This window comes from Cydia amplana, chromosome 10 (assembly GCF_948474715.1).
Source record: "Cydia amplana chromosome 10, ilCydAmpl1.1, whole genome shotgun sequence".
NCBI lineage: Eukaryota > Metazoa > Arthropoda > Insecta > Lepidoptera > Tortricidae > Cydia > Cydia amplana.
This window is the reverse complement of record NC_086078.1, coordinates 13,609,114-14,762,546: the sequence shown is the minus strand read 5'-3', so window position 1 is coordinate 14,762,546 and position 1,153,433 is coordinate 13,609,114. Positions and strand designations below refer to the sequence as shown.

General features: G+C 37.0%; 20 protein-coding genes, 4 long non-coding RNA genes and 1 other non-coding gene across 27 annotated transcripts in view; 9 read left to right on the top strand and 16 right to left on the bottom strand.

The window, feature by feature from the left end:
- Window positions 1–7,089: 7,089 nt before the first annotated feature.
- LOC134651856 (toll-like receptor 7) lies at window positions 7,090–11,442 on the top strand. The gene has a single exon (XM_063506977.1). It carries the CDS (start codon window positions 7,290–7,292, stop codon window positions 11,142–11,144), a length of 3,855 nt encoding a protein of 1,284 aa, XP_063363047.1. The 5' UTR covers window positions 7,090–7,289; the 3' UTR covers window positions 11,145–11,442.
- A 27,473-nt stretch (window positions 11,443–38,915) lies between these two features.
- On the bottom strand, window positions 38,916–39,351 carry LOC134651588 (uncharacterized). Its single transcript, XR_010097129.1, has 2 exons — window positions 39,219–39,351; window positions 38,916–39,148 (listed from the first exon to the last, which is right to left on the bottom strand). It is a non-coding gene; the product is annotated as an uncharacterized LOC134651588 (long non-coding RNA).
- A 146,723-nt stretch (window positions 39,352–186,074) lies between these two features.
- Window positions 186,075–311,989, top strand: LOC134651500 (uncharacterized). Its single transcript, XR_010097106.1, has 3 exons — window positions 186,075–186,286; window positions 302,999–303,294; window positions 311,882–311,989. It is a non-coding gene; the product is annotated as an uncharacterized LOC134651500 (long non-coding RNA).
- Window positions 244,541–245,328, top strand: LOC134651587 (GILT-like protein 1). The gene has a single exon (XM_063506692.1). The coding sequence runs from the start codon at window positions 244,591–244,593 to the stop codon at window positions 245,224–245,226; it is 636 nt and encodes a 211-aa protein (XP_063362762.1). The 5' UTR covers window positions 244,541–244,590; the 3' UTR covers window positions 245,227–245,328.
- On the top strand, window positions 289,439–290,165 carry LOC134651632 (chondroadherin-like). Its single transcript, XM_063506732.1, has 2 exons — window positions 289,439–289,458; window positions 289,732–290,165. Exons 1-2 carry the CDS (start codon window positions 289,455–289,457, stop codon window positions 290,163–290,165), a joined length of 438 nt encoding a protein of 145 aa, XP_063362802.1. The 5' UTR covers window positions 289,439–289,454.
- Window positions 311,990–368,266: 56,277 nt separating the features above from the next.
- On the bottom strand, window positions 368,267–371,947 carry LOC134651631 (organic cation transporter protein-like). Its single transcript, XM_063506731.1, has 7 exons — window positions 371,691–371,947; window positions 371,274–371,505; window positions 370,866–371,126; window positions 370,268–370,609; window positions 369,704–370,004; window positions 369,029–369,210; window positions 368,267–368,434 (listed from the first exon to the last, which is right to left on the bottom strand). Exons 1-7 carry the CDS (start codon window positions 371,945–371,947, stop codon window positions 368,267–368,269), a joined length of 1,743 nt encoding a protein of 580 aa, XP_063362801.1.
- Window positions 371,948–374,829: 2,882 nt separating this feature from the next.
- Window positions 374,830–380,680, bottom strand: LOC134651630 (organic cation transporter protein-like). Its single transcript, XM_063506729.1, has 7 exons — window positions 380,421–380,680; window positions 379,557–379,785; window positions 379,105–379,360; window positions 378,480–378,802; window positions 377,936–378,236; window positions 376,014–376,195; window positions 374,830–375,000 (listed from the first exon to the last, which is right to left on the bottom strand). The coding sequence occupies exons 1-7, from the start codon at window positions 380,678–380,680 to the stop codon at window positions 374,830–374,832; spliced, it is 1,722 nt and encodes a 573-aa protein (XP_063362799.1).
- Window positions 380,681–400,098: 19,418 nt separating this feature from the next.
- LOC134651506 (uncharacterized) lies at window positions 400,099–402,861 on the bottom strand. Its single transcript, XR_010097112.1, has 2 exons — window positions 402,792–402,861; window positions 400,099–400,422 (listed from the first exon to the last, which is right to left on the bottom strand). It is a non-coding gene; the product is annotated as an uncharacterized LOC134651506 (long non-coding RNA).
- A 606-nt stretch (window positions 402,862–403,467) lies between these two features.
- On the top strand, window positions 403,468–422,045 carry LOC134651353 (organic cation transporter protein-like). Its single transcript, XM_063506433.1, has 7 exons — window positions 403,468–403,645; window positions 407,640–407,835; window positions 411,346–411,446; window positions 412,732–412,883; window positions 420,080–420,706; window positions 421,510–421,691; window positions 421,883–422,045. The coding sequence occupies exons 1-7, from the start codon at window positions 403,473–403,475 to the stop codon at window positions 422,039–422,041; spliced, it is 1,590 nt and encodes a 529-aa protein (XP_063362503.1). The 5' UTR covers window positions 403,468–403,472; the 3' UTR covers window positions 422,042–422,045.
- A 36,932-nt stretch (window positions 422,046–458,977) lies between these two features.
- Window positions 458,978–463,651, bottom strand: LOC134651855 (histone-lysine N-trimethyltransferase SMYD5). The gene is made up of 7 exons (XM_063506975.1): window positions 463,552–463,651; window positions 463,347–463,474; window positions 462,548–462,784; window positions 461,840–462,077; window positions 460,996–461,173; window positions 460,182–460,396; window positions 458,978–459,306 (listed from the first exon to the last, which is right to left on the bottom strand). Exons 1-7 carry the CDS (start codon window positions 463,588–463,590, stop codon window positions 459,193–459,195), a joined length of 1,149 nt encoding a protein of 382 aa, XP_063363045.1. The 5' UTR covers window positions 463,591–463,651; the 3' UTR covers window positions 458,978–459,192.
- Window positions 463,652–467,069: 3,418 nt separating this feature from the next.
- On the bottom strand, window positions 467,070–472,593 carry LOC134651699 (organic cation transporter protein-like). Its single transcript, XM_063506800.1, has 7 exons — window positions 472,415–472,593; window positions 471,145–471,343; window positions 470,785–470,885; window positions 470,422–470,573; window positions 467,578–468,204; window positions 467,315–467,500; window positions 467,070–467,227 (listed from the first exon to the last, which is right to left on the bottom strand). Exons 1-7 carry the CDS (start codon window positions 472,591–472,593, stop codon window positions 467,073–467,075), a joined length of 1,599 nt encoding a protein of 532 aa, XP_063362870.1. The 3' UTR covers window positions 467,070–467,072.
- Window positions 472,594–477,071: 4,478 nt separating this feature from the next.
- On the top strand, window positions 477,072–507,179 carry LOC134651470 (structural maintenance of chromosomes protein 3). The gene is made up of 23 exons (XM_063506582.1): window positions 477,072–477,172; window positions 477,285–477,399; window positions 477,721–477,860; window positions 479,789–479,947; window positions 480,669–480,794; window positions 481,357–481,524; window positions 482,283–482,528; window positions 482,990–483,219; window positions 485,798–486,007; window positions 487,351–487,450; window positions 488,018–488,164; window positions 488,928–489,086; window positions 490,156–490,314; window positions 491,850–492,061; window positions 492,710–492,872; window positions 494,338–494,501; window positions 495,004–495,211; window positions 496,732–496,908; window positions 498,086–498,222; window positions 500,727–500,907; window positions 501,492–501,674; window positions 505,212–505,352; window positions 507,086–507,179. Exons 1-23 carry the CDS (start codon window positions 477,158–477,160, stop codon window positions 507,155–507,157), a joined length of 3,612 nt encoding a protein of 1,203 aa, XP_063362652.1. The 5' UTR covers window positions 477,072–477,157; the 3' UTR covers window positions 507,158–507,179.
- On the bottom strand, window positions 499,065–500,611 carry LOC134651586 (lipase 1-like). The gene has a single exon (XM_063506691.1). The coding sequence runs from the start codon at window positions 500,334–500,336 to the stop codon at window positions 499,065–499,067; it is 1,272 nt and encodes a 423-aa protein (XP_063362761.1). The 5' UTR covers window positions 500,337–500,611.
- Window positions 507,180–518,027: 10,848 nt separating the features above from the next.
- On the bottom strand, window positions 518,028–578,832 carry LOC134651487 (5'-3' exonuclease PLD3-like). The gene is made up of 12 exons (XM_063506601.1): window positions 578,433–578,832; window positions 536,094–536,206; window positions 535,319–535,480; window positions 534,372–534,549; window positions 533,884–534,018; window positions 532,167–532,289; window positions 531,027–531,095; window positions 526,839–526,970; window positions 523,181–523,320; window positions 520,244–520,409; window positions 519,326–519,487; window positions 518,028–518,170 (listed from the first exon to the last, which is right to left on the bottom strand). Exons 1-12 carry the CDS (start codon window positions 578,694–578,696, stop codon window positions 518,039–518,041), a joined length of 1,776 nt encoding a protein of 591 aa, XP_063362671.1. The 5' UTR covers window positions 578,697–578,832; the 3' UTR covers window positions 518,028–518,038.
- Window positions 578,833–592,441: 13,609 nt separating this feature from the next.
- LOC134651584 (THO complex subunit 7 homolog) lies at window positions 592,442–593,304 on the bottom strand. The gene is made up of 3 exons (XM_063506689.1): window positions 593,270–593,304; window positions 593,069–593,192; window positions 592,442–592,959 (listed from the first exon to the last, which is right to left on the bottom strand). Exons 1-3 carry the CDS (start codon window positions 593,277–593,279, stop codon window positions 592,488–592,490), a joined length of 606 nt encoding a protein of 201 aa, XP_063362759.1. The 5' UTR covers window positions 593,280–593,304; the 3' UTR covers window positions 592,442–592,487.
- A 325-nt stretch (window positions 593,305–593,629) lies between these two features.
- LOC134651583 (solute carrier family 35 member F2-like) lies at window positions 593,630–602,045 on the top strand. The gene is made up of 6 exons (XM_063506688.1): window positions 593,630–593,856; window positions 593,925–594,116; window positions 595,356–595,603; window positions 597,452–597,819; window positions 600,483–600,625; window positions 601,903–602,045. The coding sequence occupies exons 3-6, from the start codon at window positions 595,552–595,554 to the stop codon at window positions 602,042–602,044; spliced, it is 705 nt and encodes a 234-aa protein (XP_063362758.1). The 5' UTR covers window positions 593,630–593,856; window positions 593,925–594,116; window positions 595,356–595,551; the 3' UTR covers window position 602,045.
- Window positions 602,046–608,978: 6,933 nt separating this feature from the next.
- On the bottom strand, window positions 608,979–610,036 carry LOC134651854 (carbonyl reductase [NADPH] 1-like). The gene has a single exon (XM_063506974.1). It carries the CDS (start codon window positions 609,983–609,985, stop codon window positions 609,014–609,016), a length of 972 nt encoding a protein of 323 aa, XP_063363044.1. The 5' UTR covers window positions 609,986–610,036; the 3' UTR covers window positions 608,979–609,013.
- A 6,089-nt stretch (window positions 610,037–616,125) lies between these two features.
- On the bottom strand, window positions 616,126–646,451 carry LOC134651853 (RNA polymerase-associated protein CTR9 homolog). Its single transcript, XM_063506973.1, has 21 exons — window positions 646,272–646,451; window positions 646,091–646,189; window positions 645,511–645,750; window positions 644,786–645,054; window positions 643,652–643,847; window positions 642,699–642,926; window positions 641,634–641,840; window positions 640,731–640,885; window positions 638,784–638,954; window positions 636,597–636,811; window positions 635,517–635,674; window positions 631,239–631,367; window positions 630,541–630,803; window positions 628,223–628,433; window positions 626,485–626,693; window positions 620,748–620,857; window positions 619,537–619,687; window positions 618,940–619,026; window positions 617,919–618,203; window positions 617,570–617,671; window positions 616,126–616,255 (listed from the first exon to the last, which is right to left on the bottom strand). The coding sequence occupies exons 1-21, from the start codon at window positions 646,302–646,304 to the stop codon at window positions 616,132–616,134; spliced, it is 3,642 nt and encodes a 1,213-aa protein (XP_063363043.1). The 5' UTR covers window positions 646,305–646,451; the 3' UTR covers window positions 616,126–616,131.
- Window positions 643,506–643,578, top strand: Trnad-auc (transfer RNA aspartic acid (anticodon AUC)). The gene has a single exon. It is a non-coding gene; the product is annotated as a tRNA-Asp (tRNA).
- Window positions 646,452–647,264: 813 nt separating the features above from the next.
- On the top strand, window positions 647,265–650,493 carry LOC134651851 (crossover junction endonuclease MUS81). Its single transcript, XM_063506972.1, has 3 exons — window positions 647,265–648,280; window positions 648,708–649,134; window positions 650,152–650,493. Exons 1-3 carry the CDS (start codon window positions 647,280–647,282, stop codon window positions 650,488–650,490), a joined length of 1,767 nt encoding a protein of 588 aa, XP_063363042.1. The 5' UTR covers window positions 647,265–647,279; the 3' UTR covers window positions 650,491–650,493.
- Window positions 650,494–652,311: 1,818 nt separating this feature from the next.
- LOC134651698 (uncharacterized) lies at window positions 652,312–1,061,796 on the bottom strand. Its single transcript, XM_063506799.1, has 3 exons — window positions 1,060,854–1,061,796; window positions 654,010–654,235; window positions 652,312–652,612 (listed from the first exon to the last, which is right to left on the bottom strand). The coding sequence occupies exons 1-3, from the start codon at window positions 1,061,794–1,061,796 to the stop codon at window positions 652,495–652,497; spliced, it is 1,287 nt and encodes a 428-aa protein (XP_063362869.1). The 3' UTR covers window positions 652,312–652,494.
- On the bottom strand, window positions 805,758–807,161 carry LOC134651582 (uncharacterized). The gene is made up of 2 exons (XM_063506687.1): window positions 806,754–807,161; window positions 805,758–806,106 (listed from the first exon to the last, which is right to left on the bottom strand). The coding sequence occupies exons 1-2, from the start codon at window positions 807,103–807,105 to the stop codon at window positions 806,030–806,032; spliced, it is 429 nt and encodes a 142-aa protein (XP_063362757.1). The 5' UTR covers window positions 807,106–807,161; the 3' UTR covers window positions 805,758–806,029.
- On the bottom strand, window positions 809,369–874,974 carry LOC134651513 (uncharacterized). The gene is made up of 2 exons (XR_010097119.1): window positions 874,917–874,974; window positions 809,369–809,791 (listed from the first exon to the last, which is right to left on the bottom strand). It is a non-coding gene; the product is annotated as an uncharacterized LOC134651513 (long non-coding RNA).
- On the bottom strand, window positions 857,171–902,924 carry LOC134651364 (octopamine receptor). 2 transcript variants are annotated; one of them, XM_063506446.1, is made up of 3 exons: window positions 902,871–902,924; window positions 859,508–859,576; window positions 857,171–859,433 (listed from the first exon to the last, which is right to left on the bottom strand). In XM_063506446.1, exon 3 carries the CDS (start codon window positions 859,242–859,244, stop codon window positions 857,817–857,819), a length of 1,428 nt encoding a protein of 475 aa, XP_063362516.1. In that variant the 5' UTR covers window positions 859,245–859,433; window positions 859,508–859,576; window positions 902,871–902,924; the 3' UTR covers window positions 857,171–857,816. The 2 variants fall into 2 exon arrangements, with proteins under 2 accessions (XP_063362516.1, XP_063362515.1); XM_063506445.1 differs by having other exon boundaries at window positions 857,171–859,414.
- Window positions 1,061,797–1,101,062: 39,266 nt separating the features above from the next.
- LOC134651324 (delta-1-pyrroline-5-carboxylate synthase) overlaps window positions 1,101,063–1,153,433 on the bottom strand; it is a 54,408-nt gene continuing 2,037 nt past the window's right edge. Inside the window, exons 1-10 of one of the 2 annotated variants that reach the window (XM_063506392.1) lie at window positions 1,144,329–1,144,524; window positions 1,114,307–1,114,486; window positions 1,112,534–1,112,677; window positions 1,110,292–1,110,399; window positions 1,105,055–1,105,225; window positions 1,104,072–1,104,260; window positions 1,103,607–1,103,799; window positions 1,102,521–1,103,525; window positions 1,101,788–1,101,925; window positions 1,101,063–1,101,314 (exon numbers count right to left, since the gene is read on the bottom strand). In XM_063506392.1, coding sequence (XP_063362462.1) covers window positions 1,101,193–1,101,314; window positions 1,101,788–1,101,925; window positions 1,102,521–1,103,525; window positions 1,103,607–1,103,799; window positions 1,104,072–1,104,260; window positions 1,105,055–1,105,225; window positions 1,110,292–1,110,399; window positions 1,112,534–1,112,677; window positions 1,114,307–1,114,486; window positions 1,144,329–1,144,427 — 2,349 coding nt within the window. In that variant the 5' untranslated portion in view covers window positions 1,144,428–1,144,524 and the 3' untranslated portion in view covers window positions 1,101,063–1,101,192. Of the gene's footprint in view, window positions 1,101,315–1,101,787; window positions 1,101,926–1,102,520; window positions 1,103,526–1,103,606; window positions 1,103,800–1,104,071; window positions 1,104,261–1,105,054; window positions 1,105,226–1,110,291; window positions 1,110,400–1,112,533; window positions 1,112,678–1,114,306; window positions 1,114,487–1,144,328; window positions 1,144,525–1,153,433 lie in introns of those variants that run through there. The other variant, XM_063506393.1, reaches the window with a different exon arrangement.

Here is a 1,153,433-nt window from a genome sequence, read left to right as displayed (position 1 = left end):
TAATTTAAAAAAGATACGAATAATCAAACAAAAAGGTAATCCTCACAAGCATCGTCATGATCATGACCATATGACCCTATTCTACATTAACGCTAACAAAAACCATAATTTCTGCAACAAGCTTCGTCAAAACACCTATAAACTAAAATTTGGTTCGATTAAGGATGACTCACGTTAGACTGCTTCGTTTTCTATGGAAAGCATTACGTGATCACCTGTCATCTGTCATAGAAAAGTAAGCGCCGGGAGCTCTGGGCCGGACACGGCCCGGTCTAACGTGAGTCATCCTTTAGTCTGCTTACCAAGAGTTAAGTTAATATTTGGTAAAGTATTCAGGAATATTTGAAACGTATTTTATAGTTTCATTTAAACATAATAAACAACATGCATAATAAGAGATCGAAAACTATTGGTACAAACACTGCCAGCGCATAATAGAAACACAAGGAAATTAAACATGCACGTCGCAATCGAGTTGCCGAAGGATATTAGCAGAAGATTGCTCGTCAACTCGAGCCTCGCTCCAATCACTTCGGATGGCTCCAATAGTGCCGCGTTGATTATGCAGAACCGGTTCACTGGGACACTGATGACGTGACGATCGATAATCGGAACTACTCGAGTCGAGTGCTGAATCAGAACGTCCTATCTCATTGTGAGGTAAAGTCACGGCGTCTGACTGACTTAAGTCAACATAATCATGTATTTCACGGACAATTTTTTGTAAAATTTTAATTTAACATAAATAATTAGATGAAGTAACAACAGAAATAAGGCCCGTGTTAGGTACTTAAGTACGCTAAGTGTAGCGCCACTTACACCAACCCACAAACCCGGGGTTAACCGGTTAAACCGTCAACCCAGTGTCAAATTGTACAGGTAAGCATGGAAACTCCAGGTTTAACCGGTTCCGGTTACCCCCGGGTTAGTGAATCGTGCAAGTGGCCCTTAAGGGCGACTCGTATCGCAGTTTATAAACCACTTTGTAAAGAAGGTGCGCGATGAATTTTTTAACACTAAAACTAGTTGATATATACATTTTTACTTAATATAAAACAAATCAGCTACATGCAGCCAATCCTTCAACTAGTTTGTAACTTTGTAGGTATATACTTAGTTAACCATACTAATTTCTTACCATTCGCCCCAGATAAACATGGTTCATATTTGATTAGAATTTTAAAGATAAGATAACAAATCTCGACATAGTTAATATTGAACCCTTCCGATCTCTATAAGAAGTTATACGTATTAGCAAAGGGACCGTTAGCGTTATCAGATCGATCTGAATAGGTGTGGGCTCTAAATTTCGCCGCTTTGTCTAGTTTTAATGTCGATCCTCGATATCTATGTATTATGGTATTGCCGCTGGCAGATTCACGAAGGAACTTTACACTTTACGTTTCTAATGGAACTTGCTACAGAGTTCGGACTAAAACTCTTATAAACTTGTATTTAAATCCCCAGAATGATTTCGGTTGGTTCGTGACGTAGAGTCTGTGCGAAAAAAGAGTCGTGGAATGTATGGGGCCCAATACATTCCACGACTCTTCTCTTTCCGAACAGGCTCTACATAATTTTACTATGGCTGGACACCAAAATTGGTGTGTGCCGCATGTACTTGCAGGTACTTCTAGCGACGCGACGAAATCGCGGAGTGAGCCACGCCTGCTCTCAGGCATTAATCCTAAAGGTGGAGGTTCGCGCCACGACAGAGACAAGCGACCGAGACAGAAGACCGCGACCGCGACCATCACTTGACGATAGGCAACATATAAGCGACAGTTCGCGAGCGAGACAGAGACAGTAGTAGTAGTCAGGAGACAGAGCGTCTCTGTCTATTGTCTCTGTCTCGCTCGCGAACTGTCGCTTATATGTTGCCTATCGTCAAGTGATGGTCGCGGTCTCCGGTCGCGGTCTTCTGTCTCGGTCGCTTGTCTCTGTCGTGGCGCGAACCTCCACCCTAAGGCTTTAAGTCAGTTGCAAACAAAATCAAGTCGCCCGCAATATTTAACGCCGGCCGCTGTAAAGCCTCCTCGATTTGAATAGAACACGCAACGGACGGTGTCGCGTATCGGCCTCAGGTGGCGATCGCGGCAGATACGGAGATACAGGGGATGAGTGCAGAGCTGCAGCTGCATAGTTATATTGTAATATTGTTTTTGGGTATTTTTGGCAATATTCACAGGGGATCTTTATCTTTTACTTCAATGAAGGCGTAAGTAATTAGAAAGACAGAGACAGATGCCCGCAATTTACGAACTTCGATTTTTGCGGTTAAATAGCCAGTGGCGATCGCGGCAGATACGGAGATACAGGGGATGAGTGCAGAGCTGTAGCTGCATAGTTATATTGTAATATTGTTAATATTTACCTATATTAGGTACTTTTTTGGGTGCTTATAGCAATATTCACAGACATCGTAAGATGATTATGATATTAAGCCCAATGATATATTATATAACTATAGATAGGCTATACTCATACCTACTTGAAGAACACAAAAAATACTTCCATATTTATTTCTGTGCCTACAAAGAAATCTGTTATTATTTTTAATTTTCTCATTCCATCTATCTTTGTCACACTCGTTGTTAAACGTAAGCTCGTCTCTTTCTCTTTCGGTGTGCACGTGCACATTTCTCGCTTTTCCAGCCGCGACTAAAGGCAACTTGTCCAATTTGTTACAAGGTAAACGCTTCAATTTTGGAACGCCTATAACCTATCTTGAGTTATAAATTATTGATTCAGCCTTAAAACATACAATAAGCAATTTTCTTCTTTTACTAAACTTACCTAATTAGCAGGTATTACGCCCTAAAACATAACGAGTACTTATGTAGGTAGTAACTATACTTGTAAAAATATATTAATTCTGTGACCCCATTTCTTTATAGCCCGACAAGAAATTGTAGAAATTAAAAAGTAGCAATATTGTAGTGTCGTCCCGTTTTCTTAGATTGATTTGAAAGGGACGACACTACTACAGTATTGCCACTTTTTAATTTCTCCACTTTCTTGACGGACTGTACTTCGCATGGCTGTTTTATAACACAGTCAACAACACTTTTAAGACTGCTAACGCCATCTGTGATGGTGTGACCGCAAACATATTTAATAAACGGTATAGTTAACTGTTTTAATTATTTAAATTTTAAGTCGTTTACTTGGTAAATAGGTACATTTATGTTTCGTATATTTTATACGTATAAACATTATTATGAATAATAAATCATTTAATCTTATAGTATAGTGGCAATTATTATAAAAAATATAACACAAATAAAGAAGTGCGTAAAGTATCTAAAGAAGTACAATAAACAGAAAATATTTTAAGCAAAATTATTAATAAATTAATGCAGGTTTAGGACTCCATTGAACCTCTATTCTGCACTAGAAAGTACTTGATATACGGTGGCAATGCGTTAATATCCAGGCAGATACCCGCTACCAATAACAGGATTTCAAGACATAGGGTAACGGCACCAGTGGCCAGCCAGGTACCAGTGGTCAGCCTTTTGAGCCGTTTATTGGTCATAAATATCTGGTATATTCGTTTAAACAAATCGCGAGTACTCAAATAGGAGCTTTGATTCCTTATTGGTTAATACGTCACACGACAGGTGCGGTGAGGGAACGGGGGGAAGAAATATACTCGTTCATACAGGTGCTGTTTGTCGACGAGTGCAATAGTGTCATGTGCGCCATATTTTTTACTGCACGTGGTGTTCTCTTAACAGGCAAGAAAAACTATGTTTTAATGTTAAAAGTTATTGTTTTTGTTAATGATTGGTTTATTTATTAGTTTATCTATTAAATTGCGTTATATTTGAATGAAAATATCAATATTTCACTTATAAATTGAGGGGGCTGGCCACTGGATAACACTTTTTTCCAAAGAATCCGGTGCCCAGCCCCCCACGGCTGACCTTTGGGTTATTCGTTTATTTTATTATTTTCGAGCCAATGCGACCGTTAGGACCGTTAAATTTACATTTTCAAATTTAGTTAGGCATGCCCTAGTCAATTTAAAGTAAAACCCAGTAGTCAGTCGCATTTGAAATAACGTTTTAATGCGGCTGATCACTGGGTTTCGCGGATCCAGTACTCAGCCATTGACTTTGCTTGGTACGTCGCCGCCAAAAATATGTCCACATTTTTAAACCCTATCTCATTGAAATAAGGTTCAAAAGTGTATACATATTTTTGACGTTAACTATACATAACTATCATTTTACTTTTTCCTGGTCGGTATATGACTTTGTTTATTAATGATAATTAGATCTGCATAGACTCATTAATTATTTTTTACCGAATACCTACTATGAACATAATTATATATTACCTGATTTACCTCATTAATTTTTGACGGATTCATTATTAGAAAATAAATATTGCGATTCTTAGTTTGCAGGAATAGTGTTTAGTTAATTAAGTACCTATGGCCAACAAATTTCGTGTCATAACATAAGAATTGTATGTACCTATAAGATTTTTTATTTATTAAATAAGTAAACAAGTAAGTAAGTAATACATATGTATATGCAAAAAAATTATAAACTAAAATTAAAAACTACAACTAACTACAATAACAATAACTAAAATAGTAATATAAAATAGATATTTGTATAACATGGTTGATTTTGATATATGCAAAAAATTATAAACTAAAATTAAAAACTACAACTAACTACAATAACGATACCAAAAATTATAAAGAAAAAATAAATATTATAATATCGTTGATTTTGATACAAATATTAGTGATTTTGATCTAATTATTATGAATAGTTTATATAGGCTGAGTACTGGGTACACAGAGGCTGCTTACTGGATTTTGGAGGCTGACTACTGGAGAAAAGTGCCACTTTTTGTTTAAACTTAATTAAAGGTATTATAAAGAGGATTGTTATTTTTTTTAATATTTTGTTTTAAAACTATGATAAACAATTGATCTAACCATGTCATTTGTTTAATTATCCGACTAATCCTGTAGAAATGCCGAACGTTCAAACCTAAAAAAGTCGTTATAAGGCTGACTACTGGTGCCTTTACCCTACTCTCTACGCAACCAGATGCAGATAACAATGGAATAAACTATCTAGAGGCAGAAAGCGCGTTTTAATTACACTTCCTCGCTTTAAATAATGCATGTAGCCGTGTCTCTAGTTCTAATGGACCAGATTATATCCAACATGAAATGTGGGACTATAAATTGGAAAGTATCGCAAGAATCTTAATGGCAAAATAATTTGCTGGTAGTTAGTAATAATCGCAAAATATACGATGAAAATAAAATGAATAAACAGATATTTTGTGACAATGTCGAACATGTACTAAACTGAGCCAAACTCGCTATCATGATAGGTAACTACTAGCCCACGACACATACTTACGATAATATATTAAGGAATATTCATAGAAAAGTAAGCGCCGGAAGCTCCGGCCCGGACACGGCCCGGTCTAACGTGAGTCATTCTTTAATCGTATACCAAAGAAATCTGTCCAGCATACTAGTAGGTATAATATTATTTTCTCTTATGTTTTGAAAGGCCTAAAAGATCACTAAAATTATATAGATTAAGCTAGCAGTTTAAATTCGGGAAGAAAATAACATTCGGGAGAAGAAAGAGTAAGTTTAAAAGCGACCGCCATGCGAATAATCCAACGGGATGATACGAGGTCGTGTTAGCACCCGTCATCGGCAGTCCGAGCACGTTCGAGCAGCCTGTGACATCCAGCCTCCTGTAACAGAAAAAAACACGAACAAGTTCGCGAAAGTGGGCGAAGTCATTTATCAAGCTAGCGCTAAGAACTCTCGACAGCGACAACTTTTGATACAGGATACTGCCACCAGACATTAATATTAAGGATATCATAGTGGTTGAAGTGTTTTTAGGGTGTCTTGAAACAAGGAAAACTTTCCTCTTAACGTTGTGTTGTTTTTGCGCTCTTTCGGTGTTAACCGCGACCTAAATTGGACAGCTTAGTGGTTGCTTAGATGTTGGTAAGCGTTTTTGCAACATTTATTAAGATTTGCAAGAGCATTGTGTTTGTATTTTTAACGTTAAATATACCTAATGCTTTTTAGAAAGGCAATGCTTCTTGTGCAGTTTGATTTTATTTTATACTGTTTCTTATTAATTTGCGAGATTCACTAACAAGATTCGCTTCACTATTCAATTCAAAAATATCTTTCACTTACCCCAGTAAAGTATTCCTAGCGTTGTTACCAAACTTCTGGCCCGTATTCTGTACGCAGCTAACTTCCAGTTAGGCCGTAAACGACTTTACGTGTCGAACAGGGAAATCAAATTATCTACTCCCACCAACTTCGCACCTCTTCAACTCCATCAGAGATACCGGAATTTGTTGACCCGAAAATGCCCTTGTCTATTTGAAAATTCTGTACGTTTCTCTAGACAAATGTGAGGGGCAATACACCAAAGTAACTTTATTGGGTGTTTTCACCAAACTATGTGAGCTGGGAATCCAATAAGTAAACAGCGAGAGGAATTAAAGATGCCCTCGTGCAACATAGCTGCACTTTGTTCTTGATTGTCACTTTGATGTTCTCTTTGCCCTTATTTTACACTGCTGTATTTTATGGCTCTTTCACTTCAAGGAATATTAGTTTTCTTTTATTTTTACCTAATCTGTTTCAGTTAAATAAAGTAGAAATAGATTCAATGATCCGTCAACATTTAGATATGTACTTGAATTTATTTTAATCAAGCACCAGGAACATATTAGTTCTATCTGTGTTTTCATAGTTTTTGACTTTCCGTATAAAGCAATTAAGCATTTTTTATTTTATTTTACTAATTAAGTTATTGCAGAAATAACCAAACCTCTTTTGCATTAAATCATTTATTACGAGTGGGCAAAAATATCAATTCACTATTAAAATAAGTCTAATAACGTTTCCCATTTAGGTTTCTTTTTTACGCGATGCGGTGGTTTGATTAAGAAAACATTACATAATTGTGCGAGAGCGGTAGGCGCAAGTGGCGCCATGCAAGGGAACGTGTAACTATGTGAGGGCGGGGGGGTGCAGTGGGGCGGCACTACTCTCGCCGAGCCATCGGTGCTACGCTCGCCAGTCGCACTCTAGCCACGATGAGGGCGGCACGTGCCACGCCGCCTCCCGCAACGATCGTACGTGCGCAACATAAACATCAGTGAAGTGCAACACAGCTGATTCGAAGACTCGAAATTTGTAAATAAAGTGAAGTGACTTTGTTGTGGACAGTTTCTACCAAAACTGCTAATACCAATGTGTGTAGAAAATGTTTCAACTCCTGACTCTTTTGTTAGTGACTTTGGGTGTTAATGCCGCGTATGCTCCTACAGGCGTGGATAATTGCAGACGTCAATCGAAAGGTGACGAGACGAGCACAATATGCCGGGTGCGAACTCTCGAGGCAGATGGCTCCAGCTTGACACATGCACCTTCCGATTCAGTAAAGCGTCTCAATGTGGAGTGCAATCAACTTCTGCTCTTCGAGAGTTATCTCGAAGCGAACTATTTTCAAAAATATTCGTCGCTCGCTGAGCTAACACTCGAGAACTGCAAACTCCTCAGAATACCCGGCAACGCGTTTGAAGGATTACGCGAGTTGAAAAAGTTGTCGATTCGATCTAAAAACTACGATTGGAGTCCAAATAAAAACTTGGAGCTTTCGCTTGGAACTTTCAATGGATTGAGGGAATTACAAATACTCGACTTAGGGCAGAATAATTTGAAAGCAATACCATCCGAAGTTTTCTGCCCTTTGGGTAATTTGCAAGTTTTAAATTTCACTCATAACAAAATCAAAAGTGTGGACCGTCTTGGATTCGGGAAGAACTGTGGTTCCGGCCTGCGAAGTTTGGATTTAAGTGATAACGATCTGCGGTCCTTGAGTGAGGAATCCCAAATCACCGGGTTGAAGAATCTACAAGAGCTACGGCTACAGAATAATAATATCACCGATATCTCAAGTGAAACGTTTAATGGACTTATTTCTCTGCGGATATTAAATGTTTCCTACAATAACCTCCAGATAGTACCCGAGGGCACGTTCACGAACACGAAGGAGTTACGAGAAATATATTTAAATAATAACCTGCTATTTGAATTAGCCAGAGGCGTGTTCCACCGATTAGAACAGCTGCTTGTCTTAGATTTATCTAATAATCAGCTCTTGAGCTCTCATATCGATGGCAGTACATTTATTGGCCTTATACGCTTAGTCATTCTGAATTTATCCAATAATGGCTTGACGAGGATAGATGGTAAGACGTTTAAGGATTTATTCTTCCTCCAGATATTAGATTTAAGGAATAACTCCATTGGATATATAGAGGAGAATACATTTCTTCCGTTGTATAATTTGCACACTTTAAATTTAGCTGAAAATCGTTTGCATACGATTGACGAGCTCCTTTTTAATGGGTTGTTTGTATTAAGCAAATTGAATTTGAACAACAACCTTTTAATTAACATTGATCCGAAAGCTTTTAAGAATTGTTCCGATCTGAAGGAATTGGATTTGAGTTCCAATCAGTTAACACAAGTTCCGAATGCCATTTGGGAATTGTCACAATTGAAAACGTTAGATCTCGGTGAAAACCAAATAACGGATATAAAGAATGGCTCTTTTAAGAATTTGGATCAATTAACTGGATTAAGACTAATAGATAATCTGATTGGAAATTTGTCAGTAGGCATGTTTTGGGATGTACCTAGCCTACAAGTATTAAATTTAGCAAAAAATAAGATACAATCCATAGAGAGGGGAAGTTTTATAAGAAACTCTCAGTTAGAAGCTGTAAGGCTAGATGGTAATTTCATATCTGATATTAACGGAGTATTTTCGACTTTGCTCTCTTTACTCTGGCTTAACTTGTCTGAAAACCATCTAGTTTGGTTTGATTATGCTTTCATACCTAGTAAATTAAAGTGGCTTGATGTACATGGTAATTTTATAGAACATTTAGGAAACTATTATAAACTTCAAGATGAACTTAATATAAAAACATTAGACGTAAGCCATAACCGCATAGTCGAAATATCGCCCATGGCTATCCCCAATAGCGTTGAGCTGCTGTTCATAAACAATAACCACATAAACAATATCCAAGTAAACACATTTATGGGGAAACGCAATCTCACTCGGGTTGATATTTACGCAAATGAGATATCTCATTTAGATATCAACAGCCTCCGGCTGTCCCCGGTTCCCTCGAACAAGTCATTGCCCGAGTTCTATATCGGAGGAAATCCGTTTAATTGCGATTGCTCCATGGAGTGGTTACCCATGATAAACAATATGACGGCGATGAGGCAGCACCCTCGGATAATGGACCTCGAAAATATCCTTTGTAACATGACGCACACAAGAGGCGTAACTCACTTACCGCTTAGTAATCTTAAATCTGCTGATTTCTTGTGCCCGTATGAAACCCACTGTTTCACATTGTGCCACTGTTGCGATTACGTTGCATGTGATTGCCAAATGACCTGCCCCTATAATTGCTCCTGCTATCACGATCAAACTTGGCATACAAATGTAGTCGATTGCTCCAGTAAGCGCGCAATTGAAATACCAGAAAAAATACCCATGGATGCAACCGAGGTCTACTTAGATGGTAACGACTTTAAAGAATTGCAAAATTATGCATTCATCGGGCGAAAAAATATGAGGTCGCTGTATGTAAATTCAAGCGGAGTCGAGAACATACAAAATAGAACGTTCGCTGGGTTATCCTCTCTATTAATATTAAATCTTGGCAGTAATAAACTGAAACATTTAAAAGGCTATGAGTTTGAAAATCTGGCGCAGTTAAAGGAACTTTATTTGCATGACAATTTTATCAGTTTCATTGCTAATTCCACTTTTGCGTCTTTGTATTCTTTGAAAATTTTAAAATTACATGGTAATAGGCTAGTAGAGTTTGCGGTTTGGAATTTAAATAGCGTAATGGATTTAAACGCACTCTCTTTGGGAAATAACATGTGGTCGTGTAAATGTAGATACTTACAAAGATTTACAACCTTTGTCGCCGACAATGTTCCTAAAATAGTAGACATCCCCGATTTGTTCTGTTGGAGCGCCGATGGGCAATTACCGCAAAAAAAAGAACTCAATCTCAACGGCACGATATGCAGTGACTATTACGCCGGAGATTCTGTTATAGATAACATGCTGGTCTCAAATTACATGCCCATGATGGTGACTACGCTCACGGGTTTTATGCTAATCATGCTAGTCATCCTTTTGATTTTCTTATTTAGAGACACAATTCGCATCTGGCTTTATACAAGTTGCGGAATAAGATTGTTCCCATTCACCGGGGCGTACGATGACACTGATAAATTGTACGATGCCTACGTATGCTATAGCCCTAAGGATGATGACTTTGTTATTCAAACGTTAGCCGCTGAGTTGGAAAATGGAAGCCCCTCGTATCACCTTTGTTTGCATTACAGAGACATCCCACAGCACAATTCGCCTTACATGCAATGCACATTGCCGCTCCCAGAAGCAGCGGAAGCCTCTAAGCGTATTATAATAATTTTGACTAGGAATTTCATCGAAACGGAATGGTCGCGTTTTGAATTTAGACAAACAATGCACGAAATCCTTAAATCCCGATTTTATAGTTTAGTTATAATAGAAGATAGTTCAGTATTACCGGATACGCAATGCGATCCTGATTTAAAACCGTTATTAAAAAGTAGCTCGCGAGTACGATGGGGCCAAAATAAATTTTGGGAGAAGTTATGGTATGCGATGCCTGATCAGAGACATAATAAAAAATCGTCTAGTTACAGAAATAATATTAATTCATACACAGTGAGAAGCGGTATTCAAAACGGGACAATGCGGTCGTTTTCGTTCACGGAAAAGATGAGAGTACCAGCTGGAGCTTTGAACGGTGCTCCAGAGTTCGGAGAAGTAGGTTCACAGCAAGGGCAGGCATCTTATGGACCCGATGGAAGGCCGCCGTCGGATCATATTTACTCGTCAATAGACTCTGATTACTCCTCTTTAGAACTCGGAGGGAGCAATCCCAACCGACGGAGGGAATTTCGGCACTGGCCGCCCCCGCCTCCTTTAATTGATACCCAACCCTCAGGTCAAGCCTACCTTGTCTAGTCCGCGCTTCTCATGAGCTCAGTTAATGTAAACTATTTAGTCAGCTTCATGTTAATCTTTATGTCATTGCAAAACGCGCTATTATACCAAATAATTATAAATTTAATCTATTTTTGTATTTTCTCGCCATTCCAAAAGGCGTACATGTTTCGTGATGTTGGTGTAAATAATTCTATAAGACTGCTGTAGAGTATGTTACTTTGTAAATAATGTAAATAACTGTCCATAAAATATAATTTAAGTCACGAGTATACTATTTATATACTTTAATAAAGCCATTGTGATAATTTTTGCATAACATTGACATTTTATTTCCACCATCCTTTTTCCCTTTTCCATCTTTTTTTTAATATTTTTATGTATTTAATTAGTAGCAACAGCTATAGCATTGTTCTTGACGCTCAATAATAATAATTTAACAGTAAAACGTATTTCATTTACGAAAGCGCTACACACTTAAATACATACTAAACTCAACATAGTATTCGAACTAACACGAAGCGCCTATAAAACGCACACACAGTTAAAGTATACATTACACTGGGGAAAAGCTGACCTTTTTTTCAAAGCTCGAGATTATAAAAAGGTTCTATACTTGCACCACCTAAATCTGACAAGGCACAGGACGCGGACGTGACTGGAATGCAGCGGTCACCTCTCATAGAGTATCATAAGCCTAAGGTAAGGCACCTCCTGAATTTTAAATTACACCGGCTTTAATCTACAAGAGAAGCCCGCTTGCAAATTGCGTGGTTGCAATTGTCAATTTTATTACACAGCCATAAAATGTCTTCAGTGTCGTTCTGAAGCCGTATCAGGGAAACGACATCACAACAGCCGTATCATTAACCTTGTGGTCATTTAAATGTAACCTTAAAGGTAATATCTTTACTTGAAAGCGTTCCTTAACAGTTAAACTTTGTGACTATCTCCTTATACAGTTCTATAACAAAACAATTCATTACAGACGCCTACCTACCCGTACATAAATTCTACGGCACATGTAAGACTAGCCGATATAGAAGCCTTGGTCATAATGACTCATTTATTGGATTTTATTGCTTAGGGATATAATACTTTTACGAGACACATTTCTCTTCCCATTACGTCATGCAACAATGAGTCATCAAGCGATCGTCTCAGTTGCCTATCCGGTCAACAGAACTAGCGGATTAACACAAATGGAGTCTAATTGAGGTCTCCTTCGAGGCATGAGGATCCCCATTGAGTACGGACAACTTCGTTTGCCAAGTTTGTGCCGACAACAGAGATACGAGCGGAAGATGGGGATAAATGCATATGGTATACAATATTGTGATTATGATATAGGAAGTCCTAAAAAGGTATGCTAAAGGCTTGCAAAAGCAAATTACGTAATAGAGGAAGTGAAGTAATAAATACTAATGTAAGATCAACATTTATGTATAAAGACTAAAGACAACTGTAGAAAGGTGAAGGAACTCAAAATAGAACAGGTAAATTTATAGCTACGTAAAAAATAAGCACCAAAGAGGCGATTGAACTGTTAAAATGCAATACAAAAACTGTGTACCCTAAGATTACGCCTACAGATTTAAATGGGAATTCTGTAAAAAGGTGTTGTTTTTGTGACGAACAGTAGCCTTTCTTTCGAAGACAAAGGCATAATGTTTGAAGGCCATAAATCTAACAAATGTTATGACTCTCAGTGACTCCCTATACATTGACAACAAAAGATGGGTCGTAAAATTATCTTTTTGTTTTCTTGACTACCTGCCTTTTTTATTCGACTTGGAAGTAGCCACTGCTTATGAATTATTTAACGCACCTTAGCATGATTAGTTGTGATAAAAAACTATGAAAATACAAGTAATTTTACAAGAACTGTTTTTATTATTAAACAAATCATAGGCGCCTAAATAAATTTTGCCAGAAATACATGATCATGTAAGTATGTATTTTTTTTGTATTACCAAGTCTCTCGTAATGTTCATACTCCGATTTTTTATTTTATTTGTTTTTGGTTTTAAGGCTTTTTATTTTCGTCCTAAAAAACAATTACATTATATTATGTATATCGGTTGATGGTGATATCTTAAAGTCTATGCAAATATTAATGAAAACAACACGCACTTAAAGAACAAGAAATGTTTTTGCAAAAAAATACATTACTGTTTTTTCGCTCTCATATTACCAATTACCATTGTTTTACCTGAAAATAATGACACATTCGTATTGGCAAAAATACAAATTAAACCCTCTCAAATAATGTAGGTAGCTCATATTGATTTCAAGGCGATCAAACTCATTACTATGACCCAAATAAAACGGAGCACAATTTTTCATTTTTAATGACTTTTCATATCTTTGTCTTCGTGAATCACATAACCGAAAGGTCACGACACCAAATGTTACGTAAGAAGGAACCTTCTGGCCAATGCAAATGAAAGTACATTCATTGTAATATTCTATTATTATAGCCCTGATCTATAATTAAAACTGGTTATTAAAATAATTGTAGAAAATTTCCAGAATAATTAATTAGACAAATTTTCATTATTTATTTTTCGGATATTACGTGATGTATTTTAAATTCATTATAGGTACGTGATCCTAATCCATTAAAATCATTTTATTTCTTATAATAATTTCTTTAAATTAATGTATGAAGTTAGAAATAGGTAACACTTGACTGGTAGGCGCTGCTGTATTCTATATAATTGAATCAACATGTATATTGTATTGCTCTAAATTGACAATGGTCATAATCATAAACGCACATATTAATATAAGATAGTTATTAGTAAATAGTTTTCTGTACGAATTTTATATTTTATGAGCAGTTAAGCTATGAAAAAATGTCAGGGTCTAATCTCTATATAAAAATTAATCTTAATAATAATTAATTACAACGGCAGTATACCATCGACTGCATTTGGTTGGCAATCGTCCATTAAAACAATTATCGAAACAGTCTCATGCATAGGAATTAACACATTTCCTCTTATGCGTGATGTTTAATTGCTCCTCATATTAATATTGCTCAATTCAAATTAATAGCTTTACTTAATGATTTAATTGAATAACTTATTTTGATGCTCTCTAATTATACTTTTGGAAGGTTGAAATAATTTCGCAATAGATTGAAGTTATTTCAATTGATTCTCAAATCAGAATAAGAATTTCATTTTGCTTTACAATAGGTACATACATGCAAAGTAGGATAGGTGCATTACAAAAATATAAACAGATTTAAAAATACAGCAATAACTTATAAATCATAAAGGTCATAAGTACATTGATAAAATATTCAAATGTCCAGATGAATATAAACAAAACGCACTTTCAGTCAAGATGAGAAAAAAACAATAGTCATTAAAATTTCAAGTTTAAAATACACGCTCATAACTACCTAGACTACTTTTCAATTAACACCGCTTTATATATAGCAAATAGGTACTCATTAAACGTCAACTGCAACTCCAAGATTGGTACTAAATTCGATCGTTTCAATCCTAAAAGTCGTATAACTCGCAATATGGATGGAAGGGCAAAACGAAGCTTTCGATTTCCTCGGGAATGTGACTAAATGCCGCCGGCAATGACAATTTTCCTTATCCCAGTCATGGTTGTTAGACTTGTTAGTCCGCAATTTGGTCTATTGATGGTTGCATGTGGATACTCGTATAACGTGTACCTACACTTATTTGTAATTAGAAAAAGAGATAAAAATAACACTGAAACGTATATTGCTAACTTAAATGTTTTGCGCACTAGTGGCCCGACTCGGATTTTGAACTAGATATCTATTAGACATCACCAAGATACGACAACGATATTTTTAAGATCTAGCCTGTCAAATTTGACATTTTCGCGATTCTGGAGATACTTTTGAACGATTTTCACAATGTCCAAAACGTCTCGTTATGTATTTTTAGATCTCAAAACGATTTTGAAACTATTTTAAAACGATAATTTAACGTAAAAGTGACAGTGGTTGCCCGAATTGAGTTGCAAAAGATATCTAGTTGAAATATAAACTAGTTGATACCTAGTACATATCGTATCGTTCTCTTCTCTAGAACGGATCTTGTTATCCGAATACCGCGGTAGGAATATTTACATGTCTTTTTAACTTTGCAGACTGAGCTTGTTAATTTAATTCATGTGTTAATTTCTTCTCACTTGGACTTTTTTTCGTACCTATAAAATTATTGCAATATACAATTATACTTATTATGGAATAATAATAACTGGTTAACTTTCATGTATATTATTCCATCTGCATAGTTTTATGACAGTCATATCGTCAGTAGATTATGAACATGAGATAGTATCGTTCAATTCTTTGTACAAGTTACATGATGATTATTTTGTTTATATTCAGGTTTTTGTATTTGATTCAAATTTATTCAGGGTTAAAATGTATTTTACTGTAAAATAAAAACAGTTTTTTTTAAACTTTAAAGTAGCATAAAATACAAATAATTCACTAATTACTAGTCAACCTTTGGGTAAAGTGATTGTTTATACTAAATCACTCGTCGCAACACCAGAGGGGTTTAAGATGGGAGTGTGCTCATTTCTTTAAGATGCCATGTTTTCCATTTTCTATTTAATAAAAACAAAATAGAAAATTAAAAACAACAAAACAAACAAACAACAAACAATGAAATTCATTTATATTGCATGTCACATATTTTAATGGTTATAAAAGTAAAAATTATGAGGTAAGTGTAGACGTGACGCCATAAGGAAGAAAATGTATTTAGTAAAATAAAGTGTGTTATCGAATAAGCAGTCGGTAAAACGATATATGAACGAGAAAAAAAATGGAACCTCTCAAGATTATACCTTTTTCCTTATACAGCAGAGCGTTCTCGACGATGGCTTATTGTGCCTTGAGGGCAGACTAGAGGTCTGCCAGTTGCATCAATTTAGTGTCGATGTGTCAGCTCCACGTAAGACAGTAAATAGGTCAAGTGGCTACTGAAATGTATCCTAATAGTGTAGATAACTATCATAGTAAGTATTTGATCATCTGATCTGAATTATTTACGAATTAATCATACGTTTATAAACTTTACCATAACGAGCTAATCGTACGTGAACACTCTAATCTTGCAAACGTCTAATGTTTTGATTCTATAGATACGAATGTAATTGTTATAGTTTGTTTATAGAAGTGTTAAGAGCACCACGCTCTTATCTTAATTAATTTAACACATTTCACCACATGCTGCAACAATATTTTAGCCAACATTCCGCAGTTTAGGTACATAGTTTTGATTGATTACCAGGAAGCTAATGAGAATTTCGAAATGAGCAATTAACTGTGCGTTGTTGTGGTTAGGCTTGTTTGTAATTTCCGTATCAACAAAGACGAGAATTCGGGAGTTCTCTTCCCGAATTAATCCGAAATTGCGTTACGTGATAACTAATGACGGCGAAATTAGAGATTTGCTGCCGCAAATTCAAGGTAATTAGAATAGGTGTCGAAAATGGTTTGATAATTTGCATACAAACATAGTTCTGTGTTCATACGCACCAGGGAGTCCAGGTATTTTGTCAACTTCTTGAAAAATACACGTAAGCAGATTGATTGGTGAGAAAATACATTAGTACATTTTATTTGTATTATGTGCAGTAAAGTTTAAATAAATAAATAAAATACATACCTATCGTACCCACGCTATTCACGTGATCTATTTAGGTAATTTAAAGAAAAATGTTTACTAATTTAAATCCGATTCCATATCTAAACTCATATAGCGTATTTAAAATCATTAATCTTTAAAATCTAAGGACACATCATATTGACCTTTTTGAACAAAAATGTAAACGATACGTTTGCAATTTAACATTCAATAATTTATTTCATAGATGCTTGCGAAACCACACACTCCTCACATTCATCAAATCTTAGGCTTTTAACAACCTTCTTAATTATACAATAGCCCAACACTTCATTAAATTGTCACTCATGATGCCAGTTTTCGTAATGATCTGACTTCTTTCGTAGGATGGTTGTGTAATGTATATTATGACGCGTACATGACCATATTGATTTTAAAAGTAATAGATATACGAGTAAGCTGAATGGAGCTTTCTTAATGTAAGTGTCGAAATTGCTACTTGAACCTTGATCGCTGGCGATATTGATATTGAAGCTTGTGCTTGCTAATAATTATATAATGTGACAAGTTGCGTGTAATTAAGTAGAGGTGTTTGCGTTGGTAAGATTTAAAATGTATTAATCAATCAGTTACACCTATGCAACAGAGTTACCATCTGACTCAATCTGTATTTCAATAGCAGTCTTATATGGAATAGATACATTGTGACACTGCGGAACAATACTTCAACTAACTATTAAAACACTAAACTCCCTTATATCCACCATCTCACAAAATAAACCGAAATAGATATCATACACTAAAGAAAAAGTGCGATATCATACACTAAAGAAAGAGTAAGCGCTGGTGGCCTAGCGGTAAGAGCGTGCGACTTGCAATCCGGAGGTCGCGGGTTCGAACCCCGGCTCGTACCAATGAGTTTTTCGGAACTTATGTACGAAATATCATTTGATATTTACCAGTCGCTTTTCGGTGAAGGAAAACATCGTGAGGAAACCGGACTAATCCCAATACGGGCCTAGTTTACCCTCTGGGTTGGAAGGTCAGATGGCAGTCGCTTTCGTAAAAACTAGTGCCCACGCCAATTACTGGGATTAGTTGCCAAGCGGACCCCAGGCTCCTATGAGCCGTGGCAAAATGCCGGGACAACGCAAGGAAGAAGATGACACTAAAGAAAAAGTGACCAAGTTAAGTCCACCGGTGGTCAAGGCGGGAACAATTGTTCTCATTAAATCCCAAACGTTCTCATCCCGTTGCCACGCTACACGCACAGTAGGGCCAAGGCTCAAAGAATTGGTAAGTTTCTAATCGGTGGCAACCGTAGGTATGCAACTATGCACCATTGGCACGCTATCCGATGAGTGCCCACTATATAGATTATGTTTAAAAATGTATACATTTTTGTATAATGAAGAATCAGATAGAGGTTTGTCCGCGAACTTGTGCATAGTTTGACCCCACCACAGATTTCTAGTCCACTTGCCGGAGTATAGTCCGTTCTGTGCGCGGAAATAGGAAATAGTTTTAAAGAGACCCCTCTAGAATAAAGCAAGCAATGGAGACTCGGTAAATTTTATTAAATATTTTATTTACAAATCAAGTGTGTACACCATGAGTTAGATTAATTTATAGCGTGTTTACTTGAGTATTAACTAATTATTTGACAAATGTCTTAAAATTAATATGCATCTACTTTTTGACATGGCAAAAAAAATATTTTTACGTAGAGGGATATCAAGAGAAGTAGACTCAGAAATTATATTTTATTTAACAAAATATGTGCGAAAATTAACAGACATCTCCTATCCTTTCTATATTCTCGATAGTCCATCGGTATTCGCAGTAGAGTCGGGCGCGGACCAGTCTGTTGGAGTTTCAATTTCAATTTAAATACTTTAATAAATTGAATTGCATATTTTTATTTTTCTTCGATAGTTGACTGCCAATTTCAACTTCTAGCGATTGAAGTTGCGAATTTCAGTTGCTTTTTAGTCAGTAAAATATTAGTTTAACATTTTCGTACCTATTTTATTAAGCCGTGAAAACTGTTTTAATTTTATTTTATCGACACGTTATTTTACCGTTTATATTTATTATTTTTATTTTAGTTGTCATGTTGCCACGTGAAAAGGCGAAACACGGTTTAAAAGCTTATTATGTTTTTGGTAATAATTCGATATTAAATATTTAAAAAAATGTACATACATTGTTAAATATATCCGAACATGATTGAGCTGAAAACTTGTTTAAAAACCAGGTGAAATAAGAAAATTGAATTCCTTTCTCCTACACTTTTCTAATTCATTTTTATGTTCCGATAACAATCTTAATAGTACAATTCAGCGAAAATTCAATTACGAAAACAATAACTTAACCCTTCTAAAAATAAATTGAATTCATTCATTCATTTACTTTGAAATACCGCGTTTTCGTAATCACAACGTAAGACATAACGAGTTCTAAAGAAACGAAATTAAAACACATCAAGATTCTTAACAGTTCAGACAAACTTGGTCGTAATAAAAAAGCCAAATATTAGACAATGATAACAAGGTTTACGGTCGAAATGATGGGAGATGAGAATAATTTTATGGCGTAAAAATGGGCCATAGCACGTTGGGATGGCTCTTTATTTGCCCGATGTCAACGGCTGTTGTTTGAATTGAGACTTTCCCCACAGAGTTTACCTGGAACGGAGGAAGCCGGTAATAAATAATGAAGTGTGGACAGCTCTTTCATACACTTAAAATTTAATTTCATAGAATGAATTATAGTTTAAACTTTAAACACCTGTTGTTAAGACAAACAAAACTAAATTAAAAATAAATTCCCAAATCTCCTAATGAGCGCGATTGAGTGAAATTTTTTGTGAAATTCTCGAACTCTCGAAAGTCCTGAACGAGGGAAATTTATAACACGATGAATACAACCCGCGAACGCATAAATTACGAATTTAATGAACAGTTTTATTTGCTTAATAGAACCGTCCTTTGCCTGTGAAATGGAAGCGTCTTTACTTAACGACATTGTCGCAAAAACATTGTTGGAGGGCAAAATTTTCTGGTAGTTCGCTCTTAATTACTATTATGTCATTCGCGCTCTGCATTGGTGGGGAGTGCCTATTATTTTCATTCATGGTTTGTTGAACACCTTAAATGGCAACATTATTCCACCGTCTAATTTTCATTGTGCAAAATTTCATTCAGTTTGCCATAAGACTTCGCAATTATGGAGGTACGTGTCTTGCCGCATATTAGTCGTTTTGTGTGTTCATATTAGCTTGTACGGAGCGAAATTATATGTTTTACGGTATGAATGTTTGTGAGGAAAAAGCTTCGTTTTCCTTAATTGGATTTTAATTTTCATTTAAAGTACTTTGCTTTTGTTTATTTTGCATAATTAGGCTTTCGAAACTCAAACGTGCTATTTGAGATAAATAAGTACTGAATCACATTGTAATTTATCTGTGTCATAGTACACTTTTACCTGACTGAGTACTTATTTGCTGATTTCTTTGTTTTGCTTATTTTATGGTTTGACGGCCATATTACACTAATTGTCTGGCTCATTGCGAAAAGACAAAATCCAATTTTTTAAATAGTATAAATCTAGCAAAGCAAGTAATTATTAATTGCAAGTCATTTTTAAACCTTTATTTTTCTTTAAAAAAATGTATATTTACAAATCCGCTAGTTTCTGATAAAGCCTCGAATTTACTGAGAAAACATTCCTAACGGTCAAGCTTGGACATATTATTCCTATGCTTTAAAAATTAAGGTATTAAGCAAATCCTGATGTAGCAAAATGCACTTGATAATTCCCTTGCATTAGTACCCATAAACACGGTAATTCGCTCTGCGACGGCGACGTAACGGAAACCACGCAGGATGTTACACCATTTTCAATATAACATAGGGCACTAATAATAAACCGTTGCGTAAAAGCCTTGAGAGGAAAATTAAGTAATTATTCAAGTTGCTCAATATTTTTCTAGAATTATATAGAACATACTGCTTATTTTAGTACTTACCGAATAAATGAGCATTATCAGTATTTTCACCTTATAGACTGATACCGTTCTTCTTTTAAGGGGTGAAAAAAACCACATTAGAGAGTAATGAAATAAGAGCCACATTAACTCGTAATTTTAGGACATACCTAATTCCTAACCTGTTTTATTGATCTTGCCCGTATGTACTGTAGGCTCATAACTCATCAAAGTCAAAAAATGTAATCCTGCATAATATATGATTATGTTCATTAGCCATACCTATATTCATTCTGTGTAATTTGTTTAATACATTGGGTTGTATCGTTTCACAATAAGTTATTACGAGCCAGATACACTACTGAAATTAGTTTCGCTAACATCATTTCCAGAATCACAACAAGAAAAAAAACGGCGTAACATTTGTACAACTCAAAACACCTTCATGCGACTTATGAACATCATAAATTTATTTGCAGACCCGCCAACGGAAGACATTTAATTTAATATAACAGATGTCCCCATCTCGAGTGGACACGGCTCGTAGCGAATCCTTTGAGTTTGTCGCGGGTTGATAAAAAAAATCACGAGATCTGTCAACAAAGGATTGTTGTCACAAGTGCGTCCAAGAACTTTTGTTATTGGGCGCCTTCGTCAAAGATGTTAAATAAATGTTTTTATATGGATTCTTGTGTCTCGGTAGTCAGTTTTGTAGTTTTTGTTTGGTCTGCAATCTGATATTTTAATTTCGAGTCTAGGGCTACTCGTTATTCAGGTAGTTGGTTTTGATTAGGTAGTACGCGGTTTTATACGAGGATAATTATAATATGTATGTAGTATGAAATAGATGACATGAACGTACATAATACCGAAGGCCAAAAGCCATTGTTAAATGTTAAATTCTACAGTGGATTCGGACAAAAGTAATAATGAAATGTAATGTTTTTTCTTCTTCCTTCGCTGTATATGTTCAATGGGGACTGTCAACGGGAACATTATTTTCGAATATTCTGAACAGGACTCTGTTGTCACAGACAACAAGCGGGCGTGTGATTCGAGAGGGTTAAAATTATAAATGTACGAAAAGCCCTGTTTATTTATTTTACCGTGTCAACTGCTGGAAATAATATATTTGGTGGACGGTTTTTATTTATTTGGGAGCGAATGTGAAAGGTCAGGCCTGTACTTTGTGAGTATACTTACTATGTAGGTGTAATTTATTACTTTCTGGTTTGTTTATATTAGGTACCTACCGTAAAATGTGCCTACCTTGCTCCAAAAGTTTTTATGAACGAAAACTATATCTCAACCTCATTTTGTGTTAAAACATGAAAGAGTGATGGCCTACTTTAAATCAGCATATTATGTATCAACATACCTACTACAATGTTATTATTTTAAAATTCAAACACGGTCCGAAAGATTTCTCCGAGATATTTATTTTTATTTCCAATTTTTCACGTAATACCCTGCTTAACCAAAGCTGTATAGCAGAAGAAAACGAACATCAAAACCTCCGTGCTGAAACCAGTGAGACCGCAGCCCGAGTACTCATGATACGGCCTTGCGAAATTTAGCGGCTATGACTGTGACAAATGGTTGTCAAGCAAGAATAATATTTACAAAAAAACTAGACACATTTAAATAATTATTAGATGGTGGTTGTTTCGTGAAGTTGAGTTCTAGCGCTTTGTGTAAAACTATACCCGCTGTCTCACAAAAACCACTAATCTTCACACGAAGCCCGGCAGGCCCTGCCTCAAAGAAGCCTACAGCAAGTAAACAAACGATAAACTTACCACACCGCCAAAGCTTTTCGGTGGTCAGAGGAAGAGCGTCGCATTACCTAATTTACTTATTACTACATTTTTTATATCCCTTATATTATTGTAAGTTTTATACTAAGTCTATCTAACATCTTGTATATGCCTACTTTAAGTCAACCGGCCGTTTCGACAAATTTCCCTTGCCATTTATGTCACAAATCTTTTCAAAGTTCCCGCGGTCTCAATATCCATTTTTCCAAAACACACAGAATCTGTTTATCACAAAATGCTGCTCCAGCTTCGAGTTCGAGTCCATCGCTCTCTAATGAAGCCCCGCCACGTCCAAGTCTGCATCTCTACCTTAGTTACCTCAAAAATAGCTTTCCAGTTACAAAAAGAATTCCTAGCGGCGCTAGGATATGCGTTGCCACTCGCCTGTCCTATTTAATTGACCAATGCGTGACGGTAAACGACATGGATACATGGAGCAATCTCCTTACTTTTGTTTACAACACTTTACATGTCACTTCTGAGGACAAAAAGCTATCCTTAACTCAAAAAATCAAAAATAACTGTATAAAGCCTTTAGATTTGCCTTTTGACAAAACAGCTCGAGTAGGTCACAAGTTTTCTGCCTTCAACCTAGCAAAAACGGTAGAAAATAAGATTACTGACGGAGACTTGAAAGGCGCTGCTCGTATTTTGTTTTCCAGTGACATATTATCTCCAGATTCTACCGAAACCCTTACAGCCTTGCGTTCAAAGCATCCCTCAGCCTCCACTGTTCCGTTTTTCCTGGATCCACCAACTGCGATCGAAGAATGCCTCCAAGTCGAAGATAAGGATATAGTTGATGCAATTTATAATTTCAAAACCGGCTCAGCTGGAGGTCTTTTTTTTTTTTTTTTTTTTTTTTTTTTTTTTTTTTTTTATTTATTTATTTAGAACACAAACAGTCACATAATGCAAATGGATTTATAGTACAATGTAGTGTACTTAACATACTTAAGAAACAGACCTGGAGGTTCATTAATCAGTAAATAATGTTAACATACATAATAACCGTAGAAAGAAAAAGAAATTTGAAATTATGAACCATACCTATTTAAATTATATTTACCAGTCTTCAAAACAAACAGTATTGTGTGAAGTTATATAGAGGGTACGTACGTAGAAGATTGGAAAATAGGTTTAACATCAATTTCTAATTTAGTGTTATCGGATAAGACAAGTAGTCATCAATTTGTTTCACTGTTTGGAAGGTAGGACAATCAGAAAGTTACGTGTATACATTTTGTTACCTATTTAAAACAATTTTTAATATCTAAACTAATATTTAAACTAAAACAATTTACGTTTAAGTTCAATTTTGAGACTAGACAAGGAAGAGTGAAAAGGATCAATATCATGTAAGTGCTTATTAACATAACTAGGGACTCGTCTGAAAAAAGTGTGCCGAGAGTAATTCTTACGAGCAAAGCTGATATGAAATAGAGATCTGGAACGTAGGGGGAGGTGCGGACAACTGAAAGTGACTAATTCTAAGAGATTCGGACATTTTATTATTCCATTAAGAATTTTAAATAAGAACATTACATCTAAATAGTTTCTTCGGTTATAAAGGGAAGGAACACAAAAATGCTTCGCTGCTAACGAAGTACGTTCGAAATAATTGCCCGTTCTGTAACAGAGAGATTTTAGAAAAATATTTTGGACCCTTTCCAGGCGATCAATATGAACTTGATACTGAGGTGTCCAAACAACACAACCAAATTCAAGTATACTCCTAACAAAGGAATAGAATAAAAGTTTATAAGTATTGGGGCGCCTGAAGGGCTGTCCGATCCTGAGAATCATCCCTAACTTCTTATAAGCTCGCTTACATATGTTATCCATATGTAAACTAAAATTTAATTGTGAGTCTAATGTAACACCTAAGTCCCTAATGGAAGATACCCGGGCTATATTTTTCCCGACTAAGGTGTAATTGAAAATTAACGGATCATTTTTACGATTAAAGCTGATTATGAAACATTTTTCATTATTCAAGAAAAGTTGATTATCTGAACAATAGAGGGAAAAGTTATCCAAATCATGCTGTAATGCACGGCAATCTGCTTCCGAGGACACAGCTTTGTAGATTTTTGTGTCATCTGCATAGACGAGGTGCTCAGAATTTCGAAAACACCACAATTTTGATGGAATTTCACCACAACACCTTAAAGATCTCATAGCACACGGTGTTGGTGATGCCGGCAGAAAACTCATTATATCTTTAACTAACATGGTAAATCTTATGTTGAGTGGCCGTGTACATGCAGATATTGTCCCTATTCTCTACGGAGCCAATTTAATTGCTTTAACAAAAAAGGACGGTGGCGTGAGACCGATCGCAGTTGGATCGACGTTTAGGCGTTTGGCATCAAAAATTTCTGTTCGGCACATTATCTCAAAATTGCAGCATAGGTTCGAACCAGTACAATTAGGTTGTGGTACAAAAGGTGGCTGCGAGGCGGCTGTTCACGCGCTTCGCACATACCTCAGCAACGACCAATGCCAAGTTTTATTAAAGATTGACATCAAAAACGCATTTAACTCTGTGAATAGAGACACCCTGCTGGCGGAAATCAGGAATAACACCCCAGAGCTTTATAATTACCTCCTTCATTGTTACGCTGATCCTTCCAAATTAATGTACCGCAGTCATGAAATTTCTTCGGAAGTAGGATGCCAGCAGGGTGATCCCTTGGGGCCGGCTATCTTTTGTTTAGCTATCAACCCCATCATTCAAAATTTATCTTCTGATTTCAATGTCTGGTACCTGGACGATGGAACATTAGGAGGCAACTTGGAAACAGTCCTTTCGGATCTCTCCGTTCTCAAGTCCAAGTTCGAGTCCATAGGTCTAGACCTGAACTGTAATAAATGTGAACTATATATTCACGATCCGTCACTAAACCACTCGGACGTTACAGAGAAATTCAATACTATAACACCTAATGTTACCACTGTTACAAGAGATTCCCTTAGCCTCCTGGGGACTCCAATTTTTGACGTTTATTTTCCAACATTTATCAGTAACACCGTTTCCAAATTTCAAAATTACGCCGACCGTCTTCTAGAAATCAGCCCCCATTCAGCCCTCACCATTCTTAAATTTTGTCTTTTTGTTCCCCAGTTAATGTATGTGCTTCGCTGCAGCCCTTTCTGGAAACATGTAAATTTGCTGCTACCTATAGACTTCATGGTCCGGACTACCTTAGAGCGTATTCTTAATATAAAGCTATCCGATCAATCGTGGTTACAAGCGTCTCTACCCGTTCGGTACGGCGGGCTGGGCTTACGCAAAATCTCTAGCGTTTCACTGCCGGCATTTCTATCGTCCGTCCATAGCTCTGCTGATCTTGTAGGAAAAATCCTAAGGGTTTTACCCACAAACTATGAGATCACAGGCTTGGGCGATGCTAGAAATGCCTGGCTGTCTGCATGCCCGGGAATTGACCCTCCATATAATCTAAAATCACAGAGGAGCTGGGATGATGCTTTATCGAAATTAACGTATACCACATGTTTAGATAACAGCGAAGGAGCTGAACGCGCTCGTTTGATCGCAGTTGGTTGTAGGGACGCTGGCCACTGGCTCAACGCATATCCCTCACCCAATACTGGCACTCATCTAGACGGAAACACCCTCCGTGTGGCAGTTGGTCTACGCCTGGGGGTTCCAATCTGTGCGCCGCATATATGCCACTGTGGGAGTGATGTGGATCAGATGGGGCGTCATGGTCTGTTATGTAGGTAGTTTTAATTTTATTTAGGTTACTTTATGTTGTTTATATTTTTTAAAATGTTAATAATTAAATTTTGAAGTTCGGAGCAAAGTAGACACATTTTTACGGTTTTTATATTATGTATGTAGCCATATGACGTCTACACCATATTTGCTTTTTGTAACTGCATTTTTTTTCCTTAGCATCTTTTTGTTTGCTTAATATTTTTATTAAGTAAAACAATGAAAATAGTCAGATACATATAAAATTTTCAACGTTACGTATGTAATTAATTATACACATAAGACAATGATAAACTGTACTTACATAATTATAGTAGGTAAGTACTATTAAAACAAAAACTATTGCTACAAAACCCTTTTATCCTGTCACAATCAGGAACACCACAAATGTGATTTCTTTGAATCACAATAATATCTCGATTATTAAACACGTACATTCAAAATTTAAATACAGCTACCTAATTATACTCTTATCGGGTGTATTTGACAGCTAGATATATTCAGTTGTCAAAACATTCCGTTTCTAATATAACTTGAAACAAAAGCTACTGGGAACTTAAACAAAACAATTGAAATACACTTGATTTAATTCATGAAATTGTGCTTTCTATTTTCGTTTTGATATAGGGAAATAAGACAACAAATTATTTTTAGTTCTTATTGTAGGTTTGAGGTCTTCATTAAGTATTGACTCAATAATTTTTTTATCTATACGGTGCTCATTAAATTTTTGTTGTGTTAGCACGTTGATATCATTTTATTTCTGTGATCTTATAAATCATAATTAATAGGTTCAAAGTTAATCCATTGAAATATTGTTTTTGAAACGGTTGCAAGTTTGTGTTTTACATAAGTACCGACTTTCCGTTGTTATGTAAATGAATTAATAATAAATATTTTGATATAGCGGCTGTATGCAGTTGAATGCTGAGGCTCGTTAAGGCGGAATACGGTATTATCATATTATTATTTATTGCTAAAGCCATTATTGCTCCAGTTGGCAAGGTTTTAATATTTACAGAATGTTAACAAGACGCAAGAAGTAAAATGTACTTTAATGTGCTTTATATGCATACTGTCAGTACTGTTTTAATTGTAAATAATTCAATAGAAGTCAAGTCCAAGATAACTCGGCAGCGATTAGCACAATCTTGCAAGTGTTATTTGAAAAGTCAAAGTTCTATGAAATTATTCCCGTCCCTCTTTTATTAACATAGTTAGAAAAATACGGGTAGTCTGTCACGCCGCGAGATACTGTCACGCCAATCATGTGCTAGGGGTGCTGAGCTGCTAATTTATGCAGATTAAACTTATGTATCATGATTTATATTCGTATTAACTTTAAAATAACTGTATCTCATGCGCCCTAGTTACATGTATAAAATGTAAAACAATGTTCGAATACGCACAGGGGTTTCGCAAAACTCGGATTGACAGACGAGCTTGTTAAAAGTTCAGTAAATGAGGCGGTTTAAACCCGTCATTATTTTTAACAGCCACAATCCGGACTCAAAATGGTATATTGTGTCGCTGTAAAACTTCAATTCCATATAATATCGAAGTAAGTTTACAGACAATTAATCTAACAAGGTGGAATTACATTCCAGTTGGCTACATTCCGGTTGTGATAGTTGATGTGTATAAGGCTGGTGTCAAAAGTGATGTTTGGTGAAGTGGTTTTGCGACTGACATATTTATATCCGATTTGTAGCAAATTTTTGACGTATCTGAAAAATCAATTCGGGCCGTGTGACATCGCTCGTCTCCTGCCCTCACCGCCCTGAGCCCGCAGCGGGCTCAGCACGGTTCCATTTTTATCGACTATCACTATGCCCGTCACTTTCGTACTTACATACTCGTTAGAACGTGACAGGTATGGTGACAAATGATAAAAATGCGACCGTGCTACTAGGGCAGGAGACGAGAGATGTCACACGGCCCGAATTGATTTTTCAGATACGTCAAAAATTTGCTAAAAATCGGATATAAATATGTCAGTCGCAAAACCACTTCACCAAACATCACTTTTGACACCAGCCTTATACACATCAACTCCTGGGTGCACAGCCGAGAATATGCCAAACGCTTACGCTCCGCAGCGAACGAAATGCCATGTCTCTGACGCACTAAATATGAAAGAGTGATAGAGAGACTACCGTATCGTTCTCCACGGAGGGAAAACCTTGCTACTGCGACTAATACTTATATCAACTTATACTTACGTCTTAAAACGTATCCTGCAAACAGGTAGTGGATCGGAAATCGATCCATTAGTTCGGCGAAGGCATCAATCACGGTCGGCAAACACAGCCCATTATATTGGACAAACAGTTTGGAAGCCCTTCTTCAAGACGGTTATTTGGTCACGGTTATTAGTTTATCTTTTCTTCTGAAGGTCAGATTGTCAGTTGTGTCGCTGAATTTATATACTTCTCTTTGCTAGCTCGTTGAAATATTTCTTAGGTGAACTATGATGAGTGACTGAACGCATTTCTGATTGAGCGTTATATGATTCGATCGCTGTCGTTGATTTGGGGCGCGCGAAGTTAACTGCAAGTCGTAGCATTAATTTTTAAAATATCTGATTACTACTCTCAATCAAGGAGATTAATTCTGATAGTAATTACTCGTTATGGATTTAATCTGATCTGATCACAGTTACATTTTTCCAACCACAAATATTATTGTTAATAGCTGTCAGATCATAACTATAACAAATCCAGATCAAACTCATAACCAGCTATACAATCATAATAAGCCTCAGGTTTAATCCAAACTGAGGACTGATGTGACCTCACCTCACTAACTTACGAGTAGATCTAGTAGAAAGTGAAGAAACGTACTTTGATAGCTCAGCAAACCCCACTTAGCTTTAGAAGTTATGCTTTCATCATATCTTTCCGATTGCAATATTTATTGATCGCAGTTAGCACCATCAGTATCCAGAGTGCACGTTATCAGCGATGCGAAGCGTACGCCTCCGTAGTGATGTCTGTATACCGTATAGCCGGTATAGTGATCTGTAATGACCTCAGCTTTATCTTTATCAGGCGCCGTTTCTTATTCCATACACGGAACCAGCTGGGAGATACGGAGCTATGCCGTGTGGGGTTGAGATGCAAGCGGTAGCGGTGGCGCAGCTTACACCTTTTACGGTTCGGCCACGACATTACGCGACTGGCGACAGTGACAGCGACAACCATAGGTGGGAACGAAAGGTCCGATCGCTGTGTCTTGCTCCAACCTATGGTAATCGCTGACGGCGTCGCAAGTCGCTCATCAATGTCGTGGCCGAGCCGTTACGCTTTGAACGCTATCGCCACGTCTTTCGTATGCGGCGCGTCATCGAGAAAATTGTCGGATACATGAAGGCTGATTAGGCTATAGTCGAGCGCGACGGTAAACGTCTTTGTCGGTCAAAGGGTTAAATTAAATGCTACACAAACTGCGGCAGTCTACACATATCCATCTCATTATGCCAAATGAGTGCTTCTTATTAGTTTGTCATCATCATTTGTCATAATTATAAATGCAATAGGAATGAGCTTACGAAAATAATAACCTTGCGCAATAATTTCGAATAACTTTTGGTATTATTTATCTATGTATCATGGGACCTGTACAATTAACATTTGTGATCAAGTGAAAAATTGTGATCATATGATTCACAAAATGTTACTGCATGAAGTGGAAGTCACATAAAAGTCTCCTTAATCCTAATTATTAATTTGGGAAAATCACAAATTTCATATTAGTGGCACGTCGTGCGTTGTGTTTAAGAGGAAACAGGAGCTGAGATTTAAATATTTTAGGTAAATATACCCGTCTCGCTAACGGAAGCGGCTCCTAAAACTAGTGCGATAAGGACAAGGCGAAAAATTCTGCGTAAAAATCTCAAAAATCGAGGTTTCGTACTCGACTGTTTCCTCCTCCAAAACTTAACCAATCGTAACCAAATTTGGAAATCTAAATGATTATGAAATTATCTGTGTCGGACCGTTTTGCTTTTTTGGCTAATTGATATCAGTTTTGAATACCACACCTGTAATTGCGGTATAGTAAATTAGGCCATTTTGGCCATTTTTGAAGAGCTCTAGCGCCTTAAAAAACAAAAATATCAAAAAAATCAAAACGGTCCGACACAGATATTGACAATATTAATCTGTGTTGAAAAAATCATTGCTCTAGCTTCAAAACCCACGGAGGAAACAGTCGAGTACATTTGTATGGAGAAATGACCACTCCTGTTGGCTCTTAATCTGAAATCTCGAAAGGCAAATATCAAAGTTAGTTTTCTCAATTATTATACTTCTTAAATCGCTGACAACTTGTTACTTGAACCACGGAACACAAAGAGCTGAAGGAACGGTTGAAATGGTCCACCGGCTTTGACGTGACTATTTTATGTAATATTTACCTCCCGGTGTCAGTCAGGGTTTACGGTCACTGTCTAAATGTTAAACAGTAGCTTAGACTCGCGGACGGTAAGGTAGAAACACTGACAATCCAACCTCTAGACTGAGCTTAGGCCAATTCTTTCAAAAAACCGATGCTGCCAAAAATACGGGGGTGCGGGGGGACGAGGTGAGCGAATCCCGTGCCGTGATTGGTCCGTTCAAAGACACGGACCAATCACGGCACGGGATTGACTCGAAGATGGAGTAACGCTACCGTATGTGTGGCAGAGGGGGTAGCGCGACTATGCTATGTCTAGAGGTTGGATTGTCTGTGGGTAGAAATTAAATACTAAGGCAGTGGAGAATAATGCAGCATTTCCGTAGTTTATAGGGAGTAGGGTATTATAAAAATGACCCTTTTGTGTGTACGATTTCAGTACAATAAAGTATTCGTTAAGAAACATGATTTTCGTTGACTTAACTATAGGTTAAGCTAAACTGAGATTTAAATGAAGTAAAGGTTAAAGCTATTATATTTTTCCAAGGCAAAACAGAATCGGGAAAAAAATGTTGAAGCTACTAGATTCTCTTAAATATGATGGTGTTCCTTGTTAAATAGTGACTTTCGACAAAGTGACCTGAAGAAATTAAGATTATTTTAGATAAAACTATGCTAAAGTTACCATAAAATTTACCCTTAATTTTCTGTGCAAAGTGAAACGTTTAAAAGCCCGAAACAACACTTTCAAACAATACATCTCACAGATATAAACCTATCACATTAATCCCAAAATACAAAACCACCCCTTGCACATTAACAATGGGGCGACTTGAGACACTGCCGTTTTGGCAGGCTCGGGGCATTGATCTCAAATGGACCAGCGTCGAAACGCATCCGGCAAATAATTAAAACTTTTACCAAACCCACTGAGATGTGGAGAAAAGAAATAAATTTTCTACTCGAACGCACTTTTTCGTTTTTATCCTGGTAGGTAGCACTTGATTTATTCCTTTACCAAGCTACATACGGTTGAGATGCTTAATCGTGCTTAGTTTGTCTTTGACAGTCGGATGGTTTTGCTTTGAAATCTATTTCGGTGAGGAAAATTATAGGAACTCACCCACGCACTTGATAGTTTGACGTGGATTTGATGTTGTCATCGGTACATCGGTAGCAAGACTGGTGTCAACCAATCTTGAATTATTGAATTTAATTTTAGATTGAATACATTCAACAGGTAGTTAAAAAATCGTTTCGTGTTAGTCCTAAAAAGTTTAACACTTGAGTACCTGATCAAAATTAAGAATATTTTACGTCGGTACGTGTAAAAACTAGTTTTAACAAATTGTGCGAAATAAAACAAAGAAACAATATAAGTATGTTAGTATTCTAGAAAACTAAGAAATCATGTTCAAAATTATCTTAACTATTTGTTCTCAAATAAAAGGGAGGTTAGGGGGTACCAATTAAGAATATTTTAAGTAGCACAATAAAGCTTCGACCGCGAACATTCAAAGGTTAAATTAATCCAGAATTTGTTTCCCTAATTCCGGCAACCGAACCTAGATTTATATCCAGATTTAAGTCGACCGGGAAATTAGTCGGAAAGGCGGGTTTGTTAGTTATTAACTGAAATAGAAACCCTTTGATCTGTGAAATATCACTCTAGTTCCATCGTGCATCGACGAATCGCGAAATGTCACAGGCTTAAATTCTAGGAGTTGGATTTAATTATTAAAGTAATTAGCGAGTCATAACTTTCATAGAGACATGTAACAAGTTTTCTCAATTTTACGGCAGACTAAATTTTCTCTCGGAATATTTTATAATTAGATTAATAGGTTTAAGAACGAAGTTTAAGCGCCTAATAGCAATTATATTGTGGTATTCAATTTTGACTAGTCCAAAAATAGACTCACGATCGTAAAAAATGTGCAAAAACTTTTGAACGATTCTGAAAATCCGTTGATGAATAGAAATAGATATTTAGTAGTAGTAGTAATAAATACTTTATTGAACAATTACATTAGAGAAGATAGCTACAATAAATGTGTACAAAAGCGAACCCTACAGAACAAGTTAGAATGGCGATGCGAGCAGGGTACGTGTCGCCGCCGGTTTTGAGTAAACGCTCGCATGCTACTCGCCCGCGATGACCGAAAACGAAGTAAACATGCCTTTTTGCGCCACAATAACCTTCATGGCTCCTCTACATGATGGGCGAACGCCGGCCACTCCAAGAGACGCAGCCATGCGGTAGAATGAGATAGCAATATCACTTGCTCCCTCTAACGCATAAATGCGTCCCTTGGAGTGGCCGGCGTTGGCCCATCGTGTAGAGGAGCCATCAGATTAAGAAGCCAGACATCAAATCTGTCTAAAGGAGGCGTATCCATCCACCAGGAACAAGTTTTTACTACCGTTGCGCGAGTTAGTAAATGTGGAGAGGAACGAGCGGCGACACCGGTTCCGATACTAACTGCGCGCGATAGCCATTCTAACCTCTTTAATAATGTTCTGTGGCGAACCCTACAGAAATTCATGCAAATCAATTTCTAGAAAACAAACCTCATTTTATAATAGGTAGAATAAAATTGTACTTCTTGATAGTTATCTTTTAAAGTATCATCATATCAAGTTGCATTGTAACTCGATCTTCAAAGTTTCGGTAAAACCAGTTTGTTAGCCCATACAATACATTATTATGACAATGTTGTTTACGTCTTTATCTTATGTGATAAAAGAGCTTGGTCCATTTTATTTTCTTTTTTATTGCCTGCTTGCCGTAGGCTATGCTCTTATGAGTAGCAATGTTTCTACCTGCTTAAGGAAATTCATCATAGATGGTGCGGGTATCGGGTTTCTGTTTTTTTATTAAAGTGAGATAGTAAATGAGCGCACAGCCCAAATTAGAAATTTTTGATTCGACTACGCAAAGGCATCACTTTTATTTACTCGGTGTGACTAGTGATTACGCTTATTCTTAGGTTTAGTTACTTTAGGTTGCCAAAGCCACGGGGTACTTTAGAATGCAAACAGTAAAACGTATTATAGCAATTAAAACGGGTCGATTTGTATAATTTCCATGCAAACTGACCCTATTAAGTTGCATTCTTATAACATGAGGAATTTCAAAGTATTTCCACAACGCAACTACCTACAATAACAGTGAAACGTTTGTCAAATAGCACTCAAATCATAATATCTGTGTGATCCAAATCGTGGCAATATTTCAAATCCTCGCTTATAAAATCCACAATATAGCTAATAGTTAATAATAAAATTGGTGCATAGTCCACTAAAAATATCCTCAATATTTTACAAAACCTATTTCATTAAACTCGATTGCATGCGTCCAATCAGAGCCCCGTAAAACTGCGCACATTTACCGACCCCCGTATTTTAATTACATATAAAACTAAAAATAAAGGTTGGCGCACATCGGTTTACGTGCGGCTTTCAGGATCGAATTACCGGCTGTAATTGCTCGGGCCTTCGCCATTCGAACTCCTGTATGGGCTTATGCAACAATTCACGCATCAGCTAATCTGCAAATTGGTGCAGCTTTGTCGGCAGGAGGCTGGTCGTGTCGACGGGTCTGTCTGCAACCGGCTTTAGGCAGGTAGCGTGGAAGCGGGTTAAGCGATTAGCAGTGTCGGTACATAATGACTACTGTTCTCATTATGTAAGGTTTATCGATAGTGCTAATGAATGGAATGTAGTTGATTAGCTTGAATATAGGTACAATTCTCTTGAAGATCAACAAAAACAGATATGCCTTTAGTTGGGAAAGTTTTCCAGGACGGCAGATAAGGTAAATGCAGGTATTAACGCCCCCCTTAAGGCTATTTTAGAATCGACCATAGTTTTTAAGTATACAGGTTGCCCTCAAGTATACTTTTCAATTTTTATATGCTAATATTATGTTTATAAAAGGTAATTACAAAGCTACCTGTACCTAAATAAAGGATTATGATGTAAAAATTAATTTATAATGTTACTGAGTCGATTGTTACTATTGCCGACCCATAATAATGGCTGTGAAGCTATTAACGATTTTTAAGCAGCTATTTCCGATCGTGATAACCTGATAAGAGAAAGTATGTGCCCAGCAGTGAAACTCGTATATATATATGTATACATATATGTATATACCTAGGCAGGTGTGGTGACATAGTTTCCACAGTGAATTATTTTAAAAATTTCTAACACTTTATAAGGTAAATATTTTATATTTCCAATATGAACGAAAATTTCTAGGAATTTTCACGCATTGCTTTTTAGGCCTATATCCATTCTCCCATTCCTCTCAAAAGTTTTAGAGCGTCTTGTGCAGTTGCAATTAACTTCTTTTCTAAATAAAAACTCTCTCCTAAATCCTCTCCAGTCAGGGTTTCGTTCCGGCCACAGCACGGTCACCGCACTAGTAAAAATTTCCGACGATATCCGATCTGGCATGGATAACCGAAACCTAACGGTGTTGACGTTGCTAGATTTTAGCAACGCCTTCAACACCGTTGATTTCGACATCTTGTTGGGGATTTTGCGCTCTCTCAATGTGTCCCCTGCAGCAGTGGCGTGGTTTCATAGCTACTTGGATGGTCGTCGGCAACGGATTAAAGCTGATAATTCTTCATTTTCATCTTGGTGCAGTACGCTGGCTGGCGTTCCGCAGGGTGGCGTGCTGTCCCCTTTACTTTTTTCTATTTTCATAAATTCTATTACTTCAAACCTCCTTTCTTATTATCATCTTTATGCCGACGACCTCCAAATCTACTCTCAAGGCCCGGTAGACCGTTTACCCCAACTTATCAATTCCACTAACACCGACTTAGTACGCTTATCTGAATGGAGCTCTTGCTATGGTTTAAAGGTTAATCCGTCCAAAACTCAAGTAATTATTATTGGCAGCCCGAGAAGCATAGCAAGGGTCGACTTCGAAAATTTACCTGGTGTTTTTTTCGATGGGGTACTTATTCCTTTTTCTAACCAGGTTAAAAATCTGGGCGTGATCATAGATCGAACTCTTTCTTGGATTCCGCAGATCAGTGAGGTGAGTAGGAAGATCTTTGCTACGGTTGGTTCCCTACGTCGAATTCGTAACTTCTTGCCTCTCGCCACTAAAATTGCGCTGGCTCAATCTCTCCTCCTGCCCATTTTGGACTATGCGGATATTTGTTATTTAGACCTTACTGAAGAGCAATTGAATAAACTCGAGCGACTTCAAAATGTGTGCATTAGGTTTATTTTCGGGTTGCGCAAATTCGATCATATATCAAGCTTTCGTTCGCAGCTTAAGTGGTTGCCTATCCGTTTCCGTCGCAACATGCATATTCTCTCCCTCCTGTATGCCACACTGTTTCATCCCAATACTCCCTGTTATCTCAAAACCCGGTTTAAATATCTTTCCTCCATTAGAGGCTCTCAAAATCTGCAACTTGTTCCTCCTCCTTCTTCGTCAAAATTTTACATTAACTCTTTCAGTTTTCGCTCTGTCCGGCTGTGGAATGCTCTGCCTGTTGATATCAAACGTGCTAAATCACTATCTATTTTTAAAAGCCTATTAAAAAATCATTATTTATCTCTTTCATAATTTTTTCAAAAGTTTTCTTATAACTCCTCGCCGTTGTCCTTTAGCCTCCTTTGTCATTTACATATTTATTTGTTATTTATATAATGTTTATATAGTAATAAATGTAGTATATTTTTATATCTTATATTTGTAGTGTATGTATTTTATTTTATTTTTATTATTTGTTTTATTTTCGCGCCACCCGTTAACTTGAATCTGTTTCGCCGTCTCACTATCTGAAGGTTGTCTGGAAGAGATCGCTATTTAGCGATAAGACCGCCTGTTGTTACCTACATTTTTGTACCTGTTCATACTTTTGTACTATTTCTTTTGTAGTGTGCAATAAAGCATTTTATTATTATTATTATTGCTTAGTTTGGGGAGATTGATCTATGTCAGTTTAAGTGTGTGTATTTATAATAATGGGTACCTATCGTGTCACAAGAGTAAGTATAAAATTAAATTATATATCTACGATCGGTAATAGCTTCTTATAGTTACTACTATTACCGATTCCTTTGAATCGGTTATAAAATAAGTAATTTTACAGCGTTAAAATAAGAAAACTAGATGATGAAGTGTATGTCGGTAATAGATTTTTAAAAAGACTAATTGTTTGAGTTTATTCGGGTCCATAAAAATACTTGTGTTGGTATGTTATGATAATATAAAATAACGCAAAAATTAAACATTACGTTGTGGCCGTTACCGACTTACGGATCGTTGATAGCTGCTACAACTAAAAGTGGTGATGCTATCACCGTTCTATTTTAATTTAAAGTTTTATGGTTTTCAATGTAATTTTTTAGATAAATTTTGATGTTAAAACAAGAATTTATAATTGAATTGATACATTTAGTAATAAAAGGTAAAGTACAGTAGTCAATTATTTCAATAAATGTCTTAAGCAGAAAAGTCACGTACTTACTTGAAAGTACAAGCGCCAGTACTACATAACCTGCGTCCACGCTACCCGCGCCGTAATTGACGTAATTTATCTTTTTTCGAACCACCACTCAAAATAACGTTAACCTACCCGATACCCAAGGAACAAACGCTTGTAGAAGTCTACCTACCTACCGCTGAAATGGTTCTGGTATCGAAAATACATCTAATTACCTAAATAGATCGGTAATACCTGCAGTTTTTCGAGGGGTCGTTAATAGCTGCGTTTACCTTACTATGGCCGCGTTGTTTTATCCAGTTCTATCGATGCTCACTGTGCTCACTTGATCTGTGGATCATAACATAACTTACGTAACATTTTTGAAGTGGAAACTTCTTTAGCGGCGCTGTGCACTTTTTGTGATGGGGAAAAAATGTTAAACTCGTAACAGGTGTCACGTGACCGTAAGACGTAAGACGGACACGTGACCTGATCGAAAAACTGTTACTTCAATGTCATTGAGTTTTTCTTTATTGATTTAAATGCCATCAAGTGAGTTTCCCTCTAACTGGTATTAATATAACTCGAGTACTAACAGTGATGTGCTTAAGGGTTTCAAGTAATGCGACGAAATAACGCTAGATGGCGGTAACCTCAATTATACATAGTGCTGCAGACATTTTGCAATAGCGATTGAGTTTTCACTTCTGCCGGCACTCCCTGAGTGCAACCCGTTTTTTTTACATTCATTAGCCCTCAAACTGATTGTTTCGACTCAGACCGACCGCCAATATTGGAAAATAGACAATAGAGATCTGCTTCTCCGCTCTCGCGCATTCAAGCGACAGAGAGGCAGGTAACGATTTTTGATTTTTAGATGGTGTATAGGCCCTTGTATTAAAGGTTCACAAACCCGCTACATCTTGTGCTATGTTCGTACCTTAAGCCGCAACTAGAGGCTGTTTCATTTGCTCTGCTTCAAGTAATAATTAATATAACGCCTCGTCTGGTCACCGGTACCGGTGTCTACATAACTTTTAGATTCACATATTATATACGTTCTAGTAGGCCGTTTTTTCAGGCTTTAGGTTAGTTTTCGTTCATGTCGTCTCGGATATGGGTGAATATGGTATCGATGCATTCAGTGTAATGCCCTGAACACAAATATATGAGATGACAAGCGCGAAAGTGGTGGGGGTAGTTGCTGTGATGTCATAAAGTCGGCAGTACAACAAACTTTTTTTTTTTCGTTTAAATATACCATGTGGGGTACCAAATGAAAGGGCTTTGTGAGTAGATCACAATTATATAACATACTGTAACATTTTCAATACTTGGTCTAACAAATTATTAGAAAATTATTAAAAAACAAAAAACCCGACAGTTTACATATATTTTAGAAATGGTCTTTTCGCTAGCTTTCATTTGGTACCCATATTGCTAGAGTAAGAAAACATAAACAATCCCCCCCCCCCCTCTCCACACAGCCCAAGCAGCTAGACAGTTTTTGACATATGAGGTGTGGTTGAATTTGTCAGAATTGTTGTAGTGCATGACGTAGGCTATATAAATTTTAAAAATGGCTCCCGCTAATAAAAAAATTGAGGGGGAGATTGTTTTTTTTTCTTACTCTAGCAATATGGGTACCAAATGAAAGCTAGTGAAAAGCCCATTTCAAAAATATATGTAAACTGTCGGGTTTTTTGTTTGTTTTAATAATAGTTGCAGTTTAATGTAACAGAAAATAATACTCTTTCAACTTAATGTACTTTTCTTATTTTTTGATATATCTGGTTAATTATTTTTTAACATTACTTAAAGGATATTCACAGTCACTTGGTATATATTTTGGACTAATCTATTCAGCCATTTTCAATTTAGAGCAGTTAGAAGTCAACTGTGGATTGTGAAATTTTTGAACGTTTTCTAATAATTTGTTAGACCAAGTATTGAAAATGTTACAGTATGTTATATATTTGTGATCTACTTACAAAGCCCTTTCATTTGGTACCCCACATGGTATGTTTAAACGAAAATAAAAAAAGTTTGTACTGACGACTTTATGACGTCACAGCAACTACCCCCACCACTTTCGCGCTTGTCATCTCATATGTTTGGGTTTAGGACATTACACTGAATGCATCGATACCATATTCATCCATATCCGAGACGACATGAGCGAAAATCGATTTCTAGAAAACTTTTCTTTCGCTGGCCGGACCACTATTCAACTTTAAGCAGGTATTTTTATACACAAACATAGTCCTAAACATTGTAGGTCAGCAAACGTTTTAATGAGTTGTTTATTTTGAATTAAGTTGGTTTTAAATACCTAATAATATAGAATGTGGCAATAAAGACAGCAGATTTTAAAAATTCATTTAGATAAAGAGAATGTGTAAAAAAATCTACTTTTGTCAATAACTTTTTATATCGTGAAGTTATTTTTTTTTGTAGGAAGAGGAGATACCATGATGACATTGTCCCTGTAAATTATTTAATCGGTAGTATTCTGATATGGAACACCTAAACCTTAATTTTATGCTTCTACAGGCTTCTAATTATAATTCTACCTATAAAACATGAACCAGAATAAAGCCATAACAATTAAATTATTTTCAATTCAAACTATTTACATTTACATTTTATTATTTCAACTTATATTTAAAAATACGGTCAAATTTTTAGTTATAGGATATCCACAACGCAGGCTTCGTTAGGTGGCCACAAATGCAAATCCGCAACATGCTTCGTCCGTCCGTCAAGTTAAAAATAATGTCGAATTAATGTGAGTTTACTCTGATGTATAAAGTCTTTGTTAGGTACCTACATACACCTAACTATAAAGTTAAATTAAGCCTCGTGAGTAACTAACAACAAATTGAATAATAGTAATTTTAATAGATAGATAGATAGATAGATAATATTTATTTCTGATTGAAAATTTACATGTTACTTCCTTAAAAATAGCAGAAATTCACAAAAAGATCGTCAAGTGTATACAAACAAAATTTAAAGAATAATAAAAATAATAGTAAATTGTGAAATCAATAATGTCAAAAATAAAATAGAAATAAAATTAAAATGTCGTACAACTTAACTAAAATCTAAAACTATTTTGTATATAATACTAGTGCTTTCCTAGGTAATATAATGTCAAGTTCCATAAATAAAATGTCAAAAATGAATACAAAAAACCAAAATAAAATAAAAACAATAATTTAAATTAATGTCAAGTAAAAATTTTTAGTATTTGTATTGTTCACTGTACTCTTTTACAGAGTACAGCGATGTCGTTAATAATAGTTCTTTAAGTCGGCGATCAAACATGTCGTCATCGGTCTCATTTCTGATACTGGCGGGTAGACGTTCATACAGCGACGGACCTATTACTCGCGGGTTCTTGTCGAGTAGCGCTAGCCGCCTCGGCACGGGTAGTAATCGCCCCGTTTGACGGGTTATTCTGCCGAGCATAGTTGACCGTTTAAATTGGTCAATATTTCTACGCGTAAACATTATAATTTCGTAGACGTATAGCGAGTAATATGTCATTATGTTAAATTTTTTGAAGAGCTCTCTACACGAGTGCCTCGAACTCACACCCGCCAATATTCTTACAGCCCGTTTTTGCAGTATAAATACTCGGTCTGAATCGGTTGAGTTGCCGTACAAGATTATACCGTAGTGCATCAGTGAAAAGAAATACGCGTAGTATATTTGTATTAAGGCGTCATTTGAGACAATTGGTTTCAGTTTGCGCAGCGCAAACACAGCGCTGCCTAACCTTTCACACAAGTTGTCTATGTGATCTTTCCACTTCAGCTTGGCGTCTATGGTGAATCCGAGGAACCTGCATGAGTCGCAGCGCGGTATCGGACTCTGTACCTGTGGGATGTGTGTAGTGTTTCCAGCTGAGAACAAGATTACGTTCGATTTAGAGGTGTTTAGGACGAGACCGTTCGCCGAGAACCACTCACTAAGTTGGCGGTACGCATTAGCTATGTTTTGCTCAAGTTGTAAGTGCGTGTGAGCGGTTACTACTACGGTTGTATCATCGGCAAACAACACCGTCGTACCTTCGGTTACAGAGGTAGGGAGATCATTTATAAACATTAAAAACAGAGTGTTTCCGAGCGCCGATCCTTGTGGTATGCCTAGTTTTAGCACACCTGCCTCAGATCTAATGTTTTCAATGGAACCTGATACCTCCATTTTGACCTCAACCGTCTGCTTTCTATCGTCAAGGAACGATGCGAATAAGTCATGAACTTTATTTTTGATTCCGTAGTGCCCTATCTTTTCCAATATCAGTTCATGACTTATAACATCGAACGCTTTCGATAAATCGCAGAATACCCCTGCTACCTTCTCCTTTGCATCTAAAGCGGTTGAAATGCAATCGTATATTTGATATGCCGCTGCTGTTGTCGATCTATTTTTTCTATAAGCAAATTGTCTGTCCGTCAGTAGGTCATTTGTCTCAAGATGGCGCATTATAGTGGTGGATAAGATAGACTCAATGATTTTGGATATATTAGGTACTATGGTGATGGGTCTATAATTATCCACAGAACTTTTTTCTCCTTTACCTTTATATACTGGACATACTCGTGTGCATTTCAGTACGTTAGGGTACACTCCGCAAGCGAACATGGAGTTTATAAGTTCTACTAGTAACCCTGCAACGACTGGCCAGATACACTCGATTATGTTCAGTGATATATCATAGATATCTAAGGTTGTGTTTTTTTTCATCATGGACCGCAACGTACGGTTTAGGTCTGTTAAGGAGCTTTGCCAAACGAAATATAAAAATAGAAAGTAAAATTTCAGCCTTAATTTCCATTGAATAATTTTACGGTTTACTTAGACTCACTTGTTTTAAGTCACTCGCGCGACATATGAGTGTGAGTGAGTCTAAACCGTAAAATTATTCAATGTTAGTATGTCTCACAACAGTTTAAATTCGATTAATTTCCATTTTTATTTATATTTCTGAGAAATATAACTTGGTAAGTTTTGGGACTCTTAAACTTTTATTCTAACAATAATTATTTTTGCTGGCTATCTTCCAGTTCTTTTTTACTATTGACGGTTTTAACAAGCATGTCACAAATTTATTCTCATTCATATTATTTCTAAAATCATGATTTCAGCAATCAAATAAAATAGGCCAAAATTAGGCATATGAATGCGATTACACGTGTATACAATCAGGTATTAATTAGTGCCATTGAATTCATTGCTAAATAACCACAAAGTTCCACGGTTGAACAGGTACAAATGAAATAAAAATACCACGATTCAATTTAATATGGGTGAAATAAATAATGGATCAGTGATGCGAATTATACGATATAATATTTTTTTCTACTTTAACCACAAAGCGGCACCTAAATTTGTAGAAACAATACTAGAGTTAGACCAAGAAAAATCTGCTACGATTTTGATAGCATACGCAGTGTGAGTGTTAGGTATTAATACGTCATCATTCCATAGAAGTTTGACGTTTAAAATAACAATTGCAACTGCGTGTGCTATCATAATCGTTACAGATTCCTTGGATAGGATACACAATATGGCTAGTGAACTAGGCAATTAATCAGATGCCAGTCAGTATGAATAGTAAAAAATAGTGCTTTTGTCAATCCTTAGAAAGCTGGGCGCTTCTGTATGCCTCCTTATAACCCGGGAAATTGCTGAAAAGTGAAAACGTATACCAAGATTGACTAGGTATATACGTAGATAGTGATTGGAGGTTTTGCTACTTACAAAATACTATAGCCATAATAAATGCTCGAATAGACGTTAGATGCAAGACGTTAGATAGATAAAAAAAATGTTTAAACTAATTATAGGTATTCAAAACCAACTCCACAAAGTTCAACTTAGCTACATTTTTTTATGAAATCCGCCGCCGTCATATTAAAGTTTCAGACACGGCCGATTAAAATAATTTTATCCATCTTTACTGCTATGACTCAATTTTATTCCGAATGTGTCCATAAGTAGATATAATTCATATAACATACCCAAAGCCGATAAGCTGAGCCGCCAGTCATTCCCACACCTCCACTGACATGTGTCATTCTAATAGGATTAATTTGACAACAACTCGAAGAATTCGAATTTTAAATTTGATTCACATTTCACAGTTTTTATGTTGACGGAGTTTTTAAGTCAAAAAGGTGAGGTTAAATTATTTTTATGACACGCTGAGTAAGGCTTGTTTTTTGTTAATAAAAGACTAGAATTACAATTATTAAAAATAAATATGTACAGTCAGCAGCAGAAGTTACTAAGCGGGCGCGGTGTTCAAAATTACCTTGACGCGCTCTTATTCTCTTAACAATAAAGTCGCGTCAAGATCATTTGACTGTACTAGATTGAATTTATTAAGTAAGCAGGCGTCTTAACTTAGGTTGGTCTCTAAGAAACTTTATTGATTCTAAATAAAAATAGGATCGATTGGCAGCAATAAAGATGGTCAGAATTGTCGCTAACTCTACATTTTTCCAAAATCTGTAAAAGCTTATACATTTTCTTTAAAAAGTCAGGCAAGGTCTCCTTATGACCATTTACATATACGTAGACGTAGTAGTTAGCACGAGAACTGATAGCTTCCTTTAGTGCCCCATTTTAAAAATCCATCCAGTACTTATTTAATATATTTACATATATATATGCACACAACATAAGTAATTAATGTTCAGTAAGACAGTGATGTGTCTTCAGACTTAGTCTAGAAAAACCCTTAGCTACTCTAGAAATAATACAGCAAATAAAGTGACAGATGATTTGATGGCTCCAGCGGAAATCAGTTTCATAATAAAATCAATTTAACTTGAAATCCTTTAATATCACAAAAAGAAAAGAAGAAAATATCCGTCATATTATTTTAATATGTGTTCAAAGTTAGTTTTCAGCCCGCTTATTCAATTGCGGGGAAACTTTGACGTCTCCCCTGATCGATGGTGTGTAGACATGAACGAACTTAACTGAACTCCCCGATGGACTTTAAAACAAAAACAAAATAACGGAAATAATAATATGAAACCCGACTCTATAGTTGTATAAATGCTTTATGAGAAAGGACAATTAAAAAAAAAAACAACTGTACAATATCACAGGGCGGACACGCCATACATCAAAAATCATTTGCGTTTATATGTGTGCACGGCACGTCTGTACACGCGTCATTGTGTATGTGCGGGTAAGTCGCTTTACTGAGAGCACGCCAGAAGTCCGTCAGATACATGTCGCGGGTTGAGCACCGGGCGAGGTAATGCGAGTCGGGGCGGGGCGGTGTGTGGCCGTTCTGTATGATAATAGTATTACTTATTCTGTGACAATATGAACATTATGAATCTAAGGAGAAAACATAGATACCTTCTTTGATATGTATATGCTTTTTGATAATAAATAATTTGTATTTTAACCTGATATTTTATACCCAAACGTATCGAGACAGAAAACTGACCATTCTTCAACTCTGTTGCAAATGGTACAGCTAAATAAGATATATCATTAGATAAAAGGGCTTTTAGTACTGCGAGTACAAATAATAATTATCCTGTACTTAAAAATTCAAGATTTGTAACACATACATACATTAAGTACAAATACAACCACATATATAAAGTCACATCAACAATTAAGCAGCCACATATGTGAGCTTACAAAGATATAAAATATTCTTACACTTAACTCTTAAATTCTTAGTTTCTTATTTATATTTCACAGGAGTCTGTATGTTATTGTCAGGCACCTAAGCGTTAGTGAAAAATTTGAATAGTGTTAATACTTGGTATAATGCTTCTCCATTCATGTTAAGGTTTACCTATCAGGATTGAAGGTACTCATAAGTGCCATCGCTAACCCTACAATACCTACTCCTGTACCTGAATGTTACCAAAGAGCATACTCCCGTCTTAAATGCCGGCAACGTACTTGCGACCCCTCATGTGTTGAAGTTGTCCACGTCGACTTAAGGTTACATTCTCCTGCACATTACTTCAAATTCTACTTACATTTAGATTCATGTTCTTACACGGTATTTAAAATAGTAAGGTCAAATAAATATTTAACGTTTCCACTTTTAAGCCACTTCTAGTAAATTCCCTCCACGTACCCTGTACACAATTTACCGACGCAATACTACGGTGGGTGAGTGCTTGTGATTAAACAATAAATCGTCGTGAACCGCCTTAAGAAAGCGCGGCTGGTTGATTCCCTAAGAATTGCTCTTAGGGAATAGAAACTCGTTAGGGCTTATTGCAAGGTTATACAGATTTTACTTTGGTATCTTACTTAAACTTAATAAGACTAGAAAATTGTTTATTAGGACCAACGGATCCTAACAACGGTGTTACTATCGTATAAAACGTAGTTAATTCTTAGATGATGCCTCACAATAGAATAAACCAGACAAATTGGATTTTTAAATCAGAACGATTCATGTACTTATGGTATGAAATTTAATTTCCTCCGAATATCTGCGGCTACACCACCTGTCCTAAAAGACATATAACTTGGAGTTCAACATTTATCTAAAGAAGCCATAATTATTAATCTTAATAGTGCTGGTGTTTTGTGATACCAAAAATGTTTACTAAATCGAACAATTAGATCTCTTTAATTATTGAATTCACAAATTGTTCAACGAACACTTTAAATTAAAAATCGTTATTGACACTTGACTGAATAGAATGTAAATGTTATCAATTGCATGTAATCTAACATAAAAGTGCATGCTGAGAACAAAACAATGCTACAAAAGATTTAAAGAGCATGTAAATTACATTTTTCGCTTGAACATGTCAATTGAAACAATGATACTATGAGCTTTGTAATATTACAATGGGCACAAAACAGGGTTACCGGTGTGAAGATACCCCCTGCCGGACTAATTTCCTTTTTTGAAACCACCCCGGAGTGCAGATTTTAGGGTACCTTTTTAAGTCAGTAAAGTTACTGAATAAACAATACGAGTCCGTTTCTCTACACACTTATTTTCGGGAATAATAAATAAAGAAATTGGATGTAGCAAATTAATTACATTACACCTATCTTAAATGTGTCCACATCCTGATATTTTACGTAGACTTTTCGATCGACTTCACGATAGGCACGATTTTAATTTGTACATACTTATTTTAATTATCTTGCATTGTTATATAACTAAACTTACTTCATGGGTGGTCTAATTCTTAAATAGAAATACCTACAAGAATTTATTAAATTATGATAGCGTGCACTTCCAAATTCGTATTTTACGTATATTTACGGTGTAGTCTCATTCTAGGTACCTATTATTTATTTATTTAATAAAATAAAGTTTATTTAATAATAAACAATGTGTTTGACTGTGGAGTCATTAGTCTATAGTTATGTAACTTAAAATTACTTATAGTAGGTAATTAATTACTACAATATATTATGGTAATGTTTTTTAACATAGATTTAAATTTAGACTTGTTATTTTCACCTCTTATGGCTCAGCCGGGCTAGCACATGATTGACGCGACAGTATCTCGCAGCGAGATAGACTACCCGTCTCTCTTTTATTAACATAGTTAGAAAACAACGGGTTGTCGCGCCAATCATGTGCTAGGCCTACAGGTAAACTATTATAAATAAATAAAATAAAAAAATAAAAAGCCTTTTATTTCATGAATATTTAAAAATTGTTTACATACCTATTTGATTTATGTTTTAAATAGTTATTCAAGAACCCCGTGTTCACAGGTGAAGGCCTCCTCCAAAGCCCTAACTAGGTAAACTATTAAGTATGGTATTATTTTCCTAAGGGTTCTATCCCCGAAGTAGTTATTAATTATAGGAACAGATAGTTTGCCTGAAGTCACAGAATTGTTTTTGATTTCTACTGAACCATGAACCTCTCTACACACTCCAGCTTGCCTGTTAGCTCATATTTTTAAAGTCAAAAAGCAATATAATTAATTACCAGCCGCTGAGCGTATCGGACATGGCGGGGGCAAATGGGACGGATGGCCACATTCCATTGTCGTGTAACTTACGCACATCGTTCATCAAGTTGACAAGCGTTAATCCAGTTTCCGGGGGTCCTACTACGAGTCTGGTGCGAGTTTTAGTAGGTCCACTAGCAACGCCATCAAGTACAGAAGCTTAAAAATGTTATTTCTTTACTCATAAATATAAATATTGGCCTTAGAATGATTTTCTTACTTACCATGTAACTAACCGAACAATAAAACAATGACAGAAAATTGGGATAATTATTTGGCTAGGTTAATCAGCAGAATTTCGTAAGCTGAGTAAAAAATAATATCCGTTTTTCTAAATGGTTGGAAAACATGAAATTCGTTCGGATAGCAGTTGCATTAAGCCACAGTATTTAAGAAACGCCCTGAAGCCATTGTTAGAATCTCGCTACATTCGCGGTTTAAAACTCTAAGGGTTCAAAGATGTGCTTCAAAAATAATATTATGATTCTTCTGTCCATGGCCGATAGCATCATAAACTATATCTCAATATGGGTACCTACAGTCGATTTCTGTATTATTTTGACAAGGATTGTCACGTCGTATGCATCGCCAATTAACCAATCACTTTGATTCGGCGAGCCAATTAGAGCTTTTGTGAGCTTGCGCTTTGTATCTGAAAACAATGTTGTGCAAGCTAAGTGACAAAAAAGGCTTTCAGTGGCGTAACTAGGGGGGGGCTGGGGGGGGCACGTGCCCCGGGCGCCGTCCAAGGGGGGGCGCCAAAATGGGCAAAAGACCTCCCATAGAAAATGGACCAGCCAAAATGTAGGAAAGAGTCAAATTTTTTTTTCGCGACTTAGGGGTTGGTCTCATAGTAAAAATTGCTCAGTATAATCCCAAAACCTCCCTGGCAACGGAAATGCAGTTATTTTTTAGCCACCCTGTATACAGGGTGGTCCAAACCTTGACGTCCAAAACATTTTTTTAGAATCCTCGTCGTTGGTTATCAGAATATACCCCATGTATGTTAGCCGATTTTTCGTAGTTTTCGAGTTTAACTTTTAACTTTTGTTAAGAAATTCCGGGGTGAAGCTTTGCGTTGCTTTTATGCCTTCTAATAATTGTTCGTGGTATTTGTACTGATAACATGAAATAGCGATGGGGAAGTGACCCCATAAAATAATAATAGAAATAATAAAAGAGGATTTTTGTAATAAATAACTAATTTGGAAGCTTTCCACCTCAGTTCCTTTGACCGGCGAATCTGACAAATTATGACTATTAAGTATCACTTTTTTGACCTTTTAAACAAACGTACCCTACGTTTACGTTAGCAGTTTCTAAAATAACCAAAAGTCCTTGAAATCGCTTGTATTTTTATTTATTTAGGTAAGGGCAACATCTAAGCTTGACATGCTTGAACGTAAAAGTTTGGTCTTTTTTCCCAACTCAGCCAAGTGAGGATGCTGATTTTTTTTAGCAACTGCGCCGTTTGTAAAGGATTATTTTACAAAAAGAAATATTAAAAAAAGTTCAATAGTTTTTTTTAATAAATAATTGCTTCATCCCGGAATTTCTCAACAAAAGTTAAAAGTAATGAAAATCATAATTCGAAAACTACAAAAAGTCGGCTAACATACATATTCTGATAGCCCACAGCGTGAGGAATCTAAAAAAAATTTTTGGACGGCTAGGTTTGGACCAACCTGTATAACACATGCCGTGCCAACATCGCTCGTTCTGTGATACTAGAATGCCGTGAAAAACCTGTGTCAGGTATTAAGAGCATTCTATCCAGAGTTTCGGTGTGGGATCGGGAGAATTTAGTCCAATTCAATCCCACCAAGGCTCAATTTTGCGAGTTTACCGCTAAGAAAACCTCATTTTTAAGGCACAACCCTTCCCATGTCAGGGAGTATTGGGAGCCTTGGTGTTGACATCTCCATCAGAGACGTCCAATAATTTTGTAGCCACCTTGCTGGGTAGGCTGCGCTCGTATCCAAAAACTCGGTGTGCTCAAAAGGGAGGCGATACTTTACTCTGGGGCAGACAAATCCATAGGCGTACCCACGGTGGGGCAAGGTGGAGCAGTTGTCCCACCCCGGTCTCTGACCATAAGCTAAGAATCTCTGTTTCAACCGTACCCTGTTACAACGTCCGCAGCCTCCCCTACTTCTGCCCCACCCCTTAAAAAATGCTGCGTACGACCATGGACAGATCCCATAATAATGAGTACTGCTGTCACCTTTGGGCAGGAGCACCTAGATGCCACCTTGGTCCCTTCAAATCAGTCCAAAGGCGCGCTATGAATAGTCTACGATCCCAAACTTACAAGCGATATTGAATCTTCAAGTCTAAGGAGATCTCCAAAAAACCGGCCAAGTGCGAGTCGGACTCGCCCATGAAGGGTTCCGTATTTAGGGGATTTATGACGTATTAAAAAAAATCTACTTACTAGATCTCGTTCAAACCAATATTCGGTGGAAATTTGCATGGTAATGTACATCATAATTATATTTTTTTTTAGTTTAATCATTCTCTTATTTTAGAAGTTACAGGGGAGGGGGGGGGGGGCACACATTTTACCACTTTGGAAGTGTCTCTCGCGCAAACTATTCAGTTTAGAAAAAAATGATATTAGAAACCTCAATATCATTTTTGAAGACCTATCCCTAGATACCACACACGTATGGATTTGATGAAAAAAAAATTTTTGAGTTCCAGTTCTAAGTATGGGGAACCCCCAAAATTTGTTTTTTTTTTTTCTATTTTTGTGTGAAACTCTTAATGCGGTTCACAGAATACATCTACTTACCAAGTTTCAACAGTATTAGTTCTTATACTTTCGGAAAAAAGTGGCTGTGACATACGGACGGACGGACAGACAGACAGACATGACGAATCCATAAGGGTTCTGTTTTTTGCCATTTGGCTACGGAACCCTAAAAAGAAGTGTATAAGTTTTAAAATGGTCGGCAACGCGCATCATGTAACGCCCCTGGAGTGTAGACGTCCAGAGGATGCGGTTACCGCTTACAATCAGGTGAGTCGTAAGCTTGTTAGCCACCGATGGACTAAAAAAATACTTTTTTGTCTAAATCAAAAGTAAACTTTAATAAGTACAAAGTAACCCTTTCGTTACTTCATTTCGTTTGGGGGAGGGGGGGGGGGGGGCGCAAATTTGGTGCCTGCCCCGGGCGCCATATCCTCTAGCTACGCCACTGAAGGCTTTGCAATTAAAGTAGTATCTGACTATTAAAGTAGTAACTCAATTTTATTTCCAATCATGATCTAATTACAGTGCACGCGATAGTATTGTGTTTAAATAAAAATAAAAACAGTGCCTTCAATCAAATTCATTAATTTGGTCTCAAAACTAACAACGAATTCCACTAAATCTCCACGCTTGAGTTTCTTCTTGTCCTTAGAAATTAGCTACTTACAGCCGTATTCGAACAGTAAGATACGTCAAATATTAGATATTGAAAGGATATGGATCGGATATGTCAGTGTCAAACAAGTGTCAAAAGTGACGTTTCTTCAAACAAAAGCGTCACTTTTGACACTGATTTATCCGATCCATATCGTTTTAATATCTAAATTTGACGTATCTTATTGTTAGAATACGGCTGTGTAAGATTGACCAAAAAACATTCCAATTTGCCAGCTTTTTGTCGTTTTAAAGGCGGACCGGTAGTAGCAACCGCGTCCAAAACGCCCGCCCCCCGCCAAATCTCGATGACAAATCGTCGCGTAAATGATAGTGTGCGCTCATTCGTACACGCTCGAGCGCTGTTTTTGTTGTTTGACGTATGTCTGCGCTTTTGTGCAACGCTTTGTTTGGCGGTGGGCATGGATTGCACGGTTCTCGCTCCATTGGGTCAAGCTAACCGCTTAGCAGAAATATTCTGGCCGCTTTTTTTACGTAGGGTGTAGGGAATGTGGAATTGTGGACACACCTGATGTAGGTAGCAGGAGCTGAAGTCCGTGATCCTATTATTGCCTAAGGTAAGACATAATAATTGTAATGAAAAGCCCGTGTTAATCATAGTCATAGTCTGAGTGAAAATTAGGTATTGTATGTACCTAGATAAGAATGATTTTTTATTATGAAAATGGACGACAGAGAGTCATTCACAATTGATTAGAGTGGCAAGTTTAAAATTAATCCACAAAATAATAATTATGTTTTTATTTAATTCTCATAGGTTTAGTACGGATCCTTGTTCCAAAGTTACAAAATATTTTTTAAGAACACAAAGATAAAATCTAGTAGATAATTGACTGATTAAAAAAAAACAAGTCAACTGCCTATTTAAATATCATTATTTTAAATGAGACATCTGCTAGTAAAAGTGTGACATTTTACAAACATTTTATTAAAGTTCGTTTTTCATAATCAAAACGGTTTCCGAGAACAAATTTCAAAATGGCGTTATCGTGATGTCCATTTAAACCCTTTTACGCTCTCCGATCAGATAACAGGCACCTGGAGTGTCATTTCAATCGCTTATCGAAACACACGCTGAGTCGGATCAAATATAGTAGCGCTCTCACGTTGAATGTATTTGTTAGAGATCTCGAGTTTAAAGCTAACACTGGTACGCTCGACTCGCTCGACTCGCCTGAGCCAAGTGAGCAATGATAATATACGGCTTGTAGAAACTATTGGGAGGGCCGCCATGTGGAAGCCGATGACAAGGACTAAAGTGTATAATTAATCATTATTCCCTACAACCCCGAAAGAGAGGAACAACACGTAATGACTACGGCGGGTAGTTTTTTGTTTGTGCATACGTTTCCTGTTCTAACTATTGGTTTATGCTGGAGACAGACTTCTATGTTGCATTTTTACTATATCTAAGAGATATATCGGGAGCCTGCATTATATGTAGGTACATCGTGATATCGTGTTTTACGTACCTATACTACTTATTTGTAAATGAAAAACGTCGAGGTATACCTGTTCTCTTTAAAACCATTAACTATCACAAGATAACGGAATCAGAGGGCCTAGCGTGTCCACTTTCGACGTGTTGCCTCCGTAACCACTTTCGACGTGTTACCTCTCTGTTGCACTTGTAAATTTGCTAGTTGGGTAAGTGTGAAAGGGAGGCAACAAATCGAACGTGGTTTGGCCCTCAGTTTTAATTGCAATGGCATTTTTTTACTGTACAATCATCGTAACGTTTATACTGTCGTGTCCAATTTGCAATTGATTTTTTGGTTCATTTATTATACATATTTTTTACTTGACACAATAAATTCCTTTTTTTTTTAATGCTTTTCCCTTTTCCAGTTTATGTACCTCACACGTCTAACACATGTGTGGGATCACCTTTATTTTCTCTATTAATCAATAAAACCACAACAGAAACGAGTTGAAAGGATTTTTTCGATTAATGTCTTGTCGAGTTTTTTAATCTTCCTCAGCACGCAATGCGTGTGATCCCTATTTTGGCAGCTCTTGTCATCTTTTCAAAAGAATGTCAAAATGAAATATAGGATCTCAACGTGCAATTTGTGGATGAAATGTGAATTAAATATGGCATTGTCATCTGAAACCATGAACAATCTGAACTTGATACTTCAAAAATTTAAAAGGACAGGAAAATTAAAAAAAAGCCCCGAGGGCGTTGTTCAGATTTCAATTACGGTACAGCATATTCGAGGATCGTGTTTTGCTTTCATTCATTCCAACCGAAATAATCTCTACCGCAAACAACGTTAGTACAGTCGGCTTGACAGACATAATGCTGCCTTTGTGGGCCCGAAATCGATTACGGCCTTTTTGTTGTCAAAATTGTGGATCGAAATTCTCAAGTTTCACAATAGTTACGATGTTTATCGCGGCCAGGTGTATGCGGTCCCTTAAACGTGTTTTAATTGAGTGCAAGATGGTTGCTTAAAATGCTCAATCTAGAGGAGTTGGTGCGTGTTATTTTTGAGGCTTAGTCTTAAGTTTTGGTTGATTGACGGCCGTAAAGTTAAGCTTAGGGTTTGTTTGTTTTCTTATGTGCTTAGGGTGCATTATAATATTGCCCTCTGGTCCTTCTTTATCTTTCACACCTGATTCCTCCAGCATTTTTAAGCTAGGTCCTAATCTTTGTATAAGTTTTTTGCAGCTTATTTATGATTGTAATCTTTGATTCTACGAAATTAGGCTTGAATTTTAATAATAACTTTGGTAAAAATATACAAAAACTACACTTTTGGTAAAAGTATACACTTGTCTGCAACATTACATATATATTACAAAAAATATATCTTTATATAGAACGTACCTACAGTAATATTATAAAACGAATAATATTTAATAAATAATGATATACAATTTCAATGAATAACTAATAACTAAAATTAATAATTACGAGAGTAATTTAATAAACAGGACTTATTTATCATAACCCAATTACGGAAAGCACCTGCTTTCAAAGTAATAAGTAAACCCTATTTAAACATCAAACTTTAAATTGGTTTAAAATCCTAGACGAAACTAAAATACAGAAGTTAAACGATATCCCTCACAATCCAAGCTTTGTTCTCCACAATAGAACAAACGGAACTTAAACATTGAGACAATGCCATTGCAGTTTAACAGTAGCTGAATAATAAAAACGTTTCACTATTTATTCAAATAACAACAATACTGAACAAAACGCGCGTTTCACACCACGTTCAAGAGGAAACGAGCTAACTCCCACTGCGCAGTATATGGTTCGAAAGCAGCATGACATTACAGAGAAGTAGGTAAGTACTCGTACGTACTCAGTATACCTTTATAGACTAATATTTTTCGTTAGAGTGCTCTCCATATTTTGCCACCTTCAGGCTTTTATTCTCTCAATTTTTAAATATATTTATACAATAACCTTTAACACTTTTTTATGGCAATAAATAGTGCGGATATTGTTTAATCAGGGTCACAATTTTTCCCAACATCAGACCATGATAAAATTCAATGATAGAAGAGATAATTAATTAATTTTATTACGACGATAGACAACAGCTTCCTTGTATTAAATAAATCCTTACTTTTAAAGATAACTCGGTAAACTGAACTAAATTGAACATCATCATCCGGTGATGAATACGGTTATTGGTTTTCTATTTGCTAATAATGTGAATACAAAACCGACAAGTACATTTATTATTATAAAACATTTCTTTGAAATAAATTAGGCTGCGCCACAAACACACTAAACAATAGTTTTAAAAGTTTAAGCAAAAACATTTAAATTTTAATGCTTATGAAACCGTTCTGTGCTCTGTATACTGCGTCGTCATTGTATAAGAAAATATACTTATCCTTGCATTGCAGCAATGCGAAGCATAAAAACTTATTAGGTATACTGGGATGGAAACGGCCGGGACAGTCGCCTTTTTACAGCCTTCGCAGAAAAACTTAATGACACACTGTTTACTTTCCCAGTAACACTTTTGACTGTTTGAAGGGTGGATCGATTTCTTAAAAATCAGATGCGCAGAATTATCTTTTACTATTTAAATACATGCGTAAAAAACAATAAATTCTTTGTAAAGATTAAATTAAACACCTAGGTACGAGTAAAACGAGTAAAATAATAATGACATTTCCGATAACAAAAGGATTTAAAAAAACCTGTGTTATTAATCAGAAGCAAAGTAAGCTAAGTAATTAAATAAACCTATACGGACAAAGTAGTTCCTAGTATAGTATTTTCGATGTCATTTCTTTTGCTCAGTCGTTCGTTTTACTAGTCATCAAAAGATAATTTCTACGGAATCAAACTTGGATTGAGTTGCGGTTTTTTTTTGCAGAGCTCCAATCGTCACCACCGGTAATTATATCACAAGATCCTTTAACTATCTATACACAATTTTACCGATCACTCAGGTAGATATATATATATCCTTGTTTACCGGCCTAAAAGTAGGCCAACAATGACCGTATCTACCTTCAACGGCATCTAAAATAGAAGAGTGCCATATTATTCAGTTAGTTTTTATACAATACAGTAGCAATTTGTATAATAATATAAAACCTTTTGTTAACTTTTGTATACCTGGACTATGGCTCAGGCCTACAATTCTAATGACTCAGAAAGCGGTACTTTGCGCATTATCTTTTGTCCTTAATTTATGAAAGTTAGGGATGACATTGACATCTGTAGGTAGCTGACAAATTCATTAACCTTTTTATACACGACATTGAGAAAAACAAAATGATTGATACCTATTGTGAAATTGGAATGAGAATTTAATGACGTTAAGTACTTTTGTATCTATTTATTTTTTTCCATTTACAAATAATGTCATTCATTCAATTTAAGAGCTGGGCTCTTGTCGGTGCAGCGTGATGAATTTGTCTCCACCTTGGTCGATCCGAAGCCAGCCCTTTAGCGTCCTGGTACGACACGGCCCCTACATGCTCCTTCACTTGGCTCATATAACTTTTTCTTGGTCTTCCCCTCCTTCTCCTTCCATTTATTTTCCCTTCTATGATGTTTCTGATGAAGTGGTCGTGTCGTAGCAGGTGGCCGATCATTTTTCCTCTTCTATTTTTAATAATGTCCATTAAACTTCTCTTTTCATTCACTCTGTTCAGGACGGCTTCATTGGTCACTCTTTCCGTCCACTTTATTCCTTCCATCCTTCGCCAGCACCACATTTCAAATGCTTGTAGATATTTTTGATCTCTCCTATTTAGCGTCCATGTCTCACATGCATATAGTGCGATGGACCATATATATGTTTTCATAAATCTTTTCCTTATGTTTAAGGATATACGTGATTTAAATAGGTTTTTCTTTTTATAGAAGGTCTGTTTAGCCATTGCAATTCTTGCTTTTATATCTGGAGTACATCTTGAGTTTTCTGTTATGATACTTCCCAAATATTTAAAGTTTTTGACTTGTTCTATATTTCTTCCCCTTATTTTCAGCTCGCTCTTTATATTACCTATCTTAGACACTTCCATGAATTTAGTTTTATTGTTATTAATATTTAGACCAAATTCTCTAAATATTTTATCCATTGTATTTACCAACTTCTCTAATTGTATGTTGTTATTAGCTAAGGCTGCAATATCATCAGCAAACCTAACAAATAATACTCTCTCTCCATTTATTTGGATGCCCTGCTCTTTCACCGAATCCAAAACCTTCAGGATTGCTGCTTCAATGAATACGTTAAATATGAGTGGTGATAATGAGCATCCCTGTCTTACCCCCTGTTTTATTTTAGCCATTCCCTTTTCATTCTCTACTTCTATAATCGTTTCTTGTTGTCTGTATAGTTCATATATTATCCTTCGGTCCCTGTAGTCTAAACCTATTTCTTTTAGTCTGCCCATCATCAGCTTCCAATCCACCCTGTCGAAAGCCTTTTCCAGGTCTATAAAGGCTACACTTGTATTCTGGCCTATATCTAATCGTCGGTCTAAGGTCAATCTCAATGCCAGTATTGCTTCTCTAGTACCCTTTTGCTTCCTGAATCCGTATTGGTCCTCTCCTAGGTTGCTCTCAATCTTATCTCTTATGCGATACTGTATTATCTTCAGTAGGATTTTTGAAGCTTGCGATATTAAACTAAGCGTTCTGTGTTCCTCACACTTCAAGGTGTTTGCTTTCTTTGGCAACATCACTGTTTTCGTCAGTGTAAAGTCTTTGGGTACTTTTCCTTTAGCATACATATTCGAAACCAGCTTAAAAACTTCTTCTATTAGGATTGGGTTATTAGCATATTTTATTATTTCTATATATATTTCATCAACACCCGCGGCCTTTCCATTTTTTATTGTTCTTAGTGCTCTGTCGAATTCTCCTCTAATAATTTCTGGCCCCATATCATCTTCATGCACTTCTCCTTCAATCTCAATATCATTTTCTTCCAGTCCATCTCCTTTGTACAGATCTTCTACATATCTTATCCACCTTGCCAGAATATCCTTGCTGTCCGTTATTATATGTCCATTCTCGTTTGTTATTGTTGTTGACTTGGTTTTATGGTTTCTATGTAGTTCTCTTATGATTCCGTATGCTTTATCATTTTCTCCCTTTTTGATGAGTTGTTCAATCATTTCACAGTCTTTTTCCATATCTTCTATTTTTGATTTTCTACACAGCAAGGTTATTTTGTTTGAGATTCTCTTATAGTTCTGTAGACTTTCTTCATCAGTTCTGCGTCTTATAGTCCTTCTTTCTATCATCAGGTTTATAATATCTGCCGTGAGCCATTTTTTCCTACGGATTAATTTCTCTTTCTTCGCAGTGGCTTTGGCACTCCCCGTTATTATATTCTTTATGTCGATCCATCTTTCTTCTATTTTATTAATCGAATTGTCACTTATATATTTATCATTATACTCTAACATTTTATCTCCTATTGAGTTACTATATTGCACATTTGTTTCAATATCACATCTTAGTTTCAAATAATGTGCGAGGTATAAAGTGAAAAAATATAATATAATTCGCATTCTTTATCGGTAAAAATTGTTGACTATAAAAGGTTATTTCAGCTCGTTGGGTCTCTACTTAAGGATTATAGCACCAAATTAAATATAAGACATAATGTACTAAGACATGCGGAGCATTCTCATATACTTAAAGAAGAATAAGGACTCTTAGTGCAACTTTATAAACATATTTTTTTATTCAACACAATTATGTTTATAGAAATATATTTTAAAACATATTTATGTACCTAAATTATATATATAACGCTATTTATGATAAAAAGCCCATTCATTTAGTAGGCAGCCGTTTAGTCTAATTTATACTCTAATAACGTATGTTAACTGTCAATAAGCCATTATTCTCGCAAAAGCCAAACAGGCTAAGATAATTAAATCAATAATTAAGTCTCAGTAGGTGGACTTGTAAAGTATTGACATAAATATAGAGAACATCTCAATGTAGAAGGAGTTGGGAGAATTAACATAAACATCGATCGCTACAAGTCTCGGCCACGGCTGGAATACATTACCGACGCGTGGTTTTTTATTGGGTCTATAACTTTCTTTACTTTTAGAGGTCTGGAACGGCAAAATTTAAAAACAGAATTACTGTATAGGTTTCGCGTTCTCGAAAATTTTCTCGGTAGATGTTTGTATTTGGCCGAAGTATGTCCATAAACGAAGGGATACGAGCGGAATATATGAAATACTTAAGACGGTTTTTTTAAAACTTCAGATAAGGCTTTAGCTTTTCTAATAAATACCCCGTCTTTTTATTGAGGCTCGTGCCTTCAAATAATAGATACTTTCTCTCATTATTCATTAAGGGCTATGTACACCGGGTGCGTGTGCATAGACGTACACGTGCGCCTTGTAATAAACAGATCTGAGAGACGGCACACCGCTTGCGTGACGTGTGCGTGCACGGCCAACATTTTAGCGCAAGCGCTCGCGCATCCGGTGTGCGCTGGTCTTTAATGACATTACTACGGAACCCTTCGGTGTGCTTGATGTAAGGCACGCATGGTCACTTTTATTTTGACCTCTCCTTATGTTGTCTTCGATCCTAGCGTCCCGCAGTTCGCATCCATATTGGTCCTTCGGTCGTAAACTTCGATTGCTTTATCTCGTACAAGCTTTGGACTTTAAATAATTATGCCATCGTAAAACTGTGTCTGCTTTTACGATAAGTGCGCCTATCTCTGAAATCAGTTTGTTTTATATTCATATATTTGTTTGCATTATATTACTCTACATTCTTAAATTATTTCATAGATAAAACTAGGAATAAAAAAACAAATTTATACTGGTCACAATCAAATGTATTCACTAGACAATAAAAACACAGTTACAAATATTAAAATATATTCAGATTGAGAAATTATAATGCCAGTAATAAATATACGGCTATTGGTTGAATACAAAAGACAAACTTTGTAAGCCAAAGCTGAACGCCCATTGTCTCGTTGTATAACTACACAGAATGACAAACATTAAAAGGCCATTATTGTTTTACTTAACACTACCATTAATAAACCAAGCGACAATCAAAAGGAAACGCCGGCGTTACAACCTTCGAAACCGAAAGGTATTAACAGTATATGAGTCTCATATGATCCATTCGCTTATCTCGTCTGAGCATTAGTTTTGACCAGTTCCTCAATGGCGACTTCCACTTAAACCATTACAACTTAACTGCATCCGAATATCTGATAAGAAACTTGCTAACCGACAAAAAGAATGCCACAGTATCAACGGTAGCTTTAAAAATTTATAGACAGGGTCAATATCTCAATTTCGATTCGGTCCTATCGTCATTTATCAGTGGTATCTAATTATCAGCTAGCTATAATACGGCATTGGGTGTCAAACTAATGAGAATATATTCCATTAGTTCACAATAAATTTAGAGAGGTCTCAAATCGAACGGCATATTAATTGGATATTAGTGTACGTAACACCTCCTAACGTAAGCGGCCGCAGTCGAAACGATTCGGTACATGAAGGCATTCACAGTCGTTCCGTGCCTATAAAATTAGACGGGTATACTTTTTTACGTTGCCCCTAGGCTATATAGAGCATTATGATATGAATTTTAATTTCAAAAGCTAGTTTTTTTTATATTACTGCAAAATGCCGAATAACATACTTGGACTTCAAAGAATTCAGACATAGTTAATGTATTATGTATGACAATAGTAGGTATTATGAATTTATTGATTCACGTTTAATTAAAAGTCTGTTAGTGACAAATTAAATTAATGTTCTATAAAATTGACGATATCGTAATTAATTTCGGATACGAATGAAATACTAAAGATAACTATATTAATAATTTAATTCATTATGTTGAACTTGTCCCACGTTGTCCCAGTTCATTATAATACTACAATACTTAAAATATCAAGTTTGCTTTTGAATAAATGTCTGAATGTCTTAGTACATATGTACATTACACTCATGTACAAATTTAGAGGAACGCAAAATAAAAGTTAAATTACTAATTTTGAAATTACTTAAAGTGCTATACTTAATACACTAATTAATTTTTTTTTGCGTTCCTCTAAATTTGTCCATGAGTAAGTATATATATTTAGTCTGATAGGGTTATCAACCTTGAAAAGTCGCAAAAGAATTTAACTAAATAAATCACTTCAAGCAATTTTCGGGATCAAACCAGAAACAAAAGAGTCCAATTCTAAAAACTTTTCTTTAATAACCCCGGGCGACTTAGATAGAGGCATTACTTTTGTTTTAACAAATTGAATCTTGCTAAATCTTCCAAGGGGTCACCGCAATCGGGGATCCGTTGTCACTGTAGATAACATCGGAGGAATCTCATTAGAGTTGAACATTCGTCCCGAGCCTCGTTCGCTTTTACATGGTGCGTCTAACTTCGCCATCGGAATCTTAGCCCTGGAATTGTTTCGAGTTTGTATCCGTATGGAGCTTAACTTTACGACTGCGTATTGACTTGGGCTTTCTTCCCCTTTGAAGCAAGTCTCCCGAGTTACAAGGTTTGAGGCTTGTCTTGTAAATGTACCACGCTAAATTGAATTCACGAAGTTCTTGTTTCTTAAAGCTTCGTCTTATTGGAATCTTTTTTAAGACACTTAAGTGCTTTAAGTAGTTACTTAAAGTAAATTTTGTATTACACCCTCAAAGATTTAGCAAGTGTTTTTAAATCTTAAGAGCAAATGATGCATTTGAAATTTAAAGTCAACACAATGGCAACAAATTCAATTTTTCACACGACGTCTCGACTTGAACTGCTGCAGATTGAATCAGCCGCAAACTGTAAAAGCCCCAGCCGGCGGCGAACGGAAAATTAAAAAGCAAAACGGGGACCGTTTCCTTGCCATTCTTTTTAATTTCTCCCCGTCACGATGGACGTTGGGATCATTAAAATTTCCACCATGTGCCACCCTAGCGGATTTATTTAATGTGGAATGATAAAGTTGATCAGCTTTAAGAATTTGCGATGAGGTGTTAATAGGGAAATCTCGCGGTGAGGTGCTACAAAATACTATAAACCACCCGATCACATTTTGATATTCCAGTTAGTATTCAACCCCGCAAGTGTATTTTTGTACTAGTTTGAAATTTTCATCTTAATAATAAAACACTTTTTTAGATCCCTAACTTTTGGGAACAGAATAAACATTTTTTTCAGTGTATGTAAACTCGTAATAATGTAAACTACGATTACAATTAGCAAAATAACATCAGTTATATGTTATATACCTGCTACTGTTAATTCACTCGACAGATATATAATTACCTACGAGTAATACCCTTTCTCACTCACATGAACTATTATAGATTGCGTGCTATGTAATTTTTCATTATTTCAACTTTGAACATTGTGTAAGGTCACGATTAAACGACTTTCTGTCCACCATGATTAATGCGGTTCTAAATTATTAAATATCGTAAAAGCCTTAAATTACAAAATGTCAGAGCTACCAATTCGTAAGTCAAAAGGGGTTATTGAATTCGATTTATGTCTTCGAGTTCTGCTCGGAATTAATTGTAATGAAGTGCAGAATTGCGTGTCTGATCCCATCAATTTTGAACTCGTGTTATTAAACTTCAATAGTCTAATGTTATAAAGACTTAACTTTATAGTATTTTTACTACAAATATTCCTTTTTTTGTAGCTGTAGGATTACGCTACTGCATTTATTTTCCAAATGCCAATGTAATTTGAAAATGGCTAATGAACATCTTAACACGCACACACACACACACGCATTATAGATGTGTTGGTGTTAAGCCTCAAAATAAATCTCGACCTTTTTGGTTGATGAAAAATCTTGTAACGTACCACAATGTATTTGAAATTTAAAGTATTGAATTTGGTAAACCAATTATTGTTGTCGCTTTATTGAATGTAGGTACAGTAAAAATTGCTTTTCATGAAATTTAGGTGCGGCTAATATTAGCCGTCCATTATATGATGTCATGTGCGTTTTACAACAATAGGTATATAAGAAAATATAATTCATAAGGCTTTTAAAATTATTATTTTGTAAAACAAATTAACTTAATATTGAACAAACCTAATATAATTTACGATACAGCACCTAAATATTTTTCTTTCTAACCTTTAAAAATAAAACAGATGTGTTTTCTATAAAAGTAAAAACTCCTGTTGCACAAAAATAGACATTACCCAGCGTTACATTATTTCCATAATCTTCTTACCATATAGCTAATGCAAAAGTAAATATGAAAGTATTAAGAAATAAAGGCACGAAAGGGATTGAGCCCAATAAATCACTGACCATAAGCAAACACAATGTTTTTTATAAAAAAACAAGCTAGTTAGGATGTAGTTTTATTGTTACATAATCAGAGGGATCGATTAAAAATAATAAGTTGTTTCAGACAAATAAAGCTATGATTTTATTATGAGTATGATATAATACAAAAAGCTAAATTTATATGAACGCGATACTCGTAGGTATAAAATAAATTAAATTTAGCGACAGTTACATTTGTCATATTGTTAACAATTTGAATTTAATAAACGTCAACAAAATTAAGATCATAATTATTCCTAATAACAGAGGTAACATTATCGATATTCTATTTGCCTAAATTCTATTGTTGCATATGTTTTTACCTACATAACGTTAGAAAAGTTTGAACAATAAAGTTGTCTTAGAAGTTATTTTTATTTGTTTGTGTAGCTACAAAATGAAAATGTAGCTTGCCTTATCGAGTATATAATTAAGTATCATTAACTATCTGCTCTGCGTGGGTGACTACTAATGCGGAGAATTGTTGCTAACTGTATTCAAATTGGCCATTTTCTACGAGCAAATGTCACCATTTGTATAGATTAATGTTTGGAGACAGTATTTAAATAGAATCTTGTAAATAAAGAACAATGTAAAATTTGCATAACTCGAATTGATAGCCGCTTCTAACTTATCATTTGATAAAATGTTTGGAAGTAGGGAACTACTGCATATTTATGTTATTGGACATAAATTTCGTTAAGTACCGATAAGGGCATAGGTGACGACGGTTAACGCTTCCCAATAAGTTGGGGTTTAACCTGATATGTATTTGATTAAAAATATTTTATTTTGTAATATACGGTTATTATGTTAATTTATAACATTTTTGTATCGGTTTGTAGGCAGTTTCTAGTATGTTATTTTGAAATAATATATATTTAAAATAATATTTTTGGGTCATTTAAGTACCCACCTATTTTTATCAATTTCATATGTTTAAATTATAAAATGATAATCAAATATTAGGCTGCAAAACCTATATATTTCTACACGTTGAAATATACGACATATACTCGTAAATCTCAAACAAATCAATTTAGTCACAGAAGGCTTGTGTGAAAACTTTTCTAAGAGGCCAGAAAAAGTCTTATTTTTTGAGTCCACTGATATGTACTGTTATGTACATACGTAAAATAAAGACCCACATGCAGCACTAGCCAACTTGCACTTGCAATCACATAAAAGAAATTTAAAATGAAATAAGTGATAGTAATGTGTGTCATAGTGTTGGTAGCGTTCCAGCAGACGCGGTTGTTTGAGACCATCGTAACATTTGGCAGCTGCGAGTGGCCCACTTCGAAACCAACACATGTTATATTTATGAACCGTGGTGAGAACGCTGAAGAGTTAAAATTTATATCTAATTATGGGCTGAAAGGCCTATTTTAAAATTAATTGCAGATTGAAAAAAAAAAAAGAGATTTGTACATGGTTGTAAATAGAAAACAATCAAATATGAACTAAAGTAGTAATTTTGTGGACGATAACAACAAACATGGTAAAGACATGTCAAACAATAACAACAACATTATAAAGTTTTTGTACAAAATCATATACGAAATGATTTTTACACACTAATGTTAAGAAGTTATTTGAAATTTGGTTAATGTTGGTAAAGTATACGTTACATTCCTCATTAACCGTTGTAATTCTAAATGCAGAAGCAAAACAAAGGCTTGCAATAAGACAAGAAGGAAAATTGTCTGACTGACGCTCCGTTCGCTTCCAAGCAATAACACGGGGGCGTAATCCCATCTTATTACTGTGGTCGACTCGACTCGTTGCCAACAATCTAAGAGACAATTTTTTCAATTATGCTCGCCCGCCACCGCGAATGCAATCAGATTTTCTTTTATTTATACTAACGTGCCTGTTAATTTTAATATTTTCTTCTCATTGCTGCAAAATTGTTTCTCCTTTCTATATACTTTTTTTGGGTCAGCGCTTTGGAACTGAGGATTTCTTTATTACCACCGGCCAGCACAATCTCATTTGTTAGCCCAAAGTCGGATCCGATGTTGAGACTAAAGCACCGTATAATGTAATCCAGGATTATGCATAAAGATTAATCACGCTCTGCGACATCTAGCCGCAGGCGTTCAAAATTGGCGGCCGCTTATAGAATAAAACACGCACCAGTTCTAGATTTATACCCAACCATAAGGCACGATAAATCAGGCAAGGTATCGTGTCTTCTAACAATTCATAATTAGGCACCGATATCGACTTCTTTGTGCTTCCAAGTATGCAAATGTCCCGTGGACTTATTTATAGTAAGCCGAGGCACTCCATGTTTTACTATTCGCTGTAATTAATGTCGTAGCATAGTGTTTTATTGTGTCCTGAAGTTTGTCGGTTCGCGCATCCGCCTAAATTATGGCATGACTTTGTCGCGTGAGAACATTATAATGTGTACGGGGCTTTATGTTAGCTTTACCTATGACGAATGAGCGTAGAGTAGCATTAAACCCTTTATGTTTATCGTCGGATTCAACTTGTAAACTGCCTTTAGATAATTACCGTTTGAAATCCTTCTTTGGATTGTTTCTGTAATTTATTTCATAATAGGTATTTCTTAACAGGATCTTCTTAAGTTAGTAAATCATGAATTAACTTCAGTTTCGTTATATTAATCTTAGCAGTGGATAATAATACTTAACCTACTGTAGCCATTGCCACAGTTGTAATGTTTTTATGCCATGCCTATGAGATTTTTTAACCCGTAGAAATAGTTAAGGGAACCGATGATTTGCTTAATATTTTGTTACTTAAGTGGGATTTATATTCGTATGTCGATCAGAGTCAGAAAAGTATTTTTTGCCCAAAATCTTATCCAATCTCAGTAACCATAATATTATTACGTAAACTTGGTATCCATTATTACCTAACCATTTTTATTAGGTACTATCAACTAAGTCGTACATTTTTTTAAATTTTATTACGGTATTTCATAAATTATTGTATCATAATATAGTATGTTTACCGAGCGATCTAATCTTCTATCAAGAACATTAAGATTATCTGCAATTCAAAGCATTAGCGGATGTATACCCTAGATAGCTAGTCAAACATACGTCAACACTTTCCAACCTTATCTAAACGAAATAAGGTTGTCGTCTGTATACATAATTTGAATCCTGGACATGCATCGAGCCTTTATTGACTAACTGTCGGCCGTTTGCAACAATTAGCCGTACTTGGTTTCTGTTAACGAAGCAATTGTCCCCTGTACCCTCTTCTATGAATATTCTGCTAGTTAAAACGACGTATGTGCTATCGGTGTTAGTTGGTGTTACGCTTTTTCAACCTGTTGTTGATTATTCGAAGTTATCGCTGCCAAAGTTATAAAAGAGTATAATTGTATAAAGTTGAGATGCATTTAATGCCTTTTTGTTTGGAGTTGTCATGTTGAGATAGAAGGGTTGATAAAATTAGCCTCCTATTACTACAGTTGGATGCTGGCTGGCTGTTCATATTGATTGTGGTCAGAGATACAGTCAGACTAAACTGTAGGTATAGCCATTAATACATTGATGGCTGTAATGTTGTGCGATATGGCGCTGTTTGAGTACACTTAATTACATACTATGGAATATTCCTAACTTTTCCTTACTAGAGTCTGTGCATGCGGAAAGAGAAGAGTCGTGCAATGTATGGGGCCCAATACATTCCACGACACTTCTCTTTCAGCACAAACTCTATTAAGATCAACTCTGATGGGTTTTGAGTCAAAGTTTTTTGTCACAAACTTTCCTTTTGCGAGAAAAAAAAGACGTGTTAAATTAGTTTTTAAATACATAACATAATAATCATGTGTTTATTTAATTAATTCTCTATTATGTTATGAGCGTTACTACATTATTTTATTTAACTACATAGTAGGCAAAGTAATAAAGTGGATTTACGCAGAATAATTTATAATAATAATTAAAAATATGATGGTCATGTACCTAAGTACCTACAGGTACCTACTTAGGTGCATGTTGAAAATATCTCAAACAAGGTGGCACTTCTATAGGATATATTTATCGATCAACTTTATGAAACTAATTTTTACTTAGGTACATATAACAAGAGTAAAAACTAGTCAATAAACATTTGGATTAGTATCCATAACATTGAGTTATACTTACAAAAGTTATAGCGTGTGAAACATGTCGTTTATTTATACCCTAAGAACGAATGACATTAATTAAAGCTATTGGTCGTTAACCTATTTCGAGTTCGTAGGCGGACGAATCATTAATTTGTATCATCATTAAACAGATCATTGTCTTAAAGCGTACGTAACTGAGTAGTGGGGTTTTGGACTTTGGACACGTAGTAGGGGAAAGTGCGGGAATTGGGAACACTTTAATTCCGATGCTATAAAATTATATACCTAATAGTTAATAAGCCTAGCTTAGAATAAATTTTAAAAGTGGAAAAATTACTGTCTTGGGTGAGACTTGAATTCACGGCCTCTGGATCGATACTCCAGCGCTCTGCCATCTGAGCCACCAAGACCTCATCCAAAGCCAGCAAATCTTTCCACCATATGGGTCAAGCGGACCCGAGCGACATCTACCGTAAGAGCGTTACACGTTACGCGTTAATAGTTAATGTCGAATAGGTACATTTTATGGCAACTGTTAGTTTGGCTATCTAATTAAAATGATTACTTGAAATAAACGTCATCATGCAAAATTTAGACGAAATTAAAACGATTGCCATCCCTATTTATCGTAAACCTTATAGGATAATTTTATTGGAGTCCGTGGGGGAGATGAAAACACTGACAATTAACAAAGCTTTTTTCATGATTATTTCTTTTTTTTTTTCACTGGCATTAAATTACTCTAGGTACCTACTCTTCTAAAATGTAGATATTTTGTATATTTGAATAAATACGACGTTACGTCCAAGGCAAATGCCTAAAGGAGTGCCTACATTAAAGGGGAGATTCTTTTATGTCTTTTCTATCGCTTTTGCTTTTTAATTTGTAATTAACGAGTTTATTTTGTCAAGTGCAGTCTCGGGTTGCAAGTGGCGTCGGTGCACAAAAGAAAGGGTTTCGATAATTAAGTTTGAGTACAGTAAGAACAAAATGAAGACAACAGTGACAATAATCACTAATGGTAGTACATTTTATTTGGTGCGATATTAGTCATTTAAGTACAGCCTGACCACGATTTCTGTGCACAATAGACGTTTTATTATCCCTTCAAATAAATGAAATTAGGACAATATTTGCTAAGTGTCAAAAGACCGACATGACATACACGTGTATGGCACGTGTTTATTAACGCACACAGAATGTTCCTCTACAGATACAGAACTGAACTAAAACGTGCCTCTTAAAACCCTCTCAATTTTCGGTCAAGCTAATTCAGTAGTACCAAAAGCAAATGAAGACAAAGCTTTAGCTGGTCGCGATATCAGGTTCCTGTACAAACACGGTACCCATCAAGCCGCTCTCGAGTTACGCTTAAGTGAGTGGTCGACCACCGCAGAATATTCCATTAAATTGTTTTCTTTGCCGAACACAATCCGTCTTACACAAGACAAATAACAGCCCTTTAGTGAGATAATCGGCGGTAGTGTCCGACCGAAACACGTTTTTTTGCCGAAACCGAAACCGAAGGTTCGGCTTCGGCTCTAGTTTCGGCCGAAACCGAAACTTTGCAGATTTATTAAAATCGTTGAAAAAAATTCATTAAACCGGTTTTATACACATATTTAAGACTGCGTCGACCGTCCAGTGGCGCCATCATTAGGGGTATTGTGTTTTGTAATAAATCAATTAATTTCTGTATACATAAATATTGTTGTCATACTTGCTCCCCAACTTTTAGTCTTTGTCACATAGGTAAGTAGTACGAAGTACTATTTCGTATGTTTCGACCTGGCCGAAAGGTTTGGCCGTTTTTTGGCCGAAATCGAAACTACGGCCGAAATATGATTTTATGGCCGAAACTGGCCGAAACCGAAACGCGGTGCCCCGTGGCGTCTTTGAGCCAAATCTATTACGATGACCCATTTTGTGTTATGACTATTGTTGAGTCGAGGAAGCTTGGCAGGATAATGTTCGAGCTCTGAAGATAATAAATATGTCGTAATTTTGAAGAATTGATAATTCGTTACGTTTTCGTTGATATTTATATGGTGAAAATAACGCGAACATTTTCACTACTTACTTAGACAACAAAACAAGGTTTTTTTAAATATACCAAAACTATTATTTTTCGAGGTCATTAGCTAAAATTGGAGGGTCTATATTAAATTTAGCAATTTCCATGGACAACAGTAGTACCTACCTTAATAATGTACCTATACCTATTGAACCTATTATATATTATGATAAAATTTAACATTTATCTCGAAATTTAACCTTTTATGATGGATTTTTTAATAACATTGAAGATTACATAATTATGTAATCGTAATGATTACCAGTGCATGAAAATATTGTATTTATGTTATCATTTAGTCCTCTTCACTACATGGTACCTATAAAACAAAGTAGCTTCCCGCTGTCTGCCTGTCTGTCTGTATGTATGCTGATTTTGATGCGGTTTTTTTAATATATAGAGTGATTCAAGAGAAAGGTTTTTGTATGATTTGTTAACCCGTGTGAAGCCGGGACGGGTCGCTAGTGATAAAATAAAAGATAACATCTAGCAACGCTAAAATTTTTAGACTACATTTAGGTGCGATCAATTTCAGATAAAAATATATTATTATTATTCTTCCGTACTTATTGCTGATCAGTAACAAATTCAGCCAGTCAATCTATATACGTTGTTTGAATCATGCGTGGAATTCACTTCTGTTTATTAATAATTGTATATGCATTTCCATCAGAACCGAAGGTAAGCAAATGAAGCAAAAAATTCATTTATTAACTAAATAAGACCCTGTAGATGTAGATAGGTACTGTAAGGTCCTTTTTATTTCTTATGTTCTAAAAGTGGGTCTTTGTTGTTCTAAAAAGTGTGCAAAAAATACGTTTCTGCTCTAGAGCACTGTACTCTCTAAGTACTTACGGGTTTTATTACCACAAAAAAATTTAATTTTGGTTTTAAGTGGATTTGTTGTACAATTTTCATTTTGATTGTTAGCTCCCCATTCCATAAATTACGATATTTTTACCTAAATTGTTAATTAACGGCACCCTCAAGAAATACCACTGAATTGGTTACATAGCCGTGGTTTTTAAAATGCACATTTTTACCTTCCTCATATTCGAAAGGGGGTGGGGGGGGGGGGTGGGATTATCCATGTGTCACGTTGCGCGGAAATTGTCCATCGGCGGTTTCACGACGATTTGGATGCGTCGGCGATTGCTGACCAGGCGACCGCCGACCCGCGCCCCGCCACCCGCCCGTCTACGTCACCGGAGACGCGCACGTCACGCGAGAGTACGTTAACCCCGGAACGTAAGAACAGTAGCAGCGTAAGAACGCTGCTACTGCCGCTAAGCCGCTTACCGTGTCCAAGCCTAAGCAGCGGCCGAAGAAAGGGGTGCAGGTCTTTCGTGGACATGTTCACAAGGACCAATCACAGCCGACTCTAAGGGAGTCGCGATGCAACGAAGATGGTTTTAAGAAGGTGGAGAAGAGAAGGAAACCAGCTCGTCAGAATCAGTGCGGTACCGCACCGACCGGACCCAACCATTTGCTGCGTCCTGTAACACCGTCGACGCTGCTGTATGTGTCCCGTCTACATCACCTTACGAAGGTCGATGATATCGTAAAGTATGTGAAAGCATCCTGAGGGTCGCAAAGTTGGAATCTCGACACAATGCGAATTTTAATTCGTTTGTGGTGACCGTTCCGACTGAACATCTAGCGACCTTCACGAAGGAGGAGTTTTGGCCGAAGGGTTTCGGCGGTTCCGCGGCCGGCTCCTTGACACTGCGGGGTTGCGTAATGCGTCGCAATCATAATGTTATTTTTATTGTTTAGTTATATTTTTATAATATGTACCTATGCTAGTTTTTAAAGTATTTATGTATGGGCCACTAGTTGCCTGAAATAAAGATTTCATTCATTCATTAGAACCCGCGACCTTCGGGTTGCAAGTCGCACGCTCTTACCGCTAGGCCACAAGCGCTTATTCTTTTCTTAATTTTATTTACTTAAGTAATTATTACATCAGTCATTGAAATAATACATAACGTTCATAACGTTCTCATTTTCAGAAGACTTTTTATATAGTAACAGAGCGACCAACTGTAACATATCTCAACCCGCAATATGTTTCATATGGTAACTTCACTTCAGCTAGAAAGAACCGGCGGAGTCCTATATACTACGTCGACATACACTTACAGACTCTGGTACCTTTTGATGACAATTTCAAGGAAAGTATGGTCTCGTAGCAATCAATGTCAGCTTTTGTTTTTTTTTTTTGTAGTCTAAAGAAATCCAGATCCACATTCCTATTATTTTATTCAATGTTTGACGCATGATCTCTTTTTACGAAAAATATTTGCCGTTTAATTTTATACCAAAGATCGCAAACTTAATTTTTCAACATCTCACACATATTTTACACTTACTTAAATCGCAATACAGGTGGACTTTTACATCTACCAGCTTCTGAGCAACGTGTACAAGCGCAGCTTCGTGGAGATGCACTTCAAGTGGTGCAGCCTCATACACAAGGATCCCTTCTTTGGCGCCGCGATGAGGCAGGGCAAGCTAGCAGGACCATGTCCTTATCCACCGGTAGGTAAAATTTTAGACTATGGTCTCCAGTCCTGTTGCCGAAATTATGAGCCCTTTTTGTTTAGGAGATAAGCCTACATTATATTGGCAGCGCGCGTGTAATAAACCTGGAGTTGCGAGCGCCTATAGGCTATGGTATCCGTGGATCTCTATTGTTTCTCACAAAGTTTTGAGTTTAGAAACACGTAACTTTTCAGGATTGCCATAAAACAAACCAAACCTAACCTAACCTATTTATAGGATAACCTTACGAAAATCCTGAAAAGTTAACGCTTTCAGTTTTAGGACTAATGGTATTATGACAAACAATACAGTATTACTTAAAACTTTATGTCAAACAAGTCTTCTCTTCTCTCACTGTCTCACGGTCACTTCTCAACGGTGACCGTTTATCCTCATACGAGACGTATGCTTGTTTGCCACCACCGTGTCTTACTTATCTAATATCTAACTCGTAATTACTTCTTGTTGTCACCAGGGCGACTATCACATGTACAACATGACAATAGCCACCACGGCCATCCCGCCAGGGTTCCCGTTTGAGAAGGGCCGCATTTTTGCAAATATGACGCACTTTGGAGCGGACGTTCTCAACGGATATATCGATATGGAGTTGAAGGAAAAAAGGAAGAGAGATCAAATTTAATACCTTTACGGGGTCAAAATTGAAAAACACACATATTATGTAAAAAATAAAAATAAATAAATGACTACAAAAGGTTAAGGTAAAATGGAAATACATATCTGTAATATCTTATATAATTTTACATAAAAGGAAGTTTCAGCATTTGTTATTTAATCCTATTAATATTTACCAAATTAGCCAAAAGACTGAACAGCATTATCATCACCTCGTATGCTGCCTACTATACGGATACAACTCAAAATTTATGATTTTTGAGATTATTGCAGATTCTGGTTTATAATCGTTAAAATTACGACCTTAATTCTAAAAATAAAAAGTTTCCTATAAAGCTTTTTTTGCCCAAGTGCATCTTTCGTTTTATGATTTTTTTTATTGTGTCCGTATTGCACACATTTATAAGCCACTTTTTGAGTTGTGTCTTCATAGAATATAATCCTAATTACAATACCACTACAAACAATAACAATACAATGCCACTTTCCCGAATGAAGGTTGAGAGAGGCGATGGCTGAGATACGCGTCATACTCGTGAACGGGTGCTGTTTGTGGAGACTGGTCTATTTAAGCTAACACGAGCTATTATATTTAGTTACTCTATTTTTGAGGATAGTTACATGGACACAGACACACATCATTCGGTTCTCGTATGCTATTTTATTTTTATTGTCATTTTCTTACTTAATGAATGTTTTAATTAGGTATACAGGATTTTGACTCTTGGAGACCCTATACATCTCTAAGGATAATTTGATTAACTACTATATACAGTGTGTAAATCCAATACGGGCGAATATTTAAACGGTGGTTAGCATAGGACCTAAAAAAGTATATTGAGATAGATTTTACTTAGAAATGCATTAAAAATTATAACCATACAAAATAATTCGGCCCGCAATGTAATACACCACACACGTTACGGGATACGAGCTTTTTAAAGTAACTGTCAACGCTTGTTGGCAGTTACTATGAAAAGCTCGTATCTCGTAATGTCATTATCATCTTGTTTCTTAATGTTTACAGTACATTGCTGCTCGGTACATGTGGAAAAAATTAATCACGGGGTCATAATTAAGTGTAACTTAAAAAAACATCTTAATTAATGATAAGACGGGTAAATTCTATATCTGGTTTAATTTATTGCCCGTATTTGACTTACACACTGTATTGTAATCTTTTAGTTATGATGACACTTAGAGACATTTACATCTCTAAATAATTTTAGATTATAGTTTTGTATCTTTGTGTTCTTTTTTTCAATACTATTGCCATAGCGTTTTTTTTTTTTTAATTCGACATTTAGAGACTTTATACATCTCTATGTAATACTTTAGTTTGATTTTATATTTGCGGCTTAGAAAGTTGTATTTTATAATTGTAGATGTGTTTTTTTTTTGCTGTATGTAAATTCCATGTTGACGTGTAAAAGTGCCCTTGTGGCCTATTTGCTGAATAAATGTTGATGTTTGATGTTTGATGTTTGAATGAATCTGTTAAAAGATAACGATATAAATGCAATTTCATCATGTTACACAGTAAGCGTGAAAATATAATAAATATGTAAAATGCCCTTTGTGCTAAGCAAGTTGCCATCAATCCCACTGGAATGCATTTTCTTTGTTTTGCCATCTCTTATCGTTAAGGCCAAGTGTATTTGTGTTTCTTACGGTATGCTATCCTTGTCTAATTTTGGTCGCTAGAAGAGCGTAACTATACTTAAATGCATCCAATTTCACCTCAAAAAACGGCAACACCTCATTAACCACTCGCTGGTGGCCGACAGTTTACTGGTTTTCGCATCGACCCGTGAGTGGTGGGCCGCCAGTTTACTGCTTTTCGATCCGACCAGTAACGGGTTGAACGCCACTTGAAGGGATATTCAACACAAGTACATACCATTATTATTTCCAACTCTATTTTATGTAGTTAAGTTCTATATTAAATTTAGCAATTTCCATAGACAATTGCTAGTAGTACCTTAAATTATGTAGGTACCCTATACCCATTGAACCTATTATCATGATAAAATTTAATATTTACCTATCTCGAAATTTAACCTATTATCGTCAGGTGACAAGCAAAAGTCACTAAGTACCACCACAAGTTCATAGCCATAGTGAACCATATTAGTACGAAAAGAAGGTTGATTTTTGTTTAAATATTTTATAGTAATTAGTGATTTTTGCTTGTCACCTGACGTTATGATGTATTTTTTAATAACATTGAAGATTACATAATTATGTAATCGTTATGATTATCAGTGCATGAAAAATTATCTATTATCATGATAAAATTTAATATTTACCTATCTCGAAATTTAACCTATTATCGTCAGGTGACAAGCAAAAGTCACTAAGTACCACCACAAGTTCATAGCCATAGTGAACCATATTAGTACGAAAAGAAGGTTGATTTTTGTTTAAATATTTTATAGTAATTAGTGATTTTTGCTTGTCACCTGACGTTATGATGTATTTTTTAATAACATTGAAGATTACATAATTATGTAATCGTTATGATTATCAGTGCATGAAAAAATTGTATTTATGTTATCATTTGGTACTCTTGGCGGTTTGATCTTCTTTATATATGGGATAAAAGATAACATCTACCAACGCCATAATTTTAGTCTAGGTACATAATATTATTTATGTGCGATCAATTTCAGATAAACATATATTATTATTATTCTTCCGTACTTATTGCTGATCCCTTGTCCCTTGTTTAACTTATCCAATAAGTAACAAATTCAGCCAGTCAATTTATATACGTTGTTTGAATCATGCGTGGAATTCACTTCTGTTTAATAATTGTTCTATATGTATTTCCATCAGAACCGAAGGTAAGCAAATAAAAAATAGATTTATTAACTAAATGACCCTGCAAATACTGTAAGGTCCTTTCTGCCCTCCTAAGGTAAAAGGCCGTATTTTCATATAGTGTTCTTTGAAAATACGGCCTTTTACCTTAGGAGGGCAGCTTTTCAGTCATTGTTGTTCTAAAAAGTTTGCAAAAAAAGGATACCTTTCTGCTCTATAGCACTGTACTTTCTAAGTGCGTTTTTTTCTTTTTTTTTACGATAAAAAATTACAATTTTGGTTTTAAATGGATTTCTTGTACAATTTCCATTCTAATAGTTAGCTCCCCATTCAATAAATAACTATATTTTTACAAGCTTTTTATTAACTTGGAATGTACCTCGTAGGATGTATGTAAATAATATGTAACTATGTTTGTACGGGTCAAATCTTGCAAGTTAAATTTGACCCACTTCCCGACTTCCAATGAAGCTGAAAATTTGCATACATATGTAAGTCGGGTGACAATGCAATATTATGGTATCATCGAGCTGATCTGATGATGGAGACAGGAGGTGGCCATAGGAACTCAGTGATAAAATAAAAAGCTTGTAATAAAGTAACGTAATTGTGTTTAGGGTTGTTAGAATTGTCTCGTTGACTATTAGTTGACTGTGGAAAAAAAGTACAGTCAACGATAAAAACTAGTGTCATAATAATTAAATTTTTACAAAAGCTGAAAATTTGCATAGGTAGGTAAGTACATACATAATATGGAAGTCGGATGACAATGCAATATTATGGTACCATCGAGCTGATCTGATGATGGAGATAGGAGGTGGCCATAGGAACTTGGTGATAAAATAGAGCAACGTAATTGTGTTTTTCTACTCCAGCACTCAAATGTGTCAATTAAATGACTGACAGTGATATCTAAAGCAATGTCATTTGAATGCTTTGTCTATAGGCTCATAAGATGACTGCTAGCAGTCATCTTATGAGTATAATACAACTGCTTTATTTTTTTTAAAGATACAAGTTCCGATCATCTTGATTGAAAGAGGTATGTTTTCATTTACAATAATAACTCTTTTTTTTTTTAAATAATAACTCTTTTTTATTTTAAATAATAACTCAATTTTTTTTAAATAACAACTCTTTTTTTTAATAATAACTCTTTTTTTTAATAATCTCTTTTTTTAATAATAACTCTTTTTTTTTTTTTTTTTTTTTTTTTTTTTTTTTTTTTTTTTTTTTTTTTTTTTTTTTTTTTTGCTGCAGCTGTCATAGAAAAAGTAATGTATGCAACAGCTCATAATTGGTTCTTAAAATTCAAGGGTCGAAGTTACAAAACGAGACGTAGTCGAGTCGAGAACCCTTATTATATCACTGTTGCATAAACTACTATTAGGGTTGTTAGAATTGTCTCGTTGAGTATTAGTTGACTGTGGGAAAAAAGTACAGTCAACGATAAAAACTAGTACCTATCATAATAATTAAATTTTTACAAAAGCTGAAAATTTGCATACATATGTAAGTCCGATGACAATGCAAAATTATGGTACCATGGAGCTGATCTGATGATGGAGACAGGAGGTGGCCATAGGAACTCGTTGATAAAATAACACAACGTAATTGTGTTTAGGGTTGTTAAAATTGTCTCGTTATGTATTAGTTGACTGTGGTAAAAAGTACAGTCAACGATAAAAACTAGTATCAAAATAATTGAATTTTGACAAAAAACTTATCATGGCTCCGTACCTGAAGGGTAATTCTCTGTTGAGGTGCAGTTCGTGTTTGTCAGCAATCAGCATAATAAATCACCCATGAAAAGAAATAACTTGAAATGTATAAGTAACTATGTATGTTGTACGGGTCAAATCATGCAAGTTAAATTTGACCCACTTTCCGATTTCCGATATTACAATATTGGACAAAATATTATTATGACATGAAGCTGTGTTTAAGCACTGAAAGCCCATGATAGTTCTGTGTTTAAGCACTGACATTCTGGACGCTTCCGGCCTGCGGCCCTACGTGGAGCTCGGCCTTCGACTTTCGCATTAGATATCCACACCAACGTTTCACGTAAACCATTGCGGCTGACATAGCCACTCAATTTTTTTATCTGTCAAAAAAATTTCGCGCTCGCTACGCTCGCGTTTCACGCACTTAGACACTTATATTTTTGTTCTGTGATTTGGCACTGACACACTAGACGCATCGGGCCTTCGGCCCTACCTTCGGCCTTTGCATTAAGACACTTATACTATTGTTCTGTGTTTAAGCACTGACATTCTGGACGCTTCGGGCCTTCGGCCCTACGCGGAGCTCGGCCTTCGGCCTTCGCTTGTAGACTCTTATACTATTGTTCTTTTTTTAAGCACTGACATTCTGAACGCTTCGGGCCTTCGGCCCTACGCGGAGCTCGGCCTTCGGCCTTCGAATTTAGACACTTATACTATTGTTCTGTGATTAAGCACTGACATCCTGGACGCTTCGTACTTTCGGCCTTCGCATTTAGACGGTGTACTTCCGTTTCGCCCAAATACATTTCGCCAAATTTCACTTCCCAACAAACTTATCGCAATAGTTTCATTTCCCAAAGGAACCTTTAGCAAAGTTACACTTCGCATATAACTTATTTGGTCAAAAACTTATTTAGCAAACGTTTTTTATTGGCTAATATTATATTCCAAAAAGATGTTTGCTCAAATTGTCACTTCGCAAATTTGGTAAATAGGCATCTCTATTTAAATTTGAACCTAAATTCGTTCTGTTAGAATTTTGAATTTATATAATATTTACTACTCAGAATCAGTAGCTTTCTCCATTCTTAGGCCCTTCTCTCACGAGGCTACTCTCAAGCGATTTGTGTTTCGTACGCGTGTCCTACGCGTCGCTTGTGAGTAGCCGCCATATTTATTCACTTCGTATCGTACACGACGAGACGCGTCGACGACACGTTTGATATCAATCGCATGCTACTGTCTTGCTGGTCGCACGCGACTCGAGTCGTATACGCGTCGTACACAAAACGACGGCGGAACAAACTTTTAGGCCCTTCTCTCACGAGACTATTCAAATGCTACGCGACTGAGATGCAAACCATGATCGCCTACTGGTATGCTACTCGTTTCCGCACACGGTGCTACGCAAATGAGACTATTTTGTGTCATTTGCGGAACAACATTGGTGCAACAATGTCTAGCTCCAGCGATGAAGACAATCTTCTGCTCTATTTTTATTGCAAGAACAACACACAACCACATAACATTCTCTTCTACATCTTTCTCACACCATCACATACACAAGCACACACACACACACCAGGTCTTTTCTTACATAATCAGGCAGCTTATAATTATATAAACATGGATACTTTTCCACCTCTTGAACGAAATTTATATTAAAAACTTGATCCGCCGCCATCTTGAGCATACAACACGTATACGACTCGAGTCGCGTGCGACCAGCAAGACAGTATCACGCGACTGATATCAAACGCTTCGTCGACGCGTCTCGTCGTGTGCGAAACGTAGGAAATAAATATGGCGGGTACTCACAAGCGACGCGTAGGATACGCGTACGAAACACAAATCGCTTGAGAGTAGCCTCGTGAGAGAAGGGCCTTATTATTAATTTTGTTCAGGAGGTGGGAGCTTATAATTATACAAACTTATCCATGTTTGTATAATTATAAGCTGCCAGATTATGTCAGAAAAGATGTACCAGAAAAGGCGTGGATTGGGAATGGAAAAAAAATCAATTTAACAGGTCAGGAATTATATTTTTATTAAATTACATCCGTTTGCGTAAAACATAAGCAAAATGATAAAAAAAACCAAGGTCGGGATAAAGTATTTCAAATGAAAGCAAAAATAAAAATACTGCAGGCCTTCTATTGGTATGTAAATTGTATGCCATGTAATATTTTGGGACATGTAAGTTATGCTTAATGATACATTTGACTAAATAATACTTGGTAAAATGAAACTTGACCAAGTAATTATTTGCTAAACAATAACTTGCCAAAAAAGACTATTGCTAACTGAAAAATTGCGATAAGTTATTTTGCCAAACATTTTTTTGGGAAATGATAATTTGGGAAACATAGTTTGGGATGTGATACTTTGGGAAACGTTTTTGGCCCATTCCCCATTACCCCATTACCCATTTACCCACTAAACCCATTTAGACACTTATACTATTGTTCTGTGTTTAAGCACTGACAGCCTGGACGCTTCGAGCCTTCGGCTCTACGCGGAGCTCGGGCTTCGGTCTTCGCATTTAGACACTTATACTATTGTTCTGTGATTAAGCACTGACATTCTGGAAGCTTCGGGCCTTCGGCCTTACGCGGAACTCGGCCTTCGGCCTTCTCATTTAGACATACTATTGTTCTGTGTTTAAGCACTGACAGCCTGGACGCTTCGGCCCTACGCGGAGCTCGGCCTTCGGCCTTCCCATTAACCTCTCAACTCCCACGTGTGACGTCACCCATAAGCGTTCTGGCTCATATATGAGCCGTGGGATCTGACAAGTTAAGACACTTGTTCTGTGTTTAAGCACTGACATTCTGGACGCTTCGGGCCTTCGGCCCTACTCGGAGCTCGGCCTTCGGCCTTCGCTTTTGGACTCTTATACTATTGTTCTGTTTTTAAGCACTGACATTCTGAACGCTTCGGGCCTTCGGCCCTACGCGGAGCTTGGCCTTCGGCCTTCGCATTTAGACACTTATACTATTGTTTTGTGATTAAGCACTGACATCTTGGACGCTTCGGCCTTTCGGCTTTAACATTTTATCCCCACCTCAAAAAGTGCACAGCGCCGCTAAAGAAGTTTTCACTTTAAAAACTATAATATACTTACAGAGCCGCTGCAGTAATGTCGCAACAGTAATGCAGCCATAATTGACAACCGAATGTTGTGATAAAGAGAGTGACGATCGATGCGGCATTACTGCTGCGATAAAAAACGATCAGTGACAGCAGCCGTGTCAGCGTCACTGCCGCAGGGTAACGTTTTAATTAAAAGAGTTCGGATGTCAACTACAGCTGCTTCTGTTGCAGCGTCGTTGCCGCCGCTGTATCTGCCAATTCTGAATGACGAAATCAACTTCATAATCGCAGCTGTAATGCGTCGGCGAACGTAACTCATTTTATCACGGAAATGACAATGGCAATACAAATGTGCCTAATTTTAAAAAGTAATGACGACTAAATAATTATACCGACAAAAGGTGTTGTGCTTAGTGCGATCAATTTCAGATAAATATTATATTGTTATTTCCGTACTTATTATTCATGTAAATTGTTTAAAATTGCGAGAAAGCAAAAAAAAATATTTGTCATTACATACGTTTTTAAAAATCATGCGCGGAATCCAATTCTGTTTAATAATGTTACTATGCGTATTACCGTCAAAAACAAAGGTATGTAAAACAATAGAGAATTTATAAAATATAAGATTGTGATGTAAATAAACCTGGTTATTTATAAAGAGGTTAATCGTGAAGTAAAATAAAAATATATCTCTTGTCGATTGAGTAACTAAGTAATACTTTTTTTTATTTTCTATAGTTATTCATATTCTTTTGCTTACCAATTCCTCATAGTTGTTGATGACCGCGTTACCGGCGTTACGGTCCCTTGAATCTGTGAAAAAATCAAACTTCTAGGTTAACGTTTAAAAGAAAAATACGGCCGTTTATGCCGCAAAAAACGTATATTTCGACACTCAGGGGAATCAAAATTGATAGGGTACTTCTCGTTGACCTAGAACTATGAAATTTGGCAAGTAATATCGTCTTATACTACAAATACAGGGAAAAATCTGCAAAAGTAAAAAAAAAGTAAAGTAAAAAAAAGCAAAAACAAGTTAAAGGCCGTAGCAAGATAAGGGAAGAAAAAATGCCCTTTATGATTAAGAGCTGGTTTTTTTTCTATAGTTGCTTACATCTAGTAGTACAATTGTACAAAGTTTTGTTGAAAAATTCTCAGTGGTTCAGCCGGAAAAAAATAAAATCCGAATTCATGACATATGACATATGACTTATCTCAAAAGTATTAAACTTTATCATATAATCTTTTTTTCATTTTGGTTAACTAAATAGTATATATGTCCTGAAAGAAAATTGAGTCTTCATCTTTAACATTTCTGTAAAAAACACGTAAGACAAAATTTCAAAAAATAAATTTTTTCATTCCCGAAAGAGTGACCACTCTAAGTGACATTTCTAAAAAAGCCTTATTTAACGATCTGTTAGTAGTTTGACAGTTAAAATCGAAAAGCAACAGTGTCAAAATTTAAAGAAACGGCCAAAATAAATGCGAGTCGGACTCGCGTTCCAAGGGTTCCATACATTAAGTCCGACTCACGCTTGACTGCACATTTCTAATAGCTTTTCCTGTCATCTATAGGTAAAGGCCTATTTTGTGTATTTTTTTTCAAAATTTTAGACCTAGTAGTTTCAGAGATAAGGGGCGGGGAATGGTAATTTTTTGCCTATTTTCTTGAATAACTGCTAAACTATAAAATTATAAAAAATATATGTTTGAGATTCTTACAATGAGTTCTTTCATTTGATATGTAACACGATATAGTTTAAAAAACTTTACTTTTTAATTTTCTCATTTACACCCCAAAAATGGGCTCTATATTTAAAATTCATTTATTTACGTTACACTTCCATTATTGGGTCACAAACTTACATATGTGTGGCAAATTTCAACTTAATTGGTCCAGAAGTTTCGGAGAAAATAGGCTGTGACGATGTGATAGAGAAAACGAGAAATTCAATTCACATTTTTCTATCTGCCCAATCAATCCTGTTACATTTTAACGACCATACTGTATGAAGACATTGCTGTAGGAGTGATGGGCGAGATAGAAACTTGAAAATAAAATTTCACATTTTTTCCATAGTAAATGTATGGAAAAAGTTTTTATTAATTTGTGGCTTTTTAGTACATTACCGTAAGTTGACCCCAAAGAAACTATTGATACTGGATAGGAATGGAATCGATTGGCATACAAAAATAGCATGTGAAAAATAAAAGTTTTCATTTTCATACAAATTGTATGGGAAAAGTTTTCCTCAATTGTGGCTTTTCTAGCCGGATTTTTTTTGGTTCCATAAGAGCTTTCGATCCTCAATAAGAATGGAATCGATTGGCATCAAAAGTTTGTCAAAAATGACCTTTTTCTCGCACCCTGTATGTTTTTTTCAAAATCTGTTACCGGCAATCTCTATCAATTTGAAATCAAGGGAATGTCTTCTAAGACCAATTTCGCGTAGCTGCACGGGATCTGATAGCTGCCCTCACTGACCCGAAAAGAAGATCCAACCTGTATTTTCGAGATAATATTAATATAAATGTCAAAAATTGTTTTTATTCTTATTTCTTTACAAAGAGGATTTATTTTTAAATGATTTGGCGATGTTAGAATGGTATAAGAATAAAATGTTTAGCCGCCAACTTGGCCAGGAATTCTGCTTACACGATACAAGCTGCCTGTAGTTTCTGCTTTTACTTACCACTTAGATTATTCCCTTTGCACTGCCATAGCACATTACTTTTAAATATATTGTTCTTGCCCTCTTTTGACTGTCTGTAAGCAATCAAATCTGTAAGATCGATAAAGTATTGCTTTTGTTCGTAACAAATCGACCTGATGTCTTGTTTGCCATTTTAGTTTAGTTTGCGTAGCCGCCGTATAGCGCTAGCTGTAAATATTAGGCGTAATGTACGGCCAAGATGAGTTTGACCAGATATAATAGTTGTATTGTACCATACCATCGTTGTCTACTATCAACAACTTTTATCTACACACATGTCATTAGTGCTCTATAATGCGTTCAGAAAACGTAGGAAATGACAAGCTTTATTACAACCAACTCTATATCATGCCGCGATCAGAAAGGGATTAGAAATAACAGATTTCCATACACTTACGTCAAAATCAATATGGATTGACAGCTATCTCAATCCCTTTCTAATCGCGATTCAGTAATAATTTATTGTCATGTATTTTTAACTAATGTCTATCTTTGTCGTTTGTATGTATTATATTAATTTTCTTGTTATATTCATGTTACCTGTCGTGAAGTCATGTTACCATCGGAAGATCAGCGCTGGAAGTCGCCAGCAACATGCTGAGGTGAGACCATTTCGTGGCACTTTTTCCTTTTTTATGTTTCTCTGCTTGTATAATTTTCTTTTTTGTGTTTGTGCTTACGAATAAAAATATTTCTATTCTATTCTATTCTATTCTAAATGTAACAAAATCCAACCACATATTTTTTTAATTTTTACACTGTTGCATTTCGATTTTAACCGTCAAACTAATATGACTGCTTTTTTAGAAATGTCACTTAGAGCGGTCACTCCTCCGGGAATGATTCTTTTTTATTTTGTCTTACGTGTTTTTTACAGAAATGTTAAAGATGGAGACTCAATTTACTTTCAGGACTATACTATTTAGTTAACCAAAATGAAAAAAAAATTATATGATAAAGTTTAATACTTTTTGAGAAAGTCATATTTCATGAATTCGGATTTTATTTTTTTCCGGCTGAACCACTGACAATTTTTCAACAAAACTTTGCACAATTGTACTACTAGATGTGAGGAACTATAGAAAAAAAACCAGCTCTTAATCATAAAGGGTATTTTTTCTTCCCTTATCTTGCTACGGCCTTTGTACGGAACCCTCGGTGGGCGAGGGTTAGGAGCGAAAACTTATACACTTATATTTCTTTACTTATCTGATCTTTTAACTTCCATTAAAAACAAAAATCTAAACGAAAAATTCATCATACATCAAACTGTGTCAAAATATTTTCTACAATGACAATATCCACAGAGGAATATACAGATAGAGACTACCGTTTTCATGAAGAAATTCGTTGTCTACTATCAACAACTTTTATCTACACACATGTCATTAGTGCTCTATAATGCGTTCAGAAAACGTAGGAAATGACAAGCTTTATTACAACCAATTTTACTATGAGAACTTTCTTATCTGTGGTAGTAGGTAAAATCTGTACTTTAATGTTATAAGTAGTTATAACGTTACAGATTTTTTGTAACGTTATGAGTTTAAATTTGGAACAGCAGTCAAAACTCAAGTGGATCTCTATTCTAGTATCCATAGATATTAAAACAGTTATCGATACGAAACGTGAATTTAGTATGTTTTTTTAATATAAACCGCACGATATTTGATTTGATGACTGACAGAAGAGAATAGGGACTTCATTGTCTTCATTCGTTTGTCTAGGAATTTAAAAAAAACTACGGTGCGTGACATGCGTGAAAAAAGTTTTCATTCACCGCCATTTGACGTACAGTTTATCTTTTAATTAGTTTTAAGTATGTGTTTAGATAAAGTAGTGTATGTAACTGTACATAATTAGGCATTAAAACACTCATGTGATCCTATTAAGAAACTCACTGACGTTCGTTTCTTAAACCCACACTCGTATTTTAATTCCTCTCATTATGTAGCAGTCACATAAACTACTATTATACTTTTTTTATTTTCAGCGAACTTTCTTTATAGTAACAGAGCGCCCCACAATATCGTATGTCAACCCGCAATATTTTTCTTTTGTCAACTTCACTTCAGTCAGAAAGAATCGCCGCAGCCCCATATACTACGTCGACATACACTATCAGTCGATGGTTCCTTTTGACGACAGCTTCAAGGAAAGTATCTGGTCTTATAAAATCCACCTCATCTTAGTCTTCCTAAAGAAATCAAGGTGGTATTTGCTATTAAGTATTTAATCCCATGATTGGAGCAGGATATTTTTTCACGAAAGCGACTTCAATTTTATTTTTAGGGTTCCGTACCTCAAAAGGAAAAACCGGAACCCTTATAGGATCACTCGTGCGTCTGTCTGTCCATCTGTCACAGCCTATTTTCTCCGAAACTAATAAACCAATTAAGTTGAAATTTGGCATAAGTTTGTAACCCAAAGATGGCCATTTAACGTAAATAAATGAATTTTAAATATGGAGGCCATTTTTGGGGGGTAAATGAGAAAATTAAAAAATAAAGTTTCTCCAACTATATCGTGTTACATATCAAATGAAAGAGCTCATTGTAAGAATCTCAAATATATATTTTTTATAATTTTAGGATAAATAGTTTAGCAGTTATTTAAGAATATAGGCAAAAAATTACTATTCCCCCCCTTGTAACGCGAACCCTTGTAACGCGAGTCCGACTCGCACTTGGACGATTTTTTAACAAGGATCCTGTTCCAATCTTCTTCTACCTTCCTACCATAAGAATAACCTCTATCTCACACTGCGACATGTAACTAAATCATTTACAGGCGGACTTTTACATCTATCAGCTTCTGAGCAACGTGTACAAGCGCAGCTTCGTGGAGATGCACTTCAGGTGGTGCAGCCTCATACACAAGGATCACTTCTTTGGCGCCGCGATGAAGCAGGGCAAACTAGCAGCACCATGTCCTTATCCACCAGTATGTAAAATTTTCTTTTGTACTGTGATAGTAATAAGTGAAAAGGTGTACTCTCTTGCCCATTTGGTAGCTGCCTCAGGTTTCATTTGGACATGGCAGGACGACCAATTTCCAAAGTAATTGGTAGGTTATTCTTTTTGTCGTTTAACTCGTGACAGAGTGATCGTCGTAGTTATCATTTCAGTGACTAGTGACAATATACACACCACGCTGCCATTCCTCTCTATTTGACGGTGATCGTTTGATATAATATATGAGTAATTAACCTACATCGTGTCTTATCTTCGTAATGTCTTACTCCAAATGCCTTCTCGTTGTCACCAGAGCGACTACCACATGTACAACATGACAATACCCACCACGGCCATCCCACCAGGGTTCCCGTTTGAGAAGGGCCGCATTATTTTCAATATGACGCACTTTGGAGTGGACGTTCTCAACGGATACATAGATATGGAGTTGAAGGAAAAAAGGAAGAAAGATCAAATTTAATACCATTACGGGGTCAAAATTGAATACAACACATATTATGTAATACGTAAAAATAAATAAGTGACCACAAAAGGTTAAGGTAAAATGGAAATATCTGTAATATCTTATATAATTTTACATAAAAGGGAGTTTTAGCATTTGTTATTTAATCCTATTAATATTTACCAGATTATCTAAAAGACTGAACAGCAACATTATCACCTCGTATGCGGCCTGCTATACGGATACATCTGAAAATTTTATATACAGTGCCGCTGCAGTAATGTCGCAACAGTAGGTAGGTATTGCAGCCGTTATATTGACATCCCAACCCAATGTTGTGATAAAGAGAGTGATGGTCGATGCCGCATTACTGCTGCGATAAAAAACGATCAGTGACATAAGCAGTGTCAGAGTCAATGCCGCAGGGTAACGTTTTAATTAAAAGAGTTCGGATGTCAACTACAGCTGCACTACTGTTCATTTTACTATGGAAATTGACAGTAACAGCGACGCGTTGAAATGATATGGAAGTCCTCTGTCATCGTTCATTAAAGTTATGGGCATATAGGGATGTTTTTACATAAACTGGGAATGCTGGGAAAAAAATATTTACAAAAATATTCTCTGACATCATTAAATTAATTAATCATACGCTTGATTATAGGCAGAGTTGTTTTACATGGACTGAAAGAATAAATAACTTGATAGGAAGACATATGCTTTACATTAGACGTTGTAGAATTTAAGACTACATTTATGTAAAATAAAATTATGTATGTAAGCAATACAAGAATATCCATTGAGCATAGTAATTTACAGTATCCACCTACTTAGATGTAAGAAGCTTTGTATGCCAAAAATTATATGAACACATAGGAGCTCGCTTAATAAATGGAAGCTAATTTTGTTAATTACTGTAAAACTAGTAGTACTGTATTTCAATGTAAAATGAGTCCATGTATGTACTCTTTATATAAGAATTTGTAAATTAGCTGGATATTGAAAAATAATTGTTTCATTATAAGTACCTAATTATACTTAAGCGGGTTAAACAAATAAATTACAGAATGAGAATTCATTCTAACTTATAACTGTAGAATTAGAAAAATATATTATGTTTCTATTATGTAGAATGTATTTAAGTAAGCTAATGAAACTTTATAATATTAATAAACTAAAATTTACATAGATAAAATCTTTGATACTATGAATATGTGTAGACCAAGAAAAATATAACTTTGAAAGTAACTGAGAAATCATGAGGCCTTTAAAGTTTAAGGAAAGCTTATTTCAGTCAATTTATATAACATATTGTATATAAATTCATTAAGAAATGATCATTTATCCTTATTAGTAAAGACTTGAAGAATAAAAGCTTTAGATGTTAAAAATTATGAAAAAGTTAGGGTTATTGTTGTTAATGAATGTTGTAAAAAAGTAAATCAGATGTTTAAGGAATAGCTTTAGCCATGATTAACAGTGGAAATGTCCGAAAACTTGAGAAAGGATAGAAAATAATTTGTTTGGTAAACTTCGTATTTGACAAAGTCAAAAACACGTAAAAATCAAGAAAATTTATGTTTTGATATTAATTGATACTGTAGAATATTAGAATATACCTTTAAAATATAATTTTGGCCATTTTTAATAGTGAAAACATTGGAAAAATTGAAGAAATTTGTAAATAAAAATGTTAGGTTATTTTTGTTCTTAACTTCAACAACATACTAGAGTTTTGACGAAAGAAGTTTATTGGAATATATAAATAATATATAAATACATCCAAATTTGCATTAAAATTCAGCTAAAAACAAGTATTTAGCTCAAAATTTAGGAAAAATATTTCCTATAGAATAAATTTCATAGGATAGTTGCAAAGAAAAATGAACCTTAAATCGATTTCTATGTATATTAGCTTTTTGATTCTAATCAGAGATTTATATAATTTAGTTTGAGCCTTAGATTTTCGTTTCGTCTTATGACAAGTTGCGTTGATAGGCATTCTAGCAGTTTTTCTTTCGTGGTTTTCTTTTCTGCTATTTTGTTGGTTACGAAACCATGGTAGAGTCTTATTAGGGTAACTGTTAAGCAGGTAACATCCTAGGAACCAAAATAATTAAACTCAAAAATAAAACACCTCAACTAAAATAAAAATAAAATCAACTTTTTCGGTTAATAAATGCTTTAAAAGTTATTCTGTTGTTTGCTTTAATGATACGCCTCTCTCTCTTTAAAGTACCTGAGTTATTATTCATCACAATGTAGGATCCTACCACTTGACCACAAGCCTGGCCAATTTAGTTTGTAAGATAAGCCACACATGTATGGAGCTCTGGACTTGATAGGATTAAGTTTAATAAGCTATTAGGATCTTCAGTTATAGTAAGTATTCAGTATTTGGTAAGTATATGGTAAGTTCTGTGTTAGCTTTCAAATGTTTTTTATTAAAGAGTTACGTAAGTTCTTTGAATTTATTTTATTTTATAATTAGTGAATATTGGGCCATGAGCGTCTAGGTACTTACGTACCTACTTACCTACTTACGTATGTAGGAATCTGCTTCAGCGTTCAGTACCAGTAGTGCAGCTGGGGTCAGAAATGGAATGTTACCCTTACTGTTACAGCGTCGTTGCCGCCGCTGTATCTGTCAATTCTGAATGACGAAATCAACATCATAATCGCAGCTGTAATGCGTCGGCGAACGTAACTCATTTTATCAAGGAAATGACAATGGCAATACAAATGTGCCTAATTTAAAAAAATAATTACGACTAAATAAATATACCAAAAAAAGATGTTAAGTGTGAATAAATTATATTGTTATTTCCGTACTTATTATTCATGGAAATTGTTTAACATTGCTAGAAAGCAAAACAAATATTAGTCATTACATACTGAGGTGAGCAACGAGTACGTTTTTTGAATCATGCGCGGAATCCAATTCTGTTTATAACATTATTAAACTATACGTATTACCGTCAAAAACAAAGGTATGTAAAACAAAAGAGAATTTATAAAATAGAGTCTGTGCGGAAAGAGAAGAGTCGTGGATTGTATTGAGCCCCATACATTCCACGACTCTTCTCTTTCCGCACAGACTCTAGGAATAAGTTTGTGATGAAAATATACTTGGTTAGTTGTAAAGATATTAAGCTTTCTGTCAAGACCCTTTATCTCGGGAATGCGTGGAGGTACAGAGTTGAAATTTAAACAGTCTAAAAAACGGGTTTACAGTCCCTTTGAAGCTGTGAAAAAATGAAAATAACATAAAAAAAAGATACGGCCGTTTATGCCGCAAAAAACATATATTTCGACACTCTCAAGGGAATCATAATTGATAGGGTACTTCCCGTTGACCTAGTACTATGGAATTTGGCAAGTAATATCATGTTATAATACAAATACAGGAAAAAATCTGTTACCTGTAAAGTCAATTTTTTTTTTAATTTGTACGGAACCCTCGGTGGGCGAGTCCAACTCACACCGGCAGGTTTTTTTAATTATCGTAAGGGTTAGGAGCGAAAACTAATACACTCAGCCTTCTTTACTTATCTGACCTTTTAACTTTATTAACATACATCAAATTGTGTCAAAATATATTCTACAATTATAATGAAGTTTTTGCCCACGATGGATCTTGTAATAATATTAACATGCCTGTAACTTATTATTATTCAATAAATTTAAAAATATATATATTCACAGAGGAATATAGAGACTACGTTTTCGTGGAGAAATGGTTGTCTACTATCCTCTCAACAACTTCTTTATCGTTCATTGACCTACTATTTTTATTTTTAGCGAACTTTCTTTATAGTAACAGAGCGCCCCACAATATCGTATGTCAACCCGCACTATTTGTCATTTATGAACTTCACTTCAGTCAGGAAGAATCGCCGCAGCCCCATATACTACGGGTCTCCCCATACTTATCGACGCGGATTCGGCGAAAGCCGATAGTAAACAGCATAAACAGGTAAGGTTCGGTTCGGCTCCGTTCGGCCGTCGACGGCCGACGACGCGTCGGCGTCTTTTTCGCTCTTATTGCGTGGACATAAAGTTCCATTTCTATTGGCATTGCCGATTCCGCGTCGATAAGTTTGGGGAGACCCTACGTCGACACTATCAGTCGCTGGTACCTTTTGACGACAACATCAAGGAAAGTATTTGGTCTTATAAAATCCACCTCATCTTAGTCGTCCTAAAGAAATCAAGGTCGTCTTTGCTATTATTTAATCCTATGATTGGAGTAGGATTTTTTTAGCGACTTCCATTTTATGTTTTAACAAGGATTCTATTCTAATCTTCTTCTACCTTCTTACCTTCAGAATATACTCTATCTTACACAGCGACACGTACCTAAATCATTTACAGATGGACTTTTACATCTATCAGCTTCTGAGCAACGTGTACAAGCGCAGCTTCGTGGAGATGCACTTCAGGTGGTGCAGCCTCATACACAAGGATCACTTCTTTGGCGCCGCGATGAAGCGGGGCAAGCTAGCAGGACCATGTCCTTATCCACCGGTATGTAAAGATTGTAAACTCTTCTTCTGTACTGTGATAGTGATAAGTGAAAAGGTGTACTCTCCTGCCCATTTGGTAGCTGCCTCAGGCTTCATTTCGACATGGCAGGATGACCAATTTTCAAAGTAATTGGCACGATTGGTAGGTTGTTCTTTTCTCGTTTGACCCGTGACAGAGCGATCGTCGTAGTCATCATTTCAGTGACTGGTTCTGTACACACCACGCCACCATTCCTCTCTGATAGTTACCTTAGTGGCGCATTTGTGTACCGGGCCATCCATTTCAGATTTTGTTAGTGACCTGGTACTATCATCCCTTAGTACCTACATCGCTAAATACAGGTACAGACGAGTGAAAATCAGTGCAGAGAATTAAATGAGATTTTAATGGGGAAACCCACATTTTGGGACCAGGAGGACGAGATGAAAAAGACCGCCTATGAATATTATTTGAAACACGCACGTTAACTTTTCGCAGATTGTTTAAACACAGAAGCGCGCTTAAGCCCTTTTTTTTAGTTACTGTGAACGTATGTAAATAATTACTTGTATTATATTATATATTATACTTGAACTAATGTCAGTTTTCATTCATTTATTGAAAAATGTGAAAATGCAACAGACGACAAAGCTACATAAATGAGTTTCCAATAATAAAATTGTTAGAGTCTGCGCGGAAAGAGAAGAGTCGTGGAATGTATGGGACCCAATACATTCCACGACTCTCCGAACAGACTCTACATGTAGGGTAAAGAGCCCACAGGCATATGGGTGTGTGTGTGTGTGTGTGTGTGTGTATGTGTGCGTGATTCTGTATACACAGTCTCATTAGTTGAGAGCAGGTCCGCTAGGGGCAGCACAGTAGAGACGTGAACGTGAAATGTCCGAGAGTTTCTTATCTATTACAGTAATAACATATACTAATCTATGGTTATAGCCCAGCAGTTACCGTCACGCGCTGATAATTATTATTCTGCTGCTTGGCACACAGCTAGAAGATGCAAAGTGGAACTCTCGAAGTGGCTACTAGTAGGAGATCCTTCGATATAAGGCTCATAATTATGTCACTAATGGCAACTTCGTATTAGCGAAAAATGTTTATATTTAAAAATTATATTTAAATGTCTTGCCGGCTATATTATATTAGTCATAAAATATACCCGGCAAGACATTTCAAAATTGGAGTCGAAATATAATTAATTAATATATAATAACACTCTTAAATTTAATAATACGTATGCGCAAAATTAAAAAGAATCCACATTAAATTAAATTAAAATATTTTCATCTCTACACCGATAATAGTTTAGCGTAATGGGTCTGTGGTTTTAAATTGATTATATTATAGAATAGAGAGCGTATATTATAATTTATATTGTTATTTTTAACTCTACAATTTGGTTTAAAATTGTTTTTATTGAATAAGCAGCCACGCGCCTCAGACACATTAGTGATAAGCGACGCACATAAATAACTTCTATTAGGTTTTCTAGCCATTTCACGGGCAGATGAAATCACAGTAGGCCAGCTGGCAAAAACGACAAATGGGGTGTTGGTTTCGGATTCAGGGGTCAACGGTTTTAGCAAAACGTTGTAAACACATTCGGTTATGAGGTTTATTTATTTCGATATTATTAATACCAAGAGAATCAACAGTTAGTTATGACTAACTGTTGATTGCTCCTTGCTATGGCAAGGAGTTATTTTTCTACTAGTAAATTAATGCACGTACCTAAATAGATTTAGATATAAATTATTATTTATCCTTTTTTTAGGTACGCTTAAACAATACCACACAAAACGAAGTAATATTGTATAACCTCCTAAGAACCTGATACAATCTTTTTTTGTTTGAAAATCGTTTCTTATGCAATAAAAGTAAAAAATATGTGTGAAAAAGAGTTTGCCCAGTTGAAACAAAGTAACGGACAATTTATCTAAAGACCGAAGCAGCCGCAAACGAACCTGCTGTTAGTTTTCTCAACGCTGCAAATCTTTAACGCGTAGACTTATCTATTTAGGCATAAATTTGGTCTTAAATAAGCTGTCCCAAGCGGGCCGTGGCGGTATAATTTTATGCCTATCCGGATTATACTCTTTTATCTCGACCCCACATAGCACGGGTCAGAAATCACTTCGTTATTGAATTATCATTTGAATATGATTTATACCTCGATAATAAAATTGGGGTATGTAGGTTGAGGGTGCGTTTGATATGTGTGAAATATTGCGATGAAGTGCGATAACTGATAAAATTGGGAATTTTATGTGATTGAAATATGCCGAATTTGTGATTGGGAAATTTATTTGATTACATGTAGGGTAAATTTATTTACATGTACCTAGGGTAAATTTATTTATTTATTTAAAACTAGTTATTTGTATTTTTAGGCCTGGTATTATCATTTCCCAAGCAACACACAGTTCAAATTCGTTATGCACTGCATTACTGTAAATATTTTGCAAAAAACATCGAGACATATATTTAAAGTTGGTTTGTGTGACATCTATTTCTTAACTATATCCCAAGATTTTTCATTCACGACAAAACTAAAAACTTGCCCGATATTTCAACTAAACAGACATTTAAATATAGAATTTCGGAATCAGTAAAAGCAATTTGTCTTGAAATAGCGCGACGGACCAGCTGCAAAGTTTCCGAAGGGACAACACACAATTAAAATATCTGGCTAATGGAGTAAATGGAATTCGAACCACTTTAATGAACATATCGCCGTCGCGTTCTTTATTTGTCCGACCCTCGGAGATGTCAGAATTTTGCCAGATTTGTTAAGCACGTTTAGAGGAAGTTTGTGGAAAACGACGTAAAATTGTGGTATGAAATTTTCTCGTCTTTGTTTAGTCATTGGACGAAATATCCAATGAGAAGTTGGGGAAAGTAAAGTAACGTTGCAACAGTAATGCTGTAATAGCAGCGCTGCTGGTAACATTCGAATTCAGACTGCATTCTGCTGACTGCAAATGTCAAAAATCCGGGACGAAAATGTCAAACATCGATTTCGACATTTGCGACAGTATTAAGTTGGCAGTAATGTTGAGCTGCAACACTTCTGCAGTAATCCTGCATTGCTTCAGAAATCGTCAAAAAGGTAATTTTATCCAAACACTTTTTATACGTACCTATTAAATTTGACGTTTCCTAATGCAGTACTAACTGCTGGTGGAGTCTGAATTTGAACGGTACCTTAACTATAACTCCAAGATCAATTGTAATTTCTGCTCAGTTTCGTAAAACGGTATAAGTTAAAAGGAAAAATCTTTGAAGGAATCCAAAAAAAATGTCTCATTAATTAAAACCCCGCATCTGTCGTTACTCGTTAGAGACTTCCCTGTTCGCCGGTCGCAAAATTGTTAAGGAATTCTTAAGTATCATAATTACAAAACTTGTTATAGAATAAGAGAAAAATATACGATGATTAAATGAGGTTTTTGAGCTTTGATACTAGAAATTTTGCTGATGCTTTATTTTGTTTAATAAATACATTTTTATGAATATGTTTGTAACGAAACAGTTCATCTGTAATTTTCAGTTTTTGAACGCATCATACAGGGTCCATGGCATGTGTGTAGATAATAGTTATTTGCAACTTTGCTATCAGTTTTTTAACAATCAAGAGAGCAAATTTACCAGTTGGTGTGGTGAGAAGATAATTATTTAAGAATGCTTTCAAAGGTCAAAATCTACGACAACCTTTTATTCCATACCACAGTTGTGACAATACCATATTGTTAAATAACATATTTCGCCATGTTGATTTTAAACACGAGGGGCTGGACATCTCTACGTTAATAGAAATATGCAAATACACCGCCTCGACTCTGCTCGGTTACAGAGCGACGTAAGTGACATACATCTGGTAGTAACATACGACCTTTTCAGAGTGCCTTAAATAAATCCAGTACAGGATTGTAAGCGCAAACATTGACAGACCAAATGTACGGTCATAAATTCATTTGGAAGGTAATTATGTTTTTTCTGTCAAATGAAAGGGTGTGTATTTCATTTTGGGATTTTTTATTTATTTTGTTGTCTAATTGACTATGAAAATACATCTGAAATTGATATTTATATGATTTATATCTAAAAAATGTCAATGCAACTGTTGGTATTATAAAGTTACTTACTGTTAAATATATCGATATTTTATTTTATTAAATATATAATTATGGTCAATTCGTCACCAAAATGAACGTTGATGTCAAGTGCCATTATGTTTTCTCACAAAATCAAAATGAAATAAACAGCGGGCCTACCGCGAAAAACGAAATTTCATTACCTGCCTCTCTAACCACTCTTGTACATTCGAGCGGTAGATAGACAGATAACGCAATTTCAAATTTCACGGAATATTCAAAAAATATACCTATTTTTTCTAACATAAGGGAAAAGTCGAGAAATTAAGTTAAAAAATGTATTTCTTCTTTATTGAATTTCGCGCTCATTGAGTTTTTGCGATCATGAACGAACTTTGCCAATTAAAATCACTGTGTCTAGGATTCTTTTTTCATTCAAAGTTTATTTAAAACTGAAATAAAAATAATAATTTGATGCCTATTGAAAAATAAGTTAGTATCGTTATATCGAAATAATAATCGAATCTATAATTAATAGTTAAAATAACTCTAAGTTTAAATCATCTAAATAGTTTCCCAACGGGCTTGGTGTTTTGTAATATTATTCCCGTCTTTTTCTAACTGTATCAACTAGAGAGGAACGGGTAGTCTATCTCGTGTGCGAGATACTGTCGTGGCGAGATATTGTCACCTAAAAATTCTAGTCAACAATTAAATATGTACAGTAACACCATCCATATGGTCCTAACTTATCGACCCAGAAATTTACATTATTAGGACATTAAGCGCCACTTGCACCATTCCACTAACCCGGGGTTAACCGGTTAAAACGTTAACCTAGTGTCAAATTGTACTGGTAACCATAGTAACTCCAGGTTTAACCGGTTAACACTGGGTTGGTAGGATGGTGCAAGTGGCGCTAGTGTCAATTGCCAACCTGGTGATATAGGCGCCTACGTCACTCAAATTCAACTGTGACAAAACACACTCGCTTAAAAAACAAAAAACTTCTATTTCCAAATTCAAACCGAATCGCGTCACACACAAATGCTCGTTAAGTTGGCAAGATCCCCGTGGGACAGAAAGCATATGCGCCCGTTATAATTAGCGAACAATGTTTAGCTTTAGCAAATCCCTTTTGGGGCGTAAATTAAGAGATTTCGCTCTCGGACGGCTTACTGAGACATTTGCGTTTAAGCCCGCAGAGGACCGATGTTTGTTTGTATGTAGATTCCCTGGTCTTGTTAGGCGTATTAGGATTTGCCAATTAATTATTAAATGAATCTTTGTTTTAGTCTCATGTAGTTCTGGTTGGTGGATCATACATTTATATCCTATCTTAGTTCGTAATATAACAGTACCATCATCATCATCTTGGTGGCCTTTTGGTGATCCAATCATGGGTGTAGGCCTCTTCCTTCTTCTTCCACTCCTGTCTATTTTGTGCCCTGATTCATCCAGTCCCAGCCACCATGTTGTCGGATGTCGTCCACCCAGCGCTGCAACACAACTGTGATTATAAAACAAGTATAAGTACACTTAAGGTGACAGTCCATTTCCAACCGCAGCTGCACTACTGTCAATTTTACTATGGAAATTGACAGTAACAGCGGCGCGTTCAGTACCAGTAGTGCAGCTGCGGTCAGAAATGGAATGTTACCCTTAAGGTAGGTTGAGGAAGAGAATGTACACATTTTGGTTGGAAAGACCGTCATAGGGCAAGAACTTTCGTATTTGTGTAGGTACATACGCCCCTTAGACATAATAGAAAGGAAGAGCTACGCTCCTTGTGCTCAACGGACCTTCTGTAAGTGGCGTATGTGTTCAAACGCAAGACCTAGAAGTCTTATCTGAAAGACGATATTCTTCACATTGACCTTACTCCAATTTTGATAGACAGAATAGACAGAAACAAAAGTCTGTACTCTAAGATTTCGATATTTTAAAGTGGTCAATTACGTTACAGTGTTATTGGGTATACAGGATTGGCACTCGGGGTATGAAAGAAAAACCATTGAACACAAAAATACTTGTAAGTCACTTGTTGACATCTCATCTGTTGACACACTCACCACATCTCAAGTGACGCATTCATTGTCCACATTAAATTTCTATTGATGCAAAAATACTACCTATACCTAATATTAATCTGGTCATAAATTTCCTCTCGAGTTATTTTAAGGCAGCTTTGTTCATCCGAGATCTTCTAATCACCACCTTTTGATCGCCGTAGCTATTGTCAGTCATCGTGGACAGGGCGAAGTGGAGAAGGTTAAGCAGGAAAACTGACCCCACCATTGTCACTCATTTGAAATTAAGTAAGATAAAAAAAATTACACCCTGAAGATCATAGGTCAACAAAAATAAAGTTAGAATTAGGTCATTTTCGTTGTTGACAAATAAGGTTGTTCGCAAATAGACCACTAGTTATTTTTACAAAGGCATAATTATATTATTTTAGTGTTTCTTGCGAAGCGGATATTAGCGTATAAGATATGCCGAAATAAAGAAACCAACATACTTCAGCTATACGGCGAAAACGAAATACCAGCAGACTATAGTCTGTGAGAAAAGAGAAAAAGCGTGGAATATACCTAAGGGGAAACAATAAATTGAATAAATTCTATGACTCTTTCCGCACATTATAAAACACACATTATAAAATCTCTTAAGTGATGATGACAAAAGTGTTTGATTTGGAAAACGACTAGAATGAATCAGCAAAAACAGAATTTAGGTTAACACATTCCTAGTACACTAATAAATCACGCGCTTTTTGCCTAACTTTGCATGTTAAAAGCACATTTGAACCTGATTTTTACATTGTTTTTAATTAACTAGGTCCTATGAATTACAGCTTTATGTTAAGTGAAACAATAAACCCCGTTGTACGTAACTTTTATATAATTGGCGTAAGTCGGCAATTGTTAATTGAAAGAAATAGAGTTAATAAAAAGTTTGTGTTTGAAGAAAGAAAATTGTGTTTCTCACGATTTGCCGTTCAGAATTTTATTTTTAGTTATGTAAATATCTTGGGGGTAGAATGAATATCTAAAAACGTTTGCCTGAAATAGTAGTAGAAGTAACAACCTATTTGACATTTGCTATTATTTATTCAGTTTGTCAATTTCTAGAATGATATCGTGTTACAAAAATCAGAACACGACACACCATTAGCATGTGGTCCAATCACGTGCTTCCACCCTTTCTCTCGTCAAAAACTCTATAACCACCTATCAAGCAAACCCATCTGCGTAGTTAATAATTTTACAACCAATATACTGGCGATCCAAGCAATAATAAGCCTTATTGTGAAACAAATAGGTGTGTAACGGATTTTGGCGAGATGTAGAATTAAATTGGTTATTAGGGTGGGCTAATCTCTCAGCTGAGCCGTTGAGATCGTTTAAAAGCTGTCCCCTTGTTATTGTTTATTTAGGATGGCTATTCGCGGTGAAAACCGGTTTTTGAGGCGTGTGCCAATGCGATTGTACGTCCGCGAAGTGCTATCGCGATTTTCAAGTGACGCAAGTGTGTGGACAGTTTTATTGAGAGTTTGGAGATTTTTATTTAAGTACCTATATATAGGTAGGTACTAGTATGGCAGTCGAGTGGTTTAGTTTAGACATGCGGCTTTTGTTTCGACTGAAGATTTTGTGGGATTTAGTGCAATGAGATTTTCGAAACGTTATACAAGTTAATATTATTACTTATTTTGATATTTTCCATGTTTCGATTAAGTAATCAAAAGATTCACAATAAACCAACAGTTTCTATGAATAAATAAATAATAATAATATTTGGGGATAATCTTCCACAGATCGACCTAGCCCTAAACCACAGATCATATTTATGATCTTATTAATCAAATACTTGAAGCGCTGGTGGTGTAGCGGTAAGAGCGTGCGACTTTCAATCCGCAGGTCGCGCGTTCAAACCCCGGCTCGTACCTACCAATGAGTTTTCCGGAACTCATGTGCGAAATAATATTTGATATTTGCCAGTCACTTTTCGGTGAAGGAAAACATCGTGAGGAAACCGGACTAATCCTAATAAGGCCTAGTTTACTCTCTGGGTTGGAAGGTCAGATGGCAGTCGCTATCGTAAAACTAGTGCCTACGCCAATTCTTGGGATTAGTTGCCAAGCGGACCCCAAGCTCCCATGAGCCGTGGCAAAAAGCCGGGATAACGCTAGGAAGATGATGATTAATCAAAATAATAAGGGTAACATTCCATTTCTGACCGCAGCTCTGCTGCTGCACTACTGGTACTGAACGCGTCTTCGCCGTTACTGTCAATTTCCATAGTAAAATGAACAGTAGTGCAGCTGCGGTTGGAAATGGACTGTCACCTTAAGAATTACTGAATCAACTTGTCGTGCAATTTCGTTTCTTTGCTTGATCTTTCGTAGGTGTTTCCGTAGGCGACGCTGCGTAGGTTTCAATAATAAACACATAAAATTGTAGGCTCGTAAAAACACGTGAGACATATTTTTTACCGTTTTTGTATACAAATAAAAGTAACTGATAGCTACTGGGGTGGACTGTATTATGGAGATGATGGAAACTCGTAGATTGATATGATTATGTATTTAAATAAATAAAACCAAACACAAAGGATGATATTAGTAACACGGTGACAGGCAGACTGACATCGACAAGGATTCGAATTAGAAATAGGTACAAATTAAAAGGGTATAAAAAAGGTCGCACGCCAGCCAGTCGCCAACAGTAACACTTGCCAAATACTTTTCAGAGACACCAAGATATTGTTACCTTCATTGATTTCCTGTTTTGCGCTATAAAGGTTACATTTGGACAGCGTTTTAGCTGCTGCAACGCTGCAACAGCAACGCTGCTGCAGTCGCCTTCCCAATGTCACCTTTAATGTACCGTTCGAATTCAGACTACACCAGCATTGCTGCTGCAGTAAACTACATTGCGACTACATTGCTGCAGGAAATGATATAAAGGTAATTTTACCGAGACATTTGTAAGTACCTATAGTTGGTCAATCCAATTTGTCAGTAAATAAGAACAAAAAAAAACTTTACTCATCCTTTTTTTGGGTGCTAATAGTACTAGTGTACCGTAAGACAAAGATAGTATGATTCTCTCTGTCTATGTTTGAAATGAGACAGTCCTTTGACAAACTATATTAAATTGGACGTTCCCTCGGCAGTTGCAGCATTACTGCCGCAAATGTCAAGATGGATATTGATGCCCGGAGTTTTGGCATTTGCGGGAGCAATGCAATCAGCAGCAGCAATCCTGGCCGCGTAGCCAACGTGCCAATCGTTGACGCTCCATAGCGTATCGTAGTGATCTCTCTCTATCACTCTTCCATATTAGTGGGTCATTGACAGTTGCGTTTCGTTCGCTACAGAGCGTAAACGATTGCATGTTGGCTACACACTCTGGTGCAGTTTTAATCCGAACGGTACCCTTAATGATAAACGTCACTACAAAAGCGAGAGTGATGTCGCGTCAAGCCTTAGAAGCCAAGAAAAAAATCATTCAGAAGATTTCCAGCATAAAAATTGTATCATAGAAAAATGATGTTTTCGTTAATTGAAATGGGACACATTCAATATTCTCTAACGACGGTATAATTCTAAGTCCAGGTCAGATTCAACGCAATGGGTCCTGGCCAATCGGCGAGTCCAGAGCCGTACAAAAGGACAATTAAGTACAGCGGGGACCGATAACAAAGGCGAAGAGCACACAATTTGTTGCAGCCGTCTTTATCTGACCCACTACTGACCCCTTTATCCTAATTTACTGAGCAGCCCTACCCTCCACTCGCACAGTCATAGGGTAAACAAAACATGCAACTAAACTTTATGTGCTGCGCGTTTACATCCACAATCCAACTAGGATTTTTTTAGCTGTGGCGCGTTCTGAATCTAGGGGTGGCAATCTATTATTATTCAATGTGAACAAAACATGTGGTTTCAGTTTGAGAATTATGTACGCTTTAGCGACATTTTGAGAGTGATTCGCATATTTATTCTATACGGAACCCTTAGGATGCGTGGCTAATGATATCTATCATTACTTTTAAAGTGCACGTGTATTTTGAATGGATTTATCTGGGCTTGATGATTGGATTATAATCAATTTTAGGGGAAGCATTGATTATTGTTAATGATACATGCTTAACGGTCATTGAGAATAATGCAGGTGAGTTTTTTGCTGAATCAATAAATATTCCATTATAATGACATGCAAAAGTTTATGATATTTTCTGATATCCTAAATTGACAAAGATGTCGCTGATTTCCCTCTGTTGCAGTCGTAATCCAAATGTAACCTGTACTGCCAATCTTATTACAGCGCAGCAGTTCTGTCACAATTCGAATGTAATGGCTCCTCTACACGATGGGCCAACGCCGGCCGCTCCAAGGGACGTATTTATGCGTTAGAGGGAGCAAGTGATTTTGTTATCTTATTCTACCGCATGGCTGTGTCCCTTGGAGTGGCCGGCGTTGGCCCATCGTGTAGAGGAGCCATAACATTTACTAGTAGATAACTCTCGTAAGTTCTAAACATTTGATAATCTAAGTATATTATGTCGACAAAACTAAATACCTCTTATAAATAGCACGCAAGGGTACAACGTTAGGAGGAAACCTTTTAAAATGAATTATAGCTATTGAGACAAATGACTTTTCGCGGTGAACCTGCTGGTCAAAAGCAACAAGAAAGAACCAAGTGGAGACAATTGTACAGCATTGCAATTGTCTAACAACTCTAACAAATTTACGCGAAGCACCAACAGGTATATAAAAGTATCCCATATCGTATTAAAAAAAAGTTCTGTAGGAACTTATGGTTTAACAGTTTAAACCTTACGCACAGAGAAGAAGACTCAATATTGCATATTATTAACTCGTAACCTATTTCGCCTCTTAAACGAACGTGAACTACATAAAATCCCCCATCATTGCCACTCGTGGTTTCGCAGCGTCTTCACAATTCAAACGAACAGTATGGTAATAACTCCAGCTATCCAATTACAGGGCAATAAGCAGTCAATCACGCTTCTGCCCGACAGCTCATTTTCTGCGTCACATTTATGCATGCTAACTACGCAATGACATATGTGACACTACAGTGTATGTGATATAAGACATATTGGTCCTGAGGAGCGTATTTTGTTGCAAACTATACTTTATGGTTAAGCATGAGGTTTAGGTGGTTAAGTTTAAGAATATTTAGCTAGGAAATCTTATAATGGGTTGTGAGAGTTACGAGTCTTAACATTCTAAATGGACCCTACGCTAGAATTATGGTAAGCGAAGTGGAAGTGAAGGTCTCAATAACTAAGAGATACTATACAGGGTTTAAGGGGTTTGTCCCATGGCTAATGGACAACCTGTAGATGAGTACAAAAAAATTATTTATCTCAGAATAAATATAAATTACTTTTAAGACCCAATTGCACTTTGAATTTTTTACAATAAGTTTAATATTTAAACGTCAATTTTTTTACTCTAATTTTTTTTAAACGTTACAGTAATAAGTGCTTAAATGTATTAATCAATGAGACCACGAGTTACTTCAAGTAATTCGATTTACGTTATTTTATAAAGACGTATGCAGATACCGAAAATTTGACTTACTTTTTGACACTTAAACGATTACGTTTCTGGTAAAATGCTGTTATTGCCAAGCCAGCTGCACTTGTAGTACTTCTATAGTACTTATATAAGCTAAAAATAATATTAATTGAACTTAAGTATCCACGATATAAAATGCATTCCAATTTTAAACGCATGTCCTGTCACTTGGTGCCCATTTGAGTTCAAAAGTACGGTATTAGTAAAGTTATTTGCGCAAATTACAGTCGCGTCGCCAAGGGGTTTTCAAACGTAGGTATAAAAAATTTCGCATCATAATCAAAATATGACAGAATTAAGTATACATTAAGACCCTCTTTTGTTACGGACAATTAAACAACGATGTCGTTTAGTTGACAAACCACATGCAATTCTTACAAATAACATAGTCTTTCTATATTATTATGAACAGGGGTACAGTCAGCAGCAGAAGTTGCTAAGCGGGCCAGGTGTTCAAAATGATCTTGACGCGACTTTATTGTTAAGAGAATAAGAGCGTGTCAAGGTAATTCAGAACGCCTCACCCGCTTAGCATCTTCTGCTGCTGACTGTACAGTGTACATACTTACTGCACTTTGCGCTGCAAGCTTAGGGTCTGTTTGACTCGCTAACTCGCTGTGACATTGCTTTCTGTAGACTCTTTGAGTACCTAAAATATTAGTGTAAGGCCTGAGTGGACGCTCGAAGCGGAGCGTTCGGCGGGGCGTGCAGCGTGGCGTCGGGCTCACAAGTAATTTGAGCAGCGTGCACTAAGGCCGCTACTATACGTTTGCATTTGTTTAACATGCACGCCGCACGCCCCGCCCCGCTGCAAGCCCGACTCGAGCGTCCACTCAGGCCTTACACTTACACTTTATATTATGCTTGCTATGTCGCACGGCTACATAGTCAAATAGCCGCCAAGCTTACGTTTTCTGTGAAATTAATTGTTTGTCATTGTACAAAATAGTATTAAACACATTAACCTATCCCAATCACTCTCAAAATATTGATCGAATTTTGAAGTAAGTAACTTTAGGAAAAGTTTACAATGCATTTAATTGGATCATTTGTATTATCTCGTCTCGTCTTGAGATTTTCAAAAGTAAAGTTTTAAGTGAATATCGTGATCCCAAAACAAGTTTAAATTACTTTTATCCAATCATCTACAACCAAGGCATGTTCTGAACTAACAGCTGATAACGTTCTTTAATATAAAATTAAGGCTAGAATAAAATCACTAGGTACATAGCATAAAACTAAGTCCCTAGGTATGCTTAGATTTTTAAAAACTACGCAACGGATATTTATGTGGTTTTTTTATAATAGATAGAGTGATTCAAGAGGAAGGTTTATGTATAATTTGTTAACCCCTGCGAAGCCGGGCGGGTCGCTAGTTAAATAATATAACTTAATATAAATAATACGGCACTTAAGCCTTTCTATCCTTGATGGAATAGTAGAATAACGGAGCCGATGAATGGACTCTGATTCACAGTTTCAATGCAGTAATTACAGAATGTCCTCAGCAGTTTGCAGTAGAAAAGTTTAAATGCTTTCTGTGGCGGTTCGACATAGACTTTGCACTATGTGGTTAACCTGGATTAACTTAGCAATTTGAATTAATTCTTTAAATAGAAGTTATTGTTAAATAGAATTTGATGACCGCTCTAGTTTTTATAGTTTAAGACTTCGAAACTAGTGAGCCCGAATGTATAGCTACGTACTCCTAGCAATCAATTGCAATACCAACTCAAGAAAAATCCCAACAATATTTTAGAAGCAGATGTCACCTTATCTGTCGCGCATTTTCTTCAATGTAAGCAATTCGCTGCAGCACCTCTACAAAGCAAAAGGAAGGCAACAATTTTACACCCTACTAGGTACTGCACCGCAGGTCATCCTAGTTCAGGAACTTTCTGCAGATAATTTAAAACTTAGAAGCAAAACATCCCAAGTTCACTTGAATTTCTCGGCAGGTAAGTCCTTTTGGGGGAGTAAAGATTACTGAGGGGTTCTAATTAGTACATTCGGTCGTGGGGCAGACAAAAGGGCGAAGTTTGCGATTGCACAGCTATGTGGAGCCATCTAGTTCTATATTGCCAAACACATTGTTAGGAAGTTTAACTGATTTAGTTTTGGAAAAGGGAAAACTTGCGATTGTTGTATACTTTGAAAAAGGTGTTTGTAGTATGGATATTTTTTTTAGATGAAAGCAAGATTGTTTAGTCATAGTGTCATCATCATCGTCTGTTCGGCTGTTTATCGTGGCTCGCTATGAAAGCTTGAGGGCATACTAAGCGATAAATAGGTAGATAGCAAAATTTCCATTTTGTTTTTTCGCGGTATGACCTCTATATTCCGGTCGGCATCCTAATTCTAATAATAATTTAGTAACATCGATTTGCCTCAAGCGAAAGCTTGAGATAATTTTCAGAACTTTTAAGGTTTTCCTCGCGTTTTTTTTCCTCCCCGAAACTAGTAGAGTATACTTAGTAGATTTTAAGCCGCCAGATGTTTCTGGAGCCGTAACTCGCACAGTTTTTATGTACGCAGACAACTAGAATGATGAGCAATGTTGACATAGAATAAGTAACGAACTGTTAAAAAGCAAGTTTTTAATTTTCTCCTTCATAACCAGTTAGAATTTTTAATTAAAACAAGCACGGAACCGTCTCGTGACAAAATTAAATAGTTAAACAAAAACCACAATTTCACACCTGGTTTGTTCCCTCTGCGTCCAAGTTTCCTATGGGAGCTGCGAGTGGGTTTTTTTAAAAGGTCTTATGTGCAATTTAATACGTATGCATATGCGACTTTTTTGTTTAGAGAACTTTCGGTGTCGGATGTCGACTAATTAGGGCTTGCGTTGACGCGGAATGGAGGGATAAATGCGGAGGTGCAGAGTGAAACGTTACGGTGAATTTTTGTTGACGGATTTTTATTAAAATATAATAGCCCATAATGTCATAATGACATAAATACAAACATTATTTAAGACACTTAAATAATGTATGAAAATGATCAAGTAAATTTTCGTTTGCATCCGTCATCCCGATTCTAATTTCTACTCTTCGACTAGCGTTTGTTGATAAACTATTGTCTTCGTGGCTACTGCCGATCGATTTTGAAACTTGCGGCAGCAATGAAATCAGGCAGTAATGTGGCGCTGCAATATTGTGCAGTCTGCATCCGAACGGCACCTTTAACGTCAAAAGAATAATTAGTTGCACTGTCTTCCTCATTAGATAGATTGATGGCCGGAGCAGTGCTAACTAAACAACATCTGTTACTAATATCAACGTGCATTCCTTGTTATGCTCGTTCATTAGTCGATGCATTCTCGCTCGTTCAATGTGCGTGTGTGTATGTTATTAAGAGTAAAATATATGGGAGACCGAGCTTAGCTTAACACCAGACTCTCTCAACGTAGCAGTTAACCTAATATCTGAAGGCATACTTAGGGCCTACGAACAAAGCTGTCCGTTGAAAGAGACTAAAACTACTAACACAACAACGTGGTGGAACAAAAGGCTAGAAAACCTCCGTAGGTCCACACGTCGCATATTCAATCACTCGACCACGCCGAATGAGTGGAAAAGGTATGGTAGAGCGCTGACTGAATATAATAAACAAATCAGGAAGGCAAAAAGGAGGTCATGGAGAAGGTTTTGTGAAGAGATTGCCCAAACTCACAAAGGAGCACGAATTCACAAAATACTCTCAAAGACACCGACGAACTATCTCGGTCTTCTTAAAAGACCAGATGGCACTTTTACGAACACAGAAGAGGAAACTCTAGACTTGCTCAGAGGCACCCACTTCCCCGGTTCGTACACAACCAGTAACACACAGTTATGCGCCCAAAAGAATAATCAAATCCACAGGGCACGCAATATCGACTGGAATTTGGCAACTAATATCTTCAGACCAAACAAAATTAAATGGGCATTGGAAAAATTTAAACCATTTAAATCAGCGGGAGAAGACGGAGTGTTTCCAGCGCTTTTACAGCAAGGACAGGACCTCCTCCTCCCGCATCTGGTCAGAATATTCCGAGCAAGTTTCGCGTGGGGAATCATACCAGATCAATGGACTAGGGTCAAGGTACGCTTCATACCAAAAGCAGGGAAAAAGGACTATTCACAACCTAAATCCTTCAGACCTATTAGTCTAACATCGTTTCTACTTAAAACGATGGAAAGAATCATTGACCAGCACATTAGAGCGAAATACCTGGTGGAAAGACCACTTAGTGTAAACCAACATGCTTACCAAAAGGGTAAATCTACGGAGACTGCCCTACTTGACCTGGTTGACAAGGTGCAGAAAACCCTAGAGGAAAAGCAAACCGCTCTATGTGCGTTCCTTGATGTTGAAGGTGCTTTCGACAATACGCCCACAGAGACCATACTCAACGGTATGAAATCAAAGGGAGTAGACGAAACCACCACCAGATGGGTACATAGCATGCTCTCTAACAGAGTAGCCACTCTGACCCTCCATACTACAGAACATGAATTTTATACCACAAAAGGGTGCCCACAAGGAGGAGTTTTATCCCCACTATTATGGACCCTAGTAGTGGACCAACTTCTTGCAATTATGTCAGGCCAAGACTTTGACACACAAGGATATGCCGACGACCTTGTAGTCATCGTCAAAGGCCCTTGCCTCCACACAATATCCAACTTAATGCAAGGAGCTCTAAACACAATATTCAAATGGTGTAGAGAAAATGAATTGTCCATTAATCCGAGCAAGACTGTATTAGTACCATTCACAAGGAAACGAAAGCTCGAAAAGCTTAAAGAACCAAGACTTAATGGACAAATAATACCATTCTCAGAAGAGGTCAAGTATCTAGGGGTTATTTTCGACCAAAAGTTAACTTGGAACCCTCACCTGAGAAATATTATACAAAAAGCGAAAATGGCCATGTGGTCTTGCTGTCGAATGGCAGGATCAAGATGGGGCATAAGACCCAATATTGCTATGTGGTTATACACAGCGGTAGTGAGGCCAATTATCACCTACGCCTCCGCAGTCTGGTGTAACAAAACCAACCAAAAGACGGCAATAGAAACTCTAAACAGCCTGCAACGCACGGCTTGTTTAACAGCGACAGGCGCCTTCTCCTCGACTCCGGGGGCGGCCCTAGATGCACTGCTGGACATTATACCACTCCATCTGCAGGTGCAAAAGGAGGCCAAGCAGTGCGTCTACAGAATATGCACGCTAAATAGGCCAAAATGGCGCTCCCAAGCATTAGCCAAACTAAAGGCCTGGGTTTTTGCAAATAAAACCCTTAGCATGCCCACTGATGACACGCACACCGAATGTCATTTCACCAAACTGTACACAGTAGAAATACCTCCTAGAGACAAATGGACTAACAACCAAATGTACGTTGAAGAGGGAAGCCACATCTGGTACACGGATGGTTCAAAGAAAGGAAATGATGTAGGATGTGGGATCTATGGTGAGAGACCTAAGCTCAGAGCTAGCGTCAGCATGGGCACAAAGGCCTCAATCTTCCAGGCAGAAGTCTTCCTGGACAGAAACCTAAGACACCAACATATCTACATCAACTCAGACAGCAAGGCTGCTCTGCTGGCACTAGAATCCCTTGAGTCAAACTCAAAACTAGTCCAGAACTGTAAAACAAACCTAAATGCACTGGCTAACTCCAACAAAGTCACACTTAGATGGGTACCAGGGCACTCCGACATTAACGGAAACGAAGAAGCAGACGAACTTGCAAGAAAGGGCGCAGACACACCCCTGGTCGGCCCAGAACCGTTCTGTGGAATCACAAAACGGGATGCATATTCTCTGCTCAGCGACTTAGAAAAAAAGAGAGCAATCGATTGGTGGAAGTTCGCTAAAGGACAAGTACACTCGAAAGCTCTAATCAAAGGGTTCAACAGCAAAATCGCTAAGGAGCTTCTGGGGCTCAAAAGGCACAAAACTTGCGCGGTGACTAGAATACTGACTGGACACTGTAAGTTGAACAAGCACATGTTTCAAATTGGCAAGAAACAAGATGCGACATGCAGGTTCTGCCAGGAGTCAGAGGAGACTGCAATGCACATTCTCTGTTCCTGTGGACCACTAATGTCAAAAAGAAGTACCTACTTAGGGCGGCATGTATTGCAACCCTATGAGGTACAGAACGTTACGGCCCAAAGCATCTGTAATTTTCTGGATGCAACGGGCATTAGTAATGAACTTTAAAGGGCCGTCACAATAGATCAATACTTGGTCGACGTGACACTCAAAGGCCCGATACCACCCCCAATAATATAGCTCGGAAAACATATTAAAACTCAAAAATGCGCGTTTTCCCAGAGATAAGACCTAGTCAGATCGATTTTTCGCCCCCGAAACCCCCATATAATAAATTTTATCGAAATCTAGAGCCATTTCCGAGATCCCCGAAAGTAAACTTATATCAGGAGTTTTTTTAACTTTAATTATTAGTTTAAATGACAAAGCCTGTTGCGGATATCATCATTGGTTTGTTTACAACGAAGCGTGTTGTTGATTTTCATTGGTAGCCACTTTAGCGACCACCAGTTTGACACTGACATACACGCTAGCGTGAACGTAACTTACTTTATATCCTGCTCACTCGTACTGGCATATTAGTGCGAACGAGATGTATAGAAAGTAATTACGTAGACGTTAGCGTAAGCCAGTGTTGACACTGTCAGTGACTCGTGGTATACGGGTACTGAAGACTGCGTTTTATGTAATATAATAAAAATAAGAGCCGCGTCTATTTAAATACTCTCTTTGCTTAACGCATAGTCAAAAAAAAGCTCTATTATAGCTCTCTTTAGGTAGCTTTACACTTAAAATCGCTCGTTCTAAAATCCTCCTAATTCCAGCTTACTCCAGTATCAGCAGCTAACATGCTATTGTTTCGTCTAGACACCCAACGGTTGTGTATCTAAAGGCTTTACTCTAGAACTTGCACAATTGTCTGTCTGGGATTCTGTTTCGTTTCACTTATCAATGCATTGTCATTTGCAGGGTGCTTGGAGCGTCAATACAACTAAAAGTTTTAGAAAATAGTTTAGGTACCGTAAAATGGGGTGAGTAGGGTCAAAACTGAAATTCAAAACTCGATAACATTTTATTTTTACATATGAAAACTGAATGGTGTATATAATAAGTGTTCCGGACGTTTGTATTTTAGTTTATATTTTATTTTGGGTAGTTCCATTTCATAACTTTGACGATAAAGAGGAAAATCCTCCTCACCCCGTAGTGCCTCGTATTTGGGGTGAGAGGGGTTTTCATACAAAGGTGATTTTGGAAGATTGTTGGATTGATTTTTTTTTTATTAAGTATGCGTATTACTATAGCTCCATTTTAAATTGGAATACATTATTTTTGAAGCAGGAGGATTAAAATCCCTTCTCATCCCCCTTTCAAACCTTCTCTCCCCATTCATAACCCACCTCTCCCCGCGAAACCTACTCACCCCGTTTTACGGTATATACATATAGTTGTAGTATTAAGGACCTATATTATGTACAAAAATTTACATTATTCCTAAGTTATACTAACAAAAAAAAGGTATTTAGGTCCAGACGCGGATGGTTTGCGTACAAATGAAGTCAAGTAAATTTCTGATGACGTTAACATTTTTTTTAATGCGGCATATTGTTGATAATTTTAACAGACGTTTTCGTTTGTGTGTCAATGTTAAGGAGGAGAATATTTTAAAGATAATATTTAGGTTTAATTTTCGTTAAATGATTGTACCTAGTTTTATTTTTAATTACGTTTTGTAAAATATGCGTATGTAAGAAAAAATGTCGTTAAAATAATTCACACCGTATTTTTGGGTCATTGTGTAGATACAATTTGACGCGATATTATACTTATAGTCGTAAATATGACAATACAATACAATACAATTCCTGAATCCTCTTTATTGCACATCTCATTACAGAAAACAATACAAATAATACAGAAAAGACGAGGTTAAACAACAGGCGGTCTTATCGCTAAAAAGCAATCACTGATTTGTAAATGTATAATTATAACAACTAAGCTTTTTTTTATTTCTTGCCAAGATGTCATATACCGTCAAGAACTCTTTACAGATTTTACGAGGTTCGACTCTAAAACTCTTTTAAAAACTCTTTCAGTGCAGTTATTCATTACACTTCGTAATTTCAAAGATTTCAGAATTTCCTTCAATGACCCATACGGAGTAAGCCCTGTATGCATTCAGGTTATAAATCAAAAAGCATTATATTTCACATCCATCTCATTAAGTGTCCGCATAAAATGGGCCTCCCTAGAATTTTTACAAGGTTTTTGAAAGGACCCGAAGGATATTCATTGTTAACGGCGATCCATTTTATAGTTCATAGTTCAGGGATCGCCGAGCAAAGAAAGGGGCTAAGCATGAGATGATTTAGTGCAGTCATATAATCTGGATAATCGGTGGTTAGCACTTAAAGCTGCGCTTAAACGGTCTGGGATGCCTCATAGTAAGTAGTAGGCATGTAAAAATGCTAGTTCCAACTATTAACCAAAAAAAATCCGACCGTTCATTTCTGTGAACATTAAAGACGTACGCCATATTCGAACTTTATGATACGTCAAATACTAGATATAGAAACGATATGGATTTAGTATGTAAGTGTCAAACAATTGTCAAAAGTGACGTTTTTTTTCTAACAAAAACGTTAGTTTTGAATAAATCAATTAATATGTGTATTATTAATAAAATCCGCCATGTCATTTGGACTGCAGAACGCCCCACAGACTGGTACAAATGTACCTAAAAACAACCCCATCTATAAGTAAACGGTTTACGTGATAGCAATTTTTTTGTGCTATGCTTCGAAAACCAAATGCCAAGTAAAATTATTACGATTGTTTTTTGATGTCATTTTTAAACTACTTTCGTCAACTATTTTCACAAGGTATGAACGCTATGTCAACAGATAAATTTACACATGATTAGACTCAGAATTTAAAAGAGACCTAAATACCACAAGACCTACGCGGTCTAAAGTTCAATTAATCATTCTAAAATAATCACGCAAGGAGGCAAACAGGCCCAGTGATAGCGATCAATTAGGGCCAAGGTTCGTGCTCTGACAAATCCACATACATACAGGATGTCCCGTAAGTTAACTTACTTTTAAAAATAGTGTTATTTAAAATCTTACTGATTAGTTGGACATCTTTGTTTAAGACCATAATTAACAATCTTCACAAAAAATTGGTACTAAAATTAAAATAGACAACTCGAGATAGTGAAAACGCCTTATCTAGAATTACCGAGATAGCTAAATACTTCCGATCAGGGATCGGATACCGGTATTTTTTGTATGGGAACGGAAACGGTATTTTTTTCGTTCTTTGCTAATTACTTCATTTTTAATTGAGCAATCTAATAATACGAACTCGTAACCTAAAAACACTACTGAGTCCAACATTTCGAGTATAAAATAATTCGAAAAATATGGTTATTTCTAAGTTTTTTCAAAAAACCGGTTCCGATCCCTGCTTCCTATAGCTTATATACCTTCTTCGCTTTGGTCCTGGTACCTATATTTATATCACGGCATCCCGTATATTTATTATAAAAACATATGGTGCACTTCATTTATAGTTTATTATAATTATGATTGACATTTCGCTGGGGTGCGGCCGTGGGAACTGTGTCATGCATATGTCTATTTTGTTAATTAAATTAAGATACATTCATAATGGTACCGTTTTGCGTTGCTTCTCCCGAAATTGTATATTGTATGAATATTATATTCAGTAGGCGCTGATATTTTCCGGAGGATTTTATTTTAAATTGTACCTATACATGTCTGCCTGTCTGGGCTTCGTAGTGTTTTTGTTACACCTACTTTTTTGATTAAATGTTGTTTTCCGATTATTGAATTAATTTAACATAATTAAAAAAATACATAAATCCAAACCCTCTAAAATAGAACGCTCAAAGGTACAATTATATTCTTCTGTTACAGACGAATTTTGATGATCCTATATCACTTCTGTGGACAATATAACAAAATTTAACGAATCTGGAACATAATAATATTATCACATTTTTTTATGAGATCAGGGTGCAGTGTAAAAATTAGCTTTAAAATCTCTTAACTTTGCGATATCTCCAGGTATTGATACGAATGAGTGAAGTATACTATAAAATGTGTATGACCCGTGTATATAGTGGATAAAGTTTAATCAATGGAAATATTCAGAAATATTCATACCAGACCAATACTTACCATCCCGCTACCTGAGTTTCATTCAAGTCACAGATTATTTATGTCCAACTCAAAGCGACCTTCCAATATTTATTACGATTATTACTATACTATTATAACACCATACTAGCTAAAGTACCTACATTTTATTGTAAATTCCAGGGAAGACATATTGGAATATCTTTGCATAGGTATTGCAGTACCGTTCACTCCGGTTTTTAGGATTCCGTAGTTATCTCGCTTACGAGTAAAGTGCGAATGACTTTTTCGCTTAAATCCTTTCGTGTAGAAAATTTTTGAATAATAATTTGAAAATTGATATGAATCTTTAAAAGAAATTGTTCCAATTAGGACCATATTTGCGACATATACTTAAGCTTTAAAATTTGTTTAGGTAGATTGGATAGGGACGTGATTTATTTGACTATAGTAAAACATAATGCGACAGGTTGAAAGAAAACCTGTTTATCAAAAGTAAGAAGAATTTATTCATTCTTGAGATTCAAGCAATCAACGTATGAATAATTTAACCGTTTAGCGGGCAAGGCTCAAAAAAATCCTCAATTCAAGCCTCATCGCCAATCTATAGCACAAAAAATTTTGTACAAGAAAAAAATACAAAAAGACGATGTTATAGGGTGGTCTTTTTGAGACCCTTGCCCTATAAAGGGTTAAATCATCACCATTGATGTGTTAAACAGAGTCAATAGGAACCCAAAACTTGTAATTGTTTTGTTTGGAAGGACCCCTACAATAAGCATGACCCGACATTCTCTTGGCCATTTTTTCCTTATTAAAAGTAAGTTCAAAAGACAAAGCATAACTGCGCTAATATACATAGATATTCCAGGGAAATTAATCAAAACTTACAGGGAAAGGTTAAATTTGTTCTCAAATTAAGTAAACGTCTATGATCTGAAATCATAAAAGTTGGTGCAAACAGTATAAACATTAAGAGGTTCATTAAAACTTTGCCGTACTTTTCTAGCGGATCGTAATTATCGCTTTTCTACTGAATTTCTTGAAAATAATAACTATTAAGTTATAATTGGTAGGTATAATGATTTCAGTCGATGAAATTGATAGGTCACAGATTTTTGCTCAATTTGAATACAGGTCACGTCTACTGCGTTTAAGTTATCATATTTATTTAGGACTATCTTATGCCCGCGACTTTGTCTGCATGGAATGATGATGATTTATAAAAATTACTCTATATCTTTGGCCTCAAACTATCTCCATATCCAATTTTATCTAAATCGGTTTAGCGGTTTATGCGGGAAGAGGTAATACACAGACAGAGTTTTTTTGCATTAACATTATTATATTAGTTAGGAATTTGAGGTTTTTATATTCGCCACCACCATCGTCATTGTCGAGTCCATTCCGAAATTTTCTAAAACTAGAAAAATATTTCAACAAATAACGGAAATAAAATAAACGGGGTGTCTTCGGATGTAAAAGTCTAATAACTAGCTGGGTTATTTTTGACTTTTACATCCGAGGAATTTTGAAATTAGAATAGAATAAAATAGAATAGAATAAAATTGACTTTTATTTCCACATTTATGCCTAAATAGATCTTTTTTCCGCAAAACTTTTTTGTTTCCCCTTACCCTAAGTACCAAAATAAATAATTTGTAAAAAAAAAATTGACTACTTATTTTAATGCTGTCTGTACAAGGAAAATAAGTTTCATCGGAGTATCAGTAAACATCGCTTTTTGTGAACATGATTCACATAATTAAATTAATCACGGATCTTCCGAAGAATCGGAAATTACCGGGTAACATACATTCCGCTGAGATTCTTGGAATACTGTCATTTGCACGGCTAAGCTAACTTTAATTGGGGTGAAATAGGACGTAATGAGTGCAGTGCCGGAATAATCAGTGTTGAAATAATAACGAGACATTTTGTGGCAAAAATACTAACTAACCGTAAAAATTTTGGCAAGCCTAAGTGGGGTTTATTTATTCGTTCAAATTCAAAGAAGTTTCAATTGATGTAGGTATGATTATTTATATTTTGGAGAGCACCTTGTATTATAGGTATGTAGTTAGGTTGGCGACGCTTAAGGGGCTCCTCTGGCGGTCTAGCATGAAAAGAAAAGTCGCGCCAGATGTATGGAGTCGCGCGCGAGAACGCAACTCATGCTAGACCGCCTGATGTTGCTTATATCAATGGGCGGCGATGACTGATTCCCATCAGGTGGCTCGTCTGCTCGTTTGCTTCACATAAAAAAGTACTTTAATTAAATTTAATATGCTATTCTGCTGATTCGTTTAGGCCAATCTTAAGACAAAGTATAACTATACAAATTGAACGCAACATAGAATTCTTAACCATGCAAGTAAAACATATTTTATTTCATGTAGGTATACGAGTATGTAGGTAATTAGAATATTCTCCTTTAGGCTTCGAAAAAAAAACATACGAAACAATCTTTATTTCCACTTGAAGTAGTTGCACTATGATTATTGTACGTGCATGATTGTAAAAAAACGCATTAAGTACATGTCGTTAGTAACTCCACTTCAGCACAAAATCTATAGGCACGTGGCCATACTTAGAGCGTCTTAAAGCTAGTCGTTAAATTTAAGGCAAGGGATGCAACTTGGGGTTGTAAAACCAGAGGAACAGAAGTTTTGTGTAGGTATTTTTAGATGGGATGGAGAATTATTATTGTGCTTTATTTTCATTGGGGTATTCACATAAGCAAATGGGTCTTGTTGTCTTTGTGAAACAAAACTTTTTACTTTCTACTTTTTTGTTCAATTTTGAACTCTAAAATTAAATTTTATAATCTAGGAACTATAAATAGACTACTGCATCTTATCTAATTCCATCTATAGCAATGAATGTTTCTATAAATAAACATGCTACAAGTTTTATTCCCTCACTTTTACCTCTTTGCAGTAAGTAAGTTTATTTTCCGAGTCATGAAAAATCCGGAACACCAAATAACCTTCACAAAGTAGCCATTACGGAAAGTAAAAAATATTCTCATATCAAATTCATGGAACTTTGCAGGTATTAATAAAAATAAGGACCGCCATTCACGATGCGATTTAGTAAACGATCCTGCGTTATAATGTTGATCAAGTAAATGTTCCGAAACGCTCCATTGAACGGAGCCGGAAAGTGGTTATTTATTTCGTTGCTCTGATGTATATCGGTAGAAAAAAATAGTCGTTCAATAAATGGACGTCATTAGTGGCCTCGGCTTTTGTGTAGGACGCTATAAGGCGAACTAATTTTCGGAGTTTTTCATACTTTATATTTTGGCTTTTGGTCGACATTCGTGTTCAAGTTAAGAGAAAGGGTTGGTTGTCACCGTCAACTCGTTCGATAATTTTACTGTAAGTAAAGTTTATGTTGAGTGACAGCTAACAGTAAGTAGGTATCAAAAAATCGTTGTTCATGTAAGCAAAATGTAAAATCCAATTAAAGATAATTTCGAGTAGCATCTCAAGGCGATTTCTGGCTATCCGGGAAGTTAGCACAAATGTGCGAAATAACTTAAAGGTGCGCCTCTCTTTTGTTTTTCCTATTAAGAATATTAAGATGATCAATAAGAAGTAGTTAGGTAAATAAATATTTATAGAGTCGTTTTCATACCTATAGTGAATGGCACTTAGCTAGTCAAGTAAAAAGTGTTTTTCAGGTATCCAAATTATTTAGTATACAGCAATAATTAGTATTTTTTTGCTTCATTAATAATAACGAACCGTAACCGTTGTTTTAAGTAGGTTAAACAAAGGTCAGTAGTAACTAGCTAATTCACTTTTAATTTAAAAACAGCTACTATATTATTATGATATCTTATATCTTGTTAAGTAAATATAAAATTATGCTAATAATGAATTTTTAAACACATCACAATCTATTGTTTTAAGGATTCTCAACAGAATGAACGCATCTTGATTGATATTTAATGGCACCGTTTAAATTGGCATCGGAGCACACCTTGGCCCCAAATTTGATCCAATAAAAAATTAAAAGCATTTCGAAAACATCATAATGGTAACAACAGCATAATTGCTTAATGGCAGCCAAATTGTGATTCCATTATATATTATTTATTCATGAGTTGCCGATCTTCACATGCGATCTCGCCTCAACCCGAAATTATCTATCCCATTATGTCATCAAGCGTTTTATGAATCTAAATTCTTTATTATATGCTTTAAGTGCCTTTTTATAATAAGCGTCATGGTCGCTTACCTTCTCTCGATTAGCCCTAATAAGCGTTTAGCGTTGTTTGAGTCCGATTATTCGGATGGATCTGAGACATGTGAGTCACCGCATTCAAATTATCTATGAAATTTTAATTTCATTCTTACTAAATTGGCAACCGCTTAAAGTTCTCATTATTCTTAAAGAAATTAAGTATAGTATTAAGTATAGTATATGGTTAGTATAATTTTTATATTGGATGAGAATAATATTCAATAGAATTTTATAAGGTGCGTATGTATTACTTTGGTAAACTTATATTACACGTGCTAGCTGCATGTAAGTGTAACAAAATCATATGACATTTATCTTTTTTTATACCGTTCATCACTAGGTACATAGTATAAAACAAAGTCGCTTCCCTCTGTCTGTATCTATGTATGCTTAGATCTTTACGCAACGGATTTTTAATAGATAGAATGATTCAAGAGAGAGGTTTATGTATAATTTGTTAACCCGTGCGAAGCCGGGGCGGGTCGCTAGTATTTAATAAAATAGAAAAAAAATAATATTTTCTGTTCCTTATGCATATAGTTATTAGTAAGTAATACCTACGAATTTGCGTCAAATCAAAATTAACTTTCAATTCCTAGAAAGGATCAGGAATACCGTCTTTAGTTTGTGAGGCTTTAAAGATGGACAGCACCAATAAAACAACATTGACACCGATCAAACGAACCCTCTTCCAAATAAATTGTAGCCCTTAAGAAAATTGTTTTTTCCACATTCCGCGCCTCAGTTAAAAAAAAGTCTTTCTAAAAGCTCTGTTCTATTCTGACCCCGATTAACTCAAAATTAGTCATCGCTACAAGCGTTCTCATTTCGGGGATCCCTCATTATAATGTTTTTAGTTACATTCAACATAGAATATAATAATTTCGTATTAGCATTTAATTTTCCAGGCCAATGGTCCACTGCTTCGTAAAACAAGAACGTATGTTACAGTAATATTCATATTAGGAGAGATCTTTATATTACAAGGAACATGCCCTGTCGATTTAGTTCCCACAATGTCTTAAATTACTGTCTTTTGTCTTTAATACTATGGAACTATAAACTCAAGCTTTAGTTAAAATGGTGAGTTTCAGTTAATGACGTGAAATTATGTTCTGAAATTCCGGGTTGAAATTTTCACACGGTTGGTCCGTTGTCAAATTGCCTTGGACATAACTAAAAGGATAATTGTATGTTTAGATATTTAGAGCAGGTAAATTGGTGACGTTTATTAGAAAATAATGTGTTGAAATACAGAGACAAAAATGCAGTTTTGTCGACAAATATGCGAAGTGATTAATATTGTGAAAAATTTTGTCTAACCAAACCGAATGCATTTCAACTACTGCTACTACTTTACGTTGCATTTGGATACCTACTTAAATATTTTTATTCCCTACAAAACGGCGCGTAAATTGTATCTTGTTTCTGTTACCTTTGTCATACGGTACAAGTTTATCTTATAATGCTTTTACGACCCCAAAAATCCAACCCTCACGTGGCCCGTGTCCCGTCACAAAATTTAAGGATCGTCTTTAAGACACCATAATAGGGTCACGTGCGACGTTGACAGGAATACAAAAGTGTATGACATTTTGATAATAACTGTCTCCCCTTCATGGGTCAACATGTATTTAAGGAACCTGATGTATTTTTAAAAAAATTAAAAAAAGCGGCCAAGTGCGAGTCGGACTCGCCCATGAAGGGTTCCGTATTTAGGCGATTTATGACGTATAAAAAAAAACTACTTACTAGATCTCGTTCAAACCAATTTTCGGTGGAAGTTTACATGGTAATGTACATCATATATTTTTTTTAGTTTTATCATTCTCTTATTTTAGAAGTTACAGGGGGGGGGGGGACACATTTTACCACTTTGGAAGTGTCTCTCGCGCAAACTATTCAGTTTAGAAAAAAATGATATTAGAAACCTTAATATCATTTTTGAAGACCTATCCATAGATACCCCACACGTATGGGTTTGATGAAAATAAAAATTTGAGTTTCAGTTCGAAGTATGGGGAACCCCAAAAATTTATTACTTTTTTTCTATTTTTGTGTGAAAATCTTAATGCGGTTCACAGAATACATCTACTTACCAAGTTTCAACAGTATAGTTCTTATAGTTTCGGAGAAAAGTGGCTGTGACATACGGACGGACAGACAGACGGACAGATAGACAGACATGACGAATCTATAAGGGTTCCGTTTTTTGCCATTTGGCTACGGAACCCAAAAAAAGATCCTAACCAAATATTATGTATAATTATAGGTATAATTATAGGTATAACTATATCTGGAAGCCGACCATTGTACAACTGAGGTACTATATCACATCCGTTAAAATATCAAAATGTTTGATAGGAAGGAATATTAGAATAATAATAATAGGTCAACTGACGCCACATCGTTATCAAAACTAATAATATTATAATCGAATTCACCGAACTGCAACATCGATAAACATTACCCTTCCAAGTTTTCCATGAAACTGCACCGATAAGTGTCAAACAAAAACATTGATTACAGTAATGTGGGCATCAATCATTAGGTAAACCCGTGCGTTGGCAGATTAGACCCTAAGCCGACCGGCAGACGTGGCGGATAAAACAGTAATCCTTTTAAGTAATGAGCAAGTGCAAGATAGACGTTGGAAGGGTAAGACCTTCCTGTGTTTCTTGAAAAAAAATTAGAAACTAATGAAGTCTCCAAATATTTAGACCTCATGTAAGACGGAGTCGATGTCATTGCTAAAGTAAATATAAATTGCTATAAAGATACAATATATGTGTAAATAGATATGATTGCTAATAGTAAAGTACCAACTGTAAGTAATGTCAGCAAAACTTGTACTAGGCGACATACTTAGATATATAGAAAACATCTATAATACAGGGCTATTATAAATAGATAAGTGCTGTCTAAATTAATTCAATAATTAGAGAGTAATGTCATTTTCATAACCTAAAGACAATTTATATTTATGCTCATTACACAAATAAATGTCCTGACCTGGTTTCGAAACCAGGATAATTTCCAAGATGGCAGGGCAAATTTATTTTTGCATTTTGGGCGTTTTCTAAAATAAATATTGAAAACCTGATTCTCACAGATTCTGGTGTTTTTGGGTTCTTTCAACTCAGAATCACTAGCATATTCAATCCTGACGATAAAAAAATGTCCCATTAATTTGTATGAAAATTGTACATTCCACTACGTCACGTCCGTCAGTGAAAAATTTTCTCATTATAACGTGACGTAATGGAATGGACATTTTGGGACATATTTTTTTAATGGCGGGATGAAGAATGCTGTCGATTCTGAGTAGAATGAGCCCAAGAATGTCCAGATCTGAAATCAGGTTTTCGATATTTATTTTAGAAAAAGCCCATTAAATTCTTACACTAAACCCCTTTTTTCGCGATCTTATTTGGTTTAATTCGATATTTCACTCATGATACTTCTTTCTGTTTTTAACTCTTCCTATCTAACTAGGGGTGAGCTTATCAATCTACATTATGATCCTTCATTATTAAGAGTGATAGGTGCGGACTGCCAGTGCAGATTTATCTCAGGTCCAACCTCCAACGATACCGGTCTCGAGGGTGCTACTCGGGGAATTTGTTTACTTTAGATACTGATTACTGGTCAGTCTTACAATGTAATGGGTACTTAAAGTTTTTGGTCAGAGGGTGCATTTTGGGGTACGTTTCAGAGCTGATTTGTATTTGAATAGCGATTTCTTAAAGATGGAGATGTAGAGGCATTAGCTAATGTGTTTTGTATTGCAATGACTTTTAGTTTTATTTGCAACTAGCCCGCGAATTCAGACGAAATGCCTAGAATGATAATTTCTGGGATAAAAGTATTTTATGTCCTTTCCCTGGACTCAAACTATCTACATACCAAAATTACTTAAATCGTTTTTTATGTGTGAACAGGGAGATAGTTAGGTACTTTCGCATTCACACTATAGTAAGGGAATATTTGTAGTAGGGATGCAATAATATATTTTTGTTTTTGGTTTTATAGTCCTAATCAAATATAACAATAAATGATGGTTCCACTACCGACATTTGGAATAGCCCCACCTGGTAGCTTAGCCACCACATTTATATTTCATTTAACGACTTCACTTAAAACTCTTTCATGACCACGCTTAACTAACCAAACAATATTATCATGACAACAGCTATAAAACTACTTCTAACCCCGCATTAAACGCTTATAAAGATTTAAAAGATATACCAGTGCCGTGTTTGAAGCTTCACTTAGGATTACGAGAGTTATGCTTAAATCTTGCACTAAACAAGTGTTAATGTTGGTCGTAAAACTGCATTATTAATTTAATAGGTCATAAAGTAACATATTAGCGTAAACATTTCGAGATATTTCGAATGCAAGTCGTAAAGAGAATGTAGATTACTGTTCTGAATAAAGACTGTTCTAATGCTATTTTGACAGGCGGCTATTTCAGTTCGTTAACGATTGGCGCTTCTGTGCATATAAATTTAAGAATATAGTACTCGTAGACTGGACGTTTTATTACTAAGATATTCCACATAGTTCTCAGCCACTGCATTGTTTGTCCATGTCGAATTTAAATAATTTAAATCCCTATCAGGCTCTTAATTAAACAAAATGAACACAGCAAATATCGTATATAAGTTACTTAAAATAAGTGCCTGGATACTGGCACTCAATTCTCAAAACTCGAGACGGAGTTACCAAGCAGTAAACATTAGCAGCCCTAGAGACAAAGAAACAAATGAACCCCACCGACGAAACAAATTAAGACAATTTCGAATTAAAGGAGACTGGAAAGTCTGAAATATGTGCGTAGAATCCGAGCCACATAACGTTCTTGAATTACTTGTGGGTGCAACCGTACAACTCGCGACCTAACTGCCACGAAGACAGGTGCTACTATTGCACACATGAACTACCAATCCTTTCAACGACCACAGACTAACTAAATCCCTTGCGGTAAATTTTACAGCTGTCAGTACTGCGAATCTGAAACGAGGTTGTTTATTTTCCGATTTAAATAGTGTCGTTATGTGAGCGCGGTGTTACGGATGGCTCTTGAGAGCTGAAGGGGTCCTTTTGCCGGGAGCTGAGGCCCCTCAGGCCCCTTCCTAGCGAAGCGGGGTCCCTAATGAGTCGCCGGAGCACTAGAGTTGTAGGTCGTCTCGCGTTAAAACTTGCCAGTCCCCTGGCACTAGAGTTCCTTCGAGCGACTGCATCGCGGGGAATTTTCTTTTGTTTCCAATGCAGGCATTATTAAGGGAAAAGTAGGACGATTTGCGGGATGGAGGCTGCGTAGTTGACTTATGCGACACACATATGGGGGAAAAACTGGGTAAAACGCGTTGTGTCGCAACAACAACACAGCTACCCGGTGAATTGGCACTTTAAAACGTAAGGCTTCTTAACCACATCAAAATGTAGCTTTGTACATCAAATGATGAACACTTTCAAAAGCTTTTTATGGCTGCACTGAAATATCACAATAATTATAAAGTTTACGTACACTCAATACGATTATCAATGAAAGATGTAAATGTGATGTGTGTGTGTGTGTGTGTGATGTGTGATGTAAATTACGAATCCTAAGAGGGCACGGTTAAGTAGTATAGAAATATTGCTTTTCTCGTAAGTATTAACAATATGATGGTTTGGATACTTTCTTCGCTTAAAAAATTTCTGACTTTTCTATTAGGTACTCAGTAAGTACTCAAAATTAGTTATATTGTGAAAGTATCACGTAACAATTGTTTTTACCCATTGTATAAAGCAATCAAGAGAAGCTATTACCCAATCTCGACAACTTAACAAAACAAGTATCTACCCAAGCAGAATGACTTAAGCTTGAACCTCATCAAGTCCTTTATTTTGGGTCGACGTGGGAGGGCAAAGACAAAAGGCATGTATTATTTATTCTCAAATTTATTCAGATTTGTTCACAGAGATAGCTACGGTGTTCATTTGTAGACTGTTATCTATGGAAAGTTACGTTTTCATAATGAGTTTTGGCAGAATGCGCGTTTTCAAGTTCATTGCTGATATAAATAAACGATCATAAATCTTTGATAAGTTTTTTTAGTGCCATAACGGTAGCAAATAAAATAACCTAACGGCCCGTCTAACGGGCCTATGGGTAAATTGTAACTCACATTGCAAATATTTAACAAAAAATAAAATTATAAGTAGGTACATGTATTATAAACTAAGTATAAAGAATATTGTGGTATTGTATTGTATTGTATATTTGGATAATGGAAATATTTCGTTCCTCATGCAAAAAAAATTGAAGTTTCTGAATTTTCTATGTGTCAATTTGGCAATTTTGGAATCTAGCCGACGACACATCAGCATATATCTGACAAAACGGTAGATAACTTTAGTTTAAAAGCGTCATTTCAAGTCATACTTTAGCTTTGCTTTAAAATAATAAAAGCGTATCCGACTCTTAAAGTGGCTGGTCATGACTTGGCCGCCCTATACATAGGTATATTTTCTTCACAAGTTTTAAAGGCAGCGAAAGCTGTCAACAGAAATTGAAGCGATAGATTCATTCAATCAACTCCATCATAATTCTCTCCAGATTATTTCCGTTCTATCATCGAACCTATTACTAGCTTATTATACAAAGAGTCGTAGGCGTTAGAGATATTAGCTGCAGATGCGGGGGTGATTTTATATTGTCATTGTGACCCGGGGTTATTGCACTCAATCCGGATATCAATGTCAACACAATTCGATTGAGAAATTGGATTGATTTAAAAGATAAACAGTGGACTGTTTTGGTAGTGATTGCGATTGTAGGTATTGTAAGCTGTGGGGTTAATTGCGTTGTTGTATACCTACTTGTAGGTGTTGTTTGTGTGCAAAGCTGGGAAGTTTACTCAATTCGTTTGTAGATGTCGCTGTACCAAATAAGCTTTAGCATCGCCCTAAGCGTTGCTCGTGCGTTAGTATTATCATTAAATATTATTTGAACCTATTAAGCAAGCAAGGATAATTATTACCCTTGCTTGCTTGGTATATTAAAATAATGCAAATTAAATATTATTGTATATAATAGGCATCATAGGTATATTATACTTCTTTTTCTACTCCAGCACTTAAATGTGTCAATTAAATGACTGACAGTGATATCTAAAGCAATGTCATTTGAATGATTTGTCTATAGGCTCATAAGATGACTGCTAGCAGTCATCTTATGAGTATAATACAACTGCTTTATTTTTTTTAAAGATACAAGTTCCGATCATCTTGATTGAAAGAGGTATGTTTTCATTTACAATAATAACTCTTTTTTTTTTAAATAATAACTCAATTTTTTTTAAATAATAACTCTTTTTTTTTAATAATAACTCTTTTTTTTTAATAATAACTCTTTTTTTTTAATAATTTTTTTTTTTTTGCTCATAGCTGTCATAGAAAAAGTAATGTATGCAACAGCTCATAATTGGTTCTTAAAATATCACTGTTGCATAAACTACTATTTTAATTTATTCTGTGGTTTATAATTTTAGTTAACCGCAAAAATTTTGTATGTATCAAGTTAACGAGTAACAATGTAATCAGATGATGGTACATACATACCTAATAACAGACACTAACATACAAATCTACGAGTATGTCGTATAATAGCATATGGAAACACTTAATTAACTTAATTCCATCATTAAACATTCGTTGTCTACTCCTCCAAGCTAAGTTTGACGTGCTAACAAAAATCCCGGACAACGGAGCACGGACAAAAGCAGTAATTCAGTCATCACGAAGTCTCTCGTCAAGACCATATATTCCTTCTTACTTTGAAATACTCCTATCTTTCTCAACTATGCTATTGTAAAAGCAATCGTATTGATATAAAAATAAGGTTAAAAGGCAAAATGGATCTGTATAGTTAGAGGAAGTTTAGGAAAGTACTGAAGCGGTATTCGAGTCGTTAAATGTACGTCCACACATCCTCCCGTGCCTAATTGAGACATTTAACACGAAAGGATGTGATTATGTGCGACCCATAAAACAGTATTTCGGTTTAAACTGTGAAACGGATCTTTAAAAATAGAATAAGGACTATAAAAGTACCTATAGAAGAGTAAACAAAATTTTACTTTATCGTTTTGACGTAAACTTCTAGTAAATTAGATAAGCTGGATTATTTGGGCAAATCATTATCAGGTACTCTGGCAAAACGCTTCTCCTTGTTTAGGTTTTATTATGTTCACGTAGTAATCGCATGTTTAATTTCGCAGATGAACCTTAAGGTATTTTAATTGAAATATTTAGAGAAAAAAAAACATTTTTATTTACGTAGGTAAACATTTTTGATTGCTGTACACGCAGTGTTACCAGCATGATTTCTTGTAAATATAAATTTATAAAAAAAGAAACTTTGTGTTCTGTCGCCTTTGGTGTCACAAGTTAATCAATCTTACTGCGTCAAAAAACTTTTACAGTGCAGTTGCGGTAAGTTTTAACATCAAACAAAAGCAACACAGACTGAAGAGAGTATGCATTTGCAAATTTCAAAGGAGTCATCACATTTACAGTCTATATTCGCGATGTTTCGGATAATAACTGAGTATAAACCGATTTCATGCAACGAAACTGCTAACAAAGAGCAAATGGGCAGACTCAACATGCATGCTCGTAAAGTGCTGTTTCTGGTTCAAGAGGTCGTATATTAGTCGGATAAGCGTCAGATATAAAGCCTTCTGTTAGCTGTAGCCGTGTGGGGTTTAATGGTTCACGATACAATGTGCCTTCATTAATGTTTTGGCTTAAAATACACGTGTTAGATATATCCTTTGTTGTGGTTATTAGAAAGGTGAGGAAGATAATGACTTATTGGCTCTCAGTGATTCCCTTTGGTTTGGTATCGACTGAGAGGTTGGGTATAATCTCAGACACCGTTTGTAACTTTTCCAAATGGGCACTCATCTTCATTGTGATTGTTTATTTTTAGCATATTTTATGCAGCTTTTAGTGTGGTATAAATAAAAGGGTTATTAGGTATATTGTCATACTAAAAAACAGCAGAGGTGTACCAATAAGATACAATTGTGAGTAGCCTAACTTTAGAGCTTAAGAGCCAACAGGAGCTGAGATTTAAATATTTTAGGTTAATATACCCGTCTCGCTAACGGAAGCGGAGCGGAAACCCACGGAGGAAACAGTCGAGTACGTTTGTATGGAGAAATGACCACTCCTGTTGGCTCTTAACTATCATTAATACAATTTCATAATAACAAAATAATTTGGTAACAAGCGTTCTGAACAAGATGTCAACACTTGTACAGTTAGCATCAAAATTAGCGGATCAGACAACGAGTCAAAATCTTTAATGACTTAACATAACATGTAGAACAATAAAATTGTTACACCTACTTTTAAATGCGCTCTGTAGAGACACATCTCTAATTATAAAACTATTCCAGGGTGGCAAATATTTTTGCCGCATTGTTTGGTCCGCTATTGTAGAAGCTGACTCTATGTTCCACACAAATGTAACAGTGGATCAATGCAAATCATATTTGTTGAATAGTCAAACTATGAATACTGCTCGTAACTCAGTAACTGTTAGTAATGCATTGCACCTACGTCGGCTAATCGAGCGGAAAACAGAGCTTAATCGACTGCCGACGATTGTGATGTCAGCAGCCATAAACAAACAATTTGGACGGTTTGATTTGTTTTGAAAGATAATTTGATTACACGTTACGTTTTAGCAAACATTACAATTACATAGTTGTTTGTTTAAGAGCTTTCGGTATACATTTTGTACTTAGGTACAAACGTAGTTAGATTCATGGGGTCAGGTGGGGTGAATATAAAACACGGGTAAAAATAAGACTAAGTTTTTAACAATCGAATTTAAACTGTTGTGAGACATACTAACAATGACCCATTGACGGCCATTGGCCATGGCCGTGTGCCGCAGTACGCGATACACGGCCGTCGTGAACGCTGCTCGCACTGTTAGTGCTTGAGAAAGGAGACCTAAGCTCTCCGAAACATGTCGCGCGAGTGACTTAAAACATGTGAGTCTAAACCGTAAAATTATACAAAGTTTATAACACTCAAAAATTTATAACATTCAATCGTCTTTTTCATTCCTATTCCATTTAAAAAGACGTCTACACAGAAGGCTTTATTCTTTCAAGGAATTTTTACTTTACTAAGCAGTATGATTAGGTACTGTAAATACATATATTTAGTATGAATATTTTGGAATGAGGCGGGACATGTTGCAAGGAAAAGTGATGACAGGTGGACCAATTTTTTCTAACGGGGCCACCATCCGTTCATACGCTCGCAACTCAAGAGGTGTTACCTTAACAATCCGCACCCTAATTGACCCCTTAACGATAATTGGATAAAACCTTGTACATATACATCGGTAAAAGTTACATTTGGTTACATTACTTTTGTAGTTTAATTTACAGGTGTTTCCATTCACATTAAAAAGCCAAAAGCCAAAAGGTCAAATGTTATCTACACCAATAAAACATTCATAATTAACAAGCTCCTATTAATACTCTTTAAAAGCTATGCGCTTCATATCACCTCCTTAGATCAGTTCCGGAAAATCTCATATAGCGCCTTAAAGACTCCGATGATCAAACGGCTGATATGACACCGACAACGACTCTGAGCAGCTTCTAAATTATTCTCCCACAAACTTGTAAATGCTGTTCGGCATCGTACTACTACTAAACAACAGTTAGGAAATAATATGGACAAGTTTGAAATCCTGTTGCTCGCCAACGGCAATGAAAAGTTTGTGCCACGCTTTGAAATTTAGGTGCGAGCTTTGAAATTAGAAACCGCGACCTGAACCTAGTTTAATGAGAAACTATCTGTGAAACGGGAGCCGTTTATTTTTTTAATTAGGGCATTTACTTAATATTTGTAATGTTTTATAATTTATAATCTGTCAATCGTAAAATATTACAAAGTAAGCTATACTCCTGCTTAGTTACTTACAGTTTTTCTATAGTACTTAACATACATTTTAGTTCTTCTGTTATATTTTTTTTATTTCTTAGCTCCGTCAATTCTAATGATTGAGTACATACAGATGTAGAAAAACAAAAGATTCCTCTTCTGTTCCCGAACGTCTTTCTGTACGTTATTACGTAATTTCTACTTGTAACTTGTATCGGCCTACGTACCTTGTAGTTTTGCATATTATTCTCCGATAACTTAACACAAATAGACGGCCTATCTCTTAGAGTCCTAACTCTAGGTTCTCTATAAATATATTTTATAGAACAATTAGATGGTTTCTTTTTATCGCGAACTGTACTTAAATATATAATCACTATTTTAAATAGTATTCCAGGCTGGCAGATACTTTTGGCGCGTCGTTTCATTCGCTACTATTGATGTTAACTGTATCGAAATTTGTCCTTTTAACTTTCGCGAACAGAGAAGATACATTAGTATTTCACGTCACCTTTATTGCGGGTACAGTCGCCATCAGATATATATTGAAGCGGCCGAGGTGCTCAGAAATATCTGAACACGCACTCTAACGCCTTAACAATAGTTCAGATATTTGTGAGCACCTTGATTGTTCCGATATATCTGATGGTGTATGTAAGTACCTACCTAAAAACGTTGTTTATCAAGGAAATTCATTCATTATTAAAAGTAATAAAAAAAACTATCCACTTTTATGGTTATAACAACAAAGCCTATCGAATGCACTATTCATGCAAAGTGGTCACAAATGCATCGTAATTAAAAATGAAAATGCATTTGGATTTTCGATAAATGCGTATTACCTACTCCTATAAATTTAATTGAAATATCAACCATTTGGTGTAAAAAATAAAGCCCAGATTTCTTTACCTATCGCACGGTACAGAAGGCAATCAGCAGATTTTTGGAAGCGCAGAAAATATAATAGGCCGAGTGACGGCTGTCGATTTGATGGTCCCACTCAACCATTTAAAAGTGCAAAATGTGCAATCCGGGTTTCCGAGTAGGAGCATTGTTAACACATTAAACCCTTATGAGGGGGTGTATTTTTAGTCTTGTTTTGGGCGCGTGTTGTGTATTCGGGACCCCTAGACCGTTGTGTAATAGGTTACTTAATTTAAGAAATGTGGAAGTTCTAATTTTGTGTGTATAAAAGTACTTTTCTACTCAAAACAAAGTCTAAAATAGGCACAAGCTTAGATTTCTAGTACTTAGTACCTATTTTTAATGAAACAACTGAAGAGTTTTCGGTACTTATAGCTTATTTAATAAGACTGTTGGGCCCATAAAAGCCCTGTAAGAAACTTAGGCTAAATAGTTCATTTATTTTATGATGTCCACAGCGTAGACGTAGATATCATAAGTTATAATCTTAACTCATACTAATAAGTTTTTGACTTTCATTGATTAATTTTTAACACGCAGAAACGTCTGCGAACGATCCTATTTAATTGATTCGTAATTATTTAATAATTGTTTTTAATAGAAAGGAGTTGTGACTGTGACTGGCCGTATATCTTATCATTGAATAAATTAATTGTCAACATTGATTTTATAGCAAACGGCTATTGCATTCATGCCTTTTTAGGGTTCCGTAGCCAAATGGCAAAAACGGGACCCTATTACTAAGACTCCGCTGTCCGTCCGTCTGTCACCAGGCTGTATCTCACGAACCGTGATAGCTAGACAGTTGAAATTTTCACAGATGATGTATTTCTGTTGCCGCTATAACAACAAATACTAAAAACAGAATAAAATAAAGATTTAAGTGGGGCTCCCATACAACAAACGTGATTTTTGACCGAAGTTAAGCAACGTCGGGTGGGGTCAGTACTTGGATGGGTGACCGTTTTTTTGCTTGTTTTGCTCTATTTTTTGTTGATGGTGCGGAACCCTCCGTGCGCGAGTCCGACTCGCACTTGGCCGGTTTTTAAATTTGCATTACCTTTTGTACCATGTTTTAGCAAATAAATATCTGATTCTGATTCTGCATTTGACCCCATAACTGCATTGCCATTTTTTTCTTCCAGTGTGACAGGCAGCCACTTATGGAGCGTTTTTGCCCCCTGTCGCCATATTGCGATGGCCACGCGATCGTCACGTGCCTGCGTATTTATCTCAACTGCGGATGCACATTCACGCGGCACCAGTCTTCTAGGATTGACACAAGAGGAACAGGAATACAGAAGAACAGTTTTTGTGGCTATTTGAAATGCTAAGTAACTTTGGACACAGATTATATAATAGTTCTTACGAACAGATACTTATCTCTCAAAGAAAACGCAAATACCTACCGTTTTGATACCTACACAAAAATACAATGGAGTGACCTTCAGCGCGCCGCTCCCCGCACCGCGCGCACCGGCACAATGCTAGGGTTGCCGACGCGACGCTTAGAAATTTTAATAGGCGTGTGGTGTGACTGTGAAGACCGATCTCTAATTCGATTGATCAAACTATCAAAGTAACATTAGAACTTGCCATAAATTATATAACAGCATAGCGTTAAATAACTACACAAGTTAAGTTGCAATAATTTATAATATTCCGTTTATGCGTTAGGTTAGGTTACTGTTTGCGAAATACTCATTTTAAAAGGTCATATGTCCCTGCAGTGACCCCAGTGTTTACGCCGATTTATAAACCACGCAGTGAATCCAGCAAGAATTAGTTTTAAAACTTCGTCTAATTTAAAACCAGATTAATGTTACACAATAAAGAAAAATAATAGAGAACCCATGATTACAGGTAATTCATTATAAGATAACCAGAGCATAAATGAGTACCTATTTTACGGTGTAAAATGAAGATCTTACATGATCTAAGATCTTAAATAAAATGATCATTTACCAAGTCAGCTACCTATTTCAAATAGATATCTAAGTACAGGTACATGTGTCGTAATAAACACTACATGTTTAATTAAAGTAATTCAATAATGCCTACGTAGCTTGTAACTACTTATCGTAAATATTGTCTGTGCGGCGCGCGGTAACGTGCGTGCGTGAGCGCGTACATGTGGCAACCAACTGGCTTGCTTTTCTAGTTTCTACCGGGAACGGGAACAGAATCGTAGGTATAAATCCGAGCTCGCGCGGAGAGTTCCATAGGCTTGCTTTGGATTCGCGTTTCAAGGTCACATTATAGTATAGTATAGGGCACGGTAGGGTAGGGTACCTACCCTACCGTGCCCTATACTATACTATACTATACAATGGGTACCTACCTATAGACTATCTTTAAAAAAAAATGGTTGCCCTTGATTAAATATTTTTGCATTTTTATGACTTTATTGTTATATTTGTGTTACCAGTATAATAGTTATAGACGCAAACAATGTCTGACCTGCTGTTTTCACAGTATTCTATGTATGTCATATCACCAGTCGACACGTCTGTGATGAGTTTACAATTGGATTACGACTGTTTGCAGCTAGGGATGCACTGTTAGTGTCTTATTAAATTCTGTTTTCTAATGTTATTTGATTATGTAACATCATGCGTCATGATTCAATATTTTGGAACTAAAGTGATGATAAACTAGATTAAGTTTAATGCGATTGCTTGATTTTGTTTTGTGTGAAATGTTTGGTAGATACATTTCCCAAGATTCGAACCAAAACTGTAACATGCTTAGCAACTGACTAAGGTGCAAGGGGGCAATTTAGACTGCGGGGTAATTTAAACTAATCGAAATATCTTCCATGTTTTACATTAAGTATTAACTAGAGTCACACACAACACATCTTTTTTGCTATCTGGACATATGATACTCTAGTTAATAATGTAAAACATGGAAGATATTTCGATTAGTTTAAATTACGTACCCCGCAGTCTAAAATAGTCTAAATTGCCCCCCTGCACCTTATAGAGTTATAAATAACTTGTTGAATAATTTTGCAACAGAATTTAACCTTACAATTTAACTTCGTTTTTGTTTAATTCATAGCTTAATTAGTGTTCGATATATTCTGGTTTTATGTGAATATTTTTTGTAAAAAGAATTATTTCTCTAAATATTTATAGATGTTAATAAACTGCATAATAATGGCCTATCCGTTTGCGTCTTTAATAAAACCTACTTATGAAATAGAAAGCATAATGTATTTACCTAAAGTTCAAAAATAAACTTTGTGTTTTAATTTAAGTATGTATATACCTATTACAAAAAATATTATCATTCTTGTTAGTTCCAGTTACTAAAATCTATTCTACGAGTATGTGCCACATGTCATCCAAATCCGTCTTGTAAGACTTAGGATGTGGTAGCGTTTATTCGTTTAACTACTTACATAATATGTAGTTTACAAGTTAATTAATGTGAATAGGTCATACTTGTACTGTTGTTTTATTACAAAAAACAATATCGTAAATCTAAGTACAGTCGACGTCAAAAATATGTTTACATTTTTCTCTTTATTACAATGGAGTAAAGTATACAAGTGTAAACATGTCTTTGAAGTCGACTGTACTTGTTCTATCCGCCCGTTTGCGTCCACCCAAAAGCATCCAAATGTCGTGGGCGTGCAGAATTTGCATAATACGTATTTACGACAGTCGAGTTTGTTTTTATAAGCTACGCGCTCTAACTCAAACTAATGTCTGGACGAGAAATAAAGTTGTTGAGCGTAGCCAAGAAAGTTGCTTGAGAAAAACTTGCGTTAGAATGTTTATAACTGTCGTATTCGAACTTCAAGATATTCACAAGAGACGACACGTACTAGATCCATTCTAGATACGTTATAGTTTAGATTTCAACTATGTAGTTCTCTTTTTCAGCGCAATTCGGGCAACCAATGTCACTTTTACGATAGATCGTGTTAGATATCTATTAGATGTGAATTAGATCTCTAAGTAATATCTTGTGGAAATAGTTCAAGAGTATCTCCAGAATTGCGGAAATGTCAAATTTGACAGATTAGATCTTAAACATATCGTTATCGTATCTTGGCGATGTCTAAAAAATATCTAATAGACGTCTATTACAAAATCCGAATCGGGCCCTAAGTACAGTCACCACACGGGATTGTTATGCCATTTGGGGTTCTTGCTAAATTGGAAATTCTATAGCGAAAGTATTGCACAACCAATTTAGCTAGGACCCTAAATGGCGAAACAATCGCGGAGCGTGATGATGGCACTATGCTGCAATGACTTAAGGTGATATTTGGATTGCGACTGCAGCAGCGTTGCAGCAGTGAGAAATGGGAGTTGCCTCCGTTGCTATCATTGCCGCATTGCTAATGCGTTAGATCGTTCAATATTAACCAAAAAAATAACTATTTTGATCGTAACAACTGGGAATAAAATTTCCCACTAGGTATTAATAAAGTGAATTTGTGGTAACTACTGGGTTTTTTTCTCAATTGTTACCACTGGGGACAGGTGGAGAAAAACTCCCAGTTATTGTTATTACCACTGATAACAACATGGTCGTGGGAATATTTAACCCGTTGGTGTAGAAACCTAAGTAGGTTGAGTTTTATTGATTTATTGTTTGAACACTAAAGTGCAGTTGTCTGCACTTTAGTGTTCAAAGTTAGGTAACCTACAAAGGTTATCTAACTTTCGTCCAAAAATGCCAGGTCAATACCATTCCCATGATGATGCACAGTAACACTGAAAGTGGCATAATGCGCGCTAGTTAGCTCAACGGCTGAGGGTCACTCAGCCGCGTTTGGCAGTAATACGCTGTAGTTATAGGATGGTTATACTAAACTTTAATAAAGACTATGGTACTAGAAATTTGTTTCAAGTAGATACTTCTTGTTTAAATAAATAAACATTGTAGGTCAGTCCTACAGTACGCTTAATAAGACTTGCGTTGCAGATACTTGCATTACATATGCACCAATACAACTAGTTTTATTATTGAGAAGGAGATCTTTTCAAATACAAATGATACATGTATCCATCATTCAACAACAACTACCATATATCACTTATTTTATTACACGACATAACCAGTCAACCATTGGGTCAAACAATCTTAAACGGTCTTCGTTGACTTGAACCGTTTTTGTGGCAATGCAATGGTATGTAGTAATTTTTACATATTAGGCTTTTTGACATTTATTATTTACATGTAACAATAATTGTACATATGTATCAATTAAATTAAAATATTTGACAAAAAACACATTGTAAGAAGGCCCTCGTCATTGATGTAATCGACTTAAACTTAAACGAGATTGCGAGGAGCAGATAAGACCATCAAAATAATAATTATGTTTGGCCATTGTCAAGGCCCTTCAGATAAGTTATTGTGGTTCATTACATATGTATTATACACAAAATAGCTGTCTTTCTTGAAGTTAGCCTCTATTTGTTTATATTTTTTCCCAACTGTTTTTACCAGAACTTAACGTCTGCCGTCTGACAGCGATGGTGAAATTTATCACATATGCATTGAATGTATCAATCGATCAGATCTCCTGCATTCGTAAAATATGCATAGAAGCGAGGAACACATCTAACGGCACTACTATGAATTCTCGCCTATCGCGGCTCCGTCTGTACCAGGAATGTTGCGAATATCCGCATCCGCATCCGCAACCGCGGAACTTCCGCATTATTTTCAACATCCGCATCTGCATCCGCATCCGCATAAAATCGATGCGGATTTAATGCGGATGCGGATGTGGAACAGGTCGGTACAGGAACGTCTTAGCATCGGCGTAAGTGCTAGACTGCTAGGTAATTTAGTCATTAGCCAAAAAAACCTATTAGAAATTAGCAGTCAAGCGTGAGTGGGACTTAGTGTACGAAACCCTTGGAACGCGAGTCCGACTCGCACTTGCCCGGTTTTTTGAAATAAAAATCACTAAAATGTAATATTTGACGTTTTTATGTACCTATCTTGACATCCGCATCCGCATCCGCGAATGTCAAAAAATCGGCATCCGCAACATCCCTGGTCTGTACCTACGCGATCGCACGAGTCAGAGGCAAGGACCGGAAAACCCCTCTTTACGCTTAATCCTATCCATTCGGTAACCCAATCAATTCGGTTACCGTATCATTCGGTAACCCTATCATACTGTTACCTGATTGTAACGGTAAGCTTATTGAAACGGTAACCTTAACCTTTAACCGAGTTAATCTCAAAACCCCATCGCGTTAGGGTTTTTGTTAGGGGTTTTTAACCGGTTTTTATTCAGTTATGGTAACCTTTATTATCGGTTGCTTATTGGTTTGCTACATTCGTATTTAGTGATGTGCCGTCAGTCAAATACCTACTAAAAGAAAAAGTTAATTTATTAATAGAACTAATAGTAAATAAAGACTAATAGTTTATTTTGTTATTTTTGTATTTTTTTAAATTTTGCTTATTTTAATGTTTTTGTTTATTTTAATGTTTTTGTTTATTTTAATGTTTTTGTTTATTTTACTTATTTTGTCTATTTTTTTATTTTGTTTATTTTACTTATTTCATTTATTTTATTTGTCATTAATTTTGTTAATTTTATTTATATAATTTATTTTGATTATTTTGATTTTTTTTTGTTTATTTTTTTTTTTTATGTATTTGATTTACTTTATTTACTTTATTTACTTTATTTACTTTATTTACTTTATTTACTTTATTTACTTTATTTACTTTATTTACTTTATTTACTTTATTTACTTTATTTATTTTATTTACTTTATTTACTCTATTTACTCTATTTACTCTATTTACTCTATTTACTCTATTTACTCTATTTACTCTATTTACTCTATTTACTCTATTTACTCTATTTACTCTATTTACTTTATTTACTTTATTTACTTTATTTACTTTATTTACTTTATTTACTTTATTTACTTTATTTACTTTATTTACTTTATTTACTTTATTTACTTTATTTACTTTATTTACTTTATTTACTTTATTTACTTTATTTACTTTATTTACTTTATTTACTTTATTTACTTTATTTACTTTATTTACTTTATTTACTTTATTTACTTTATTTACTTTATTTACTTTATTTACTTTATTTACTTTATTTACTTTATTTACTTTATTTACTTTATTTACTTTATTTACTTTATATACTTTAGAAGCGCTGGTGGCCTAGCGGTAAGAGCGTGCGACTTGCAATCCGGAGGTCGCGGGTTCGAACCCCGGCTCGTACCAATGAGTTTTTCGGAACTTATGTACGAAATATCATTTGATATTTACCAGTCGCTTTTCGGTGAAGGAAAACATCGTGAGGAAACCGGACTAATCCCAATACGGGCCTAGTTTACCCTCTGGGTTGGAAGGTCAGATGGCAGTCGCTTTCGTAAAAACTAGTGCCCACGCCAATTACTGGGATTAGTTGCCAAGCGGACCCCAGGCTCCCATGAGCCGTGGCCAAAATGCCGGGACAACGCGAGGAAGAAGATTTACTTTATATACTTTATTTACGTTATTTACTTTATTTACTTTATTTACTTTAGTTACTTTAGTTACTTAATTTACTTTATTTACTTTAGTTACTTTAGTTATTTAATTTACTTTATTTACTTTAGTTACTTTAGTTACTTTAGTTACTTTAGTTACTTTATTTACTTTATTTACTTTATTTACTTTATTTACTTTATTTACTTTATTTACTTTATTTACTTTATTTACTTTATTAATTTATTTACTTTATTTACTTTATTTACTTTATTTACTTTATTTACTTTATTTACCATATTTACTTTATTTACTTTATTTACCATATTTACTTTATTTACTTTATTTACTTTATTTACTTTATTTACTTTATTTACTTTATTTACTTTATTTACTTTATTTACTTTATTTACTTTATTTACTTTATTTACTTTATTTATTTTATTTATTTTATTTATTTTGTTTATTTTATATATTTTATTTATTTCGTTTATTTTATTTATCTTATTTATTTTATTAGGATAAAGTTCATTTATTTAACTTAAAAGGTAATAATAAAAAAACATTACAACTAACTATGAATAGTATGAATTAAAAATTTAAAACCTAAACTAAAATTAAAATAAAGCTACTTAAAAATTAAACTAATACTTATAATATTATATAAAAACTAAAATGCAATACTAATAAAATAGATGTAAATAATATAATTTATTTGTTTTTATTTATTTATTTCATTTATTTTATTTGTTTTATCTATTTTATTTGTTTTATTTATTTTAGAAACTTACAAAATTAAAAGTAGTAGTATGTAACTACAAAAGTTAAATTAATTCAGAATAACATTCTAATTGAATAAAACGTTATTTAGTATAATCCTACATCTGGAATAAATATTCCGTTTTGTCTTTTTCATTTAAAATAAAAGTGTCATGATTTATTCACTTTCTATTTATTCTAAAATAACGAGTGCAAGAATTATTCTTATTCAAATCGATTGGAATAAGAATGAAATTTCTGTTTTTATTCTTATTCTTATTCAAGTTATTTTTTGCCCAACTCTGCTCTAGATTACTCTCGTGTTGTTGAAGGTGACTATTGAACAAAATCTGGAAAATATCTTTCATGTATGAAGTCAATTATTTGCACTTCCTAGTACCTAATAACATGAAGATAATAAAAATACCTACACAGGCGAAGCAACATACGTATTTAAATCGAAACGCTGCGCTCCGCTGGCACGCGCTACAACGCAAGTGCACCGAATGTTTAAAGGTCGTGGTATTTTCTATTGTATTAGGATATTTAGGATTAAGCAGAATGCGGTGAGAGTCATAGTGACAACAATAAAGCCTTATTATTGTACTACACTACAGTATTGTTATCAGTACTCTGCCGTGTCATGACTAATTGATGTAATTGTAGATACATGAGTTAGTGGTAACAAGGTTAAATGGCATTTATTTGGTCATATTATACGTCATATTATATGTAGTACAATGTATATAGATAGTAAAATGAATTTCACCCCTCTTTTCAATGGTCGGATTGATTTGAATTTTTTGAAGCCTTCGAAACGGTGATGATAATTTTATAATGAAGGTACATAGAAAGTAAACTGCGAAATTATAATTATGATGGTTCAATGTATATTTCTTTGCGTATTAAGTATGTATTTTGTTTATTATTCCTACCAGCCTTGAGGTCTTACGTATGCTATCTCTTTCACACCTACGGAAAGTGAATGAGATAGTAAATTACTGCAGGTAAGAAAAGAGTCCTATGCTTATCACTATAATTAAATAGATTTGCAGAAAGTTGCAGGCGTGTTTGCACTTGAGACCGTCATTTATTACTCATTGGCAATAACAATAGGATTAAGTCGTGGCGTGGTGAATTCTTTGTCAGCATTTGCTAAACACGTGCGGCAAGCGTTGTGTCAAACGATATACCTGTTAATTTCCGTCTAAATAATAAATGCAAATTTTAAATATCAGAAGAGCTTTTAAAAACACCATAAGTCTTGGTAGTAACTCGGATACTGAAACCACATACTATAGTTCGTTTTTTTTAGCATTAGAAATAAGGTAAACAATCTTGATGTCTCTTTTAATTGAAAAGCACATTTTAAAAATAAGTTACAGTAAATATGTAACAATTATGAATCTAATACGATCTTTTATAGTCTTCTGCTTTCATAAGTAATAGTTATGGTTTTTAAAAAGTCGCTTACCTTCTTTCAAGTTCTTTCTAATGCTAAAAAAAAAAGAATTATAAACATAATTCGAAAACAGAAAAAAATGATGAGTATTTTCCCCATTTGTTCCTGCCCAACGTGATCGCCGCGATACATGAGGCGGGGACATATGGGAATGATTTAAATGAAGCGCCTATTCCCATCTGTGCCCGGCGGGGAGAAATAGGAATACACCATATCAAGCCATTCCTTATCCTACCTTTAAAAACATCTTTTTTCAGGGTTCCGTACCCAAAGGGTATAAACGGGACCCTATTACTAAGACTCCTCTATCCGTCTGTCTGCCACCAGGCTGTATCTCATGAACCGTGATAGCTAGGCAGTTGAAATTTTCAAAAATAATTAATTTCTGTTGCTGCTATTACAACAAATACTAAAAACAGCATATAATAAATATCTAAGTGGGGCTCCCATACAACAAACGTGATTTATTTGCTGGTTTTTGCGTAATGGTGTGGAACCCTTCCTGCGCGAGTCAGACTCGCACTTGGCCGGTTTTTTATTTTTTTACATTAATTTAGGCACAGCCATTGAAGAGTTTCGCTATCCACCATCCGTTCAGAGCAGCTGAATTGTACCTGATGATTTAGTTATCACATTAAAATAAATACGGGTATCGTCCAATACCAAGACTATGCGGCAGTAAATTAAATTTGTAAGATTTTATTGCTTAAAATCAGGTATAAATTAGTCAAGAAACAATAGTTTCTTGTCTAATTTACTTCCATCTATACGTAACGCCTATACGGCACCCATACTACATGTTTAATCCAGGAATATTATTTAGAATATAAAATCATGATTATATTTATTTGATTAAGAATGAGATTATTCTTATTCAATTTTTTCACATACGAATTATTTCCGATCAAAATTATTTGAATAATTTTGACGGGAATAAAATCAACATGATTTTATTCTTAGGAATTCTTATTTAAATAATGATTTTATTCTTGAATGCCCAACACTGCTTACTAAGCATATATGTATCTATTTAATTTAATCAAAACTATTTCACCTACCAATGTTATAGATACCCAATGAATATGTATAATGAATTCTGCCCTAGTAGCACGGTCGCATTTTTATCGTTTATCACCATGCCTGTCACGTTCTAACAAGTATGTAAGTGCGAAAGTGACGGGCATAGTGATAGTCGATAAAAATGGAACCGTGCTGAGCCCCCTGGTATTAATGAAAGATTTGTAGTATTAAAATAAGTTTATAACTGCTATAGATATTTTATGATCGCTGCATTAAGCGGTACAAGGTAAATTACGACTTAGCTCATACAACTCACCGCATCTGAAAACATTTTAAACTAAAGTCTATTTTTTATTCGGTAGACTAAAATGACATTTCGTAGTATGAACATCATGTGTCATTTCATTTCATACTATGAAATGTCATTTTAGTCTACCGAATAAAAAAATAGACTTTAATTGCTTATTATAAAATAAGCTCATAATAACTAGTACATATGTCATTTGTTAACAATGGTAAAATATCTACCACAATCCGCTAGCGCATGTATCTTTATCACAAAGTGTTTTTTTTTAAATCACTTAAGATAAATTATACCTAACTAGGTACCAGTAAAATTACTAGTTAGGTGAAATTTTTTCTTTAAATCAGTCTTTAATCTGTAGGTACATATCAAGTGTGAACCCGAAAATAAAAATAATAATCTAAGTAGCATAAAATATATCTAAATAATAGCAGATATTACTAGGATAGGATGTTGTTTACTTGCAACCCCTTTTCTAAAAATTTCTAAACTAGAATTGACAAAAACAATAGGAACACACAGGTATAAAGATAAACAAAGGAATGGCCGCGCTGCGCCGCGGCTGTCGCTCTAAAAATAATACTGTAATTGCTCACTTGTTTTCAATTTTAGCTTAAGGACTCAAAGTGCAATATTGTTTGAATTGTCAATAAGCGAAGTTACCGGCAAAAAAACTTGTTTGTGCTGGAGGCTTCATAGACCGCCCATGCCAACCACGGTTATTCAATAATAAGTTGAATTTAAGTCTGCGTAAAGTTTACAATCGTTTGAACTGGTTCAAAACCTTATTATGAGGTAACAGCATAGACGGGGTTTTTATTTCGGTTACCGGTAACAGGGGTTAACTCGATCTGATACGGTTACCGAATCAAAGTGTTACCTTATCAGACGGTTACCGTTATGGTAGGGGTTTTTATAACCACTTCTAAAATAACCCTATGAAAACCCCGGTTAAGGTAACCGGTTCCGGTCCTTGGTCAGAGGCTACAGACGTCACATCATTCATCGCCCTTCTACCTCTTCACCCCTTAAACGCAAAAAGCAGTAACCATCTTGAAACTCCATACATCGTTACTGCTTTTCTCGATCAAAGCGCATCTCACGTGTTCCCGAGTTACAACTCCAGAACGTTCACACTGCGAACGAAAACCAAACGTAACCTTTTAGCTTAAGGTATAAACTTCAACGACGCTTCGACTATAATTGACCGCGAAAGGGCTAGTTGAAAATGAATCTTAAGGCCGTGCATCGAAAAATAACAGGATCTTAGAAAGGTGGCAGTGGCTAGCCCCGGAAACAAACAGTAGTGATTTTCGGATATATGTTTCTTGACTATATGATAAGAGATTTCGTAGTAGTCGAAACACGAATGCTTAAAATTTTCTCGATAGAAAATAAATCCAAACTTACGTGTTCATTTTTCGGTTTTAGCTTCGTGCAACTAGAAAACACATCCATATCCAGCACAACCCACCTTACAGCAAAGGTTTTCATCTCGTCTTAACTTTCAAAGAACTAAATATTAACTTATTATCCTTTACCGATGGATTTATTATCGATTTTTGATTTTATGAATTCAACAGCAAACGCCCATTTTACGCAGTTCGGTTTCTCATTCTGTCATGCGTCAAAGTCATAAATGCATCCTTTATGCCAGTAATGTTAGATGGCCGTCGTGCCTCAAAGAGGTAAGACCTATGTCACTTCGCGCAGCGCTCCGAATTACGTAAAATTTTAATATCCAATAAACGTTGAGTCGTAACTCCATTGAGTAGTAACGGAATCGGAGGTAAACCTATGATTGTGCCTTCTTACAGGCCTATACGTTACGCATGTGTGCGTGTTTGCTAGGCTACGTCATGCTACGTCGAAATCTATACTCTTTGTCAGTTACAACGGGTTAGGAAATTTCGACAGACATTGAAATGTATCGGTAGCTGTTTGGTATTTAGTCATCAGAATCTAACCGTAACTTTTTGCTTTATTTTTGTTTGAAAATAAAATATCTATAAGAATATATTTTTTGCTTTTTTTCTATTGTAATGATAAAAATAAATCTAGTATGTTTCATGCTCAAATAATTTAAAATATATGAATAAATATTAAAAACTAATTGATATTATTCGTTTTAATTATTATATTATTAAGTTTGTTTGAATAAAATATTTTATTTCAATAATACGAAAAGTTATTATATTTAAGTACCACTAAAAAAAGGTCCCTACTTACAAAAACTCACTTGCACGGGCCGGCGGGGTTCGAACCCGTGACCTCCGGTTTGAAAGTCGCACGCCACTACAATTTCACATAAGTAATTTACAATGACATGATACCGTGGAAAAAGTGAATATTACAATGTACTGTGTTACTATCATTTTATAGTTTATTTTGGCTTGACAAGGAGGAATGAGAAAAACGTGCAGAGCGAGAGGATTAAATCTCTCTGTCCCTTTCTTAAAGTAGCCAATCCTAATTATGACATCTGTTTTGATATTAATTCTTTGAACATAATTTGTCGATGTTCTTTTTAGGGTTCCGTAGCCAAATGGCAAAAAACGGAACCCTTATAGATTCGTCATGTCTGTCTGTCTGTCCGTCTGTCCGTCTGTCTGTCCGTCCGTATGTCACAGCCACTTTTCTCCGAAACTATAAGAACTATACTGTTGAAACTTGGTAAGTAGATATATTCTCACACAAAAATAGAAAAAAAAACAATAAATTTTTGGGGTTCCCCATACTTCGAACTGAAACTCAAAAATTTTTTTTTTCATCAAACCCATACGTGTGGGGTATCTATGGATAGGTCTTCAAAAATGATATTGAGGTTTCTAATATCATTTTTTTCTAAACTGAATAGTTTGCGCGAGAGACACTTCCAAAGTGGTAAAATGTGTGTCCCCCCCCCCCCCTGTAACTTCTAAAATAAGAGAATGACAAAACTAAAAAAAATATATGATGTACATTACCATGTAAACTTCCACCGAAAATTGGTTTGAACGAGATCTAGTAAGTAGTTTTTTTTTTATACGTCATAAATCGCCTAAATACGGAACCCTTCATGGGCGAGTCCGACTCGCACTTGGCCGCTTTTTATATCATCGAAAAAGATTTTTATTAAAAAAATGTGTTGAATTTATATGTTTTATTTATGTTTTTTTGGCATAAATTTCATTACTTTTGACAAATTTTGATTGTGATGACAAACGATTTGATGTGATGTGTGAAACGAACCATGTGATCAACGATTTATCTAATAAAACTTCATTTAGTCGAAAAAAATAGTTGTCTACTACCGGGTGGAAAAAAATTATGGGCCCTGGAGGGAAAGTGCCTTAAAACCTTAAGTTTGCTCATTTTACTTAAATGAAACATTATTGTTTTTTAAAGAAACAACTGCATTCAAAGATTTTTGAAGTGAAAACTTCTTTAGCGGCGCTAGGCACTTTTTGAGGTGGGGAAAAAATGATAAACTCGAGACAGCGTAAGGCGATCATGTGACCGTAAGGTTTAGATGGCCAATCATTTAGATGGCATTTAAATCAATAAAGAAAAACTCAATGACATTACATGAAAAAGGTTATAATCTTGTACGGGCTGAAATATGAGGATCTCACAGTATTATAACTTTATATCACTCAAATATAATTCAATAAAGCTACATCTTGATGAAATCGCTAATAAAAGTGAACTCTAGTACTGGTGAATAAAACTCAAAATATCATGACCAAATATATTTAGATGCGAGGTCTGCAAGGTAACTTTACAATTTCTATTCGAATTTTAAACAATTAACGCTATAAATTTGAATTACGAATTTTAAACAAGCTCACTGACCAGCAATTTCGGAACCAAAAGTTTTCAATAGAAAGGAGGATGGGTCAATTATACATAGTGCTGCAGACATTTTGGACTAGTCATTGAGTTTTCACTTCTGTCGGCACTCCCGGAATGCAACACGTTGTTTTTTTTAAATTCGCTTAGTCGCGCCCGGGAATCGAACCTACTTTTTCCACACTGTATAAAAGAACACAAATGCTTTTCTTCTGGTAACTTAAATGTTCTATCTATCTTGGTGATATGTCAATGCAATCAAATAATCTGAAAAAATAATAATAACCCAATTTATGAATTCCGTTCCTTCAGAAAAATGCGAAATGTACGTACAATTTTTAGGGATATCGTACTTTTCCCAGAGACAAATTTAGTTGGCTAAGAGACATTTTCACTGATTTGGGGTCTGTACTAAAAATCTAACATAATATGATAAGGACTTAATCGTTTTAAGCTCAAGAGTGAGTTTTCCTAAAGCTTTTTCTAAAAATTATGTCTTTATTAACGTTAGGAGTGCACTGCAGCATGTCAAATGTATGCCAAAATGTCAAGGGAGAGAACAATAAATTAAGTTTCAATTCCACTTCCACTCATCAGCAAAGTGATATAAGTATATCAGCAGTTTAAAGTTATTTTAGATTACAAAATTAGCGCATCAAAAAAATCAAAGTGCATAGAAAAAAAGTCTCCTGAGTCATAATAAAATTGATGTCTCTTGGGTCACCAGAAAAGTCACCAGGGAGAACGATCACCCAAATCACATTTAAAAGAAAATGTAAATTTTGTGTACTACCTACGAACATTTTTCAAAAAACTATGTTTTTATAACATATTAGACCCAGGATAAATCTAATACCTCTTTTCGTACCCCGGATAAAATGGTCGGCGACTAAAAAAGTAACTGCGTTGTACCCTTGCCTTCGTTGCGATATGTTTGGTAAGTCAGGAGACTTAAAAAATGAGCCATGATTTTGGGACATATTAAAAAATATTTTTTTGAATAAGTATATATTAATTTTAGCGGACTTTAATAATTTACCAGTTAAATTAGATGTAAATACCGTTTTAGTTAATCGTTAATATGATATATTAAGTAGCAGTAAAACACTTTATTGTACAAAAAGACACATAAAACATGAAAAAACACACATCCTTCGTATATGGTAGAATATATTTTTCACACTTATAAGTACAAACCAAAACCGATACGCGATTGGGATACGCTCTCTTTATATGGGATACAAAAAAAAATTCTCCTGGGTCACCAAGACTAATCGACATATTAAAATAATTCAGTTCGTTTTTAAGTTCTAGTCAGATTGACTTTTTGGTTATTTGAGATAAATTACAATAACGCTTAGATTTGAAAAACATGATTTTCTATTTTGTTGCGATCGACCCGGGTAATAAAAATACGGCGAATTTGAACTTTTGTTTGTTGTCGTTGTAAAATGTATTAAAAAATAATGTACCCCTGACAATTGAAATTCAAAATTATCCAGAAAAAGCGGCCAAGTGCGAGTCGGACTCGCCCATGAAGGGTTCCGTATTTAGGGGATTTATGACGTATTAAAAAAAACTACTTACTAGATCTTGTTCAAACCAATTTTCGGTGGAAGTTTGCATGGTAATGTACATCATAAATTTTTTTTTAGTTTTATCATTCTCTTATTTTAGAAGTTACAGGGGGGGGGGACACACATTTTACCACTTCGGAAGTGTGTCTCGCGCAAACTATTCAGTTTAGAAAAAAATGATGTTAGAAACCTCAATATCATTTTTGAAGACCTATCCATAGATACCCCACACGTATGGGTTTGATGAAAAAAAAATTTTTGAGTTTCAGTTCTAAGTAAGGGGAACCCCCAAAAAAATTTTTTTTTTCTATTTTTGTGTGAAAATCTTAATGCGGTTCACAGAATACATCTACTTACCAAGTTTGAACAGTATAGTTCTTATAGTTTCGGAAAAAAGTGGCTGTGACATACGGACGGACAGACGGACAGACAGACAGACAGACATGACTAATCTATAAGGGTTCCGTTTTTTGCCATTTGGCTACGGAACCCTAAAAATGAGTGTTTCAAAAAGGCACCCTGTATTCATTACATACCTAAATAATCTCTTATTCAATAAAACATAAACTAAACACTGTGATTTATTTCAAATAAATGCAAATCGATCGGATAAAAGATATTAATACCTACCTATACAACAATGAATACGAGTACAGTCAGCTGCAATAATATGTTACACACCGAAGGCCGTTTTGCGGTAGATCATGTTAGATCTTATTTGTAGAGCCATAAGAGCGAGCGTGTCACATATTTTTGCGGCCGTCGAAGAGTAACATATTATTGCAGGTGACTGTACCTATGAAAAATTCGAGGGTTAAAAAGCATTTCAACCAAAGTATTTATAATAATAACGACTATGGACGCCTGCAACCCCAGGGATATTGTAACCCCATAACAATAAGGTTGAAATTTGCATTTAGTGACCGCAAAGTCAGGTGAGCGTAATCAAGTAAATCTGTTTTCATCATATTTTATCAAAAATAATCTCTTTTCTGTTCTTGTGCTATTTTCTTATTATCAATACTCTTAACTTATATGCTATATACGCTGCTGCTTCTATGCTGTTAACATCTTCCAAAACAACAATAAATATTCAGATTTATTAATTAATTATTTTATTGTTTGCTATTATGAACAAGTAACAACGCCATCTGTTTAAATTTTTTCCGAATTTAAGTTTCTGGCCGACCGCAGCGACCGCGTATAATGGTAGTTAACTTCTGTAACGTTAGATGGTGCTAAAGGTTCACACAAACTTCACGTGCGGCGCGAAGCGTTTCCATGTGTGCGTGTTAGCGGGGAGGGAAGAACTAGCGGGCGTGGTTTACGAAGCGCCAGACGCGGCTGCAGTAGGCCCTTAACGACGTGTTAATAGATTTTGTTTTTGATTGGTGTGTCAGTTACAGGCGCGAGAACGGGCCCTAACGTGTCGGTCTGTAATTCAATAAGGACTAACTAAATTGACTCAGATGCGCTTCGCGTTTGTGGGCCGCCTAATTTGTTGGCAAACATATTATTTTGATAGACTGTTGGACGGGGCTGGACGTAAACTGAATTACTTACACATTTAAGAATCTATATTGTTGAGCTTATTGCATTTGAGCCTTTATCCGAAGGCCAGCCGGAAGACATCCACTATTAATGGTGGACATGGATCTTCCCAACGACCGGTCATGCGCTTGTCTATGCATCCTGCTCCCTGCGACTGCGAGATCGTCGGTACATGGTACATATAGTTGGTCAAACCAATTTGTCAGTCAGTAAGAACCATGAAATATACTCGTCCTTTTCTTTTACTTAGTACTAGTGTAAGACAAAGATAGTATGATTCTCTCTGTCTATGTTTTAAATGAGACAGTCCTTTGACAAACTATATCTTAAATTAAATTAATGCTGAACAAATTTTTTGGTAGTCTTTTTATTTCCGAAATCATTTATTTAATATAAAAACGTAATAATTGTAAACCTAGTTAATAATTACTAAGACTTTATTAGATCGGCCGCACTTATTAGGTAGGTAATTGGTATCACCTACTTAATTTTCATACAATTTAAATCTAGAATAAGCGAAACCTTTGAATTTGAATTGTAATCTTTTTCAAAAGCATCTATCTCATCCCAGCATCAATAAATCATCAAAATAAAAATTGGGCCTTTTTCCTCATTTAATAACACAATAACTATATTTTTTCTGCGCACGGCGATCAATCTTCGGTTTCGGCCGTTTATGGATATCTGTGTGGACTTTAATGCTAATTGGTTTGTGTAATTAAGTTTCACGGTTATGATTTATGGGCCAAATGAGGTTATTAATGCATTTTTTGACATTTGTGGTTATAGCCTTTTGACGGGCGCGGTGGACGCAATAAAATGAGCAAACTGATCGCTGGGAAATTGGTTTGAGGGATTTTAATTATAATTCTTATGGTGGGGACTTGGGTTTACGTTGTTTAAGAGTCGGACCAAGCTAACTTTGCATCGCATTTGCAATGACAGAGTGTGATTATGTCATCATTAAAGTCAATTAAAAAAAAATATGATGTTTATAATGACATTCCCTCACTTGATTATGTTTAAGTCGGTGCAAAGTTAGGTTAAGTGGACTCTACCTACTTATTACAACTTAGCATTTTATAAATAAAGAAAGTCTATATCACTTACTATTTACATCACTGCTGCAGTAATGCGTCGCGACATTGCTGCCGACTGCATAGCTACCGCAAATGTCAAATATCCGAACAGCAACATTGATTTTGATATTTGAGGCAGCAATTCAGCCGGCAGTAATGTCGCGTCGCATTTCTACAGCAGTAATGCTGGGGTACAGTTAAGTGCCACTGTGTAACTTAACTATAAACTAAATAGTCCTTTTTCGCAAACCTATAAAAAACCCACAAGATACGCGCGTCACCTCTCCCGCCGCATAAAAATTAAATCCTCAAAGATTTACAGCGAAGGCCTCGAACTCGAAACACAATAACGGCGGGTTCAGATTACAGGCCGTAAGTAATTTATGTTTATAGGTGAGGCTTTTTGAAAACTTTGTGAGTGTAAAAAGCCATAACTCTGGTTCCTGTATTGATTTATTGTGTATAAAATCAAGAGGATGAGCTAAAAGCCTGTAAATAACTAATTTGCTGTGGCTTCTATATTAGCTTAGCAGTTCTTAAGTTCTAAAGTTTATATAAGTGCTACTTCCAGCATGGACCTTATACCTATAACCTAGGGATATGAAATGATTTCTTACTGCCAAGTTTGTGCGTGGTCAAAGTCACGTCATTATACTTATATAAAAAATAAATATTTATAAACACAAATATCTACATAGACCCATGACTCAGGCCATCACTTGAAGCCTAATTTTCGTGCTGGACCCTTATCTTAGGCAAGTTCAAACCTTGCATTTCTTAAAAGATGTGTCGTGAAATCCTTGCTGCATATGTAGTTTGTACACAGACCAACCTTTTACGGAACGTTTTTGACCCAAACGGATATTTTCGTCAGACAACTGCAAGTAGATAGCTTCTAATCACAGTTTTGTTATGACGGTATGTTGGAGGTCGACTTCCAATACAGTCGCCATCACATATATATCGGAGCGGCCAAGGTGCTCACAAATGGTAAACACGCCTCTATTGTCAAGTCGTTTGAGTGCATGTTCAGATATTTTCGAGCACCTCGACCGCTCCAATATGTCTGATGGCGACTGTACCAACTATTAAAAATTTCAATTTCAATCCGCATTTAGCCCACGGTTCTTTCAAACGATCGTTCGATTGGGATCGGAAACGGATGGCAGCGGATAGATTTCGTTTGACACTCGGCGTCGGTTTCATACATGGTTTCAAATGTCAAAGTAAGCTCGGTTCAGAAAACTTTTGCAATCGGACTAAGCATCATGATTAGGGTAACATTCCATTTCTGACCGCAGCTGCACTACTGGTACTGAACGCGTCGCTGTTACTGCCAATTTCCATAGTAAAATGAGCAGTAGTGCAGCTGCGGTTGAAAATGGACTGTCACCTTTATATGTATGTCTAACAGATATTAGGATCAGTGGTTGAAATTTCTAGTTTTCGGTGAATAGTTAGTTCTATCCACTTATGAACTTTCTAGTAAAATAACTTGGCAAGCTACTGTTAACAACGACTAACATATTTAGTTTCGTTTTAAATTAGTTTTGACTCTATTATCCAGGTGCCTCGCTTATTGTGAGAGTGAAGGAACGTGAGATAAAATAGATGATGAATGTACTTAATACTTGAAATATGTCATATTTTATTGTTATAGTTGTTATATTTGTATAATTTTTTAATGATGTTTTGATGTGGTTGATAAACTATAATTCTATTGATATAATTGTATAGTAGTAAGTGTAATTGGTATTGGTGTAATTGGTATACTGTAACCGTTCCTGTGGAATTAAATAAATAATAAAAAATAATTATCTCGTCAACCCCCAGTAAAAATGGTAAAAATCTTAATCATACATGAATGTATACTGATTGACATAAATCGAGAGCGTTTCACGATTACAACCTACCACAAAACTGTAACTTTTTTTTCGCTCTGTCAATGACCGATCGCCCGACAATGCCCGATGGGTCAAATTTTCGTTCACGGAACACAATTTCCCTGCAAAATGAACGAAACTACAAAAAATGGTACAACTGGCCCGTGATTTGTGGGGGACATTCGTCGTCGCGACAGGCTAGTTCGGGCCGGTGCACACTACACGGTTTTCAATCTAATACTCGCAGTAGACATATTGTATTACATTTTTCGTAGCTAAATACAGGGTCATTTTTGGACCGTTAGCCATATTGTGCGAGGTGATTAGGTAGGTCATACTGAACAACTTTTTCTATGGGACCAACCCCGAAATCACAAAAAAAAAAATTTGGTCTTCCCATAGAAAACGTCGACATCCACTCGACCAAAATGTATGAAACGGCCAAAAAAATTTTTGTAATTTCGGAGTTGGCAGAGTTATTCAGTATAGTCTACCTAATCACCTCGCACAATATGGCTAAAGGTCCAAAAATGACCCTGTATTTAACAAACCATGATTTAGTTCTAGTTAAGTATAAATGATAAACGTCACTCAGCGTGTAGTGAAGTAGGTACGCAACTTTCCATACAATAAAATTTAGCGATAGTTTAAATGGTTACAGACGATTATGATGCATATTCTTATTCTATCAACATCCGATTAGAGTCTGTGCGGAAAGAGTCGTGAAATGTATGGGGCCCAATACATTCCACGACTCATCTCTTTTCGAACAGACTCTATATCCGATTGTTATTTTCATTATGGACACAAAATATTGGTTACCTCCTAGGTAAGGATTAATGAATTGGAAAATAATTTCCCATTGTACTAATGTATATTGATTCAGTAGATCTTTAACTAGATCCTATGTTTAAAATATTTTTTAATTGTTTACTAAAAAATATACAATTTTATGAATAAAAAATAAGCCCTAATGTGTCCAGCAAGCGGACTTGTCAGCTGTTGATAATAAACAACAATTTTAAATCCGACCAATTATTTGAAAGTTAACAATGCAAGTTCCATCTATACGCAAATACGAAATGGGCAACGTAGCCAGTATTCACAACGATCACTGATAAATTTGCTATGGCCGACCAGCGTAAGTCCACCCTTCGAATATTATATTTGGATACAACGATGATATCTTGCGGCTTGGTAAAGATGACCGTAAATTTTAGGCGTTTGCATCTATCGAGTTTTAAAGCTCGCCTCGCCTTATTTGTGTAAATATTGCTCTGCAAGTCAATTCAGCATTATAATATAATATATAGTTAGGTATACAATGAATATGATAATCAACTGACATGAGAGCTCGCATGGCTTGAAGAGCTTACAAATATACCATTGTAATGAGTAATGAAGGGAAATGCAAATTATTTTTTCTAAAAATGTTTTAATTGGCTCCGAAAACTCTTAAATCAACTTAGGGATGACTCACGCTAAAACGGTCCGGGTCCAGACTGAGGCGTCACGTGATGTTTCTATAGAAAACTGAATGGTTGGACGTCCCGGCCCGGTCTCGGACCGTTCTTCATGAGTCATCCTTTATGGAGCGATACTTATTCATGCCCAGCTAATTTAAACTGGATGACCTTACATTTGAATACAATATGCTTTGTAAATAGTCACCTAGGCTGTTAAATCTACGTCACAGTCTGATGTTGATTGAGTTATGCGTTCTGCCCGGCGTCGATATACGCCGTACTTTAAACAAACAAACAGAAATAGGGTAGACGCAAATGAAAATGCATTTCCAGTGGAAATGGAATTTATTAATAACACACGGAAATCGAACTAAATACTGAGCTGGTACTGATACTGAATTTAAAAATGTGAAAAGAGTAAATGTATTTTAGTACGCATTTGTTCAATCTGAAATGTATTTCGACCGAACGCCCGAATAAAAAACACTGGCATATACATATTCTGATTGTTAATAAATCTACTAAAACAAAATCTAATCTAAAATCAAATCTAATTTCGTGATGCACAACTTATCGATTTCTTCTTTTCTTGCTGTTGTTGTTGTCTGTACATGTCCGTACATGTTTTGTGATCGTCACGAATAAAAATATTTTATCTTATCTTTTATCTTATCTTAAACAATCTTATCTTAGCATACATAATTGTTAAGATAAGACGCCCTCAGTCAAATTTCCATTGAAGAATGACCTCCACTCACGCAGACTGGCAAATACCAGAGTAAATAATGATTATTATCTACAAAACCAATGTCAATTACCTTTTCAAAAGCATCTCAATAAAGTAAAAAATAATTAAGTCTCGCTTTTATGAAGTGGACGCTTTAACGGAAACGCAAACAAATCGGTTCAATAATTTGTTTACATTTAATTATTTTAACAAAAGCAACAAGGAAAGGCAAAAGTATCATTTTGTACAGGTTGTATTTTCAACGGCTTTAAATAGAAGTACCTACTTATAGACGTGGGAAATACAATCTAAAAAAGGTTTCGCGCGGTAATGAGGCTCGCGAATTTTGTGAAAATTAATGCTGTCCGGTAGAAGATATTACGATCATCGCAGCGAAAATGTAATGAAATTAATAGCAGCCACAGCAGCTTAGACAATAATTAGACACAGTCTACAATCAATGTGTAACAAACCATAGTTTTCTAATTAGAAAAACCGGCCAAGTGCGAGTCGGACTCGCACACGGAGGGTTCCGCACCATCAACAAAAAATAGAGCAAAACAAGCAAAAAAACGGTCACCCATCCAAGTACTGACCCCGCCCGACGTTGCTTAACTTCGGTCAAAAATCACGTTTGTTGTATGGGAGCCCGACTTAAATCTTTATTTTATTCTATTTTTAGTATTTGTTGTTATAGCAGCAACAGAAATACATCATCTGTGAAAATTTCAACTGTCTAGCTATCACGGTTCGTGAGTTACAGCCTGGTGACAGACGGACGGACGGACGGACGGACAGCAGAGTCTTAGTAATAGGGTCCCGTTTTTACCCTTTGGGTACGGAACCCTAAAAATCATTACAATGATCTTATATGTGGGTACCGAAATTATAATACCTGCTTACTGTTTTTAGGGTTCCGTAACCAAAGGGTAAAAAACGGGACCCTATTACTAAGACTTCGCTGTCCGTCCGTCCGTCTGTCACCAGGCTGTATCTCATGAACCGCGATAGCTAGACAGTTGAAATTTTCAAAAATGATGTATCTCTGTTGCCGCTATAACAACAAATACTAAAAATAAAATAAAATAAATATTTAAGGGGGGCTCCCATACAACAAACACGATTTTTTTGCTCTATTTTTTTTTGACGGTGCGGAACCCTCCGTGCGCGAGTCCGACTCGCACTTGGCCGGTTTTTTTTATCTGCCACAATTTTTTTTTGCTGACGTACCCTGATGCTAGAGTCCTATCCTCAATTTTAACGTGACTTTTTAAATACTATTTATAGTTTTTGCATCCATTCCGCCATTTGCTGCCATTCCGTAGACAAAGTGTAGCCTACATTAAAAAAATATTCCGTATGAACCGTATTCCTTAGGCCAAGGGTCGAAAATATTATTGGTTTCAAGTGCGCTTGAGATGAACCATCTTTATAATGTTCCCTCTGACAAAGGACGTGTTTTGAAAAAAGGAACGTCCGTTGAAGTTCAGGAGTTATAAATAAACAATCAGACAGGGATCAGTATCGAATTGATAATTCTAGTGATGCTACCAAGTTGGTAATTAATAAAAGGAATACGAGTAGTTGGTAGTACCAACTACTCGTATTCCTTTTATTAATTTAGAAATAGAATCCCCCTGTTTCGTTTGAATCGCACAACTAATAAAAAAGGTAGGTCATCAGTAAGAATAATCTATACATTTATCATTTAAATGGGACACGGAACATGTTCAAAGCTTTTTTCGTGTCGCACTAATGTATTTCACGTTTTTTCGCTTCCATGTTGCTAAAACACAGTCGTTTTTTCACTAAAAACACTGCCGCTAAGTAAGTGCAGCTATCTGTGATGCACATATTGTGTTCAATCATTGAAAAACGCCTCCGGGGACAGATAAAAAATACCCGTGTGAAAATTAACACTACTCGTGCGATGAGAATAAAAAGCTGTGCGTGTTTATTCCGATGCTTGTTAACACTTGGTTCGTTCGCAAATTAAGCCAATTTTATTGATTTTGGGCTTGTAACCGGGTTTGGGGGCTGGGTCCGGCATGAAACAGTATTACTCGTAACTATCGGCTTTCTTTTCAAATCCCTATAATTTTTCTTTGTTGTTAAGGGCCTTAAACTAAACGCTTTCAGTCCCACCCTTTTTTAAAAGCCATACTTTAGTTGCTAATTTAACATACTGCCACATACATTATAGGCATACACATACACAACTACTTTGACGTCTAACTGTATGTAGGCACAATATGAAAGATACAATATATTGAGAATTAAGATTCTCAATACATACATAGATATTACATATGTATGTAATATCTATGTATGTAAAAAAAAAAAAAAATGTTAAATGATCTACTGGGTCACTTCAACAGACATACTTTACTTACAAGCAATCAGTTTGGTTTCACAAAGGGCCGTTCCACGACCGATGCTGCTTCGGTACTCATTAAACATATTTATAATATTTGGGAAAATTCTTGTGATGCAATTGGCATATTTTGTGATCTTTCTAAAGCATTTGATTGTGTGGATCATGGAACGCTCATTTTGAAATTAGAACACTATGGTCTGTCAGAAAATGCCCTAAACTTTATGTCTTCTTACCTTAGCAATAGAACACAAACAGTTGTTGTAAACAAAACCCAGTCTAGCGGAGCTGTAGTCCAATTAGGAGTGCCGCAAGGTTCTATTTTGGGTCCATTCCTGTTTTTGGTTTATATAAATGATTTGCCATGTATAGTAGAAAATCTTTGTGAAATAGTTCTTTTTGCTGATGACACATCATTACTTTTTAAGGTTGATCGGAAATCTACCGATTATAGTGTAATTAACAGCACACTCGTTAATGTACTTAACTGGTTTACTATGAACAATTTGCTTCTTAATGCTAAGAAAACCAAATGTATTAGATTTTCTTTGCCGAATGTTAAACCAGTCGATACTAAAATACTTTTGAATAATGAATGCTTAGAGATGGTAGATAAAGCTCTGTTTCTTGGTTTAACATTGGACAAAAATCTACAATGGAGTCCTCATATCGGAACACTAGCTAACAAATTAAGTTCGGCCGCTTACGCCGTGAGGAGAATTAGACAACTGACTAATGTTGAAACAGCTCGCCTTGTTTATTATAGTTATTTTCATAGTGTAATGTCATATGGTATTCTGGTTTGGGGCAAAGCAGCTGACATACAGACTATATTTGTCTTACAAAAGAGAGCCATTCGTTCTATATATAACTTAAGAGCGCGTGAATCATTAAGAGAACTTTTCAAAGAAATTAATATTTTAACTGTAGCTTCCCAATACATATATGATAGTATTATTTATGTTATTAAGAATCTAGACTCCTTCACTAAGAATTCTGATGTCCATAACTTTAACACTAGAAATAGAAATAAGCTTGCTATCAGAAAGTTTCGTGTCCGTAAAATACAAAAGTCATTCGTTGGGCAATGCATTCATTTTTATAACAAGTTACCTGAGGATGCTTTAAGATTACCCTTTCCAGCTCTTAAGAATTACTTAAAAAAGTCATTGATGTTAAAAGCTTATTACAGAGTCGAGGACTACTTGACAGACAAATATGCATGGTCCAAACCAGAAACTAACTAATAAAAAGTAGTAGCAATTAAAAACATTGTATTATGTATAGAGTTATAGGTGACACAGCTCAGGTAAGCAGGAAAGCACATCAAATATTATATGTTGGTAATTAATAATAATCAATCAGATTTATATAATATGTTTTCCCATTTCTTTTAATAACTTTATTTTCTTTTCCTTTTGTAAGAATTTGATATGTTTTCTGAAAGAGCTACGATTTTGTATGATTCCATGTACATATGTATATTTTCTAAATCAAATTTCTATTACACCTTATGTGTATAATTGCATGAATTCTATAGTAATTTAAATTGTATTTTTTCCCTTATTTTCTCGTAATGCATGTTAATTATAAGATGTAATTATTTTTGAAAAGATGTGTCCCGCCGAGTTTGTTGCCGGTCCCATATTGGGATACCGTCCTCCAATTGAGGGGGGATTTAAATCTTCTCGGGGCAGAGGTGTAGGGTTGGAGCCGGTCTACCTAGCTTTATTTGACGTTCATAAGCGCATTGTAATTATGCCTACTTGAATAAACTATCTTTTATCTTATCTTTATCTTTATGGTAAATCACCAAAATGATAAAGTTATCTCAATAGAATCACATTATTATCACAAAAATGTACTTGACATCATCTACTGCAGCGAAAAACGAACTTCAACTATCAAATCATTTCAGTTTCAAACAAGTTACTGCAACCCTCGCAAAACCCTCTTGCACTCCACGACAGCCATCATCTATCATAGTTGAGTCGTTTTTTACCAGTTTCCTCCGTCATAGCTCCAGGACTAGGGGAGATAAGATAAAGAGTGCAACGTAGCTAAAATAATCGTCTTAATTAACGTTTCGCGGTTCCCTGGGTTACCGGGAAGTTTCAGTGTTTATTAATTAAGAATTGAGATTAGGATTATAATGATGCGATATGGTTATCGTAATTAGTAACGTTTGAAGAAGTTTCTAGCTTTATTGCGTCGAAATATCGGGATCTCGAAAACAATATAAAGGTAATCACGGTTCATATCCTGGGCGACATAAGTCTAGTTTCTATCTTATTTTAATCACTTCACTGATCACTTGAACCATGTTTTTTAAAATGGTCAGTAGCAAGCAGCTATTCATTTATAGATAGGTATAGATTAATTTTTTTTTGCTCAGATGGAAAATAGAAATTGATCCCTCATGTGCAGTTTCCATTCAAACAAAATAGCCTGTTTTTTTCCTTATTCTTGGTAGGTTCTGTATCTATCAAGATAAAAATAAATTGGCAGTCCTTTTCTATATTTAGTATTTATCTTTAGAGTTGTTGACTTTTCTTTGTTTATAGTTTTAAACCTATTTATGTATAATAAAAATAGATAAGTGCCTGAAGAAGAAGCTAATAAAGGTAACTTATGACTTTCCGTGTATGGGTGGTACTATAGGTACATATAAAAATACTGCCTGGTAAGAATTATCCCTACTTTTTATTTCAGCCAGTTGCAGCTTAAATTAAGAATAATCTTTTCCACTTTTGAAACGTTCGTTTCGAATTAAAGACACCCAAACAGGTGCTGGCATTTAAGTTAATCCCGCATCATCTGCCTAACTCTCCCTTGACTACCGAAAGATCGTATCTGCTTCTCCATTGCTTTGAATATACGTCCTTTTTGCTTTTAAATGTGAAACTGACGTATGGCTTTTAAAATGTTCGCCTTAAGATTATGATTCCAATTCTGACACGTACGAAAATAACCACGAAATATGCGAGGCGACGACCTGAGACGTATTTTTTTTTGTTTCCGCTGTATTGGTGGTGGAGCGGGTGATGCTTGCACGGATTTTTTGCTGACCTGGAATATGTCATCGGCTGTTGCTGAACTGTTTGTAAATGTGTGGTCGATGTTGAACATCTTACAGTATTTAATACGCATAAGGGAGCGGGTGTTTTAAACTTAATGTCATGTACGAAGGAAAAAGTTGCCAAGGTATCTATTTATTTTCGATTATAATTTTCATAGTGGTGTTTCTCCTCAAATAAAACAAAATCAATTAATTTTATAAATGAAAAGGTAGTTATTTGATTCTATTCATTAGTTAGAGGATTATAGACTTCAGTATCTACCGATTAAAATTTTGTGAATAATGGTCAATATTACAAACGTACGGTGGAATAACACTACAGTACCTAACCATTTTTTTTTCAATCCGGTTACCAAGACATCAGTACAAATCAGGTTTAAATTTACGCTTACCAAAATGAAAAAGGAACTGATTACTTCTTATTAACAAACATGCGCATGTATGATATGACAGGGCCGCGTCTCATTTGGGAGACAAGGATTACAAACTGATTGATTAAGGTAATGAGCGACTCCTGTGTCCTTTCCGTATCACAAAACGACCAAGCACGAGTTGAGTCCACTGAGACACTTGGTATAATTAATTTTAATAAATAAAAATCTACAATAAAATTATAAAACAAACAATTAAGACATGAAATTAAGAGATTTTGTCTCCAATTACGTGCTTGTTTCTGGAAGCGTGAATATATAAGGACTCATTAGGGCTGATTTACATTGCGGACTGTTAGTTACGTCCAATTCAACCGACCGATCAAAACCCGCAATGTAATGAAACTCGCATGCGAATTCTCGCATCGTTTAAATGAGCCCTTAGACGGTGCGAGAACTCGCATGCGAGTTTCATTACATTGCGTCATTTGATCGGTCGGCTGAATTAATGTAACCTCAATGGTCCGATAGTATAAATACGTATAGGTACGAGTTCGCGCGCCGTCTAAATAAGCTCTAAGGTGCATAGTAAACTCGTAAGGATCCTGACTAGCTAATAAGACAATATTACTCCCAAAATTGTAATACTATTTAGTAGCGCACTTCTGTACTGTGATAGGTAAGTAGCATCATTTTAAAGTTGTTAAGCTAATCTGCCGACCTAGCCAAGGTGACAATCGCTATCACTTCGACGACGAAACGCTTTGTGTCTCTCTATCACTCTCCCATATTAGTGCAACAGTGACAGTTGCGTTTCGATCGCTACGGAGCGTAAGCGATTGGCATGTTGGCTACGCGACCTGGCTCTTTATTTAAGATTGTTTAATAGGATAATGAATTCTGTGAACATTTCTCGTTACCCACACTGTTCACACCTCGGCCGCAGAACCTTAAAAATGCAAATCGAGTGCTCATTCCAAATCTCTGAGACCGCTCGAACATTTATTTTCAAACAAAAAGGCACGCAAATCAGGAACCATATTTTATATCTTGGGCCCTTGCGTATTGCCGATACCGATCTCCTTTTGTTTCGCGAAAATGTTTACGCGCCGCTAACACTGAAATATGCATTCATTCATATAAGTCATAATTATTTAAGATATAACAGGATAACTATAGCGAGCTCTTATCTCGCGGCGCCTGGAGTTTAAACTTTTGATTTACGTAATAGGGTCGGTTTTACAATGATAATGTTATGAGATACGAAAACGCATGTTTTTCTCGATGTACCGGGGTCGTTACGCCATGACATATGGCTGTCAGAATTAGTCGGATTAGTGATTTCACGGAGCTCAAGTTGGGTCCAATTACATGCGCCGGAACTGAGAATTAACGGAAAAAAACAAACGAACGCGAGAAAATGGAACGGAATTCAAAACGTGTATTACTTATCCTATCATGAAGCAGTATGTATGTGAGTTCCTGTGGAGTTACTACATTATTCGATAGAGTTTTGTTGGTTTATGTTGCGGATGTAAAAATGCTTTGGAAGGCAGTTTTCAATTAGCCCTGTATATTTACGATCGGTTAGGTACTGACGTTAACATGTATGATTTACATTATTAGAATAGTCTGCTTCTTTACTCGAATTATAGTTACGAAACACATTTGAAATATTAGTAATCAGAATAATTTTTTGGTAATTTAATGGTGAATTTACTGTGATTAAGATTTTAAATTTGTCTTCAATGTTAAATATGTATAAAATATGTACCTATGTATCAACAATATTTCTTTAAAAAAGGTGTGTAGACTTTCTCTTAGATCGGGATGTGCGCTTGTTCGACTATCTCAAGTTTTTGAACTAATATATTGTATAACAATAACCTAACCTTATAAGTACCTTGTCTAATGGTTGTAAGGATTTTTCTTTCTTTAATTTCTTTTCTCCAATATGCTCGGAAATGTTCACCTTATTGTAGCAAAAATAGTACAGGAAGTTCTACGTTATTGTCAAACTCTAATTTAAAAAAATCAAACTATCGCTGTCCTGTTCTAGCGGACGGGAATGAAAAAAACACTACAGTAATAACTTATTACTGTAGTGTTTTTTACTTTTTAAAAATAAAAAACGCAAACAGCCAATTATTAAAGCCGCGAGCCGCGTCTACACGACCCGATCAGCTATCATTTCAAGCTATAGGATAGAGTGAGATAGTAAGATAAACGACCTTACTTGTCTCGTTCTTACAAGACCGTTGTGCTCGTGTATGATCGTGCGAATACTGCTTAATAAAATCAAAGATTATTTTTATATTTTTTTAAGGATCTCATCCGTGTACATAAAGTTTATATAGTTTGTCAAAGGACTTTCTCATTTCAAACATAGACAGAGAGAATCATACTATCTTTGTCTTACACTAGTACTAGTACCCAAAAGAAAAGGATGGGTATAGTTTTCCTGGTTCTTACTGACTGACAAATTGGTTTGACCAACTATATTGCACAATTATATTGAATGAACGAGTATTGAATGGTACTGAATGGCAGAATAACTTTGTGCCCTTAACTTTTAAAAATTAATTTTAGAGGAAATTGTAATGGAAATTGTTTTTGACATTTTTGATGTGAAGGTTCGATTTGAGTCATGCTTGATGCTTAAATAATTATTATTTTACCTTATTTCCTCGCATGTTTGGAGAAAAGCACTATATATGTCTCGGCAGGAATAGCAATTCGTGGATTCGTCTTCTTTGTCAAAATCGAAACTCATCCACGAATTGCCCTTTCCCGGCCTCTGCAATAATGTACTATTAATTTTTTGTAGCTATAAATTAACATATTAAGATACAACAAAATAAAAATTACAAAATTATGTTATGCTTCGTATTTACAAGAAAACTTGAACTTTCAGACTCCTGCGCATCTGGTGTAAGGGGCGCCATCTAGCTTTACGACCAAATACTAACGGAAGTTCTGCTATTCACCGCTAGATGGCAGTGGACCGAGCTTAAATGAATTGGTTGCAATAGCATATTATTTTATTTATGTATACATTTTTAAATTATATATCTATAAAAAGATAATTATATTACACATATTATGATATCGACTTAAAATTAAAAAATACAAATTAAAAAATATACTGTTCGGGCGATGCTTACGAGATGGTATTTTGTTTTTTTTTACTTATTTTATTTTATGACAGCTGAGCCCATTGCAGCACTGAATACAGCTTTTTATCAGATTCAAACCTGCGAAGTCGACATCTTTCATCAACAAACAAAAACAAAATCGTTATCCAAATTCGCATGATAGATATCTACGCACGATTTTCTACGCCGACACAAATAGGATCGACGTTCTTCTTTTCCAAAGATTTGCTAATTAGATATTATCTGTACAAACAATTCATCAGTCCAAATCCCTGCCATCAGCAGGCGTTAATTCATTCCAATTCATAATTCAGTTTAATTAAAACAAGTCTGAATTATAAGAGAGAACTTATAAAATGATTTTGCCCTAAGCCGGCTGTCGACTGAACAATTCCGCCCAGTCCATCAAAATTAATCTAACCTAATCCAAAACTGTCTCGAGTTTAAACAAAGATATTGAAAACTGAATGCGAAGGGTGGAACTGGAAACATACGGATTGCTACTCGTTCTTGCAGTCAGAACGTAGTAAGTACATGATTCTCGCTTGGTAATCTCATAAAGTTCACCATAATTAGAATAGAATAGAATAGAATAGAATAGAATAGAAGAAATTTATTCAGAAAACGCTTAAATTTAGGAATTACATGAGACAACAGAACTAATTTATTATTAAGCGTCACTGAAAAGGTCTCCACTCAGCGTAATGTCAAGATACCATCTAAGGATCTCGACGCTGGTCTTCCGTGGAAACCCTTCCGAGAGAGCGCAACTACACGCTAAGGTACAAATTTTATATAAGTGCAAAAGTTGCAAGTAAATTTAATAAGGCTATAATTATTATTCAATTAAAACTAAAATAACAAACTACGGTACCTAAACAGTCATTAATGTGGTTTATCTGGCTTACAAGGTGAAATAAATTATTTAGCAGGCGTTCGTTCTAGTAGGGATATATGGCACAGGAGTATACCCATAACTATATTTTTTGTAAGGTTAAAATGTGTTTTTTAAATTTACATTTAAATGAACCAATTGATGGCGAGTAAGTAATTAATACGGTTTCTTCGATATTAAACTTTCGTGAGACATATTCTAAACTGACGACAACGGTTTCACTCACTTGAATTTTTAGTCCCTATTGGCGACATGTTTCGGGCCCTTTGGGGGTCCTTCTTCAGGCTCGCGGCAACTGTAACTCGTGCACTGATCGCGCGAGCACTCGAGCCTGAAGAAGGACCCCCGAAGGGCCCGAAACATGTCGCTAATAGCGACTAAAAATTCAAGTGAGTGAAATCGTTGTCGTCTAAACAATACCTACGGTTTCTTACCAAAAACTGACAAAAACGGCAAAACATACTATATCTGTACATATTCGTTTTCACCTCACCAGCTCGTAAAGACTCTCTCTATCCTTCAAAAACTGAGAAGAAAGTTGCATTTTATCCACAAGAGTGGCAAAGTAATTTGATGCAAATTTTAAGTTGTTTCCTCGTGGTGGCTGACGAAATTGATTTGGAAATTTGACATGAAAATTCAAGTAGGTAACATATATAAATAAGTACCTGGCCTGCTAGCATAAGTTGCGTTCTCGCGCGCGACTCCATACTTCAAGTAAACCTACATGCAGTCGCGTGCGAAAACGCAAATCATGCTAGACCTCCTGATTTTAGTTTTCATTGCTAGGGTTCGTATGACTCTTGTATGTCAACAACTAAAAGTTTTGGTAGTTGTTACTACTCGTATGTACTCACATTCGGAACGGTCTCCACTATTGTGTTATGCTGTCCCCCGCTCTATGTCGGCCATTATTAAACTCACTCCCCTTGTGCGAAGGTATGACGAATTACTATCAAGTTACTTGAAATAAACAGCTTAGTAATACAAGTTGATAAAGTGTGAGCATCAAGGGGTTGGTGTTAGTGAAGTTGAAATAAATATAAATAAAACACCATTTTGTAAAATTAGAATTTTTAATTTTTTTTCAGTGATTACGTATCTTAGTGAGTAAGCTGATTGTCATTGTCACTGAAAAAATTGAAAATTGATTGATTGGTTGGATTTTTTTGTTTTTGTTTTTATTCTTCTCCGTTGTGCAAGAAGACTGGAAATGGCTCATAAGTTATACCACACAAATATGTAAAATAAAGTCAGGATTGATTATATTATCTATTTTCATTACATATATTATAAAAATCGACTATATAGCAATAAATCGACATAAGGCAAGTAGGAAAAATTTCAGACATGCGCAAATTTTCTTTTAGTGATCAATTATTTTTGTGACAAAACTTTTTACTAAAAATGCAAACACGTCTAGCAGCACGAACAGCACGATGCAAATTTTTAATAATGAATCAGTTAATTAATATTATTTTTTTCTACTCCAGCACTTAAATGTGTCAATTAAATGACTGACAGTGATATCTAAAGCAATGTCATTTGAATGCTTTGTCTATAGGCTCATAAGATGACTGCTAGCAGTCATCTTATGAGTATAATACAACTGCTTTATTTTTTTTAAAGATACAAGTTCCGATCATCTTGATTGAAAGAGGTATGTTTTCATTTACAATAATAACTCTTTTTTTTTTTGAAATAATAACTCAATTTTTTTTAAATAATAACTCTTTTTTTTTAATAATAACTCTTTTTTTTTAATAATAACTCTTTTTTTTTATAATAACTCTTTTTTTAATAATAACTCTCTCTTTTTTTTTTTTTTTTTTTTTTTTTTTTTTTTTTTTTTTTTTTTTTTTTTTTTTTTTTTTTTTGCTGCAGCTGTCATAGAAAAAGTAATGTATGCAACAGCTCATAATTGGTTCTTAAAATTCTCGGGTCTTTTTTTACAAAACTCGACTTTTTTTTTTTTTTTGCTGCAGCTGTCATAGAAAAAGTAATGTATGCAACAGCTCATAATTGGTTCTTAAAATTCTCGGGTCTTTTTTTACAAAACTCGACTACGTCTCGTTTTGTAACTTCGACCCTTGAATTTTAAGAACCCTTATTATATCACTGTTGCATAAACTACTATTAATTTGTATCCACGTAAATCGAAGTCTACAAAACGAATATTTTATTATAAACTTAATTACCAGACATGAGAACTCAAGTTTAATTGCGTTCGTTTACTTTTAATTCGGGTAGCGCCACGTCCAAGCTGCCAGTTCTAATCAATAAGCGATGTCAGTCTCAAATGTCACGGGACCCTCCGGCTTACCAGCTATATTACGTTCGTAAATCGGTTCTAGCACGTTATTTTGTTGCGCTTTTGTAGGTACTATTTGTGTAGGGTTCTTTTTAGTTGTGTGTTTTTGTCGGCCTCTTAGAAGTTTTTGAGACCGGACACTTGTGACACACAATGTATTGAATTGACAGGTTACAATGTTAACATCTTATCGGTTTGGTTTGGTAAGCAAGAGCGATAGCAAAGACGACCTTCGAATGTAGATAACTGCGATAGCGCCCCTGGCGGCCTAGCGAAGGTGACGATCGCTATCGCTTCGGCATCGAATCGCTTTGTGTTTATCACTCTTCCATATTAGTGCGACAGTGACAGTTGCGTTTCGATCGCTACGGAGCGTAAGCGATTGGCATGTTGGCTATGCGGCCTGTTGTCTAAAGGGTTGTAGGAGCCTTAGAATATTGCTCGAAAATACTTCAAAAGGGGACCTCAGTAGATATTGTTTTAGTCTTCAAACGTTACTTGTTAACTTTGAACTTTGTGTTCAAGGCTAGAAATAATTGACCCATTAGGCCCGTTAACGACCAAATATTTTAGTCCAGTGTCCGCAAACTATCCCAGCCTTGTATATCACAACCCCATTATTTGTCAACATAACAATCTCATTATTTTTAACGAGCGTCTGACCATATTTTTGCTTGTCAAAAAATCTGCCCAATTTATCGGAAAAAAATAAAAATAGCCGAGTAATTGCCCGATATTGTCGGGGGAGGTCGGGGCAAAATGGACCCTACGGGTGTGGGGTTTTATAGCGCGCCCATTATTTCACAATAACCAATCAGTGCCATACATGTCACTTGCCTGACGCTCCCTCGTGTCGGCTGGAATTGTCGGACACTTGGTAAATGTGCGCGCATTCGACACTTTACGAGCTAACTTCGCTACGGGCTGTTACAGTACTTTATAGCTCGGAAACAATGGGAATTAAACAAACAATTGCAGAACATTTTGTCGTATACTGTTATTGTGTTTGAATTTATGGACTATACATACAAGTACAATAATAGCTAATAAAACTATTACTTATTTGGATTAATTATTTAGGTGCCCGATGTATTACGTGTTTTTTTTATACACGTAGGCATATTTAGAACTTAAAGTAAAGATTAAGCATGATTATTTTAAACCATCATAATATTTGAAACCAGTGTCTAAGGCGTTAAACACATTTTTCAACCATTACTAGGGTTTGAAAAGTAAATCTTATATTTTTATTTCGGTTTAAAAGTCCATAATAATGTGAAATATTTTATTGTGTATAAAATACGCTAGCATTCATAGGAATACTGAAACAAACACTGCCTACCATAAACCGTATAAAAAATGTGACTTTCAGTAAAGTTTTGGGGTGAAACAATTGCTATTGAAAATTTAATAACGTAAACGTTTTGTTCCTCACGTTACATGAAAAGGGTAGAAATGCTTCGGACTTTTATTAGAATGGAGCAGTGCCAATGAGTTATGATATTAAATAAGAAGTTACATAAAATGATTGAGTAGCAAATATAGTAATAACGGTGGTCGAAGTTTAGTACGACAAAGTTCCAAATATATAAAATTATTTATAGGTACCTAAACTTTTTTTTATCATTTTAAATAATATATAATTTGAATATGAAAATGTTAATATTGCACAAGTCATCCAAATTCGATATTGGCTGCGTTACTTTGACAATTCAAATCACAATCTCCGCATAAAATATTACATTATTTTACTTTTACTTATTTTCAACCCATTCAACGTGTGGTAACTTTATTTGATATAAAATTAACACTTGTACTATGTATTTATAAATACGTGTTAATAAAATATTTTTATTGCATTTTTACCATTATTAAAACTGCATGCAATCTCCACGATTCCAGAAATAAAACAACCCAATACTCAAATACGTCAACAACCGAATCAAACTTCTCTTTAATTGGATAATAACACGGAGTAATCTCGAGTGGAATTCAAACACACGCTCGACGAAACTATTCGCGGAGTGAACAATAAAATCGGAACGCCAACTCTGAGGGCCTACCGCAAACCACGTTCCACATGTTGCCTCCCTGTCACACTTACCTATAAATGTACAAGTACGACAGAGAGGCAACACGTCGAACGAGGTTCGCAGACTTCGCGGTAAGCCCTCTGCTTGCAATTAAATAAATTGAATGCCGTCGCCGCCCGATTCATTATGTGGCTGTACTCTGTATTCTAGTATTAGGATTTTATCACTGGTATGCAATTTGTTGGATTGTGAATAATTAAGTTGTATTACTTATTCAGGTTATTCACATAATGAACGTACAATATGACATCTTACATTTTAGTGACGGACACTCAGGGCGTTTTTTCTTTGTTCTCCCCTACACTTTTTTTTAAATTTGGGATTGTTTATGTTATTTCTACTCAGAATCGCGAGCTCTTTGTATCCTAATAGCAGAACAAAAGTGTTCCAAAATTTCCATACATTTTTCGACCTTTCTATTCCGCGACCGCCATACAAAGTCTATGAAAAATGGTGACGTAATGGAAATAAAAACCTTAGGACACTTTTTTTCTCCTATTAGGACAGAAAGAGCTCGTGATTCTGAGTAGAAATAACACAATAAATCCCAAATTTGAAAAAAAAGTGTAGGGGACAACAAAAAAAACGCCCACCATTCCAGCGATTGAAGGATACTATAAGTACGATCAAAACGTCATGTAATGGGGCAAAATCGATGATTAGGACATTTACATTATAACTGACTTAAAACTAGTGTAAGTAGGTGCTTAGTGATATAACTGTGTAATTATGAATAAAGTTGCGTTCATTTTTAAATTAGACCAGCTATCATGGTCGCATTTTTATCACCTGGCATGCTATGCATCACTTTCGCACTTACATATTTGTTAGAACGTGACAGCCATGGTGACAAATGATAAAGAGCCGGCCATCTAAGCCCTACAGCCCTAGTAGCACGGTCGCATTTTTATCGTTTATCACCATGCCTGTCACGTTCTAACAAGTATGTAAGTGCGAAAGTGACGGCCATAGTGATAGTCGATAAAAATGGAACCGTGCTGAGCCCGCAGGTCTAATATTTATTTATCTCTATATACTTATACTATGTATATTGGTCTCACTGCAGATATATTCTCGTTTTGAATATTAAATATATACCTAAAATGATGTGGTAGATTTATAACAGGCTTGTACAGTTTGTGGATGGTCGGTTTTAGGCAAATTATAAGGAAATTTTAACAGAATAGCGAAGTTACTTTAGTATGAATTATGTACTTAGTTACGTAAGTCGGGATCTGGGGCTATTCGGGCATAGGTAAATAAATTATGTCCATATAGAGCGTGTAAGTAATAAAAAGATGATAAACCTACGCTGTAAAATGTAAGACTTTCTTGTTATTTTTACAACAATTGTACAAGATATTTTTTCCGGATATAATGGATCAACTTAACTTTTATTAACCCATACATTTCCACCACCTTTCATAACAAAGGGTATTAAAGTATGTCGTCACAAATACGTTTGATCAAATAAGGATAACCTCATATTTTCCCTTTCTCTCATCATACCTCGATACAAAAACAGGTTGCAAATAAATCATAACATCAAAGCTCACCTGAAACCCAATAAAATAACGTTCATTCACCGTGAAAGTGGAAGAAAACGATAACCGCTCCCGGATATCCGGTTACGCGGCCCGCAATCATCGACTTATTATAACACCGCGATTTTTGCGGCCATTGCAGTTATAACAATGCCTTTATGAATAAATGCCTAAAGCTGAAAGCCTTGATTAATTTTTTTTTGGTGAAAGTTCCCTTCAAGAGTTTTTGCGCCCATGCGTATTTATAGTCAATAGTCAATAGTCAAAATATACTTTATTCATGTAGGCCTAGCAACAAGCACTTATGAATCGTACTTATAAATTATCTTAAGCTAATTATCAGAGCAATTTATTGATGTTATTATTCCATAAGAATATTGGATTATTATACAAATCAAATTTAACACAAATTTAAGAATTTCACACAAGGATCGTCAAACATGAAAAAAAATGTATAAAAAATACTAGTCTAGAATGTTTCTAGACTAGTATTTTTTATACACATACACTTTTTTAACACAAAAGAAGTACATTCATCGGAATATCAATTTCCTCGTCATTAATCAAATATACCTAATAAATAAATAATCATTTCGAATAACAATTAATCCCACGTCGTTTTATCATTCATGTAGTCTTGTGTGGTAAAATACGCTTTAGAAATAAGTTTACGCTTTACAGCTTTATAAGCAAGATATTATTATATAAATTCAAAGATTTCTAAATTTTTTATAACTAAACGTGCATGATATTATACAGAAATCATAACCAATCAGAATCTTGATGTACTACGATTTCTTAGACACGGATACGACCCAGATCCCGCCGTCTAGATTACTTACTCCCTACCAGATAATATCTAGGATCGGCTTCATCTATAATTCACAATACCAAGTAGAATGAATCTTCAGAAAACGGAGTGTCATATTTCATTTCACAACACTGCTCTGCATCTCCGGTATTTAATTCCGGCAGGTATTCCGCAGAGCTTCGACAAATACCGTAAGTTTTACAGATACCATAGAAATGTTCCAAGCCGATTCTGATTTTACAATTTGTACGGCTTCGATACGACCGAGAACCAAGATCGCTTACGCTGAATGATGAAGACAAAATTCAACCCATGTGTGAAATGCGAACCAATAACCAAGATCAAAGTCGTATCAAAACAAGATCCAAACCCTAACAAATTCTAAAATGAGAATCGGCTTCCTATAGAAGACTATAGCTATCATAGCCGACAATGCCGATGGCCGAAGGCAACTCAATCATCCCTATTGGCTCTAGAACGGAAAATTGGAATTTGTCACCCTTTTGCGAGTGATCTTTCTCAGCTTCGAGCAATTCGCCCACTCGCTGGTGATTGAAATAGGGCGTCGGAGGATATGAATTAGCAAAAAGACGGATTGTAAAGGATTACGGGTTGAATATGCTTGGAAGTATTTATACAGGGTGATTCAGGAGACGTGAGCAGGATCAAGCCTACGCATACAGTAAGTTGTAAACAACTGTTTCGTACCAGTATTTGTGAGATTAACTATAATTTATTTTATTGTTTAAAAAAAAAGTTTAAATTTATTTACTACATTTATGGTCACCCTCTTTGTTTTATCCATAACAAGTGCCAAATTGAATGTCATCGGAGTCTGGTTACTTTTGAAAAATCGTATTTCACTCAAGTGTAACATTTTATTTTATTCATACTCAAAGTGCTGTCATAACTGTTAAAAAGGTTTTATCTTTGTTAATTAAATGTTGTAGGGTATCCATGATTGTAGATAATGAAATTTGTCCTTACCAAAAAGTATAACAACACAAAAAAAGCGTGATTGTTTTACTTAAATATTGTCGTCAACGATTCTTTTACATTTACTGATTGTGTAGGCTTAGTCCTGCTCACGTCTTATCAATCACCCTGTAGGTTTATTGAAATAGATAAATATGAAAAATATTGAAAAAAATTTTTTCAATAAGATGCGAATTTGAGTAAAGTTAAAATATTCATTATTTTATTCAGGGTGTCCGGCATTACATTACATGTTCATGTACTAGTAACCTAAATCACCCTAAACGACCTAATCTCTCAGCGATGTTATAAAATTAACTTTTCATTTTCGTTTACGTGTGAATATTAGAATTTGGCAGATTTTTTGTATTTTTAATGCAACAAATCTCAGATAAAAAAGTGAAAACAAAATTACAAAATTGGTACCTTTATTGATTTTTTTAATTTCTGATCAACAGTTTTTCATTATTCACTCAGGGTTTGATACCTATTTAAATACTTTTACCACCTCAAGTGGAAACAGCAAAATATTTTGCTATCAAGAGTAGGGTCAAGAAATAAAGTTACTACATATTGTTTTGTTATAATTTACTGTATTCAAATATTAATAATATAATGTTGATATATTGACAGCTAACATTGCATAATTGCATAGGGAAATAGAGGAATAAGTAATGAAATTTCATGAATAATTACTGCATTAGAGCACAAAACGCCGCCATTATTACCTGATAATGTTCAGCTAATAGCTATGTTCAATGCTTTTATAGCGCCACGCGCGTCTGTTGGCAGGGCTTTAAATGCGCCCTAGGTTTTGCGGTCGTCCAATACCGGTAAGCGTTAATGCTGGCTCCACAACGGCGCCATTGTGGTTAGTGTACGCATACTGCGATACGGGGTTTGAATTCTACGTAAATACCCTTTCCCGCACCGTAATGTTCCGTGTTTGCCTTTTTATTTTAATTACTAATTTAATTCTTAGCGTTTCTAAACAGTGGATTCTTACCTCTGACAAGTCTTATTCGCATTTTTTTTATTAGTGTCAAGGACATGATTAAAAGCTTTATTCAATAACTCTGTGGTATAATCGTTTTTGTGTATCCAGTTTTTCAAAATTGCCATAATTAACACATATGACTGTTATACATATGTATACTTGGTGATAGTTGCTCTTGCGATATTTCTCCATCTAATGAGGGCACCTTAAATAGTGCTATGAGCACCATAAGTATATGAACATCACGTCACGAACACGGTGTTCAGCCAGCTTTATTTGCAACCTGCGAATGATAGCTGTAATGAAATCAATTACCATCCGATCGGCGATAACAGATTGCTGTGGTGAATCCGAACGGACCGACTCTTTGAACGAATTATTGTTATTGGTGGACCTGTGAAACTGCTCGCCCCGTGATTACTGTTGGTTGGTCACGGTGATTGAAATTATCACTGAATTTGCTAGTGTTAAACGTGGTGGTAGTAAACGTGAACCAGCAATATTCAATCTAAATCATAGAAAATAAGTAAGTACCTACTAGGTAAAATAAAAAATAAAAAATAAATAAATAAATAAAGTCTAAGTAAAATCTAAATTTTAGCTGAACGGTACCAGCTATACTACATAATTATACAGGATGACCTTAGATTCAGAATACCAATACATTATGATGCAATGACAACAAACTTGGTATTTTGAACGTTAGCGAAAACACTTTATTGGCTTAAATTTGTGAGTATTTGATTTTTCATTGTCTTTTTTCGCCCATGTAGATTTGGCCGATCTACATATATTATGTTCAAACACAATTATTTTACCAACTTATAGAATATCAACCCATGGACAGGAAATTCTCTAATCATTCTACCTCCTGACTCAACCAAAACTATTTTCCTCATCCCACCCATAAATCCATTGAAAACAAAGTGCCGCATTTTAAATTATTGGTGCAAAACCAATTATCATAAATAACGTTTGGTTTGTGACCCGGGCCTAAAGAATTAGGCTGTAAATGAAAGATTTATTTCTGCCCAATAACCGCAAAGTGATAAAAGATATGCAGGAAATTACAAATTGCCGATGGAGAAACCTAGATTTTTTTACCTAAAACCTTGGAGGATACAACTAAACGGAGTAGCCATTAACAGGCTTTCCCCTCTGTCGAAAATAGGCGGCCAACGGTCATACACAATGTATGGACTGACGTTTATCTGACATGGCTATATTTACGTTACGCATACATTTGACGTTCCCCTCCCCCGCAAAAATCGGCAGACTGTTTTGTACAGAAAATTACAGACATGGCGTCTCCGTTTGATTATATCCTCCAAGCCTAAAACTTATTTTCAAATAGTTTCTCCGTACGCGGGTCCGCGCTTACATATTACACCTAAAATAATTCTTTGTTCCCACAGTGCTTTCCATCATAAATTATAATCTCCATAAATTAAAGATGGCTTGGTTGTAATCCAGCCTGATTCATTCATTGTCACTAAATGACTAATAGAACAACCGATTCGCATATTAAATTATATCGCGCAGGTAACATAAATTTTCTGCGGTTGACTAATAAAATAATTTGCACAATTCCATTTAAAAGTTTATTCGTTTTCGAAATAATAAAGTGATTTATCTAAAAGTTTCACCAGTTTACTGCTTTTCCAACTAAGTGAATTGGGTTTACCTGTATGTGACTACCTATTTTGAATCATATCAGTGGCTGGAATCTCTAAGGCTAAATACAATTTTTAAATCATTTCATAATTAAATATATACATTGTGGTGTTCTTGGGATATTAGCAGAAATATATAACTAACAGCATTCAGGACAATATCTATTTATTGATTAACTACATTGACATATATTCAAATTGACACAAGCCTTATGGCTTTCCAAATAGTTATGCGGCCGGAGGTCGCATACACTACATACATGTATAGTTTTTTATTCTGGAAAATTACAAGGCTTCTTTGGTTACAATTGTTAAGCTTAAAAACAATAAATATTACCATTGATGTTTATAAATATTGTGCATTTTGCATGATTTCAACGACTCATATTTTACTAAACACCTACTTAACATTCATACCTACAAAGATACAATTATTATGTGACAAGCATCAGTGATCATTTGCCATCTCCAAGTTCACTACACAGGCCCAACGTGAGCTATAACTTTTTCATACAACAGTATGTCACATAAATCACCAGTTAGTTCTATTCTTTGAATCTTCAGATTATACTAAGCAATGAAGATGCGCTCGTGGCATTAACGTCTTCTGTTTTGAATAAATATCAACTAAGTACCTATATATTATGATTTATTTTTTCAATAACAACGGAAAACAATATATTGATATTTGACGACCTGTATGGCCTAGTGGGTAGTGATCCTGCCTATGAAGGACCATCCTGGGTTCGAATCCCGGTAAGGGCATTTATTTGTGTGATGAACAGATATTTGTTCCTGATTCATGGGTGTTATAGTCTATGTATAGTACGTATTTATTTATATAAGTATGCATATCGTCGCCTAGACCCACAGTACAAGCTTTGCTCAGTTTGGGACTAGGTCGATCTGTGTGAGATTGCCCCCAAAATATTTATTAATTTATTTGTATTAAATTGATTGGGGTGATCAATTGTAAGTATATTAATCTCTAGTCTGTGTGTGATAGGATCCTGACCAAATGGTTGGTCATCTTTTAGCATTTTTTTCGAGAACTATGTTTTCTGCTCTACACGAATTATTTTTTTAATGTTTTAACATTAAAAATTAATGTTCCATTTTTCTTCGTTGACTTGACTAAAGCATTTGATGATGTAAAGCGTCATCTATGAGTCATTTCAAACGAAATTTTTAATGGGTCTTGTAATTTACGACTCTGATTAAGGTTTCTACATTGCTGGTTTTACGACCTTTTAAGTACGAGTGGGATTATTAAAACGATATTAATTTTCCTCCTATTGAGTAATATGAATAGGCATGCTATGTTGAAACATCGTCGTGTATACCTATGTAGACCATGGTAAATATTACGATAATTTAATTTTTATAATTTCTACGAACGATAGTTACTTACCATACATACCTACTTGTCAAAAAATCCTCAAAATCACCTCACGCAATCAATGGACGCCTCCAATCTCCATGTATAGTCGCCATCGAATATATCGGAGCGGCCAAGTTGCTCAACAATATCTGAACACGCCTCTATTGCTCAGGCGTTAGAGTGCGTTTTCAGATATTTTCGAGCACCCCGGCCGCTCCGATATTCCTGATGGCGACTGTACCTACCTACTAGATACTTATTAATAGGAACAAACTGAACTAATTTGCTATTCATTTCTAAAACACGAAGCGAATGAACTTGTGTAATATAAATGCATAAAAGCAAGTTCGAACAAGTCCGGGTAAAGTAGATAACACTGCCAAAGAAGCAAATTAATACAGAACTAGTACCTACCCGAGGTGCATATCCATGTCTCCGATGCGGGAAATTGGTTACATTAACTGCACAAACTTTGCGGATTGTCTACAGTTACGAGTCCGAATGGCATATTGGTTAAACGAATATAACCTCTATTTTGAATACTTTACAGTCTATGCAACTGTTCAAGTAAGTATCTTTCAGTATTTCAGGTATTCAAGGAGACGTTTTGGTATTAATGTACGTACATATTTCTGTACTATTCGTATTTTCGTTTGTTACTTACAAATTACCTTCAACGTTTAAATCATTATTAAATGGTGGCTTTTGTTTTGTATCGTGCGATTTTAAAACGAAATTACACAATTCGATTCAATTTTCTTATACCATTGATTCAAATTTGACTGCCAATTTTTCTTGCCGCTACAGGTTAAGATACTTTAACATAGGTACTAATATACGAAACTATAAGGTCCTTTTTAGGGTTCCGTACCCAAAGGGTAAAAAACGGGACCCTATTACTAAGACTTCGCTGTCCGTCCGTCCATACGTCTGTCCCGAGGCTGTATCTCATGAACCGCGATAGCTAGACAGTTGAAATTTTCACAAATGATGTATCTCTGTTACAGCTATAACAACAAATACTAAAAATAGGGCTCCCATACAACAAACACGATTTTTTTGCTCTATTTTTAGTTGATGGCGCGGAACCCTCCGTGCGCGAGTCCGACTCGCACTTGGCCGGTTTATTTATCTATAAGTGTCCCGAGGCTGTATCTCATGAACCGCGATAGCTAGACAGTTGAAATTTTCACAAATGATGTATCTCTGTTGCCGCTATAACAACAAATACTAAAAATAGGGCTCCCATACAACAAACACGATTTTTTTGCTCTATTTTTTGTTGATGGCGCGGAACCCTCCGTGCGCGAGTCCGACTCGCACTTGGCCGGTTTATTTATCTATAAGTAATGTATATGTTGTTTACATACATATATCTGATTGTGAAAAAAATGCTTACAATCTTCCACAAATATTTGGAGCATCGAAAAACAATAAACACAAGAGAGAAGGAACTCTAAAAATGTTGGATGATCGCCAACACGAAACGACAGGTCGCACTAAGACCTGTGCTAATTTATTTTCTGCGCTCCAGTTGCACTAAATATGGTCGCAAAAAGTTAATTAAAACGCAAAAGAAAGGTTCCTGAACGACAGAGCACGCCCTTTGTGGATCGTCATTTATTCAGTTCGCTGCAACCAACCTTTTGCATGCTACTTCATTTAGCCCTGTCTTAAGCCCTACGGCATTACTCTTCGTATCATATCAAGAGAAAATTGCTTGTGTAGTAGGTATATGAATCGATAAAATCAGTATGTTTTTCAATAACTTTTGGCCTGTTCAATGTGCCAATAAAAATAGAATATGACTGTCGATCCTAAGGTGTAACTTTTTTATGATTATCAATGATTACAATGCTCCGTAACTAATGATAACCTACTTGTAAATTATTAACCAAGTATCCGACTTAAATAACCATAAGAATTACAGGTATCGTATGTAAACGAAATGCGTAAATATTTTAACAATTGCGAGTTAATCCGCTTATAAAATAATCATGTAACACTATTAAATATGTATTCAAAGGTCGTTTGTTACAAACAAGGTTACTTATGAGCAATTTAATTAATAAGTTAAACATTCCATGTAAGACTTAACAAACCACAATATTAAGTAATATACTTCACAGGCAAACTCAAACAGATTTAATTTAGTTCGTTAAGTTACGGTTAGTCTTTGAGCCAGTTTGCCCTTAATTAATTCTAATCAATGTGACTTTATTATCGGCAGACTCGAAGCGGCTTAATATTAAATTAAATTACCGATAACAAAATTACCGAAGTTCTTCCTTAAAGCGGCACTACACAATCTATAACTTAATTGTTTTCGAATTTTCTTTGAGTTTGCAAAACATAATTTCCATAAGCATATTTCGGTAACACATTAATTTCCTCTTTGTGAAGATTTTTATCGTTTGATCTGTTTTAAAATGGAGGTAGCGTGAGATCGGGATTTTGCCGGTAGGTTTTATTATTAAATTTATAAATGAAATTGATCTAACTTCTTTCTTTCTTTCTTTTTTTTCTAGAAAATCCCCTTGGAAGAAACATTATGCTAATATGGGTAAGATCTTGTTTAAGCGGGAAATTAAATATTAATTTATACCTCGTCACAAAAAGATCTTATCATTTCCTAAAATATATTTTTTATTCGCTCGCGCTAAAACGATAACGCTCACAAACATATACACCCAGTTACATCAATCATTACCTATTCAATCGTAATGTGTATTCATCTTGTTTGTCATAACGTTAAATTCAGAACACACTGGAAACTTTTCATTAGGTACGTATTTTTTGGTGACTGTTTGTAGGTTGGCCTACTGGTGGTCACTGAATATTGTAGACGAGGCAGGCTAGGCCATATCAATGTAACTTGTAACTTTTTTAACTCATCCTTAACTTCGCAATCTTAACTACTGTGCTCAAACCATAGACCACTTCCCATAAAATCCGCATCATGGAGCATTTATTATACGAGTAAGACTTGTTGTAACAACACAAAGGCGCTTACTTGTAAAATATTACGCCAAAAATCGCTCCATAGCTGCTGCAAACTCGACAACTCATTACAGCTTAAAAGCGCGGGCGGCCTATTCGTACTTTACAAATATCCATTTTATTTATTACTTATTGAGATGGTATGAACTTCACACGACCCGCAGTATATAACGCGCGCTCATATACTTGGTCAAGCAGATCTTGTCAGTAGAAAAAGGCGGAAAATTTGAAAAATGTAGGCGCGAAGAGATATCGTCCCATAGAAAATTTGAATTTCGCCCCTTTTTTTACTGACAAGATTTATTTGACCAGCTATATAAGCACGAGCGAAATAGGTATACCTATTGTAGTTGAGAGAGTTAAAATTACAAAATGTCAATGCAATGCACCAAGTGAGTGTGGGAGCGCTAATATGTAAAGGCAAATCGTTATAAGGTGATCGGATTCCCACGTCAGCGACGTTACAACGGTAAGCCTGCTGCTGCATCGTTGACACGCGAAAAGCATTTTCATAGATACAAATTATGTAGGTAAATTAAATAGATGAGTACATACTAAAGGTTGTAAAAATGGGCGCAAGTGATGTGAGAGGATATGTACATATTTTATAAAAAACCGGCCAAGTGCGAGTCGGACTCGCGCACGGAGGGTTCCGCACCATCAACAAAAAATAGAGCAAAACAAGCAAAAAAACGGTCACCCATCCAAGTACTGACCCCGCCCGACGTTGCTTAACTTCGGTCAAAAATCACGTTTGTTGTATGGGAGCCCCACTTAAATCTTTATTTTATACTGTTTTTAGTATTTGTTGTTATAGCGGCAACAGAAATACATCATCTGTGAAAATTTCAACTGTCTAGCTATCACGGTTCGTGAGATACAGCCTGGTGACAGACGGACGGACGGACGGACGGACGGACAGCGGAGTCTTAGTAATAGGGTCCCATTTTTACCCTTTGGGTACGGAACCCTAAAAACGCAAGCGCCAATATGACGCGAGTTTTTGTACAATTCATCTATTGAGTAAGTGATCAGCGGCTCAAACAAACTAGTATTATTTATAAGGCGGGCGGCGGCAGCAGGCGTTTAATTAAACTTTTCATAACCAGTCACATCTGACGGCTCGGATATACATAATGTAGATACGAGGTTATTTACTGCGGGCAGAGCTTTATTTACTTTGGTAGGCTGAGACTTTTGTTATTATAAAAAGTTTTCTTTGTACAGACACTTGCAAAAAATAAAACAAGACGAAGCGCTCAAAAATATCGGAATCTGCCTTAGTTACAGGATCCAAAGGTACCGTTCAGATTCAGACCACACCAAAATTACTGCGGCAGTAATTTCAAAAGGATCAAATTTAATAAAAACCAGCCAAGTGCGAGTCGGACTCGCGCACGGAGGGTTCCGCAACATCAACAAAAAATAGAGCAAAAAAATCGTGTTTGTTGTATGGGAGCCCCCCTTAAATATGTATTTTATTTTATTTTTAGTATTTGTTGGTATAGCGGCAACAGAGATACATCATTTGTGAAAATTTCAACTGTCTAGCTATCGCGGTTCATGAGATACAGCCTGGTGACAGACGGATGGACGGACGGACGGACGGACAGCTAAGTGTTAGTAATAGGGTCCCGTTTTTTACCCTTTGGGTATGGAACCCTAATAAAAAGGATCTCGGAAATTTATTCTCTAGAACTCACAACGTGCAAAGCAATCGCTTTAATTTTTGACCGACAGTGTCCTTATAATTAGATTCAATGTAAATAACATTAAATTTAAGTTATTCGTCATTAGATACAGGGCCTCAGAATAATAATAATAATCGCAGGGCAGCTTGTGGCGAGCTGTTGGGGAGTAACGACCCCACGGACCCGAGTGCTCCAGAGAGTCGGTCAGGGTCTCCGTCTCCGGCGTGTCTTCGTCGGTCGGAGTGGAACCCCAAGGGGACCCGCAGGACTCTCGGCTCTGGCTTGCCTTCATTGGCCGTCCAGAGAGAAGTCGTTAGAGCTCCAGGGGTGGAAGTGAAATTTGCGTTTGTGAAGGAAGTGAAAGTGAAAGTTGGCACAGTGGCTGTTTAAGTCACTGGGTAGAAAGCGGTGTACACCTCTCGACACCCCTGAGCCGCTCACACCGATGTTGCAGGGGCAACACCAGGGGGTCGTCTTCGCGACGGCAGTTTCAGGGGCCCATCTAGTGCGCGGTAAGTCACCACCTGCCTCGATAACTTGTGTAAACCTTGTTATGGCAGGTGTCCGTAAGTCTTTGCAATAGCCCAGTCTCATAGTCCAACCAAACTTCAATCCATAGACCGGTATTCTGTTCACTTTTTTCTACAATAGTCCCAATGCCTGCTGAGACCGGTTCATGGGTGTCTATAGTTGCACCTGTAAACGGGTCCCAGCAGGCGTTCTACATGACATTAAAACTCTCCAAAGGGCCTCTACGTGTTGGATCTATATCCCCACGCAAGCCTATGAAAAGACCGGGATTTATAGGCCCGTGATCCAAAAAAAAATCGTTGATATAATCTTACTAACGGTCTAAAAAAACCTCCTTATTACAAATATTCCCTAAGGAATCAAGTTCAAGAAAGAAAACAAATTTTATGCGCAAATATTTGTGCTCCTTCCGGAAATTATCTGTCTAGTATTGCTTATTCATAACCTGATTACTACCAAGGAAAATTACTTCAGGGATTCCTCAACAGACATCAAAAGACTTACGTTAAATAAATCACAGATACCATCAGTACGAGAAAGCATTATTGGCAAAAAACGCCAAGTATTATTAAATTTTTCTTCACTCCCCGGAGTTGTCGCAGAAGATGCAAGAATATTAAGTGGAAGGCGCTGCTAGGCAAGTGCACGCGTTATTACTAGAGTAGTTCTAATAGACTGGCAGTTCGAGGAATAGGGCTTTAGATTGCTTGCTAGTTATGTGTTCCTGGTAATTTCGTCACGCAAAAAAAGATATTTTTTACAGGAAAACTGAGCTTAGTCTGATAGGCACATTATGTTTATAAGATTTATGTATTTAACTTCTACAGCAATAGTTTTTTTTTTCACCAAAAAGGTTTAAAGGCATACCTAATGCCAAAAAACATAAACCCATATAACAACAATTGAGTTTAAAAAAAAAATTTAAACTGTTTATTGCGCACATTAATAATAAAGTTTACAAACAAAACTCTTAATCTATTTTGATTTAGATTTTAATTGAGTTGAGTCCAAGTAGATCTCATGCATTAATTACATTTACATATATTTATGCTAAATCTATTAATTAATTTTGTCCATTGGAAGACTTGGATAAATTATTCAGTAACATTCTTTTATATGACTTTATTATTTGCTTATCCGATCTATTTTCTATTACTGATGCATATGGAAATATGGAAGTTAAATCTTGGTATTGTATGTAAGTACATATATGTATTAAAGGAAAGAAAAATAATGTGATCAGAACTTCAAAGAAAATAAGTGGTGTCTTATTTTTCTCAATTACATAGTTAGAAACTACGGTTCTTAATATTTTAAATACATAATTATAACAAAAACTTTATTTTTAAGGGTCATCGAAGTCCACTACTACTTACATCTTCATTATAACTTACCTTATCGTTAAATACCTAAGTACTTACACATACTCGACACAGTAGTTACCGTCTAGCTCTGTAAATTTTGGACCATTTTCCACCTGGGAATACATTGTATTACACATCAACAAACCTCCGCGATCAAACAAGCCGCCGCCTCGCTACTACAAATACCCTTAGCAATCAATGTTCAGCAAAGTTACCAATCTATACGCATTCAGTCTCGCGACTTTGCATTAGACTCCCACGGGCCTTGCACTTTCCAAGCCGTTGTTTCTCAATTTGACGATATTGAAAAACTGCTTTGAGATTGCAATTGCCGCTTTGACGTACCGATTGCCAGTCGCCGGGGAGTTCCATCGGAGTACTTTCTTAGATTGTGCTGTCTTTCTGAAATTGTGTGCGACTGTGAAAAATTTACAGTATCGGTGAATTGAGTCGGTGTGAAATTGATCTTGAATATTAAAAATAGCAAGCGCTTCTCGTTGCGACTGTCGTTTTATTTTTCTTGCAACATTGATAGCAGCGATGTTGTTCATTAACAGTTGGTACCTACGATGTTCCAAATGAAGAGTACTTTCCTCGCGAAACTACAAAATCTTTGAAGCGCTTCAGTATTACAAAAAAAAACATCGTGTAGGTAAGTATAAATGCATCATCTGAACTAAGGAATCTTATAGTCCTTACAAAATCTTTGATTACTGGGTAAAATTTGTTGGTCACTCATACATTATTCGGCGTACGAAGAAAAAAAACTTTATTCTTTCTAGTTATAAATTCTTTAAAAAGTGAATGATTTTCATTGCCGCTAGTGTTTAACAGGGGATAAGGTTACGTAGTCAAATCTACATAACATCAAAGCAAGTTCCGTTAGATTTTCGTTGTTGTGAGTACTACAAGACGACATATTAGAAGATATGTACCTATACAAATAGGTACGTGCTATTCGCAAGCAGAGAGATAAGAAACTTTCTTAATTAAATTTCAGTTTGTTAAAAAAAAAGCAAATAGGGAACTTGATGAAACATCGATCCCTATCATGAATATTATGATTTATTTCAGTTGCAGTTACAACCATTTCCAGGCTGTAATTTAATTCGTTTTATTTATGTTTGAAACGTTCAGTCAGGCACACCGTGTTTATTGCTAAAGCCGTATGATTGCAATTCACTTTATAGCAGTAAATTAGAACGTTTGTTAAGAACCATTATTCACACTAATTGCAATAAACAATAAAATAAAATATCCATTTATACCATAAACTATATCCTATGCTTGCAGACGAATAAAAGTCAAGTCATAGCTTTTTATGTAACTGATAGTACTCGTAGCTGATTGTTTATTTTGCTCCAATAAGCAATAAAAAAAGTGTTACTTGTTATGGATATGTAAAGGTGAGGTAACATTTTAATTCCTTTTGAGTGGCCAAACATTCACTGCCATGAACGACGCTCTAACTATCCTGTCGTTATGCATGAAATAGGATGACTATAATATATTAAGTCAGTGACTATAATACATTGAAGTGGCCTCAATTCAATTGAGTTTTTAATTCATTTATTCATTTACGTGTCAATTTTATTTTTATTTTTATGATAGTTATTAATATGTTCATTACACACGTACACGACAGAGATTGTATCTGTCTATCATTTGTAACACCTATATGTCCATTATATCCAAAAATACAGTGTGAAAAGCGGCACCGGAAATACTTGACCTTACTCTGGTGTCTCTGGTTAAAGTTTACATATTTTAAACAAAATCAACAAATTCCAGGGCCTTGTGTAAGCAAAATGTACACAATGTTTCGATAAAAACATGCGAAACCCTTGCCCATCCGCGCCGGGTGTTAAATCGACATCTGCATATGAATTCGCCGCTTGTCGATTTTTAATTAAACCATCAGTGTACGGGATATTTACACAGCCTCCCGCCAATTAAGATGTGAGGCGAGACGTGCTTTATGAGGAGGCTTTTTGGAAGAAATTTGCATATAAGTTTGTTGCGAGCTGTGATAGCTGATCAATTTCGCGCAACAAACGAAACGAAATGATTTTTTCGAGCTAAATTTCGTCTCATGTTTCGTACTCATATTCATTTTCTTTATTTGTATCGATCACACATTGTCTTACACAATAAATAGATTTTTAATGAACAAAAATGTTACTAGAGGTCAAACAATCTCTTATGAAGTCATATGACTATCGTTGGTTAGAGAGGCTACCGCGAGTACGATGAGGGGCGTCTTTTTCTGTCACTCTAATTACGCCTAAGTTCTACGTACAATCCTGCCTGCCTTTCTAAAGTATTTTTAATCACTTCAAATTAAATTAAATAGGCATTTATTTAATCTGCCACGAGAAAGCCAAATCACCTTCGAATATCAACAAATCTAGAAAGCAACTTCATTTCACACCGCACCGATAAACAGGTTGATCTCGTATTTAAAACCCAAGATATCGTTATCTTTCCATTAAGGCGTGCATCAACGTTTACGACCACCGCTGTACCTTTGACGTCGTCCCTTATTAAAATTATCGATAAAATAGATTTACGCTGATGAGACCTGTGGTCTCGCATATTAAATAGGTGGGTGCGTTAACGCAATATAGTGGGAATTTTAAAGTGATACCTGAGCTGCATAATTGCGAGCAAGAGATTAAACGGAATAGCGTAAAAGTGACGTGAAGTTTATTCCAGAGATAGTTAATTGGGAAGATAGTAAAGAGAAAACTTGTTAGCATTAAATTTATGCGGTCATTTTAAGACTTTTTAATGACAGTGTTTTATTATAATACCTAAGGTGTTAGACTGAAACGTCATTTTGTATGAACTCAACAATTTCTGCGAATCCGATTTCCTTTCGCCTCAAAAATATTTAAACAGTGTATTTAAAGCTAATTTGAGATAACCAGGAGTTATTGCAGCTTGTTACGGGTCCATAAATGAGATGCGATGGCGATGGCGCGATAAGATATATTTTTGAATGAACTCGCCTGTAAGGAATATTTAATACTTATTTATTTGCGATGTTGCAATGGGCAATAATGTAAAGATGACAGTCCACGGAATATAAGTCTTATCGACGGAGTGGAGGCAGGTCTTAGGGTTAACTAGAAGCTGAGGGCCTACCGCGAACCACGTTCCACGTGTTACCTGCCTGTCACACTTACGTACGAATTTACAAGTGCGACAGAGAGGCAACACGTCGAACGTGGTTCGCGGTAGGCGCTCTGTGTTTTTAATGTTAGTAGGCATCGGGTTTGTAGAATTATGACGTTATTCATAAACGGCTGCTAACTATTAATCAGTTTGTCCCTATCTGTCATTATGTCATAGAGAGGGAGAAATGACGATCATCAGCTGATTAACTTAGCAGACGAATAAGGGGGGATGTCTTTAGATTTCTTTAACCAATATCTACCTATTCATGATATTTGATACTTTTTTGACGGAGGTGAATATATTTTTCTCAGTCTCCCGTGTAACACGAACGCTCTAAAGGGTTTGAAACGTCGAGTTATATTTTAAATTAATATTATGATACGCGATATAACAATGTTATTCATACAAATACAATTTTAAAGTGCAAATATGAGGAGGATCTCCCTAGAGGTTGAAGATATGGATGACTCACGCTAGATTAGTCCGGGCCCGGGACGAGGCTTCCGACACTTATTTTTCTATGACCACGGTGATCACGTGATGCTTTCTATTAGAAAACTGAAGTGTCGGACGCCCCGGCCCGGGCTCGTACTGTTATAGCACGAGTCAGCCGTTAAGAGGATTAAAATATATTTTTAGCTATAATCGACCTATAAAATATTTTTACTCTGCAAAATATCAAGTTAAATTTTTCTTTCCTTTAGCCACAATATTCCAAGCATTTTTACCCAATCAAATAACTAATGCACACTGAAATAGCACTACGTTATATAAAGGCATATTCTCATTGAAATTCGCCCGCTGACCGGACCGAAGCAAACAGATAAAATGGAACACGATATATTCAATACAATCGGAATACTATCGAGTTATTGGAAACATGACCCATTTTCCTGTTGTAGGTAATGTTATGTACCTACTTATTCAATTAATAAAGTGTAATATTATGATATAACACTTTAAACTCTCGCGTTTTGTACACATATTTAATTACACAAACGGGTCTACCGCGATATAATTTCATTGTCTTTACCTTTAATTCCGACGTTTCAGCTGAGTTGCACCAGCTGTGGTCACGGAAAGACTGACGTCCCAACAAATGTCAACGGAGATATTAATAAAACACCATTAAACTACCCGAAATTAGTTAATAAAAATGTTCGGGGTAGACAAAGAAATTGCAGCTACCCGTCAAAACAATGAAATTATATCGCGGTAAACCCGTTTGAATAATATGATGTCATGATGTCAGATAATAATATTATGATGTCAAATGCCCTGTGTTCTTCATCGCATAGAGTTTTCAATTATATTCTATAGAAAGAGGGTCTACCAGGAGGGTTCCATCAATTCATACAATAAAATTCTCACATATTCTTTTCCTTAGAGCTGTAAAAAAAATTACATAATATTAAATCCCATACTTTTACTAAACTCTGCGATGACTTCCGTGAATCAACTTTTAACGAGCTATAATATCAATTTCTAGTCCAGCCTGCAAGTAGTTCAAATTAAATAACTAATTAATATAACTAGGAATATTATATACCTACATAATATTCTTTGAGAAATAAATTATCACCGTAGCATACCACAAAAATGAAACACAAAACAGACAGGTCTTAAACCCACAAAGAATAATATTACTTTGAAAGCTTTATCACAATACCTGTTAATAAATTTTATTAATGGCAGTCAAAATACAACAAGGAGCTAGAACAAATCTAATTAATTAAGAGAACGTAACACATACTTGTATATACCTGGGGCCTTAACAGAATACTGAGATTGATGATTGAATTGGATTGGAATTTTATTAGTTTGTAGGTACATCCCGTTCTTACACTTACTTTATTACCCGTGTAGGCAGCGCCATCTCCCTTGCTATCCCGGTATCATCTGAGTTGAGTTGTATAGGAGGTACGTACAGTGGGCCAAGAAAGTGGTCTACCACCCTACGGTTGAGGTTCGTTTGAACGTCATGAGACAACCAGGTCGATTTACGGTAAACGTCATCGTTATAGTCAACCATAGCGATCGTTAGATCTCGCAGAAACTTTTGTCAAAACTGATAAACCATTTTCTTGGCCCACTGTACGTACCATAATATTCTATCTTAGTGTTGGGCAAAGACGCCGTGAGCCTTTAAGAGATTGCAAATAAGTTGGTACTTACTCGAGAAAATTCGACCCATACCGCCGTGAGTCGGGTGGCCGAGTGGTTAAGGCATCTTTCGCGAAAAAGGACGCTGATTCGATCCCAGCCCTGGACACTGGGTACTTTTTCTTTCTTTTCTCCCAGTTTAGTCCATTCAATATCTTTACAATCACATCGCGATGAGGACATCCTACTCTAATACATTTAGGGATTAATCCGCGATCTTCACTTAAAAACACATTACATTTTTTATAAATATTATATTAGATTGAGATTATAATTCTAGCGCTGAACAAGGGTACTGAATACATCAACTTAATTAAGCCAGGGTACATAGGAAACTTCCCATGTTTTCCGTCTAATGTTATAAGGGAGTTTAAGCGAATATTACAGACTGAAAGTTACGAGTATATTATCAAATATTGAAACGTTATTAACGTTAGTATTAGTATGTTCATCCACTAGGCAAATTCCGTACAATCAGGTCACCACAAAACATAACCTCAAAACATTTAGTGAATCGCTCCACACAAGAGGTATATAGGTACCTAACTGATACTATTACAATTTAAACTATGGGACTACAAACAGAACTCTTTTTAGAATATTTTTGGAACTACATACCAAGGTAAATTCGAACGTACATTTTGGTATCCAAATGATGTCATTTAGTTATTAGTGCATTTCGCTTGTACGTCCGTACATGTATTTTTTAACACTAAGTATGCTTAACCCTTTATATAAGGGTGTCGAACGTAGTCGCTACTAGCTAAGTTGTTCCTAAGTCCATTTTTTTTTATTATAAATGGGCTTACTCATGGCCACAGACTAGCCGAGGCGAAGACGTGGCCTACGATGGAGCGAGCCTGCCCAGAAGGTGCCTGTTTACCCTTGATTTGAAGGTTGCCGGGTTATATGAGCTCGGAAATATAGACGCCGGCAAGGAATTCAATTCCTTGGCAGTGCGCATAAGAAACGAGGAAGCAAAGCGCTTCGTGCGAATTGGTGGAATATCTACCATTGGCGAGTTGGCGACTAAATATTGTCGATTTCGGATTTTCGTGAACCTACTTGTTGTAATTTTGTTAAATGATAATAGGTACATAGTGCTACAATCTAAAAAAAGCGGCCAAGTGCGAGTCGGACTCGCCCATGAAGGGTTCCGTATTTAGGGGATTTATGACGTATTCAAAAAAAACTACTTACTAGATCTCGTTCAAACCAATTTTGGGTGGAAGTTTGCATGATAATGTACATCATATATTTTTTTTAGTTTTATCATTCTCTTATTTTAGAAGTTACAGGGGGGGGGGGACACATTTTATCACTTTGGAAGTGTCTCTCGCGCAAACTATTCAGTTTAGAAAAAAATGATATTAAAAACCTCAATATCATTTTTGAAGACCTATCGATAGATACCCCACACGTATGGGTTTGATGAAAAAAAAAATTTTTTGAGTTTCAGTTCTAAGTATGGGGAACCATCAAAATTTATTGTTTTTTTTCTATTTTTGTGTGAAAATCTTAATGCGGTTCACAAAATACATCTACTTACTAAGTTTCAACAGTATATATAGTTCTTATCGTTTCGGAAAAAAGTGGCTGTGACATACGGACGGACAGACGGACAGACAGACAGACATACAGACATGACGAATCCATAAGGGTTCCGTTTTTTGCCATTTGGCTACGGAACCCTAAAAAAGCATATAAGTAGGTACTTATGAGTATATAATATTCAAATGCCACAATGTTCAATCGTTATACTAAGCATGATTGAATTTAGAATATAATCAGCTGCAAGCGCCCGCATCTGGACTGAAATACGAAGTGAAAAGAGCAAAAGAGCAAGGCTTTCAATCGGCCATGATTGAGTGAAAATGGTCTCTTTGAAGAGATTGGACACTCGGTTATACTTCTACGAATTCTGATTTAATGAAACCTTTGAAACGATTTTAAAAGATTTTTCTTAGTAGCTCGGTGTTGGATTTCTGAGTAGGTACCTACACATTCATCGTGTGATTTATTTACTTAAGTCAAAATTAAGACCAACATTTAGAATTTTTATTGAAGATAAACAGATGTCCACAGATTCATTTGGTACAGCAGAAAGATTTTTTACCTAATGTAAATATATTGCTTCATGGTTTCCGTTGATTTCTCGGCTGAGACATAATATGCGCACTTTGTTGCGCATTCTTATGTCAGTATGAAATACGAGTACCTATCATGTGTAATTTTACTAATATTGCTAACCAAGATGTATCTCGACACCTTACAAGTAAAATACTTTCAGCTGTGTAGTCTGCGAGCAAGTCAAGGAAATAAAAAGGTTTTTGGCAAAAAAATCATTTTTGGTACCAGCTTTTATCGCTGACTGTACTTTTCTTTCCACAGACAACTAATACTCATCGAGACAATTCTAAAAACCCCAAACACAATTCGGGTTCGTTGTTTTAGCACAGATTTTCTATGGGCACCTCCTATCTCCATCATCAGATCAGCTCTATGGAACCATGATATTGCATTGCCACCCGACTTACATATGTATGCAAATTTTCAGCTTCATTGGAAGTCAAGAAGTGAGTCAAATTTAACTTGCAAGATTTGACCCGTACGAACATAATTACAGATTTACATACAAGTACAAAGGCGCACAATTATCTTTACTCTCCTTTGGAATTTGTGTAAGAAAGCATCCTATTTATTTATTTACAAATAGGTTTTGCAATCCGTATCCGAAATGTATGAAATTATCCGGATCTGGATCCGGATCCGCGGATATTCCCATACATTTCGGATCCGTCGTGCAAACCCGATTCAGATTTAACAATTTGTTACAGTTGAGATTTCATTTTGATACGACCTTTGGTTGGTGCATGCGAAATTAAGTTAAAGTCGCGCGTGAGATGCGTGCTAATAACCAAGACTATTATGAAGATCTTATTAGACTTATATCGACCAGGATATGAACCGTGATTATCTTTTGTATTGTTTTCGAGCTCCCGATATTTCGACGCAGTTACATGCGTCTTGTTCACGGGTAATTGAGGATAGCGGGTGGGTGTCAAAGTTGTGTAGACCTTCCAAATCAAACTCAAAATGTTAACCTCCCTGTATGTTTAATAGGAAGCCAAACTGGTTACACTTATCGCATTCATACGCACCGCCCACCGATTGTTGGGCGGGCGGCATTAAACAATAAGCGCGCTTGCAGTAAGCGATACTTTATACGACGCCCGCACGCGAGCAATGTGTCGATGGCGATTTTTTCTTTACGACTACGACTTAATTTATTAGTCGTTTCAATTAAATTGAATGGGTAACTTTAATATCGTCGGTATACTTCCAAAACATGATAACTGACAAAATGGTCAAAAATGAGTTATATATACAGTTTTGTTCAAATTTTGTTGTTTTAAATATATATGTGGCATTTTTTAATTTATTGTTATTATTTAGAAAGTTATAGATTGCAAAAAACGTAATAACAGACAAGAAATAAAATATAATGTGCACGTAAAAAATAATAAGGGTACTTAAAACTACATATTTCATAAAACTGGTCACATAAAATATATAAAGTAACCTTTAATTTTTTTGTCTGAATGTAAATAATTAAGAACCTAGTTACAGCATCTGGTAAAACACTATAATATTATTTATCACTATTTACTTGTACACATTTCTTTCAAAACATTGTGTAGTTTACAACTAGATAATATTATTAAGTTCACTTAAAACTGATTATTATTCAATTAAAATATGCTCGTTAATTGCAAAAAAAAACAGTATTATACATTTTTTACAGTTATCATCAGTTATTTAATTAATAAGGAGTGTATTGTCACCCATATTTCTTCACTAAAGGAGGGAAAAGTCTAAAATTGCAAGAATAATTCACCTATAACTATTTACCTGTAAATAGTAACACGTTGCATGTCATTTATTACTTTTTATTGCTACGTTAGTTTTTATAATTTGCTTATAATCCCGAATAAAAGGATATTTATTACCTTTTTTTTTTTTAAATGTTAGTCCATTTTGTATATAGGCAAAACATGATAACTAACACATCCCATTTTTTTAGCGGCCAATATTTTACATTTTTCAAATTGAAAATATAAATTTTACCAATTTAAGGCAATTTTAATATCTCAAAAATTTCATGTCTAGAATTAAATTAGTAAAAACGCGTTTCTAAATTGACACATTTAAGGGTCAAAGTTCTAAATTGACACATCAAAGGGTCAAACTCGCGTTTTCTCGAAACTATGTTTCAGTTAGTTATCATGTTTTAGAAGTATACCGACGATATGGTTTTTATTTTTGTTTCTGGCGAAGTGAGAAAAGCGGGCTTTTGGACAGTGTTTGCGCCACTATAGGATATTAGGACACATAAGTTATTATTATTATCGCACCTTAAATAAATGACCTTGAAGAAGAAAATTGACGGATGTCAAGTAGAATTATATTTAGCTAACGTAGGTAAGTTTACTTTTTGCCAAGTTGGTCGTGATCATCGCTTTTCTTTCCCCACCTCGCATTACTTACGTACGCATCTGCAAGAAGTTTAATAGTAGTGTTACAAGGGATCAAAATGATATATTTCCGTCAAGGGCGTACATTGAATCCTGAATGAAGAGATGGATTCTAAAGTAGAATCCTGAGCGTAATGAGGGATTCAAGTGTTAACGCCCAAGATGAAATAATTTTGATACCGTGTGACACATACTGCTTTTCACATCAACTACTTATGAGGAAAATAAAAAAATCTTAGTGTTGACACAATCTGATGCTTAAACAGATTATTTAAGCTAAAAAATTATGTGAAAAATAATGTAAAAATAGTGTACTAGAACAGAAAAGTGTTACTTTGATCCCTCCTAGCAGGGAGGAAAAGTGCCACTTTGATCCCTCCTAGCAGGGAAGAAAAAGCTCTTTTCCGAATAGGTGGTGTGAAAACGATTTTTGCTTTTAAGGTGGTTCACTGGGAATGTCCCTGATTGTAGGTAGGTACATAGCAAATACTAAAATGTGTTATTGATACATATTATAAAACAAAGTCCCCTGCCGCGTCTGTCTGTCTGTATGTTTGTGATAAACTCAAAAACTACCGTACGGATTTTCATGCGGTTTTAATAGAGTGATTTTTGAGGAAGGTTTTGGTGTATAATTTGTAAAGGTTCGTTAAACTACCCGTGCGAAGCCGGGGCGGGTCGCTAGTAGAACTATAATACGAGACCACTCAATGGCTTTATTCATAAACGTGTTATTATATCTATCTGTCATTTGTGTTTCTTAGAAAGCGACAAAATTTAACAAACGTTTGCTAAAGGGGCCCACTGTTTACAGTCCGCCGGACGGTATCGGCCTGTCAGTTGTTCGGAACTGTCAAAATTTTGTTCTAACTGACAGACCGATACCGTCCGGCAGACTGTTAATCAGTGGGCCCCTTAAGTTTAATAAAAAAGGGGGTGAAGTGTTATACATACTTTCATATTCATATAATTTTTACAATCGTAAAGCAGGCTTTATATTAATAAAGTGATTGAAAAAGAAATTAAATTCTGAATACCTAAAATATTCACGTATGGTATTCACGGCCATTTTCATTTTTACTTGACTGTTCATTACATCAAGTTGACGGCATGTCACGTAATTCCAACTACCACTTCACTGAAATAAAAATGTAGGACATACTGACACAAATATTTAGAAGGGCGTTGAACCTGAATATTAAATAAACAATGAGCCAATTAGGTGTGACTGCGGGCTTAGCACGGTTCCATTTTTATCGACTATCACTATGCCCGTCACTTTCGCACTTACATACTTGTTAGAACGTGACAGGCATGGTGATAAACGATAAAAATGCTACCGTGCTACTAGGGCTGGGCATACCGGTTGGAACATTAACTCCTAGTGTTAACGTGAATAGGCAGTTTATTTTGAAATATTAAGGGAAAACACGTTACTAAATATACTGATAATGTGTGCACGCCTAATTACATAGTATGTAGCTTTAAATCTGGGATGGTTACGTTTGTATTAACTATCGTGCCATGGGTACATGCACTCTTGCACTTAGGTACATGCTAATTAGTGCAACAGTTGACGGCGAAAGCGTAGCCATCACAAGCCCACAAAACGTAAATTATACATATTTGGTGGTGTAGGTGTAGGTCTGTATCAAATGGTTGTCATGTATTAGGATTGGCACATCTCTTCATATTTTACACTAGGTATGATGAACCTGGTAGGTGCTACTCCTTTCACACTTTCACAAGATATAAGTATTATTATCAATGGAAAAAAATGAAATCAGATAATTCCCGTTTATTTTTGATTCACATTTATAATGAAATAAAATAACTTCATTAAACCATTCAAACACTATCATAAATAATATTACTAAATAGTTAACACAAACCAAATAAATATAACGAAATATTTCAAATAAAAGAAAAAGAAAAACATGTATTCATTAATATTTTGGTGTTAATAGTTGGATTGTTAGGATAAATATAAAATATTTACAAACACCCTAAAACGAGAGTTTAAAATATTTTTGCTAAAAACACAAGGTGCCACGCTGAAAAGAAAATATTTAAAAGCACCCTCTTCCCCATGTCAGTCTAACACCGACGCAGCAAATAACCTAAAAAGGTATGAAAAAGCCAAAAAGCCTTATAAGCTACATTTGCATACAGTTTCGTGCTCGTCTGACAGGGAAGAATGTGGCGTGCTATCTATTGTCCGCGACGGTTGAATTATTATTTCAATGGTATTTTTTTTATTAGAAAAAGGAGGCGTTTACTAGAAAATAAACAGAGCTATTGACATATCGCGCGAGGCTGTTGCCCAGGGCTGCGACCCGTGAAGAAATTTACGGAATAAATTCCATTTACAGACAGTACATCGCTGTTCTGATATCAAACACCAAGCGGGATTTTATAACCGAAGCAGCATTGGATTTCATGCATACTGAAAGTCTATGATATCGTAGTGTCGCTGTAGATTTATTGGTACAGACTTCAGGTCGCGTGCTAAACTTGCGTGATTTGTGTGGCTCTGAGTCGTTCGTGACGTCGCTTGGGGGACCTCCTCCCATAAATGGTGGGGTCACCGGTACCCCCACATACCAACGGGTGCAGTAACATGTCCGACCCCGTTTCGCTATGAAACGACAGTTTTATTTCCCCTCAAGTCGAGACAAGTGCAAGAAATGATTCTATTTATAAATTTAGGTTAGTATCGATATGAGACTTTTCTAGGCATTTCGTTCTCAATGTGAGGTAACATTGCTGATCGATAATACAGTAGTAGTAGATCTTCATCAAGCTAACTGTTCTATCTGTATTTAACAAATTGAAGATTTAAGATAGCGATCTTCAGCTTCAAACGAAAAGAGTTGCGATAATGCCCGAGTTATTCCACTCCAAGGGCGCATTTTACGGCAGTTTTAATCAGGACTCGAAAAAATCGGGGAGGCAACAAAGGAAAGCATTAATAAAAGGTGCTTAGAAACGAATAATCTCCGTCCGCGGCCGGGTGACGTCGCGGATTCCTGAAGACAGTTGATTATCGTAGAACGAGTCTTGAGAAACGTGGAACTAGAGTTTTAAGGAAATCCTTAAAAACAGACCATTTGGAAGTTTTTGGGTCTCTGGAAAAGGATTCGGTACCTATTTACCTAATTATTTGTTTATTGGTGCGACCCAATGCTGTACCTACTAAATTATATTGAAATAAGATCAAATTGTAAAGTCATGTGCTCTCCAATGGGTAACAATATATTACGTTAAAGATGATTGTCATTATGATATTCATGAAAAATTTAGACCTGTCTCCCCCCCTAAGGGTCCCCTAGACCCATAATATGGTGGAAAGATTTGCTGGCTATGGATGAGGTCTTGGTGGCTCAGATGGCAGAGCGCTGGAATATCGATCCAGAGGCCGTGAGTTCAAGTCTCACCCAAGACAGTAATTTTTCCACTTTTAAATTTATTCTAAGCTTAATAGCATCGGTCTCAGACGTTTTAGCTTGTAAAAAAATAAATTAGACCTATCTAGGTTTGGACATGGCATAAACTTAAAGACTACTCTTTAAGTTGATGCCAGAAGAAGAATTTAAAAAAAAGACAGCATAGGCAAAAATAATCCGCATACACATTTTGAGGGACCATATCTTTTCTTATCTTATACCTTTAAACGAGCAGTTCTTGTTTATTTATTTATTTATATATATTATATTTCGGGGATCTCGGAAACGCCTCTAACGATTTCGATGAAATTTGCAATATCGGGGATTTCGGGGCCAAAAAAACGATCTAGCTAGGACTTCTCTCTGGGAAAACGCAAATTTTTGAGTTTTTATATATTTTCCGAGCAAAGCTCGGTCTCCCAGATATATATTGGTATTGTCCCATCGTACCAATTTTATAAACCAGTAAAAAAGAAAAAACAACTTATTATTTATTTCTAGTAGCTTTATATCAGTGCTGCTAATTCTGAAAATGCTTCCACAGAAGCAAGAGCGAAAGAATGAATATTACAAATGATTCAATTTGGAGCGTAATTTTTTTGTGAATCCATGGACTTGCGATTTCCGAAACCATTTATTCTTGCTTTTGTGTAATGGCGACAGGAAAATAAGGTTGTGCTGTAATAATCTCTATTATACATTTTGTTACATTCGTTATAGCACGTTATACCTACATCTGATGCTTTAAAGGTATATTCATATTGTAGTCTAAGGAAAACTAGGAGCCCGATTTAGATTCAATAATTTGTTATGATTTAGGTCTCATTTTGATACGACCTTGATAATCAAACACGCTGATTGGTTAATGCGAAGTAAAGTGAAAGTAATGTGCGATGCTGATTGGTGCATGCGAAGTAAAGTGAAAGTCATGCGTGAGATGCGCGCCAATAACCGGGACGATCGTCAGGGTCGTATCAAAACCAGTTCAAAACCATAATAAATTAATTAATTAGACCTCTAGGTATTGTCAACCCTATTTCCATACATATTTTCTTTCCCTTTAAATATCCATAATAAGTTATTATGCTCCAAAAACTGGAAAAAAACTAATTTGTTTTGGTTACTCTGAAACGAGGTTTGGAAATGACGCTTAGACCGCTACAAACAGTTTCTCCAAATGTAAAAAAACAACGTGTCAAAAACCTTCAACAAAAAAATTACCAATTATTTCAAGAGGGTAGAACTAATTATCCAAAGGTCTCTAAAAATATTTAGAGAACTTTAGGTAATTATTTGATACAACAGAGCTGATACTACAAAACAAGAAATATAGTTATACCGGCAATAACGGACGTTTATTTACAAAGAAAAATTTTAAAGCAGAATCCTCCTGATTCGATACAATTTTAAAGATAGAATTTTTTTAAATTCAGCCAGCGATGGAGACTGAATACGGAATTTCCTGGCACTCACGGCACTCAAGTGTTTACCCGCTCGCTAACTATTTCGAGAGCAACGCAAATAAAACCCAGTTTGCCGACACAAAGCAGTATCATTATGTTCAATTTAGGTATTGTTAAGCTTGTTATATTTTACGCTTATATGCCAAACGCTGCTGTGTTCATTTGTGTTATAGGTGGCCTCAATAAATTGTTAATGTTTTCATTTACTATTAGTATTTGTTTTAGTAAATTTATGGTGTATGTGGAAATAGGCGGGTAAACGTCTTAAGCTCATCAGTTGAACCGTGGGCTACATTGCTATTTTCTATAGTCGTGTTATGAACAATAAATGTAGGTACACGGTAATAAATTCAGTATTTATTTAGAATATTTTATAGCACATATTGACATTTTTGATTGATCAGTTCTTTACATACAATGTGTTTTACACCTGGCAACCTATAAATTAAGTCCTTATATCTTACACCTTATAAGGTATGTATACATACTTACAGGCAAGACTGGTTGTTCAAAAGATATGTAGTTTAGATATGAAAATTTTAAATGTGAAGATAGTTCCACGACTTTAATACCAAAATTTTCTTCATTTGGCTTACATGTTAAGCCTTCTTCAGAAATCAGGAGAGCACGCTGGCGTAATGCCAAGTTCGAAACCCTGCGGTCTTTTTACATTTAATACTCTTAAGTTTGATGTAGTGGACCGGACTTATTAGGTTCGAGATTAATATTGTTTATTTTGCTAAGAGGTTTACGTGAAATTGCTTTCAGGGTAGACGGGTGATGAAACGGTGAAACTTCGTGATTTAGAACTCAGCTTGTTTGTTAACTGTGTGTGTAGAACGATGTCGCAATTTCTGAGCTGATGAAGTTTGAGATGCAATGCCACTAACGGCTTTGACTTGGCCTGTATCGGTGCAAATATGTATCAAGCTCTTAGTCTTTGCTGGGAGCGTAGTTTGAAGTTTATGGTTGTTAGAACGCTTTGAAGCTGAACTAATTACTTTGCTAACTTAATACAGGGGCGAGTCTGTATAATACTTAACAAATTATCTTGGTACTTACTTTGATTATATTTTCGGTTTTTAACAACTAACTAGATATATATCATACAATTTATGTACAAACCATTTAGTAATTTGTGTACTATTACCTAACAAAAATATATTTTACTGGACTCTCGTCTCGTTGAGTAACTTAATTTACCTATTAAATTGTCAAGGTCTTTAAGATCATGATTCGCCTTAGGTTTAATATCGCAACGAATTAGTTAGATAAACAATTCAGTTTTTACATTTAAACAACACTAAGGGCCACTTGTATCATTCACTAACCCGAGGTTAACCGGTTAAACATGGAGTTACCATGGTTACTAGTACAATTTGACGCTGGGTTAACGGTTTAACTGGTTAACCCCGGGTTAGTGGGTTGATGCAAGTGGCGCTAAGTATTTTATGACACCTACCTATTTTGTTTTTTTATAATTCATAATTTAGCACCTCCATAATACCTAAAATATTCCGTAAAACATTTCGTGTTCTCATAAATCGTCGCTATACTTACTCAACCTCATATCTGCAACAATCATTTGATGGAAATGTCGCTTTTCTTTCATTCGGAATACGGGTGTTTTTGTCATCAAATGAGTGTTGCAGATACGAGGTTGAGTAAGTATAGCGGCGAAATGCTATAAGCATTCATGAGCACGTTTTTATTATGCCCACGTCGTTTGTCAGCGAGACAGAGGCGAGCGTTAATTTGACAAGGGCCCAGCGCTGTCCTGCAGAAGAAGACGAGCATTATTACTTGGTACCCTGTCAAATTTTTTGGTAATTATCTGTACGGACAAGAAACGTTAATAACGTTAATTTTATTTTAATAATAATGGTATTTATTTTGATTGGAAATTATTTAAAGGCTCTATCGGAGAACTATTTTTAGACACAGGGCCCGATTCGGATTTTCTAATAGACATCTATTAGATATCTTTTAGACATCGCCAAGATACGATAACGATATGTTTAAGATCTAACCTGTCAAATTTGACATTTCCGCGATTCTGGAGATACTCTTGAACAATTTCCAAAACATATTACTTAGAGATCTAATTCACATCTAATAGATATCTAACACGAACTATCGTAAAAGTGACATTGGTTGCCTGAATTGCGCTGCAAAAGAGAACTAGTTGAAATCTAAACTATAACGTATCTAGAATAGATCTAGTACGTGTCGTCTCTTGTGAATATCTTGAAGTTCGAATACGGCAGAAATTTTCTATTTTAAAAACCGTAAACTTATAACTATAAAGAGTGGGTAATTTGATAGTGACGTCACATGCTAGTCTTTCATCTAAATTCCATAGTAGCAAAATCGTATTGACAGTTCGAAACTGATTTGACTAGTAGTCAAAAACCCTAAATACATACATACATACATTTTCGTTTTTTGGCTGCAAGTTCGTGTGACTGTTAAGGGAATAAAAATTTCAGTAGCTACGAACAGAATAAATAATAAGTCTTCTAGTTTGTTTGTCAGTTTCATTAGTTAAATATGTAACGCCTCGCCTTCATTCGAGTTCCCAATCATCCCCCAGAGCAATGCATGAATCTGACAGGTATGTATCTGTTCAAAAGTTCATAACTATAGAAAACTAATAGGTCCCCCTAGTCTAGATAGCCGTGGTGAATGACTCCCTAGGGCCTGGACTAAATAACAAATACAGTGTTTGGCCACGTTATGTGTTTAATTAAGTTTTTACCGTTTTGATACTGCATGTAATTGTTTTTTAATGTTAGTTAAGTAACGTCAAATATTTGGGTTTATACTTTAAGGTGGCGTTCGCTAAAAATCGAGTCAGAATAATTAATTTACTGAACAACTTTATAATAACATCATTAAAGTTGCAAAAAAGGAACAAGGTTATACCTAAAACAGAAATCCACACAGTCAAATTTTTTCTAATTTCGATTAATACATTAACTAGGTATATAAAATAACTACTTGAAGAAATGCCACATCATTCTTACAGAAAATATCAATTTTTCTAAATTCCTCGACGGCCGTAAATCTTTCAGGTGAAGTATCTAACGAAAATAAAACTTTATCTTTATAATGTGTAAATAACCTTATCTGAATTTTGGTTTTCCAGTATTTTCCACCGCAAATCACTTTTCCCAAATATATTCATGCCCGGTGCTAGGACTACCAACAACCACATAACTCTGAAACTTTAAAACGTCAACACGACATTATAAATTTAAATAAATGGGCATAACGCCGGCCTCGAGTACAAAACAGCATCGTCGGTAAAGCGACACCGAGCCCTTTAGCATCATAACCAATTTACCATGACACTTGCCCCTATTAACAATATATACCTAATAAGCGCTGTAAGGGGTAGGCGGTTAGGCAGCACAGGTCCAGTTACGTCAGACGCTTCGTATTCAGAGAACCAAGTGCGATTTTATGATCCGTGAATATCGCGCAGGCATTTCTAGATGTTCGGATCACATTTTTATTGTTATGGAAATGGAGTTTCCCGTTAGTTGGAATTTCAAAAGGGTCGATTAGGACGTCTGGTTTTGAAGGTTGTGCACAATAAGGAGTTCCCCCCTTATTTGTTGGATGTTCCCTCGCTTGAGTTTCGATGCATGCCTTTCTGAAATTTTTACCCTTGTGATTTCTTTAAAGTTCTATTGAAGGCGTGCGATCGACCGAGTTTTTATATTTTGTGTAGAAAATTGAAATATCCTTTAAAGCTTTTATGAATGTAGTTTTGATTACTGGTAGCTTTAACTGAATTTCGAATACGGGCGAATACTTTAAATCAATTTCAAGGATTGCAGGAATAACGAAATGCGCCAACGAGTAACAAATGGAGCCGACAAGCCGAGTCGGCTGCAAACTAGGAAAACGACTGATCAATTTTTATTGAATTTTCCGCCCAATATGAGCGACGAGCCGTTATTGATGGTCGTTCCGTGACAACGCAGGAGCGCTAAAATGTTTGCGGTAGGTATCTCAGTGGAAACGAATTTAAAAAAGTACGAATCCACGCATATCCCTACTTAATACTATAAATGTGATAGTAACTGTATGCTTTTCTATCTATTCTCTTTACGCTTAAACCGCTGAACCGATTTGGATAAAATTTGGCATGGAGATAGTTTGAGGCCTGGGAAAAGATATAGGTCATTTTTTTATCATTCAAACGAAGTCGCAGGCAAAAGGTAATTCAAAACGACTTCAGAATTCAGTGAGTAATTACCTATCATACTCATACTCATTAGGTATGCGATATTCATGTCATAAGGACGAAATTGCATGTGTAATTTTACATTTTCACTTATTAGCCACTTGTAAAATATTTTAAAAAATGGAGGGGTATAATATCTAAAGTGCTTTGTTATATTTTAGCTACCCGATAGATAAATAAAATAGTATTTTTGATCAAATTTTCGCATAACTTTTGTTTGATCCCCATAAAATATAAGCCAGCGTTTTCGCATTCACGAGGTTGATTGATATGGTCCAGAATATTTGAAATTATAAAACATCATTTGCATAAAAAGGAATCCCGATATTATGAGAGATAGTAATAATATTTATCGTATCGAATGTGGGTCAGGACCTCAGGACGAGCTTACATAATTCTTTTTTTTAAATAGCCATAATATTTTAACAGATTTCAAAGGTAAACAATTTACTTAGTTTGTAATGCATTTATTCTTTTGCAATTATTTTTCTCATAAGACTTAGCATTCAGCAATAATCATGTTGTATTTCAATTACTACAAGCAGTTGTGTCCTTAAAGAGTTGACTCACCAACTCAGATTTGTATCATATTTATTACATGTTAGCATTTACCGAACCTCGCAAAGGTTAGATTAGAAATGGCGCAGAAACTAGTACGTTTTTACCCCAAGTGCGCTTGAGTGGATAACGCTACCCGTAGACTTAAACGACGTAAGCGCCACTTTAGTCTGAAGCGTTTACGCCATTTGAGTGTAAAGGAACGGATATCACCGCGCTGCAGCCGTACCTCCCCTCTTGACCCAAAGGCTATCCGCGTTTCACGCTTGACTCTCATGCTCATCTTTTATTGTTTTTTGAGCCGCTCTTTGGCATTTTGTTGACATTGTGGGTGAACGAAAGTCGGGGCAGTTAAGATTAAATACAGTCAGCATCAAAAGTAACGGATCAGACTACGTGTCAATAGTATCTACATTTTTAAGAGCTTAACATAAATGTGTAAGTCACTGTATACCACAGACAAGACATCCTCTAGACTGCCACTTATACGGTAGTTTTACTCCATCTTCGAGTCAATCCCGTGCCGTGATTGGTCCGTGTCTTTGAACGGACCAATCACGGCACAGGATTCGCTCATCTCGTCCCTCCGCACCCCCGTATTTTTGGCAGCATCGGTTTCATGAAATAATTGCTCTAAACTGTCTAGAGGATTCCTAGTCTATGCTGTATACTCTAGCACAAATAGACTGTGACAAATACTTTAAACCGCGAACTGTAGAGATAAGCATGTCCCTATTTGAAAAATAATTCCAGGATGGCGGATACTTTACTATATTTTTTATCCGCTACTATTGATGCTGACTGTACAACAGTGGAACACGAGTAATTTTTGTTCTAAAAATGGCAAATATTACAAAACTACTATGTTACAAAATACAATAATAAACACCTAATAAAAACCAATCCACATTTAAATAATAAATTAAATTAAATTAAATTAAATAAATTTAAACAATAAACTTTTATTATCATATTACCTACAATACCTACAGTCTACGACTATGTCCTATACTGCATATTACCAAGGCATCAACCATGTAAACAATTCAGAAAGCAACGCACCTCATACTCATAGACATGGATAAATCAGAAACTAACAGGGCATAGATTAAATATTAAAGCCGGGAACTTATATTCCCATCGAGAGCGCGACTTGAGTTATTGGCGCCAGTGTAAGCTAACACCGACATTCGTAAAATGATGTGTATCTGACGCATACATACTCGTACAGCTACTAATATGAGAAAATTGATAACACATAATTGATTAAATAAAAAAAAATGAAAATTCGCTATACCGTGAAACGAATGAACCGATTTTGCGTCGAAAAAGGGGGTCTACACAACCTTCATGACAGCAATTTGTAGCGACATGTTTCAAGTTTATCGCAAAGGTGGGAGTCGTTACAATAATATCGGAGCGGCCATGATGTTTACAAGTAACTGTTACCAAACTGTTAATTTAAACATTCAGTGCTTTTGCATGTTAGATATTTTTGAGCACCTTGGTCGCTCTGAAACGACGACTTTACTTATTTTGTTTTTAGCAGATGTACGGCCCTAAAATTCTAAAGCAAAATTTCCCAGCGTTTATTTCTTGACTATTGGTATTCACGCGTTTTCGGTAAGCGATTAGATTGACAACCTTGCTAACCGGCCAGTAAAACATTATGCATTCATGCATTACGTACTCCCTGCACTCGATAACTTCACAAGCCATTTTAAACTTAAACTCGTAATTCATAAAGGCTGTTATATAACTAAGAGTTATTGTTGACAAACTGTATAGCCACGCACCAGCGATGTTGCGGATGCCGATTTTTAGACATCCGCGGACGCGGATGCGGATGCGGATTTTTAAAGGCTCACATCCGGGGATGCGGATGCAGATGCGCATATCAAGATAGTACCATAAAAAACGTCAAATATTACATTTTAGTAATTTTTATTTCAAAAAACCGGCCAAGTGCGAGTCGGACTCGCGTTCCAAGGGTTCCGTACATTAAGTCCCACTCACGCTTGACTGCTCATTTCTAATAGGTTTTTTTTGTTAATGACTAAATTACGTAGCAGTTTAGCACTTACGCCGATGCTAAGACGTTCCTTTACCGACCTGTTCCACATCCGCATCCGCATTAAATCCGCATCGATTTTATGCGGATGCGGATGTTGAAAATAATGCGGAAGTTACGCGGTTGCGGATGCGGATATTCGCAACATCCCTGCCACGCACTACCGTTGCTGTGTGTTTCAACCCTTATCCGGTCAGAGGCTTTTATTTATTTGATGCATACTCGTAGCTGTGTATGATTTTAAGTACGTATAAGTAAGTAAGTACTTATATTTTGAGATGATGATGATATATTAGACTTAATAATACTTGAATGAATTTAAGTCTACTGAAAAACTTGCACCGACTAAGTATATAACTATATTTAATCTTTATTTTGATTAATAGCAAATTCACTGACATAAGTATTGGTAGATGTATGTTGGTATATCCTAGATTCCATTTAAGATTCCATCAACTCTCAATATCTTTTACTTAGGGTTTTAATAATTTAATCGTATTTAAGTATGTATATATCAATAGCTATTAAAATTTCTACCCATTAGCTCAGTAAAAAAAACAACGGGTTGCACTCCGGGAGTGCCGGCAGAAGTGAAACCTCAATGACATTGTAACAGTTTTTCGATCAGGTCACGTGTCCGTCTTACGAATTTTCAATTTGTCGAATCTGTTGGTCACGTGACCTGTCGCGAGTTTAACATTTTTCCCCATCACAAAAAGTGCACAGCACCGCTAAAGAAGTTTTCACTTCAAAAACTACGTTAATATAGTTCTGTATATAGGGTAAGTATATAATTTACCTTATGTAGGTATTCACTTCTTTAATTTAATAAATAATTCATTTATTAGGGTTGCTAAAGGGTTAAGTTTAGTCAGCCTGAAAGTTGTATAACCTAAGTCTAGGTTTGGTTCACGTAAATAGCGTGTGCAAAGACTTTAAGTCAATGATAAACTCTATAGATACGGACGCTAAATTATGAAGGAAAGTTTGCGAACGGCGTTATAATAAATTGGGTGGTTAAATCGGGTTGGATGAATTGTTTAAATATATTTCTGTCAGAGAAAAAAACAGTTTTTTTAGTATTGCGGTATTGCTTAATGTAAGGCCTGAGTGGACGCTCGAGTTGGGCGTGCAGCGGAGCGGGGCGTGCATGTTAAACAAATGCAAACGTATAGGAGCGGCCTTAGTGCACACTGCTCAAATTACTTGTGAGCCCGACGCCACGCTGCACGCCCCGCCGAACGCTCCGCTTCGAGCGTCCACTCAGGCCTTACACTAAGGCCTGAGTGGACGCTCGAGTTGGGCGTGCAGCGGGGCGGGGCGTGCGGCGTGCATGTCAAACAAATGCAAACGTATAGGAGAGGCCTTAGTGCACGCTGCTAAAATCAATTGTGAGCCCGACGCCACGCTGCACGCCCCGCCGAACGCTCCGCTCCGAGCGTCCACTCAGGCCTTACACTTATTATAGTATAGACCTGGAACGGGCTAGGCGATCCTGTTGCCTAAAGCCGAGGAAAGCCGACCCTAAATGAAGGGATATGGACAGGAAGAAGAATAAGAGAAGCTTATAGTACTTACCTATATATACACATACCTTTATTTTATTAAGGGAAGGTAAGCTAAAATATAAGTATTATACGAATATACACACTGCTACAATAAATGAAACACGACCTTAACATATCACTTGGTATCACATATCGCAAGTTTTTATTTTCCATTGGTGTGGCCTACACAATCTAATCTAAATGATGACTAGAATGATGAAAATCGTATCGCCTTGCATCTACTTAAAGCCGGCATATATAAAACCGCTAAATCACTATGCACCATCTAAAACACAAATTGAAATCCCGGCAAAAAACTAACCTCATCAGCGCGGTCAAACATCTCATTGCCGCATCGAGCCAAGCGATGCGGGCGTAAAATTTCATTACTGTCCGCCACCATCCATCAATCCTGCCAATGATTGATGACATGTTAAACTTGCTGGCTTGTTTGTTAAGCATTGATACTTTTCTCGCCTGATTAGCTTAAGAATGGGAATCTGGGTGTGATTATTTGGGGAGAAAATTAAGTATAAAATGACATTAGAGCTTTTTGTTTCGATTATCTGTTTTTCATTTGTTTTGTGTGTAAATGTATTTCCATTTATTACTATTTAATAATGAGGATATGATTGCTTTATTTTTCCTGGATAGAATAGCAGTTTCAAGGCAAAAGTATACTTACCTATACCTACTTGCTGTGTTGTTATTGTTTTTTTTCTTTTATATCTTTCTACTGAGGTGTACCAATGAAGAGTGTTCTATCTATCTATTTACTTCCTGAAATATACAAAAATCTCCCTCCATCTAAAAATTGCGTCAATTTTCTGTGTTATTCAAGTTATTGTTACCGAATTAAAATAGTTTAACTGTTTTCCATTTGCTAATTGAAAGCTTCTTTTTTGCCTTAGATAGATATTTAAAAATAGTACTTAGACATATATGTCCGTCACACAAGCCTATGTCTAAAAAGCCCTTCTGCTATCTTTGTTAAGTTTAATTTGCATATAAATGGCTTATTATACGAACTGAAATTACGTTTCAATGATGTGTTGTTCTAATAATGCCTGTAGACCATTTACGAGACGCATTAGACATATGCTAATAGAGGTAAAAATTATTCATAGCTTTATTACTAACTCCGGAACTTTAACTTAATACTTCACGAGTCTGCCTCAAGTAAACAGAAGTCAAATTAAGTTTTAGTTCTTACAATGTTTCTTGTTTTTACTTGAATATTTTAGGGACCTATTGCACACTCAGATGAGTTGAATGAAAGAATAGAATTACACATAGCTACAAATTAAGCTCGTATGGAATTATAGATATACATACCTACTGATGTGCCTTTAGGAAAAAACGGAAAGATTTTGGAAACATTGTATAAGAAAAAAATACCATTTATTTTATTTCTTGTGATATTTTCCTGGAATTTCCGAGAACTTTTATAACTTTTTGGAAATATTCCACAACATGTATATCTGTGTACGTACCAACCTACCACCTGCACTACGATCAAAATTTCAGTAAAAAAACTCCTTAAGGTGACGTTTGGATGGCAACTGCAGCAGCATTACTGTTGCGACATTACTGCACGTGGGCGCTGTATTTGTCAATCTTATTTCATTAAATGAGTAAACATCATACGTTAAAAATAAACCTCGACTAACACACGTCTAATAACAAAGTAAACTGAGTAATTTACTATATTACTTTGCTGTCTGATGACTAAAGTAGGTTGGTAGTTAATAAAAATCTTGTTCCCACAACATTTTATGAACACCTTTTTATACTCAGACCGACATTTTTGAACACTAAGCCTGTCACGGTTGTCGAGCGAGCAGCAAACGCGAATTCAAGCAGATTCCTCTTTATCTCGAACGTCTTGTTTTAAAAACGAAATAAAACTCATTTTCTTTTACTCGGGAACACCCGCAAGCTAATAAGACATGCATTAAAAGCGTTTAAAATGAAACGGCACACGGAGGCAACAAAAACTGACATCGAACGCGGCAAGAAGCTGGCCCGTGACAGCCAGCATAAAAAACAAAATTAAAATTGACAAGCGGTGGACCGCAAGCGAGCGATTCGCGATCTTAAGCGAACGCGATAAGCGACAAGGGTGGATTATGAATTTAACTTTATATTTGCTAAGGTGAGACCGTATTTCAAGCGTCTTTAGGTGTAAATTATTCAGACGTGGATGATCCGGGACGCTCGGTTGACTCTTCTTTTTACCGTAAGCCGTCTTTGAAGCCGCAGGAATTATTTAAAGGGCCGGATCAGAATTATGGCGCGATGTCGTTGTTGGTAGATTGTGACCTGGATCATTTTGTTGGTGGATTTTTAAGTGATTGGTGTAAGCTGAATGTCTGTTTAATAACAAGGAAAATATAATACAGTGTCTGTTTATTTTCAAAACTCGATTGAGTCACACAGGGCTCCGACGGCCAGGGTTCTTTGGAAAACCATCATCAGAGTATTTAAGTTGAAGTCAGGTTATCGTATTCTAATTCATAAATTAGTTGCGCATATGGGAATGCTTATGTTCATTTAAATATTTTAACCCATGTATAATAACGTCATTATAAGTAGAAGAAGAGTCGAATCGCGAAAAAGCTTTAAATGTAAATATAAGAGTCGAATGTTAAGAAGAAAATAACTCTTTCTCTAATGCGTCTTAGTATTCCCCTGCCTGAGTTTTAAGCGGGGATTTAGTTGTATTCGACTCACTCAATTTAATTTGTTTTTCAAATAAAAATAATTAATCTTTAAGGATAATAAAACAGTTCCTTGTTACATAATCTACTTGTTCACAGAACTAAGTCGATTTCCATTGTGGCTGTAACTTGGTATTCAGTGCGCTATTTCAAGCAACTCTTATCCGTCATTAGAAACGATTTCTGTAATTGCTAAACGTTTAAAAGCTGAATCGATTGGAATAGTTCAAAACTGAGTCGAGTCGAGCGAATAGTTTAGTTCAGTACGGCTACCATCAGTTTGGCACTGACATAAACGCCATCGAGAACGTAATTTACTTTCTATACATCTCGCTCGTACTCGCATATTAGTGCGAACGAGATGTATAGAAAGTAAATTACGTTCTCGATGGCATTTATGTCAGTTTTGACACTGTCAGTGACTCATGGTACGGGCTCAGAACTTATAACCGTTATCATGATAATGAGACTTACATTGACAATGCCATACGGCTAACGGAGCTAGCAATTTTACTTTATTGTTGAAAAACAGGTTGTTGGCCCCCTTTATCTCCGAAACTACTGGGTCAAAAATTTGGAAAAAAATACACAAAATAGTTCATTACCATAGATGACAGGAAAAACTATTAGAAATGTCAAGCGTGAGTCGGACTTAATGTACGGAAACCTTGCAACGCGAGTCCGACTCGCACTTGGCCGGTTTTCTGTTATTTCTAAGTTCTGTGACTTCTTTAAGTTATCACTGTTTTCAGTATCAGCGAAGATTTATGGAATAACTTAATACGCCTGTCAAATCTAATATTCTTGTTTTTGTGTTTGCAAGAAAAAGGCTAAAGTTAACGGAGGCTTGCGTTTTCTGAATAAGTAGCCTAGGTAAGTAGGGTTAATTTAATAAAGTTCCATCTTCTGATTTTATTTGTAGAGCCATAAGAGCGTGTCACATATTTTTTCCGCTGTCAAAGAGGTCATATTATTGCAGGTGACTGTACACAAAATAAACTTCTAATGCTTTAAGTATGTTATCAGTTTTAATTTGCATTATTGAAAACTTTTTGTATTTTGAACTTATACTCGATGAAGGGAGCGAAGGATATAAAAGGCCGCAGAACAGTTTTACAGCGTGTTTCGCATTACCAGGGCACTACCTGTGAGTCACAGAACATAACAGCTAGTCTAGTCGTTACCTAAACTGTCGTTGCATTTGTAAGCCTCTTCTAGAATCCTAACGTTGATTTTTCTGAAAGGTATGAAATTAAATGTAAGTGGCAATTTGTGCTCCAAAATCTCAAAATAAAACATAACTAAATATTTTAGCAAAACGTACTTATTTTACTTCAAAAATTTACGAAATCTTGCTTCGATGTACCTAGACATACCTTATTTTACGCTTTTTTCACAAATAACATATTTAAATTGTTAATTTTTGCAGATGAATTTGTTACGATTGGAGTGTCGCTAGTGCAGTTCATGACACAACGAAGTATATAAAAAAAACTGCATATCTATGGTGACCGCGAAATATCGCGATGTTGGCGAGTCTGTGCTTCAAACAGAAGCGTTAACTTTGAAGCTTCACTCTTCAACTTAACTTTGAAGAGTGAAGTATCTGTTGATAAGTTCAGTGCTGGTGTTTAGCAGTTGTGGGCAATGTATGAAGAGAAACACCAAGTAAGGCGGCTGAGCGATGTCGTGACGTGGCTGGCGGTGCCATTCGTCGCGCGGGAGAGAGAATAATGCTCAGATACACTTTAGCACAGATAGATAAGTCACAATAGTGAAAATCAAACATTTTTTTTTAGGTAACTCCTCCTTTTTCCTCGCGTTGTCCTCGCATTTTGCCACGGCTCATGGGAGCCTGGGGTCCGCTCGGCAACTAATCCCAGAAATTGGCGTGGGGACTAGTTTTTACGAAAGCGACTGCCATCTGACCTTCCAATCCAGGCCTTATTGGGATTATGCCAGTTTCCTCACGATGTTTTCCTCCACCGAAAAGCGACTGGTTAAATATCAAATGATATTTTTTTTACTCAAACATAAATAACTTACATACTAACAAACAATAACAACACAACAGCCCTAAAAACTAACAATCATTGTATTCCTCCAGAATCGCTGAAATACCACACACTTAAGGCAAAATTAGGTAAGCATACAATACGTCAACTCCCACCTTAGGACCCTAAAAGTTTGTCGACAAAACAAGGGTACACCAAGTTTATTACTTATATAAAAAAATTATAATGTCCACAGGAAATACTATACAAGTCCCGATAAACTCACTTACAAAGGTTCGAAACCACGAACGTCAACTTCACCATATTTAATCATCAGCTATCGGGACAGTAGGTACCAAGTTACCAACCAGCAGACGGATGAAGTTATATGAAGCCCTAGACATGTGAACTAACGAATCTACAATGCTGGCCATCTTAGTTCTTAATGTATATGCGCCGACGGCGTCCAGTGGCCCTGTCCCTGCCCCGTGTCCATTTCGGGAGAGCCTCGACACGCGGCTTTCTTGTTATCTGTCTATCGCCGACACGATTCCGACTGATATAGGTTTTGAAAGTGCGATGACAAGACTTGAAATGAAGATCCAGTCCAGTCTGATGTGATTTCTAAAAATGTTCTTCATTTTGACAACGACGAAATGAAAACGTAAATACACTCAGTAGATAGGTACTTAAATTGAAAGCGGCAGTTTTTTATTTGAATAGTAATAACTACCTGAAAGTATTCAAATTTTCTATTTGGTGTTGCGTATCGGATTTTTAAACGTGTTATTTACTTCATAGTACGAAAACTCCTATTAAACTATTTTTTTAAATGCTTTAAACTTGTTTAAATTTAAGGCACCCATATTTCTGAATTAAGTTCAAAGTCAGTGGAGAAAGCTTTTAGGAGTTTACGTTAGAGTTAAGAGGAACGTTAAGTTCACATTGAGTAAGTATGATACATATTTAGGTTTCCTTTTTATTTATAGTTATTATCCGGCTGCAGGTAACGCAACTACTTCGTTTTATGACATTTCCTTAGATAATCTGCCGTATTCGAACTTCAAGATATTTACAAGAGACGACAAGTACTATAGATCCATTCTAGATACGTTATAGTTTAGATTTCAACTAGTTCTCTTTTGCAGCGCAATTCGGGTAACCAATATCACTTTTACGTTAGATAGAGTTAGATATCTATTAGATGTGAATTGGATCTCTAAGTCATATCTTGTGGAAATCGTTCAAGAGTATCTCCAGAATCGCGCAAATGTCAAATTTGACAGGTTAGATCTTAAACATATCGTTATCGTATCTTGGCGATGTCTAAAAGATATCTAACAGATGTCTATTTCAAAATCCGAATCGGGCCCTTAGTTACATCATCCGGGCTTCATGTTTCACCTATAAGATAAGAAAGATCTTAGAATCCCTAAATTTTCCCCTTTGCTAAATTAAGCTTGTAACTTGTAAACATACCTAGATATAAGCAAAAGTATCTTTCTTGTAAAATTTGACAAATAGAGGCATTCAAACACCCGCTGGCGAATAAAAAGGTTATTTCTGAGATTTTCAGACCTAAATGTTGATATGACCCTACTTGAGCTACAATAGGTACCTAATACCTATATGTCAGTTTTACGGGCGATAAATTATAATAAAAATATTTCTGAGTTAGCCCCAATGTAGTAGATCGCGACCCAAAATGGTCGCTAAATGCCAAAATAAAACTTTCTCACATTTTTACGTTTACACAGACATAGTGTCAGAATTAGGACATTTTAGCTTACGGCACTAAGCTGGATTGATGGGGTACAATTTCTTCTTTTGTTTTAATATTAAACATGGCCGTGAAGTTTGTCATATACCTATTTAGTCCAACTTTATACACAGTAAATCCTTGTAAATAAGCTGAAGGGGTCGGCAAGGTGTGTGAAACTCCTCAGAGTTGGAAGCATCCAAAGGCTGCGGAGGCCGCTTTAAATCAGGCCGCATGCTTGTTTGCCACTGTTGTGGTATAAAAAAAAACCGGCCAAGTGCGAGTCGGACTCGCACACGGAGGGTTCTGCACCATCAACAAGAAATAGAGCAAAACAAGCAAAAAAACGGTCACCCATCCAAGTACTGACCCCGCCCGACGTTGCTTAACTTCGGTCAAAAATCACGTTTGTTGTATGGGAGCCCCACTTCAATCTTTATTTTATTCTGTTTTTAGTATTTGTTGTTATAGCGGCAACAGAAATACAATATCATCTGTAAAAAATTCAACTGTCTAGCTATCACGGTTCGTGAGATACAGCCTGGTGACAGACGGACGGACGGACGGACGGACGGACGGACGGACGGACGGACAGCGAAGTCTTAGTAATAGGGTCCCGTTTTTACCCTTTGGGTACGGAACTCGGAACCCTAAAAACGGCAAAATTGGCCTTATCACGATAGTGGTCCGACTACGATGGGAATTCTATTTTATGTAAGTTTATTTTTTATTTCATCTTACCTACTAGTTATAAGCGAAACATCGCAAAGTATTGAAAACGTGATATTAACTACAGTGAAATCTCGATAATCCGGCACTGTAGATACATATATACTGATATACAGTTGTTCTATGTTAGTAATAATAGTGTAATTATGACCATGTAAACTTGAAATCATATCTCGTAGACTTGTCTTGTTTAGTCGTTGTGCCCCTTGCACGCGAAACGTCCCGTCCCGTGACCATTTCGGCACAATTTCCACCAAAGTTGCTATAAAGTCGCCATCATCCGACCTTCCAATAAAACAAGTCGTAGCGGCCTCCTGTCGCGACACACCGACAGAAGCTTTACAACGCGTTAAATCCCGCTGACTATTAAACTGTTATAAATCGATTCCGCCAGGTTTAAGAGTTAAATGGGTTGTAAAAATTAATAGGGCTGGGTTGTAAAAATGATGGTACTTCCCAGTTTGGGTTGGGCTCCATCAAAACCCAGTAAACGTGTTTAAGGCTCGGGTAATGTCAACGTAATTTGTAAGTCCGAAATAGTTTCATTTGATTTGAGTGATAAATATTTTTTTCTTCATACTCAGTAAAAAAAATACTCGGAGCTTAGATATTTTGGGTATTAGGCAAAACAACCTATATTATGTTGTGTTTGCCAAAAGTGGAACTTTATTTTATGGATAAGCAAGATAATCGATTCCAATTGATAACTACTTAACTAGTCATATTATCATTTCGATAAATTAATAATCGTGACTAGAAAATGTTCTCTTAAGAATCAAATCATACTTGAAAATTCTAAATATCCGGCTGACAGGCCACCGCCTGTTAGAAAAAAATACGTGTCAGTCGTGTATGTCAGTAGTGTTAATTTGCATAAAATTGTATCATAGAAATGATGACCTGGCGGTCTAGCATGAGTTGCGTTCTCGCGCGGGACTCCATACTTGAAGTTGCGCAAGATGGTATGGTGTCACGCGGGAGAACGCAACTCATGCTAGACCGCAAAAACGAAATTACGGTTTATTATTTTTATTATCCGGACTTGGAGATAAGGAGCGTAGATACCAACTTAGAGTGGACCAATAACACCTAGACAGTTTTCCTCCAATCAACCGGTCAAGACGATTTGAAGATGACACCGTCCAAATGTCTTATACACAGTTTTGACCTGACTTTCCCAGTTTATGAATTACTTAGGAACTTTATGACAGCTTTGTCAGGCTTTCCCGTGCGTCACGTGTGGCAGACGGATGCGAAATTGGATTTTTTTAGAATGAGAAATATGCGATTACGGCACGCGTGAGGAAAGGGAGTTTTTGTTCTTTATAAAGATGTTCAATGGAATTGGGTGAGCGGAATTATATTTTCATTGCGACAAACGCCGTTACGAAAAATGCCTGAGTAATTTCGCTTGATGTTTAATGACATAGTGTTATGTTATATAAACATTATGGAACAGGCTCAGAGTTAAGCAACTTTTAAATAGATATTAACAGAGATAGTCCTATAGTCAAAACCGCAATTCATAAATTAATATTTAACGGAATTTGAACTACAAATACAAATACCACCAAATTTGTAAGCAGATTTTCTGCCACTGCCCACCTAATGAGCCCGTCATGGTTATTCTATCTCTTATCAAATCTTTAGTTCGACAGATCTAATAGGTGTTGCTTTTCTTGGTTTTATTAACCTTTTGGACGCCAATGACCGATATATCCGCACCGTAGGTTCAACGCCAAAGACCGATTAATCGGTCACAGACCACAGAGCAACATCTACCTACGTGCATATACATAAAGTTCAACTTCAGTTTTGACACTTCAATGATGTGGCGTCTGAGTGACAGCTTCTGTGTTAGACACGGCGTGGAAAAGGTTAAAGGTTCTTCCCAACATCAACTACAATGTTGTACCTCGTATCTAAAATACAAAACATAAAAGATGTCCATAAATTCAAACAGAAGCACGTTTCGCGCAAACCTATATAAATATAGTGTCGCGATAAGTGAGACATAGATAAGACGAGTGCACCATTGTGCGCGGCACCCCGCTGCGATGACGACGCGATCATTTTCAATTTGGAATATTACACGGCTTTAGCAGGTTGGGTACAGTCAGCATCAAAAAGATAGTGACGGTCAATTGGCCATATATATCGATACACTCTTTGTTTCTAGTTTTTATTTAGTTTCCCCTGTCCCGTTGTCTGTCTGTGTGTTGATTTGTAATCAAATCTTGCAAGTTCAATTTGGTCCACTTCCCGGTTTCCGATGAAGCTGAAAATTTGCATACCTTAAGTAAGTCGGGTGACAATGCAACATTATGGTACCATCCACCTGATTTGATGATGGAGACAGGAGGTGGCCATAGAAAATCTGTGATAAAAGAACGCAACCTAATTGTGTTTGGGGTTTTAATAGTATAGAATTTTCTCGATGAGTATTAGTTGCCTGTGGAAAGAAAAGTACAATCAGCGATTAAAGCTTGTAGGTAAGGTAGTAAAATATTTTTATGTGAAAAACTTATTTACGAAATCATTGACTTTAATTATGTTTCACATGGACGCCACTGACACTCACGTCCATTATTTAAAATTCGTATTCATTATTAAGCCGTATGATCACCGTATAACTTTAAAAATACACTTTAATTTTAACATCCGTTCATCTCAATTTCACTTCGCACGTGCTGAGGCGCGGATAAAAATGACTTCTCATTACCGAGATCCATCCGCGTAATGAAAGCAAATTTTAAGTGCAGCAACCTTATTCCAAACGCTTACTGAAGCCGAATATCGTCAGGTCATCTGACCAAAACCAAAACTCACCAATTACTACAATAAGTTCAGAGCTATAGTGAAAAAATTTGCTAAAGATACGACATGGATCGGATATTTCAGTGTCAAAAGTGACCTTTTTAGGGTTCCGTAGCCAAATGGCAAAAAACGGAACGAATAGATTCGTCATGTCTGTCTGTCTGCCTGTCCGTCTGTCCGTCTGTCCGTCTATCTGTCCGTCCGTATGTCACAGCCACTTTTCTCCGAAAGTATAAGAACTATACTGTTGAAACTTGGTAAATACTTCCAAAGTGGTAAAATGTGTGTCCCCCCCCCCTGTAACTTCTAAAATAAGAGAATGATAAAACTAAAAAAAATATATAATGTACATTACCATGTAAACTTCCACCGGAAATTGGTTTGAACGAGATCTAGTAAGTAGTTTTTTTTTATACGTCATAAATCGCCTAAATACGGAACCCTTCATGGGCGAGTCCGACTCGCACTTGGCCGCTTTTTTTCAACAAAAATTGTTACTTTTGACCCTGACATACGTAAACGATCTGTAGCATTTTTTGTCGTATCTTAAAGTTTGAATCAGGCAGCGTATCATTGTCGCATTTTTATCACTTGTCATGTCATGCATCTCTTTCGCACTTACATAGTTGTCAGAAAGTGACAGATGACAGATGATAAAAAAACTACCATCTTAGCCCTACAGGCTGACAATATACATTGCATGCTTGCCTCCAATACCCGCTTAGTGCACGTGCCGCAAAAAACTTCCCGCTTCCTCAGCCCGAAAACGGGATATTAAGAACACAGAGAGCTTGTTCAAAGAACAGCACCTAAACATCGGAAACTAGCCCTTTAAACAAGTTCGGTCACAGAGTTGCATTGTTTTACGAATCACCGTGCTGGGCGCAGTGCCGCGGGACGCGTGCGTTTACCTCGTAAATCACCGGCTGCATCCACTTTGCATCGCTAGCTATTAGCACAAACCACTGCGCTCGCAGTCGAAATGCATCAGTAGGCAAAGTAAAATAATACTTACGTAGAACGACCAGGGTCCAGTCAGAGACTCCCGACACATTTTTCTATGACGTGATCGTTGATCAAGTTATGCCTACTCCGGACCCTAAAATTTTTGAACCTGATTTCTGGTTGAGGTCTTTTGCTATATACATCGTTACATTCCATGAAAATATCGCTGAATTCGTAAGAAATGACTATGTTAAAATTGACGGCTCATATTTATCACAGTACCTATTATTTTTAAGTGCATTTGTCTTACAAATAAAAATATTTTTATTTAGAAACTTCAAGTTTTAGTTTCAGCGTTCTGCATCGCTCCTTTCTATCCAGACGAGGAAGACATTATCTTATTACTTATTTGCCTACTGTTTTTTTTTTTAATCTAATAGTGATATAATTTAAAAGTGGTATCTGTGACAATGACAAAATCTATGACATCTTGTGTTGCAAAGATCTTTCCATAATTAATTTAGCGCACGAAGAGTCACGTTGTCCCATTCTCGCATTGGTGGCGACACTGGCTACAATGGGCTCAAGCAACCATACAGAGCCCGTACCATCAGTCACTGACAGTGTCAAAACTGACATTTACGCTATCGAAAACGTAATTTACTTTCTATACATCTCGTTTGCACTAATATGCGAGTACGAGCGAGATGTATAGAAAGTAAATTACGTTTTCGACGGCGTTTTATGTCCAGAGATGCGATTTATTTGAAATACATACTTCTATTTAAAATGCAAATACAAAATGCAAAATACCTATTTTGTATTTTTCATTTAAATGCCTTTTAGTAAAAAACATTTTGTATTTTATTTGAAATACTTTTCGAGATGTATTTTGCATTTTTAATATTAATTTCAAAATGCAAAATACTTTGTGATTAAGTTTAGCCAACATTACCAGTCAAACAAAATGAAATAATAAATAAATAAATAAATAAAATAAATTTATTTCAGACAATTAAACAGTCCATATTTTTACATTTTTAAATTAAATAAAATTAAAACTAAATTAAATAAAATTAAAACTAAATTAAATTAAATTAAAATTAAATTAAAATTAAATTAAAATTAAATTAAAATTAAATTAAAATTAAATTAAAATTAAATTAAAATTAAATTAAAATTAAATTAAAATTAAATTAAAATTAAATTAAAATTAAATTAAAATTAAATTAAAATTAAATTAAAATTAAATTAAAATTAAATTAAAATTAAATTAAAATTAAATTAAAATTAAATTAAAATTAAATTAAAATTAAATTAAAATTAAATTAAAATTAAATTAAAATTAAATTAAAATTAAATTAAAATTAAATTAAAATTAAATTAAAATTAAATTAAAATTAAATTAAAATTAAATTAAAATTAAATTAAAATTAAATTAAAATTAAATTAAAATTAAATTAAAATTAAATTAAAATTAAATTAAAATTAAATTAAAATTAAATTAAAATTAAATTAAAATTAAATTAAAATTAAATTAAAATTAAATTAAAATTAAATTAAAATTAAATTAAAATTAAATTAAAATTAAAATTAAAATTAAAATTTAAAATTTAACAAACAACATAATTAAAATATACCTCACTTTATATTATTATTTACATGTATTAGCATGCAGTGGTTCATGTAAGGGCAATCAAACCTGCTGGAGATCATGCTCAAGATGATGTTGGGGCTAGCACGCACTCTGCAGAGCAAGGACGCGCACCGCCTGCGCAGAGTGGTGAAGAAGCACGCGGTGCGCGCCTCCGCGAACATGCCCGATGCACTGCAGCGACGCGGCAACCTCAACATCACCCTGAACGCATCGTTATACTGGACGCGTAGGGCGCTGAGAGCTTTGCGCGTGTGATGAGCCCATAGAGTGCACGTATACAATGAGGTACAGTAAGCTCGGAAAAGAGACACTTTTCCCTCTCTCGTGCACCGCGCAAATCTACGAGCCAACATATTCGCCCTGACTGCCAGCGCCCTACGCTCCCTCTCGATGTCAGCGTCATCCATCAAGTTGTCCGTGAGCAGGTGACCTAGGTATTTAAATTGCCTTACATGACTAAGTTCGATCCCGTTCAACCTAATTGGGGGCACATTTTCTGGTAAACGAGTCCCAGACCTGAAAACCATTACTTCACTCTTTTTAGAGTTATATATCAGACCGTGACTAGATGCATAGTCTTCACATATTTGAAGCAGTCTCCTTAACCCGCAAACCGACGCGCTCAGCAGCGTCATGTCGTCCGCGTAGCTCAGGTTATTAACACACACGCCATCTATGTGGCAGCCGACATGTTGGCTGCTGAGCGCGACGATCAGCTCGTTCACAGCATATACATTGAACAGCTTCGGTGAAGTCAACCCACCCTGTCTGACCCCACACTGTAACCTGTAAGGCTCAGAGAGCTTATCGGCCCATCGAACATTATTTATTTGGTTATTATACCAATATTTGAAAATATTTATTACTCCGACCGGCACGTTAGACTCTCCCAGCTTTTTCCACAGCAGATCATAACTTACTAAGTCAAAAGCCTTAGATAAGTCGAGAAAACAGGCGTAAACAGGTGTTTTCCGTGTGGTATAGTACTTAACGACATGCTTAAGGCTCAGTATGGCAGACTCAGTAGACAATCCCGGCTTGAAACCAAACTGATTGTCATGGACTGTCAGATATTTATCCAACTGAACATTAAGCAAGCCGTCAAGAACCTTAGCCAGAATAGTCGCCAAGGAAATAGGCCTATAGTTACTTTTATCCGATATATCCCCCACTTTACTCTTTACTATAGGCACTACAATAGTTCTCATTAATTCCATAGGCAAATATGAGTGGCGGAGACATAGCGAATAAAACATTGCAAGCACTCTGGGCAAGTGCGGCCCGGCGTAACGAAGATGCTCCACACTGAGGCCATCATGACCGGGTGACTTTCCTCTAGACATCTGTTTGAGCACTTGTGCCACATCATTAGCCGAAATCTCGAGAACTGGGACGTCAGATTTAATCTCAGTGTCGAGCATCGACTTGGACGGTCCGAGTGGTGACTTTACTGCAAAATGATTTTTAAACGAAGTGGCTATTTCCAAATGGTCGGTCACACCATTAATGCTCACAGGCAAGCCAGGCGCAGGGTTTAATTTATTAGTCGTTTTCCAGAAACTCCTAAAATCATTCTTTGAGTGATGTAATGCAAGTTTGTCCATTTTAATTTGATCCTGGTGGTTTTGACACCACCTTAATCTTGACTTAAATATTCTACGGCTTGCACACATCGCCTCATATAAACGACCCGTCGAAGGTTTTCCGGATTCATCCCACACCTTAAAGTCTAGTCTAGCCTGCCTGTGAGCCTCACCTACGTGCCTATTCCAGCCAATGACACACTTCACCTTTTTTCCTTTGGGACCACTACCACGGTAACTTAGCAAAGCAGCCCGTCTGAGAGCAGTCAAGATACTCAAATATAAACGACAAATAACACTTTTGTGCCCATCATTCATAAAAAAATCAGACCGACAACAATCAGTCATTTCATGTGGATAGTCAATTGATTTTAATAAATCATTGCAAAGCATTGTGTACTTGCTAATCTGATGCGCATTTCTGTGCCCCCATTTAACCTTAAGATTATTACAATCAAATATATTGGGATAATTTTTCTCTCTAATAACACCTAAGTTAATTCGTAAACATAACGGAAAATGATCGGACCAAACTGTGTTATAGTGAACATACACATTCATAACAGACTTCAATGCAGTTTCAGTCACCAAACAATGGTCTAGCCACCGTCTAGATCCATGAGCATCGCTTATGAAGGTGTATGTTTCCGACGACAAACCCAAAATATCTGTATCCGCTATAGTCCACTCGCGCTCACTACAGAAATCCGACAACTCAGTAAAAAATTAACCGCTAGGATGTGCATTCAAATCCCCGAGTATATAAACAGAATGAAATGAACGAATGACGTATGTATTGCCGAATTTGACCGATAGAGGCGCCTGCTAGCCATGCGCGCCCTTTTTTTCTTCTTTGGTCAGAGTGCGCGCCTTATAGCCGTTTAGACTCGCGGCTCGGCTCGCGGCGCGTCTCGTGACTCGCCTCGACACTAGGGCTTCCAAATACCGGACTTCTCACAATACCGGTATTAATACCGAAACTATCTTCATCAATACCGGGATCCCGGTATTGGATATGAATCGCTTAAAAATATATAGTTTTATTAAAAAGGGGAATTAGAAAGGCTCACTGGAATACCAGATATGTCCTAAAAGCTATTACAACAATAAACAATCAATGCCGCCATCTGCAATAATTTTATTTCACACTCCAGGTTGGCAATAATTTTATCCAATTTGTTGACTTTACCCAAACTTCACCTCACCAATTTCCGTCAAAATTGGTTTGCCATTATTACAGTTATCCTTGCTCTTTTGTTTTATATTTTGATAAAATTATAAGAACTAATTATGTTAATGTTAATGTCACTATCATCATATTCATATTCATGTACATATTCATCACTCACATAACTTCAGGATTCATCCACCATCAACCACCAAGTATTTATCTGACGCATTAGGCAACGATCTTGTTTCAATAATAAAATGCGGGCTAGAGACCAGAGTTAGACCAAGTAAAGTCTGCAACGATTTTGATAGCATACGCAGTACGCAGTGCAAGTATTATTTGTACGTCATAATTTCATAGAAGTTTGACGTTTAATGTAACACTTGCACTGCGCGTGCTAACAAAATCGTTGCAGACTTTTCTTGGTCTAACTCTAGATGCGTCTGACCTTTAGTAAGCTTCTTGATACAGCCGAATATAATGGATTTAAAGGGTTTATACTGCGCATTTCCCTCATTTTTTAAATACCGGGATCCCGGTATTGCCTTTAAAAATACCGGTATTGAAAAATGTGTTTAAAACGACGGGATCCCGGGATCCCGAAATACCGGGATCCCGGTATTGGAAGCCCTACTCGACACACTCGCGTTCGGCTTGTCATTCGCTTATAAACCTTATGCCGTGCCGTTAGTGTTTAAATTATATTAGTTCGATGAGCTTGCGAGCCACGAGAGTCTAAACCGGCTATTATGTCTGACTAGTGTAAATATCAAACGAAAACGACGAACATTATTTATTCTATGCATTGCATTTTTAAAACCATTTTGTACATCTCTGTTTATGTCAGTGCCAAACTGATGGTAGCCGTACAGTACTACTGATTCGCATTTCCACTGTGGTTTCCGCGCTCGACAAAAACTCATTTGTATAACTCGTATCGTATCACCGTTTAATTATATATCACTTATATCAGCGTATCGCAACACTGCGCATTTGTTGTCGGCGAATTTTCACCGCTTGGGTGACCCGTTTATTATAGTTTAAAGTGGTTTTAATAATACATATTCAGTAAATCTGTGAAACTTACGTAGTAGAGTAACTGTTGAACGTTCTTACTCTGTCAAAATGTAACTTTTTATTTATTTGCTACCTATTCCAATCCAAAAAATAAGTATTATTGAACATGTCTTTTTAATTCAAATGTAGAAAATCTGCATCGAGTTTAAATTAATCTTCACGCTATAGAATTATCGGGAGATGCTTTGAAATCATAAATCACATTATACCTACTGACTGCAACTGAATCTTCTACTACTATCTAATCTACTTTTTATCTATGTCTTCTCTCTTTTTATCTACTGTTTCGAGTCTTTTTCTGATATTTTCAACCTATTCCAAAAGAAAAAAGAACTTTCCTAGAACATAATATATTGTTCAAATATAGCAATAATGAGATATGAATCGAGTCCACGCTATAGAATTATTGGGAGATGTTTTGAAATCATAAATCACAACATGGCGATTACTCTGTATGCTCAACCATTAGCGGTGCTTCTGTGCTTGTCCAAACTTAAGCACATGGATAGTTAATTCAATTATTTTATGTTTTCGTTTTATGGATGTATAGGTAAAAATTTAAAAAATATGTTGTTCAGTTAGGCATATTACAATGTCAAAAACTACCATCGGTTTTAACCTACACCACCCTGAGAAAAAAGCTCGTGATTGGTATGAGTCGAAAAAGCATACAATTTCTCAAATTTAAATAAAATGGCCCACCCAATAAAGTCAAAGGCTGATAAAATTAAATGTGGTGTAGACTAAAAGTAGATCTCATTTAATACATAATTACTCTTATTATCTCTCCATTTAACTAAGGTGTGAAGTTTCATTGAAATGTCACACCTGTCTTATTAAATTGGCAGTTTATTTATTTTTTAATGATGAAGGTTCTTTTACCTCCATTTAAGTCTGCGTGGCTTTGGAATCGTCTTACTTAAAATATTATTATTTTGTCTGGAAACAAAAGTGAAGCAATGTCAATGTGTCAGTCTAATGACGAACTTTGCCACCCTTTTTTTGAATAATCTTTTTTTAACATTTTTTATAATAGGTATCTATTTACTATGGCTGCATTGGAAATTTTAGTTAAAAACCAATGTCAAGTCACGAAGGTCATCTTTGTATTAATAATATGACGCCGCTCTAGAATAACATACATATAATACTGTTTTTATTTATAATTTACCTAAATCTTTTTTTTTATAATGCATACATAACAATTTAAATACGAGATTCTTCCTTGGTCCAGCAAATGTCACTTGGTATGTTATTTGATATATTTTTTAATTTATTTTATGTTACTGTATGTTTAATGTCGAACATATTATTTATTTAATTAAAATATATGGCTTAAATTGTGAGTATGTTAAGGGTTGATGCTACCTTGTCTATAATGTGAAACACTAATACGACATCATGCACTCTCTTATAGTATAGTATACAATTTTTAGGTATCTACGTCAAACGGTCTCTAAGAAAAACGCATTTATCTAAATTTCAAGACCAAAGTGATCCCATAAGTGTTCCGTGAACAAAGTTTTGTACGGAACACTAAAAACCAGAATCCCCAGAAAAAGTCGTCAGCCCTAACAAAGGCCTCTATTACGTACGCGCACGTTATGACGGATGGTGGAAAATCAATTTCCATCGACCCCCGACGGCTCACTTACGGCCCTCCCTGCATGCGCTGATCCGGCTGTTTTTCGCCTTCGTTACACACGTCAAAATAACCTTAGTCAAGTTTTGGAGGCAGCCGAGTCAATCAAGGGTTCGGTAGTACATTTTAAAATTGCATTTTGTAACTAGATTTAAAATCTCGTAATGTTTGCAGGCATATTTTTATTTCTGTAAAAAGAGGTTTTTATGCAGAACTATAATAGACAATCTAAACGAAAATTTGTTTTGATCCAACACTCTTAATGCTCTGCTTGGTAGATTTCTTAATACACATATTTTACATAATTATGTTGGTATAGGTAAATAATGTATAATAGTATATCCCGTGGAGCGCCCTAACAAGACACGTTACGTGTGCTAGTAACTAGTATAGGAGTTCCATACTACGGTAATTCTGGGGCGCTCCAGGGGATATCCGAATAACTTAAAAAGTTAGAGTTCCTATTAAAGAAAGTAAATTAGGTTACTGCGTGACGAGAAGAAAACAATACATTTACTATATTTAAGTATGTAACCAGTAGTCTTAACTTGCCAAATTCGTAGTAAACATATAGACTGTGCCATAATGACCTCTCATGCAATGTACATCAACATCTAAATATTTCTAACGGCAATAAATTAGCAATCGCATCACTGCAACCCCACAATCCCACGGAACCCCGCTTAATGATAAATGCACACCCCAAAAGATCACTCTAACCGAGAAGTCTAATGCGCATTTAAATATGTTTCCCCGGATTAATGTGCGTGACTTAGTTTGTTGTGATTTAACCGTCCCGGAAAATGTATTCGGTACCAAAATGGCAGATCGATTATCCCAAAAGAGATTAAGTGCCATGTCTTGACATGGCAGTTATGTCGTTTTATGTGGGACTTTGAATAACGGGGGTGACTTGTTTAATAACCCGAAAATAGGTATGGAGAGTTTTCATTGCCCGTTTATGATGGCTTAAGTGTTAAGTTTAAGTGGTTCGTAAGGCTTTTAAAAGTCATTACAAAAACGATACTCTAATCGGCAAGTTTTTTTTATTATTTACGTAACTTGTAAAGTTTCAATTGATAGGAACTCTATTTGATAGGATTCGGTGAGGTTAGGTTCAGTTGAATTAAACGACTATCCTAACACACTTTTGACAGTCATATTATAAGTAGAAAATAGTACCTACACCTCAAAAGTAATGGCGTAACTTGCTATAAAATAATTTCAGGTTTTAAGAAACTTTATTCGCAAAAATTTGTAGATATACAAATTTCACTTAAAGCCAGTGTCAAATTGTACTGGTACCCATGGTAACTCCAGGTTTAACCAGTTAGCCCCGGGATAGTGAATGGTATAAGTGGCCCTTATATGACAATTACATTTAATGAATTAGTAGTGCTTATTTTTTAATATAAGAGCAAAAATTACATGCAGTTTAAGACTTATGGCAAAATAATACCTACAAAGCGGTAGTTCGCATAGGGATCGTCCAGAAATCATGTGATCGTTTAGAGGGGGTGGGGGTAAAGAAAATATCACGAATTATCACGATGGGGGAGGGGGGGTCAGAAAAGATATCAAGTGTATTTTTTTTTTCAAAGCGGGAAAGCCAAAAACAACAATTTTACTCAAAAATTTAATCAGATCAAAGATAAATCCGCTCTATTTTATATATATTTTATGACATTGACATAAGAGACAAAACGTGAAGTTCATTCCCCGTTCAAAATAACTGATAAGCAGATTTTTACGATGCCTGTTTTTTAGATATAGCATCTTGAACCTATACGCAATACAGAAGAAACGACATTAGACTTGCTTAGCGTCTAAGAGTACCCGCATCATAATTATCACGTGATATTGTGGTAGGGGTATTTGGGGTTGCGTTAAAATCACCAAATATCACCAAGGGGGAAGGGGGGAGTGGTCAAAAATAGGCCAAATATGATCACATGATTTCTGGACGACGCCATAGCAAATCTTAACTAACAATGAAAACATGTGTACAATGCGAAGAATGACAAGATGACATATCACAGCAAAACAACTGAAGGTATCCTAGGAATCAGGAGCACTTTTATCGCCTTTCAAATCTCCATCGATCGCCACCCTGCTAAGTTTGCCGCGAACTTTGTCGCGACGGAAAAAATAAATATTTCACAGCACCCTCGATGCCCTCAGTTGCACCCTTGTTCGTGGAATCACGTTGCTCGCGCATGTATTCACGAAGATGGATCATCGGTACATGCGACAAGTGGATGGTACACGGGCGGGTGAAACGATGCGGTTTGAACGCTCATATTTGTCAGAATAATGGTTTTATTTTGCTGGTGTTGATCGAAAGTCGAAACCGAGTCGAAATTCTCTTGACTGATGAGTCACCTTACAACCTTATATTTGCTGTGTCAAGTACTCAAAACTTGTGCGACTTCAATATGTAAAGTACATTCATAAACGGTTGCCAAATCTAAAATGCTTTTGCTAATCGTTATCTCTCATTTTAGGTTTTTGTGTTAGAGAGAGACAAGTTTTAACGTATGTTTGCTAAGTTTTATGAATATGGAGGGCAGTTTGTCTACTTACTTAAAGTATTTAGTTAAGATGACCGAAATTTAAACGATGGCAAATTTAAAATGATGTACTTGTAGATGGAGTAACGAGTTGCCTAAACCATGCCTTCACCATAAATATCTTTGAGGCACTTTGAATGTTTAGTTGTTTATTGGTAATTTGGCCGCCAATGCAAGGCTATTCATCCGTTGAACGCCCACCATACAACAAATTGATGTAAAGCAATTTGACCCATATTGATCCGTAGTACATAACACATGTCTGATACTGAGTCGCTACGACCCAAATTGAGTTAGCATCACACGTGTGACACTAGGGCGCTCCACGGGTTATTAAACTGACGTTCAAACCGCCCGTCTACTGTAGCCTACCCTCGGAGATGGATCATCGAGCGGCGGGGGCAAAGCGCGATAACCGGTGCGATACTCGACATGCGACCAAACAGAATGTTATATGGGAAGCGATGTGTTTGTGGCACATTGCTTCTGTGCTTTATGGGAAAAGTGTTGCGAGGAGACAGCCGATGTCTTACGTTGTATAAAGAATGATACGCAAGGCAGCTTAAAAATTGCCTACAAAAGTTAACGGTTGGAGTTAAAATTGGCGGCGTGCAGCGACAAACGATGAGAATATCAGTATCAGCAATATTATTACTTAAACTATCGCATAGGTAGGTAGCTAAATAAATAAGAATGTTTAAGATGATAGGTAATGTATCTGATCTATAGTCGCCATCAGATATATCGGAGCGGCCGAGGTGTTCACAATATCTGAACAATCACTCTAACGGTTTGACATTTGAGGCGTGTTCAGACATTTGTGAGCACCTTGACAGCTCCGATATATCTGATGGTAACTGTACATGTATGTATGTACATATGTATGTATGTACAGAATTTCGCTTATAATTATAACCTAAACTAAAAATCCGTATCCATTACTCTATTAGTTAAGTGTTTTAAGTTTACTACTTATATTTTGTTTTTTACACTAGATAATAAATACAAGTTAAGACGTTTTTTTTTATTTACGCTTTGCATAAAAACGAGATAACTTTTCCACATACCTCCTCCGCAGACAAATTTCGTCCAAAATATTCATATTCCATGCTTTTAAATACAAGGAATTTCCCGAGCAACGCAAACAGATGTCAAAGGCACTTAAAATATAAAGGACTTAACCAAATATGAAAACATTTACTTACACAACTTGCATTCCGAACCCTCGTACAAAGTTAGAAAACTGTAGAAAAAGAACACACACTTAAAAGAGCATTGTCTTCTTTATTTTTGTATTAAACTTGAACCGGGAGGAAGTACTGTAATCGCCTTAAGCTTTTCATCTTTCAGGGACAGATGTTGCAACGTCCCCTTCCAATTTTGCAGTTTATTTTTCGTCCGTTGTTGGAAGTTTTGCTTTTATTTTGGAACTCATTTCGAAATTGCTTTTAAATAGGAGCGGGCTAATGATTTATTGGAACCGTAGTGCTACTTAGTAGAGTGCTCTTTATTTAGAGCTTTCAAAGCTTTAAGTACTAATTATTCTAGATTAACTACGAAAGATATGGTGAATATACTCCGCTGTTGAAAATACGTTAGATATTTAAAAGACTAACTTATTTTATGATTAAGTACCTACCGTAAAAGTATTTACTTTAGTAAGTACTTAATGTAGTTACAGATCAGATACACGTTTTTCCGGACATTTCGCTTTTACTGAACTGTGACGCGGTGGGCAAAGTTATGTTGAAGGGTAAAGTTTTAGACTTTTACCGTACCTGTTTTTCAAAGTCATACTTTTTCGTATTTAAAGCCAAGTTATTTTCTATATAAACTATGAGAATTTGGAGAGCAGAAATATTTTCTTCTTTTGATTTAATTTAACTTTGTACAGTACAATTCATACTTTTAGGATCGGCAACGCGCATTTAACACCCCTAGAGATATAAGCGTCCATAGGTTACGGCGACCGCTTACCCCGGGGAAGGTGCCTGCCACCGACATGGTATAAAAAAATCATAATTTGCCAAGGACTTCAATAGAATAAACCTTTTTTAAATGATTGGTGTTTTGTCCTTACGTTACTTTTCACAGGGAAGCTGGAACATCAAGTTTGCTGAAATAACACTTTAGGCTGTATTCACCGATATTATGTATATTACCTCATATAAATATTAAATAGTTTTTATATTCTGCTTTGAAGTTTTAAGATATATTATTAGGTAAGGAAACCCAATTTGATCATATTTTTTCTTTACTAATATTTCATTTGGAGAAACATTTTACGCACCTACTCGCCACTGAAACAAAATGGATCCATCTCACCCACGTTATCGAGAATAATTTCTCAATACAAATACGCGGCACCTTCCCCGCAGGTCGCATATTTTGTAAAACTCCGATAACCGCTTCCCTACAATTCCAACTATCCATAAATGTCGAAACCCTTTTACAATAATCGAATATAGCCTTCGTCTCGGCCCTTCAAACCGGACACTTTGTATAATGATATTACTTTTTTTCGCTTTATTTGTATATATTTTAGAGTTACGCACTACCGGGATACGGTTATGTTTAGTTTCATAGCTGGGTCATGGGTCAAATGGATCTTAACTTATATGATCTATACTTTTCAAACTGCAATTTTCAAGACGAAAACTATCTTAAACTTAATTAATGGCTACCTTGCTGCTTTGTTTTAAGTAATGTCTACTGAAACATGTATTGCAGGTATTTCTTTAGATTAAACAGGATGCTACTGTAAACAATTTGAAAGTAATGAAAACTTGATCTACAAAATATTTAGGTTCTGAAATGTTTGGACCCAGTTATGTCCTTAAACTGAATAAGTACCTATGTTCAACCAAAAAAGAGGTAGGGCACAGCGAAACTAGGGAAGTAACTACCTCTACCTAACCTACCTAAAAGATCCCTATGGGTCGAAGTGTATCCGCAAGGGCCCCCGAAAACAATAAGATAAGATAAGATAACTACATCTACCTACCGCCGCCACAGCCATCATCACTGCTACCTAATCTGTAATCTATAATCATTTGTGTTCCTGATGGTAGGTGTACGGTCCACATACCGCACCTGAAGGACCAAATGGGTAAGTAAGAGGTTTCCAATGCTCCCAACGATGAATCCTTGTAAACTTGTAGGGTCGGCAACGCGCGTATAACTCCACTAGTTGCAAGCACCCATAGGGCTCAATTACACGGCGCGCGTACTCGTATACGATTTTAGTTACATTGCGGACCATTGAAGTTACGTCAATTCAGCCGACCGATCAAATGACGCAATGTAATGAAACTCGCATGCGAGTTCTCGCACCGTCTAAATGAGCCCTATAGGCTGCGGTTTAACATCAGGCAACCCGCACGCTTGTTCGTGGTATAAACAATGTAAGTCTAGTGTTAATTGTTATCTAAATTGTAAGTACTTAAACAGCTTTTTAGGGTAACGAAAAAGCCAATGTCAAAGTTCTGAGATAGTTAGCCGTAGTCTTATCTTAATTAATTTCATATCTTTAGATTTTATTTAATATTAGATTCTAAGTAACTTAATGCTGCTTAAAATATAGATATCTATTAAGTCTCAAGCCTTTCTCGTGTCAAGACTTTTGTCTTTTTTTTGCCTAGGCCCTAACAAGATACAACAAATAGATACAACAGTAGCCAGTGGCGTAGCTAGGCGTGGGCGAAGTGGGCCGTCACCCACGGCCTCGCGCCCCAAGAGGGGCCTCTCGCAAGGCCCCTTCGGGCACAGTGAAAGAAAAGGACCTCACAGCTAGATTAGTTCACGCTACGCCACTGACAGTAGTAAAAGATTGGAAAGGTGTTTCGTTAAAGCTAAAAGGATCAAAATGCTTGACACCCGAGTTATCCATTTTAAAACCATTGGTATAGAGGTAGAACTAAAATTGGCACACAATAGGAAAGTTACCGCTTTCCGCGCAAAAGACCGCCTGTAAATTTTATTGAAATATCCCTCGACCCTTTTTAAGATTAAGTTTTCTTTCCATATATATTCGGTAGTAATAGAAATATTGGTGCACTGCCAGCAGCTTTCAATAACTAATGCTATAAATTGTCTGTTTATGCGTAAGTGTCCAAAGTTTTTATATTTTAAGAGCCAACATTTCAATGTTCCAAATATATGAATATTTTAAGTTTTCTTTTAGGTAGGTACTTATATCGAAAATAGGTAGTTGCAAAATGTACGAAATTAAAAACTTTGTTTGCCCAAAACTTTTCGAACTTTCTCTTGGCCTCGCAAATACATCTAGCGTATTCGATTAACCATTGATGGATTTCGGCCTTACATCTATTTTATATAGATAGGTAATATGTAGCGACTAAAACGTTCTTAAAAACGAGTAGTAGCCTAAGCAAATTAGCAAAATCTGCGGAAATAATTCGTGTAGTTTTGAAAATTGGTACAGATATACCTTGTGGTGTCCAGATAAACATACTTACTAAAAGTCCTCGAGGGTAGGGGGTGTGCTGAGGGTGTAGCAGGGGGTTGAAGGTACCTTATTTCATATTTTTGCTCATATCTCGAATATCTGTACGAATAGCATTATAATTACTTCGCTTAATATAAAAGTTTTAACATAAAATTTCCTACAAATTTTGTTATGTTTATTTTTACTCTATGATCAATACTTTAGGAGCTACAGGCTGTTAAAATTAAATAAGGGATAAAAAATAGACGTATTAAGAAAATGACGATTTTTCGTAATTGTTCATCATAAATAAATAAAATATTTTAGAGTAAGCAAGCTAAGGGACCTGCTGATCAAATATAAAAAAACCGGCCATAAGCATGTCGGGCCATGCTCAGTATAGGGTTCCGTAGTTACCCGTCTGTTAAAATAGACCATTTGCAAAAACTCAAAAACATACAGACATACAACATACATAACACACAGATAACATACAGATAACATACAGACACACAGATACATACAGACATACAGATACATACAGATTAGGTTCGCTATAGTTTTTCTTGAAAGTCGTTACTAAGTTATGTTTTCACGATTTTTTTCATATTTTTTGGACCCATGGTTCAAAAGTTAGGGAACTAAAGGGGAAAACTCAACTTTTTTCTTTCAGATCGATTATTCCCGAAAATATTAAGTTGATCAAAAAATGGTTCTTGAAGACCCTTATTCGTTTTAGAAGACCTATCCAACGACACCCCACACTATAGGGTGGAATCGAAAAAAAATTTCATCCCCACTTTAATGTAGGGCAGCCACCATAAAAAAATATTATTTCTAGTTTTTATTATTAAATTTGTCACGAATATATAAATTAGTTACGCTGACGAAGTCGTAAAATATAGACTAGAAAAAATATTTTTTTAGGGTGGCTCCCCTACATTAAAGTGGGGATGATTTTTTTTTCGCTTTAACCCTATAGTGTGGGGTGTCGTTGGATAGGTATTTTAAAATTAATAAGGGTCTTTATAGACCATTTTTTGATCAACTTAATATTTTAGGAAATAATCGATCTGAAAGAAAAAAAGTTGTGCTTTCCACTTTAGTTCCCCTAACATTTGAACCATGGGTCCAAAAAATATGAAAAAAATCATGAAAGTAAAACTTAGTAAATACTTTCAAGAAAAAATATAGCGAACCTAATCGGTCTAGCAGTTTTTGAGTTTTTGCAAATAGTCTATTTTGACGGACGGGTAACTACGGAACCCTACACCGAGCATGGCCCGACATGTTCTTGGCCGGTTTTTTTATATTATATCAACAGGGCGCTTACCTTGCTTATTCTAAACTATTTTTTCATTTATGATGAACAATTACGGAAAAACTACGTTTTCTTAAACCGTCTATTTTTTATCTCTTATTTAAGTTTAACAGCCTGTAGCTCCTAAAGTATTGATCGCAGAGTAAAAATAAATAAAACTAAATTTGTAGGAAATTTTATGATAAAACTTTTGTCCGAAGTAATTATAATGCTATTCGTACAGATATCCGAGATATGAGCCAAAATATGAAAAAAGGTACCTTCAACCCCCTCCTACACCCTCAGCACACCCCCTACCCTCGAAGACTATTAGTATGTTTATCTGGACATCATAAGTTAAACCTGTACCAATTTTTAAAACTACACGAATTATTTCCGCAGATTGGCCAAATTTGGCTTAATTTGACGTGGCTATAGTTTCACTTTAAGTCTAAACCATCAATTGAAGCTTTATTCGAAAAAAAAAATACCTGCATTATGTACATTTTTTATAAGAAATGGAAACAAGGAAAGAAATCGCTGTTATATTTCTTAGAAAACTACTTATTCTTGAATACTTACTTCCACCTTTCCTCCCAAAACTACCTTCGTTACAACGTCAAAGTTACGGCAGAAGAAATATTTACAAGGTCCTGGTATGGGATTGCTTATCAGGCGCCAAATTGCCTTATGCAATGTATAATTCATAAAGGTCCCAGGTCTGGAACATTGTGTGTACCTTCTCGTATCCCAGTCTATCCCATAAGGGGTGAGGTGTGTATACGTGAGATGGATAGATAAATAGTATCTCACAGAATTGGTTAGGTGATAGCCGATAGGGGTCGGTGTGGAACAAATTGTTTGAATTTGTATAATGCTCGTATTTTCGCTAAGTTTATTGGTTTGTTTGTGATCTCAGGTAATTTTAACCTGATTAAAATATATAATGGCTTAAAAGCAACAATGTCATTATAACAAATTATTATCTACTTAACATCATCACATACCTACTTGGTAAGTTCTTAGTATTCAGTTTAAATTTTATCATTCGTTTTAAAGTATAATGAATACTCGTAAAGTAGTTACCCTAACCAAGCTAAATAATGTAAAGAAGTTAAGTCAAATCGAGGATTGCTCTAGGGAAAAATTATTTACTTCAAAATATAGCTCCAAAAATTACCAAACCAGTAAAAAAATAACCAACAAAAATACTAAAGGACATGCAACCAAATCTATTAACAAAGAAAAAGAAAAACTAGAACATAAACTTCCGTCACGAAATACCATCGCGGAAAAACAAAATGGTGGAAACTCCGCGAAAACCTCAGCGTACCGAGCGCAACAAAAATTTAATTTTGCTACAAAACTTTCTATGGCCACTCTTAAATTACTGACATGGCACAGCAGAACTTTTCTTATTAGAGGTCCCCGGCTACTAAAATAATGTGGATACGACTTTTAAGCGTCTCGTTTAAAACTGCGTTTTCCTGCAAATAAACTAAACTATTTTACACTTTAACTACCATACTTATTTCACATGGGAAAACTGAAGAGAATACAAATATTAAAATAAATGTCCCGCGCGATTCTTATCATCTGTAGCCTTTTTGGAATAACTAACCCATTTGTAAAATAATCTCAAACTATCAAGGAAGACGTTTTTGTATTTGTTACACAAGGGATATTCCTTAAAAGAAGGGATATCTTAAGGACCCGATGTATATATTTCAAAGCAAAAGCAAACATTTCTCTCCTGTTTACCGATGGATGTGTTTGATGCCCCTCGTGAGAGCGTCACATAAACACGCCTATCCCATACTTTCCTCTCGCTACCTCGGGTCTTTATCGGACACTGCAATAAAGTTGTAGGCCGCGCCGCAATTTATGAATAGAAGGAGCCCGATACCACGCTCGAACTTAATATCTGTGACACCGGCGCTTCTAGGAGTTATGGCTTTAGTTCCGTGCCGCTGCGATATTGTTTTTAATAAATTGCCCTTGTAAGGTGCCCCGTAAATATGGTTGAATAATCGCGCGGCTATTGTTTTACTAAGCACTTGGGTTGCTTGGTAGATTAGCGATCACTAAATTGTTTCGTATTTACCAGCGCTATTTCAATATTTTCAATTATACAATATCATAGGATAGGGATATTGTGTTAAGTTAGAGACAAGAAATAATTAGGTATTTTAACTACTGGTGATAGGTACTTTAGGAAGTATATTATAATTAATTTATGGTTTAGACCTTGTTACGCCTGATAGGTGCTATTATTAATCTAATATATTTTTCATCTATGTAACATTCGTCCACGTCGTACCAACAATTAGCTAGGTTATCGCGGAATACTACGACTATTCCGTCTCATTTACACGTTACTAATTAGAAAGAGCTAAATAGTTTATACCTAGAGCACGATTCGGATCGCGTACTAAACCGCATATCAATGTGCCAAAACTGACATAACGGAAAACTTTTGAAACCGCCCACCTCCTGTCCGTCTGTCCATCCGTCTGTCACGGGCATTTTTGGATTTGCATACGAATAACGGGTACAGCCGTGTGTGATAGGCTAACTTTAGTTTCGGGTGGTTTCGAATACACGGAAATACATTGCAGTGGGTACGCGTAGGTACAGTCAGCAGCAGAAGTTGCTAAGCGGGCGAGGTGTTCAAAATTACCTTGACGCGCTCTTATTCTCTTAAGAATAGAATCGCGTCAAGATCATCTTGAACACCTCACCCGCTTAGCAACTATTTCTGCTGACAGTACCGGAAGCGTTTATTTTTCTTACGTATAATACTAGCGACACGTCCCGGCTTCGCACGGGTTAACAAATTATACATAAACCTTCCTCTTGAATCACTCTATCTATTAAAAAAATCAAAATCCGTTGCGTAGTTTTAAAGATCTAAGCATACACAGACAGACAGACAGACAGCGGGAAGCTACTGTTTTATATACTATGTAGTGATGACTGATGAGAATGCTTGATTTCAACAAAAAGGCGTTACCAGTACAAATTACCTCCAATTAAATTTGAATAATTATCAAATGGAACAGAGATGATTTGATATAGTTGTCTTTTTGTTTTAAAACCAAACAAATTTAATTATATTTTCTAATAACATGTGGATTTAATTTTGACTAAAGTGTCATTGTATGGAACTTGCTAACTATGTAAACGAAAGACACTAGTAAATTGACATTCAGAGACAATTTTAATATGGCGGTTTGTTTACATAGTTAGCAAGTTCCAAAGAATGACACTTTACAAATTTTCTTTGTATGTTATGCCGCTAGAGGAGAAATCTAAAGCGATTGTCAAGTAATACAATGTAACCCGTTTACTCTAGTAAATTGTTCTTCAGTAAAATATAGAACCTCTTTTTTGTATTATATATCATACTCGTAAAATGCGGAAACGATACAATATGTTCTCAAGTCTCCTTACACATTTATCGGTCCAAGTTTCGACATATTTTATCCACTTGCCAACGCCGACAATACAATGTTGTCAAAATGGGTTCGAAGCGGAAACTACACCAAGTTCCAGAAGGAACTTAAAAGATATAACGATAATTCTGAAATAGGAGTTTAAAGATACATCTTTAACGGTCGATAGAGTTTTGACGTGAACGCGAACTTCATTCATAAAAAGTTTGAACAAGGAAACTAGCAGTTAGGGTCCGGGCATATCACTGAGTCGCTGCAGCGCTTTTTTCAGACAAATTGTATTTTTAAACACTTTCGTCAATATTCAGTTAGGGGTTTATTTTTCGAAAATATTTTATTTGCTCAATAATAGATTTCCAATGGATTACGGCAGTTACGCGGAGATATCACCAATATAATTGAATTACGAGCGTTAAGGTCTTAATATGGTCTTGGTATGGTATGGTCGCTGGGCCACGGTAAGAGCGTGCGACTTGCAATCCGGAGGTCGCGGATTCGAACCCCGGCTCGTACCAATGAGTTTTTCGGAACTTATGTACGAAATATCATTTGATATTTACCAGTCGCTTTTCGGTGAAGGAAAACATCGTGAGGAAACCGGACTAATCCCAATACGGGCCTAGTTTACCCTCTGGGTTGGCAGGTCAGATGGCAGTCGCTTTCGTAAAAACTAGTGCCCACGCCAATTACTGGGATTAGTTGCCAAGCGGACCCCAGGCTCCCATGAGCCGTGGCAAAATGCCGGGACAACGCGAGGAAGATGATGATGGTCTTAATATGGTCAAAATGGGAAAATAATGTCTTCAAGAAAAGAATGTTCTCCCATCTTAAAGGCCGGCAACGCACTTGCAACCCCTCTGTGTTGCAGGTATCAATGGGCGTCTATCATTGCTTACAATCAGGTGCTTCGTCCGCTCGTTTGCTTCCTTTATCATAAAAAAAATCACTAAAAACCTAAAGGTTGTCTGGAAGAGATCGCTTTTTAGCGATAAGACCGCCTTTTGTTTAACGTCTTCTTTTCTGTATTCTTTGTATTATTTTCTGTAATGAGGTGTGCAATAAAGAGTATTGTATTGTAACGATGTCTAGAACAGCGACTTACTATGTACACCAACCTTCTGAATACAGCCAGTCATCCCTCAGAGCACTAATGCGAGGAGAAATACTTTGATTTATTCTTTCAAGAGCCGTTTTCCAAGTGACGTAACAGCAACGTCGCATTTTAACATTATCTGGAAAACTACGGGAAATCTCCTTCTACACGAGGAGACATTACTTCATATTCCCCGTGTCATAAATCTTGGGGGAGGGACATATCTGTCAAAAGTGTAAAATATGTATTTCTTGTAACGCTCGCCTCTCACGCTTAAAGTGAATAGGATTCGTACATTTTTATTTGTGGGGAAGGTTTTGAAGTTGTTCAAGTTTATGAATGTTTTGAAGCGAGTAGAGTAGTTGAATTTTTACTGCCACATAAGTCAGCTAAAAGACACAGATTTGCGCTTGAAGACAGTCGTGCATTGACGTAGCCTGACCCGGCTACCGCGAAAACCGAAATTCGCAAATTGCGGAGATCTTTCTCTTTTACTCTAATAAAGGCGTAATTAGAGTGACAGAGAAAAATTTCTGCAATTTGCGAACTTCGTTTTTCGCGGTTATAGCCGGTCTGACGGGGGAACATTTTGGTTTGAGATTGCAAGTGAAAATGTGTTGCTTTATTTGAAATCGATATCAATAAACTTTGACATATCATACTAACATTATGTAATCCTAAATACTTAAGTAACTTCTTAAAATATTACATGAAATGAATTAATATTTTATGTTTTAAACTTTCGTGAGAGGGACTCGAATCAATGTCAAACGTTTGATATTTATATTTTCAATAACTATAAAAAACCGGCCAAGTGCGAGTCGGACTCGCGCACGGAGGGTTCCGCACCATCAACAAAAAATAGAGCAAAACAAGCAAAAAAAACAAGCAAAAAAAACGGTCACCCATCCAAGTACTGACCCCGCCCGACGTTGCTTAACTTCGGTCAAAAATCACGTTTGTTGTATGGGAGCCCCACTTCGATCTTTATTTTATTCTGTTTTTAGTATTTGTTGTTATAGCGGCAACAGAAATACATCATCTTTGAAAATTTCAACTGTCTAGCTATCACGGTTCGTGAGATACAGCCTGGTGACAGACGGACGGACGGGCGGCCGGACAGCGGAGTCTTCGTAATAGGGTCCCGTTTTTACCCTTTAGGTACGGAACCCTAAAAAAAGATTGCAAGTACCTATACCCAATGAAAATGGTTAGTTCAAGGAGGACATTTGATATTATAATTTAGAAATTGCTACATATCGATATTGATAACGCTTGAGTCGATATTTAATTAATCACTAGCACTGGAGCATTTTTGCTCTCGTTAAATAGGGGTATGCAAACAAGTTTCTATGTAGGAATGTCAGTAATCTCTGCAGCTTACTGTACATTGTAGTTTTAATTTTAGACGACATTTTGTATTTTTATTAAATTAAGAAAAATAAGTATAAAAAATCAACGTATTTTTGGGCTCTGTATAAAGTGAACTATAGCGATCTATAGTGATGTCAATAAAGTATTGAAGTCTTTAATTTTTTTTATTCGTTTCCGTTTACTTATGGTAGCGATATAAAAGGTAATATTTCCGGAATATACATCCAAATAGTTTTGAACAGCTACTATTTAGAGTTGAGGATTAAAGTCAATTGAAATAACATTTAATTGTTATATTTCAATACCTATTTAAACGTTCCTTCGCTAAAAGCAAACCCACATCAACTGCAAATCTCAACAATAATAGGAAAATATTCACCAAAACTGAAACAAATTTCAAGAACTCTCAACCCATTATTGCTGTAACAATCCTTCCATTCCAACTCTTTGATCCCTTCCGTGAAGGAGTTTCTGTGAATTCAATTAATCACCTAATTCCATTGACATAAAGTTTAAAATACATATTCGATTTGATCATAGAAATAAAGCTATAACTATAACATTAAATACATTAAAAGCGGATAACGGATATCATTATTGAAAACAGTAGCCTTCCACAATACGCGCGTTCATTAAATAAGTTGAACGGGAACGCTGCCTGCGTGATGGGCACCTTACCAAAGGCCCAAAACTTTGATAGGTGTTTTTAATTTTTTAGCTTTAGTATTAGTTGTACTTAATTTTAGTTTTATATTCATTTTATAACACTTATTATGCAATAAATGAGTTATTTTCCAGTTGAATATTTGTACTAGAAGATTATAATGTCACCACAGGTGACTATACTAGGTACTACTGGGGATATATGTAGCCATCCCCATTCTATGTGAAGTGCAATATCGACAGTGAACTGCCAAATTTTGTCGTAGAAAGTTGAAGTGAACATTAAGTTGGAGTGGCAATATAACCGGCTGAAACTAAACAATGTTGAACTATGCGTCGTCATATTCGCAGCCTCCGTTTCCTCATTCCTTAAGAGATATATTAGAAGCCTGCAGGAGATTAAAATAGTTTCACATTTTTAGCTAAATTAACATAGGGCAGTTTACTTCATATTGGATCTATTCCACTGCTTGCTATTCTATACGTTCCATTCCATTCCTAATCTAATTACACATAATTATTCCAAATCGTTCGCTTACAATCCGCTATTAACCCTTGAACCCCGCAAGCCTGCGTATTCAAACCGCTTCATCTCCTCACACAACCCTGTTTAATTATGACCTATATATCCGTAACTACTGCATACAATCGGAGATCACCTTTTCACTGGTTTGCATAAGATAATAGCATTGCTAAACTACGAGAATAAAGCTCTTTGATGGCCGCAAACGTTCGTCCGCTCATGCGGAATTTATCGCTTATTGAAATCGATCGACCTACAGCGCTACTGTCCGACATTCAGCACTTCGAAACGCCACAAGACACTATGAAGTGTTCTGATACATAGAACCTTCTTCTAGAAAGTGATATTTTTCTCTGCACTACTGAATAGTGATGCGATGACGCGCTTAGAATATTTTCACTTATACTGCATTATGTAGAAGACGGTGCGGTGAGATGGGAAACATTGAATATTTTTGACGTTGAGTAAATTGAATGTTTTCCGACATCTAAATAAAAGAGGTTATTTTAGATGAGAAACTGAGAACCAGAAAGTATCTACACCGGACAAAAAATAACAGTAATACAGTAAGTGAGTGTTGCTTGTACTTGGCTTATTAATTTAAGCCAGTCAAATTAAGCCAGTTAGGTATGTATTTATAAAAATAATAATCGTAGTTTGTGTAACTAAATAAAAACATACTCCCAATCCCTCTGCATTAATCATTGCTTAGAAACAGATGTACATGTAGGTAACGTTAACATTTAACGATAATCAAATGGACATAGTCCCAGTTGGCGATAAGCTCAATATAAGGCTTGAGTTGTGGCTACAAGACGTCGATATATAGAATATATAATACCTAATAAATAAAATACTTATATACATAGAAGTCATCCATAACTCAGGAACAAACATTCCTTATAAACACACAAATAAAAGCCCTTATCGGAATTCGGGACATCACAAATATTTATGTTTAATTCCCTCCCGATAATGGAGTAATTAAACTTCACAAAAACGTAAATTTTTCGTCCGCCTCATAGTTTTATATCACTATCTTACGTCCCAAAATATCGATATCGCCCGCTCGGCTAACTCGAATCTTTGTCACCTTTTCAGCTTCGCATCAAAGGCCCTCTTTTGATCGGTTCCCATGTCCCTAATTAGCAGATTCTCGTTCGCGACCCGCCCGACTGGAAGATATTGCTTATTGGCAATAGCTCCGCCGCACCCAAGCCCGAGGGCCATTGGCATGGAAAATTGAGGCAAAAGCGTATGCTGTAACACTTACCTGTATTTCATATAAATCCGAATTTTGATATAGTATTATGTAGATACCTAGAAGAAGAGTTTGAGGAATGAATATGAATATTAATAGCACAATCATAATTTTTCATTTTTCAAAAATAATTAACCCTATTTAATATTACAAATGTACAAAGCAACAGTTTTTGTGGTAATTATTCCTATAAAAAAAATTAATTGATATTAAACAGAACTTATCGTAATTTCAAATATTTATTTAATTTGCCCCGGTAACACAATTTAACCGAATTACGTTTTCCGAAAACCATGTCCAATTTTTTTTATAATAAGCTTAGTGATTAAATGAATTTAACTTCAACTGCTAATACAATATTTTTTTACTTAAACGGTAGATAAATAAATAGCTGTAGAAATTCGAGAGTTTGGGAATAATAACTTTCGCCGCTAATAAAAATCGTAAAAGCGTTTCCCTGTTACATTGCTCCCAGTTTTCAGGTGGTTTATTTGTAAACATCAGGTAAATTTAAACCTAAGCAAACGCCCACTAATAAAATACCAAGAAAGCCATAACTAAGTAACTTATCGAGAAGAGAATCTCCATTGAACCAAAATCCAAGCATACCTAGCCAAGCAGCGAGTCGTATGTTCCAAGTTTTGAACTAAGTTAACCGGCCAAGTTCCGTTCCTTATGAATACTTTAACAGTCTCCCTGCGATCTTGAGCAGGGAAAAACTGAATAAAACTTTAGCACAGGTATACAAACACTTTATAAAATAACTTTATGTTTGTTAACACTGCAATATTGAGAGCATTCGACCGTTATTTCATCTCACTCGGGAAATCACAATCATTTAATAAATCGCATTAAATGACAGTGTTTTCGGAGTGATATTCTTTTTAAGTGATATTTTAATTGGCATAATAAAACCATTTTTGAGATAGACCCGCAGCACTTTGTAAACTACATCTGACGCCTCCTTAAATCTGTAATATTTGTAGGTAGTCAAAAATGCATTGGAAATCAAGTACAAACATTGGTCACCTAAATAAAAGAACAAGAATCTCACATTTCCACAAATAATGGTGCGTATTTTAGGCCCTATTTGCTTGCTCCTTAAAAGACATTTTTATAGGGATAAGATATGAAATAGGGATGACAAGATGGAATAGTCATAAGACATTTTGTATTCGTAATTGTCCCTTAATAAAGTAAACCCTTAATATTTATATTAAAGCTTATTAAATAACTTAAAAATCATAGTCTCTTATGGACAATTAACTAAATGTCAGAATTTATGGCTAGATTGGGTAAATTGAACGCTACAATTTCCAAATTTGGCCTGCCATTTAGTTTACCTAACAAAATTTCCAGCGTATTTAAACTTTAACAAAAACAAGGGTTGATAACTGAATCAATTTAAAAGTTGCTTGTAAACGGGGTGGTTGACTTTTCACTTGAACCCTAGCTTTCAGTTTTTGGACGAATAGATTCGACGTAAACATAAACAGCGAATGTATTCAATAGAGAAAGGCGTAACAGACTAACATTTTTGCTGAGATAATTCTATTCAATATTAAAATGTTAAGCTGATTTGCAACGGATAAACTCCATGGTTCTTAAAGTTCCCTGAATTTTATTGCCCTTTGGGTATTATTGTTTAGGGGTGAATCAAGTTTGTTGAGAAATTCGAATTATAATTTAATCCATGTCAATAACCGCCTTAACAACTAATACGTTAAGAAAAACAATTTATAATCTTTACAACGGAAAGTTAACAGACACAATTGCGTTTGCAAGGACTTTCAATGTTTACTAAGTTCTTAGTTCATTCAGAAAAAAATAAGTATCGCCTCGGGGAACCATTTAGGATTATGAAAATTAACTAATTCAGTCAGGATAAGATAAGATAAAAGATAGTTTATTCAAGTAGGCATAATTACAATGCGCTTATGAACGTCAAATAAAGCTACATGCACCGGCTCCAACCCTACACCTCTGCCCCGAGAAGATTTAATTTTAGGATTTCTTTAACTATTTATTGTGTAAACATTATATAGACAATATTTATTTATTAGGCATATATAGCCGCAGATATCGTACACTGAGAGGTCAATAAAATAGTTTTTTTAATTGGTTTATTAATAGTAAAATGACGCCGGTGAGTATAGAAATCTTATGTTCAAGAATAGATAGCTAAAATATGACTTGACTGCGAATATAATTATTTCTTATTTAAAAAGATAAATCTCTACTCAAAAGTTTAGTGGGTACCTGGGTCACTAAACAGTCCAAAAATATTTGCAGTTCACGACTATACATACAAAATGTGTGCTATAATTATTTTCCACTCATTTAAATACTGCAACTCCAATTCACAATTCCAATCTCAAAAATTTAACAAATTATTTGCCCAAGGCAACATGGCAGACGTGTCTAACTTTTTTTTAATTATAAGAAATGCCCGCTCGAGTTCAGTCGATAAGAATCTGCGGACAAGAAATTCAGACTGGCCCTAGCATTGATGCCCGACGAAGTTTTATCAGTTCCTAGGGTTTTATTCCGACTAGCAACCTGGCACAGTCAAGTCAAATGCTCAGGAACACCAGCATAAGCGCCTTCTTAGAGTATACATTGCTATCATGTATCTCAGGGTCTTGGTTACGCTGGTTCTTCTCTTTGTCCGAATAGCGTGAGCTTGGTTAACAATTGGAATATGATGCCTAGACAGAAATTCACTGGAATAAGTTCTGTCGTTAGTAAAAAATGTTATTAAATGTGACAGAGTTGTAGATAGCTAAGTTAAATGGCGACATTGCAAGTTTTAAAAACTGATTTTCAGTTGATATTGATTTAACATTACTCTCAAGCTTATATTGGATGCTGATAAGTAATAATGACTGTGTTTACCCACATAAGCACCATTTTGAGAAAATGGCGTCTAAAGATTTTTTCGCGGTTTTTGAGTGTTTGTCCTAAAAATTAAAGATTTTGATTAAACTGTTGTATTTGTCAGTTTAAATACAATTAATACTAGTGATTCATACTAATAATTTTCGTAATAAATTAAAATTTGTCGCAATAATCCCCTTTTTATTTATTGCGAATTGCATCATGACGTCAAACTTTCTCAAGAACGTGTCATTATGCTTAACACAGTTTTGCTAATTGCCTTTGAACTTATAATCAACATGTTATAGCACATAACTTGTTGTGGTTAAATACTAACATACTATAAATTTTGTTTTACAATAATCAATCAAGCCTCATAATGCATTGATATGATATTTTTTTCGATTTGTAAGAATGATTCAAGTGTAACAAGTTATTTAAAACCATTATAATTATAAAAATAACATTATTTTACGAATGCACATGAGTACATTCAAATTGGCATTTAAAATGAATTGCTTAGAAAAACTACAGCACTCTGCCGTTTTGTTTAGTTTAATTCGGCGAACTTTCCTCAAAACAAAAAACCCTTAAAACTAGTGTGATTACGCTTTCTAAATACATTATTTCGATCGGCATTAGTATTTATCTCTTTAAAACCGCAACAATTAACATATTTGTGCACTAAATTTGTAAAATTACTTATTATCACCATTTTTAGCAACATTTACCTTCATAGCGCTTCTGGCAAAACAGAACTAATGGAATGTGATTTCCGCAATAATGAGTTAACCTCTCTTAAGACATTATTGACATATTAGTACGCGTTCTGGCCATTACAGCGATAAGTTAAGGCACTAAACGCATTAATGCAAAACAGACAACTCATGTTAACGGATTTGTGTTAACCTTTTTTCCTTCTTTTGGAATATTTATAAATTTCAAACCACTAAGGTCATTTTTGCAAAATGAAGTCGAGCGGACCAGCTACGATATGGCATTAAAATCTCATTTTTTAAGTTTTTGTGGGTTGACACATTATTGCTTATCAGCATCCAATACCTATATATGCTGCAATATGATTTAAGGGTTTTTTCTTAATATTAATATTCACCTTAGACCATATTTATTATTTACATTAAGCACTTAAGTCGAGTCGGAGCAGTTAGGTACCTACACTAGGTACAGTAAGCTGCAGAGATAGCTGCAGGCGGGGTCAGTTATATCTGCAGCTTATTGTACATGGTTTTATTATGCCATGGATTCAATTAATGCCATGAACAGAGCACAAAAATACAATTTTACAAACATAAAAGACTACAACTGCCTTCCCTACTTACAATAAGATGCTTCATAAAAAGAAATTGTAATTTTAAATTTCCTGTTAACCAAAAACAAACCCCATCCACCCCAGTCTTAAATTAGACAAAATATCGCAATTAAATTTTCATTCCTGGCAATAAACGGCCGCCACGTGGCATTTTATTGCCACATTTTGAGACATGATCAGAATTTATCGCGATCTGCGAATCATCTCAGTCAATTGTTTTTCGTGTTTCAAATATCTGCTTATTTTAGGGACTAACTCGAAGATGTCTACGTAGTTTTTGATTATAACGTAATGAGAAAACAATGATTTATAACTCAAGATAGGTTATAGGCGTTCTAAAATTGAAGCGCTTACCTTGTGACAAATTGGACAAGTTGCCTTTAGTCGCGGCTGGACAAGCGAGAAAATGTGCACGTGCTAACCAGCTCCCGCATACCGAAAGAGAAAGAGACGACCTTATGTTTAACAATGAGTGTGACAAAGATGGATGGAATGAGAAAATTAATCAAACCAACAGATTTCTTCGTAGGCATAGAAATAAATATGGAAGTATTTTTGTGCTCCTCAAGTATGAGTATAACCTAACTATGGTTATATAATATCATTGTGAGAAAATTATGACTAGGTATCTAAGTATTTTGGTCAGTAGGTATAGGGGGGGGAGGTATCCATCGTAAAATCTAGTGTCCTTTGGTACTAGTCAATATAATTGTTGTTGTAACAGATTAGTCTTAAAATAAACATAGCATTAACATTAGGACTGCCTTGAATGACAATTTGTTGATATTATCATATCGATTCTTAACCTCGTAAGACCCGCCCAAGCTAATTATTACATCCAACAACAACTGAATTTACAATCAAGCCAACCAAAAAAAGGAATTTTAAAATCAAAGGATCAAAATGATCAAAGTTGCTTCCAATGCACCAAAAATAATCCCAACCCTTACATTCCATCACAACATCTCGCACTCTGCAGAGTAACAAACGAGCGCACCGCGGAAGTAGGCTCTGAATAATTGAAGAAGTCTGGTCCCGGGCGTGGATCGTCTAGCCGCGCGATCAATACTGCCCGCTCGCCACTACAGGACTAGTAAATCTACACAAAAAAATCTTAATTGTGTGCTGCCTCACAGCGGTCTCTAAGCGGTCTGCGGAGCAGTTGATCACCAATGTCACCATATTACCTACAACATCTGGGAGACCGAGCTTTGCTCGGAAAACGTATAAGAACTCAAAAATGCGGGTTTTCCCCGAGATAAAACCTAGCTACATCGATTTTTCGCCCCCCAAAACCCCCATATAGCAAATTTCATCGAAATCGTAAGAGTCCGCGATCGCCTATATATATATATAAACGAATATACAAGAATTGCTCGTTTAAAAATATTAGATTAGATAGATACTCGTATCACATGAAGTCCTTTGTGATGTGGTTGGACGCCAGACCGTCAACATCTCCTAAATTTCCTGATGATGCCTTGTAGAGACGAAACACGTGTCGAGATTTGTACTTTTGGTGGTGCTTTATGATATATTTATTTTCGCGGTGGGACGGTGGGAACATTAATTAAATGCAAAATTAAGTAGGTATAAAGGGTTAGCACTAATTGACACTAGTAGGTTATTATTTTTAAGGATCAGCAAAGCAATATTAATTAGAATGTTGGAGAACGGATACCAATCCAATTTTAATTAACGCAACTCATAACTGCGTAATACACACAATTTTAAAAAAGAGACCAGATTTCCTTACACATTTGGTAACAAAAAAGGAATGTTTCTTAGAAACTTTCTGGGACATTTTGGGAAATGTGGTGGAAGTTGTTCAGCTTCGTGTACTTTACCAGCATACCAATTTTTATACAAATCTAAGATGTGATCGAAATGTACAAACTTTTTGAGAATTGCTCACAAAATTCTGCGTATTAAGTATAGTACCTATCAACATTTTTTTTTAGATACCAAAAAAGATAGTAAATATATATGCTGTATCGTTTTTACTGTAGTTTTAAGACTCATATAGGTACGAGTATGGGGATGTACCTACTTTACGGTAAAAACAATAGAGCATATACTCGTACAGGTATATTACCTTGTAAACCTAATAAATACATACCCAAACGCTGTCTATTGACGGATCCATCGGCGTGCCCGGTCATCCAAACCAGACGAAATTCGCTTTGAACTCTCAACGACCCTCAAGACTTGTACTGAGAAATGAGATAAAAGAGGGTGCTTCTAGCCTTCGTGTTCAGACACTCATTACGATTATTCCAAACACGATACCGACTATATTTAAGTAAGAATTTGAGTTTGATGAATCAATAAGAATTTAAAAGATACGAAATTAATCTCCAGATCTGGGACTATTTTTAAAAGATAAAAGTATGGCTTAGTGAAAATAAAATTGCTGACTCACTCACTCGGGGAATCACAGTAAATCCATTCCATATATGTAGTTACATGGATATTTTTCTGTAATTACCAATGTTTCTAACATATTCACAATCAACAAATTAAATCAAGAGGTTTATCTTTATATTCAATTTGTATAACAACGAAAAAAATTATGCAGTGGGTGTATTTCAATCGGATACAGAACACCAAAATGGCAGTAACACACAGTTTTCTCATCTTGTCGTTGCTCGCTCTGGCAAATTCTCAATTGCAAGCCGTCAACAGGAGATAATCAATTTACACAATAAATTCCAAGCTTGATAAATCATAACATTAATTACTTCGTTATCTTTATGTAATGATTTTTTTTTACATTATATCTGATAACGTTTAATCAAAAAACTAAATCAAGATGTTTATCTCTGCCTTTCGTAGGCATGATAACGTATAAAATTAAGCAGTCGGTGTACGTAAATCGCATACAGTACACCAAAATGGCAGTAACATACAGTTTGCTCGTTTTGTCTCTGCTGGCTCTAACAAATGCTCAACTGCAAGCTATCAACGGGAGAGTCAAAATAACAGTTGGCACGACTTCAGGATGCGGAGACACTGTCAATTTTATCACCACCCAGCTAGCAGATGCCTATGAAGAATACAAGGCGTTCTTGGACATTGAATTCGTTCCATGGGGAAGAACTATCCAGAACGCAGACGGTACTCAGACCTGCCAGTTTGGAGTCAACGACTGCTTCGCCAACCGTCTCCACCGCTGCGTACTCGATCAGCTGAGGACTAACCAGCAAGCTCAGATGGACTACATGCTTTGTGAATTCTCGCCCCCACATCCCTCATTTCTGCACAGGAGCTACGCGTGCGCTGCTGTAGTCGGTTTGAATCTGGTTACAATTGACGTTTGCGTGGCTACACCTTTAGGAGATCACCTTGATGCCGCCGCTCAAGCGGCAGCAGCCGAGCCCATGGCCACCATCAACTTCGTGCCCTCCATCGTGTTCAACGACCAGATCGACGTGGACCTGCACACCGCGGCTCGAAGCCGACTGAAGAGCATGATCTGCTTCGCACTCGCCGACGCCCCCGAGACCGGTGTCACCAACTGCCAGATTTAATCAATTCACACATGAAACTCCAAACTTTAGATAAGAACAACGAAGTAATTGAAGCCTAGCCTTCAAATTCCCTGGAATAAAAGTTTTATCTCGTTTGGCCTCGGCGCTAAAGATTTGGAATTTTCGAGAGATCCCAACTTTCGGCTTGTAATCGACGAACTTGTGCAATTGGACAACTGACGGAGAAATCCGGCTAATAGCTAACTCGCACCAAATGTGGATCCCTTTATTGTTATTAAATTTTCTTATCTCTAAAACAATCGTTTTATTTTTTTGTCTGCGTCTGAAATACTCTTTAAATATGGCTATAAATAAAAAAAATATTTGCTGCGTGCGTCAAACACATTTCAGAAAAAGATCTCTTTTGTGGACAACATTATAATGCATAAAAGTTAAAGCTCTATCCTTGCGATGTCTACAGAAAAGATGCCACTGGTTATCACGTGCTCTGCGACACTGGTTCTAAAAACGAGTACCTAGTTACGAGTTACACTAATTGTTGCAGCGAGTGTGTTAAAGTTCAACAGACAATAACATGTGTATGAGACGCGTATTCGCTTCGTGCATGCTGTGGCGCCACTCTCTAGGACCTATTGCTTATTTGAGCAAATAGTATGACGGATGTCGTCCCGCGAAAATTTTTGTTTCGAATAATCAAAAGATTTAAGAGGTAAATAACAATAATTACATACATATTGTACCGCCCTAGATATAAAAAAGCCGCAATTTATAAATAATGATAACGATAACACTAATGAAGTGATATGTACGTATAATAAATCAGTGTTAATACCAAGAGATAAGTTTATACCAATTAATATGACTTATCTTATCGTTCGAGAAGCCAAATTAGCTTTGATTTACTTATATTATTGACGCTTAATCCTTATGATATTGCAATTTTCACCGCCGTTTGGTTATACCGAAGCGTAGAGTTATACAAAAATATTTATAGATACTTACATTCATCACTCGCTTTTCAACGTGAAGGTTTATTCAACGCGAAGAAAAATATTAATGACCTTGACTGTACGTACAAATTGTACACTACTTTTAGTCCCAAGATACATTTGTAAGTTTTACTTACGTAAGTAGGGACACAGCTATACTACAGAATAAGAGATGAATATCGTTATCTCATTCTAACAAATAGCTTTGTCCCTACTTACGTAAGTAAAACGTACAAGTGTATCTCGGGGCTTACATACGTGTTTATGGTCACTTGAGTTAACATTACAGTCAAACACAGTAGTACAGTTCCAAACAATATTCATACCAATAAATTGTGTCTAGATTCACAATAACCAGTATACTAGCGAAATGGTGCTCATGTCGGCGATATGCAACTAATGCAGTGTATTCCTGCGTAAGCACAGGTATTCGTTGCTGCATTATTATGCAAATCGATGCAGATTGCGGCCCGGTAGCTATGGAACCAGTTACAACATGTTACGGGTATTAACGTCACTCGTGAACTAAGCTGTTGTTGAAAAGGATCTTGTTTAGCTGTTTTCGCCTGACGGATAGGATAGTAGTTCTTATTGGTCCAGTTTGATACCGGTCGATCTCAAAAGCGACATTTCTTCAACCAAAAACGTTATTTTTGACACTGACAGATCGGTATCGTCTCGCTTTGACAGATTATAAGCATTTTTCAAATCGGGCCCCGTATATCACAGGTCATGACATTAAGAAAATAGCCGGTATCAACTGGAAATATACTGCATTAAATAGGGAAACTTGGAAGTCCTTGGAGGAGGCCTTCACCCGATGAGGGGTTCTGGTCCGTCACGAAAAAAAGAGACTAACTATATCAGTGTAAATACCTAAATAAAATGTAAGCTTTTTCGACATACCTAAACATAATTTTGACATAGAAACAATGCAATGTAATATTAAAAATAACTAGCTAAGATTATAAAATTGATGTACCTTCTTACATTTTTTTTCCAATGACTAGATATAAAGGCTTTTTTATTTATTTATTTATTTATATCACAGGTCTAGATGTACATCTAGTACGAGATGGTTTGTCAAATACGTATCAGAAGTGCGACTAAAATCGGAATAATGTAATTGGGAGTATTGAATTCTGAAATAATACGTGATTGCGTAAATTATTTGCTTTTGTAACAGTATATTCCAAGATATAATCACGCAATGACGCAATGGCCATTCGAATTGGCCTCTTAGTTGTTGCTTATTTATTGGATCGAACGCGACACATTATAATTACATATACCTATCAATAAACCTTTTTAAAACATCTGAATGTGGCTTATTAATATGGTCATACGGTCAAAAACCGGTAAGGTAGGTATTGTGGGAAAAAAGGAAGGAAAAAAATGAGCTCGTACATTATGGTTACCTACTAAACTTGAGAAATTGTATTTGGCTACAAAATCAAATTTCGCAGGAAAGTGTGTACCTATTTTTGGTAATATATTCTATTGGTAAACAGTTACTCGCTCAGTAGGTCCTGAAATTAAATATACAACGCGTTCAGCCCATTTAAATTTTTCCTTTCTTTTTTAGGGTTCCGTACCCAAAGGGTAAAAAACGGGACTCTATTACTAAGACTTCGCTGTCCGTCCATCCGTGTGTCACCAGGCTGTATCTCATGAACCGCGACAGCTAGACAGTTGAAATTTTCACAAATGATGTATCTCTGTTGCCGCTATAACAACAAATACTAAAAATAAAATAAAATAAATATTTAAGGGGGGCTCCCATACAACAAAACACGAGGTTTTTGCTCTACTTTTTGTTGATGGTGCGAGTGCGAGTCGGACACGCGCACGGAGGGTTCCCGTGCGCGTGTCCGACTCGCACTTGGCCGGTTTTTTTCACATACCTTATCTACACGCTTTTTGACCGTATGACCTTCAAGCGCTTTCTCATTTCTACACTGCCTACATCATCTAAACATACTGCCGTATTCGAACTTCAAGATATTCACAAGAAACGACACGTACTAGATACATTCTAGATACGTTATAGTTTAGATTTCAACTAGTTCTCTTTTGCAGCGCAATTCGGGCAACCAATGTCACTTTTACGATAGATCGTGTTAGATATCTATTAGATGTGAATTAGATCTCTAAGTAATATCTTGTGGAAATCGTTCAAGAGTATCTCCAGAATCGCGGAAATGTCCAATTTGACAGGTTAGATCTTAAACATATCGTATCGTATCTTGGCGATGTCTAAAAGATATCTAATAGATATCTATTACAAAATCCGAATCGGGCCCATATTATTCAATATCGAAGGCGTTTAAGCATGTTTAAGCTTTGTGGTACGTAGGCGTCATAAAATGAACAATAATCACATAATTTCTAAGGCCTTTCTTGATAGGAAGGTAACTCTATAAACAAAAAGATTAAATCTTGATCGCTGATCAGGCGTTATCATACCTATTAGGTAGATATTATACTTTTGCATAACGATAATGAAATAAACACGAATGTCGGATATCGATATCTCAATTATAATATCTACAAAAAAGATGCTTTGCAACTAAAACAATTTACCGCCTTTGCTCTCCCCCTTTTAAAATAATTTAAGGTAATCTCTTAGATTACATCTTTTAAAAAAACAACATACTTTAAGCCTCCATATTTTCTTTGAGGGGGAAATATGTTATTCCTGCAGCCATGCTGGAATAATAAACAGCAAAGTTATTAACTCCTACAAGAAAAAAAAACACTAAATAACAATTCTGTGGGGAATACAACATTAAGTCTTTGCTTTAATTTATCGTTAAACTTAAACATAAACAAAAGAATGTAGAAGAAATTAAATCTTCATTAAATCTATTTAAGTAGCTTGAGATTTCATTTTCTATTCGAAGTTGACTTGAAAATAATCGAAGAATAATAAATAGGTACCGAAATTGCTTAAGTTCGTCTAAATGTTAAAAGGGGTTTTTCTACATTAAATAAACTAGCTATAGTGAAAGCCTATTATTAGTCCTAAAACAAGGATTAAGTAAATTTACTTTTTAATTGAATTTTACAAGTCTAAAGAAATTACGAGGAGTTAAAACAGGCAATATTGGATTTCATTAACGAAAATTTATTTCTCGGTGTCACTAAAATAATAATTCAAGATTTTCACCGTAATTTCTGCTTAATTGTGATATAACGGCTATAAAATGCCTCCAATAGGAGTCTACGCTAATCTTCGTTGCATTGAAGCAGCAGGTATTCAATTACGGTAAATATATTTAAAAATGTAAGACAACCCCTAAGAGGGGTTTGGTGGACGCAGTTAATGAAATTGGCCTCCCCCGGGAAAGAACCTGGGGCCTGAAGTTTACGTGACACGTCTTGGGTTGCGACACTTTCACGCGACGTGTTTTACTTTTACTTCACTTTTAGCTGTAATGCCTGCGGCTCAATTGCGGGAAAAATGATATAACTTGATTGTCTTGGAATCTTGATGGAATTAACAAAGAGTACCTACCTACTTTATATCGTCTCATAACAATTCAATTAACATTTTCTTGTTCTATGTCCTAGCGTCAGGGCTCAGATACGTTAGTAGACAGCGACACTTTATGTTTTATTCTAAATTAGAAGCCGGGTTTTGGTTGTCAAAATTTTGCTTTGGATTTATTGAGCATATATTATATGCTCAAACAATAACAGTTTTAAATGATTCACAGTTAGTTTCACTAAACTTATCTCACGAGACGGTCTACACAACTTTGACACCCACTCGCTATCTTCAGTTACCCGTGAATTTATTTATTTATTTATTTTCTTTATTGGGGAAAAAAACAGATACAGGCCAATAATATTTACAGGTAGAATTACAAAAATGGTAGATATAGCCTACATCCTAAGACAATTCCCACTAGGAGGTGTGACAATAGTTTTAGGATAGCATTGTGATCGGAACTAAATAAACAGACTTATACTATACAAACTTACACTAAGATTTAACAATGCGACTTTTGACACTTCCAAAGTGAACCTGAACAAGACGCATGTAACTGCGTCGGAATATCGGGAGCTCGAAAACAATACAAAATTTAATCACGGTTCATGTCTCGGTCGATGTAAGCATAAATATACTGTTTTATTACGTAATGAGGTACATGTCCCGTTCAAAGTTTAAAAGTACCGTAATTGTACTCCATCCTTCCGCTCAATGAATTTACCCACCGTTTTAATTTACGAAGAGCGCTACAAAAGGCAACTTTGCCTGTAGCAATTAAAATGGCTATTGACGTTTAAAACAAAGGACCTCAAACTTTGCCGAGCGACGTAATCTAATCCAGTGACGTCGGGTTGCGACTGACGCGCCCTCAAAATTTCACCGAATTTAATTAGTACAAACTGCTGCAGTCAACTCGCAACCCGGCAACGACCAGAGACCCTAAAGCTAAATCCTCTCAACAAACGACTGCTAAAACTTAACGACTTCATACATCCCCATCTGAAGTTACAATGGGGCTCGTAAAATTAATACCTTACCTCCGAATCGCCGGGCTGGCTCTCAAGATGGTAATTTCCCTTAAAATATTTAAGTCTTCTGTGCACCCTCCGCCCGCAACAGGATTCAATTTCACGCCCTAGAAAGGGGTCCGTTTTGGTCGATCCCCTGTACCTCAAACGTCAGGAGACAGTGCAAGGCAACCATCTTAACCAGAGCTACATCTGCTTTCTTTCTATCTGTTTTATTAATCAGGGAATCCTAAGCGCATGGAGGGTCGAGCTACGCTGGTGCCAATAGAAGGTGGAACCATTTGCAGGATTATTCAGTTGCATACAGAATTGAAATGGCGGGAACTCAATTGAATCAATCTTGCATCAAATTGGTAAAGGTTTTGCGGGAAGTATAGCATTTAAGCTCATTTAAAATTACGTTTCGCGGTAACAAAGATACAGTTTTGTCCAATAAGAATTATTAAGATAATTCTAACACAAAAATCACTACATAGTATAAAACAAAGTCACTTCCCGCTATTTGTCCGTCCCAAATGTCTATGTATGCTCAGATCTTTAAAACTACGGAACGGATTTTGATACGGTTTTTTTAAGAGTGATTCAAGAGGAAGGTTTATGTATAATTTGTTAACCCGTTTGTAAAGCTGTGGCGGGTCGCTAGTTCACTATAAAATATAAAATTGTTTCAATATTCAACTATTAATTTAATGTTTCAGGTTTTTTATTTTTATTTTACTTTTTTATTTCATTTTCTTGTTCAATTTGTGCATACGAGTATGCTCAATTAAGTATTAAAGGTCTGTTAAATCACAAGAAACTGTACTGTAACGCTATAATTTCGAACAAAATCAAATTTGAATTAATAGGTATCAAGAAATCAGCTCACGTAATAACCGATTCGACCTCCTAAATCATATCAAACATTATCAAACCGCATGATTAATTTGGTTACGTGCCTGGATTCAATTCGATTAGTTTACACAGTAATTTTATAATGAATTGTTATAATTGCATGCATGCATGAGTTGCATGGCATGACCGTAATTGTGGAATGTCAACGCTTGAACACGACATGATTGTATGTTTTACCGGAAAATATGTATGCAACATTATAATTATATTATAACACTATCGACGCTTACCATGTGCCTATAGTTTCTCATTTAAAAATCTATTCTAATTCTATCTCATTTAAAAATTAGACAGAGAGAATCTTACTATCTTTGTCTTACACTAGTACTAGCACCCAAAAGAAAAGGATGAGTACCTATAGTTTTTTTTGTTCTTACTTACTGACAATTTGGTTTAACCAACTATACATACATGTCGATAGTTTTATGCCGTTACTCATAAATGCCTGACAACGATATATCAAAATTAGTATATTTCGTTTAAAGAAACAAAACCTTTTATAAATTTCAGGCTGCCCCACCTGCTTGTGACCTGATAACTTTGAGTATATAGCCTAAGGAGATGTGATAACGTAAACTCTTCGAACAAATTTTTTCACCACTTTTAGCGGGGGGCAAGGTAAACACGTACAGCACACCACCAAAAGATAAGTAACTCAACAGACACAGATTTTGCTGTTGCGACAAACGCACACTACAATAAAATTCAACACATCAAAAATTACACGCACACAGACAGAGTTTTCACATAACTATGCAGCATAATACATAATAGTGATGGGTCACATCTGAAGAATGAGTCAAATCAGTTTGATGAATGAACTGAATTGTCTTATACTATTTATTATAAAATTGTAAAAGTGAAAATTATGTACATTGAAGATATTAGGTAGCCAATAAAATGATTGTTTGTATGTATGGTTGTCTGTATTTATGTGTCTTTGTGTCTTAGCCCGCACGCACAGCTAAACTGTGGAATGAACTGTCGCCAGCGGGTTTTCCGGGTTTATAGAAAACTAGCTTTTGCCCGCGGCTTCGCACGCGCAGGAGAGTTTTTTTTTAATTTTGGACCCCCATTTCATCCCTTTAGGGGATGAATTTTGAAAAATCCTTTCTTAGTGGACCCCTAGACCTTATAAGGAACCTACTTGCCAAATTTGGACTTTCTAGTCCCAGCGGTTTGGGCTGGGCGTTGATTTAAGTCAGTCAGTCAGGTCTTTCGCGCCTTTTTTTTAGTGACATTATTTGCTTGATCAGCTATATTAAACAAACTGCAGTGATTGAATGAATGAATGATTCATTCAATCATTCAAATGTTGAGTCGCTTTTTTGACTTTGTCGCATCCCTTAAGACCGATTCGTCCCCGTACCACTGTATTCATGTTTACATTTTTCTGTCGTTTATGTATCGCAACGGTTTTTTCTTTAAATGGAGATTGTACTTCAATATACATTCAATAGTTAGTATAAATACTTATTTATGATAGGAAACGCAATCTTGTTGCGAATTTGAGCTATCATCATCATCAGATCACCTTTTACACGATAATACTGAACAAGTCACCATTTTTAGGGTTCCGTAGCCAAATGGCAAAAAACGGAACCCTTATAGATTCGTCATGTCTGTCTGTCTGTCCGTCTGTCCGTCTGTCCGTCCGTATGTCACAGCCACTTTTCTCCGAAACTATAAGAACTATACTGTTGAAACTTGGTAAGTAGATGTATTCTGTGAACCGCATTAAGATTTTCACACAAAAATAGAAAAAAAACAATAAATTTTTGGGGTTCCCCATACTTCGAACTGAAACTCAAAAATTTTTTTTTCATCAAACCCATACGTGTGGGGTATATGGATAGGTCTTCAAAAATGATATTGAGGTTTCTAATATCATTTTTTTCTAAACTGAATAGTTTGCGCGAGAGACACTTCCAAAGTGGTAAAATGTGTGTCCCCCCCCCTGTAACTTCTAAAATAAGAGAATGATAAAACTAAAAAAAATATATGATGTACATTACCATGTAAACTTCCACCGAAAATTGGTTTGAACGAGATCTAGTAAGTAGTTTTTTTTTTATACGTCATAAATCGCCTAAATACGGAACCCTTCATGGGCGAGTCCGACTCGCACTTGGCCGCTTTTTAAGAGAAACGTCTCGCGACACGGAACGATGCAAAATGGCGGTGAAGCGACTTCAAGTAGTTTTATATAACGTGTTTGAACAGTTGACCAATGTACTTTGCCGGAGGGGGTCGCCCGTGTATCACATCTCCTTAGGCTATATACTCAAAGCCTGATAATCACTTTTATGGATATATACATCTTTAATTTATACGCCCAATGTCCTTAACAACTATATATAAATTGATTCCCTAATGCTAGCGCGGATTTTACATCAGAATTTGACATTTTATTACAAAGCATACGCAACTGCAGACGCATTATTATTCTGAGAATTTCCAAAACACTCTAAACCAACCAACATTAAGTAGGTACCAACTTAATCACATAAATAAACACAGTACAATAAACACTTTATCGTCTAGTACTATGCAAAGGCTTGCTCACAAATAAGGAGCTACAATAGCCAGGGTTGCCCCCGACAGGGTTTGTATGAATAAAAACAGCGACCCGCATAGTGTCTGCGTGTTCTCATTACCAGGGCTGGCACTCACGGGATGTTTAAATACTCGATTGCGAATTTAAAATTCCAATTTACTGCAGGTCAAACGTATCTTCAATTAGTCTTTTCAAACTATAAAGGCTTTTTATAAGAGGTTTTATAATTGTCAAGTGAACAGTACTCGTAAATCGATATTTGGTGTGTCTGTCATATTAGAATTGTTTAGGTATCTACTTCTAAGTTTTTAGTAAGTAATTCATGGGTAAGTAGAGAAAAACAATTTTGAAACTGTGCCTGGTGCCTACTGAATCCCATTTGATTTATTTAGTTTTAAAGAAGTTCAGAACTTACATGTGGAAACATTTTGTTACTATATTGTTTGGGTCCGCTCATCTTCAATATGTCTAATCTACATTCAGGGGCAGCCCTGGCTGTCCGATGAAACAAATGCTATTACCATACAAAGAGGGCAGCGTCCTGCACCGATTGTTTGTACAGCCCTAATACAATCATTTAAAATTCAACATCCATTTGTCTCTTGTGTGCATGTAATTTTGTTGAAAAATCTAATGGCTATGCGGAGGATACGTGTGTGATAAAGTTTGTATGTAATTCGGCAGCTATTTTATTTTGTGAATCGAAACTCACTAAAACTAAAACACTGTTATATTATACTAGCGACCCCCCTTCGCATGGGTTAACAAAATTATTAAAATTAGATTACATAAACCTTCCTCTTGAATCACTCTATCTATTCAAAAATTACGCAACGGATTTTGATGCTGTTTGTTTCTAATAGATAGAGTGATTCAAGAGGAAGGTTTATGTATAATTTTTTAACCCGTGCGAAACCGCGGCGGGTCGAATTATTATACTCAGCACGTTGTAGCGTGAGGTCTTAAACTCTGAATAGCAATTAGAGCATGCTTCTAATCTTTGCTCCGACACCTCTGACCTCAGGCCTTATCTCTAAAGACTTCGTATCGACTCGCACGAACTGACTTGGCTTTGTATGATCTTGAAACTATACGGCACATATAATGTTCCTATCACACCGTCAATATTGATTATCATTACTGTCAACTTACTCAATCATTCGAAGCTAAGTTAACTTTTAGGGTTCCGTACCCAAAGGGTAAAAAACGGGACCCTATTACTAAGACTTCACTGTCCGTCCGTCCGTCTGTCACCAGGCAGTATCTCATGAACCGCGATAGCTAGACAGTTGATATTTTCACAAATGATGTATCTCTGTTGCCGCTACAACAACATATACTAAAAATAAAATAAAATAAATATTTAAGGGGGGCTCCCATACAACAAACACGGTTTTTTTGCTCTATTTTTTGTTGATGGTGCGGAACCCTCCGTGCGCGAGTCCGACTCGCACTTGGCCGGTTTTTTTAACCTTGTTTAGGTCCGATTTAATTTCTTTGTTTGCTAATTTTATTATAAACAAAATATTACAACACAACACGGGCAACAAGTTGAACAATGAAAAGAAAAAACCAACAATGAAAAGAAGCAATGTCTATTTCAAATGATGAATATAGATAAAAACATGCGTAATATTAGGTACTTATATTTATAATTATTACACCAACCTACATCAATCAAAATGTATATTCTGTAAGTGGCATTCCTACAAACACGAGCCTCGTCAGTAAAACTGACGACAATAATACTGATTGTGTATATTACCATTAACGTCTCCGAAACAAACTTGGGGCCAAGTGACTCGAGTTTAGGGATTAGACTAGACTTAATGTTGAACATTATTCTTAACTTGCATTAGTTGGTGAGGCTAAGTTCAACCTCGATTGGTGTTTGGGGTTTGATACAGATAATTTGGTTACGATACAGCCTAACTTTCTTTAGTTATATTAAACGAATCCCATCTCGCCTAGTCTTCTTTGCTAGCAATATTATGCTAATAGTAAGAAAGCGCACAACTCTTATGTATTGTTAGGATGGGCATTTTAATTTTAATTTGTACTCTGTCTAACCGTCACATTCCTGATAAAATGTATGGGGTTTGACATTGACTGTCATCGTCCGTTTTGTGAAGATTGCTAACCGGCCGTTAATGGTACACAGTTAAACTGTTTATACGACAACGGTTTCACTCACTTGAATTTTAAGTCGCTATTGGCGACATGTTTCGGGCCCTTCGGGGGGGCGGCGCGATCAGTGCACGAGTTGCAGAAGTGAGTGAAACAGTTGCCGTACCTATAAACAGTTTAAATAAAATATGTCTCACGAAAGTTTGATATCGGATACACAGTTAAGTGAAAATGCCAGTAAGTCAGTATAATTAAGCAGTTCTTGAAGAGTTAACTGCCTAAACGGATAGGTACAATACATTGAAGGCTAGACATTTCCGAGCCTATCCCGCTGTAAAGTACCTGAAACTAGATCTAACATTAATTGTATTCCGAGGGGCTCGGTAGCAAATTGGGCGCCGTACAGAATACCGTTTCATCCTTCAGATTACTCGTAAACCCTCGCTCAGTAATCCCAACAATTGATCTATTCCTACTGATTGAGGTAATAATTAACTTCGTAGTATATCTGTCGTAGTCAGATTGTATAATCTGCCGTATTACATTACGGCTAGCCGTTTTACAAAACAGGGGCGTTTTGAAATGCGGCGGTTCGACGATTAGCCGGATTGTCATTGCGATACGTTCTTCAATAAGGCGGCCTACGTTTAGCCGCATCGTATCTACTATTTAGATTTTAGAGTGACCAGTTCTTTCGGTCGTCTATGTAACCGGAGTTTGACAATGTTTGCAATTTAATTTATTTTTAACGGTGGGACCATTCCCACCGCACTACATGTGTTTCTTTTCCAAAACATTTCCTTCACAACTTAAATAGACGGAGCCCCGCAAGCGGGGCTCATATTTCTGGGCGGTTTGCCCTTACCTACCTACGCTTTTTTCCCCAAAGTGTAATGTTTTCACGGACGTCTCACTAAATCAATAGGTAGGTAGGTTAGGTTCGTTAGGTAGCTTCAGATGCCCGAAGGGCAAACCGCTCAGAAATAGAAGCCCCGCGAAGCGGGGCTCCGTCTAGTTGAGTTGCGAAGGAAATATTTTTTGAAAAGAAACAGTCCGACGAACTCCAGATTTGATGGACACCCCAGCGTTTTTCATAGTTTGTTGTTGTTATGTCAGGCAGCGCCACGAGTGTTAAAAATGGGAACTAAAAACTGTCAAAGCGGCGGCTAATGACTCGCTGTATTACATTACGGCTAGCCGTGTTGAAGATCGTATGGCGCCGAATACATTCCGGCGGATTTTCATTCAGCCGCATTCAATCCGGCTAATCGTCGAACCGCCGCATTTCAAAACGCCCCTGTTTTGTAAAACGGCTAGCCGTAATGTAATACGGCGGATTATACAATCCGACTGCGACATATCCATTAATTAATTATCAATTGTGTCAGCATAAAATAATTATCAAAATCAGCTCAAATAGTTGAATTTAGATTATAAATCAATTAACATTGGCCAACAGAACAGACAGACAATTCACAACGACTATCGATACAATCAGTGCTATTTTCTTCAAAATAGCACTGATTGTATCGATTCTCGTGCCTGAAAACCCTCACAAAGCTCAAGATTCCACTTTTCGAACCACGAACGTAGCGATTTTGGCATCTTTCGCCTGCTCGGGTACAATACACATTAGCACCTAAACAACAACTTTGCTCCCTTGTAAAAGAAATATCTATTATTAGGAATCGAAATATTATGATATTTTAAGTATAATTAAGAGGTATGGTGACATTAGCGACAAATATATAGTAGGTACTCTGGTAACCGAAAATATGTTGCTATAGTACTTAAATAACTTTACAATTAAGCGGCAATTTGATGATATTACTTATTAGAGCTCGCTACATGCACAGTAATAAATTAACCGGAAAGCTCACAACAAATGTTTTAGTACTATCAACAGCCAACCTCCAAATTAATTGATTTTTGTTTACGTTGCTAACAACTCCACATAATTTACTTGTGCATTTATAGTCATTGAACGGCGACTGAACTAAAATCATGAACCATTTTTTGAACCTTAACTACTATAAATAGAGTTCAAAATCAATTGAGTATGTGTTTTAGCTAAATTTTCGCGTACTACACGTATCATTCCTTATTCATTAGATGAACATGTAAAGAGGCGAACCAATTTAAGTGTTCAAACATAGGGTTGGTTTGTAGCGTGACTGTTTCGGGAACGCCTTTCATGTATATAAAAGACAATAGACAACAAATCGGAAATGTTTCACCTGAGTTGCATCGTTTGAGGCGTCTATACAAGGTGGAAAGATAAGTCGGGCCCTGGAGGGAAACTACCTTAAATCCTTAAGCTGGCTCATTTTACTTAAAGGAGACATTCCTTTATTTTTAAAAAGAAACAAAACTGCATTCAAATTATTTTTCTTTTTTTCTTAAATTTGGCTTGACTAAAAAAATCTTGAGTACTAAATATTAGATTTTATGGATATTTTGTACGACAGACGAGTGTAAGACCTAATGTTTCTTGGAGAAATGTTATCATTAACATTAACTGTATCGACTAGTAGAGTAAAATTGCGAGTTTTTATTTTTTGGAATTTTTAGTCGGTTCGAGTCCCGGGCGAGGCAAGCGAGTTTTAGAAAATCTTTGAATGCAGTTTTGTTTCTTTTTAAAAGTAAAGGAATGTCTCCTTTAAGTAAAATGAGCCAGCTTAAGGATTTAAGGTAGTTTCCCTCCAGGGCCCGACTTATCTTTCCACCCTGTATATATATCACCGATAATCGCATTGGATTTGCGTTATATTGTGGCATTTGATCGGTAGATTGAAATCGTTGCGACAATTATCTATAATCGCATTATGCCATTTGTTGTAAAGGGTGTAGAGGCCTTAATTGCTTTAGTTTTTCTTCTGCCAATAATATGTGGCATCCCTAGCTACGCTAGAAGTTGACATTTTTTATGTATCTCTATTTCTTTGGATTCTTCAATTAAATATTCTATCAATACTTAACGGAAAAAAAAACATTCTCCGTAAATAAATACTTTCAAACACAAATGATAATTTTGGTGTAACTACTTAAAATAAACTTTGTTGAAGCAATATTTTGAGGAGATATTTTTCCGTATTTCTGATATTTTGTCGAGGTTTGACCTTACTCAGTTTGCAATAAGTATTGTTACAGCAGCTTCTCGAGACAGTCAAGTAAGTGACTGCACTGTTGACGAGCATTTAATGAGCGTTTTCCTAACGTGCCGACTGTCACATTAACAGCACAAGCGCACTCTAGATGAGCGCGAGACACCAATTCTGTGAAATTGCAACAAACTACTAAACGTTTTGGAATCTCAGACGAGTCAGATGCTCAGATGTTAATTTAACACCTCACATCACACCCGCAATTGCCTATCTTCGTAAGATTAAGTGAGCAGTTAATTTTCCTATTTAGTTAAACATACATTGCTTTAATCTTACTCAACTCTGTGATATCTTGATTAGTTTTAAGCATAATATCAAAATGAGTCCACCTTAGCTAACATTGAGAGAAGCAAGTGTGGAGGTGTCACAGTAAATGGCAATGTCAAATAAATTATTATCTATCTATCTATCAATATCAACGTGGAAGTATCCAGCTATCACTTTACTATTCAAACTACTGAAAAATGTCATGCTCTAGGAGCACACTTTTGACATTGGCAAAATCATCATAGATGGAAGTCATTTTTTAAACTTTAAAATCCATTCATCCGACTCTTAAAAAGTATTTGCTTAAAAGTATTTTAGCCACGCTTCTACTCTACGCTCATTCATAAAATTAAAATAAATCCAAACCATCTTGAAACAACATCCTCAACTTATTCATTTAGGATTAAACTACATCTGCCCCTATGCCGTCGACTCCACGTATCTCGCTGTCTCAGTCGCCATTTGCTCATCCCGTGTTATCTTTATCCTAGTTTAATTTAATATGCGCCGTTACGAAGTAGGTTAAGCGGGTTGTGGAGCAAAGCCTTGGACGCAACTTCATGCGAATGAGCTGAAACTTGCCGTTTTACTTCTTTGTTCCGTGTATTATGTTAAGAAATTTAAGAATCAATGGATTAAGAGGATAGATTCGGTAACCCCCAAGAAGTTGTTATTAGGCTGTCGCTGTCGCCGTCGCTTCATTTACATTAATTATCAAATGCGGCTTCTCACCAAAATTATCAATTCATAAATTTTCTATGAGGTAAACTCCCATCATCAACGTAGCTCGTCATTTGTAGGTATATGTGGTGCAACCTGCAACTCGTCTGAAGGCAAACTACTGTAGGAGGACGTTGTAAATTATAACTGGGAGTTTCTATGGCGAGATGACCTGGACAGCTTCCGTGGAAATCCAGGAGAGAAGCCTTTTCCCAGCAGTGGGACACTCAATTCAATTAGGCTAGGAAAAAATGAGTTTCTTAAAGGTTACTCAGCAATTGGTAAACTACTACTTATATATACAAAAAAAACTATTGTGCGAGTTAACATTACGATTGAAATGCAGAAATAAGTGGAATTATTAAAATTTACTTAGACAAGATATATTACTGAATAGTATAAAAAAAACTATCTAATACATCTAGCTTTTCAGCAGTTCTGACTAAAGTAAATTCATTATACTAACGAATATCTCCTGACTATTTCACGCATCTACAAAATAACCGTATTCGATACTGAAAATATGAAAGTTTTATTTAGTTCTTCAGGGTTTCCTTCTCGGTTCCGATATGCTTTTAAGTTTACATTCCTTTGTCTTAACACTGTTCCGACGGCACTTCAGGTCCGATTGTTTCTCGCTGTTTCATCGGACTTTTATTTTAACTTGCATCTTGGACGAAGTTAAAGAAAATCAGAACAAAGAAAATGTACGCTCATTTTTATACGTGTCAAGCAGCCGTTACGTTAACAACTTGGTTTATAACGGTACGATAGAATAATAAGAGATTTAGATTGCACATTTTTCCGGATCCTAGTACATATATTATACAGGGAGACTACATCCCTTAGCTTAAATATTTATCGTGTTACAAAAATAAAGAATTTTGTATTTGTATTTATTACTTATTACCTATAGAACTTAACAGATGTGGTAAATTTTATCGCGCTTCTTGGATTTAAGGTGTCATTTAATTTTTTTAACATACATACCTATACAGCCACACAGTAAAAGTATTAGGTACCTAAGCACTCAAATTGTCTAAAAACTTAAACGAAATCCAGCAATATCGACACGTATCCAACCATACGCCACACGTAGAACCTCCAGATGACTTCAAACACGGAGTCTCGCTTATCGCCAGTCTGGGGAATATAATATTCATTTTCAATACCATTCCGATGAATGCCCTGACTGAATAGCAATTAGATTGAGCAAACACGTACCGCGCCACTCAGACGGAACAATATGAAGGGTGCAACCGCTACAAACAAAAGCGTGCGGGTGAGCGGATGGGATACGGGTAACATGGAATTTAAACTGTTCAACTCTTTCAGGGTATAGATATGTTCCGTACCTTGTGTGTGCTTTTTTGATAATGTTGTCCCTTTTCAGTTACTTTAGCCGCTTTTGGAAATCAAAATCTATGTGGTTTGTCCCTTGAGAAGAATTAATTTACTACGAGAGGATTTCGCTCTCTACAATGAGCTTATATGCTGCAATGATATTGTCCGTTGCATTACTGCATATATGTCACTCATGTATCAAGAAAATTGACAGTGATGTCAAAGCGCAGCGGTAATACTGCTACAGTAATGCAGCTGCAGTTTCCATCCGAATGTCACTTTTAAACTTTCAATTCATAACTCAATTTATCAAGAAAATGACAGTGTCATCGCCTGCGTCAATGCCGCAGCAGTAATAGCCATCCAAATGCCATTTTTATCGCTGTCGGCAGTATTCGGCAGTCGAATCCAGTGAAACGAATTAGAACAAATGAATGAACACACAATAACGGAGCGAACAGTTTCACAGTCTGCGACTAGAAATGTTTCGAGCACAGATTGGAAATCAATTGTGGTTTTTGGCTAGGGTCTTCGACTAGAATCGTACAAGAGGCAACCATAATTTAAAGTTAGAGGAAACCGAGGTGAGTTAAAACAAAGGTAAGTTGAAACAACGTTTTTAAGACATCTGTGTTTAGCTCGATGTTTAGCCTCGTCCCACCATCCGCAGGTCTCTCAATATGCGTCTTTGCCTCAAGACACTGCAAAATTGATGTTGTTTCAACTAACCTCTATTTTAACTCACCTGGAAGAAGATATTGTATGAAACTAATATTGGAGCCAGTGAATAAATAGCCAGATATATATTTGCAACTGCAGGACTGGTACATGCGTGTTTTCGGCCCATTTTCCTGAACTCTGTCGAACTCCTCCAGTATTCTTTTAGGAAAAACCTTGTTGTTTCACAATTTTTCCTAAAAAAAAGAGTCCACTTGAAAAATATAGGTACAAATTCGCAATATTAAGCCGGAGGTTTATTCCAGTCATTTTTTACAATCATTTAATTTGTCGACCTTTGGGTACAGAACCCTAAAAAAGGGTCCAATTAGAATTAGCTGTCACACAATTCAGGCCAGCACCTACCGCCTGAAGGAACATCGGCCGACTCCTAAGCATGTCAGTCTTACGCTGCCTGTCAGGCGCCTCCTTTAATCAAAATGCTAATTCGAACGCTTCCGCGACCGTCCTGTGGCGTGACAAAACGTTCCCACTGATGTGTATTTTATGCGGGCCCCAGGCACGTTTACACCGAATAGCATGGGTTTAGGTCTGAGTGTATGGGGAGATAAGCTACTTATGAGCGTGTCTAGTCTACCTGGCCTAGATTTATTTATTTATTTATTATCGTTTAAATTGCGCCACTTTCCTGTAAGGAGAAAAAAATAAAGTCGGAATAAGATAACTCTCCATGGTATTTGCAATGACAGAGTGTGGCATCATTAATATCAAATATATGAAAACTCTCACGACCCTCAGCACTGAGGAGAACGAAGCAAGGAGGAGGAATGACACTCCCTCATTTTGTTATATTGAAATCTGTGCAAAGTGAGCATATACGGCGTCTAGTCAAAAATAATGTGTGTCAAAAACACATTTTGATTTATTATTATTAAGGAATTAGAACAGAAAGTGACAATCGTTTAACGAAAATGCCAATCAAAACTTAAATAATATGGAAATGATGACGTGATTTTACGTTGCGACTTTTTTTTGTATTGGCGTTTGTTACCAATGGAATGTCATCTTAGCAAATTATTTGGATATTCTTGTGCTCTTTAAGCGATTGTAATGTGGGTAACAAGAATCGCTTATTATCGCTTAGCATCTGATGACTCAACACGCTTACTGTGAGCTATATCTTAGAGGATGTCAAGCTGTACAAGAACTAGTAAACAGAAACTGACAGGAAAATAACTAAGTCTGCTCTAACGTCGTTGCTTAGTTGCAATTTGCATCGAATTAGAAGTGTTAGGAGCACTTGCATTCAATTTATCTATACTAATGTATTCTACAGTCGAGTAACAGCTTTCATTCATCTTGTCAGTAGTGGGATGTAACGGCTGTAATATCAGACAATACTTATTAACATATTAAGCGTTGGTAGCCGATCTGTTCACTCGTGTGACTCAAAGTTCAGATCACAGGTCGAATTGTACCGACGCCTATATTTGAAGTCAGCATTTAAATAGGAAATTCTAACTGTCTCTTTCGCTTTCCGGCTTAGACCCAAGGGATATAAAGCTTAATTTTTTATTGAAAAGGTTTAAGCCTATTCTATAAACCTATATGATTAAATTATTACTAAATATGTCAAAGTCAATGTTGTACCTACATTTTTGACAGTTTCTGCAGCAATGCTGCACCGAAATCCGGCAGCAGTAACGCTGATGAGTCTAAATCTGAATGATACCTTAAATTTTCATTCTACAAAAATATCATACCAAGCAAATATCTAAGAATGCATTCGTTCAAACCCTCAACCCTTACCTTTTGTCTTATTTTCAAACTTGAATAAAAATTCAATGTGCATAGCACCCGTTCCACGTGGAACATACTTCTAGGAAATATGCTGTGGGATGGAAATGCAACTATGTAACATTTATATGCGGTTCTTCGATTCTCATCGGTCTTATATCAGCATCCGTCTGTATTGTTTCCATTCCCTCACGAAATCCGGATGGAAATTAATATTTACAGTCAAAAGTAATGAAAACTGGTTATTTCGGTCCACTTTCGACCTTTTCTTGTCGCGTCAGAATATAAACTATTTGGCCCAGTAAGTAAAAGTATTCATGGATATATTCAATGTGTTCTCCATTTGCCTCAATCCTACGTGTTTTGCAGTTAGTCATGACTTTGGTAGAAAGTAGGTAATAAGTAATAATCTTCAGAAGAAAATGTCTATGCTCTGTGACTGCCATCTATTATGGAAGGAGAACTCAAAGAGAAAACTAGACATTTGGAATACAGTTCGAATTTCTAATGATATTTTGCTTTCTTTTCTCGCAGATGACCCTCCAAAAACACCACAAGAACCACATGACTGTATTTACATGTCATCCGACACGATAACTTGTAACACGCTAAAATACAATGGATAACGTCTCCAGCGCATCACGATAAATGCAAAGGCCAGCAATGGTTTCTGTTACACTCGTAGACAAAATTTAATTTCGTTTCGAGACTTTTACGATCCCTACGTCTAGACTCAGGGGTCTAGTTTTCTTAATGACATTAGGGTTTAGTGTTTTCTTTCAATTATATCTCCCTTGTTCTTTTATTTAACGCTGTTGTGAGATAATTAAGAAACATTTGCGTCGGTTTGTGAAAGACAATTCTGTCGTTTTTTTAAAGCTAGTTGAAATTGAAAAAGAGTTTTGGAAAGTAAAGTAGGTATCGAGTAAAAAAAAATCGCTAAAGCTGAAAATATTCACTTTGGAAGTTGGTTAAAGTTAGCTCTATATTTTTCTTGATTGGCACTCTTAATATTTTTGCAGAACCAATTTATATCCCAATATTCTTTCAGCACAATTTTCAGCTGGTTCACTTTAATAAGTGACTATATTACCAAAGATAAGTATACATGTTTCGCCTTTATTACCATCGAATAAGGCACAAGATAGTAAAAATATATTTGCCATCCACCGTAAAAGGGTGCATCTGCGACATGCAATATCGATTTGTAAGTCACCTGCAGTAAATAGCGAGGTATATGAAAGTAGACTCCTTTGGGAATGTGGCGGTTATTACGAAAACAATTGGCGAATGTGACAATGCTTTGCTTTTATTTGTCTTGCAATTTCTATACTCTGTTACGACAACTTTTGCATTGGGTACCATGCATATATATATATATAAATTTTACATGGACATCAGTTAGTATACCTTATCAAAGCAAATAGGCTCTCAAACATGAACAAATCAACACTGCATTCCATAGACACCAGTATAAATAATTTGCACCTTTATCATCACTCTTGTACTTATATATACTTGCTGAAACGTTACGGCGATGGTGACAGATGATAAAAGCGCGATCATATATGGCCAATTAGTAGATAATTTTAACCGATCTTTATAGGTATCGCACGGTTTCAGAATAGCCCACCGCTATAGAGGAAGTTTCGACTAAGCTATCACCTGCCCCTTGGACTATTTTCCGTGCAAGCTAGTAGGATTCACGGCTATTTTTATGGCCAGACTTAGAGCCAGGAAATTGTATTTTACACGAAATATGAATGCATAGGGGTCGTTGATCGTGTTTAAGTTGTACTTTGTTGTCGTACATTTTTAGATCTTTGTATATGTAGATATGTTAGACAATTAAAACATCACCAACCTATTTATAGATCCCAGAGTTTGGCCTGTAGTTCCCAAAACAGGAACTTCAAACTATCCTTAGGAACACAACCCTTTGAATTTCATTTGAAATGTATACAGTATGCATGGTGAATGAATTCTAATTCACCAAAGCATGGTGAATTTTAATTCACCGCCACCAATTGAAATTAGGTAGATAAGTACATAAGTTCCGAGTTACTCATTGGGAGTTGGAATCAGTGATGATATTTGTATCTAATAATCATTATGCTACAATGACTCTCTAGAGTTCATGTACCTACTCTATGGTATAAGAATTCAAGTCAAATGCAGTGCACCTTTTTTTTTTTTTGACGCAGGGGAAATACGCCAAGGGTAACCCTAACAACAAAACAAGTGGGTATACGCAATTAAATAGGTGCTAAGCGCACACATTCCACATTGAGAAACTTCTTAAGGTACAGATCAACTAACAACCACTAAGTCCAAATACGTCAACACACGAATCACTTTTTCCAAGCCAACGAAAAGGACAGTAATGTTCAAAAGCATTAACAACATAAAGACTATTACAAATCACCATTTACAAGCAAATTAAACAAGATAAGACTTTAAAGTTAAGATGTTAAGGGTTTTTATAACTGCATTTAGTGATTGCAGCAACTGTAACAGAAGTTCGGACGATGCCGTGTGGACTGCGGAATACCGATGCCCCCACATGCATTATTTATCCTAAGCCCAAATGAATGCACTGGGGAAAAACAACAACGCGGATGATAGGGCCCTGGAAGGGAGTACAGTTTGTTACTTAACCCTCTGACGGATACGATAAGATTTTAGTGTGTCTTTTCTGTACCAAAAATATAAGAACATTGATATACGAATGTCACTTTGTAATATTACGGTATAACAAGTTAACTCAAATACTAACTACCTAGGCTCTAATATCCTCAACTTTCGGAAAAACCCTGTTCACCTGTTTAGAGCTTTAGAGTTTAGAGCGTATCTGAGCTGCATTTTAAGATCCATTTAAGCACTAGCTGGAACAGTATATAAGATAGGTAAATAATATTTGACTAGAATTTTACCTAGCCCCAAAGACAGCAAAGCCTGTATTGTAAACATCTGTGATAACACAAATAAATGTCCTTACCAGGATCAGACCCAGGGCTTCTAACCAACTAACCTTAAACGAACCGTAGTCTCTTCCAGTGTCACAGGTTTCTTGTCCCCACCGGTGGACGTGTAGCCGAGGCTAAACGACGGAAATAAAAATCCTATAAATATTGAGCAACCATATTTTTCTCACTTTGTCGCGGCGAGCCGTGCGCCTGCAGCTCCGCGGATCAAGCTGGTAAGGCTGTGACATGATGGCAACTGGGTTACATGCGATTTGTAGACTTACATTAGGGGGTCAACGCTCTTTAGTGGTATCATTGGCCGTAGGCAACATTAGGTACCTATCACAGAATAAATAATAGTACTAGGTACAGAAGACTCACTCTATAACAAAACGCGTCTGTTACGATCAGCACAGATATGGCCGATAGGTGGCGACAGCGCCACGCGCGGCTTATGGCTAGCCACCCAAATTGGTGTGGAACGGATGTACTTTTAGCTACCTGTAGCAAAGCGACGAAATCGCGGAGTGAGCCACGCCTGGTACCTATGCAATGTGTCCAACATTGGGTGGTATTAAAATCCGACTCTAAAACCATGGTCGTCTTTTTTTGTTGTGACAGTAATATCGTTAAAAAAATAGGTAGGTAGTTTTATTGCCTCTGCGATGTCATCATGACTACTGACAGCCAAACCTAAGTTGTAACACTTGCAATACACATGGCAAGCTGACTCTTTGTACCATTAGCCGCAAAAGTGCATGGCGACTTTATCAATGAATTCGTTCATAATTTTTGGATTCCTGGTAATAAACAGGTATTTTTGGATTCCTGGTTTTGACACGTGAAGGGACAAATGCAGACTCCTCGTCGTTAAGACGATGTAAGTATGCTTACTAAGTAGTATTGTTAATGATTATTGTAGCCTTCTGTACATAAAGTTCAGTTACACAGTTTGCATCGTGCGCTCGTTCCGATCGGCAGTTCTTTTATCCTACCGTGTGACTCACTTGTTTACGCCGTGAGATCGCGCCTCGTTCATACGATAACAAACCTTAATAACATACGTAATTGAGTTGTCTTTGCCTAAAAGTGCCGTAATAATTTAATTGAACATGATTTGTCCCAAGTGCGAGTTGGAGGTTACAGACTCCGTTTTTTGTAATATTTGTGAGGGAAATCTTCATTTTGATTGTGCTGGAATACTCGAAACTACATACCGGAGGATGACAAGCGAGAAAAAAGCAAGCTGGCGCTGCATTCCTTGCCGCGCTGGCGGGAAAAAATCTACACCCGTCGAAGTCACTCCTGCCGGTTCTGGTGACTCCACCGTTCTAAATCGATTGGAGCTAGGGTTTACTTCCGTCTTGGACGAAATTAAGGCCTTTCGAGCCGATTTCAGCTTGCTGCAGGTGGACCTGCAGTCATGCAAGGATAGCATAAACAGGATTGACACGAGATTAGATGCGTTTGAACCTCGATTGTCGGATGTAGAAGACCGGGTAAATCAAGTAGAGGGAAAAACAACTCTTGTTGCTAAGCTGCATACCGACCTCAATGCTGCTAAGTCGGTTATATCCACCCTCCAGCAAGAAAATGAGACTCGGGAGCAATACTCCAGAATGAATAACGTCGAAATCTCCGGCTTGCCCTTCAAAAAAGGTGAAAACCTGATAAGCATACTCGAAACCATTTACACCGTAGTAGGATTAAAATTGGAAGTTGAATACATAGACAATGTTCAACGTGTGCGACGTTTCCAGAGTCTGAATAGTGATGGCGGCAACAACCTCGAGCAATCGTCGTACATTCGCGAACCGGCTGTGATCGTCAAGTTTACCCGGCGAATGTACAAAGACCATTTTCTTTCGGCGGTTCGTGCACGTAAAGGTATAACGACATCCTCTATCGGCCTCCACGGCCCGGCCGTGAACTTATATCTTGGCGACCATCTCACCCCGGCCAGCAAGTTATTACTCAAGCGAGCACGGGAACTCAAGAAAGACAATAAAATTGCATACCTATGGATTCGAGATTGCAAAATCCTCGCTCGGAAAACGGAAACTTCTAAAGTCTTGGTGATTGATGGGAAATTTGACTTTAACAAGATTAAGTGACTGTTCTTAGTGTTATTTTTCGTTGTTAGCGGTAAAAAAACTGTAAAATTAATTATACTTACTTTGCCATACAAATTGTTTAAATTCGCAACCTGCTTCTCTAATGAAACCGTTCTGTTATTTGTCCATAGAAAAAAACATGAATTTCTATCGTACTACTCACAAGTCTCACAACGCCAATCCTACTTTTTACATATCTCTGTTATAGCTATACAAAGTCATGTAATCTTTAATTTGTTTAATGTCAGTATCGGCTAATAATTTCGTAGGTTATTACCAAAACGTAAGGGGACTACGTACAAAGACACACAGTTTTTATTCTCGCGTTGCATTATCAAATTATGATTTTATCTGCATAGCTGAAAGTTGGTTAAATGCAAACTTCTATGATAGGGAAATATTCGATAACAGGTACATAGTTTATCGTTGCGATAGATCAGCTGGCGAGAGTGGCGCGGAGCGGGGCGGCGGGGTGGCGGTCGCCGTGCGCCGCGAGTACTTGCCGACGCAGCGGGACTGGCCGTGCCCCTCTCCTGCATCCTCCGAGTGCATATGGATAGCATTACCGTTATCTAAACATGGCGTTCAAGGACAAACGTTTCTAAATATTTGTTGTGTTTATATTCCGCACGGACCTCTTTATAGGGACGCATTAGAAAACTTTTTTGAAATTTGCAGTCACTTAATAATTGACAATCCTAATGACGTCTTCCTCATAACAGGCGATTTTAATATATCTGATGCGCTATGGGTTAAAGCTGATTGTTCCAAATTAAGCCTTGGTAACACTAATACTTTACCTTTACAATTGCTAAGTGAATTTTTATCTTTTTCAGGTTTAGACCAATATAACAATTGCACTAATATTAATCAACGTATATTAGATCTCGTTTTTTGCAATAAAAATTGCTCAGTAATAGCCAGCAGTGACCTCTTAACACCTGAAGATTTGCACCACAAGGCCCTACAAATTGAATTAAATATAGTTTACACACGTCCCCTCAAACCTGCTCCTACATTTGTTTATCTATATTATAAGGCAAATTTTAATGAAATAAATAATAACTTATGTAAAATTAACTGGACTGAACTTTTTTCTGGCCGCGCATTGGAGGACTGTGTACAAATTTTCTATAACCTTTTAAATGATTTAATAAGCAATTTTGTTCCAAGGGTCCCTCAACGTACTTCCTGCTCGAGGCCCCCGTGGTATACTAGGCCCCTTAGAAGACTGTTAAATGAAAAAAAGAAATATCATAAGCTGTGGAAGACTTATGGTAATCCTCTGGACTTAGATACTTATAAATTATTAAGAAAGAGAATCTCTAAATTGGAACCTGTATGTTACAGAAATTATATTAACCATACTGAAGCTAAAATCAACACTCACCCTAAATTTTTCTGGACATACATAAAATCAGTTTTCGCCAAAAGTGGCCTTCCACAGGTTATGCATTATAAGGGAATAACAGCCTCTAATGGTGCACAGATATGTGATTTATTTAATGAACATTTCCACTCCGTCTTTGAGATACCCAGCGATAGTTCTGTAGACCTAAATAATCTTGCTCCTGTAAATGACACTGTTTTCGACATGGACACCATTTTCATATCTGAAAATCTTGTCTCCAAATATCTTGAGCGCATTAATATTAATAAAGGTTCAGGTCCTGATGGGATTCCTCCTATCTTAATTAAAAATTGCTCTTCTAGCTTAGCAGTACCTATCAGTTTACTTTTCGAAAAGTCCATAAGGGAGGGGTGCGTACCATCTGTATGGAAACGGGCACTAGTTACACCGATACCAAAGGGAGAGCTTAGCGCCGATATAGAAAAGTATCGCCCAATATCGAAATTGTGTCAATTCGCTAAGATCCTTGAGAAAATAGTCACTGATCAACTTTCTTCTGCATTGCGTCGACATATCATTCCAAACCAACATGGTTTTCTCCGCGGTCGTAGTGTGGACTCGAATCTCTTATCTTATACAGAAACCATATTGGACGCGTTGGATAACAACTATCAGGTCGACGCAGTGTATACTGATTTTGCCAAGGCATTCGATAAGGTTTGTCATGAGCGCCTACTTTTGAAGCTCTGGCAATTCGGTATACACGGCGACTTGTTCCGCTGGATAAAATCGTATGTTGAGAATCGTTCACAAGCAGTTGCTGTGCAGGGACACACATCATATTACAGACCTATACCTTCCGGTGTACCGCAGGGATCACATTTGGGACCTTTATTATTTGTGCTGTATATTAATGATATCACAGATTGTATACAAAATTCAAACATGCTATTATACGCCGACGACACAAAGATATTTAGAGTTATTAAAAATATGGACGATTGTACTGCCTTGCAGAATGATCTAAACAATTTTCAGGCTTTTTGTACTTCAAATCACTTATTTTTAAATTCAGACAAATGCTTTATTATCAGCTTCAGTAGGAAGCGAACATCCATAAATAATAAGTACACACTCTGCAACAAAGAGCTGACTCGTGTTAACCAGATCCGTGACCTCGGCGTAATTATGGACTCAAAACTCACCTTCGTACCACACATAGATAACATATTAACTAAATCGTTTAAGCAATTGGGATTTATATTACGAGTAGGAAAGCCGTTTAATAAATTGTCAACTTATAAAGTACTATTTAACAGTTATGTCCGCAGTAGGTTAGAATTTGCTAGCGCCGTTTGGAATCCACTTTACAAAATTCACAGTGATAAAATAGAGAAGGTACAGAGAAAGTTTGTCAAGGCAATTGAGTATCGCACTGGACATAAATACATAGACTATACCACCTCCATGAAAAGACAAAATACTACTTTATTGAGTTCTCGTCGCGAACGTATTGATGTCTTGATCCTCTACAAAATTATTAATAACATCATCGATGCCCCTTCGTTAATACACTCTCTTTCTTTTAGAGTACCCCGGCGTTGTGAGCGAGCTTGTAGAAAAAAACCCCTCTTTCATATCCCCCGTAGTCGTACTTCATATGCAAAACACGGTTTCATTAGGAGAGCGTGCAGGCTTTATGATGAAAAGTTTCAAAATGTAGATATTTTTCTTGAAACACTATCTAATTTCAAACGATTATCTTTACAATGTATTCAACAGGCATTATAATTGTTAACTTTCAAGTTTTCTGGCACTGTTCATTAATACACCGTTTAAGTATGTTTGATTTATATAGATAATTCATAATTCTTATGTATTTTCATATTTTAATGTTCAGGTTTATATAATCCAATTAAGGAAACTGTAAGTCTACTACATTACTAAATGCTATTGTATCCAATGTAGCAATACGAGACTGTTTGTTTCTAAATAAAAAAACAAAAAAAGATAAAGTGCAATGAATTTCCAAGTAAAGCTGCGGACCCTATCTCAGAACAAAATATAGTCCAGTAAAGTGCACAATGTTCTGAAACGCATCTATAACGTTCTCATGTGACGCACCTTTACCCATCGCATGGCAATGCAATACGCGTACAGCGACTGATCTTTTAGGGTTCCTTCGATTTTTTAGGGATCAGCAGTATAGCCTCCCTTTATACATGCAATGGGATTTGTGTAAACGAATGGGACGATATGTTTCGGTATAAAAGATTAGGGTGTCTTGTTTAAGCCAAAATAATATCGGGACATCAATACGTAAACAGTGACGGCAAGTTCAAAAGGGTCTCAGTGTAAACTTTAGTTCAAAAGCTTGCTTTTTCGCAACTTGTTGCGTAGTTAAACACTTACCTATATTTAATAACATTTAATCAAATCCCACTTCTTTTCTTCAGCGCAATATTGATTCTAATTAACTTTTTTAATTAAGTAAGTTATTTGAAATTCGATGCGAAGTTACGAAATGTTTGAATATAATTGAGTAAAAACGAAATTAAAGTTATTTAATTTCAATAGGTACCTATTTTATTTCTAAAACTTTTCATCGATGCTAATATTTGAATTCACAGATTAGCTCTCCCCTTCGTTTTAACTTAAGATAGTACGAGTGATTCATTTATATCATTTAAAGTTAACTACATTTGACTTTGCTTGGCGGAAGATGATTGGATGGCCTTGAGAAAGATACATATTATGATGACAAGAAGTTATTTCTGGCATCAAACGCAAACAAAGCATCCTAAACATATTGCTCATAGAACTTAACTACTGAAGATTTAAGCTATTAAGTTAGAACTATCCTATTACCTGAAACAGACGGGCCCGCGCTATAACGACACTAGACCTTAAAATTTGAAATATAAGAGGCATTATTTAAAGTTTATAAACCTCAACGTAATCTTAATCTCAACCTTAGGAAGTCCACTTCCTACCTAATACCTACCTTTATTGATCGGTCCATCGACCCGTCTGGACCTTCTGTGTCCTCAGAAACACAGATTACATGGTCAACACGCAAGAAATGCTGGCACGGTCGGTTTTTCGCGTATTTCACTTAGGACTATGCCAAAGCGGAAGAAGCGTAATTGAGGTTATAAATGTAATTTCCTTACATTGTTCCCATTTTCCTTTTACAACGACTACAAAGACTAGAAAGCGCTCCCCGTTTATTTAAAATGGCCGCAATGCATTGTCACAATTATTTTAATTAACCGTGTAGGGGAAGTCCGGGTAAAGCGAACACCCCAGGCAAAGCGAATTCGGGCTCCCAATCCTAAACTATTCGACTTTGTCGCACCACGCGCCTATATGATGTTCGGAATCCTTTGCTCTATGAGCGGCAAGCATCACAGGGAGCGGTCGCTGTGAGCGTCGTCGGTGACGAGTCAAAATGTGTTTTTAGTGCAAAACATTCGATTTTGAAAGGTAAGTACATTGTATGTTATTTTGTCACAGTAATTATCTCGAATTTTAATTCAAGATGCTTCTATTGCTTATTAAAGTATCTTCCTTTTACAACGCATTTCTTTTAAAACAATCCAACGGTTATTTTTTTTTTTATTCTTAATTTCTTTAACTGACTGAATGGGCAAAGTGGATCGGGCAAAGCGGATAGCGTGTTCACTTTGAATTTATTAGGTAATTTTTTTTTATGAAAATATTTTGTTACAGATGGTATATAAATATCAAAAAAAGATCAATAATGGCTCCTGGCTAACAGACGTCATAGAAATGGCTATCAGAACGTGGATTCGCTTTGTTAAAATGTCTTCAGAAATGCCGTGAAGACTTATGCTTATGAAATCAGTGAAAATATATCAAAAGTTACTTGTGACAGCTTTTTCTAATTAATATTATTGAAATGATCTTATGTTGATTAATTTTCACTTAGTTATTAAGTTCACTAAGATTTTATGAGTAATATTTGCTTTGCCCGGGGGCCAGTTTCACTTTGCCCGGCACCCTGGGCAAAGCGAATAAAATATCTTTTTTTACGTTTTGTTCAAAATTGCAGCAACTGTTAAACATTGCAGGCTAGTGTTGTTTTAAATTACAAGATTATTAAATAAAGACTTATTATTGATACTTTTTTCATTTCTTCCTCGTTAAATTTTTCTGTTATGTCAAGTCAAAGGTAAAGGTGTTCACTATGCCCGGACTTCCCCTAAGTTGTTATTAATTAGCTTGTTCACTGTCTCGGTAAGCCATCCAAAAATAATTACATAAGAAAATCAATTTTATTTACAGATATTCTATATTTTTTTTAAATCTGCTGTTGTGGGGTTGCTATGGCGTTGATGCAGATGTCGCTGTCATATACCTTGATAACAAGAGTGACGAATTGATCGTTCTCATTGCGGCAACAATGCGGCAGCGAAAGTCTTCGCAAAAAACCATTTGCTTTTGATTGCTGAAACTAAAAGCAATCGCTGCTTTGTCGATGAATTTATAAATTTTGTTCGTTGTTCGAGAAAAACGCTAAAAAAAAAAGCGCTGGTGGCTTAGCGGTAAGAAAAAAGCGCTGGTGGCCTAGCGGTAAGAGCGTGCGACTTGCAATCCGGAGGTCGCGGGTTCGAACCCCGGCTCGTACCAATGAGTTTTTCGGAACTTATGTACGAAATATCATTTGATATTTACCAGTCGCTTTTCGGTGAAGGAAAACATCGTGAGGAAACCGGACTAATCCCAATACGGGCCTAGTTTACCCTCTGGGTTGGAAGGTCAGATGGCAGTCGCTTTCGTAAAACTAGTGCCCACGCCAATTACTGGGATTAGTTGCCAAGCGGATCCCAGGCTCCTATGAGCCGTGGCAAAATGCCGGGACAACGCGAGGAAGATGATGTTCGAGAAAAACGCTAATGGACGGAATAGTCCCTATGACGGAATTAGCCACATTGACCTTAATTCGAATGTCACCTTTTAAAAAGCTTTGTTTGAGTCTCCTTGTACATAAATGAAGTTAGTAAAACTTCATTCTGTAATGCAGAGTCAAACACCATTAGAGTTAATTAAGTGCTTGAGACCAAGTTTTTAAATTACCATTTAAATTCTTTCTACTTCTAAAATTAAGTTCTTTCATGGATAAATAAGTAGAGTGTAAGTAGCCTTCTTTAAGTAGCGACTTGCCTCGGTCAAGTTACATCTTAACTTATTCTATTTGTATAAAGTACCTTTTAACTGTAAGATGTGTCAAAAAAATGTATTATCATTTAATCTTAATGCCTTCTCCGTTAGCTTATACGCTTTAGGCCTCCCTCCACTAATGTTATACATACATATGTACTTATATTATATAACGAACGCGGACTTTTAGAAATCTGTACATAGATTTTCAAAGTCATATATATTTCCTATTAATACTTACTATTAATACACAATCATCAGCAATAAATAGGATATTCTAGCGTGATCTTATTAACTCCGTGACTAGAGGTTAAAAACGCGAAGCCATCACGTCCGTAAAGGGTCATTAGTGCTATTGGATTATTTTCATTAAATGCATACTTCCGCGCGACTACGTGGGCGGAATACTGACTTGTTTGTTTACTACAGGCAGAAAAATACACAAAAGTGCAATGAAAATGGTTCTTGTTTGAAATTGTCGTCCACGGTGACTCTTTTTAGGGTTTCGTAGTCAAAATGGCAAAAACGAAACCTTTATTAGTAATTCGTAACGTCATGTCTGTCTGTCCATCCATACGTCCGTATATCATAGGCACGCCATTTTTCTCGAAAACTATAAGCTATATTTTAATGAAATATGGAACTTGGAGGTGTATTTTATGTTTTTATTTTTCATATTTTTAGGTTTTAAGGTTAAAAGTTAAAATTTAAAATAAAATTAAAAATAAAAACAGTAAGAATCAACGTGTGGTTGTACAACATTCGATACATCTTTAAAAACAACTGTCTTTTATTCTTGTTCATTGGTTTTTTTTAATGGCGGAGCCATGGGGGTTCGTGTGGTCTTCAGCCCACAGAACCACTAGTATTTGACATTATTCGCTATTTGGCTGCTGTACAATATCATAATAGCAGTTAGTTAGCTTAGAATATACATAGGTACCTACATTCTATAAAGATAACAAAGCCTTATTTGCATCGCTGTTACTCGGCGCAGTGCTGTAATTCCCAAAGCACGCCAGCGCTGTCGGCGGAACAGTTTAGCTGGTTCGGTTAACATAAGACATAAGGTTAACATAACACGAGTAAGTGTGGCTGGCCTTCAGCCCTAGCCCTTCACATTGGGGCCTGTTTAGTGTTTATTGCGAGTTCATATATCTGCCATTAAACGCAAGTAGGAAGTAGCAAAACGAACTCGCAATAAACACTAATCATTTACGGCTATTCATATATACCAATCTATGAATAGGATCACACAGAATATAATTAATAAGTCAGTTTTGTCCTGCTGATAACCGTCCGAAACTGAGAAGGCTTTATATTTCAGTACACGGCGGGAAGAAGTTGATAACTCGCGGGGAAAAATGGAAGAATCTGAACCTTATACTATTTAATTTTAAGTTCAAATTTCTTCAATAAAATATCTCGAGTTATCAACTTCTTCCCGCCGTGTACCGATTTATTCTGTTCCTTTTCTTACTTTAATGTAATTGAGGCGAAAACCACATATAACCTTACATACCTCCAATAGCCTTTTTAGGGTTCCGTAGCCAAATGGCAAAAAACGGAACCCTTATAGATTCGTCATGTCTGTCTGTCTGTCTGTCTGTCCGTCTGTCCGTCTGTCCGTCTGTCCGTCTGTCTGTCCGTCCGTATGTCACAGCCACTTTTCTCCGAAACTATAAGAATTATACTGTTGAAACTTGGTAAGTAGATGTATTCTGTAAACCGCATTAAGATTTTCACACAAAAATAGAAAAAAAACAATAAATTTTTGGGATTCCCCATACTTCGAACTGAAACTCAAAAATGTTTTTTTCATCAAACCCATACGTGTGGGGTATCTATGGATAGGTCTTCAAAAATGATATTGAGGTTTCTAATATAATTTTTTTCTAAACTGAATAGTTTGCGCGAGAGACACTTCCAAAGTGGTAAAATGTGTGTCCCCCCCCCCCCCCCCTGTAACTTCTAAAATAAGAGAATGATAAAACTAAAAAAAATATATGATGTACATTACTATGTAAACATCCACCGAAAATTGGTTTGAACGAGATCTAGTAAGTAGTTTTTTTTATACGTCATAAATCGCCTAAATACGGAACCCTTCATGGGCGAGTCCGACTCGCACTTGGCCGCTTTTTTTTGTTTAGAAATAACTATCTATTTTAATTCAAAATTATTACCTTTTTGCATATAAGCGCCTGTCAGAAATCAATAGCAACATAGTAGAAAAGTAAAATATAAATCGTGTTACGCGCATTCAATGCGACAGGATTAAATTATTTTTTTGTATGATATAGGAGGCAAACGAGCAGACAAATCGCCTGATAGTAAGCAATTACTATCTCCTATGGACACCTACAACACCAGAGGGGTTGCAAGTGCGTTGCCGGCCTTTAAGATTTACGCTCTTTTCTTGACAATACCGTGAACCACACCTTAAGATTTCACCCGAGCTTGCGCAAGTAATGGGAATCCTTGGCTTCATAATTAGCAATTTCCCTGCGCTCGCGGCCTGCTTTAATTAGCTCTGCAATAACACGAGAGTGTCAATACGCGTAAACGGGCGTGGTTAATATGCTGTTGTTGCGGTAAACAATATAACTTAGTTGAGAACACGGAGGTATACAAGATTGACAGTATCTACAAAGTCGCGCTCAAATATTGAACGCCATCTATTGATAGGAAGTTAAGTCATTTTGACTAAAGGCCAGGGTTTGACCCGAGACTTATTTACTGCCAGTCAGGAGGTTATCCTATATATTTATCCTATTCCTTTTCGCGTCAATTATTGTTCTTTCCTAATCAGAACAAATTAAACGGATCTCAACTATTTTTGTTATACTACATTTTTACTTACTTACTTACTTACTTAGAGGCAGTTACAACAATTAAAGTACATGGAATGATCATCAGCAATCAGTATAGTCAACATTTCCCATAAAATACTATAATACTTATGTCGGGTTGGGGCCCACGGTGTATATCGTCACATGTCCCTTCAGTTTGACAAGGCCCCTGAGATGAGAAGCGCTTAGCTATTATGAGACTACAGTCGCCATCAGATATATCGGAGCGGCTAAGGCGCTCACAAATATCTGAACACGCCTCTATTGTCAGGGCGTTAGAGTACGCGTTCAGATATTGTGAACACCTTGGCCGCTGCGATATATCTGATGGAAACTGTACAAGTATCATTTAGAATTCGAACACAAATAAAAACATCATACACTCAGCCTGAAAAATTTATTCATCCATTAATTCCGCACGTCTTTTGCCGTCATGCCATCTAATTCGAGTTTAATATGGAGCGGCACAAATAGAAAAAGCACAAGTTAAAAGGAATTTAATATGACGGTAACAGAGTCGCAGAGCTTAGGAATAAATAAACGGAACAGAGTAACGAAAAGCTTAACGTACACTTTTACAAGTTGGTGCATGAGCAACAGAATCGGCATAGATGTGGTCACTAGAGTGATGAGCCGTTACGTGTTACGTTAGCTCATCATTCTCAATTTCTCATGCCCTTGTCCCATTCACTTGGAGTCGGCGCAGCATGTCTTTCTCTTCCATATCTCACTGTCGCCCGTCATCTCATCATTCATCATCTCATCCGTTACCCTAAATACTCATATAATGTACCAGTTAATGTTCCATACGCAAGTAAAACATTGGAAATCAAAAGAATACTCCCAGTCATATGCCGAAGGGGAAAATACCTGTTTAATGCTGGATGCATATGTCTTGATAATAAAGTTGTTACTCGGTTTTTATCGCTTGGTCCGCTTCCATACACTACAATAAATATAACGGCTGCTAAGCTCCTACCGGCAACGCACGTCCCTACGAGTTTATATATTTTTACGGCACTTTTGTATTAAATGAAACTGTTACGCTGTTTAGTTTATTTACTCCTGCGACAGAGTTCCAAGGAAAGTATGCACGAATCCATTAGATGGAGTCCCCTGGGAACGGCAGTTTTCCGTTTCGGAAATTACATTAAAAAGCGATACTTTCCAATAACTAAGGGAAGAGTGCACGTTAAATTCACATAATATTTTTTGCGCCCTTTGGAACTTAAGTAAGCTAGTTACATTTACTGTAATATTTTTCTCTTTAAATATTTATCTTTCATCTTAGGCTAGGTTATTATAATAAAAGTAAAATACAAAAACTACTTATAGCCGCCAGAGCGGCGCCACAGGGACACTGAAGATGTGCGTGTAAAACCTTTTTAAGTGGCGTTTGTAGTCGCGACTAGAGTCTGTGCGGAATTTCGATCAACACGGGCTTCCGACACGTCGGAAGGGATAGGCCCAAGCGATATCTTAACATTCAAATAATTCTGCCATTTTTCGCGGGGGGGGAACGTGCACACAGTCGCACTTCTCACACACTTACATACAAAATCCAATCTGTAATGACGACACAAATACATAGAAAATAACACCCTACACAGACAAATCTTGCACACCTCGATCTGTTTTTGTGTACGGACGAATCACAAGTGTCACAACACGCACACTAACACATTTTCGTCAAAGAATTTTATTGTTTTCTGAGAGATGAGAAGTCGGATTTGTCGCTCGACCGATCCGCAACTTGTACTGGGCGAGCAAAATCGATAAATCCAGCTATTACATGAGACTAAAATATAATAATTGTGTTTAAATGTAATTAAACGTATGACATATAAAAAAAATATTACATGTGAAATGTAACACCTTCTTTTTGTAAATTTGATGTCCCCGACCTCTTTTTACGACAAAAAACCGAGCAATTAGGCATTTTATCTGCTGCTGTGTTCACTCGCGCATCTGGACTCGGTCTAGTTAAAAATCCGAGCGCAACTAGTTTTATTACCCGCGCTAGATCAGTTGATCTTGTACCTAGGCAGAGGGGAAATAGTGCGAATGCCGCATCCCTTCCGTGTTGATCGAAGGTGCGGAAAGAGAAGAGTATTGGGCCCCATACATTCCACGACTCTTCTCTTTCCACACAGGCTCTATTTAGGTATAGAGATATAAATGGTATTTATTATTAGCTCGTCTATGTTATAAGGCTCTTTTAGCGAGTCCACTATAGCGTAAAATTAAGAAACAAAAAGAGAATCCTCTTTGTGAGTTACTTATAGAGGGAAGGGAGGTTGAAAGTAAGTATATTGGGTATGTATTGATTGTTTTTGTCTTTCGTACGTTCGTCGGTGGTTATTTTGACAATCAGTGTTTGGGCAGTATGTTTTGTGCCTAAGGGTTTGTTAACAGATTGACTCGTGTTAATTGAGGGTTCATACATTTACTACTAAACGCATGTAAAAAATGTATGAAATCGCTCTAAACACGAATCAATCAGTGTGTAAAAAAACACACCACCACATCCTGAGATTAGATGGCTGAAATCGGACACCGGGCACTTTTAGGACACCTTTCTAGTGAGATAGGGTGGACTTCTCTAAGTAAAACCAGACAATTTAAGTATTCAAAACAATAAATTCGATAAAAGCTTTATGCAAAATGTAAACCGTAATATAGAGATTTCATGTAAACTTATCTAAAGCAACGAAATATCAGTCATAACGCATCCATTATTAAAATTCACATTCGAGGCAAATCTCTGAGATAAGTTAAGAGCAGCGTTAGTCCACTCACTGAGCGAGGCGAAGATCTTTGTGGACCAGTAAAAGTGAGCAGATTCAATTTTGGAATCTTGTCTTTTTTGGCTCCTCTACACGATGGGCCAACGCCGGCCACTCCAAGGGACGCAGCCATGCGGTAGAATGAGATAGCAATATCACTTGCTCCCTCTAACGTATAAATGCGCCCCTTGGAGTGGCCGGCGTTGGCCCGTGTAGAGGAGCCATTTGACCTAGTTGGGAAACTAGCCATGACATGACCAATTTCAATATTGTTTTGTGACCTATATAGACATGATTAAATTATGTATTACTAAAAATAAATCAAATCGGTATTTCAATATATTATGTAAGATCAATACTGGTAAATATGGCTGCGGGGTAAATGTGGCCTGGATGGAGAAGTACAGGAGGGAGTTGGAAGGGGCAGACCTCGGCGGACTTTCTCCAATCAGATCGGGAAAATCCTGAAGAAAGGCCAGGTCCAGAGCACCCTAAACCGGCAAGCATGTATGGGAATGTTATGAAAGTAACGGAATCGAAAGAGGTGTGTCAGGATCCTAGCACGTGGAAATCTGTGGTCTCTGCCTACCCCTCCGGGAAATAGGCGTGATTATATGTATGTATGTATGTAGCCTGGATTTCATAGGCCCACAATAGGGTGCTTGTTTACACATTGATTTGTGTTTATTGTGACTTCACAAAATTGCCATTAAGCGCAAGTAGCAAATGTATGAACTCGCAAGACTTTTTCTTGTTTTAAGACGACCTTGAGTCATCTCATTCGGTTTCTCGTGTAAGTGCGAGTAAGATGCCTAATGAGTCTCCTAACTCTGATCTCATTTCGCAAGCACCAATAAGCGTGAGCGATCTTCAAGATATAAAAACCATAACAAATTTTTAAATATAAATCGAGTTCCTAGAATATATCATTTATTGGGGTGATTCTGTTGATGTTCTAACTACATTCAGGTTACAAAAAAGATGCTTACGAAACATGTTTCACTTGCACAAGCTTCACTCAGTTAGAAATGTTTTCAAGGAAAAGCGGATTTTGACTTTAACTGGAATCTACATACTGGAGCTTTGCCTCTTTGTAAAGCGCAATGGAGAGTATTTCACAAAACTGTCGACAATCAATGATAACTTGCGCATGCAATATAAATATAACTATCGTATTCCAAAGGTCAATAATAAAATTATGGATAAAAGTGCCTACATTGTACACAGCAATAAAAGTTTTTAACAAGTTGCCTGTTGAAATAAAGTCTGTCGAAGGTAACCAATTTAAAACCATTTTAAAAAAATGGCTTATTAGTAGAGTCTTCTACAGCATGAAAGAATTTGACGATTATGATAATAGTGTATGCATGTATTAGTTTTGTTATTTAGTTATAGGTTAGTCATTAATATATTGTACGTCCGTGATGGATAGACTGTTGGTTCCTAATTGTATTATGTCAACATCTTTGTACACAGTTATACAATAAATAATATCTTATCTTATCTTATCTTATCTTTCATTACGGTGATCTCAAGGTCTCAATAACATGGCTCGTTCGAAAATTGGCCTATCGCACTTTCAAGCCAATCAGAATACATCCCAAGGTTCCCCAATATCGGCTCCTTTGAGTTTATTGAATTTGAAATAACTTCTTTGTTGTTGGCTTTGGATGAGATTTCGGCAGGCGCTATAAGCGGCGGATCCGTCTTGAATATTGAACGCGGATTTTAAGTTGCCAGCACTTCGATCTTAGCGTAAGGCCTGAGTGGACGCTCGAAGCGGAGCGTTCGGCGGGGCGTACAGCGTGGCGTCAAGCTCCCAAGGGATTTGGGCAGCGTGCACTAAGGCCGCTCCTATACGCTTGCATTTGTTTAACATACACGCCGCACGCCTCGCCCCGCTGCACGCCCAACTCGAGCGTCCACTCAGGCCTTACACATACACGGAAAATATGACAAAATTATTGTGAGGATCTGCACTTCTCCGTCTCTACGTGATAAAAGCCGTTGGTAAATGTATGCTAGTGTCTTGCACCTGTGCTGTAGGTCTGCTGTCTCGGTGTATGTATGATTAACACTATTCGATAGTTTGTCGCATACATACTCATACTTACATCCTGCGGCGGTATCATGGTCGCATTTTTATCACTTGTCATGTCATGTCGCTTTCGCACTTACATACTCGTTAGAACGTGACAGGCATGATGACAGATGAAAAAACACCGACGTGGTGTATATGCCAATGCCTCTTAAATTATTCCATGTTAATACCTATATTTTTATGTATGTGTGTGTAAGAATAAGAAACAACAAACCAGAATAACTATAGAATTCAGACTAGAGCTCAAAAATGACCCCGGGGGAATTATGGCGCGAGCGAATTGACGTATGGAATTTTATTTCAGCCAATCAAAACTTTTAATGACCAATCACAACTTATTTTATTAAAAGCGGGAAATTTGGTATTGGGTAATATGCAACGCTTCGGGCGGGGTATATTGATGGAGAAAGGATATAGCTTGTGTCAGATAAAAAAGTGTCACTGTCAGTCTTGTGAATCGTTTTTCGAACTTAAAAATGTATCGTCCATATAATTATAATATGTATTACGTCGCTTTTAAGAAACGTGTGCTATTTAAAATAAGCAGAGAACATTTAAGTTTTGTTAATAAAATCATTCTACATCTTTCATTCTATTTGTCTTTAATTCAAGAGACCTCTACCTACAATACTACACTTCCTCAAATAGCCGCTCGAATTTACAGTCGCAACTCTAACCCCTGAATATTCGAGTACGCTAAAGACCAGAGATAATCGAGCCCAGACGGTAAGCAATTTAGTGGGGATTAAAGCCGGTTCTTGCCCCTCAAAGTGAATAATGCAGTTGGTGTATTTGTTGAGCGCTAATCGAATAATCGTTATTGAGGGAGGCTAGGCTTTCCTCCGCAAATTGGATTGTCTTCGGTTGTGGAACTATGTAGGTAATTAGTATGAATGACGGGTGTACTGGTGCACATCAGTTGTTTTAATTAATACTTGTGTTAAGCTGTCTGTACGAATGGGTATCTGGTTAGCTCATTGTGTACCTATATGCACGGGCACTGGCCAAAACTTTATAGTTGGTTCGATGGAAAAATCATGAAAACATGTCTAATTTTCATTTACTTTCAATTGTATATCGTTAGCCTGCTTACCATAGCAGTATACAATAGCTATAAACGAGACGTCACAAATTTTTAAACAGAAGTATAATTTCTCAATAATAGAAGTATTTTGCGTCAAAGGTCGTGCGTGGCGCCATATCACTTGTTCCCTTCTAATTTCCCTGGCTTTTTTCCCCCTATTAAACAGTGAACGATGCAAGTCGATGCAAGAACTCTGCTATTCTCTGCAACCTAATTTTTGACCGAGCAAAGCATCTCCATTTCAGCTTGGGCTAAAATTGCTTTATTATGTCTAAACGGCGGTTCTTCTTTACAGGAAGTCGATTCTAATAATTTAACAGTTTGTTATGTCAAACTGTACGGATATGATGGTCGTTCTTGTCTACGTGACAGCGTGATAAAACGGTGTCCGTCACTTTCTTTCCCACGGTGTTAAACAGTGACAGTTATTTTATCACGTGGATAAAGATGGATAAAGCTATCCATAATAGGCTGGCTGGTTTTGATACGAACTTAACGATCATTTTGGTGATTAGCGCATATTTGACGCACGACTTTTATTTCATTTCGAATGCACCAATCAGCGTGAGCTCATCAAAATGAGATCTAAACAGTTCGCATTTCTCAACCGATTCTCGTGAAATTGTGTGAGCAGATTCGATGATAATAAGGATTTTTATATCGATTCAGTTACCTATTGAAAATAAAATCCAAAGTGGCAAAATTAAAATTGAATTTGCGAGCTCACGGAACAACCAGCTTTAGTTTTTGGAAGAATTTTATAGAACAAATTACTGGCACGTTACGGGGCATGACCTGCGATCGCGTGACGCGTCGCTTCGTCGTGTCAAGTAAGACAATGGATGATTCACTAATATGAACCCTGTCAGTTTTTTATCTACAAAACATAGTTGCAACAAAAAGTGTCCGAAACCTAAACCTTCGTCCAGATTTGTTCCAAGATTACTTTGATCGATCCTCCTGCCGCTGACACGGGTCACCTCGTTAGGCCCGCGACAGGTGAACGACCTCATATGTCACTTCTGTGAAAGGGAAAATCTTGCGATGATATCGCCATTTGCTTGTGAAGAAGAGCGTAGGCGCCATCAGGGCTTGTATGAAATTGTGGCCTTTCGGAGTGTGGATTCTTTGCTGTCAAGTCGAATTTGGCAATTTTATCTTCAGTCTTTGTGAAATAGATTTTTAAGCTCTGACGACCATTATTCGGGTCGGGGATATATTGGTAAAATTATCAAAAATTGTGTTACGAATAAAGATTAACTATCCTCTTAAGAGAGTTATTTAACCGTAAACACAACGAATTTTGAAGTTATTATCGCCGATTTATTAGATCCTCTTATTCCAGTTTCAGACCTACCATTTTCGTCACCAAAAAAAAAAGATATATTGTATTATTAAATGTGGGAAAGGTAAACCTACAAATAACATTCTGAAATAACATGAAATTTTACATGACATGAACAATTAAGTTCATATTAGTTGTTATACAAAAATTATAGACCGATTAGAACGTCTATTTGCTGTATATGAATTTTTACCAACGAAAACCAGTACCAGACATATTTATATGTAACGTACGCATGTCGTTTTTACAAGCTTTTATATAGTTTCGCCTGTCCCGTTGCCTGTCTGTCTGTCGGTCTGTAATCAAATCTTGCAAGTTACAGTGTGTTTGACAAGAGCGTGACCAGTGTTTATGTATATTTTAAAGATGTGGCACAGAAAAAAAGGTACTGGCTGAATAGAATGTTCTTTTGTCTAAAATGCTTCGTAAAAAATAATAAAAAACTTTTGACAGTTTCCCACTTAAAGTTCAATTAAAAAAAAGAATGCCGCTTACGATTTACGTTATGAAGCAGTGTTCCTCTGTACGTACCCGAAAGGGCCCAAAATGTCACGAAAGCCTGCTGATTGTATATAAATAAATCGAAGGCGTTTGTAATTAAGTGGATGAAGCATTATATGGAGTATAAAAATGTTTACGACTTACCAGAACGCGGGAAAACAAAAAAGACCTCCTACACAGAGGATAAACGGGTCTTGCAGATGTTTTCAAAAAATCTACTTCTAACTTCTAGCTTCTCCCTTACTGAAAAATATATGAAAAAATGGCTACCGTGGGCGAAAGAAAACAAAAACCGAGATTGCAATCATATTTTTTTCCGATGAAGTTTCTTTTTGGGCAGTTAATTACTTGATTTAGGCTTGTTCTACGACAAATAATAGAGTGCTCGTGGGACCGAGAATTACCCAGTAGAGGAACATGTTTGGGGATGCTTCTCAAAGCAGGGTTTCGGCCATTTGCACTTGGGCACGATACACTGGACGCCCATAAAATAGTAAAAATTGATGAATAGGCATTGTCGCCTTCCGTTATCAAAAGTTCCCAAAGGATAAGGCTTCTTGGATCCGGCAAGAGAATAATAATGACCCTAAATGCCGAAGTCAGCACTGTACTGCATGAAAAACTGAAAATGGCGCCGATGTTTTGGATTGGCCCTCACAATCACCCGACGCCAACCCAGTTCAAAATGTTTGGGCGTGGATGAAGTTTAAATTACAAGGAAATAACACTCTTAGTATTATTGACATAACTGGAGAACTGAAGTCTGTGCGTACGTCTTTACGTTGCATTTTAGCTGAAAATTTGGTCGAAATTATGCCTCAAAGATACCAAGGTATTATTCATAATTCAGGAGACTGAACGTCTTATTAAAAATAAAGCATGAATATGTAATTACAATATTCTCATATGATAGTATTTGACATGATAACTCTTTAGTTTTTTCAAAGTTTTGCCGGTCACGCTCTTATCGTACATAGTGTAAATTTGATCCACTTCCCGGTTTCCGATTGAGCTGAAATTTTGCATGCATGTATAAATCGGATGACAATGCAATATTATTATGACATAGAGCTGATCTGATGATGGAAACAGGAGGTGGCCATAGGAACTCTGAGATGAAACAACGCAACCTAATTGTGTTAGGGGTTTTTAGAATTGTCTCGATGAGTATTAGTTGTCTGCCGTAAGAAAAGTACAGTCAGCGATAAAAGCTTGTACCAAAAATGAAGTTTTTGCCAAAAACTTATTAAATGAGACTTTGATTGTGTAGGAGCGGCTTTTTGGCATTCGTGTGAATCTTAACGATTATAGTTTCTCTCTAAACATTGTTGAAATTCGTTAACAAGGGAGCAGCAATGGAGCCAACTAATCAGGGTGAGCAATTTTTGCCAGAATACAAAATTGCAGCCGACTGTCAACAGCAACGATTTCGAGGAAATTTCCGTGCATGCACTTCTTTCCAACGATGAAAAACGAGCCGGCTGGAAAGGGCATGTTTGTTTAACCCCTTACTGCATGTTATAAAAAATATTTGTTTAATTTTGAACTTTAATAGCTGTAAATAGAGTTGAATATATATGGCTTCGTATGCGGTAAAGGGTTGGCTGCAATCCGCCAGTAGATGGGAGTTTTTAACCAAAATAGTCTACGTTCGTGAAAAAACTATACTCTAAAAGAGTATTGCAACAAAATTTATGAAAATAGAAAACAAGGCCAACTGAAAAAACAAGGCCAATCCCTGATTTTAATATCAGCCGGTTTTAAAATCACAACACGTTTGAGGTTTGGTTTTGAGTGTTCCGTACAAATCACTACTATCATGTTATTCATGTTGTAACACTTAAATAAGGTTGTGATAAAGCTTTTATATATAAAAACTGTTGCAGCACAATTACCCAGTGAGGAGCAAAATAGGCACATTCTACGATACCTATGTAGTCTGTGCTTCCGTTTCCATAGATCCATGGCTAGGGTTAGGATAAACACGCCATGTGCCTGTCAGCTGTCTCAGTTAATCCAGGTCTTAAATTAGCGCGGGGCAGCCCTGGTCATGACATGCACAGCCGACTGAAAATTTTTCGAGTGGTAGGATATTTGGTTTGCAACTTCCATCCCATATATTTTTAATAAAATATACCTATCGAGTCGAATGACAGTTCCTTCAGGGTTTTTTTTTGGCCTAATTTAATAAATATGTTTTAACCGTATTTTTATTACATGTTACATTCCTAAATAAATAGACTATCGTTCGACGTGAGAGGTATAAGGGGTATGGCTTGAAATATCTAAGAAATTAAAGACGGCGTAAATTTTTTACAAAGACTACGGGTTCATATTAAAGAGCCTTCCGAATCCTCAGAAATCAACTTTCAACATTATCATACCAATAATAAAGAAATTCAAAATGGCGACCATTTTCTACAATTTTGACTATTAAGGGACCTTTCAGATCCTCAGTTATCAATATTTGTTATTCATTTCACTCTGTTGTAAATTGATGTGAGCTATACGTGTGAGGTCTAAATGCGAACAAATTGAGGTCAATTTGTAAATTTACCTATCACGCTCGCAGCATCACCGCCGCGCGCCGCCTCGAGTCACGGTCACGGGCAAACTCTGGATCAGCAGGAACATCCTCGAACTAGAAATGACTTACCTGAGTGGCTCATTCACTGGGACAGTTAGGACCTTAATGTGATGGCCGAGAACATAAATTCGAATAACAAATTAGTCTATGGGTTCAAACAAAAATAACTAACGTGACAAGGTCCAGTTCAATCAATTCATAACAATTTTATTCTCCATCTGGTTGCGGTTTAGTGAAGACGTGCCTCGAAGTACTCGCCTTGTCGTTGCGAGTATATTCAATTTAATAACTATTTTGTTGTACAATAAGGTATGGTTCCAGCCAACAAATTAATCATGGGTAAGTATTTAACTACAATAGAGCGTAATTTTAATTACACGACTGCCCCAAAAAATGTGTCTTTGATATCGGTAAAAAAAACCTCGGCTCATATACGATCTAAATGTTAAAACCTTAACAAATTGGTAAATCCGAATTGGCCGTCTTCAAATTATAGTTGGCGCGTTTTTGACTTTTTATGATTGTTGTGAATATGTTGGTAAAGATTACTTTTTTCCCCGCTATAGCATCAGACCTCTCCTGTATTACAAAAAAAATGCCCCTTCTTTCCAGGGCCGTTAACATCAATGCTGCTGGTCGCCGCGCTGATCGCCTCACAAACCAATGCTGCCACTTGGACGCAATGCAGATATTCGTACGGTGAAGAAAATATACCACGAGGGTCATCAAATGACTATATCGACTTTTTACACCTAGACAGATGCGGCATAAGCAACCTAACGGAGGAGGATTTTATTGGTCTCCCTAATTTAGGTATGATTAGGATAAGCCACAATGACATACCTTACCTGGATCCGGCCGTATTTCGTGGTGTGATTCGAATGAAGACCCTACATTTAGAAGGAAATAATCTTCAAACAATGCCGGTCTTCGGTGCACATTCAGTGCTCCCAAATTTAACATCCCTGCACGTAACTGGTAATGAAATAACTAAATTAGAAGATCCAAGAACCTTCTCTTCAACAAAACAGTTGGAATTTCTGTGATATTTCATAAGATTTTGAGAATTAATTATAATTATTTAGTGTAAGTTAGGTTTAACTAATGGCATTCAGTGGGTAGTGATTGAAAATATGATCAGTGTTTACCCGAATATTTGTTAATTAATCTGTCGGTACTCGCGAAAATGACCCTTCTCTCCTACCCGCCAATTCTAATGATAGAAAAGTATAAATATAACGTACCATGGGGTGGAAGACTCATTCTCGCTTGGCGCTGGAACGAGTAACACTAAATTTAGCACGAAGGTTACTGCTTGTGAACTTAAGATTGTTTAAGAGTGTACGTAGAAGTAAGTAGTTGGAGTAAATTAAAAGTAAATGATTGTACCAAGGACTTTGATTCATCACAAGTCAGAAGCGGCGGTCAACGGCGCCCACAAAAGGACTAGAACGTGTGAGTACCTAGTATATATATATACATGTTTTATATACTCGGACGTTATGGTAGTAAGTTTTAAGTTGTAATGCTTGTAATTTCAAAACCTAATTAAGAATGTGTAGATACGCGATCATGGTCAAGTTAAAGTAACAAATGCAGACTTATTACATAATTTAGAATTCTGCTGGTAATCAAAATCGATACAGGCATTGAGCGAGGGAACTTTATTTTTTTACAAGATCCATGTTATAAGATAAGACCGTGGTTACAAGTGTCTTAGAATTTGAATACTTACTTACAATTCGTGTGTACAGTGTAGTAGTAGGTTATTTATTTGTGTAATGTCGATGTTTTGCCGAGCATAGGCATATACGATGATACGTGATCGCGATTATAGTAAAATTGAATACGATGAATACGATTTGGATAAATATTTAATGAATCCGTTAGCAATCAAGATACAAACATGTATAATTGTACGTGTACGGTTATAGGCAAGTAACTTTAGTGTCATTAAAGGAAGTATTATTTAACAGAGTGGTTTTAAATTTAAATAACCCATATTGTGAAGAAATATACAGAAGTGCTCGGTTGTTATGCCGTCGTTAAATTGAAAGTGTTTACATGATGTATATTATATACTTACGTGACTTTCGAATACTGAACTTAATCTATTTACATAGTATGAGCTAAATAATCTAATAAGTAAAGCCATACATGATAACGCCTTTGATTGGTTTCTGAAATGAATAAATGCTGACACGTTGTCATTAGTACCTATGTATGAGTGCCATGTAGGTGGTTGGATAGCAACAAATCGGTAATAGTGTAGTTAGCATGAAGTTAGTCACCATGTAGGTGGTGTACCATAGTCAGACCCTAATGTCTTTGTTATACAGATTTTTATTGGTAAAATAAATACATTTTGCATTGTCATTCAATTTAAGTTAAAATGAGATAGTAGGTAATTAAGTAATTAATAATGGGAGGCAACCCTTAGGACTTCGAACCCCATTCAATATGGAATCAGTGATCGTTTTGCATAGATAATATAAATTCGTCAATTGAGTAATAATCGTGTTCTAGAAGTAATGATTTCAGTTTTTGTTGAATTGTTGTCACTTTTGATTCCTTTATGCCAGTCGGCACTGAATTATAAATTGTTGGTTCATGATCTTGAACAACTTACGCGACTTCGTGAGCCGGTATTTAGGAGCGAGCAGGACAGGCAACCTGCGAGCTGGGCGACTACGGTTAGATGCACTACACTTGTACAAGTGTATATTTGTTCTGACAAACATACAGTAAGCGCTTGATTGTGCAGGATAGGCAGTGGGTTTGCCATCAATTATACAAAGGGCACGTTTTTGCATTCTGAGCAGTCTATCGCGATCAGCAGCTGTACCCCAAAGATCGACACCTTGATAAAGTATTGCGTGGAAATATCCATTTCAGTTATTGATTGTTAAGTCATGTACATACATTTTATTATAATTAAGGTGTTGCATACAGATCAGTAGGTCGGTCCATGACGTCCTGGGATACAGTTCAGTAAATCAATCTATGACGTCATTATAAAATAGAATTAATTAATCATCATGCGTGCTAACAAATCTATAAAGTTTCCTAAATTAGTAATACATTAAGATATGATACAATTACAAGAAAGTTCATGTCACATACATTACAAAATGTTTTTTAAAGATTATAGTTATCTGGATGTGTCTTTTAATTGAAAAACACATTTTAAAAAGAAGTTACGGTAAATATGTAACAATTATCTAGTTATCACTTTTGTAATTTAGTTTTCTAGATCGCATGGAGGTTCTGTTGCTTAATTAGGTATGGAATTTTATTAGTTATTAAGATACATGTGTAATGTGGACCATTTCTACACAATTGCAAGTTCGTGATAGATAGTTATCAATGATTGGTTTTCGCGAACAAGAAGAGCAGCTTGCAAACAAAATATAGATGCAGGGCAGTGTTAATAGTTTGTAACGAACAAGGTACGGACGGCAGCTATCTGCTTTACGCACATTCGTCATAATTAGAATACTCTTTTTCTGCATTATAGAAAGTTGTTCAGCCTCGACACTATCACCACAAAGAACTACAGCGTACCGAAGCCATGTGCACGCGTAGTATGCAGATAATGTATACTCGAAGTGTATTCTTTCTTTGTATGTTAAGCATATACAAATTTCCACATTTTCGTTTTAATATTTTGTATATGGATCTTCTAATTCATGCCCACATCTATGGCTATACTTAACAAATTGAATACGCGACCTCTTCAATATTACATGATGCAGTGTCTAACTTAGTTCCAATGGTTTATTTTTGTGGGTGGGTTATATGATTTTGGTCTTTTTCAAGTTCATTTCTAAGTTATGTTCACCGACGCATTTCGGTACGGAACTAAAAATGTTCTGAAGTTGTGACCTACATTCGGAGTTGTTATTGCTACTAAACAATAGAGAGGCTTTGTCAGCAAACATAACGCAGGTTGTGTCTGTGTTAAGTATTTTTGGCAGGTCTTTAACAGGTATATGTCAGAAATAGTAGGCATCCACCAACGCTTCCCTGAAGTAGGTATTAAGCAAATAATATGACGCGATTTTGATGTCACAGTTTTTAATTCCTCCTTATCAACGTGGTCTACTTGGACGCATTGCTTACGGTTTCCGAGGTACGATTTGGTTTGAACCAATTATACGCAGTGCCGCGTATTCCCATCCCGTACAATCTACAGAGTAAGATTTCGTGTGATACTTTTTTATACGCTTATGTCATGGCTAGCAAAAATCCTAAATTATGTGTTCTGTTGTCTAGATGTTCTGTATGTATTGATAAAAAAAAAGGTAAACGATAAAATGCTGCACTTTACGAAAAAGTTGTCTTAGACTCGATTTATTAAGATAAGGTCGGGTAAGAGTGCGATAGGACGATATTGGTTTGGATTGATTACGTCACCGTTTGTAAATATGGGTTTAATAATGGATATTTTAAGTAAGTCCGGGAATATGCCTTGATTAAATAACTTGTTAATCAGTTTTGTCAGTGGCTGTGCTAACTTTATAAGAACGGGCGGCATTTCGTCGACTCCAAGACTATTTTTATTTTTGAGTTGCCTTACAATTTTTATTGTTTCGGTCACCGGCTGTAAGAATATTGAGTTGGTGGCGGGTTATGCACACGACGCGCGCGGTCTGTTAATGCTCCAGCTTTATTAAATAATAGAGCTACCTGTTCTAGCGCTGATTGATAAACAACTGTTGTCTGTATATATGACCTATGGGAACATATCGTAACATATCGTGTAGGCGGTACCCTAAAACCAGATTTAATGGCTAGTTACCTATGCAGGTGGTTATGGTGTAGTTAGTTAACTTGTAAGTGCTATGTTGTTCGTGAACCTGATGTTTCATTACCTGAGTACGCGAAGAACGATCTAGTTGCCACGTTATTACCTACGTATATTTAATATTATACTGCGTACACTAGAGCTTGATCCTATGATAATTGGTTTGGATAAATAAAATAAAAATATATATGTTTTGTATGGTAGGTATCATTGGGAACAAGACAAACAAACCACATGAGATTTGTTATTGAGTTCATTGCAAATGGATACTAAGACCAATATGTTACTGGTACCATGTAGGTTTGGAGGTGGTATGTTATAGCTAGACCCAATGTCTAATGAGCCAAATTATGTGTGCTCGCTTTGATTATTTAGTTAGATTATATGTCGAGCCATGTAGGTGTGCTGCTTATGAGTGCGGACATGTAGGTGTGCTGCTTATGAGTGCGGACATGTAGGTGTGCTGCAGAGTTGCGTTAAAGATTTTAAAGTTTAAAGAGTTTAGTTAAAGATTTTAAAGTTTAAAGAGTTGAGTTAAAGATTTAAAGTTTAATGAGTTGAGTTTAAAGATTAGTTTAATGATTTTAAAGTGTTGAGTTTAAAGATTAGTTTAATGATTTTAAAGTATTGAGTTTAAAGATTAGTTTAATGATTTTAAAGAGTTTTGAGTTTAAAGATTTTGAGTTTAATGATTTTAAAGTTTAGTTTAATTTAATGATTTTAAAGTTTAAAGAGTTTTGAGTTGAGTTTAAAGGTTTTAAAGTTTAAAGAGTTTTGAGTTGAGTTTAAAGGTTTTAAAGAGTGCGGCCATGCAGTGTGCTGCTAGAAAGTCTACAGCCATGTAGATGTGCTGTTTATGAGTGCGGTCATGTAGTGCGCAGCTAGAAAGTCTACAGCCATGTAGATGTGCTGTTATGAGTGCGGACATGTAGGTGTGCTGCCAGAGTCCACGGATGTAGTATTTTGTACGAGCTTAGTTTAAAGAGTTTTAAATAGTTGTTTAAAGGTTTAAGAGTTCAAAGAGTTCAAAGAGTTCAAAGAGTTCAAAGAGTTCAAAGAGTGCAAAGAGTTCAAAGAGTTCAAAGAGTTCAAAGAGTTCAAAGAGTAAAAAGAGTAAAAAGAGTAAAAAGTTAAAAGTTCAAAAAGTTCAAAAGTTCAAAAAGTTCAAAAAGTTCAAAAAGTTCAAAAAGTTTATAAATAGTCTGATCAATGAGTCTAAAGAATCACTTTCCTTGTGTAGGTGATATGCTATAGCCGCTATAGGTAGGTAGGTACAATTAGTGTAAATTAGAGAGTGAGTAACCGTCAAACAATAATGATGTGCTAAATTTGATTAATATATGTTTATACATGTATGTTATGGGAAGGAAAATTGTTTGATTGAAGTAAGTACCTATAAGTACATATAAGTAGATATGTACAAGTGCTGAATTTAAACACGGTAAAGCATTGGTATGCTGTGCAGGGTGAAAAAAATATATTTTAACAACCAATCATGCAGCGCACTGAAATTTAATTACAGGGAAAAATGAGGTCAGCGACGGTGGACAGATGACGCGGAACACTGCGACAGCCGAGCGTGAGGTGCCTAAAGACAGATGTCGTCACCACAGGAGACGCTGACGTGGGTAGCTTCTCTCTGATGACTCTTACGAAGAAGGACCGCGGGAGTTAAGGCCACGCTCACATCAAGTTTGTAGCTAGTATTGTAATCGTACACCTTTGAAGGGTTACAATGATGTAAGTGACCAAATTAATTTGATTTCAGAGAGAAAACGTTAGATAGTTACAACTGTTAATTACATTATGCCTAATTAAGCCGTTAATGTAATTACGTAGCTTCTAAAACATTATTTCCATAAAACAGTTCCTATGTCTAAAATTTGAACGTAGTAAATTTAATCACGACCATATAAAGAGATTAGTTAATTATCGATGTCAATTGCTAAATGCTGTGAAAGTTTGTTTCATTATTTCTATTTTAATGTATCAGGCTAAATGTTGGTGATCGCACCATGTTTGTTAGAGAACTTAATTGAAAAAAAGTGTTTTACAGTACTAAAATCAATGCAATAAATTTGGGTTTATTCTATAGGTACTTGCCGATAGTAATGTGTCTATAATCCTACGTGTAATTAAGGTAAACATCATAATCAGCCAATCGATAATGCGCTGGTCAACTCACAAGTATGATGATTATGTAGCTAAAATGACTAATCGTTTGAGGATTTATGATGTTGTAAAGTAAAGGGGTCGATAGTGTGGTTAATAGACCTCTTTCTTTTTTTTTTATTATTAATGTACATATATTTCGTGAACCTTTTCATGGTTTGTAGTGTAAATAAGTCTTTAAATATCCCTTTTTAAGTAACATTAATATTAGTCTGAAGAATAAATAAGTAACATTTACATCTGCAATACCTGCTACCATGAATAAATTAAATAATTGTTTAAATTATTTTTAGCGAAATTACCGTTTGTAGTTTACCTCTATTTGAGTTGCTGTAATTCTTTGTATTATTTTATTGTAATCAGGTGTACAATGAAAAGTATTGGTATTGTATAAACAGACTTCTGTTATCTAAAATAGGATTGGAAAGGAATTAGGCAACACGGCCGAGTGTGATATTATTGTTGATCGTGCACCGGAGGTAGCACGCAGTCGGATGGCCGAGTGTGATATTTCATAAGATTTTGAGAATTAATTATAATTATTTAGTGTAAGTTAGGTTTAACTAATGGCATTCAGTGGGTAGTGATTGAAAATATGATCAGTGTTTACCCGAATATTTGTTAATTAATCTGTCGGTACTCGCGAAAATGACCCTTCTCTCCTACCCGCCAATTCTAATGATAGAAAAGTATAAATATAACGTACCATGGGGTGGAAGACTCATTCTCGCTTGGCGCTGGAACGAGTAACACTAAATTTAGCACGAAGGTTACTGCTTGTGAACTTAAGATTGTTTAAGAGTGTACGTAGAAGTAAGTAGTTGGAGTAAATTAAAAGTAAATAATTGTACCAAGGACTTTGATTCATCACATTTCTCATCATCAATGATAATAAAATTGAGTTTATACACCCAGATATGTTTTCTGGTTTGACGAAATTGAAGTATTTATACTTGAATCGTAACAAATTAACTTACGTAGACGATAAAGTGTTTGCGATGGCGTCGTTGAACAGTTTAACGACAATATCGGTCAGAGATAATTTGCTGGAGTCGGTGGCGCCGGGAGCGTTTCGGGGCACTCGGCTACAAGAGTTGTATTTACAAGGCAACAAGCTCGCACATCTGCCTGAGGATTTCTTCGCCACCGACGGAGCGCGGCTGACATGGTTCTGTTATCACCAAAACCCTTGGCGATGCGCGTACTTGGACAAAATAGTGACAAGGAAAAACGAAGTGGATCTGAAATGTGTTTACTTTGGAGAAAAACCGGTGTGCTCGCCATAATTATTGACAGATATAATGCATAATATGTATATACTAGGTCAACCAAATCTTGTCAGTAAATAGGAACAAAAAAACAATACTCATCCTTTTCTTTTGAGTGCTAGTACTAGTGTTAGACAAAGATAGTATGATTGTGTCTGTCTATGTTTGAAATCAAACAGACCTTTGACACACTATATCTGAAATGTGGTGAGAAAGAGAAGTTTATTAAGCAGTATCTCTACAATGTTTTCAATGCCACAAGTTTTAAATGCATTTTAATTACACTTTGCGACTTTCATTTCAAAAGCAAAATTGATTTTATAATCCTTAAAATTTTGGATTATTGTTACAATTCAAACTCAACTAATGTTGCTACTATGTTCCGCCTTTAGTTCTATTTTACATGTTTAATAACTACAATTTCATGGATAGGTAGCAGGTGGGTATATCATAATTTTGGTATTCTAATTAAAATGCCTAAATATGACCCCTTTCATATTGTTACGTATTAATTACTTAAAATTTGGCTTTTACAAGGGTTTACATATTCACAACTCTATCCTAAGTACAGTCACAGTTGGGGTACAAATGGACTGCTTAATTACTACGCCAAGAGCCACATATTGGAGGGTTATGGCCAATTATAAAGTTTACACCCCCCACCATAAGTAGACCTGCGGATCCTTTACTATTCAATGGAAAAGCTCAAAGAAGGGAGTTCAAGATAATCTGGACGTAGTCACCCTCGCTGGTCCAAAACTAAATCTCAAAGTTTGGCAAACTGTGTCCGTTAGGTGTTTCCATTTTGTTAGGTGTGAAAAGTCTGCATTGTTTAAGTACCTAATTTAGTACATTTAGAGTCATAAGGTAGAGCGTAGCAATTACAATACTCTACTTCTACAAGTATATACTACATCAAATTTCATCAAACAATTAGGGAGACCGAGCTTCGCTCGGAAAATATATAAAAACTCTAAAATGCGCGTTTTCCTAAAGAAGACCTAGCTAGACCCATATAGCAAATTTCGTCTAAATCGTTAGAGCCGTTTCCGAGATCCCCGAAATATATATAAATAAATAAATATAATTATACCTATAGAAGAATTGCTCGTTTAAAGATAAGATTTATGACAGCTTAAGCTGTGAAAAGTGTGGAAGATTGGTTCAAATATTCTCTAATTTTATACAACTTCAAGTTAAAAATGTTATTTTCTGAAATTATTATCATAAAAACTTACTCGTGTAAAAGATGCGGCCTTGACAAGTAATCGCTGGCGAGGAAACGAAATTCAGCCGGTTTATGTTGATCAGACCTTTCCGTGACCTTTGGAAACTCAGTCAGCCGTTTTGGGTTATTTTTAAATACGTCAAGAAAGCTTTATCTACTCGTATACCCTGAATTTCGGTGGCAGATATTGACTAGTTAAAAAATACTTTTTAGTCGAATTATTAGCAGTCTATATTCGTATGTGGGTTCAGTCGGACCAAATTAACTCTGCTCATAGTTAGTGACAAAGTGTGGGAATGTCACCAAAACGGACGAACTCCTATGAAAATATAACGTTTATAAAGTGGCATCCCAACATCTTTCTCACTTCAAAGTTTTTGTAGAATTAGCTTGATCTGACTCAACATACGTTTGTGTTGTGTTTTTCACCGTAGGTACCATCACAGAATAAATAACAGTACCTACTAGGTACAGAAGATTCACTCTCCAACAAAACGCGTCGATTACGACAGACATATATAGGGTTTGAGATCCGGATATCCGGATATCCGTCAAATCTAAGATCCGGATCCAACGTCTCATAGGATCCGGATATTTCGGATCTCACGGATCCGTTAAATATTGCATTGGTCGCGTTATTGGTACGTGATAACGTCATAAAATAAATACAAATATTGCTTAAACTAAACAGTAGTAACAGTAACAGTATTAAAACGAGCTACCTGCATGCCTCCTGACTGGAATAAGGGTAAATATTTGTATGTTTTAAAGTAATTGTTATCAGGTTTTCGCTCAGTCGCCTTTGGGTCGTCTACCTGGAACATCATTAGTGCTTGTGCGTGTTGTTATCAGTGACTTTTTTGTGTTATCGTGTCAGTTCCCAGTCTTCTGTTAACATAAATAACATGTGCTTGATGTGCTGCTGAGTAACTAATATTGATATTTTTTTCTCGTTATTAAGAAGCTGTAGCCCAAATTTCTTAATTTCCCGAAACTTTTGTAGTAATTTTATATTATTTTGCAGTAATTAACTGGATTTATATATACCTATAATGGAAGATTGTTGTAATGGGGACTGAATAAATGAGTTAGATACTTTTTCTAAGCCATTTTTCTCAGTCGAACGACTGAAGGTATAGCTATTTTACCAAGGTAAAGGAAGTACGTTTTTTAATAGTATAAATTATATCACACCGCACCGGTAGAAAATAATAAAAGTACATAAATGTAACTTTTTCTCCATTTTCTATTTTGTGAGCTTATAATGGCAAATTTAAGAAAAAACGCCGAAGTTAAAGCGGTGTTTTTAGGCACCTTTAGAATTAATGGAAAAATATCTGTAATTCAAACACAATTTATATTGTAAATGAATGAATAAATAATAATAAATAATCACTGACCATCCAGCCTCTAGACTCAACTTAGGCCAATTCTTTCATGAAACCGATGCTGCCAAAAATACAGGGGTGCGGGGGACGAGGTGAGCGAGTCCCGTGCCGTGATTGGTCCGTTCAAACACACGTGGGCGTCAGACAGAAATATCTGCCGGGCGCTAGTGATGTGACACGTTGAATAATAACATTGTCAATCACGGTCAATAATGTAATAACAGTAATAATATGCAAGCATGTTTTGAATGCTATGTTGATTCGTTCGTTCGAAAACATTAACCCATAACGTTGTGGTTTCGTTAGCAGGTGTATCTGCTTTATATAATTAATTTAAAAATAAACTATTGGTAAAAAGGCGTCTTATGGGATTTAGAGAAGCGCGAGACGAGACGAGATGCGGATGCGGATATTCGCAACATCCCTGCTTGGAAGCACTTCATTCACGCAGCTCGCCCTTCGGCCTCGCTTTAAATTACTGAGGGTTGCACGCTTGGAAGTCGGGGTGAAGGCTTCGGGCCTTCGGCGGGTCAGCCTTCGGGCCTTCGGCGGGTCAGCCTTCGGCTTCCAGCCTGATATTCGCCCTTCGGGTTCGCTTAACCTACTTGGAAATTTTCCTTTGCCCGTGTCCGCCGCCATTTTGAGTGTTAATAAAAAATAATTCACATACTAATCTTGGGCCCCTAAGCTCGCCGCATGCCAAATCTCAACGCGCTCAGACCAACTTGAAAAAAAAAATCATATCATAATCATAATCATAATTCTTTATTGCAACCATGGTATTACAAGGTGTTCTTATGTTAGTTAGTACATTTTGAAACTTTTAAAATGCAATTTGTGTTGTCTCGGGCCCTCTATGGCATTTGGTCGAGCACCCCCCACCTATCTCTCACCTTTGAAGCTTTTCATAAAAAATAAGTGGCCATTTTTACCGCCATATTGGTTTTATTAAAAAAAAATCCATAGGAATACAGCTAGGTGACCCCGAGTTTTCGTGACCAAAATTTTAGCGCGCTGGGAGCATTTTGAAAAATGATCGCTATTTTGAATCCGCCATTTTGAAAAAATAATGGCGGCTTCAGAAACTGTCAGCGTCCCTCTATGACATTTGAAAAGTTTTCCTCGATTTGTGGCTTTTCTAGCCGGAAATTTTTTTTTGCTTCCATATAAGCTTTTGATCCTCAATAGGAATGGGATCGATTGGCATAAAAAAAAAAGTTTGTCAAAAATGACCTTTTTCTCGTATCCTGTATGTTTTTTCCAAAATCTGTAAATGCCAATCTTCATTAATTTGAAATCGAGGGAAGGTCTCTTAAGACCGTTTTCTCGTAGCAGTACGGGATCTGGTAGCTGCCCTCACTGAGCCAAAAAGAACATCCACCCTGTATTCCCGGTATCCTACTATACCCACCCATTAAAAACACCCTGTATAATTCTATTAAGAGCTATTACATGGTTTAAATCAAATATTTATTTGTTATTATGTAAATGAAATGTTATTTAACACAATCTAACTAAATGAAGTTTTAAAATTATTTGGCCGAATGTTCAAGTATCATTGCCATGTTGGCAGTCGTACACAGAAAAAAAGCAAAAATTAAAAACTTAAACCGACGCCCACTATTCTCAACATGAATGGAATCAAAATAATGCATTTTAAATTGCAACCGTGTGTTTTTGTATAAAATTGGTCTTGTGATTAATTTAAATTTGCAATGTTTTTATAATCGCTAAAAGTAATACGAGTACCTATGTAGTGCTGAATTGACAATATCGTTTATGTTCAAGGGAAAATTGGTACCTGACCGTAAGTGTAATTCTCATATTATTTATTTGTTTTATAGTGAATTTTTCGCAAATACCTATGCGATTTGAATTGAATTACCTTGTCAATAGTAAACAATCACATTCTATGGATATGGACATCACTAGTTTGGGCTTAGGAATGTCACGTAATAAAAGACAAGAAAGGATGTATACGGATGCAGCGCGATAGAAAGAGACTTTCTTAAAAGACGTCATCGAGTTTCAAGCGCTGTCAAATTTGATGAGACGCTTAAATTAAAATATTTTTTATCCAAATCTCTAAAAAATCGGCTTACCTGTGAAATGAAATGCCATTTTTTTGTACACCAGAGTTTTTAGTGTTCTTGCCACACAATTTGACACAACAATAATGCATTTTTGATAGCAAAAACTTCTTCGAGCTACCGAAGTTTCTAGACCGAGCCCGGTCCGCCGACTGAAGTAAGCGGTGTAGGCGTGACTCGAAGATGGAGTAACGCTACCGTATGTGTGGCAGAGGGGGTAGCGCGACTATGCTATGTCTAGAGGCTGGATGGTCAGTGTAAATAATTCTTCTGAGCAGATATATAGAAATAAATTTGCTTTAATTACTTCATTTTTGGCGTTTTCGGTTACAAATCGACTACGGCCTCCTAAAAAAAATGCATAATATTATTAATAGGAATACCTAATTAAGACTACACTGAATATCTTATTATACATATTTATATCGTTTTGAGATAATAATAATAATAATTAATAATTGTAATTAACTAAAATATGAACATTTTACTAGCTGTTCCTTGTATGTAAGTTGTAAATTTCGTCACCTTTCTTGATACAGATCCGTATTATCCGAATTATCCGGATATCCGGATCCGTCAAATTTGAATATCCGAAATATCCGGATCCGAAAAATTGACGGATCTTGCAAACGCTAGACATATATGACCGCTAGATGGCGCAAGCGCCAGCGGACGTCCGTTCCGTAGCGGTGCGCGGCAACTATGGCTAGACACCAAAATTGGTGTGGGCCGCATGTACTTGAAGCGACGCGACGAAATCGCGGAGGGAGCCACGCCTGGTATCGTCAAAATTATTAAGCCAATTTTGGTGATTAAGTTGTCACTGTCAATAGATGTTGTATGTCATTTAATATCTATGCTAGGAGAAGATTAAAAAAAGCGGCCAAGTGCGAGTCGGACTCGCCCATGAAGGGTTCCGTATTTAGGGGATTTGTGACGTATTAAAAAAAACTACTTACTAGATCTTGTTCAAACCAATTTTTGGTGGAAGTTTTCATGGTAATGTACATCATATATTTTTTTTTAGTTTTATCATTCTCTTATTTTAGAAGTTACAGGGGGGGGGGACACATTTTACCACTTTGGAAGTGTCTCTCGCGCAAACTATTCAGTTTAGAAAAAAATGATATTAGAAACCTCAATATCATTTTTAAAGACCTATCCATAGATACCCCACACGTATGGGTTTGATGAAAAAAATTTTTTTGAGTTTCAATTCTAAGTATGGGGAACCCCAAAAAAAAATTTTTTTTCTATTTTTGTATGAAAATCTTAATGCGGTTCACAGAATACATCTACTTACCAAGTTTCAACAGTATAGTTCTTATAGTTTCGGAAAAAAGTGGCTGTGACATACGGACGGACAGACGGATAGACGGACAGACAGACAGACAGACAGACATGACGAATCTATAAGGGTTCCGTTTTTTTCCATTTGGCTACGGAACCCTAAAAATGACTGGTCTTGCGAAAAAAATGTAGTCTGGTGTGATCTGGTTAAAGTTTTATACCTAATAATCGTTTTGCATGTTACCATGAGAAGATTGAAGCAGTTTCCAAACACCAGCCGGCCTATTATGGATAGCTTTATCCATCTTTATCCACGTGATAAAATAACTGTCACTGTTTAACACCGTGGGATAGAAAGTGACGGACACCGTTTTATCACGCTGTCACGTAGACAAGAACCACCATCATATCCGTACTGTAATATTATCGAATAATGATAAAATATTAACGAGTTTGTAGTCCCCAAATTCTCATTTATAGCAATAAAATAAATTGAATATCGAAGTAAAATTGATTTCAAACTTGTCATTCTCTGACCTAGATGTAACTTCTTATTAATTTAGCCTATTGGTACAGAATGTTTATTTAATTAATATTCTTGGAGGGGTGAATATGTACCTAGGTCACAATAAATAGTAAATACCTAATATAACTGTAATGTTGTATTGTTTTATTATATGTGACGTTATCTATGAAAAGGGGCCTTATTGTCGATGGCGCTTACGCCATTATTAACGATGCTCCGATATGAACACAGTGCCGCGCGCCGCTGTGCGGCGTAAGCGCCATCGACTAAGGTCCCTTTTCATAAATAATGCCCCATATTAAAATAATAAGCTGTTTCATCCACTTCGGAGATTCATGGCTAGCCTAATCAGCGACAACCTGACGTCCGACCGAAGCAGGGAGGTCCCTGGTTAAAATCCTGGTAAAGGCATTTATTAGCTGGTTCATTACGTATAGTTCTTGAGTTATAAACGTTTAATTATTTATCAATTTCTAACTATGTATTATTATCTCTGTATAACTTGGATATCTTAGTGACAATATCCAACCGCTTGGCGGTATTGTGTAATATTACTTAGAGACAGACTAATAAGGGTGATATTAATAAAGTTCCTTCCAAGTTGTTATTGTCCCGATTCCTATTATATTACTTCCTTAAGGTGAGTTAATACAGGAATAATATCAAAGGTATTTTGTGACAGGTGTATTAACATGAACATACAGACATCTTACCTATTATTTCTTGAATTGTGCATTCCTGGCAGGTTTGATATTATTGCGAAATAAATAGGTAAGCCAAGGGTATTTATACATATACCTAATCAAGACATATAATACATGATGTCTTCAAAAATGCTTTCCTGATTTCTAGAGCGCGGTGGTCATGGAAAATAATCCGTTGACGGGTGTACCTATTCCCACATATGTGACCTCCGCCATACATGAAGCGGGGACAGGTGGGAATGATCCATATGAATGCATTCCCACTTGTGCCCGGCAGGGTCAAATGGGAATACGCCCGTTGACGTATGATACCTCGCAAATACGTATTGAAGAGGTGAAGTTTTCCTCGCAGTATTCTTAATTAGCATTAGAATTTTAGGATGAAGTTGTTTTATCATGATTAACTTTTCAAACATTAAAACGCGTTTTCTAGTACGGTGAGATCCCTCCTAGAAAGAAAACTTTTAACTAACCATCATTTAAATAGGTACTTACCTAATAACTACCCCATTTTAGCCCCATTCAATATATATCATGTTAATTACATCAAACTTTATTAAATTTTCATTAATTGGCACCTATCCCCGATTCGTTCATTATGCCATACCTTACCCCCATAAAACAATTCAGGCCCATAACTAGTTGGAAACTTAGTGAAATACGATCAATTAAAACTGGGTGTGTTTCCCAATCTGACCCGCGCCGGGCCCTCGCGTTCCCATCGCTTTCTGAACGCAAGCGAGATGATGACTCGAAAATCTTGGCACCCGTGTTACGAGCCAAGTACGGGTTAAACACATTTTAGTAAAAGGTCACTTCTGTGGACGATACAATAAAAGGTAACAACTCTGGTACAACCCATATATCACGTTGTCCTTATTTTAATCTCTAGTACTGAAATAATAATATTATATCCCACCTGTAAGGGTGCAGCATAAAAATCAGCTTTAGGTTCCCTTAACTTTGTGATGAATTTATTTGCATCAATGTCACAATTATGCTTCTCTTCTCATCATGATCGTCAAATATTAATTAAAAAAAAATTAAAATCAATTAATTGTCTCTCCCAATAAGGATCGTCATGAAAAAGTGTCAAACAATTTAATATAAATCAAGCTAAATTTTAAATTTATATCAATGTAAACAATACCTACTTATATGTAAAAATATATGTAGAACATATATTATGGACTATTACAGATAATTTTCAATGCAAACCGTAGAGATAAATAGGTATCTACATATTTGGAAAAGTATTCCAGGGTTGCAGCTACTTTTAGCGCGTTGTTTCATATATTGATGCTGACTGTACTTCTCTACCTGTGATCTGCGCTGTTGTTCGGCAATGAGCCCGGATCTCAAGGTCATGGACAGAAGACCGCTTGTGTTGTTGGTTGATCTGTGACTTCTGTGAGCCCATGTAACATTGGTTTGCCTACGAACACCACACGCCCGCGCTCGCGCACCCATTAGAGATGCATGGCCGACGTTATTTACAGTAAAGTCTCCGGGGAAATTTCGCCGTCCACATTTGGAAACTGGATTCGATGAATGCTGGGATTTTGATTCTTTCCATAATTAATGGTATTTGTTTGACAAATATCGCACTTTATTTGCGAAGTTAAAATGAATGAAAGGGCTTTTAAACCAATGAAATAGACTTCAAAGCAAAAAAATATGTTTGTCTAGCGGATGTACTCTACTGAAGTAAAAACATGTCTGTATAGCGGATGTAATACATAAAGGATTATATTATAATATATGTAGTCATAAGCTAACATAATTGAGAAGTGTCTTTTCAAAAGTGCTTAGTAATTTCTCTATGAAAACCCTTTTGAAAAGTCTCCTCAGTTGACCCCTCCTGCATACAAACTTTATTCTAGATACCTATTTCTGCACTGGCTAGTAATTATTGGGGTCATTCTCTGAGAATATGTCTGCGGTTGCATTTAAGTACCACAAGCCTTTTCATACATTTTGTATGGGTCGCTGCAATTATACTGCGAACATATTTTTAGAGAATGACCCATTGACAACTCGACGTACAATTCATGCTATTTCAGACTAAGCTTTTATTGGGTTTTTCAAACTGCCGCATTTAGGAAAGATAACAACGAAACGTTTATAAACAATCAGAGTCAATATTATATTTTTATATTAAAAGAAAAAGTCGGACGGTGTTCCGAAAGGTCACAAGTCGAGTCTTGCCGGAGGCGGGGAGTTTTTCATTTTGCCTTTAATACCTATAATAAAGAAACTCACATATATATATATATAGGTACATACAAACATGAACGCTGAAAACAATACACTCTTTTTTTGGGCAGTCGTGTAAAAATAGGAATATCGCTCACAGACGTATTCCGCTTGATAAAAATGAATCGTGAATCACATATCAAATCCATCAATCGGTTGTATCATTCAAACATTATGTCAATCACGTACACTTGACGACGTTTAAAGCTAGGATATAAACAAATAATCGTCATTTTCAACATTCAGCCTATAATATTACTTTTCGACATATTTTTATCCTTATTAAACTACCTAAAAGGATTACCATAACTCTGCGGCAATATTTACCAAAGATTTAATTAATTGTATCCCTCCGACTCTTAGTGGGGAACTAATAGAATCGGAAGAACTAAAGTTCCCGGCGGACTCACCGATTGATCGCTCGCTATGGCGCGAGTGATGAGCGGGAAGGCTCCTTTTATTATTTTCTTCCTTTGTTTTATATTAATTTGTTATCTTATACCTTTAAACGAGCAATTCTTGTATATTTATTTAAATTTATACTAGCGACCCGCCCCGGCTTCGCACGGCTTAACAAATTATACTTACATAAACCTTCCTCTTGAATCACTCACTCTATTTAAGAAAACCGCATCAAAATCCGTTGCGTAGTTTTAAAAATCTAAGCATACATACAGACAGACTGACAGCGGGAAGCGAATTTGTTATAAACTATGTAGTGATATATTATATTTCGGGGATCTCGGAAACGGCTCTATTTCGTTTCGATACATATACCTAGAAGATGCTGATGTCAACTTAAGCCAGTCTTCTCCGAGACCACGGGGACAACGCCGTCCTCGAAACGTCGGATGTAAATCTTAAAAACTTAGATACGCGATTAAGTCCCGTTGTACAATTTAATAATGTGTAATAATCGTGAAAGTTTAAATCAGTGACATATACCTAGGTCTCATCTCTGGGAAAACGCGCATTTTTGAGTTTTTATATGTATAATGTGCGTTACGCACAGTATTTCCTATGCGGAGGCGAAATAAAAACAAAACTGTGTTGCTCTGAAAAGAGAATAGGTTTTTTTTATTAACAATTACTTATTCCTAGCTTAGTACATTGACTACAGTTGAACTTAACTAAATATCTTAGATACTCACCTGAAAAGAGAAACAACATTAAAGCTATTATTCCACCAAGTATTTATTTCTAATTTTCTATTGAATTATATTAATCTTATAATTATACGATCGTTACAATGCACATTTTATGAACTCCGTTTGACATTCTGACGTTTAACCTGTCAACTGTCAATATGTCATTGACTGCCACAGATTAAGTCCAAACTGAGGAAAGATGAATGAAGTTAACAATGCTTCATTTACATATGTTTTCCGAGGAAATCTTGGTCCCCCAATTATTTGATATCGATATGATATGAACATGACACGACTCGCAGTGCATCTCGCGCAAATAAAGTACCTAAGTTGAGATTTTAAACTTCAAATAGATCTCCAAAAGTATTAATCTTCATACAACTACAATTATCAATACAATCAATTATTTTTTTAAGGATATTAATCGATTATACGATACTGCCTAGCCCGAGACATATCATATAAATATTCACTTGAATATTTATATGATATGTCTCGGGCTAGGCATATCGTATAATACAAATGGAACTTCACTTACAGGTAAGTTCGTTTAATTTTGTAATTTTATTGCACTCCAGTAACATGAAAGATGCGAAAATAAATGTGTTGCGTGCACCGCGAGTTAAGAGAAATATTTTCTTTGTTTACATCGATGATATTCAATGACTTTCAACGTCTGTTGTCAAAGTCTCCTTGCTAGTAAATTAAATTAGTACTACTCCGCAATAGCGCAAAGGTCAAATTAAGTCTTGTCAGGGTATGCTTTTATTTTCATACCCAAAACATAATTATTTAAAATAATTAGGCTGGAGCGCGACCCTTGCGCCCTGGCACCAGATTGTTACAAACTATTCAGTTTACTGAAATCAGGAACTTTGATTTGAGAAGTTCACTTCAATGTTTATTGGCGATTGTAGGAGTGAAGTAAAGGATCGGATTGATTTAGTGAACTAGGTAGATAAAGGATCCTTTTATAGTTGCGGCTGAAAATTAGAAATTGTTGGCGATATTGACGTTGGGAAGTGGTTGTGAAGTTCTTCAATGCTTTGAATTTATAAATGTAATAGTTTTTTGAAATGGAATACTACCTATCTAGAAATGTCAAAAACAGAGGAACTTACTTAAAATATATGTAAATTTTAAAATTTCAAATCCCCTATACCAGCCATTCTCAAAGTGTGTTCCGCGGAACCCTAGGGTTCCGCAAGAATTTAGAATAATTTAGAACAATAAAATAATTATAATTATTATGCTTATTAATAAAAAAATACACTTCTAAAAACTATTGTTTTATTGTAGGGTTCCATCAAGTATTTCGCTTTCCAAAAGGGTTCCGTCAAAAAAAAAGATTGAGAACCGCTGCCCTATGCCAACAACATACATTTTATGCCAAAATTGCTTTACATAACAATAATACTCCTAAGATTTCTCCTTTTAAAATCGGTTAAAGAAGGTAAACAAAGCAATGGTCACACATAATCTATTCTTAAGTACAAAAATATGAAGTGCAAACAGATATTTTAGGTAGCTACTCGTAAAACTGAATATACTTATACAAATTTTATGTGTAGTTTATTTTGGATAGTCAAAATTGTCAAAAAGTGCGAGATGATGATAAACTCGAAAAAGTTAAATTAGTTCGCTTAAACTTTTTGCAATATCTGCTGAATTTAAACAAAAATATAAAATACACATATTAAGTTTTTAAATTCAAAGCATGAAACATCATTAAAGCTGCAGATTTTTATAAGAGCTCCGACTTTATAAGCACTGCGTCTGGACAAACTTTAAGGCGCACAAAACGTACTAGACGAAGCGAAGGTCCTTGCCCAAGCCCAGGGCTGTCGCAATCGTCCTTGTACCGTACTTTAAACGAATTAAAAGTAATAACAAAGTTCAAAATGTTATCCTAGAGTTTTAACAGCTTTCAACATCTAAATAAAATATTCAAGTAAATAGCCCCAGGGGATTTTAAAGCATCTGAATTTAAATACTTCACCAATACTTGATAGTATAACTAGAAAGTTTTTGTATAAATTTGGATGTTAGTTCGAGTATAAACGGAATTTCTTCACATCTGTCGATCGAAATATTACGATATAATAGATATATGTATAATATTTCTGCGTTGTTTAGCCCTTCGTAATAAAAGGACGTATACGTCAGGTATGTACTTTTGCTTTTACTCGTATGCTTCTTTTTTATTTTATTCTCATGTCATGATAGCCCAATCACCTGTAACTTGAGCTGAGCGTCGTCAGATTTTTCAAACGGCCACATTTATTTAAATATAAAACGGGACCTTTAACATTTTACTTCTTTGTGGTCATATCCGACATCCATTATCGGATCGGACAATGTGACAACGCTCTAAGAGTGTGGTCGACTCTTGTGAGCCATCTGGTGGCAGATTTGTTGGCCTTCGTTAGATAATCTCTCTCCCTCGCGTTTTCCAAAAAAATGTCGTAAGACTCGTAAGCACCGGTCATGCAATTTAACTTATTTCTGCCGTAGGTATTTCCGAACCGATACCACCTTCAAAGTTTGAAGGTGGTAGAAGTGGAAGGTGGAAGTTCAAACCTTCAAGAAAAGAGCGTACTCCCATCTTAAATTTCGGCAACGCACATATACAACCTCTCTGATGTTGCGGGTGTCCATGGGCGACGGTAATTAATCGCTTACCGCGATTAGTCTGCTCTTTCACCTCCTATTATTTCATTAAAAAAAGAAGAAAGAACTTTTGGCAACCCTATAAAAGTACAGTAATGAGCCTTCACGTGTTCTGCCTTTGAAACTAAATATTCCGCTAAGTTAGCGCGTCTAGTACGAATGCAGTCTCGGATTTCTGCCGCTCTCCGTAAAACACACGTTTAAAGTCATTATGAAACTTAACTACGTTTTCTGAACTTGTTTGAAAGGTAGCATTTTGACACTCCACGCTTGTATGAGGCGATGTTTAGTTTATTTAAGCTTACGCGGAGAAAGAAGTGCTTGCTGCAAAATATGAACTTTTTTACCTTAGGACAAAAATAACTTATTTACTACCTACCTTGCTTTACTAGGAGCAAGGTGATTATTTCACTTTTTCTATTGAAAAAAAACTGTCTTTTATAAAAAAAACTGTCCTACGTATGATATACATATAATTTAGCTAGTAGTGTCCAGTAGTGAAAACTAGAGCGTTGTTTGTTTCTACAGGTAGCCCAAAAATACGTTACCATTTTTTAAAAGCCGCATACTTATTACTGACAATTTTAACAAAAGTTTTCGTATGTGTACGAGTATCAAAGCTAAAGGACACTACTTTGAAGACAACACTCTATTTTAATTAAGTTATTAAAATTATTAATGACATTTTGTAAAATACGTCAAGGTATTTTTGAGTAAACCTATAGGTATAGCCGGAAAATCTCTAAAAGAAGGAGAACAGTAGAGAAAAAACGCAAAACTTAGTTATTTAACAAATGAGCAAACTTACAGCCATAATCGAACTTTAAAATACGTCAAATATTAGATATAGAAACGATATCGATCGGATATGTCAGTGTCAAAAAAGCGGCCAAGTGCGAGTCGGACTCGCCCATGAAGGGTTCCGTAATTTATGACGTATTAAAAAAAGTACTTACTAGATCTCGTTCAAACCAATTTTCGGTGGAAGTTTGCATGGTAATGTACATCATGTATTTTTTTTTTGTTTTATTATTTTAGAAGTTACAGGGGGAGGGACACACATTTTACCACTTTGGAAGTGTCTCTCGCGCATAGTTTTCAGTTTAGAAAAAAATGATATTAGAAACCTCAATATCATTTTTGAAGACCTATCCATAGATACCCCACACGTATGGGTTTGATGAAAAAAAATTTTTGAGTTTCAGTTCTAAGTAGGTATGGGGAACCCCCAAAATTTATTGTTTTTTTTTCTCTATTTTTGTGTGAAAATCTTAATGCGGTTCACAGAATACATCTACTTACCAAGTTTCAAAAGTATAGTTCTTATAGTTTCGGAAAAACGTGGCCGTGACACACGGACGGACGGACAGACAGACAGACAGACAATGACGAATCCATAAGGGTTCTGTTTTTGCCATTTGGCTTCGGAACCCTAAAAATACGTTTTGGTTTGAAGAAACGTCACTTTTGACACAGACATATCCGATCCATATCGATTCTATATCTAATATTGACGTATCTTAAAATTCGAATATGGGCCCGATTCGGATTTTGAAATAGACATCTGTTAGATATCTTTTAAACATCGCCAAGATACGATAACGATATGTTTAAGAACTAACCTGTCAAATTTGACATTTGCGCGATTCTGGAGATACTCTTAAATGATTTCCACAAGATGATTCACATCTAATAGATATCTAACTCTATCTAACGTAAAAGTGACATTGGTTGCCCGAATTGCGCTGCAAAAGAGAACTAGTTGAAATCTAAACTATAACTTATCTAGAATGGATCTAGTACGTGTCGTCTCTTGTGAATATCTTGAAGTTCGAATACAGCAGTATGCTGGCTGTTAGCAAACTAAACATACCTCTCAAATGCTGTTGCACGACATTCTGACAGCAAATCTAATTTCGTAGCAAATGTTATCCGTAGCAGTAACGCTACGCCGCTACGGGCTATGGCGTGAACGTCAAGATGGCTGGACCTTACCCCGCCGATCAACTTCGTGATGTCGATCGAGTTGCGATATTTTGCGATATTCAATCAGTCAATATGTCAAACAAAAATATATTTGAGATTCTTACAATGCCCTCTTTCATTTGATATGCAGCAAAATATAGTTTGAAAAACTTTATTTTTAAATTTTCTCATTTACCCCCCAAAAATGGCCTCCATATTTAAAATTCATTTATTTACGTTACACGAACATCTTTGGGTCACAAATTTACATAGGTATGTGTGCCAAATTTCAACTTAATTGGTCCAGTAGTTTCAGAGAAAATAGGGTGTGACAGATGGACGGACAGACAGACGAGCGAGTGATCCTATTAGGGTTCCGTTTTTTCCTTTTGAGGTACGGAACCCTAAAAACCACAAAGTGCGGCAGTTAAGTTGGTATATTGATATCATAATAATTGTAAATAATGACGTAGTATTGTTTCATAATGAATTTGGCAAACCCATTGTATATAGAAAAAAAAACGAATCGCTTTGCCATGAGATCATTCGCCAGCTGAATAAATATTTCGATACCAAGGTTGGAATTGTTTGGTAATTTGACTAATTTGTTTTAAAAGACTTTGGGCCCGATTCGGATTTTGAAATAGACATCTACTAGATATCTTTTAGATATCACCAAGATACGATAACGATATGTTTAAGATCTAACCTGTCAAATATGACATTTCTGCGATTCTGGAGATACTCTTGAACGATTTCTACAAGATATGACTTAGAGATCCAATTCACATCTAATAGATATCTAACACTTTCTAACGTAAAAGTGACATTGGTTGCCCGAATTGAGCTACAAAAGAGAACTAGTTGAAATCTAAACTATAACGTATCTGGAATGGATCTAGTACGTGCCGTCTCTTGTGAATATCTTGAAGTTCGAATACGGCAGTATTTTAACTAGGCACAAAAATTGGGCGAATACCAATTTCTAAATGCCTAACGATTTTCTTCGTTATACACCAAAATATGTTTCTCCGTCATTAGCGAGGTTGTACATAATTCTTAATTACTAAAGGAAACTACGTATGGATGAACTTAAGCTTACGGTATAGTCCAACCACCCTAACGTTCACGCTGCATAGCCTAAAGGCGCTGTTACACTTACCGGATTAACGTGGCATCTTGACCCACTTGCACGCCCGACACGTCGCCTCTAATTATACGAGCAGTAACGACCTAAAAACTATTATGGCGCGGAACGTGAGATAAATATCTTAGTAGTGACGTTGTAAACGTTAGGCATATTCAGATTTTAAAATGTGATACTTATAATGATCCAATCTAAAGCCGACAGGTTTATCAGAAAATCAGAAAGCAGAAATATTTATTGTGTAAACTGTGTAGGTACAAGAACTACAACTAAGTACATTTTTCGATAAGTATCAACAGTTATTCAGATATTCAGATTTTAAAATGTGATACTTATATGAATATCCAATCTAAAGGCGATATAGCACCTACGAGATGCTTTTTAGTCTTTGTTGCCTGTGAAGAACTCACTTTTCTCCGATTATATGTAAATCTAATGAAATGTTATGGTTTTGAACTGGTTTTGATCTCACAATGTAAGTTTAAATTAGCCTCTAAGTTAATATAAGACAGTATCCTCCTAAACAAACGAAACATCCAAAATTTGCCACTGAAATTTGAACCTAAATTGTAGCAAAAAATAGAGATTATTTTGCGTTGATTTAAAATTGAACGAAACAAAGCAAAAGCGACTCTATTCCAATTGAAGATGATTTAAATTACATTGTACTGAATAGATACTATAGGTAAGGCCCTGGGCCTTAGGAGGGTATCAGCAGCTCAAAACAGAAGCAGAAAAGCGGGCGGAATAGCAGTTACTCCTTACAAGAGCTCTAAATATATACTTGGTCAACCAGATCTTGACAGTAGAAAAAGGCGGCAAATTTGAAAAATGTAGGCGCGAAGGGATATCGTAATATCGTATCCATATAAAATTTGAATTTCGCGCCTTTTTTTTACTGACAAGACTTGGTTGACCAGCTATATTATGATGATGATGACTGGCTAAATTTTAAATGTATGTAAAGTATTTAAATCTGAATATGCCTCTAGTAGTGTAGTGACGTGCTAAATGCTAGGTACGCTAGATGGAGGCTCTGATAGCGTATCGGGGAAGTTATTACTATGCTGAAACTCGTTTAGTGTTACGTTATCCGTTAAGTGCGCAAAGATAGTTTTTACACTGACGGAAGGGGGATGTTTTCGAGTTTTTAACCTATACTTTTAAAATAGACTTTTTTATTATTATAACCTCGTAAGCCCCGCGTACTTGTACAAATACAAATTAAATTTGGAGATTTTTTTTTTAGAAATAGAAGAAAGTTCCAAATTGAAAAGCACAAAGATTGCCCTGGGTCTTACTAGGACTTTGTTTATGCGGTCGGGTTGAGTTTTTTTTATCTTTCTTTTATAAGGTTAGTAGTTTGGCATACAAGCAAAAATTTAATGTATGACCTCTAAAATAGTATATTGAAACAAGTATGCCTGTACTAGCATAGGTTTACATACCTTATTGTCATGGAGACAAGCTTTGAAAATTACTTAAAATGAAGAGACACCCACAAGTAAGTTTCTAATGAAAGTTGTCGGTATGGTAGTTACTACAACTTTCATTAGAAAGTTAATTGTGGGGTGGATCAGTCTTTCAATTAATTAATGTGTAGTATAATGTTCATCTAATATTTCATATTCTTCTCCTTTTGACTTTAAATATTGTTTATCATTTTTATTTAGAAAGTCAGAAACAGTCATAACTCACAATTGGTTCTAATTTAACTCCACTAGTTAAACTCAAAAATCACCAGACATACTAATAACATATAATTTAAATATGAATAATAAACTACTCGTGTTTCGGTTTGCATGTACTCGTAATTGTTTTAGCATGAACTGCATTTCCGCGCCTAGTGCATAGTGGAGTGGGAGGGACGAACTAGGTGTTTATAATTACTGGCTTCAACTAACGTTTAAAGTGGCATTCTATGGAAATTGCTAACTATGTAAACAAAAGTTACTAGTAAATTGGCATTCATAGTGACGATTTCAATATGGCGGTTTGTTTACATAGCAAGTTCCATAGAATGACACTAGAGAAAAATCGAGAGTACTCGCAAACAGGAAGTTTTCAAATCCAAACGCTGTTATTAATGTTACAATGAATTGAAAATCAGGATGGCGAAAGTATATACCGTAGGAAACCCTAACTTCACCACATTTTGTTTAGTGAGAGAGTGAGACGCAATGCACATTGGACCAAGAAATTGGACAGGTGGAATACCAAATACCAACCTAACCTAAGCAAATAAAAGTAAAGTTTCTCACGCTACACCAAAACCGGCGGGTTTATTCCAAATTCAATCCCAACTTTTCCGCCGACGGTATTGGATAGTTTATTTTTAGTAATTACGCCCCGAGTGAGTTGGGCACTGACTGAATAATAGTGCGCCAGATTTCTAGGAACATGGCAATATTGGGCCGATATTTATTTTGTGGTCGACTTTTTTGTGTCAGATTTTGATAAAGTTTGGTGGATAGTTCTCTCTTCTGCACACAATAAACGCAATTGTATGTCCTGAAAAATCTTCCACTAAGTTACGAATACGTATGTTACGGTGCTTTCGTAACTCAAAGGTTTTTTTTTAATTATGTTTTACATTACTTGTATCCATTATTGGTCTGAATTGTAAAAATATTTTTTGGAATATGCTGATTGTACTGCTCGAAATATGCATCACTTAGCAATGGAGCCTTTTGTAAACATGTTTAAAGAGCATGCCCAAAGAGCCGCGTGGGTCGCCCGTAAATGTTATCTCGCTGAAAACAATTTGCAGCAGCATTGGGAAAATGTTTTAGAAATACAAAAGTAAACATTTTGTAGATGTCTATTTCTAAGTTTTATAGTGAATTGATAATTTAAAAAAATGGCAGAATGAGCTGTTATAAAACAGAATCAGTCGACCCAAACAATTTTAGATTTTCATGTTAATTCATGCTTCATCAATGTCGCCAATATCCCGCCAAACCCCAACAGCTAGACAGCTACCACTTCCTTAACTGTATAAATTTAGTACATAGCAGTCAGCATCAAAAGTAGCGTAAAAAGGTCCTGTTAAATAATAAATTTAAAAAAAAAGTAGCGTATGAAACAACGCGCCAAAAGTATGTGACACCCTCAATTACTTTTTCAATTAGAGATATAAATATCTCGACAGTTCGTCTTCAAAGATTTTTGCAACAGTGTAATTGTTGAGCTATCACAAAACGGTATATAATCAGTATATAATTTGGATGCATAGTCTGATACGCTACTGTACATACCACCTACCTATCTGTGTACAGACATATAGGTGTCGTAAATATAAGCCTGTACGTGCGCCTGAGCGCATCGAGCGGTTTGCGGCTGCGGTCGAAGACGTCAGGACAGGCGCCGGCCCGGGACAGGACGTCATCCGTGACACGAGTGACGCGACGGAAATGTTAACGTGTTTCAAATGTAAAAGTTACATTACAATTGCGATTATACGAGCGTTGCTAATGCAGCAAACGATAACATACGACGACTTCTAAAGTGGAAATCACTTACATTATGTATAACAAAAGTTCTACCGTAAAAACATGGAGGTGATAATCGATATTAAACTTTCACGAGACATATTTTAAACTGTTTATACGACAACGGTTTCACTCAATAGCGACTAAAAATTCAAGTGAGTGAAACCGTTGTCGTATAAACATGGAGGTGATATATTATTGGCCATACTTCCATGTCTTCTAACGGGCTGTTTCCCACGAATTGAGCTTATTTTCAAATTTTTGAAGATGATTTACGCTAATTACGCTATTTTGTTATTCAAAGTTACCATGTAAATAAAGTGATTATTACGCTACTAGAGTACCTAGCAGAAATAATCCTCATTTGGGTATTTCACAAACTTATAACACTTCGGGCTACTTGCACCATTCACTTACGCGGGTTTAACCGGTTAAACCTGCAGTTACCATGGTTACCAGTACAAATTTGACACTAGGTTAACTTAAAATAAATAAAATAAACAAACTAACCTAACCTAACTGTCGAGGACTAAATAGGTTTTGTATGATTTATATTTTTTATACCTTTTTGTCTATTTATTATTTGTGACTCTATTTTTATAAAACACTTTTGTTTTTATTATGTTGTCATCCAAATATTGAAATGGTAGCCAGCTTTTTTATCTCCTCAGCTATGGAATTGGTAAATGTCCACAATTCCCGGACACTAACCTTAAGGAAAATTAAGAAGAGGCCGTTTAAATCCTATATTTTCTGTTTATGTTGTTCTAACTACATATCCTGCAGGAGCTCTGCGCCAATAAAATAAAATTCTGTTTAGTGTTTTACACTACGTGTTCAATTTTCAACCTTAACCAATTGAGATAAAGTCATAAAAGGAATTCAGTGCATAACAGGAGCCTGTGGACCCTAATTCTTCGTACGGAACAATCTCGCCGCGGTCTGAACTCCTGCTCTGGACCGTGTCCGAGACAAAACGCTTTCAATGTAGCGAGGCGTTGAGGTATGAGGCATGGGCGAAAAGCGGTTTTTTTATTCCATAATGGAGTAATTATACACTGATATAGATGTCATATACTAAAGAAAAACTGACCAAGCCCTCCAGTAGCCGAGGCCGGAATCGAACCGACGTCTTCAGCTTAGGCATCCCTGGATGTCCCCGTCCCAAATTGTCGAGTATATTCAATCTTTGAGCAACTCTAAAGGCCGAGCAGTACGTGCGTAAATATTTATTGAAAAATATTTGATTTGTTGTAAATAAATGATTATGGAGTTTTATTTCGTGTGACAGATGCAAATGGGCGGCCTGCCGGTGGCGCGGCACGACTGGGACGCGCTGGTACGTACAACATTTTTCATGTGGACATTGACTAACGCTGTGGACTCAACAAAACAATTTTTCTGTAGTTAATACTTTAATAGAATAATAACGCTTGACTCTAATAAATTAGACCAATGCAGTCTACGTTAGTGCCGCTATAAAGAGGACAGCGAGAAACAACTGGTCCCAGTTTAGAAAATTTTAAGTGGAAAAACTGTCAAAACACGAAACACTATAGCGGGCTTTTGTTATTTCGAAGTTTCTTAAAAGAAAAATAAATCCAATTTTTTGTAAGTAGTGTAGGTATCTGTCCTATTTTTTTTGTTTAAGTATACTTTCTTTCAACGCACATTGAATATTTTAACAAGGTTTGTTAAGGTGATATTCAGATGTCGACTGCAGCAGCATTACTTTTGCAATATTACTACTCGTTTTCTCTGATTATTGTAGATACTTGATACTGATACTGACTTGAGGTAAGTACATAGATTGTAAGCTAATTAATTTTACTTAACATTAAAGTAGGTATACACACAATAAATAGACACAATCGCCAAAAATACTTAAAACTAAGAAATATACTAGAAATAACCTTAACTATAAATACAACTAAACCTACTCATAAAAACTAATCAAACAACCCACCCCGCATCGCCCCCGATGCAAAGGTGCCCATCACGCTTGCTGCGTTGCCGCGTTGAACCGCGATGGACAACCTCTGCGCCAGGAACGACCCGGAGCGGGGGTCGAGGCCTCTCTCCTGCAAGCGACGCCCCAGCTCCCCAAGAAAGGTTTTCGCCTCCGCGCACCAGCACCCAGATGTCTCCACAGCCAGAGGAACGAACAAGTAATTCGTTAGCCCCGAATACTTGTCCCTCTTTAGGGACGCCGCCTGCTCAGCGGCTGCTCCTGCCGACCACACAGTGCGGCCAAGGTGACTGGCGGCAAATGTGCTGACGCAGGTGGCGTCCCACAAAAGGCACTTCCCTTTCTCCCACGGCACCAGAGTTAAACCGTCCGGCCTTTTGCCATCTGACCGACTAAGGCCCGGCGGCTCCAGCACACACGGGACATTGGCTGACACCAACGCCCTTCGAACAATGTCGTTCAACGCGTGGTGGCGTGGGAACCTCCCCGCGCACCGGCAACAGCTCAAAGCATGGTGCCCGCTGCTCTCCACCATGGACCCGCAGATGCATAGATGTGTTTGACAAACATCGCAGCCCAGACGAAGAGCAATGGCCACCCGCAGCGAGTCATTGTCGAGCAGGGTGCCTAAGTTCGGGGAGGGAAGGGCGTGCAACCAAGCCCCAGATTCCGGTGCCGAAGCCGCGTTCAGCCTGGCTCTATCCGCGCCAGAAGCCTTCTCCAAAAGACGGTCAAACAGACGCTTAATGGCGACTTCGTCCCTCAAACGCTGACGGAACGGCTGTTCAGGCATTGACGCACCCGGGTTGAGAGCCCCCCAGGCCGACAACGCATCGGAAGCGAAAGGTATTTCCGCCTTGCCACCATCTATGGATAAAATCCTAGTGACAAGGTCCACGGCCCCCGCCGCCGATGCCAGGAAGGCCGGAAGACACACATCCCGCACGCGCCGTATGCCAATTCCGCCACTCCGAATAGGCAACGAAGCCAAGTCCCACTGGTCCGGATTTAGAGAGACATTCAGCACACCCTCAGCGTGTGAAGGAGTGTTCCTTCACCACCAGGTCGAATGAGTCCATGTGGCCGGGGTGCAGCCAGGCAGGTACCGTACGCAAAAAGTACGTCACCTTGGGAACGGCAAAGCAGGACCTCAACAAAGTAAGTGCCACGTGAGCCGAGAGCATTTTCAGCCTCTCCCCAGCGGACCTAAGAAGCTGCTCTCTCACCTCGAAGGCTTCAGGTATAGCTGCGGGGAACACGGGAGACCCCAAAAGGTTAAAATCCTGGGTAGATAACTCCTTGAGGCCAGGGAGTAGGGCACAAAACAAAGAGAATGAAGGTTGTGAGTTGGCACTGCAAGGAAAAAACTCACATTTACTTAGAGTTCACTTCGAGCCCCAGCTCCCGAAAAAGTGGAAGTAGCGCAAGCAGGTCCTGTTCGACCTCCTCCGGCCTACCCCCCAGAGTACCGTCGTCGAGGTACCACACGTTCAAAGGGGATCGAGATCTAGATATGGCTTTTTGGATAGCCAGGCTGAAGATAAGGGGTCCAAGCGGGTCCCCCTGCTGAGCACCGACCTGGGATGGAATAAGGGACCCGTTAAAGAGTTTGGAAGGAGACGAATAGGACTGGTACAAGAAAGGGTAGAGAGCTGGAGCTTTTTCCCGAACCTCTGCAAGAAGAGCGTCGCGTTCGAGAGAGTTGAAAGCATTCTTGATATCTAGCTTAATTATGATGCAACCCGCGTTATTTGGGTCAAGCGGGAACGCTCTAACGGCGTGAATGGCAGCCTCACAACCCAGTTTGGTACCAAATCCCAGTTGGCACAGTTGCAAATACGAAGCCAACTCCTCTCTCACAGCATTACAACCAAGCTTGGCAGTCAAACGGCGGAACACGCTACCGACAGCGATTGGCCTTAAACCGCCATCCTTTTTCGACAGCGCGCATAGGGACGCACCGTATACATATGGACAGACCAAGGGGTTTAATTGACCACTAAGGAGGAAGTTACATAGTCTGGTCAAGCACTCCAGTAACCGAAGCCCATTATCGCCAGCAGAACCTGAAGTAAGCTCCTTCAGATGTGATGGGCGAATACCATCTAAGCCCGCTGCCAAAGCACTGTTAAAGGAGCCTAGAGCCTGGGCAACCTCCTCCGGCCTGACAGTTGGCAAGGGTTTCAGGGCTCGACGGTGCCACAGTATCGTCCGACATCAAAACCCTGACTGCACCCCTAAGATCGCCCTCGAAAACTTTCGACTCGATAGTTCTCAGGACCGAGTACGGCCTCAAAGCCACCGACTCGGCCTCGATGCCCAAAGTATCGATGACCCCCACCGATGTGATGTTACGCTTCACTTTTGTGGTCAAGTTACCCGGACCGGCTGCTTCTGGCGCTTTCAATGCGGAATAGGCAAAGGATAGTAACTCGAACCACTCTGACATACCATTGGTATCGATGCATCTATCGATCACATCGCACAACTTGCCCGCAGCAAGGTTCCGAGCTCCTCTAAGGATGTGACGCAACACCCGCACCGACTTCCTAAAAGTGGCCAGGTCCTCAAAACCCGAGGTACTACCATTGTCGTCCGAGAGCACGCGCCGCTGCTGCTGCACTGCAACTGAGGGGGAGGGGAAGGGAGAGAGCGTCGTTCGGGGCACATCTTTGCTTGATTGTAAGTAGATACTAGATAAGATAGATCTAAATTTTGGTCGCTTGCGAAATAATGTAGTAGAATGAAACCACGCATTATTAATGAGAACGTCTCAAGGTCACATAATAACAGTACTTCATCCCGTAATTTCCCACAGGGTCCCGTATTTACGACACAAGCTAATTGATCGTATTTCTCAGAAAGTAGAGACATTTACTCCGACGTCGAGACACGACGCAAGAGTTATTAATGGTCCAAGAAATATAATTCTGCTGACTAAGTGACGATTTATTTTTTTAATTTAAAAATTGACTTAAGCAAATGCCCATATTACAAATACAAATACCTTGAAAAAATTAATATCGTGACTAGGTACTTTCAAGAAATCTCGTATCTCACACTGATACTCAAAGTTGAAAGGCAGTAACTGTGTGCACATACATTGATACCATAACTATTTTTCTTTCGATTACCTAACAGAACAACTCAAAACTCGAAAAATAAAGCCGCCAGTGTTTCATGCTTTCATACGGATGTGGTCTATATTGTTTAAATTTATCTTATAAAAAAAACTAAAAGGTAAAGAGGTAAGAATATCGTTAACCCTTCAAGTGGCGCCAGCGAAAACGCGAAAAGAAGTCACGAAGAAGCAAAAGCAGTCACGTGGCGGGGCCCCGATGGGTGGTCAGCGCAGATTAAAAGAATTTTACAAAATCGTCGATTTCTAGTTTTTCTATGTTTGAAAGTATATTAAATCACATATCGTTAAAATTAGCGTTAAATACGCTATTTGAATATAGCAATTAAATTATTATAATGTTTATACATTTGGCCAGACCTAATCAAACTCCGGATGAATGACAATTTTCCAGTTTCCTTGTTAAAAATGAATACCACCATAAAACAAATTGATGATTGGAGTTGATTGATATTTATTTATCAAATTAAGACTTTTATTTTTAAGATTATATCATTAAAAGGGACCTAACATACAATTTATTTTACAAAATAACCTCTTAAAAATCAAGACTGAACTCGGACTAGGCGGTCGTTCCCGAAAGAATGGTCTTCACCAACAAATTTTATACCAAGTGTATTTGTGTTTCTTACGGTATGCTAGCTATCCTTGTCTAACTCGCTACCTAATTTTGGGCGCTAGAAGAGCGTAACTATACTTAAATGCGTCCAATTTCACCTCTAAATACGGCAACACCTCATTAACCACTCACTGGTGGCCGACAGTTTACTGGTTTTCGCATCGACCCGTGAGTGGTGGGCCGCCAGTTTACTGTTTTTCGATCCGGCCACTTGAAGGGTTAAATGGGTCAATTTCACCAAACGAGCATTTTTGTCTAATTCCCATGGAATTTTGAAATACCAACATTACACAAAAAAAAATATGCTGATAATTTGATAAAAAATATAATAAACATTAATTTTCTTATGGGGTAAAAAAATTCATAAAACTATAAAAGTTATTTCAATTTAAAATTTTGGTCAGGGCACGGGAATTAGTGTGTCCATGGGAATTAGATTTTACTAGCACGGAAATTAGAACATGGCACAGGAATTGTTTTCTTAGCTTATTTTGGTAGTTAAAACCATGGACCTAGAATATTACGGACGGACTGTCACCTAAGACAAACTGTGACACTGCAATGGCGGACGGTTTGAATGTGTGCGTGTAGACGAGTGTTACCATGTAACACAAATTCTCCCCTAATGGTAAAACAATTATTTTTAATATCGTCCTCGTTTTCAAATAAAAAAATAGGACAGTTTTACGTTAGACTGGTAATTTCCCGATACTAAGGAGCGATACTTAACGTTTGTTTGTTATGTATTATAATTTTTTTGTTGAAAACCAGATATGTTTCAAGTTAAATGTATAAATTAAAAAACATGACGAACTGATTTCATTACGATGCTAAATATCATTAGGTATTGAAAATAATGTTTGCACAATTATTTTGTGATTTAATTTATACATTTAACTTGAAACATATCTGGTTTTCAACAAAAAAATTATAATACATAACAAAACAAACGTTAAGTATCGCTCCTTAGTATCGGGAAATTACCATACCGACCTAGTTTGAAATGCACAATCAATAATTTAACCATTTACCTAAATGATCTCTTAATACATAATGATTTAATAAGAAGGGTATCAATTACCCTACTTTCGGGAAATTACCCTATTCATGTTACTGGTCACACTCCTGTTTTGCAGTTTGATAATTTATAAACCACAAATTATCGTGATTTTACGTACTAATTGATAAACTTAAGTATGAAAAGTTATTCCGTGACTTTTTTTCTTTCGATCGGTACAATTCTAGCAGGAATTAACTACGCATGCCGGCATATGTTTATATTTTTCTTCGACATGTTTACTTCAATGACGTTTCGATTCGTCTGACAGCAAACTGGTGGATGTGGGCTGTCAATGTGTGTGTCACGCGTAAATACTTAGAAACTGGCGGATGTTGGAATCACAGTTGTGTTGTAAGCGAAACTCTGTCCGTAATATTATAGGTTCATGGTTAAAACTAATATTTATGTATATTTTAATCTACAATAATATACTTCAACCATACTGAAGCGGCATCGAACATATTTATCTTCTTTAATTTTAGTTTCGGACGACAAATCTACGAAAGTATGATACACTAAAAACTACGTATTTGACTAATCGTTTCCTTGATTTTAATGGCAACTAATCTCTCTTTCTTAGTAAAATATACATATTTCAAAACAATACTTTGAGTAGTTGCGTAAACATGTTCGCCTTACATACAAAACTATTCATTAAAAAGTGTCATTATGTATCTGCATGTAGATAGGTACAAGGTGTATGATCTGGTATATGGCCGTATAGGAAATGATACTAAGAAATAAATAGGGGCACAGAGAGAAGAAGTTATTGTGTAAGTTAATCTGAAGAAATCGAATATGCTGCCTTCATAAATTCATAACACAAAAAATTGTTTAACCACATATGAGGTAAGGTGGGGTAAGACTATCACCGGGATAAGACTATCACAGACAGACAGACATGACGAATCCATAAGGGTTCCGTTTTTTGCCATTTGGCTACGGAACCCAAATAAGGTATCTAATAGTATTACGGTTTAATTTATAACAACTAATCTATTAAACGAGCAATTCTTGTATATATTTCGGGGATCTCGGAAACGGCTCTAACGATTTCGATGAAATTTGATCATATATGAGGGTTTTCTGGGGTGAAAAATCGATCTAGGTAGGTGTTATCTCTGGAAAAACGCGCATTTTTGAGTTTTTAGGTAGGTAGGTATATGTTTTCCAAGCAAAGCTCGGTCTCCCTCAAGTAAGTGAGGTTAAATACCTGGGGTTCAAAATTGATGCTGGTCTAACATGGTCTCCACTCTCCCCACATAGAAGCAATCTGCAAAAAACTCTCTTCAGCATGTTTTGCCTTGTCTAGACTTACCCACAGCGTATCTGAAGACAATCTAAAAACAGCATACTTTGGGTACTTTCATTCGATATTAGTCTACGGTGTGGACCTATGGGCAACATGTGCGGAACGTGAAAAAGTTTTTAAACTACAAAAACGTGCAATCCGTATAATGGCTAAAAAACCCTCAGACTACCATGCTAAGGAGTTGTTTAAGCAGCTGAAAATTCTCACGTTACCGTCTGTATACGTACTCGAAGCATGCAAGTACATACGACGCAATCTCGAGTGGATCCCCTCTAATCACCAAAAACTCCAGACTGTAACGCGTAGACGCAACCTCCTATACGTGCCCCCGAGACGTCTAGCAAAGTCTAAAAAATCCTTACACATAGTAGGCATAAAACTTTACAATACCCTAGACGAACAGTTAAAAGTTACTTCTGACTCGATATTCGAGAAAAAACTAAAGCAGATATTGTTGGACATGGCGTGCTACAGTATTGACGAATTCGTTAACTGCTACAAGTCACTGACCCATCTACACAATTATTAAATAAATTACCTATTTTAAGTAGAGGAAACACCCGCATTGCATGTTATTGTAATTTGTGATATTACCAGTGTACCTAATTAATAATAATGTATAGTACTTATAGGATAAGAAAATGACATGTAAATCTTTTTATATTTTTATCAATAAATGATCTATCTATCTATCTATCTATCCCAGATATTTAAACTTTATACGGCATACGCTGTCAGCTGTCAAATTTACAAAAACAAAACATTGCAAATGTGATTCATTTTGTTTCATGTAACTTTAGGTACAGGTATTATAATATGTAATAATTCCAGAAATAGTTTTATGTTTATATAATATTTTAATGTTAAAATATGATCAATGAATAAGGTAAGGTGGGGTAAGACTAACAGTACAAGGATTCCATACAAGTGATAGTCTTACCCCGGTGTCGTCTTACCCCGGTGTCGTCTTACCCCACCTTACCTTACGTATTAAAATTGCCCGGGTTATTCGGGTCCATCCTGTATGTACTATAGTACTTATACTAAAAAACTATTCACAGATTTTTGTGCATTCTTTAAGATTTCCTTAAATGTAAAATAGACAGATATACGTCGTATTATTATTACATATAATATATATTCAATGCCAATATATATATGTAATAATAATATGACGTAAACATTGCCAATTAACTTACAGTGCCCCCAATAAAAGATTTGTTGACAATATATGTAATACTTTCTAATTCCCGTGCCACTTAATCAGCTGTTTTAGGTAAATTTGCTATGGGAATTAGGGCACGGAAATTAGAATTCGTAATAAAAAAATTCGCCAAAAATTTAAATCGTGTTTGACCAAACTGATATGTTATCGCTTACATAAAGATACATAAAGGGCTCCTAAATATGACAATTGTCATTGAAAAGCTATGTGGAAAATAAAATTTATAAGGGGCATCGAAATTAGAAAAAAATTGTCGCCCACCCGGATTCCGAAATACTTATGCGATTTCCTCGAACACGCCGCGGCTTGACTTACATCCGCTTGCTTTGAGAGACAGCCGAATACTGCCAGTACAGGTGAGGCGGGACACGAGGCGGTTCAAATACAAACGTCGGCTGTCAGAGCCCTTTGAGTTTTGCCGACGAAATTTTACTCGCGCGCTCGGACAAAATTTAAACATCGATCACAAGTTATTTACCACAATTAAGTTAATAGTATATGTGCTCAGTGATAGTAAATATCATCTAGTTTAAGTATTTGACACTAAATTAGTGATACTAATGTAGAATTTTTCGTAGGATTTTTCATTATGCTTAAAAGTAGATTCCGGACAGGGCACGGGAGTAGTAATTTGAGCCTATAGGTATTTTTATGTGTACTCTAAAAACCAACTAATCAGTGAATTCATATGGAACTCGGTGTGAAAGTGTGACTTCTTTATGTAAAAAAAAATGGTAAGTATTATCTGATGCTAACCCGCGATTTTCATCACGGACAGAAAAAAAATCGTGTTCAGAAATTGACCCAAATAGAAAATATTTTTGTCCAGCGTGTCTCTAGAGTGACAGAAGTGTCATAATGGAATAGAATGTCCCCGAGCTCACTTCACAAGTTTTTCGCGTTCGTCTCACCAGCGACAAGTACAAAAATAAAGACTTTAAATCTCTCACATTCATTAGTCATAAATTGCTGGGTACGTTCTCTCCATAACCCAAAACGGGAAGCCTATTCAGATAGTAATTTCTTGTTATAAAACGGATGCGATTTATTAGATTTGAATTGACCTCCGGCTGTCGGTCTTTACCGAAGTCGAATCTTTATTGAAGTTATGTTTTTCATACTAGAGTGTGTTATTGCTGGTTACTTCAAATTAATTTCGAAACTTAGGAAGTCGCGATACAACAAATACCTAGTAATAGGGATACAAAAAGGTAGATAAGAGAAAGAAACCTCCTCATCTGAACCAGAGCCGGACCACACCGACTGACCTAATTATTTTTTGCGTACAAATTCAGCATCGCCGAAAAGTGATTTTGTACAGTCGCCATTAAATAGGTATAAGTATCGAAGCGGTCAAGGTGCTTACAAATGTCACGACTCTATTGTCAAGGCGTGTGTGTTCAAATATTTCTGATTACTTCGGCTGCTCCTATATATCTGCGACTATACATACATTATAAGCACCAAGCATAATATGTAGGTAGACCTTGCAAAAGCTGACATCAAAAGTGCGCACGAGAGAAGTTCGGATATGCTTTGAGGTTTGAGAAGTTAAAGTCTTGCGCAGCCTTAATTTCTTTTATTTTTTACCTACGTCAGGTGCACACAATATTCTGCGAGTCTTTGTTTTTTAATTGTCTTTGGCCCACCTTCATTTCATATTCCTAATGGACTCAAAGAACAAAACTTTCTATCTGAAATATGAGCGCGGGAAAAAATAAGAGTAAGTGGATCAAAACTGTGCTTTTGTCGTGAAAAGTTTTAAATGCAATGTCGTTTGTGCGAGATGGTATTACTACTATTGTTTTATATCAGAAGTAGCTAACTTGATATTATTAAGAGCAATGCCACTAATTAAGTACACCATTAATTAGACTATTGCACCACGTACAAGTCACCATGGAAACACGGTAACACCTTCATACCAACTTAACTTCTTCCTCGCGTTATCCCGGCATTTTGCCACGGCTCATGGGAGCCAGGGGTCAACTTGACAACTAAACTAATCCCATGAATTGACGTAGGCACTAGTTTTACACCTTAATTCATACTATACTTCCCTCTAATGAATACAATTAAAAAAAGACGGCTAGATATACTGTCGCAGCATTGCTGTGCTAAATCTTGGTACTAGAAAATAAACGCGCATGGAAAAACACTTTCACCCTTTTCTGCGCGCCATTACAAGTTACAAGCTTTTGAGAAACGGGCCCCTGGACACTGCAATTTACCCATAAATTTTAAAATCAGAACATTACAGATATTAATAACGAATCAAATAACACTAACCCATCTCATCATCGTGCAAAGCGCGCATTACGCGGAAAATCCCTCGCATTTCACGCAGTAAACGTAAAGACGAACGTATCGTTTACGGCAAAACCACCCCGGGGAGGGATGAGCGAGTTTTCATGAGCACTTGGAAATAACGAGTTCTGTAAATAAGACACTGTGAGTATGTTGCTTAGTAGCGATGTTAGATTACTTTGAGTGAGTATGAGCATGATCTAATACCTGGATATAGTTTGTAGCTTTTATGTAGAAATAAAAAGTTAACAGAAAAGGGGACATCACGTGACTGTTTTCCATACCAAAGTAGTCCTAGTTCCTCTCTGGATATTAACATTATAGAACATATTTACTTAGTCACAAAATGTTATTTAATATTGAGCAATATTAAATTGCTGAAATAAGTGAGTCCTTAAACGGGAAGCCGGCAGCCAAAATCAGCTAAAGGTTCTCCAAATAAAGTTACAAACTTTGGCCTACATTCAGATCCAAATTAGATTTGGAGGCGTGTCCCGTATCTCGTGTTGCCTTTCCCGAGTGTTAAGTGTGTTTTCCTAAAGTAAATAGCGAAGTTCTTAATACGTTTCTACTAGAAATTAAATTATTGTGTCCAATCGGGTAAATTAATATGACACGACATTTCTTTGTACCTACCTAACAATATTAGAAGGCAAGATAGGCACTAAAAGAGGAAGAGTAAAGTCAAGACTAACTTTTTTTCTTTACACAATGACGCCTGAATTGATGGGAAGCAGGCACCGCAGCCTATGGGCGCTTGCAACACCTAGTTACATGGGTGTTACCTACATACTTAGAAATATTCATCCTCTGAAGCACTGGAAACCTTACTCATCATCAGGAACAGAGGAATACAACCACAGGGCGGACACGCCATACATCAAAAATGATTTGCGTTTATATGTGTGCGCGACACCTCTGTACACGCGTCATTGAGTTTCTGACGGAATCCTGACGGAATCTCAATAGAGCGACTTACGCACACATTCTTGTCGCGGCCTGTCGCGGGCGAGGTAATCCGAATCGGGGCGGGGCGGTGCGTGTCCGTTCTGTATGATAGTACTATTACTTATTCTGTGATACAACACTACACACCTACAGGGTAAGTAGCGGTAATATTATAACTGTGGTCTTCGGTAAGGTGGAGGTAGTTTCCCATTTGGGCTGCTCCAGATCCCAACGAGAATTTCGCTGTGCCCTACTGGTCTTTTGGTCGTACGTAGTTTGAGGACGTGACCGGATCCAGAACCTAAAAGAAAACCTGTCAAGTTTGTGTCGGAACTGTCGGACCATGCATAATGACTAGTTAGACTAGTAGTAGACCGTACCTTAATAAGAAAGACAAGTTACATTCAAAAAGGGGTATCTTCCAGACCCTCGTATAGGTACTTTTATTGAGGAAATAAGTTTTTGGGACATAACTCAAAATGAAAAGTAACAAATCATAATAAGAAAGTATAGCTTACGTTACCAACAAATCTACCAACAAGGCCAAACAGGAGCCTGTTAATGTTAAAAATGAATATAGGCACGTGTGTCATAAATTTCGCCCATAATATGCATTATGAATATATCAAAACAACAGATTTCCCAAATCCAACATAATCCAGAAGCCAGTCAGACCTGCTGGTTTATTCATCCAAGAACGGATGTCAATTCCAAAACAACATGAATATTTTGCCTTCAAAAATGTCCATAGGAAAAATTCGCGACGAATCCAAACTATGCACGCCGAGAAATGCGTCCCGCTGACAAAGAGAGTCATAAACGTTATTAAAAATATATGCACATACGTCGTTTTAAAATCGCGAGTTAAAGATGCATCCAGAACCCTCTGTGAATACAAATAGGCCGCATCTGAGTGAAATAGGCGTAGCCGCATATATTATGCGGATGCTTTTAATATCGCAAAATGCGTCGCCATATTTTCGTGACAAAACAAAATAAGATTTGCGATGCGGAAATGTTGTGATGTAAACATTTTACGAAGGCATAACAAACTGTGCTTTTGGCCGTTTCAGAACATACATATATGTCTGCGGTCAAAGCGCTACGACTCACGTCTCTAGGGATAAGGAGGTAGGTATAATAGAACGCAATTACATGATGGATACAAATTTCAATTTTTTAGGGTTCCGTACCCAAAGGGTAAAAACGGGACCCTATTACTAAGACTCCGCTGTCCGTCCGTCCGTCCGTCTGTCACCAGGCTGTATCTCACGAACCGTGATAGCTAGACAGTTGAAATTTTCACAGATGTATTTCTGTTGCCGCTATAACAACAAATACTAAAAACAGAATAAAATAAAGATTTAAGTGGGGCTCCCATACAACAAACGTGATTTTTGACCGAAGTTAAGCAACGTCGGGCGGGATCAGTACTTGGATGGGTGACCGTTTTTTTGCTTGTTTTTTTTGCTTGTTTTGCTCTATTTTTTGTTGATGGCGCGGAACCCTCCGTGCGCGAGTCCGACTCGCACTTGGCCGGTTTTTATTTATTAATCCAATATTACTTATTATACTATTATTTTTACAGGTACAGCCTATAAATATACGTATATTGAACAAGTTACCAGCTTCTTAGATGCTTCATAGGCAGTGGCACTTTAGGTTGATGACTGCTTAATTTTCTTCTCTTGCTCATTTAAAAAAAAAGTTTTCTCAATACATTTCTCGGAATGAATCTCTCAGAGACGTACGCATAAAACCTGTCCCCTTTCACCTCACTCTCAATCGACAGAAGGTATTATCCATCAAGTGGCTCCTGGGCACTAACACCCTTTTTGATTCAACGAGTCAGTACCCTAACCGCTAATAGGGCTCGGACTATCGCTCCCGGTTCGTACTGATGACGGGCAGATTCTGAGAGGTAATTTAAATCATGTTAAAGTAAATAAGAATCTAGATGAACATTTTTAAGTCGCCTACCGCGAATTTCGAAAATTGAAAATCCCCATCAATACATATTATAAAATAAAGTCCCCTTCCGCGTCTGTCTGTCTGTATGTTCCCGATAAACTCAAAAACTACTGAACGGATTTCCATGCGGTTCTCACCTATCAATAGAGTGGTTCTTGAGAAAGGTTTAAGTGTATAATTTGTTAAGGTTTTGTGTAAATTGGTTGAACTACCCGTGCGAAGCCGGGGCGGGTCGCTAGTGATAAATAATAGACACTGTATTAGACGAACCTTCAATTTTGATGTCCACTGTATACCAGATTTGCTGCCCCCTCAAAGACAAAACGTGCTCTATGATAGGTATTAATTGTCCCCCATCTGCTGGATATCTACTAATAAGGCACGCTCTGTCGCATCCCCTTCAGCGACAATAGCCCCTCTAATGAGAAGGAGTTTGCTATCATATCTATATTTGTCGAGGACCAGAGACTATTCTCGTATGATGAAACTACCAAAAATTTGTAAATTAATCCGAAATTGTGTTATGATATTTTCGAAAGCTTTCTTAGCGATAAGGCCGGCTGTTGTTTACTTCTGTCTTTATGTATTATTTGTATTTCCATGTACCTTTATTCTGAGATTGCGCAATAAAGAGGATTTGTATTGTATTTTTGAGAGCAATTCTTCGCTGAAGAAATTTTTCAAACAAAAAAAAACAAATCAAAATATGTAAGCAAATATTTTAAGCTGTGTTATTTCAAGTAGTATCAGTAGTGTCTATTTCAGTTTTAAAAAGATCTAATTCTGGAACTAAAAACTACATTTCGAATTTAAAGATTACACATCAAAGGACTGTGTAACTTGAAATCATTACACTATATACATAGACTCTGCTTTTTCTTACAAGCAATGATGGCGAAATGAGATCCAAATGTGGTGAAACGGCTCCCAGTGTCATTCGCACGTCAATTAAATTAAATTTTATTTCAATTACCTAGTCAAATTTCAAATTTGAAATGGCAACTACGAGCCAGCGGCCTGCCACCAGAAGAGATGTCTTTTCTAGAACCATATTCAAATTTAAAGTCTTGGTGTTTTTGTTATTGATAGGTATGATTCGATGAAGCGTGAACGATCGTTTGATATCATGTCAATAACAAATCGGTTTGATGTCAAGTGCAGGTTCGAATTGGCCTAAGATCTCAAACAAAACGTTACAAATCTGTAAAGGAATCTTTTTCTACAAATACTGTCTGTAATGTAAATATCCTTCACTTTGTTCAGAATAAGGGCGTGCAACTAATGAGTTTTAACCCTTTCAATCACCACCCATCAATGTAAAAAAGATCAACCCTCCTCAGTACCACTGGCCTGATTAATCACTGGTTCGCTTCATTCGCCTATAAACCTCACTTCCGTCCTCTCATCTCTTTCACTTGTAGCAATATTGAACTTTGTTGACTTATAAACAAGATTGATTTTCACATCATCAATGATTTAATGGACGTTTACGGATGCAATGAGATGTAAAGGATAATTTTCATATACAGATTTTAAATTAAAACTTGTCACTCGGGTGTTAACAGCTTGTGTGCGTAAAAGTAAATATTTTATCACGCAATGCGTATGAATATGAAGACAGTATCAGAAAAATGTATGGAAATTGTTAACATTTGTAATGTCAGCAGAAAAGACGCCGGTTTTTCAAAACGTTATTGAACCATATAGTTTAGTTTTCTTAAAGTTTACATAACCGTAATTAAATTTGCTAGTAAAACTTAATCGTGCAAACACCAAGGGAAACGAAACCACTTATTCTTTATCCCGATCAGTCTTATTAGTATAGTTTGTAGCTTTCTAGTAGACCCCGAAGGCTTATCCTATTGTCTATTGTTCAGTAAAACCGCACGTGCTACTTACCTCCAAAAAAGGGTCCTAATTATTCTATTTGGCACCTGAGCGCGGGCTAGTCCGACGTTCAAAAAACCAGTGTAGGTGCGCTCTCCGATAACGCGCCTCTGTTACGCATCTCGATGACACATTTTAGACTGGTTCTGTAGCGTCCGACTCGCCGGCACTCAGTAACCGAAGCACCGATTTTTTATGCAGGTGGTTGTGGCACGTGGCACGAGCGGTTTTTCTTAACAATAGACAATAGGATTAACCTTCGGGGTCTATTAGAAAGCTACAAACTATACCATTGTTGTTTTAATCAATCAACCTTTAACCTTCAACTTTCCCCTCCCCACTTCTTTAAATGAAAAATCAATCTAATGGGGAAATCTTTTGAAAAAAAATCACCAGACTTAACTCTCTTTGATTAGCCGGGTTTCCCCTCAAAATAGATTTCATTCAAATTGAAGACTTCATTGGTTAACCCCAATAAGTATTGGGATATCCCCAAGTTTGTTTAACAAGGCGGGAGGGAATTGTTTTTGCTAATCCTGATCTGATTTCTTTAGTTAGATTAGTATTATTGACTTTGCTTGAGTGCCGAAGCCTATTTAAGCTACCTCTTCGTCTTAATCTCTTAATACTCTTCTGGTTATAGAATAGAATATAATAGAATAGAAACGAAAGACTATTATCTTTAAAAGCAGGCAAGCAAGGCTATCTAGCCCTAAGATTTGCTGATAGACGCGCATCTGACGCACGGCTTTCACTTCATTTTGCATGCACCAATCAGCGTGAGCGATCTTCAAGGTCGTATCAAAACAAGATCTAAGCCGTAACAAATAATTAAATCATCATAGGCCTCAGTCAGGCGTGGCTCACTCCGCGATTTCGTCGCTTTGCTACAGGTAGCTAAAAGTACATCCGTTCCACACCAATTTTGGTGGCTAGCCATAAGCCGCGCGTGGCTCTGTCGCCACCTAGCGGCCATATCTGTGCTGATCGTAACATTCGTAACAGACGCGTTTTGTTAGAGAGTGAGTCTTCTGTACCTAGTACTATTATTTATTCTGTGGCTGAGGTACTTGAGGTGACCTGTGCTACTTTACTCAAAATGTACCTATCTGTAGGTACACCGATTGATTTTTACATACAACCTGGTATTTATGTATATCTTTCAAACATATACACATAAATGTGTGTCTTTCATGTTTAAGAAACATTGGTATATCAATGCACAAGAAGGGTACAGATTTCACCTGTGTCTGCCATTTTTCAACGATACACCTGAGACTGGGAGCTTCCAAATATTTTATGCACGCATTTTCGACGTAACATGCAGTTTTCTCATGTTACAGAGAAAATGCAGCTATTATTTTTCTTGTCTTGCTATCGTATAGACAGATTTATGAAACATTTTGGTGTTATGAATGAACTGCCCGTTTTCATACAAGCCCGTTTTGCTCATCATCACCCATCATGTGTAAAACTAAAACTTGTATTATTTACAGTTCAGTTTTTAAATAAAACCATAACTGACTAATGACGTTATTTTTAACGTTTGTAACATCTAACAAATCGTTAATAATCGTTTCTCCCTATCCGTCATTATGACATTTCTCTCCTAGCCCACACAGTTCGCTCCTAGCCCTCTTACGAACAACACGCGTGCAGTTCCCGACAGCAAAGTCAGTGGTCGTCAAACTTTGAGAATAAAAATTAGTTAACATGCTTTGTGCTCGGTGCAATAGTGAGGTGAATGACTGTGCCCAATGCACAACGTGCAATAAATTAATTGGATTTTGTTGTGCCGGAGTAACCGAAATCGGCTACCGTAAACTAGGTACGCGTAAGACCCAGTGGAAATGTCCAGATTGTCGAGTTTTGGAGCAGTCATCGCCGCTCAAAAGTACAGAAGCCGCTTCACTTGATTCCATTATGCTGGAACTAAAATCCATTCATCGCCAGCTTGAGGGCATGCCGGGCCTTGTGCGTGATGTCAAGGATATAAAGAAGGAAATCGACGAACTCAGAAAGACCTGCGATTTCAACAGTGCATTGCTAGATGATCATAAGCAGCGGTTAGACAAAGCTGAGAGCAAATTATCGGAACTGACGGGTATTAAAGGCGATATTCAGTCTATAAACAAAGAACTGGACACGCTCAAGAGCGAAAATATAAGTAAGGACCAGTGGCAGCGTCTTAACAACGTTGAGATAAAAGGAGTACCCTTAAAGCAAAACGAAGATTTGTTCAAAATCCTCGATCAGATATCAATAGCGATTGGCTACCCAGTCGAGAAAACAAGCGTTAACTACATTTCGCGGGTGCCAACATACAATAATAAGGAGAAACTGATCATTGTAGGATTTATCAACCGAGATAAAGGAGGATTTCGTCGCTTCTGCTCATGCAAAAAAGAAACTTATTGCTAGCGAAATCGGCTTTGTTGGGAACGCGCAGAATATCTTCCTAAATGACCATCTAACGCCGGACTACAAAAAGTTGCTTACCTCTGCAAAGACGTCACTTAAGCCGAAAGGTTTTATGTATATATGGGTGAAGTACGGGAAAATACACGTGCGGAAGGACGATGCGTCAAAAATATTCGTTATTAATAATCAGGCGGATTTAAACAAATTATTGTAGTGTGTAGATATTATAGATTAGTACTACAGTATTCAAAAACACATATTTTTTATGAGGTTTATTTTCCTATAGATTATTATAAAACTTTGAGAACCGTGCGCTCTGTGGAATGCTGTTTGTTATCGCTGCCTATTGCCCGGCCTGTCGCCTGCGCTTGTTATTGTTACCAAAATGCATTTGATGATTATCTTATGCAAAATATGTTTGTCTCGCTTTTGCTCATAGCCAATTATTGCACCTTTGCGTCTTATTGTTACTGCTTGCCTTGTCGCACTTATGGAACAGTTTCTATGCTTGGTTGGTATTATAAATTTTTATACGTAAATAATTGTTTCTTATTGTTAAGTACCTTGTATAAAAACGACGAAAATTATACATTTAACACTATTGGGACGAAATCTGCTTCGGATTTCTATCGATTATGTAATCGCTATTGTGTTTTATCTTTAGTATCTTGTAATGTCTAGTAACTATAACGGAATACTTTCTGTTTATTATCAGAATGTTAGGGGTCTTCGATCCAAAACTATAGATTTCTATCGCAATATTCTACTTGCCTCCTATGATATAATTTTTTTAACAGAGACATGGCTTGTGGACGGTATCGCGGATTCGGAACTTTTTGATAGTAGGTATGTAGTTTGGCGGCGTGACCGCGACCTGGCGCTCACGGGCCAGAGTCGAGGTGGCGGTGTTATTATTGCTACGCGGAAAGAATTGGCCGTCAATCCGCAGCCTACCTACCATTCTTCGGCGGAAGACTTATGGCTCACTTTGCTTGTTAATAATGGAACGGTTAAGCTACATTTATGTGTTGTTTACTTATGCAAGCAAGGGCAGGGTTACTCTTTTTCTTGTCAACTTTCTAATTTTCTTGATAAAATAGGGGAAGTAATAATTAATAATCCTGACGATAAAGTCCTAATTATCGGTGATTTTAACCTAAGTAACATTACGTGGACGTCAAGTAACCGGCATTTATTGCCATCTAATTATATTTCCATGGATGAGTGTAAATTGATCGATGAGCTAAATTATCTTGACTTGTACCAGTATAACGGAGTGACTAACGTATATGTTAAAATATTGGATCTCGTGTTGTGCAATGACGTAGTGACTGTGTGTGAGTGCCTAAACCCGCTAGTGCCCATAGACCCGTATCACAAGGCATTAAACATAAATGTAACATTTGTTTCTTGTACATCTCTAAAATCCGCAGCTGTCATGAAATATTTTTATAACAAAGCCAATTATGACTTAATTAATTTCGATCTTTTAAAGATAGACTGGGATGTTGAGTTCTTTGGCCGTACTTTAGATCAGTGTATTGATTATTTCTATTCTAAATTTGAAGAATTAAGAGATAAGTATGTCCCTCATAAGTTTATTTCCAAATGCTCATACCCAGTTTGGTACTCATCCTCGCTAAAGAAAGCCATCAAAGAAAAACATAAGTATCATCGTAGATTTAAGTTATATGGTAATAGATGTGATTTGCTCTCCTTCGAGTATCAGAGGGAAAGAGTCAGGCGTATGGAAAAACGTTGTTTTTTAAATTATACTGAAACGATTGAAAATAATATAAGTGAAAATCCAAAATTATTTTGGTCTTTTATAAAATCTCGTTCAAAGTCCTTTGGAATACCTAGTTCTATGTGTTATAGTGGTGTTACTATGAATTCAGGGAATGACATTTGTAATGCGTTTTCTGATTATTTTAAAACAAGTTTCCAAGACCCTGGAATCCCTGCCGCAAGCAATCCGCGCGGTTGTAGCAACGCTCATAATTACACCGACTCGGCTAATGATATAGCTAGTATCTCTATTGATAGTGACTTGGTTACCAAACTCTTGCTAAGCCTCGATCCTAATAAATCAGCTGGCCCCGATCAGGTACCAGCCTTGTTTTATATAAACTGTGCCAAAGCGTTAACCAAACCCATTTCACTACTGTTCCGACGGTCATTCGTGGAATGCACCGTTCCTGCGATTTGGAAATCAGCTTTTATAACTCCAGTTTTAAAAAAAGGTTCAAAAACGGATGTGTCTAATTACAGGCCGATTTCTAAATTGTGTATTTTGGCCAAGGTATTAGAAAGAATAGTCCACATGCAGATTTTGTCAGCATTGAAAAATTCTATTGATAACACTCAACACGGTTTCATTCAACGTAGGTCCACAGTATCTAACCTGGCTTTACTCAATGACTTTATCTCTGAGTCGATGGACAATGGCCATCAGGTGGATGTTATCTATACAGATTACAGTAAAGCTTTCGATCGTATTGATCACGATATCTTAATATCTAAGCTCTATTTGATTGGTATTAGAGGGGATCTTTTAAGATGGTTTAAGTCGTACATAAAAAATCGGTGTCAGTCAGTGGTGATTAATAATTACATGTCGAGCTGGGTATCTATACCAAGTGGAGTCCCCCAAGGGTCTATATTGGGCCCACTTCTATTTAACATTTTTGTTAATGACATAAGTACTTGTTTCCAGTTCTCTAAGTTGCTCAGCTTTGCTGACGACATGAAAATTTTTGCTAAAATTACCTCACCGGCTGATGCATACGCGCTACAATCTGATCTAAGAAGACTGGATACCTATTGTATCACAAATAAATTAGATTTAAACCCCTCTAAATGTTTTACAGTAACCTTCTCTCGTAAATCAAATAATATTTGTACCCCATATTCACTAAAAAGTAACATTCTTCAGCGAGTAGCAAGCATGAGAGATTTAGGTATTATTCATGACTCCAAACTTATGTTTAGTGAGCATATTGATAGTATAGTAGGTAAAGCTTCCAGGTCACTTGGTTTTTTAATGCGTAATTCAGTTTGTTTTACCCGTCCCAAAACTCTCAAAATTTTATATTGCGCTTACGTGAGAAGCAAACTAGAATACGCATCTCAGATATGGAATCCCCAATATCAAATTTATGTTGATAGGGTTGAGAGATTGCAGTTAAAGTTCGTCAAATTTCTTTGTTACAAAATGCGAATTAATTATAGTTCTACCAACTACTTCAAGCTGTGTAAGAAACATCATTTGATCCCACTTGTTAAGCGCCGTGAAATTGCAGATATAGTGTACTTAGTAAATATTATAAAAGGTAATGTAGATTGTCCAAATTTGCTTAATAAGATATTTTTTAATGTTCCGTCAAGGAGGCTTAGGCATTTTCGTCCCATTAGTAGTAATTACCAAGCTGCTACTAGATATAAAAAAAACAGTTTCATATGCAGGGCAGGCATGAGTTTAAATAAAGTTCTTATAAATTGTGATATTGACATATATAGTGATAGCATACCAGTAATAAAAAATAAATTAACTAGATACTTCATGGGTGACAATAATTCTGGCGCAGGTCAGGGCTCGGTGCATTATTGAATGTGTATTACTCGCAAAAGGTTTTTTCTTTTTTCTTCTCTTTACTTATTTTTGAAAACATAGATCATATACATATAGATCATCTGTTCTTATGCTTTGTGAACTTGTATGTGTAACTAAGTTGGGCAAAAACTTTTTATAATTTATTGTATTTCTATAAGTGAGAACCTATAATTGGCTCTGTGATTCTATTGTAATTTCTGGATATATGTAGCGCTGTTGGTTTTCCATGTACTAAAATAAAATAAAATAAAATAAAATAAAATAAAAATTTCTGATTGTTAAAAAGAGACACGTAAGCTATTGATAATTTTTATGAATAAGGGGGATGAATAGGCATTTAAATCTTATTAACGCGTTTGGCCCCTATAGTTAATAGAGAATGCTCTTCTTCCTCGCGTTGTCCCGGCATTTTGCCACGGCTCATGGGAGTCTGGGGTTCGCTTGGCAACTAATCCCAGTAATTGGCGTGGGCACTAGTTTTTACGAAAGCGACTGCCATCTGACCTTCCAATCCAGAGGGTAAACTAGGCCCGTATTGGGATTAGTCCGGTTTCCTCACGATGTTTTCCTTCACCGTAAAGCGACTGGTAAATATCAAATGATACGTATATCACGCTCACGCTCTTACCCCTAGGCCACCATTAGAATTAAATGCAAGGGTGCATTGTTTTATTTGGTACGAAGACTGCGAACTCTTCAATATATTAATATATGTATACGAAAACGGACTTATTCATGAAAATTGTGGAGTCAGTTAATAATATGGCTTCTTAATTTAAGTCATGTTATAAGATTTTCGGTCTGGGAGCCTATTCGACTAGCCAATGTCAATTTTTTTTTGTCAATTACCTACCCATAAATACGTCACAGACTGGTCGAATCAGCCCCCTGCACTCGATCCATTGCTGGTCCCAACTCCCATGACTCGTGAAACAAGAACCGCAGTATTCATCAATCCAATATCGGGCAGACAAAGCGGTACCATCGTCGACACAGTAAACTGAGTATTTGTGACCTTTATTGCAAAGAGATAAGGTATACAAGTGGACAGTTATTTGTGTTGATGTTAGTACTAACGGCCGCTACCATCGTCGATATGAACTGATCAATCGTAACCCTTTTTGCAACGAGATAAAGTCCACCTATGGTAACGTCGTAAACTGCCGGCCATGAATTTAGTGCGGGGGGAAGACGCATGGCTGCGGTCCTCTAATTTATTACTTGTTTTTTGTTCCGTGCGGAAATGACCATTAATGGCCCTTTTACGTAACGATTACAAAATACAATGACCTTTCGGTTGCGTTTTGTTAATGAGCTTACCGTGTTTTGTTTAATTGTTAATGAAGTTAGTCTGTTTAAAAAGTAATTTAAAAGACTGTTTTTGTTAATAATGGACACCATAAAACAAATAATAAGCTTAAGTATATTCGCCTGTTTCTTGTTAATTGTGCCGTTGTAGACATTAAGTACAAAGTAATGAGGAGCTGCGTATCTTTAAGGGCCTTTCAGAAAGCATGAGGTTGAGGAAAGTGTTAACTGGCAAAATTGAATAATATACCTATGTTTTATATGATAATTGCCAACAGTTTTAAGATTTTAGGATAAATTCGTTAGAAGCAATGAGTAAAGTCTCATAATATCAGGAACCTACATACATATCTAAAAAGTACCTAAACTTTATAGTAAAACCCATAGGGCGTGTTTGAAAAGTGAGTTTGTAAAAGTTATCTTTCATTATGCACCTGTGTTCTGTAATACATTTCAGGAACCACAAAAATATATTGGTAAATTTTGCTGATGACATTATCCCAAAATCAACCTTATAACAAAAAAAATACAGTCGAGATTCGCTTAAAAATGAGGTTACATTTTAGTGATAAAAATTTTATTGAAAAATATACGTCCACGTACGAAACGTTTGAGTTTTTTATTGCGCTAGGGAGAGGTCATATCGAGAAATGCAATGCATCTAGTTTTCCAAGTTGACATGACCACTGGATGGAATTTATGTACCTATGTTTTTTTTATTTACGTATAAATATAATATATAGGTATGTACTTACAAAAGGTGACATGATATATTTTGTTAAGTCTTCGAATAGAGAAAGTTTGAAATTAATAAATGCATGAAAGTTTTTTTCCTAATGATAATCGTATAGACCCAGACCATGCTAGGTATAGTTATGTACGATACAAGTGCGGAAAGTAGGAAATTCGCAACGAGTGGCAACACGACCGAAGGTGACCGAAGGGAGTATTTCAAATCGACACGAGTTGCGATTTACCTATTCGCACGTGTATCGTACAACGTTTTACAGTACATATATGGCCCTTTAAACTTTCGATATAGGCACGGAAAGTGCTCATTCCCGCACTAGTGCGGGCAAGTAGCACCATATGTACTGTAATAGTTATTTACGATACAAGTGCGAAACACAACCGAAGGGAGTGTTTTAAATCGACACGAGTTGCTAATTACCTATTCGCACGTGTATCGTACAACGTTTTAAAGTACATATGGCACTTTAAAATTTCGACATACGCACGGAAAGTGCTATTTCCCGCACTAGTTCGGGAAAGTAGCACCATGTACTGTAAACATTTTTTGTTGTTGTTGTTTTTTTTTAATAATAAATGCAGTATGAATGCATATACAACCCTGTAAGCTCCATACTTGATGTAGCATGAAAACTTAGCATATGGTAACTCTGTAAGGCCTGAGTGGACACTCAAATTGGACGTGTAGCGGGGCGGGGCGTACGGCGTGCATGTCAAACAAATGCAAGCGTATAGGAGCGGCTTAGTGCACGCTGCTCACATCACGCGTGAGTTCGACGCCACGCTTCACGCCCCGCCGAACGCTCCGCTTCGAGCGTCCACTCAGGCCTCACACTTACACTTATCCTTTATGCTGGTTTATCTACCTTCAACTCCCCGTAGTAAGCTATAGGAACTAAATCTGTTTAATTATTCGTCGCCAAGGTAAGGCCCGTGCGAATTATTCACGGCACGTCTCCTGGGAAATCACAAGTGCGGACACTTTAAACATTTAGTGGAATGCGGGGATCAACGCGTGTAAGAAGGATTATTTATTCCCACAGAAACAAGTTTCTAAAAGGTCGACAACTCGCATGTGACACATCTGGCGTTACAGGTTTCCATAGGCCAGGCGGCCCGTAAACTTGTTTGCCACTGCCTTGGTATAAAAAAACATTTCATGTAAATTTTTGCCAAGACTGAGCATTTAAAGCTAAAGTCATGAGTCAAGATTTAGATCCTATAGCTTTTACTCTGAAAAGGTTATAAGGATTTCGTATAATATACTATTGGCTAAGGTTTTTGCAGACAAGACTTAGATATATGTGTGTATTTTAATCCTAGACACCATAATTTCAGCACAAACAGGCATCGTTTAGGACGGAAGACTCCCAACTCGAATAAACAAAATTCAAAGTTTGCACGTAAACATAAACAAACACACAAGACCGGAGACAAACAGTAGGTAAACAGACGTCGTAAAGTCGAACGCACGTGACTCGAACTTTTATCGGAGATTGTTACTCAAATCCAATAAGGGGATTCTGGCGGAACTGCGGGAAAACTTTGAGAAAAATGACCAGTAATTACCTATAAATATTTATTAAGAGTCACATGAACCCTCCGCCATAGCGCTCCCATACAATTGAAGTTTCGGTCTCATTTTATAAAGACATGCTTAAATTATTTGAAATATTTCACCCGAACATACCTACAAATGTACACGCGAACATTGCAACTGTAGGGTTTGCACGACGGATCCGAAATGTATGGGAATATCCGCGGATCCGGATCCAGATCTGGATAATTTCATATATTTCGGATCCGGATTGCAAACCCTAATTGCAAGTTAAATAAAAGCTTCTAAAAAAAGTGAACATAGCAATCCTTTACGAAAACTTTCACAATCCAACTTGAGCGATCATAACCATTTTAAATACGATTCAATTGTCTTCCATCAGCAAAACCGGCACAAAGTGAAATATCTTTTGTAAAAGTATCAGTTTCTGAGATAACTGCATTTTGGTCGGGAAATAAAATTATAGAGTACCTTTTCGTAGAAGGAAAGCGTAACACACTTGACTCGCGAGCCGCATACTAAGTGGTGAGAATAGGAGTGGAGATCACCTCCTATAGACGGCGCTTTATGAATCATACACTACACATACACTTTACTGGTGACTTGACTTGGTCACTAAGCCCACCACACTCAAGCGCTCGAGAATTGCGCGATTCTGTAAAATTCCACGCTTTTATATTCCAAAAGTAATGTACGCACGTGTACAGGTACAAGCGACAAGAAACCACAGTAATGAAACGCTCGAGAAAAACAACCTAACGCACTAGTTTAGCGTTTGGTGAAGTTAAAAGCTTGAAATTTACATATTTTGGAGGATAAATAAATAAAATAAAAAACTAGAAGCTCCTCTTCTATGTATTTAAAACAGTTAAAGAGGCTTAGTTTTTCCGGCGTGCAAGGTATATCGCGGTGTCACTCATATTAGTTCAAAGCCCGTGTTATCACTGAAACTTAATTTTTGTTTATATTTTTCTGTTGTCCACATAAGCGATCCTCTCTTAACTATTATGTAATAGTACCTGCATACCTATGTATATGGTACACACACTAATCTGCACTGTCTAGTGGATTACTGGGTAAGTCGTCTGTGGTAACGGGCAGGTATCCGTTCCTCCACTTTACTACTATCCGATATTTTACATTCGATGAAATATCTGTCCAATTTATATAAGACAAGGATTACTTCAATTCTTAAGAGGATAGTGGAGGACCACTTCTCCATACAAACGTAGTCCCCATTTTCCTCTCTGAATATTGACATTGTGGAAAATATTTTTATACAATTTGATGTAAATTAACGAAAAACAAATCCCGTGCAAATTGTTTAATGCTCCTGGCTCTGATAAAAATACAAAAAATCGAATAAAAAAAAGACAAACGATCGGGCATAGCTGTGGTTACGTGACAACATTTTTTTGTTTAATGTTAATACCCAGAGAGGAAAATAGGGACTACATTTGCATGGACAACCGTTCTCGCGCGGTCGTTTATTGAAAATGCAGAGAAATTGTGGAAAAAGGTAAGTGACATGGCTGTGATACCTATTTACACACCCAATATTTATTTTAGCGACGGAGATATTCAAAACAATAAAAATGTGAATAAATATATATTCAGTATTCAATTATTTTTTGAGTTATTCAATAAATTCGGCTAATAATTTTTACAGTACATATGGGGCTACTTTTCCGCACTAGTGCGTAAAATAGCACTTTTCGTGCGAAGTCGAAACTTTAAAGTGCCATATGTACTGTAAAACGTTGTTCGATACGCGTGCGAATAGGTAATTCGCAACTCGTGTCGATTTAAAACACTCCCTTCGGTCGTGTTTTAATTTATCGCCACTCGTTTCGAATTTCCTCTTTTTCGCACTTGTATCGAAAATAACTATTTCAGTGCAAAAAATCTACCACTCGTCCGCACAGTGAATACATTGATAAATAAATTACCCTCCCTTTAAAGTCGATATAATAAAAAGTGTAAGTAAAGTCCCGTGTCCGCGGAGCGTGCGTGAATACAAACTGCTCGTAACGAAATTGCGGCGAACTCCACAAACCTTTGATCCCTTTTAGAACGCGAATTGGAATAACATTTTCGGAGACAGCGAGATATTCTTTTTACATTACGTCATAGAGAAATATAGCAAGACAAGAGTGCTCACTCCATACATCAGTTCAGACTATTAATTTCATCAGTCTACATCTAGCATCGAGTAGCGGAACTATCTGTACTGCTACATCTATTGTCAAGTAGCAAGTACTGATAGTTCCGCTACTCGATGCTAGACGCTTATAGTCTTTTTGGTACTAAAACTGATGTATAGAGTGAGAACTCTATGTATTTTTTTTTCTATGATCACGTTTAGTAGATTATGTACCTAGCTATCAAAGTACATACTTGTCATTCAATATATAAGCATTTAATTATGTATGTACTCGTACCTACAGTGCAACGTCAAAAATTACAACCTAATAATATTGCCCTTTATTCCTTCAAAACCCATAAAGCTCTAAAAATTTAGTAGTAAAAATCTAAAAATACAACTTGTGTTCTACCTGTCTAAGTACTTCCACAGGCATGGAGATTGTATAGAAACAGTAAGTACAGTTCTTGAAGCCTGCGAGTCAGGAACAGTTTTCCATGACCCGCAGTAATCCCGCATCCCGGGTAATAACTCGTGGAACCCTCGTGAACGTCAGTTGCCGCTGCGTTGGTGGGAAGAGAAACGACAGCCCAAACCTTGTCAGATGATTGTGAATAAAAAAAATCGTCAGCCGGTTGTATTGCGGTGGAAAGACCGTCACCTGGGGCCCGAGTCTCAAAAGCTTGTAACTTGTAATCAGGGATGTTGCGAATATCCGAATCCGCATCCGCATCCGCATCCGCATAAAATCGATGCGGATTTAATGCGGATGCGGATGTGGAACAGGTCGGTACAGGAACGTCTTAGCATCGGCGTAAGTGCTAGACTGCTAGGTAATTTAGTCATTAACCAAAAAAACCTATTAGAAATGAGCAGTCAAGCGTGAGTGGGACTTAATGTACGGAACCCTTGGAACGCGAGTCCGACTCGCACTTGGCCGGTTTTTAGGGTTCCGTAGCCAAATGGCAAAAAACGGAACCCTTATAGATTCGTCATGTCTGTCTGTCTGTCTGTCTGTCTGTCTGTCTGTCTGTCCGTCTGTCCGTCCGTATGTCACAGCCACTTTTCTCCGAAACTATAAGAACTATACTGTTGAAACTTGGTAAGTAGATGTATTCTGTGAACCGCATTAAGATTTTCACACAAAAATAGAAAAAAAACAATAAATTTTTGGAGTTCCCCATACTTCGAACTGAAACTCAATTTTTTTTTTCATCAAATCCATACGTGTGGGGTATCTATGGATAGGTCTTCAAAAATGATATTGAGGTTTCTAATATCATTTTTTTCTAAACTGAATAGTTTGCGCGAGAGACACTTCCAAAGTGGTAAAATGTGTCCCCCCCCCCCCCCCCTGTAACTTCTAAAATAAGAGAATAATAAAACTAAAAAAAATATATGATGTACATTACCATGTAAACTTCCACCGAAAATTGGTTTGAACGAGATCTAGTGAGTCGTTTTTTTTATACGTCATAAATCGCCTAAATACGGAACCCTTCATGGGCGAGTCCGACTCGCACTTGGCCGCTTTTTCTAAACTGAATAGTTTGCGCGAGAGACACTTCCAAAGTGGTAAAATGTGTGCCCCCCCCCCCCCTGTAACTTCTAAAATAACAGAATGATAAAACTAAAAAAAATATATGATGTACATTACCATGTAAACTTCCACCGAAAATTGGTTTGAACGAGATCTAGTAAGTAGTTTTTTTTTAATACGTCATAAATCGCCTAAATACGGAACCCTTCATGGGCGAGTCCGACTCGCACTTGTCCGCTTTTTTGAAATAAAAATTACTAAAATGTAATATTTGACGTTTTTTATGGTACAATCTTGACATCCGCATCCGCATCCGCATCCGCGGATGTCAAATCTGCATCCGCAACATCCCTGCTTGTAATACAAGTGGAAGTCCCTTTCTAACAAAAGCTGTCAAAAAGTGACATCCGCTTGTATTACAAGTTACAAGCTTTTGAGAAACGGGCCCCTGGTCACATGAAGCCAGGTAATATTTTGACTTGGTTGACAATGTTGAGCAAGTTTACGATTCCCATTTTCATATATTGGCTAGCTATAATTGAGATTGATAAAACACCTACTTTCTCGTTTGTAATTTAGAAGAGCTAAGTAAAATTGAACCGGCAGATAGCCAGGTAATCAGAGTGAAAAAGTTGTCAGATCAAACCTTAACAGCCATCTCACCTCTGAAACGGTCATCAAACAAAAGTGAAAATTGCTGGAGCTTAAGGCCTGTGTTTGATTGAGTACCGAGGGTCGAAAAGAGCAGTCACCTGATAATTCCCCAAACCTCCTATGTCACATTCATATTAACTTTAATTTTAAACCCTAAGTGGAAGGAATAAGGTCTTCATTTCAGCGAAGTCATGGATTACAATGGCGTGTGGAAAAGTTACGTCTCGAATGGCAAATCCCTTCTGACCAAATAGCACTTAAGGATGTCCACTTAGTTTGGGCAGAATGAAAGCCTATGGCGGACCGGCGAGAATAAATAGATTGAACTCCGTTTCACTAGAAAATGCAGCGGGCCTGTGAAAATACTGAAGTACTGTGCAAATACTTAGATGGCGTGGGTCTTGTTGTTACTGGCAGTTTGGGTACTCGTCTAAAAATTTTATGTGTCATGGTAGGTACTCAATTTTCAGCTAGAATAAAATTGTTAAAATGTTTGCATTTTTGAATTTAATCCAGAAAAAATATGTAGAAACTCAAATGAAATTCGCAATAAACGAGGAAAACCTTTTTCCAAAAACGGATAAATTGGGATATGTGGATAAATATTTTTGATTCTTGATGGTTTTGACGTTCTGTTTGTAGAAATGGCTAGCCAGGTTTTCTTTTAAAGGAACGCACTTAAACGAATACGTGTCGTGTTCATATATTTTTAAAATATAGGTATGCATATTGCTTTTGCTGTATACCTACTGACAGATTATAACGACGTAGGTACTCCTAAATGAAAGAAGCATTTATAAAACCTCTGATCAAAATATTTGAAGGTATCTCAGGGTTGAAAAATATAAATTTCCTCATCAAGCACCGTCACGTGCGGCGCGGACTCGGCGCGTTTGTTTAACGAACCTCTAGCAGCGGCTGTTGCCAACCCTGGACCCGAGGGTTGCCAAATATACAAGATGGATAGTATTTCCTCTATTTTGTATGAAATGCATGCACTATTCCTGCAACGAATTGTTTGAATAATGTTTTTACTCCATAAAATTTCTCCGCTTAGGAGCGTACCTAGTGGTAAATAGGACACTAACTTAGCCTAAATTGGCACACTTCTGCTCGGTACGCTTTATATTTGTTTATTGGCATTACATATTTAAAGTTCTTCGTATCACATAGTTCGCATTACATCTCTTTTTCAGGTAATCCATACAAGTAGCCAAAATTAAGCTCCTCCATTTTTTTTCACTTAATGTCGTAAAATTACGAGTCGTATCTTTTATGGCTTTAAACAAAAAATCCTAACTGACAGCCCTACAGACTCCAGCTAAATCCATCGGGAACGAAAACACTGGCTTGTTCCACTTGTTTTAAAAGTTCCACTGCAATTCATTGATACGATTGTGCACCAATCGGTGCGGTAGAAATTAAAATTAGTTTTGATTGCACAAAACCGGCGACCGGCTGCATTTTAACTGCAATTTTAACATGAGAACCGGGATTCAAACTTTGTGCCTTTAAAACGGGAAGTGGGGCAAATTGTTAGTTAGTTCTCTTGTTCTGGCGTTATTATTTTAGCGGAAAATAAAATGTTTGTCAAAGAAATCAGTCAGGTTTCAAATGGATGAAAATTGGAACAGTGTGCAGAGTATGCGAAATCGAGAATAAACTAGGTTCTAGGTATTTTATTTGTTTACTTGGCATATTTTATGCAATAATATTATTCTCTTAGGGTGGTCGGTTCAAGTGTTTGAATGCAATTCAAACCAGTCTATTTTTGAAACTAGTATTTCTCAATCGATCAACAATTCAACATACCGAACCACCATAGTTGGCCATTAGGTCTTGAAGAGCTACATAATCAACATAAACTACCTACATTCGTCGGTTACATCGATAGTTTTAACAGTTTGGAAATTTGTAATAAAAATCTATATTCTTTTAAAGATAAGGCATAAACTAACACGATTAAATAAATATTTCAGAGGAACTAAAAATAAATTAAAACCAGCAAAGTAAATGAGCTCAAACGGCTTGAAACGATAGCACACTTTCCAAAACTCCTACACTAAAGGATTCTCTAATAGAAAAAGTAGTCTTAGCATGTGTAGAATAGGGTTCAAATTTGGGAAAATAACGAGAAGAAAATGTGTAGTTGAGAAAAAGTCGTTATTCGCTCGTCGATTTTTCGCAGCGTTGACCGATAGCGTTAAAAAGTTAAAACTCTATCCATTTGAGCGAGCAACTAGTGACCGATTAGTGCACGTTCACTCTAAGTTTAGCTTTTAACACTTTTAAAGTATAGATTTTTTGCAAATCGTTCCTTTTAAACCTATCGGTAAGTTGGCAATTCTACTTATTGGTATTCTTTTTTCTTTCGAGAAAGTAATTGCACACTTTAAACGGTTATGTAGCATAATTTCTAAAATCAAATTTCCTAAGTACGAAATTCCTAAAGACAGAACATCGAAAATCAAAATGTCTAATGTACGAAATTCCTAAAGATACATGTCCTACGGTTAATTAAACTATGTTTTAAATGTCCAAAGTACAATACTGCTAGTGCACGAAAATACTAACGATCTTTTTTCCTACGTTCAGTTGACCTAAGTTTAAAATGTATAAACTGCGAAATTTCTAACGACATTTGTCCTACGTTTAGCTGACCTTAGCTTAAAGAGTCAAACGTACGCAACTTTATTTTCAAAAAACTTCTTTTACAACTTAACTAGACGGAGTCCCTCTTCGCCGGGCTCCTATTTCTGTCTGGGTGGTTTGCCCTTCGGGCATCTGAAGCTACCTAATGAACCTAACCTACCTACCTCCCTATGCTTTTTCCCCCAAAGTGTACTGTTTTCACGGACGTCACACTAAACTAAATCAATAGGTAGGTAGGTTAGCTTCGTTAGGTAGCTTCAGATGCCCCAAGGCAAACCACCCAGATATAGGAGCCCCGCGTAGCGGGGCTCCGTCAACTTAGGGTAAGAAGGAAATGTTCTCGGAAATATTGATTTTCAATATATTGTCATTAGGCTTTTTGAACTTAGCTATTTTGAGCACTAGACATATTGACTTTCAAAGTATTGTCCTTAGGTATTGTGTACAAAGGAATATTGATTTTCGAAAATGAGATCGTTCGATTAAAAGTGTATTAGGACATGCGTCTTTAGGAATTTCGTACATTAGACATTTTGATTTTCGAAGTTCTGTTTTAGGAATTTCGTACTTAGGAAATGTGATTTTAGAAATTATGCTATATAACCCTTTAACACCATTTATGAACCATTTAATAAGAATTAATTAGTAAAAACCCATAGACCACAGTAAAAATACAGTTTTTTCAACAATGATAATCTATAATCCAATAACTATTTACCACATTTAAATAGTAATTTACCAAAACAATTTTAAGTAATGCAGGACATTGAAGGGCGCTTTCTAAAATAAATATTGAAAACCCGATTCTCACAGATCCTGGTGTTTTTGGGTTCTTTCAAATCAGAATCACTAGCATATTCAATCCTGATGATAAAAATACTTGTCCCAAAAATGTGTATGAAAATTGTACATTCCACTACGTCACGTCCATACAAGTGAAAATTTTCTCATAATAAAACGTGACGTAATGGAATGGACATTTTGGGACATCTTTTTTTAATGGCGGGATGGAGAATGCTGTCGATTCTGAGTAGAATGAGCCCAAGAACTTTTCTTGTCAACATTTCGTACCTATCTTATACCTTGAAACGAGCAATTCTTGTATATTTATTTTTTATATACATATGGGGATCTCGGAAATGTCACTATTTACATTTACATTACATATAATTATATGTAATGTAAATGTAAATAGTGACATTTCCGAGATCCCCATATGTATATAAAAAATAAATATACAAGAATTGCTCGTTTCAAGGTATAAGATAGGTACGAAATGTTGACAAGAAAAGTTGACTTATAACTTTTAATTTTAAACAAATACGCCCAAGCAAACTTCAGCCCTCAGAACTACAGTAGCAACAAACATCACAATTTACAAGCAAAACACAGCGCCACAGGAAAAAATCTTCAGCCATTTTGAAAAGCTACAAAAATAATGGTCTTACGTACATTGCGCGGTTTGCACACAGTTCCTCGTTACGGGCGGCGGCGGCCATAACTTCAAAGGTTTTATGGCCCCGCCTCGCGCCGTCTAAATATTTAGGAAATAATTACATAAGTACACGTAGGTCTTATATAGGCACGTACCTACATATGTGGAATGGAATGACTGCTGAGGCCTATTTGTTTTTATGACCTATATTTTTATTGGATTGGTGTTTTGAGAGATGCAACGATTATTTATATGAGAACCGTACACGTAAAGTCGAAGGGTTTCTGAAGATTCAATTCTGACTTTCCGTAATATGTTTTGGTATATGTACCTAATGTACATAAACATTTTAATCAAAAGTGTGGAAAATCTATATAGATTTACTATTTGGAAATACTTGTCCCTTGCTCGAATTTTTCGCAGCGTTGACCGATAGCGTTAAAAAGTTAAAACTCTATCCATTTGAGCGAGCAACTAGTGACCGATTAGTGCACGTTCACTCTAAGTTTAGCTTTTAACACTTTTAAAGTATAGATTTTTTGCAAATCGTTCCTTTTAAACCTATCGGTAAGTTGGCAATTCTACTTATTGGTATTCTTTTTTCTTTCGAGAAAGTAATTGCACACTTTAAACGGTTATGTAGCATAATTTCTAAAATCAAATTTCCTAAGTACGAAATTCCTAAAGACAGAACATCGAAAATCAAAATGTCTAATGTACGAAATTCCTAAAGATACATGTCCTACGGTTAATTAAACTATGTTTTAAATGTCCAAAGTACAATACTGCTAGTGCACGAAAATACTAACGATCTTTTTTCCTACGTTCAGTTGACCTAAGTTTAAAATGTATAAACTGCGAAATTTCTAACGACATTTGTCCTACGTTTAGCTGACCTTAGCTTAAAGAGTCAAACGTACGCAACTTTATTTTCAAAAAACTTCTTTTACAACTTAACTAGACGGAGTCCCTCTTCGCCGGGCTCCTATTTCTGTCTGGGTGGTTTGCCCTTCGGGCATCTGAAGCTACCTAATGAACCTAACCTACCTACCTCCCTATGCTTTTTCCCCCAAAGTGTACTGTTTTCACGGACGTCACACTAAACTAAATCAATAGGTAGGTAGGTTAGCTTCGTTAGGTAGCTTCAGATGCCCCAAGGCAAACCACCCAGATATAGGAGCCCCGCGTAGCGGGGCTCCGTCAACTTAGGGTAAGAAGGAAATGTTCTCGGAAATATTGATTTTCAATATATTGTCATTAGGCTTTTTGAACTTAGCTATTTTGAGCACTAGACATATTGACTTTCAAAGTATTGTCCTTAGGTATTGTGTACAAAGGAATATTGATTTTCGAAAATGAGATCGTTCGATTAAAAGTGTATTAGGACATGCGTCTTTAGGAATTTCGTACATTAGACATTTTGATTTTCGAAGTTCTGTTTTAGGAATTTCGTACTTAGGAAATGTGATTTTAGAAATTATGCTATATAACCCTTTAACACCATTTATGAACCATTTAATAAGAATTAATTAGTAAAAACCCATAGACCACAGTAAAAATACAGTTTTTTCAACAATGATAATCTATAATCCAATAACTATTTACCACATTTAAATAGTAATTTACCAAAACAATTTTAAGTAATGCAGGACATTGAAGGGCGCTTTCTAAAATAAATATTGAAAACCCGATTCTCACAGATCCTGGTGTTTTTGGGTTCTTTCAAATCAGAATCACTAGCATATTCAATCCTGATGATAAAAATACTTGTCCCAAAAATGTGTATGAAAATTGTACATTCCACTACGTCACGTCCATACAAGTGAAAATTTTCTCATAATAAAACGTGACGTAATGGAATGGACATTTTGGGACATCTTTTTTTAATGGCGGGATGGAGAATGCTGTCGATTCTGAGTAGAATGAGCCCAAGAATGTCCAGATTTGAAAGAATCAGGTTTTCGATATTTGTTTTAGAAAACGCCCTGAAGCAAGGGACAAGTATTTCCAAATAGTAAATCTATATAGATTTTCCACACTTTTGATTAAAATGTTTATGTACATTAGGTACATATACCAAAACATATTACGGAAAGTCAGAATTGAATCTTCAGAAACCCTTCGACTTTACGTGTACGGTTCTCATATAAATAATCGTTGCATCTCTCAAAACACCAATCCAATAAAAATATAGGTCATAAAAACAAATAGGCCTCAGCAGTCATTCCATTCCACATATGTAGGTACGTGCCTATATAAGACCTACGTGTACTTATGTAATTATTTCCTAAATATTTAGACGGCGCGAGGCGGGGCCATAAAACCTTTGAAGTTATGGCCGCCGCCGCCCGTAACGAGGAACTGTGTGCAAACCGCGCAATGTACGTAAGACCATTATTTTTGTAGCTTTTCAAAATGGCTGAAGATTTTTTCCTGTGGCGCTGTGTTTTGCTTGTAAATTGTGATGTTTGTTGCTACTGTAGTTCTGAGGGCTGAAGTTTGCTTGGGCGTATTTGTTTAAAATTAAAAGTTATAAGTCAACTTTTCTTGTCAACATTTCGTACCTATCTTATACCTTGAAACGAGCAATTCTTGTATATTTATTTTTTATATACATATGGGGATCTCGGAAATGTCACTATTTACATTTACATTACATATAATTATATGTAATGTAAATGTAAATAGTGACATTTCCGAGATCCCCATATGTATATAAAAAATAAATATACAAGAATTGCTCGTTTCAAGGTATAAGATAGGTACGAAATGTTGACAAGAAAAGTTGACTTATAACTTTTAATTTTAAACAAATACGCCCAAGCAAACTTCAGCCCTCAGAACTACAGTAGCAACAAACATCACAATTTACAAGCAAAACACAGCGCCACAGGAAAAAATCTTCAGCCATTTTGAAAAGCTACAAAAATAATGGTCTTACGTACATTGCGCGGTTTGCACACAGTTCCTCGTTACGGGCGGCGGCGGCCATAACTTCAAAGGTTTTATGGCCCCGCCTCGCGCCGTCTAAATATTTAGGAAATAATTACATAAGTACACGTAGGTCTTATATAGGCACGTACCTACATATGTGGAATGGAATGACTGCTGAGGCCTATTTGTTTTTATGACCTATATTTTTATTGGATTGGTGTTTTGAGAGATGCAACGATTATTTATATGAGAACCGTACACGTAAAGTCGAAGGGTTTCTGAAGATTCAATTCTGACTTTCCGTAATATGTTTTGGTATATGTACCTAATGTACATAAACATTTTAATCAAAAGTGTGGAAAATCTATATAGATTTACTATTTGGAAATACTTGTCCCTTGCTTCAGGGCGTTTTCTAAAACAAATATCGAAAACCTGATTCTTTCAAATCTGGACATTCTTGGGCTCATTCTACTCAGAATCGACAGCATTCTCCATCCCGCCATTAAAAAAAGATGTCCCAAAATGTCCATTCCATTACGTCACGTTTTATTATGAGAAAATTTTCACTTGTATGGACGTGACGTAGTGGAATGTACAATTTTCATACACATTTTTGGGACAAGTATTTTTATCATCAGGATTGAATATGCTAGTGATTCTGATTTGAAAGAACCCAAAAACACCAGGATCTGTGAGAATCGGGTTTTCAATATTTATTTTAGAAAGCGCCCTTCAATGTCCTGCATTACTTAAAATTGTTTTGGTAAATTACTATTTAAATGTGGTAAATAGTTATTGGATTATAGATTATCATTGTTGAAAAAACTGTATTTTTACTGTGGTCTATGGGTTTTTACTAATTAATTCTTATTAAATGGTTCATAAATGGTGTTAAAGGGTTATATAGCATAATTTCTAAAATCACATTTCCTAAGTACGAAATTCCTAAAACAGAACTTCGAAAATCAAAATGTCTAATGTACGAAATTCCTAAAGACGCATGTCCTAATACACTTTTAATCGAACGATCTCATTTTCGAAAATCAATATTCCTTTGTACACAATACCTAAGGACAATACTTTGAAAGTCAATATGTCTAGTGCTCAAAATAGCTAAGTTCAAAAAGCCTAATGACAATATATTGAAAATCAATATTTCCGAGAACATTTCCTTCTTACCCTAAGTTGACGGAGCCCCGCTACGCGGGGCTCCTATATCTGGGTGGTTTGCCTTGGGGCATCTGAAGCTACCTAACGAAGCTAACCTACCTACCTATTGATTTAGTTTAGTGTGACGTCCGTGAAAACAGTACACTTTGGGGGAAAAAGCATAGGGAGGTAGGTAGGTTAGGTTCATTAGGTAGCTTCAGATGCCCGAAGGGCAAACCACCCAGACAGAAATAGGAGCCCGGCGAAGAGGGACTCCGTCTAGTTAAGTTGTAAAAGAAGTTTTTTGAAAATAAAGTTGCGTACGTTTGACTCTTTAAGCTAAGGTCAGCTAAACGTAGGACAAATGTCGTTAGAAATTTCGCAGTTTATACATTTTAAACTTAGGTCAACTGAACGTAGGAAAAAAGATCGTTAGTATTTTCGTGCACTAGCAGTATTGTACTTTGGACATTTAAAACATAGTTTAATTAACCGTAGGACATGTATCTTTAGGAATTTCGTACATTAGACATTTTGATTTTCGATGTTCTGTCTTTAGGAATTTCGTACTTAGGAAATTTGATTTTAGAAATTATGCTACATAACCGTTTAAAGTGTGCAATTACTTTCTCGAAAGAAAAAAGAATACCAATAAGTAGAATTGCCAACTTACCGATAGGTTTAAAAGGAACGATTTGCAAAAAATCTATACTTTAAAAGTGTTAAAAGCTAAACTTAGAGTGAACGTGCACTAATCGGTCACTAGTTGCTCGCTCAAATGGATAGAGTTTTAACTTTTTAACGCTATCGGTCAACGCTGCGAAAAATTCGAGCAAGGGACAAGTATTTCCAAATAGTAAATCTATATAGATTTTCCACACTTTTGATTAAAATGTTTATGTACATTAGGTACATATACCAAAACATATTACGGAAAGTCAGAATTGAATCTTCAGAAACCCTTCGACTTTACGTGTACGGTTCTCATATAAATAATCGTTGCATCTCTCAAAACACCAATCCAATAAAAATATAGGTCATAAAAACAAATAGGCCTCAGCAGTCATTCCATTCCACATATGTAGGTACGTGCCTATATAAGACCTACGTGTACTTATGTAATTATTTCCTAAATATTTAGACGGCGCGAGGCGGGGCCATAAAACCTTTGAAGTTATGGCCGCCGCCGCCCGTAACGAGGAACTGTGTGCAAACCGCGCAATGTACGTAAGACCATTATTTTTGTAGCTTTTCAAAATGGCTGAAGATTTTTTCCTGTGGCGCTGTGTTTTGCTTGTAAATTGTGATGTTTGTTGCTACTGTAGTTCTGAGGGCTGAAGTTTGCTTGGGCGTATTTGTTTAAAATTAAAAGTTATAAGTCAACTTTTCTTGTCAACATTTCGTACCTATCTTATACCTTGAAACGAGCAATTCTTGTATATTTATTTTTTATATACATATGGGGATCTCGGAAATGTCACTATTTACATTTACATTACATATAATTATATGTATAAATAAACTTAAAAATAAATTGTCCAAAATTATTGTACAAACCAGCTTCATGCAGACAAACCCTCATCCAGTCCGTATAGGGGCTACAGCTATAGATAGTGGTTATATTCTCTTTGCTTATATGCTATAACCATAACCGCCTCCGTTAAATGCTATGTGCGTCGGCTAAATCTGTGATACTTATAATTACATATCATAAGATCTATTATTAACCACATTTAATGCAAATGAAGAATTTACTTACTGTACTGAAACGGTAGACTCAGAAGTGTGAAAGAAGTGCCTCGTTTCGGAAATTTGACCCACAGGTTAACATAACGCGTTATTCGCTGTGACACACTCCAGTGCTGCGTGCCCTTATTTATGTAAAATACGCCATGCTAGTTCAGTAGAGTTGTCTCTTGGTCAACCGACTGTTTACCTCACAACCTCAAAGTTTCATCAGTATAATATTTAAGTAAGGACGGAGCCAGAGGTATGTTTAAACTTCCACGAAAGGCACTGTACGTACCTACTGAGATGGAGACGTACAATTTTATACCGGATGTGGCCAGTAATACAAGCAAAAAATTTAACTGTTGGCTATACGCCTCATACTGACCAACATTTGTTCAGCGACTTTTAAGAATAATGAAGACTTAAGACTTCTTATTTTTCATACGAAATAAATATTATCTTCAATGTACCTACGCCAAGTAATGATAATTGTGATTAACGTTGCTTTTCACGCCTTAAACATAACAAAATTCGCAATACATTGCGTCTTAGAAAATACTTTAAAGTGTATTACAAAACAAAACACAAGTTATTTTTACGTCGCGTCGCTGAACAAATGTTGGTCAGTATGAGGAGTACAGCCTACAATTTAATTTTTTGCTCGTATTACAGGCCACACCTGGTACCTATATAATTAGTGATGAGTTCCGAGATACTCCAGTCACCAATACTTCACCAATTTTATCGGATCAGGCGGCCTAGCCAAGGTGACAATCGCTATCGCTTCGCCATCGAATCGCTTTGTGTCTCTTTATCACTCTTCCATATTAGTGTGTCAGTGACAGTTGCGTTTCGATCGCTACGGAGCGTAAGCGATTGGCGTGTTGGCTACGCGGCCAGTTAAATCCGTTCACGTAACCTCAAAAGAGATGTCCCAATTGTCCCAGCTCTAGTTCAGTTGGCGTATTGTCAAACAGAGGCTGCTGAGTCGACGTCGTAAACCCCATGCTTATGCAGGAGCACGCATAACGCCACCTCACTTCTAAAACAACATTTACCCTTCACAATATCAACTACATACGCCCTTATAAAAGTCAAGGCGATTTTACGAGCCCCCTAGGTTTAGGTCAGCTGTGCTTCGTAGTTCTGGGTTGATGTATTACCCTACTATATCGAATGGTCATAAAGGTATATGGAATTCAGAGGCAGTTAAAGCGTTTTCGATTGGAAAGTGGAAAGTAAACTGCATGAAACAAAAGGGCGTAAATACCTACGGAACTTATACGCTGTGTTAGCATTTTTCAGTTGAGCTTTTATTGCACTATCAAAAGACATTTCGGTGGCTTGTCCAGTTGGTTGTGGTTAATAATAGTTGTGTACAAAATTTGTACCTACCAGTGGCGGCGCTTCAATAATATTTTTAGCAAGCCGGAGTTTACGTGGCTCTCCTTTTCTTCCTGAGCTCTAAGAATAGTGCTGAAAATAACTCAAGCCGGTAGGAATCAAGTTCAAGAAATGCAATACCTAACTGATTATAATAAAATATGGTCATGCATGTTTAAAAATAAATTAAAAACTTTTTTAAAATAGACAAATAAATACGAGTATTATGGCATCAGTCACAAATCGACCTAGTTCCACAGTGGGCTCAATAAGGCTTGTCTTGTGGGTAGGTACCCGAGACCTCCTGCCTCGTAGGCAAGGTCACTACCGACTAGGCTAGAAGGCCATTAAACATACATATTTGGTATTTATTATAATATACATACTTAGCAATTCTCAGTCTAGTTATTCAATAACATAAATCCCCAAATACGGAGTCGTAGGCTTCCACCAGTGGGAGCATACGCGTAATACACGCCACGGTAACGCGGCAAAACAGTCTAATTCCGAATTTTCCCGCAACGGCCGCAGACTCGTAAAGTTGCCCGAGTTACTGCAACGCAAACTCGCTTATACCGCAAACTTTATAAACAACGTGTAGTAAAAGCGGTTTGCAGTACCGGGGCTTTTAGGGTTCGGAGCTGAAATTGCGTAAATTAAGAAGGTGAAAAATGTTTATCAGTGTTCATCGATGATATATTTATTTACCTACAATACGGTACAATCCAAATATTCTTTATAATACACTAATAACAAAAGAGACAATAGTTCACACCAATTAATCTATGGCGGTCTTATCGCTACATAGCGATGGCTTCACGACAATCTTACTTAAATAAATTATATAGGTGGTTTATTTATACAAATATTATATTCGATACTATAAAGCCCTAGGTACTCTTACATATAGTTTTATGCACTTTGTAAAAATAGTACTAACGCACTGCAATATATTTTTACTGCGCATACACTGACCACCGCATGTTTGCCGAACCTCCGCCTACTACGTTTGCTACAACTGTCAAGTTTGGTTACGGGTGGTTACATTACAGCAAAACCGGCGTAAAGCTATATTGGATAACCGAGGTAAAAGCCAGCTAAAATAGAATAGTGGCCCAATTCGAGCAATGCTTATAAGATATCACAGAGATACGATACCGTTCCGTCAGTTGTCAAGAGTGACGTTTTTGGGTGAATGTCACTTACACTGACAGATCGGTATCGTAACGCTGAGATATCTTATAAGCTTTGTTCGAATTGGGCCGTAGGCTACTCATGTATAATTCTACTAAACTTATTTATCAGAGGGGTAGGTAATGAAGCACAAAGATTTATAACTTTCAATCATTAATGATCCAAACATGAATCTTACTAAACTTGAATCTATTTATTTAAATGTTACAAGCATGATTGTCAACTGTAAATATCCTTGTTTATTTTTTATCTTATTCGGAAGCATAATGCCAAGGTTGTTATGTATTTTGTTCCTTATCCTCTAGCGTCCCACGGTCCTAATGCTAGTACATACCTACAAATTACCTCCAATTAAATCATTATCTATCTATCTATCTATCTAATCTAATACCTTTAAACGAGCAATTCTTGTTTATTTATATATATATTTCGGGGATCTCGGAAACGGCTCTAACGATTTCGATGAAATTTGCTATATGGGGGTTTTCGGGGACGAAAAATCGATCTAGCTAGGTCTTATCTCTGGGAAAACGCGCATTTTCGAGTTTTTATATGTTTTCCGAGCGAAGCTCGGTCACCCAGATATTTAACGTAAAACGTGTTTGGACCTACATTACTGACCCAAATTGAACCACAATGTAGACCACAAATTCAAAAACAAACAAACCTTAATCTCTTAACTCTAGACCTCCTCGTTAAGAGTTTAAGACTCAGTCCCAAGGGCAACCATCTAGATACCTATTTGAATCGTCACGGCAAGGTGCGTGTCAATCTCACTTAACAAAAGCACGGACTTCAATTAAATGCTTGATTACAGTGCTTATAAGGATAGTTTCTGTGGACTGCCGCTGCCAAATGAGCAGGATAGGTACCTACTAGGGCTCCCGATATCCGTGCTACCCGCCAACCCGTGCGCCCGTGTTCTTAGCCCCGGCGGTGCTAAGCGTCCGAACTACCCGAACCCGTCGAAGTCCGTTCCCGTGTAGTCCGTTCCCCCGTGTAGTCCGTTCCCCCGTGTAGTCCGTTCCCCCGTGTAGTCCGTTCCCCCGTGTAGTCCGTTCCCCCGTGTAGTGCGTTCGGATTCGGATCCGAATCTCGGCTCCGTTCGGGTATTGAATACACAGCGCCGACGGACCGAGTGGACCGACCAACGCGGGCCGGTTTGAGTTTTGAGTCGAAAGAAATAAGTACCTAGGTATCATTAATTCATTATAAAATGTTAAAAATTATGTTATATTGCGTACGAATAGGGGTTAGGCACTTAAAGATATTTGAATCAATGTCGAGTTATAATTTTTGCATCGGTTATATTTATAATGATTATATTCGAGTAAGGGCGTTATTGAATACAAAACTAGTACCTACAGTATTCTTGTATTGTAAGACCATAATTCGGCACACTACTAGTTTTATAAAAAAAAATTAAACAGTTTATTTTAAGAAAACTAAGAAAAATATGTACAACTTTATGGCTTACAACTTAGAAAACTCATGTACAGATTTTTATTGTTATATATAGATTACCTAAGAGAATAATAAAGGTTTTTTTTTAATTATGTTACAGCTTTAACGCCTATTATTTATGTACAGTGTTTTTTGTATACGTTTAATCATATGAGGTTTCCTCTCTAGGTTGTCTACTACCAAGTTTAAGAAGGCTCAGTATATTATGTTGCAAATAGCCCGACTACTACTATTATAATCAGGATTAGGCAGATAGATGCAACTGGATATCGTCTTCATAATTATTAATTATTTTTATGGTATTTAGTATTTAGGTACCTAACTACCTGTACTAAATATTGATAGAGATAGGTACTTAAAATAAATAAAACGTCTTTGAAGTCATGTTAAGTGAAAGAACTATTGAGTTATTCGTTGTCTACATATTAGGGCAGCAGCCTTTTGTTTTGTAGTAAAGAAGTAAGTAGGATTAACGTCGCACGTGCAGATAAAGAGAATAATGGTTCCCCGTGGCAATTTTTACTAATAATATTGACACTGACACCCTGATTCCCTTTGACACTGGTATTTTACCAGGCATACCTTTTGTTTGGAAAGTTGAAGAATTAGCCGTGCTGTTTTACAAACAAGGTAAGAGTGGTATTTATTCAGTTATTTTAGAGGGGGCAGCTTTTGAACTCACAAGTACTCATTAGAGTCATTAGTCATTAATAAGGTTTGAGTTTGCCACACCGCCGGTCAACGTTTTTAATCTGAATTGCATTTATAGTTTTACCTAGTTGTTGATGTTCTGTTTTTTTTTTTTCGTTTTGCTTGTTATTGTTCATTATAAACTGTGAAAAATGAAATATTTATTTCTTTCCACTCATGGAAAAATTTAGAGGAACGCAAAAAAAAGTTTAATTACTAATTTTGAAATTAGATCCATTAGCGGCATTAAGTCAGCCTGTTGTACCTACTCTACTACTAAAAAGAAGAAGACTGCTATCTTTTGCTGCATAATGCTCTATTCTCATGTAAAATATATTACCACCAACATACAAATCCACGCGAACGAAGTCGCGGGCAACAGCGGGCAGTATTAAATATTTATTTTTCGTTCTTGAGACTAATTTTCGTTCTTCGCTCTTAAAAAGAACGCGTCCGATCGTCACTGTACGTCGAGAACGGGCCGGACCCGCGTGTAATTAATATCCGTGGATCCGGACACACGGGTAACACGGGTACACGGACTTTAATTACACGGACCCTAATTACCCGTTCCGAACGGGCCACAAATCCGGTTTCGTGTAGCACGAGAACGGGGCCCCGGCAACGGGTGCACGAAATCCGGACGCGACCGCGAGCCCTAGTACCTACTGTAGCAAATTTGTTAGAAATGAAAAAAATTACAAGATTGCCACGTTTTATTCGGAAAGTATAAATAATAGACTTTATAATTTACAGTTGAAAATAAATAAGTAAACACCTTGTCCACACAAAATCATAGAGTATAAAAAAAATAAGTGCCACCGAAATCAGTTAAGTCTTTCTTGTTCCCTACTTTATAATTAACAGTTTAAGATAAATAAGTAGACACCTTGCCCACACAAAATCATAGATAATATAAAAAAATAAGTGCCACCGAAATCAGCTAATTCTTTCTTGTTCCCTACTTTATAATTAACAGTTTAAGATAAATAAGTAGTCACCTTGCCCACACAAAATCATAGATAGTATAAAAAAAAAGGTAACTGCCTCCGAAATCAGCTAAGTTTCAGAGTCAGATAATTTTTAAGATGTAGTGTGACACCGAAATCAGTCTTATGAACTAAAAGGCTATCTACCTGGCTAAGTCTTTCTCGTTCCCTAATGGTACCAGTAAGGAACAGGCTGCGAGCAATAAGAATGTAAGAATAATTAAATTTTTATAAAATGCACACAGGAAACTGTTGAATGGTTTAGCGTTCGCTTTAAATTGTAAATTTTGTTGAATTCGTTAAAAGGATGGACACTTCCCTTAAGTTGTGGGGTAGAGCTGCGAACCGACCACGTTCAGTTCAGACTGATGTCGGGAATAGGCTTAGGCCAATGGTGCGCTGCCCATGCTCAGGCTGATGTCTGAATCGCTGGACGAACTATGTCAGGTAACGTGGCGTGCGCCTTGTGGTGTGGCTAGCTCTCCAGCTATTGGTTCGTGTCCACAAAGGCAATGGTAAAATGTTCCCGAAAAAGAAAACTGCGGACGAAGAGAAAGGCCACGCTAAAATAAAGAAATGCAAACAAATAATAAAATAAAAGATTCGAACACTTACCCGCGACAAAAAGCGGTTTTCCCAATTGCAAAAAGGATATTCAATGAACGTTTAAAAATTGCGCTAATAATATAGGCAGAATTGACACCAACTTCATTTGGAAAATAAATGAATCTCGTGTCTGTTGTCAAACCAGACGTCGTCGGGAATTAAGTCAAAAAGAAAAAAAAGGTTTCTACCAAAGCGTATCGCTGCACTACTCATTAAATGACGCCTTAAATCAGCTGTAGGTGAATCGTCTGGACTTAATAAAAACCGGCCAAGTGCGAGTCGGGCTCGCGCACGGAGGGTTCCGCAGCATCAACAAAAAATAGAGCAAAACAAGCAAAAAAACGGTCACCCATCCAAGTACTGACCCCGCCCGACGTTGCTTAACTTCGGTCAAAAATCACGTTTGTTGTATGGGAGCCCCACTTAAATCTTTATTTTATTCTGTTTTTAGTATTTGTTGTTATAGCGGCAACAGAAATACATCATCTGTGAAAATTTCAACTGTCTAGCTATCACGGTTCGTGAGATACAGCCTGGTGACAGACGGACGGACGGACGGACGGACGGACGGACAGCGGAGTCTTAGTAATAGGGTCCCGTTTTTACCCTTTGGGTACGGAACCCTAAAAATTTGTAAATGGTTTCATATTCGTAAAGTCGACATAATAATTATGTCGACTTTAATAGGGGTAAATCGGGGACTTACAAACATCTTCACGAACCTTTTGTCACCTATGTTGTTGTTGAACTAGTGATTTATTTTTGTGTAAAAAATTTAGTAAAACCATTTAAAAAAGCGGCCAAGTGCGAGTCGGACTCGCCCATGAAGGGTTCCGTATTTAGGCGATTTATGACGTACAAAAAAAAACTACTTACTAGATCTCGTTCAAACCAATTTTCGGTGGAAGTTTACATGGTAATGTACATCATATATTTTTTTTAGTTTTATCATTCTCTTATTTTAGAAGTTACAGGGGGGGGGACACACATTTTACCACTTTGGAAGTGTCTCTCGCGCAAACTATTCAGTTTAGAAAAATAGATATTAGAAACCTCAATATCATTTTTGAAGACCTATCCATAGATACCCCACACGTATGGGTTTCATGAAAAAAAAAATTTGAGTTTCAGTTCGAAGTATGGGGAACCCCAAAAATTTATTGTTTTTTTCTATTTTTGTGTGAAAATCTTAATGCGGTTTACAGAATACATCTACTTAGCAAGTTTCAACAGTATAATTCTTATAGTTTCGGAGAAAAGTGGCTGTGACATACGGACGGACAGACAGACGGACAGACGGACAGACAGACAGACAGACATGACGAATCTATAAGGGTTCCGTTTTTTGCCATTTGGCTACGGAACCCTAAAAAAGAGCCAACTTCTAAAAAGATAAAATAAATTATCCCTTTTATCCTAAGCAGATGTTTGAAGTTTTTTTTGTATAAATCAAACAGTCTTAATAATAATAATAATAATGTGAGCCTATATACGTCCCACTGCTGGGCACAGGCCTCCTCTCATGCGCGAGAGGGCTTGGGCTATAGTCCCCACGCTAGCCCAATGCGGATTGGGGACTTCACATATACCTTTGAATTTCTTCGCAGATGTATGCAGGTTTCCTCACGATGTTTTCCTTCACCGAAAAGCTAGTAGTAAATATCAAATGATATTTCGTACATAAGTTCCGAAAAACTCATTGGTACGAGCCAGGATTTGAACCCGCGACCTCCGGATTGAAAGTCGGACGTCATATCCACTCGGCCACCACCGCTTAACTAATATGCTTACAATCTCTTGTAATTATTTAGACCCATTGAAGTTATTGAAGAGTTCCATTCCATGTGTCAACCCACATTAATTTTGCAATAAGATGTCAACTCAAAAAATTTACGCTTAAAGTTGACATTTTATTGAAACATGAATGTGGCTTGACACATTTTTGCTAAACACCATCCAAATGACGTAACAATCGCGGAGCGGATGGTACATACATAGGTACTATGATAGGTATATATAGCTATCTATCTACCTTATCAGGCTTACCTAGAATCCTCGAGGGAGGCTAACCCTATTACGGATCTGATTAATCAACATCAATTATGCTGATTAGTAAGCCTAAGCCAGTTTTTGGACCAGTACCTATTAGTAAAATATACTCTGTTGCCAGTCTGGATGAGGTTTTCGAGATAACACCTTTATCTTTAGAGTAATTAAGTTTGTAGGTACATACCTACCTACCTACAAACGGGAAAATGTACACACAGATAACGAACTTGTATTCAAGGATGAATATTTAACGTAGTTTTTCTTAAGTTCGACTTATGCTTGACCAATTTTTATTATTGATACACGTACTGAAACTAAAAATAGGGTAATTACCTACCTATGTTTAGTTTCAGCAAGTTTCAGTGTGATTATTAATGTTTTTCGGTTAAAAACATTATATTGTACATGTACAATTGTAGGTACAAGTACGGGATATCGTATTTTTCTATGCTTCGTTGTGTTCTTTAACCGTAACAAAACGTGGACCTTCGATTTTTAAATCGATTCGATTTTAATCAAATTAAAACGAACCGATTTACAAAAAGACATTTAAATCCGTTGAGCCGTTCGACCGGGCACTTCTTGGCAGTCTGGATTTAGAGGTTTTTTTGCATAAACTTCGGCCAGTAGGTAATATAATATTTAATTTCGTAATGTTTAAAATATCTCTATAGTAGTTTATGCAACAGTGATATAATAAGGGTTCTTAAAATTCAAGGGTCGAAGTTACAAAACGAGACGTAGTCGAGTTTTGTAAAAAAAGACCCGAGAATTTTAAGAACCAATTATGAGCTGTTGCATACATTACTTTTTCTATGACAGCTGCAGCAAAAAAAAAAAAGAAAAGAAAAAAAAAAAAGTTATTATTAAAAAAAAAGAGTTATTATTAAAAAAAAAGAGTTATTATTTAAAAAAAATTGAGTTATTATTTAAAAAAAAATGAGTTATTATTTAAAAAAAAAAAGAGTTATTATTGTAAATGAAAACATACCTCTTTCAATCAAGATGATCGGAACTTGTATCTTTAAAAAAAATAAAGCAGTTGTATTATACTCATAAGATGACTGCTAGCAGTCATCTTATGAGCCTATAGACAAAGCATTCAAATGACATTGCTTTAGATATCACTGTCAGTCATTTAATTGACACATTTAAGTGCTGGAGTAGAAAAAAGTTATAACTAAACTATCCAATTTTTGGCTCACTGTAGTAACTTAAAATCCGCAGCCCTAGAAACATTTCTCGTGCATTCTCCAGCTTTGAGTTTGCAAAGAAAACATCTCGCCGCCTTGCTAAAACAAAATTATACAAAGTCAACCCGGAAACATGACCAAGGTTTTCTCCATTTTCAATTAAGTATATTCGGTGGTTGTGAAAATGAACGCTATATTGAAAGAATAAAGAGCAAAATCGAGGCGTTGATTTAAGCAGACATATTTTATGGAAAATTAGCAGGGAACTAACCTAATTGAAATATCGTCTCAAAGGCCGACGATCTACAAATATCTTGGATATTCTAGGAATCTTAAAGAAGCGTCACTGCCGCACTAATAAGGAAGAGTGATAGAGAAACACAAAGCGTTTCGTTATCGTAGCGCAAGCGATTGTCACCTTTGCTAAGCACCCTATTTTAAATTCGGACAAAATAAAAATTTAGGGTAAATTGAGCCACCAACAAGTGTTTAGAATTTTAATAAAATTAAATATACTTTATAAACTATGCAGTACTTATTGCTAAACGAATTAATTATATAGGTACATTTACTGAACACACGACCTCTTTCTATATTTAGCCATTCCTCAGATAAACTGTCTGATGTGTACCTATGTCCTTGCATATTACCTACCTACCTACCATATTCTTCCAACAAATAACTCGAATGACGGTTCTGCCAGAACTTATTGCATGCAATATTTTGAGACATTGCTAACTATAGAGTACAATGAATTCTGTCGATCGAGAACATACGGTAATGTAACAAAAATCGTATGTATGTTCTTGATCCGTCTAAATGAGGACACGCGCAGTAGGTCTACATGAATCTACATTCGAAATAAAATCTTCAATCATTTTACATCATGACACATACAAGATACAACACTCGGAAGAGTCTACCGTGTGTTCTGTACAAATACCGTATGTTGTAGGTAGATTATAAGGTTTATCCTTCGGTGGCTAAAGGTCAAAGTCACAGACTAAGATTTTTTTTTTTAATTTTTAAACCACGGAAAAACCTTGATTTTGTACAAGGCAGATTCGGGGTGTGCTCCATTAAGGCCTAAAGTACCTACTTCTAGAGAGCTGTCGTAATTATCTTCTTTTGTCTGCCAATAGCCTCTGCCTCAGCTAGGGTGTCCGGCATCTTGCATCCCAGGGTCTCCGGCTGTGTGAACACCAGCAGGCCGGCCAAAAGACCCATAGCGCCAAACATTACTGATGGGATTCCGGCCCAGTATACTGCCTGTAAAGAAAAGAGTTCTGATATTAGTCTACGAAGATTCAATAGTTATTCTACTTTTGTAAATATTAACGCACATTTAAACGCAATATGTCAACTTAATATATCTATTTATGACAAAATTGAACTATTAAGTATAATGTAGTGTTTGTTAAGTAAGTACCAAAATTTAATGATTATTGATTAAAGTGCTTTGCGACTAACGTTATCACTGTTCCGTTGGTTCAATTATTAATCTAAATAATCATGTCATGTTTATCGCCGATAAGACCGTCTAAAGTGATGACCTAATCTATGTAAGTAAATAAAATTACGTATTTCCGTCTCATCAATAAAATTTGGGTGTTATTACTTATTATATACTGCTGCTGTTACAACTTAGAAAATAAATATGACATTAGCCAGTCTCATCAATGCAAACCAAAAACTGTAGTACCAAATTTCGCTTTCCATGACAGAGTGTAACATTTACAATTCGAATAATCCAAATCATCTAACAACATTACTATAAAATAAGATATGTGAACTGACAGTATTTAAGCCTCACAGGACATGCTAGGCTGATAAAAAAGAACATAATTACAACTGTGTGGTTACCAAAGCAGGAGTAAGCGGAGCGGTGATGGAGCCAATACGTCCAACCATAGAAGAGAATCCCAACAGTGTGTGACGGAACTGTGTTGGGTATAGCTCAGAGGTGTAAATGTATAAACACGTGAACACTACAGAGATTCCAAATTTACCCACCAGGAACAGTGTAAGACCCAGTGTCACTAGTTCTGAAAAAAATGGTTTAATTTTATATTTCGCAATACATAATAATTATGTAGTTGATGCAATAAGAAATAGCCACGCAAGAAAAAATGATAATTTAAACATAAAGGGATGTAAGTAAATATAAATATATGATTCTAATATTGAAGTTTACGATACCAAGCTCCACTCTTTGAAGGAATAAGTTGAAGGAGAACTATAATTAACATTTAATTAACATAACAATAATTTTAAAGATAAACTGTAACATATATATTTGTCATATGTGATTATGACGACTTGGCTTTTATTCAGAATACGAATATTAAAGACTAAGGTTTTACAACAAATGATAGCTGTGGCAGAACTTGTTCCGTTGAATTAAATCCAAATATTGTTAGTTTAATTCGCCTGGTAATTGAGTTATGTTCAATTCTAAGCACTTTCACTTGTTTTAACACACAATAACTGTACACATGTCACTTATATTATTACGATAAGATATTTCATTTTACTTACCATTATTGTCAATGAAAGCGAATGCAAGGTTGCAAGCAGCACTGAGCAAGAACCCTGTCGTGAGGACAGCTTTCCTGCCAACACGATCCAGCAACAGCACAGCGGTATAAAGAGCAGGGATCTCCACAGCACACACCAGCATATAGTTGACGTACATATTGCCCGGGAGCCCAGTGGAGTTTATGGATAACCCATAATAGACGAATGTAGTTGCGATCCACCAGACTGGTGTTGTGCAGACACGGCAAAGCAATATCGGGGATTTGAAAATGGTATAAATTAAGCCTTTGAAGTTGTTCGTCTGAAAAACATGAAAATGAATTAAATTCACGCAACATTAACAACACGACATGCCACTTAAGAGGAGTCGATGCCTCAATACTGCTATTTTGATGCTTAATACACAGTTTAGAATGTTTAGATTAAGTTTGGCTATTATATAATTTTTAGTCTTGTAATCCAAATCTAAATGTCTCCTGGCATTGATCCAAACTTGAACTTCACGCCATAGTTCCGTTTGAGATACGACTATTATAGATTGACAAGATAATTGTTTTTTATTACCTGACTCTCTTTTGCTGGCGCAGGCTTCATCAGCACCTGCATAGATTTCTCACTGATCTTTGTTTTATTTACTCTCGCAGCTCTCTCCAGAACATCTTTGGCTTCGTCGAACCTTCCTTTAGTAAGTAGCCACCTAACACTTTCCGAGATGCACCAGTAATAAGCGATCATTAGAAAGCAGGGGATGTATAGTGTCATGATAAAGTAACGCCATGGTTGCACGAGCCAGGCTATTCCGGCCATGATGATGTGACCCACTGGGAAGGAGACTAAGTTCACTGAGCTCGCCAGCACTCGGTATTTTGAGCCAACCAATTGTTCTGCCGCTGAAAATAATTTAATTGTAAAACCGCATCAATTGTAAGTAGGAACAAAAAGAGACTCCAAAAGAAAGTTGTTGCAAGTTTTTTAAATACATTTACTCGTAAAAGTAGGTATGCTTGCCACTTCGTCTTGTGGTAAGTTTAGTAGTATCATACCTACATGATATCGAGATAGATTTTATTTAGTTACATTTGGTTGTTGGTAAAATGATTAAAGGGGACCAGACCCTAAATTTTATTGTACAGGTATACCCATCAAGGACAACAAGTCATAGGATACCTAAAATAAATGCAGTGCTGTATGTGCCGGCTCCGAGAGTCGTCTGCAAAATCTGTAGCACCAGATACATGGGATAGTTAACAGAAAACGCTCTGATGAGGCCCAAAAACGCCAAATTGAAGACGCTGATGCAGAGAGCAACACGTCTCCCATATTTGTCGGATATGTAGCCTGTGATCGGGAGTACGAGTAGAGAGCCAATGCTGTTCAATGTACCGGCCAGCGCCCGCATCCACTCTTGGCAGCCTAGATCAAACTGTAACAAGAAACTAGACATTGTAAACTCTGACAGTGGGAAAAATTGCTGTAAATTGTTTCCGATAACTGCTAAATTCACAACACTATGTCCATAGGTACGCAGAAAAAGCCCTCTGCTTTATTTATTTCAGGGGACAAATCTCACCTCATACACAACTGAATTGGTCCTCTCGTACACGAATTCATCGCACTCCTGCGTGACAGCCTGGTCAAAGATGGTAGCCGGGCAGTACTCCAGCGAGCCATTACCCGCCGGCACGTAGCGTGAACAACTGTCTGGTTGTCCGTTGCTGCTGGGAACAGCGTTCAAGATCCACTCTGGGAACAATTCGTAGCCTGTTCCACTAGTCTCTCCACATTCAGGGATCCGACATCTACGAAAGAATATTTCACATTCACAGTATTAGACATCACTACTTTATTAAAGATTTTAACTCGCATCTTCATTCTGATTAATTAAGGATTTCCTCCGTTTCTTTATGTTTTATAATACGCACCAAATATCCACAAAAAAACTATTTAGAAATACGACATACATCTTTTTCCACTTTTAAAATATTACCTATGCGGAACAGCGGAAGCGGAAAACACATATTCACTCAAAAACGCATGAGAAACAATGGGGAACATTAATAGTAGGATATTAATAATTTGGAACCGTCCAAATTGTCCCACCTCATTGTTAATCACCCAATCGAGGTCTATTTCTAAGACTTCAGGTGTATCTTGCTTCACTGTAGGTTCTGCGCCATTGTTATGCCAGCCAGGATCATCATTTCTTTCCGTAACAACTTCTGAGGCTAGTCTATCTTCAACCATAATAATTATGTAATGCTGCGATTTCCACTTAAGCAAAACACGTATGTACTACTGTCTGATAAAAAGTATTGTATCGGACTTCGGATTATCCACCGAGAACTGCTTTACGTTAAACACTAGTAATTTCACGCGGATTTACAAATGTTGTAATATAATTACTTACAATTGCTATTTTTTTGTGGATATATAATTAAAAAAAATTGTATAAGTACACCAAATTGAATCTTCGACGCAATATATTCGAGTATTTGATGTAAATAAATATACCAGATTAGATTACCTTTTTCCTTCACGCGACTGCGACGCAAATATATCCAAATTGACAATCTAAAGTTAACCATTAATTACCATAACCATGTCTGAAATTAAATTACCAAACAAATTAACAAAGTGATATCATTGTATATTATTGTAACATGCTTGATCGATCCGATCTACGTTGATTGGTTGCAAATCTATCTATAGGTATTGCGATTTAGATAAGACCGCTTTTCAGATAGAAACACTGTTTAAGCCAGGGATACACCAAAGGAAAATGTCGAACGACAATGACCTATGTCGGGACTTCGGGAAGGCAAAGTTGTGCAACGTGGCAAAACTTCGTCTAAGATATCTGGTGACAACGCACGACTAATGGCGCACACTTGCGACACGTGTCGCCGTCAGTCATGTCGACTTGTCGAGTGAAGTCCGGTTACGCCGTGCCACTTCACCGGAATACACTGGCATGGCATGGGAGGTGGGACTTTTTTTCGCCTAGTGTATCCTTGGTTTTATGTAACAAGACAAGAGCCAAGTTTTAGGAGACAATGTCATATGCAAATTATAGATCAGTATGATCTTGATTTTGTTAAATATGATTTAATAAACTAATTTTTCGTGAACGTCTCTTTCTGTGAAAAAGGCTGACAGCATTGTAACTTGTCGGCAAAATAACTCAACTCTTAACAAATAGCAATATGACGACAGACCGACAGTAACATTTTGTCGAGTTTGCAATAGGAGAGATTGACTGATTTTTTTAATAATTATAAATAGAAGTCATTTTTGAAGTGAAAGTGAATTTGTGAAGTGAAAGTAAGTTGAAAGTTCCGCCTCATCGCTGAAGCAGTAACTATGCAACATTATAATTTTGCTAAGATCCAAATATAAATTAAAAGTTTTTAAGCTAAAGTGGCACAAATAAAGAAAACGACTTGTGAACTTATATTTTTACAGAAATAAATTATTAATTATTAAAGATATACAATAAAATCCAATAAACAAAACATAAATATTTTCTAACACGACATTCTTGCCATTTTCGTCCATTCACAGACTATATACCTAATATAATTCACACCATCGGATAATCTTTACACAAAAATGTAGTTTAAATTATTACGACAGTAACAAAATCTTACATTTTTAATCTTATATGCACACTTCCCCAAAGAAATATCCTCAATGATGTTTCGTCAAAATCATATATTTTATCACCTAAGGCTTATTTTCTAATCGATGTTGTACGAGGGGTGTTCAAAATATTCTCGGTATGAGAATGAAAACAAACAAGTACGAAAAGTTTGATATTTTTATTTTTCAATATACTCCCCCCCTATGTTCATACACTTAAAAGATCGATCAATTATTTTTTTTAATCCTGCATAAAAATATTTTTTATCTTTGGTGTAAAAATGCTCCTCCACTGCCGCCTTCAATGCTTCATCATCGGAAAATTTATTTCCACGCAGATCCTTTTTAAGATTGGGGAACAAAAAGAAGTCGCTGGGGGCTAAGTCCGGACTATACGGTGGGTGAGTAACAGTTTCAAACCCACATTCAACAATAGCTGCCTTGGCAATATGAGCAGTATGGACGGGGGCGTTGTCATGCAGAAGCATAACACCTTTGGTTAACTTTCCTCGCCTCTTTTCTTTGATTGCATCCTTTAATTGACGTAGAATGTTAGCGTAGTACTGTCCTGTGATATTTACACCTTTTTCTTTATAATCGATCAGTAATACTCCTTCACAATCCCAAAATATCGTGGCCATGACCTTGCCAGCTGAAGGGATGACCTTGAACTTCTTGGGATGAGCTGAACCCTTAATGTGCCACTGCATGGACTCTTGTTTACTCTCTGGGTCATAATGATGAACCCAGGTTTCATCTCCAGTAACTATTCTTTGCAGCACCTCATCAGGATTTTCACCGCACAGGTCAATAAAATCGGAACAACAAGCTACACGCATGTCTTTTTGAAGCCGAGTCAGCATTCGCGGAACCCATCTTGCACTTACTTTTGACATATTAAGATGGTCATGGATAATATCATGTACGGTACCAATAGAGAGATTGGTTACTTGTGCTATAGATTTTACCTTCACTCGACCATCTTCCAATATAAGTTTTCCACTTTATCAATATTTTCTTGTGAAGTAGCTACTACAGGCCGGCCAGGTCTAGGGTCGTCTTCAACACTCTCCCTTCCACGTTTAAACTCGCTTGACCACTTTTGAATGGTAGATAAAGAAGGAGCAGACTCACGGTAAACACAATCCATTTCCTCTTTTATGGTTTTTTGATTTTTACCCTGTTTTGTCAAGAATTTTATCACGCATCGATGTTCTAATTTAGTTAACATTGTCAATTCCAGAAATTGCAGAAAAACAAAAGAACATCTCGGTTCGAATTATACTTTTTTTTAATGTCAATGAATAAACCTTAGCGGCCAGTAACGAAAGAAATTTTAGAAGAGGTTGTAAGATATCAATACCGAGAATATTTTGAACGCCCCTCGTACGCTACTGCAGATGCAGCCTCAATTTCTATTTGAATGTTACTAGGTATCCCATCCCATACATTGTTTCGCTGAACGGAAATAAAGATTTTAAGGTAATCTAGAGAGCACTAGTGATAGTCTTCTTCTTTTGTCTTCCAATAGCCTCTGCATCAGCCAACGTGTCCGGCATCTTGCAGCCTAGGGTCTCCGGCTGTGTGAGCACTAGCATGCCAGCCAAAAGACCCATAGTGCCGAACATTACTGATGGGATGCCGGCCCAGTACACCGCCTGTGAAGAAGAGGGTTCTGTTATAAATCTACTAAGAGCCAACAGTTATTCTAATGTCCAGACCTGAAGAATGACAATACGCCTGCAAACTGCACGCGCGCGTGTGTTTCTGAACGCATGTTTAAACTCAATATGCCAACTTATATATCTATTTATGGCAACTTTGCTGTTGAATTGTTGAATATATTGCGTGTTAAGTACTAAAACTTAATGAATATCAAGTACTTGGCCCAGTCCTTTGCCATCACTCTTCTGTTCGTTTAAGGATGTGTACTCGTAGGTGAGCCTAAACTTTAATCAAAATAGATTGATATCTTTATAAAACATAACGTAATTTGGCCATAAAACACATTATCGCCGATAAGATTGACCTTGTACATTAATGACCTTAATCTAAGTCAATAAAATTATGTATTAACGGGTTGTTATCTGGGGCTTGCTTAGAAAATAAATATTGCATTAGTCACATGCAATATTCTGAACATGAATATGTGAATATTTTTATGAATATGTATGTGATGCCCTAAGTTATGAATATACTATTTTAATCTGTGGATATACGATCCACATGTGGATTAGGTAGAAGTTAATTAATTATCTCTGTACTTATTGACAATTTTTTTGTATAGGAAGCGAAATTTTCAGTTTCTCAAAAACATCTCAAAAAGGAAAACTTTGTATCTTTTTTTTTTAATAACCAAATAAAAATTTAAAAAGTTCCAGCTACACTTTCTGGACATGACTAGAGGCCACAGTTACGATGCACAAATCAATGCAAGCCAATAAATTCCAGCCTTTTGTAGTAATGAACATTTATTTGGATTATTGAAATTTCGGTTTACATGACACGAATGTAAAATTTACAATTCAAATAATCCAAATAATCTTCACAAGGTTACTATAGAAAATATATGTGAACTAGCAGTAAGCCTCGTCAAATTATGTACTCAATACGCATGTCCTGCACAAGACATGCTTGGTTGATAAATAATAGGATAGTACTGTGCGCTTACCAAAGCAGGAGTAAGCGGAGCGGTGATTGAGCCAATACGTCCAACCATAGAAGAGAATCCCAAAAGTGTGTGACGGAACTGCGTAGGGTACAGCTCAGATGTGTAAATGTATAAAGACGTGAACACTGCCGAGATTCCAAATTTGCCGAACAGAAACAGAATAAGACCCAGTGTCACTAGTTCTGAAAAAATTGATTAAGTAGTTAATTATTTGGCAATATGTGGTTGATACAATATTTAATAAACATTCATGTAAAACTGTTGGTAATTTGTGCCATTCTCAACCAAACGGGTACTTATTGTCTGTTGTCAATAAGGCGCTCTATCTACATATACTTTATACTCGAAGCTTAAATTTTAAATCAATCTTATCGACAACCTTTTGGTTGAGAACGTCACATTTAATTTTAAAGGACTGTAAATAGATAAATGATAGTAGGTATATGGTCGAAGTTTACGATATCACAGTCCACTTCTAGGAAGAAATATAAATACGCAGTTGCAAATGCTGCAATTATTTTAAAGATAAGTAACATAAATATTTAATAATGACGACTTTTCATCTAAAGAATACGAATGTTAAAGACAAAGGTTTTCAACCAAAGAGATAATAATCAATTCATAAAACGTAATAATACCGTTTAAATACCTATTCCCTGTATATGTAAACTCTAATCCCATCAAAAACATTACATGTAAAAAGGTGGAAGTCTCGCAACGCTTTTACTACAAAAAAGTTTTGAGATGTAATGTGAAACCAAGTCGGTTATTTTAATCAGTGCCAGGGGGTGTTAAAACCGTATCAATAAGATATCTTTAATTTGTAATACATATAATGACTTGGCCATCGCACGGCTGCATAATGACAAAAGGATCATCGTCATCTATTAAAAATAATTCTAATTGAACATAACGCTAGCGCTAATTGCAGTTTGAGCATTACACATATTTACGAGTACGGTACGAATAAAGCATTATGTGCGATTGCCAAGTCATTATATGTATTACAAATTAATGATATCTTATTGATACGGTTTTAACACCCCCTGGCACTGATTAAAATAACCGACTTGGTTTCACATTACATCTCAAAACTTTTTTGTAGTAAAAGCGTTGCGAGACTTGCACCTTTTTACATGTAATGTTTTTGATGGGATCTCATCTCTTTTTGTAGGCAGTCCTTCTTTTCGGGTACTCATACCCATACTATGTATACACATATCATAACTAAACATATCTTCATTCATACTCACATCGTACATCGTAGTGTACCTTTACTTTACCTACTATTTGTAAGAACTGCAACAGTAACTTTGTAATATCATATATTTATATGGGATTACAAACTTACTTATGCAGTTCTTAGATCTTTAAAACGTGACTGATATTGAAATATTTTTAGGTTTACCCTTTATGTGACCATTAAACCCTAACTCTGTACCAAATTTCAGCTCTCTGAGTTTATGGGAAGTACTAATTCTATTCTGATGATCATGAGTGAATGAATGAGTGTCATAAATGCGAAACTTTGCTTTCGCTTAACTTTGGAACTAAATGACCTACAGACTTGAAATTTTGGATTTTAAGTATGTGATTATAGCTTACTGGATGACGAAAATTTCTGCGTTCTGGTCTTATCCAGAGGTTCTCAAATAGGGGCCTGAAAATGCGGCGAAATGGTTCCAGTAAAGGATGATACGGCAGTGTTTGCTTCGCGCTCGACTTGGCGGGGGCACTGCCGTGCCCCCAGATACCTAAAGAGACTCACGTGCAACCTGAATGGGAAGTGTATATCTTCGTATACAAATTGAAGCAGCAGAACTTGTTCCGTTTAATTAAATTTACTAAACTTTATTCCCCTGACATTGAGTTGTGTCCAATTCTAAACTCTTTCACCCATTTTACACTATTATTTGACTTACCATTATTGTCAATGAAAGCGAATGCAAGGTTGCAAGCAGCGCTGAGCAAGAACCCAGTCGTGAGGACAGCCTTCCTGCCAACACGATCCAGTAACAGCACAGCGGTATAAATGGCAGGGATCTCCACAGCAGACACCAGCATATAGTTGACGTACATATTGCCCGGGAGCCCAGTGGAGTTTATGGATAACCCATAGTAGACGAATGTGGTTGCGATCCACCAGACTGGTGTAGTGCAGATACGTCGAAGCAGTATTGGCGATTTCAAAATTGTATAAACCAAGCCATTGGAGTTGTCCATCTGAAAAACATTCAATCCAATCAATAAATATGGAACTTATATATCAATGGGGACGCCAACGCCATGACACTTACTATTTTACTTTTGCTAAGGTATATTGAGGTCAGGTCAGGTATTGTGCGGTAATCGGGGATCTGGTTAATTTTCTCAAACCGTTTCACAACAAGAGTTTAACCCAACCTTGAACTTAATCTCAGTTCCTTGTTTAAAATACGACGTTCATAATTGAATTATTGTTATTACCTGATTCTCCTTTACGGGAGCAGGCGTCAGCAGCGCCTGCATGGATTTCTCGCTGATCTTCGTTTTATTTACTCTTGCCACTTTCTCCAACACAACTTTAGCTTCGTCGAACCTTTCTTTAGAAAGTAGCCACCTAACACTTTCTGAGATGCACCAATAATAAACGATCATTAGAAAGCAGGGGATGTATAGTGTCATGATGAAATAGCGCCATGGCTGCACGAGCCAGGCTACTCCGGCCATGGTGATGTGACCCACGGCGAAGGTTGATAAGCTTGTTGAGCCTGTCAGTACTCGGTATTTAGGGCCGACTAGTTCTGCCCCTGAAATTGATGTTATTCATCTAGTAGAATTACAGTAGGTCAAAAAACAAATGATAAAAATTTGATATTAGATGAATCCTAAGCTTTATAATTATCACGGATTAAAATAATTTTGAGCTCGTCGGTGGCTTTAGATAACACCTTGTGTTTTGTCATAATTAAGGAATAAGGTATATAATATATCCTAAAATAAAATTCAAGGATATTTATACATTTGATAATGATAATACATATTGAAAGGAGAAAAAAACCATCTATTTGGGTCAAATTTTATAGTAATAAACTAATAAACAACAGCGTACCCAAAATGAAAGCAGCACTGTAGGTGCCGGCCCCAAGAGTTGTCTGCAAAATCTGTAGCACCAGATACATGGGGTAGTTCACAGAAAACGCTCTGATGAGGCCAAAGAGCGCGAGGTTGAAGACGCTGATGCAGAGAGCCACACGTCTGCCATATTTGTCGGATATGTACCCTGTGATTGGGAGAACCAGTAAGGTGCCAATGCTGCTCAATGTACCGGCCAGAGCACGCATCCACTCTTGGCAGCCGAGATCAAACTGTAACAAGTTCAATTTGATATTCGGAAAATTTGCTGTATATCGTTTCTTATAAGTGTTTATGTACATGCACTGTGGCTCATGCATTTTCCATTTAAGTATGGTAACTTGAACGCCTGAGATATATAAATTGAAAAAATGACATAATAAAAAAAGTTGTCGTGTTCTCTGTATTAAGTATGTATCCAACTCTCACCTCATACACGACTGAGTTAGTTCTCTCGTACACAAATCCATCGCACTCCTGCGTAACGGCCTGATCGAACATGGTAGCCGGGCAGTACTCCAGCGAGCCATTACCCGCCGGCGCGTAGCGTGAACATCTGTCCGGTTGTCCGTTGCTGCTGGGAACAGCGTTCAAGATCCACTCTGGGAACAACTCGTAACCTGATCCCCCAGTCTCTCCGCATTCAGGAATCCGACACCTGCAGAAGAAAATTTACTTTTAAATACTGAAGTCTCGTAAACAGTGTTGGCGGAAACGTTAATGCAATTGACCATGTTTGACCATTAATCATTATACATTGAACCGTAAACTGTAACCGTTCGTTGCGGTTTACGGTTCAATTTGTACTGGTTAGTGGTCAATTGTAATTAACGTTCGGCCAACACTGCTCGTAAAACTGCCCCTGTTCATAAGTATCACAGTATAAGAGACTCAGGGACGCAACTGGGGACCCAAGAGCTGGCAGTTACCTCGCTCAACGCTTCAGTCTGGCAGTTCAGCGGGGTAACGCAGCCAGCATCTTGGGGACCTTGCCGCAAAGGCCTTTTGTAGATTTAGGTTAGTTTTAGTTTAGTTTTATTTTAGAATAGTTTTTAGTTTGTATTTAGTTTAATTGTAATTTGAAGTTGTTTTTATTTATTGCTTTTTTTTGTCATGTTTGTCATGTTATTTTTTTTTAATAGTATCACATAACACAACTTCATGAAAGATTTCAGAGTGTTTAGTGTCTCTTTAAGTATTTATTAAACGTATCAAAGATCCAGGAAAAACTGTATAAAAATACGACAACACTTTTTTCACTTTAAACATTTTTTATGTACCTCTATTACCTACCTATGTGGAATAGCAGAAGCGGAAAAGACGAATTCGCTCAAAAACGCATGAGAGATGACGGGGAACACTAATAGGATGACATTAATTATTTGGAACCGCCCAAACTGTCCCAGCTCATTGATAAGCACCCAGTCAAGGTCTATTACTGGATTTTCAGGTTCATCTGATTTCAATGCTCCGCCATTGCTATCCCAGCCAGCATCTCTTTTTTGTGATTCTTTTTTTGAATCTCTTCGTGAGGCTGGTCTATCTTTGGCCATGCTGTTCCTTGGGTAGTTATGAGACTACTAACTGCATTTTCCACTTGAATATAAAACATACTAACTACTGGTCTGATAAAAAATATTGTCTTTATCGGAACGTCCGCTGAGAACTGCTTTTGACTAAAATACTAGTGAATCGACGCGGGTTTACGAATAATTCAATAATTTCAAGTATAATATATGTATATTATATACCTAGGTATAGGGTACCTAAATATGTAACAAAATATAAATGCACTGTAAATAGCTTAGTTTTGTAATTTTTACTTTTGTAAACTATGCCGTATCTTCTTAGGAATTAACATAGAGTACCTACTCGTACAGACATTCATATGCGGTCCGGGCGCTGCACAATAGGGTGGAGCGTCGCGTCGTTGTATGGGAAAAAATAAAAATTTGATTATCAATGTGGAACCGGTACAAAAAGTTGCAGTTTGTCATGTAGATTATAGTGATTATATCAAGTTTCAAAATAAACACTACTTTTAGCCCTCTACCCAGCCGCTAAAGAAATTAATAAAGGTAAATTTTCATCAATTATTTAAATATACTATTTCACTAATATGTGTACATTTTATTGAAATTATATAATACTTAATAAGCGTATAATAAGATATTACCAAAATGTTTGTGTCTTTTTCAATATTTATGAAATAATAAAATTTCAAACTTTCATATTAAGGCTCCGTTAACGATTTTAGGGCCAAAATGTGAAATTGATAGATTTAGTCGTTGAAATTGTACTCCTTTTGTTACGTAATATCTAAATAACAAGTATTGGTTTCTATTAACACGTCTTCTCATCTTGCCTTTTAATAATAAGGTCCCGAGCGTGCGTCACCGGCAATATATGACGAGAAGGGGCAGTTTTTAAAAATTCATCATAAAATTATAGTTTTAAATTATAAAAAATTATGTATAAGATCAGTTTTAGCAAATGTTGTAGATTGTTTAAGTATCAAAATTACGTTGAAATTAAGTCGATTTTCACGAAAAATGTTCACTTGTTTTGAAGTAATTTCTGGTGAAAATTGATTTCGTCTAACTTTCATTTACTCTTGTTCGATATCATATAACAAAAATGTAGTCTATGCAAGTTGGAGTACAGGATATGTGTAATACAAAATTACCATTTTTAGCAGTCCAAACTTTACGAAATTTACAAATTAGATCGACTAAATCAGTGCTTTACGCGCGTTTACCTAAACGTCCACCAGAAAAAAAATCATTACTAATTTAGTGAGTCAGTTTTCAAAAAAATGATCTGTACAAATGCAAGATAAGAAGACGTGCTAATAGATACCAGTACTTGTTGTTTCTATTACATAACAAAAGGTGCACAACAATTTCATCGACTAAATCTATCAATTTTACATTTTTGCGACTAAAATCGATACCGGCCTCTTAAACATCAATTTCATGCAAAACAAGGAAAATGCTACAGTGTAAAAAAAATATATGAGTTATTTTTTTTAGACGTTCTTGTGCCAAGGTAACGGTGTTATTGATTACGAAAAGTATCATTTTACTGCAAAAAATGGGTTACTTATATGTTTAAATGAGCGTTAAATTTTGCCCTTCGGCGTCGCTTACGCCCTTTTTGGGTCATGTTCACACGCATGTTAGGCATATATTTACTTTTACTAGTAGTATTTTTATTATCTTATCACGTTCAAAATAGTTTTCACGGTTCTGTAATAAGTTGTAAACTCCAATTTGTGCACAATATCCGGGTTAAAGGGCCTTTTCCATAAAACCTCTATTTACGTGGTTTTACCGTGTCATAAAAATATACGTTATAAACAAAAATAAGTATAGGAATCGAGTATATCTGTAACAAAAAGATGTTATTTAATGAATAACACTTGTTATAAAAAAAATAAGCATAAATTAAATTTGTTAAAAATATACAATATAGTAGAATAGAATAGTAGAGGGCTAAAAGTATATACCAATATTTTTTTATTATTTTTCCCTTAAATAATAAAAAATTAGACATCCTTTTAGAGGGGTTCCATTGCTATATTCAAGAATTTTGGATTTTGCTCCACCCTACTGCACAAATACTAGTAAACAAAGAAACGTCCAAATCATATTTCACTATGCAGCGCAGACATGCCGAAAATGCAAACCACCTAAACTAATAACTTGATTTCTAAAATAACATTTACAAATATTTACTAATTGACATAATTGTATATATTATTGTATGTATCATGTTTTGTTCGTTCTGATCTACCTCGATTAGCTACAAATCTGTTTATATTGGGCCTTAGATAAGATCGCCTTTGTGTCTACCGATCGTCAGATGCCTTTGTACTTTTTAGGGCATTTTCATTAAACTGAATATTGCTGGATAGGTATGTTGTTCTGTGTAATAAATAAATAATTATTTTTTTAGTCAGAACACCTAGAAGAGGCACCTAGAAGTTAAAACTACGAGTAGGTATTACTTTAAAAACTTCGGGAGGCTTGTTTACACAAACATATTAGGTATTTTTTTCGTGAATTCCTTGAAATGTTAAAATTTTATAACCTATTGCATTCGGCCTACAGGGGCAGTAAAATAATTACCGTATAAGTGTTATAAAATTTATTATCTGTAAGTAGTTCTTTGCTATCTAAAGCATATTTTACGATAAAAAATGTTGTGTAACTTATCTATTTTTTTTTTTTCGGAATGACGGAATTAGCCACATCGATCTTACCCTTGTTTTTGACAGCTGAAGAAGATGGCGCCTTTTGTGGTAAAAACTGAATTGTCAAACATCAACTTTTGACAGCCAGTGCTGCCTGATAGAGTGATAGACTAAGATAGTATACCTATGGAGCCGTACATAGCTATTTACATTACATGTCAAATTCAAAGCACGAATTTGACTCTTATTTGATTTATTACACGACTGCCCAAAAAAAGGAGTGTATTGTTTTCAGCGTTCATGTTTGTGGGTATGTAAGTTTCTTTGTTCCACCCTAGCAGCTAAATGCCTGAACCGATTTAGATGTATGATGTATCATTAGAATCCTTACGTCATCCCGAGTGACATAGGCTATATGACGTCATTATAAAAACAATATGGCGGACTAAATACGCCATATTGCGCAACATTTAGAAAAAAATATCTTGCAAACCCATCGAGTAGGGCATCAAAATGAAGCGCTTTGAAAGACGATCAATAATATATATACAATATGAGGGTTTAAGTCTAATTTCGAGAAAGTAAGAATTCACAAAATATGTTAAGAAAAGCTAATCTTATAAAACCAAATTTTATCCTATTGTTGGGATATTCAAAGGAAGTGGCTTGACCGCTGATCATAAAAAAATTAAATTATACATAGGTAGGTATTCTATTAATCATATTTTACTTGTTTTGAAACCAAGCCAATATGTTCTAAATTGCGCTAAAGGAATAGAAAAGTGTAAAAGTCCTTTGTAGAGAGTCTGAGATTGTAGAGTCCGTCTTCAGATATAACTCTGCACCCACTTTGACGGAACAAGGTGTGAAAGTGTCAGACCGAAGGCCGAGCTCTACGTAGGGATGACGGCCCGGAGCGTACGGCAGATGGGCTCTTCCTGCAACTTCCCCGAGCGTATTCAAATTGCAAAGGTCGGAAGCCGAGCTCCGCGTAGGGTTGAAGGCCCGGAGCATAAGACAGGCTCGGTGCGCGCTTCCATATTTCCCAAGAATATGAATTACGAAGGCCGAGCTCCGCGTAGGGGGCAAAAACTGGGAGCTTGAGATAGATGGGCTCTTCCTGCAACTTACCCGAGTATTTTAATTACGAAGGCCGAACTCCGCATATGGCCGACGGTCCGAAGCGTAAGGCAGGTGCGTGCTTTCTGTAACTTTCCCAAGTATCTTAATTGCGAAGGTCGAAGGCCGAGCTTCGCGTAGGGCCGAAGGCCCGGAGCGTAAGAAAGGTGCACGGTTTTTGCAGCTTCCCCAATAACTGAATTGCGAAGGCCGAAGGCCGAGCTTCGCGTAGGGCCGAAGGCCCGGAGCGTAAGAAAGGTGCACGGTTTTTGCAGCTTTCCCAAGTATCTTAATTGCGAAGGCCGAAGGCCGAGTTTCGCGTAGGGCCGAAGACCCGGAGCGTAAGAAAGGTACATGCTTTATGTAACTTCCCCAAGTATCTTAATTGCGAAGGCCGAAGGCCGAGCTTAGCGTAGGGCCGAAGGCCCCGAGTGTAAGAAAGGTGCACGCTCTCTGTAGCTTCCCCAAGTGTCCCAATCGCGAAGGCCGATGGCCGAGCTTCGCGTAGGGCCAAAGGCCCGGAACGTAAGAAAGGTGCATGGTTTTTGCAGCTTCCACAAGCTCCTTAATTGCGAAGGCCGAAGGCCGAGCTTCGCGTAGGGTCAAAGTCCCGGAGCGTAAGAAAGGTGCACGGTTTTTGCAGCTTTCCCAAGTATCTTAATTGCGAAGGCCGAAGGCCGAGCTTCGTGTAGGGCCGAAGACCCGGAGCGTAAGAAAGGTGCACGCTTTATGTAACGTCCACAAGTTTCTCAATTGCGAAGGCCGAAGGCCGAGCTTCGCGTAGGGCCGAAGGCCCGGAGCGTAAGAAAGGTGCATGCTTTCTGCAGCTTTCCCAAGTATCTTAATTGCGAAGGCCGAAGGCCGAGCTTCGTGTATGGCCCAAGACCCGGAGCGTAAGAAAGGTGCACGCTTTATGTAACTTCCCCAAGTTTCTCAATCGCGAAGGCCGAAGGCCGCACTTCGCGTAGGGCCGAAGGCCCGGAGCGTAAGAAAGGTGCACGCATTCTGCAGCTTCCCCAAGTATCTTAATTGCGAAGGCCGAAAGCCAACTAATAGGAAATAATTATGTACTATTATGTAGTTACAGAGATATTAAGCCATAGCACTTTTCAATACGTCTGGTTTTTGGGTCCGACCTATTTAGGTTTTTAAGCACGTTTTATGCTAACATAGTATCAAAGATCAACATGATGAAAGCTCCTTGAAGCAACTAAATTTACTTAAATCATAAAAAATGTGGTTGGTTTGTATGGTCACTAAAATGTATAAAATAAAATAAATTAATTAAAAATTAAAAAACACAACTGCAGTTTAAAATCGAACTGAAAAGCTAAAAATAATTTTTAGTTATGTTAGGTACTCAACTTAATGAATGTAAAATAGAATATGTATAAGTGTGCAGTCCGGGTCATAAACAGCAAACGGAAAAGTTTAGGCTCATTTAGGATCGTGACTGTACCTGTATATTTTATTTCGATTGCAGTCGGGGACCTGTGAATGGGAAAATTTCAATATATCAAGGTCCCCGACTGCAATAGAAATAAAATATGCAGGTACAGTCACGATCCTAAATGAGCCTAAACTTTTCCGTTTGCTGTTTATGACCCGGACTGCACACTTATACATATTCTATTTTACATTCATTAAGTTGAGTACCTAACATAACTAAAAATTATTTTTAGCTTTTCAGTTCGATTTTAAACTGCAGTTGTGTTTTTTAATTTTTAATTAATTTATTTTATTATTTATTGACTCTACTACAAACCCGACCTACGTACAAGTACAACCAATCAAATAAACGCTTTATCTATCTAACCTACGTCACAAACTACCTCAAATTACTACCTAAACTAGCGACCCGCCCCGGCTTCGCACGGGTTAACAAATTATACATAAACCTTCCTCTATTTGAAAAATTAAGTAAATTGAATCACTCTATTTAAAGAACCGCATCAAAATCCGTTGCGTAGTTTTAAAGATCTAAGCATACATACATACAGACAGACAGCAGGAAGCGACTTTGTTTTATACTATGTAGTGATGCCAAAGTTTGGGTTCAAAAGATATTGCCATAACATATAAAACAGGCGCAGTTAAAACGTATAAGACTAAGTGCGCTTTTTTGTCCGAGCACTGAGTGTGAGTTCTGGCACCAGGTTTTGATAATTATATGCGATATGCAAATTTATTTATTTAGTAAATTTCGACGGTGGTTTCTTTATGATCTTATTTATTACCTACTTTTACAGACAAAGTCACAACACAGCTAATAAATAAACTCGAAATTAGTAAGTAAAAGTTGAAACGGGCCTGTAACCACTTAGGGTAATGGAAGGAAACACTCCGGTTTCAATGGGGCAAGTTTTATATTAGATCCCAAGTGAAGGTAGCGCGGGCCGTAAAATGGAACATTACGGTAGGGAGCTGAGGCTGGTTCTGTACTTCCTGGCCAGGAAGTTCCTGCCTACATTCATTGAAAATATTAAAGGTATAGTCAGCATCAACAGTAGCGGATGAAATAACGCGTCAAAAGTGTCTGCCACCCTGTACGGCTACCATCAGTTTGGCACTGACATAAACGCCATCGTGATGGTAATTTACTTTCTATACATCTCGCTCGTACTCGCATAATGTGCGAACGAGATGTATATAGGGTTTGCACGACGGATCCTAAATGTATGGGAAGATCCGCGGATCCGGATCCAGATCCGGATAATTTCATACATTCCGGATCCGGATTGCAAACCCTAGATGTATATAAAGTAAATTACGTTCTCGATAGCGTATATGTCAGTTTTGACACTGTCAGTGACTCATGGTACGAGCTCTGGAATACTTTTCCAAATAGAAATACATATATAAAGTTCGCGTTCGAAAGTATATATCTGTAACAGTCTAATTGTTCTACATAAAAGTATAATCTACGTAGCGCATCTACGAGTACGTAAATCTAAACTACTTTGAATTTAACCCTAACTACGAGGGGTGTTCAAAATATTCTCGGTATGAGAATGAAAACAAACAAGTACGAAAAGTTTGATATTTTTATTTTTCAATATACTCCCCCCCTATGTTCATACACTTAAAAGATCGATCAATTATTTTTTTTAATCCCTCGTAAAAGTATTTTTTATCTTTCGTGTAAAAATGCTCCTCCACTGCCGCCTTCAATGCTTCATCGTCAGAAAATTTATTTCCACGCAGATCCTTTTTAAGATTGGGGAGCAAAAAGAAGTCGCTGGGGGCTAAGTCCGGACTATACGGTGGGTGAGTAACAGTTTTAAACCCACATTCAACAATAGCCGCCTTGGCAATATGAGCAGTATGGACGGGGGCGTTGTCATGCAGAAGCAGAATACCTTTGGTTAACTTTCCTCGCCTCTTTTCTTTAATTACATCCTTTAATTGACGTAGAATGTTAGCGTAGTACTGTCCTGTGATATTTACACCTTTTTCTTTATAATCGATTAGTAATACTCCTTCACAATCCCAAAATATCGTGGCCATGACCTTGCCAGCTGAAGGGATGACCTTGAACTTCTTGGGATGAGCTGAACCCTTAATGTGCCACTGCATGGACTCTTGTTTACTCTCTGGGTCATAATGATGAACCCACGTTTCATCTCCAGTAACTATTCTTTGCAGCATCTCATCAGGATTTTCACCGCACAGGTCAATAAAATCGGAACAACAAGCTACACACATGTCTTTTTGAAGCCGAGTCAGCATTCGCGGAACCCATCTTGCACTTACTTTTGACATATTAAGATGGTCATGTATAATATCATGTACGGTACCAATAGAGAGATTGGTTACTTGTGCTATAGATTTTACCTTCACTCGACCATCTTCCAATATAAGTTTTTCCACTTTATCAATATTTTCTTGTGAAGTAGCTACTACAGGCCGGCCAGGTCTAGGGTCATCTTCAATACTCTCCCTTCCGCGTTTAAACTCGCTTGACCACTTTTGAATGGTAGATAAAGAAGGAGCAGACTCACGGTAAACACAATCCATTTCCTCTTTTATGGTTTTTTGATTTTTACCCTGTTTTGTCAAGAATTTTATCACGCATCGATGTTCTAATTTAGTTAACATTGTCAATTTGCACATGATGTTCATGTTTGTTCAGCAATTGCAGAAAAACAAAAGACCATCTCGGTTCGAATTATACTTTTTTTTAATGTCAATGAATAAACCTTAGCGGCCAGTAACGAAAGAAATTTTAGAAGAGGTCGTAAGATATCAATACCGAGAATATTTTGAACGCCCCTCGTACCAACTGAGTAGGTATTTGGCAGAATTCGAAGTTTTATAATAAACTTCTGTAGACTACCTTCTGTTCCCCTTTCTTCATCCTTTTCCCACTTCCATTCATTAAATACCTGAACGGCCGCACAATTTTAAAAGTAGGTGTCTATTAAACAGATACATAATAGGCCCCTTTCCTTAATTAGTAAAACCTCCCCTTTTGCCAGCCCCTTGCATTGACCCCAGTTATCCCTGAGGACTTTGCAGCAATTTTTTATACCCCACTGCATATTCGAGCATGCCTTTTCTATACAAATTGGATTCTTCTATTTGCATTTTTTATTGCAAACAAATAGATGCGAGAACGAATGTTGTAGAACGCAATGAATTTTGAATCACATGGGTAAGATAATTTGCAACCAAATACATTGACATGTTTTGGATTTTTATTTAAATTGAATTCATATTGCATACTGATTAATGGTGTGGAGCGACTACACGTATTTGACCAACAGAGAAATGTTCAAATGCCTTTGAGCTACTCGGCCACTCCGATATACAAATACACGGAAAGAACATGTCTAGTCACTGTGACAACATCTTAAGTTATCGCGGTTTGGAAGGAACGATATAGACGCTTAATTAACCATATTATTTTCGTGTATATTAGGTGTTTTAAAAGTGAGGAAAAAGGGAGTTATATTTATACTTGCAGCGGTAACAGATGTTGTAACTAATATGTAGTTCATTGATGGCTCTACATTTTGAGATTTGAAATCTCATTTTCCAAAAAAAGTGACTAGACATGTTTTTTCCGTGTACCTTTTTTATGTATTTAATAGTCATCAAACGAGCAGACGAGCCGCCTGATGGGAATCAGTCATCGTCGCCCATGGACATAAGCAACATCACAGGAGCCACTTAAGCGTTGCCGACCCTTAGGAACCCTAAATACCTTTCATATTATCTAAAAAGTATCAACAATAAAAATTCAAGCGGCGCCGGTCTAGGCTTGAATTGTTAAGCCTAACATAGCTGTCGAAGCATAGCCCGGAGCAAATAAAAACAAAAGGAAATGAAAATAGGTTAAGTGTCCTCGAGGGACCCGGGAGGTCTCACACATCGCTTTTTGTATCAGTGGACCGTCTTCGTCTAGTTTGTAACGCTGTTCCCTAATAAAAATTTAGCAACGCCGAATTGAAAGCAGTATTGTACGCAGGGGAAAACCCTTCTGTCGGCGTTCTGTATAGTTTTAATGTTGCCTTCCTTTTTACAGATTTACTGGCGTAGTTTTTTAAATGCCTGTTGTTTTAAAAATAAAAGAAAAGACCCGTGATGCCGGTGCCGGTTATCAATGTGACTGTGTGTGTGAGCGATCGATAGCAGTATAATTATGCGCGTGCAATAAAGATAGCAACAGACGGGCCAATCCTTGTTTTATAATTTTAGATGTTTTGTATTTATCTCTTTGTATTTTTTTATTATAGTTTTTTGGTGATTTCGACATAGAGAGACTGTATACACCTCTAATAAATTAATTGATTCGATATTGGAATAATATTTTTAATTTTTGGTTATTGTTATTGCTGTAAATCTTGCAATTTAAATCTAAATAAATCAAAAATTGTAAATCTAATCTAATCTGTAATTTGTAAATCTTTTATGGCATTTGCTCTTTATGTTATATATGTCGTAGTCAGATCGTATAATCCGCCATATTACATTACGGCTAGCCGTTTTACAAGACAGGGGCGTTTTGAAATGCGACGGTTCGACGATTAGCCGGATTGTCATTGCGATACGTTCTTCAATAAGGCGGCCTACGTTTAGCCGCATCGTATCTACTATTTAGATTGTAGAGTGACCAGTTCTTTCGGTCGCCTACGTAACCGGAATTTGACAATGTTTGCAATTTAATTTATTTTTACCATGGTCCCACCGCACTACATGTGTTTCTTTTCCAAAACATTTCCTTCACAGCTTAAATAGACGGAGCCCCGCAAGCGGGGCTCTTATTTCTGGGCGTTTTGCCCTTCGGGCATCTGAAGCTACCTAACGAACCTAACCTACTTACCTACCTACGCTTTTTTCCCCAAAGTGTAATGTTTTCACGGACGTCTCACTAAATCAATAGGTAGGTTAGATTCGTTAGGTAGCTCCAGATGCCCGAAGGGCAAACCGCTCAGAAATACGAGCCCCGCGAAGCGGGGCTCCGTCTAGTTAAGTTGCGGAGGAAATGTTTTTTGAAAAGAAACAGTCCGACGAACTCCAGATTTGATGGACACCCCAGCGTTTTTCATAGTTTGTTGTTGTTATGTCAGACAGCGCCACGAGTGTTAAAAATGGGAACTAAAAACTGTCAAAGCAGCGGCTAATGAATCGCTGTATTACATTACGGCTAGCCGTGTTGAAAAACGTATGGCGCCGAATACATTCCGGCGGATTTTCATTCAGCCGCATTCAATCCGGCTAATCGTCGAACCGCCGCATTTCAAAACGCCCCTGTTTTGTAAAACGGCTAGCCGTAATGTAATACGGCGGATTATACGATCCGACTGCGACATATATTTGTCAACAAGTTTTTGTCATCTGTGTTTGTCATAAATAAATGTATTTTCTTTCTTTTCTTTCAATTGACATGTAAAAGTGCCCCTGTGCCCTGTTTGCTGAATAAATAATGTATTTGAGTTTTTTAAGGTTTCAAACCTTAAGTACCGGTCGATTATGTAATGCTATAATGTCTGTAAATATAGCCTGACCAGTAATATTATATGATAATTGTCAAGAGGGCGCTGTTATTCTCATGTATAGGGTGACAATTCAGTGTAGTATGAAAAAATTAGTTCCAGTGAAATTCCGCAACATGGCGCACCCTCAATAGATCTTGGTTCACCTATACACATTTATTTATCAGAGGCCCGCAACGCCCGCTCATGGCGCTCATGTGGCAAGTGCTGTCAGCAGTCGGCTTTGCGGACATAAATCTAATATATTCGCCGGCGGACGTTTGGCGACGTTGCACTTGCACGTAATAGACCGCGCTTTCAGGATCGTTGTGTTACGAGTGTGTGTACGAGGGGCGTTCAAAATATTCTCGGTATTGATATCTTACAACCTCTTCTAAAATTTCTTTCGTTACTGGCCGCTAAGGTTTATTCATTGACATTAAAAAAAAGTATAATTCGAACCGAGATGTTCTTTTGTTTTTCTGCAATTGCTGAACAAACATGAACATCATGTGGGAATTGACAATGTTAACTAAATTAGAACATCGATGCGTGATAAAATTCTTGACAAAACAGGGTAAAAATCAAAAACCATAAAAGAGGAAATGGATTGTGTTTACCGTGAGTCTGCTCCTTCTTTATCTACCATTCAAAAGTGGTCAAGCGAGTTTAAACGTGGAAGGGAGAGTGTTGAAGACGACCCTAGACCTGGCCGGCCTGTAGTAGCAACTTCACAAGAAAATATTGATAAAGTGGAAAAACTTATATTGGAAGATGGTCGAGTGAAGGTAAAATCTATAGCACAAGTAACCAATCTCTCTATTGGTACCGTACATGATATTATCCATGACCATCTTAATATGTCAAAAATAAGTGCAAGATGGGTTCCGCGAATGCTGACTCGGCTTCAAAAAGACATGCGTGTAGCTTGTTGTTTCGATTTTATTGACCTGTGCGGTGAAAATCCTGATGAGGTGCTGCAAAGAATAGTTACTGGAGATGAAACCTGGGTTCATCATTATGACCCAGAGAGTAAACAAGAGTCCATGCAGTGGCACATTAAGGGTTCAGCTCATCCCAAGAAGTTCAAGGTCATCCCTTCAGCTGGCAAGGTCATGGCCACGATATTTTGGGATTGTGAAGGAGTATTACTGATCGATTATAAAGAAAAAGGTGTAAATATCACAGGACAGTACTACGCTAACATTCTACGTCAATTAAAGGATGCAATCAAAGAAAAGAGGCGAGGAAAGTTAACCAAAGGTGTTATGCTTCTGCATGACAACGCCCCCGTCCATACTGCTCATATTGCCAAGGCAGCTATTGTTGAATGTGGGTTTGAAACTGTTACTCACCCACCGTATAGTCCGGACTTAGCCCCCAGCGACTTCTTTTTGTTCCCCAATCTTAAAAAGGATCTGCGTGGAAATAAATTTTCCGATGATGAAGCATTGAAGGCGGCAGTGGAGGAGCATTTTTACACCAAAGATAAAAAATATTTTTATGCAGGATTAAAAAAATAATTGATCGATCTTTTAAGTGTATGAACATAGGGGGGGAGTATATTGAAAAATAAAAATATCAAACTTTTCGTACTTGTTTGTTTTCATTCTCATACCGAGAATATTTTGAACACCCCTCGTATGTGCATTTGTAGGTAATCCGACTTATAAATAAATAAATATGGGGCATTCTTACATTAACTGAGTAAGCTCAAAAAGGCTTGTATTGTAGGTACTTACTAGACGACAATCGCTTCGTTTTGTAACCCAGTGGACGACTTCCAAAAATCAGTAGGTACCGTAAAATGAGGTGAGTAGGGTCAAAACTGAAATTCAAACCTCGATAACATTTTATTTTTACATATGAAAACTGTACGGTGTATATAATAAGTGTTCCGGACGTTTGTATTATAGTTTTTATTTTATTTTGGGTAGTTCCATTTCATAACATTGACGATAAAGAGGAAAACCCTCCTCACCCCGTAGTGCCTCGTATTTGGGGTGAGAGGAGTTTTCATACAAAGGTTGGAAGATTGTTGGAACGTTTTTTTTTATTATGCGTATTACTATAGCTCCATTTTAAATTGGAATACATTATTTTTGTAGCAGTAGCCTTAAAATCCCTTCTCACCCCCTCTCAAACCTTCTCTCCCCATTCATAACCCACCTCTCCCCGCAAAACCTACTCACCCCGTTTTACTGTACCTATGGGTTCTATAAGAAAAAACAGACGCAGTTGTTTTTAACTACATTTTTATGTCTTTAATCAGACATTGATTTATCAGAATCTTACAATTCCTGTGATGAAGCCGTAATTGTATCTGAATAAAATGCCTTATATTAGTTTAACGGCCTCCTAACCTAGTCGGTAGATAGTAGCTCGTCCCGGGGTCAAATCCTGGTAAGGGCATTTTTAAATACATTCAGACAAATGGACAGACACCTAAAGCAGGTAGTGACAAATCGTTTTAATTGCAAATTTACCTTCCCTATGCAGGTAAAGCTGAATAAAAGCTAGTTCATGAGGTTAAATGAATAAGCAAATTGGAATTTAGGCTGTGTTGCGCTTACGAGGAATCGTGTTACATTGTCTTGTTGCATAGATCGGTTGCGAGTGTGGTCGAGCCGAGTCCTCGGATGAACCACTAAAATATGGTCTCGAGATCCATAAAGGTACCGTTTGGATTCAGACTACACCGGCTTGTTGCCACAGTTTATTTTTCATCGTTCAGTCGTTTATAAAATTTAAGGTTCTGTATCCAAGTCTGCAGGGTTTCCGTCGTATTTGCTAAGTAGACAATACGGAATGATGTGTTCTATTTCCTACAGGAGCCCCTCAATCGCACCCGCGTTGCTCACGTCCGTAGGAGATAACCACATACGCCATACCGTACACATGTCCCCTGGCCACCATATTGGCTGCTGTACTTGTTGCTGTATGCGACCCCACAGCACGTCAGTCGTTTTCTTAACTGCCGGAGTATGCAGCGCGACATTGCTGACGAACATTACTGCAGGCATCCTCGAGTCGAGTACATATGACGGAACCGGAACCTAAATAGTCCCGTACTGTTCGGCTACAAAAGCATAAATTTCCCTACAAACGCTCCGACTGAGGTGTGGATTTCTTGAGGGCCTACCGCGAACCACGTTCGACGTGTTGCCTCCCTGTCACACTTACGTACGAATTTATAAGTGCGACAGAGAGCCAACACGTCGAACGTGGTTCGCGGTAGGCCCTCTGTATCGTCTGCTTCTCGAGGAATTCATCTTCCTCGCGTCATCCCGGCATTTCGCCACGGCTCGTGGCCTGGAGTACGCTTGGCAACTAATCCCAGGAATTGGCGTAGGCACTATTTTTATAAAATGAAATAAATATCATACACTAAAGACAAAGTGACCAAGTCCACCGGTGGCTGAGGCGGGAATCGAACCTGCGTCTTCAGCTCGAAAATCTAGGAATCTTCCAAACCGGAGTGTAGGTACAAGTTTTTAAACGGTCCATCCGGATGTCATGTTGTGGGTTGTCATTTAAAATTGAGCATGTAACTCTGAAGTTTGGATGCAACTGGAATGACACCGACTGGTTGTGCTGATACGTGGGCACGCGACCTAAAGCTTCGTACTACTAACTGTTTGGACACAATCAGGGCATCGCGTAATGTATTCAGGGGAATAGGTAACATACTATAAACGCTCTAGTTTCTGAAATATACCTTTTGCATCTCTTTCCTTATCGTGAAGGATAGTGACGGAGCCATATTTATATGAAAAATGCAGCCAAGTGTTCACGATTTCTCATATTTACAAATATTTCATAATCTAATACCTTTAAACGAGCAATTCTTGTTTATTTATTTATTTATTTATATATATATATTTCGGGGATCTCGGAAACGGCTCTAACGATTTCGATGAAATTTGCTATATGGTGGTTTTCGGGGGCGAAAAAATCGATCTAGCTAGGTCTTATCTCTAGGAAAACGCGCATTTCCGAGTTATTATATGTTTTCCGAGCGAAGCTCGGTCACCCAGATATTATATACTTAAAAGTGTAACCACCATATCCATACAATAATACGACTATCCACGGTTTTTGTCTCTGCTACGTGTATTTGTACTTATTATTACTTATACGGTTTTCAATTTTATGAACACAATAACAATACTAACAAGCTTGTTGTCAACGAAACAACCGTAATAACATTAATTGCAAAGCAACCCAACAATAAAGATTTTTGTAAGATATCCGTTGTTCCCGTTAAATTTATTTGTGCGAGAAATATTCCAACGCTCCAGTTTTCAATAATGGGAAACATTTTGCTACTCGCTACAAAGATTTCGGATTTCAGATTTTTGATTAGTTACTTCGACAAACTCTTAAACGCACCCAATAAAGTGGCAAATAGAACCTTCCCGCTTTAAAATAAAGTTTAAATTGGAAATAACAGTATATCCTGTTGTTAGATGATTGTGGATTTGATCGTTGAATTTTGTCGTTGAGATTTGAACGGGCATTGAAGTCGTTTCGTTCCCGAAACTTGACACAATAGAATTTCTCATTAATTGTAAGCAGTTAAGTAATAATCTGTATATATTGGCATTGATGCTAAGAACTAAGTTTCAATCTAAATTGGTATAACTTTGTTCACAATTAATTGGAATTAGTTTATCGATATGTATTTCTATCTCACACTCTATTTTATATATTATTGATTTAAAAGAAGACAATTGAAGCCATAATACATCTACACTTTATTTTTGTCGCTCTAATATCGAGTGAAAAAGAAGAATGGCTACCGAAGTTAAAATGGCTAACAGGAACTAGGTGCACTGACTTTCTGGATTTGGTCTTCTTTTCCCGAACATTTAGGATGATGGAGGCTTGATTTCTGATACCTATGACTTTTATTGAATTTTATGTGCTTTTTTAGTTTTTCTTTAAAATAGTCGAACATAGTTCATATGTTAAGTCTTACTAACCATAATATGAAACCAGTTTTATGAAATAAATGATTTTTATTTTATTTTTATTATTTATTTTATTTATCACTTATTTTATTATTTTGTTTCTAGTTCAGATGAAAACACGATAAATTTAGCCCTGATAGAACGGAAATCTAGCTTCTCCGGGCATTTATGTAGACTGTTAAGCGTGCAGTTTGTCAAAGGCTCTCAGTTTCTAAACAAGAGGGTAGTTCCAACACGCATGAATTGCTGTTTATGCCTCATAATCTTCTAGATCCGGGACTTACGGGCTTACAAACTTATTAGCGAGTTAGTTTAAACGATATTAACCCTAATTTATAAACAGGTAAAGTGTTTAGCGCCGTTTTAGGTAAGCTTGCGAGTCGGGCCGTTAGGTTCGTGTCATCAATCTTGCTCAGACCCGCATAATCGCAGAAAACTCGGGATTACAAGTCCGACCCACATTTTTAAATGGTATTTATGTATAACTATTAAAAGCGACATGATTAAGGTTTTCGATAGGATTAAAGGGGACTCTGAAGTTTTTGCAGAGGATTTCTTAAGCTCTTGACCATTAGAGAAAATTGAAAAGCCGCGCTTTAATCCGGGGAACTGGGGGCAGTTGATCCGGTGAGACACGATTACTTAAAAAATAGGCGAAATTCATGCATGACCCAGAAGTTTAGTTATTTTCTGATAAGGGTGACTCACGTTAGACCGGGCTGTGTCCGGGCCGGAGCTTCCGGCGCTTCGATATCTATGGAAAGCATCACGTGATCACCTGTATGTGTCATAGAAAAGTAAGCGCCGGAAGCTCCGGCTCGGTCTAACGTGGGTCATCCTTTTATGTATTAATTGGTCTCATAGGTAGGTAGTAAAAGGTGTAATACACTATTCAGTCTGAGCTACACGTTCACCCCACACAGCCTATGGGCGTTTTTAGGGTTCCGTAGCCAAATGGCAAAAAACGGAACCCTTATAGATTCGTCATGTCTGTCTGTCTGTCCGTCTGTCTGTCCGTCTGTCTTGTCCGTCCGTATGTCACAGCCACTTTTCTCCGAAACTATAAGAACTATACTGTTGAAACTTGGTAAGTAGATGTATTCTGTGAACCGCATTAAGATTTTCACACAAAAATAGAAAAAAAACAATAATTTTTTGGGGTTCCCCATACTTCGAACTGAAACACAAAATTATTTTTTTTCATCAAACCCATACGTGTGGGGTATCTATGGATAGGTCATCAAAAATGATATTGAGGTTTCTAATATCATTTTTTTCTAAACTGAATAGTTTGCGCGAGAGACACTTCCAAAGTGGTAAAATGTGTGTCCCCCCCCTGTAACTTCTAAAATAAGAGAATGATAAAACTAAAAAAAATATATGATGTACATTACCATGTAAACTTCCACCGAAAATTGGTTTGAACGAGATCTAGTAAGTAGTTTTTTTTTAATACGTCATAAATCGCCTAAATACGGAACCCTTCATGGGCGAGTCCGACTCGCACTTGGCCGCTTTTTTTTTGTTGTCCCCTACACTTTTTTATCAAATTTGCGATTTTTTATGTTATTTCTACTCAGAATCACGAGCTCTTTCTATCCTAATAGGAGAAAAAAAGTGTCCTAAGGTTTTTATTTCCATTACGTCACCATTTTTCATAGACTTTGTATGGCGGTCGCGGAATGGAAAGATCGAAAAATGGATGGAAATTTTGGGACACTTTTTCTCCCATTAGGATAGAAAGAGCTCGTGATTCTGAGTAGAAATAACAAAAAAAATCCCAATTTTGAAAAAAAGTGTAGGGGACAACAAAAAAAAGCGGCCAAGTGCGAGTCGGACTCGCCCATGAAGGGTTCCGTATTTAGGCGATTTATGACGTATTAAAAAAAACTACTTGCTAGATCTCGTTCAAACCAATTTTCGGTGGAAGTTTACATGGTAATGTACATCATATATTTTTTTTAGTTTTATCATTCTCTTATTTTAGAAGTTAGGGGGGGGGGGACACACATTTTACCACTTTGGAAGTGTCTCTCGCGCAAACTATTCAGTTTAGAAAAAAATGATATTAGAAACCTCAATATCATTTTTGAAGACCTATCCATAGATACCCCACACGTATGGGTTTGATGAAAAAAAAATTTTTGAGTTTCAGTTCGAAGTATGGGGAACCCCAAAAATTTATTGTTTTTTTCTATTTTTGTGTGAAAATCTTAATGCAGTTCACAGAATACATCTACTTACCAAGTTTCAACAGTATAGTTCTTATAGTTTCGGAGAAAAGTGGCTGTGACATACGGACGGACAGACAGACGGACAGACGGACAGACGGACAGACGGACAGACGGACAGACGGACAGACAGACAGACATGACGAATCTATAAGGGTTCCGTTTTTTGCCATTTGGCTACGGAACCCTAAAAACGCCCAAATGATTTAAAGCTACAATGGATTGGAAAAATACCTGTTTATAAGTGTATAATAATTTAAGTAGTCCCGTGTTCAAAATATTTTATACGTATCACGTCGTACGAGCTGGAGACGACCCCGGAATCATTTGAATTCATGGCAACCAGCGTAATCAAAAGTTAGGCGTAAGTATGCATAGGTAGCTGGTCCCACAAGGCACGAGTTGATATATTTTGTGAATTACTTTAGACACTTAATCCGTGCTTTCACAACACCGATCTACAATGTACAAGATAGCCTGCCAAATATCAAAACTGCGACTATATAAAATCGGAATGATTCCTGTTGATTTCAGAAATAACATGTGATTGCGTAAGTTATTTGCTTTTGTAACAGTATATTCCAAGATATCATAACCCATAAACCCACCGTATCTCCTGAATACAGTTTTCGTATTTTCCAGTTGGCTAACCTTACGTTTAGGTACATTAAAATTAAAGCATACCTAATATAGTTCAATGCATTAAAGTGGGCGTTAGCTGCCGCCGTGAAACTCAAAAATTGACTATTTTTTTCATATGTAGACTACATATGAAAAAAATTATATATGTCAATTCTTCTCCTGTTTCGCAGTCTTGATATGTTCATAGCTATACGTAATTAGCTTCCCTTTTGTACATTTCAGTAAAACTATTTTTAAGCAAGCATCATTGCAGATCTGTGATTTTTATAGCCAAGCGAAAAATTCACGTCACACGCACATCTATCGGCGTCACAACAAGAAATATCGGCCGTATTTGAACAATGCTTAAAAGTTGTCACCGCGATACGATACCGATCTGTCAGTGTCAAGGTGTCAAGTGACATTTCTTCAACCAAAAACGTTTTCACTTTTGACACTGAACGATCGGTATAGTATCGCGGTGACATCTTTCAAGCATTGTTCGAATACGGCCGTTTGTTGGAAATGTCAACGATCTGGGTCAAGATCAAGAATACTACAGCCAAAATTGACCGACCAAGAATAATCAAGGTCGAATTCTTCGAAGTGATATATGACACGAGTCGACATATAATTACATTGGTCATCACTCATCATTATTGACGCGAATCGTGTTGTCTATGAAGCTTCTAGCAACAGTAGAAACCTGCATTAAACAGGCGCTCGTACCGGTTATAGATCAATAACAAAAAGCGGCCAAGTGCAGGTCGGACTCGCCCATGAAGGGTTCCGTATTTAGGGGATTTATGACGTATTAAAAAAAAAACTAAGTTTACTAGATCTCGTTCAAACCAATTTTCGGTGGAAGTTTGCATGGTAATGTACATCATATATTTTTTCTAGTTTTATCATTCTCTTATTTTAGAAGTTACAGGGGGGGGGACACATTTTACCACTTTGGAAGTGTCTCTCGCGCAAACTATTCAGTTTAGGAAAAAATGATATTAGAAACCTCAATATAATTTTTGAAGACCTATCCATAGATATCCCACACGTATTGGGTTTGATGAAAAAAATTTTTTTGAGTTTCAGTTCTAAGTATGGGGAACCCCCAAAATGTATTGTTTTTTTTTTCTATTTTTGTGTAAAATCTTAATGCGGTTCACAGAATACAATCATCTACTTACCAAGTTTCAACAGTATAGTTCTTATAGTTTCGGAAAAAAGTGGCTGCGACATACGGACGGACAGACAGACAGACAGACAGACATGACGAATCCATAAGGGTTCCGTTTTTTGCCATTTGGCTACGGAACCCTAAAAATGACATATTAAATATGTGTCGGAGATCTTGATGCTCAATCAGTTTTATGTTAACTTAGGAGTTTGATTTTTTCAAGCTTCAATTGACGGTAGACTTGAGTACCTATATGGTTTTAATTTCAACTCGATACCGGGCGCGTTACCGAGATCAAGGGTACATACAGACAGACGGACGGACAAAGTGATCCCTTTTTTCTTTTGAGTTACGGAACCTTAAAAAGCGGCCAAGTGCGAGTTGGACTCGCCCATGAAGGGTTCCGTATTTAGGCGATTTATGATATATTAAAAAAACTACTTACTAGATCTCGTTCAAACCAATTTTCGGTGGAAGTTTGCATAATGTTCATCATATATTTTTTTAGTTTTATAATTCTCTTATTTTAGAAGTTACAGGGGGCGACACACATTCCGTAACGTTTGTATTTTAGTTTTTATTTTATTTTGGGTAGTTCCATTTCATAACTTTGACGATAAACAGGAAAACCCACCTCACCCCGTAGTCCCTCGTATTTGGGGTGAGTTGGGTTTTCATACAAAGGTGATTTTGGAAGATTGTTTTGATCGATTTTTTTATTATGAGTATTACTATAGCTCCATTTTAAATTGGAATACATAATTTTTGTAGCAGTAGTCTTAAAAATCCATCTCACCCCCCTTTCAACCCTTCTCTCCCCATTCATAACCCAACTCTCCCCGCGAATCCTACTCACCCCACCATTTTACGGTTCTACCACTTTGGAAGTGTCTCTCGCGCAAACTATTCAGTTTAGAAAAAAAAAATATTAGAAACCTCAAAATCATCTCACTAACATCTGACACTGGATTCATACACTTAGGCATTCCTCAAGGTTCGGCACTAGGAAATACCTTATTTTTGACATTTGTCAACGACCTTCCATCCGTTATCACAACAGGATTGCCAGTGCTGTTCGCGGACGACACCACCGTAATAGTAAGCGCGCAAACCTATGAGCAGCTGGGTGAAAAAATCAATGACACTTGCAGACAGCTGCAGCGGTGGTTTACAGTTAACGGGCTGCTGCTGAATGTAAGCAAGTCCAACGTTATGGTTTTTTCAGGACGACACGTCTCACTACCACCATGTATATCTGACGTCCCGATGCCGCTATGTACCGAGTGCAGGTTTCTTGGTTTTATGATGGACGCGAACCTGAACTGGAAGTGCCATGTTGACAAATTATGTGATAAGCTGAGTAGTGCCGTCTATGTATTAAGAAAATTGAAACCTCTTATATCGCAAATTGCATTAAAATCGGTTTACTTTGCCATATTTCATTCGCGAATGTCTTACGGTTCTATAATGTGGGGTAGCTCGACGGATGCGAATCGAGTCTTAATACTACAAAAGCGTGCCCTGCGCGCCATGGCTGGCGTTAAAACAAGACATTCGTGTAGGGGTATTTTCGTAGACTACCGAATATTGACGCACTACTCACTACATATGTTTGAGGTTTTGATGTTTGTCAGAAATAACTTATCGTCATTTTCTAAAGTAAACGTCTCTGGCAAGGTGATTCGCTCAACAGGGCGCCTTAGAACTGTCCCGCGTCGCATGGCACTTGCAGGGAAAAACCCGCGTGTCATCGGCCCTACTTATTACGAGCGACTACCCCAAGACTTGAAAGACGAGCCCTCTGACAAAATATTTAAGAGCCGTTTGAGAAACTTTTTATTGGATAAACCACTGTATTCTGTAAAAGAGTTTTATGAAATCACTAATTAGATTTACTTAGATTGTTGACATCTGAATTGTAAGGTTTATTATAATTTATTATTTATTACTTTAATGACGATCCTCTCATTGTGACCTTAATTATTTTTTAAATATTTGTTTTTAATTTATTGTGATACTACTGACATACGATTTGTAATTTAATACCTAAATTTTGAATGAAATTTTGATTGTGACTTATTCTTCATACTTATTCAATTATTTCGTAATGTAAAAAAACTGACAATCACAATATAAATCCCTGACAATCTACCATGTGTAATTTTAAGTGAAATTGTATATTGTGAGATAAATAAATCATATCAAATCATATCATATCATTTTTGAAAACCTATCCCCCATCCCCCAGATACCCCACACGTATGGGTTTGATGAATTTTTTTTATTTTTATTTTCAGTTCTAAGTATGGGGAGCCCCCAAAATTTATTGTTTTTTTTTCTATTTTTGTGTGAAAATCTTAATGCGGTTCACATAATACATCTACTTACCAAGTTTCAACAGTATAGTTCTTATAGTTTCGGAAAAAAGTGGCTGTGACATACGGACGGACAGACAGACAGACGTGACGAATCCATAAGGGTTCCGTTTTTTGCCATTTGGCTACGGAACCCTAAAAACGGATCATTTTGTGTGGAAATTTAAAGTGACCCGTTTTTGCTCTTGGATAAAATATACTTATTTAATAAAATATTAAACTTAAAATTTTATACCTACTTAGGTACTTACTTAAAGTAAATGCCAAGTTTTAAAAGTGTGAAACATAATAAAACGTGTATGACCAGATCAAAGGCCGAACTATAAAATGCAGTTACATAACATTTTTAACCGATTTAATCAAATTTTTACTGTAGTCATGTGTATGCGATAAAATTACATATATACCTATACTATGTTACTCATATTGTAGCGGTCTCTTTACCTATAGGTACGTTTTTCATTAACCACGACGCCTTAGGATGTAAACTTATTGATGCCAATTGATATGGTGGCGATGCTTCGAGATTCGCGTTGAAAATTAGTATCTCACAAGCATTTGAGTCGTTTGGTGATCTCAATAAGGAAATATAAATTAAATAGTGTTTTAAACATTTAAAAAATACAATATTTTAACTAACAATAAACTAACTAAAAAGAAAACTAATTTAATTTAAAATGAATATTAAAGTATCTTCCAAAGATGAGAAATCAAATGAGGATGTGTTCAAAAAATTGTGCGATTTCGGAACATTTCAGACTGTACAGTATTTTTTGATTTGTTTGCCGTTGATAATGGTGTCCATGATGAATGTGAATTATATATTTGTTGCGGAAAATATCAACTTCAGGTAAGAAAAAAAAACAAAAAGATTATTATACTTGGTCAACCAGATCTTAACAGTAGAAAAAGGCGGCAAATTTGAAAAATGTAGGCGCGAAGGGATATCGTCCCATAGAAAATTTGAATTTCGTGCCTTTTTTTACTGACAAGATTTGGTTGACCAGCTATATAAAAAAATATTTATAGATGGTCAAACAAATCTTGTCAGTAGAAAAGGCACGAAATTCAAATTTTCTTTGGGACGATATCCCTTCGCGCCTAAATTTTTTCCAATTTGCCGCCTTTTTCTACTGACATGATCTGCTTGACCAGCTTTACTAAACAAGTAGGTATATCAAGAAACAACTAAGTATAATGATCGTGGTGACGCGGCAAGTGTCGTAATGGGCATCTTTGCACCTATACAGCTCCCGAGGGTTGTGTTTGTCTTAAGCATATATTCATTATAAAAGTTTAAGGAGTTTTTTTAAATATTGCAAGATGTAAGATTAATGTTATCTTACACTACAAAAAAAATAAGGAGAGAATATGCGCGAGTAACTTTTAGGAATGAGGTCCATATGAGGTCCGTTCTAAATCTTTATGGTTCTTGAACGGAACAACTTTTTACTGACTTTTTTTGTAAATTTTTTTTCACACACTACTTATCGTAGTTCTTGACAATCATAAAGTAACTTTTTGTCATAAACGATATTGAAATCACATAGAGTTAGACCAAAACAAGTCTGCAACGATTTTGATAGCACACGCAGTGCAAGTGTATAACTACATCATCATTTCATAGAAGTTTGACGTTTAAAATAACACTTCCACTGCGTGTGCTGTCAAAATCGTTGCAGGCTTTTCTTGGTCTAACTCTATCTCAAATACATAACACATAATACATAACAGGAAAACATGACATTAACAAGCTCACGCCTCACAATCATGATCTCTGCATTTTTCAAACCGTGGTCAATAATGATATCAATCATGCAAGTTGTATAATTGAAACTTGAAACCTACCAAAACAAAAAGCTTGCGTCATACCATAACATTACCCAAAACCCGGCGGCGGTAGCACGGTCGCATTTTTTGATCGCCGCAAAGGATTCTTAAATTGTAAACTTTTTAGTATTGTATCAGATAAACTAACCTAATTTCAAAATCTTTAATGAGTATGACCGCGAAAATTTATAGCAGTAACGGAGAGGAATAACAACAGAACTCTCATCGCACACAGATTTTGTTGTACGGAAATCGGTAAAAAAATAATATTTTCACCACACCAACTGGTAAAGGCTCTCTTGATTGTTCAAAAACGGATAGCAAAGTTGCATTTTATTAACATGTGGGGCAAAGTAATCAAATGCTAAATTGTAGTTATTTTCTTATGTTTGCTGGTAAAATTGACTTTTAAATGATGATTTTTAATAATAAATATTTAATAACATTCATTTCAATTTGATTGGGTTTGATTAGATTAGATTTATTTTGATATTTTACTGATAATATTTTCTTCGGGTTGATGTAGTGAAAAATGTTGTGTTTCACTCGGGGGAAAATTTTGTTTCACCCTCGTGCTTTGAGACCCTCGCAACGTTCAAGATTCCGTTTTTCGAACCACTCGCTTGCTCGGGTATCAATATTAGCACGAGCGGTTAAACAACAACTTTGCCCCCTTGTAAAACAAATAACTATTGTCACCTAGACCAAATCAACCAAAACCTACATCAAAATAAGCTTAGTAGTTTACGCAATAGACGCTACGTGAACCATTTGATTAGTTTATAATCCGTATTCATCTCCACAGACGACCTTCATCAGATCACGTCTTCCGGGTAATGGGTTACGTTACGGTTAAGATCATTGTCACTTTATTGATAAATAAACCGGCCATGATAATCTTTATCATAATCAAGTTATATATAGACGTATTTAGACACTTAGGTATACGGGTTTATATAACGCTATTTTTGCCCAATGTTTCTTAGATTAGATTCACGCCAGTTTGCGATTTATTAATTTACTGATTAATTAACATAGTATAAATAATCTGTATATTTAATATAGCCGATAAACTAAACTTGTTATGCGTTAAGAAACGGAGATATATTATATCTTTATATGTAGAACAATTACAGTGTAACAAATGCTTTTGATCGCGAACTTTAGAATAGTTATTTGTACAACAAGAGATCAAAGTTTGATATTTCTTTGAGTGCTTATTTTGAGTCCCGTGCAAGCGAAAGATTCTATAATATCTATAACCTATAATCTAATTTAGAATCTTGAGCGTAATAAGGGACTCAAAAGCGCACGAGATGTAAATAACTTTGATCTCGTGTAGTAAACAACATTTTTCACCGGAGCAGTGAGAACATACCTATTAGACAACTTGAAAAATGTAATCCATCTTCATCACTTAATACCTGCACTCATGTTTTCTTAAGATATTCAAACAATTAAGTTTAATTACCGCAAACGAACACAAAAACAAACCGTAATAATAAATTTCTGTAAAATAATATGGAATTAACGAACATCAACTGACACTTCAATCGACACCTTTGTAAGATACGGTCCGAATTGCGGATACGTACTATTTGTCAACTATGGTAGAAATTCATAAAAGTAAAATAATTAATTTTGCGTGATGGTCTGTGTATTTTTTGAGTTCATTATTTTAATTGTACAATAAAATACCTAAAATATAGTATTTTATCAGTTTTAATCAAATCTTAAACTTTATGTTTATTAATAACAACAGCACCAACAGCATTCTAAACATGATAGCTAATAAGCTAGATTGTCCTCTGTTGTGGGCAATGGGTCAGCGGACAAAGTCACTTTTTGTTATAAATTATTAAATATTTTATATTTTATTAGGTTACCCATTATTACTAGCATACTTAAATCATAAGCTATAACTAACAAATGTTGTCTTACCATGACTGTCTGACCATTGTTGTCTTAAATAAAGAAATTTTGAAATTTGAAATTAATTAATTATTAATAATTCATACTCGTACGTGGTTTGGAACGATGCGGTCTGAAGTTTTTCGGGGGTCTATTATAAACCGTAAATATACCGCTGAATGTCGTTTTAACTTTTTTGTCTGTTTCTTTTTGCTAACAGTGTGAAAGGGACAGAGATAATAGAACCCAAGTATTTCGAACTTGTATTAGACCCCGCATGTTGAAATGACATTTGACTATAAAGGTCACTTGAATGTTATTTTGTCTCACTCAGTGAGTAAAATGCGATTTTGCTCACTGAGTGAGACAAAATGAGTTTTTAAGAAGCAAAGTACCCTTGTTCGAGCTGATGAGGTGAAAATATATATATCCATGTTTTGAAAAGCATTGGATGGCATATACATATAGTATACGTTTGGCACGTTGCTTCATCCAGTAAAATTTCTAGTTCCTCTCTGGTGAAGGAAAAACATCGTGTGGAAACAAATTCAACAGTGTGCGTGAAGTCCCCATATCTAGGCTGTAACTCAAACCCTCTCGTAGGCTTTTGCCCATCAGTCAGACATATTATGCAATGATTAGAGATGCCACGAATAGTGGTTTTGGCTGTATACCGAATATTCGACCTCTCTGCCGAAGCCTAATATTCGACGGCTGAATTTTGAGTCTCATTTATTACGAAAACTACCAACAAATGCTCACAAAAAGTTCTTCAGGCCTTCTAGAGTCAAACCAACGTAACTCTGCATGGCATTGGCAATAACATAGTGGCAATGTCATCGTTAATGACAATTCATGACGTTTATCTCCGTCACTGTGTTCTATTTTAAGATGGTGCAAAGTTTACTTAGATATACTCTAACAACTTGTTGTAATTGTGAGATAGGTATATTGGTTTGTGATACATTTTAATTAAGTACCTACGTATTTTTTGTACAAGTACTTAGGTATTCGCTAATTCAAATATTGTGCACTATTTGGCCGAACAGCGAACTAAAGAACATTCGGCAAACTGGACTGACTCACTATACATATTTTTTCAGATGCCGTGTCCCCGAATGTGACGGTCTGAATGCAACAGCGTCAACGCCCGTGTGGTGGCCCAGCGCATACGACTCCAAGTGTGTCAGACCAATATTCAACTTAACAGATGAGGCGACGTGCGAAAACCAGATGCCTGTTGAATTCAGAGAGTGTGAGGAATGGATTTATGAGCACGGGAATTCGGCTGTTGTTGAGGTTATCACTATCACATCACTACACCTTACAAAACAAAGTCCCCCGCCGCGTCTGTCTGTTTGTGTATTTGTATGTTTGCGATAAACTCAAAAACTACTGAACGGATTTTCATACGGTTTTCACTTATCGACAGAGTGATTCTTGAGGAAGGTTTGTGTATAATTTGTTAACCCGTGCAAAGCCGGGGCGGGTCGCTAGTCAATTAATTAATATTGAAGTGACAATTGATTCAATAATTACTGGTAGTCGCCGGATAAAGCTGCAATAGGTACCAAAGATCCAGTAAATTAATCAAGAAAATGAATGTATGTATATGTCACCGTAAAAAATACATCCAAATCTGTTCAGCCGTTAAAGTGCTACGGTGCTACGGACAGACACTCACATAGCGGTCAAACGTATAATAACACACCACTCTGTGTCATCGGAGGTTAAACATATGACTTATGCGACTAGTTACAAGCGCAGCAGTGCATTGAAAACATTATAATACTTATTTTCGATACAAGTGCGAAAAAGAGGAAATTCGAAACGAGTGGCGATAAATTAAAACACGACCGAAGGGAGTGTTTTAAATCGACACGAGTTGCGAATTACCTATTCGCACGTGTATCGAACAACGTTTTACAGTACATATGGCACTTTAAAGTTTCGACATACGCACGAAAAGTGCTATTTTACGCACTAGTGCGGAAAAGTAGCCCCATATGTACTGTAAAAGCATTTGAAACGTAGAAAAGCATGTCATCCAACTCGGAGATCTCACAGAAGGGGCACTAATAAATAAGTTTATCATACACACAGGGACATGCAAAGTCACTGCAAAGTAGTAAATATCGTCATCTACAATGATCAGGTGATGAGGTTGTCAGTCACATATACAAAGCTCATTACCTAACTCAGCGGTCGGCAACCCGCGGCCCGCGGGCCGCATGCGGCCCGTGAACCTGTCACTTGCGGCCCGCGAGCCTCCCTGGCTATTTTGTATGTAATAATGACAAACGACAATGTCTGACAAAGTCATAAAAATTAACAAAGTGCGGCCCGCGTCACCTACGTTAGCTACTATGTGACCCTTGACTGCTAAAAGGTTGCCGACCGCTGACCTAACTGATCACTTTACTCATTTCCTTGATAAATTGCGTTATCCTCATTGTCGCATTGCTGTAGCGATTAGAGCGTTCATTTTATCAAGGAGATTAACAGGACAACGCCCATTTCCCCCGTAGGAACACTAGGAACACGGAACGCGTAGGTACCAGAAGTTACACATACAACAATAGCGTATTTGACTACCAGTCAAATCAGTTTCTTTTTTCGAACTGTCAAAACGATTTTGCTACTATGGAATGTATATGAAACACTAGCATGTGACGTCACAATCAAATTACCTACTCTTTATAGTTTGATACGGGTTTTAAAACTACTCTACTCGCTCTATTCTCTTTGTATCACAAATTTTAGCAACAAAAACCAGTCATAAATAATATACATTGTTTCCTACTTTAAAGTTAAGACTAAGTTTTTTGTTACTATACCTATTTCAGCATAATGTTTTAAAATTAGAGTATAACTACGTATAGTACTATTATTTATTCTGTGGCATAAGTTTTATCATGCAAAATTGAAATATATAAATGTTTTATTTTCATTTATATATTTCAATTCAGTTTACTTGAATGGTTTTTTCCATATAGGTACCTACATGTCCCCGTAAAAATATTTTTGTACAAATGTTAACTTCTAAACTAATCCCTAGTATAAAATATACAAAAGTAAGTAATTTTATTAAAATATACTTTATAGTTTCCGAGAAAGATGGCTGTGACATTCGGATACGCTGCGATCGGCCACGTAGGACACTTTTAGTTATCTGCGATAGACAGACATGACGAAACTTTACAGGGTTTTTGCCATTTTGTTTACGGAACCCCAAAAACCATCGAGACTAAATACTTCCATGTGTAAACAGTGCGGGTTATTCCCACTAGTTACCACCAAGTTGTTACCGGTGGTAACTACTGGGAATTTTTTTCCCACCTTTTACCACCAAAATTTTGTTAGAGTTAAATACTAAAAAATAGTATGGTATAAATATAGAGTGATTTAATATTAAATTATAAGTCGATTAGAATTTTAGTAAACTGCCTTAAAAGTGACCTAACCTATTGAAACAGTTTAACCGGTACTAGTACAAAAACTAAAATACGAGTATTTGTAAGGATAAATGTAATAATCCATTTAGATTATTTTTCAAGTGATTTTATTAGGTACTTAATTCAAAATCACTCTATATTTATACTATACTATTTATACTGTTTTTATTTGTATTTATGAACTCTAACAAAATTTTGGTGGTAACTACTGGGAATTATTTTTCCCAGTAGTTACCAGTGGTAAAAGGTGGGAAAATAATTCCCAGTAGTTACCGTGGTAAAGGGTGGGAAAATAATTCCCAGTAGTTACCACTGGTAACAACTTGGTGGTAACTAGTGGGAATAACCCTGCACAATATATCTCTCGTCATTTTTAGGGTTCCGTAGCCAAATGGCAAAAAACGGAACCCTTACAGATTCGTCATGTCTGTCTGTCCGTCTGTCCGTCTGTCTGTCCGTCCGTATGTCACAGCCACTTTTCTCCGAAACTATAAGAACTATACTGTTGAAACTTGGTAAGTAGATGTATTCTGTGAACCGCATTAAGATTTTCACACAAAAATAGAAAAAAAACAATAAATTTTTGGGGTTCCCCATACTTCGAACTGAAACTCAAAAAATTTTTTTTCATCAAAACCATGTAAACTTCCACCGAAAATTGGTTTGAACGAGATCTAGTAAGTAGTTTTTTTTTATACGTCATAAATTGCCTAAATACGGAACCCTTCATGGGCGAGTCCGACTCGCACTTGGCCGCTTTTTATAGGTACACATTAACAAAAACACTACTATTGTAACTTCTAATAAAATTAAGATGATAATATTGGTAGGTATATCCTAGACGTGATGATCATTACATCTAAGTCACGTCCTATCATCGTGGCGACTAGATAATTGTTGTTATAATTATTATAATAGATACACTTTAATCATTATGCACGTAATCCATTCATGCGTTGAATACGTCGTTATCTAAAGGCCGAACCATACCGCATGCGTATTTGCGTAGTAGGTATAAAACGTAACCCTTATAGGATCACTCGTGCGTCTGTCTGTCTGTCCGACCATTTCCCCCCCTCTCCCTTTATCTCCGAAACTACTGGGTCTAAAATTTTGAAAAAAAATAAAAATACACAACATAGTTCGTTACCTATAGATGACAGGAAAACCTATTAAAAATGTGCAGTCAAGCGTGACTTCATGTACGGACGAAACCCTTGGAACGCGGGTCCGACTCGCACTTGGCCGGTTTTTAATATTCGAAAGCAGGTCTTCTTTCTAACAGTGGTTCTTAGACGTGTTTTATCAAAATCGGTTCACCCGTTTCTTATCATAACAGTATTTTGCCTTCTAGCTGGACATCGGATGCCAATCGTGGAAAGCTTCATTTGTAGGCAGCATCCACAACATAGGAATGTTGTTCTCAATGATATTGATGGGTTGGATAGCAGACAGGTAACTCACTTTCTTATCTTATTTTATTGGTCAAATACTCGTATTATACGAGGTTGTTATGAATGAAAATATTTATTTTCAGGCAACTATTGGCCCATAGATAAATACCTCAAAACTAGCATACATATTATACAATATATCTTTATAAAAACAAAAGACACACGATGGCTGCGATGCACTTCGCGACCCCGCTGTGTGTGTGTATGTTTGTGTGTTATATTTGATAACGTAGTACAGTCGACATCAAAGATATGTTTACACTTTTCGCGTTATTACAAAGGAGTAAAGTGTAAACGTATTCCCTGACGTCGATTGTACAAAAGCAGCATTTCCGACTCGGCCGATGCTGAAAAGTACAATAGGTAGGTCCTTAAGTATCCGTCACCTTAATGTACCGGTGTAAATCACATTTATGTACCGGTCTACTTATCGCGTTTAATCTTCACCGTTGCAAAATTGACTTATTTTTGTTTTGTGCTTAGATATTGGATTCACAAAAACATATTTAGTAGGTTACCTATCAACTTATTACTCTTATTAGCGCTCAGTCAAAAATACTAATTTTGTACCATAATTAAACAGAATATATATCCTGTATGGTATATGGTATATTATTGATACACATCGGTAATCGTGTTACATTTTGGAGCCAACAAAATAAATTTAGTTAAAGGCATCCGTAGAGCCAATTACAAGCTAAAGTGATTAATTAGAGTTAACACATTCATGCACTGCCAAGAACACACGTTCATTTTGTATTGGAAATGAGGCGCTTCGTACTGAAAGGTTACACATACCTATGTTGCCAGTACTAGTACCTACCAGTACCTACTGGCAACATTTATATTTTGACCATATTGCTAAAATTATCTGTAAGTATCTAAAGTATCATTCTATAGAACTTGCTAACTATGTTACTAAGCTAAACAAACCGCTAATTTGAAACTGTCAAAACATATGAATTTTCTGCCTTTTGTTTACATAGTTAGCAAGTTCCATAGAATGACACTTTACTTACAGATTATTTTAACTCTAAACCGCCACCAAAACGATATGAGATTACCGGAAATTTATCAAAAAATAATTAGATTATATACCTAATCGTAAATTAAAATACCTCTGATCAATTTCAGTTCACCCGTAGGTATAATGTTTTATATTTTTATAGGTAGGTATTAGTTTTAGTTTTGTATGTAGTTTTAATTTTAGGTTACTTTTTATTGTACCTACCTAAGTTTGTTTTTAATTATGTTTTTGGTTTTAATAAAATTATACCAAATTTCAGATTCGGAAGAAAACCTACTATAATAATATGCGCAGTAGGCGGAGCAGTCGGGGTGTTCAAAATCTTCGTGTCCAACTTCTACGCTTATCTGACTATAGAATTCTTGGAGTCGTTCATCGCATCTGGACTTTACACTGTCGCTATTGTTTGGAGTAAGTTTATTCAGCGTATCGCTAGTTCTTAATGACCTTACTATAAACATGCAGTTGTTATCTTTTAGATTACTTATTATTCTTAGAAATATAACCATTTTTAAACTGCACCAAAAGTACCTGCGCTCATATTTTAGAGTAATCTTATAGATGCGCTGTAACGCTAGGTCACGCTATGGTAGGGTCGCGGGTCAATGAAACCTCAGGTTACTTAAAAATAACTATATTGTTTTTAAAAATAACTATATTGTCCGTTCCTAACAGCACTGGGTAGATGAGCGCACTGAAAATAACACTGGCCTGACTAGGGTCCGGTAGCGGAGACTCCAAGGTGGATGTTGTAGGGACTAGGCAGCTCCACGTCAGCTAGGCGTGGCTCCAGTGAGTTCCGTGACCGCTTGTAGTACGGCAACTCCAGCCCTTACGCCGGTACTTAGGCGTCGAGTAAATGATCCTGGAAGTCCCAGAGATAAGCGTTAGGGTGCAGGCCATGTCATCTGTTTGTGCCGGTCAAGGTCCAGTGTTAAGGATTGAAGGGAAGCGCAATTACCTAGCTCAACCGGCAACTTTAAAAGCTTATAACAGTATTTAGCACAGCCCTAATATACAATTAAGCACAGAAGCTACATAATGTGAACTCACCCCAGCGGGAAACACTCGACACTAAAACTAATGATATTAATATTATGCACGACACGACAAGCGACGTGTCGAATAACGGAATTTTGATAAAAAGTAACACGCGCTCCCCGTTCGATGGCTCGGAGCGGTGTGAAGGCAGAGAAAACCGAATGCCGCTAGCCGGCGGCGCTCGCGCATCTTCGGAGATGCTCGTTAGTGTTAGGGATCCGCTCTTGTCCGCGTACCGCGGCGCGCGGCGATTAAAACCTTAAGCGCTTTAAGTAAATACCGTGGTTCCGTATTAAAGATTATGTTAACGCGTACACTGAGAGTGCGACGTTACAGTACCCCGCGGCAAACGGAAGGATTTGCGACTATCAACGGAAATCCGTCTTCCTAATCTGCATAGTTAGTTAACTTTAGATCTTTTATATGCCAGCAACCGATCGACTGACCAGACTCGTCACTCAGCTCGTATACTAAAGGTGATTTTTTAGCAATGATCCTGCAGGGCACGAATTTAGGTGCTAGTTTTTTGCTAAACCTTTTGTCCTTGTCACTTTGATAAAATGTTCTCTTCCAGACTAAGTCTCCTACATTAAACTCCGCAGGTTTCCTTCGTAAGTTATACGTTTGGCAGTTCCTTGAATGAGCTTGTATCAACGCCGCTTGTACTTTATCAAAAATGCTGGAAAGGACACCTAGATTTTCAGCATAAGCATCCCGGGGCTGATAGATAACACTGTCACATTTTGCATCTATATAGTGCGAACCACACGTAACCAACTCTCGACCATACACAAGGAATGAAGAAGAATAACGCGTAACTTCATTAAAAGAGTTGTTGATAGCAAATTGAATCTGGGGTATTTGTTGGTCCCAAGTACGGTGATCCTTATCTATGAATGTCGAAATTGCAGTCATAATTGTTTTATTATATCTTTCGACTGTATTTACATGGGGGGAATATTTAGGAGTGAAATGCACGTTAGGTACTTTATATTTATCAAGCATATTTTTCAATGTTGCACTTATAAATTGTTTTCCATTATCGAGAATAACAGTTGCAGGAATGCCATGCACTAGGAACACGTTTTCCTCCAAAATTTTAGTGATTATGGCAGCAGTAGCGCGTCGAATAGGGAACAGAAGGCAATATTTACTAAAACAGCAAGTAACTACGAATAGAAATGAATTTTGTCTTTTGGACACCGGTAGCGGTCCTACTAGGTCTATGCTTATAGATTGGAAGGGCCTAGCGCATACCTTCGGCCGACCCATCTCTCCCAGCGGAGGGTGGTTTTGATGTTTATGAGCAATACAAGCGTCGCATGAGTTTACGAATTTCACTGTATCGCCATGCATACCCGGCCAATAGTATCTCAGTGCGAGCCGCTTATAGGTTTTAAAAATACCTAAGTGGCCAGCAATTGGCTGTGAATGATTCTCCTCCAGTACAGAGCGTCGTAGTTCGCTCGGTACAACTTCCTTCCAATCAAATTCCACGCGCAAGGGACAGTTGCTTTTCATTAGCCTAAAAAGCTTCTGATCCCTCACTATATAGTTTGGAAAAGAAGTAGGAGAATTTTGACAACCGTTGTAGATATTTAAGTACCACTGATCAGTCGACTGAGCAGCGTTGGTATTGTCCTCAATTGCAGAGATAGGGCAGGCTCGCGACAGGGCATCAGGAATTACATTTTCGGATCCCCGACGATGCTTGATTTCGAAGTTAAAAGCTGAAAGTCGCACACCCCAACGTGCAAGGCGGCCAGTAGGATTATTCAGATTCAAAAACCATTTCAGTGCAGAGTGGTCCGTATAAACCACGAATTTTTTACCATTGTCTAGATAACAACGCCAGTGCTCAATGGCAATCAAGACAGCCAGGGCTTCTCTCTCTGTAATGCTATAATTTCGTTCAGCTGGAGAGAGCGCTTTGCTCATGTATGCCACAGGTCGTTCCACACCGTCAACCGTTTGAGTGAGCAGGCCTCCGACGCTGTAGTCACTCGCATCTGTGTGGACCTCAAAGGCCATATCATAGTTAGGGCAGGTCAGAATAGGGGCAGATATGAGGCACTCCTTCGATTTATTAAAAGCTTCGTCCGCTTCCTTTGACCAAACAAAGGGGGGAGCCTTCTTACTCGCAGAAGTTAATTGATTTAACGGACCTGCAATAGAGCTAAAACTTGGTACGAATCTACGGTACCAGGAGGCCGTACCCAAGAACCTTTGCACTTCTTTTTTATTCGTTGGGGTAGGAAAGTTGAGGATAGCCTCGACCTTCCCTGGATCTACATGAAGTCCTTTAGAGTTGACAATGTATCCCAAGTACTTTAATTCGTTACGAAAAAAGACAGACTTCGCAAAATTTATAGTTAAATTTGCCGACCGAAGTTTATTATGAACCTTTTGAAGAAGGTTTATATGACCTTGGAAGTCAGATGAGACCAGAATAATATCATCCAAAAATACAAACACTGAATTCTCGAATTCTGGGCCATAAAAAAGGTGATCTACAAGTCTCTGCATAGTTGCAGGCGCATTAGTCAACCCGAAAGGCATAGTAACAAAGCGGAAGGTTCCACGAGACGCGACATAGAAAGAAGTTTTATCACGATCTTCATCCGCTATGGGAATTTGCCAGAAGGCTTTAGATAAATCGATACTACTTAAATATTTAGCGTTTTTCAAATTGTCTAGAATTTCTGCTACGTAGGGTAGTTTATAAGCATCTTTACGTGTAACTGAGTTGAGTTTCCGACTGTCCAAACAAAATCGTAACTTCCCGTCTTTCTTTGGTGTGAGCAAGACTGGCGATGACCACGGGCTCTCACATGGTTCTACGACACCAAGTTTAATCATGTCATCTAGTTCCTCACAGATTATACGCATCTTTTCAGGTGGTAGCCTGTAATATCGTTGTCGTATAGGCGGCGAGTCCCCAGTATCAATCCGATGATTAACCAAGTGCGTACGGCCTAACCCCGCTACTTCGGTTGATATAGATTCGAACTGTTTGATAATATCTGTCGCGGTAGCTAGCTCAGAGTCATTTAATTCATTTAACGAGTGTAACATGACAGGATTCTCCGCAATTGCCGAAATTTGCTGGTCATTTGGTGACAAAGAAATCGATTTACAGTATTTTGGAAGGAGGTTGAACTTAGTCCAAAAATCCGCCCCTAGTAACAGAGGACTAGTGACCGTAGGTATAGCATACGCTTTAATAATGTGAAATTGGCCTTCAAATGTCACTGGAAGGTTTATGTAACCTACAGTATCCAACTTGTGATTGCCGGCAGATACAAACGACTTAGAATCGTTGGTATCACAGAAAGCCAGGCCAGTAGAAGCGGCCAAGTCTAAGTGTGAGTTATTTCCAAGTACCGTGATCCACGAACCCGAATCTAATAATCCACATAAGGACTGATCCCCCACTTTCACAGTTGCATAAGGGCGCACATCACCTGATGGCTTTTTATCGAAGATTGTTGCAATGGAATAGCTCGAGAAATAAATTTTGATAGTTTTTAACCACTCTTGCCAGTCCTCGTAATCGAATTTGGCAATATTATTGCAACAACCTTCCGCCTCTAGTTTTTTGGAGCTTTAGTAGATTGGCAGTTAGGACAGTTAGGGAACGTATAATCTTTTAGACCACATTTGAAACATATCGGATAACGCTCCTGTTTACAGTCCTTCAGCGAGTGCTCAGCACTGCGACAGCGGGGACAAAATCGAGCCTTTGCAGTTGAAGTGCCTGGTCTTGACTCGATAGCCGCCACCGGTGTAAAGTTGCTGTTAGATTTATACTCGCGGTCATAAGAATTGTGGAAATTTTTACGCTCAGAAGGGCCGTAGTTATTTTTAAAATATGGTGCTTTTGACTCAAACCTAGTGTAGGCCAGGTCTGGAGCCAAAGTAGTGTTGGTAGATCTAGGTGGCTCGCGAAATTGAGATGAAAGGCATTGGATTTTTTCAAAATTAAGACACATTTTGCGAAGTGTTGCAATAGAATCGATACCGTTTATATAAGCTGCCAACACCGGGGAATAGCACGGTCTTATGTTGTGTAGCAAAATATGTAATTTTTCTTGTTCCGTAATCGGCGTTGTCAACCGCGAGAATAATTCAGACATAATCGCTAAGTAAATAGTGATATTCTCGTGTTCCCCTTGCGTTCTGCTACGAATTTCCGTCATAAGTCTATAGTCGTAATCGAAAGGGCTAAAGTCCGAAACGAGTTGTACAATTAAGTCATCCCAACTCGTGACGGAATCACGCATGCCGCGGTACCAGTGCAGGGCATTACCTGTAAATATTTCTGAAGCGTACATCAACAATTTCTCAGAGGATAGATTCCTTGCGGTTTTGTACTCGTTTATTCTTTGTACAAATGCATGGACGCAACTTCTACCATCGTATTTAATTTTAAAATCGCTAAACTTCGTGTGGTCGCATTGTACTGTGACCACAGACGGTCCTTCTAGTGAAGTCGATTGTTGAGCACAGTTGGTGTGCTCAGATGTAGCACTTTGAGCAGTTTGACTAATTTTAAATTGGTTAATTTTCTTAGATAATGTGTTAAATTCCTTTTGTATCGCTTTAATCACCAAAGCTTGAGAAGTGTCAGTGTCATCTATTCGTCTCAAACGATGATAAATATGGTTATGTAATGCAGTTGTACGTTGAAATAAATTATTATCAAATTTATCCTCAAGCGAGGTAATTTTTGAAGCAAGCTCATTCAAGGATATACGCACGCCATCACAGTCCTCCTTAGCCTCAATACCAGAATCGAGAACGTCATCGTTTGGAACTAACAAAACCAGTTTAGTTATCTGTTTTCGCAATCCTAACACGTTTAATGCTGGCTCACCGCCCCTAATAAGCACTTCATAAGTTAATTCGTTCTTATTTAGCATGAAATATTTGATGGGGTGAGTTTCCATTTTGTTTCACAATTAAGAGCAGATTATTAAATAGAGAAGCAGAACTAATCCCAATACACACTACTTTTACACTAATAGAAGAGGGTAAATTACAACGATGGTTTATACCAACTAAAAATGAATGGAGTTACAATAATATTATACTGTGCTATATAAGATTTACACGAGAAACAATTGAGTTAAATTACGATTCGGTTTTATGAACTACGCTAAGGAATGAATAATTAGCATGCAAAATCAAAAGATATTCAAATGCAAACTGTTACGAAAGCTTACCCTTACAATAATTACTCAGTTAAATTAAATAGGTATTCGTTAAACTGTCCGATTACTCTCAATTTCACAATACACTGGTTTGCCAATTATCTATACACCACCTAATTTCTTAAATTTGGCATTTATACGCAACAGTTCACAATAATTGATTAAAATTAGTTGATTAAGTACTTACATAAGCATGAATAAAAAACAAAGTGGGTAGAACGTACCAGTTTGCTGCCGTAGAACCTCCTCGTTCACAATGTTGCGTCAGCCAGGTTGAGAACTAGATAGATAGACCTGATGCCACCCAGTACCATTGGAACAAGACAACCACGAATAGGCGCCACTGTAACGCTAGGTCACGCTATGGTAGGGTCGCGGGTCAATGAAACCTCAGGTTACTTAAAAATAACTATATTGTTTTTAAAAATAACTATATTGTCCGTTCCTAACAGCACTGGGTAGATGAGCGCACTGAAAATAACACTGGCCTGACTAGGGTCCGGTAGCGGAGACTCCAAGGTGGATGTTGTAGGGACTAGGCAGCTCCACGTCAGCTAGGCGTGGCTCCAGTGAGTTCCGTGACCGCTTGTAGTACGGCAACTCCAGCCCTTACGCCGGTACTTAGGCGTCGAGTAAATGATCCTGGAAGTCCCAGAGATAAGCGTTAGGGTGCAGGCCATGTCATCTGTTTGTGCCGGTCAAGGTCCAGTGTTAAGGATTGAAGGGAAGCGCAATTACCTAGCTCAACCGGCAACTTTAAAAGCTTATAACAGTATTTAGCACAGCCCTAATATACAATTAAGCACAGAAGCTACATAATGTGAACTCACCCCAGCGGGAAACACTCGACACTAAAACTAATGATATTAATATTATGCACGACACGACAAGCGACGTGTCGAATAACGGAATTTTGATAAAAAGTAACACGCGCTCCCCGTTCGATGGCTCGGAGCGGTGTGAAGGCAGAGAAAACCGAATGCCGCTAGCCGGCGGCGCTCGCGCATCTTCGGAGATGCTCGTTAGTGTTAGGGATCCGCTCTTGTCCGCGTACCGCGGCGCGCGGCGATTAAAACCTTAAGCGCTTTAAGTAAATACCGTGGTTCCGTATTAAAGATTATGTTAACGCGTACACTGAGAGTGCGACGTTACACGCACATAAAAAAATTGTGCTGTAAAAATTGTGCCTTAGAGGAAATACCTACTCGTTAAGAAACCATACACCTGCGAAGAAGAAGAAGAAATAGTTGTGTTTGACCTACATATAAATATTCAAAATCCGACTTAGATACTTAGGTAGGATCGCTTCGGTGTCCATTTATTTTAAATTTATTTCAACTTTTTTATTTCCAGTGATTGAAGTCGGCGGTGAAACTAAAAGAGTCTCAGCTGGTGTTATATTCTCCTACGCCATATACGTAGGCGAAGTAGCATTCGCCTTTATAGCGATGGGCCTTCAACATTGGCAATCTCTGATACTTGCCATATACGCCCCTGTCATAATATTCGTCATATACACAATTGTTCTTAAAGAAAGCACAAGATGGCAACTATTACGAGGAAAAACTAATGATGCAAGGAGAACGTTTAAAATAATTGCTAGGATAAATAAAGTAGCACTAACAAATGATGAAATAGACAATATAAAGGAAGATGATTTAAGATTAAAATTCAACGTAGCTTCTCAAAAGGAAAAGGAGACTGTACGTGATATTATCAAATCTAAAGAAATAATGATACGTTTGGCTGTTATTTCTTTTTGTTTTTTTACTTCAAGCTTCGTATACTACGGGTTGGCTGTTCAAGCAATATCACTGCCTGGGGACAAATATTTGAATTTTGCATTGACTTCATTGACATCTTTTCCTGGGGATTTGTTGGCATTTTTCACTTTTTCCAAATATGGCAGAAGAATTTCATTACAAGCCGGTTATTTCGCCTGTGCTGCATTTATACTTGCGCAGGCATTTGCTCCAGAGTGTAAGTATAATTATTTTAATTTATTTTAGACATTAGATAAATTATTTAATATATATTACATGTAGATTTTTAAATTGTGGCCCCTACTCCCAAGAAACCTTTAAGGCACGACTTTTAATACATTTGTTTAAATGGATAAACCAACAGAAGAACACATTTATTAATAAAAATACCGAATATAAGGAAATTGATATTCCTACTTGAACTTTTTATGTCCATAAGAGTAGAATAGTACATACATATGTCCAGCAAATGACATGTAATGTGCCAAGAGGGAGCCCGAGAAGTCCTTTATCAGTAAGCTCACAATTTGCTATTTAACCGCAGCTACCGATTGGTGCGTTCAGGAAGCGTATTCTGACTATAACGGACATTTCTTCTACCAAAAACGTTACTTTTGACACTGACAGATCATATGCATAACGCATCCAGATCAAATTCATAACCAGTTCTTACAATCAGAATACGCCTCCAGACCTAGCTAATGCGCCACTTTTCGCGAAACGAAACATTTGCTAAAGCAGCGGTCGGAAACCCGCGGCCCGTGAACCTGTCACTTGCGGCCCGCGAGCCTCCCTGGCTATTTTGTATGCAATATTGACTAACGACAGTGTCTGATAAAGTCATAAATATTAACAAAGTGCGGCCCGCGTCAACTTCGTTAACTACTATGTGGCCCTTGGTTGCTAAAAGGTTGCCGACCGCTGTGCTAAAGGATCGCGCGCGTACAGTGCAGGAGCGGTTCACAAATGGCGTGCGAACAACATTTACCAAAATTATAATATTACGCTTGTTTGTTTCAGCGACTCCATGGCTAAAACTCCTGTTGTTCCTACTGGGAAAATTAGGAACTGCTCTCTGTTTTACTGGAGTGTACACTTACAGTTTAGAATTGTTTCCTACTAGTGTAAGAGGATCCCTGTTTGGTTTTTGCAATACGCTTGCGAGAATCGGCAGTATGTTGTCACCGCTGGCTCCTTTATTAGTAAGTTATATATAGTTATTTACGATACAAGTGCGAAAAATAGTACCTGCCTATACATTATGTCTGTGTACACGTTCGAATTTACCTGTGTCCTAAGTTATGAAAGGCATCTATTTTATGAAAAAATTAAACAGCGAAATTAAACAAAAATAAACATAAAATTAAAATAAATTCGTAATTACTTTTTTCAGGTATCGGAGCTGCCGGCTCTACCGTCAATACTTTTTGCCTCGACGGCCATGATGGCTGCTCTATTATTAACATTCACTCCGGAGACCAAAACTATGCCGTTGTTCGATACTGTGGCAGAAGTAGAGGCTTACAAATCAAAAGTTACTACCAAGCTTTAGATGAATATACCTACTATATTATGGTCAAGATTAGTATATTTTATTTCAATAGCTAATTAAATGAGTTATTACACTGAGGAAAGGACCAGACCTCGGCGGATTTTCTCTGATCAGATCTGGGAAATCCTGAAGGAAGGCCAGGTCAAAAGCACCCTAAACCGGCGAGCGTGTATGAGGGATGTTATGAAAGTAACGGAAGCGAAAGAGGTATGTCAGGATCGTAGCAAATGGAAATCCGTGGTCTCTGCCTACCCCTCCGGGAAATAGGCGTGATTATATGTAGGTATGTATCTGATTTAGGTTTTACGTCAGGACCAGTTTCAGGCGATATCAATCCCAACTAGAAATCTTTAAGCTTCAGTATCCTGAACATTCGGAAAATGAGATCCTACCAGTCTTTATAACGAAAGTTACATTTTCGCAGTAGGTCATCTGAACACAAAACTTGTGTTTTTCTGCGTGTGTATGACCTAAATCCAGCTAAATACTAAATTACCCAAAAAAACAGCTGGCTTACATCTATGATCTAATTCAGTCACATTTGCTTATACCGGGTGGGGTCTGTAATACGAGCAAAAAATTAAACTGTAGGCTGTACTCCTCATACTGATCAACATTTGTTCAGCGACTTTTAAAAATAACTTGTGGTTTGATTTTTAATGCACTTTAACATTTATTCGACGCAACGTATTGTGAATTTTGTTACGTTAGGCGTGACAAGCAACGTCAATCACAATAATAATGGCGTACCTACATTGAAGATAACATTTATGAAAAATAGCAAGTCAAAAGAAAAACTTCATAATTTTTAAAAGTTATTGAACAAAAGTGTCACCGATTGAGGAGTACAATCCATGTTTTAATTATTTGCTCGTGTTACCAGCCCACATGAATTCTTGAATTATAATGTGGAATAACCCCGATAGATATTGCATAGGTATAGGGGTTAAACCAAACAATGGGTTAAAAAATGCTACAATCTGGTCCCATTCTTTTATCTAACCAGACATCGTTCAAACCAGTTAAATAACCAGAATTCATAGCATTGACAATGAAAATATCTTGTTATTGAGTTTTATCGATTATAAATCACTAATCAATACAAACGGTGAAGTGGACATGATGATTAATTCAGAACTACTAGGTAATATTGCTTTAAACGATTACATAAAGTGCACTCAATCAATAGTACCTAAATCGATATGGATTTTTGGATTAGGCAACTGTATTTCAAGTTAAATAAAAAACTGATTATCTCGGTAGCTCGCATTCTTATGTATTCAAATTAGTACAATAATTGTACTAATTAATATTAGTTAGCTATGCGCTAGCACATCCAACCAACGTTTTTTAATAATTAACTACATTGAATTTATTACTAATATACTTTCTTTTTTTATATACCTATGTATAGGTACTTCCATCATATTCTTTCAATATTTACCCTCTGGTGACGATATCAACAATTCGACCTTAATTCACGCCCCGAATTCGAAGTGAAAACAATTTTAAATTTCAATATAAAGCGAATCATATTTCGAGACAAAAGTGCATTTTACTGGAATGTGCTAATAACGAGTAAGACTAGGGTGAATTTTAATTAAATGCGTAGGACATTAATGAGATGAAAGTGAACTCGGCTCCTTAATCGTGATTTGTTTGTTCAATATAATTGCGAGGGGTCGAGTTTCTATTGGAATTTATATGCGATTTACGATGAGATCGCTTATTTGAAACAAAAGAGCAAATCGCTTATAAATTGCTCGATTCCTTCTTAAGGTTAGTAGGTATGTATGTTTTTCCTCCATCACGCAAAAAGGACCAAGCGATTCTAGGTAGGTACATATTATAATGTATAGTGTGGAAAAGCACAGTAAAATACTAATTTATCCCGGAATACATACCCTAATGTACAATAGGGGTTGAAATTTAGTACTTACAGAATACTAGAGGACAGAAAAGGAAATGGAATGGGGGATAGTTTGACGGCTTAGGTATAAGGCGACTCGAGATGAGTGTTAAAATTAGGTATAAGTAAAACTGGTTATAAGTTTCTGCTTTACCTAGAAACTTATGTAAATAGCAGTCATGAGTCAATAGAACTCGGCTCAAAGCTAGCTTTTACCTAAGACATAATCATTGAAATGTACATTTGTTCATTTCAATGATTATGTACTTAGGTAAATGCTAGCTTACCTAACACCTACTTACTGTTACTTAGGTAAATGCTAATACCTAGTCAATATTACATTTTGTTACCCTTAAATATAAAAAAACCTTATTGTTACCCTTACAAGTTACAATCAATAAACACAGACATGTTTATTGTTTATTTCATTCAGTAAATAGAAAAGCGAGAGTCACTTTGAATTTCAGTTCGATTTTCACAATTCAATTGTTATAGTTATTTGTACAACAAGTGATCAAAGTTTGATATTTCTTCGAGTGCTTATTTTGAGTCCCGTGCAAGCGAAAGATTCTATAATAGATTCACGAGCGTAGCGAGTGAATCTAATTTAGAATCTTGAGCGTAGTAAGGGACTCAAAAGCGCACGAGATGTAAATAACTTTGATCTCGTGTAGTACACAACATTTTTCACCTCAGCGCAGTGAGAACATACCTATTAGACAACTTGAAAAATGTAATCCTTCTTCATCACTTAATACCTGCACTCATGTTTTCTTAAGATATACAAACAATTAAGTTTAATTACCGCAATGGAACACAAAAACAAAACGTAATAATAAATTCCAGTAAAATAATATAGAAATAACAAACATTAACTGACACTTCAATCGCCAACTTTGACAACAAAAAAAATCTTTGTAAGATACGGTCCTAATTGCGGATACGTACTATTTGTCAACTATGGTAAAAATTCTTAAAAGTAAAATAATTAATTTTGCGTGATGATCTGTGTATTTTTTGAGTTCGTTATTTTAATTGTACAATAAAATACCTAAAATATAGTATTTTATCAGTTTTTATGAAATCTTAAACTTTATTTTTATTTATTAATTATTAAGAATTCATACTCGTACGTGGTTTGGAACGATGCGGTCTGAAGTTTTTCGGGGGTCTATTATAAACCGTGAATATACTGTTGAATGTCGTTTTAACTTTTTTTTGTCTGTTTCTTTTTGCTAACAGTGTGAAAGGGACAGAGATAATAGAACCCAAGTATTTCGAACTTTTATTAGACCCCGCATGTTGAAATGACATTTGACTATAAAGGTCACTTGAATGTCATTTTGTCTCACTCAGTGAGCAAAATCGCATTTTGCTCACTGTTTTTAAGAATCAAAGTACCCTTGTTCGAGCTGCTGAGGTGAAAAAGTTATTTCTATATATTTTACTTGGAAAATTGCTGCGTATTGTCTGGCCAAAACAGTAGATAGAAATTGAAAACATAAACGATTGAAAATATACAAAAGTTTTAAGCTATCATTTACAAGTTGGAAAATGTGTATAAACATTGGAAAATGTTTAAATACCGCAGATTTTTATCTATAAATATTTCACATCAATGGCGCAAACGCGTTAAAAGCCAAAAGCGGATATATATTTACGTAAATAAATAATAAACTACGCCCGAATACACTGATGTCCAAAATAAAAAGCACTACACACAACCAGTATATCTTTTTACTTCTTAAAGGAAAAGATTTGAGTACAATGCGAAGCTGAGAGTAAGGGGCATAGTCCCTGGGCTTTATTTAACCGCAAAAATCGAAGTTCGCAAATTGCGGGCATCTGTCTCTGTCTCTCTAATTACGCCTTCTTTGGAGTAAAAGAGAAAGATCCCCGCAATTTGCGAAAATCGGTTTTCGCGGTAGCCCCTCTGATCAAACATGTAAGACGACGAAAGCAAAAAAGGGTTTTGCCAAAACAGTGAAATAGAAATGTTTATTTGCTAGAATACGCTACAATTACTTAGGTCTTAAAACAGTGGATTGGTACAATAGGTAGATCTACAATATATGTGAATGTAATTGTCTAGACAGAAATGTAACAACAAAATGATATAATTTAGGTAAATTTATTCTTTAAAATATTAGTATGACGCAAACAATATTTACACAAAACGATCTAATTATCGCAATTTATAAAGTCAATAAAAAATATTAATTCTAAAGTAAAGTTTTATAACTTAGAGATTAGATTTCAACTTTGGTATATAAGGCTTTGAGACCGGCGGGAGCTATAGATTCTACAAGCTCTAAATCTAAACTTTAAAAACAATAGACAGTTAATAACTCTCCAATGTTTAATTTGGGCTGTGTGTGCATGTTCCATTGTCCCCAAGCTATTGTATCACAATTACTAACTAGTATCAAGTCCATATTCACAACGCGCCAACTCTGTGCCTCTTCCGAACCGGTATAAAGGGGCCCACAAATTACCAGATCACCAGACGATATCAGCCTGTCAGTTAAACGCAAAAGGTGACAGCTCCGAACAACTTAAGTCAAACCCCCAGACGCAGTTATACAGCCCAGTTCGAACAATGCTTATAAGATGTCACAGCGATACGATACCGAACTGTCAGTGTCAATAGTGACGTTTTTGGTTGAAGAAATGTCACTTTTGACCTACTTTCACTTCATTTCGCATGCACCAATCAGCCCACAGAACAAGTAGAATGGCGATGCGAGCAGGGTACGTGTCGCCGCGGGGTTTTGAGCAAACGCTCGCATGCTACTCGCCCGTGCTGACCGAAAATGAAGTAAACATGTCTTTTTGCGCCACAATAACCTTCTGATTAAGAAGCCAGACGTCAAATCTGTTTAAAGGAGGCGTATCCATTCACCACGCACACAAGGCGCTAGCTAGTTTTTACTACCGTTGCGCGAGTGTTAGTAAATGTGGAGGAACGAGCGGCGACACTGCTTCCGTTACTAACTGTGCGCGATAGCCATTCTAACCTCTTTAATATGTTCTGTGAATCAGCCTAAGGTGAGCGTAAGTGGCGTAAGTGATCTTCAAAGTCGCTTCAAATCCAGTTCAAAACCGTAACATGTTAAATCCGAACCGGGTTCATGGTATATAAGCGGTGTGACGACTGAGGGGTTAAGGGTCACTTGCACCAATCACTAACTCGATTGATTCGGTAACCTGGAGTTACCATAGTTACCAGTACAATTTGGCGGTAAACCCCGGGTTAGTGGGATGGTGCAAGTGGCGCAAACCGAAGAACGTTTTTTTAACCGATGCTAACGTTAACTGAGGTAAGGTAGCTGAACCCATCCCAGGCGTCTGTAACATACTCGTATTTTAATATACCTAGGAAAGAGCTAAGAAAAGAAAAAAAAAATTAAGCCTCAATTTACACTAGAGAGCCTACAATGAAGTATGAAATGTCTCGTGAACATAGTCTACAGGGGGTCAGAAGGCGCGCCTCATATAAGGCGTCTTCTAGTTATGATAGCAATATAGCGGTTTACGACATACACCCCGCCGAGGGGTCAGCGCATGGGTCAAACGGCGTTACGGCTTATATTGCGATGCTGCTCTAAATTCTCTACGTATTGCTATAAAGAAGGCTATGAAATGCAGTTTTATTATGAGACGCAAGTTTATCATACTTAGGTCATACTGAAAGTTTCTGGATGGATGATATATGAGAAAACTTATTTTTTCTAAGTGGCCAGTCCAGGAACTTTCAGTATGACCCACGTATAAAGTTGTTAATAATATAGCAATGTGGTTCAAAAATACACGACTCTATTTCGAAGCCTATTGGGCGGGCGTGTTCTGATATTTTTAAGCAACCTGTCCAGATTTTTCAGGGTATTCTGAAATGAACACTAAAAATGTGGCGGATCATTCCGAAAAGGCTCCTATTTCAACGGAATACTAGTATTGAATATCGTGTATACACCGCACATTGGATCTCTATGACGTTTGTTGTATCTGTATGTGTCACTCTATCTGTGACACTACTCTTGTCAAAATCTCCACAGCTCGAATATGGCTCCGTGACTGCATTATTTATTTAAAATATTAATCTTAAGTAATCTTAAAGTTTTACAACACTTTTTGACTCACAATGTGGTAAATTTATTATTTATCCAATAATAAAAAGACATTGGATGGATTTTGGGTTTTTATTGAAGAACATGTAAGTAACCTCAACAACCTCTCTCAACATATCCTCGGCGACGCCAACTGCTACGCATTGATCTGCCAATAGGTTATGGGCCCAGATATAACGCCGTGCGATTGTAAGTACAAAAACACCAAGAAGGTGCAAGATAATATACATTTTGAGGTTACATGTGGACGGCTTTGTACTCATCCCCTCGTGCAATCCGTCACTTACATTTTCATCCGAATCCATCCAACAACTTGAAAGATGTCTTCAAAGCACACGGAAATCCCCATCGAGAAATTAGACGGCATCAATACGTACGTAAACTGGAAATTTGCCATGCAAATGGTACTGACCCTGGACGGTTTGTGGTCGTGCGTCGAAGGTACCAACACCGACGCGACCAATGAATCCCGTGCCTTGGCCCGTATCTGTCTAGCGATTAAGCCAAATTTATATCAATATGTGCGTGATGCAAAGACTGCTAAAGACGCTTGGAAGAAGCTAGCGGATACATTTGAGCCGAAGGGTTTGTATAGAAAAGTGCTTCTACTCAGGCAGTTACACAAGATTGAATATAAACAATTTAGTGGGATGTCGGAGTACATCGAGGCGGTTATGCGATTGGTCCAGCAACTGGCAGACATCGATAAAACTATAGATGACGATGAAGTAGCTGAGATATTGCTTTCCGGCCTGCCCCAGGAGTTTGACAATCTTGTTTCTGGTTTGGAAACTGCCTGCTTGACAAGTAAATTAACTTCCGAAGTGGTCCGGACGCGCCTGCTACAGGAGGAGCATAGGCGTAATGGAGAAGAGAACTCTACAGCTTTACGAGGGGCGTTCAAAATATTCTCGGTATTGATATCTTACGACCTCTTCTAAAATTTCTTTCGTTACTGGCCGCTAAGGTTTATTCATTGACATTAAAAAAAAGTATAATTCGAACCGAGATAGTCTTTTGTTTTTCTGCAATTGCTGAACAAACATGAACATCCTGTGCGAATTGACAATGTTAACTAAATTAGAACATCGATGCGTGATAAAATTCTTGACAAAACAGGGTAAAAATCAAAAAACCATAAAAGAGGAAATGGATTGTGTTTACCGTGAGTCTGCTCCTTCTTTATCTACCATTCAAAAGTGGTCAAGCGAGTTTAAACGCGGAAGGGAGAGTAGTGAAGATGACCCTAGACCTGGCCGGCCTGTAGTAGCTACTTCACAAGAAAATATTGATAAAGTGGAAAAACTTATATTGGAAGATGGTCGAGTAAAGGTAAAATCTATAGCACAAGTAACCAATCTCTCTATTGGTACCGTACATGATATTATACATGACCATCTTAATATGTCAAAAGTAAGTGCAAGATGGGTTCCGCGAATGCTGACTCGGCTTCAAAAAGACATGCGTGTAGCTTGTTGTTCCGATTTTATTGACCTGTGCGGTGAAAATCCTGATGAGGTGCTGCAAAGAATAGTTACTGGAGATGAAACCTGGGTTCATCATTATGACCCAGAGAGTAAACAAGAGTCCATGCAGTGGCACATTAAGGGTTCAGCTCATCCCAAGAAGTTGAAGGTCATCCCTTCAGCTGGCAAGGTCATGGCCACGATATTTTGGGATTGTGAAGGAGTATTACTAATCGATTATAAAGAAAAAGGTGTAAATATCACAGGACAGTACTACGCTAACATTCTACGTCAATTAAAGGATGTAATTAAAGAAAAGAGGCGAGGAAAGTTAACCAAAGGTATTCTGCTTCTGCATGACAACGCCCCCGTCCATACTGCTCATATTGCCAAGGCAGCTATTGTTGAACGTGGGTTTAAAACTGTTACTCACCCACCGTATAGTCCGGACTTAGCCCCCAGCGACTTCTTTTTGCTCCCCAATCTTAAAAAGGATCTGCGTGGAAATAAATTTTCTGACGATGAAGCATTGAAGGCGGCAGTGGAGGAGCATTTTTACACGAAAGATAAAAAATATTTTTACGAGGGATTAAAAAAAATAATTGATCGATCTTTTAAGTGTATGAACATAGGGGGGGAGTATATTGAAAAATAAAAATATCAAACTTTTCGTACTTGTTTGTTTTCATTCTCATACCGAGAATATTTTGAATACCCCTCGTACATGTTAAGAAGAAGAGTCCCTTATACTGCAGCTATTGTAAGAAGAATGGACACACAGTTAAACGTTGCTTCAAGAAAAAAAGGGAGGAGCAGAAGGATCCGCATACTCAGTCGATGTATGCTTCTGCGAATGCGGCCAGCAGTGAAGAGGAGCAAGACTTTGTTGTGGATTCGGGCTCAACGTCCCATATGTGCTCAGATAAGGACCTTTTTAGTGAAACCCAAGGTAAAAATTCTGTTGTTTTTATTGCTAATGGTAATAAACTGTGTAGTAATAATAGTGGTAGGGTTCCTATATCTTCTAACATAAGCCTAAATAATGTTCTCCATGTGCCAGACCTTACGAATAATTTATTGTCAGTGGGACGCGTTGCCGATAGGGGATATACTGTCATTTTTACTAAGGATAACTGTCGAATATATAAAGATTGTAAAATCACAGGCAACCAAGTTTTGACAGCTAGGAAAGAGAAAGGGTTGTATAAAGTGAAGGTGCAAGGGCGGCGTGTCTTCGAGGAGGAGTCTCTCAAGCCCATGCACAGGCAAGGGACAGAGAAGGCTCATGCTGCGTCAGATGTGTCTATGGGCACGTGGCATTCGCGCTTTGGACATTTGTCGGAAGAAGGTATGCGTACGCTGGGTGATGGGAAACACTGCATGAACTTTCAATTTCAGGAACAAGACATGCGTGGTAGCTGCGAGTCGTGCTTGACTGGAAAAATGTCTCGAGCACCTTTTCCGGTCAGCAGCAGTCGTGCTACTCAACCAAACCAGCTCATACACTCCGATGTCATAGGCCCGATGCAAGTACGCTCATGGGGCAACGCACGCTACTTGCTAACCTTCACGGACGATTACACCCGCAAGACTTGGGGATACTTGATGAAGAATAAATCTGAGGTGAGCACCCATTTTATTAATTTCAAAAGCCTAGTTGAGAAACAAAAGAATTTGCCAATTAAAATGCTTCGTACAGATAATGGTACAGAGTATGTTAATCATAGACTCAGTAGTTATCTTCAGAAGCACTGTATCATTCACCAGACCACTGTACCTTATACGCCCCAACAGAATGGTGTTGCAGAACGTGCAGGTAAGACGATTTTTGACAAGGCAAGAGCAATGTTACATGAATCCGGCCTTTGTAATCGCTACTAGGGAGAGAGCGTAATGTGCGCGATTTATTTAAAAAACAGGTCTCCTACCAGAGCTTTGTCCGGGGACATTCCTGAACGCTTATGGTCTGAGTCTGATGTAGATGTTTACGCGTCTTTGGATGCCTTGCTTATTCATTGATTCCTAGTCAAAAACGTCGTAAGCTTGATCCAAAAGCGAAAGCTTACATATTTGTGGGTTATGGTGAAAACTGCAAAGGTTATCGTTTGAGTGATCCTGCCAATCCTCGTAACGTAATACTTGCAAGGACAGTGACCTTTTTAGAGGATAAATTTCCTGGAAAAAATGACAGTTGTAAGCCAAGTTGTGGACATGAATTTTATTTTTATAATATTGACATGAATATTGGCAATTTTAATAATGTTAATAATTTAAATTCAAATGAATCTAGTCAATGCATTTTAAATGATGAATTAATTTTAAATAATGAATTGAATTTAAATAATGAAGCCAATTTTAATAATGAATGTGATAAATCTAACAAATCTTGCTCAATTAGCCCTCGTCACATTTCAGATGCGGAGTCGCCAACGCCACCTGCGTGGTCGCCGCTGTCTGAAAGATATTGTACTGGCGATGAAGGTGATGATGACGCGCGTGATGAAGACTATGTGCCGGTGGGCTCGGAGTCTTCGCTTCCTGCGTCATCACTTGATAGTAATGACAAAGGTAATGGAGCTTGTGACCCGCTGGGCGCTGTGTCTTCTGTGCCGGAGTCTGCTTCACCTGGTAAGGAGTCGATGTCGTCGGCTGTTGCCGACACATTTAGCTCACGCCCCGTACGTAGTACGAGAGGTACTGTTCCTGGCAGATTTGACGACTACGATTTATCCATGTTATCAACGATGGCTGATGGTTCATTAGATGAACCCTCATCATATGAAGAAGCCGTGAACTCGTCAGAAAAGGATAGTTGGTTCGAGGCGATGCAAAGTGAGTATAACTCTATGATCAAGAATAATGTCTGGACGCTAGTCGATCGGCCCAAAAATGAAAATATATAGTTAAGTGTAAATGGGTATTTAAAAAGAAACTAGATGATTCAGGTAAAGATTCTAAATTTAAAGCAAGACTGGTTGCTCGTGGCTTTAGTCAGAAAGAGGGGATAGACTACACTGACACTTTTTCACCTGTAGTAAGGCACAGCACTTTGAGAATTTTATTTTCTCTGGCAACTGAATTAGAACTAGAAATTGATCATATAGACGTTACTACTACATTTTTAAACGGAGAACTTAATGAACAAATTTTCATGGAACAACCATCAGGTTTTAAACAGAATGACAAAGTTTGTTTATTAAATAAAAGCATTTACGGGCTAAAGCAGGCTAGCAGAGTGTGGAACGCCAAAATACATTCAGTTTTATCAGATAATGGTTATGTTCAAAGTAAGTGTGAGCCATGCATCTACATTAAGAAAACTGAGACTGAATATGTAATAATAGCTCTGTATGTTGATGATTTTTACATCTTTCATAGCAATTGTATTAAAAATGTTTTAAAACTCCTGCAAGACAATTTTGAAGTTCGTCATTTAGGTAAACTACAGAATTGTTTGGGTATGAATGTTCACAGAAAAAATGGAGTAACTACATTAAATCAGTCGGCATACATAAAACGTTTGTTAGTTAAGTATAATATGGAAAATTGTAAGGCTGTGTCCACACCACTACCTGTTAATAATAAATTTGAAAAGCCAGATAAAGCATGTTTAAATGATGATGCATATAAATATAGGCAATTATTGGGCAGTTTGATGTATTTAAGTGTTTGTACAAGACCTGATATATCATTTGTATGCAGCCAGTTAGGTATGTTTAGTAATTGTTTTAATGAAGATCACTGGCGCGCCGCAAAACGTGTTCTGCGTTATTTAGCTGGTACAGTCGATTATGGACTGTACTTTACCAAAAGCAATAGTTTTGATATTAATACTTACACAGACGCAGACTGGGCAAACGATATATCAGACCGTAGATCTTACACTGGGTTTGTCATAAAATTAGGCAAAAATGTCATCAATTGGGAGGCCCGTAAGCAACGTTGTATAGCTCTATCAAGTTGTGAATCAGAGTATATCGCTATTGCTGACGTTTGCAAAGACATTTGCTTTGTTAAAAGTTTCATTTCTGAAATTATAAACAAAACTTGTAATGTAGTTGTATTTAACGACAGTCAAAGTGCACAAAGGTTGCTTCATGTAAAAGATCACTCCCATAAGCGAACTAAACACATAGACCTAAGATACCATTTTGTCAAAGATTTAGTTCAAAGGAAATACCTAAGTGTAAAGTATTTGCAAACTGACCATATGGTGGCAGACGTACTAACTAAGCCATTATGTAGTCAGAAACATAACAACTTTGTGAAGGCATTAAATCTTAAACCGTTAAGCTTGTGATAAAATATGTTTTCTTTTAATTAATGTTATGTAAAGTTATGCATCATCTGTTGTTCTACTTATGCCTAGCATGCTATAATGAGGCATTATGCATCATGTTAATTTTAAGCTCTACCATACTTGCTTGCCCATGTTTTGTATGTTTATGTAGAGCCATATTTGCAGTTTGCAATTTCAGGATTAATATAATCCAATGTGAGGCGTAAGGAGGAGTATTGAATATCGTGTATACACCGCACATTGGATCTCTATGACGTTTGTTGTATCTGTATGTGTCACTCTATCTGTGACACTACTCTTGTCAAAATCTCCACAGCTCGAATATGGCTCCGTGACTGCATTATTTATTTAAAATATTAATCTTAAGTAATCTTAAAGTTTTACAACACTTTTTGACTCACAATGTGGTAAATTTATTATTTATCCAATAATAAAAAGACATTGGATGGATTTTGGGTTTTTATTGAAGAACATGTAAGTAACCTCAACAACCTCTCTCAACATATCCTCGGCGACGCCAACTGCTACGCATTGATCTGCCAATAACTAGTGATTTTGAAATGATTTTCAAGATTACCAGATTTACTATATTACTATATTTTTGTTACTGAACATTGAAGATCTAATCAAATTAAAGTTAATGCCTTAACAAAAAATAGTAATTATTCATTTCCATCCACTTATTCATGACTTTCATGAGGACACTTTATTTAATTTAAATCCAACCTATTTTTCATTACCCTGGGCAATTCTGCGAATATTTACAGTCGGGCGGTCCTCGCGACAAACGCAGTCGGGCATAAAATTCGCGAATTATCGTACAACCCGCTTAAATCGGCGCAATTGACAATATTCTACTACTAAGAGCCAGTGGCGTAGTTTCGTCGAATAGTATTCTAATTTGGCAGACGTCGGAATGCCCAACGACGACCGAACCGATGGGGTTTGGGGTGACAATACTGACAATCTACGTTATGTATGAGACGGCTCTTTAACAAGCCTACCACACACATCTCGTGTTTTACAACTTTGTCTAACCCACACGCAAAGTGCCTCTATGCACGGTTGCTCGTAACATGTATAAAGCCCTTGCTACACGGTCGCCGACAAGCCTTCTAACCGTCTGTCCTTGGTCTGACCTTGGTCAGTTTTGGTCAAATTTTGCTAGAAACAACTGGCTACACGGTCCGTCCAGACCAAGGCCACGCGGTCTGAGGGGCTTGTCGGCGACCGTGTAGCAAGGGCTTAAGGCGCAGATTAATCTTCGCACACATTTTGTGTCTGTATCCAAATTTAGAAGCAATTTAATGGACTCCAAGAATTAATCATAAAGAAGGGTATCTTACACTTATTCATGCATACCAAATTACGACAGTTGGTTGCATGATGATTTTCCGAATATACTATTATATTGTTGATATAGGATTATAAAGAAAATAATCTGTATTTTTTTATCATTATATTTACACATTCACGTTTACATAAGTTATTCCAAGTTCTTAATTCTTATCACTTACAGAGATGAACAACGAAACTTCACAGCTGTCAAAACTTTTAAACAATAACTGATTCGTCACACGCTTGAGTTCAGAGACTTTTAAGTACATTGTTTCTCGGAAACTCGTTATAAGCGTTAAAAAAGTGTCACTTGTGACTAAAGTAAAGAAAGTATATTATAAGACTGGAACTTCAAGGTGTTTTTTTTTCTGCTTCCAATCCTTAGCATTCCACAAAACTTCTCCCAAAGCTTTGTTGAAGTCTTCTTTACTCAAATCACTGATCAATCCTTCAACACTTTTGTCCAAAAAAATATCTGAAATCAAAACAAAGAAACTCATCAAATATATATTCAATTGAAATCAATTCGGATGAACAAGTGTTAAGTGGACCATTCCTATAGGTATGAATTAGGATGGGGAAATGGATACTTATATATGCTGGGTGTATCAAAAACTTATTATAACTGTTCTAGCAAAAATATCAGTGAAAGTAAAGTTCTAACCATTTTATACTAGTAGTTCGCCCCGAACTGAGAACTCGCGGTTAACCAAAAATTATATAGCGATTGACTCCCTTCGGCCGTGTACGTAACCGACCTTTCGTAACTGGTAACGAAGGAAGAAAAAATTATCTTTGTACGATACTGGTTTCGAATAAAGATTATTTTTTCTTCGTACGTAACCATAGTTACGAGAGAAGAAATTTTCTATTTGAAATTACGAAAAAAGACTATCTATTCCTCATACGTAACTGAGTCAAAATGTTTTAATCATCATTGAGCGTAGGTAACATACTGATATGAAACCTCTTCAAACTCCTTACTGTTATAGGCTAGACTAACTGTTATATCCATGAATGAGTTTCAAAAGAAGACTCTATATTCTGTATCCTCCTTGTGACCAGTTAGAACTTATTGACGGGATGACGAATAGGAACAGATTTTCAGTGTGACCAATAGCTACAAAATTAGTATGTGACTTAATAGAACTAAATTTACTTGTGACGGGTTGAAACAAATATTATTGCTTTCTGCAGTGTGACCGGTTAGAACAAAATTTTGGTGTGACGAGTTGATCCTAAATCGGGAATACGATACTAAATTATGCCCTTAAACGGATCATTACATTATGCGCCAAGCAATTATTTTAATTCATTATACAGTTGCTAGTGTACTAGGTGCACCAAATTATAATTAAATGATAATATAGATCTATTAAGCCTTTCTTTGTAATTAACTAGCTTTTTCCCGCGGCTTCGCCGGCGTACTAAGACTACTAAAAAATGAGGTTTTCCCCAAACAAACTTTGAACCTCCATTTTACCCCCTTATGGGGTGAATTTTGAAACATCCTTTCTTAGTGCACCCCTAGACCTTATAAGGAACCTACGTGCCAAATTTGGAATCTCTAGAACTAGCGGTTTGGGCTGTGCGTTCATATGTCAGTCAGTCAGTCAGTTTCTTCTTTTAGGTATATATTTATATTGAAAATCGGCGATGGAATAATTAATGGTACAATCAGCATCAAAATAGTAGTCTACAAGTATAACTTTAAACTAAAGGTAAGGAAATGAAAAAAATAACATGTGTTATAATATGTACCTAATTAAAACGTAAAATTTCTAAGCAATGCCCCACAGACATATTAAATGGTGTTATACATACAAAAGAGCTAGTTAAGTCTAATCTTCAACTCAGGAATATATCGATTAAGACGGTTTACAAAATTAGACATTTTACAACCAAGACCTGATGAAATTAAGTTGGTTTTGCTCACATAGTCGTTATGTAATCTAGTCCTTACTTAGTCTAGGCGAAGGATCGTATTAAGAAAATTAATTCTTACTATGTAACTGGTTACGAACCACCTTCGAAAGATGGTGACTGATTACGTACGAGAAAAAAATGATCTTTATTCGAAACCAGTATCGTACAAAGATCATTTTTTCTTCCTTCGTTACCAGTTACGAAAGGTCGGTTACGTACACGGCCGAAGGGGATTGACTTTGTTGCACCTACTTAGGTACTTGTATAGTGCGACATAAAATAATAGAAAATAAATGAGGGCGCCACTTTCTACGTACCTGTCACATTTTTGACGTAAAATGCTTACACATGACAACAATTTAGTATGGACATTTTTGAGTTCCATTTTATTTAATTTCTACTATTTTATGTCGCTCTATAGGCGGCAATGGATCAAAGATCGCGTGGATTTATTGCAAGGTCTGTGGAGCCTTTAACTGATTGATTTAAGCAAACATTAATATGTATATATAGTTGGCCAAGCAGATCTTGTCAGTAGAAAAAAATTGAGAGAGGCTGTGCCAGGGACACAGCCGCAATGGTTGACGTGAAACGTTGGTGTGGATAGCTAATGAGAAAGCCGAAGGCCGAGCTCTGTGTAGCGCCGAAGGCCCGAAGAGTCATAGTAGTAAACGTGTCCCGTCCAGGATGCGTGCTTAAACACAGAACAATAGTATAAGTGTCTAAGTGCGAAGGCCGAAGGCCGACCGAGTGCCGCTGGCACATGAACATTATTAGTCACACTTAAAGAATGCACCCTTTACACTTAAAGGTCGGGCGAAGCCCGACATTTAGCGCGCTTCGCGCGCTCTTTCATACAGGGCACCTGCGGCGCCGTTCACACTTAAAGGTCGGGCGAAGCCCGACATTCAGCGCGCTTCGCGCGCTCTTACATAAAGGGCGCCTGCGGCGCCCTTCACACTTAAAGGTCGGGCGAAGCCCGACGTTCAAAGCGCGCTCTTACATACAGAGCGCCCTTCACCCCGACATTCAGCGCGCTTCGCGCGCTCTTAAGTACAGGGCGCCTACGGCGCCCTTCACACTTAAAGGTCGGGCGAAGCCTACGCTTAAGTAGAGTGCTTGCTTTCTTGTGAATTTCTAGCACGGAGTTGTACATAAACAATGATGTGACCGTCATTACTTTCAGCTTAAACACAGAACAATAGTATTAGTGTCTAAGTTCGAAGGCCGAAGGCCGAGCTCCGCGTAGGGCCGAAGGCCCGAAGCGTCCAGAATGTGTTTTGACACACTTATGTGTGTTGTGTGTCACACTTAGGTACATCCTTCGGCCTTCGCATTTCGTTAGACACTTGTACTATGTATTGCTTTGTGTTTGAATACCGAAGTCGCGCATCTCGCGAGTTTGATGTATTATAATAATTAATAATTATGAGTAATATCTTAAATGTTATCTGTATAGATTATTTGGGGTGATAATGATTAAGAAATGAACACGGCATTTATGAGAAATTTTAAAATAATAAATTACAGCGTCACACCTGTTTAATTATAAATGATCAATTCATTTTGGAGTAATGAATGTAATAATTAGGTACATTTTTTTTGTAAATTACACATCATAATTACGAGAATAGATATTTTATACGGGTAATACACGTTTTATAGCAATCTCGTTCGCGTCTTTCCTGTAGACATCGCTAATTTAAGGGAATCTAAAATCATTTTTTTACGCAGCACCTTTACAGGCGGAATACATGTTTTCAGTTCTTGAGACTCAAATGAGAAAAACGGGATATATACGTACCAGAGTCGTTACCTTTTAATGTATTGTCCACAGAAGTGACCTTTTCAAAAATTTGTTTGACCCATACAGCAGAAAGTACTCAACTAAGATAGTAATTAGGAATAGGAACTCGAGATTGTCAAGCAGCCGCCATACGTTCGTTTTCTACGTGTTCTTACTAACTCGCGCCGCCGCGCCGCCATAGATTCTAATGAACTATTTGAGGAGATTAAGAGGTTTCACTAGAGTAAAAGTGGTATGTAAAGAACCGTATTTGCGTTATCTTACTACTTCAGGTAATTTGCGTCAGTTTTGCGCCTTAATTTTCGCACACAGTGGCCTCAAACAAGAGCAGTGATAAAATTTCTGTAAAAATTGTCACTCTTTTACCTTTTTGCAGCTTATTATAATTTCGCGTGTTTTATTTTTCTCCTATTTCATTAAAATGGAATAAGATCTATCAAATGACTCCAACTTTACCGAAATCGGTTAATGGGCTGGTGAGTAATTACTAAATTAACACTGAAAATAGGGGTCATTTTAGCTCCTATAGCGTCGTTTCTAGCGTAGAATCAGCGCCATCTATGTCAGCGGAACATGCTTTTCCGAGTAATGGCTACTTTCCTCTATACACTGATGTTATAACTATACATATAGGTATCACAGTTACAGAGATATAAGCCACCGCGCCATAACACTTTTCGTTACACTTGGTTTTTGGTCCGGCACCTCTACTACGGGTTTTTAAAGACGTTTCACATCAAAAATGTAGGCGCGAAGGGATATGGTCTCATAGAAAATTTGAGTTTCGCGCCTTTTTCTACTGACAAGATTTGCTTTTTTGCATCAATTTTGAAGCGCCATTTACAAGTTTAGCGTTAAGTAATATAGATGGCGCTATTTTTTCGAATAAAGGGCTTCGTATACGGCTGTCCCTCCCCTGGATTTAAGTCACCACCATAGAGATTAAAATAAACTGTATCTGTGCTAAGCCGAAATATTTCTTGTCAAATGTCACATACATATATTATGTTTATTCTATTTTATTTTTATCTTGCTAATTATTTCAAAATGGTAAATTTAAAAACGATATTATAAAAGTGTAAGTCGAGCACTTTCATTTGATACTAAACTCGACCATGTTTCTTGCAAAAAATTGACCAGAATAGCAAGACCCCTCACAAACTGCTTTTTGGCCTTCTAAGCTCTTCTAGCTTAATAACCTCTTGATCGGGCCTGCTCATAATTTAATGACTAAAATATAATGCCCTAGACTACACGTTTATCCAATTTCATTTAAATTAGAACAAATTTACTTAAGTTATTGAGTATCAAACTATCTTCTGACAGTTCAGCTTAAAAACATCGAAATGCCGAGACGTGCCGCTAGCCAGCCGCGTGTTCAAAGTCGAATGTAAGAACTTCGCTTCGCTTCGCTTCGCTTCGCTCGCTCGTTCGATTAGAACTTGAGAACTATTATAATAAGCTAGTAGTAAGCTAGTAGTTAGCTAGTTTCATTGGTGACTATACTGTTTCATTCTTAGAATTAAAAATTACAAATGTAATGAACATTATATTTCAATATTCACCATAAACCCGGATAATGTCAACTTTAACAGGAAACCGATAATATTGTCGTGTAGTAAAACCCCATTTTACCTAGTTAATACATTTTCCGAAACATCACGTATGCCCGTTTTGCAATTAATTTATCCCAAACAGGAAACTCATGCGACGAGATAAGAGTAGGTTAAGGGGTTTAATACAATAACGCCACCAATATACAAAACTTGATTACTCACAACCGATTCTAATTATTTAATGCTTATTTTTCCTTAACGGATCTTATTACCCTTCGTTTCTTTATTATTCAAAATAAAAGTCTTACTTAGCATGTGTTCGTAGAACGACGTCTTTGCAAAAACCGTTTTTGATTTTGTAAATTTCACCGCTGTAAACTGGCTGCCCAATTCAGGAGATAAATATTTCCTCAACACCGTAGAAATATTCTTGGTTAGTGATTTTTTTTTACAGACCGTGTAGTGGATTGAAGTATCCTGTAAAAATATGAGAAATTATTCAAATATTATAATCAGATGTTTTTGTTATACATTCAGCTCTTAACTATTTTGACTTCGCTTGAAAGGTTTACAGTGATACAAACAACTCCAAGTTTCAACTATCGAAACTATTCCCGACTTTTGTTGCTTTCCGTTTATCATAGACGAGGTAGGAGACCACTTAACGATAACAGTATTTACACAAAACTAGATATCTTCTACACGTCTCAACTTACTGCATAGTTCCCACGCACTACTTAATGGCCACCTCCCCTTCCTATGATTAGATAGAAGTCAAAGGTCTAGCTATTTTTAAAGGATGGATTAATTACCAGCATTTGATGATACTCTGATGACGTATCCAGTAATGCACAGAACCCAGTGAATTCTTTCATAGATTCCATAGGAAGACTTATACCATTTTCTTTTAAGACATCTCGGCTTTCGTAAATTTTATTTTGATTTTTAATACTTTTAATTTCTTGTTTGATTTTATCTTGAATCTCCTCAAACCGTTCTTGAGCTGTATATATTTCTGTTAGCATATTATAGATTAGTTTATTACTTTGATTGGTTCGTTCGATTTCTTGGAGAATAAATGCATCTGAAAATAATCGAAAAATGTATTAATCGAAGACTTGATTCAAGATAATGCAAGACTTAAATAACAAGTTCATGAATACATAAAATATTGAACTCTAAAAAGTACTCCATCTAAGATAAATGTCATAAAGCAAATATACACACTTACGGAGCAGTAGTGACTATGTGGTTGTTGCATGGCTTCGGCGAACTCCCAAGTTAAGTAACGCTGCGTGCGGTTAATACTTGGATGGGTGACTGCTTAGCCAGACATACAGCTATCTAGTCACTACTGTTTCGATACACGTACTTTGAGGCTAAGTGTATCCATTTCGTCGGAATCACATTTAGATATATTACTGGGGGCCTCATGTACAGCGATGTAAGTTGAGGGCTAATCTTTACTTTATGGACCGTCGATTTGGAGGGAGTGTTGGATATGGGGGGGTAGAGGGTGCAAAGGCCTACCCCCCAGTCCAACCCCCATGGCGCGGAACCCCATGGTTATGGAGATATCCATGGTTAAAGTTTGTATGAAATTACTATGAAATAAAGGAGTAATGTCATAGCAGATGTCGAAAGGTGCTGTTTTGTGTTCATTTATATTACCTTTTATACCACACCACCATCCTCAAGGTCACCAAAATCTCAAGGTCACGAAATTTATGGTCATCAAAATCTCAAGGTCACCAAATTTTTTATCCCCAGAATCTCAAGGTCGCCGAAATCTTTGGTCACCAGAATCTCAAGGTCACTAAAAACCGAATCAGAGCACCCCACTATCCACGTGGGCTTGTCTGTCCTACCCCTAGAGAGCAATTCCAAAAACGGAGGCGCGGAGGGAGGGCAGCCCTCGCCCGCCGTGACGGAGCGCGGGAACGAGCGAGGCGAGCGGCTGAGGCTGGTCGCCGAAGGCGACCAATAAGCCGAAGCTGCGGAGCCGAGTGCAGTGAGCGTGCTTTGTCACGCGAGGGCGGAAGGGCTGCTCTTCCGCAGCGCCGGAGCTACCCCCAGATCCAACAGCTTCACCGCTGAGGTCGAAGGCTCGCGGAGTAGCCCCGAGGTCGCGAGCTGACGAGACCAAATAGCGAAGCGCAGGGGGGGGAGGTGGCGAGCGTAGCGAGCCGGCGACGTCCACAAGCGAGCTATGGTCTCGTCAGCTCGCGACCTCAGGGGCGACGAAGCGGGCCTTCGGGCGAAGCGCGCCCCCCCTCACCCCTCACCCCCTCCCCCTTCAAATTTTGCTGTAATCCCTTATTTCATAGTAATTCCATACAAACTTTAACCATGGATATCTCCATAACCATGGGGTTCCGCGCCATGGGGGTTGGACTGGGGGGTAGCCCTCTCCCCCCCCTCCCCCCTCCCCCCCTCCCCACCCCAAAAATCGACGGTCCATAAAGTAAAGATTAACCAGTTCGTTAATCAAACTATAATCACTTAAACAAGTTTCTTCAATCGGAGTGGTTATCCTCTTAATTTTAGTTCGTCGCTCGATCTGCAATTTTTGAAAACTCAAGTGAATAGTTACAACCAGTATACATAATAAAAGTCTACTACCGAATTTTATAAAATACGTTAAGCTTCACACTGTCCTGCCACACAACTGCAATTAGGCCACACAAAATGTGTAATAAGAATAAAGATAAGTTAAACGAACATGGGCTTATCGTATTTTTGCATATCGGTTTCTATAGAACTACATCGCTATTAATATTAAACTATCGTGAAATCAGTAATTGTTTAACGTCGAATGTATTTACCACAATAGTTCACTTCGTTCATAAAAAAAACTCGAGAATTGTTTACACCACTGGTTTACACTGTCAAGACCAAAACACAGATAATACTAGAGCACAGACCTGTCAATGTCGCGCTCGCGCTTGACAGACAGCTGAAGTGTGCAAAAGGGAAGCCATCACGTATATGAACATCGCATGAGTGCGAAAGAGTCAGACTACAAATGAGAAAACGTGACCATTTTTGAGTTTGACGACGGCCGCGGACGGCCAAGAGCGTATCACCGTAATTTTCAATTTGAAAAATATACACAAATTCGGAAGAAAACTATTTGATAAACTAATACAATGAAGATAGTGTCTTGTAGTGTACCGGATTTCAGTGTCACGGGGCCAAATAAACCTAGCAAATATTCATTTCAGAGGAATAATGATATTCCGAGCGAAATTTTCTTAACGATATTTTGTCAAATTAACAGCATAAAAAGTGTAAGAAGCCGGTTTATACAGTTGATTATAAGTTTTTCTTCCTTTGTGTGCTAATATTTTATCATATTACTCAATAATTTAAAATATTTTGTGTAAAAACATAAACTGTTACTTTACGCTAGGGCTTGACTAAATGTTCAGATGACAGTATCGATAACTTGTCGGTATATTAATAGCTACCTATCTATGTAATCATTTCTTCACAAGACATAATTGGGTGGATCAACTATTTCTTGTTGTTATTCTGTCCGGTCACCCAAGAGACAATAGTAGCATAGTTTGTTAGAAGACATTGTCCACCACCTTCTGACACGCTTGGTAGACGACCCTCAATGGAAAGGGTTTATAAGTTTCACAATAAAGCGTGTTTGGAGAATTTAAATGCCTAAAAATCAGGTTTTAAAGAGTGACCCAGGGGAACGTAACCATGGCAACGAGTGACAAGAAAAAGTTGATTCTCCCAATTAAGATATTAACCTTTATAACCGACTTCAAATAATGATTGCTATACCTTTTTGAAGGTGCAGATGTTTAGCAGTAAATTTAAACTTCACTTTCCAACACAGTAAGAGTTAGACTAAGATAAGGCTGTAACGATTTTGATAGCACACGCAGTGCAGGTGTTATTTTATACATCATAATGTCGTAGAATTTTAACGTTTAAAATAACACATTTGAAAAAGTAGTCGATAAAGCAATCAAACATCGACAGATTATTAATATGTTATAAAATGACATCACTATTTTTGATCTCACATAGACAATTTACGCACACACTTGCATTTCATTTTTGGTCGCACTTTTGAAGATTGACAGTTGTTCTTGTCTATTCTAATTCTATGTACTAGAGCACGTTATAATCGCTTCCATAAAACGTCTACTGCCACCCGTTGGGGAAACTGAAGGCCTACCGCGAACCACGTTCGACGTATTGCCTCTCTGTCGCACTTGTAAATTCGTACGTAAGTGTGACAGGGAGGCATCACGTCGAACTTGGTTCGCGGTAGGCCCTCTGCACTAGCCCGGAATCGGGCACATGCGTCCATCATGCGTCTATATAATAATAATGAGTAACGATAGTAAGGTTTACGTCATCGATCGTATCTAGGCTGCAACTATTTTTTCTCAAAAATGGACGGCAAAGTCGACGTTGCCGGTTAAAAAATAGGTCGCGAAGTGCGTAGTTTATGGTCATTCAAAAAATTAAAAAGTTAAAAACATTGCAGTCTCGATTTCGGGACTGCAATGTCGCATACAAATTCCATTATTTAACGAGTTCCAAACTTTTTAAAACTTTTTTCTACTCCCGTACTTTTATTTGTCATTTAAAAGGTACTACACACACCTTTAAACCCCTATGTTATAGTTGTCAAGACAAGTCTTTAGTCTATTCCCCAAAAAAGTATTTGTGCATACACGCAGTATCTTTTTGGTACTTTTACGATACTTCGTGTAATCACCACTTAAAAAATATTGTATGAAATACATTGTTCATATTAATTTCCATCTCTGACAGATGAGTACTAACTAGTAGAAACAATAAAATTGCTTCAAAAGTTAGAAACGCGCATGTGACACCCGTAATATAGCAAGATCCATAGACTACGAACACCGCTTAGCGTTGCTTGTTAGTCTCCATAGGCTACTGTGGCCAAAATCGAGAAAAAAACTGTCCAAAATTGTAATTTAACTAAGAGCAAGTACCAGGGCCTCATGAGTTACGAGAAGGTGTCGTTGACCAACCGGTCGTGGGGCCCGGGGCGCGGGGGCCGGGTCGCGTATCTTAGCTGGATACTTTTGGTTTGTTTACCTACATATATGTCCTATAGGTATCATATATGATTCCACTTGTTTAAAGTATTATTTTTGTTGAATGAAAAATATTTGTTAAATTTACAAATTTTTTTCAAAGTAAGTGCTTGGTCGTAGAAAAAGTATTGTATGCAACGTTGTTTAACTGAGTCAAAAAATACTCGTGGCGTCTTTATTAACAATTTTCGGCTTCGCCTCAAATTGTTACTCACGCCACTCGCCTTTTTTGACCCCTCTTAAACAACGGTTGCATAAAATACTATAAATGGCCATATCAAATGAAGGCATAGGTCCCTTAAACAGCCAAACAGATGATCAGCACTTATTATTATAAAGCCTATAACAGACTATCGCACCGCACCTCGCACCTTGGAGCGTCGCACCCATAAGTGAGAGCGAGAAACAGATATCTCTTTCTCGCTCTCACTTATGGGTGCGACGCTCCAAGGTCGCGGTGCGGTGCGATAGTCTGTTACAGGCTTAATGTTGGTACCGCGACTATTTAGGTGTCTCAAATAGGTTGGCGTATTTTTAGCAGAAAAATACACTTCTTTTTTTTTTTTAAAGGCGGCAAGCAAATTTTTTTAATGGTTGTATTTTTTTCTGTGAAAATTAGAACGTTGCTTCTGTAAGTTCTGTAAAATATTTCTATTTCTTGCACCATTTTTGAGAAAAGCACTATAATAATATATGACTCGGCTGGAAGGCTACTTGCTGGCTTCGGATTCAATTAAACGGACTCCCAAGGTCGTCCGTTTAAAACGAATCCTTAGCCTGCAAGTAGCTACTTCCGAACCTCGACAATAATGTACTATTTTAGATTTGAATAAAGTATTTGTTGAAATTAAGTTAACAGTTAGGGTTTTAGTTAACGAGTTTTCGCTCAAATTCTTTGTTATTTGCATGTACGTACATAATAATAAATGTTGATTTATCCTCTAAATATTTCATGCATATTATTTTAACACGCTTAGCGAATTGATTCGTTAATTCGTGGTTTCAATTGCTTTTTAACCGTGACTTGTGAGGCATATCATAACAAGAAACGTTTAAACATGATGATTGCCTTAATTACTTAGTGACTTTTAAACAGTAAACTTCTCATTAGTTTATCACTTGACAGTTTTAACCCGTTGAAGAGACATGGAACATACCTAACAGGAAAAAAAAGTTTCGTCGACTTTGGTTCACAAGTTAGAATGGTAGGCTTGTTTCAAAGCCGTATGAGACCAGGGGCCCGTTTCTCAAAAGCTTGTAACAGTTGTAACTTGTAATACAAGAACAAGCGGATATCACTTTTTGACAGCTTTTGCTAGAAAGGGACTTCCACTTGTATTACAAGTTTACAAGCTTTTGAGAAACGGGCCCCCGGAAGTCACTGTGTCTTAAAGCTGGGGTTGGGGCATTATAGAGCACATTTGGAGAGGTCCAGCAGTGGACCTCAATGATGCTGATTGGCTGAAGATATTGTAGGTATAACATTATTGTACTTTATGCCCTAATTAATCAAGTTCGCTCAACTACCTTGCAACTATAGTAAGTAAATCAAGACTTTCGTATGATAAATACTAACTACAAGTAAGCAATAATACTCAAATCAAATTAATATTTATCATACCTACCTATTTAGCTTGATAAAGACGTTTCTGAAACAAAATATAATGATTAATATTGGAAATAAAGTTAATTGAACAATAGGTAACACAGAATACCTAGATAATAGATAGTAGGTACCTACTTACTAAAATAGGTAGGTACACATCACGAATGTGTTGAATTAAGACCACATGGCCAAAAATGGCCGTCAGCTCCTAATCTATTCGGATCACAATTAAATACCCTTGCTTCTTCAAAGGGACGTTTTAATTTAAATCTAGCCCTCCCATCGGTCGTTATTAGCACATTCAACTAGTGGAGCAGAGATTCAGAAGGGTGACCAGCCTTTGAAAACCACATTTGCACAATTTACGATTACGTTTTGTATAGGGTACCTAATCGTATTGCGAATATTTTTGAAGGGCCGTTATGACAGAAGGATCAAAGACCCGACCGTATTCGATGAAACTTGGAAAATTTGAATTCCTTTATGGTACGTTTCGATTCAAATAACCGGATTTTACGGAGTAGAAAGGTTTTGAGATTCGATGTCGGTAATTAGAATGGCTTCTAATTACCGACATAGAGCTAACTCCTATGCTAGATATAATAATATCTAAAGGTACCTAAGGAACTTTGAAATTTAGTCAAGTTATGAATACCGAGATCAAATTTGTCAGAGTTAATCAGACTAAAAAGCGAAAACTTGTTTCAAAAGAATGACTTCTAATTACCGACATCGAGTCTAATGACCAGTACTGGCAGTATTATGTGATCTATTTGATATGAGGTCTGGGCTACGTCCTGTTGAAAATACAACGCGCATTCAATACTACAAAGTGCGACAAATCCTTTAAGACTATGTACTGTTAGAGAGGTTTGTTATCTTGTCCAAAGTTTATTTAGGTGGCCTGTACGCTCGCTGGCTTTTCCGTGAGCAAACAGCTTGTCATTCCGGCTCAGATTCTCACGTTCCATTCTGTACGGACATCCTCAAATTTCACAAGTTACTGTTGTTAGTTCTGCGCTGTCTTGCGTGAATCCTCCTAAACCTAACAAAAGGCCACGCTAAGACGCTAACAGGCAACCGGAAACTATAAAAAAATAAGTTTAAACCGGCAAGGGAGATGCAAGTGCAAACATCCATTCGCACCCCCTATTCCTTAAGGGGTGGAGAAAATTATCTCTTGAATAAATTATATTCTCCCCCCCTTTATGAAGACAGTTGAAATGCATTTTCGTCCATTTTTTTCTCGCTCGAGATCAAAGTTACGGAATTCCGCCCGTGACCTCGCAAAAGAATTATAAACAATTTAATGTGACTTGAAGTCCGGGATAATAATGTTAAAGTGCTTTAGGACGGTTTTTTTTTTGTAAACCTTGTTTGTTTCGACAATTCAATCTTTAAGTTCTTGCTGTTTGTACGTTTACGTTATTTCGGTAAATCGAATTAGGTTTAGCTTGGTAGGTACTTTTTACAAATCGAGTTTATGCGCACGTTTTGGTATTTTAGGATAGGTATTATATTTCTATGATAATACAAAGTAATATCCTAGAAATATCAGCATTGTTAAATTAAGGACCAAATATTCAGCACCAAGTAACGCTGGAAGCGTCAGTGGATAGCGCGACGTTGTCACCGCAACGGCTCAATACACGTGGAACTATACGGCTCGGCCAAGACTTTGAGCGACGGCAGCAGCGGCAACCATAGGTGGGAAAGAATGGTCCGATCGCTGTGTCTCGCTCCAACCTATAATTATCGCTACTGCCGTCGCAAAGTCGCTCAATGCCGTGGCCGAGCCGATAGAACTCAGTGTCTGCAAAACGCTGCCTAGACTGTCTGGAAATATCTGTTAAAATGTACGAGGCTTTAAACACTGAGTCCGATACACACGATACCTAAATATTGTAGTCGACTATCTAAATATTTTTAGAACCAACCTACAACAAATACAACAATGAATAAAAACATCAGTAAAAAGATCTCCAAACGTTGCAATTGCATACAATATATCTCTTCCAGGCAACCTTTATGTATAAGTATAGCAGAAACTACCCGCATGTAATTTAAAAATGGTGCGGATTAAGATGACAAATTTAACGATAATAAAACCAGTGAGGTATAACAAGAGACGACATCTCGAACAAAATGTTTCCGCACCTCAGAGAAGTGCATGCATGCATGCGAAGCCGAAAATTGTTAATAAAGACGCCACGAGTATTTTTTGATGGCATACCATAACTTTTTCTACGACCAAACGACTTTGAAAACTAAATAATAGTAAATCAACATTTATTCCATTGCTTACCGGTGAAATGTTATTCCATCCCTTTTATTATATTTTCTTGTGCTATTGTTGCAACTTTTTAACACGCACGAAGGCATTTTTTAATTATTAATTATTATTTTTAATTTTCTGTACATGTGTGGGATTTCGTCAGTGGTCGGTGACGTACTAAAAGCAAAGAAGTGCATGCACTTCTCTGAGGTGCGGAAACATTTTGTTCGAGATGTCGTCTCTTGTATATACCTCAATGAATAAAACAGCCTGTATCTATCTACACCCACCACCACCACCACCACTCAACCACCTCTTAATTCAAACTTAAGTTAACATAAATCTTCAACACAAACTTCAAGTAGTTACTTTGAAGCCCTCAGGAATCCTCTGAATGATCCTCTATTGGCCGTAAACTCAATAAAATTAAACTAAAACAATTTGCGACTTCCAATACTCAAGAGCAATCAGTTGAAGCAGTCCTTTGACTGACCTCAGGCGAACGAATTGAACCTTGTTTCGACTTTAATTAATTGAGATTGTTCGGCGAATCATATCGTTTATTTGGTCATGAGCGATATTCTGTGATATTGGTACACCAGTCGAATGAGATTTTGCATTAACGGTTCTGTCGATGTCTGTTGCGTGTTTTTAGGGTTCCGTAGCCAAATGGCAAAAAACGGAACCCTTATAGATTCGTCATGTCTGTCTGTCTGTCCGTCTGTCCGTCTGTCCGTCTGTCCGTCTGTCCGTCTGTCTGTCCGTCCGTATGTCACAGCCACTTTTCTCCGAAACTATAAGAACTATACTGTTGAAACTTGGTAAGTAGATGTATTCTGTGAACCGCATTAAGATTTTCACACAAAAATAGAAAAAAAACAATAAATTTTTGGGGTTCCCCATACTTCGAACTGAAACTCAAAAATTTTTTTTTCATCAAACCCATACGTGTGGGGTATCTATGGATAGGTCTTCAAAAATGATATTGAGGTTTCTAATATCATTTTTTTCTAAACTGAATAGTTTGCGCGACAGACACTTCCAAAGTGGTAAAATGTGTGTCCCCCCCCTGTAACTTCTAAAATAAGAGAATGATAAAACTAAAAAAAATATATGATGTACATTACCATGTAAACTTCCACCGAAAATTGGTTTGAACGAGATCTAGTAAGTAGTTTTTTTTTAATACGTCATAAATCGCCTAAATACGGAACCCTTCATGGGCGAGTCCGACTCGCACTTGGCCGCTTTTTTTATTTGAATTAACAACAACGTAAACCGGAAGTTAGTATATAGTATAGTATAGTTATTTGAAACCCTTCTAGGAATATGAAAAAACATGATCTTGATTTTTAGGGTTCCGTAGCCAAATGGCAAAAAACGGAACCCTTATAGATTCGTCATGTCTGTCTGTCCGTCTGTCCGTCTGTCCGTCTGTCTGTCTGTCCGTATGTCACAGCCACTTTTCTCCGAAACTATAAGAACTATACTGTTGAAATTTGGTAAGTAGATGTATTCTGTGAACCGCATTAAGATTTTCACACAAAAATAGAAAAAAAACAAAAAATTTTTGGGGTTCCCCATACTTCGAACTGAAACTCAAAATTTTTTTTTTCATCAAACCCATACGTGTGGGGTATCTATGGATAGGTCTTTAAAAACGATATTGAGGTTTCTAATATCATTTTTTTCTAAACTGAATAGTTTGCGCGAGAGACACTTCCAAAGAGGTAAAATGTGTGTCCCCCCCCCCCTGTAACTTCTAAAATAAGAGAATGATAAAACTAAAAAAAATATATGATGTACATTGCCATGTAAACTTCCACCGAAAATTGGTTTGAACGAGATCTAATAAGTAGTTTTTTTTTTAGTACGTCATAAATCGCCTAAATACGGAACCCTTCATGGGCGAGTCCGACTCGCACTTGGCCGCTTTTTTTTTCAATTTCAATTTATTTATTTCCTTTAAATACAATTTTCACTTTACAGCATGTTGTTCGTAAGAGTAAGAAACGATTCCTCCGTACTAATACACACATTTTACCACTTTAGAAGTGTCTCTCGCGCAAACTATTCAGTTTAGAAAAAAATTATATTAGAGACCTCAATATCATTTTTGAAGACCTATCCTATGAAGACCTATGAAGTATGGGGAACCCCCAAAATTTATTGTTTTTTTTTCTATGTTTGTGTGAAAATCTTAATGCGGTTCACAGAATACATCTACTTACCACGTTTCAACAGTACCTATAGTTCTTATAGTTTCGGCTGTGACATACGTACGGACAGACGGACAGACAGACAGACAGACAGACAGACATGACGAATCCATAAGGGTTCCGTTTTTTGCCATTTGGCTACGGAACCCTAAAAACTGTATGACGGCAGGAAGCACCACCTCTCCCGGATCAGTCGGATCACATTCAATCTGGTAAGTTAATTTTTGATTTTCAATACGAGTACTATAATTAGTAAGCGGCGAAAATCTGCTATTAACTCTAGAGTAAGACCAAAGAAAGTCTGCAGCGCTAGATTAAAAGTAGTTTTTAAAAATCAGTATGTGACAACACTACAGAAAATGGATTAAATAGTCTTGATATTTGTGAAATTTCTACCATATTTACCGACTATGAAAAAAATAAGCTGTGCATTATGGAAAAATAAATTTAATTCCAACAATAGATGTCACTATTAATATGTATAATTATGACGGATGCATGAGCGAGTGCGGGTGGGCGTAGTACCTCGATGTATTACTCCACAGCTAAATAGTATGTTTCAGAATAATCCTGAAGGTATAAGCCTTCAGGAACGTGGCGAATTAGGCACGAGGTTGGCTAACGTCCGATCTCTAGCTCGGTCCGATCAATTCTGCCCGTGGAGCGTAACCGCTCCCGCCTCCAAGTCAAGTTGGCAAACCTGCCCGACCAGTCTACCAACCAAAACAACAAAAATGCCACACCTCGTACCTACCTTCACCCAAGTTAAACTACTTGACGTTCCAAAGTCTTCTACCTGTCATCTAAGTTCAACAATACGCCAAAAGATGGCGTTACTCTACGCAACTATTATTCCGTTACAACCAAGTATCACGTAGCCAAACATTGCTAATCGATTTTATACAGGCGTCTAAAACTATGAACTGTAACGCTGCAATACGTCCTTCTGGAGTCACGCCGCGACATATACATAAGGTATACTAATATTGATAAATAATATTGGGAGAATGTGCCATTTGGCTTTATCAAAATTATTGAGCTGTTGTAATATCCGCGACGGCCTAGTGGTAAATAGGTACAGAGGGCCTACCGCGAACACCGAAGTTCGCAAGTTATGGGCATCTTTCTCTTTTACTCCCATTAAGGCGTAATTAGATTGACAGAGAAATTGCCCGCAATCTGCGAACTTCGGTTTTTAAAAACGAAATAAACCATTAAAACAATAAACATATTAAAAATTATAAATTTTAGCATAAGCATGGAGGTTGTGGGTTCGAGCTCGAAACCCGGCTAGTACCAATGAGTTTCTCGAAATGTTAGAGGAAGTTCATAAGGTAAGTATGCCTATACCTATTAGGTGTGTTCAATTTGCTTTGAAACCTTAGGGCCACCCCATATTTAGCGTCTTTCGAGCGTCGGCGTCTACACTCTATGGCCGCTGCTCGACGCAACGTCGACGCAACGTGGGGTGGCCCTAAAAGGGCCCCACATTTGGCGTCTTTCGGGCGTCGGCGTCTGGTCAGCGCTATGGAAAATGACGTCGCTGCGCAGTTGCGTCGACGTTGCGTCGAGCAGCGGCCATAGCGCTGACCAGACGCCGACGCCGAAAGACGCCAAATGTGGGGTGGCCCGTCTAAACCAATACTATAATCTACATATGATGCAAGTATTAAGATGTTTCATTCCACCATAGACTAGGAATCCTCTAGACTGAGCATAGTAACGCTACCCCCTCTGCCACTTATACGGTAGTTTTACTTCATCTTCGAGTCAATCCCGTGCCGTGATTGGTCCGTGTTTTTGAACGGACCAATCACGGCACGGGATTCGCTCACCTCGTCCCCCCGCACGCCCGTATTTTTGGCAGCATCGATTTCATGAAATAATTGCTCTAAACGCAGTCTAGAGGATTCCTAGTCTATGCATTCCACTTACCCGTCAGCAACTCCAAATTTAGTAAACATTGTCGTTTTTGAGCTTGAATCGCCTCGTGCTGATTTTTTACAAGTTTAAAATTATTCGTCATGCGGAAAAGTAACTCCCGCACGCCGTTTTTGTAAGGTTTCACCATGTTTTTTCCGTTTATCACAAAACACAACGAATATTTAAACGTTTTGACGTTTTGATAGTGAATGACCATGGTCTAACAAAACATGGTCTTCTCTTCCCAGAGTGTCACTTGCCTACGTCACAATAACATTGCCACTTTATTTCAACATAACATGTTACATGGGTACATTATATCTATGGTTAATAAGTTAAAATATTTCTTTATAATTTTATAATTTTCATTTATATGTATTTTATCTTAAATTTTACAATAACACGTCATTTTTAATTATTCGTTAGCAATATCTTCCGATTCACGAAAGAAATTTCAGACGTTCGGGTAATTCTGTTTACACTACTGACAACACAGGATAGCGCTGTCACATTTGACAATCCGCCATGTTGTCCCTGACCGTCATCCTTGTCGAACGCGTGTTAATTGTTATTTCCTTCTCGCTCAGTGTCAGCAGTCGCAGTGTTTTCCAAACTTTTCACGTCGTAAGCTTGGTAATTAATGTTTTGTTACGAAAATGGTTGGCTGTTCTATTCGGAACTGTAAGAGTAGGAGTGAAAAGGGCAGTATAGATTTGTTTTATTTTACTATGTTTCTACATGAATAACTTAAAATTAATGCCGTTAAGATAATTTTCACCGTTACTTAAAATTCTCCCACATTTTAAAGTTTGAGAACCTGTAAACAGCATGATGACGTAGGCAAGTGACAGTTAGGTCATTCGCGAATCTCGGAAGAGAGTACCAGGCGGAGTATATTATTATACCATGTTCGCTGTCAAATTATTGCGCTGCAGACTTTCTTTGGTCTTACTCTATAAACTCTAAAAACCTTTAAAAGTAAAAGTATCATGGGATTCATGGGTTGTCGTACCCATAGGACTAATAACCCTTTAATAACATATATACGCTGTTAAATTAACCTTCTCGTTTCGTAATTATATTTGCTCGCTGGCGCGTGCGTGGCAAGTTTGGATATGTTAAGCGTTCAAACGCTTATGCCTAGTACGATGCTTCACGACGCTTACCTTTCCTAGAAATAAATTGGTATGAACCGCGTTCCAACTCACGATCGTCCGTGGAAAGCCTGTCACCAAGTCAGGCTATCAAAACTTAGGCATAGCATTTTCTGGCTTAGCCGCTTATTCACTTGTTACCATGAATACTGGATTTGTTTCTCAGCTTTTCCCAGTGGTAACAGATGAGAAAAAATCCCAGATGTTACCAATGACGACCGGTCTGGCCTAGTGGGTAGTGACCCTGCCTGTTAAGCCGATAGTCCTGGGTTCGAATCCCAGTAAGGGCATTTATTTGTGTGATGAACACTAATATTTGTTCCGGAGTCATGGGTGTTTTCTATGTATATAAATATGTATTTATCTATATAAGTATGTATATCGTCGCCTAGCATCCATAGTACAAGCTTTGCTTAGTTTGGGGCTAGGTTGATCTGTGTAAGATGTCCCCCAATATTTATTTATTTATAATGGTAACAACTAAAACTTCCCAAAATTATTCTCATTGACTGGACTAAATCGAGAGCCATAGCCAGTCATAATCAACTCAAATTGCCTCGATATAAATAAAAGCTAGTTAAGAAAACAAAAGTTAGGGCTCAATCAATGAGAAATTCATTCTAGATATTTTATTTACAAACATAACAAAAGCAACAAGCTTATCGGAACATACATATAAATATAACATCAAATATATTATATAACAGAAGTTACATAACATAATGTAACTGCAAACACGTGTTTGATTAAACTCGTTGTACAATTTTTAGGAGCCATTTTCTTTAAAGAATCAAATCAAAGTAACCTGTTTTAGACATCCAAGACTAACATAATCATTTTCACCACACCAGCTCGGAAAAGCTTACTTTGCACTTCAAAAACTGATAGCAAAGTTGCATTTTGTTCACATGTCAGGCAAAGTAATCAAATGCAAATTTTGAGTTGTTTTCTTATGTTTGCTGGTAGAATTGACTTTTAAATGATGATTTTGGATGATAAATATTTAATAGCATTCATTTGGAATTGATTTGGTTTGATTTTGTTTGATATTTTACATTTAATATTTGTTTCGGGTTGGTGTGGTGAAGGTGAAATATTGTGTGTTTCACTCGGGGGCAAATTTTGTTTAACCCTCGTACTTTGAAACCCTCGCAGCGCTCAAGATTCCATTTTTCGAACCACGAGCGTTGCGAGTTTTGGAATATTTCGCTTGCTCGAGTATCAATATTAGCACGAGCGGTTAAACAACAACTTTGCCCCCTTGTAAAACAAATAACTATTACATAACTTCACAAAAATAATAAACACCATCACATGTTAATTGACAAGCTTTAAGTATCTTTATTATAATAGGCTACATGACTAATTTTTTTTTATGGTATCAATCGATCGGGTTTGTTTTTAGGATCAAATGTCTATAAGGGACCCATTGCATTAAAGTAACACAAAAGTCAGAAATTGTAGTCAAAGGCCGACACGCACCGAGTCGCACTTCACTCGCGAAACGACCTATACAAAACGGCCAAGGGCCGTGACGTCATCGCCCATCTTGTAGTATGGACAAAACAAGAAAATTGCGTTTTTGTCGGTGAAATATTGCGTTTATGTATATAGTTGCTATACAATATTTTATTGCTTGAAATGTAAGGAATCGAATGGTACCCTTACTTTTATCGTTTTTGGTAGTTAAAAAAAACTTAAATTTTGAAACTTTCAGGTCCTGTATTTTTGTAATTTTTCAATATTTTATTTTAATATCCACATTATTGTGATAAATTGCTCGTTTGCTATCTATTTTACTAGATTTTGTTATAAAATTCAACATGTGTCATCATCCCTATTATATTATTTGCGCACAGAAGCGATAACTGTAGTACTTATACTACTTAATACACAAGTAATACTTAAGTCTTAAGTATGTTTGGCACATTCTAGTACCCTGATAGTTAAGATAAGACTTCGTTAATCATATAATTTTTACACTTTAAATGTTTGGTAGAAATTATTTTAAACAGACAAGTGACAAAACGTGTTATTTAATGAGAATCTTGTTGTTAAGAATTTAAGGTCCATATTTGGACGAGTATTTTTCAGAAAATGTATAATGTTTATCTTGTATTGGTTATGGGCATAATAATTATGTGAGCTATCATCCCTTCTAGTCTTCTACGCTGTTTTGCAATTCCCTATAATTTTCCAACTTTGTCCATATTTTTAACTCGTGTTTTGGTTTTGAAGTGGTCATTTCTATACATATAGCTATAACTGTTTGTTTAGTAAGTAAGTACTACTTCTTGATCTAACTTCACGTCATTCCTACTCGTACTATTACTATTTGTCAGACGAACTTTTATCTCACTCTAGTATTGAGTGAAATTGATTTAATATTTATATAAAATTTCTTTACTTCTTTCCATTTCAGCACTACGTTTCTCTATATTTCCTAGTTGTATTGTTTACTGTTGACTACGTGTCCGTTACTGTTCTAATGAGAATACCATCTAAATACAAACGCCCTCGTTCAAAGAGGTACTTCTTACTAGTAATTGGACCGACTACATCTAAATCCCTCTAGGCCGTATCTAAATCACAGCGCATAATAACCTTTCGTTGCATGTTTAATTACAACAATATTCGTTACTTATTTACAATTTCATTAGAACCATTTTTCCATGATAAATTATTTTCTTTCATATAACGTGAGAATTATATGTAGTAAATTGGTAGTATTGACAATATTTTGCAACTTTTTCGATCATTGAAATAACAAAGTTGTAATATAGGCAAAAGTAGGGTCGTTAAGACAAAATTGTTTTATTGTTCTAACAATCCTACCTATATCTAAAATGTCATTCAATAGAACTTGCTAACTATGTAAACAAACCGCCATACTAAAATTGACACTGAATGTCAAATTACTAGTAACTTTTGTTTACATAGTTAGCAAGTTCTATTGAATGACATTTTATCTCTCAGCTCCCTAATTGTAATTTGGGATTATTATACAAGGTATTATGATAATATTTTACAGTAATAATACATATTATTCTTTTATATTTGCCTGGCCTAGTGGGTAGTGACCCTGCCTGTGAAGCCGCGGTCCTGGGTTCGAATCCCGGTAAGGGCATTTATTTGTGTGATGAGCACAGATATCTGTTCCTGAGTCATGGTTGTTTTCTATGTATTTAAGTATTTGTATATTATATATATCGTTGTCTGAGTACCCACAACACAAGCCTTCTTGAGCTTACTGTGGGGCTTAGTCAATTTGTGTAAGAAAGTCCTATAATATTTATTATTATTTATTTTTATATTTGCAATTGTACACCTTTTGGGCATTGGCCCTATTAACCTCAGTAGGTATGTTAGTTAGGTTAGGTGTGTTATATGAAATGTTGTATACATACATACTTAATAAAATATGATTTGGGAACTACCCCATATTTTAGGTACCAATATTTTTTTTAATATTCGTATAATCAAAGACTACACAATACTCTTTAGTAGTCTATAGCTTTTTGACACTCATATCATATTGCTATATGTTTTACATATTCTAGTACCTATACTTATATCTAAATACACTGTACTCATATAACATTTCTTTACATTGCATGCGATAGTGAAATATGTTTACAATATATTTAATAAATGAGAGCAGATCAAGAAATAATATATTTTTTGTAATTTTACTATCATACACTGACACAAAAACGCTAAATATGTGATTACCCATGTACATAACATAGAATAGTAAATAACTTCTACAAAATAAGAAATGCAGATTGGTCCTATTGGTATCTTCTTAGTAACAGCAAAATTAAAAATATTACATAGCACTTCCCTTTCCTTTTGTATTCGTTGTCCTTACATTTAAAACTGAACCTTAATATCTGTACAATAAAGTATCTTTTTCAGGGAAATTGCTTACATCTAGCTCCATCCTCTCAAAATTGCACGTTAGGCCTCATTCGCACGAGCGTTTTTTCAACGCGCATTAAAAAAGCACTTGAATGACACAAATGGATACCCGTGTATTTATTCACACGATGGCGCCGGCACTTTTCTATCGAGCGTTATTCGATTTTAGACTTTGAGCGTTGGACGTTAAATCGAATTTAGTGTGCGGAACTTTTAACATCAGGTCAGGTTTTGAAGCTACGCTTTTTAAACACTCGTGAGAATGAGGCCTTAAGTACTGCTTATACACATAAGGTCTATTCTTTAGGCCGAAAACTAGCAGACTTTAACATCAGTAATTCGCGTCTCCTTCACTTACTAAACTGAACCTTAATCTCTGTACAAGAAAGTCACTTTTCACTTGCTACACAATTTTATTCACTATACACTTTTCAGCCGGCCAACTTCCACTTAAAATTGCACCTTAAGCACTGCACACAGGGTCCATTACAGGCCAAGCAAGCAGAAGGCCAGCAGGTTAGAGCATCAGTCGTCCGCATCCTCCTCGGACATTTCCTCCTCGCTGGTGCACTCCGGTTGGGAGGACTCGGAGAGGCAGCGGTGGCAGTCGCACACAAATAGGTAGTTTTGAGCGAGCTCCTGTTAACAGAAAGTTTGATTATAGATGGGATTTTTTTTACTAAGTTTAAATGTCTAAGATAAACCGTTTATACCCGACTATCGGGTATTTTATGATTTCGCTCCCAGGCCGGACGACCCGATAGTCTCGGGATCGTGGTACTAAAGTCGCCGTCAATTGAAGTTGCTAACAATGTAATCAAACCATTCAATGAAATATCCATATTCAATAACTTGTTCATTGTTTTATTGTTCAGGACACAGTTGTCGTAAGTATTGATTGATTACCACACGGATTTAGCAGTTATTTGATAGGGGAAAATGGAAATCAAAGGCGTTTTAAATGCAAGGTTTGTTTACATTGTTCACAATTTCAACTGACGGAGACTACAGCTTTATATGACGAAATTTTTGTGGCCTGACGCGGATGTCTTGTTTCGCTGGGTGGCAATGAAGTGTGTTAAAGTCTATAAATAGTAAACATAAGAGATAAACCGTTGTTAAACGGCGCGCTCATCCAAGTACCAACTTTTAAATGTAAACTATCTAAAGTAATCATAGAGGCAATGTACACAAATGAAACCAAAGTGGGTAGTTTGGCCGTGTTTGTGACGAATAACCTACGATTTGCTAGTAGATTTTAGGGAGCAAATGTGGTTACAGGCACTTTGGAACATGAGTCCGTATTTATTTAGCGCGGGAGCAACACTACGTTTAAATTGTTCGAAAATCGCGTGTCATTTATATCTTATCTGTGAAACTATTTTGTTTACATTTCATCGTTGTTCGATGTACATTGCTGCTTTTTGTTCGTTTCCTAGGGATACCATACTTTAGTTTGCTTTACATTGCTACTGACATATCCGGCTTGACAGACTATAATAAATGTGACTCACTTTCTGCCTAGAATGCCTGGACCTCTGCAAGAGGCACTCGTCCAAGTAGCTGATACAGATCTCTTCCCCAGGCCGTATGGGTTTGATGGCCTTAAGTTGTAGCCGGTGGTTGCCGTACGGGAACGTAGACTCTGCGTTGGGCGCGCAGTTGTGGTTGCAGGCGCTTTGCAGCTTGAAGAGACCGGAGCCTTCGGTGTTTAGGAAAGAGCCGGATTCTGAAAATTCATTAATATTCCTTTAATACTATGATGGTGGTCAACAAGCGTACACAGAAGTAACGCAGTGCTTATGGATGCTCGTAACTCCATTGGTGTCAGCGTAGTACGTAGGTCATACTGAAAGTTTTTGGATTATGATATATGAGAAAACTTATCTTTTCTAAGTGGCCAGGATTTTTCAGTATGACCTAAGTAGTATGTGTTGGGAGCTTGAAGAATCCCTACCTATAACCAAAGAGTATTTGAAAGAGGCGGATTGTCAAAGTAAATTTTATAGCCACAGACAGTATATTCACTGCCATCTTTTGACAAAAGATTAAAACTGTTAGAACGCCATTTGAATTTGACCCTTATTCTTTCACTGACATGTGTTAATTTGTTGAATATTGCAATTAACGCCATCTACCCTAGGGTAATATAACCTTTGGCGTCATCGCTCGAAAATGGCTGATGTACTTAGGTACTTCCGCAGTTGGATCACTATAGATTCACTGCTTCAATCTCTTTTGTGAACATTTTCTATTGCCTATCAAATGACTATAATCAGTTTTATCACCCACAATATTATTTAAGTGATATTTTGTATAAACGCTCACCATCCTGCACTTTATCATACATCCTGGTGAGGAACAGGTCGAGCTGCCTCCTCTCGTCGTCGGAGAGTGTGAGCTCCACCACCGAGTTGACCCACATGGCTAAGGGGCTGGTGCCGATGCCTTGCCCGTTTGTGCCCACTAGCGCCATCAGGCTGCAGAAACCGTCGGGAGTTAGGAACTGAAAGAAAGAAAAAGGAAAAACTTACTTCGGAAAACAGATTTGTTTCCATTATTGGAAGAACCGTATTAGAAGTTAAGTTAGGTAGTTAACTTGAAGACACCTGAACAAAGTAACCATGTAAGGGCTAAAGTACCGACCTTACGATAATTAAATTGTATGCACCCTTTTGACCTTGAGCCTTGATGGAAACCCTAAATACGGTTCGCGACAATAGGCAAATTCCCTGCAATTTGAGGAGGCTTCGCTCCAGGCAATGTTTAGGGATCTCTGATTTAGAGAAGATTTAGCATGTACACTCAGGTAAGACGTCTTCGAGATATTCAACTTGCAATGTGATTTGAATCTTCAGCAATGGACATTGCTTACACTTCACTAATCTTCTTTCATCTACATTTAATAACCTCCTGGCTCCTCAAAAATGTGTTGTTTAATTTGCGTATCGGCAGACGCCCAATTCTATACAGGGATATAACCGCGAACACCGAACTTCGCAAATTTCGGGCATTTTTCTCTGTCACTCTAATAACACCTTCATTGGAGTAAAAAAGAAAGATCCCCGCAATTTGCGAATTTCGTTTCTCGCGGTAGCCCCTCAGAGCTCGCAAGAAAGTAGTGGATAACTGATTGATGCTGAGAAACTTTCCTGTAGGATTTAGAAGTTACCTCTTGCACAGCATCCCCATTAACAACATTAGCCGTAAGCTCCCTCAGCATATTAAGCTGATCCACAAACTGGTCTCCAAGTAATTTGTGCATAATCTCCTCGTCTTCATTCATTGTGCGGTGGCAGAACTGCTTGATGGTGGCGACGGCTGAACTTGGGTCTGAGCTCTGTTGGATGTAGGCTAGTATTCGGACTAGGAGCATGATGCTGGTTGTTTCTGGTGGGTAGTGGAGGGGCCTGGAAGATTACGAAAGGAGTTATTCAACATCTTAAGGCTTTAATAGCATATATTGATTTTTTAGCTTACATAAGCATAAAGGAGCCTTATATGCCAACAAACTTTTTTTTTAATAGCAAACTAAACTAGTGTCGACAGCCCACCTGTTTCCAGCTGGACGTCCCTGCGCTACATCTAAGTAGAGGTATTTGCAGGACTGCTAAAGTATTTTTATGTCCATGAAAACAATATACGTCCTTGAGTGTTGAGTGTATTATTCTACTGAATCTTCAGTTGTTCTTTTTTTTTTCTTAGACTATCTGAGTGTGAATAAATTGCTAAGGAATTCTCCTGAGATTTTTAGTTTCATCCTTTTCATACATAATTTCACAATAAATTGCTAAGGAATTCTCCTGAGATCCTTTGTAATTTTTTTTGTACATTCCAGGCTATTATTTATAAGGTTAAATAAAATATAAAGTAAACTCACTTCCAAGCCTCCAACAGTACAACAATAGGATGCTGCAAATCATTCGGGTCATAGCATATTGTCCTGTGGTACTTCACATATGCCTGCTGCCGGCAGCTCTCCGAGCAGTAATAGGCTCCGCACTGGTCGCAACTCGTGATGTTGTTGAGGCACATGTCGTAGCAATCTGGGTGTGGGAGCACCATGTCTGTGTTGGCTGATAGACGCCTCACGTTTTGTTCGGGGGTTTCTAGGGGCCTAGGAGTAAAATTTAAGGTCAGAAATGTTTGACATGTAGGATTTTGAATAGGAAAAGACTTTGAACGTAGCAAAACACTTGATCACTTGAAAATACTGGCAAATGATTGACTTATATTACTTCGTAAACGGCCTTACAAAGTGGGCCAGTTTTTTGGTGTGCAAATGGCGTTTGTGCTCATTTTCGTGGGTGTGCATGTTTGCTCAGCATTAAGTATACGAAAGGGCCTATCCTTACTTTTGAAATCTATATTACCATTTAGATTATTTTCTATTGTTCAATAAAACACATCTTTTAATTTTAAAGACTGCTCGTCGGATTTTCCAGCCCTAATTGTTTTGTTCATAGGAACTTTGGTGTATTATATCTCTGCTTTTTTTCTTTTGATTCTATTTATGTGCGAATCAGATAAATCGTACCTTAAAATATATGTTAGGTTTTTAATCAATGACATATCTATAAATGGGAACTGCTCTAAATCGTTTTAGTCGTCTTAAATAAAGATACAAAGAATATTCTTGACCTTTAAATAAAAAAACAGGTATGGTATGGCTAACTAACCTCATACAATGATCACATGCTATGTATTTATATGCAGCGTTCCACGCGAACTGGCATGATACCAAAGGATCCTCTTCCAGAATAATATCACCTGGTTCGTAATTCTTTGTAGAAAACATAGCTTTACCCTGCAAACAATACAATTACATAAAGAAGTTCATTAATTACGTCCTATAACAATTTACAAGTGTATTTGCTACCATACCTTTTTGCTGTTACATGTCTTTATTTCGAAGCCAGCCATTTTGATATTAGCTATTCAGCCTGCAGCTAGGAGCCTTTTCACTTTAAACGTAACGAAATATTAGGAATTATTTCAATTTGAAATTATTATCGCAAAAACCGCGATTAACGAAAAAATGGTGGCAGGGGGGGAGGAGTGACATAGAGAGCGGGTCGGGGGCCGGGGAGGGGTTCAGAACGTCAATTTTAAGAACCAATATACGCAGATGTTGACACATAGAGTTACGCGAGACATAATAAAAATAAGCTGGGGAGTGAAATAAACATAATTATCGTCATGAATACTAAAATTCCAAACATTTATTATATATGTAAAAGTAAACCAATTCAAATACACACAATCGTATATTGCTTAGTCTGCGACTCTGCGTAGGCAGAAACGCTACTACTCGTAGTGATGTCCTCAATGCAAACTATCATTAAATGAATAATATTAATGATGTTTAAGATTTTTTTTCAAGTCGAACCAAGCTAAAGTGCTTCACACACCTTACTTAATTCAGTAGCTGTAAGTGCTGTAACTGACGATAGCGACGCAGCAATACGTCCGATGAAACTGATTAAGGGAAGATGCAGACTAATGTGTCTGACGGTCAGCAAAACTACACGGGTGCTATTTGATTATTCAAAATATTATACATAATATTTTGAAGTCTAACTCTTTAAACTCCTCATACCTAATTATTATAATTAATGACATATAAATAAATAAATGTTTAGGGACATACATAATATTTTGAAGTCTAACTCTTTAAACTCCTCATAATTATTATAATTAATGACATATAAATAAATAAATGTTTGGGGACAGTCTTCTATATAATAAATAATAACTCCACGGCCGGCTTCGGCCACGGCGACTGCTGTCAACTCCGTTGCTGTCGCTGGTGCGCTCGCAAGTGGCTGATGTAGCCGATCTTTTTAGTAAATGTTCGCGAACATTGCGGGCATGTGAGCACACCGTTGACATAATTATAGGGAATTGCCGCAGGTGGTCTGACTTTTATTTTATCACGCTTGGTATCAAGCTCCAAGCGCCGCCGAGATTCAAAATCGGTTATCTTGGCATTTAGTGCAGCCCGCCATTCCGTACGCACGGCTTCCTGCTGCTCCCATCGCGACGGCTCTACGCCACACTTTTCCATGTGACAGATCAATTAAGCCCCAAACTAAGTAAAGCTTACAATGGGTATTGTATTACACGTATTATATTATCGGTATTTTATAACTGCTATAATAATGTCATAAACGAATGTGGCATTTTTGGAAATAAATGAACAAGAATAACGAAACTATCAACTTATTAATATAGTGTGTCTGTGTCAAAGGACTGTCTTATTTCAAACATATACAGAGAGAGTCATACTATCTTTGTGTTAAGCCGGATTCCCACGGCCTGTTTTTTCACAGATCTGACCGCGCCTCTACAGGCCGAAGATCGTGGGAACGGTCGCGATCGACGAGGCCTGTCGTCACCCGTTCGATCCGTCGGGAGTCGGTAACTTCAAAGGCGCGTCGCGGCGCGGCGCGACGGTGCCTGTAGGGGCGCGTCGTCGTCGGTTCATTTCACCTGGGACAGCGCACAGGCCTCGTCAGATGCGACCGTTCCCACGATCTGTCGGCCAGTAGAGGCGCGGTCAGACCTGTGAAAAAACGGGCCGTGGGAAGCCGGCTTAATCAACCGCACAGGCATCCACAGGCCTGGCGCGGTCCGGCCTGGCCTGTAAAGAACACGGGCCGTGGGAAGCCGGCTTTACACTAGTACTAGCACGGCGGCTACGGGTGCTAACCCAAAAGAAAAGGATAAGTATAGTTTTTTTTGTTCCTATTTACTGACAAATTGGTTTGACCATCTACACCTGCTTTACTTACATACTTCATACCTATTTAAAAAACGATGTCATATTTATACCGAGGTTGTCCTCAAAATGGCCATCGCACAATAAAGGATGACTCATGCTAGACCGGACCGGGGCCGGGCCGGCGCTTCGTTATCTATGGAAAGCATCACGTGATCACTGATCAGCCCTCATTTAAATAGTTCTCAAAGTAAACTATTTTTTTTACACATTTTCGGTTGTCAAACTTATTTGTCTCTTTGAAAAAAATCCGCTTTAATTGACTAAAAGATTTTTCAACTTCCATTGATGTAATGGGTGGATATCGGAAATATGGAAAATGATTAACGTTGAAGGGGCACTTATCGAAAACATGACCATGTCAATGTTATTATTTTGTCAAGCACTAACAACATGACGTTCGTGCTAGGAAAATCTCTAGGTCCGTTAATTTTCTGTTTTGAACTTTTTAGGTAAGGATAACTAGGTATATCTGATCATATCATAATCATAATCATTTATTCCAACCATGAACCATTTTATTATCTACAATCATGGTCACGCTACATCATCTAGTTTATAAATATAAAACTTCTTTAAGCGTTATGATATGACATCATTTTTTATGAAGAAAAAAAAACCGGAAGGAAATTAATACATGAACTTCATTCCTTCCAAGTTTCATTCAGTTTATATTAAAATATACTCAAGACATAAATTTATAAGGCAAGATATCTTCTATAGCTAGTACAGCACAGCCACACGACATCAATGCAATATGAATATATGATATCCACCTGATGTGATGTGACACCGTCAAGTTATCTAAATTGTAATACAATTAATCATAAATTAACATAAACCGGAATATCATTTAACTCCTAATAGGTCACTTGATCTTAAAGTGGTGGAACCCTTTTCTAATTCTAATACCTATAATTAATTAGCATGAAAAATCATATTTTGTAAATTCGATGTGACAAAACAATACTATTTTTGTGAAATGTATTTATTTAAACTGATTTAAACATTCTTACAATACAATTTTAGACGATGTACTTATTTAAAAACTTTAAAATTCTTAAAATAAACGCCTTCACGGAAATGTCAGAAACAATAAAATGAATTCGCGACAGACCCCTTATAAATTTTGATTTAAATTGGTATGCCTTCTCGAAAAGTTTTTTTAAATGCAATAATAGGCTACCATAATGTGGCTGGACATTACGGCAGCCTTTTATTGCTAGACTGTTTTGCATTAAAATAGCCATGGCAAATAAGTAGAGTCTGCAACGATTTTGATAGCACACGCTGGGCAAGTGTTATTATAGAAGTTTGACGTTTTAAATAATACTTGCACTTATATTGTTCTAATTCTACCAAACCCATCAAACCTAATAAATGAAAGCATAATACACTGTACACAACGATATTAACTGTACTCAATAAGTATAATCCATATTGGATTTAAGTGCCCTTGATGGATATTTGCTGTGAGTTACCGTCATGTAAATGCAAATTACGAATAATGCATATATATAGCAATATAAAGCAATATATAAAGCAAGTATTAAAAGCGGCCAATATGTTTCAAAATAATACTCCTATTTTCAAAACTTTACAGGTAAGTGTGTCAGTTAGAATTTCATAATCTCGTAGTCATTTTAGATTTGTATGCCTCTACTTGTTGTATAGTATCAAACATAGGTAACGTTTTAGTCTCTGGGGTTAGTTGTACTAATAAAGCAGACATGGTCGCCAAGGCAGCAAATAGCATCGATGGCAGGGCAGGAAGTACGTCTATCTGAAAATAGAAATAAAATATTTTTATTCTAATTACTACTTGTATTTGACATAATTATTTTATAAAAACATAAAGACTATAACTTACAAATAACATGGTGAAAGGTGATAAAGTACTGCCGATTCTTGAAAATGTATTACCAAATCCGGTCAAAGATCCTCTTACGCTGGTAGGGAACAATTCTAAGCTGTACGTGAAGAGTCCAGTAAAACATAACGCAGTTCCAATTTTCCCAAATAGAAACAGTGACAATTTTAGCCATATCATCGCTGTAATAAATCAAATATGTATTAACTATTCAAACAATACTTGTTTAATATTTTGAATAATTATTTTAAAGAATTACCGTCGGGGGTAAACGCCTGTGCCAGTAAAAATACAGCGCAGAAGATAAAGCCGCATTGTAAAGAAATTTTTCTACCATATTTTGGAAAGGTAAAATATGCTATGAAATCCCCGGGAAGCGATGCCAATGAAGTCAGAAGAAAGTTCAAGTATTTATCTCCTGGTAGATATATAGATTGCATAGCAACGCCATAATATACTAATCCACATGTGAAAAAACAAAACGAAACAACAATGACACGAATCATTATCTCTTTGGAATTAATGATCTCCTTAAAGCCTTTTTTTTCTTTTTGAGATGCTACGTTAAATTTTGACCGCAAATCATCTTCACTAATATTATCTATCTCTTCATTCGATAATGTCAGTTTATTTATTTTGGCAATTATTTTATAGGTGTTTCTTGCTTCAGAGGCCTTTCCTTGTAACAACTGCCATCTGGTACTCTCATGCAGTGTAATTATGTAAGCAATAAATAAAATAACAGGAGCGTATGTTGCTAGTAATAATGCCTTCCATTGTTGAAATCCCATTGCTAGAAAGCCAAATAAGACTTCGCCGACGTATGTAGCATACGAGAATATAACACCAGTTATGACTCTTTTGGTCTCGCCACCAACTTCAATCACTGTAAGTAACATAAAATAAGGACATGTATTTAATTGAAACTCAGTGTTTTAATAGCAAAACCTAGGGGCTATAAAAACTGAAATCGAATTGAGCTGGTTGCTGTTGAATTAAAAAAAAAACATTTGGTTTATATAAATGTTTTTGGTTTATATAAATGATTTGCCATGTATAGTAGAAAATCTTTGTGAAATAGTTCTTTTTGCTGATGACACATCATTACTTTTTAAGGTTGATCGGAAATCTACCGATTATAGTGTAATTAACAGCACACTCGTTAATGTACTTAACTGGTTTACTATGAACAATTTGCTTCTTAATGCTAAGAAAACCAAATGTATTAGATTTTCTTTGCCGAATGTTAAACCAGTCGATACTAAAATACTTTTGAATAATGAATGCTTAGAGATGGTAGATAAAGCTCTGTTTCTTGGTTTAACATTGGACAAAAATCTACAATGGAGTCCTCATATCGGAACACTGGCTAACAAATTAAGTTCGGCCGCTTACGCCGTGAGGAGAATTAGACAACTGACTAATGTTGAAACAGCTCGCCTTGTTTATTATAGTTATTTTCATAGTGTAATGTCATATGGTATTCTGGTTTGGGGCAAAGCAGCTGACATACAGACTATACAGTGTGTGGCCTACAACACGGGCGAAAAATTAAAACGTAGATTCTACTCCTCAAACAAGACAATGTTTGTTCAGCGACTTTTAAAAATAACTTGTGGTTTGTATTTTAAAACACTTTAAAATTTATTCGAACACGCAATGTATTACGAAATTGATTATGCCTGTACGGTGACAAGACTGACGGGCAATGTCAATTAGACGGAATTTAAAGTACATTGAAAATATTATTTAGTTTGTTTGAAAAAGGGTCAATTTTAAGACTACATAATTTCAAAAAGTTGTAGAACAAAAGTTTCATTGTTTGAGGAGTAGAATCTACGTTTTAATTATTCGCCCGTGTTGTAGGCCACACACTGTATTTGTCTTACAAAAGAGAGCCATTCGTTCTATATATAACTTAAGAGCGCGTGAATCATTAAGAGAACTTTTCAAAGAAATTAATATTTTAACTGTAGCTTCCCAATACATATATGATAGTATTATTTATGTTATTAAGAATCTAGACTCCTTCACTAAGAATTCTGATGTCCATATCTTTAACACTAGAAATAGAAATAAGCTTGCTATCAGAAAGTTTCGTGTCCGTAAAGTACAAAAGTCATTCGTTGGGCAATGCATTCATTTTTATAACAAGTTACCTGAGAATGCTTTAAGATTACCCTTTCCAGCTCTTAAGAATTACTTAAAAAAGTCATTGATGTTAAAAGCTTATTACAGAGTCGAGGACTACTTGACAGACAAACATGCATGGTCCAAACCAGAAACTAACTAATAAAAAGTAGTAGCAATTAAAAACATTGTATTATGTATAGAGTTATAGGTGACACAGCTCAGGTAAGCAGGAAAGCACATCAAATATTATATGTTGGTAATTAATAATAATCAATCAGATTTATATAATATGTTTTCCCATTTCTTCTAATAACTTTATTTTCTTTTCCTTTTGTAAGAATTTGATATGTTTTCTGAAAGAGCTACGATTTTGTATGATTCCATGTACATATGTATATTTTCTAAATCAAATTTCTATTACACCTTATGTGTATAATTGCATGAATTCTATAGTAATTTAAATTGTATTTTTTCCCTTATTTTCTCGTAATGCATGTTAATTATAAGATGTAATTATTTTTGAAAAGATGTGTCCCGCCGAGTTTGTTGCCGGTCCCATATTGGGATACCCTCCTCCAATTGAGGGGGGATTTAAATCTTCTCGGGGCAGAGGTGTAGGGTTGGAGCCGGTCTACCTAGCTTTATTTGACGTTCATAAGCGCATTGTAATTATGCCTACTTGAATAAACTATCTTTTATCTTATCTTATCTTAACATAAATTAAACCATAAACATAAATTAGCAACACTATTATTATGACGCACGATAGCGATATTGCTAAAAATAGCAATGTGTTTCATAAATTATTGGTGGTTAATGGTTTAATCACAGACTACATAATATAATATGTGATTATTTTATGATTTAATTACTAATATATCTGGCATACGAGTGAGTGTATTGGTATACATTTTTGGTAAATTTTTCGTTCTAATTCTAATATTTAATTAACTAATGTTAGATAACTTACTCAATACGATGGCTACAGTATACAGCCCAGATGAGATTAATGATTCCAAAAATTCCAATCCAACGTAAACATAAAAGTTGGAAACAAATAACTTTAACGATCCGATTGATCCCCCGATTGAACATAAAATAAGGATTGGCTTTCTTCCGAATCTACAAAAATGTAATGGTTATAACTGATTACAGATGAAATAGGTCGTCCAAAATAAATAGGGTTCTTAATTAACAATTTTTGAAAAAAAGAAATGTTTTCGGAAATTAATGCTCTAAAGCAAAAAACTGTCAGTGTATATATTATCTGCACGGCCAAATATTTTTCCTTATCAGGTATATATTATTTTTAAATAAAAAAAATGCTTAATACCTGTCTGCCATCCAGCCCATTATTATCATTGAAAATATCATTCCGATATTATGGGCACTACCTATTAGAGGAGGCTTCCACGATGTGCATCCTATATCCAGCTGCAAGGCATATGCAAAATATGACAGGCATATTATGTCTCAGCTAGTTATTTTTATTTATAGTATGTAATAAAAAACATTTATTCCGACCTTCTCATGTAAGTTTTAGTGCATAAATTAGTGATAATACGCATGAGCAGTTGTTGAAGCAAACTAAAGGGTTTATTTTGAGAGACATGAGTTCTTAATTATTTTAATTTTTTCGTTAGTAAGCGTGAGGTAAGCTAATTCTCTTTTTATTGTTATTATTGATAATTACCTCTGAAATTACTGAGTTACTATGTTCGTAAATCCATTCGTCACAATCTTTAAATTCCACGGCCATTTCATTTAAGCAAGTTGCATTACTTTGCGATAAATTAAATATTGGCCTGACACATTTTATATCTTCTGATTCAGGCCACCATCTGGGCATTGTAGAATTGGCGTCTTGCCCATCACACTCAGGAACTCGACATCTAAAAAGACAAAGATAATTTATTTTTCAAACATGAGTAAATTAACATAGAGATGTCATGTCACAAAGTAGTGCTCCCTACTTTGCCTCTCACCGTGCACAAATATACATAGTATACTTACCTATATATATTTTATATACTGCAGTCTGCCTTATACTGCGTGCCTTAAAGTTTAAAACTGAATATTTCACTAATTACTAATAATGTGCATTGAACTTAAAAACTACCTTTTATAACACTGATTTAAACTTTCACGATTTTTACACATTAAATCGATAAATCGAATATCGTTAGTGTTGTGTGTCGTCAGAGTGACATCCCTAGTGCGCAAAACGTTCAAGCGGATAAACAAGACCAAGTGCGGGTAGTTCGAAAAACTCGCGCGGTTAGACGATGCTGATGTCAACTTAAGCCAGTCTTCTCCGAGACCACGGGGACAACGCCGTCCTCGAAACGTCGGAGGTAAATCTTAAAACTTAGATACGCGATTAAGTCCCGTTGTATAATTTAATAATACCTTTTATAAAATCATTAGCCTAAAAAAACCATTATGAATTGAATCTGAATTGAATATAATGTTTCTAGTAATAATTTCTGTAAATATCAACTAAATGTAAACAAATTAATACTAAAATAAATAGTAGGACATTAACACACAAATTGACTAAGTCCCACGGTATCAGTAAGCTCAATAAGGCTTATGTAAAAAGCAACAAAATAATGTTTTGATTGAGTCATGAAATTGGATCCTATTTTTTATTTAAGAGAAAGTAGCTTAATTTATTCGCATATTATTGCAAAAAAAATTGTTCTCATTTATACTAAATTAATACTAATTAGACATGTCTGTATGTTATAATATAACGACCTAGCAGTAAAATTTGTATGGTTATTAGTTGTCACGATACTCATGAATCAGTTCCACCATCTACTTCTATATGTCCATTAAGGCTTTTTAAAGGCTATAAGAATTACAAATAGTTTTAAAATTACTTATCAACAAACGAAAAATTACTTATCCAAAATCAAGCACAGGGTACATAGAAAGTAAAATTAATATCATGCACGTACCTGTAGTTAACTTTTTCGGCTACAAATATATAATTCACATTCATCATTGCGACCAACATCAAAGGCAAACAAATGAGAAAATACTGAATAGTTTGAAATCTGCCAAAGGTACTCAATTGGCAAAAAATATCTGTACAAGGCTCGTTCTCACCATTCTTGCAATCTACAGTTGTGGTCATTTTATATTTTTATATATGAATTTGTTGTTTAGCACCGTGCGGTGTAATAAATCAATAAATTAATAGTTTTTAAATGAATTATCTACACAAATTCTATGTAGGTATGATCCTGACGGCACCGATGCGCGTTTGATACTAAGTTCAACGTGATCTAAGCTTCGCAACGTTATATTAATTGGCATCAATTCATTCATGAAACAAAGCAGTTATAATTGCGTAAGTTCTCAACTCATCACAGTATATGTATACTTATCCTAAAATACTATAAATCAGCCAGTTTAATACGCCGGAACCTATATATTGCACAGAATAAGTCATAGTATTTATCATACCTATTGTTGAGCGTGTTCAAATATTATATCAAGTGATACGTATTACTATTACCTACGTGATTACTGCGTTATGCATATTATATTTACATACAAAACTGAAAGTGAATAAATTCAGTTTTCGCATGCAAATTTTGCCATGCCAATATGTAATTTTAACATCATTTACACACGGAGGGGCAAGTGATTTATATCACAACAATAATTTGTTTCCATCCAAAAGGAGCTCGGGTTACGCTTGTTAACCTTATCCAAAGAATAAGTGTAGACACTTAAGGCGCTAGACGCCGTTTTTGGCCGAAAACTCTAACATTCTAGAGTCTATATCTTCTTAACGGTTCAACAAAAAAATATGAAAAAAATATATATGATTTTACGTTTTATGTACAACATTTCCAACGTTTGACTTGTTCCCTATCACTTATAGTTTTTCCAAAAAAGGAACATTACGACAGCCCGTTTTGCGACTAACTTTGCCTATTTCTAGTAAACGGTTTATTCGATTAAAGTTATTTTTAAACTAGAATAATTGTTTTAACAGATACTACAAATGCAACGTAGAATAATGTTAATAAATAATATTTTTTTTAAGAAATCGAATATTTTTCAACATTTTGTGCGTATGTAGCTCGAAAAAGGCGTGGCCGGCAGTCGTGTGCTAGCTTTGAGACGAGGAGGCTGTGTCGCTCGTCGCTCCGTGCCTTCCTTGTATTCTGCATGCTTGTTCTGAGCCGAGGTGCAACAAAATTGGAGTTATTGTGGCCAAAGATTAAATAACTGCAGAATGTTGATTTGGTTGTGACGCGCTTTAGCGCGCGCAACACGGTGTTTCGCAGCCTATTATTACGAACGTAATGACAATATTTCCACTTATGTTTGAGAAAGCTTCATTTGAAATATATAAAAAATGTTTTCGAACATGCGCCGACATATTGCCATTAAAATTTAACGTTATTAATAAAGTTCAATTTCTAAAAAAAATTGATCAACATTGGCAATTTATGTTGTAGGTATATATGTACTATAATAGTTTGATTCAGAAACCATTACATTTTTAGGATTGTTACTCATTAAAATTATGTTAGTTTATTAAGTAAATCTGGGGGCACGGCAGTGCCCCCGCCAAGTCGAGCAAAAAAAGAGGCCGTACCATCCTTTTCTCGAAGCGATTCAGGCCATTTTCGACGTCCTGTAATTTTGTGCTGGCTGAAGCTAAAACCCTGAATTTTCAGTAATAGGGCTAAACATACTTAAGATATATTCTTAAAAAACATTCAATTTGAACTAGTAGTTTAAGAATTATTGTACGTCAAAGTTCCTTATTTTCGACACTGACACACTCACTCACTCACTCACTCACCTACGATCATCATAATTCTAAGGTACTTCTAGTATATCCACAAGCTTCAAATTTTAAATATAAGTAGTTTTTAAATTTAATTTTAAAACCTAAAAATATTGCAATATCAGTCACGTTTTAAAGATCTAAGAACTGCATAAGTAAGTTTGTAATCCCATATAAATATTTGCTATTACAAAGTTACTGTTGCAGTTCCTACAAATAGTAGGTAGTAAAGTAAAGGTACACTACGATGTACGATGTGAGTATGAATGAAGATGTGTTTCTTTATGATATGTGTATACATAGTATGAGTACCCGAAAAGAAGGACTGTCTACAAAAAGAGATGAGATCCCATCAAAAACATTACATGTAAAAAGGTGCAAGTCTCGCAACGCTTCTACTACAAAAAAGTTTTGAGATGTAATGTGAAACCAAGTCGGTTATTTTAATCAGTGCCAGGGGGTGTTAAAACTGTATCAAATATATATCTTTAATTTGTAATACATATAATGACTTGGCAATCGCACGGCTGCAAACAAAAGGTATACGAGTATAGCGCCAACTGCACGCCTCTGGGCTGTATCTTATTCTTTGAACCTCGTGGCGGTGCAGCGATACAAAATTCACGTACGATCGCAGCGAGCGGGGTAAGCGGGTGGTGCGGGTACAGAGCGCTTAGCTCCGCCCTGACGCTCAAGGGCATTGGGCCTTCCAATCGTCTTAAGTAAACATTTAATTTTATCTGACTTAATAACCCTGAGATTAATAACAGGATTTTCTTACGATAATTGCCTTCACCAAAGGCAATCGACTAATAATAGTTCTAATAGTTATTCGTGCTAATAATAGTTATTCGTGCTAATATTAATACCCGAGCAAGCGAAAGATTCCAAAATTAAACCACGTCGCTACGCTCGTGGTTCGAAAAATGGAATCTTGAGCGTTGCGAAGGTTTCAAAATCGATACTAATTTCGATGTGATCTAAACTACGCGACGATCAATAAAATTGGCATCAACCACAGATCATATAATTGTCAAGTTAGATTTTGCGCTTACCTAAATAAAAATAAATTACAAGCGATTTCAAGGACTTTTGGTTATTTTCTTAACAACGTTCACAAAAATAAATATTCAAAATAGATTAATAGTTTTTATTAAATAAATTAATTGGTTCACCCCGGAATTTCTTAACAAAAGCTAAGAATTTAAAAATTCATAACTCGAAAACTACGAAAAATCGGCTAACATACATGGAGTATAATCTGATAGCCTACGATGTGAGGAATCTAAAAAAAATTTTTGGAATTCGAGGTTTGGACCACCCTGTATAAGAGGTTAACCTGCAAACGAATCACCTTTGGTAAGCGATTACCGTCACTCATGAAGACCCTCAACACCAGGGGGTTGTAAGTGCATTACCGGCATTTTAGATGGAAGGACCCTCTTATCTTTAAGGTTAGAATTTGTCCGGAAACATAATTAATAAAATTTAATATGATTGTACCATCGCTCACACTGTTAACTGTATATCGGTGGACCTTATGTCTTTTGTAATAAGGCCTACCGAGGCTAGCTGAACTTAAGGTAATAAAAGTATAGGTAATGAAGAAATAACCTAAGAATAAGAATAAGAATAAGAATAATTTATTTATAATAAAATAGGTAGGCAATCACAAAGGTGTCCGGTAAGCACCAAACTAGGCTGAGCCTGTATCTTGGGGCTTACAAAAGAGTAGGTAACATACGGTAACTAAACCTAATTAAAATGATGTGTGAAAGAGGGTGATAAGGTGTAAGCTTTTAGGGTGTGTATATGTGTGTGTGTGTGTGTGTGTGTGTGTGTGTGTGTGTGTGTGTGAAAGGTGTAGGAGAGCGAGTAAGGACTAGATGATGACAGACCTAAACATAAGAACGTATTATATTTTCCGTATCATTGTAGGATAGGGTCACAAACCATTTTTTGAGTTTAGATTTAACATTTGATAAAGTACACGTTTTTAGATCGATAATTTTGCAAACAGAGTTATATATAAATGGGTGCATATGGGAAGCAAACCTCTTGGCGTGAGATGTATGGACAGCAGGTACCGGGACTCTATATATACGTCTGCTCAAAATGAGGTCTCTTACCGGTAAATTTGTAATACTTTTATGAACTCTACACACTGCGCTGAAAATAAATAATTGTCTGACTCTGAGGATCCCCGTTTCATTATACAGCAAGTCGGTAGGAAATCTAAAAGGTTTAAACCTATTGTTTAAGTATTTCAAACACCTACAATAACCTACAAATTGAGTAGAGTTAGACCAAGAAAAGTCTGCAACGATTTTGATAGCACACGCAGTGCAAGTTTTATTTTAAACGTCAAATTTCTATGGAATTATGACGTATAAATAACATAAATAAACATAGGGCCGCAAATCGAACTTTCGTCATCTGCCTCTCTATCGCTCTTGCTCATTTTGAGAGAGGCAGAGAGATTATATTTTAGACATTCGCGGTTAGCCTTCAGTTTTTATTAAAATAAATATTGAAATATTTATTGTATTGAAAATAAAATAATGATATTTAATGATATTGTCCAACGCTAGTCAAGTCTTGTCACTATTGCTTATTCTGTGGTCTTGTTGCTGAATGGCTAATGACAATGACCCAGGCATGACCAATTGACCTATAAAATTTTTTGGTTGATCAACATTATTTTCTGTGATTGGTGGAAATAGTTGTTAAGCATACGAGTAAGTGAGTAACAACCATTGACATGCGACTGTCATTTGTCATTGGAAAGGAAACATTTTCGTGAATTTCGTGAACGCGCGTCAGGCAGGAATGGCGCCCTAATTGTAGATAAATGCAAATTACTTATTAATATTATAGGAAAACAGCGAAAATGCATATAAAACAGGTAACAAACCTCATCACCGACTTAGTTTCAATCTTAAGATATGGTATAAATTGGAGTTTATCGGTTTAGTAAATGCTAGAAATGTGTTACCGTGTAATGTTATTGTTTACAGGTGATAATTCAGGGTTTTAAGAGTTATCGCGAGCAAATCGTTGTAGAGCCCTTCGACAAACGTCATAATGTCGTAGTTGGGCGTAACGGTTCTGGAAAAAGCAACTTTTTTCACGGTAAGTTATAAACATTCACTCCAATATCACGGTTAAAAGTCAGCGATTGATTTCTTGTCTCATGATCACTATGGGATAAGAAGATATCACTAATGTTAGACAGATGCGTGATGGCAGCTTGATTGCCCCCACTTAAAAATCTTAAAATCCATTGCCTCTTGATGTCACAGCCTGTCCTGCTGAATGCTCCAATGTACTGATGTTGTACATTCAGCATTAAAAGTAGCAGATCATAAATACTTTTGGCGCGTTCTTCCATCTGCTGCTGTTGGTGCTGACTATACAGGGTAGCAAGAGATTTATATTTTGGCTTTGTTTCAGCCATCCAGTTTGTGCTGAGCGATGAGTTCTCACATCTCCGTCCGGAGCAGCGATTGGCTCTGCTTCACGAAGGCACTGGACCGAGAGTCATCTCTGCCTTTGTGGAAATCATTTTTGACAATTCAGACAACAGGATACCAGTGAGTATTGTATTGTCCTCTGTTTTGTTTTGCTAAGTTTAGCAAAAAAGATCTTAGTCATAATAATAATTAAGCCAAAACCAGCATAACTATCAGACCAAAACCGTAGTTAAGTGGTAGAACTAGTGACTCTGCAAAATGTATTGCTGGGGAAGGGAAACAATGGGAAAATGTTAACTGTCATGGGACTACATTCAGGGTTCGAAAGGATAATTATTAATGATATTTATCTTGATAATTGTCGTGATTTTTATGCCTGATAATTATCTATGTGATAATAACCTAAAATTTAAAACCTAACATATAAAAAACACCCAAATATATTTTTTACTAGGGTAATTCCGGGGTAGTTGGCCATAGTTTTTTTAGAATGCGATAAAAAAATAAGTTTACATGTAATTAAAGAAATCTTTATTTCTTCATAAACTTTGATTAATTGACTTTCGAAAATGGAGCAAACAAAAAATTATTTCTATTGCGATCAGCTTGAAAAAATGTTTAAAAAAAAATTACAATTGGCCATCTCTCCCGAGGTGTCCGGGAGTAATGACCATACCATTACAGGAGAGATGGCCATGCCATAACTCTTAATTTTGGTATTGTTTATTTTTAATTTTTATTTCCCTAGTCCCTTTTCTTCTCAAGACCCCGTTTACACCACAGAATACCAGCAAACAGCACACTCAATGCAATCATGGAGGAGAAGAGGCTCGTGATATTTTTTCCCACACCTGCAATAGTTATCTTTCAAAATTAACTCCATTTTCCTTTTTTATTCGTTATCATGCATAGGGGGACATCGTCACTGCTATATGATAACCTTTGGAATACCTAATTCGTGATAGATACATCTTCATCACTGTGTGCCTTCACGGCCATATGGCCATAATACCCCAAATTGAACTGGCCATCTCTCCTTTTTTTCCGGGGGAGAAGACCACGCCTAAAATCAAAACAAATTGAGACTCGAGCTTCATTCTTATTTAGTTTAAAACAAAACTACAACCGTATACTTTGCACCAAAAGCAAATAACACCATTAGAATAAGACACTAGCATCACCACCATGTAAAATATGAACCCTCTAAAAAATATTTGCACTAGTCAAAACAATCAACAAGGATTTTATGTACTTCTACATTTTTTTACTCCTAAATTTTGGCCATATCTTTGCTCCCAAGCATGACGTGAAGCGTACTAAACAAGAACTAGCGACATCTAGCCATCAGAACCATGAAATATTTCGATGGGCAATCTCGCCCTTATGGCCATCTACCTCGGAATTACCCTATCTAAGAATTCAAAGAAAATAAATATAGCGCCATCCATACCTGGGATAATTATCCGATAATTATCAGACTATAATTATCTGGATAATTTCGGACCCTGACAACATTCAAGCACTATTTGACCCTTAACTGGTCAATGGGTTAAAGTTACTAATGAGTCCTATAGCCGCTAGGGCGGCGTCACAATCTTGCACAGAGTGAATAGTCTTAGTTGTTGATACATGGTGGTGATCAGTTGAGAAGGAGGCTGGCTCAATTGGATTCAGCTGGAAAGAGCTGGAAGTAGCCGCTCAAGATCGCGACAAATGGCAGATTCTTCTGTGAGCCCTATGTCCTTAATGAGTAATGATCGGACACCAGTAACATTTTATGTCATTTTGACGTCTAACGTAATACTCTTTACCTTTAAACAAGCAATTAGTCATTACGTTGGACGTCAAAATGACATAAAGTGCTACCGGTGTCCGATCATTAGTAATGAGGGATAACAGGAATACATCATCATCATCATGTTAAAGTGTTATTGTTGTTAGGCTATATAAAACATGGTGGGACTTGCATAAACACTTCAACTCCACTTCTTAACACACAAAGATAACATGCCCTGTGGGACTTAATATATGTAAAATATTACTTGCAGATCGAGAAAGATGAGATCTTCCTCCGCCGCGTTATCGGGTCAAAGAAGGACCAGTTCTTCCTCAATAAGAAGGTTGTGCCGCGATCAGAGGTGCTCAACCTGCTCGAGAGCGCCGGCCTGTCCAACTCCAACCCTTACTACATCGTCAAACAGGGAAAGGTAATGAACATTTTTACACAAGGACTTAACATTTGTGATATTGGGTTGCACATTGCTCTAGAATTGATGGCCGTTGGGGCGATTTACAGTGAGCCCCTTGTCCAGCAATGTGGGTTTTTTGACCGATCCTTACTGTAGCAGTTCAATGGGGAAACACAGTAGGAGTATTGGGAACCTTAGGTCGAGGTATGATTCAGTGTGAGTTATTTTAGATTTTGTTTAGACAGGTGCTCCTTTGCTCCTTTTTACAAGTTTTTATTTACTTTCACCTGTCCCGTTGTCTGTCTGTCTGTAATCAAAACTTGCAAGTTAAAATTGACTCACTTCCCGGTTTCCGATGAAGCTGAAAATAAAATTAGCATATGTGTGTAAGTCAGGTGACAATGCAATATTATGGTACCATGGAGCTGATCTGATGATGGAGACAGGAGGTAGTCATAGGAACTCTGTGATAAAACAACGGAATCTAATTGTGTTTGGGGTTTTTAGAATTGTCTCAATGAGTATTAGTTGGCTGTGGAAAAAAAAGTACAGTCAGCGATAAAACCTTGTACCAAAAATGAAATTTTTGCCAAAAACGTATTATGTTTTTGTTTTGGATTGTTTACTGCTAATTTGGTAGATAGATTATAATTTATATTGGTTTGGTCATTGATAAAGTCCATGTCAAACTCGACCACCGTGAGCTTACAACTGAAGTTATCAATGTTTTTTTTTTCAGATCAACCAAATGGCTATCGCCCCAGATTCCCACCGATTGAAGCTGCTCCGAGAAGTCGCCGGCACAAGGGTGTATGACGAGCGCAGGGAGGAATCTGTCACCATACTTAAAGAAACCGTCGGAAAGGTATATCTCTGACTAGAATGTTTTAACTATTAGACGCCACGAATGCCTAGTCATTGTGGCTAGTGAATTTATCTCAGAGCGTCAAGGACGCTATAAGTCTTATGCCGTAATTTGTAAATGTTCTATTCCTACTTTTATTTAAGGTGCATATTAGCTTGTTTGCACTCATGATGTTGGCGTGTGAATGACACTATCACTACATAGTATAAAACAAAGACTGTTCCTATGTATGCTTAGATCTTTAAATCTACGCAACGGATTTTTATGCGGTTTTTTAATAGATAGAGTGATTCAAGAGGAAGGTTTATGTATAATTTGTTAACCTGTGCGAAGCTGGGGCGGGTCGCTAGTTGAATATGTCACCGTAAAATTGTAAACACTCGTCAGATTATAATCTCGCTAGTTACATTATAAACTGACGGTAGGGAGATTATAATCTAACCTAACCTACGTTAGATTATAAACTAACGGGTTCACAATCTTACGGTGACAAATATAAAGGCATGTCCATTTAGTACAACTTTTCCATCAGCCTTCTAATTTCAAAATATTCTCTTTCCAGGTGGAGAAGATAAACGAGTTCCTGCAAACAATCGAAGAGCGTCTGAAGACCTTGGAAGAGGAGAAAGAGGAGTTGAAAGAGTATCAGAAGTGGGATCGTTCGCGCAGAGTGCTAGAGTTCATCATACACGACACAGAGCATCGAGAGAACAAGAGGAAACTTGAGGAGGTATTCATGGCAACATATATACACATTTTACTATTCACATGTAGATTATTATTATTATTATATTATTATAAGATGTAATTATTTTTGAAAAGATGTGTCCCGCCGAGTTTGTTGCCGGTCCCATATTGGGATACCCTCCTCCAATTGAGGGGGGATTTAAATCTTCTTGGGGCAGAGGTGTAGGGTTGGAGCCGGTCTACCTAGCTTTATTTGACGTTCATAGGCGCATTGTAATTATGCCTACTTGAATAAACTATCTTCTATCTTTATCTTAACTAGACTCATTGCAGTAGTTAGGTTCACGAATGGGTAATAAATGTCAATGACGGTACAGTATTTAACTTCACTCCGTACCAATGTCAAGTCGAAGGTTGGGAATTTATCCTCGTGCCGCCCAATGTACATTAGGATGAACACTCAGTTTCGATGGAATGTAAATTTTAATTAAAAACAAACTAGGTTGCATTTCATTTCGTAAAATTTTCGAACAAATGAAATTCAACCTAATTGAATATACAACAAGCTTCTAACTTCCTTGGCTATAATTTTGTATGGAGGGTGGCACAAGGCTATACTTTGCCTTGTCTTATGAGTTACCCGGAACTTTTGTACGAAATGTCATCTATAATTTAACAGTTAAAGATAATTAATAAACTACTCATGTTTGTAGTAAATAAAACAGTAGTATTACAGAATTTCATCAAACATTTTAAAATATTTTTTTTAGCTGAGAATCAAAATATGTTTCCTTCTTACAGCTGGAGAAAATACGTTCCAACAGTGGCAAAGAACAACAACATTATGCGGACATGGTCAGAGAGGCCCAGGACCATGTGAGAGAAGCGAGCAGGAAACTGAAGGAAGCACGCAAAGACGTAATGTCGGCGCGTGAGGAAAAGGACATTTTGTCCACCGAACAGCAACAGTTACTGCGGGAGAAAACCAAACTGGAGCTTGGCATCAAAGATCTCAGCGATGACGTTGATGGAGACAATAAGTCTAAGGTAAAATATGTGCTATTAAAAGTTTCTGAACATAAATGCCAATTGCAAATTCGCATACTGCGAAAACCCAAATCCATGATGGAAATAGTCACATCACAAAGTAGTTTCATGCGTCCATAGGCTGCGGTGACTGCTTATCATCAGGCGGGCCGTATGCTTGTTTGCCACCGTCGTGGTATAATTATCTCTTTTGCACAGTATACTGTTCGAGGAGTAAGGATAGAAGCCTTGTTGAATTGTTTATAACAAATAACAATTCTTGAATTTTCCAGTCTGCTAATATATGGGGCATTATCTATGAAAAGGGACCTTATTGTCGATGGCGCTTACGCCGCACAGCGTCACGCGGCATGAATTTATATCGGAGCATCGTTAATAATGGCGTAAGCGCCATCGACAATAAGGCCCCTTTTCATAGATAACATCACAAATGTGCTTGATACGACATTTTTTTTAAACAGGAACGCGCCGAGGCCGAATTAAAACGTCTAAGACAGCAGATATCAGAGAAGGAGCGTGAGCTAGAAGCCCTGAAACCTAAATACGAAGAAATGAAAGCTAGAGAAGAGGAATGTACTAGGGCATTAGCGCTCAACCAGCAGAAGAGACAGGAGTTGTACGCAAAGCAGGGGCGAGGCACGCAGTTCACCTCCAAGCAAGACAGGGATAGATGGATCGAGAAGGAACTCAAGTAAGTATATTCGTGTAGTTAATCCCGAGAAGGTAAGTTGAGTAGGTAGGAGATGGAAGGCCCGGGAGGAGGAATGCACCAGGGCATTAGCGCTCAACCAGCAGAAGAGACAGGAGCTGTACGCAAAGCAGGGGCGAGGCACGCAGTTCACCTCCAAGCAAGACAGGGATAGATGGATCGAGAAGGAACTCAAGTAAGTATATTCGTGTAGTTAATCCCGAGAAGGTAAGTTGAGTAGGTAGGAGATGGAAGGCCCGGGAGGAGGAATGCACCAGGGCATTAGCGCTCAACCAGCAGAAGAGACAGGAGCTGTACGCGAAGCAGGGGCGAGGCACGCAGTTCACCTCCAAGCAAGACAGAGATAGATGGATCGAGAAGGAACTCAAGTAAGTATATTCGTGTAGTTAATCCCGAGAAGGTAGGTAAGTTGAGTAGGTAGGAGATGGAAGGCCCGGGAGGAGGAATGCACCAGGGCATTAGCGCTCAACCAGCAGAAGAGACAGGAGCTGTACGCGAAGCAGGGGCGAGGCACGCAGTTCACCTCCAAGCAAGACAGAGATAGATGGATCGAGAAGGAACTCAAGTAAGTATATTCGTGTAGTTAATCCCGAGAAGGTAGGTAAGTTGAGTAGGTAGGAGATGGAAGGCCCGGGAGGAGGAATGCACCAGGGCATTAGCGCTCAACCAGCAGAAGAGACAGGAGTTGTACGCGAAGCAGGGGCGAGGCACGCAGTTCACCTCCAAGCAAGACAGGGATAGATGGATCGAGAAGGAACTCAAGTAAGTATATTCGTGTAGTTAATCCCGAGAAGGTAAGTTGAGTAGGTAGGAGATGGAAGGCCCGGGAGGAGGAATGCACCAGGGCATTAGCGCTCAACCAGCAGAAGAGACAGGAGCTGTACGCAAAGCAGGGGCGAGGCACGCAGTTCACCTCCAAGCAAGACAGGGATAGATGGATCGAGAAGGAACTCAAGTAAGTATATTAGTGTAGTTAATCCCGAGAAGGTAGGTAAGTTGAGTAGGTAGGAGATGAAAGGCCCGGGAGGAGGAATGCACCAGGGCATTAGCGCTCAACCAGCAGAAGAGACAGGAATTGTACGCGAAGCAGGGGCGAGGCACGCAGTTCACCTCCAAGCAAGACAGAGATAGATGGATCGAGAAGGAACTCAAGTAAGTATATTAGGGTAGTTAATCCCAAGAAGGTAGGTAAGTTGAGTAGGTAGGAGATGGAAGGCCCGGGAGGAGGAATGCACCAGGGCATTAGCGCTCAACCAGCAGAAGAGACAGGAGCTGTACGCAAAGCAGGGGCGAGGCACGCAGTTCACCTCCAAGCAAGACAGGGATAGATGGATCGAGAAGGAACTCAAGTAAGTATATTCGTGTAGTTAATCCCGAAAAGGTAGGTGAGTTACTTTTGGTTTGTGATTGGAATCTTATGGTTTTCTGCCTTAACACAAATAAAATAGAGTGGATATTTAAAACACACCACAATCTAATTTTGCTTAGGCTGTCCCGACATTTTCCACATTTCGATTTAGTTTTTTTTCTATCTGGCGTTCCAACCCGAAATTAGGCCTAAAGTTTTTGGCAAAAATTTCATTTTTGGTACAAGCTTCCTAGTTCCTATGGCCACCTCTTGTCTCCATCATCAGATCAGCTCGATGGTACCATAATATTGCATTGTCACCCGACTTACATGTGTATGCAAAATTTCAGCTCAATCGGAAACCGGGAAGTGGATCAAATTTAACTTGCAAGATTTGATTACAGACCGACAACGGGACAGGTGAAACTAAATAAAAGCTTGTAAAATAGGTTAGTTTTTCTCCAGATGTTTTCCTCCAACAAAAAATGACTCTTAAAACGGTGATGGTGATCAACAATTTCGTAGAGTCGCCATCAGCCATCAGATATATGAGATAATTCCGAGCGGCTAAGGTTCTCACAAATTTTTGAAAACTCATTGATACGAACCGGGGCTCAATCTGACCTCTTGTCAGTCTAATCTATTAAAAAAACCGCATCAAAATTCGTTGCGTAGTTTTAAAGATCTAAGCATACATAGGGACAGACAGACAGCGGGAAGCGACTTTGTTTTATACTATGTAGCAGGGATGTTGCGGATGCCGATTTTTTGACATCCGCGGATGCGGATGCGGATATTTAAAGTCTCACATCCGCGGATGCGGATGCGGATGCGGATGTCAAGATTAGGTACTTAGAAAACGTCAAATATCACATTTTTAGTATTATTTCATTAAAAAAAAAACGAAACGTTTAGTATTTGAGCAAGAATATAGGTGCGTTATATTTACTAAACAGTAACTTGGCCGACTTTTCTGGATCTAGACGATTTCGTTATAGGTAATGACGTAATTTCCTAGCACTTACGCCGCCGCTAAGACATTCCTGTACCGACTTGTTCGACATCCGCATCCGCATAAGCTCCGCATCGATTTTATGCGGATGCGGATGCAGATGCGGATGTTGAAAATAATGCGGAAGTTCCGCGGTTGCGGATGCGGATGCGGATGTTCGCAACATCCCTGCTATGTAGTGATTAAAATCTCTTTCCCAGGTCTCTAAGCAAGCAACTGAAAGACAAGAAGGAACATGAGAACAAGCTCCGAGAGGACCTCCGCCACGACGGGGTCAAGTTAACAGACCTCGAGAAAAAGATAGAAGAGACCACGAAAGAGATGGAAAGACAGCGGATCGCTATTGATGAACATAACAAACAGTATTATGAGTGCAAGAAACGGAAGGACCAAGAGCAAAGCGCTAGGAAGTAAGTTGAGTAAATACATCGTTGAGTCTTGCTCAAGTTTGGCAGTTCGAAAACGCCTTAAATATATAAATACTATAGGAAATAGGGATGACACATGTTGAATTTTATAACGAAATCTAGTAAAATAGATAGCAAACAAGCAATTTATCACAATAATCTGGATATTAAAATAAAACATGGAAATGTTACAAAAATATAGGACCTGAAAGTTACAAAATTTAAGTTTTTTTTAAACTTCCAAAAACGATAAAAGTAAGGGTACCATTCGATTCCTTACATTTAATAAAAAAAAAAAATTGTATAGCAACTATATACATAAACGCAATATTTCACCGACAAAAACGCAATTTTCTTGTTTTGTCCATACGACAAGATGGGCTCTCAGAGACCTTGACGTCACGTTCATTTATCGTTTTGTTAAGGGCGTTTCGCGAGTGAAGTGCGACTGTCGGCCTTTGACTACAATTTCTGACTTTTGTGTTACTTTAACGCAATGGGTCCCATATAGACATTTGATCCTAAAAACAAACCCGATCGATTAATACCATAAATGAAAATAAGTCATGTAGCCTATTCTTACACAGATTGACTAAGTCCCACAGTAAGCTCAAGAAGGCTTGTGTTGTGGGTACTCAGACAACGATGTATATAATATACAAATACGTAAAAATACATAGAAAACACCCAAGACTCAGGAACAAATATCTGTGCCCATCACACAAATAAATGCCCTTACCGGGATTCGAACCCAAGACCGCGGCATAACAGGCAGGGTCACTACCCACTAGGCCAGACTAGTCGTCTTTAAGAGTCTAATAATAATTATATCAGATAACTTCTTAGAGGATATAAATACATGGTGTCTCTGACTATGGGGCTTAAAATCCAGGGCTTGATTTTACTCGCTAAACTGAGCTACTTTTACTATGGGACCAACCCTAAAATCGGGGAAAATTTTTTGGCTTTTCCATAGATTATCTGATCAGCCAAAATGTATGAAAAAGTAAAAAAAAATTTCGGTATTTCGGGGTTGGTGCCATACTAAAAGTAGCTCAGCTTAGCGAGTAGAATCGAGTCCTGGATTGAAAGCCCAATAGTATAACCAAACGGAGTAGCCATTAACAGGCGTTCCCCTCTGTCGAAAATAGGCGGCCAATGGTCATACACAATGTATGGAGTATGGACTGACGTTTATCCAACAAGGCTATTTTTACGTTACGTATGACATTTGACGTGCCCCGCAAAAATCGGCAGACTGTTTTGTACAGAAAATTACAGACAAGGCGTCTCCGTTTGGTTATATCCTCGAAGGGTAACATCGTTAATTGTTAATTTGATTGCAGTGAACTGTGGCGTAAAGAAACTACTCTGACGCAGAATCTGTCATCGCTGAAGGAGGATTTGGCTAAGGCTGACCAGGCTTTGCGTTCCATGGCCGGAAAGGTATTCATTCAACTTTAAACCATATGCACCTGTGTAATAAGATACAATAGTTATTTGTTTTACAAGGGGGCAAAGTTGTTGTTTAACCGCTCGTGCTAATATTGATACCCGAGCAAGCGAAAGATTCCAGAATTGAACCACGAGCGTAGCGAGTGGTTCGAAAAATAGAATCTTGAGCGTTGCGAGGGTTTCAAAGCACGAGGGTTAAACAAAATTCGCCCCCGAGTGAAACACAAAATTTTTCACCACACCAACCCGAAGCAAATATTAAATGTAAAATATCAAACAAAATCAAACTAAATCAAATTCAAATGAATGGTATTAAATATTTATCATCCAAAATCATCATTTAAAAATCAATTCTACCAGCAAACATAAGAAAACAACTCAAAATTTGCATTTGATTACTTTGCCTCACACAACCTCACTTTGCATTCACAAATAAAATGCAACTTTGCTATCGGTTTTTGAAGTGCAAAGTAAGCCTTTCCGAGCTGGTGTGGTGAAAAATTATTATAAGATATAAATTACACAAGCGTTATTAAAAAAAACAATTTTATTTTGTAGCCCATTCTAAACGGACGGGACAGTGTTCGCAAAGTGCTAGAAACATTCCAACAGCGAGGCGGGGAGTGGGCCAAAATTGCCACGCAGTACTTCGGGCCCGTCATCGAGAATTTCACGTGTGACAAGACCATATACACTGCTGTTGAGGTTAGTAGTGTCCTTAACTTCTAGCCCATACGTCAAACCTTGCCAAGCAAAATGAAATTTTATTTTGTCAACACAAAGTTCAAATTAGAATGGAACAGGAGACCTTTTTATAGGTCTCTGGGCGGCTAGAGGTTAACTTTATTGTTATATTTGTAACTAATCCGGTATTTAATTTTGCAGACAATAAAGTCAAATCTGTACAACTTAATCTCAGGAATCCCTTCGACTTGATATCTGGTGAATAGGGTTGGTCCAAAAGTCTTAATATTTATTGTGATTTTAAAACTTAAAGGTCGCATTTTGGCTCAAACAATATTGAGCCGGTGGGATTCGATACGTTAAAAAATTGAATATTGTTTAAGTTAACGTATCGAATCCCACCGGCTTCAATAATATCAGGAATATTTTTCATGACTATTATATGTACTTCATTCTGAAGACATAATGTAGAGACTAGACTTTTAATCAGTAATATGTGACGTCCCACGGGTAAAGGTACCTTATGGCCGTTGGCGCTTACGCTATTATTAACGCCGCTCCGGCGCCGCGCGCTATTATTATTGCGGCGCTATGCGACGTAAGAGCCAACTGCCATAAGGTACCTTTTACCGTGGAACGTCACATATAATCAGTCAGTCAGTCAACAGAATAGGCATGGTGGATCGGGAAATTTCATCCATCATTTGTTTTTACATCTTTCCAGTTCCTCTTCTCCAATAAAAAGCAATTTAAGAGAAATTTCTAAGCCGATCTTTTGTTATAGGTGACAGCGGGTAACAGACTGTTCCATCACATAGTGGAATCCGACACTGTAGGGACAAAGATCCTAAAGGAAATGAATCGTCAGAGTTTACCAGGAGAGGTTACCTTCATGCCTCTTAACAGATTGCAAGTTCGAGACATGATCTACCCTAACGACAATGTAAGTAACACATCATCATCTTCCTCGCGTTGTCCCGGCATTTCGCCACGGCTCATGGGAGCCTGGGGTCCGCTTGGAAACTAATCCCAGTAATTGGCGTGGGCACTAGTTTTTCAAAGCGACTGCCATCTGACCTTCCAACCCGGAGGGTAAACTAGGCCCGTATTGGGATTAGTTCAGTTTCGTCACCATGTTTTCCTTCACCGAAAAGCGACTGGTAAATATCAAATGATATTTCGTACATAAGTTCCGAAAAACTCATTGGTACGAGCCGGGGTTCGAACCCGCTACCTCCGGATTGCAAGTCGCACGCTATTACCGCTAGGCCACCAGCGCTTCTGTAAATGTAAGTAACACAGTATATAGTATTATGTAACATAGTGGAGTTGCACAGTTGACATCGTATTCATCGTATTGACGTAGGTAACACAGTGGATGTGGACACCAATATCCTCAAGAAAATGAACCAACTTACAAAGACAATCAACTTTATGCTTCCTAACATTTTGCAATTGGTCTACTTTTATTACAATGTAAGTCGCACAGTTGTGCCCGTAACAAAATGGAGTCACTCGATGGACGTCAAAGTTTCAATGCTCTGGAGATTACGACTCGACTCGAATCGACAACTTACCTTTTTCTATCTACTAATCTGTGAAAAGTGTGAAGGAGACGAAAAAAATTCGGCTGGCGCGGTTTTCCAATTAGGTAGTCCCGTCAGACGAGTAGGGATCCCTCTAAACAATAAAAACTTGTTTGAAACAACCTCACAAATAACTTATCATAATACCATTAAATCCTACCGACCGATCTGGCCTAGTGGGTAGTGACCCTGCCTGTGAAGCCGCGGTCCTGGGTTCGAATCCCAGTAAGGGCATTTATTTGTGTGATGAGCACAGATATCTGTTCCTGAGTCATGGTTGTTTTCTATGTATTTAAGTATTTGTATATTATATATATCGTTGTCTGAGTACCCACAACACAAGCCTTCTTGAGCTTACCGTGGGGCTTAGTCAATTTGTGTAAAAATGTCCATTAATATTTTTTTTTTATATCCTTTTTTTTTCAGAACGCTATAGCCATGGTGCAAAAGCTGAAATACGACGCGAAGTATGCGAAAGCGATGAAGTACATATTCGGCAAGACGCTCATCTGCAGGAACTTGGAGTGCGCCACTGAACTAGGCAAGCAGTTCCACCTCGACTGCGTTACGTTGGAGGGTGACCAGGTAATTGTCAAACTCTTAAGAGCCAACAGGAGTGGTCATTTCTCCATACAAACGTACTCGACTGTTTCCTCCGTGGGTTTTGAAGCTAGAGCAATGATTTTTTCAACACAGATTAATATTGTCAATATCTGTGTCGGACCGTTTTGATTTTTTTGTTTTTTAAGGCGCTAGAGCCCTTCAAAAATGGCCAAAATGGCCTAATTGACTATGCCGCAATGAGAGGCGTGCTATTCAAAACTGACATCAATTAGTCAAAAAATCAAAACGGTCCGACACAGATAATCTCATAATCATTTAGATTTCCAAATTTGGTTACGATTGGTTAAGTTTTGGAGGAGGAAACAGTCGAGTACGAAACCTCGATTTTTGATATTTTTACGCAGGATTTTTCGCCTTGTCCTTATCGCACTAGTTTTAGGAGCCACTTCCGTTAGCGAGACGGGTATATTTACCTAAAATATTTAAATCTTAGCTCCTGTTGGCTCTTAAGGTTCCGGCACACAGGCGCGTATTTCGGGCGGGGCGTGAGCGGGGCGCGCCGGTTTTACATATAAAACGCGCCTGTGTGACGGAACCTTTATGTAAGATCAAAAGTAACGCATGGCGCGACAGGCGATGTAAACGTGACAATGTTATTCGGGCTGAACATGATAGGCCTTCTTGAAAGAACGCTACAATAACTAGTTGCATCATCAGCAACATAAGTATTAAGTTCGCAGAATCGCAGGTGTGTCATTTTCTGATACAAAATGCATTGGACAAGGAAATTAGACAGGTGGCATACCACCCTTACCAATGCAATTTGTATCAGAAAGTGACACCTATTTTCTTGAATTACTTCTAAATTGTTTATCCTAAAATTATAAAAAAAATTGAGATTCTTACAATAAGCTCTTTCATTTGATATGTAACACGATATAGTTTGAAAAACTTTATTTTTTAATATTCTCATTTATGCCCCAAAAGTGGCCTCCATGTTTAGAAATTCATTTGTTTGTTACATGTCCGTCTTTGGGTCACAAACTTACATATGTGTACCAAATTTCAACTTAATTGCTCTAGTAGTTTCGGAGAAAATAGGCCGTGACCGACAGACAGACGCACGAGTGATCCTATAAGGGTTCCGATTTTTCTTTTCATGGTTCCGTACCCAAAGGGTAAAACCGGGACCTTATTACTAAGACTCCGCTGTCCGTCCGTCTGTCACCAGGCTGTATCTCACGAACCGTGATAACTAGACAGTTGAAATTTTCACAGATGATGTATTTCTGTTTCCGCTATAACAACAAATAGTAAAAACAGAATAAAATAAAGATTTAAGTGGGGCTCCCATACAACAAACGTGGTTTTTGACCGAAGTTAAGCAACGTCGGGCGGGATCAGTACTTGGATGGGTGACCGTTTTTTGCTTGTTTTGCTCTATTTTTTGTTGATGGTGCGGAACCTTCCGTGCGCGAGTCCGACTCGCACTTGGCCGGTTTATTTTAGGTACGGCCCCCTAACTAGCTTTTCTACTATAATTTCCCAATTCCCAGGTATCATCAAAAGGCTCCCTCACCGGCGGTTACTTCAACCAGTCCCGCTCCCGCCTCGAGATGCAGAAGACCCGCTCCGAGCTGATGGAGCAGATCACGTCGCTGGAACAAGAGTTGAACACGCTCAGACAGGAGCTGAACAAGACCGAGGCCAGCATTAATAGCATCGTGTCCGAGATGCAGCGGACTGAGACCAAGCAGGGGAAGGCCAAGTGAGTTGCACAGAAAAGGACTTTAATTGAAGCTGAATAGGGTTTATTTTGTCTTGGACGTTTCATAAGGTAAATATTAAAGAACAAAGCTTGAATGCTAAATGGCACGCGGGTAGTTGCGCGACGTGTTGGGGGTAAGAGTGGGACTCACCTACAAATCCTTGGAGCGAATATGCAGTATACCTTTAAGCTGTCTCTCTCCTGTCGCGAGTTGTAGGAGACCCTCTGATATACTCACAAAAAGAATTGTTACATGGACCAATGCAATATCCTGCTCTAACTGCCGACTGTCTCTGTCTCGTATGAATGATATGTTACGCTTCGACTTCATGAATCACTTTGTTGAGTTTCACAGCAAAGTGCCAAAGTCAATGTCAAGCCTAGTGGGTAGTGACCCTGCCTGTGAGGCCGATGGTCCTGGGTTCGAATCCTGGTAAAGGCATTTCTTTGTGTGATGAACACAAATATTGGTTCCTGAGTCGTGGGTGTTTCCTAGGTATATAAACATGAGTGTACAAGGCGACGGCCTCGTTCCTACCCATAGTACAAGCTTTGCTTAGTATGGGACTAGGTTGATCTGTGTAAGATGTCCCTTGATATTTATTTATATTATTTATTTATGAATATAGCACACTTTTCTAATCACAGAGACATATTCGACAAAGTGAAAGCGGACATCCGGCTGATGAAAGAAGAGTTGGCATCCATCGAGAGGTCCCGCGGCCCTAAGGAGCGTTCGCTGGCACAGTGCCGCTCCAGCCTTGAAGCCATGCAGGCCACTAAGGAAGGACTCGAGTCTGAGCTTCATCAGGTAAATACTTTCACTGTTTTCTGCGCTATGCCACAGAATAAATAATAGTACTAGGTACGGAGCGTTCGCTGGCAGTGTCGCTCCAGCCTTGAAGCCATGCAGGCCACTAAGGAAGGACTCGAGTCTGAGCTTCATCAGGTAAATACTTTCACTGTTTTCTGCGCTATGCCACAGAATAAATAATAGTACTAGGTACGGAGCGTTCGCTGGCAGTGTCGCTCCAGCCTTGAAGCCATGCAGGCCACTAAGGAAGGACTCGAGTCTGAGCTTCATCAGGTAAATACTTTCACTGTTTTCTGCGCTATGCCACAGAATAAATAATAGTACTAGGTACGGAGCGTTCGCTGGCAGTGTCGCTCCAGCCTTGAAGCCATGCAGGCCACTAAGGAAGGACTCGAGTCTGAGCTTCATCAGGTAAATACTTTCACTGTTTTCTGCGCTATGCCACAGAATAAATAATAGTACTAGGTACGGAGCGTTCGCTGGCAGTGTCGCTCCAGCCTTGAAGTCATGCAGGCCACTAGGGAGGGACTCGAGTCTGAGCTTCATCAGGTAAATACTTTCACTGTTTTCTGCGCTATGCCACAGAATAAATAATAGTACTAGGAACAGAAGATTCACTCTCTAACAAAACGCGTCTATTACGACAAATATGACTGCTAGGTGGCGCAAGCGCGAGCAGGAGTTTGTTCCGTAGCGGTGCGCGGCAATGCGCGGCAAATGGCTAGACACCAAAATTGGTGTGGTGGTATGTACTTTTAGGTACTTGTAGCGACGCGACGAAATCGCGGTGTGTGCCACGCCTGGCTATGTGTATAGGTTAGGGAACAATCAAACAACAACGAGCAAAGGGTGTTTATTTCCGAAAACTGGTTGAACTCCCAAACATAAGCTTAGCCATTTTCTCAAAGGTTAGCTGGAAGAGATCCCTTTTAGGGATAAGTTCGCCTTTGTAGATAACATTCTTATTTTTGTTTTGTTTTTGCCCGTTTTATGTAAACCTGTTTATGTGCAATAAAGTGACATACATACATACATACATACATAAGCTTGCTGCTTAGGGTGGTTCAACTTGTAAAATTTCTTTGTCCAATGTGCATTGCGTCTCACCCTCTCATTAAGCAAAATGTGAGACGCAAATACACAGTAGACCAAGATATTGGACTGATGGAATGCCATCCTTAACCACTTTAATAATATCATCAGAAATCAGAGTTTATTTATGTTGGCATCTGCTCTTTGTAAACCTATTCTTTTTGCATTGCATCTCAAATCTTGACATCTGCAATTGTTTCTTTAGCTGTGGCAACATTCATTCAATTGTCACTTGATAGGCATTCTAAAGAAAGAAAGGGACAGAGGTCTTCCTCGAGCTGTCTCGCTCGTCGCCTTTTTTGGAGGCGAGAGCGCATTGTACTTGAATATGTCTATGATCTTGAACTAACCATTCTAATCTGGTCCTCAGGAACTAATGGAACAACTGTCGACGCAAGACCAGGGTAAAGTGGACGAGTTGAACGATGCCATCCGCCGACTAACTCAGGAAAACAAGGAGGCATTCAGCGCTAGGATGAACCTCGAGGCCACGAAGAACAAACTGGAAAATTTGCTCACTAACAACTTGATCAGGTTAGTAACATTAACTGTGTAAAAATTACTAACTAAAGGTGCCATCTGCCATAAGGTGGGTCTACGCAGAATGAGCCACCTCGCGAGGAAATTGCCACAAATGCAACTTATCGCAGACAAATTTTGACGACTGGTCTGGCCTAGTGGGTAGTGACCCTGCCTGTTAAGCCGCGGTCCTGGGTTCGAATCCTGGTAAGGGCATTTATTCGTGTGATTAACACAGATATTTGTTCCTGAGTCTTGGGTGTTTTCTATGTATTTATGTATTTGTATATTATATATATTGTTGTCCGAGTACCCACAACACAAGCCTTCTTGAGCTTACTGTGGGACTTAGTCAATCTGTGTAAGAATGTCCTATAATATTTATTTATTTATTAAATAGAAGCTTGGCCAGGAGCTGCTTCTATAGGGATTAATCACAAATGTACCTATTTTTTATATATGTTATTGTCGCCTAATATTTACGCTTTAGTTACGTGAATTTTGTCTTCCGAAACAGACGTAAAGACGAGCTGGTCCAAGCTCTCCAAGAGATATCGGTCGAGGATCGCAAACGGCGCCTCGCCAACAGCGAGTCCGACCTCGCGGCCGCCGAGAAGCGCATCAAGCAGATCAATAAGGAGATGGAAGAAGTGGAGAGAAAGGTTCAAGCTGCGGTCAAGAATGAGAAGGGGCTGAAACTTGAGCTGGACAAGTGGAGGAATAAGGTTAGTCTATAGTTTGTGTATATATTTTGCTTTCAAAACAGACTTAAAGACGAGCTGGTACAAGCTCTCCAAGAGATATCCGTCGAGGATCGCAAACGGCGCCTCGCCAACAGCGAGTCAGATCAATAAGGAGATGGAAGTGGAGAGAAAGGTTCAAGCTGCGGTCAAGAATGAGAAGGGGCTGAAACTTGAGCTGGACAAGTGGAGGAATAAGGTTAGTCTAAAGTGTTGTGTATATATTTTACTTTCAAACAGACGTAAAGACGAGCTGGTACAAGCTCTCCAAGAGATATCGGTCGAGGATCGCAAACGGCGCCTCGCCAACAGCGAGTCAGATCAATAAGGAGATGGAAGTGGAGAGAAAGGTTCAAGCTGCGGTGAAGAATGAAAAGGGGCTGAAACTTGAGTTGGACAAGTGGGGGAATAAGGTTAGTCTATAGTTTGTGTATATATTTTGCTTTCAAAACAGACTTAAAGACGAGCTGGTACAAGCTCTCCAAGAGATATCCGTCGAGGATCGCAAACGGCGCCTCGCCAACAGCGAGTCAGATCTCGCTAAGTGGAGGAATAAGGTTAGTCTAAGGTTGAGATAGAGAGACAAACGGAACAATGAAATTGATATCCATCTTCGGTCCTTGGCAGCCTGAGATACTATTGTGGACACTGTTAACTTACGATTGGTGGACCTTATTGCAACCAGATAAGGTTCTCGTATTAAACGGCCAGATAAGGGTTGCTGTTTTTTGATAATTTAACAGTAACAGTTAGTACAAGGTTTAGTGGTTCCTCTGTACATCTTTTTTTCGGGAGGCTCATTTTACGTTTCAAGATGTAAAGGTGCGTCCAGGGAGATACGCGCGTGAATCATTAGGATGTAAATTTCGCCATACGGGGCTGTTCATAAATTACGTCATCTATTTTTGACGATTTTTGACAAACCCCCCCCCCCCTAAATTAATCCAAAAATCATGCTTCGAATGAACCCGTTTCCTCATACGTCTTGCTACCATCATCCGATGTCCAGACCCCCCCTCCCTAATTTGAAATGACGTAATTTATGAATGAATAGCCCCTACGCTGTGATGATGTAAATTTCGCATCCGATTGCCTTAAGGATAAATAAAAAACCGGCCAAGTGCGAGTCGGACTCGCGCACGGAGGGTTCCGCACCATCAACATAAAATAGAGCAAAACAAGCAAAAAAAAAGAAACAAAAAAACGGTCACCCATCCAAGTACTGACCTCGCCCGACGTTGCTTAACTTCAGTCAAAAATCACGTTTGTTGTATGGGAGCCCCACTTAAATCTTTATTTTATTCTGTTTTTAGTATTTGTTGTTATAGCGGCAACAGAAATACATCATCTGTGAAAATTTCAACTGTCTAGCTATCACGGTTCGTGAGATACAGCCTGGTGACAGACGGACGGACGGACGGACAGCGGAGTCTTAGTAATAGGGTCCCGTTTTTACCCTTTGGGTACGGAACCCTAAAAATTATGTTCTCAATCATTTTACTTAGGAAAAAGAAGCTCAAGACAAAATGGAGGAAGACGCCAAAGGGCTCGAGAAGATGGCGTCAAAGGAGGTGCTACTGCAGGAGAAGATACAAGAGTCCCTCGACAAAATCGCGGCGCTCGGTACCCTGCCCAACGCGCCCGAACTACATGCCAAGTACCAGAAGATGTCACTCAAACAGGTACACAGTTGTATAGTTTGTAGCTTTCTAATAGACCCCGAAGGCTAATCCTATTGTCTATTGTTAGGAAAAACCGCTCGTGCCACGTGCCACAACCACCTGCATAAAAAATCGGTACTTCGGTTACTGAGTGCCGGCGAGTCGAACGCTACAGAACCAGTCTAAAATGTGTCATCGAGATGCGTAACAAAGGCGCGTTATCGGAGAGCGCACCTACACTGGTTTTTTGAGCGTTGGACTAGCCCGCGCTCAGGTGCCAAATAGAATAATTAGGACCCTTTTTTGCAGGTAAGTAGCACGTGCGGTTTTACTGAACAATAGACAATAGGATTAGCCATCGGGGTCTACTAGAAAGCTACAAACTATACAGTCGCCATCAGATATATCGGAGCGGATAGGGCGCTCACAAATACCTGAACACGCCTCTATTGTCAGGGCGTTACAGTGCGTGTTCAGATATTGTGAACGCCTTGGCCGCTCCGATATATCTGATGGCGACTGTACCATTTTGATATTGAGTTGTCTTTTTTACATCACACAAAATCCTCCCCCCCCCCCCCTCTTATCACACTTTTTTATAGGAACAAGGTCTTTAATACGTTCTGTCACACTTGGCATGAATGAACCCTTACTAAAAATTCGTGACGGAGATGTTTTATTCACCATGCCATGATGTAATGAAAAAAAAAACTTATGGGTATTAGAATTTTTTTTAAAGATATTTACAATATTTTCATATAAATTCGAAATTAAGAAAAAAGTTATGTAAGGAGATGTTATCGATAAAAAGAATAATGTGTTACATAAGTACCTATTATTATTTAATAAGATAAAGATAAAAGATAGTTTATTCAAGTAGGCATAATTACAATGCGCTTATGAACGTCAAATAAAGCTAGGTAGACCGGCTCCAACCCTACACCTCTGCCCCGAGAAGATTTAAATCCCCCCTCAATTGGAGGAGGGTATCCCATTATGGGACCGGCAACAAACTCGGCGGGACACATCTTTTCAAAAATAATTACATCTTAAACACTAATAATAATAAACACATTATCACAACTTATTACTTTAGTAATAAAACCTTGGTGTCTTTATATTATAAGGTGGATGTTGCCTGTGCTGACTTACCTTTTCTTAAAAATTAGATTTTAAACAATATCTCCTTATGACACAGCTGTTCAAAGAGTTGGACAAAGCCAACCAGCACCTCAAGAAGTACAACCACGTGAACAAGAAGGCCTTGGACCAGTTCATCAGCTTCTCCGAGCAGAAAGAGAAGCTTTACAAGAGGAAAGAGGAACTCGATATTGGGTAAGTGGTTTTTAGGGTTCTGTACCCCAAAAGGAAAAAACGGAACACTCGTGCGTCCGTCTGTCTGTCCGACCCCCCTTTATCTCCTAAACGACTGGGTCTAAATTTTGAAAAAAAATACATAAAATAAAATAAATAAATATTATAAATAAATATTATAAATAGGACATTATTACACAAATTGACTAAGCCCCACTGTAAGCTCAAGTAAGCTTGTGTTGTGGGGATAAGACAACGATATATATAATATACAAAATATCTGTGCTCATCGCACAAATAAATGCCCTTACTGGGATTCGAACCCAGGACCGCGGCTTTACAGGCAGGGTCACTACCCACTAGGCCAGACCGGTCGTCAAAATAGTTCATTACTTATATATAACAGGAAAACCTATTAGAAATGTGCAGTCAGGCGTGAGTCGGACTTAATGTGGACTCGCACTTGGCCGGTTTTTTTGTTTTGTTTTACAGAAATTCATTGTTTTTACGCAACCCATTGATCATTATGTTATTTTTCAAATGCCTAATGTCGTGGGTATACATTTTCTTAATATGACAGATCTGTCTGTACTATGTCTGACAGACGCCACGGCAGCGCAACAGTCATGTACACTACCAATAAAAGGCATAATAAAAAGTGACAAAATCTTTTTCGCTTGAAAATTCATGAATTGGTATTGATTAACAAATTCAAACTATTTTATAAGTATACATGTCGTTTATTTACCCGGTGTAATCGAATTAAAAAAAACATATTTTTGTTAAATACAAATACAAATAGAATACTTCACATTTAGTGTTAAATATAGCATTCATTGATTTCATTGTAAATATACGTAACATTAATTCTCATTTATCCTACGCAAGATCTTATCGTAAATTTTGTCCTTAGCATTATACGCATATAAAAAGTCCAAATGAGTGAAGCCCTTCAAAAAATTATATCCGATCACATAAGGCAGCTTTTCTTTCAGTATATCCACATCCGCGTCATCCGATAACATATCGTTGTCACTGTAGAACATTTCTACAGGAACCGTTATCTTTGTCACATCGTAATCCGGCGGTGAAGGCAATCCGTATTCCGCCATGTTGATATCTTCACCGAAATCGAACCTTGAGAATCTTCCAGAGTTCACCAACTGCCCATAATGCACGAATTGAGCTGCCGACGCTCCCGTAGGCATATGCCCTAAGATTACAGGCAAAAGACTGCTGTTTAAATGGTGATCGTTACCATCCAACATGTATAATAAGTTGTCGCAACCGTTAGGTGCGTAATTACAAGCAGCGGCTGTGAACTTATTTAAGAAATCCATGCTCGGCCATTTCTTCTTCAGATTAGAAAGAAAATATCCAAAGAAATTTAAATACGATGAAACTCTCCTTACAAAAGGGCTTTTAATGTTTCTCATCCAAGCAACCGGTGATAGTGAAAACATTATGTTAATTTTGTCATTGTATTCGGGTTTCATCGAATTCATTACGAAGAAACTAGTTGTACCTTGCGAATGGCCAATGTAGTACAATCTTTCGTTGCCGGTCACATTTAGAACGTGGTCTATCATTGCAGGGATATCGTATAAACCGATTTCTTCCCAAGTAAATTCCCAGAAATCGCTGTTTTTCGCATCTAGCTCTTTATGGGACATCGCGTGCTTGTTCCCTCTGGCGTTTCCCATCCACACATCATACCCGTTGTCCGCTAAAATGTATCCCAAAGCTTTATCAGGCCCTTGGAGAACCCAACCGTCTGAAGACTCAATCATTCCGTGCATTAGAAACACTACCTTCCCATTGCGAGTAGCATTTCTTCCTTGCAATCTATGTACGGTCAGAATGTAACCATCTTCGGTCATAACCTTGTGTTCTTCCATATTATAACCATATTTTCTCGCGAGTTCTGTTATGGTTAAATAGGCGTCCTGTGCTATCACATCACCATATGTCCCTTTTCCATTTAAAATATACTCGACACCCCATATAGAACTTGCTAGGCTTGATACACCATTACTTATATCGGACCATGACCGGAAAGTTCTACCAGACTCGTATTCTTTACCAGAAACTGAATACAAAACTGCATATATAATTACTAATTTCAAATAATCCATGATGGATTATTGTCAGTAATAACGTTAGGGAACTACTGAAATGAAATAGACCTGTCGATATTATTTAAAGTGCAATAAAATGTCATTAGCGTGACTTTGACGATAATTAAATGTTAATTATGGTGGTCTTGACACCTTTAGATTATGAGCACTGATTTCTTTAAAACTTGTTGATCTGATTTACATACATACTTTCGTTTACAACGACTAGTTTGTGCTGTTTAATATGATATCGTATTGCTTTAGTAGTACGACATCGTTTTGAATGGCAAAGTTATAAGACAATATTTACTATCCGAGTTATTTTGGCAATTAACTATATCACGGTTTCTTATTGTATTAAGTTAACTAATTTAATTCTTAACAATCTCGAATTTTGAATGTTTTCAGTGGCGAAAAAATCCGTGAGCTGATCGAAACGCTAGAGCATAGGAAACTGGAAGCCATACAGTTCACGTTCAAACAAGTGAGCAAGAATTTCACAGAGGTGTTCAAGAAGTTAGTGCCGACGGGTAGAGGCAGCCTCATCATGCGCGTAGCCACTGACGACGGGCAGGAGCTTAACCCTGACGTGAGTACATTTATTAAATTGAGTTTTTTAGTACTGACAATAATTCGAATCTTAATTGATTTAATTCTAAGTTAAGAGCCAACAGGAGTGGTCATTTCTCCATACAAACGTACTCGACTGTTTCCTCCGTGGGTTTTGAAGCTAGAGCAATGATTTTTTCAACACAGATTAATATTGTCAATATCTGTGTCGGACCGTTTTGCTTTTTTTGATATTTTTGTTTTTTAAGGCGCTAGAGCCCTTCAAAAATGGCCAAAATGGCCTAATTGACTATGCCGCAATGAGAGGCGTGCAAAACTGACATCAATTAGTCAAAAAAGGAAAACGGTCCGACACAGATAATGTCATAATCATTTAGATTTCCAAATTTGGTTACGATTGGTTAAGTTTTGGAGGAGGAAACAGTCGAGTACGAAACCTCGATTTTTGATATTTTTACGCAGGATTTTTCGCCTTGTCCTTATCGCACTAGTTTTAGGAGCCGCTTCCGTTAGCGAGACGGGTATATTTACCTAAAATATTTAAATCTTAGCTCCTGTTGGCTCTTAAATAATTTCTTTAGATAATGGTAATATTCTTTACAGCGGGCGAACGCAGACCAATTCACTGGCGTGGGCATCAAGGTATCCTTCACCGGCGGGGAGGGCGACATGCGAGAGATGAACCAACTCTCCGGAGGACAGAAGTCGCTAGTAGCGCTAGCTCTCATCTTCGCTATTCAGAAGTGCGATCCCGCGCCGTTCTACTTGTTCGACGAAATTGATCAGGTGTGTTGAATTAAGTTGATGTTTCTTGGTGCACTACTGTATTGTTCATTCTGCTTGGTAGTGATATCATGCGAGAGATGAACCAACTCTCCGGAGGACAGAAGTCACTAGTAGCGCTAGCTCTTATCTTCGCTATTCAGAAGTGCGATCCCGCGCCGTTCTACTTGTTCGACGAAATTGATCAGGTGAGTAGCTGTTTCTTGGTTCACTACTGTATTGTTCATTCTGCTTGGTAGTGATGTCATGCGAGAGATGAACCAACTCTCCGGAGGACAGAAGTCACTAGTAGCGCTAGCTCTCATCTTCGCTATTCAGAAGTGTGATCCCGCGCCGTTCTACTTGTTCGACGAAATTGATCAGGTATGTTGAATTAAGTTGATGTTTCTTGGTGCACTACTGTATTGTTCATTCTGCTTGGTAGTGATGTCATGCGAGAGATGAACCAACTCTCCGGAGGACAGAAGTCACTAGTAGCGCTAGCTCTCATCTTCGCTATTCAGAAGTGCGATCCCGCTCCGTTCTACTTGTTCGACGAAATTGATCAGGTATGTTGAATTAAGTTGATGTTTCTTGGTGCACTACTGTATTGTTCATTCTGCTTGGTAGTGATGTCATGCGAGAGATGAACCAACTCTCCGGAGGACAAGTCACTAGTAGCGCTAGCTCTCATCTTCGCTATTCAGAAGTGCGATGCCGCTCCGTTCTACTTGTTCAACGAAATTGATCAGGTGAGTAGCTGTTTCTTGGTTCACTACTGTATTGTTCATTCTGCTTGGTAGTGATGTCATGCGAGAGATGAACCAACTCTCCGGAGGACAAGTCACTAGTAGCGCTAGCTCTCATCTTCGCTATTCAGAAGTGCGATGCCGCTCCGTTCTACTTGTTCGACGAAATTGATCAGGTGAGTAGCTGTTTCTTGGTTCACTACTGTATTGTTCATTCTGCTTGGTAGTGATGTCATGCGAGAGATGAACCAACTCTCCGGAGGACAAGTCACTAGTAGCGCTAGCTCTCATCTTCGCTATTCAGAAGTGTGATCCCGCGCCGTTCTACTTGTTCGACGAAATTGATCAGGTAAGTTGAATTAAGTTGATGTTTCTTGGTGCACTACTGTATTTTCTAAACGCTATTTTAAGATTGATTGAATGAACTCATATAAATATTTTCATGCCAAAAATAGTCGACCGTAGATCGACATTCTTAAGGGGTGGCGAAACTATTATGGCCAGGCATCGGAGTTTTTGTCGCATGGTAAGACTAATAGCAAGCTATGGAGTCGACATTTGCCATAAATGTAAACTCTTATTCATACTCATACTCATTTATTTAATTTATCTTAAAATGCCTTTAGAGCGGTCGGTCGTGTATATTATCTTAATCGAATGATATAAAAAAATTTTTTCTATTACATTATGAATTCATAACTTCAACTATTTTAACATACAACTATACAAACTACATCGCTGCGAAAGACCTAATGTCATGTAGGTACTGACCGCTGATAAAATTGATTAGTAAATAAAAAAAAATCGTTTATTCAGATGAAATAAACCCTAATATACATATTTTCTTCTTCTGCCAAACTGCAGGACAGTTTGTTGGCAGAGGGAACTCCCTTAAAACATAGATGGGTAAACTTTTAGCTAATTTAATTTTGGTGTTTGTCATGTGTCAATCACTGGTAATTGCAAACGTAGTAGTTATTTATATCTGTAAGTGGTAAATACGTTGTGGAATATTCCATAATTCATTATTATGCCTAACCCAGAAATAGCTGCAATTTTGGCATGGATAGAGCCATACAACGATTTACAATATAACTATGAAAAATCTGCTATAGTGTGCTTGAGTTGTGAAGTACAACTCGCCCAATTGAAACATACATTTATTGCAACAAATGAGGTTTAATAAATTAAACTTATATACGTAGTAACTATTTAGTAATCTGTTCTCATATTAAATAAAATTAATCATGAGTATGAGTATGAATAAGAGTTTACTTTTATGGCAAATGTCGACTCCATAGCTTGCTATTAGTCTTACCATGCGACAAAAACTCCGATGCCTGATTATGGCGGTATTCACAAACGTCTGCTAAGTTAATCAGCTGATGATCGTCGTTTGTCCCTCTCTATGGCATATCGACAGGGACAAACGATGATGAACTGATTAAGTTAGTAGCCGTTTATGAATAACGCCATTAGTGTAAGGCACTGACAATCCAACCTCTAGACTGAGCTTAGGCCAATTCTTTCATGAAACCGATGCTGCCAAAAATACGGGGTTGCGGGGGGACGAGGTGAGCGAATCCCGTGCCGTGATTGGTCCGTTCAAAGACACGGACCAATCACGGCACGGGATTGACTCGAAGATGGAGTAACGCTACCGTATGTGTGGCAGAGGGGGTAGCGCGACTATGCTATGTCTAGAGGTTGGATTGTCTGTGGCGTAAGGCCTGAGTGGACGCTCGGAGCGGAGCGTTCGGCGGGGCGTGCAGCGTGGCTGTGGGCTCACGCGTGATGTGAGCAGCGTGCACTAAGGCCGCTCCTATACGCTTGCATTTGTTTAACATGCACGCCGCACGCCCCGCCCCGCTGCACGCCCAACTCGAGCGTCCACTCATATCAGGCCCCTATTTCACCACGGCGACAGGTGCGACAATTCGACATATGTCACTGTTGCTGATGTCACAGGCATCCATGGGCTACGGTTACCGCTTACCATCGCGCGGGCCGTATTCCTGTTTGCCACCATCATTGTATTATTTAAAAATACTTTATCATATCGGCAAAAAATATTATATTTCTCTTTCGAAGTTTATGATGATGATATTGATGATGATGACAATTGTCACACGATTTAATAGAACTTTCGGTAATTCTTGACAGGAAATGAGTTCTGTGTCGGAATTTCGTGACAATTGTCGTGTTTCTTGTGACAATTGTCATTAGCTTCGCAAAACAAGTACCTATTTATTGGCGATATAATGGAGTTTTTATTTATTCACATGTTGGTGGCAAACAAGCACACCGCCCGTCCGATGGTAAGCGGTTACCGTAGTCTATGGAGGCCTGTGACGTCAGTAACAGTGATGTCGACAATTGTCGCACCTGTCACCGTGGTGAAATAGGGGCCAGGCCTTACACTTAGGCCCACTTGCACCATCCCACTAACCCGGGGTTATGCGTTTAAACCGTTTACTCAGTGTCAACTTGTACTGGTAACTATGGAAACACCAGGTTTAACTGGTTATAGGTTATAGGTATTCGCGGGCTTGGTTTCCGCAACTCGACGTCATATTATTGCGCCTATTTTGCGTGATGGGTTGGCGGCCTATTCCTGCCAACCCAGCTCTACCAGGAAGCCTAGCAGACCCTTGACGTTGCCGACGACTTCTGGGAGCGACCCCGGTGAGCCGAGGTGTTGTGCCCGGTATTCTGCCACCACCAGGTTTAACTGGTTAACCCCGGGTTAGTGGAATGGTGCAAGTGGGCCTTAGAGTTTATTTTGTAGTAACATTGCGGTGTCCGCCCGCAGGCTCTGGACGCGCAGCACCGCAAGGCGATCGCCAACATGATCCACGAGCTGTCCGACTCGGCGCAGTTCATCACCACCACCTTCAGGCCCGAGCTGCTCGAGCACGCGCACAAGTTCTACGGCGTCAAGTTCAGAAATAAGGTATAGTTTGTAGCTTTCTAATAGACCCCGAAGGCTAATCCTATTGTTCAGTAAAACCGCACGTGCTACTTACCTGCAAAAAAGGGTCCTAATTATTCCATTTGGCACCTGAGCGCGGGCTAGTCCAACGCTCAAAAAACCAGTGTAGGTGCGCTCTCCGATAACGCGCCTTTGTTACGCATCTCGATGACACATTTTAGACTGGTTCTGTAGCGTTCGACTCGCCGGCACTCAGTAACCGAAGTACCGATTTTTTATGCAGGTGGTTGTGGCACGTGGCACGAGCGGTTTTTCCTAACAATAGACAATAGGATTAGCCTTCGGGGTCTATTAGAAAGCTACAAACTATAACTACTGTTTTCTACGGAATAGGGATGTTGACACATGTTGAATTTTATAACAAAATCTAGTAAAATAGATAGCAAACGAGCAATTTATCACAATAATGTGGATAATAAAATAAAATATTGAAAAATTACAAAAATACAGGACCTGAAAGTTTCAAAATTTAAGTTTTTTTTAACTTCCAAAAACGATAAAAGTAAGGGTACCATTCGATTCCTTACATTTCACCAAAAAAAATATTGTATAGCAACTATATACATAAACGCAATATTTCACCGACAAAAACGCAATTTTCTTGTTTTGTGCATACTACAACGTGGGCGATGACGTCACGGCCTCTGGCCGTTTTGTATAGGGCGTTTCGCGAGTGAAGTGCGACTGTCGGACTTTGACTACAATTTCTGACTTTTGTGTTACTTTAATGCAATGGGTCCCATATAGACATTTGATCCTAAAAACAAACCCGATCGATTGATACCATAAAAAAAATTTGTCATGTAGCCTATTGAGGTCTTTACTCTTGGCTTAATCCTATTTCTTGTATACGTTCTTATATTAGTTTTTGGTATTTTAATAGGGAATATTACGTGAAACTCTGCGTAGGGGGCGCCATTTCCGCAATCCAAGCGTCTACCGCAAACAAGAGTCGAAATTTTCTTATCTAACCTCTCTATCACTCTTGCATATTCTAGCGATAAACAGGCAGATTGTTTCGATTTCGCGTTTTCCGGTAGGCCCTTTGTAAACACACCGCCTTGATATATCAATGTAATATTTTATTGTCTGTGAAAACTTGTCAAAAAACAGTTTAAGGCACAGTTACTCTACGGTTTTACGTTGGGTGCTAGTGCTGCACTCAGGCGGCAGGACATTTCAGTAATACCTTCTATTGGGTATAGGTCCGCCGAAAGTTATTTGTACAACAAGAGATCAAAGTTTGATATTTCTTCGAGTGTTTATTTTGAGTCCCGTGCAAGCGAAAGATTCTATACTAATTTAGAATCTTGAGCGTAGTAAGGGACTGAGAAGCGCACGAGATGTAAATAACTTTGATCTCGTGTAGTTCACAAAACTTTTCACCTCAGCAGTGAGAACATATTAGAGAACCCGAAAAATGTATTCCTTCTTCATCACTTACCTATTCACTCATGTTTTCTTAAGAAATACCAACAATTAAGTTTTCACCTCAGCAGCTCGAACAAGGGTACTTTGCTACTTAGAAACAGTGAGCAAAATCGCATTTTGCTCACTGAGTGAGCAAAATCGCATTTTGCTCGTTTTGTCTCACTCAGTGAGCAAAATGCGATTTTGCTCACTGTTTTTAAGTAGCAAAGTACCCTTGTTCGAGCTGCTGAGGTGAAAAATTAATTTAATATCTCTTGTTGTAGGTATCCCACGTGGACTGTGTTACACAGGATGAAGCGCGCGACTTCGTGGAGGACAGCGTCACACACGCCTGAACAATCATTGCAGTAAAGCTTTGGATTCCTCCGAAAACGGTGCCGTCATATTACGGCCGCTATATAGCGTTGACTGACGTCACTAGAACGTTGTCTATGTAAACAAGATGGCGCGGTTTCCTAGACGGCGTTACGTTACGTTGATTGTCAACGTAACGTAAGATGACGGCCGTCATGACGGTGTCGATAGTTTCGTGAACGTTTTATTAGATAGCGGTGACGCCATTTTGAATAAATGACACGAGATTTGAATAAATGATTCCGTACTACGATTATTTTCCTCTTCTGATGATATTTCATCCTCCAAGTAAATTATAGATGATTCAGCAAATCTTGTCAGTAGGAAAAGGCGCGAAATTCAAATTTTCTATGGGACGTTATCCCATCGCGCCTACATTTTTCAAATTTGCCGCTTTGACCTTGGTGGATGACGGTGTGTTATGACGCCGTGGTACTTTCCACATGTCGCCACCGTAAAGACGGCCGTCTTTTGCTGCCGCTATATGACGGCCGTCATATGACGGCACCGTTTTCGGAGGAATCCAAAGCTTAAGACATTCTGTATCGATCTACAGATATCATTAGTACAGCTCTACCACTTAACTACCAGTTTGTTAGGCAGTAGTGCGGTGGTTTTCTAATTGTCAGTAGAAACTTTATAATTTTCAAATTGATCGAGAAGTAGAGAAGTCGAATTATTCTACGTGGTTTTCAGAAAAAAAAAAATCCGTCGTCGCGTTCGCGAGAATGTGTATTGAAATGATTGATTGTGAATCATTTCAAAATTCACAGATGAGAGGAATAATATGTATGTATGTATGATGTGCTGTACTAGCCTACCTGTACCGGGTCGCTTTTTATATACCTAGAGACTTTATCCTGTAATATCCGTTCGTGTATCTTTCTAACAATCATATTTGTTAAAGTTATAGACTTTTATAAAACGCGACCTGGATCTAGGATAAGGTCTTGAAAGTTATCATTTAAAATTAGTGATTGAAAGCTGAATTAATATGAATTGTTCTTTTCTGTCAAAGGTGCGTGTTTTGTTTGATGTTTGCTCAGCTGGTTGGGCGTATTATGATTATTATGAATGTGTTTTAAGTAGTTCATTGTTTTATGCCACAAAGTTGTCTTGAAATTTTTACATTAGCAGTGCAAGGCCTCTAAAATGAAAATAATGACAAATACCACGCACACAACAACACGTATTGTTGTGTGCGTGACTTGTTACGATGCGATACCCATTACTATATTTACTCGTATGTGAATTCTGAATAAGGAAATATAATGGTTAGTCTGACTCCCTTGAGTATGGACTCAAATTATGTTTTCTAATTTTTGACTATTTAATTTTAATACGCGTCTATTGTAGGCACTAAATAGTTGACCATTGATCCAAGTTTTATAATCGTAATATTTTATTTGATGATTTAAATACTTATGATAGACATGTTTTAGATGTAATTTTTGGAATCAAGGGTTATATTTTTGGCAAGTCTGCAGAAGTTTTAAAAATTAATTGGTTTTCTTTAAAAAAAAAAATCTCAATTCTGTAAACTTGTCAAAATAGTGGTACCCTTAAGTTATCATAATATATGACATCGCAGACCCTCAGTGGCGTTGAAATAAATCTATTGTCGACGTTAGAATAAATAAGTTAAAAGTAAAAAATACATTTCTATTTTTAAAAAGTGCTTTGTTATTTTTTACTGCATTTCCCAAGAGTGTGTACCTACAGCCGGCATAAGAGGCACTTCGACTGTGACCGCACTTTTAAAATTGGGTCCTAACATTAAAAAAATTACGTAGCTCGAAATCCCGAATTTGAATGAAGATAGTCCCGAAAAATCAGAATTCGGGACTGGTTGCCCTAGTTAGGAGTAATCGATACAACTAACTAGGGTATCAACAAATGCGCGTCGACGGCGCATTATAATAACTGTTCCAAATTTTAGGTATCAAACGGTATCCGAGTCAAACTCATTTAATCGATTTGCAAGACCGAAGTGTTCCCGTTTTTCGTGAACGAAGTTTTGTACGGAACACTAAAAACGCGGTATGCATAGGCCCTAATGGTAAAGTGATTGATTAAACCCCTTACGCCGCGTGGTCCGATCGGCTTGTCCGATCAATCGGACTACGAATATTTCTTTTTCCTGTTGGCTCGATTGATCGGACGATATAAGTACTTATTGAAGTCTTGTAGTCCTACTATCGGATTAACGGGATTTTAAAAGTTCATCTAGTTCGATCGATCGAGCCACGAGACTTTGTAAAATCCTCTTAATACGATTACACAAATTTTATTCTTCCTGGTGGTTCGACCGATCCTTTCGTGGTGAATTTTGTGTTCTGTTCATATGTCGAAAGTGTTATTTACTTAGTTAAGTAATCAATGTACTGTATTAGTTATTTTATTTACGATAAAAGAGCGAATAAAATAATAATAATCTAAATCATAGTAACACGTATAGTACGTAACCACCTTTACGACGCACGTAATATATTTTCTCGTGATCCATAATTTCCTCCATTTCTACGAGATTAATAAATGGCTTTGACGTCAGATATTGACATTTTGAACTAACGTCGTATCGGAGACAATATACCTAGAAAAGATTATCTCATGCCAGTTTCTAGTACCTAAGCTAAAATGAGATAGCCTTCATGTATTTTTAGCTGAACTTAACAAAACAGTTTCTATAAAAATAGTCGGATCAATCGCTGTAACAGGAAAAAAATGTCCCTGTTGTCCGATCGTTCGGACTACAAGGAAATCAATTTTCCTAATAATTCGATAATCGGGCTACAATAACTTTATCAATCGAGCCAACGGGAAAAAAAAAATTGTAGTCCGATTGATCGGACAAGCCGATCGGACCACGCGGCGTAAGGGGATTAAACCCATTGAACGGCATGCGTATCGTGTGCGCTGCGCGTCATCGTGAACCTTATCGCAATGCACGAAGGTTGATAATGCTGGTATTGGCCTGACGTCTTCGGCGGTCAAAGGGTTAATGACAATAAAAATGAAACAAAGTAGTAAGTAGAAGAATGTATTTACAAAATGAACCGACAGGTACCTCGGCCTATTGCTTTTGGAGCCTTACACTATAGAAAACATCCAAGAAATCATTACAGTACAATAATTCAAAATATTTACTATATTTTAGATAATTGTTACACGTAATTATTCATTAAAATCTATGATATGCATAATGCAAAGGAAATAGATATTCCTATAAAGAAACAGCTAATTTTCGATTAAAGATAGAGTATGTAGTCACAGACTTAAATTGTTGAGGCAGTAGGGTTCAAATTGTCTTGGCTAATACTCACGCTATGAAAAGTCCAATAGAAAGTAAATCTAAATAGCTCAACAATTAAATTCCGCGACTTTACAGGTAAAATCGTAGACCAAAGTACGTCTAAGCTAAGAAAACTAACCGTGTCCCATTTGTTACTATTGCATTTTGAATTAGGAGGCCAGTATATACGTCTCATCTTTAGAGATATGTACAGTCACGTCTAAAAATATCGATACGAACTAACTGCCAAAAATATGCATACACGATCTTATTGCACATATATTAAGGTAGTGTATATGTTTGGCACTCTGCCCGTATCTATATTTTCAGTGACCGTACAAATAGAAGGTAAAACTTTCGCAATATATGTCATTTTATCAGGTAAAATGGCTCTCACTACTGGTCTTGTGTCAAATGTACGTCAAATTTTTAAAGAATTTAACGTTTCTTGAATAAAAACAAATACCAGTGCAAGCAGGTTACTCATAATAACTCTTAAAAACAGCTGTACTATTGTACAGTCAGCAAGAGAAGTAGCTAAGCGGGCGAGGTATTCAAAATCATCTTCACACGCTCTAATTATCTTAACAATAAAGATTCGTTCAGATAATTTTGGATATTTCACCAGCTTAGTTACTTCTGGTGTTGAGACTAAGTAATTAATACTTTAGTATTACATAGTTTAAATATCTCTGAATCGGTACATATTTAAAATCTTATATACATCACTACAAGGATATAAAAATCTAGGATAACAGTCACACAGCCCCGGAAACATTCGAAGGCACAATCGTACAACTTGGAAAAATGCAGTCTAACTATAAAACGCAACACACCAATATATTTTAAGATATAAAACTTTAACTCTATAATATTTCTGAATTATACTAGGGTTAATACTAAAAGTTGAAAAAACAAAGTCACAACCAAACCGTATACAATAAAGGTATTATTTTAATGATCGACCGCAAGTACAAACGAATACTTGCTTTTCTTTCTGAAGACATATTTGTTACAATGAGACACCGTTACAGTTTACAAGTCTTTTATAAATTGTATCTTGTAGTAGTAATCACTTTATTGTACACAACACAGATTAAGATAAAATACAGAAATGAAGGTACAAAGGCGAACCGGTCTTGTATGTAATAACCGGTATATATGTTGAGGCAACACAGGCCAATCTAACGCACGCAGTTATGCGTTAAGCTTTGGATTCCTCCGAAAACGGTGCCGTAATATGACGGCCGTCATATAGCGGCCGCAAAAGACGGCCGTCTTTACGGTGGCGACATGTGGAAAGTACCACGGCGTCATAACACACGTCAGCCACCAAAGTCAAAGCGGCAAATTTGAAAAATGTAGGCGCGAAGGGATAACGTCCCATAGAACATTTGAATTTCGCGCCTTTTTCTACTGACAAGATTTGCTTGACCATCTATAATTTACTTGGAGGATGAAATATCGTAGTACGGAATCATTTATTCAAATCTCGTGTCACTTATTCAAAATGGCGTCACCGCTATCTAATAAAACGTTCACGAAACCAGGGGGGTGTCACTCCGCAGTTTAGGTACATTTGGCCGGCGCGCCCATCGGACAGGCGTATGGCAGTGGGCTGCCGCTCGGCGTGCACGATCGATGGTCGTGTCACGCGGCGCTCGCGCAAAATTGAAAATACACAATGGCTTCGAAACTTACTTCCGTGAGAATCAGACATACTTACTATCTCCGGATAAAAAATGTATGTTTACATAATCAACGTTTGTAATTCCTACATATTTATCTTAAAAATAATAAATCAGTGGGTATAAAGTCAATTTTTTTATTCGGTGACTGAAATGACAGTTCATAGTATGAAATGACATTTTATGTTCATACTATGAACTGTCATTTCAGTCTACCGAATAAAAAAAATAGACTTTAGGTATAAAAACTTGTCAAGTGATAACCCCGTGCCGACACTCACAGCTCGGTCATAAAACTGCGGCGCGCAAAGGAGATTCACGGTTCATGCGCGGTTATAAGTTTCAATTTTGCTTGCAGGCGGCGATGTAGGTGTAATTTTATACCTAAATCTGACTTTTGTGAAGGAGTGAATTTTCTGTACGGTAGTACTATTAGTTATTCTGTGACGAAACTATCGACACCGTCATGACGGCCGTCTTCCAAATGACGGCACCGCTTTTTTACGTTACGTTGACAATCAACGCCGTCTAGGAAACCGCGCCATTTTGTTTACATAGACAACGTTCTAGTGACGTCATTCAACGCTATATAGCGGCCGTCATATTACGGCACCGTTTTCGGAGGAATCCAAAGCTTTAGAGGAACAAGCCATATGGCATGCATATGGCTACCCCGTTCCGTGGCATAACAAGCATGTTTTTTTATCGATCAAGTGTCAAGTATTAGTAGTCGTTTAGTGCGGTCGGTCGTAAAAGTATACCTTAAATAGAAAAACCAAAACATAATGAGCTCTAGAACGAGCACAGGGATGCGGATCCCTCAAAGGGAACAAATCAATCTTAATTAACTGAACGAAGTCAATCTATAACTAATATAAAGTTCAATAGAATATAGACTATGTAAATAAAAGTTACTAGTAAATTGACATTCAGTGTCAATTTTAGTATGGCGGTTTGTTTACATAGTTAGCAAGTTCTATTGAATGACACTTTATATGAAACCTAAAAAGGCCTGACCCTTGACCCTAAAATTTTTAGAAAACGTGGATCCGTATTTAAAGGTATGTACAGTGGGCCAAGAAAGTGGTACCACCCTACGGTTGAGGTTCGTTTGAACGTCATGAGACAATAAGGTCGATTTACTTTAAACTCCGTTAGAAAAGTCAACCTTAGCGACTGTTAGATCTCGCAGAACTTGTCAAAACTGGTAGGCCACTTTCTTGGCCCACTGTACTTTAAATTAATTAGGATTTAATATCGGATCAACGTCCCGGCAAACGACAGGTCAATATTTCCCTGACTGAGTGAACTTAAATATATATTTATTTTCGAGGTATATAGCTGGGTCATATTCACTGGTAATGTTATATGTTGTCAGTCCAGTCATAACCGCTCGAACCAATCTTCTATCTCTGTCTAACTACCTCAATCCCCCTTCATTTCCACCTCCCCAACGTACCCTATTGCTCATTTTGTGTAGTTCCTCTACTATAATCGTGGCCGTAGCGGTACCAAGGGACTGAGCGGCACGGCGTACGGCGAGTTCCAGTCTCGCTCGAATTTATCTTCTATCTTTATCTAACTACCTCAATCTCCCCTTCATTTCCACCTCCCCAACGTACCCTATTGCTCATTTTGTGTAGTTCCTCTACTATAATCGTGGCCGTAGCGGTACCAAGGGACTGAACGGCAGCGACACAGCGTACGGCGAGTTCCAGTCTCGCTCGAATTTATCTTCTATCTTTATCTAACTACCTCAATCCCCTTCATTTCATTCATTTCATTCATCATCATTCATTCGTTCATTTTTGACCACCGGTCTGGCCTAGTGGGTAGTGACTAGGGCTCGCGGTCGTGTCCGGGTTTCGTGTACACGTGTACGGTACCCGTTTCCGTACTACACGTACACGGTTTTCTGACCCGTTCTACACGTGTAGACGGGTACACGTGTAATTAAGATCCGTGTATCCGTGTACCCGTGTACCCGTGTACACGGCGAAACGGATCTTAAATACACGCGGGTCTAACCCGTTCTTGACGTGTAGCGGAGATTAAAGTTATGTATAGCTTTAAATAAAACACAGATTCAGGGTCAAGAGCCCTGTTGTTTACCAGTTTTATCGGATTTTCAAATTCGGACTTGCAAGTTATATTTGACCCATTTCCGATGAAGCTGAAAATTTCCATACGTGTGTAAGTCGGGTGACAATGCAATATTAATGGAGCTGAACTGATGATGGAGACAGGAGGAGGCCATATGAACTCTGTGATATAACAACCGAATTGTGTTTGGGGTTTTTAGAATATACTCGTGGAAAGAAAAGTACAGTCAGCGATAAAATCTTGTACCAAAAATGAAACTTTTGCCAAAAACTTATTTATTCTTTATTTGAATACTCCAGGACCCGCTTATTTTAATCGCTTAATATCGCTTTCAAATAATTGCTAAAAACGACACCGTTATTGGTAGAGTGAACAGAAATGAAAATATTTATTTTTGTGTACTAGTTAAAATATGAAATTGTATTATAAAAAGAAACATAAATGCTATTATTATTCGACACAGGCTGTGAAATGCTTTACAACGGTTCTCATTTTTAACACGCTTTTATTAGGTCGACCTGTATGTAACTAAATTGTAATGGAATCTTGCAAGTTAAATTTGATCCACTTCCCGGTTTCCGATTGAGCTGAAATTTTGCATACACATGTAAGTCGGGTGACAATGCAATATTATGGTACCATTGGGCTGATCTGATGATGGAGACAGGAGGTGGCCATAGGAACTCTGTGATGAAACAACGCAACCTAATTGTGTTAGGGGTTTTTAGAATTGTCTCGATGAGTATTAGTTGTCTGTCGTAAGAAAAGTTCAGTCAGCGATAAAAGCGTGTAACAAAAATGAAATTTTTGCCAAAAACTTATTTTAAATGAAACAGTAATTTTCAAAGATATAAAAAATTGTTTTTCTACAAATTGTCACAAATGGTAAAGTGCTTGTTTCCATATAGAAAAGACCCATTAATCACAAAATTATTTGTAATATGTAGTGACTGTTTATGGTGCATAATATTTTGATTTATTACTTTAAACTTAAAGTATCTACAAGTAAAATGTGAAGATTTCATTAGTTGATTTATTGATTGATTGATAAAAACTTCATTATATATCATATACCACACAATAATACGGTAGTTTTAAATCCCATCCTCATTCCCATTCTGACCCTTATTGTTTCAATACCTTAATTACAAATATACTACAGAACTGTTTATTTAAATATACTAAACATTTTAATAAATTATAACTGTTATAAATGTAAAAAAATCGCATTCATTTTAAAAATATGAGCCAAATAGCTTGAAATAAATGAATTTAATTTTTTTTTCTTTTTTTTTTAACGCAGTTTTTGGTTTCACTATACGAAGTAGGAAGAAATGTACTTACTCAGGGGTCGTCATGGTGGGTGATTTTTGATGTATTGATAACAAATGTCTTCCTATGGCTCCTGTTGAACCACCATGGCACGAAAACTCGTTATTTGCCCGGTCATTGCACAAAGAGCAATAGGCTTTGTCACCGGATCTGGCAAAGTTCCACACCCAAATTCTTCTCATTTTTTTTAACAAAAATTAACAGTGAACAACAAAACATAAACTATTAATAAAACAACAAAACGGTACGATTAACGTAGATAGACTTTAGTATCCAACTGACCAATAGGCGAACTGGAGTCTAACTAAAGTTCTATGAGATACTTTTTAAATCTTAGGCATAGATATTATTCATTGTTTGCTGTCTCTGACACTAGTAAAATGCTTTTAAGAGCCGCGCGGCAACAAAACAATAGAATAATCCTACCTGAAAGATTAGTTGTTGTATTTTTTTGCAGATGTGTCTAGCTTATCACAAAGAGATAAGACCAAAAGCACCAACGCACGTTGTAAAAACAACACGTTCTATTGAATGAAACTTCTGGGGGCCGATTTTTGAAATTCGACCGCTCGATTTCGCGTATTTCGTTCAGTATTATCTCCACTACTAGTCATGTAAATTCTACTAATAGAATTGAAAACGAGTGGTCAATACCACTAGATTCCCAATTTCTATCGCTCGTATTTCAAAAATCTGCATTTCGCCGTTTTCCATCGATTTTCGAGTGACGAAATCGAGTGATCGAAATTCAAAAATCGGCCCCCGACACTTTGTTTATTATCTATTTTATGTATTTTGTTTTTCACACGATATGGCAATTTAAAATACTTAATCTCATTTTGTTAGTACCCCGTTCGTAGTTTCAGTAAGCATAACTATCTACTTTTGTCTTAGTTAGATAATCATTTAGGTCGTTAAATATTAAATTATAAATATAGATTTCATTGCTATGCGTATAAAATGCATGTACCTACCTAGACTTAACAAATATGTAGTGCCCTAACAGGGTGTCATATATGTACCTACCATCCTCAAATTATAACAGCTGATGTATAATGAGCATGACTATAGATGACAATACAATAAAGAATAGGTTTACTTTCATCATCAAAAAACTACATCAATGAAGAAGATTATATAAATGAACTCAACGGTACCTAAGTTATTGTTAATTTTAATTTAATTAGAGTAAAACAAAACATATGAATTATTGAAACAAAGTCTACTTTATTATTGACATTACCAATCAATACCACGTTAAACTGCAAAGTAATCGAACTTTCCTAATCTCTCTTATATTCCACCGTATCTCTTCATAGCACGAATCTCTGCTACACGAAAATGAACGGTTGAACCCGCGGGTAAATAAGATCCGTTCTTGCGTGTACCCGTGTACCCGTGTACACGGGTACACGGGTACCCGTGTAAACGTTTCTGGATCCGGGCGGGTTCGTGTAGTTCGGGTTCTTAGTACCGCCGGGCTTAAGAACACGGGTACCCGTGTCAGCGTGTAACACGTGTATCGGGAGCTCTAGTAGTGACCCTGCCTGTGAAGCCGCGGTCCTGGGTTCGAATCTCAGTAAGGGCATTTATTTGTGTGATGAGCACAGATATTTGTTCCTGAGTCATGGTTGTTTTCTATGTATTTAAGTATTTGTATATTATATCTATCGTTGTCTGAGTACCCACAACACAAGCCTAGAGCTTACCGTGGGGTTTAGTCAATTTGTGTAAAATGTCCTCTAATATTTATTTATTTATTTATGTCCACCTCCTCAACGTACCATACATTGCTCATTTTGTGTAGTTCCTCTACTATAATCGTGGCCGTAGCGGTACCAAGGGACTGAGCGGCAGCGGCACAGCGTACGGCGAGTTCCAGTCTCGCTCGAATTTATCTTCTATCTTTATCTAACTACCTCAATCCCCCTTCATTTCATTCATTTCATTCATCATCATTCATTCGTTCATTTTTGACCACCGGTCTGGCCTAGTGGGTAGTGACCCTGCCTGTGAAGCCGCGGTCCTGGGTTCGAATCTCAGTAAGGGCATTTATTTGTGTGATGAGCACAGATATTTGTTCCTGAGTCATGGTTGTTTTCTATGTATTTAAGTATTTGTATATTATATCTATCGTTGTCTGAGTACCCACAACACAAGCCTAGAGCTTACCGTGGGGTTTAGTCAATTTGTGTAAAATGTCCTCTAATATTTATTTATTTATTTATGTCCACCTCCTCAACGTACCATACATTGCTCATTTTGTGTAGTTCCTCTACTATAACCGTGGCCGTAGCGGTACCAAGGGACTGAGCGGCAGCGGCACAGCGTACGGCGAGTTCCAGTCTCGCTCGAATTTATCTTCTATCTTTATCTAACTACCTCAATCTCCCCTTCATTTCCACCTCCCCAACGTACCCTATTGCTCATTTTGTGTAGTTCCTCTACTATAACCGTGGCCGTAGCGGTACCAAGGGACTGAGCGGCAGCGGCACGGCGTACGGCGAGTTCCAGTCTCGCTCGAACAAATCTTCTAGTTGTGCGCGGATGTCCTGAGTCACGTTGGAGGCGCGGGGCTCCTGTAAAGATCAATATTGAATACGTCACAAATGTGTATCATGCTTGGCTGTATTCTCCTTCAGATATTTTGTGGACTCTTAAAACAGTGTCTAAAGCTTTGGATTCCTCCGAAAACGGTGCCGTCATATGACGGCCGTCATATAGCGGCCGCAAAAGACGACCGTCTTTACGGTGGCGACATGTGGAAAGTACCACGGCGTCATAACACACCGTCATCCGCCAAGGTCAAAGCGGCAAATTTGAAAAATGTAGGCGCGATGGGATAACGTCCCATAGAAAATTTGAATTTCGCGCCTTTTCCTACTGACAAGATTTGCTTGATCATCTATAATTTACTTGGAGGATGAAATATCATCAGAAGAGGAAAATATTCGTAGTACGGAATCATTTATTCAAATCTCGTGTCATTTATTCAAAATGGCGTCACCGCTATCTAATAAAACGTTCACGAAACTATCGACACCGTCATGACGGCCGTCATCTTACGTTACGTTGACAATCAACGTAACGTAACGCTGTCTAGGAAACCGCGCCATCTTGTTTACATAGACAACGTTCTAGTGACGTCAGTCAACGCTATATAGCGGCCGTAATATGACGGCACCGTTTTCGGAGGAATCCAAAGCTTTAGGTGGTGGAATTATTGATTTATATTAATGTAATCCAATCCAATGATTTCCAGGGGTTTCAGAATTCCCATCGTTAACTTTAAATTGTTATCGTTAAAACTATAACGGTAGTTTAGTATGAGGTGGGCTGTACGTCTGTATACCACTATTGTAGTATGATAACGTACCCAAGTAGCGTCAGATTAACAGATTTAGAGAAGTCGACAAAATTTAAGTCGTCTAGACGATTTGCACCAAAGTAGCTATTTTGAGCTTTTATAGTGCATAAGAGCTCAAAATCAAAAGTTGCATCTCCATATCTCTCATAGGGCATCTAGGTTTCCTGAGATATTTCGAAAGAGCTGTGTTAAAAATTTAATGTGCCAAGGAAGGAAGCCATGAATGTGCCATGCAAACCAAGAAGTTACGCGCGTCAAGTTCTAAGCGTCCAGAGTGGAAAACACAGACAACAGTTGTCTTGTGTCAACTTATTGTGATGACAACCCCCATATATAGATAAGTTCGACATATAAGACGAAAGTTTACCTGTAGAACGAAGGCGACCCCAGCAGTGTCCACAAAGTAGTCTCCCGACCAGTTGGAGGTGCCGATGTAAGCGGAGCGGTCCGTCACCATGTACTTGTTGTGGTTGACCCGCGCGTGGGGGATCTTAGTCTGGTCTGGCGTCGATGGGACTATGTAACGTTTCTGAAATAATTTAGTCCGTGTGAAAAATAATGACACTTGTTTTGGTTTGTGTTTTTGTGCTCAATTTAACTCCGAAACGGATTATTGATTTAGTTGCGGTTTTCTGTAAAGGATTATGATACCACAGTCCATTAGATCGGTATAAGAGATTAGAGGTCGCTACGATAATATTAACAACTAACAACTTAGAACGAGCGACGTATACAACGATTAATAAAATATTTTTCACCGAAAAATTATGTAACTTAATTTTATCAATACCTACATCATCTAATACCTTTAAACGAGCAATTCTTGTTTATTTATATATATATTTCGGGGATCTCGGAAACGGCTCTAACGATTTTGATGAAATTTGCTATACGGGGATTTTCGGGGGCGAAAAATCTAGCTAGGTCTTATCTCTGGGAAAACGCTCATTTTCGAGTTTTTATGTTTTCCGAGCGAAGCTCGGTCACCCAGATATTTAACATTATATCAGCTGGAAGACGTCTAATAGTCTACTGCTGGACACAAGTTTCCCATAAAGATTTCTACACCAATCGGTCATCCACTGATATCATCCAATGGTTTTCTGCGATCTTGGCATAATTGACGGCAGTTTGGTTTTTAGCCAAATTATACGGCCCATTTTACTATACTTAGGGCCACTTGCACTATTCACTAACCCGGGGTTACCCGGTTACAATTTGACGCTGGGTTAACCGCTTAACCCCGGGTAAGTGGAATGGTGCAAGTGGGCCTTAGTATACTTACCACTTGCAAGTCGACGCGAGGATACGCCGCTGCTATCGCGACGAGCGATCGCAAGAAGTACTCTTCCGAAGGCGCCGAGTGTTGCCACCAGCTGATCAGCATCTTTACTTTCACGCGGTGCTCGAGCGCTGCGCGACGGATGGCATCGTCGATTTTTGGCCAGAATCTGTTTAAAAAAAAGATAATAAATAAACCGTGAAGACATACTTTCCCAGAGTAAGATGCTTTAGACTATCTGAGCGTCCTTAGTTGTCAGAGTATCGTACAGTCACCAAACGGGGTTGTTACGCCATTTAGGGTTCTAGCTAAATTGGTAAATGGCGTAACACGTACGGAGCGTGATGGTAGCTCCAAACGTGGCAAGGTGACGGCTTTTCAGGCGCCACTCTAGATTTTACTCATGACAGCTATGGAATGGACGTAGGTATAATACATTGTGAATTTATTTTTCAATCTCTCTTTTTTCCGCTGTCGTCTGTAATATAATTTTTTCTACTCCCGTACTTTTATTTGTCATTTAAAGGGTCGTGCACACACCTTTAAACCCCTCTCTTATAGTTGTCAAGACAAGTCTTTAGTCTATTCCCCAAAAAAGTATTTGTGCATACACGCAGTATCTTTTTGGCACTTTTACGATACTTCGTGTAATCACCACTTAAAAAATATTGTATGGAATACATTGTTGCCAACCTAATTTTAATTGTCATTTCTGACAGATGAGTGAACCATAGACATGTTTTGGTTAATCATCATCATCATCATCAGTTTTCATCTTTATAGGGCTGTATCTCCTAAACCGTGCGTCGTAGCGCAAAAATAATCAAATTTTCGTTCCCCTTTGAAACTAGTAAGTAATATTTAAAAAACACAAAAAACTAAAAAAAAATTTAAAAAAAGAAAGAAAAATGTTTATGGGTTGTATCTCCTAAACCGTGCGTCGTAGCGCAAAAATAATAAAATTTTCATTCCTCTGTAAGAAACCCCTAATTAATATAAAAAAAAAAACAAAAAAGAAATAATAATAAACAAAAAAAAACTTTATAATGCTGTATCTCCTAAACCGTGCGTCGTAGCGCAAAAATAATCAAATTTTCGTTCCCCTTTGAATCCCGTAAGTAATATTTAAAAAACACAAAAAACAAAAACAAAATTAAAAAAAGAAAGAAAAATGTTTATGGGTTGTATCTCCTAAACCGTGCGTCGTAGCGCAAAAATATTAAAATGTTCATTCCTGTGTAAGAAGCCCCTAATTAATATTAAAAAAAAAAACACAAAAGAGAAATTAAAAAAAAAACAAAAAAAAAATGCTGTATCTCCTAAACCGTGCGTCGTAGCGCAAAAATAATCAAATTTTCGTTCCCCTTTGGAGCCCGTAAGTAATATTTAAAAAACACGAAAAACAAAAAAAAATTAAAAAAAGAAAGAAAAATGTTTATGGGTTGTATCTCCTAAACCGTGCGTCGTAGCGCAAAAATAATAAAATGTTCATTCCTCTGTAAGAAACCCCTAATTAATATTTAAAAAAAAAACAAAAAAGAAATAAAAAGAAAAACAAAAAAAAACTTCATAATGCTGTATCTCCTAAACCGTGCGTCGTAGCGCAAAAATAATCAAATTTTCGTTCCCCTTTGAGTCCCCTAAGTAATATTTAAAAAACACAAAAAACAAAAAAAATAAAAAATAAAATATTTATAGGGCTGTATCTCCTAAACCGTGCGTCGTAGCGCAAAAATAATAAAATTTTCGTTCCGCTTAAGAATCCCACGCACTGAACAACCTATCATATTAGGAAATTAAACAATCATCATCATCCATTTTTATTATTATTTCATTGCATTTCAAAGTAAGTGCTTGGTCGTAGAAAAAGTATTGTATGCAACGTTGTTTAACTGAGTCAAAAAATACTCGTGGCGTCTTTATTAACAATTTTCGGCTTCGCCTCAAATTGTTACTCACGCCACTCGCCTTTTTTGACCCCCCTTAAACAACGGTTGCATAAAATACTATTTCTACTCGTCGACTGCATTGCTTGAATTAAGACTTCGTATACCAAAGTGAAATCGGATACTTTTTTTCACTATGGAACCCCAACTCAACTATAATATTCATTTCGATACAGTTTAGTCAACTATAATATTCATTTCGATTCAGTTTAGTCAACTATAATGAGATTGACCAATCGAAAGCGCGGAGCAAGTACCAGGGCCTCATGAGTTACGAGAAGGTGTCGTTGACCAACCGGCCGGGGGCGCGGGGCGCGGGGGCCGGGTCGCGTACGAGTATGAAGGTATCGCGGCTGCTCGCGCATCTTAGCTGTATACTTTTGGTTTTTTAACCTACATATATGATTCTTCTACTAGTTTTAAGTATTTTTTCTACTCCCGTACTTTTATTTGTCATTTAAAGGGTCGTGCACACACCTTTAAAACCCTACCTTATAGTTGTCAAGACAAGTCTTTAGTCTATGCCCCAAAAAAGAACTTGTGCATACACTCAGTATCTTTTTGGCGATTTTACGATACTTCGTGTAATGACCACTTGATAAATATTGAATGAAATACAGTGTTGCCAACCTTATTTTAAATGTCATCTCTGATAAATAAGTGAACCATAGACATGTTTTTTAAATTTCATTCATTCATTCATTCTTTTCCCGCCCGTACCCTCCATTTTTGCTACTTCTTGAATAAAAATATTTGTTAAATTTACAATTTTATTTCAAAGTAAGTGCTTGGTCGTAGAAAAAGTATTGTATGCAACGTTGTTTAACTGAGTCAAAAAATACTCGTGGCGTCTTTATTAACAATTTTCGGCTTCGCCTCAAATTGTTACTCACGCCACTCGCCTTTTTTGACCTCTCTTAAACAACGGTTGCATAAAATACTATTTCAAGCTAAGCCCGACGCATCGCTAAAAGCTCGTATTATGTGCACTTACTTCAGTTTGGGCGTGAACTCCATCACGGGCGCGTAGTCCATGACGGAGATGTGGACGAACTCTTCTGCGGATTCTATGATGGATACTATCGCGTCGTCGTCGTCGGTTCGGCCGTGCGGACTGAAGGGCGGTGGTGAGCTCTGGAACAATTCATTATAAATAAAATAAAAAATATTCTATAGATATTATTATAAATTCTGCGTGCGCTGACGCTGCTCAATGCGCTCCTGACATCGGCACCTGAATGTGACTTGTTTGCTTGGAGATGGGCGACTGTATGCCGTGAATGTCTAAGGTTCTACTTGTGTTTAATTTATTATCTCGTTAAATGTTTCATGTCATGTGTTTGTATACCTACTGGGTATTTTGTATTGGCTTGTCTGTAATGCCGTGTAAATATATTGTTAAATAAATAAATAAAATGTATAAAAAGAGCGGTGGTCGATATTGGATTTGAACTTCAGCTTTCAAGGCTTAAGCCGTGATCGTTATTCCACGATACCATTTTGAAGATCGTTTAGCTTTCCCATGTCCGCAATGTGTGTTGAGCGCTAATTTGCAATCATGAAAAATACATTATAACTACCGGGCCAGACGAATTAAATTAGATAATTTTAGATACTTTCAGTACGGTTTTGGGATGAGGAAAAGCATGCTATAGATAGACAGAGAGCAACTAATATTCAAATGGGGTTGGCCGGTCGAAGTATTTAGCAGATGGCGCCATCATAGTTTGTCTTGTCAATCCTTAGAATTGTGTAAAATTTTTGTTTTTTTTAAAGCCCTGGATGCCAGCCCTTTAAGCCAAATCTCATAGAAAAAGGGCCAAGCTATGATGGCGCCATCTATGCAAACCTTTGACAATTGCCAACCCCACTGAGTTAAATCTTTAAAAAAATAATTTCTATGTAAATCACTACACCTCTAACTAATGTTCTAATTGTCGGTTACTCACGCCCAAAAAAGACGATAATTGCCGTATATCATTAATCATTATGTTTACATTACATTGATCGACCTACATCAGGTAAATGACCAGCATGTGAACGCCTCAATAAGTCGAAGTGTGTGACATTTCGTTTCAACTACGCCCTAAGGGTGAGCGGTGAGCTATCAAAGGTCAGGTCTAAGTTATGGATAAAGAGCAGGCATCAAAGACTTCTCAGGGTACCTATTATGGTGAACGTTTTTAGAAATTTAATGAAGATAAACACAAAGTTTTAAGTTTTACGTAGACTCCACTGCAATCGTTTAAGGCCGCTTGTATACGTCCGTTGTTTGGACAACGGACTGTGTTTACGCGACTACGTCTAGTGTTTTTATGTGGCTACCAACAGCTACACTTAAGAAAAACAAGACATCATCGCCGAACACGGACAATGGTGCGGTGCAGACAACGGACGCATACAAGCATCCTGAAGAAACATATAGTCTGTCAAGCTAGATATGTCAGTAGTAATGTAAAGCAAACTAAAGTATGGTATCCCTAGGAAACTAACAAAAAGCAGCAAAGTACATCGAACAAAACAACGATGAAATGTAAACAAAATAGTTCCACAGATAAGATATAAAAGACACGCGATTTTCGAACAATTCAAACGTAGTGTTGCTAACCCGCGATTTTTCAAATTTGCCGCCTTTTTCTACAGACAAGATTTGCTTGGCCAAGTATGTATATCTTAAGGATATGTCCAATCCATTAACCACAGACATACATTTGTTTGGTACAGTTGGAAACGTAGGTATAATTTGTGGGTTGTTTGGTAGGTACAGTTGGAAACGTAAGTATAGGGACGTAAGATGAAGATAAAATAAGACAGTCACAGAAACTTTTCCACACCACCTAGGTAAAATGAATGTCTTGAAATATTCCGACATAATTTATTTACATCATATTTGCCTCTTTTCAAGTACACCCGAAAAGAATGAAAAGTTTATCTCGACTACCTACTTATTTCCGCTAACCGTCGAATGCACAGAAATACCTACCTAAGTTTAATAAGTATTAAGTGTATTTTACAGATTTAATGTTTGTTGTAAAACAATTTAATTTATATAACAGTAACCGCCCGTCTTACAATAAGTTACTTGGGGTATCCTTTCCTCTAATAGGCCAATTAACCGCCGAAATAGGGTCATTGTCGGCCGCGGGCTCGGCCGGTCAAGGCTCTAGTTACTAGTTAGCATATTGCTGGATTTAGGCCGACTAGATTACAATGAAAAGCTTTATTGCCCTAGATAATGATTGGGGATTACCTATTTCCAGCTATCTTGAAAGTTTCGACGAAAAGCGATGACCGAGGTTTTTGTTTGCGGGGTGTGTTTTTTCTTCCTCCTTATTTATTTATAAACTTTATTGCACAAACAAAAAGTACAACAGGCGGACTTAATGCCGTTATAGGCATTCTCTACCAGTCAACCAGTGTTGGCCGAAACGTTAATGCAATTGAAAATGTTGGCCAATAACCATTATAAATTGAATCTTAAACCGTAACGGACGATTACAGTTTACGGTTCAATTTATAATGGTTAATGGCCAACATTTTCAATTGCATTAACGTTTCGGCCAACACTGCAGTCAACCATAGGGCGAAACAGAAAAGCGTCCATGTGGGTGCAGTGAGAAATAAACAGAAAAAAAACGTAACCTTTGAGCGAAGTAAAATATCTACATTCTAAATGAAGCGAAGCAAAATGGCTTATTCATAAAACTTAGTACCTTAACCTCTTACAAAGCTGTTTAGCTCGGTTTGTTTCGTGTACTAAATATTTTCTTTGTTAACACAAAGACTAACGTAGCACAGGGAAAAGTCATTGCCTCAGACAAGATTTCGTAAGCAGATTGCTATGTTTAGTAGACAATGAAGTTATCTAGCTTCCAATATTTTCATCATAGTACAGTTTAGTAACAACCTGTACCTAGTCCATACCTGCATGTCAACTGTGAACCCATTACAACGGCCACGCCACACTCACAATATTGCCAATTCAAGCCCCATCCTTTACGACCTATGTTATGGCATACAAGCAACATTAGCCATATGACGACCGTTATTGGTCGTTACTGTCCATATTAACTACATACAACTCGTAAATGCTGACGGAGATTAGGGTATAAAGATTATGGGAAAGTTGACGATCGGTTTTGATGGTGTTTATATCTGGTAAAGTTTATATTATATGTTATACGTTATGATTGGGTCGTTAAGTTGTCATATTGCTTGTTCGTGACTTCGTGTACCTAATAGTCATTGATTTGGAGATACATGAATATCTGTCGATTATTTTTATTTTATTTTAATTTGTATATATAAAGAAGGTACAAAAGACGGACTTTTGCTGCACTTTTGGTAAATCGTAGATAAGCCTTACTACTTGCTTTGCTTCACACAAGAGACTGCATCTTTGTCACCCATGTTTCAGTATACCTGCAGTAATGTAACTCACAGTGATGTAGGCGCCGACGCTGTGATACTTGTCGGTGATGTTGATCGGGTTCTCGATGTTGATGTTCATGCTGTTGGCTGTCTACGTGGCTGGTACCACTGCATCTTTGCCGCCCTCGCCCATGTCGGTGCTAAGGTTGGCGGGCCACGTGTCTGGTACCACTGCATCTTTGTCACCCATGTTTCAGTATACCTGCAGTAATGTAACTCACAGTGATGTAGGCGCCGACGCTGTGATACTTGTCGGTGATGTTGATCGGGTTCTCGATGTTGATGTCGGTGCTGAGGTTGGCGGGCCACGTGTCTGGCACCTTTGCATCTTTGTCGCCTAGGCTCCAGTAAACCTAGGTAAACAAAAAAGAAACGTAAATACACGCCAATCATAAAACAGGCTTCCACTGTCGAAGGCATAAATCATATGGACAGGGCATACGTTTAGGTAGACTTTGCTGCATAAACACATCTGTGGGACATATTACCTGTTGCTTATACTTGACAGTTGGCAGCTGCCAAATAGTATGGAGATGTCCCCCGAAGGTTCATATTTTCAACACGTCGTGCGTTGGCGTCGCTTGTATATCCCCCACTACTAATTTTGCACATAGCCAATATAGGGTTATTTATGAGTTAATGAAGAGTCAGTACCGCTGATACAGTACCTTGTTTTCAGACACTTTTTAATATTTATCGTAACCATGTACACGAAAAAACTGCTGATACTGACTATAATGTACATGTATTATGATTTATGACTATTATGAGTTGTATGTATATTTATTTATTTATATAATATAAGTTGTACAAATGGCGGACTTATTGCCTGAATTATTATCTATATTAAATGTAATGTACGAGTATAAGAACACGCCCTTGACTTGCTAAATGCACGGCCCAAGGGTAAGGATATGGTATGGGACTCTAAATGTAAAAACAATAATTTCCCGGTTGCTACAGTACAGTAACCTGCAATAATATGTGACTATTCGAAGGCCGCAAGAATATCTGACATCATCTTATTTGTAAAGCCATAAGAGCGTCACATATTTTTGCGGCCTTCAAAGAATAAAACATAATTATGATTGCAAGTGACTCTACACCGTATTACGAGTAGTATGAGAATCTATGTAATCTATATTGTATGTAACGTATCACGCCTTATTCACGCCCTTGACCCGCTAACTGGACGGTCAAGGTAAAGGTCATGGGATCGTCTACTTGTCTGCTCGGTGCGATGTTTTATTCCGACTATGGTCTGTTTTGCTGTGAGCTTACAATCTTACATGTGGTTTTGTAAAAGGGTACCCGAGTATAATAATTGGGTACTTTCCTCTACTTAAAATAAATTATTTCACACCGTGCACGAAATAAAGCACCAGATAATTATTAGAAAAACATAGATAGACACTTATTTTTAAACACAATTTATATTTAATAAATCAAATGGAAGTATAAAAAGTAGGCGAGTTGACTGTGACGTCACTACACACGTTTCATATAAATTCCATATTAGCAAATCGTATTGACAGTTCTAAAAAAGAAGCTGATTTGACTAGTAGGAAAGTAGCCAATTATAAGTGTAATAGTGCTAGATTTCTAAACGATTTTCACCTTGTTGTTTTTCTGTGTGTCCCTGTGGTTGACTAGTAGAGATATAGGATGACTAACGTACGTTTGTTCCAGGATAAGATAAGATAATCATTAATTTCATTTCAATCTTAGTTGGTAAATACATAGTGGTCGAGTCCTCATATTAGGTATAACGTTACAGATTACATTTTTAAAAATCTATACTAAGAGAAGTTAATGAAATTAACATTATAAATTTTATAATGAATTAACAAATTGTTAAAATGTACAAAATTTACAAACATAATAAAGTAATAAGTTTTTGGCAAAAATTTCATTTTTGGTACAAGCTTTTATCGCTGACTGTACTTTTTTTCCACAGACTACTAATACTCATCGAGACAATTCTAAAAACCCTAAACACAATTAGGTTCCGTTGTTTTATCACAGAGTTCCTATGACTACCTCCTGTATCCATAATATTGCATTGTCACCCGACTTACACACGTATGCAAACTTTCATCTTCATCGGAAACCGGGAAGTGGGTCAAATTTTACTTGCAAGATTTGATTACAGACAGACAACGGGACAGGTGAAACTAAATAAAAGCTTGTAAAAACATAGTCCGACTAAAGCAAAAAGCCCGCATCGCAATAGAGTGATTACTTTTTTAATCCCATATATCGTGCAAATGTTTCTGTGGTTTCAATCTAATTAATATGGTGGAGGTTGTAGAATGTAGATGCATATTTCATTGCAGTGTACTATAAATAGTAAGGGTGGCCCTTTACAAGGTTCCGTTGACATTGGACGTGGCTCGTAATAGAGGTTAACTATCGCAAACATAAAAAAATAATTGCAAACCTACGAGTATAAGCATTATTAGTTGGTTTATTATTAGTTATTTATTAAGTTAATTATAAAGGTAAGGTAATTATTATTAAGGTATTTCCTTGGATTTCACGAGCCTATAATCCCGGTCTTAGACTTGCGTGGGGATATAGATCCAACACGTAGAGACCCCTTGGAGAGCTTTTATGTCATGTAGAACGCCTGCTGGAACCCGTTCACAGGCGCAACAATAGACTAATCACTAAGGTATTTATTATTAAGGTATTTATTACAGGGGAACGAAAGATCGAACACTATTATTGTGTAAATAATTTTAATGTATAGAAAACACAATCGCGAAAACAATAAATACAAGAATATAAAAAAAGAACAAAGGCCAACTTATCCCTCTAACCCTCTAAGGAATATCTTTGGAACATTCAGGATTAAATTTAACCTTCAAATCCTTTCATGAGTTTGTTATTAAGCTTTTCATAGAGCTTTTTGTCTAGTTCAAAACTTAACACGTACAGTATAAAGTTCCAGGGCGTTCTCGGAACTTGTAGTCACAAAGCTTTTGCTAAACGAAGAGCTTTGTTGTAAGTTGTAGTTGAGTTAAGGGGCCCACTGATTAGCAGTCCGCCGGACGATATCGGCCTGTCAGTTGTTCGGAACTGTCAACTCGTCCGGCGGACTGGTAATCAGTGGGCCCCTTTAGGAATGTTCACCAATGATATTACATTTGCCCGTGAAAAGTTAACGATATATCCCACTGGTTCGTAACATTAACTGTACCCCTAGTGTACATTTCATTTGATAGCGTGACGTGACGTACGCGTTTGGGGGTACGGGTCATTAATCCAAGCATTAATGAGATTACTTTAGTCAGTAAAGATATAAGTACTCGTAAAACGAGGAGTTTCTTGAAAATTCGGATCGTTTACGTAGATTAAGAATTCCTTTAGTCACGCAAAAGTGCCAGAGTTATTACAAGTTGGAACCGCAAAGACTAACTACGGTTTCACAGTAATTTAACTTCTGTACAACTTTCAGTTTTATAATTCTCAACACCACGGTCACGATAATAATTGAATCAATCGACTAAATCTAAAATCGTTCGATTAGTTTAGCCTTCCGAATATAAATAATACCTACGGCATAGTTTCGGCGATTACTGAGATCAGTAGTAAGTACCTAATAGTTGTCGTTGTTCGATTATTGATATTCGTTTTATCGTCAACTTCATGATAGGTTTTTTTTTCTCGCCACATATTTTTCTAACAAAGCTTCTGCTTTATCATTACAGTGTGTTCTTTAAAGTAATATGCGAATAAATAAAATAGCGTGGCTTGGTCATTTTATATGTTTATCATTAATTTATCAGACATTTTAAAGGTTGGCTAAATGACGAAGTCGCGTGGTTTTGTTTTGCTATGATCAACTAATAGTGTTGCCGTTAATACCTAAAACACATGATTAAGTTTTACAAACCGAATAGTTTCTTAAACTTGCTAGTAGCTTAAAAAAAATCGTAGAAGACTTAAAATTACTTGACGATGTCGGTAATGATAAAATGACCCTTATTATTTCAAAAAACTTTCTACAAAGTTCCTTCAAAGCATTAGACTAAAAATATACTTGAAAAGCGAGTAAAGTCTCCAGTTTCTTGTGAACTGAGCTTAATGAGTTTTCTACCGTGCAGCGAGCTAATTACACTGGCTGGCACGTTCTAACCCCGCTCACACCCTAATACCTAGTGCACGTGCCTTTACGTACATGTCTCGTGACCTAATTGTCAGATAACGTTGCTTAAATATTAATATCAAAAGCACATTTGAAGTAAAGGATGTAGAAGAAAATTACTAATAATAGCCTGAATTTCGCAAGTATGATTATCCGCATCGCAAGTATCCAAAGGCTACTTCAATGCCAAAAAAAAACTATTACAATTCTGTAAAAGCCATTTGAAAATACATTCAGTTGTTTACAAAATTGTACTTACATCAAAAATCTTGCCCAAATCCGTGGCTAGGCAGGAACAGTTGTACGCGACGATGCCCAACTCTTTCACCTGCAAACACAACTTCATTTAAGCTATAAAACTTACAATAGTAAAATTAGTAAATCATACAAACAACGTCTTGGCCAAGCAGGATCACTTGGTCATTTCATAAAACTGTTGCATTTTAACATAAGGTCAATGTGGCTTATTCCGTCATAGGGACTATTCCGTCTACTAGCGTTTTTCTCGAACAACGAACAAAATTGATAATTTCATCGACAAAGCAGCGATTGCTTTTAGTTTTCAGCAATCAAAAGCAGATGGTTTTTTCCTATGATGAAGAAATAGACGCTCGTGGGCGGAATAGTCCCTATGACGGAATTAGCCACATTGACATTACAAGAAAGCGACATCTGAAAGTGACATCATTAAAAAAATCAAGATGGCTCGATAGAAAAAAATCAACAAACATGTCTAATTTTCATTTATTTTCAATTGTATATTATTACTCTGCATACCATCACAGTAAAATGTTAGTAAGCAACAATTTACAGAAAATGCTTTTAGTAAGTTTCCAGGTACATCTTTGGCAGGCCTTCTTTACCATATCGACCCAAAGGTATTTTTGCTGTAGCCCTATTGACAATATCTATATTATGGTAAAACTGGGATAGATGCCCCGGGGGTATAGGTGCCTTGATTGCAATTACTCTAGTTTCGGGAAAGAAACATGTTATTTTATTTATCCATCGAGAGACTCTGTAACTACCACTAAGTTGACCGTGTTACATGTCTCTGTGCAATTTCATGGGACGACTAGGTGCGATCAAAGTTTTTACGGGATAAATGTCCTTTTTCTCGACGGGGCATCCATCCTAAACGTAATTTACATGGATTAGGCAACTATCCCCTATATGGGATAGTTGTCCCAAAATTTAGAGGTCCGCAAAAATCGCCAATACTCTGAAAATATCAAATATAATGTTTATTCCTTTCATAAATTTGAAGATAATAAACCAAAGTATCTACCCGTTTTACAAATAAAGAATCTTCCTTTTTGTACTAAGAGATATCAAGTAATTTCAAAAAGTGGGGCATCTATCCCACTTTTACCCTAGACAGATCGAAACATGTTTTCACCTGTGTGAGCGACCGCCAGTCCATATTGGCGCTGCCGATATAAAAGTGCTGCCGGTCGATTATCCAGAATTTGGTGTGCAGCACACCTCCTCCCAACAGCTTGGAGAAGTTGAGGCTTCGTACCTGAAACATGTCTGTATTTTATCCCTTTGAATGCCACGCCTATCTTCGCGCCGCCCGCCATACAAAATTATAGCCAAGGAAGTTAGAATAGAACCCTGTTGTATTTTCAATTAGGTTTAATTTCATTTGTCCGAAAATTTTACGAACCAATGCAATGCTACGTTTTGTTTTTAATTAAGGTGGACATTCCATCGAAACTGAGTGTACATCCTAATGTACATTGGGCGGCACGAGGCTATCTATGTATCGGCGCATCATGATTGCATGAAGGTTGACATGATATTGAGCAGTAGCCGCGCGCGTCAGTTAACGTCTTTGGCGGTGAAAGGGCTAAACTTGTCTAGTTCGCATTAGAGGGTCACGTTTTACAAGTCTTTTAACCTGTAGGTACACGCTAGTTACCTATCTAACACAATTACAGACTTTTATAAAACAATTTATTTGAGGATTTCTGAATTATAAGTACTTATAGTATGTAAACCCACAGTACGCCCCATGTAAGTATAGGTAGAAAACCATGTTAACCTTGTTTTTATATCCCCGATACTAAAATTATAGTTTGATTGTCGCAATTCGTTTAACCCATTTGGGCCTCAAAATGAGCATGAAGACATATCGGGTAGTAAATTGGCCAATCAAACTGTCATTTTAGTACCTGAACTATATAAACAGAGGGGCTACCGCGAAAACAGAATTTCGCAAATTGCGGGGATCTTTCTCTTTTACTCCAATGAGAGCGTAATTAGAGTGACAGAGAAAATGCCAGCAATTAGCGAAATTCGGTTTTCGCGGTAGCCCCTCAGAGCTTAGACGTAGGTAATACACTGTATCGTAGGTGTCGAACCAGAATTAGAGTTCAACATAGTCAATTTGTTCTGCCGGCCTCAAATTAACAATCAATCAATCATTTATTTGCAAAAATACAGTAACAAAAGGTGTAAAGCAACAGACTTAAAGTATAAGAGCATTCCACGTTGACAGGTATAGTCACCACACGGGATTGTTACGTCATTTAGGGTCCTAGCTAAATTGGTTGTTCCATACTTACGCTATGGAATGCCCAATTTAGCTAGAACCCTAAATGGCGTAACAACCACGGAGCGTGACCACAGAACAAGTAGAATGGCGATGCGAGCAGGGTACGTGTCGCCGCCGGTTTTGAGCAAACGCTCGCATGCTACTCGCCCGCGCTGACCGAAAAACGAAGTAAACATGCCTTTTGCGCCACAATAACCTTCAGATTAAGAAGCCAGACATCAAATCTCTAAAGGAGGCGTATCCATTCACCACGCACACAAGTTTTTACTACCGTTGCGCGAGTGTTAGTACATGTGGAGAGGAACGAGCGGCGACACCGGTTCCGATACTAACTGCGCGCGATAGCCATTCTAACCTCTTTAATATGTTCTGTGAGCGTGACTGTACCTATAGGTGATTTTTTTAATCACAATGGGTGTAAATATGCTCAGTAAAGTAATCATTGACTTGAAACGTTGAAGAAATGTAACACCTATACGAATTAGTATCACACGTGTGATACTAAAAGTCGCTCTACGGGTAAAAAAATTACATACATCAAAATGAAATAAGTTACCTGAGCAGCTTTCTTCTTAACTAAATATTCAGTATCTATATTAGGAAATAACTTAGTGGGCCAATTTTGAGCAATCTTCAAATGTATATTCCTTTTTGACCCGGCGGCGTATAACGCCTGGAACACTTGTTCTCCCTAAAACAAACATAATTCAATTAAAAAGGCAAGCCACATTTCTTGACTGTATACATGTTACTAGACTTGAACCAGGACCGGGATGTGAACCAGGGCCATGTTGCATAACAAACTACAATTAATATTACAAGCGGAACTCCTTTTCTAAATTCACTAATTAAAAAAGGAGTTCCGCTTGTAATATTAGTTGTAGTTTGTTATGCAACATGGCCCTGGGTATGTATCGGGAGCTTGAAAACAATACTAAAGGTAATCACGGTTCATATCCCGGTCTATATGAGCCTAGTGAAACTAACCGTGAATCATTCAAAACTGTTATTGTATACATGTTGTTTAAAAAGTATTGAACTTACCTCAATGGAGGAATTATATGGATATTCTTCATTAAACCTAAGAGTCCAGTATAAAGACGCTATTTCTATGGTTGATTGAGCTTCATCTATTAAGTCTAGCCACACTTGCTTTGTGGGAGTATGAGTTATGTTCGGAGGGTACATGTGGCCCTCTGGAATTGTTTCTACTAAAGATAACCTGTAACAACAGTATTACATTAATTTATAACAAACCAATCTGTTAATCAACAATAGGCGAGTCAATTATAATTTTATTGACAAGTACTTGTATGTTGATAAGGGTTGGGCGGGACATGTTGCTAGGCAGAGTGATGGCAGGTTAACGGAATGGTGGCCGCTTTCGGATGAAAGAAACCCCTGGCGTGCATTGGCTCGTTGGGTGGACGACATGTGGAAGATTGCGGGTCACTTCTGGATGAGATTAGCTCAGGACCGGGACAAGTGGCTTACTAAGAGAAAGGCCAATGCTCAGCAGTGGGCGATAAAGGGCTGACATGTTGATGATGATGAAGTGTATCCGATGTGTATGTTACGTAGTGTATGTTTTTTATTTATTATTTATTTATCCTACTGTAGAAAATAGTTAATGGCTGACAATAGCCTGTGGTAAAGTGAGTGAAGCTAATCCAAACGTTGCCACATGCTTCAGATTAAAACGTATACATTACATATTCTATTATAGTATCCACAGAATTAAGTGGCGAGCACGGTCATAAATCATCGGAATCATGCTATCTCTTTCGCACCTGCGCGGCCTTATGGAGCGGGCCGTGCAACAATAGTGCAGGTAGCGGTAACAACAATAGTGACGTTTATGACCCTGCTCGCCACTTAATTCCGCGGATACTATAGTTCTTTGTTTTGTGACTTCTATATATTACAGCACAATGAGCAAATTCACTATATGGATCAAGATACTATGGATGGATAATATTTAGTGTCCTTACCTACACTCGTCTGAGCAATATAAGGGCGCCGGGGCGTTCGGGAGCGCAGGCGCAATGTTCGGCTGGTCGAGCAGCGGGACTAATACTACTAGTACTATGAGCACTATCACTATGGAGACAGGGATGCATGATGGCCGACACCATATGCTTTTCTTCTTTCTTCTGGAAAATATTTTATTATTATTTTTCTTTAAAAAATACAATTTACCTATACAAAAGGTAATAAAATAAACTAACTTCATAATTTTATGTACTTATACCAAAATAGTATAATAAAAGATCAGTATTATAATAAAATATATGCAAGAAATTTCAAAGAAAACGGATTCACAAGAGGTGCATAGATAATTCAGAACAGCGAAATGGAGGTGATAAACTCAGAATAGAATAAATTAGAAAAAGTCTATAATATAGACGTTTTCTAATTTATTCTTACCTTATATTATAAGGTAAGGCAAATGGACAATGTGATATCTACCAGTAATCACATAGTAAGTCTTTAGTAACTATTTTTGTTCAACATGACATTTCAATTCATCAAACTAAATCACTACATAGTATAATACAAAGTCGCTTCCCGCTGTCTGTCTGTATGTATGCTTAGATCTTTAAAACTACGCAACGGATTTTGATGCGGTTTTTTTTAATAGATAGAGTGATTCAAGAGGAAGGTTTATGTATAATTTGTTAACCCGTGCGAAGCCGGGGCAGGTCACTAATAAATACTATGGCTATGATCTTAAGCCTTAGGAGGTTATGATATAGTGATACTCACTTGTCATTATAACTGTTGCCGTTTTCGTCTCTCATCATGAAAATCTGCTCCCACTGCTCCAACTCCTCATCAGATGATGAAGCGTTCCCCACACTCCCTGACTCGAGCACAGTCTGCCAACAAAACCGTATCATCAGATCAGACAATAACAATATGTGAGCTTATAGGTTATAGGCAGGGCCGGATCTAGGGCAGAGCGAGTAGAGCGGCCGCTATAGGCCCCTAATAGTAGGGGCGCGCCAAAATGACTCGTACTGTGAAAACAAACATCTAGAAAAACGGACGGGTAACTATGGAACCTAATACTGAGCATGGAGCGCCAAAACTTAACCTCGCTCTACCCTGATCGAGTGCTTGGGCCCGCGCTGGTTATAGGTAATATACATGAATATATAGTTTGATTGATACAGTGACCCAGTGACTACTTATGTTATAATAAAAAGGTACACTTAGAAACATTCTCAACATCATCATAATGGAGGAAATTAGGAAAAACTAAACTATTGTCTTTATCTTCTGTATTTTGTTCTTATTTTAGCTGTCAGTAAGGAGACAACTATAGCAAAGCATTAAGGTATCTCCCGGTAACTACTTTGATGTCGTATGTTTCTTATAAATAAAATGTTTGCCGAGACAACATTCCACCAAAAAAATTAAATATAAAGAATGCTCTATTTAATTCTATTTACGTAATTTATTAATTTTGATTCAGTAAAAATACGGCTGCTCTTGTATTGGTAAGATAACATACTTTTATGTTAAGAGAATAAAGTAATTTAAGATAGGTATTAGGTATATCCTGTACAATTCAGATAAAACTACAAATTAAACCGTTTAGTAGTATGGATATAAGAGCAAATGTAAGAGGAAATTGCGTTTTACAGTACCAAGATATCCTGCATTGTTGCATTTAGTACCTATAGTCCTTTGTTATTTACTAAACCATTTCTTCTTAAGTATTCCCACTAACCTTAAACATTTCCAATACAGTCTTAATCATCATAAGAATGTACCCCATTTTGTAATCACAAATTAAAAACGTCCGTGAATATTTAACTGTTTAATTCATATAATGGCTACAAAAGCCTAATACAAATTATACATTACGTAGCAATATTATGGTTTGATTTGAACCGAACAAAACAACAAACAACTGAGCTGCATCAGCTGCATCTGAGCTGACGTTTTTGACAATCAGCAGAATTTGACAGCAATAGTGACGCGACATTCCGGATAACCGGATAAAAACAAACGCACAATCAACTAGTGTCTACATAAATCGATAAAAATGATCACTCGATATTAAAATCGCCGTTTACACTATACCACTTATCAAACTACAATTTCTACTAAAACGACGTCAAAACTGATAAACTGTAATGCATATTATGATCTACTAACCATTTATTAAATATTTCTGGTTTCTAACTAGGTAACCAAAGAATTAAGATTTATTATTAAACTAAACAGGTCACTGAACAAACTTCCTAAAATGCAATCACGAACACTACGCTTATTAAACTGCATTTTCGTTAATCCTTACGTTCCTTTACGAACCGTGTTGGCGCATTAGTGGCAAAAATATTACTGCAAAGTAAATGACGTCGGCAACCACTGCATTGTGCATGTGCATTTTAAATACTAGGTTAGTTGAAACCGTAACTATTCAGGGCACAGCGATTCCGACAATGCTATTACTGCAGCAGGTGTATTTAGATTCGTGTTAGGGCTAATTATTGTTTCTATGTACGTCACGGCTTAATGTTACTTTATTAACACTTTTTCACAGAATAAGTAATAAGTAGTGATTTTGTACACTACGCCTTCAGGAGTCCAATACAAGTAGGTACTGTCCATCAATGTGTTAAGTGATATAATATCGCAAACTTAATATGAAATGATTCCTGTATTATGTAGATTAGATAGGGTTATGTTTGTGGTACATGCTTTGAAGTGTTGTATCTAATGAAGCTGGCGACTTACCTTTACTACCTACTCTTACTACCCTTGCAACTTTCAGGTTCCAATCATGTAGGTATGTTGAATATTAAAGACAAGACGACATGCGCGTGTCTTTAAAAAATATAGTGTTACCGATGTCACACTCAACTCAAAATCATAATATACTTTGTTATAATGTACTTAATAAATAAACTTCTCTACTGAGAAATTTGGAGTATCTATTTTGTTTAACACTTGTAAAAATATTTTGTACGATGAAGGGTGCGAAAATATCAGATACCTACCACGAAAATTGTCGTGGGAGTATAAAAGCTAAAGAGTAGTATAATGTGTAAGCCCAGTCCTTTTAAAGAGTACCTACTGTTGAATTCATGAATAAAATTATCTTTGAATTCAATCTAACACGCCACACAATCAAATAAAAAATTAATTAATTTGCTAACTTTTCCAACATGTAATGCCGGAAATTATCGTAGCCCTCTCTTGGGGCAATTAACTTTCGTAATTGTGCTGGCACTGTAAACAACATTTTACCTGCGATAAGTCGACGCCGGGCCGACCGATCGCGTGTCGCCGCACTATTACGCTATAGACCATAAACAACACTTTTTAAAAATGATTAGTCATTTTCCCGCGTTTGAGCTGTCAAAAATAAAACGTTGCAAAAATTCTCGCGCTTTGACCGTGTTAACAAGGCAGCGGTCGAAATCACACTGTGTGACAAAACTTAGGTAATGTAAAAAATATATTCCATGATTCCGATTTAACGATCGGTTGGGTTGGCCTGTTGTAATGTTTTTATCGAACGGACAATGCCACAGGTAGCTTTGACGACTGCTAGGTTGGAGTCGATATTTGAAAGTAATTTTGTTAAATTTTCGCACGACTTTGATATCAGTTAAGTTTTTGTAGCAAAAGTAGGTAACGATAAGTAAGGGTTGTAAGTATATTTTTAGTTGTCAATTTTATTTATTCTGTTTTTCTATCCCTAATCCCTATTTAATAAATAGGTAGTTTATACGAAAGCGAATGTTAGTTATATTTTCCCGTAGATCTTTCACATTCGCGTCTTGCAAAACAACCCAGCAATCTCTGTAAGTAGGGTAGGTAGGTACCTATAGGTACCTATGTGATAATTGTTTGTGCGTAGACTCAGCAAGTTATATAAAACAGAATCGAAAGGTTAATGGGTTAATGCACCTAAGTTCACCTAATCAAATGTAGACTTTACGAGTTAAACAGAATAAAGACTCGTCTGAAGGCCAACAATTAAATTTATTGGCTAGGTATATATAAAATCTATACGCAGAAAATTTACAATTAAACTTCTTTTAGACGTTGTTTAAAGCTCTTTAGGGGAATAAAGTTCTGCGGAAGGTGGGCCGAGGCCGGTAGATTCAAATTTCGATGCAATTTTCTATTGATCGAACTTTATGTGGCTGTGTAATGGCCACCATTGGCCTTGGCACACCTCGCCTTAATATTTTCAATGGTACACATAACTATGCAATTTGTTGCTTTTAGAAAGTTAATAGGTACCTAAATATAAGTGGGTAGGTACTGTACTAGCTTCTTATTAATCGTTCGAAACTAGGAAACTAATCAAGTTATTTTATGAAATATTCCGTGGACTTGGACTTGATCACTTTTTCTTAGTGTATGATATCTATTTCAGTTTTCAGTTCAGTTTATAATCGTTTTAAATCTAAAATTATGATTTATTAAGGTAATACAATAGGTACTTATCCCGTAATTAGGTGATCAACAGATTTAAAGAAACCTCAAAATGTACCGGACATTTGTGTTGGATTTTAAGGGCAGGAAGGAAAACAATTCACTTTTTATAGATACTAACTGTAATACTCTACTAGTTAGTATAGTATTATTTGGTATATAATGTGTGGAAACGACTCCTACGCCTCTACGATACTGTACTAATGTCTTAAACTACCTATTTCTAACATTGAATAAGTCACATTATATTTTAACGTCAGCGAATCGTACCCGGCACGGACTCTGTACGACTACGAACGTCATAGCGTGATTCGCTAATTGAGTTACGAGCAAAGTTGTATAGTAAGAAACTAGGCTAAACGGTAGATCGTTAGCATCGAGGGAAGTGTAAACAAAAACATAAACATTCGTGTCACGGTGATGCTAGGGATCGACGAACCTAAACGGTTACTTGTTTACTTCGGTTAATATTAAAAATACGGGGTACTTAATTAATGTAGGTACTTATTTAAAACATCATGTCGAGCTGCAAAATTGCAGACACTTTATGAATGGAATGCACTTTTGTTAGCCAATTAGCCAATCATGATTCTTAGAGAATCAATCAATCAAGTTTGTAAATCTTTTTTATCTGAGCTTGCTTTGAAACATTTCATAAAACTAGATCAACAAAAAAACGAACGAAGGCCACTCGTGGTTATTGGCGCAAGACGCACAACGAGTTATAACAATATGACATCATTTTGATGTCAAAATGTAGCTTTGAATTGGTTTCCTGCCCACACCAAATTTAACTTGAGACGGTTGAGGAATAACGCAGCCATACTGGCAAGAATGGCTAAGAGTAGGAGAAAAATGGCAAAGGTGGTCGCCGACGTCCGATTGGGCATAGCAAATAAAGAAGAAGAAGTTTGAGGAATACGACATGCAGAGGAGAACAGCCGAACAGACATACCTACCTACGTGCCCACGAAAGATTTTTTGCCAATAGGTTTTGGCGTAGCGGTGTAGCATTTCGTAGTAACGTTGTAAGTACTTTAAAAAATCAAGAGCGTGTCGAGATTTGATAAAGAAAATTGTTTGTATGATCATATAAATATATATGTTTTCCTATCTATTTCCTATCATAGGGACAGGGACCAAGAGCTGTCGGATTTCGGGCAGTCTGAGCTAAAAACATCGAAACTGTTTCATGAGGCAGCCTGTATAATCGAAGATTTATGCATACATATACATTGTCTGAAAGTTTACGTTCCAAATGGGTGGCACGGAATTAGTGATCCCTATCTATTATATTATATTTGTCTAGTTGTCGTGGACTCGGGGCCGGTGAACTTGCAGACTTGTTTAAGTAACCTCCATTAAAAATGGGAGCGTCTGTGAAATCAATACATATGTGAATTCAAACGTGGATTGAGGGTTGCTCTTGAAAACTATTAAAAGCGTATACGTCTCCTTGTCGGTTCCGTGTAGCCAATGGCAAGGAAATTAAGATAAACTAAAAGTCAACGTCACCCCAAACGAAAGAAAAGAGAGGACAACCAATTGTAACCAATTGTTTTTTGGATTTCCAGTTGAAGTTTAAAATGGCAAAGTCTCTTTTTGGTTTTGCGCATTAATGTTATTTTAAATTGTAATACTGATACCTATTTTTTTTTTTATTAGAGATAAATCACAATTACATAATATTTAGATCCAAAAGCATCGTTAAACCACAGTGGTTTGTCTCGATACTCCAAAATATTTATGCAGTGAACTAACGTGGAAATATTGTAGCTAATGAAGAAATTATACATCCACACAATTGTACACCCTTCAGCTAATATACTCGTTCACTTGATCCTTTTACAAGGCTAAATCTAATCCACTTTAAAAATTGTAACGTACGTGCTCTCAATACAATTCAGCCATTTCCAGTATAAGTCTACGGAAGGCCACTCCAATACAAACCGTGCCAATAGTAAAAGTCCTGCATTGAATTTCAAAACGTCCATTGCTGGAATACCAATATCTATAGCTGATGTGCTGTGCTGGGCCGGTGCTGGTGCCTTGAACTTGAAGGATATTTGTAATTTTCTTCCGTACAGAATATTTCCGTGTCCGTAATAACAGATGTGCAAGTTGCCGAAAGTTTTTCGAACAATAATTTTATTGAAAACGTAGCAACAGTTTAAACTTGAGACGGGGACATGAACATTTAATGTTGTACCTACATATTATGTATATGGAGTAACGGTGGGGTAACGACCGAAGTGAGTGTTTTAAATCTACACGAGATGCGAATTACCTATTCGCACGTGTATCGAGCAACGTTTTACAGTACATATGGCACTTTAAAGTTTCGACATACGCACGAAAAGTGCTATTTTATTTTATTTTTTTACAAACCCATATGTACTGTAATAGTTATTTTCGATACAAGTGCGAAAAAGTGGAAATTCGAAACAAGTGGCGATAAATTAAAACATGACCGAAGAGAGTGTTTTAAATCGACACGAGTTGCACGACACTGATGTACTGTAATTTTTTTTACAGTAGGTACATATGAGGCTACTTTTCCGCACTAGTGCATAAAATAGCACTTATCGTGCGTATGTCGAAACTTTAAAGTGCCATATGTACTGTAAAACGTTGTTCGATACACGTGCGAATAGGTAATTCGCAACTCGTGTCGATTTAAAACACTCCCTTCGGTCATGTTTTAATTTATCGCCACTCGTTTCGAATTTCCTCTTTTTCGCACTTGTATCGAAAATAGCTATTTCGTCGTCATCTCAGATGTTAATAATCATTGTGTTGTGCAGCAGTGACTTTCAGTCAGCTTATGTAAAAAGCTCGTGCTCGACTAAGATTAAGTCAGCCTTAAGTTTTATCTAAGCCATTTCCACTTACCTACTGAAGGAGACGACTCCTAATAAAATATTAACTAAGGTACTCGTAAATTGCAATGTGTCTCCCAAGCGTGCCTCTGTCGTGCATATTGAACGATATTCACATGTTTCTAAAGGACTTTAGGTACGATGTAATGTCGCGACTTTCTTTTGTCTGGGGCTTAACATCCTTTAGGTTGAGTTAGAAAGGGATTGTTTACGAAATAACTTAATAACTTATGTAGACATATTACTTATTGTTATACGATCGATGTCTTCAAGGAGAATTTCTCATGTTCTTTCATTATATATTTTGTATCATAGGTACTTGGTAATTAGGTATTTCAGATTTTCAATGGCTATAAGCTTCTTCAGCTTCTCATCTTAAACTTTCTTAATTAAAATTACTTCAGGCGTATGCTTAACAACTAACAACAACTTAACAAAACATGTTTCAAAGCAATGTAAATAGATAGCGACCTTGCCTTTTCCCTGGAATACTCAAGGTCAATCACAAAGGGTGTTAACAATTTATTCTATAGTCTTCTATAGCCTTCGATGCGTAACAAAAATCTATGATTAAAATACCATCAGCAGAGACATATCAAAAATAATTACTCGTGTTCTTATAAAGTTGAGTCTCTTGACAATTTTTTAGTCATGTGCCTTGACAAGAGAACAGAAAAAAATGTCAAGAAACGCATTTTTGATGACTTCACCGGGACGTATCGTAACACTACATAAATAAGCTGAGTGAAACCTATCTCAGGGTAATGTTTATTACCTATATTGAATTAGAATATTTTCGTAAACAAATGAAAATTGCATTCGCATCGCCTCTACGACCTACGTATGGAGTTAGCAAAACGCCTTATAGAGGCTTCGGGTGACCAGAAAGCTGGCCAATATGTTGCTCAGCGGATTAACAATAGCATATTAATAGCTATCCAGCGGTTCTGGGCATTGCCGAGAGACAAAGATTTAGGGCAAATTATAAATTGATTTTTTTTTTCATTTAAGTATCCACTTGTCTTAATAGATATTCATTTTGATATAATATGGATAAACAATTGCATTTGTTTTGGTAGGTAGGTTTTACTTCGTGAGAAGCCAGGGTTTAAACTAGTGAACCGCATAAAATATGGCACTGCAATATTTGGAGATGAATAGTCTTCATAATGAAAATGTCTTTCATCAGCTTGCGTGCGTACTACAGATTGCCACGAGCTGCTATCACTCTATTTGACATTTATTACCAACGGAGCAAAGTCCACATTCGCCGCAAACATTGCATATTGAAGATAAACATTACACATAACAACTATCGATTAATTATATGATTGAGTTTTTTCTACTTATGAAAGCAAAATTCTACGTACAGTCAGCATTAAGTAGGTAGCGCACGAGACAACGTCGAAATAGTGATAGGAACTTATCTCTACAATTTGCATTCAAAAGTATCTGATAATAGTCTATGTACCTATATATTTTTTAAGCTATTATATAATCTTAGATACCTATTACTTTTGACGCATAAATTGATACATTACTTTTGATGCTGACTGTACCTATCCGTATACAAACTTGGAGCGGTATTCAATATTTAAAGTCTATTATGGTTTTGATATGATGTGATCGGTCTTAAGAGGAAAGTGGACGTATAGATTGAAAAAAACGAGGACTAATTTTGTATGTAGAAGTTCGTCCATGCAGTTCGTCCACGATTAACTTAATAATGGTGCGCACGAGATGCGCAAAACAGTAACAAATTTTAAAATCAGAAACGGCCTCCAGTTATAAAACCGCTGTAAGGCAAAATTATTGTAATGATATATCATTAGCTCGAATCAGAAATATCGAGTCAAGGCTCGTATGGAAGAAAGCTTTGTGGCTATTTTCAGCGAAATCAGCCTTAGACTGTAATGGGTGTGCTGTTTTTTTCAACATAAACAGAGGCAGTGTTCGACAATTGTATTTTATAGTTCTTAAGTCCAGACACTCCGAGAGTTTCCTCTGAAGGAAATAGGATTATAAATGCGAAAGTAACCGTCTATCTGTTACCTCTTAACGCTTAAACCACTGAAGCGATTTAGATGAAATTTGGAATGGAGATAGTTTGAGGCCCGAGGAAGTACATAGGATAGTTTTTATCAATGTTTATCACCATCCCACGCAGACGAAGTCGCGGGCAGAAGATAGTATTCTATATAACGAAATCATTTTTTTAATAAGTACAGTCAGCAGCAACAGTTGCTAAGCGGGTGAGGCGTTCAAAATGATCTTGACGCGACTTTATTGTTAAGAGAATAAGAGCGCGTTATTTTGAACACCTCGCCCACTTCGCAACTAGCAACTTCGGCTGCTGACTGTACATATTGAAGACCTATAAATTAATCTGTCTGGTTTAGGGTTTGCAAGATCCGTCAATTTTTCGGATCCGGATATTTCGGATATTAAAATTAAACGGATCCGGATATCCGGATAATTCGGATAATACGGATCTGTATCAAGAAAGGTGACGAAATTTACAACTTACATACAAGGAACAGCTAGTAAAATGTAAAATGTTCATATTTTAGTTAATTACAATTATTAATAATTATTATTATTATCTCAAAACGATATAAATATGTATAATAGGATATTCAATGTAGTCTTAATTAGGTATTCCTATTAATAATATTATGCATTTTTTTTAGGAGGCCGTAGTCGATTTGTAACCGAAAACGCCAAAAATGAAGTAATTAAAGCAAATTTATTTCTATATATCTGCTCAGAAGAATTAATTCTAAAGGTGCCTAAAAAAACCGCTTTAACTTCGGCGTTTTTTCTTAAATTTGCCATTATAAGCTCACAAAATAGAAAATGGAGAAAAAGTTACATTTATGTACTTTTATTATTTTATACCGGTGTGGTGTGATATCATTTATACTATTAAAAAACGTACTTCCTTTACCTTGGTAAAATAGCTATACCTTCAGTCGTTCGACTGAGAAAAATGGCTTAGAAAAAGTATCTAACTCATTTATTCAGTCCCCATTACAACAATCTTCCATTATAGGTATATATAAATCCAGTTAATTACTGCAAAATAATGTAAAATTACTACAAAAGTTTCGGGAAATTAAGAAATTTGGGCTACAGCTTCTTAATAACGAGAAAAAAATATCAATATTAGTTACTCAGCAGCACATCAAGCACATGTTATTTATGTTAACAGAAGACTGGGAACCCACACGATAACACAAAAAAGTCACTGATAACAGGGCGTTTTCTAAAATAAATATTGAAAACCCGATTCTCCCAGATCCTGGTATTTTTGGGTTTTTTCAACTCAGAATCACTAGCATATTCAATCCTGGTGATAAAAAAAATTGTCCCAAAATTTTGTATGAAAATTGTACATTCCACTACGTCACGTTACATACAAGTGAAAATTTTTCTCATACTAAAAACGTGACGTAATGGAATGGACATTTTGGGACATCTTTTTTAATGGTAGGATGGAGAGTGCTGCCGATTCTGAGTAGAATGAGCCCAAGAATGTCCAGATTTGAAAGAATCGGGTTTTCGATATTTATTTTAGAAAAAGCCCAACAACACGCACAAGGCACAAGCACTAATGATGTTCCAGGTAGACGACCCAAAGGCGACTGAGCGAAAACCTGATAACAATTACTTTAAAACATACAAATATTTACCCTTATTCCAGTCAGGAGGCATGCAGGTAGCTCGTTTTAATACTGTTACTGTTACTACTGTTTAGTTTAAGCAATATTTGTATTTATTTTATGACGTTATCGCGTACCAATAACGCGACCAATGCAATATTTAACGGATCCGTGAGATCCGAAATATCCGGATCCTATGAGACGTTGGATCCGGATCTTAGACTTGACGGATATCCGGATATTACGGATATCCGGATATCCGGATCTCAAACCCTAGTCTGGTTTTAATTTCTTCTCCATTCTAATTCTATTATTGTACCAACAAAGGAGGTCGCGGAACTAAATCTGGTTAAATCAATACAATAGTAGGTAAAGTTTGAGCTAGATCTTCACTTAGCGCTATGTGGCTACCACCAGTTTGGCACTGACATAAACGCTATCGAGAACGTAACTTATTACTTTCTATGCATCTGGCTCGTACCTACTCGCATATTAGTGCGAGCGAGATGTATAGAAAGTAAATTACGTAAACGTTAGCGTCAGATTTGACCAAATTATTTACTATAAGCTTGTGAAAGAGCCCTTGAAGCCTAATAGTTGCAGAATTATTTTCTAGAAATTGAAAAAAAAAAAGAAACAAAATGGTTGAAGGGGCCAATTACCCAGTAAAACGTACGCAATTCAATTCCAATTCTAATATATATATATGATTTCAAACTTATTGCACCGATAGATCTCTATTACATTCAATCTTAAAAGATACGTCTGTCTAGTCACTTTGATTGATTACACATTACACAGATCAAAATCATGATTGAGCGTCTAAGATACCAATTACTGTCAAACACTTGAGCAAATATAATAACGGTCAAATTAAATAGTTGCCAATCTTATTCCCGCTATTCCAATTCTTATAAGAAGGTTTCAAGGTTCAAATCGGAACCGATTTGTATTGCTACTTAAGCTTTTTTACTTTTGGATATGAGAATATTGTGTAAATATAGAACCTTAGTACTTTGCGATAAGCAGCAGTAAAAGCTATATTGGCTATAAAGTAACGCAAACGTAGTAACAAACTATGTTGTGTACACAGCGTCGTAGCCGTGGCAATTTGCACGTAGCACCGCTACGGTGCTACGCCACGAGACGCTACGTGACAGTTTTGGTAGTAAAATGTAGTAACGTACAGTCGTACATACGTATAATACTGTGATAGTAGTGATGTCTAGACTTTCGATCGATTGTTGGTAACTTGGTACTTAATGGTTTTAAAAAACTTTTTGTCTGAGATTACCGGTGTTTCCAAAGTGGCACTTTCATTGTAAAACATGAAATATCAGCCGTATAAACCGGTCAAGTGCGAGTCTAACTCGCGCAGTTCCGTACAACAAACTTTGAACTTATTTCAACTTTTCGAACCGATTTAAATTACAAACTTAGTACATAAATGATTGTCGATAAAAAAGTAACAACCGAAACAGTTGTACAGTCAGCATCAATAGTAGCGGATGAAACAAAGCACCAAAAGTATCTGCCACCCTGGAATACTTTTCCAAATAGCGAAAAATCTGATGTACAGTCCGCGATCAATAGTCTCTCAAACAGTTTGAATGAGACATATCTCACATATATAGAGACATATCTCTTTCTGTTAAGCTTTTGGTGCTGACTGTATTTTTTCTGTAACGTTCATAAACTGTAAAAAAAAACATAGTTTCACAACGTGCAATTCAAGCCATGTGATAGAAAAATATACTGACAGAGTCGCACCATAAGGGTATCTAAATTTAGGAACCCTATAAACAATGGCGTGCGTTACCTACATCAAAAGTGATATTTTAATTGATGCAAATTGAAACATCGATCGGGCGTGTACTCTGTATTTACATAAAAGGTATCGGTGGACCAAATGGCCGGGAAACATACACCGCGTTGTGTACATAGCCGCCTAATTTATAGGTGGACCGATACCTATTCGGTTTAATTAACAACTGTATGAGTATGAGGCTTATTGCTTTTATGAGTACGAACAGATATAGCTATACAAGCGAGTGATATCAAAATAAGATCACATTACTGTTTTCAATTTTAAAGCACGTGAAATGCCAAGGCGATTCTAATTTAACTATTTGTTATGGCGTTCCTTTAGCTTTGATACAATTAAAAACGCAAACGTTTCTTAAAATTATCAACAATACGAGTAGGTATGCCGCAGTAAAAAACAAGCAACAACGGTTGCACTCCGGGAGTGCCGATAGAAGTGAAAACTCACCTCACTGTGTTACCGACGCCCAGTAACACGATACATACGTTTAGCGGAGGTATTCTATTTCTTCTTCTTCCTCGCGTTGTCCCGGCATTTTGGCCACGGCTCATGTCCGCTTGGCAACTAATCCCAGGAATTGGCGTAGGCACTAGTTTTTACGAAAGCGACTGCCATCTGACCTTCCAACCCAGAGGGTAAACTAGGCCTTATTGGGATTAGTCCGGTTTCCTCACGATGTTTTCCTTCACCGAAAAGCGACTGGTAAATATCAAATGATATTTCGTACATAAGTTCCGAAAAAATCATTGGTACGAGCCGGGTTTTGAACCCGCGACCTCCGGATTGCAAGTCGCACGCTCTTACCGCTAGGCCACCAGCGCTTCTTCTTCTTCAGCGCGGAGGTATTCTATTTATTTATTATATACTAGCAAAAAGCAGAGCTTTGTAAGGGCTCGCGGAGTTTTCCTACCTAAACGTACCGGACCGCGACTTTGGTCCAGTACGAGGCTTGTTCCATGATCGATCGAGTGGGTCCGTTAAGAACGCAGCTATAAGTGAGAGCAAGAAAGAAATATACTAACCGGACCCCGGTTACTGTCTGGTACGCCTGTCTGTTACAGCTTTTAATTTGTCCATTAAAAACGTGTCCAGACAACAAAATCAAATTGCCAATATCATCCACATATAATATACAATTTCATAAGCGCTTATTATTACATCCTACACGGTCGCCCAGTACTTTTTGTAAGGAAGCCAACTGGCTTTCCTACATAATGTTGGGTCAGCGAGCCAATGTCCTTGAATTTAATTTTTGCGTCCACACCACACAGTTGAGCGAAAAACTATCCCTTCTGGACACCTACTGGCGGTAATCACGCTGCTCCGCACATAAACACACACACACAGTTTCATTAGGTACATCCAGGGTTCAGCATCAGCTCTATCTTGGGTACTGCTCTTCTAAGTGCTCATTAAGACGTGTCAGATGACCAAAACAGCGTGTGCCTATGTTGCACCAAACCTATCTTGGGTACTTAATCTCCTAAGTGCAACAAACCTGAGTTCCACTCTAGGTACTGCCAGGGTTCAGCATCAGCTCTATCTTGGGTAGGTACTGCTCTCCGAAGTGCTCATCATGATGAGTTGGATGTCCAAAACAGCGTGTGCCTATGTTGCAACAAACCTGAGTTCCACTAGGTAGTGCCAGGGTTCAGCATCAGCTCTATCTTGGGTACTGCTCTCCCAAGTGCTCATCATGACGAGTCGGATGTCCAAAACATCGTGTGTCTCTATGTTGCATCAAACCTGAGTTCCACTCGGTACAGCTAAGGTTCGGCAGCAGCAACTTATAGTGCTCATCAAGACGTGTCGATTGATTAAGACAGCGTGTGCCTGTGTTGCACCAAATCTGAGTTCCACTAGGAACTGCCAGGGTTCTGGGTCATTTTGTTGAACTGCACGCCGACGTTGCAATTGGCGTGCAGTTGGCGTGTAGTTCCCATACAAGTTGCAGTGGTGTATATCGGCCCTAAGTCGCTGAAGTTTGTATTATAATATGATCTTTATTTATAATTTATAATTTTAGCTGTTCCAAGCAATAGTAACACTAAAGGCGCCATTCATTGATTACGTAAAACCATTTTTGCCAGTTTTTGACCCCCTTCCCTATATGTAAGAAATAATAAAAATAGGCTGACCCCCTCTCACCCCTATATTAGCATATATTACGTTAGAATGTTAAGGAAAAAACACGTTTGGTTTGTTTTAGTGTTTATTATTAAAAAAAAAAATTTTTATGAATATTTATTTGTACGTACGTTTGTACCGGACAAAGGTACTTGAGCTCGTTTAAGCTAACTCTGCACCGTGTTTTATAGCATAGAGTGTGAAAGTATTATTATTATTTTAAACGTCATAATTTCGTAGAAATTAAAAAAAAACGCATCTTTGTGATCTTACTTACGTAAGAACTATAAAAACCCTCTCCCTCCCCCTAGTAAGAAAAAAATGCGACCCCGGGGCTCCGCCCCAAAATCATCTTACGTAATAAATGAATGGCGCCAAAACTGTTTCTCGAACTGAAAATACCCGATTTACGTTTGCTAACACAACATGACTGATCAGTTAGCGTCACAAAACATATGAGTAAATTGACCTCCGCAGTGAATATACAGCAAGATTGATTGTTCTAGTAGGTATTCACAAAAACTTATAGAGTCTGTGCGGAAAGAGAAGAGTCGTGGAATGTATGGGGCCCAATACAATCCACGACTCTTCTCTTTCTGCACAAACTCTATGCTAAATTGGGAATCAAACCAAGCGAAGCGAGGTGGGTCTGAATCCAAAATTTTAACCCACTTTTGTATTCATCGTTGTTAATGGCGTAATTGGCGTATAAGCGCCATCGACATTATTGAAATTGAAAACACCACATAGGTATCGTTCTCTGAGTACCCACAACACAAACCTTCTTGAGCTTTTCTGGGGCTTAGTCAATTTGTATAACGACGTCCAATATTTATTTATTATTTACTACTAACGCCATCTGTTAGAGAAATAAATAATTAACATTAGCACGAATGTTAATTCATTATTTTGCCAACAGATGGCGCTAGTAGTAATACAAAGTGTTATTACATTATTTAATTTTTTTATGTTTATAAAATGATATTTTTAAGTTTGATAACACATCTAGACATGAATTTAAATTACTATGTTAAATCTCAAACCTAACAGTGCAGTAGTTTTTCCGTAAAGTGTACCACAAGAATGCATAGTTTGTCGAATAGTGATAGGGCTCGCTTCGCTCGCCCTAATTATTATCATTCTCAAATAAGATCACACTTTTTCATTGACATGTTTACTTTACATACTGCCATGACAACGTCAAATTATTTGAACATATAGGTAAAGAGTCTTGAAAAGGAGTCCGCAGCATAAATGTCAAATAACATTGAGTTTTTTTTTATTGATTTAAATGCCATTTAAATTATGAGTGGCCACCTTACGGGGCTTACGGTCACGTGATCGCCTTACGCCCCTTACGGTCACGTGATCGCCTTACGCTGTCTCGAGTTTATCATTTTTTCTAAAGAAGTTTTCACTTCAAAAAATTGTCAAAGATTTTTTGGGCTACTCTGTAATTTGTAATTATTCTACAGACATATAATTGTGGAAAATACACAAAGACCTTCCTAAACTGACTCAAGGATGTTACATCTCTAAATCTCAAAGGAAACGTTTGACTCGAAGGTCGAGGAAAATTGAAAATAACAATGCATGCGATGCTATCTCTAGTTGAAGGTCACAAGTCACGCGAATTCCTTATAAATGTGTGTCCTTCTTTAAAGAGCTAAAGGCCAAACAAGTGTGAAAGGGACCAAAATATTCATGGCATTCATATTTGAAACGGCATGTGTCGTAGTTTCTTTCTTGTATGTTTGGAATTCTTACGAGGTCGTATGCAAAGTTAATTGTGCTCCAAATTCCAGACAACTAAACAAAGATAGCCAATTTATTTTGTCTCATCGGTATAAGCAGTAAAAGAGAATTTATAACACGTGTTTTGGGAGTTTGCAGCCTGAAGCAACTATTCAATATACTCTATGGCCTGAAGCCTGGAGCGCTAACATCGTTATTCACTCAACCCCATCCGTAGCCGCGCTTCACTGCCTCTAGACATATAGGCCGTGTATTCGTCTTGGTTTCATAGTGTTGAGAAAACGCTAGCTATTGGGTGGACCAGTGTATCGTGATCTTAATTTATAAACATCCGTAATAACATATCAGCGACTCCATACATCTGGCGCGACTTCAAGTATGGACTCTCGAGAACGCAACTTATGCTGGACCGCCATCACAATTTTGCTGGTTTTCCTAAAGCGATGCGCTCGGCAAACAATAGACATCACAAACCTTAAGCTATTGAGACGCCAGTTGCTTTGACAGCTGACTGCACATGAATGGTACAGTTGGCCATCGATTCAGGCCTTCAAGTTGGCAACGAGGAACGATTCATTGTCATATTTGAGCCCTGAAGCCCTGAACTTTGGTAACTGTTTATTGTTTAATATTCTCCAATATATATATACATAGATGTACAGTCAGCTGCAGAGAGAGGTGTAAATGAAAATTATAAACCTTATAGTGCTTGCACATGGAGCATGGAGATAGAGCAGGTAAAGCGCAGGCTATCAATCATGACTACGAGTAGCGTGTGCGTTCAAAGAGCTGCATTGTATGGACTAATTATGAATTAATGGACTGCGGATGGGTATAAGTATAAAGTAATTATGCCAGCACTCGGTACCTAACCTAATAATAAATTATAAACACCTACATGACCTTTATCTGAGGCCCTTGTCCATTTAATTAATTATACAGACCACGTGACAACATGAATAGGACAAACACTCGAATAATTAATTAACATCCTTATCTTTGAAGATATCCCTTTATATATGTACGACGAGCTTTTTTATTAGCAATTAATCTCTGTATCCCTGATGATTACTGTGCAAACCTTCCCGATATTTTTTCTTGTTTATTACCTACTTTCCTTGATGATAAGGGAGATGACTAGTCTTAATTACTTTTACCCTACAACTGACTATATTAACGCGGGATTATACTTAATATAAATATGTTCCTAAAAAGGGAGGAAGAATATAGTTACACTTATTTAACAACGCAAATAAGTAGGTACAGACCAGGTAAAGACATAAAAACCGGCCAAGTGCGAATCGAACTCGCGTTCCAAGGGTTCCGTGCATTAAGTCCGACTCACGCTTAACTGCACATTTCTATTAGGTTTTCCTGTACACCAAATTTCTTCATAAATGTTGTCTGAACAAACTTTATTGAAGCAACTCTGCACAATAATCTACTTAAGGTTTTTACGTCACTGTCAGCCGTAATTGGTCAAAGTTTCTGATTCGCTGTAACTTCGTCACCCTCGTCTTTATTTCGCTGTTCTAAAGACAAGTAAAAAGGAAACTGTCAATGGCGTACAAAGTTTCTTATTAATTCATTTGGTACTTTTGTGCCCAAAACATAAAAAGGTATGCTAAATATGCATATTTGGGTCAAACACATTTAAAAAGAAAAAAGTCTCTTCTGTTGACTGTACAATAAAAGTTAAGAACAGTCCCTACTGATAATTGATTTACCTACACTTCAATTTGTAAACTTGCTGTGCCTACATACAGTACATATGTAGAGTCAGACCGAGAAAAGTCTGCAGCGATTTTGATAGCCCACGCAGTGCAAGTGTCATTTTAAACGTCAAACTTCTATGAATTTATGACGTGTAAATAACACTTTCACTGCGTAGGCTATCAAAATCGCTGCAGACTTTTCTTGGTCTAACTCTAGGCACAAAAGTCTGTTTGGAAAGAGAAGAGTCGTAAAATATATTGGGCCCCAATGGCCCCATACATTCCGCACGGCTCTTCTCTTTCCGTACAAACTTTAGCCCGTCATGCCATTAAGTTTGACCCTATTAATCTGTCAGCTCCCACGGCTCATATATGAGCCAGAACGCTTATGGTGACGTCATATCGTGGGATTCGACAGGTTAACACGCTTTAATGAACCATTAGCAGGCTTTATGTCAAAATAATGTCACAAAGACGTTGACATATGATATGACAGGTTTAGAGTGCAGCATTAAATATTTCAAAGCAACTAAGAGTTTTAAAATATAGATATTTGACCATTTGAAATCGGTGTTAGAATTTAGACATTATATTTTCATATTTAAGCAGCTCTCGTCGTTTCGCATTAATAATTAAAGGGCTGCTATGACAGAATTCGAAAGTGCTATGCGACATTATATTGAGAAATATTTGTAATGTTGCATCACTCGTATAGCAGGGGCCTGTTTCTCAAAAGCTTGTAACTTGTAATACAAGCTTTTGAGAAACAGGCCTTGATACCTGACAACTTGAGAACAAAAGGAAAAGAGACTTAAATTGGCTTCAAATGCGTATTTGTACCATCGCCCACACTGTTAACTTACAGTTGGTGAACCTTATTACAAAAGGCATAAGGCCCACCGATGGACAGTTAAGTAAGAGTGTTGCCGTTTGTATGACCCAGATTTCCCTTTCCTTTGTTTCCCCACAGTTTAAACAGCATGTGTTTAAACTGTTCCAAGCAGCTAAAGGTCGATAACATCGCATGTTCACGTAAATTGCTTCAGAAGCAGACAATCGCCTGTAGGGCAATAGAATAAATTCACTAGATGATTCAATCGTTTCGCAGTGTCGCGTGTGGGCACATGTTGTACCTATACACATCCATCACTTATTACGGAGTGTAATGCCCAGGCCCGTAGACAACATGCCAATCGCTAACTACGTAGTGAACGAAACGCAACTGTCACTGTCGCACTAATATGGAAGTGACAGCAACAAAGCGTTTCGATGGCGAAGCGTAAGCGATCCTCACCTTGGTTAGGCCGCCTGGAGGTTTAAATTTTTGTTATGACTTTGAACTGGTTTTCATAAGACATTGACGATCGTCTTGGTGATTGACGCGCTTCTTACGCACGACTTTCACTTGATTTCGCATGCACCAATCAGTGTGAGCGATCTTCGAGGTCGTATCAAAATACCTAAGATTACAACCGTAACAAGTTGTTAAATCTGAATCGGGCTCCAGGTTTGCCAGTAGAAGTCGCGAGATCCGGATAATTGATGGCCAATGGAAATTTCCCCTTTCCGGATTTATTCTTTAATGAATAAATGAGACGGAATATACGGGGTGTAATATTTTGATGATACGCGACTGTAATCATTAACTAGAGTCAGACAGAAAAGTCTGTAGCGATTTTGATAGCCCACGCAGTGCAAGTGTTATTTTAAACGTCAAACTTCTACGAATTTATGACGTGTAAATAACACTTGCACTGCGTAGGCTATCAAAATCGCTGCAGACTTTTCTTGGTCTAACTCTAGTGATGCTTTTGTTATGAGAGCAACCCTGTAATCGCAAAAAAAGATCTAGATTCTAGTGTTCCATATATAATTGTGTGGGTGTTGAACCTACGTGGATCGTAAATGATAAATGCACGCACTCGTAAACAATATGTAATTTCTAGAATTACAGTGGTTATTATTTGTTAGGTAACGTTAGTATTCAAACAAGCGGTTAGCAAGAGCACACACAGTTCACTAAAACACTCGTTAGGTTCATGCACCACACCATTATATCATTAGTCGATGAGTCTTTGGTTAGTGTCACAGTATTTATAATAAGATGTCACAGTCGGTACACGGATAAGATTTCAGCGGGTAATGCGCGTGCGATAGTTCCCGTGACGTAGGTAACACTGACGGAGGGGCGCGGTGCGCGCGGCATCGGCGCGAGCGACGATCGTTGCCTAGCAACGGTTGCCGGCTCGCGCGCCGCCATGTTGTCGACTTTCGTTGTGGGTCCAAACGAAGAAGGTTTTGTGGATTTATTTAATCTGCGTAATTTTGATACTGATGTGGAGTAGGCCACAAATACTCCCCCGCCGAGACCGTTTCACGGGCGATAGTGATCTAGGTGAGCTGGAAATCGAACTACTCGGCCGCTTCTGGTCTGTTTATCGGGGACTCTATCTGGTTGTAGTTGTGGCTGATTGCAGGAGTTGCGAAGCAGGTAAGCTGGTTTTAATCTGTCTATTGTAACTGTTGACTCTTTGCCCTGTATATCTATTTTGAAAGTTTTCTGGCATCTCTCCAGGACTTTGTATGGACCAGAGTATGGAGCTTCCAGGGATCTTCGGCCGGGGCCCTGACGCAGGTAAACGTATTCCGAAGAGAGCAGATCCTTTGGTACATAAAACGTCTTTGTTGTATGCCACGATGCTGGAACTGGGCTCAGGTTAGCCATATGTCTACGCAGGCGAGAGGCGAAGTCAGTAACGTCGATGTCCAGGTTGGTGGATGGGTTGAAGAATTCACCTGGTAATCTGAGGGGTTCGCCGTAAACCAGTTCTGCTGCCGAGGTTTTGAGGTCGTCCTTCCAGGCACTCCTTATTCCCAGGAGTACGAGTGGTAAGATCTCTGACCATTGTGGGTTATTATGGCAAATGATTGCGGTTTTTAGCTGTCTATGCAGACGTTCGATCATGCCGTTGCACTCAGGGTGGTATGATGTTGTCGGGCAATGGTTGGAGCCGAGGAAACCTGCGATGCTTTTGAATAGTTGCGACTCGAACTGTCTTCCACGATCTGTCGTTATTTTGTTTGGGCAGCCAAAACGTGCCACCCAGCCGAAGACAAAGGCTTTTGCACACGTCTCTGCCGTCATGTCTGGTAGTGGGTACACCTCAGGCCATCTTGTGAACCGGTCGATGACGGTGAGGCAGTACCTGTTGCCTGAAGAGACGGGAAGGGGGCCGATGAGGTCCATATGTACATGGGAAAAGCGATCGGAAGGGGTTTGTATCGGAGTAAGTGGAGCTGAAGTGTGGCGATGTATTTTGCTGCGCTGGCAGTCTGGGCAACTCTGTGCCCAGGTCTTGCAATCGCGACGAACGCCGGGCCACACATATCTGTCAGCGACTAATTTGGCCGATGTTGCGGCGCCTGGGTGGCTTAAATTGTGAATGCTGTCAAACACCTGTTTGCGGAACGGTGGTGTCAAATAAGGTCTTGGTGCGCTTTGAGAGAGATCGCAGTATATGCTTGCGCCTTCGGTGTTCACTTTTTTCAGTCGCAAGGAGGAACCATTAGTTAGGAGGTCCTGCAGTTCAGAATCTGAATCCTGATCTTCTGCAAGTGCCTTGTAGTCTATGGTTACTGCGATGGATGCTATACGTGACAGCGCGTCGGCAACTGAATTATCTATGCCAGAGATATGGCGAATATCTGTTGTGAACTGGGCGATGTAATCAAGGTAACGGTACTGCCTTGGCGAGCACTTGTCGCGTCTTGTGGTGAAAGCAAAAGTGATGGGCTTATGGTCGGTAAACACAGTAAAGTCTCTTGCCTCTAGCATGTGTCTGAAGTGGCGTACGGATTCGTAGATGGCAAGAAGTTCCCGGTCATAAGGAGAATATTTTTGCTGTGCTGTAGTTAATTTGCGCGAAAAGAATGCCAGAGGCTGCCATGCTCCATTTTTGTATTGATGTATGGCTGCGCCAATCGATGTGTCAGACGCATCTGTGACCAAAGAGAGCTGAACATTGCAGTCTGGATGTGCCAGGAGTGCTGCATCGCATACGCTTTGCTTGCAGTCCTCGAATGCTTTGAGTGCATTGCCCGATATGTCCACGGGGTGTGAGCCTTTTACGGAGCCAGTCAAGAAAGCGTTCAACGGCGCTTGGAGTTTGGCTGCATGTGGGATGAAGCGGCGGTAAAAATTAAGCATGCCCAAGAATCTTCTAAGCTCCTTTACCGTCTTGGGTACTGGGTAATCCTTAATGGCCTGAACCTTTGCTTCCAGAGGTTTGATGCCGTCTGCCGAAATGCTGTAACCGAGGAAAGTAACTTGCGACTTCCCGAACACACACTTGGATGTGTTTATAACCATCCCGTATTGCTGGAGTCTGGAGAGTAGCTGGCGGAGGTGTTCTTCATGCTCTTCATGACACGTAGAGTACACCAGGAAATCGTCCAGGTATGTGTAGCAGAAGTCTAGTCCCCGCGTCATCTCGTCCACGAACCTCTGGAACGTCTGACCAGCGTTTCGGAGTCCGAAGGTCATGAAGGGGAACTCGTACATGCCGAATGGCGTAGTGATAGCCGTTTTCGGGATGTCGCCTTCATTGACTGGGATTTGGTTGTAGGCTTTTACAAGATCGATGGTGGAGAATACTTTACAGCCTGTGATGTTCTGTGTAAAGTCATGTATGTGACGGATGGGGTAGCAATCAGGTATGGTGCGGGCGTTGAGCATCCGATAGTCACCGCATGGACGCCATCCGTTGTCTTTTTTCGGTGCGAGGTGCAAGGGTGAAGACCATGAACTTTCAGAAGGTCGAGCTGTTCCGCTTTCGAGCATCGACTGAAATTCCGCTTTCGCTATCTTCAACTTATCTGGCGCTAGGCGACGAGGTGAGCTGACGACTGGGGGACCGGGTGTTGTACGTATGTGATGAACAGTGCCGTGGTTCAACTGACGGTGGGTGCCGGCCGGGCGAGTGACATCAGGGAAGTCGCGTAAAATATCGTAGTATCTTGATTCTCCAATGATAGTCTTGATTGAGGATATCGTGTTTGATGGTGGAACGGGTTTCGCTGGGGAATGCAGCGACGTTAGGCAATCTATGAGGCGCTTGTTGGTGCAGTCGACGAGGAGGTTATAGTGAGACAGAAAATCGACTCCGATTATGGCTTTCGTGACGTCCGCAACAATGAATCGCCAGCGATAGCATCGCCGCAGGCCCAGATCCAGTTCCAGGTGAGCATATCCGTATGTTGCGATGATAGAACCGTTGGCGGCGTATAACTCGAAGTCGGTTTTGGATCGACGACCTCTGACATCTGATCGAGGGTAAACGCAAAGATCGCTTCCCGTGTCGATTAGAAATTGTACTTTACTGTTTTTATCTGTTACGAAGACGCGGCCGGGTAGCGTAGGGCAGTCATTTTCGGCCACTTGAGGCTGCCGCGCTAGTTTTCCGTCTCGTATTCGCAGGGATGGGTACACTTCGTTGCCTCCGAGCCGAATCTACGATGGTACCAACACACGCCGTCGCGCGCTTGAGAGCGTGCCCCGGACTTGGAGCGTGAACGGCTATTGCTCCGACGGGATGACCTGGTCTGGGAGCGAGAGCGAACTTCAAACACGTGGCTGGTGAGAGCTGCCATCTGTCGGGTGAGTTCAGCGATCTGTGAGGACATCGTCTCTAGAGGCGACGTCGGGTGCGGCGTAGAGTATGGGTTGTGCGCTGACAACGTTGAAGGCGTGGCGACGGGTAAGTGGGGTTGCGATTGGGCAGCTGTGGGTGACACTTCCGCGATGCGAGGGCTAGGCGAGGCAATCTCTTGAATGTGGTCCGCTAATTCAGACAATTTTGCCAGAGGTATGTCAGGGTGTTGAGCTACTACAGTTTGCAAGTGGAGTGGGAGCCGGCTCGACCAGACGGTGCGTATGAAATTTTCTGGTAATTTGGTTGGGCCAGCGAGGTGAATCAGGTGGCGGAGAAACTGAGATGGTTTTCTACTACCCAACTCCTCATGCATCAGAAGCTGCTTCTCTTTCTGTTGTTGTGACACGGACAGTCTACGTATCAACTCAGTTTTTAGCGTAAGGTATTTGTTTTCCTTCGGCGGGTTAATAATAACGTCCTCTACTTCTGCAGCGATTTCACGTTCTAGATGCGCCATAGCGTGATAAAATTTAGTCGAGTCGGATGTGATACGTGCGAGATCGAACTGAGCCTCTAGTTGCGCAAACCACACCGCAGGGTTATCCGCCCAGAACGCTGGTACTTTAATTCCAATTCGGAATAAACTTGCTTGCGTAAGTTGAGAAAATTCAGCTTCGGCGTTGTTCGGCTGGGTCGTAGAAACGCCGGGCCGGTGCGTAGTTGGCGGGGCGATGAGCGAGGCGGGTGCGGTGTTTTGCTGCGCAGGTGGGAGCGAGACGGATATAGGTATCTGCTGTGTTGGTGGAAGCGGGACGGGTGCTATGCCGCCGGCTTGCTGTGGCCCGTTCGTTTCGACGTCGTTTTCCGGAGGCATATTGACGGAATTATCGCTGTTCAGGTTATTATCAGCCATGTTCTTGTTGTCGTGGTCACCAGTGTGGGTGTTGAACCTACGTGGATCGTAAATGATAAATGCACGCACTCGTAAACAATATGTAATTTCTAGAATTACAGTGGTTATTATTTGTTAGGTAACGTTAGTATTCAAACAAGCGGTTAGCAAGAGCACACACAGTTCACTAAAACACTCGTTAGGTTCATGCACCACACCATTATATCATTAGTCGATGAGTCTTTGGTTAGTGTCACAGTATTTATAATAAGATGTCACAGTCGGTACACGGATAAGATTTCAGCGGGTAATGCGCGTGCGATAGTTCCCGTGACGTAGGTAACACTGACGGAGGGGCGCGGTGCGCGCGGCATCGGCGCGAGCGACGATCGTTGCCTAGCAACGGTTGCCGGCTCGCGCGCCGCCATGTTGTCGACTTTCGTTGTGGGTCCAAACGAAGAAGGTTTTGTGGATTTATTTAATCTGCGTAATTTTGATACTGATGTGGAGTAGGCCACAATTGTATGAAGACTGGAGACCAGATTTTTTTCCACTTTGAGGTTTGATTTAAGTTTATCTGTATTAATATTTTGTTTATATGTATATGGATTCTCCCATAAAGGTACACTACACACTACACATATTTACCTCCGCTCCCCATATCACGGGAACCACGGGAACATATTATTCAGTTGTTTTACCGACGCCCATATCTACTCTTTAAGAGGATAGTGGACGACCCCTTCTCCATACAAACGTAGTCCCCATTTTCCTCTCTGGATATTGACCTAATGGAAAATATTTTTACACAATTTATTGTACCTACATTAACTATTAGCTATGCCTCGTCGTTTGACTTTTTTCGATTAACGCATAATACGTTGGTATAAAAGGTGTCCACTTTCGTTTTAAGTAAAATAAAAATAAAGAAATCATTAAAAAATCTATTTTCAGACAATTACAGTCCATAGTTGTTGTTGTTAGTATTAACTATAGGCTATAGGTATATTACGTTACAGTACAGTATTAATTATACGAGTAATTTACGATAACTGTTACATATCCAAGCTAAGTTTATTAAAAGTAACTGAACATTTAATATGTTGCCGCCCAACGATTGCTTTAACATTTTAATTTATTATAGCGAAAGCTGTAAAATTCGCTTAGGCTTAATAATAGGGCGTAGCACGCGATCGCACGATTACGACTAACTGAAGGAATTAGGCGATCATTCAATGTAATATGAGACCAATATTTAAATGGCCATTGTTATAAACCTGTAGGTACCTACATTGTTTCTTCAACTAAGATTTAACTCACATTATTTATTCTAATATCAACAGTAGATATCATGTACAAGATGGATAAAGGTCAAATCAATTCAAATAATTACCTTACCTACTCGAAAATAATTAAAGGTTTCGTTGCTAAAAATTGGTATTCTAAAATAAAACTACTAGGTAAGTAGGTACTATTACAATCTCTTGCATTCTACGTGCGATAAATCCTGCACTATTTTCTGAGCATTAATACTGTATCTACGTGTCTGTCTGTATTCTACGATAACATGTAGGTAAATTCTTTGGAACACACCTAAGACATAATCTTGCAGTTGTTACGTGAGCCCCGCATGTACCTAAGGTTCAGAGGGGCTACCGCGAAAACCGAAAAACGCAAATTGCGGGGATCTTTCTCTTACTCCAATGAAGGTGTAATTAGAGTGACAAAGAAAAATGCCCGCAATTTGCGAACTTCGATTTTCGCGGTTATAGCCCTGGTGTATCAAATAGCAGAAAATACAGTTACATAAGTCAGGAAAAGCATAATAAGAACACAATATCTGAGCCGAGCCTGAACAGACATCATTAGATTACGTTTTTTTCGAATAAAAGCTTGCATACGCCAGCTGAGTTTCAACAAGAGTGATTTTTTACACGACTGCCCAAAAAAAAGAGTGTATTGTTTTCAGCGTTCATGTTTGTATGTATATATGTATGTGAGTTTCTTTATTCCACGATAACTTCAGAATGCCTCAACCGATTTAGATGTATGATGTATCATTAGAATCCTTACGTCATCCCGGGTGACATAGGCTATGTGACGTCATTACAAAATCAATATGGCGGACTTAATACGCCATATTACGCAACCTTAAGAAAAAAATATCTTGCAAACCCATCGAGTAGGGCATCAAAATGAAGCGCTTTGAAAGACGATCAATAATATATATACAATATGAGGTTTTAAGTCCAATTTTAAGAAAGTAAGAATTTACAAAGTATATTAAGAAAAGCTAATCTCATAAAACTAAATATTATCCTATTGTTGGGATATTAAAAGGAAGTGGTTTGACCGCTGATCATAAAAAAAAATATTATACATAGGTACCGTAAAACGGGGTGAGTAGGTTTCGCGGGGAGAGGTGGGTTATGAATGGGGAGAGAAGGTTTGAGAGGGGGGTGAGAAGGGATTTTAAAGCTACTGCTACAAAAATAATGTATTCCAATTTAAAATGGAGCTATAGTAATACGCATAATAAAAAAAAATCGATCCAACAATCTTCCAAAATCACCTTTGTATGAAAACCCCTCTCACCCCAAATACGAGGCACTACGGGCCCCGTAGTACGGGGTGAGGTGGGTTTTCCTCTTTATCGTCAAAGTTATGAAATGGAACTACCCAAAATAAAATAAAAACTAAAATACAAACGTCCGGAACACTTATTATATACACCATTCAGTTTTCATATGTAAAAATAAAATGTTATCGAGGTTTGAATTTCAGTTTTGACCCTACTCACCCCATTTTACGGTATTATATTAATAATATTTTACTTGTTTTGAAACCAAGCCAATATGTTCTAAATTTCGCTAAGGGAATAGAAAAGTGTAAATAAGTTCTTTGTAGAGAGTCTGAGATTGTAGAGTCCGTCTTCAGATACAACTCTGCACCGACTTTGACGGAACAAAGTGTGAAAGTGTCATTATAACCGTATATTGTTATACGTATATTTTATATAAAGCCCGAGATACACTTGTAAGTTTTACTTACGTAAGTAGGGACAAAGCTATTTGTTAGAATGAGATAATGATATTCATCTCTCATTCTGTAGTATAGCTGTGTCCGTACATAGTACGTACGTAAGTAAAACTTAAGACAGATGGGCTCTTCCTGCAACTTCCCCGAGTATTCCGAAGGCCGAACTCCGCATAGGGCCGATGGTCCGAAGCGTATGGCATGTGCGTGCTTCCTGTAACTTCCCCAAGTATCCTAATTGCGAAGGCCGAAGGCCGAGCTTCGCGTAGGGCCGAAGGCCCGGAGCGTAAGAAAGGGGCACGCTTTCTGCAGCTTCCCCAAGTATCTTAATTGCGAAGGCCAAAGGCCGAGATTCGCGTAGGGCCGAAGGCCTGGAGCGTAAGAAAGGTGCATGCTTTCTTTAGCTTCCCCAAGTATCTTAATTGCGAAGGCCGAAGGCCGAGCTTCGCGTAGGGCGGAAGGCCCGAAGCGTAAGAAAGGTGCACGCATTCTGCAGCTTCCCCAAGTTTTTTATTTGCGAAGGTCGAAGGCCGAGCTTCGCGTAGGGCCGAAGGCCCGGAGCGTAATAAAGGTGCACGCTTTCTGCAGGTTCCCCAAGTAACTTAATTGCGAAGGCCGAAGGCCGAGCTTCGCGTAGGGCCGAAGGCCCGGACCGTAGGAAAGGTGCACGCTCTCTGCAGCTTCCTCAAGTTTCTTAATTACTAAAGCCGAAAGCCGTGATTCGCGCAGGGCGGAAGGCCCGTAGCGTAAGAAAGGTGCACGCATTCTGCAGCTTCCCCAAGTTTTTTATTTGCGAAGGTCGAAGGCCGAGCTTTGCGTAGGACCGAAGGCCCGGAGCGTAAGAAAGGTGCACGCTTTCTGCAGCTTACCCAAATTTCTTAATTGCGAAGGCCGAAGGCCGAGCTTCGCGTAGGGCCGAAGGCCCGGAGCGTAAGAAAGGGGCACGCTTTCTGCAGCTTCCCCAAGTATCTTAATTGCGAAGGCCGAAGGCCGAGCTTCGCGTAGGGCCGAAGGCCTGGAGCGTAAAAAAGGTGCATGCTTTCTTTAGCTTCCCCAAGTAACTTAATTGCGAAGGCCGAAGGTCGAGCTTCGCGTAGGGCGGAAGGCCCGAAGCGTAAGAAAGGTGCACGCTTTCTGCAGCTTCCCCAAGTACCTTAATTGCGAAGGCCGAAGGCCGAGCTTCGCGTAGGGCCGAAGGCCTGGAGCATAAGAAAGATGCACGCTTTCTGCAGCTTCCCCAAGTATCTTAATTGCGAAGGCCGAAGGCCGAACTTCGCGTAGGGCCGAAGGCCCGGAGCGTAAGAAAGGTGCACGCTTTCTGCAGCTTCCCCAAGTATCTTAATTGCGAAGGCCGAAAGCCAACTAATAGGAAATAATTATGTAGTTGCAGAGATATTAAGCCATATATATAACACTTTTCAATACGTCTGGTTTTTGGGTCAGACCTAGTTAGGTTTTTAAGTACGTTTTATGCTAACATATCAAAGATCAACGTGATGAAATCTCCTTGAAGAAACTAAATTATCTTAAATCATAAAAAATGTGGTTGGTTTGTATGGTCACTAAAATGTATAAAATAAAATAAATTAATTAAAAATTAAAAAACACGACTGCAGTTTAAAAGCGAACTGAAAAGCTAGAAATAATTTTTAGTTATGTTAGGTACTCAACTTAATGAATGTAAAATAGAATATAAGTGTTCAGTCAGGGTCATAAACAGCAATCGGAAAAGTTTAGGCTCATTTAGGATCGTGACTGTACCTGCATATTTTATTTCGATTGCAGTCGGGGACCTTGATATATTGAAATTTTCCCATTCACAGGTCCCCGACTGCAATCGAAATAAAGCGTAAGAAAGGGGCACGCTTTCTGCAGCTTCCCCAAGTATCTTAATTGCGAAGGCCAAAGGCCGAGATTCGCGTAGGGCCGAAGGCCTGGAGCGTAAGAAAGGTGCATGCTTTCTTTAGCTTCCCCAAGTATCTTAATTGCGAAGGCCGAAGGCCGAGCTTCGCGTAGGGCGGAAGGCCCGAAGCGTAAGAAAGGTGCACGCATTCTGCAGCTTCCCCAAGTTTTTTATTTGCGAAGGTCGAAGGCCGAGCTTCGCGTAGGGCCGAAGGCCCGGAGCGTAATAAAGGTGCACGCTTTCTGCAGGTTCCCCAAGTAACTTAATTGCGAAGGCCGAAGGCCGAGCTTCGCGTAGGGCCGAAGGCCCGGACCGTAGGAAAGGTGCACGCTCTCTGCAGCTTCCTCAAGTTTCTTAATTACTAAAGCCGAAAGCCGTGATTCGCGCAGGGCGGAAGGCCCGTAGCGTAAGAAAGGTGCACGCATTCTGCAGCTTCCCCAAGTTTTTTATTTGCGAAGGTCGAAGGCCGAGCTTTGCGTAGGACCGAAGGCCCGGAGCGTAAGAAAGGTGCACGCTTTCTGCAGCTTACCCAAATTTCTTAATTGCGAAGGCCGAAGGCCGAGCTTCGCGTAGGGCCGAAGGCCCGGAGCGTAAGAAAGGGGCACGCTTTCTGCAGCTTCCCCAAGTATCTTAATTGCGAAGGCCGAAGGCCGAGCTTCGCGTAGGGCCGAAGGCCTGGAGCGTAAAAAAGGTGCATGCTTTCTTTAGCTTCCCCAAGTAACTTAATTGCGAAGGCCGAAGGTCGAGCTTCGCGTAGGGCGGAAGGCCCGAAGCGTAAGAAAGGTGCACGCTTTCTGCAGCTTCCCCAAGTACCTTAATTGCGAAGGCCGAAGGCCGAGCTTCGCGTAGGGCCGAAGGCCTGGAGCATAAGAAAGATGCACGCTTTCTGCAGCTTCCCCAAGTATCTTAATTGCGAAGGCCGAAGGCCGAACTTCGCGTAGGGCCGAAGGCCCGGAGCGTAAGAAAGGTGCACGCTTTCTGCAGCTTCCCCAAGTATCTTAATTGCGAAGGCCGAAAGCCAACTAATAGGAAATAATTATGTAGTTGCAGAGATATTAAGCCATATATATAACACTTTTCAATACGTCTGGTTTTTGGGTCAGACCTAGTTAGGTTTTTAAGTACGTTTTATGCTAACATATCAAAGATCAACGTGATGAAATCTCCTTGAAGAAACTAAATTATCTTAAATCATAAAAAATGTGGTTGGTTTGTATGGTCACTAAAATGTATAAAATAAAATAAATTAATTAAAAATTAAAAAACACGACTGCAGTTTAAAAGCGAACTGAAAAGCTAGAAATAATTTTTAGTTATGTTAGGTACTCAACTTAATGAATGTAAAATAGAATATAAGTGTTCAGTCAGGGTCATAAACAGCAATCGGAAAAGTTTAGGCTCATTTAGGATCGTGACTGTACCTGCATATTTTATTTCGATTGCAGTCGGGGACCTTGATATATTGAAATTTTCCCATTCACAGGTCCCCGACTGCAATCGAAATAAAATATGCAGGTACAGACACGATCCTAAATGAGTCTAAACTTTTCCGATTGCTGTTTATGACCCTGACTGAACACTTATATTCTATTTTACATTCATTAAGTTGAGTACCTAACATAACTAAAAATTATTTCTAGCTTTTCAGTTCGCTTTTAAACTGCAGTCGTGTTTTTTAATTTTTAATTATTGTTAATATTTGAATGTTGAATGATGTACCTACACTACCTACAGCTGCAGAGAAAAGGTACCCCTGCAGTGGCGTAGCGTGAACTAATCTAGCCGTGGGCGAAATCGCATCTGCGAGGCCCTTTTCTTTCAATGTGCCCGAAGGGGCCTCACGCGAGGCCCCTAATGGGGCGCGAGGCCGTGGGCGACGGCCCACTTCGCCCACACCTAGCTACGCCACTCCTGCATAGAAATTTGAATGCAAGGATGCTAAGCAGATGTCACGCTCCGTGATTGTTACATTAAGGTCACTGTGGACAAGACCGTCTACAAGGCAAGTCCGCAAGGACATTTCATAGCGTAAGTATGGAACAACCAATTTAGCTAGGACCCTAAATGGCCTAAACGACTGACGCAACGACATCAGCCTGTCAGTTAGAACAAAAAGTTGACAGTTCCGAACAACTGGCAGGCTGATGTCGTCCGACTGACTGATAATCAGTGGGCCCCTTAACAATCCCGTGTCACAGAATAAGTAATAGTATTATCATACCCGTGTGATACTGACGTACATACGTAGTGCTGGTATAATTTAATTTATGCGTTCTGGGAATCTCTATTTTCAGAATCCTTCTTTGACACGTATATAAATACATATACCAATTACCGCGCGTAAAAAAAGCGTAGGCTTAGTACACACACAGACATAAACAATGCAGCTACGCCTACACATATTTAGGATGTATGAGTAAGTTAAGTAGGTAGATAATATAAAATACACCTATATGTAAAGGGTAGGTACCACTTATGACGTTTGAGTGGCTGCAGGCACTTTACTGTAAATACATTTTTCTGTAATCTAAATGTATTTTGTTAGTAGCTATATATAGAATATTAAAGTTTATTATAATAATCCAATGGCGTTACTCTCAAAGAGGAGTTTCTGTCATATAATTTTATTATGTGCCGGATAAAATAAAGATTTCTCCGTAAATGCGGAGACGTGTAACGTAATTGCTACGAATATTTTAACGACACTCCTAAATTGATATTGGAATGGAAGCTTTCATAAAATTCGCTATTTCTCCTAATTAATACTACGTTAATGGAATCCTTAATGGAAATGATATCATCTCTTCGTATTGAGATTATGGGCCCGATTCGAATTTTGTAATAGACATCTATTAGATATCTTTTAGACATCGCCAAGATACGATAACGATATGTTTAAGATCTAACCTGTCAAATTTGACATTTCCGCGATTCTGGAGATACTCTTGAACGATTTCCACAAGATATTACTTAGAGATCTAATTCACATCTAATAGATATCTAACACGATCTATCGTAAAAGTGACATTGGTTGCCCGAATTGCGCTGCAAAAGAGAACTAGTTGAAATCTAAACTATAACGTATCTAGAATGGATCTAGTACGTGTCGTCTCTTGTGAATATCTTGAAGTTCGAATACGGCAGTTAGATAGATACCGGTGAGAGAAAGTAACTATTCTTAAACGCATTCATAGATATCTATTAGATGTGAATTAGATCTCTATGTAATATCTTGTGGAAATCGTTCAAGAGTATCTCCAGAATCGCGCAAATGTCAAATTTGACAGGTTAGATCTTAAACATATCGTTATCGTATCTTGGCGATGTCTACAAGATATCTAATAGATGTCTATTACAAAATTCGAATCGGGCAGTAAGGCTCTACAAGATTTACGAGCCTGTAAAAGTGTTGTAAAATTTTAAATTATCTATGTCTATAGTATAGATAACGGCCCGATTCGAACATTAAAATATAGGTACGTCAATTTTATTAATTCGAATCGGGCAGGTTTAGAGAAACAGAGTCCAAAACTAAACACAATCATTTCCTAAGTAACGGTAACACAAACGATTCAATAACAAGTTCTATAAACTTGTTATCAGTTCAACAGCTGAGTTGGATGAGAAGTTAACGCTTAGATTGACAAAACTATGATTATATTATAAATAACAAATTTAATTAATATTGTACCTTGTACTTAATACAGTCGACGTCAAAAATGTGTTTAGGTACATTTTTTCTCCTTATTTTTATAAAGGCGTAAGGTGCAAAAAAAGTGTAAACTTTGACGTCGACTGTAATTATTATGTTTTTACAGTTTCATATAATTAAAAAATAAAGCGCTGGTGGCCTAGCGGTAAGAGCGTGCGACTTGCAATCCGGAGGTCGCGGGTTCGAACCAATGAGTTTTTCGGAACTTATGTACGAAATATCATTTGATATTTACCAGTCGCTTTTCGGTGAAGGAAAACATCGTGAGGAAACCGGAATAATCCCAATTCGGGCCTAGTTTACCCTCTGGGTTGGAAGGTCAGATGGCAGTCGCTTTCGTTAAAACTAGTGCCCACGCCAATTACTGGGATTAGTTGCCAAGCGGACCCCAGGCTCCTATGAGCCGTGGCAAAATGCCGGGACAACGCGAGGAAGATGATGATAATTTCATATCAAGTCAAGGATCTTGACTGATCCACTTCTTTAATTTAAATTGGTCTCAGATTGCAGGTATATACGTACCTATAATGTTACATAAAAAATAACTAACTTCACCGAAATTGATCCAAAATACCTAAAGGTGTTTCTAATTGCTCAACTTTGTGTCTATACAATTCTACATTTATAACTATTCTCCATTTAATTACCTTTATTGTTTAAATGTCACGATCAAGGCCACGCCTTACAATAACTAATCGACGCCCATTTGGACAACTGAAGCAAACTTCCTTTGACCTTGACTAAGTTTCCATAGAGTGGATAGGTACCTACCTACATCACTGGCCATGAGTTCCAAAGTGAGCCCACAATGGTGCCGATAGGTAGGGTTGCCATAATTAGTCGGAACTGATAAGGGACAGTGGTATTCTAGGGCCATATTGCGCCTCAGAAACTTTCGCGCGAGCCACCGAGGGGCCCCCCCCCCCTCGGTGGCTGTATCTGGTTTCTGCTGTTTGGATTAATAAATAAATAAATATTATAGGACGTTTTTACACAAATTGACTAAGCCCCGCGGTAAGCTCAAGAAGGCTTGTGTTATGGGTACTCGGACAACGATATATATAATATATAAATAAATACTTAAATAAGTACATAGAAAACAACCATGACGCAGGAACAAATATCTGTATCACCATACAAATAAATGCCCTTACCAGGATTCGAACCCGGGACCATCGGTTTCATACTCTTCATAAGGCAGGGTCACTACCCACTAGGCCAGACTGGTCGACAAAATACGGGATAAAAACGGGACCAGTAAAAATACGGGACGTGATACTTAAATACGGTGACAGTCCCGTATATACAGGACGTATGGCAACCCTACCGATAGGCACTAAGTTGTAGAGTTGTAGTTGTATTGTCGCGGTTCAAAAGCTTCACCTAAACTAAATGGACACATCGATCACTACTTGGCCTACTTGTGTCACTCGGAACGTTTCATCATTCTTCTGACTTGCGGGTTTCTTAAATAGTTTTAAAAGATTATTGCTCTGTAGGTAATGTAGGTAGCTCTGACAGTGGCAATGGTATCCTGAGAATGTTACAAGGTAAGATCAACTAATTACTCATTACTGGAGTCTAAGTATTAGTACGTTATATTTTTTTATACGTACCTATGTAGCAGCTACAGAGGGGCTACCGCGAAAACCGAATTTCGCAAATTGCGGGGATCTTTCTCTTTTACTCCGATGAAGGCGTAATTAGAGTGACAGAGAAAAATGCCCGCAATTTGAGAATATCGATTTTCGCGGTAGCTCCTTAGATATGTTGAGAAAACATGCGTTGAGTACTTACCTAAATCTAGAATTTATTACTTCACATTTATTTCATATTAAAGTTGTAATCCCAATAATCTTTTAGTAGTTTATGCAACAGTGATATAATAAGGGTTCTTAAAATTCAAGGGTCGAAGTTACAAAACGAGACGTAGTCGAGTTTTGTAAAAAAAGACCCGCGAATTTTAAGAACCAATTATGAGCTGTTGCATACATTACTTTTTCTATGACAGCTGCAGCAAAAAAAAAAAAAAAAAAAAAAAAAAAAAAAAAAAAAAAAAAAAAAAAAAAAAAAAAAGGAATAATAATAAAAAAAAAAAAAAAGGAATAATAATAAAAAAAAAAGGAATAATAAAAAAGGTAATTATTAAAAACAAAGAGTTATTATTAAAAAAAAGAGTTATTATTTAAAAAAAATTGAGTTATTATTTAAAAAAAAAAAGAGTTATTATTGTAAATGAAAACATACCTCTTTCAATCAAGATGATCGGAACTTGTATCTTTAAAAAAAATAAAGCAGTTGTATTATACTCATAAGATGACTGCTAGCAGTCATCTTATGAGCCTATAGACAAAGCATTCAAATGACATTGCTTTAGATATCACTGTCAGTCATTTAATTGACACATTTAAGTGCTGGAGTAGAAAAAAGTACTTTATATTATTATAAGATTTAAAGTAGGGATGTAACGATACATGATTTTGCCGATACGATACCGATACCGATATTTAAAGTAAATAATCGGCGATACCGATACCTACCGATATCGATAGCCTGGTAGTTAGTTAATAAATCAAATAAATAAAAAATATATCCTTTATAATTTAATTTAATTTAATTTTATATGCATAAGACATACTTATGTAGACACTCGATTTTAAGAAGTGTGAAAAAGTGAAAAATAAAAATAATGAAAAATATATTCCTATTAGCAAAATAGCACGATTATAGCAGCTTCACTGTTACGTTGAGTAAGTAATATATCGTATTAAAACTTACGTAAGTTTTGACACATCAAGTTAAAATTGAGGTGAAGAATATTCTTGCCCAATAAAATACCTTACTGTGGGTGGTTTACATTTTGTTATGATATCGGGTGTGTTTAAATCGGCGATGCCGATATATCGGCCTGCCGTTTATATCGGCCGATATGTCGTATCGGTATCGGTATCGTTACATCCCTAATTTAAAGTAGGTATAAATAATTTAATTTAATTGAATTTAATATTTTATGTCCCTATTTTGTAAAGTAGGGAACGTTTTTATGCCAATTTATTGATTATAAACAGATCAATAACTACTTTAAAAGAAATTATCTTGTTTAATACAATACCTACCTAAATTATTTAAGACTATTTCTTTGACACCCTGGGCGATATACTTATTTCGTTTTACCAAAGTTAATCCTATAAACAGTAGGTCCCAGTCCCAGGTAAAGCAGGTAACGAAGTACAATTGCGTGATGCTAATTTAAGCCGACATAAATCCAAGCCCACGTAGGTACCCTAATACGATTACCTACTTTCAAAGTCTAAGAAGTCGTGATAGATGATTAAACTTGCATTGTATAGGTTTCACGTCTTAATTGAAAAGGAAAACGATTACTTAAGCTTAATGAAAGCTTTTATATCGGATACCACAGTTTGGCCCAAAAATAAGTTTACAGAATTTGTTATGTAGGTATATTTTCTTTTTTTTACAAAATGTCATTAAAGATGAAAAACTACAATCATTTAACTTAAACGTATTCTTCTGTATGTTTGATATACAAACGCCAACGTTTCATGAATTTATCAACTATATGCCGCTGTAAATTTTTTTGTCTAACGTATTGTTGGGCCACTTATAGCGGTGACCCTGGCTCCAGCGTATTTCGCTAGCCGTGCAAAGAGGAAACGCCAGCAGCGTGCTAGGTACATTTAGCCGGGTACCAGTACCTAATAAATATTTTTTGGTACTAAATTATGTAGCACACTGCAATCTGACGCCATTTTAGATAAAGGTAATATTTATTAATTCTGATGAACTCCAACAATGATTAATAAAGTGACAGAAGTGATGTGCCTACTCGATTAATTTATTTACCCGATTGAGGATAACTATTTTCGACCGTAGGTAATTTAGGTAACATATTTTCCCAAAAGACAAAAAAAGAAGAATAATGTGTTTTTCACTTCAGCAGCTCGAACAAGGGTACTTTGCTACTTAAAAACAGTGAGCAAAATCGCATTTTGCTCACTGAGTGAGATAAAATGAGCAAAATCGCATTTTGCTCACTGAGTGAGACAAAATGAGCAAAATGAGATTTTGCTCACTGTTTTTAAGTAGCAAAGTACCCTTATTCGAGCTACTGAGGTAGATATGAGCGCCGCGCCGGCGCGCCGCCGCCGCCGACTAAATTTTCGCGCCGCCGCCGCCGACGCTGCGCTATCGGCGTGACATCGGCGTGACCTTGGTAGTTACTACTACTTTCAGAGGTTTCAGAATCAGATAATATATATTCAATCGAGGTTAGATCTTTAACGGTGCCACTTCGAATAGTTTATAGGCATTCAAAAGGTATTTTAGGCCCATATAATTTATAAATATCGAAGGTAAATGCAAATTTATCTGTCTAGTAACCGCGCTACTAGTCTTGGGGAAACGAAATTATTTAATATCAATTTAAACATCAATATGCTCGTAATAAACATACTGATTTCCTTCGATTTTTATTGTGGAACGTTCTAGATTAAAATTTATAGATTGTATATACACTAGAAATATGTCAATCACAATGAAAAAATTAACTGTGATCAACTCTGGCTATTTAACGTGACACTCGAACCCACATCTTTGGATTATCGACCCAATGCATAACTAAATTTGCCAGCTATTAACTATCCGACATATACCGCGAATTTAACTAGGTATTGCAAGCATGATTAAACGTCTTTAAAAGGTATAAAAAGGGGTTAATTTTGAGATATCAATGGTTTCCACGTCCAAATGTCCGGCCGTTGGCTTCGCACGGAAGGGCGTCGGAATCGGGTTTCATTTAAACTTGGCCACTGTTCAAATTTCAAGCTTTGCTCTCTCGCAGCTCAATTTTTGGCCTTGCATCGCTTGCATGGAAGTAAGCAGCTATCTGAACCTGCAAGTTTTTGGCCCTGTTTGGAGCTCAACTTTCGGCCTCTTTTAAAACGCTTGAGCATTGGTCCTTGTCTGATCTTAGCTCCATTGCAGCTCGGCCTTTGGCGTCGCACGATTGCGCCCGCAGGAAAGCTCCAGATCTTTAACACTATGGCTTCGGTCTTTATCGGCCTTTGACCTCGCTCTGCTCTCTTGTAGCTCGGCCTCGCATAGAAGCGCGCCGCAATCAGTGCTCCAGGCGTTCGGCCGTCAGCCAAGCGTACACTTGGCGTTCGATTCTTAGCTGTACGTATGCTTACCTGCAGCTCATCCTCTGGCCTCGCATTGGGAGGCGTCGAAATCAAGTCTTCGGTGTTACATGGAGCTCGGCCTTGGGCCTCACTTTTCGACATAAATCGGTTAATGACGGAGCTCGATTTTCCGTGCACTGTCGACAAGACGTTTCTCTGGTACATTCAATCCGCAATTTTTTACTTAGCACAAAAGATAAGGGCCTCGCTAAGATCTTCCGGCCAGAACCTCGCCAAGATTAAGACCGCCTCTGATGCCGCGCGATACCGCTTATCCACAGCTTACGATATAAATCTTTTTTCGTACCATTATTCAATAAATTATCATTTAAAATAAAATTGCATTTATTTTATAACTTTCTTACAGCAAAAACATGTTTTTTCAGTAAAATTTTGGTTTGGATTCTTTTTTTCATATATCGAAGGTGTTTCAAGGCCACGCCGCCGATTCGCCGCCGCCGCCGACCAATTTTGACCGGCGCGCCGCCGCCGGCTAAATGCCTATCGGCGCTCATATCTATACTGAGGTGAAAACTTAATTGTTGGTATATTTTAAGAAAACATGACTGAATAGGTAAGTGATGAAGAAGGAATACATTTTTCGGGTTCTCTAATATGTTCTCACTGCTGAGGTGAAAAGTTTTGTGAACTACACGAGATCAAAGTTATTTACATCTCGTGCGCTTTTGAGTCCCTTACTACGCTCAAGATTCTAAATTAGATTAGATAGATCTAGTATAGAATCTTTCGCTTGCACGGGACTCAAAATAAGCACTCGAAGAAATATCAAACTTTGATCTCTTGTTGTACAAATAACTATTGATTGTATGTCCGTTTGTAAGACTGTTCTTTCTCTAACTTACCTATGTTAATAGTTATTTTGTGTAATCATTTCAGTTTCGTCCCAAATGAACGATAAAAGTAGAAGGCGTCAGAATTTTAATATAAATTGAAGTTAAGTTTTTTTAGTTTACCGGCGTCAGAATTTTAAAATAAATTGAAGTTTTTTTAGTTTACCTGTTTATAACAACCTTTTAATAATGAATCGTATACTTTCTAAAATGTCAAAGGGAAAAAGCTATTCTTAATTAGAGAAAACTTCCAACGACTTAAGTTTACACGCAAATACTGTAAAAGCCTAATTACGGGCTTTACCGCTGACTGAATTTGAACCTAAAGCGTAGGAAATAAGAGTTGATTTTGCGTTGATTGAAAATTGAACGAAACAAAGCAAAAGCGACTCTGTTCCAATTGAACATGGTTTAAATTACATCGAACTGAATAGGTACTATATGTAGGACCTTAGGAGGATAGAGATGAATTCGTGGCTGAAACCTGACCATGGAAAATACATATATTACCATAAATGGTACTTGCGTTATAAAAGAGAGGGCCTGTAAATGACTAAAGAAAACGCTAAAGTTAAATAATGTATGGAAATGATCGCGCCTTTTTGGTGCCATTGGCGGTTGTCGATATACGTTTGTCATCTACGCTACAGTCCCTGTTCCGGCTGTTCCCGAAAGTTAAGGTTATTAGTCTGTCTTTGCCGACTGTACTTTACTCCGGGCAGTTTTTGTGAGTTTTAGGTATTAGTTATCATAGGTACTTATTCTTATATGTACCTTTAAACGAGCAATTCTTGTATATTTACGAGTATATATTTCGGGGATCTCGGAAATGGCTCTAGTTAACGATTTCGACTAAATTTGCTATATGGGGGTTTTCGGGGGCGAAAAATCGATCTAGCTAAGTCTTATCTTTGGGAAAACGCGCATTTTTGAGTTTTTATATGTTTTCCGAGCTCTCCCAGATATTGATGTTTATTTCTAACAGAACTCCGCTAACTAGAACGCGTTTGACCGAATGTTTGGCTCAAACTTGATAACTTTCCAGGAACAAACTTAACAAACATAAACACTGAGTTCAAGATTAGTTTACCATTGTATCAGTAAACAAGCAAAACAAGCTATATTTATAATATCTGGAACCTTCGCTAAATTAGTACATCAGGCTTTGTTTACTTAAGACACTTTATGGTATAGCCTCTTTCTACTAGGTATGCGCTGCAAATAAGATCCAAGAGATGCTTGTTGCTTGGTCAGCCTTATGCTGAGGCGAGCCCATTTCGTGGTAAACAATATGTAATTATGTTTGTTTTAAACCTTATTAATGTTATTTTTGTCTGTACACTAAGTTTATTACGAAAAAATAAATGATTTATGATTTAAAACGAGAGACTGTTATTACAGTACAGACTGTCAATACTAATACATTGCTCATTATGTGACATTGTGAGTTTAAGGCCTCAAACCTATACATTTTTAACCGCTGTGGGTCTAAGATAATTATGGAGGGAGGGACTTTACAAAGTATTTAAAGCTAAGTCTAATGACACTCCATGCAAGTTTTACAGTAATGGTTGACTGGTAATACTGTAGAAATATTTACCTATGTATATTAGGTATTCAAGGAAGATAGCTACCTACATAAAATAAAAAGTTTTACCATTAAAAAATGGCCCTGCACGGTCTTCTTTCGAGTAAGGCCTGAAGAGGAAAGAATAGCACCTGTACAACTACATATATCTAAGTAGGTACAGGGCCTTGTACTTACTAATAATTGTCTCATATAGACAAAAAAGCAGCGAACAAGTTCTAAATTAGGACAATGGCTGTATAAGAATCTAATGCGTCGGCGATCGCTTATCACCATTAAATATTCCCACGTAATGACTAAAACCCCAAAACACTAACGCATAAAACATAAAATAATTGGAACAAGGTTAGCAACGGTGACTTCGACCGTCTTTGAGTTCCAAATCGATAAACGGACGGTCGCATCGCGATAAAATGCGAAACTAAGTTCACAAACTCACCTCAAATCGAATCAGCTTGTTATTTGTATGTTCACTTCACTTTTTGCCAGTTTTTGGCACTTGGTACGTGCGTGGAGGTTAGTGGACGGACGCGGCGCGAAAAGTGATGCACGGCTATGAGTGCATCTTTTAAACTGAAGGACAGGTCAGCAATATACAGCCGTTTTGTTTGTAATGCAGCGGCAACGGCGAGTGAGTGAAGCGTCCTGATATACCTAATAGTCGTTCGATGTTACATTTTTAATGTAGCTAAGTATACAATTCACCTTTTTTTCTTGTTGCGTTTTTTTCACATTGTATAGTTAGTTGTGTATATTATTAGTTACTCAAAAACCTTTCGTTAAACGGCATTTTCACTTAAAAACTGTGTACCTTTAACGGCCGATTAGCAATCATCACAAATTTTGTCAGAATTGTGACAATTAGTAGACTGTACATACGACTTAAGTCGCGCTTTAAAGTAGGTACTTACAAGTTAAAATGAAAATGCCCTAAAACACAGCCAGAGTTTTCTTGAACAATGAATTAATAATTATTAATTAAACCCTTTGTACTTAATATGTAAGTAAGTAACGAGCCAAGTTTCTTAAACTAGAACAATAGATTATTAGGATTGTAGAAAATCATTACGAACAAAGACTAGAAAAAACATAAAAGCTTAATATTTTGGAAGCCATTTAAGTATATTTGCCCCTAGTTGAAAGGGGCACATTCGTTGCAAATTAACTCTACATAATAAATCTACTCATTTCGATGGTGAACAATAAGTTTAATATTGTCAAGAACTTCATTAATTATTGGACACAAATACTGATGAAAAACTAAATGCAAAAATACTTGAGTTTTATGAAAAACTAAATACTTTTAGCTATGTATATAGGAAAGGATTATCAATAAAGTTGAGTAAACTTAATAAAGTTTCATTTCAACTCATACAAAACATACCTACTTAATTATTTGATTAGTAAGTAGGTACCTATATTATGTAAAATACATATGTTAGTGCAATATTGCATTAAAATTTAATAATTTATTAAAAGTTAATAATAAGAACAACATTTTAGTTAAGTGTTTATTTCTTATTAGAAACAGGTATTTGCTGAAATTTAATGTTGTTCTGTACAAAAACAGGTGAACAAACAAGTTTCCAAAACTTACAATGTTTATTTGTTTTCCAAATCCATTAACCCTCGTTATTTAATTCCGATTTTACCGCTCTTTTTACTTTAAGCATAAGGTCTAATTTTGTTAGTTAAATCCACGCAGACAGTGGCAGACACAAACTAAAATAATTAACTGTTATTTTTTAATTCAACTTCCAAGTACTTACAAACCTATCGATTTCATGTCAAAAATATTCACCTGTAATTTACATATTATCGCACAAGGGCAACAGCTGACACTTACCGAGAGTCCAGGGTTACAGCCGGCCGTCAAGGAGTTCTTTCTGAACTTGGGGATGCAGACTTGCATGGAACTTTTGCCTTCAGGGGGGCCAGCGCAACCGTACTCGTCACTCCGATTATTTCTTGTTAAGTTTATATTATTCGTGTTGTTCACTTTGACCAGGATGTTGCAGGTTTGGGACGCGATTTGGAAGAGTCCTTCTTCTAGGTTTCTTTTGTTATTGTATTGCCGGTTGAAGTGAAGGTAGTCCCACCAGGAAGGCATGGTTTACGCGCGCGAGGCGGCGGCGGCACGAGCGAGCGCGGCGGATGGCGAGACCAATGTGCCTCATGTATTGTAAGAAACAGGCGGACTTGCGCGGTAAAAAGTTTTGTTGCACGCTGCTGGACTGATTCGAGCTATGTAAGATAAATACGTTGTATCGTATTGTGTACTAACTTTGAACTTTTGCTAACAATTTAAACGAAACATAAGCAGCGCGCTGACACGATGCCATTGGGTATGTACGAGTAACAGGAGTGAATAGTTAAAATTAAAAAATAATTATGTTAGCAATTAGTGAGAGATTAAAACAATTAGGTAGGTTACCACAAAAACTAAAAATAAAATTAATGTTTTTGTTTTAATTGAAATATACATATATTATAAAATTTTAAGATGTATAACATTGTATAATTATCAGAGGCGTAATGCGTAACAGTAATCTAAACTATCTAAAGGGACATTATTTTAATTATCAGCTTCTGTTACAGTATATACCTACATCACATCTACCTACTCAATTTACTTTGTGAATATCTGACTAAATGTAAAAGGTACTTCAACTAATGCATGACTAATGTTGTATTTTATTTTTAAATCACAAAAGCTTTCTAAAAACAATGTATATATTGAATGAATATTTTAAATTGATTCTGTACACGCGTCGCTTTAGCGTTAGAAACGCTGAAGGCTAACTAACCTTTTTATATTTAACTCGTATAAGTCCTTTAAGTTGCGAGTACATACATAAGGGCTTTCAGAAAGAGGTCCGGATAGTGTGAACTTGAATCGAATGCTCCGGGCTATCGAAGCGGCACTTAAAAAGCTGAATTCCTTGAACTCTAACTAGAAGAAAAGGGATTTATTCGATAATTTCAATCACTAGGAAAAGAAGTGATTTACGAAAGATATACCTATGTCCTTATTGTTTTGCGTATTAGGTAACTCGTTCTTAGGAACTTAGACTTAGGTCTTTCCGTAAAAAATATATTTTGTGATGGATGAATCAACTTTGCCACACTTTGCATTTTTCTGGAAGTCAAAGGAACTCCGTAAAAAACAAAGCAATCTTATTGTTTAGAGCTCTTGAGAATCATCTTGTTAAGTTGGTAGAAGATAACTGCGTAAAGAAAAGTTAGCAACTCGTAACGATGAGCCATATGATTTTACATAGACATTGCATCAATTGCATTGGTGGACAAAGGACTCGCTCAACGGAACGACCCTTCCCATTCTGCATGCGGGTTAATTTTAGTTCTACAATAGAATATCCACAAATATCCCTAATACGGGTTAATTTTAATCTAATCTGCATCCGTTTTCAACCACGCGCTGGCTTTACATTGTATATCCACCAAGAGCATCTCTACATATGGATGTAAGTATGCGGGGGAGTTCTGGACCTAAATTAATCTTACATAGACGCAAACATGGCAAAAATACCGACTTTTGTATCTCCAGATGTGAACTTAAATTGGTGCTTATAAGGGGCACGCAGTTTAAAAAAAATCAAAAGGAGTGACTTTTCAAATGGCAGTATTATTTTAATACTTCTGAAAATGCTAGTAAGATTAACTAGTCGATTTTTGGGCTGGGATTTTTCTGTCTTCGTTTAAACAATAAACAGTGTCAAACTAAAACTTTTAATTATACACAGACATCCACCGGGAGAGGTGAAAGTAAATAAAAGCTCGTGATCTCGGGAAATATTTGTTAACTTGCAATTAACCTGTCTACCGCTTAAGTACACTTACGTTGGCGTCGGTGGGGTTTGTGAAGTCACTACGCATTACCTAGATAGATAACATACGTCACATATACGCAGACTTGACGTCACGGGGAATTCTCCCCAAAAATCCGAAACCTAGGTCACCTAGGTGTGATGTTTAATAATGGCAAATGGCAAACCTTTTTATTACGATCTGCGTACAGTCAAGGTATTAAATATGAACACGCCTTAAGTGCCAAAAATATGTATATGTACTCTACTTTAATCCATAAGTACTTAGGCAATATTGTGTTTTTTAATACTTTGTCAAATATGCAAGTCAAGAAGCGTCGGTGATCTAAGTAAGTAGGTACCAGATTTCATTTTTCATTTCAGGGGTTGAGACGGTGAAAAATTGATTACAGTTTCAGATTTCAGAAAGACAGAGCGGCATTTTATTAGTAAGTTCTTAATGACAACCATACGATTTAACAGGGCTCTTTATGAGTTCTAATTTTCAAGCAGATCCCTGAATAATTAAAACCGTTTTATGGACATTTCAACTGTTTCGTTAAGGCCATTAGGGAATACCTAGAACTCTAACATCACGCAACGCACTACCAACTAATGCATGTTCTAACAACAAGCTACTGATGTGATCCTTATTTCAAAACATTAAGTTCTACATTCCCTTGGGCTTTTAAGTACACACGTATGTAATTGCTTGTTGACTATTAAACCGAACAAGTGTGTGTTGGACGTGCAATGAAGGGTTCTGTGCTTTTACACGATACGAAAAGAGCAAAGTAAAAGTGTTATGCACAAAAGCGTTTTATGGCGGATTTCACGTACTTTTAAGTGTTCCGTACAAAAGTTTGCTCACGGAACACATATGGGTTCACTTCGTTCTTGCAAATCGGTTAAATATACGTTTTTTTAATAAAAGGGTTTTTTTATTTAATAGAGGTTTTTCAGCTATTACTCAAAGATGCATCCGCTAATTTACAAAACAATTTTCGTTTAAAGAATGAATGCAGAGTTGTCCTGTTTTTGTTGGAACCAGGGTTTAAAACTTACAACTACCTACGTATCAAACTTCATGAGTACTCAAACACACCCACTATACTAGTGGCTCTATGAGCTGTAGACCTCGCGAGCAGAGCTTAAAACTGAATAAATGTATGGCAAAAATATTTACTAAAATATATAGTACATGTAATATAAACAAAAAATTAAAAACTACATAAAGCTACAAACAAAAATTAAACGAATACGCTTAACCCGCGCTTGATAAATAAAAAATACGAAATTTTTCATTTTTTCAAAATAAAAAACAACTATACGAAATTTAAGTATAAAAAAAAAATACAAAAAGTTATGTAGCAGTATACAATTACTGGGGATGGAACCAGGGACCTGCCGATGCAAACAAAAAAAGCGAACGTTTGCAAAATACGCCATTATAGTTCTTACTAAAGCTGACGAAATTTAGCTACTCATTCTCAAGTAAAAACTAAATATCTAAATACCGCCAAAACCAGCGATACAAATTTTCTGAATTTTTGGCCATTTAATCTATAAACATATCTCAAAAAGAAAAAACTCTTATGATACCGATACGACTATTTGTTTAGGCGGGAGCTATCACGACTCCGCCATTTTGAAAAATTTCCAAAAACCGGATCGACAAAAAAAATTTATTTAGTAATAGAATTCGGTCACAAAATTTCACGAAAATCGGTTAAGAATTACGACCTGTAGAGGAGAACATCCGGACATACAAAAGCAAAATGCCCGAGTCAAAACGTAGACCTTCGCTACGCTTCGGTCAATCAGTAGGAAAAGGGCGCGAAATTCAGATTTTCTATGGGAAATACATAAATTCTTCGCGCCTACATTTTTGGCGCTTTTTCTATTTACAAAGTTGGTGTGCCAGAGTATATAAGTACTTAATTATTATCTCATAATTTCTGATTGAAGTGTTTGTGTGTAATTGTGACATATGGTGGATAGATGGATATGACCGAATGACGAAACTATAAGAGCTCTTTATGCCGTTTTAAAGAACCCTAAAAACGACTAAATGGGTTTACTGAATGTCATATTATTCGGCGTTGGCTCACACGATCCAATGTCGCGGCGTTACCACGAAATTTATCGATGATGCGATATGTACTTTTGATAAACTTCGGACAGTGACGTACCTACCGACCTAATAAAATTGTTTACGTTTTCAACCGACTTCAAACAAGGAGGTTCTCAATTAGAAGGGGCGTTTTTTATATCTTTTCAAACAAAAAAAAAGACTAGCCCAATAGCCCAGCTCCAGCCATCTCCAAAAAATCGATGAACACCCCGTCCATTCATAAAAAGCGGCCAAGTGCGAGTCGGACTCGCCCATGAAGGGTTCCGTATTTAGGCGATTTATGACGTATAAAAAAAAACTACTTACTAGATCTCGTTCAAACCAATTTTCGGTGGAAGTTTACATGGTAATGTACATCATATATTTTTTTTAGTTTTATCATTCTCTTATTTTAGAAGTTACAGGGGGGGGGGGACACACATTTTACCACTTTGGAAGTGTCTCTCGCGCAAACTATTCAGTTTAGAAAAAAATGATATTAGAAACCTCAATATCATTTTTGAAGACCTATCCATAGATACCCCACACGTATGGGTTTGATGAAAAAAAAATTTTTGAGTTTCAGTTCGAAGTATGGGGAACCCCAAAAATGTATTGTTTTTTTTTCTATTTTTGTGTGAAAATCTTAATGCGGTTCACAGAATACATCTACTTACCAAGTTTCAACAGTATAGTTCTTATAGTTTCGGAGAAAAGTGGCTGTGACATACGGACGGACAGACAGACGGACAGACAGACAGACAGACACACATGACGAATCTATAAGGGTTCCGTTTTTTGCCATTTGGCTACGGGACCCTAAAAACACCTAAAGCTAAAGCTAACTTGTTACCTAAGACAGGAAACTTTTGAGCCTCTCAACAATGTATATACGTAGGGTGATTCATGAGACGTGAGCAGGACTAAGACTACACAATCAGTAAATATAAAAGAATCGTTCACCACAATAAGTAGGTATATAAGTAAAACAATCACGCTTTTTTTCTGTTATATTTTTTGGTAAGGACAAAATTAATTATAATCATGGATACCCTACAACATTTAATTAACAAAGATAAAACCTTTTTAACCGTTATGACAGCACTTTGAGTACCTATGAAGAAAATAAAAATGTCACACTAGAGTGACATACGATTTTTAAAAAGTAACCAGACTCCGATGACATTCAATTTGGCACTTGTTATGGATAAAACAAAGAGGGTGACCATAAATATCGTAAATAAATTTTCAACTTTTTTTTAAACAGTGTAAAATAAATTAAAGTTAATCTCACAAATGCTAGTACGAACCAGTTGTTTATAACTTACTGTATGCGTGGGCTTGATCCTGCTCACGTCTCCTGAATCACCCTGTATAACGCCTCAAGCGGTGACGATCATTTGTTTAGGAATAAGGTAGGCATTTATTTTGCACTTTTTGAACCATATTGTAAGATTTTATTATGCAACCTTGCCGTCATATAACAATTACGAGTAGGTATTACGCCACAAGAAGGTCGGTCTGGACTATACAGGTCACTAATAAGTATGTTATTCATTTTGACAAAGCAATGCTAAAGTGCAGCTGAATAAAGTTTTACTTTAGCACTGACTGTCCATTTGCATATCAAAGCTTCAACTATAGTAACTATACAAACAAACGGCGTAGCGGCTATCTAATACGTCGTATAGCGTTAACGGCGTAGACACGGGGCGTAGCACTCTACAATATTGTTTCTTCGAACTATTTAATAGTTTCAGTCGGTCTAGCATGAGTTGCGTTCTCGCGCGCGACTCCATACATCTTGCGCGACTTCAAGTATAAAGTCGCGCGCGAGAATGCAACTCATGCTAGACCGCCAGTTAGCGTGTCTTAAAATATTTGGCCGAACCCGGAGGCCGATTCGAATCGACCAATGGATTAAATTTGATCTCATTTTAATTTTAATCGCCTGTGAGTTTCACTCGTATTAGTGCGAGCGGAATGTGCTGGCAGTAATAAAATATCGATAGCAGATTTTTAATTAGAATTTCGAATGCAGATTGCTCCGGAGCTCAGGGATCCATTTGATTCACTCACCCGGGTAGTTTCATTTGTAAAGTCACCAGCGAAATATAATATCTCAACCGTGCAAAAATATCTTACTTAATCTTATTTATAGATGTGACATGTGACTCTACTAAATATAGGTACAGTCGCCATCATGCAGATATATCGGAGCGTGAACACGCCTTTATTTTCAGATATTGTGAACACCTTGGCCACTCCGATATATATGATGGCGACTGTACATCGGTAGGTAAAAGCGTGATGCGCTGAGAGTAATAACCAAGTACCTATCTTACAATATCAAACAAATCAACAACAAACTTTTAAAGTTCGAATCCCACTGGTATTATAGTTATTTGTTTTACAAGAGGGCGAAGTTGTTGTTTAACCGCTCGTGCTAATATTGATACCCGAGCAAGCGAAAGATTCCAAAATTGAACCACGAGCGTAGCGAGTAGATCGAAAAATGGGGTCATGAGCGTTGCGAGGGTTTCAAAGCACGAGGGTTCAACAAAATTTGCCCCCGAGAGAAACACAAAATTTTTCACCACACCGACCCGAAGAAAATATGAACTGTAAGATATCAAACAAAAACAAACCAAATCCAATCCAAATGAATGTTATTAAATATTTATCATTAAAAAATCATCATTTAAAAGTCAATTCAACCAGCAAACATAAGAAAACAACTCAAAATTTGCATTTGACTCACATGTGAATAAAATGCAACTTTGCTATCGGTTTTCGAAAATTCAAGAGAGCCTCTACCAGTTGGTGTGGTGAAAATATGTTTTTGTTTGGCATATGTAATGTTATGTGCCAACACCAAAAGCAAATATTTTGACACGTTCTACTCAAAGGTTAAGTTAAAGAGTTAAGCGGGATTTTCAAGCGCTCGATGCACGTTTATACATGTATTAACTATGCACGTTTATATTGACTTCCAGTACTAGGTACTGACGGAGGTATTTCTTATGAAATGTGTTAAAAACTTAGCTTTTGTGAACTCCCTGGTGGAAAACCAGAGCAGCATTCCGCCAATATTGCATTGTCACCCAAGTCCCAACTTACATATCTATGCAAATTTTCAGCTTCCTTGGATGTCGGGATCTAGATCCCGAAAAGTCGGCGAAGTTACTGTTTATTAAATATAACGCACCTATATTGTTGCTCAAATACTAAACGTTTCGTTTTTTTTAGGTAATAAAAAAATACTAAAAATGTAATATTTGACGTTTTCTTAGTACCTAATCTTGACATCCGCATCCGCAGATGTGAGCCTTTAAATATCCGCATCCGCGGATGTCAAAAAATCTGCATCCGCAACAGCCCTGGTCGGGAAGTGGGTCAAATTTAACTTGCAAGATTTGACCCTAACAAACATACCTACATAGAGTAGGTACGTACATTGCAAGTAAATAAAAGCTTGTAAAAATTACAAAGCAATTCGGCAAGCATTCTCAGAAAAATAATGCTTCTTATAGGTAAACGCTTCATTTTTCTGTTTGGTTGCTTGGTTGACCGGTAGAGAGTACCATGAGGCTTTAAGTCCGACTTCTTTTATGTGCCATAAAGTTTAAAAGAAATAATTAAATTCAAATCGAAAGAGTAGCGTTTCGTAAGCGTCACTTATGAAATGCTCCGTTTTAAACTATTATCGTATGCGACTGCACGTACCGAATCGACCTCGTCTTCAAAGACGTGGAAAATAAAATTTGACATTGAACACGAGTTTGAAGTGGTTCCATTTCCGGCACGTCACAAACAATTTCAAGTTTCAGGGACTGTCATTGCAAAGTTTGAGATGCTACGGAAATTAGCCCGGTTCATGTCGCAGACCAAAAGGGGACAATTGTTTTGTGGGTCATACACGCGCAGGAAAACAAAATAATTCATTATTGTAATTAATCGGATTGAACCTATCCTCAATGAAACCGTTCTGAAGCGATTTTTTTTTCAACAATAAACGTGTATACTACATTTCAAATACCAAGGCCCGATTGCACTTGAGACGGTCATTGGGCGTTAACAATAGGATTAGTGATAACAAAAGATACCTGGCTAGACCCTTTTGCTTAAACGCCTTTTAAACAATGCAGATTGCACCGACGCGTGCCAATTTGAAGTATTTTGAAGTGCTCCAAATTAGATAACAAAAGGCAAACATTATGAGCCCCATTGTTAAGTTTCAAGTGCAATCGGGCCTTGGTATTTGAAATGTAGTATACAAGAATTAGAAAAAATAATAGTACCATTTATTTTTTTCGAAAAACTAACAATTTTTGAGTCAGGTATTAGGTAAGTTAAGTACTACTCAGAACTCATATCGCGAAGCTCGAGGACTATGTATTTAAAAAAGGAATCTTGTTTTCCATTTTTCCATAGGTACAATTATCGAACGAGCGAGCGAAGCGAAGCGAAGTTCTTACATTCGACTTTGAACACGCGGCTGGCTAGCGGCACGTCTCGGCATTTCGATGTTTTTAAGCTGAACTGTCAGAAGATAGTTTGATACTCAATAACTTAAGTAAATTTGTTCTAATTTAAATGAAATTGGATAAACGTGTAGTCTAGGGCATTATATTTTAGTCATTAAATTATGAGCAGGCCCGATCAAGAGGTTATTAAGCTAGAAGAGCTTAGAAGGCCAAAAAGCAGTTTGTGAGGGGTCTTGCTATTCTGGTCAATTTTTTGCAAGAAACATGGTCGAGTTTAGTATCAAATGAAAGTGCTCGACTTACACTTTTATAATATCGTTTTTAAATTTACCATTTTGAAATAATTAGCAAGATAAAAATAAAATAGAATAAACATAATATATGTATGTGACATTTGACAAGAAATATTTCGGCTTAGCACAGATACAGTTTATTTTAATCTCTATGGTGGTGACTTAAATCCAGGGGAGGGACAGCCGTATACGAAGCCCTTTATTCGAAAAAATAGCGCCATCTATATTACTTAACGCTAAACTTGTAAATGGCGCTTCAAAATTGATGCAAAAAAGCAAATCTTGTCAGTAGAAAAAGGCGCGAAACTCAAATTTTCTATGAGACCATATCCCTTCGCGCCTACATTTTTGATGTGAAACGTCTTTAAAAACCCGTAGTAGAGGTGCCGGACCAAAAACCAAGTGTAACGAAAAGTGTTATGGCGCGGTGGCTTATATCTCTGTAACTGTGATACCTATATGTATAGTTATAACATCAGTGTATAGAGGAAAGTAGCCATTACTCGGAAAAGCATGTTCCGCTGACATAGATGGCGCTGATTCTACGCTAGAAACGACGCTATAGGAGCTAAAATGACCCCTATTTTCAGTGTTAATTTAGTAATTACTCACCAGCCCATTAACCGATTTCGGTAAAGTTGGAGTCATTTGATAGATCTTATTCCATTTTAATGAAATAGGAGAAAAATAAAACACGCGAAATTATAATAAGCTGCAAAAAGGTAAAAGAGTGACAATTTTTACAGAAATTTTATCACTGCTCTTGTTTGAGGCCACTGTGTGCGAAAATTAAGGCGCAAAACTGACGCAAATTACCTGAAGTAGTAAGATAACGCAAATACGGTTCTTTACATACCACTTTTACTCTAGTGAAACCTCTTAATCTCCTCAAATAGTTCATTAGAATCTATGGCGGCGCGGCGGCGCGAGTTAGTAAGAACACGTAGAAAACGAACGTATGGCGGCTGCTTGACAATCTCGAGTTCCTATTCCTAATTACTATCTTAGTTGAGTACTTTCTGCTGTATGGGTCAAACAAATTTTTGAAAAGGTCACTTCTGTGGACAATACATTAAAAGGTAACGACTCTGGTACGTATATATCCCGTTTTTCTCATTTGAGTCTCAAGAACTGAAAACATGTATTCCGCCTGTAAAGGTGCTGCGTAAAAAAATGATTTTAGATTCCCTTAAATTAGCGATGTCTACAGGAAAGACGCGAACGAGATTGCTATAAAACGTGTATTACCCGTATAAAATATCTATTCTCGTAATTATGATGTGTAATTTACAAAAAAATGTACCTAATTATTACATTCATTACTCCAAAATGAATTGATCATTTATAATTAAACAGGTGTGACGCTGTAATTTATTATTTTAAAATTTCTCATAAATGCCGTGTTCATTTCTTAATCATTATCACCCCAAATAATCTATACAGATAACATTTAAGATATTACTCATAATTATTAATTATTATAATACATCAAACTCGCGAGATGCGCGACTTCGGTATTCAAACACAAAGCAATACATAGTACAAGTGTCTAACGAAATGCGAAGGCCGAAGGATGTACCTAAGTGTGACACACAACACACATAAGTGTGTCAAAACACATTCTGGACGCTTCGGGCCTTCGGCCCTACGCGGAGCTCGGCCTTCGGCCTTCGAACTTAGACACTAATACTATTGTTCTGTGTTTAAGCTGAAAGTAATGACGGTCACATCATTGTTTATGTACAACTCCGTGCTAGAAATTCACAAGAAAGCAAGCACTCTACTTAAGCGTAGGCTTCGCCCGACCTTTAAGTGTGAAGGGCGCCGTAGGCGCCCTGTACTTAAGAGCGCGCGAAGCGCGCTGAATGTCGGGGTGAAGGGCGCTCTGTATGTAAGAGCGCGCGAAGCGCGCTGAACGTCGGGCTTCGCCCGACCTTTAAGTGTGAAGGGCGCCGCAGGCGCCCTTTATGTAAGAGCGCGCGAGGCGCGCTGAATGTCGGGCTTCGCCCGACCTTTAAGTGTGAACGGCGCCGCAGGCGCCCTGTATGAAAGAGCGCGCCAAGCGCGCTGAATGTCGGGCTTCGCCCGACCTTTAAGTGTGAAGGGCGCCGCAGGCGCCCTGTACTTAAGAGCGCGCGAAGCGCGCTGAATGTCGGGCTTCGCCCGACCTTTAAGTGTGAAGGGCGCCGCAGGCGCCCTTTATGTAAGAGCGCGCGAAGCGCGCTGAATGTCGGGCTTCGCCCGACCTTTAAGTGTGAACGGCGCCGCAGGTGCCCTGTATGAAAGAGCGCGCGAAGCGCGCTAAATGTCGGGCTTCGCCCGACCTTTAAGTGTAAAGGGTTCTTTAAGTGTGACTAATAATGTTCATGTGCCAGCGGCACTCGGTCGGCCTTCGGCCTTCGCACTTAGACACTTATACTATTGTTCTGTGTTTAAGCACGCATCCTGGACGGGACACGTTTACTACTATGACTCTTCGGGCCTTCGGCGCTACACAGAGCTCGGCCTTCGGCTTTCTCATTAGCTATCCACACCAACGTTTCACGTCAACCATTGCGGCTGTGTCCCTGGCACAGCCTCTCTCAATTTTTTTCTACTGACAAGATCTGCTTGGCCAACTATATATACATATTAATCTTTGCTTAAATCAATCAGTTAAAGGCTCCACAGACCTTGCAATAAATCCACGCGATCTTTGATCCATTGCCGCCTATAGAGCGACATAAAATAGTAGAAATTAAATAAAATGGAACTCAAAAATGTCCATACTAAATTGTTGTCATGTGTAAGCATTTTACGTCAAAAATGTGACAGGTACGTAGAAAGTGGCGCCCTCATTTATTTTCTATTATTTTATGTCGCACTATACAAGTACCTAAGTAGGTGCAACAAAGTCAATCGCTATATAATTTTTGGTTAACCGCGAGTTCTCAGTTCGGGGCGAACTACTAGTATACGAGTCAATTTTGTGACAAACACAAAATGTATGTAAAAATGTATCACAAAACAGAAAAAAACTTGTTAGTTATTCGTAAAAAATAAATAAAGGTAAAGGTACAGTTTTCTGAAAATGCCTACTTAACAATCAAAGTCCAAGATTTTCTTACCACAGTAAACAAAATGCACCTTTTGTAACGAACCACTATTTAATTCTGCTTTCTTAAGACATTTTACGTAGAATATGTTACCGTAAGTGGTACGTCCTTGACCGACCAGGGCGTTACATGTAGTTACACTGACCGCGATTTGGCTATTAGTCAATTGATTTTGTATCTTGTTACCCACGGCTTTAAATTGATATTTGATTGCCGGGGTTTTTGTAGATTTTGATGAAGATTGCGACGATGAATAACATATCGACGACATGATGTTTATATTACGATGGTAACATGTAAATGCCCACTTTTATTACACTTTTTGACCGTTTGACTTCTGTACGAAACATTATTTAGGTCATTATGTAGGCAGTTGCATAAATATTTCAAACAAAACGGTATGATGGATGACTGACCTAAGAAGCAGAGGTTAAATTCAATTGTTCATTCGTGTTCCAAAGTGGTTCCACAAGTAAAAGCAATCTGATAAAAGCTAAACAATGGTATTCGCGATTTAAATAGATCCTGTATCGACATGCCACCACCCCTGTTTAACCCTTTGAACACAAATCTGTCATGCGCGGCGCGTGATCCTTGTCGGAATGCACGAAGGTTGATATTGGGTTGTAGACTCGCGCGTCAATTGACGTCCTTGGCGGTCAAATGGGAGATTATGTGTCGCGGGAGTTCTAAGTTATAAAGTTGGAGGCCTTCACACACTGCCATAGGGATGATGACACATGTTGAATTTTATAACAAAATCTAGTAAAATAGATAGCAAACGAGCAATTTATCACAATAATGTGGATATTAAAATAAAATATTGAAAAATTACAAAATTACAGGACCTGAAAGTTTCAAAATTTAAGTTTTTTGTTAACTTCCAAAAACGATAAAAGTAAGGGTACCATTCGATTCCTTACATTTCATCCAAAAAAATATTGTATAGCAACTATATACATAAACGCAATATTTCACCGACAAAAACGCAATTTTCTTGTTTTGTCCATACTACAAGATGGGCGATGACGTCACGGCCTCTGGCCGTTTTGTACAGGGCGTTTCGCGAGTGAAGTGCGACTGTCGGACTTTGACTACAATTTATGACTTTTGTGTTACTTTAATGCAATGGGTCCCATATAGACATTTGATCCTAAAAACAAACCCGATCGATTGATACCATAAAAAAAATTAGTCATGTAGCCTATTTTTGCGGCCACACTAACACGCACCCGCGCAATATCATCGCGAATTGGCGACAACAGAGCAGCATTTAGTTTACTGTATCGTTAACACATTCACTGCCAGGAACCCACCTGGTGGGCACTCGTGAACTTTGCTCAGATGCCGGTTGTTTTATATGCAGCTATAGACGACCGGTTTCTGGGGTAGTGCGCCGTTTTCTGACTAGCAGTGAATGTGTTAATTATTAAGGCCGAGTAGTAGCTGTATCAGTACCAAAAGGCAATGAACTTAACTTGTCTTAACCTTTGTAGTTTAGGTATTGTTAAATGTTACATACTTGCTGTACAACATAATATATAATTATCTTCTGATAGCATTCTCTATTTGGTTTACTGTTAGCTGCATTTTTTAAATTTATTATGTTTCATATTTCCTGCATATCTTAAGAGATTTTCTTTCTAATTTTTGGGTTAAAATTATATAATATTGTGTTTCTTAGACATTTATTACAAAAAAACCTTACATATGTAGGTACTTACCTAGGATAAGTGACAAGAGACTTTCTTCAAATGAATATACACAATAATACTTTCATTTTGGACACCATTACTGCTTATAATGGAGTATTCGAAGAAACTTGATTTATCATAGATTTATATTCCTGTGGTTGGCTCCAGAATATGACAAATCCAAGGAAATTCAGACAGATTTCAAGCCAAACATAGTATTATGTTTTTACTTATGTCATGCCACAAACTAAGCTTATACCGAGTGTGCTACTATAAAAACCTTGTACACATCTCAGTACATAATGAGTGATTTCAAATGAGTCTCGGTTGAAGTAATACCTAGTTAAAAAGTTTTGTGCTGACAATATTGCCAACATGGCAAACATTTATTGCTAAGACTCATTACTAATATCTTTAATTTCAACATCAGAAATGGACTCCGTATCATCAGGTTCATCCAAAAGTGCCTGCAACTGATGAATGGAAGTAACCAACACATGGAATTGTTTTTTTCTTAAAGCCAACCTGCTTTCCAACTGTTGCTTTGTTGTTTCCAAACCGGCCAGTTCTGTTTTCAAAGTCCCGAGCCGTTCCAGTGTTTCTTTTCTGTCCGGCTGTTCACTTATTACCTTAGCCAGCACATCATACTCGATTCTGTTTTTCCGGACAGTTTTAGCCTGAAGTAGATCGGCTTTGCTCTTCTCTATGTTTGTTTTAGCAATTTCTATGCCGTTTTCAAGTATTTTAGACAAGGATTCATAGCTGGCTAGCTCAGCGTTCATCATTTCTGAACCGAGTTGGGATTTGGTGACTGCAAATTCACATTGCGCTAGTTGCGCTAGCATTCGATCGTGCGTCGCTTTACTGAAACAAATTTCGTTTATTAGGTACTTAAACTGGACAATAAAGACTAGGCGGTAATAATAAGCAGTTAGTAATCAAATGTAGGTAAGATATTTCTTTAGAAACTAACCTCTCTTCAGGTTTATCATCGGTGCTGTTACACCATTTTATTAGTGTTTTTAATAACACGTTCAGTCTTCTATCGTCTCCAGTGCCATCGCCATCAATTAAAAGACGTCTACGGATAACATCTTCTGTAAATCGGTCACAACAAAATTAGTAAAACGTACAACATTGGTTTATAAACAACTACATTTTAAGTGATACTCACCGTCTCCCATGGTAATATTTTCCTGATAAACAATAAACCGGTCTAATTCTTGAGTTTATCTAGGTCTATATTTAAGTTTAGTGATTCCTTTTATTTTCTGCAACAAACAAACAAAACATAACCTACACACAAGTGTGCCACAGATTAATGTACTTGACTTGAGTGACAGATTCATCTTTTTTAAATCCATCGATTGATTGGTTTATCGATAACGAATCCTTTACGTAACGAATCGATTTACAGCCTCAATCGATCGATTTCATTGAATTATAAAAAATAACATCACTATACACGTTCAGAAATTCAGCGATTTAATAAATTGAATGTCGGAATAGGTCGGAGTGTATGACCAATGTATGACCTCGATTTATTTCAGAACGAAAAACAGAAGTGTCAGACGGTGTTTTGCTTCCCAGCCCATGTCTCTAAAATAATGGAATTATTTCGTTATTTTTCCAATTTTCCCCAGAATTTTATCCTTTTCACAGTGTTTTCCACCTGAAGTTTTATTTATTACCCAAATAAGCAATGGAAAGTTCAACTTTCAGTGAGAAAATCGAGGCATACTTTTCCGAGTTAGGGCGATGGTTTGTACTTGATTTTATGGGTTTGTTTGTGAGACATAAAAGTGTTACTTACGTTTTATATGTTTCAGGAAAGTATGGAGAAGTATACTGTTGGGTCAAGTGTTGTCTATACTGATGAGCGCGAAATGTATCCTAACGACGATACTGCAGAGCGCGACCTGGCAGTTTCCCACGACGGCCCAGCTTGTTATACCTTATTTAGCGCTTTTCGTTTTATTCGTCCCTACATTGCTATGTAACGGAGTCACAAAACTCTCGAAGTAAGTATATTATATTCCATCTTATTACACTTAATATAAGGTGGTTTTATTTTTAAATGTAAAAAAGGGTTCCCAATATGCAATATGCATGCCTGCTTAGTTTATTGGTAATATGGTGCTTATGCTATTTTTGACAATCTGTAGTGTAACTTAGCATACCCATTTAATTTATATTATGTATGATGTGGAGATGTAGATGAAATTACAGGTTTGACATACCTGCATAATTCATTCTTTCACTTAATTTATTCATTCACTGCATAGCTACCCTCGTAGTGTGAATAAATAGCATGGTGTTTCACGGAAATTCATAGATGAGTGTCAGGCAAAACATATTACAAACTGATGTTGGTTGTATATAAATGAAAACAAATGAAAAACCTTTTTTCTGGGTAACAGAATAAAATATAAAGTATTAAATACTTAACCTTTTTAAATTAGGATAACATTTTAATTTAATTTATTAAATAAATTACACCACAACCCTTTTAAGAGGTGTAAGCCTCTTCCAGATTCCAGAAGAATACCAGAACATAGTATGTAATTAGTTAAGATTTGTTTTGTAACCGAGTCGGACATATGGTATAATAAAATATTCAAATTGCATTAATTTGAGAAAGGCATAAGTCCCACAGTAACCCATACAAACACTTTTTGAGCAACCGAGTAGTGAGGGCTTGGAACAAACTTCCTGAAGATGTGGTCTCAGCACAAAATGTGAACCAATTTAAAAATCAACTAGACAAGCACACCTATACATCTACTTGTCAATGACAACTGTTAATGATTACTGGATACAGGCAATATCAGTTGTCACAACTGCCTGCCTGCTTATAGAATAATAATAATAATAATTTGGACAACCTTCTTCCTCCTCGCCTTTTCCCGTTATACGGGGTCGGCTTTCCTTATTTTGAGTCTCCAGGCAGTTCTATTCTGAGCGTCTTCCTTATGCAAGTTAAGGCTTTCCATATCCTTCTCAATAGTTTTCGTCCATGAGGTACATGGTCTTCCTCGTCCTCTTTTCATAGTATTCATGGATAGGCATTTTCTGACGATATGATTTTCCGGCCTTCGCATTATATGACCATACCATCTCAGTCGTGATTCAGATATTTTATCCGTTATGGGTGCGACTTTAAAGGTGCCTCTGATGTATATGTTACGTATCTTGTCCTTAAGTGTCACCCCCGCCGACGTCCAAAAATATCCAAAATAATTTGGACAACCTTATTTCAGAAAATGGTGTATAGTGATAATCGCGTGCACACTGGACGTGGAGGCGAGCTGGCTACTCGTCCTCTCGCAGCGTTTCACGTCGGTGCTGAGCTGACAGCTGCTGGCGTGCTCGGGGGTTGGCGCGGCGCTGGTGGGCGGCGCGTGGCGCGGGCGGCGGCTCGGCGCGGCGCACGTGGCGGGCGCCACGCTCGGCCTCATGGCCATCGTGTGCGTCGTGTGGGCTGACGTGGAGAGAGCGCCCACTGATGGTAAGTCACACTCATCTTCCTCGCGTTGTCCCGGCATTTCAAGATGTAATTGTAATTATTTTTGAAAAGATGTGTCCCGCCGAGTTTGTTGCCGGTCCCATGATGGGATACCCTCCTCCAATTGAGGGGGGATTTAAATCTTCTGGGCAGAGGTGTAGGGTTGGAGCCGGTCTACCTAGCTTTATTTGACGTTCATAAGCGCATTGTAATTATGCCTACTTGAATAAACTATCTTTTATCTTATCTTATCTTTATTTTGCCACGGCTCATGGGAGCCTGGGGTCCGCTTGGCAACTAATCCCAGTAATTGGCGTGGGCACTAGTTTTTACGAAAGCGACTGCCATCTGACCTTGTATTGGGATTAGTCCGGTTTCCTCACGTTTTTCCTTCACCGAAAAGCGACTGCTAAATATCAAATGACATTTCGTACATAAGTTCCGAAAAACTCATTGGTACGAGCCGGAGTTTGAACCCGCGACCTCCGGATTGCAAGTCGCACGCTCTTACCGCTAGGCCACCAGCGCTTACCATGATGATAGTAAGTCACACTAACACATTCATTGCCACCCAGCCAAACGAGACATCCGCGCCAGGCCATACCATTGCCCCGGCTGAATATTGGAGTGGCGTTAATAAGTTTTTGGCAAAAATTTAATTTTTGGTACACGCTTTTATCGCTGACTGTACTTTTCTTACGACAGACAACTAATACTCATCGAGACAATTCTAAAAACCCCTAACACAATTAGGTTGCGTTGTTTCATCACAGAGTTCCTATGGCCACCTCCTGTCTCCATCATCAGATCAGCTTGATAGTACCATAATATTGCATTGTCACCCGACTTACATGTGTATGCAAAATTTCGGCTCAATCGGAAACCGGGAAGTGGATCAAATTTAACTTGCAAATTCCATTACATGTTAGTTACATACAGGTCGACCTAATAAAAGCGTGTTAAAAATAGCGTGAGCCCCAGCCGCCTTAAGGTACCTTTTGCCGTGGAACGTCACATATAAAGCTGTAGTACCACGATCGTCCGGCCTGGGTCGAAATCATAAAATACTCAATAGTCGGGTTTTCGGCACTGAATGTGTTAAATATCTTGTAATGGGTTCCTCTCTAAAGACTAATGTACGTCTGCCAAGTTTGCCTATGTGTATGTTACTTGAAGCTTGGTTATCAAGCCTACAGTTTCATTTTGAATTCCGTAACATTTGTCCGAGACAAGAACTGATAAAGAAAACTTTTGACGGCTCTACTCTTTATACTAATAAAATCTATGGGTTGTATTTACCAGGATAAGGCTTAGAACGCACTGCGATTACATTCTTGCGGTTTCAGAACCGCTACAAGTGTAAAACACGGCATGATTCATAAGCGCACGCACTTGCAAGACTGAAACCGCAAAAAAATTATCGCAGTGCGTTCTAAACCTATCACTGAATTGAAGCACTGAGGGATCAGAAACTTTTAAAGATAACATAATTTATTCTTGGGAATGAAACTTTCTGGGGATACATAATCCCACACATCTCGTGAATAGGGAGTATTACTGCAATGTTTTGCCGCCAGAGTGCAGCACTAGCGCCTTTAATAAACCATAGAGTAGCTTATACATACTGTACCTTAAACTGTTTTTTGACAAGTTTTCACAGACAATCAAACCGGGAAACGCGAAACTAAGCTATCTGCCTCTTTATCGCTTGAATATGCAAGAGTCATAGAGAGGTTAGATAACAAAATTTCGACTCTTGTTTGCGGTAAAGATTGTGACTTATTGTGGGAGTGGCTAGTGACTTTGACACATGCTCAATGCTCATATTCTAAAATAACTCAAACGTTCCAGGTAAAAACCAACTAGTCGGTGACATGCTCTGCCTAGCCGGGTCCCTTCTCTTCGCTCTAGTGACCGTTCTCCAAGAGATGATGCTCCAAGTCCAATCCTGCCCCGAATACTTGGCTCTCCTAGGCCTCATCGGCAGCATAGTGTCCTGCACACAAACCTTTTTCCTCGAACTCAGCGACCTGATTATCTTCAACTGGTACGAGTTGGAAACACTCGTTCAGTTTGGGAGTTACTGCTTGGTGCAGATTGTGTTTCAAATACTACAGAGTTTCATGTTGAGGGATGCCGGAGCGATAATATTGCATCTGTCGTTTTTGTCGTCGGATTATTATACTCTTATTGCTGGGATGTACATCTTTCAGTTTAAGGTAAGTAAAAAAATTGCTTTATAAATATAAATTTGTGGCTTTTCTAGCACTCCTAACTTTGTTTAATCTGTAAAAGGCTTTTGATCCTTGATAGAAACTATTATAAAAGGTTACTGCTTTTGTGAAAATACGTTTGGTTTTGTTGAGCGTTTTTTTTTTTAAAGTACGTAATTAATAAAGATCTTTTAAGATATACTAGATTATTTTATGGTGCAATCACTCTGGTGTACGCATGAAGACAATATTGGTTGCCTGACAACCTCATAATTTTAATTGGTGACCGCATCAGTCGGTCTAGCATGAGTTGCGTTGTCGCGCGCGACTACATACTTGAAGTCGCACAAGATGTATGGGGTCGCGCGCGAGAACGCAACTCATGCTATAGTTCGTTTTTTATGGTTCCGTACCCAAAGGGTAAAAACGGGACCCTATTACTAAGACTCAGCTGTCCGTCCGTCCGTCCGTCCGTCTGTCACCAGGCTGTATCTCACGAACCGTGATAGCTAGACAGTTGAAATTTTCACAGATGATGTATTTCTGTTGCCGTTATAACAACAAATACTAAAAACAAAATAAAATAAAGATTTAAGTGGGGCTCCCATACAACAAACGTGATTTTTGACCGAAGTTAAGCAACGTCGGACGGGGTCAGTACTTGGATGGGTGACCGTTTTTTTGCTTGTTTTTTGTTGATGGTGCGGAACCCTCCGTGCGCGAGTCCGACCCGCACTTGGCCGATTTTTTTTTTAGCATTAGAAAGAAGGTAAGCGATCTTGACATGTCTTTTAATTGGAAAACGCATTTTAAAAATCAGTAACTATTACTTATGAAAGCAGAAGAATATAAATGATCGTATTAGATTCATAATTGTTACATATTTGCCGTGACTTATTTTTAAAACGTGTTTTTCAATTAAAAGACACATCAAGATTGTTTACCTTTTTTCTAATGCTAAAAAAAACGAACTACGAGGGGCGTTCAAAATATTCTCGGTATTGATATCTTACGACCTCTTCTAAAATTTCTTTCGTTACTGGCCGCTAAGGTTTATTCATTGACATTAAAAAAAAGTATAATTCGAACCGAGATAGTCTTTTGTTTTTCTGCAATTGCTCAACAAACATGAACATCATGTGCGAATTGACAATGTTAACTAAATTAGAACATCGATGCGTGATAAAATTCTTGACAAAACAGGGTAAAAATCAAAAAACCATAAAAGAGGAAATGGATTGTGTTTACCGTGAGTCTGCTCCTTCTTTATCTACCATTCAAAAGTGGTCAAGCGAGTTTAAACGCGGAAGGGAGAGTATTGAAGATGACCCTAGACCTGGCCGGCCTGTAGTAGCTACTTCACAAGAAAATATTGATAAAGTGGAAAAACTTATATTGGAAGATGGTCGAGTGAAGGTAAAATCTATAGCACAAGTAACCAATCTCTCTATTGGTACCGTACATGATATTATACATGACCATCTTAATATGTCAAAAGTAAGTGCAAGATGGGTTCCGCGAATGCTGACTCGGCTTCAAAAAGACATGCGTGTAGCTTGTTGTTCCGATTTTATTGACCTGTGCGGTGAAAATCCTGATGAGGTGCTGCAAAGAATAGTTACTGGAGATGAAACCTGGGTTCATCATTATGACCCAGAGAGTAAACAAGAGTCCATGCAGTGGCACATTAAGGGTTCAGCTCATCCCAAGAAGTTCAAGGTCATCCCTTCAGCTGGCAAGGTCATGGCCACGATATTTTGGGATTGTGAAGGAGTATTACTAATCTATCACAGGACAGTACTACGCTAACATTCTACGTCAATTAAAGGATGTAATTAAAGAAAAGAGGCGAGGAAAGTTAACCAAAGGTATTCTGCTTCTGCATGACAACGCCCCCGTCCATACTGCTCATATTGCCAAGGCAGCTATTGTTGAATGTGGGTTTAAAACTGTTACTCACCCACCGTATAGTCCGGACTTAGCCCCCAGCGACTTCTTTTTGCTCCCCAATCTTAAAAAGGATCTGCGTGGAAATAAATTTTCTGACGATGAAGCATTGAAGGCGGCAGTGGAGGAGCATTTTTACACGAAAGATAAAAAATATTTTTACGAGGGATTAAAAAAAATAATTGATCGATCTTTTAAGTGTATGAACATATATTGAAAAATAAAAATATCAAACTTTTCGTACTTGTTTGTTTTCATTCTCATACCGAGAATATTTTGAACACCCCTCGTACCTATAGACCGCATCTGGTGAATTATCGAATGTAATTTGAACCGTACCCATTTAAAAAAACCGGCCAAGTGCGAGTCGGACTCGCGCACGGAGGGTTCCGCACCATCAACAAAAAATAGAGCAAAACAAGCAAAAAAACGGTCACCCATCCAAGTACTGACCCCGCCCGACGTCGCTTAACTTCGGTCAAAAATCACGTTTGTTGTATGGGAGCCCCACTTAAATCTTTATTTTATTCTGATTTTAGTATTTGTTGTTATAGCGGCAACAGAAATACATCATCTGTGAAAATTTCAACTGTCTAGTTATCACGGTTCGTGAGATACAGCCTGGTGACAGACGGACGGACGGACGGACAGCGGAGTCTTAGTAATAGGGTCTCGTTTTTACCCTTTGGGTACGGAACCCTAAAAATTACCTTGTATTTCAGTTCCACGCGCTATATTTCCTGTCGTACCTGCTGGCTATGGTGGGCGTGTTCCTGTTCAGTTCCCGCCGGACCACTCCGGGCGAGGCGGTAGCGCTACCACAAGTCGTGCACGATGCCGTGCAGTCGCAGGACAACGTGTCTATGTGAGTTTCCTGTAAACTGCAGTAACTATTGTATGTCATACATACACAGGGACGATCCGACGATATTTACTACATACAAAGAGAATTTGATATATAGGCGGATTGTCAAAGTAAATTATGTAGCTAAAGTAAATTCACTGCCATCTTTTAACAACAGATTAAAACTGTTAGAACGCCATTTGACTTTGACCATTATTCTTTCACTGATATGTGTTAATTTGTTAAATATTGAAAGTAACGCCATCTACCCGAGAGTAGGCCAAAAGTATGCTGCAATCTTTTCGAGCGATGGCGCCATAACCTTTGGCCTATACTCGGGTAGATGGTGTTAATTTCAATATTTAATAAATTAACACATATCAGTGAAAGATTAAGGGTCAAAGTCAAATGGCGTTCTAACAGTTTTAATCTTTTGTCAAAAGATGGCAGTAAATGTACTGGGGCTACATTACCATATCAGTAACTCTCTATTCACTTTATTCTCTTTGTTACATATATTAATGATACGATAATGCCGCACCGCTGTGATAATGACTCGTGTTAATCCCAAGGCACAACTAACCCATCGGTTCCCACCGACGTGATATCGAATCAGCAAAGACTAAACAAACAATTCTTAAAGTTTTTAGCCGTTTCTTGGTGGGCAAATTTAGACCCTTGGGGATTGAGGGTTTAAATATCAGGGTCCTTGTTATGAAGTCTTGGCCCTACCTCTGCTTATTTTACAACTCTGTGAACTCTCTGCGCTATTCAGGCCTGTTTGCCAGTTTTGCCACTGTCGTGGTATAACAATGATAGTTAATAAACTGAGACACGATTTTTTCAAACTACTGACAATACTTATTTGTTTTACAAGGGGGCAAATTTGTTGTTTAACGCTCGTGCTAATACTGATACCCAAGCAAGCGAAAGAGTCCAAAATTGATTCGAAAAATGGAATCTTGAGCGTTGCGAGGGTTTCAAAGCATGAGGGTTAAACAAAATTTGCCTCCAAGTAAAACACAATTTTTTCACCACACCAACCCGAAGAAAATATTAACTTTAAGATATGAAACCAAATCAATCCAAATGAACGAATGTTATTAAATATTTATCATCCAAAATCATCATTTTAAAGTCAATACTACCAGCAAACATAAGGAAACAACTCAAAATTTGCATTTGATTACTTTGCCTCACATGTGAATAAAATGCAAGTTTGCCATCAGTTTTTGAACAATCAAGAGAGACTTTACCAGTGGGTGTGGTGAAAATTATAATAACGATTTAATTTTCAGGGACTACACAGTGCCGAGCCTGGACTGTATTCCTATCGAGGGCCTAGAGCCTCCCATGTCACGCGATACCACCTTCACGTCCTTCCTCGGAGCCCCTAACGGACACCCGCAGCCCTATACCAACGGGAAAGACGTTTGCTAAAATAACACCAGGTACAACCCTACCAGTCCTTACCGCAGCCCTATACCAACGGGAAAGACGTTTGCTAAAATAACACCAGGTACAACCCTACCAGTCCTTACCGCAGCCCTATACCAACGGGAAAGACGTTTGCTAAAATAACACCAGGTACAACCCTACCAGTCCTTACCGCAGCCCTATACCAACGGGAAAGACGTTTGCTAAAATAACACCAGGTACAACCCTACCAGTCCTTACCGCAGCCCTATACCAACGGGAAAGACGTTTGCTAAAATAACACCAGGTACAACCCTACCAGTCCTTACAGTTCAATGGATATTAACTGCCTAATAGCCATAGAGAAATATAGTAAGACAAGAGTGCTCACTCCATACATCAGTTTTGGTACCAAAAAGACTATTGTTTTCATAGTATTTTTGGTACTAAAACTGATGTATGGAGTCAGGAATCTATGTATTTTTTTCTCTATGCTATAGTTCGTTTTTTTTAGCATTAGAAAGGACTTGAAAGAAGGTAAGCGATTTTGATATGTCTTTTAATTGAAAAACACTTTTTAAAAATCAATAACTATTACTTATGAAAGCAGAAGACTATAAAAGATCGTATTAGATTCATAATTGTTACATATTTACCGTAACTTATTTTTAAAATGTGTTTTTCAATTAAAAGACACATCAAGATTGTTTACCTTATTTCTAATGCTAAAAAAACGAACTATAATAGCTAACCCTACATTAATACAAGCCTTATCAGGGGCCAGTTTCTCAAGAACTTGTAACTTGTAATACAAGCGGAAGTCCCTTTCTAACAACAGCTGTCCAAAAGTGACAGTATTACAAGTTACAAGCTTTTGAGAAACGGGCCCCAGCTCTACGGAAGCCGTACCAGAGGAATATTCAAGCGACTTACCACGCCTATATGTATGAGGGCTCACTTATAGCTAAAGTCTATTTTTAGGGTTCCGTAGCCAAATGGCAAAAAACGGAACCCTTATAGATTCGTCATGTCTGTCTGTCTGTCTGTCTGTCTGTCCGTCTGTCTGTCCGTCCGTATGTCACAGCCACTTTTCTCCGAAACTATAAGAACTATACCGTTGAAACTTGGTAAGTAGATGTATTCTGTAAACCGCATTAAGATTTTCACACAAAAATAGAAAAAAAACAATAAATTTTTGGGGTTCCCCATACTTCGAACTGAAACTCAAAAATTTTTTTTTCATCAAACCCATACGTGTGTGGTATCTATGGATAGGTCTTCAAAAATGATATTGAGGTTTCTAATATCATTTTTTTCTAAACTGAATAGTTTGCTCGAGAGACACTTCCAAAGTGGTAAAATGTGTGTCCCCCCCCCCTGTAACTTCAGTAAGTAGTTTTTTTTTATACGTCATAAATCGCCTAAATACGGAACCCTTCATGGGCGAGTCCGACTCGCACTTGGCCGCTTTTTTTTATTCGGTAGACTGAAATGACAGTTAATAGTATGATTTTTTTTTTCACTTATTTATTACCACACAATATTTACATTCAAAAAATTATGACAGCGAACAAAGCCTCCTGAGGCTTAACTGCCGCTGTAATCGCTCTTATATTTACTCTTAATATATTATATTAAACTATGGAGTATTTCATTTCACGAAGTCGGCATTCATGTCTCTTATAATGAGGTGTTAGAGTCTAGATTTTAGAATGACATTTCATGTCCATACTATTAACTGTCATTTCAGTCTACCGAATAAAAAAATAGACTTTACTCTTTACGAGTATTAATTACACAAAACCTCTAAACCTTATTACGTTGGATAAAGGCCTAATTTCAAATGGCACAAATGATTTGACCAGAATTTTTTACAAAATGTTATACCTACAAAATAAAGGCAAATCATTTTCCCAATTTTGCTTGCTTTACTACAAAGCCTGACCAATCATAGTGAGTGCACCGGTTTTGGCTAAGCGTAAGAAGATATTGTACCTTGTAGTCATTATCATAAGATTGAAATTAGCCTAATAAAAAATACTCGACCAAAACCGGATCGCCCACTTAAAACAGAACTTGATTTTTTTAGTAAGTAAGGTATTGGTATTCCACCAGTGCAATTTCTTGGTCCAATGTGCATCGCGTCTTACTCTCTCACTAAGCAAAATGTGAGACGCAAATACACATTGGAAAGTTGGCATACCACCCTAAAGAATTGATCTGTTTGTATGATTTGCATTGTATGTTCTACGCTGTACCTTTATAAAGTTATTGAATGTGATTTCAAACAATTGAAAAAGAAAATTATTTAGTTGCTAGTTAAAAATATTTTATATAGGAAATAGTCATACAAAGTTTTAATGCAATAATATGAATATTTATTAATAAATACTAACATAATATGACAGCGTATTGAGCACTAAAGTATAACCATGTAAATTTTCAAATAAATAAATACTTACTGTCAATTTCTTAACCTGTATAACGGCCGTCATACAAAATGAGTTAATATTGTAAATCTATAAATAAATACAGTAGATTCGAAATTTGTAAAAAGCTAAGCTCCACTATAGCGCGCGGGGTATACCACGGGTTTAAGTAACCGATAAGAACCGGAAGGGATTCATGTCACCAATTTTCATTTAATTTAGAACATACCCATGTTAATTAATTTAATTCATGGAAATTTACCTCCATTATAACTATCATAACTGTCTACACAATAAAAGGTCTCAAATATCCCTGTTCAATAGTTGTAACTCAAAAATAATGAAAATAAAATAAACATGTTCATTGTACAAAATCATTATTGATCATTGTGATAGTTGCCGTGCGTTAGCGTAATTGTTTTAACACATTAATATCCACTTCATTATTACACGATACACTATCATCACTTAGGTATGTATTATGTAAGTCTAATATCGTTATAGCAGAATTCGTTCTAGTTATTCTATACGGACATTAAAAATATGTAAAGAAAAAAACACTACACCTTCGGCCAATAACATAATTTTAAGACACATAACAATTAATTTAAAAATTAAAGAAAACCCCGACGCTTTATACCAAAAAAAAACAATTTTACGCCAAAAATTGCCTAACATCGTTTTGGAAAAGAGCTCATACTCTTTAAAGTGCTAGATCGATTTCTATAAAAAACCACATCGAAATCGGTCTATCCGTTGGAGAGCTACGATGCCACAGACAGACATTGGCGTCAAAAATATAACACTCTTGTTGCGTCGGAGATTATAAATGTTTTACCTTATTGTATTAGCCGAATGACCAAGTCAAGTGTCTATTGTTTACATTATTCTAAAATCCAGATGGAATAGAATATACTATATAGGTGAAATAACTAGTTTCTTTGCGAAGCGTATTCTAATAGTAAAACCTCGGCTAGAGGTATGCGGAGTTCCTTCTGTAGTAATATACTTTTGTTATTTATAGATATGTGTTATGTTAAGCCAAAATTAACTTTGCGATAAATAAGGGATATATTATTGTGATTTATATATTAGAAAATTTTATTTAGCTGTTAAACACACACAATATTTGTCTGTTCAGTCTAATGTAAACGTTTGTGAAATCTAACTAACTATTGATAATCGTTTGTCCCTATCCGTCATTTTACATTTCTGTTTGTTATAAAGAAACATATTTTACAGATGTTTGTAAGAGGTTGCTAAGTTTTATGAAGAAGGGAATAATCCCTACTAGGTAATTTATTCCCTGATGTTATTTGTAACTACTGCCTGTTTTCGTCTGTCTAGTTTGTAGATATTCCACAAGAATAACAAATGCGATATATGTCTATTTAGTGTACCTACGGTAAATGCCCCAATTTAAGTAGGTACCTTACCTACGTTGCCATACTAGCTGTATAGAAAAGTGGATACGTATGTTAGCGACTGTACTTACAGTACTTGCATATTCCTAGCCTAATACATTAAGGCCCTAAGTGACCATGTTGCAATGAAATTTAATCGACATTTTCAACCAAATAAATTCATTCCCATTTATAATTAATACTTACCTAATGAAATAATTTGACTTATTTCTAGGAATATATTAAAAATGTGTTTTGGTAGACTTGTAATAGAAAAAAATGTTAACAAATTTTTATTAATTGAGACGTAACTTATGTGAAGTCAGCAGCAATAGTAGCTAAGCGGGCGAGGTGTTCAAAATAATCTTGATGCGACTTTATTGTTTAGAGAATAAGAGCGCGTCAAGGTAGTTATGAACACCTCGCCCGCTTAGCAACTTCTGCTGCTGACTGTAGGTATATACGTAATAAAAAAATCTTTTAGTAATACACTGTATATATCTTGTTTGTAAATAAATGATTATGGTTTCACACATAAAAAAATATACCTATCTACTAAATTGTTTACAGTTTTGGCTATTTCTATTAAATTACATTTCGCGAAAAGTTTTCAAGTAGGTAATCATGTTATTTTGTTATTTTTGTGGACCTAAAACAACATTTATCACTGCCCTTTTAAACCTAAGTCGTATGTAGCAACATTTTTATAAAACCTATTCATAACTAACACTTAGAACTTTAGAAATAACTTGTCATGTTATACACCTCATAATAATACACCAATTAAACTATTCAAAGCAATAAAATGACCATACTCATAATAATTAAAATGAAATTATAATATAACGAAAACTGCCATAATAATTTCTTGAATTTTTACTCGATTTTTTAATCCAATATTGCGATTTAGAACTAAATATAAGTAATTTTAAATTAGTTTATAATTGAGAGAAATGTATTGGGATTGACAAGATAAACTTAGAGGTAACATTTTATAGAGTTAACGTTTTACTCGAACGATAGCCTCTATTGTGAGTAATTCTCAGCTGTGATTTTATTTTTAATGTTTTCAAATGAGATTATGTATGGAACTAGTTGCTTTTGTCGAATTTTGTGGAATCTAGTCCTTAAAGGCCGCTATCCATGTTATCCACGTAACATTTAAAAGGTAACCAATGTTGTTACGTAATTTGTAGTTCTCGGAAGTCTCAGACGGAATAAGTCAATTTGACTATTTATCAATTTTGTCTTTATAATTGTTAGTTGGCAGCGATATAAGTAAGTACCATAAAATATTTTGAGATGAGATTTTTGGACATTTTTATTTAGTCAAAAGACTGCTTTTTCGTATGTCAATAAGGCATTAGGTAGGTAGTGGCAAGAAAATTCCTAATTCCAAAAATACTTCACAATGGTTATTTTAATGTAAAATATAAAATTTCAATTAATTTCACTCTGTCGTGGATGGCGGACAGATTCTAGTCTATTTAGTGTTGGTTTAGTCTGAAAAAGTTTAGCCGTGTTACGTATGACGCTCAATCACAGAACAAGTAGAATGGCGATGCGAGCAGGGTACGTGTCGCCGCGGGGTTTTGAGCAAACGCTCGCATGCTACTCGCCAGCGCTGACCGAAAATGAAGTAAACATGCCTTTTTGCGCCACAATAACGTTCAGATTAAGAAGCCAGACGTCAAATCTGTTTAAAGGAGGCGTATCCATTCACCACACACACAGTGCGCTAGCTAGTTTTTACTACCGTTGCGCGTGTGTTACTAAATGTGGAGAGGAACGAGCGGCGACACCGGTTCCGATATTAACTGTGCGCGATAGCCATTCTAACCTCTTTAATATGTTCTGTGCGCTCAATTATTAATCGTAAGGATTTAAATGTGCATTTAATGAACATTTTGATAGTCCATTAGATCGAATATATCTAAATACAGACTACAGGTCCTGTCAAAAACAAGAAGTAAAGGAATTATTATTTATTGCAAATAACGTTTTTAACTGACCGTACGTATCTATAGCGTCGAAATAAGGTCGAAAATCGTCTGATATGTGTGTTGTTGTTGTAACACACATATTATCGGAACTTCAAAATGTTCTTATTTGATCAATTGTTTGAGTTTTGTGTAGAAATTATGCCTGAAACATAGTCCCACGCAAAAAGAAACAAATAGCAAATTGGCTTTAAGAGCTGGTTACCTGTCTGAATTTATAGTAACTAACAAAAGGGACGCCGCAATACGTGAGACACGATAGGAGATATCTCTTATCGTGTCTGACATATTACGGTTTCCCTCTTGTCAGTTACTAAAATCAGGAAGGTGTCAAGCTCTTTAACGAATCTTGTGAATTTTGACGCTGAGAATAGTGAGAATGTCTTTTTAACTATTTAAGTAGGTACAAAAATACACCTTCCCTCATTACGTAAAATTTTTTTACAAATCCTTGTTTTTGTCTGGATCTGTTTGTAGTCAGGATTCGAAATTATTTAGCCGAGTAAGAAATGTGTATTCCTTCAAAAATATAAATATAGCGAATGGTTGTGTTGAATACTGATACTCAAATGATTTTGTTATGCTTTTTGTTAGCCTGTGGTTGTCTAGGCATCTCTAGATAATGCGCGTCTCGAGAACAAATTATCTAATGTGTATTTTAAAATTAGATAAATATACAACATTTTCATGACATTGACTTTTATTTTATCCCAATAAATAATTTATAGGTGTCAATTTGAAGACATCACTGTTATAAGTTATAACCCTGTACTTATATTCCCCAATACAAACAAAAAGAAGCTTGGTTACCTATACTATATACCTGTATAATTTTCCTTCTTATAATTAGGTAGATAATCAACAATCAATTATGAAAAGGCCTTGGCCTTCATAGCTGGAGCGTTGTGGACTGTAGGTTTGTAATTTAAAGATCTTCATCAATTTCTTTCCTATAAAAATGTACGTTTCGTGGTTTACTCAATTAAATCTAAATTTTTCCTACTGAAGATCTTTAAATTACAAACCTACAGTCCACAACGCTCCACCTATGAAGGCCAAGGCCTTTTCATCAATTAGTGAAGACTGCAATAAACTGTATAGAGACCTGGGTATATAATGAAATTTTCAAACAAAATTGTAATATTGTAAACGACACAAAACTCATAGTAAACGACACAAAATACTGATAAACAAAATTGTAAAAACGAACAATATCAAATGTCGGCTCCACTCGTGTCTGGCCACAAAATATAGCACCGGTCCAATCGCACCGTAGTGCTTAAAAACAGACTCCATCTTGAAGTAACAATCGCTTTTGTAATCAAACCAGTCTATAACTTGTCTGTCAAACCACACGTACGCTCCTTTGATACTTTCAGGGGCTTCTAGAACTAAATACACAGGTGTTTCGGCCGCTTCATCGGGACTGAAAACACCTAATCCTCTAGTCATATCAGTCTGAACCAGTCCAGGGTGCATGGCATTGATAATTATCTTCCTAGATTCAAGATCCTTCTGTTGAAGTCTCGTCAAAGCACACACGGCTACTTTAGCGATCCTATATGCCGCTGCCGAGCCGCCATCAGCCAAATCGTTCTTACTAAACGTACCATTTTTAACGCCACCCAAAAACCAATTTACGAACTCATTAATATCACTGACTGTTAAGTCATTGCTCGATAACTTATCTATCCAATATTTATTCCGAATGTTAGATAAGTGACCGCAGTCACTTGCTATGTTTAAAATCCGCCCATTCTCTCTTACAAGTGGGAATATGTGTTCTTGAATCGTAAGCAAACTTCTGTAATCAATGTCTATAACTTGTTTGCTTTCTTCGTACGTAGTTTTATATCCGTCCCCTGCTACGGCCGCGTTGTTTATCAGTATGTCGATGCCGCCATGTTTTTCTTTTAAATAATCTCTGAATTTGATAATACTGTTTTCGTCAGCGACGTCTAGTTGGTGATACGACGGTGCCCAGCCCAAAGAGCGAAGTTCAGCTACTGCTTTAGTTCCTCGATTGACGTCTCTAGATGTGAGGTAGACTGTTCCTTCCATATTTTTGCAAAGGGCCTTGACTATAGCAAGCCCTATGCCTTTATTAGCTCCAGTGACCACGGCGACCTTCATGACCGCTTTTGATGAGCGCGAGGCGCAGACTAATTGTTTAGGTATCTACACAATAAACGTTGATAACTAGTTATGTAAATTCAAGGTTATCTTTAATGACTAATGAGCACGTAACGGGTTTGAAAAGGTGATAAGGCGTTTTCTACCTACTTTGTTTGATAAGGTATCAGATTAATTGACCATACAACTTTGATGACAAGCGAAGACCTAACTTTTAAATATGAAAATGGCTGTTTAATTAAATATTTATTTTGTTATTGCTTAACATTACAGAAAGTTAACTCACGCCAAAAAAGCGTGAGCAAATAAAATAAAGCAAGAGCGTGTAGAAGTTTTGTATGTAAATCATTTATAACTCTATTTTCTTTGTATTATAATTTCTAGCAACGTAAACTAGCACCAGCCATAGATAGCGGAGGATACCTAATAGTAATAAGGATGATTTTTGTAGACAAGCGGGTTCATATTTGGAAATAATAAACATATATCAGTGAATATAATTATCTTTATTTTATAAATATTCAACACATTGTCGGAGTAAACGATGCCAGGGCAAACAATGATGCCTTAGAATAAATAAAGCATTTTCATAGAGTAGGCATATTCGTACATTTAGACTCATTTGTACATTTAGGCTCATTTAGACGGCGCGCGAACTCGTATACGATTTTAATTACATTGCGGTTCATTGAGGTGACATCAATTCAGCCGAACGATTAAATGACGCAATGTAATGAAACTCGCATGCGAGTTCTCGCTCCGTCTAATTGAGCCCTAACCCTTGAGCGTCAAACGCGAGTCATGTAGGTATCCCCAGACGCAATGTGAAATATAATAAAATGATATTTAATTCAAAATCAAAGATAAAGCAATAAGGAGTAGGCTTATAATAATTATAATAAAAGTTTAGAGACATCAGACATACTTGGAGAGTAATTTATTATTAGAGTTTATTAACACGTATATACTACTAAAACGGGATCCTGCAGAAAACCGTACCCGCAAAAACTGGACGTCAGTGGGAAAGAGCTCTAAAGGGGCCCACTGATGATTAGTCCGCCGGATGATATCGGCCTGTCAGTTATTCGGAGCTGTTACCTTTTGCGTTTAAGGGGATCCCCCACGCTAATGACCTTCGATCTGAATCCCTTATATCATATTAACAGCAACGGCTAAGCAATATAGTATCCCATATTTGAAGTAAATATAACTTTAAAGTAATAACTTTGAAGTAAAGTTCATAGTCTTCGAGATATTTGGCATCAAATTTGAACAATTTTAATAAACTGGTTTTCTGGCCATAACTTTTGTGTTAATTAGTTTAAAATTAAACTGAAGCGAAGCGCTGGTGGCCTAGCGGTAAGAGCGTGCGACTTGCAATCCGGAGGTCGCGGGTTCGAACCACGGCTCGTACCTATGAGTTTTTCGGAACTTATGTACGAAATATCATTTGATATTTACCAGTCGCTTTTCGGTGAAGGAAAACATCGTGAGGAAACCGGACTAATCCCAATACGGGCCTAGTTTACCCTCTGGGTTGGAAGGTCAGATGGCAGTCGCTTTCGTAAAAACTAGTGCCCACGCCAATTACTGGGATTAGTTGCCAAGCGGACCCCAGGCTCCCATGAGCCGTGGCAAAATGCCGGGAGAACGCGAGGAAGAAGAAGAGTTTAAAATTAAAATCCTCGACACGTTTTTCGAGACGTCAAAGACAAACCCAAATATGTAGATTTCGTATATCTAAGATCCTTCACAGCGAACTAGATACGAAAAAGTGTTTTATTGACAATGTTTAAAAAATCATAAATAAATAAGCATTCATTTCCTTCAAAATCCGGTCGACAAAAATGGAGATAAAAGATTGAAGAACTGGGTTGTCTTATAATTCTATCTGTGGTGCAAAAAAAGGAGATACGATTCAAAACTTGCCATAAATCGATGAAAACCCCAGGTAGCCCCTTAACTGACAGGCCGATATCGTCCGACGGACTAATCATTAGAGATGCCACGAATATTCGGCAACTATTCGGTATTCGGCCACTTTGCCGAATATTCGGTATTCAGCCGAATGTTGCCTACTTATCGGCCGAATACCGAATATCTGTTGCACCTACCTAAAAAGAAGAATTACACAATAAAAATAACCAAAAACTAGGTTACATTTAATATTTAAAATGTATTCTTGGAAAGATGTTAAATACGAATACCTTTTTTTGAGCATTAACTGATTACAAAATATTTTATTTTATCATGGGTGGATTTGATTTGATTGACTCTAACAATATTCATTAATTTTGTTCAACAAAAAATAAGTATATCTTAGCAAACGTTATGCTTTGTCGCCGAACAATTTTCATAATATGTAATTGTGACTCAAAATGTTCGCATGTCATGCCGAATATTCGGTATTCGGCCGAGAGGGGCCGAATATTCGGTATTCGGCCAAAACCACTATTCGAGGCATCTCTACTAATCATCAGTGGGCCCCTTTACGGCCACGTGTTACGCCGTTGACGCTCAAAGAGTCAAAGTATACAAGGTGTCGTTTAAACCGGGTCTACTCTTGCTTTTACGGGACATACACAAATTGTTAAAAAAATGTCTTCCATGTTCCCGAAAACTAGAGACAATGGCATTCTAACGGGGCCAAATAAATACATGCACTAAGAACAGTAAGTTCCCCTTTTAACACATTCGCGTCGTTTTTTGTTTCCTTTGGCCATGACGTCACATACCGTCCGCGAACGTGTTAAATACATGTGATTTCGGGTTTTTATTATAGGTATTGGCATAAATTGATTCTTATATAGGTTTGGCCTACATCAAATTGTGGGCAGTCATTTCGTCAAAGTCCCAAACTTTCAGGAACAAGAAAGACAAATTAGAACCTAAGTAGGTACATATGTATATGGCCCTTACATCAAATATCATTTTTAGACATCAGTCACAGATCTAAGGTAAGAAAGGTCAATAATTCATATATCTACCTACAATAAAATAATGTCAAGATATGCAGTTGATAGTTCAGTAGGTAAGTACTAGTACATAGGGTAAATAAATGGGTAAGACATGACATTCTGAATTGACATAGTAATGTTAATTGTAAACACAATACTGAGTGTTTGATATAAGCGTCTCTTAAGAGGCGAATGACACATAGAATCATAAACTTAGGTAAAAGTGAGATAACAATTCTGGATTGAATATGGTGGTGACTGTTTCATGCCTATACACGATGTATTGTGTGCGTGCCGCGTGGCATCTCCTTACGATACAATACGTGTACAGGGTATACAGGCCCCGTAGACAACATGCTAATCGCTAACGCTACGTTGCGAACGAAACGCAACTGTCACTATCACACTAATATGGAAGAGTGACAGAGAGACACAAAGCGATTCGACGGGGAAGCGCAAGCGATCGTCACCTTGGCTAGGCCGCCTGGTTGGCTAAAAATAGTTATTTCTTTTACAAGGGGGCAAAGTTGTTGTTTAACCGCTCGTGCTAATATTGATACCCGAGCAAGCGAAAGATTCCAAAATTGAACCACGAGCATAGCGAGTGGTTCGAGAAATGGAATCTTGAGCGTTGCGAGGGTTAAACAAAATTTGCCCCCGAGTGAACCACAAAATTTTTCACCACACCAACCGAAGCAAATATTAAATGTAAAATATCAAACAAAATCAAACCAAATAAAATTCCAATGAATGTTATTAAATATTTATCATCCAAAATCAACATTTAAAAGGCAATTCTACCAGCAAACATTAGAAAACAACTCAAAATTTGCATTTGATCACTTTGCCTCACATGTGAATAAAATGTAACTTTGCTATCAGTTTTTGAAGTGCAAAGTAAGCCTTTCCGAGCTGGTGTGGTGAAAATAACATTCCAGTTGCCAGGGAGGTTTTGGGATTATACTGAGCAACTTTTATTATGGGAAAAACTCCGAAAACGCAAATTTTTTTTACCCTCCCATAGAAAATAGACCAGCCAAAATGTATGAAACAGCCAAATTTTTTTTAGCGGTTTTGGGGTTGGTCCTATAGTAAAAGTTGCTTAGTACAATCCCTAAACCTCCCTGCCAAGGGGAATGCAGCTATTTTTTAGCCAACCTGTATACAAGAATTTTCCACTTCTATTTTTATCACTTTTTCAGTTGAATAATATATCATGCCGACGAGTCATGATGTTGAGTTTGTGGCCAGGGAAAAAGTGGGTGAATAGCACAAATTTAAATACTTATTTCAACAAAATCAGTAGGTTTTGTTTTCTAGATGGTTTTGTCATGGTCAAAAATATGTTGGTATTTGGTATCATATTTTTTCAAAATTCATAAGCACGACCAACGAACATAGATGGTGTATTTTTTGTGGTTCAGGAGCAGCATCAACACTAAATTGATCATTGTACTTTTTTTTACACATGTTAGCATGTGAAAGGAAAGGTTTTTAAACGTCATTTTCTAAAACTTACCGGTGCCTTTATTAATCCGTTAAAAATACACAATCACAATTAAACAGAGAAAAACAAGAAACTATTTCGCTGGCCGTACTTTAGGAAACACGTACTAATGTAAAGATTCATAAATTGTCGGGTATGGAATCCGGCTGATTTTCGAAATAACCGACATCCTCAAGCATTGGGAATCATCCGAACACACTTCATTTTACCAGAACTGCATTCTTCATTACAAAACATGCCTGTTAATAGCAGTTTCGCCAGTAAACTAATGTAAACCTATATACAGTCGTGAAGCCGGTCTCGTCTCTCGCATTAGATAAAGCTTTGGTTTCCTCGGAAAGCGGTGCCGTCATATAGCGGCCGTAATACAGCGGTGAATGGCGTCACTATACTTCGTTTTTTTTAGGATTAGAAATTTGGTAAACAATCTTGATGTGTCTTGTACGGTCCACATACCGCACATTGCCATCTCAGCGAAATTACTTACAATTGCGTAAAGCAATATAATACGAGTCAGTACACGTTCAGCATTAGAACCTATCACGCGTGTCCTCATTTGCACTATCATTCATAATGTCGCGCTTTTATAGTTAGTTATCAATAAAGTGTTTAATTTCGGCTATATTGTGAGTTATCATTATGTCAAGCAACCAACAGAATACAATTGGTGTATGTGACACTAGCAGCCCATACATGTCTTTTAATTGAAAAACACATTTTAAAAATAAGTTACGGTAAATATGTAACAATTATGAATCTAATACGATCTTTTATAGTCTTCTGCTTTCATAAGTAATAGTTATTGATTTTTAAAAAGTGTTTTTCAATTAAAAGACATGTCAAAATCGCTTACCTTCTTTCAAGTTCTTTCTAATGCTAAAAAAAACGAACTATAGAACGGTGTTTATGTAAACCAAATTGCGCGGTTTCCTAGAGGGTGATGGACACCGTAATGTCAAAAAGCGGTGCCGCCATTGACGGTGTCGATAGTTTCGTGAACGTTTTATTTGATAGCGGTGAAGTCATTTGTACTAAAATCTCAAACGCACCTTCTGTACCACGAGATTTGAATAAATGATCTTCCGCACAACGATTATTTTCCTCTTCAGCCCTAGTAGCACGGTAGAATTTTTATCGTTTATCACCATGCCTGTCACGTTCGAACAAGTATGTAAGTGCGAAAGTGACGGGCATAGTGATAGTCGATAAAAATGGAACCGTGCTGAGCCCGCTGATGATAGTTCATCTTCCAAGCAAATTATTAAAAGCTAAATCAAGTCGTCCATTTTCTCCCCTGGATACGTTTCGTTTGACCTTGGCACTGACAATCCAACCTCTAGACTGAGCTTAGGCCAATTCTTTCATGAAACCGATGCTGCCAAAAATACGGCGGTGCGGGGGGACGAGGTGAGCGAATCCCGTGCCGTGATTGGTCCGTTCAAAGACACGGACCAATCACGGCACGGGATTGACTCGAAGATGGAGTAACGCTACCGTATGTGTGGCAGAGGGGGTAGCGCGACTATGCTATGTCTAGAGGTTGGATTGTCTGTGGACCTTGGTAGCTGAGGGTGTGTTATGACGCCGTCGTCACGGTAAAGACGGTCGTCTTTTTGCGTCCGCTATATGACGGCACCGCTTTCCGAGGAAATTAAATCTTAACTCGTGCCGGAGTGAGGAGTCTAGTTGTCGTCTTCGCTGGCGGACACGGACTTCCTGGAGACGGGTGTGTCGGGGCGGGAAGAGCCGCTCCGGGACCCGCTCTTGGACCGGGAGCGAGATTTGGAACGCGACTTGCTCTTTGATCTGAAATTAAATAAATAAATATTAATGGACATTTTTACACAAATTGACTAAGCCCCACGATGTTACTAATAAATATTTTCTTTTCTTTTCTTTTCTAAGCTCAAGAAGGCTTGTGTTGTGGGTACTCAGACAACGATATACAGTGTGGAAAGATAAGTCGGGCCCTGGAGGGAAACTAACTTAAATCCTTAAGCTGGCTCATTTTACTTAAAGTAGACATTCGTTTATTTTTAAAAAGAAACAAAACTGCATTCAAAGATTTTCTAAAACTCGCTTGCCTCGCCCGGGACTCGAACCGACTAAAAATTCACAAAAAATCAAAAATCGCAATTTTATTGTACTACTCGATACAGTTAATGTTAATGATAACATTTCTCCAAGAAACATTAGGTCTTAAACTCGTCTGTCGTACAAAAAATCCATAAAATGTAATATTTAGTAGTACTCAAGATTTTTTTAGACAAGCCAAATTGAAGAAAAAAAGAAAAATACTTTGAATGCAGTTTTGTTTCTTTTTAAAAATAAAGGAATGTCTCCATTAAGTAAAATGAGCCAGCTTAAGGAAGTTTCCCTCCAGGGCCCGACTTATCTTTCCACACTGTATATAATATACAAATACTTAAATACATAGAAAACAACCATGACTCAGGAACAAATATCTGTGCTCATCACACAAATAAATGCCCTTACTGGGATTCGAACCCAGGACACCCACAGGGCCAGACCGGTCGTCAAAAGAAAGAAAAACGTTTACTATATAATAGGGTATTTGACTACCTAATAGTCAAATCAAGTTTCCTTTTTCGAACTGTCAAAACGATTTTGCTACTATGGAATTTATATTTAGTAGTGACGTCGCAATCAAATGACCTACTCTTCATAGTTTTATACGAGTATTAAAATAAAAATTGTGTCTAAAAATAACAGCTGTCTACTTTTCTTTATTAATCTTCTGGTGCTTTATTTCATGCATGGTGTAAAATAATTTATTTTAAATACACTCAAATACCCTATTACTGTGTTGTTTGCTGCAATAAAAACCATGTTAAGTCGCGTAAAAGTTAGCGTGTGTATGTTATAAGCGAAGCTTTGAAATACAAAATGACCACGTCCTATGTGTAAAGGTAGTTGTATTTAGTCAGGAAGGCTACCACACACATCGAAAAACGATATTTCGTATATTTCCCTGTCTGTCACTCACGCATATTCGAGTGATAACTTGATAAGACAAAGCGTCGCTTTCGATGTTCGCGGTAGGCCTTCAGATATCTCTGCAGCTGAATTATCCATGTCCCTGCTTACCTTGACCGTGACCTCGAGCAGCTCTTCGACCGGCTCTTCGACCGTGACCTCGACCGGCTCTTGGACCGCGACTTCGACCGGCTCTTGGACCGCGACCTTGACCGACTCTTGGACCTGCAATTCAAAATATTTCATTTGTTAATGTAAGTAGTGTAATAAAAATAAAAATATATTGATCAAACTATAAAAATCGAGTCCCCAAATAAATAAATATTATATGTATTACCATTTTCTTTGAAATATAATTTATTCTGTCCTTCGTTGCATTATTTATTTATTATTAAAATTATTAATTTTATTTTATTGGACAAAATCATCATGTTCATGAGTGATGAATAAATCTAAATTCCACAATTATTACCTTGACCCACTCTTGGACCTCGAACGACTCTTCGATCTCGACCTGCTCTTCGACCTCGACTTGCTCTTCGACCTCGACCTGCTCTTCGATCTTGAACCGCTCTTCGACCGGGACCTGCTCTTGGAACGGGACCGGCTCTTTGAACGCGAGCCAGACTTGGACCGCGAGCGGCTCTTTGAACGGGAGCGGCTCTTGGAACGGGACCGGCTCTTTGAACGGGACCGGCTCTTGGCTGAGCCGGAGCGAGATCGGCTGCGGGATTTCGAACGGCTTTTGGAACGGGACCTGTAGATAAATAAATGATAGTCGGAAATAAGATTAACAAAAATGCATATTTGATAAATATTTCTTTTGTAACGCGACCAATGTGCATTCAACTTCGCATTGCAGTTGACTATACAGGGTGTTTTTTGTTAAGAGTCGGACTCGGACGTGGAGATTGTTTCCTTGGAGACGATCTTGGGCCGATGTATGGCAAAGGATAAACAATAACTTAAGACGTACCTGTCGCTATCGCTGTTGGACACTATGCTTTTCCTGCCTTCCTTGGAAGGCGGATTGCCTCTGCTCTGCGACCGCGACTGACCGAGAGATGTGGAGTCTCTTTGCTGGGGTACAATCTTAACAGTACAGTTTTTTCTTAATTAAATTTACATGTCACTATCGCTATTGGACATAATCCGTTTCCTGCCTCCTTTAGCAGGCGGACTGCGACTGCCACTGCGACTGCGCGAGCGGCGACTGCCCGCGTCCGAGTCGGACTCGGACGTGGAGATGGTCTCCTTGGAGACGATCTTGGGCCAATGTATGGCAAAGTTTAGATTTACCTGTCACTATCGCTGTTGGACATAATCCTCTTCCTGCCTCCCTTAGCAGGCGGACTGCGACTGCCGCTGCGACTGCGACTGCGCGAGCGGCGACTGCCCGCGTCCGAGTCGGACTCGGACGTGGAGATGGTTTCCTTGGAGACGATCTTGAGCCTCTGTTTGGCAAAGTTTTAACATAGCTTAATTAAATTTACCTGTCGCTATCGCTGTTGGACATAATTCTCTTCCTGCCTCCTTTAGCAGGCGGACTGCGACTGCCACTGCGACTGCGCGAGCGGCGACTGCCCGCGTCCGAGTCGGACTCGGACGTGGAGATGGTTTCCTTGGAGACGATCTTGAGCCGCTGTTTGGCAAAGTTTTAACATAGCTTAATTAAATTTACCTGTCGCTATCGCTGTTGGACATAATCCTCTTCCTGCCTCCCTTAGCAGGCGGACTGCGACTGCCGCTGCGACTGCGACTGCGCGAGCGACGACTGCCCGCGTCCGAGTCGGACTCCGACGTGGAGATGGTCTCCTTGGAGTCGATCTTGGGCCAATGTATGGCAAAGTTTAGATTTACCTGTCGCTATCGCTGTTGGACATAATTCTTTTCCTGCCTCCTTTAGCAGGCGGACTGCGACTGCCGCTGCGACTGCGACTGCGCGAGCGGCGACTGCCCGCGTCCGAGTCGGACTCCGACGTGGAGATGGTCTCCTTGGAGACGATCTTGGGCCAATGTATGGCAAAGTTTAGATTTACCTGTCACTATCGCTGTTGGACATAATTCTCTTCCTGCCTCCCTTAGCAGGCGGACTGCGACTGCCGCTGCGACTGCGCGAGCGGCGACTGCCCGCGTCCGAGTCGGACTCGGACGTGGAGATGGTCTCCTTGGAGACGATCTTGAGCCGCTGTTTGGCGCTGAGCTTCTCGTCCGCCGCTTTTTCTCTTTTACCCCCTTTTTCTTTCTGCAAGAATGAATAAAGGAATGAAATATAAGGAAGATATAATTAGGGTTTAATACCTATTGATTACCATTTAAAATCGTTTATGATTTCGTTCTCAGGCCGGACGATCCGATAGTCGGGATCGTGGTAGTCGCCATCAGATATATCGGAGCGGCCGAGGTGTTCACAATATCTAAACACGCACTCTAACGCCCTGACAATAGTGGCGCGTTTAGATATTTGTGAGTACCGTAGCCGCTCCGATATATCTGATGGCGACTGTACTACAGCTTTATATGACGATTTTTTGTGGCCTGGTGCAGATGTCTTGTTTGGCTATGGCAATGAGCAACTTCAGACAGGGGCATGGATGTAATAGTACATTATTGTCGAGGATCGGAAGTAGCTACTTGCTGGCTGAGGATTCGTTTTAAACGGACGACCTTGGGAGTCCGTTTAATTGAATCCGAAGCCAGCAAGTAGCCTTCCAGCCGAGTCGTATATAGTGCTTTTCTCAAAAATGGTGCAACAAATAGAAATATTTTACACAGCAACGTTCTAATTTTCACAGAAAAAAGTAAAACCATTAAAAAGATTTGCTTGCCGCCTTTAAAAAAAAACGATGTGTATTTTTCTGCTGAAAATACGCCAACCTATTTGAGACACCTAAATAGTCGCGGTACCAACATTAAGCCTATAACAGACTATCGCACCGCACGCAGTGAGAGCGAGAAAGAGATAGGTATCTGTTTCTCGCTCTCACTTATGAGTGCGACGCTCCAAGGTCGCGGTGCGGTGCGATAGTCTGTTACAGGCTTTATAATAATAAGTGCTGATCATCTGTTTGGCTGTTTAAGGGACCTATGCCTTCATTTGATATGGCCATTTAAAGTTTTAAAAAGTTTGGTACTCGTTAAATAATGGAATTTGTATGCAACATTGCAGTCCTGAAATCAAGACTGCAATGTTTTTAACTTTTTAATTTTTTGAATGACCATAAACTACGCACTTCGCGACCTATTTTTTAACCGGCAACGTCGACTTTGCTGTCCATTTTTGAGAAAAGGTGCTAGTAACTTGCCTTGCGGCCTCGCTTGGTGGGCGGGCGGTCGCTGTCGGAGCCCGAGGCGCGGTCGCGGCGCTTCTTACGGCTCTCGCCTTTCTCTTTCTTCTTTTTTTTCTCCCGTCTGAAACACGAAATAAATCATATTGTACCAGACGGGGTCCCGTTGTTTCCCATAAAGTTTCAAGTCATCATTTATTTAGGGCCACTTGCACCATCTCACTAACCCGAGGTTAACCCGTTAAATAGTTAACCCAGTGTCAAATTGTACTGGTAACCATGGTAACTCCAAGTTTAACCGGTTAACCCCGGGTTAGTGGACTGGTACAAGTGGGCCTTATTTATTTAAACTTTATTGCACAGTAAAAAATGTACAAAAGGCGAACTTAATGCCTGAAGGCATTCTCTACCAGTTAACCCTCGGGCCAAACAGAGAGCAAGCAGTAATAGGTGCAAGAAAAATTTAAAGTACGAACAGTTTAATATTAAACATAATTTTTTATGTTTAATAATGTATTGTTTGTCATATTATCATTAGTCATAAAACTGAAACCGTTAACATTTCAGGATTTTCGTTAGGTTATCCTATAGATAGGTTTAGTTAGGTTTGTTTTATGGCAATCCTGAAAAGTGACGCGTTTCTGAACCAAATCAAATATGACTAACGAAAATGCGGGCTAACAATACATTATGGCTTAAAACTATTTGGGAAACAATAGAGACCCGTATCAGACATATTCGTCCTTCCTCCTACCCCTGCCTCCCGTCATCTTTTCCTCAAGCGGCAACTCTTGTTTAAAGAGTATGTACTCGTTTTGGATATTTTCATTTTAACCCGAATGGTTAAGTGTGTTTAAGCAATTTTAAAACTTACTAGAAAGCATCTCAAAACAGAGTCAAGTTAGTTAATTCCTTTACTTTTTTACGATATGGGCAAGATAAAAGTAAATAACATAAAAACATCTCTTCATTAGGCCGGTCGCTGCCGCTGCCCGAATCACACATATTCGTCCTTCCTCCTCCCCCTAAATGTCGGCAAAGACACGTATCACGACACACGTGAAGACACGTGTTTGAAGAGTATCTACTCGTTTTGGATATTTTCATTTTAACTCGACCGAACGGTTAAATTTATTTTAAGCAAAACTTCCCAAGATCCCAAAACAGAGTCAAACTAGCCTGTTAAAGGCGTATGTTAAAATTGAAATATTCCTTTACTTTCTTACGATATAGGCAAAAGAAAAGTAAATAAAATACAAACTTCTCCTCATTAGGCCGGTCGCTGCCGCTGCCCGAATCAGACACGTATTCGTCCTTCCTCCTCCCCCTTTCTTTTTTACATCAAACGGCATGTCGGCGAAGAGCAGTCACTGTTTGATTTACGTTTAACATCAAACTCAAAGGATTGTATAATAAAGACAATACAAACTTCTCCTCATTAGGCCGGTCGCTGCCGCTGCCCGAATCAGACACGTATTCGTCCTTCCTCCTCCCCCTGCCTCCCTTTCTTCTTCTCCTCAAACGGCATGTCCGCGAATAGCAGTCATTGTTCGATTCACGTTTAACATCAAACACAAATGTATGTATACTAAATAAAGACAATACTAACTTCTCCTCATTAGGCCGAACGCTGCCGCTGCCCGAATCACACATAATTACATATTCGTCCCTACTCCTCCTCCTATACCCTTTCTTCATTACATTAAACGGCATGTCGGCGAAGAGCAGTCTCTGTTCGATTTACGTTTAACATCAAACACAAAACGATTGCATAATAAGTAAATAAAATACTAACTTCTCCTCATTAGGCCGGTCGCTGCCGCTGCCCGAATCCGACACGTATTCGTCCTTCCTCCTCCCCCTGCCCCCCTTCCTCTTCTCCTCGAGCGGCATGTCCGCGAACAGCATTAATTGTTCTATTTACGTTTAACATCAAACACAAATGTATGTATACTAAATAAAGACAATACTAACTTCTCCTCATTAGGCCGGTCGCTGCCGCTGCCCGAATCAGGCACGTATTCGTCCTTCCTCCTCCCCCTGAATGTCGGCGAAGACACGTATCACGAGACACGTGAAGACACGTGTTTGAAGAGTATCTACTCGTTTTGGATATTTTCATTTTAACTCGACCGAGCGGTTAAGTTTATTTTAAGCAAAACTTACTAGTAATCATCCCAAAACAGAGTCAAACTTGCCTGTTAAAGGCGTATGTTAAAATTGAAATATTCCTTTACTTTCTTACGATATAGGCAAAAGAAAAGTAAATTAAATACTAACTTCTCCTCATTAGGCCGGTCGCTGCCGCTGCCCGAATCCGACACGTATTCGTCCTTCCTCCTCCCCCTGCCCCCCTTCCTCTTCTCCTCGAGCGGCATGTCCGCGAACAGCAGTCATTGTTCGATTCACGTTTAACATCAAACACAAACGATTGCATAATAAAGACAATACTAACTTCTCCTCATTAGGCCGGTCGCTGCCGCTGCCCGAATCAGGCACGTATTCGTCCTTCCTCCTCCCCCTAAATGTCGGCGAAGACACGTATCACGACACACGTGAAGACACGTGTTTGAAGAGTATCTACTCGTTTTGGATATTTTCATTTTAACTCGACCGAGCGGTTAAGTTTATTTTAAGCAAAACTTACTAGTAATCATCCCAAAACAGAGTCAAACTTGCCTGTTAAAGGCGTATGTTAAAATTGAAATATTCCTTTACTTTCTTACGATATAGGCAAAAGATAAGTAAATAAAATACAAACTTCTCCTCATTAGGCCGGTCGCTGCCGCTGCCCGAATCAGACACGTATTCGTCCTTCCTCCTCCCCCTGCCCCCTTTCCTCTTCTCCTCGAGCGGCATGTCCGCGAACAGCAGTCATTGTTCGATTCACGTTTAACATCAAACACAAACGATTGCATAATAAAGACAATACTAACTTCTCCTCATTAGGCCGAACGCTGCCGCTGCCCGAATCACACATAATTACATATTCGTCCCTACTCCTCCTCCTATACCCTTTCTTCATTACATTAAACGGCATGTCGGCGAAGAGCAGTCTCTGTTCGATTTACGTTTAACATCAAACACAAAACGATTGCATAATAAGTAAATAAAATACTAACTTCTCCTCATTAGGCCGGTCGCTGCCGCTGCCCGAATCAGACACGTATTCGTCCTTCCTCCTCCCCCTGCCCCCCTTCCTCTTCTCCTCGAGCGGCATGTCGGCGAACAGCATTAATTGTTCTATTTACGTTTAACATCAAACACAAATGTATGTATACTAAATAAAGACAATACTAACTTCTCCTCATTAGGCCGGTCGCTGCCGCTGCCCGAATCAGGCACGTATTCGTCCTTCCTCCTCCCCCTGAATGTCGGCGAAGACACGTATCACGACACACGTGAAGACACGTGTTTGAAGAGTATCTACTCGTTTTGGATATTTTCATTTTAACTCGACCGAGCGGTTAAGTTTATTTTAAGCAAAACTTACTAGTAATCATCCCAAAACAGAGTCAAACTTGCCTGTTAAAGGCGTATGTTAAAATTGAAATATTCCTTTACTTTCTTACGATATAGGCAAAAGAAAAGTAAATTAAATACTAACTTCTCCTCATTAGGCCGGTCGCTGCCGCTGCCCGAATCCGACACGTATTCGTCCTTCCTCCTCCCCCTGCCCCCCTTTCTTCTTTACATCAAACGGCATGTCGGCGAAGAGCAGTCATTGTTCGATTTACGTTTAACATCAAACACAAATGATTGTATAATCACTACATAGTATAAAACAAAGTCGCTTCCCGCTGTCTGTCTGTCCTTATGTATGCTTAGATCTTTAAAACTACGCAACGAATTTTGATGCGGTTTTTTTAATAGATAGAGTGATTCAAGAGGAAGGTCTATGTATAATTTGTTAACCCGTGCGAAGTCGGGGCGTAAGTAAATAAAATACTAACTTCTCCTCATTAGGCCGGTCGCTGCCGCTGCCCGAATCAGGCACGTATTCGTCCTTCCTCCTCCCCCTGCCCCCCTTCCTCTTCTCCTCAAGCGGCATGTCCGCGAACAGCAGTCATTGTTCGACTCACGTTTAACATCAAACACAAAACGATTGCATAATAAGTAAATAAAATACAAACTTCTCCTCATTAGGCCGGTCGCTGCCGCTGCCCGAATCAGACACGTATTCGTCCTTCCTCCTCCCCCTGCCCCCCTTCCTCTTCTCCTCGAGCGGCATGTCGGCGAACAGCATTAATTGTTCTATTTACGTTTAACATCAAACACAAATGTATGTATACTAAATAAAGACAATACTAACTTCTCCTCATTCGGCCGGTCGCTGCCGCTGCCCGAATCAGGCACGTATTCGTCCTTCCTCCTCCCCCTGAATGTCGGCGAAGACACGTATCACGACACACGTGAAGACACCTGTTTGAAGAGTATCTACTCGTTTTGGATATTTTCATTTTAACTCGACCGAACGGTTAAATTTATTTTAAGCAAAACTTCCCAACATCCCAAAACAGAGTCAAACTAGCCTGTTAAAGGCGTATGTTAAAATTGAAATATTCCTTTACTTTCTTACGATATAGGCAAAAGAAAAGTAAATAAAATACTAACTTCTCCTCATTAGGCCGGTCGCTGCCGCTGCCCGAATCAGACACGTATTCGTCCTTCCTCCTCCCCCTGCCCCCCTTTCTTCTTTACATCAAACGGCATGTCGGCCAAGAGCAGTCATTGTTCGATTTATGTTTAACATCAAACACAAATGATTGTATAATCACTACATAGTATAAAACAAAGTCGCTTCCCGCTGTCTGTCTGTCCTTATGTATGCTTAGATCTTTAAAACTACGCAACGAATTTTGATGCGGTTTTTTTAATAGATAGAGTGATTCAAGAGGAAGGTCTATGTATAATTTGTTAACCCGTGCGAAGTCGGGGCGTAAGTAAATAAAATACTAACTTCTCCTCATTAGGCCGGTCGCTGCCGCTGCCCGAATCAGACACGTATTCGTCCTTCCTCCTCCCCCTGCCCCCCTTCCTCTTCTCCTCGAGCGGCATGTCCGCGAACAGCAGTCATTGTTCGATTCACGTTTAACATCAAACACAAATGATTATATACTAAATAAAGACAATACTAACTTCTCCTCATTAGGCCGGTCGCTGCCGCTGCCCGAATCAGGCACGTATTCGTCCTTCCTCCTCCCCCTAAATGTCGGCGAAGACACGTATCACGACACACGTGAAGACACGTGTTTGAAGAGTATCTACTCGTTTTGGATATTTTCATTTTAACTCGACCGAGCGGTTAAGTTTATTTTAAGCAAAACTTACTAGTAATCATCCCAAAACAGAGTCAAACTTGCCTGTTAAAGGCGTATGTTAAAATTGAAATATTCCTTTACTTTCTTACGATATAGGCAAAAGAAAAGTAAATTAAATACTAACTTCTCCTCATTAGGCCGGTCGCTGCCGCTGCCCGAATCAGGCACGTATTCGTCCTTCCTCCTCCCCCTGAATGTCGGCGAAGACACGTATCACGACACACGTGAAGACACGTGTTTGAAGAGTATCTACTCGTTTTGGATATTTTCATTTTAACTCGACCGAGCGGTTAAGTTTATTTTAAGCAAAACTTACTAGTAATCATCCCAAAACAGAGTCAAACTTGCCTGTTAAAGGCGTATGTTAAAATTGAAATATTCCTTTACTTTCTTACGATATAGGCAAAAGAAAAGTAAATTAAATACTAACTTCTCCTCATTAGGCCGGTCGCTGCCGCTGCCCGAATCCGACACGTATTCGTCCTTCCTCCTCCCCCTGCCCCCTTTCCTCTTCTCCTCGAGCGGCATGTCCGCGAACAACAGGGCGTTTTTCGTCTTCTCCTTGAACTCTTGTCTCTTCTGCAGTTGCTCGACGGTGCTCTTTTGCTGTTGTTCCTCGCGGCGGCGGCGTTCGTCTTCCTGGGGGTTAGAATTGGGATTTGCTTTAACCTCTAGCCGCCCAGAGACCTATAAAAAGGTCTCCTGTTCCATTCTAATTTGAACTTTGTGTTGACAAAATAAAATTTCATTTTGCTTGGCAAGGTTTGACGTATGGGCGGCTAGAGGTTAATGGGGTTCGCCGGTCCGAGTATTTAGCAGATGGCGCCATCATAGCTTGCCCGGTCAATCCCTAGAATTGTGTAAATTTTGTTTTTTAATGCCCTGGATGTCAGCTTTTTAAGCCAAATCTCATAGAAAAAGGGACAAGTTATGATGGCGCCATCTATGCAAACCTTTGACAGTTGCCAATCCCACAGAGCAATAGATAAAGTAAACGTAGTATAGTGAAAACGTTTGTAACGATTTTTTTTGGATCAAAAACCAAATGTAATAGACGAAACAAATCTTAAGTATATTTTAATTTTTGACTACCTAATAAATCATAAATTTTATGCAAAATTAATAGATCAGCACCGACATGTTTTTACCTAAATTCAGCTTTTTCCTCATTAGTAGCATTATGATGTATAATGAAAGATATCTAACACTTCTACTCGCTTTCTTAGTCGCCGTGCCTACCCGTGAATGCGATGATTCTCATTATAGCTAACAGGTGTCTCGCTCTGGCCACGTGCCAGTGCTCTTGTGAGAGCAGGACAGCATGTCCCTTCAGTAAGTACCTGTTGCTTCCTGAAGGCTTCCCTCTGCTCTCTCTGTCGGTCGCGCATGGTGACCTCCTCGTCGTGTTGCCGTCTCGCTCTGGCCACGTGCCACTGCGCTTGAGAGAGCAGGTCGGCACATGTTCTAGCTTGAGTAACGTACCTGTTGCTTCCTGAAGGCTTCCCTCTGCTCGCGCTGTCGGTCGCGCATGGTGACCTCCTCGTCGTGTTGCCGTCTCGCTCTGGCCACGTGCCACTGCGCTTGAGAGAGCAGGTCGGCACATGTTCTAGCTTGAGTAACGTACCTGTTGCTTCCTGAAGGCTTCCCTCTGCTCGCGCATGGTGACCTCCTCGTCGTGTTGCCGTCTCGCTCTGGCCACGTGCCACTGCGCTTGAGAGAGCAGGTCGGCACATGTTCTAGCTTGAGTAACGTACCTGTGGCTTCCTGAAGGCTTCCCTCTGCTCTCTCTATCGGTCGCGCATGGTGACCTCCTCGTCGTGTTGCCGTCTCGCTCTGGCCACGTGCCACTGCGCTTGAGAGAGCAGGTCGGCACATGTTCTAGCTTGAGTAACGTACCTGTTGCTTCCTGAAGGCTTCCCTCTGCTCGCGCATGGTGACCTCCTCGTCGTGTTGCCGTCTCGCTCTGGCCACGTGCCACTGCGCTTGAGAGAGCAGGTCGGCACATGTTCTAGCTTGAGTAACGTACCTGTTGCTTCCTGAAGGCTTCCCTCTGCTCTCTCTATCGGTCGCGCATGGTGACCTCCTCGTCGTGTTGCCGTCTCGCTCTGGCCACGTGCCACTGCGCTTGAGAGAGCAGGTCGGCACATGTTCTAGCTTGAGTAACGTACCTGTTGCTTCCTGAAGGCTTCCCTCTGCTCTCTCTGTCGGTCGCGCATAGTGACCTCCTCGTCGTGTTGCCGTCTCGCTCTGGCCACGTGCCACTGCGCTTGAGAGAGCAGGTCGGCACATGTTCGAGCTTCGGCGGCGGCGGCCGCGGGTTCGTAGCGGGCTCGCTCGGCGCCTTCGCCGCTCTCTGTTGAGGCTAGTCGTTGGAAGTATCTGGTAATAAATAAATAAAATATTATACAACAATCTTACACAAATATATGTACCCCGACGAGTTTAGGCGACGATATATGTATATAAATACTTATATGTACAGTCACCACACGGGATTGTTACGCCCTTTAGGGTCCTACACAAATTGGTTGTTCCATACTTACGCTATGGAATGTCCAATTTAGCTAGAACCCTAAATGGCGTAACAATCCCGTGTGGTGACTGTACATTCATAACTCAGGGACAAGAATTTGTGATAAACACACAAATGAATGCACTTATCAGGATTCGAACCCGAGACCTCAAATCGGTATACAACAGAGTTGTATCATGACGTGCTACTTTTCCGGCTCATACTAAAGGCTTCGGCATACAGGCGCGTTTTCCGGGCGGGGCGTGAGCGTTTTGTATGTAAAAGCGGCGCGCCCGGAAAACGCGCCTGTGTGACGAAGCCTTAAGGCAACTCTAGGGCCGCGTTATCCATTCCATACCAAAGATTAAAGACTGATGGCGTTATTCATAAAAGCGATATTGACCTGAATTAGCTATGAATTGTTTGTCTTTATCTGTCATTTTGACTTATGTATTTGTAACAGGGATGTTGCGGATGCAGATTTTTTGCCATCCGCGGATGCGGATGCGGATGTCAAGATTAGGTACTTAGAAAACGTCAAATATTACATTTTTAGTATTTTTTTATTAAAAAAAAAACGAAATGTTTAGTATTTGAGCAAGAATATAGGTGCGTTATATTTAATAAACAGTAACTTCGCCAACTTTTCTGGATCTAGACGATTTCGTTATAGGTAATAACGAAATTACCTAGCACTTACGCCGCCGCTAAGACGTTCCTGTACCGACTTGTTCGACATCCGCATCCGCATAAGCTCCGCATCGATTTTATGCGGATGCGGATGTTGAAAATAATGCGGAAGTTCCGCGGTTGCGGATGCGGATGTTCGCAACATCCCTGATTTGTAAGAAACGGATAAAACATAATTTAAAGTTTTATGAATAATCGGGTAAGGACTAAGGGCTTACTTGTGTGACACCTGCAACTCATGTACCGCTCTCAACACTACATCCAACGAGCTCCTCTCGTCTTTCAACACGTGTGACGCGAGCCTCCTCAGTGTGAGTGCCGCATTATACAATAGGGCTGTGTCGTGTGGTGCGACTCTTCTGGCTCGTAACAAGGCAGCCCTGGCGGCCTGCGGTCGGCTCATTCCACACTAAAGTAAGCTAATAACATTGATAATACTTACTTGTGTGAGACTTGTAGCTCGTGTACCGCTCTCAACACGACATCCAACGAACTCCTCTCGTCTTTCAACACGTGTGACGCGAGCCTCCTCAGTGTGAGTGCCGCATTATACAATAGGGCTGTATCATGTGGTGCGACTCTTCTGGCTCGTAACAAGGCAGCCCTGGCGGCCTGCGGTCGGCTCATTCCACACTAAAGTAAGCTAATAACATTGATAATACTTACTTGTGTGAGACTTGTAGCTCGTGTACCGCTCTCAACACGACATCCAACGAACTCCTCTCGTCTTTCAACACGTGTGACGCGAGCCTCCTCAGTGTGAGTGCCGCATTATATAATAGGGCTGTGTCATGTGGTGCGACTCTTCTGGCTCGTAACAAGGCAGCCCTGGCGGCCTGCGGTCGGCTCATTCCACACTAGAGTAAGCTAATAAGATTGATAATACTTACTTGTGTGAGACTTGTAGCTCGTGTACCGCTCTCAACACTACATCCAACGAACTCCTCTCATCTTTCAACACGTGTGCCGCATTATACAATAGGGCTGTATCATTTGGAGCCACTCTTCTCGCTCGTAACATGGCAGCCCTGGCGGCCTGCGGTCGGCTCATTCAACACTAAACTAAGCTAATAACATTGATAATACTTACTTGTACACAACATCCAACGAACTCCTCTCATCTTTCAACACGTGTGACGCGAGCCTCCTCAGTGTGAGTGCCGCATTATACAATAGGGCTGTATCATGTGGTGCGACTCTTCTGCCTCGTAACAAGGCAGCCCTGGCGGCCTGCGGTCGGCTCATTCCACACTAAAGTAAGCTAATAACATTGATAATACTTACTTGTGTGACACCTGCAACTCATGTACCGCTCTTAACACGACATCCAATGAACTCCTCTCGTCTTTCAACACGTGTGACGCGAGCCTCCTCAGTGTGAGTGCCGCATTATACAATAGGGCTGTGTCATGTGGTGCGACTCTCCTCGCTCGTAACAAGGCAGCCCTGGCGGCCTGCGGTCGGCCGGCGAGGCCGTGAGCGCGCGCGAGCCAGGTAAGCCATTCCACGTCGTGGTGCATTCGGAACTTGCGGATGCAGTTCTCGTACTGACATAAACATAGTGTTATATTAGAAATAGATAGATTATGTTTCATTGACACAGTTAACTAATCATTCTCAAATCTTATTGCAACGCTATAAGGTCTAAAACAGGTCAGTTAAGTGTGTTTCTGTCTAGTACCATAAAACAAGAAATAAATAAAAATGGCGTTTTGAATCTAAAATGGGTTGGATCCGTATTGTTTTCGGTTTTTCTTAGTACCTTCTTTTTTTGGATTACCCTTACAAGTTTATCTATTATTTCCGTATGCCTTTATACCTTTCATAAACGGAATAAATTAGAACTTCTTTTGTTTCATTGCTTTCTCAAACAAACGAAATTCAACCCACTTTACTATACATCAAGGTTCAAATTAAAAATAGTTTATATTTAATGGGTACAATAAATAAAATCAGTAGTAAATGTAACGAATATAACTTACCATCTGAATAGCGTTGATGTGTTGTTTCTGTTCCACATATATATGAGCGATGTTCATCCAAACATCCGGGAAATCCGCCGTGGCCTCTCGCACTTGGGCGAAGATATCGCGAGCTTCGTTCACACAACCCTGCACAGAAAAAAAATGACAGTGCATATTGGAGAGTTTGCCACCTTATTAAATCGAACCTTAAACTGGTGCCCTATTGATATTCCGAGAAAAATTACGACGATTTTTGTTTCGCCGACAACGATTCGCCGACGGGTTGTTTGGCAGAGTAACGATTGGCCGAATCTCATTACGCATAATAGTCGTTTGCGAGAGTAGTCAATAAGCAGAACATTGATACGCATATTTACTATTCGTAGAATAATCATTTAGTAACTGTCATAATTACCCGAGAAACCATTGGTCGAAACACAATAGGTCGAATGTTCATTTGGCATATTATTGACTAGCAGAACTATTAAACTAAGGTGAGAGTTCAAATATTTTGATGAAGTGTACCTGATGATGATGATTGTTTTGATGATAATGATGATGATTTACTTTAAGTAATATGTTCAGCGATTACTCCGGCACCCATGGTCCGATTTGAGTAAGTTACCTTCGAGGTATTCCCATAATAATTTTCTTCTTTAATCTTTATTCTGAGGAATTGACGGAACTTCTAAATTTTTAAAGGCATGTGTATTATGATTTGGATATTTTCTAAAGTAACTCAATTTGATATAGTGCAATTGTAGCCTCACTACATATTCGCTAATTTCTTCGTAACTTACTTTATATACATAATATGTATACCTACTTAACGCATTTAATTAAAAAATGATAATATTTTATATCATCCTTTTGTTGCGAAAATAAAATTATATGTATAATGTGAAACGTTATTCGACTAAACATTGCTTAAACGAAACAGTTACTCTGCCAAATGGAAATCGTCCGATAATAGTTCAGCTAATTTACACAGAAGCGAACTGAACTGTATGTGAACCAAGAGTTTGTGTAACGTTAGTCGACCAAAAGTTACATTTACAAATAAATGACTCTGCGAAACGATGTTCGGCGAATCGTTGTCGGCGAATCGATAATCTGCTAAAAGTTTCTCGGAGAATCATTAGGTACCCCCTTAAACTTGACATTGACACTTAACGGTGTTGTTTCTACAGTTCAGTAGCACATTCACTGCCCCAGACGCACATGTGCGTCCACTGTCATACAAGTTTGTTCCTAGGCCACGCCCCCTGGCAGTGTTGCGAGTTGACACCTTAACTGCTTTGCACTGCTGACATGTAGGTATGGCTTTTTCATATCTACGTGCAAAACACGCTTTTACAACTAACGCTCCTCTCGAGACGCCTAAAGTTTGGAGGTACTGAACCCTTAATTTGACAACTTTCAAAATACTCGATATAAAATTTGTCAATATTGCTTTGTTTCAAAACCATCATTTTTGATAACTAGCTTTTTCCCGCGACTTCGTCTGCGTGGAATAAGTGACAGCAGCTACAGTAAGTATAGCGCCCGGATAATGCTAATAGCAATCATTCAGTTTGAGCATCGCTTACTTAAATTTATTAGGCAATTCATTAACTCTTTCAATTCCACCCTACCCCCCCTTTGCACTCTCTTCAGGGATGATTTCCGGCATAAAAACTATCCCATGTCCTTCCCCGGGACTCAAACTATCTCAATGATAAAGGGTATAGCCGGGTAAGCATGGCCAAACTGCCCTTAGCGAAAAAAAACAATTTCCTTTTTCTGAATTATTAACCTATATATAAGTAGTGCTTTCACCAAATATTAAGCCTCAAATGATTCAGATTAAAAAAAAAAATGCAAAAAAAGAAAAATCATTTTTATTTTATTACAGCCAAAGTACTAATCCGATTTCGATGTAATTTGGGTATGTTGTATATATAATTAAGGTCGCTTTCTGAAAAAAAATATATTGAATTATCTCTTAAAATAATAGTAAAAAAATGAGATGAAAATTTTCAGAAAAATAAAAAAAATACGTGCGAGATAGCGACAGTTATCAAATTTACATATTTTATGTAGAATTTAATAATGTTTAACATATATTTTTTTCAAAAATTAAAATCGCGATTAACAGTGTGAAAAACTCGAATTTGTAACATCCCATAATACTCTCTCTTCATACAAGCAAAGCTAAGTAGTCATAAACGAATGAAGTATATTGTGAACGCAGTCTTTACGAATTTGAATTTAGAATGTGACGTATTTATCGTTAACGCTCTGTATAAAATTCGTGCCTATTTTCCTGTTCCCGCGCTTTTTTTTTTAATCTCTGAATGCCGTTCGCCCTAGCCGCATACAGCCACGGAGTTTAAGGTCCGCGCTCAGCAAAATAAGTCGCGTTATAAATTCAAATTGCGTTGGGAATATAACTTTCTAGTATAACGTATATACAAGTTATTTTGTATGAAGAGAAGGTATTATGGGATGTTACAAATTCGAGTTTTTAACACTGTTAATCCCGATTTAAATTTTTGAAAAAAATATATGTTAAACATTATTAAATTCTACATGAAATATGTAAATTTGATAACTGTGGCTATCTCGCATGTATTTTTTTTATTTTTCTGAAATATTTCATCTCAATTTTTTACTATTATTTTAAGAGATAATTCAATATAATTTTTTTCAGAAAGCGACCTTAATTGTATATACAACATACCTAAATTACAAAGAAATCGGATTAGTACTTTGGCTGTAATAAAATAAAAATGATTTTTCTTTTTTTGCATTTTTTTAAATCTGAAGCATTTGAGGCTTAATATTTGGTGAAAGCACTACATATACATAGGTTAATAATCCAGTAAAAGGAAATTGTTTTTTTCGCTAAGGGCAGTTTGGCCATGCTTACCCGGCTATACTCTTTCAACTAAACCGGTTCAGCGATTTAAGCGTGAAGATGTTACAGACAGACAGACACACTTTCGCATTTATAATATTAGTATGTATTGGATCATTTGTGACTATTGAGGCCTAAAGTCACTACATTCCCTTGTCGAGTCAGATTAAAAGTTGACTCGTAATAAATACTAGCTCGGAGCCTAGAGGATCTGGACGTCCATCTTCTAAACTTGCTTGTACATAAGCCTCGTTTTTGATTTGTTTATTTTATTAAATTCTCTCGATCCTTTTCTTTGGACTGGACACCTAGTATTTGTAGTGTAGTAACCAATATCTAATTTTTTTTATATTATAAATGGGTTTACTCATGGCCACAGACTAGCCGAGGCGAAGACGTGGCGTACGATAGAGCGAGCCTGCCCAGAAGGTGCCTGTTCACCCTTGATTTGAAGGTTACCGGGTTATATGAGCTCGGAAATATAGACGCCGGCAAGGAATTCCATTCCTTGGCAGTGCGCATAAAAAACGAGGAAGCAAAGCGCTTCGTGCGAATTGGTGGAATATCTACCAAGTAAGGATGGAAACCGGCCGTGCGTCTAAAGTCCGATGGTAGAATGGGGACGGTGGAATAAACTTGTGTAGCTCTTGAGCACACTCCCCGAAGTGCAACCTGTAGAAAACCGACAGACTGGCGACTTTCCGCCGATGGGCCAAAGACTGAAGCTTACCCGTTAGCTTCTAGTTAATGTTATGTATTAACCTTATGTGCCAGAACGCAGCCAATGCCATTAGCGGCCAAGATGTGAACGTCGACCTTTAGAACCTGCTGGTATAGTTTGTAGCTTTCTAATAGACCCCGAAGGCTAATCCTATTGTCTATTGTTAAGAAAAACCGCTCGTGCCACGTGCCACAACCACCTGCATAAAAAATCGGTACTTCGGTTACTGAGTGCCGGCGAGTCGAACGCTACAGAACCAGTCTAAAATGTGTCATCGAGATGCGTAACAAAGGCGCGTTATCGGAGAGCGCACCTACACTGGTTTTTTGAGCGTTGGACTAGCCCGCGCTCAGGTGCCAAATAGAATAATTAGGACCCTTTTTTGCAGGTAAGTAGCACGTGCGGTTTTACTGAACAATAGACAATAGGATAAGTCTTCGGGCTCTACTAGAAAGCTACAAACTATACATGGCTAAAGCTCGTTCTTGGTGTCGCTTCTCTCGTTCTACCCTCTAAGGCTGCGTTTCCAACCAATAGAATCACTTCACTTGTTTTCCTCGCTCAGATTCTATTGGTTTTTAAAAACATCCCTCGCAACACATCTTTAGTCGAAACGCAGCCTAAAGGCCTTGTATTAGAAGTCATACGTTAAATAGCAATGTGATTGATTAGTTACCTTATGTGCAAGAACGCAGCCAATGCCGTTAGCAGCCCAAATATTCTTGACGTCCACCTTCAGAACTTGCTTGTACATGGCTAAAGCTCGCTCTTGGTGTCGCTTCTCTCGGTCTTTCTCTCTGGACGGTTGGTGCAGGGTCTGGAGCCACACGTTACCTGATAACAAGATTGTGAAATTGAGACTTATGGACTTAGTTATAGAGTTGATATAATGTTAGATCTAAAGAATAAAGTTAATAAAACCACCACAAATCGGGTAAACTGTTTACTATTGACTTTCTAGCAGCAGCATTTACGTGTGCTGCACTCGTTTATGGACAATTAACAATCTTCGTGCACTAATTGGGTCAATACACAAAAAAAATGATGTCACCCATGAAAAAACCCATTTAGACAGTTCAAGAACTACGAAAATAGCATAAAAAATCTTAAACTGTCTAAATAAGGGCATTAATCCGTCTGAATAAATGTCAAAAAAATATATTTTAGCGTACATATGACCGGTCATTGCAGTAATCTTCGGTTAAGACTCTTGTGGGTCGGGCGTTGTCAAGATTATTTGAGAAGTCTTGGGATGGCCATTGGTAATTTATGTGAGTATCAAACTAACTTATTCTTACGCTGAAGCTTACCTATTTTTTGAGGACACTTATGCGCTAAGAATGTCGTGTAGATCCTTGCAGTAGACCTTTGATGGACTGTCTTTTGTGATGATGTGATGTCTGATTGAATTAATCCATAACCTCACCTAAAGCTATGAGCGAGTAAGCGTCGCTGGCGTTGGCAGAGTTCTGCAGTATCCTCTCGAACTTCTTCTGGCCGAGGCCCCACTCCTGCTGCGCGAGATGCAGGTTCCCGAGCAGCGACTCCTAGGTGCTCTATAGATAAATGATGTCCTAATCCTAAATCTCACCTAAAGCTATGAGCGAGTAAGCGTCGCTGGCGTTGGCAGAGTTCTGCAGTATCCTCTCGAACTTCTTCTGGCCGGGGCCCCACTCCTGCTGCGCGAGATGCAGGTTCCCGAGCAGCGACTCCTAGGTGCTCTATAGATAAATGATGTCCTAATCCTAAATCTCACCTAAAGCTATGAGCGAGTAAGCGTCGCTGGCGTTGGCAGAGTTCTGCAGTATCCTCTCGAACTTCTTCTGGCCGGGGCCCCATTCCTGCTGCGCGAGGTGCAGGTTCCCGAGTAGCGACCACGTGTCTGGGTGCTCCGTGTTCACCTTGAGCGCCTCCTTGAACCAGTCCGACGCCTCGTAGATCTGCCCTTTGTCGCGCGCCATGCAACCTAACCTGTCAACATTTCGTGACATTAGTTTGGCAGTTGTAGTCATATTTTTTTGGCAACAAATAGTACATTGTGCAACATGGGGCATAAGTTAAATATTGCAAACGAGAGTAAGTTAAATCGCGACGGCTTACCGGAGCTTATAGACTCGAGTTTGCAAGATTATTACGCCCCGAGTTACACACAATGTTTTTCATCGCACTTGCGATACAAAAATGAAGTATAAAGACAAAAAAACTAAGCGTGCATATCCACATTTACTGAGCGAGCGTGATGAAAAAGTAATTTAGTTACGTAAACTACACAAGTCATTATAACTCCGAAACCCAAAACGCAAGTACAGCCGCCATCAGATATATCGGAGCGGCCAAGGTGTTCACAATATCTGAACACGCACTCTAACACCCTGACGATAGAGGCGTGTTCAGATATTAGCGAGCGCCTTAGCAGCTCCGATATATCAGATGGCGACTGTACAATAAAATGTAACATGTCTATAGATTTTTTCCAATAAATCCTCCTCCTTTTTGGTAGGCAAAAAAAAGTCATAGAAACCACATAAACCAAAAGGAATTTTGGCTTTAGCGTAGTCAGACAAAAGTGAAACTTTGAAAGATTTTTCTCCTTTATAACAATACTTGTTTATAGATGGCAAGAAGACAAACTTTACCCCTTTCTAAATTAGAATATGATTTGAATTTACTTATTTGTTGAATTCGTGAAAATGTTTCTCTATTATCTTTCATCGAAAAAGGCCAATAAAATATAGCACACTATTATAAGATAAAGCTACAGCTACTGTTGCACATGCTCTAAAATAGCATGCTAAAAAGCGTGCTATTGAGTGTGCTCAATACCAGCATGCTTATGAGCAGTTTACATTTGCTAGCAATAGGCATGCTAGTTTTAAGTATGCTCCTGAATAAGCATGCTCAAAGCAACCACTCCAATACACATGCCATTTTATAGCGTGCTCTGAGCTCTCTCGCTCTCTGTCAGTTCAAACAAAGCCATGGACAATCCAACAGCTATCCGTATGCAATTCCGTATGGAGCTGAATAAGATCATCCTTTTGCTGGCGATGCAATGCATCCAGAAGGTTACATCAGCTCGGCAAAAAAAGAAAAGAAAGGGAAAGATTTGGGTCCGTGATTGGATATCTAGAAGACAGGACTTTGGAGCAAGTGCTCAATTGCTTACAGCAGCCATACTCAAAGTGTGTTCCGCGGAACCCTAGGGTTCCGCGACACCCCTGCAGGGGTTCCGCAAGAATTGAAGAATTATGCTTATTTAATAAAAAAATACACTTCTAAAAACTATTGTTTTATTGTAGGGTTCCATCAAGTATTTCGCTTTCCAAAAGGGTTCCGTCAAAAAAAAAGATTGAGAACCGCTGGCTTACAGAAATGCGAGTAGAAGATGCTGCGGGTTATAAAAACTATTTGCGGATGCTACCGCATCATGACTTTTTACTCTCTCAAGTTGAAAGCGCTATACAGAAACAAGATACACACATGCGAAATGCTATCCCAGCTAAATACTAGCATGCTCGATAAGCAAACATGTTCACACGCGCTAAAAGCACGCCCCCCTCCACCCGCGCTGCAGGTAGCATGACCAAAAATCGCACGACCGTTGATTTTTGAGCGAACTCAAAATGAGCATGCACATACTACTAAGTAGCAATTGCTCAATAGTGGCATGCTTTCGTGCTAGTAATCAGCATGTGTAACAGTAGCTTAAAGATAGTTTATCATTCAAGTAGGCGCTTATGAACGTCAAATAAAGCTACATCAGCGGGCGCACCATGGTTCGCTTGTCACCATGCCTGTCACGTTCTAACAACTTCGTAAGTGCGAAAGTGACGGGCATAGTGACAGGCGATAAAAATGCGACCGTGCTACCGCCGCAGCTCTAACCCTACACCTCTTTAATTGGCTAAGGGTATCCCAATATAACATTAATTTCAAGTCTTACCTCAAATAACAATCAATATAATTGGGATGCTCTTTCAGAATGTCCTTATACAGTTTCTCAGCCTTGTTGTACATGCACAGTGCTTCGTTGAGCCTGGCCAGGTTGTATGTGGTCGTCACAGCTATGGACTTGTAATACTGGGCGTCTAGTGTTTCCGCGTCTACTTTCTCTCTGCAAACCAAAACAGATTACATATTAATGAAAGATATATAAGGGTTAGAGCAGTCATTCTCAAAATGTGCTCCATGGGTCCCTAAGGCTCCGTAATGCCTCTATGGGGTTCCGAGAGACTACTTGTAATAAAAAGAAAACAAAACCCAGCTTTTAATAGTGGTCTAAGAGCTAGCCACGGAAAAAGGTATGCAATTTATAGAGCAACGAAATCCCTTTAGTTAGTGTGCCATACTATCATTATTAATTAATCCGGCCGCCTGGCCGCAGTTCAGCGTTGGGTGTGAGAGTGGTTGGGCAACAAAGGGGTTGCAAAATCAATCGAAGGTGTGCAATTTATAGAGCTCTGGGTTTGGTGTGATATAATAGCTAATTGTGAATTTAATTCTAATATAACAATGCCAGGCGTTTTATTTGGGGGAAAAGTAGTGCCAGGTGATGAAAGTACACAAACCACTTGAGCGCCTGCAGGAAGACCATGAGCCAATTGCACCTGCCAAACAATTTGATTTACGCATAATCGTATATGTCTTCTACTTTTTCCTAGGCGTAATCGAACAGAGTAGTACTATTATTTATTCTATGACAGTGTACAAAAAGTAGAAGACATATACGTAAAGCAATTGTGAGTCAGGTGCAAATTGCTCGTGATCTTCATGCAGGCGCTCAAGTGGTTTATGTACTTTCATCACCTGGCACTACTTTTCCCCCAAATAAAACGCCTGGCATTGTTATATTTGAATTAAATACATAATTAGCTATTATATCCCACCAAACACAGAGCTCTATAAATTGCACACCTTCGATTGATTTTACAACCCCTTTGTTGCCCATCCACTCTCACACCCACCGCTGAACTGCTGCCAGGCGACCGGATTAATTAATAATGATAGTATGGCACACTAACTAGAGGGATTTCGTTGCTCTATAAATTACATACCCATTTCCGTGGCTAGCTCTCCGGCTAGTGTTTCCACATTTTTTTTTGGCTTCGTCAAATATTTCGCTTTCCAAAAGGGTTCCGTCACCAAAAAAGTTTGAGAGCCGCTGGGTTAGAATATTTAACAGTTGACTAATAACATATAATATCAAAATTTGAGTCCACGGAAATTCACATTTGTTACATCAAGCGCGATCATACTCTTTAGTTTTCCCAGCAGAAAATTGTAACATACACAGTCGGTCAAGCCATTTTCGTCAGTAGAAAAAAGCGGTAAATTTAAAAAATGTACGCGCGAGGGGTTGTCGTCCCATAAAAAAATTGAATCTCGCGCCTTTTTCTACTGACAAGGGGCTATTCATAAATTACGTCATTTCAAATGGGGGGGAGGGGGGGTCTGGACATCGGATGATGGTAGCATGACGTAGGAGGAAACGGGGTCATTCAAAGCACGATTATTGGATGATTTTAAGGGGGGGATTTTACAAAAATCGTCAAAAATAGATGACGTAATTTATGAACACTCCCATAGTTGTTTGACCGACTTTTTTGTTTTTGCAGGCGTGGCTCACTCCGCTATTTCGTCGCGTCGCTACAAGTACATGCGGGCCACACCAATTTTGGTGTCTAGGCATAGTAGCTGTCGCGCACCGCTACGGAACGGACGCCTGCTCGCGCTTGCGCCACCTAGCGGTCATATTAGTCGTAATAGACTCGTTTTGTTAGAGAGTGAATCTTCAGTACCTAGTACTATTATTTATTCTGTGGTTTTTGCCACAATTTTTAACATCTCTCATCTTCTGGATGACTGTGTGCAACAATGAACAATCGAGTACCTTTCTAGCGCTTCCTCGAGGTATGTCTTAGCCTCATGTAGGTTGCCTAGCCGGTAGTGTAGGGCCGCTACGTTATTTAATATCTCCGCAGGGATGTCAGCGTTCACCTTCTCTTTCAGGATCTTCATAGCGGTGGTGTATGCATTCAGGGATCCCTAGAAACAGTTTATAAAATGATAGCAATGAAATATTTACAAGCCTAAACACTATAAGACAAAACAGGGTTGGCATGTCAATCTCTAGAATTGTGTCAATTTTTGTTTTTTAATGCCCTGGAGCCCTTTAAGCCAAATCTCATAGAAAAAACGGCCAAGTGCGAGTCGGACTCGCGCACGGAGGGTTCCGCACCATCAACAAAAAATAGAGCAAGAGCAAAACAAGCAAAAAAACGGTCACCCATTCAAGTACTGACCCCGCCCGACGTTGCTTAACTTCGGTCAAAAATCACGTTTGTTGTATGGGAGCCCCACTTAAATCTTTATTTTATTCTGTTTTTAGTATTTGTTGTTATAGCGGCAACAGAAATACATCATCTGTGAAAATTTCAACTGTCTAGCTATCACGGTTCGTGAGATACAGCCTGGTGACAGACGGACGGACGGACAACGGAGTCTTAGTAATACGGTCCCGTTTTTACCCTTTGGGTACGGAACCCTAAAAAGGGGCAAGCTATGATGACGCGAAATGTGTCAGTAGAGGGAAAAGTTTGATATATATCTTTTTATCACTGGGATTTGTATCACTCTTTTATATCTATATATCCGTGTGTGTCAGTTGTACCGCTCGCAACTGTATCGGCCCTAGCTCCTAGCTCACTTAACTTTGCGTCATCTTATGAATCAAGCAGGCTGTCATATCTACGATTTTGAGAATGAATGACTAAAGAGAGAAAGAGAGAGATACCTGTAAGTCATTCTGCTCCAATATTTGGGCCAGTTCGATCCAAGCCTCCACATCATCGGGGAACTGTTCGGTGACTTTCTTCAAGTGCTGCCGGGCTATGTCCCTCTTGGACTGCGAGGCTGAATTGGCATACAGCGAGCCGAGGATCTTCATGGTCTCATAGTTGCCGGGCTGGACTTTCAGGACTTTCTCGAAGCATTGGGCGGCCTGTTTTATTAAATAATTATTGTAGTTAAGGCTTTATGGCTATCAATTTATGGTATAAAATTAAATGCAAGATCTTTGGTCTACATAAGAATATAATATCCGAGAACTAAATAGCATATTTTACAGCAGATTTTAAGGAACTTTGAGGTAAAGGGCCTAATTAAAGAAACCCCAGTGGGTTTGGAGAAATGGTCCTCCAGGAAATGTCAGGATTTTTAGGATGATCTGAACTTTTGTAAGGATAATCAGGATATTCCATATTTTCTTATGGCAACCCTACTTAGGCCTAAGTCTAGTCTAGGGGCGTCTTTGGCTGACATAATATAATGATAATTTTCAATCAAGTCCCTTACACCAGACGATGTCACTTGCGTTCTCAGTGTCTTCTCTATAGATATACATCTGCCCCAGCCCGTAGTGCGGTAGCACGAAGTTGGGCGGCGCGAACTGTGTCGCCTGGTAGTAGTACTGGAAGGCCTGGTCGCAGTCGCCCTGCGCGTGGAACTACAGCTTACGTTTAACAATGTCACTTACGTTCTCAGTGTCTCCTCTATAGATATACATCTGCCCCAGCCCGTAGTGAGGTAGCACGAAGTTGGGCGGCGCGAACTGTGTCGCCTGGTAGTAGTACTGGAAGGCCTGGTCGCAGTCGCCCTGCGCGTGGAACTACAGCTTACATTTAACTATGTCACTTACGTTCTCAGTGTCTCCTCTATAGATATACATCTGCCCCAGCCCGTAGTGCGGCAGCACGAAGTTGGGCGGCGCGAACTGTGTCGCCTGGTAGTAGTACTGGAAGGCCTGGTCGCAGTCGCCCTGCGCGTGGTACTACAGCTTACATTTAACTATGTCACTTACGTTCTCAGTGTCTCCTCTATAGATATACATCTGCCCCAGCCCGTAGTGCGGCAGCACGAAGTTGGGCGGCGCGAACTGTGTCGCCTGGTAGTAGTACTGGAAGGCCTGGTCGCAGTCGCCCTGCGCGTGGAACGCTCGCGCCAGGTGGTGGCATGACTCTGCGCGCATGGCCTCATTCTCTGTATTGTGGAACGCGTGGAGCGCTAAGTGTTGTACTTTGCTGTAGTCCTGGTAGGAAAATAAAAACATTTGTATGGGCATTGTCGACCATAAAGTAGGGAAAAATTATCAGTTAAAACTGTTTATTTTTCTATAGAACATAAAATTACACTATATTAACTTAGTTGATCATCACTGAGTCACACTTTTGAGCATATTATGAGCAATTTCTACCCCAAATATGGAACTACTCTACTCTAAGGTGTCATTCTATGGAACTTGCTAACTATGTAAACAAAGGTCACTAGTAAATTGACAGTCAGAGACAATTTTAATATGGCGGTTTGTTTACATAGTTAGCGAGTTCCATAGAATGACACTTTACTACCCCAAATATTGAGCTTCCATATTCATAAAACTTTCCAAGTGACCAAAAATTTGTCCAGATGTAATTAATAATATGTGGAATGCCTCTAAAACTCTAAACACAATTATTGTAGAAAACTATTACAACAAATTTTAATTTTTACCAAGCAGAAACGTGTGCGAACGATGCTATTAAGCTTAGAATAAATTGAAGTGGAAAAATTACTGTCTTGGGTGAGACTTGAACTCACGGCCTCTGGATCGATACTCCGGCGCTCTGCGGTCTTGGTGGCTCAGATGGCAGAGCGCTGGAGTATCGATCCAGAGGCCGTGAGTTCAAGTCTCACCCAAGACAGTTATTTTTCCACTTATAAATTTATTTGAAGCTTAACTATTACATATAGTCAATCAAGTCAATGGAGCCTCACCTTTTTGAAAAAGAAGTGGTTCGCCAAATGGTTCAACACCATAGGGTTCTTGGGGTCTATGGCGTACGCCTTTGACAACATTATCACAGCCATCTTGTTTGACTCGTTCTCTTGCAGATTAAGCTTGAGGATGGACAGCCCGCATAGCGCACCCACACATTGTGGGTCCAACTGTAGAGCTCTTTCAAAAGCCATCCTGTCAATAAATTAGTCTATTTATCAATACATATTATAAAACAAATCCCCTACCGCGTCTGTCTGTCTGTTCGCGATAAACTCAAAAACTACTGTACGGATTTTCATGCGGTTTTCACCTATTAATAGAGTGATTCTAGAGGAAGGTTTTGGTGAATAATTTGTAAAGGTTTTGTGTAAATTCGTTGAACTACCCGTGCGAAGCTGGGGCGGGTCGCTAAATGACTATAAAACTCCTACAGACTCAAACTAAATAAATTCCATTTCGAGGATTTTCAATTGGAGCAGATTTTAAATATTATTAAAATGTTCATATAGTTCATAATTTATAAAGGCGCGGGACAGATAAATTTTATGAATGATGCAGTCACAAATACTCCCTTCCACTGCTCCGGGTTCAGTCATTTAGAAGCAGTTTTCGCTATGCTGCGTCTAAATGCTGGAACAATTTGCCGTCACCAGTAGTTAACAGTAAGTCCCTGGCGGTTTTCAAACTACGTTGCAAGGCTTATTTACTGGACCTCCAAAAGGAATTAACGTACACTTTTGGTTGAGTGACCTCTATAGATATTTAATTTTAATTAAGTTAGCACTTTTTTATCCACTGCGCATTGTTCGGTTTTGCTATCCTGTCCTATGTGTAATAGTGTAAATGTTTCTACTGTCCTTAGCTAGATAATAAATACGGCGGTGGCAGAATAACAGCGCCCGTCGCTGGAAGTCTTTAGGGCCGCTGTGCCCTGTAGTCTTTTGGCACAGACATTAGCTGAGCCACCTTCCCTTTCAATTAGTTTGTAAGCATTCTTGTGTACTTTTATTATGTACCTATATTCAAACTCTTTGAATAAACGTCTTTTATTATTATTATTATTTAAATATATTTTAATGTAATGGCAAAGAAGATTAAGAATCATAATATAAAATAAAACAACTTCTTACCTAGCTTTTTCTTGGTTATTTAACTTCATAAAGCAATGCCCCATCCCTAACCGCAATGCCGCAGGGCTATCGGGGTTAGTTCTCAGTGCCTTCTTATAGAATGCCAGCGCTCCTCTGTAATCTTTGCGGTTGAATGCTATGCAGGCTTTGCCAAGAAGAGAGGGAACATTGTTGGGAGACTGGTTAAGTACAAAGTTGAACTGAGCGTCAGCTTGTTCCATTTTGTCTCCTTCAAGCAGACAGAAGTAGGCTCGGCCAAGGAGATGGTTCTGAAATGTTTGAATGGATTAGTACAAGGAAGTTATGGAATTAGCAGAGATTTTCATATATCTAAGGTAGTTTTTGCAACAAAAATACAAATATCTCTAGGAAGTATTGTAATATTAAGGTATTTAATTTTACTTGAAGTTGTTGTTTTTATTTCTATAGTTTTTTAAGTACCATCAATAAATCAATAGATGTTGAAGCTACCTCATTAAATTGACTACATATTTTATATTCCACTTAATGGGTATTAACTACTAAATTTGAGGTATTTATTAATACTTATATACATAGAAAACATCCATAATTCAGGAACAAATATTTTAGTGATAAACACAGAAATGAATGCCTTTACCAGGATTCAAACTATGCCTCTTTCGGGGGCAGGGTCACTAACAAGTAGGCTAGGAGGAAGCCTTTATTGTATATGTCAACATAGTGTTTATGTGTGCAGTACTTACTTGATCATACATGATGATTTTATCTGCCATGGTATACAGCAAAGTGGCCTTTGTGAACAACTCCTTCTTCCTATCTTTAGTTTTCTCTTTATTGGCTTCTTGAACATAGTAAGCGGCGAGCATGTCGAGTGCTCGCATCTGGTCCCTCTCGACATCTCGGTACTCCATGTTGGCGTCCACACGGGACGCCTCCAGGATTTTGAGGAAGTCATCAATCTTCTTTTGTTTGTAATAGGCAAGCTGAACAGGGGAAAAACATTTTTTTAATGTTTTCAATCATTGATACTATTATAATTATTAACCTAATCTAATATAACATTCAGGAGAAATATGTACACAACAAAATTGAATAAGTACATATTCATGACCTAGATTACCTACAATAATATTGTAGATTAAATGCTATCCATAATCTTTATTTAAAAATATACGATTTAGAATTTTAGATCATGCTTAAATACCACGTACATATTTCACTGATGTAAATATACAATGTTTCTTGAACGTGCGATTATTTTTAGTGTACGTAGGGCAAAAAAAAACAGTTTGATTACATGACTTTTAGGTTAGGTTTACTTACCGCAACATTGATCCAAACACTCAGCTGCGAGCGCTCCTGCTGCAGAATACCGAGCACTTCATCTCCAGCCGGTAACTGTTCCGGATCTAATTCAATCACCTGAACGCAAAACACATGATTGAAAACATTTGCCCCGTAAAAATAAAGCTACGTTACACTGATCACTGATTTATAAAATTACCTCATCCGTTGTCATTAACGGAATTTCCAACATTTTGCATTTGTTTTCTTCCTGCTCGTCACAAGAATATCACAAACACGGCAACCGGTTACACATACATAACCAATAATAATGCAATTTACGAAGGCGACGCAACAACCATTTTTGTTTGGCGAATTGTGAATCGACTCGTAGCGACGAATGGCGGCTCGGCTGTGGCGAATTGTCACTTTACCAAGAAACGATGTTCGTTCCAAATGGTTCAAGCACTTTTGTGAAATCAATCGATGACTGAAATTTAGTCAATTATTTATATGGAAAGAAAATGATATCTCATTTATTTTTAAATTTTTAGTAAACTACACTCCGGTAATTAGTAGGTATATTTGGTGGGCATTTTGTATATAATTATACAAACTAAATATTTATAACATTATTTTTGAGCGTACCCTTAAAGGAATGTTCAAAAACAAAAGGTGTGCTTTATAAAGTGGTCTATTGCAGTTCTGCATATGAAATCAAATTTACCAGCTTTGGTACTGACATTGTACTGAAAAAAAAATAAAAAAAAACATACAACCGAATTGATAACCTCCTCCTTTTAGATTTGGAAGTCGGTTAAAAAGATATAGTAAAGAAATATTTTTCAGTTCAATGAATAAAAGCTTGAAGGCAAAGGTTTTGGGTCTGTCTAAAAACAGGCATTATCGTATTTGAACGTACACTTTCCAATGACATTGACAGCTTTCAACCGGACCAACGGGCGGCAGAAAAAAAATTGAAATAATAATTTGCTTTTATTCTACTTCTTATATTTTGTTTTAATAAGTACGAAAGAAAAGCTTACTCTTAATTTAGTGTGTTTAATGACTACCACTTTATTATAATCTAAGTTAGAAATGGTACACCGTGGATGGGTCCTTGTAATTTAAGAAGTATTATTTAAATAGTATTTCAAGCTACAAGTTTCTCATATTTTTATCTTATGTTTTCATTGTCCTTTTTAATTTTTAGTCAAAATGTGATAAAATGAACGCATTACCTCAAGGAAGCAGAATTACCTTCAAACAAGCGAAGCCAAATCCGCTTTTTCAGGGTTGGTTGGAAGAATTGCATAAAGAAGCAGTTGAGAATGAAAGTAATTTAGAGCCGGTCGTGAAGGAAGCCCTGACCGCTCTCTCCAAGTATCCCTTACCTCTGCAGAGTGGTACTGAATGTGCCATCCTTAAAGGTTTTGATAAAAAATTATGTGCATACTTAGATAAGCGTTTAGAAGTACATAATTATAACAAGAATTTGCTCACAAATAATTCATCGCCAAGGAGCTCTGACACAGAAACTTATGATCTAGATAGCCCTGTAAGAATTGACAGTGAACCGCTATCACCAGTCAATGTACCCTGTAATTCAAACTCGTACAGTTCCGGAAACACAAATTTGAGGCCAGAAAATCAAGAGAATGTTGCACAAAGCAGTGATGCTTCAGGCAGTAGCAAACCCAAAGCTAAAAAGAAACAGAGGGGTGTATACAAACCAGCATTCCGCTCTGGCAGTTATGCTATTCTTATTGGCCTCCTTGAACATTTAAAAGAGAATCCTGATAGTCCAGCTTTGAAAAAGGAAGATTTAATTGATATAGCACAGAAACACAGTGAAGAATCTTTTACTAGACCGAAGCCAGAGTCTTTCTACACGGCGTGGAGCAACATGACGAGATTAGTAACTAAAGGGCTCGTAAATAAAAGGAAGAATGGTAGGAAAATTGAGTATTTTTTAACAGATGAAGGAATTTCAAAGGCACAAGAGCTTTTAAAGGAATATGCGAACACACCCACAGCTAATGACATTATCTTTAATGGTGCCAGTCCACGAAGACTTCCAGCTGTAGAACTAGATATAGAAATGGATAGGCCAATTGTTAGAGAAGCTGTAACATCTCCAGTATTAGAAATAAAAAATCTGGATGCTGTGGAAATGCCTCCTGGATCCTTTGATGTCATTTTGTTGATTGATAAATGTGAAACAAGTGGGTAAGTATACTTTCAAAGTATTCAAAAAATGTGAAACTGCAGGATACTATTATAGGCCTATAAATTGAAGTTATTTTTTGACTAATTCAAGTTTAGAATAAATTTAAAAGTGGAAAAATTACTGTCTTGGGTGAGACTTGAACTCACGGCCTCTGGAGTTCAAGTCTCACCCAAGACGGTAATTTTTCCACTTTTAAATTTATTCTAAGCTTAATAGCACCGATCGCACACGTTTCTGTTTGTAAAAAAAAATTAAAAATAAAATTAAGTTTATATGTACCTATATTGTGTCTACTTACTTAGTATAATAATACAAATATCAGCTTCATGCTGCCAAACCTTCAACCAGTTGGTGGCTGACCATAGTAACTTCTTTTCCACTTTCCACTGGCTCCGTTAAATGACCTATAATTTTATGTTGTTTCAGATTGTCAAACAAAAATGATCCAACCGTTACACAGTTCAAGAAATACCCAGACTTAAAACACGAGTACAGAAGTTTAAAAGTCGGAGACTTCACATGGGTGGCTCAGAACAAAGCCAACAAGGACCAAGAACTTGTTCTTCCATACGTTGTAGAGAGAAAGCGAATGGATGATCTTGGATCTAGCATCAAGGATGGCAGGTTCCACGAGCAGAAATTTAGATTAAGGAAGTCGGGATTAAAAAATGTTATTTATCTAGTTGAGAATTACGGTTCTAATAAACATGTAGGTCTGCCAATCCAGTCGTTGATGCAAGCCTTGCAGAACACGAGAGTGCAGGATAATTTTAAAGTGCACGAGACAGACTCATTGAAGAACTCCGCAAGGTTTTTAGCAATGATGACTAAAAGACTGACAATAGAGTATAAGGTTAGTTTTTATTCCTTGCCCTTAAAACAAAATCTATAGGTACAGTCAGCAGCAGAAGTTGCTAAGCGGGCTAGGTGTTCAAAATTACCTTGACACGCACTTATTCTCTTAACAATAAAATCGCGTCATGATTATTTTGAACTTTATTACTTAGCTAATAATAATAAAAATACTTGGCGATTTTTTCTAACCTTTTGACCTCCAAAGACCTCAACTGACGCGCGCGGATACAGCCCAATATCAACCTTCGTGCATTCCGACAAGGTTTACAATAACGCGGCGCACACAACAGGAGTTCAAAGGGTGCAGAGAATAAATTAATTTCTTTCCAATCAAATATTGACTACCCTCATTTTTTTAACAAAAAGAAAAACCATGTGGATTGTTACCTAGGCCTAAACAGCTTTTAAAAAGTAACATCCCCTGGTTAAAACTGTTTATACGACAACGGTTTCACTCACTTGAATCTTTAGTCGCTATTGGCGACATGTTTCTGGCCCTTCGGTTCGGGGGTCCTTCCTCAGGCTCGAGTGCTCGCGGCGAGCACACATGTCGCCAAGAGCAACTAAAAATTCAAGTTAGTGAAACCATTCTCGTCTAAACAGTTTAACCTTTTCAACGCTTTTCGTCCCATGCTAAAATGTGGCTTATACGCCAAATGGTTGCAATATGAAGAGCGAAAATAAACCTTATCTGTCAGCAGGAAAATTGCTTTGATAGCGTCCGTCATAGCCTTTTTAGTGGCTGTTGGCGTCATGGGCACGACAGCACTCGACCACTTTAGTGGCTCTTGGCGTTGAAAAGGTTAAAATATTTCGCCAGGTGACAAGCAAAACTCACTAAGTACCACCACAAGTTCATAGCCATAGTGAACCATATTAGTACGAAAAGAAGGTTGATTTTTGTTTAATTATTTTTTACTAATTACTGAGTTTTGCTTGTCACCTGACGATTTGTCTCACGAAAGTTTAATATCGATCCCCTGGTTTGTTTCTAAATGTAGTCTTAATGTTTCAGGACAAACATTTAAAAGGATACAACACAGAACCACAAGGTGACGAGCTAATGACATTCTCATTTCTCAACCAGGCGTCTAAAAAAACGAAGCCTCTAACTGTCACAGAGACTTTCATAAAACTGCTACTTCAACTCAAAGGCGCGTCTGTTGAAAAAGCTCTGGCAATCACCGAGGTTTACAAAACCCCACACTCCCTTATAGAGGCATATGAAAACTGTAGTCAGAAAGAGGGAGAATTTTTACTTGCCAATTTGAAGTATGGCGATTTGAATAGGAATGTGGGGCCGACAGTCAGCAAATCTGTCTACCATTTGTTTTCTAATATAAATCTTGCTTGACAACGTGTTTGTTTTATTTCTATTTAAAGTAATGGGAACAGGTGCAGAGAATATTCGAAAATACACCTACGGGCTCAGCACGGTTCCATTTTTATCGACTATCACTATGCCCGTCACTTTCGCACTTACATACTTGTTAGAACGTGACAGGCATGGTGATAAACGATAAAAATGCTACCGTGCTACTAGGGCTGGGCTGTAACTGCGAAAATCAGACTTCCTCAATTGCGGGCATTTTTCTGTCATGCCCGCAATTTGCGAATTTCGGTTTACGCGATAGGCCCCCTGTATGTATAATAACCGTATTGGGCAACTGATTCAATTGTATACTTCACTACATAGTATAAAACAGTCGCTTCCCGCTGTCTGTCTGTATGTATGCTTAAATCTTTAAAACTACGCAAACCTTCCTCTTGAATCACTATTCAAGAGGAAGGTTTATGTATAATTTGTTAACCCGTGCGAAGCCGGGGCGGGTCGCTAGTATCAAATAAAACAATAATATTTGGTATATAAATTTATTCATATAACTATTGACTGTGACATTTAGCTGATAGCAGTAGTTCAGATGACAGGAAACTTTTCTAGTGGTTGTAAAGCTTCAGAATATACATAAATAGTTCAGATCAATTAAGAGCACTTGAGGATGGAATCTTTCCAGTTCACAATATCAGCGTGCAAAATTACAAAATCAAAATATACAGAATTGGTTTGACACTACAAAGAAGAGATTCATTCGTTATTTGAGTTTACGTTATCGTCATACAAATGCATAGAAGTAAATGCGCGTAATAAAATGAATAACAATACACAAGAATCTCTGTACCACAGAACATATTAAAGAGGTTAGAATGGCTATCGCGCGCAGTTAGTATCGGAACCGGTGTCGCCGCTCGTTCCTCTCCACATGTACTAACACTCGCGCAACGGTAGTAAAAACTTGTGTGCGTGGTGAATGGATACGCCTCCTTTAGACAGATTTGATGGCTTCTTAATCTGAAGGTTATTGTGGCGCAAAAGGCATGTTTACTTCGTTTTTCGGTCAGCGCGGGCGAGTAGCATGCGAGCGTTTGCTCAAAACCGGCGGCGACACGTACCCTGCTCGCATCGCCATTCTAACTTGTTCTGTGCTCTGTACATATGTTGACGTCACGTCATCCTTGAGATGTCTTTGATATAACTACAAGAATATTCGAGTGGATCGTTTTACCCAGAGCGTTGTTAATAACTCAAGTAATACTTTATACTAAAATGACTCTAGGAGTCTATCATTGGTTCATTCGCTGGGTCTTACGCTTATAAAATGATTAATTTCGTAAGAGATTCATCTTTCATGTGCCAAACCAAAATCGCTAATATTTTAGACCCTTATTTTCATCATCACATTGCGTTTCCTTATACTTACACTTAACAATAATAATATCTCTATTAAAAACTAAAACTGTTTGAAGTTTGAATGCAAGAAAATAAGAAAATGCAGACCGTAGAAAGTGCTATGGTTTGTTGAGAGGCCATGGTACCAGACTTAGTTTAGAAAAGGTGGACACTTATAAACATCGACTGTTATAACATTTTTAACATCAGATAAAATTTACAAAATATGTTGATTGCATCCTTATACAATTATACATACATTGAATCAAAATTTAAAAAATGTATTACTTAGAAATACCAAAGTTAAAAAACAAAGAAAGCTTCTTCAATAATAACGCAAAATTAAAAAAAGACCCGCAAGATAAATGCCAAATACACTTATAACTATCATTTAAACATAAAATCAGTGGCTTGTATCAGATTCACAAATTTTGACTATCTTGCTAGCACTAACACTTAATGACCAGCCACCAATGAATTCGATAAACACAATTATCACCCTGTATCCTGAACATGTGCTTAGGGCACCCACTCAGTGTCAAACAAATGAAAATACTTCTAAGTGTGAAATAAAACAAAGTTAGGTGCACTTACGTACCTAGATAATTGAAGTGAAGTTAGACAGTAAGCTTAGAGAGTATGATAGTTTCTTTCAGTTTGGGCCTTGTAGTACTTGAACCCCATGAAACCGATGGCGAGAAGGCCCAGCGTGAGGATAATGCCACCCACGAAGCTCGCGCCGTCAAATCTGGAATTAAAAAAATATTGTTAACCCTCAAGACCATAGGGACAACATACTTGCCATTGCCAGCATACTTAAAACAATAAAAACCGGCCAAGTGCGAGTCGGACTCGCGCACGGAGGGTTCCGCACCATCAACAAAAAATGGAGCAAAACAAGCAAAAAAACGGCCACCCATCCAAGTACTGACCCCGTCCGACGTTGCTTAACTTCGGTCAAAAATCACGTTTGTTATATGGGAGCCCCACTTTATTTTATTCTGTTTTTAGTATTTGTTGTTATAGCGGCAACAGAAATACATCATCTGTGAAAATTTCAACTGTCTAGCTATCACGGTTCGTGAGATACAGCCTGGTGACAGACGGACGGACGGACGGACGGACAGCGGAGTCTTAGTAATAGGGTCCCGTTTTTACCCTTTGGGTACGGAACCCTAAAAACGCATCTCTTCAATAAGATTTACGTTTCCAAATCGAATGACTAGAAAATAATTTCAAATGGTTTAAGGGTTAAATGGTATGGGTTTGTGTTAAAGTTGGAAGTGCTTGGTTGGGATTTCGCAACCAAAAGGTTGCAATCCAATGGTCAGTAAATTGTGTCGATAACATAGATTATTATCTATATTAAACATAGATATTGATTTTTTTTTTTTGCGTTCGTGGTGGGGGAATTACAACGGTCAACGCCGAGTGTAGGAATTTTTTTAACTTTCATGGGACGGTATTCATATTATTCATACAATTTGGCATCTGTCGGATGAATATTGACCTGATGATGAGCCATACCTGCCTGGACAACTTACAGACACATAACAAGCAGTGTTAGTAGTGAGTTTACGTTAATTCCATAAGTAACAGCGTCCGTTGCTGGAAGTCTAGGGCCGCTGTGCCCCGTAGTCTTTTGGCACAGACATTAGGTGAGCCACCTTCCCTTTCAATTAGTTTGTAAGCATTATTGTGTACTTTTATTATGTAGCTATGTTCAAACTCTTTGAATAAACGTCTTTTATTATTATTATTTTATTTATTTATTTGTCTTCTCTAAGTTAGGTAATTTTATAATACGGATATAAAAATAAAATACAAAAACAATACAAAATACTTATAAACATATTATAAAAAACCTAACCTAGGGTGCCGCCAGCAGCGGGGCAAGGCCCAAGCTGCCGGTGGTCAGGGCTGCAGAGAGAGGAACCGGCGGACTATCCGCGCCGTGTCCAAGATCACCGCCTTCTGCATCTGACCCTTGATACAACCACCTAGCGCTTGTCCTTCTCGGCTTTCACGAGATTCTCATCATGGGGGATGGTGATGTCAACGAGCACGGCCCATTATTTTATTATAAAGTAATACTGAAAAAACTTGCCACGCCTATAGAAATCACCCTGTATAAATGATACATACCCTCTAGCCTGCAAAGCGTGTGGCTTCTCCGTGGTGACGGCGGCCTTCTCCGTCGTGGTCGGGGCCTTCTGCGTCGTCGGCACCGTCACCGGGGTATCAGGCTTGGCGGTAGTCGCGTTCCTCTTATCGTCGTTGCTGGCGGTCGTCGGAACGACGGGCGTCGATGTTACTGTAGCGTTCTTGGTGTCGTTGGTCGCGGTGGTGGGGCTGGTTGGGACGGTAGCGGGTGTGGGTGTGCTTGGTGCTGTGGTTGGCGCGTCGGCCGGGGCCGCTTCGTGCGCCGGGGCGGCGGGGGCGCCCGGGGCGGCGGGGGCGCCCGGGGCGGCGGGGGCGTGCGTGGGGGCTGCAAGAGTGGGAGCCGCAGCTTCTGCTGTAATCAAAGATAGTATAGAATTAGAGGAGCGGAAAGATAGTAATTGGCTAAAGAGGGTCTTCGTTGCTAGGCTAAGGCCGAGCGATTGCGCACTTGGGCAGCAGACCGGATGATTTTCATAGGATTATTTTACTGTTAGGAATAACATTCTGAGAATTATGTCAGAACGAAACTAAGTTACTCTGCAGTTCTTAATGCAAACTGAAAAATTGGAGAAATTGTCTCGGCACTATAAGCTTAATAAGCCTGTATCGCGATATTCGCCGGATACTATTACGTAGTGCACTGATCGACTAGCACGTTGCCTACTTATTGTTTCACGGATAAGCAAGCATTTTTTTTACTAGTATGGATTTCCGTAAAGTAACGCCTGGTTCTATTAATTGAGGGTTATTATTAACACTGCTAATGTTGCAGTGTTAATAACCCTCTCCGTAGTCGGTTAATAATAGGAAACAAAAATGATGAATGCTCATATTACTGATTGCCGTCCGTCCATATTAGAGGCTATCGCGTTACCTATACCTACCCATAAATACATTCAATGTTTTCTATTAACAGCAAAATTCTTTATGCCCTTGTTTAGACCTTATGTATTTCCAATAATAAGTACATATTTACATGATACATATTTAATAGAATTTCGCAACAAAACTGTGGTGTGTCCACAGGTCCACATTAAATTACCTACTACTTCACGGAAATCATTTACCGCACATGTGTTAAAATTAATTATCGCTATTGATTTTGAACTAATTATAGTTATTGAAAAAATTAAACTAATTTAATAAGTGAGTAGATTAATTAGGTAGGTAACAAAAAACAAAAATTCTAAAAAAACAAGACGTTATTATAAGGCCCGGCGCCCACTATTGGCATGGCACGGCAAGGTATCCTTCGGCATATTGCCGAGGCGTCCTCAGTCATGCCTAGGCATCCCTCAGGCGTTCTCAGGCATACCGAGTGTGCCTCGGCATGTCGGGTCAGGTGGTTACCCCATAAGACACGGGTAAAAATAAGACAAATATTTTAACACTCAAAAACTTATTCTATTTCATTGCTATTCAAAAAAGAAGTGTAAGTACACACAAGGCTTCTTATATTAGTTAATTACCTAATAAATCTAAACGGGTTTTGCAGCAGCGCTAAAATGAGCAAAAACACGTGAAATACACCAATTGTACTGTACTAGGAAATAGGAATATGCAGCTTGGATGAGCTTATAATTATAATATTGTTTTTTTCAATATTGACCGTCTATAGCAGTGGTTCCTAACCTTTTTAGTCCGGTTACCCCTATGACTGATTTTACCCCTCCTCCCAATGGCAGGGCCGGATTAAGCGTGTCGGGGCCCCTAGGCAGTGCAATGCTCGGGGCCCCCTTATAGTCAATTCTGCATACATAATGTTCAGTATAGGGAAGTAAGTTTTCGGTTTTAATTTCAACCTTCAGGTGTCGGTTGAGCCGATCCGAACAAGCTGAGCGATGTGTTTTTCGCTAGGTAGTTAAATATTTTGCGAGGCTGAACAGCGATTGTCCGACCGTAAGACCATACGCTGAGGCCACATGATTAAAATGAAACTACTAATAATGATTTTCGATGTATTCATTGACCAGTTAAGCTACCATGTAGGTACAGGGCCAACCAGCAAAAAACGCGAGCGTAGCGAGCGCGAATTTTTTTGGAAAAAAATTGTGAGAGCGTGTTAGAAAGGCCGGACCGGCCCTAAAAATTTAAAGTTCCCCAGGAGGCGAGCTTTCATGCGAGGTCAAAACCGTGCTTCAGGACAAGCTCAGCTGGAGCACAGACGCCAACGAATGTCCATTGTATTAAAAAGCGAGACCGCAGGCCGAGCTTGGCGCAGCGAGACCAAAGGCTATTCTAAGCTGAAGAAGAGGAGATTTGGAAGACAAACCAAAAATTGAGGTAGCCTCACTTTTGGCTGAAGGTCGAGCTCAGCAATCTCCACATTACTTAACAAGCCCAAAGCGTACTTATAACCAGCGAGGTGAGCTTTCATGCGATCCAAAAGGCCAAGCTTCTGAAATCAATGTTGATATTTGTTAAAAAGCGGACGCCGAGGATCGAGCTGTAAGAAAGCTGCGTGCAGCGCTCTGACACGAACCAATCGTCAAATGTTACCCAACAATAATATGTGTCATATGTACAAGAGTTACTCGGAGGGCCGAAGTTCCATTGATGATGTTTTAGGCCCTTAGGAGCCTGAAATTCGTGCTCGACATTACAGACTTTAAAAGCTATAAAATAACATAATTTACATAATCATCTAATGATTGTGTGTCTGAGAAACTGATATTGGACATTAGGTACCATACATTTTTTTTTGACCATATGAAACAAATATTTTTATTTTGCGCGCGTGGGGCCCCCTAGCCGAGGCGGGGCCCATAGGCAGTTGCCTACTCTGCCTTAGGGTTAATCCGGCCCTGCCCAATGGTAATAAAAAATAAAACGTGTACGTTTGTTGTATTGTTATATTAGGTTAGCTTATTACCCCCGTAAAATACCAGTTTTACCCCCACGGGGGTAATTACCCCCAGGTTAGGAACCATTGGTCTATAGGATCAGGACTATAACCGCGAAAATCAAAGTTCGCAAATTGCGGGCATTTTTCTCTGTCACTCTAATACGCCTTCATTGGAGTAAAAGAGAAAAATCCCCGCAATTAGCTAAAAACGGTTTTCGCGGCAGCCCCTCAGCAGGAAAGATCGTACTTCTATAAATAAAATACGTCTTTAAAACAAATGGAGTTTGTTTAAAGTTTGATCATATTTTTGGCACCTCTGACCTCTCAAGAACAATGTTGTCGTTTGTATATTATATTATAATGGGCTTTGTTCATTTATACTGTAAATAGAGCGATAACTTAGTATGAATAAGCGAATGATATTAATATGTTAAGATGAATGAATATACAGAGAGCTGCGAATGGAATTCATGCAAAAAGTGGGTAGGATGTTTTTTTGCTGTGTACTATAAATAGCTAGGCCAAAAACTAAAAAAATAAAAAACCGGGTTGCACTCCGGGAGCGCCGACAGAAGTGAAAACTCAATGACTAGTCCAAAATGTCTGCAGCACTATGTATAATTGACCCATCCTCCTTTCTATTGAAAAACTATAGTTCCGAAATTGCTGGCCAGTGAGCTTAAATTTGTAGCGTTAATTGTTTAAAATTCGAATAGAAATTGTAAAGTTACGTTGCAGACCTCGCATCTAAATATATTTGGTCATGATATTTTGAGTTTTATTCACCAGTACTAGAGTTCACTTTTATTAGCGATTTCATCAAGATGTAGCTTTATTGAATTATATTTGAGTGATATAAAGTTAGAATGTAATGTAACTGTGAGATCCTCGTATTTCAGCCCGTACAAGATTAGAACCTTTTTCATGTGATGTCATTGAGTTTTTCTTTATTAATTTAAATGCCATCTAAATGAGTGGCCATGTAAACCTTACGGTCACGTGATCGCCTTACGCTGTCTCGAGTTTATCATTTTTTCCCCACCTCAAAAAGTGCCCAGCGCCGCTAAAGAAGTTTTCACTTCAAAAAGTTAAATGATATGCTAAAAATTTCGTTTTGTTTTACTAAGCCGTTTTAGTCATAAATGTCATAATGTAGCATCATCGAAAGACTTCCAACACAAAGTTTACTAAAGATTAGTCGAGTGTTAAGTAGGTAATTATACAAAAAAATGTATTCCGGCCAGTGTTTCAAGTTCCGGCGTTTCCATCGTCGAAAACCTGTCACCGTGAGGTTGCGCAACGCATCGCAGTCAAAATAACGATCTTGGTTTAAAGCTGTTTAGTATATACTGCTTCTGGTTAAAGGTGCAATTGTGAGTGTGACGTCAAGCAAGCGTTTATAATTAGCTGCCTTTTTTTCTCAACTCTCGGATATTACTGTACTTATCTAAAAAACTTATCTACGTAAAATCGTGTTTAAAGATCACGGCATCATCATATCAGCCCCAAGGACCGGAAAACCCCTCTTTACGCTTAATCCTATCCATTCGGTAACCCAATCAATTCGGTTACCTTATCATTCGGTAACCCTATCATACTGTTACCTAATTGTAACGGTAAGCTTATTGAAACGGTAACCTTAACCGTTAACCGAGTTAATCTCAAAACCCCATCGCGTTAGGGTTTTTGTTAGGGGTTTTTAACCGGTTTTTATTCAGTTATGGTAACCTTTATTATCGGTTGCTTATTGGTTTGCTACATTCGTATTTAGTGATGTGCCGTCAGTCAAATACTAAGAAAAATTGTTAATAATAAATTAACTACATATTTTATAATAGTTTATTTTGTTATTTTTGTCAATTTTCTTAATTTTGCTTATTTTAATGTTTTTGTTTATTTTACTTATTTTGTTTATTTTGTTATTTTGTTTATTTTACTTATTTCATTTATTTTATTTGTTATTAATTTTGTTAATTTTATTAATTTTATTTATTGTATTTATTGTATATATTGTATTTATTGTATTAATTTTAGTTTATTTACTTTATTTACTTAATTTACTTAATTTACTTAATTTACTTAATTTACTTAATTTACTTAATTTACTTAATTTACTTAATTTACTTAATTTACTTAATTTACTTAATTTACTTAATTTACTTAATTTACTTAATTTACTTAATTTACTTAATTTACTTAATTTACTTAATTTACTTAATTTACTTAATTTACTTAATTTACTTAATTTACTTAATTTACTTAATTTACTTAATTTACTTAATTTACTTAATTTACTTAATTTACTTAATTTACTTAATTTACTTAATTTACTTAATTTACTTAATTTACTTAATTTACTTAATTTACTTAATTTACTTAATTTACTTAATTTACTTAATTTACTTAATTTACTTAATTTACTTAATTTACTTAATTTACTTAATTTACTTAATTTACTTAATTTACTTAATTTACTTAATTTACTTAATTTACTTAATTTACTTAATTTACTTAATTTACTTAATTTACTTTATTTACTTTATTTACTTTATTTACTTTATTTACTTTATTTACTTTATTTACTTTATTTACTTTATTTACTTTATTTACTTTATTTACTTTATTTACTTTATTTACTTTATTTACTTTATTTACTTTATTTACTTTATTTACTTTATTTACTTTATTTACTTTATTTACTTTATTTACTTTATTTACTTTATTTACTTTATTTACTTTATTTACTTTATTTACTTTATTTACTTTATTTACTTTATTTACTTTATTTACTTTATTTACTTTATTTATTTTATTTATTTTATTTATTTTATTTATTTTATTTATTTTATTTATTTTATTTATTTTATTTATTTTATTTATTTTATTTATTTTATTTATTTTATTTATTTTATTAATTTTATTTATCTTATTTATCTTATTTATTTTATTTATTTTATTTATTTTATTAATTTTATTAATTTTGTTTATTAAACATAACCTAACCATTGTTCATTAATTTTTGTCATAAGCATTTATTTATTTAATTTTATTGTTAAACATTTTTTTTACTCTATTAAACATTTAGAAGACCTGACGTATTTTCCTTTAGGTATATAGTTAAATGTTCCCAAGTTTTAATTCAGGCGTTCTGGGTTTCTGGCTTATATTGATATAGCTTGCATTTTTATACTACATACATTACTACTTAATTCCTTTTACTCTTTCGGGTTTAAAAAAATCCCGTGAATTGGAGAAGAAAGTTTTGTTGGAATGTAAAAAGCATACTAAGTCTCAAGTCTCAGAGTTGGACTAAAAATAACTTGAATAAGAAGAAGAATAAGAACATACATTTTATTCTTATTCCAATCGATTTGAATAAGAATAATTCTTACACTCGTTATTTTAGAATAAAATAAAAGTTAATAAATCATGTCACTTTTATTTTATTAAATGAAAAATAAAAAACGGAATATTTATTCCAGGTGTAGGATTATTCTAAATAACGTTTTATTCAATTAGAATGTTAACTATAGATAGATAGTAAAATGAATGTTCGGTATTAAAACCTTCTCCGTTTAGTTATATTGATTTTATACATTTAAAACATTGACATATTAAAAGAGTGTGACTTTTCTATTTAGATTTGCACCAAAAACATGTATTCTTTATTAAGGCGCTAGACGCCGTTTTTGGCCGAAAACTCTAACATTCTAGAGTCTATATCTTCTTAACGGTTCAACAAACAAATATGAAAAAAATATATATGATTTTACGTTTTATGTACAACATTTCTAACGTTTGACTTGTTCCCTATGACTTATAGTTTTTCCAAAAAAGGAACATTACGACAGGCCGTTTTGCGACTAACTTTGCCTATTTCTAGTGAACGGTTTATTCGATTAAAGTTATTTTTAAATTAGAATAATTGTTTTAACAGATACTACAAATGCAACGTAGAATAATGTTAATAAATAATTTTTTTTTTAAGAAATCGAATATTTTTCAACATTTTGTGCGTATGTAGCTCGAAAAAGGCGTGGCCGGCAGTCGTGTGCTAGCTTTGAGACGAGGAGGCTGTGTCGCTCGTCGCTCCGTGCCTTCCTTGTATTCTGCATGCTTGTTCTGAGCCGAGGTGCAATAAAATTGGAGTTATTGTGGCCAAAGATTAAATAACTGCAGAATGTTGATTTGGTTGTGACGCGCTTTAGCGCGCACAACACGGTGTTTCGCAGCCTATTATTACGAACGTAATGACAATATTTTCACTTATGTTTGAGAAAGCTTCATTTGAAATATATAAAAAATGTTTTCGAACATGCGCCGACATATTGCCATTAAAATTTAACGTTTTTAATAAAGTTCAATTTCTAAAAAAAATTGATCAACATTGGCAATTTATGTTGTAGGTATATACTATATAGTTTGATTCAGAAACCATTACATTTTTAGGATTGTTACCCATTAAAATGATGTTAGTTTATTAAGTAAATCTGAGGGCACGGCAGTGCCCCCGCCAAGTCGAGCAAAAAAAGAGGCACGGCCGTACCATCCTTTTCTCGAAGCGATTCAGGCCATTTTCGACGTCCTGTAATTTTGTGCTGGCTGAAGCTAAAACCCTGAATTTTCAGTAATATACAGGGTGGCGCATTTAGATCGGTCAGTATGGGAAAATCTGAAACTATAAGACATACGACGATCTCTTCTTAGGAACCATGTCATCGATTTTAGTAACAAGAAAAACTGCATTCATACATTTAATTTTTTTTTATGTAAAATGTATTGAAAAAAATGGTGGCCATTTCGAAAACATACTAAAATAAATTAAAGGATATGAAAACAATGCATTTTATTCATTTCAGACATCATGTTTCATAGTAACATTTACTGCTTAAGACCTACACAATCGATATCTAAATAGAAATAATTTTAGATTTTTTTTTTTTTCAAAACGTCCGGGTTCGATTCCCGAGCTGAGTACACATTTTTTTTAAATGTATGAATGCAGTTTTTCTTGTTACTAAAATCGATGACATGGTTCCTAAGAAGAGATCGTCGTATGTCTTATAGTTTCAGATTTTCCCATACTGACCGATCTGAATGCGCCACCCTGTATAGGGCTAAACATGCTTATGATATATTCTCAAAAACATTCAATTTGAACTAGTAGTTTAAGAATGATTGTACGTCAAATTTCCTTATTTTCGACACTGACACACTCACTCACTCACTCACCTACGATCATCATAATTCTAAGGTACTTCTAGTATATCCACAAGCTTCAAATTTTAAACATAAGTAGTTTTCAGCTTATCAAGCCATAGAAAACCTAAAAATATTGCAATATCAGTCACGTTTTAAAGATCTAAGAACTGCATAAGTAAGTTTGTAATCCCATATAAATATTTGCTATTACAAAGTTACTGTTGCAGTTCCTACAAATAGTAGGTAGTAAAGTAAAGGTACACTACGATGTACGATGTGAGTATGAATGAAGATGTGTTTCTTTATGATATGTGTATATATTAGACAAAACAAAAAACCTAAGGTAGGTAATAAACACATTAAAAAATGTTGGCTGACGGCGTATTGCATAAAGTATCATTCTATGGAACTAACTATGTCAACAAAAGTCATTAGTAAATTCATTCATCAAGTTTGATTACTTACATAGTTAGCAAGTTCCATCGAATGACACTCTACCAATTCAATACGACGGTTATGTCAATTACACAAACGTGCAGCATGGTGCGTAACGGGATGGGTAAGTAATATATAATAATAATATAATTTTATACGGCGTTTTAAACAGGACGCGAGTCGTATTAAACCGTGAAATGTAATTTACGACCTCCACTAAATGCATTATCTACTCATACTCAAACAACAAAATATCTGCAAACAAAAGGTATACGAGTATAGCGCCAACTGCACGCCTCTGGGCTGTATCTTATTCTTTGAACCTCGTGGCGATGCAGCGATACAAAATTCACGTACGATCGCAGCGAGCGGGGTAAGCGGGTGGTGCGGGTACAGAGCGCTTAGCTCCGCCCTGACGCTCAAGGGCATTGGGCCTTCCAATCGTCTTAATAAATAAGAAACAACGATGATACGTGTTTAAATATACAATACATAATCCACTTCAATTTCACCCCTCGGATTGATTTGATTTTTTTTTTAGCGTAAAAGATTTTATTGTGATAGATAGGTACATTTTTTGAAGTCTTCGAAACGGTGATGATAATTTTATAATGAAGCTACATATAAAGTAAACTGCGAAATTATAATTATGATGGTTCAATGTATATTTCTTTGCGTATTAAGTATGTATGTATTTTGTTTATGATTCCTATCAGCCTTGAGGTCATACGTGTGCTATCTCTTTCACACCTACGGAAAGTGAATGAGATAGTAAATTACTGCAGGTAAGAAAAGAGTCCTACGCTTATCACTAGATTTGCAGAAAGTTGCAGGCGTGTTTCCACTTGAGACCGTCATTTATTACTCATTGGTAATAACAATAGGATTAAGTCGTGGCGTGGTGAATTCTTTGTCAGCATTTGCTAAACACGTGCGGCAAGCGTTGTGTCAAACGATATTAATATCTGTTAATTTCCGTCTAAATAATAAATGCAAATTTTAAATATCAGAAGAACTTTTAAAAACACCATAAGTCTTGGTAGTAACTCGGACACTGAAACCACATACTAAACATAATTCGAAAACAGAAAATAAACATGAGTATTTTCCCCATTTGTTCCTGCCCAACGTGACCGCCGCGATACATGAGGCGGGGACATATGGGAATGATTTAAATGAAGCGCCTATTCCCATCTGTGCCCGGCGGGGAGAAATAGGAATACACCATATCGAGCCATTCCTTATCCTACCTTTAAAAACATCTTTCTTAGGGTTCCGTACCCAAAGGGTATAAACGGGACCCTATTACTAAGACTCCGCTGTCCATCTGTCTGTCACCAGGCTGTATCTCATGAACCATGATAGCTAGGCAGTTGAAATTTTCACAAATAATGAATTTCTATTGTTGCTATTACAACAAATACTAAAAACAGCATATAATAAATATCTAAGTGGGGCTCCCATACAACAAACGTTATTTTTTTGTTGGTTTTTGCGTAATGGTGCGGAACCCTTCCTGCGCTAGTCAGACTCGCACATGGCCGGTTTTTTTTATTCATAGCAGCTGAATTGTACCTGATGATTTAGATCACATTAAAAGAAATACGGGTATCGTCCAATACCAAGACTATGCGGCAGTAAATTAAATTTGTAAGATTTTATTGCATAAAATCAGGTATAAATTAGACAAGAAACATAGTAGTTTCTTGTCTAATTTACTTCTATCTATACGTAACGCCTATACGGCACCCAGACTGCATGTTTAATCTAGGAATATTATTTAGAATATAAAATCATGATCTTGGGGCACGGCAGTGCCCCCGCCAAGTCGAGCGCGAAGCAAACACTGCCGTACCATCCTTTACTGGAACCATTTCGCCGCATTTTCAGGCCCCTATTTGAGAACCTCTGGATAAGACCAGAACGCAGAAATTTTCGTCATCCAGTAAGTTATAATCACATACTTAAAATCCAATTTCAAGTCTGTAGGTCATTTAGTTCCGAAGTTAAGCGAAAGCAAAGTTTCGCATTTATGACACTCATTCACTCATGATCATCAGAATAGAACTAGTACTTCCCATAAACTCAGAGAGCTGAAATTTGGTACAGAGTTAGGGTTTAATGGCCACATAAAGGGTACACCTAAAAATATTGCAATATCACTCACGTTTTAAAGATCTAAGAACTGCATAAGTAAGTTTGTAATCCCATATAAATATATGATATTACAAATTTACTGTTGCAGTTCATAAATGAAGATATATTTAGTTATGATATGTGTATACATAGTATGGGTATGAGTACCCGAAAAGAAGGACTGCCTACAAAAAGAGATGAGATCCCTTAAAAAAACATTACATGTAAAAAGGTGCAAGTCTCGCAACGCTTTTACTACAAAAAAGTTTTGAGATGTAATGTGAAACCAAGTCGGTTATTTCAGTCAGTGCCAGGGGGTATTAAAACCGTATTAAAAGATATCTTTAATTTGTAATACATATAATGACTTGGCAATCGCACATAATGCTTTACTCGTACCGTACTCGTAAATATGTGTAATGCTCAAACTGCAATTAGCGCTAGCGTTATGTTCAATTAGAATTATTTTAATAGGTGACGATGATCCTTTTGCCATTATGCAGCCGTGCGATGGCCAAGTCATTATACGTATTACAAATTAAAGATATCTTATTGATACGGTTTTAACACCCCCTGGCACTGATTAAAATAACCGACTTGGTTTCACATTACATCTCAAAACTTTTTTGTAGTAAAAGCGTTGCGAGACTTGCACCTTTTTACATGTAATGTTTTTGATGGGATTACATTTATTTGATTAAGAATTATTCTTATTCAATTTTTTCACATACTAATTATTTCCGATCAAATTTATTTAAATAATTTTGACGGGAATAAAATCAACATGATTTTATTCTTAGGAATTCTTATTTAAATAATGATTTTATTCTTGAATGACCAACACTGCTTACTAAGTATGTATGTATCTATTTAATTTAAACAAAACTATTTCACCTAGCAATGTTATAAATATAAAAAATAAATATAATGAATTCTGGTATTAATGAAAGATTTGAAGTATTAAAATAAGTTTATTTATCACTGCTATAGATATATATTTTCTGATCGCTGCATTAAGCGGTACAAGGTAAATTACGGCTTTTAGCTCATACAAACTCACCGCATATGAAAACATTTTAAACTAAAGTCTATTTTTTTATTCGGTAGACTAAAATGACATTTCATAGTATGAATGAACATCATGTGTCATTTCATTTTATACTGTGAAATGTCATTTTAGTCTACCGGATAAAGAATAGACTTTAATTGCTTATTATAAAATAAGCTCGTAATAACTAGTACATATGTCATTTGTTAACAATGGTAAAATATCTACCACAATCCACTAGCGCATGTATCTTTATCACAAAGTGATTTTTTTTAATCACTCTATTCTCTGGAATCTAAAGATAAATTATACCTAACTATGTACCAGTAAAATTACTAGTTAGGTAAAAATTTTTCTTTAAATCAGTCTTTAATCTGTAGGTACATACCAAGTGTGAACCCGAAAATAAAAATAATAATCTAAGTAGCATAAAATATAACTATGTAAATAATAGCAGATATTACTAGGATAGGATGTTGTTTACTTGCAACCCCTTTTCTAAACATTTCTAAACTAGAATTGCTCCGAAACACAACAATAGGAACACACAGGTATAAAGATAAACAAAGGAATAACCACGCTGCCTGCGGCTGTCGCTCCAAAATAATACTGTAATCGCTCACTTATGTTTTCAACTTTAGCTTAAGGACTCAAAGTGCAATATTGTTTGAATTGACAATAAGCGAAATTACCGGCAAAAAAACTTGTTTGTGCTGGAGGCTTCATAGACCGCCCATGCCAACCACGGTTATTCAATAATGAGTTGAATTTAAGTCTGCGTAAAGATTACAATCGTTTGAACTGGTTCAAAACCTTATTATGAGGTAACAGAATCGACTGGGTTTTTATTTCGGTTACCGGTAACAGGGGTTAACTCGATCTGATACGGTTACCGAATCAAAGTGTTACCTTATCAGACGGTTACCGTTATGGTAGGGGTTTTTATAACCACTTCTAAAATAACCCTATGAAAAACCCCGGTTAAGGTAACCGGTTCCGGTCCCTGATCAGCCCTTTATCGCCCACTGCTGAGCATAGGCCTCTCTTCTAGTATATACGCCACTTGTCCCGGGCCTTAGCTAATCTCATCCAGAAGTGACCCGCAATCTTCCAGATGTCGTCCACCCAACGAGCCAACGGACGCCAGGCGCTTCTGTCATCCGAAAACTGCCACCATTATGTTAACATTTTAGTTCGTGAGTCCACCGGCCATCACTCTGCCTAGCAACATGTCGGCATAAACTAATAAAACCCCTTATTGATGAGTGATGACACAAAAAAGAAAAAAGTATGAGAACATCTATTAAATTGTACAACGGGACTTAATCGCGTATCTAAGTTTTAAGATTTACCTCCGACGTTTCGAGGACGGCGTTGTCGCCGTGGTCTCGGAGTCGTGGGGTGGTTGAGTCTTCTCCGAGACCACGGGGACAACGCCGTTCTCGAAACGTCGGAGGTAAATCTTAAAACTTAGATACGCGATTAAGTCCCGTTGTACAATTTAATAATGTGTAAAAATCGTGAAAGTTTAAATCAGTGTTATGAGAACCTCTGTTTTAGATGTCAAGATGTTAAGAACTCAGTGGAGAATTCAACATTTTCAACTCGATCTCAATGACTCATATTTTTAGTATTTACTGTGTAAATGCAAATCGAACTGAGTTTACAATATACGAATGTACCTATAATTTATTTATAGTTATCTCTCACTCTTATCGGTTTTTCCATCCCTTTCCGTCCGCCCGTCAGATACCTAACTAGTAAACGGGGCCTTTGACCTAACAGGTATTACGTAAATCACGTAAATGATTACGTAAAAACACAAAAAAAAAAATAGCAAATCCACAACCTGTCAAAGGCCTTTTAAAGAAGTTAATTATTTTGTCAAAACAAAATAGGCCTTGCAAAGTTAAGATATGAAAGAACAGACACTAAGATAACGAAATTGTGTATGTTGTTTTTAAGCAAATCTTGTTTATTATGCTTCTCTATGTACAAAAAAAAAAAAAAAACAGCAACACTCTTAACTGTCCATCGGTGAACCCTATGCCTTTTGTAATAAGGTTCACCGATGGCCAGCTAACAGTGTGGGCGATTAGATGTTTCTTCGTCTCAAATTCTCCGAGAAAATTTGATTTGACTGACAGTAATTCAATAAGGTTTCCGTTTTTGTATCGGATATGAAGTGTTAGAAAGTAACGGAACCCAAAGCAAGTAGTGATCCGTTGTTGGCAAATATAATTTAATACAATCTAGTGGTGCCTATGTTATGCGTACCATACCATACAACTGTCTACCTACATAACTGCGTATGGGTAAGCTGCGTAGTATGTGCGTAGTATTTAGTTCTCGCGTGCGGCAAAAATAGTCGCGATAGATCAGGGCAGCAGCATTCAGTAAAGTAATAACAACAGGTGGAATCACTAACTATGTATATAAATTTATCTGCTGAAAAATAGTTTAATGTTATTTTTACAAAAGCGTTGTAATAGGTTCTCATTTTAAAATGAGTATGTTATTGCTCATATCAATCGGCGTTTCGTTAGTCAACGGTCTTAACGGAGTTAAGACTGCAACCCGACCGCAAATTGTATGGGAACTGCACGTCAACTGGAACGTCGGCGTGCAGTTCCCATACAAGTTGCATTCGGGTTGCAGTCCGTCTGTACCGGCCCTAAGGAAATAAAGGGTCTCAATAGGCTACATGACTAATTTTCATTTATGGTATCAATCGATCGGGTTTGTTCTCTGTGAGCCCATAAGTATTGTCGTATGGACAAAACAAGAAAATTGCGTTTTTGTCGGTGAAATATTGCGTTTATGTATATAGTTGCCATACAATATTTTTTTCGATAAAATGTAAGGAATCGAATGGTACCCTTACTTTTATAGTTTTTGGAAGTTAAAAAAAATCTTAAGAGCCAACAGGAGTGGTCATTTCTCTATACAAACGTACTCGACTGTTTCCTCCGTGGGTTTTGAAGCTAGAGCAATGATTTTTTCAACACAGATTAATATTGTCAATATCTGTGTCGGACCGTTTTGCTTTTTTTGATATTTTTGTTTTTTAAGGCGCTAGAGCCCTTCAAAAATGGCCAAAATGGCCTAATTGACTATGCCGCAATGAGAGGCGTGCTATTCAAAACTGACATCAATTAGTCAAAAAAGCAAAACGGTCCGACACAGATAATGTCATAATCATTTAGATTTCCAAATTTGGTTACGATTGGTTAAGTTTTGGAGGAGGAAACAGTCGAGTACGAAACCTCGATTTTTGATATTTTTACGCAGGATTTTTCGCCTTGTCCTTATCGCACTAGTTTTAGGAGCCGCTTCCGTTAGCGAGACGGGTATATTTACCTAAAATATTTAAATCTTAGCTCCTGTTGGCTCTTATATTTTGTAACTTTCAGGTCCTGTATTTTTGTAACATTTCCATATTTTATTTTAATATCCATATTATTGTGATAAATTGCTTGTTTGCTATGTATTTTACTAGATTTTGTTGTAAAACCCAACATGTGTCATCATCCCTATTCGCGTCCACTTTAATCACCTGGAGATTCCTAAGGTCAATTCGTCTAATTTAATTATGCCACGGCGATATAATTTGTTTGTCAAGTCAATGTACTTAGTGGAGGCGCGGAAAATACGCAACTCAGGGACGTGTTAAATCCCAATGTGCATGGTAATTATATTTATTTCATTGAAAAAGACAGTAAAAAGAAAATAAGTAACTTATGAACTAAATAGGTAGGTACATATATGAATAATACTAAATTAAAACTAACAACCCTAAATATATCTAAAATAAAACAAGGAATATAAAAACTACTGAAAGAGGCCTCCCCGCGCTACCCCTGGTGCCCATCACACTCACACCATCACACTACCAAAGGTGCCCATCACACTCGCTGCGTTACCGCGTTGAATTGCGATGGACAGCCTGAGCGTGCATGAGTTTTGCTCTACGTAACTAATGGCTAGGCGAGACGTCATTGCTATCCTATAGATTTTATGTAAGTTAACACCAGCCATAATGATATTATCCTCCTCAGTTACACCCACGATACAAAGACAACTGTTAGTGAAATGTAAACCGACCAGTGTTTGGTATAAAGTTGAATTTGTTTTGTTGGAAATCTTATAGAACTATTATACACGGCATGGCACGGCTCTGTAGTATTTGTAAAAGATAATGAAGTGGAAACGTTTGAAAATTCATCATTTTCATAATAATATCTGGGAGACCGAGCTTTGCTAGAAAAACAAACCTAGAGATCGACTTTTCGCCCCCGAAAACCCCCATATCAGTAGTTACATTTGCCTACTTTAACGACCACATTTCTAAGTAGCTGTGTTTATCAAGAGAACGAATAGTTTAAAAATATGCATGCTATTTGTGTACAATAGGCGACCTAAGGCAATTACAGTTGTGTGCGAATTACCAACCATAGCAGTAAATGTGGAGTAGGTCAAAGATCATTGTAGCTCACATACTGCTAGGAGCATGAGTGTGAATGATATGTGAGATCAATTTACAGTGTAAACTGTATCGATAGCTACACATTATGTCAAAAATAAAAAATTTGAAACACGTTTTATTGCCGAGTGTACTTTACAGCTACAATTTAACTGTTTCACTGAATTTTGCAAAAATGCAATTTAAATTAACCTTATGTGTATAATTGCATGAATTCTATAGTACCTAATTTAAATTGTATTTCTTTTCCTTATTTTCTCGTAATGCATGTTAATTATAAGATGTAATTTTTTTGAAAAGATGTGTCCCGCCAAGTTTGTTGCCGGTCCCATATTGGGATACCCTCCTCCAATTGAGGGGGGATTTAAATCTTCTCGGGGCAGAGGTGTAGGGTTGGAGCCGGTGTAGCTTTATTTGACGTTCATATTGTAATTATGCCTACTTGAATAAACTATCTTTTATCTTTATCTTATCTTTAAACTTAGGCAATTAAACAAATTTTGTAACAAATACGGAGGCATTTTGGATTTATGTACTTAGTTTTAACTAACTGTAATCTCTACTTATGTAACTTAGTAATATGTATGTTTAATTTTAGATCCTAGAGATAGTTTATATAGTTCGAAAACTATATACATGTTTATGATACTGACTATGTACATTAACAGTATAAGTGTCTTGGCATAGGTTGCTGTAAACTTATATATACTTGTATTTGTTTGAATAAAGAATATAGAATCAAAATAAATATTTGACTTAGCCCCACAGTAAGCTCAAGAAGTAATGTTTGTGTTGTATCATCAGATGAATTTGATGGTATTAAATGCCCTGCCTAAGTCAGCCTCACACAAGGTGTCATGTTATAGTCTCCACCCAAGCCCCTGGCGGATTGGGACTTTGCACACACCTATGAATCCTTTGCATATGTTTTCTCAAAATGTCTTTCTTTCACAAAAGAGAGAGAGATAAATATTAAATAATATTTTGTAACATTTCAAAAAAACTTGTGATTAACTTGGGTTTGAACTAATATTGTGCAACAAATTGTAAAATGTCTTTCTTGCAATCTGAGGAATAAAGTTTCAATACAATAAAGGAACAACACATGGATTAAACTGTAAATGGTTGTAGGTACTATTAGCTAGCTATTTGTTATCCTTGTATTGCACATTTATGATTGCAATCGAAAAACAAAAGGTTTCACCAAATGTTATTCAAGTTAGTAGCAGTATTATTTCAACATATGATGAAATTGAGTTAGTGGTTGATGATAAATAATATTTGTGACACTGAATTCCGATAGATAAGTACATTGAATGCAAATAATCAATCAATTTTGCAAATAATTATGCAATTTTGGGAAAACAGTATTCCAGTGTAATAAATAGGAAGTAATTTTAATATTCAATTCAATAGATTTAATTTAAATGATTTGCCACATGTTTTATACCATAATTTTTCACCAGACATAATTCAATACATTTTTCCCTTTACACTTCCATTACATGTTTTTACTAACACATTCCCAGACAGTGTGCATATACACATTTAATGAGAACCTGTCAATGTACCCATTGCAAATAATAATATATCTCCCGAGGGTCTACCACAAAAATCTTAATTTGATTATCTGCCTCGCTGTCTCGAATATGCAAGAGTAATAGAGAAGCATATAACAAAATTTCGATATTCGCAGTAGGTCCTCTGGTGTATATGGACACGATATACTGTAAGACGTTAATAATCATGTGTAATGTTTACTGCTGTTCTTGGGCACTGCTTTGGGTTAATCAGGGCTATTTATTAAGGTATTAATACCTGTGTCTGACCCCTGGGCCCTGTACTGAGATAAATTAAGCGAATTTTAAAGGTCATTGAGCAGAAGATGTTTGTATTCATGTTGCCTTTCGGCAAATGTCTTATTGTAAGAAATTCACTGCTACTGAGATAAATAAAATTAAAGGACAAACTGGCATACTAATTGAGGAAATATGCACACTTAATTTCATAGTCAAAAAGTATCAGAAATAAGTTTCATCACAATGTAAAAAATATTTACGTCACATCATTGTCTTTTTCTGCAGCAACCTGTTTTGCTGATTAGAATTCAATCACGACGTCGTAGAGAAAGAAGCGTTTATAAATAAAATAGGGTAAAATTAAAATACCCACATTCTGAAAACAGTTACATATATAAGTAATTGGGATTTATAATTAATACTAAAACTAAACTATGGGTTAGAAAAAAAAACAATAATACAGGTACACGAAAAACTTATTTTATCCTCGTATTCTGTTTGTTGGAATCTGATCAAACGCAATTGACCGATTGGCATTTAAATGATTGAGATTTACTCACCGGGCTTCGGGGGCTCGCTCAGGCAAACGGAAACGGTCAACAAGCAAACAAAAGTTACTTTCTTCATCTTGAAAGAGTTTCTATTAGCTATTTAGCAATTTCTTACAAGAATATTTCAAGAATTCCAAAATTACGCTACACTTTGCATTGACTTGACGATTCCAAGAACGCAATGTTGCCACTGTAACACTGTTGCCAGATTGTTGGCATTGGTAGGCAATACTACAGACTATTCAAGACTTATTTATAAACTGAATATTTTACATAATCAAAAAAACTGAGAAATAATAAATTCCTCAAACTTAGAATAATTAATTGTCGTTATTTATTTGATTAGTGTATTACTGATTAATACATACCCGGAATAGCTTGAAACGTTAACGCTTCCTACGCTATCTAATAGATGGCGCGCAAAATTATATAAATATAGTCCGTCAACCAAATCTTGTCAGTAGCAATGTAAAGCAAACTAAAGTAGGGCAACACTCAAAGAGCACTATTGCGCTAAGAAAAGCAGCAATGTACATCGAACCAAAATATTTTTTTTTCCGCTGAGCGCGCCCTGCGTACGTCAATTCAAATTGTCACTCGCGGTTTATTGAAAAAATTTGAAACATGGACGGACAATTTAAAAGCGATGTTAAAACAATGTTAATCAAAATGATGAACAAATTTGAAGATATCAAAAAACAACTCCCTATCGTAGTGCTTATATTCTCTTTGTTCCCTATATCTATGTCTTCTAAAGTTTACTAAAATAAAATCATATCAAAATGCAGATAATTAGATAGTGCATATATTTGTTATTTACAATATAATATGCCACTTGTTAATGAAAATTAGTGTACTCTTCTGGATGAATATGACATACCTGTGTAATTTTTTTGATTGGTATATATTGTACAATAGGATTACATATTAAAAATAAAACAACTGATATTTGGGTGTTTATTTAATTTAAAGGTAAATAAGATAAGGGTCACTTTAGCTTACACTATAATTCAGGTCATTAATTGAAAAAATATAATGAAATTACCAATGTTACCGGGTCACTTCAACCAAGCATAATACTCTGTAGTATTCTATTGCATCTTTGTAAATAGTCACAACTGATTGCTGAAAATATTAGACATGTGGGCCTATGGACGGTTTCCAGGACACAATTTATGATCTTGTTTGGATAGATTTAGGCATACGTTTTAATTTTATTTATGCCTTTTAACCCTAAAACAAAAAAACTGAACATAATCTTAAAAGTTCGAAAGAGTTCTTCCAGTATGTACTTGTCATAACCTCAATTTTTAGTAATGTTTACCATCAACGAGCATGATTGTACATTGTAGGCCCCTTAGCTTTGCTTATTCTTATTTAATGTATTGGTATTTAATGGTGACAGCAGAAATATCTCTTGAAACAGAAACGATTCAGAATGAAAACCAAATGAAAACAAATAAGGTGACGGCTATCATTTTTTTTTTTTTTTTTTTTATGGCATCGCGCTCCTGGCGCATTCAGCCAAACGAGTAAAACGGGGAAACGGAATTAAAGGATTACATTATAACGGGTAAGTCGGAATTTTGGAAAAGGATCAGGGAAAGGTAACGTATAATAAATTATAGTTTTATATTATGACGTGAAAGGAATGAATATAATATTTTAAATATATCTGGAGAGGAATCATTAATATACAGGAGTGTAGTAATAGATGTGGGAAACGGAACTTTCAAATCTGACAGCTGTCTTAATAATATAGAACGGTCATATAGGTTACAATTACAAGCAAAAAAAATATGGTTAAGATCAGCGGGATCAGTTCCGCAAATACACGCAGAACTGGCCACGCGATTTTGCAATTTCAGGTGTTCCGGAGTACATACATGACCCAACCTCATTCGGATTAACATACTGGTAGCCGGTTTTGACAATGAGATTTTAGCAAACCAAGGTTTGGCAGGAATTGATTTTTGAATGCTCCGATAATGTAACGCAGCGGCACCCCCACCAGATGTCCATAATTTCGCCCATTCCTTTCGTAGGAATAATTTAGGCAGTGCAAGCAGGTCTTCAGCAACATTCTTAAACGGACACATGTCCCCACAACTGATGGCATCTCGAGCTAAGTCATCCACCCTTTCATTACCCTTAATCCCTCTGTGTCCAGGGATCCAGGCAATGGAAACCGAATAACCTTTAAGGTGACATTTTAACAGAAGGCTACGGATTTGATATACAATTGGGTTATTAGATTTAGATTTGAAAGGAAATTTAGATATTGCCTGAAGGGAACTTAGGGAATCTGAGAAAATTATTGTTTTTTTGAGATGCATTATAATGATGAACTCTATTGCTTTCAGGATTCCAAAGCACTCACCACTGTACACAGAGGATTCCGGTGGCAACTTAATTTTTTGGTAAATATTAGATTGGCTGTGGAGAACACCAACGCCAACACAACCATTGTCTGACATCTTAGAAGCGTCTGTGTACATATGATGAGCACCCAGGCCATCTGTTCCAATGAATCCCAGGAATTGTTGATTATGTTCAACATCATTCTTGGAGACACCAATGTCGAGGAGAACCGAAGGAACAAGAGTCAGAGAATCATATTCATATTGGAAAATGGGAAGTGTTGAAGAGCTAACAGTAGGAGCTGATATAGATTTAAGTTTTCGAAAACTTTTGATTAAACAAGGAGGACTCTTATGTTTCCAATAGTTGGAAGAAGTTATTTGAAGCAGGAGGTTAGACAGGATAGTCCAGAGTTGGTGATTAGAAAATTGAGAACAACGGAAAAGAAACCTATCACAAAGATATTGGCGTCGTAAATGAAGTGGAGGCTCAGCACACTCAACTTGCATAGCATTGATAGGGCTTGAATTCATGGCACCACAAATCAATCTCAATGCTTTAGATTGAATACGATCCAGTTTTTGGAAGCCAGCTGCATATCCTGGCTCTAACAAAAATGTCCCATAATCTAGAATACTTCTTATTAAGGCATTGTACATTAGTTTCATGCAAAAAGGATGTGAACCCCACCAAACACCAGAAACACACCTAAGGATATTAATATTTTTCTCACATTTTGAAACTATATACTCACAATGTGGGAGGCCTGTTAATTTACTATCTAAAATGACACCAAGGAATTTAGTTTTATCTTTTACTGAAATGGAGCAGTTCCCAAATTGCACATTGATTGGAGGAGGAAATAGTTTTCTAGTAAATAAAACCACAACACTTTTAGGAACAGAAAGTTCTAAACCATTAGAATCTAACCATGACTTCAAGGAACCTAAGGAACAAGTGACGGATCTACTAGCCTGCTCAGGAGAAAGATTTGATGAATAAAGTAATAAATCATCAGCATACTGTAAAATTCTAACTGAACCATTTAGGGAAGACTCTAAATCAGATGTATAGATATTATACAACAAAGGACTTAATACAGATCCTTGTGGTAGTCCTCTCCACACTACACGAGATATTTTATTCTTGTCATCTATAAGAAGACTAATGGACCGTTCAGATAAAAGGTTTGTTACAAAGTTACTTAACATTTTTGGAATGCCTAACTTGAGAAGCTTTTCTTGTAACACAGAAACCAAAACATTATCATAAGCAGCACTTATATCAAGAAAAGCAGCTACTAACGACTCATTTTTAGAAAATGCCAATCGTATGTCTGCAATAAATATTGACAGACTATCATAGGTAGATCTACCTTTTCGGAATCCAAACTGGCTATTAGATAGTAATTGGTTCTTTTCAACAAAGAATTCTATTCTGTTTTTAATTAAGTGTTCAGCTACTTTTGCAAATACTGAGGAAAGGGCAATAGGGCGATAGGAAGAAACGTCTGATGCTGGTTTATTGGGTTTTAAAATAGGAATAACTATTTGGGATCTCCATGAATCAGGGACTATACCGGACTGAATAACCGAATTAATTATGTTTAAATAATAAGAAAGTATGCCATCACTGGCATTTACTAAAAATGAGTAGGGCACTCCATCTTCACCCGGAGCACTATCTTTTAAATTGCTTAATACACCTTTTAATTCCTCCATTTTAAAAGGGCAATTAACGGTGGAATCTAAGGAAGGATCGTATAAAAAGGTTGCGGGCTGGAACACAAACTCTTCAGGAACAGATGAAGGTGCTAGTCTGTCCATAAATTGTTGCGCAAGATTAGGAGGCAGTGTACGCCTTGAGGGTTCGTTGAATGCATGTCTGAACCTTTTGATGTTGTTCCATACTGTCGAAGGTTTTACATTAGGATTTAGAGACGCACAGAATCGCCTCCAACCTTCAAACTTCTTCTTACGTAACAATTTCTTAGTATCACGCGCAACCTGCATGTACGATTCAAAGTTTTCAGTTGTCATTAAGTGACGATAACGTTTTTCAGCCTCCTTTCGATTTTTAATTGCTTGGGAACAATCCTGATCCCACCAAGGAGGAGAGGGAATTTTATTAATTGCACTATTTTTTACAGGAAATATATCATCAGCTGCTTCCGTGATCACCCGGGCCAAAGCAACCGAGCAACCGACAACATCAGTATCATCTAAACTAGGCAAAACCAACAATTTCTTCTCTACGCAGCTTTTGAAATTTTTCCAGTCTGCATTACATAAATTGTACTTAAGCCTAGGGCTAGGTTTCGGAGATGGTCGTGAAGATGAAGGAAATGAGACTATAATTGGAAAATGATCACTACCAAATGTAGAATCAAGAGTTTGCCAGGTGAAAGAAGATGCAAGTTCAGCAGAGCAAATGGATAGATCAACAGCGCTGGGTGATTCTGTAGGCGCTGTACGGCGAGTCGGGGAGCCAGTATTTAGAACACAAAGATTGTGATCATCTAAGATTTTTAGAACACGATGGCCATTATAGTTGGATACTGAACTGCCCCAAAACTGATGGTGTGAGTTGAAATCGCCTAGAATCAACAAGGGCCTTGGTAGAGAAGAAATTATTTGTTCTAATTCATTAAAAATAGAAGATGATTGATGAGGAATATATACAGAGAGAATGCATATGTTATTTACAATGGCAGCGACAATTGAAAAATCATCGCTATGAGATGGGAGATGAAGAGATGAAAATGATTCAGAATTCCTGACGAGTAAAGCTACTCCACCCCACCCGTCAGGACGGTCCTCTCTGAGGCATGAATAACCAGTAGCTCTGAGAAGAGCTCCAGGCTTAAGCCATGTCTCAGATAGGGCAAAAACACATGGATTAAATTTATTTAATAAATGAATTAAATCATGTTTTTTATTGATTACACTTCTGCAATTCCATTGTATTATATTGTCCATTATTTTTAATTGCAAATGTAAGAGAGTCAATCATAGGGGCAACGTGGGACGGTAAAGTAAGGTTTGGCTTTGACAAAAGAGATCTTAGGGCCTCGATAGACTCTGTGATTACTAGTCGATCTTCCTTTTCTGTTTCCTGACGAAGAGCACAACCGTTTGCAGAAGATGGAATGGAGTATTCACTTATAATGGCCCGATGTGCAGCCACATCATAGCCATGGGTAGTCTTTTTAACAGAAGGACGAGGTTTCAAAAAAATGGTTTTTTTGCTGCTATAGCTAGAAGAGCGCATATTCGAACTTGTGCCTGGAACTGTACTTTGGACACTGCTACGAGGTAATTCTGATCGAGTATGTGGTTGTGACACTTGTGACTTAACCATGTCTGCAAACGATTTCGATACGGCTGGGTGCAGTTTGACAGCTTCTCCATAGGAGATGCAGTTATGTGCCATACTAACTTTAATTTCTTTTTGCCTTACATGTTCTGGGCATGACCTGTTAGTGGCGAAGTGAAAGCCGTTGCATAAACAGCAAATGGCATCCTCCTCCTCCACTACACAGGTGTTTCCAGCATGCATTTCCCCGCACTTGAAACATTTGGGCTTCGAGCGACAGTTATTTTTGGTATGGCCAAATTTACAGCATAAAAAGCATTGAATGGTTGGAAATATGTACAATTCGACGGCGAGAGAGTTGTAGCATGAAAAGACTCGTTTCGGTAATACTTGACCATCAAATGTCAATACGACTGTCTCTGAGGGTTGCCAGGTAGTAGAACCATTAACCACGACTCTGTGGTTCAAACGTCGTACTTTTAGTACTTTTCCACACCCCACGGGCACGGAAATATTGGAAACAATTTCCTCCTCCGACCACTCTGCAGGAATACCGCGAACCAAGCCCATACGGGTCACGGAAAATGACGGAATGTATGCAGTAAGATTTTCTGACTCAAGGCAAGTATTGGTAACAAATAAGTTCGCATCTACGTAATTTGAAAATGACATTGCTATACGCGTCCTACCAATACGCTTAACACTTCCATTTATAATGTTTTTGAAGCCTTTTTTGACTAAGAATTTCCCAAAGGACACCGGGTGTAAAGATGATTTTGCATCGGTTTGTTTAATTTGGACGTGCACCGTAAAGGGAGCAACATCTAAAGATGAAAATAAATTTCTGCCAACCTTGGCGCCAGTAGTGTCATTGTTTGTATTTAATTTATCCGAAGAGTTTATGGTAGGCTGAATATTAGATTTTGAAGGAGCTTGGGTGTTTTGTATGTTCTCCTGACAATCGCACGAATAGTCCCCGCCATTATTTTTCCTTCTTTTTTTATTACATGCTTTGCATAATTTGTCAATCTTATTTCTTTTAAGTTCACTCCTGCTATCCACAGAAGTGTCCGTGTCCATGGCTGAATCTATTGTTACATTACTTCCGACCTGGAGGTTTTCACCTCCAGGGTCCGGGGGTTCTTTGTCCCCCATTACACATATACAAGAAAAAACTTACCAACTACGATGAAATCACACTAATTATATATACAAATACAATAATATATACAAACTATCTAAGAAATTATGTACAAATTACCGATTCCCTGATCTACAATATTAAAATTCAAATTAAATTTACAAGAAACCTAAAACTTGACCGCCACGTTTCACGTTTCCCGCGCTTTTTTTCACGGCTATCATTCACGATTCACGATCCACATTCCACAGATAAAACACAGATGACACGCATTTTGGAATTATTCGAACACAGTGTTGCTAACCCGCGATTTTTCAAATTTGCCGCCTTTTACTACTGACAAGATTTGGTTGACGGACTTTACTGTAAAATTTAATTCAGGTCATTTTTTTCTCCCAATTTCATTATTATTTGTTGTATTATGATTTGTTGGTCATTAGATGTTTTTGGTGATTACTACCACTTAGTACTAGTACTAATAATAAAATGAAATTATACGTATAGCTGGTGATGCAAATCTTGTCAGTAAAAAAAAGCCGCGAAATTCAAATTTTCTATGGGACGATATCCCTTTCGCACCTACATTTTTCAAATTTTCCGCCTTTTTCTACTGACAAGATCTGCTTGACCAAGTATAAAGCCGCAACACATTATATTACCGCATCGTTCCAAGATAAGTCTGCAACGAGTTTGATAGCACACGCAGTGCAAGTGTTATTTTAAACGTCAATCTTCTATGAAATGATGATGTACTTATAAAAAACACTTGCACTGCGTATGCCTTGGAGGATATAATCAAACGGAGACGCCATGTCTGTAATTTTCTGTACAAAACAGTCTGCCGATTTTTGCGGGGGAGGGGAACGTCAAATGTATGCGTAACGTAAAAATAGCCATGTCAGATAAACGTCAGTCCATACATTGTGTATGACCGTTGGCCGCCTATTTTCGACAGAGGGGAAAGCCTGTTAATGGATACTCCGTTTAGTTGTATCCTCCAAGGCGTATGCTATCAAAATCAACTACAGACTTGTCTTGGCCGTGTCTGTGGTGAGGGAGTTTCCCGACTCGAGATTGTTTGATGATCGATAGAAATCTCAATCATTTATATTTTATAACATTCGATTAAGTATAGCTGGTCAACCAAATCTTGTCAGTAAAAAAAGGCGCGAAATTCAAATCTTCTATGGGACGATATCCCTTCGCGCCTACATTTTTCAAATTTGCCGCCTTTTTCTACTGTCAAGATCTGGTTGACCAAGTATAATTTCGACGCTACAGAGGAACATTAAAATGTATACTTGGTCAAGCAAATCTTGTCAGTAAAAAAAGGCGCGAAATTCAAATTTTCTATGGGACGATATCCATTCGCGCCTACATTTTTCAAATTTGCCGCCTTTTTCTACTGACAAGATCTGCTTGACCAAGTATAAAGCCGTAACACATTACATTACCGCACACCTTGGAGGATATAATCAAACGGAGACGCCATGTCTGTAATTTTCTGTACAAAACAGTCTGCCGATTTTTGCGGGGGAGGGGAACGTCAAATGTATGCGTAACGTAAAAATAGCCATGTCAGATAAACGTCAGTCCATACATTGTGTATGACCGTTGGCCGCCTATTTTCGACAGAGGGGAAAGCCTGTTAATGGCTACTCCGTTTAGTTGTATCCTCCAAGCCGCACACCGTTCTAGGTCGCGGTGCGGTGCGATAGTGTGTTACTACTTGTAAACAAAACAGTTCCACAGATAAGAAATAAATGACACGCGATTTTCTAAAAAATCAAACGTAGTGTTGCTAACCCGCGATTTTACGAATTTGCAGCCTTTTTTACACGACTGCCCAAAAAAAAGAGTGTATTGTTTTCAGCGTTCATGTTTGTATGTATATATGTATGTGAGTTTCTTTATTCCACGATAACTTCAGAATGCCTTAACCGATTTAGATGTATGATACATCATTAGAATCCTTACGTCATCCCGGGTGACATAGGCTATGTGACGTCATTACAAAATCAATATGGCGGACTTAATACGCCATATTACGCAACCTTAAGAAAATATTTTCTTGCAAACCCATCGAGTAGGGCATCAAAATGAAGCGCTTTGAAAGACGATCAATAATATATATACAATATGAGGGTTTAAGTTCAATTTTAAGAAAGTAAGAATTTACAAAATATATTAAGAAAAGCTAATCTCATAAAACCAAATATTATCCTATTGTTGGGATATTAAAAGGAAGTGGTTTGACCGCTGATCATAAAAAACAAATTATACATAGGTATTATATTAATCATATTTTACTTGTTTTGAAACCAAGCCAATATGTTCTAAATTGCGCTAAGGGAATAGAAAAGTGTAAATAAGTTCTTTGTAGAGAGTCTGAGATTGTAGAGTCCGTCTTCAGATACAACTCTGCACCGACTTTGACGGAACAAAGTGTGAAAGTGTCATTATAACCGTATATTTTTATACGTATTTTTTATATAAAACCCGAGATACACTTGTAAGTTTTACTTACGTATGTAGGGACAAAGCTATTTGTTAGAATGAGATAATTATATTCATCTCTCATTCTGTTGTATAGCTGTGTCCGTACGTAGTACGTACGTAAGTAAAACTTAAAACAGATGGGCTCTTCCTGCAACTTCCCCGAGTATTTTAATTACGAAGGCCGAAGGCCGAACTCCGCTTAGGGCCGACGGTCCGAAGCGTAAGGCAGGTGCGTGCTTCCTGTAACTTCCCCAAGTATCCTAATTGCGAAGGCCGAAGGCCGAGCTTCGCGTAGGGCCGAAGGCCCGGAGCGTAAGAAAGGTGCACGCTTTCTGCAGCTTCCCCAAGTATCTTAATTGCGAAGGCCGAAGGCCGAGCTTCGCGTAGGGCCGGAGGCCCGGACCGTAAGAAAGGTGCACGCTCTCTGAAGCTTCCTCAAGTTTCTTAATTAAGAAAGCCGAAGGCCGAGCTTCGCGTAGGGCCGAAGGCCCGGAGCGTAAGAAAGGTGCACGCTTTCTGCAGCTTCCCCAAGTATCTTAATTGCGAAGGCCGAAGGCCAAGCTTCGCGTAGGGCCGAAGGCCTGGAGCGTAAGAAAAGTGCATGCTTTCTTTAGGTTTCCCAAAATATCTTAATTGCGAAGTCCGAAGGCCGAGCTTCGCGTAGGGCGGAAGGCCCGAAGCGTAAGAAAGGTGCACGCATTTTGCAGCTTCCCCAAGTTTTTTATTTGCGAAGGTCGAAGGCCGAGCTTCGCGTAGGGCCGAAGGCCCGGAGCGTAAGAAAGGTGCACGTTTTCTGCAGGTTCCCCAAGTATCTTAATTGCGAAGGCCGATGGCCGAGCTTCGCGTAGGGCCGAAGGCCCGGGCCGTAAGAAAGGTGCACGCTCTCTGCAGCTTCCTCAAGTTTCTTAATTACGAAAGCCGAAGGCCGAGCTTCGCGTAGGGCCGAAGGCCCGGGGCGTAAGAAAGGTGCACGCTTTCTGCAGGTTCCCCAAGTATCTTAATTGCGAAGGCCGAAGGCCGAGCTTCGCGTAGGGCCGAAGGCCCGGAGCGTAAGAAAGCTGCACGCTTTCTGCAGCTTCCCCAAGTATCTTAATTGCGAAGGCCCAAGGCCGAGGTTCGCGTAGGGCCGAAGGCCTGGAGCGTAAGAAAGATGCACGCTTTCTGCAGCTTCCCCAAGTATCTTAATTGCGAAGGCCGAAGGCCGAACTTCGCGCAGAAAGGTGCACGCTTTCTGCAGCTTCCCCAAGTATCTTAATTGCGAAGACCGAAGGCCGAGCTTCGCGTAGGGCCGAAGGCCTGGAGCGTAAGAAAGATGCACGCTTTCTGCAGCTTCCCCAAGTATCTTAATTGCGAAGGCCGAAAGCCAACTAATAGGAAATAATTATGTAGTTGCAGAGATATTAAGCTATATAGCACTTTTCAATACGTCTGGTTTTTGGGTCAGACCTAGTTAATAGGTTTTTAAGCACGTTTTATGCTAACATATCAAAGATCAACGTGATGAAATCTCCTTGAAGCAACTAAATTGTCTTAAATCATAAAAAATCGGCCAAGTGCGAGTCGGACTCGCGCACGGAGGGTTCCGCACCATCAACAAAAAATAGAGCAAAACAAGCAAAAAAACGGTCACCCATCCAAGTACTGACCCCGCCCGACGTTGCTTAACTTCGGTCAAAAATCACGTTTGTTGTATGGGAGCCCCACTTAAGGCGCTAGACGTCGTTTTTGGCCGAAAACTCTAACATTCTAGAGTCTATATCTTCTTAACGGTTCAACAAAAAAATATGAAAAAAATATATATGATTTTACGTTTTTTGTACAACATTTCTAACGTTTGACTTGTTCCCTATGACTTATAGTTTTTCCAAAAAAGGAACATTACGACAGGCCGTTTTGCGACTAACTTTGCCTATTTCTAGTAAACGGTTTATTCGATTAAAGTTATTTTTAAACTAGAATAATTGTTTTAACAGATACTACAAATGCAACGTAGAATAATGTTAATAAATATTTTTTTTTTTAAGAAATCTAATATTTTTCAACATTTTGTGCGTATGTAGCTCGAAAAAGGCGTGGCCGGCAGTCGTGTGCTAGCTTTGAGACGAGGAGGCTGTGTCGCTCGTCGCTCCGTGCCTTCCTTGTATTCTGCATGCTTGTTCTGAGCCGAGGTGCAATAAAATTGGAGTTATTGTGGCCAAAGATTAAATAACTGCAGATTGTTGATTTGGTTGTGAACTTGTGACGCGCTTTAGTGCGCGCAACACGGTGTTTCGCAGCCTATTATTACGAACGTAATGACAATATTTCCACTTATGTTTGAGAAAGCTTCATTTGAAATATATAAAAAATGATTTCGAACATGCGCCGACATATTGCCATTAAAATTTAACGTTTTTAATAAAGTTCAATTTCTAAAAAAATTGATCAACATTGGCAATTTAGTTGTAGGTATATATACTATATAGTTTGATTCAGAAACCATTACATTTTTAGGATTGTTACCCATTAAAATGATGGTAGTTTATTAAGTAAATCTGGGGGCACGGCAGTGCCCCCGCCAAGTCGAGCAAAAAAAGAGGCACGGCCGTACCATCCTTTTCTCGAAGCGATTCAGGCCATTTTCGACGTCCTGTAATTTTGTGCTGGCTGAAGCTAAAACCCTGAATTTTCAGTAATATATAGGGCTAAACATGCTTAAGATATATATATTCTCAAAAACATTCAATTTGAACTAGTAGTTTAAGAATTATTGTACGTCAAAGTTCCTTATTTTCGACACTGACACACTCACTCACTCACTCACCTACGATCATCATAATTCTAAGGTACTTACTTCTAGTATATCCACAAGCTTCAAATTTTTAACATAAGTAGTTTTCAGCTTATCACGCCATAGAAAACCTAAAAATATTGCAATATCAGTCACGTTTTAAAGATCTAAGAACTGCATAAGTAAGTTTGTAATCCCATATAAATATTTGCTATTACAAAGTTACTGTTGGAGTTCTTACAAATAGTAGGTAGTAAAGTAAAGGTACACTACGATGTACGATGTGAGTATGAATGAAGATGTGTTTCTTTATGATATGTGTATACATAGTATGAGTACCCGAAAAGAAGGACTGCCTACAAAAAGAGATGAGATCCCATCAAAAACATTACATGTAAAAAGGTGCAAGTCAAGTCCAAGTCATTATACGTATTACAAATTAAAGATATATATTTGATACAGTTTAATTAGTTTTAAATATTTTAATCACATATGGAATATTTCTGGAATAAATTAATTTCATTCATTCATTCATTCAAAGAAATCACGGAGCGACACAACCTCCTCGTGCAAAAGTCGCGGAGTATCTGCCTGCAAATAAATCTGGGAGCGGTAGCTTGCACTCCGTGGTCCATAACTGTCAAACAGATGGCGATGGCGTCACATTCTTACGCCGATAAGGATCGGACAAAAGATATTTTAAATATTAGACAAAACAAAAAACCTAAGGTAGGTAATAAACACATTAAAAAATGTTGGCTGACGGCGTATTGCATAAAGTATCATTCTATGGAACTAACTATGTCTACAAAAGTCACTAGTAAATTCATTCATCAAGTTTGATTAGGTACTTACTTACATAGTTAGCAAGTTCCATCGAATGACACTCTACCAATTCAATACGACGGTTATGATGTCAATTACACAAACGTGCAGCATGGTGCGTAACGGGATGGGTAAGTAATATATAATAATAATATAATTTTATACGGCGTTTTAAACAGGACGCGAGTCGTAGTAACCGTGAAATGTAATTTACGACCTCCACTAAATGCATTATCTACTCATACTCAAACAACAAAATATCTGCAAACAAAAGGTATACGAGTATAGCGCCAACTGCACGCCTCTGGGCTGTATCTTATTCTTTGAACCTCGTGGCGGTGCAGCGATACAAAATTCACGTACGATCGCAGCGAGCGGGGTAAGCGGGTGGTGCGGGTACAGAGCGCTTAGCTCCGCCCTGACGCTCAAGGGCATTGGGCCTTCCAATCGTCTTAAATCTTTATTTAAGCCACAGCCTACAGCCTGGTGACAGACGGACGGACGGACAGCGGAGTCTTAGTAATAGGGTCCCGTTTTTACCCTTTGGGTACGGAACCCTAAAAATGTGGTTGGTTTGTATGGTCACTAAAATGTATAAAATAAAATAAATTAATTAAAAATTAAAAACACGACTGCAGTTTAAAAGCGAACTGAAAAGCTAGAAATAATTTTTAGTTATGTTAGGTACTCAACATAATGAATGTAAAATAGAATATAAGTGTTCAGTCAGGGTCATAAACAGCAATCGGAAAAGTTTAGGCTCATTTAGGATCGTGACTGTACCTGCATATTTTATTTCGATTGCAGTCGGGGACCTGTGAATGGGAAAATTTCAATATATCAAGGTCCCCGACTGCAATCGAAATAAAATATGCAGGTACAGTCACGATCCTAAATGAGCCTAAACTTTTCCGATTGCTGTTTATGACCCTGACTGAACACTTATATTCTATTTTACATTCATTATGTTGAGTACCTAACATAACTAAAAATTATTTCTAGCTTTTCAGTTCGCTTTTAAACTGCAGTCGTGTTTTTAATTTTTAATTAATTTATTTTATCTACTATAGGTACTTGGTCAAGCAGATCTTGTCAGTAGAAAAAGGCGGCTTTGAAAAATGTAGGCGCGAAGGGATATCGTCTCATAGAAAATTTGAATTTCGCGCCTTTTTTACTAACAAGATTTGCTTGACCAGCTATAACAAGATTTTCTTGACCAACTTACATTTATATTAACACTAGCGACCCGCCCTGGCTTCGAACGGGTTAACAAATTATACCTAAACCTTCCTCTTGAATCACTCTATCTATTAAAAAAACCGCATCAAAATCTGTTGCGTAGTTTTAAAGATCTAAGCATACAGTATATAGACAGACAGACAGGGAAGCGACTTTGTTTTATACTATGTAGTGATACACATCTCGTTTTATGCAATACACCTACCTGAAGTGTACCTTTTCGGAGGAAAAAATAGGAAATTCGACTAACGTTAAATTACGAAAGCCCACGTCAGGAGAACCTCTATTTGTCAATGCCGGCGCTAAATAGGAGCGCTGGAAAGAATTGCCGAGTTCAATGTACCTTTACGTAGCATTGACAGAGTGACTAATTCCGATAGGGATGTTTGAAGGTAGATAAAACCTAGCTAAAGAAAGGAGTCTTAGGTATTTCCACGAGGAATTTCATTCGCCTATCTCTTTATATTGCTGTCTCGTCCATGATGACGGCGGCCAATGATACTGTGCGAGCGGGATGGCAATATAATTATGCGCAGTGATAGAAATATTAAGTTAAGAAAAGGTGGGTCGATATACAAAATTCCTCGTGCCAAGCGTCTTGTCTTTAGTATTTAGGTCCTTCTTGCATTCCTGTAGCTATTTGCTAGAGTGAGTGGGTACCTAATATAATGTGCACGTGCTAACGAGCTCCCGCACACCGAAAGAGAAAGAGATAAGCTTCTGTTCTTAATAACAAAGATGAACGAATTGCGAAAATTAATCAACAAAACATAAACCGTTCATACTTCATACACGCTCTCTGTGTAGTTATAAGTCAAAGACTTGTTATAAGTATATCATTGGTATTTCTTTCTAAGTAAGGTTACAGTTTTTTTCCCTGGACTATTTGAGTTTTCCACTGCTTTATTCACTGTAGTCCACCCGGACCCTCATGAAAGTTAAGAAACAGATTAAAGAACTAAGAGCACTACAAACTTTTCTGGTAGATTTGACCACCACTTGATTATACACCCCCAGTTCGTACAAAGTGAACAAGATCATTAAGACCATGTAAACCTTAATTAAGCGTGGCCCGGCGGAATCGAGAGCCGGTAAACTCGATATAGTTTCGAATGTGTCTACAAAGTTCGTGTGAACTTTCGACAAGTGTGCAAACCGCAAGCGCTCGATAACTTGTTAATTTGATGGTTGCCATTAACAAATTGGTAGGTATAATAGGTATGGAGCCTGGGTTAAATCCGGGTACATCGAGAATAAAAATTTTGATAACTCTGATGTCTCTATCATGCGAATGTAAAATCCATGAAGATGGACATAATTAAATTTCGATTTTGGATGTTCGCGTCGGGTGCCAAGGGTAGATTCGGGCGGTAGACTTTTGCGGGCTTCTCTAAAAGGATGTTTGAAGTGATTAAGGTAGTTTTGGGGTGGACAAGTCTGCTAGATTAGTGATGAATTGATGATATAATATGGGCTGATTTCGAGGGTAAAATATTGATACTAACGTAGTTCGTGAAGAATATTTAATCAGCTTCCATTTGATTTTACTCACATGTACCTACACTTATATGCAAGTGACTTTTGTAACCTGCACTGTTTGTAATCAGGTGGTCGAGCATGAGTTGCGTTCTCGCGTGTGCGACTCCATACTTGAAGTCGCGCAAGATGTATGGAGTCGGGCGCGAGTACTCAACTCATGCTAGACCGCCAGGCGGTGGCGTTAGGACCGTTAGGTAGGAATTTAATGATGTCATTGCTCAGGAAACATCATTGCGGACTCTTAACTCCGTAAGACCACACAAAATTTTCTCATTTTTGGTTTGACCCTTATTCTATAGGCCTCTTACCATGACCAACCAAATATTAAAAGTCGCTTCTATTTAGCCGGTCTGGACTATGTTTAATCCTGTACCAATTATATCATATTGTATAACTAATATTGGAAAAAAAGAAGCAACTTTGGGCAGCTGTATCTCAAGACCTATGTGAACGGGTCACTCACGCTCACCTATTTTATCTAAGTCGAAAATCGATCGATAATGTTTCACTTCGTGTCACCGTTGTCACTATTATCATATAAAAAATCCAGCCGACCCTTATTTATTGCAAGGACATTATTCGGAAGTTTGGAAAAATAGAATAAACTATGCGAACTCAAAGCTAGAGATTCTCAAAGTTCTACATGGTAGAATAAACGATGATAAATAAGCTCAGGAGACATACTAGTTTATTTTCCACAGTCGTAAATGTAGGTGCAGGTACCCTAATCAATTTAAATAAAACAAAACCTAAAGGTAGATAAAAAGTAACGGTAGGTACCTATCCTAATTCTATCAAGAGTCACCACTTCTTTCTTAGATGTCGTTCTAGTTGCTATATGAATATAGGCGAGCTGAGATCGTTCTAAAAAACCATTATACAGGGTGGTCCAAACCGTGACGTCCAAAAATTTTTTTTAGATTCCTCTAGTCGTGGGCTATCAGAATATACCCCATGTATATTAGCCGATTTTTTGTAGTTTTCGAGTTATGAATTTTTGAAGTTTTTTTTGGTGAAAATTTTGGGGGTGAAGTAATTTACTCATAAAAAAAAACTATTAGATTTTTTAAGATGTTTCTTCTTGTAACATACTCCTTAATAAATGACGTAATTATTAAAAAAAAAATCAGCGTCCTCACGTTGATACAAGTTGTAAAAAAACATGACAGAAATAATTTTTTTACACTCAGGCATGTCAAGCTTAGATTTTGCGCTTAAATAAAAAAAAATACAAGCTGTTACAAGGACTTCTGCTGATTTTAAAAACTGATAGACCCTAAGTGTTTTACAAAAAGGTAAAAAAAAGTGACACTTAATAGTCGAAATTTGACAGAATCGGCACTCAAAGAAGCTGAGGTCGAAAGTTCCCAAATTAGTGAATCACAAAAAAATACGGTTTTATTATGCCTAACTTTAATAAAACACAGAAATGACCACGATGCATCAATGTTGTGACATGCGATAAGCGAATCATCATTTGGGTAAGCTTAATCATTATCTTAACTGGACCGGTGTCGCGGCGGGTTGTTATCTACAAAGGGTTCATTTTTACCTGCTCCCACCCCGCCGACTACTGTCTCCATAGTTCCATACACACTATTGTTTAATAAGTTCACCTCTTTACACACCCACACACACAAACCCCCCCCCCCCCCCCCCCACACACACACACACACACACACACACACACACACACACACACACACACACAGACGCGCGCGCGCGCGCACACCCGCACACACGCACGCACACCCACACCCACACGCACGCACGCACACGCATTAAAGTGTGTGTGTGTGTGTGTGCGTGTGTGTGGGTGCGTGTGTGTGTGTGTGTGGGTTTGTGTGTGGGTGTGTGTGTGTAAAGAGGTGAACTTATTAAACAATAGTGTGTATGGAGACAGTAGTCGGCGGGGTGGGAGCAGGTAAAAATGAACCCTTTGTAGATAACAACCCGCCGCGACACCGGTCCAGTTAAGTTAATGATTAAGCTTACCCAAATGATGATTCGCTTATCGCATGTCACAACATTGATGCATCGTGGTCATTTTTGTGTTTTATTAAAGTTAGGAATAATAAAACCGTATTTTTTTGTGATTCACTAATTTGGGAACTTTCGACCTCAGCTCCTTTGAGTGCCGATTCTGTCAAATTTCGACTATTAAGTGTCACTTTTTTTTACCTTTTTGTAAAACACTTAGGGTCTATCAGTTTTTAAAATCAGCAGAAGTCCTTGTAACAGCTTGTATTTTTTTTTATTTAAGCGCAAAATCTAAGCTTGACATGCCTGAGTGTAAAAAATTTATTTCTGTCATGTTTTTTTACAACTTGTATCAACGTGAGGACGCTGATTTTTTTTTTAATAATTACGTCATTTATTAAGGAGTATGTTACAAGAAGAAACATCTTAAAAAATCTAATAGTTTTTTTTTATGACTAAATTACTTCACCCCCAAAATTTTCACCAAAAAAAACTTCAAAAATTCATAACTCGAAAACTACAAAAAATCGGCTAATATATATGGGGTATATTCTGATAGCCCACGACTAGAGGAATCTAAAAAAAAATTTTGGACGTCAAGGTTTGGACCACCCTGTATATATACAAACACTCACTCACATGGTGATTTTATTGAGCCTTATATTATGGTTGTGATTTGTGATCTCCAAATGTCACCGACAATAGACAATCAGTCCGATTTGCAATACATTGCGGCATTTGATCGCTATTTCCAATGAAATTGGGAAATATACATCAAATAATGTGTCGTTAATTACCTACCTCCTCCTCCTCCACCATTCGATTTTTAAGGTCCCGTACCAAAAACGTAGAAAGGAATCCTTATGGTGCGACTCTCCGTCTAACTATCTCTCTCATCGCTAAATATCTCGACTCAAGATCTACTTATGGCTCCTCTACACCTTCGGCAATTTCAGAATGGGCGACGATTCCATCGCGGGGAAACACGCTCAATCATGGCCGCCACTTCCTTTGATGTTTGCCCGAAAACCGACAGAATGGCGATTACGCTCCATCTTCGCCGACTGGGCCACTGTCGGCCAATAAGCCCTCCAAACGGTTGCGATCACCTGCAATTGCCCATCATGGCTAATCGTGTAGAGGATCTAATATGCTAAAAATAAAAATTTTAAAATTCGTAATTTTGAAGACAAGGCTAACTAACCCAGACGCACTGAACGTGTTATTTTATTTTTCTAGACACTTCTTGTTTGTTTATATTTAAATTTCAAGCTGATGTTAAACTGGCTGGTCGAAGCACCCGACTTTCCCGAATATTTATTCGTTACCATTGAAAATACCCGCCTATAGTAATGGACCCTATAATGGACGTGGAACCGGTAATGGGACATAAAACCACAAATCCTCTAAAATAAGTATGTAAAAGTAGTTTATAAACACTGGCAATATTTTACCATAAATGAGAGTCATAGAGCTGTTTAAGTTTGACTTTTTATTAATTTCGGTTACTTTTTAAGAAATTGGCGCCAACCCAAAAGTTGTCGTGTCACTGGAAAAAATAACCAGTAAGAATTCTTAGCAACTTCGCTAAGAGAGGCGAGTTCATATATTAAATTGTAATTAATTATTACTTGGTGTAAACTAGAATGTGTTTTGTTAATTGCATTTACCATGAGATAAGGTATACAACACATTATGTTGTGACTCTAGAGATGTATAAAAAATAGTGTTATTTTGCCCAATCCCATTATAGGAGCTGTAAAACTGCATACCTCCTATGATGGGATAATTTACATAATGATGCTTGCCATGGCGTAATTTCATGTTTAAACAATACAGAAGTATAATGTAGTTACTCGTACGAACTATGTCAGGAGGTCTCCTCGGACTTCGGATAAATTAATATCGTTTTTACAAAATTTCATTGAACTTGCCCTGTTAGTTTGTATACAGGGTGGATTTTCTTTTGGGGTCAGTGAGGGCAGCTACCAGATCCCGTGCTGCGACGAGAAAACGGTCTTAGAAAACCTTCCCTCGATTTCAAATTAATGAAGATTGGCTTTTACAGATTTTGGAAAAACATACAGGGTGCGAGAAAAAGGTAATTTTTGACAAACTTTTTTTTGATGCCAATCGATCCCATTCCTGTTGAGGATCAAAAGCTTGTATGGAACCAAAAAAAAATTCCGGCTAGAGAAGCCACAAATCGAGGAAAACTTTTCCCATACAATTTGTATGAAAATGAAAACTTTTATTTTTCACATGCTATTTTTGTATGCTAATTGATTCCATTCCTATCTAGTATCAATAGTTTCTTTGGGGTCAACTTACGGTAATGTACTAAAAAGCCACAAATTATTAAAAACTTTTTCCATACATTTACTATGGAGAAAATGTGAAATTTAATTTTGACCCCGAAGAAACTATTGATACTGGATGGGAATGGAATCGATTGACATACAAAAATAGCATGTGAAAAATAAAAGTTTTCATTTTCATACAAATTGTATGGGAAAAGTTTTCCTCGATTTGTGGCTTTTCTAGCCGGAAATTTTTTTTTGGTTCCATACAAGTGATCCTCAATAGGAATGGGATCGATTGGCACAAAAAAAAGTTTGTCAGAAATTACCTTTTCCTCGCACCCTGTATGTTTTTTCCAAAATCTGTAAGAGCCAATCTTCATTAATTTGAAATCGAGGGAAGGTTTTCTCGTAGCAGCACGGGATCTGATAGCTGCCCTCACTGACCCAAAAAGAAAATCCACCCTGTATTAGTTAGTGTGGTTCAAATCTTGGAAATGGCATTTGAGCCACTTTTGGATTTCCGATTGAGTTGAAATTTTGGATACGTATGCAAATCGGATGACAATGCAATCGGGTGACAAAAATGACTAATAACTAGTTTTTTCCAAAAACTTATTCCCTTTCCAATATCTTATACTGATAGGGTATGCCAATTATAGGGGGCCCATTACTGGATCAACGTCCATTACCGGGGTTCCATTACTGGAGCTTTGGTGTCCATGACTGGAGAAAAAAAACATACTTTTAATTTATTAATTATGTGGAAACTAACTGCAGTATCTTTGATACAACACGCCTGAAACATGAAAGAAGGATAGGATATTCATCTTTTAACAAGCTAAGCGGTAGAACTTTTACATGTAACAGGGAAATATCACAATTACTCCAAATTTCCTCTTAAATGTCCCATGACTGGTGCCGTTACATTAGGCCCTCATATATCATTCTTACGCCTATCCTGAAATAAGAACGGTTGAATAAACGTTTTAGGAACTAAAAGGACAGAGACATTTTGTTTTAATAATATATATTGGCAGGCTGTGTGATTTATAATACAAATTAGATGATTTTTCTTTTGATTCCGAATGATTAATTGCTTACCTAATGTGTAGATGATTATAGTCTAAAATAGGTGGTTCGTTGTGATCACGTTGTGATTAACGGCTATTTTCAAATGAGTTTGCGAGTGGGTATTTATCGTATGAATAAATATAAAAACTAACAAGAATTAAACTTGAACTATCACGTCGATTGTAGTATATATACAAATCTTTTAACTCGCAATACTTTGAAAGTTAGGTTGTGGTCGCAATTTCGTGCTAATGACGCATAATCTTATAGATTATAGCTAGTCCTAGAAAATGGTATAATATTATAGTGAGAGCAATGAAATTACTCTTAATTAGCTTGCTATACTATCCTTATTAGGTACTAGATCCAGGTGTCTGGCAGCTGTTCACCAGTGCTCATCTAGTTTCGTTGCTCTCATATGCCATTTATCGGGGTTAGCTTTATATCGTTACCAGTGAAAAGATACGTGAAAGAATTTATAGACTTTGTCTAGTTTCTTTTCTACATCTAATGCCTGCTGCTGTAACTACAGTCCGCATTCATGATAACTCTAGGTACACTAAGGAATAGTTGGATAGATTAAAAAAATATGCCTTAAATTACAAGCAGTTCAATACATCACAAGGCATGAATGTAGCAACTCACAACCTTAAACGCCATATAAAGTGGTATCAGAATTGACACTATAATTGCCATTTCTGTGATTGCCCGGAATGTCCGAATTCTCATGTAACTACACAAAATGAAGAATCTTGCCACTGTGTACATACGGAACAGCGGAACAGCGATTTTGACCGAAGGTTTTGTAGTTACAAACAGGGCTCCTATCACCCAATATGGTACGAAAGCCTTCAGTTCTTTCACGTAAACACAGCGCATGAAGTCCAGGTGTGGAAACCACCATAGTCGAATGCTCTTCGCAATAACAGGGCTATTGATGACTAGTAACTCGATTGCAAGCAGAACAGCATGTATCATGTAGGTTTCGATGATCTTATCTGCAGTTATAGTTATAACCATGAATTTGAATCATTTTGGTACCTAGCTTATGTTTCAGAGTTTAGACCATAGATATAATTTTGACATATTTTTGAATGGCTAAAGACAGCGGAGCTACAGAAACATGAAAATGACATGAAAATGATCAATTGGTCATAGATTTAATATTCTATAGGATAAGAGAGCCTTGGAATAGTTGGAATTGATTTTATACTCTGGAAAAACCACTTTGTCAGTAGAAAAAGGCGCAATATTAAAATGTTCTATGGGACGACAACGCAAAGACTAAAGTAGGTAAGGAGGACAAGTAGGACAACCATTCGCGCCTAAATTTGTTTGCCGCCTCTTTCAATTATACTGACGGAAATGAGATTATGAGTCTTTATTTAAGTTTATTACCCGACTGTCGAAAAGAGAGTTATTTAAGTTCTAGGTTTGCTGGGTGAACTTTTGGGTTGTCTCCACTGGTAGGGATGTATGGTTTCTTTTTTCCGTCTTTCCTCACTGCTAGGGATTGGTGGAACCTATTTAGACGCTTTGTATCTCTACTGGTAGGGATAGTTAGACAAAATATTTCCACTCATCTCTACTAAACATGAAGTGTTTTCTTGAGCGTCGTAAGATTATTGGTTCTTTTAACAAAAATGCAATATCGATAACGAATAAGTTCTAAACTACATCTTATACCTTTAAACGAGCAATTCTTGTAATATTTATTTATTTATTTATTTATATGTATATATATTTCGGGGATCTCAGAAACGTCTCTAACGATTTCGATGAAATTTGTTATATGGGGATTTTCGGGGGCGAAAAATCGATCTAGCTAGGTCTTATCTCTGGAAAAACGCATATTTTTGAGTTTTTATATGTTTACCGAGCAAAGCTCGGTCGCTCAGATATTATAACTAACATGACGCAAAGGACAAAAGAAAATAGAAGTAAACTACCGAAATCGAACTTTAAATCGTTTTTTTAATGAATGCTTTGCACGTTAGCAATAGGAAGGTATTAGTCAGCATCAAACATGTAGATAGCGGCAGACAATGATGCGAAATATATCGGAACATTTCCGTATTTTCCATGATAACATAGTACGATATATTTAGCCACATTGTCCGTCACTATCTATATGATGCCGACTGTACCTCTGAAAACATTTTCTCACAAGGGCCAACATTGCCAACAAGTTATTCGTTAAGCTGAACCGTGGGTCAGAAGGGATTATACCGTTATACCCACGTGATACCCACACACGAGAGTTAATTTAATCAAGAGAATTAAGCATAAATATAGGAACAAAGCCTTAATTTCCTAACAGGTCAGAGTACCGTCCTTTGATTTTGCTCTCAAGGGCCGTCCGTCCCGCTCCCTCATTAAGAGCTTTGGGCCCGCACTCCCATACAAATTGAATCAGGAATGATATCAAGATGCAGATTTATTCGACCTTACATCTACTTTGAATTTTCTTTTTCACTCCCACGACTGAACCGAATCAATTTATTGTGGCCGTGTAGGTAGTCGAAAAACTTTCCTTTCTCAGGATTCCTTCTTCGTAAAAGGTGGCAAAAGTGTGACTAATTTATTGACAAGACTAGCGACCCGCCCCGGCTTCGCACGGGTTAACAAATTATACATACCCCTTCCTCTTGAATCACTCTATCTATTTAAAAAAACCGCATCAAAATCTGTTGCGTAATTTTAAAGATCTAAGCATACATAGGGACAGACAGCGTGAAAAAGTAGCCGAAAACACCTCGCGTGATTTGTGCACAACCCCTATGTAGTGATGAGTGAGATTAGACACAAATAAATAGGTACCTATTTAAGTGGGATGCGTATCATGGTACTTGCTTTGCTATGCAGGAGAGGGGGGTGAGTTTTCTCTGCAAGCGATGATCGGTAAATAGGTATGTTGTACACCTACGTATATAACTATCGTAGACGAGTTTACCTTCCTATCTAAGTATTACTAATTTAAAATAGGTACCACTGGCTCCAATGATTTACATATTGCAATCCTCTAGACTAGACGGAACCAGATTAAAAAAGACTGGAACATTTTACAAATGTTGGGATAGCGCAGCTGATTAAGAATTAAATCGCAAATTCTCAGCAAGCAATCTCGAAGCTGCGATTTGCTGAATACAGATTGTTCCTGCAGTCTAGAACCCTTTACATAAATAAGTGCCATTGTTTTTTTGCAATTCGAGAGAACATTTTCACTTTGAATATTACATTTTTATGGCATGGTAGAGTTAGGATAAATTATGCAAAGCATAGGTACCTACACTGCTAACTCCTGGCTAACTCTGAGAATCGAATGCCTTGCCGACAATGAGGACTAAAATTGATTCCTTTTATTCTAGTTATATTTTGTTAAAAAGCCGCTCTAGGATTATTTTACATATCACATTTATAATATTTGCAATGGTTTGCTGTTGGTGAACTTAGCATGGGAACTCGGCAACTAAGCAATAAAACTACCTCAATTTATCAGTGATGTTTTTCTATTTTTAAAGCAATAATTTACATTTGAGCTCCTAGGCAGCTAGAAATTACAAGTAAAAGATAAAAAAAAAAATTTAGAAATTTTTAAAAAGTACTTTTATATTTTATTACCTTTACTCAAGAGCACATTTTACCAACATGTGATCAAAATGCATCTTTATATGCATAAACAACCATGAATCCCATGTAGCTGGTGATCGAGACGGACATCGCGAACGCAGCTTCTTCGAGGCACTTTGGCGTCGGCGTCATCATACCCAAAAGCATTATAAACTTGGTGGCGAGGAACATTCGGAACAGGCAAATTGCAGTCGTGACATCCGGAGACAAAGTTGTGTAGAACGCCGCTATCAGCCAGAAGGGAGTCAACTGCTTGAGGTCGCTCGCCCTCATACCTCCCCCCCCTCCCGGACAGGCCAACACCTTCGCTATGAATGGCATCCCCACCACCATTAGCGCCAACAAGGCAGAATATAAGTAGTAGCTTTGTATCAGAACAGTTGCTTGGCCATGGCCCATATTGGTAAGGGTATTATATTTTAAATTAAGTTTTCTGTTTTGAAGTCTTTTTTCTGACTGACAATTTTTAATGTCACGATTTAGTGTGTTGTTTTATGCTTTTTAAAATCGACCAAAGAGAATAATACACTATAGGTGAACCAGGATCTATTGAGGGTGTGCCATGTTGCGGAATTTCACTGGAACTAATTTTTTCATACTACACTAAATTGTCACCCTATACATGAGAATAACAGCGCCCTCTTGACAATTATCATATATTACTGGTCAGGCTATACATTTATTCCGGGCTCCACACCAAAGAGTAAAGTAAGTATAGTGGTCAAACCAATTTGTCAGTAAATAAGGACAAAAAACCAAAACTATATCCATCCTTTTCTTTTGAGTGCTAGTATAGTTTGTAGCTTTCTAGTAGACCCCGAAGGCTTATCCTATTGTCTATTGTTCAGTAAAACCGCACGTGCTACTTACCTGCAAAAAAGGGTCCTAATTATTCTATTTGGCACCTGAGCGCGGGCTAGTCCAACGCTCAAAAAACCAGTGTAGGTGCGCTCTCCGATAACGCGCCTTTGTTACGCATCTCGATGACACATTTCAGACTGGTTCTGTAGCGTTCGACTCGCCGGCACTCAGTAACCGAAGTACCGATTTTTTATGCAGGTGGTTGTGGCACGTGGCACGAGCGGTTTTTCTTAACAATAGACAATAGGATTAGCCTTCGGGGTCTATTAGAAAGCTACAAACTATACTAGTGTAAGACAAAGATAGTATGGTTCTCTCTCTATGTTTGAAATGAGACAGTCCTTTGACAAACTGTATAGGTATTTACACACTCGCCCGCGTACTTACCACGGCCGATAATTTTAGACGCGCAAAAAATATGGCCCTCTTCCTATCCGGTGGCGAATGCACTAGTCCCAAAACGCACTATTAGTCAATACACTCTAATTTCGAAAGCCCCTCTTCTCATAAGAAACTAGGCCCAAAATACCATATTTCCAAAAAGGCTCATTCTCGATTTACACGAGAACCATTGAGAACTAGTCCCAAAATACACCTTTCCCAAAATACCCCAAATTGTGTTCACCTGTGCGTGGCGTAATACTTTATTCTCATAATGCGTAGGTCTCAAAACACTCTAGTTCCAAAATACCCTATTTTTTTGGAATGTCTCTTTGTGACTGCTTTCAGCCGTAATCATTACCCGTTTGATGCCTAAAATATTTTTTTCAAAAATAGGATTTACGTATTTAATTATTATTTTGAGCTATACAGGGTGTAATCGTTAAGTGTTGCTCGGCGATAGTTCCGTAAATATAGCAGATATCAGAAAATTTCAAATTGATATCTAAAGTGCATATAGTGAAAGTGAAGGGCAATATACACACGAGTGTTTTAATGCCTGTGTTGATAAAGCAGTGTATGGAACTATCATAATTATGTGGGCGAGAAACTACCCTCATTTATGGCATTAAATAATTAAATAATGCCATAAATGAGGGTAGTTTCTCGCCCACCTAATTATGATAGTTCCATACACTGCTTTATCAACACAGGCATTAAAACACTCGTGTGTATATTGCCCTTCACTTTCACTATATGCACTTTCGATATCAATTTGAAATTTTCTGATATCTGCTATATTTACGGAACTATCGCCGAGCAACACTTAACGATTACACCCTGTATAGCTCAAAATAATAATTAAATACGTAAATCCTATTTTTGAAAAAAATATTTTAGGCATCAAACGGGTAATGATTACGGCTGAAAGCAGTCACAAAGAGACATTCCAAAAAAATAGGGTATTTTGGAACTAGAGTGTTTTGAGACCTACGCATTATGAGAATAAAGTATTACGCCACGCACAGGTGAACACAATTTGGGGTATTTTGGGAAAGGTGTATTTTGGGACTAGTTCTCAATGGTTCTCGTGTAAATCGAGAATGAGCCTTTTTGGAAATATGGTATTTTGGGCCTAGTTTCTTATGAGAAGAGGGGCTTTCGAAATTAGAGTGTATTGACTAATAGTGCGTTTTGGGACTAGTGCATTCGCCACCGGATAGCCCTCTCTATTCTTCTTACACAACGTTCACAGATGACTAAGCTACCTTTGTCAGTAGGAATAGATGGCAGATTTGAAAAATAGGCGTGAAGGATTAAATCCGATAGATACAAATTATGAATTTCGCGCCTTAATAAACCAAGAAGGAGTTCAGCGGGCTCAGCACGGTTCCATTTTTATCGACTATCACTATGCCCGTCACTTTCGCACTTACATACTTGTTAGAACGTGACAGGCATGGTGATAAACGATAAAAATGCGACCGTGCTACTAGGGCTGGAGCCTAACCACCAAAGAATCTTACCACGGGTTTGACTGCACTGACATATTCGCTAGTGTGTGCATTGCTTATTAATTATGCATTGTATAATAATTAGTGTCCGACCGAAAATTCCGGCCGTAGTTAAGGTTTCGGCTAAAAAACGGCCGAACCTCTCGGCTCGGCCGAAATTTACGAAGTAATACTTCGTACTATGAAACTAAACTACAAAGACCAAAAGTTGGGGAGCAAGTAGGACAACAATATTTATGTAGGTACCTATACATAAAGTAATCGGTCTATTAGAAAACACAATTCCCCTAATGATGGCGCCACTGGACGGTCGACGAAAAGCGGTTTAATGACATTTTTGCAATGATTTTAATAAGTCTACAAAAGTTTCGGTTTCAATTTCGGTTTCAGTTTCGGTTTCGGCCGAAACTAGCGCCAAAGCCGAACCTTCGGTGTCGGTTTTGGAAAAAAGCATTGTTTCGGTCGAATATTGTACTCAAATATTAGTGCGAGCGAGATGTAATTCTAGTTACACAGACGTTAGCGAGTATGTCGGTGTGAAACTCATGTTGCGGCTTTTTTATGTGAGTTCTCCGGTAATTCCGAGCCCCTGGTTCGGTTTTTAATTTTATTTCATAATATTTACTCACTTGTCTTACCTGTTAAGGGCTAAGTCCATTGGTTCGCACTCGCAGTCACCACTCTCCCTTCTGCTCCCGTGTCCCTGGTCACATGTCTTAAATATGGGGGCCTACAAGCTATGCAATAAATATGGTTTACAGTAAATACATCATACGGTACCTATATCGAATTTTTTTTATTTTATTTTATTTTATTTTAAGGTTCACCAACAGTTATTACATTGAGGCTTAAGTACATCAATACAAACTTAAATAACATGCTGAATGTATAACTAATTACTGGTAAACACCACATGCAAAAATTAAAAAAGCAAATTCAACAACAAAGCCGACACATTTGAACACCTTATTACTATAGAATAAGGAGCAAAGCGCAACCACGATGTAGACTGTTATATTTTTATTTTTCTAAGCGCCCTTGAAGTTGTGAACAAACTGGGTAATTTTATCTTTCTTGGCATTAATTTTTTTTTAATTCCATTCAAAGATCTAACGATAGTAAATGTTACCATACTGAATTGGCCTATCTATCAGCGTAGCACACAAAAAAAATCAAGCATCTACCGCAATAATTCACGTCACCATAAATAAAAATCTCATCGTACTCGGCGATAGGTGAAAAATTAAAAAAAATCATAACTCCGAAAATACGAAAAATCGCGGAACATACATGGGGGTGATTCGTCAGATAGCCCTCTACCTCTACCTCCCAGCTCCCAGCTCTAGGTCCTCTACCTCCCAGCTTCAGTATATCACTACTTCTTGGGACACCCTGTATATGTATATACCTATAGTCGTTTGATTTGTAGCTGGAGCCGAACGGCTAATCCTTTGTCTATTGTTAAATAAAAACCGCACGTGCTACTGATTTACATATATTCACATAGATAGGTATAATTTACCTACATAGATATCAAAATTTAGATAGCAATGAAGTCTGCAGTATTGCTGTGCAGCATTACTGATGCAGCACTTGTTGCTGACGGCATGGCAGCAATTATCAAAACCAATGTCGATAATAGTCGATATTGCTATAGACTAGCGTCCTGGTCTTAAACATTTCATCAAAATTCTAAAGAACACGACCATTAATCGTAGGTCGTAGGTCACACTTGCTTTTTATATTCACTCTTTAAAAACAAAATTTATATGTGCAAAGTTACAAACTTTTCCCAATTTACCTGCACGCATTAAACCTAAATGTGAAAACTATTGGATTTTGTTCTTAAATGCTTCAGCAAATGTGGAAACTAATCCTTAGTTGAGGTTAGGGCGGGTGGACCATAGTTTTACCTATTTAAATTTTATTATTCGGACCAGTCACCTTTTCAATAGCTTTAGGGATATGGTTCTAGATCGTACCTTTATGTGTTGTTGAGTTGATGATGTAGGTAATATTATTACTTGATTTGTATAAAAGCTCCCTTATGGCCTATTTGCTGAATAAATGTTTGTTTGAGTTTGGTTGGTCGGAGTTGGTCGTCCAAAATGTATATGGTTTATGAACAAACCCACTAATTTTAGGCAGATCTTTTTATAAAATGAATACCCATCTATGTCTTATTATTTATTTTACATTTTACTTGGGCGAAGTTGGGCACAACTGCTCCCACGTATGCTCTTGGCAACTCTGATTTTCAAAAAATTGATAACGGGGTTTGTTTATGAATCATTTGTACATACATCCTACGTACCTATGTACTCGTATATCATACGTAAGCATCGAACCTACTTCCGTATAAAAGGTGGTCAACGCGCATGTGACGAAAGGGCATAGCTATGGTTAACATAAAATAAACTGTGTAAACATAATTTTCAAAAAGTCAATATCCAGGGTGGAAAATGGGGACTACGTTTGTATGGAAAAGCGGTCGTCAACTATCGTCTTAACCGGCCAAGTCCGGGATAGGTATTAAAACTTATTTTACCCTCCCAACGCTGCAAGTAAGCCGGCATTGTGCAGCATATTAAATAACCCGCGCGGGTATTATGACTTTCATACCCGCCTGTGGGTCAGAGATATACTTCAAACATGCAAAAAATGGAGCCATTTTTATTATACTCGTAAATTCAACTTGTTGCTTACTTTCTTATACCTACTGAAATTCAACGTAGTTATGCGTAGTTAGAGAGGGCCGAAGCATCCGACACTTCATTTTCTATGAAAAGCATCGGTCACCTGCCATAGAAAACGAAGTGTCGGTTGCCTCGGCCCAGACCCGGGCCGTTCTAGTGTGAGTCATCCTTAATGGGGACTAGGTACCAAACAAGAAAGCGACTCTAAAATTAAAGTATTATCTGTATGAAACTCAACAAAATTAGGTAAGTTCAGAACAAGATGAACTTTGAATTGAAGATGCATGATATCTCGGATGATTCAGTTGACGTGAGTAGGACCAACCGTACGTATTAGAATATTGTTATTCTATGTACAAATTGTATCACGTATAAAACTGACCTAATTAAACACTTAACACAACATCACGTGAATTTTACAGCATTTGTTATTTATGTGGGTAGGTACGATACGAGACCACGGTTGACAAGAGAAACAGTAATTTAACCTACTACTAAGATTTGTAAACTGCTTTGAAATGATTATATTTTGTATTAATATTACTGATTAATAATTATTTATAACGGAGTTTATTGAAAAGGTGTTCTAATAGTTTTATTCTGCATAATTCGATAAATGGACGAGGTACATGAGAAACTACATCTGTGACGTCACTTACCGAATGACAAGTGGCATGAATAACCAGTTGTCAGGTAGAAATGGGTATAAAAGGGACCGACCGATCCATTATTGATTCATTTCTGCTTTGATCATTCTGCTTTGAGCATTCTACTTTGCACTGCTGCAGCACTGAGTTAATCATCGCCAAAGGAATATTGAAAGTTAAGTAAATACTATGTTGGTAATTATTGTAATAATTATGTACTTACTTGATTAATTAGATAGATTAATTAATTAATTAATTAATTAAATCATTTCTTACTGAATTATAAACTAATAGTGATTGTATTTATTTGTTGCTGATGATAAGGTGAATAAATTGGATTAGTTAAATAAAACAGTTTTATTTTCAATTACATGTGTTTATTATTTTATTTATCTTTACTTAAAACTTAAATAGTATCCAGTTATTGATTTAGCAGTTTTACATAATTATGAATCAAGGTAAATAAATAAATTAATAACAAGTTATGCCTTGAAAGTAATATTGACTATTGATTTTGAAGTTTTACTAATATTAAATAAAAAATATTATTGACTAATCTAACATACGCATTCCGTAAATGATAACTTGATAAGCTACTGTTTTGTGCCAGTGTTAGTGACACGTATTTTTTTTAATATTAAACAAAAAAATACTTAAATGATACTCGTATTTACCTACGACATGCACGCTTCATTATTAATGCTTTATTACGAGTTAAGTTGGAATTACACCCAAATGTAAACGAAAGCAGCTTTTATACTTGGTCAACCAGATCTTGACAGTAGAAAAAGGCGGCAAATTTGAAAAATGTATGCGCGAAGGGATATCGTCCCATAGAAAATTTGAATTTCGCGCCTTTTATTACTGACAAGATTTGGTTGACCAGCTATAATCTGGAGGCTGTGAGTTCGTAGTACCCTGGCTGACCTGGCTCGTACCAATAATATTACGTACATACGAATTATTATTTGATAATTTCCAATGCTCTTCGGTGATGAAACACTAACAATGCGCAACAGTTAAAATTTTATTGAAGTACCTACTTCGTTTCTTTACACGGGGAACTTTTATTTCATAATGTGAAAATATTCACGGCATCAGAAGTTATGTGGAAATAAAAACAGCGAATAATTTCTTCTCTTTATTAAACGAACCACGTAATGCCATATTTGTACGCCATTTCCTTGCCGTTCCGCTTAATTTAGAGCGTCAATTCTTTAAAGTAACATTGTGAGACATGCTTGACTTTCGTACATTAATAAGGCGGCGTGGAAAACACATTTCGAAGATTAAGGATACTAATTATTAGATTCTCATTGAAAATTCAATTGTTATTTATTTCATTATGGCACTTTGATGAGGTGTAATGCGTTTCTTTTTTATTTAGTAAGCGTGGGCACAATGGGCTAAACAACTTCAAACAAGCCACATGTGCATAAAAGAGGTATTACAAAAAGCTCTTGCTCTTTTAAAAGTATTATCTTGTAACCTTACTAAAACTTGCTATTCATTCCAACGTTTACAAGAAATCTTAACAACTTTTTCGCCGAAGCGGTCCAAATTCAGATGAAACTTTGTATAAGAAAATCCCGTCTGCAATAACAAGGACATGGAAATGTAACATTACCATTACATTAGTAAGGTTTGCAATGAGCACAGACCTTCCCAATGTAACGCGCTGTTAGAAGAAGTAAGGCTACGAGTGTAAATAAATGTAAATGGCCCGTAGGACATTTAAACGGCTGAGGCCGAATAAAAAAGGATTTCCGGGATTAAATATTCAGTAAAATCTTGCAATAAACTTATTGTGTGGTGTGTGGTATTACTGTTGATTTAACCTATTAAATTGTCCCTAGCTTAATCGCGTAAAGCATTAATCATTTCCATACGTATCCAAGATACATCCTACTGTAGGCACCTACCTATTAACGTATTGTGGAGTCACTCAGTATATTCTTTTTCTACTCCAGCACTTAAATGTGTCAATTAAATGACTGACAGTGATATCTAAAGCAATGTCATTTGAATGCTTTGTCTATAGGCTCATAAGATGACTGCTAGCAGTCATCTTATGAGTATAATACAACTGCTTTATTTTTTTTAAAGATACAAGTTCCGATCATCTTGATTGAAAGAGGTATGTTTTCATTTACAATAATAACTCTTTTTTTTTTTTAATAATAACTTTTTTTTTTTAATGATAACTCAATTTTTTTTAAATAATAACTCTTTTTTTTTTTTTTTTTTTTTGCTGCAGCTGTCATAGAAAAAGTAATGTATGCAACAGCTCATAATTGGTTCTTAAAATTCTCGGGTCTTTTTTTACAAAACTCGACTACGTCTCGTTTTGTAACTTCGACCCTTGAATTTTAAGAACCCTTATTATATCACTGTTGCATAAACTACTATTTTCTACTCCAGCACTTAAATGTGTCAATTAAATGACTGACAGTGATATCTAAAGCAATGTCATTTGAATGCTTTGTCTATAGGCTCATAAGATGACTGCTAGCAGTCATCTTATGAGTATAATACAACTGCTTTATTTTTTTTAAAGATACAAGTTCCGATCATCTTGATTGAAAGAGGTATGTTTTCATTTACAATAATAACTCTTTTTTTTTTTTTAATAATAACTCAATTTTTTTTAAATAATAACTCTTTTTTTTTAATAATAACTCTTTTTTTTTAATAATAACTCTTTTTTTTTTCTTTTTTTTTTATAAAAACTTTTTTTTTTATAATAACTTTTTTTTTTTTTTTTTTTTGCTGCAGCTGTCATAGAAAAAGTAATGTATGCAACAGTTCATAATTGGTTCTTAAAATTCTCGGGTCTTTTTTTACAAAACTCGACTACGTCTCGTTTTGTAACTTCGACCCTTGAATTTTAAGAACCCTTATTATATCACTGTTGCATAAACTACTATTAAAAATGAATACCTATGATACACGTAATGATATAGTTAGTGGCAATCGACTCGATAACAATCAAACTATCCAAATTTATAACTTTTTGATGAATAAACAGAATTTAAAATTACCTACTGAAATATACATTGATTCTGTAACAGGAAGGTGTACCTACCAACAAACTACCGCTGTATTCGGAAGACAAGATCCGTTCTAGACTACAGAACCATACGATATGTACTAGATACGTTGTAGTTTAGATTTCAACTAGTTCTCCTTTGCAGCTCAATTCGGGCAACATATGTCACTTTTACGGTAAAATATCGTAATAATATCTTGTGGAAATCGTTCAAGAGTATCTCCAGAATCGCGGAAATGTCAAATTTGACAGGCTAGGTCTTAAAAATATCGTTATCGTATCTTGGTGATGTCTAATAGACATCTAATAGATGTCTGGTTCAAAATCCGAATCGTGCCCCTATTCTTGGTTGAAGTTCAAGTTTAAAAAGAAGATCCTTTCAGCCATATCCGAACTTTAAGATACGTCAAATATTAGATATCGATACCGATACGATATGGATTGGATATGTCGGTGTCAAACAAGTGTAAAAAGTGACGTTTTTGTTTGAAGAGTTTAAGAGCTTTAAAAAGTTTGCGTTACCTATCCCTGTGGATATTTATTTTCTTAGACGTCCTCCTCGATGTTACCCTGTAGTTTCTTCTTACACGAGTAAGATACCCGTAGTCACATTTATTTTGTTTATCGCTAGGGACTTGAGGATAACATATCCATCATTTTGTGACAAGTGACAAGCACGTAAAAGAGTGACTGATCCCTTATTCAAAGAGTTTAACGACGTATAAAATAGTATTATCTATTATAGGCCTTTATTTTTAGGTCTTTATTATAGGCCTGTTTGCTTCTGTTTATTACGAATGAATTTTCCCATTTCTCTCCATTACGGCTTGGCCGATGTTGTGGTTTTCAGCAAAGGTTAAATTGGGTACTTTCCTTTATTTAAAATAAATTATTTCACACTGTGCACGAAATAAAACACCAGATAATTATTAGAAAAACATAGATAGCAGTTATTTTTAAATACAATTCCTATTTAATAAATCGGATAGAAATATAAAAAGTAGGTGAGTTGACCGTGACGTCACTACACATGTTTTCATATAAATTCCATATTAGCAAATCGTTTTGACAGTTCTAAAAAAGAAGCTGATTTGACTAGTAGGAAAGTAGCCAATTGGCTTAGGTAACTCACTAGATGCAATGATATTATGATAATGAAAATGTTCATTCGTTTTAGGAATTACTTATACAGTTGTAAGTGTTGGCATCTCTTTTTAAGTAACAAATACCTGTGTTAAGAGGCACAGCTCTTCCTTAGTAGGTAGGTAATTTTAACAAATTTTTTTAAATGAATATGGAGAATAAAATATTCAGAGAATAACAAAAATAATTACTTATAAGTTTATAACTTAATGAGAAAATGGACTTGCAAGTCCTAATGAGAGTATATATGTGTGTGTCTATATGTGTGTAAACATACGTTTATAGTCCTAAAACATTTTGAATTAAGTTTTCTGTATCATAATAATTCTTACATTTAAGCCAGTCTGTTATAATCTTTTTACATTCATAAAAATGGTAAGTGATATATATTTAAGTTCTTATACATATATGACATTGTATAATTTGCCGGATTTATAGACGAATTGCCTACTAGCTTATGTGGTATTTATTGAAGAGGTTGGAATGATGTTACCGTTTCTCCTTGTATTTCGTAAGGTATAAGGTTTAGATTTGTGTATTTTTAAAGTTGCAAATAATATGTAGAGTTTTCTTACTGTTAAAACATCTGAAAGCTTATATAGGTCTACGGTTGAAAATCTGAATGCTTTAAAGTGCATAACTTTTAATAGTGATCTCTGGGCTCTTTCGAGCTCTAACAATTTGGTTTTAGTGGCGCCTCCCCAGACCGGTATGTAGTAACTAATTATTGATTGAACTAGGGTTAAGTATATTTGTTTAAGAAGTTGTGAAGTGGCGATATGTCTTAAATTTTTAAAGACCCATATAAGTTTCCTGACACGGCTCATGAGCAGCTCTATTTGCAAGTGCCATGATATTCATATTCATATTCATATTCTTTATTTGTATTGATCATACATTGTCACAGCCGCGTTATTTACATTATTATATACAATGGGTATGTCGGAAATATAATATACAATTAAAATTAGGTATCATTGTAAATTCTAGAAAAATGAACATAATTAAATTGTCAATAGAGTAGCTATACCTATACCCCGTTCCAATACATATATTTGCGTTGCATAGATAGGCGTTGGTCGACTAGTATCCCTAAATATTTAACACTTTCAACTTTATTTATAATAGAGCAGGCACAGTTTTGTATATTGTTATTACATGTGTGGATTTTTATATTATAAATGGGGCCAGGTTGTGAACTATTGTAGTTTGTGAAGCAAATATAGTTTGTTTTTGTTGTGTTTAATGTAAGGAGACGAGATCGGAGCCAGCAGGCAACTTCTGATAAACCTAGCTCTGCAGATTGTTTCACGTCTTCCCACGTGTCTCCAGTGAAGACAATGGCAGTATCATCGGCATAGGTAAAAATGTGTCCTCTGTTTATGTGCATATTACAAAGCTGGTTTATGTATATTAAAAATAGGGTTGGCCCAAGGACGCTCCCCTGTGGCACACCAAAAGATATATCTGATTCTTCTGTATATAATCAGATACCATAGATAGGTTATACTCATACTTGAGGAGCACAAAAAATACTTCCATATTTATTTCTGAGCCTACGAAGAAATCTGTTATTTTAGATTAATTTTCTCATTCCATCCATCTTTGTCACACTCGTTGTTAAACATAAGGTCGTCTCTTTCTCTTTCGGTGTGCGGGAGCTCGTTAGCACGTGCACATTTCTCGCTTGTCCAGCCGCGACTAAAGGCAACTTGTCCAATTTGTCATAAGGTAAGCGCTTCAATTTTGGAACGCCTATAACCTATCTCGAGTTATAAATCATTGACTAGATGTCGATGTTTTACTTATAATTTTGTTTAAGATATTAAATTTAGAGATAGGGTTTTTGCAATACCTATAGTCAGTGACGGGTGTGTGTTCGGTGCGCGCGGAGACGTGCGCTAACGGTAAATACGATGTCGAAAAAAGTGAAGTGCATAAACTGTAATATAGTAATTAGTGAGTTATTGGCATATGTGCAAAATAAAACAGGACTAATGGACAATGAGAGCATGATTCGTATCTGTTTATCTGCGTTTAACGAGGCTGAGATAAGTGAAGCTAAGACGTTATTGTTTGAATGTATTAAGGGTGACAAGAAGAGAAAAACATCTCGTAGAAATGATGGTAAAATGCAAAGAGACCTAGAAGACATAATTTTGGTATTTAGGGAGGTCGAAGAAGAACTACTACCTACATTTGTGGCCAGGGATCTAAATAAATTGCCAGCAGTAACATTCGACTTTTTGGATGCCTCTGCTATGTTGAAGGACATTATTCGGCTTAAATATGAAGTGCAAGAAATCAAAACCACTTACGCTACGACGAAATACGTAGAGGAGTTGGAACGTAAGTGGCACCAAGATAAATGTGCATCCTTTATGAACGGGCAGATGAATGTTAATGTAAGAAGAGGAGCCTGTATTGTGGATAGTGGCAGCGGGAGTGGACCTATGGGTTTCCTATCACCGTGCACGGCATCATTGCTCGGTCAAAGGGTCAGTAACCGAGATGACTCGGCATTATCATCACAAACAGCTGATGCGGCCGCGCCGTCAGTGTGGCAGCGCTCAGCAGCGTTGTCCTTATCCCACACGCGGGGAGAGCAGTCCCTCTCTCCCTCGCACGAGTCGCCTACACGGACTGCAGCGGTACCGGTTGATACACCTGAGCGAATGATACAGGATAATCAGGCGGAGGAAAAATCAACCATAAGTACAGGAGATAAGGTCGAAATTGGGTCGAAGCAGATAATAGATAAAATAAATAATGAAATCGCAGTTAGCAACAATAACGGGCATGTGTTGGAGGCTAAAAAGCTATCGTTTGCGGATGTGGCGAACAATGGGGATGAATGGAAGAAACCAAAACATGAGGAACGTAAGGATGCGCGAAAAACTAAATTAAAAAGCAGGTTTATAGGGTGCAAAGGCAATGCGGAATCATTTTCGAGCGCGAAGTTTAGAGCGGCTGATATTAAAGTGCCGTTATATATATATAATGTGCATAAGGATGTGGCCGAGAGCGATGTTTTGGAGTACATTCAGCAAAAATCGAATGAAAAGGTGTCATTGGTCAGAGTTAGAATGCGCAGAGAAAAAGATTATCATTCCTATAAACTGTATGTTCCTGGTCAGAAGGTGGACATCTTCATGGATGAGGCATTCTGGCCTAGGGGTGTTTGTTTTAGGCGTTTTATTTCTGTGAGGGAGGGACATGAAAAAGGATCCCCAGCTAATCTTGAGAACGGAAACTATTTAGAAAATAAACAAAATGAGTAACACGGAACTATGTAGATTAATAAGTTTCAATTGTAAGTCCCTAAAAAGGTCGTTTCAAGGAATAAAGGAGTTATGTCAAACAGCTGACATTATAGCGCTGCAAGAGACATGGACTTTGGACCACGATTTACCAGTGCTCGGGACTATACACGAAGATTTTGGGTTCACAGGAAAATCGGCAGTGGATAGCGGCGCTGGTTTGCGGGTCGGCCGGCCTCACGGTGGTGTAGCTATCTTGTGGAGGAAGTCTGTGTTCTCGGAAGTGTCGGTTGTAAAATGTGAGAGTGTGCGCCTAGCAGCTATTAAAGTAGTAATGCCGAAATCTAAAGCATTAATCATAAGTGTATATATGCCAGTGAATACGGTCGAAAACCTACCTATATTTACGGACTGTTTGAGCGAAATTAGTGCTATTAGTGCGGATAATGCGGATGTTCAGGCAGTGTATGTCCTAGGAGACTTCAACGCGCATCCTGGTGAGTTGTTTTGTCGTGAGTTACTGCAATTTTGTGAGACACAACACTGGTGTTGTGTTGATATGGACACGCTCGGAGGTGACTCGAGTACATATACATATACCAGCGACTCGCATGGTTGTAACAGGTGGTTAGACCACTGCATCGTCACTGAGGCAGCGCGAACTACCGTGCGTGACATACAGGTGAAGTACGACGTGTATTGGTCTGATCACCTGCCGCTAGTGATCGACTGTGATTTGAATAAGTTACAAATTAATTGTAGTGTAGGTGAATCTCACAATGTAGGGGTAGTTTGGGGGGAAAGAGAGGAGTGTCAAATAAAGCTATATCATGATGAGTGCCATAACAAATTGAAACTACTTGACTTTCCTTCCGAACTGCGGGTATGTGCAGATTACTTATGTAGCGATTCTAGTCATAGAATTATTTTGGATAAAATGTATAGTCACATAGTTACCACACTGTCAGAGGCAGCTCGGAGGGCGAGTAAACCAGCTTATGGTAAGCGTAGGGCTCGTATAGCAGGGTGGAATAAGTATGTGGCGGAGGCACACAGAGATGCGCGGCTTAAATTCTTGGTTTGGGTGTCAGAAAATAGACCCCGTCAAGGGTCAGTGTATGACGAGATGTGTGAAAGCAGAAGGCTTTTTAAATCCAAGCTGAAGTGGTGCCAGGACAGACAGGAACAAATAAGAAGCGATATCCTGGCCTCAAACCGGGCAGCGAAAGATTTTAAAGCCTTCTGGAAAAACACGAACAAGTCCAACCCTCGACCGGGTGTCCCGGTGAGCGTGGGAGGCACGTGTGAAAAGAGAACAATAGCAAACAACTTTAGGCGCATTTTTAATGTCAATCCTCTTCTGCAAATAAATACAGTCGAGGTGGGCAATGTTGAGACCGTTCCAGGCGGTAGTACCATAAAGTTTACAGCTAAGGAAGTGGAGTTAGTTATAAAACAGATGGTCAGGGGTAAATCGCCTGGTCATGACGGTCTCAGCATTGAACATCTCAAATATGCCGGGGTACATATGTCGCGCATTCTTGCTATGTTCTTTACACTATGCTTAAGACACTCTTACCTGCCCTGCCGCTATATTGTGCCTTAAGCAAGCTGTCAGGTACTATAGGGACAGAAACACGCCAATATATGCATGTTTTTTGGACCTATCCAGGGCGTTTGATCTGGTTGCGTACGACACACTTTGGGGTAAATTAGAAAAAACTGGCTTGCCGATAGAATATATTAATCTTTTAAGGTACTGGTACAGCAACCAGATCAATCGGGTGAGATGGGCAGGAGTAGACTCTGATGAGTATAAGCTTCAGTGTGGTGTGAGGCAGGGGGGGCTTTCCTCACCTGTCCTCTTTAATTTGTACATGAACGAGTTAATCGGGGAGCTCAGCAGCATGCGTATAGGTTGTCATATTGGTCAGGCTTGCTTTAACAACATCAGTTACGCCGATGATATGGTGCTGCTGGGACCCTCGGTTGACTCGATCAGGAAACTACTTGCGAGGTGCGAGGCTTACGCTGAGCGGCATGGTCTTAGGTACAATGCAGGAAAAAGTGAGGTGATGGTATTTAAGGCACGAAAGTATAACCCGACCACTGTACCTAAGATCGTGCTGGGAGGCATACCTCTGAATGTGGTAAATAAATTTAAATATCTAGGTCATGTAATTAATAGTGAACTAAGAGACGATTTAGACATAGAAAGAGAAAGGAGGGCAATGTCTATAAGGGGCAACATGCTTGCCCGCAGATTCGCACGTTGTAATACGCAAGTTAAGCTGACACTATTTAGAGCGTATTGTCAGACGTTTTATACGTGCGGTCTGTGGGCAAGTTTTACACAAAGGGCCTACAACACGTTGCGAGTCCAATACAATAACATCCTTAGAATGCTGTTAAGGCTGCCGAGGCACTGTAGTGCGTCAGGCATGTTCGCCGAGGCGCGAACGGACGACTTTTATGCCATCAGACGAAAAAGAGTGGCCTCATTACTACGACGTGTGCGCGGCAGCACTAACAGCATGCTAAGGGCGTTAGACGAGCGCCTCGACTGCCCGCTCAGCTCATTAAATACTGGGTAGAACTAGTCATCGGTAGGTCTAAGTAGATATAGGTTACTAACATAGTGTTAAGTCTAAAATGTTACTAACAAAATATGGATCGTCTTTTGGTCTGAAATAAAGAATTTTTATTTATTATTTATTATTATAGGAAAATCTTCATCGCACTGTTTAGTTTTTTGCGACATCCGATTTGTAAACTAAGGTGGTTTTTGTATTAGCAAAATATCGATAAAACGATTACTAACTTATACAAGATAAGAAAGTTACTGAGTCCACTATAACGTAATTACTTTAATTAAGACTTCAACGGACTTCAGTAGATTCCAGTCCAGGCATCGATTAATTCCTATAGATCTCGCATTAAAAAACATTACTCATTTGCTTCAACAAGAATTTACCAAAATACGTCTTAATATCAAAATTATAAAGGTATTACAAACAAACTTAAACTCCTCATTGATGAATTGTATTTTGCTCTGACTAAAATCACGTTTAGGCGCATGCTGGTACTATGTATTTGTACCGTAAACTTTACTGTACAAATAGTTTTCGTTTGTAACGTGAAATTTAGCACAAATATTTAGTCTAAAACGTCGGGACTTAGCGCTTATGGGTAAACTTTATATAATCCATCTAGTGGGCGAAGGAACTATTTTCTGGGAATTCAAACTAAGATTCCATGACGCCCGATGCGGGCAGTGCTGCCCTTTGTTCTTTATAAAGGACCTTTTATGGACCTCGAAGCTCAAAACTGTTAATTGAACGCAAAAGCATGCAATTAAAAGGAACGACTAACGAGGTCACGCTGTGGATATTAGTTATGGTGATGACACTTATTACGGTTATGAATTATGGTTACAAGAGCTTTCCTTTTAAAAGACAACAATATACCTAAATGAATACTTTTTAACCGTTTATGTTTTGATAATATTACTTAATATTCTAAACTAACTTTTTGTCAGCAGTTCGTTTCGTGTAGGGGATTTTTAGGACAATACAACTAACCTAACTACCTACTTCTCTATGCACAATATCACACAATACTTAAAGTATAAATATAAAATATAAGACGATTTTACAAGTTACAAACCTCAATAAATTGCGTTTGGTGATAGTGATAAGGTAACCTTCTAATATAAGTTAACAGAATGTCCGTCTCATATTTTTACCTGGAAACAATACAAGTTACCAATTCAAGAACAATAACGTGGCTAACAATGGCTAACAATTTAACACAAGTTCAGTTCGAAAATGTTGGTCTAGAACAACAGTCCTTAAGTAAACCTCACCTTTGTGTCCCGTACCTGGTCATGAGGCTAATTAAGCAAGCAGCTCTAACATTAAATAAGGGGAGTTTCAGGCGTTTATCAAGGTAAAAAAGCGCTGGTGGCCTAGCGGTAAGAGCGTGCGACTTGCAATCCGGAGGTCGCGGGTTCAAACCCCGGCTCGTACCAATGACTTTTTCGGAACTTATGTACGAAATAACATTTGATATTTACCAGTCGCTTTTCGGTGAAGGAAAACATCGTGAGGAAACCGGATTAATCCCAATAAGGCCTAGTTTACCCTCTGGGTTGGAAGGTCAGATGGCAGTCGCTTTCGTAAAAACTAGTGCCTACGCCAATTCCTGGGATTAGTTGCCAAGCGACCCCAGGCTCCCATGAGCCGTGGCAAAATGCCGGGACAAACGCGAGGATGATGATGAGTTTCAGGCGTTTATCACACTGGCGCCACCCAGGGCTATAACCGCGAAAATCGAAGTTCGTCAATTGCGGGCATTTTTCTCTCTGTTGAGAGTACGTCTTGATGAGAGTAAAAGAGAAAGATCCCCGCAATTTGCTAATTTCGGTTTTGGCGGTAGGCCCTCAGAAACCGGATCAGAGAGATGTTAACCGCCTTAGAGCCTTAAATATTAGATATTGAAACGATATGGATCTGATATGTCAGTGTCAAACAAGTATCAACAACTTTTTTGTTTGAAGAAACAATAATAAATGGTCAACATCAGCATAATTATAATTATACCCACTGGAGGGCTGCGCCTCCTAGGGTCGAGACAATTGGTCAAATTCCTACGCTATTTTGGCAAGTTGACAATTGCTATAGGACAATGCCAAATTCTGTATTGGTAAGAAACGATGGTACCCAGCTCTAGCTAGCTAGATTTGTGTACCGTCGTAGCGTAGTAATCAAATATACCTAATACCTTGATACTATAGTATCAAGTACACACCTAATACCCATTTTGTTCATCAATAGATTTCGAGAAACCCAGTGACACGTACTATGATTTAAAATTAAGCTCCGGTAAATTGAAAGTCTTAGCCAGAACGGACTTTTCTCGGAGATTCTATTCTTGGTATAAGCTATTCTCGGCGACTCTATTCAGAGACAGCCATTTATTACTTATCGAGACAAATCTATCCAGCCCAAATCAATGAGATTGCGGTGATTTATTTTGCCCCATCTAACATCCGTCCATTAAAACCTAGTTTGAATTTATTTTGCTGTTTGCTGTATTATGATATTTATGATATTACTAGCTGTTGCCCGCGACTCCGTACGCGTGGATTTGTATATTGGTGGTTATAAATTCTACATTAGCTTAGAACATTAGGCAGCAAAAGATAGCAGTAGGGACGGTTAACATTTGTTAATTATTATACAACGCATGAGATTTGTCTTTCACAACCTGGCTACGAATAAGTTTCAAGCCCCTAACTGAATAAAATTGTTCTCGATATAATCTCTCTCAACCCCCAGAAGATTTTCAAGTCCACTGTTTAATAAAACCTGCTACCTAACTACCTATTTACGACGTTAGAAGTTCCTAGCTTTAAATAAAATTTGAACCCTATACAAACTTTCAACCCCTTTTGGATGAATTTTTAAAAACGCTGAAATTACTTTTCTCGTATTCAAATAGTATGTCATTATACAAAGATTCAAGTCCCGCACTTCAAAAAAAAATTTGACCTCCATACAAATTTTCAACCCCTTTTCACCACCTTAATGTTGAATGAAAAAAAAAACGCTGAAATTAGTTTTCTTCTCTTTTAATGAAATAACTTTGTACGAAGTTACAAATTCGTAGCTTAAAATTAAATTTAAACCCTATACAATCTTTCAACCCATTTTTAACCCTTTTAAGGGATGAATTTGTAAAAACGCTGAAATTACTTTTCTTGAGTTCTAATAATATGGCTTTATACAAAGCCATATTATTAGAACTCAAGAAAAGTTTTTTACCCCCTTAGGGGTTGAATTTCCTAAAACGTCGCACTTATTTTATGGATTCAAACTTTCAATCCCTTTTTAACCCTGTTAGGGGATGAATTTTCAAAAACGCTGGAATTACTTTTCCTGTCTTATAATAATATCCCCATATACAAAGTTTCAAGTCCCACACTCACAAAAATATTTGATCTCCATACAGACTTTCAACCCCTTTTTCACCGCCTTGGGGGATGAATTTTCGAAAACTTAGAAATTAGTTTTCTTTTTTTATAATGTAATACATTTTTACAACGTTTCAAATTCCTTGCTTAAAATAAAATTTGCACCCTAGGACAAAGTTTCATCCCCCTTTTCACCCCCCTTAGGGGTTGAATTTCGTAAAACGTCGCAATTACTTTTTTTTGGTTATCAGGTATTATGCCTTTCTAAGAAGTTTCAAAGCATTTGTAATGGATTCAAATTTTCAACCCCTTTTTAACCCTGTTAGGGGATGAATTTTCAAAAACGCTGAAATTGCTTTTCCTGTCTTATAATAATATCCCCATATACAAAGTTTCAAGTCCCACACTCACAAAAATATTTGATCTCCATACAGACTTTCAACCCCTTTTTCATCACCTTGGGGGATGAATTTTCGAAAACGCAGAAATTAGTTTTCTTGTTTTTTAATGTAATACATTTTTACAAAGTTTCAAATTCCTTGCTTAAAATAAAATTTGCACCCCAGGACAAAGTTTCATCCCATTTTTCACCCTCCTTAGGGGTTGAATTTCCGAAAACGTCGCAATTACTTTTTTTTGTAATCGGCTATTATGCCTTTCTAAGAAGTTTCAAAGCATTTGTAATGGATTCAAATTTTCAACCCCTTTTTAACCCTGTTAGGGGATGAATTTTCAAAAACGCTGAAATTACTTTTTCTGTCTTATAATAATTTCCCCATATACAAAGTTTAAAGTCCCGCGCTCGGAAAAATGTTTGATATCCATACAAGCTTTCAACCCTTTTTTCACCACCTTAGGGGATGAATTTTCAAAAACGCTGAAATTAGTTTTCTTGTATTTAAATTTAATATCTATTTGCAAAGTTTCAAGTTCCTAGCTTAAAATGAAATTTGCACCCCAAGACGAACTTTCATCCCCTTTTTAAGCCCCTTAGGGGTTGAATTTCCAAAAACGTCGCAATTACTTTATTTTGTAATCGGCTATTATGCCTTTCTAAGAAGTTTCAAAGCATTTGTAATGGATTCAATCTTTCAACCCCTTTTTAACCCTGTTAGGGGATGAATTTTCAAAAACGCTGAAATTACTTTTCTTGTCTTATAATAATATCCCCATATACAAAGTTTCAAGTCCCACACACACAAAAATATTTGATCTCCATACAAACTTTCAACCCTTTTTTCACCACCTTAGAGGATGAATTTTCAAAAACGCTGAAATTAGTTTACTTATTTTTTAATATAATACATTTTTACAAAGTTTCAAATTCCTAGCTTAAAATAAATCTTGTACCCCATACAACCTTTCATCCCCTTTTTAACCCCCTTAGGGGTTGAATTTTTCAAAATCGCTTCTTATCTCTTGTACACTTTATAAATGCAACCTAGTGTGCAAATTTCAACTTTCTAGCTTTTGTAGTTTCGGCTCTGCGTTGATGAATCAGTCAGTCAGTCAGTCAGTCAGTCAGTCAGTCAGTCAGTCAGGACACTTGCATTTATATATATAGATAACAGCCGTCCGTTAAAATCAAGTTTATTTTGTGAGATGAGAATTTGGTAAAAAATTAATGAGTATTATTACTGCGACGGTGGCTACCGTGGGTATAATTGCATTATCAGATTATCACCGAAGTTACTAAGGCGTACAAATTTGGTGCAAACTGTCAGCTCAAAAAATTGTAACAGCGTAGAATGCTGCTGCCGCACGCCGAGGCTCGTGTTCGGTTTTGTAAACTTGATCGTATAATTCCCGACCCTTGTTAACTGTTTTCGGGGCTCAGCGAACCTCGCCCGTGCACTCTCATGTTTCATTTATCTCTTCAAATTTTATCTCACGTTTTTTTTACCGCGAAATAAAAATGCAATTAATTGCGGCGTTCTCTAAATTTATTAAGGAATTTTTACCTTTTATTTTCAATTTTATCTTATCAGAGGGAGCCCTAAAAGATTTACAGTTTTTATGAAGGATTTATTGCTCATTATCAGAACAACGAGTTGGTTATAATGGTTATGGTTAATTGCAGGAAATGGATGCTCTTTAATTTAAATATAATCGAATATTTTTCCATTCAATCAATCTAATCCTTCTTATCTGGTTTTCCCTTACTTTAAGTGTTAAGGCCAGAGCATACCGGCTGCGTGTGTTAGAGCCCTGAACGCACACGTCCTCGCACACGTCACGCAAGTGGTGTGACGTCTCTCATCGGGACCTGTATATACTCGTACCTCTCGCGTCGAATGACGGTGCCCATGGCAGATCCTTCAAGTCTCTTTATGTTGGACTGAATTAAAAAAAAATTGAAATTGGATTTTGATGTAGTTTTTTATGTAGATAGTGTGACTCAAGAGGAAGGTATAATTTGTTAAACCGTGCGAAGCCGGGGCGAGTCGCTACTTCAGTACTAAATTTAAATTGTATTATCTCGTCGTTTACGTTTTATCTTAAAGAAATAAAAGGGTCATAATATATCGAGCGAACAAATGGTAATATAACTGAAATTCAGATTGCACTGTTTTAGTATCAATGGTTTCACGTATTGCGCATAAAGTTAAAATCTTGGCAAGCTTACTTTAGATAAATCCTTAGGTTTGACTTATTGGTGCTTGGGTATTCCAGCGGGGGGAAACCTGCAGTGCACTACAATTTTATGCAAAAAATTCTGCATATTTTATGTGAATATCAAATATGACGGAGCAATTTTTGGTTTCGGAGAATTCAATGTGTTATGTTTAACCTTTTGGACGCCAATGACCGATATTATACGCACCGCAGGTCTAACGCCAAAGACGTATTAATCGGTCATAGACCACAGAGCAACATAGACCTAGGTGCATATGCATAAAGTTCAATTTCAGTTTTGACACTTCGGTGACGTGGCGTCTGAGAGACAGCTTTTGTGTTTGACACGGCGTGGAAAAGGTTAAGTAGGTAGTAAAATATTACGCATCTTCACGGTAAATAGTTAAAACTTCAATAAAGAGCTATTAACTTCCAAAAATGCTATATTTTCTGCTTTTAGGCAACTGGAATTTCAGCATAAATGTTGTATCTCATCATGTTCAAAGACATTAAGCTCCTTCAAATGCATGGCACTTTCGAGGGCCAAGAGTCCTCACCTAAAGCAATTTCGCGTGTAATGAAGGTGCCAGGAAAAATGCCCCGGGCCACCGTCGGCGCGTATTTGCAAGTCTAATGCCGTGGCAGCCTACGGATTATTTGAAGCCTAATTGATGTGACGTCACGATTTTAATATAGCCTTTCATAATGCGGAAATGAGAAGAAAATGTCTTAACTTTCAACCGTTTGACGTATTCGGGAGGTGAATATTTTACGGTTGTATTTATGCACGTAACTACGTCTATTTTCTTTTTTTGGCATGCCCGTATTTCCCGTGGGCTTGAATTTTACGCGTCCGCTGTCGTTAATTTCGCAGTGATAAATATATAGCATGCACCCACCGGGTATATTTTTAATATAATATTTTACTTTTTAGGGTTCCGTGGCCAAAGGGTAGTAAACGTGTCATTATTACAAGCCTCCGCTGTTCCTCTGTCTGTCTGTGTACAACCGTCGACAGTCGAAATTGCTGTTATTAAATAAAATAATGTTTACTGCTATTGTAATACTAAAAATCTAAAAGAAAAATACCTGCTATATTATACACTTATTTTAAGCTCCCATAATAATACAGATAACCATGATGATAGCCAAGAATTTTAACCCACAATCTTATTTGCATAGATGGCTGAGCTTTCCCAGTTACTATTTATCTTATTGGCACCTTTTTATTACTGTAGGGCTCATTTAGACGGTGCGAGAACTCGCATGCGAGTTTCATTACATTGCGTTATGTGATCGGTCGGCCGAATTGATGTAACCTATGGCCCGCAATGTAACTAAAATCGTTAACGAGTTCGCGCGTCGTCTAAGCCCTAATGAGCCCTAAGTAAATTTGTTTCGCACAGTTTTGCGAGAAAGCCTTTCAACTTTATTTCTATGACAAAAAATGTTTTCAATTTGAAACTCTGACAATGTATTGTTCTGAAACAATGGATATAAATCTGTGATCAGACAATCCAAATTCGTTGAAAGAATAGGGATGCATGCCGTCTTCAAAGGGGCAACCACTGTTTTTGCTAAAATAAAGAATGAAGTTAAAGCCGTATTCGAAATTTGATAATCTTAACTTGACAACCATGCTTTACTTGTGCTCCAATATACCTACAAGTAAGAGTAAGATGCAATGCGGGTTATGTCAAAACAAGGTCAAATCAAAATAAGATGTTTTGGTCTGAATCGACATTCAGCGACCACCACCGCAGCCGTGGCACGTACTTTATTGATGTATTGACGGAATAATTTAGGTATAGCTGGTCAAGCAAATCTTGTCAGTAAAAAAAGGCGCTAAATTCATATTTTATATGGGACGTAATCCCTTCGCGCCTACAATTTTTAAATTTTCCGCCTTTTTCTACTGACAAGATCTGCTTGACCAAGTATACTTGAAATATTCGCTGGGTTTCTGGGGCTGGGGCTGTTTCTAAATGTCAACAAACATTTTGGATCTAAGAAGAAAAACTTTTCTCAGTAGATCCATTTTGGATCTATCGATTGGATCTATAGAGAATGATTGCAATCTATGCCTGTAATTAGTTTATATAGCTCCAGCTTCTAAAACAAATGAAATAGAGCAAAAAATAGGGCAAAAACAAGTTTTGTATGAAAGACTTAAATTATTTTTTTAACAGTGGTATGTGAAGGCATAGATATATAATCAATTTTTTTGGATGTCATTTTGATGACAGCAGTGGCCTGGGCTATAACCGCAAAAATCGAAGTTCGCAAATTGCGGGCATTTTACTTACTCTGTCACTCTAATTACGCCTTCATTGGAGTAAAAGAGAAAGATCCCCGCAATTTGAGAAAATCGGATTTCGCGGTAGCCCCTCTCTGATTCAAATACTTTTATGTTACGAAAACGGACAAAATAAAAACGTTAAATAAAAAACCACCCAGATGTTTCCTTTTAATCTTTCACATTTTTGAAACGAGTACTCGTCCCCGGGCCCGCAGATTAGCTGTGTTTGTTTAGGATGTTGTACCTCTGGCCTGTTTCTATAATGCGATTAACTTAGGCAATGCAATATTGTACGATAACCATGCATGAGAGCTCGGGGACTACCGCAACCATAGAAATATCGAAGATCTAATTAACTTTATTTCTAGCGTTGTCGTTTAAACAGTTTAAAATATGTCTCACGAAAGTTTAATTTCGATTATTTCTAGCGACTTTGAATATCGGAGTGAGCAGTTCATCTTGTGCTATTACTAGCTACATATTTATATTCTATAGCTTTAATTCCTTTATTTATTTTCCTTATTAAATAGGTTAGGGTTTTTTACAATATGGATATTAAAGTAAAATATAAAAACACGTACAAAAATAATACTAGGTAAATACATAAAAAAACTTAACCTAATGCCGCCAGTACCGGGGCAGGGTCCATTAGCTTTAATTAATTTTTACATTTTATCTACTTTTTTGTAGATGTAGACCAGATATGACGTTAGTATTGTAGGTACCTATCTAGTTTGAAAGTATGTGAAAAAATAAGGAATTATTTTGGTATATTTCGTTATTCGCAGCATCGCAGCTGATCTGTAACAAAATGATTTACATGTACTTAAATAAATTACTTTGATTAAAGTGAAACGAAAAGATAAATTGTACCTACCTATTGTAGTATGTTGTACAAAATTTCCATACAAAGTGTTTGAGCTTTAAATCTCATGAGTGTAATTTCTTGTAATCGTAATTAATTTAGAAGACAGGTAATAAATTCGCTGCAACTGAGCACAAAACTAATCCATCCTATTTCTCTAAAAACAAGATGCACTCGTAAGGACAAGAAATCAGCTGCTCTTTAAGCAGCTACATTAATCGTGAAGTGCCAGCAGATACCAGGTAATGATAAAGAGTGGCAGTCTCCATAGAAAGTTCAGTTACTTATCTGTTAAATACCAAACTCAAAACAGCACCTTTAAAAAAACATTAGGGGTCACTGACCTGTCCCAGTAAATTGAGGTACTGGGTGTGAACTGTGTTTGTGTGTGTAATGGGGTACTTTGACAGAATCTGAAAATTTACCCCCCTCTACCCCCTCTTAATGGCGTTTCTGTCGTCATTATCTCAATAGGGTATTTGAGACATGTTGAATTTTATAACTAAATCTAGTTAAATAGATAGAAAATGAGCAATTTATATTACATTGGAAATTAAAAAAATATATGGAAATTAAAAAAAAAATACAAGACCTCTCTTCAAGTGGCAGGAACCCAGTGTTGCCAGAGCGCTTCCAGCTTTTTTACGTACGTACGTCAAAAAAGGTACGATTTGGTTAAAAAAAGTACGGATTTTTTTTTAGGATAAATTTCTCACAGAAACAATATTTCTGAAGAATCTGGAGGCCTCCCGCGAAATCCTAAATTCGCAAAATGCGGGGATCTTTCTCTTTTACTCCAATGAAAGCGTAATTAGAGTGACAGAGACAGATGCCCGCAATTTGTGAACATCGATTTTCGCGGTTATAGTATATATATATTTGGAAAAAGAAGAGTCGTGAAATAACTTAAATAGTCCAGAGGGCCTACCGCGAACCACCTTCGACGTGTTGCCTGCCTCCCTGTCACACTTACGTACGAATTCATAAGTGGGACAGAGAGGCCACAAGTCAAAAGTGGTTTGCGGTTGGCCCTCAGGGCTATAACCGCGAAAATCAAAGTTCGCAAATTGCGGGCATCTTTGTCTGTCACTCTAATTACGCCTTCATTGGAGTAAAAAAGAAAGATCCCCGCAATTTGCTTATTTCGGTTTTCGCGGTAGGCCCTCAGATTCAAAAAGGTTATATTATAAAACAGCATCAGCGTTTGCCTACATTTTGCTATAATAAAAAAAAAAGAACTAATTATTTTAAAGTACACAATACAACTAATTTGTTTTAAGTATTTCTCTCAGTAAATACATTTTAACATAAACAAAGTTAAATTGATATACATTAAAAATTAATGGCCGACCGATTTCTGACTATCTGAGTTTTAAGTTTTTAAGACACAACTGCCGACTACAACTGCTACTTGTAATTACGTAAGTACATTGTTTGGGCGTATAATGTCTATAATTTTAATTTCCTTATAGTACCTAACTACCTACATGTACATGGTACTTTTTTATGTTGGCCATTATTTTAAAATTAAAACTTTTGCCCCGAATTAACGGACATACTGAAAAAAAAAATTGAAAAACTATCGTACTTCAAAAGGTACGAATTTAGTACGATGTACGCTGCGTACAAAAAAGGTACGCAAAGATCCAAAATAGTACGCAAAACCGTACTAAAAGGTACGATTTGGCAACACTGCAGGAACCGGCTTCCGGACAATTTAAGTCATTTAAATCTGAACTTCGATTAATTGAAATAAAATCGAAATTCCAGCAACTCAAATATGACATATGCCACTTGAAAGGATAAAGTTTAATTTAAAAAGATTTTTTTTTTAACTTCCATACAGGAAAAAATAGTGATACCATTCGATTCCTTACATTTTATTAAAAAAAATATTGAGTAAACTGTCATTCAATAGAACTTGCTAACTATGTAAACAAAGGTTACTAGTAAATTGACATTTAGTGTCAATTTTAGTATGGCGGTTTGTTTACATAGTTAGCAAGTTCTATTGAATGACAGTTTAGCAATCATCACTTTTGTATTGCTAGACAATGGGTCCCATACAGACATTTGATCCTCAAAACAAACCTGATCGACTGACACCATTCATAAAAAATTGTCAAATACCCTATTTAGCTGACAAGGTATATTTATATATGATTTTAGAGCAAGATACTGTATGTTTGTGTGTTTGGATGAAAAAATATTTCTATTTATTTTTAAAAAGGTTTGAACGATTTGGTTGCTGCTGTTTTGGGTAAAGGCTAAGTGACACACGCTTGTGGTTTTTAGATACCTAGATTTTAAGTCACAAGATGGCGCTTTATTAATATTGTCAGAGTCTATTAAACTAAATCGACGGTCCTATCTGCTCTATCCCAGACACATAATTCGCCCCAGCTTGACGGATGGTATGTTTGTAGAGCGAGTCAGTCCCACTTATATATGTCACCGTAAAATTGTAAACACTCGTCAGATTATAATCTCGCTAGTTAAATTATAAACTGACGGTAGGGTGATTATAAACTAACCTAACCTAACCTACGTTAGATTATAAACGAACGGGTTCACAATCTTACGGTGTCATATACATGCTCCAAGCTTACCTTTGTAAACTCGCCCGTAATATAGTAGTTGCAGTACTTCGTGAACTACAATTTAGGCACAAGTCTTCATAAAAACAACTATGTATGCAGTTTGAAAGTCTTTTTAATGCACTTGTCTCTGGTGATAGTGATCTAGCAAAGAGCATACAATTTATTTTAAACTAAAGACCTAAAGTGTAGAACACCTGCATTGTTCTTTTCCTCCTTATATGTGTTCAGTGACCGTGCCAACCCTACATCTGAGAGGCTATCCTTTTTCTTAAAAAAGAAAAGTATATCTTTTCTGTCTAGGGTTGTGTTACATAAGTCCAGTGGACATTCCATAAATGTGTCGGAATAAATGTGAAACAATAAGTCTTCTCGGCCGGAGCAAATATTTATAACCCCATTACGGTTGGCATCTATAAATAAATGGAGCGAACCCTGACTTTGCATAAGGACCGTAAGAATGTTGATGTGATTTCTCGAGAGGTCGAGTTAAGCTTTTTAAGGGTAATCTGAATATAGCCTAACCTTGGCGTCTTTAGAAGGAAAATCGGTAAAGGGCTTATAAACTTATACTAAGTATACTGGCTTTTTACTCAGATAGACTCCGGCAGGCTCGCGGGACTATAATTATAGCTCGTATATTTTTACCAGGTATACTCCTAAAAGTGTTTTATAAATTTATTAATAGGTATTAAACTCTGTGGAGCGTATTATGTCATTTTCTCTTCATTGAACCGATTTAGTTAAGCAGGTCGAAATCGATTAATTTCCTAGAGAAAGGCCTCAAGATTATTTATTCATACTTTTTAGGGTTCCGTAGCCAAATAGCAAAAAACGGAACCAACCCTTATGGATTCGTCATGTCTGTCTGTCTGTCCGTCCGTATGTCACAGCCACTTTTTTCCGAAACTATAAGAACTATACTGTTGAAACTTGGTAAGTAGATGTATTCTGTAAACCGCATTAAGATTTTCACACAAAAATAGAAAAAAAAACAATAAATTTTTGGGGTTCCCCATACTTCGAACTGAAACTCAAAATTTTTTTTTTCATCAAACCCATACGTGTGGGGTATCTATGGATAGGTCTTCAAAAATGATATTGAGGTTTCTAATATCATTTTTTTCTAAACTGAATAGTTTGCGCGAGAGACACTTCCATAGTGGTAAAATGTGTGTCCCCCCCCCCTGTAACTTCTAAAATAAGAGAATGATAAAACTAAAAAAAATATATGATGTACATTACCATGCAAACTTCCATCGAAAATTGGTTTGGACGAGATCCAGTAAGTAGTTTTTTTTAATACGTCATAAATCCCCTAAATACGGAACCCTTCATGGGCGAGTCCGACTCACACTTGGCCGCTTTTGACTTAATGATATAAAAAACCGGCCAAGTGCGAGTCGGACTCGCGCACGGAGGGTTCCGCAGCATCAACAAAAAATAGAGCAAAACAAGCAAAAAAACGGTCACCCATCCAAGTACTGACCCCGCCCGACGTTGCTTAACTTCGGTCAAAAATCACGTTTGTTGTATGGGAGCCCCACTTAAATCTTTATTTTATTCTGTTTTTAGTATTTGTTGTTATAGCGGCAACAGAAATACATCATCTGTGAAAATTTCAACTGTCAACTATCACGGTTTGTGAGATACAGCCTGGTGACAGACGGACGGAGGGACGGACGGACGGACAGCGGAGTCTTAGTAATAGGGTCCCGTTTTTACCCTTTGGGGACGGAACCCTAAAAAGCGCGAGATTTTTTGCAAGAACGCCACATCTTTTTAGAGTGATATCGCATTACGCTCGCTTCATTGGCGCGCGTGAGATGTCCTGCGAGCCGTGTGAAGGTCGTATAGATCAAAACTAAGCAAGCAAGATACTTAGTTTTTAAAATTGTTTCGACCAGGACATAGCATCCCTAAGTCCGAATGCACTTGAAGTATGTTGCTTGATTACTTCAGAACGTACGCGAGCAGATGCGCTCGTGTTAGTTTGCCGCCGTAATGGATTGCTCTAAAATTTCAGCTTTGTTAACGGTAGGGTAGATCATTTAAGTTTGTGGGAATACCTCACGTGGCAACGAGTGGTTTTTAATGTTTTGAGAAATTGGTGATTGAATCAATACCCAGAGCGAGGTTAAACAATGAACGATGTGTAAATTCCATTATTTCAACAGAGAGGCGGCCTCCAATCTTTAAAAAAATGATTAACTACACTGTTGTCAAAATAGTACGTATAAAATAAATAATAAATAAATAAATAAATATTATAGGACATTATTACACAAATTGACTAAGTCCCACGGTAAGCTCAAGAAAGCTTGTGTTGTGGGTACTCAGACAACGATATATATAATATACAAATACTTAAATACATAGAAAACAACCATGACTCAGGAACAAATATCTGTGCTCGTCACACAAATAAATGCCCTTACTGGGATTCGAACCCAGGACCGCGGCTTCACAGGCAGGGTCACTAGGTCACTACCCACTAGGCCAGACCGGTCGTCGGTATAGTTGACTGACTACTCTTTCGAAAGTGATAAACTCTAGAACTCTTTTATTTTTCAACCAGTTACTAAACTACATTATTTACTGCTAACCTTACTAAAGCAGTGAGCTGTCTCTATTCCAACCGCACAATAGTTAAAGTTCTCAAGATCTCGTTGGAAAGCGATTTAAAATTTTCTATCGACTATATTTTCTAGTTTTCTGTAAATCTTGTTCAGGTATCTAGAGATAGACTGGTTGAAAGGATTTTTATTGAAACTGCTAGATTGCTTATAGGTAAGTAGTTGGATGAAGGAAACTTGTAAGTGAATTTCTTTTGTTCAAATTAAATTAAAGTGAAACAGAGGAGTGTAAAGTCACTCAAAGCTTAGGACTAAGGAGCCACTTCATACTTACATTGTGACATCAAAACGATATCTAAATTATGTCAGTCGTGGGTGCATTTCGTTCGTACTTGGCGTCTAACATTAGATGTCATTTTGATGTCACAAATGTAAGTTTGAATTGGCCTCTAATTTAAAATGTAAACACGCCAGAACCTGAAATATATAATATGTATGCACTGCTTCTTAAAGTCCACAATAAACAAGTTGAAACTAGTTTTATACTTACAAAACAATCATTTCATCAGACCCATTCAGGTCATGAATTAGAATCTCGTCCGAAGCCAGGCTTTTTTCTATTTTCTCCTTTCATTTAAAAGAACATAAAGCAATTTCGATTAAATATGGAAGTTAGTAAAGAGTAATGAAAACAAATAACCTTGTATGGATTTTTACAATTTGATCTTGAATCTACTTCTTTAAGCAAAAATGTTCATGCAAAATTCTTAATCAACTTGGAATAATAAATTGTGGTTCTCCGTATAAATAAGAATAATCTTAATTACGGAGAATATGCGGGGATAAGGAATACAGACGTTATTTTGTTTATTGAGCCCCGGGCCCGTGAGCATTTAGCGAGCCTCTCGAGCGACCTTTTTGGCGAAGTACGCACAAAATAACGGAATTTTTGCAATGCGGAATTTTACAAGTTTTTTTGCGACGTAAGAACTTCTACGTAAAGCCCTATTTAGACGGTTCAAGAACTTGCATTCAATATTCGATATATTGCTGACTAAAGAGTACCTATAATTAATTCAGTCGATTGACCTAATACCGCAGTGCAACGAAAATCGCATGCAATGTCTTGAACCGTCTAAATGGGGTTTAAGTTTGCGACCGAGTAGTGACTAGTGAATAATTTATGGGAGTGTCACATGTATTTGACGTAGTACTTGGCGAGAAGACTTAGCGTGCTCAATGTGTGTGCTGCTCTTTATTTTGTCTTAGAGGTGTGGTGTCCATATATTCATGCATCTATGGCGTAAGCTCTAGAAAACTAGGAAGAAAATTTAACTTCAGTTTAGAACAAGAGCTCAATTGTACAGCTATTAAAGTCCATAATTAAATTGATTAATGACCGTAAGTTATTGAACATTTAGCTCAAGAAGAGTTTAAAGAGTTGTGTTCTGAGAGCTGTGTTCTTCAAGTATTTAAACGCGAATTATTCATAAAATTTCCGGAACACGCGTAGATAATTACAGCGAGCAGCATTTAAGTAATTAAATACATTATTCAGCATTCTAATGAGATTATTAAATACACTCGGGGGGGCCATTCTTTAAGTCATATGTCCACTCTTTAATATAAGGTACTTACGTAACGTACTAACAGGGAAGATCGTAGATTTTTCTAACAACCTTGTAAAATGAATAACTACCTATTATGTCATGACCGTGACAGAAACAAACGCTTAAAAGTTTTCAATTAATGTTATAGCTTTTTTTATAAGGTGGTTATATTTTACACATTTCTTTCAACATTTGTGTTAAAACTATCCCTAAAGTTAAAATGAACAAAGATTATAATTATAAGTATACCCCGCACTTACGCTACATTTTTAATGCAATTCTTCTCAGTTCGATAGAATTAGTTAGTAAGTTGAATGAAGTTTAAAACTCTGCCTTCGCCATCTTCCTTTCAATTAAGAATTTTATCAAGTTTAACTTTATGCTAAACTTGCTTCGGTAGCCAATCCCATGCATAACGGAAGTATTAGAACTTTGATTTAACAATATGTAGGTATTTTATGCGCCGTTGTGATATAAAATAAATAAATATTATAGGAGATTCTTACACAGATTGACTAATTCCTCAACTCAAGAAGGCATAACTTTGTTTTATGAAAAATATTAATAGTAAAAAATAATTAGAGATTAAGTACCTACACTTTGTGCACTCGTATATGTATTATGTCATTTGTCTGGAGGTCGCTTAGACCCAATACACAAATACCAAGTAAAAAACGGAGAGTTGCGGAAAGAAGGTCAATGCTTACAGCAGAGTTCTTAAAATTATCTGGGGGCACGGTAGTGCCCCCGCCAAGACGAGCAAAGCGAAGCGCAAGGGCACTACCTACCTTTTCTCGAAGCGCTTTGTCGTTTTTTTGAACCCTCTTAACTTGGGTTTGGATTATACCAGATAAACAAAACAATCGGGATATGATGTCAATAGTGGACTTATTAAGCATAAAAAATTTCAATTGCATAGCTCTTATACTTTGGATTTTATTAATGTCTAAAAAACCCCGATTTCGTCACTGACTCATTCACTCACTGTTGATCATCAAAACCTCTAGGGTACTTCCTGAAGTCCTAGGAAGCTGAAATTTGGTATGTGAGATAGTATTAGTCCACAAACAACAAAATAATTCAAAAACTTGAAATTATTAGCCCCTAAGGGGGTGCAAAGGGGGGTGGAATTTTGTATGGGAAATCGATAACCGCGGAACCGATTTAGTTGAAATTTGGTATGTAGATAGTTATTGTTATGGGGAAGGATATAAAATAGTTTCAACCCCAAAATCACCCCGTAAGGGTGAAAAGGGGTAGAAAAAGGCGTTAGGGGAAAAAGGGGGTTGAAGTTTGTATGGGGAATCAGTAAAAAAGCAGATTGTATATAAAAGATACCCCCCAAGTACGTATTTCAGGATTTTTAATAGTAAATCACCCGCAACCCTTTAAATCGGAAGATTGCCATAAGCAACTTACAAAAAGATGTGAAATCCCACCAAAAACATTTTCATGTAAAATGTTGCCAAGATGAAACCATAAGGCTCGCACTGACAAAAAGTTATCAGATATCTTGTAGAGCCAAGCTTCTAACTCTACAGGCCCTACCTTCACAGACTCTACACCTTAGTCAAAATATGTGGCTTGGCCGTTTCATTACAAGAACTATTTTATAATAAAAAATAATGAATAGTGAATACATTTTTCACCTTACGCCCATGTCACGAAACGGCCAAGCCACATATTTTGACTAAGGTGTAGAGTCTGTGAAGGTAGGGCCTGTAGAGTTAGAAGCTTGGCTCTACAAGATATCTGATAACGTTTTGTCAGTGCGAGCCTTATGGTTTCGTCTTGGCAACATTTTACATGAAAATGTTTTTGGTGGGATACACTATACACGGTCAAAATAAAATGTCTACTAAAACTCTAACGTCAATATATGCGGAACTACTGCATTCCCTTTTAATATTCAATGTTTCGTTAAAAACATATATTTGTAAGTAGGTATTATTGCCATACCTTACTGCAAAGCCATAAAGTGCATAATCCTTTACGTTTTCAGCCCTCGACAGCTTCGCGGTTGACACAATTCGATTTTGTTGATACCTACGCTAGCATTTTTGAGGCAAACGGTAGCTCAGCTAGCAATCTGCTGCGAGCTTTTATATCTATTTCATGTAAGGTGCAATATTTGGACGTATTACAAACTCAGTGATTACGGGTTAGTGACACAGTTTTATGTTATGGCTTTACTTTTACTCAAACTCAAGTAACTTTAAATTTTTTGTATAATACGAACAGGTTTTCGCACATTGCTATACTTAAACTATGGCAGTGGGATTAAATTGCTTAGCGATACCATTTTAAAGAAAACACATTTTAGTTAAAGTGTCATTGTATGGAACTTGCTAACTATGTAAACAAAAGTCACAAGTAAATTGACATTCAGAGACAATTTTAATATGGCGGTTTGTTTCCATAGTTAGCATGTTCCATAGAATGACACTTTAGGTACATAATATGTATAATCGCACTAACGATTCTGGACTATCGGGGGGCACGGCAGTGCCCCCGCCAAGTCGAGCAAAACAAAGAGGCACGGCCGTACCATCCTTTTCTCGAAGCGATTCAGGCCATTTTCGACGTCCTGTAATTTTGTGCTGCCTGAAGCTAGAACCCTGAATTTTCAGTAATATATAGGTAGGGCTTAACATGCTTAAGATATATTCTCAAAAACATTCAATTTGAACTAGTTATTTAAGAATTATTGTACGTCAAAGTTCCTTATTTTCGACACTGACACACTCACTCACTCACTCACTCACCTACGATCATCATAATTCTAAGGTACTTCTAGTATACCCACAAGCTTCAAATTTTAAACATAAGTAGTTTTCAGCTTATCAAGCCATAGAAAACATAAAAATATTGCAATATCAGTCACGTTTTAAAGAAGAACTGCATAAGTAAGTTTGTAATCCCATATAAATATATGCTATTACAAAGTTACTGTTGCAGTTCCTACAAATAGTAGGTAAAGTAAAGGTACACTACGATGTACGATGTGAGTATGAATGAAGATGTGTTTCTTTATGATATGTGTATACATAGTATGGGTATGAGTACCCGAAAAGAAGGAGTGCCTACAAAAAGAGATGAGATCCCATCAAAAACATTAACATGTAAAAAGGTGCAAGTCTCGCAACGCTTCCACTACAAAAAGTTTTGAGATGTACCTAATGTGAAACCAAGTCGGTTATTTTAATCAGTGCCAGGGGTGTTAAAACTGTATTAAATATATATCTTTAATTTGTAATACATATAATGACTTGGCAATCGCACATAATGCTTTACTCGTACCTTACTCGTAAATATGTGTAATGCTCGAACTGCAATTAGCGCTAGCGTTATGTTCAATTAGAAATATCCTTATGTCATTATGCAGCCGTGCGATGGCCAAGTCATTATACGTATTACAAATTAAAGATATATATTTGATACAGTTTTAACACCCCCTGGCACTGATGGGATTGGATCTTACGCGATCACCGGAACTAGATACGGCGCCTAATGGGAAAACTTCAGCTATCTTGGCAATCGTTACCCTCTTTTATTGTTGCGGGGTTGCGGGTAATGTTTAAAACTTTTAAAAATGTGATTTATGAAATCTATAATTATACTCTTAATCATGCAGTTTTTTTCACGGTAACGATGTATTACTTTACTTTTCTTTGCGATGTTTTCCACCCTAACACCGAAAAGTCCAAAAGTAGGTAATTATGATCCGCGGTAGCGAACCACGTTCGATGTGTTGCCTCCCTGTTACACTTACGTACGAATTTACAAGTGCGACAGAGAGGCAACACGTCGAACGTGGTTAGCGGGAGGCCCTCGGATTCAAACCCACGTAGACTTTAAAAGTAGCACGCCCGAAATATTGTGAAAATATCTAACCAATTTTATGCTTACATGATCTGCCTGATGTCTAATAAAAAAAAAAACAAAATGCTTTACCTTATAATCGATTCAGGGCCTTTGAACTTCGTTTTGAATTATGCTTGCATCACTAACTTTTTGCCGTAGGGCAGCCACATTATGATCAAACAAAACAAAACACAGCTGACAAAATAAGCAACTTGACTGCCTTTTTCTGTAATTTACTTTCGTATAATAATAATATTCCCAGAATGTTATCACGGCTTGATTCAGTAATTATGTTACTGTTTATTATTACATCAAGCTGCCAAGCTTGAGCCGGGTCCTCGTATAAACATTCGCGTGATATTACAGTCATATTTCCCAGAATTTCTTCGCAATGTCCTTCTGCAACATATATTGTGGCCAAACCATTATCTATGGGACATATATTTTTGGATGGTTGCCATAGATTTACTTAAAATATAATCCTTTTCGTTCCTGAGCAATAAATCTACTTTTCTTTTGTAATATATCATCGCTGAGTAAAACTGTATTTACGTAGGTAGTAGTTGTTTTATACTTATGTAGGTACGAGTATTTCCTGATATGTGGACGCTAGTATTTTTTTTTGTAATTCAGGAGTTTCCGTGTTCTAACATTGTAAAATTACGTTACTACGGGGTATTAGAATATTTAATAAAAATTCTAGCGACGATAAAGGCACTAAAATATGTATAACGATTTCAAAAACAAATGGCACAAATTATTGTGTGATTGTTGTTTTTATAGTTTAGATGAATTCTTTAGCTTAAAGTTTTAATTGAATACTTGTGAAATTTAATGTAATAATGTATGTGTAAATACTGTAAATATTCAAGTTAAATCTATGTGTAAATAAAATAGCCTTTTGTTCTGCATAGGTATGTACCTATACCATTTCCAAGTTTGACATGCCAAATGGCAGAATAATTATAGTATATAAGTGCATACGCTGTGAAGTGAATAAATCATTTATTCATTCCTTCGAGCAGCACCGGCTTCCGACACGTCGGAAGGGAGTGGCCCAAGCGATATCTTGTAATGTGGCAAATGTCCACTTTCCGTGTTTAGCAGTAACGCTTTGGTTTACTGCGACATAAACGCATATTGCTTGTGTCAGCGCAACCTAACGTGTATAAAACAATAGGCATTTAGAGAATAAACGTTCAGAATGTTCTTATACTATCACACATAAGGTGTTTAACTTCTACTCCCATCACCTGCTCGAAACTATATACAACAAGTAAGATCCTGTTATTTGATGGCGATCCAGACCAGTGAACCAACAAGGAACTAACACTCAAGAAAGAAGGAAAAATCAAGCAAGAAAGGAAAAAAAAGAAGAACCACTTTTTCAACACCAATCCACGCAGTCAGAACCAACCAGCTTATCAAGAATCAAGAAACAACCTGAGAAGAACCAACCAACATCAAAAAGCGGAAACCGCGTTAAGAAAAGAAATTAAGAAGAGACGAAGAAGGAAGAAAGAAGAGCGTTGTCCAGGGTTATCCCGGCTCGCAAATCAAGAGGTGTCCAGGGTTATCCCGGCCCATTTCAAGAGGAGTCCAGGGTTATCCCGGCCCACTAACATCGTCGTAAGCAGAGCCAGCCATACGAAGCGTCAAGCGAGCGCCACATGGAAATGCCAGCTCGCCAGGCCACACCAGCAGCATGCAAGAATGCCGGTCGCGATTTCGCACCGGACCGGACGAAGACGAAGCCGAGGACGGCCAGCAATAGGATGTAAATCCTACATGTAATTTATTATTTTAATTAATTTTCTCTACAAGCCAGCATTTTTTTTTCCAATTCAGTAGCAGTCATATTTAAATCATTCATAATTATTAAAGGTTGTCGCTAAACTCAATTTCGTTTCGAGTATAAATAATTTTCATAAGAAGTCATAATATAATATAAAAATTAAAAGTGTCGAATAGTGTCCTCAATCATGTATGTTGCAATTTGCAGCGCGTGCCACGCGTTGTGCGCACGTCGACAGAAAACTTAACTAGGCCGCGAGACTTTGCCGCGAGTTAGAATATTTTAATAAGCGATGAATGAAATTTGATACATCGCATAACGATTAAATAATTAACAACTCAATTCAATAAAATTATTTTATTGTTTCTTAGTAACGATTGATACTTTAGCTACGTGTCGGACTGATCACCTGATATACAGCGAAAGTTTGATTTATTACATCATTTTTTTTAATTTTGAAAGTTAAATAATAATGTTTCTTTTATAGAAAGCTTACAGTACGGTACAAGTTTGAAAGTTTTAAGGAGTTTAGGCACATTTATTTATAAAATGTGACCTTATAGCTAGAGCACTAGTCCTTCGTACTTGATCATAGTGTGATATACAGTATCCTCCGTGAAAGTTGTAGGAGACTTATTGTCTTAATGCATTTGTGTCTCTAGGTACAGGCAGAGCCGTACAGCCTGGCCTGATATGCCATTTTATAGAGTTGATAAAGGGTGACCATGCCCTAGGTGTTTATTGAAGAATTGCTATGGATAGTATTTATAGGTGAATGGTGCGCACAGAGGCGCAACCCAGTTATGTCCTTGATCATAGTCGACCTTATAGGTGTCCGTGAAAGGCTTAACATTTAATACGGCATTAGTTTATTTTATTATCAGAATTATGGGAGATACCGTAACTATAAACAGCGAGAGTGAATATTTTAAAGTTGAATACCAATTGTTTCTAAATGTTTTAAAGTTGAATAGTAAATGTTTTAAAGATGAAGAGTAGGTAAATGTTTTAAAGAAGGAGATTTATATTTTATGAGAAAAGGAAGTAAATTAATATTTTAACGTTTGAGAGATAATAACATTTTAAGTGAAGATAATATTTTCTTATTAACGATATTTTTTTACAAGGACTACGACATTAATACGACACATAAAATCAAGTTAAGTAAAGATTGTTTCCATTATACCTATACAATTTATTAACATTTTTTTTTATTGATTTCAGAAAAAATTGTAAACAAGTAACATGCGTTTAAATTTTTTCTTCTGCCACCCCGGCGGTGAGAGGAACTTTCGGGGGAGGTGTAATGTGGCAAATGTCCACTTTCCGTGTTTAGCAGTAACGCTTTGGTTTACTGCGACATAAACGCATATTGCTTGTGTCAGCGCAACTTAACGTGTATAAAACAATAGGCATTTAGAGAATAAACGTTCAGAATGTTCTTATACTATCACACATAAGGTGTTTAACTTCTACTCCCATCACCTGCTCGAAACTATATACAACAAGTACTATCTTGTTATTTGAATCTTACCGTACAAATCATTCTGCCATTTTTTGCGGGGGGAAAGGTGCACACAGTCGAACTTCTCACATTACATACAAAATCCAATCTGTAATGACGACACAAATACATAGAAAATGACATCCTACACAGACAAATCTTACACACCTCGATCTGTTTTTGTGTACGGACAAGTCACAAATGTCACAACACGCACACTAACACATTTTCGTCGAAGAATTTTATTGTTTTCTGAGAGATGAGAAGTCGGATTTGTCGCTCGACCGATCCGCAATTTGTACTGGGCGAGCAAAATCGATAAATCCAACAATTACATGAGACTAAAATATAATAATTGTGTTTAAATGTAATTAAACGTATGATATGTAAAAAAAATACTACATATGTGAAATGCAACACCTTCTTTTTGGTTATTCTCTCTAGTTACCACCAAGTAACTACTGGGAATTTTTTTCCCACCTTTTACCACTGGTAACTACTGGGAAAAATTATTCCCAGTAGTTACCACCAAAATTTTGTTAGAGTTAAATACTAATAAAAACAGTATAAAATAGTATAGTATAAATATAGAGTGATTTTGAATTACCGAATAAAATCACTTAAAAATAATCTAAATGGATTATTAAATTTATCCTAGCATATATTATAGTTTTTGTACTAGTATCGGTTAAACTGTTTCAATATTTTTTCGTCACTTTTAAGGCAGTTTACTAAAACACTAATCGACTTAATAATGATTTATTAAATCACACTATATTTATTTTTTATTTTATTATACTGTTTTTATTAGTATTTAACTCTATCAAAATTTTGGTGGTAACTACTGGGAATAAAAATTCCCACTAGTTACTACCAAACCGAGTTGGTGGTAACTACTGGGAATTATTTTTCTCAGTAGTTACCAGTGGTAAAAGGTGGGAAAAAAATTCCCAGTGGTAATAATCCCTTCTTTTTGTAAATTTGATGTCCCCGACCTCTTTTTACAACAAAAAACCGAACAATTAGGCATTTTTTCTGCTGCTGTGTTCACTCGCGCCTCTGGACTTGGTCTAGTTTAAAATCCGAGCGCAACTAGTTTTATTACCCGCGTTAGATCAGTTGATCTTGTACCTAGGCAGTGGGGAAATAGTGCGAATGCCGCCTCCCTTCCGTGTTGCTCGAAGATTCATTCATACTACTACGCTGCTTGTATAAGTTGTATAGGATAGCATGATCCAGACCTCGAACTGTAGATATGTAATCGGACTTAACATAAAAATTTGGTCGCTTATTCTGCATAACTACGCACATATATAATACCTATCGTTATTATACCCTTTTATTTTTCTGGTACCTACCTAAGAATAGGTCTCTGTAGTATGAGCAGTTTTGTTAAGGTCTTCAATCATGTTTAGCAATTTACTGAAAGTAAAACTATCGGATCCGCATTCTGCCACAGGAATTTAATAATAAATTTCGTCCCCAAAGGATTATACAGAAATGTATCAACCTTCCTTGACGTCACGTCACGATATTATCGTCTATAAATAGGATTTAGCTCACCTGGCGGCCTAGCCAAGGTGACGATCGCTTGCGCTTCGCCATCGAACCTTGCACAAAGGGGTTATGTGGGATTTACTTAGATCAAAGGAGGAAACAATGCCGCCGCTATTAAGTAGGTATACCTACCCATGCCGTCAAGGGCATCTTCTTACAGTTCTGAATCTGGGGCAAGTGATTGTGCTGTTTATATGCCGCAGTTTAGGTAGGCGCGACGGGATTCCAAGCGGAAAACTGTCCGCCGGCCTAGCCAAGGTGACAATCGCTATCGCTTCGACAACGAAACGCTTTGTCTCTTTATCACTCTTCCATACTTCTTACGACAGTTCTGCCTCATCTAGTGTAGGTACTTTTCAGTCTGTCCGTCTGTTTTTACCATTCATACCATTAGTACGATTAATGAAAAAGTTGATAAAATTGTATCAACATCAAAGAAACTAAAAATGAAATGAATGGAATAAAAAGATTTAATACATTAATGTAGGAGTTAAATAGGAAGAGCAGGATTACTGGGAAATAGAATCTATAATATTATTCTAGTTTTACTGCTGGTGGGCAAAATCCTTATGAAATATTACTACCTACTTATTTTTAGGGTTCCGTACCCAAAGGTTAAAAAACGGGAACCTATTACTAAGACTTTGCTGTCCGTCCGTCCGTCCGTCTGTCACCAGGCTGTATCTCATGAACCGCGATAGCTAGACAGTTGAAAATTTCACAAATGATGTAACTCTGTTGCCGCTATAACAACAAATACTAAAAATAAAATAAAATAAATATATAAGGGGGGCTCCCATACAACAAACACGATTTTTTTGCTCTATTTTTTGTTGATGGTGCGGAACCCTCCGTGCGCGAGTTCGATTCGCCCTTGGCCGGTTTTTTTAATTACTTTTGTTGACTAAACAGAAACCTAAACCTACATAATTTTCTCTCCATATATAAGACAGCTATCTTGTACCTACCGTATTTCTACATACGTACTCTTTAAATAGAGGTTCATATTTAAATACCTATTTACTGATTCTGTAAAAGTCTGTGAATAATTTCACTTATTAGAATCCCCGAAGGGAAAGTAGGTAATTAATCTGCTCATTGGGGAAAGCGGGAACAAAAACCGTTGCGTATTGAGTTTCGTGTCGGCGAGTGAGGGATGGAATTAAATTAGTCGAAAGGTGCTATTTTATTTACATTTAGCATTACCGAAGTAAGGTTGATTTTGATTTAATTTCTATAAGTACTCATTACACTACTAGGCAACCTAACGAATCATAAACGTACCTATCGGCCACCTGTTGCTCGCTCAACCGCGGCAATACCGCACATCTTACAAGGTGTCATTAACATCTGATCAGCTCTGTGCTTTTGAGGTATACTTAATGTAAAAAACGTAACTAAAGCTATTGTACGCTGTAAGGTCGCGTTTCAATACTGCTGCAGTAATCCTGTCGACTGCATTGCTTCAGGAAACGCCAAAAAGGTAATTTTATTGAGACCTAGAAATTAATATTATTTTTTAAAGATTTTGCCATTTGCGGCAGCAATGCAGCCAACATCAGTATTGTCGTGTCGCAGCAGTAACGCTGGTGTAATTTGAATACGATTAGTTATTTCACAGTACATATGGGGCTACTTTTCCGCACTAGTGCGTAAAATAGCACTTTTCGTGCGTATGTCGAAACTTTAAAGTGCCATATGTACTGTAAAACGTTGTTCGATGCACGTGCGAATAGGTAATTCGCAACTCGTGTCGATTTAAAACACTCCCTTCGGTCGTGTTTTAATTTATCGCCACTCGTTTCGAATTTCCTCTTTTTCGCACTTGTATCGAAAATAACTATTCATCATTTAGTACTAGAATATAGTAGGCACTAGTATGGTTAACTAGTCCGAATGCTTTTCATGCACTGGGTATAGCATACTAATTAAATTTAGGCTGTGAAGTTAAAATACATCGAGATACTGCGCTCCCCGCCTTTGGCCATCCCTTCGTCATATGTATGTACAATAGGTACCCAACCTTTTGTTATTGCACACCTTACACAGATGAAATATAGGCACGGAAGACAAATTATAGTACAGGAAAAAGGCGATCTCTTCCAACGTATAGCATTTATAGACTGTTAGTGAACGTAAGGTGTGTTGTTTCAACCTCATGTGAGGTCATACTATATGTATAGGTCATACTGATCAAATGTTACTACCTTCTACCTATGAGATCAACCCCGAAACCGGGATAAAGTTTTCGGCTCTCCCATAGAAAACATCGAAATCTGATTAGTCAAAATGTATGAAACAGCTCATATTGTTTTCGTGATTTCGGCGTTGATGCGGCAGTGCCATTGTAATAGTAGTTTAGTTTGACTTATATTATTCGTATTGTATTATATGGAATTTTTATACCATAAAAGTTCGGCAATAAACTCAAGTATCGTCTTTAATTGATTGGAAATGTGCTTTCTCCCGCTATATTCGTTCTAATGCACTCACCTCCACATACTGCTCTCAGCAGCGCTATAATTTTTAAATTTAATCTTTGCGCCAGACAGACCGCGCTTTCCGCCACTAAATTTCCCCTTTATAAAATCAAAGTGATTTGTGTCAAGTGTGCTACTATTTCACAGATTGGATATTGAATCATGGACCCCATTCGTCGCTCCGGGATGATATATAGCTTTGAGTGGTAAGAGAGATTATTCGAAGGAAACTTTGGTTTTCCTGAATAGCGGTATATTTGTCGTTGGCCAATGAATTTGGGATAAATAGCGGTATTTATGAGCTGGTACAATGATTTGGCGATATTCTTGAAGTGATAATATCCGCCATTTATCGTAGGTTAACACATGTTTCTAATAATAACACAGTTTGTCTGTATGTATAAATTGTTCTCTCTATTATAACTTATTATAAAACTGATTGGGGCTGCAAATTTTCCAGTTTACCAATCTTCTTCTGCCGATAGATTCAGTGGCTTTCTCGATTATTTTTTATATTTACCTAACCAAATTATGCCCTCGTATAAACGTCCCTTTGCAAAAATATTCCCTTAAAATAATCAAAATTTAAAGAACTAACCGGACTATAGTTTCATTATTACGTAAATACGGGTATAGTCCTAATATAATCTTTTAAGAGTTGTACAGTAAATACAAACATACCCATAATATCTACACATTGTATTACACTACCTTTTACAGAGGCTACTGTTAATTCTACTGTATTTTCGGTGACTATATTTAATTTAATTCATCAAAAGTATAAAAGTAAAAATTATAATATTGTAAGAGTAACCTGTTCACGTAAATATTCACTACCGATATCGTCCCGTAAATCTCACATTTTGTATTTATATTCCAAATGGATTTGTTACTTATTCAAGAGATATTTGAAGGCTCTTTTCAGAATATAAATATTTTATGTCAATCTTCAGCTTCAGCTGTTATTGTTTGAAATAGAAAATCTAAAACAAACGTTTCTTTGTTCAATCTCGTTACTGTTATTTTTTGAGTAGACGTGAAATGAAAATACAATTCACAATTCTAAAGCCTGCTATTGAGTTTTATTAAGTACCAATAGCTGAGTTTTATTATTACGTGGTACCTACAAATTTTTATTTGGCTCACGGAATATAAAATAATATAAGTATAGGGGTATTAAATTGTCTAGTGTGGAAAGTTAAACCATATTTTAAAGTCAAGTTTTAAATACAAATCAACCAAAATAATTATGTTGACCAAATGTTGACGGATAATTGAACCAGGTTCCAAAACCCCTTATCAAATCAGAGTAAAAGTATTGCTGTTGCAAAAACACCATTAGACCAGTAAAAGTTGAGTAAAGCGAGGCAGTAAAACTATTCGTTCTTGAGACCATGGTGTACAAGTTACAGCACTTTCTTTAATGACGGAGGATTACATTATCATTGCTTATCTAGTGCAGCGAGTGGTTGTTTCAAGCAAACTAAACTCTAGGTGTGATTTGGAGATGCATAATTGCCAGTGATCGGAATAGGCAGAGTATAATATTTACCTACACTTGGTAGAACAAAGTCATGAAGTGGAGACTTCCTTGCGATAACATTTTTTTCCGACCCTTCCCGGATTTAAAAATCAGTAAAATAAATAAAATCTCATAATGTATCCCCAATGTACGTAAAATTAAATAGTAACCACAACACTACAAGTTTGTACTAGTTTACGAGTGATAATATAACATTATTGTATTTATATTATTTCAAACTTGTCCGTCTGTTTTACGCCAATACCAGCTGTGTTTAAGTGAAAGAGATAGAAATAACAGTATTACTATGTTAATTGTACTTTCCATTGTTATCGTCTAAAAGACAAAGCAGATGTCGTTATCACTTATCGCTGTCACCTGCAACCCTTTTTATGCATTAAATAGAAAGTTGACATCAGTTTCTGACTATCCCTTGTCGAGTACGTACGGAAGTGTAGATACTGTGTTTTTTGGATATTTGATATTTGCTTGTTTACTGGAATTTCGCCTGCTATACTTGATTACACACGGCCTGAACTCGGACACCGTATTTGCTTTGATTGGATTTGGCGATTACTGGATACTGAAAACACCACAAAAAAATTTGTCGTAAGGAAGTCTCCACTTTTTATCTATGTTCTACCAAGTGTAGGTAAATATACTCTGCCTATTCCGATCACTGATAATTGCATAACAGATATGTTTTCCTCTCTTGTCACTTCCTATTCATATTTGCTTTTATCGTTACGTCCTAAGGACAGGGTCCAATTTGGCAATAATTATCCCGAAAATTGGCGTTCTGGTAGGTACAGGGTGGCCAAATAAGAGGTATACACTTTATTTTTGAAATTTTATTCTATAAAACATAAAAAATATTAAGTATTCCTTGTTAAATATAATATGTAGGGTCAGCAATTACAGATGGAAAATAATGTCAGACAAATGTCCACCTCTAGCAGCATGGCAGATGCGAACCCTTTTCATCACTTTTTCACACATTTCTGGCGTTATCTAAGCGACAGTGTTTCGAATATTTTGTTTTAATTGCTGAAGGTTCGTTGGCCTATTAGCATAGACACGTCCCTTTAGATAGCCCCACAGAAAAAAGTCAGGAGCTGTTAAATCAGGCGATCTTGGGGGCCAGTCAATGTCACCGTTTCTCGAAATTAATCGACCAGGAAACGTTATTTTTAATGTTTCTATTGTTTTTAATGATTAAAACACGTTGTTCCGTCGTAAAACGCTCCATAATAAATTTGCCGTATCTACACAAACTAATTTTCATGCAATAACTGTCATATTTACCGCCAAAATAAAATGGCGGCAAAAAAAAGTTGTATACCTCTAATTTGGCCACCCTGTATTTGTTATTAAAGGTAACTGCATCTTCAACTCCAACTATGTATAAGATGGGAATTTTTCCCAAATAAGCCATATCGGAGTTATTGCGGATAAACACTGGTAAATATTGAACTCATACCTATCATAGGTACGATCGGGTTTACGTATGGGATCAAATCTTATGTATAAAGTTCCACGCCTGACCACTGACCAGCTAAGTTACCCACGCTTATAACTCTTATAAGTCTAAAAAAGGGACACTCAGGTCTTTTAAACCGGAGTAGTACATCTTCCGGTCCAATAAAAACGACAAAGTGACAGAAAATAAAAAATAAAGAAAGAAAAGTCATTTGAAACTTGGGTGCACGTTGTTGACGGAATTATGAACACCGAACTCTGGATCAACTTTAATTTAATTTTGCGAACACGCTAAGTTTGTTTAGTTACGTTTGTGTAGTGTCAACGCGGTATACAGCTACTCGTAAAATGTTGCACTGAATAAATAGCCTGAGGCAATATTCTCGAAGCGATGACACCAACAGTCTGCGCTCAGTAAATGAAACTGCGGTGTGAATTATTTAGAGCCTACATTATTTTGTTCTGTTGAGATCGTCTCGGAGGGGTAAACGGGCCGCTTTTAAATAAATAGCCTGCTGCATTTTCATTGCAATAATTTCAATAAGCCTACCGTTTTTAGCGTTTCGTAGTCAACTATAGTTTCGCCATATCCGTCGTCTGTCTGTCTTTCCGAGGCTTTTCGCCATCTAGAGAGCTGCGATATGGCATGGATATCGCCGGCTGAGAATACGTTTGTGCCATATCCATTTTTGAGCAAAACCGTTTTTTAATGATTTCTAAAATAACAAAAATATGCTATAATTGACACTAATCGGTTTTTTAAAAATAGCATTTTTGAAAAATGTTGTGCCATATCCGCATTTTAGTATAGGATATTAAATGTACACTCGGTTAACAGAAAATTATCACAAAAGTGTGACATATCCAACACTTTTGTGTCATATCCAGAGATCGGACAAATTTGCGACATTGCTTGCAATAATGTGGACATCATGACTCCAAAATTGATTAAATAATTATATTGATTAGGAATCAAAATTAAACCTCAGGTAAGAAATTAATTAAATGATTAATTATTTAATCAATTTTGGAGTCATGTCCACATTATTGCGAGCAATGTCGAAAATTTGTCCGATCTCTGGTCATATCATACATTGTACGTTTAACATTTACTCATCAAAAACGGATATGGCAATAATATAAATGCTGTTATTTCATGATTACCACTATATTCACAATATTTGTATGATATACTATAAATAGTAAACATATGTGCCTAAATGTAAAATAAGTTCAATATTTTCTAAATGTAAAACTATTCGAGAAACATTTTTTTTTGCTTCTTTTCGCTCTCCTGTAAACCAATGTAAGTGCATGGCGTATGGCACAAACGTATTCTCACCCGACGATATGTCAATCAATCATTCTGACAAAGTGGTAAATTTTTATTCAATCTTCTTCTTCCTCGCGTTATCCCGGCATTTTGCCACGGCTCATGGGAGCCTGGGGTCCGCTTTACAACTAATCCCAAGAATTGACGTAGGCTCTGTTTTTACGAAAGCGACTGTCATCTGACCTTCCAATCCAGAGGGGTAACTAGGCTTTATTGGGATTAGTTCGGATTCCTCACGATGTTTTCCTTCACCGAAAAGCAACTGGTGAATATCAAATGATATTTACCAAATATCATATTATTATTTATATAATAATATCATATTAAGCTAGTTTTTAATTTCTTTTAGTAATACCACTGTATATATCTTGTTTGTAAATATATGAACGCTATATCATACTTATATGTATGTATTTATAATTTAAATATAATTAAATTTTTATTCAATCATTCTGAAATTTTTTTAGGGTAGATTCTTTTTGAATCACTGAGTCAAAATAGTTGGTGAGTTAGTTACTTCCTCTACACGTAGAGTGGGGATGATGCGTTGGATAAGTTTTTCAAACCAAATAGGGGTAGAACAACAATTTAATCGAAAATAATCGCTCGCAAAAAAAAAACACTCTATGCGGGCGAGACAAACTAATGTGAACATTGATTTAGTAATGGAATGACACGGCGTTTGTTTCTGAAAAAGGTTTCCAAGTTCATGACGAAATAATACACAACTACGTTATTTCGGAGCATGTAATATAAGACACATTATTATCCATTTATCTGCGGCGTGATAAATTTGACGTGTGACGTGGGTTTCCTATCACAGAACTTCGGTATGGCGCAGTAGGAACACTATTATAACCAGTACCAATTCCCACGTTTCTGTAAAGTACTTATAGGTTCTTTACTGAGCTTAGGTCCACCCAATGCTACTTCTCTGTTGCGGTAAGGTAACCAAATTGAAATTTTTGACCTTTTTGATAAATTTGAAATTCCGCGACGCGAAACTATATTCCCATTTTTAAAAGTCATCATCATCTTTCTCGCGTTGTCCTGACATTTATGCCACGGCTCATGGAAGCCTGGGGTCCGCTTGGCAACTAAACCCCATTTTTAAAAGTATTTCAGTCGTATAAGGGGCCGCCCTACTAACATAACGCGACTAGGTGATTATCGCAGGTTCTTGCGAACTTGTGATAATCGCAAAGTCGCACTGTATTAGGGCTACCCCTAATACTCAACAAAAAGTATACTATTATTAAAGTCCGATTTACTCGAAGTGCACTATCATAAATATTTAACATAAATCTAAGTCCAGAGAATTAATCCACTTGTTAGCTTCGTCGTTATTCAAAATAAGTGTTACTTGCGCACCTAGGTACTTAAGTTTTTTTTATCGAAGATTCAATTATGTTTTTATGTATTCCTACTGGCTACGATACATTTACTAGGAAGTAGGTAATGTAAAACAATGGGGTTGCCCGTTTGGGACGCCTAACATTAGGATAAAGGGTTATTTGGGGCTCCACAGCAAGCGTTTGTCGAGATCGTCAAAAGATTGTAAACGGCACATGACTGGCTTTAGGACCTTTGAAGCAGAAATATAGGTACAGGCTGCATAATATATTGCGTAACGAAGCGCGCAGAAATATCTGACATAAATTATTTGGAGATTTATAAGTGGGTGTTGACGGTGTTGTATATCTTTGTTAGCTTAAGGTGCCCTGACACCCTGCTGTCATCTCTATTGACAATGACATAAGTTTCAAGATGACATGTACTGGTACCGCGTCGAGCACCACCGTTTACCTTGTGGCGGGTACTGCATTCCCACAACCTTATTTGGGCACGGTTTGTTTGTCATATTGGTAAGCAATAAATAATTGTATTGTATTGTACATGGCTTTACAGATGACTGTACGTACTGCTTACATATGGAGTATTTCTATGCTTTTGATCCCACTTATTTATTTAATTGTACCAGAATTGTACGGAGAACAATCCCTAGTTTGCCCCAGTAATCGAGCTAGAGCCCGTACCATGAGTCGCTGACAGTGTCAAAACTGACATTTACGCCATCGAGAACGTAATTTACTTTCTATACATCTCGTTTGCACTAATATGCGAGTACGAGCGAGATGTATAGAAAGTAAATTACGTTCTCGACGGCGTTTATGTCACTGACAAACTGATGGTAGCCGTACAGGCCGCGTAGCCAACGCGCTAATCGCTAACGCTCCGTAGCGATCGAAACGCAACTGTCACTGTATGGTAGAGTGATAGAGAGACACAAAAAATCGAAGCGATAGCGATTGTCAGTTTGGCTAGGCCGGCAGATGTGATGGTGGTGTTTTCTAAATGAAATGTCCGTTTTCAAGCTAACTTATTATAACATTTAGAACCAATTTCAAATTCGATGACTTTTTAAACTCCATGGAACTTGCGACAGTGCCGTAATGTCTGGAAGTCACAAAAATGAATAAACAAGTTAATACCCAAGTAAATACTCAGTTTCATTGTTGTTATGAAACCAATAATAGTATTTTATACAATCGTGATATTCGTGATATAATGGAGAGCTTTTCAGTCGAGTACCGTGTTTAGGCAACGAAGCTTGTTGAGTTGCCTAAGTAAGGTACGAGATTGAAAAGCTTGATTATATCACTATTGTATACAATACTTTTTCTACGAGTCAACAAAAAAAAATACTTAAAACTAGTAGAAGAATCATATATGTAGGTAAAAAAACCAAAAGTATACAGCTAAGATGCGCGAGCAGCCGCGATACCTTCATACTCGTACGCGACCCGGCCCCCGCGCCCCGCGCCCCCGGCCGGTTGGTCAACGACACCTTCTCGTAACTCATGAGGCCCTGGTACTTGCTCCGCGCTTTCGATTGATCAATTTCATTATAGTTGACTAAACTGTATCGAAATGAATATTATAGTTGACTAAACTGTATCGAAATGAATATTATAGTTGATTTGGGGTCCCATAGAGGAAAAAGTATGCGATTTCACTTTGGTATACGAAGTCTAATTCAAGCATTCCAGTCGACGAGTAGAAAAACTTAATTTTAAGACGAATTAGCAATCAATGGAATTGGGATAGGAGTAAAAGAGGAGGGAATGCAAATTTTAATCAAAGGTAATTTGTAAGAACTGATGGCTTAGTTTTTGTTCGGTTCAGATTTTGTTTAATCCGAAAAGTAAATACATTCGAATCAATCAATTACGAGATTAGACTTAATACACTCCAGAGTATTGAATCCCGTAGGGGCAACTGGGGAGGATTGGTCCCCACTTTTTTAGTGTACATTAATTATTTTTTATTTGTTATGCGATAACTTCGCTTTTGATGAATGTATTTTGATGAATATGTTGTGTTTGGTAGGTCATGCTTCAATGGTGGGCCCATTTTAATTGCAACGAAATTGATTTCTGCGCTTTTCCAGGAAATATTAATATAAATATTTCTGATTATAGTAACCAATGTAATCCATAATACTTGGATTCTGTTTCACAAATTTTTTTGACTATAAGTTGATGTGCATATGAGTTAAAAACTTGTGTTACAAAACCAGTCTCCGCAAGAACTATTTACACAGTCACGAGGAGCAGTCATTATCTATGAAATACAGTAAAATAAAACCCACTTAAAGAGAAAACTCTGAAGGGATCACGTTAAAAACTAATTTCAATTTTTCTATCGCAGATTTTTAAGTTTGACTTTACTCAATAAGTTCTGCTAGAATGAAAAACATGTTGTGTACTTATTTGGTTTAATGGAAATTATGTTTAACAAGTATCCCTTAAGGATCAACTATCCCCAGTTTCCCCTAAATTTTTTTATGAAAATTATCTACAGAGTGTAGTGTGTACTCCAGTGGTTCCTAACCCTTTCAGTCCGGTCACCCCTATGACTAACTAGGGAACCTGATTTTACCCCTCCTCCCAATGGTAATAAAAAATAAAACGTGTACGTTTGTTGTATTGTTATATTAGGTTAGCATATTACCACCGTAAAATACCAGATTTATCCCCACAGGGGTAATTACCCCCAGGTTAGGAACCACTGGTGTACTCGGATGAACCTTGGGTGTTTGGAACTTTCTTCGTTATCTACAATGACTTGCAGATAGGTATATCTTTGAAGATAGGATGACGATCAATTCTACACTGAAGCGATGTTTGATATTATTCCAGATACTTTGACGGCAGCCGAACTTTAATGTATATAATTTTAGTAAAATCAGTCTATAGTTTGTTAAGTATAATCATCAGTTTTATCAATTAGCATATATGTATATTCCTGTGTTTTGAACTAGTTGTACCTAAAGGATGACTCACGTTAGACCGGGCCGTGTCCGGGCCGGAGCTTCCAGCGCTTACTTTTCTATGACAGCTGACAAGTGATCACGTGATGCTTTCTATAGAAAACGAAGCGCCGGAAGCTCCGGCCCGGACACGGCCCCGGACATGTACCCCTTAATATTGATGTCCACTTTGGTATTCGCACATATATGAAGGAATTACATTACTAGGCATGTTGTTTGGTTTTGGGTAAAATCAACATTTAACGAAATTATGACCTAAACATGAACATTTGAATAAAACTAAATTTAATCTAAGAAACTTAAATTATCTGAAATTAAGTATGCACACAAAATATAAAACTACTGAAAGAGTCCTCCCTATGCAATCCCCGGTGCAAAGGTGTCCATCACACTCGCTGACTTACCGTGTTAAATTGCAAATCGGCTAATGGCTCCTCTACACGATGGGCCAGGGCCGGCCACTCCAAGGGACGCTGCCATACGGCAGAATGAGATAGCAATATCACTTGCTCCCTCTACCGCATAAATGCGTCCCTTGGAGTGGCTGGCGCTGGCCCATCGTGTAGAGGAGCCAGAAAATAAAAATAAGCAGTATATGAAAACCCTAATGCCTCTCTAAGGGATAGCCCAATTCAGCCCTTGGGTTGACGAATGAATAGAAATAGCCTATCATTTAGAAGTTTGAAAGTTTCCAACTGATTCAGCGGTCCCGTGGGCAGGGTTCATCGGAGCCGATGTTGTTCCAAATATATATTGATTACGTCCCACAAGAGCCCGCTTTTTCTTTTCCACCGAGCAAGCGCAATGAGTGAATGTGGATATTCACCGGTACAATTGACCGATGAATATCCACGTGTGTCCACGTTCACTCATTGCGCGTGCCTTCATAAAGCACGTGCCTTCTTAAACCTTGACATTGGCGGAATCATCGACAATATCGATGGAGATTGAAGCGCAAAGCGCGAGAATCGACTCCGTCCAAACTAGGGCAAAAATGCTTTCGTATCCTGTCCGGCTGTTGTCCTCCACAGTTTGCATTTTTCAACCGTTTCTTGTGAAATTTTGAAAACAAATTTGGGTTTCTCCTTCAGCGGTACACTTTGGAAAAACATCTGTAGGGCTAAGACGGCCGGCTCTTTATCATTTGTCACCATGGCTGTCACGTTCTAACAAATATGTAAGTGCGAAAGTGACGCACAGCATGACAGGTGATAAAAATGCGACCATGATAGCTGGTCTGAATGGCAACTCCATGGGGGTTCACAGAGCTACAGCAGCAGTTACATACACGATTAAAAAATTGTCAGCTACGACTAATAAAATCTAAAAAATAATTGGGATTGTTGTTTTAATGTTATATTCAGATGGCGAATGCACCAGTGTTGCTGTTGCAGTAATACGACACAAAAGACGTACGGTGCGCGTTTGTCATCGATGTGGTGTAAAAAAAATTGTCAATCTAATAGCCAGGCTGTTTAATACGCTCTATCTAGTGTACATTAGTGATAATATAAATTACACACTCCTTTCGGCGGGCCGAGGGATGAAAATTTATTAGCAGTGATCACTTTACATGGTAATGCTTTGCTAACTCGATCTATTTCTGGACGAAACTCATTCCGAAATTGTTTGACCGCAAATTATATCCTTGGTGGACTTATTAGTTTTGGTTGACTCGTTATTTTATGATACGTTATGATATTTTATAGCAGACATATTTTAGGTTATAAATGTTATAAGTTTACTTTTTATAGTTGAAATATATTGGTGAGACAAATGGCTATAATTCTTGTACAGTACAAAATTGCATTGCAATCGGTTTTGTAAAAACCAGAAATTAACAACATCCTTAGGTTTCGGGAACAGAACTTACTAAATATATTGCTTTTCTGTGTGCATGAATCAGTTCCTTCTATAGATTTAAATAATTTTGAGTACTAGTAGTATCCATAAATATAGTTTTCACCTCAGCAGCTCGAACAAGGGTACTTTGCTACTTAAAAATAGTGAGCAAAATCGCATTTTACTCACTGAGTGAGACAAAATGAGCTAAATGCGATTTAGCTCACTCAGTGAGCAAAATGCGATTTTGCTCACTGTTTTTAAGTAGCAAAGTACCCTTGTTCGAGCTGCTGAGGTGAAAATTTAATTGTTGGTATATCTTAAGAAAACATGAGTGAATAGAGGTAAGTGATGAAGAAGGAATACATTTTTCACCTCAGCAGCTCGAACAAGGGTACTTTGCTACTTAAAAACAGTGAGCAAAATCGCATTTTGCTCACTGAGTGAGACAACATGAGCAAAATGCGATTTTGCTCACTCAGTGAGCAAAATGCGATTTTGCTCACTGTTTTTAAGTAGCAAAGTACCCTTGTTCGAGCTGCTGAGGTGAAAATTTAATTGTTGGTATATCTTAAGAAAACATGAGTGAATAGAGGTAAGTGATGAAGAAGGAATACATTTTTCGGGTTCTCTAATATGTTCTCACTGCTGAGGTGAAAAATGTTGTGTACTACACGAGATCAAAGTTATTTACATCTCGTGCGCTTTTGAGTCCCTTACTACGCTCAAGATTCTAAATTAGATTATAGAATCTTTCGCTTGCACGGGACTCAAAATAAGCACTCGAAGAAATATTAAACTTTGATCTCTTGTTGTACAAATAACTATTTCTTAACCGCTCTTGAATGTGTAAATCCATGCATATGCTTGCATGACCTCGGTATTCTTGGTAAACTAGTCGAATTGTGTTAATAACAGGCCAACCACACTGTGTGTTTACAGGTACTAGCTCACATTGGTGTATGTTTAACTTGGAGGATACAACTAAACGGAGTAGCCATTAACAGGCTTTCCCCTCTGTCGAAAATAGGCGGCCAACGGTCATACACAATGTATGGACTGACGTTTATCTGACATGGCTATTTATGCGTTACGCATACATTTGACGTTCCCCTCCCCCGCAAAAATCGGCAGACTGTTTTGTACAGAAAATTACAGACATGGCGTCTCCGTTTGATTATATCCTCCAAGATGTTTAACCACGAAACCGCAATCGTGCATCAATACCTTATTGTAGGAGGCCGAGTCGTACCTACTTGCAAATGGGGTTAGCCGCTGGAAGTATTTTACAGATGGCGCCAGCATAATTTTACTTGTCAGTTACTTATACAAATAGTAATATTTTTTTTATTTTTAAATTTCATGTCCTGGATGCAGAGGCGTATTTACAAATTTGGCGCCCCGGGCCATTTTGATTTGCCGCCCCCCTTCATCAGTGACGATAAAGTATTTTATTTATGAAAAAAAAACCTGCAACAAGTACCTTTGGGGTGTGAAATAAAAAAAAAAACTAAACATTTACCATTTACTCACATAGGCATTTACATTGCTTTTCTATGTACAAATTGGTTGACAAAATCATCAATGACGCTGTCGTAATTTAAAACGTTTGTCAGCTCAGCTTCTATATTAAGAAGAGCTAAGCTATTCAGGCGCTCTTCGCTGATAGTGGAACGTAGATAATTTTTTATTCTTTTGAGTGCAGAAAATGATCGTTCCGCACTGCAATTAGTCACTGCGGTGCAAAGAAAAATGCGCAATGCAATTTCTACATATGGGAATGCTTCTTTAAGGCCCTTATTTTTTATGAGTAAGCTTAGTTGCCTCAAGCTCATTTTATTTTCGTAGGCGGTCAAAAAATGTTTTAATAAAACACATTCGTCTTCTAGGTCTACCGCGAGATCTAACGGGTATACTGTTTGAAGGTTTACGGCACTCCTTCTAACTTCTGCCTCAGACATTGTGTCTAATTTACCTAAGAAGATAAAATTGGCCGTCACTACGTCGTATGACGTTTTGCGCTTCCTTAACTCGGCTAACAACTGATCACAAATTGGGAAAAAGGTATTGACTCGAAAGTGGTCACGTCCCTGTAGTAACACTTCTCCTTCGCGACTCTCGTCATCACGTTTTTTCCTCTTGATAACTCTTTTTTGGTTGTGCTTGTAGTCTTCGGTTGATTTCCTTTTACCTGCCTCTTCAAACTCGTCAAAACATTCTCTTTTAGTTTGAATAAATTTAATTAAGGAGTCATAAAGGTTAGAAACAACCTCCAGGTCTGAGTCAACCCCTTGCAGAACTTTTGAAGCTATGTTAAATTGCTTCAAAATAGCTCCCCAAAATTCTGACAAGATGGCCGTTTCCAGGGAATTTAGCTGTTTAATCAACCCTATAGCTTCATTTTTCATTAACACGGTTTGGTTGCCAGAGTCACCCTTTATAGCTTCAAGGGCCGCTAGCACTTGATTCCAGTCTTTGTTAAGACTGGAACAAGCGTCGTCCCTTGCTGACCATCTCGTCTGTGATAAGCTCTTTAAAGTTACGTTTTCAGGCGTGGTCAAAAAATCTTGTAGAACTTTTGCGCGCTCTGTTGACGCTGTAAAAAAAACGTACAGATTCTGCAGCAACCCGAAAAACTTGGTAGCTTCTAGGCAACTTTCAGCTGCCGCGGTGCCGACGAGGTTTAACGAATGTGCCGCGCAAGGCACGTATGTCGCATATTGGCACTTTTCTTTTATCTTGGCCTGGAGACCATTATACTGGCCAGACATGTTACTAGCATTGTCGTAAGATTGACCTCTGCAATTATTTATGTCAATGTTCAGAGTTTCGAAGATCTCCGTTACGCTCAGCAACATATCCGCTCCTTTGTGACCAGTGTTAGGAAGAAAACATATAAATCGTTCAACTGGATCTCCATTGTCTGTAACATATCGCAGGATTAATGAAAGCTGATCTACATGCGTGTTATCGGGGGTTGAATCTACACTGAAGGAAAAGTATTTAGCCCTTTGAAGCTCTTCGATTATTGTTGTTGTGACTTTAGCTCCCATTATTTTAATAATTTTTTCATATGTCGCAAAAGACAAATAAGATGTATTGCCTTTTCCAGGATTGCCCAAATTTTGTATATGTTTTGCCAGAAAGGGATCAAATTCAGCAATTGCTTCTAAAACCATCATAAAATTTCCGTTATTTGGAGAACCAAATTTATCTGTCTTACCGCGGAATGATAGTCCACGCGTAGCTAGCGATTTAACTGCTACAACTACTCTGAGCAACACATTTCGCCAGTATTTTTTTTCATCCTCTAACTGCTCACACAATTTGGCATCTATTCTGGCGTCTGTTTCTCCCCGTTGTCTTAAATTCAAAACGCAGTTTTTATGCCCCAACCCAGTTTCATGTTTATGGATTCTTTCATTTGCGTGCTTCCAGTCACTGAAGCCTTGTTGGGAACAAAGTGGGCTTCTCCCGCTGTCAAAAATGCGGCACGGGCCGCAAAATACAGACCCAAGTGATTTTGAGTAAATCAAATAACTTCTGGTAACCCTCTCCCCGTTTATTAGATTGGTTTTAAACACATCTTTACTTAAATATCGATTCCGATCATCAGCCCATCGTTTAGATTTAGAAAAATCCTCATTTTCAATATTTTGTTTAAAGCCGTTTTTGGCGAAAAAATCTATTAAGTCATCCGTAATTTGCCACAGAGCAGGATCATTTTCGATTGTAACTGTACTGGTGGAAACACCGGGAACATAATCTTCATGCATAGGTGCAGACAGCGAAGCAGTTGAATATAAATCGCTTGAGGATGCAGAGGAGGAGGATGGATTAGTCACAGTCACGTCAGTTACAGGATCAGCAGCAGTGTTAGTATTGTTAGTTATATTAGTAGCAACTTCATCTGATGTTGTTAAATTAAGTGATATTAAATTATTTTCCCCTTCAACCACATTCTGCAAAAAATAAAGAAAAACATCGTTTTGATCTACACTTAATACAAACGAAAAAGAAAGAGCCCTAACAATGCACTGTGGTTAATGGATCAGTCAGTCAAATAAATAGACCATTACCAGGTTCGGGGGCATTACAGATTACTATTACAAAAAGCTCCATAGTAAGCTCAATAATTGTGTTACGTGTATACGGTGTATAGGTACAAGGTACAAAGAGAACATTTAAGATAATTATTTATTTACTTATTATTTTTTGATCAAATAAGTAACACAGCATTACAGTATAAAACCAAGGCACTGTGAAACTACAAAATATAAAAGAACTGATACAAAGAAAAACAATATACATAAAAATGAAATTAACTAAATATTAGATTTGGGCGACGACGTAACAGCGTGGCTCCGTAGCGTCGTCTGACTCGGCATAGGGTTCGGCAGGTTGCCCCGGAACCGCCGAAACACCACACCCTTCGGCCAGAAGCCAGGCCAGGTGAGGTACATATGTGCCGGCGATCCCAAGGGACTGGCACAGCACTTCCTTCGCTTTGCAGATGTCTTCCACCGTGAAAGTCGACGCACGCGAATTCATCTGGACAGCAGTCGCCGCATCCATCGCTCCTTCCAGCTTAGTTGCAGAGAGGCGAGGAACTCATTTACGACGGGTTGACTCTGTTCGGTGTCACTCATCGCGTCAATTTACCAGCGGCGTCAATTTACCTAACGTTTAATTTAGTTAATTTAATTTGTATGTGTACTGATATTTTCTTTTATTTTGTAGTTTCACAGCGCCTTAGTTTTATACTGTAATGCTGTGTATACTTATTTCACTTATTTGATCAATAAATAAATTAATAAATAATAAATTACATAAAGCTACAGTCGCGGAAAGCAAAAGTTTATCATTTTTGTACCTTAACAGCATTAAAAATAGAATCTAAAAGTACTAAACCACAAAACCGGGAATTTGGTAAGTACCGATCTAATAGACGAGAGAATTAGGTAAATACCTCTACCTGGTACCTGACCTGCTAGAATGAGTTGCGTTCTCGTTCTCGGGCGCGACTCCATACATCTTGCGCGACGTCAAAATGGACTCGACTCGCGCGCGAGAACGCAATTCATGCTAGACGGTCAGTTACCCTGGCCGCAGACGTTCGGAATTTTCATCCGGTTTCCGTACGGAAACGGAATGACAGGTGCAAACGGGACGGTCGATACTTCGCTCTACAAATGCATAGCGCTATCTCGCTTGCACATGTCATTCCGTACGGGAAATTCCGTGCGTGTGCGGCCAGGGTTACCGGTTATACTTATACCTAAGTCTACTAACTTAATACTCCTTGTTATCTAAGATATCCCACAGCACAGGTAATGTGTAAGGTAATAAACCTTGGCTCTCCTCGAATGTAATCTATGTATATTGTAATTATTGTATATAAGCTTTCCATCCACCTCTCCTCGCGGCAAAAACGACATTGCGTTTACCAAATACAAAAATTAACAAGTTGTTCAAGTATTTATTAGAACATTAAAAATAATGTGTTTATTACGCTTATTTGTACCAAACTAGTAAAAGGCGGCATCGTCAAACAGCGGTCTTGACATCACTACGAGAACCGGCAACACTGGGAGCAGCATGATGACGTCTGTCATCTAGAGATCGGTTTTTGCGCCTAGACGGCGTCGCGTATTACCTAAGTCCAAAACTCTGATTATTATTGTGATTCCCTAATAAATATTGTTATAAATGGTGCTCTGGTGTTTTTACCCTTACAGCTTCAGAAGTGCGATAGTGGATTCCCGCCTACTACGATATAATTTGTCGAAATTGACATTACGAAATTTACCGCGCGTAGTCCTTCCTCGTTTCATTGTTGTGAACGTTAATAAAGAATTAATACAAGAATAACCTAAAAACTAACCTGTTCCGGCTATTGGCTGCTAGCGTATCGCGCCGTTGCCCTTGTTTTGTGTTTGATTTCAGATACCTATTTCAGTTTATGTACATCAGTGATCATGACTGTCAAAAATAATACATATTGACAGTGTAATAAAGCTGCTGGCATGTATGTATTACAATATTCAAAGCAGAAGATCACAAGACATAAGCTGACAGATACCATTAGGTACAATTGAATTTTGATATTGGTATGAATGAAATAAATCCTTGGGATTACAGAGTAACTCAGGTAAAAGTTAACTCAGGTAAGAAGTCTGTGTTGATCCAACACCTAACAATACTACGGGGCCATAGTGGTAAATATTCACTGCCTCACTTATATGTTGTGTTATTTTGGTAATTCATGTGCTTTCAGATACATAACATAATGTGATTAAGTATGTCTACATGACATATTAACAAAATGCTATGAACATTTTCTAAAGTTTGTGTCGTGGTGAGATTTGCATTCAAGTAAAAAGCATATAAAACAAGTTTGGTAATGTAAATTTAGCCTTGATTGATGCTATATGTATGGTGGTATTATGCTTTCATGATTAACAATGAGTGCTATTTAATACTTTTTCTACTCCAGCACTTAAATGTGTCAATTAAATGACTGACAGTGATATCTAAAGCAATGTCATTTGAATGATTTGTCTATAGGCTCATAAGATGACTGCTAGCAGTCATCTTATGAGTATAATACAACTGCTTTATTTTTTTTAAAGATACAAGTTCCGATCATCTTGATTGAAAGAGGTATGTTTTCATTTACAATAATAACTCTTTTTTTTTTAAATAATAACTCAATTTTTTTTAAATAATAACTCTTTTTTTTTAATAATAACTCTTTTTTTTTGCTGCAGCTGTCATAGAAAAAGTAATGTATGCAACAGCTCATAATTGGTTCTTAAAATTCTCGGGTCTTTTTTTACAAAACTCGACTACGTCTCGTTTTGTAACTTCGACCCTTGAATTTTAAGAACCCTTATTATATCACTGTTGCATAAACTACTATTATCCTTTCAGTCAAATTAAAATAGATTACAAGTTTTCAAAAACACTGGAATATTGGTTACAACAACAATAAGGAGAAATTACTTGTTGTTTCATATGTGTGTGTGTATGATATTACACATGCTTATTGCAACTGACATAATGCTTTGTTGGTGTGTTTTTTGTTGTGTAATTTCCAGAAATTTGACAGCAATGATTCTTGAATTGAATGACCATACCGTCGTTGAACGCACTAGAGTGACTATCGGGTCAGGCCTCTATAATGAATATGGTGGACCGGATGGACATGGCTAATATTTCAAATTAGTTGGTTATGGATGCCAGGTATATTATGTCCTAGTGCTCATAATTCATTATATGGAGAAAATATGTTGATACCTAATCTCCGTTGTCATGGAAAATGAGGTATTTATTTAGAAATAAAATGTTTGTTCATGTTGTACATGTATACTAACGGTCAGTATGTGTTACATTGACTGTGTGTGGTTAGTAAAATGCGCTTTGTGAATAAGCGAAAGGTGACATTTATTTCAAGCTGGTTAGTAGTATCTGTGACAAATGTAGTCACTCCATGTATCCGGAGCCTCCTCGGACTGAATATTTTAAAAGACAGTTCATATCACATATAACCTCCTGCATCTTTGCAATTAACATTAAGCTGCAGACATACTGATAAATAAGGCAGTAAATCATTTGAGATGTTGAGAAAATTTCTGTCTGTACATATTATTGATTGGTTCTATGTATGAAAAATCTTATGAGTGTTTATACAAATTAATTGCATACAGCTTATAGTATGTTGTGGTTGTTGTTTTGTTCATTGGGATGTTGGTTAAAGTTTGCATTGCAAATATTTTTCACAAAATGTCATATTATAAAATGAACCAAAGACATATATTTAAACAGACTTACCAAACTAATGAAAGTTTTATTGGCATGACATTGTCAAGTGTTTGAGTTATTGACAATGATAATCATTTGTGTTCTAACAGTATGTTTCAGATGCATTTCATTATAACAAAACTTTATTACTGATGAAGTTTGATGAATTTCCAAGGTTAAAATCTTGTCAAAGAGATGGACATATTGAACAAGATATTTACTGAGCTGAGTATGACACTGGTAAAGCAGGTTGTTGCTAATGGTAAGCGAGGTAAATACTTTCAGGAGTCAATATGGATATTGACGGTCTACATGATACATGTCTTTTACATACAAGTGCGACTGGACTCTAAACGTTCCAGTCCGATAAGTGTTTTATGGGTGAATATTAAACGAAGGTAAATAGCTTGGTTGAAGCTTTCTAAATAACTATTTTAACCCATTCACTGCTAATGAACATTGACCGAAGAATATCATGTCATGAGCTACTGTTTGAAGTTATTGACGGTTCTCGTCTGAACTTGTAGTGTGTTATGGTACCGTTTGCATTAATAAACAGTACACTTTTATTACTTCTGGGTTTCATAAATCAGAAGTTATAAATAATAATATGTTTCACAAATTTTGTGGGTTCACTAAGTATGTATTTCATTGTTTTGAAAAATGCATAAATTGTGGTTTATTATGTTATGAACTCATTTATCTTACAATGTGTGCTTGCATGGCATTTAACAAAATTATTTAGTTTTGTGCAGGTATAAGTTAACCTGGATGATGATGTGTTGAGTTATCTACACATAAAATGCACATGCACAGCTGGAGAAAATCAACCATGTGTGTCTTGGGATTGGAAGCTTTATGGTTTAAGCATATGTGCCATGATTTGACTGATTGGTCATTATCAATATACACTTCATGATGGTTGAAAAATACAATTTGTGAAACCTCGACAAGGCGAACCTGGGTAAGAGAGGAACCTCGATAACATGAACTTCTGTTCAGGCTCTACTGTAGTTCAATGTTGGTATAGTAAGAGTGTTGCCTTTATTTAGGGGCACGGAAGAGGCAAGCCAAGTTGCACATGATCATTTACAATTGGTTGCATAGTAGCAACTGCTTATTATTTTATATTTCCCATGTTAAGGGCAAATGCTGTTATTTCAGGTACCGTTTTCAGATTAAGAACTGACTACGAGTATATTCTCAGATTAGGAACTGAGATATAATTTTATGAGACACTCGGATTGAGAACTGAGTGATTATTTTATTTATATTACTTACTCTCGAGTTTGGAATCGAGTTGTGATTTTGTTTTATCCCAGATTTAGAACTGGGGTACTGTTGTCATACTTATGTGTTTTGTTAACAGGTTTGGCGACTAAAATAAACACATTGTGCTTGATTAATTTTATTAGACACTCGGATTGAGAACTGAGTGATTATTTTATTTATATTACTTACTCTCGAGTTTGGAATCGAGTTGTGATTTTGTTTTATCCCAGATTTAGAACTGGGGTACTGTTGTCATACTTATGTGTTTTGTTAACAGGTTTGGCGACTAAAATAAACACGTTGTGCTTGATTAATTTTATTAGACACTCGGATTGAGAACTGAGTGATTATTTTATTTATATTACTTACTCTCGAGTTTGGAATCGAGTTGTGATTTTGTTTTATCCCAGATTTAGAACTGGGTTACTGTTGTCATACTTATGTGTTTTGTTAACGGGTTTGCCGACTAAAATAAACACATTGTGCTTGATTAATTTTATTAGACACTCGGATTGAGAACTGAGTGATTATTTTATTTATATTACTTACTCTCTTCAATATCTGCTATAGAGCTTTAATTATTATGTGCTCTTTAAGAAGGGCTGTTACTTTAGTCTTGGCAAGGGATGCTATCCTTAATAGGCTACTTCCTGGCGCCGGTAATCGCAACAGAGGCTTTAAGGAGCGGCCTGTTGCTTGTCACTATCCTTGAGAGGGTGGTTGTTGCTGATATTTGCAGTGTAGGCTTTAAGAAGCGGACCATTGCATGTGATATAAGACTATCCTTCAGAGGATGGTTGTTACAGGTATTTGCAGTGTAGGCCTTAAGAGGCGGACCATTGCATGTGATATAAGACTATCCTTCAGAGGACGGTTGTTACTGGTATTTGCAGTGTAGGCCTTAAGAGGCGGACCATTGCATGTGATATAAGACTTTCCTTAAGAGGATGGTTGTTACTGGTATTTGCAGTGTAGGCTTTAAGAGGCGGACCATTGCATGTGATATAGACTATCCTTGGGAGGATGGTTGTTACTGGTATTTGCAGTGTAGGCTTTAAGAGGCGGACCATTGCATGTGATATAAGACTATCCTTAAGAGGATGGTTGTTTACTGGTATTTGCAGTGTAGGCTTTAAGCAGCGGACCATTGCATGTGATATAAGACTATCCTTAAGAGGATGGTTGTTTACTGGTATTTGCAGTGTAGGCTTTAAGAGGCGGACCATTGCATTCCTTAAGAGGATGGTTGTTTACTGGTATTTGCAGTGTAGGCTTTAAGAGGCGGACCATTGCATGTCATATAAGACTATCCTTAAGAGGATGGTTGTTACTGGTGTTTGCAGTGTAGGCCTTAAGAGGCGGACCATTGCATGTGATATAAGACTTTCCTTAAGAGGATGGTTGTTACTGGTATTTGCAGTGTAGGCCTTAAGAGGTGGACCATTGCATGTGATATAAGACTATCCTTAAGAGGGTGGTTGTTACTGGTATTTGCTGCAATGCAGGCCTTAAAAGGCGGACCGTTGCATGTGATACAAGACTATCTTTAACAGGCTAGTTTGTTCCTGGTATCTGCAGTGCAGGCTTTAAGAGGCGGACCATTGCATGTGATATGATATTATCCTTAAGAGGACCATTATTTCTACTACCGATGAATGTTTTATCTATATCGTATCGTACTATTTGTTGTTGACCTTGAGAGGTTGGCTTGAGACCTTGTTTACAAAAGGATATTTTAATGACCTTAAGACTGATGATCTCAAGGTTACCTTGAAAGGGTTGCTTGCACTTATACCTTCTAAGGATCGCTGGCGAAGTACCGGATCCAATAGAGTTGGAGGGAGTGCCTGTTCGAAATACCCAGTTGGAGCGAGTGCGTGCACCGGGCTCCGTGACAACCTTATCGTGAAGGGCCGACTTCTACGGTCGTTGCGCCTACAAGGGCAGTGGTGTCCTAGCCTAGGCAGCTCCGCACATGCATGAGACGTGTCCCATGTTAGCCTCTCACGAGTTGTACGCATTTTTGTGCGTGCATGCGAGGGAGTCTTACATCCTACAACGGAGAAGCCAATTGTGAGTTTGTTCCAAGTCTTTGCTTTTAAAACGACACAAATAGTCATTGTTACGTTAAGCGGTCAGTATGAACGCACCGCTCAATGGAAGGTTTGGGTTAGCTGCATGGGTATACATGCTAGAAATTTATCAAAATCTAATAAATCCTTCAAAGTTATATGACGTTATTCACAAGAAAATAATTAATGTTAGATGGTGTTACAAAAAAAGGGGGTGGTTTATCTACCTGCCGCTAGATGTCACGCTCATCGCAATATTTTATTATTTTGCATAATTAATTAATTGGTATTTATATCCTCTTGGTGTCATATGCACGTGAATTAAGCCTTTTGTGTATTTCAAGCAAGTGCTGAGCAGACTTGCATATCCTAACACCTCTCATACCACGGATTATTTGGTACCTAGCCTGGTCATGCTTTCTTACATTTGGTTCAGTCGGCTTAAGCCCTTACTCCAATTCGACTGAAATAGAACTAAATATCTTGGTGTAAGTTGACAATAACGAAATAGACCGTTTCAACGGAACTCGAGTCGAATTATTCAAAAGGACCAAGGCTTGTATATCGGCTGAGCGTAAAAGGTGCTTGTTCAATTCGCAGAATATTGAACTGGTGGAGGCTACATCCACCTGGTGAAGACCCAGCTTGCTGCGACTGCGTTGGCTGTGGCAGACTTCAGTGGCTGCACTGATGACAGTGACCTGCGGGGCGCTGGTCGGGTCAGGCGATGGCCGAGCTAAAAGGCGGCATCGTCAAACAGCGGTCTTGACATCACTACGAGAACCGGCAACACTGGGAGCAGCATGATGACGTCTGTCATCTAGAGATCGGTTTTTGCGCCTAGACGGCGTCGCGTATTACCTAAGTCCAAAACTCTGATTATTATTGTGATTCCCTAATAAATATTGTTATAAATGGTGCTCTGGTGTTTTTACCCTTACACTAGGTAATGGTAAATTAAACTGAAACGTCGCAGAGGTCGAGTGAAGTAATTTTTTGTCAAAAGCGTTAAACTCACAAAGCAAGCATCGAACATTTAATAAATAAATCACACACTCTCCATTATTAGTAACATTAGTAAAATTTAAATTAAATGATGCAAGTAAGATATTATTTTATTTATTAAAATGCATGCAACCAAAACCCAAAATTTTGTAATAAGCTTAAATTTTGTACGGAATACAAATTTCCGATGTTACCATCAACGACAGTTAACTGACCATTAGTGAACCTTGTTGCAACGTAATAAGACCAATGAAGTTTGTTGCAGTTTGGGTAATAATATGTAATACCTGTACTACTGTGCCTTGACTTAAATGGATATAAAAGAACAAAAATATGTTCGGGTAGGTATCATACTTATTTCTATTTAATTCGATTCTATTCAAGATCGAATAAATTTTATACGTTCTACCAAAATAAAATAAATGACTACCTAGATGTAGATGTAGATGTAGTGTAGGGACGCCCGGCCGGATGCAGGCGGGCTGTCGATCGCGTGTCGCGTTCATTCAGCCCTGTTCCCTGGAGTTGGAGCTGCAGGTTACTGTCCCGGCGGCATTCCCACACTATTCTCCTCGAATCTTCTTGTTTTCCTGCAGAACAGAAGGACATCTTTGAGTTCGACATCCTTTAGTTCGTGTTCTTTCAGTGTGTCTCTACCGAATGTATTATATCGCGGTGCCGCGTACATAGTACATTCTGCTAGTAAATGTAAGCTAGTCTCCTCCTTACCACAGTGTGGGCAGGAGGCGTCTCTACTAATTTCCATTATTTAATTCGATTCTATTCAAGATCGAATAAATTTTATACGTTCTACCAAAATAAAATAAATGACTACCTAATTCAAGGGCTAAAGATACTTACCGCCTCTGTCGTGATTTCCACGTGTTGTGTTAGGTCCTGATCGCAACTAGACAAATTTGAAGTTGATGCTTCGGCATTATTTTTATTGAAGAAGCTGTCAATTTTAGGTGTTTGGTCGACGATTTTCTCTTCCTTGCGTTTTTTTTCATTAGCTAATTTTCGATATGCGCGCCCGCTCAGTTTTTTTCTTTTCGCATCCATTTCAGTAACAAACAAGTCAATCACAAATCGCAAAATTCCTAATCGTTGGTAGATAAGTTTTCACCGAGACAAACTAAAACATACGTTAATTTGATGCGCTAATTTGAAACGAATCAAGCGAGGTCACATCACGAATGACTTACGTCACCCCCGCCGCCCGCGCCGCCTCGCGCATGCGCTGCGGCTGCGCTGTTCGTGTGCCCCGCGTCTCGAATGAATTGGTTTAGTACCACGATAGATGGCGTAGATAAGACAATGTTATAGACTAGACGTGGACTAGACTGCCGCGTATCATTTTATTTTAGTTACGCCGTACTAATACTTCTTGAACGAAAATGACAAATGTTGCTTGATTTAGGTACTTGTTGGTAGATATTTTAAGCAATTGGTGGAGTTTGAAACGTTCGTTTGTTTATTAATTTAAATGTCAATTAAAATATAATAAAAAATATAGCTAAGTTTAATTATAAAAGGCGCCCAGAAAAAGCCGCGAGGGGGCGGCTTCGCCGCCCCCCCGCGGCCTGCCGCCCCGGGCCATGGCCCCCTTGGCCCTAGGGTAAATACGCCCCTGCCTGGATGCTAGCCTAGCTTTTTAAACCAAATCTTATAGAACAATGCTAAAGTCAGGAGACATATATCCTCGTACGATCTCTAAAAAACCTTTGACAGTTTGCTAACCCCATTGGTGTCAATTTACTCCATGTTGTTTTCGAAGTTACCCTGTCGTTAGTCACACTAGGAAACGAATGTTAGGGTAGTACGTAGTTTTAGTCACTCACGCGACATGTTTGCGGGCGCGATGTCCAGCATAATTTTTGTTGTCTTTGATCCGTACGTGTGTGTGAGTAGACGCTCGGAGCGGAGCGTTCGGCGGGGCGTGCAGCGTGGCGTCGGGCGCACAAGTGATTTGAGCAGTGTGCACTAAGGCCGCTACTATACGTTTGCATTTGTTTAACATGCACGCCGCACGCCCCGCCCCGCTGCACGCCCAACTCGAGCGTCCACTCAGGCCTTACACATACTCGATCCGTAGGAAGACATTGGTACGAACAAGATTTTGAAAGCTAGCTAGCCGCTCTAAGAAAACTTGATTATTTAGTCAGTACAACTAATGGCGGGTTATCAAGATCATCCGTTGCGACAAGATTAAGGTTATAAAGTATATATAGTAACCGCTCAAGTTATTTCGAGCGACTTGTTGTTGTTGAGGTGTAAATGTCAAGGTGAAATAAGATGAAATTAAACTGTCTCCCACTTGAATTATTCTTAGTGGAATCTTCTAATCTTTCTGTGACGTTTAGCGTCGCAGTTAGGGTTGGAAAGAGGTAGGAAGGAAATGAAAGTTGGATAGAGGTAGGAAGGAAATGAAAGTTGGAAAGAGGTAGGAAGGAAATGAAAGTTTAATTTAGAAAAGTTAATTAATATTAGGTATTTAGAATTACAATAAGTTAGCTAGGGCCGTGAGTCCTTATAACTGAGCCGGCAAGAATGAAATAACGAAACAAGTCTTTAATAGGAGGCACTTTCCTGGGACTCTACTTCGCAGGCGGGCAGTTGTAGATGGCTCCGCTGAACAAAGCAGGCATCGCAGTCGCAGGTCCAGAGTATTCTAAGAAGGCTCCGCACTGTGGTCCAGGATCCTCAGCTCGGAATGGAAACCATCCAGATTGTGGAGCATGCGCATAGCGCAACCCGGGGTAGTGCAGGCTAGTGGGTTTTCAGAGTCAACCCCAGACTTGATCCCTAGCAATATTGGTCTTATTAGAATATGCACACAACGGTGACTGCGTCATCCGGCCCGCAAGGAAAGAATTATCAGGAAAATTAACCTTTTAGCATTTCTTTAGTGTTCACGGATGAAGCAGTCAGAAAAGAACAGACTAGTTAACAGCATAAAAGAATACAACGTGAAATTATTCCCATAAGAAACTGAAATTAAATATTCGCAACACTTACCCGATCCGGGGAAATGTACACAGCATAATACTAATAGGGCATGATCTAAAATAATATCAAGTTAGATAAATTACATTATTTTAGAGATATTTAGTATCTTTTTTGCATAAAATTGTCGACGATGTCATTATTTTTCTTCAAGTGACAGACTTCTGAAAACTATTTGAAAATGTTTTCTAAATATTTACAATCCGCCAGCACAAAACGCTTAGCGCAAACGAGGTTTTATAGCAAACCGTTACATTTCATTTAAATATTTCCCTCAAGTGTCTCGAAGGATCTTCCTAAAAGTAAAAGTACCTTCTCTTCCAACTTATTAAGGTTTTTATATTGAACCAAACAAAGCCGAGCTAAGCCTAAAATCTTCTAAACCCAAGTAGATCAACTAGTTTATCGAAACGGCCATCGTATAAAACACACTACCTTTATTTGCAAATCCGTCGAGGGACAGAACACAACGTCCGGGGTGAGGGTACCTACCTACCCCATTTGTTAACAACTTGTCTCGTCCCAACAGATGTTACCGTCTCACGAGTGCTCCTAACTTGTGAAGGTAAACAACTGGATACTTATTTGTTCTTGTGAATCTGTTACGGCTATTTATTTATTGTGTCGTAAGTCTTTTGAGTAACTTTCTCCAACTCAACGGTGGCGGAAGGCAAGATAACAGCTGGGTACGGCTTGGCCTACCGTGCCAAAGATTAGAACTTGTGCCATTTGTAACGGTGCCAAGACATAACTTGAACACTTGCAGTAGCTCCTAAGTAACGGGCGTCATTGATGCATCTATATTGTTTAAGTATGCTAACCAATAGCCGCATATTATTGAAGATCTGATTTTAGGGCTATATTCATATAGGTAGAAACTGTGCAGAAAGAGTCGTGGAATGTATTGGGCCCCAGACATTCCACGACTCTTCTCTTTCTGCACAGACTCTAAGATTAAATAATATGAACAGCACATCGGCTTGAATAAATGATGTTTGCACTGGCAGTGGCGTGCATTGAATAATGGTTGGAATCGTGGTAAGGGCATAGTTAAGTATATAAATCATAACATCGGTGAACTTACTGTGGGGCTAGGTTGATTAGTGTAAGGCCGCGGATGGACTGAATGCAAGCGGTGCGTGTGCGGCGCGGAGCCTGCGTCCAGTCCGCGGTTTTAGGTTGTCTAACATTTATTTATTTAAATACACCCAAAGGAATGTACCTTATGTAATTATGTGATGTAATTTTAAATCTGATAATGTGATCGTTTTCAATTTTATTTCTACTCCTAGGTTTACCTTTTTAGGATTTTTATTTTATTTAGCCTATTAGCGTGTCCCACTGCTGGGCAAAGGGCTCCCCTCTTTCCCGCCACTTCTTACGTTACTCTAGCATATTTAGTTATGTTTATGTATTTATGTTGAACGTTCATTTAAGTTTCTTCTTCGTCCACTCATTCCATAGTGTATATTCGGCCTTTGAGAGATCTCTTTAATTTGCCCTTTCCCGTTCTTTTCTAGTTTTAATTACCCTTTAGTCAGACTAGTACCGTATTTAAATAATTGTGGTAATTAAAAAGAAAGATAGGATTTACATATTATTTCCCCTTTTAGACTGCAGACGGAACTTCCTTTCGTAATCTGAGAAAATTGCGAATTTAAAAAGAAAGGGATGCATAATTATTTATTAGGTAGTGCTGTATGTAACTTTAACTTCCACTTCATTTTAAGATGCTCATCCATTGCATTAATGATGGTGGTTTGGTAAAAATGTTGATAGCACCAAAAATATTTCATGTAAATTGGCGGCCAAGACTCACTAAGTTTTACTGTAAAAAAGTTATCATATATGTAGGTATTTTCTTTTCTGCAAGTATACTTCTGAGTAGTTGTGTACTTATGTTTGCTGCGGGGTACTTTTGATTGATTGGTCATTTATTTGTCAATAGTGGGTTTACAAAGAGGTTTTTAAAACTATTTACAATATGTAAGTATATAGAATCTCCACCATGAAGTTATATTTTTTAAACTGGAGCGAGTTGTCACTTTTTTTGCCATACTAATTTGGACCTTATCACCGAGACAGAAAGTTGTTCGTACCAGACTAGAGAAAACGGTCCACTTGAGATAGAAAAACCCGAGCCCTGTGTCTCACTCGCACATGTTGCCAATGTTAAAAAGATACCATTGTGGTAGAAATTATATCAATAAACTACTGAATTTAATTACCTTCTTATACAATTTTAGTGCTTTATTCAGATTAGAGTTCTGATATCTTTTAAGTAATTTGTAAATAATTATGATGCCAATATTATTAACTGATTAAACCAAGCGCATACTCAGCAAAAAAAACCTAAATTTTAGTATGGTAGAATTTGTAGTAACTTTAAATATTAATTGGTATCCCCAACTTGATGACATTTCTTCAAAACACGTGAATGCGAAATTTCTTAAAAATTGTGAAGAAATGTTGTGTTAAAGGTTGTTGGAGTGAAATAATTGCTAATTGTGGAATATTTTTTCACAAGAAAGCCACAATTATTACACTTTACTATAAAAATACAAGACAACATTGTCAAACTCATTAGGGTGACTATGATGTCGGCACGTTGTGAATCGGTCTCACAGAATTCTTATTATTAACGTAGGTAATGTAAAAGTAAGTTTAACTTAATAGGTATTATGTCTTTATTTCGGCATGTTTAATTTAAGATTTGTTATAAAATAAATTGCCAAAATTTAAAACCAAAGTGCTTAACTCCTTAAACATTACAGACTGTCACCTCACTATGTTACCGACGCCCGGTAACACGATACATACGTTTAGCGGAGGTATTCTATTTATTTATTATATATTATTATCATTCTCAAATAATATCACACTTTATCATTGACATGTTTATTTACATACTGCCATGACAACGTCAAATTATTTAAACATAGGTAAAGAGTCTTGAAAAGGAGTCCGCAACACAAATGTCAAATAACATTGAGTTTTTCTTTATTGATTTAAATGCCATTTAAATTATGAGTGGCCACCTTACGGGGCTTACGGTCACGTGATCGCCTTACGCTGTCTCGAGTTTATCATTTTTTCCTCACTTCAAAAAGTGCCCAGTGCCGCTAAAGAAATTTTCACTTCAAAAAGCTGAAGTGGACAAAAGGGAAGCCTACCTTTATGAACATACCATGAGTGAGTGCGAAAGAGGCCGACTACAAATGAAAAAAAAAACCTGACTACTTAAAATTTCACTTTATTTAGAAAATGACAGACCCTACTGATATATTCCATGTTATGTTATCCTAATATCCCACATACAGATGTCTTATGGTCACCCTAATTAGAACGAGATGCAGAGCTCTAGTTTGACTTCTCATGTGGACACACTTTTTGGTCAATGTACTCGATCCAGTTTATTAACTCTAAATCCGTGATCTCCACATTGTGTAATTAAACCAGCCTCATTCCATACATATTATATTGATTAAGGAACTCGCCCACATTATAGAAACATTTTTCACACCGCCAAGCTTTCATCATTTTCTTAAATGTTGTATTTTTTCCCGCTTGAATTCACCCGGGAACTTATCTACTGTCGATAATTAACAAGTTCTCAACATTTGCCAATATTAACATGTATAAGCAGATTAGTTCGAACGATACCTACGATCGAACAGCAAACTACTAATTAAGCCAAGTCGGCGTTGTTAATGCTTCATCTGTAGATAGCTTAACAAGTTAAATGAGGCTTAGAGTACATGGAGGTTATTTCTGATTTAATAATTTGTTAAGGTTTTGATGTTCTTATACGATCGTTGATTGGTGTGTGCGAAAGGCAATTAGAGACGCGTCACCAATAAATGCGAGTGAGATAACAATAAAAAAAAATTAAATCAGAATCAACCTCCTAGCGTCTTCCAAGAACAGGCCCGATTCGGATTTTGAAATAGATATCTATAATCTTTTAGACATCACCAAGATACGATAACGATACTTTTAGGATCTAACCTGTCAAATTTGACATTTCCGCGATTCTGCGGGCTCAGCACGGTTCCATTTTTATCGACTATCACCAAGTCCGTCACTTTCGCACTTACATACTTGTTAGAACGTGACAGGCATGGTGATAAATGATAAAAATGCGACCGTGCTACTAGAGCTGGAGATACTCTTGAACGATTTCCACAAGATATGACTTAGAGATCCAATTCACATCTAATAGATATCTAACTCTATCTAACGTAAAAGTGACATTGGTTGCCCGAATTGAGTTGCAAAAGAGAACTAGTTGAAATCTAAACTATAACGTATATAGAATGGATGTAGTACGTGTCGTCTCTTGTAAATATCTTGAAGTTCGAATACGGCAGTTAGACAAAGTATCTCCTAATGATTTCTGATTCAACCTCAGAAGTCTTGATGTGCTTAAATCTGACTCAAGTTATTTAATAACACAATCAGATACGAATTATGTAGAGTCTCCGTAGCGAACGAAACGAAACTGTCACAACCACACTAATATATATGGAAGAAAAATAGAGAGACAAAAGGCGATTCGATGGCGAAGCGTTAGCGATCGTCGCCTTGGCTACTCTTCTTTTTTCGCACATACTCTAAAGGTAATTGTATTATGTTCTAAAACTCGACAATACATCAACTTTTAGGATTCCGTAGTCAACTAAAATCACTTATGATTTCACCATGTTTGTTTGTTTGTCAGCAGCATAGCACAGTTCTAGAAATTACATACATAATATCGAAAAAGTGGTAAACTAAAAACTCGAAAATATTTTTTTGGGTAGCTTCTAACTGGTAAAATATACAATACAGTACAAATACTCTTTATTGCACACCTCAAAAAGAACACAGAAACATACGGTACTACTTAATATTTGTGGTTAAATCCACGTCATGTGGTACAGAAGCAAAAATGCATGAACCTAGCTGAATTTTGAAATGCTGCTCCCGAAGTGAATAAAGTTTTGAGAACCCCTGATATAGCTTAAAAAATACATGTTACGCTTATGAAGTATGTAGATATTTTGCAGGTGGATAATTGGATATGGCCCACAGGTAAACATTTATTTTTCATTCCATGCTGTTATTGCGCATTTATTTAATCATCAGAAGATCAGAGGTTCAGAGGAAAGCAAGTCTTTTTCCGTTTTCTCAATTTCCACTAAGGATAATCAATAGGTACCTATATACTTTTACAAAAAGTAAAACGCTATGATGTTACACCATGCGGTAAAAGGAGAATGATTATCTTGGCTCCACTGTAGCGACCCGCTAGGCGGACTCTCTGTTTGTAGGCGCTATTCGCTACAAACGGGAAAAGTGTGCCGTGTTACTGTGGCATCGGGAAGGGATATTTTACTTTTCTGACAGTTGACAGCTGTCAAATAGTATGAATTATTAAGGCCTACTTGCACCATCCCATTAACCCCGGGTTGATCCGTTGAACCGTTAACCCAGTGTTAAATTGTACTGGTAACCATGGTAACTCCAGAGTTTAACCGGTTAATGGTGCAAGCAGGGGCGTATTTTGAAATTTGGCGCCCCGGGCCAATACGTTTCGCCGCCCCAGAAGTCAAGGAAGAAAAACAAAATGCAATCCGCTAGGGGCGGCATATGCCGCCCCATGCCGCCCCTGAGGGTTGGCGCCCCGGGCCATGGCCCGGTTGGCCCTAGGGTAAATACGCCCCTGGGTGCAAGTGGCTCTAATTGGACAATAAGTACATTGTCCAATTCACATTTTTAGGGTTCCGTAGCCAAATGGCAAAAAACGGAACCCTTATAGATTCGTCATGTCTGTCTGTCTGTCCGTCTGTCCGTCTGTCCGTCTGTCCGTCTGTCCGTCCGTATGTCACAGCCACTTTTCTCCGAAACTATAAGAACTATACTGTTGAAACTTGGTAAGTAGATGTATTCTGTGAACCGCATTAAAATTTTCACACAAAAATAGAAAAAAAACAATACATTTTTGGGGTTCCCCATACTTCGAACTGAAACTCAAAAATTTTTTTTTCATCAAACCCATACGTGTGGGGTATCTATGGATAGGTCTTCAAAAATGATATTGAGGTTTCTAATATCATTTTTTTCTAAACTGAATAGTTTGCGCGAGAGACACTTCCAAAGTGGTAAAATGTGTGTCCCCCCCCCTGTAACTTCTAAAATAAGAGAATGATAAAACTAAAAAAAATATATGATGTACATTACCATGTAAACTTCCACCGAAAATTGGTTTGAACGAGATCTAGTAAGTAGTTTTTTTTTTATACGTCATAAATCGCCTAAATACGGAACCCTTCATGGGCGAGTCCGACTCGCACTTGGCCGCTTTTTTACACTGCGAGCGTTGCCGTCGCTTTTAATTCCTTCAAGCAATTCGCACATAGCTAATACCCAATGTCAAATTGGCAAACTGCAATGTAATGTGGGGGTGGACGTGGAGCATAGAAAACTTAGATACTTACCCGCTATTAGGAGAAAACTTATATGTAAGTAAAAATGTTCGATTATGTTTCCTAATACACGCTATGCGTCACGTAGGTAGGTACTCGTATCGTATCCACTAAAATCCGTTATTTATATGCATAGAAATGTCTAAAATAATTTCGAAATTCGATCCGTTTTATGTGGTTGAAACAAAGTGAACGTATTCTAATTTCGCCCTAATACGATATTTTCTGCGTTGGATTACCAAAATTGTGCGTTACACCTTTAATCTTCTATTAAAAATCCTTTGATCGCATACCTTTAGGCGAGACATGCCTCAACGTAGGAAGTGGTCGGGCGGGATACATAGACCACCTTTCCATAGATTTCGCATGGATGTATTTATTATGAAGTCTTAAGGTTCAAACCAAAAAATAGTTTATTATTTTATAACGCTTTGATGTATTTGTTTATTTACTTCGGCAGCACAGTCTTGCAATAAAAAATATTATTATGTAATATAATATGTAGGTATTATGTTAAAAGTTCATGGGTGCAGAAGACAAAATTAAACAGTCAAATAAAAGCAATATGTTGTAAGTCGGGACTTGTAACCGAGCTTAATATTGGCTTTGGATAAATTTGGTTTTATACCTTAAAAAAAAACTATATCAATAAAAAAATTGCCCAAAATCGCCGCCTATTGGCGATATATATCTGTATATCTTTAAAAAAATATTATATTAAATATAATAAAAATAAAAAATAACCAAAATCTAGAATATAACAAAAAAAAACTAAAATAAATTTATGTACTTATGTGTATTACCATGTATATTACCAACTATACTGGCAGCATTTCCTAGCTGCATTCTTAGGCTGAATAAAGCTTAATGTGATCCATCTACTAAGATATCTTTGTTGGAATAGGAGACGCGTGGCCAGTCAGGCAATAAATAGGCTGCTGGGTGCTTTATCCTGTATTCTTCGAGCGACGTTCGTTTAATTTAGAGGGACATATTCATGACGCGTTTCTTTGCTTCAAAATAACTTTCGTACCTATTTTTGAAGCCACTTTGATAATATAAAGTGACACTGCATACAAAATATTTTCATGTACCTAATGTTGATTTACAGAAGCTGTGATATCTGGACAGTGGAGTTTAATAAAACTACTATACGGCAATATTATACAATATTTTTGTTGTCAAAATAATTTTACCCACAAAACTATTAAAAATTGTTTTAAGAAATAGACAATATGTAATATTTTATAACTGTCACTGTTTTCATGCGGAACACAATAAAATTCATATCATGAAATTGCAATTAATTTTGTAATACGATTGTCTTTTTGCGTTGCGAGAGGTATTTTATGACGAAGACAATAAAAATACTTTTATCTAAAACAAAGGAAGGAAGAAGAAATAATTGCGAAAAACAAAAACCGGCCAATTGCGAGTCGGACTCGCGCACGAAGGGTTCCGTACCATTACGTAAAAAACGGCAAAAATGTCATGTTTGTTGTATGGGAACCCCACTTAAATATTTATTTTATTTTATTTTTAGTATTTTTTGTTATAGCGGCAACAGAAATACATCATCTGTGAAAATGTTAACTGTCTAGCTATCACGGTTCTTGAGTTACAGCCTGGTGACAGACGGACGGCGGAATCTTAGTGCCAGTTGCACCATCCATACTTGGCAGACTGATCAATGTCACTCGGCATGGCGGTGTAATATAAAACTCTCCATACAATAATATTTAGCAAACTCTTTAACGAAGACAAACAGTTTCGTGCAACCGACCCTTAGTAATACCCTTTGGGGTAAAAACGGGACCCTAAAAACGAGAAACGCCACTCTCTTGAAATGTTGGGCTTTTGTTAAATATCAGAATTTATTTTTAGATAGGTACTAATAATCGTCGGATACGTCGGGACAAAGGTACAGGCAGAGTGATGGCAGGTGAGCCAAAATGTTAAGGGAATGGTGACCGCTTTCATACGAAAGGAGTGCCTGGCGTCCGTTGGCTGTTTGGGTGGACGACATTCGGAAGATTGTGGGTCATATTTTATTCATTGTTGAAATAAATCCATCTTAGACAATGCGTTTTCTCGCAATTCGTTCGTGAATAGTCCGCTTAAACAGGACCCGCAATTTCCGATACCGTCTACGTGTTGAATATAAAGGACATCGCACCAATAGCCACCATTACTAATAATTTAGGGGGAAGTGACAGAGAAAAATAGGAAACCGGGAACTCCGAGAAAATAAGTGATCACGTTGACCTAGGAAAATAAAATAGGTATACACATTTATCGTATTACGATTATAAGTTAGACAAATGGTGCAGCTGTTTCGGCTGTGTGTGAAATACATTGTTTAATATTGAATTTTTGCTAATTAACAAGATTGTTTGGGAGTAACCTGTCCCACAGTTATCGCAATTGTGTGTGGCATGTATTTGTCTTTAATAGAATGGGACTATTAGTAGTGTGTTAAATTTCTCGTCGCACACACCCGCTACTGAAGCGATCACAAACAAATCGGTGGATTTGTCGTGAACGATATGTTCGTGTGCAACCAAATCCGACAAATCCTATACATAGGTACTTACATAGAGTTGCGTCGTTCTATGTTTTGAATGGCGAATGTTCTCACGCGCTACGTTTTGAACAAAATGGGGACCATTACCGAGAACTGTACAGGACCAAGCGTACGTACAGCCTGTAGGTACTAGTTAGTTAGTTTTGCTGGGCATTTTCCGTAAACTGATAACCATTATGTCGAATTTGCGTGAAAACGAGGTAGCGCTACTCTAGCCACCGTAGCAGCAGCAGCATGTAAGAAAATATTAGTAACCTTCAGAGGGCCCACCACGTACCGCGTTCGACGTGTTGTCTTTCTGTCGCACTTGTAAATTCGTAGGTACGTAAGTGTGACAGGTAGGCAACACGTCGAACGTGGTTCGCGTTAGGCCCTATCTTTGTGCTGTGGTTGCTGACGGAAATTTCTATTATCCAGGACATCGAATATTATTTTTAAATTTCCTGCAATAATGCAGTCCACATAGCTATGCTGCAGCAGTTAGGCCGTTGCAGTTGCCATCCGAATAGTATTTAATATCTTGATACAATGAACTATTTCTGCTACAATGCAGTTAGTAGATAATATAATGTAACCTTTAGAAATTGCATGCACGCAGTAGGCGAATTCGAGGTCATCATGCAATTTCGCATGTCAGCTGGAATTGTCTGTTTATCGAGTATTCAAAATTTGTCTCCTTATATTCTATCTTCACAGTTATTTGCAGGTTTATGTATACTGAACATAGTTACAACGCCAGCGCTGCTATGAATTGATTATTCTACTTGACAACTTTGAATCAATGTCCTTTATAGGTTAGGTACTCTTCAGGTGACCGATTTAAAAAAAATACGTTTTTATTAAGCATTATCGTTTGCTAAGCTAGCACTTGGAGTAAATTTCTCTGGTTATCGCTACGGCCAAGCCATTAGGTCGGCAATATTATTTAACGACATCACCTAAACGATACCTTTAAGAGGCTGACGCATAGCTGATGACAACCAATGGTTTTTAATAGGGCTCCCGATATCCGTGCTACCCGCCAACCCGTGCGTCCGTGTTCTTAGCCCCGGCGGTGCTAAGCGTCCGAACTACCCGAACCCGTCGCAGTCCGTTCCCGTGTAGTCCGTTCCCGCGTGTAGTCCGTTCTCCCGTGTAGTGCGTTCGGATCCGGATCTCGGCTCCGTTCGGGTATTGAATACACGGCGCCGACGGACCGAGTGGACCGACCCACGCGGGCCGGTTTGAGTTTTGAGTTGAAAGAAATAAGTAGGTACGTAGGTATCATTAATTCATTATAAAATGTTAAAAATTATGTTATATTGCGTACGAATAGGGGTTAGGTACTTAAATATATTTGAATCAATGTCGAGTTATATTTTTTGCACCGGGTACATTTATAATGATTATATGTATTCGAGTAAGGGCGTTATTGAATACAAAACTAGAACCTACAGTATTCTTGTATTGTAAGACCATAATTCGGCACACTACTGGTTTTATAAAAAAAAATTGTTTATTTTAAGAAAACTAAGAAAAATACAACTTTATGGCTTACAACTTAGAAAAATCATGTATAGATTTTTATTGTTATATATAGATTACCTAAGAGAAAGATAAAGATTTTTTTTTAAATTATGTTACAGCTTGTACGCCTATTATTTATGTACAGTGTTTTTTTTTTGTATTAGTTTAATCATATGAGGTTTCCTCTCTAGGTTGTCTACTACCAAGTTTAAGAAGGCTCAGTATATTATGTTGCAAATAGCTCGGCTACTACTATTATAATCAAGAATAGGCAGACAGATGCAACTGGATATCGTCTTCATAATTATTAATTATTTTTATGGTATTTAGGTACCTAACTACTTGTACTAAATATTGATAGAGATACTTAAAATAAATAAAACGTCTTTGAAGTTGTGTTAAGTGAAAGAACTATTAAGTTATTCGTTATCAATTAGGGCAGCAGCCTTTTGTTTTGTAGTAAAGAAGTAAGCAGGATTAACGTCGCACGTGCAGATAAAGAGAATAATGGTTCGCCGTGGCAATTTTTACTGATAATATTGACACTGGTATTTTACCAGGCATACCTTTTGTTTGGAAAGTTGAAGAATTAGCCGTGCTGTTTTACAAACAAGATAGGAGTGGTATTTTTTCGGTTGTTTTAGAGGGGGCAGCTTTTGAACTCACAAGTACTCATTAGTCATTAATAAGGTTTTAGTTTGCCACACCGCCGGTTAACGCTTCTAATCTGAATTCAGTTGTTTGCATTTATGTATAGTTTTACCTAGTGGCAAAAAAAAGTTTAATTACTAATTTTGAAATTAGGTCCATTAGCGGCATTAAGTCAGCCTGTTGTACCTACCTACTCTTTTTTCTTTTTTATGTGCAATAAAGTTTAAAAATAAATAAATAAATAAATTATTTTGATGCTGTAATTAAAACCTTTTCTTTTGCGTGCCTCTAAATTTGTCCATGAGGTTTATATTAAACATTTATTTTTCGTTATTGAGACTAATTTTCGTTCTTCGCTCTTATAAAGAACGGGCCGGACCCGCGTGTAATTAATATCCGTGGATCCGGACACACGTGTAACACGGGTACCCGGACTTTAATTACACGGACCCTAATTACCCGTTCCGACCGGGCCAGAAATCCGGTTTCGTGTAGCACGAGAACGGGGCCCCGGCAACGGGTGCACGAAACCCGGACGCGACCGCGAGCCCTAGTTTTTAACAAGAACTATTTCCGTTGGATTTTGCAGATAAGTGTTATCGCCTTTAGTTTCTACAGCAGGCCTGTTGCATATTGAATTAATATTAATTCTTAACTGCCTACTGCGATTTAAATATTTGAAGAACAATCTAAATAAAGCAAAATCTGCGATCGCACAAGGCCATTGGCTATATTCAGCTCACGATTTCAATCGCAGCAGTTCTGCCTTTAAAGGCCCTCAACATATTCCAAAGAGACCTTTGGCAATTAATCAAATAAAACTTTTCGGGTTGTTTTTGATTGTTCCAGAAACGAGGAGCGTTTAGTTGTTAAAGGCCAGTTCGGAAGTTCACCTGCGATTAGCAACAACTTATCATAATTTTGTTACGCACGATTAAGGGCCATTACAAACTTTGACACAGTTTAGCATCGTTGGGAATAATATTTAATGGCTGCTATTTAACTGATCACCAGATTTAGTAAAATTTAATACCAAAAAAATATATTTTACCACCCTAAAATAATAAATGATCACCAAAATTGTAACTCCATTTGAATGTGAAATGATTACCAATTTTATTACACTTTACTATCCTTTTAAAGGAAATGACACCAAACTAATCATTATTAACCCAAAAATAGTAAATGATTACCAAATTTCAAACCCCATTTTAATGTGAAATGATAACCAAATTTTTAAATCTTGCTATCCTATTAAAAGAAAATGACACCAAAATAATCATTGTATACCCAAAAATAGTAAATGACCACCAAAATTAGAACTCCATTTTAATGTAAAATTATAACCAAATTTTTAAATCTTGCTATCCTATTAAAGCAAATGACTCCAAAGTAATCATTGTAAACCCAAAACTAGTAAGTGACACCAAAATTGTAACGACATTTTAATTAAAAAGAGGCAAATATTTAATAGATCGTTATCCTATTAAATTAAAATTAATCCACTTCGTCACCTTTTTCTAGTAGCATTTTATTTCTGTAACAATCGCAGTTCTAACCTAACCTAACCCACTTTTCTAGTAGCATTTCGTTTCTGTAAGGGTCGCAGTTCAAACCTAACATAACCCACTTTTCTAGTAGCATTTCTTTTCTGCAAGGGTCGCAGTTCAAACCTAATCTAACCCACATTTCTAGTAGGTAGCATTTCTTTTCTGTAGGGGTCGCAGTTCAAACCTAGTAATTTTGGCATCATTTTACTTTATTTGGTAATATGTATACATTTTTGGTAATCATAGTGCATAGCATTTCGTTTCTGTATGGGTCGCAGTTCAAACCTAACCTAATCCACTTTTCTAGTAGCATTTCGTTTCTGTAAGGGTCGCAGTTCAAACTTAACATAACCCACTTTTCTGCAAGGGTCGCAGTTCAAACCTAACCTAACCCACTTTTCTAGTAGCATTTCGTTTCTGTATGAGTGGCAGTTCAAACCTAACCTAACTTACTTTTCTAGTAGCATTTTTTTTCTGTATGGGTCGCAGTTCAAACCTAACCTAACCCACTTTTCTAGTACCATTTCTTTTCTGTAAGGGTCGCAGTTCAAACCTAACCTAACTCACTTCTCTAGTACCATTTCTTTTCTGTAAGGGTCGCAGTTCAAAGCTAACCTAACCCACTTTTCTAGTAGCATTTCTTTGCTGTATGGGTCGCAGTTCAAACCTAACCTAACCCACTTTTCTAGTAGCATTTTTTTTTCTTATTTGGGTCGCAGTTCAAACCTAACCTAACCCACTTTTCTAGTACCATCTCTTTTCTGTAAGGGTCGCAGTTCAAACCTTTTTTTTTTTGTTACCCAGGGGGAATCCGTTATGGATCCCACCGGCCCGGGAGAAGCAAGGTGGGTATGTCCGACTCCCACGGACTAAACCCCCTGGGGTGTTCCGCCGCGCGCTTTGTTGACGGGGTTTCGGGAACGCTACTGTAGACCTCCGATACCCCGCCGGCGTTGCCCTTGCGGGCTCGTCTTTTGGGGCTGCTTTAGCAGCCTGCTCCGCTGAAGGCACCTCGGAACACTTGAGGGCCTTCCAGCTTGGAACCTCTTCAGGCGAGTGATGGAACTCCCGGCCCATCACCCGCAGGTTCCGGTTAAGGCGGCATCATTCGGGCTGCGTAGGCCCTTCGCTGCCGTCCTGGCCTTCTACGTCGCAGTTCAAACCTAACCTAACCCACTTTTCTAGTACCATTTCTTTTCTGTAAGGGCGCAGTTCAAACCTAACCTAACCAACCCACTTTTCTACTAGCATTTCGTTTCCGCAAGGGTCGCAGTTCAAACCTAACCTAACCCACTTTTCTAGTAGCATTTCTTTTCTGTAAGGGTCGCAGTTCAAACCTAACCTAACCCATCTTTCTAGTACCATTTCTTTTCTGTAAGGGTCGCAGTTCAAACCTAACCTAACCCACTTTTCTAGTACCATTTCTTTTCTGTAAGGGCGCAGTTCAAACCTAACCTAACCCACTTTTCTACTAGCATTTCGTTTCCGCAAGGGTCGCAGTTCAAACCTAACCTAAGCCGCTTTTCTAGTAGCATTTCTTTGCTGTATGGGTCGCAGTTCAAACCTAACCTAACCCACTTTTCTAGTAGCATTTCTTTTCTGTAAGGGTCTCAGTTCAAATCTAACCTAACCCACTTTTCTAGTAGCATTTATTTTCTGTATGGGTCGCAGTTCAAACCTAACCTAACCCACCGTTCTAGTAGCATTTCGTTTCCGTAAGGGTCGCAGTTCAAACCTAACCTAACCCACTTTTCTAGTAGCATTTCTTTTCTATAAGGGTCGCAGTTGAAACCTAACCTAACCCACATTTCTAGTAGGTAGCATTTCTTTTCTGTAGGGGTCGCAGTTCAAACCTAGTAATTTTGGCATCATTTTACTTTATTTGGTAATATGTATACATTTTTGGTAATCATAGTGGTTTATTTAGGTGAAAATATCGCATTAATTTGGTCTTCAAGATTTGGTGATCATTAATGATTTTTGGTAATCATTCAATATATTTGGTATTCGAATAGAATTTGAAGTGCAGTCGTAATTAAAACGGTGGTACTTTTGTAATTTTAGGCCTTATATTTTTGGTGCTCAGTAATTTTTTTTGGTAAGCATAATTTTTTTATTTAGGGTACCAAAGTATTTTTTGGTGGTCATTATATTTGTAGCCATATTTAATTTACCTAGCAAATTATTTTATGCTTCTATTAAAATAATAGTTTTGAAATAACTTATTAAATAACACAATTATTAAATTTAAAATCACACTAAATTAAAACTCAATTAAACCAAAAAAAAAGGTTATAGTTTGATGTCAAGTATTTATTGAAATCTACATCATAGATTCTTAATATTTTAGTGATAAGGAACAACCTGGGAACAACTTAATCCAGTGAAATTGTCGAATTTTGTAACGTGCCTCTTCTGCGTCAAATCCGGTAGTTCTGATTTTTTGCAGACTTGTTTATGATGTTAACCCAATTAATAATCCAAGTTTGTGACCTCAAGTGCCGAACGCAACTTTGTCAAAAATCGATAACCCGCGAAAATTTAAAACTAAACAACTAAACTAAAAAAAAACCGAAATTTTCGCGGATTTTTCGATTTTTGACAAAGTTGCGTTCGGCGCTCGAGGTCACAAACTTGGATTATTCATTGGGCCAACATCATAAATAAGTCTGCAAAAAATCAGAACTAACGGATTTGACGCAAACGCTAAATGTATAAATTTACTGTATTAACTTGACAAAATTTAATTTTTATCTGCAGACCGCCAGTTATAAACCATGATTAATGCCTAATTAATCTAAATTATACTTTATTCGTTATATTTTTTATTAAAATTCTTATTAATCCTTAAGACTCCCAGACTTTAAGTACTAATTAATATTATATTAGTAACATTGTGCTAAAAGTTTAATTGCTATAAAATTTGAAGTACATTCGACAAACTGCGTGTTAGATGTGCCTAGATAATTAATACCTAGACCGTATTAGTAAACCTACACTCAAGTTTAGATACTTAAGATATTAGAGAGCTGTTAGTAATTACGTGAGTTCGCTTTGAGATAAATTCGCAAAGGACTTGCAATCAGTTAAGTACGTACTTCAATACATACTAGTTATTTAATCCAAAGGTGGCTTGTCAGTGGTTATCTCGACTTTGCATGCTAGTCCGAAGTTTAGGGAAGTCCTAATTTACAGTTCGATCTTGTTCGTGAGTTTGTGATGCCTAGAGCATCTCTCCGTTATAAACAATCCTCCTCGAACCATCACTGTAGGTTTCATCGTGAAAGTTGTGACAGTAAGGCAACGAATGATATTGTTATTTGGTAATTAATTTAGTAAGTTACATATTTGTAATCTTGTAACCGGCTAACTAGAGCGGTAGAAAATGAAACTAGGTTCATATAGTAAAACAATATAATATTAAAAATATGTACAATAAAATAAAGTAATTTTCGTCAGTACGTAAGCCTAAACAAATAAAATATCGTCACTGGCCTTAACGTTCTTGCATCCCGATCTTTGTCGAACCAAACGATCAATTCTGGCCGCGGGTGCTACCGCATCAGCAAGGTCCACGCAGAGAAAAACTTCAGCAGCAAATATCCATCAAAAGAAACAGCAACAGTAATAAGTAACTCTTCAGTTTTAAGGCAGAAGTAAAGGCTGCAACAATCGTACGTTCTTAGACGTCGGGTCGGAACCTAACCCAAGCCTCATTTCGTTACAGGAAACCAGTGACGTACAAATAAGACTTGGATTAGGTTTAATTTAAACATAAACAGAAACTTAATACTATATATACAATTATACAAATATTACCTGCATTAGTGGCAGCCTTCGTATATAGTTTTTAGTACAAATCATAAGCATCGAGTCTCATTTAATAAATAAAATCAAAGTTGTGCAATTTGCAACAGAATTCCAATTGAATATTGATGAGAAAAAACAAAAGACGGGCGAATGGCTTAGTTTTTATTTTACAACCGGCCAGTGCGCGCGGTGGCTGCACTATGCAGGTTTGCCATGTTACAGTACCCCTCGCGCCCAGGAGAATTTTCCAGAATACAACACGAGGGAAAATTCCAGAAAAAAAAATACACTAAAATATATTTTACAATATTTACAATTTCAGATCCTTAATGTGCCATCTGCCCAAGGCACGCCCATTAGAATCGGCTAGTTCATATACAAGAGGAGATACCTTTTTTAACACAGTACATTTTACAAATTTGGGCGCTAGTTTTGCAGTAAAATATTTACCAGCATCACTAAGCTGGTAATTACGACGCCAAACAACATCACCTTCATTAAACTCTGCATGTTTACGCCTTAAATTATAATATTTACAATTTTTTACATGTGCATCCCAAATTGCAGCTTGCACTTTATCGAAAATAGGGGACAAGTGGCCTAAATTCTCAGCGTATTTATCACGCGGTGCAAAAATGAGGTCGTCATAATCGACTTCACTTGAATTAGGGGCACCATAGAATGACCCGCAAGGAACAAGCTCTCTACCGTACACCAGAAAAGCAGGACTGAACCCAGTTACTTCATTCACACTGGTGTTCATAGCAAATTGGATTTTAGGAATATTTAGATCCCAATTTCTATGATCGTTCTCTACAAATGAGCTAACAGCCGTCATTAAGGTTCGATTGTATCGCTCAACAGAATTCACTTGAGGGCAATATTTAGGAGTAAAATGTACTTCAGGTATTTGATATTTACTAAAAAGATCCTGTAAATCATTACTAATAAACTGAGCACCATTGTCCATTATAACAGTTCGTGGAAACCCGTGTACCAAGAATACAAAATCTTCTAAAATCTTACAAATAATATTAGACGTTGCCTTTTTAATAGGAAATATTAAGCAGTATTTGGAAAAGCAGCAATTGACAACTAAAATGTACCGATTTTGTTTACGAGTCATTGGTAATGTGCCAACAAGGTCGATAGACAAACACTGAAACGGTCTGCAACACTCCTTTGGCTTGCCCATTATCCCCAAAGTTTGATGATTCTGGTACTTATAGGCTAAACATGTCTCACACTTTCCTATATATTTACTAATGTCCCTGTACATGCCAGGCCAGAAATAACGCAAAGAAATTCTTTTATGCGTTTTAAATATACCAAAGTGACCAGCAGTAGGCTGTGAATGATTCTCATGAATAATATCTTGCCTCATTTCTTTTGGTATTACCAGTTTCCAATCATATTCAGAAGTCAGAAAAGAACTAGTTCGCTTAAGTCTGTACAAATTATTATTTACAACTTTGTAGTCGGGAAATTCAGAAGGGTTGTCCTGGCAACCTTGTAAGAGGTTATTAAACCAGTCGTCGTTAGACTGAACATAAACCAAATCCACTGGTACTGAGCGCGATAAAGCATCAGGTACCACATGATCTTTACCCTTTTTATGTTTTATCTCAAAATTAAATGAAGACAAACGGACGCTCCAACGAGCCAAACGCCCAGTAGGGTTGTCTAAACTTAAAAACCATTTGAGAGCTGCGTGGTCAGTATATACAATGAATTTCTGACCGTTATCTAAATAACATTGCCAGTGTTCCAATGCTAGAATAACGCTCAAAAGCTCACGTTCCGTTATTGAATAATTTTGTTGTTGTTTTGATAAAGAACGGCTAAAATAAGCTATAGGTGTTTCAATACCGTCTTCATCTTGTGTCAACATTGCACCTATGCCGTAATTTGAAGCATCACAATGGACAGAAAATGTTTTTGAAAAATCAGGACAAGCCAATACAGAACTAGACACAAGTGCTTGCTTTATTTTGTCAAAGGCAATGTTAGCCTCCTCATTCCATTTAAATGGAGGAGCCTTTTTACCAGTAGATGTAAGCATATTAAGAGGAGCGGCCAAAGTACTAAAATTAGGTACAAAACGCCTGTACCAGCTGGCCGTACCGAGAAACTTTTTAAGTTCACGTCTCGTGGTAGGAACGGGAATATCAAGAATTGCCTTCACTTTATCAGGGTCCGTTCTTAAGCCTTTGTGGTCAACAATATAACCTAGATATTTTAACTCACGTCGGAAGAACGCTGATTTCTCATAATTAATTGTAAGCTGGGCAAATTTTAATTTGTCCAAAACTCGGGATAGTAAGGAAATGTGATCATCAAAACTGTTTGATATTACAATAATATCATCTAAATACCAAAACACGCGGTTTTCAAACTCAGGAGTAAATAGCATATCCATTAGGCGTTGCTGGGTTGCGGGCGCATTCGTAAGACCGAAAGGAGTGACCTTAAAACGATACATGCCACGGCCTGCTACATAGAACGCGGTTTTATCCCTATCTTCTTCGCGCAGAGGCACTTCCCAAAACGCCTTGGCAATATCAATGCTAGATAGATATTTTGCATCACGTAAATTGTCAAGTATTTCATTTATAAAAGGCAGCTTATATGCGTCTTTTTTAGTAACTGAGTTAAGTTTTCTACTGTCCAAACAGAATCTCCAGCTTCCATCCTTTTTAGGAGTGACAAGAACAGGACTCAACCACGGACTTTCGCACGACTCTATGATGTCTAGAGCAAGCATCTTGTCAACTTCTTCTACCAACACCTTTTGTTTTTCAGGAGAGAGTCTGTAACATCTCTGCCTTATAGGTTCATGTTCACCAGTATCAATACGATGCTCAACCAAATGCGTGCGACCGAGTGGACTAGATTCCGTCGACGCTTCACGAAATCGCGATATAATATCATTAGCTTGAGCCTGTTGTTCTTGAGACAAGTCTTCGAAAGGAAAAACTTGTTTATTATTAGTAGTAGTATTATTATCATTATTTGCAATTAAAGTATAGCAGTCAGAAGGTCGCATCAGTTTAGCGTGTGTAACACATTTAGGTAAAAGGCCAAATCCTTTCCAAAAATCAATACCAAGTATTAAATGTGAAGAAATATCAGGGATAACGTGTGCAGTAATGTTAAGACATTTATTATCAAAACATACTGGTAAGTCAATATAACCAATAGAGTCAGCGGAAGCGTTCTGTTTTTTAGCAACTCGCACAGAGAGTTTTTGTGATGTGTTAAGAACAAAGCCTCGTTCTAGTAAAACATGGTGAGAATTATTACCAAGTATAGTAATAGAACTCCCACTGTCTAAGAGACCGCAGAGAGACAAATTATTTACATTAATATTTACATAAGGCCGATCGTGATCATTTTGATCGTCAAAGAGGATCAAAGATGTTTTACATGACAACATGAAAAGACGAACAACAGATAGCCAATCTTCCCACTCGCGACGTGAAAACTTATCACTATTATTTACATCCAATCTTTGATCCTCGTTTACTCGTTTTTTGGCATACTAGTAGTATGAATAGACTTTTTACATTGAGGACATTCAGTGCTGCGGTAGCCATCTTGGCCGCATTTAAAGCACACTATCTTGCGTGGTTCTTTACATGAACGCAAAGAATGGCCATTCACTCTACAGCGCACACAAAACTGTTTACTAGAACTAACTATACTTACTGACTTACTATTTACAGGTTTATACACAAAATCATCAGTCAAAGACGACTGACTGGCAGTAGGAGGCTCCTTAAAATTCCTTGATCGATCAAGGCACGCCTCATACTTCCTACATACAGCCTTCAAGTGCTCAATAGTTGGGCGCCAATGTAACCGGCTAACTAGAGCGGTAGAAAATGAAACTAGGTTCATATAGTAAAACAATATAATATTAAAAATATGTACAATAAAATAAAGTAATTTTCGTCAGTACGTAAGCCTAAACAAATAAAATATCGTCACTGGCCTTAACGTTCTTGCATCCCGATCTTTGTCGAACCAAACGATCAATTCTGGCCGCGGGTGCTACCGCATCAGCAAGGTCCACGCAGAGAAAAACTTCAGCAGCAAATATCCATCAAAAGAAACAGCAACAGTAATAAGTAACTCTTCAGTTTTAAGGCAGAAGTAAAGGCTGCAACAATCGTACGTTCTTAGACGTCGGGTCGGAACCTAACCCAAGCCTCATTTCGTTACAGGAAACCAGTGACGTACAAATAAGACTTGGATTAGGTTTAATTTAAACATAAACAGAAACTTAATACTATATATACAATTATACAAATATTACCTGCATTAGTGGCAGCCTTCGTATATAGTTTTTAGTACAAATCATAAGCATCGAGTCTCATTTAATAAATAAAATCAAAGTTGTGCAATTTGCAACAGAATTCCAATTGAATATTGATTGATTGAAAAAAACAAAAGACGGGCGAATGGCTTAGTTTTTATTTTACAACCGGCCAGTGCGCGCGGTGGCTGCACTATGCAGGTTTGCCATGTTACAATCTAGCATTTTTCATAGAAAGAAAGGACGCTTTTTCACGAGGAATTTTGTGCATTCGCCCGCCTGTTCGTATCTCTATTGCACGCGAATGTTTGTTTATATTGCTGTTCCGCTCGCACAGTGTCATTGACCTCTGGTATCAATAATAGGTACCTAATATTTATTGTTGTGCAAAAGAAAACACAATTAACATAACAACAATTACATGACAATTAGGGTAAAAGTGGGATAGTAGCCCCACTTTTTAAAATTATTTGATATCTCTTAGTACAAAAAGCAGGATTTCTTATTTGTAAAACGGGTAGGAACTTTGGTTTATTGTGTTCAAATTTATGAACGGAATAAATATTATCTTTGATATTTCCAGAGTATTGGGGATTCTTGTGGACCTCTAAATTTTGGGACAACTATCCCATATAGGGGATATTTGCCTAATCCATGTAAATTACGTTTAGAATAGATGCCCCGTCGAGAAAGAGGACATTTATCCCGCAAAAATTTTGATCGCACCTAGTCGTCCCATGCATTGCACAGAGACATGCAACACGGTCAACTTAGTTGTAGTTGCAGATTCTCTCGATAGATAAATAAAATAACATGTGTTTCATTCGCGAAACTAGAGTACTTAATTACAATCAAGGCAACTGTACCCCCGGGGCATCTATCCCAGTTTTAACCTATATTATATGTTTTATTACATTGTAAAAACTCTCAGTTTAATTACGACAGCAGTATAGATAGGTACTAATTTAGTTAGACTTTACGGACACCAATCATTCTTCCTCAAAAATGAATTTAAGAGATTAATTTTGAGATAAAATCGCGTCCCTAAAAGACGCTCAAATTGCTTAAGATTGTGAAAAAACGGAATAAAAGAACGATAGTCAACGAAAATAATTGTTAGGAGAGACTCGCTTGCGATTCGTGACTTGCCACACTTTTACTGGCAAGAGTAAACGTAACGTATTATTAACCGAACCCTAAACCAAGAAAATAAAGTCTACGCCAAATTCTTACTTAATAATTTGTGTTGCTAGAAACCTGTGCCCTTTTTGTCACTCTTATTTTGTTCTTTATTTTGTAAAAGATAATGTCATAGCTTTGAACAATTTCTTTTTATAAATTAGAAAGGCTTTTAATAATGTTCAGATAGAATAGTCAAATTCGTAAATAATAATGTCAAAGCGAGAACTTGCTTTTTTGTAAAAGTTCTTTTCAGTTTATTAAATACCGTGTCGAGAGAAAATTCGAGATTCGAGAGAGAATATGATGAAACCTGTTCCGTAAAACAAATGAAAGTTGATTGAAATAAAAATTATCGATACAATATTTGACGTGAATAGGTACCTAATGAATGAACTTAAGAAATATAAATTGGACTTGTGCGATCGCTTCTATTAGTGCAGATTAAAAGCATTTCTGTGAAATCGCAATGTTACTGAAACTGCTTTCATTGAAATGCTAACAGAACTGTACAGAATATGAACCGCGCTTTATCGCTTATTGTGTGATCAATTTTTTGATAATGCATAAATTGATGTATTATGACTATTTCTAGGTACGTATATGGACGAGAATATACCCTTAAAGCAGATGAATGTCGAATTATCTTCGCCAATTAATTAGTTACCTATGTTAAGTTTAACTGATAGTGGCTTAGGAGCCATTTCATCATACGTTAGAAAATTAATAATTAGCCAAGAGTTGATTATTATCTCGTACAAATACTGTTCGTTTCGGATTTGAAGATATATGTACTCATTTCATAGATATACGGCGTTTTCGTTTAGACCAGCGAGACCGCATACTCCCACGCGATGTGTTCGAAGCAAATATTTGATGGGGTGTATTCTAAACAAGTTCGTCAAAAGCAAAAGTTCAACAAATCATTAACTTGACGCAATATTAGGCTACATGACTAATTTTCATTTATGGTATCAATCGATCGGGTTTGTTTTTAGGATCAAATGTCTATATAGGACCCATTGCATTAAAGTAACACAAAAGTTAGAAATTGTAGTCAAAGGCTGACAGTCGCACTTCACTCGCGAAATGCCCTATACAAAACGACAAGGGAACGTGACGTCATGTTCTCTGGGAGCCCATCTTGTAGTATGGACAAAACAAGAAAATTGTGTTTTTGTCGGTAAAATATTGCGTTTATGTATATAGTTGCTGTACAATATATTTTTGGATGAAATGTAAGGAATCCATTGGTACCCTTACTTTTATCGTTTTTGGAAGTTAAAAAAAAACTTAAATTTTAAAAGGCTACAAATATAATGACCATCAAAAAATACTTTGGTACCCTAAATAAAAAAATCATGCTTACCAAAAAAAATTACTGAACACCAAAAAAATAAACCTAAAATTACCAAAGTACCACCGTTTTAATTACGACTGCACTTCAAATTGTATTCAAATACCAAATATATTGAATGATTACCAAAAATCATTAATGATCACCAAATATTGAAGACCAAATTAATGCGATATTTTCGCCTAAATAAACCACTGCGATTACCAAAAAATGTATACATATTACCAAATAAAGTAAAATGATGCCAAAATTACTAGGTTTGAACTGCGACCCCTACAGAGAAGAAATGCTACCTACTAGAAATGTGGGTTAGGTTAGGTTTCAACTGCGATCCTTATAGAAAAGAAATGGTACTAGAAAAGTGCGTTAGGTTAGGTTTGAACTGCGATCCTTGCGGAAACGAAATGCTACTAGAAACGTGGGTTAGGTTAGGTTTGAACTGCGACCCTTACAGAAAATAAATGCTCTAAAAAGTGGGTTAGGCTAGGTTTGAACTGCGACCTTTACGGAAACGTAATGTTACTAGAAAAGTGGGTTAGGTTAGGTTTGAACTGCGACCCTTACAGAAAAGAAATGGTACTAGAAAAGTGGGTTAGGTTAGGTTTGAACTGCGACCCTTACAGAAAATAAATGCTACTAGAAAAGTGGGTTAGGTTAGGTTTGAACTGCGACCCTTACAGAAAAGAAATGCTACTAGAAAAGTGGGTTAGGTTAGGTTTGAACTGCGACCCTTACAGAAAAGAAATGCTACTAGAAAAGTGGGTTAGGTTAGGTTTGAACTGCGACCTTTACGGAAACGAAATGTTACTAGAAAAGTGGGTTAGGTTAGGTTTGAACTGCGACCCTTACAGAAAAGAAATGGTACTAGAAAAGTGGGTTAGGTTAGGTTTGAACTGCGACCCATACAGAAAATAAATGCTACTAGAAAAGTGGGTTAGGTTAGGTTTGAACTGCGACCCTTACAGAAAAGAAATGGTACTAGAAAAGTGGGTTAGGTTAGGTTTGAACTGCGACCCTTACAGAAAAGAAATGCTACTAGAAAAGTGGGTTAGGTTAGGTTTGAACTGCGATCCTTACAGAAAAGAAATGCTACTAGAAAAGTGGGTTAGGTTAGGTTTGAACTGCGACCCTTACAGAAAAGAAATGGTACTAGAAAAGTGGGTTAGGTTAGGTTTGAACTGCGATTGTTATAGAAATAAAATGCTACTAGAAAAAGGTGACGAAAAATATTATAATATATTAAAATGGGGCTTGAAATTTGGTAATCATTTACTATTTTTGGGTTAATAATGATTAGTTTGGTGTCATTTCCTTTAAAAGGATAGTAAAATTTTATAAAATTGGTAATCATTTCACATTAAAATGGAGTTACAATTTTGGTGATCATTTATTATTTTAGGGTGGTAAAATATATATTTTTGGTATAAAATTTTACTAAATCTGGTAATCACTTAAATAGCAGCCATTTTAAAACTTTCAGGTCCTGTATTTTTGTAATTTTTCAATATTTTATTTTAATATCCACATTATTCATCGATCATAATGTAAATTCATATAGATTAGCGTAAGAATAATTTATAGTGTAATTTATCATTATGAAATAAATAAACTAAACTAAACTAAACTATTATGATGATAAATTGCTTGTTTGTAAAATAGATATTTTACTTGATTTTGTTATAAAATTCAACATGTGTCATCATCCCTATTGATGTTGGTTTTAACAACATAATGGTTGGGACAAAATCTGTATGTCGCGCTCGTAATACATTTGGTTGCTCTTTATGTAGAGATTCACCAAACAACTGTCTACTCAGTGATTTTATTGAAGATATACCTATTTATAATTTAGAAGACTATCAGTAAGTAAACCATTGTTTTGTATACTATTCCTACAAATGTACAAGTTGCGCAAAGTTTCCGTTATGTTGGAAAAAAATCAGGAATATTACACAGGAAATACCCATACAAAAATTACGACAAGTTTAAGAAATATTTCCATGTGGAAATTTTGCAATTTCGGAAACTTTGCGATGGCACGTCAGTAACCTATCCCGATGGCTAATAGGTAAAAATGTAAAAAGGTGCCTGTAAAAAGGTAATAGGTAAAAGGTAGGTGGCCGATAATCTAGGCATCTTTCAACGTACTATCCGAATCACTAATCAGCTAGGTAACACAATAATTAAAATATTTAAAAAAATAAATCAATTCATTTGTTTCCTAAGAAATAGAAAGTACAAAGAAATGTATTTGTTCATTTATTCATTGGCCAGAGTGTAGGTCTACGGTCTGACCTTTATGTATTCTATTAGTTTCTGATTACTCATCACGCCTCACGCACGCTTTCACGTATCACGCATTACCTACTTACAATTTAGTTGTTTACTAGAACCGATATCACATGTGCAATTGTGTATGAAGTTGCCAAATATTAATCGCTCTAACCCTTGTTTCTCGATTAATATATAACCAAATCTATTGACATAAGTACAATAGCTTTACACCAATGTCAGTTAAAACAATACATCTCAAACAATAGCTTACTTAATCAAGAGACGTCGGCAAACAATGTTCGATTGTAATTAAAGTGCTTAGACAACGGACTCGATGTTTGATAAGTACTCAAACAAGTAAACAATTACCCAGCAATCGGATATCATTAAAAACTTTGTGCCATAAAGTTCCATTTGGTATGTACAGTGGGCCAAGAGTGAAGTGAAGTGAAGAAGTGGTCTACCAGTTTTACCACCAAAGTTTCTGCGAGATCTAACGATCGCTAAGGTTGACAATGACGTACAGTTGACGTACGTGTGTCGACCTTGTTGTCTCGTGACGTTCAAACGAACCTCAATCGTAGGGTGGTAGACCACTTTCTTGGCCCACTGTACCTACTGAAAATTGAAAATATTTCTTGATTTAAAAAAAGTATATTACGGGCACAAAACTGAATGCATATTGCATATGCACCCAGTGATATTATGCACACTTTACTTTGTTTAATGAGTGGAATGTTAGGAAATATACTTTCCTTAGTAACCTATACCCTACAGACAGGCCCTACGCTACAACTGTATGTACCTAGAAAGTTCATCTAATAAAAGTCTTATTTAAAACAACCTATACATTTTTAGGATAGTGGCATTTTAGTGTACATATTTTCAAATTTTTACTACTTTTACCTAGAGAAAATGTCGTTATGTAGGTACTTAAAAATAATGACAAGATTATTATTGGTAATATAAAATTCGGCTATTTTTTTCATATATTTAGTTTTACATACCTTATGTTATTTACTTTATTCAGCTACACCCTTCAAAATTATGAAAGAAGAAAAACAGATACGTAAACAGTTAAGTACTTAACACCAGCTTAACACATTATTATAATTGCAGCAAATACGAAGTCCATACTTGTTCCAGTTAGAATATAATACCCCAGAGTGTATCTAATTTCAATAGTTGAATACAATGTGTACAATCTGCTATGTTTGTATGGGTGTTCATTGCTTACGAGTAGTTATTAATTAAAGTTGTAGTCGTATCTCTTAGGCGTTCTTAAAGTTTGCTCTCACGGGTCGGGGGCTGCTCTACTATTATAGGGATAGAATTTGAACGCGGGTTGATAGTTCGCTTGACTTTGAGTGATGAATGTATGTTTAAATTTTAATTAAATGCTGGGAGGCTGGATTTTCCGTGTAAGCTTAATTCTGCTGTGGAATGTATGTTGTAGGTGAGATTTTGCTTACTTAATGCGATGATTCGTTAGTTATTCAACGGGTTTAAAGTGACATTCGTTTTGGCTTTAACTGACAATACTTACCATCGCTCGAAGTTTATAGTTTCTAAGTAAAATGCGTGGGTCATACGGGCTCGGACGGATATATCTAAAAGGGTTTGTTTCCTGTTTAGCTACGATAGCTGTCTACCAACACAAGCCCAGGAGCTGTTTACTTTTAAGGTTGCAGATGAGCGCGGCAAATAAAAAAACGGACGCCGGTTGGCCTTTCGCCAAGAGCGGCCAAAAAAATGGTAGATAATCCGATTTGCTGAGGTGTAATCATAATTTACTAATATAAGCGCTTTTAAATGTCATACTTCCTTTACAAAGGTATTTTAGCGTAAATTGCAAAAAAATATGCAAAATATCTTACCGTCGTGTGGCTATTATAATTATATTTTTATGTGCATGTTTTCGTCAAGTTACAGGACATACAATCATACACCTTGTATGATACCTATACCTGAATAAACTTATACAATTTAATAACAATAAAATAACTCATCAGAATGGAAACCAAAAGATCATCTATGTTCTTAGTGACCTTAGTGTAGTAGTACGAAAATGTTTACGGCAAATTATGACTACAAAATACCTACTCCACAATTATGATAGAAAGAAAGAAATGAATTTTATTTGGGTGGTGGGCATTTATTAGAGTTCTACGCGTGTTGTTACGTATCATAATATAAACATGTATTATGCGGAAAGTTTCGTATCACCAACAGTTATAGGTAAGTCACGACCACGATAATATTTGTTATCAGTAATTTGATATCTTCAACGCTCAAGGGAATGTGAAAGAAAATGGGTTTTTCCTTCTCTAACAACATAAAGATCATCCTAAAATAGAAAATAGGAGTATATTCATATGTATATACTTTCTATTTTGGGATGTTTGTGATAGGTTGATTATTTGGTTTGGAAAAATTGACTGCGGTAGGTAAAATAAATATTTGTAAGATCATTTTATTCATCTCTTTCGTCCCTTCGATACTTATAATATTTATATAGTTAAATGAATGTATTTTCTCCATGAAACTTTAATTAAAGTTTTAATATTATTTCAATAATTAACTGTGGGGTGGTTGGTGGTTAGAGTCGCGCGTGAGTCGCGCTACCTGGTTTTCACGCAAAATAGGCACAATTGTTGTCGATTTGCGGAAAATGCCCAGCAAAACTAACTAATACTCTTCAGGGTATAATATGTATGTATGTATTATAATATGTATGTGTTTTTATCCATACAAATTATACATATAGGTACTTACATTTCCATTCATAATATTGCATCGTTCATGGAAAAGGCATTTATTAATTTCATTAATGAAATGGATAAATGGGTATATTCAGTGCCAATAATGTTCCAAATAAAGCTAATTTGGATCAAAAGCTATTTTAATTACATAGTAATAATAAAATACCAATAACTGCTATTTGCTAATTCACAATATTTTACATTAAAGCAACCCAACTCAGCGCAAAATTAATGTCACATCAACGGTGATATTAATGTAATTAATGTGACTAAATTAATGTTAACTGTATGAACTGAAAATTAACAACACGGCTGCGTCAGTTAAATTTAACTTTACTCCGTATGTCAATGTGTAATCTGTAAGGCTTAGAACACACATACTGCCCTGCTAAGCCGAAAAGCGCTATCTCAAAAGAAAATTCATTGCTAACTAATTAGTTTCTATAGCTGAGAGTTCCATTTTCAAAATCATTTGTTTTTGAGATAGCGCTACTTGGCTTAGGAGGGCAGCATAGTGAAGTTAACGAAGCTTTCCAATGATGTAGGTACCTAGGTATCTTAGAATTTAAGGAGGTGATTTCTTTTACCTAACCATTATGACATCCATAAATCGCAGTATGGTATATTTCCGGGGGGCATCGCGGATAGAATGCCACAAGTGATCCCAGGCCCCGTAGACAACGTGCCAATCGCTAACGCTCCGTAGCGAACGAAACGAAACTGTCAGTGTCAGTGTTATATATTGACCGCGTGTATGTATGCCAGAAGAAATATACACTTGTATAAATCCAGTGGATCTACCCGCAGTCACCCTGCCCGCAGATTGCCCATTCTGATCGCTCCCAAATGCCGGCTCGCGAAGTCACGAAAGTCACTAAATATCATGGGACCAACTCTTTATAACTCTGTACCGACTTATATAATGGAAGCGAAAAGTGACACAATATTTAACAAAAAGCTACAATCGTTACTTATAGAAAAAGCATACTATTCAATAGATGAATTCATAGAGTCTATGCGAAACGATCATTGATCCAAAAAATCTATAATATAATATTAAATTATAATTGTTAATAATATTGTTATTTTTAAGAACGATTGAATGACTTGTAAAATGTAGTTAATTTTACCAATAAAGATCTGTATATCTGTATACTAATATGGAGAGTGATAGAGAGACACGAGGCGATTCGATGGCCAGCGCTGCCCTAACGGCAAAGAGGGTGACGCTGCAGGCAGGGATCGATTCGATGGCCAGCGCTGCCCTAACGGCAAAGAGGGTGACGCTGCAGGCAGGGATCGATTCGATGGCCAGCGCTGCCCTAACGGCAAAGAGGGTGACGCTGCAGGCAGGGATCGATTCGATGGCCAGCGCTGCCCTAACGGCAAAGAGGGTGACGCTGCAGGCAGGGATCGATTCGATGGCCAGCGCTGCCCTAACGGCAAAGAGGGTGACGCTGCAGGCAGGGATCGATTCGATGGCCAGCGCTGCCCTAACGGCAAAGAGGGTGACGCTGCAGGCAGGGATCGATTCGATGGCCAGCGCTGCCCTAACGGCAAAGAGGGTGACGCTGCAGGCAGGGATCGATTCGATGGCCAGCGCTGCCCTAACGGCAAAGAGGGTGACGCTGCAGGCAGGGATCGGATACCGGTATTTTTTGTATGGGAACGGAAACGGTATTTTTTCGTTCTTTGCTAATTACTTCATTTTTAATTGGGCCATCTAATAATACGAAGTCGTTACCTAAAAACACAACTGAGTGCTACATTTCAAGTATAAAATAATTCGAAAAATATGGTTATTTCTATGTTTTTGCAAAAAAACCGGTTCCGATCCCTGGCTGCAGGGAATGTTAGTCATCAATGTTATAGTGTGTTATGCATAAAGCTGATGTACGCAGGTACGTACATTTTATTAGGTAAGTACACACATGTAGTCGGTTACTACCACTATTAATTAAGCAGAAACGTGACCGGCAAGCACGGATATCAATTATATTGAATAGTAATGGTTATTGAACTCATTAGCATTAGAAGTCATTATAGTAAAGCACGTCTTAAATGGTTAGTGGGCCATGTCGGGGCTTATGAAGGTGAGCTAATGTTCAGTTAAAGGTAATTGTCGATATCATCAAAGGTAATTGGGGAAAATAAAAACATTAGGTAACACCGTAAACTATGCACTAGTACTCGTTGGGCAGATTCGCGTCAGAAAATCTGCTCAACGATTACTTGTGAACATAATTATTGTGAACATACTTAATTTATATTTATATTTACTTTTACCTTTTATTATATTGCATTGTATTTATTTTTTTGGGTTTCTTGCCTGCCAAATAAAATAATTTATTATTATAATTATTACAGAAAATGCCGCCTAACAGCTACCAACGTAAATTACTTAAGATTAGGATTTGGGATGGACATGCGAGTAATTACTACATTTATTATCCTCGAAAGATTATTGCTATAGGTATTGGGTTTTAACAGACATGTATTAAATAAATACTTTTAGTCTCAATAACAAAACAAGTTTATTTTCTCATCTTAGTTGCAGACAGAATAGATAGTCGTCTACGCAGTGACGTTGACTTAAATTTAGTGTCTCTTATCCAAATATCTATTAGACTCATTAAACCAATAAACACTGCAGATGACCGATATTAAACTTTCGTGAGACATATTTTAAATTAAACTGTTTATACGACAACGGTCAAACATGTCGCCAATAGCGACTAAAAATTCAAGTGAGTGAAACCGTTGTCGTATAAACTGCAGATGACCGTTAGTAGCCACTGTTAAAAGGAACGCGTAATCATTAGTCTAGCGGCGCGATTCGGGAAATCAATTAAACATTCACTAGATATGAAATAGTAACGATATGTGACGTTCCACGGCAAAAGGTACCTTATGGCCGCAATAATATTGGAGCGGCGTTAATAATAGCGTAAGCGCCAACCACCATAGGGTACCTTTTGATTCATTTCCCGAATCGCGCCGTAGGTCATAAATAGTCTAGACGAAACCCTGTTATGTGTGAAGGTTTTTTTAAGTGCAGAGAGTAGCACTTTCACGAATAGTTGGCTTTTGGGTGTTAAATTTATTCTGAATATTACCAATTTTTTTAAAGCAATGAAGTGTAATTTTTATTTAGTTTTTTTTTGTACCTGTCAATAAATTAGGTATGCCTCTCTTATCTGTAACTAACAAGGCAAAGAGTATTATTTAAATAATTGTATAGGTACTTAATAATAGAGGTCTCCTAAAACAACCGGGAACTATAATTAAGCATAAATTGAGTTAGTCATCTTTACCGACCTTTATTCAGGAAACATTATAAATTACCCTTGCGATTACCTCCGCCGTTTCAGCTAATTGTTTAATTAGAGAGGGTTGCGGACGCGAAACTACAAAACGCGCCGCAATTAGCAACATAAATATGTTTTATTGTGTTTGTTCAATAAACACGTTCAAAAACACCAAATGAATGCAAAATGAGAAATACGCAGTTATCGGTACCCATATTGTTCGAGATATTGCACTTTAAAAACGCAACATGTTTACATAGATTTACTTATATTAAAAACTCTTATTAGATTAGGTATTTATTTAATAACAAGAAAAAAAAGGATGGCAAATATATATCTACGCATTTTATACGCATTTTTATGGTTTTTTCCATGTATTTTTGTATGGGCCGTTTATTATACTTTGCGGTGCCGTGCTACATTTATTTTCACAAGAGAGCTCCCTTTCCTTTTTAGATACTTATCAGATCCCATGAGTGGCGTCTGTAGTCGCAAGAGTTCTAGTGAGTAGAGTGGGCCCGATTCGGATTTTGAACTAGACATCTATTAGATATCTATTAGACCATCACCAAGATGCGACAACGATATTTTTAAGATCTAGCCTGTCAAATTTGACATTTCCGCGATTCTGGAGATCTGGGGGCACGGCAGTGCCCCCGCCAAGTCGAGCGCGAAGCAAACACTGCCGTACCATCCTTTACTGGAACCATTTCGCCGCATTTTCAGGCCCCTATTTGAGAACTTCTGGATAAGACCAGAACGCAGAAATTTTCGTCATCCAGTAAGCTATAATCACATACTTAAAATCCAAAATTTCAAGTCTGTAGGTCATTTAGTTCCGAAGTTAAGCGAAAGCAAAGTTTCGCATTTATGACACTCATTCATTCACTCATGATCATCAGAATAGAATTAGTACTTCCCATAAACTCAGAGAGCTGAAATTTGGTACAGAGTTAGGGTTTAATGGCCACATAAAGGGTAAACCTAAAAATATTGCAATATCAGTCACATTTTAAAGATCTGAGAACTGCATAAGTAAGTTTGTAATCCCATATAAATATATGATATTACAAAGTTACTGTTGCAGTTCCTACAAATAGTAGGTAAAGTAAAGGTACACTACGATGCGATGTACGATGTGAGTATGAATGAAGATATGTTTAGTTATGATATGTGTATACATAGTATGGGTATGAGTACCCGAAAAGAAGGACTGCCTACAAAAAGAGATGAGATCTCATCAAAAACATTACATGTAAAAAGGTGCAAGTCTCGCAACGCTTTTACTACAAACAAGTTTTGAGATGTAATGTGAAACCAAGTCGGATATTTTAATCAGTGCCAGGGGGTGTTAAACCGTATCAATAAGATATCTTTCATTTGTAATACATATAATGACTTGGCAATCGCACATAATGCTTTACTCGTACCGTACTCGTAAATATGTGTAATGTTCAAACTGCAATTAGCGCTAGCGTTATGTTCAATTAGAATTATTTTTAATAGGTGACGATGATCCTTTTGTCATTATGCAGCCGTGCGATGGCCAAGTCATTATATTACGTATTACAAATTAAAGATATCTTATTGATACGGTTTTAACACCCCCTGGCACTGATTAAAATAACCGACTTGGTTTCACATTACATCTCAAAACTTTTTTGTAGTAAAAGCGTTGCGAGAGTTGCACCTTTTTACATGTAATGTTTTTGATGGGATACTCTTGAACGATTTCCACAATGTCTAAAACGTCTCGTTATGTATTTTTAGATCTCAATACGAAACGATCTTAATACGATAATTTAACGTAAAAGTTATATTGGTTGCCCGAATTGAGCTGCAAAAGATATCTAGTTGAAATCTAAAATACCAGGTATGTAGTAATATCGTATCGTTCTCTTCTCTAGAACGGATCTTGTTTTCCGAATACCGCGGTAGCCCAAGAAGCGTTAGTGAATCTGAATGGGTCGTCATTGTTTCAGTGGCAGCATTTTGGCTAGTGGCCCAATTTGCAGCATCCCAATTTGCGCGGTACGCGGCTTACGAAGCCAAAAAGTGAATGGGGTACTTTAGAATAAATGGTACTTCAATTATTAACAAGTGTAGAAAACTGGCATTATGCTGATAGATACATATATATATATATATATACATAATACTTACATATGTCTAGAATAAACTACTGTATTAGAAAAGTTAATGTTTCGATGGTTTGTCACTTCTATCATAATCATTGGTGGATAAAGTGTGTGATGTCTATGTCAAATTAGCACGACAAGTGCTACGCGAAGGATAGCGCGCCCATACATTATTCACTGTCAATTCGGAGCGAATTAAACGTTGGTGGACTCTAACGTATCCTTATCTTTCATCCAGAAAAAAATATGTAACACACTGGTTTATTGATTTTGACATACTACATAAAAAAATTGACATCAACGTTTTCTATTTCCGTGACCAGAAATAAAACACGACATAGCAAAACTGTTAGTCTTTCAAATCTGACCTCAATAGACTAAAGGCCGAATCATTCGAAAATTCGTTCGCACATACGCCCTTCTTAAGTAATAAATATAGCAAAAATGTTAGCCTTTCAAAACTGATGTCTGACGACTAAAGGCCGAGTATACTAGAAATTTCTTTAGACATACGACGTTTTGATGTGGGGCGATGGAATAACCAGCGGTTAATTGGTTGGCTTTTAGTGCCGAGGCGCGCCGGAAGGAACAGGGAATTTAGCGTTTTGCACCGTGACTTGTGTTAGTGCCTACAAATAGAAATAGAAATAGAAACAAGGAAATGGGTGTTCATCTATCACCATGCTTTTAATTCAGTTCTAAGAGAAGAGACCTTGAGCATATCTCTGAACTTTATTTTTGTTGAAACAAAAATAGAGCCTAGGCCCAAATCTGTTTGAACATTCCAACGGCAACAGCTTAGCGGCAACAACGGACATTCAATATATTTTAGAGATTGAAGTGACTTCAGCTATTTCACATTCAGCACCCCGTAATGATGCGCAGTAATGATTTGACGACTGGAATGTAACCTTAAGCCTAATTGCGGTCTGAACCAGGCGAACACCACCAACAAAGAAAGCCCGGTTACGATCGCGTGACACCATTAGCCTTGATATAAATAATTTAATTACAACATCGTCCGAAACTAGGGGGTTCACTTAAATGGATAATGTATTATCTAGGGTATAGCTGACCCTTGTCCGCTGTATGTGGGAAAACTAGATTTACGGTACTTACGGTAGTAAGCAGTAAGCCACCCCCAGGGGTTTTCTTTAATGGTGCGATCTGGATTGGGTTTTATTAGCATTCTCGTATTTTGAAATTATTTTATGGTCTGCTTAGAAACTTTTGTGTTAGTTGGTTGAAACTATATGTTGGTTATTAAGAGCAAGCGACCAAACAGATTTATTGATCTAAATTTTTACGGACGCAGGTATGTAGGTTGCGTTGCCTACCTGGCAACCTGCCTAAACCTATTCAAGTTTTATTTTGCTGTTGATAGAAGGTACGGGTGTTTATTTCGCTTTTAACTTACTTTGAAATAAAATTTTCATTTATCACTATACACACACAGTTCCCTCTTTGCTAGTCAGGTACCTATACTGTTTATTGAAATTTGTATTTCGATAGTTCTATGATAGAAAGCTCGAATTTTATCACACTCTCCGCAGCACCATTGGGTACCTAATGGATGAAGGCAGCCTCATTTATTCCTCTGCATTTTGTTTAAATGGGGTTAAACTTAAAAGCACTTGAACCCTAGATTTGTTTGTGTATGAATCAAACTGCGATTAGATTTAAGTATAATAATCAACTTTTATTGAAAGCTAATTTTTAAAAGCTACTACATCAGTTATGGCACAGAATGAAGAGAGCGCTGACAGCGCGCCACAGACAAACTTATCCTAAAATGTTGCAAGCAACAAATATTAACACTAAGGTTAAACATACAATATTTTATAAGCTATGTTCAGACTTGTCCTGAACATAATTGGGCCGGGCGAGTTGAGTTTAATTTAGATTTACAGATCAAAAACAAGAATTTAACGAGACACAACATTTAGTCAAGAGGTAAAGGACACAGCTTCGTAATAGGCCTGACATACAATTTGTCCCCCATTTTCACCTCGGCCACTCTAACTCTACCATCCTTTCCAGGAAATATCTTAACTATGCGGCCCATTGGCCAACACAAAGGAGCAGTGTTTACATTTTTCACAAGAACTAAATCACCTATTTTTAAATTTGGTAGGTCATGCTTCCACTTGGGACGACTTTGCAACTGACAGAGGTAGTCTTTAGACCATGTTTTCCAGAAATCCTGCTTTAATCTAGTAACAATGCCCCAAAACTTTCTTAAGCGATTAACTGGGACTTCAGTTAAATCAACATCTGGGTAACTTGTTATCGCCGTACCAATAAGAAAATGACCTGGTGTCAAGTATTTGCCCTCATTAGGATCCAAGGATAGCAAGGGTCTCGAGTTCAAGACCCCTTCAAATTGAACGATCGCCGAGTAAAGTTCCTCAAACGTTAAACAATGATTTCCAACCACACGTTTTAAATGGAATTTGACACTCTTGACTCCGGCTTCCCAGAGGCCTCCAAATTGAGGCGCATAGCTTGGTATAAACTTGAATGAAATATATTTCTTATTACAATATCGATACACAGAATCTCTATGTTCATTTGAACATTGTAAATCATACAATTCTTTGAGCTGGTTTGCAGCACCTTTAAAAGTTTTAGCATTATCACAATAGATAACAGTGGGCATGCCACGTCTAGATATGAAACGATCGAGACATGCTAGGAAGGTTTCAGTTGTTAGGTTCGACACTAGCTCTACGTGTATTGCCTTTGTAGCGAAACATACAAAAAGGGCAATATAGCTTTTTGTAACAAGAGGTTTTCGTATTCTGGCAACTTTCGTGCTAAATGGACCACAAAAATCAATTCCAACATGCTGGAAAGCTCTACTAGCTGTAATCCTCTCTACAGGCAGAGAACCCATCAACTGCTTTGCAGCTTCAGCCTTCAGACGCAAGCATGTGACACACTTGTTCACTACCTTCTTTACCTCCCTAATACCATTAATTATCCAATATTTTTGAGCCAAGGAACTCAGAACGGCTCTGGCACCCACATGCAAAAGACGCAAGTGCTCCGTTTTAATCAATAACGAAGTAAAAAATGACCCTTTCGGGAGAATAGGCGGATGCTTTCTAGCTTGCGAAATGTCTGCATTTTGCAGCCTGCCGCCCACGCGAAGGACACCACGCTGGTCCACGAAAGGATGTAAATCTGCTATCCCTGATTTAAGAGACCTACCCGATAGCAATGGTTCTATTTCGTTAGAAAAATGTTTCCTTTGCACATTTTTTATTATGACAAGTAACGCTTCCTGAAGCTCTTTAGGGGTTAGCAATGTAGAGTCATATCTATCACCTGACCTTGAAGCATTTTTATAAAAGCGATAAATATACGCTATAACATTTTGAAGCCTATGTAGACTAGAATATTTCTCAAAGAGGTGCGTGAATGAATCATCCCGCTGACTAACATTGCAAGATAAACCTTCGTTAATATTAACATCAAAATGCTTATCATGTAAGTCCTGACTGAGAGCCTTGTTATCAAATGCAGGGTGCAAATAATCCCTGTGTGACAAATATTCAGGGCCGTGCCACCACAATTGCTTTCCTTGCAAGCTTTGGGGCTCCACTCCGCGGGAAACCAAATCCGCGGGATTGTCACATGACTTTACATAGGACCACTGATCCTGATTTGTGAGTTCTAGAATTTTCTTCACCCTATTATTAACATAAGTATTGACCTTTGTTTTTGTAGCCTTGAGCCAACACAAAACTATTTGTGAGTCACTGTATAAATATGTATTATGCGCAAATCTAGCTTTTAGCTTTTCGCTGACTCTAGATGCCAGCTGTGCCAATAGTAGAGCGCTGTTAAGTTCCAGTTGCGGTATAGTAAGGCTTTTAGCCAGTGGGGAAGCAAACTCGACTCTACACTTCCGTCCGATTTAAAAATTCTTACATAAATGCAGCAACCGAAAGCTTTGAAAGACGCATCTGCATAACCCACTAACTCTACCAACTCACATTCGTGACTATGCACTAACCTAGGCAAAGAGACTCTACCCATCATTTTTAAATTAGCAAGAAATGTTTTCCATGCCTTAAGTTCGGCATCTGGTAAAGCTGTGTCCCAGCCCAAGGGCATAGACCACAAAACCTGCATAAATATTTTTGCTGAAACTATGATAGGAGCTATGAGACCTAACGGATCATAACATTTTCCAATAAATGAAAGAACTGTTCTTTTAGTATGATTGCTATCCTCATCATAGGGGGGACACTCAAATGTTAAGGTGTCTGAGGTAATATCGTACTTCAGACCTAAAGTTTTAATCACATTACTTGAATCTAGATTTATTTGCTCAAAATACTTCAAATTTTCTGGCAAATCGTCCAAAACAGCTGGGTAGCTAGAGCACCATTTATGTAATTTAAAATTACCTAATTTAAATAACTCAATCAACTCTTTTTTAAGTTGGTAAAGATCATTAATATCATCTGAACCAGCTATGACATCATCTACATATGTATTATTTAAAATGGCTTGAGACGCAAGCGGGTAATCATGTCCAAATAATTTTACAAGCTCTATCAAACACCGAGTAGCTAGAAATGTAGAGCTCTTTAGGCCATATGTAACTGTCTGAAGCTGAAGGCAGCGGATTGGCTGGCTAGGACTGTCCCGCCAGAGGATATTTTGAAGGCATCTGTGTTCAGGGCTGACAAAAATGCACCTAAACATTTTTTGAACATCACATATCAATGTGAATAAATAGGTCCGAAACAAAATTAATATGTCAAAAAGCTCACCCTGCACCACAGGTCCATTCAGCATGACATCATTGACAGACAGCTTATTTTTGGATTTCATGCTTCCGTCCATCACAACACGAAGCTTTGTGCTTTTGCTGGCCTCGTTGAAAACAGGATGATGCGCTAGAAAGCTTACTGGTCCATTCAACATGTCATAAGAGTTAATATTGACCTCCCTAGCATGTCCCATTTCAACATATTCATCAATAAATTTTTTATACTGCTCTAGCAACTCTACATTTTTCATAAATTTTCTCTCTATCGAGTAAAATCTTTGTAAGGCAGCCGAAAAGGAGTTACCCAAATTTAGCTCACCTAAGGGGTGTTTTAACGGAATGTCTACCTGAAATTTGTTATTATTCAGAGTAACGTCTGGTCAGGAGTCTTCCTGAAATATTTTTTCAGCCTTTTCATATTCATCAGAAACCTTTTGTTGGGGTTCTGGCACCTTTTCGGCTAGCCAAAATTGACTCATAACATTTTCTAATTTTGTACTGTCGCTAATAGCAAAATTTGTTACTAAAGCAGTGTTTGAGATATTGCCAGATTGGTTTATCTTGCCACCGACAACATAGCCAAATAAGGTGCTTTGCAAGACAAGCCCCTCAGGCAATTTGATACAATCATTTAATAATGATTCAAAATAAATATCGCTTGCTAATAGCAATGAAATTTCTGATGGCGCATTAAAGTTTTCGTCAGAAAGTTTGACATGACTTGGAAATTTCAGATTTGAACAATCAATATATTGTGGTGGCAAATGTGCCGTTACATCATCAACAACATGACAGTCAACATTAAACTTAACATCTTCATATTGACAAGACTCCACAGGAATAATTACTGACCTATCCATAGTGGAGGTCTGTTTATTGACCCCAATTATATTTACACATTCGGCCTCAGTGGCAATACCTAGCCTTTCTACAAGAGAAGTTGTGGCAAAAGATTCACTTGAGGCGGTGTCAAGCAATGCACGGCAATAAACATCCCGGCCAAATTTATCAACTATCTTAACCTTTACTGTAGGTAATACTTTTTTATAAGATGCTTTCTTGACACATGTCAAAACAATAGATGCTGCCGCTGATTGCTTGGCATCTGACTCATCCTCAGTATGCAAAAGGGTATTATGATGACCTTTACATATTTTACATTTAAACTTGTACTTACAAGGTTTATCAGCGTGAGAGTTTATACAAACTGTACACAGCTTCTTCTCTTGCACAAAAGCCAAGCGGTCCTCGACGGAGGCTTCCTGAAATTTTACACAATTATAGATTGCATGGCCAGGTTTAGTACAAAATTTACAACCAGGTAATGATGCTACAACATTAGCAACCTTGGGGTAAGATTTGAATTTAAGAGTACCTACATTCTCATTTAGAGTAATCTTTTGAGGCAAACTATCCTCTAGCGCCATAGCACGCCTTTCTAAAAATTCAATAAACTCCGACATTGTTGGAAGAACTTGTGGGTCTCTCTCTAAATGGAAAGCCCGGCTAGTATATTGATCTAGCTTTCTGGATAATATTGAAATGAGCAACATATCCCATTTATCAACAGGTTCCTTTAAGTTTTTAAGTGCATGCAGCTGCTGCTGCACTTGTGATACAAATGACCTTATAGAGGCCGCAGTTCCCTTAGCCATGCATGGGATGTCTAAGATAACATGTATATGGCTTATGATAAGCCTGGACTTATTGTCATAACGCTTTTTTAATAGCTCTAATGCCTCTGGATATGAGGCATTGACTAAAGGCAAATTTACAATGACAGATAGCGCTTCATCAGACAAAAACTTTCTTAAGTAAAACAACTTCTGTACATCTGATAATGTTTTGTTCTTATCAATCACTGCTATGAACATTTCATAAAAGGGTTTGAATAGGGTAAAGTCCTTACCGTTGTACACTGGTATGTCAACATGTGGCAACTTCGAAGAAGAAACTCCAGCAGCTTGAACTGTATCTGACCCTCGTAGAGACCTGAGAGTCTCATTAATCTTAGCTATCGTGCTAAAGTAGCGGTTCTCAAAGTCACCTGCATCCTCTATGTCCTTGTCATCAAGGTTCAATATATCAAGTTGGATTGCCTCATAATCTTTGAGGGACGAGGCTAGTTTTTCCTTACGAGCCTCCAAGGACTCCAACGAGGCGGAATTTAAACTATTGGGGTCGTTGACAAACTGCTCGATGCGAGTCATAGACGCCTTAACTTGGCCGCGCATAATTTTTAACTTCTTGAGCTCCGCCATTGCCGTATTTCATAAAACAAACGCTCAATATAACTGGAAACACTATTTAAGCACAAACCCGCACTTTGGTACAAGAAACTTGTTAAAAATTGCAGTTGAAAAGTATAATAACAGTATGTTATGCAGTTGCACACACCGTGAAGAAAATTCCGATTGACAGACGTCACTGTGACAGCCACTTGTCACTTTTACCGCCAACTCTGAAAAGGCAGCCACACACGCACCGATGACGACGTTCCGTACTACCAACCTTACAATCTAGTCCCACCTGAGTTGACAATCTGTCAAAATGTTCTCGATGTACCGCTCATACAAATCTGCCGGTACTTGCACAAAAATTCCTTTGTGCCGACGAACGGGAACTTTCGCAATGATCGTTGCAGCACGGAAATAAACGATTTCGGGATAATATCAACCAAAATCACAATGATAGCTTCGTCCAAGCTATGGGTTGGACGAGGTTGCGGCGGGCGGCGACAAGATATAGCAAGTCACGTTCGCCCTGCCAGCAAGCGAAGCTCGTAGTATAACCACCGAACCACTGATTCTAAACTTTTTTTAAACCGCGAAGGACCAAAATCGCATGTATGAATCAAACTGCGATTAGATTTAAGTATAATAATCAACTTTTATTGAAAGCTAATTTTTAAAAGCTACTACATCAGTTATGGCACAGAATGAAGAGAGCGCTGACAGCGCGCCACAGACAAACTTATCCTAAAATGTTGCAAGCAACAAATATTAACACTAAGGTTAAACATACAATATTTTATAAGCTATGTTCAGACTTGTCCTGAACAGTTTGAATTGAACGTACACGCATCGTTCAACCCGGACCTATGTCAAAGATTTACAGTAAGTGAATAAAATTCATGGTTAGGATTTTATTAGGGTTAACTCTATCGGGCGTGAGATAGCGCCTGCCCGGCCGGCCGGTTTATGGACTGGAAACTGAAGATACCTACTTCACAAATCAAAAGTTTGGAAATAATTTAAGTCATGGCCAGCGTGGGTCACAAACATTGACGAGATTTGTTCTTTATAGAAACTAGGTACAAATTGACTGCCTAAAATTACTGTAATGTGTGTAATTTAGGGCGTCTAGATATATCATATCTGCAGCACCGTTGGCGTAAATTGTCGTGTCACTGTAAAAGTCTTCTTTCCTTCGGTACTACGATATACTACGGCAACAGGGTAAGATGGAGGAAGTTACTTCGTAAAATTAAGCGTGCTATAAAATTATACGTGATCATTTAATTAAGGGATATGGTAATAGCAGACTATACAACTTTATTACTAGTGGCTCTTGAGTTGTAGGCCTCACAAACCCCCATGGATCCGCCATTTTGACAAAAATCCGAAAACTTACTCGACAAAGAAAACCTTTTGAAAACGCGCTCACAAAATCTCACTCACGCGAAATGCGACCTGTAGACGAAAATATCCGGACATACGAAAGCATTTTGTTCAAGCCGAAACGGAGACGTTCGCTAACGTTCGGTCAATTATTTGCAGGAGAATATATAATAGGTAGACTATGTAACTCAAACTTCATACAAAAGGAGCATGCGTGTCATTAAGCACTTTCAAACATACTTAAAAAAAAAACATTCGTTATTTTGACCTTTTGTTTCCTTTAAAAATTAGCGCTCTTGAACTTAAGTGCCCATTGGCACACAACCGTTTCTGTTTAAAATTGTTCGTAGTTACATAAATTCAACCAATTAGTTGCTTAACAGTGGAAAATGCTGCAACATTTGCAACATTGCAAATGCATTTAGAGCCGAGTGCGCCCCATGAGGAAAAGGCGTTAATAATGTATGCTCACTGCGGTACCTACATATACATGAAAGATACGATAAAAGCTTAATAAATAGTTTAGCCAAGTGCAGGTCAGACTCGTGTATTAATTTGAGGATTTTGTATTTTGAATATGTTTTTTGTGGCATTGATTTGGGCCTATAAGAAAAGAGCATCTCCTCTACTTCCATCTTAAAGACAGGCATTTACCACCCCTCTCTGGTGTTGCGGGCGTCCATGGGCGACGATAATTTGCTTACCGTCAGGCAATTCGTCGATACCAATTTCATCCACCTATCTGTTAGGTACTATTACAACAGTACAGCATTTTAAATGTCGGGCAGACGGACAATACAGGCTTCCTTAAGGATAATATTTAGTTCTTTAAACACTCCTTTAGCTAGTAAAAAGCGGCCAAGTGCGAGTCGGACTCGCCCATGAAGGGTTCCGTATTTAGGCGTTTTATGACGTATAAAAAAAAAACTACTTACTAGATCTCGTTCAAACCAATTTTCGGTGGAAGTTTATATGGTAATGTACATCATATATTTTTTTTAGTTTTATCATTCTCTTATTTTAGAAGTTACAGGGGGGGGGACACACATTTTACCATTTTGGAAGTGTCTCTCGCGCAAACTATTCAGTTTAGAAAAAAATGATATTAGAAACCTCAATATCATTTTTGAAGACCTATCCATAGATACCCCACACGTATGGGTTTGATGAAAAAAAAATTTTTTGGGTTTCAGTTCGAAGTATGGGGAACCCCAAAAATTTATTGTTTTTTTTTCTATTTTTGTGTGAAAATCTTAATGCGGTTCACAGAATACATCTACTTACCACGTTTCAACAGTATAGTTCTTATAGTTTCGGAGAAAAGTGGCTGTGACATACGGACGGACAGACAGACGGACAGACAGACAGACATGACGAATCTATAAGGGTTCCGTTTTTTGCCATTTGGCTACGGAACCCTAAAAATGGCAGGAAAAAATGTACTACGATGTAACGGATCTCATAACACCGAACCTAAATCGCATCGGCACAGCGTAATATCGTGAAGCAATATCTGCCGTGACATATGGTGATACGGGAATAAGAAGATTAGGGTTAGCCTGACGTCTTCATATAGCGTACATATCATACACAGAGAAAGTTACACGCGCGCTGGATTGATTTATATCACAACAGAATTAGATTAGGTGTAGACAGAATTACCGGGGCTATACTGGAACCCATTTGCATACTGTCTCTGTATGACTTTCTCTAACACATGCTGTTTCTACGCGCGTGTAAAGTCTACGTATACAGAGTATAGAACTTAACGAATCAGCTGGTATCGCAACGTTATAGCAACTTTTTGATAGAAATAGAGTTTACAGTAGACATTATGCGAAAAAGCTCGTTGATATCCCATCCGAAGGCCTGATCCGTAAGGTCTCATGCGCCTTGACTCATTTTTGGGTGAAAAATGATTTGCATGCAATTGTTGAGGCAGAGAGGTAGACGGATTTGTACACCAAGTACCTACAAATTGACAGCAAACGTACCAGTTTTTAACATCTAATGGTGGCACTTTTCATAATTATCGTAGGTACTCGTATCTCACTTAGCAATCAAAAATTTTGCGAAAGTACTTTATCCGGTGGCGAAGTGATTTCCACTCGAGTTTGTTTAATATTTTATCATTATAATTTTATTTTTGTTTGACCTTTCATCCGCTCATTCGTGATTGCATAAATTATTTTAAAACGTATATCCTTCAATCTTGAGCTTTCATCTAAAACAAACCTGTACCCAGTGTTGGCCGTAATGTGTAATTCTAATTAACAATTAATCATTTCCATTAACCATTAAATCCGCAATTAGTCAATTGCATTACGCATCAATTTAAATTAAGTTAATTAGAATTGAATTTTGAGACGTTTAATTACATTGATTGTCAATCTAAATTAACGTTTAATGCAATTAAATCAATTTTTTCATAAACTAATAATTAATGTTACTATTGCTTAGAAACTTGGAGCTAGGTATTAAAATTAAAAATAAGCATGTGAATACAAGCTTCAGTGAATTATCAGGTCGTGATATTTTAAAATGAGACAACAAAATGACCCTGAAACCTGGCAGTAGGTACCTACTGGAACTCAGGTTTGGTGCAACATAGACACACGCCGTTTAGGCTATTCGACTCGTCACAATGAGCACTTGGGAGAGCAGTACCCAAGATGGAGCTGATGCTGAACCTTGGCTGTACCTAGTGGAACTCAGGTTTGGTGCAACATAGACACACGCCGTTTTGGTCATCCGACTCGTCTTGATGAGCACTTGGGAGAACAGTACCCAAGATAGAGCTGATGCTGAACCCTGGCAGTACCTAATGGAACTCAGGTTTGGTGCAACATAGACAAACGCCGTTTTAGTCATCCGACTCGTCTTGATGAGCACTTGGGAGAGCAGTACCCAAGATAGAGCTGATGCTGAACCCTGGCAGTACCTAATGGAACTCAGGTTTGGTGCAACATAGACAAACGCCGTTTTGGTCATCCGACTCGTCTTGATGAGCACTTGGGAGAGCAGTACCCAAGATAGAGCTGATGCTGAACCCTGGCAGTACCTAATGGACCTCAGGTTTGGTGCAACATAGACAAACGCCGTTTTGGTCATCCGACTCGTCTTGATGAGCACTTGGGAGAGCAGTATCCAAGATAGAGCTGATGCTGAACCCTGGCAGTACCTAATGGAACTCAGGTTTGGTGCAACATAGACAAACGCCGTTTTGGTCATCCGACTCGTCTTGATGAGCACTTGGGAGAGCAGTACCCAAGATAGAGCTGATGCTGAACCCTGGCAGTACCTAGTGGAACTCAGGTTTGGTGCAACATAGACACACGCCGTTTTGGTCATCCGACTCGTCTTGATGAGCACTTGGGAGAGCAATGCCCAAGATAGAGCTGATGCTAAACCCTGGCAGTACCTAATGGAACTCAGGTCTGGTGCAACATAGACAAACACCGTTTTGGTCATCCGACTCGTCTTGATGAGCACTTGGGAGAGCAGTACCCAAGATAGAGCTGATGCTGAACCCTGGCAGTACCTAGTGGAACTCAGGTTTGGTGCAACATAGACAAACGCCGTTTTAGTCATCCGACTCGTCTTGATGAGCACTTGGGAGAGCAGTACCCAAGATAGAGCTGATGCTGAACCCTGGCAGTACCTAATGGAACTCAGGTTTGGTGCAACATAGACAAACGCCGTTTTGGTCATCCGACTCGTCTTGATGAGCACTTGGGAGAGCAGTACCCAAGATAGATCTGATGCTGAACCCTGGCAGTACCTAGTGGAACTCAGGTTTGGTGCAACATAGAGAAACGCCGTTTTAGTCCTCCGACTCGTCTTGATGAGCACTTGGGAGAGCAGTACCCAAGATAGAGCTGATGCTGAACCCTGGCAGTACCTAATGGAACTCAGGTTTGGTGCAACATAGACAAACGCCGTTTTGGTCATCCGACTCGTCTTGATGAGCACTTGGGAGAGCAGTACCCAAGATAGAGCTGATGCTAAACCCTGGCAGTACCTAATGGACCTCAGGTTTGGTGCAACATAGACAAACGCCGTTTTGGTCATCCGACTCGTCTTGATGAGCACTTGGGAGAGCAGTATCCAAGTTAGAGCTGATGCTGAACCCTGGCAGTACCTAATGGAACTCAGGTTTGGTGCAACATAGACAAACGCCGTTTTGGTCATCCGACTCGTCTTGATGAGCACTTGGGAGAGCAGTACCCAAGATAGAGCTGATGCTAAACCCTGGCAGTACCTAATGGACCTCAGGTTTGGTGCAACATAGACAAACGCCGTTTTGGTCATCCGACTCGTCTTGATGAGCACTTGGGAGAGCAGTATCCAAGTTAGAGCTGATGCTGAACCCTGGCAGTACCTAATGGAACTCAGGTTTGGTGCAACATAGACAAACGCCGGTTTGGTCATCCGACTCGTCTTGATGAGCACTTGGGAGAGCAGTGCCCAAGATAGAGCTGATGCTAAACCCTGGCAGTACCTAATGGAACTCAGGTCTGGTGCAACATAGACAAACGCCGTTTTGGTCATCCGACTCGTCTTGATGAGCACTTGGGAGAGCAGTGCCCAAGATAGAGCTGATGCTAAACCCTGGCAGTACCTAATGGAACTCAGGTCTGGTGCAACATAGACAAACGCCGTTTTGGTCATCCGACTCGTCTTGATGAGCACTTGGGAGAGCAGTACCCAAGATAGAGCTGATGCTGAACCCTGGCAGTACCTAGTGGAACTCAGGTTTGGTGCAACATAGACACACGCCCTTTTTGTCATCCGACTTGTCTTGATGAGCACTTGGGAGACAAGTACCCAAAATAGAGCTGATGCTGAACCATGGGTGCACCTAGTGGAATTCAGGTTTGGTGCAACATACACACACGCCGTTTTGGTCATCCGACTCGACTGATGAGCACTTGGGAGAGCAGTACCCAAGATTCAGCTGATGCTGAACCCTGGCAGTACCTAATGGAACTCAGATTTGGTGCAACATAGACAAACGCCGTTTTGGTCATCCGACTCGTCTTGATGAGCACTTGGGAGAGCAGTGCCCAAGATAGAGCTGATGCTAAACCCTGGCAGTACCTAATGGAACTCAGGTCTGGTGCAACATAAACAAACGCCGTTTTGGTCATCCGACTCGTCTTGATGAGCACTTGGGAGAGCAGTACGAGTCAAGACGAGTCGGATGACCAAAACGGCGTTTGTCTATGTTGCACCAAACCTGAGTTCCATTAGGTATTGCTAGGGTTCAGCATCAGCTCTATCTTGGGTATTGCTCTCCCAAGTGCTCATCAAGACGAGTCGGATGACCAAACCGGCGTTTGTCTATGTTGCACCAAACCTGAGTTCCATTAGGTACTGCCAGGGTTCAGCATCAGCTCTATCTTGGATACTGCTCTCCCAAGTGCTCATCAAGACGAGTCGGATGACCAAAACGGCGTTTGTCTATGTTGCACCAAACCTGAGGTCCATTAGGTACTGCCAGGGTTCAGCATCAGCTCTATCTTGGGTACTGCTCTCCCAAGTGCTCATCAAGACAAGTCGGATGACCAAAACGACGTGTGTCTATGTTGCACCAAACCTGAGTTCCACTAGGTACAGCCAGGGTTCAGCATCAGCTCTATCTTGGGTACTGCTCTCCCAAGTGCTCATCAAGACGAGTCGGATGACTAAAACGGCATGTGTCTATGTTGCACCAAACCTGAGTTCCACTAGGTATAGCCAGGGTTCAGCATCAGCTCTATCTTGGGTACGGTCTCCCAAGCGCTCATCAAGACGAGTCGGATGACCAAAACGGCGTGTGTCTATGTTGCACCAAACCTGAGTTCCACTAGGTACAGCCAGGGTTCAGCATTAGCTCTATCTTGGGTACTGCTCTCCCAAGTGCTCATCAAGACGAGTCGGATGACCAAAACGGCGTTTGTCTATGTTGCACCAAACCTTAGTTCCACTAAGTACAGCCAGGGTTCAGCATCAGCTCTATCTTGGGTACTGCTCTCCCAAGTGCTCATCAAGACGAGTCGGATGACCAAAACGGCATGTGTCTATGTTGCACCAAACCTGAGTTCCACTAGGTACAGCCAGCGTTCAGCATCAGCTCTATCTTGGGTACTGGTCTCCCAAGTGCTCATCAAGACGAGTCGGATGACCAAAACGGCGTTTGTCTATGTTGCACCGAACCTGTGTTCCATTAGGTACTGCCAGGGTTCAGCATCAGCTCTATCTTGGGTACTGCTCTCCCAAGTGCTCATCAAGTCGAGTCGGATGATCAAAACGGCGTTTGTCTATGTTGCACCAAACCTGAGTTCCACTAGGTACTGCCAGGGTCCAGCATCAGCTCTATCTTGGGTACTGCTCTCCCAAGTGCTCATCAAGACGAGTCGGATGACCAAAACGGCGTGTGTGTATGTTGCACCAAACCTGAATTCCACTAGGTACACCCATGGTTCAGCATCAGCTCTATCTTGGGTACTTGTCTCCCAAGTGCTCATCAAGACAAGTCGGATGACCAAAACGGCGGGTGTCTATGTTGCACCAAACCTGAGTTCCACTAGGTACAGCCAGGGTTCAGCATCAGCTCTATCTTGGGTACTGCTCTCCCAAGTGCTCATCAAGACGAGTCGGATGACCAAAACGGCGTGTGTCTATGTTGCACCAAACCTGAGTTCCATTAGGTACTGCCAGGGTTCAGCATCAGCTCTATCTTGGGTACTGCTCTCCCAAGTGCTCATCAAGACGAGTCGGATGACCAAAACGGCGTGTGTCTATGTTGCACCAAACCTGAGTTCCACTAGGTACTGCCAGGGTTCAGCATTAACTCTATCTTAGGTACTGCTCTCCAAGTTCTCATCAAGACGAGTCGGATGACCAAAACGGCGTTTGTCTATGTTGCACCAAACCTGAGTTCCATTAGGTACTGCCAGGGTTCAGCATCAGCTCTATCTTGGGTACTGCTCTCCCAAGTGCTCACCAAGACGAGTCGGATGACCAAAACGGCGTTTGTCTATGTTGCACCAAACCTGAGTTCCACTAGGTACAGCCAAGGTTCAGCATCAGCTCCATCTTGGGTACTGCTCTCCCAAGTGCTCATTGTGACGAGTCGAATAGCCTAAACGGCGTGTGTCTATGTTTCACCAAACCTGAGTTCCACTAGGTACAGCCAGGGTTCAGCATCAGCTCTATCTTGGAAACTGCTCTCCTAAGTGCTCACCAAGACGAGTCGGATGACTAAAACGGCGTTTGTCTATGTTGCACCAAACCTGAGTTCCATTAGGTACTGCCAGGGTTCAGCATCAGCTCTACCTTGGGTACTGCTCTCCAAGTGCTCATCAAGACGAGTCGGATGACCAAAACGGCGTTTGTCTATGTTGCACCAAACCTGAGTTCCATTAGGTACTGCCAGGGTTCAGCATGAGCTCTATCTTGGGTACTGCTCTCCCAAGTGCTCACCAAGACGAGTCGGATGACCAAAACGGCGTTTGTCTATGTTGCACCAAACCTGAGTTCCACTAGGTACAGCCAAGGTTCAGCATCAGCTCCATCTTGGGTACTGCTCTCCCAAGTGCTCATTGTGACGAGTCGAATAGCCTAAACGGCGTGTGTCTATGTTGCACCAAACCTGAGTTCCACTAGGTACAGCCAGGGTTCAGCATCAGCTCCATCTTGGGTACTGCTCTCCCAAGTGCTCATTGTGACGAGTCGAATAGCCTAAACGGCGTGTGTGTATGTTGCACCAAACCTGAATTCCACTAGGTACACCCAGGGTTCAGCATCAGCTCTATCTTGGGGTACTGGTCTCCCAAGTGCTCATCAAGACGAGTCGGATGACCAAACGGCGTGTTTCTATGTTGCACCAAACCTGAGGTCCACTAGCTAGATAAAAATTACGGGCGCCTTTATAAAATTACGATATATTTTTGTTAATTGATAATTATCAATAATATTTTTAATTGTCATTAAAAATTGATTTAATTTTTAATGGTTTGTGAAGCATTAACCATTAATTCTTTTTAATTTTTAATGGTTCGAAATAAATTAATATTAATGCAAATTGATGTTATTGCGAATTGACAATTAATTTTCCTTCAATGGTTAATGGTTAATTCGAATTAACCTTTTCAATGGTTAATTTTTAATGGTAATTGGGATTAACGTTCGGCCAACACTGCCTGTACCTAGTTATTAAACAATTCAAGTGGAATACACGCTACTTACTTTTTTTTCTAGGCTTATTTCTATTAAAATATCGTAGATTTAATTGCACATACTTCAAGTCTGTCGTTAATTTAAATACGTTTTGCTGTAACTAAAAAAATAAGCAAGCGTGCAAAAAAAAGCAGTTGTAATTTTATTCTGAAACAAAGCCAAATGTCACAGGCAGCCGTCTAGTGCGCACAAACTTTTCTTGCATTGAATTCCAACGGCGTTGTTCTCGTTTTATGCTCGAGGCTGTACCAGGAGCGAATAAAAAGGCTGGGTGACTGTGACACGTATCATTAAAGGAATAGATGGTTATAAAATTTTTGGTACAAGCTTTTATCGGTGACTGTACATTTCTTATGACAGACAACTAATACTCATCAAGACAATTATATAAACCCCTAACACAATTAGGTTGCGTTGTTTCATCACAGAGTTCCTATGGCCACCTCCTGTCTCCATCATCAGATCAGTTCGACAGTACCATATTATTGTATTGTCATCAGACCTACATATAGCTGCCAATTTTCATAACTAAATAAATAAATAAATAATATAGGACATTATTACACAAATTGACTAAGCCCCATGGTAAGCTCAAGAAAGCTTGTGTTGTGGGTACTTAGCCAACGATATATACAGTGTGTGGCCTACAACACGGGCAAATAATTAAAACGTAGATTCTACTCCTCAAACAATAAAACTTTTGTTCAACAGCTTTTTGAAATTATGTAGTCTTAAAATTGTCCCTTTTTCAAACAAACTAAATAATATTTTCAATGTACTTTAAATTCCGTCTAATTGACATTGCCCGTCAGTCCTGTCACCGTACAGGCATAATCAATTTCGTAATACATTGCGTGTTCGAATAAATTTTAAAGTGTTTTAAAATACAAACCACAAGTTATTTTTAAAAGTCGCTGAACAAACATTGTCTAGTTTGAGGAGTAGAATCTACGTTTTAATTTTTCGCCCGTGTTGTAGGCCACACACTGTATAATATACAAATACTTAAATACATAGAAAACAACCATGACTCAGGAACAAATAGCTGTGCTCATCGCACAAATAAATGCCCTTACTGGGATTCGAACCCAGGACCGCGGCTTCACAGGCAGGGTCACTACCCACTAGGCCAGACCGGTCGTCAAACGCGGTCGCGTCGGTTTCATGACGCTACGATCCTTGGAAGATGGTTAGATAAAGATAAGATAAAAGATAGTTTATTCAAGTAGGCATAATTACAATGCGCTTATGAACGTCAAATAAAGCTAGGTAGACCGGCTCCAACCCTACACCTCTGCCCCGAGAAGATTTAAATCCCCCCTCAATTGGAGGAGGGTATCCCAATATGGGACCGGCAACAAACTCGGCGGGACACATCTTTTCAAAAATAATTACATCTTATAATTAACATGCATTACGAGAAAATAAGGGAAAAAATACAATTTAAATTACTATAGAATTCATGCAATTATACACATAAGGTGTAATAGAAATTTGATTTAGAAAATATACATATGTACATGGAATCATACAAAATCGTAGCTCTTTCAGAAAACATATCAAATTCTTACAAAAGGAAAAGAAAATAAAGTTATTAAAAGAAATGGGAAAACATATTATATAAATCTGATTGATTATTATTAATTACCAACATATAATATTTGATGTGCTTTCCTGCTTACCTGAGCTGTGTCACCTATAACTCTATACATAATACAATGTTTTTAATTGCTACTACTTTTTATTAGTTAGTTTCTGGTTTGGACCATGCATGTTTGTCTGTCAAGTAGTCCTCGACTCTGTAATAAGCTTTTAACTTCAATGACTTTTTTAAGTAATTCTTAAGAGCTGGAAAGGGTAATCTTAAAGCATCCTCAGGTAACTTGTTATAAAAATGAATGCATTGCCCAACGAATGACTTTTGTACTTTACGGACACGAAACTTTCTGATAGCAAGCTTATTTCTATTTCTAGTGTTAAAGTTATGGACATCAGAATTCTTAGTGAAGGAGTCTAGATTCTTAATAACATAAATAATACTATCATATATGTATTGGGAAGCTACAGTTAAAATATTAATTTCTTTGAAAAGTTCTCTTAATGATTCACGCGCTCTTAAGTTATATATAGAACGAATGGCTCTCTTTTGTAAGACAAATATAGTCTGTATGTCAGCTGCTTTGCCCCAAACCAGAATACCATATGACATTACACTATGAAAATAACTATAATAAACAAGGCGAGCTGTTTCAACATTAGTCAGTTGTCTAATTCTCCTCACGGCGTAAGCGGCCGAACTTAATTTGTTAGCTAGTGTTCCGATATGAGGACTCCATTGTAGATTTTTGTCCAATGTTAAACCAAGAAACAGAGCTTTATCTACCATCTCTAAGCATTCATTATTCAAAAGTATTTTAGTATCGACTGGTTTAACATTCGGCAAAGAAAATCTAATACATTTGGTTTTCTTAGCATTAAGAAGCAAATTGTTCATAGTAAACCAGTTAAGTACATTAACGAGTGTGCTGTTAATTACACTATAATCGGTAGATTTCCGATCAACCTTAAAAAGTAATGATGTGTCATCAGCAAAAAGAACTATTTCACAAAGATTTTCTACTATACATGGCAAATCATTTATATAAACCAAAAACAGGAATGGACCCAAAATAGAACCTTGCGGCACTCCTAATTGGACTACAGCTCCGCTAGACTGGGTTTTGTTTACAACAACTGTTTGTGTTCTATTGCTAAGGTAAGAAGACATAAAGTTTAGGGCATTTTCTGACAGACCATAGTGTTCTAATTTCAAAATGAGCGTTCCATGATCCACACAATCAAATGCTTTAGAAAGATCACAAAATATGCCAATTGTATCACAAGAATTTTCCCAAATATTATAAATATGTTTAATGAGTACCGAAGCAGCATCGGTCGTGGAACGGCCCTTTGTGAAACCAAACTGATTGCTTGTAAGTAAAGTATGTCTGTTGAAGTGACCCAGTAGATCATTTAACATTAATTTTTCAAAAACTTTACTTAGTACAGGAAGTATTGATATTGGTCGGAAATTAGCCATATTACTCGAGTCACCAGATTTAAAAAGAGGAATGACTTTACTATATTTCATAAGATCTGGAAAGACGCCTTGTGAAATTGAAATATTATAAATTACGGCTAAGTAAGGCGCTATTACGTCTATGACATGACTAATGACTCGAACTGATGTTCCCCATAAATCTTCCGTTTTCTTTAAATTGAGTGACTTGAATGTTTTAACAATATTTGCTGAATCTACTTGACTAAACTCAAAGTTAATATTACATTTCTTAACATTAGCGCAAAGTAAGGAATGAGCTCGAGACGAAGATGAATGTAGACATTTCGTGGTATTAATAGCTATTTTAGAAAAATAATCTTCGAATGCCGAGGCAACATCGTTGTTTGACATGGTAAGTTGTTTATCCGAGACAAAGTTGACTTGACAATCGCGTGATTTACATTTACCAGCTTCCCTATTTATAATATTCCATGTTGTCTTCACTTTGTTGTCCGACACTTTCAGTTTAGAACTTGTATAGTTTGTCTTGGCTGTTACACACACTCTCTTGAAGATTTTTGAGTAGTTCCTTACATAGTCCAGGAAATCAGAATTTTTGTTCAGCTCTCTCTCACCATAAAGTTCATAAAGCCTTTTTCTACTTTTATAAATGCCTGCAGTAGCCCATTCACTAAACTTTGTTCTAGTTTTTGTTTTTGACCCACTAATAGTTTTCTCCTTGAAATTTTGATTAAAATGATAAAGAATCACACTAAAAACATCTTCATACAGACTATTACAGTTATAATGTGAAAATGGTAACATACAGAGATTTTTTTGAATTTCATTTTTGAATGTTTCCAAGCGACTACTAGTAATGGGTCTGTATGTTATTGTTTGTGGAGTATCATGAATATCGCTTAAGAAAACAGCCCTTTGACCGCTATGATCAGAATGAAAACAGTTAAATATTTGCTTATCTATACATTCACAATTACAAAATATATTATCCAGACATGTTGCACTAGTTACCCCTACCCGGGTAGGTTCAAGAAACAAGTTAAATAAATTGAATGATTTAAACAAACACAGCATTTTAAGAGTATTACTAGAGGACTCGAGCAAGTTAACATTAAAATCTCCACAGACTATAACATATTTTTGGCCCTTACATACTAACTTCAGCACACTTTCCATTGTAGTTTCAAATGTGCTGAAGTCAGCTGATGGTGGTCTATAAACACAAACAATAATATATTTTTCTAATTCTACACAGGAAATTTCTATAATTCTTTCTATGGAATAATTTACAATATCTTTACGCTCTTTAGATTTCATGCAATTTTTAACAATTATCAGGGAACCACCATGAACAGCAGACTTTCTAGCAAAAAAACTGACTAATTTAAAGTTAACAAAATCAAATAAAAACTGTCCATGTTTCAGCCAATGTTCAGTAATACACATAACTTCAACATTATTATTATCTAAAAATAAACCTATTTCTAATTCTTTGCTGGAAAAACCCTGAATATTCTGGTGAATAATGTTCATACTCAGGCGTTTTTCCGCTGTCTTACAACCTAGTTTAAATGTGGCACGGGGTCCTTGACTTTGTCAGCTGACTGAGAATTAGCTATAACACTACTAAATTTATTTGGCTCAATATTAAAGGCCAATAAATCCACTAGGTATACAAAATATTTCTTTGGCAAAAATACCTTCCTTGGAGCTAGCATGAAGCGTTCAATGAATTTATTTAAGTCAAAGAAATGGTACATTTTATTGACAGATATGGCATGGTACATCAAAGAATTGTAGTGTGCTATTTTACTATTATAGTCATAAGACATATTCTCTGCATAAGGCAGTGCACATAGAATGATTTTGCCCACACCAGATTTTTCAATAATATTTAAAGTAGACATCAACTTATCTATGCTAAGCTTATCTACATTAAGACTATTTCCTAATAAAATTACTAGTGTAGTACTGCTATCATAACATCCCTTTGAAATAAGGTCACATAAGTGAGACAAAGTAATGTTTTGATAACAGTAATTTGAGACTTTTTGCTGTAATCTGTAGCTTAATAATGGGCCCATTCCTAACCCAATCTGATCTGAAAAAATAACAGTCTTACTGACTGCTCTAGGGGGCTGTGTGACTACTGGTACAGCTGGCCCAGAAGTGTTGAGGGCCACATCGGCTTGAATAACCTTTGCCGGTGGCATTTGTCCACAATTACAAATATTTCCATTAAGTAATGACTTGCATCGCTCCTCTAAATTTTGGTTTTCCTGCAACAATTTATTGAAAGCCTTGATGTGCTCCTCAACTTGTTTTTTTGTGGTTTCATACATGGTGGTTATTACCAGAAGCTCATCTTTTAACCTATTTATATCGGCATGTAACTTCTGGAAATTTGATTCCTTAATTTCAAGCTCCAAATGACAATTTTGAACCCTATTTTTCACAACTGATAATGCATGTTTTAATTTACTATATTTTTTAATGCATGCCTGGCCTTTGATAAGCTTCTGGGTTCTCCTAATATACCTATTAATCTTAATATATTTTACAGTACATATGGGGCTACTTTTCCGCACTAGTGCGTAAAATAGCACTTTTCGTGCGTATGTCGAAACTTTAAAGTGCCATATGTACTGTAAAACGTTGTTCGATACACGTGCGAATAGGTAATTCGCAACTCGTGTCGATTTAAAACACTCCCTTCGGTCGTGTTTTAATTTATCGCCACTCGTTTCGAATTTCCTCTTTTTCGCACTTGTATCGAAAATAACTATTTTTAACTTATTGCTACTATTAAAAAAGACTAAATTTCTAGAGTCCGGACTAATTTGATTTTTGCCGCTTGCCAACTCTTGGTACACATTTTGTAGTTCCGAAGCATCATAGTGCTCCCGCTCTCTCCTAAACAAATTAAGTTCATCGTTAGCCGCACCCAGTTCCTCTTCCAGATGTGTGATGCGGGTTAAAGCCACTTCATGTGTAGAAGCGCACTGATTGAATGAGTCTACTGCCTCTTGCAAACGGTCCACTTCACCGCGGGTATCAATCAACTGCACATCATTGTCTGCCAGGTCCCTTCTTAACTCTGAATTTGTGTCGACCAGTTTCTTGAACTGCAGTTCGCTTTCCTCCCTATCCTGCAGCAACTGCTTGGACAAGGCCCTCGACTCCTGTAGATCTTGTGTAGCAGTCTTCAGTTGCATCTCTAGTTGACGCGCAGTTGCCTTGCGAGTGTTGGCAGCGCCTTTGGTGGTCATTGTCACTTGTCACGATTTCTGAAAGGTGTAAATAATAAAGGATGAGTACTTATCTCAATAAAATTGAGAGTGAAATGTTTGCCAAGAAGACAAGAGAGATGAAAGAAGGTATGAATGACGTATGCAGTGTGTCAGTAGTGGGCAGTGTCTGTGGCGAATGTGCCTTGTCTCAACTTTTACTTCCACTAGTTCGTCAAGCAAAGAGAAACTGCACTGAGCCAATGTATGTGTGGTTTGACGTTGCTCACGGTTGTACAATGAGCTTTGTGTAAATATAATACTAAGTAATATATGGTATAATATTATAATAGCAGTGTAGTAACAGAAAAATAGAACAAAATACTCTCCCGGTTTCAAACACGAAAATCCAACGGCGATCACTCTTTGACAGTTAGGTAGCTCCGCCTCAAAGTCCAGTAAATACTCGATGTATCGTTGTCACTTGCACATACAATTATATCACCGATGTTTCTTTACTACTTAAATCTATTAAAGTTCACTATAAATCTAATTTAAAACTAGAAATATAATTAATTTTCAATATTTTTAAATTTTAAATTTAAAGTTAAATTAGTTACCTTAGATTCCATTACATGTTAGTTACATACAGGTCGAGAGTTCTTATGGCCACCTCCTGTCTCCATCATCAGATCAGTTCGACAGTACCATATTATTGTATTGTCATCAGAACTACATGCAGTTGCCAATTTTCATGACGCTACGATCCTTAGAACATGGTTAAATTAGTTACCTTAGATTCCATTACATAGTTACATACAGGTCGACCTAATAAAAGCTTGTTAATATCCAGACAGCAGGAATGAGGTTGACGATTGGTGAGTGTCATCTTGTCATCTATTAGGCTAAGATAGTATAGAAAGAAGTTGTAGATCTTAATCATGCTTAAAAACATGGTAAACCGCCTGGCACTGTTAACCATCAGATTCAGGCTTGCAGCAGGCTTCCTGCAGCGTTTCTGCTGCATTTCTGCCAACTGCATTGCTACAGGAAATGTCAAAATGTTGATGCCTGGAATATGGACATTTCCTGTAGCATTGCAGTTGGCAGCAATTCTGAAACAGTCAACGTGAAGTTTAAATCAGAATGTTATCTTTGGAGTCTATTTTTTCCATTCCTGGTGCAGCTACAAACATAAGTTGAAGAAGTACTCCACAGCTTTTTGTAGTGACACTGCAGGAATTTAAATGCAGATAAAAGCAGAGAAACACGGATAAACTAGACAACTGTGAGGCACAATTGTTTTACACGTTTTTGTGTTTACGCAGCAGCTGGTTAGATTTTACAGTGTAGTTACAAAACTATGAGAAATTTTAAGTTTGTTGATTTACGAAAATAATGATAATTAATTAGCAGTGTTACTTTAATATTGCATTAAGAGTTGCACTAAGATATAGTTAGTCGTAGCGTCAATCGAGTGCCATTTTGATAAGCATTTTTTAGCTCCGCGGTACACTCTTGAGATGAAGTTTTACATTCATATTTACGTATGATCCAGTAATTTTATACATTTTGCGTTTGCGTCAAATCCGGTAGTTCTGATTTTTTGCAGACTTCTTTATGATGTTGGCCCAATAAATAATCCAAGTTTGTGACCTCGAGCGCCGAACGCAAATTTTCGCGGTTTTTCGATTTTTGAAAAAGATTCGAATTTTCATCTGTGAACAGAATATTACGATATCCGCCCTTTGCATGCCGCTGCCACAACACTTTAGCTCTCGTCGCTCTTATTTTCCTTAGGGCCGCTGTCAATCGCTGTCCTGTGCTCCGACGATATGCCCCAAGATGAAGGTCTTGTTTTATGATACGCGACATAGTTCTAGGGGGAATTTTCATTTCCCTAGCCATGATTTTCTGCTTGCGTAGCGGATTTCTCCGAATTCGCTCAGCTACCGTTTTAATCACTGCCGGTGTCCTTGTTTGACGTGGTCGACCGCTCCTGGGTCGGTCGCTGACTAAACCCATGTCGTAGTATCGCTTGATAGTACGATAGATAAATTTCTTCGTTATATTCAAAGGTTTCAGCAGTTTGAAAATGTCATTCACTTGCTTGTTGCACTTGTATAACGCTATTACTGCGACACGATTCTCTTTGATGCCCCACTCCATGTTCAGGGAAACGATACCTGGATCTAAATGTACTTTTTCTGACAGTAAAATGTCTATTTAAGCATAACCAAGAAACAAAAGTACATCAAACATTCCATTATTAAATTTAAAATGATGAAAAAGTTGGGTCAGAATTTATGGCAAGACTACGTAGAGTCTAGTTTAACATGTTGAAATTGAATCTATACATTTTACAGTAATTAGGTAGATATCCTAAAACTTTAATTTATATCATTATAACTATACAATAATTATGAGTTAGTTTTGTTAATTATTATATATTATTAATTATTATATAATAGTACATACATACATACATCACTGGCTCAGAAACCCAAAGAGGATCTTGGCCTCTGACACAAGAGAGCGCCACTCTACCCTATTCTGTGCCACTTCGCGCCAGTTGGGTATTCCAAGGGCGGACAGGTCTTTTTGGGTTTCGTCACTCCAGCGGTATCTGGGACGTCCAGACGGACGTTTTCCGCCCGGGCGCCCCACATACGCTCTTCTTACAGCACGATCCTCCCCCATCCTCTCCAGGTGACCAAGCCAGCGGAGTCGTGTGGCTTTGATCTCGCCAATTATATTGGGCATCGCAACCAGCTCCTCTAGCTCCCTATTTTTCCTTCGCCTTGGAGGCGTTCCATCTTCCTCTCTGATAGGCCCCAGAATCTTCCGTTACCGAATAGTGTTACTTCGGATAGGTACATAGTGGAACTCCTACAATTATGTCAAATATTTAAACGTAAGTATTTTTGGTAGCGATTTTCTTGTGAAAACGCGAATCTAAAAAAAAATAAAAAAAATTACAATATCGGTTTTTGCTCCTCTATCGATTTCACCAATAATATTGTTTTGGGTGTCATTCTAAATCCCTAACAACGTTTGTCCTAAAGTCACTTGCCCTAACTGGTTTGTCCTACTCCTAATGGGCACATGCCCTAACGATCAATTGTCATAACGATTATTTTCCATAATGTAAGTTTCTGAAAAATGGTTAGGTTTTAGAACTTGCTGCCACAAAAGTGGGTTAGGTTAGGGTTAGAACTGCGACCCTCGCAAAAAAGAAAATAACATTAGGATAAGTAATCAATAATTAGGGAAACCAAAATTTGGGTTTTTAGTGTTAAGACAACTGATCATTATGACAAACAATATTAGGGAATGCAAAGATAGGAGAAAAGACTTTAGGGATTCAGATATAGATCCTATTTTTTATATACTTGTGTCCTTTGAAAAAAAAAAATTCTAAAGCGGTGATCAACTTTAAACTTAATTTGGGGTTACTTTGATACCCCCCTTTTTTTGACGGAATTCGATAGTACCCCTATAGGGACTAAAACTTCAAAACATTACAAAAAAAATCCGTTCGCAGGTTTAGGATTTATAAGGATTTTATTGCCTTTGGGGCTTTGGGGTTACTTTGACAAAGAGAAAAAAGGTTAGCTTAGAAAAAATCAACTTTATTGCAAAACAGTCTCCTATTTTACTTATTTAAGGTAAGAAGCATAATTGAACAATAAAAACTTATCAAAATTTATTAACAATATGTAATAACAGTACGATGATGTACGGATGCTTGGCGTATCGACGGCCTGCCTTCGACCACTTCTGTCACAGCCCGGTTTAAAACTTTTTCATAGTAGTTCCTATATGCTCAGGCATTATTCTAAAACAATTATACAAAAATCAGTTAAAAAACCTTCAATATCTAAATAATCTAAAAAAACTATATGTCGTCGGTTGTCATTGATCAGTGATCAAAGTAAACCCTTATAGGCCATCAATGACACTTCATGCCACAAAAACCGAGATACTTACTAAAATTGCCGCCATGATTATGATTTGCAACAAGAATCGATGTTATAGGCCTGATTCAATGGATTACATCAAATTTATGTATTTGCTGTATAGAACATTGTACAGTAGAAGTTATACAGGCTATTAAAATTACACAAAACTGATACTTGCATATTTTAATTTTTTTCCCATCGATCGACATGCTTGATCCCACGGACACAAATCACTAACTGACAGTGACGTTCAATCTTGCCAACCGTAAAAAAAACAATCCACAGGGTGCGTTCAGAAATATTCGAGTTTGAACACGAAGTAAAGTTTTTATCAAAGTAAATACAGGATTCAAAGTAACCCCATTCCACGGTACTTCGGCTTTCTTCCGGTTGGGATTATACTCTGAACTTAAAAGTCGGACTTTTTATATCATAGTCTGTTAATAATGTAATTCACATATTTCAGACTGACTGAATTCAGATTTATAGCAAGCAAAAAAAAAATTGAATTTGATCTTTGACTTTTCCTGAGAATATCCAGTAACCTAATAATAGTGCAGACTGCAATGTGATATGGCAGCAGACGTTCTGTAGAAAGGCCGACATTAAATTCTTTATATAAATTGAATTCCTTTGCCATGGCTACACGGCGCTCTAACAAAGTGCCCAAATCATTACTTTAAAAGTATTTTTTGTTTTTCTGATGGCCGTAATTTAGAAGTTTTTATCACGTTTATCGAGAGCGGTTGGATTTGACGGTTTAATTGATTACTATTTCAATAGTTCTTTGATAAGTTTAAGGTGAAAATGTATGTGTAGGGAAACTGAGTTAGGGAAAAAACGTAAAGCTTCTTAGGTAGGTTCAATATGAACACAGCATCTTCGATAATTGGAAAATAATAACTTTTAATCAGACTAATAACAAAACAAAACACTAAAACAAGATTGCAATATTTCATGAAGGTTGTACATGTTAATTTTTAACCATGCAAACCTTGGTCATATTGATGTGATTATTTACCTTGAAACGGCAAATTTTTAAAAGGAAACTTATTGATCTCACGAACAACTCAAACTATACCTACAGATGATAACAAGAACGATTTTCAACCATCAGAATAAGGCAAATAAGTAGGTATAGGTAAAAATGATAAAAAATTGAAAAGAAATTGAGGTCGAGAACTTCGAATTTATGAAAGCGCCGGCTTCCAGTGATTTATGAATAGGGGTCACCCGTGTCGAAGTCCCGTAACTTTAACACAAAAAAAGTTTCTTCTGGGCAATAAATATTGTAGGGGTAAGATTAAAACCGACCGGACGTTAATTTTGATGCTCGACAATTTGCCGCCATTTTGTGTTGAGGTTCATTGAACTTGCGAAGCTTAACGACTCAAGGCATTAATCTTCGACCCGAGCTTAAGCGGGGGTAGTTGTCTAAACCTTTAATAATATGAAGGCTAGAATGATTCAACTTGATTTTCGTATTCTATCTGCCATTTAAATTCTACTCTTTTATAAAATTTATTGGTACCTTTTCCGAATAGGAATTCATTTATAATCGCGGCTGTAGGTAATGCCGCAACACTAATGTAGCTGCAGTTGCCATCCAAATGTCACCTTAAACGATTTTATGAACCTTTATGTTTTTTTAGCTAGTTAAAATATAAAAATAGAGTTTACTTGCGAAAGACACTTTATTAATATAAATTACTAAAAGACATAGAATATAAAACTAAAACTAACTACAATTAAAATAACTAAAACTAAAAATTAAAAATACCTATCAAAATAGAGTTTACAGGTATAAATAGTACTTGTCACAAAATATTAACAAGAAAAACCCATATATCACACATGAGCTTTATATTCTCTACGCTGACATTTCAATGGGTCTTTCACAGTCTTTCATCTCATTAATGTCCCGTATTCATTTTGAGTGTAGTCTCAGCACATTTAAATTGATTAATGATTAGATATCACATTAGCAAGGGTAAGGCCAGACTTAAACTGTGCCTCTTTCCCTCGCAAACTAAAATACGGAAATATTTGTACTAATAGAACACTAGAAATATAGAATAAGTAATAGAAAATTAGGTAGACTAAAATTGACCATTATGTACACAGCTACATACCTATAGTAATATGTAATTGCAAAAAAGGTAATTATAAGTAACTTTTTAGTCAATCTCTCAGTTGGCTGTTGAACTTGCTATCCGTACGAAAAGCTCACTGTCGTCACAATTACACCATACTCGTATATCGTCGGGTGACAAGTAAAAGTCACTAACTAACATCATTGAAATTATTGGACAATAAACCTTGTTACAAGTGTAATAAAGTGCATTGTTACTTTAATTTTTTGATAGTACTTAGTGACTTTTACTTGTCACCCGACGATATGTATTGTTACAATTATATAAGTTACCTACATATTCCTTGTGTATGCGTGACCTCTGATGACAATACCATTTCGTTAAAATTGTAAGATGATGTCCTTTATTAATTTATATGAATACAAGCAAGTACCTATAAAAGCTAATTTTGCGTAAGCGTGATTTACCTACCAAGAAGAATGTATATTCATAATGGAGCACAATCAAGGATAACTTTAAATTGAAACTCGGGCATTTAATCAGAAGTTAAGTCGAGTAAGTATCGTGAGCCCAGCAGCGCGGCCTTCACGCCAACTTTGACGGCGTGCCGTGGCACGGACATCATCGTAATTACCACGGTTCAGATGCCTTTAATAATTACCTCTTTATGAAGATACTATTTCCTAAGGGATAGAACAGGCACTTTGTTATATACTTTGCCTAAATTAATTAAGGCTTTGTTGGAATTTGGAAAAGACAAGCTGTGGTGGCGAATGGTTGAGAAAGCCGAGCGGAATGTAATTTTCAAGTTGATATTTTTAACCTTTATTGCTTTTTAGGCTGTATCGACCCTTTGGCTTACAAGGGTGGTTTGGGTTGTTAATGAATGGGGTATAGCAAACATTTCCTTTATAAACCGCTTTTGGCTTCGGGTTCCAACCTTTACGCACTAGAGTTTAGCGTTACTTTTGCATGCTCTTTTGAAGAAATGGAATAGCGGTTTCCTTCTTTAGTGAAAAATAAACTAATCTTTTGCATGATACAGTAAAGACGAACATACAATATTATAATAACACTATACATACCTGTTATTACATACCTACATCTCTTTCAAATAGCCTATGGTAGGAATTATTGCTATAAATTTTCAGAATTGAGTAAACGCTCTTGAATTATTTTGAAATAGGTATTCTTTTTGATTTTCAAGAAAATACTATTTCCATAGACTAGGAATCCTTTAGACGGAGTTTAGAGCAATTATTTCATGAAACCGATGCTGCCAAAAATACGGGGGTGCGGGGGGACGAGGTGAGCGAATCTCGTGCCGTGATTGGTCCGTTCAAAGACACGGACCAATCACGGCACGGGATTCTGACACTTTGACTCGAAGATGGAGTAAAACTACCGTACCGTACCGTAGTTGCAGAGGGGGTAGCGTTACTATGCTCAGTCTAGAGGATGTCTTGTCTGTGACTATTTCTGACAATCTATTTCGTTTGTTTTCGTAACAACAGTTACAACGATCTTACTGCTATTTGGAGATAGAAACTAGTTATTTACGAAATGTTTAAGCTTTAACAAAGAAAAAAACTGAATTCACGGCGCCGAATACTACCATTTTATTGGAAATTAACGGAATAAGACGATTGAAAAGGTCTAATTTGCGTCCTCAATACCTGCCGTGATAATTTAGGGTTTTACTCGGTTTCTTGGAAAATAATTTCCAAGCCAGCAAGTTTTATGAATTACCTAATAAGATCTCATTTAGATTCTTTTACGGTAATATTTAGTTAAGATCAAGTTTCTCGAGACACTGCTTCACTTTTACCTTTATATCGAATTGAAATTAATACCAAATCCTTTGATGTACTGTCATACTAAATTCCTGTTACTATACATTGGCGTAGAAACATGAGATTTAAAAAAAAGCAATAGCTTGAAGCGCATACAAGTAAATATGTACTCGTAGTTTTGTCCAAAAAACAATTAAATACAGAATACATCGCTTTTGGTGATATTAATGGTATTTTTGTATCAGACACGTGGCTTTAACCTTTTGGACGCCAATGACCGATATATCCGCACCGTAGGTTCAAAGCCAAAGACCGATTAATCGGTCACAGACCACAGAGCAACATATTCTACCTACGTGCATATGCATAAAGTTCAATTTCAGTTTTGACACTTCGGTGACGTGGCGTCAGCGTGACAGCTTTTGTGTTTGACACGGCGTCGAAAAGGTTAAATTCTCTAATTAGTATATTTAAAACTTCGGCACGTTTGCCAGAAGAAAGAAGCTGTTTGAGTTTTACTCCTGTACGTGTAAAAGTTTGATTTGTTTAAATTTCCAGAGTTACATGTTTGGAAGTAAGACTTGATGGAATACTAAGTTAGATTAGTGTTCGTCTTGATTTAAATGGCCTATATGGAGCACTTTCATTATTATTATATACTCATTTGTGTTATTAATTATTCTGCCTGTCATGCAAAAGCGTCAAAGTGTTTGGATAATTACTTAATTTTGCGAAGATACCTATACCTACACGACACGAGGCTATGGTACTAACTTCAAGGCTAGACTAGATTTTCATAAAGTACCTAGGTCTAGGTACTTTTGTCTAGGAAGCCAAGTTTGCCAAAACTGTGGAATTAATTTTCGTGTCACCTGCGGTGTATTTCCGGACCGATACGACCTTCAAACCTTCAAAAAAAGAGCGTATTCCCATATTTAATGCCGGCAACGTTTTTACAACCCCTCTGGTGTTGCGGGTGTCTATGGGCAACGGTAATCGCTTACCACTAGGTGATTCATCTGCTCGCTAGCGCGAGTCATCCTTAATACCTAACCACTTCCTTGTGACAACTTTCCTGTAACACGAGAATTATTGATATGTCATCAAACGTAATTTTATTATAAATGATATCATTTTTTGAAATGAAATTGAAATGGATAACTGCCAATATTCATTAATCTCAACGCCAAACAGTTACTTGAATAAGCAGAGTCGGTTACACAAAGCATCAATTAGGCCGACCATCGAATCAAAAAGACAAATTTGAATAATAATTGAAAAGGGATCGGAAGTTAAATACGTGTTGGGCAGGATCCTCAGTTTTGTCTGCAAATCAAAAGGTACGAAGCTTTTACAATAGGCCAATCCAATTGGATTATTTCGAATAATTAATTGCCAGCAAGCTTGAAACCGTTTTAATACCTTTATTTGGTCCTAAATGCGTGTAATCTGAATTTGCTCCATCCCAGGAGGTGTGCATAAAGGGAGGTTGTTCTTTTTAAGTTTTTTGCTTGTTGGTCGAAAACGGTACGTCCGACGGAAAATTTTCTCTAATCATTATAAAAATTGATATCTGAGGATCCGAAAGGTTCCTCAACAAACTTGTACCTTAATATGAATTCATAGTCAAAGTTTGTAATAAGTGGCTGCCAATGTGTTTTTTTTTGGTATTCTTCATGTTAAAAATCTACAAACGCCTTTTTACCAGAGTTTGATTCACCAAACCTTGCTAATAGACTAGTGCCATTGTAATTGATGGTGGGTTCATTCTACATTGGCTTTGGCAATAAAAAAAAAATGTCCTAAGATTCCCAAAATTTATGCACACCTCCAGGGATGGAGCAAACGGCTCGTAGGGTGACATCCGGTAAGATTGTGGGTCACTTCTGGATGAGTTTAGCTCAGGACCGGGACAAGTGGCGTAGGTAGTAGAAGAGAGGCCTATGCTCAGCAGTGGGCGATTAAGGGCTGATATAATAGGAAAACTTCTTATAGACTAGCCTAGAATAGAATAGAATAATAATACTATTGTGTGCCCTAACAGGGTGTCATGATCTGACTATATACAATGTAACAACTAATGTACATGACAATACAATATGAAATAAATGAACTTATTATAATTGAAAGATAAACTTGTGAACATGAAAAACTGGCGAGCTGGTCTTAATTGTCATATTTTTTATTTAAATTAAAGTTACATATAAAAAGATTTTATGGGATTTGTAAATAAATCTATTTTTCTGAAATAAAATGTTATGTTATGAATCATGCACCATTACATTCTTGATAACAGTGCGGCGTGGTGCATGTTACACCATAATAAAGTTAGAGTAGTAAATATTACGAAATTAATAGACGCCATTTTTATTACTACCACATATTTCCATGCATACGATTGAGTCAGAATTTGTAATATTTATAGTCCTTAATCCACCATTGGCACTCGTGTTTGACGGCATTAAAAGGCTATCTTGTCGTATTTTTAATTGTAATATTTGTAATGTTATGTTTTAATAGGGAATATTACGCGAAACTCTGCATACGGGGCGCCACTCCCACAATAAGTCACAATCTAAGGGTCTACCGCAAACGAGAGAATCGGAATTTTGTTATCTAACCTCTATATCAAAGAGCTATATTTATATAAATAGCTGAATTTCGATTTCGCGTTTCCCGGTAGGCCCTTTGTAAACAAACCGCCTTGATGTATCAATGTCATATTTTATTGTCTGTGAAAACTTGTCAAAAACAGTTTAAGGCTCAGTTTGTATAATTGGATAAGTACTCTATGGTTTACGAAAGGCGCTAATGCTGCACTCTGGCGGCAAAACATTGCAGTAATACTCCCTATTGTCATATTTTTTATGCAGACAAAAGTTACATATTACTTATAAAAATATTTTATGGGGATTTATGAATAAAACTATTTTTTACTATGTTATGAATCATTGCATTCGTGACAACAGCGTGGTGAATGTTACACCACAAAAAAGTTAGAGTAGCAAATATTATGAAATGATAACAACCACATATTTCCATGCATACGATTGAGTCAGAATTTGTATTATTTTTATTCCTTAATCCACCATTTGATATACATTGACTCATGTTTGACGGCTATTAAAGATTAAAGGCTAGCTTGTCGTTGTGAGAAAAGATTAACGGCAAGGAAAAACGATGAAACAAACCGGTTTTCGGGGACTACCGTCCGTCGCGTGCCAGGTGGGCAAATCTGCAAGTATTGCAGCAACACTACCAATACCACATAGGTATGTAACGTTTAGATTAAGCTTTGTATAAAGGGGATACACTGGTACACGTACATAATTTACTTTATATTATTTTCGACAGCCAAAACATTTTTGCCTAAAATTTCCGACATGTACCTACCTACTTTCTGGCAGGCACTTAAATATCCCACAATTTTGCACCACTAACTCAATTTTTTTTATTGAACATTAAAAAATACAGAGTAGGTACAATATTGTATGTATGTATAAAATAGAATGTAGGTACTTACATATTAATGAATGTCCCTTCTTCAACTAGGTACGTCCACGAGCTTGCTTATGAGAATTACCTATCTTATTTGCCTAAAATATACGTTTTTGTAACTTTTATAAATGTAGTTTTCGGTCCGATGATTATATCATAACAATACCTAACATATATAGGGAAAATGTTTGTTGCTACTAATTAGCTCTTTGAATATTTAGTTTCATAATATTACAGAATAACCTTGCTCAGTTATCAGATTTTGTACCTACATATTAGCGAAGTCGAAGGCCAAGCGATCATATTCATTTGTGAACCGCTATTGGCACGGACGCGTGCGCGGCATGTTTAATATGTTTTTTTTAATCACAACATTCGGGGTCATTGACATCATTCTCAGTGCACCCATTGATTACTTTCCCATATTTGGTACTGATGCTGATGCCATCGTTTTTGAGGAAGCGACGAATTCTGAGGCGGGCTCACTAATCCAGATCAGATTTGGCGAAATTGGCAACGAAAATAATAGTGAAAGTGAAAACAAAGCTGATGAAAACAGTACCGATGTGAATAGTGAAGACACTAGTAGTGTCAATATCTATAATAGCAGTGAAAAAAATGTTGATGCTGAGTTTAACAGTGAGGTTAGTGAATGCACTAGTGTTGACCACAACGACCACAGTGAGAGCAGTAACATTGGCGTTGAAATTAAGTGCCCTAAAGGATATGTGATGATTGGTGATACGTGTTTTCCTAATGATTAACCCAATAAACTTGAACAATGCTGACAATGTATTTCATAAATCTAAGAGTATAGAGGTGTAAGCGTGAGGAAGTGGGCTTTTTATTACGAGTACCTTAGATGTTGTTACCAAGGTGACAATCGCTTGCGCTTCGCCATCGAATCGCTTTGCGTCTCTCTATCTTCCATATTAGTGTGACAGTGACCGTTGCGTTTCGTTGAGCGTTAGCGATTGGCATATTGTCTACGGGGCCTGGTGTTAATATTTTGGGCTTTGTATGTTACAAAAAGGGCAAGTTTTTGTACTTTATTAAAATATATATCCATTGCTGATATAATAAAAAAGCGGCCAAGTGCGAGTCGGACTCGCCCATGAAGGGTTCCGTGTTTAGGCGATTTATGACGTATTAAAAAAAAACTACTTGCTAGATCTCGTTCAAACCAATTTTCGGTGGAAGTTTACATGGTAATGTACATCATATATTTTTTTTAGTTTTATCATTCTCTTATTTTAGAAGTTAGGGGGGGGGACGACACACATTTTACCACTTTGGAAGTGTCTCTCGCGCAAACTATTCAGTTTAGAAAAAAATGATATTAGAAACCTCAATATCATTTTTGAAGACCTATCCATAGATACCCCACACGTATGGGTTTGATGAAAAAAAAATTTTTGAGTTTCAGTTCGAAGTATGGGGAACCCCAAAAATTTATTGTTTTTTTTCTATTTTTGTGTGAAAATCTTAATGCGGTTCACAGAATACATCTACTTACCAAGTTTCAACAGTATAGTTCTTATAGTTTCGGAGAAAAGTGGCTGTGACATACGGACGGACAGACAGACGGACAGACAGACGGACAGACAGACAGACATGACGAATCTATAAGGGTTCCGTTTTTTGCCATTTGGCTACGGAACCCTAAAAATACATAAAGTTGTTTTAGATGACAAAATATTATTTGTGCAAAGCTCTTAAAGCGTGTTTGTAAAGAAAATAAATGATTCACCTTCGTTATCCGGTTATAATTATTTGCTACTCAATATACAATATACCTAATACGAGAAGGTAAACAAATGCACCTACTTAAGTATGTAAACAAGAGGTGGTCCTATGCAATAACCTGTTGTGTATACGTGTGATGAGGTCATAAACCATGTGCATAACATTACATATTATTTAGTCTTTTTATACTCACCCAATTCGAACGGACATAATGTCCACTTGTCCCGGGGGTCCCGTTGTTTCCCATAAAGTTTTAAGTCATAATGTATTGTTTGTCATATTATCATTAGTCATAAAACGGAAACCGTTAACATTTCAGGATTTTCGTTAGGTTATCCTATAGATAGGTTAGGTTAGGTTAGGTTTGTTTTATGGCAATCCAGAAAAGTGACGCGTTTCTGAACGAAATGAATTATGACTAACGAAAATTCGGGCAAACAATACATTTTGGTTTAAAACTAGGGTTTGAGATCCGGATATCCGTCAAATCTAAGATCCGGATATTTCGGATCTCACGGATCCGTTAAATATTGCATTGGTCGCGTTATTGGTACGCGATAACGTCATAAAATAAATACAAATATTGCTTAAACTAAACAGTAGTAACAGTAACAGTATTAAAACGAGCTACCTGCATGCCTCCTGACTGGAATAAGGGTAAATATTTGTATGTTTTAAAGCAATTGTTATCAGGTTTTCGCTCAGTCGCCTTTGGGTCGTCTACCTGGAACATTATTAGTGCTTGTGCGTGTTGTTATCAGTGACTTTTTTGTGTTATCGTGTCGGTTCCCAGTCTTCTGTTAACATAAATAACATGTGCTTGATGTGCTGCTGAGTAACTAATATTGATATTTTTTCTCGTTATTAAGAAGCTGTAGCCCAAATTTCTTAATTTCCCGAAACTTTTGTAGTAATTTTACATTATTTTGCAGTAATTAACTGGATTTATATATACCTATAATGGAAGATTGTTGTAATGGGGACTGAATAAATGAGTTAGACATTTTTCTCAGTCGAACGACTGAAGGTATAGCTATTTTACCAAGGTAAAGGAAGTACGTTTTTTAATAGTATAAATTATATCACACCACACCGGTATAAAATAATAAAAGTACATAAATGTAAGTTTTTCTCCATTTTCTATTTTGTGAGCTTATAATGGCAAATTTAAGAAAAAACGCCGAAGTTAAAGCGGTGTTTTTAGGCACCTTTAGAATTAATTCTTCTGAGCAGATATATAGAAATAAATTTGCTTTAATTACTTCATTTTTGGCGTTTTCGGTTACAAATCGACTATGGCCTCCTAAAAAAATGCATAATATTATTAATAGGAATACTTAATTAAAACTACACTGAATATCTTATTATACATATTTATATCGTTTTGAAATAATAATAATAATTATTAATAATTGTAATTAACTAAAATATGAACATTTTACATTTTACTAGCTGTTCCTTGTATGTAAGTTGTAAATTTCGTCACCTTTCTTGATACAGATCCGTATTATCCGAATTATCCGGATATCCGGACCCGTCAAATTTTAATATCCGAAATATCCGGATCCGAAAAATTGACGGATCTTGCAAACCCTATTTAAAACTATTTGGGAAACAATAGAGACCCATGTCCACTTAAGAATGATATCTAAATGACACTGATTTAAACTTTCACGATTTTTACACATTATTAAATTGTACACCGGGGCTTAATCGCGTATTTAAGTTTTAAGATTTACCTCCGACGTTTCGGGGACGGCGTTGTTGTTCCGAGACCACGGGGACAACGCCATCCTCGAAACGTCGGAGGTAAATCTTAAAACTTAGATACGCGATTAAGTCCCGTTGTATAATTTGATATCTAAATGACGTAATGTAGATATCATTCTGATGTCAGTTTACGTTCGAATTGGCCGAATGCAGGCTTTTGTCAATCGACTCCGACTCCCGAGAGTCCCGAGGTTGTAGAAGGCTTGTACTTTGTTTGTTTATGTAGGTTTTTTAGGTAGGTAATACATAATTATTATTAAGTAATTTGACTGTAAATTCCAATGATTTTTAGAATAAGATGTTAAACGTACCTACAGTAAGAAGCAATTAAATTAGATAAAAGTTGTACCTAATTGAGTTTTCTTCTCTGCATATAATGTAAATAAAGTATGTATTTTCTGTAATGAGTTTGTTTTTCTTGTAAGTAACCTGCAATATAAATAAATAATTTAAAACCGTATTTATTAAGAAATAAATGTATACATACCAACACGGGTATAATTTTCGTAGACATGAGACTTAAATGAACAAGTAGCGTAAGCGTGAACATAATTATACATTTAATATTAATCATACTAATTCAAAGATACAAGAAATGCTCATCACAATGCAGCACATCATAGACATTCAAAACTTCAATGCTATTGTTTCCATCACAAGCGGATAAGGGCGCTAAGCGGATGTGACGTCACATATCTACGAAATTATAGGTACCTACAGAATCTCGTGAGTGCGCGACGCGATTAATGATGGATTATAAGACTGGAACCGGATTCGATATATAATAATGTAGCACATAATGTTGTACTTACTATATATTTACTTAATGATGACACTTAATATATTAGCGCGAGTGCGATGTGCTGCGCTTGATCACTCAAGGTGATGAATATGAATTAATCTATATATAAATGATCTTAATTCTTAAAAAAAAAGGAAAATGAAAAATTGGTCTGTGTTAGTATAGTTCGACTGTGAAGCAATCCCCTCCCCTCTTTTTCTTATTCGGTCCATCTCCTTTTTGGTTCACCTTTACCCCGTTGGTTGGCCGTGTGTGGTTTTCCATGAATCCCACTCAGCAGCCATTAAGGCCCACATTTCCGGGTAATTTAAATTGAATTCAAAATCTTTGAATTCGAATAAATATCGCTGCTGCTATTTCACCTTGCTTTTCCGTTGCGTTTTTATTTATTGCTGGATTGTTTAAATTCTCCCCTTATAATAAGATACTGTCGGCCCGGTTCGAAGTTTAAGATACGTTTTTGTTTGAAGAAACGTCACTTTTGACACTGACATATCTAATCCATATCGTATCTAGCAGTAATATTTGACGTACTTATCTTAAAGTTCGAATCGGGCCGTGTGGCAAATGTTTCCACATAGTAGGTCGTAATACTTTATCTTTGTTAAAGAGATTTAAGCCCCTTATTAATTAAAGTTTACATTGCCTAAATTAAATAGTTATTTTGAGTTCTATCCCTTTCTTACATACCTACATAGTGCCGGCCTGAGCCCTTGATCAGGGTAGAGCGAAATTTCTCATTTGCCATTTTGGCGCTCCCCTTGCCATCCGGCGCCAAGAGCGGCCGCTCTACTCGCTCTACCCTAGATCCGGCCCTGCCTAGATAAGTCGTCAAAATGACAGATTAAGACAAAAGACTAATAGCTAGTTGAGACTTATTGTAGCGTGTTTATGAACCAATTAACCGACACCATTAGCCTTTGCAGCTTTCATTTGGTTGAGAGGTCACGGGTTCTTTGACATCAGGTTCCTACCCTACTCACACACATTCGCCTCAGTCGTGGGAGTGACATAATATTATGGCTTTCTGAATTGCATTTTCATCCCAGATACCATTGCCTAATTTGCCCAATCATATTTTAGTACAAAATCTATCAGATTGCGTTAGAAATGTACTATTTAATTGTCATTTTAATGTTGTATTTTTTATAATCTTAATAAAACACAGCTTACATTTATGTAATCAGTTGGGTTTTAAAAATGTATTTTAACAATAGGCGTAGTAGATATTAAAAGTAGAGCTGTGAGTACAAGAGTCTTCATGACTCCAATGCAAGGACCGGAAAACCCCTCTTTACGCTTAATCCTATCCATTCGGTAACCCAATCAATTCGGTTACCTTATCATTCGGTAACCCTATCATACTGTTACCTGATTGTAACGGTAAGCTTATTGAAACGGTAACCTTAACCGTTAACCGAGTTAATCTCAAAACCCCATCGCGTTAGGGTTTTTGTTAGGGGTTTTTAACCGGTTTTTATTCAGTTATGGTAACCTTTATTATCGGTTGCTTATTGGTTTGCTACATTCGTATTTAGTGATGTGCCGTCAGTCAAATACTAAGAAAAATTGTTAATAATAAATTACCTACATATTTTATAATAGTTTATTTTGTTATTTTTGTCAATTTTCTTAATTTTGCTTATTTTAATGTTTTTGTTTATTTTACTTATTTTGTTTATTTTTTTATTTTGTTTATTTTACTTATTTCATTTATTTTATTTGTTATTAATTTTGTTAATTTTATTAATTTTATTTATTGTATATATTGTATTTATTGTATTAATTTTAGTTTATTTACTTTATTTACTTTATTTACTTTATTTACTTAATTACTTTATTTACTTTATTTACTTTATTTACTTTATTTACTTTATTTACTTTATTTACTTTATTTACTTTATTTACTTTATTTACTTTATTTACTTTATTTACTTTATTTACTTTATTTACTTTATTTACTTTATTTACTTTATTTACTTTATTTACTTTATTTACTTTATTTACTTTATTTACTTTATTTACTTTATTTACTTTATTTACTTTATTTACTTTATTTACTTTATTTACTTTATTTACTTTATTTACTTTATTTACTTTATTTACTTTATTTACTTTATTTACTTTATTTACTTTATTTACTTTATTTACTTTATTTACTTTATTTACTTTATTTACTTTATTTACTTTATTTACTTTTTTACTTTTTTACTTTATTTACTTTATTTACTTTATTTACTTTATTTACTTTATTTACTTTATACTATAATTAATTTAATTAAGTAGATTACTACTTAATTCCTTTTACTCTTTCGGGTTTAAAAAAATCCCGTGAATTGGAGAAGAAAGTTTTGTTGGAATGTAAAAAGCATACTAAGTCTCAAGTCTCAGAGTTGGACTAAAAATAACTTGAATAAGAAGAAGAATAAGTACATACATTTTATTCTTATTCCAATCGATTTGAATAAGAATAATTCTTACACTCGTTATTTTAGAATAAAATAAAAGTTAATAAATCATGTCACTTTTATTTTATTAAATGAAAAATAAAAAACGGAATATTTATTCCAGGTGTAGGATTATTCTAAATAACGTCTTATTCAATTAGAATGTTAACTATAGATAGATAGTAAAATGAATGTTCGGTATTAAAACCTTCTCCGTTTAGTTATATTGATTTTATACATTTAAAACATTGACGTATTAAAAGAGTGTGACTTTTCTATTTAGATTTGCACCAAAAACATGTATTCTTTATTAATAAATAAGAAACAACGATGATACGTGTTTAAATATACAATACATAATCCACTTCAATTTCACCCCTCTTTTCAATGGTCGGATTGATTTGAATTTTTTTTTAGCGTAAAAGATTTTATTGTGATAGATAGGTACATTTTTTGAAGTCTTCGAAACGGTGATGATAATTTTATAATGAAGCTACATATAAAGTAAACTGCGAAATTATAATTATGATGGTTCAATGTATATTTCTTTGCGTATTAAGTATGTATGTATTTTGTTTATGATTCCTATCAGCCTTGAGGTCATACGTGTGCTATCTCTTTCACACCTACGGAAAGTGAATGAGATAGTAAATTACTGCAGGTAAGAAAAGAGTCCTACGCTTATCACTAGATTTGCAGAAAGTTGCAGGCGTGTTTCCACTTGAGACCGTCATTTATTACTCATTGGTAATAACAATAGGATTAAGTCGTGGCGTGGTGAATTCTTTGTCAGCATTTGCTAAACACGTGCGGCAAGCGTTGTGTCAAACGATATTAATATCTGTTAATTTCCGTCTATCTATACGTAACGCCTATACGGCACCCAGACTGCATGTTTAATCTAGGAATATTATTTAGAATATAAAATCATGATCTTGGGGCACGGCAGTGCCCCCGCCAAGTCGAGCGCGAAGCAAACACTGCCGTACCATCCTTTACTGGAACCATTTCGCCGCATTTTCAGGCCCCTATTTGAGAACCTCTGGATAAGACCAGAACGCAGAAATTTTCGTCATCCAGTAAGTTATAATCACATACTTAAAATCCAACTTCAAGTCTGTAGGTCATTTAGTTCCGAAGTTAAGCGAAAGCAAAGTTTCGCATTTATGACACTCATTCACTCATGATCATCAGAATAGAACTAGTACTTCCCATAAACTCAGAGAGCTGAAATTTGGTACAGAGTTAGGGTTTAATGGCCACATAAAGGGTACACCTAAAAATATTGCAATATCACTCACGTTTTAAAGATCTAAGAACTGCATAAGTAAGTTTGTAATCCCATATAAATATATGATATTACAAATTTACTGTTGCAGTTCATAAATGAAGATATATTTAGTTATGATATGTGTATACATAGTATGGGTATGAGTACCCGAAAAGAAGGACTGCCTACAAAAAGAGATGAGATCCCTTAAAAAAACATTACATGTAAAAAGGTGCAAGTCTCGCAACGCTTTTACTACAAAAAAGTTTTGAGATGTAATGTGAAACCAAGTCGGTTATTTCAATCAGTGCCAGGGGGTATTAAAACCGTATCAATAAGATATCTTTAATTTGTAATACATATAATGACTTGGCAATCGCACATAATGCTTTACTCGTACCGTACTCGTAAATATGTGTAATGCTCAAACTGCAATTAGCGCTAGCGTTATGTTCAATTAGAATTATTTTAATAGGTGACGATGATCCTTTTGCCATTATGCAGCCGTGCGATGGCCAAGTCATTATACGTATTACAAATTAAAGATATCTTATTGATACGGTTTTAACACCCCCTGGCACTGATTAAAATAACCGACTTGGTTTCACATTACATCTCAAAACTTTTTTGTAGTAAAAGCGTTGCGAGACTTGCACCTTTTTACATGTAATGTTTTTGATGGGATTACATTTATTTGATTAAGAATTATTCTTATTCAATTTTTTCACATACTAATTATTTCCGATCAAATTTATTTAAATAATTTTGACGGGAATAAAATCAACATGATTTTATTCTTAGGAATTCTTATTTAAATAATGATTTTATTCTTGAATGACCAACACTGCTTACTAAGTATGTATGTATCTATTTAATTTAAACAAAACTATTTCACCTAGCAATGTTATAGATACCCAATAAATATAATGAATTCTGGTATTAATGAAAGATTTGAAGTATTAAAATAAGTTTATTTATCACTGCTATAGATATATATTTTCTGATCGCTGCATTAAGCGGTACAAGGTAAATTACGGCTTTTAGCTCATACAAACTCACCGCATATGAAAACATTTTAAACTAAAGTCTATTTTTTTATTCGGTAGACTAAAATGACATTTCATAGTATGAATGAACATCATGTGTCATTTCATTTCATACTGTGAAATGTCATTTTAGTCTACCGGATAAAGAATAGACTTTAATTGCTTATTATAAAATAAGCTCGTAATAACTAGTACATATGTCATTTGTTAACAATGGTAAAATATCTACCACAATCCACTAGCGCATGTATCTTTATCACAAAGTGATTTTTTTTAATCACTCTATCTCTATTCTCTGGAATCTAAAGATAAATTATACCTAACTATGTACCAGTAAAATTACTAGTTAGGTAAAAATTTTTCTTTAAATCAGTCTTTAATCTGTAGATACAAACCAAGTGTGAACCCGAAAATAAAAATAATAATCTAAGTAGCATAAAATATAACTATGTAAATAATAGCAGATATTACTAGGATAGGATGTTGTTTACTTGCAACCCCTTTTCTAAACATTTCTAAACTAGAATTGCTCCGAAACACAACAATAGGAACACACAGGTATAAAGATAAACAAAGGAATAACCACGCTGCCTGCGGCTGTCGCTCCAAAATAATACTGTAATCGCTCACTTATGTTTTCAACTTTAGCTTAAGGACTCAAAGTGCAATATTGTTTGAATTGACAATAAGCGAAGTTACCGGCAAAAAAACTTGTTTGTGCTGGAGGCTTCATAGACCGCCCATGCCAACCACGGTTATTCAATAATGAGTTGAATTTAAGTCTGCGTAAAGATTACAATCGTTTGAACTGGTTCAAAACCTTATTATGAGGTAACAGAATCGACTGGGTTTTTATTTCGGTTACCGGTAACAGGGGTTAACTCGATCTGATACGGTTACCGAATCAAAGTGTTACCTTATCAGACGGTTACCGTTATGGTAGGGGTTTTTATAACCACTTCTAAAATAACCCTATGAAAAACCCCGGTTAAGGTAACCGGTTCCGGTCCCTGCTCCAATGCCGTGAAGTGAAGGGCACTTTTTGCGATCATACACACACGTAATAAAAAACACGTAGGTATAAACAAATCTTGAATATAATTGTGCTTGAAAGGCTCTCTCGTCTCCATTCCTTTAAGACTCATTAGTCTAACTCATAACACTAATTAAAGGGTATATTTTAATACCCAGGCAATAAATCCAATGAAAAATATTAAGCCAGTTTAGATAATTGGAATAAATTGGATCCCTATCCCTAGAATTTACTGAAAAAGGTTTCAACCCTTTACTTTCCATTTTTAAAATACAGGCAATTTACTGTGAACTGATTAGTTTCGATACGTTAATTAGTAGGGCCTAATGAAGAGATTAGTTATAGTAAATTTAATGCAGAATGCAGACAGTCCGTTTCTAAGAGAATCTTAAATTAGGCACTTCGTTCAAGAATCTTATGAACATACAAAAGTTACGTTTCTTCAAACAAAACCGTCACTTTTGACACTGCCATATCTAATCCATATCGTATCTAGACGTAACATTTGACGTAACTCAAAGTTCGAATCGGGCCGATAGAATATTAAGAACAGTACCTACAGGTACTAGTTGTATAACCAATTTTGTAGAATTTACAAATTTCATTTCATACAGTATGACTGCCGTGGTGTGCGGGCGATGATGATGATGATTACCAGTAGAAGTTCATTATGTAGATATTGTACAAAAAGTACAGACAGTAAGACACTAGTATAACGAATACGGGAATACTTTTGAAAGTAGCCTAGTTAGAAGTTTTAATTTAATAAAGGTTTAACTGGGGTGGATACCAGACGGTAAGGATTTAACGGTTGTCTATTTGTCTACCAAATGTTTCGCAGACATGTCATGAGCAGACATCAGATAGAATTTCGTATATCCAGTTGTAGGTAGTTAATTAATTATTAAACATGCAATATTACAGGTGGGTAGCTTACACCGCCTGACAGCTCACATGGTAGTCTTACTCCTGATATTAGTTTAGTAATTACTGGAGAGAAATGGTGTTATTCTCGCATAAACTAGGAATCCTCTAGACGGAGTTTAGAGCAATTATTTCATGAAACCGATGCTGCCAAAAATACTGGGGTGCGGGGGACGAGGTGAGCGAGTCCCGTGCCGTGATTGGTCCGTTCAAAGACACGGACGTCACACAAAGACACTTTGACTCGAAAATGGAGTAAAACTACCGTATATTTGTGGCAGAGGTAGTAACGCTACCCTACTATGCTCAGTCTAGAGGATATCTTGTCTGTGTATTCTCGTGTCCCAACAGACAAAACCGACAGGATAATTATGTTTCCCGGTTGCAACTAAAGACGATAGTGGACGACCGCTTCTCCATAGAAACAGTTCCCATTTTCCTCCCTGGATATTGACTTTAAACAGATTATGATATACAGCCATAGCTATTGTCGTTTGACTTGTTAATTATTATAAGAATTTTAAATAGTATCGTCATAATTATTCAGCAAATTTCTTTTAATACAGTCCTTAAAAAATAACTTAAAAATATCTAAATGAATTGATAAATTACAAATAAACTAATCAAAAAGACCTCCGCGAGCTGTACGGGGTGCAAAGATGAGAATTAATTATAAGAATTAGAAGCCAAAACCAATTCCAAAAAAAAAAATTTCCTGACTCGATTCGATTTAACAATTAAAATTTAAAAAATCAAACGAAGGGCCATGCATGGGCGTGGGTAATAAATGTCAAATTGTTTGTGTACCTATACATATTTCCATAATGTCAATATCCAGAGAGGAAACTGGGGACTACATTTGTATGAAGAAGCGGTCGTCCCCTTTCCTCTTAAAGGGCTAGGTTCCGCTTTTTCAACCTTATTTATACGTGGGCACTAGTTTTTACGAAGCGCCTGCCAGTGCCATATGACCTCACAGGGAAAACAAGGCCTCACTAGGACTAGTCCAGTTTCCCATGTGAGGAAGACGTAATAAAAAATGGTAAATAGAGAATAATATTCCAACCCACGACGTTAAAATGAATTGGACGTGTGGACCATTGTCGTTATACTGGACTATATGTAGGTGGTTTTACGGTATTCTTAATTAAATGATGAATACCGTGCCACGTGGATAAAAATCCTTAAGCTGTAAACTTGTATAGCTATGAGGATCGTATTGGTTAGTAGGTAGACTGGAATATATGACAATGTATTCAGTGCTAGCATCTGTCGCAATGCCGCAAAATTCTATATCTGGTGGAATCGAAATCCCTGTTTTAAAGGAAGTTTAAAGAAATTTCCATTCATATTACAGCGGTCAAAAAATGAATATCTTTATGATTTTCCTACATTCGAATATTTCTCTTCTGTATGTCGTAGTGAAAATGCGAGAAATTCATTATTTCTAATATCACTGTATTTCAGAATTCAATTTGTATTATCTACTTTTAAATTAATTTAACATTGACATTTAAAAAATGTTATTCTAATTCTAATGCACTTAGAATTAATTAGCATATGAATTTGTAAATCCAATTAGTATTTTAACTTTATAATATGTAAATTGGCTCCACAAATAAATGAGTATGAGTGTAAGGCCTGAGTGGACGCTCGAGTTGGACGTGCAGGGGGGCGGGGCGTGCGGCGTGCATGTTAACCAAATGCAAACGTATAGTAGCGGCCTTAGTGCACGCTGCTCAAATCACTTGTAAGCCCTTCGAGCGTCCACTCAGGCCTTACACTTAGTTTTTGAGTACCAACATTCAATAATTAAGTAGGTAGATAGAACACTTAAAACAGCAATAATTCATTCAAATATCAAATAACGTTCTACGCAAGTATTCACCAGTCGTAAACGGTTAAGTGTCCCCAAATAGTTCCATCCAATTTCCGGGATTGCTGGAATTGTCAAATCAAATCCCGGAGTGGACGCGCTGAATTAACAGATACTCGTTGAATTTGGAATGCAAATTAAATTGGTTTCACGTCCGAAGCACGTTAATGATTTTGCGAACTAATTTAAGACAAATATTGTTGAAATTACATCTGTAGTAACAGTGTTTAATATTTAGTTAGTACCTAATACTAAGAGTATTTACAATAAATTTATCGGGCTTCTAAAAATTATTAATAACGATTTATTTAAAGAATAACGTCTTCCAAATCGGTCAGTAGGTACTTTAAGAGTCACAAAAGAAAATCAAGTGAAAAATCTTGCGGCGCAATTACATATGTAAAAAGTCTTATTTTCTTCACATTATTAACAATACATATCGATATTAATCTTAGTAAGCCTATGTTATTCAGAATACAGAGAACGTACCTAAAACAGTTGTAATTCAGGCTAAAAAAATCATACAACATCTATCAGGTATCGCCGTCGTGCGTTTAGCGTTTTAGCGTTAGCCGTAGTAGCTTACCTTATAATAGATTATGCATTAAAAAGTATATTGGACTCCTGGTCACCGAATATTTGGATCAATTAGGTACCTACACTTAGACCAACTTAAGACACACCGAGCTCATGGTCTAATAAAAGATGGTCTTCTCTTCCCAGAGTGTCACTTGCCTACGTCACAATAATATTGCCACTTTATTTCAACATAACATGTTACATGGGTACATTATATCTATGGTTAATAAGTTAAAATATTTCTTTATAATTTTATAATTTTCATTTATTTGTATTTTATCTTAAATTTTACAATAACACGTCATTTTTAATTATTTGTTAGCAATATCTTCCGATTCACGAAAGAAATTTCAGACGTTCGGGTAATTCTGTTTACACTACTGGCAACACAGGATAGCGCTATCACATTTGACAATCCGCCATTTTGTCCCTGACCGTCATCCTTGTCGAACGCGTGTTAATTGTTATTTCCTTCTCGCTCAGTGTCAGCAGTCGCAGTGTTTTCCAAACTTTTCACATCGTAAGCTTGGTAATTAATGTTTTGTTACGAAAATGGTTGGCTGTTCTATTCGGAACTGTAAGAGTAGGGGTGAAAAGGGCAGTATAGATTTGTTTTATTTTATTATGTTTCTACATCTTAATGGCTTCAAGTCATCCTGGGTAAGGGTACCGTCCGGAGTTCCCCAGGGATCATTGTTGGGGCCACTCTTATTTGTGATCTTTATCAACGATATTGGTTCAATTTTTATCAATAGTGAGTTTCTGCTTTATGCGGACGATATGAAAATCTTCAAAATAGTTAATAGTGAATCTGATGCCAAATTATTGCAAGAGGATTTGGATAGATTGGACTTGTATTGTAAAAACAGCAATTTAGATTTAAATGTATCAAAATGCTTTAGTTTGAGTTTTACTAGGAAAAGAAATGTTTATAAAAGTGTATACAGATTTAAATCACAAAACCTTATAACTAAAAAGTGCTGTCGTGATCTAGGTGTCATATATGATGATAAACTTACTTTTAATGAGCATGTAGAAAGTATTACTGACAAAGCTTATAAAGCTCTTGGCTTTCTGATTCGTTCTGCTGGTGACTTTAAAAAAATGAAAACAATTAAAATCATTTACTGTGCCTATGTAAGATCTCAACTTGAATATGCTTCTCAAATATGGAACCCGTTCTATAAGATGTATGCGGATAATATAGAAAAAATACAGAAGAAGTTTGTTAGATTCCTCACTTTTAAATTTAAGCTGCCTGTGAGCAACTATTCTATGTCATGCCAAAAACTCCACCTTGCCCCTCTATTTAAAAGACGATCGGCAAATGATGTAAGTCTATTAATGAAAATAGCCCAAGGTATAGTTGATTCCCCGGATCTTGTGAGTAAAGTACAATTCTATATACCTGCCTCGCAATTGCGCAGAAGGCCCCTGATTCGCATCCCTCTTTCTCGCAATAACATTCGTAAAAAATGTTTCTTTCCCCGAACAACTAGGCTATTTAATGAATTGAATGATATGCCCGATGTGGATTTGTTTCATAGTAAGATTAATAATGTTAAAAATATTATTGTCAATAGATAGTTAACGATACCCGACTTAAGTTTGTGTTCGTAATTTCTAACGTGTATTCTATTTACCTATACAGTGTAATATTTTGCTATTTCGAGACCTTTATATTTTTGTTAATTAGCATTATATATGTGGAAGCTTGTAATTTGCATTTAGCGGATAAGTCTATCAACCTATGTATATTAGGCAGTAAGCATCCCGAATAAAATAAAATAAAAAATAAAATAAAATGAATAACTTAAAATTAATGCCGTTAAAATAATGTTCACCGTTGGTTAAAATTCTCCCACATTTCAAAGTTTGAGAACCTGTAAACAGCATGATGACGTAGGCAAGTGACAGTTAGGTCATTCGCGAATTTCGGAAGAGAGTACCAGGCGGAGTATATTATTATACCATGACCGAGCTCATGTTTAAATGTCCATAAAACTTTATTTTAGTCCATGTTAAGAGATCTAATCGTCTTATTAGAATGACAAGTCACCATAATATAACCACACTGCCACGCTGTGTGTCCACTTACAGTGAAAATTCATGAGAAAAGTGGACATTATCGAAACGTATAAAAATAAAAATATCACAACCTGTTATTCTGACGGTCCTGTCGTCCCGAATTATAGCAAGGATTTAAACGTGGACTCAACAAACTGACCACCAGTGACGCTCTCATACTTTACTAACATGATGCTAATGCGTGGTGAGTTGCGAGTCGTTTCAAACGCTTCATCTAAAGCTTGGTTATCTGTGCCTTAAACGCAATAAAGTTTTATGGGGTGTTTATATCGCGGTCGGAACACGGCGGTTATCGCAAACCAGTCGTTGTTTGTGTGCTAGGCAAATATTCTTGGCGTGTATAGAGTATGTAGTAAATGGAGAAGCAAGGCCATAAGCGAATTCTTTCTTTTGAATCTCCGAAACGTGTGCAATGCGTGTACTTTGCCTGCCTGTTGTATTTATATTGACTTACATTAAATGTTCCTCAGCTGGATGTACAATATTTACCACCTTCTTTATATAACAAAAAAACCGGCCAAGTGCGAGTCGGACTCGCGCACGGAGGGTTCCGCACCATCAACAAAAAATATGGCAAAACAAGCAAAAAAAACGGTCACCCATCCAAGTACTGACCCCGCCCGACGTTGCTTAACTTCGGTCAAAAATCACGTTTGTTGTATGGGAGCCCCACTTAAATCTTTATTTTATTCTGTTTTTAGTATTTGTTGTTATAGCGGCAACAAAAATACATCATCTGTGAAAATTTCAACTGTCTAGCTATCACGGTTCGTGAGATACAGCCTGGTGACAGACGGACGGACGGACAGCGGAGTCTTAGTAATAGGGTCCCGTTTTTACCCTTTGGGTACGGAACCCTAAAAACGATTGAGGAATTTCGGCACCTACTTGTTTACTCGTGCCTCTTATTAGTAACATTGTGTCAACTTCTCTGTATCGGAGACTCTTATAAAGTTCGTAAGAGGCTTGTAATTGTATAAGTTTCGACTAAGATTGCTATTATAAGTACGCCTGTTTATTGTATTATTCACCAAAGTTATTATATAAGTAGAAAAAATAAAGACTGTCAATCTCCCTGGAAATAAAGGTTATCATTATCATCGGTCACACACAACACGCTCTTGTAACCACGAAGCCAGTTCTCCCCATCGGAAAACATTATGTGCTTCCATTGGAAAACGAGTTAAAATTTTAATGACTGTGTGAGAATAATTGAATAAGTAACTTTACTTGCTGTTACGGCTGCTGTAACAGATTTTAGAAATTGAAGTTTTTCTTTTCACAATTAAAAATGTTTCATCCACTACCTGAGGAATAGATTACCTACGTAAGAAAAAAAATTCCAAACAATATTTGGAAGTTCTCATAGATCGTGACATTAACACACATAAAATCTGTTCATCTTAGTTATGACAATCCACTTCTGCAAAAAAAATACCTACTTCAATTTGTTTACTATTTGATATGAATACGGTTGATATTAAAAAGCTTTTCTTATATCATGTAAAATGGGTATCTTTCTTCTGAAGGACAAAAACTGTCTCATATAAGTTATGATTTTTCTCCTGTCCTTATTTGCATTGAGCAACCTGTATATTAGTGCGCTGTTTTAACATGTGTCTCATTAGCAAATGAGCTGCTCCCGCCAGGTGCCTTCAATTTCCGACCTCATTAGCTAAGTCGGCAATACTTCCTTGTTTCCTCTTCCTGTACCTGTTTCACATAAAGATGGGCATCATAGGAATTGGTATAAGTACATAAGTAATACCATAGAATAATCCTGATTAAAGGGAATAATGGCGATATTTTATCATAGGTCATCATTAATAATCATCATCATTTCATTCATCATCATCATCGTCATAATTTCATCATCATTTTTAATTTCTAATCAAGTAAATTAGGAATTAAAGGTAAGTTATAGACAAAGATAACAGTCAATTACGCGCGTCGGATCTCAGTAATTGTGAATTGAGAAATAGTTTATGTCCAAAACGTGTCATGGCGTACCTACTAAATATATAAATGTGTAGATAAAATACTCGTGTGATCCTATTTTAATGCCTTTCATAATTATGTAGCACTTGTGTAAACCTACCTACCTACTAACCTACGAATATGAAAAAATACTTACCTAGACACGCAAAAAAAATTCAATAAAGTTCTGGTCCTGAAATACATACCTTTGACCTTGTCAACAGTTGCTTGATTTATATAAAGCGTGTCGATTTTTCTAGATAGTCTTTTAGTCATTTATGTAGGTTATAAAATGTAATAAGCTTGAGTTATTGCCAATTCGATGAAATCGTTCGACGGGAGATGGTGTCCTTGTATCACGAGAGAGGTGACCTTCAGGCGCCCTTTTTTAGCAATTTTAATGCTTAGCTCTGCTCCACAATTCCTATAAAGCTCAACTTGCTTGCGTCATTTCGTAGTAAACGTGTTAAGGAACATAATACGGTAGGCTATAATTCTTTATCTACGAGTACCTAACGGAAGAAAGCTTCAAGTCACTTCACTTGGCTGACGCTAGCAGCTTCGACAGGAATCTATACATTTCATGGCATCGACATTTACTTCGATAGATTAAAAACAAAAAAAGTATGGCGGCACATGCTTTCAGCTTCCGCGTCGAGCGAATTGGCTTAATTAAAGCTTTTCTTTATGACCGAGCAATAATTGCCAATTAGTGATGCGTCGTTGCCAATTTAGTAAATCCTGGAAATGTTCCCACGCGCCACATTTCTCGATTTTATTATAATATCAAAAAGTCGAAATGATTTACCTTTATTTGTTCTCATAATTTTATTTCAATATAATGTTACAGGGGCCGACTGTGTTTTAAGAATTTGATATGGTTCACATCTCATTTTGATAAGACCATAAGTCGTGCGTGTCATCACTCATCAGGCATCTCACGCGCATAAGTTTAAGCGAAAACCTTTTAAGACGACCTTGGGACCGATTTTTGAATTTCTTCACTCGAAAATCTGTGGAAAACGGCGAAATGCTACTTTTAATATACGAGCGATACAAATTGGGAATCTAGTGGTATTGACCACTCGTTTTCAATTCTATTTGTAGAATTTAAATACCTAGGGTAAAGGCACCAGTAGTCAGCCTTATAACGACTTTTTTAAGTTTGAACGTTCGGCATTTCTACAGGATTAGTCGGATAATTAAACAAATGGCATGGTTAGATCAATTGTTTATCATAGTTTTAAAACAAAATATTTTAAAAAATAACAATCATCTTTATAATATCTCTAATTAAGTTTAAACAAAAAGTGCCACTTTTCTCCAGTAGTCAGCCTCCAAAATCCAGTAAGCAGCCTCTGTGTACCCAGTACTCAGCCTATATAAACTATTCATAATAATTAGATTAAAATCACTAATATTTATATCAAAATCAACGATATTATAATATTTATTTTTTCTTTATAATTTTTGTTATCGTTATTGTAGTTAGTTGTAGTTTTTAATTTTAGTTTATAATTTTTTGCATAAATCAAAATCAACGATGTTATAATAATATCTATTTTTTATTTATAATTTTAGTTATTGTAATTAGTTGTAGTTTTTAAATTTAGTTTATATTTTGTTCCATATATGTAATACTTACCTACTTGTTTACTTATTTAATAAAAAAAAATCTTATAGGTAGGTACATACAATTCTTGACACGAAATTTGTTGGCCATAGGTACTTAATTAACTAACACTATTCTTGCAAACTAAATCGCAATATTTATTTTCTAATAATTAATCCGTCAAAAATTAACGAGGTATATCATGTAATATATAATTATGTTCCTAGTAGGTATTCGGTAAAAAATAATTAATCGAGTCTATGCAGATCTAATTATAATTAATAAATAAAGTCATATACCGACCAGGAAAAAACAAAATGATAGTTATGTATAGTTAACGTCAAAAATATGTATACACTTTTGAACCTTATTTCAATGAGATAGGGTTTTAAAATGTGGACATATTTTTGGCGGCGACGTACCAAGCAAGGTCAATGGCTGAGTACTGGATCCGCGAAACCCAGTGCTCAGCCGCATTAAAACGTTATTTCAAATGCGGCTGACTACTGGGTTTTACTTTAAATTGACTAGGGCATGCCTAACTAAATTTTAAAATGTAAATTTAACGGTCCTAACGGTCGCATTGGCTCGAAAATAATAAAATAAACGAATAACCCAAAGGTCAGCCGTGGGGGGCTGGGCACTGGATTCTTTGGAAAAAAGTGTTATCCAGTGGCCAGCCCCCTCAATTTATAAGTGAAAAATTGATATTTTCATTCAAATATAATGCAATTTAATAGATAAACTAATAAATAAACCAATCATTAACAAAAACAATAACTTTTAACATTAAAACATAGTTTTTCTTGCCTGTTAAGAGAACACCACGTGCAGTAAAAAATATGGCGGACATGACACTATTGTACTTGTCGACAAACAGCACCTCTATGAACGAGTATATTTCTTCCCCCCCGTTCCCTCACCGCACCTGTCGTGTGACGTATTAACCAATAAGGAATCAAAGCTCCTATTTGAGTACTCGCGATTTGTTTAAACGAATATACCAGATATTTATGACCAATAAACGACTCAAAAGGCTGACTACTGGTACCTGGCTGGTCACTGGTGCTGTTACCCTATTAGTGGATATAATATTGAAAGCGCCACACGAAAACGAGCGCTTGAAATTCAAAAATCAGCCCTGGTTGCCATTTCTTGAGAATCAATCAGCGTGAGCCGCTAACGCTGGGCTATCCGCGAAAATCGAAGTTCGCAAATTCCCGGCCTCTTTCTCTGTCACTCTAATTACGCCTTCATTGGAGTAAAAGAGAAAGATTCCCGCTATTTGCGAAATTCGGTTTTCACGGTATGCCCTCCGATTGGCGCTTACGGTCAAGGTTATATTAAAATAAGATAAAAACCATATCAATTTGTATACATAATCGGCTTCAAGGAAAATAATTCTCCTTCTGATACGCTTAATGTAATCTATTTTTAGCCATTGATAGGTCGTTAAGCCGGATCGCTTTGTTTGACAAAATTATTGAAAGCGTATATATAATTAGTTATCATTATTATCATTAGTCATAATTCCGAAACCGTTAACTTTTCAGGATTTTCGTTAGGTTATCCTATATATAGGTTCGGTCAGGTTAGGTTTGTTTTATGGCAATCCTGAAAAGTTACGCGTTTCTGAGAAAAACCAAACAATACATTATGACTTAAAACTTTATGGGAAACAATATAGACCCTCTTTAAACACGTTGGCGATTTACCTATTTTCACTTCAAACCTATTATAATAGTAATAAACTAAATATTTGACGTATTTTTTGCCTACTAGTACTTGAGCGTAAGTACTCTCAGACTAAAGTTAGTTTGCTGATTATTTTTACCACTGTTACACTAAGGCCTGAGTGGACGCTCGAGTTGGGCGTGCAGCGGGGCGGGGCGTGCGGCGTGCATGTTAAACAAATGCAAAAGTATAGGAGCGGCCTTAGTGCACGCTGCTCAAATTACTTGGGAGCTCGACGCCACGCTGCACGCCCCGCCGAATGCTGCGCTTCGAGCGTCCACTCAGGCCCTATACTTTAGGATTAAAACAATAGAATGGCTAGCTGCTACAAGTACGTGATTTCAAAAAAGCGTACATATTCCCCAGTCTTGCGCCCTACCATATCCAACTTACAAACATTTCCAATCGAATGCTCGACTTCCAAAAACCCCTCGATAGTGGCTTTCATTATAATCCCCATCGTACCTTCCGCTCGTGCGTATGGAATGTTTCTCCGTGCAGAAATTTCTTCTTAGCCGTTGGACTGGATATATTGAAGAGTAGTCCTTGCCTTAGTAGAGCGTGTGTTGCCATTGGTTGTTCTAGTTTTTGTAGTTACCAGTGTACCGAGATATCGAGATCTTTAACAACTCTTTCTAATCGGAGAGCATATGTTACATTGGTCCTCCTGAAACTTGAACTCGTCTGCGCTCAATATACGAAAGGAATCGCACCCGAGGTAATAATTACATTTTTTACTTCGGAAAAACGATAAAAATATAACGGCAATAACTTGAGATTATTGAATTGCTCGGCAGTTCTAGTATTATCGTCTGTGTCTACACCATCAATGAAATACATTTTTCTTATTATCATAAAAAATTACCTATAGGTACGTTTGGCTGGCAATATGCTATGTGAAATTGTTTTTTTCCCGTTTAGAATTGGAGCTCGTTTTGATCTACTTTTTCAAAGGAGACCGACGATTTTGGGCCTTCCAAAAATCATTGCACATAAAATACTTTTACGTTATATACATAATACCCATTGTATTACGTAAAATAAACATACAAGACATTGAGACGAATCCACGAATTGCTATTCCCGCCGAGGCATATACAGTGCTTTTCTCCAATAACGTGCAGGGAAATACGGTAAAATAATCAATTATTAAGTCTTACTCGAATCTTAACATCAAAAACTTCCCTTATAATTATTTTTAAAAGAATAAAATGAATACTATTTAAGGCAATTTTAAGAACGCTGTTTTTGCAAACCTGTAAACCTTATAAAATTAAAAATCTTAGCTTACTCTAACATCAACAACTTTATTTGTGTAGGTACATTCCTATGAGTTATGATAAGGTATACTGATAAGTATTATACCACTACCAAAAATGTATTGAAGATACTCGTATCGTCGCAATGTCTTATTTCATAAAGGGATATTGCGGCTTTGTACGAAAATATTTCACTAAACCCAAGATTGCTTTCTATCTAAAGTACACCAATATACTTGGAATAAGTTTCGAGGTCTTATGTAAATAGGGTTCCTAGGCTTCAAATAACTGAATACTTCACTATCAGTATGTTAGCATGTACCTATTTTTGAAAGCTGCTTATTTTTAATTTGATATTTTAGTAGAATAATCTGAAGTACTCTCATAGTGCTTTTCCTGATATGTAATTTTAATATAAAAAACTATTATTAACTGAATGTGTTAAACCTATTTTGTGACGTTTATTGTGACAATTTGCTCAGGGTTTGTTTATATTTTCATATAAGATAGCCAATGAACCATGTTGTTTTGTAGTAGCCTAGTAGTTATATGTTTGTAGTATTCCGAGGAAAATACTTATGACCTAGAAACTGTAACGATGACGTATTGTTATCAGTGCGTAATAAAACTGAAGACCGATTCAGATTTAAAAATTTGATACCGCTTTGAAATGAAACACCAACTTCAATTAATAGTTTATTAAAATCCAAACAATAAAAACAGCTGTTAATATCCCTTTCAAAATACGGGCTCAAATTATTTTAAAGGGATATAAATTTAAAAACAACAAACATGTACCTACATATTCAACAGAATAGCGTAATCAACAATGTGAAAATTAATCTAACTGTGAAACATTATTATACTGATCAATTAATTTTAAAGATATGTATTTACAATATATATAAAAACTCATTCGTTGACATAATGTAAAGATTCGTTAAGTTTAAATTCGATATTTAATTAACCACGAAGTATTTACATTGAAGCATTTCTTACAGCAGCTAATGTGCTATGCACGATTTAAAGTGAGTATTTGTGTACACTCTAGAATACAATTTAGAGCGACATTAAGTTAAATATTCTAATATTATTTTTATGCAATTCTTACCAATGCTGTACAAGAGATTTTAACTTCTAATCAACATTTATCGTATTTACAATAATGAGTATTTTTATGAAGTCCAGTCATAATTTATACACTTATGTAATATCAATATCAATGATTGATGAAACTAATTAATTTGAGCAAACCAGCGGCTTCCAAAATCATTAAGCGCATTATACACCGTAAGCAAAATTCTTTACAGTCTTTGGCACCAAATATAATAGCTACGCCTTTATAAAAAGTAGTTTTTTAAAGGCCCTTCTAAAGTCCATATTAAATATGGTGTATATTAAAGGATTTAACGCCGAGTTAATGTAACCGAGCCAGGTAATAAAGTTGATGAATTTGTTGGACAAACAACAGCTAGCACAAAATGGTATAACCACGTAGATAAGGAAGAAAGGAAGCCAGCATACGACGAAAACTCCCATTATGATACCTAGAGTGCGCGCCGCGCGGCGCTCCCTAGTTAAAGAGATGCGCTGTTTTTCTTCTATGAACTGATACACGGTGTTCTGTTGGGTTAGCTGAGGCTTTTGTGGCGGTTTTTTAGTAACCGGCTCTGCTACTTCCACTTGATCTTCATGCGTTTCTTTTGAATTACTTTCTGAGGACGTGTTCCTATTCTCGTTATCAGCTATATCAGTCGCCGAGTTTTCATTTGACAAGATAGGAATCGTCAGCTTATTTTGACTTTTTTCATCCTTGCTCCAGTAACGCCGTTTTGGCTTCTTTTTCGAAATTGATTTTTTGGAAGGTTTTTTCTTTTCGCTATCTGACATGAGGCGCGTGACACCTGGGTGCTCATTGTGGTTCGCTTCCGAGCTGACCGAGTCTTGGTCATTGTGATCACTCTCTCGAGGTGCGCATTTGTTACGCCCACTAGATATCGTACTGATCTTAGTTGCTTTAGCTCGATCTCTCAGTCTTTTTTTTGTCGCCAAGTATATTTCGAAATATACTACAGTCATAATAATTAAGGGTATATAAAAGGAGCCTGATGAGGAGAATATGACGAAGCCCGGTTGGGAGGTCAAGCGGCAGGGGGTGTCGGGTTCGAATACTTCGGGCCAGTCATTCCAACCCAGCAGCGGTGGCGAGCTAATAATCAGTGACAGTGCCCACACTATGCCAATCATGAAAAGTACCCTTTCGAGAGTTCTTTTTTGGGCGTAATTTATAGGATCTGTGATAGCCCAGTACCGATCCAAGGCGATCGCGCACAAATTTAAAATGGACGAAGTGCAGCACATAATATCGCAAGTCAACCACATTTTGCACACGTATATACCGAAGACCCATTGTCCTAATATGGAATATGCTACGTTTAGAGGTAGAACCAGTATCGCCACTGTCAAGTCTGCCACCGCTAAGGAAACGATGAAGAAATTTTGAACGATTCGAAGGGGTTTGTAGGTGAATACGCTGAGGATTACCAAAATGTTTCCCACTATTGTAGAGATTATTATGAGGGTCAGGACTATGGCCGTGCAGATGGCTTCCCATTCGGGGACTGCGAGGGTGATGCCGAGGCTGCTTAGGTACATAGGTTCGTCCGCGACGACGCAGAGGTCGGTCTCCGTGCCGTACGGCAGCGACTCATTGCTGATGGAAGTGAGGTTGCTGTGTCCGTTTGTCGCCAACTGCCCCATCGCTCTTGCTACATCGCCGGTTTCCAATTTATGCAGTTTTATTTACGAGCGCATGGAACTGTGAAACAGTTTTCATGTCATCAAACTTAATTAGCAAGTAACGTAGATATTTTTTCGTTTGTGATACAACCGCGAGTTCCCGACGGTTTATCCTTTCGTACGCCATTTTCCTGTAATAAAAACAAAAGCCTTCTTATAATGAAGAAATATTTGCAATGTCGTCCTCAAAAGGCATCGCGTTGGTAAAGTAAATACTAAATTACCCTCTGCTCGAGATCTTTTCTAAGAAGTCCCATTTGCGAGTCTTGTTCATTTTTCGAGTGTACATAAATCTGAAACAAAAGACAAAGGCATATTAGATGTTTTGTATGGATCGGAATAAATTCGTTTATATCTATTGGCGTGGTTGGGGTTTTATTATGTTCGTTTTCGTACGTTGATCAAAACTATTCCCCTAGCACACATTCCATTACGGCACAATATACCTGAGTAATAATGTGAGCGTCCCCTGGGCATGAGTAGTAGTGCTTCTCGAATAATAGCGAATGTAAGTCATAGCTACCCGTTCACAGATACCTAATAAAGGCACATGTTCCGACGCTAAGAATTCGTGATTTAACTGCTAATGGAAAACGTGATCAAAGGTAAGCTCCGTAATGAAAACGCAACGACTTAACGTTAGCAAATCATTTTGCTAAGGTTATGATTAAGGTTGATTGGATTCGAAAGGCAATCTTTTTACCCTCCTCTAACTTTTGAACCATTTTTTTTATGGGTCCAATGGGTGAAAACAAAAGCCGTAAAATAAAAGCTTAATAAATACTTTCCATGAAGCGAAATAATCGGTCTAGCCGTTTTTGAGTTATTGCCAAAAGTCTTATCTTCTTAGTAAAAAGACGTACGAAGCGCTGCGAAGGTACTCCCTTGCTTGTAATGCACTTGATATTACGAATAGTCCTAGTTAGCTTATTCTAAAAAAATAGTAACTACGAAACTCTACACTGAGAATGACCATTTTTATGATTTATAAAAAATAATTTTGGGGCTTACATTTTAAGCAATTTTTGAAGTGAAAACTTCTTTAGCGGCGCTGGGCACTTTTTGAGGTGGGGAAAAAATGATAAACTCGAGCCAGCGTAAGGCGATCACGTGACCGTAAGGGGCGTAAGGTCTAGATGGCCACTCATAATTTAGATGGCATTTAAATCAATAAAGAAAAACTCAATGTTATTTGACATTTATGTTGCGGACTCCTTTTCAAGACTCTTTACCTATGTTCAAATAATTTGACGTTGTCATGGCAGTATGTAAATAAACATGTCAATGAAAAAGTGTGATCTTATTTGAGAATGATAATAATATATAATAAATAAATAGAATACCTCCGCTAAACGTATGTATCGTGTTACCGGGCGTCGGTAACATAGTGAAGTGAGTTTTCACTTCTATCGGCACTCCCGGAGTGCAACCGTTGTTGCTTGTTTATGGGAAAAATCATTCAATAAGTAGGTACCTATAATACTACTAACAATAAAATACTCATTCTATCGTCTGACCCTTAACGTATGACTATTAATCTAGCCGCTACTACGAGTAGTATGTTTCAAGCGCACTGACTTTGGGCCCGATTCGGATTTTGTAATAGACATCTATTAGATATCTTTTAGACATCGCCAAGATACGATAACGATATGTTTAAGATCGAACCTGTCAAATTTGACATTTCCGCGATTCTGAAGATACTCTTCTCTCTCTGTTCTTTTCTTCTTGAACGATTTCCACAAGATATTACTTAGAGATCTAATTCACATCTAATAGATATCTAACACGATCTATTGAAATCTATTGAGATCTAAGATCTAGTAACTTTTGTTTACATAGTTAGCAAGTTCTATTTAATGACACTTTACCTTACCTACTCTGCGTAAAAAAAAACTCAATTTAACATGTCTCAACCAAGAATGATCTAAACTTAATGAAATCTAAACTTAAATACATCTTTACTTAAAAATAAACATAAACTTCAATTGGTGCCTTATCTACCTTCCAGATCTGAGCAACGCAGAGCCCCGACTCGAATCTAAGGAGAGACAAGGCCCAACGCAGAGGTGCCCATCACGCTCACTGCGTCTCTGGATTGCAATGGACTTATAAATTGATATCAATTTGATCCTTTTTGGGTATCATTAGAATTTTTCTCTTTATCAATAAAAAACCTCTCAGCAAATTATCAAGGGATTAGAGATAAATCTAATAAAAAACCGGCCAAGTGCGAGTCGGACTCGCGCACGGAGGGTTCCGCACCATCAACAAAAAATAGAGCAAAACAAGCAAAAAAACGGTCACCCATCCAAGTACTGACCCCGCCCGACGTCGTTGCTTAAGTTCGGTCAAAAATCACGTTTGTTGTATGGGAGCCCCAATTAAATCTTTATTTTATTCTGTTTTTAGTATTTGTTGTTATAGCGGCAACAGAAATACATTATCTGTGAAAATTTCAACTGTCTAGCTATCACGGTTCGTGAGATACAGCCTGGTGACAGACGGACGGACGGACGGACGGACAGCGGAGTCTTAGTAATAGGGTCCCGTTTTTACCCTTCGGGTACGGAACCCTAAAAAGCAAATTAAAATCTGGTTGTTTAAAGATAACGAAGATTGGCTGACACAGATCTAACCAGAGAAAGGCAAATAAAAGATCGTTCAATATTCATTTCTTTTTTATCAGTAGTCGAAAAGAAATATATTGAATTTTCTTTTGAATAATTTATTTAAATAAAAATGGCGCGTCTATTATTTAATAATGAGAAACTGAAGGCCATTTTTCATGACCGCCAAAGTTTATTTTTTTAAGCGTTGAAATAAATCGAATTTGTTGGTGAAAAAGTCAATCAATCAAGCTCGGACTGGGAACAGCGTCCAATCAGAAAAAAAGGAAGTGGGAAGACGTGAACTAAAGAATTGAATCGATCGTTATTTCATAATTTATAAAGTTCTAGTTGGTTGATTTTTAGGGTTCCGTACCCAAAGGGTAAAAACGGGACCCTATTACTAAGACTCCGCTGTCCGTCCGTCCGTCCGTCCGTGCGTCCGTCCGTCCGTCCGTCTGTCACCAGGCTGTATCTCACGAACCGTGATAGCTAGACAGTTGAAATTTTCACAGATGATGTATTTCTGTTGCCGCTATAACAACAAATACTAAAAACAGAATAAAATAAAGATTTAAGTGGGGCTCCCATACAACAAACGCGATTTTTGACCGAAGTTAAGCAACGTCGGGCGGGTCAGTACTTGGATGGGTGACCGTTTTTTTGCTTGTTTTGCTCTATTTTTTGTTGATGGTGCGGAACCCTCCGTGCGCGAGTCCGACTCGCACTTGGTCGGTTTTTTATATTACAGTAACCGTCATTAATGGTTTGGTTATGTTAGAGCTACATACGACCCTACCAGAAAGGAACTGCTGTCAAATATGTAGGTAACGTTAGGTTAGAACTTCGAACTAAAATGTTTGACTAATTAGTATGACATACAATATAAAACGTAATGAGTAATAATTAACCATTAATTTATAACTCTCGGTAAAATCAAAGCTGAAATATCAAATCAATTTTATGATTTTATATACTGAATGCATTATGCAACCCCATATGGATCCGACTTTGAAGCCTAATTTTGTAATAAGTTGTATGTTACAAGTCTTAGAATAATGTAACCAAATCATTAACTTCTGTAATGTCCATAGGAAAGACGCCACGGTTTTCCAAAACGTTTTTGACCCATTTAGTTAAGCTGTTTGATGAAAAATCACTGGTTATCAAGCCTGTTGAGGCAATGTTGAGCAAGCTTGCTTTGTATTTACATATATAACAATACATATAGGTTGTCCAGAGACAGATATCCGAAAATTAGTATAAAAGTCATGTACCTAAACCAAAACAAAACTATTTATTTTTACGAAAAAAAGATGAATGCGGATTTAATTTTTTAAACATCTATCTATTCCGCATATTGCGAAATTGAATTAAACGAAAATCCTTTGGTTAGATACGACTCTATACGTTTGCGCTGCCCTGCTGGTCAGTCACTAATCAACCCCCAACCCTCACTTAAACACTCCCCCGCGTCTCCCTCGCCTCCGGAAATGATTGTAATTTGAAATAGGAGATCTGCCTCTGGACAACCTGTATAATAATAATAATATGCCAGTCACCACCTGCCTCGATAACTTGTGCAAGCATTGTTATGGCAGGTGTCCGTTCGTCTTTGCAATAACCCAGCCTCATAGTCCACCCAAACTTCAGTCCATAGTCCCAATGCCTGCTGAGACCGGTTCATGGGTGTCTATTGTTGCGCCTGTGAACGAGTTCCAGCAGGCGTTCTACATGACATAAAACACACAGACACAGATCCAACACGTAGAGGCCCCTTGGAGAGCCAAGGGGCCTCTACGTGTTGGATCTGTGTCCCCACGCAAGCCTATCAAAAGACCGGGATTATAGGCCCGTGAAATCTAAGGAGATACACATAATAATGCCCCGCTACTGGCGGCACACTAGGTTAGGTCACGTTAGGTTTTTATAATATGTTTATAAGTATTTTGTATTGTTTTTGTACGTGTTTTTATATTTTATTTTTATATCCATATTATAAAATAATTTAAGTTTGAAGAGAAATAAAGGAGATAATATGCAAAAATAATTATTGTTTCGTTTAACTTCGACATAGATAATTAAAAGGTAGGTAGCACAATGCAGGTCCCATAAACGCGAAGCACATTCACAAGGCCGTAGTAATTGCAACCGACAGAAACCTTCGCAGCAGTATCCTGTATCGTTAGTGCTGGATATTCGATCTACCCATTAGTGAGTGCTAGCAAACATAATGCTTTCAGTGACACAACGTCAAGGGCACGATTTGGTATCGTAGTCAAACTAATTTTTGTCACAGCCATTTTTGGTAAGGTTTTATTGCTACCTGTAGTTTTCTTAAGAATAGAATAGAATAAAATAGAATATAATTTATTCGTAAGCACAGACAATACATTATATGAAAGAAAACACAAAATAAGATTAAAGTGCCACGAAGTGGCCTCATCTCAGCATGTTGCTGGTGGCTTCCAGCGCTGGTCTTCCGAAGACAGTTTTCTATACCATTTTTACGTTCATGGTGACACTTTCACGCTATGCAATTGCATATGTATATATTGCATAATAATATGTAAGTAAAGCTTGGTACCACTCTATTTCTTATTTTTGTTATAGATTTCATACGGCTACCTTCAGTCTTCATTATCTGACCAGCTTGATAGTATCATCATTTTTAGTTCTCACTATTTGTAATATTTATAAGTATGCAAAGTTTTAGTCTAATTGGATAACAATAAGTGGTCGATAAATAGGTTGCAGATGTTTAGTACAAATTAGTATTTTAGTTACATACGATAATGAACATTTATTTGATGTCAACTAGACTAAAATAACTTGAATTGAGATTCAAAACAAATACTCTTTATTGAACACCTCAATACAGAAAACAATACGGCGGTCTTATGATTGCTATAAGAATATATATTTAGTAAGTACCTATATGTAACAACTTCCCACCCGATTCCCACCACACTCGCTGGGTTAAGTAGCTATTGACAGTATAGACGCTAAGCCGTTAAGTGGCGGAAGTAAGCAACTTCAGATCCCGATCCCCAGTTTACGGATGCAATGACCGAAAACCGTTCTTATCGGGCGGTCGTAACGTCACATGCGTGATTCAATTTCTGATACTGTAGGGCTTAGATAGTCGGGTTTTTATCATCTGTCATCATGTATGTCACGTTCTAACAAGTATGTAAGTGCTAAAGAGACGCATAACATGACAAGTGATAAAAATGCGACCTTGATACGCCGCCTTAAATAAGGATTTCATATTGTTTGGTTCGACCTTGAGTTACCTTTATTTGTAGCTCGCGAAATCAGGAGAAATCGCTCGCACTTATTGATGCACATGTGATGCCTAATGACACGACACGACTCATTGTCGTATCAAAACAAAATGAAAACCTTATCAAAATGTAAAAAAAGACTTATCATGTGATTTAAAACGTTCTCACATTTTTTTTGCCTTGTAAATCTTAGTTATTTACGTAGGTACCTACTTAGATTATTTTTAACAACTACAGATTAAATGGCTGACATTAAAAAGTAGCTAAACTACTCCTTTTAAGGGTAACATTCCATTTCTGACCGCAGCTGCACTACTGGTACTGAACGCGTCGCTCTTAGAGTCTGTTCGGAAAGAGAAGAGTCGTGGAATGTATTGGGCCCCATACATTCCACGACTCTTCTCTTTCCGAACATACTCTACTGTCAATTTCCATAGTAAAATGAACAGTAGTGCAGCTGCGGTTGGAAATGGACTGTCACCTTATGGTAAGTAAGAGCGTAAGAGCAAATATCAAGAGTTAAGTAATTAACAGAAATCGCGTGATAGCTGTAGGCCACAATGTGACCAAAATGGGAGACTCAAGTAGGTTTCACAGGAAAATTATACGGAATAATCTTTCACTTTCTTCTCGTCGGGTTGATTATAGCCTGTCTAATTTTGTAACTTATGTCAGTGCTAAATTTTAATTACAAAAGAAATAAGTTGAAAAGACTGAAATATTCATATTACTTACCTAAATTAGCTTATTTTCGTTTGACTGCAAATAGGAAAAGTTAAAGGATTAAAATTATTTTATTGCTCTTATTGTGTAACTCTTCTGGATTTTGTTACCTATGTATTTTATTTACATATTATATTATGCAGTTGCACAGACAACGTGCTAATGATAACAAAATGACATAATTTTCATCATTATGTATGTTCGAATTGGCGTCCGTGTGTCGTTTTAATAATTTAACATTTTCCCTAGAGGAAAGAAAAAACAAATTCGTCAAGTAAATTCAAAGCAGCAAATTAATTTCGGAAATTAGACTTGTTGACGGTTGGCAAGATAATTTCAACTCATCACGCCGATAAAATTTTCTCCTGACTTATTAACAAGAAAGTTAATTTGCATCATAGAAAGTTTAAAGGACTTTAAATACCTTTACAATTAAGGACGTGGCATATTTACCTATTGAAAGTTGAGCTAATTAAATAGTTATTTGATATAATTATTGATTAAACTACGGCACAGGAACTTAGAGAGAGAAGCTTTAACATCAAGGATAAATGGAGAGAGGACTGGGACTGCCAACTTGTCCAGGGCATCCCATGCTAGCTACGATCCCACCCACAAACCGCAAGGTTTTTCGGCTCCGAGACGGGAATGGTGCCAACTAAATAGACTCCGCACTGAAAGCGGGCGATGCGGAGAATTTATGTTTAAGTGTGGGTGGCGAGATACTCCGAAGTGCGACTGCGGAGCACCTGTACAGTCCATTTCCCACATTGTCCACGAGTGCCCAAAAAGAAAGTACCTAGGAGATCCTCTGGACTTAATTAAGTTAAGCGAAAACGCAGCCCATTGGGTGAAGAACCTAGATATTACTTTGTAAAGTGACTATGAATTTTATTAATGCCATACGACTAAATAAATAAATTGATTAAACTTTCATAATTTACGAGATTTAATTTAACAGAATGAACACAATTTGTAAGCACTTTTATTTATTTACCTAAACGTTTGGTAAGTTTCGTTTTCGTGAATGAGAGAAATCGTTGATTTTAGCAAGTTTTGTCAGCTTAAGATGGATTTACCCACACATTATTATATTAGAAATGTTGGCCCTCGATAATTAATTATTTTTCTTTTAAATCTATGTAAAAAAATACATCACAAGAGTTTCATTCTGATTTGTTCACTCATGCATCGTTACACGCGCTCTACGAGTCATGTCATGTCAATCACTACATAGTATAAAACAAAGTCGCTTCCCGCTGTCTGTCTTGTATAGATGTGAATAGATAGAGTGATTCAAGAGGAAGGTTTGTGTATAATTTGTTAACCCGTGCGAAGCCGGGGCGGGTCGCTAGTAAAGGATAAAGTTGAGATTTTAAATGTTGAATACTGCTCCAGTTACATTCAAACCAACCACAACTTCCAATGATACCCCATTGATTTCAACAAACCGAGCCCTGGTAGGTATGTGTTCCTATTCAGAAGGTGTCGTATAAAGTGAATCCACCTATACCTATATCAATCATTGTCAGCGGTGACTTATCTATATTGGCGTAGACGGCCTGTGGAAATGTCTATTTATAAGTTTGAGTTATTATTATTATTTGTATGTCCATTTTTGGAATTCACGAGCCTATAAATCCCGGGTTTTTGAAAGGCTTGCGTGGGGATATAGATCCAAGGCAAGGTGGGGGCAGAGGCCCTTTTGAGAGCTTCAATGTCATGTAGAACGCCAGATGGGATCCGTTCACAGGTGAAACAATAGACATCCATGAACCCGTCTCAGCAGGCATTGGGACCTTCAAGCAACACGGAAGGGAGACGGGATTCGCACTATTTCCCCTCTGCCTAGGTACAAGATCAACTGATCTAGCGCGGGTAATAAAACTAGTTGCGCTCGGATTTTAAACTAGACCGAGTCCAGATGCGCGAGTGAACACAGCAGCTGAAAAAATGCCTAATTGCTCGGTTTTTTGTTGTAAAACACATGTAATAATTTTTTTACATATCATATGTTTAATTACATTTAAACACAATTATTATATTTTAGTCTCATGTAATTGTTGGATTTATCGATTTTGCTCGCCCAGTACAAATTACGGATCGGTCGAGCGACAAATCCGACTTCTCATCTCTCAGAAAACATAAAAATTCTTCGACGAAAATGTGTTAGTGTGCGTGTTGTGACACTTGTGACTCGTCCGTACACAAAAACAGATCGAGGTGTGCAAGATTTGTCTGTGTAGGGTGTCATTTTCTATGTATTTGTGTCGTCATTACAGATTAGATTTTGTATGTAAGTGTGTGAGAAGTGCGACTGTGTGCACCTTTCCCCCGCATAAAATGGCAGACAGATTTGTACGGTAAGATATCTCTTGGGCCCCTCCCTTCCGACGTGTTGGAAGCCGGTGTTGCTCGAAGATTGGGACTATTTTAGAAAAAACCGGCCAAGTGCGAGTCGGACTCGCGCACGGAGGGTTCCGCACCATCAACAAAAAATAGAGCAAAACAAGCAAAAAAAAACAAGCAAAAAAACGGTCACCCATCCAAGTACTGACCCCGCCCGACGTTGCTTAACTTCGGTCAAAAATCACGATTGTTGTATGGGAGCCCCACTTAAATCTTTATTTTATTCTGTTTTTAGTATTTGTTGTTATAGCGGCAACAGAAATACATAATCTGTGAAAATTTCAACTATCTAGCTATCACGGTTCGTGAGATACAGCCTGGTGACAGACGGACGGACGGACGGACGGACGGACGGACGGACGGACGGACGGACGGACGGACAGCGAAGTCTTAGTAATAGGGTCCCGTTTTTTACCCTTTGGGTACGGAACCCTAAAAAGTGAACAGTACACCGGTCGACGGTCTATGGATTGAAGTTTGGGTGGACAATGAGACTGGTTGATGATTTCGGTTTATTTATAACCTCCGAGGCAAAACAAGGCATTGAGATGTTAAGAACCCTTTTAGTTTCATATTTGTTTGAGGATTAACCCTTTTATGGTAGCTGTGTGGATTTCAGAAACTACCTCCGATTCGTAATTTGATATTCTGCTGCATCCATGACGTTCCTAGAACATGATTACGTAAATCTGATGCTGCATCTACATAGAATCCACTATATAGCACACACCTAAGCGGTGAGAAAGCGGACCGAGTTCATATATCCGTAAATAATATGGTAAGTACATAAGATGACTGTTATGTTGATTAAAACTATCACGATGTTCAGTCATTTCGTTTTAAAAGTGAAACGGGACTTAATCGCGTGCATTAAAAACGTTTATTATTTAGCTTAACGTTTCGAACGTGACGTTACGTTCGGTGTCGTCACAGGCAGACTGTTTCAATAAGCGGGTTTTGCGAACTACCCGCACTTGATCTTGGTTATTCACTGTTAGCTTACAAGTTGCCTGTCACTAATTTGTTAGCGTACAAGTTGGTAATTTGCCAACACAATACTCACGACATCGGTACGTAAGTGCCGGGTTGTTTTTTCATGCTTAAAATTGCTAATCACTGAATTCCACGAAGATGAAATAAAAATGTTTTCTAATTTCAAATAAAATCAGGAAACAGGGAAATCTTAACCAGAAACCTACAGGGGTTTTCGTCTTCGTGGAATCCAGTGATTAGCAAATGTTTAGCGTTAAAAATACAATGCGTGGGTATATTATAATAAAAAATATGAATACGTATTCATATTTTCAGTTGACGACTAATATACTTATATTAAATGAAAATCATTTCTAACAAACTATTACATAAATGAATGAGTAAGCCACGGCAATTAATTGATCCTTTCACCCAATACAGAACTATTAATGAGTTATGAATTTTCAATTGATTGACCAATGAAACTCATTCACAATTTGGTAAAACATTAGGGAGTTGGTTTTAATACTTCCTTGATCCTTTGTTGGTCTTGAATAAATTTAATTTAACTTAATTTAATACTAAACGTATTAATTTTAATGAAATTGGATTATCGTACCTAAGTGTAAAAAGTTAGTCCTTTCCTTCTAGAATATTAATGTTACACCTAAGCTTTGGTTAAGCTACCACCCAATAATGTGTTTACATATTTCTATGCTTTTTACATACACGTGAACGTTTTACAGAAAATATCAACAAAGTTGCTTATCTTCAGAATTGCCTCAATTTTTTATTTTACCCAGGTTTATAATGAAAAATATCTCCAAAGAAAACAGAATAGATTTAATAGGTCGCAGTATAAACTCATTGTGCGAAGCTAACTCGATTGTCTGCCTAACGCGGACTTGAATTAACTTTGTCTTTGCTGTTTTATTTTTATACAGGCTCCACATGGTATGGAACATATCACAACAATATGTAATGGTTCTATCCAACTATTGTGCTAGACTTATTGCGTTAAAGTAATTTACTTACTTAATTTGCAGCAAAAGAATGCGGAGAAAACTTCACATTCGAACTATGTACAATTTGTACATGTCCAAGCAGAAATGTCCAGCTATTACGCTGCAAGACCCACAAAGGGCAAAAAACGCGGTCATAAGTTATGATTATTTTGGTGGCCTAGCCCGTGTGACTTTCATTAATTTGGGTGGGGATTTTAAATTTTAATCCGTGTCAGGGAAGGTGCGAGTAGTGCACAGATGATCTTTCCAAGAGATCTTCTTCAAAAGATCTTCATTAGGTAGGTCGAATTTAGTGCTCTGCCTGCATTTTAGATAAAGTATCAGCTATATGGACTTGCTTTGCCTGATAAAAATAATGACCATTCAATGCATAATACTAATTGAACACTCTTTAAAAAACATCGCAAAACGGGTTTCTAAATGTCTCGTCTTCAGTGGTACTTTTAAATACAATTTGTACAGGGATTTTTAGGGTTCCGTAGCCAAATGGCAAAAAACGGAACCCTTATAGATTCGTCATGTCTGTCTGTCTGTCCGTCTGTCTGTCCGTCTGTCTGTCCGTCTGTCTGTCCGTCTGTCTGTCCGTCTGTCTGTCCGTCTGTCTGTCCGTCCGTATGTCACAGCCACTTTTCTCCGAAACTATAAGAACTATACTGTTGAAACTTGGTAAGTAGATGTATTCTGTGAACCGCATTAAGATTTTCACACAAAAATAGAAAAAAAACCATAAATTTTTGGGGTTCCCCATACTTCGAACTGAAACTCAAAAATTTTTTTTTCATCAAACCCATACGTGTGGGGTATCTATGGATAGGTCTTCAAAAATGATATGGAGGTTTCTAATATCATTTTTTTCTAAACTGAATAGTTTGCGCGAGATAGACTTCCAAAGTGGTAAAATGTGTGTCCCCCCCCCCTAACTTCTAAAATAAGAGAATGATAAAACTAAAAAAAATATATGATGTACCATGTAAACTTCCACCGAAAATTGGTTTGAACGAGATCTAGCAAGTAGTTTTTTTTTTATACGTCATAAATCGCCTAAATACGGAACCCTTCATGGGCGAGTCCGACTCGCACTTGGCCGCTTTTTATTTCATGAACATTTAAAAATTGTTTACATACCTATTTGATTTATGTTTTAAATAGTTATTCAAGAACCCCGTGTTCATAGGTGAAGGCCTCCTCCAAAGCCCTCCATGTATCTCGATCTCCATGTATTTCTACACATATACCAATAAAATCATCAAAGTGACTAGAAGATCGGGATCTAACGCGTTTTTATATCAAAAAGGCTTTACATATTAATGAGACTTTCATCTGAAGAATATTTTACTCGAGTAGAAATCGTTAGCTGACTAATATTGCAGGTGAGCCTTTTTAAGAGCTCAGCCACTTCACTTTAGCACGAAGATCAAAGGAGCTAAATCGAGTTATTAAATGCCTATATTTCTTTGTGTTTGTTTTACTGACATTTTAGGTAATATTTCGGAATGATTTAGATATTTCAAAGCGAAAAACAAAATATTCTGTGGATTATCCATGCATATACTCGTAGGTCATGATCATGACTAAAATCTTTTTTTCACATTTTTACTCGTTAATGTTCTTTTGATGTTAATAAATTTGTGCTTTAATAGTATATTATGTTGATAATTTTAAACTCATAGTACCTAACAAACTCTAACTTTTAACTGAAGCTATCTGTTACAAAAACATAGCTTCTACTTTATCATCCGGAGGATTTCCAGGAAAACTTTCATAATGAACTAAAATTTATCCTGTTATTCCAAAGACACTAAATCAATACACTTAGAACCAAGTCCTCCGCCGCGTCTGTCTGTCTGAATGTATGTAGGTTCGCGATACACTCCAAAACGGAATTTCATGCGGTTTTCACCTATTAATAGCCTCATTCTTGAGGGAGGTTTAGGTTTAGGGAGGTTTTGTTAAGATTTTGTGTAACCCGTGCAAAGCTGGGCGGGTCATTAGTAGCTTATGATTATTTATTCAGAGCCAAGCTTGCAAGAGGCTACTATTATGCCAGAAGAAATTTGGTATTCTTTAGGAACACAAAATATTACATTTGCACCCGGTGGGTTTCGCAAGCATAATGATACACCTACTAATTAATAGTAGGTACATTATTGTCGAGGTTCGGAGGTAGCTATTTGCTGGCTGAGGATTCGTTTTAAACGGACGACCTTGGGAGTCCGTTTAATTGAATCCGAAGCCAGCAAGTAGCCTTCCAGCCGAGTCATATATAGTGCTTTTCTCAAAAATGGTGCAAGAAATAGAAATTATTTACCGGAGCAACGGTCTAATTATCACAGAAAAAAGTAAAACCATTGAAAATATTTGTTTTGCCGCCTTTAAAAAAAAAGAAGTGTATTTTTCTGCTGAAAAAACGCCAACCTATTTGAAAGACCTAAATAGTCGCGGTACCAACATTATAATCATAAGTGCTGATCATCTGTTTGGCTGTTTAATTGGACCTATGCCTTCATTTGATATGGCCATTTCAACTTTAAAAAGTTTGGAACTCGTTAAATAATGGAATTTGTATGCAACATTGCAGTCCCGAAATCGAGACTGCAATGTTTTTAACTTTTTAATTTTTTGACTGACCATAAATTACGCACTTCGCGACCAATTTTTTAACCGGCAACGTCGACTTTGCCGTCCATTTTTGAGAAAAATCTCTTTCCCAGGTAGCATGAAACTTTGGAAAGTGGTTTTTACCCGACTACGGCAAAGCAAAAGGAAGGTGTAGATTTTGACCGGTATGTAGGTGAGTGTGTTATTAATCTTCTCCCTCGTAACTTTTAAAGTACTTTCTATTTAAAATGTTATACATATCTAATTACTTCTATATTATTACTTATTAGCTTAATATTATAAATAGGTAGGTTTGCTGCTTTCCTCTGCTATTTGATACTAACCGAAACTGTACCTAATTATAATGTAATCTGTAACTGTAAACTGTAATAATCTATCTTATGTAAATCAAATTATGACTTGTAATATGTAATAATATTATAAATAAATGAGTATATGAGTATGAGTATCTGGCAAAAATATAGTATGTATTGTCGGTAAACACGTGTCTGTAGGCTACATTTTAGGTAGGTACCTATAACTCTATTGTAAAGCATATACCCGTACCTATTTGTATCTATGGAAACGGAACTAAAAGGGAGTATTTTCCTTTCACTGTATCGAAAGACGTAAAGAGGGTAACGTAGCATTTTCGTACGTTGGAGTCTCAATACGCCAGCATGAAACACATTTACGGCATGAAATTTCGATGAAAAGAACACTTAAGTGTCTTTATTTGGATGGTTCCAAAACATTTGGCGTTTCGTTGTGACTTTATATTAGGTATTTTGCCAAAAAAATGGTAAATGTCATAAATATCTGCGCAAAACAAACTGTAGGTAGATAAATACAAATAGCTTGTGTGTGCCAAAGAACTTGCCTACTACTGAGTAAGCTATGTGCGTCGCATATGTCTTATTATTCTTTTTATATATTTTATAAGTATTATTTAGGTATTTATTTTATTTTAAAATTTAATTCAGGCAACAAGGCCCATATTACATATACCTTATAGACTTATTATATACATATAATTTTATAAACTTAAAAACGACATATTATGCATTATTTTGGCATTTATATGTTTCTTTATGTTTTTTTCTGCATTTGTTTTCTGTATGTTATGCGATTGTCATAAATGAATTTCTTTTATTATCTTTTATGTTTTAAGTATCATAAAACCCGACGTGCATGTTTTATGACGCATATAATATAGGTACTCAAATATCCTGCCTAACCAGATAGATAATACATAAAATGTGAACACCAAAATGCTCACAGTCTTAACAAAACCAGCCTCAGACTTGTTTTAATGAATTGCTCCAGATTCTAACGTCACTGGACATGTGAAAAATGACCAATACCTAATAGGAGGAAAATATTAATCAAGCCGAAAAGGTCAACCAATTAAAAAATCAATAAATTAGGAACCAGAGTAAGGAATTATTGACAACATCGTGAACGTATGTACAGTCAGCAACAAATAGAAAGTGATGACCAAAGTGGCCAAATGTACCATAGAAAAAGCGGCCAAGTGCGAGTCGGACTCGCCCATGAAGGGTTCCGTATTTAGGGGATTTTGACGTATTAAAAAAAAACTACTTACTAGATTTCGTTCAAACCAATTTTTGGTGGAAGTTTGCATGGTAATGTACATCATATATTTTTTTAGTTTTATCATTCACTTATTTTAGAAGTTACAGGGGGGACACACACATTTTACCACTTTGGAAGCGTCTCTCGCGCAAACTATTCAGTTTAGAAAAAAATGATATTAGAAACCTCCATATCATTTTTGAAGACCTATCCATAGATACCCCACACGTATGGGTTTGATGAAAAATTTTTTTTTGAGTTTCAGTTGTAAGTATGGGGTACCCCCAAAATTTATTGTTTTTTTTTCTATTTTTGTATGAGAATCTTAATGCGGTTCACAGAATACATCTACTTACCAAGTTTCAACAGTATAGTTCTTATAGTTTCGGAAAAAAGTGGCTGTGACATACGGACGGACAGACAGACGCACAGACAGACAGACATGACGAATCCATAAGGGTTCCGTTTTTTGTCATTTGGCTACGGAACCCTAAAAAGGCTATCTTTAAATATTAATGCCGACATAGTTGGCCAGTTTGGCCGTCTCGTCACGTCACGTCACTATGGGATGCTGAATGTACAAACGAATTAGTCATCTACAATTGTTTAATACGTTCTTCTAACACTTTTTTTGCAAACGCTAACACGTTTTCCTACTAAAGTACTAAAAGGAACGATCATTATTTTTTTTTGTAAAAAAAAAAAACCGCGACGATGGGACGAATATCGTGGCTACCGCTATATGTCTGAAGGCCTACCGCGAACCACGTTTAAAGTGTTGCCTCCTTGTCGCTCTTGTAAATTCGTACGTAAGTATGACAGGAAGGCAACAAGTCGAACATTCGCGATAGGCCTTCAGAGCCCCGACTCGTGGTCGCGTTATTGCTTCATTTCACCTAAACCAGGTCCGCGACTTGCATACCGGCTTCTCTCTAATTATTTTAATATGAATGAGATAAGTAATCTGATTTGAGCGTGACTTGGGGCAGCACACATAACATGAAAATACCTACTCTTTATTGCACACCTCAAATAAAAGAACAAATATTTACGTTTTGATTGCTTGTTTGGCCAAACTAATCGCTAAAGATCAGAATAACAAATTCTCAGAATAGAAAGTGCGAGGGGCTAGTTATTTAATTTGTTGATTTTTTTTCTATTTCAAGTAGTAGTAGTAGTAGTAAACTCTTTATTGTACAAAAAGACATATTAAAAATAACATACAATTAGTAAGAAGTACAAAGGCGAACTTATCCCTTTGAGGGATCTCTTCCAGTTAACCTTTGTTTTTCAAGTTTAATGTTATTGTTTTATAGACAGTTCTTGGTAAGATACAAGTTAGAAAGTGATTCAGATGGCTGAAATACAATGTTGATGACGTATTTTAGACATCTTAATAAATGTACCTATATTAATTTTCAAATAATGGTTGATAGTTGCGAAACTGTAGACATTAATTAAAGTCGGCTTAAATTGATGATAGCTTTTGTTTGATGTTTCCCGCCGGTATTAGGAAAAGGCTTAACAATTGGTTGAACTTTAATTTTGTACGTCGCGTTTCGAAAATTAATTTGTTTGCGCATTCATTTGCGAAGTTTCTAATATCAATTATTATAATCAATATTGGTCTTGACAATTGTATCTGCTGAGGGATTTATAAATGCTCCTACATTTATACAAAATGTGGCTGATGTCGTGGCATTGTTATTTAATGTTTATTGTTTAATTTGATCACTTATTCGTTCAATCGTTGTTAAATATAGATTATCACTAGCCTCCTCTTTCGATTTCTCCTGTGAGTTGACTGTAAACTGTACGGCTACCATCAGTTTGGCACTGACATAAACGCCATCGAGAAGGTAATTTAATTTCTATACATCTCGCTCGTACTCGCATATTAGTGCGAACGAGATGTATAGAAAGTAAATTACGTTCTCGATAGCGTATATGTCAGTTTTGACACTGTCGGTGACTCATGGTACGGGCTCTGTAAGTATGAATATAATGAAAACGTTCATTATTTCTATTTATGTTTATTACATTTTAATTTAGGTACTATAATATTTGTAAATTTTGGTACTATGTCTGGCATATCCCTTAAACGGGATATGTTAATGCTTAATACTGACTCTCCATTAGTGATTCTTTGAGAAACCAAAGTTTGGTGAAAAACCGACTAGGCCTTGATGATGTAAGTTGCTCCAAACTTGCACTCTGAAGCTATTACATAAACTCCCAACTTCATTGGCATGCAGATTATTCAGCTCACTACTTATCGACTCGCTTACTATGCAGATTTCTTAACTTTCGGGCGCGCCTCCGTGGGCCCATTCGCAACAAACATTATCGTGTTAAAGTTCAAAAACGGTTAGGGTTTTAACAGATAGAAGAGGTTTCTAAAAAAGTATGTAAATAAATTATTAGGCTAATTTGAAACCGGTAATGTTCCTATCTTGATGCCAACTTTTATAAATGTACTAGGTATTAAGGAATATTCGGTTATTTATAGAGTAGGTCTATTATATAAGTTAGTGATGTCCCTTGTTAAACTGTTTAAATATATGTATAAAATAGTAAATACAATGATTTTGTTCCCAATTATTATAATACCTCATAACTCCTATTTATAAACTCAAACTGGATATTTACCGTCTTAACCTGCCGTTCTAATTCCAACTATCAAGTATCGATTGGTCGGTCGGTGCATAAAAAATGCATTCTAACGGTACGCTGTTATTTCTGTATTATCGACTACTGTTGAATTAAAATATTCATCAAAGTTTGCATAGGGTATAGAGATGACCTGGTTTCTGAATACAGAAGTCGGTAGATAACTTGCAGAACAAGTCGTTTGAAAATTTCAAATTTCATGCCATTTATTATTAAACTTTTTAGCACACTTTTCTTATAATTCATCTTCATAGCTTGGTTTTTCGGATGCAAAACTCCGCGGTGTATAAAAAAAGTTTTTTTTAGGTATTTGTTTTTGTTTAGTGCTTAGTTTCTAAGAAAGTACAAATGGCCGAATAGTTTAAAAAAAAGCGGCCAAGTGCGAGTCGGACTCGCTCATGAAGGGTTCCGTATTTAGGCGATTTATGACGTATAAAAAAAAAACTACTTACTAGATCTCGTTCAAACCAATTTTCGGTGGAAGTTTACATGGTAATGTACATCATATATTTTTTTTAGTTTTATCATTCTCTTATTTTAGAAGTTACAGGGGGGGGACACACATTTTACCACTTTGGAAGTGTCTCTCGCGCAAACTATTCAGTTTAGAAAAAAATGATATTAGAAACCTCAATATCATTTTTGAAGACCTATCCATAGATATCCCACACGTATGGGTTTGATGAAAAAAAAAATTTTGAGTTTCAGTTCGAAGTATGGGGAACCCCAAAAATTTATTGTTTTTTTTTCTATTTTTGTGTGAAAATCTTAATGCGGTTCACAGAATACATCTACTTACCAAGTTTCAACAGTATAGTTCTTATAGTTTCGGAGAAAAGTGGCTGTGACATACGGACGGACAGACAGACGGACAGACGGACAGACGGACAGACGGACAGACAGACAGACATGACGAATCTATAAGGGTTCCGTTTTTTGCCATTTGGCTACGGAACCCTAAAAATGGATTATCTCCGGTATTAAGAAAAGGCAATCTAACCGTAGATTATGTAATATTTAACAAATTCAACGGTATTAGAATTTATTCGTTTGAAAAGTTGAACGCCATTCCTCAATCCAACTCAGAAATTCATAAATGATTGACGGTTAGGAATCATTCAATATGATTTCGAATGTTAGACTGAAACTCCTAATTTTAGGTTTATTATGAATCAACCTGAATCAAATGTCTCCCGAAATGTTTCCTGGAATGTAAATTTCATTTGAATTAGAAATGATTTAATTTCCTTTCCAGAGTCGTAAAATATACTGTTGAAATTACGTAGGTATTTTTACAATTGCCTAAAAGGATTTCGTAGTACTAAACCACGACGAACACTTTAGCTAAATTAGGTTTTAAATTTGTATCTGTGGCCATAGATAAAGCTCGGAATACTCGAGAAATTAAAAATAAATGTTAAGATGAAAGTTAAAATAATGAAACATAGAAATGGATAATGAAGAGGGATTTTACGCATTTAAACTTAGGCAATTAGGTTAGATATTGTTACATGGCAAAATAAACGGTTAAAAAAGAAAAACAAATGCATGTAAATGGATATCAAATGTAGACGATGAAGTATGTAGAGTCGCCATCAGTTATATCGGAGCTTGCCGAGGTGCTCACAAATATCTGAACACGCACTCTAACGTCTTGACAATAGAGTCGTGTTCAGATATTTGTGAGCACCTTGGACGCTCCGATATATCTGATGGCGACTGTACTTACAGTAAAATGTAGTGAGGTAGTAAAGTTCTCGATTAAGGAAATTGGTTGATTAGGATTTTAATATACTGTAATTTTCCGCTTCGGTGGGACGTCCATAAATTAAGGAGTCCGGAAGGCCCTTAGCTGACCTTCGCTTAGGAGCGTTCCACAAAACCTACGTAATTAATAATCGGATAATAGCGGTAAGCTGTAAGGAGTCTTACCTCCTATTTCTCTTTGACAAGAAATAGACACCTATTTATACTATGCACCGAACGAGCTAAATAATTATCGATTATAAATTATATAATTTATTTGCTCGCTGTTCAGTCTAGTGCTTGAAAGAACTTTAGCTTTGATAACTCTCAAGCGCGATTTTTTTGGTCACACAACTCACACACTGAATACTCACTGGGTGAAAAAGCTAGTAACGTGTTATACCTATAAGAAGTTAGGTACCTTATAATATAGGCATTAGGTAGTTGTCGAAGGAGATGGCGGTGCGATCTTGACGTCTTTGTAAAAGATTTGACCCAATATTGCATTAGAACGAGATGCGTGGAAGAAGAGGGAGACCTTTGCCCAGTAGTAGTACACAACAGGCTAACAAATAAATAATAATTAAATAGTAGTTGGTTGATGGCGGGACGACTTGGACGCATTTTATCCGGATTGGCGGGAAAGTACAAACGACAGGGTTGAGTGGAGGAAAGGAGGGGAGGTCTTTGCCAGCAGTGGGACACTAAACCAGGCTCAGAAAAAAAGAAGTTGAGTAACTATTATACACCGTTCCCGTATCGGAATATTTAAGTAACTTGCTAAAGCAAGTACAAAATATATTTTTTTCCTATTAAGTATTAAACAAAAAATATATTTTATATTGAAAATTAATTTTTAAATATGATCTGCACCAAATTTTAATGTTATATGTTAATTTTTTTATTTTATTCAGGAATTGTATTTTGTAAATTATTAGATATAAGATATAGTTATAGGATTGCTATGCCCTAACAGGGTTCATGTTTGATTCAGAAATGAAATACCTTAACACCTTGTAAAAACAACATGAAGATGCAATAAATATACCGAATACTGAATATATTAAATTAAATTGGTAGACATAAACTATTTTTAAAATGCGTTTCCTCCGTTTACCAGTACCAAGTTACCCATTGCTGTATTCGAACTTCAAGATATTCACAAGAGACGACACGTACCAGATCTATTCTAGATACGTTATAGTTTAGATTTCAACTAGTTCTCTTTTGCAGCGCAATTCGGGCAACCAATGTCACTTTTACGATATATCATGTTAGATATCTATTAGATGTGAATTAGATCTCTAAGTAATATCTTGTGGAAATCGTTTAAGAGTATCCCCAGTCCGCCTTTAACGATATTCTAAATACAGCCTCGTGGTTTGCATTATTTATAAGTAAATTGTCTTTTACAAGCAAGTTCTGAAAGTGACACTAGAATAAGCTTATCTAGTGCTAGGTTTTTTCCTTGAGCTGAATCTGTGACATCTGTCGCTTGCCTGAACAAATCGCGCGGGCGAAGTTTGTCCCACCGACCGCATTCAAAATAATTATGATTTGATGGCTTTGTTTTTAAGAACGGTACATTTATAAACCAAATCTTGCAACATATACCTTGATCGATAAAAAGGTGATTGAGTAAAAGTAGTGCAATGAAAATAATAAAAAAACAAAGGGTTGCACTCCGGGAGTGCCGACAGAAGTGAAAACTCAATGACTAGTCCAAAATGTCTGCAGCACTATGTATAATTGACTTTCTATTGAAAAACTTTAGTTCCGGAATTGCTGGCCAGTGAGCTTACATTTCTAGCGTTAATTGTTTAAAATTCGAATAGAAATTGTAAAGTTACCTTGCAGACCTCGCATCTAAATATCATATTGGTCATGATATTTTGAGTTTTATTCACCAGTACTAGAGTTCATTTTTGTTAGCGATTTCATCAAGATGTAGCTTTATTGAATTATATTTGAGTGATATAAAGTTAGAATGCAACTGTGAGATCCTCGTATTTCCGCCCGTACAAGATTAGAACCTTTTTCATGTAATGTCATTGTTTTTCTTTATTGGTTTAAATGCCATCTTAATTGAGTGGCCATCTAAACCTTACGGTCACGTGATCGCCTTACGCTGTCTCGAGTTTATAATTTTTTCCCCACCTCAAAAAGTGCCCAGCGCCGCTAAAGAAGTTTTCACTTCAAAAATAATTTTAGTCCCAAAAATCAAACTTAATATTCTTTATTTCAGTTATACCTATTGCAGTAGTTTCATCAAACACACGCCAGCTACAATTACTTTTAAAATGTTGTGACAGTGACGTTTCCGCAGTCACATAATTATTATTTCTGAATTTAATATTTCCAATGACACTTGACATCATTCCGATTTTGGTCGCACTTTTGATTTAAACAAGGTAAATCGTGTACGTACTCGTACCTACCATATCCTTTTGCTGTTCTTGCACACGTTTATTTCTCCTGCTCGCCCCGTATTCTGTATTACTGCAGCAAGGCCAGCAATTACCCACAGCTTCAAATTCCTGGTGCGAACAAAAGCGCATCGGCCGCCGCGGTTCATTAATTAACGTCCAAGTTTACTCGCGGCTCGCACCGACGGAGCAGCAGCTCACAATAAATTATATCCTGGAAATTTACGAACATTGCCTTCCATTTTACGGTGAGCACTTACGTTATAGGATTAGTTCAGTTTGAGGAATTAAGAGCCAGTTTGTTGTGTAATCTCTCTCAGTCGTGCTCCAAAATACAACATCTAGTCTGATCTTGTTTATGTTGTTTTAGTTAATGTAAAGTTGCAAATTAGGGTTTAATTTTGGAACGCTATAGTATCATATTGGATTTGAATTAGATGCGTATTGGCCAGAAGTTTTTGTTGTGGCTCATTTACATATTTCATACACTTGTTACATGCAGTATAGATAGCGTCTAGTTATTAATTAGTTACAACCGTTGTCGAATGCACCAATATTGCACTGTAACTTCTCGAATTTGCCAAAACATAAGTACGAAATGTTAAACTTTCGGAAGTGGTTGAAAATTAAGGACCAAAATTTAATTACATAGTAACCTTTAAGTTAAGTGACAGAAGCTTACATTAGTATTAAATAATAATAATTTGAGTTTATATACGTCCCACTGCTGGGCACAGCCCTCTCATGCCCGAGAGGGCTTGGGCTATACCTACTCTCCACGCTACGCTAATAAGTATAAAGCTCGTAAAATCGATATGTATGTAGGTGTATTACTAGAATAGTCCAAGTGACATAGCTGGATGATACCACATTTCTGACCAAATTTTCTTAATAGCTTCGAATGCACGGAATGCTCGGAAGCTCATGGTGAACGTAACTTTCAAGTATAATTGATATCGATATTATAATTATGTCTCTACGTAGATAACTTATTGCGCTGAATATTCAACCAGTTTACTCGAATTCCGTTTCATACTCTTTTTCATATTTACCTAAGTATCATATGACTGCACTGACTAGTCAGATAAAAAAATGAAATCAGGCACGGCTGGTAATGTAGGAACAAAAAATCTAATAGTCGAACGCAGCGATTACTATTGATGCTGACTGTACTTACGACTTCAAAAAGGATATCAGAGGGCCTACCGCGAACCACGTTCGACGTGTTGCCTCTTTGTCGCACTTGTAAATTGGTACGTAAGTGTGACAGGGAGGCAACACGTCGAACGTGGTTCGCGGTAGGCCCTCTGTACAAATAGGTAAGTATTTGGGCTAAATGCTGACGCTATACTAACGTCACAAGCATGCCAATGCCACGCTAAGCGTACTAATTAAGCTCAAGCAAATTGGATTGATTGGTATCCTGCGCACTTGCATAACTTAGATATCTATAGAACTAGATAGAGTAATACTTATCCAGTAAAGGGTGACTCACGCTAGACCGGGCCGGGATCGGGCCGGAGCTTCCGGCGCTCCGATTTCTATGGAAAGCACCAATCACTGATCAGCCGTCATAAAAATTGACATGTCGGCCGCCTCGGCCTTTAGAAATAAGGCAAACAATCTTGATGTGTCTTTTAATTGAAAAACACATTTTAAAAATAAGTTACGGTAAATATGTAACAATTATGAATCTAATACGATCTTTTATAGTCTTCTGCTTTCACAAGTAATAGTTATTGATTTTTAAAAAGTGTTTTTCAATTAAAAGACATGTCAAAATCGCTTACCTTCTTTGAAGTTCTTTCTAATGCTAAAAAAACGAACTATAGCGTGAGACGTGAGTCATCCTAAAGGCCCTGAATCCTCTATCAAATAAAAAACCGGCTTTTAGTTAAAACGCGTATTTCTGAAATGCCTTAATTATCTAGTTCCTGCTGTTTTTATGCAGTGAAACTATTTTTTGCTAAGTGCTTTAAAAAATAGGTTAACCTGCTTAATATTGATCAAACCTAAGTTTTAGAAACTGATCTTTCACGAATATAATAGCAGAGCGAGTCTGAAGCTAAAGCTTAATAGTGACGTCATTACATTTATATTCTTCTGCTTTCATAAGTATAAGTTACTGATTTTTAAAAAGCGTTTTTCATTTAAAAGACATGTCAAGATCGCTTACCTTCTTTCTAATGCTAAAAAAAACGAACTATAATATCTCACAATGATTCCTAGGTATAAATCATTTTGTTTAACAGTTACGTGACTCAATAGCAGATCTGGCGATTTAGCCCTCGACTAAAACAAGTAAACAAGCCTACCTGAAATTACTTATCGATCTTACGTTTTAAATTAAAAACGGAACTAAACTCCAATGTAATCAAAAGCGACCAGACCGTGTTTGAAGGAAAACATCGTGAGCGTTATTCTGATCTTACAATCTGTTAAGGTTTTAATATTGTACCATCAAGAAAAGAGCGTAGTCCCATCTTAAATGCCGGTAACGCACAACCCCTCTGGTTTACGGCTGTCCATGGACGGTGTAGTGTATAGACGTCTCGAGCGCTTAAATTTACGTCATGGTGACGTCACTGACAGTTAGAGTCAGTCGATATCAGACTGCGAGCAGAGCCGGTCGCACCGAGTGATGTTTGTGTCGGCGAACCGTTGAAAATACACTATATCGTATGATTTACTGAGGTAAATACAGTACATTACAGACGGCGGTAATTATATACCATCAGGCGGTTCGTCTACCTGTTCACCTCCTATATCATGAACACATGATATGGTATGATCTATCGCGCTTATCGGTGCGTGCGACTTCGAGTAATAACATTAGGTATCTCGCTTACCTATTAGTGGTGTTATGTGAAGGTCGTTAGATACGATGTACCTTTCTAGCAATTTTTTTTTTCAAAGCATGAAATTCGCTTATTATACACCATTAGCCGTGATTCTTAAAAGCGTTCATGACGTTATGGGAACGATAATTTTAGGGATGAACAGAACAGACTCCTCACATGTTAGAATTGTTAAGCCTCCTAGCAATAGACGTTAAAATAGAACATAGGATTGACATCTCATTTGGACCGCGTAATCGAAAATAAATCAGCTCCAATGAGGCGGACGCACACAAACGCAAACCAATTTACGTTTCTGATGTGTGTAGATAATTGCATCCTGTCAAAAGCTATTTTTAGCATTATTTTGTATCTTATCTTATATATTTAACCGAGCATTATTTATATATATAAATATATATATTTATTATACCTATGTACGCGCATTTACTAGGTATGCACGTATAAACTAGGTATGCTGAATTTAAGTTTAAACTAAATTTGAACTAAACAATCATACATAAGCACATGGTAAAGTTATAATAGGAGCTAAAAGAATAGGAGCTTTTGACAATGAAATCTCCGAGTAATCCGTGCTCATGCAAAACTCACCTTGTATATAGATGTAGCTTTATGAAAATTGATAATTTGGTATTTATTTTAAAATACTGTTGGTACGTTTTACATCTTTTCGGTCTTCTTTCTACTCAATAATGCATTTGTTTTCACACAAAACAAACCCGGAGATTGCCCTCTCGTCTCGTCACTGCTATCATAATAGAGTGTAGGGAAACAATCGGGCTGGAAGGCTCGAGACGGAACCGAGGGCATATCTTAATAGACTGTCCAACGGCGTGTGATGGAGCATGGATCCCCTATAAAACCAGGAATTGATTTCATTATGGCTCCTCTACACGATGGGCCAGCGCCGGCCACTCCAAGGGACGCAGCCATGCGGTAGAATGAGATAGCAATATCACTTGCTCCCTCCAACGCATAAATGCGCCCCTTGGTGTGGCCGGCGCTGGCCCATCGTGTAGAGGAGCCATTACCCGCGGGCATTGGAAGTTTGAAATGGGTGGAACCTCTCTACTGTGAAACAATAATTTATGTCTTGACATTGAACATTTCACACTTTGCAGCATTGACACATACCGTAGTTTTACAACTACTAAATAAATAAAATACCTAATAAATAATAAATAAAACAGAATACCTATACCTAGAATACCTAATAAATAAAACAGAAGGTCGTTCCATTTGCTCGTCAATTTTTGATAAAAGGTATTCGGGAAAAGGATAAAAAGCAATATTGAATAATGTTATGCGTGTTGAAATGTGACGAACTAGGAACTATTAGAAAGGGAACAATACTAACAATACTTTAGATTTAAATAATTACAATGACCTTCAAAACAAATTGGTGTTTTTAAAATAAGTAATTCTGTATAGAAGCTCTGTAAATGAAAAAAAAAAAAAGTCGAGGCAAACAATGTTGTTGTGTTTTGGGATTGTTGTCGAAGAAAAGTTTTTACAGAAACCTTAGGAACTCATTTCATTTAGCTGAACTGGAAATGTGACCAGGAGGTCTATTCAGACAGTAATTTCTTGTTATCAATTAGTAATATGAGTCGCTTAACTTCAATTTCAGGTAAATCCATCTGTCAGTATGCGATTTTGGTATTAAGGAAAGGTAATAGGATAAATCTGCTTGCTGAGAGAGTCGAATGGATTTACCCGAGTTTGAAGTTAAGCGACACAATAATAGACATGACATGATGTGTCAGTTATCAAAAAAAAAAAATTAAAAGTAAAAAAACTTATTTAAAAACAAGCTTTTATTTATACAAAATAAATACAAATACAAATAATTTATTGAGAAAAGTATAGTACTGTGGTTGCTATTAAAGACTAAGAATTTATAAAGACAAGTGATTTACAAATGCCTGAACTAGGATTCCCTGTGTTTAAATGCGCTAAAAAGAATAAAATAAATTTTTCCTTTAAAAATTTTTACTATCAAGTTTTAACGTCATTACACAATTTATAAGATATAAAAGCTTGTCGCGAGATTTAATTACTCGTATTTCTATAGTATGAATTTTTTTTAAATTTATATCCATCAGATTAAGTTATTTATTTTACTTGTTTATGTACAAAGGTTAATCTCGCGACAAGCTTTTATATCATATAGATTGTGTAATGACGTTAAAACTTGATAGTAAAAACTTAATTACTCGTATTTCTATAGTATGAATTTTTTTTAAAATATCTATCAGATTAAGTTATTTATTTTACTTGTTTATGTACAAAGGTTAATCTCGCGACAAGCTTTTATATCATATAAATTGTGTAATGACGTTAAAACTTGATAGTAAAAAATTTTAAAGGAAAAATTTATTTTATTCTTGTTAGCGCATTTAAATAAAAGCTTTTTTACTTTTAATTTATTTTTTACTTTTTAGTTCTCGCTGGACAGGTTTCTGTCTGTTCATCTCCGTTACTAAGCTGTTCTGAAATCTGTAGGGACATATCTAGAGGGTTGATCAAAGACTTGATTTCGTCGAACAGGAGGCAACTGCATTACGAGTAAGTCTTTGTATTCTTAGGCTCGAAGCTCTTCGCTGCTCGTCAAGCATAAGTGGCCTTAAGTAGGGTAAATATTTGTGTATTGGGTGATTAAATGCGAAGGCCGAAAGCCCGAAGCGTCCAGGATGTCAGTGCTTAATCACAAAATAATAGTATAAGAGTCTAAAAGCGAAGGCCAAAGGCCAAGCTCCGCGTAGGGCCGAAGGCACAAAGCGTCCAGGATGTCAGTGCTTAATCACAAAACAATAGTATAAGTGTCTAAATGCGAAGACCGAATGCCGAGGTCCGCGTAGGGCCGAAGGCCCGAAGTGTCCAGGCTGTCAGTGCTTAAACACAGAACAATAGTATAAGTGTCTTAATGCGAAGGCCCAAGGCCGAGCTCCGCGTAGGGCCGAAGGCCCGAAGCGTCCAGGCTGTCAGTGCGTAAACACAGAAAAATCATGGGCTTCCAGTGCTTAAACACAGCTTCATCATCAGATCAGCTTCATGTCATAATAATATGTTGTCCAATATTGTCACCTTCTATTCATCGGAAACCGGAAAGTGGGTCAAATTTAACTTGCATGATTTGACCCGTACAAACATACATACTTAGTTCTTATACATTTCAAGTTATTTCTTTTCATGGGTGATTTATTATGCTGATTGCTGATAAAGACGAACTGCACGTCAACGAAGAATTATAGGATACCCTTCAGGTACGGAGCCATGATAAGTTTTTTGTCAAAATTCAATTATTTTGATACTAGTTATTATCATTGACTGTACTTTTTCTCCACAGTCAACTAATACTCAACGAGACAATTTTAACAACTCTAATCACAATTACGTTGTTTTATTTTATTACTGAGTTCCTATGGCCACCTCCCGTCTCCATCATCAGATCAGCTCGATGGTACCATAATATTGCATTGTCATCCGACTTACAAATTGATGCAAAATTTCAGCTTCATTGGAAGTTGGGAAGTGGGTCAAATTTAGCTTGTAAGATTTGCCCCGTACAAACATAGTTACATATTGACATAGTTACTTAGGCCCACTTGCACCATTCCACTAACCCGGGATTAACCAGTTAAACCTGGAGTTACCATGGTTACCAGTACAATTTGACACTGAGTAAACGGTTTAACCGCATAACCCCGGGTTAGTGGGATGGTGCAAGTGGGCCTTACATAAGTACATTGCAAGTTAAATAAAAGTTTGTAAAATAACATTTCTGCAACACGGAGCTGACAAATTATATCCATTACAAATTGATATTAATATCTGAATAGACTTCAAGGGCAGTATCCTAGGATGTCATGTAGGTCTGCTATTAAGAGCGCAAAAAGTACTAAAAATAGGAGCAATATAAAGCACATGTGCTGGTGGCCTACCTTTTGCACTTAGTGGAACCAATTTAGGGACTTTACTGATAAAAAAAAGATATAATCTTAAATAATTTATAAATGACAACATAATTTTTTATTAAAATTGGCATTTTCGAAGTAAAAGTCGACATACTGAGATGAGTCATGTAATTTAAATTAAGATAAACAAGATAATAACGTGAGCTTTTAAATAAAACAACACACATTGCTTTAGATGAAAGAGCATTACGCAAATGGCGCCCTTTAAAGTAATGTACACGCTTGTGTCGTACCGCTAAGTAACACGGGCGTCTTTAGAACAGAGTAAAAGAGGCATGTTTTTAAGCTTGCCTTCTAATTTATTTCTTACAGTGATGCCAGTCCTTTTAGTATTTTAAAACCATATTTTAAACATAATTATTTTCATATACATACATATTCCACGAAATTCATTATTATACCTACTCATTCAGGTAGAAGCAATGCTTTCGTCGAATTTAATTATCTAAGCAGCTAGATTTTCCATTTTTGTTTAATATTTATTCATCCTCAAAGTAAAAAAATCAACAACATTTATATTTCAATCTCCTTCAAACTTCCTCCAACCAAAAAGAAAAATAAATCCCCTCTTCTGATAGTAAGTTATACGAGAAATAGTTAAGTGATACTTGCCATTAGATTTCGGTTTTTCCCGTGGCCATCAATCGTATCGCTAGATCATTAATCTGATACGTCATACGGATTCCGTATTGCGGTTTTTGTTCGATATAAGACGTCTTTGTAAACCCGGAGACCAAGTCGAACTTACATTTTGATTCAAAATGATGTCATTTTGTCATCATTCTCCCGTGCGTCTTACTCGCGCCAATACATGCACCTACAAACAAGAACGAGCGAATGATAACAAACTGACATCATTTCGATATCATTTTGACATCAAATGTACGTTTGTATTGGCCTCTCTGCTTGTGTGCTTATCACAAATGCGCTTTACCATATCGATAATCTGAAGGATCATAATAAATAAACATAAGCTTAACAAATGACTGAGATTCTGGTGTGTTCCTGAGGCGCTTGTATCTTTTACTGTAGACATGATATTTACCCCACAATAATATACCATAAGCCTATAAACGACTGACAATATGCCATACGATTAAAAAAAAAATATACCTATAAAAAATTTGTAATATTTTGGCCCAAATGGTCTAATAGTTGTATGATTGTTTATTGCTTTAAGCTATTGTTAATTTATTAGGACGGTTCCTAATTAACATAATATACAATAGGTAAATACCAATTTAATAGCAATATCAGTTTGAAGAGATCGCAAATAGGAATGTAATTTAGAGCGGTACATACGCATTCTAACCATTTTTGATATTTTTTCTAACTAAAATAGTGCAACTCCGTAACATTGATAATTACCAAACACATTTTAATTACTTGAGTGAACACAGTTTGTCAAATAAACATATAAGCATGAAGCCAAAGATTTGCCTTACTATGTACCTATGCATAATAATCCTACATTATTACTTTGATAACCAGTTATAACATGCACTTTATTACACGACAATAAGGTTTATAATTTAATTCCAAAGTATGTTAGGGTTGTTAACTTTATACATTGTGGAGATATGCAGAGTAGTCCGCAGAGAGTGATTCCTACTTGTAAACGCCGCGTTGCTTACAAAAATCTACAAGTACCTTCACTCCGCTGAGCTGACAATAGGGTTATTATGCTAAGAGGTTTTTAAACCGGCCTTGCCTTTTGTTTTGGTGTTTTTGTCAGGATTAAAAGCCCTTACTATAAAATGGGATCACTTTAAGGATGACTCACATTAGACCGGGCCGTGTCCGGGCCGGAGCTTCCGGCGCTTTGTTTTCTATGGAAATCACGTGATCACCTGTCATCTGTCAACGAAAAGTAAGCGCCTAAAGCTCCAGCCCGGACACGGCCCGGTCGGCCCGGTCTAACGTGAGTCATCCTTTATATCGCAACAAATAAAGCATATTTCGATTTACTTTTAAACAGATTGTGTGTATGTATTAGTCTACAAGTTCACTTTGGCACCATTTTCATTTTGCGCGCACCGAAAAGCGCATATATACCATAAAAGATTTTTATATCAGGATAGCGCTGCGGGCTCACAGTCAACGCAACGGTGCTGCAGTGTAAGTGGTGAGTTGATACACGACGCGGAGCTGTTTGTTCTACGCTAACAACCCATCAATTGAGATGCAAACACATGTTGGTTCTCGGCTGTTACGTGAGAAGTGAATTTATTTACAAAAGTACCCTTAACGTATCTACTCGTATATGATTAAATATTACATTTTATCATTATATGAAACATCACATGTAAAAATATATATACATATATATATATATATATATATATATATTTCATTGACAAAAAACAAGTTACAAGGTATGTTGAAGTCCCTGACTTCTGAGCTAGGTAAAGACCTGTGTTAAATGTATAAAAGTCAAAAGTCAAATTTTCCGTTTTTCTATCTAGTTTCCCTTTACTACTAAACTATACTTGTATCTAATATTTATGATAGCATTTGTGAACTTTGAGTATACGATACGATTCATTAAAAAATTAAAACAATTTCACATAGTCTCAGGGATATTTACCTATTGCGTACCTCATATATATGTATGTAGAGCATATACCCAATTATCATTACGTAAACAGATATTGTTTGTATACATACCGTTATTTACGTGAATTAGTTCTGAGAAATTAACTAATTAACCATATTATGTTTGATCATGAACCACTATTATCATTTAAGAATATAATGAATGTAATGCAATATCGGCCTATTTTAATAATATTCGTAGCATTTAAAAATAATCAAATTATTTAGTGATTTTTTGCAAGTACGACCGGATCAAATGATACCGCACGGGATAGAGAACATTTTTTATTGTGTTGTCCAAAGAAGTGACCTTATTTTAATAGTACATTATTGTCGAGGTTCGGAAGCCAGCAACTAGCTTTCCAGCTGAGTCATATATAGTGCTTTTCTCAAAAATGGTGCAAGTAATAGAAATATTTTACAGAAGCAACGTTCTAATTTTCACAGAAAAAGTAAAAACATTAAAAAGATTAGCTTGCCGCCTTTAAAAAAAAGAAGTGTATTTTTCTGCTGAAAATACGCCAACGTATTTGAGACACCTAAATAGTCGCGGTACCAACATTATAATAATAAGTGCTGATCATCTGTTTGGCTGTTTAATGGACCTATGCCTTCATTTGATATGGCCATTTAAAGTTTTAAAAAGTTTGGAACTCGTTAAATAATGGAATTTGTATGCAACATTGCAGTCCCGAAATCGAGACTGCAATGTTTTTAACTTTTTAATTTTTTGAATGACCATAAACTACGCACTTCGCGACCTATTTTTTAACCGGCAACGTCGACTTTGCCGTCCATTTTTGAGAAAAATGTGTTTCACCCCTTATCCACTTATCGCACAATATACCGCAAAGTGTTCCAGCGCGCGTAACGCTGACATGTTCCATTCTAATTTTATTGTCGTCGAAGCGTGGAAAATTGTCGGTCTTCCCGCACCGTAAACTATGTTAGCGCGGGCACAGCCGGCCGTGTCTGTGACGCCGCCCCTGTGATAACAAGCCTTTGTCCCATTACTGGCTAGCTGTAATTGCCGTGGTTTATCAACAGTATGCAATATTTTATAGCTCTGATTTACATACCTACTAAGTATGAATTATTATTTGCATGCCAAGTGGTTCAATCGTGCCAATTTCAAAAATGAAGTAATAAGCACTCAATTACTTGATATTTGCTGTAGAAGAAAAACATCACGAAAAGATCTTCTTACAATGATTCTTCGAAGTTATCTAATTACATGATACCTTCAGTTTCTCCTCTGAGCTGAAAGATCCGATTCCAGTCATTTTCGGAAACTCGAGTAAGACGAGTATAACCTAAGCAGAACCTAAGAGAGTACTTACAGCAATGCGTATTTAATCAAATAGGTACTTAATGATTAGAAAATAACTTATTTATTATTTATCAACCGTTATTAAATTTGTTACTAGCTGTTGGTAAGTAATTGCCTAAAAATTTTCTAATGAAAAGGAAACCATCGGGTCAGCATTTAATAAATCTCCAAATTTATTGCCAAACCTCTTAGATAACAGGAATTTCTATTGTTGAACGCAGATGTACAATTTCAATCTACTATTAAAAACAAAGGGTTAAATTACAGATAAATAATAAATTCCAACGAACGTAAAGGGCCTTCGAAAATTACAAAAGACTTAAAACAACCAACAATCAGATCGCCATTTCGAAATTAGAATCGCAGATTTGAAATTCGGACCTCGTAATTCTAACGGTAGTGTTGTTTGAGGAAAAAGGAAGGGCATTGTTGGAAAGTTCAGCAGGCTGGTAACATTAGTTAATTAAAAGTTGAGAGTGGCGATAAACGCGTTTCTAAGTGTGAAGGGGCCGGCTTAATGACGGTCTTTCCTCTAGGCAGTCATGAACGCAACTTGGTATTGTATTGTGGGGATGAGTTCATCAGAACTTGTTTGAGCGTCGGTTAACCGGTGAGTGCGATAGCAAACATTATTATTCAGATGCGGTCACGATCGAATGGGACTGGGAGGGCCCGATTCGGATTTTGTAATAGATATCTATTAGACATCGCCAAGATACGATAACGATATGTTTAAGATCTAACCTGTCAAATTTGACATTTCCGCTATTCTGGAGATACTTTTGAACGATTTCCACAAGATATTACTTAGAGATCTAATTCACATCTAATAGATATCTAACACGATCTATCGTAAAAGTGACATTGGTAGCCCGAATTGCGTTGCAAAAGAGAACTAGTTGAAATCTAAACTATAACGTATATCTAGAATGGATCTAGTATGAATGAATGAATGAATGAATGATAATTTATTCGAAACACACATACACAACAACACTAAAATAGGCTTAAATCTAGGTAAATTAGTAGGTAAGTAACAATGTTGCGAGGGGTTCCAGAAAAGGATAACACTCAGCATGTGTCGTAGCACATGAGTTGTGTTACGACGCTGATTTTCAGTGTACACATTGACACTTAAAACAAACACAAAACAACACAGAACATAAAAACAAAACCGAAGCAGAATACAACAGAATGTGCAGTTGACCCTGTAATTTATTTATAAAATGGGACATGTTTATTTATAAATATTTGGACAATACATAAATAGTACCTACGTGTCGTCTCTTGTGAATATCTTGAAGTTCGAATACGGCAGGGAATTACAATCTGAAACTGAAATGGAGTAGGTATTGAAAGGACGTGTTGTGAGTACTATCCTTTAATCCTGCTCTCGCCCTCTACACATTGCTACAATTTCTATTAAAGTGAATAAAACTTTGTGCTCATCTTTTTAGAAATTATCATTTAGCCCCTTCTACTGCTGACCGTCATATTATTATAAGAACAAAAGTTCTTATAATGACAATATAAATACTAACTACGTTTTACGGGTTAGGCAGGCACGTAAATGGATCGTTATGACAAGTTAATTGACTGATACACTATATTTTTCTGTACTACTAGTAGTTAAGCATTTCAGAGATATTTCGACATCATTTTTTACTCCCTCTTTTCTACCACTATGTATTTATTTTTATTTTCTTTATTATTATTTTGGTCTCAATTTAGTAACATTTTAATTTCTAAATACTAACCCTTCCCCTTCATTCATAAAACTTACAAACTCTTACATACCTCTGTTAAATTTTGTCTCTTTCTAACAAACAGAAATGTCAAAATGACTGATAGGGACTAACGATTAAAACCGTTTGTCAGATTTGACAGACGTTAATGAATACTTATCAATTAGTAACAAAAAATGTATTTACTTCTTCCTTCATTCTTAAAATCGCCCTGCACTTAATGCCAGAAGATTTTATCTAATATACATTGTAACCTTTCAGGGCTCATTGTGTCGGTGGTCAAGAAGGCTAATTTCCTGTGTATTAGTCTTCCCCCGGATGGCCGGAACCCTCCTATCTCCCAGATAAATGCTTACACAATGGGGAAGCGCTCCAAGATAGGGGGTTTTTAATATAAATTGGTCGCTTCGAAGCTAAAATTGCGGTATTATCTTATACGAGCAACGGCGGCAACGGGCTCTCGGAAACGGCTCTAACGATTTCGATGAAATTTGCTATATGAGGGTTTTCGGGGGTGAAAAATCGATCTAAATAGGTCTTATCTCTGGGAAAACGCGCATTTTCGAGTTTTTATATGTTTCCGAGCAAAGCTCGGTCACCCAGATATTAAATACTTATACATAATCTTTTGAGGGTAAGTGATTTTGTCGTATTATATTGGCATTTGTTTTGATGAGGAGGCAAAAGTTAATTGCAAGATCATTTATATTGCGTTTTTATTTTGTTTCCATTGTTCTTTAATTTTATGTGTGATGTGCAATAAAAAACATTAATATACAGTTTCGTTGAATCGCTTGATATACCCGAACATTTAAATTAAAAAGTAAAAGCATCATAAAATATGTAGGTAACGGAACACGATATACATCAGAATAATTTTCTGAAAAACATTTCCCTGCTATAAAGATAAATTATTAATTGAGTTATAAGAATATACATGCATACGGCTTAATTAATGGATTGCGTAGCCTGAATAAAGTTTATAAATTTTACGGAGCTGCAATTTTCTGATCACAGCTGACTCGTTCAATCCATTACAAAGTTTATAAATTGATTGAATGACTAAGAAAATCACGAAATATGTACTAACGAATAATTTAGGAGAATGATGAGAAATCTTTCCGAATTATGAGACGAACACATAATTACATAATCTGCTCCTGAAAATTTACTGTGCAACGATAGGTAAACCCCACAGGAAAAAAACCTGTGGCTAAAAATTATAATATATACGATCAGATCTAATTGGAAAACAAGAGGTGCATTCCATAAGGTGATGAACTTCATAATTTCGAATGCGAGCTCGCGGAATGTATCCCATCGAATGTCCGTTCGCTCGAGCATTACTGAATCGAATATTCGATTCAAATACTCGTACTTGTAGTCGAAATAATGTACAATCCACCCGACGTAATTACGGAATATCTAGTTTCAATTAGTGGTGTATAATGTTCCGTGATTCGACGAAACTAGCAGGACTGACTACCGGTATTATATTTTAGAAGTTATTTGAAATACCTAGTTAGTTAAAAGAGAACACAAAGGGAATATTATATTAGTTACCCGAGGACTTACTTCGTTAAGTCTTCGTAGGCGTATATTTGGCATTTATAGTAATAGTACGTAAGTACGCAATGGTACAATGCCATTTATTGTAATTGGATTGGTAGTACTCGATACTCGTGTTTGCAGCTGATGTCAAAGCCAGCGTACACAGTGAGTGATGCATGCCGCGTTCGAAAACCGCTTCAATTTGCGCTCAACAAATAACTGGTATGGAACAGCGACGGATTAGATATTATTGTGTTTATGGCAAAGTAGGTACCTGATTAATTTATATTGTATTAAAAACAGCAAGGAATGAATAGGAAAAATAAATTGATGCTGATATATTTTTAAGACGGTGCCAGCCAGTAGATATCACAATAAAGTTATATATTACCAATGCTTATATTTTTTGAAAACGGTTCCAATCCATTAAATAACGCAAATTGAGCGGGGTAGCTTTTCGTAAAGGAAAATGGGTAAAGGAAATAAATAATAAGCCTTCAAATACTCAGTAATCACACAAATATACGAATATAATACTAGATAGGTAATATTTTAAACCGTCATCATGTGTCGAGATTACAGAAATATTTGCAACAAAATTATTCGCAGTAGGTACTGCCAAAGTTATGATTATACCTTCAGGTACAATGGGCACCTTTATAACCCATTTGGATAATATATTTCAGTTCCTTTGGCCATTGTACTCGAAAAATTACACCATTGTCCGGGCTTAGGAACAATAAAAATATAATTTTCACGTGCAAAAAGTGCGCGTTGCGGTTTTGCTTTTGTGATATAATAGAGAGTTGAAAGTTTTGTGAAAGAATTTTCTCGCTAAATCTGTTTCTGTAAAGCTTTTGTATTTGTTGCGTTTTTATTTACGATCAGACGTTTGTTTTGTCCATATCCTTCTATTTAAGTATTATGGGTTGTAGTTTATAAACTAAATATCAAATACAAGTTGTAGAAGGGTCGAAAATGCCCTGAATGCTTCCGAGAAAGTAGGGAACGGCCGTTATTTTGTTTGTTTTACTCTATTTAGCGCGGTCACTGAGCGTGCCCCGGATAACTTATAATATAAGTACTGTAAATATATACGAATAATTATATTTATAAAGGAGAAATAACAGTATTAATTATAAAAATTCACCTATAAATTCGAATAAAAATGATATTTATTAACTATGAGCAATGTGTATAATTTTAAACTTGATACCTATTGAATTAATACATTATTATATACGAAAATATTTAAACTAAGTAAAAGTTCACTACAGATTTAAATTTATTGTAGGTATTATAATAAATACTTAAGCCATTGCAGCTGATAAAGCTTTTTCTATCATGGTTTCTTGTATCCAAGTATAGTGCTAATGCTTGGTCTGCAGTAAATTAGGAAAACAAATGAACCGCTAGGAAACCAAGTGGGACCCAATTAGGTAATGAGAAGAACAATCAAGTTGGTCGGAAAGTGCTGCCGCGATGTTTATCGAGGGTTCTTATTATCGCGACTAGGGGCCCGATTCGGATTTTGTAATAGACATCTATTAGATATCTTTTAGACATCGCCAAGATACGATAACGATATTTTAAGATCTAACCTGTCAAATTTGACATTTCCGCGATTCTGGAGATACTCTTGGACGATTTCCACAAGATATTACTTAGAGATCTAATTTACATCTAATAGATATCTAACATGATCTATCGTAAAAGTGACATTGGTTGCCCGAATTGCGCTGCAAAAGAGAACTAGTTGAAATCTAAACTATAACGTATCTAGAATGGATCTCGTACGTGTCGTCTCTTGTGAATATCTTGAAGTTCCAATACGGCAGTAGTGCCCTGTTTATCAAAAGCTTGTAACTTGTAATACAAGTGGAAGTCCCTTTCTAACAAAAGCTGTCAAAAAGGGACTTCCACTAGTATTACAAGTTACAAGCTTTTGATAAACAGGGCATAGAACGAGAGAATATTTACGAGTTGCGATATAAAAAGCGAAATACTGATTCCAGTCACGGTTTGGGTCACGTTATTGGTGATAATAATTGACCTTGCCTTGACAGCGTGTTTCATAGAATATTTACGACCGCTCGCGTTGCTATTTCATTGGTTTTCTCAATGCTCGGTTTTGGTGATGTGTGTGATCTGTGGTTATAGTTCGTCGAGTAAATAATCTTGTGGTTTTATTTCTTGATCTACAAAATTAATAAGTATTATTTCATTTGATACTCTGTAAGTTACTGTTAAGACGAAACAGGAGCTGAGATTTAAATATTTTAGGTAAAAATACCCGTCTCGCTAACGGAAGCGGCTCCGAAAACTAGTGCGATAAGGACAAGGCGAAAAATCCTGCGTAAAATTCTCAAAAATCGAGGTTCCGTACTCGACTGTTTCCTCCTCCAAAACTTTGCCAATCTTAACCAAATTTGGAAATCTAAATGATTATAAAATTATCTGTGTCGGACCGTTTTGCTTTTTTGGCTAATTGATATCAGTTTTGAATACCACGCCTCTCATTGCGGCATAGTCAATTAAGCCATTTTGACCATTTTTGAAGGGCTCTAGCGCCTTAAAAAACAAAAATATCAAAAAAAGCAAAACGGTTTGACACAGATATTGACAATATTAATCTGTGTTGAAAAAAATCATTGCTCTAGCTTCAAAACCCACGGAGGAAACAGTCGAGTACGTTTGTATGGAGAAATGACCACTCCTGTTGGCTCTTAAGGTGTTATATAGATAAACAACCATACGTTGTCGAAAGGGACACAATCAAAGTATAGTAATTATACTTTGGTATGACATAACGTCAGGTGATAAGCAAAAGTCACTAATTACTATAAAATATTTAAACAAAAATCAACCTTCTTTTCGTACTAATATGGTTCACTATGGCTATGAACTTGTGGTGGTACTTAGTGACTTTTGCTTGTCACCTGACGATAATTATTATGCCATTACGCACCAGATTATTAAGTCCTGTCTCACATATTTTTGTTCCTTTGTCCCTTCATTTATTTTTGACCTTGATTATGATTTTACTATTCTGTAGATATATGTAATTATAAAAAATCTAAGTATTTAATGGTAAATGACAACCGATTTTTATATTATGAAGCTAAGTCACGCACATATAAATAGGTACATTCGATTTACCTTCCATATTTTTATATTTCTCTATTTTTATATATTTTTTTTATACTTGTGCTCATCTTCATTGTGAGTAAATTGATGGCAGTTTCATCATAAGCTTTAATGCCAGACTTTATTTCTGTCATGGCTGAGTGCCAAAAGTGTCCAAAGTTTACATGCCTCACTTGAATAGGTAATTAAATGGGAATCTATATTCATATTAAGGCATATCGTAAATTAACCATGGGGATTTCTGTTCAACATTTTTTATTTATTTTCACCTTCAATTTACGGGCACTTTCTGCCGTATTCGAACTTCAAGATATTCACAAGAGACGACACGTACTAGATCCATTTTAGAGACGTTATAGTTTAGATTTCAACTAGTTCTCTTTTGCAGCGCAATTCGGGCAACCAATGTCACTTTTACGTTAGATAGAGTTAGATATCTTTTAGATGTGAATTTGATCTCTAAGCCATATCTTGTGCAAATCGTTCAAGAGTGTCTCCTGAATCGCGCAAATGTCAAATTTGACAGGTTAGATCTTAAACATATCGTTATCGTATCTTGGCGATGTCTAAAAGATATCTAACAGATGTCTATTTCAAAATCCGAATCGGGCCCATTATCTTGGCCAGCCAACTCAGAACACTCTTTTGTAGCTAACTCTGTTCCGTTTCATGAAGCTACTTGATCCCTAGGGCGCACCGTGCACTTTCCCGTCTTATTTAACAACCGAATATCGCAAAATATTTTGTGAATTATGAAAAATACTCGGGCAGTGATCTTATTCCATTGGATTATACCTCGTGTGTTTGTACTCTCTATTTTATAAACTTAAAAACTAGCTTAATCTAAAAATAAATTATACCAATCTTAAAATAAAATACTATTAAATATCCCCCTGCGGCATGGTGCCGTAGATAAATGCTGGCAGCATTGCCTACTTAATTAGATTACTTTTCATAACCTTATATTTTTCAAAGCGAAAATCTGTAGTAACGAAAGTTTTACTTTTTAATGAAAGCAAAATATGCGAGAGGTTGGATCCTACTGGGGTATTTTTTATATAAAATTAAGGACATCTGTAATTGAAAAAGCACAAGTATGTACCTAATATACCTCGGTTTTTTAGCATTAGAAAAATGGTAAACATACTTGACGTGCCTTTTTATTGAAATACGCGAGGTATACCGACATACCTACACGTGCCTGGAAAAACGTTAAGGTGATTAATGTTAGTTATACAGAACTGTTCCACTCAAACCGCAAATTACCGAAATTTAGTTGGCTACATCTCACGCTTAATATAGACTTCGAACAACTAATTATGAAAGTTGCATTGTTGGCGCCGAAAGTTTGTTGTTCGCAGTTTTCAATCGCAACCGGTAACCATGAACGTGCAGGTAATTTGGTGAAGAGCGTGGAAAACAAAGTAGGACAGATGGAATTAAAACATCACTTTAACACGCGTTGGCAACAATTGTTTAGTTTAGTTTATTTATCTCTCAATACAATGTTCATAGTTAATGTAAAGAATACAGAAGCAATTACTTATCGTATAGCGATGGTATAGCGATCGTTAGATACAAAACAAATAATTATATTAGAATTTATATCATATTATAGTCTAGGAGTAGTTATATACAATACATACATATAAATCTATCACAAAATATTCAAATAGCAATACAATGTCAAAATTTATAATATAATGAAAAATAAAAACAAGTGTAATATGGTACTACAGAGTACCAATCAATAAATAATTTGAAAATTTTAAACAATGTCAAGTTACATACAAAAAAAAGAAAATATACATGTCAACTGAAAAATAAGAATAATAATTGTAATAAAACAACTTAAAAATATAAATAAATAACAAAATAACAATTTACATTAGGTAAATGTAATTGGTCAATGTCAGTTTAGTTTGAGAGATATTCCTTTACTGAGTATAGGGATTTCTTTAGTAAAAAGGGTTTTAGTTTGCGTCTGAACGTCATATCACTTGCCTCATTTTTTATGTCATTTGGTAGGTGCTCGTAGAAAGTGGGACCAATACACGTGGGTTTCTTGCATGCAATACTGTGCGGCGCGGAACAGTCCGAAGTTTTCCCGTGCTCCGGAGGCATTTGCCCACAACTTCCACTCGCTTAAATTGAGACAGGTTTGTACGCGTGAACATAATGACCTTGAAGATGTACTGCGAATAGTGGGTCATAATCTGATGTTCAGCAAACAACGCTTTACAGGACTGTCTCTGTTTTAGACCGAGTATAGTTCTCAGCGCCCTTTTTTGCATGAGCAACACTCTGTCCGCGTCGGTCGAGTTACCCCACAAGATCACGCCGTATACCATAAGCGAGTGGAAGTATGCATAGTATGCCTGCCTTAGCGCAGCACTTGAAACTAATGGCTTCACCTTGAGCAGTGCAAAGATCGCGCCACCCAGGGCTATGGTGGTTATGATTTTAGCAGTCTATGTATAGGCGTGGCACTCCACAATACTTCAAAGGCAAGTTGGGAAACTTTGGCTTTCAGTTTCATCATGAGGTGTAGGAAATGTTTAACTGTCTTAAAACATATTAGGAGGTTAACACACTAGCACCGCATGGGGACTCCGCATCAGCGTGATCGTTCATTCATTCATTCATTATTTATTCATTAACAACATTAATTGTGTATTATAAATGTGAAAGCAACTCTGCCTACTTGTCTCTCTGTTCTTCTCTCTAATCACTGCTTAAGATAAGTTTCGGTTAAAAAATTATTTTAATAAGACAATTTTCGCATGTTTTAGCAAACGTAGGTACGAGTATAATATATGTAAAAAATCTCGATCATTAAACCATCGGTTCTCGCGAATTTCAAATTGGGTGAAAACCCTAGAGTAAAATTAAATGAATTCTCGGCATAATCTTGCGACCAAGAACGTATTTAACGTCACGTTCAAGACGTAGCTACTACAGTACGGTTACCATCAGTTTGTCAAATTGTCACTGACATAAACGCCGTCGAGAACGTAATTTACTTTCTATACATCCCGTTTGCACTAATATGCAAGTGCGAGCGAGATGTATATGAAGTAAATTACGTTCTCGACGGCGTTTATGTCAGTGACAAACTGATGGTAACCGTACTGTACATGATTAAGTCTTAATTATTTAGTTTAAATTATTATCATAGTTAGCAATATAATTTTTTAACAAAAAACAACACAAAACTCTCTCTAAATAGCCTCTCAAATATCAGATACCTGATGCTATAAACGCCATCCACCATTTTTTTACAAAAATGGCCGCGAATTTTTCCGAAATATATTCCTTTTTTTCCGCAAGCTATTACAAATAATGTATTGTTATTAAATATGTTTTGCACGTCAACCCACCCAAGTTATACATTTCGAAAAAAGGTGATATTCCGGTGGCGATTGCAGTAGCGTTACTGCTTGCATTGCCCGTTTACCGCTGCTGCAACGCTTCAGCAGCAGTGCTGCAACGCTTCAGCAGCACTGCTGCAACGCTTCAGCAGTACTGCTGCAACAGTAGGTAACGTTACTGCGGTCACAATTCGATTGTCATCTAAAGAATTGAGATTGACTGCCGTATTCGAACTTCAAGATATTCACAAGAGACGACACGTACTAGATCCATTCTAGATACGTTATAGTTTAGATTTCAACTAGTTCTCTTTTGCAGCGCAATTCCGGCAACCAATGTCACTTTTACGATAGATCGTGTTAGATATCTATTAGATGTGAATTAGATCTCTAAGTAATATCTTGTGGAAATCGTTCAAGAGTATCTCCAGAATCGCGGAAATGTCAAATTTGACAGGTTAGATCTTAAACATATCGTTATCGTATCTTGGCGATGTCTAAAAGATATCTATGTCTGAGATAGATTAATAAGAAATCCATAAATAAGAATAATAATTAATAACAACAAAACAGAGATAGAAGCCATTACCGTGGCACACCAGTATCACATAAGTAAATACTGAATATTTAAAATCAATTTTTACTGTGTAAATTAAAATATATAACAACTACCATAATAAATACCTAAATATATTGTAAAATATATATTAAATATATACTATTTTCCCCCATTAACATTTTTTAGATTGTTTAAATATCAGTGTTTGTGCAAATAAATAATTACGTCATAAAAGTTGTTTAATAACAAAACAATAATATAAAATAATAATAATATATAATATACTCACATTGTAAAACCCAAGAACCAAGTGAAATAAAGATATAAATATTTAATATTATAAAATAAAAATTAAAATTCCAACAATACATTAATAATATTATATAGGCTCACCTCAAAACTTCTCCCTGAAGTCTTCAAATTCAAAAGTTTCTAACTCCAAACTTTATCTTACACCATTAGGTAAGACACTTATAAGTTTTAACTAACTTTAATAACATTATTAAACGACTTACATCACCAGTCTCAGTATATTATATATATTACACCAGATTTAAACAATTTCGAGCTACGAACTTTTACTCTCTCAGTTTCGTAGACCCTCTACGACCGCCTCGCGTAGACGCCGGCTACGAACTGACGCTACGTACCGACTACGCCACGCGCGTGCCTGTGTACCTAATGACAATTTTTGATCTAAGTGCTGATCTGGGGCTCAATTCGACTAATTTTAATGACAGCAGGTGATATTTCACTAAAACTAGTGTGTTCGCAATTTTGCAACATGACACGTTTTCACTTCATCAAAAAAATAATTAAAAAAGCGGCCAAGTGCGAGACGGACTCGCCCATGAAGGGTTCCTGTTTAGTTGATTTATGACGTATTAAAAAAAAACTACTTACTAGATCTATTTCTATCTAGACCAATTTTTGGTGGAAGTTTGCATGGTAATGTACATCATATATTTTTTTTAGTTTTATCATTCTCTTATTTTATAAGTTACAGGGGGCGGGGCGGGGGACACACATTTTACCACTTTGGAAGTGTCTCTCGCGCAAACTATTCAGTTTAGAAAAAAATGATATTAGAAACCTCAATATCATTTTTGAAGACCTATCTATAGATACTCCACACGTATGGGTTTGATGAAAAAATTTTTTTGAGTTTCAGTTCTAAGTATGTCCCCATATTTATTGTTTTTTTTTTCTATTTTTGTACGAAAATCTTAATGTGGTTCACAGAATTCATCTACTTCCCAAGTTTCAACAGTATAGTTCTTATAGTTTCGGAAAAAAGTGGCTGTGACATACGGACGGACAGACAGACAGATAGACAGACAGATATGACGAATCCATAAGGGTTCCGTTTTTTGCCATTTGGCTACGGAACCCTAAACATGAATGTAAATGAAGATGCTCGTTATGTGCAAAGAAAATATTGTGACATTAAAAAAAAAATATACATTCATAACTAAACTAGCACCAATAAAACTATATCTTGGACCCCTTACTGGAAATTGAATTGTAAAGTGTTCGTTTCTGAATGCGACTGCTCTAATGATTCGTTCCGTACGCGTATTACGGCTACTGTCACAGCCAAAGTGATAAACGGCTACATATTTTACAACCCCGCCCTCGTCATATTCAGCCTCAACCTCTCGTAACCTCCAGTGACATTTTTACTATTGGTTCAAATTACCACCATGGGACTAAGGAATAAGGTTCTTATTGTAATAGCTTAGAGATATTAGATAAGAGTTTTTGAAAGTGGTCAGTGCTAATGTTAATGTAATAAGCACGTTGCATAATGACTTCTCATTAGCCACGATGTTGGCACGCTTCATAACATGGAATTGTCGAAGTATTGAAATAATTTAATTTTGCCGTGAGTGTTACGCATTACCATAATAATCATGAATTCATAAAGTAACGTTTTTGATTGAAGAAATGTCACTTTTGACGTTGACAGCGGTATCGTATAACTGTGACATCTTAAAAGTAGTGATGTACCGACTATTGATTTGGCCGACTAGCCGACTAGCCGACCAATCGGTGCTCGTATGGCCGATTAAGCGGCCGACTAGTCGGCTAGTCGGCCAGATCATTAGTTTGGTCTAAGTTCGATTCAAATGCACTAAAAAACAATCGTTTTACTCTTTTGTTGCGCTATTTATCATATAGTAAGGCTAAAAAATGTAATATAAAAATCCTAAGGTTATATTTCATACGGCGACCGCACAATCGGACATAAAAAAGCGACCACAAGGTCAATAATTTCGAACAAAAGTTTTCGTAAACATCCTAAATAAAAATTTGGGTAAAATAGGTAAAAAGCTTATGAAAATATATGCTGTTTATTTCTTTTTGCCCTGTTTTTCTGTCACTTATAAAGTGCCGACTAATCGGTTATTTTTGCCGACTAGTCGCCGACTAATCGCCGACTACAAATGAGGCCGAATAGTCGGCTTTCCCGACTAGTCGGCGACTAGTCGGTACATCCCTACTTAAACGTAAGCATTGTTAGAATTGGACCGAAAGTCGTGACTTACGAGTATTAATAAACTAAGTACAGTCACCATCAGATATATCGGAGCGGCCAAGGTATTCACAATATCTGAACAAGCACTTTAAAGCCTTGACAATAAAGGCGTGCTCAGATATTTGTGAGCACCTTGGCCGCTCCGATATATCTGAGAGCGACGGTACATTGAGTCAGAGATACTCGTTCGTGTAATGGGCTTTTAGCGAATAAAGGCAATTGCTCTTACATTATTACGTTATTAAATTAGTATTCGCGTGTTTATGTCATAACAGAATTTATCAAAGATAGCGAGATGTAAGTACCTACTGGAATTATGTTTAGAAAAGCAACAACGGTTGCACTGCGGGAGTGCCGATAGAAGTGAAAACTCACCTCACTATGTTACCGATGCCCGGTAACACGATACATACGTTTAGCGGAGGTATTCTATTTATTTATTATATATTATTATCATTCTCAAATATGATCACACTTTTTCATTGACATGTTTATTTAGATACTGCCATGACAACGTCAAATTATTTGAACATAGGTCTGCAACATAAATGTCAAATATCATTGAGTTTTTCTTTATTGGTTTAAATGCCATTTAAATTATGAGTGGCCACCTTACGGGGCTTACGGTCACGTGATCGCCTTACGCCCCTTACGGTCACATGATCGCCTTACTCTGTCTCGAGTTTATAATTTTTTCCCGACCTCAAAAAGTGCCCAGGGCCGCTAAATAAGTTTTCACTTCAATAAACGCAAAAGATGCGCTCAAATCATCACCCAATTAAATATCAAATTAATAACAGATGTTTATAATCCGAATTCCGCTCCTGTACTTTTGCCAGGTGCGCAATTTTGACTTGACAAAGTAATAGAAGGGAGACATGTGGCGCTACTTTTGTTGATGGCATTGCGACACAACAAGAGAAGTAATATGTTATCCTTAAGGCACTCGCAGACAGGCACGACACCCGTCTGTCACGGGACCGAATTCTGCCCCAGTTTGTCTTTACAAACAACATAATATTATAGCATTATAGTTAGCCCATTTAATAATAAGTTTTTTAGTGCCCTTGCTATCGCACTAATTTATATTGAATGTTACGCGGAGTTAGATATGAGTATTTATAATGAAATATTATTTACAGCGAATATACAGTGTGTGGCCTATAACGCGGGCGAAAAATTAAAACGTAGATTCTACTCCTCAAACTAGACAATGTTTGTTCAGCGACTTTTAAAAATAACTTGTGGTTTGTATTTTAAAACACTTTAAAATTTAATCGAACACGCAATGTATTACGAAATTGATTATGCCTGTACGGTGACAAGACTGACGGGCAATGTCAATTAGACGGAATTTTAAGTACATTGAAAATATTATTTAGTTTGATAAAGGGACATTCTATTTCCGACTGATTTTGTCATTACCGATTCTCTCGGTAATCATTTCCTGAAACCAAGATACATTAAATTTGCATACAGTATCCGGCTTCACCTCTGGTACGACGCGAAAGATTCTATTCGTCATGCGCAAATGAATATGGATGTGGAATCGCTTGCGGCTCCTTCTCATCTTACGCAATATTTACAATGTGCAAGAGAAAGACGTAAAATCGCTCAGTGGCTGTTTAGCACAGAATACGGACTTTGGCCGTCCTACATTTATTTGAATAATGGAATAATAACAGCCCTAATGGCATATAATTTTATTTTGATGCTCTTGCCAACGGAAACGTGTGACTGATCGACTGTACGGTTTACAAATTAGTATTCAGAGGCTTAAAACTTTATCAGAGCAGGCTGTATTGACAAGACGGATCGTTTTGCTTCACGTTTTATACAAAAATATCTGGGTGACCGAGCTTCGCTCGGAAAACATATAAAAACTCGAAAATGCGCGTTTTCCCAAAGATAAGACCTAGCTAGATCGATTTTTCGCCCCCGAAAACAAATTTCATCGAAATCGTTAGAGCCGTTTCCGAGATCCCCGAAATATATATATATATACATATATATATATATATATACATATATATATATATATATATATATATATATAAATTAATTAATAAATAAACAAGAATTGCTCGTTTAAAGGTATTAAATTAGATATGTAATGGTTTATTCAAAATCTATCGCTGTTTATATTTAATCGAAAACTATCTGAATTTCATAGATCATTAAAAGTATCTAATGCTATTAGCCTATTACACCCTGTTAAACCGTGTTCAGAATTAATAATATCAATAATACGAGTTGTAAGTGGAGATGAGATTTCGGGCTTATGGTGGCGAAACAGTGAACTACTTATCGAATGCAAACATAACTAAAATAGAAACTTTGAAATTGAACATTTACACAATTGTAAGATATGAACATTTATGCCTAATTAGTTCAGTTGCACTCTCACTTCTTATTATTAACGCAAATAATATGACGTTGGTTTGAATATAATTATTCCTCCCGGAAGAATCAGCGTTAATTAATACAGAATTGCGTTTGATGTTCTACTCGTACTCATGTTACTTTCTTAGCGTAATTTTATATGACATTTGACGTCTTTTGTCTCCCACTGGGGAAACATTTCATGAATAAGGTTACATTACAGCGTAGCGACTTCTACGTGGACGAATTATGTCCCATTAGGCATAAGAGCCATTTCAAAATTCATTCAATTGCTTATTAGTATTCTCGAGCAATAAATTCCAAAAGCAATCCCAGGTTTTTTGAAGTGAAAACTTCTTTAGCGGCGCTGGGCACTTTTTGAGGTGGGGAAAAAATGATAAACTCGAGACAGCGTAAGGCGATCACGTGACCGTAAGGGGCGTAAGGCGATCACGTGACCGTAAGCCCCGTAAGGTGGCCACTCATAATTTAAATGGCATTTAAAGCAATAAAGAAAAACTCAATGTTATTTGACATTTATGTTGCGGACTCCTTTTCAAGACTCTTTACCTATGTTCAAATAATTTGACGTCATGGCAGTATGTAAATAAACATGTCAATGAGAAAATGTGATCTTATTTGAGAATGATAATAATATAATTATAATAAATAAATAAATAGAATACCTCCGCTAAACGTATGTATCGTGTTACCGGGCGTCGGTAACATAGTGAGGTGAGTTTTCACTTCTATCGGCACTCCCGGAGTGCAACCGTTGTTGTTTTTTTTTTATCAAGCAAATAGGTACATCAATGAAAAATTGTTTAATATCCACTCACATGATTCCGATTTTAACAAAAGGTGCCCTGAACTGCTCTGCCATTTTGCAGATACGACGGCACAGTGTCATGATATTTTCAAAAATCGATAACTTTACTTCTGCTAAAGCATTTTCAACGATTCTTTTGGTTTTTTAATGTTAAAGAAACAAAGAATTTATTTTACTACTATAGCATTGTGCTGTTATACTAAAAATAATTATTAAAAATTCACAAAGTTTACCCAATGAAATAATGTCCGCGTTATAGTAGAAAACTATTTTTATTTAAAAATCTAAATCGATAACGTATCTTTTTTTTGTATTCAATTTAAAGAAGACTTAATAAGCTTTTAATTGGTACTAAACACCTTGATAGCTCACCTATGAAATTGCAGAGTAAAACTAATTCAAATTCCGATAAGAAACTTTCGAATTGCTCAATCTGCTGTGAAACTAGATATTATGTTCATGATTTTTTTGTGGCTAATTTAGACACTGAAGTACTAAAATATAGTAAAAAACAGTTTAAGACACTAATAATCTTGAAATAAAATGCATAACTTATGCAATTATAACGATGATAGTAGCTATATAACTTAAAATAACAAAAGAGTATCTACGTACCTACTTTTTATAATTTCCGATCACCAACAACCGAACTAACTTATAACTACACTAACACGTTTAATACATCCACCATAACACACACTTCACAACATATTAAGCACAATAAACCAATAATAACTATTAACACATAAAATTATACTGATTACAAACGTAAATAAGCCGGTAAACTGACTTCTTCCATCTCAAAAATAAAGATGGCTACCCATTTAGGGTGGAGACACAACAGCGCGTGGTGCAGATGTTCAACAGAGATAGGAACTTTAAAATTGTAATACCTAATTAATTATTTATTTAATCGTATAATTATTTAGTTTATTCAATGTAAATAGCAAAGAAATATTAGTAAATACAAATTATAAGTAAGTAGTAAAAAAAATCCCAAAACGCGTATGCAACGCGTCTAGTACACCACATGCCTTACGATATGCAGAAATGCTTTAAGCAACCACAGTTGCCGGGTTTGTACTTACAATTTACCGTCACATGTTTTGATCGCTAATCCTGTGTAATACACAGTGATTTAATACATTATATGGTTTATTAATGTAACTTAATAATCGAACTATTTAATGGCTATTGGTTGCTCAAGATATATTTAGTAATCTTAGAAATGTAGGGCATTCAAATAAGAAACACGTCAAAAATCTACAGAACTATTGTTTTGAAGTGATATTATTTGGTCATCAATATTAAGTAGGTCTAAAATATAGTTTTAAACTAATAGACCAATAAACGCGGAGTAGTTTAATATACATTACTAATAGAAATATCTAAATTTGAATACTTGAGGCATTTTAAAACACGCAGCAACTTTTTACACATCGCACTTCCTGAACAACTTGCAAAATAAAATAGATAAGAAATACTGTGGTTATGTCTATATGGTTGAAACATTTTTTAAATATTGTCACGTTGGTAGTCTGTGTTTTAAAAATTGTTTATGCCGTATCTGTGCAGCCCTTCACAGATAATAAATAAAAAACCGCATACACTCCGTTTTGCAACTCGAGTTGCGACGATCATTTTAGAGGTGCGCAATCTTGAAACTCTAGTTGCTGGAATCATGTGAGTGGATATGGGTTCGGACTCCAGTAGGTATATAGAATGTCGTGGAATTAATGAAAGAAAGAAACCGATGTCTAAAATAAAGTCACCGGTGTCTGATCAAATTCTTAAGTAAGAAGGAATTGTATGTACTCGTATTTATACATAAAAAATATGGAATAACACGTCTATCTCATTAAATATCTCAAAGTTTCGAGTTAAATAAAATATCACCATGCCATAAGAAAATAAGCATTCATTTCTATGATAAGCATAGCAACATGTTCACTTTCTTCTATTGCCAGCCTCAATTTTTATGAAAAGGAACTTCAAAGTTTCAGCTCGACTAACTTACAAATTGTTACATTGAAGTGTTAAATAGAAAAACTGAGATATTCCGAGTAGCAATTCACTTTAGCGTAAATGGGCGCTCAAAAGCAACCGCGGTATTCGGAAAACAAGATCCGTTCTAGACTAGAGAACGATAGGATATGTACTAGATACGTTGTAGTTTAGATTTCAACTAGTTCTCTTTTGCAGCTCAATTCGGGCAACAAATGTCACTTTTACGTTAAAATATCGTAATAATATCTTGTGAAAATCGTTCAAGAGTATCTCCAGAATCGCACAAATGTCAAATTTGACAGGCAAGATCTTAAACATATCGTTATCGTATCTTGGTGATGTCTAAAAGATATCTAATAGATGTCTGTTTCAAAATCCGAATCGGGCCCTAAGTCGCTCGAAAGGCTGGGCTCGAATTCACAGTTCACTTGAGTTTTGTGCAGTTGACGGGATTTACGCATTTGCAGAAAATCCTGAGGCTATTTCTTTGAAAAATGAACGAAATAAAAATAGCTGACGCAACAGAGATACGGTGTGTGCATGTAGGTTGAGAGACCACTTATTTGTGTTTTATTCGTATTTTTCTATTGTTACAAATTGAGCGGTATAGTTGAGGTTTTCTGTGTTTTTGTGATACAACAACATATTCCGCTTTTGACTGAAATTAAAAGCTTTAAATTAAAACTTGTTCAAATAAGAATACAATTTACTCAAATGTTACTCGTGTTATATGGATATTAAAGAAAATAGGCGAAACAAGGGTGAGTAATTTTCATATATTGTTTATTAGTTTTGTTACGTACGTGATTTCTTGTAAGTATTCACTTGTTCTTTGGGCAACCATCAAATAAAAGAAATGTTTCCCTCCTTTAATGTATTAAATAGTAGGTACAACTAAAGGCCAAGCCACACCGGATGCGTGTGCGTGACGTGCACGTACACGTACGCGTCCCGCTGCGTTGTAGAATACGAAAACACATAAGAGAGGACACACCGCTTGCGTGACGTGTGCGTGACGTGCGCGTACGCGTGACTTGCACGCAACGCAGCTCCGACGAGACAAACCGGCTGCGTACTGCGTGCACGCGTCCACGCAGCGGAGCGGCAACGTCGCTTCGTTGCGTGCAGTGGTGACGTTGTGTTTAACTGCGATCCCTATGGGCCCGGCCACATGTCAGCGGTGCGGCGCCGCCGCCGCCGCGCGGCGCGGCACCGCAGAAATCTGCGGCGACGCCCGCCGCAACGCAAAATTTTGCGGTGCCGCGCTGCGGCGCCGCAAAGCGGTGCGCGGCGCCGCGCGCGGTGCCGCAAAGCGGTGCGTTTCGCCGCGCGCGGTGCCGCAAAGCGGTGAGTTTCGCCGCGCGCGGTGCCGCCAAGCGGCGTGCGGCGCCGCGTGCGATGCCACGCTGCATAGTAAAGAATAAAATTCGACTACCAGTTGTTTAATCAGACATGGATTCCTTCACACGTGTTCTGCTCTTGCTGTTGTTATAGCGATAGCGGTTCGCCAAAAAACGCTGCAAATGGTGTTAAAGGTATGAAAATCGGTACGATTGATCTTTAGGACATTTGAAACAATTTGACCCGAAGCACCAACAAATAAAAAAAACGAGAGCAGTTATGACGTCATCTTTTTTTTGTATGAAATTTTTGAAAAATTTGTTTAGAAACCTATCGTGTTTAGTATTAAACGAAAGGGCTTTCTGAGCTGATTCCAAAAATATATCACATCATTACATTTGAGTCATTTTTTTAAAATTATAATAAAAATATTTTTCAAAACATACCAAGTTTGGGTTTCTCCAGATACAATACCGTTCAATATTTTTTTGTAAAATATACCTCAAATTATACCTAATATCCTCATATCTCACCCTAAGAAAGCAATTTTGAAAATAATTACATGAAATATGTTTTTTTTTTTAATTTTCAATTTTACAAAGTGTGATCTATGAATCTATGAAAAAACAATAAATTTTGGGGGTTCCCCATACTTAGAACTGAAACTCAAAATTTTTTTTTCATCAAACCTATACGTGTGGGGTATCTATGGATAGGTCTTCAAAAATGATATTGAGGTTTCTAATATCATTTTTTTCTAAACTAAATAGTTTGCGCGAGAGACACTTCCAAAGTGGTAAAATGTGTGTCCCCCCCCCTTTAACTTCTAAAATAAGAGAATGATAAAACTAAAAAAAATATATGATGTACATTACCATGTAAACTTCCACCGAAAATTGGTTTGAACGAGATCTAGTAAGTAGTTTTTTTTTAATACGTCATAAATCGCCTAAATACGGAACCCTTCATGGGCGAGTCCGACTCGCACTTGGCCGCTTTTTTTTATTTAATGGTGCTTCGGGTCAAATTGTTTCAAATGTCCTAAAGATCAATCGTACCGATTTTCATACCTTTAACATCATTTGCAGCATTTTACTGAATTTCTCGGTGTACTGCCAGCGCTATCTTGGTTTAACATTGGACAAAAATCTACAATGGAGTCCTCATATCGGAACACTAGCTAACAAATTAAGTTCGGCCGCTTACGCCGTGAGGAGAATTAGACAACTGACTAATGTTGAAACAGCTCGCCTTGTTTATTATAGTTATTTTCATAGTGTAATGTCATATGGTATTCTGGTTTGGGGCAAAGCAGCTGACATACAGACTATATTTGTCTTACAAAAGAGAGCCATTCGTTCTATATATAACTTAAGAGCGCGTGAATCATTGAGAGAACTTTTCAAAGAAATTAATATTTTAACTGTAGCTTCCCAATACATATATGATAGTATTATTTATGTTATTAAGAATCTAGACTCCTTCACTAAGAATTCTGATGTCCATAACTTTAACACTAGAAATAGAAATAAGCTTGCTATCAGAAAGTTTCGTGTCCGTAAAGTACAAAAGTCATTCGTTGGGCAATGCATTCATTTTTATAACAAGTTACCTGAGAATGCTTTAAGATTACCCTTTCCAGCTCTTAAGAATTACTTAAAAAAGTAATTGATGTTAAAAGCTTATTACAGAGTCGAGGACTACTTGACAGACAAACATGCATGGTCCAAACCAGAAACTAACTAATAAAAAGTAGTAGCAATTAAAAACATTGTATTATGTATAGAGTTATAGGTGACACAGCTCAGGTAAGCAGGAAAGCACATCAAATATTATATGTTGGTAATTAATAATAATCAATCAGATTTATATAATATGTTTTCCCATTTCTTTTAATAACTTTATTTTCTTTTCCTTTTGTAAGAATTTGATATGTTTTCTGAAAGAGCTACGATTTTGTATGATTCCATGTACATATGTATATTTTCTAAATCAAATTTCTATTACACCTTATGTGTATAATTGCATGAATTCTATAGTAATTTAAATTGTATTTTTTCCCTTATTTTCTCGTAATGCATGTTAATTATAAGATGTAATTATTTTTGAAAAGATGTGTCCCGCCGAGTTTGTTGCCGGTCCCATATTGGGATACCCTCCTCCAATTGAGGGGGGATTTAAATCTTCTCGGGGCAGAGGTGTAGGGTTGGAGCCGGTCTACCTAGCTTTATTTGACGTTCATAAGCGCATTGTAATTATGCCTACTTGAATAAACTATCTTTTATCTTTATCTATCTTTATTAAGAAGGCGCAGAAAAAAAAACAATTGAAAAAGAAAATTTTGGGTGAACCCATATCTTCGTATAATGAATGAAGATGCAAATCATTACAAAAGAAAATACCGGCAGAAATCTGCGGCGCCGCACGCCGCTCGGCGGCACCGCGCGCGGCGAAACTCACCGCTTTGCGGCACCGCAAAATTTTGCGTTGCGGCGGACGTCGCCGCAGAGCGGTTTGCGGCGCCGCCGCACCGCTGACATGTGGCCGGGCCCTATGAGAGGGCGAACCGAACCGAGCAGGTTCGGACACGCACAGCTCGGTGCTGCATAGGTGCTGTGCGTGTACACGCGCAGCTCGCTTGTATTTATTTACAACTCGGTCGGTGCGCGTGCTGGTTTTAATTATGGATTCAGTGATAAAAGAAAAACTAATTAAAATCTTTCGTGAATACGAATGTATATTTACAACATAGCACAAAGATTACAAAAAAATACGTCTTATATAAATAATTTGGCCTGTGGGAACAAATCGATGTTAGGTAATAACCAGGCATGTTATATGTGTAATAATTGCAATGGCGGCATTAGGTGAGCTGCTTCCATTTGCAACGGGAGTCACATGATGTAGGTACTGTAGCAGGAGTATTTTATTTTACTGCACGCATGACTGAGCTGCAGCGTGCACCTGCGTGGCGTGTGCAGCACACTGCGTGGCGTGCGCTGCGTGACGTGCGCGTCACCCGGTGTGACAGGGGTGCTGCGCACGTCACGCAGCGCACGCCACGCAGTGTGCTGCACACGCAGCCGGTGTGGCTCGGCCTTTATGCTCGTAGATTTTCTATATTGTGGTAAGTCTTCAAGCTTTTACATACGAGATACTTTGTAATCTCTTGTTTGATATGTTTTCAGCTTATGCTTAAGGGAACATTTTGGTGTCTGCGTATTTAAAACATTATGTTAGTCGGCTTTACGTACACGTTTATTCATTCACATCGGCTTTTATTCCTATAAAAAACATCTTTTATTAGACATTCACACGCGCACATTGGTAGGTAATAGTATTTACTTACTCAAAAAGTTTTTGGTAAACAGTTTTTTGTCCTAGTAAGTAGCATTTGTATGGGGTTTTCGACGTTATTTTGACTTTGTAAGCATTTTCAGGTTGACTGCCAATCTTGGGAGATGTATGGGGTGCAATCTACTGAGAACCGGAAGCGCTTCCGTTACAAGGACGTGGACAAGGTCATTCAATCCATTACCTACGAGAGGAAAGTCGCTAACATATCTATATTTAAGTTTTTATCCCACCGGTAAAATTAAACATACCTATACATATTTTAGAGTACCATGTAGAGTAGTTTTTCCATTGAAGTTTTTAATGGAAAATAATTAAATTACACAAAATAATAAGAAGAAAACGTGTAAGTATAATTGCATACTTGGGAATCGAGAAATACTAAACTTGAAAGTTGGTAAACTAAAGAATCCTACACAGTATGCAAGAAACTTTTCTAACGAGATCCTTAATGATGATGGATCTAGAAACTTGGAGCGCATATTTCAAGTATGTTTTGTATTTGTTACAACACTCCTTTGCATTTAGTATTCATAAATACAAGCGCTTGTTAACTTTTGCATTTTACTTTGTTTTATGTTGCAATAGGTAGGTACTACAGAGACTTCAATTATTTTGAGTGTTGAAATTGAAAGTTACAAGTCACGGCAAAGGTCAAATTTAGATTTTCACTTATTTTATAGCCATTAATCGTTGAAAACAGGACATTGTGAAACTTTCTTCAAATATTGTACCTAAAGAGTTCTCCTAAGAAAGGATATTTCGAAATTTAACCTGTAAAGGGGGGAATCTAAAAATGCCTTCTCTAATTATTTCACTACGTTGGATCCTTGCGGTCACATTAGTACTACAAATTAACCTCTATACAACGTTAGGGTTGTGAGGTTGTGACTGTGGTGTGGTTTACTTTAACCAGCCTATCTACAAACTAAGCATGTTTTAAGTGTTTGTTATCTATATGCTCGTACGAGGAGTTAAAAAATATATTTACAAGGCACGGCACGGTAAGTATAAGGCCTGTGTGGTCGCTCGAGTTGGGCGTGCAGCGGGGCGGGGCGTGCGGCGTGCATGTTAAACAAATGCAAGCGTATAGGAGCGGCCTTAGTGCACGCTGCTCAAATCCCTTGTGAGCCCGACGCCACGCTGCACGCCCTGCCGAACGCTCCGCTTCGAGCGTCCACTCAGGCCTTACACTAACGATTGCGTTGCCAGCAATTGTTTTACTTTAATACACTTACAATGCATTAACTACCTACTTTAGTTCTTAAAAGTTCGATAAAAAATTAATATAAAATAAAATATTTATTACAAAATATTATTTCCAATTTAAATTTCATTTACAATGCCAATTCTTATAAAACCGTTTCGTAAAAAAATCGGAAAAATGAATATTAAAATTCCGCTTCCTGTTTCTTGGAAGCGGCCATTTTGTAACAACCTTTGATTACTTCTCTCTGAGGCGCGCGCGAGTCATTTCCGTTCCGGGGAAAATTAATGAATCGCTTTTTAAACCGGGATGACACTCGACGTTTGTAATGCGATTCTGTTAAAATTTTCAACGCAACAGAAAATATTATTATAGCTATTAACAGGTAATTGAAATATATTATTCTCTCTTCCTATTCCGTAACCTACCTAATAAATACCTACTAAATCATATCAAAGATTTATATTAGTACTTATATTTAAATAAGGAATTAAAATTGTAGGTTATAAGAAATGGGATTAAACAGAATTTACCGTGTCCACTTTGAAATAAAATTATTTGAGCTACTATACTTACCAGTGGCTGGGTGTAAAAGAAATCCCATCAAAAACATAACACAGTAAAAACATGCAAGTCTCGCAACACAATTTCTTCTACAACAAAAATGTTTTGAGATGTAATGTGAAATGCAGTCGGTTATTTTAGTGCCAGGGCTTGTAAAAGTTAAAACCGTATCGATATTAGATATCTTTAATTTTTAATATGTATAATAATGACTAGGCCATGGCCTTGGTCTGCTAGAAGTACGATAGAATTATGATGATCGTGAGTGAGTGAGTGTGTCAGTGGCAAAACTATGGAACTTTGACGTGCATCATTCTTAAACTACAAGCTCAAATTTAATTGAACTGATTACTCTCAAGTAATTCTCAGTAGTCTCAAAATAGGCTAAGTATGCAGGTGAAAATAAAGTTATGTGAACGGATTATGTAGTGTTCATGTTTCGTATAATTTAAACACTGTTTCACGCTTACTTATTTACAGTTTGGTATTCGCTATTACTTTATGTTAAAACGAATATGCTGCAAGTAACAAAAGAGCCTGAAAACAACGTCTTACATGCAGTAACTATTATCACAGAACATATTAAAGAGGTTAGAATGGCTATGGCGCGCAGTTAGTATCGGAACCGGTGTCGCCGCTCGTTCCTCTCCACATTTACTAACACTCGCGCAACGGTAGTAAAAACTAGCTAGCGCCTTGTGTGCGTGGTGAATGGATACGCCTCCTTTAGACAGATTTGATGTCTGGCTTCCTGAAGGTTATTGTGGCGCAAAAAGGCATGTTTACTTCGTTTTTCTGTCAGCGCGGGCGAGTAGCATGCGAGCGTTTGCTCAAAACCGGCGGCGACACGTACCCTGCTCGCATCGCCATTCTAACTTGTTCTGTGGGCAAAACATACTTGTTAATGTCTTTTAGAAGATTAACGTCGCTTTGAGTTTCTTGCATATCTCTTTTAGGTACCTACTTAGTAACTTAAGCGCAAGAGAGATTTGCCAACAACGAGTTGCGAACAGAGAAGCTCCGATGGAGTAAAGTTTGTAACTGGATACGAGTAACAAGACTTGCGACGTCATAATCTAATTTTAAATCCCGCCAGTTCAAAGTAAAGCTTACCATGACACGAGTATTTGCTCGCACCAAGTCAATTATTTCTTCCTTCATTTGATAGCGTCCGAATAATTACTTAAAACTTAACTAATGTAATAAATAAAATTAAAAATTAAAGCGCTTTGATTACAGTTTAATTACAGTAGGTACCTATTACTGGTTAGACTGGTTAAATGTGTCTTTATCAGGTGACATTTCTGGCGTAGTCAATCAACCAGAGATGTGGCCAGAGATGTAACAATTATATTATTTAACATAGTTTATTTAAACACAATGTCTATGTAATTACATATTTTCATAATTTCACGACCAACTGCAGTTTTAATGCTTCAACTAGAAAGTGTTAAGCAGACGTGTTAGTGGCAAATGCTGCCTGCAGCCGCCAGCGCTTCACAGATTAAGCTTCGAGACAAGGGGGATCAAAATAGCTTAACGGCGCGGCGCGGCCAACGTACGCGCAGACGAGTAAAGCTTTTTCGTGAAAATCATAAAAGTTTATGAGTCCTGTCTTCAGGGTTGGGCAAAATACTGGCTTCCACGTATTTGAAATACAAATTACAAAATACATTTTTAAAAGTATTTGAAATACAAAATACAAACTACTTTGGTGACGGGTATTTGAACTACAAAATACAAATTACAGTGTTTAAAATAATGTATTTCAATTACAAAATATACCTTTATTTATTTTTTGTTTAGCATTTAGTTTTAACGTTAACGAATATCCTTTCATATAAACTTATAGGGTCATTGCGCTAGTTTTCGTCCAGCTCTAGTTTACGTCCACTTGACGAAATTTGAATATATACCTACATTCCTGCACAAATTTGGACTGATTTCAATCCTTATGTCTAAGGCATCTAAGCAATATATCTGTCTACATATAACAATGATATTTCGCAAAAAGGAAGCGCTGGTGGCCTATCGGTAAGAGCGTGCGACTTGCAATCCGGAGGTCTCGAGTTCGAACCCCGGCTCGAACCAATGAGTTTTTCGGAACTATGTACGAAATATCATCTGATATTTACCAGTCGCTTTTCGGTGAAGGAAAACATCGTGAGGAAACCGGACTAATTCCAATTACGGCCCTAGTTTACCCTCTGGGTTGGAAGGTCAGATGGCAGTCGCTATCGTAAAAACTAGTGCCAACGCCAATTACTGGGATTAGTTTCCAAGCGGACCCCAGGCTCCCATGAGCCGTGGCAAAATGCCGGGACAACGCGAGGAAGATGAAGATTTCGCAAAAAGTAGTAAATTAAAAATGAAATATATATTTGATAATCCGTCAAGTCGTCGAAAACTAGTGCATGGACGGAAACTACTGCAATGACCCTATCCCCTAGATTTAAACGAAAAGTTCCACGCAGAAGTTGACCTAATATAGATCCAGTATCCAGCCAATGAAAATTGTATCTCGGCTGGATCGGAGGTTCGCGGTCGGCTCACAGCTTGTGCGAGAGATTAGACATTTTAGGATTATAGAATTTAATAAAATGTATTTATAGAAATGTATTTTGAAGCTTGAAGTATTTGAAATACAAAATACTAAATACATGTGAGTGCAGTATTTGAAATACCAAATACAAAATACTTTTGAGGTAGTATTTGAAATACAAATACAAAATACTAATTTGTATTTCAAATACGTATTTCAAATACATGTAATTGAAATACTGCCCAACCCTGCCTGTCTTTATATTATTAACTCCTTAACTACCTTCACTTTCAGGCAAAGTAATATTTTAAAGATTCGTAAATTGGTATATATATGTAGGTATCAACATTCGAGTTCTACTTTTAACAGATTTAACTTACGTATCGTAAAAACAGCTATCAAAGCACATGCTGCAGATGAGCGTTTTCCAAAAAAATGAACATTTCATTCATGTCTTCAAAATATTGACTTCTTGGGCTCATTTTACTCAGAGTCATTTGTACATTCACGCCTTATACATGAAAAAATGTGTCCCAAGATTTTCTTTCATTTTTGTATGAATATTTTTTTTATTTGTATGAACGTGACGCACTAGATGGATATTTTTTCATACAAAGTTTTGGTACACATTTTTTCATGTTTGAGGCGTGAATGTACAAATGATTCTGAGTAAAATGAGCCCAAGAAGTCAATATTTTGAAGACATGAATGAAATGTACATTTTTTTTTGGAAAACGCTCAGATGAGATAAATAATATTTTCAGAGAGAAAAAATATAGATATACTTCTATATTGATAATTATTAGGTATACATTATTAATTATCGGGATTAATAACTCAAACAAAACTAGCTACTCTGATTATCTCAGGCTGATGAAAATCTTTATGGCGAAAATTACCGATAATGGTCACCTATAGTCGGTTGTATGTAGGGTTACCACATACAAATTTAGAATTTCCTGTCAAAATTCCTGATTTCCGAATATTTTTCCTGACATACATATTTTTGACGACGACGACGACCGGGGGGGGGGGGGTCTAGCCGTTAGCGATGGGCACCCGATTTATTAATTTAAGTATTATTAAATGTATTACATATTTGTATTCATTTAAGTAAATAAAAAGGTACCTACTATATAAAGAAGTCTATCAATTCAAAAAAAATCCTGACATTTTCGTGCTCCGTCCCCATTCCTGACTAAATTCCAACATTCCTGACATGTCAGGAAAATTCCTGTCATCTGATAACCCTAGTTGTATGTAGTAAAAATATATATTAATAATCGTTATACCACTAATAATTTCACTCAACGTGTACTTACACGCGATCATCTTCATGCTTCACGATTACGCTTTTGGAAACCACCTCTTCGCCTGGTCCATCAGTTTAGTAATTGAGCGCCTTCCTCGCAGAATAACAATTCAAACAGCAAATTGCTCCCAAAAAAATGCAAATTATTCACAGCTTGAGCGAAGGAATCCCGCTGTGATTCAATATAGCTATGGCGTGACCCACAAAGGGTTTTTTCCCTATCCCCTGTGACGTCACAACTAGGTCGCAACGTTTTGTCTCCTGAAAACGAAACTGACGTGTAAATGATCTTGTTATGTTAATGGATTACAGGGTTTTGCGACTTTTAGGCGACTCTAAAATTACCTTGGAAAAGGCAAATATTTTATTCAGTTGTAATTTTATGACTCAATGCAAAGAAACACGGCAAAATTACTTTGTTGTTGTGTGCGTCCGTGCGTTTATAATTATTTAGATGCGAGTGTAGATACTGTGGAGGGGCGCGCAGTGTAGTACATTAGGTATCCTATAAAATTATTTGGTAGAGTACCATTTTGTACCATTTGGAGTTGAAACTCTAGAGGTCCATGGGGTCCCAGCGCGCATAAGTTGTTCGCAGAAATCGCGAAGCGTCTGGTTGACGTAGCTGGTGACCGAAGAGCTGGCGGCTACCTCGCACAACGTATCAGCATTGCAATACAGTGAGGAAATGTCGCCAGCATCCTTGGTACAATGCCTCAAGGGCCTATTTTAGATTTAAGCTAGTTTTTAATTTCTTTTAGTAATACTACTATATACATATATTATCTTGTTTGTAAATAAATTATGTTATTTGGTAACCAATTGTTGATGTAGACTCTAATATGCTTCTTATCAATAATCATATATTTAAGAGCGTCAATAAGATGAGCCCTTTTATTATAATGCAGATATGAAAAAGCATTTTTGGGCGTTAAGAAAACGTTGAGTACAGTCAGCTGCAGAGAGAGGTGACTTTACATACAACTATACATTTGTAACAAAAACTAGGCGTCATAAAAGCGACAATTTCTTTATCTATTTCAGCAGAAAACGTTAAATAGTTTATCGGACAAAGACTCTACAAAATAGTATAGAAAAAAAATAGATGATTTTGTTGACAAAGTGCATTGGATCCTTGAATTGATACCTACAATTCGGCTTTACAACCAATTACTTTATTTGATTGCGATTCAACTGTGTAAATAGCTTGTAGATAGCCAATCAACCAATTTAAGGGATCGTAGCAAAGCCTATTGCTGGACTATTTCAAATAATCTGTTAATTGAAATATTTTCTGGTAAGTATAAAATGAAATTGCTTTGTATTTTTTTTATACTTCACATAAGTAGCTATAACCTACTGATGTACCTAAGGAAACTTTCCAAAATGCGAAATGTTTCGGAAATTTAACGTAGGAAAATTCGGAAAAGTTCTTACATTTTTGTATGAGAATTTAAACTTTCCAATTTTAAATTTAAATTTCCCATATTTCCTAGAGAAAGTTTCATGAAATTTCTGAGAATTTTATGGAAACTTTCCGCAACTTGCACATCTGTATACTATAACCTAACATAGGAACGCAGCAATAATGTGTACTAGTTTTATGATAGAAATATAAACGAAGATTTTAACGTACCTATATTTTGGAAGCTTATTTTGAATAAAGATAAAAAAATATATTTGGTTTTGTAGACAATCAAAAGCTCTAATTCGGGTGAATTTGGTTCGGGCGTACACGGAGACATTAATTGCTGCAGGAGGGTTACCACATCCTACTCTACAGTGCACACGACGTGCAAACTTGATAGCCACACAACATGTTGTATATTAGATTTGTACCCAAGTTACATACTTTGTTATCTATTTTCATTTCTATTTCTGTTTTCATTTTCATAATATTATTATATAATAATATATATTATATAATTTCATAATATTATATATTATTATATCCCATATCCAATCAAGTGTATGTATATAATACAATACTCATTGACCTACTTAGTGTAAGGCCTGAGTGGACGCTCGAAGCGGAGCGTTCGGCGGGGCGTGCAGCGTGGCGTCGGGCTCACGCGTGATGTGAGCAGCGTGCACTAAGGCCGCTCCTATACGCTTGCATTTGTTTAACATGCACGCCGCACGCCCCGCTCCGCTGCACGCTCAACTCGAGCGTCCACTCAGGCCTTACACTTAGTGTTCCTGACGCTAATGATCTTTTGACAGTCGGTCAAGAAACCGCTTATACGCTTCCCACGATAACCTTGGGCAGAGGATGAGGCTGAGGGATCCGGCGTAGGTAGGCTTTTTGCATTTTTTTTGACAAACCAGCACACCTACGGCTCGTTCAATGGTAAGCAGTTATCATAGCCTACGACTAGTTCCACGCGTGTATCACATATGCGGTGTTGATTTCTTGAAAACCTATACACTATTTTGTTGAACTAGCCCATACTTGAGTCTCAAAAACCTTGACCACAGTCGGAGCGTTCGCGGAAAGGAAAAATGGAGTAATTTGTATGTTCATCCTAGCATGGATTAATGCAAACGTACGAGTTCGGGGTTTAATTTTCAATTTCACAGGCTGCACCTAATTGGAGGCACCGCACTGCTCGGTTTACGTAATCTGTTTGGTATTTCATAACTACCTCGGATTAACCTGTCTACGAAACTGCACATATTTGTATACTATACATCGTAGGCATGTTGTTGTTGAGTGCTACTGCGGTCGAGCTTTGGCTTTAAATATTTTCTACTATCGAAGCTCCTATAAAATATGAACCTTTTTGAGGTTAATTTTACTTCGTTTCTTCGCGCTTGTTTTTTATTTAAGCATAAAGTGTTGAAATTAGCAAGAAACATAAAAAAGTTTGAGGAAATAGTTTATAACAATAGTAAATAACTACGTTCGTTATTTGATATTCATTATAATATATGCTCCTGACGACTGGGTTTCAAAAGTTGCCAAAGACATCAAAAAAGCTTAAGAGGGAAGAATAATAGACAATAGGTATTTATTACATACAATTTCCATTTCGGTAGAAAACGGTTTCCACTAACTATATCTTAACAAATCACTTTGATTTTGATGTCGATCGCTTCAGCAGAATAAATAGGTATTCTAGGTTTATAGGTTTCGCTTAAAAACGCTTTGCCGTGGAACGTCACATATCTTTACTATTTCATATCTAGTGAATCTCTAATTCATTTCCCGAATCGTGCCGAGAGTGATTCAAGAGGAAGATTTATGTATAATTTGTTAACCCATGTGAAGCCGGGGCTGATCGCTAGTAAATTATATTATATATTTTATTTTAAACTCAAATTTTTAAATCTGATTATATTTATATTCTTTTCGAGTAAACTGCACGTTATCGAGTATCAATTACTCGTATTGAAGATCCTTATTCAATGTTCTCTCCCGCCTTTTGCTTAATGTTTGAAAAAAATTTTTTTTTAAGATATTAAGTTACACACGCTAAAAAAACAAACATTTTGTTTAATAATAACGGCACACGGCGTAGGTACCTCGGCTGTGTTACCAGTTCAGTAGATAAAAGTTTGCTAAAAATAAAAATGTCTGGGATAATTCCAAATGAGATCTACAAAAAAGACGTCGGTAGAATTATCTGGCTGTAGTGTAAGATTCATTTATTTCCTGATTGATAGAGACACGAGCTATATCGAATAAAACTCAATAGGATTGGGTCAGAAGACATCAAAAACATACCTAACGCATCAGAATGATGTGATCACGTCACTTTTAGTTCTATCTGTCATCTGGATACATTTTTACTTTCTAATTGACATTTTTCGATATACGATTGGGATGACGGCCCCTGTACGGCTACCATCAGTTTGGCACTGACATAAACGCCATCGAGAATGTAATTTACTTTCTATACATCTCGCTCATACTCGCATATTAGTGCGAATGAGATGTATAGAAAGTAAATTACGTTCTCGATAGCGTACCTATATGTCAGTTTTGACAATGTCAGTGACTCATGGTACGGGCTCAGCTCAGAATACCTACCGAGTTAAATAACCATTTTACAAAGGAACGTATCGACTTGTAAAATCTGCGACTAATCGCCCCTGTATCGGTTACCGGCAAATCGATATTGAAAGTTGAGTAATGGCGCCGATAACGAGGAAATAATTTCCCGTTATTTGATTAAGGGTTAAAAATAAAGATTTTGGCAATAGACTATTTGATCTAGATTCCGGATAAACCTTTGGTACGATCAAGGAATTTAACTTCTGCGCCACTTTGTACCTTGTATATTCTGAGCTGAGCCCGTAGCAATAATAATGAAATCCCTAGCAGCTTTCATACTGGTTTCAATGTGACAAGGTACGAAATGGCACGTAAATCAACCTCCATAACTTTTTTATTTTTTTATTTTATTTAACAAAATACAAAGTACAGTGTACTTATAACTAAAGTTTCGCCAAACTGTAAAACAGTTTGTTGGCGATGCGCTCAAATAAACTCAAACTAAAATAACTACAGTACTTAGGTAGATAGTTACCATACATTAAAAACACAGCTGCCTGTAATAAACCCTGTTTCGACGCAAACATATATACCTACTGTCGTTCGGCAAGTACCTGCTGTGCCCCGCACGGCTCGCGCTAGTTGTATTGATATCATTTGTTACGATTACTATCTATTTTAGGTCAAACCAGGGTTTACTATTGGATGCAGTTTCCTACTTGTGTAGTCTTTATTTACATAATTTTTAGGAGTTACTATAACTAATTGATATATATATATATATATATATACATATATATATATATATATATATATATATATCTATCTATCTATACCTATATGCTATTTAATATTATGTAGTATTAAATACATTCATTTCTTTTAGGACTAAGTTTTATGTATGTGAGATCTTGTACTTATCTAATAACAGTTTTCTGAGTTGTAATTTCACTGTACCTAATTCGAGTGAAATTGCACTATTCAGGAACGCTCAGGACGACTTCGACATTTTCCTAAACTTGGCACTTTCCTATCGTCCTGAGCGTTCAGGAACATCATAGTTTTTATGCCTATTGAATTAGCCCATTTTTATTATTCTAGGTTCTTTTTTTTTTCATTTTAGTGTACCTACTGGTATTCATTTCTACGCGTGAACAGTACGGATATGATGGTCGTTCTTGTCTACGTGACAGCATGATAAAACGGTGTCCGTCACTTTCTTTCCCACGGTGTTAAACAGTGACAGTTATTTTATCACGTGGATAAAGATGGATAAAGCTATCCATAATAGGCTGGCTGGTTGTACACATGAACGCAAATGAACTGGAAGCATTTTTTTATTGCTATGAGATCCGAGTGAACTGCACGAGTGGCTTATTTATATTCCATCAATAGAGTTTGCTGGGTAATTGGACTTATACGTATCGCTTGTATATGTATACTTAATGTGTATTCGATGAGCATGTAGCTTGTAAGCGTAACCGTAAAACGCTTTTATGCCTATATTTCATAAAACGAATTTAGAATACTGCTGCCATTAAGGTAAATGGAGCTATTATCGTTTGTTCGTCTTTCGTATTTATTTATGAAGCTTAGTCATGTCAATGGCATGATTACTCTGCCTTTATATTAATCTGATTTATGCGTAAAGCAAAATTAAAAGAAAAATTATTGCTAAAATCGTAACCTTTCATTTCAGAGTCAAAAAGCCTGTAGTCGGATAAAAGACAATATTATTCAAAACTGCCTTCAATCAAGCTTTGCTCCATAAAATTGGTTAGGTGTAATTTAAGGATAGATCTACCACTTAACCAACTGCGGTATTCGGAAAACAAGATCCGTTCTAGCGAAGAGAACGATACGATATGTATTAGATACCAACTAGTTTAGATTTCAACTAGATATCTTTTGCAGCTCAATTCGGGCAACCAATATCACTTTTACGTTAAATTATCGTTTTAAGATCGTTGCAAAATCATTTTGAGATCTAAAAATACATAACGAGACGTATTAGACATTGTGAAAATCGTTCAAGAGTATCTCCAAAATCGCGGAAATGTCAAATTTGACAGGCTAGATCTTAAAAATATCGTTGACGTATCTTGGTGATGTCTAATAGACATCTAGTTCAAAATCCGAATCGGGCCCCAAGGCGGTTGATAATGATAAGGTAGGTGGGCATGAGTTGAGTGTGTGCGATTTGTATTCTTCTTCTTCAACCTAGTTTTCCCGGCCTAGTGCCAGGGTCCGCATTCCTGCTCAGTCTTCTCCACTTCGCCCGGTCTTCGGTATCCTCAGATGTGAGATTGTTCTCTTCATGTCCGTTATGCGATTTGTATCATATTAAATAAAATAATTTTATTTCGGATATAAATCTATAGTTGTTAGTTACGTTTACATTTAACTTATAAAATAGTGTTAGTGGAATTACAAACTAATTATAATTTGTATATTTATTTTGCTGCAGTGTGGAGTTTTGTCCACTGCTGAATTGAATAGATACTTGTTTTGACATATTTCAATGGACCTAAAGCAAAACTGTAAACATATCATAGACGGTTGATTGTATTTTCTATGGCCATTGTGAAACATAAAACACAGAACTGATATTGCCGTGATGTATCACTTTGTCGATCTAGTTGCAAAGTGAGTTGTGGCGGGTTCTTTGTAAGTAATAGAAGTTTGTTGTTCGGTTTGTTTAACAGAAACGATATCTGTCTTTTGTTTTCATTTGGTTTGATTTGATGCGACTTTTTACTTCTTTGTAAAATAAATGTTTACAAATAATTCAATTAAATAAAAAAGTAAAAATATTCTGTATTTTATTAAAAAAAAAACTAATGATTTTTTTAAACAAATTAAAAATAAATAAATATTAAAGAAACGCGACACCCACTATTAAAAAAAAACATACCGAATCTCCAATAGGCCAAGGACACTTTTCCTTTATTTACAAAACTGTTCCGTACTAAAAGCATGTTTACAATGAACTCAATGTCAGTTTATAACAAATCTTTGCATTTATTTATAACACCCGGCCTGCGTAGGAAAAATGTAAACCTTTATTGGTATACAGGCAATATTATACGAGCAAGACGCACGGGCGGACGATGCCAAAATAAGGTCACATTTACGCTTGATTAGTACGTTCGAATCGGTCTTCCCGGTCTAGGAAAGACCTATTTACTGGCATTAATAATTATTTTTTATTCAAATAATAATTACAGACTGAAAAAAAGTTCAAAAACTAAAACCCGACTACTAAAAACTGCGCACTTAAAAGTATGAAACAAGAAAACATTTCATCTCGAAATCGCATTTACAAAATATTTTATATTTAGGTAATATCTTTTAAATTAGAGATATTCAGAGGATAACCGTGGTCGTATGCCACTATACCTACTTTAAAGCTTATGATGGCTTAGTTATTTAGGTACTGTATTGTGTTGTTGAATGGGTAAGTACGCGTTTAGTATGAGGGCATCTTCGGTGCCCGGCATTGTAGTGTGCCCCGTACGTTGGGCTTTTTTGCCAAAGCATGGCTATCCATGCTTTGGCAAAAAAGCACAACGTACGGGATCCTATGATCAGGATCAGGATCCTATGATCCTGAGCACTAGTGGATCCGAAATTCGTTTTACCCGCAAAAAAAATTATGTTTTACCGGGTGCATGCAAGCAAAGCCGGGAGCAAAAGCTTATAATATGCACATACTTGAAATGCGCTTCTTTCAAATAATGTATAACACGGCATCATTACTTCATTTAATTTTTTTTGTTCCTGACCTTATGACCTCTAGAGGGCGCCATATTCAATTTAATGTGACGTCATATAGCCTATAACCAGCGGACAGTCAAGACGAATCGAATGTCACCTCATTTGTCGAGTTATGATACGTACTTTTGAAGTTATGAGGGAACAGATGAACATACATACACACCCATATACATACGGGTCAAAATCATAACCCTCCTTTTGCTTTGCCGTAGTCGGGTAAAAATAATTGATGTTCAAAATTGCATAATTATTAATAAAAAGGTGAATGCACATTTTTTTTTTCTTGCTAGGCGATGGCCCTTCAGATAAGTAGTGGTATTTAGACCTTAGATTAATAGCTACAATGCAATGACATATTTAAAATGTGTGTAATAATAAAGTTTACCAATTTCGTGATTCACGTGAAAGTTTAATCCGACTTGTGTGCACGGTCCCGGACTGTTTTTACATCATTTTGATTTAGTAAATTAAAGTTTCATCATAACTTTGATTTCCATGTGCGGAAGGAGCTTCTAAATTTCTTTCAATCAATTCAACTTCACTGGAATGCTAAAAATTCTATTAATGATAATTAATTTAAAATATATTTTCTACTGTATGCTAAAAACTTATCTTGTAGGATGTAGGATTTCATTAAAGTTATTCCTACCTGTTGATATTTCTTAGCTATATGATAGGTGTTTACTTACTATGTAGACAGGTACTCGTTTATGAACCTATTGAGGTAAAAGTCTTCATTGTACCTTAATCTCGGCTTAGCTCAGTGAAAAGGTCTTGAGAATAATACTTCCAATCAAGGCACCCTTGTCTAAAATGGCCTTCAAGCAGTAATCCCGAAGATTGATTTTTACAGCCGTATTGATTTGCTGTGACTGTTTGAAATAAACATTACGTAGGTACTTACAGAAAATATACCGATTATGATAACTATAAATTCGACTATTTGTACGCGTATTTAATCTAACAGTTTTCACTAATAAGTAAACATTGGAGTAATACCCCTATCTTAAGGAAGAGCCTGTGTTTCCCAATACAGGCAACATTTTGTTATTACAAATCATGGAGGTACATGATTTGTAATCTAAGGGATAAAAAAAATGCAAATGTTTAATGTAATAACATATGATATGTATTTATATTTTTGAGAAAGAAAAGTACTTAGTTAACTTAATTTATTATTTTATTTTATTTTATTATCTCGGCTTCGCATATCTATTAAAAAAACCGCATCAATCCGTTGCGTAGTTTTAAAGATCTAAGCATACATACAGACTGACAGCTTGAAGCGACTTTGTTTTATACTATGTAGTGACATCGCATTGTTAAAATAAAACATTTGAAAAAGAGTGTTTCGAACGAATAATTGACGGAAAAATAAAACCGTAATATTTTCATGCATTAGTATAATAAGCAACATGCTCCGTTCACATGGGAAAGCCATTTTTGTACGTAAAGTTTACATGTGTAATTAACCGACTTGGATTGTATTTTTAGTTAGTTTAGTCTAAACACTCTAAAGAGTTCTTAAAAACATACATTGATATACAGTAATACAACAATAAGGATGCGGTGTAAAAATGAAAAATTACTTTCTTCTGGCCTCGACGCCTGAAAGCTCTAGAGACCTAACGTTTTTGTCACTCAAGAGCGAATTCCGGTTTGCACAGCATGAAACGATACGTACCTACTGACAATGTTAGGTGTAGGCTAAGTGCTATAATGGAGTCTTATTTTCTTGTTGCTAAGTGAAGTTACGATTATTTGTTCTCTTTTCGAGTCTTTGATGCTAATGGAGTTTTCGTCTTATTCTTGTACCTACAAAATTATTGGTGTCAAATTCGTATCACATGTTATAACATATCAAGCTGACATTATTATTATCTTTGAATAGGTATGCTTATAAGAGTTAGGCCATGCTATCTCTGCAGCGATTTTGATAGCACATACTGTGCAAGTTTCAATTTAAACGTCAAAATGTCATAGAAGTTTGACTACCTAAAAATGCTGACAAGAAGTGGTGTCACCACGTACACTGCCTTGCTGTTATATTAATTTTAAGGAATGCTTCAATGCATAAATCTTGCAAGGATATATATGACAAACTGATGCTGTATATCAGGTCCATGAATTTTGCATACATCTTTGAAATTCATACATACCCAGAACAGAGAATAAATAACAGCTTACGATAGATGATATTGCTTTGTTCTTCGGTTCAAAATATGTGACTTGAATTGTTTTCTGAACGATATTTCACTTCACTGTCCTAGAACTGGTAAAAGATGTTACGAAAACAGATAAATTTTCTCCTATTTCAACATTTCAAATTTTGATAGCTTGAGTTTGATGTATTAGCAAAATGGGTATTTATTTTGCTAATTACCTAAAAAAATATCGTTTTATGGCTGTCTGAAAATGTATTTAGTAAATACTTAAATAAATAAAATAGACAAAGCGTAACCAGCAAAGTTCTTCTTCATTTCATTTATCTATTTTGAAAGATAAAATATAATAAAACGACATGACCATAACAACGTTTTATTCAGATTCATTTTTAAGTTTGTTTTTCTATTATGTATATAAGCTTCTATAAATATATATAAGCTATAACATTCTTTAAAATGTGATAATTTATATTATATTAATTACTGTAGATGTGTGTGAAATAAATATGTAGGTACAAACAAATTATCCTGCATTTCAATATAGTTTAAAAATTTAATAAAATAAGCCCATAACTAGGAACTGTCGTCAAAGCACGGTTTTCGATCTAGTCTGAAATCGATGGTTTTATGAAGTCGGAATAATAATGAGCATCCATGTCTAGAGGAAATTACGAGAGATGTAGGGCGGATGCAGTCCAATCCCAGGTCTAATCAAAGAACTTTATGATGGTGAAGGAACCTTCTCGTGGAAGGGAGCTTTCCTTGATATAACTAGGACGCGGGTCAAACATATATGTGTGTGCATTAACACTACAGAATAACTTAAATAATTTAATTTGTTTATATTACATAAAATAGTAGAAAATAAATGAGGGCGCCACTTTCTACGTAATTTACGTAACGATCACATTTTTGACGTAAAATACTTATACGTGGCAACAAATTAGTATGGATTTTTTAGTTCCATTTTATTTAATTTCAACTATTTTATGTCGCATTAAAAACACCATGTAAATGGAGTGTATAATTTACAAAATTTATTTTGCTCCTAGTTGCGCCCGTAAGGCCCCGTTTTTAAGAAGTAATATATATTATAAGATTATAAGCCAATGTAAGAACATATTTTTATGGAGATTGATAGTCTTAATTATTTACTTCGTCTCTGTTATTCCTTCAATTATCGCACCTAAAGAACTAAGTTTGCATAGAAATTATGCCGAAATTATGTTTACTTGAACATTAATTACCTATGTTTTATTCATGTTTGCCTGTCAGAAATTCAATTTCGTTTTCATCACATACAAAAGTTTCTTGCTAATTGAAAATAATTAAGTCTTATACCTAATGAATTCACTTATAAGACTTAATTATTTTCAGGCGGCAGGTAGACAGGTTCTAAGTAGAGGTAACCGGATCGAAATATTCTTCAATTGCTTCTTATACACTCGCTTCTGTGATTTCATCTGTTCAATCAATCCATACTTAATATTATAAACGCGAAAGTCTGTCTGTCTGTGTGTTCCTCTTGAACCGATTTAGGTAGTTGCATTTTGGCATAGAGATAGTATGAGTCCCGGGGAAGGATATAGGGGTAGTTTTTATGTCGGAAATCATCCCTGAAGAGAGTACAAAGGGGGGTGGAATTGAAAGAGTTAATGAATTGCCTAATAATCGATGCAAGCAATGCTCAAATTGAATGATTGTTAATATTATACTTTATCCAGGCGCTACACTCACTCTAGCTGATGCTACTGATTCTACGCAGACGAAGTCGCGGGAAAAAAGCTAGTACTTACCTAAATAATAATTCAGCAAAATCATCCGAATTTATTTTACAGTTAGGTATTAAATACGTAAGCCGGGCAAATAGAAAAAGGACAAATTTTAAAATTATTTCAATCCAAAATCCTTTATAAAACACGTGTATCCTGTACTAATTGAAACACAGATATTTTAATGCCGAAACACGCAGCATTCGAAAATTGGGCGTGAAAAAACGCCTTTGATTATTTGCTGCGCACATGTCCCAATCCGCGGCGTTCAAACATTGCCGTAATTTGTTTGCACAAGCAAATGGAACAGCTGTTTGAATATTCTTACAGTAAACGATGTTTGGGTACAACTCAATAGAGATTGTACTGGCGTGGTCGCATTATCTTCAAGGATTGCGCGAATAACGTCTGGCAATAAGCAGTAAGTTTTCTGGGAACGACACTAAAGTGCTGGCAATCAGGACGGGTGGCTAAATGCCTCAATTTGCTGTCTTGTAAAATGAAATACGGAACTGGAAACGTTAAAAGCACAGTAAAAAAATGTGATCGCTCCAATGCTGGACGCGGGTGTGGCCTGTAACAGGAGTAATAAACTAAACTGTCGGGTGTACTCCTCAAACTGACCAAAATTCGTTCAGCGTCATTTAAAAATAACTTGTGTGTTCATTTTAGTCTTACATAAAGGGGCCCACTGATTAACAGTCCGCCGGACGATATCGGCCTGTCAGTTAGAACAATAAGTTGACAGTTCCGAACAACTGACAGGCCGATACCGTCCGGCGGACTGATAATCAGTGGGCCCCTTAAGTTTCAATGAATTGCAAATTATGCTATGTTTAAAGCTTGACAAGAAACGTCAATTAAGTTACGAGTAGCTACACTGATAATAGCGACATTAGCGACCCTTTTTTTTTACAGCGAAAATCTCATCATCTTCCTCGCGTTGTCCCGGCATTTTGCCACGGCTCATGAGAGCCTGGGGTCCGCTTGGCAACTAATCCCAGTAATTGGCGTGGGCACTAGTTTTTACGAAAGCGACTGCCATCTGACCTTCCAACCCAGAGGGTAAACTAGGCCCGTATTGGGATTAGTCCGGTTTCCTCACGATGTTTTCTTTCACCGAAAAGCGACTGGTAAATATCAAATGATATTTCGTACATAAGTTCCGAAAAACTCATTGGTACGAGCCGGGGTTCGAACCCGCGACCTCCGGATTGCAAATCGCACGCTCTTACCGCTAGGCCACCAGCGATTTTTTAAAGCGAAAATCTAAAAACTTTTATTGTTAAAACTTTTTGAACAAACATTTTATACTTTGAGAAGTAAGTACAATCTATGGTTTAATTATTTTCTCGTGTTACAGGAGAAAATCGGTATATTTTTTAGAACTTATAAATTTCATTATATGTAAATACATACAATGAAATTTATCTTCAAACTGGTATTATTTTTAGAAACAGGTACTAAGGAAAGACTGAGTGATTCAATTAATTATAACCGTGGACCAGTCTCGTTAAAATGAAACGTGATGCAAAAAAGTGGTCTAATGATACCCCTTAAACACGCCTTTTAACGTTCACTCTCAAAGGTAATCAAGCCTTAATGTTTTATTATTGCTCTTATTTGTTTCCCTTGGAACCCTGTACGGATATGATGGTCGTTCTTGTCTACGTGACAGCGTGATAAAACGGTGTCCGTCACTTTCTTTCCCACGGTGTTAAACAGTGACAGTTATTTTATCACGTGGATAAAGATGGATAAAGCTATCCATAATAGGCTGGCTGGAGGAAATTGAATATTCTCTTTTGTTCTTATAAAATGCTATTAAATAACGACGATTTAACCTTCTAAAAAATGTAATTACCTGTAGTAGGACTCTACTATTACCTATGTCGGCCCTGTTTTGTTTATTTTCTCTCCGTTTTATAGGTACTTTTACTATTTAACTCGGTTGGTAACAGATCTAGTTTGACCCAATGACCTTTTATTTATGTAGACGTGTGACGTTCATAGTTGACAAAAGTACAAAACTAAAATTTGACCCAACGAGTGTGACAACTTGACATGTTAATAGCGTCACCCATACGACTAACTCAATATAGGTTCCGTAACCTATATTTAATGGCTCACGATCGTGCGCCTGGTACCATATCTACCTCATTTTACTTACATCTATTTATGGTTTGACCTTGTTAAAATATTTTGAGAATAATATTACATAATTAAGTTTTAAAGTGAAAATTACATTGTGAGCATCACTATCAAGGTTATTTAGTTACTAAATATGTGGATATTTAATTTTTTGTGACTGCAGACGAACCTTCTTGAGAGAGTGGCCATTAAAAGAGTGGAAAGAGACCCCCAGCTTCAGTGACGATTTGAAAATAATATTAATGATAATGTTTCAGTGATAAGTCGTAATTCAAATAGATTTATTTTGTTTCATTAAAAGCGTAAGAAGTAACTTTGCAAATATTAAGTTTATGTTTGTAAATAATTCGATAAATAAACTGACCCAGTCTGCTAGAATAAGATAACTGTGAATGACTGCACAAACGACGGATCCCTTATAGTTCCGAGGCATCGGAGGCATGTAAATTCGAGATAAAAGTAAATTACTACATAAATATTATAATTCACGGCCGCCACTCATCATTGAGCTGTCTTTCCACTTTAGCTTACATTTTTATGATGAAAAAACCAAATATACATCTGCGGAAAGATATATATGTTATGTCGAATTATTGTTTTATGATGGAACGGAATCGGAGTTCGGTGAGAGTTTGTATGTAGGTATTTTACACATTGTTCCCAAATATCTTCCAAAGTGGAGTAAAAGTTGGAGTTGTCAGTGCTCTTTTCCGTAAACGATTCACTATACACCAACACACCAGTGTTAGTTCTTAGGTCACTCACAAAAGAACACTGATATTATATTTAACTAGAGGTTAAATCTATATATTCTATACGGTGTTCATTTTTTAATTGTACCTGCCTGCCTAAAAGTAGCACTTGCCATAACTTTGGGTATAATTTTTTGCTACATACTTGGTTTTCACTATAAAATGGCTCACCGGGAACTTACCTACATATACGCCAGGCCTGCTTTCTAGTTAAATTTTCCATGTTTGTTTATTTCACTTTCACACAAACACACAATAAAATTCGTTCGGCGAATGTTGATAATACATATAAATAAATAAATAATAAATAAATACATATTATATGACATTCTTACCCAGATTGACTAAGTCCCACAGTAAGCTCAAGAAGGCTTGTGTTGTGGGTACTCAGACAACGATATATATAATATACAAATACATAGAAAACACCCAAGACTCAGGAACAAATATCTGTGTTAATCACACAAATAAATGCCCTTACTAGGATTCGAACCCAGGACCGCGGCTTAACAGGCAGGGTCACTACCCACTAGGCCAGACCAGTCATCAAACATATATGTTAATAATAGGTACATTGTTTGTTAATTGTAAAACCACTAGATGTAATATAAATGTAGTAAAAAGGTGGATACAATTCCCACACTGGGTCGATTATTATGTATTTTTAATTGGAATATAATCGTATTTCTACCTAATGGACTCATGTGAATATATTTCTTGTTCAGTTATCCATTAACCAGATGATCCAAATGTTTGTTTGCTAACGACGTAGGAAAATAAAAAATCAATAGAAATAAATAAAGTAAAATAACTAAAAGGTTATTAAAGGGGAATTAAAAAGGTTTTTTTATAATAATTCAAATCCTTAAACCAAGAGATTAAAAAATGTCAGTACATACTTAGGTACCTATATAGTATCTTTCGAAAATGTTACAACAGTATTAAGTTTTTCTTCGCTTCAACACTATTTCTCACAACCTACATAAGTACACTAAACAAGCTTCGCACACCCAGCCAAACACAAAAGACTGTGTGCACGGACACGGACGGTTTACACAAAATGCTCGAGTACGTATTGTCCGAGGTCCGAACTTTGGGACCTAGTTCCTCAAACTTCTTACCTGGTGAAGACGTGCTTTGAAAATCTAGTCGGTCTAGTCGTTACCAGCTCAGGCTACAGCAGATTACGTAATCAGTAGTCATACACTAGTCATGCTGGTGTATTTAGTTTGAATTGAGTCGAAGTCATGAATAGGATTTATCGTTTAATCTTCAGGACAGTGTCATATCTCAGGTTGACATCTGACACAGACGAACGGATCTCCAATGTTTAATGTGGCTACTCATATGTGTATATACACTGCTATCAACAAGTTCTCCCTATTAGCGATATATATCCCACTATAGTAGTAGTGTAGTTGACGACCGGTCTGGCCTAGTGGGTAGTGACCCTGCCTGTGAAGCCGCGGTCCTGGGTTCGAATCCCAGTAAGGGCATTTATTTGTGTGATGAGCACAGATATTTGTTCCTGAGTCATGGTTGTTTTCTATGTATTTAAGTATTTGTATATTATATAATGACACCGTAAGATTGTAAACCCGTTAGTTTATAATCTAACGTAGGTTAGGTTAGGTTAGATTATAATCTCCCTACCGTCAGTTTATAATGTAACTAGCGAGATTATAATATGACGAGTGTTTACAATTTTTCACGGTGACATATATATCGTTGTCAGAGTACCCACAACACAAGCTTTCTTGAGCTTACCGTGGGGCTTAGTCAATTTGTGTAGTAATGTCCTATAATATTTATTTATTTATTTATTTATATCGAAAGTTCAGAGAAACTATTGGTTAGTTCAACGAGCTTTCGCCCCCCGTTGGGTCAGAGGATGACACTATACAATGGAGATAACCGCAATAAATTCAAGGCGTTTATATTGGATTTCTGTAAAATTAGTTCATTTGTGTACAATAAATACAATTTGATAATCATAAAGAACACAATAATATTAGGTACCTAATTACCTATTACAAATACGCGAATATTATACAACTCGAACAAATAATACCAATTTCCAAATAGACTACAATTATGACAAAAATAGCGCCACATTCTGTAGCATCGAAACGTAAACAAGTTGAGCGCCTTAAAATTGAGGGTTCAATTGTAAAAATGTAATAAACGCCAAAGGATACAACGACAGTTAATGCCTTTGGCATTACCACTAAGAAATGTGCTTATGTGAAGGTTTTCTTCGTAATACGACACACAAGACGAGAGCTAGCGACCGATTTTTAAGGAATTAGGTGAAAATGTGAAATGGTTTAACTATTTCTACGTCGTTGAACAGTTTTTCAGAGTAGATATATCTACCGAGGAATATAATTGTAAATCTTCTCGAATATGGAGCAGTCAAACTAGGGAGGTATCGGGTAGTTACCCTACCTATTATGTTTTCGACACACTTTCAGACACAAAGTATGTTTATCTTAATTATCAAGTCAATCTTCTCATACCTAAAATTAAAACCCGTCTGTCAAAGAATGTTTGCAAATTGCGTGAAAGAGAATACTAAACAAATTGTGAGACGTGAATTTACAAACAAGATATACACAGTGGTATCACTAAAAGAAATTAAAAACTAGCTTAAATCTAAAATAGGCTCTTGAGGCATTGTACCAAGGATGCTGGCGACATTTCATCGCTGTATCGCAATGCTGATACTTACGTTGTGCGAGGTAGCCGCCAGCTCTTCGGACACCGTTACGTCAACCAGTTACTAAATAAAAGTTTGGAAAATTTGACAGTGTGCAGGAACATGGAAGGCGAGCATAAAAGCCAGTCGCCTAGCAAAAGGGACCGATAAATGAGAGGAGTCCACTACTTTATCTAAGTTTTGCTTGGATCGGTTTAGCGGACAGATTAGAAGCCAATCCATCGCGATGGAGGCAAATCATACACTCTTAAATGTATATTAGCTCAGTCATGAGATAATGGGCAGAAAGAGAGTACGTTTTATTATTTTGGTTTTCAATTGTTAAAAAAAAGATAATAAGCAAATGTTACCAGGATGGTGTAATCGCGCCTCGCCGCAAGTGGCAACATTATCACGTTTCCAGTGCATTTGGTGATTCTTTTCACATGCAAAGAGGGCGTTTAGAGCAAACATGCGAGCTGGAAACCAATAAACCGTGCCAAAGCTCGAGCAGGCTTTCAGCTATGCGCCCGCCTTCGTTCGCAGTGCAAGGGTTTAAGGCACTTAAGTTTTATAGGCTAATAGTGGAAAGCTCTTGGTAAACATCTGTTAACTAAAGTAAAACGTCATCTAATTAACTGATGTTTACTATGATCAATCACGATCGATTGTAGCTTGATATTCAAAGAAGTAACGCATCCGCTATAAGTTACAATCATACAGGCTCGTATATTATAGAATTTAAATGTCAGTAGGGATATGATACTCACGCTTATCGATAGACGATAAAGATGCAAAGATCATAATTATCCCTATGTTCTGTAAAGTAGGCACTACTTATCTACATAAACTAATAACAAGTCCAGTTGATAGTGGGTGATGAACGAGAAGCTCATTCCTGAATTTGTTCTCCCGTGTAAGCGGCTAAAAAAGACAGAAGACATGGAGTTTCGTGAATTCCTTTTGGCAATACAGCTTAATTCGCTTCCTCCACTGATTCGCAACACGTTCACACTAGAAGAAGCGCAAACTGAGTCAACGTTTAAGTTTTAAATCGGATCTATTTTGCTATTACGTAAGCGTCAACAACTTAATGTGGGCGCTTAGATATTGTTTGTTCAACGGAACTGTAAATTTATGATTAGAAATAGTTTATGGCCTACTTACGGACAAAAATACCAATGTAATGAAACTACTTGGAACCGAACAGTTTGAACTAGTAACGTAGGTATACAGAGTGGATTTTTAATGGGAAACTAAGGGCAGCTACCAGACTGCCGCATCGCTAAAATGAGAAGGCTTTCCCAAAATTTTAATGACGATTGTCATTTTGGACAAAATGTAGTCGGCGACGAATTTTTTATTATTAAAATGTCGTTTTAATAACTACTCTGGTACAGATAGGTGTATTTGATAATGTTATTTAAACCTATCTCATTATAATCGTATATTTAAGTAGGTAATTGATAGTGAACGCGATTACATTAACAGTGAGTTTTTATAAAACATAGTTATTGAACAATAGGGTTTTCAAATGTATTTGCGTTGCATATGATATTGGCAAAGCCAAACAAATGCCATGTTCACTTCTCAATCAATATGCTCCATACAAGCCCAGGCAGTATCATTTATGTGTCAATTTCCGATTCAGTTGTGCACAGAATACCAGGGAAATAGCTACAACTGTTTAGATACATACATAGGTAGACTTATCTAACCAAACATAATATATATTATAGTATCCATAAATACTTAATAAAAACAAATTATTAAAGCATTTTAGGTATTTTTAAAATTATATTGTGCCAATGTTCATTGACTAAACCGAAACAAATTAATAAGTTAATTAATTTATTTATTTATAAGTTCCTTAAATTTTATAAATTATTACAATAATGTTATATTTATTTTGACACCATAGGTTCCTTACTGTTCTGTCTCACTAAGATTTTATATACCTGCAATTTAAAGGTTTTATATCTATAGAACCTTTAAATTGCAGGTATATACATGCGCAATACGGCAGCATCAAGCTAAACATTTAACTATTCTCTTTCAAACGCATCGCTTCAATTTTCGTTGTGCACTGTATCTCATGCAAGGGAAAACAGCTACAAATTGTGTCCAAAGAGCCATTTCAGATTAAAAGGAAAGGGGATGACTGCTTTTTCCATACAAACGTAGTCCTCATTTTCTTTTCTGAATATTAATGTTACAGAAAATATTTATACGCAATTTGATGTAGGTATATTGACTAATAAACATTTGTAAAGTCTGAAATTACTTTCGCTCCAAACTCTTATAATAATCAAAAAACCGGCCAAGTGCGAGTCGGACTCGCGCACGGAGGCTTCTGCACCATCAACGAAAAATAGAGCAAAACAAGCAAAAAAACGGTCACCTATCCAAGTACTGACCCCGCCCGACGTTGCTTAACTTCGGTCAAAAATCACGTTTGTTGTATGGGAGCCCCACTTAAATCTTTATTTTATTCTGTTTTTAGTATTTGTTGTTATAGCGGCAACAGAAATACATCATCTGTGAAAATTTCAACTGTTGGCCTGGCCTGGTGACAGACGGACGGACGGAGAGCGGAGTCTTAGTAATAGGGTCCCGTTTTTACCCTTTGGGTACGGAACCCTAAAAATCGAAAAATATCAAACGAAGGCAGGGATGAAAATAGGAACTACGTTTGTATTGAAAAGCAGTCGTTCACAATCGTCTTATGAAAGAATGCATATTTTCAGAACTATTCGCGTGACGTGCTACCTAGAGAGGCGGTGTGTGAAAATTATAAAACTGCTTTTACTGTCTCCAAACGAAAAGATTTTTGTATTTGAAATATGCCTTCTATTCCCGTTAACGGATTTCAAACTAAATTATTTTTTCAGCAGTTGAGCGTCGGATTAAAATTTTTAGCATTTGCAAATTCATTTTCTGCCTCCTGCCGTTTTAAAATGTTTTTTACCAGTTAATAAAGTATGTTGGGTACCTACATTTTTGGCTTTTGACTCCATTTTTAGACTACAGTTTTCCTTATGTTTATATATATGTACATATTAGGTACATATGTATTTGACTTTTGAGTGAAATGCAGAATGAATGGTAATAAGTACCTACTTATACATAGAATTAGGCAATATAAACCACCCCAACTCTTTAAGCTAACATAAGCAGTAATGCTAGTGTAGTCGATTGCGACCGGTACCTACAGTAACGCTGCTGCGGTGATTGTAATATTTGTAATCCGAATTTCACCTTTAACTTCATAGTATTGCCAATAATATTATCTTGTTTCCACAGCTGACAAAAGGCACGAGTAAGTTCAGAAACTCGGGCAGTTCTGATAGCAACTCTCAACTGTAGAAGTTTGATGTCTCTGCTTTATCCTGATTTCGGAAAATGCCACGAGTGCCACTGCATACCTCTGACGTAGTTTTCTGGGAATATTGTGTACAGTTCAGTTCAGAGTATTTTCTAACAGCTTATGTTTGAGGTACTTATTTACATTTTGTGGCGATATACTATAGAAAGTGTTATGTTCTTCTGTTTAAATTATTGCCGATAGGATATATTTTCAAAATGTTTATGGATTTCCTGAACTATGTTCTTAGACAAAACAATAAAAAAGCCTGTTTAAAAACTAAAGTTTGACTAGTCTGCTCGTACTAAAAGTTAAATTTTCCATTTTGCCTTTTCTACTTTTCCCAATCGTCTGCAATAACTCTATTCGAACCGTATTTCCCAATACCCAGCCACTTTCCTGGTGGAACGTTTAATTAAACTCGATCCAGAGAAAACTGTTACTAATGAAACGAATTAGCCCGAAGGAACAATCGTTCGGGTTGCCAGTGCTAATCTACAGGGGGATTTATTTTTTACAAGCCACCGGTAATGTGCAGATTGATCGCTGAGAATAGCTGCTCATATTAGAATTAATTAATATTGAATGTTCAATTTGGTCAAGTCAGGGACTTTCCTCCTGCTATATAGAGGGTTTGCGACAAAATTTTCATATTATTATAGTTTACAAGCGATAAAATATGTTTCGACATCTATTTCAATAGCATGACCAACATCTAGAAGGACCAACATGGAAAGGAGAAGGAAAAATTAATATACTGTGACCGTAATGCTTATTTGTCACTATTATAATGGTATTAAAAAAAACTAGCCTTTATTAGACTTCGGGTAAACGTACAGACATTTTGACTTTACAAAACGCCGCTGTCATACAAAGTTACGTTCTCAAGTTTTGTATGTTTAACTTATTCTTGCTATTTAAAGTTAATTGCTTTATTATATATTTACAATATTTACAAAGGTATTACATACATTTTACACGAAACCTATTGTCACCTGGGGCATAGTCCCCAGGACACTGGCCGCATTTCCCCGCTGTATTGTTAAACTCAGCCTTCGGGCAAAATATGACCCTGCCCTACCTAGCGCACTAATTTATACTGAATGATACGCGGAATTATGGATAAGTATTTATAATGAAAGACTATTTACAACGAATATATTACAATTGGATTAAGAAATAAAGATTTAGGCTTCCGTGTAGAAGGAAGTTGTGTCGGACTTGTCGGAGTGACATGACTGACACGTTGACGTAGACTTGTAGACGTGTTGTGGGCAGCCAGTATTGATGCGCCACAGGACCCCCCTGGGAGAATCAGAGTCCTGCCTGTAAATGAGAAGGAAAGGTTACTTTCCGGCCAGACCGAGTGGTTCTCACCGGGACAACAGCTTGAGTAGGCTTAGCACTTGTGCCTGTAGGTGAAGCTGTATCGTTCTTGCTCTAATTTCTTTGAATGTATTATAATGTCTAGCAATGAAAACTAGTATTTACCAGATGATTTAAGGATGATTCACGTTAGACCGGGCCGTGTCCGGGCCGGAGATTCCGGCGCTTACGGCGCTTACTTTTCTATGACAGATGACATGTGATCACGCGATGCTTTCCATAGAAAACGAAGCGCCGGAAGCTCCGGCCCGGACACGGCCCGGTCTAACGTGCATCATCCTTTATATTATGTTACTTGAATGATCATGTCAAATTTCATGTTACTTTAAAATAAGAGCGTTTTTCGATTGTATTGCGGCGGAAAGGTTCGTGTGACTACTACAACACGCAAATACGTGGTCACAAACAGTGGCGAGCATGTAAAGTTTGTCATGCATTAATATTTCCGAGTCAGGTAACCTTCAGTTCTAGTTTTATCGTAAAATTACACATAATTTTTACTTAGTTTTTATGGTTGTATCCAGGGTTTTCGACACGGCTCATGGCAGCCATGGCGTCGTCACGATATATCGTGCAATTTAAAATTGAGTACCTATCAAATCTATGCCGTATTTTTCGAATCTGATTGAACCTTACCGTCGTTCATAATTTACTGCCGAGTTTGTGAGTTGCTCACATCTCTTTAGATCCTTTCAGTTCGATGCGAGTTCGCCAAATATATCGTAGGCTATAAACAATAGAAAATAGAAAAGTATAAATGATTTGTCGCCTCAATACACGATTTGTCGCTTTTATAAATAGCATCGTAAAGAAAGATCAAATATAAAGGGGTAAAAAGACAGAGAATAAATTGTTATATAAAGATGGTTGACATGATAATCATTATTCAGTCATGGCGAACTAGGACAAATCAGGAAAGTAGGCAACAAAGTAGGTTCTTTTTTTATGACACAGCAAGCAAACGAGCAGACGAGCCGCCTGATGGGAAGCGGTCATCGTCTCCCATGGACATAAGCAACATCACAGGAGCCACTTAAGCGTTGCCGACCCTTGAGAACCCTAAATACCCGCTTCTTAAAGAATCTCATGTCGTAGTAAGTCGTGTCTCGTTTACTAGTAGGTATTTTTATTACTATCTACATTCTGTAAGCGCCACTTGCACCATCCAACTAACCCGGGGTTAACCGGTTTAACCGTTAACCCGGTGTTAAATTGTACTGGTAGCCATGGTAAATCCAGGTTTAACCGGTTGACCCCGGGGTAGTGAATGGTGCAAGTGGCCCTAGTGTAAGGCCTGAGTGGACGCTCGAGTTGGTCGTGCAGCGGGGCGGGTCGTGCGGCGTGAATGTTAAACAAACGCAAGCGCATAGGCGCGGCCTTAGTGCACGCTGCTCAAATTACTTGTGAGCCCGACGCCACGCTGTACGCCCCGCCGATCGCTCTGCTTCGAGCGTTCACTCAAGTGTAAGGCCTGAGTAGACGCTCGAGATGGGCGTGCAGCGGGGCGGGGCGTGCGGCGTGCATGTTAAACAAATGCAAGCGTATAAGAGCGGCCTTAGTGCACGCTGCTCAAATCACTTGTGAGGCCGACGCCACGCTGCACGCCCCGCCGAACGCTCCGCTTCGAGCGTCCACTCAGGCCTTACACTAAGTCAGGTATATCCCCAGTTCGGCTTTTTCAATTGGATTGAGGTGATATTTCGCTGTGATTTGTCTTTCGCTTTCCTAGTGCCCCACCCATTTAGCTGTTCAATAGGTTGGTTTGGTTATACCTAAATTGTTCTACTTTATTTACAGTCGTAAATCAAACAAAATAGGAGTAACACCCTATTGTGCTTGTCCATTACTCTACTGATTACTATTATATTCGTGCGCCATGATCATGTGATAAGCCAAATAATGTAGTGGTGAGGTGCGCCAAGGTCGTATCGAACTAGAATTTCATGGATAATAATGTTCTTGAAATATTGTCGGGTAAAATAATAAAAATCGTAGTACTAAATACACAGATGTATTATTGCGGTTAAGAAAAATCTCTCCTCTGGTGTTGAGGGTGTCCATGTGCGACGGTAGTTGCTTACCATCAGCTCGTTAGCCTCCTTTTACATACAGAAAATAAATCTTACATTATGAAGTAGTAACTGACGCAAGTACGTGACAAAGCGTTTAAAGAAAGATCAGGTTCCTTGGTGATCCAGAAATATTTTAATTGTTTTTATAGTAATCAAATAACATGATTGATTAAGCACCTACTTCCAAAAACGTAGGTATGAGATGAACTTTCCCATCCAAATGTTCTCATTTTTTCTCTCTTGGAAATGTTATTAAAAGACAAGAATATTTTACTTATTAGTGGTAATACAATAAAATAAAATAAGGGTTCCTTTTGTACCTTTTTGGTACGGAACCCTAAAAACATGTTAAATACAAGGTGTCCCAAGAAGTAGTGATATACTGAAGCTGGGAGGTAGAGGACCTAGAGGGCTATCTGAATCACTCCCATGTATGTTCCGCGATTTTTTGTATTTTCGGAGTTATGATTTTTTTTAATTTTTCACCTATCGCCGAGTACGATGAGATTTTTATTTATGGTGACGTGAATTATTGCGGTAGAAGCTTGATTTTTTTTGTGTGCTAAGCTGATAGATAGGCCAATTCAGTATGGTAACATTTACTATCGTTAGATCTTTGAATGGAATTAAAAAAAAAATTAATGCCAAGAAAGATAAAATTACCCAGTATGTTCACAACTTCAAGGGCGCTTAAAAAAATAAAACATACAATTTTTTTTTAATTCCATTCAAAGATCTAACGATAGTAAATGTTACAATACTGAATTGGCCTATCTATCAGCTTAGCACACAAAAAAAATCAAGCATCTACCGCAATAATTCACGTCACCATAAATAAAAATCTCATCGTACTCGGCGATAGGTGAAAAATTAAAAAAAATCATAACTCCGAAAATACGAAAAATCGCGGAACATACATGGGGGTGATTCAGATAGCCCTCTAGGTCCTCTACCTCCCAGCTTCAGTATATCACTACTTCTTGGGACACCCTGTATATTCTCCTCCAGTCATGCTTCATCTTTGCGTCGTGTTTGGTTTAATGTCTTTCCTTTATTTCAAACGACACAACGCACGATTTTATATCCATGACATGACGCTGCACGCTTTTCTTATCAAAACCATTGTTCAATCATCAGCGCGAAGCGTCGGTCAAGGGTGTTCGATAATGTCAAGAGCCGAAGAGATCAGTTCTAGGTCAAGTGCGCTCAAGCCCGTCGCAAAGGTGTCGCTTCCAGTCTACAATATGCCCTCCTAGCTCTTCGGGCTCCGTGAATCTCGGCCAGGGTTATTCCTACCCTTTCCTTTGATAGATTACTTCACTTTGTCTCGCGGAGTTAGGGAAAATGTTTGTTTTTGCCTTTTGATGCGCCACGTACCTATATAAAAATGTTTCGCCATTCATTACTGTTTGTGGGTCAGCTGTCATGAGATGAGACTCGGTGGATTTGCGTTATTTTTTCATACGTAAAATTTATTTAAAATTATATTTTTATTGAAAATCGTGTAATATAACGGATTAATGGGATGGCATAATAATTGGATAATATAGCGATAAACAAATATTTATCCACGCTAATTAGCAAATATTATTAAATTTTGCAAATACTTTTAGTACAAAAAGTATGCATTGCATGATCTGTTAAATCCGAATATTTAGAATGTATGTACCACTACATAGTGAAAATAACAATAAATACATTTGTGAACACTAGCCTTACATGGCTACTCGTATTTTATTTGCCGTAAGAATGCACTATCGAATTGTTTGAATGATCAATTAAAATAATTTGTACTGGACGTTTACTCTCAACATCCATTAAGAGCCCATCAACGTGCACACTAGCGCCACTGCTAAATAATCGTAATTATTTAAATTTAACGAAAGATATTTAACCTTTTCGACGCCGTGTCAAACACCAAAGCTGACGCCACGTCACCGAAGTGTCAAAACTGAAATTGAACTTTATGAATATGCACGTAGGTCTATGTTGCTCTGTGGTCTATGACCGATTAATCCGTCTTTGGCATTGGACCTGCGGTGCGTATTATATCGGTCATTGGCGTCCAAAAGCTTAAAAAAGGGGGCCGCTACGTACTGTATCTTGTATTAAAGTACCTTTAAAATACATCAAATTAGTTTCTATGTTGCTGGATTCGTCAATCTATGCGTCCAAAGTTAAAACGGCCGTTTTTAGGGTTCCGTACCCAAAGGGTAAAAACGGGACCCTATTACTAAGACTCCGCTGTCCGTCCGTCCGTCCGTCCGTCTGTCACCAGGCTGTATCTCACGAACCGTGATAGCTAGACAGTTGAAATTTTCACAGATGATGTATTTCTGTTGCCGCTATAACAACAAATACTAAAAACAAGAATAAAATAAAGATTTAAGTGGGGCTCCCATACAACAAACGTGATTTTTGACCGAAGTTAAGCAACGTCGGGCGGGGTCAGTACTTGGATGGGTGACCGTTTTTTTGCTTGTTTTGCTCTATTTTTTGTTGATGGTGCGGAACCCTCCGTGCGCGAGTCCGACTCGCACTTGGCCGGTTTTTTTGTTTTGAGTTCATAGATTGACGAATCCAGCAACATAGAAACTAGTTTGATTTATTCAAAAGGTACTTTAATACAAGATATAGAGTACGTAGCGGCCCCCTTTTAAAAAAATATATTTCGCTAAATTTAAATAATCACGATTATTTAGCAGTGGCGCTAGTGTGCACGTTGATGGCCTTTTAATAATAAGAACTTATGATACGAAATAATGACCTCTTTGCGTATTAATAATAGACACTAGTATATTTCATCAAACACAACGAAAATGCAGCAGAATCATTCGTAGAGCAATGCCATAATTAATAATAAATATAGAGGTAAGTAACAAAATTCCGCCACAAATGGGACTCTTTGAACTCTGTGGACTAAGTGGTTGATTGCAAAATTAAAATAGGGCACTTACCACAAGTCATATGTTTACGAGCAATTAAATATAAATAGGCTACGTCTTACATATTGCGATGCATCGTAAGCGTCTATTGAACTCTGGGTTAATAAATATTTAGCGGTTACCTATAGAGGACTTCTTGTTGACCTAGAATTAGGTATGTGTTATAGATATTTGTCAAGAAGAAATAACATGTATGTAGCACAAGTAAAGGAAAAGTTCGAAAATCGTAAATTTGTAAATAGTTACCTAAATTTGTAAACAATTACTTTTTCCATTATAAGTTATAACCTTATTTGCCGTTAGTAAAGTAACCGCGACCAATTTTTGGCAATGTATGGGGACAATAGTTTTCGAAAAACACCTCAGTACAGTGTAGAATTTATATTTTCGTTTGAGGATTCGGAATCGAAGAAAGTAATGTACAGAACTCTGAACTGGCGTCCGACTCACACTTGACCTGTCTTTTTTAGGGTTCCGTACCCAAAGGGTAAAAACGGGACCCTATTACTAAGACTCCGCTGTCCGTCCGTCCATCCGTCCGTCTGTCACCAGGCTGTATCTCACGTACCGTGATAGCTAGACAGTTGAAATTTTCACAGGTGATGTATTTCTATTGCCGCTATAACAACAAATACTAAAAACAGAATAAAATAAAGATTTAAGTGGGGCTCCCATACAACAAACGTGATTTTTACCGAAGTTAAGCAACGTCGGGCGGGGTCAGTACTTGGATGGGTGACCGTTTTTTTTGCTTGTTTTGCTCTATTTTTTGTTGATGGTGCGGAACCCTCCGTGCGCGAGTCCGACTCGCACTTGGCCGGTTTTTTTCTTTGTCGCTATATAATGAACGTAGCCTTACCACTAACTAGTTTAGGCACGTAGGTAATTGGCTATTTGCTGACTCACAAAGTACGCTATTTGGTTCGTCCGAAACGTTAGGCACTAAATGAATAAGTTATTTGCACTAAAATATACCTACATAATTATCAAGGTCTTATTTTTGTCGCAAACCCAATGATCTGTGAGATTTAATTCAAAAGTATTCAGGGATAAGAAATAAGTAGAAGGTATTTTTTAAAATAAGAATGGTAATGGCAAAAAAAAATTCACCACACCAGCTGGTAAAGGCCCTCTCGGTTGTTCAAAGACTGCTGAGAAAGTTGCATGTTATCTACATGTGTGGCAACGTAATCAAATGCATTTTGAATTGTTTCCGTATCTTGGCTGTTCTCTGCTTCTGTCACTGCTCTCAATATATAAAATTAAAGACAATTTTGAAATAGGTAGTTTCCATTAATTTTTTACCGGGTTTCAATATCTATTATCTGTCAAATTGACTCAGAACTTTCGGCACTAGTAAGTATGGAGCTTAAGGTACAAACATAATTGGTATACTCGAACTACTGGCTGCTAAAACCATCGCCCTTCCATTTGTTCTGTTTAATTTGTTCACTACGTATTAGCTCATATCTTTACCTCGAAATCCTTAGAAGGTAACTTACTAACCGCAATCGATTAAGCACACGTAGTTATAGATATACAATGCGGCCAAGGACTAATTGCTGTCTTAACACAATCATGCCACCCAGCTAAACAAGACATCCGCGCCAGGCTACAAAAATTTCGTCATATAAAGCTGTAGTATTAACACGATCCCGACTATCGGGTCATCCGGCCTGGGAACGAAATCATAAAATACCCGATAGCCGGGTTTTCGGCACTGAATGTGTTAAATTACGAGCTAAGTCCTAACGAGTATTCCAGACTATATAATTAATGTGTATCTCAATAAACCTAAGTTTAACACGGTAAATGGAAATTTAGGGAAGCCTATAGGTTCCACTGAGGTTTAATCTCCACATAAGCCTTTTATCAACACTGTCCAACGCTAGTTTTATTCTGCCCTCCTAAGGTAAAAGGCCGTATTTTCAAAGAACACTATATGAAAATACGGCCTTTTACCTTAGGAGGGCAGTATTTGTTGAGCGGCGTCAAAAATGTTTACACTATGCTACCTTATGCCATTGTAACAAGAGCCAATAATATGTTTACATATCATTGACCGACGTCAACCACAAAACATAAAAGGCAAGTTTCTGTTTAAAACACCACATATTGCTAAGCCCTTTTCATCTTTGTACATATTAGAAAATTAGTTTTTTTGAAGTGAAAACTTCTTTAGCGGCGCTGGGCACTTTTTGAGGTGGGGAAAAAATTATAAACTCGAGAGCGTAAGGACCGTAAGGACCACTCAATGACATAATTCAATAAAGCTACATCTTGATGAAATCGCTAATAAAACTCAAAATACCATGACCAAATATATTTAGATGCGAGGTCTGCAAGGTAACTTTAAATTTCTATTCGAATTATAAACAAATAAAGCTACATCTTGATGAAATCGCTAATAAAAGTGAACTCTAGTACATGGTGAATAAAACTCAAAATACCATGACCAAATATATTTAGATGCTAGGTCTGCAAGGTAACTTTACAGTTTCTATTCGAATTTTAAACAATTAACGCTACAAATTTGACTTTCGAATTTTAAACAATCGTAAGGCCCTATTCGCATGGCAGCTTTTTCAAATCGCGTTAAAAAAGCGTTTGAATGATACAAATATATAAGGATACATGTGTATTTATTCACACGACTGCGACTGTGACTGATGATGGCTTGACCGTCTGTGTAAAATAGCGAAAGAAAATGAGTGAGTACTTTATAAATATACATACTAGATGAAAACCCGGCTTCGCTCGGGTGAAATGTAGATATTTCTGTAGTTATCGGTTACAATGTCATTGAGTTTTTTCTTCTGCCGGCACTCCCGGAGTGCAACCCGTTGCTTTTTTTAAATTAAGTAGGCCCGTATATAATATCGGATGAGTTTTGTGCAAGATAATAATTTTATTTAAAAGTTTAAACGTACGAGTTTAAGTAAAGTGAGAATATTAATTAAAGTACCTATATTAAGTTTAATAATTTACAGTGATTTTAGGGTATCTGAAAACTGTATTGATGTGTGTAACTGTGTACGTAACACTGATTCAGTCACTCAAACTAAGGTTGTAAAACTACCATGATAATTATGTATGAAGTTCAGTAGGAACTTGTTCTGCGGGCGCAGAATGGTTCCATTTTTATCGCATGTTACTATCCCCGTCACTTTCGCACTTACATACTTGTTAGAACGTGACAGGCATGGTGACCGCCGCAGTTCTTTCGTGTTCTTTACTTGTGTTCTGGGACCCCCAGTGTAATCAAGAAACTTGACACCAGTAAAAATTAAACTTATTTCAGTACCTAGGTACTAAAACCGGGTGTCATTCTGAATCCCTAACAACGTTTGTCCTAAAGTCACTTGCCCTAACTGGTTTGTCCTAATGGGCACATGCCCTAACGATCAATTGTCATAACGATTATTTTCCATAATGTAAGGTTCTGAATAATGGTTAGGTTTTAGAACTTGCTGCCTCAAAAGTGGGTTAGGTTAGGGTTAGAACTACGACCCTCGCAAAAAAGAAAATATGCTTAATAACATTAGGATAAGCAATCAATAATTAGGGAAACCAAAATTAGGATTTTTAGTGTCAACTGATTATTATGACAAATAATATTAGGGAATGCAAAGATAGGAGAAAAGACTTTAGGGATTCAGATATAGATCCACTAAAACCACCTATTCGTTTCCTTAAAACCATTGGGATTCAAACTAAAAGCTTTTGTACTCTTGAAACTAAAATATTCTCTAGGACTGCGCTATTAGAGTCACGATTTTAAATTTCCCGCGGGTGTACTTACAAAACTCATTAAAAGAATTGTCGCATTTGTTTACGACCACGAATAAAACAAAAACTTTTTTCTACTCCAGCACTTAAATGTGTCAATTAAATGACTGACAGTGATATCTAAAGCAATGTCATTTGAATGCTTTGTCTATAGGCTCATAAGATGACTGCTAGCAGTCATCTTATGAGTATAATACAACTGCTTTATTTTTTTTAAAGATACAAGTTCCGATCATCTTGATTGAAAGAGGTATGTTTTCATTTACAATAATAACTCTTTTTTTTTAAATAATAACTCTTTTTTTTTTAAATAATAACTCATTTTTTTTTAAATAATAACTCTTTTTTTTTAATAATCTCTTTTTTTTAATAATAACTTTTTTTTTTTTCTTTTTTTTTTTTTTTTTTTGCTGCAGCTGTCATAGAAAAAGTAATGTATGCAACAGCTCATAATTGGTTCTTAAAATTCTCGGGTCTTTTTTTACAAAACTCGACTACGTCTCGTTTTGTAACTTCGACCCTTGAATTTTAAGAACCCTTATTATATCACTGTTGCATAAACTACTATACTTTTTATTCGGTGGTGTGAAATGACACAAACAAATTACAGCAAGCAGTATTTAATGAAGTAATTTAATACCTAGGTAAGTACTTTTTTAGGCTGCTTGTAATTTATTTTCGTTGTCGCCATAGATTTATGAATATGAGGTTGTCGCGTTCTTTCTATAAAAACGTAAAATTGCCACTTTGAAATTTCGTGAAACGTTCATGGAAGGAACTATCATAACATTCATAACAGACGAAATATCTCTAAATATATAAAACTACGAAGAAAAATACGAGTACAATCCGGAGTGAGGATCGCAACCGTAGCTATATTTATCTATTTACTTTTGCCCTTTTCAAGTGTAAAATAGATCCATGATATATCCAAGATAGCTCGGTTTCATCAAAGTACTAATAATTCATTGTTATCTGCATAATAGTTGATATGCGTCAAGTGGCATAAAGACGGGTATTCTCATATGACACGGAATGACCGTAACACGTTGCAATCCACGTGTTCTATAATAACATCAACACTAAATAGCTGACCATTTGTAGCTCTTATATCACCGCAATAAGGTTCATAAGTAATCAGTTAACAATGGCGACGATTATTCATAATGTAGCCACCGTAACTGTAATTGTGAGTCTTCTCCTAATACGAATAAATTGTTTGTTTCAACATATTTCAAATGCAGTTATGCTAAACGTGGTACGTAAATTAATTACGCAGTATTATACTTTCAGTGTCAGGCCAATTTGAACAGACCGCGGTATTCGGAAAACAAGATCCGTTCTAGTTCGTTTTTTTTAGCATTAGACAGAACTTGAAAGAAGGTAAGCGATTTTCTATCCGGTGGCGAATGCACTAGTCCCAAAACGCACTATTAGTCAATACACTCTAATTTCGAAAGCCCCTCTTCTCATAAGAAACTAGGCCCAAAATACCATATTTCCAAAAAGGCTCATTCTCGATTTACACGAGAACCATTGAGAACTAGTCCCAAAATACACCTTTCCCAAAATACCCCAAATTGTGTTCACCTGTGCGTGGCGTAATACTTTATTCTCATAATGCGTAGGTCTCAAAACACTCTAGTTCCAAAATACCCTATTTTTTTGGAATGTCTCTTTGTGACTGCTTTCAGCCGTAATCATTACCCGTTTGATGCCTAAAATTTTTTTTTCAAAAATAGGATTTATTTAATTATTATTTTGAGCTATACATGGTGTAATCGTTAAGTGTTGCTCGGCGATAGTTCCGTAAATATAGCAGATATCAGAAAATTTCAAATTGATATCGAAAGTGCATATAGTGAAAGTGAAGGGCAATATACACACGAGTGTTTTAATGCCTGTGTTGATAAAGCAGTGTATGGAACTATCATAATTAGGTGGGCGAGAAACTACCCTCATTTATGGCATTAAATAATTAAATAATGCCATAAATGACTTGTGACGGCTGAAAGCAGTCACAAAGAGACATTCCAAAAAAATAGGGTATTTTGGAACTAGAGTGTTTTGAGACCTACGCATTATGAGAATAAAGTATTACGCCACGCACAGGTGAACACAATTTGGGGTATTTTGGGAAAGGTGTATTTTGGGACTAGTTCTCAATGGTTCTCGTGTAAATCGAGAATGAGCCTTTTTGGAAATATGGTATTTTGGGCCTAGTTTCTTATGAGAAGAGGGGCTTTCGAAATTAGAGTGTATTGACTAATAGTGCGTTTTGGGACTAGTGCATTCGCCACCGGATAGGCGATTTTGACATGTCTTTTAATTGAAAAACACTTTTTAAAAATCAATAACTATTACTTATGAAAGCAGAAGACTATAAAATATAGTATTAGATTCATAATTGTTACATATTTACCGTAACTTATTTTTAAAATGTGTTTTTCAATTAAAAGACACATCAAGATTGTTTACCTTATTTCTAATGCTAAAAATAAAAACGAACTATAGAGAAAGAGAACGATACGATATGTACTAGATACCAATTAGTTTAGATTTCAACTAGATATCTTTTGCAGCTCAATTCGGGCAACCAATGTCACTTTACGTTAAATTATCGTTTTAAGATCGTTTCAAAATCGTTTTGAGATCTAAAAATACATAAATCGTTCAAGAGTATCTCGAGAATCGCGGAAATGTCAAATTTGACAGGCTAGATCTTAAAAATATCGTTGTCGTATCTTGGTGATGTCTAATAGATATCTAGATCAAAATCCGAATCGGGCCCATACACATTAGAATGATATATGAATGATGTATCATGCGTCTTGCTCACGTCAATACATGTACCTACGGACAAGGAAGAGCGAAATGCACGATAACCGAATGACATATTTTAGATGTTATTTTGATATCAGTGTACGTTCGAATTGGCCTGTGTAACAAGTTGTACTGTATGTTTGAACTGTAACCTCTCGACCATTTATCATTGCATCAGAAGCATACTTATACTTTAGAACTTATTATTAGTTATTATGTCCAGACAATAATATGACAAAACCAGGCAATTTTTTTTAAACGTGTTGGTATAGATTGGTAGCTAGTGTTGTTTTTATTGTAATGGTACATAGATTAGTTCATATTTAGCTACAGTGAATATTTATGCCTGTAGTAATAAAATAATTTCAATTTATTAATGCAAACCTACATACATTACCTGCCTAAATCATTTCATTCATTTACAGACGTAGAAAATGTATTCAATTTTGCACCTTTTCCTATTGTAAATAGGTAAATAATAAATACACATATATTTGCGTTGACCACGCCACATTTTATTACCTACCTAAGTAGGTATGCTCCATACATTTGCACACTAACGCACACATAGACGATGTAGCACGGGTAGGAAGCGTGCTGGTGATACTGACTGGCGGAATAGTACTCGGTAATGTTTGTTTAGTGACCGAACTCTGCTACCTATATTTGTTTGTTTTTATTTTGTATATAAATATATAAGAACAAATAGCAGAAACGTGATATGATAACGGCACTGTTGGTGTTTTGTTTTGTACAAGATTTTTCACCACGCCAGCTCGTAGGCTTTTTTTATTCTTCGAAAACTGATGACAAGGTTGCATTTTATACACAAGAGTGCAAAGAAATTTGATGCAAATTTTGAGTTGTTTGCTTGTGTTGGCGGGTAGAATTTACATTTAACTGATTATTTCGAACGATAAATATTTAATAAAGTTAATTTGGATACGATTTTTTAATGTTTTAAGTAAATGAAAAAGACTGACACCGTAACCGCTTTTGTATACTTTTGTGTGCAAAATGTAAACACATTTTTAGAGTTCCGTACCCAAAGGGTAAAAACGGGACCCTATTACTAAGACTCCGCTGTCCGTCCGTCCGTCCGTCCGTCCGTCTGTCACCAGGCTGTATCTCACGAACCGTGATAGCTAGACAGTTGAAATTTTCACAGATGATGTATTTCTGTTGCCGCTATAACAACAAATACTAAAAACAGAATAAAATAAAGATTTAAGTGGGGCTCCCATACAACAATCGTGATTTTTGACCGAAGTTAAGCAACGTCGGGCGGGGTCAGTACTTGGATGGGTGACCGTTTTTTTGCTTGTTTTGCTCTATTTTTTGTTGATGGTGCGGAACCCTCCGTGCGCGAGTCCGACTCGCACTTGGCCGGTTTTTAGGGTTCCGTAGCCAAATGGCAAAAAACGGAACCCTTATAGATTCGTCATGTCTGTCTGTCCGTCTGTCTGTCCGTCTGTCTGTCCGTCCGTATGTCACAGCCACTTTTCTCCGAAACTATAAGAACTATACTGTTGAAACTTGGTAAGTAGATGTATTCTGTGAACCGCATTAAGATTTTCACACAAAAATAGAAAAAAAACAATTAATTTTTGGGGTTCCCCATACTTCGAACTGAAACTCAATTTTTTTTTTTCATCAAACCCATACGTGTGGGGTATCTATGGATAGGTCTTCAAAAATGATATTGAGGTTCCTAATATCATTTTTTTCTAAACTGAATAGTTTGCGCGAGAGACACTTCCAAAGTGGTAAAATGTGTGTCCCCCCCCCCCCCTAACTTCTAAAATAAGAGAATGATAAAACTAAAAAAAATATATGATGTACATTACCATGTAAACTTCCACCGAAAATTGGTTTGAACGAGATCTAGCAAGTAGTTTTTTTTTAATACGTCATAAATCGCCTAAATACGGAACCCTTCATGGGCGAGTCCGACTCGCACTTGGCCGCTTTTTATTAATGGCAATGACATTTGTAGATAAGATTCGTGACGGTCATAGACCCAAATATTATTTTCAATAATTACATAACGCAGTCCATTTAAAGAGTGCATGGCCACACTATGTTAAAGGCATGTTTACATTAGGTATAGGTGCAGAGGCTGATTCTTTAGGTCAGGTCATATAAATCGTGGAAAAAAATCCAGTTTCATTCACTTTAAAAATAGCCACTCACTTGCTCATGCAGTGGCCAACTTCACTCTTATGAAATAGGCAAATATGTGATTCGTTTTATAATAGTCGTTCAGTATCTTCACGGAGTTTCACTGAGGACTGACTTCATTAATTCTTTAATTTGCGGCACTTTCACGTTTGGAACTGGTTGTATTATTTTTTCATTGGTACTAAGTAGAGCGCTCACGAATGCGAACGTAGCTAGGGCAAATACACTAACTAACTAACTTAGAAACAAGAGACTGCGCAGCTCTCAGTTACCATAACAAAAGGAAGTTTGCGCAGTAGCCATAATAGAGTACCGTAAAATGGGGTGAGTAGGGTCAAAACTGAAATTCAAACCTCGATAACATTTTATTTTTACATATGAAAACTGAATGGTGTATACAGGTGGATTTTCTTTTTGGGTCAGTGAGGGCAGCTACCAGATCCCGTGCTGCTACGAGAAAACGGTCTTAGAAGACCTTCCCTCGATTTCAAATTAATGAAGATTGGCTTACCTTTCCATACATTCACTATGGAGAAAAGGTGAAATTTTATTCACACTTTTCTATCTCGCCCATTAGTCTTACAGCAATGTCTTCATAGAGTATTATGATCCTTAAATGTAACAGGACTGATTGGGCAGATAGAAAAATGCGAATTAAATTTCACGTTTTCTCCATAGTAAATGTATGGAAAAGATTTTTATTAATTTGTGGCTTTTTAGTACATTATCGAAAGTTGACCCCTAGGAAACTATTGATACTGGATAGGAATGGAATCGATTGGCATACAAAAATAGCATGTGAAAAATAAAAGTTTTCATTTTCATACGAATTGTATTGGAAAAGTTTTCCTCGATTTGTGACTTTTCTAGCCGGAAATTTTTTTTGGTTCCATACAAGCTTTTGATCCTCAATAGGAATGGGATCGATTGGCATCAAAAAAAAGTTTGTCAAAAATGACCTTTTTCTCGCAGCCTGTATGTTTTTTTCAAAATCTGAAAAAGCCAATCTTCATTAATTTGAAATCGAGGGAAGGTCTTCTAAGACCGTTTTCTCGTAGCAGCACGGGATCTGGTAGCTGCCCTCACTGACCCAAAAAGAAAATCCATCCTGTATAATAAGTGTTCCGGACGTTTGTATTTTAGTTTTTATTTTATTTTGGGTAGTTCCATTTCATAACTTTGACGATAAAGAGGAAAACCCACCTCACCCCGTAGTGCCTCATATTTGGGGTGAGAGGGGTTTTCATACAAAGGTGATTTTGGAAGATTGTTGGATCGATTTTTTTATTACTATAGCTCCATTTTAAATTGGAATACATTATTTTTGTAGCAGTAGCCTTAAAATCCCTTCTCACCCCCCTCTCAAACCTTCTCTCCCCATTCATAACCCACCTCTCCCCGCGAAACCTACTCACCCCGTTTTACGGTAGGTAGACGGTTTCAAACAAACATGTTATCATGATTTTCTGGATCGGATTATGTCACAATATGAGTTTGATAAAAACTGCCATAACAACACTTTTATGGTTTTAGGTATTCACATTTGTTTTTATTAGATAAGCAACTCGAAGTTCAATAGATATGGTTCAATGGACTTTAGATCTAATATCTTTAGATAATTTGTTTCGTAGTCTTAAGTATTTTTAATGATTATTAGGTATAATGTACCAATGTATATGTATTAATGTAATGTACCTTTAGATCTTTCCATCAGAATTACTTGTTTTTGAGATTAAATTAAAAGGTAAGATGGATGGAAGTATGGACGGCCGTAGGTAGATATTGAGAGACAGTTCAGCCGTACCTATAATTATATGTAAATTAATTCCTGTACAGTACACCCGTAGGTATACATTATACAATGATAAACCGGATGTCGTTTTGTCACGCGGAAAGGAATGAATAGAAGAAAAGCCAAAGACCACACAATCGGCCAGAGAGAAGTGGGAGGACCGTTTGTCTTGACCGTGGCCATTGAGTCAAAAACTTTAGAAAACCCTGTATGAATAAGACAAGTATATAATATTTTACGCAAATGCCGAAGCAGGATTATATTTCTCTAGGTGACATGTAGATGCCAGCTGGGTACAACTGCAGCATTCGATATATTTGCAAAGTTAGTGCTATAACGTGGAGGCAGACAATGTCACTGTCAATTTCCTTGATGAGTGACAGATTCTCGATGTATGCGGCAATATCATCAACACATTTTTTCAAGAAATTTGACAGTAACATTGCCCGCATCAACGCTGTACCTAGCAATAACGTTGCAACAGTAATGCTCTGAGGGCCTACCGCGAACCGCGAACCACGATCGACGTATTGCCTCCCTGTCACACTTACGTACGAATTTACAAGTGCGACAGAGAGGCAGCACGTCGAACGTGGTTCGCGGTAGTCCCACTGTATGTCATGTTTAGGCACATTCGACGTTCTAAACTATTAGACAGATTTTAATATGTTAAGCATTACCTAGGTATAGATTAGTTTTATTTGAATAACATGTACCTATATAATGTATAAAAATATATAATTATGTTTAAATGGAATGAGATCTGCTAAAAATATTAGAATTAAATCGGTTCCGATGTCTTTCCACCGTCGGATTTGTTTTAACTACGAGTATAATTTGTAAGTCTTGTTATATTAACACAAATACAATAAAGGTTGGTACTTTATTTATTTAATTTTCTGAGTACCTATTGACTATTATTTCACCATCATTATATTTAGAATAACAAAGGATCATCCATTGCCATGAATTGTAATAATAATTTAAGGTATTTAATTGCCCGTATTGTATTGCTATACCTAGGTATTATAAAAGCATCGGATTAGTTTTTATTAACAGTATAAGCCGCACTATGCGGTAAGTGATGTCATTCGTTCACTGCTTCACTGGCAGACAGAGAAATACTGTGGCGAATAAGAATGTATGATGTTAATTCTAATTCAATTCGGTATCATTGTGTCCCGCTCACCCTCATGCAGGTAGCGCTTTGTCAATATGTCTTGATATCGTTATCAAATTGGTATTATAATTTAAACTTCTAATCTCCTGATTACTGCAGTAGATCCTGACACGTGCTATTGACAAGGCAAACATACACGGGTAACGTGATTTAATGTACGTGCCATAAAATGAATACAATCACCTTAGTTAAACATGGTTAACAAACCCTCTTTAAAGATAAGTAGGTACCCCGGTTTTATATTACTAAGATTGTTTGGTATTTTGTACAGAATTACAATTTATTAAAAACTCTTAATGTTTCAGTACTTACCTACATATTTTCGTTTCCCTTTCAAAAATACAAAAGTTTAAAGATTTAATTATGTAGGTGTGTCTGTAGGTTTTTATTTCTTCATCTACATTTAAGAACTGAAGTCAATTTCAGTCTCATATACTTATAATAATATATATTATTGCACAACCAGACTAAAAACGTTCGTGCAGTATTTTGTTGATCACTCATCATAAAATGATGGTAACTTAAGTGGTGGTGGTAGATAGATAGATAGAATATGCTTTATTGACATATCTCAGTAAAAAGATACAAAAGAGAAAAAAAAATAACCAATTGATTAAATTTAAAGGCAGACAACAGGCAATCTTATCGCTTAACAGAAATCTCTTCCAGACCCTTGGTTAGCGGAAACAGTGAAATTAATTGAAAAAGTAGGTGTTTCAAAAACGTTATGAAGCCTACGTTCATACACACAATTACAGTAAATAAACATACACATAAGAAATACAAATAGACAAACACATGGTCTGATGGGTGGTAGATTAATTTGACGCTAATGAATAAATATTCCGTTGTCTTTATTTATCTTAATTATACACGTTTTAATGAACTCTTATCTAGGCCAGGCGCATGGCAGAGCGAATTTATAAAGAGTAGCTTATTTTTCAACACACTGTTAAAAGAACATTGTCATTAGGTATTATACACGCGATAAGACCAAAACTAGGCTAGTTTAATTCGGATTAATAGGGCTGAGAAGATATTCTCGGAGATTTAAATGTCAAACGTTTATTATTCGGATATCTACTCGTATATGTTCAAATGTAATACGAAGATAAGCTACTGTTTACACTCTGTTCATAATTTGTAGAAAAATGATACTTACGTACCTACTAAATGTCTATCGCTGCTCTCCGTATGATGAAATGCGGATTCTTTATTGCAATTTTTTACAATAACCGGTCGGTGATCAGTGGTAGCTATTTCTAATTCTATTTTCATCGAGGAATCTTAAAGTAACGTATGTTTTCTACTTGTATAGGTAATCAAACAAAATGCCGATCTAAGTACTAAATAGAAACGCAATCTTGCCTACGACTATATTATAACATATTGACTTTTAACAAACGATAATAATATATCATTGCTTACAATATCCAATGGAATATTTAAATACGTATTGCACATATCGAATTAATCGTAGGTACCCTGTTGTTGTTGTTAAATCTAAAATAGGCCCATTGTACCAAGGATGCTGGCGACATTTCCTCGCTGTATCGCAATGCTGATACGTTGTGCGAGGTAGCCGCCAGCTCTTCGGTCACCAGTTACGTCAACCAGACGCTTCGCGATTTCTGCGAACAATAGGTAAAAGACGTCCGTCCATAGGATTCGATTTATTTATTTATTTCCGCTACCTAAAGGTTGTCTGGAAGAGATCGCTTTTTAGCGATAAGATCGCCTGTTGTTTAACCTCTTCTTTTTTTCTTTATTATTTGTATTGTCTTCTGTAATGAGATGTACAATAAAGAGTATTGTATTGTATCCGCAATCTAACACGGACACAGATGTCCTTACTAATTGAATAATGAGCTCAAGTACAACTAACCCTTCAAATTGATTGCTCCGATAAAATAAGACACACATACGAATTAGAATACTTACTAGACATCAAAATTATTTAATCTAATAGTTATTTGTACAACAAGAGATCAAAGTTTGATATTTCTTCGAGTGCTTATTTTGAGTCCCGTGCAAGCGAAAGATTCTATAATAGATTCACGAGCGTAGCGAGTGAATCTAATTTAGAATCTTGAGCGTAGTAAGGGACTCAAAAGCGCACGAGATGTAAATAACTTTGATCTCGTGTAGTACACAACATTTTTCACCTCAGCAGTGAGAACATATTAGAGAACCCGAAAAATGTATTCCTTCTTCATCACTTACCTCTATTCACTCATGTTTTCTTAAGATATACCAGCAATTAAATTTTCACCTCAGCAGCTCGAACAAGGGTACTTTGCTACTTAAAAACAGTGAGCAAAATCGCATTTTGCTCACTGAGTGAGCAAAATCGCATTTTGCTCATTTTGTCTCACTCGGTGAGCAAAATGCGATTTTGCTCACTGTTTTTAAGTAGCAAAGTACCCTTGTTCGAGCTGCTGAGGTGAAAAACTAATTTACTATTTAATCTAAACTAATTTACTGTACTTAGTCCGATAACAATAGGTATGTCAGTGTCTACTAAATATTAGACTTTAATAGTTATTTTCGATACAAGTGCGAAAAAGAGGAAATTCGAAACGTGTGGCGATAAATAAAACACGACCGAAGGGAGTGTTTTAAATCGACACGAGTTGCGAATTACCTATTCGCACGTGTATCGAACAACGTTTTACAGTACATATGGCACTTTAAAGTTTCGACATACGCACGAAAAGTGCTATTTTACGCACTAGTGCGGAAAAGTAGATATGTACTGTAATAGTTATTTTCGATACAAGTGCGAAAAAGAGGAAATTCGAAACGAGTGGCGATAAATTAAAACACGACAGAAGGGAGTGTTTTAAATCCACACGAGTTGCGAATTACCTATTCGCACATGTATCGAACAACGTTTTACAGTACATATGGCACTTTTAAGTTTCGACATACGCACGAAAAGTGCTATTTTACGCACTAGTGCGGAAAAGTAGCCACATATGTACTGTAAAATTATATTTTGTTATTTCCGTGTTTGATTTGCAAATTTAAGATACACCAACAAACAAAGAACGTTTGTGTAAGTACCTACTTAACACGGAACTGAGAATTGTTAAAGATAAAACGATTAGCGAATTTTGCGATCAATAATAAACAACATATCGTCATCGTATTTGTAGAAAAACTTCCACTGATATATATTGTACAGTCAAGTCAAAAATAACCAAACAAATATCCAAAAATAAGTGTACATGGCCATATTTTTATTTCAAAACTACTGGTCGTGCGTGCGTAACTAGGACAGGATGTAAGTCCACCTTATTGGAGACCCGTTTTGCGACTCTTGCCACTTTTTCACTGCTTTGAACGCAAGCGTAGAGATTGGTTCTGGTATGAAAGAAAAAAAAAATACCAAAATGAAAGCATTTCATTAAAATTTATATTCATTATTTAGACTTGTAATAAATCCTATTCAATTGTCGAACAATCTTTTTCAAAGCTTATTAACTAACCAGGGAATATTTTAGTACCCATTTCGTATACTGAATTTCCTGCACCTATTTATTTAAATTCGTTGCCTAAATGTGAGAAGCCTGTCTATGACTTTCGTGGCATCCCTTTAACGGTTGACCACATCATTCAACACTGTCCAAGTCCGGGACGGGGTCGTGTCGTGACCCACTTGTCACAGCCTGTGGAAAATGCAACCACCTACATTTTAGTATTAATTATTATAAATTATAAATACTGTTGGACACTAGCAGCTTAGCGGTAAAGCGGCTTCCAAATCAAATGTTGACAAAACATTTATTTAAGTAATTTGACAGCTAAGCCTAATGTGGCTTTGTTCATTGGCATGCCTTATTTTTGAAAATATGCATAAATTCTGTTAATAAATAAAAAGTTGGAAAATTGTTTTTTTTTTTTTCAAATAAGTAATGACAGTGATTAATGTCGCTCTTACTATTATTATACACGTGTATACGTGTAACAAACGTCTTAAATCCTCCGCATATCCGTAATCGTAAACCTCCTCAATGATTCTACGCAACACCATGTGAACACATTTGCTATAGTATTAACTAATTCGAGTAGGTAAAGTATGTTTGCTATTCCTTGACCTGTATATACGAGGGGCGTTCAAAATATTCTCGGTATTGATATCTTACGACCTCTTCTAAAATTTCTTTCGTTACTGGCCGCTAAGGTTTATTCATTGACATTAAAAAAAAGTATAATTCGAACCGAGATAGTCTTTTGTTTTTCTGCAATTGCTGAACAAACATGAACATCCTGTGCGAATTGACAATGTTAACTAAATTAGAACATCGATGCGTGATAAAATTCTTGACAAAACAGGGTAAAAATCAAAAAACCATAAAAGAGGAAATGGATTGTGTTTACCGTGAGTCTGCTCCTTCTTTATCTACCATTCAAAAGTGGTCAAGCGAGTTTAAACGCGGAAGGGAGAGTATTGAAGATGACCCTAGACCTGGCCGGCCTGTAGTAGCTACTTCACAAGAAAATATTGATAAAGTGGAAAAACTTATATTGGAAGATGGTCGAGTGAAGGTAAAATCTATAGCACAAGTAACCAATCTCTCTATTGGTACCGTACATGATATTATACATGACCATCTTAATATGTCAAAAGTAAGTGCAAGATGGGTTCCGCGAATGCTGACTCGGCTTCAAAAAGACATGCGTGTAGCTTGTTGTTCCGATTTTATTGACCTGTGCGGTGAAAATCCTGATGAGGTGCTGCAAAGAATAGTTACTGGAGATGAAACCTGGGTTCATCATTATGACCCAGAGAGTAAACAAGAGTCCATGCAGTGGCACATTAAGGGTTCAGCTCATCCCAAGAAGTTCAAGGTCATCCCTTCAGCTGGCAAGGTCATGGCCACGATATTTTGGGATTGTTAAGGAGTATTACTAATCGATTATAAAGAAAAAGGTGTAAATATCACAGGACAGTACTACGCTAACATTCTACGTCAATTAAAGGATGTAATTAAAGAAAAGAGGCGAGGAAAGTTAACCAAAGGTATTCTGCTTCTGCATGACAACGCCCCCGTCCATACTGCTCATATTGCCAAGGCAGCTATTGTTGAATGTGGGTTTAAAACTGTTACTCACCCACCGTATAGTCCGGACTTAGCCCCCAGCGACTTCTTTTTGCTCCCCAATCTTAAAAAGGATCTGCGTGGAAATAAATTTTCTGACGATGAAGCATTGAAGGCGGCAGTGGAGGAGCATTTTTACACGAAGGATAAAAAATATTTTTACGAGGGATAAAAAAAATAATTGATCGATCTTTTAAGTGTATGAACATAGGGGGGGAGTATATTGAAAAATAAAAATATCAAACTTTTCGTACTTGTTTGTTTTCATTCTCATACCGAGAATATTTTGAACACCCCTCGTACATCGCAATACTGCTGACAGAATATTCAATTTAGATGCACTGCATTTGCATCTTGAGTCAGGTTGGCTGGCGTCAAATACACTTAACGAACCGATTTATGTTTGGCTTTTGCACGCCAAGACTGGTTTATACCAACAATATAAATACATGCATAGTAGAAACTGAGGTGGGATGATGCAAATATTAGACGACACAGCAGACTACTCAATGCATTGTGAGGTACAGTCGACGTCAATTTATGTACATTGTTGTCAAAGATATATGTGCCTTATTACAGAGAAGTAATATGCAAAAGTGTAAACATGTTATAATCTTTTTACATAAATAGCGAGGAACTTCATTTTGGTGTGGAAAAATTCAAATCGGTACCTATAATTATTTATAGCCTACTTTCTCGTAATGTCTTACACACTTTAATGTGATAAGAATCGAGAGTCTATTTTATAAATTCAATATTTTCCTTCTTCAAAACATTCAAGTGGAGGTATTTACTTGTTGTGGGGAAATTAGACTGCTCTTTTTGCGTAATGTTGGATATTACCAATACTATGAACATGTCAAGACGTTGTTATTTCCATATTTATAAGAAACAGATAAACAATAATCTGTAATAGTGAAAAACCGAGTTCTCAAAACAGTTTAAAATGCAAATTAATTTACAACCATAGTCCATATTGTAAAAATTAAATACAGGTATTATTTAACTATCAAATAAAGTAAAGATCTCATAACATAAAGAATAATTATTTCATAGCATCAAATTACCATGACTAATATACAATATTTCATAATTCAGGGTAAAAATAATTACAATAGTAACCACTTTTAAGCGAAAGGTCTCATAACGAAGAGTCTCGACCAACACGTTGAGAGACTCGCTAGCTGGCCAAGGGTCAATTGCAGAAGGCAGTACCTAGTCTTGGACACTGCGGTTAAGGGGCCCACTGATTACCAGTCCGCCGGACGGTATCGGCCTGTCAGTAGTTCGGAACTGTCAACTTTTTGTTCTAACTGACAGGCCGATAACGTCCGGCGGACTGGTAATCAGTGGGCCCCTTTACTCTATCTACGGCCCTGACCACCAGCAGCTTGGGCCTTATCCCGCTGCGGGCGGCACACTAGGTTAGGTTTTTATAATATTTTTTATTGTTTTTATATGTTTTGTACGTATTTTATTTGAATATTATAAAAAACATTATAAAAGTCTAACAAAAGAATTGATAAAATAAAGGAAAAATCATTAACTAGACATTTGGAAAGTGTTTGCGCAATCGAAGCCAAAACGTATTGTTTTTAATCCGCAATGAAGCACTTTCAAGATAATTAGAAAATTTCGTGATACATATAATTATTACTTTTCTAACAATTCAAACTGATGTCACCTGATTTAGATTTAATCATCGCGTTAATCCATATTTGTATGAGTTCTTTGCTTGCATGAGCAAACATTGTGTTTAACAAATTGTATTATCAAGCATTATTTACTCAAATTATCTCATAAAAGTAACATCTATTTGAATAAGTAAATCGTTTCGCCGACAATTTTGTTGATATTAAGATAATATTTTATTTTACAACGCCTTAGAAACAGTTAAGTATACACGAAAAATATGTTTGCGATGGCCAAACATCATTTACGAGAACATTATAGGGTCTTTTAAAATAGCTTTTAAAATTGAAATACCCTCGACTAAAATATAACAGTTCCATCTGGTGAGATAAGACTTACTGCCGTATTCGAACTTCAAGATATTCACAAGAGACGACACGTACTAGATCCATTCTAAATACGTTATAGTTTAGATTTCAACTAGTTCTCTTTTGCAGCGCAATTCGAGCAACCAATGTCACTTTTACATTAGATAGAGTTAGATATCTATTAGATGTGAATTGGATCTCTAATCCATATCTTGTGGAAATCGTTCAAGAGTATCTCCAGAATCGCGCAAATGTCAACTTTGACAGGTTAGATCTTAAACATATCGTTATCGTATCTTGGCGATGTCTAAAAGATATCTAACAGATGTCTATTTCAAAATCCGAATCGGGCCTATTGTCTTAAGAAATTGCTTCTTGCCAAATTATTTTCGTGTTTCACAATAGGCCTGAGGTTTTTATAATAATTTAAATTTGACACTTTCTAAAAGGATATACAGACCAGAGGGGTTTATAGATAGATATACAGACGGACGGACAATGTGATCATGTATGGGTTAACCCGTTTTTCCTTTGAAGTAAGGAACCCAAAATATCATTAAAGAGAGAGTAACAACAAGGGGTCAGCACCTCACAGCTCCTTCGTACTGATATGAGGAAATCGAAGAAAGCAGACATGATACGATAAATCCAAAACATAAACTCTTGAAAGTAACCGGGAAATTATTTATCACGCAATGTACCGATAACGTACTTAGTCATAAGATTGGAAATGTATTTCCACAAAACATATGACGTTATTTTCCTACTCGAGATGTGAAGTATGGAATACCCACTTAACATCAATCTGCTTCATTAGGTATCTAATTATAGACCATGTGCTGTCAATCATGTGCATCGGAACGTCATTGTCAATATCGCTAAAGTCAACCGACTGATTGGGAGTAATTAGACTAATTAAACACGAGTTTGCGGTTCTCTTGATGTGTTTTTTTCGCCAAATGCTAAATGGCACATTATATACAGATTTATTGCAAGATTCCAAATTTCAAATCATTTGTCGGTACAGAAACGTATTGCTACCTACTCGCACCGAGCCGGGATTAAAATTTCGGTTTAACATATTCGATAATATATCTCCACAATATGACAAAATTATTGCGAACAACCCCAAGTTTCCTTGTGGTATCTTGTGTTTGGTAGTTGACTAATTCAAAATTTAATATTTATTTAGGGAAATGTACTGCGAACTATATTATTACTCAATTATGTTATACACGATATGTATATTACGATATTTATTCATACATAATAATATAAATGCTACACAAGTAAATCCTCATTTAAGAGATTTCCCACTTGCATCCTAAAGGAACCAGAGGTTCGTTATGGGAACCTACTGCCGTATTCGAACTTCAAGATATTCACAAGAGACGACACGTACTAGATCCATTCTAGATACGTTATAGTTTAGATTTCAATTAGTTCTCTTTTACAACGCAATTCGGGCAACCAATGTCACTTTTACGATAGATCGTGTTAGATATCTATTAGATGTGAATTAGATCTCCAAGTAATATCTTGTGGAAATCGTTCAAGAGAATCTCCAGAATCGCGGAAATATCAAATTTGACAGGTTAGATCTTAAACATATCGTTATCGTATCTTGGCGATGTCTAAAAGACATCTAATAGATGTCTATTACAAAATCCGAATTGGGCCCCTAGTCCCGTAATTGGTGCCCTTGTTGATGCCTTCGTTCATAGAAGACCAACTCATTACGACTAATGTGTAATACTCTAACTACGTAATATGTGAAGCGATTAATTAGTATTTGCATAGGTACATTACATATACTTATTTTTGTTTATCTAGTCATGTTGCAAACAATAATTGCGCTGTTTATATTTTCCAGTTATCATATCCGCGGAATAAAACCATAAAACAACAGATTGTTTAATTAAAATATCACGCCGTGGAAACCTGTACTGTGTCGTTATCGCTAGAAGGTAAGTAGCACATAATTAGGACATGTGATGAGGACAAGGACATGATCACTACACATAGGCGAGAAACTACAGTGAGTTTCTAGCCTAAGACCTCCTATTCTATGATGTGTACCACTAGAACCCAAATTGTGTTGAATTGGTAACCTCGTGTAGCAGTCCATGTGTGGTGAACGCGTGTCTTTTTTGCTTCGTCTAGTAGGAAGTGATCTGTGTTTTCTGAAAGTTTTACTTTGCAAATATTCCTTATGTTGATGTCAGTATTGTTTGTTATATTACGTTTTCTAGGAAAAACAAAGAAATATTCATGTTAAAAAGCATAGGAAAATACCTCAGTTTGTGCCTTTAGAAAGATTTTTCTTAGACTATCATTGTCGTACCTCATGTTAAATAGGAACAATGGAAGTCGAGTTGCACAGGAATACTACCTAATAGAATAAAGCATGGTTGAACACAATAATATTAAATATGTAGGTAAATACAAACGAAAAGTGCAAAAGGCAATACACTAGGTCAGATAAATAATTCACAAACTTAACACTGAGATTACTAACTAAATCACTATGCAACTCCGATGCATAGGTAATCCTAAATGAGCGCAACAAATAAGTTCATAGTACATTCTAGGACACATTATTTAGGTGACCAGGCGGTCTAGCATGAGTTGCGTTCTCGCGCGCGTCTCCATACTTGAAGTCGCGCCAGATGTATGGAGTCGCGCGCGAGAACGCAACTCATGCTAGACCACCAGAATTGCGTATAATTAATCGGCATCATCCGGCACGAGCGGGCAAAGTGCACCTGCACACAAACAAACATGAATGACGTCACAAGCCGCGTGTTGTGGGTCCTTTATCAGTCAGACAGTCATACGTTATCGCACGTGCCAGCCGGTATATAAACCGACGCGCCGCTACACAACATCATTCCACTGAACACAGCCGTCGACAGCTAAATTTATATCTGCATTCGATTCAGAGCCGTGAAATCGCTTCGGATTTCAATTTTCTGTTCGATTTTCGTAATCGGCTATCTTCGGAAGGTTCGAGATATTTGAATTTTAAAATGGATAAGAAGCAGCTGATCGGAACCGCGACCCGCTACATCGCCGGCAGGCACGCGGTGCAGACGGTGTATTGGAGGAAGTCCGCCGAGGAGGGGAACAGGCTCCTGAAGACCACCAAGACCACGTTCTTTGGAAAGAACGAGGGCCCCAACAAAGTGGACACCGCGGAGATGTTCGCGAGAGTGCGGGACCGTTACACGTAAACCGATAGCTGACACCTGTGATAGCCGACAGCTGTGATAATTAGTTTAAGTCTAGTTAATTGTAGTTCGTGCTGAAGTGAGATTGTTCTTTTGTATGCGAGTATGTAGAGTGTAAACTACAGCTATAGTTCAAATGACAACCTGTAGCAAATGAATTGTTAGTAGCACTTGTAAGATACTAGTTTGAGTGACTGTAACATTTGCTGATGTTGTGCTATTATTTTATTAAATAATATTTTCTATAAAGTATCTTTGATGATTTGTTCTACTGTACCTAACTTACCATTTTTGCTATTTTACATTTATTTACGTTCCATTAGCAGAACCTTACAAGAAATACCCACAATATGTAATATGTAAGTCCCTAAACATGGTCAACTAAATAAGCATGGAGTTGGGTAAAATTAAGTTACTTACTTAACTTTGGTACTCAAAGTACACCACAATTATTACTAACTTCTGTTTTTGGAATAATTTTAATAAATATTACTTTAGTCTAAAGCGGTTTGTACAAGTTTAAGTAAATAATCAAACGGACGAGTCAGTCCCGAACTAATTGCCCTAATTTTATTTTATTTAGCTGGCATATTTAGAATTTTAGGAAAAATATTATGTTTGATAAAATTCTAATGGCATATTTGGTTATTGTTTAAAACTATAGTACTTAATCAAAAAGTAAAATAAAGAAAAAAGTTAAACAAAACTATTTTAGCGAACTACATTTTCAATTTGCGTTTCGCCACAAAGTTCAAACCTCTTTCTGCTGCAGACTGTGTAGTTTCTTCATAAAAGCTGATTGACCATAAATAATAGATTTTTTTGCGAGTAATTATATAGATATAATCTAATATTTTATCTTAGGTGGGTATAAGTTTAATTTTTGGTAAAATTGTATTCTTTTGGTAAAATAATATCGAGATATTTTAGTTTAGTTAAAAAGTACCCGCAAACTGACATGAAAATAAAACGGCCTCACTCTAAAAAAAACATTGTCATGAGACGCATGTTAGAAGAAATTGTAGGTAATACTACTTCCACAAAAACCAAACACCCCCTCGAGTTATCTTCGGCATCAAAAGCAAACGCCGCACACAAGCCTGCTAAATGTCCAGAAGCCCGATTCTGATTAAATGTTCTTGTTCTGAAACTGTTATGGATTTGATCTGTCAGCTGACAAAGTTTCGGAACAAGAAATTAAAATCAGAGTCGGACTCTAGGACAACAAAGTTATCCCGAGAAATCTCGTGTACAGCAGAATCTACTAAGATATCTCTCGAAACGTTATATTAAAATATTTAGAATAGTGCCTAATAAAATAGGCATTATTCAATAGATATTACTAATTGAATTACTTACTTATCAGCAATTTGAAATAACATTCACACCTTTGTGCCGCTTTAGTCAGCAAAAATCAAGTGAGGTCAGCAGCAGAAGTTGCTAAGCGGGGGAGGTGTCCAAAATTACCTTGACACGCTCTTAGTCTCTTAACAATAAAGTCGCGTCAACATCATTTTGAACACCTGGCCCGCTTAGCAACTTCTGCTGCTGACTGTATCAAAAGCAGATTTTAATCTTGTTCTTTACTGGCATTTCAAAAGAGATTCCTGTTACCTGAACGAATTACAAAGGAAATCGTATTAAATCGAAACAAAAGGGCCTTTGAGAAACGAGTACATTTACCTATACAAAAAGGATTTCTTACGTACATATTAATTAAACATGTAGCAAGCAGAAATGGTTGGTAAAAAAAAATATAATTAAAAAATACATCACTTCGAACAGAATGTCAACCCGCACCGACCATCTGGCACCCGGGTCTGATCGGTTCCGCTTGACAAGAAGCTTTTGCAAATTGTTCCCTTTTTTCAAAACAAACGATGTTATAATATGGCGATGGCTGTGAATGTAGGTATTTTTGAGTGAGTATTCCTTTATGTTTCGTTACTGCTGTTTCTTCCCTGATTATTTCACACTAAACTTGATGGTCTCATCGGAAGATCAGCGCTGGAAGTCGCCAGCAACATGCTGAGATGGGACCATTTCGTGACACTTTATTTTCACTATGTTCTTTTTGTGTAATTATGTATATTCTCTGTGTGTCTACGAATAAACAATTCTATTCTATTTAGATAAGATAAGATAAGATAAGATATTATTTATTGTATAACTGTGTACACACCACACACTGTGTTTGTGTGTGTGTGTGTGTGTGTGTGTGTGTGTGTGTGTGTGTGTGTGTGTGTGTGTAGTAACTACTTATAGGTAGATAGGTACATGATGAGATTGATGAGTAGGTAGATATTTAATGCTTTTTAATATTGTATGTTGCGCATGATTGTGTATGCTCTCTTGCTCTCTATGCCAGTCCAATAATATAATAACAAAACACAAACTAACAACACAAATTCATTACGAAATACGGTAATTTGCGAAATTAGCCGGTCCGCCGCCCAAATTCGTTTATTATTCATTTTGGCCTCAAAACAGCTGAATAATAAATGAGTGGCTAGTAATAACACTAATAACCATAATGAGAGGTTTATGCCTGTTTTGTATCTTTAATTGTTCAAAACTGACAGCAATTATATTGAATTATTCATAAGTGATTCTGAAAATAAATGTCTTTTAATGCAAAAAAAATCTATGTGGGTTTTGACAGATTAGGGGATTATTTGACTTGGGAATGTGACGGCATTGTGAAAGATGATACTTAAACCATTAAGATGACGGGACTTGTCAGAAAGTTAAGGAATAAAATAAACTTTAACTTAAACAATACTGGATAAAAATACTTGCCTACTTATTTTGGTCTGTTTTTGACTCGCTTAATTGTAATCAATAGCGAGTCATAAGTAACACTCTAATGGGATCACTCTGGTCTTGCAAATCGGTTACTTAAATGTGTTTTTTTTTAATGTATCGCATCTACATATCTACTCGTAGTTAATGTCTGCTATGCTAACTCACCGAATGGGCCCTACGGAAGGCCAGCGTGGGCTTCATAGCTAGTACATATTATGTTGAGTTAGGTCCAAGGTTGCGGAAGAGTACTTCGGCGTTCCTGGGACCTCGCCGTATAGCAGCGAGGCGGCAACAGTGGGGTTTTAATGGGTAACTTGAACCCGCATCCTCCGCAATCCGTGCGTTGCTCTTAACCAATTGAGCTACGGAAGCCTACCAGGACATCGCAAATCTTTCCATCTCTTCCTTTATGCATACACGCCATAAGGGTGGCGTATAAATGTATTTTATCTTTATCTAACTTTGCACCGACTTGAATAAAACAAAGTAAGGTCATAAGTATAACTAAGTGTCATAATAAATGACAAATCTTTGCAAATTCCATGCAGAGTTATCTTGGTCTGACTATCAAAACACCGTGTTGTACAAAGGAAACTGTTCCATATGCAATCGTCGCTTACTAACGTGCAGATCCCTTTGTTCCTCTTTAAGACATCTTGCGAACAGTTAACACGACAGTTTTGCCGCAGCTTTGAGTTTACATTCGTGGAGGGAGAGATAAAATATGGTGTGAGTTCGTCCCGTTTTCACTTATGTATTTGTTTAGCTACGATACACTGGATAACGTATTGATTAACTATAGTGAAGTCAAACAGCTAGATGTTTTACATTTCTAAAACTCCCCTAGATTCACCATGGTTGCCGCTCGGCTTCCTTATTACATACCTACCTACTATTTTCAGAAAAAAAGAACAGTTTTTGATTTTTTCGGGAAAACAAACAACAAAAATACCTTTCAAAAACAAAACAGAGCTAATAGTCGTAGATGAACTGAATGTTACAAGTAATAGGTATGTATGTTTTAAACATATTTTTTTATCATATTTCCTTAGACACTTGTCTTAAATTTTGTACACAAATATTAACTTTATGAAAGTAACGCACGTCAAAATTACTCGTAGTTTAACATTTGCATCATATAATTCCGCCAAAACAAGCAAAGCTGGATGGATGCGGATCCTATATCCTGGAAGCAAGTTGGAATCCTGATCGACCCATGTGATTAATATTATATTTTTCAAACTCAGATTATTTTGATTTCGTTACTATGCTTGCAATTTTTATGAGGAAGAATATTGAACGTTTTACTTCAAGTACTTACTATTTAGTACGAAAAGAATTTGGAGCGGTATAAAAGGCGCTTTGTTTTATCTACAATGTATAAAATCCTTACTAGGATTTGAACCCGGGACCTCCTGCTTCGTACCTAGGCAGGATCACTACCAATTAGGCTATAAGACTGTTATTAAAAAAACATTATTAGAGAAAACAGCATACATTTTTGCATAGGTACAAGTGGTACAACCTCCGCCAAACTGTATAACAATTTGTTGGCAGAAATAGTTTAATGTTCAGCATACTTAGTACAATTACTTAGTTTAAACAACCGTAAATAACTAATGTACGTACATGGGCAGGTTAGTAATAATTAAATGTTACTAATTTATTATTAATCATATTCATAACAAAAACGACACCATTTGTTCTAGAATGTAAACAAGTTACATTACAAGAGTTGCAATTGGAGCATTTATCTAGATTTTAGATTAATTGGCTTCTCGACTATTCTGATGGGCGATGTGCAAACCTACTTGAACAACAGTGTGTAATTTAAACAGTAAACTAAACTATCTAGAAGTATGTTGTAATATTTCTAGAACCATAGATGCTGTATATTTATCTATTTGCTCCTGGTAGGTACTCTCGTTATCTTACTTATAATGTGTTTAACTATTAGATAATGCCTTTGCCTAAATGTCTTTCTTATTTAGTTATGATTATGAATGAAATCGTATTATGCAAGATATCAATACACACTAACAAAAATGCATTTTTTAATTAAGCTTGTGTCAAATGAAAGTCAATTACTTGCTACTTGTGATATTTAAACTTTTACTTAATATCTCGATCTAAAATAAATCATCATGACCTAATTTTCCCTAACTATCCCCTGTTAGCCCAAATTCCCCTCCCCTTATGTTACGAATTTAAGCCCAAGACTGGTTGCCAGGCAAACGGTGCCAAGCTACAGGAAAAGGAAAGGATTCGGGTGTGCGGTGATGAAAAAGTACACAGCCACTTAAGTACCGGATTTCCTTTACCAGGCGCCAGCAACCAATATGTAGGTATTATTTTAACTTTTTATCACACTTGCTCATTAAGGGTGGTTTTCACACAGGTTTAAAGGGAGAAAAACACTTCCTTAGGGAGGAAATAGAATAGGTACATATTTATTTTGAGAAATAATATCTATCTTAATATCTTTTGAGTTTCTTTTGAGGTACGGAGGGACAACTTTTGTTTTTAAAGTCTGTGGTATGGCCCATTAATGTCTTTTTAATGATTAAATAATATTATGTGTAAAATGTATTAATCACAGAGATTCTCAGCTGACCTTGTAACCAGCGTATGGATTATAAATCAATTTTCAATTTTATCCGAAATAACTACTACTGGTTTTGTGTGCCTCAGACAAACACCCAAACACAAACGATACGAGTATATTACCTACGCAGTTTATCATCCTTTTGTGCGTTGAACATTAGTTTTGTGTGTGTTGAACTTTGTTTACACACACACAAGTAAACTCGAATAAAAGTCCAAAACATCGATGTGAATATATTCCGAGTTTCCTCAAATGGCTGAAATTTGCCGACAAATGCAAGATTATGCACATTTCACACGATGCAATTAAGGATAGGAATTGCACGCCAGAAACGAGTAAGCTCGAATCGTTTCACATTCATCCGCTTACATTCACCGAGCGTCCATATATTAAGGACAGGTTTATTTATAGTAGGTAAGTAGGTAGGTATTTAACATACAGAGGGTCCACTTAGCAAAACCGATGCTTACTAGATGAAAGTGTCTAAGGAATCTGGAGGAGCTATTCTGTAAATATAGGCACATATATAACAAAGATAACTATATAAAAAAAAAACTATATAAGTATAACAATAATATATGTACGAGTATTTTTTTTAATTTTTTTTTAATTATCAAACAGGTACATACAAGCAAACCTTCTATAGACGGTTATTCCGTAAGTGGAATCACTGTGGTTCACTGTGGAATGTGTAGTACTTAATTCCGGCACTCAATAGGTCATTGTAGTAATGTACCTAAATATGATAATGTTCTGGGCAGCTTAGTTCAGCGTTGAACATGAACATGCTAGTTTTGTGTTTAATCTGTTTTCGTATATTCCAAGTTATGAGGATTTTGAACAGTTTTGGTCGTTAGTTTGTGAAATTAATTGAGATTTCATTTGCTTTAGTGGTAAATTAAATTGGGCGATAACTACATTATTCACGTACGTAACAATGAATATAAGTATTTTGGTATTTAAATAAACAATTATAATAATATTATAATTATTATATATTTCAAGACCTCTTACAAAGTTAGTTCATAAACTCTGTCCTAGTCGGTGGCAATCTGGGTAGCGTTCTCTGAGAAATTAAACCCGAAAAACGCCTGTCTTAATAAACTTATTCATTCACAGAGTGGCTTGTCCGACATAGTAAGTAGACAAAAACTTTTTTCATCACACGCCGCGCCGTGCGCCAGCCAACTATCTGATATTATTCGCATTCTACGGGTAAACAAGGGCAGATTGAAAAAGTTCCAAAACAACACGAAAACTCTGCTACCCCTAAAAAATCCATCTAAAATTTCAACATAGAATCAACAGCCCAATTTCTATTGAAAATTCGACGGACGCTTTGAAACTTAATTTTCTTTGAAGTTTTTTTACTTGCGTCACCAAATTGTAAAGTAGGTACCACTTTAGTCCTAAATGGAAATTAAATACGTACCTACGTACTTATTTAAAAAAAAAAGTCAATGACATTTGAGCCTAATCTATAATTAAGCTTAGCAGCCGCACTTTCTATTCCAAGCCATAAAATATTAAGTTTGTCAGAACTAAAAGGAATTTCGTGAATTAAATTAACCTTTACAATATTGATAGTTAGTTACCTGAAATAGAAAGGCACTTGCGTGACGTCACGAGCTCGGTGTGACGCGCGATGCCTATTGACGCGATACAAATTATGCAAATAGAAATAAAGAATTCGATGTGGCTCGACAGCAGTTAAAATACTTAACATTTTTCGTAAAATTAAAGAATTAAAAATCGTTAAGTAGGCAATGATATTATATAACCATAGATAGGTTATACTCATACTTGAGGTGCATAAAAAATACTTCCATATTTATTTCTGTGCCTACGAAGAAATCTGTTATTTTTGATAAATTTTCTCATTCCATCCATCTTTGTCACACTCGTTGTTAAACATAAGGTCGTCTCTTTCTCTTTCGGTGTGCGGGAGCTCGTTAGCACGTGCACATTTCTCGCTTGTCCAGCCGCGACTAAAGGCAACTTGTCCAATTTGTCACAAGTTAAGCGCTTCAATTTTGGAACGCCTATAACCTATCTTGAGTTATAAATCATTGTAAGTAGGTATTTAGAGAAATATTTCCCAATGTGATAAATTATGAAAAAGCTATAAATTCTCGTCAGGTCAATTGAATTTATTCGTAATCAACATTTTCCCTTTAATTTCGATCATTTTGCGCGTGCCTTTCCAGTAAGGGTGCTACCGTAATAAATTCAAAAGTAATGGTTAAAATATCTACCAGATGTTTGGTAATTAGGTGCAAAGCTTCGCGTAACAGGAACCTAGCGGCTATAGGCGAATTTTTATTTATTTATTCATTAAACACTTAATTTTTAGAAAAATGCCCAGAGTTTGATAGTTACGTGTTTATCTAGAGGTAAAAAGTAATTTCGACCCAAAATGCATAAAAGTATTTTTAGTGCCAAGTTAAATATAGTAAATATATCTTACCATAGAGCATAGTTGGCTGTAACAGCCATGGCAGTAAACATTTCGTAAACAAACAATCAAAATAATCCTCTTGGAGACAAACAAATGGTTTGAAAACACCGGGAAACAGGTAACATTCAGATAACGGTGACAGTATAATTCAATGAAGGTGTGCTGATTAAATTTGCTTCTCCCTCGTTATACCTTCGTAATTGCGATTCTCGACTGTATAGCAATAAGATATTTACTTATTCTCATTTAACAAAAACAAAACAATATTATCGCAATCTACTTGCTGACATTAATTTTGTGAAAACTTGGTAATTTCGTTTTCAATTTGAGGCTCGGTTTAGAATATTCAATTCTAATGAATTTATGGCTCGGACTTAGTTTCTTTTAGGTAGATACTTAATTTTCTTATTAAAATGAGGTAAGAAATAAAAATGAATGTCCGAGGCGAGGTGCCCATTTTAAGTGCTTTTATAATAAGGCAATTACTTAAGTAATCAGGTAATTAGTAATCACCGTTGCTTAGGTTTCCAATATTATATAATTAGGTACCTAATAATAAATTTATTTTTAAATTTCGCTCGTTTTTTATATATTTTTTTCAAGGACCGGCAACGATTAAGTGGATCCTGTGTTGTTGCTTAAGTCCATGGGTGACGATGACCGCTTCCCCTCAGGCGGCTGGTCTGCTCGTTTGCTGACTATCACACAAAAAAAAAGACAGGACCAGGCCAGGCGACGCCGCGGCATCGTATTAGTTAACCCATGTTACCCATGGGTTAAGTATGTGCGCACTGTAGGTATGCCTTGCGCTAAGCGACTGACTGAATCAAATGCTCCTTTGAACAGGGGCCTTACCATGATGTCCTTGTTGCAATTCTGTTTAGGACCTACACTGAAAAGGACGGAGCTATATAAGTCGCATAGCTACGTCCCTTAGCGATTCAGTTTAGGTCCTAAACAGAATCGCAATAAGGACATCATGGTAAGGCCCCTGTATGCCAAAAATACTGATACATATTAATCCTGTTACACCTTGTAGGTAGGTATACTAGACTAGATATAGAAATAAAACACCAACTTTCGGGAAAAGTAAGAGAAAACCACAAATAGAATAGACCTATTTAAATTGAAATACATTGTCTAGCAAAATTTCCTCGGCCAGGTAACAGTGCGGGAAGAAGACAGATGGGTCCGTGTAATGTTTCTAAATAAAATACAATAGGTATTTGACAAAGAAGAATCGCCGCCGGAATCAATGGAAAGCCAACAAAGGGGCCCGGGTTTTCTTAGAAATGCTTATAAATAACTTAGAACAGCTAAAGGAAATTACCTCTACATACTATATACATAACCTCTACATACTATATGCAGACTATACTATACTATACGTAGAGAGAGATCATATCATACCTTCTCGAGGCAAAGGTGTATTAGGATTAGGTTAGAGCCGCCGCTGGTGTAGCTTTATTTGACGTTCATGCCTACTTGAATAATAAACTACATATCTTTATCATACTTAAACATAACCCGTAGGGTATAGACATGGCACTCTGAACACATTTAACATTATTATATTATGTAAATTAATTGATACTAGACAGTATAAAGTTGTATACGGCTAAATTGCAAATAAAGCAGCACCCCTTCATTATATTTTTAATCTCTCAATCAAACACTTCTCTTTGGAAAACCTCAAAAGTTATACAATTCATAAGAGTGGTTCTAAATCCGAAATAAAAAACTAAAGACCAGTGGCAGTCTTGCGTGTATTTGGATAGGTATTAGGAGTGGTTATGCGAGGCTATTCATTCAGCTAAAGGGAGAATTTTGTGATGAACAACACGGTTTTTTACTATATAAATATTTCTACACAGTTCGCATTTTTTTACATAAATGGAGACATCTATTTTTGTAAATCAAGTAGAGAATGACAATAATATTGACAATTATATAGTCTTATACTATTATTGATGCTGACTGATCAAGGATGGAAAGTCTTTGATGAACATTTAGTTATAATTTTACTGGAATTAACTTAGGTAATACACAAGTGCGATAATATGCCAATATTAAATGTATCCCAATTTATTTGGTTAAACGTCCGAATAAGTACACGATAACATCAGCAATAAACCATTCCTCTTTTGATAAATTGCTTAATTAATCCTCCTATCGTGACCGCTCCGTATTAGAAACGGTAACGTTGTTTGTCTCCTACTTTAGTTAGTCATAGATTAGTTGTCATTAATTTAATGTTAACTATTTGTACAGACGAATATTTGGCTAACGTGTTGAGTCTTAGATACCTACTTCTTTAATTATAAATTCGGTTAACTTCAACTAATTTAGATAGCATATTTAAAAAAAGATTAACCTAGTTACCCAAAGACAATACGGTAGGGAAAAAAACGGCCAAGTGTGAGTCGGACTCGCGCACGGAGGGTTCCGCACCATCAACAAAAATAGAGCAAAACAAGCAAAAAAACGGTCACCCATCCAAGTACTGACCCCGCACGACGTTGCTTAACTTCGGTCAAAAATCACGTTTGTTGTATGGGAGCCTCACTTAAATCTTTATTTTATTCTGTTTTTAGTATTTGTGTTATAGCGGCAACAGAAATACATCATCTGTGAAAATTTCAACTGTCTTGCTATCACGGTTCGTGAGATACAGCCTGGTGACAGACGGACGGACGGGCGGACGGACGGATGGACGGACGGACGGACGGACGGACGGACAGCGGAGTCTTAGTAATAGGGTCCCGTTTTTACCCTTTGGGTACGTAACCCTAAAAAAGAACATAGAATTAAGTTATTTTAGACGTGTGTCTTCGTAGTGTAGTTTAGTTCAATACGAAAAAAATTCAAAATTATTTACTGTCTTGTAGTTAAGACTACACCTGGTCTACATTAATAATACCGATACCTAGAGTCAATAACGACGCCGACCTCAATCAATGTATAATAGTTGGCACTTAAGTAAATTGTTCGTCGCAATGTTTTATAATAATGTGTAGCTTGACTGTAAATTTTACGTTAATTTAAGGAATAAATAAAAAATAATAAATAAAATAAATAATTTCTTTAGAACACTCTCGAGGTTCCAATGCGGTGCGGTCGGGCGAAAGGCTTTTGCGAACACATTAAAATAAGACATACATTTTCACCCTAATGAATATTACGATAAAATGTTTGAGTATTTGATTGTTTCTGTACTTTTCGCAATATTGATGTTCTACGAGAAAAAAGTCTCAAAAAACGGTAACAGATGTAGTAATTGTTTTTCTTCGTATTTACTCGGTAACGTTCGTATTTGTCATGCTACTTCAATCAACGTCAGTACTTTTTGTACCGAGACTGACTGAAATAGCAAGACACGATCGTTTCCGTGAAAATACGAAGGAAAATAATTATGCACTACAAAACTCGCGACAGTTGACCCTTTTACTTTGCGGCTCAAATATGTATTCGAGAGTATTGCTTTTGTTTCCGAAGCTTCGGAGTGTCGTACTATACGTGCCTATTAAGGTTTCCGGCGGACTTGCATAATTATATACCTTTAGAAATGGGATTATTCCAACACGTACCTTATATTGTTGACTCAATTTCGAATTACTGTACCTAATCTTGTCTTGTCTGTAATGTCTGTAGTCTTGTCGTTTTGGGCTCGTCTTTTCACTTGGTAATTGCTTTATTTTTGTTATATTGTAAAGGTTGTCTGTATTGCTGTAGGGACTTTAATTCAATAAGGTTTGAGCCTGTTGCTCTGAATCCTATTTGTTTAGAAATACATCTAATTTGACTGTATAGACCGTATTATCAGTACCTAAATCTTCTACAGGTAAAATCGTACGTTTAAAGTTGTAGGTAAATAAATATTATCATTATCAGTACTTCTATAAAAAAATGTCTCGTACCTCATGTTCTTCTTGAAGTTTAAACTTGAAACAAAGTAAAACTCTGTATGCGACTCATATTTTTACTATTGTTATTTGTTGGTCACAGTTCCAGTTTTATTTTAAGATACAATTAATTATCTTAAAATAAATCTATGTAGCCTATCATGTATTTTTAGGGTTCCGTACCCAAAGGGTAAAAACGGGACCCTATTACTAAGACTCCGCTGTCCGTCCGTCCGTCCGTCCGTCCGTCCGTCCGTCCGTCCGTCTGTCACCAGGCTGTATCTCACGAACCGTGATAGCTAGACGAAATTTTCACAGATGATGTATTTCTGTTGCCGCTAAAACAACAAATACTAAAAACAGAATAAAATAAAGATTTAAGTGGGGCTCCCATACACCAAACGTGATTTTTGACCGAAGTTAAGCAACGTCGGGCGGGGTCAGTACTTGGATGGGTGACCGTTTTTTTGCTTGTTTTGCTCTATTTTTTGTTGATGGTGCGGAACCCTCCTTGTGCGAGTCCGACTCGCACTTGCCGATTTTTTTTTTTATAAAATTATCTAGGTACCTACTCGTTTCTAGCTGCCAAACATTTTTACCTACGACTATATCACATCTATATGAATCAAAATATTTATTTATTTGATTTCAGCAAACCACACAATTAGGATTTTTGGATCAAATTAGATCCAAAATAAGCGTTTTGAGGAATTAATTTACTTTAAAATTACTTTAATACCTTCAACTGGTCCTAAATGCATGTAATCCGAGTTTGCGTAATCCCAAGAGGTGTTCATAAATTTTAGTGATATTTTTTTCCTTGGATTGCCTAACCACTCGATGTTTATGGAAGTAGGTACCAACTCACATGCTTTTGGCTACTGTAGTTGCCAGCTGTCACCCTTATTTTATTATAATAATAGAGGCCAATGAAAGATATCAATCAATTACAATGGCACTACCAGCAAGGTTTGTTGGATCAGACACTGGTGAAAAGGCGTTGTCGGATTTTTAACATGATCATACTGTTAAGTATTTTTGCCTTCGATGTTATAATTACTAACTGTAGTCCATAGGTTAAATTTTTACTGTATTAGCATTACACAAACCACCAAAAAGAAATCCACATACCTTACAAGACTCTGGCGATGGCGGCAACGTGCTAGATTGTTCACGCACAGATTGATATGTTGCGACCGGGCCCGGCGTATATTTTTATGCACACACACTTAAAGTTTTATTAAAAAATCTTATCATGTTAAAATGAGTCCACTTAACACACTATTTAACTATAAATCTTAGTTTTATGCACCGAGAAAACTTTTACAATCCGACATTTATTCAACCGAAAATCAAGACTGACGTGATTGGTCGATTTGAACGCTGGTTCTTTTCGCGACTGCGCAGTGCGGCTTTGGTGTTGCCATGCCATGACACAGGCAATGGATTTCAAAATTGAGAGAATGAATAATGCTTGCACATATTCTCCCCCCGAACCAAGCTAGGTCTTGGTTAGCAACTATCCATCAAAGGCAATACACAGAGTTTTGAAACAGGCCGGAGTAAAGAACCGTTTTGAACCTTTAATTCAGCTACACGATTGATTCCGTCTTTTCCTGGCAATAATCTAATAATGCGGCCACGTTTCCACTGTAATGGTGGATAGTTATCTTCCTTTATTAAAACTAAATCATTAATTTCCGGAGATTTCGTACGTAAAGTCCATTTAGGACGCTGTTGTAGAGTATGAAGATATTCATTGCGAAAGCGAGACCAAAAATGTTGTGTCAGTTTTTGGATTTGTTGAAATTGTGACAAACGCCCTAGATTCGTTAGTTCAAATGGATATTCCGGTAGAGCTACTAGTGGTTGACCGATGATGAAATGACCAGGAGTTAAAACTTCCAAATCTGTCGGATCCGAACTGAGAGGACACAGAGGCCTCGAATTCATCACCGCTTCGACCTTAGTAAAAAATGTCGTCAAACACTCGAACGTAAGCCGTTGATCACCGAGTACACGATACATATGTGTTTTAGCCGACTTAACAGCAGCTTCAAACAATCCACCCATATTTGGACTACTGGGCGGGTTGAACAGCCATGTGATTTGGTTTTTGATTAATTCACGTTCTAACTCGCCGTGGTGATTCTTTAAGTATATGAATAACTCCTTTAAATATTTATTAGTCCCGACGTAATTTGTACCACAATCAGAGCGAATCAATGAAGGTAAACCCCTTCGAGAAACAAATCTAGTAAAAGCAGCGACAAATGCTTCGACTGAAAGTTGAGAGACTATTTCCAAATGTACCGCCTTTGTTGACAAACAAACGAAAATGCATAAATAACATTTTTGAATGCGGGCATTTCTTAAGTTACTGCTCTTCATGAGGATTGGGCCTGCAAAATCCGTCCCTACTCCTTCGAATACTCGACAACGTCGAACCCGATCCGCAGGTAAGTCTGCCATAAATGGCTGTTGGTGTCGAGGCGCAGTTTTAAAGCATGGAATGCATTTAAATGTCACGTTTTTAGTTATAAATCGCATTGATAATATCCAATAATTCCGACTTAAAATTGACGCTAAAGTGTCAGCACCTACGTGACAATATACCTTATGATAATGTTCCACTAAAAGAAATGTAAGTCTGTCTTTTCCCGGAAGTAAAATGGGATGTCGAGCCGAATAAGGAAGTTCTGAATGACAAAGACGTCCGCCAACTCGAATCAAACCTTGTCCGTCGACAAATAAGTTAAGTTTTCGTAACGAGTCCCGAATAGGTTTCCCAACAGATAAATCTTCAATATGATTATGGAAATGTTTCTTTTGAATCATCAGAAACAAACGAGACAAGACGGAACGACGTTCCGATACAGACACATTTTTGTTAATATTTTTATTACCACGACAATTATTTATAAACCGGTACAAAAGAGCCGTCACGTTGACTAATTTTTCAAACGAGCTATACCGATCGATTAAATCAAAGTCATCTAAAGCTAGACTATTAGACACACATTTCGAACGTAATCCTGGCAAGTTCTCAGGAAAATCTGGCTTGATTTGACTAGGCCAATATTCTCGAGACTGATGTAACCATTTTGGACTCCACCACAAAGGATGTTCAAGTAATTGGGAGGCTGTACAACCACGAGATGCAACATCTGCACAATTTAAATCACTATTAATGTAAAACCAAGAAATTGGTAAATTGAGCTCATTTATCTGGGAAACTCTATTGCCTTGAAACACATCCAATTTATGGGGTGAAATACTTAGCCAAGCTAAAGTTATCGTGCTATCACACCAACCGATCATTTCCGTAATAGTAAGTGAAAGCTCACATAGTGCTAAATATACGTGAGACAGTAATTTAGCCAGCAAGGTTGCGGCACTCAATTCCGCCTGTGGTATCGTCAATTTTGTTTTAAGTGGAGAAATTCTAGTTTTTGCAATAACCAGGCGAACAGTAACTTCTCCGTCACAACATTCTGATCGCAAGTATACCGCAGCTGCATAACCGACAGATGATCCATCACAAAAACCGTGCAAAGAGTATGACACTTCACTCTTTAACTTCAAACACCGAGGAATAACCAGTTTTTTTAAATTGAGTAAGTCTGAGAGAATGTTATTCCACTTGTCGACTATGTGGCTAGGTGCCGGTGAATCCCAGTCTACTCGTTTAGCTCCATCGCTTACTAACTCCTGTAATAATAATTTCACTTTGAAGACTACCGGACTAATCCATCCGAGTGGGTCAAATAATTTTGCCAACGACGAAAGAATACTGCGCCTAGTAGGCGTAACTTGCTCGTCGGGTAAATTTACTCTATAGGTAAACGTGTCCGTTGATGGATTCCACTGAATACCTAAAACCTTAATAAATCCAGTACCGTCGTCATTGTCGAAACAACGAGGAACTTCACAATGGTCCGTGGGAAATCCAGCCAATAAGTGAGGTTCATTAGATGCCCATTTTCGCAATTCACAGCCCGCAGTTCGCATGATCTCGATTAGCTCCTTCATAAGCATTTCAGCTTCCTGAATGGAGTCGGCCCCTCCGTTTATATCGTCTACATATGTGTTAGCTAATAGAAGCCTAGCAGCATTCGGAAACCTCTCCTTTTCGTCCGCAGCCAGCTGGTGAAGACACCTAATCGATACGAAAGGACTCGACTTTAGCCCGTAGGTATTAGTAGTCAGTTCAAAAAATTGAACAGGCTCTGTTTCGTTCCGTCTCCAAAGAACAAGCTGATATCGTCGATCTTCAGGATGAATCCATGTCATTCGAAACATCATTTTTACATCAGTGGTAAAAACAATCAAGGGCAACCGAAAATTTAAGATTATTGTAGTTATGTCATTTTGCAATTTTTCCCCTGAATATAAACAATCATTTAGACTAACACCAGTTGTTGTTTTTGCACTTCCGTCAAAGACAACACGAATTTTCTCAGTGTCTCCAGATTTCTTAAAAATTCCATGATGAGGCAATATGAAATATTCATGACCAGAGTCAACATCAAAGTGTGAAAGTTTCATATGACCAAGTTCTATATATTCTTCCATAAATTGTTTATATTTTTCTTTAAATATCGGCTGCGATTTCATGCGCTTTTCTAAAGCTATAAACCGACGAATCGCATTTGGTTTTGAGTCGCCTAACTCCGTATGATTAGGTATTAATGGTAAACGAACAACATATTTACCATCAGTCCCTCGAGTGACAGTAGTAGCAAACAAATTCTCACAATTCACATCCATAGGATCCTTTATAGAAACCTTAGGAGGCTCCTCCGTTTTCCAAAACCGCTCGACCGTGTCAATCAAAGATACACCCGAAAAATATTCCACACTACGTGGTATCTCCCGATTAATACCACGTAATGGACCGAAAACCGCCAAATCAAATATTGTATCAATAGCATATGGACCACCCTTCCGTATAATGATTTTATTTCCTTCAATTATTTCACCGAGTATGTCACAACCGAATATAATGTCCACCCTAGACATGTGTTCAAAACCGAAATCCGAAAAATATTCATTAGATAAACCGAGCCGAGAAGCAATATACGCCGTTGGCGACCGTAAAACCACCGCATTTACCGATAAAATAACGTTTTCCTTACGTTCCGACCGAAAAGTAAGAGTAACTATATGCTTACTATTACTACCTTTGTCACCGACACCCGATAGCGAGGTAAAAGAGCAATGTTTCTTTAGCCCCAAAGTTTCAACAAAATCTCTCCGCACAACTGAAGTTTGAGAACCTAAATCTAAAAGAGCCCGAGTCTTAATAAAATCTGAATTTTTTGATAATACACTAACGATAACAGTTGGTAAAATTACATCTTCAACCAAAGCGGGCGTCGAAGAAACATTACTCGTAATTAATTGCTATTCCGCGTTGTCAATAGATGTCACTGGCGCATCAGAGCGCACGGACGCGGACGTACAAGTACAAGCACGCGTACAGTCGGCCGCGGCGGCGGTGGCGTTAGAGCTTAGTACAGTCGCATTAGTAGTTCGCTCATTTCGTACACGCCGATTATATTGTTCAACAGGGTCACGTGTGCTCATTTCCATCACACAAATTAAATAATTATGTCCAATATTCCCGCATCGTGCACAAGGAATGTATTGACTACACGTTGCCGCCGAATGATTTCCAAAACAACGAAAACAGCGATTATTATTTCGTACCCAATTTTTGCGATCAGAGGGTGAACTATTTTTAAACTTATAACAATCTGTTATAACGTGTCCCGACACAGAACAAAAAGCGCACCGCAAACTAGGAATCGAATGATCCTGGTTTGCACGTTGTTCAATTACATTTACGCTTTTTCCCGTTTTATTTCCGATTATCTCTGACGTATTGGCAGTGTCAATAAGTTGACATTCATTTTGTAGAAATTCAACTAAGTTTTCGAATGTAGGAATCTTCTTCACGCCTCCATAAATTTGTTCAAACCTAGATTTAATATCAATAGATAACTTCGTAAGACTTATATGGAGTAATATGAAGCTCCAGTGCTCTGTCGGGAAACCCAAAGCCTTAAGGGACCGTGTCGACTCAAGTAAAGGATTCAATATTTGCGTCCGTAATGCGTTTTGTTTTTTAACAGGCATTAAATTCAAAATACGCGAAATATGACTATCCGCGAGCAACCGTTTATTGTCATACCGCGACTTCAAAATTTCCAACGCTAAATCTAGCGAAGCATCTGTCATAGGCAAATGTTGAATTAATGACTTCGGTTCATTGCATAAGTTTGAAACTAAATAATGCAATTTTTCAGTTTTGGAAATATCTGTCCTTGACTTGACCAACGAGGTGTAAAGACTTATAAACCCGGACCAAGCAAATATATCGCCATCAAATTGCTGAAGATGAATTTGTGGGAGACGTGGACGTTGTGCTGCAGGCGCGGCCGCTGCGACCTCCAAGTTCGGTTTTTCCAACGACAACGCATCTAAATTATTATAGTGCATCTCAGCATCGTTATAGCGACCCTTATATTCTTTGATTTTTTCACCATCGGTTTCCACCTCGAGATTTTCAAGTAAACCCTCATACGCCACAGTCAATTTATCGAAATGAGATTCCAACTTTCGTAATCTCGCCGCTAAAATACTAGAACTAATCTCGGATTTTATCATCTGAAAGGATGATTGCAACCAGTCGCATTCCATATTAAACCGAATATCATTTGTTTTATTCTTCGCCATTTTGAAAACATACAAAATAGATACGTATTTATTTACATCAACCGCGCCGCGAATCAAAGGTCAATGACCCGGTTCGAAGGACCAAAAGATGTTAAGTATTTTTGCCTTCGATGTTATAATTACTAACTGTAGTCCATAGGTTAAATTTTTACTGTATTAGCATTACACAAACCACCAAAAAGAAATCCACATACCTTACAAGACTCTGGCGATGGCGGCAACGTGCTAGATTGTTCACGCACAGATTGATATGTTGCGACCGGGCCCGGCGTATATTTTTATGCACACACACTTAAAGTTTTATTAAAAAATCTTATCATGTTAAAATGAGTCCACTTAACACACTATTTAACTATAAATCTTAGTTTTATGCACCGAGAAAACTTTTACAATCCGACATTTATTCAACCGAAAATCAAGACTGACGTGATTGGTCGATTTGAACGCTGGTTCTTTTCGCGACTGCGCAGTGCGGCTTTGGTGTTGCCATGCCATGACACAGGCAATGGATTTCAAAATTGAGAGAATGAATAATGCTTGCACACATACCAAAAATAAAGAAATTCAAAAGGCATTTTTTTACATTTTGTCTACGAATTTATATCAAGATACCTTTCGGATTTTCAGATATAAATTTTCATCATGATTAGAACAAATTTTCCGTCGGACCGTTCTCGACATACAGGCAAAAACTGAGAGATAGCAAAACATTATGCATACATCCTGAGATTGCGCTATCTCGGATTACATGCGTTCAGAACCAAATGAAGGTTTTAAAACGATTAAATTTGCAATTTTGCAGCTTGCTGGGAATTAATTATTCGAAAAAACCTAATTTGATTGACCTACATGAATAGAGTTTTATGACAGATAAGCTTGGGAGTTGGGAGCTTAGCCAGGAAAGCAAATTGTATTCCGATTGTTTTGCTTCAAATCTGCATATCTATCTTCAGTTTACTTTAATAATATAATTTTATATAATGTTTGGCTTTGGGAACCGCTGTTGATATTCAAAGAATCGTAATGTACTGGTTGCTACAAACGCTTATCAGGGCTTGCATGAATGCGCTTGTTGAGTTCTGCTCTGCCAGCTTTCCAAAAGGTTTTGTTCAACAGTCACTCTTTTGTTTCATTAAACATATTTTATTGTACGTAGGTATTTTATTTATTTACGAGAATTAATTTTAAATTGCAATTTCGTTATATTTTAGGTGCCCATATTTATTTAAAATTGTTTTTTTATTACTATATAGAAATGTAGGTATCTTTAGAATCTTCATCTTAGGAATTTCGCGCTCCGTCGACGTTGCAAGACGAATGACGTCACATTAATATTTGTCGGTCCTATCCTACTTATAGCAACTATAGAGCAATGCAAAGCTATGTTTTGCAGCTATTTGAATATTCATGATAATAAAATATGAACAGTTAAGGGGCCCACTGATTAACAGTCCGCCGCACGGTATCGGTCTGTCAGTTAGAACAAAAAGTTGACAGTTCCGAACAACTGACAGGCCGATACCGTCCGGCGGGCTGTTAATCAGTGGGTCCCTTTAGGCACCATTCAAACGTCACCTTTACATTGTAATTGTACGTGTCCCGTGCACATTAACCCTTAATCAAACTTACATGTTTTACGCTGTAATGTCTCATTAGCCAGAAACATAAACGCAAATTGACACTAAACATAACTTAAACAATTGTACTGCGCAAAATATTAACTTTCAACTAAATAATTCACAACTTACAACTTCAACTTAAGTTGCGCAAACGGGATCGACTTGCCAACACCACATATGTATTAAGTAAGTTCCATGAAACTGAGACGATGCTAGCGTAAGCCAAATTATTAACGAGTTCCACAGCAAACTTGGCATTAACATCGGAGATGAGATGTACCGCCAGCTGTGCGGCCGACTCATTTCGCAGTATGAAGGTATGACGGTACTTGTATTGCATCCAGTATTTTGAGTAGGATCAAGGCGGGAACAGTGGCTCAACGCAAACAGTGGCTCTGTCGCCCAAGTATTTATATTTGACTTTGTAAGATTACTGAATGTTTTTGTTGTATTAGCAGGGAAGCAAATAGCCTCTCTCAGGTTGGAATTAAGTTGAGTGAGCCACTGTACCCGGCTATTTTTTTCCGAGCCACTGGTCCCTCCTTGACCTGGGTACCTACAAAAATATGTCCATGAGCCTTGGAGCGGTACATCGCTCGAATCGCATTTCGATCACACTTATAAGGTATATTACAAGGAGGTGTGTAGAAGATGGAACCATCTTGAGGCGTGGCAGAAAGAGCTCACAAAAGAAGTACCTAAAGCAACTTATTCAGGCTTGTCCTAATTTATGAAAATGTGCACAAATCATAAAGAACTGTCATTAAAGTTATTAAACCCTATAAACTGAAATAAATGTCATATAAAAGAAAAAGTGACCAAATCCTACAGTGCTGGTGACCTATAATTTATAATTAGTAGTGTGACCTAATAAAACTTAATTGGCAGTCATAATAGGTATAATTTACCTATTACTTATACGGATGGTAGCAAAAATGTTCTACGTTATACCATAAATACCTACCATACATAAATGTAGAGAGACGGGGTCTCAAAGTCAAGATACAGGTCCAAGTAGCTATAAACATATTATTGTCTGGCAAATATGAATAAGGAATTAAGGATCTAGACAAGAAGTATTTACTGCCAGGACTTTTTAATAAGAAGCTTAGACAACAATGAAGCATGCTTAATACTGCTTAGAGAAGTCTGAGATTGTGATGTCTAGGAGAGAAATATTAGAAAAAAATGGAGTGAGTTACTTTTTTAATTAACACAATTTAAGTAAATACAAATCCTTTGTTTAAGTAAAATAAAATTAAGGCAATGTAGTATGAGTATTTATGAGCGCGGACGTATCTTAGTACATAGGTACTAGGCCCAAACTGCCGCAGCGACCCTGTTCCTATTTTGCATGACTTTATAGATATGAGGGCTTTACTAGTAGTCGGCGCCCTAATTAAAAAAACAACGGGTTGGAAAAGGCATACGATAGAGTCCCCCGTAAGGTTCTGTGGTGGTCTATGAGAGAGAAAGGAATGCCAGATAAGTATGTGCGGCTTGTTCAGGCGATGTATGATAGAGCCAGTACTCACGTCAGGTCGGAAGCAGGAGTAACCGACAAGTTCAATGTGGCGGTAGGTTTACACCAGGGGTCGGCTTTAAGCCCATATTTGTTCCTCCTAGTTATGGATGCTCTGACATCGAACATACAGGAGGAAGCACCCTGGTGTATACTGTTTGCCGACGACATTGTTCTTGTCGGAGAAAATGCACTTGAGGTCCAGAGCAGGCTGGGAAAATGGCAAGAAAAGCTGAAAAGTGTGGGACTGAAAATAAGCAGAACCAAAACGGAGCACATGTTCTGCGATTTCGGTGGTCTTTCCGGTTTTTCCCATAATGCCTTAGATGGTGTATCCCTACCAGTCTGCTCTGACTTCCGGTACCTTGGGTCATTGATTCAAGGTGACGGAAACATCGACCGTGGCGTGAAAAATAGAATAAATGCGGGATGGATGAAATGGCGACAGGTCTTTGGAACAACTTGCGATCCACGAATGCCCCTTAAACTTAAGGGGAAAATCTACAAGACGATCGTGAGGCCTGTGTGGATCAGAATGCTGGGCGACGAAAGTGACGAATGAAAGAAGAGTGCAAGCAGCGGAAATGAGAATGTTGAGATGGATGTGTGGAGTGACGAGAAAGGATCGGATTAAGAATGAGTATATAAGAGGAAGTTTGAAAGTAGCACCGGTAACGGAAAGGATGAGGAGTAGTAGGTTAGCATGGTATGGGCATGTAATGAGGAGGGATGAATGTCATATAGGCAAAAGAATGTTAGGGATGAAGGTTAATGGACAGAAAGCGGATGGAAGACCCAAAAAACTATGGATGAATTGTGTGAAAAAGGATATGAGAAAGAAAGGAGTGAGTGCTGAGGTGACGCAAGACAGAGGAGAATGGAAGAGAAATACATGTTGTGCCGACCCCACATAACGTGGGATAAGGGCAGGAGGCAGAAGAAGAAGTTGCACTCCGGGAGTGCCGGCAGAAGTGAAAACTCAATGACTAGTGCAAAATGTCTGCAGTACTATGTATAATTGAGGTTAACGCCATCTAGCGTTATTTCGTCGCATTACTTGAAACCTCTAAGCACATCACTGTTAGTACTCGAGTTATATTAATACCAGTTAGAGGGAAAGTCAGTAGATGGCATTTAAATCAATAAAGAAAAACTCAAATGACATTGTAACAGTTTTCCGATCACGTGATCTGTCGTGAGTTTATCATTTTTCCCCACCTCAAAAAGTGCACAGGGCCACTAAAGAAGTTTTCACTTCAAAAAACGTATTCTGAACTGAAGTATTGGAGGTTACAACTGTAACTGCGGCTACACAAAAGTTACAAGTATTATTACTAGCTAGAAAAATGCGCATATTCCAGTCTATCAAGCTATTTCCGTCAGTAGAAAAAAGCGGCAAATTTAAAAGTGTAGGCGCGAAGAATTATCATCCTATATCTAGACAATTTGTCATTTGCGCCTTTTTCTACTGACAGAGTTGTTTGACAGACCATAAAAGGCAACACGCTCGATGTACAAAGCTGGAAGACCTAACAATCTATTCACATTTAATAAAGTAACCCTATTGTATAAAAGGAATGCCATTTGAGAATTGGGAATTTGGGGTCCGACCTTGTTCCATTCCAAAAAAGGGAATGGAACTATGTGGAAACTAATCGCGCGGGCCAAATAGCTGAAGTACGAGTATAGTGGGAATAAATTCCAGGAGCCAATGGCCAAAAACCCGCCTCTAACTACTTTCCTCACTTCGAAATTTCACTCGTGAAAAAAGCGCAAACAGTGAGTTAGTGGGTGAAACTTTCGTTATGTGCCCTTTAGTTGGAGATTTAAAGCCGTGTTGTATCAAGGAATCGTTTCAAATGATCCTTCATATTGAGGGCAGCCAGTTCGTACTATTTATAAAACCTAATTATATATTTCTGTTTATAATTAAACCTATTAGAAATGTGCAGTCAAGCGTGAGTCGGACTTAATGTACGGAACCCTTGGATTGCGAGTCCGACTCGCACTTGGCCGTTTTTTTTTAAAGAAAAGTCACCCAAATTGGTTCGTCGTTTTGGGAGCTGACAAATTATGATAATGCCACAGACAGACACAGCCTGTAACAGAAGGATATATGTATGTTAAAAGTAGGTACTTACATAGTTTCTATAAAAGGCAAGCACTGCAAAATTTAGCGTCTGTTATAATGAGCGTGCAAACCAAAACAGCAAAACTCAAGCGCAGAAATAGTTGTACAAAACGCGAGATAACTGTTATTTACGTAATTTTGCTTGATGCGCCGAAAATTGCAGAACCTTAATGATCTCGTTTTCACACCGTCAGCTGTGCGCAAATAAAACTGAAGCTAAAGGTTTGTCAGGTAGGACTGAGCAGAATAAATGAAAACGTGTTTCAACATTTTGCACGTAGCTTAATTACATATTTTCGCTTTATTAATGTTTTTACCTACGTGAATATTTTTTGAGAAACTAAAAACAGTAATTGCTATCCTGGAAAATACTCAGTAGTGGTATCAGTTAGTTATGTTATATAATATGAATAATATTATGAAAGCCGAAACTGAAAGCTCAAACCTTCACAAATCAAATCAAATTTCATTAAGGTAAGTAAGTCTTTACCCCAATTTCAAATAATAATATGTACCTATTATGTACTATAGTATAGTGAATAAAAAGTATAATAACCTGACTAAAACATTTTCGACAAATTGTCTGTAAATCAAAAAAATCAAAATCAAAAAATGTTTTATTTATAAACAGTGCTTATCACATATTACAACTGAATATGACTTATTATATTTATATACATGATTACTGACACTGCACAATACAAAAAATGGAACACAAAAATTACCTGTGACCCCTACACTAGGCTAGGCCTGTATCGTAGGCTGACACAATAACGATTACCAAAAATATCTCAGTCGCTAAAGAATTAGGAAATTAAACTATAATAGTAAGTAAAAGAATCATTAACAGATATAAGCAATTTGTAGGATAAGAAAAGCGAGTTTTAACATATATTTAAAAGATTTATGGAACGGTACTCATAGTTATAGTTATAGGTGTGTGAATGAGTGTCTAAGTGTAAATATGTGAGTTAAGAATGTAGGCCGGGATTTATTTATTTGATTATTGTTTCTGTTTCGTAATAGTTTAAAGTGCTTAACCAATTGTTGGTAATAATTTTAACTTCTCTAGCAGTGCAGGTTTTAATGTTGCAAGCGTCATTAACTTGTCTATATATGTGCATGTACATGAATGTGCCGAGTCTCTTTGCAAATTTTGAGACGACTACAGGTACAGGGACCACAAAGATACGTTTTTGTAATCGAGAATTGTAGTCCGGGAGTTTTAGAACTATATTATGAGCGATAACAGTGCACTGCAAAATGTATAGTTGACGTACGCTTAAAACTTCACACTCTCTATAAAGCTGGTATGTCGGATATCTACGAGGTTTCGAGTGCATAACTTTTAGAAGCGAACGCTGGGTTCTCTCGAGAAGTATTAAGAAGGAACTCGCAGCTCCTCCCCACGCTGGAATGCAGTAAGTTATTATGGACTGACACAGTGCTAGGTATGTGGACTTTAGGAGATGTTTGCTCATGACTTTGCGTAGTTTTTTGAAGACATATATTAGCTTTCTGACTCCATTTGCTGTGGCTAAGATGTGATCTCTGAAAGAGAGTTTTTCATCAAGTATAACCCCCAAGTACTTAGTAGATGACGATCTTTCAATAACGTTACAGTCGTTATCAACTGAATCAGTAACTGTGGAGTAGTGGATCATTAATTTGTCTAAGGATTTGGGGGGGAGACAGCAGTCTTGTGAAAGCATACAAATTTTGTCTTAGCTGCGTTAAGTGTTAGGAGATTTTCTTGTAACCAATTTGCTATAAGGGACATTCCATTTTCAGCGGTTGTTTTCAATGAGGCCCACGAAGTGTCATGAAATATAACCGCAGTATCATCAGCGTAGCAAATAATGTCGGCCTTAGCAAGCTTTAACGAGGACAAGTCGTTTATGTAAAGTAGGAACAGAATGGGGCCCAGAATGCTGCCCTAAGGGGCACCGAAACTGATTGAACTTGAGTCGCTTACTCTACCGTCAATTTGGACACATTGCTTACGGTCCGACATGTAACTTTGTATCCACTTTAATGCAATTCCTCGGATACCCGACAGTTCCAGTTTCCTAATTAGTATTGGCACAGAAACCGTGTCAAACGCCTTGGCAAGGTCGAGAAACACTCCAGCGCATGCTTTGTGTAGCGGCGATATATATTGAGAGGTCAAACTTACATAAATCCAGAAGCGCCTTGGCGGACCGCGTGGTGGTCTATGTATGGTGATTTGGAAATCCTCTGCTTTTATCGACAGCTGCATATATCCATGAGGGGCACTGGGTCACTGAGTAGTTTCTGGTTGATTTTCACTTAAATTGCAGCGACAGAACTCGAGATATGAATTATTTTAACCGGAGCGCGGAGCGATCGCAGCCATTTCGATTCAACGGCAGGAGAAGTTTTTTTTTATCTTCGCTAGGTGGCGCGGTCATAGGTCGCGCCGGAAGTAAGGGCTTTGAGATAAATGTAGTTGCCAACTCAAAAACATCTCGCTAACATACATGAAAATATATTCTATCCTAATTGTGTTGCTTTGTATGTAAGAAAAAATACCTATCTAAATATGCATAGAAATTAATTAATACTAATCTGTTCCTCGACGGAACATGCCGCTCACCTTAAAAGCACGTAGTGACTTTTAAAAGTAACGTTACGAAAGTTTAGAAAGATAAGAAACCTATACCTAACTTAAATGCTAACATTAAGAGTCGTAACGATAGTAGGAATTATTCTAAAGGTAAAGGACAGACCTTAACTACGGGTCGTTTGAACAACGTGTTCCCACTTTTTAAAGTTACGACGCGAATAACTTGATCAGTGCCCGGATGGACAGCATGAACGCGTGCGAGTTTCCACTGTAACGGCGGCAAGTGGTCATCGCAAACTACAACAACAGTGCCTTCACGGATGGCGGGACCGCGATCTTGAAGCCACTTTGTACTCTGTTGCAGTTGATGGAGATATTCGCGACTCCATCGACGCCAGAAATGCTGGACAGCTTGCTGTACCCAGCGCCAACGCGTAAGACGACTAGGGTTTTCGTCAATCAAGGAAACGTCCGGTAGGGCCGTTAAGGGCTCTCCGATTAAGAAATGAGCCGGCGTAAGGGGCAACAGATCAGAAGAGTCCGAACTTAGCACGCACAGCGGCCGACTGTTCAGTACCGCTTCAATTTGACAGGTCAGCGTGTGCATAGAATCATATGTTTGCGTTTGTGTACCAATTACGCGGTATAAATGGGTTTTGAAACTCTTAACAGCCGCTTCGAATAGTCCACCGAAATGGCTAGCATACGGTGGCTGAAAATGCCAAGTTAATCCTTGTTCTAAGGTTTGTTGGTTGAGAGCGCTCATGACCGAATCGTTACGTAAGAACGCGTATAATTCTTTAAGGTAATTATTACAACCAACAAAGTTACGTCCGCAATCGGTATATATGTCTGTACAATATCCTCGGCGGGACGTGAAACGACGCAACGCGGCTAAAAAACCTTCCGTAGAAAGTTCGGAAACTAACTCAAGATGTACAGCTTTAACACTCATACATACGAAAACCGCAACATAACATTTTATTATTTTTGCATTACGAACTTTATTAGCGCGAACGTAGAATGGCCCACAAAAATCGCACGAGGTTTTACTAAATACGCGCGCGGGGCGCAAGCGAACCGAGGGAAGCATGCCCATGCGAGGTTGCACGCGAGTAGGTCGTGCGCGGAAACATGGAATACACCGATGCACGCGCAGACGCACAATATCGCGACCCGAAATGATCCAATATCGCTGTAAGAGCGAGTTTTGCACGCACTGCGGACCGGCATGCAATTCGTGTATATGAACATCGTCAATGATAAGATTTGTAAGAGGATGTCGTTTAGGTAAAATTAATTGATGTTTTGACTCATAAGGTAAAAACGATTTATGAATGCGTCCGCCGACGCGTAATAATCCCTCACTATCTATAATAGGCGCGAGACGCCGCAAACGTAAGGAAGGGGATTTACTTGACGAAATATTTTTAATGTCGTCGTCGAACAGTTGTTGTTGCGTAATCAATATGAGTCGCTTTAATGCAAAGTGGTACTCTGGTACGGTGATGTACTCCGGGAGCGTTTGTTTATGTTTTCTACATTTATTATAGAAACGAAATATCAATGCCGTGACGCGAACTAATTTACCTAGCGACGAAAATCGCGTAATAAGAGTATCATCGTCCGGGGAAGTAGGTAGTGTGGACACACATGCACAATTAACATTTGTCGATTCATTTTTATTGCGTTTTTCCTCAGTTGTGTTTACTACCGGTTTTTGTATAGGCCAGGAGTCGTGACTTTGTTGGAGCCATGTAGGACCATGGAGCCACAAGTCATTTTGTACGAGCGCGGCGGGCAGCAGACCGCGCGACGCCGGGTCAGCGCTGTTGTCAGCTGACGGGACGTGACGCCAGCAGCTCGCCGGGACACGGGACAAAATCTCACTGGTGCGGTTAGAGACAAACGTTTTCCATTCGTGCGGGGGTGACTTAAGCCACGCGAGCGCGACGGAACTATCTGACCACGCGTACACTTGATCGGGGCGAATGCGATCACCGTAAATACGCATTACTCGTTCTATCAATTTTGACAGGATCACGCATCCCATTAATTCCATTTTCGGGATAGTAAGGCAAATCCGAAGAGGTGCTACGCGGGTTCGAGCTATGACTAAATAAGTTTGAACCTTACCGGTATTGTCCGTAAGACGTATATAAACACATGCGGCATATGCAACTTGGCTTGCGTCTGCAAATCCGTGAATTTCGATTGAATCGAAGTCGTCAATATTAAAAATATGACGAGGAAATGAAATTTGAGATAAGAGCGGGAGCTCGCTAACAAAACTCGTCCATGAGTTAACTATATCGATAGGGGCTTCGGCGTCCCAGGGAACCTTTGCTAACCATAGCAATTGAATTAAATGTTTGGCAAACAATGTTACCGGAGATAATAACCCGAGTGGGTCGTAAATTTTTGCAATTTCCGAGAGAATTGCCCGCTTCGTACAGGCCTTAGAAGTACTTTGTACTTTGAAACTAAATGAGTCTGATCCCGGATTCCATTGAAGTCCAAGGACTTTGACCCCTTTGTCATTTTCCATTTCGGCAAAATGAACATTATCGCGCCGCTCACCATGAGAATCTGGGGATCGCGTACCAGCGAGAATAGCGGGCGAGTTACTTTGCCATTTACGTAATTCGAACCCGGCCGTGGCACAAATACCTATCAGCTCCTGCTGCAGAGCGAGGGCCTCGGCTATGGTATCTGCACCGGTCACCACATCGTCGACAAAGACGTCATTTAGTAAGACTGGTGAGGCGAGTGGGAAACGCTTAGCTTCATCATGAGCTAGCTGTTTGATTGTGCGTAATGCGAGATAGGGGGAACTACTTACACCGAATGTAACGGTACGAAGCCTATAGTCGCGCAGAGGCTCCTCGGGCGATTGACGCCAAAGGATGCGCTGAAAGTCCCTATCACTTTCACGCACAAGAATATTGCGATACATCTGTTTGATGTCGGAACAAAATGCAATGTTATGCACTCTGAACTTTAGAAGAACGTCAACGATGTCTAAGTGTAACTTAGGACCCGTCAACAAGGTGTCGTTCAAGGAGTGTCCACTTGTCGTGCGACACCCAGCATCATATACTACGCGTGTGCGTGTAGTTTCGGAAATTTTTGACACAGAATCGTGGGGTATGTAATAACTCGCGCCAGTGGGGGGGTTATCGTCCGCGAGCTCCATGTGGTTGAGATCCACGTACTCCTGGAGGCACGCGTGATAATCCGCCTTCAACTGGGGGTTACGTTCTAGACGGTATTCCAATTTATGGAATCGTGCTAGAGAAATTTGCCGAGACTCGCCGAGCGGCGGTGCGTCGGGCTTGAATGGCAGAGCGACTACGTATCGCCCTGTGTCGTCGCGCTTATGCGTCTTTTGAAAAAAGGATTCGCATAGCTTTTCTTCGGGAGTGTAACTCCGCAACTCTGGTACTGACTCCAGCTCCCAAAACTTCTGAAGATTGTCGTTGTCGAACGACGTAAAACAAGTATGGCGTGGAGTCGAAACATTGGAAGTAAAGTTCACTTTACCTCCTAGCAAATAACCAAACACACTATTAATTGCGGTGGGCGTTCCAGGTTTACCCCTGACAATGCCATCGCGAACAATATCCATGAAGATATCCTCGCCGAGTATCATATCAACCGGCTGAGGTTTATGAAATTTACGGTCGGCCAAAGCGAGGCCCTGCAAATGAGGCCAATCAGCGAGAGGTGCTAGTGGTACACTAGGCATTTGGCGGGTTAACTTCGCCAGAATAGAAGCCTCTAACGGAATAATCGGACTTTGTTTGCCCTTAGGCGAAATTGAGCACACGAAGGTACCCCTAGGTTCCAGCGGCAAGTCGCCGACACCGACCAAAGGCTCGCTATCGTGATGTCGCGGTAAATTAAGTCGTTGCATACACGATTCTGTAATTAGAGCTGCTTGTGAACCCCCATCTATCATACAGCGAATAGTAGCAATTTTATTGCCTACGTAATAAAGGTCAACCAACGCTGTTGACAATAGAACCGTGCTAGGCCGTTTACCTACATTACCTAAACTCTGTTCGTTTACGCCGTGAACTGCAGACGGGCTGCTAGGGCCGGGCTGCTCCGTAAGAGCGAGCGAGACGGCAACTGATTCCGCAGCTTCATTGATAGCCGGTCGCGGAATGTTTGATTCTAAATGAATTAACGTATGGTGTCTTTTATTGCACTTACGGCACTTAAAACTTGATTTACAATTCCTTAAGTCGTGCCCGGGGCATAAACAATTGTAACATACATTATTTGTTTGAACAAATGCAAATCTATCTTTGATTGATAAGTCTAGAAACTCCAAACATTTATTAAGTGAGTGCATTCCTTTACACTTCAAGCAAGATCGAACCTTATTTGTATCGTTGTAAGGTCGACTTTGGGCTGACGCCGTACTTGTTTCAAAAACACGCTTGGGTGTTATTTGATTTGAATTTAAATTTGGGTTATTTTTACTACTTAAGGAATTGTTTCGAGTGGACTGTGTATTGGAAACTGAAATCATCTGTTCCGCGGAAAGTTCGCGTTCGAGGAAAGCAATTAGGCCTTGAACTTTAGGTATTTCGCCCGGGTTGGTTAAGGAACGTTCATATTCTTTTCGGGTATTAACGGGAATCTTACGTAACAATAAATTTAACAGAACGAAGTCCCATTCCTTAACCGGAAAGTCCATTACTTCCAGAGCCTTTATGTTTTCATGATAAACATTTAGTAAATTTCTGATAGCAACAGCTGATCGCGCGGAACAAATGTCTATATCGAACAACTTGTCCAGATGTTGTGATGCGATAATGCGTTTATTGTCATAACGAGACTTTAGAATATCGAGCGCAATTGCATAATTATTTTCCGTTATGGGAATTGATTTAATTAAATTATGTGGCTCGTTTTTAACGGAAAGGAGCAAATACCTAAACTTCTCCGCATCCGTGTAGGCATTGTTATTGTGTACCAGCGATTGAAATAAATCGAAAAAGGCAGGCCAACCAGTCGGTTCACCGTGATATTCGGGAAGCGATAATTTGGGTAAATTTCGACGATCGTTGCTAAGCGTATCGTTGGGGGTAAGTACGCGGCTGGCGCGACGCCTTTCTACGTCTACCTCCTTTAGATTATTTAAATGCGTAACTATCGCGTAATACAAGTCGTTAAAATCGTTACGAATCTTAATATTGGCTTCTTTGTTGAAGCTTTGCAATTTAATTAACGCTTTTTCGATTTTAGTTTGAATCTTAGTAAACTTTCGCTGATGTACTGTTAAATCTGTAGTTCGTGAACGGAATTGATCTGTATTTGTCGCTGCGAACTGTAATGTTCTCTTTAATTCGTCGCGAATTAGATCTCGTTCGAATATGTCTTGTGTAATACACGATGTGTCGGCTTCAGCATTGCCGTCTGTAGGGTTTGGACCATTATGGTATTGGGACCATTTTGCGAGACAAAGATGGCGGAAATGACAATACTAAATTGAACTACAAACGTGTCTAAATGAAAAACTGGGTACGAAATACCGCAAATTACAAAAGCAACACAACCAGAGAAAGAAAGATCCGGTTCGAAGGACCAAAAAACTATGTAGCGGCGATATATATTGAGAGGTCAAACTTACATAAATCCAGAAGCGCCTTGGCGGACCGCGTGGTGGTCTATGTATGGTGATTTGGAAATCCTCTGCTTTTATCGACAGCTGCATATATCCATGAGGGGCACTGGGTCACTGAGTAGTTTCTGGTTGATTTTCACTTAAATTGCAGCGACAGAACTCGAGATATGAATTATTTTAACCGGAGCGCGGAGCGATCGCAGCCATTTCGATTCAACGGCAGGAGAAGTTTTTTTTTATCTTCGCTAGGTGGCGCGGTCATAGGTCGCGCCGGAAGTAAGGGCTTTGAGATAAATGTAGTTGCCAACTCAAAAACATCTCGCTAACATACATGAAAATATATTCTATCCTAATTGTGTTGCTTTGTATGTAAGAAAAAATACCTATCTAAATATGCATAGAAATTAATTAATACTAATCTGTTCCTCGACGGAACACTTTGTTTTGGTCTAGGTGAGTTGAAATAGTTTTTGTGATAAGAGTGACGGCGTAGTGGACCTACCATGCCTAAAACCGAATTGAGTGTATGAGATTAAATTGTTTTTATTTAAGAAATTTATCAGTCGATTGCTAACCAGTTTTTCTAATATTTTTGATAATGACCCCATTAGGGAAATTGGTCTGTAATTGCTGCAGTCCGTTTTATCGCCACTTTTGAAAACTGGAATAACCGCCGCCACTTTCCAAGCATCCGGAAAAACACCTTCAGCTAAGCTCTTGTTAAATATAAAAGTTAGTGGTGTGAGGATAGCGGCTTTAATTCTTTTCAGCAGCAGCAAATATACCTTGTATACCCGGTATACAAGTAGTAGGTAGCATAACATTTAAAATATCTCACAAACAATCTGCGGGAATAACCCACTCAAACGAACATAATACCCCTGTATGTATTGTTCTTTGGTTATAGTCTGTTCGGAAAGAGAAGAGTCGTAGAATGTATTGGATTCCATACATTTCACGACTCTTCTCTTTTCGCACAGACTCTATGTCAGGAAACGTAAAGGATTGGTATACTACTCGTATTCTTTTGATACTTGTATGAGATTTCTTATGATGTGAAATAACCTATTTAATTAAACGAGCGAGCGAAGGGAAGTTTTTACATTCAACTTGGATCACACGATGTTTTTTTAACCGAACTTTCAAAGGATTGTTACGCAATAACTTTAGTAAATTTGTTCTTATTTAAATTTATATAATTAAATAATATTTAAATCATAATAGTTAAGTATGCCTCATCTTTTAATACTCCTGATTCTAGGGATGACTCTGTGGTATACAAATAACAATTACCTAACCCTAATTACCTTATTGTATACGCATATCGGTTCCGTTCCTACATAACCATATATGTATACCTAATATAATATGCCCTCTCTTGGTACGCGAGTCACGTATGATGGGTCCTCCTTTAGGACTTAAAAGACGCCGCAGTGGAACCGAAGCACTTGGAAAAGCCGTTATGCATTATTATGGCGGGATACTTAAAGGCAATACGGGAAAACGTAATTGGACTGCTTTATGCTGTATGGAACCAGCTTGACAAGTGCCTATAAACTGGCTGTTAATTAGAAGAAGTACTAAATTCAAAACTGCTCGTACGGTCTATATGAATTTCTATACTTGTCAAGACATTCTATCTTTTTTTTATTTTCGTGATTGTTTATTACGTTGTATCTCTGCGTCACTTTTCTTTGACATACTTATTGAAGAAAAAAAAATACTAGCGCAATTCGATAGCAAACCACAATTTTATTTGAATCACGACGTAAGGCAGCGACCAAAATAGGTACATGTCGTTTAGAACAATCTGTATGATAGGTTGAAGATGTGATGGATTAAAATAAAATAGAATGTTTGCTTTCAGAAGGTTAATTAGGCCTTTATAAGGCAGAGATACCTAATGGATTTTCTACGTCACGATCGTGAACTTTATTTCAACGTCACAGGGTTAAAATTTGCGTAATTTCTAACACCCTTATATCCGTTAAAGGTAAAGTATATTTAATAATATTCATCATAATTATAATAGAAGGTGTTATAAAAGAAACAACATAATTTGTCAAATCTCAAAAAGTGGTGCATTTGCATAATGCCATAAGGCGTGAGTGGACGCTCATATCACGTTGGGCGTGCAGCGGGGCGGGGCGTGCGGCGTGCATGTTAAATAAATGCAAACGTGTAGTAGCGGCCTTAGTGCACGCCGCTGAAATCACTTGTGAGCCCGACGCCACGCTGCACGCCCCGCCGAACGCTCCGCTTCGAATGTCCACTCAGGCCTTACACTAAGGCGTCAGGGCAATTTCGGGAAATAACAGCGAGGGTAATAATAAAAACGTCGTAAACTGCCGTTCGCTTTGTACGACACGCGACTCTAAGTGCTAATTATTACTAAAGAGCGCATCTTTATGCTAGATCTAGGTACTCGTTAAGTAGACCTACTACCTTTTTGATAATAAGTGAAATAAAATACCGGTCAAGCGCAAGTCGGATTTTCACTCGGAGAGTTTTGTACGAAAAGAAAATTTTAAGTATACATATCTGCTTTTTTCAGGGTTCCGTACCCAAAGGGTAAAAACGGGACCCTATTACTAAGACTCCGCTGTCCGTCCGTCCGTCCGTACGTCCGTCTGTCACCAGGCTGTATCTCACGAACCGTGATAGCTAGACAGTTGAAATTTTCACAGATGATGTATTTCTGTTGCCGCTATAACAACAAATACTTACTAAAAACAAAATAAAATAAAGATTTAAGTGGGCCCCCATACAACAAACGTGATTTTTGACCGAAGTTAAGCAACGTCGGGTGGGGTCAGTACTTGGATGGGTGACCGTTTTTTTGCTAGTTTTGCTCTATTTTTTGTTGATGGTGCGGAACCCTCCGAGCGCGAGTCCGACTCGCACTTGGCCGGTTGTTTTAACTTCCGACTCCCGAGAGTTTCAAAGCACGTATTAAACATAAACGGGTTAAACAAAATTTGCTCCCGAGTGAAACATAAAATTTTTCACCACACCAACCCGAAAAAAATATTAACTGTGAGATATATTTCATTATTATTATGATTATGTTATGATTATATAACAAAATAAAACTAAATTAAATCCAAATGAATATTATTAAATATTTATAATTCAAAATCATCATTTAAAAGTCAAATTCTACCAGCAAACATAAGAAAACAACTCAAAATTTGCATTTGATTACTTTGCCTCACATGTGTATAAAATGCAACTTTGCTAAAAGTTTTTGAACAATCAAGAGAGCCTTTACCATTTGGTGTGGTTAAAAAGTATTTAAGTTCAATAGGCGCATGCATACTAAATGCATAGCAACGAAAAACTCCCATTAATGCCAACGTATGACGGAATTTTGATCGTTTTCCATGATATTTTAGACGGTATTTTCTAAATGATGTGACGGTCCAAAACCACTTTATTCCCTATCTCGCTTAGCGGCAGCTTTAATTGGATGGTAATTGGATTGGTAAAGTCATAACTTCCCATCCGCCACGTTAGTTAGATTATTGCTCGTGATTGCTGGGAAAGTGTACTCTTCAAAGTAAATTTGGACACCAATTTCCTCATCGTTGTATGAAGCTTCCATACAGGATGTTCTAACTTAGAAGCCGAGGTGTGGGTATGGGTAGGATGATAATTATGTGGTATATTAAATACGATTTCCTATCAAACGAACATTATGGAATGTACCAGCCTTTATACCTTTAAACGAGTCATTTTTGTATAATATTTATATATTTCGGGAATCTTGGAAACGGTTCTAACGATTTCGATGAAATTTGCTATATGGGGGTTTTGGGGGGCTAAAAATCGATCTACCTAGGTCTTATCTCTGATAAAACGCGCATTTTTCAGTTTTTATATGTGTTTAGTGTTAAAAAAAATACCGATTGCATGTCTTTCTAGCTGTAGAGTTTACATGATAAAAATTAAATTTCATCTCATACAAAAAGCGTCACATTTTTTAGGGACAAAAAACAAGACAACGAAAATCAATTTCACCCTTATTCGCTCCGTGCAAAGCAGGTGGTAGGGGAAGCCGGCGAAACAATCGCAGCGCTTGATGTGGCCAATAATGACAAGCTTGGTAACAACAGTGTTTCTGTCAATTCCCATACTTCTCAGTTATTTTAGCTTTATAATTATACTTACGATAAAAATGGGTCACGATAGCTATTGTGTGGTACACTGCAATAATACTTTCCAAGGTTCCATTCCAGGCTTAACAACGTAATGGCTAAACATTTTATCTATCTATCATTTTATCTAGTCTATGTTAACACAGAGTTTTTCTTGTATGTTAATAAAATAGTATAGCTAATACAGTGTACCGACATTAAGTGATTGTAATATTAGTTATTGAAAGCCCGTCAAAAGTATACATTTTTAACATAAAATGTGTTGATTACAACCTAGCTGTGAAAGAGGTCAAAGTTTTTATAATTGTAAGCATCGTACGTATCCCCAGGAAGAGGATCACTAAGTGAGTCATCAAAACATAGTGAAACATACATTTTTTCATTGAATTTGTAACGAAACAACAACGAAGAAAATTTACCGAATAATATAATATACACAGATAATTCTTACTGTTTTCACTAAAGCAAAAACCAAGGGTGTTTAACATTAAATACGAATAGATTCCGCACATTGCTAAGTGCATTATAGTAAATATTTTTTACGAATAATTTTTATTTTGTTGCGCTCGTTATTTGACAGCGCCGACCACGTTGCGAAAGCAAGGCGGCGCTGGCATCGTGCACGGTCCCAATACCAAAATTGATGGTAATAAAGACATGGCGAATACTTACCAAGGGAAGTGAACAAACCCTGATAGTCACAAGATTATCCCAAAGCCGAAGGCGCATCTAGTCATCGAACACGGGACCACGAAGGCCCTTTAAGTAAGTGGGATTAGGCTAGTTCAATAGTTTACGCAATCACATTAAGGAAATTAACCAACTCGGAATCGAATTATAAGTTGCAAGGTTTTCACGTGTTTTCCAAACGTTGTTTGCTTTCAAGCGAGTTTTATCGCAAAAACAAACGTAACAAAAACTAACATCATTACCCTAAATTAAACTTACATTTACACTCCTTTAAAATTCAAATAATATTTTTGTTTTAAGTGAAAACGCGTTTTCAATTCGAAAAACTAGTTTCTCGATACGACTTGGTGAAAGCTAATTTTAGGTGAGATTTTTCAGTCAAAACTATCTAAATAGTTTTCGATAGGTGTCTTACGAAAAAATAGCTTTAACAAGGGAAAACTGGTACCTATATCTAACAAGTACAATATAGGTTTTATGTTATGTCAGTTATGTGTAAAGTCTAAAAAAGGAATATTAGACATTTAGCTTTTGATGAAGTTCAAAGAAAGATGAAAAATGAACAAGACATGAACAAGACTAGATGATTTTATTGAAGTGACAACTACGAGTAAGTATAAAGGCTCCTTTGCACTTACTTCAAACTTCATTAGTTCCGAACAATAAAACTCTTACAAGTGATCAGACACAGACAGACAGTAAATAAAAATACTGTTCTCGTCTGGCCACGAAATCATTTGTAATTCCACGCGTCTGATATTTGCAGCTCGCATCCTCAACATCATATTTGCCTCTAGTGTAATGTTGGATTGTAAACTTTGTTATCCTAACGCAAAGTTGCTTTTCAATTAACACAACGAAAAAATTATGTCATTTTAAAAGTAGATTGTTAAATATTGTAGCGCGAAAAATGGGAATAGCCAGCTGTTTTTGTGCAGTGAACAAATCATCCCTCTGTGACTTGAAGACTTCATTGAGAATTAAGGTGACAATTTAGATATTTGAAGTAGGTACATGGATACTGATAATATATCCTTCCTTCTTCCTCGCGTTATCCCGGAATTTATGCCACGGATCCTGGGGTCCGCTTGGCAACTAATCCGATGACTCAGCGTAGGCACTAGTTTTTACGAAAGTGACTGCCATCTGACTTTCCAACCCAGAGGATTAACTAGACCTTATTGGGATTAGTCCGGTTTCCTCATGATTTTTTCCTTCACCGAAAAGCGACTCGTAAATATCAAATAATATTTCATACCTACATCAGTTCCGAAAACTCATTGGTTCAACTGCCTGGCGGCCTAGCCACGGTGACGATTCCAAGTCGCCTTTGAGATACCTAGTCTAGTCAAGTTGTACCTACTCACATTCTTCCTTAAGCTTAACTCGGATAAATCTCTAACGTCCCGTCCCAGGCTTTAACTTAAATTGGGTAACTTTGTAATAGTATTTTCTCAGTCACTATACAAAAGCTACTAAAACTTGTGGGCTAATTGTGTTTTTAGTCACACTAGAGAAAAGATGTATCTTACGTACACTGTTGGTAGAAACCAGAGTTCTTTGAGTCAAAATTTGAAGAACTTAGCTTACGAGACTCGGCGCTTAAAAAACTTTAAACAAATAAGTTTTCTTGAAAAAATTATTAATTTAAAATATTTTGCAGATATGATATAAATATTGGGAGACATAATTATCATCTTGAGATTTTTTAAATATAATAACAATTATTAGCATTATAAATAATAGCTAAAATATATTACTTAACAGAAATTAATGTTGAAAAACATCTTAAAGAGTTTTAAAACCAGCATTAGAGTGTTATTATTTACAGTACCCTATTTTATAAAGTCATATTTATTTTCTATTCTGAACGTATAATTTTACAACGACGAGCATTGGTTCAATTTTAATGATTATACCTAATCATTAAACACAACATCCAGGCGAAATAAATCATTAATTAGTCAACTCATCATCTCGTCGTAATGCGCAACGGCGTTGCGTGTCGCTCAGACCGTCTTGAGTGTTCATTTTCATTCATCATTTTCCTCACGTTGTCCCGGCATTTTGCCACGGCTCATGGGAGCCTGGGGTCCGCTTGGCAACTAATCCCAGTAATTGGCGTGGGCACTAGTTTTACGAAAGCGACTGCCATCTGACCTTCCAACCCAGAGGGTAAACTAGGCCCGTATTGGGATTAGTCCGGTTTCCTCACGATGTTTTCCTTCACCGAAAAGCGACTGGTAAATATCAAATGATATTTCGTACATAAGTTCCGAAAAACTCATTGGTACGAGCCGGGGTTCGAACCCGCGACCTCCGGATTGCAAGTCGCACGCTCTTACCGCTAGGCCACCAGCGCTTCTTGAGTGTTCATTTTCATTAGCATGATTAATTCCTGCAGACTTTTGAAATTGAACCGGCCGTGTATTCAGAAATTAATATTTGACATCTGATCTTCTTGCATGCCTCTCGCTTCAAACTACGAGTAAGAGCCGGATGCACTGAGATTGATATCAGTCTAATATCATATTTATTAATCTGAATACTCTTCCAGTACCGCGATTTCGCTCATGGGTTATCGGAGCGTAGTTATTTTAGTTAGGCGTACCTATTAGCGATTAGAGGAAAAACAGTGGCCTTTGAACTCGCTTTTTTATATTTTTTTATGAAGAGAGAAAATGAGTTGTAATATGGTATGATCAATTGTATATTTTATTATTTTATAAAAGGTTGTTGTAAAATAATCATTAATTGCACTCATTCACTCTTATTTCTCTAGGTCTGTTATTAGTTTACCTAATACCAGTTTAAAATATGTTTTCATTGTTTTACATACTTACGTAGATATAAGGTCCTATTGTTAATTATCAAAACCAAAAAAAAATTTTGGCTTTTTTAAAGCAGTTGACGAGTTGGTTTACTTTTCTTCTCCACCTTCTTAAAACCATCTTCGTCGCATCGCGTCTCCCTTAGAGCCGGCTGTTGGTCCTTGTGAACATGTTCACGAAGGCTCTGCACCCCTTTCTTCGGCCTCTGCTTAGGCTTGGACACAACAGGCGGCTTAGCGGCAGTAGCATAAATCTTAACTCAAAATAATAGAACAGGTTTTTTTTTTACTTACACCAAGGAGCCGAACACCTAATGGGTGCAAATTTTAGCCAAATACCTAATGGGTGCTAATTTTAGCGTATTTCTGAGGGAAAGTGTCATATTTTGCTTCAAATATTAGACTTTTTAGGTGATGTCTTCCAAGGGCTGAGATTATCGTACCTTTGCGTACGATAATGCTCTTTGGAACGTAACCTGGCAACACTGGATGATACCTACAGGGAATGTCACTTCTTCTTAGTAAATACCTACGTTGAGCTGGCAGCTTCCTCGCACAAAGAATAAGTATTGCGATACAGCGAGGAAATGCTGCCAGCATCCACGGCACAATGCCGCAGGAGAATAATTTTTAGTTATTTATTATACGACTAGTTTTATTTATTTTTAGATTTAGTTTTTAAGTTTTATGTATATTAATAATATGAAGTTTGTATGCAATTAATATTATAATACAATATGACTTAGGTAATACCTACTATTTAAAAACCAAGTTTATTATTTGGATATTTATTGAAAAAACTTTAATGCCAATAACGAAGCAAAGAATGTTGATGGACGGAGAGCGGATGGTAGACCCAAAAAACGATGGACAGATTTTGTGGAGGATATGAGAAAGAAAGGAGTGAGTGCTGAGGTGACGAAAGATAGAGCAGAAAAGAGAAAAACATGCTGTGCCGACTCCACATAACGTGAGGCAGGAAGAAGAAGAAGAAGAAGAAGAAGAAGAACAAACCACAAGTACCAACGACAACGGAACATAAATAATGAAGATTATTAATTAATTTTAAAAATTATAGGTACATACAATTTGGCACAATGTTTTGAAGACATTGCTTCGTTGGATGGTGTTAGTTGCCTAGTTATTGAGTTACTCGCTATAAGTTAGTTAACTACGAGTATGTTAGGTAGCGCGCTAGAACATCTAGATAACTGACACAAAACGTAACTCCGCCTGGGAATAGCGACACAGTTCGAAAGTTATGAAAATAGAACTTTGTAGACATAATATATTATTGTAGCTCCATGCTCGAAGAATGCTTGAAGGTAGTCACAGCGATACGATACCGATTTGTCAGTGTCAAAAGTGACGTTTCTTCAACCAAAAGAGGACACTATTGACACTGAAAGATCAGTATCGTACCGCTGTGAATTCCTTAAAACATTGTTCTAATCGGGCCGTAAGTAAATGAATTCACTTTGATAATTTCATAGACGTTTCATGTAGCAGAAATAGGTAGGTATCTAACTGTCGTAAAACAAGATCAAGCAAGCATTATTAGATAATATTGTATACTTAAGAGATTGATACGTAATCACATTGTCAGTAAATTGTAGGTATCATTTAAATTTAATAAAACGTGGGTTTAAAAAATCAGTTTCTAAAGTTGATCCACTTTTCCTCACCGCCGTGTCAAAAATAATTACGAGTCGATTAATTTTAATAACGTCATGAGCCTGTTATATTTCGGGGATACTAAGCGAACGAAGCTGCCGAGAATATTAAGCGTGGCTGACCTTAGGTGGTATTCCTAACTGTCTAATATCTTGGTCCAATGTGTATTTTGTCTCACATTTTGCTTAATGAGAGAGTGAGACACAATGATATTGGACAAAGAAATTGGACAGGTGGAATACCACCTAAGACACTTTATTATTCCTCCTGTTGCTTTGTTTCATCGGGTTTGTGTTTAACGGATGGTAATTAAAAAAGTTGTTCCTGTGCTCAGAGTTAATTAAAACAGAAATCTGTTGATGACTCCTGCTGTTTTGAGGGAAGGAAATATGGTTTTCATTGTCGGTTTGCAGTATTAATTTTGATGTTCTAATTATTATACGTATAAAAAACTTACACATTGTACTTATAAAGTAAGTTTTCAATTTTTGACTTAGGTACAGGTAAAATGTTCCCGTGGAATAATTATACAAATGCATTTACAGTCTGGTACATGAGGGATAAAAACCGGCCAAGTGCGAGTCGGACTCGCGCACGGAGGGTTCCGCACCATCAACAAAAAATAGAGCAAAACAAGCAAAAAAACGGTCACCCATCCAAGTATTGACCCCGCCCGACGTTGCTTAACTTCGGTCAAAAATCACGTTTGTTGTATGGGAGCCCCACTTAAATCTTTATTTTATTCTGTTTTTAGTATTTGTTGTTATAGCGGCAACAGAAATACATCATCTGTGAAAATTTCAACTGTCTAGCTATCACGGTTCGTGAGATACAGCCTGGTGACAGACGGACGGACGGACGGACGGACAGCGGAGTCTTAGTAATAGGGTCCCGTTTTTACCCTTTGGGTACGGAACCCTAAAAAGGGCTATCTCCATTTGTCCCCGCCGGGAACAGATAGAAATCGACGCTGCAAATAAAACATTCCTATTTGTCCACGGCCGATTCGGCCACGGCGACTGCTTCAAGTCCGTTGCAGTCAGTCTCTGGTGTGCTCGCAAGTGGCTGAACTACGACATTGACACTCTATAATAAAGTTGGACGGCTTGGCACACGTTAAGGATGACTCACGATAGACCGACCGGGCCGTGTCCGGGCCGGAGCTGCCAACGCTTACTTTTCTATGACAGATGGTGATCACGTGATATTTTCCGTAGAAAACGAAGCTCCGGAAGCTCCGGCCCGGACACGGCCTGGTCTAACGTGAGTTGAGTGAGTGAGACATCCTTTAAGCCTAAGTTAGCTGGTTAGCAATCTCCTCTGAACTGTATTACTGATATACATATTTTTTATACATTCGGGGGTAACGTTTTCAACGTACGTTTCGTTCTGACTGCTCCCGGAAGGCATAAACAAAAAAGTTGGTAAAGTAGTCTTGCAATTCGCTCGAGTTTTCCCACATATTCTTGGCTTACGGCAAGCACGTATTGGTACAGTTTCTCTGAGAGAATTATCCGCTGTCTACGTGTATTTAACTACGAGAATGTTCTTCGCTGCGGGCGCGATAAAAACTTCTCGCCGGTATGCTAAAGCCAACCCTATGGTTTTCTAGGGGACTGTTTCCTAAATAGCCGCCAATGGGCCATAATTTCGGTCTGTTTATTACAGATGAAACCAGAACATGATACGGTTGAGTGCGGTCGACTTTATGCTGCAGATACGGACAGAAAAATAGAAACTTTTATTTATTTTATAAGTTGCTTGAAATTTAATTACTTGCTTACTTGCTATTTTCGTTGTTGTTGGAACTACCTGTATAGTCTTATTTAACTTATTATTCAACCTCGTTTTTTTTTAATTTACCACATTTTTTGATGATACCTATTTTCTGGCCAGAGTTCAAATAGGTATGTGACTTTTCTTATGCTTCAAGAGCAATTAAAGAGAGAGTTAAATACCTTTCTCTAATGGAAAGCCACATATTATGACTACGTGTTTGCATTTTACTTTTAATTACCTCTGAAAAAGATGTATTTATATATAATTATATAGTCAGTACCTAGGTATACAGGGTGTCTAGATCTTAGGAGAATCAGAGATGTGACTTATTTGAAATACTTGTATTTAAAATGCAAATACAAAATGCAAAATACCTATTTTGTATTTTGTATTTAAATACCTTTTGAAGAAAACTATTTTGTATTTTATTTGAAATAGTTTTTGGGACCTATTTTCTATTTTCAAAATACAAAATACTTTATAGTAGGTAATGTAGGTAGGAGTTACAATCTCTTCTGATGTTACAATCCTGGCAACTCTATCATTCTTTTAACATGGAACTGTTGAATCTGTTTAGTAAAGTCGCACATGACCACAAGCGTAGCGAGTGGTTAAAAAAGTGGAAAGTGTTGCGAGGGTTTCAAGGTACAAGAGGAGAACAAACTTTTCTGCCCTGATGAAACACAAACGAGACGTTTTCATCACACTAACGAGAGGCATTATACTAGCTGTAAAACATTACAAATCTAAATTAATGCTTTTAAAAATTGTCCGTTATAAACCATCATCCATCCATCCTTCCGGTTAATATGAGCAAACAACTAGAAATTTGCACTTTAGATAGAGGATGATTGACACACTGTTTTCAAAGAATAAAGAGTCTTTTCAATTCGGATATGCTGAGTAATACTTTTTAATTCAGACTAGGTATTCACTATTCAGAGTACCTTTTATCGCAAAGTATTTGTATTTTCAAAAAGTATTTTGAAAATACCTATTTCGTATTTTGTATTTTAAATACAAATTCAAAAACTATTTTTTATTTTAAATACAAATTCAAAAACTATTTTGTATTTTTCATTTGAAATAGTATACCAAGGAAGTATTTGTATTTTGTATTTAAATACTTTTTATGAAGTATTTTTCACATCTCTGAGGAGAATCTATTTAAAAACTGCAATTCTACTCCGTAAACTCAAAAGCCACGGATTAGATAAAAAAAATGTTTCAAATTCGACAGTACCTTCCGTGTTTGGCCTCACCTCAAATTGTTGAGTCAGTTATTACAGACAACAAGTCAGAAATTCGTTACATAGCGCGACAGGGACTTCCTGTGGTATGAGGAACGGATATTAAAGTTGTGACGGGGTCAACAGTTTATTTTTGAACGTGCGAGATTCAAAAGTATGCGTTTTAGGGCAGGTGGCGGGAACTTTTATGTAAATTTCCGTGGAGCACGCAGCTTCGCCTCTTGCCTGACTCCTGCCTCTTACATTACTTTTCGTAAATACCTACTTTTGTTTTTTTACATAAATATGAGACGGATTTGTTACTAGGTACTGTACAGGTAACTGTACCTGTACTTTGTTGACGTTGACAATAATGGGCAAGCTTATTACCTATTTGGATTGCAATAAATTATAAATATACTTGCATTACAATATGTTGAAATATATAGGTCTCACATCACGTAATTTTAACAAATCCGTGGACAGCATGCAAAGAATAATTTAACCTCGGTATATAATTAATAGTTGTGTACGTATGTCAAATTAAAATTAAACAATCCATTGGTATAAGTAATTCTAAAGAAATACATTTGTGTTTTTTGTTTAATAAAATGATATTTTCATTCTAACCCAGATGTTGCTATACATAACAAAAAAAAAAACAGTTTGCTGAAGCCATAAAAAATCCGGCGTTTTATTAAATTTGATCCGCTGAACGAAATGGAGAAAACATGGCGGCGAGGGACTGTGAAAACAAACAAGACCCTGTCGTGCTCTTATTTTTAACCACTCGCTCCTAGCCGGCCTTAAAAAATAAATTGCTTCGCCTTTGGAATCAGTAAAGGACTTTGTCAAACATAATTCAGTTTTAGCCACAGAACAAGTAGAATGGCGATGCGAGCAGGGTACGTGTCGCCGCCGGTTATGAGCAAACGCTCGCATGCTAGTACTCGCCCGCGCTGACCGGAAAACGTAAACATGCCTTTTGCGCCACAATAACGTTCAGATTAAGAAGTCAGCCATGAAATCTGTCTAAAGGAGGCGTATCCATTCACCAGGCACACAAGTTTTTACTACCGTTGCGCGAGAAATGTGGAAATGTGGAGAGGAACGAGCGGCGACACCGGTTCCGATACTAACTGCGCGCGATAGCCGTTCTAACCTCTTTAATATGTTCTGTGGTTTTAGCCCTCCGAATTTTGTGGCGTTTTAGGTCAATAGTTGCTTGAACTTTGAACTCGATAGTCTTATGTTAATAGTTGATTAATTTATTGCCTAGCCATATATAATGAAGGCCGAGGATTAGTGGGATTGGAACAAGGTTTTGATTTTAAAACTTTAGCTATTTTAAATACCAGTACATTCACGTGACGCTTAAGAAAATTGTTAGTAGGTATAACAGTTATAAAACGTAGTTCGAGTGTGAAATTTTGACGGTACCTGATATTTACAATGCATTACCACGTATTATATCAATTATATCATGCAAGTAAAATAAATACACTTTATTGCACCACGAAAGAAAAATTCAATAAAAAATTTATAATGTAAATTTCTCTTTCTCATGTACTCGTATTATAGCACCACCTAGTTGTTGATTCGTTTTGCTATTACTCTGTCTCAACATAGTCCTCACGACACAGGCTTGACCTAGTGTGAGGGCTACCGTTAATCTAACTGTAATGTATGTATTGTACCTAGTTTTGTCAATCTTGCCTGCTCTACTTTGTATAAATAAAGGTTTGCTGTCTTATATAAGCGATCTCTTCCAGACAACCTTAGGGTAGCAGGATATAAAGAACATATGTACCTAAGTAGATATATGTTGACGGTTCTTTAATCAAGTAAGTACCAAAGGGAGAAAATTGACAAAAAAAAAACAAAAGAGATCTGGACATTCAAACTGCTATATATTTCCTCTACGAGTTCTGGAGATGAATGTAATAAATTTTCCCAACTCAAGGCCTCCCGAAACTAGATGAGAGGGCATCTTTCACGACTCCGATAATGTCCAATTACAAGCCCCTAGCTATAACGTATATTATAATATATCTTCCAATGAAACGAGTCATATACTTAATATTGATCGAACTTCCCTTGCGAAGCTCGTTTGATCATATTTTTGCGCTCACTTCTAACGGTGAGAGAGGTGTGCTATAAGATTAATTTTCAAATTATTCATGTTTTAAAATCTCAATACGCCTCCTATATAATTGCCCGATCGGCGAACGTGCATAAAAGACGGCTTTATCTAAAATTAGAATCATACAATATAACCTGTCCAGGAAAAGCAACTTTATCTTACTAAACTTACATTTCTATGTAAATTCCGCTTCCTACGTGGTTTTAAATTAAAAACGTGAACACCGAAATGCACTCTTGTGGCGGTATTTCCGTGGTGCTTCCCTGCATTTCGTTCCTGCACATGAATGAAGACAGATTATCTGCGAACGGAAATACCCGTCCAGAAAATGCTTTTACTGACAATATTCGTTGGCCACTTCATCAATTAAAATTGGGCACTCTTTCGTTTTAAGCTGAGCGTGAAAAGCATGAACAAACATTTGATGCCCATACAGGGGATAGTTTGAGCATTACACATAATATTCACACATTGCTGATCGGGCCGATTCGAACAATGCTTATAAGAAATCACAGCGGTATTTCTTCAACCAAAAAACGTGACGTTCAGGCAAATTCGAACGAACAGTAACAGCATATTATTATGCTGTATTGTTTATTATGTTATTAAGTTTATTTTGTATTTGATTGATTAATGTCTATTTAATTACATCAGTAATTGTGATATCAGTGTACGTTCGAATTCGCTTGTTTGTAAAGGAAATAACAAAAAAAAATATTAAAAATACCATTTTTATTACATATTTACTATTATTTATAAACTAACGATTTGTGTCAAAAAAGCCCCGGTAGGAAACAAGGAAAAATAAAGGCCAGCAAATATAACAACTACAAATATAACAACAATAAGCAAACAACCTCATTTTCATTATATCAATTTCATAGAATAAGGGTCTCCCCAAACTTATCGACGCGGAATCGGCAATGCCAATAGAAATGAAACTTTATGTCCACGCAATAAGAGCGAAAAAGACGCCGACGCGTCGGCCGTCGACGGCCGAACGGAGCCGAACCGAACCTTACCTGTTTATGCTGTTTACTATCGGCTTTCGCCGAATCCGCGTCGATAAGTATTGGGAGACCCTAATACCATTGGTTTTCGATTAAATTTTTTTATCGCTCCGCTCGCGTTCCGTATTGTTTGCTGAGAAATATCTTGTACCTTTTCAATTTATGATATCGTTGGTTATTTGCTTTCACTTCAGTTTTGTTAGTTTCCACGTAATATCTCTATGAGACAATTGATTTTAGCTGCTACGAGTACAATAATCTGAATGGGAAGCAATAATTAATGTGCATATTAATTGAAATAGAACCCATTATTAGAGCCTTCAGATTATGATGTAATCCCGTTTAATTTTTTTACATAATAAACAATAGAACATTAATCAACCATTTAAATTCAAATTCACCGTTACAAGGTGATTACACCAAAAGTCTTGGTACTTAATTTTACAGGTAACAAACCATATTATATTCTACAGCTTTAATTTTCAATAGTATTTACAATACGCACTGTTCTCCGATGTGTCGTGTCAATTTTCGTTCAAGGAGAGTAAATTATTTTATGCTTTATTATTTGATTGCCCGGGCGTAAAATATTCTGACTCACGTCATTTTTTGGTTAGTTTTTTCTCGCGTGAGTTTCTGGCCACGCGTGGACGAAAAATAAATTATAACAACCCATGTGTTATTTGCGAAACATAATGCGAAGTGATTTATGGCCTGGACGGTTCTGTGTCATCCCTTCTATTGTTCAACTACAACACAAGTACTTCGTCCTATCCGACCCCAGACATTATTTTACGAATTTATATAAGCGTGAAAGCGAAGGAGTACGTGTAGGTCGTGTAAAAGTCTGAACAGAGCGACTTTTTGCAATAACACATATCGTCCTAGTACATATATTTACCCACAAAACAAGTATTTATCTATCTAATACCTTTAAACGAGCAATTCTTGTTTATTTATTTATTTATATATATGTATATATATAAATCAATGAAGCGGTGGTGGCCGAGTGGATATGACGCCCGACTTTCAATCCGGAGGTCGCGGGTTCAAATCCTGGCTCGTACCAATGAGTTTTTCGGAACTTATGTACGAAATATCATTTGATATTTACCACTAGCTCTTCGGTGAAGGAAAACATCGTGAGGAAACCTGCATACATCTGCGAAGAAATTCAAAGGTGTATGTGAAGTCCCCAATCCGCATTGGGCTAGCGTGGGGACTATAGCCCGAGCCCTCTCGCGCATGAGAGGAGGCCTGTGCCCAGCAGTGGGACGTATATAGGCTCAAATGATGATGATGATGATGATGATGATATATATATATATATATATATATATATATTTCGGGGATCTCGGAAACGGCTCTAACGATTTCGATGAAATTTGCTATATGGGGGTTTTTGGGGGCGAAAAATCGATCTAGCTAGGTCTTATCTCTGGGAAAACGCGCATTTTTGAGTTTTTTTATGTTTTCCGAGCGAAGCTCGGTCACCCAGATATTGTCCGTGGTTAGGGATAGAGAAACGTCACAGACTACACAAACACCACATTTAGACCGTTTACAAAGAGCACGACGTAACCACACCAATTTCACTTGTAAAATGCTACGATTCGAGCAGCGCAACTGAATTATATTATACGTCATTTAGTTCCACATCTAAAGCTTATTTAAAAAAAACTACTGTACTGGGGGCACTGGGGCCTTACCATGATTTCTAATTGCGATTCTGTTTAGGACCTAAACAGAATTGCTAAGGGACGGAGTTATGCGACTTATGTTGTGTTATGCGAGTTATACGAATCGCATTGTGATCGTAATTGTGTGCGCAAGTGGAATAAGTAGGGGGGGCTTTGTATGGAAGCACTTATGTGTGGTGATTTCAATTGTCTTATGTACTGCTAGTTGAGGTGATCTGTGTCTTACGTCGTCTTTACAATACAATACAATACATTACAATTATTCTTTATTGCTCACCAATATGAAAAGGAATATGACATACAAATTAAACACAAAACTTAAACTATGAGTATTACTTATCTAGGTGAAAAATCATCTATTTACAAACAAGATATAATATACAGTGGTATTACTAAAAGAAATTAAAAACTAGCTTAAATCTAAATAGGCCCTTGAGGCATTGTACCAAGGATGCTGGCGACATTTCCTCGCTGTATCGCAATGCTGATACGTTGTGCGAGGTAGCCGCCAGCTCTTCGGTCACCAGTTACGTCAACCAGACACTTCGCGATTTATGGGAACAACTTATGCGCGCTGGGACCCCATGGACCTAGAGTTTCAACTCCAAATGGTACAAAATGGTACTCTAGTATTTATTTAACTTATCTAGTGTATTTCAGTTTAATCTAGCACAAATAACTTTACATAATTTCTGATGTAGGTACCAGCTATATTAAATAAGCTATTTACCTTTACAGGAATACATAAATATATATAAGACCAGCTGAAAGAAGGGTAGCGTACCTAGTTTAAGTAATAGGGTCGCACTGACACCTGCACCGTTTTGAACGGAGCCTTTATAAACTAAAATCCTCCAACGTATGCCTAAGTCTATTTTTATCCCAAATCTTAGCTCTAGAATCTCTAGTCTAGACGAACATAAATCTATATTATAAGTAGATTAAAATAAAAATTCATATAAACAAGTACAATACTCTATAGAAATTAGCTTTATGTTATGACAATATGATTCTGACACAATGGCACAAGTATAGTGCGTATTTATACCTACAGGTAATACAAGGCCTGCCATGCATACTACTGTAGTATGCATGGCAGGCCTCTTCGATAGGTTTGTGCCTGCTAAATTGAAATGGTGAGTCTTGTAAGAAAATTTATTGCGCATAAGTCCTTCTTGTTTGAGGAAGGAACTTTATTCAAATAAGCTGCCGGCGCATTCGTCTACCGTCACTCTATGCATTATTCAACAGAGAAGACAATAAATTCGCAATTTTATTCCCACTTTATTGTGTCTGGGTAGTTTCGAGTGCCACGTGTTTTTGCACGCGAGTTTAAGGCTGATATTGCATATTTTGGATGAAAATGTGAATTTATTCGATCGTTTTCGATTAATGCCTGCGTTTCTCGAGGTTAAGCTTAACAAGTAGAAATGTTTACGTCGTCACCTGACATTTTTCGCAAGCTGTGATTTACGTAATAACATGTTACGAATTATGAGGTTGTTTCGTTTTTGCACACTCGTACCTCTCGCGTTGAATATGTTCCCTGTGACTATCATGTAAAATGCATCTAAACGCGAACTTTACTAATAGGTATTGCGGCACGAAAATTCTGCCGACTGCATTCCTGTCGAAAATCACAAAAATCTAGACAAAAACATCGAAACATCGATTTTGAGATTTGTGGCAGTAGGTAGCCTGTGTATTATTTTGTTGTAGAATGATGAGCGCTTTTAGTTGTACATAACATATTCTGATTTTTTAAATATTTACAGCCCAATTCATCAATAATTTACCCTTTACATGCGTACAAACCTTTCAACTACACATAAACATATAGAACTTTCTCCTAAAAGATAAACTAACTCGACTCACTAACACAAATGATTAGTGTTGTGGTAAAGAGATAAAGCCAGCTATTTGCTTAGCTAAATTATCGTCATATCAAGTTTCAAACTACCATGAACTTAAGGCTGTTCCCCCGAAATTAATACAATGAGATTATATAATTTAAGTATTTATAGAACATTCGCCACATTTCAACCGCCTTTATAGCCGTGGGTGTTTGAACGGTTACCGATCACAGGCGAGTCGATCGGCCCAGCAAACCAGTATCAGAAAGTTTTCTTATTTAATTAAGGTTATTTATTGCTAGAGTCGGTTCTTTCATGAAGTCTTTCTTTAGAATTCGAAACAGTTTTAAGACTCGCTTATATCCCACTTAGTTCTTAAAACTTGAGTAGGTATTTTGTAAACGCTCGAAACCTTGCTAGAATAGTCTCGAAATGGTTGCAACAACATAAAATGTGTTGAATTTGCACACATTTCATGGTTTGCTATGAGTTATATTCTTTAATTAAGACGATAGTCGACGACCGCTTGTCCATATAAACGTAGTCCCTATTTTCCTCCCATTAATCTTATAGAAAATATTTTTACACAATTTGATGCTATAAAGGGGTTCGTTTGATTTTTTTAAATTATCAGTTAGAAGCTATTCATTTTCTTATGGAATTTTTGAGCTTACTTATCCTAATTGATGGGTATGGATATGTCACCGTAAAATTGTAAACACTCGTCATATTATAACCTCGCTAGTTACATTATAAACTGACGGTAGGGTAACCTAACCTACGGTAGATTATAAACTAACGGGTTCACAATCTTACGGTGTCAGATATAACAAGGGCACAGTTACTCAAGTTCCAATGAGTGCTAGACTCGCCTGTGCTCAATATGCGATGGGAACAGGGCCAGGTCAGAAACCCCATTGTAAAGGTCTGGAAAGGGTTCTTTAACTTTTATCACAGATCAGATATTTTGTTTCTAATAATTTAATAAAATACTGCAGCTTATGTTACAAGGTCAGTGGTTGCTTTTAGAAGAAATTGTCCTACAATAGGCACCTAGGTATATATCTGTATAAAGGCAAATATACACACATACTACGCACATAAACAAAGTATATATTAACCAGTTGTTAAGAGTTAAAGATATCTTTAATACATATAATGACTTGGCAATCGCACATATTACTTTACTTGCATCGTAATCGTAAATTAAATATTTAAGTACGTAAGTTGTATAATGTTCAATTATAATTATTTTTAATATTTGACAGTGATCCTTATGTCATTATGCAGCCTTGCGATTGCCAAGTCATTATATGTATTAAAAATTAAAGATATCTTATTGATACGGTTTTAACACCCCCTGGCACTGACTAAAATAACCGACATTATGGTTTCACATTACATCTCAAAACTTTTTTGTAGTAGAAGAATTGCGTTGCGAGACTTGCATCTTTTTACATGTAATTAATGTTTTTGATGGTAGATGGTCCACAAGGGTCTGCATTTTAAGACACCACTATTAAAATTTCTTCTATCTTCAAAACTCACGAAAATATCTCCGAATTACACTCCCCTACGAAAACGCTCTGATAAATATTTTCAAAATAAATATAAAGCAAATTCTAAAATTATAAAGTATCAGATACTTTATAGCATGTTGCTATCATCGGTCAGTCTTCTAAGGCTTTTGTTTCAATCAAAAACAGGCTTTCTGTCAGTTATCGGCAAAATGTGTTGATGGAAAAATTCTTAGTCGAAACCTTACCTACTAAGGAAAGAATTTCCTCGGTAACTCGTGTAATCGGATATCGAATTAATTCTTAACAAACAGAACGCCTACACAATTTTAAACAACGAAAAGATTATTAAACTTTCACACTAAAATTAGAAGTACCAAAAAAAAAAAGCGCAATAGGTAAAAGCCTAAAAAGTGTACCTAAAAGAAAGGATTATCCCATCAAAACATTTCATGTAATATTGGAGGCCAGGACTCACTAGTTTTTACTGTAAAAGTTATTAGATCTCGGCAAAAGCCAAGACCCTAAGCCCTGACTTTGCTAACCCTTCACCTGGGTTTAAAGAAACGGGCCCCTGGCCGTTTCGTAGATCTTCTATTTGCATTATAACAACATTGAAGACATATTTAAACTTAATTTTATTGCCATTTTTCTGATGGACTTTACTATAGATTAGATTTATTTATTTCACAACATATGATTACAGTAAAAATTACATTAATGTCAATTTATAAGAATCTATATTGTGATCGTGAATAATAGCAAGATAATCTAAATATATTCATAATATGAAAAAAATTCACCTGAGCAGGATCGTCAAATAATAACAATAATAAACGAAACAATGTCAAAAATAGGAATGCGATTATAAATTATACAGTTATAAGGTAGGAAATAAAATAACATCACAGGACTTCAATGTTATGACATAGAATAGAAAAGGGAGAGTTAAAGTTGCAGATTTCTTAATCTTTCTGATCTTTGTAGGTATAAATCTTTGCACTCGCAGATATTTAGCCGAGTTCAGAAAGAATGAAAGCAATACCTCACATTGCGATATGGTCTTGACTCGACGAAACTACGCAATAAAATCTAAATTTTCACTTTAAACAGCTACAAAGTACCAACACTAAAAGTTTACAATACAAAGTTGAGAATAAAATCTAAAATTTCATTTGTGCGAGTGCTCGACACTATCTACACTTCAAAGTGTTATTGTTGTTGTTGCATACATTATAGGAATCGTAAATTAAGTATGTTTCGAGCCCGATTAATATTCCGACTCTTTACCTAAGTAATGTTTTTGTTGATTATCCAACCCACGATAAAAGTCAAGATAATTTTACGCACCTTTTAAAAAGCTTAATCACAATTTTATCATCATTCAGCCCACATCTCGTCTTCGTCAAAGAACATTGATAAGGCAAGGCTCGTTCGTGTAAGAAGTTGGTGTCTTTTGCAATCTAATGAACTTGGCTTTGAAGTAAATGTGGGCCAGGTATGTATATTAAAGAGACGAGGGCTTAAATAAAATAACTTTTTAATTAGACCTCCTAATGGGGTTGTTTCCTATAGCTAAATTAAATTGTTACACATCTGTCTCAAAAATAAAACTACGAAAATATACTAAAAAAATAAGATCAAATGTATTGTGGCGTCAGAGAATGCAAGGTTCAACTAATTTCATACTAACAAATAGTTTAGATAAAAATCAAATGGAATCAATAAGGCCCCATAATTTCCGTTTATTCTCTCACTCTCAATCTAATCTGATCTCTCAGTCAAAAACTCAGGATTCAAATCGCTGAAGTTTGCTAATTAACTTTTTGGCAACCGTATTTTGACCTAGAAAAAGCTACGACTTTTCAAAAACTCCGTTTTCTAAGAGTAATTTAGCTACTTGATTGAAAGGTTAATAACTATCTTTCTTTGTAAACAAGTCACAGAATAAATAATATAATTTGTGTAATAGTGACTGTTACTGTTGTTTTTCGTACCTACCTAATATGTACATTGTGCAAAGAATGTTTCGATAGGTGTAGATATTTCACTTTGTATATTTCATTCCTGCTTCTTCGAAAAACGGTTCATAGAAATATCTACATGCCAATACGTACAAGACGACGCGCACGTTATTGAGCTGCTAAAAAGGTAAAAGACGAAAAAAGGTAATCGTATTTACCTTTTATTTATTACCCTGCAGGGATTCAAAAGGGTCAAAATGAAATAAGTAAAACTTCTTTGTAATTTAGGAAACATGCGTATTTATAAACTGCTTCATGCAATTGAAATGTAACCTTAATGAAAAATATTCTAATTTTTTAAATATAATAAGTATACCAATCCTAGAAGCACTGGTGGCCTACCGATAAAAACGTGCGGATTCAAACCGGACTTATCCCCCATAAGGCCTACTTAACCCTCTGGGTTAGAAGGTCAGGTGGCAGTCGCTTTCGTAAAAACTAGTGCCCACGCCGATTCCTGGGATTAGTTGCCAAGCGGACCCCAGGCTCCCATGAACCGTGGCAAAAATCCCGGGACAATGCGAGGAAAATGATGAATAAGTACCAACCCTAGGGCATCTTGCGCTTGCACTCATACTGCCGTATTCGAACTTCAAGATATTCACAAGAGACGACACGTACTAGATCCATTCTAGATACGTTATAGTTTATATTTCAACTAGTTCTCTTTTGCAGCGCAATTCGGGCAACCAATGCCACTTTTACGATAGATCGTGTTAGATATCTATTAGATGTGAATTAGATTTCTAAGCAATATCTTGTGGAAATCGTTCAAGAGTATCTCCAGAATCGCGGAAATGTCAAATTTGACAGGTTAGATCTTAAAAATTCTGTCTAAAAGATATCTAATAGATGTCTATTACAAAATCCGAATCGGGCCCATAATTAAGTAGTGACAAAGGTGCTCTGACAGGTAAGTATATCACGCGCGTTGGTGGCGCAAATGCCACGAGAATGTCGCTTACGTAACGACATTCTTATATACTTCTGAAAATGCTTAAATAGCAATTTTGGGTCTGCCAATATTTCATGACTGGCGACTTAGCTAACAAATTGGCGGTATATTTTCGAGCTTTCTCGAGATTGAGGTAGCTGCCATACAAGGCAAAAGCGTTACTTAAGCGACATTATTATGGAATATAAATAATAAAGCTACTGAGGGGCGTAACATAATTTTCTATATTTCAAGTGCTTAACATTTTAATTGAAATTATATCTTAATTTATAAAAGGATTTTTTTATCAACTTAAATGAAAAAGTTACCAGAAGCAAAGTCCATTTTTTTCATGAAATAAGTAAACGCATGATTATATAATAACCAGAACGATGAAATGAGTAGAAATCAATCAGTTCGAAAAGGAATCAGTATGATTAAATTTTAAAGCAAGTATTTTAAGCTAACGTTCGCCATCAACATTTACTTTTAATTTAGAAATTGATTTTAAATCTTCTGTCAGTACCTGTTCGCCAATAAATATTGACAATATTGATTAAGCAGCCATTTTTATGCAAATAATTATCGAATAAAAATACCTCTTGAGAATTTAAAGTTTATTGATTAATACAGGTTAATCTAGGTTAGGTATTTAATTGTGCCTTTGTAGTGGGACGTCACTTTATTCTCGCACGGTCCAAGTAAATACTCTAAGGTGACAGTCCATTTCCAACCGTAGCTGCACTACTGTTCATTTTACTATGGAAATTGACAGTAACAGCGACGCGTTCTGTACCAGTAGTGCAGCTGCGGTCAGAAATGGAATGTTACCCTTATTTTAACTCGTACATCTACGTTGTTTTTTTTAATTATGTATGCATTTTTTTCTGGCAAAGCTAATTAGATTATGGCGGCCATTTACATCCTACAGACCTAACTAACGGCAGATGTTCACTTCAACACCGTTCAGATAACCATTGACAGCTCGTCAAAATAACTTCGGTGGGATCGAAGTTTACAATTAATGGCGTTAAACTCGGTCAAGGTCAATGAACTAAATTATTTGATCATCTGCCGCCATTTCGTGATCCAAAGAGTCCATTATCATAACAGACTCTCTATAAGCGGGAAATTGCAATCGCCACCGTTGTCTGTTCGGGATCGATTGGAGCCCGCATTGTTGACTAAATTGGATCCACGACTCCGCACTTCTTTGCACCGCCTTTTGATCTACGCAGCTATGAAGTATTTATAAAACTGTCTGTTTTTGTGTGAAGAGGGAAGCTAGTGAGTAGGCCAATGTAATGTGTGTGTAGCGCGGCAATCCTTGTAGGTGGACGAGTGTAAGTTATGAGAATGCAGCACGGCAGTCGTTTAAGTCACACATTTTTAATATTCTTTAAGTCACGAATTACACGGTTGTTGGTTTACCGTGTAGAGTAGGACATTCAGAAAAGTGTCATATTACCTATTATGGTCACGCTAAAATGGTCACGCCATGAAAGCACAGAATTTATAATGTAAAACTGAGTTTTACGTTGATTTAGGACAAAAATTTGCGAGCAAAAATTTTACTTCATTGGTTTTTTAAAACGTCACTTATTAACGGCGAAACACACACTTTTTTTTTACTTATAGCAAATAATTCTCCACTAGAAAAGGATTATAGGCAGATACTTTTGGCGGGTTGTTTCATCCGTTACTATTAATGCTGACTGTACCTACTTAATAATCCTAAAGAACGTAGTATACTTACATAAATAAAACAAAGCAAAATATAACCATCCAATCTTATAAAACACTTCTCAAATATTTGCAACGTCTTAAAAATAATAAAAGCTTTTAAGACATTTGCGTACCTTTTTTCACCGCTCTTATGGTTAACTCCTAAAGTAATTCAGATAAAAGTTCTGAATAAAGAATGGCTGCCCAAACAATCAATTCGCGAGAATTTAAAGAAATGAGGATTGAAGAGCTCGCTGACGGCAAAAATCCATTATTAAATATCTGAGGTAGTGAAAGACAAAGTTAATCGAGAGGTATCGCCGCGTTTTCATTCAAGCAAACAAATAAGAAAACTGTGAGATTTCTGCGGAAACGGTTCAAAGTTTCCATTAAGCGGTATGCTTATCTATTTGCAGATCTGTCAGAGAGTACGGAACTTGCGTCTTTTTTATTAAGTAACTTTATAATATTATGTTCCAAAGATACATAATACTGTTCTCAACTGTTCCAATGTGATTTGTCTATGCTAGTGTAATGTGCTATTATTGTTGTTATAAGTATTAGTGCTGTTAGTCTAAGTTTCGTGACGGATTGGTTTAGCTGTAAGTCATGTAAACATGTTTATCAATAAAAAATAAAATAAAAAAATAATCCTTAATACGAAAAAACAATGAGTTTGTACGTGGACTCAATTGCTTTGAGTCAAAATCAAGCTCGCTAAATAAAAAATAATAAGGTGCACAAGTGACATAATATTAGGTATTTAGTTCACCAATTTCAAATCATATAAATATTATTATTATTATAGGATAAATATTATTATAGGACATTAATTACACAAATTGACTAAGCCCCACGGTAAGCTCAAGAAAGCTTGTGTTGTGGGTACTCAGACAACGATATATATAATATACAAATACTTAAATACATATAAAACAACCATGACTCAGGAACAAATATCTGTGCATATCACACAAATAAATGCCCTTACTGGGATTCGAACCCAGGACCGCGGCTTCACAGGCAGGGTCACTACCCACTAGGCCAGACCGGTGGTCAAAATAGATATATGAATAAATAGATCATATGCATAGATAGAGGGCATATTGTTGTTATAGTAAGCTCAATAAGGCTTCTATATTATGGGTACTAGATGACGATATTATTATATAATAATTATAGATAAATAGTTACTTAAATATATAGAAAACATCCATAACCCAGGAATAAATATATGTGACAAACACACAAATAAATGCCTTTACCGGGACTTTCTGCTTCTTAAGAGCCAACAGGAGCTAAGATTTAAATATTTTAGGTAAATATACCCGTCTCGCTAACGGAAGCGGCTCCTAAAACTAGTGCGATAAGGACAAGGCGAAAATTCCTGCGTAAAAATCTAAAAAATCGAGGTTTCGTACTCGACTGTTTCCTCCTCTAAAACTTAACCAATCGTAACCAAATTTGGAAATCTAAATGATTATGACATTATCTGTGTCGGACCGTTTTGCTTTTTTGACTAATTGATATCAGTTTTGAATAGCACGCCTCTCATTGCGGCATAGTCAATTAGGCCATTTTGGCCATTTTTGAAGGGCTCTAGCGCCTTAAAAAGCAAAAATATCAAAAAAATCAAAACGGTCCGACACAGATATTGACAATATTAATCTGTGTTGAAAAAATCGTTGCTCTAGCTTCAAAACCCACGGAGGAAACAGTCGAGTACGTTTGTATGGAGAAATGACCACTCCTGTTGGCTCTTAAGCAGGCCAGCGGCGGTAGCACGGTCGCATTTTTATCACTTGTCAGCATGCCTGTCACGTTCTAACAAGTATGTAAGTGCGAAAGTGACAGGCGATAAATATGCAACCATGCTGCCATCGCTGTTCACTATCAACTGGGCTAGGTCGTTGAAATTATCGATCTAATAGTAAAGCACATTATAAATTAATAATAATCATGGATTTTTCCTCTCAGTTAAATTATACAACAGAATATCAAAAAGACATTAAAATATTTAACTATCACTAGTAGTTTGCCCCGAACTGAGAACTCGCGGTTCGCCAAAAAGATCAATTGAATGCAGTCGTCATAGGATCGAAAACCACGTGCGATTTATTGCAAGATCTGTGGAGCCCTTAATTGATAAATTTAAGTCACCATAGAAATTAAAATAAACTGTATCTGTGGTAGGCCGTAATCTTTCTTGTCAAATGTCAGATACTAATATTATGTTTATTTTATTTCGTTTTTATCTTGCTAATTATTATTTTAAAATCTTAAATTAAAAAACAATATTATAAATGTGTAAACCGAGCACTTTCATTTGATACCAAACTTTTTTGTAATTAAAATGACCAGAATAGCAAGACCCCTCACAAATAGCTTTTTAGCATTTTAAGCTCTTCTAGCACATTAACCTCTTGATTGAGCCTGCTCAAAATTTAATGACTAAAATATAATGCCCTCAACTTTACGTTCACCCAATTTCATTTAAATTAGAACAAATTTACTTAAGTTATTGTGTATCAAACTATCCTCTGATAGTTCAGCTTAAAAACATCGAAATGCCGGGACGTGCCCCTAGCCAGCCGTGTGTTCCAAGTTGAATGTAAGAACTTCACTTCGCTTCGCTCGCTCGTTCGAAAAGCAAATTTCATTAAAATTCCGTTATGGTCGATTTTAATTGTGAAAGCAAAACTGGCATAAAATATTTTATGCATGTTCCTCATTCTGCTGCACAGATGCCAGATGCTGGAAGTTTCAAGACGCTTTGAAGCTTCAGCGGCTAGTTTATTTGCGGTGATATTAAGAGCTAATTTTAGTTTTTGAACTGTTGCGTTTACATTTAAAACTGCAGTATGCACTGGTTATTTTACGTAAATTGGGTGCCTACATACTATAGATAATAGATACTCGTACAACTAGTGGCACTGTAGACTTCGCACCGCCATTTTGAAACATTTGTAAAAACAAAATCGATAAAAAAAATCCATTAATTATTAAACCTACTAACAAAAGTCCACGAGAGACGGTAAAAACATTAAATTAAAACAAGCCAAGAATATTAAATTAAAACAAAACAAGCAATTAAAAACAGCCAGATACGAAAACATTTTTGTTCAAGGTGAAACGGAGACGCTTCGGGCTTTTTTTAATAATTAAAAAAGTACCTAGGTAGTACCTTGTAAATCTTGTAATCCAAAGATCATGTGTTAGTTTAAAGCTATTGTTAAAACTATTGCGTAGACAGTGCGTAGACAATAATACATTTTCTAGGTGACGGACAATGGATTACCTACTGTTAGTACTTAAATCAAACACATAAGAATACATTTATTCTCTTCAAAGTACATACTTATTATCCTAATCCTTCTACAATAGAAGTAAACTCAGCGATTATTTTTAGCCTGTAAAGAATGCGCAATAGAAAATACATTCACGCACGTACAGTCAACAATAGGGGGTGGTGAAACGAAAGCCACTTAGAGAATACTAAACAGGTCCTCGGATAACCTTACAGAGTACCGTTTGAGCAAACGCCCTTAATGAAAGCGGTCTGTCGATTGTCGAACTTTTGTTTGCTAATTTTCATCCAGAAAGTCTATCTATACGTTTTAGGTACGGTATTTGTGGGTATTTGCTAACCAAGCAACATCACACTTTACTTGAGGTATTTTGAAGGTTTTATACTTGGAGTTTTTTTTTTATTAATAAAAATAGCAATATTCAAAAGCGGCTACTAACTACCAATCCTGAGCCAACTTTTTCCGCGGTATTCTCGATGTAGCACGGGAATAATATTTGTCTAACCTGAAATATATTATATTTATTTAGGAAACCAGCAGTCGTAGTGTGCAATATAGCACAACCTTTTTGTATAAATTTACCTTTTTTATTATGTTTATGGTTTTGATACTTTTTTGTCTATTTTTATTTGTCAGAATACATTTTGTTTTCTCCTTACCAGTGCCTATTATTTTACAGTTACGTGCCTCGTCATCCGCGCCGTACATCTTGAAGTGGTACACAGTTTATCGACGGATGCGGCCATAATGTGTCTACGCCGTTTTATTTCTCGTCGAGGAACACCACAAGAGATCTGGTCAGACCACGGAACAGCCTTTGTTGGGGCAAACAGGGAGTTACGAGCTCTTTACGGCGACTCTGTTGAAGATTTTGCCGCCAACGAATCTATCAATTGGCGTTTCATTCCTCCCGCAGCACCTTTTATGGGTGGAGCGTGGGAGCGGTTAGTTCGCAGCGTTAAAGAAGCTTTAAAAGTGACCCTTAGAGAACAGGCTCCTTCAGACGAAGTTTTAAGAACACTGTTGGCGGAGGCTGAAGCCCTAGTGAACAAGACCACTAACCCATGTGTCACTCGATGCCGACGCTGATGAGGCTCTAACACCGGCCCATTTTATACTTACATCTCCATCTGGGCGCCCATTTCCCGCTACCCTCACCGAGGCCGATCTTCTTAGTCGAAACCAGTGGCGCAGAGCAGTCAGGCTAGCTGACCATTTCTGGCAGCGCTGGGTCAAGGAATACCTGCCCTGCTTGTCACCACGTGTAGGAGGAGGGTCACCGCCTAATGTTGCAGTGGGTGATGTGATCATTTGTGATTGCAACCTTCCTAGAGGCTCGTGGCCCAAGGGTCGCGTGACCGCCGTATACCCCGGCAGAGACGGGATCGTTAGAGTGGCGGATGTTGCTACCGCCGCTGGAATCTTACGTCGACCCCTAAAGAAGCTCGCGAAAGTCCTTGTCTCTACTTAAAAAAAGGGGAGAATGTGCAATATAGCACAACCTTTTTGTATAAATTTACCTTTTTTATTATGTTTATGGTTTTGATACTTTTTTGTCTATTTTTATTTGTCAGAATACATTTTGTTTTCTCCTTACCAGTGCCTATTATTTTACAGTCGTTAATAAAACGTAGTATATGTCTGATGTGAAAACTACTAATTACTCGTCATCAGATTTTCCTCTGAAAAAGTGTTCAGATAAAAATACTCGCTTTGAGTACATTCGTCCTGAAAACGTTGCGCATTGCTCAATACAAGTACCTAGACAAAAAAATCTGTTGCTGTTTACTAGATAAAAAAATTCTTCCAAATTCCAATGCAGCTATTAAGGTATTTTTTTCTCTTGCAATAAGTTTTTACGGTATAGATTATTTAGACTGTTCGTCTGATATTTATTGGGCACTGAAAATGCCGTTTAATATCTTTGTGACTCCCGTCACTCCTCCCTATTCATGAGATATTAGTATGAGAAATTTAATCAAGGTAGTGACCCGTTTCACAGGTAAATGTCAGTTTGATTGACATATATTTATTCTAAAGTAAACCTTAATACTAGAGCAGTAAGACCCTAAACGAACGCACTGCTGTATAAAATACATGAACCGTTTTGATGTGCGTTAACATGATAAAATCGGGATGGGTCGAGTCGGCATTTACATTTAGGCCACAATAAGTATAATAATATGAATTTCAATTAAATCTCTCCTAGGTTTTCATTAAAATGCTGCCTCTTTAATTTCTTTGCCATTTACTTGACTCGTAGATTTACAGATATTTGTAAGTAGGTAGGTATATAAATACATACATATTTTTATTATGAAAAATAAACATCTCTAAATTTATACAAAGCAAGCTAACTTGCTGCATGCATATGTATAGTTATGTATAGATATGTCTGCAGTTAACGACCCGAGAAAAATAAAATAGGTTAAAGGCAACGAACTGTATCAGAAGACGACATTAACTGGGGCGCATTGTTAAGCTCATGACATCGCAAAGCTTGTAAAGTAAACCACATACATAAATAAATACCCTATGGTGATAAGTTAAGTACCTAGGTAGGGTATTTAGGTACTTAATAGCAAAATTTTAAGTAGTGTAGGTACCATAATACATTTCACAAAAGTACACATAAGTATGTATAATAATTTGATTATACCATAGAGAAAAAAATACATAGAATGCTCACTCCATACATCAGTTTTAGTACCAAAAAGACTATTAGCATCTAGCGTCGAGTAGCGGAACTATCAGTACTGCTACTTGACAATAGATGTAGCACCGACCGGAAAGTCTTATGCTGTTGAGATAAGACTTTCCGGTCGGTGCTACATCTATTGTCGGTATCATCTTGGGTCGTCCCATTCGTTTTTCGTCAAGTTCTTAAATTAGTCCTATTCTGCTTTCGTCACCCATTCTACATTCGTCACAATCGTCGGTGGCTTTCAATGTAGAATGAGTGACGAAAGCAGAATAGGACTAATTTAAGAACTTGACGAAAAACGAATGGGACGACCCAAGATGATACCCTACTGTCAAGTAGCAGTACTGATAGTTCCGCTACTCGATGCTAGATGTAGACACTGAAATTAATAGTCTGAACTGATGTATGGAGTCAGCACTCTTGTCTTACTATATTTCTCTATGATTATACATAACTCATCATTAATATCAGTGGAAGAGAAGAATAATTATGTCTCCTGATAACCGATGTCCTCTACAAAGACCCCGATTAAAATGTTAACTCTATGTCAGTTTGCGGGCAAAAGTTTGTTACCCAATAGTCGGGAGGTTACAGTACCTACGTACCTACATACTAAAAGAGCGTAGGTACCTAACTACTTACATGACTGTAGTAGTGGTAAAGTAGGTAGTACTCGTAGTAGTAAGCTTTTTATTGTACAAAAACACAATAATACTTTTATTTTTATTACACACACATGACACACAACAACTACTGGGAAAATTACAAAGGCAAACTTATTCCTTTGAGGAATATATTCCAGTTTACCTTTTGAGTCTATGAGAGGGAAAAGTGAGAAGAGAACATACCTAACGATGTTTTAAGGTCAGATAATAATGTATTACTTACTGTCATAGGTTTTCACAATTAATACTGATATAAGTGTGTGGAAGCGCTGGTGGCCTAGCGGTAAGAGCGTGCGACTTGCAATCCGGAGGTCGCGGGTTCGAACCCCGGCTCGTACCAATGAGTTTTTCGGAACTTATGTACGAAATATCATTTGATATTTACCAGTCGCTTTTCGGTGAACGAAAACATCGTGAGGAAACCGGACTAATCCCAATGCGGGCCTAGTTTACCCTCTGGGTTGGAAGGTCAGATGGCAGTCGCTTTCGTAAAACTAGTGCCCACGCCAATTACTGGGATTAGTTGCCAAGCGGACCCCAGGCTCCCATGAGCCGTGGCAAAATGCCGGGACAACGCGAGGAAGATGATGATAAGTATTCTTACTTTTTAAGTGCTGAACAAAAATTATACCTACTTCCCGATATATTGTATATTAACACGGCATATGTTTTATTGATCTTCAAATAAAATATTCACCCAAAAGATGACAAACAATTTGATATAACAATTTACACTCGCGCGTTTTGTACACATATTTAATTACACAAACGGGTCTACCGCGATACCCCTTTGTGTAATTAATTAATTAGATATTTGTTCTCTAAGTTACGATTAACTCGAGTCATTGAAAATCGATTAGTCATGAGTCGAAATGATAAATGACATCAATATAGATCAGTAGCAATATAGTATATACCTAGTAGCGAGTAGTAGTTCTAGATTAAGAAACAGTAGGATAATGTTATAATATAAATAATAAAAGTAATTTAGATTGATTTGACGGTTACCTAATGCAAATTTTGCTTGAAAATCTTCCTTAAAATTTTGTTGGTCGTTTTTTCTGCCGATGTTGAATAACCGAGTAGGTGATAAGGAATATAAACCGGTTTAATATTTAAAACCTTTGCGTTTTGAACACATATTAACTCACATTTATAGACGGGTCTAACGCGAAATTTATTCAATTACCTTTATTTACCGACGTTTCGACACAGGTTTCACTGGTCATGGTCGCGGCTAACTGATATCCCAGCAAAATGTCAAAACAGAGATTTGTGATTTGTTTTCGTCGGTTAGTTGCACAAATCTCTGCTTTGACATTTTGCTGGGACATCAGTTAGCCGCGTTTTTATGGAAAAAACCGGTTATTAACCGAAATTCCATACAAATAAAAACCGTTTTGTATTCCCTAGTAGGTGATAGAGATTTTAAGACTGCCGTTAATGGCTTTCAGTACACATGAAATTCTCGTTTACAATCCAGTCATCGCGAAACCTTCCGCACCATTTACCGCGCCAATTTAACAAACGTAGGTAAATCACAGAGTGCTGCTTCTAGCAGAACTGTAACTTAGAATTTAGGGAGGTAGGGCATAGCTGCTATACCTATGTCATCTGTCACATCTATAGCAGACCCGACAACCGTCGGGTAAGCGTGTTGGAGGGAGACCATGGCTTGACGCCCTCTAGCTAGGAGGACCGATGACATACGTATAGGGTTTGCAATCCGGATCCGAAATGTATGAAATTATCCGGATCTGCGGATCGTCCCATACATTTCAGATCCATCGTGCAAACCCTACATACGTAGAGTGGCTGGCAGCGGTTGGAAACAAAAAACTCAAAACAAACCGAGTTCAGTAGCGTGCCATGGGAGAGGCCTATGTCCAGCAGGGATGAAAGTAGGCTGATAATGATGATGAAAGTTCATCTCTCTCTAATACGCCTGATTAAATAGTGACACTCCTAATCATAGTGTATTGCTAAAATTATCAAAATTAACGAATTATTTGTATGACAATGCCCGTTGAACAAACTTCATATTTTTAAGTATTTACTGTTGTTCGCGGTTATTTATCTACTTACTAGTATACATATGTATAATAATCAATTTTTCATCAATAGATCGTTCGCCTACTCCACATCTCAAAGTTACATTATTAACATTCGTATTATTCTGGCACAGAGCAAGAATAAAGTAGGTATTGCCATAACTCTTGCGAACACTTTAACTAGTGCATTCATATTATGTAGCACACGCCACCATTTTCAACCCATTGCAAGGTGGATGGAAAACATTTAAGTTTCATTGTCTTATAGGTACTTAGATATAATTATATTCGTCATAATTATGTTGTTACTAAACTCCAATCATGATTATATTATTAGATGAATTTGATCCCTTATAGACCTATTAATCTCCCTATCAATCCCTAGGGTAGTATCATGATTAATAGATATCTTATTGCTTTGATTTTTCTTTATGGTGGTACATACATGTTAGTTATGCCTTTATGCGTGTAGTGCTATTCATAATTTAGTTGGAGAGCTGAGAGCTGGTCTTGGACATAGGTATGCAATTTATAGAGCAATCAAGTACTGTGCCACAATCGTTATCCTAATAGTAGGCACCTGGCAGCTATTCATCAAAATCGATTTCACTAGCTTTTATGCCCCGTTAGTGTGTAAGTTTGTTAGTATGATATGTGTGGGTCAAATCTTGGAAGCAAAATTTGACCCACTTCCCGATTTTCGATTGAGCTGAAAATTTGCATACATTATGTAAGTCAAATGACAATGCAATATTATGGTACCATCGAGCTGATCTAATGATGGAGACAGGAGATGGTCATAGGAATTATGTATAAAACAAGGAACCTAATTGTGTTTGGGGTTTTTAAAATTGACTCGATGAGTATTAGTGGCATGTGGTAAGAAAAGTACAGTCAGCCAGAAGAACTTTTGTACCCAAAAAATTTTTTTTCCATAAACTTATTACAATTATGATAAATAATTCATATTATTGGAGTAAGTATAACATTCTCAAGAGGTTCGCTTGGGGGAATGAAAGTTAACTAGGTAACATAAACATAAATATTTATAGCAAGCACGCAAGTCAAACAAATATTGTTGCCGCTACTTTGCACATACATTGTACCTAAACAAAAATGTTATCCAGGCTTTCAAGCACCGAAAACTCGGGCGATTATAACCTAGGCTAGGCTATTTCGTTACTGGCTTCATACACTGTGTGCAGAGTGAGAAATCAGCAGAAGATTGATTAGTCAGGTGGAGTGGAGGATTAATGGCGCGCCGAGTGCCGTCCGACTGAGATTTGAGGCACTTAATGCCTTCGTGATAAACTGATAACATTTGCGAGAATTCAACCAAAACACAATATTCTTACTCCCTTTTTTATGTGATAGTGGAACTTTTAATTTAATAGTTGCAAAATTAAACAAGTTTTTCTAATTAAGTGACAATACACTGCATCGGAAGACGATTAGGAATACAAGGATTGCGGCTTTCAAAAAGAGGCCGTAATAATTCCATTCAATATTTACAAGTAAATCTTCGTTGAACGCAAATATCCCTAATGAAAGGTCCGATGGCAGTCGTATTCGTGAAAACTGACACTGATTGTGTGTGATACCTTTGCCAGTTTTTAGGATGCTACCAAGCGGAATTAGGACTCCTAGAGAATGTGATTGGATGAGCACAAAATAACTGCTTAGGCCTATGAATTCCGGTTAAGTATCAAAAATCGGCATTAATTACGTCATTTTGGGTTATAGTTTGTAGCTTTCTAATAAACCCCGAAGGCTAATCCTATTGTCTATTGTTAAGAAAAACCGCTCGTGCCACGTGCCACAACCACCTGCATAAAAAATCGGTACTTCGGTTACTGAGTGCCGGCGAGTCGAACGCTACAGAACCAGTCTAAAATGTGTCATCGAGATGCGTAACAAAGGCGCGTTATCGGAGAGCGCACCTACACTGGTTTTTTGAGCGTTGGACTAGCCCGCGCTCAGGTGCCAAATAGAATAATTAGGACCCTTTTTTGCAGGTAAGTAGCACGTGCGGTTTTACTGAACAATAGACAATAGGATTAGCCTTCGGGGTCTATTAGAAAGCTACAAACTATACCAAAGGTAAGGTATACCTTATAACGTATAGGCAAAGTCAATGAAAACTGATTATTAGCATATATATTATTAGTTAAAATCCTATTTAACATTGTTTATGTAGGTATGTATGTTTACTTAATTATATCGAGGACACGTACTTCCTTCGAAGCAACTCTCAGACACGTTTAGCAGGGTACATATTCTAGAGTATAAATCATTTCAAGAGAATTTATAATATCCCAGGATTAATTAAAGACAAACATGAACTCTGTTCTACCATAGACAATTTAGACAAAAAATACACACTCGAATAAATGAAAACATCTGATTTTTCGCCCCCCAAAACCCCCATATAGCAAATTTCATCGAAATCGCTAGAGCCGTTTCCGAGATCCCCGAAATATATATATAAATAAATAAATATATAAATAAAGAATACTATTTATTCATGTCAAACAATTACAAGAATCAACTTACAAATATTAACATACATATATAATTACATACGTAACTACTAGTCAAACCCGTTCCTTATCGCTTCCGGTGCGAAAGTGCCCATAATGCTCACGGCATTACCCCGCTGGATGGCTATGGACAGCCTCTGCACCAGAAACGATTCGGAGCGGGAATCCTCTCCCTTTTGCCTAAGTCGACGGCCTATGTCACGCACAAAATGTTTCGCGTCAGCACCCCAGCAGCCCGCCGTTTCCACCGCAAAAGGGACGAAAATATACCCCGAGCCCAATGGTACATACTTTTGGCGCTTCACCGCCGCCTGAGCCTCGGCCGCCGCACCGGCCGCGCGTGGCGTGCGACTGATATGAGAGGCGGCGAAGGTGCTGACGCACGTAGCGTCCCAGACCAAACACCGCCCTCTCTCCCACGGCACCAAAGTTAGGCCATCAAGCCGCTTGTCGTCCGTGCGACTTAGACTCGGAGGCTCAAGCACGGATGGAACTCCCGCTGACCTGAGCGCCCTGTGGACTACGTCGTTCAAGGCATGGTGACGCGGATACCTCCCGACACATCGCCGGCAACTCAATGCATGATGGCCGTCAGCCCCCACCCTGGAACCGCAGATGCATACGTGTGGTTGAATGAATGAATGAATGAATGAATTAACCTGGAACCGCAGATGCATACGTGTGGTTGACATACATCGCAGCCCAGGTGGAGAGCGACGGACACCCGCAACGAGTCACCGTCGAGCAACGTGCCCAGTTGAGGGGAGGGTAACGCCTGGAGCCAAGCCCCTGATTCCGGCTGCGACACTGCCAGAAGCCTTGCGCGGTCCACTCCCGAAGCGTTCCCAACCAAACCGTCCAAGGTGGCCTTACACCCTACATCATCCCACGCGCGCTGGAGTCTTGGGTTCTCCGGGACGGACGCACCTGGGTTGATAGCCAACCACTGCCTCAAAGCGTCGGCCACATACGGTATGCTTACCCCGTCGCCATTTAAAGATAAGATCTTAGCAACTAGGTCAGCTAGGTCAGTCTAGTATAAATAAATATACAAGAATTGCTCGTTTAAAGGTATTAGATATATAGATATATAGATAAATACTTATATACGTACATAGAAAACATTAATAACTCAGAAACAAAGATATGTGATAATCACACAAAAAATGCTCTTTATTCGGATTCGAAACCGGGACCTCCTGCTTCGTAGGTAGGGTCAATACCGACTAGGCCAAAAACAGAGACGATGAAAAGTAAGTAAGTTTAGTTTAAACACTTTCAAGTCACTATAACAAAACAAACTTTAAAGTCACTATCACAAAACAAACTTTAAAGTCACTATCACAAAACATACTTTACCTGTTACCTACACCTTCGCACAATGACTATCTCCTATGCAAACTATTGCTTTAGCGAAATCTTTGGACGATACCGTACCTACCGTTTTAAATTTTAAAACTTTAAATGCACAAGCTGCAAAAGAGATGTGACTCGCATGAAATTACGTCAGAAATGCATACCAGCACGTCTTGAGGAAACCAAAGAGACCTAGTGACTCTGCTGCTGCCTAATTAAGATATACAGTCTTCTTTTAGCTGCGAATAATTTGTATTCAAAGTAAACAAATGTTTTATTTGCTTAGACTTTTTGGGGTGCTATCAGTATCACAGTCTGAAATTGGTTGAAATTTTAGCAAATAAATATGTCACATTTATTATTTGTTTATAATGTATAAAAAACATTTTTGTAAAATGTAAAAATATTATTGTTTATAATGTAAATTATGCAGTAAGTATAACGGGTTAGCACTTATTGGCTGGCACGTTAATATTTCGCGGATTTATTATTACAGCTTTATTTATTTCAGCGAAATGTGTACAGTTTGTAATATAGCAGTTTTTTTTTGATATAATATAATTTTTGTTTATTTTATTATGTTGTTTTATTATTTAATTTCACTGATCCCTGTTGGGTAAAAGCCTCCTCGAGTCCCTTCCATTGTTCTCTGTCTGTAGCTAGTTTCATCCAATTTTTTCCCGTTTTTTCAACTACTTCAACTATGTCGTCTGACCAGCGCTTTTGTGGCCTACCCTTATATCTTTTTCCTGGTGGTCCTGTCCATTCAGTCACAATTTTAGTCCACCTTTTGTCCGTGTATCTTGACACATGGCCAGCCCATTGCCATTTTAGACGCAGTGTCTGTTTTAGGGCGTCCACAAGCTTGGTTTTTTTCCTGATCTCTTCATTTCTGACTTTATGTATTCGTCTTAGCTTCAACATACTCCTTTCCATGGCATGCTGACATGTGGAAATTTTATTTCTTATTGTACTTGTGTATGTCCATGTTCGACAACCATATGTCAGGCAAGGTAGTATGCAAGTGTCCATTATTATCTTTTTTAACTTTGGATGGTAGTCGCCTTTAAGTACTTCTTTTTGAGAGCAGTATTTTTTCCATGTGTTGTTTATTCGTCTGTCGACTTCTTCTTCATTATGTTTTTTGTTGAAGGACACCTGTTTGCCTAGATAAATATAATCGTTTACGTGTTCCACTTCGTTTCCATCTACTTTTATTATCCGTGCTTTAGAGTTGGTCATCACTTTGGTCTTTTCTATGTTTATATACAGTCCAACGCGCATGCTCTCATTTGCCAGAGATTGCATCATTTCTTCCAGTTTATTTGATGACTCAGCGAAGATGACAATGTCATCTGCAAATCTGAGATGGCTGAGATATTTGCCCCGTATCCACAGTCCTTGGTTACTCCAGTTCATTTTTTTGAAGATTTCTTCAAGTACAGCTATGAAAAGTTTAGGTGATAAGGGGTCTCCTTGTCTTACTCCCTTTCTTATTGGTATTTCCTCTCCAGTTTTTTCCAGCCTTACTCTGCTGACGCTTTGATTGTAAATGTTTCTGATTATGTTTATGTAGGCATTGTCCACTCCGCAGGATGTAAGTGCTTTCCAGATGGACTGATGTGTTATGCTATCGAAGGCCTTTTTATAGTCAACGAAGGCTACATACAGCGGAAGCCTGAACTCATAGTATTTTGCAAAAAATTGTTGCAGCGTATGTATATGGTCTATAGTAGAGTATCCAGCGCGGAATCCAGCTTGCTCAACTGGTTGGTTTTTGTCTATTTGCTGTGTTATGCGGTTTAGCAATATTGATGTGAAGAGTTTGTATATGCTAGACAGCAATGTCCAGTGGATCTCCTTTCTTACGCGGATTAGCAAAGTAATATAAATATTTTTGTTTTCAGTAATATGGATTTCCGCACAGTAACGCTTGATTCTGTTCATTATATAATTAGGTATTATTGTAAAATTAAACGCATGTTTGCTTAAAACTATAGGTAACGTATATTTTTGAATAGCTATTATAATTGTATCAACATTCATTAACTAATAGTTATAGTTATTCAATTACGCAGAAACTTTGGTGGAAGCAATTAACACACAAGCTAGACCAAGTCAACACTTTAATATTTTATAATGTAGCAGTTGCTGGGCGGCAAAATACATAGGAGCAATGTTAAACTAGAACCAACGCTTAAATATCTTGTTAACAGCACAGAGTTAACAGCAGCTTGTTAACAGCAGCAAAGCTATTCTTAAAGAGCCTTCGTCTTATATTAAATAATGAGCTACTCCAGTCACTCCGCGGTTATGCAGTGTGTGTGTAGAGTGAAACAAAGAAACTCGGCGGCGTTATTGGTACCTACTTTTTAGGTACCTATTTTTAGGCTAACTTTAAAACCCACTCCAAATGATATTATTTAATAATATCCCTTGGAGTGGGCTTTCATCGTTGATATTCGCCACACTCGTACATTTTACAAGCCGTTGTTGATTACTTCTAATCAAGTTCTTGGAGGATTATCACAAAAAAAAAGTTTCCCAATACAACTGCATGGAACCTGAAAAAGATGGGACTAGTGGACTGTATTAAATGATAAGATGTTACCTTCGATATAGTAGTGTATTTAATGTCTAAAAATCTTTATTTCAGTAAGTTCCAAAATATATATACAAAAAGGTTTTAGTAACTAGGATGACCGGCCTTTTACTATAAACTAAAAAATAAAATTAATCTGAAACTACAAATTTAATATTTATATCTAAAATTACAAATTAAAATTATAAATTAAAAAAAAAGACAACGCTTCAAGTCGTTCCCGGCGCAAAGGTGCCCATTAATGTGTATGTGTATTGTATTTAATTATATTTAGCATTTACAAGGATCAGAAAACCACAGCGTATGACAACCAAATCAATGAATCTAAAAATCTAATGTGTAAGTTTCTTCTTTTGAATTTATAATCGGAAAAAAGAATAAAAACTGTAAAGAGTCTGCAACAGAACCAGTGCCAAAATACTTAATTAAGTAGTAGTAGTAGTAGTTTATTTTAAGTTAAATATAAATTTAGTTGGGTTATTATATAAATATATTATGTATTCATAAAAAAAATTGAGTAATTAAGTATGTTAATATTGATGTTACATTTAACTTAATTTTTACAATTCCAAAATTAAAGGTGACATTCGGATGGTAAATGCCGCCACAGTAATGCAGCTGCAGTTGCTATCTGAATGTTACCTGAAGTAAGCCTGTGCTCTAAGCTCAGTAAAAAGTGTGTAAAAGCGGTATATGTAGGTACTTAGTTGATATAAAAGTCATTCCCCAGTGGCTAGAATTGCCGAATTATTAACTGAAATACATAATAAATGGGTACTCTGGTTTATAGTTAAGGGTTTGATTAAATAAACGAACATGGAATAAGGTCTAACTTTTTAAATCATTTGGGAATCAAAGTTTATTAAAGTGCTTTCAATATTTCTAATGTCAAAGGAATGATTAATTTAAACCAATTAAAAACAATTTCAGATATGGATATAAGGTAAATGCACTTAAGTCTTCCCCCAGAGAAACGTGAGCACTTCGTCGTGTGCTAAAGTTATAAAGATACTCGGTAGGTTAGACGTGAGCTTCCAAGGCGAATAACTTTGGAGTTTTAATACTACGACATAATGTCAGAGAAGTGTTTTTCTACGACCAACATAAACCGACCGGTCCTTTTGTAAAAAAATGTGTTGTCGCCCACGAATTAGCATTTCGTTGGTGCGAATAAAAAAATCGCCATGTAGTTTTTAGCTACTTTACAGGAGACAAAAAAAAACTGTTTATTTTCCTGTTTGTAATATATTTGTTGGACCTGTATTTTTTTTCTGGTAGATCAATGGTTTTTACATGATACTTATGCAGAAAATAAACAGTTTTTTTCGTAAATTTTTACAATATAAATTATTTTAACCAGAATTGTGCTACATAGCGACTTAAATTTGGTTCACTTAAAATCGTCATGTGTAAAGTTTACACATAGCGATTTCTTGCCAAAGTAACGTAGCACGAGAACTGATACATAGCGGATTTTAGGGTCAATAAATCGCCATGTGCAACATTATCGCCATCACCCTCGACGGAAAACAAGGCATTTAATTTCGTTATGTGCAAAAAAAGTCAGATAGCTATTTTTTTGTACAAATTTTGTTAGTTATTTTCAAAACTAATATAGATATAAAAAAAATATTGATATAGGTCGACGGGAAATTGAAAAAGGAATTAGAATATGCCAAAATCAAAAAATCGTAAAAAAACAGCGATTTTTTTATTCGCACCGACGAATTTATTTGAAGTAAACTTTTGGATTAACTAAAGTATTAAAATTATGATTAAAGTTGCAAGAATTATTGTTTGAGAAGTAATATTTTTTTAAATTAAAAAATGAGATGATTTTACGTTTTACCAACTTTAGTATAAATTAGGTAAGCATTTTAGTTCCGAGCTACTGTCCAACAACACCCATGTTTTAACATAAATAAAATAAAATAAAAATAAAAATAGCCTTTATTCCACCATAATTACATTTTTTCTTTGCATGCATAATTACATTTTTTTTTTAGTTGCATATTCCATTTTGTTGTATTTAAAATATAGTATTGTATAACATTCTAGTATAGGTATTGTTCATAAAATATAAAAAAAATCCATAACATATTATAGTAAATCCATAACATATTATATTAACATATAATCCATAACATATTTAACATATTATAGTTTAAAAAAATGTATTGACAAAAAACTTTTTCACCACACCAACTCGTAAAGACTCTCTTTATTCTTCAGAAAGGTGCATTATACCCACAAGAGTGGCAAAGTAATTTTCAGCTGTTTCCTCGTGTATTTGTGGTGAATTTACTACTTGAGCGAAGATGGTGAATGATAAATAGTTAATAACGTTCATTTGGATTTTACTTGTAATGTTTACCTACTTTTGTTTAGTTAGTAACTTCCTCGTGTTGCACGCCAAAAAATTTGTGAAAAATTTTGTGTTTTTCTCGGTACCATCGGTACCTAGCAAAGTTTGTTTAACCCTTGTGTCTTAAATTCTTGAAACTCGCTACGCTCGTGGTTCAAGTTTGAACTCTTTCGCTTGCTCGGGTAACAATATTAGAGGAGTAAACAGCAAACTTTGCCCCTTGTAAAACAAATAACTATTTCTATATTTATCGTTTACCTAACGCTATTGTCCGTAACTGAATTTCATCCTTTGATCTTTGAAACATTTGTTTGGTTACAAGTGATATTAACTCACGAACACTTAGCAGCCTTGAGAAAGTTACAATTAACAATGGCGCCCAGGTACTAATTAGGAAGGTTTCGGTATTTATACTGAGTGAAACCTAACAGAGTACTTAATTATATACTTGTATGTATGTACATAGGTAGGTATGTATTCAAGCTGTTCCCTCAAGTCAGAACTTCAAAATTAAGTACCTACACATTATAATTCGCCAAAAGAGTTTACATTAAAATCATCTTGATTATCCGCTCATATCGTCACATTAAGGCCGTGCATCGAAAAATAACAGGATCTTAGAAAGGTGGCAGTGGCTAGCCCCGGAAACAAACAGTAGTGATTTTCGGATATATGTTTCTTGACTATATGATAAGACATTTCGTAGTAGTCGAAACACGAATGCTTAAAATTTTCTCGATAGAAAATAAATCCAAACTTACGTGTTCATTTTTCGGTTTTAGCTTCGTGCAACTAGAAAACACATCCATATCCAGCACAATCCACCTTACAGCAAAGGTTTTCATCTCGTCTTAACTTTCAAAGAACTAAATATTAACTTATTATCCTTTACCGATGGATTTATTATCGATTTTTGATTTTATGAATTCAACAGCAAACGCCCATTTTACGCAGTTCGGTTTCTCTTTCTGTCATGCGTCAAAGTCATAAATGCATCCTTTATGCCAGTAATGTTAGATGGCCGTCGTGCCTCAAAGAGGTAAGACCTATGTCACTTCGCGCAGCGCTCCGAATTACGTAAAATTTTAATATCCAATAAACGTTGAGTCGTAACTCCATTGAGTAGTAACGGAATCGGAGGTAAACCTATGATGGTGCCTTCTTACAGGCCTATACGTTACGCATGTGTGCGTGTTTGCTTAGCTACGTCATGCTACGTCGAAATCTATACTCTTTGTCAGTTACAACGGGTTAGGAAATTTCGACAGATATTGAAATGTATCGGTAGCTGTTTGGTATTTAGCCATCAGAATCTAACCGTAACTTTTTGCTTTATTTTTGTTTGAAAATAAAATATCTATAAGAATATATTTTTTGCTTTTTTTCTATTGTAATGATAAAAATAAATCTAGTATGTTTCATGCTCAAATAATTTAAAATAATTGAATAAATATTAAAAACTAATTGATATTATTCGTTTTAATTATTATATTATTAAGTTTGTTTGAATAAAATATTTTATTTCAATAATACGAAAAGTTATTATATTTAAGTACCACTAAAAAAGGTCTCTACTTACAAAAACTCACTTGCACGGGCCGGGGTTCGAACCCGTGACCTCCGGTTTGAAAGTCGCACGCCACTACAATTTCACATAAGTAATTTACAATGACATGTGATACCGTGGGAAAAGTGAATATTACAATGTACTGTGTTACTATCATTTTATAGTTTATTTTGGCTTGACAAGGAGGAATGAGAAAAACGTGCAGAGCGAGAGGATTAAATCTCAGTGTCCCTTTCTTAAAGTAGCCAATCCTAATTATGACATCTGTTTTGATATTAATTCTTTGAACATAATTTGTCGATGTTCTTTTTTATATCATCGAGAAAGATTTTTATTAAAAAAATGTGTTGAATTTATATGTTTTATTTATGTTTTTTTGGCATAAATTTCATTACTTTTGACAAATTTTGATTGTGATGACAAACGATTTGATGTGATGTGTGAAACGAACCATGTGATCAACGATTTATCTAATAAAACTTCATTTAGTCGAAAAAAATTGTTGTCTACTACCGGGTGGAAAAAAATTATGGGCCCTGGAGGGAAAGTGCCTTAAAACCTTAAGTTTGCTCATTTTACTTAAATGAAACATTATTGTTTTTTAAAGAAACAACTGCATTCAAAGATTTTTGAAGTGAAAACTTCTTTAGCGGCGCTAGGCACTTTATGAGGTGGGGAAAAAATGATAAACTCGAGACAGCGTAAGGCGATCATGTGACCGTAAGGTTTAGATGGCATTTAAATCAATAAAGAAAAACTCAATGACATTACATGAAAAAGGTTATAATCTTGTACGGGCTGAAATACGAGGATCTCACAGTATTATAACTTTATATCACTCAAATATAATTCAATAAAGCTACATCTTGATGAAATCGCTAATAAAAGTGAACTCTAGTACTGGTGAATAAAACTCAAAATATCATGACCAAATATATTTAGACGCGAGGTCTGCAAGGTAACTTTACAATTTCTATTCGAATTTTAAACAATTAACGCTATAAATTTGAATTTCGAATTTTAAACAAGCTCACTGACCAGCAATTTCGGAACCAAAAGTTTTCAATAGAAAGGAGGATGGGTCAATTATACATAGTGCTGCAGACATTTTGGACTAGTCATTGAGTTTTCACTTCTGTCGGCACTCCCGGAATGCAACACGTTGTTTTTTTTTAAATTCGCTTAGTCGCGCCTGGGAATCGAACCTACTTTTTCCACACTGTATAAAAGAACACAAATGCTTTTCTTCTGGTAACTTAAATGTTCTATCTATCTTGGTGATATGTCAATGCAATCAAATAATCTGAAAAAATAATAATAACCCAATTTATGAATTCCGTTCCTTCAGAAAAATGCGAAATGTACGTACAATTTTTAGGGATATCGTACTTTTCCCAGAGACAAATTTAGTTGGCTAAGACACATTTTCACTGATTTGGGGTCTGTACTAAAAATCTAACATAATATGATAAGGACTTAATCGTTTTAAGCTCAAGAGTGAGTTTTTCTAAAGCTTTTTCTAAAAATTATGTCTTTATTAACGTTAGGAGTGCACTGCAGCATGTTAAATGTATGCCAAAATGTCAAGGGAGAGAACAATAAATTAAGTTTAAATTCCACTTCCACTCATCAGCAAAGTGATATAAGTATATCAGCAGTTTAAAGTTATTTTTTATATCACAAAATTAGCGCATCAAAAAAATCAAAGTGCATAGAAAAAAAGTCTCCTGAGTCATAATAAAATTGATGTCTCTTGGGTCACCAGAAAAGTCACCAGGGAGAACGATGACCCAAATCACATTTAAAAGAAAATGTAAATTTTGTGTACTACCTACGAACATTTTTCAAAAAACTATGTTTTTATAACATATTAGACCCAGGATAGATCTAATACCTCTTTTCGTACCCCGGATAAAATGGTCGGCGACTAAAAAAGTAACTGAAACGTTACGTTATTAGGTTCACGATGCCGCGTTGTACCCTTGCCTTCGTTGCGATATGTTTGGTAAGTCAGGAGACTTAAAAAATGAGCCATGATTTTGGGACATATTAACAAATATTTTTTTGAATATATGTATATTAATTTTAGCGGACTTTAATAATTTACCAGTTAAATTAGATGTAAATACCTTTTTAGTTAATCGTTAATATGATATATTAGTAGCAGTAAAACACTTTATTGTACAAAAAGACACATAAAACATGAAAAAAAAACACATCCTTCGTATATGGTAGAATATATTTTTCACACTTATAAGTAAAAACCAAAACCGATACGCGATTGGGATACGCTCTTTTTGTATGGGATAAAAAAAAATTCTCCTGGGTCACCAAGAAAAATCGACATATTAAAATAATTCAGTTCGTTTTTAAGTTCTAGTCAGATTGACTTTTTGGTTATTTGAGATAAATTACAATAACGCTTAGATTTGAAAAACATGATTTTCTATTTTGTTGCGATCGACCCGGGTAATAAAAATACGGCGAATTTGAACTTTTGTTTGTTGTCGTTGTAAAATGTATTAAAAAATAATGTAGACACCCCTGACAATTGAAATTCAAAATTATCCAGAAAAAGCGGCCAAGTGCGAGTCGGACTCGCCCATGAAGGGTTCCGTATTTAGGGGATTTATGACGTATTAAAAAAAAACTACTTACTAGATCTTGTTCAAACCAATTTTCGGTGGAAGTTTGCATGGTAATGTACATCATATATTTTTTTTAGTTTTATCATTCTCTTATTTTAGAAGTTACAGGGGGGGGACACACACATTTTACCACTTTGGAAGTGTCTCTTGAGTTTCAGTTGTTCTAAGTATGGGAAACCCCCAAAAAAAAAATTTTTTTTTCTATTTTTGTGTGAAAATATAATGCGGTTCACAGAATACATCTACTTACCAAGTTTCAACAGTATAGTTCTTATAGTTTCGGAAAAAAGTGACTGTGACATACGGACGGACAGACAGACATGACGAATCTATAAGGGTTCCGTTTTTTGCCATTTGGCTACGGAACCCTAAAAATGACTGTTTCAAAAAGGCACCCTGTATTCCTTACATACCTAAATAATCTCTTATTCAATAAAACATATAATTACTAAACACTGTGATTTATTTCAAATAAATGCAAATCGATCGGATAAAAGATATTAATACCTACCTATACAACAATGAATACGAGTACAGTCAGCTGCAATAATATGTTACACACCGAAGGCCGTTTTGCGGTAGATCATGTTAGATCTTATTTGTAGAGCCATAAGAGCGTGTCACATATTTTTGCGGCCGTCGAAGAGTAACATATTATTGCAGGTGACTGTACCTATGAAAAATTCGAGGGTTAAAAAGCATTTCAACCAAAGCATTTATAATAATAACGACCATGGACGCCTGCAACCCCAGGGTTATTGTAACCCCATAACAATAAGGTTGAAATTTGCATTTAGTGACCGCAAAGTCAGGTGAGCGTAATCAAGTAAATCTGTTTTCATCATATTTTATCAAAAATAATCTCTTTTCTGTTCTTGTGCTATTTTCTTATTATCAATACTCTTAACTTATATGCTATATACGCTGCTGCTTCTATGATGTTAACATCTTCCAAAACAACAATAAATATGCAGGTTTATGAATTAATTATTTTATTGTTTGCTATTATGAACAAGTAACAACGCCATCTGTTTCAATTTTTTCCGAATTTAAGTTTCTGGCCGACCGCAGCGACCACGTATAATGGTAGTTAACTTCTGTAACGTTAGATGGTGCTAAAAGGTCACACAAACTTCACGTGCGGCGCGAAGCGTTTCCATGTGTGCGTGTTAGCGGGGAGGGAAGAACTAGCGGGCGTGGTTTACGAAGCGCCAGACGCGGCTGCAGTAGGCCCTTAAATTGAGCATGATGGCGCACACATGGCGCCTTGAGTTTGACGTCATATACTAGTGGATTTTATGGACGCCTATACAGTTTTAGCGAACAACTGCTTTCGAATAGGTTTTTTAAAAAAAAAACAGGGACAATAAAATTTACGTGCTGCATTCAACCTGACCGAGCTGACGCTATTGCTTTACAGTTTTAAATTTGTTTGGATAAAAAATGCTTTGGGGCTGAATAAAATTCCGGGAATGGTTATGGCTACAGGCGGGCTACGCTTATTCGCAAAACATTTTATTTTATAAGCTCAAAGCTCAATAGGTAATTTATGATATGAGGATATGACATAAAATAATATATTATAGAGTTGGATTTCAGTCAGGGATACCTACTTGGTTAAAGTTTGACGGGTTATTATGACCCACCACGGGTATATTCTCAAGAGGAACGTCATAACTGTTATAGTATGTGTAGCCGCCGTGCAGCTCAAATAAAAAGCTTCGATTTAAAGTAAACTGATGTAATCTTCCAAAGATACTGGTTACAAAGGGTTCTTGCCAAAGCGGTTAAATATAGAAGTGGTGTAGTTATTGTATGGAGGTTGATGAGACAGTGATTTGAAATATTTAATCAGTACAAAAGGTGGTCTAAATTTAGGTGCCTCTAATTGGCCGCGATACAAAGTATGTGCAGCGCACCTATTGATGCTTAAGAAAACGCTTCCGAATACTAGCCAAGCTCGACGGCTGCGTTTAGCTATTGCATTAGGAATATAGGTATTGAGATTGCGTTCGCAACAGTATGGGTTATCATAGTGGGTAGCTATGCTAAGAATAATCCTTTAATTAAGGCCTTTATTACACTATTTGCTAAGCGGGTTAACGTCATTATTTAAGCACAAAGACTGCTATTGGGCACGCTTACATTGCCTATTAATTAAATAAGACCATATAATCGATTGCGTAGTATATTAATGCGTTTTCAAAAGCCTTTCAGGCCGCATTAGCAATTAATACTGGGGGCCGTTTATGCACGGGTAAGTTTCGAGGCGACACGTCGTAGTAGGCATAATTGTGTCATTCAGATAATATGTTTATTACTACCACAATTCCGATGAATGAAATCATATCACGTACCTATTTAACATACAAAAGGAAATTTTCATCGACAGTTACTTAATAAAGTTTAAAATTACTATTGGTTAGAAACTTTCGCTTTAAATGCCAACTGCTCAGTTTACAATAGAATTTAGAATTCATTGTAAGTAAATGTAAACGGTGTGGGAACTTTTCATTTCGATTGTTCGCGGTATTCCGTCGCTATACTTACTCAACCTAATATCTGCAACAATCATTTGATGGAAATGTCGCTTTTCTTTCATTCCGAATACGGGTGTTTTTGTCATCAAATTAGTGTTGCAGATACGAGGTTGAGTAAGTATAGCGGCGATTCCAAACTTCGTTATTTGTGTGACGGGTGTTTTGTCCACTCCACAACCCGGCAGGCTTCTCGGTTCCGGCCGTTTACTTTCACGGAATAAAACAACTGGAAGGTTCACCTATCTGAAAATGTTTTAGGTAGGTACCAACATAAGCTTGAAAATATAATTCGACGCACCGCTAGAAAAATGACACCGATTACGGAATTTCCTGCTACACTTTAGGCATATGTAGGCCGACCCGCGGCGCTGAGACAGGTGTCACAGGTGTGTCATATTTTCATTTTCTCTTGTTTTTGTTGATATTTTTTACATCCCATTATTTCACATATTTTTCTCGGTCTTTCTTGTGAGGTACCACAATAATTCATACAACAAACATATATACTACAGATAACATTACTTAATTATCTGTTCATCTCTACTAATCTGTAAGAAACAAGAGAAATGACGATCGACAAACCCAGCCTTCATCAGTTTGGATATTTTTATGAAACGTGCCTAAATAAAACTGTTTAAAAAGTATTTTTTTTTTTCACATAGACAAGCGATATTTTTTTTGGACATGCTCATTCCAGTAATACAACAGAAATTTCTTAAATTCCACGGTTACCTACACCTGGCAACATTTCTCACAGCTAAGCAATAAAGTTTACGAAAGCGCCGAAATTTTAAAACGTAACAAATATAAGAGCCTCGGTAGAGAGCTCAGATCATAGAAGTAAGTACCTTCTATGATCTGAGGTAGAGAGTACCATTTTGTACCATTTGGAGTTGAAACTCTAGGTCCATGGGGTCCCAGCGCGCATAAGTTGTTCGCAGAAATCGCGAAGCGTCTGGTTGACGTAACTGGTGACCGAAGAGCTGGCGGCTACCTCGCACAAGGTATCAGCATTGCGATACAGCGAGGAAATGTCGCCAGCATCCTTGGTACAATGCCTCATGGGCCTATTTTAGATTTAAGCTAGTTTTTAATTTCTTTTAGTAATACTCTGTATATATCTTGTTTGGAAATAAATAATTATTTAAAAAAGTTTACGAACTTTGACATTACTTATTTTCATCTGGCAAGATTGTGCGACTACTTTTTAACTGAATAGAGTGTTTCTGTTTCAGTAAAAGCTTATAAGGAAATAAAATGATGTGAAACAGCGTGGGTTGATGATTTATCGCGTTTTTGTACATTAAAAGAGAGAAACTGACGGGTGCCAGATAAACTCGCGCTGTAGGTAACGATTATTTATAGGGTTTATAGTAATAAACTCGGAACGTAAGACAAATACAGATATTATATAGTCCATAATTGTTTTCCTTCGTATTTTCTGGGAAACGTTCGTATTTGTCATGCTATTTCAGTCAACGTCAGTACTTTTTGTACCGAGACTGACTGAAATAGCAAGACACGTTCGTACGTTTCCGTAAAAATATGAAGGAAAATAACTAGGTAGGCACTAGGTATGTAACCATCCATGAGCAAAGTGTCAAGTGCGTGGTGGGCGAAAATACAAGCTTGGCGTGGGAAAAATTAGACTTTCATGGAACCATTTCTGAATTATAATTCACAGCTCTGGTAGGTTACTGACGGTGAGCGGTGTTACAGTCATGGACAATACATATTACCGAAACGAATAGCCACAGTAAGAAGTTCCTATTTAATACTATTAATAATATTTGTTACTGAAAGGTTAAGGGTCTTCTTTAACAAATTAATACATAATTCTAATAGGTACTTACTCGTAACTGTGATAGTGATGGTGTATTTAGAGGTTATATGGCTATTGTCTAGGCCGGGTCAAGCCAAGACAAGCGGCTTGGCGGGGCTTAGCCAAGGTGACAATCGCTATCGCTTCGATAACGAAACGCTTTGTGTCTCTCTATCACTCTTCCATATTAGTGCGACAGTGACAGTTTCGTTTCGATCGCTACGGAGCGTTAGCGATTGGCATGTTGGCTACGCGGTCAGGCTCGCTCGGAACGTCAATTTTTGCATCGGCTCCGGCCGCCTCTTATAGAAATTCCTTCCATGCCAGAGCCACAGATTACATAATTCGTAGTGGACTAGGTAACCAACTTCTTACATAATAAGGCAAAAGGCGTTTACTTCTTTAATAGGACTAAGGTAATTATGCATACCTACATCCTACTTTTTGGAAGTCCATTCAAAATGTAAACGTCACTCATGCAAATTGAAAAGCTGAAATCATTGGAACACCGCTCGCGAGACAATGGGTATTGAGACTTTGAGCCATCAATTCGCAACTGACGTTGTGCGGTAAGAATGCATTGTATAGAGGGTGTATCGGTACCACTACCACCAGTTTGGCACTGACATAAACGTCATCGAGAACGTAATTTACTTTCTATGCATCTCGCTCGTACTCGCATATTAGTGCAAACGAGATGTATAGAAAGTAAATTACATCCTCGAAAGCGTTTATGTCAGTTTTGACACTGTCAATGACTCATGGTACGGGCTCTGTTGTATAATATGTATGGCTAATCTGTGCCACCGAAGCACTTACCTCGATCCATAGTTCCCATAACAATACACCTACCTACGCACTAAGGTAATAAGTTATATGAAAATTGAGGGTCAGTTTTTGTCGTAATGTCACTCTATTTGGCGTTTTTTTTAAGTTGTTCCCTACACTTTTTTTTCAAATTTGGGATTTTTCTATGTTATTTCTACTCAGAATCACGAGCTCTTTCTATCCTAATAGGAGAAAAAAGTGTCCTAAGGTTTTTATTCCCATTCCGTCACCATTTTTCATAGATTTTGTATGGCGGTCGCGGAATGGAAAGTACGAAAAATGTATGGAAATTCTGGGACAATTTTTTTCTCCTATAAGGATAGAAAGAGCTCGTGATTCTGAGAAGAAATAACATAAAAAATCCCAAATCTGGAAAAAAAGTGTAGGGGACAACTTTAAAAAAAAACGCCCCATTGTCTATTGACTTTTGCCTTCGAGTAATTAGTGGCTGTTTCGCAATTTCGTCAAAAGCTATAAAAATATTAAAATCTTTTATCACGTCATAATCATATAATAGACAAGACTTGTGATGTACCTAATGGCAAATTAGGTAAATAGGTACACTTTTCATGAGGTCGCTTTATCAGCATACCGACTGAAAAACTCATGAAGTAGAATAAACTACAAATTTACATTTGCTTTTGTTTCCACGTCATAAAATAAGATTAATATTGATTGAAAATTCGAATAATTGGATAACTCTGAAGCAATAAAAGTCTTTAACATCAGAATATGGGGCATCATCTATGAAAAGGGGCCTTGTTGTCGATGGCGCTTACGCCGCACAGCGTCGCGCGGCAATGTATATATATCGGAGCATCGTTAATAATGGCGTAATCGCCATCGACAATAAGGTTCCTTTTCATAGATAACGTCACATATATTGAAATCCGGCATTCAAATAAAATGAATGTTCAACGTAACAACCTAACAATTGATTCGAAAATGGGAACGCCTGCTGCAGCGATCAATTATTGAAAAACATGCATGGATGCATTGGAACGAAGCTTACACTAATTACCAGTTTCAAGGTTCCGAATAAACGACATCTAAAAGGATAACCAAGCCTCCACTGTCATCTCATCTGACAGTCAGCCTATATCCTAAATCCTAATCAAGCGTAATTTATACTTAATAACATTTTCATTAGGGTTCCGTACCCAAAGGGTAAAAACGGGACCCTATTACTAAGACTCCGCTGTCCGTCCGTCCGTCCGTCTGTCACCAGGCTGTATCTCACGAACCGTGATAGCTAGACAGTTGAAATTTTCACAGATGATGTATTTCTGTTGCCGCTATAAAAACAAATACTAAAAACAGAATAAAATAAAGATTTAAGTGGGGCTCCCATACAACAAACGTGATTTTTGACCGAAGTTAAGCAACGTCGGGCGGGGTCAGTACTTGGATGGGTGACCGTTTTTAGGGTTCCGTAGCCAAATGGCAAAAAACGGAACCCTTATAGATTCGTCATGTCTGTCTGTCTGTCTGTCTGTCCGTCTGTCTGTCTGTCTGTCCGTCTGTCCGTCTGTCTGTCCGTCCGTATGTCACAGCCACTTTTCTCCGAAACTATAAGAACTATACTGTTGAAACTTGGTAAGTAGATGTATTCTGTAAACCGCATTAAGATTTTCACACAAAAATAGAAAAAAAAACAAAAATTTTTGGGGTTCCCCATACTTCGAACTGAAACTCAAAAATTTTTTTTTCATCAAACCCATACGTGTGGGGTATCTATGGATAGGTCTTCAAAAATGATATTGAGGTTTCTAATATCATTTTTTTCTAAACTGAATAGTTTGCGCGAGAGACACTTCCAAAGTGGTAAAATGTGTGTCCCCCCCTGTAACTTCTAAAATAAGAGAATGATAAAACTAAAAAATATATGATGTACATTACCATGTAAACTTCCACCGAAAATTGGTTTGAACGAGATCTAGTAAGTAGTTTTTTTTTTATACGTCATAAATCGCCTAAATACGGAATCCTTCATGGGCGAGTCCGACTTGCACTTGGCCGCTTTTTTATTTTGCTTGTTTTGCTCTATTTTTGTTGATGGTGCGGAACCCTCCGTGCGCGAGTCCGACTCACACTTGGCCGGTTTTTTTACTTATAACAATTTTCTTTTTGAAGAAGCCACTTTCATATTCACTCGCTAGATTGATTTCAACATAAGTATTAAAAAAATAAATGAGGAAAAAACGATGACAAATGGTCTCTCGCGAACAACTCCCGGCTCAAAAATCAACCATCAAAAGAGCGCCGCTCATTCCTCCGGTAAATTCAAATTAGTCCGAAATGTCCGAATAATTCACATTAAAAGTTTGGTCAATTACTTCATCGTTTAGCTGATCCTTTCATTCGAATCAAACAGAGCGGTTTATGAAGGGTTTCGTTATTATTTGAAATTAGTTGACCATTCCAATATACTGTGCAAATATTTTTCAATATAAGGATTGGGATATTTTGAAGTCGGTATCATTAGGTAGAATTTTGATTAGTACCCAGTTAATATGTACCTACATATAGTAGGTAATACCATAGAGAAAAAAATACATAGATTGCTTACTCCATGCATCAGTTTTGGTACCAAAAAGACTATTAATTTCAGTGTCGACATCTAGCATAAAGTAGCGGAATTATCAGTACTGCTACATCTATTGTCAAGTAGGTAGCAGTACTGATAATTCCGCTACTCGATGCTAGATGTCGACACTGAAATTAATAAGTCTTTTTGGTACCAAAACAGAACTGATGTATGGAGTGAGCACTCTTGTCTTATTATATTTCTCTATGGTAATACATACCGAACGTTTCATCAAGTTTACCCGTTGTCTCTGTCCCCATTGTCTGAAGTGACGAAGATACCGGTTTCGCATCACGTTTCAATTCTAACACGGAAACTTAGGGTTCGGGTTCTGAGGAAAGAGGGTGCTCGTTGCGGTTGGGTATCTCCAGGTGATGATCGGATGTCAACTGCAACTGCACTACTGTTGCGACATTACTGCAGCGGCATTCATATAGCCGCGGTATCTGTCAATCGAGTCAATAGGCTAGATGACAAATTTTCATTTATAGTATCAATCAATCAGGTTTGTTTTTAGGATCAAATGTCTATATGGAACCCATTGCATTAAAGCAATACAAAAGTCAGAAATGATAGTCAAAGTCCGACAGTCGTACTTCACTAGCGAAACGCCCCGAACAAATCGCTATGTGAACGTGACGTCAAGCTCACTGAGATCGCATCTTGAAGTTGAAGTATGAACAAAACAAGAAAATTGCATTTTTGTCGGTGAAATATTGCGTTTATATATACAGGGTGATTCATGAGACGTGAGCAGGACTAAGCCTACACAATCAGTAAATGTAAAAGAATCGTTCACCACAATATTTAAGTAAAACAACCACGCTTTTTTTCTGTTGTTACACTTTTTGGTAAGGGCAAATTTAATTATCTACAATCATAGATTTACTTACTACATTTACTTAAAAAAATAAAAGCTTTTTAACCGTTATGACAGCACTTTGAGTATGAAGAAAATAAAATGTCACACTTGAGGGAGATACGATTTTTCAAAAGTAACCAGAGGGCCTACCGCGAACCACGTTCGACGTGTTGTCTCCCTGTCACACTTATGTACAAATTTAAAAGTGCGACAGAGAGGCAACACGTCGAACGTGGTTCGCGGTAGGCCCTAAGACTCCGATGACATTCGATTTGGCACTTGTTATGAATAAAACAAAGAAGGTGACCATTAATGTCGTAAATAAATTATAACTTATTTTTTTAACAGTATAAAGTAAATAAAAGTTAATCTCACAAATACTGGTACGAAACAGTAGTTTATAACGTAGGTACTGTATGCGTAGGCTTGATCCTGCTCACATCTCATGAATCACCCTGTATAGTTGCTATACAATCTTTTTTTGGCTAAAATGTGAGGAATCGAATTATTACGTTAAAAAAAAACTTAAATTTTGAAACTTTCATGTGCTGTATTTTTATATTATTTCTATATTTTTTTTAAATATCCACAATAATTTTGTGATAAATTGCTCATTTGCTATCTATTTTATTAGATTTTGTTATAAAATTCAACATGTGTCATCATCCCTATTTCCTTCATAAGATGAATTACGTTCGCCACCGCATTACTGCCGCGAATATGACGTTCAATCCGTCACTCATAGTAAATTCCACGAAAGTTCCAATATGAACATGAAAATCTCTTGTCACACGATAATACTTTTTGAAGTTGGGATGAGGGCGTTGTTTTCCCTAAGCATCCAACCCTTTCCATTATAACTCAGTTATTGAATGGCAAGAAGGGACAGCCTTTCCGAACTTTTTTCCTATTTAGTTTTTGAAAGGAAATATTAATGTTGAAGTATGCTCTTTTATTTTCGCGGGGTATTTTGGAGTGCCAGCAGTTGAAAGTTTGCGGACTTAGTAAAAACTTCGTGTTGTTTAATGTTTCATTGGTGATTGTACCAAAACCCCTTAAAAGTAGGTATTACAACGTAATTTTACTGAACATTTTGCGCGTACTATGTGGTACAGTCAGCATCAATATATATAGTAGCGAATGAAACTACGCGCCGAAAGTATCTGATATTCCGGATAACTTTTCCAAATATACATAAATCTCTCAAATTCACGTTCAAACGTATATCTTTTACTGTCTTAATTGTTCTCCATATAAAACCATCACTTTCTGTTAAGCTGTTACGCGTTTTTTGATCCGCTACTTTTGATGCTTACTGTTATGTAGTACTGTCTAGTTAGGGATCATCCACTAATTACGTCACACGAATTTCTAGGTTTTTTTACCCCTCCACCCCTTCTTGTCACACTTGGTCACATTTTGCAAACCCCTCCCCCTCCTGGTGTGACGTCACATTTTAGGCAATTTTGTTTTCAACGAAATCGACAATATTAACTCGGCATTATTTTTTTAAAGAAAAAAAATATTTTTGATATAATATAAATATTAGTAATTTTATAACACAACGAAAGTTACATCCAAAATGTCATTATTTAACTGTACAGCGAATAAAAAAATATAAATTAATTTTCGGTTACTGATGAAGTTAAAGTGACATCACAATGTTTGTGACTCCCCCCTCCCCCATGTCACATGTCACATTTTCTTGACCCCCTCCCGCCCCCTAAACAAGTGACGTAATTAATGGATGACCCCTTACTTGTATTTCAATCGATTGAGTTTTGATTTTAAAAATTATTAAGTATTAGTAATGATTTAAGAGATTACCTATTAAGTCACTTTTTCCATTAAAAAATCGTTTTCTTGTGTGTTTCAGTGTCCTCGTTTCAAGCTGTTAGGTACCAAAATTACGAGCCACAGAGCAGGGAGCATATTGCCGCGCGGTACAGTAATTACATGAGACCGGCAAACGTGGCGCAGATTTATAATCACTGGATGATGCAAATGATAATAATAATATTTAATTTATAGTACACTGCGGCGGTCACAATTGTATAAGTCTGAAGGCTACTGGCTAAACACGCCCCTCGTGCCAAGCCAAGCCAAGCGTGAGCCGTTTTATAAAAGTAACCTTGTAACTTAGTTGTTTTAGAAGATGCGGAATGGTCAGGAAATTTTATTAGCTTATGGCCCACCACTTCGACCATGACACTCCACTGGATATAAACTCCTCTAATACCTACCACCATCATCGTCAGTCTTCAATGTCTCTGTTCCTACTGAATCCTCTGATTTTTTAGGGTTCCGTAGCCAAATGGCAAAAAACGGAACCCTTATAGATTCGTCATGTCTGTCTGTCTGTCTGTCTGTCTGTCTGTCCGTCTGTCTGTCCGTCCGTATGTCACAGCCACTTTTCTCCGAAACTATAAGAACTATACTGTTGAAACTTGGTAAGTAGATGTATTCTGTGAACCGCATTAAGATTTTCACACAAAAATAGAAAAAAAACAATAAATTTTTGGGGTTCCCCATGCTTCGAACTGAAACTCAAACATTTTTTTTTCATCAAACCCATACGTGTGGGGTATCTATGGATAGGTCTTCAAAAATGATATTGAGGTTTCTAATATCATTTTTTTCTAAACTGAATAGTTTGCGCGAGAGACACTTCCAAAGTGGTAAAATGTGTGTCCCCCCCCGTAACTTCTAAAATAAGAGAATGATAAAACTAAAAAAAATATATGATGTACATTACCATGTAAACTTCCACCGAAAATTGGTTTGAACGAGATCTAGTAAGTAGTTTTTTTTATACGTCATAAATCGCCTAAATACGGAACCCTTCATGGGCGAGTCCGACTCGCACTTGGCCGCTTTTTAAAACGATTATTTGTAATAAATACGAACTGTCTTCGCAATCAACACTATATCCTCGGACGAAACTCTCTAGTCGTTGCGGTGAACGGTTTGTGCCAATTTTGTGTGTAAATTGTGAGGTGATAGGTACCTTATTGTAGCAACCGGCCATTTATATGGAAAAGCTAGAAACTGAAATTACCTTACCTTATGCAGAGTATCAAATTTCAGAGGTAACAAGGAAAAATCAAAAATAATTTGTGTTTTAGGTATTTTTATTTATTTTTAGTGAAAGATGAGTAATCAAACCTATGCCCAATACCCAATATGATAAAACCAATTTAAGTTTAGAACACTAATCTGAGTGCATTGTGCTTATGTATTACTTCTTCTTCTCCTTGTCCTTTTCCCATTATTTGGGGTCGGCTCTCCTAATTATGTTTCGCCAGGCTTCACGGTCCTGGGTCGTCTCAGGTGTGATTTGGGCTTCTTCCATATCCCTCTTGACTGTTGCCAGCCATGTCAGTCGGGGTCTTCCTCGTCTAGATTGTGTGGGGAACATATCTAGCACCTTACGTGTCATGTGTTCGGGTTCTCGGCGCATGACGTGTCCGAACCATCGGAGTCGCCCTTCGGTTAATTTTTCGGGCAAAGGTCTGACTTTGAAACTACCACGGACGTAGGTGTTACGGATGTGGTCAAGTAAGCTGACGCCACCTGCCCAGCGGAGCATTTTCATCTCGGCGGCATGAAGCTTATCCTCTAGTTGTTTTTTGAGGGGCCAGCACTCGGCGCCGTACACCATGGCCGGACGGACTGCCGCTTTATAGACTTTCCCTTTAATGGTAACCGGCATTCTCTTGTCACATAAAACACCCGTTAGGTCTTTCCACTTCATCCAGCCCGTGTTTATTCTGTGGGAGACATCGGCATCAATGGAACCATCGCAGGAAATGACCGAGCCTAGATATTTAAAACTGTTAACTTGGTTTAAGGGCGTTCCGTCCAAGGGAATGGCATGGAGGTTTTGGCTGCCGCTAAAGTTGCAGTGCATGTATTCTGTTTTGTGGCGACTTATCCGTAGACCTGCACTTTCTAACGCTACTCTCCATTCCTCCAGCATTTCTTGCAGCTCGTGAGATGTTTCGCTAATGAGGACTATGTCGTCTGCGTAAAGTAGAGTCCATGGCGGTGGTTGTTGCAACCTGGCGGTTAAGTGATTCATCACGACGTTAAAGAGAAGGGGGCTCAGAGCTGACCCCTGATGGACGCCGACCTTTACTTCAAACTCGTCACTCACTCCCGCTGGGCACCGCACTCTGGTTGTGACATCGTTGTACATATCCTTTACGGTATTTATGTAGTATTCAGGTACATTATGTGCTCGCAGTGCCTGCCAGATTAAGTTTCTCGGGACCCTGTCGAACGCTTTTTCTAGGTCAATGAAAGCCATGTGAAGGTCAGCCCTGTTGTGCCTGAATTTTTCCATTAGGATTCGAATGGTATGAATTGCGTCAGTGGTCGATTTTCCCGCAACAAAGCCGCGGCTTCCCGCAAAATTTATAATCACTGGATGATGCAAATGATAATAATAATATTTAATTTATAGTACACTGCGGCGGTCACAATTGTATAAGTCTGAAGGCTACTGGCTAAACACGCCCCTCGTGCCAAGCCAAGCCAAGCGTGAGCCGTTTTATACAAGTAACCTTGTAACTTAGTTGTTTTAGAAGATGCGGAATGGTCAGGAAATTTTATTAGCTTAGGGCCCACCACTTCGACCATGACACTCCACTGGATATAAACTCCTCTAATACCTACCACCATCATCGTCAGTCTTCAATGTCTCTGTTCCTACTGAATCCTCTGATTTTTTAGGGTTCCGTAGCCAAATGGCAAAAAACGGAACCCTTATAGATTCGTCATGTCTGTCTGTCTGTCTGTCTGTCTGTCTGTCTGTCCGTCTGTCTGTCCGTCCGTATGTCACAGCCACTTTTCTCCGAAACTATAAGAACTATACTGTTGAAACTTGGTAAGTAGATGTATTCTGTGAACCGCATTAAGATTTTCACACAAAAATAGAAAAAAAACAATAAATTTTTGGGGTTCCCCATGCTTCGAACTGAAACTCAAAAAATTTTTTTTCATCAAACCCATACGTGTGGGGTATCTATGGATAGGTCTTCAAAAATGATATTGAGGTTTCTAATATCATTTTTTTCTAAACTGAATAGTTTGCGCGAGAGACACTTCCAAAGTGGTAAAATGTGTGTCCCCCCCCGTAACTTCTAAAATAAGAGAATGATAAAACTAAAAAAAATATATGATGTACATTACCATGTAAACTTCCACCGAAAATTGGTTTGAACGAGATCTAGTAAGTAGTTTTTTTTATACGTCATAAATCGCCTAAATACGGAACCCTTCATGGGCGAGTCCGACTCGCACTTGGCCGCTTTTTAAAACGATTATTTGTAATAAATACGAACTGTCTTCGCAATCAACACTATATCCTCGGACGAAACTCTCTAGTCCTTGCGGTGAACGGTTTGTGCCAATTTTGTGTGTAAATTGTGAGGTGATAGGTACCTTATTGTAGCAACCGGCCATTTATATGGAAAAGCTAGAAACTGAAATTACCTTACCTTATGCAGAGTATCAAATTTCAGAGGTAACAAGGAAAAATCAAAAATAATTTGTGTTTTAGGTATTTTTATTTATTTTTAGTGAAAGATGAGTAATCAAACCTATGCCCAATACCCAATATGATAAAACCAATTTAAGTTTAGAACACTAATCTGAGTGCATTGTGCTTATGTATTACTGAATCGCGATTAGAAAGGGATTGAGATAGCTGTCAATCCATATTGATTTTGACGTAAGTGTATGGAAATCTGTTATTTCTAATCCCTTTCTGATCGCGATTCAGTAATTGTAGGTACCTTAATAACTGAGCAATAGGTATTTCTGTCTTAACCGGCACGTGTACTTTTATTAAATCTCTAATACTCAGGAAAGTGGTAAATTGATGTCGAGGACTTATTGCAGCCCACTTTCCGCCTAAGTGCAGGAACTGCACTAAAGTAAGCCTTCGTCGCAATCGGCGGCCCGGAAACAGTTCATTCTTGTCGGAAATCGACGTGCCGTGCTGTTTTGATTCGATAAATCAGACTTCGACATCATTTTTATACCAGTTTATTTACAATTGAGACACTACTTGTAATAATAAGCGAAGGGAATTTGGTTCTGGCTGAAAAACAGCGCTGAAGTGTCACCCATGTGGGTGGGCATTTTCAGCATCATGCTGACGCAAAAACCGTTTGCCACACCATTTAGAAATAATTATAACTTATACTTAAAATTATTAGAATAGTTAGTTTAAGTTAGTTAGTTTATATTTTGTACTTTTTTTGTGGCAATAAAGCATTTTCATTTCATTTCATTTCATAATATTATTTTGAGTAAAATAATGTAAAAAAAAAACCAATCTACTTACACTTTATAAACTGATATCAAAAAGACAAACAAAATGTAGGTACCTAATAGTTATTGGCTCTTGACTTGTTTTCTTTCCCTGCGATTTTTGTGATCCGTAAAATTATGCAAAAAAAATTGTTCTAATTATGCAAGAGTGATAGTGAGGCAGATAACGAAATATCAATTTTCGCGTTTCGCGGTAGGCCCTCGGTATGTGCTAGTTGCGCCCCCTACGCAGTTTTGCATAATATCCCCTATTAGCGCGTTTTTTGTGTCACGACTCGCTGACCAAAGTCTAGTTGGTGTTTGAATATTTATTAGGTAAGTAGATTTGTTCAATGACAGGGTCAATTTTTGAAGAGGGTGTTTTTTCGACATTTGTATGGCAACTTTTTATTTTTGGAAAATTAGATTTATTATCATCGATTTAGGAAGGATTCTTAACAACAAAAAATATACTGTACGAGGCACTACTCTACTTTTTATAGTTAGCTAGATATGGACGTCTAAAGATCGACATTTGTATGGCACTATTTAGCAATTTTAAGGCGTTTTTGACATGTATATGGCATTTTTTCGACATTGTATGGCAGTATCAAAATGTTTATGTCACTATTTATCAATTTTGTGGCATTTGTAAGACCCTGAGGACATTTTTATGACGCCTTTTCGACATTTGTATGGTACTATATCGACATTTGTATGCCACAATCGACATCTGTACGGTCAAAATAGCCGTACAAATGTCGCCATACAAATGTCGCCAACAATATTTTTTGGCGAAATTTCTTACGCCATATAATCGATTCAATTATTTATTTTACTATATATTTTAGCACTATATTTGCAACTATTATTATGAAATACACATTTTTATTTCGACTGTGTACCAACATATGTGTATATGTGTATATAAAGGCTTACTACGCGTATGTCCATTCTGTCCTGTCATATGGACTAGAGCTGTGGGGCCTGGCTGCGGACAGGGACCGGCCATTTGTTATCCAGAAAAAGATAATTAGGACAATGGCGAGAGTTGCCCCAGATACACCTGCCCGCCAACTTTTTATTAATTTCCGCATTCTAACACTCCCCTCCTTGTATATACTCGAGGTGGCAAAGTACGTCCGAGCGAACTTGACTTTGTTCCCCAAAAAACAGTGGAACAGTAAAAGATTCCAGGACAGCCGTCAGCATGACTTGGTACAGCCCACTCATCGCCTTAGGAAGACTGGCAATTGTATACATGTGGTTAGAAGTAGGATTTACAATAATATTCCATGTGACATTAAAAACATGAACACGATGTCGGGTTTTAACTCGCGCTTAAAATGTTTATTGATTCGGAAGGCCTATTACTCCGTAAATGAGTTTATTAATGAGAACAATGAGACAAAAATATGAACATTCCATCACAATGCAAATTTAAATGTAAATTTTTATTTATTTCCAATTTCTATACCTTATAATATTATCCTTAGCTCACTAAGTGAATTGTAAATAATAAATGACAATGTATGACTATTACTGAATAAATGATATGATATGATATGATATGAAGCGTCCATACAAATGTCATTGTAGTCGTACCAAAATATATCGTAAGAGATTATCACCTGTTTTTACATAAATAAAACTGTTTCCGTGTGCATACTAAATGGTGATAGACGCCCAACTAACCGCACTATTGCGTCGTAAAGTTAATCTAATCGTTATTCAATAGACAAAAAAGATTTTGGGGGGTATCTTTAAGTCATAACAAAACAAGTGCCGCGCGGGACAACGATAAAAAGACTTCCCTTGTTTTATTAAATAAAGCATTAAATTATCTAAATGATTTAATAAATTCTCTAGAAAATGCTCGTTATAAAAATATAAAGCTATTAATAATACGTTGCCTACATCCAAAGTTATGATTTTTTTTATTGGGCTATGCCACCACTGGGACACGCGAAAAACGGCAAATTTCGCCGTTTTTAGAACTTAAAATGCGATTTTGTCAGAAAAAAATAACATTTAAAGTACATTATTTTTAAAGTTTATTATACACTGAATGAAAATATATACATCTCTAGTCTTTAAGTCCAATGGACTTCGAGTTTTAGCCGTGGTACAGCAAAAAATGCCTATTTGAAAATTGACCCGACACATGAAATAAATGTTCCCAAAAACGCTCTCTAAATTGAGGAGCGCTTATTGCCACTTTACTCGAACAAATATATTGCTTCGGCAAACGCGTGTGATCACGCATATAAATGAATGCATGTGGCTAATCCCTTAATGGAGAATACGGGTCCACTTACGGCGCGGATAATAATGATATTGTTGGCTGGGTACTCATACATTCATTATAATATATATATATATAGGTACATCCAAATTCATACGCGGTAAACAATTTCACGTAGGTTCCTACAGGTTAAATACTAAATATATTCATACGAGTTTAAAAAATATTGTTCTATTTTCGAATATATAACGAAACTAATTTGAACGAAGTTATACAGAAGTATTAGGGGTGGTCTATTAATCAGGTCATATTTTTTTAGCTCAATTGCAAGTCCTAAAAACATTTCCATTCCTGTTTGCCATAAAGTCGGTAAATAGCTTAAAATACGTTCTTGTAGGCACTTTCATAACCGGAATTAATATGAAATGCAATTTCTTTCCTTTACGTTTCACTTGGCTTGCAATAGGGCGATCTGTCGATGCCGGAATACATTTTTTCTGCATCATTAATCGCCTAGGATCGGAAGTGCATCGCTTGCCAACATGGCTGTCTATATTGTTTTATGTGTTGTCTATTATATCTTGAGCTACGATACATTTTATATAAATTCCTGAGTTTAAGACAAAGTAAGAAAAAGCTTTACACTGCATATATAGTTTTACAAATTATTATGAAGAATTGTGTGACTCGCAAATGTCAGTTTACAGGTTTAATATTGTATCTATCATATATCGAAGGGCCCGAAACATGTCGCCAATAGCGACTAAAAATTCAAGTGAGTGAAACCGTTGTCGTATAAACAGTCTATCATGTTTTCATAAATTGGTGATATTCTGTAGAATGTCTAACATGACTCTGAGACGTGCATGCTGCAATTCGATTTGCAATATAAGTTTGTGAATGTGGAAATAAAACCCCACCTTATTAAAGTAACAAATAACTTCATACTTTACATATAATTGCTAAATATTAAGAAATAAACTTATACAACACAACGACATCAGACAGAGTAGAAGTCAATTGGAGAAGGTAGATGTGGCAGTCGAAATAGCAAAAAACTGTCACGGTTATAGTCAAGGACTGCATGTATCGTTAATTATGGGTACAACTTTACTTAGCCGTTTTTTCTGGTATTATATGTTTATTAAAAAAATACACATATAGTTTAATTAGTGCTTTAATAATAAGTAACATTTCGTCCTGGGAGATCGACGTAAAGCATATGGTTTGGACAATATTTACCTAATTCTCCCGAGTAACAACAACGATTGTGGACAAATACTACAAGAAAATTTGCGGTTTGCGAACAAGACGAGATGTTACACAAAAAAAATGTAAACAGCAATTACACATGATTCGTAAAGCGAAACATCTGGGCATAGTCTAATCATTTCTTTTAGTTGGAATTTTTTTTTGGATCTGTGCATGGTGGCCTTTTAGAGAATATTATGGCATATTTACTTACGACAACCCCGACTTTCTTTCTATCGACCTGTTCTAGCCATGGTTCAACGCCATAAACGTCCGTTAGACTTTGGACTTCGGTAGATTCTTTTAGCTGTTTCCCTCATTTCGCTTGCGTCAGAAATTGACGGGAATCCAAAATGTTGCATAAAAAGTCGTTTTCACGTAAAAATAAAAATTCACCACACATTTATTCTGTGGATGTTCAATTGAGCAATCATGAAACGACACTTAGATGACATATTTTGGCAGCATATTAACCTTTTGTTTCTTTAAATCGTACCAAGGAATCACTGAAATAGTCTCAAATGAAGCTCGATAGGCTTGTCCAAATTATATTTGCTAGACGGTATTAAAATCATCATAAAGTCCCTAAAATAAAATAAATTTTAAAACTTCTTATATCAGATGTGGCTTAAAAATAGCCCCAGATTATACCTTAAAAACATAGTAATACAAAATAGTACACACGTCAACAGTTAGACCAGGTTTATCTGTATCCATAATTAACGATACGGTCCTTAACCTAATAGAATGGTCATTATATATTATCTAATAAAAAGTTCTCTTAGGAGACAAAATTAATAATTAAAATCGTACCTGAAAAGGAACTTAAAATGTAAGTAGAATAGAAGGAATAACAGATCATGTTCATCAGGAAAACTCCACCGCGATCCGTTTTGAATTTTAAAGTACTTTGGCGCAGTTTTTACATAAATATCGCATTACTTAGTTTGTTGGATTTGCTTTTGTACGTTTTGTAAGTGAAGCTTACGCCCCTGGGTAATATTTTACCTAGCTCGGTTTCGTTATGACTTCGCTATGATTCAATTGCGAGGAGCGCAGATTGCAAATTACGTTTCAGCTGTAGAAATGCAACACGAGTACCTACCGAACATTTATGTTACGTGACAATTAAATAAAGTCGGTCACCGCAGACTGACTAAGGTAGCCACATTAGGTACAGGTTTTGAAAACCGGTTTGATTTGATATTGGTACGATCACTGGTGTAGCTAGGTAATAACCAAGGGCCCTGTTTAACTTTACTGTTTATGTTTTAGCAATATATTATATATTCGAGTACATACATATTTTAAAACTGCAAAGCTACTTTATCAATAATCAGGTTTTGGGGGCCCCCGAGCTACCACTGGGTACGATAATAGTACCTACTCTTCAAGCACCTCGCTAGCATCAATTTATTGGTATGAGTGTTGCATATATTATTAAATATATATACATCAATTACCTTACGTTGATAATGATAATCAACAGTGTTTTAAATTACAGACACACGACTGCCAACTTGAAGCGAATGTGTAGGTGGGCGTTTTTTTTTTGTTGTCCCCTACACTTTTTTTTTCAAATTTGGGATTTTTTATGTTATTTCTACTCAGAATCACGAGCTCTTTCTATCCTAATAGTAGAAAAAAGTGTCGTAGTCTAGGCAATAAAATAAAGTAAAATCCTGGGAGGACTGTTCGACAATTAGTCTGAATGCTTCTTTATTGTTCAAATCACCAAAAATATCAGTGAAAATACCAAGATGAATAACATTAATAAGAAGACCAATAAGGAGACTGTAATAAACGCGAAGACTGCCAGTTATAATTGGCATGGTTATTCCCTAGCGCTCGGTGATGAGTACGGCCATAGAGAAATATAGTAAGACAAGAGTACTCACTCCATACATCAGTTTTGATACCAAAAAGACTATTAATTTAAGTGTCTACATCTAGCATCGAGTAGCGGAACTATCAGTACTGTTACTTGACAATAGATGTAGCACCGACCGGAAAGCCTTATGTTGTTGAGCATAAGACTTTCCGGTCGGTGCTACATCTATTGTCAAGTAGCAGTACTGATAGTTCCGCTACTCGATGCTAGATGTAGACACTGAAATTAATAGTCTTTTTGGTAACAAAACTGATGTATGGAGTGAGCAATCTATGTATTTTTTTCTCTATGGTACGGCATAATTTCGGTAGATAAATACGTAGACATTTTCTACTGGATGGATTCATTAAATGGCTTCACGTTAACGAAGAAATATTTGCCTTGCTCCAATATTCTGAGCAATATTAGAAGTAAAATAGTCTCACAGGACTGTTTGTTGTATTAAGTTTTTTTTCTTGTTTTATTATTACTGATTCATTATCATCATATTTTCTGAAAAAGGTCAATTGCTCAACAAAAGGATTCCCTTGGGATCTCGACTACGTCCGCTCGTGCACTGCCTACATGCAGCTTTCTTGCGATCTTACCATTGACTTTAACCACAAAAGTGGCATACCCGTAGGCTGCTATACGTAATTTACTTTCTACACATCTCGCTCGCACTTATATGCCAGTACGAGCGGGATGCATAAAAAGTAAGTTACGTTCACGCTGTAGTGGGTATTCAAGAACCTATCAGCTCCAGCGGCCGATAAATTGCTAATTAGAGTCGAATCGTATTTTTTTAGTTTCCAATCGCGGCATTGGTGCAGCCACGAAGCAACTCGATTTACAGAAAAAAATTGTCAGTAACAGCACCGCAGCAACACCGCAGCAACGATGTCACCGCTGCTTTTGCCATCCGAATGGCACCTTAAATGAAATAGAGTAATGCTACTAGCACCAGCATCTTAAGTAGGTACCATGCCGAGGGCATTGACGTACCATAATTATGTCAAGACTGACCTTACGGGCAATAAGAATGGGGCATGTATGGGGCCAGTACAACGGTTTGACACCGCTACAACGCGATTGGTTGATGAGTTCGCATCACGCGGCGCGATTGGCACAACTTTGCGTTAGACTGCACGATTGGCTCTAATTCTTGGGTGACACCGCTGAACTAGTACCATTTTTAGCCTGTAAGACCCGTCCTGAGATATACGTCAATGGCCGAGGGGCCATTTTTAGATTATCGTTAGCTTTCAAAGAATTGCCCGTATTCGAAACCAACGCAGAACCCTCAAAGCAATCTAAGGCAATGACGAAGTAACATTTATTATTGGAAGAAGCAAAGTCATTCTTGGAAAAATAAACGCCATATTTTTCTCCGGAAACTTGATATTTGGTAGTTATTGTTTCATCGAAATCTCTTAGATCAATAGGTAATAATCAATATATATCTTAGGTTGATAGTCAAGCTAAGCTTAGCAAAAATAATAATACAGAATGTTTTGTAATGTAACAGGTACTCCAAAAACTTATTTAAGTGAAAACTGTCTCGGTAGATTGTCCTTAAAGTAAAATGTATGAAAATCGCGGACAGCTTTCCTTTTATTGCATTATTGCAAAAGTTTAATAGTCAATTGTCTACAAACTTCCATTTATCACGTCTAGACTCGACACCAAAGTTAAAACAGACTTTTCTAGTTATCTAACATCACTCTTTAAGATTTCTTTGACCAATAAAAGAGGGGAAGTTTACAACAATGTGTGCAAGACATTTCAGAAGTATTATCCCATTTGCTTACAGAGCGCAGGCGAACTATTAGTGTAAACATGATTATTGATATTTATTGAAATAAAATTTTACAGCATTACATCTAACACCAATGCGCTGTAAAATTAAGTAAGTAATAATAAAGCTATAGGTAATAAAATTATAACATACATACCTATGTCAGTAAGTAATTAATAAGCTACCTATGTTGATCCGCAAAAATGATGCTCGCACTGGAGGCCAATTTAAACTTACATTTTGATATCTAAACGATATCTAAATGATGAATGATTTTGTCTTCATTCGCACATATTCGTACATATACAGACAAGTACAAGCGAAAAGCACGCTCGAATGATAACTAAATGTAATTTCGAACTGGCCTCATGGCCCCGTAGGCAACAAATTTACTAATCGCTAACGCTCCGTAGCGAACAAAACCCAACTGTCACTGTCGCACTAATATGGAAGTGTGATAGAGAGACACAAAGCGATCCGATGGCGAAGCGCAAGCGATTGCCACCTTGGTTAGGCTGCCTGGTCTACGTAACAGTATGATCCCATCAAAAACATTACATGTAAAAAGGTGCAAGTCTCGCAACGCTTCTACTACAAAAAAGTTTTAGGATGTAATGTGAAACCAAGTCGGTTATTTTAATCAGTGCCAGGGGGTGATAAAACTATCAAATATATATCTTTAATTTGTAATACGTATAATGACTTGGCCATCGCACGGCTGCATAATGACATAAGGATCATCGTCAGCTATTCAAAATATTTCTAATTGAACATAACGCTAGCGCTAATTGCAGTTTGAGTATTACACATATATGTATTTACGAGTACGGTACGTGTAAAGCATTATGTGCGATTGCCAAGTCATTATATTATGTATTACAAATTAAAGATATATATTTGATAGTTTTAACACCCCCTGGCACTGATTAAAATAACCGACTTTGTTTCACATTACATCTCAAAACTTTTTTGTAGTAGAAGCGTTGCGAGACTTGCACCTTTTTACATGTAATGTTTTTGATGGGATCTCATCTCTTTTTGTAGGCAGTCCTTCTTTTCGGGTACTCATACCCATATTATGTATACACATATCATAACTAAACACATCTTCATTCATACTCACATCGTACATCGTAGTGTACCTTTACTTTACCTACTATTTGTAGGAACTGCAACAGTAACTTTGTAATAGCATATATTTATATGGGATTACAAACTTACTTATGCAGTTCTTAGATCTTTAAAACGTGACTGATATTGCAATATTTTTAGGTTTTCTATGGCTGGATAAGCTGAAAACTACTTATGTTTAAAATTTGAAGCTTGTGGGTATACTAGAAGTGCCTTAGAATTGTTATGATCGTAGGTGAGTGAGTGAGTGAGTGAGTGAGTGTGTCAGTGTCGAAAATAAGGAACTTTGACGTACAATAATTCTTAAACTACAAGTTCAAATTGAATGTTTTTGAGAATATATCTTACGCATGTTAAGCCCTTTATATTACTGAAAATTCAGGGTTCTAGCTTCAGCCAGCACAAAATTACAGGACGTCGAAAATGGCCTGAATCGCTTCGAGAAAAGGATGGTACGGCCGTGCCTCTTTGTTTTGCTCGACTTGGCGGGGGCACTGCCGTGCCCCCAGATATACGTACCATTGATACTACACTGCGGGAGGTTAACAGACCCATCTCGCGCGCAAATTCTTGTCATCGTAATTCAGTGCGAGAAGATAAGATAAGATAAAGATAAAACATAGTTTATTCAAGTAGGCATAATTACAATGCGCTTATGAACGTCAAATAAAGCTAGGTAGACCGGCTCCAACCCTTCACCTCTGCCCCGAGAAGATTTAAATCCCCCCCTCAATTGGAGGAGGGTATCCCAATATGGGACCGGCAACAAACTCGGCGAAGTCTCAGTTAATAATTAGTTGTATATATTAGGGTACTAGTATCGCTCAGGTGGAAGTTCAACTTGCCTACGCACTGCGATTGGAATAGTCCTTTCAGGCCGTGATTGCTATACGTGACTAGAAACGTAAGGCAAGCCTAAGGCGGGTTAGAACAAGTTAGTGTAGTTTATTGTGAAGCCTAAATAAACCGTATGTCATAACAATGCTATCAGCTGTCACCTTTTTTGCAGCTCGCTGTAGACAATAAGCGCATGTTCACTGTAGAATGGACACCCAACGTGAATATCGATTTTGTAGTCGGAGCTCGAAAACAATACAATTTACGTTACCTTAAAATGAAACTAGGGTCAAATACAAAATAACTATTGCCAGGCAATGGCACGTTAATGTGATTAAGTGAGTATACAATCTTATTTATGAGTACGATTAATCTCATCAGAAATACAAGTACTTACAGATTTTTTTTTTATTTAGTTGCTAATTTTTGTTGTTGGTGATTCGACACAAGATACGATATTCTGTAGCAGCAATAAATAATAAAAAACCGTCTGTTGATATGACTATATACTTTCGATTCAAACATTAAGTAATTATACCTATTATATTAATCATTTATAATTAATAATTATTACACAATAGTTTGAATGGTATGATTGATGCTCGAGCATTTAGTCACACCTGTCTGTCGGATTATTATTATATGCAATTATGCAATGATTTAAACGTCTGTCTATAGTTAATTACAGTATTATGATTCATTATCTGCCAAGAGTGAATTGCCATGGAGAAGTTAGGTAGACCTATTTCGTGAAATACAACACATGTTTTTTTCTTTCAGAGCGATTCTTTCCAAAAATATTTACTTAATCAAAAAATGGTTGTTAGACATAAGTACTTCTTCTGTACTTAGGTATATCTGGTCCACAGTGACGAACAAAAATGTTTAATTTGGGGCTCCGTCTAATATTACGATTTCCAAAATTTAAAGGGTTCCGTCGCCAAAAAAGTTAAAGAACCGCTGCCTACTATAGTATCAGAAAATACTCTCCTAATGTTTTCCCATGTGTTTGGCCAGCGCCTGTCAGTCTCAATATACCTAACGTTGGCTTGTTGCCATCTTATTGTGTACATGATTGATGGTTACTTAAAACGGTATCAAACATCCTTTCCTAGCGTCCAATATTGTGTTTCTTACATCTACTTATTCGAAAACTTATTTTTTAATTGTGGGTTTTGGACCTACCGCTTGAATTAGCCGCTTTTTCTAATGACATCGTTGGTCAGCAAGAATTTACTTCATAGTTCATCGTAGCCTGCCAGGCACTCATACCAGAAATGACTTTGTAGATGCAAAGTGCTCTTTCACTGCTAACTATATTTCAAGAAACTAAGTTAAACTGAGACTGATGTTCCATTATACATCTCGTTAACAGCATTAAGTACCAGGCTTTCAGAGCCTGGCAAGAGCTAATTAGGCGAGCGTTATCAATTACCGTTCTGTTCAAAAGTAGAGTAATAGTGTTCGAGGTTAGTGAATTGGTAATAATTAATTTTCTCAGACATCGTCGAAATACTGTAAATATTATGTTTGTAAGCTGGGTTCCGCTTTGCACTATGCTATTCATTAGTTAAGAACCAGCATACTTGAAGTAGATTTATCATGAAATGCTACGTTTTAGTAATACCCACAAGTTTTATTTGCAAACCGCGAGGTCCCAATTTAGGGCGAACTACTAAGTTATAACATAACACACCCATTGAAACGGCCTTCCGTCATTGTTTATAGTTTTTTTTCTAATTAATTTCTACTATGGATTATTGGGCCGCTATTACACTCTCACTATAATAAAATTTTGTTTTTAAAACAAACACAATAGTTAGGTATACGATCGCAATACAGTTAATGTTAAATTACTATTAGTATTCAATTTTATTTCCCGAATTCAACCGAAGGTATTAACAACAATTCGTAAATTCCACCAATATTTCCAGTTTCTTACATACTAACATACTCTTACACACAATTCCTTTAATAAAAAAAGTTGGGTACCGACATTACAAGCAACATTATAGCGTTTAAGGGAAGAACTTATTCATCCTGGGAAATATACGGGGTTATATTGTGCAAACTTGCGTCTGAGCTGCTCATAAAAGACGTTAATAAGAGATCCCTGCCTTTCTTGCTGAAACTTGTACTGTATTACGCGAGATAAGACCCGCGGCAGAAGGGCGATTGAAAAAGTTAGAGTGAAAGTTTCAACAAAGTAAGTAGTTTCGAATATTTCGTAATGTTAGCTGCTATCGCGAAAGTCCGGAGCGCATAAAACTGCTGTGAGATTCATATTGAATTCTATATATTTTCATAGATACCCCGCTCCGGCTTTGGTAAATAAATCTAAAATAGGAACTACATAAAAGTAACATAATCTTCATGCCTAAATCACTTGCTTTCAAAAATATCGCAAACCAATACGAATGAGTCGTTGCTTTTTATGTAATGATATGTTTACCATGTTCAGGCCTTACGGCAAGCATTACATCTTTATGTAACGCTTGCCGTAAGCCCGTATGCTTATCTTTATAAGCATGTTATTGGTTTTTCTCACGTGAGCTTGACGTAGTTTCTGGTATTGGCTGAGGCATGTCTTGCGATTTGAAACATGCTATATATGTACGTAGAGTCCCCATGGGGCCCAATACATCCACGATTCTTCTCTTTCCGCACAGACTCTATAAGTGAAATCATTAAAATAAACGTTAGGTTGTAGTAGTCCTTACGCTTCCGTACCGCAAAATAAAACCTCATATTACCTACCAGCTTTAGTGCTTCAGGCAGGTCTGACACTTGTTTCATTTCGCACTCTTCCGACGAGCGCCATGATAAAAAATTGCACCATTTAATGTACGCTCTACCCATTTTGGTAGGTATTGTCCTAAGGTAACCTATACATGACAATTATAAACTGAAAAAGTGACGAAGCCAGTTAATAAAATATTTAATAAAATAATTTGATTTGTTCCCAAAGTTGTGTATACATGACAAGTTTTTATTAATATTGATCTGCTAAGGAACGTGTCAGAGTAGTATTATTTACTGCACCTGTTGAGTGCGTTTTTTTACAGAAGTTTTATTTTAAAGTCTCGTTAACCGCCATTTTCTAATATGCAAACGGCTCATAGATTCGGATCTCACAACATCATATGCGAAGAACACTGCTGCTGCGGAGAATGTGAGCTCAATATTGTCCATAATGTTTATTCCAGGCTAGCATTTATGCCTATTTAGCATACCAAGCGGGGCTCATTGCATTCCAATGAAAGCGCATCATTGCTGGACAGTACCTTACTAAGCGCTTTGTAAAAATACGGGGGTCCATAACGAGTTACAGTCAGCATCAAAAGTAACGAATTAGACTACGCGTCAAAAGTATCCAGCTCTATAATATAACATTAAAGAGACATATAGAGACATTAGTATAGAACAATTAATCTATTACATATACTTTATATGATATTATCTCTGTTTGAAAAAGCATTCCAGGGTGAAGGAATACTTACTAGGTAAGTATTTGCGCTTTGTTTCATCCGCTACTATTGATGCTGTACAGACCTAATGCTTATAAATAGCTTTTTGGAAATGCATGTAACCATTTACAGCTGCATGTGTATATTTGATAAACGGTTTGATAAATTGAGCATGATTGTGACATTCACATGCGCGGTCCTCATTGGCTTCGTCGCCCCTTGAAACTTGTATTTTTAGGGTTCCGTAGCCAAATGGCAAAAAACGGCCCTTACGGATTCGTCATGTCTGTCTGTCCGTCTGTCCGTCTGTCCGTCTGTCTGTCCGTCCGTATGTCACAGCCACTTATTTCCGAAACTATAAGAACTATACTGTTGAAACTTGGTAAGTAGATGTATTCTGTGAACCGGAATAAGATTTTCACAGCAAAATAGAAAAAAAAACAATAAATTTTGGGGGTTCCCCATACTTAGAACTGAAACTCAAAAATTTTTTTTTCATCACACCCATATTTGTGGGGGATAGGTCTTCAAAAATGATTTTGAGGTTTCTAATATCATTTTTTTCTAAACTGAATAGTTTGCGCGAGAGACACTTCCAAAGTGGTAAAATGTGTCCCCCCCCCCACTGTAACTTCTAAAATAAGAGAATGATAAAACTAAAAAAAATATATGATGTACATTACCATGTAAACTTCCACCGAAAATTGGTTTGAACGAGATCTAGTAAGTAGTTTTTTTTTATACGTCATAAATCCCCTAAATACGGAACCCTTCATGGGCGAGTCCGACTCGCACTTGGCCGCTTTTTCTATCAAGCGAAAGTTTAAAAAACCCGGATTCGAATCGATGAAGTTACAAGAGTAAATCCTCAAGATTGCTAATTAAATTTTTGGCAAACGTGTTGTGATCTAAAAAGTGGTACGATTTAAAAAAAAACTCTGTTCTCTGAACCTACAGCACCTTAATTAAATTATACATTATTTAGCAGCGTAATTTCCTCCCTATTCGCTTACGTAGATAAAAAAAAACGCTGTTATTGGTTGTTTATCACGTTTATTGTGCTTTTACCTCTTATTCAGGATAAAAGCTAAAATATTGCCTTCATAATATAAACTGCCTTTTTAATATAAATCATACGAAACGGCGACTTAAGAGTAAGTACCGACCTTTTTGCCCCTTAATGGTTTTGATAACGCCGAAAAAACATGGTATTAACTGTGGGCAAAACTTTAGAATTAAATTTAGGTACTTTATGATTTTTCAAAATGAGTTATTATTATTAATATCACTTCGCATAACAGGTAGGTAGTAGGTACATATTTAATAAGAGTTATTTGTAACAAACTTAAAATGTCCAAAATAAATAGTCGGGATTAAAAAGCCTTCGAGAAGCGTCAAGGAGATTGAATTCAAAATCCGTCCTTGTTGACCGATCACCACTTTTCTTAGTAATTTTCTGATAAGTGTGCTCTTTGAGGAACAAAACGCAGAAATATATGTCTAATTTATTTATTTTAACTAAGCATAATAAATAGGTATAACATTTTCAGTGAAATGACATGACCGTTATTCCAAGTTTCTATTACAATTAGCGTTACAGTTAGGGTACTATTACAGTTAGGGTAGGTATTAAATACATAGTACCACACCTATGTTATCATGAAAGTGAGGTTACCAATTGAAAGCCGCCCTTTTTCTGTCCCTTTGTATAACAACCTTTTCCATCATCTCCAGAATGAAACAAATATGATTGGAAGCTGACCGATGGTCCAATATAAAGAATTTAATCCTTTTATATAATGAAAGCAGTCAACGCGGCTGGAAAATGCAATCTTTTGGGTCACATAATTCATTTTACGTTCTAAGAGGAGCAGATAATGCGCGCTGCTTTTGTTGATAACCGTAATGTTTATAAGTAAAGTTGATTATGTATGGTAAAGGTACGTATGTTCGGTATCCTGTTTTAATCAGCAAAAATGAGAAGAATATTTTTTTTTTATTATGAATGTTATTTATTTTACCTTAAAGACTGATAACAAAACAATTCCTTTCAAACCCAAATCAAGTTTCGGTTTGTCGTAGTATAAATCTTTTATATTGAGCTGCGTCGCTTTTCCAAATTCAAAATTGAAATAGGATATTGGAAATAAAAATACTCGGAAAATGACGACTTCCTTTCAACGGGAAATAATAACAGTCAATGAAGGTTTTCACTAAATATACCATTATCTACCTAAGCTGTCCACGTGTTTCGGGCACGTTTTATAGTAGGTACATTCCTAACATAAGTGATGTAGGTCATAAAGAGATTTATTTTTGGCTGTCGAAGGTTAAGGATAATGATGTAGGGGAGCGGGGGGCTTGTTGTAACAATTTTAGGAAATAGGCCTGTATTGTCTAAAATATGTATAATTTTATGATTCTGAGTATGAGGGTTGGTAATCTAAGCACTAATTCCGATTACAAAATAATTTTAAATGTTTACGAATCTTTTACACCAGACACTTTTTGAAAAACTGGGAGTTGTTACAACTTACCCCGTAATTTTTTTTCAATACCTGGTCGAAACAGAGCTCGTATGCACATCCACTCGCTTCGATATCAGCCCTAGTAGCACGGTCGCATTTTTATCGTTTATCACCATGCCTGTCACGTTCTAACAAGTATGTAAGTGCGAAAGTGACGGGCATAGTGATAGTCGATAAAAATGGAACCGTGCTGAGCCCGCTGGCGGGGCAATGGCGGTGTTTTACGTTATTCCTCGAGTTAAAAGAAAGTCATTCAGCAAAATTTTTTTTTTTTAATTCCTCGTCAAAATTGAGCGTTACTACTTACCCCTGTTACATTAAGCCCCCGGCTCCCCTACAAGAGAAAATTCATAGTATCTACATAGTATCAAAAACTACATCGCGAAAAGAAGTTATATTCACAAAATCACTACGGTTAGCCATCTCATTCCAACAAATAGTTGTCCACGCTTTCTTAGGACTGCAAAAAGAACCGTGCCCACCAAGTGTAATCGCGACCATCAGATTTATTAAATTAAGTAGGTACCTATTCAAATAATTCACTTGTATAAATCTTATTGTCAGATTTAATGCAACAGGGTTTTCGGTACGAATATTTGATTTCATATTTGTTCGCATAATGAATAGAGTGAGAAATGTATTTATTCAGGGTTTCAAAAAGCAGGGAGGCAGAAATGCTTTGAACATGATAATGATATGGACTCAATAATAATTGAAGGGAGTGCCGGTCCCTTTTAAAATTCGTTTGAAGGATCTTTCAAATTGTGCTACCTTTATTACCTTTGGTGATTGGTTTTTCACAGATTTGACGCACATGTTGTTACTTGTCACGTTATACGCATACGTCCTTCCTTCTTCCTCCTTCTCCTTCTTTCTTTCGTCCTTTTTTACTGAGAAGGGACGAATTTTTACGAAAACTCAATAACGGATAAACCGATCCGATTCTAAATAGTTTTCAGTCTTTTCATTATCCATATTTGATCCATGCTGGTTCAAAAGTTTGATTGACACATTTTTTTAACTGTTTGAGCGAATATTTCCAAAAATATTTAATTAACATTATTAAATATTTATAAAAAATACCGTTAACCTGCCCACAATTTTTGTTTGCGCTTCTCCACAATTTTTGTTTACGCAAAAAAAAGGTTTAAAAATGTAGGGCAGCCTACATTGCATTATAAAAATCAATCGACTGATACTTAATTTTTACGCTATCGTGGAACACAAACCACATTGTTGGCACATACATCTTACATACACTGCTAAAATAATAACCCTTCCCGTTGTCGGTTAAATATCATGATTATGATTTGACATGACCTGGTAACCTTATATGTCCATTCACTTTTCTCGTACATTTACCTAAAAGTAGCCTCATTGTTACGTTACCTACCTCCTGTCAATCCTGTCATTCTCACTCATTCACTCGAACATGCCACTCGACGTAATTCAATGCTTCATATTCCAAAGATATCAAAAATGCCAAAAGTGCCTCTTAGAATAAAATAAAATAGAGCGAATTGGGGCAGCGTTTGTGGGAGAGAAGTCATTACCCTCGTTCTGGGTCATTCCTGATACAGAGGCTGTCTACCGCGATTCAGTGCGACAACGCGACGAGCGTGATGGGCACCTTTCCGTCTGGAAGGGCGCTGGACGGGTTGTTTGACTAAGTTGTGGCTTTGTTTAGTTTAAAGTTAATTTTAATGTACCTATTGTTTGTAACTATATTGTACTTGTAATTTGTAGGTCCTGTAATCTAATGTTTTTTTTTAAGTTAAAAAAATAGAGTAAAGGTAGCGTAAAATGGGGTGAGTAGGGCTTACGAGGGCAGTTGGGTTATGAATGGGGAAAGAAGGGATGACAGAGGGGTGAGTTAGTCTTTACAGGCTACTGCTACGGAAATTATATATTCTAATAACAAATCAAGCTATTATAATGTTCATAATCCCAAAGTATCGATCCAACAATTTTCAAACTCACCTTAGTAGGAAATCCCTCCTCACCCCAACTACGAGGTGAGCAGGGATTTCCTACTATTTCGTGTTTATCTTTAAAGTTGTTATGAAATGGAACTAGACAAAATCAGAAAAAAAAACAAAATACAAACGACCGGAACATTTATTATGTATATAAATCAGTTTGCCACATGTAAAAATTAAGTATTATCGAGGTTTGATTTGAATGTCAGTTTTGTCCCTACTCACCCCATTTTACGATATTAAAAAGATACGGGGACTGCTAATAGCTCGATTGTGGTTAACCTTTTCGCCGCCACGTCGCTGAAGTAATAAAGTGGTATCAACGCCATGTCAAAAATTGTACGCAAACAACCCGTACTGGCTCTTCTACACGATGGGCCAACGCCGGCCACTCCAAGGGACGCAGCCACGCGGTAGAATGAGATAGCAATATCACTTGCTCCCTCTAACGCATAAATGCGTCCCTTGGAGTGGCCGGCATTGGCCCATCGTGTAGAGGAGCCATACAACATATCAAGTCGTGGCGTGTGGGGCACGAAATGTACTGACTTTATATCAAGTCAATGGCGGCGAAAAGTATTTAATAACATGGGCTTCGAAGAAGCTGTTTCTACTGGCGCTATATAATTTAGAAAATGTACTGGGTACCCTACCGAGCGACCATGACCGAGGCCAAATTTTTTATTTATAAGTTTTTATTTTAAGTGTTATTATGTTTTAAAAATATAATGAAAATGTATTAAGGTCACTGCGGGCAAGACCGTCTACAAGGCAAGTCCGTCTACACGTTATAACTTTTGAATTAAGAGGCGTATGCCGCTTTGGAGTCTAGTCGATTAATCAGTTTTGCGCGTTAGTTCCCTCACTCTAAAACAGATGGCGCTGTGACAACCAATTTCAGAGCAATCCGCCTAAATAAGTCATTTCGTGTTTTGAACTCGAAGTCATAGTTCGACAGCCGTTCGAAAAAAAATTGTTAAAAATAGTTTTTGAAAAGATTGTGCATCAGAAAGTACCTACATAAGTAGCATAAGAACCAGTTATCTTTATTCTGTGTTTAAAATATCAGAAATTGGCTTAGTTTTGTAATTATACGTTCCACCATTTATCACATTAAAATTTTACTAAGTTTGAAAGTCCGTCTATTCTGTACAAGGCAAGTCCGTCATATCGGCGACTTTCGTTAAATCAGAGATTACCAACTGTTTTTGCGACTTTAATATTATAACGATTTGATAAGGTATCGACAAATCCGCCTGACATTGCGCATGATGTTAGTTTCCTAAATTTTCATCTCAGTAAATTAAAAGAAACTAATAAAGTACATTTTAAAATTTCTATTGGTCTTTTATTTCGGAAATCCAAAAAATAATTACGTGTAATTATTACCCATAAAAGGTTTACCACCCCATTTTCGTAGTTTATGCCGGACTTGCCTTTATATTAGAAAAATGGCGTTTATTTCGAATCTGAACCCTATATTAACAAGTTGAAAGTACACTTTTCATTGTCTTGATTCATTCTTTTTAGGAATTCGACTACGAACATATACGCACCCATAGATTGGCTGATATCATTACTAGACGGACTTCCCTTAAACTACAAGGGAAGTCCGTCTACTCGCCGTCTTTTTAAAAATATTATACTTTTTACATTTTTGCTTAATTTATGATTAAAATGATCTGTCACTATGGCTAAACTATTAATTATTAAATTCTTCATCGTATGCGATTACAAACGGTAACGTAGGTGAATAATTAACGCAACTAGATCACTCGAAAGTTAAAAAAAAAAAGTATGCCGGTCTTGCCCGCAGTGACCTTAGTTTAGATGAAATTTAAAAAAAACTGACACTCAGAGAGAGACCTATCTAAGAATCATCGTAGATCCCTCCCGTGAGACTCAAACATAATAAAATTATTTTAAATCGGGTCACTCACGTATTATTAAGTTGAATAGCTAGCTTGACCCTTTAGGTATGGTATGGGGCATCGCGACGCTCAATTGTGGCAACGAGAGTTACTCGCAAGAACGACCCATCTTGTTAGGGGCTATATAAGGCTCCAAAGCCTATGTATCACTGCGACCATCGCTGATCTATTGTGATCTAGAGAACGACCCATACACTTTGTGCTTCCCTTGAGCCTCTCAAAAAAACAATACCAAAGTTCTCGGCCCCCGTCCGTTTCCGGGAATTCTGTCACACAAATAAACAATATTTACTTTGGACTAGGCTCTATTGCATAAACAAAAGCTCATTTGCATACAAATTGAAAGTATCGTTCGGCCCGTCCCTTGTCCAGTCTTGGATTGAGATAATGCTACTGTGAACGGATGAATTTATTAACCTTTTAACCGCCATAGAATACGTCATCGAGCGTCCTCGTGTCGCCGGGGGGTACGAAGTTACTCGAAGTTGTGTCTTATTTATTAGACAGCGGCGAAATGAGCCCGATTTTGTATGTCTTATGTATCAGTCTACGGCGGTTAAAAGGTTAATTAGAACAGTTACATATATGAATGTGTAAGGGCCAGAGATATGTTAAGCCGAGTTTGTACTGTGGTAATGAAAAAATAATAGCTGAGTGGAAAAGAAATAAACATTCGTATACTCTTTGTTGATGGAAGCACTTAGGTATAGGTATATCGTTTATTTTTATTGTACTGAGTTAATCGGGGACATTAGAGTCCGCTCCACCCTCGGTAGGAACCCAGCTATACATAGATTGTGGCACCTAATAATAAATGTCACCATGCCAGCATCAATTGGCGTTACCCAAGAATATGAAAGTATATAAGTACTTACTTACTTTATCTAACATTGAAATCGCTTATAGTAAAGTGCGCTCAAAGAATTGTAGTACATAGTAACTAACTTTACTAAAAATATATCTTATTCTGACTCCGAATCGTATATTTTAGTAAATCGTTATCATACCCTATAAAAAGTTATAGAAATCACGAAGAAAATAGTATAAAACTGCAGCAATAAATTCGCCAACCCCACATTGTTTCGTGAACGTAGAGAAATTTATGTTTTTTTGACAAGTTTACTGGAAAAATAAGCATTGGCTTTGTTAAAACAGTCGTAACGAGAAATTTATGTCGACGGGGCACAGAACATTATTGAATGCTTCTTCTTTCTTACCTTCTTTCTTATCTTTTTTACCAAGTTCAAGGACATATTCGAGCGCGAGCAATAACAATTTTAATTGCTACAACTTACCCAGGCACTAATTCATGAATAAAAATGTTTATGATTAATAAAACTTTTATTTTTCAGACCGGTCGCTGTATTCGACACGATTATGAAGTCAAATACAATTGTGAACTGGAATGGCCTTCCACCAGAATTCTCACTTTCGACAACTAACAGATCATATCCATATGTTAAATATTAATAACAACGAATTACTATCTGAATAGACCTTGGCATTCATTCAATGACACCTGTATTGATTTACATAGGTACATTAGGTACACGATACTTTTGTCACAATTTCTCCACGCGCGCCCTACTTTATCATCTGCTTTGTCCCTGCACCACAAGCTTCCCGCTTGTCCAGTACGAAGTCAAACGCCACGCTTATGCACCTATTGTTTACACTGCACATAACTGCATTATACACTGTGTGAAATACCGGTGTTCCCGGTCCCTAAGAGATGAAAACCGGGTGTAGGTATGTAATTTTAATTACCACATCCACGTATATCACATAGAATCACCTACATCGGCCATAAATATACCACACCATAAGGCATAAACCCACAGAACAAGTTAGAATGGCGTTGCGAGCAGGGTACGCGTGTCGCCGCCGGTTTTGAGTAAACGCTCGCATGCTACTCGCCCGCGCTGACCGAAAACGAAGTAAACATGCCTTTTTGCCCCAGAATAACCTTCAGATTAAGAAGCCAGACATCAAATCTGTCTAAAGGAGGCGTATCCATTCACCACGCACACAAGTTTTTACTACCGTTGCGCGAGTGTTAGTAGATGTGGAGAGGAACGAGCGGCGACACCGGTTGCGATACTAACTGCGTGCGATAGCCATTCTAACCTCTTTAATATGTTCTGTGCATAAACCATTCGCACCATTTCGGGTAAGCTTAATAACGACTTAGATTATTTGCCTAAACCATGGCCCTTGCATAAACACTGAGCTTTTACCAGTTACCGAGAACAAACAAACCCTGATAGTGCCACATATATTATCCATTTATTTTGGGCCCATGTTTGGAATTAGTGGGGCAAGTGTAGCTTTAATTACATTTACATATTGGCGCAGGTGTTCGCCGTAGGTACCATAATAAGATTAGGCACCGTTGATTAAGATTGCGCAATTTCGAAATCCATGCATTTAAAATGCTATTCTGTAATTTCGGGTTCGCTTTTAATGGCTTTTAATAAGAGCGTGTTTTATATATTTAGTTATACATACATATAGTTCAAGTTGGAATATTACTTAACATGAGCGTCAAAGGTCAGGAGGTCGCGGGTTCAAATCCTGGCTCGTACCAATGAGTTTTTCGGAACTTATGTACGAAATATCATTTGATATTTACCACTAGCTTTTCGGTGAAGGAAAACATCGTGAGGAAACCTGCATACATCTGCGAAGAAATTCAAGGTGTATGTGAAGTCCCCAATACGCATTGGGCTAGCGTGGGGACTATAGCCCAAACCCTCTCGCGCATGAGAGGAGGCCTGTGCCCAGCAGTGGGACGTATATAGGCTGATTTTTTTTTTATGAGCGTCATAGATAAGTCAGCAAATGAAAGTTAAATATTGGCTGTTAAATAAATCTAGTTAATTGGATGTATCAACGTAAACATAACATGATTTTTATTGCACACCTTCATAAAAATAAACAATAATAATGTAAAAAAACAGGCGTTCTATAATCGGGTAAAAGCGATATCTTTCTGACTACCTTCGTAGGTAGCGGAAATTAATAATATCAAATTACAAAACCTCGAACATTGTTTTTCAAGTGCGTTTTAGCAAAAATCTAGGATTGTCCGCAATTTTGACGGCAGGTGAGTCTGCACGGACTCGGAATACTAAACGTCTAATGGAATTGGATAGAAGCCAAAAATGGCCGACAATTTTAAGTATTTTGGACACGTTTTTGATAGTTATTTCCAGCAAAATACTTAAAAATTCTTATTTTTTAATATTTCGAGCCAAAACTTAATTTGTTTGTTTGAAATACCCATGTTTAAAAACATGATTTTTCATCATATTTAAATAGTTACTATAATTCGCGACAATAAGTAACATTACATAATGGTTAGGGTAAAAATTATCTACATACTCGTATACATACATAGGATAAGCTCTGAAGGGTCTGTACCATTTTATAATAATTTGCAAGGGTCATGTCCTACTTATATTATGCGGGTCCTGTAAGATAACTCGTGATGGTGATATTAATTATCATAGACTCTAAAAAGCTGTAATATTATGTACCGTAAAATGGGGTGAGTAGGGGCAAAACTGACATTCAAACCTCGATAACATTTTATTTTTACATATAATGCAAACTGAATGGTGTATATAATAAGTGTTCCCGACGTTTGTATTTTAGTTTTTATTTTATTTTGCGTAGTTCCATTTCATAACTTTGACGATAAACAGGAAATCCCACCTCACCCCGTAGTCCCTCGTAATTGGGGTAAGATGGGATTTCAGTAGCCTTAAAATTCCATCTCACCCCCCTTTCATCCCTTCTCTCCCCATTCATAACCCAACTCTCCCCGCGAACCCTACTCACTCCATTTTACGGTATGATATAATTATAATATGCCCTCAAGCCCTTATAATTTGTCTGTAACTTAAGCCCGAAATAATAAACTCGGAAATAAAATTATTACCATAAAAACAATTTTTTTACACAATCAGCTGTCAATAAGATGATCAGAAAAAACCTTCAAATCAAATCACATGAGCTAGTGACAATGTTTTTGACTTTTTTTTGATCTACATTAGGTACATTTATGAACCATTAATATGCCAAAAGAAAGTTCTTCACTCGTATATTTTACGGAGCTCTCAATGCCGTACCAAGATAAAAACTTTGCCAGAAAAAGATTTTCCATGAAGTAAGTAGGTACAAAGTGTCTTTTATGCTCAGACTATACTTTCAATATCTTACGACTTGTCAGAGAATTTATCACGTGCCTAACTTCACGTAAAACATTGCAACTTTTACTCATAAAAACCACGACTTGTGGGTTACTCCATATTGAGAGCAAATTTCCCGACAACGATACTGAAAAAAAGTTTTGCACGACAGGGAAATTTAGTTTCCGAAGCATAGCGCCTTCAGTAACAATAATAATTATATCGGCTGGTTAAAAATATGGTTTAAGACCACTTTAAGACACATTAACGCAACATCAACGCAATTATTTTTAGGGATATATTTTTATTTGGCCATGTCAATTTAATCCCAGAAAGCTCATCTCTAGCTATAATTTATGTAGCCGTAAAAACAGGTACAATATAACCGACTCTCCCATAATTGAAAGTGACATCGCCCACTTCAGAGCTGTTGCAGAACATTGCAACAGTATATGTAGTAGTCGCGTCACATTTTACCTAACTTAGTTTAGTTTAAATACAATGCAATAATTTTGGTCACGAAAGAAGCAGTCACCTTTCACTTGGCTTAAAAAAATGCTTATCTTTGGGATTTTATACATGTTATTGTCATTAAAAAACTCGCAGGTATGAATATTTAAAGAAAAAGAGAAGGTAAACACAAAGGGAGCGTAAAATTATAAGTATTACGAGAACGTTTAGCTGCGATGGCTGTATAATGTTGTTATTTTTCAACATCTGCGAAAGTCCTAACAGTAAAGTGCATTATTAATTTTTGGCTCCACTTTCTCCTAAGTTTTGAAGAACTCTACTCAGCAGACTGCGTTTTAAAGACTCTCCAGTTAGTACACGTGAACCATGTCCATTTTTATTTCTTTCGAGACGCAACTCAAAGTAGTCGACCCTTATAAGACGTGTAACATAACTTATAGGTAAAGTTGTTGAGGGATTAAGAAGAATGAAAATGGGCACAAACTTTCACGTCGGTAATATTATACTTTACTTAAACATTTAATAATAAGTACTTCACGTTAACTGTTATTTTTTCAAATAAAATACGTAAAAAAAAACTCCAGCCTGACATCGTTATTATGTGCTCGTAGTAGTAGTATTATGTCCCCACCCAATGTCTTTAGAGTCCACGAATTCGATTATCTTATATGACGTTTTTCCAAGGGAGCCATATTTAAACTTCCCGATCGTGCCTAACGACATCAAACTGTGAAGTCAGGAGTTTAAACTACTAGTGCCATTACCTACAGCCACCGAACGTGAACGAGTTTGAGGCACACTACAAAACTCACTTTTGATCTGTCTTGAGACTTGAACATGTCTAGAGTTTGTGAAGAGTTACATTGACGGCACACGATATTTATAGAAAGATAGAAGTTAAAATTATAGTACTTTTAGATAATGTCAGGTTGGTTAAAAGGATATTTTTAAAAGCAGCAATCCAACAAACAGGGCATCAGTTATTGCATCTAGTTTTCTAGCACTAAATTATTTGTATGTCATAGTTATAAGTAACGAATATAGCTTAACGAGTTTGAAATTCTCTATAGATTTACGATGTTACGGGAACTTAGTAGACAACCTAGGATAAGCTAATTGCTGTTTTGTCGCACCCGGCGGCGCAAGTTTAGGTAGTTTACTTCGAGTTACTTTATGATGTTTATTCAAGTTTATGAACATCTAGAGCTTTTGTGGCAAGCAATAATGTATACCTTCTCCAGAAAGTGACGACCGCGATGACACGGTTATCAATACAGGTTGTATAGTTATTATGGTCACCTAAAAAGTAGCGTTTTGGTAACCTAGCTACCACATCCCTACGAGGATAAACAGCCGAACAAGGTAATTCTAAAAGTTATGAAGTATAGCTATTATATATATATACTTGCACAATTCGATTCGATACACATACACAAACGCCTAGTAGATACACCATCAGTAGTAAACCCTTATTTTTACTGTCACATCCACATTTTACTGTTCCACTGTTGATAGTATTGAACGTAACTTGATTAGAATTGCTTTGAGGTCACAAAGGAATTGAAATCGGATTCGGACTGATGAAATGCCAGTGGAAACTGATTACTCGGGATGTTTTCGTTAGGTTTCGTTCCGAGGATTAAGCTATTAATGAAAGTCTACATTAGTACAAAGTTTTGTTAAGTTTATAAGCTTGAGTTCTCTCTTCGGTCATTGTAGATCGGGTTTTCTGATTTAAATTTTGCAAAGATTTTTGTTTAGGTATCCAAATAAATTAAAATCTTGCCCGCATAAGTTTATTCTTTTTTTCACTTGATCTACTCGATATATATATATATTCTCTCTCCATATAAATTCTCTAAAAAAAGCAACGTAAGCCTATTGAGTTTGAGGTTTGAGCTCGTTACGAGTGAAGGAAAATGGCCGACGGCTAGCAAAAGGTTGTATCTAAAATTGACTCCTAATTGCAACTCACATTTTTACTCAGAACAAACTAATCATCATTTTAAACAATTTAAACTTGTAAGAATTGCTTTGCGTACATTTGGACTGGCAGATCGACTGTTGCTGCACAAATTCCTATGTCTAACTTTAATAGAGTTTTTGTCATAGCTATTATTAATTGCATTTCATAATCCTTCTCGAGAACAGAATTGCGTAAAATTAAATTTTACAGTGGGTTGAATGTAAGCACAAATATAATTCGGGTCCCAAGAAAGTTTTGATCATTAGCACCAACAAGTCCGCCGTGGGCAGAATGGCAAATATGAAAAATTTGAATTTATGTTGATCGGGTGTATTCAAAGTAACGAGTGGAATTACAAATGAGTGTGAACATTTTGGACAGTGAAATTAAAAAACAATTTCGGTTGATTTTTTATTAGCCGAATTTTTCTAATATCCTTACTCAGGATATTCACGGTTAGTTGAATAGGGAGTTTCATAATATCTAGTAAACGGATTTCATAGACAACTGACCCACCGAAGCTTATCAGAAGCCTGCGAATTTATCCATTCCTTCCACACGCGATATGGAGGCGCATAGCGACATCTACCGTAAGAATCGCAGAATGTTCTAGCTTCACGGCACCGGGGTCTCAAGTTACATTGAGAATTCACCAGTAACAATGATGTAACCTATACTAAACGATATTCATACCTATAGGTGCATACATTACTCATTTACAAAATGTTAGGTATTTAATTCGCTTATTTGTAAATTAATGCAGTATTATTATGCAGGGGTTAAGCTAATAGTATTGCTGATTGTATTTGTACGTTTCTGGTAAGCTTTGGTAGCTCAGTTGATTAAGAGCGATTTGAACAATGTTCCAAAAGATCGAATCTTGCCCGAAGATAATTTTTGCTTTAATTTAAAATTTTGTTAAGTATCGTTTGCAGACATAATAATATCTGCTTAAAAAAATAGTTTATCTATTTACGTATGTTTTTCAACTGATTTGGAGCTGAAACTGGTGGTTACTGAGAATGCTTGTTAGCATAGGTCAATCCTGCCCTGAAGATAAATAAAAGCTCGTATAGCCACCATTTAAAAATACTATAAAAATCGCACTGATTTTTATTGCCCTCGATAGTACGAGTAATTTAAATGTGCCATTAGAACCAAGTCCCCTGTGTACCGCTCACCTCTAGCCGTAAAACAGCAGTTTATTGCGCGGCTTTTTAACGACGTAAATAGGTATCGGTTGAACATCTTCAAATCGCTCAATCGATTGGTATAATTAAATAGTTCAAATTGACTGTCTATTTAATTTTAAATTTTATATTAAAGGAAAAAATGGAAAAAGTTATGCTTCCGGCAGGACTTGAACCCGCATCCTCCGCAATCCGTGCGTTGCTCTTAACCTGTCGAATCCCACGATATGACGTCACCATAAGCGTTCTGGCTCATATATGAGCCATGGGAGCTGACAGATTAACCAATTGAGCTACGGAAGCCTACCAGGACATCGCAAATCTTTCCATCCCTTCCTTTCTTCCTGCCTTTTTTCCTTTTTGCGATGTCCTGGTAGGCTGGTGCGGGTTCAAGTCCTGCCGGAAGCATAACTTTTTCCATTTTTTCCTTTAAAAATTTGGAATATCGCTCGCAGACGTATCAGCTTGTTAAAACAAAAATGATTTATTTAATTTTAGTTATTGGAGTGTGTATTTTTATGTATAGTAAATTACTCTAGGGGCCGGAAAGGCATTGCCGGCTGAGTACTTCTAGAAACCTGAGATTACTTTTCTTGGCATACCAAATAGATTTTTTGTGCCTTATTTAAATAAGTAAATAAATAAAATCCAATCCATTCAGTCATTGCAAAACACTCTGGCAAGTACTTAAGTAATTGACAACAGAACATAGAAGACAGTTTCTAAATTGAATTGAAATTGAATACGGGGGCAACATATATTTGATCAGAATGGCTTCGCTAAATAATAAAAGACGTCCATACAAACCCTTCCATATTCCGACGTTTTGTAATGAGTTATTTCATAGCGTTAATTAAACGCCATATTTGTTTGCACGTAATTAATACACGCTTGTATTGAAAACATTTTCTTATTTGGTTTCATTTTGCAGAGTAAATTCGAAATGTTATATTTCGGTACGATGCCAAGTTACATGAGGAAACCTCAATAGAGTACGATAAGTAATCATCTCAGATCATAGAAGTAAGGAGATTTATAACGAAGCATAATTTCAACGGGACTCGGTGTCTCCAACTGTGCCCCACCACATCATTGAGGGCGTGGCCAGACAACCAACTCCCGCGCTGTGATTGGCCGAACCGCGCGGGGTAAACGTCAAGAGCGGCGACGCTAGAGAGTAGGACAAGTCGATAAATTTACAACAGCTATCGATATTTTGTATTATGTTCTAAACATGACTTTATTGTTTTGGCATTAAAATATTTAAAATGTTGAAGTAATAATTGCTATTGACTTAATTTATATACCTTTAAACATTTGACCTTATTTGCGAGCTAAGATTTTTAAGGTACGATTAAGGTAAGTACCTATATTATTCGATCCATAAAGTTCTGTCACAAAGGTTTCTACTGATAGAATGTAATACAAAGCTTTTAATAAAAAAAATAGCAATGATTCGAAAGCTTGTTATATGTTTATCAAAACGTACCTACCTAACATAATTGGTATAAAATTTAGTAACGATTTTATTTACTGTTTGTTTATATTGTTTACTTTGGGATTGTCGTTAGACGCGAGTAGGATTTTCACGACGGATCCGAAATGTATGGGAAGATCCGCGGATCCGGATCCAGATCCGGATAATTTCATACATTTCGGATCCGGATTGCAAACCCTACTTATAGGTATAAACTACAATGTAATAAATAATATTTAAAACAGTTTTTTCTTTGACGTACCTACCTACTGCATTTTTATTAAAAATTAATAGGTATACTACTACAAAATAATAGTAACATTTTAATTGTAAAATAATTACTTCCATACACACTATATCCAGATATTTTTATCGATAACGCTTAAACCTCAATTATGCATGAGCGCCACTCTAGTTCCTTGCGGAAAGAAGGGAACCGGTTAGCGGTCATACCAAGAAACAATAATGCCGTTGTGGATATCGTTAGCGGCTTAATGCATAGCACCGTTGCCTAGCACACTACAAATAGTTTTCGATGCTAAGCCGTCAATGTAGAATGCATATTCAAATTGCCACGCGTTTGTTTGGCAAAATGGTCCGACTCAGTAAAATCATATGTCACAGGATTTATTTGTTAAAATGTGTTGTTTTATTGACTAATACGTAAAAAAAATGTACTCACATGTGGTATGTAACTCCATGATCCCTATAGTTTTTGCTAGCACTCCTATTTCTACACGAAACAACGCTACAAACCGGCATTTCACGTAAATTGACGAGCACATTTTTCTACGAGAGCTAAATTGCGACTGTCTTACCGGTCTTACGGCGGAAAGAAAAATGGTCAGCCTGACCATGTTGCGGCGACACGCGCCACGCCTCCGTCAGATATCTAGTACCTTCTATGATCTGAGGTAATCATTATACTTATAGTTAAAAAAAATTGACCAAAATAATTAATATACGTACTTACTTATAAACAGTTTTTTTCAGCGACTCCCAAACTAAGCTAAGACTGTATCATGAGAATGAGAGACATTATCATAGACAAAGCGGCTTTAATAAAAAGAAATGGGCAATAATTTTTACAACAATTAAAATCCTACGCAATTTATGTAAATTGTGCATTTTATGAACCTATCAAAAACAAGCCTTCCTGAGCTTACTGTGTGTGTGTGTGTGCTGTGCTTAGTCAATCTGTGTAAAAATGTCCTATAATATTTATTTATTTATAATACACGTATTAGTGAAATGCGCAGCTTTATGTGTGCAAGTGTAGTAGAAGTAGGATGCACAGTACAACCACAGATCATGTACAACATAATAAAATGATCGGCTACCTATCTGACAAGTGTGGTGGCAAGAAAGCGCCGTCGCACAATTTATTTTTGGTGCAGGAAACAGGAATGTGCAATATTAATTGATGTACATCTCATGTGAATGTAAGTGATGCATATATTTTTAACTCTCGTTGGTAATCGCTTTTTGCTCATTATGCTATTATTGAGCGAGAGGATTATCTGTTGAATAATTTTACGGTTTAGACTCACTTGTTTTAAGTCACTCGCGCGACATGTTTCGGACAGCCTAGGTCTCCTTTCTCAAGCACTAACAGTGCGAACAGCGTTCACGACGGCGGTGTATCGCGTACTGCGGCACGCCGCGTCGCGCGCTGCGCGCGCGCCGAGAAAGCCGGTTGGGGGAGGTCTTCCGCTGTCATTGTAGGCGGGCATAGTGGTGTGTGTGGGCTTTGGTCACCTAACACTTGTAGCAATACACAGCACGAACTCACAATGTACACTACACTGCTGCTCGCACTATTAGTGCTTGAGAAAGGAGACCTAGGCTCTCCGAAACATGTCGCGCGAGTGACTTAAAACAAGTGAGTCTAAAGTTTAGACGTTTAGAAGTTTAGGGATCGGATACCGGTATTTTTTGTATGGGAACGGAAACGGTATTTTTTCGTTCTTTGCTAATTACTTCATTTCGAATTGAGCAATCTAATAATACGAAGTCGTAATCTAAAAACACAACTGAGTCTTACATTTCGAGTATAAAATAATTTGAAAATATGGTTATTTCTAAGTTTTTGCAAAAAACCGGTTCCGATCCCTGGTCTAAACCGTAAAATTATTCAATGTTAGTATGTCTCACAACAGTTTAAAATAGGATTATCTGTGCTATCTTCTATTTAATTATAGCGTTTGAACGCAGGTTGGATTATATTTCCACTTGCTTACAGCTTGCGTGTTGTGTTCAGTATAGTAAAAGTTAAACATATCATACATATCCCATTTACTTGTGGTCGGCGCAGCATGTCTTTTTCTTCCATACCATACCTCTCTACAAGTACCTATTTACCTACACCATTAAAGAAATAAAGTTCGGTCGATAGAAAATTTAGTCTAAAATTAGATATATCGACTTTACTCCGACTTATCTCAAATATTAATCATCAAATACTGGCGGTATTAAATCAAACGAATTGGACGTCTAGTCTAAATATTTAAATACTATAATAGTCGGATAAGGAATCTTTATTTAGGTACTTATTTGTAGAATTTGAAAAACATATTTTCTTCTGTAATAAAATCACTTAATGTGTTTTAGCATAAGTTTAATGTATGAAATTAAGCAAAAGTTTCCTAGGCTAGCCCTTATCTTCCACCAATATGAAATCTATGCAGTATTTTACTAACCTCGCTTTATCTTGGCTAGCTACGAGAACAATTATTTCAATTAAATGCGTAAATACGAAATAGGCTGAATCAACCGCACTTCAATAATTGTTCAGCAATAATGCCACTCGGCGCTTTTGATTGAATAGTGAAACGAACGAAATTAATGAAGTATGTTCTGTAATTAACTGATAAAATTGATTGAAAAGAGAGTACAAAAACCATACATATGCTATTTAATATGAAAATCATATTATTATGGACATTTTTTGTACCGCTCTTTTGAAATAAAATGTCTACCAGATTTTTTTCTTAGATAGGTAACATAAATCCTCCCAGTTAGAATAAAGTCCTGTTTCACTAAAATAAATATATCCAGCAAGGATGCACACAGTGTCAGAAAGTTTTGTAAACCCTTTTATTATTAGAAAACGTACTCTCAACAATTTTCACATAAATAATTCCACCTCAAATAACGTCCCTTTAGTCCCTAATAGGTAAGTAATCAGTTTATAGTGAAAACCCATATAGTTTACAACAAACAGAGGACCAATTAAAACCAATTTAGATAACTTGTTTCTGAATCCAATTTAGCAAATTTATATAGCAATTGAGGGATTCTGTACACTTTCATTGATAATTATTTGTTCGCTAATTGTTTTTACACACATTTAAATTTGTTCTAATGGATTTTGTAAACATTAAACGCTAGATTTGATTGAAATAGGTCATCTATTGTTTCGATTATTACGACGCATTTTGTAACTTTGCAAAAGTTACAAAAATCGTATAGTTAACTTTGTACGAAATTAACGTAGTTAACTTTGTCGTACGTCTATTAGTTAAAAATGATTATGCAAATAGGTATTTGGCTTTTTAATTTTCAGCATTTTAGGGAAACCCCGCTTAACCGTACCTGACTAGGAAAAGACGTAAATAATAACGGCTACAGGGCCCGATTCGGATTTGTAATAGACATCTATTAGATATCTTTTAGACATCGCCAAGATACGATAACGATATGTTTAAGATCTAACCTGTCAAATTTGACATTTCCGCGATTCTGGAGATACTCTTGAACAATTTCCACAAGATATTACCTAGAGATCTAATTCACATCGAATAGATATCTAACACGATCTATCGTAACAGTGACATTGGTTGCCCGAATTACGCTGCAAAAGAGAACTAGTTGAAATCTAAACTATAACATATCTAGAATGGATCTAGTACGTGTCGTCTCTTGTGAATATCTTGAAGTTCGAATACAGCAGACAGAGTAACTCCACCAAGCACAGTTCGATATGTTGCGTGGATTGTTTAAAAAACGTTTTACCTAGTTTATTAACATATGTGACGGTCGTGAGGCTCAGTCATCACAGATATCAGAAAGCACGTAAATTTAAATACCATCCAACTTTGAGCACAGGACGTGTATTTAGGTATAGATACGAATCGCCTTGGGCCTGCTCGCAGTCGTTTGTAAACTTTACATTATCTATGAAAAGGGACCTTATTGTCGATGGCGCTTACGCCGCACGACGTCGCGTGACCGCGATTTATATCGGAGCATCGTTAATTATGGCGTAAGCGCCATCGACAATAAGGTCCCTTTTCATAAATAACGTCACAAATACGCAGGTTATGCGAATTAAGCTGCAGTTACATCAGGCTAATTGCCTGCCAGTCCCGCCAATATCCACGATATTTATAGCTTTCGGTGATAAGCATCACTGGTTGCTTTAGTTATTTATTAAAGGTACTTGTCTTCTACGAACATGTTTCCCTTCAAACGATTGTTGGATACGACGCTTAGATGGAAAGCTCACTAACCCTTTTTGTCACTGTTTAGACACAGTAAAGCACTGTGCACCAACAGCGGGCGGCACCGTGGGATGCGCCCCACCTCCCGACACCAGACGCAATCCGAGCGCGGTCACGTTGACACACTCATTACCGATTTATTGTAATTTTTCTAAAAACGTATTAAAATAGTTTGTATCATCCATGGTGTTCAAATTATTGAAGAGCTCCTCGTAGAAGATTATACAGTCACAATTATCTTAGGAACATACATCGGGGTTTTCGGTGCGGGAATGATTTCGTGTATTTATAACTTTGTTTATTGTAAAATAATTACCAAACTATGAATTAAACGTAGGAAGTAAGGTCCAAATGTGCTTAGAAATGTTAAATTAGTATCGTTTTTTACAGTTTTACCTGTTATTTGGCTAGTGTAAAACATTCCCGCACCGAAAACCCCGATGTATGCTTAGGAAACATTTCAATATTCAAGTTTATTTATTTTTGGTTAAAATATGGTCATTATGGTCAATAAGTGTCTATGATCAGAATCTCTGAATTCACCAAGAAAATGTGGATATAATGGATATTCTTTTCTCCACATTTACTCATTGGGTTACACGTTACACACAAACGGTAGTGAAATTTTTATTCGGTTTAACGTTAGGTTCCCTGGCCGATAGATAGTTTACAAAAACTGAACTTAAGGTGTGTTATAAAGTTATAACAAGTTGAAAAACTCATCAAATTGTAAAAAAAGCGGCCAAGTGCGAGTCGGACTCGCCCATGAAGGGTTCCGTATTTAGGCGATTTATGACGTGTAAAAAATACTACTTACTAGATCTCGTTCAAACCAATTTTCGGTGGAAGTTTACATGGTAATGTACATCATATATTTTTTTTTAGTTTTATCATTCTCTTATTTTAGAAGTTACAGGGGGGGGGACACACATTTTACCATTTTGGAAGTGTCTCTCGCGCAAACTATTCAGTTTAGAAAAAAATGATATTAGAAACCTCAATATCATTTTTGAAGACCTATCCATAGATACCCCACACGTATGGGTTTGATGAAAAAAAATTTTTTGAGTTTCAGTTCGAAGTATGGGGAACCCCAAAAATTTATTGTTTTTTTTCTATTTTTGTGTGAAAATCTTAATGCGGTTCACAGAATACATCTACTTACCAAGTTTCAACAGTATAGTTCTTATAGTTTCGGAGAAAAGTGGCTGTGACATACGGACGGACAGACAGACGGACAGACAGACAGACAGACATGACGAATCTATAAGGGTTCCGTTTTTTGCCATTTGGCTACGGAACCCTAAAAAAGACTCGTCCCCTCCTAGGCCCCAAATCTAATTTTTAATGTTATATCCATTATGTATACTTATAGGATGCATAATTGAAATAGACTTGATTATATAGTATTCAACTTTACAAATACAATTTACTATCTATGACGAATGAACACTACTATGATCTTTAATAAATTATTGAAATCTTTTATGTAAATTCTCTCCATTAATTTCAATTAAGGGCTGTCATTTCCACAAACAAAACCCCGCTTTGAGGTCAAGTTAGTTTGCCTGCCTAGTTCTAAGAACCTATTTACTTTATTCGTCAATGATCTATGTTGTCAACTGTCACTATGAATTCTCGCATAGTAGTCAGTAAATAAAAGTAATTTATGAAATTTTATTTTTTATATATAATTATTTATTCTTTATATTATGAAAAAATTACGGTCGAAGTCTGTCTAAAATGTAGGCCACACCACAGTAGTCGTTCGTCGTCACACTCTTCTTTTTCCGCACAAACTCTAATTGTTTCAATAAACAAAAGTGTTCGTTGCTTTTTAAAACTGCCACCCGCAAAACGGCACCTTCCTGGAATGTTTGTGACTGTAATCATCACGGAATTGGACACTTGCCCGGCTAGTTAGCGAATAACAATAAATTTATTAGTATTTTTCTCAACCAACTTTTAACTGAAATCCTTGCCAACATAGTTAACTGTGAAATTGTGTTGTACTTAATATGAAAAAAAGTTTATTATGATGTAATATTTAACATACCTACTTAAAAATATACACATAATTATGTAGGTAGATATATCATATTGTAATACTCCAGTATCAATTTTTTTTTCTTTATTTATTCGTCATCGGAATAAATAAGCAAAGTAAGTAGTAAGTACCTAATAATTAAGTAATGTTTGATATAAAAAAAATATTAAAGATTCTTAATCTTAATAACTCCACCTAAATAAATAAAAGCAAATGCAAAAAATGACATCATGATGATACTATTAATTTGTACGTATTAATTTAATTTATTCACATAACGTTTTAGTTAATATTTAAAAGTTGTACGTTACGTACACTTTGGTGCGCATTTGAAATGAGCAGATAAAGTTTAAAGTAAAATACAGAGTAATAAGTTAGTTGAGTGTGTTTACAAACCCGGAAACATTGTACGAAAATGCACTTCATTCAATAGTTTTAAGTTAGTAAAATGAGTTAAATGTATGCAAACATTTACTGAAATGCTATGACGTATTATTTGCATAAAGTTTGTTGAGTGTGGAAACTACATTTGTATGGAAGCGTTTGTATAAAGTTACAGCAAAATTAATTAGTAAGTAAAGTGAACTATTACCTACTAGTAAAGTTTTTGTGATTTGTGCATCGATAATTGTTTTATATATGCATGTTTTTTAACGAGAAAGGTTTTGTGGCACTAACTTTTTATATACCTATTGCATATTATTGTTTTATTGCCCAAATAATATACCCGGTACCTTTGGCAGCACCAAGGCTGGCCTAAAGCACTGGCGGCCTTGTTCACACTTTTGCAAGCATAGGTATGCCATTTATTTCAATTTGTACATGACTACATTCCTCGCAAAATTACATAGTTTGGTATTTTTATGGTTTAGGTTTTGGTAAATAGAATATTAAATTTGGTAAATTCCGTTTGTTGTTATACAGGGTGATTCATGAGACGTGAGCAGGACTAAGCCTAAACAATGAATAAATTTATGTAAAAGAATCGTTCACCACAATATTTAAGTAAAACAATCACGCTTTTTTTCTGTTGTTATACTTTTTGGTAAGGACAAATTTAATTATCTACAACCATGGATACCCTACAACATTTAATTAACAAAGTAAAATTTTTCATCGTTATGACAGCATTTTGAGTATGAAGAAAATAAAATGTCACACTTGAGTGAGATACGATTTTTCAAAAGTAACCAGACTCCGATGACATTCAATTTGGCACTTGTTATGGATGAAACAAAGAGGGTGACCATAAATGTCGTAAATAAATAAAAACTTCTTTTTTAAACTGTATAATATAAATTAAAGTTAATCTCACAAATACTGGTATGAAACAGTTGTTTATAACATACTGTATGCGTAGGCTTGATCCTGCTCACGTCTCCTGAATCATCCTGTATAGTTTGATTATATTATACCTACATGATTATTAAAGTTTGTTTTTTACCCTCCGTCTAGAGGCGTTGAGTTACGCTGGCTACGCACCCAGGTCGTCCTCCTCTTTACTAAGTCCACAAACTCTGAAATTTTCATATTGTTCTTGAACTTTTCTTTAAGTTAATTAAAGGATGCTACTGAAAGAAGGTACCAGATAAACTGTTATACTGTGTGTTAGTTTACTGAAACTTTATTACCTTAATTAAGATAAACAAAAGACGTAAAGTTGAGTACTAATTGGACAAGTTAAGGCGAATTCACTTCAAAGTACCGAAACTAGACCAAACCCGTCAAACCCGTCATTATTTTGGCTTCTATTCTAATATTACTGGGTTTATACTACATAGTATTATACTAAATATTGTTTGTAGTTGTTTAATTGAAGTTATATAAGTTTTCATTATAGTTTTGTGGTTGAATGTTATTTTATCTTTATAATTTTTAGTCTTATTTAAATAATTTTAATTTGATCATTTGATCTTTTTTTCTTTTAAAAGTCACATCTCTTTAGCCTTCGAGTCTATTACAGACTATTAAAACAGTGTCAGGTAGGGCGACAACACAGTGTAAAGGATGACTCGCGCAAGACCGGGCCGGGGCCGGGCCGGAGCTTCCGGCGGCGGCGCTTCGTTTTCTATGGAAATCACACGTGATGAGTTGATGACCGATCATCCGTCATAGAAAATGACATGTCGGCCTCGGCCTGATCTAGCCTGAGTGTAAGGCCTGAGTGGATGCTCATGTTGGGCGTGCAGTGGGGCGGGGCGTGCGGCGTGCATGTTAAACAAATGCAAACGTATAGGAGCGGCCTTAGTGCACGCTGCTCAAATTACTCCTGACCCCGACGCCACGCTGCACGCCCCGCCGAACGCTCCGCTTCAAGCGTCTGCTCAGGCCTTACACTGAGTCATCGTTGAGCCAATACGGGAGCGACAACACGACCACAAGTTTGCAGACCGCAGGTGTAGTACAAACAAAATTTGATAATATTCATTCATTTATTAAAGATTAAATAACATCAAAAACTTTACAAATAACAATTATACCTATCTCATACATACTAATCTCCTAAAAGTATTAAATAGTTTCGCAAAACCCCTTATGAGTCAATTGACGGGAAGTTTCTCGTGCAGCCAGGTCCTCCTGCCTTCGTTGAACTCGGCGGCAGTGTGGTCCGTGCCTTCGAGGATCCATTTCGTTGTGAGCAAACCCTCAACGCCAACTGGACCTGATATTATGAGGAAATTTTGATTTCTGTTTTTGTATAAGTATTAGGTCTATATTAACCCGTGGAATATCCCTTGCGCCACGGTGGCGCGTAATTTTTTAGGTTTTTTAAATCTCCTATCTATACCTAACAGACAAAGAGATATAGTTAATTTCGCATAGGCTCGGAAAGTGCAGCCCTGCAGCTGTTAATAATTAACCCCCTTATTCATAAAACTTAGCAACATCTCACAAACCTCTGTTAAATGTTGCCTCCTCCTAACAAACAGATATGACAAATTGACGGATAGAGAAAGTTCTCGACGGTCTGTTAGATTTGACAGACGTTTATTACGCCATAACTCTGTTTTCCTACGATAGCGGTGCCGTTACATAGCGGCCATCTCTATACAAAACAATACGGCTAAATATGGATGTAGTAGTATTTCGTATGGTGACGGCCGCTATCCTAGGGAACCAGGGCTTAAGAAATACCTCTGGCATGTATCCTGGCAGTGGAGATGCCGACTTCAGCGCCGAGGCCGAAGCGGAAGCCGTCGGCGAACCGAGAGGACACGTTGTGGAACACGCACGCGCTGTCAACGGAGTTCAGGAAACGTTTCGCAGACTCGTCTAGAAGATAAAATGAGATAAAATACGTGAAGGCAGACAAAAAAGCAAGATTGAGTAAATTCTTACAAGTAACAAGTCTTAACTAAAACAAATACAGTTGGACAAAGATAATATTGTAGTAATATTTAACTTAAATTCTTGTATAACACTTTAAACTCTCGCGTTTTGTACACATATTTAATTTCGCAAACGGGTCTACCGCAGCTACGGGTTCATGACCACAGCTGGTGCAACTCAGCTGAAACGTCGGAATTTAAGGTAAAAACAATGAAATTATATCGCGGTAGACCCGTTTGTGAAATTAAATTCTTGTACTCTTAAGTAGAGGAAATCTTCAAACCACTGATAGGACTTACTAATAACAATTTATGATTTTCTAAGTTATCTACAGCTGTTATGTAAACAAGTTAAACTAATAGTATAAATCACACACAAACAAAGTGAATGTTATCATTGTTTTAAAATAGTCATAATTATCTTTTTATCTTTACGCATAATTAGAAACACATCCGATACAAATAGCTACCAGCTATAAGATAAGAATTACGTAATGTGTGTTACGTAATTATTTAAAATATGAATGAATTGAGCTCACCATTTTCAGTAACAATAACGTCGGTGTGGGAGCTTCCAAACTTGTGTATGTGGTCCACCGCCTCATTGAGATCCTTCACAATTTCAATGCAGCACTCCAGAGCGCCATACTCGTGCTTCATCGTCTTTGCCGGCGAGGGACCAAAAGTCAAGTGATTTGATAACTGTGGCCCAGCGTGAATTTTCACGCCTTCCTTCTTCAACATATTGCAGATATCCGTGAATAGAGAGCTGTGAAGATGGTCCTCGTGCAACAGTAGAGTTTCCATCGCGTTGCAAGCGGCGGGGTAGTCGCATTTGGCATCTCTTACTATCTTCAAGGTCTTAGTTGGGTCGGCATCCTTGTCTACGAACACGTGACAGACACCTTCTGCGTGACCAAGGACGGGAATGTGCTGCGACTGCTTCTGTATATTCCTGACGAGGTCTGATGATCCACGGGGGATAATCAAATCGATGTGTTTCTCCATTGATAGCAAGTCACTGATTTCCTCTCTGGTTGATACTAAAGATATAGCATCTTGAGCACCGACAGTTTTAAGAGATTCCTTGACTAATTCCATGAGTGCTTTATTAGAGTGAGCGGCTTCTTTGCCTCCTTTTAGCAGAAGACCATTAGCTGATGCCATGGCCAAAGCAGCAACTTGTGGTAAAGAGTCTGGCCTTGACTCGAATATGACTAGAAGTACGCCAATTGGTACAGTTATTTGTCGAAGTACTAAGTTCTCTGCCAACTTAGTTTTCTTCAGAACTCTGCCAACATTATCGTAACTTGAGTCAGCAATTTGCTTCAATCCGATCGATAAAGTTTTCAGCTTTCCTGCACTTAAAGCGAGTCGATTTAAGAGGGGTTTAGCAAGGCCATCTCTCGTAGCTTCTTCTAAATCTTTGGAATTTGCCTGCAATATCTGATCCTGTTTGTCAACTAAAAGGTCAGCAAGGGTGTGGATTGCCAAAGCTCTGTCCCCTGGTGACAGCTGCTGCAGAACTCGACTACCCGTGCGAGCTAAAATAAAACAATTACCATGAGTGATATTCAAATTAATGTAAAGGCAATTGATGTAAATATATTATTATCTTTTCTTACCATTTTCAGCAGAAACATCCACAGAAGAACTAGTAGGAGCTGGGCAGTCGGTGAAGAATGTGCCGACCTTCCTGCCACTAATGATGGTCTTGATGGCTTTCTCTTGCATACCGTTACAGATCACCACGCTTACGCCGCGAGCCATGGCCCAGGTCGCGGCGTTGACTTTGGAGTCCATACCACCGGTGCCGACCTGTATGATATTTCGTATCATTTATATTACACTTTTGAACTGATAAGTTAAGAGTAAAATAGAGTTTTTACATCGAAAGAAAGAGTTTTGTGGTGGAACAGACTTACCAAACTATGGTACTTAAGTAGACTCTGAGAGTCGAAATTATAAATCAAGCATTTAGATCATGATCCTTTGTCTAGCAGTGGACGATCTTTCAACTGATCGTGAGAATCATGATGAATTAGTTGTAGGTGGAATTTCATCGGCGACTGATATCTTTGTGTATTTACCTTGGATTTAGTTCCAAACTCCACTTGGTCCTTATCTTTAGCTGTGTATGTGTGCATCATGCGGGCGCCGTCTTCCCACGGCGGCTTGTTGTAGATGCCATCGACGTCTGACATCATGATGAGCAAGTCGGCTTGCACCTCAGCCGCTAGCAACGCTGAGAGGCTGTCGTTGTCCTTTAGTCCAATACCCTAATTAAAACAGAAGACCCATTCAATTACATTCACGCCATTTGGCATCGTAATAAACACAAACTAACATTAGACTGGTTGCTTTAATCAAAAAATAAAATATCAGATATCTCATGAAAGTACCCAACTTTAAAAATAATTGTAGCTGAAATTTATTGTCTTTTATGTACTCGTAATACGATAAACTAGATTTATCCTCGCTAAAACCCTTATCAGTGTCGCAAGTAAAAGAAAACACGATTTAAAGGAGCTGTCAAGTTTTTCCTATAAGATCCCGAGAAAGTTCCAAGTACTTTTAACAAGGACTCGACTCTTTTCTTTAATAATTCCCTTTGATCTTTCTCTTTGAAAATCCGATGAGGATTGTTATGCCAAAGTATGCTGGCGGTGCACGGTGCTAGTCAATTTGATAACTCGGTGTTTTGTAATAGAAAACTGGTTGAACATCGTTGTCAGGAATGCTAATTAATACCTTTAATTACACAAACATGCTGTTAATCTACCATAAGGTCGATAGGTAACAGATTCACTAGGGAGTGAATTATTGTAAACATATGTATACAAAAAATAATTTCAAAGCTGCCCGTCTACTAATTTGTGGGTAATTCGTCAGTCAATGTCACGTTCGGAAAATTGGAGATTTGGAGACGGCTTAATTTCAATTTAAAATTCAATGCATTGATGATGAACTTTACTTTATATCAGTCCGATTAAGGTTTAAATTCGATTAGCTTCTTCCAAATGCATCTAAATTGCACCTTATGCTTGTTCATTTAAAGTTGACAATCGCTTACCTTCTTCCCAGTGCCTGGCACCACCGTGTCATCGTGTACGAACATGGGCGGGCTGACCGCGTCGTTCGTGTTAATAATGGGAACTATGTTGAGCGAAATTAGCTCGGAGAGCGTGGCGAACAGATGCTTGCGGGTCTCCTCGTTGTAGAAGTCGGGCTTGGTCACTAGCACCTAGGAATAAAACATTTTGGTTATTCATTATGACTTTAAAGGCGAGATATTATCCCAAGATATTATACAAAGAGTCATTGTATTCTTTATTACCTATTCATTATTGAAGTTTTCAAAAAATCATAATATGAAATATATACACATGTATGTAGTAACATTAGACGATTTTTTTTTCAATCCCATAGATTGATATTAATATTATTGAAAACTATGTGTATAAATTCTGTAATTTAAGGCTAATTTTTAGAAAACATTCTTTAACATTAAATAAACCTTTACTTAATACACTAAGGTTTTCAATGAAATTTTATAGCCAGGGTTTAGGGAGAATTCGGCTAAAGAAGATTTACTTAATTTAAAATGAAAACTGCCCAGTTATTATTAAAATGATGAATGATTAATGAAAGAGGTTATTTAATAATAAAATGATCAAGCATTGACTATTAAGGTTAATTGCATGGCTAGTCAAAATAACAATAAATCTTAGACACTAATGAAACAATTTTTTGAAGTATTTCTAATAATTCGTTATTTAGACTATCATTTTGTAATTTCAAAGATGGGAGATAACTGCTTGTTAGGTTAAAATGAACAAAGGGACATGTATATCTAAATAATATAACGTAACTAAAATCTTAAATGGTAATTAATTGTCTAGGCTCACTGATACGGCGTTCAGACGTTGCTGTTATTATATTAGGTTTGAAATATTAGAGTCTGTGCGGAAAGAGAAGAGTCGTGGAATGTATTGGGCCCCATACATTCCACGACTCATCTCTTTCCGCACAGACTCTACACAGTTTATTTATTTAACTACTGGGTACTTTATTAGCACAATCGGCAATAAAAAAACAATTATTCTTCTTTTGCAATATTCACGTTCAATAATAACGTTTATTATAAGAACGTATTTCATTTCATTAAAATTGTATAAAAGTAATAACATTTCGGGTAACTGTTAATTTTAAGCTAAGATAAACAATATCCCTGAATCCTACTTTAATTTAAATTCTTTTTCAGTCTAAATCCATTGTAACTGGACACTGAAAGTTGTTTTAGAGTTTTAAAATGCAGATGCCTCTCTTCAGTTAAGTCCCAAGGCTCTGGAAATTATCCGTACAAGTTGTCTAAATCCGATCTAAATTCATTCATTCAGTTTCTTACTCCGAGGATTAGCAACAAACTCGCGCTGGCTTTTCTTTTTTATCGAATTTGTGAAGTTTTTAAAATATTTACATAATTAGAAGTTTAACGAGATTTAGAAGATGAAGACGACGTAGGTAAGTATAATTAATTTGACTTATGTACTTAGAATAAAAGTTGATGATCCCCCATTAAAAAAAATACATAGGTACCTACCACTGAAAGTTACATGGGCCACTTAGAGATCATAAAACAAAACACAAGTGCATATGAACCTTTTTAGGGTTCCGTAGCCAAATGGCAAAAAACGGGACCCTTATAGATTCGTCATGTCTGTCTGTCTGTCTGTCCGTCTGTCCGTCTGTCCGTCTGTCTGTCCGTCCGTATGTCACAGCCACTTTTCTCCGAAACTATAAGAACTATACTGTTGAAACTTGGTAAGTAGATGTATTCTGTGAACCGCATTAAGATTTTCACACAAAAATAGAAAAAAAAAACAATAAATTTTTGGGGTTCCCCATACTTCGAACTGAAACTCAAAAATTTTTTTTTCATCAAACCCATACGTGTGGGGTATCTATGGATAGGTCTTCAAAAATGATATTGAGGTTTCTAATATCTTTTTTTTCTAAACTGAATAGTTTGCGCGAGAGACACTTCCAAAGTGGTAAAATGTGTGTCCCCCCCCCCGTAACTTCTAAAATAAGAGAATGATAAAACTAAAAAAAATATATGATGTACATTACCATGTAAACTTCCACCGAAAATTGGTTTGAACGAGATCTAGTAAGTAGTTTTTTTTTAATACGTCATAAATCGCCTAAATACGGAACCCTTCATGGGCGAGTCCGACTCGCACTTGGCCGCTTTTTTAAATTTCCCAGTGTTTTTAAGGTTTCAATATTAAAAACACACCATTATTTAAAAGTAAATTTAAGCGAAACCTTCCCTTAAAAAATATGCAGAGTTATTTTTATTCATAGGTATAGCAAAAGCCGCAGTATTCCGTCGGTTTTAAAACATATGCGGTTACAAGTTTTTTGGTGCATGAACAAGTTTTTTTTATTAAAAGCCTGCCTATGTTTTAAGCTGTGTAAAATATTACTTGCTCTAAAATTTTGATTCAAAATTCATGTCATACGTTTAATTGATGTGAATTTGTATGCTGAGTGCTTCGTCGGTGCGGGGTAATATTATGAAATACTTACGACATTGCCGAGTTGTTTTGGTGAACATCTTTGGAGTCCGTGACGTGCGTACACAGCGCGCCATTTGTACCAGATGTACTTTATTTATCTTAATAACGAGATAGTACCTAGCTATAAAGAACCTCGGATGCTAAGTAGCTTTGTCTTATTTCAGATCTTTGCGTCGTAAAATTTTGCCTATTTACGATCTAGATATCAGTTTATTGGGTTTGCCCACTTGCTCATTTTATATGCAATCTCACGCTCAAATTTTACAGTTAATACCTATAAGTTACTTAATCATAAAACTAATACCCGTGTGATTAAAGAAAAAATTAAAAAAATGTCGGTATGAGCTTCGCTACGAGATACTACGTCGTAGTTCGTGGCAATTAACTTTCCTATGTAGCTGGAAATCTTAGTACGCGTAAATGTTCAACTTATAAAAATCTGACATTGATATTATTTATTCGCAGTACATCTCGCTCACGCGTATAGAAGTATAATATTATACTGGCTTTTACTGAGTGTGAAATCTAAATCATCGGTTAAAGTTTGAATGCTTCTTGAAAGGATTTAACTGACGAATCAAAAATATACGGAACCCTGATATTGGTAGCTAGTTTGGAAGGGCCAAGAAGAGACCTTTCTGTTTTGCCGTAAAATTTACGATGCGCTAAAAAGAAAAGGTTAACTTACTTGTTTTTTATTAGTTAAATTAATTGAGAACGACTTCAAACAAGCCATTACGCTAGGGTTGCCATAAGTGTGGGGACTCAGACCGGGACATTTAAAGAAAACCGGCCAAGTGCGAGTCGGACTCACGTTCCAAGGGTTCCGTACATTACACAATTTTTAACAATGTATTTTTCCATGTGAAACGTGAGTGAAATGTCTTTAAAAAACCCGTAGGGGTAGCATCAAAAACTAAGTACTTAAGTCCGACTCACGCTTGACTGCACATTTCTAATAGGTTTTCCTGTCATCGATAGGTAAAGAACTATTTTGTGTGTTTTTTTTTTCAAAATTTTAGCACAGTAGTTTCGGAGATAAATTTTCCATGTGTTTAAATGACTGTTCATTGACCAGTTAAGCTAACATGTAGATTCATAGGGTCAACCAGCAAAAAACGCGAGCGCAGCGAGCGCGAAATTTTATGTGACAAAATTGTGAAAGCGTGTGTTAAAAAGGCCGGGCCGGGCCTAAAAATCCGAAGTTCCCCAGTGAGGCGAGCTTTCATGCGAGGTCGAAGCCGTGCTTCAGGATAAGCTCAGCTAGAGCATAGACGCCAACCAATGTCCATTGTGTTAAAAAACGAGACCGCAGGCCGAGCGTGGCGCAGCGAGGTCAAAGGCTAAGCTGAAGAAGAGAAGATTTGGATGACAAACCAAAAATTTAGGTAAAAAGTGAGGCTGAAGGTCGAGCTCAGAAATCTCCACATTACTTAATAAGCCCGAAGCGTACTTATAACCAGCGCGGTGAGCTTTCATGCGAGGAAAAATGCCAAGCTTCTGAAAATTTGTTAAAAATTAAGTGACGCCGAAAGTCGAGCTGTAAGAAAGCAGCGCTCTAACACGAACCAATCGTCAAATGTTACTTAACAATAATTATGTGTCATATGTACAAGAGTTACTCGGAGGGCCGAAGTTCCATTGATGAGGTTTTAGGCCCTCGGGAGCCTGAAATTCGAGCTCTACATTACATACAGACTTTAAAAGCTATAAAATAACTTAATTTACATTAATACTATTGTGGCCATATGAAACATAGAAATATAGGCATATTATTATTTACCAAGTTCAGCCCCCTACTAAATAACTATGATTTTTAAACCGGGACAATTTTATTACCGGCCGAGACGTCGGGACACCGTGCTTCAAACCGGGACATGTCCCGACGTACCGGGACGTATGGCAACCCTACATTACGCTAAAAGCGCCAAAATTGGGCAGTCAAACGCGCTCCCCGTTAATTACTTTTTTGAAGCAATTAAACACAATAAAATTTGAATCCTCCGGTTTACGAGCGTCTAGACGGACTATTAGCCCTGCGTGTTTTCTTAAAAGCTTTTGCTTGTTATTAACTTACTATAAATGAGTTGTTGAGTTTTGACTACGTGATCGTAATAATTTCTGTAAAATGTTATTACCCAAAACGCAATAACAAATATATATTTGAGACGACTTCTTTTAGTTCAATGTCAAGTTCATCTTTTCAATTTATATAAATATCGCCAGTCATTTTAGCGCCCGGTGTCTTCATCATTATACACAATACTATAAAACCTTAATGGGTCATACACAGATCCAGTTACTTTTTTTCTATCTAAGGATTTTTTCTATTTAAAAATGCTTATAATTTCGGTACATCCTATAACTTCACCAGACCCATTTTGTCCGATACCTGTCATAACCAGAAAGGCTGTGGACCTGTGGTATCCTAAACTATCGGGTTTCGGAGAGAAAACTTTTGTTTTCCTTCATACATATGTAATAGTTATTTACGGTACAAGTGCGGAAAAGAGGAAATTCGAAACTAGTGGCGATAAATTAAAACACGACCGAAGGGAGTGTTTTAAATCGACACGAGTTGCGAATTACCTATTCGCACGTGTATCGTCCAACGTTTTACAGTACATATGGCACTTTAAACTTTCGACATATTCACGGAAAGTACTCTTTCCCGCACTAGTTCGGGAAAGTAGCACCATATGTACTGTAAAGTATATGTATTTACCTGTGCGATCTTCACGTTGTACTGCGAGAACATGGCGTCATACATCGACATGAGCTCCGACTGACCCACGGCCGCCGCCGCGCGGGGATCCAGGGTGTTGCTCGCATCCTAGAAACAACAAGAAAACAAACTATTTTAGAACACAGGTATGCTCTTTATAAACCATAGCTAAATCCGATTTTACTTCAAAATATACAAGATGAACATACTGAAAGCTTTTTCATGCTTTCTAAGGTTACGTTTGTTATCCATGATACTCAATTTAAGACTCACGGCCCTATTCGAACTTTAAGATACGTCAGTTAATAGATCTAGAAAAGATATGGATTAGATATTAAGATATGTCAGTGTCAAAAGTGACGTTTTTGTTTGAAGAAATGTCACATTTGACACTGACATAGGTATCTAATCCATATCTTTTCTAGATCTATTAACAGACGTATCTTAAAGTTCGAATTGGGCCGTTACTGCCGTATTTGAACTTCAAGATATTCACAAGAGACGACACGTACTAGATCCATTCTAGATACGTTATAGTTTAGATATCAACTAGTTCTCTTTTGCAGCGCAATTCGGGCAACCAATGTCACTTTTACGTTAGATAGAGTTAGATATCTATTAGATGTGAATTGGATCTCTAACTCATATCCTGTGGAAATCGTTCAAGAGTATCTCCAGAATCGCGCAAATGTCAAATTTGACAGGTTAGATCTTAAACATATCGTTATCGTATCTTGGTGATGTCTAAAAGATATCTAATAGATGGCTATTTCAAAATCCGAATCGGGCCCGAAGTGTAACAAAAACTTCATAACCTTGTGCAATACTCATTATACTAACAGGCTACTCAATAATGGACTATTTTCAATCGGTAATTCGTTGTACATATATTATGCTAACGCTTAGGTAATATTTAGGCACAGTTAGACAGCCAAACCATTTGTCGTTTGATGTAGAAATCTCGTTCTAACATTTACATACAGACTTACTTTTGAAGAATAGACACAAATATTTCATCCGAAATTGGGCCATAACATTTATTAGACGTCCCGGGAGAGTAAAAAATTTAAAATTTATTCATATTAAAATGTTACTTAAATATGAGATTCAACCAAAATAAATAAAACCCAACATTTCTCATTAACGTCGCGCAAGCGGTTTGGACAGTCGCCATCAGATATATTGGAGCGGCTAAGGTGCTCACAAATATCTGAACACGCCTCTACTGTCAGGGCGTTAGAGTGCGTGCTCAGATATTGTGAACACCTTGGCCGCTCCGATATATCTGATGGCGACTGGACATTATTATTCCGATATTGATTTTCATTTAGTCTTATTGTGTTTTAATGAAAATCACTAGATATATTCATAATTATGCTCCATCATATAATAATTCAGACAAATAATTTACCTACCTTGATACTACTACAAATTTCCTAACCTAACCTAATTTTTATTAGGAGTAGGAAGATAGTAGTAGTCGGTTATATTTTATTCGGCATACCATACCGTATGTCGAATAATATTTTGTGATTTTGTGAATTTGCATTTAGTCTAAGTGTAATTTGTGTTTTATTTTTTAAGTTTTCTTGTATCATTTGTCAGTTTAGATCATATGTTTTTTTAAGTTACTTTGATGTGTAAATCTGTAAATCTGACAATAATAAATAATGTATTTATAATTTGTCATTTAAATTAAACATTTTAGTAATTGAAGTATCAAGGCGAAATGAAATATAAATCACCACCGGTAAAAACCACCAAGCGTAAAAATATGGGTGCACTCATCATACTCAAAAATATGTCCCATAGCTCTTATGTCAGCGAATTAAGAACTATCATGGGACATATTTTTGAGTAAGTTGTATGCACCTACGTTTTTACACTGGGACCGTGGGGGCCCAGTGCGAAATCTTTATACAAAGAGATTTCCGAGCGTCTTGTAGATGCGTCTCTTGACCAGAGGGCTGGCAGCTACTTCGGCCAGAGACTAAGTCTGGCCATTCAAAGAGGTAACGCTGCCAGTCTTCTGGGCACCATAACTCAGTATTTTTTATTTATAAGTTTATTTCTAAGATTATTTTTAGTTTTATAATGCATGTACTTAGTTTAGTTTTATTGTTTAGTTTGTATTTTTATGTCACAATAAATAAAATAAATATATATGACTGATTGATTATTCTGGTGTTTGACAAATGAAATGTAATTCGTTTTTACACTTGACTGTACTTAAGTTACATACCTCTCTAGAGTGATCGCTGGGCGAAAGCGTCTCCCTCATGGACATGGACATCAGCAGCTCATGGGTCAGCTTCTGCCGGCCGAAGGCCACGGCTCCGCTGCTCACCATGATGCACTCGCGACCCTCGTGGTGGCATTCTGCTACCTGAGAATAAGTTTATGGCAAAAATTTCATTTTTGGTACAAGCATTTATCGCTGCACTTTTCTTACGACAGACAACTAATACTCATCGAGACAATTCTAAAAACCCCTAACACAATTAGGTTGCGTTGTTTCATCACAGAGATCCTATGGCCACCTCCTGTCTCAGCTCGATGGTACCATAATATTGCAATGTCACCCGACTTACATGTGTATGCAAAATTTCAGCATTTTCAGCTCAATCGGAAACCGGGAAGTGGATCAAATTTAACTTGCAAGATTCCATTACATAGTTAGTTACATACAGGTCGCCCTAATAAAAGCGTGTTAAAAAGGAAAATGCATATAAGCTGTGCCATAAATGTTCTCACGTATTTTTATAAGTACCTAAAAGTTATCCGCTCAAGATCGCTTTTGAACGATAAGACTGCCGGAGGTTTACCCCTACTTAAATTGGTTTGTTACTGCAATAAAGAGTAGTTGTAATTTGAGGTAGGTACTCTTGTATAATGCTCTGGAGTGTTCGTATAATTAAATATTTTATGGAGAGTATTTCAATTGAACACATAAAATATTAATTAAGCTGATGTGTCAATAATTAGGCACAACATTACCATCGCTTATCTTTGTTTATTGAAATATTATTCATTAATTTGCGTAATAAATTATTTATTAAAATAATACATGGATATGTAGACGAATATGAATAATATAGTAATTACAAGTTATACAAAATGTCATTATGTGTCCCTCGAAAAGGATTTAAGCTTTATCCATACAAGTGTAGAACACGCGTTTGATACAACTTAGTTTAAGTGAAAAATTACATTACAAACAGTTAATTACAAAAAGTATTCTCTCAATGTTCTCTCTGAATTATTATAATAACACAACGAACGAAAACGTCTATTTATCTGAGATTTAACGAAGGAACAAAGGATTGGCTAGCAAAGTCCGTAGAAAGTGAAAAACAAAGATTGAGCCCTTTTCGGATTTTCTGTGCACAAATATCCGTCGAGAAACTCAAAGAAAAAGTCAGCCAACCATTGCTCTTTAAAAAGTATTTTGCGACCATTCTGTTTAATGGCAGCTGTCAGCTAGAAGTCGCAGTTTGTTTGCTTCTAATTTGACATCAAAGACTAACAAATTCATCATGACAAGCTCTTAGAGTTTAAGGGCACTGAGATACCTATCCTATTCAACCATACATATTCCCACCATATAACCACCACCACCATATTATAACCATATTCTAAATATAGTTACGTTGAAAAACATATTCAGTCGATGAACCGTCTTTGACAGATACTTTACAGCTATAATTATTTAATATCTGGGAAACCGAGCTTCGCTCGGAAAACATATAAAAACTCAAAAATTGCGCGTTTTCCCCGAGATAGGACGTAGCTAGATCGATTTTTCGCCCCCGAAAAATTTCATCGAAATCGTTAGAGTCGTTTCCGAGATCCCCGATATATATATATAAATAAACAAGAATTGCTCGTTTAAAGGTAAAAAAATTAGATAGATAATGCGGTATTTTGTTGCGCTGTGTACTAGGGTTTTTATTATTATATTATGTTTTCATACTTAACTCTGTTGTAAAAGTCATGAGTGACAATTTCAACATACCTGTTCGACAATAGAAGCCAGACGGCCTAGAGCCAGACCATTGGCATCTTCTCTGGTGATCACAGCGCTGCCAAGCTTGACAACCAAGCGTCTGGCATATTTCAACTGAGACCTGTCGCTGAACGTGCGCTGTTTTCGCAGCTCAGCGCTCGCTAGCGTTCGCTTGTCGACATTGGCACCCTGAAAGAATAAAAAAACATTCATTCATTTCATTTCAAAATAATAATTAAAAGATAAAATTAGTACTTAGTAGTAGGTACTTTTTTATTATTTAGAAATATACATAGAGAGTAATAGATATAGTCGGACCAAGATAACTCTGCATGGAATTTGCAATGACACGTGTGCCAATATCAAATTTATAAGAAAATATGACGTCTTTAATGACACTACTTCACTTTGTTCTATTCAAATCGGTGCAAGTTACTTATAGCTAGCCATATTCGAACTTTAAGATACGTCAAATAATAGATATGAAAACGATATGGATTCTTCAAACAAAAACGTCAGGTACCTACCCTTTTAACACTTCTTTGACACTGACATATCTGATCCATATCGATTCCATATCTATTATTTGACTTAATGGCTGTTAGACGAACTCTTACGGTGTCTTATTTACCTAACTAACCCATCAAATTACTAATTAGACTAGATAGTATAAGGAAAACACGAACATTAATTTAATATTTCGCGATTATTTTATTACGATTTATAGACCATATACAAAATAAAGTTTTGTTATATTTTTAAACCAGATACGGGGATAAAAAAAACAAAGGGTTGCACTCCAGGAGTGCCGACAGAAGTGAAAACTCAATGACTAGTCCAAAATGTCTGCAGCACTATGTATAATTGACCCATCCCTTTCTATTGAAAAACTTTGGTTCCGAAATTGCTGGCCAGTGAGCTTAAATTTGTAGCGTTAATTGTTTAAAATTCGAATAGAAATTGTAAAGTTACCTTGCAGACCTCGCATCTAAATATATTTGGTCATGATATTTTGTGTTTTATTCACCAGTATTAGAGTTCACTTTTATTAGCGATTTCATCAAGATGTAGCTTTATTGAATTATATTGGAGTGATATAAAGTTAGAATGTAAATGTGAGATCCTCGTATTTCAGCTCGTACAAGATTAGAACATTGAGCTTTATTGCTTAATATAAAAGTCCAGTTTTAAATAATTGACCTGATTATGATACGTTATGACTAAAGTTCTTTGGTGAATAAAAACGAAACAGCAGGCTCAGGCATACACGCCTTACGCCTTACGCCTTACACTGTCTCGAGTTTAAAAATTTTTCCCAACCTCAAAAAGTGCACAGCGCCGCTAAAGAAGTTTTCACTTCAATAAATATCAAACCAAAAAATTACCGATTTGTTAGCTCATCGCCCCAATCCAAATTGAGTTTTCGTTTTTGTTTCTGATTAATGGAAGAATTCAGCAAAAAGAAAAGAGTCACTTGTCTCAATTCTGTTGACATTTCAAATGTAAACAAAGAGCTGGCACCAATAAAAGTTAGATTTAAAAAAGAACAAATATTAGTTTTCGAGAGAAATTTCAGGATTTACTACATAAAATACCTAAATCCATATGCCTATAATATTTAAAGGGTTCCCTCGATATCTGGGATCTCATCATCAGAACCTTTAATTGGACCAACTAATGTTAAACCCTTTAAAACAAAAATAAAACTTCAAAAAAGGTTCAGCCGCCTTTGAGAAATCGGTCAAAAAACATAAAACTAATAGAGGAATACTAGCCTCCTCTTTTTGAGCTCGCAAAAAAAGGAGCTATAAATTAGACTGTCAAAATATATTCCGCCAGTTGTTTCAGACTTCACGTGGATGACATAATCTTATATCCATAGTCCCGTTGACACATCAGCCAGCCTATTATGGATAGCTTTATCCATCTTTATCCACGTGATAAAATAACTGTCACTGTTTAACACCGTGGGAAAGAAAGTGACGGACACCGTTTTATCACGCTGTCACGTAGACAAGAACGACCATCATATCCGTACTGGGTTTTATAATTTCACTCAAAATAGTGACTAGCTCTTAGTGTATGAGATGTCCCTTTAGGACCTATAAATACAATGATGTTCGAGGCGCGGAAAGACTCGATCTCTCCATTTTGCCTCAATATGAAAATATCTAAACACTGACTCACAGCTCTATTTATTATATAGAGGTCGAGAAAGAGATGCGAAGCCTTTTTATATTCTAGCACAAGAATGCTCTTGTTATAACCCATATTATTACGTATTTCATAAACTGTAAATGCAGTCTGCGTTTGCAAGAAATATTTAATACACGAAACACGAAACAATTTTAACACGAAATAATTAGCGGCATCTTTTTTCGGGACCGCAAAAAATTACATTCCCTGATAGGTATTTGGTTTTTATTGATATGTATATTATTGTCCACAAATAAGATACACTGTTATGTTATTTTATTTTTGTGATTGTAGGTTTATACGATTAATATTAAAATAAATAAATTTTCCGATATCCTAAAAAAATATTTCAAGAGCTTGCTTTCAGCTGATGAGACTAAAGTCAAAAATGCATTGTTATTAAAAATAACCTTTGTGGCAATGCAAACCCAAATCTAAATAACCCAAATCCTCTCAAAGATTCGCTTCGCATGACAAATGGGGTACTACCATTGTCTACATGATAAAATGTTACAAGTACTTTTTTATTACATTCTCGGCAAGTGATGTTCCGTTGCTGGCAAAATATTGTCGACAACAAATACAAATATCTTTATTTCGCTTTAAAATGTGGTACAAAATAGTAGTTTATGCAACAGTGATATAATAAGGGTTCTTAAAATTCAAGGGTCGAAGTTACAAAACGAGACGTAGTCGAGTTTTGTAAAAAAAGACCCGAGAATTTTAAGAACCAATTATGAGCTGTTGCATACATTACTTTTTCTATGACAGCTGCAGCAAAAAAAAAAAAAAAAATTATTAAAAAAAAAGAGATTATTAAAAAAAAAGAGTTATTATTTAAAAAAAATTGAGTTATTATTTAAAAAAAAAATAGTTATTATTTAAAAAAAAAAGAGTTATTATTGTAAATGAAAACATACCTCTTTCAATCAAGATGATCGGAACTTGTATCTTTAAAAAAAATAAAGCAGTTGTATTATACTCATAAGATGACTGCTAGCAGTCATCTTATGAGCCTATAGACAAAGCATTCAAATGACATTGCTTTAGATATCACTGTCAGTCATTTAATTGACACATTTAAGTGCTGGAGTAGAAAAAGATGTTATAAAAATATGCCGTGATCACACACATTCCACCAGAAGCTGGCATGCAAAACTATTCTAGAAAGTACCTAAATATAAAAAGAAGCATGCAACGGTACGTACTTAGAGTACTTAAATCTAAAAATCTATTGCACTTATATCTAGCGTATATGTCAAAATTACAATTAAATTACTAATGTGTCATAACTACAATACAGATTCAATAGCTAATTATTTATATCATAAAATGTCAAGTTTGATGTCTAAAGTAATCAAAATATTCTTCAACAGAGTAAAAACATTCTCTTAAGTCTTAAGTTTACGCTTAAATAAACTAATAGGCAAATCTTTAATGTCATCATGTTGTAGGCAATTAAATATGTCAATGGACTTACAGTATGCGTTATTGCTGTACAATTGTGTCTGTCCAAGTCACAACTTTAAACACACATATCGTGGTGGTCGGTTTCCAAATGCACCGAGAGATGGCGCTGTCACCTGCGCAAACTAGCTAACGACTGTTTGCTTTAGAATATTAAGTGTGTAATTTTATATTTTGTTTGGGAGACTTGTTTTGGAAGAATATTATAATTGTTTATAGTACGAACGGCTTTAATTTCAAAAGGACCTAAGGTACAACCTTGTTCAAGGTCCATACGAGCCGGATTTAGAGTTAGTAGTTCAGTGCGTGTGAGCAGAGCTACTCTTCGCATCGATCCCATAGTAGCAGTGGATTGCTGTTCGGAGGGATCGATTTGGCTGGCAGCAACAGCGACGCGACGGTGGCGCCATCTAGTGAGAGCCAAGCTGAAGACACTAGGAGGTGTGTTGCCAGGAGAGGAGGACAGCGGAGAGGGCGCAAGCAGCGCGTCACATCAGTTCAAGGTGGAAAGTTGGTTTAAGTGAAAAGTGCAAACCGTGAGTACATTTATATTATTTGGTACGAAAGTCAACCTTATTTCAAAGAAGTTCAAAACTTTAAAATCAGTGAAGTTCATCAAGAAAGTTAGACATTTTCAACCTTATAACCAAGGAGCTCTGGACTTTGTGCAAAATTAGACTAAAAATTAACTTGTAATATTTAGCTTCATTAATTTTAGGACTTAGAATAATTAGTGGAAAAACGAAGGTACGGGGAATCCATGCCGGATTTAGGCTAAGTCCCAGAATTTCAAACACTTGTAATTTTTTACAAATTTTACCTCGGAAATTTTCTAAGTGTCAAGTTTGCACTTGTGTGAATTGGTTTAGTTTGTTTATGAAATAGTTGTTGCAACTTAAATTGTAATCATAATTTAGAAACATTGGAGATTTTATAGATCTGTTTAGTTTGTGGTTTCAACATGGAATCTTTGGTAAATTTTCAAATTGATTTGTCAAATCGTATAACTAAGGCGAGAAGTAATTTTAAAAAGTCCCCTAAGGAGCGTATAACTGAATATTATGTTGAAAGTAAGCTCGAGGCATTGGAACAGCTGTGGCAGGATTTTAGGCAGGGTCATAAAGAGCTACTGCAAACAGCTGATGCTACGCTCATAAGGTCTTTGAAGTATACAACCGATGATGTATATGAATTAACAGAAGAGCAGTATATGTCATACAAGTGTGATTTGAAACGCATTTTAACTGAATTCCAGTCTAATGTAAGTAAGATAAATATGAGTGCAAATGAAAATGTACATAAAAGGTCTTCTTTGGTCAAATTGCCTAAGATTAGCATTCCCACATTTTCAGGAAAATATACAGAGTGGCCCACTTTTCGGGATTTGTTTGTGTCAATGATACACAATAACACGGAGTTAGATAATGTACAAAGGCTGCAATATCTTAAGGGTTATTTGACCGGGGAAGCTGAGCAATTGATTCGGCACACACCCGTGTCAGACGCAAATTACGCTCAATGTTGGAAACAATTGGAGGAACGCTATAGTAATAAAAAATATATTTCGAACTGCATTTTGAAACGTCTGCTTAGTCAACGGAATATTACTACTGAGTCAGCAGGTTGCTTAAAGGAGTTGATGGATACGTCTTCCGATTGTTTAAATGCATTAAAAAATTTGGGTATAGATGTTTCGTCTTGGGACCTAATTTTGATTCATTTACTTTCACTTAAATTGGATGCCGAATCCAGAAAGCAGTGGGAGCTGAATGTTGCAACTAATGTGTCGTCGGATGCGTTGCCGACGTTTAAAGAATTTCAAACGTTTTTAACCAATAGATATCGAGCTTTGGAATTCATTGAACCAAAAAATGTATACAAGGCAACACCAGTCAGTTCAAAGGCTCCCAGTAATAAAGGTCACACAAAGGTGTTGCATGCGACAACCGTAGTAAAATTAAGTTGTGAATTTTGTGGCGAGGATCACAAATTATGCTTTTGTAAGAAATTTGCTAACCAGGATTATGAAAAGAGGCACGAGTTCGTGACCAATAATCGAATTTGTTATAACTGCTTAGGTAGTAATCACGGTGTTAGATTTTGCCAAAAAGCCACCAGTTGCAGAGTATGTCAGAAAAAACACCATTCCTTACTTCATCCAAAGGGTGTTCCAACGGGTAATTCAGGTAGTTCAGATCAATCGGTTGGAAGGGCAACTAACGGTCCGTCAGACGGAGGCTCCAGTCAGGCTTCAGATGAGACTACACCGGTAGTGACTTGTTTTGCGAAAGGTCAGGTAGAAAACCGAGTTTTGTTACCCACGGCAATCGTGAACGTTGAGTCCAAAACAGGTCAGTATCGGCCATTCAGAGCTTTGTTGGATCAGTGTTCACAGGCCTCTTTTGTAACAGAGGCCACAGTTCAAGGGTTGGGATTGCAGAAAACATATGCCAACCCTACAATTTCAGGATTAGGAGATGTTCCGAGGTCAGTGAAGTCAAAAGCAACAGTAACGTTAAAACTCCAGTCATTAACGGATCCGAACTTTAAGATGGAGGTAAAGTGTTTTGTTTTGACAAAAATTACCTCTTTACTTCCCGAAAAGCAAATATCGGTTCCGGATTGGATACAATTAAAGGACTTGTGTTTGGCGGATAAAAACTTTAACACACCCAATAAAATAGACCTCTTACTGAGTGCAGAAGTTTATAGCCAGATTTTACGGGAAGGTGTATTGAAAGGACCAGCCGGGTCCCCGGTAGTTCAGTGCACTGCCTTTGGCTGGATAGTGTCTGGATCTGTGCGCGCTGCAGGAGCAGACAATCAAATATCCGTTTTCCATACACAGGTGGAGGACAATGAAATAATAAAAAGATTTTGGGAATTGGAAAATGAGCCTTTATTGAGTACACAGATGTTAACAAAAGAAGAACAGAGGTGTGAAGACTTATTCTCAGCCACGACGCGTAGAAATGAAGATGGTAGGTACGTCGTGAAGTTGCCATTTCGCGATGAAGAGTCGACCTGCAACAATGGCAACTCTCGTGAGATAGCAATAAAAAGGTTAAAAGCACTAGAAAGAAAGTTCACAAAAGATAAGGTACTAAAAGAGAGATATACGGAAGTAATAAATGAATACTTACAGTTAGGTCATATGGTGCCTGTACCAAATCAAGAGATTAGTAAAGAAAGATCAGCTTACCTGCCACATCATGCAGTCGTCAGAGAGGATAAGATAACCACAAAGGTCAGGGTGGTCTTCGATGCATCCTGCAAAAATGAAGACGGCGTGTCATTGAATGATAACTTGATGGTTGGACCAACGTTGCAGCCAGACCTGCGTCATTTGATCATGAGTTGGAGGAAACATCCAGTATGTTTAATAGCGGACATCGTTAAGATGTACCGAATGGTGAGAGTGGCAGAAGAAGATTGCGATTTTCAACGCATAGTGTGGAGAAGTTCGCCGGAAAACGACATACGAGACTACAAACTACTCACTGTCACCTTCGGCACGGCTTCAGCGCCTTATTTAGCAGTCAGAAGTTTAAATCAAGTCGCCACAGATCATAAAGAAGAGTACCCAATGGCATCAGAGAAAGTCGCAAGGGATTTTTATATGGATGATCTTATGACGGGATGCCAGACCATAGAGGAGGGTACAAGATTATATCAGGAGATGAAGGCACTATTAAAAAAGGGTGGATTCATTCTACAAAAGTGGTCAAGTAACAAAGATGAATTACTACAGATAATCGATGACTCAGGAAATGGAGAACATAATAAACAGGACAAAGCTTTAGAATTTAAACAGGACAATATAGTAAAAATATTAGGACTCACCTGGAATAGAAGTCGCGATGAATTTCAGTACTCGGTGAAGCTGCCTCCGTTGTCTGCACCTGTAACAAAAAGAAAGATTATATCCGACGTTTCGCGGTTATTCGACCCCCTGGGGTGGATAGCTCCGTGCGTAATAAAAGCTAAGATATTCATACAGCGATTGTGGATAGCAGGGACAGGATGGGATGAGGAACCACCATCAAGCATCTTAGAAGATTGGTATACTTACCGCAATGAACTGGCTCAACTTACCAACTTCAGTATTCCACGGTGGATGTTCACAAGGGCAGATGACGTCGTCACTGAATTACATGGCTTCTCGGATGCATCCAATGTTGCCTATTCTGCGGTTGTTTATATGCGCGTTATAAACGCAAATTCAGATGTCCATGTCGTTCTAGTTAGCGCTAAAACCAGAGTGTCACCCGTTCGGCAAGTCAGCATTCCACGCTTGGAACTTTGTGGTGCTGCCCTGCTGACTAAACTGTTGGTTGAGGTAGCTGGGGTTTTAAATATTCCCAGGAACGATATAAAGGCTTGGACTGATTCCTCAGTGGTATTAGCATGGCTAAATAAACATCCAAGTAATTGGAAAACGTTTGTGGCGAACCGAATTTCGGAAATCCATTCCAAATTGGAATCCTCGCAGTGGTTTCATGTCTCCACGAAGGACAATCCAGCTGACTGTGCTTCGCGAGGAGTGCAGCCATCGGAGCTTGCAGAGTTAGGGCTATGGAAATTCGGTCCTAAGTTTCTGTGGAACAAAGACATCGCATACAACAGGTTAAAGAACAATGAGACCAATCAAGAGCAATCTTTAAGAGTTCACATGGCTACGAGTGAGATAGAAGTGCCGATATTGGACAAATATTCTTCACTGCAAAGGCTGATTAGAGTGATAGCATTTTGCAGAAGGTTCGTTACGAAAAAAGAAATTATCAATAAAGGTCAAGAGCTTAAGCATTTAAACAAATGGGAACTCGATGAAGCGTTAGTGACTTGTATTAAATTAAGTCAAGTTACTGAATTCCAAGCCGAAATAAAAGAAATACATACATACGGACAGGTCACATCCAAATCGTCCAAGCTACTCAGCTTAAACCCTTTCATTGATGAGCAGGGATTACTTAGAGTGAATGGACGAATCACTAACTCACAAGAACCTCAAGGCTTCAAAGAACCGATAATCTTGCCACACAGATCACACCTTTCTGATTTGATAGTGGACGACGCTCACAGGAAAACGTTACACGGTGATGCAAAATTGATGCTAAACTTTATCCGATCAGCATACTGGATAATTGGAGTCAAAAATCTGGTGAAATGTCGTGTGCGCAAATGTGTGGTTTGTGTGCGGCACAAGGCTAAACTGCAGAATCAACTTATGGGCACTCTGCCGGCCGTTAGAGTTACACCCGCCAGAGCGTTTTTAAATAGTGGTGTAGACTATGCGGGGCCCATTATGCTGAGAACCTCTAAAGGCAGAGGTCAAGGCTTTCAAAGGTTATGTAAGTTTATTCGTATGCATGGTTACAAAAGCCGTACATATTGAAGTGGTAAGCGATCTTACCTCCAGAGGGTTTTTAGAAGCGTTTAAACGCTTCGTCGCTAGACGCGGTCACTGTGCCAACCTGTACAGTGACAACGGAACTAATTTTATAGGCGCTTCAAAGGAGCTCAAAGAATTGTTCGATGCGGAGAAGTCGACAATGACCAAAGAAGTGGCAGACAGTCTAGCTGTCCGTGGCACTAATTGGCATTTTATCCCTCCCCGCGCACCCAATTTTGGCGGGCTATGGGAGGCAGGCATAAAATCGGTCAAATATCACGTCAAACGCGTAATTGGCGAAGCTACTCTGACATATGAAGAGATGAGCACTCTGCTTAGCCAAATAGAGGCGTGTCTGAACTCGCGTCCCTTGTCCATGTTGAGCAATGATCCAACAGAGGCCGCTCCTTTAACCCCAGGTCACTTCTTAATAGGGGAACCGCTCATGACGATCCCTGAGGCCAATTATGAAAACTGTAATTTAAGTACTTTAAAAAGATGGCAGATCACTCAAGAAATGTTACAGAATTTCTGGAGACGATGGTCAAATGAATATCTAACCCATCTCATGCATCGTTACAAGTGGGCCTTCAAGACCCCTGAACCGGAAATCGGGAACATAGTTTTGGTGAAGGAAGACGATTTACCTCCTAGTAAGTGGCTTTTTGGTAAAATCCTCACTAAATATCCTGGCTCAGATGGATTAACGAGAGTGGTATCTTTGAAATGTAAGAACTCCGTGATAAAACGCCCCACTTCTAAAATTTGTGTATTACCAGTAAGTGAATAAGTGTGCAATGCAATAATAATACTGTTAGATAGATAAACTAAGTTGTCATAGATGTAATAGCTGCTAATTGTGTCTAACAGTGAATACGAGTACATTGCTTAATACTATTAGTGTAAAGTGGCTAATGTTGCAATGGTGGACAGTCAGAAAGGACATTCGGTCCTTGGTGGGCGGTATGTCCAAGTCACAACTTTAAACACACATATCGTGGTGGTCGGTTTCCAAATGCACCGAGAGATGGCGCTGTCACCTGCGCAAACTAGCTAACGACTGTTTGCTTTAGAATATTAAGTGTGTAATTTTATATTTTGTTTGGGAGACTTGTTTTGGAAGAATATTATAATTGTTTATAGTACGAACGGCTTTAATTTCAAAAGGACCTAAGGTACAACCTTGTTCAGTGTCTTACGGCCAGGACCAGCGAGACGATTTGTGTACCTTGTAGGAAAGTTGCATATATCTTTGAATTTTTGAAGAGTTCTGGATGGGCCTTGACGAATAAACAAACAAACAACGTAAGGCCGTGAAAGCAATATTGTTATCATGAACGTTTTAACAAATAACGCCGGATGTACCTACTAGTCCACAGTTCTGAGAATATAATAATCATTTCTTGTCGGTACCTAAGACAAATATTGTTATTTATTAAAGCTTTTTTTGGAAAGTACGTCGGACCCCCGGTCAACATATCCGGATGCTTATTCTAATTGCAATACCAGGCTACCGATTTGTTATGGGTACGTTTTTCAGTATCCAGGCAGAAGTTTGTCCCAAACAGCAATGTGTAAGTTGCAGAAAATTAAAAAAAAATCCAAATTATACTTAGAATGTTCTCAATCAGTTCAGATTAGAGATTATTACGTAGGTACTCAATATGAAACTAAGGACGACTGTTTCATTTAATATTTACGTCTCGCTTTGGCGTCTATTTTAGGTATTTATTTAAAAAGCCGCAGAAACATTACTGGCAGATTTCCTGTAATATCAAGGCCTAGTGCCTTACATCACTACTCTAAAAAGAACGCTAGTATGAAATGATATCTCGCGTCCAATATTAAAAATAACGTTTAGGTACTCTGTTTTCGTGGAGTGAAATTCCGTTATAACTGAGTTGCCTTGGATAAGTAGGGACTTATGTTAAATATATTAAAACGAGTCACTCGCGTATTTTTAAGTCTAAGATTTCCCTTTAATCTTCAAAAACCTTGGAAAAACATTTCCAATTTATGATTACCTAGGTAAATGCATTACCTTTTACTACTATAGGTACTAAAAGGCGGCATCGTCAAACAGCGGTCTTGACATCACTACGAGAACCGGGGATAGAGCAACACTATGACGGCTGTCATCTAGAAGATCGGTTTTTGCGCGTGATCGGCGTCGCGTATTACCTAAGTCCAAAACTCTGATTATTATTGTGATTCCCTAATAAATATTGTTTAAAATGGTGCTCTGGTGTTTTTACCCTTACAGCTTCAGAAGTGCGATAGTGATTCCTCGCCTACTACGATATAATTTGTCGAAATTGACATTACGAAATTTACCGCGCGTAGTCCTTCCTTGTTTCATTGTTCTGATCGTTAATCTGATTGTAATGAGTAAATGCACCAACACCACTCATCAGTTAGGGACTTAAATATACAAAGTCCAAGATTGGTGTCAAAATCATACCTACAAGAATAACCTAAAAACTAACCTGTTCCGGCTATTGGCTGTTGGCGTATCGAGCCTTGCCGTGTGTTTTGTGTTTGCTTTCAGATACCTATTTCAGTTTATGTACATCAATGATCATGACTGTCAAAAATAATACATATTGACAGTGTAATAAGGCTGCTGGCATGTATGTATATTACAATATTCACAGCAGAAGATCACAAGACATAAGCTGACAGATACCATTAGGTACTCTTGAATTTTGATATTGGTATGAATAAAATAAATCCTTGGGATTACAGAGTAACTCAGGTAAAAGTTAACTCAGGTAAGAAGTCTGTGTTGATCCAACACCTAACAATGCTCCGGGGCCATAGTGGTAAATATTCACTGCCTCACTTATATGTTGTGTTATTTTTGTAATCTATGTGCTTTCAGATACATAACATAATGTGATATAAGACTATCCTTCAGAGGATGGTTGTTGCTGATATTTGCAGTGTAGGCCTTAAGAGGCGGACCATTGCATGTGATATAAGACTATCCTTCAGAGGATGGTTGTTACTGGTATTTGCAGTGTAGGCCTTAAGAGGCGGACCATTGCATGTGATATAAGACTATCCTTAAGAGGATGGTTGTTACTGGTATTTGCAGTGTAGGCCTTAAGAGGCGGACCATTGCATGTGATATAAGACTATCCTTCAGAGGATGGTTGTTACAGGTATTTGCAGTGTAGGCTTTAAGAGGCGGACCATTGCATGTCATATAAGACTATCTTTAAGAGGATGGTTGTTACTGGTATTTGCTGCAATGCAGGCCTTAAAAGGCGGACCGTTGCATGTGAGCTTAGATTATCCTTAATAGGCTAATTTTGTTACTGGTATATCTGCAGTGCAGGCCTTAAACGGCGGACCATTGCATGTGATATAAGACTATCCTTAAGAGGATGGTTGTTTACTGGTATTTGCAGTGTAGGCTTTAAGAGGCGGACCATTGCATGTCATATAAGACTATCTTTAAGAGGATGGTTGTTACTGGTGTTTGCAGTGTAGGCCTTAAGAGGCGGACCATTGCATGTGATATAAGACTTTCCTTAAGAGGATGGTTGTTACTGGTAATTGCAGTGTAGGCCTTAAGAGGTGGACCATTGCATGTGATATGATATTATCCTTAAGAGGACCATTATTTCTACTACCGATGAATGTTTTATCTATATCGTATCGTACTATTTGTTGTTGACCTTGAGAGGTTGGCTTGAGACCTTGTTTACAAAAGGATATTTTAATGACCTTAAGACTGATGATCTCAAGGTTACCTTGAAAGGGTTGCTTGCACTTATACCTTCTAGGGATCGCTGGCGAAGTACCGGATCCAGTAGAGTTGGAGGGAGTGCCTGTTCGAAATACCCAGTTGGAGCGAGTGCGTGCACCGGGCTCCGTGACAACCTTATCGTGAAGGGCCGACTTCTACGGTCGTTGCGCCTACAAGGGCAGTGGTGTCCTAGCCTAGGCAGCTTCGCACATGCATGAGACGTGTCCCATGTTAGCCTCTCACGAGTTGTACGCATTTTTGTGCGTGCATGCGAGGGAGTCTTACATCCTACAACGGAGAAGCCAATTGTGAGTTTGTTCCAAGTCTTTGCTTTTAAAACGACACAAATAGTCATTGTTACGTTAAGCGGTCAGTATGAACGCACCGCTCAATGGAAGGTTTGGGTTAGCTGCATGGGTATACATGCTAGAAATTTATCAAAATCTAATAAATCCTTCAAAGTTATATGACGTTATTCACAAGAAAATAATTTATGTTAGATGGTGTTACAAAAAAAGGGGGTGGTTTATCTACCTGCCGCTAGATGTCACGCTCATCGCAATATTTTATTACTTGCATAATTAATTAATTGGTATTTATATCCTCTTGGTGTCATATGCACGTGAATTAAGCCTTTTGTGTATTTCAAGCAAGTGCTGAGCAGACTTGCATATACTAACACCTCTCATACCACGGATTATTTGGTACCTAGCCTGGTCATGCTTTCTTACATTTGGTTCAGTCGGCTTAAGCCCTTACTCCAATTCGACTGAAATAGAACTAAATATCTTGGTGTAAGTTGACAATAACGAAATAGACCGTTTCAACGGAACTCGAGTCGAATTACTCAAAAGGACCAAGGCTTGTAGGTATATCGGCTGAGCGTAAAAGGTGCTTGTTCAATTCGCAGAATATTGAACTGGTGGAGGCTACATCCACCTGGTGAAGACCCAGCTTGCTGCGACTGCGTTGGCTGTGGCAGACTTCAGTGGCTGCACTGATGACAGTGACCTGCGGGGCGCTGGTCGGGTCAGGCGATGGCCGAGCTAAAAGGCGGCATCGTCAAACAGCGGTCTTGACATCACTACGAGAACCGGGGATAGAGCAACACTATGACGGCTGTCATCTAGAAGATCGGTTTTTGCGCGTGATCGGCGTCGCGTATTACCTAAGTCCAAAACTCTGATTATTATTGTGATTCCCTAATAAATATTGTTTAAAATGGTGCTCTGGTGTTTTTACCCTTACAGTACGAACGAACGTACATAACATAATATAAGTAACCTCTCCATCGAAACTTACTTCGAGGCAAAAGAGGCTGATATATGATAAAACTATTACTGCTTCATAGGCAATCTTTTTGTAAATGACATACGAGGTGAAGGGATAAGAATATATTTAGGCGGCTTACGAATTTGCCACTGTTTTAAAAATTTGATAAGGTTTCGATCTTATTTTGATAAGACGAGTCCTCAAATCAGGTATCTCACGCGCACCAATAAGTACGAGCAAGATTTCTTATGGGATAACCCTATTTCGATTTTGATTGCATTTCTTGAGGACGCTCGCGGATTGGTGCCGTTGCACCAAATTGTTGCAATTTGCCTCCTCGCGTGCGTGCGTGCGTAACGACGCAAATTGTTGCAATTGTTGCAATTTGCGTCGTTACGCACGCTGACAAAGGGAGGCAAATTCAAATGTACAATGTACATTTTGATAGGTGGGCGTTTTTTTTTTGGTTGGTAGAAAAAAAGTGTCCTAAGGTTTAATTTCCATTACGTCACCATTTTTCATAGACTTTGTATGGCGGTCACGGAATGGAAAGATCGAAAAATGTATGGAAATTTTGGGACACTTTTTTTCTCCTATTAGGATAGAAAGAGCTCGTGATTCTGAGTAGAAATAACATAAAGAAACCCTAATTTGAAAAAAAAAGTGTAGCGGACAACAAAAAAAAACGCTCAGGTTTTATTACATAAATGATGTCGGTTTATTATCATTCGCGCATGCGTTTGGCTCGTACTTGTTCGTAAATGTGTTAGCGCGAGCCAGGCGCACATTGGAATGATAACAAACAGACATCATTTTGATGTCAAAATGTAAGTTCAAATTTGCCTCAAGGTCGTATTAAAATACATAAATAGAAACCATATCAAATTTTAAAACAGAATCGGCCTCACGGTTTCAAAAATGTCACATAATTCAAATATCATGTGTACAGTTACAGAATTACTTAAAAAATCATGTTAATTAAGATTTAGGTACAGTACCGACACTTTGTATTGGTTTTCCATTTTGTACGTACAACGTGCGTCGTGCGTGTCTTTGTGCCCGCAACGCAAACAAGAAATTATTGAATTGCGGCTTACCGAGTTTATGCCTTAAGACTAAAATAAATCCAATCAAGTAGCTTAGTCTAATAGCTCTTGGGACCGCTAAAGCGTTAGGGGTAAGTCCCAAAGTTTTCTGAGACGTTGCCATGGTGTCTCCACATTTACATATTCTAATATTAAATCGTCGTGAGATATTTAACACCTGGAGACTCGGTGGGATTGCGGTGCGAACAGAGAATGGTACTGGAGACAGTAGGTTTGTTTGACATTATGAATTTTTAAGTTGCAGTTTACTGAAATTTTGTAACATTGTATTGTCTTGATGATAATTACAATAGAATAGAATAGAAATCTTTTTATTCGTGAGCACAAACACAAAAAAGAAAATTATACAAGCAGAGAAGCATAAAAAGGAGAAGGTGCCACGAAATGGTCTCACCTCAGCATATTGCTGGCGACTTCCAGCGCTGATCTTCCGTCTAATTTAGTAGTGTGTCTTAAGTAAGACTGAAGATTTGGTTCATGTATTATTGTAATTAGTGAAATTAGATATCCTTTGATTTTGACGTGAAACTTCTTATGAGGATACAATTCGATCGATAATTGATAAGTTGATGAGTTTGATGACATGACGTATAAGAAATAGACCAACTTAAGTACTGAGAAATCAGAATAATATATTATCTCAAGTTTCATTTAAAAGATTTTACTTTTATTTATCACTACTCTCATTTTACGATGCGGAAGCTTTAATGAAACTAATTATGACATCTCTCATGTACCTCGTTCTCTAGTTTAGTAGTAGTTCGCTAAAGTAGTAGTGTAGTAAACTAGGTACTTCTCAGTTATATTGTGTATAGGAAATATTGACCTGCTAAGTTTGTCTCAACATTCTCAGTAATTCTCACCATCTAATCCCAAATAAGCCTATTTGCGCTTAGCTGAGTCAGTAAAGCCTTGCGTAGGTATAACTATTATGACGCTGAAGTGGTCAGGGGATTAAATTATAAGGTCCCATGCCTTTAAAACTTGACCTTAAAGTGCCTTACGTCTGTGTTTCCCATTTCACACAATGCACAGAGAATTTAATTGAGGTAGAATGTTTACCACGCATTAAATAAAGATTATCTGCGATGTTTTCTGTTAGATATTTATGTTAGTGTGAGGCTTGAAGTACCTATATCCGAGTCAATTTGTAGGTAGTGTAACTTTTGTCGCTACAATTTCTTTAAACTTCAAAGCACCCAATTACACGATAACTTATATAAAACTCGGACTGGTCATATTTAGCAAAAAGCCTGTCATCAGGCCATTCTTAAAAAGGAACTAAAATATTTCCACGCAAATTCGAAGGATTTAACTATAACTTTAGTATTTTTTCAGTAATCGACCAAACGGATATTATTTTAATTTACAACAACAATATGTCAGTTGCAGTGCAGCAATTTTTGTTTATAATTAAGCTAAGCCTCCAATCGGACATATTTATTTATTCATCGAAAGCTTGTTTTCAATTCTTCAACTTGTTAATTGAATTTTTAAAATCAATGCCTTAAAAAGTATTTAAAGTTTTCAGAAAGACTTTAGACTAAGACACAAAACTTTTGAAGCTTGTTGATTTGTACCAATAGCCGAAGAATACATATGTACAGTGAAACCTGGATAAGTGAGACTTCAAGGGACGAGCAGATTTGTCTCACTTAAAGAGGTATTCCACTTACCCAGGTTCTCAGTTAGCCAGGTACAAATAAATTTCTGTCTCATTTACAGAGGGTCCCATTAATAGAGGTGAGAATAGAGGATATATTTCAGTTATAGATGTGGTTAATAAGGTATTTTGTAATTATCTTTAAAAATAAATAAGGTAAAATAATCCTTGTCCCTAAATATTTTTTAAGTCTGTTAAAAATATTTCTATGAATTTATTTTGAATGATTCTCGAAAGGATAGATTTTTTCAATTAAATTTGATACGAACTTCATTGCGTCTTGGAAATCTATTAAATGAAAATTTGTTTATTCGTGTTACTTATCATGATTTCAGATCGCGTTTCGATAGTTTTAACTGCATAAAGTAACTAAATGAAACTTGAAGTCGTTTAGACACAATTAAGCAAATGCGGAATTCGTGGATAGACTAAGAGTTAGTAAAAATACAGAAATTGATCAATAAAGTCCAAGTTAGAGAGGTCATATATCGACGTTATCTCAGATACAGAGGTCAATTCCTATAAAATTCTAAAAAAACAATTAGGAAGATGTAATCTTATAAATATAGTCTCAGTTAAAGAGGTAAAATACACTCTCAGTCTCAATTATAGAGGTAAATGTGACCACAAAATCACGACAACTAATCCCAGTTATAGAGGTTCGTTTTATCTCACTAACAGAGGTAATTCAGCGCTAAAGTGTCGGGACCGCACCATGAGTCCCAGCTATAGAGGTTTCTCACTTATCCAGGTCCCACTTAACCAGGTTTCACTGTATATGTATATCACATACATCGCTTTAAAAATATGTACAAAGACTACAAAGTACCGTTAGAATATATGTTAAAACCGTAATTAAATTTACAGATACGCCCAGCATTCTAATGTCGCTTAACTAAGTACCTTTCTACCTTAACTGTTATATTCTGTGGCTAACCCTAGCGGGCCTAAAATAATTATCAAAACGGTTAACGGTTTGTTGACGTCAAATGCTCAAAAATCTAACACCAGACCCTAAGATGGTGTATGCAAAAGTCTAATCAAATTGTTTTTCAGCAAGGTTTAAAATCGTTTGTTAAAAATCACGACACATTGCTTTTAATGACAACAATGTATGCCTAAAGAACGTAAAAAAGGATAGTAACTGCCTAAATAACTCAAAAGCCCTTTTCCCTTTTAAGCTAAGGCAATGTACCTAGGTACTTTACTTGAGTAGGTAAAATACACAATTTTCCGGTGCATTTAATATTTAATGCATGGAAAGGATCAGGGGACCTAGTCAAGATAACAATCGTTCGCAGAGAATCGAAACGAAACGCTATCTCTCTCTCTCTCTATCGCACTAATATGGAAAATTGGTAAAAATAATAGCATTTCGTTACGTTTTCTGCAAATTTATTGGCGTTAATTTTCGATTGGCGTTGAACAACTGTTATCTTGGCTTGGCTATGGCTTTAGGACTGTTTGTAGCTAACAATATACTAATTCAGAGTAGTTGTACCTGTGCAGTTTACATCGTCAATTGTTTCTTGCGTCTGTCTCATTTTGTTTTGTTTGAAGTTGGCTATTCTATAGATATGTGCTTTGACAATGTACTTTAAAATATAAATACGATATAAAATATTGCGTTCCACATAATATGCCGCTTGGGCACTATATTTAAGCCGATCTGACCACGAAAAGGCCTCATGACCGACCTGAGCCTAATTCAGACCTTTATTTCTGTTATTGCATATTAAAAAGGTCAAATTACACTTTTAAACTGAAATGGGGCATTAATTTTCAATGATGCCTGGTTATTTCGGATGTTCTAATGAGCGGACGTAAAACGGCCTTTTTCGGACATTTCTCTTAATGTGGTCCAAACTGGGCTCTCCAAATTTGCAAGTTCGTATAATTGCGGTGGATAGGTATTAGGCATTAATAATTCTTTGGGATAACTAAATGTACCTAATTTAAATTGACTTAGAATAATTACAGATAATGTATATATTATTTAAATTATAATATTGAGAATGTTTAATTGTTTAAAAGCAATCAAGAATATATATTTATGATGGAATATATTCAGAAAACCTCGAAATATTAAAATACATTAAAAGTAGAAGCAAATTTTTGGCAAAAGTGCCGTCAAAGATAATAAAATATTTCGCAGTTAAATATTCCCGAATAGATACCCAATTTTTCCGGCATTCATTTTGTTTTGTTTTTAACGACCAATAACACTGACACTAACAATATGACCAGCAAAACGCGGAAACCGGAAAATGTGAAACAACAGTGTAAATAGCGACTCCTTCCACTGAATAAAAAACGACCAAAGTTTGTTTATGCACGACTATTTAATTGTATCTATAAAAAGTTCAAGTATATATATAACCGGCACTAACCCTTTTTACGCTACGCTGGGCTGGTGGTGTCACAAGTCTAGACTGGATAAGAAACGAGTACGTTTGCGGAAATTTCAAAGTGGCTCCAATCCAAGACAAACTAAGAACGCAATAGATATGTGCTTTGACAATGTACTTTAAAATATAAATACGATATAAAATATTGCGTTCCACATAATATGCCGCTTGGGCACTATATTTAAGCCGATCTGACCACGAAAAGGCCTCATGACCGACCTGAGCCTAATTCAGACCTTTATTTCTGTTATTGCATATTAAAAAGGTCAAATTACACTTTTAAACTGAAATGGGGCATTAATTTTCAATGATGCCTGGTTATTTCGGATGTTCTAATGAGCGGACGTAAAACGGCCTTTTTCGGACATTTCTCTTAATGTGGTCCAAACTGGGCTCTCCAAATTTGCAAGTTCGTATAATTGCGGTGGATAGGTATTAGGCATTAATAATTCTTTGGGATAACTAAATGTACCTAATTTAAATTGACTTAGAATAATTACAGATAATGTATATATTATTTAAATTATAATATTGAGAATGTTTAATTGTTTAAAAGCAATCAAGAATATATATTTATGATGGAATATATTCAGAAAACCTCGAAATATTAAAATACATTAAAAGTAGAAGCAAATTTTTGGCAAAAGTGCCGTCAAAGATAATAAAATATTTCGCAGTTAAATATTCCCGAATAGATACCCAATTTTTCCGGCATTCATTTTGTTTTGTTTTTAACGACCAATAACACTGACACTAACAATATGACCAGCAAAACGCGGAAACCGGAAAATGTGAAACAACAGTGTAAATAGCGACTCCTTCCACTGAATAAAAAACGACCAAAGTTTGTTTATGCACGACTATTTAATTGTATCTATAAAAAGTTCAAGTATATATATAACCGGCACTAACCCTTTTTACGCTACGCTGGGCTGGTGGTGTCACAAGTCTAGACTGGATAAGAAACGAGTACGTTTGCGGAAATTTCAAAGTGGCTCCAATCCAAGACAAACTCCTTGAATCTCGTCTACGATGGTACGGCCACACTCGAAGAAGAGGAAATGACCATATTGTAAACATTGCGCTAAACCTTCCTGAACGTCCTAGAGGAAGAGGCAGGCCAAAATCCACGTGGTGGTCTAATATTAGAAACAACCTGGAGAACCTGAACATCGAAGAACAGACAACCCAGAACCCACCACTCTGGCGCAAATTGACAAGGAGACCGAACCCCACATAGGTGGGATAAGAGAAGGAAGAAGAAGAAGTGACTAAAAATATACGAGTTAAACCGTAAAATTAATTTTCACCTCAGCGGCTCGAACAAGGGTACTTTGATTCTTAAAAACAGTGAGCAAAATGCGATTTTGCTCACTGAGTGAGACAAAATGACATTCAAGTGACCTTTATAATCAAATGTCATTTCAACATGCGGGGTCTAATAAAAGTTCGAAATACTTGGGTTCTATTATCTCTGTCCCTTTCACACTGTTAGCAAAAAGAAACAGACAAAAAAAAGTTAAAACGACATTCAACAGTATATTCACGGTTTATAATAGACCCCCGAAAAACTTCAGACCGCATCGTTCCAAACCACGTACGAGTATGAATTCTTAATAATTAATAAATAAAAATAAAGTTTAAGATTTCATAAAAACTGATAAAATACTATATTTTAGGTATTTTATTGTACAATTAAAATAACGAACTCAAAAAATACACAGATCATCACGCAAAATTAATTATTTTACTTTTAAGAATTTCTACCATAGTTGACAAATAGTACGTATCCGCAATTCGGACCGTATCATACAAAGATTTTTTTGTTGTCAAAGTTGGCGATTGAAGTGTCAGTTATTTGTAATATATATATAATAATATTTGTTATTTCTATATTATTTTACTGGAATTTATTATTACGTTTTGTTTTTGTGTTCCATTGCGGTAATTAAACTTAATTGTTTGTATATCTTAAGAAAACATGAGTGCAGGTATTAAGTGATGAAGAAGGATTACATTTTTCAAGTTGTCTAATAGGTATGTTCTCACTGCGCTGAGGTGAAAAATGTTGTGTACTACACGAGATCAAAGTTATTTACATCTCGTGCGCTTTTGAGTCCCTTACTACGCTCAAGATTCTAAATTAGATTCACTCGCTACGCTCGTGAATCTATTATAGAATCTTTCGCTTGCACGGGACTCAAAATAAGCACTCGAAGAAATATCAAACTTTGATCACTTGTTGTACAAATAACTATTAATGTTAGTATGGCTCACGACAGTTTAAATTCGATTCTTAAGTCGAATTGGCCCCCGAGTGGTTTTACGTCTTCCGGGTGACAATCTTGACAAATACTTACGCATATTTCCATTTCTTCTCAACTCAGATCTTACCTAAATTGAATAAAAATTCTTTGAGGCAAATCTGCATTTGTTTTATTTACCGTGAGTTCTTTCTTTTCATCTCTTTAGTTAGCTGCGTGGGTTGACAAAAACAAAATAATGAGATTGAAACTGTTCAGATTACAGTCACCTTTCATAACTAAAAGAGCATTGGTATTTATAGTGAGTATATTCTACTATTCATCGAGGCCCGTCAACTAAAGATAAGACAAAGCTTTTCACTCGAGTAAATGAACTATAATTTCAAGGATATTTGTAAAACAAAATTAATATTATTGAACCAGTACAGTCACCTGCAATAATAAAGTTACTCTTCGAAGGCGGCAAAAATATGTGACACGCTTTTATGGCTCTACTAATAAGATCGTGTCAGATATTTTTGCGGCCTTCGTTGTGTAACATATTACTGCACATGCTTTTTGGTATAGAGAATCTGACTGCAAAAAATTAAGAGACATTATCATCACCAGCCTAAGTTCGTCCCACTGCTGAACACAATCTCCATGCAAGAGGTATTGGGTAGATACTTTCGCAAGTTGAGAGAACTCCCAGGGCTCAAACCACCTTTGGAAGCTAATCGTTCTAATCTATCTAGCTAATCTGCTTGGTTCTTCTCCTCTTCTTCTTTTTAGCCCTTTTCAATCTTTAAGATGTAGGCCTCCTTCAATTTTTGCCATTCTGTTCTATTTTTTGCTCTTTGCACCCATTTTTATCCAGCCGTTCTTTTGATGTCGTCATACCAACGCATTTTTGGTTTTCCTGCTGGGCGTGACTCTCCCCACGGTCTCCACTCTACCAGCCTCTTACACCACGAGCCGTCTTTACTATTTAATATTCAATAGCCCAGGAAGGACTTTATGAGATACCGGTAAAACGTCAGAACTACAGAGGTCGTAAATCGTATAAACTTCATAAATAAGACACGTTATTTTAACACGGCGGAATATCTAACCGTAATAGACGTAATAGTACGGTAATTATCTAACCGTATTATACTGTAGTTAAATACAACTTATTAGTCATGTACACGTGATCACTTTATAATAGGTAAATTGGAAACACGTGCATCCACGTTCCTAAAAGAACAATGTCACATGTACATAACTTAGTAACATCTATTATTCAAATCACTACAGAACAAGGTGAGTTAGACTCGTATCAACCAGTATAAATGAGCTCTTCGATCTCGATTAGTTTGTTACGTATCTCCAGGTCACATTACGCTGGCACTCGGGACCGATACTGACCTACGCTCACGCAAAAATGAGAATACGAAGCCAGGATATACGACATTGTGCCTGCATTCGTGCGGAGAACGAGTAATTGATACGAATGAGCGTCGTTGCACCTTGACCAACCACAGAGTATTACCGCACAAAGAAACATCACTATCTGTGAACTAGAACGAACTAAGTCGCAAGCACGAACATTCTAAACTCAACTTAAACACATATGTAATAAGTTCCAATTCAATTGGTGCATTTTTAAAGCTCTACTTTCTTTAAAGCAGAATTGTTTAAAAGCAAAATGTAATAACTCAGCGAAACAAAAGACGCTAGTTTATAGCTTGAAAATGTGTCCGTTAACTTCAAAATATTTAATTTTGCAGGTCAGTTCTTTCTTTTTGTTTTTCGGAGGGGAAGTCGCGATGGTGCCATGTTGGCATTATTTGAAGACAGAAATATATATTGTGACATTTTTAATAATGTCCTTTGCAGGCGTTGTTGATCGGGTCGCCACTTTCCCGAATGAAGGTTGAGAGAGACGATGGCTGAGATACGCGTCATACTCGTGAACGGGTGCTGTATGTGGAGACTGGTCTATTTAAGCTAACACGAGCTATTATATTTAGTAACTTTATTTTTGAGGATAATTACATGGACACACCTCATTCGGTTCTCGTATGCTATTTTATTTTTACTATCATTTTCTTTATTAATGAATGTTTTAATTAGGTATACAGGATTTTGACTCTTGGAGACCCTATACATCTCTAAGGATAATTTGATTAACTACTATATATTGTAATCTTTTAGTTATGATGACACTTAGAGACATTTACATCTCTAAATAATTTTAGATTATAGTTTTTGTATCTTTGTGTTTTTTTTTTTCAATACTATTGTTATTGCGTTTTTTGTAATTCGACATTTAGAGACTTTATACATCTCTATGTTAGTTTGATTTGATATTTACGGCTTAGTTGTATTTTATAATTGTTGATGTGTTTTTTTTGCTGTGTATGTAAATTCCATATTGACGTGTAAAAGTGCCCTTGTGGCCAGGGATCGGAACCGGTTTTATGCAAAAACATCGAAATAACCATATTATTCGAATTATTTTATACTCGAAATGTAGGACTCAGTTGTGTGTTTAGGTAACGACTTCGTATTATTAGATTGCCCAATTAGAAATGAAGTAATTAGCAAAGAACGAAAAAATACCGTTTCCGTTCCCATACAAAAAATACCGGTATCCGGTCCCTGCTTGTGGCCTATTTGCTGAATAAATGTTGATAGGATAGGAAGCGAAGACAACGTTATAAAAGGTCAAAGAAAACTTTATTTTTACATGTGACAAACTAATTTTTATACATAATAAATGTTCCGGTCGTTTGTATTTTTTTTATGATTTTGTGTAGTTCCATTTCATAACTTTAAAGATAAACACGAAATAGTAGGAAATCCCAGCGCACCCCGTAGTTGGGGTGAGGAGCTATTTTCTACTAAGATGAGTTTTGTAAATTGTTGGATCGACACTTTGGGATTATGAACATTATAATAACTTGATTTGTTATTAGAATAGGTATATAATTTACGTGGCAGTAGCCTGTAAAAACCAACTCACCCCTCTGTCATCCCTTCTCTCCCCATTCATAACCCAACTGCCCTCGTAATCCCTATTCACCCCATTTTACGGTATTTATAGTTTCTTACTAAGTAGGTAACTATAGTATATGAAAGTATTTGTGATTGGGTCCCTTTTTTTGTATGTTTGTGAACAATTAGTTGTCTGATAACGCCATAACTTACTGCGGCTACATCACAATAGTTACACAACGTAGTTTCTTTCATTACTTTTAAAATATATTACTAAGCCAGCGAAATCCAAATGATACTAGGTATAGGTATTAAAATAATATTTAAAATCCATGCAACTGCAGTTCTTTCAGATCTAATATTTAGCACGTATTAAGTCTATGAGTATTCAAGTGTATAATTAGGTGTCTATCTACATTTCTACATTTTATTCGTCAATTGCTCGAAAACGAGCGCCCCTAATAAGATAATTCCATCTACAGTCACCAGCATAAATAAATGACTATGGGCAGCCGTGCAAAAATATCTGATGCTCCATTGGAGGCATAAGTATATGACGACACTACCTCGGTAAAAATATGTGATCCTTTGTGACCAGCAAAAATATCGTTAGTCCGTATCCGCATAAATATCGGATCGGGTAGCTTAAAAATATTTGATTACTCATAAAATTCAAAATTATGTGATTACTCTCATCTGGAATAAATATCTCTCCACTGTAAAAGCAAATACATCGGATGGACGACAGACCGCCTATTTATCTGACACGTTGGAAAATCACAAATATGTTATCGACCTTTAAAAACGAACCATACATGTTTGGTATAGAGCCGTAAATTGTATAAAGTGATTTGACAATTCACGAAAAGAGTGCCGACTTGTCATTGTATATGTCTGTCTCAGATTATATTCTATCATCGATTTGACGGAATAAACTGGATATAATTTTGAATTGTAACGTATTGCAATCATGAATCTAGTATATAACTGGATCTGGCATGAGGGGTGGGGGAAATGACAAAACGGGATAGTCTTATGTATCTTTCAGTAGGAGTAGCAGCGAAAGCGCTATTATTGTTTGTCCTTGTCAGTCTCACAGGTTGACCTCTTCATCATTCTTTTTTATGTAAGAAGGAGGTTTATTACACATTGTCTATTAAAAGTCTACCTGAATTATGTCACAATTTAAAATTGCAAATGAAATATGTGAGACAGACATATGCAATGACAAGTCTGCACTCTTTTCGTGAATTGTCAAATCACTTCAAACAATGTAAGGCTCTATGCTATCCAGGTATGGTTCGTTTTTGCCGATTGATGACATATTTCATAATTTCGTGTCAGATATATAGGCGGTCCGTCTGCCATTCGATGTATTTGCATTCACATTGCAGAGATATTTATGCCAGATGAGAGTAATCACATAATTTTGATTTTTATGAGTAATCAAATATTTTTAAGCGATCCGATCCGATATTTATGCGGATACAGAGTAACGATGTTTTTGCCGGCCACTAAGCATCACATATTTTTACCGAGGTAGTGTCGTCATATACTTATGCCTCCAATGGAGCATCGGATATTTTTGCACGGCTGCCCACAGTCATATATTTTTGCTGGTGACTGTACAAGACTAAGGGCCCGATTCGGATTTTGAAATAGACATCTAATAGATATCTTTTAGACATCACCAAGATGCGTTAACGATATTTTTAAAATCTAACCTGTCAAATTTGACATTTCCGGAGATACTCTTGAACGATTTCCACAAGATATGACTTAGAGATCCAATTCACATCTAATAGATGTCTAACACTATCTAACGTAAAAGTGATATTGGTTGTCCGAATTGCGCTGCAAAAGAGAACTAGTTAAAATCTAAACTATAACGTATCTAGAATGGATCTAGTACGTGTCGTCTCTTGTGAATATCTTGAAGTTCGAATACGGCAGACAGTGAGTTTACAATTGCTTTTGCTAGCTATTCAAAATGTAAATTACTGTACAATTGGCACTGTTCCAATTGACTTTGTTTTTGAATACGGACCCTCTGCCTGTAGCGCAATATTATCGTTATCACCACCACAAAGCATTCACATCTCTTGCACACAATTACACACACACACACACACACACACACACACACAATCACACAAAGGACTTTACTTACGTACTTCTATGATAAACGATATCAACTGTACAAGTTGAATCGAAGTATTATGCATAGTAACCGGGCTCAGCACGGTTCCATTTTTATCGACTATCACTAAGCCCGTCACTTTCGCACTTACATACTTGTTAGAACGTGACAGGCATGGTGATAAATGATAAAAATGCGACCGTGCTACTAGGGCAGTAACGAGTTTGACATGGTAAAGCAAACGCCTCTTCCAAGGATATTCAGAGCTTCCTCTAACCTGTGCTTCTCCTATCTAGAGCAATTGTCGCCACTATGCTTAATTAATCAACCATATATACCAATTAATTTAACTAGATGAGTGCACTGTATTGTACACACAGCCCACAAAGATATTCTTTTATAGTGACGTGAGGGTTCAATACCCTTGCTAAATGATGTACAGTGAAACCGAAAGACACAATTAAACCACTCATGCATAATTACATAAAGTCAGCGTGTATTCCAGCATTTTTGTAGAATATTTATTAAGTACCTAAGTAGATAAGGATGTGGACGTTGGTTGGACTCGTACGTAATGTTGACATATGTGAAATAGTACAATAAATATGGGCCAAAATAAGATAATTTTTCAGAACAACGTGGGATGACATTTAAAGTTGGTCTGACCAATTTGTCAGTCAGTAAGAACCAGGAAAACTATATTCATCCTTTTCTTTTGGATGCTAGTACTAGTGTAAGACAAAAATACTATGATTCTCTCTGTCTATGTTTGAAATGAGACAGTCCTTTGACAAACTATAGTTAGAACAAATTAAATTATTTTCAGAAAATCACTATACAATAAACCATGCGATAGCAGAGGACGCTGTTTCGATTCCAACCTGGGGCACTGGAGGCTTGGATCACTTTTTCTTAGTATATGACATTTATTTCAGTAAACTATAGTTTCTTAGTATCTTTGTGTAGTGTAGTGTAGTGTGTCTTAGTGTAGTGTAAAACTCGCTGGAGCATAAATTACTATCTAAATACTCCTATTTTGTTGGAGTACACTCTATTCAAAACACAATATAAATGCAAATCATAATCACGTGTTCTTGGCAGGTAATCGACCAGTACAGCAACTCTGGCAAATCTGTTGCTCTAACAAAAGCATGTACACTCGCTATTTGACTGTACAATGAACATAAGCCATTTTGCATCTCTACTGGTAAAAGTTGCTTCGACCCCTGAAATGTAAAACTTTTGAAATAGTCGAGCTCGGTCATCTAGAACACGAATACAGTTTTATGCTATTTATAAAATGTTATGAGTGCTCGGTCAGATAAAATATTTTGTAAATACTGTGATATTAAACTTGTGTAGAATTTTAAAAGATATTTTGTTGGCAGATTTATTATATGTACTTATAGAGTTTGTGCGGGAAGAGAAGAGTCGTGGAATGTATGGGGCCCGATACATTCTACGACTCTTCTCTTTCCGAAGAGACCCTATGTAGATAATATTTACTTACCGATATTTTTGTTTTATTGCTATTAAATATGTTATCGTATTTTTACGGGACATGACAAAAACCGACAATATATTTAAATGCCACAAAATAGTCCAATATATGGTGAATAGGCATTCTTAAGCTCGCGAATCGATAAAGAAATAAGAACTAGATTGTATTCAGCCAACTGAGCTGTCTCATCACTAAAGTGTCATTCTATGGAACTACCTAACTATGTAAACAAACCGCCATATTAAAATTGTATCTGAATGTCAATTTACTAGTGACTATTGTTTACATAATTAGCAAGTTCCATAGAATTACACTTTAGGTAGGTATAGATATGTGTGTATCATCAACAACAAATATATTATAAGTAAGTATAAATCGCTCAGACTAAGTATGATTAACTAACCAATTTTATTAATGATCTCAATTAATGCCAGTACGTTGCAGCAAAACAAATAAATATATATTTAATTAAATTTATAACATCTATAGCATAATATCTACGTAGAAGTTGTAATTCCTGTATACGAGTATATGTAACTGAGACTTCATCATCTAGCGGTATGTCGTAGATTTCCCTTAGGGTTTCGGCTGACGTATAGAACTATGTCGTGGCAATCCCATTACGGTATCTTACGTCTGTTATCTATCTCAAGTAGACAGCATTCAAGTATTTCGTTCCGCTCTGTAGAGAATCGCCTACGATATGAGCCCGTAAAATGTATAAAATGGCATATATAAGTATAATTACGAACGGTATTTGTTTACTTTACATGTGCGTGTCTCGTGTTCAATTAATGTGTGGTGGATGGTTTGATAACTTTGCCATAGATTTTCGTCCGGTAGTTAATCATAATCAAATACGTATCAAGGTGCGTAGCCAACGTATGCCAATCGTTTACGCTCTGTAGCGAACGAAACGCAACTTCTGTCTCTGGGGAATATGCTTAAAATATGATGATGATTACATATGACAAAAAACATGCTTACCTTGCTGTAAGCAGGTACAAATTTACTATAACCAAGAGTGCCACAATGATTGACAAATCTATTTAATCAACTGTTTTTCGATTAGATTCAGCAAAATAAAACATATTACATATGTCCCAAAATTTCAAGTTCAAATCAAATAGATAATGTTTACCCTTGAACCTTTGCTACATAACCCTGCATGGTGTGTTAAAATACCTGACTCACAAGTTTAGATCTGGAAACTACATTGGTAAGCGAAAAGGGTCAAAACTAAAACTCAGTAGATAAGCGTCTGTTCCCAAAGTTCCGTTTAGTTATCGTTAGCGAAAACTAAATGACACAAAAGCGCTGGTCTCACCACAAGCGAGTAGCGATTGGAGAAACTTATGTACTTAAGTATTATTATAAATACGAAAAAAAGAAAGCCTACACGTCAACTTCTACAAAAAATGTAGGTACCTACACTACACCTGCTGAAAAGACAGTGATCGGTATCAAGCTAGAAGCATTTTAATAGAAGGTATTTTTTGAGTCGATACATAGTTTTCAACAAGACGCAACCTTCTATTCAGTACAATTGATTTTACCTTGATGTTTAATATGTTTATGTTATTTGCACTGTGCAATCATGTCAACTGAAAGAAAGTCTGATTTTTGAAACATACTTATTTATCATAATTTAGTTGAGTTTAAAATAAAAAACGATATATACATATAATTAACTACGTCAAGAGATCATGCTCTCTGCCATTTAGGTTCGTTTTAATAAAATCCTACCTTGGTATAACCAGAGGCGTGCAAAGTTGAAAAACATGTTAATTAGTGCTCCCTCAAAACTAAGCTAACGCAAGAAACAGAAATAACTTTTTAAAAGCAAAAAAATATACTAATTAAAAACTTTAACTTGCTGAGTGAAATACTCGCAACATGGTTTTACTCACCCCAAACTTGGTGATAAGAGGCGACTTCTCGCCACCCACAGTGTATGAATACCACCTCCTTCCAAGCCTTTTCAGAAGTTTAGAACTAAGGTACAACATTTTAACACAGCACTAACTGTCCACTTAGTTCACTTGGCCGTTTCTATTTCATTACAACACAACGCGCGCTTTGGAGTCGTTAGCCAGTAATGATAACTTTAAACACTCACTAAATGAGGACCGTTATCAATGTTTGATAGCGACTTGTTTAAAACTTTGTTAAATTAAGAGTTTGTGATTTTTATATCTTATTTACTCGTGATATTAGTTTTTTCAGAGCTCACGTGTCAATTATGATTATTATTTTAGCGGAATGTAATTAAGTAACGACATAAATATACGTAAAGAGCAGGTTTTTTAGTACCGTAAAATGGGGTGAGTAGGGGCAAAACTGACATTCAAACCTCGATAACATTTTATTTTTACATATGCAAACTGAATGGTGTATACTCGTATAATAAGTGTTCCGGACGTTTGTACTTTAGTTTTTATTTTATTTTGGGTAGTTCCATTTTATAACTTTGACGATAAACAGGAAATCCCACCTCACCCCGTAGTCCCTCGTAATTGGGGTGAGATGGGATTTCATACAAAGGTGATTTTGGAAGATTGTTGGATCGCTTTTTTTTTATTATGAGTATTACATACATTTTAAATTGGAATACATTATTTTTGTAGCAGTAGCCTTAAAATCTCATCTCACCCCACTTTCAACCCTTCTCTCCCCATTCATAACCCAACTCTCCCCGCGAACCCTACTCACCCCATTTTACGGTATACGGTGTTGTTTAGAATTACAGTAAAAATATGGTAAAAGAGAGACTAATTCAAACTGGCGAATTTTAAATACAAATTCTAAAAAAAAACCTTTTATACGCATGCAGAAGTAGCGAAATATTTAATTATTGTTTTTATTAAATGTTTAAATAACATAACTAATTATGTAGTTGCAGCTTGGCAGCAGTTGCATATTAAAGGCGATGTCTGTTTAATACATCTCCGATATCGCCCTATACATACATGCATTTATGCAAATACAAATGCATTTATAAATGCAATACAGTATGTTTGCATACCACGACAGACGCGCGCTGGCTCCGCGGAATTAAAAATACCTAAACGCCTATAGTAGACATTAAACATACTCCCTTTTAGTTTAATAAAGCAGTAATGGACATTGCACGTACTTGTTAGCGACAACTAAATGAGCCTTGATCCATATCATGTATCTAATTGTTCATATAAGCAACAAGGATGTTGATATAGCATATATACATATTGCTTTGCGTCAATTTAAGGGATCACTATATGTGGTGGTGTATTAAAAAAAACGCGCTCAAATAAAGGGTACCTATCTAATACAAAATATTGCCTAAGTATTTATCTTCCTTTGCGCATAATTTATATTAATAAATTTCAATCGAGTACCTACAGGCAAATTAAGTAGTAGCAGTAGTAGTAATCACTTTATTGTACACAACACAGGTTTACATAATGTTTACAGAAATAAAGGTACAAAGGCGAACTTATCCCTGTAAAGGATCTCTTCCAGGGATTCATAATAATGTAATTTAATTGGTATGTGTATACCTAATTTCAAATTTGTATGCCGGCCGGCGAAACATAGCGTTCTCAAATACTTTTTGTACCTATCCAACACTGTTACCTATGTTTACAAATAAATAATTTGTCTTGTCTTGTCTTGTCTTGTCATTATTTAATTATTTTCATAATGTTTTACGGCTTCAAGTCCCGTTTCAGTTAATTATAAAACTGAGAGAAAATTAAATCAATAAAATACTCATATTATCGATTTGCTAACGGCCTGATTCGAACTTTAAGATACATCAAAAATTTGCTAAGGATATGATATGGATCGGATATGTCAGTGTCAAAAGTGACGTTTTTTTAAGAAACGTCACTTTTGCACATTTTCGAAGTATCTTAAAGTTCAAATAAGGCCGTAATTATAATCATTTCATTCTTCCAAACTAAACCCATAAACTGTTCAGTAAGTAGACTACTTAAGTTTTAGTAATCTACAGCCACATTGTGCTGGTAACGTCTGAGCTACAAACGGTCACTTGAGAAATTAACTCGCTTTTTCTGATAGACAGAGGTATATAAAAAGTCTGCGTTTTTGGTTTAATTTTCTATAGACACAAGCCTGGTTCAGACTTCGTAATCCCCGTAATTTGGCTTTACCAGAGTTAAAGAAACCTTGCTATTGCCCTTAATGAACTAGCTAAACCAAGCAGATGGGATTTAACACAGACAATAACGAACAGAGAATTTGTTTTAATGCCATACGACACACATATGCGTTTGTGTTATAACGACTATTGAAACAAGATTTATAAAATCTCTAGGTTCTCGCAGAATTATCAGTGCTTCACCCGAATCAGTGGAGCGTATTACTGAGCCAGAACCCTTTTGTTTTGCTGCAATGCATACAGCACATTTATTGATACTTCTTGTTCCTGATTTTAGTTTTAGTTTGATATTGTTCTTGTTTCTATTTTTTCTGTCAATATGTGTGTATTATGGCAAGCTAATAAATGGTTTATCTATCTATCTATCTATATAATATATCTAAACATAATCTTGAATGAAAAGCATTTTTTTAATTTTATAAAGATGTATGGAAAGAAATATCGATGTTCCGAACGATGTTATACGCAGAAAACAGAAATCGCTCTATGCAGTGGAGTAGGTAATTGCCTTTGAAGTACCTATCCTTGAAAAAAAGTTTTAGATGAACACGACGGTAAAAAAAACGCTTGAAATATTTACCGGTAGGTATTTTAATCGAATAGATATGTATTCAAAGGCATATATATAAAGCACAAAAGGGTCGTTTAAGAGGGCTTGTCCAAACCGTTACATTTATCTTGGAAGGGTCAGAGCTTTAGATCCTCATTTGTCTTTTCTACCCCTGATAGTTGAGGTCGAAACCTGAGCTATCTATTTTTTTTAATAAGTATCCTTTAACGATCCATATTTTGTTTAGTTCGGGAATCACTGAATCAGCAGCCAGTAGGTAATCATAGAACTATAATATAGGTAAGTACTCGTACATATTTGCACAAGTTTAAAGTAATTCCACATTAAAAACCTCATGAAATTTTGGTGATAGTTATCGACATGAATTCCCAGTTTTATTAAAGATTTCTTGCTAATATGTCTTCCTATACCTTTAAACGAGCAATTCTTGTATATATATATATTTATTTATATATTTCGGCGATCTCGGAAACGGCTGTAACGATTTCAATTAAATTTGCTAAATGGGGGTTTTCGGGGGCAAAAAATCGATCTACCTAGGTCTTATCTCTAAGAAAACGCGCATATTTGAGTTTTTGTATGTTTTCCGAGCAAAGCTCGGTCTCCCAGATATTAATATTAAATACGGGTTAAATATAGTAGGAATGTGTACAAAATAAATTATGTAGGTAGGTACTCATAATATAAGCTGTTTCACACATTTCTAGAGGCAGACCGAGATAAGTCTGTAACAATTTTGATAGCACGCGCAGTGCAAGTGTTATTTATACGTCATAATTTCATAGAAATTTGACGTTTAAAACAACACTTGCACTGCGTGTGTTATCAAAATCGTTGCAGACTCACCTTGGCATAACTCTACATCTAATTCCAAGACCTGTTAAATATACAGGAATTTCAAAGTAGTCTGAAGAGCTCGCAGCGTCCTCGCTTAACGTATTAGCCTAATAATACTAAATCCATTTACTCAGTTTAATTTTAGTTTATCTAGAAGTAATTAATAATTGTCACGTTATTTACAATGATATTATATAACCATAGATAGGTTATATTTATACTTGAGGAGCACAAAAAATACTTCCATATTCATTTCTTTGCCTACGAAGAGATCTGTTATTTTTGATTAATTTTCTCATTCCATCCATCTTTGTCACACTCGTTGTTAACATAAGCTCGTCTCTTTCTCTTTCGGTGTGCGGGAGCTTGTTAGCACGTGCACATTTCTCGCTTGTCCAGCCGCAACTAAAGGCAACTTGTACAATTTGTCACAAGGTAAGTACTTAAATTTTGGAACGTCTATAACCTATCTTGAGTTATAAATCATTGGTTATTTAATAGTTGTTTAAATATAGCCAGTTATACCATTAATTTTTGAACTGACTATTTTCCGCTGTTTACTTCGGTTACAGCCACACGTGCCAAATCCTATCGCAGTACTTTATCTTATTAGTGGTTATCTAAAACACAAAGACAGTATTTAACAATGCCGATAACGTTTATTGCCACATGCGCCTGCGGCATGTTTTGCAATTGTCATAGTTATAATTGGATCGCGGTATCTACGTATTGGATTTAAATTACAATTTTAAGTGCGAGTATAAACTTAAATGCAATCTATAATGCTAAGTACTGATAAAGCGTTCGATTATACATTTATAATACAAAAACGAATACAAAAAATATTAAAAATTAATGATTAGGCAAACAATAGTAGTTTATGCAACAGTGATATAATAAGGGTTCTTAAAATTCAAGGGTCGAAGTTACAAAACGAGACGTAGTCGAGTTTTGTAAAAAAAGACCCGAGAATTTTAAGAACCAATTATGAGCTGTTGCATACATTACTTTTTCTATGACAGCTGCAGCAAAAAAAAAAAAAAAAAAAAAGAGTTATTATTAAAAAAAAAAAGAGTTATTATTAAAAAAAAGAGTTATTATCTAAAAAAAAAAGAGTTATTATTTAAAAAAAAAAAGAGTTATTATTGTAAATGAAAACATACCTCTTTCAATCAAGATGATCGGAACTTGTATCTTTAAAAAAAATAAAGCAGTTGTATTATACTCATAAGATGACTGCTAGCAGTCATCTTATGAGCCTATAGACAAAGCATTCAAATGACATTGCTTTAGATATCACTGTCAGTCATTTAATTGACACATTTAAGTGCTGGAGTAGAAAAATAATTATATTTTACGATTGTTTTATAAAACATAGTTTCAAAGTTCATTGTCAGTGTAATTATCAACGTCCTCTAATTGGTTTGACACAATAAAGATGTACGTGTTTATCAGTATTAAATATGTTTATAACACAAACGTGTGGTTATCAAATGTTAGAGTGGAGGACGTTCCAAATGTTCCATCCGGGTTGTACTAAGTGTCAAAAGTGACGTTTCTTCAAACAAACACGTCACTTTTGACAGTTGTTTGATACTGACATATCCAATCCATATCGTTTCAATATCTAATATTTGACGTATCTTAAAGTTCGAATATGGCTGTTAGACTTTATAATGGTTAAGGCTGACCTTAAAAATACGGATCGCTGTTAGTGAAAAATAATTTGTGATGTTTTAAATACTAAAATAGAGAAGTATAATGGTGATAAGGTAATGGAACTCTTGTTGGACACTTTAAGTTGACAAGCACCATAAGTGATGGGCGTTTTTTAGAGTCAACTAGGAACCCATAGTTACGCCAAGTGTGTATGTCTGTCCGTTCGCGGCAATTATGCCGACAAAGAGGTAAAATTAAAACTAGTAATATTGTTTTTCGCTTCAGGCGTATGGTGTCGTTAGATAGGTCTTTCAAAACAAATACGGTCTTTAAAACTCATTTTTATGGTTCCGTACCTCAAAAGGAAAAAACGACCCCTTAAGTATAGGATCACTCGTGCGTCTGTCTGTCTGTCGACCCTTTAACTCCGAAACTACTGGACCTAAAATAAAAAAAAAATACACAAAATAGTTACCTATAGATGACAGAAAAACCTATTCGTGTGCAGTCAAGCGTGAGTCGGACTTAATGTACGGAAGCCTTGGAATGCGAATGCGACTCGCACTTGGCCGGTTTTTTTTTAAATCTAAAAACATCATGATGACAGAGATGTATAAAGATGTACATACATATAGACAATACAGACAGAGTTAATAATGTGCGGTGCTCTGCAGAAAACAGATGAAAAACCGCATAGCCTCGAGCACAAACTTTAATTCGTATCCGCACGCCGGATGCTTAACATGTTAAATTAAAATTCGTGAATTTCATACGCTGAAAACTTTAGTAGGCATTCATTAAAATATTCCTCCAAATTGTTTAATAAACTTTCGTTCTGCAATTTACACATGTACTAACTTAATTCATAGAACAATTAGCCTATCTAGAAAAAGGTTGGTGTATAAATGAAACTTAGCCTATTTACATCTTATTCTAAATACATTGTAACACCATAATGCCACTCATATCAGCCATATACCGATGACTAAGATATTTGGCGGCCTATCTAAACCTGTACGGATATGATGGTCGTTCTTGTCTACGTGACAGCGTGATAAAACGGTGTCCGTCACTTTCTTTCCCACGGTGTTAAACAGTGACAGTTATTTTATCACGTGGATAAAGATGGATAAAGCTATCCATAATAGGCTGGCTGACCTCCTTTTCGTGACAGTATTTTCCGGAAATCGTTACATCCGAATTGCGATTTCTGCTTTTTGCAATTTTTACCACTTTATTTTTTCTTAATAGCTTCCTTTCTCGAAAGCTTTTCTAACCATTCGCATATTTTCTCATAATATTTATTTTTCATTTGCTTATTTTCCTAAAAGGTTTTGTAACCATTCGCGTAATTTGGATATATGTATTTGCTTATTATAATATACAAGACATAATAATGTAATGTCGTAAAATAAAAGTAACGATTTTCGGAAAGTACCGTACACGCTCATATATAACCTAAATTTATTAGGACCTAAAGTAATTTGAAGTTAGATATGAAAACACCGAAATGTATTTAGATGCAACGGGAGGAAATGAAAAAGAATAAATCTAAGTATCCATGTTAAGTCACCAAGATTCTGCCTCAAAGTCGCATGCCGCCCGCCGCAACTTCGTTAAGACGAAATCCATTCGACAAAAATGTAAATCCTGAGATTTTTCGAAATGTTCCACTTAATCACTACATTCCTCAAGTCTGACCCAAAAAAACTACGAAAGCAACAGCCATTGCATTACACCCCTGCATAACCATAATAGCCCAAGTCTCACAGGTTCTCCAGGAAATGGAGACTTTTTAGTGTAGAGTGGTATTACTTGCATTAAAAGCTTTTGAGGGCACCTTTTAGCCGGGAGCGATCTTTATTTTGCTTCACTCCGACATTATTCACTCTGCGTTTTGCAGTGGCTGAATTTAGGTATTTAAAATCTGTTAGTTTAAATATTGAGTAAGATCCCTTCACTTTTTGCTCGGTTTTTAATGCTTTTATTACATACTTACTTGAAGTCAATAGTTTTGAAAACACATAAGGATGAGTCATGCGTGAGTTACAAACCAACAACACATTTCTCTACAATTAAAGGATTCCACGTACCTAATACACTAATGCTACAAAGGCAAACAGAAATAATTGCTGTCGTAAGAAGGACCTATTATATTATGGATACTTTATAAAATAACATTATTTTGTCTGATTCAGTGCAGCAGCGGGGTTTGAATTTGAGAAAAGCTCTTTGAGCCACTGAAGTTCGAGATTGCTTTGAGTTTCCTTGATATTTATGTAAGGTATGTTGGGATAAGTGCGGATCTGGGTTATTTTCGATCGAAACCTTCCAACACCTTTTTCTTGGCTCCCATATCATACTTAGCACTAACCACATTTAGCAGGCTGATCAAGGTGAACACCACAGTGAAATATGTAACTTCCTGTACAATAAAAAAATGCGAACGCTTTAACGGTGACATAGGTACGGTTTGGTGCAACAACTCTTAGCGCCACTTGCGCCATCCCCCTAACCCGGGGTTAACCAGTGAAACCTAATGTTAAATTGTACTGGCAACCATGGTAACTCCAGATTTAACCGATTAACCCCGGGTTAGTGAAATAAATATAAATAATTTTAAGCGACGGGTTGTTCGTAAATGTTAAATATTTAAAGACTTTTTCATGAGTTAGCCTGACAACCACACTTTTTCCGGTCGTGTATTTCAAAACCCAAGATAATTTTTAGCGCGTTTTTTATGTTTATTGTTCATATTATTGCGTGTTTTATTGCGATTGAAATCCTTATAAGTGTCATTGTCTAAAGTAAACAAGGTAGATTTTGGAACATATACCGCACTTCGCTTCTCGAGAAAGTAGTCACCTTTACTTAGAAAAAATGTTCCTCAATTGCTCAAAGGTTAACTGGAAAAGATCTCTGAAAGGGATAAGTTCGCGTTTGTACAAATGATGTGTGTTTTTTCATGTTTTATGTGTCGTTTTGTACAATAAACTGTTTTACTACTACTACTAATGTCAAACACTGGCTACGAGGGCTTATAAAGAAAAAACAGCATTTTTATGATGCAATAAAAATATTTATGCTGAGTAAGTACACTTGATACTTATTAATGACAAGCTTTAAATTTTAGAAAAATCCATACAAGACTGAAGCTAGAACATAAACCGTGAAGGCTTACCAACTTGTCGAAAAATAATCCGCACTTACCCCAACATACCTTATCGAGCGCCCGTCTATACCAAAAGTACATTTTCGTTTTATGTATGTTTTCCGTTTCATTTTTACACGGATTTAAGTATAAGTTTAAGGAAAATTTTATTACAAAAATGTTTCTGTAGATACTTACTGTAAATTTATCCGAAAATACATTTATGTATGTACGAGTATTTATAAAAATGAACTAAATACTTAGTAACTTCGCTCAGAAACATCATGTACCTAATCCTAGTCTCGTTATTAACTAGATATTTGTAGGTTCCTCGTGCATTCAAACTAACAATAAACAGATAAACTAGTAGAAAATATAAACATATTTCCTATGCAAAATAATTCCGATATGCGTTGTAAAGTTCTAGACTTGCATGGAGACTTTGCCCCTAGCACTATACAGATATATGTATGCGTAATGTGCAATTGCGATAAACGAACATAATTATATTCGAATCGTATTACTCAATTTTATTTATCAGCCGTATTAAACCAAAGTCCAAGTGAATATGAACACTGAGCTTTTTTTATCATACGCGTTTATTTACTTCTAGCAAATTTTACGGTTTAACTCGT

Excerpts from the sequence above, each read along its gene's own strand:
- LOC134651856 (XM_063506977.1), top strand. The coding sequence starts at position 7,290 with ATGTTTCAACTCCTGACTCTTTTGTTAGTGACTTTGGGTGTTAATGCC.
- LOC134651587 (XM_063506692.1), top strand. The coding sequence starts at position 244,591 with ATGGCAGTAACATACAGTTTGCTCGTTTTGTCTCTGCTGGCTCTAACA.
- LOC134651631 (XM_063506731.1), bottom strand. The coding sequence starts at position 371,947 with ATGGTTGAAGATAGACTAGCCTCAGAAGTTGTTACGGAAAGAAATGAT. Across the intron at positions 370,610-370,865 it reads CTGCATTTATTTTAGGTATC|ATTAAATTATTTTCAGCGGC; the intron begins CTATGACTTGTT and ends TGCGGTTTTACA. Across the intron at positions 369,211-369,703 it reads CGCTTTCATTGACAATAATG|AACTAGTGACACTGGGTCTT; the intron begins GTAAGTAAAATG and ends CATTTTTTTCAG.
- LOC134651630 (XM_063506729.1), bottom strand. The coding sequence starts at position 380,680 with ATGGCCAAAGATAGACCAGCCTCACGAAGAGATTCAAAAAAAGAATCA. Across the intron at positions 378,803-379,104 it reads CAGTGCTGCTTTCATTTTGG|GGGCAGAACTAGTCGGCCCT; the intron begins GTACGCTGTTGT and ends CATCAATTTCAG. Across the intron at positions 376,196-377,935 it reads CGCTTTCATTGACAATAATG|AACTAGTGACACTGGGTCTT; the intron begins GTAAGTCAAATA and ends CAATTTTTTCAG.
- LOC134651353 (XM_063506433.1), top strand. The coding sequence starts at position 403,473 with ATGAATATTAAAGTATCTTCCAAAGATGAGAAATCAAATGAGGATGTG. Across the intron at positions 407,836-411,345 it reads GGAATTCGGCTGTTGTTGAG|CTGGACATCGGATGCCAATC; the intron begins GTTATCACTATC and ends TTTGCCTTCTAG. Across the intron at positions 421,692-421,882 it reads CACCGCTGGCTCCTTTATTA|GTATCGGAGCTGCCGGCTCT; the intron begins GTAAGTTATATA and ends TACTTTTTTCAG.
- LOC134651855 (XM_063506975.1), bottom strand. The coding sequence starts at position 463,590 with ATGGCTGGCTTCGAAATAAAGACATGTAACAGCAAAAAG. Across the intron at positions 463,475-463,551 it reads AGACATGTAACAGCAAAAAG|GGTAAAGCTATGTTTTCTAC; the intron begins GTATGGTAGCAA and ends TATTGTTTGCAG. Across the intron at positions 462,785-463,346 it reads GCATGTGATCATTGTATGAG|GCCCCTAGAAACCCCCGAAC; the intron begins GTTAGTTAGCCA and ends TTTTACTCCTAG.
- LOC134651699 (XM_063506800.1), bottom strand. The coding sequence starts at position 472,593 with ATGACCACAACTGTAGATTGCAAGAATGGTGAGAACGAGCCTTGTACA. Across the intron at positions 470,886-471,144 it reads GTAACTCAGTAATTTCAGAG|CTGGATATAGGATGCACATC; the intron begins GTAATTATCAAT and ends TATGCCTTGCAG. Across the intron at positions 467,501-467,577 it reads ACAGGCGTTTACCCCCGACG|CGATGATATGGCTAAAATTG; the intron begins GTAATTCTTTAA and ends GATTTATTACAG.
- LOC134651470 (XM_063506582.1), top strand. Across the intron at positions 477,400-477,720 it reads AAAAAGCAACTTTTTTCACG|CCATCCAGTTTGTGCTGAGC; the intron begins GTAAGTTATAAA and ends GCTTTGTTTCAG. Across the intron at positions 483,220-485,797 it reads TGGATCGAGAAGGAACTCAA|GTCTCTAAGCAAGCAACTGA; the intron begins GTAAGTATATTC and ends TCTCTTTCCCAG.
- LOC134651586 (XM_063506691.1), bottom strand. The coding sequence starts at position 500,336 with ATGGATTATTTGAAATTAGTAATTATATATGCAGTTTTGTATTCAGTT.
- LOC134651487 (XM_063506601.1), bottom strand. The coding sequence starts at position 578,696 with ATGCCTTCCTGGTGGGACTACCTTCACTTCAACCGGCAATACAATAAC. Across the intron at positions 532,290-533,883 it reads TTAAGAAGAAAGCTGCTCAG|GTACGAAGCCTCAACTTCTC; the intron begins GTAACTTATTTC and ends GACATGTTTCAG. Across the intron at positions 531,096-532,166 it reads ACTGGCGGTCGCTCACACAG|GTGAAAGAGTTGGGCATCGT; the intron begins GTGAAAACATGT and ends TTGTGTTTGCAG.
- LOC134651584 (XM_063506689.1), bottom strand. Across the intron at positions 592,960-593,068 it reads GATGATAAACCTGAAGAGAG|TAAAGCGACGCACGATCGAA; the intron begins GTTAGTTTCTAA and ends AATTTGTTTCAG.
- LOC134651583 (XM_063506688.1), top strand. The coding sequence starts at position 595,552 with ATGGCCATCGTGTGCGTCGTGTGGGCTGACGTGGAGAGAGCGCCCACT. Across the intron at positions 595,604-597,451 it reads GGAGAGAGCGCCCACTGATG|GTAAAAACCAACTAGTCGGT; the intron begins GTAAGTCACACT and ends CAAACGTTCCAG. Across the intron at positions 600,626-601,902 it reads TCGCAGGACAACGTGTCTAT|GGACTACACAGTGCCGAGCC; the intron begins GTGAGTTTCCTG and ends TTTAATTTTCAG.
- LOC134651854 (XM_063506974.1), bottom strand. The coding sequence starts at position 609,985 with ATGAAGGTCGCCGTGGTCACTGGAGCTAATAAAGGCATAGGGCTTGCT.
- LOC134651853 (XM_063506973.1), bottom strand. The coding sequence starts at position 646,304 with ATGTTGGAAATTCCGTTAATGACAACGGATGAG. Across the intron at positions 645,751-646,090 it reads GTGTTTGGATCAATGTTGCG|CTTGCCTATTACAAACAAAA; the intron begins GTAAGTAAACCT and ends TCCCCTGTTCAG. Across the intron at positions 643,848-644,785 it reads AATAACCAAGAAAAAGCTAG|GATGGCTTTTGAAAGAGCTC; the intron begins GTAAGAAGTTGT and ends ATTTATTGACAG.
- LOC134651851 (XM_063506972.1), top strand. The coding sequence starts at position 647,280 with ATGAACGCATTACCTCAAGGAAGCAGAATTACCTTCAAACAAGCGAAG. Across the intron at positions 648,281-648,707 it reads GATAAATGTGAAACAAGTGG|ATTGTCAAACAAAAATGATC; the intron begins GTAAGTATACTT and ends ATGTTGTTTCAG. Across the intron at positions 649,135-650,151 it reads GACTGACAATAGAGTATAAG|GACAAACATTTAAAAGGATA; the intron begins GTTAGTTTTTAT and ends TTAATGTTTCAG.
- LOC134651582 (XM_063506687.1), bottom strand. The coding sequence starts at position 807,105 with ATGGCGGAGCTCAAGAAGTTAAAAATTATGCGCGGCCAAGTTAAGGCG. Across the intron at positions 806,107-806,753 it reads TGACATACCAGTGTACAACG|GAAGCCTCCGTCGAGGACCG; the intron begins GTAAGGACTTTA and ends GTAAAATTTCAG.
- LOC134651364 (XM_063506446.1), bottom strand. The coding sequence starts at position 859,244 with ATGGGGCAGTTGGCGACAAACGGACACAGCAACCTCACTTCCATCAGC.
- LOC134651698 (XM_063506799.1), bottom strand. The coding sequence starts at position 1,061,796 with ATGGAAAAATTCAGGCACAACAGGGCTGACCTTCACATGGCTTTCATT. Across the intron at positions 654,236-1,060,853 it reads AGATATGTTCCCCACACAAT|CCGCTACCGTCCCAACCAGC; the intron begins CTAGACGAGGAA and ends GCACACCCACAC. Across the intron at positions 652,613-654,009 it reads CACGCTTTGCAGGCTAGAGG|ATTTGACGGCGCGAGCTTCG; the intron begins GTATGTATCATT and ends TTTTAATTCCAG.